The sequence below is a fragment of the Agelaius phoeniceus genome, chromosome 2, assembly GCF_051311805.1.
Source record: "Agelaius phoeniceus isolate bAgePho1 chromosome 2, bAgePho1.hap1, whole genome shotgun sequence".
NCBI classification, from domain to species: Eukaryota; Metazoa; Chordata; class Aves; order Passeriformes; family Icteridae; genus Agelaius; species Agelaius phoeniceus.
Window position 1 is genome coordinate 108,803,213 of NC_135266.1, and position 1,136,651 is coordinate 109,939,863.

At 37.7% G+C, this 1,136,651-nt stretch overlaps 2 protein-coding genes and 2 long non-coding RNA genes across 12 annotated transcripts; 3 read left to right on the top strand and 1 right to left on the bottom strand.

Moving 5' to 3' along the window:
* Nucleotides 1–109,428: 109,428 nt before the first annotated feature.
* Nucleotides 109,429–797,257, bottom strand: ROBO1 (roundabout guidance receptor 1). Of its 9 annotated transcripts, XM_077174530.1 has the most exons (32): nucleotides 796,837–797,254; nucleotides 705,024–705,165; nucleotides 602,670–602,738; nucleotides 465,719–465,802; nucleotides 361,633–361,959; nucleotides 222,737–222,894; nucleotides 196,376–196,496; nucleotides 193,032–193,170; nucleotides 191,644–191,771; nucleotides 173,022–173,146; nucleotides 170,983–171,154; nucleotides 168,328–168,533; nucleotides 166,889–166,970; nucleotides 166,566–166,734; nucleotides 166,301–166,467; nucleotides 163,130–163,251; nucleotides 160,753–160,984; nucleotides 159,380–159,501; nucleotides 155,296–155,467; nucleotides 148,054–148,251; nucleotides 144,649–144,675; nucleotides 141,941–141,983; nucleotides 138,184–138,338; nucleotides 134,423–134,758; nucleotides 131,826–131,933; nucleotides 129,024–129,168; nucleotides 128,478–128,729; nucleotides 124,270–124,679; nucleotides 121,737–121,889; nucleotides 113,158–113,466; nucleotides 111,733–111,935; nucleotides 109,429–111,131 (listed from the first exon to the last, which is right to left on the bottom strand). In XM_077174530.1, exons 2-32 carry the CDS (start codon nucleotides 705,109–705,111, stop codon nucleotides 111,117–111,119), a joined length of 5,037 nt encoding a protein of 1,678 aa, XP_077030645.1. In that variant the 5' UTR covers nucleotides 705,112–705,165; nucleotides 796,837–797,254; the 3' UTR covers nucleotides 109,429–111,116. The 9 variants fall into 9 exon arrangements, with proteins under 9 accessions (XP_077030645.1, XP_077030650.1, XP_077030646.1 ...); XM_077174535.1 differs by lacking the exon at nucleotides 128,478–128,729 and having other exon boundaries at nucleotides 796,837–797,257; XM_077174531.1 differs by lacking the exon at nucleotides 144,649–144,675 and having other exon boundaries at nucleotides 796,837–797,255.
* A 39,702-nt stretch (nucleotides 797,258–836,959) lies between these two features.
* LOC129135144 (uncharacterized) lies at nucleotides 836,960–883,065 on the top strand. Its single transcript, XR_013181188.1, has 11 exons — nucleotides 836,960–837,062; nucleotides 838,952–839,011; nucleotides 841,846–841,870; nucleotides 847,138–847,311; nucleotides 854,669–854,835; nucleotides 858,011–858,175; nucleotides 863,240–863,396; nucleotides 875,200–875,317; nucleotides 880,439–880,507; nucleotides 881,689–881,732; nucleotides 882,994–883,065. It is a non-coding gene; the product is annotated as an uncharacterized LOC129135144 (long non-coding RNA).
* A 2,030-nt stretch (nucleotides 883,066–885,095) lies between these two features.
* On the top strand, nucleotides 885,096–896,692 carry LOC143693485 (uncharacterized). Its single transcript, XR_013181189.1, has 3 exons — nucleotides 885,096–885,156; nucleotides 892,855–892,913; nucleotides 893,024–896,692. It is a non-coding gene; the product is annotated as an uncharacterized LOC143693485 (long non-coding RNA).
* Nucleotides 896,693–901,353: 4,661 nt separating this feature from the next.
* LOC129117677 (uncharacterized) lies at nucleotides 901,354–948,468 on the top strand. Its single transcript, XM_077174719.1, has 6 exons — nucleotides 901,354–901,699; nucleotides 901,775–902,130; nucleotides 915,358–915,487; nucleotides 916,726–916,830; nucleotides 939,592–939,650; nucleotides 948,327–948,468. Exons 2-5 carry the CDS (start codon nucleotides 902,106–902,108, stop codon nucleotides 939,647–939,649), a joined length of 318 nt encoding a protein of 105 aa, XP_077030834.1. The 5' UTR covers nucleotides 901,354–901,699; nucleotides 901,775–902,105; the 3' UTR covers nucleotide 939,650; nucleotides 948,327–948,468.
* The last annotated feature ends 188,183 nt before the right edge of the window (nucleotides 948,469–1,136,651 follow it).

The following is a 1,136,651-nucleotide window of genomic DNA, read 5'->3' on the forward strand; positions in this document are numbered from 1 at the left end:
AAAAAAAGTTTCTGACACTGTAGCTTAACTGCTAAGAATAATAACATATAATGACAGCTCATTATTTCTTAGGTGAAATATATTTAGTTTAGCCATTTATAAAAAGAAAACTCATAAAAAGAATTATTTCCCCAGAACATGATGGTAAGAAGGAAAACAATAGGTTTCCTTCCTAACATTTCCAAGGCTGTTTCTTAACAGCTTCTGTGTTAGGGAACAGCCCTCTTTCTCCAACTACAGCAATAACAACAATCTCTTTTACATGAGAACTTGCTTCTCTGTGACCCACAAACAGGGCAGATTTATCTTCCTCTCTCCTGACTCTCTACTTCTGTATTGTGATGTACAAATACAGCAAAATATTACTTATGTTAATCAAAGCCACTCCTGTTTTACTCCCAATTCAGCACAGCAGTGAGATTAGTAGCTATTCCCATGTTACCACTCAACAAGTATCCAGAAAAAAAAAGATTTTCAATTTCTAATGCCAACACCAATAGTACTTTTTTTGCCCAGTCTCCAGCCCAGTCAGTGGTTGGTATGTAGGAGCATGTGTACTTGCTGCAGACTCTGAAGTGTAAAGGATTTGTCATAACTTATTGGCAGGGCCTCACTGTGCTAATCTGATTTTGCAGTAACTCTGTGGACTAAGTTGTTTTGGTAAAACTCTCCCCAAGGATATTAAAATGTGAACAACTGTACCATTTGGTACAATTCTTTATCTGAATCAGTCCTATTAGCATATCATAAAATATTCCCCTACTTTATCTCGTACATTATTTTCTTCATTGCACCATTGAAGAAAAGAGTAACTACATATGAACAGTAAAATTAGGGGGCTGAGGTTTGTTTAAGGTTCTTTCTGGTAACTTCTGTGCTCTTTGTCTTTTTCTGTACTGATTGTCTTTTCTTTTTCTCCTAGGATATGGAGCAGAAAAGACAGGCAAGCAATTGAAATGAGAATGAACTGCAATAAGTAAAATATTATCCTTATGTATAATTGGAGAGTGCTGGCTTTTCTGCAGTGCTGGTGCCTTTTTCAGATAAAAACATTAGATTTTTAATACCAAATAACATAGGTGAAAAGTCATTATTTATGAATATACCTAAACTGCTTTGAAGTTTAACATGTATATTTTTGCCTCCTAAGCTATTTAAGGGTTTTGAAAAACTCTTAATAGATATTTGGTACAAGGACAAATGCTGGTTAGGTGAAGTCTCCTCATTGCTTGAAGTCAGGCATGATTTACTGTTATGTATACACAAACAGAGCAGAACATTGTGCTGCTCTCACAACTCCTGTTGACAACAACCAACTTCTCTTAACATTGCTTACAGACTTCCCAGAAATGCCTCAGTGGCTTCACTGGAGGCTTTCACTCTTAGAGAAGCATTGTGAAGAAATACGTGTTTAAGTGTTTAAAGCACAAACCTTTCTGTGTTAGAGGAATCCATAAGAAAACATTTTCATCACCCCTGGTCATACAGAAGAGTGCAAGAAAACTGGTGACACAGGATTTGGTCATATTACCTACTGCCATTGAGACAATGGCTGCCAATATGCTGAAGATTTTGCCTTTTTGCTCCATGAGCTGCCTCTAACAGCAGGGTTTACAAAGTCAAAGCACATACAAAAGAACTGGCCTTTTTCCATGGATGGGGAAGGTCTCGGCTTCAGTAGTGACCCTGTTCCCAGTACAGGGGGGCAGAGCCTTCACCAGAAGAAACAAATTACACACCACCTTGCCTAGTTCTGCTACCTAATACAAATATCCAGAATCTCATTATTTAAACCACATTAACCATACATATTTTTCTCTCCTTTGCATTATATGCACTGTGCTAAACTGAATCCATTTCTTTTTATAGTGTGTAGTTCCATTTTCTGACTTGAGTTCTCTGACAATTTTTTTCTTTGTTGCAATATGATCCCTCCCAGTAAAGAGGGCTTCAGCCTTTTCTAAAGAGAGTGAAATTCTAGGTACTTTCATAAATAGAAATACTTCAATTATTCTTTGATTCTTTTGCACCTCTATAACATGCTGGAATTTCATTTAGAAGACCATCTCCACATAAAAACATATCATTTGGCAACCTTGATGCAGACTTTTCTTCTGTTTATGTGAAATCTGCAGCTATTTCACCTATGTATTTTAACCCAGACTCCACATTCTTTACCATCATTCTTTGGTTCACAAGCTTAAAAAAACCCTCTTTAGATCTATTTCCCTGCTGTCATATTTTCCTTTAGATATATTCTGAAGAAAGCCTCTTTTTGTGAATTGAAAAATGTCATTGCATGCTTTGTACTGTCTAAATTTTTTTATCTTATTAATACCAATAATATAATGTATTGAACACCACAATATTTTCATAAGATTCATTGGGGGTCTACCTTTCTCCAGCACTACTCTAATGTTCAGATAATGAAGCGTGGGGGCTGAAACAGATAGCCTGCTGACCACCTGAACCCAGAAAGATTAAAATGTATGATTCAAAGCTGTTTGAGGGCTATACCTTCTGGAAGAAAGATTCCTGTAGTGCTCTATCATTAACATCTAGACACTTGGTACTGGAAAACCCTGATGAAAGCAGGAATTCAATTGCTGCACATAGCCAAAAATACACATTCAGGCAAAATGCTAGGGACAGGAATAAGGGTTATTGAGATTCACTTAAACTATCAATTAAGCTTTTTGAAGACATTTCTTTTTCTTCTGTAAAGATTAAACATTTAGGTAGCTCAAAAATGAGCAAGTAACTGAAGCAAAATACCCCCTCCAGTATTCTCGTGAAAGAGGCAGAAAATGGCACCAACAAATATCAAACAAGAGAACAAATGCAATATGCTGATAATAACACTTCCTATGAAATTTTAACCTCCAGAAATCAGGTGTCAAGAAAAAGGAATAATTAATGAATTGGAATAAAGGCAGTAGTAAGATCAACTACAGCAAATACATTGTTATCAGAAATTATTTTTTGCAAACATACTGGTAACAGACAGGGAACCGCAGGGGATTTTCAAAATTTCAAATTGCAGGTTTTATGAGAGCTATGAAGTAGGTGAAAAACACAAAAGATTCAACAACAGTAATTTTCATCAAAATTGGCTTTAATAATGAAAGTTGTCAAAAACTTTAAATGAAAATTTCGTACATGTCTAATTACTTTGAAATAGCTGCAGTCAATTAATTTGGAGGCAATACCTTGTCTGTGTTTTTTTTCAAAACTCCTAGAAGTTAAAGACTTTGTCCTGTATCATAGCCTATAATGATAGGTAGCCTATGACCATAAGTATTTTCTATAGATTGTCAGAAGAGATCTCCTCTGCCTTCCAACAGTCAAAGCCAAAAACCTCCAGGCTCTTTGTCAGGTGGCTTATTGAGTTCACGGAGGTGGTGGCTTTACTGACTTTTCAAAATAAAATTTACAGACAGCTGAACAGGAACTGTCTACCTGTACTACTTTAAAGGACTTGTTTGATTATCAAAACACCACAACTTTAATAAACACTCTTTTATTCAGAATGTAACTGCCCTTTGTTATCTTAAATATGCTTTGTATCTCCTTGTCCTCTCACATCTAACACACATTGTGATTGCAAAGTGCAATTTCTGGCTTACTTCCTCAATGTTGTGTCCAGATGTATTGCACAAACTCACTGATGAGGACCATTTATTGTACCTGGGAGCCCTGAGAATTTGCTTCTGTATGGAATATTGCTGCCAAGTCAGAGTCATCTGCACTTCAGAGGAATATAAAGTGGTAAAAATCAAATTCTGTTTGACACCTTGATCGTGCCTTGAGGCTACAGATCTGATGGTTTTTGATTAGTGAAAAACATTGTGGTTGTGAGAACAGGTGGAATATGACAATTCAAGATGTTCCTAAAATGTAGTAAAAGATAAATAGACTTCAGTGCCTTTGACAAGTACTTCTAAGAGACAGCTATAACCACTCAAAGGCTTTTTGGCCATGAATGAAACTTTTGGTAATCCATAGGCATTGTGACAAATTGTCAACTCTCCTGCCTTATTTTTAGGCTCACTGGAGTTCAACCTACCCTCTCTGCTCTACAGGCTATTGGGACATTTCTTTAGCAGCTGCAAAGTTGGATGGGTTGCTATTTATCTTGCAGTGAAGGAGAGTTTTCTCACATAGCAAATCATCTTGCAAGGTGTTAACATTTCCCATTCCCACTCATCAAAACACTTACCACGAAACAGATGCACTAAAGACGAATCAAGTTTGAACTCCCAGTTTAGTTATCAGGCTTCACTTTCAACAGATCTATGTGGATCTGTGTAGACACAATTCAGAGAAGAATGTAAAGCTGAGCAGAGCAAGGAACAGTAATCTGCTGTTCTCTAAGTGCAGCAGCTGAAGTAGAGTTTACTTCCTCTCCTGTATACTGAAACTATTTTGCCCTGGCCAATCAAAAGGAGAGGATATCAAGATTTGCTCTATTTTTACTAGGTGTTCATGGCCCCATGAGTTATTCCCTCCTACAGCATCACTGCAGAATTTAAATGTCCTGTATGTAGGAGAGTTTTCACTGCTTCTGTGGCCTACAGCAGAGTAGGAGCTCTCTATTACGTGCAGAGCCACCAAAGAAAGGCTGTGCTAAAAGATGGGAGGAAATGCAAACAGTACAAAAGTAGTTGGATAGATTTTTCAAGGCAAACAATGTGCTTTTGGGTAAAATAAAAATCAAAAGTAGAATCTAAGTTTGGTACCACCACCTAATATTCTCCTATTTGTCGTAATTCATCTTAAAAGAGACAAAAGAATTTGATTTGCCATAGCTGAACTATGCTGGCTTCTTTTGAAGTATATGTCCTGTTAATCCTCACAAACTCTTAACAGTCCAAAATGATCATTGTTGCCAGGTACATTAGTACATTATTGCCAGCATGCATTCTTTCAGCTGTGAGTCCTCCAGGAATTTTAGCAAAAAGATGTTTGCCAAGGAAAGATCACAAATTGAAGCACCTGCTTTACGCTAATAAATTCACTAGGAATATATCTTTCTTCAGAGCATGATGAGTAGTCATGAGCTTTTATCACTATGAGACTAAAGAGAACTAATTTGACAGTTCTGCCTTCAGTCCTCTTCACACTTATTTTATATCAAAATAACTCCTCTGACTGCACTGAGCTTGCTTCTGCTTTGTACCAGGTTTCAAAACTAATCATATCCAAATTCTTTTATTTCAACAATGTCCTCACTTTTCCTACACATTTTAAGAAATCCTGAAGGAACTGTGACTGGGACCACCCTTGGTTTGTCTGTGCTCCTTTGAATGGAGAAGCTAAGCTATGCACTGTGCAAACTCCCCTCGATGACTTGACAAGTGTTACAATTTAGGGCTGCTTTTTGGAAGATGTCTCTCTAACTTAAGGCCTTTCATTAGTACTAAGCAATCCTTTAATCAGTGCCTTCTGTCCTCTCATGTAAGTAAAAAACTCATCCAAAGAGCTGTTGAGGACAGAGACAGGCAGATTTTGCCAACTTTGCAGTTGCACGCCTGCATAATTTCTCTGCTTTGCTGATTTGTACATATGCACCTGAAAGGAAAAAAAATGTACCTATAGGAGGTACTGCAGCCAATGCCATACCCAAAATGTACCCAGGCACCTCAAGTGCCAGCACTAAGAAAGGGCACTTTTCAGACTTTATTGAGGACTATATTTATACAAGAGCTGCTGACCACATTCATGCTTGTTTAGTACATGTAGAGGGTACTAATGATATTAACCAAACTGTAACAGGGCTGGATATTAATGCCAAAGCATTTAATGTAAATATAAAAGGAAAAGGCTTACCTGGGAACTCTTTGTGCAAAAAACCATGCTGAGAAACAGACTGAAGTCCCCACAAATGAGAGAGCACGTGGATGCATCTGTGCCTGTCCGTGACATGGGGGCTCCCAAAGGAGTTTCGCTGCGATCCCCTTATGGATTCATGCAGGTGCTGTTGCAAATTTCCTTTTTTATTTTTTAGGCAAATCCTCACTCTGTCTCTTCATATAAAATTATACCAAGCATTTAGGCTTAACACATAATATGGATGAAATTAGGAGAAAACTCCATAATTTGCCTAGCTTTTGTGGGGGCTGGTTACAATAATTTCAAGCCTAACATAATTTGATAACTATTTTCTTTCTACTGCTTTATGAAAAGACTCTCAAACAAAGCAGAGCTGGTGAAATTTCTTGTCTGCAATCATTTCAGATAAATCAAATAAATTACATGGCCAAAAGGTTACACAAATTATTTAAACATGTGAGTTAAGTCTTATGGGACCCATAAACATTTCTCAATGATGAAACATAACAATAAGAGTTTTCTTTGTGGAGGTTATGCTGAGGTTCTCTTGGATTCTTTATATATAAAACCATAAAAAGTGATTCCTGGGATATATATATTAAATTAGTTTCCCTCCATTCCTTACTTGTAGCTAATATTTCACTAAAATCTAATAGCATTGTAGCTATTAACAATACAATATTGTCCATACAGGGATATGTTGAATGCTTACTACAGCACTGAAAAAATAGAAAATAGTATCTGGTTATTTGACACCACACACACACACACAAAAAAACCCTCAAAACCCCCCCCCAAAAAAAAAGAGGTACATATTATAATTTCTTTAAAATATGGTATATTTTTCAGTGTCTGGGTAGTGTGCAGCACAAAAGGATTGTTAAACAGTAAAATACAATGGGAAATTTAAAGATTGCAATGAAATCTGTTGCAGAACAGTGCTTTTATATTTCTATTCCTGGTTTAAAAATATCTCAGTCCCCTGTTCTTATTGTTATTTCAAAGTTCCCAAGCATGGCATCACTTCCCTTTGTAGATACAGTTTCCTCAGTAAGTACAAGCTAACAGCCATCAAACATCATATGATGAGCAAATAGGTTTAAACCATCTTTTCCTTCCTTCCAACCTAAATACTTCTGTGGCTTATGAAATAAGATTAACACCAATACATTAAAAATATTCTGCAACATCTAAACATTGGATTTGGGTGTACAATAGGTATATGCAGAAATAGTAGTGAATGTTCAGATTATTACTTCTCAGAACCTGAACTTCCACCTTTGAAGAAAATTAGAATTAAATCACCACAATTCTTGCAGAAAATGCCTGTCTTGTAAGGTCTTCATACAGTGTTAGTTGTTTTGTAGTCTTTGTAAGGGGTGATGAGACTTGCATCTGCAGACACTGTCAACACACATATCCAGAGGTTTTTATTTCAAAGCATAGACTTGATCACTTGCTCAGGAGAACATTACTACATATTTCAATATGTAAATGTTACAGTATCAATTATTTATGGAAGGAAATATTGAGAATGAATAGCAAAACACAAACAACTGTGGAAAGATGTATAGATTCAGCAAGGCTGATAGACATTTTCTTGTTGTCTTGGACAAAAATTGCAAATAGAAAATAGCCACAAAATTATAGATTTAAAACCACTAAAATTCAAGCCCCAGCAAATGAAACTATTTTTTCTTGTCATCCCTCAGGACCACAATGTTATTACATAAGGGAAACAGAGGAATAAGACATATTGTTTCTACAACTAATTCTCAGAAATTATTTAGGTATTTTATAACAATCAGATCACCTAGGGGTTGTTTTTCTCTGGATGGTATTGTTAAATTTATTCACTCTAAATATATGTTTCCAATATTCCTGTTTTGAAGAGAATGCAACACCTCAGAAAAAAAAATTGAATGTCAGCTATTTTGTGTCAGCCTGTTGATAATTTGTCACTTTTACTATTGCACTTTCATACACATGAACAAAGGGATTATTTCAATTGTTTATTTCTTGTCTAATGCTAAATAGTCTTATATGATGAAAAGAAAACTTTTTCAGAAGGGTAAAACATAGCAGGAACAATATTGTCATTAAATGACTTGGACATATTATATGCAAAGGTCGTTTATCAGCAGAACATGTGCAGTAAAACTGCATTGAATTGGTTTGTTTTGGTTTTGGGTTTTTTTTTTTTACTATTTCATTGCCTATAAGATCCTAAAAATAAACTATTAGCTTAATCTATCTCATGAGGTATTTAAAACAGTCAATGTTACTGTAGTGGATGCACACTCCTTTTCAGACAGCTATGCCAGACTTATATGCTCTGTTCATCAACACATTAAAACCCAAACCTTGGATTCTCTTTCAGACAGCAATTTGCTGAGCAGATACTACCATTAAATTTCTTTGAAAGAGCATTAAATAGAGAAAGTATCAAAAAAACCCACTTAGTATTTCAAATACACAGAGATTTTGTTTCAAACCTTGAACTAAATCCTATTCCTCAAATCTTATTGCCAAAATCTGGCTCAGAAGCATGAAAATATTTCTTTTGGATTAGAGATATTTTTGTGTCTGGCTCCTTATTGTGGCCATGACCCTACAGATCCTAATAACAAAGTGTGCCTGATTTTTAGATGCAGATGAGCTCCTTTCCAATTCCCCCATAGTTGTAAAACAAGAGCTTACATTGGTTGCTGCTTTCTGACTCCTAGAAGCCCTTCACCTCATGAATCTACAACTGTCATCCTTCACATAATTCTCATTTTTGGAATAGACAATGTGTCAGTCAAGAAGTCCCCACCCTGGGATCAGTGCAGGGGTTCAGTGAGAGAAGAGTTTCTGCCCATTCATCCAGATGACAGCTAATCCTGCCTTGATTTTACCCTACATTTAAATTCTGACCATACAGGTACAACAGTGCATGAGAAAACCCAGACACACCCAGAGGTGCCTCTGTCTGGTTTTTCTAGGGGGAAGTTGCAGCAGGGGGTTGTTGCTTTGTCATTTTTTTGCCATTGTTTTGTTTGGTTTGTCAAGCCTTGATTCTAGCCAAGTGTTTTACATTAAGACAGAGACCTCACACCTGTTTGATGGCCAGCAGAGCTATTGTAAATATAATCAATCTTAACCTAAGCATACCAGTAAAATTTTCTGGTTAACACCATCATATTTGTGTAAATAAATTCAGCTCAGTTTGTAATCTCTAACAAAATATGTCTCTAGTCAGTGGAGATGCAAGATTTCCAAGCAGATTTTCTCTTTGCTTCTACCTTGGGAGGAAATCACTCAAATTTTGTCCATCCTGCCTTTGGCTTTCCAGCTGTGGTAGCAATTTTTCTGACACTCCTACTCTTTGCAAACAATGCTGGGATGAACTGTTCCACTCATATTTGAACAATGAGCACGAAAAAGATTTTTTATTTTTATTTTCACCAAGCTGGCTATTTTATGACTGCTGGTGACAACTTCCAAAAAGCTTAGATCCAGCTGCCAACCTCACCAAGTATCTTGTCCTTGGGTCCATTCATTAGTGGAAAAGCAGCATATGAGTGATGATGTTTTTCCATAGCTAACGACCCCAAATACAATGAAAGTTGATGAATTTCCTATGTTGTCAAACTAATTTATTTAATGAGTTGAATATAAATGTTTTACTTAAACCAGTTATGTCAATAGACTTTTAGTGAATACTGCAAATGTGTACAATAAAGGGCAAGAACAAAGAAACAAATCATACAGGGCTTTTACCAAACAGGTCTCCTGAGACAGCACAAAGGAGCCACAATCACCGTCAGGAGCTCACCTTTTATGGATACATGCTCAATGGTGCATGCATACCTTCCATGGGAAACAAAAAAGCCTGGAAAAATCTATCTGGAGACAACCAATACAGCCAAAGACATTTTTGAACAATGTTTGCTTCTTATTGTAAAAATGTTTATAATTGTGTATCTCCTAAGCTAAAAATATTCCTGTTGCTTGAGTAATGCACTTGGGGGAAAGGCAGGATGGAAGCCAAGCATGCTGCTTCCTTGAAGAATTTAACCCAACCAAAGGATTTCCAGTGTTTTAAAAATTATTATTTTGGCTTGCCAGATTTAACATGGGATCCAACCTGCTGACTTCAAGTGAAACTACACTGGGTCAGTACTTGGTAATCAGTATTTTGGTGTGAAAAGGGAAAACTCTACCACAGTCTGCCTAATGAGGGAAGCTTATAGCCCCAGCAAGAAGTTTCCAGTTAATCTTTGCCATGAGGTGATGATAATGGTTCTCCCATGGAATCAAGAACTCTCTGACAGAAGCATAAAATAGAAACTGAGCCAAAACACAAATTGTCCTGAGGTTCACTTGGTTTCCTGATGACACAGGCAGTCCTGTGCCACAAAAAAAAAAAAAAAAAAAATCTGTCTGCACACACACTGCAAACCCTTCTATTTATTTAGCTATGGACAATTTATTTTTCTGTGGGGCAGATTTTGAATATAAATTGAGGTCCAGATCTGGCATTCTTTGATGTTGGCAATCAGCACTGAGGCCAATTGCAGTTTCCTAGTAGGACTAAAAGAGCAGTACAAAACCAACATCCTTAGCATCTGAAAGTTTTACCTTTACAAAGTAGAAATGAATAGTGACAAGCTGTCATAGCTTGAGGAACACCACAAAGGAAAATGGGAGAGGAATGTCTCTGCACTTCTCCTGAATTCAGAGAGCTGGTATCATTCTGCATCCAATGTTTATATTGCCTTCAAATCCATACTGTGCCTAACCCTACACCAGTCCTTCCATCAATAGAAAAAAACATTCCAGAGTGGATAGAACAATAGTTTAATTGTTCTACTGTACACCTTTATACGTGGGTAGAGAGAGCATGGCACATAATCAAAGAATAGTTGGGGCTGGAAGGGACCTCTTGAAATCAGCTAATTCAAACCCCTGCTAAAGCAAGGTCAGCTTGGGATTTTTCATTGTCTTAGGGATTTTTGTGTGTTTTTTTTTCTTTTTTAAAACAAGTAAGTATTCAGGATACTTTCATGAGAAAAAAATTAAATACCTGAGTGTAGAGTCTGCAAGGATGGTATTGGAAGCTTGAGAAGGTAAAACCTGACAGCCTCATCTGTATTTTCCAGCAAAGTGCTCATGAAGAGTGACCCAGCCTGTCACTGGAACAAACCTGGATTCCTTCAAGAGCCATTCTGGAATGAACTGGTGTCTGTGGAGGAGAAAAAAATGGGCTTCAAAATCCAGGGGTGATGACAGAGCTCCGTGATTTTACCCCACAGAGTCGTGGGCATGCATGACAGAGTCCTGCTAATGCACCAGCACTCACCTCCCTCTGCAAAAAGGGCTTTTCTCACTCTGACTGAGCTCTGTGAGAGCGTGATGCTTCCTGAGCATTTGTTACCCTCCGTGTGTGCTCGCACAAGATGCCAGGGGCCTCTGTGCCAGAACAAGTGTCTTGCTTGCTCTTCTGTCACCACAGCTTTGCCTTCACACTCCTGACTGAAATAGCTGTGCTGGCAGAATCCAGGGTGGATCTGTGCTTGGTTCCTGGAAACAAAGGAAAAGCACTTAAGGGAAAAGAATGTTTGAATAAATTTGAAACGTGCTGAAGACTGAAATACAGGATAAAATTTAGATCTCTATTGTTGTTACATAGCTTGACATCTGAATTCTTGCTATTCTATTCAGGTTCAAAATCCCCCACCTCATTGTGATTGCTGAGTGCTTGTTGGCACAGGTTGAGATTTTCAAAGGACTGTAAGGCAGGATGAATTTCAGTGAGATTTGAGCAGCTGATTCTCCCATGATACTTTGATAATGCCAATACACAAAATAAGTTTTTATTATGTTTTAATTAGCTCCTATTTTATTCTGACTTTTTTTTTTAAGTACTTAGAGTTCAAACACCAGAAATCAGCCCAGGGTGCTGAGAAATTAATTGCTGATGATCCTTTTCTAAGATTAACAACTGCATCACCAAACACACAAGGACATGCTGCTCTTATGAAAATCACAGTCCATCTGAAGGTAAGGGTAGATGGTATTAAATGAACAGAGAAGGCCACTTTGAACAATATGTCCCCAGACTGAAATACAGGACTAACTTTGAAAAAAAATATCACAGATGGCAAGGCTCTGGCTAAAGAAAATCTAGTTATAGCAGAGGAAGAAAACATATGTTCCAGATACATCCTATAAATAGACTAGGTACTCTTATGGGATATATCAGCATTCAAATCAGCAGCAAAAGAAAAGGCCAGAATAAATGGGCAGGTTTTGGGGGTTTTTTTGAGTCCCATCAGTCTCCTGCATGCATCTAGTGGCATTACAGAAGAGGGTTTTTTTTATTTCATCATACGTTTTAAAATCTAGTGTTTGATTCAAAATAAAGCTAATTTGCATTGGCACAGAGACTTAACTCACTGGTGTATTATTACTGTGTAAGCAGGTGTACCAGCAACTGCAAATAAATGCTTGCTGATGGAATCTCAGCAGGGTTTCTGATGAGTTTTCATTTTGTTGAACCTCACCCAGGAAATTATTGTGTAAAAGCTTTGCTCTTAGCTCTTTGCCTGAAACATTATTTAGCTACACCTGGCCAAATTCATGGCAATTATAGTAACTGCCCATAGAGGACACAGGAAAAATCCCACCCCTGTTTAAATCACTGCCTCAAAACCCAGGTATGAGCTATGAAAATATCCCTGTCAGATTAATATGCACAATGAGACTTCTGATCCAAGTGCTGCTCACTCTATAACCTACATAGAGAAAGATAAAATGAAAGTTTTAAGGTGGAATCTAGGATATTCACCACTGGAATATTCTAAGTGAAGGTATTTTAGAGTGAAATATGTAATTCAAAGCAAAAGTATTCCTTACTATAATGGTTTTGGCAAGACATTTGATTATGTTTTTAGAGTTCATTTTCATTGTATTATTTGGGCTGAGAGCATATCTGTATGTTTTGGTCTTTGAGGCTTATTTGATTCAATTCAGAATACCTAAGAAATGCTGCAATGAGCACTGCATGTCCCATATTCTACAGCCTCCCATGAAGGAGTTATTTAGGTCAATCTCTCATACCTACAGTAAAAAGGAGGAAAAAAGTTTTCAGTAAAAGGCTGAAGAATAGCTATTGATGCTTTCATATAGATCCTCAAGATTAACCACCAAAAGAACATACAAAATCCACGGCTATATAAAGATTTGCAAGTCACCTTCAAATATTACCAGGGTGATTATTTGAAAGCCAACAAACAAGACTGAAATAAATATTTCCCTTTCCTACACTGGCAAGTGGCCATTTATAAAGAGTGGGAATTGAAATGAGTTTTCCTACAGATTTCCATGAATGCTTATGAATTCTTTTAAGTGATAACAATGAAAATTACCATCCAATGAAAAAAATTGATAAAGTTCCTTAAAAAAAGACTGCTATGAAAGGTTCTGTAGAGGAACTACACCAATATTTGTGAAGTATACTGACCTACTTTTTTTTTTAAATCCCACTCTAAAAAATATCTATACACTCAAGGCAATATGAATTTTTTTCCAGCTTAAAGCTAAATTTACCTTCCTGCTTAATTTCAAAATGACATTGTATTGCACAAAGTTACTTACTAGTGATGTGAACATCACTGGGCAGAGTTCCTGCAGCATCAGGAAGGGACCAACCCAACCCCTGTGCCAGCATTAGGTGTCACCTGCCAGCAGCTGTGGGAACTGGTGCCTTGCTATGATTTATAAGGGCATTGTTCTGAGCTCCATTCAATTCAGCACACCAGATTAAACAAAAAACATATAAAGCATCCATCCCCTGAACAGTCTCTGCTTCACAGCTCACCTGTTATTACTTAGAGCTTTCAATACCATGGCAAGATTTGCAGAACCATCTTGCCCTGCTGAGAAATCCTGATTTGGAAGGACAAATCAGAGATCATCACAGATGTCAAGCTTCTGGATATCACTTCAAGATGCTTTTCAACTGTGGAAATACTTATGCATGGCCAAAGGAAGAGAGGGAAGATAGCACAGCCACTTCAATATCTACATACAGACCTAACTCCTTTTAAAATCTGCATGGAATACCTTGAGGAGATCCCTATCTGTATAAAAAGTCACCATTCACTTTGGAAATGTAAATCTCTCACACCATTTAACTTCTTTTTCATGGCTTATCATTAACTTGCCTTTCATTTTAAACAGGAAGAAGTGTGTGAATCAAAGTATAGAGCAAAGGTGTTTTTAGGAAGCCATTATGTGGGCACTGCCTTTTCTAGGATGTGAATTGGAGTTTTTTACTTTGCAGTGGCACCACTCATTTGGGGAATAGTGCCCTAGGTGCCATCACACAGGTGCTTTGGAAGGGCCTCTCCTGGGATTCAGCTGTGATTGCAGCCTCTCATCTCTCAAAAGTACCTGCTTCTGTTCCTCAGCTCCTGCTGACCTCAGCACTCAGCTAAATGTCCTGTTCCCTGCAGGGGCTAGAATCCTATTTTCCCCAGAAAAACAGGCTCCTGATAACTTCCCACAGAGCCAAGTCAGCAGCCATCACCCAGCTCTGTGATCCCACTCTGCAAGCAGGGCAGGGGCAGGAACTGTTCCCTCTCCTGCAAGCACAATTTCTGTCTATTTAAGAGCTGTGATTCACAAATCATGAGAACTCCAGATTTAGCAGAGCAAATTATAGAAAAACAGAAGTCCTGGTCCTTCTTCCCACTTGGCCTCAGGTCTCAAGAGAAGCCTGAGATTCAGCAAAAGCAAAAACCCACCAACTCACTAGAAGTCATTTGCAGCCTGGGGAAACCTTCTCCAGAGGAAAATTTGCTTGTTTGAGGGGGAGGGTTGTGTGTGGTTTTGCTTTTTTTTAGTAGGTTTGGTTGTTTTTTTAAATTTAATTAGTGAAGTAATGAGAAAGCAAGCATGTGAAACATACAGTTCATTTAAGAAGAAACATGTAAACAGAATTTTTATCAGGCCATCCCAGAGGGGATGTGATTGTTACCTGGACAAAAATGCTTTATCTCCCTTACTGAGATCTGCATGATAGACTGACTGGCAGAGCTATTAATTGATTCTTTGTATTTCTGATCTCACTAGGGCCAGCAAGCATTCCTAATGGTTTCTAATTCCTCATCATGACATCCATTATGTTCACCTCTGAGATGTCTAAATGAATTCCGTGTATAATGGCAATGTTATGTAAAATGCAACATGACAGGAATACTTAGAATTGTTCAAAGCTGTGCTCTGGAAACCAACCTTATTTGTGCTAGCCTTCCAATATGGGATTTGCATCTTTTGGTTTTCTACAGGCACATTGAGAAACTTGACTATGTAAGGGTTTAGACATTGCAGGTGGGATAGTGTTATATCCCTTGTGGCTCCACAGAAAACCAAACACAAACTAAAATAATCTATACAGGAAGAACAGGCATGCTGACAGAGATTGTTTGACATTAGAAAGGCACAGCTACAGCTGCCTACTCTTTGTTAAAATGTCTACAGTAAATCTGGGCTAATGCTCACACACAAAACAAAGAACTACCACAGGACACTCAAACAGGAGAAATATATTCTGAAAGGTGTCAATTTGAGTAATTTACCTACAGCAAAAGAAAAACAAAACATTTCTTAGAATCTGAGCCTTTCAATTACAGAAAGCAGCTGTGAGAAAATCTAGCCTGTCTTTGAAGCAGAAAAACAGGACAATTGTATGATATAGGTAAGAAACTGCATTCCTAAAATAAATTCTTTTCTTATATATTAAAGTGTCAATAAAAGAATCAAATCTATTCTTCCTTAACTTGAACTCTCAAGAGAGCAGGGTTGGACTAGATAATCTCTAAAAGTCCTTTCCAGCCTCAGTCATGATTCTGTGAATCCATGTTGTGGTTTCCAGCATGGCAAAATGACCTCTGTTCATGGAAAGGTGTAAAACTCATCGGTTCATGGGTGTTATTTGACTCTGGTGCCAAACAGGAGCTCCCTCAAGGGGCTCACCCAGCCTGGGAAGCCACTTGTAAAATCCAGAGAGCCTCTGCAGGTCATGGTTACATAGGAAAACTGGCAAGACACTATTTCATGTGAAATTTCGTATTTCACATGAAATAGTGAATAGAAATATTTCATGTGAAATTTTGTATTTGACATGAAATAGTGAATAGAAATATTTCACATTCATATTTGACATGTAACTCAAAAGGTGTGACAAACGGTGCTGAAAATAAACTTAATGTATCCTTCTCCACTGAGAGGAGGGAATCCAAATTTCCCTTGGGGTTACCAAATGGCAGAGAAAGCTGCCTGGGCTGAAAAACACAATGTAAAGAACATTATGAACACAAAATTAATATCTGTGATGCACCTTTCTCCAACATATCTGAGAAAGGGACCCACAGCATTGCTGACACTCCATTCACAAATAGATTAACTACTAGAATATGAACATGGAGAAGCACTCATTCTTTGTTTTGCACTAATGTAAACATCTGCAAACCCTATAGTTTTCTTTTTTGTCAGTTAGACCACTAGTAAAAGACTCCTTTTAACGAAGAATTGAGAAAGAGATATTGTATTAAACCTATGCTACTTTAAGAGCACCTAGATCATTGGTTCCTTCATATCATCACAAAAACAGTAGATCCTTTCCTAAAACATATCAAAGCAAAAATATGTGAAGAACATCTTGGGGCCAGAACTGGGAAAATATAAGGTAAGATCAGAAATATTAAATGGGTTTTTATGCATTTTGGTTTTTATCATAAATTTTGGGATGTGGATCTCACTCTAGTCTTTCTCAGCAGAAGCTCTGAATCAATCTAAAGTGCTGACAGAATATGTTGTGGACTGAATACAATAAATGAACAGCAGCAAATTGTCAGGTTCTTCAGCTGCAACTTAGGCAGCACTCTAGGTGGAATTTTAACAATAAAATACCCTTGCTACTAATAGTATTGTATCATTTCTTTGCATCCCCATTGGGTTACTGGGATGTGGCCAAATATCACAAGGATTTGAGGATCTGATATCTATGAAACTTCAATTTGATAAACCAACCAGGAAAAGCAGTAGAAGCATTATCAATGAACAGATGGATTGCTGCACAAACAGGAAAAGAAAAATCCCCTCTGAAGGGGAAGTCCAGACTTACAGACTTTTGGATTTTTTGAAGGAATGAAAAGCATATGGAAAAAAAAGGTCTTGTTAATGCTAATCTTCATGGCTCCCAGAAAAGCTCTCACAGTTGACTCTAGAGGAAAATATACAATCATTAAATAGAAAAAAAAGGTTTTCTGTAGATAAATAATTGTTCGAAAGAAAGGAAAAAGATAAGAGTAAATGGGAAGTTTTCACAACAAAGGAATAGTCCACAGGGAAAGTCCACATTCTTTTGCTTTCCAGCATTTTCATAAGTGATCTAGGAAAAGGCCATGACAAAATTTGTTCATGATACCAAATTATTAAGGATGATCATACAAAGATTGAGTGAACCAAATGAGACAGTGGCTAATAATAATGGCAGTTGAAATTCAAGACAGGTAAATGCAAAGACTTGCACAAAAATAATTCTAGCTTGATACATGAAAGGTTCAATTCTGAGATGCCTATTAGTAATTGGTAATGAGAACGTGGAGGGATAGAAGTTCTTAACAGAATATTTGCCAGTTTGTGGAAAAAACCCAAGTAAATAGAAAAGGGAGCATAACTGCAGAAATCTGTAATATACACACCATCAGAAATTATTTAAAGTTCTTATCATCTGTAGCCTGGAAAGAGTAACATGAAAGAGATAAAGATTCAGGCAGGAGCAAAAATGGGTGTGAAAGGAATTTAATCATCTAGGACTACTGAGTCTGAAAAATTAAAAACAATAGATGATTCAATCAATAAAATCATGGGTGGCATTAACAGAATTCTGAAGAAAGTATTATACCTTCCTACATAAGAACTAGGAAAGTAGGCATTATGTGCAAAATGCAAAACAAAGAACCCTCTCCCCATTAAGATGTGGGACTTACTGAAAGAGGATGATGTGAATGTTGAAAATTCAGATGTCTCCTACAGGTTAAATTCTTGACAGAAAGAATTCTCTCACCTTGTGTGAGAAGAAATAGCCTCTGACACAGGTAGTCATTCAGCCACAAACTTTCAGAGTTTGAGAAGAAATTCTGCACATAATGTAATTACTGCACCCTTCAATTCACATAAAATGGCCAGTGTCAAATGTTACCTCATTGAACTGAAGTATTACACAGTATGACTATTCTTATGTCCTTATCCTAAACATTTCTCAGGCAAATGAGGAAAATGAATCCAGGAAAAAGTAGCAAATTAACCAGACTCTACAGAGCTGAAGTGAAACTTGTAAGATAAATGTAAGAATATTTTAGTGCACGAGACATATTTCCCAGCTCATTTGTATTGGATTTTTAATGACACTTGTTTACTTCTTTTTTCAATAGTTCTTAGCTGTCTGCAGGAAGAAGTTGAATCTGAAGATACTAAGGAAGGTCAGGTAAAGATCACAAAGAAAAACAGTAAAGAAAATTTCTAGAACAAAGAACAGCTAGCTTATTCTGAGTGTAAATGACCACGTGAAATATAAAAAGAATAGCAGAATGATACAAATCCACAGCTGAGATTTATAAACAGAAAGGGTGAAGGAATTGTTAAAAAACCCTTTTTTTATCATTCTTCAGAACTGTGAATCTGACACTACTTACACAAGAAAGGACAGACTAAACCTCTTCTTGCTTTTAACCTTCTCTTAAAAGCTTCAAAAAGATGCCTACAAAATTATTTAGGTGAATTGTTTCCAGAGCTTTCAGAGAAATCAAATTAAAACTTCAAATTTAAATGTATCCACAATTTCAACATTTGAGAACAAGAAACAAGTAGATCTGGCTTAGCAAAGCCAGGCTTTATTCTTCCTTCCAGCTACAATGTTCTTTTTGTCAAACACCTTTAGAAATATATATTTCTGCAAGATTCTCTGCATAATCACATCACTGAAAAAGCTGGGCAGCTGTATAAGATAGTCACTTAAGCTATTCTGCACAGGCACTATGGACTCTGTATATATAGTATTTTCTAAAGTAAATTCCTATAAAAATAATTTTTACAGTTATTAGAGGTTTAATTGATGACAACAAAAACATTTAGTTTCTCTTACGTGAATAATTATTGCATATGTCATTGTAAAGACTAAAATCCTGTATGTTTCATTAAAGCTGAAAAGACAGAATCAGAATAGACACACTGTAAGGAAATGTACGGCTTTGAATACAACTTTTTGTTTTATTTTTTCAAAATGCAAAGACCTTGAAGTAGGGGGAAAAAAGGGAGAAACTTCTTAATTGTTACCTTGACAAGCTCCCTCTACAGAATCAAAAAGAGATAAGCCTACAAGGAAGGAAGAAAATGGAAGACAATTGTCATAGCAACCAGTTAGACATATTTAACAGAGGAAACAATCTGATTAATCTCTGTTTTTAAGAACCACAGGACATACAGAACCACCCAATTAAGTAGCATGACGTTTTTTTTAAATATAGCGTACTAAATCTCACTTTAAAATTTGTAGTTTAGTTGCAGAGCTTTTGATTTTTATTTACTCACTGCATATACAGCCTATAGGGCCATAAACAAAAATAAAAATAACCAGGTCTTCTGTTTCTTTAAATTCCCTAGATCATAATTAAGCCCAAATATTTTTGTCAGGTGACAAAGAAAAGGTGATAATACTTTTTAAAATCAGGAGTGCAAAATTTTGCACTGAAAATGAGGGTGTTAGAAGATTAAACTAGTCCAGGTGCAGAGACTAAACATATAACCACAATCATCCCTTCCCATTTTGTTTCTTGCCAACCTACAAAACTCTTGGTAGCTTGGAGTAATACCTTCAATTCATAAAGCCACGCTTCTGTTTTAATCTTGACACCAGCCATTCCCTTAGTTCCAGCCTCAGCTTTACCACATCCATCAATCAAGCACTGCTACCTTTGGAGGTTTAAGATGAAACCCAGACCCTTATTTACTTTCCCTTTGGGTATAGTCCTGCTACAAGTAGCACTTTATGGGCTGTGCTTCTCAAGGAGGGACTTTCAGCCACCAAACATTGAAAGAAAGACTCATTAGCAGGTCTGGCTAAAGAACACTGCTGCTCATTAGTGAAGCTTTATTGCAAACAGAAGAGCAGCAGACAGCAAACATATAATAAACTTTTCCACCCTTCTTAAAGAAAGTGAAAGTATTTAGTATAGAAGAAGCCTGATCTTCTAAGAAAAAGCTAAAAATCTTGCAAAAAGGGAACATTTTTTTCTGTTAGTAAATAATTTGGATATTTTTTCATAAGTTTTCAGCACAGGAGAATTTGCTCCAATAATAGTTTGGTATCCCTCAAGTTTTCAAAAACAAGCCACATTTCCTACAACTCCTTTCCACTGTGTAGCTATTAATACTGAAAAAGTCAAGTAAAAATACTGCATGAGCTAAATAAAAAGGGTGTTTGTTACATAATTGAAGGTTGCAATTACTTTCTAGCAAGTTAAATGCTTCTATTTCAGATCCTTCAGGAAAAAGACCTATTATTGCAACTATTAAACCCTGCATATTTCTGAAGCTTAAATTTTTACCCTTAGGACTTTCTTCTTCAGCTGCAAGAAATCAAAAATGCATAAACTTATTCCAGTGGAAAGGATGGGTTATAAATTTGATCTCACTCATTCATTTGCTTTAAAATGCTTTAACAGATTCTAAATTTTAAACCTCATTCTCAAATCCAACCCCAGGGCAGAGCCAGAGTGTTTACTGAAGCAGGAGCTTACATCCACACATCTTCCCTCTCCTATACAAACCTTTGATTTCCTCTTTCTCTCTCCCCACTTTTTCTACACTTGTATTCATCTTCCACATCCTTGTTCTTGACTGGTCCTGGAAGGGAAATGAGTCACATTTTTGGAACTACCTAAGCCTCAGTTTTGAACTGAAACTTACAGTAACACAAAAAAGTGCCAGCAAATTCCTAGTGAGGGCAGCAGCTGAAACATGCATTATAAAACAGAAAAAGCTTTGCCTTCCACTCTTTCCTGACATGCTCCATTATGCTTTTCTGCAAATGGCCAAGCCGCTGGCCTAAAAGTAGCAGGGAAGGTACGGGAGGCTGGGAGAATCCACGGAAAATGCATGAGTTGGGAATGGAATGGCCATCTCAGTGGCAAAGAGAGTCCTTAAGAAACAACTGTGAATTTCACCAAAAATCCTAGTAACCTCACTCCCCAAGAACACACAGAGAAAAGGGAACAGGCTCTGGGCCTAGAGTTTGTCCATCACATGGTGTGTATGCAAAGCCTAATAAAGATTTATGGCTCACACTCTCAACTGCTGGGTGCTTAAGACTCCTCCTGGTATTTTATATTCCTGACCAGCATAGTTTTTACTTAATGTGTTTAGCCTTTCATCTTGGAATAACTAATTCGTAAGTCAAATGCTCACTTATTGGATTTCAGTTTCATCATTTGTTGTTTCATGTCTTCTGAGGATTTTGTTAAAGCTCTTGATAAAAAGTTCATGCTATTTTCCTTTTGATACTTGACTGCATTTAATGAAGTTGCAACAAAGAATGTGTTGAAAGAACACGCATCTTCAGCTATTGTTGCTTTGTGTTTTCCTTACCTTTCATGTAGGATAAAATGCTATTATTTATTTTCTGTATAAACACATTGATTTGTGATGGATTTATGTTGTGCTTATACAAAATCAGGAATAGCTGAAAATACTAGGGGGATAAAATGTTAAGCTTAGAAGAAAGGAATTAAATTATGCAAGTGCCAAAATTACAAATTGTTACTGGAAAAAACAAAAACAAGTTTATAAAACCAAAAGCAATAATATTTTTCTGCTTATTTCCCATAGTGGGAACTGTGTATTATATATCAACATGTACAGTTTAGATGAATCTCCAACCTGGAAACCCACAGGAAATTGAATTATTTTACAAAACCCTCAAAAGTTGATGGTTTTCTTTTTCATTTTGTTATTTTTTAAACTACAATACAGTAATTATTCCCCTTATCTGTAGTTAGCCTCAAAATTATTGTAAACAAAATCATCAGCAGAAAACTGTAATGAGCTCCAGAAGAATCCACATTAATTTATCTCCTGAAACTCTAAACAGAGGTTAATGAATGAACAGTCCTTGAACCTACACTGTATCTTGAGCATACTTGCAAATGAGGGAGGTCTGCAAAAGAGCAGGACACAAGGAAACAACTTCCAAAGGGACTCAGAGAACTCCTCTGCCAAACCAACAACTCTCATGACCAGAAGTTACTCAAAGTCCAACTGTAACGAACGTGGCCACTTTAAAGCTGACAAACAATAAATACTTTATGTATTTGTGTATTACTACTTGTTTTTGTGTATTATCACAGCAATGATCACTTGTAAGAAGAAATCAGGGACCTAAGACACTATTCACTGGCAAAACAATTTTTTGACAGAGCATGACTAGCAAGATGACCAATGCAGAACTTTGCTTTTATAGCTAAGAACTAAGTTCCATGTATATGTCCTTTCCCTTCACTGCCACTATCTCCAATTTGCACTTTATTTTTAAATGGTTAGCCATTTATACTTTCAAAAACGGCAAAGAGATACGGCAAAAGAATCAATAAAAGGTATATCACTTATCCCTCTGAGAATTCTATGTATTCTAGTTAGATCTTGCTAATATTTTTTCACTGATAACATTAGGATCTATTTAAAACAGTTTTTTTTTCCTGCAAACTAACCTAATAATCACCAAAGCAGTGAAATTACAATGTTCTACAAGTGGGAGAAGTAATATTTGAAACAAAACAGATAATGTCACTATCTGTATAAGATAATTAAGAATTTATTATGGTTTCAAATAAGCAGTAAAAAACCCACATATTACCTAAAAGAACAAAATTACCAAGAAACTTGATTAAATCCTTATAAAATGATATATGAAAACTTTCTGAAAAGTGAATCAAAATGCAGCATAAGGAGGCAATTGCAGTATTTGCTTTAAAACCACACTGCTGTTACAACCCCTCAAAAAACCTAAAGGAGAGACAACATATTTAACCTGTTGTGGACACAGTCCCTATTGAAATATGTTTTTACAGTATATATTATACAGTATATATATTATATATATATATATATATATATATAAAATATATATTATATATATTATACAGTATATTATACAGTATATATTATACAGTATATATATGCAGGAATGAATCTAATAGCAACACTGATAAAATACTTGCTACAACCATGATAAAATACTGGTTACCTTTAACATAGAAAAGGTGAATTACCACTCAAAATACAGCACCAAAAGAGTTTCAAAGCCTACCTCTTTTTCTGTGTCATATAACCATGCTTAGAGCAGGGATAACTAATGGAGGTGAAGAGAGAGAAAAATTCAGTATCTTAGCATGAACAGTGGTACATGTTACCAAATAGAATGAAATTATTTTTGAAAAGTCAGTAGGAACAGAGCATTAGCACAGTGGCTCCTTGGACTGGATTAATAAAGGCTGATTTCTTACTACCCCTTGTAGTACAAGGATGGGGAGACAACAAAGAAGCTTGGGAGGTAACAGATTTAAAGCAGTGAAAAGGGAGATGGTGCTCATATAATGTGAGCAAGGGTTGCATCTTTTTCCAGGGTGCTGAGGGTGCTTAAGGTTTCAGATGAATTCAAAGGACAACTGCATAAATTATTAGAAGACATAGTGGTTGAGGAGTGTTAAAGATAGCAAAAAAAAATTTCAATGGTTTTGGAAGTCTCAACCACATAATGGAAAAATACATTGCTGAAGTATCATTAAATGAGACCTTTGGAGATTTTCTACCTGGGGACTAAATCAACCTGTTAGAAGACATAGCTGCAAATCCAATATAACAACATAACTTAAAATATTCTTGTGTTTAGAATAATACTGAAAGAAAGTCTCATTTCATAAGCATATTTTGAGGTTTTAAAACAGAGAAATGCACTGTCCCTTATTTCTTTTCAGTACGAATGAACGTGAAGTCACGTTTTCTGACTTAAATCAAAACCAAAAGAACAAAAGCAACTTGTTTTGTTTGGAGGCTTTGGTTGCTTGGAAGCACTGGAGAGCTGAGACTAAGTCAGACAGCACAATTCATGGTTCATTATGTCTCCTCCGTGCCTCTGTGACAGCTCGGTCATATGTCTTTAAATCTGCAAGCAGGAAAAATAAGTAGTTTTGTGAGTAGTAAAATTTAAGAAGCTCACCTTCCTGTGTCTTCTTGTTTTATTTCTGAATCTTACCAATCTGTCAGGCTTTTTTTTTTCTTTTCAGTGGGGCATTCACACTTCCAGTGCAGAATCTGGTGTCTGATAAGGCAGTTGAGCTGGTGTGACAGTCTTTATCAGAACATATGGGTTCAAAAATTTGTTTTGGAAAGATGCTCAAGAATTTAAGGTGAAGGAAGCAAACAGGTTTATATAGGAAAAATTCTGACATTCAGTCTACATCTCTATGGTGCTTTTTGTGGGTTTTTGTTTGTTTGTTGGTTTGTTTGGGGTTTTTTATCCATGATATCTGGTAGAAGATTCTGGGTCTAATTTCCCAGGACTAGAAGCATGGTGTCATCTCCCAAAACAAAAAACTATGTTAAAGTTGTGCATAGCTCAGTGAACAGGAAAAATCTGTGGGAAACAATGTCAAAGGCTTTACTAAGGTCCAGGTAGACAATATCCACAGCCTTTCCATTATCCACTGAATGGGTCACCCTCTTGTAGAAGGAAATCAGAGGAGAAAAGATTTTACATAGTTATATTTTTAATATATTCATGTCTACAGACATATGAACATTATAGAGTGAAGTCACATGAGCCTTGCTAACCTACAGTAAGAATATATACACATACATACCTTTAAATCAGGAGCTCCAGGACAAAGTTCTGTTTATTGATTAAGCCCATTTTTACTAGGCTGGTATGTAATCTCCTGTCCCAGACTAATAAAATAACCAATAGAAGCAGAAAAGTAAAGAATAACATCTGTGTGTGTGAGAATGTTTGAAAATCATTCTGTATTTTAGGCATGTTGGGAGTACTGGGCACTGATTTGATTTCACAACACAAAACAGGCTGACAGCAGAGAACTCATTTATCCTTAACACTGAGCCCAAAGTAAATATTCAGCCTTGTTGTTTGACTGTTCTGTCTGGACCCACTGCTCACATACTACATCTGACTACAATGCTTTGACCAAGCTCAGCTACAGCTACCAACAAACCTTTGTGATTTAAATTCCTCAGGCATTTTTCCCTTTGTATCTTCCCCCAACCCCCTTGGCATGGTTATGGTGGGGTGTGCAGCCCCCAGAACTGAGAGGGAGGAGGCTGGGGATGGGATCAGCTCCTCTCCCAGCCTCAATCCCGTGTGGTGGATGCAGAACAGTTTGTTCAATGCTGCAGAGCTGTTCACACCCAGCTGGGGACACACCACAATGCCACCATGAGCAGGTTTGGTTTGCTGAAGATTTAACAAACATATTTTGGTTGGCAGAAGATTTAACAAGTTTTGTGGAAGGGCTTGAACACCCTGGTGTGGTTTGAACACAAGAGACCCACTCAACCCTCTGATGGCCTCTGACAATTTCATGTTGGCACAACTCTAGGTGGGACCCCCTGTAGCAACCCCAGCTGGGCCTGGGATCTGCTGCTCCAGCAGGACTGCAAGCTCCCTCCTCCCTCCCTCCCAGCCTCCTTCCACAGACTGGTAATTAGCACGAGTGCAGGATTGTATTAATTGCAGCAATTGTCATGTTTAGATTCATGGGTTAATTGGTAATATCTGGTGTAACGCTTTCCCCTCTGGATATTCTTGATCACAGTAATTAACCTCCCTTATCCTGGGGAACAGATGCTCGTTGCTGCATTCTCCAGCAGCCCCCTGCGAGGGTCCTGGGGGAATTCCTAAAAGTGATGCACACTTTTAGGAAGAGGCTGGATTGTTATGGCCAGCTCTGCTTTCCTATTATTTCTGTCATGACAAATGTGGAGATGGGACCAGGAGTGCCTTCTACTTCCCCTCCTGCAGTATTGATGGTAAATGATGATGAATGTCCCTCTCTGGCTGTAGCTGGGATTGGAAAGCAGGAGATGGGGAAAAAAATCAGGTTTGAAAAGGTCAGCTCAGCACTCCACCATGGCTTGCTGTCTACCCTGTGATGTGATCTGTAAAGGCGGGTTTGCTCTTCCCACATTTCTAAACCTACTCTCTCTTCCCAGTGTGGGGTGCATCCCAGAACAGCACATGCCCAGTGGCTGGAGAGCTAACTCCTCAGCCAGCAGCTCTACCTGGATGATCCTTCTATACTGCTAACAAGGATTTGGATTTTATTGAATTTCCTCCCACTGGGCACAGCCCAGGAGCTGTTAACTATGGCAGGAGAGTGGATAAGCCAGGATTCTGTGGCTGACAGCCCCAGGAGTAAAACCGTCCTTTGGCAGTCTTTGTGTTTCTATCCTCAGCCTGGGTGAGAGGCTGGGGCTTTCAAAGGTGTTGAACAGAGACCACTCAGAGTTTTATTGCTCCTCACTTCCAACAGAATGGGGGAACCTCTTTTGAAAGCCCCAGCTCAATCTGAGAAAAGCACAACTTGCTTCACTTTTGTGCCTTTATCCATTTTCTGTTGTAAATCGGAGGTAAAGTGACAAATCAGAAGAGCAGCTGCAATGATATGGGCCAGGTATGCATCAGTGAGGGCTACAGTTCACAAGATTCTAAAAAATTCCATCAAAATAGCTCAAAATTCCATCAGAATGGTCCCAAAATCCCATCAAAATAGCCAAAAAAGTCCTAAAAATCCCATCAAAATAGCCCATCAAAAATCAGCCCAAATGCCACCAGATGCATGCAAATCCAGACCAAAAATATTCTCAAATATTTCCAAACTCCCCAACACTCCATCAAACATAACAAAATTCCACCAAAATACCCTAAATTCCAACCAAAATGCCCCCACGTAGACAAAAAAAAATACATCCAAAATGTCCCACCATCCATGTGAATTCACATAAACTCTCACAAAGATATGCCAAGAATCCCATAAAATTCCTCCAAATTCCACTCAAAATCCCATCAAATGCTGATCAAAATGCCCCTAAATCACCCCAAACGTACACAAAATACTTGAAGAATCACACAAATTCCCCCAAATTTATCTTACATATCCCCAAATTCATATAAAAATCCCCAATTCACTCCCAAAATCCTACAAAATCCTGAATTCATCAAAATCCACTCAAAATACCACCAAAGCCCCCTAAAATCTACAAAAGTAATGCAAAATTTAGCCAGGTCCACCAAAAATACCCCAAAATACATTCAAAACGTGAAAATTCCCGAAAATCCTCCCTAAGTTCACCTAGGATGCCCCCAAATTTATAAAAAATCTACACATAATTCCCCTAAAACATGAAAATTTCAACCAACTCCCCAAATGCTCCAAAATCACATGAAAAGCCACCCAAACACCCTACAGTGATAAAATTTGTCCCAATTTCCTCAAATTCACCCTATTTCCTCCCCATCCCCCAATTTGTCTCTAAAAATCAGGATTTCAGCCTTTAAACCTGGTTGTATCCAGTTTGAACCAGATGAACCAGTAAAATTCAGATTGAACCAGTTGGATCAGTTTAATCTGGTTTCATTGTGATTGGATTAACTTTTAACCAGTTTGGAACTGGTTAGATCAACCTGTTAGATCAGGTTTGAACTGGTGGGATCTGGTTATATCCAGTTTGATCCTGTTCAAACTGGTTTTATCTAGTTTGAGCCAGTGAGATCTGATCAGAACTGGATTGAACTGGTTGGAATCAATTAGAACCGAAGCTAAAAAGCGAATGTGCCTGGAGCAAATAAAAAATACTCTTAATAAGATTGAGCTATAAATGCATTTAAGTGATTGATTTTCTCTACATGTTTACCATATAATCAAACAGGCTGCTCATTAAAAAATGAGTGTCCCAGGAGTCCAGGTCTCCATCTGAAATGCCAACAAACACGACTTGGCACAAATGCCAAGTGACAAATAAAAAAAGAAATTAGCCATCTAAATAGCATTTAATGAGGTTTAAATGACAAAAAAAGAAACAAAGTAGTGGGAGAAGGTCATGAAAAAAAGTCAGGTAAATCTCCATCTGGCTTTAGTACACAAAAGAAAAATTACAGGTAAACAGATATTTAGCAATGAAGATGGGGGTATCAGTGAGCTGGAGGACAGAAGTTGGTTGGACAATGGGAAACATCTGAGCTCTTTGTGTACAGTGTAAATGAAACAGAAAAATGAAATACCATTATAGGATGGAAAGGCAGATATTAAAGAAACAGAACTATAATCAAGCTCTCTAGGATTTGATTTTAGTTGGTTAGCATCAGCAAACATTGGATTTTTGCTGGGCTTGACTATTTCTACAGATACCTTTTTCATTATTATAATTTCTGGACAGTACAGCACCAAGTGTTGACTCCCAGAGAGAAAGTTCTGAGTCTCCAAAGCTGTCCAAAGAAAGAAAGGCAAAAATCACCCCAGAAATTACAGTCACTAATAAGCATCAGCCATCAAACCTTGGTTTTACACATATTTTAAAAGAAAAAAATGCAAAATTTAATCCTGAATAGCTTAATTATAGCACAAATGTCAAAGTTTAGATGCACTAGAAAGTAAAACGTGGAAGTAACAGAAATGGGGCAAGTAGAACAGAGTGACTAATTAATGCTAGGTACAATTATAAAGTGCAGCTATTTCAGGATGCAGTAGTAAACAGACCACCAAATACCTCCTGAGTCAGCAAGATATGATTCTGTGCTATTTTTAGCTGAGGTGTTGGTAAGTGGCAAGGATAGAAAAGGAAAGCTGATTGCAGAAAATAACCTTGAATGTGGTGATCATGAGTGAATTCAATTTAAACAGAGATTAATAAACTATGGGTTTCTATTTCAAAAAGACAGACTTTTGGATAGCAGAGTCATCTGAGCTGCACTGATCACTGAATGTAGGAAGTTCAGAGCTCCTCTTAGTCAAAAAGTGAAAGAAAAAATGTGGGATTCATGCTCTAAGGACAAAGTCCCAGCACAAATTGTCTTCTCCATTTGCACCGATTTCTGTAGCTACACCAAATGCCATGAGTATTGAAGATGTAATGTACCCACAACAGTTCTGTGTTTGCAGTTCTCCCTGTTCATTTGTGTTCATTCATTTAGAATGGCAAGATTTACTCTCAGAAAGCCCAAGATCTCTGTACTTTATAAATAGACTGTTTTTTTCTTAATGTTAAAAAGTCTGATCTTGGCAGATGTGTTGATGAGGCAGAGTGCCAGTCTTTGAAAAACACTTGGTGTTCATCATTACCCAGATTATTGTGTCCTTGCATACTCACAAAGTAGTGGATGTCAAAAATATTCTCATGACTGACCACAAAGAAAGATATTTTCCACTTCAATATAGGGGACAGAAACGAAATGTCTGGAAACCATCTCTAGGCTGCACAGATTTTCCCATGTTCCAGCTGTTGCCATGAGACCTCTGGAATAACTGACCACATGCCAAAAATTCTCAAAAGCCACTAATAGGCTAAAGATGAATGGAAAAAACTTGCTGTAAACAAATACATTATTAGCAGATGGAACATCCCAAATCAGTAACAGAAGAGGATGATAACTTCTAAATGAACTCATTTGTATTGTATCAGTTTGCTCTGGGCTGTCAGGAGAAATTCTGTCACCTACCTGCCTGCCCTGTGAGGACCTAAATGTGTAAGAAATACCATTTGTGCCTACCTGACACAAATGTATGCACAGCCAGAAAGTGACATTGCAGAAAAAGCCTTGATTGCTTGTTCTTTCTTTTTAATCAGAGACTATAAAGGCAAAAACCTGAATTGCTGGACAATCAGTAGGCTGAATTAAAGTAGAACAGAAAGTAGAAGAACATATTTAGCTATTAACTGAGAAATAGGAAAAAAAAACACGTTAGTTTGAAACCAGACACAAATTTATGTTATCGTTTTTCCGTAAGTTCTTGAAGGAGCGCTGTTTTGGGTCACAACATTTTTGTCATTATCAAAGAAAAGACAAGTGTGTTCACATGGAAGTGGACAAACTATGTGCCAAAAACTACATCCAAAAGAAGGGAGTTTGTTTATCTGCACATAAAAAGAGGGACATTTCAGTACAGTTTTGTATTTCTCCCAGATGGTCACAATGTTAAATTCTGTATAAAATGATAAAAGCATTTCAAAGCCCAGGTACCAGTTCAGGATTGAACAGAATGACTGCCCTCTTCAAATCTCAAAATTAAGACACAATTACTTTTTCTGTTAATACATCATGCTGACATAACATCAATAAGAGCAAATGTGAAGCTAAATATATTAATACAGCTGATACATCTTACTACTACATCAATAAGTGACTGTGCCCCAACTTTAATATATCAGATTGATAAAATATCAGTGACTAAACCATCACTGTAACCATCATCTCTCTTGTAACTATAAAACTGTATTTGAACTGAAACCTTCTCACAAGTCACTGATTTCTCTAATCTTCCAGGATTATATATTAAATAAATAAATAAATAAATAATTGCTACAGATTTTAATACCATCTATTTATTTCCATACTAAGGCTGCTTGCCAAGCAGCCTTGATTTTTTTTTTTTTACTGTAGACATATTTACAGGTCTCATTATATAGTTTACCATAATTTTAATAAATTATGCTAAAATATCATGTTACTTGCTTTCAAAATTGTCAACTTTGATATTAGCATTAATGGCATGATTCCCAAAGATTTAATAGATACCCCAATGCTCAGTGGCCAATCTGTCATTAATTTTAACAGGTAGTATGTTAGACCTCTGGTGATGTAACCACTATATATGAAAACATTTTATCACATAACCTACAAATATAAAATAAGTAAATAGGATCCTGACTTTTTTTTTACTATTTCATTTTGATTTTGAAACAGTAGTCTTGTGTTTTTCTGTTTTATGATCATCTTTTCAAGCTAAGGCACCAAACAAAGTCACTACATGATCATGTATTCTAAAAACCTTTTTCCCTCATGTGTAGATAGGCACCAAATATGCATCATATGTGTCTTTTAGAAATAAATATGCAACAGTTTTCCAAAATTGCATCTATGTTACCTGTTTTTCACCTCTTTGCACTGCTTAATTCTTGGATTAGCACAGGGATTAGATGCCAATTTTGATGTAAATGGCTATTATTGTAATGCATTTAGGAGAATTACAGATACAGGAGATGAAGGCAAGCAGTTCTGAGAACATAAGGAAAGAAGGAGTGAGAGGGACTAAGGACCAAGCAGCTCCCAGAAAGAAGTAAACTAGTTTGGGAACTAATAAGGAGAGACAGGGTGATTTGTTTCCATGTGCTGGGGTGATATCTTCTCTCAGTTAGTACAAATCCATCAAAAGGGACCACAAGCAGGACTTGGCTTTCATTTGGCTATCAGTGGAGGAAGAGAAACTGGTGTGGAAATTGTTTGAATAACTGTTAACAGAAAGTAGCCCACAGGTCCCATTAATGGGAGATTATTAGTTCCTAATGAAAACCAGGGGTTTTTTTCCATTTTCAATATGATTTTACACAGGCAGAAAGGGCCCTAACACCAACTTGTCCTTATTCATCAGCTCTCCTTGATCAGGGAGACAGAGGCCAGGAGGTCCTCAAGAACATGAAGTGAAGAGGAAGAATAAATGGTGTGTTAGATAGGTGAGTGCAGTGCTACAAAGTTAGCCATGGCCTGTGAGCCCAGACCCTCTCCGTGATATTTTTGCCTGACGTCTGGGAGGAATGATGCATCTGACTGCACTGATATCAGAAGGCTAATTAAGTACTTTATTATACTGTATTCTTCTATACTACATGGCATTACATCTAAACTGAATCTGCACAAGCACCCACCTCAACATAACTGCCCAGAATCTCGTCAGCCAACAGTCCCAACACACACACCTGGATTCAATTGGTCAGTGAATCAAAACCCTCACACCAGAATCCAATTACCAATTCCCTTCAGGTAAACAATCTTCCACAATGCATTCCACTTGTGAACAACACAGGAGCAGTAAATGAGATAAGAATTGTTTTTCTTTCTCCGAGGTTCAGGGAATGTGAATCCCAGAAATACTGTGGGAAGTTGTGCCTTGCTTTTCTCTGTGAAGAGAAATGTGGCTACAAGTCTCTCTGCTGTAACCTCATCAGCACTCAGAGGCAGGGGATGAATTCCACCTGGGAAAAGCAGAGAGTGCCCCAGAGGAGCTGTGCAGGGTTCCCCTGGGGACTCCTCTGCTGTCAGTGGCCAGTGGGAATCCTCCCAGGGAAAAAGGGGGAAGGAATTCCTGCTCCTTGCTGAGCACAGGGGTGGTAACTGCTCACACAGGTGGAAGAAAACCCTCCAGGCACTCTTTGCATTCTCTTTTCCTTCTGACATTTTGCATCAATAAAAGGTCTACACAAAATGAGGCTCCTAAAAAAGAAGCTGAGGATTTAGAATGAAGCAGTTACTATTACAGTCACGTTCCCACGGCTTCTGTCCTCACCCAGTAGCAGTTCCTTGGAAAAGAACTTTGATACCTTGCTTGTAAATTGTGTGATATAAAATTAAGTTCCTTGCCCTTCCTTGGCAAAAGGAAATATAAAAATCACAACTATAAATACTGCATCCATCATTTAAAAAATGTATAGCTTTTAAGACTGTATCACACATGGTGAAAACAGATCAGGAAAACAGATTGAGGCTTTTTAAACCATTGGTTTTATCCTGCCAGCTGCACTTATTCCCACTGTCATTTACTATCAGCATTTTAGTGTTCAAAAAAAAATGTGCAAAGGCTCAAACATATTCTTGAAAAATAGTATAAGCTGCATGCTAATGAAGGCACTCTTCCTGAGGGTCTGTCTCCTGCTATTTGTCAGTAAAGACATTTAAGTTCCTATAGTAAATACCGTCTGCTCCCAAGAACATATTGCAAAGCAGCAATAAGAAATAGGAGGATAACAAGTATCAGGCATTGTTACTTTGTTAAGAGAAACACTAGAGACTCCCTCCATCAATCACCACCTCTGCCCCTCCCAATCTCCTGAAATTAGCATCTAAGTAATTGATGTACCATTCAAAAATCTGAATTCCAGAAAATGGCAACACAACACAAATATGATATAGAGGACAGATCGTTAAAACAGCAGAAATATTTGTGAACTGTAAATAATGAAACAGAGAAGAGGATTTTGCCATCATTCTCAGCAGCACATAGAGCAATTTTAAGAAGCTGAAGCTGACATCTGACTGACTTCTTAGCAAATATTACCCCTGGCTGCACTGGCAGATTCCACTGGAATATCTGAGACTGAAACACTAACTGACTGCTGCCAAGGCAGCACTGAGCCTTGGCTTTTATGTTGCTACTTACTGTGTTTTGTTCTGGTTTTGTTTGTTGCTTGGTTGTTTTTCTTCAAAAATTAATAAACTGTGAAAGCATTTGCATTTCTGCTTTACATTATCTCAACACATAGTAACTAAGAAAAAAAAAAGTATGCAAATACTTTCCAGTGGCCCAAATAAGATTTATATACTCTTATCTCTCAGCATTGTTGTTCTGTGCAATAAAAGCCATGAGAAATATGTGAGAGTATGAAGGAAGGGATAGCCAAGAGGATATACAAGTAATTTAGTTTTTATCCCTAAAATAAACAGCATCATTTCAGTGTGCATAGATAAGCACTGCTCCAGTTCCATCAGGGGGTTATGCTGCTCTCTATATGGCTTGATATTTATCATTCATTCAATGACCTTCAACCATTTACTTTGCTACACTACCTTGGTTCCTTCCTAGAATAAAGGCCAAGTTTTACAGAATTAGAAAATATTAGTTTTTCCTCTACAGTAGCTTCACAGAGGTCTACATCTGCCCTGTAAAGCAGGGCAGCACACTTTCACTGTGGTGCATTCACATAGATCACCCAGTCACTGAAATTTTCTTAAGTAATCACAGGACTTAAAGCATTCCTTACTAAAAAGAATAGATTACTTATTAAGGTAATCTTTAAAGTATTTATTTATTTCCCATCTTTCTGATTGGAAATTTGTGCTACTCGGGGAATGAGACACACACCCCCAGGATGTTTGAGTAGAACAGGACTGGAAACAGCAAGTATGCAATCTAGTTCAAATGAATACATCCAAGGGCATTTTAAACTCTTGGGCAGTGTTTTGCTCCTGAAGCTCTCTAGAACTGGCCCAGAAGGAGAAGCTGGCTTGCAGGAAGTGCCCACCTCCCCTTGGGTAGCAGTGGGACATTTCTGTAAGTCGAGGACATCCCCTGGCTGAAGGCAGGTGTGTGAGTCGTTCCCACAGAAATGCCTTGCGCCACCTGCCCTTCAGTAAGAAGGGAAAGATGAAGACAGAGGGACGTGGCATTACCCTCAGGATAAGGTGCTTTACTGAGATTGAAAAGGAAGGGGAAAAGAAAAAGAAGTCACACCAAACCACTTGGAACACATGAAGAAGCACAGCCTTTGCAGTCCCACTAGGTAGGATAACACTTAGAGGGGCTATTAGCCTCCATGTGACAGATCAGCAGAAGAGGTCAGGGACATATTTCAGCAGAGCAGCATATCTCAGCTCAGCAGAAGGAAGCACTTTAATCTTCTTTGGGCTAAATCAAATGATATAGGCAATCATTACAGAGTTTAGGGAGCAGGGCTGCGCTTTAAGTCCCTGGATTCCTACAGCTGTTGCCAGAAGTAAATCAAAATTAGGGGGCATCCCCAGTGCTAGAGTTTCCTTGAGAAAGACTGAGGGATCACTAAGGATATTGGAAGTCAAAGAGAGAAGTCAGTCTGATTCTGCAGTAGTTGAACAGACCTGCAATGGGGCTGTAAAGAAATATTTAGAGAGGTTGCTTGCACACTTTATTTTTAGTGATGGGGTAAAATGATGAAAGAGCTTTCTTGTCCATTTTTTAAAAAATTAAATTTACAATCAAATATAAGACTCAGAGAAGAGTTAAAAACAGACAGTGCAGATATGTAAAGAATTTGTATTCCTATAGTATTTCATTTAGGTTTTAAATAAAATATATAATCACAGGGTTCAAAGTCGAATGACTTTGAACACAGTTTTCAACACAATCTAATTTTATGCAATTTAGATCATTGCATGGATGCAAATTCCACTAGGTAATTCCACTCTTATCTCCAGGTAAGAGGGAGGGAAGATTTTAGGGAGGGAGGACAACCTAGCTAAACTGTCCCACTGATTGGGTGGGAGTGGAGGGGGACAGAAATATCCTCTCTGCAATGTCAGGAAAAGGCAGAAATAAAGATTACAATATTAAAAATAAATGTGGCTCATACATTTTGAGAGGGATGGTTTTGTCCTAGAGAAATGCAATAATATGAATTCCCGGTCAGTCTGGGATATTTATAAAGGTGTCTGTGTTTTTGTTTTCCTTTATGCATACTCATTGCCTGTTAGGAACATTTATTCAGTTTCACAATAAACATTTGATGCCTCTGTGTCCTGCAAGGTCAACTCAGCTTATGAAAACCAAGCTGCTGTCTGTCTCCCTTACCTCATCACTAAAATTCCCAGACAGAGCAGAAACTCCAAAACTCATCAAAACACTATCAGTTAGACTGGAGAGAATTAGAGCTGAATACTAATTTTAATACCTCTATTATGTATGCACAAGATAACTATACTTGAGGTAGAAATAAGCAATACATCTTGAAGGACTCTTGTTTATTCACTCTTCCCCAAAAGAAAAAAAGTAACGATTCCATCTAATGAAGTGAGAAGGTGAAGGTAGTTTTACTTTGCGAGTGAGATACTTAATGAGGCAATATCCTCTTGAATCTTTGAGATAAGCTCGAGGTCAAAAGTAGACAAATTAGCATAACATTCATATTAATATATTTCAGAATCAGATACAGAAACAACCTGCACTCTGAAACCTGCCTAATCACAGACAGCTAATTTTCAAAGGAGTTTTGGCACTCATTATGGTGATGGATGACAGAACTAAAAACATCAACATTTCCTTGAGATCTGCCATGCTTTGTAGGCACTTCTCTTATGTACTTCATGAATTGTATTTTCTATTTTTCATAATTTATTTAGATACTCAAAGAAGTAAAACGAGGTTCCTTGAGGAAGATATTTTGGCATGATGCAACACTGCCATTGTGTACTTGCAACACAGACAATCCAGTGTGGTACTGTATTCTAGTACCCAGAAGCTGTGTTGCTGATATTCTAAAGCTCTTATTATCACATCACAACGAGAAATACATACAGACACTTCTACAAACACACTCACATGCAAAATATTCTGTTATAAGAAAGAAGCTGCTATTATTTAGGAGCAGTCTCATGCACACAGATACAGATGCGCACATACAAACACCCCTCTGTTCTCAGAGCTGTGTACACAGACTGTAGCCACTAAAAGGAAATTATTTAACTGCCTTCCTTTCCTCTAAAATGAATTTAAACATTGGTATGCCCCAAAACATTGACAACTCTGGGTTAGCACTACTGATGCTGTCCTGCAAAAAGCAAAGAGGAGGCAAAGGATGTGTGGAAAATGCCATTAAGAAAACCCCCAAATAATAAAATCCAGGAGTGAGAACAAAAAGGCTCCTATAATTGTTTCCTTAAGTTTTCTTAAGGAATGGATTCTGTTGATGAGACTGCTTTAGGCTGCCTGCAGTTCTGTGGAGCTCATCTGGACTAACTAACATAGTGATTGCGATTCTAGGACACAGTGCATTCCTTGCAGCCTCAAAATTCACTGCTGCTGGAAAAAATTAATTTTAAAATATAGTATTAATCCTTAATAAAAATGAAATGCAGCCTTTTGCACTGCAAGCACTGGGTTTTGATAAATAGGTATTCAGGGCTTCATCTTAGAAGTGTGTTAAACATCTTTGGAGTCAATGAACACACTCAGCTTACACTGCCTACCAGGGAAACTGATGTCATTTGGCACCTTCTGTGCTCAGGCTCTTTTTGATTACAGTGGAAAGGAACACAAAGGACTCGTGCCTCAGGCAGCACAGATTAGCCAAAAGCACATATGCCTAAAAATAAGAAATGACTGGGCATCATTTGCAGGGATGATGGGAAGATTTATCCCACAACTTACTGCAAGACAAGCTGGCCGTGGGCCTCCAAGCAGCAGAGACCAAGCCAAGGGAAGGGGGCACATCCTATCAGATATGAGAGCAGACAGCTGAGGAGGACACAAACCTGACAGCCATGAGTCAGGTCACAGCTTCCCCTGTCCTGCCCCAGGGCCTCCCCTCTGCCTCTCCTTTGAGACAGGAGGGAGCTCTGCAGCTCACTGGGTACCACAGCAGAGGATGCTGCCGTGGCGTTAGGTACAGCGGGCACTGCTGGAGATGGCTTCAGCACCTAAATACTATTTCTGCACAGTTTCACAACATTGCTCCTCTTGCCTGACCTTAAGGCTCCTTTTCTTCCTGCCTGTGGTCATCTCTACCTGGGCTGTTTAGGGCTGAGCAAGTTACAACACAGCAGATGAGACATCTCAAACCTCTGTACATCAGCTCACCTCTGCTGGTACCTTCCCAACATTTCACTGTTGTATTGGGTTTGCAGGACAAGGTTGGGACAGTGGGGAGGCTACAAAGCTGGCCAACACCGGGAAAAAAACCCCAAACAACCCCAAAAAAACCCTGCTCAAACAACAAAAATGCATTACCAAATTAGAAAGAAATACATACAATAAATCTGATTCCTCCCTCCTGCAATATTTTTCTGTGGCTAAGAAAATTGCTTGTGAAAACCTTTTGTCCTCCTCAGAATGTAAATATTCACCCTTAGTAAACAGAAGTTTTCTATCAGTTATCTAGAAAGCTTATAACACTACAAAAAGAAAAACTCAATTAATAGTTTAAGGGTAGGTGATATTTTTTCCTCGCTATCTTTACAGAGTGTTTAATCTTGTATCTTTAAACATTATAGATTCACAGATATCTTTCATTTTATATTTTCACTTTACAGAGTGTTTAATCTTGTATCTTTAAGCATTATAGATTCACAGGCATTATGCAAAACATCATGAGGATAATCGGCACAATGGGGGTTCACTATTTAATGAAAGTAACTCTCTTGTTTTTAATTACAGCATTTAAGATCATCTTATTGTCAAGTGAAATACAGCCTTGCCTTTTTGTGATTTGCCTAGGATTTAGGAAATATCCCATCACCTTCTTCTTTTACAATAAGGAGCATCTCCCACATTTTCAGGTAACTGCATACATGTTAAATACTTTCTCTGGGAGCTTTCCAAAGCCAGGACTAAAAAGCAAACAAATCAAAGGCCTTGTATGAACTCCCTACAGGAAAATATTTTAATAATTTTAAAATACTGTAAAAGAAACAGGGCAGATGTTCAGTTTTAGGTATCTCACTCCAAGATGTTTTAATTTCTGGAATATACTGTTCCTCACTTTTTGCAGTTTCCTCCTCCTAAAAAGTAAGTCCCATGAATAAAAGCCCCAGTGCTAGACTATTTGAAGCAGACACTTCAGCAGCAGGTAATTAGGTTTCACACATTTTATATTTTCAATTATTTCATTTACACTATAATCAATGTTTTTCACATATAAGGAACATTATATTAGACTAGAGATTTCTATCTTGAAAGAAAAAAACAGCAAGGAAAAGAACAAAAACCATTATTAACAAAATAATCCAAATCCTGTTTGCATAGAGATATGCACTATAACTCAGCACCAGAGGAAAGGAATTGCATCCAGACACGCACATGTTTCAAAAAGAAAACCATAATTGCTGTGTTTAATGTTTGCATCTTTTGTGTATATTTTAACCATATTCACAATTTGCAGAGCTATTTGCCTGATGGCATTGTTATAAATCTATTAAATCCATCCTTTGGACAGATGGTGCTGTAAAATGCTATTGTATCTGGGAAGAGGTGTTTGAAGACGTAGTGTATGTGTAGGCATACATGTGATGACACCTAGAAGACCACAAAAGCTATTTAAAACAGATAAGTACACCAACTGGGAGGCCCAGTTTCCCAGCATGGCTGATCACTCTGCCTTTTTCATAATATCAAATGCCATCTTTGCAATGCTTGTAAAATAATACCCACTGGTTTTGGAATAAAGATCTCCACTGTATCTTTTCCCTGAAAGCTCTGTATCCCTAATGGATGATCTGTTTCAGCAACAAAGAGATAAACAATGTGTCATGTTATTTAGTTTCTCAGTACTTTCAGGTGGATTTCCTTTTTTAAAAAAAAGAAAAAAAATTGAAAAGTGCTATTGGTATAAAAACCCAACAAAAGTTTAAATATTTCTTTTCATCATATCATTAGCAGTAACAATATTTATTCATTGTCTTTGACACTATTTTCTTTTCATGAAAATATGCAACACAAAAAAATAAAAAGCCAATGGTATATTATTCGATTTGATGTATATAGGAAGCTGGCTCCAAGTGCTGAAATTTGTACAACATGTTGGCATAGTTCAAGGAGAGCAAATTTGCAATGAATGATGATAATTTGCACTGAAAGAAATTAGTGCCTATTTTGATTAGGAATTAGCCTTCTGTTCAAATTTCAGCAGAGTAATGTATTCATTCCTGGTTAGAGCATTAGCTGGGTTGAAAGGGTGAGAAAAAAGCTTGTGGACAAATGGGAAATTAAAAAGTAAAAAGATCAAAGAGCTATTTCTGTAGTGCAGTAATAAGGTAACTTACATGGTTCAAACAAATCACTACCAGTGTGTAACACAGAAATTCACATTTACCCAGCCTTTCCTGAGGTAGGAACTTCTATTGTTCCATTTTTAGGATTACATTGTTCCATTTTTGGGATTGCATTGCTCATCATGCAGTTTTGCACCTAATCACACCCAAATTGCTCAGTATGAGAGGCAGGTAGAAAAGCTGCCATAGGACAACATGCTGCACTTGAGGGCATGTTATACACTTCATAATTACATACATACAAATGCTGTACAGCTAAAATTTTCCTTCCTTCCCACTAGCCCTAGTATGGAAAAACAATTCATCAATCATCTTAAAGCAATTCATATTAAACCTACAGAAACAGGCTTCAGAGCTACTGAAATCTTCAGCTGCCTCACTGATGTTCCTACCCAGGGAGCCACACTGGGCAGGGCTACAATTCTTTCAATTTCTATCTGGGAAAAAACCAGAAAGAATTGGCTAGAAAATCAGCTTTATGCATTAAAAACGCAGCAGAGAACAAATGAATCCTGAGCAATCTCTCCTCAGCAAAAGTCAAAGTGTTGACTATGATGAAGTGGAATCTGGAAGGGTCTGCCACTCAAGTGTGCAAGCTCTTTGAGGAGTTAATCTATGAGAGAAGCTTAAAAAAACGCCAGTATTTCTGTTGTGGTGCCAGCTGTCAAGGCTCTGACAGTTTACCTCGGCACTGAATCTTCAGAACAAAGGAACTAGGTCATGAAACAGAAAATTTAAGCATATTCCCCATGAAGCTCACCTTAAAAGATGAGCATTCAGGTTACTAAGTCAAGGACTGAAAAGTCAGAAAATGACAAATTTAGGGCTGCATGTTCAACTTTCACTCTTCCTCTTTGTATATCTGCGCTGTTGAACTGCTAATTATATGACTGCAGAAATAATTGTATGTAAAGACAATTCAGCTGATGGCAAAAAGGACTGCTGTTATTTAATTTAAAATGATTAAAACATGATAAACTATAAAACAGGGGTTTAAAATATCTCATTGAATACAATGCTTATCCACCAGTGTTTTTGTATCCTCATCCACAGCCCCAATAAGCCTCTACCACCCCCAAGCTCCTTGCTGTAGTCATCTATCTGCCCTCTTGTATTGCCTCAGCTTCCCCACTGTCTCTTATCACAGTACAGCTCTTTGGACACCAAAATGCTCTATCTCCAGTGCTCAGCAGCACCTCTAAACCTCTGTGTTACTTTTTACTCTCTGTTCTGCTCATTTTTCATCACTCCCAATGAAATAAGATGGGAAGGGGCAGCAGCAGAGGAAGGGGAGTTCTCCCTCTGGATGGAGCTGAGCTGAGAGGTCTCCTTCCCATTATCTCATTTGTACAAGTTCAGGAAAGACAAGGCAAGGACTTTGATTGTCAACAGAGAGACATCCTGGAGCTGATGAACCCTTTTTCAGAAGGCAAAATCATCAATTGCCAAAGGCTTTGACACAGGTCTTCTTCATTCACTGTGAGCCAATTTTAACTTCCTTATGCAAACACTCTTCAATGGGCAGCTCCCAGTGTAATTAAGTTTATAGTCAAGAGAGTGCAAGTTTGTAAATGCTGATGCCCTCCACAAGAGTAGCAGTGCTCCTGATTCCCTTCTGTTGAGCTCCAGATGGCAAAGGAAAGGCACAGTCTGTGTTTCCCCTTGTATCCCAAAGTTAACACAATGCATTTCACTTGTTCCACTTTCTACGCTGCCACAAAATGCATGTACTTGGCAAACACCCCTAAGTTTTGCAAAGTTCTTTCCTCTTTGGGAAAAAATAATACAATGCTCCCATAAATCAAATCTCATCCTTTAATGAATGGGCTATTTCAAAAGGACAGACAAAATCTTGCATGAGGATAACAAAGCTGGGGGAAAAAAAGCAAAACATGGAAGCCTTCAGGAGTACATTCTTCTTGCCATGGTTTCTTCGGGTCATGGATTTATGGGTCAAGTTTGTTTAAAAACACCAGCAATGAATGCATGGTACCACGTACAAGGCCCACAGAAATAAGGCAGATTGCATCGACTGTGGATTTACAAAGCCATCGCTCATAAACTGCTCAGAGAATAAATGTTTCCTAAAGTCATTTTAAGCACACTGAAATATGGTCCCTGACAAACACCTCCTTTACAACCTCTTCCAAGTCAGAAATGTTTTTCAATTTAAAAGTAGGAGGTACAGTTTTCTAAAGCAGTACAGAAGTGGCATATCCTTCTGCATAAAGTGCTTGCTTAGTGAAGATAATTGAGGATGGAAAATACATTATTTTTCTGTTCTATCTGCCACAGCAATTAAAAACAACAATTAATTGTGTCAAGGTGCAAAATGATGATTTTAATTACACTACCAGAGTAACATAAGAAGTTCACATGCAGTGACTACACCCTTGATTGGTCTACTACAGAGGAAAAGATAGGATTGCTTCCCTAGGGCAATGTTCTCCACCTCATTCATGCTGATTTACTTCACAAATAACCTCAGTAACTTGTTTTATTGACCTCCCTAGTAGCAGGGTTTTGAAAGTAAAACCAAGATATTTTTTCCTTTTTATGGAACTATTTAATTATTTTATTCTATTTTTAAACACTACTGAGAGAAGTACATGCTATATAAAGCATCATATTTAACAATCTGTCTCGTAATTTAAAATTGCTTATGAATGTAGCAAAAATAATTCCAAAAGAATAAAAAAAATTATTCCCAGCAACATTCACAGTACTATTCAGGGCTCACAAATTCCAGACATCTTGCTCCCACTGCTGTCACACTGGAGCACACTCAGAAAGCAGAACACCAAAAAGACCCTCCTTTAATTATGCCGTTACCCCTCCCATCATAGAAATAGCATGCCCTAAGGCAAAGTAGGAAGAAACAGCAAACTCTTTCCTGGAAAGTTCATAAACCAAACATGATCCATATATCTAAGACTCTATTCCTCTTGTACCTTCAGGGAGAGAGGAATATTATTGAAATTATAAGTTCATTTTACTGTCTAGATCCTTTGAATAGTATTGTTAAATTGGAAAAAGAATATCATTGCACTGTTGAAGCCAGGGTCTCTAATCCAGTGCTAGAGGCACAGGGAACTGTACTCACAGGCTGCAGTAGATAGATATATTCAGATTTATGTTAGACATTTCAAGCTGAGGATGGTAGTTTCACCCTAATGCAATATCCTAGCTTAAATGGCTTTGTCAAAACAAGGTTTCTTCTGGTTTCTGACCTTTATTTGGTTGAACAAAAACACAAATACAGAGATTGTCTTAATCCCTCTTGTTTTTATTTGAACACCTGTGCTGGGCCATATTCATAAAGATGCTTCATATCCCATCATTTATCTTCCAGATGGTTTTTATTACCGATCTTCAGGAAGATTTTCCTCTAACCCCCTTCCTTGCTTCCTCAGAACAGTTAATTAAAATACTTCCATGGAGATGCCCAACATGGACCCACTAACTAGTGTCAGTCATTGTGCAAAAAATGAGCCTGTTTGTTGGATAACTGGTTATTGCAACAATTTTTTTTGTCATGGCAGCCTGCATTCTTATTGTGATTCAGCAGAACTGCTGAGACATCAATTAGTGTGGTTTCTAAAAGCTTTTATAACTCATGGTTAAAATTCCAGCCTCAACCACAAAGCACAGTAGTCCCATAATCTACAAAATAAAATCTGGGGCTCAGTTTCCATTTACCTAAACTTCTGCAATAATAAAAATGTGTCTGCTGAAGACATCTGTTACAACTGGGTAACATCTAATTTTTATGGCAAATAATAGAGTTCAGCTCCATAAGATTAGAGGTTATAGGCTAGGCCTTTTGGCTGGCTTGGCATTCCTGTTGAAATGTTCTGCCAGCCAACTTAATATATGCATTAAAAAATCCCAACGACTTTCCTCCTCCTCCTAAGACTCAAAATAAAGCAATAGTTTCGTCTCTTAATGCTTTGCTCCATGGCATTGTTGAGCCTATGGCAGTGTCTGTTTGATGGGACTGACAATAATATTATTTCTTTTCACTAAAAATAAAGGCTTAATGAGGCGAAATCCAGAGTAAATTATATGTTGGAAACATACACTCTGCTGGAGAGGAGGTGGAGTAGCAAAAATCACTGTATTTCAGGCCAGCCCTGCTTGTATTCTGGATTTCAGATATTGAACTTTGTCAACTCAAAGCTTGAGATTCAGGGTTTTTGCAGATCAAATTCAGTCTTCTAGCACATGTAAATTGAAAAATAGCACACAGCTATTGTAGAGGATGTTTTTGGAAAACAAATATAACAACATTACCATTCATAACAATCAAACCATCTGTGACTTTTAACAAAACTTTTTCATTTCCTTTTAATCCAAAACCCTGTGAGAGATACTTGTGATTCCCCTGGGCAATATATACTAGTGAAATAATCAGATTTGAAAGGTCTGTGAAAATCATGAGCAGAAAAAGGACTGTCACTTCATCAAGTTTCTAACAGAGAATCCAGTGAATCACTAAGTAGAACTGCTCACTGGGACATGCTTGCACAAAGCTGCAGAGAGCCATTCACCAGAGACTCAAATACTACTAAATAGGTCTCTGCAAAGCCAGAAGGATGTGGGAAGATTGTACCATCAATATTACCATAACTTATATGAAGGCTGAGTCTCAGAAATGCAAGACTGGAAAAAAAAATGGTTATCCAACCTACAGACTTACTGCTGGTATTGCAGAAATCTAAATCGCCTGCTGGGGTTTTTGAAAAAGAGGAGAGCATGAGCAGGTCATGTTTGGGGTTTTACTAGCCCTCTGTGCCCAGCTTTCCCTCGGGGAATGAGCCCTTACTCCAACTGCCCCTTTCCTTGCTCAGCACCTTCTCCCTCCCTTTCTAGGATGACTTACTACTCTGCTGTTTCTAAGAGACTATGCCTGCAGACAGTATTAAGGGGCGGAAGAATTATCAAATCTGCCACTTGCATGATTCATAAGACAAAAAAATTTGCAATCCAGGAATGGGAGAGTGCCTGGAATATCTTTGTAGACCCACTCCCCCACCTATTGCCATCCTGTCCTCAGCTATCACTCATTTTAATATGCTGTGTTTCTCATTTATCTCTTCTGGTACAGTCATATGCAGCTCTACAAATCAAGTGACAAACCAGTGGCAGGTACTTTTATTTAATTTAATAGTGCTTTATGAACAAACCTATAACACGCTGTTTGGAAGTAAGCAACCAAGTTTTCACCAAAACAACCAAAAACATATGTTTTTTAAATTAAAGCTTAAATCTGTAAAAAAATCACATACCTCTCCGTAATCTTTTGCTCCTTCCTGCCTTGTCCTCTGCCTTAGGAGAAGGGTTAGCCAGGGGCACCCATGTCACTCACAGCTGATCGTGTGACCACAGGCACAACAGAGGCAAGTGGACTGCAACCAAGGAGGAAAGGACCCACAGTATCAACAGTTTAGAGGCTCTCTAAGCTCAGTTTCAGACCTGCAACAGTTTAGAGGCTCTGTAGGTTCAGTTTGAGACCTGCTGAACCCTCTGTGAAGCATTGAGTTCATTCTGAACTAAATGCTCACCTCCACAGAAAAGACTTTTACCACCCACACCACACACCTCCCTTCTACAGGATCTGACATTCACACAGTCTTGAGCTACAAGAGTTGAGTATTTCCCTCTCTTTTAGTGTGAGTTACTGCACATTCACTTGAGTGCCAAACATGCTAAAGAGAACAGCAGGAACGTGAGCCTGACATGGACATGAGAAAAGGAGAAACTCTTTTTCAGAGGGCGCAGCCAATTACATCAGCTGAAGCCATGCCATGAAAACATCCTCAGATAATCCAGCAGACTTAGCTAAACAGGATAAGCAATACCTACCTACTATTCAGTCTTCCCAGCGCATGGCTAGGAAGCAGAAGAAGAGGCAAATACAAGTGGGAGAAGTTCAGGTAGACTCTGTCTCTCTCTAGTCCTTAGGTAGAGCAGCTGAAAACAATGTTTACCAAATGGGATAAAGCACTTACTCAGCTTTACCCCAGAGTGGGGAAGGTTGAGAGGATGTTGAAATCACAGCCATGGTCCATTCTCTCCTCTGCCCAGGGGTTAATTACCTATCTTCCTCTTGTTTAGGATGTGTTGCAAAACAACAGGCTAACTCCGTACAAGTGGAGGATTATTTTTAGAATTGTGTTTTTTTTTAATGAACTGATATTAAGAAATACTGTTGTTGTCTTAGTGCTCCTCTGCTGTCTTTAATGAAGCTCTCTGTGTGCTGGATACACCTGCAGAGCTCTTTAGGAACAGAATATTGGTCATCATCAAGCAAATCTTTCTTCACCTCTCACGACTCTATTTATGATATACTGATTAATCAATCATCAGAGAGATTAAAGGTCATCTTTATAAAATAAATGGCTTATGGCTGCAGCAAATCACAGCTTCGAAATTTATTGGAAAAGGCTGTAAATTGTCAGTCATATTATTACACAAATAAATCAGATAGTTACTGCAAATTGATTAAGTGATTCCAATTTTTTTAGGAACGAATTGTTGCTCCAACCTATTTTTCTCTCTTCTTGGACAAAATGATTGCTTTGTAGTCTGTGTGAATGATTGCCTGTGTGTCCAAGGCCACAGTTATTGCTTTAAGTTTCTTCACAGACATTAATGTTTTTTGAGTGTTGTTCACCACAATTTGTTTTCACATGAGCACCACTCTATATTTGAAAACAGTGAATGGTACAATGGCTGTTTGAGATGCTGAAAATAACACTGCAATAGCATAATCAGCATTATATTGGTACATGGAACAATCATAAAATTAATACAGATAGGCCTTTTCAAGTTTCACAGTAAAAGTAGGGGACCAAATTTAATTTCCTACACTGATAGAGAAATATTTAGGACCCTCTCACTGTATCTTGTTTGCTGTATCAGTGCTGTGGGGTGAGGAGGGGAAAAGGAAACAGAGGAATGTGTCAATAATGGAAAATAAAGTTGTCCGAAATTCAGGACTTTCATTCCTGAGATTACAGTGAATTTTGTTAGTGAAAATAATTATTTAGAGTTACATGAAATTAGAGCTTAAGAGATGACTAAGCACTCTTATTCTCACTGCATTTGTACCATCTTCATGTCTCTAATAAATCCCCCTGCATCACATCTAGTGCACATATCAGTGGAATTTCCATCCTCAATTCAGATGACTCTTTGTTTCATTTCAGCACTCCCTTGCCGTGACCAACCACTCTGCATGCCTGCAGGATCTCTTCTGGAGAAAAGCAGGTAAATTCCTCTCACCAGAAAAAACCCAGGCATGTCTCCATGGCTGGATCAGCCCAGGCAGTGCTCAGACAGGTCTGCACCAGGATTTTCTCCTGCTGCAGAGAGCTGTCCTATGCCTCCAACAGGTCCTGCATCCTCACAAATTCTCTTGGCATATCCTGCCTCAGGCACAACATGAAGTGTCACCTTATCAGAGCACAAATGCAAAAGGTTGTCATCTCTGGCTCACTGAAAGAAGCACCAACTATTTAAATTCCTTAAAGCAGCTAAAACACCTCAGGATCAGGGAGTGCTTTGCAGGTTTATGAGGCTCCTGCTTCAAAACACCCCAGAACTGGGCAGAAGAAAGAGGTATTCATAAATACAAGAGTGCTAGTGGCCACTTAGGGGAGGACGTATCAGCTCAGCTTGTTGCTGAGAATTTTAGAACAGTGTCACTGGAATGTGAAAAACCACAGGCATCCCATTTGAAGGTACATCCTGAGAATTAGCATGGATATATGAAAAGGACAGAATAGGCAAGTTTTACACCCAGATTGTATGACAGACCAGAAGAGCCTATGAATGAGGTACAGAAATCTGTATCAGAGGTATGAGCCTGACATCATTACACTTGCCATCCTCTGTTGCTGTCTTATTGCAAAGCTCCTGTACCTTCTTGATGATTTCTCACAGGCATCTCCTCACAGCACAGCCCGCAAACTCCAACAACTCTCTGCTCAATCACCTAATCCTCTTTTTTATAGCACTCATCCTCATTGGACATAACTGTGGCCTGTTAAGGGCAGGCCTGTTCCTAATCTTTGGTGATTAGTACAGCTGCAGTTCCTCAGGGGTGAGACTACTTTCTGCACTATCTTTTATTTTCTTACATTCTATCTCCCCACAATCCTCCAGGACTAGCCAGGTCTCTCTGAAAGATTAATAAAGAAACACACTTGTGCCATATCTTCAAAAAAATGGACTCCATCTTCTTGAATATGATGTATCACTTTGCTGGTCATTGTGTACGTGATTGCAGTCATAAAGTTGGTAGATTGCTCAGATTAACAATGAAATATGCTATTCTTCTGCCAGGAAAAGTTTTGGCCCTTTAGGACACAGGCTATCAGTGTCACTGGAGCAGTGTGTTTCTGAAACTTCCATGAGGATAAAGGGAGGTGTGCTGCCATTTCCTGCTCTCAGTGAGCAGGAAGAAGCTACAATGCTTTAGAACAGTGATAGAACACAGACTTCCACAAATAAAGATGAAGCAGTCATAGGAGGAAGAGGATCTTGAACAAAAATGTCTGGGGGAAGAGTTTATGCTATCATGAAGCAGCAGCTCCGGCAATGTGGACAGCAGACCTGATTAGCAAATCTGATTCATCCCACAACCTCATAAGAGCCTCACCTCTTTGCATATACAATAGCACAACAGCTCCTAAAGCACCCACTCTGCCAACATGAAAATGCAGCTGAAAAAGGGATGTTGTTTGGTCTCCTGCATGCTGGAGTTCCTGTCTCTTGATACTGGATGGCCTCAGCAGCTAGGGGTTGTTGGTCATAAAACAGACAAGCTTGAGGTTAAATAATTTATGGCAAAGATTTTACTGGCACCTGGCAGGTGCTGAAAGAAGAAGCAGAAAGACAACAGAAATGTCACATTTTCCCTTCTGAGCCTGCACAATGCACTGTTCAGGCAAACCCGGGAACCTGGGCCAGACATTTAAAAGTCTGGTCACCTCCAGCCTAAGAAAGGTACCAGGCATGCTGTGTCACCAACCACTGCTTGCCCACCACTCTTCATTTGCTTAGGAACTCTTCTTTTCACAATGGGGAATTTGCTGCTGGTTTTTCTGTAAAAAAATGATCTATGGCCAATTATTAAGACTTGTTTATTATACAAGAGTTCATACCTGTGAAGGGGGCTAAAAATTTCCCCAAAATACTACATGCTTGTTATCAAATTTAAAAGCCAAAAGGCCATAGTGGTATCCATTGAAAAGATTAATCTGGTTAGGAGTTCATGTCAAAATCACCAATGATTAAAAAAGCAAGTCAAAATTTACTGGCCTTAAAGGATCAATAATACCTAGTAATTACATTTAGGAATTTTTTAGGTAATTTCTTTGTGTGTACTGTTTCACATGCATCCTATATGCCTTATATAGATACTTATTAATGTATTTATCTGTTGTCAAGGAGTGCATCCCATCAATTAAAAAAAATCTGCCATTAGTTGGAACTAGGTTTGTGCTTCCATGATAAACTCTTTCCTGCTGATGCCTGCAACACCAGACAGCCAGTGTAAGGTTACTGAATTCCATGGAGCAAGGCTGATTATCACCAGCTGAAAGCCCAGTCCTTCCTATAAGCATGACCAGTTATTTTGGGTAATTTTTTAAACTGCAACCTGAATAATACCTTTACAGAGTTTGACAAAAGTTTTGTGCTTTTTACAATGGATTCTAAAACATTAAAAATCTCTATAAATGTTTTAAAGATTTAACAAAGCCAAATAAAAAAAATCTCTGCAGGTTGATCTGTTCCTATTCTGAAGTTCTCTGTGGGCACCCTGATTCATAGGAACTCTTTTCCCAATGTGACTGAATATCCTTTTAATGCCAAAAGCTGTATTGTTAGTCTTAACTCTTGGACCAATATTTGCTTTGGTTACATCATGAAACCCTTTCTATAGAAGTTAGCTGGGGCAAAAAACGTCCCTATGGAACTGTGACAAACAGAATGTGCCACCTAGCTCAGTAATTTTGAAAGATCACAGTTATTTTTTCTGATAAATCTAGTATGATGCCTGTAATACACTTTCAAGTAGCACCAAACAGAGCTGTTGAACTTTGCTTTTCAACTCTCTTCTTTTCTTATCTTTTTCCTGTTTTGCCCTGAGGTCTCTGAACTTTGGCAAGGGTATGAAAGTCCTCAGAATCCCTATGATTTTCTCTCTCTTTTTTCTGTTACACACTATTTTCTGGGTTACTAAAAAATGCCACGCTGTTGTAAGCCAGCTGTAAGTGCTCCACTGTCTCTTGACAGTCAGTGACCCAAAGAGCTGAGCAAACACAACTGCTACTGAGATCCCTTTAAGGTGTCCAAATATAGAAACATCCTTCAAAAGACCAGCAACAGAAAAAGCACAATATTGTACTTAAAGAGAGGCTTCATTAACTCAATTTCTCTGAATATTTAAAGTATAAGGAATAAGCAAAACCATCATGTATCAGCTTCCTTATATTGCTTAAGCAACTCAAAGTCTAGTGGACCTATAAAACTCACTCATAGGTGTTGACAGAGAAGGGCATCTTTGGATGCATGATATGAATTTAGAAATTCAAATGTCACGCTGTACAGTTATGATGCTGTGATTTGATAATCTGAGAGATTCACATGTCCTACTGGCATATTGCAGGTTGAAAACAAAGAGTGCAGAAATAAATCCTAAGGCTTTTGAAGTCAATGAAAAAATTTCCATTGTTTTCAGAAAGGATAAAAGATAAAGCTAACTAGGATCTAACACACAAAACAAAAACAACTGTAGAGAAACAAGGTACAAAGGTACTTTTCATTTTCCTTCAGACCACTGTACAATCACACACAATTTTTGTATTCCTTTGTTTAACAAATGCATATCCTATTCTTTTAAAATAAGCTCCAGACTATCTTTAATATATCTCACTACTCCATGAAAGAGTTTGTCAGTTTAAAGAAAAATATTGTCCTTCTTTTGTACAATTGGTTTTAATACTGTGTTAAGCTGTTAAAAAAAAGTCATAATAGCCTTCCTTAGGTTCCCTTCTTGGTGGCATTGCCACCACTGAGTTATTATGTAAATTATTGCAATCTGGTTAGCTCCTTCCATCTCTTTTCTTAACAAAAGGGGTCTGCAAGTGCTAATCAAAATGTTGTAATTTACATATTAATGAAGTTTTCATAATAGCATTTGCTTCATATGTAATATGAATGGTATGGAGACTTTTCACTCTTCTTTTGAGCAACCACTACATTTTGATTTCCTGAAGTAGCTGATGTACATCTGAAAACAAACTGTAAGTGCATCACAGTATATCTCTTTAAATATATATATATATATATATATATATATATAAATATTTCTACATATCTTTGATATCAGAATGATAAACTCCAGTGTTTGAATCTTAAATGTAGCCTCACTTGTGGCTGTAAACTATTATTTACTCACATTCCTTTGAACAATTTTGTTGCAATCATTCTGAAAATGCTAAAGGCACATTTTTCTGCTGAGAGTGTGAAGCACAAATAAGTAGTGAATCTTTTTTTTTTTTTTTGTGGTTAAAAATAAGAGAATAAAGAGAAAGAGGGGGATGGATAGAGACAGGGAGATAGTTTTAAAAATACCACAACCCATTCCTATGGAAAGTTGAAAGGTAAAAAATTCCTGTGCTGCAACAAATGTCATATTAAAAAAAGCTGGATAGGGAAAAACACTGACTTTCTGGTTTCCATTCTATTTTCTACTTTGCTGTTATTTTAAAATATGGCAAACACAAAAACTCTGTGTAGTATTACATCTTTAAAGCTCTTTAATTAAAGATCTGGGATCATATCTATCTGTGACTCAATACAGAGAACTGTATCAATTTCTACTTTCACCTGAGTAGTGAGTGAGAACAGTATTATGTACCTTAAGCTTAGGATATAAATTATTAGGAAATCTTAAAAAAATATGTGGTATTCCAGGTGAAAAAAATTACACCCACAGTAAAATTGAATGTCCAGTTGGTTCTTTTTACAGCTTTCAGTCATGGGATCTTTTTCTTTAACAAATCTCACTTAAAAATGGAGATGAGATTAACTGTCTACTTGCTAAACTAAACGGACCATGTAGAATCTCTCAGAACAATCAATTTTATTTAACCTTTTTATTATTTGTATTTGAACCTTTTCTAGAATTTGTTTCCTTCAGGAGTAGACTGTAAACTTTATCATTCCAGAAATGTTTATTCTCAGTGAGAAAACAATCATAAGCCTCATCTGTTCCCCATGTTTCTGCTCTAAAAAATCCCATTGTTTTGGTTATAATTTCATCTGGGAGCCCATTTTCATGGGCATAGACAGTAACTTAGCTTCCTGAATTTCTACCTCCATGAGACTGGCTTTTTAAGGTGTTGTCAACACTCCAAGATAAAGAATTCTTTGTCATTATGAGACGTGATATTGGATTAGTTCCATCCTGGATGTAAAGTACTTCAAGCTTTAAACATTTCTTAGATTTAAGACTCCATAAAAGCAGAGATTTACCTGGGTTTTACTAAAACAGTTTAGTGTAATTGATAGATGTTCACAGTACTTTACATTATCCCCAGCTGGAGTAGGAGTTAGAGCTGAGAACACTGACCCAGGAACCTACAAAATATTTCTGTCCAAATTTTCTAGAACAAAAAATGAGGAATAATTTTTTTTGTACAGAATTCCACTCATTGTTTCCACTCACTCAATCCTCACTTTTTCTTTTAAATTCTAATGCAAAGGAAACAGATCCAACATTAGGCACAGCCTAATGGAAGATTGGATTTAAATGGAAGATGTTTTCTATCATTGAGAAAGAGACCCTAGTAATGGTTTCATCTAAAGCTTCATGACAAACACTTCAAAAGCACATTAAAGACATGTGGGAGGTATGGAATGATATTTTTAAAAAAGATAATTTACACTGAATCTCAGGAAAGCACTTGAGAATAAGATTGATTCAGCTACAGGGAGTATTCCCAGGGGTGTTGGTAAGTGTTTCATTGCTTTGAGTATTTAGAACTGGTGCTTAAGAAAAAAAAATAAAATTTTTTTATTTCAAAGCATTTGAAATTAAAGTCATGTTCACTTTTTTGTTCCTCTTTTTTGAAACTGACATATGATCAATAGTTTCAATTTACTGAAATAACTAGTGTTTGAAAAATGATATATTTCAATAGCTGTTGCAATCACATTTTCCCTAAGCAGATTCGAGAAAATTCAGAAAGGCCACAAAAAATTGCCAGTCAAAATTTAATAGCAATATTTTAATTCCATATTTTTAGAAGTGTATTTTTTCTCAACCAGAAAACCCAACACACAAGAAAATGTAGCGCACCTCCATTTTGAGTTAAGTTAAGCGATGCTTTGGAGACCATGCCTGCTCTTTGCATCTCCTATCCTGTTCTCAATATTTTATTCCCTGAAGGATGAGGCAGGGACAATGCACAATAACAGCAATCATGTTCCTGTCTCAATGCTGTGCAAGAGAAAGAGGAAAAGTTTTTTGAGTACTTGTTCTCCTTAAAAAAAAGACACAATTTATGACCCAATCAGAGACACACAATCTTTTCAGCCATATGAACTCCTTATTAAAAACAACTAGAAACTCAAAAATTGCAAGTTGACCATCCTATCTAACTTGGCACCAGCACCTAAAGCAGGAATAACACAACCAGCATAATTTAGCACTCTTATTGCACAGAATGTCTGACAACAGATAAGGAAGCAAACACTGAAAATGCTGCTTTGAAACCTGTTTTTTTTTCCATCACAAAACCTGGCTGAGATGCTTTCCAACCTTTTCCAACCTTGGCAAGATGTTAATGCATCCCCATATTATGGTCAGTTTATTTATCTTTAGATACAGAAAAATTACTAAATTCTCATTTTAATGAAGAAAATGCTCTCTCCTGTTAAGAGAAGAGTCCTGGTGTTTTAGTGGTAGGTGAAGTACTGTGTCAGCTTTCTTTGCTCTTTGGAACCAGAGGGGACATACATACATACGTACATATATATATATATATATATATATATATATATATATGTGTGTGTGTGTGTGTGTGTGTGTGTGTGTGTGTGTTTATATAGGTGGCATCCATGCCCAGGAGCCCTCCTGATCACAACCAGTTTACTAGCACAGATAAAAGCATGTAGATATCCAAGGAGGAGAAGGAAATTGGGTGGTTTGTTTTCATAAAACTTAGTAGGGTTTTTTCCTAGCTTTTTTTGGGGGTTTTTTGGTGTTTTTTTTTTTTTTGTCTAGGATGGATACACCATCTTTTTTCTAGGATTCACCCAAGGAAGGCTTTGTGTGCTTTTACCTATCTGTAATGTATTCTTGAATATTGGGGTTCTTTTAATTTTTTATTTATTTTTATTTTTTCCCTTTTACTTTTTACACATTTGGTGGCTTTTTCAAACATATCCCAACCAGAACGAGGGGTTCCATGAATCTTGTCAAACAAGGAATTAACCTGAGAAAGCAGATATCATTCTGCTTTCAGATTCCATAAGAGTGGTGGAAGCATTCTTCTCAAAAAAGGAAGGCTCAATTTTGAGGCATATGAATAATTTTTGTACTTGTTCTTTATTCCAGAACACACAGCACATATTTCAAATACTGGAAAGCAAATTTAAAAGTCACCTTTTGCTGTGATTACAGGGAAACATGAAACACAACTTTGTATAGGTACCCAGAGAAACAAACCACAATGTTTTGAGAAAAGATCTCAATCAAGCATTCCTAAAGGAAAAAAATTCAGTGCTCCATACAGTCTCTGTTACTTCTTATCCCAGATCAAATGGCCCACCAGAATTCTTTGTACAGATATTCAGAAAGTCTTTACAGACAAAATGATTTTGAACCCAGCGGAACTGCCTTACAGAATTTTCTATTTTTGTACAGATCTGTACTACATTCTGCCTCTCAGAAAACTCCAGCAGAGTTCTTTCTGTAACATCAGCTATCTATCAGATTTGATCTGCTTAGAACAGATTGAGAAAGAAGTGTAAGGGAAACAGTGAAAGGTTTAAAAGCATTCCCTGGGAAATAAACTCTACAGGGCAGCAGCAAGAAATTACAGGGGAGGAAGGAAATGGGGGAGAAGCACAATTTTAGGAAGGTGTTGCCTCTATGACATGCATGGCTGAGGTGTGGAAGGGGACAATAAAGGCTCACACTGGCCAGGCTTTACCCAAGAAAGGCTCAAATAATTTAAGCACTCCATTTGTGTGAGTGTTGTAAAGATTAAAGGGTGTATGGCACAGAAGGGGTAGAAGTGGCAGGGAAGAGACAAAAGAGTGGGGCATGGTGGGGAACCTGGATCTGTAGTGGTGAGAGGAACCCAGCTGGTGAAAGCAAAAACCCTTGTTAGGAACTGATGAACCTCTCCGCACTTAGGAATTACAGGATATTAAGGTAAATGTAACTAGTTCTGTGAAGATCTGCTAGGGAAGAGAACATAAACCTGGACCACCTGTGTTGACAATTTTTCTCACCATGGGAAATTTATTCCCAATAAGTGGTGAAACATATCTAGTACCAAATCCACCTCTGAAATAGGAATTTAAAAGTTCCCAGTAAACATATTTCTTACTTCTGTTACCTACCCTTCACATTTCATAAAGATAAGTAAGTGATTTGAAACTAGGTGCCAGGGATTGGAAATGAGTCTTATGCTCTTCTCTGCTTTTATATGTAATGAAAGACAACTCCATGTTTCAATAAAATTAAGTTTGGAGTCCAGCCAAAAACTTTTTCTGTGTTGTAATTTCATTTAATTTAAGAGAGAGGTTCTTCTAGTTATAGCATTCCAGCTATGGCCAGGAACACAAGGAAGGAAACATATCATTGCCTGACACTTAGAAGTGATAGATGTCACTAGAACATCTGCTTGAGCAGGAAGATTGGACCCACTGTGGTCCCTTCCAACCTGACCCATTCTGTGGTTCAGTGACTTGGGGTGAGCAGCAATGGCAATCTCTTAATATACTCTCCTTGTAATTCAGCAAAAGTTCTCGTGTTTCCACATTTTGAAAATTGGCATGTCTAATTTATGAGCAATGAGGAATTATGGAAGAAAATGTCAGTGAGAAAAAGGTGATATTTGGAATTTATGATGAGAATTTGAAAAAGAGAATTTACCTGGAATTCTGAATGAACAGATTCGTTTTAAAGTGTTTGTACATCCCTAGCTCTAGCTGGGAGATGCAGCCCTCTGACTTGGTTCTACATTTCAAACATACAAGCAAACAGAGGAGCATTTGGGGCCCATATGTCTGGAGATCAGTTGCTGTCCAAAACAACCACTTTCTCCCCTTTCTCTAACACATCCCAAGTAAAACTTAAAAGCTATTTCAAGTCACCTCGCACCAGCTGTTAAGAGAAATTTCTCACTTTTCTATAGTATTTCTGTTGGAAACAATTGCCAAAGTGTCCAGACTGTTGAATCACAGGGAAGTTGAGATTTAACCTTGGCAGGAGGCCATGTGATTGACATTTCCATTGCAAGAGTTTGTCCAAGTCATTTTGAGACCCAACTAGGTTTCATTTTGCTGTATCTGTGGGTTATCATTCTTACAAGAATCATCTCGTTCTGGCAGGATCTTGATTTAAGGCTTTAAAAGTCAGCTAGGCTCAAACTGATTTTGCAAGGTCACAAACACTGCAGGTTCTCTCCGTAATATGGAATTAGAAGATTGAGTGTCAGTCCTTCCAAGGTCCTATCAACAGTTAGATGTGCCTCACAGTCTCATTCTCAATTAGGGCAATTTTTAAGGCTGTCAGCAGCTCACAATTTTATCCCATGGTTCTCACCTCCATATTTTTTCCAGGTACACAATCCTGACAAAAATCCACTTCCCTTCCATATTCAAGCTAGTTTGAGTGCCTTGCTTTGTGTTTTATTTAGATAAGTACACACTCCAAATTTTCATCCAATCAAATAAATTTTCCCCTTTCCAAAAAAATATCTGCTGTTATAATTGCCTCTCTCACCCATGGGAGCGCATAAGATGGACTGCCTTCTTGCACCACACTTGCTTATGAAGGATCAGCTATGCAAAATTGTTAGCATGTTGGTTTTAATTGCCAATTGTTTTATTAATTGAAAATAATTCGTTATTGTCAAATATACTGCTGCATTTTACACCAAGCCTTTCCCTAGGGAAACAAAATAAGCACTGAATTGTTGGTGAGTAATTGTGGGATATGGCTGTAATGGGTTTACCTGTGAGTTAACTTGCAGATATTGCTATTCAATGATAAATCATTAGCCCCTTTGGCTAATAATTTTTTAATCAATTTCTTTGAAAGATGGTAGCTCACACTAGATCCTAGTAAATCTGTGAACTGGCTCTGAAATGCAGAAATCCCACTGTGAGTGCAGTTCAGAACTGATGCAGACTGCATGAATATGAGCCCTAGATGTGATTAGGGGGTCCTGGAGCGAACTTCTTGAAGTTTAGTCTGTCTGTGTTGGATCAGTTTTATGGAGCAGGTACTGCATAACCAGGCTGCTTAATGCAAAAATCAGTCCTGGACATATGAAACACTGCTAATGTGTCTTGCTAGGTGAACACTTTCTGTGTTAGAAAACTGAGACAAAAATCAGAGAGCCTTTTTTTAAATAGATTTTTTTGTTGTTGCCTTTTTTTTTTTTTAATTTCAAGCCTTGGATAACAAACTTCAGTTGGACATTTCATGCTGACATACAGCACTGTAAACATGGGATGTGTTATGTGAGGTAATGCCTTTTACAGGGATGGGAAAAAACCCAATCCTATCAGATCTTGACTTTTCAGGTTAACAGTTATTTTTAAATCCCTTTGTTTATACTTATCATTGCTAATTTTTACTGCTTGATCTCTGCCCTTTTAGTTGTCCTGTTAATTGCTACTTCCAAGATGCTCATTAAGACCAAAGGGGGAAAAATGCAAGGAAATGGTTTATTAATATTGCTTCAGAACCTTGAAAGAACAAGGCAAATCTATATACTCTAAAGTACTAAAAAGATGCTTTCTAACCAAAGAAGTCAACAAGCTACATAAAGTTTTATTTTGATAATGACCATGAAACAGCACAATAATTATTACTACTTACTATTTTCATTGCAGTAAAAGCAACAAAAGAAAGTTTCAAATCCTTCCCCACAGACCTTTGGTCCCAGTCCAAACATGCACTTAAATAAATATACAACTCAGGTAAACCTACAAAATTCAAAATGCAACTCACACATTTCATGTTAAACAATGTGTTTAACAACTTTCCTCAAGATCTTAAAACCTTAAGAATCTCCTTTCAAGCTAAGCAGTGCTCATTTATAAGATGCTTTATCTAATGAAGAATAAAAAAGGAAATTTCATTTATATTTTTCCTTCAGTCTTTTCCAGTAAGAGTAATTTCCATTTAAGTAAAAAATTACTTCCTCCAAAACAACACCCCACAAACACACATGTCAGGGACATCTACTGGATCATAAATATAACTACCCACAATACAACCAGGCATAGTCCTGTTATTTATTATATACCATAAAGAACATCTTCTTCCCATCACTTTGAATTATACTTGATGTCATGCTCTGTACCTTCAGCAGGGCACCACTATTTGCTAGAAAAAGTCACTGAAACCAAATATGGTGAGCAAACTGAAGCCTGGCCAGGAGCTTGTATTCCAAACAATAGCATTTCAATTCCAGTATCCCAATGGAGATGCCTCTATAGCTCGCTTATCTTTCCTAGTGCCATTACATGCAGTCAGAAATTCAAGGACTGTTAGACAATAAAACTCCTTTTTTTCTCTCTTTTGTCTTCAGTTTCCTATAGCTGTTATTATTTGTCATCCATTTCCTCTCACACACAAGTGAGCACTTTAGCCTGCTTGGGGCAGCTTCAGAAACTGAGGGCAAAAGGGGATATCAAGGCCATATTCACCCTTTTTTGTTTTCTGAAGACAAAAATGTTGATAATTAAAAAAACAGTATTTTTGGTGTTCTAACTCAATAAATGAGATTATGTTTTCACCTGTTTGGACCAGTAATGTGACATCTTTTGATAACCATTCCTCAAAATCTACCTTGTTTATGGATTTGCTACCAGTAGTAAACTGTGCTGGAACACCCAGCATTGGAAACTGGCCAGTGTTCATCAGCCACATGGAAGAAGAGTTAGTCCCTACTGACAGCATCCAGAGATGTTACTGGATGGGGTTCAAGCTGCTTGGGAAAAACAACTCTACCCCAGCCCAAACCAGCACATTATCCACCCCCTTATTCCATACCACTTACATCACACTCAGGTCTCACACTTTTCAATACAGTCCCATTAATCACCTCCCCACTTCCTATCCTTTCATATCATACATGCCATTCCCTTTTCCTATGGACCACACCTGCAAAGTGTCCATAAAATATCCACAGGGTATATTTAGCCCATGACTTTGGGGTCTCTTTGTTCTGGTGGTGACTCAGGACCACCACAGGAGAGGTGGGTGTTAGGTGGAGTCACTGGGCACCAAAACCAGCTCAGGTGGGTCACTGTTGCACTTGCACTGCTTTGGGCTTGTTCTCCATTGGTTCAGCTGGTTCCTACCAAAGCAACCCCTGCAATGTTCAGCTCATGATTTGAGTTATAAAAATTCAAAGCCTGATCCATTACAATCTCCACACCTGGTCCTTTTGGGCCAAATGTTATATATTGCAATGAGCTCTTCCCCTTTTTCCCAGCTTGGCTACAAAAGGGGTTCCTGCTGCAGGAATTGCAGTTTCCAGTGTTAGCCCTCATGGGCTGCAGGGGGAGGCCTCATGCATCTGGAAGCTTCACCTCATCAAATGAGAACACGCTCAGTCTTCAAAGGAAAACAGTAAAAATATCTTTGCCTTCTACACCAAGATAATTCCTGCGTGAAATTAATCACTGTCAAGGTGAAAATGGTATCTATTAAAAAATAAAATTATGCCAATTCTTTCTATACTGAATGCAGACAAGACTACATAGTAAAAAAGAGAGGGGGAAATGACAATTGAATTAAGCCATATCAAAGTCTCATAAATTTATGCTACTTGTCTCTAAAGAAATTAACTACCACAGCGTGCTCCATCACTGACCCCACACATTTTTGCTAATATTTTTCCATAATTGATGTCACAGACCTATCTCAGACTAATGACATTATGTTTGCAAGTTTCTAGTGCTGTGCTCTCATCAAGAAACTTGGAAAGTAATTTCCAAAAGACTTCATCAGTTTCTGTCTTAATTTTCCTGAACTCTCATAACCGTGAATTATTTGCATTCTAGTAATTCTCTTTTCTCAAGATAGTAGAAATTCTCCTTTATGATCAGGTTTACATATGAGGATAAAATCCTGAACCATTTGAGAACACAAACTTTTTCTCAAGTTCAAGAAGATGAGTTGCCTTTTGGAAGCTGCAGAAATTACTAGGAAAATAAAATTACAATTTTAAGTTATATATGTGTTTTTCAAACTAGGGTCTGATTTTTTTTCTCAGACTGTACAGTCAGCTGGTGGTAGGAGCACAGAAAGGAAGGTGGAAGAACAGAAGGATGGAAGGATGGATGGACGGATGGATGTACGGAACCCTGCTTGCAGCCCAGGAATACAGGTTTGGCTATGACTGACACCAGCATGCACATTAGCTCTCTCATAGTGAGTGTGACCAGGTTCTCACCTCCTCAGATACCCCAAAATATTTGACATGTTCCTACAGGAATCCAAGATCCCCTTCCTGCAGACTACTCCATTTAGGTGGGAGCCTGTCCAGTGACTGGCACCACTGTGGCTGTGAAAGCTGTCTGACAGTGTAGAAAGATTCATAAGAAAGGGAGAATAATTCATTCATTGCAACCTTAAGTGTTCATAATTGCTTTAATTAGGAAATGTAATCCTGACTCTGAGCAGCTTGCCATCTCCTGTCTCTTATCAAAACCTGTTTTTTTTTTTTTAAATTTAAGTTCTCCAGTCTCTGTTTTAAGTGGATCACTTTCCCACTTTCTTTTCCATTTACTGTAAATACAGCAGCAGAATTTGTTGCTGGTTAACCCTTACAATTCAATGCTCAATACTGCTAATTACGTTCTTGACTTACTTATGCTTATTTTTAGACATTTCCCAATCCACCTCTCACTACTTTTTGCACATATTTTTAAAGAAGCCTTCTGCTTATAATTATTTTTACATTGCCACTTAAACAAACTTGCATCTGTTGCCTTTTTCCCCCCTAGACTGATCCAGGATGGATTTTAATTGCATCACCAACTGTTTCTAAAAGACTTCCTAGAGTCTCCACTGGACTCCCTCTTCAAAATACAATCTTGACCAACAATATAATAACCAAAAACTGTTGGGGCATTTCATGTTTTCTCAAAGTCAACTTTCTTCTGGTCCAGAATGTTCACTTGGCTTCCACCAGCTCCCAAGAATAATTTGAACTAATGATTCTGTAATGTCTGGGTGTTTCCTTGCTTCAATCCTATTAATCATACTTGGTATATATCCTAGGACTTGGTCCAAAATAACCTCTAACCATCTGAATGCTTCAATAAACTGTGGAAAAAAGCAATCCTGAAATGTCTCTTAAAATTCCTCCTCTTCATTTTTTTTTTAATTGAGTGGCATCCAAGTCAACATCTGAGTAATTAAAACTCTGCCAGTATCAAATATCCTGCCTTGTTATAGAAATCTCCAATGTATAAAAACATTTGCTGATCCTGTGTTATTTTATTTTAACTGCCCTAGAGATGTAAACTCCCTCTGTAGCATCCTAGAATCAACTTACCATTTCATGGCTTTAATTCCTATACAGATTTCTATCAGCCATAATATTTGTTTTCACAAATCAATGTTGTGCCTAACCAGTTCACTTACCTACTGCTTTAATTTGCTTAACCCTTTGGCAGGTTCTGTATTCTTCATACTATATTTCTTTGTAAAATATTTTTTAAATGTATCTTACTTTAAAAATTTATATATATAAAAAGTATTAAAACCATAAAAGCATAATATAAGAGCACAGAAAAATATTGGCAAGACACATACACACAACAGAAAAGAATTTGAATAACAGCTTCAGAATTTAATTTGATGGCCATGCTAAAGTCTCCCTGACTTCCTTAGTTGAATTACAGGGTTTGTAGTTACAGACTTATGATTCTTCCTTGCTGTTGGTAGAGATGGATATCTGTTTACCCTTTCAAGTGGAAAATGGGTGTTGATAGATCAGACAGACAGAGAAACAGAGATCAGAAGACAGTTTAATTAGATTTGAGATCACAGAGTCATTGAAAAATGGGGGTGCATCTCTCAGGGTGCAATGCACCAGAGAGGCAGTCAGGGTGTGGAGAGAGAAAAATATCCCAATCACTGAAGTAAGGCAGTAACTGAGAGCTGTCTCAGGCAGTGGAAGAGTGCAAGGACAGCTGGAATTGGAAGGAAGTTACCTGTATTTTTAGGATAAAAAGTCTGCATAAAATCACAGGGGTTTTTATAGGATTCAACACAAAGTGAGATAAAATTCAGAGGTTGATAAAAATGCTTGAAATTACCCTGTGGCTCCTGACCATACTCATGATTCTTCCCTCAGTTAGTGCTAGTTTCTTCTTTTGCTTCACCTACCATCAGCAAATAGGAATTTCTAAACTATTTCCAGTTGCATATTTCCCATGTGCTGTTCATTTCAGGAAACTAAACAGGCTGCAGGTTCATCCTTCTCATTTCTTTCAACTCACTAATCAACATTCTCATCATCTTCACTAGCATTTGGCCTTTGCTGAATAATCATTTTCTAATTAGGTTTATGTTTCTTTCTGAACTGGCTGTCCAAACACTAATCACTTAACTCTCTTCTGGCAGAACTTTCACAGTGTCCATCTTTGCTCATGACATAACCCCACCCTTTTCTTCCTTTACTGCATGCATCCCCTTCCTCTGAGTTACCTACAAAAGGCTACAAACCCTTCAGCCACTTGGACAATGAAGTTTTTGACATAATTTTTCTAACCAGTGTCTCAGAAACCAGCAATAGGGATAGATTCAGAAATAAAGCTTCAGAATTTCAGGGAAATATCAGATCATTTTCATTCAGATCCTGATGTTCCAAAATGCTGGCACCACCTTGCATTTTAAAGCTTTGACATTCCCATGTGTTTAATGGGATAAGAACAGCTTAGAAATACCCTTGGAGAATTTCAGCATTGGGGATCTCCTTCTTGGGACAAGTAACCTTTTTTTGCCTATTCTGGAGGTTGATCATCTATACTCTACCACTGTTCCTCCATCACACATTTTCATTTTGTTTTTACCAACCAGAATGCTGGTAGTAGTTTCTAATACACTAGAAGAAAAAAGAACCTGATAAATGCCTCAAATATAAACATCCTCCCTGGAGCTTAGTTCACTTTGTCCTAAAAAGAGAAAAAAAACCACCATCAAATAGCCCAAAACCCCCCATATACTGAAAAAAATAAAAATACTGAACTTTGCCTTTAATCTAATCTAGTTAAATCAACTATATTTACTAGGTGCTAAAAAAAAAAAGCTAGATGGCAAGGGAGAGTCATCAAGACTCCTTTTTGTTTTTTGTCACTGGCCTTTGTTCACATCATGATCCTGGTGTAGACATGACCATGGAGCCCTCAGTCTGCAGATGCCCTGAAAATGACATTAGTGGTCCACATTGTTCTTTAAACCATGCTAGCAAATTATCCACATTGAGTAGATGAATACTTATAAAACCAAAATGTTACTGTCTTTGAAACTCTCATTTTCATTGTGATTTTAATTCAGTGCATACACTGGGGTTAAGGACACAGAGAAGGGGGTGTTCTTTTATATTCATTAGAATTACTGCATTTATTTTTATGTTACTATTCAGGCTACCTGACATTTATAACAGCTTTTACCTTGATTTTTTTTAATAATCCAGCAGGAAAAAAATTTGTCTTTTTAGCCTTTTGACTCAGTCTTTTCCGCAAAATGTAGACACTGAGAAAAACATTAAAACATTTCCCACATTTTGCTCCCTCTAATTGTTATAGCTGTATTAAAGCAAAGCACTTGTCTTCCTTTGATGAAAGAAAGGAAGGAGTAGAAAGGGAAGAAAGACATCAGGATTACCTTCACATTTTACAGTATTATTGTTGGAAAGCCTTGTTATTTTAGCAAAGCTTATTTTAGCTAATTCTCAGTTTTGCCAGAACAGGACAACAGAGTCCAGAGAAGTGGCACAGATGCAGGAGGTCCCTCCTCATTTTCTGCACTCTTAGTGCTAAGGCTTAGCAAAGGTCTTTCTGAGATGATTAATGGCAGGTTTGACTCTGGGAGGTAATTATAGGTTTTGACAAGAAGTTTGAGACTTTAGGGATGAAAGTGCCTGTGAAGGTTTCACTGAGGAAACCAACCCCTGACAGGGACAACATGCTCATTACAGAAATTTTGAAAAAGCACAGATATCTATAAAATAAGCTAGATACAGAAGAACATATTTGTATTAACCCCACTGCTGCTGATGACATATGCATCCTCCTTGTTGTTTGTGCTCTAATGTCATTTGTAGCCTCAGCAACTGTAGTCTTTTGAAGATACAGAGGTTCATTTGCTTATGAACTCCTACTCATTCTCCCTCCTTCACCCCTTTTTCCTTTGAGGGTTAGGGGCGGGAGTGGGTGGAGGGAATATCAATAAATAGTGTCATGAAAAATAAATTATGAGTGCTCAGAAAGTTATTCCCATAATGCTACTAGTTTGTTTGCAGCATATTAATATTATTATTACTACTACTATTATTATTGTTGTTGTTGTTGTTATTATTAATTGTTTGGATTTCAGCAGTTCTGTGAATAAATAAAATATTGAAGTGATACACACATTTCTATTTGTCAGAACACTAATTTTCAGTATTCTGAAACGTAATGTCTGAGAACTGGAGCAAAGCCTAATTAAAAGGGCTTCCTCCAAGAAAAAGGTCCTTAAAGACAGCAGGGCTTCTGGTAGGAGCTCTTAGTGTTTATAAGTTGTTTAAACTCTTCAGAGCAGCATCTTTCAGCTGCCTCAAACTGCAGGAGCTGACCATCGAATTACACAACTCAAAAATACACTGACCAGGGTTTTACCACAGACTCTCTGACTTCCCAACTCCTTCAGGGATGGAGAGGGATCAGTCTGCATCACACTGAAGAGAGCAGAGCTCTGTGTCAATTCAAAACAGAACTTTTCCCCAGAGAAATTATTATTTTTTTAATTCCAGTGATGTGAGCATCTAGCTCTAAGAAAGGGCCATGAGAAGACTTATTGTCAAATCGAAATGTATTTACAATTCATACACTGTTTTATGCATCTTGCCACTATGAGCTGCAGACCTCGTTTCAGTCATACTGTCTGGTTCCTTTGTGCCTTTTTGTCAACATAAAGCAGCTGTAAACCTGCCTGCTCTGGCCAATTAAGTTGTTTTGTATTTCTGGAGTGGCACAAAGGAAAGCTACCCCTCCCTCTCAGTATGGTTTAATAAAATAGGGATATATGGGGCACACAGGGATCACAAAAGTCAGAGTGGAACAGGAGTCATGGGCCAGATTCTTGAGCTGCAATAAAACAGTGGCAATCCAAGGGAGAGAAGGCAAATTATGATAGCTGGGAGTCTGCCCCTGAGATTCCACAAATTATTTCTGTCACAAAATAAAATGACATTGCTAGGCTGCTTGTTACCAACAATCCCAAAAATATGTCATCCCAAACCATTTGTGGGAGTCTGTGCAAAGGAGGCATACCTCCAAATTAATTTTATGAGATCGTTTGTATTACTTTGTATTAATTGTGAACAAATGCCCCCGTGCAGCAGGGACATATCAAGAGAGCCTGGGAACTGTCAAGTACCAAGAGGATACACCCTGCATCAGGGAGTCAGCATGGGGTCATTTTAGGAGGTTTTGAGTTAAAAACAAATCAGAAATTTGGCCTGGACTTCAGATCAGGAATTTATCTTACCTGCAAGTGCAATTCAAACTCTCATAAGCAGGAATGAGGTAAGTAGCAAAGCTGACCCAGTGAGGCAACAATAATTTTGCTTCTCCAGGCAGAATTGGATCCTTATTGTTACTACCCAAACTCACATACTCTGCATTAAAAAAAACCCAAATAATCTGTGATGAAGATTACTTTGCTGCATTTATTCACTTAACCTAAATTCAGATAGCAATGTAGAAATTTCCCCTTGAGCTGTGCTGCTTTGGGACAAAAAAAAGAACATTGTCTAGAAATTCCTGATTTACTTGGTCCTCTACATGTCAGTAAGAGAAACCCTGGATTTGGCTTCCTGGTCTTTGCCTGCAATAAGCAATGAGATAAAACAAGGAGATCTAGAGAGTAACCCAAAGTATTTGTGATCCAAATTGCTCCTGTGTGATTCTTATCTCTCTCTGCACCGATTGAAAAGCAAACCAAAGCTGGTGGTTATCATGAAATAAACATTTTGAGAGTGAGGCTTACCTCTGGAGGCTCATGTCAAATTCTCAATTAAGTGTCTGGAATTAGGTGGAAGGCATCAGTACCTTTCTGTCCAATAGGGATCCATGGAATATATAACTTGTATATGCTAATTTAATTATCTGTCTTTATGGAAAGCACACAAAGAACAAGAACAGATGAAGTACTGCAGCAACTAATTGTTTTTTGTGGTTCACCTGTGACCTTTAGTTTCACCTTCACTCCACAGTGGAAGCAGCAGGTACTGGAAGATCATCATCATCTGTGAACATGAGGAAAAGGCAGATCACAACATACAGAGTAGGGAAAATTATGCAAAACATGAAGCCTCCATGGTGAACTAAGTTAAAAAACCTGAAAGGAAAACATCTTTGAAATTGTAGAGAAAGTTATTTCAACCTGTATCTGCAGCAGCTTTTCACAGTTGACCAATATATTCTTTGGAAGCAGCTTCAAAGTTATACACTTAATTGGCAGAAACAGACTTTTATGCCTGTACATAAAATGCTCACATAAGAATTGCTTGTATTCTCATGCAGGCAGGGCACAAAGTACCGTGGGATTCATGAGGCCAATTGCAGCTAATCAAGGATCAGATAAAAAGCATCCCATTTATTTCATATAATACATAGCTGCATTTTCAAGTAGTGACTGTCAAGACATAAAATAAAAACTCAAAAAGACATCTGTCAAATAAAATTTTAATAACATATGAATCCGAATAAGTTGTGGCCTATTGTTTGAATATTCCAGCAGTAGAAAGGAGGTTAAATTCAAATAAATTATTCATTGAGACTAGTTGCATATCCCTAGTATGCGTCTGTATAATTTAAACAAAAAAACAAAAGTGTGCCACAGAATAAAATGAGATTTTATAGAAATTCTTCTTTGAATCTGGGTGATGCAATTCCCTATCTCATTTCAAAATAATTATTAAACATATGGAAAACTACTAATAGAGCATAAAAAATATATTCAATTGGCAGAAGACAAATACATTATTTATTACTTCAAGTTATTGATGAGCTTTCATACCAGCTCGTCATTCTGTTTTGCTCTGTCACTCATGAATTATAAGATCATCCGTACCTCATAATAAATAATTTATCCATAGCCAGTCTGTACCTTTGGGTAGCTGCCCTTCTTTATCTGGGTGTATGCACACAGATATGCACTTTCTCACCAAGAGAAATGGTCAGCACTTTAAACAATGCTGATTTGCAGAGGTTTCTAACTTACAAGAAGAGAATGAAACAAGGGATTGAGGATATTAGAGGGATTTTTTTGTCTATGTGGGTTTTTTTTCATGCTAAGAATGCACTGCTGAATGATATGCAAATGGAGAAGGTTATAAAGGATCTGTTCAAAGCATATGTATGGTAATTCAAAATCGTAATGAAACTCTATTTTAACAGATTTGATATAAGCAAAGGGAGCAAAATTAATACAGAGATTGGTGTGACTATTGCACCAAAGAGCTGTATACCTTCGAGTTTATGAATAATATTTGGTAAAGGTTAAGATGGAAAATAAATTCAAGATGCAAGTAATTCTTACAAAAATGACAATTACACACATTATTGAATTGAACAGATGATATTAGCAAGAATAGATGGATTCTGCAACAATACCATCATTTATGAGTAAATCTCTAATACCTTTTCATCTGTAGCACAAGTATTTCTGAATATTTACACTGAAATGCTGACACAGAGTGATCACTGATGAAAATGCCCTTTGTTTTGACCTGCACAATATTTCAAAATTATATACAATGCAGTTATTAACTCTTCCCAACTAATGAAGTAAGAATTAGGTTGGTTCCTGTCAACTATACAATAGTATTCAAAATCGTAAACCTGTTAAACCTGAATTACAATTCACATTTTCAAAAAGCAGCTGGAAGAGACATTTTTTGCATGTTTTGTCTTTGGGGGAAGAAAATTGCTGGGGCCAGGTGCTAGAGTCTCCAACTCTATATGCTGTGTGCTGGATTACATATTTTTCTATTGTTCATCTGCATTGTTTTATAACTTACTGTGCACAATCAGTGTTTCTAAATGACTGAGGAGAAAATACAAGTATATTAGTTACATAAACTAGATGAATTGATTAAATGTATAAGTTGAATGACCATGAACCATTGGTGCATTTCTTATTTTAAAAAGGCTGACAGGATTGCATAACAATGCAAACAAAATATTTCCATAGGGAGATACAATGTTAAGCCTATTGTATAAGGTTTTGACAGCAATTTATGTAGGATATTGTAGTGATACTTTGCATAGTTCCAGTCATGTACATTCAAGGAAGACAGCCTCATGCTGGAACAGAAAGAAGGATTTCTAGGTTTATAGGAAGAGTTAAAGATCTTCCTGTGTTCTGTTAAGAGAGCACAATTACTGTTCATGTAAGAAGATATGCATATATTGCAAATGTGTGGTGTATAGGGGCAGAGAAGGATAAACATTCAAAAGAAAAGCTATTTACACTAAAAGACAGGGTAGTCTTTGGCACATGAACAAAGAGGAGGAAAGCGCTGTCAGGAATAAGCATGCTCTGAAAATGAGGAGAATTCCAGAAGAATGAAGTTTTAAAGCAAATTTCTAATAGAAGCAATAGGCAGCACAAGGATTCTTACTGGAAAGGGAATTCAGCAAACCTGTAAATGTCATTAGACAGCACAAGGCAGGCTGTGTCTGCCCCTGACAGCCCCAGGAGCCTTTCCTGTGCTCTTATAGGCCACCATATGGTTTCTCCTGAATAAAGGCTAACACAATTACATATAGAACCACAAGGTCTCATCTCTAAGTGGCCACAAGAAAAAAAGAAGAAAGAAATAATTAAGAGAATTGCCTAATAAAAACAAATCAACCAAACAAACTCAGCGAACCTCACGGCTCTCAGCTGCTTTCTCCATGCCCAGCACCAAGCCATATGGCTGGTGTCTTATCTTAGCAAGGCACAAAGAGCTACACTACCAATTTATTCTTTTTGTATGGCACCTTTCACCACAACTGAGAGGTGAGAGGCTGCTCAACGAGGAGAAACAAATACATATGGCTTTTGCATATTAACAGAGGTGCTCACGGAAACAACCGTGACTCACACCCACTGAAGTCAGCCAGTGTACTAGCTGAATACACAGAAATAAAGACTGCCATGCCAAAACCCCTCAGTGCTTCCCACTGACTTCAAAGACTTCTGTTAGGAGAAGGTCCAAATTAATTTTGTATGTGTTATTAAAGTTTTCCATCATCCAGGGCAGAGATAGGCTGAGGCCTCGGGGCTGCAGTGAGCTCTATGAAGGATGTCTTTGCTGAAGCTGGGAGGGGTCTGAGCAGCCTGATCCAGCTACTCCTGATGGAAGCCTTGGCTTGTAAAGGCTCAGGGGCTGTGACACCCAGGAAAGCAGAAATCAGCCTGTGCTTTAGCAAAGAGGAGCAGCACAGTCCCCTCATATGGGCTCACTTCACACGGTGAGCATAAAGCAACCAATTACAGCAGCAAGTGTCTACACTTCTTCTTCATAAGAATGAAACAAGCTACTTCAGTCCCCCACGGAATCTCATTCTTCCCCTTCTCAAATGTGACATCTGCTGTCATATCCAAAATTTTACACTAGACAGCAGCAGCCTGAAATTTCTCAAATGTGTAAATTTTTCATCTTGCACTGAGACTGCAGCAGCCTTACCTAACCAGCTGGATCTATCTGTCAGCTGCCAAGCAGCACTTGCAATTTGTTTACAGTCAACTGCAAGCAGATATATAAACTCCCCCAGATGAGGAAGATGTTGAATTTACAGAGACAAGTGACAAATGAGCTCGGAATGAGAATGCATATAAGAATAGCCTACAGTGTACCATTATATCATGACATAAATATATGACAACTACTCCAATCAATGCCCATGGCAAATGTTTCTGAGTGTTGCTGCCACCAGAGTAATTTCTTTGTGTTTCAGCTTTTTTCCCTTATCTTTTTTTTTCTTCCTTGAATGAGACATTCATTCTAAAGTAATGACAAGTAAAAGAAGCACCTATTAAAATGAGCAGATCATGCTGTACTGAAAGGGTTTTGGGACAGAAGTCTGATTAGTGCAGTTGTTGCATCTCACTTCTCATGGAACAGTGTCCAGATACCAGTAATATGCTCCACCAGAAATACATATACACCCTGTGGCAAGAAGAGATATATTATAAGAAGAGATAAACTATAATCTCATCATCTCTATCATTACATCTAGGCTCAAATTATAATAAACAGAATAGCCCATCATATGCACCTGTACATTAATACAAACCAAAGCTTTCAGCACACATGGACAGCAGTCTTTTGTGAAAGGAGTGGATTCTGCACTAATGTTATCATGGTATTCAGGCTTCCTTCTGGCAAGTGGCATTTCCAGTTCTTTCAAAGCTTGAAAATCATGCCTCTGAAAGAAATTAAACATAAATCCTCTGGGCACAAGTGAAATCCTCCCTGATCCCTCCATATGAAGCTTACATTGCAGGAGAGGTTTCACAGACCTCGTGCTAATCTGCTGGAAGTGAAGGACCATCTTTGAACACAAGGAAAAAAATGACACCAACCATGGCAGCTCTGCCAGCTTCCACAGATTGTTTTTGGAGGCAAGACAGATCCTTGTTCCAACCTCTGATAAATTTAAGAAGAGTTTGCTTTAGAAGATAGAGAAGGGTAAAATCTCCTATCCAAGGCACACCACAAAGGAATTTCAAAGTAAGGATTCCACCTTTTCTGATTGAAGCCCATCCCTGGCATTGACTATTATCCTGCTGTGTTGTTCTACTAGGAACTTAAAATTTAGTTGAAGGTGGTTGAAAAAGCATTTGTTCTGCTGTTTGGTACAAATATATAAACCAAATTTCTCTGCCAGAGAGAGCTGAAGCAGAAGTCACTGCCCAAATGGAGGCCAACAAGTACTGGCTGAAATCTAATTAGCCATGAGTGAATGAATTTGTTTGTTTTTGTTGTCAGAAGAATCAAAAAAATCACATCAGGAAATGGAAAAGGCAGTAAGAAAATAATCTGTTTCTCAAAAACACAAGTGGTAAAACCTAGAGAATGAGAGCTCTAGATTAGATACTTGTAGGAAATAGTTGTAAGCAAGGAGAATGAAACCTAGATTTGAATCCTAAAGAATTCTGAATATAATATAGAGAACATTGCTACTTTTGTTTAAAAGAATTATTGTTTTCTTCCCTTCCAGCAGACATGTCATTGATTTTTGATGTTTCATGTAACTGTCTACTAAAAACAAAGGAATAAGAGACCTGGAATTGTCCCTGAGTATCAGCCAAGACACTTTCTCTATGCCAAACATATCGCCAGCTGCTGCCTGGTCTTTCTACTCTCATGCTGCAGAAAAATAATCTGGGAAGGCACCTAGGAAGGTGGCATGGCACATTTGGACCAGGTTCTTTCTGTGGTTAACCAGAGGGCTGGGGGTTTCTATTCAGCCTTGTTGTTTACTGTCCACTCAGTAAAGATCTGACTGTGGCTTGAGACACACACTGAGCATTGTTGTTTACTTGCACTAACAGCTATGGTCTAAATGTGTAAACAGTGCAACAGAATCATCATTTCTGCCACCAAAAAAACCACAAACAAACAAAACAAAACAAAAACTTTATTCTAATAAAAAAATGGGAATTGCACTATTGCACTGAGCAGAAAGAAGTTTCCTTATGCCCTTATACAAGTCATTGCATGAAGCAATTTTCAGCTCCAAGAGTAATATAATTTCCATTTAGCCTTTCATAGCCCAGAAGAGCTGTCCCAGGTGCCAGGCAAAATCAGGGTAACTCAAGCACTCACTGTGCTATCTTAGATCCCCTTGAGTAGTGTCTCCAGCCTTTCCTCCTGGTGCCTTGGATCTGCCCCAGCCCTTGTAAAGGTGTCTCAGGTATCTAAGAGCTTCTATCTAAAATGGTCTACATACTTATGTCTAGTTTTGTTGTATTTTGTTGGGGTTGTATTCTGGCAGGAGAATCCCACCCACTATGTTTTCCCTATTTTTATGTTGGGTCAGTAAAGATTATAGTCCATGCTTCTTGACAGCCCTGGGATATGTTCTATAATATTCAAAAATACCCCAGTTGCTCCACCTTAACAACCCCTCTGTGTAAAAAAGCAGCATAAGGAGGTCATATCAGAGCTGAAAATTGGGCCAAAGAGAGTATATTTTCCTCTGGATGCTATTTAGAGGATTCCTCTGGATTCCTCTGAACAGCAACAGTTATAATTGCTATTATGTTTAGGGAATTGGTCTTGATCACTGAATGGAAAATACTTTGCAATTAAGAGGGTTGAAAGCATAACTAGATTTGAATAATTGATGTTAATTTCCATTTGCAGAGAAGACTATCACAATGTTGAATCCAAATGCCATGCAATCTTCTGGTCCATTCCCTCATTTCTTGTTTCTATAAATTGCAAGGTAATGCTAACTGGAGGGCCTTGTACAGAATTGCTCTATGGATCACATCCCATTATACCTCTGAAATCAGGAAAAATCCATGCTTGCCTCACTCATGCTCACAAGGCAAGTTCTTTCCTTATTTGGCCATACAATTAACTTAAATGAAACTGAATGTAATGCCTTGAAAACAATACTAAATTAAATGGTAATGCAGTAATCCATCAATTACAACAGGGCAACTAATGGCTTGAAATAGCTTTGTACAAGAGTTTCTAGTTGGATTAATAATATAATTAATGCTATGTACTCACCATTAAAGTAGGAAATAAAATATTGTTTTAGTTAATCTCTTCTTGTCATTGATGGGGAAGTGCAATGCAACCAAAATTAATATTCATCATAATGTAGTGCCTAAGTATGCCAATATCTATCAAAACCTCCCTCAAAACATCAAAATGTGATGACTATTAAAACATAGTTCTTACTGGGATTGCTGTAGGTGTCAGAAATGGCGAGCACATTTTAAATAACTTTCTTTGTTCTGACTGCAATAATAGTCACGGTAGCTTTGTACAGGTTAGAGAGAGAAAGCAAGACCTGAGTGAAGCTGTGAGTTCATAACCTCAGCATTCAGCTGGTTCAAGTCTTTCAAGGACACCCCCAGAAGCACAGAAAGTGGGAAAAAAAGATGCAAATTATCTGGCCAGCTGTAGCGAGAAGGAACAGAACAGAATCTATATTTGGAGGACTGGAGGGAAACTCGCTCCTCTGCTTTCTGATGTTACACATGCAGATGATCAGTTACTTGAGATTTTCACACTTCCTGCTGGCATCCAACAAAGCCTGACAACTCTGAGAATCCAAAGGCACGTGCGTGTGTTCGGAGCTGTTCCCATGAGATTCATGGAAAGGGGTGCATGGCAGGTATCCCCCTGTCTATTCTGCTCCATCAGAACCCAGATCTGAGTCATGCCCATCACCCTCCTGGTTTATTTAACTAACAAAGCAATTCCAGTGCTGGCAGACAGGAAACAGCCACCAGTGCCACGGCACAGAGCAGAGCATCCATAGTCACTCAGCAGATCCTGCAGCCTGACCAGCACTGCCATCGGCCAAAGGAGGGTCAGCGTGTAGAGGGAGGATGAATGCCCTCTCCTACCTGATCTCACCACAGGCACATGCTTGCAGGCCTTCAGGGAGGGGAGGGAGGCTTTTTATCCCTTTTCTTTGTGTTTTGTGCTGCCATGCAGAGCAGCAGACTGAGGGCCAAAGCCGAGGGTGAGCAGATGAGCCCACCCCAAGTGCTCCTGGGGGGGCACAGGGGTGGGGGCCAAAGGCAGAGGGTGAGCAGATGAGCCCACCCCATGACCTGCTGCTAAAGCCATCCTGCTCAAGTGATCCACAGATGGCAGAACTCCTCATGTTCACTGGGAAAGCCTTTCTGAAGCATGTGATGTGCGTGTGCACACTGGGACTTTAAAGCCTTGCTCCCACTTCTTTGAATACCTTTAGATCACAAAGCTCTGCACATAAGGCTGTATTTCAACAGTTGTTTAACACTTCCTGTGCATCTAAAACATAGCAAGCAAAAGGAATTCAAAGCTCTGATTTAATGCTTTTTATGGAAAATTTACCCAAAAACCTGTGAGTATATGATGTGAGCTAAGGGCTCAAAGGTTTAAATGCTGTATCTATAAATAGAAGTAGGACCAAATACACATGCAGAGACATTACAATTCAGTATTTTGTGTTTGCAGTGGCCTTTGAAGCAGACATAAAAAAAATCTCCATTGCAATAGGAATTGCTCAGAGGCTCCCCAGGAGAAATTACTTGCTCCTACATGGCTTTGCATCGATGAACTGGAAAGCAAAGATAAGGGTACTGGCTCCTCCTTCTTTCACCTTTCCTTCTCCCAGGTTTTGTCTGGCCTAGTAGTTGAATAGAAACAGTTGTTTTAAGGCTATGGAAAAGCAAGGGAATGGTGCTTCTGCTTTGCTTTCCTAATGGTTTCCCCTGACTCCAGCAAAACACCCCGTGGGCAAATATATTCAAATAGATGGTTAGCACATGCCACAGAGGTCACTTACAGAGTAAAAAGCTATCTTGTATTATTTACAAGAAGTATTAGATAACATTTTGGCCACAGAGACACAAAGAAGCACTGTGAGCTCATTAAAGCTCTAAAGTGCATGTAAAGCAGAAGGGTGTCTTTTTAAGAGGTTATCAAAGGGTCCCACATGTGTATCAAGTCGACTCCAACGGAAGCAGAAGGAAATCTGCCTGTTAACATTAATGGGAACTGCAGAGTAAGGAGAAAGGCATTCAATCTTAGTCTCTCTGAAAGCCAGAGAATGAGTATTTCAGTAATTCTGAGAGTTTAACTTGTGGTTTAAAGGAATCTATACATTTAAGAGAGGAAGCATACCTATTAGACATCATGCCTAATAATTTGCAAGCATTTAACAAAGCCACACTGATAGATTGGTTTTGTTGTTTGCAATTTAGAAGGGGGAAGGGTGGTGAGAAAAATCAGCTTTTCTTGCTGTATTTATTTTATGCTTGTTAGGGAAATGGAAGAAAACAACACAGGATGCCATAAAACCTAAGGGGCCAGTAGGAAAAAAAAGGTTAAAATAACTGTATGGGACAGAGTCTTCATTGACCCTGTGCATTCTGTCCTTTAAATGTAAACAGTGCTTTTCAAACCAACAGTATTTTGTATTTTATTTATGCCTGAGGAAGAGCAATAAAAATGCAGAGAGTGTAAAAATCAGGCTTCTGCAGGAGAGCTTGAATAAACTAAAATTAAGAGCATAACCTAGCCAATTAAGGGTTTCTTTTGTGTTATGGTCATGCCTAAGCATTTTAAAAATATTGAAGGAGGTGATTATGGATATCTATGGCTAAACTTCTGTGTCACTCAAGAACAAGAAAAACTGTCTGATAAGCTTGGGTTTGTGGGGGAATCAGCACAGAAAAGGGGGTGTAATGAAAGGAAAGGAGGGTGGTAAGTGGAGGTAGAAAAAAGACCTCAAGAGGGAGAAAAAAAGTAATTTTGAAGAGTAATTTTGGTTTGAGGGGAATTGAAGTAATTTGGGTTTGAAGTCATTTGGGTCTGATGAAGGAATTGCTTAAGGTCCGTTTTCTTTTTTTTTTTTTTTTGTCTGACTGCCTACAACAATCCTAGGTGTCTTATGCTGGGAAAAGATTTGAATTATTAAGGCATGAATAACCAGCAAAACAAACCCTCATTAAATTATAAAGGAGTATGTTTTAATGTGCCTTAGTGGAAAAACACATTCTAGGAGAAATCTTGTTCAAGTGAACAACAGTGCCACTCAGAAATCACTGTTCTCTCCTGCACTGCTTGAGGTCTGGGGATCTACAGATCCCCAGTCTGTAGTGGGATTCAGGAATGGGAAGCTGGGAACAGCCCTGTGTGACCACCTTCTACCATAATTTATTGAGTGCTGTCATGGCATGTGGTACTGTGCAAACACTGCCCTGGGGTGTTTACCCTCTAAATCAGACACAGATAATAGAAGCCAGGCACTAAATACCAAGGGAGAGTCCAAACCAGATGGAGACAATCCATTTTCCATCAGATGTGGCTGAGACTTTCTCTTGTGCTGATTACTTCCCTTCAGAAGAGCTCCTAGCTCAGGCATTTAATTGAAAGGGAAGCAGCCATCAGTCCTGTCCAGACAAAGAGCTCCCTTGCAGGAGGGGCAGAGTGGGTGCAACACGGTAAATCAGGCACAGGGAGGCTGCTCAGGGACACCCTGGCACAGGGAGGCAGTCTGGCCATGGCTCTGGATGCAGCAAGGCCACGCCGTGCAGTGCCACCCTTGAGTAGTTACTGCGTTACAGAGAGGCTGGTTTTCATCTGCACAGCACAGAGAGCGTTCCACACCAACCTGATGCCTTGCTCAGCACAGAGAGCATTCCACACCAACCTGATGCCTTGCTCAGAGCCAGCTTGTCTTTCTGTGCCTGGTTTTGCACTGCACAGGCTGTGTTTTACACAGGAGGGAAGAAGGAAACTGAGTTACACTAGAGCAGTATTTGCCTGCCTCAGCCATTTAGACTGCAAGCTCTTCATGGGTCTGGGCATGTTTATGTATAGGGAGGAGGATGTCACAGTCTGACATGTGCTGAATAATTCCAGACCATAAATTTTGGCAAACTTGCTGACACACCTTTAAAATAATCATAATAAATATCCCCCAAACAGAGACATCAGGAACCCAAGGTCTGACAACTTGCATTTCCCTGTGCACCAGAAGTCTTCACCAAGACAGTAACACTCTAAAATGAACTCCTGGGAGATTATTAAAGCACACAGAGCCCAAGTGACTCAAATGAGAGTATTTTCCACAGAGCAACCACTCTCTCAGTGAACTCCCAGCCATGATCTCAAGAGGAATGCGTAAAACATTTCCAGACATGAACTTGGAAGCTAAAGATTTTGTAAATCTACTGAAAATTTCATAGCTCATACAGTTATTAGTTAATTTTTTTCCCAGCCTCATGCTTACTTGCACTTGCACAAATGTCTTTAAGTTCTGGAGGGTATGAACAATCCTTTTCTGTTCCTGTGCCTTATCATTCCTCCCCAGCAGTGACATACCCACCCCTCTACTTCCAACAGACCTGATTGTTTTTTATCCCCTGGTCTAACTGAGAATCAGCTAGTTAAACTCAGCTTATATTTGAGGTTCCCTGTTTCTATTTTGGACCTGAAATGTGTGCTAGAAAGTTCACCTCCTCTGATAACTGTACTATCAGTGTTAGTCTAAAACCTTACAGGGCAGAAAACTAAGCTCCTCAATAATTTCTAGAGGGGAAACTTCCAATTTACCCAGTTTTTCCATATATACACCGCCATGAAAAGCAAAATAAATACTATTTAAAATATTTTCATTTTAAAAATGTTTCCTGGTACTGAACAGAGAAAATACATTAGTCTGTATTTACCACATGAAGGAATTTCAACTCCAGTATCATAAGGTCTCATCCTCTCTGGTTTTTTTGCCATATCACATCTTTTCTGGCCTACAGCCCTTCTTATTTAAGAGCTCACTGAGTCCACACAGGACTCACATCCAGCCATTATGCACTAGAGGAGAAGTCACCAAAACAAAATGTATTTATTTCCTTCAATAATTACTACAAACTGGATTCTTTGAATCCTCATTCATGTTTGGCCTATTTTGCTCTGCAATTAGTTTCACTGGGAAGAATGGGACACTTGAAATCTAATGCATGCCTCAGTGGGGGTAAGTATAGTGGAATCAGGCCACAATGATGGATAAAGTAAACACATTCTTTTGTTGCCATCCATCCTGTTCTTAAAAACCCTCTTTAAAATAGCTATCAGACAAAGAAGATGATGAAAAGACACAAAATGAGGCCATGAATAACAACATAATTCAGATTAAGAATCCTAACCCAAATGGCCTTCAGAATTAATAGGCTATTCAAGGAAACAGAATGCCCTCAATAAAAACAACTATTTGTGTGAAATCCTCCCTTTATACCCTTAATTTAGGCAGAGCTTTTGCTCCTGAGATTCTGTTTTGCATGAATCAATGTGCTGCAGTTCACATCCAGAAAGAAAGACAAACTATGTGCTGTACATCCTAGAAGATACCGAATGAGTAAGAAACATTGCTGCAATTACAGGACACTAAGACTTAGGTATTAAAAGTGTCTGGTTCATTTTGATTAGTTGCATATTAATACCTAGGTTATCACAATATTTGAAAAATACTGACATTTATTTTGGAAGTCACCGGTAGCAAGAGTGTATGTTATGTACAAAGAAAACACTCAGGCATCTGTAAAGCATAATATTAAACTTTGTAGTTACATACAGAAGTAATTTCAATGTACTTTTTTCCCTTTACAGTGCAGGGTAATGATAAAGTTTGCAAAATCATGCCATAATACTTTGAAAGATTGGGTGACTCACACTTTTTTGCAGGACAGCAAAGACTCACTCCCAGTGGTGACATTTTACTGGAAAAGGCTTTTACCAGCTGCTCTCAACTCTGCAGTGATTGACAATGTCCACTCCATAGACTCCTGAGCAACTGGCTACTAAAATATATTTTCTAGCAATTTGCTATGTCTTATCCCCACAGTGTCTCATTCTTTATCTTTCTGAAAAGCTCCTCAGTTCATAAAAGTCTGTACAGCCTTGCTGCTAGCAGGATTTTGTTCAAGTTGCACTGTCTTTTATCTGAGGAGTGACTGATATTATTTCTGGTAGCAGCTATGACTTTCCTGACATACTTGAATGTCCTTAAAAGTTTTCTAGTTAATGCAGGCAAAAGCATGAAAATCACATATTAAAAAAACCCAAAACAAAATAGAGACTTACTCAGTATAAAGCAAAGAAAGTGTTTTGATTTATTTTTCCCCACCATGTTGTTTCTCTGATTAAAAGCACTTGAAAAAAATATGAAAAACCATTTCAGAACTGGGAAAAAAAAGAAAGAAGTGAGAAACCATACTGAATCTGGAACTACAATTTCATCCAAAGAAAAGGCCCAACTTGACAAAGCAAGAAGTCTTTTTGAGTGAATCAACCTGGAACAGCTGATAGAAAGAACTCAGAAATGAAATAATTCATCTAAAATGCTACAAGATGAGGCATCTGATGAAAAGAATCTCATATGCTGTGCAAAGCTGGAGTCTGTAAAAGATTGAACATGCTGCTGCTAAAGGAACATGCCAAGGCAATATCCCTTGGTGAAAAGAAAGAGCTGCATAATTTTTTTCAACACAGCAGGAATTTGTTAAATGTATCAAGGGCAGAGTTCATGACCATTAAAGCAGATTATGCATGACATTCCTGAAAAGGAATAAGAAAAGATAAAACTCAGAATAATCTCAAAGGACAAAACATGCCTTTGTGGGCTAAGAACATTAAAGTCCTTGGTCCACTAGAAATTGCAAGGTGCAATAAAGCCACCGGAGAAATTATCAGAAGGGCACAGAAATCATCAAAACAAATTATTTAAGGGATGTGAAAACTAAATGCCAAAGTCCTCCTTTTTCTTGAAGCTTCAAGAAACAAAAAATAAAGACAAGAATCAAGAGACTCAGTACCCTCCATTATCACTAAAATGTGAGCGGATTATAAAATAAAGTATAAAATACAGATATAAAAATGTGCTTATTATATATATTGATAAAGAACTAAAAGACAATCACTGAAACAGATCTTTTTCCTGGCACCTTGAGTGTCAGGAATGACCTAGGGAGCACAAAGGATGAGACCATGGAATAAGAAATGAAATCTCTTCAAGAGGATAAGTCAGGTGATCCTAAAATCACCTGACTTGGAATAAAAGATGTTGACAAGAAATTCTGAACTCCATTTGGGACTGAAACAAACAAAAACAATGAAAAGAAGACTAGAAGGTTCTATGTTCATTTCAAATATACAAAAGACATTTTAAAACAAAAAATAAGTCATGAGTAGAGCTCTTTTTTTTAAAGAAAAATGAAGGTAGCAGTTGACATTTTTGTATCCATTGTGAGAGTGTGTCCTTGTCCAAGACTACTTAGACTTACTTTTTTTGGTTAGTCTTACTAGACAATACTTCAATTCAACAGTTATTTTTGCTACCCACTATCCCTGAAATAGTGGGTATGACTATGCAATTTTCAGCAAATTACATGTTCTAACACAAGCTACTGAAAAATCTAAATACAAAACTTGGAAAACCACTCTAAAGCCAGACTTTTCTCCATATTTAGCAGTGCTGGATTACTATTTGGGACTGGCAAAATATAGGTTGCAAGCTGATAACATCTGGTTGGACAGAAACCATAAAATAAGAATGTCTGCACTTATGTGAGAAGTACTAGAGACTTCTGAGTGTACAAGACAAAACTCTCACTGTGATTTGGAGGCCAGGAAGCTTTCATTAATTCCCAAAAAAAGACAGTGAGTAGTTCTAAGGTCATGGACAGCAGTGACACCTGGGAATTAGCACCAGAGACCCATGGATTGCTGTTCCAGTCTCTTAGATGCTCTTGCAAAAAGCAAATATCCCTTTCTGCAGTGGGACATAGCAGGGAAGCAGAGCAGTGATGCTCCTGCCATTCTGTTTGGCACAACAGCCACTGCTTGCCCTCAGGGCTTGGAGAGAGCAGAAAAATAACACTGCAGGAACCCATGGAACAGAAATGCCTGTGGAGCAACATGTGGCACTTCAGGGGCTGTGAGAACATTCCTGGTTTATGGAAGGGAACACTCCTATGAGATCCCAGCCTCCTTTTGGCTGTTACCAGTTGCTGTCATTGTGTTTGCCTGCAGAAAGCAGGGAAGCTGCACCTACAGAAAGCCATGGCTGCAGCTGAACCACTGGAGCTGGACTAGAGCTATTCTGCTGTTTGGAGTGTTGGATTACACCAGAAGCAGCAGGCAGACTCTGCACAAAGCAAAGGTGTTGTCATTGAATTGAAAAGCTCCCATACCTTCTCGGTGATTTCTCATGTGCAGCTCCTCACAGCACTGACTGCTTCTTCACAGCACGGCCAACAAACTCCATCTCTCCTCACAGGAAAACCAACAAACTCCGTCTCCCCTCACGGCCCAAGCAACAAAACTCCGTCTCCCCTCACGGCCCAACCAACAAAACTCCGTCTCCCCTCACGGCCCAAGCAACAAAACTCCGTCTCCCCTCACGGCCCAACCAACAAAACTCCGTCTCCCCTCACGGCCCAAGCAACAAAACTCCGTCTCCCCTCACGGCCCAAGCAACAAAACTCCGTCTCCCCTCACGGCCCAAGCAACAAAACTCCGTCTCCCCTCACGGCCCAACCAACAAAACTCCAGCTCTCCTCACAGCCTAACCACCAAACTCCATCTCCCCTCACAGCCCAACCAACAAACTCCATCTCCCCTCATGGCCCAACCAACAAACTCTATCTCTCTCCTCACCCAGCTAACCCATACTTTTGCAGCACTTGTCTTTTTACTGGCCACAGCTGTGGCCTGTTAAGGGCAGGCCTGTTCCTAATCTCTGGGGATTAGTACAGCTGCAACTCCTCAGGGGTGAGACTACCTTCTGCACTATTCTCTTACATTCTCTCCCTCCACACAAAGGCATCCCACCCCCTCGTTCAGAGGGACTAAGGGCCAGATGTGCCACCAGCAGCTGGGGCTGCAGCTCCAGGGACAGCTTAGCTTATCCAAAGCACATTGCTCCCATGAGGGGAAAGGCCCATCCTGCTCTCACTGCTCCCCTTCCCCAGGGATCCATCCAGGTTTTTGTGGGGACTGCTGCCCACCCCTTACCCCCTTAAGGAAGATATGTGCTGGGGGGTTCTGAGGAAACCGTGGGGTTAATTCCCCAGACAAGTTAAGGAGAGGAACCCAGGCCCAGGGTTACCAGGGGGAATAGGAAAGGTGGGAATGAGGCCCCCAGCCGCTTTCAGCAGCAAGGAGCTATTAATTTGCCTCAGCCATGCCTTGTGGAACAACAGCCTGCAATCAATCTCTGCTCAGCATTAACTGCAGCAGCAGAGCGTTTCTGACACACTAAATGCACACAATGAATGGCAAGGAGAGATAGCAGGTGCTTTTCCATGCAGTTCTCCAACCTCCAAGTTCTGGAAATGGAAAAAAAAAAAAGTGTTGCCCCACCCTGTTTCTGAAAAAAGGCCTCACGTTCCTCAGACCAAAGTAAACCTACAAAACACTGACATTTTTTAGTGGACCTGAAGCAGCAGATAGTGATTATTAAGCATTACTCAGTAGGGTTGCTGCCTGAACCACATCCCTTCAGAAGAGGACCTGCTGCATTTGTATGTGGGAGGCAGACATTGCTCTGCCACAGGACTGAACCGAGTGTCAAGTAACGCCTGTTCTTGTCACAGCTCCTGAACAGATGTCATTTTGTCATAGCTGCTGACATAATTTTGAAGATAAGAAGATTTGGAGATTTAGCCAGTGATGTTTTAAAGCTAAACACAGACAGGATTAAAGCTTTAAATTTAAACATAAGCTAGATATGGCCTTGCGACACAGGGTTATATCAAACCTATCCCAAAACATGTGTAGAAAAAAAAAATCATCATACCATTTTTAATTTATTGCAATTTTGGTACTAGTGTTACTTCAATTATTATTTTACCATCTCATACATTATTAACCACTCTTTTCACAGAATAATGTAGTCAGAAAATATGACCTAAGATTGCTGTTCTGGAAAGAAAAAAAAAAAAAAGTAGAACTAATGAGGCTTGGTTTCCTTGGATTAAGTTTTATCGACTTTCACATCTAAGATGATGTAAACTCCAATGCAAGCTTTTCTCTGGGAGTGGAACTGCTTAAATGAGCAGCTCCTGTGTGGATTCTCTGGTGTCTGGTGTGGTGTGAGCTCATGCTCTAGTATTTTTTTTTTCAATCAAGGATATTACAGAGTTTCTCTTTTCCACACATCTCAGACTTATATTTCCAGACAGCTATGAAGAATTAACAACTTTTGAAATGATGAATTTTTTTCAGTTTTGTCTGGGTTAGCCCAACAGGTTTGAATCTATTTGGTGTGAGAAAAGAGACACAAGTCCATATCTGAAGACACAATGATCACTGAAACACTGTTTTGAATAGACAACTTTCAGTGGGTTTATATTAAAAAGAGAAATAATATATAACAAATAGAGATGCAATAGGAACTTTTTCAGGAATCTCCAAGTTACCTTTAAGCCAACCAGTAAGAGATAAAATGGTTAAGAGATAAAATGGTTATGGTTAGAGATAAAATGTGGAATTAATTGCACAGACCAGGCAAAGCAGAGGAAAGCTAGCCCATTCTGCTCTCTGGTTTACTACAGTTAACATACTGGCACTCAAACCATTTGAGGCCAGTTCAAAGGTTAGATATATGTTCCTTTCCAGGTAAACTAAACTTAGAGTTTTGAAAACAGTAGAGTTAGTACACACAAAGCCATATCCCACCGTAGTCCCAATGTGTATCAGTATAAATGTCAAATAATTTCAATAAAAGGAAATAATCTTTGCTTCAGGGAAATGAGAATTTAAACTCATATTTTAAAATAACTCTATTCTGTGATTCTGTGTCCAAGGAAAAGGAAATACTAAATGCAGTTGTGGCAAGTTTTTAAATATTGCATGAAAATTTCTTTTTACTCATTAAATAAACTTAGTAGAGAACTCTAATTCTTCCTAGTTATCTAGACTCTACATCAGACCAGCAACAGCTTTCCATTGAGATCTGGTCATGCCCACATGTCCTAGGGTGACGTTATGATGCTTGTATCCCCATTCATGTGTTCTGTTTATGCTGGATATTATGTTCTGTGCCTTTAAGACTGGCTCTGAAGAGTGAAAGTTTTGTTTGGGTTTTCTTATCAGCCTGGCAGAACACAGAGACAGGCAGTACTTAGTGCTGCTTTTGCTTTTTCGCTTTTGCTTTTTGCTTTGCTCTCTCTCTCGCTCTTGCTTCTGCTTTGCTTCTGCTTGCTTTTGCTTCTGCTCATTAGCTAGTTCAGCTAAACAGTCCAAATTTCTTCCTGGACTCTGTTTCTCCTTTCCTTTTTTTCCAACTTGAACCTGCTCCGGACTGGGACCTGGGAACACCAAGAGTTTGCACCCTGTGGGCTGCAGCAGCTACCCCAGCACTGGAGGGACTGATAACAGAGTGACCACCTCCAAGAGAGACTTTCTGAATTTGTCATCTATTTCAGAGTGGTGCCATCCAGTATTCTTAATTTTGTGTTCTGGGGGGTGCTGTGCCTGTTAAATAAACAGGTTCTTTCCACTTCTCTCCGAGGAATCCTTCCTGAACCGGTTGGGGAGAGGAGCCGTGTGGGTTTGCTTACTGGAGGGGCCCTCCTTTGGAAGTTCTCTACCAAATTTGCCCTAAACCAGGACACCACATATACTAAGAGAGATTTCAAATACATCAAACCACGCCCCAGACAAGAAGTTCAGAACCAAATCAAAGTTTCACATTTGAAAGACTAAAAGAAGGGTCTTATTGCTTTTGACATTGTCTGAACAGGTCTTATGGGAGCTTTGGAATGGTTTACTGATATCTACTCAAACCTCTTCTTTGAGACACAGAATCACTATTGAAAAAAAAATACTGCAAATTCTTGTCAGTGTCCATCACTTTTGATTCCTTTAACAAGACTTTCAAAGTAAGACTTCACACAATCGTGCCAATGGCCTTAGCTGGTAAAAATAGTTTTATAAAACCCACAGTGATTAGGCTAAGCCTTCTGATTATCCTGCCTGACATTTTAGTAACTTGACTGCAATCTCCTGAACACAGAGATCTTCATCATTCATGATTATTTCTAAGGTGGAAAGCTTATCCTTCATGTTGCTTTGTGTCTGCACCATTGCAACTGCAGTTCAGACAGTTTTGCAACTAACTGAAATATCAAGGGTAGATTTCTAAATTTCCTTCTCAAATTCCTAAAGGGAATTTCCTTCTGGGGCCTTCTAGGGCCTGGGGTGAAGAGGAGAACACGCCATTCCTGTGAAATGCAAGGTGAAAGAAGCAGTTATGTTGTTCTGCAGAACTATTAATCCCTCAGGTGGCTATCACCTCCCTTAGTTCAATAAACAAGTAAAGGCTTGTATGCTGAATCTTAATTCATGTACTTGTTTCTCTCTATCGATTTCTTGCTATTGAATTTTCAGAAACGTGAATTAAGAGAAGCCTGTAGCTGTAATTTTCTACTCAGGCAGCCAAATGGTTAAAAATGAAACCATGGCACAGTGAGAGCCTCATAATCTTCAGAAATTATTGTAAACTAGAATGTTTCTGATCTTAACTTGATTTCCAGGGGTTTTTATATCATTTTGGTCAGAGATTTTCTTTTCAGCAAAACAGATGAAGGTCTGAAAAAATAAGCTCTACAATCTTGTTAGCCTGCTTAGGATTGGAAAACTTTACTGGTGTAAAAAGGATGAACCAGTGTCTCCAAACCTAAACTAGATCAAAACTAGGGTCATCACTCTCCTGTGTCCCAGCTGTAGCAGCAGAAGCATCAGCTTTATTTGCTGCTGGTACCTCCATGGGAGGGTAGAATGTGTTTGGCCAAAAGGCAGACAGGGGTTGTGTACCCTGGCCCCTGGGTGAATCCTCACCTGCATGTGCATGGGGCATCTGTGCAGCTCCAAGAATTCCCTTCTCCTCCAGGAGTGCTGGCAGGAAGGAGAAGGGAGGTACATCTCCTGCAGGGATGTCCCTGTGCAGCAGAGACTGAGGAATATTCAAGAAGTAGCAACAGCAGATACACAGCCATACCTTTAAAAGACAGCAGAGAACCTCCCACTGAGGATGCAGATGTAAACCTCTCACATGTGGAGGTTTTCTGTATGAAGAAGCCTGGAAAATCTTTCTGGTCTGAGAACAAAGATGGCCTTCTTAGCAAGGGCACAATGGGTGAGATCTTATCCTGCAGATCCTGTGTAAAATGCAAACATTTTAGGTTGTCCTCCAGAAAAACTTTGGGTTTGAAGGTTAAAAATCCCATGATATGAAATAATTTTTTTCTTGAAGAGGGATTCACAGGCCTAACTTGCATTTGCTTTTTAAATGCTGTCCATCTATAAAAGCAACTGAGGCAAATGACTGGACTCTTGTTTTGCTTTTTCTTTAGGGATTGTTCATAATTTTTATGTTTTCATCTTAATTTAGGGAATAGTACCTACTTATCTTATTTTATGACCAAAAAAGAACCATTTCTTTGGAATCATGACTATTACTATTACATCACACACATCATCGGACTCCAGTCCTTTTTAACAGACAAACATGATGCAAAATTATCTAAGTGCACAGGGTCAAAATCTTCCTTGATAGAAAATCTCTCAGAAAGCAACCTGCTGTTCTCATGAACCTGTCATAGAGGACAGACCTGGGTGAGGGTGGGAGACCACTGTCAGTGACAAGAGATTATACCAGGCATAGTAGTTTTGTTTGTAATATTAGTTGTGTCTACCAGAAGTATTTAGCCTGGAAAGCAGATTCAAACATGCTGGTGGCTGCAAGCTGCTTTGCATCTCTCTTATCCTGTGGGATACTGAACAATTCCTTTTATTTTTTAACCATAATTATTAAATAAGGATCCCACCCCCAACACTACAGTGTTTTAAAAATGAAACTCTCCTAATAACCAATAAATGTGATCAAGTGCTTCCACAAATCGCAAAATTGAAAATATTGTGTTTTCCATGGGAAAAATCCTCTATGCTTTTTCATCATGTGCCTCTGAACCTGCCTGTCTGCACACACTGATTCACATGTGCCTATGTGCACAGCTCTGTACTTGTACACAGGCATTTTCTAGACTCAGCACAACATACTCATATTTCCCATGACTTCCTATTGCCCAAGAGCAGACTGAGTACAGGTGGCTTCATAATAGCAAGCATAAAAATGACAACCATTTTTTTATTGCAAAATAACACACTGTCAGATGTACCACCATCTGTGTTATTCAGGACTACTGCTCGCTGCCGGCTGCCACCAGCACTGGCCCATTATTGGAAAAATTACAGGAGGAGATGATAAAGCCTGGCTTTATGAGAGAGCTTGACACTGGTCCCAGAGTCAAGTGTGACATAAACCCCAAAGCTGGACCTATGTGTGTGTTCAAATGGTGTGTGCATTTACACCACTTACACCCCCTGTTACACAACCAGAGGCTTAGCCCAAGGGGATGCTCTCTGCTATTTCCTTGTCAGAGATCAATGAGTTAAAATAATCAAGGCAAGAAAATTATTTGCATGGCTGTGAGAGAGGAATTAAAGATCCCAGTGACTCGAGCTTACTTTCAACATTTGCCTCTGCAGCTGTCATTACTGCAGAACTGCAGAAACACTCCTCACACCAAGCAAGAATCAGATATCAAACCTGCACCAGCTCCCATAGCACTGCCAGACTCCTGTTACTATTGGGTGAATCCTCACAACACCAAAGCCTTTGTCACAATTTGGGGACTGTCCTCCTCATTTTCCATTACAAATTTGCTTTACAAACATGCACTAATTAATGCTGGACAACAGCAATGTTAAAATAAACATGCTGAATGCAGAATAATAACTAAGAGGATGTTAAGACTTTCAATTTCTGTGTTCAGCTCTTTGTTTTCTTCTCTTTTCCCTCATAGCTCCATTGCTAACAAAGAATGCTTTCTGCAATGACAAATACTGTGGGTAGCAGTTTCATTTCTTTTAGACTAGTACCTGATTCTAATTTATTACAGAAACTTCTGTTTTGAGAATGAAAAGGTTATACAACACATTATCAAATTAAAATACTGCAAGACTCAGGGATATTTCCATAATAATTTTAAATACCTAGGAAAAAACCTATCCAAACAATTACCTTCAGTGGAAGTGTAGTCAACAAAGATTTTGTAGGCCTTTGTTTGGCCATTTTGTACATATGCATTCATAATTAAACCCATCTACTCCATAAAAAATAAAGCCTGCCAGATGGACTAAAGATTTGAGGTAATAATTACAAATTACACATGGACTAGGTATGGTCCCAGCTGTCCCATTCCACCTATGAAGGGCCTGACAAAATGTAAGAGTGGCTCCTACACAAACAGCGCTTCCAGGGTGTTAAAAAGGTTGTTCACAGCCATAATATTTTGACATGGTTTTATATGTGAAGCCATAGCATAAAACTTAAGAATTCCTTAGAAGTTAGAGCTGCTATGAGCTCTCCATGGACTACATAATTTTCATATTGCTTCCAAACAGTGCTATGGTATTAGCCTTCATCCATTCCCACATACTCCTCATCTGTGACAAGCTGTATACTTTTTCTTGTCATCCAGATCACAGCCCTTGAAACTTCTGAAGTCAATTGGTCTGTATTATCCATCCACCAGCAGTTTATCCAATGGGTTACTTCATGATATACAGTAATAATAAATTAATGCAATCATTTCATATGATAATGCAATTGGATGCCCTCTTTTTCTTTGCTCTGAAATAATTTATGAGTGAAGGCTGAAGTTTGATTCCAAAGTTATGTTGTTCAAAGCTGAATTCTCTCTTTACTGTCTCTACTCAGCCCTGCATTACCTCAAGAAAGTAGAGCAGTGTGGCTAGAGAGCCCTGTGTAATATTCTTCCTTACAAGGTGTAATGATCTGACAATAATGATATCAGTTTCACTGACCATTCTTATATTCAGAAAAAAATTAATTCTTCAGCGTGCTGTGAAAAACTTCCATATATTTGGTAGAATCATGATAATATATTAACACCTCTTAAAATTAGGAAAAAAAATAGAAATAGAAATAAAAAATCTGAGCATGCAGTAAGCACTGTAAGCCAGGTCTGAAATCACAAAACTGCAATCGATATGGAAAGTAACCCTAGAAGGAGGATGAGTCAAGAACATAAGTAACCATAAAAAAAATCAAGACTGTTCTGAAAATGCTTTCAATAGGTATAAAATTTCCATTATAATATTGAAACATATAAATTTGATTGCTTTGTCTTTCACTTTCTCATTTCTACTGCTATGGATAAAAAAGAAATGGATTTAAAAAGAGAAATCAAGAAAGCATAAAGCGGAAGATTAAATTATCCTTTTTTAGTTTAGTCTTAGACAAAATCCATCAAATTAAAAATATTAAAAGCTTTGTTAAATTTTCTTGAAAAAAGATAAGTAACTTTTGGTTTAAAAAATTGGCTAGCTAAGTGAACTGAATGTAAAATATTGAACCTGGTTTTTCTCACTGATATCTTAAAAGGAGACTCCAGGCATCAGAACCTCCAAAACAGAATTCCTTTTGGTTGTACATTGTTATGCTGTAGCTATTCCATTTCCTTTTCTTTGTTTAAAAGATGTTTCTTCATCTATATTCCTATTAGTAGAAAAGCATATGCAAACAATTGCACTTCTACATTCTTAAAAATTAATGTATTTATTAAAAATGAAGTCCTGGTAAATCTGAAATATATTTAAAATTAATTTAGCTGTAGGAAAGGAAAAATAGTACCAAGAACTTCACAGAGCATGGAAATTAACTATGTTATGTTAATTGAAGTTGGATTTCAAACAGAACATGGACTCTTGTGGAGCTTCAATTATGAAAATGGTACATTCAGTTCAGCATAATAACAGTGTTCATTCTACCCCTCACTGAAGGGTCTTGGAACTCAAAAATCAAGAATTGTCAAGAAATGTGAGCATCACATCACACAGTGTCTGCTGAGTGTGGGTGTTTCCAAACACTAAAAGGAGCAGTGTAACTGTGTCAGCAGGAGAGGCTTCGTGAGCACCTTGCCACAGGAATCCATCTATTGCAGACTGCAAACATTACCACATTTAGAACAAATATTTGTCAAGGTTACTTCTGCCAGCAGGTGTCTTTCAGGGCTGGATTGACAGTTTGACTAAGTCCATAATTTTCACAGCTGGAGTTCCCTGATTTGTCATGCAACGCTGGCCAGGCTGGCGCAGCAGGAGAGCCCACGATCCTGCAAATGCCCCAGAGTGTGCACCATGGATTTACCATGGATGTGCTGATCTGCTGGGACAGAGGCCAAGACACAAATCATTCTTTCCACTGGCAGGAGGATATTGCTGCTCAACAGCAGTACAGGGATCCCGCTCCAGTCTGGAGGCTCACTTGTTGTTGCGTTGCAGTTTTTCTGTTTCTTTATACGTGCACATATACAGATACATGCTTGCCACAGCCTATTGTGTTGGTAATGTGGGTTCAGACTAGAAAATAGTTAGCTCTGGAGTGAAAACAGCTCCTTGCATGCTCTTTGGGCTATAATCTCAGCTATTATTTATTCTGTGGGCTGTTAAACAACGCCATCTCTTCCAAGACAACTAAGAGAAAAGGGTAGTTGGCACCTGGCAGGTCTGGGATCTAAATGATTTGTAAAAGATCAGTAGCTGCTTCTCCAATTCAGAATAATTTGTATTGAGTATGATTTTATATGTGAAAAGGATTTACTGGGCTCATTATAAAAACAAAACACTGGACTGTAATCAGGATTGGCAAGGAAAGTAAGGAGGAAGAGCATTGTATAATGGAAAATAAAATGGAAAATGTGAAATATATAAAACAGTGAGGATGGCAGAGGGAAAAGAACAATTCCACTTTCCTTTCAAAATGTCTTCTAGCAGGTCTTCCTTATGCCAGCTACAACATACTCACACAGCATCCCAAAAACCTTTCTCTTAGCAACCTCCATTGAAAGTTGTTGCTAGCAATGTAGTGATGACTAAAAATCCAACATTCTCTCGAGGCTGATTAGGTTCCCAGCCTTACAGCTATTATTTCATCTTTCATTGTTACTCTGCTCATTTATGTGTGCTTCTTTATTTTTCTTCTGGCAACATATTCTTCTGCTTTAGGTTCATTTCAGTTCATGGAGCAAGGAATCCTACATCATCTCCTTAAGAGGAACTCACAGTAGTAGCTGAGCCTCCCAATTTACTCTTTTGACAGAGAATTTTCTCTGGCCCAGGAGCCAACTGGAGTGCAAAGGGGAGAGAAAGCAGAGGGAGGACAAAAAGTCAGGGAAATAAATTGCTTATAAACAAGTGCAACCCAAAGGTGAAACAAGTCTGTGGGCAGCTGTTGCTCGATTAATGGAAGAAATAAAGGTAAAATACCAGCTCCAAGACAGATAGCTGTCACAGTGTCAGAGCTCAGCAAAGGCTTTCCCTGACAGAACATAAAATAACTTCTCCCTTTCATAACAGGGACATCTTTGCAAGCTTTGTGTTAAAAAGGAAATCTGTTTCTTTAGGAGAAGAACAACATGTTTTTGTGACACAAAGACAATACAAAAAGCTCCGGGGTAGGTAAAAGGGATGGCAACTCCAGCACTCCTGGTTTTTTATATTCCCCAAACTGCATCTGAGCAATTGCTCAGCATCCTACTCTGCCTACTGGGGAGTGCTGCATTTTGGGCTGAAAACTTGCTAAGAGCCAAACTTGTAAGTGGCTACTGAAAACATTATTCTTTCTTTCATCTCTAGATTGCTTATTGAATATTTATGTGGCTCTGACTTTCTACCACCAGCAATATTCCCCAGTCATATCCTGGTGACAAACCTCTGTTTCAGGATTTTTAACCTAATTTCTGCTCTGACAATTTCCTCCTGGTGCCTTTTTACTCAATACATCCCTTCACCCTTCAGGTTTTTTGTTTTGTTTTTTTTTTGTGAGGGCAGTGCCCTCCTGTTCCATTATAGAGCTCCAGCATCCTACTACTCTTCCATAATTAAATATCTGCAAAAGAAGAGGACAGGAACAATGATGGATGAGTGATGGTGGGGTGGGCACATCAGCAAGCAGCCAGCAGCAGTGGGAGCAGGCTCATGGGGAAAAACTGGAGTGAGGAGAGATGCAGAAGTACTGTGGTTTGGCAGAAATGAGTGTGCAGTCATTATTCAGATGAGATCTCTCCAGCCAAACAGAGTGCTGGAAACTACATAGCTGTGAAATAAGTGTATGGTTATGGGTCATTAGGCCAACAGTATCTCTGCTCTCTCTCTGATGGGGGCAATAACATCTGACTGTAATTTTTAGATTGTCTGTGGTCACAGGAAGGTTAGATTTTGTATTTGTCAGCTCAGCTGTTGGTTTCTTTCTTTCTTTCTTTTCTCTATAAAGAAAGAAGGTCAGTTTTCCTGCAGGTCAATAATGTATTATTGACTGCAACTTTTATTCAAGTACCACCTCTACCAACAAAGTTGTTTCTTGATCTAAGCCAAAACTAGAGATGCTCATGGTTGGGAACTTCTAAAGATAGTGACCTATAGGGGTATATGAGCTTTCTCTCCTTTTCTTTTTTTTTTTTTTTTTTAATTTAGGTATATCGAAATGTGACAGACTCTTCTTCATCATGATCTCACTTCTAAGTACTGCACAGCCAAATATAAGATTTAGAGTATTAAAATGTAGATCCAAAGCACTTGGAAAGAGACAGAGATCTCTTCCAATATCTTTAGTACTTCAGAATCACAGTGCATATCTCATATGCCATATTAGTCTAGTTTTTCAAGGTTTGTGCTCTCATGGCACTGAATCCTCATTACTCACTGCAAACATGGGGAAAAAAGCTTTCTATTTGGGATTCAGTTATTTCCCAGCTTTCTATTTGGGATTCAAAGTGTTAAGCTCATCAGTCTTGAAAACCCAAAGAGGCAAATCTCCTTAAATTTTCCATGGTACACAAATTTGCACTAAGCTTCCAGTTCTTACAGGGAAATTTTTAGCTTTACAAAACATTAATTTCTCCTCTGGATAATGAGTCACATAAACATTTGCAACTCCCTTATCTTGTCTGCCCCTCAGAGGAAGGAAACATCTTTCAGCTCTAGATGCAGGGCAGTACCACTAAGGGATTCCAGTATTGTGATAGCTCCCTAAAGCCCGCCCATCAGTGCAGCAATGAAACACAAATCTTTGCATTATTAGTAATTCAAAATAGCAATCAGCATGACCATTTTAATGGCTCCTACAGCTCTCAACTGGAACTTCGATTGCCATCCATTCCTGTCAATCAGCACGGAAAAGCTTTGCCTGAAAGCAGAACTGATTCAGCTCAGCATGGAAGCTGAAAAATTCAGCTACAAGGCAGTTAGTGGAAATGTGCTGCTAGAAATGACATTAAGATAGTGAAAAGTTCTGATAAATAAGAGTAAACAAATTAAAAGCCGTGACAATAACATGCTCATACATACACTTACAGTGCCTTAATAGACTTAGTAATGTGTGGCTTTTAGAAACACAGGGAAAATTGGCCTGCTTTTAAAGACATACAGACAGATGTTTTAAAGTAAAAAAATCTGGGCCCTTCTGCATGCCTTGTTTCATGGTTTTCAGTCAGTCCAGTCCTCATTTGTTCCGTAAGATACACTTTAAAATGCAATTGCCAGGGAAAAGGATTGGATCTTTAATGTAAACAAAGTCTTAAACAGATCTTCAATTCCTATTTTCCTGTTCCTGTGCTAAACATCCACTAGCTCACATCAGACTGCAGTGATTATCATTAGTTACGCCCTGCATTAGTCTGCACATAAGAAGCAAAAGAAAACTCTTCCCCTCAAGAAAAAGAGCAGAAACCCCTTTTTCCCCACTCTTTGGAAGTAGCAAGCATAGCTTCCCTCTTAGCTCAGGAGAATAAGAAACAGGGAGAATTGCCCCTGCAATCTGCTGCTGCAGTTCTGGGCTTGCTTCAGTCTTCCCTTCAGACGACCTGAGGGAGCAGGGCTGGAGGGCAGTGAGGCCATGCAGGTGCACGAGGCAGACCAACCCACTGGGACATTTTCTGTAATTGCCTCTTAAATGAAGAATCCAGAAGTGACAGGGTCTCTGCTAACTGGGTTAGACCTTGCCTCCTTCAGTACATTGCAGTGATGTCCTTAAACCTTAGGGATAGAAAAGTTTCTTCCTTTCCCTTGCTCTTGCTCTTTTGCTCACACTTTTCCTCTTTCCCCTCTGTCTTCCCTTCTCCCTTTCTCTTTCACATCCTGATTCTTTTTTTCTTCCCTTCTCTTCCTTTTTTAAGCTTGGTGTGGAATAGATTCACATCTCCCTCTTCCAGCAGAGAAGAAATCGCCATCGTGAGTGCAAAAAGGTTCTTTGACGTTGCTGCTAAGATGTTCAAGGACACAGAAATATTTTTCTAAATCTCTATCAGCTCTTTCCCTAGGAGGAGTTAAAGGAACTGAGATACAAAATGCAGTGGAGATCCCTGCAGTTCATGCAGTGTTCTGGAAATTCACTTGTAGTGGCTTATCTCACATCTGTGCCTAAGTTGCAGATAAGTTGTAAAAAGTAACAAGATATACAAACCTCCTATGTCTTCAGCACCACCCACTAGAAAAATGTTTATCCACCTATAGAATACTTTCAGTTAAACTTTTCTGCAGAACAAATAAAACTATTACTTGATCATTAATTCGTACAATACACCAAACCTGTGCCTGGTGCAAATTTTTACAGCTGAGCTATGAAACTTGAAAGGCAGGATCCATAAAGAAAATTGTGATAGTGCTATTATTCTGCTAATAATATAGTTATTTCAGTCACATAAAATAATACTGTGGCACAAAGCAGCACAGAACTGCACCACCAGACAGCAAGAATGAGCAAGCAGAAGTTGGTACAACCATATCATCAGACTCAATTACTCACTGTAGGGTAAATATTTCAAATAATATAGAGGGGATTCAGCCACATGATGCTGACACTAATGGGACCCCACACAGCTAAATCCCCCCCATGCATCTACCCCCTATTTCTGATATGATAATTAAGCAATGGGTTGCATGCTCTGCTGCCTTCGTTCCTGCCTACCCTGTGCCCCTCAGAACAGAAGCCAAGTCCCTGCAGTAAAACCAGGCTTGGGGCACCAATACACAGATCTTGTACTCCTGCACCCTATTGCTGGAAAGGGAAAGCTGGAAACACTTACAGAGCTACCTGAGCACTGATGTTCCAGGCTGTGGCTGTTCTCAGCCCCAGTCTCTCAGTGGCATGGATGGTGCTGGTTGCTCATGGTTTGTGAGGCTTCCAGGCTGTCAGTGACACAAGAGCTCATGGGCAATTTATAATTTTGCAACAGAGCATTAAACAGAACTTTCACCAAAAATCCAGTACATATTGTTCTGATTTTACCTTACTTTATGCAGCTAACTCTCCACCAACATTCCCACCTGGAACTTCCTATTCAAATGTTCATAGGTTTGTGTGCCAGATTTATAGGTATTTATAGGGTTTATAAAATTCCAGCCACTGCCTTTTTAGAACAGAAGAGTAAAATATTATGAATACTTTGGTAACAGTGAAGATGAACCAAAGATGAAGAATTTGGCTCAAATTCCCCAAACTTATAAAGATGTTTTTTACTTCAATTTTACTTCTCCGCTATTTTCTGTGTATTATGGAGGGTATCAAGCCTTCACAGAACAGCTAGAAATAATTCTGTATTTTAAAATGCCCAAATCTATTTCTTTTGAAAAAAGCTTTATTAATGTTATTAGACTCTATTTTAGCTTCAGAACTGTGTATAGGCTATAGAAATCTCCCTATGTTAATACAGAAGCACCATAAAGCTAGAAAGTAAAAGCAACATAGGCATTCTTCAAGCATTCACTTGAAGAATGTGATGGGATGAAATAACTTTGTTTCCTCAACCACTAAATTAGGGGAAAAAAAAACCCACAAAAAAAAGCAAAAAAAAAAGAGTAAAAATACCAAAATGTCAGAATGTAACAGTAATCATCACCACCAGTAATCAGTGATAATCCTCAGGAGCTCAAGTTCTGCTGAAACTAAGTAGAGGATTGTCTTCTAAGACTGCTTTGGTATCTCTGCTAGGTGACTCATCCAAGTCAGAAAGTACACGGGATAACAGGTCTAATACTTTAAAATGGTTTGGGAGGGAAACATTTTTCCTGAACTGTGTGATAATGCTATTAGCTCCAGTAACTCGAGCCTCAGGGTGATCCCACACCAAAGCAGACAGACAATATCTGAGCAGCAGAGTCTCTGACCCCAAGAGATTTGTAGACAGAGACAGACCTAGACAAGACCAAAAAAAATCTGAGATCAAAGAGGGGTAGAGAAGCTACAAGCTTGTTCTGCTTGCATAACTTGACATTAATACATAATATTTATTCATCACTAGGTACAAATCTGAGTGATTCTGAGTAAGCTTAGCAGCAAGTGATTACTTGTCATTTAGCTATGTATCTGACTGAAAAGGATTATTTTAATACTGATATCAATATTACTTGGTTTGCACAGGCTGAGTGTTTGCCATGCTGTGACTGGAATTGGGGACTACAGAGTGTTTCTTGCTCTCCTAATGCCAGTCCTGTGGCTTGTTCCTGTCAAAGAGAAATCCTCACTGCAAATCCTTGCTGTGATTGCAATGTGAGCTACTATTATGAAGGCATGAGGGGAGAAGAGTACTTCTGTGCACTACTTGGAATCCAAATTGAGATCTGTTCAGTTAGAATTATTCCACTGGTAAACGAGTTTTTTTCCATTAGTTTTTATGGCCTGAACATAGGAAATTATTAAGATAAGATGCACACAACTAGGGACTGTCACCCAGTTATTGAACCGAGTTATGATACAAAAATCATGGGGTAAAGTGAGAAACAGAAAATGTGAGCATTCTACCTGGAGCAGAAAACACCAAAGCAACACTTACTGCATGCTCTAAAAGATAATAATCTCTGTACCTCTTAGAAGATATGTAAACAATACATTAAATAACCACAGTGATCAGCAGAGACAATATCAATAAGAAAATAACCAACCTAGAAAAATAATCAAAGGCAGAAAAAAATCCAATTCTTAAAACCAGAAAAGCCAAATATTTGTGAAATAAAGGTGTAATAAATATCCAGGTAGCAAAGAGAACCAATTAAGTGCTGTCATATATACACATATCTCTCTCAAGATTTTTCTTCATGTTGACTGCTTTATTGGTTAAGCAGCTTTCAGCTACAGATATTATGTCAATGCATTTAGCAGACAGGAAATGCATTAAAAATAAATAAAGAAAAATCTGTAAAAGTGACTAATGAATGTCAGCAGGTCTGTAAATATCACTGAATTTCTACTTGTTAGAAAATCCATGCACCACAGCAAACAGATGAAATGCCTATGTGCTACTGAAATATATTAACAAATATTTTGCTTTCTTATTATCATGATGTCCAAAGTCATTTTGTGTTCAAGTGCTGTGACTCTTTATCAAAGACCTCTACTGGTAATTTGGTGGGAAATCATCTATGTTTTAGTTCTGACAAAGCATTAATTTTTACATTCAAGTAAAGGTCAACTACCATAGCCAGATGAAGCTGCAATGAAAATGTGTTCTGCTGAACAATGAAATTGTTCTTTCCATATTCTGTGTCGAATGCCTCTTTAAGTGAGCTCTCTTAAAACTGTACCAAAAAAAAAGAAAGCAGCCACTAATTGTTCAACTGTCAGGTATGATAAAGAATTAGTGAGATGTGAATTGCAGGGGCTCAAACAGGAAAACAGGGCCAAAAAGAAAACACTTGAAAAGTCTGATTTGTAATGAAGGTTGGGATTGCTTAAAAATAGCAAGGACTCCTGTGGATGGCATTTTATAGGTTTGTGTGCCAGATTTATAGGTATTTATAGGGTATCCAGAACTTCAGCCACTGCCTTTTTAGAACAGAAGAGTAAAATATTATGAACAGTTTGGTAACAGTGAAGATTTGGGAGAAATCTGAGCTTAAAATACCAGGCAGTGTTCTGGAAGTAAAGAGTCCACTCTAATTTTTCTGTACCTTTGATGACCTCTTCATGAACTACCCTTACATAATCAGTTTGATGTGATACTAAGAACTGGGAGAAAACTGTTATGAACAAGATTCAAATTTAGTAACATTGGGATCTCATTTTCCAGCTCTAAGTGAAAACATATTCTGAGCACTTAAAAAACGTTTAAAAAGTTATGGTCTATGTCGCTGAGTGCTATGCATAATTGACAAATGTGTGGCTTATAATTGCCAAGCTCATAGTCACTTTTAACAGTCATACTTAAGTATTTCCACAAGGAAATAAAAATTATCTTGAAATCTCTTGCTAAAGAGACTAAAGAATTACATGCTATAGTGTTTTTCTTCAGGAATAAACCTACTGAATTTCTACAGATTTGCTGTTAGAAACGTCTGTCTCCCCGTTGTCCTTGATGCCTTATTACAGATTATGACTCAGTTCAATTTGAAGGTGAGCCTAAAAGACAGAGCTATGGATCCAAGCAGCCTGCACATCATTAGAGTCTGGGAGCTATGCAGATCTAGATTCTCAATGAAAACTCTGCTTAGAGGCCGCCAACCAAGATCAGGATTTCACCCGTATTTGCATCTCTATAAAGCCAGAAGGGTTTGGCTGAAATTGTAGACTTTCCTAAGCCAGCATTTTTAACCTTCAGTGTCTCAAGAAATCTACAGCTAGACAGGAAGCAGAATTATTTTTGATTTGGTTTTAGCTCCCTGTAAGAACCAAGGGTTAGTTCACAAATTTTCCACTGACAGGATTTAAAAAAAAACCCCTCTAATAACCCAGAGAATGTTGAAATCTTTCAAACCCATAATGTTTCATTTTTGCTATGTTAACATGTAGTGACAAACCAGAATAGATACAAATGAGAAATTCAAAATAACTCATTTCAGCATTTTCCAAAAGAAAATTGCCTTAGAAGAAGAAGAAGAAGCAGCACAGCTCCATAAAACTTTCACCTTTCAGTAAACTAATGCTTCTGCTGCATTTCTTTAGAATTGGAATTCTTATTTTCTTTAGAATTGCAATACTTATTTTCCCAAGAAGAATGAAGGCAAAATAAGCAGCTTCAAAAAAGAAAGTAAAATCAAAGCTCTTTTGAAGGAACTACTCGAGATGCTCAAAGAGGAGTGTTTTGAAGCACAATGGTAAAAAATAAAGTTTGTATCTTAACACTGGAACTTTTTTTAAGTGAAGATGAGAAGAATGGAATGAACCACATCCAAGTTCAGTCATCAGGAATGCAGATACTAAAACCTGATCTGGTCCTCCTGGGCCCCTGGCATAGACCATCAGTCCAGAGGAAAACACAGAGCCAGAGCATGAGTTATCTGACTTACTTTAGATATGTATCTTAGAATGAAATTGGTCACATCAGGAAGGGGACGTTTTCTCTCCCTTGCAGGGAGCCAGAACCTGGTCCCAGTTCAGGTGCAGACTGCTGTGGAGATTTCATGTCAGAAGACTCTGACCCATGGGGTATAGATTGCAAGGAAAAAAAAAATAAGAGGCAGGTATGGCTGTCCTACCTGTAAAACATGGATTTAAACCTGGCAATTAAAAAAGAGAAATGTACGTGTCATCCACAGATAGAAATGCCCAGTTTATGTGAGGTTGTTGCCTCAACACAGCAGCTGGAATGAAAAAATTCTTTCAGACAAGTTTGCCTTCTCCCTTGCTTATTTCTTTCTCCTGAAGGACAACATAAGATGTAGCTTTGCAATTTAATTAAATGTGACATGTGTTGCTATAAGCCACATACTTGCAAGTACAGAATTTATGCCAAGTATGAGCAATCCTCGAGTAATTATGGTTTATGTTTTACAGAGGGCATGTCACTCAGCAGGCAAGTTTCACGAAAGGACTGAGAAAAAGAAATGCCAAAAAAAGAAAAGGAAATTATGGGCCAGAGGGTTTAAAGCTCTCAGATGAATAAAGTGAAACTGGAAAGTCTCTCAATGACAGAGGAGCAGATATGACAATAATGATAATAAAAAACTAGAGGTTAGAGTTTAAGGTCAGACTGCCAAACCAGACACTGTGCTCAGGCTGCTGAGAGGCAATTACTCCAAGACTTGCCAGGAGAAGTACTTTTTCCAAAGATCTGCTCCAGAGCCCTTGGGGCGTAATTCCCTTTCAATGCTACAAGCTGGATACGAAAGCCAATTTCAGGAGGTGCAGAAAGAGAAGCAGTGTCTGCCAGGGGGATACCTGGATGTGTTCATAGGTAGACTCTGTCTGAAAAACCCTGCTACATGAAAGCTTTTGTGCTCTGGTGCATAACATCACTGGCCAAAGCTAGTGAGAGATTGTGACAGTAAAGAAAATGCATATAGATATTTTGGTAGTTAATATAATTTTCAAAAACACTTAAATGCAAAATAGAATTTTTTGGTCACGAAATGGATATTCAGTTCAGACTAGTTTATAAACTGCTTTATAAATTACTGTGATTACAATTGCACAGGCATTTAAGTATCATGACACTGTACAATACTCCAATATCAATAAAAATATTATAAAGTATTTTAAATCTTCTTCTTTCTATGTGACATTCAGCAGATAGTGACACTGCTACACTGAAATACTTGGGGAGGACATTAATTACATTGAGATAGTAAAAATTGCACAACCATTGTGTGAAGGAGCTGAAAATATCTGAATGCATTAAAATGTGCTCAGGGGCTAAATCCTAGGCCTTGAAATAATTTAAGTATATTTGACAATTGTTTCTTTTCACACTAAAAACCTCGGGTGACAAAGATGTGCTCTCAGACACTGAATCAATCCAGCAGTCTCACAGAAAGGAATCAAAGCAATACATAACAACATGCAAAAAAACCCCACCATGCATAAAATAACCCACCAGAGTGCAAAATTGCAGGTGGAGCCCAGGTGCCTCGATGAACTGCATTAAACTAACCCGTGAGGGAACTTGCTTTCTGCTCCCCAGTTTGTGTATGGAACTTACTTACATGGTTTTCCTTCTCCCAGATTCCTGGGGGCTTCCATAGTCTCTGAGTTGTCCTCTTTTGTCTTCTGGACTATGCTTCTGAGTGGTGTTTTTTCAGCTTTACTTTTGGAGGACTCACTTTTCTCCCTTCTCATATCCTCATTTTCACTTACATTTGTTGTCTGAGCTATCTCAGACGTTCAGATGGTCCCAGCTGTCATCTTTGCAAACAGATTAAAATACCTCTAGTTAACAAGTTATGGTGAAACATTCCACTTTGGATCCATCTCCAAAAGGTCAGTCACAAAAGGGATAAAGTTCATTGTTTTCTATCCATTTAATTGTTTGAATAGTGAAACCAGGTTGACCACCATAGGTTATCTTGAGATATTGGTACTCTGCCATTTCTCTAAAACCTCTTAGATAACTGTTCGGTTTTCTCTGTCTTCAGATTGAAGTTTAGATGGAAAAGCCTGACTTAAGTGAATGTGAGAGTGACTGTGATAATCACTTCAGCCAGTTTCAGATGTCAGGGGAAAAGTTGTATCCTGTGCTTTCACAACTTTCCTGACGAGTCCAGCCATCAACAGATTGCTACTGAAGAGTGAGTTTCCACTGAAATTTTAGACAAATTGCACTGAAACCAAAGTGAAGTTATCCTGGATTTTTCACACACAAACATGTCAAAGACCTGGTGTTTTCATTTGTTTATAACAGCTCCTACTAAAATGTTGCACCATGCTATGGGTGAAAGTCACACTGCTACAATCCCTCTGTTTACAAGGAACAGATCTGATTATAGAGTGCAGATACTTGTAATTTTCTATAATTCCCCAGCAGCATCAGCTCCACAAACAACTAGATTTGGGCAAAGCAGCCCATTTGTGTTTTCATACGTGCTGAGACAATGACATCTGCATTTCTCTCTTTCCACTGAAAATATATTTTACTGGCTATCTCAGGTTTGCATTTATTTTGCTTTGTTTTTATTGGCATCATCTCACTGGGAGCTTCTAGAATTTTCAGTGATCAACAAATACAAGCCAGGCTTATTTCTTCCTCACTGTTGTTTACAACTGATGAATTTCCAGCATATAATGGACATCTGTATTAATCCCTAAGAGCATGACTTTGCATAGTGAACTGGTTAATATCATGCTTTTTTGATACTCAAGGTGACCCACTGCTCCTCCACAACGACAACTGCTCCCAACTCCTGTGATCAGCACATTTCATTATCAGACTCCTGCTTTTGAGCTAAGTACTTTGATGAAAATATTAAATAAGACTGTCCCAAAATTGATCCTCAAGGGGCTCCACTGACAGTCTCAGAATATCATTAGGCCTTACATTTTAATACTAATTATATTGTAGTATTTACATCAGGGCAGCAATGCTCCTGCAGCACAGCTCCCAGATGGACTCATGACACAGAGCCCTTCTCCAGAGCATCCAACCACCTAAACTGGCCAGACAAATGCAGACAGGCTGTAAGCAGCATTCTCCTGCTTTGAGAGGCCAGGATCTGTAATGCTGTAGCTGTAATGAAAATTATCTCATAATAAAGAATTGTTTAAAATTTCGATTTCTGCCACTTGCAGATGAAAAGAGTAGGAAAACATCCTGCCATATCTTACTGAACTGCAAGAATGATGATCCAAAGTTTGTAGAAAATTTAAGTTTCTAAGTTTCTAGAAAAGAGAAAGTGATGAGGATACTTTGATGCCCATTATGCTTGAAGACATATTGAGAGTATTTCTTGTATGTTCTTCACAGATCTGTCACACAAGGCTTCTCTGGATGTTTTGAATGAGATCCCTAACTAATTCTAATTCCAAATAAAAATAGTTTTCAACATTAGTTTCAGTATTTCTGGGGAAAAAAAAATCAACATGCTATCTTTCAGCAACACAAAATTGGTTTGATGACAATAATCAGAAATCCATGTAGAACTGTTTTCTTCTGATTGCTGAAGTATTGCAAACAGCATACACTTAAAGTTCCATTTATATTTTTCATCTCAGTTTTTATATTTTTCTATAAATTGATGGTAATATAGAGATTAATTTATTTTAAAAATTTATTAATTGAATCATAGGTTTTGTCAAGAACTTTGTGAGTGTATCACTGACAGCAGCAAAATTTTACCATTGATAGCTGGACTAACATCTTCCACAGTCTGCTGTCAACAAGAAGGATAAAGCAACAGAAATTAGTACATATGTGTTTTCCTGGCACTTGGAATCTGCATTTCCCCAGTGTGGGCATGATGTCAAAACATAGTGACAGTGTGCATGCATCCAAGAAAGCAAGCCTACAAGCAGTGAGCATGGAACAAAAACGAGAATCCACATAATTTTTATTTTTTTTTTCTTTCTAGTGCAGATCTATTGCACTTCAGTAGACTGGTTAACTGACTCAATAAAAGCCCTCCAAAAGTTATTGAGAAAACAGCCTGACTGATTGCAAAGCAAAACTGACAGAAGTGCTCCTACTATTATGGCTTACACAGAAACGTTCATATTCAGAGTGCTTGACAGACATTAAATTAATCCCACTGTATCATAATTCTAATTGCCACAGGGATTCAGGCTGTTCTGAGCCATATCTGCTGCAGAAGTTAAGTGTCTGTAGCACCCTCCTAATGCAGGAAATACAGTTCAATTCATTTGTTATTTCATTGAGAATATTCCTCCAAAGTTCTTTTCCTAGCTACATTTTAAAATGGGGCTCAGAGGTGCTTGTTCGTATCTTGTCAGCACAGCCTTTTTATCTGTTAGCTCTGTAACAAATGGATGTGGCTGTAATGTCTCATTTGAGGATTTTATGATGGTTACTGCGGTAGCCAAAAATGGCAATCCCACCGGTTACTTAGTTCTTATGCTACTCCTGAGCTTTCCTATACAATGAAGTAGGAACAGAATAGTCTTTACTTGTTCTTCTTCCAGGGAAAAAAATCCACCAAAACAAACCACAAAACACATGTAAGCCCAGTTTTAATCCCCTTCTTCACCTCCCTTGTTTAAATTCTAGATTTAGTACATGTAACATTTCTGACCAACTCCTTTCCAAGCTCTTGCACACTCAATCAGCTCATGGCAGGAAGATCAAATGTTTTTGGGTTTGACAACCTGATTTTTTTCATGGTCCAAGACTAATCTTCCAGAAAAAAGTTTCTTCAGGCCCTGTCACCTTAAATTGAGCTTCATGTTGCTGCCCCACCTAACCTCCTCCTTGGAGCACAGTGGGCATAGACCTGTGACAGCCAGAGAATTACAAATGTGAATGTGGATGGAAGAAAGAACTGTACCAGGTGCTGCATTCCCAGAGCATCTCTATTTGTGGCATTTACTCATATGGAGAAGAGGAAAATACTGCAGTCATTCAGAAACTGAACATCAGCTCTCTGCTAGCCTTTGTGATTTTGGTAAATTCTCAGAAGAGCTACATAGACAGGACTGGGTGTCTTTAGTGTGTGCTCTGGATTAACTGCCTGTCTTCATTTCAGCCAGCCAAAGTGAGCTCTCAGGTATTAGGTTCCCAGTGGAGATGTGTTTTGGTTTCCTACTAGTAGGAAAGTAGAGTTTTAATGGAAAAATTAAAAATTTCCCCTGAAGAGAAGCATTTGCAAAATACTCACCAAAATATCAGAGTTGCTCAACAAACAGAAAGGGTTTTAGTAAGCCAGACAGTCACAGCCAGAGACCAGGCTTTGTAGGAAACAAGGTAAAGTGCAAGTGAAGAATGTCAAAATGCAAGCATGGGAGGGCAGAAAAATTTAGGTTGATGAACAAATGTACAGTCTTTTCCTTTACACCTTGTGCATATAAAGCTGATGATGGTTCTTGGAAAGTCCTGCCAAAGAATTCAACCTACAGTAGCAGAAGCATGCTTTAGGAATGTGTCCCTCCTAAATGAATCACATAAGAATGAAATTAGCTCCAGGAACAGACAGATAAATCTATCTGTGTAGCCATTTGGCACTCATAATTTGTTTCCATGTGCCTCAATGGATTTTGTTTCCTGTAAGATTGGAGTCCATTGGCACCTTGCACTGTGACACTATTTCAGGTATTAGTATCCAAGAAATACAGACTTTGGGATTATGATGGCTTGTAAATGTTAAGCTGCCTAAGCCATCAAATGCTGCCACCTTGGTAGTACAATTAACAAGGGCTATGGGAACTAACATTTTATTTCTATTTCAATTCATACTAGTAAGGTGATCAGTGGGGTAAAGACTTGGCATGCTGCTGACAACTTTGTTGTCAGCTTCACTTTTTTCAGGCTTTTTCTAGGTATGAGGAACTGCATTGCTCTGTACTCAGCTCAGCAGAATGCAATTTCTTGTACAAACATCATTTTCAGGAATAAAATGAAATCTTTGATACTGTGACAATTAACATAGCAGAAATAAAGGTTTCTGGCCATTATTTTCATGCTATCCAAACAGAAATTAGAAGATAGAGATCAGAAATATCCTATTAGTTACCATTTGCTGAAAGAAGGGGTGGAGGGTTTTTCTTTTAAATTTTTTTTATTTATTTTGCTTTTGTCCTTCTATGGATCAAAGCCCATAAGGGCTCCTTTACTATTATCCCTTGCTGCTGACTTTGAACCTCATCAGTGCTTTAAGACTGGTGGGAAGCCACAGAATAGAAGTCGATACTAAGTAGTTTTATTCTACATTTCCTGATGCTGCTTTTGCTAAAAATATCTTGGGCTTGGAAAAAAAAAATCAATAAGCACCACTTTTATCCTCATGGCTTTGATTGTCATGCTCCAAGAAAAATCTGAAAAGCAATTGGCTCCACTTTATGGCAGATACAGAGAAAAGAAATGAGCAGGTCCCATCCTCATCATCTCATGCCACAAGGTGAAAACCATGGTGAATTAAAAACTCATTTTTTTCTTCTAGTAGCTTAAAATGAAGCCATTTTGTGTATATTTAGCAAGGACTCCAAACAAAATAAGCATCCAGCTTATTTTTTTCCAGGATTTCACTCTTCTTCCAGTGTTCATTGCACTGTGATGGTTGTTCTCTGCCATTCCATAAGCAGGTAATTCACTTCCAGAACAGTTTAATTCAAGACTATTTTTGCCATTAGTGTCAATGAGACTTGGGTTCCTTGGTGCCTCTACTTTTTTTCCTCTTTATATCCCTTGATTCATCCTCTCCAGCCTGCCTCCCTGCCTTGTAGCTTTCATAGAGACTGGATTGCAGTTTCATCAATTCCTCTTTCTCTTCTGAACAGGATGGAATTGCATCCTCAATATGGACAGCAAATGTATAAATATCCTCATTTCCATGGTGTCATCTCAAAATGTTTCAATGTTTCTGTGATCCAACATTCAGTGTCTTGCTAAAAAGAAAGAAGCAGTTTAAAAAATAATAATCCTAATCTTCAGATATTTCACTGCCACAGACAACATTGGCTTTTATGAAGAACGTATTTCTAGGCAACAGGAAAATCATCATGGACAAGGGAAAACCCCTAGAAGAAAATAAAATCTAGGTAAACAGTTCACATTGAGATGCACAGTTGGTGCCAATTTTAAAGATTCATTGTGTGGCCTAAATTCTCAAATTTTCACTCAGTCCAATACAAAATGACACTGTTGAGGGATATGTTCAGTGAGGATGATGTCCATGGCAACACTGGGAGTTACTCATGTGCAGCCTCAAGGCAAACCTCAAACACCCATAAACAACTACGCCTTTCATCTGTTTGGAACACTCTCATTTCCCAGCCTTAATCTCAGCAAATACAAAATTCCATGCACATGAAAATCTGCATTTTCAAATACCAGAATCTTCCTTTGTACACACTAAACATATTACAATATACATAAGCAGTAAGCTTTTAGTTTGCAAAGAATTTTCATCTGTAACATCAGCAAAAACAAGGTATAAAATAATTTTCTCCACCTGTAAGTAGATCCTTTAATTAATTTGTAAACTTCACTTAGGGGATGCAGCATTTTAAATTTTTAATAGAAGGTTCTGTTGCTGACAGAAAATCTTTTAGGAGCTGTGAATACAGAGGTGGGATGTTAGCTTTCAAAGAAGCATATTGCACAACAGATGCTATGTTGGGCAGATCCTCCAGTTTTCCCATGGAAGCTCTTTCTCCCTTCAGTTTACTGAAGGAAGATAATAGAGTAAAGAAAAATAAAGTAGAGGATGTTAGAAGCAAAACACTGTATAAAATTTACATGCTAACTAAAGCTATAAATTAACCAGGTTGTTATTTTAACAAATACATAGCTGGTTCTGGTATACAAGTGAGGTGGTAGATATTTTATATTTACTAGAATTGAAGCGAAACTAATTGCTTAGGTTTCATGATCAGTTTCAGCTAACCTATTCCTGTACAATTTTTCCAAATACAGATCTAGGGCATATTTTGATTACCCTAAAGTAAAAGCACTTTGTCATTTACAAACCAGAATAATTACTCATTGGAAAATAAACTCACTGGGTAAAAAAGGCTAAAATATATGCAAGACATTTTATAAAATTTTATAAATATTATTTTAAAGCTCTTTCATAGTATATTAGCAAGTATTACTTTACTTCAAGTGAAATCAAATTTAGCAGGAACTATTATAAGAGAAATTTTCCTACTATTTAGCAGGAAATATTACAAGAGAAAAATAAAATGTCTACTTACATAATGTTAATTTAGAACAAAGAAAACTATGGATCTTCCAGCAGAGTACTTGATTTTTCAGGTACACAGCACAATCAAAGCCCCTGAACACTACTTTGGTTAACTAACTTTCCAATCACTTTATAATTCTTTAGGAAATGCAGCTTTGTGCAAATGACCTCATTTGACTGCACCTCAATGGCAAAGACTAAAGCAGGTGTGTCTCTACGTTGACTAACAGGAGTCATAATTTCAAGATCAACCTTGTACATATTTTCTCTTAGTGACATTGGTTTTGGTAAGACCAGAGTGCACCAAGAACCAAGTGTGGGTGCAAGAACCCTTGACAGCTCTGTGACACGCTCTTCAAGACACTGCCAGACACAAGTGAATGCAAACACAAAACAATCCAAAAAACCTCTTAGGGAACACCATCAACAAATTTATAACAACTTCTTAAAAAGCCTCACAGGGCAGCATTTCCCACTTACTGCTGGCTGAGGTCAGAACTTCATCTGGAGCCTGACTTCCAGTGAAGCCCCACAGATGGACGTGGATATCACTGGGATCCAGTGCATGGTTCCCAGTTTGTCACCGTGCCAGCAGAGAATGAAGTGAGTACCTGTTATTTTGGGCATGCAGCACTGGTGTTTCTGGGCAGAAACACCTTACAGAGGTCTGCACACCACAGCTGCAGCTAGATCCCAGTTTTGAGATGCTACACAACACCTCTGGCAGCAGGGTAAGCTTTTGTGCCAAGGGGCTGACACGCTCAGGGACACTTCTTTGGGCTCCCCACCTTGTTCCCCACAGCCTGCTGAGGGAATGGCTTCACCCCAAACCAAAAGGCTGTTTCTGGTGCCAGGAAAGCCTTTCAGCTGTGCCTGTAAAACCTCTCCTGCCTCCTCCAAAGGAAAAGTGCAGCCAGATGGATATTGCCTGTGGCACATCCCAGGCTGTCTGTGGGCTTCTTTCTGGATAATGCTGGCTCTAACACACGCTGGTCTGAAGCACGAGGACTGAAGATATCCCAAAAAAATCAACACAGAAAGGCTACACATTTAACTTATTCCTGATTTTTGTATTCACTTCAAAGCTGCAGTTATGAAAAAAACCTGTACCTGAGAGTTGTACCTGTTAAGGTTCTAGCAGTGTTCTGTGGCTAGACAGCAGAGAAACATGTCAGACAGCAGAGAAACGTGTCAGCCAAAATCAGCAATTTTTAACTGGGAGGAAGGGCAGAGGATAAGGAAAGGGTGATCAGTATGATTACAGGCTTATGAAAATACAAGAGTGGAAAAGGGGCCATCACCTACTGCACCATGACCCACAGCAGGGCTCTGCCAACCACAGAATGGCCACAGCACAGGACAGCAGGCATGAAAAGGAAACTTGAATTTGTGCAGGTCCCAACAAACATCCTAAACACTCATTCTCTTCTCTTACTTGGATCTTACCTCCTTGGTAGCCAACGTGCCTCACCCCCGAGGTGAATGCTTTTGTTGGTACAGATTTTCTTCATCAGCTCCCTCTGGAAATTGGCAGGCTGAGAGAAGTTTTCATTGTCACAGTCCATGAAGCGCCCAGAAATCAGATCTTTAAGGCAATCAACTGTAATTATGTAAAATCCTAGGCTGCATTCAGCTCTCCCAATTTGCTTATGCTACTGTAGCTGTATGATTTCAGTGGAACAGATCCTGGCTCTTGCCAATAGGATTAGAAATAGGACTAGAGCTGCCCCTAAAATTATGCTTCAGGGAACACAAGAAACTACGCAGGAAAGATAATGTATTTGAGAACATTTTTAATAAATAATGTGACAAAAATTACTTTTCTGATTATTGGATCCTCAGTATGCAAAATTATGGCTAAAATATGAGGTTTCTTACATGAACATAATGAAAACATTAATCACATGGATTTTCCTTTAGTACTGCACACCCTTTCTATGGAACCTTTCTTTAAAAATTAGCTAAATGAAAAATTTCAGTCCTCGGTAAACACCAAAACACTTTTTTTTTTCTTTTTTTTTTCCATTGGGGCTAGTCCTGATAGCTGTCAATAAACAAACACACATTTTTCCATTAGCACCAATGACAAAGAAATTTTATAATTACAAAAAAGATCAGAAAATCTACAGACAGAGGACATCATTTGGCAAATTCAATGCAACTAATGCCTCTATTTCAGCTTTAATGATAATCCAATGTTGAAAGAGGCCACAGAAAAATTGGTAATTTTCTGTAAGTCCAGGAAAAGTGAGAAGTGTTTTGATTATGGCCCACATTAACATTTGTTACTTTACCATCTGTCATCATTCAAATATTCCAAATACAAACATAGAGCATTAACAAAAAGATGAAAAATATCCCAAACAAATGCTTAACATTTTCAATAAGACAAAAAAAAAAGGTTAATAGTTACAATGGTTTACAAACAAAGTTTAGTGATTGTGCTTTTAAAACCAAAAAAAAAAAAAAAGATAAGCAGTGCATTACAAAAAAAATCATTGCCAAGATCAAACAAAACTTCTTTAAGTGGCACTTCTTCTTTAAGGTGAATTGACACAAGTAGAGGTCTGAGATTTGGGCCAGTAGCAGTTGATGGTATTACCTAATTGTTATTAAAAATGTCCATTGGTTTTTTTTTCATAAGCAGTGTTGAAGCTGAAAATTGGAAAAAAGTTTTATATAAACTTGCTCATGCTATGATTAGGCAAATAGCAATCACATTGGCTTACCTCCTGCCTATCCCAAAGGACATTTTTAATAAGAATGTATTTAATGATGAAAATGGAAAGACAAATCAAAGTACCACAGGGGTTTAAAATGAGTACATATTTACAATAAGAGCCATCTCGTCCCAAATTAATTTTACTTTCATTTGTCAAACTGTATCATCTGCAAAAGGTTAGCAAGAGACTGGCAGGCCACAAGACACACAGTCTGTGTTAAAACTGCAAGATAGCATTTGCAGTGGCTGCAGACCACAGAGCAACCCCGAGAACCAGAAGATGTTGTGCACCGTTCACCCCGGGGAGCTCTCTGGTCACGGCCGCGCGCGTCCCTCGCGGTGTCCCCGCCTGGCTCCCTGCAGAGCTGGCAGTGCTGAGCGCCGCCTGGCTGGGGAGAAACCTGGCAATCCCAGGCCCTGCAATTCCCTTCTGGTCTAATCCTGGAGCAGCAGCTGGCCCAAGCACCTCGAAGAGCAGCTTCCCTGCCTCCTGGGGCAGCGAAGGTGACGCGCTCGGCATTACGGAATAGGCAAGGGCCGTTCCTAGTGAGGAGGGTTTACAAAGAAAAAGTAAAATAAAAACAAGCATTCTGATGGCATGAGGAAAAAGGAAAAATTGTACACTCTGATTGCACTGAACATTATTTCTGGCGTCAAACATCATCAGACTTGAGGCATCTTAAGTGATTTATTTTTTTTCTGATTAGATTTTAAAAGCCTGTTACAGTACATGTCGTTGTCTTCAGCTTTCTGTTTCCTGTATTTAAAAAAAAAGAGGATATTAATTACCACACATTAACTGTTATCATTAAAATTTGTTTTACATCCTTTGAGAATTTCTATCTTTAAACGATAATTACGACTTTAAATTATGCACAGCAGTGCAACTGTGTGTTGGCCACCCTTTCTACAATCAGTATATAAAATTGAATCAATAGCATTAGGTGGAAAAAGTAAAGAAAAACATTTGTATCTTAGTATCTCATGAAATACAGAATGATAAACTGTCAAAAGATGAGAAAGGCAATGCCACAGTGTTCTCAGATGCTCTAATTCTTTATTTTCAGTTTTGAAAGAATCTGAGTAAAGTGCTCTTCAAACTATTGTATTTCTGCAAGTCCTGTTCCATAAATTTTACTGTGGTGACAATTACATTATACTATATGTGATTTGTTTTTTATGTTTTGACACATTCCTAATTTGTTTACCTGGATTGGGCATAACATTAATGGATAGATAAATGCACTCATTTTCCTGAGCAGAAATATTTCTGTTCAAAACTGTTTTTCCTGGTATCTGTCTAAAAAAAACCAAACCAGCTTTATTGTAGCGATCTTCAGTATTACAAATGCAGTTACCTCCATCTCTTCTTCTTCTTCCTCTTCTCCTTGTTCATAGGCTCCCAGTACTTGCATTTCTGCAACATTCCTTCGGGCTAGATTTGCTTGATCTGCCCTCTGTCTGCCTCCTGACCCTCTTGACGACATGGAGCTGGAGGAGCTGGGATCTCTAGGATTATTTGATGTTGGAAACGTTGGTCTAGAATATGGCAGGATGTCCTCTGTATAATGAAATGCATAACATTGTTATGTTTACTAGCCTGGAGACACTGTGAACCTAAAATTTCTGCACGCAGTTGATTTACTTTTTATGATTCTCAGGAGGTTTAAAGTGGTGCCTGACAAGAAGATGAAATATGCTGCTTCCATAGCAGCACTATAGAAGCTTTCTCAAGGAAATTTATAGTCTTTACATGGTAACGTTCACTACAGAAAAACTAATTCATGCTTAGTGTCCATTTCATTTCAATTTAGGATCCCTGGTCCATGTTCTACAGGAAAATGAAAAAAACCAAAACCTGTATATATTCGATATGACAGAGTAGGAGGAAATGAGAATACAAGTATGACACAGGGAACTCACTTCATCTAAATACTGGACCCTGCATTTCTCAGGCTGAATTTGAGACACAATCAGTGGCCATGCTTTAATATTTCACCACCATCCTCTATAGTAGCATTCTAGTAACTTTTCTCTACAGCAATCCACTGTAATCAAACTTTTATTTACACCCCCACTTAACCAACTTAATACCCAAACAGCCTTGATGTTATCCCTAAATAACTGTAGGTAGAAAGGACCAGGCATTTGTATCAATCTGTGCTCTTGGTGAACTCTTGGCATGTTCCACTAATTAGTAAACTTACCACTTTTCACATATAAGAGATCTCTTGGATCAGGTCTGGCTCATATAACGCTGTATGGGTTGGTATTTATAATTAACCCACAACTACTAGGCCTTCCTTACTTCCTCTTGAAACAGGACCAGCTATCATTCTGGCCCTTTTGTCCTCTACAAATTGGCAAAATGGGCCAAGTGTTGATCCTTTGGTTGGAGTTAAGTTTCTGAGTTACAGATCTACTGTCTGGCCTCACTCAGTCTCTTTATAAAACAGACTATAATTCAATACATTAAATATAAGTAGACTAAAGTGTATGGTAGGAGCAGAGATACTGATCCTTACAACTCTTTTTGGTTTTCTCAGCATTAGCTTTAACACATGATGGGTCTAAGGGCAGCAAAATGAAAAAGGAATGCTTTGTAAGCTTGTAGTAAGCTCGTCTTGCCCTAACAAGCTCCTTCAAGCGTGACCCATATTAACACCACAGTTGTGATAAACAGTGGCAACTCAGCAGCTCTAATTCCCCACCACTAGCCTGCAGCGTTCCCAGTGACCAGCACCCAGCACTGCAGCCCGCCCCAGGTGGGCAGGCAGAACCACCTTGGAGAAGATGACTTTTTGCTGGTGCGCCGTCCCGTTTTGGTGCTTTGCTGGCTCGCGGTTTGCCGTCTCCCGGCGGCTCCAGGGGCTCCCGGCGCTCCGCCGAGCCCGTCCGCAGGTCGGGGTGCTGCCTGCCCTCCGCCCCGTCCCTGCCCTTGTAGCTGGCTCCCTTCCTGTCCGCCGATCTGTCCGTCCTGCCGTCCGCGGAGGCCAGCTTGGGCAGCAGCACCGGCCGCACCTCCAGCTGCGCCTTGGACTGCGCCGTCGGGGACTTGATGGCCGGAGGGGGCACCGGAGGAGGGGGCAGGTCTGGGGGGTGAAAAAGAGTAATTATGATGACATCGTGCACTAGTGAAATGAAGAAATAATATTTGACTTTGAACTGAAGAAACAGATGCTCTTGTTTGCTTTCTGCCCTCCTCTCTCCACCCCAAAAAGTGTTATGTTACTGTTGAAACTGCTGATGGGTATTTTTCCAAAATCTTGAGCTTTAAAAACACAAAGGACGACCTCTCCCTGCCTTTTCAAGTCACAATATTTTCTTAAAAAACATGACCAAAAACTGCAATAAACTTTAGGCACTTGGATATCAGTTATGGACAGCAACAAAGAATTAAGGATAACATCTCCTTCCTGACATTTCTAATTGTTTGCTAAGTCCATTCAATAATACAGCAGCTCGTGCTGCAATTACTCAAAGTCTTCAGTGTAGTGAGCATTAAAGCACACAAGGTGGGATGTAAGAATGTGTATCAGATGCATTGCTGACACATATAAAGATAAACTATATGCATTATTATACTCTTCCTTTAAAATAGTAGGTTAAAATAACACACATATCCTTGATGTCTGTGGCTATGTCATGACATACTAAAAAAAAGAAGAAAAAGTGCAGTCAGTGAAATAATAAGCTCTCAGAAAAAAACAAAATAAAAAAGGCACACAAAGACTTCTGGATTTGTATCTTTAAATTAGCACAGCTTAAGGGGTTCTAAAATTCTGAACATTTTAAAAATGCTATTTATTAAGAATACACATTATTTACTTCATTATATTTTTCTATTCTTGCATTAGGACATAAAAGTAGAAAATGTAAAATGTTCATCAGGGTACAACAGTGCTCTGTAGAATATTAACGTGAAGAAAAAATAGAGTCATATAAGGGAGTGGCAATACAAAAGCAGTTCACAATAAAGCTATAGGCTTTCAATTCACATGGATTTAAGAGAACAACAGGTTAAAAAAACGTGAGATGAGGTTAATATTCTCAAGTGGAACTGCTAGAAAAAAACCCATCACTATTAAAAATTGAAATGTAAGCATTTTGTAATAGTGTGCTTTCTACTTCCACAAAAATCAGGGAGCAGCTGTGTTTTACAAACACCACTATATATACACAGCTAATTCTGAGTCTATTCAATAGAATGTTTCAACTTAAATTTACCTAAATTGGGTCAAAAATAAAGGTACTATTCCTGAGTAAGAAAAAGTACATATCTAATATACACATGTAAGTTCAGATCTGGCAAATGCCCGACATTTTTGAGAGGTTTTCCAGTGACACAAAGCATGAGTGACTTGATCCAGCCCTGTGGAAAGATGAAGCAATGCAGAATTCAGTGCTCTGTGTAAGCTTACTGGGAACCATCCAACACACACACCTGATGACATATCTTGGAATTATCCTTTACCTGTCTTAAACAAGACTGGAAATTCTATCAAGTGGCTGGACTGGAATGATGAGGAAGAAAGATGTCAAAAAGTATGGTTCATAAGGTTGGACATACTTCAGGAAAATTATATCCTGCTGCAATAACTCTACTGTCTTGGTGGAAAAAACCCCACAACAAACAAACAAAGCAAACAAACAAAAAATCCCATCAGGGTAGTTTGTTTGTTGAATATAAGCAGTTATGGAGAGCAACTAAAGGTAAACAACTGACTATTGAGACTTAATTTTGAGTATCTACCCAACACTCAATATTTGCAGGTATCTTTCAAGAAAAAGGACTATCATTTGCAAACCCTAAAAAGGAATAATGTAAGCTTGGATAAACTAAGTGGCTGAATGAAAATGAAGGGGAGGTTTAGATTGGATAACAGGAAAAGGTTCTTCACCCAGAGAGTGGCTGGGCACTGAAACAGGCTCACAGGAAAGTGGTCACAGCACCAAGCCTTACAACATACTTGGCAAGAAAGCACAGAATCATTTATGCTGCATTCCTTTGTTATCTGTAACTGTTAAACATGGTTTAGAGAGGTAACCTCTGTTCAGTACACAGACTCAGCAGTGAAAGTCTAATTCCAGCCATCAGAGTAGCACTCAGACTACCTCTTCTGAAAATGTCTAAAGTTGCTCTTTGGTGGCAGGTGAGGTCCTGCCACCAAAAAGAAAACCAAACTACTTTCACTGGGCTGCCTAGCCCTGTAGATGCAAATTTGAATTTCTGGATCACAATGACTCACACCCATATGATCTTAAGAGTCAATACCTGCTGCAGAAAGTGTTGTTCTCAAGAAGTATATAACCTCTTACCAATCAGCAATCATGTGAAAATTCATGTGAAGTTGGCCTAAGACCTCAGAGTTGTGTGTAATGTGTTCCTTGAAAGCTCACTGCAATAAGTCCATGTCAATCCAGACTAAAGCTTATTGAGCACAAGAACTATTCTTACAAAGCAAGGCTGAAGATGGACCCCACCCCTCACAGAACACTGTTAGCAATTACAGAACTTGGATTAAAAAAATAAAACAAACTCCGAATTAGCCTGTGGAGATTCCAACAATTCTTTCCTTCCGGAGGAATACTTTCTTCTCACAGTATTGTCTTCCCTCAGAAGAGGACACACTGACTCAGAAGTGGATGAAGATACTTTAACTCAGAAGTGTAGACTTTTGGAACCAGTGCTTTTCTTTTAAATCCCTCTGGTCAGATTTGTCCTTATCTCAACCCTCTGGGGTGTGTGCTGGGCACCAAAAAGGACTGTCATGGTTTTAAGCCCAGCTGGAAAGGAAATTCCTCTCAGCCACTTGCACAACCTTTCACCTCTCTCACCCCAGTGGAATGGGAAGGACAATCAAAGTAAAAGTTGTATGTTGAGCTAGGAGCAGTTTAATAACTGAAAAGGAAAATAATACAATAATGGCAAACAATAACAATAATGATAACAATGAGGGGGGAAAAAAAAGTGATGCAGAATGCAATTGCTCACCACCCCCTGGTCACTGACCCATCAATGCCAGATCCCCCTCCCTGAACCCCTCTGGGTAAATCCCCAGTTTATATACTGGACACAACATTCCATGGTGTGGAACATCCCTTGGGTCAGTTTGGGTCACCTGTCCCAGCTACGCTCCCTCCCAGGTTCTTCTGTGCACCTCCTCACTTGGCAGAGCATAAAACAAGAAAAAAAAAAGTCTTTGACTTAGGATAAACACACCTTAGTAAAAAAACCATCAACACCATTCTTATTCTGATCCAAAACAAAGCCCTGTAACAGCTGCTGAGAAGAAATTGACTCTACCCCAGCTGAAACCAGGACAATGCAATGTCTTGTGTCACATGCTCCACTCACTTTTTCTTCAATAAAGCACTGAATAGCCCTTCTCTTGAACCTGCTGATGTAAAGGGAGTGTAGATATCCAACATCAGCTTTCTCAGCCTCCCTTGGAGCCAGTGTCCAGCAGATGTGCCATGGCTGAACAAATATGAAGGGAAGGAACATTCCTGTAGCCTGTTAAATACAGCTTGGAACAAACTACTTTATTCAAGAATCCTCTACAGCCACACAGGACAAGGAACAAAGTGGTGTTGAATCTTTACTATGGAAAAGAAAGATGCACTGATATAAAATATTTCATAAACTGGCAGCAGCTCTATGGTAGGTACAATAATAACTAAAGAAAAGTGATATTTGCTTTCAAGAACATTTTTGCAACCTGCAGGGAAACTATAAAAATCTTCATTATAACATAGTGCTTCTGACTGAGAATCCTTAACAGAGGGAAAAAAAATCCCTTTCAGAGGTCAACACTATTACACCCCTGTGGTATTTATTTTAACAGCTCAGATCACAGAGAAAATCCAGATTCAATCTGCCTCCTCGAGTACAAACTGGCACACTTCTTATTAAAAGCAAAACGGAAGCTTCCATTGTAAGGAATAAAAATAAATCACAAAGCAACATCAAACCAATGGAAAGAACTCAGAAGTATTTGTTAAAGGTCAGCTGTGCTCACATGTTTCATTCATGTCTATGTATTACTGTTATCCTGCTTCCCAAGTAACTCAAACAATTAATGGATGCCATTTCATAGCTCAGCCTACAGGAGAAACCTTCCATAGGTGTCTTTTGAAAGGGCAGAGGATAATTTTCTAAATGAGAACACACATAGGAACCATGGCATAAGCTAAACAGAGTTGAGGAAAAATAATCTGCTAAATTAGTTTAACACTAAAGTGGAGAAACCACAAATAAGCACAACAAGATGAATTGTAAGTAGTGACCAATGAAGCAATTAGGCTTCATTAGGCAACTCTCTCTTTTAAACTCTATCAAGCTGTAGATTTTTTCAGTCATACCCTGAAGAAAATAGCAGTTACAGATTTGATGCAATACTGAAGACAACCCCTGGAAGTGTTCAAGGCAAGGCTGGATGGGGCTCTGAGAAACCTGGTCTAAGGTGTCCCTGGCCATGGCAGGGGGTTAGAACCAGGTAACCTTTGAGGTTCCTTCCAACCTAGACCATTCTACCATTCTGTAAGATATGAAGTGAATTTTCAGTCTATTTTATGTTCATGCTGGTAGGCAAAACTCAAGATTGTTCCTGACTTGAAAAAGCCTTAGCCAGCATTTAAGATTTCCAGACACATCATAATGTGAGCTATTATTCATGTAGTGAAGTTGTTTTCATGCTTTGTCTCTCAAGAAACACAGCTCACACTGTACACAATAACTGAGTGGACAAATTAATACAGCAAAGCCCAGTATGATGTATAAAAGCTGTTGCCTTTTTTTTCCTTTTATGTACATTTGCATAATTATCAAAACAGTTTTCACTCCACAAAACCTCCCTCAAGTAAAAAATTCTGTATTTAAAAAATATAATGGCCTCAGAAGTAAGGACTGAGAAGAGGACAAGCATCTGAAAATTATTATAATTCAATAACAAGCTGATTTTTAGCAGAGTAAGAAATGAATTCCTACTTTTTTTGTACCTTGCTAAAATTTGCTTCATACAGAGTAGATTGTTTTGTACTGCACAAGCAGAGGGAGACAAAAAGTACAAATGGTGTTGGCATGCATAAAGGCTTAACATTTCCAAGTGAAAATTCAAGGAATATTTGGCAGGTGTTCAACTGCCTTTTGTGAGAAATTCAGCTGCCCTGACATCATGTCATTGGTAACACAGCTAAATAACTCAGTTACAGTCTCAGCCAGTTAGTTGCAAAACTGTTTAGTAATTTTTCCTCACTCAGAGATTTAAAGAAGAATCAGGATTTAAAATCTCATGTGAACTGTGAAAGGCATAATTTCTACTGAAAGACCTACTGAATCAGAACAATGGCAAAGTACTTTTATCCTTTTTATCTAAATGGTTACAATTCTAGGGTTTGTAACAACTGATAAATCAATTCAAGACAGTTGAGAGCAGAGTCTCCCATATATATTTTTAGAAAAGACAAACATATCCTTTTAAAGTTTGGTTTTCTAAATTAAATATGTAAGTAGGTCAGTCAAGGTTGAGAAGGAGGGTACATCTGCTAGTTGGTTCTTGTAATGCATTCTTAGTAAACACTCCTAAAAGGCTAGATGAAGAGCAATTAAAAATTCATACATTTTAATCCTTACCACCTACTGTGCAAAGATTTTTAGCAACAAATATGAAGAACCTTTCACTGCCTGGATGACGGTCAAGGAACAAAACAAGTGAGCTGAAATCCCATCCCACATAAAGTGGCAACTGACTTGAACTAATACTCATAGAAAACACAAAATTGTTACTACTTGGACTGTGCAGAGTAGATTAGAGAGAACTCATTTAAAAATAGGTAGTAGTAAGCCTTTTATTGCTACATTAGTAAAAAACACACCTTCAGAAAGATCAATCTCTTTCACAGATTTGTCTGTATGATGAAAGTAAAAAAAGAGAATTTTGAAAGATTTATATATATTGCTGCTGATAATACTCCTGGCATTTTCTACTATTCATGAAAGTCTTTAATTTACTTACATATTTTTCCTGTCAACTAACCATTTAAATTCTTCATTACACTTTTATTTCATAGAAGTACTAGCAAGTACTTATTCAGGTAATTTGGGAACAGTAGAAAATTCTTTATATGCAATTCTTTAAAATTCCATTTCAGAGGCTGAGAAAGTAATGAAGGAATATATTTTTCTCTTTTTAGTATTTATCGAATATTTCTGCTTTTTATTCCCCCACTACTACAAACACATATATGTTTACTTGTTATGAGGAAATAAAGCAACTCTGTATCAGGCATTCCTTTATAAAAAAAGATAAATAATAGTCATCAAGCCAGTATAAAAACCTAAGTATATCTCAGAGAGGTCAATTGTGCTTAAATGTTTCATTCATGCATCCATACCACTTTTTTCCACCTAAGGAAAACAATTACTATATGTTACTTTATAGCTAATTCTAAAGAGTCACAATATACTAGATGAGGCTATTAAAGTGAATGGTTAGAATCTACAGTAAGGTTCCAAATATACTTATGCAAATAGACTGAGGGGAAAAAATAACAATTAAAAAAAATATCAAAACCAAACAAGTCCTTCGACCTTTGAACTGGATTTTATTAGCTCTGCCAGAATTAAAGCCATAATTTGCTATTCCCTGAATGACCACACTGTATTGCACTATAAAAAGGTTAGTGGAAATTCTTACCTAATTAGAAAATATGCTGAAATAAGCAGGTGCTACATAAGACAAAACAAATATTGATCATGGTTGTCAAATCTATACTGTAAAATTTAATGACAATGGCTCTATGATTTAACTCTGTATAACTACTTTCACAAAAAACCTGTCATCAAATACAGGCCCACCTCTTATTTATCCTCATGTTAGAAGCAAATGGCCACATAAAACACCTTTATTTATTTATTTCTGATGTCCTAGCTATTGTGTTTGTATTGAGGCTTGATGCTCTGCCAATTATTCAGTTAAGAGCATTCTCTTCTAGAGAATAAAAGCAGATACAATGTCAATAAAATATCCAGTGAAACGCCATTACAAGAGTCTCATAAACGTAACGTTTCTGGTACAGTTTTGGGATTTACACCTTGTGTTGTCCTTTCACAGAAGCAAACATGCACAAAAGCACTGTAATAACCTCTTGAAATCAGATAATATTCCAACAGCTCAGTTTGGCTGACAGAAGGGGCCTGGGCACAAGCCAAGAGGCCCAGGTGCACTGTGTCATGCCAGCATTTAACGCAGCCTAATATCAGATAGATGCTACTGAGAGAAAATACTCCCAATAAAGTACAGATAATAGCACGGACAACCACTCATTGCTAAATTACTTCTGCTCATCGTGCTTTGAGCTTTGTATTAAATTTTTTCGTCAAGTGGCAGGAATCACAGGGAGAAGTGGTTCAAAACTCCCTTCTTGTAACCCTGGATAAGGATCTATAATATTAGCCTTTCATATGATAATGGCAAATGATGCCCCTCTTTGAAAAAATTCAGGCTGGTAATGAAAGTCCTAATCAGATTGTTGTTGGAGAGAAGCAGGAGGTGGGGAGCTCTGCCCTCCTCTCTTTTTCCCTTCCCTCCCCTCCCCTTCCCCCACATCTCCCTCCTGTTAGCAAATTCCGCAAACTTGACAAGATGGGTTAAGTCTTGGGGAATTTATCTTACATGAATTTCCAACAAAGCCCACGGATTGTTTCATACAACTGGAAGGCAGTGCTTTAATAAAAGCTGCACCACCTGAGGCATTTTCATTAAAGGCTCTCTCTAGACAACATCACAATGTTTGCATTATCATCCTACACCCCCAAGAGAATACAAGCACTACCTTTTCAGCAAGAGTTGATATTGTGTGTGAAGGCATGAGAGAAGATGATTAGATTTTGCTTTCACTCACAAAGTAACCGCTTGCAACAATGCTGTGGCCAGGATTACAATTCACCGCATTTGTGCTGCCCACCATTCGAACGGTGAATTGCTTTTTTCCAGGAAAGGACACATTCTGAAGGTTTTAATAGTCAGTCACATGAACAAAGATTTTAATCCTAACCAAGCATTATTCTCAATGACTGTACTATTTAAGCTATCTGGGCTCTTAACTAATGATGGTAATTAGCCGATTAGGACACTATAGAAAACAGGTGCAAGGCTCTGGAGTGGCAGCATCAATGTACAGTATTAAGGAACTCTGGCATTTAAAATGATTAAACTGTTCAGCTTGTTTAGCAACAGGAAACACAAATCACTGAATTCTGAAACGCAGCGTTATCTCTGCGGAAAAAATTTCACGCGCACGCACTGAATGCACATTTAGAAAGGTTCACTGAGGCTTTCACCCGTTTCAGTGGACTCACCATCTGTGTAGACTTCTCTGCGCAGATGTCCTGGCTGGTGTTTTTGCTTTTTGGCAGGTCGGACCTTCTGTATTACAACAGCACTCATGTTGCTGTCGGTAGATACAGGGCTGGTGGGTCTGGGACAGTGCGATGCATGAAAATGTCTACGGCCTGCAAATGGATATAGAACAATAGCAATTATTCTTCTTACCTAAAATAAAGAGACCTTTCATACTTTTTCTGTTCACATCAGAATGCTCTTGCTGTACAAAACCTAAAAATACACTGTTGGAACAATAGTAAAGCTCATCCAGTTTTAGAATGAGCTGCAACTAAATCGGGGCATTTGCTATCCTATCATTAGGCAGGCTGGCTTGGTTGCACAGAAATTATCCAGCTGCTTGGTAGCTGGTAGCTCCTGCCCCAGGAGCACAAAATCCATCAGCAGGCAAGCACAAGCAGGATTCCCACCCAGCCAGTTTCTGGAAAGAGCAGGACATTTCCCTTTCAGGTTCCTCCTCCCCTAGCTTGGGCCACATGAGGTCATCCCTGCCATAAGCAGAGCAAGTGACCAGCAGGTCTTGGGTACAGAAGTCCCCTCTGCCACTTTGAGTGAATTTTCAGGAATGCATTGAGGCTGGATGGCTGGCATTTTATCACGGATTATTTGCAGACAAGAAGTGTCACATTTTAAGGACATGCAGTCAGGCACACACAATACCAATATATATAAATCATTGCATAACATGAACTTAACTGTTGCAAAAATATTAGCAAACGTATGTAAAAAGACCTTTTCTAAACATATAAGTCTCTACACATATTTATAGGAATTTATTTGTACAAAAGGGATAAAATCCTGGCCCTGTGGGTACGAATGGGAGTTTTGCCACCTACTTCAATCGGTCAGGATTTCATCCAGAATTACTAAATTACCTCCCCTCTCACTCTTCATGATGAACAGCTGTGTTGAAATGAAACAAAGGGCTGTTAACTGGGAGAGGATATCTGAAGTGGGAGGAAGGTTGAAAATCTGTGGAGTCAGGGTGGACACAGTTGTGACAGAGTACCTCTTCTGCAGGTCTGGCAGTTTAATAGGATTGATTGTCAAAACATTCATGGAACTGCCTGAAACCTTCATGCCAGCCTGCTGTATTCTTATTTTTTAGATGAAGTACAACAATATCCATTTTGCCTAGTAAGGTTACTGTATATATCCAGTATACCTGTATATATCCAGTGCTACTAGTATCCAGTATGTAGTAAAAAATGCAATATTTCAAATATCATGTTTTGTATGTTCAGTGGTGTTTCAGGAGAAAGGAAAAGTGAAAACGCAACCATGTGCATAAGGCCCTGCTGCATATGCATAATCTATAATTTAAAATGCAATTCATAACAGCTATCAAAATACAAAACCAACACAAAGCCAGCTCATCCCAATAATAAAACAGTAAAAGCCTGAACAGAATTCCTCAAAAAAAAAAATCAAATCAAAATCCAGGGAAAATATTAATCTAAAGGTTTACTATTTGTTTGGACATTTCAAGAGAGAGGGATTAAATCTTCTTCTCTTGTGGCTGAAACACTCTTCAGAGTAACTGAAAACACTGGGAGCCTTATACTGGGAAAAGATAGACTTCTATAATCCTTTCCCCCCGCTACCCCCATTCAGTTCTGGGTACAAATCCATCAGCAGGGCTGGTGTTTGTCTGTGATCAGTGAGACCAAAGAACTAGGAGCTACTTAGGAGAAACACTGTAGAGCAGCAACTTATTTGAACTATTTCACCAAAACTCCTGTCCTGCCTCTTCCTGACTTCTAAACATCCCAAGAACAGGAGTTCAGAAGGCGCCTGTGGACAGGTTCATTGCACAGTGGCCACTTTTTTGGTTCTCCCATGGCAGGACCCAGGACATCCCTCTGGCTGTCCTGAGCAGCCAAGACCCCTGCCAGGGGTCTCAGAGACCCTGGCTCAGAGCCCAAAATGCCTGTGGTTTTGATTATCACCCATGGAGAAAATTACCAACCTTAGATGAAGATCTGCAAGCCACAACAAATTAAATAGAATGATAGTGGATTTATCATGAGGTGAAAAAGTAAATTTTTGGGGTTTTTAGAATGGGGGTTCAGAAGGCAAGTTGGAGGAATCTGGGCGTGTCCTGCCTTTCTTCTTCTTCTTCTTAGCCTCCATTTTCTGCTGTGATGTTGGTACTTTTAGACTGGTCTAGAGTAGAAGCTCACTGTCTAACATGGCTGATAGGTATTGGAAAGTAATTGCAAACATTGTACATGTAGTTTTTAGTATAAAGACATAAAACCATGCTGAGGGCAGAGAGAGTGCCTCTGACTGTCTTGCTGAGTGGACCTCGGCAGGACAGGAGAAAGAATTTTATAGATAAGATACAATAAACAACCTTGAGACCGAGAAACGAAGAGCTCTGACTCCTTCTTCGAGCGCTGGGCTGGGAAAAGAGACTTTCTAACTTTTCCTGGGGTCACCCTGAGAAGCAGAGACCCCGACACTGCCGTGGAGCAGAGGAGCACTCACCTCCTGCTGCCTCGTGCATTTGCCTCCTGGCCACTTTGAGCCCGGCGTACTCGGCGGCTGCTGCCACGGCCTGTGCAAAGTCGGCGTCGGTGAAGAAGGATCCGTCGGAGGAGCTGACGCTGGAGCGCCCGCTGGAGATGTTGTCCTCCTCAGAGGCCGAGCCCCAGCCATTGATCATGGAGCCTGTCACGGAGCTCTCCAGATCCCCAACGCTGGAGGCAGGGGTCTGCTCCAGGCCACGCAAAAGGAGCCTCCTGTTCTGCATCTTGGCAACCTCGATATCCGCCTCGTCCTCCTCCTCTTCCGGGGCGTCGGTATCCATGTCAGAGACCAAGGGCCCTGAGATGTATCCGTAGGTGTGTGGTGGGGAGATGGGCCTTGGAGGGGGTGGAGGACTCACAGGTTGACGTCTGCATAAAAACACAAGGGTGAGAAGAATTGAAACTGCGTAATGAAGTCAGAGGAAACAGCAGATTGATGAAAATAGTTTTTTTATTTCCCAGCAAGCTTGGCGGGCCTTTTTAAATCCACCTAATTTATATGTGAAATGCTCAGGTTTGTTTTTTCAGTTTATACTTTTGCTGTAAGTCAGAACTGACAGCTACGTAGCTTGAAATCTATCACAAAGAAACCTGATTTTTTTAACATGGTTCCTTTATCACTGACTTTAATGATAAAGCTGTTCATTTTCCCTAAATAACACATGTAGAGCTAAGCAAAGAAAATGGTAACCAAAAAATTGGTTACAGATCATGTGGCTATCAAAAAAATTATTTGTGCACCCTTGAGAGTATAAGCAAAAGAAATAACTGTAAACATATAGCTTGAAACTACTAATGCCAACAGATGCATCTATCCAAATAGATTGCTCCATTAACATTATCTTCCCTCCACCCACCCTGGTGATTCAGAAAGATATGAAAAGAGAGACTGCAACTTCATTATTTTTAAATTGATCTAGGTGATGAAATAAAAGTATTTTCTACCATACTGTTAGTTCTAGGCCTTAGGGGTACCAACATGAATACAGATGTATGGGTTAACTAATTTTGATCTTAATTTGTCAGTAATGGTATCTTCGGCTTAAGGAGGCAAAGTATAAGATATCAGATCAATGTTCAAGATTAGTTAATACTTCACTCAGAAGTTCCAGGTAGCAACACTGTTAACAGTTCTTCATGGGGCCACAGACATGCTCTTTAAGTGCCATTTGTCTGCAGGAAAACACACTTTCTGCAGTAATGGCTCTCCCATTCTCTGCTGGCTGTGCTCACCAGGAATTTCTACTGCAGTCTGCTTTGAAAAAAATTTTAAAGTAATTTTCCTTCGTCAACTTTGCCCTCTTATCTCATTGAGAAATGGTGACTCTCATGGTTAAATCAACTCTTTTGTATGGACAACATGCAATTTTGTTTGGGTTTTTTTTTTTATTTTAATAAATGGGAATGTATGTTAATTTTGGAAAGAAATGTTAGCATGGAAAGACCTATGACTCTATGGGAAGAGACAACTGGATCCTCCCTGGACTACATCATTACTATTTCTCACTTGCTGCATTAAGTACTGAGCAGAATGAAAAATAGGGATAAATATCCAATAATAATTTTATAACAGCACCCCCAAATCTCAGAAGCTGTTGCTGTAATCTGTACCTGCTTTGACTAGAGACCTTGCCCAATAAAGTCTTACAGCCTGAATTTAAAGCTCTTGTGACAAATGTCGTTGTGATATATTTGTCTATTCTCTAGGTTTTGGTATAAGAAGACAGGCAATTGGTTACAAAATATGTTAGAGTTCTTGAAAATGTAGTTTAGCTGCCAACCTTTAGGGATAGGCTAATTGAGAGCAGCTGGTTCATGGGCATACAGAATTAACAATTCTTCTTTCCCCTTTATCTGATGCAGGTTCTCGCTTTCACAGTGACATTGTCTCCTATCTCAGCTCTGGGTTCAACATGATACCACCTCCTATCCCACTAAATCTTTAGTTTTTTTCTTTGCTTTTTGACTCTTCCAGACCACAGGTTTGTATTTCAGTTTGCTATACTTCCAGCAAGCTCACCAGACAGAGAAATATTACAGCACACTCTCACCACCAGAATCCTATTCTAGATGCCTGGTTCTGACCAGCAAAGAAGTAACACCCAGCAGAACTATGAGTAAAGCTAATAAAATTATGACAAACAGTATTTCAGGCATTATTTTCACTACACACCATTTAACATTTCACTATACACCGTTTCCAAAACACCCAAAATCAATGTGGAAGGGCACCACTTGGAATGTGTTCCTAGTTTGAAAGTATTGCCACACCACATTCAAACAGGACCCCACCCATCCAGAACGGGTTACAGCTGCTGAGCACAGGACACCCAATTCCTCAACAGCAGCCCTGGGTTGTATCAACACCAGCAGATGGAACAGGTAACCAGCCAAGCCTCAAAAATCAAATAAACAGAATTATATGACTACTTTAAAACTGATGAGATGGACGCAGCAAAAAGAAAAGAAACAACGTTTGGAAAAAAAAGATGGAAAAGACAAAATCAGTCCCTAACAAATTCTAAGATTTTCAACAAAGCTAGATTTAGCCATTGTAGGAAGGACAAAATAAATACAAATTTTATTTTTTCAGTCCACAAAAAGAGTAAGTGGTATGGCCTGGAAGCTTAAATTGGAGCATCCTTCCAGCTCCCTCTGCCACTAAGTTTTGATGGCATTGATGGTGACCAGCCAGGATTCTTTGCGTTGAGCAAAATTTCTACTTTCTAGACAGCTGCTGGCTGGTTATGCATGTTTGTGTACATCTGCTTCTGTGCCTACTCCATTCTGTATGTCAGGACACATCTCCCAATGTCCAGAAAATCACAGAGATTCTGGAACATCGCTCATGACTATTGGTCACTTAGCTTTTCCCCTTTTCATTTGTGTCCACCTAGCCTTACCTCTCAAATAACCCAGAAAATTTAAGTGATTAAAATGAACATTTCTGTGGACTGGTGTACCAGGACCAATGGAAATTACAGGAAATTTGCCATCCAATGAATAAAGTGATTTTAAAGACTCAGGAAGATAAGGAAGAGAAAAGGAAAGAAGAGGAAAGGAGGAAAAGATACACAGTACAAGTGTTACCATAAAGAGTAAAGGAAACAAACCAAGGCAGGTCAAGTAGGGGGAGCTAAAGTAAAAGCAGATATAGGCCCATTTAAAAAAAATATGTATAACTACTGCCTACATACAAAATGGGAACCATAAAGATGACCTAACTTTTAAAAAACATTCTGGAAAATACATCTATAAATATTCAGTAACTTATGTTGAAGAAATCAAAGCTCTACAGTCTAATTAAAAAAATCATATAAATTTCATTTTAAGAGGCTTACATTTTGCTAAAAATAGAAATTCCACATAGAATGCTGCCGGTAAGTTTATATATTTGTGGCAATAAACAATATGTGCAAACCACTGGAGGAAAAAGATAATAAAAGCCCATCACTTGGGATGGAAAAGCTGTGCCTTCTAAACAAAAGCCAAGAGATGTAAGCATCATACATAAAAGGGCTCATTCAGAATTCACTGTTTTATGGGAGAGAAGCTGTGAGAGTTTATATGCAAAACAGTTGTAAAAGCAACTCAGAGAAGAAACAAAATTTCCCAGCAGCAAATATCTGTCTTTATTAATGTTGGTCATTCCTTTAAATAAGGTTAGATGGAAATGTTAAGAAAATTTTGCAAGCAGTAATTTCCTGTATTAGGATTTAGGAGAGGAGGAAAATCTATAGGTTATATAAATTATATATTTATATATATTCATACATATTGGTGACAAGTTAATTGCACAGTTACTGTGAAATAATGCATGCTATTTTATGGTAATAATGCAGTAAATCTATTGGAAACAATGGAACTGTAATTATATGGTAAGCTGTGCTAACGATACCACTTTAATAACCTGATGACTGTGAATTTAACTTATGTCAGTATCGTACGTACCCTCAAGTGATATACTGCATTTCTTCCCATGGTAGAATAACAAAGCAACTTAATTACTTATTTCTTAGGTTAATATAGTTCTAGCATCCTGGATTAGCAGTTAAATAGCAACAGAATAACGGGGAAATTGTTGGCCTCACTAAATTCACCAGGAATTTTCAGTGGGGCTTGGATGACTCTTGTCACATGTCTCTCGCTACATTTGCATTCACACACCTCCGGTCAGGTTGGTGTTGTGTGTGTCCCAGATCCTCCTGACAGTCCTGTAACATGGGCTGGAGTTCTTCCTGGGGAGAGGGGGTGAGGGTGGCAGTTGACTGATGGCTATAGGAGACAGCGGCTGGAGAGGAAGCTGCTCCTCGGACAGGTGGAGTAGGACCTCGCTCATCTTCTTCCTCTTCCTCTAGCTCATCCTGCTGCAGATACATCCTTGCAGGTGGCACAGGACAAGGAATTTCTTGGTCATAGCTAAAATTAATTTTTTAAGAAAATAAGGACTTAAATTTGTACTGTGTAATTAGCATATCTGATACATGTATTAACAGCCCAGAAACAAAGCACTGCTCTCTGTGCCCTTGAGAACAGCTCGGTAAGGATGTGCTGAGTGGATGCACACCACTGTCAGTGGTGCTCTCCAAACTGCCACGCTACAGCTCCACGAGCAGCACCAGAGAAGTGCTGGAGGAAGGTCTCACTGCCAGCTTGTAGGGCAAATCACACTTCAATTAACTAGTGGTTCAAGTGGGAGGTGCACAGTCTTACCCTTCATCCACCGAAAGACTGTAATCTTCGCTGTTGCTGTGGGGAGGTGGGTGTGCTGGAGGGGGTGGGAGAAGATCTGCCCAGTTCATGCCAGCTTGCTTGGGAGCCTTTGGGGTCCGAGCACCCTTCTTGTGCCCTTGACTCCCTGGGAATAAAAAGCAGCACATATTTGTAATGCTTTGAAGTCTCTCCTCACCACTAGTCATGAAAACAAAAACAACTTCGGTCCCTTCCCAGATGTTCTTGCATTCTTTGAGAATTTATTGTTTTGCTCAGTTTTGAGCAAATTGGCATTCCTCCTTTTTACACTGGTTTGTACTTGTAGCCTCTTTGTAGAACTGATCTACATTTTAAGTGCTTGAATTTAAGCAGGAACTTTACATAGCATGAAAAAGACACATGGGATACAAAACTTTAATTTTTTAAATTTAATTTTAAACAGTCAAAATGCGATAAAACCATAAATGAATTTTACAAGCAATGTCATTAAGAGTGAGCTTCCTACTTCTGTTAATTACATTAAAGATTATCATCTAAAACAAATGAGCTGTAGACATATTTTCTGAAGTGCCTTTATCCTATTTAATTGCTAGAACCTAAAATACAATATGATACAGATATGATCTATTAAAGTTCTACTGTTGCATTAAGTCACTGAATATAGGTAATTTGTACTTGTCCACTGAAACATTTCAGGCACAATGAAATTACTACTTTTAGTCTAAATGGCAGGTGCAGTTGAAAATAATTGCTGGAAGAGCTAAAATAACAGAAAAAAAAAAAGATCGATGAAGTATTTCACAAATGTTTTCAACTACTATTACTGGAAAATTACAGCTCATAATAAAGCAATGCAGCTTTAACAGTTCAAACAACTGTGAATAAGACCAATTATTTAGGTGGTAGCAAATTTTAAGTTTGGACATGGCTAAGATGAGAACTGGCTCAACCATTGTTCCTTGGTATCTATACATTTTAATCCTTCTTTGCTATTGTTACATCTTTCTTATAGATAAACCCCTTTTATGTAGATAAAGTCACTGTGATTTTGAGTATGTTTTAGAATCATTCACATTTCTCTCTTAAACTGAGGCATGATTTTATATTATCACAGTAAAGCATTATATACATGATTAAATATACTGCAGAGAGATTTAGGAAGGTTTTTTTTTTTTTTCACTTCTGCTGTCTCAGATTTTCCACTCTTACTGACAGTAGTTCTGGTAATTATCATCCCACATGAGCTGCCAGATACACATGTTTCAGCTATGTTAAATTGTTTTTGTGCTATCTTAGTATGTCAAGGAAGACACTAACTATCCCAAGGCAACCTGCATTCTGTATCCTAAGCACCATGATATATACATGGTTCAACACAATTAATTTATTACTTTGGTCACCTTGCTTCATTCCTGCCGGATTCCTTGGCATACAACTATAAATTGTTAAGAGTTATGAATAACCCTAATAGGTATCAGCATGGAGAACAACACCCTCTCATTTTTAATTTGCATGGTTCATACCCCTGAGATGTTTCATGCTGAATTTCAGGTCTTAACATTGAGAACAGGCTCAGCACCACATCCTGATCTTTTAGACCTGGGAATGGGCAAAAGGCTGTCTCCCAGAACAACACAGATGAGCAGCTGGGAGAATTGGGAGCTGTACTTATCTCCTCCCAGCCACTGAGAATTCAGATCATCCAGAGGCACAGCAGGGCTCATCAACATATTTATGTCTCTGCTGTGCCTTAGTCAGAATCAGTCAGGACAAAGCCCAGGTTGGGATTAAGGCAACTGTACTATCAAAGAAAACAGCAGAACAGAATGGGAAAAGTCTGCATCTTGATTAGTAGATGTAAAGTTCAAGGCACTTGTGACTGTGGCTATAACTCACCCTGAATCTGGTTTGATGTAAATAAACAACAGCCTAACTACCACACTTACAGTAAAGCCCCAAACCAAGCCTATGTTTTGTCTCTGGTTTAGCTCATATACCTCTACCAGAAATCAAACCTGGAAGTGAAAAGGTTATACTACAATGATAGAACATAACTTTTGAATTAAAACATATTCTGTGGTGCCAAAGTACAGAGTGCACAAAAAGCTGTTTTGTTTCAAGATTTTTACAAAGGATTTTTAGATTGTTTGTACAGGAGATGCCAATGAGATCTACCATCTATATCTAAATGATGTACATAAATAATTTTGACCTATAGTGACTGAAACCCATAAAAATTTTACGTACGACTGAATGCTTTTTTACTCAATGAAATACATGGGTTTAATTTACAAAATGAAAACCTTAAAGCAGAGTTCTGTTGGGTATCACTCAACTACTGTGTATCCTGAGTTGGATCGTGAATTGGGTAAGTAGACCCCAGAGATGAGGACTAAAGTACAAGTACAAGGAAGGTAACACATAAATGAAAATGAAAATCCTTTTTTTTTTTCCTTTTTTGGGTGACAGTTGGAAAGAAATTGCTATAACTTGCCCATCTGGAAACCACAACATTACCCAGTACACCATCAGCATTAGGAAATCCAACCACTATTTGAGTTTGTGACTTTCACAATTTCAGAAAATCAGTTACTTAACTGACATTTGGATGACACTAAGCAATCCTGAGGATGTAACAGAAATACAGGCACCTTTTGGGACAGTTTTTGTGCTGTTCAACATCTACTGTCCATGGATTCCTCCCCATCACTCCTCTAAGCCCAGTAAATATTGCTATCCACAGTTACAGCATCCAGACACCACAGAGCCTAAGGCTTCTTGGGAAACACTGCAGGTACTCACCAGATGTACTGCTGCCTCTGTCTGAGCTGTTGTAGGATCCACCTGTATTCTGGTCATAAGACTGGTTGTAGGGAATAGTTGGAGCAATGTTGTCATTTACTCGGTAATCTGCAAGTTCAATGGTATGGTTAATGCTGCCCTTCAGGAACACATCTACTTTTATATACTTGCTTTATAACACAAAGTAAGATCTCCTTTAAGTGGCGAACTAGAAACAAATTCATTTTGTGAAGGAAAAAATCATCCTCCAATCATGTTTTACTTTTATCTTGCCTCTTATTGTAGGCTTAGAGGAAATCATGGGAATTTAGTAACTGCACAGCTAAAATGGAGTAAAATGGAATTCTGTGCACAAGGTTTCCACAAAGCCTCTGCAACCATCAAGTCTCAATGAATCTATTTATCTATCTATCTATCTATCTATCTATCTATCTATCTATCTATCACCTGCGTGAGCATCTTGCACACAAATACTGTCACCTTGACTGATGGTCTCTGCCTAATTTATGCATGCAGAACAACCAATGGACTGCAGTAACTACTTTTGGTATTTCAGAGGTGACACACCCACATAAGAGTCAGCTCTGTATGACAAGGGCTGAATGATCTGCTGAAGCAACAATGCAGCTCCAACTGAATTTGGCTTACAACAGAAGGAGTCTTTGTTTCAGGTCTGCTGGCCCCAAGAATATTTTTATTTACACTGGAACATGCAGGTTCTACAGGCAGGGACATTTTTGCTAATGGCTGTTACCATAACTTTGCTCTCCAGTTCCAAAGCACTTGGTATACACTTATTTCTTTTAAATCTAGATCTGGCAACCAGATCTGTAAAACTTCATCAGAAGTAAAATATTCATCTGGAAGAACAATACCCTTGTGCTAAAAAGCAATTACAGTTTACAGAGAACAGAAAGGAGGTAGGTTACTCTTCATACAGCAAATAAAACTGCGTCATAAACAGAACCACTGGACATAAAGTAGTGACAATGAAGCACAGCATGTAACTCATCAAAACAGTTACTTCCCATCACAAAAGCTATAGGTATAATCAGCAGCAAGATGGCTTTGACTTGGGAAACGAGGAAACCAAGATCAGAATATCAACTCATAAAATAGCAAATCAAAACAAAAATAAACAAAACTAAGAATTCAGTTCCCATCTGCTGCAGAAATGTTTGTGGTAATGTAAGCATAGGAAAAAGAGCAAAATGATAAATTTCACACCAGAGTGTATTCTGTAATAGTTTCTCAGCCTAGTTGCATTCCACAGACCACGCTGAAGCCCTACATACCGCATATGTTTACACAGAGGATAAACAGTAAATCAGCACTCTGAAATATGTATATATGACTGCCAGCAGACAATGCTTTAAGGGGGCCTTTCCACACTGCAGTATGCTAGAGAATATGCAGCTGTAATATACACAATTTGAAAGATGCAGTATCTTCCAGCACATAAAAACCAAACATGTTTTAATTCCCAAAGAGGCACGTAATACACAGTTCATGAAAGAGAACAATTACAAAAAATACAGCTTTCACCCTCTAGTAAGGAGCCAAAACCCTTGAATTTTCTTTTGGCATGTTTACGCCAAGGGAAGGTGTGACATTTTATATTGCCCTTTGAACTCCTCTGTGAGTAGATGGGTCCAGTAGAGAAATCAACATTCCTGTAATGAAATGTCTCTTTTTTACTGGATCACTTATCACTATGCAATCACTTGAGTTACAACCTTGCAAAAAGTTCCAAGTTAGAATGGGTCCAACTCCTAGGGATACTGTTTTGTAAATCAGGTTATTAAGAGAGGTTGCATGGTAGCCTGGAGGAGTAGAAAGAAGAAATCACATACCTATTTCTTCCAGCTCCCACACAGTATATTAAAGAGACATGCCTTCAAGGCCTCAAAAGCACATTCTGATATTTCCCGTTAGCACTGAAATCAATTTATTTTTAGCTTTTGGATCCACAGACTTCAGTCAGGGTAACACATGAATTTAGTTTCCAAAACTGTGTGCGGTAGCATTGCCTCTCAATATGAGAACTGAAGGCTTGCTAGGAACAAGTCTAAAATGAATTGGATCACTCCATTTGTGCCCCCAGTGTACAACACAATACAATTTTACAGAGTTTGATATGCAAAATTTCATTCGTTTACATGAGCATGTAGATTTAATGAGTCTCCATCCACAACTGGGAAGAGTAGGTTGACCTATTTAAAATTTAAGGTAGAGTATAATGTGACTACCATGCATCTGGCTTATGAATAAAATATCTGGCCTCTGTCCTAACCAATCCCTTAACTACTATTAAATTTAAATTAATCTCATATCCACAGGAAATGTATTTTATTTAACTCTTTTCTAAAGACACAGCTTGTTATTTTTCACAATAAATTCAATATCAGAAAGGTTATCGTGGTGCTAATTAACTTTCTGACACTGCAAATGGTGTATTTCTGCATCTTAAGAGGCAGAAGCCTAAAAGCACTGCAGAAGCCTGTAATTGCTGAACCTGAAAGCTTTAGACTCCCAGAACCAGAAGGTCAAAACTCCTCTGACGCCTAAAGAGGAGAAACAAGCTAAAAGCTCTTCACCTTTGTTTAATTTGTTTTGCTCCATAATGTTGTACTGTATAGGTGGAGCCTCTTGCTTTTGCTGAACAGAGGGTTTCCAGTGTTTCTCATTGGTGTCCCCGCTGCCACTGTTAACATTATTGCTGATACTGGACTGGATGAGCTGAGTGGTGGCATAAGGAGTGGGCTGCCCAGGCTGGCTGACAAATCTTCCATCCTTTAGATTGGGACTATTGAAGGTTTTCATCTCATTGATTTTGTTGCTGAGGTCCACGTCCCCATACACAGTTGGCTCAGGCAACATCAGGTTTGTCTGCTTGTTGTCCAGCTGATTGTTGTAATTTGCTATACAATCGGCTAACCACAGAGGAGAGAAAAGAGAAAAGGTCATTCTGTTCGCCCACACCAGACTTTCCACGAAACCCCCTCTAACATTTCCTCACTGCACAACTACATGGCTTGAACCCATGTAGCAGACACACTGAGGCAGAGATACTGCCATTAACTATGTAATTTACAGAATAAGATTTACCTTATACACTACTGCTCTGAAAGCAGGGTTCACTGTTCTGATTCACTGTAATTTCAGACCTGCTGAATTATATCTACAATGACTTACCTTGCTGGGCTTTTCCATCGGGGCCATATAAACATTCATGGTTTTAGACATTATTCTCATAGCAGTATATATATATTCAATTAGTAATTGTGATTAAAATCACTTGCATTGCAAGGGAAATTCAACCAAAACTTAACAGCAGGAGTAACTAAATAAGACCTTCAACTCATGTCACCTCAACAGTATCTAGACACTCTTGTATTTGTTGTAAGAAATAGACATACAACAGGTTTTCATGAAACACACTTAGAAATGATTACATGTAAGAGAATTAAAGAAAAACAATAGTTTAAGAGAATTAAAGAAAAACAAGTACAATGTAAAAGGTAACTCCGTACCCAGTAGCAAGTCTTTATTTGATCATTGTTTGCTTGTACAATCTTATATTTTAATTTGAAACAAAAAAGGCAGAAAAGCAATCTGGAATTTTTGCTGATTTTCAGTTGCTTTGGGTATTCCAAAATACGTTATAGCACAGTAATACATTGTTCTGTATGCTAATGATATTTCATATAAACAGCATGAATTCATTCTTCTGACATTTACTGCATCCTGAGACCACCACTTATTGCAGACAGTAAATTGGCATGTGCTGATGCTCTGGCCACTGCATGAAACAGTGTCCCTGCCTTGCCACGTTCTTTTCCCACTGCGTGACACGAAGCCCACAGATTTTTTTTTCCTCTCCACATCCAGTCCACTGGGAGAATACTGAATGAAGTAAAGTAGTCTGTGGGTCAGCAGTTAGAAGGCTTAGTGGAACCAGCATTCAATGATCCTTAAGCAAAAATTCTCATTTTCCAGTTGATTAATGCATCAGTAATTACATAACACTCACCAGGAATATAGTTTTCCTCTTTTAAAAGAAGTGATATTTATGCTAATGAATTTGATTCAAAATGCAAAGTCCATTTACCTGTATCCACAATGAATTTACTGGAGAGGATGGCAAGTCAAACTACATACAGAATTCAAGATTTTACCATTACTCTGACTGAAACAACTAGCAAACATAGAGGATTTTCAATCTCAAAAACATTCCCTAACACATACACATTTTTAGAGATATATTACCCGAGAAAGGGGAATAAAATAATGCTTGTGTAAGAAAACCACCGATCCACATTTTCAGTGACTAAGGAACAGTATCAGAACATGCCACATAGAACTTATCACTGCACATTTCATGCCCCCCAGCCTGTGGGTTTTTTTGAAGGCTTTACTGTTTGATATATTTTTCCTTCTTATGTGAGGTGTTTTTAATGCCTCTGTTATTTATTGCTTCACAGACTTCAACTTCTTGATTTCTAGAGTTTAAATGTTTCATTTCTCTCACCTACTGCACACTAGTCTTTCTTCCTTTCAAAGTCTATTGTATTATACTGGGCAATATTATATACAGTATATTCTTCACTCCACATACCTCAGGCTTTGTTACATATCCTTGCAGAGTCATTTTGAACATATGTTTTTACTTCCTTTCATTTGCAGCTACATCTGATTTGTGTGTGAGGCAATATAATCAATACAGTATATGCAGTAGGTACATTTTTTACATAGACACATTAGAATTCCTCATAACAAGTACTTAAAACTGGTTTACCTATACAACAGAAGATTTATCTAGTTAGATTTTTTATGGCATCTACTCTTGGAACGATCGGTTCCTGCTCTGTAGACTTGGAAGACAGCGCTATACTTAAAAGCAATTAAAAATGCAGCTACTTTGCATATTCACAGCTACTGAGGGGATATCCATCGCTGCTGCTTCAGAGCATAAACCAGCCCACGATGACAGAATTAAGAACATTTGGCAGAATTTCCAGGAAAGAAGAGATCACTCTGAGCACATTGTCTGACCCACAAGCTCTGAAGTTCTATTTGAAAGGAGGGAAACACTTTGCAACAGAACCAAGCTTAATATGAAAGTTAAAATGAGGGAGAACCCACTGCAGTTCAATACAAGATGTTATAATAGGTTGCAACCATAAAAAATGTGCCTTTTCTTCCTTTTCTGAATTTGTTATTTACCAGAATTGCTATGTCTGTCCTTGCAATAGTGAACCATCCCTGAATCACAAACCTTTTTATACAGGTACTGCCGGACGTGATATCCACAGCCAGAGTGAGAGACAAGCCTCTAATGCCAAAATCTCACACCTTGCTCTGAAGCAGCTGGCACTGGTCACTGTCAGACAGCATTACTGCAGGAGATGAATTGCCATTACTGCCACTCATGAATTACCAGCCATTTGAGCTGGTTTCACATTAATTACAGGAGGTAATGCTGCTTGGCACTTATGCGACTCCACACACTTCCCCTCTGGATTGCTGAGACATGCCACTAGCAAAAACCAGCAAAAACCAGTAGAGATACTCGTAGTGGAAAAGACTTAATTTCTCACCAGTAACACAAGGTTAAACCAAAATGAACCTAAGGTCTGTTTAAAACGAAATGTGCAACAGTTAGCACTCTGAGATGTATTTCCTCAAATGTCTTCCACAGAACTCATGAGGTTTTATTCCAGAGCTCTCTGAGTCCTGCTCAAGCTCCCAGGAACTACCACTTAATCCAACACTTTGTAATGTTTTAATGCTTTAATGTAATGTTTTTAATGTTTTAATGCTTTAAGTGTGTGAAGTTAACTTCTTTATTCACACACCCTAAACAGAACACCAGCTATCCAATTTTGTTCAGAATGGCACTCAAAGTGAAGTTCTGAATGTGCCAAAACAGACTGACTTTGTTGCAAGCACTGTAGCAATGTTTTATTTCTTGCTTCTCATCACATCCAAACCAGAATGAAAATCACATTGGCATAGTTTTGGTCTTTGTCCCTCTCCATCCAAGCAACAAGGATGTACAGAACAACCCAAAAATTACCTTATCTGCTCTATTCAGAAGCCAAAATGTATTGGTTCAGTCTGAGTTTTGGCAGTATTGAACTTTGAAGGGGCTCCTTAAGCCTGCTACAACTATCCAAATAGCACCAAGAAAGGATCCAAAAAGGGACCAAAAGCACAATCATGACATAGAGCAGACACTATATTAAGCTTAAAAAGCACTGGAAATGAAACCCAAACAAAGCTGGACACTCTCTCAGGCATTAGAAGCGCGTACTCTGTAAAGAAGGTTCCTTAGCAAGGTAGAAACAGATCTAACCTGGTCGACTGTACGTTGTGAGGTTGCTATCACTGTTGCCATTGCCAGAGGTGCAGCAGTTGATGGAGCAGTCATTGTGATTGTTCCCTGTGTTAGGCCAAGTATCTGCTAACCATGGCTGAGTGGCTGGTTCACTGATGTTTAGGAGTCCAGGCCTTTAAAAACAAAGCTTGGTCATTTCAAAAATTAAACAAAAGCATTTTCACATTGCAGTGACACTCTTCCCAAATGGTGAGATGTTACAAAATAATACCACGTACCAAAAGGCTTGAGTACTGAAAAACTCAGCTTGATTCAATTACTTAGCATTTTCAAGTCCCCTGTCTAACCTGTTCCTTGCTAAATCACTCAGGAATGAGCAGTCAAGATCAGCATCAGTTCATTTTGCTCGACTACACTATATGTTGGTGTGCTACATCTACTTGTCACTTTGACTTTCATATTTTAATTTTTTTTTCTCTTAAGGGGTTGCACTTCTATTTTTCTGCCCCTTCACCCTTTCCTAAAGAAAGCAAGGTAAAAAAAGAGGAAATTGGCAAGTCAAATAAACAAAAAATTCACACATGGAAGCAGGATGGATATGCATAAGTAAGAACCAAATTTAAATGTGAATATTCCCAAGTTCTTGGTTATTTATGGAACAAGTTCTCCTCCCCATCAGATAGTACTACTGTGGTGCATCAAAGGGAAAGGCAGATAACAGAAACCTCAGTGGCTTGGGAGCTTTTGGATCTCACTAAACATGCTGAGGAGGTGACACAACTTGTTCATGAGAAAGCCACTCAGCTCCTAAAAGAGTTTGAGGTACTTGGGAATACTGACCACCTGAAAAATATCCAGATATGAATGCTGCATGCTGGCTGCATTTGGAATAAAGTGTATTCCTGTCATCAGCATTCCTAGTCTTCCAAGTTGCTGAATTTTTGTAGTGAGTGTGAAAGTCTCTCTGAATGTTCTGTAGAATCCCTGGTGGCTCTTGAGTTTTCATGCTAACAATGCAGTGGGCCATGTTACAGCCCCACACAATTTAAAATTGCCTTTGATAACTAAGGTGCTTTTAAAAAATAGATAATTTTAGCTACTGTCACATCCACATATATGAAAACAGCCCCCTTCTCTTGGGATTTAACAGGCAACTTTCCATTTGAAATAGTGCAGAAACTATTTTCCATAATATTAGATGTGATGATCTTCAAAAATAAAATATGCTAATCCTCTTAAACTGCAAGTTGAAAATACAAGCTGCATGCAGTTATTTGTGGGGGATAGAGTCTGTCAGTGCTGCAGGCTTAAGTCATAGACTCAGAATGACATTTAAAAGATCTATACATATATGTGTATATATTTCTGTACTGCATATGTCATCTGACAATTTAACATAGGAGGTGATGAGGCTTGACTTGCTGTCAGGCTTACAAACCAGCCAATATGCATTCAGTAAAGAAGCATTTAAAAAAAAAATCTGAAATAAATATACAGCTGTGTAGGCCTGTGAGCAGGCCAGCTGATTTGAAATTCCCTGCTTTTTTCCCTACACTCTGCTTCTACAATGAACCTACACCTCAAGGCATTTAGAGGAGACAAAGCATCCCAGAATGTTTCAGCACTTTAAAGATCTGTGTACTGGTTTGTTGCACAGAGAACTAAAGATCCTTTGTTTCTAAAATTTACTTTGCATTCACACCTGCTGTCATGTAAGAAATGTGGTGTGATGTATACAAGCATACGAGAATTCTACTAATTGGAGACATTTAGGCAAGAGATGCTTGCATTACAGATCCATAACCTGGTGATGGTTTGAGGTCATAATTTCCAAAGATCTTTAACCCTGGCAGCAAATTTCTTGACTCCCTGAATTACTGGACAGCATCTGAGGCAGGGGTGGACAGAGCCAAGTGGCTGTGTGGGTGCTGGCTGGAGTCAACCCAGCACAATTACCATTACTCAAATCCTGTCTAGAAAAGGGATTGCCACAGAAATGGGTATTTTTTCTGCATCACACAAGCGGGGATTATGTTGAAATATATCACTGTGACATTTTGAAATCTGAAAAATGCTTTAACATGCTCACATAACTGCACTTGGCAAAAATGCTGAACCTTTCCAAAACACTGCAAATATAAAGTAAGGGAGTGAAAACCTTAGGTTAGGATATCAGAAGATGGTTTCATATGGAAAAATAACTTTTTTTTTGGTTTTTTTTTGTTTGGTTTTTTTTTTTTACATTGCAGAATTATGTTTCATATTCTACAAAATAAGTTACATCACACAAGCTGTCAATGCTGTATATGCAAATAAACAAAGCCAGCACAGATGTTTGCACCTTGAATCAATTACATTGTTAGATTCTGGCCCTGCTGCTGAACACTAGGACAGTAAAATTGAAGACGATGCTCTGGAAGTACCCAAATTACTGTGCACTATGTAGACACTGGTGGGTTCATTTCTGTTCTCTGTGTGAGAGTGCTTCATCTAGCCTGTGCTAAGGGAAGAGTGAGAAAGCACAGTGGCACAAAGAACACAAAGGATGTTAGCTGAGCATCTTTTTGAACAACTCTCAGGGAAAGAGAAAGTTCATCCCTCTTCTCTCCTATTTTCTCACTCTCCTGGAGTAAGGACAGCAACCCAGTGATTTACAGATTTTTCCATTCAAAAATCACATGGTAACTGTTCTAGAGGCTTCTCTCCATCCTCCTGTGGCCATGAGTGCACAGCAGAACACAGTGCTGGGCAGAGATATCTGCAATTCCTCATAAGATGCCAGGTCCAGCTGCAGCAGGAGCTGAATAGCCTCACCTCTGCACAGCACTCAGGTAGACTGGGAATGCTTTATTCTATGCCTAAACTTCACAATTACCAAATTTTTGCATGGTCTTGCAGATTAGGAATCACAAAATGCCACTTGTGAACAGGAATTGTTACAGGACTTTGGTGCCCAGGTCTCTGAGATTTTAGCATGATTTCAAGCATCATGGCAAATCTTTGAATGTGACCTAGAAAAAAAATGGTGTGCTGCTAAAGCACCACTGCTCTGACCTGCCTTTTTGCTAAAACCATTATTTTTCTTCCTGAAGAAAACTTTACCCCTACAGAGGAAATGTAAATTACTGTTTTCTCCATGGCCATTCATTAAGTAATAACATAAAGCCAGTGAACATGCCTTAGTTAAATCCTCAGTCTGGAATGGACCTGGTTCTCACAGTGGTGGTTGCAAATTTACAACCTGCTTCCCTCTCCTTCAGTGCCCCATCTATTTTAAGCAATGCTTTATCTGTTTTGCATTCACAGAAACATCTTTTTCCTAAAATGTCACCTTATAAGCCATTTATGTCTTCAACAGTTTTCACCAATAAATGTTTTCTTTGTCTGTAGTATTTGTGAAGCAGCTATATTCCTCGATCTTCATAAAGGCCACGACTTAATTGCTTTTACTCCCTTAATCAGGTGGTAAGCCAGGTCTTTATTTTGAAGTTAAAGCACTCCCTCTGCTGCTCAGTTTTTGAGATGCAGTTTTTACAGGTTAACAAAGCTAAAAATATTTCAAATAATGTTTCGGAAGTCAACCTAAAAATTCAAACCATATACCCTTCTCCTAGACAGAAAATATAAGGCCAAAATGTATACATTACTATAATGAACTAAAACTTATCTATGCAAGTAATTATTCTGCCATCACTTACAAGGACAATTGAATTCCTGGAATCCTTAAATTTATTTGCACACGATTTATACCTATAAGAACAAAGCACATAATTACCTGCCTCCACTGCTTACGGCTTCTCCTCCTCTCTGATATGTTACTGAAATGGTCAAAGGTAAAAAAAGGAAAAACATTTAAAAATCATACAAGACTCCTTCAACAACAGTATTTACTTCGCCTTTGTTTCATTTTAGCTAAGACAATAATTGTTCATTGTTTATACATTAATTCTGAGTCTCATTCTGCAAGCTACTGCTTCAAATCCAAGTTTAGACATAATACTTGTGGTGCTTGATAACTGCTAGTCCTAGCCCCAACAGGGTTTTATATTTCAGTGCTGTTCTGAACACACACACACACACACACATGTACTGCTTAAGAAAGCAGGAAGCCATACATCAGGTTGAACTTATTCTTAACATAACTCTGCTGACTTCAGTGGAGTTGCTCTGTGGAAGAATTTAGGTCATATATTTATTTCATGAATGGCTGGATGTTAAAGCTTTGCTCTACCTTATTATTTTGGCAAGATTAAAGAGGTATCATGATTCTGTAACAGACCTTACTTCCAATGTAAATAATAGCTCATTGCAGCTGAAGCTACTGCAAAAACAAATGCTCTTTCTGAATGCTACTGCAATACACTCAGGGAACAAGCACACTCTAGGAGTCCACAGAAGCTGCACATTTTGTAACGTTTTACAACTGGATTTATAAATTATACTGAATAATATAAAAAAATCAAATATATAAATCTTGGTTAAAAAACAGTCTGGCAGAAAGAACACTTTCTAAATTAGAAGGAACTGTTTTTCTAGCACTTCAAAAGTATTCTCCATGAACAAAGTGGATGTCCACATGCATTTGTTTGTTGGTGTGGATTGCATATCCTTCACAGGAAGTAAGATGTTTGAGAAATTAGTTAGGATGCAAACATCCAAGAAGAAACAGTGCTATAAATTTTTGCAGGTTTACATTGGATTTGGCAAAGGGTTAAGGAGACTGCCTCCTTGCATGTGCTGATGGATTCTACACTTTCCAGCTAGGAATGTGCTGAAAACAAGCAGCCAAATTCTGCTCTTTAGAAGAACTCCAAACTGGGAGTCTGCAAGAGAGAGATAAATGCTGGCAGTGATTACAATAACAGGATTAAAATGTAGGATGCATTCCTACAGGTAAGTCTTTTACTGTAGGTAATGCTAAAGAGGGAAGCCAGGTTCAATTTAAAGTCAAAGCATGACTGAGATTCTGGATTGAAAAACAAGGATTTTTTTCTTTTAAGTGTTTTACATGCTTTATGTTTTCTCCAATTTCTTTTTTAAAAATCTCAAGGCTATTTATTTCCCAGCTCTGACACATCTTAAGAAACCCTGATATTTTCTTTTAATGTTAAGAATCCATTGGAGAGAGTAGATGTCAGCTTCCAACCTCTGCAGAATTTCAGTGGCATGCTACGACAGAGATTACAACAGAAGCCCTCTGTTTAGCCAATTAAAAGTAACAGCAAAATAATAAAGAGCTTGAATTATTCTCCAGGCTCTGAAGGCACTCAAAGGCCTACAGAAACATTGAGGGCCACTCTGGCTCATGCTGAACAGGAAACAACTGCACTGAACATGAGAGGCTGGCTTGTGAGAGCAGGCACCCTCCAGTTTGATGAACAGCACGTGGGCAAGGCTGACCCAGCTCAGCCCGGTCTGGGGGATGAGTGCAGGCACTCGGGGCTGGCTTCCTCTGTGGTCCAGCCTGAAAGATGCAACTCAGCTGCTGCACAGAGCCCACATCAGCACAGACTAGGAGCTAGCATTCCCTGGGAAACTTCCCAGAGCTGGGCTGGGTGGGTTTTACCCTGCCTGGATACACACATCCTGCAAATCTCACAGGTCTCTTGTGAAAAGGGAGGATTTTGAACAAAGGAGGAGGAAACAACCTGGCTGTTCACTGCAGCTAAAAGAAAAGCAGAGCACTGATGGGTACAGAATGTGTTGGGTTTTATCTACTGCAGAGGATGAGCTGCTCAGCTGCCAGACTGTAGGACCCACTGAAGGTGAGCTCTACAGGATGGAAAGGCTCTCATGGGCTTTGGTGGGCTATGGTTCAGACTATGTTGTACTTTGCACATTTCTAAACAAAACAAAATAAAAAGTGATTTTAAACTCTGAATTTGAAATTCACTTCTTTTTAAGCTGAACAGGATCATGATTTTAAAATTTCATAGCAAAATACAATTTAAGGCATCAAGCAAAGAAATCTAACTGCTGGAACACTTTGATTTTCTGTATCTTCCAAAGCAGAAAACTCTGAGGGCACTGGATTAGTGCAGATTCAGAGGAAAGAAAAGGAACAAATATTTCACCAGCTATAATCTCACTGAATCTCTTTCAAGTCAGCATCTGGGCTGTGCTAAGTCATTCATCCCCCACCAGAAGCACCTTTTGCATCTCTAGATGTGGGAGGCCACACTACTCCCCTGGAATATGCAGGAAAAGAGCCCAGGTTGTACAAACTGACAGGATCATGCTACAAAATGGCATGCTGGCATGGAATGGTGTGCTTTGAAATGGCGCACACAAATAGAAAATATTGTCAGCCACAAAGCAAATGCACACTACTCAGAGAACAAATAATGATACCTGTCATTAATGACATTGCTTAAAAAACCCCTTCAGAACAGCTGGGCTGGTTGGTTATGTCAGAGAAAGAGAAATAGTACCACAAACACATGCTTAAGTAACAAAGAAGGGGGGAAAAGTGCAAATATATACCTGTTGGTGTGAAGGTAAAAGACGGGACTGAAAAATCAAAACAAAATACAAACTGGTTATTAAGCTGAAGAGAGAAAGGGAAACATACCACATTAGTATAAATCTAGCAGACAGCTGAACATAAAACAAATAAATATAACTAACCCACTAGTTCAATCACATTGATATAAAAATAAAACTGAAATTGCAATTCAGAAAGAAGATTGTCTCTACAGGTACTATTCTGAAAAAAAAAAAGGCAAAAAAGGCAAAAAGCTTGGTATTCTATTGTGCTCCTGTGGTTTAGCCTTTCAAATCCTTCTCAGTTTGGTATTTTAAGTTTTTTTTCTGAAAATCCTAGCACAAACAAAACCCCCACACTGTTAATCATTCTAGAATGCAGAATGACAAATTCCTTAACAAAGCCTTATCAAGGTCCTATTGAATCTTATCTGCAGTTCACTAAGTAAATGCTCATTACACTGAACTAATAGGCACGCTTAAGTATTCAGTAAGGAAATAATAATCATAAAAAGGAACAAAGAGAACTGCTGTTTTACTGCCTCTGAATCAAGAATGGCACCAACTCTCACTGCAATGAAGACACTGAAATCTACTGCAGCAATTAATTTTTGTTTTCAGAGATGAGACTGTTATACAGAGTAATTATCTTTCTTTTTTAAATAATCACTAAAGGAAAAAAAAAACCTCCCTAGATGTAACACCTTTCTACCTTCCAACCCTTGGCTTTAAGAGGGAAAGGTTAACAACAGAACAATGACACTGCTTGACAATCTTCTCTCTCACAGCTACTATAAATCCTCTTTGGATCAATAGGGTCTCTAATCCAAATACAGAGCAGCAGCATCTGCTCTTCCTATTAGCACATGCTCCCCCTCCTGTTGACAAGACAGTATCGTTTTCCTCTCACTGATGGCAGAACAAGGCTAACACTGCCCTTTCTGATCTAATCACAGTGAAAGGTAACAGAAACAATCAAATATTCACTAAAAACAGCCTGGAGACAGCAGGTGATCGGCAAAGCCAGAACAGAAATAAAAGGTTCTGGCTAAGAGGACATCTTCTTAATCTGATTTTTTAAGAACTCTGAAGTTTGTGGGCAGTGCAGTGTGTCTTGTTGTAATTTAAGACACTCCTTATCACCCCCTTTTTACCAAGCCAATTTATTTCCAGGGATATGATACTAAGGAAAAGACAAGAAAAATGGAGTATTTGGACATTTTAGGCTCCATTTGTAGCAAAGCTTTATTTTCTTGGGAATACCATAGTATTTTCTTTGAGCTAGGCTTTTTCACATAGTTAAGTTTAATTTAGTTACATTCAAAATATAGAACCATAGTAACAAGCTTTCATTAAATAGAACTGGCATTTAAACCTGAGCTTGATTCCAAAGAGAATCAGAACCTCAAAATAATTTGCAATCACAGGGACATGAAAAATAATCTTAAGCTACTGTCTAATTACTCTTCTGTGAGCTAAGTACTGAACCTAGTTTTGTTTCTTAAGGAACTGAGGAGGTTCAACTGAAAGAAATCTGATTGCTACCACATGAAAGAATGACTTAATTCTTAGAGCTTCTATTAATAAACTCTTCTGAGTGTGTAAGACTGCTAGTACAGCATGTATGTGTGGGAGTAGTGAAGTATTTTAACAGATGACAGGCCTGAAGCTAAATATAAAAATAAATAAATGCAAGACTGAAGAAAGTTTGGGCTTGCAGTGATGACTTGATGAACTGCAGAGTGGCAAACTACTTTGCAATTCATATTTCACTAAAGATAGGTTTTGTCTTTGAAGAATACTTGATACCAGAGATACATACCCTACTTTTCTGTACACTTTCATTTAAACTCCCCCCAGATTACACAAAAGATATTTTTACAGATATTGAAAAACACAGCTGTTGTGAACAATAGCTGATGTCACTGAAGTAAGCATTTTTAAGGACAAATTGTATGCCTTTTGCCTAATCATAGGTACTGGTGAAAGCACAGTGATGTTAGTGTGATAGAGCTGTAGAAAGGCAGTGTGGCAGCATGCTATTAGTAAAACAAAACAGCACAGGCCAGTGCAGCACTACGTGGGGGGCTGTCCTGCCCCAAATCCCAGCAGAACACAGTCAAGGGTGCAACTCCTTCCCAATTCCCTTGGCTGTAACTCCACCACAGCCACTGTGCCTGGAGCCCACAGTGAGCCCTGGCACTTCAATAGCACCCAGGGCATCTCAGCTCTGCAACACTCCAGATATATTTCCATGTTTCCACTCACTCATTTGCTATTTTTAGCACTGCTTCTTTTACACAGCAACATATTGCTGCTGTTTGAAACCATTTGTGTTTGATTTGCCTCTCCTGCCCATAACACATTCATTCTTGGGGACTAAAGAATGTAATCTCATTACACCTTTCATACACAAAGATGAGTTCACATTTTAAACCTTGGCCTGTCTTCTGATTGCTAAATGTCAAATATAATCCCTCTAGTTCTTCAAAAGCAGGATCTCCCATTTTCTGATTCATTCCAAAATTTATGGTTATCACTCTACAATTACCTATGAGGTACTCCTTTAGATGTAATGAACTGTAGCTCATTGAATTCAGCTTTAATGTCCAGGCTTAACCTGGAAATTATTTGATCTGGAGGTGTCCAGTTTTTATTCCAGAAGATCTTCCAGGTAGAGATTTTAGTTTTGTTTGTCAGAGAGTATACTGAAAAGCACTGCTTTACCACTGACAATGTGATATATAAGAAGTATCAATAACATGAAATAACATGGAAATGAGAAGTGCTTTAAGTTAGCCCCACTGCTGCCATTCTAACTAAACACAGATGCAGGATGGGATGGCCCCAGAACTCAGTCCCAGCCAAGGGTCTCACAACAGCATTTATGAAAAGAGTCTTGGAAAGCAGACTGACCACTGTGCTTTTACAAAGAGCCACACTTCCCCCAGAACAGGAGAAATTCAAGTACCCACACCCAAAGTGTTACTGCAATGGACACCACTGTTAGCACTCCCAGCAGCAGGCAAAGCACTGGATGGGGGGACAAGGAGCTGCCATCCACTGCAGATGGCTCCTCTTCAGATGATACAGGGTCAGGAAGCAAGGGCACATTGGAAACCATTCTTTAACCTTCTCATTTGTAGGAGTGTCTTTATAGAAAGCTACTCCTGGTATTCAGCTCAAGACTTATGCTCTAAAGCCAGACTTAGCATGTTATGTAAATATTGCTGTTCTCTGCACTGGCTCCTGACCCACACTTCATGAAAGTACTGAAGCAAGCTGATAATTCCTTATTTGAGCCTGAGAAGAACAAGAGGCTGATGACAAAATAAATAGGCAGCAAACAGGCATTCAGCAGCCTGTTTGCTATCCTATTTCAGACTGAAATAGGTAATAGGGCACCTTTTCTGATACCAGCGTAGGTACTCGTGAGTCCATTCCTCTTCTTCCTGTGGCGATACAACCAGATGCTGAACACCATGAGGATAATCCAACAGGCTGCACCAATTCCAGCAATAAAGGCAGGCTGCTTTACTACATCAGAAATCTGCTGGGCTAAACTGACTTGATCTTCTGAAGACACAGGGTTTCCATGAGAATCTGAAACAGAGACACCCGTAACAGCCAATTAATTTGAATGAACAGCCGTAAGAGGCAGCATGAAAAGAGCTGACATCGTTGCAGTCCAGTTTCTCAAGGTAAAATCCTTAAGACTGCTCTTCCAAATCTCACTTTTACAGGTCTAGATAGAAGTTGTATGTTTTCTGTACAAGACAGGTACCTCCAGTATCACTGACTTTTGTTTGCTTACAAACGCTGCTAAGATCAGGCTATGTATGCAAATAGAAAAGCTCCTAAATTACAAACCTGTGGACTGCTATTTTTTATATTTCTTTCATTTTAAAAAAGCAACATCAGCTTCAGAAAATTATTCAGAAAATAAGCAAAAAACACACCAAGTGAGAAAAAGCTCTAGTATGAAACATGAGTAGCAAATGTGAACGGGTACAAGTCAGCTCCCCAAACATCCACTCAGAACTGACAATCACTTACAAATTTAAACTACATTCACATGAGGTTGGTATTGAGTAAGATATTTTCATCTAGCAGTTCTTGACAGATTACCTAAATCTTGTATTACACAGCCTAATGTACTGCTTGCAGTCTCTCACTTTGACCCCAATTAAAAAAAGATTGAATATTTAAATGATGTAGAAAAGTAAAACTACAAAATAACCAATCCTGCCCCCTTAAATATGGATGAAAAAGCTAAAGGATAACTAAAAAATTATTTATGAATTGCTAAAAACAGCCAAGGAGTTTCATTAGTAATGAACAAGTAGTGCTTTTCAAAACCATTTAGCCTTAAATACCCCATATCAAAATAAAGAACATGCATTTTTCCACAGACTATTAATTATTTTTTTCATAGAGACAGAACCTTTCAGAATTGGTCTTTTCTGCTCCTTCTGTACTGAACTTTTGCAGGAACCTTCTGGGAACAGCAGTAAGAAGACCCAGTTAGTGACCAAGCTTTCTGACTGAAGTGAAGCAACTCAAAGCCAAAATTCTGCCTTCTTGATGCTTTACCACCACAGTGAGTGCTCACTGGAAATTCTATTACTGCACAGGGCATGGGCAAGAATTCAAAGCCTTTACTCAGAGCGGATATTGCTTTACACATTCCACAGCTTGGTCTTTGAAATACCCACTTTTACTCCTGTATAAATCCAAGAGATAGGTGCTTTATACTATTGGTAGGGACATCAAATTCAGAATGAGAGATTAGTGCTTTAAGGAGAAAGGTGCTGTTATTAATTCTATTAATATGGACTATATAAGAAATTAAAATCTATTTGCTTAAAACCAGTATCTTTTCCCTATGAACTAAGCAGTGAATGGAATTTTTTAATGATGGCAACTTGCATTATGCCAAAACAAGCCTACATAAAACATAAGAAACTGCAATACAAACAAGAGATGGAATCACATCAAATTATTTCCTCTGGAAAAGGACACCTTTTTGAATGAAGAAGGTTGAAGTAGTAACAGATTCTCCCAGTGAAGGATTCCAGATTCCAGTTTCTGCGACCTTGAAGTCCAATACCTATTTTTCTCAGAAATCACCCCCACCCATGACTGCTACCTTATTGGAAACTGTATTTCATTTTTCAGCTCACTTTATCTTCTATGATCCTAAGTGCACTGCCTAGCCTAAAAGTTCACCAGGCAGACTCATTCTTTTCTTACTAATACACTCTTTGTGTCTGCTGGGTTTATGGATTTCACGCCTATTTGTGCAAGGTTAAGATGGGTTGCTTCAGATTTTATGGAGACAGGCAAGTGAAGTTCCACACAAGTGGCCAGATGGGCTTAAATGTATAAAGTACACTGTGACCAATGAATTAAAGCTGTCATCTCATCTTTTGTCTCTCTGCAGCTGAGGCCATATTAAGATATGAAAACTTGCATTGTCAGTCTCCTTTTCAAAATGAGTAATTTCTGTGGTTTTAAACAGCTACAGTCCCTTATACAACTTAATGGAATAGAATAAAACATTTATGGAGAGCCTCTGGTCCTGAATAAATAAGAGTGATAAATATTTTTTGTCTCATTCTTAAAATAGATATTTTAAAATAATAACTGCAGGAGAAAAAATAATCACGAGCTCAAAAACCAAATAAGAATGTTTTCTAAACATGTCAACAATTCAGTCATAGAGAAACACAGCACTTTTATACACAGTCTGCATTGCTCAGTCAACATGTCCCTGAATATTATAAAATCCTGAGGAATCTTTGACTGTTTATTATTTTAATTTTAAATTGACATTAATTTCATGCCATTATTTTACTTGCAAGCATAAGAACAGCATAATAATGAAATTTCTTTTAAGAAATTAGGCCTCAGGCACATTGAATATGGGTGGACTGTTAGAGTCATTACATAAGCTGGTATATACCTATGCATATGGGAAAGAGAAAAATGCATCTATGTTCACATACAGTCAAACAAACAGCACAAGATGAGATGGAAGGGCTTTCAAGAGGTCACATTTGACTATATCCCACTCCTCTTGTAATTCAAAATCAGCTAAATATAAAGAGAATGAAATTTAGTGACCTCTTCACAACTAAACACTTACAGGAACATTATCTTGGAAGCCTTTCTTTGAGAAGGGCATCTTCCCTCTCCCTAATAGCCCAGTGAGATCCTGAATGATCAGTCTTGGAAAAAACTCTTGAACTAAAAAAAACCACCTAGTTTTTCTTAATCCAAGGAAATTTCTGGAACTTTGACTGATATATAAATGGTTCATAATGAACATTCCTGTTCCTGCTTGCACTCTTCAGGGAGTTGAGCCAAAACAGTAAGGGAACATAAACATTCTATGGCAAAGTGCATCCCCCTGCCAGAGCAGCAGCCCCAGCACTTAATGGACTTGGAAATGCCTCAGAGTTGTTGGAGCAGGCTGATCCCACAGCTCCCTGAAACCAGCATATTATCACAGTGACTCATCCCTTCTTCTAGCCCAAGATAAGAGCTTGCTTTTTAATCACAGACAATGTTGCTGTGGCTATTGCTCACAAGCTACTTGATTTGAATGTCTTGAAGCTCCAAGTTTCCAACTTCAATGGAAACTAATTAGAATTTACATGGAGGAGAACTGGAACCTCTAATCCTCCAGTGTTAAATATTCACATAAATAATAATGTGAAAACTAACATTGAAGTTGCTAAATGATAAATAAAATATTAATATCCATTTAGGACTGGAATGCCAAAGATTCAAAAAAGACAGGAAATTCCAGGCTCAAAGTTGTGCAAGTAACTTAACTTTGCCTTGTGCAAGTATTACCTATGGAATGGTACTTTTCCATATGTATGTCTGATTCAGTATACAAAATGTACAAACACTGAGTAGGAATATGTAACTGGTGTTGACATTGTTAATTCTGGCAATTAAAAACTTGCAGAACACCTGAAACCTGTAACATATTGTTTGAGTGTTATCTCAAATCCATGTTCATGATGCAAAATGAAAATTATTTGGTGAAACATTACCAAGGTAAGAACATGCTATTTTGTCTCCTTTCTAGATTAATGTTTCCCAAACTGATAAAATATCAATTGTACAATTCAGTCTTATAACATACAGCCTGAGGTGACAGCATCAACCTGATTTGAAAGAGTTTGCTGTGAAGGGTATAAATAAAGATTACTTTGTTAAGTTGTTTGCAGACCACAAACAAAAATATCAACAAAAAACCCCTCACAACTATCACACTCCAAGTACCTTTAGGGCTGACAGAATAATAACCTGAAGGCATGCTAGCTAGTTAACAAATCACATCTCCTAAATGTAGCAGTTAGAATAATAAAGATTCAATGAGACTTTCTTGTGTTTTGTACACTTGAGACATCCTCTGGTTAAATAATACACTCAATATTTACAGTAATTGTGCAGACATCTCTTAATAAATAACTGCATACTATATATTCACACGAATTATGTGTTTAAGAGTAACATTAACTGCAGTTGTGAGGCTTCTCAGAGCTGGTACCAGAAACAAATACATCACAACATGTTCCAATGTTACTACTTACCTGTCAACAAGCCTAGGCAATACTGCCAAGCCACCACAGGCAGTATCCCATCACTCTACGAAAGCTATGCTACAGATCAGCAAAAAATTGCTAATTCTCATCTTTCTGTACAGAGCATTTTTGTGAACAATGTCTTTAAGTCACATGTTGTGACAAGGAAATAAAAGGTTCTATTGAAATTCTGTGATTTTTGTTTCTCCACGGCACATTGTTATAGGCATAATATAGTGAGCTGTGGCCAGGTCTCATGAATTTGCTTTCCTTAACACCAAAACTTTTGCAGCCTTTCTTCATGTAAAATATCTTTTCTTTTTAAAAAAATAAACAAATATTTTTTTAAGTCCTCGGAATTCCACAGAAAGCACTAAAAGCTCATTCAAAAGCCAAGATGCAAATTCAGAAGCTTCATGCAGGGTGTTTTAAGGAGACCCATAATTTTTCATCGGATCTCACGATTTTATGTATAACAAGCAAGTTATTTCGTTGGCTTGTCCCTGGTGGCACGGGAAGTCTGGGGTACCACAGCTCAGTGAGCTGCTTCATGTCAGCAGGGACGTGGAAAATGAAAGAGCTTGGAGATTACAATTTGTACCTGTCTTTGTAACAGGTTAAGTGTGTGCACAAGGTCATTTATCACAGCTCAGCTGATGCGTGGGACTGCACTGCACGCCTCAGCTCCCGGGGAATCCAACTCCTCCTGTCCTCCCCTCTCCTTCTGGAGGGCTGCCCTGGAAAGGTGACACTTCCTCCTGTCACACACCCTGCTGAGGCTCTGCCCAGGCATGTCCCAGAGTCACCAGCCTGGGAGCATCCCACACAGGCTCAAAGAGGAGACCCAGCCACAGCCCAGTCGCACGTTTTTGTACAAAAAACACATTATAAGGAGACGGGCGTTGGATTTTAATGAGAAGGTCTTATTTAAAAAGTGAACCTCAGAATCACACAGTGTATTTCACACAGGGAATTCCTATTTATATTTTTTTTTAAATGAAGAATTGCACTAATTCAGGTATCAGGAAAGGAATAGTTGGGAGCAGGGCAGAAATATCATAACTTGAAGCTGTCACACAGTTCTTAGAGCACATACATACAGCATGTCAGGACTGTTTCAAACCCTCTACAAAGAGCATCTTAGTTGTCTTTCCTCCCCCTCCCTGGCCTCCCTTCCCTCTCTCTATAATAATGTAATTTATTGCTGGTGAAAAGTGCCAACTGATGACATCAACAAATTAATTTTCTTTCTTCAGAAAGCTACCCAAAAAACTCTGCTCCACCCCCACGCTGGGAGCACTTCTAAGAACTAGGAATCCAATTCCTTGAGGGGGCTGGAGGAGAACTTGCATCACAGGGCAGAGTTGAATAATCTGCAGCCATTCTTCTACCTGGATGATTTAGGTTGATCTGTGCTGCTACCAAAGAGTGCTAACACTTAAATTTAAGCACTGATTTTCAGCAGCCTCCTGCAGTTGCTGAAAGGGTTGTGGCACCATCTAGATATTTCATTGTTCTGTTTCTTGTGGCATGGATCTCCACAAGACTCCTGCCTCCACATCTTTGCCATGGAACAATTTATGGGATTTGCCATGTAAATTATGGGATTTACTAAAATACATCTGGATTTGGCCATGCCACTTAATTAGAGACAAGCAGTGAAACAAAGTCCAACCATGGGGAAATATGTGCATTCTGCCAGACTTGCACACTGAACACCTTTCAAGGCATGGGATCTCTGCTTGTTTTCTAACATAGTAACAATAAAGGACAGGAACCCAGAAGTGGGCAAAAACCTTACCCTGACAGTCTGATTTGCTTCTTTTTCAACTTCACAAACCTCAAAGTGATTAAGTTTCATTATTAAATTCACCTTCATTTAGAATTTGTTTATCATCAGACAAAAGGAAAAAAAAAAGAAGTGGTTATGGAGTTCTTGGTTTTGAAGATTTGAGGTTATCCTCATACACCTCACTAATGCAGAATTTTCAAAACCTAAGCCACATAGAATAAGCTTGATTTTGACTGGCTGTAGAAAGCTGTGAATGGTAGCTGGCTGTAGAAATAACTACATGGTTTTCCTGTAATAATTCCATATTAATGGAATATCATACAAGCTGTGTGCAATTTTATTGTAAAATCTCCATCAATGTAATTGGGAATCATATACCTGTCTAATTTAAGTAAGCTAAAGATGGCCCTTCTTTTAATACCTAAGGAAATGTACAAGTAATTTTCCATATTAGTTGCTCTGTCTTGTTTTCACATGCTCTTAATTATAGATTTTTAAATACAACAAGTGAAATAAGAAGGTAGATCTACTAATGATACAGAGACAGACAGGACATAAAGTCCAAAGCAACATGCTGAGCTTGCTTTCATAATTACACACTGTAATGATAAGGTATTTTGCTCCAGGCATACTATAAAAAGCAGCATATGACTATACTTAAAGCTATTTTAAATAATCCTCAGCTAACCAATAGCAAAGATGCATTTTTCCCAGAAACATTCAGGAGCAATGTCCCTGGTCAACATTTATGACAGCAATGTTTGGTGTAAATCAGATTAGAAGGTCAAATTTTAGTAAATTATTTGTGGACATCTTTTTTTCCTGTACTCAGGTTATTTACTAGCTTTCACACATAGTTGATATTTATTGTGCCTAATTTTAGGATGCTTTTTTTTTTGCTTCAATAATGATAATATCTGGTCAAGACAAATTACATCCTAAAGTGGATCAACACCTAAAGATTCATACTCCCCTACAAGTTTCTAAGGGTGAAAATTCACTTTGAAAAGTCCACAACTAAAAAGCACTGCTGAGCTGGGAGATTTAAAAACACCCCTGTGTTGTTTTAATCCCACCTTTAGAATGCAGTTCTAAGGCAAGTTTGAAAACCAGAAATGCCAAACCCTGCTATTCCTGAGATCAAGTAACACTATCTATTTCACTTGTCTCCAAAGTATTTCTGGTGCCATAAAAGACGAAAGCAAACAAACAGAAATCACCCACACCAAGGGGCAGGATTACCAGGAAGCTTACCTAGCTGGATAAACTGGGGATCACTTTTCACCCCAGGTCCTGCCCCGGTGCTGGCAGCCACCTCCACACTGTATCGGATGCCGGGCACGAGGGAGGGGATGACCACGGAGAAGGTGGTGCCGTCCACGGTCTTGTTGATGTGGTATCGGCTCTCGTTGCCAAGGCACCAAACCTGCAGGCAAGCAAAGGCACAGGGAAGTGCTCAGAATTCGGCTCTGAAGGGGAAGAAGGAGGGAAGCTGATGCATTCTTTCCTTCTGGATGAGGAAATTTACACTTTGTCACTGTTCTAACATCTGCAGTTGTGGATTGCTGCCCTAGGCCCTCCATGAATACTGAAAAGGCACTCCTTGTTCCAATGAGCTGCTCCAACTACCACCATTATGTGGCTGCATTTCTCTTCTCAGAGAAAAGCAAGGCACAACTTCCCAAAGATATTTTCTGAGAATCGCAGTGAGGAACCTCAGAGAAAGGAAAAACAATTCTTATGTCACTTTTTGCTCCTGTGTTTGTGCCAAAGTAGAGTGCAATATGGAGACTGTTTACCCAGTGATGGCGTTTTGTTTCCTTGGAGTATTAGGACCAAGTGTGTCTCCAGACTGCTGGTCAGCAAACAGTCACAAATTTTGTTCAGTTGAGTGCTTGTGCCATTTCAGTTTAGATGTAGTGTCATATAGTATAGAATAATATAATATATTAAAGTAATTAATTAACCTTCTAATATAATAGAATCAAATGAGTAATTTCCTCCCTTCGTCGAGGGGTTGCTGCTTTTACCATACCATTATTTGATGAGTTTAACACAATTCATTTAGAGTTCAACAAGTGCTAATGAAACTACAAGCATGGGAAGCCCCACAGCCAAGAACTGTTCACATAAACAACAAAGTAAGAGCGTTCAGTTAAATGAATTTGCAATTCTCTTCTTCAGGAATTATGTGTCACTCAAGTGCACAAGCAAGTCTTTCATCAAATGACATCTTAAGAGAACTGATGTCATGCTGGAATCCAAATGGTTTTGGTTTTTCTTTTTTTTTAGATGGCAGCTAGGGGCAAATATTGAGTGATATGCTGTCTTCTAATTGAGACAACAGCATGATATCAGATTTCATCCAAGATACAGGCCTAGTGACTTCAAATCACAGCTTCATATATTACATCAGTGACATGAAATGGCAAGGAGAAACAAAATGATGAGATATCTTTGTATCTTTAGGCCTGAACCACTGATGTGGCAAATGCTTTTAGGAGGATGGCTGAACTCCCAACTGCTATTCAAGGTGAAGTAGCAGCTAATCTACATCTGCTAAAAAAAGTGGAGCCTATTTCCTTTTTGTGCCTTTTCCACAAATGTATTGCTCTACAAAGAACATTTATTCAGAAAGTTAAATTAGTTAAATTCAATACTTTATCTGTAAAGAAGCAAACCTGGCTGAGAACAGCAGCACATCAGAACCTGGGCCGATTGTACACGGGAGGGAAGATTTTGCTTTCAACATATGGAGCTCCTAAAAGATTTAGTACCCAGATAGCTGCTTTAAATCCCTCATGCAATTCTGCTGCTGTGGAGACTGCCAGGTGAGGGGGATAGACTTTCACATGTAGAACAATTGCTACAGCCCCTCCTGTACTGCCCTTGCTGCCCGGACATGGAAATTTTATCTCACCTTCAGGACATTATAAAAACCCTTTTTCCTCCTCTGGATGCCACGGACTGCAACAAGGCTAGTGGGACACTGTGAGGATGTGAAATGCATTTTAGGTTCCTTTGAAATTGAATCCCAGCACAGGATATGTGTAAGTGCTGCTGCAGAGCAGGTCAGAGGACATGAAGAGAATCTCCTTTTTGAGTTCTGACACTACATAGAGACTGTTTCAATCAGTGCTAGGGGTAAAACTATTACTCATACTGGTCTTGAATCCTAAAGGATGGGCACAGAAATGCTCTTATATAAATAAGAACTCAATTAAGTGAGGAACAAAAGACTCAAATCTACATTTGGACTAAAGTCAATTTCACAGAAATTATTACTGCTACCTTGTAAAATGGTGCATGTGCAAACGATGAAACATTTATTTTATTATGTACTTGTAATCATGAACTACTAATTCAGAAAAAAAAGCTTTTGTTTTTAGGCACTCGAGTACATGGAGAAGTGCATGAAACAAGAATGTCAGGTCAAACATCAAGTTGTTCAGTACTTGCTACCCTACATTTGACTGTATACATAAATAGGCAAGTGAAAATAAACCTTTAAAATGTTATAAAAGAAGAATGAATTCACATCATAAGAGACACGTAAGGGAAGAGAGAATTAGTAGAACAAGAGAATTTCTAACTTTGTGTTAGGGAAGGAGAAAATTACTTATGCTGTGAGTTTGAATTTCTGGGGTTTTGTGTATGCTACTGACAATTCTTCAATTAAGATAGTATCCTTCTTCCTATTTATTTTATCCTTTAATTAAAGTAGGTACACTCTTGCCTTTGATCTGAGCTGCTGAGAAAATAATGAACTGCCCCACATATGCATACCTTTTTTTCTTTATTTTCTGAGAGAAAAGAGAAGATAGAAAAACAAAAGCGGAAGAGAAAAGAGACAATTTCACATGTCTTCTATTTGAATTTTTTCTTGTTAATAGTTCTTAATCTAAAATCATCAGTTCTGCATTTCAGTAGTTTTTTTTGACAAAACCAGCAATTACATATAGCACCTTCAGTAGGAATGGCATATATATTTTCACATAGATTTTTTTATGTTGTTTTTCTGTCCATGGTGAAAAGCACAAAGGAAAACCATGGCATCAATGCAACACATACAGATGCAAAACATGCCACTGTGCCATCTACTGCTAAATAAGCACTACAGTGTGCTTGCTCCAGCACTTGGTAACCTGTCCCCTCAAAATACTGGGATTTGGGAGGTGGGGTATGGACTATATCCACTCAGAAATGTGAATTTACTGACTTTTATCATTGTATCATTGCAACCTTAACATGCCTCTGATGCAGTTTCTTGTAAATAATTCTCAAGGTCTAGCTTTAAATAAAATAATATCACCAAGTATTTTTTCCAATTACATTGTATTATATATCTGAAACTAGGTCATAAATAGATTTTATTTTACCAGTTGACCAGGTTCTGAAAAGGGTTTTATTATTCTAAATTGACCATGAAGCTTATAAATCTCTTCCCTTTCCTATTTTTACTGAGAAGAAAAGAAAATCAGAATGAGTGTTGATGGCTAGGAATATAGGTTTATAGCACTGTGTTTAAACCTAAAAAATAGCCAAGACATTCTCATTGAAAAGATTTTCTCAATAATGTGCATTTGCAGGGGGCTAAAACCAAAGCTCCTGCCCTTCCATGGTAACAAAGCTTACTTGAGATCTACATTTAAAACATCTCTAGCTTGCTTAGGAAAAATAAACTTCATTTACTTTGCTATGTAAATTACCACCAAAAAATTTGAAACGCAAATACAGTCTGTGTTCATAAGTGAATGACAAACAATAAATATTTTTAATGTACTTTCAATTTGTTAAAAATTAAACAACATAATGAGAACTGTGTTTGGAAGAAAAGAAAAAATTTCTATGCAGTAATAGATTTATTATCATAGAAGCACATTCTTTCCTTGAAAGTTTTCCATTTGTTTTAACTACCCAGTTACGCATAATTTACTCAGATCTTAACACTGTTAATTATTATCCCTGAGCTTTTCAACTCATTAAGCCTGTTTATATTTACTACCTTGGCCAGTGTCTTAGAGTCACAAAGTGGCTCTCAAACAGGTACGATTCCCTCTCTCCTGGTGTGTGCTCTTCCCAAGTCATAATGGAGGCAAGGCAGGAGCTGTTTTAATTAAGAGTGTTGACCCTTTGCTTTGATTTATGGAGGCTGGTTTAATTGCCTGACACCAGCTAGGCAGAATCACTAAAAAGATGGAGTTTGATTCAAAGCAGTGACTTTCTCTCCCATTTTCTCGGAGTAACCAGAAGATGGAGCCAAGCACCCACGAACAGCCCTTCCCTCACTGCCTGGCCATGCTCCCTCTGCCAGGGGACCAAGCCATGCCAGCAGTACCTTGTATTCCTGAACCATCCCGTTCTGGTTGTCCTCGGGGGGTGGCTGCCAGGTGACCACGATTGCTGTCCCGTTCCCATCGTTCTTAGTCACTGAAACACTCTGAGGTGGGGCGCTGGGAGCTGTTTGTTGGGAAAGAAGAATTGAATAGTTATGTCTATCACACCCACAAATGAGCTCAAGTGGAAGATGAATTCTAGGCTCTACAAATACAATCTTTTCTGCCCCACTCTTCACTGAGGGCAGTCTCTGCCCACAAGATGAAGTGATACAGAAGGAAAATGTGTGACCCAATAACCAGGCTCTGAGTTCTGCTGTAGTTTTGCTGCACAGGCCAGGAAAAGTAACATTCCAAATTGTACTCTCAGATATCCATTACCTGCACGTCACAGTTCTGGGCACTGAGTTCCTCACTGGTCTCAAATCAGCTCACCCAGGATCAACAGTTTTGAAAAATAAATCCTATATAGTCCCCAGTCTAAATCTCAGTTCCTCTAGAGTGTAAAAAAATAATGAGTAATACAAAACTTACTAAAATCTGGACATATTGTGTTAGTATTAACATATTTATAATAATAATAATTTATGTTTTGAATTTGAAATAATCCTTCTAAAAAGTGGATGCTTACCTGACGCTTAGTATGAATGCAGCTATGCACACCTTCTGAACCACATGCAGAAATAAACTGGAGCTACACCCCTTTTCTAATGGAGGAGGAAGATAGAAAGGGAAAGGTTGCACATCCTAGCAGAAGCACCAAAATCCCTATTCAGAGGCACTGGCCACCTTGCATACTTATCACGCCTGTGCAGCAACAAAAAGAAGAGCTTTTATGAACCTTGTCTTTTTAGCTCATGTATGAGATGGAAATACATAATTTAGTCCACTCTATCTGTTGCCCTCATTCATCTTTGCATTTTGTCTCACTGATTGATCCACATATAAAAGCCTTCTAAAAACCATGGTTTTCATTCCCCCAGCTACACTGCTTTGATGATTTCTGTGGTGTCTGCTATCTACTCAAGATAGTGATTAGCAAGTGCTTGAATCTGACAGAAGTCACTTGTGACCAGCCCATGAACTCAGCAGGGAGGAGTGCGCACACTGCAGGGAAGATAAAAAAGCACATTTCTCATTGTGTGTTGGAGGGGATTTTTGCACATCCCTCTCCCTCTGTCTCTCATGCCTGGCTCAGAATATTTACTTCTGTGTCACCAAACAATTCACATAATGATCAGTCTCCTCTGCCACAGATTGCTGCTCTCAAACAGCATGCACTTCAAACAAGATCAAATAATGAACATATCAGAGGAAAGCTGGCCAGGCTGCTACTTCAAAAAGGAAAGATGAAGACAGTCTAGCTCCTACTTGCCTTCTTCCAGGGTCTTTGCAAATTTCACTTCACTATCTGCTCCCTGAAACTCATTAAAGAAAGGGCGGGCCTTGATTTCGTAGTTTACGCCTTTCTTCAGCTCCGGAATGATAACGCTGTTTTTGGTGGGAGTCCTCACTTCAAAGATCAACCACTCTGATTCTCCATAAGATGCTGGTGTAGGCCGGTACAGAATTTTATATCCTTGAATATACTGGGATTGCTGGTCCACCTGGCAAGAGAGCAGAACACAGAACATATCCATAAACAGACACCAGGGGTGATGCCCATGCACGGCCCCTGGACTATCCCTCATGCTACTCAAAGCAAACATCACTGCCAAAGCAGATAAAGGCTCCTTGCATTACAACAAATTACAGGCCTGACTCACAAGTGCATTAATCTCTTTGATGCTGGTAGAACTGTGCTGGTTTCCCTGGATTTAGGCAGGCATTAAAGGGGGATAATGAAATTGTATAATATGCCCCAGCTCCATGAAATGAACAGTCGTCTCTGCATCCATGGAGCAAAAGAGCTTGGCACAGGCCAGACTGCTGCCCAATTGAATCTGGAGAGCTGGGCTGGACACATAGAAAAAGGTAGATCTACAGTGCCACAGCTCAGGGTGATGAATATGGAGATCAAAGAGAGGGCCTGTCAACTCTCCTGAGGTGTGGAAACTTCCCAAAACCCGTGAAATGAGCACCACTTCCTGCCTGCTCCTTTGTGGGGAAAGCAAATTGAGTGGGTGGCCAGCTGGCACTGTGGCTGTGGCTGTGTCAGAGGGCAGAGCTCTCCAAAGAGTTCCCCCATGTCCACCCACCAGTGGGAGGCCCTCTGCTAGAAGGAAAGGCCCAGGATACAAGAGGGAACATAAAACTCAGTATGGTAACATGGATGAGACTTGGAAAAGCAAATCAAGCTGAGGCTCAGTGGTCCTGAGTGCTTTTCAAACTAAGGCAATTTTATACTAAATGAATGTAGAAAGAGATCTGAGTGTAATCAAGGGCAGGTGTGGCTATATGTTTGGCTATAGCTGAAACAGAAGGCTACCTTATACAACTGATCTTTTGTGGACCACTCACTATCTTTTTACCTGCTGGTTTCAATTTCTGATGAATAAGGAAGTCTAATAACAAGCACAATAAAATTTTTAAAGTGCATCAGATTTTCCTGTTTTCAAAAATCTCATACAATGATATATAATAAAACTGTGTGCTTGCAATTTTAATCCAAAGAGCAACACATTTCATTTTAATAATCACATAAAGAATGCATGTGTTAGCTGAAACTGAGGTAATGCTTATTTTTGAAATTTCAGAGAAGCCACAGGCCACCCAAAAGACCGACAAAAGCTGCCTGTCTGGAAAAGGTTGTTCTGTAAGTAAAGGTCAAACAAAATTTGCTAGGAACCTCAAAGATGCATTAGTTTAGAACAGGAGATTGCCTGCTGCAGGTGGCCATACTGCAGGTGAGAGTGTAATTACTGTGCAGCACAGCAGACATTATTGCAGCATTGAGGAGCCCTGGGTGTAGGTCAGGACTCCTTTGGGCTACAGCTCTTGTACAAAGTCAAAATACCTTTTGTTCCTGTTCAGAATATTCTGCTATGGCATGGCCAGCCCTTGCTGTCCCACACTACCCCTGCAAATACATTGGAATGTTCAGATGCAAGTCCCACAAAGACCTCAAGGCTCACTCCTTATGGTTTTATTTTTGTACATGGTATAATTATATCCCCAACTTTTTCCTAATTCTGCATTCCATTTTCAAACTGATCATTGAGTTACATTCCTGATTCTCTCAGTTCCTCTGCTATGACCTCCACGTGGCCAACCTTCTGCTTTCCTGCTGCCAGAGCAACACCAATGTGACATTGCCTTTTTGACCTCTTCTCCCTGCCCCAGGTGTACTCAGGGCACCACAGGAAAGGAGAGGTTCAGATGAAGGAAATCTGATTTGGGTGTGTCTGTCAGTGTGTCTGTAGCAGGGAGGTAACACTCAGAATAATGCAGTATTTCTCTCTACAGGTGACTGACAGAGAGAATTGCCCATGTTATCTCATTAAGGGACTGATACATGTCCTGCTGAGAGCAGTGGAAAGGCTTCAAATGATATGACTGAGGAGGTGCTATAGCTTCCAGAGGAGGACTCTGAAACCCTTACCCTATTGTAAACAGCACTCTCTATGCAGACAAAGATGGAGAAAATGGGTAGAATTTAATGAAAAAGCCGAGCACAACTAGCACTTTTCCCAGGGAAAAACATTTGCAAGCATACAAACTACTCAGCTTCTTAAAGTGTGACCCCACTGCAGTGGAAGCAGGACATCTCAGCAGCACGTGTAACCACCAGCAGGGTACAGGTTTGTACTCACAGTCCAATGAACTTCGATTGAGGAGGAAGAAAGGATGGTAGGGTTGTGCAGGTGTAGCACCACGTCACCCAGCTCTCTCTGCACCTGCTTGTGATCCACACCTTGACTTGTTGGTGGAACATCTGCAATAATTTAAGATTCCATTCTCACAAATACACGTGATTGTTGAAATAATACATGCAAATACAAATGAGTGTGTCAGAAAGTATATGATGCTATCACTAACGAAGCTGAACCTAACTACTTCCTAATCATGTCAGAAAAAACTACATGAAGCATTTTCTTGAGCAAATCACCAGCATTTAGGTAGTACCAACTCAAGACACTGCACTTTCTTTGACAGTGAGGGTAATCTGCACAAAAAGACACACCACACTCAAGGAGAGCTTTGTTAAATGCCTACAGCAGCAACTCTTTATTCTTTCCTGCTGGGAAAACATTCTATTGCCCACTGCCAATTCCAAGAGACCAGGAAACCTATAAAGAACAGCAAAAGCAGAAGCTGTATCTTTAGATAAATTCATGACAAACTTACTTGGTGTCACTACAAAATAATGTTAACAACAGAGAAAAGATAAATTAGTCATATGGCTGCAGCTTCTCTAATGGCAAGAGGCTTCTGTAAACAGGAGGCAGAGCCCAGTTGAGAGCTGTCTGGATTGTCTGATTTTTGGTCTATCTTATAGCTGGAAGGATTATTAATATGCATGAAGGGACAAATTCCTCTCAAAACATGCAATAGTATGACGAAAACACATATTTTTTGCATATTGAGCCCTTGGAAAGCACATTTAACTGAAATGGAATGACTGTAAGATGTGTAAAATTTACAGGGTAATCACTAAGAGGGTATCTAAAACATTTACTATGGAAAGCAGAATAACAGCTTCTGTTCTAGGTTCACATCTCACTCCTTGGTCACCACATTTTAAGCAAATACCATGCTGACTATGGCTAAAATTCTATGACTGGAAATTCATGAAAAGTACTTGCAGTGATTACTACTGAAGTTAATGTGTAGTCAGTGAGTGACAAATCTGGATTTTTAGCAAGCAACATTGGTAATAACAAAAGAAAAAAACCAAAAAAATCCTCCACTGAGTCACTGCTATATCCCCATGTAGTATGTTCTGCAAACAGTCCATTATCACAGTATTTCCCTCCTCCCAAAGTTTGAAAGCATTAAAGATAAAAGCTTCTGTTTGGGAGCATTGCCTAAATATCACCGTGCTCAGAATGTAACAGGAAAGCCAGTGGAATAATTAGTTCTAGCTTTGCTAGTCAGAAGAGATGAGTCATCACAGTATGGATCAAACTATTCACAGCCATTTGCACTTCTGGGCTATAAAATGATGTGTGTGCTCTCTTGTTTCAGCTCCAAGCTTCCAAGACAGGGACTGTCAGTGAAAACACCCAGGAATGAGGTTGTTAATGCCTGTGAAGTGTGAAGATGAAGGTACTAGGAAGCCAGTGCTGAAGGGATGAAGGCACTGAAGGCAGAAACCTACCTTCATCTTGGTTTGTGGAATGAACAAGCAGCTAGGACCAGACTATACCACCCTCATGACAAAAGCCAACTGGAAATTCCTGAACTTTCTTAGCTAGACCACAACTTAAACAAAAATGAAATTATATTGGAAGAAGAGCAGAACTGGTCTAAAGGACTTGACACTCAACACATTTGACATATTTCTTAAAATTGGAGCACATTTTATGTGTTAGTTGTTATTTTCACTGAGTTATTGTGCAGCTCTTGGGTTTTCAGCTCTACTAGGTACCCAGAGAACAGTGAAGCTTCTCCATGCCATTATAAACCATTCAGCTGAGTGAACAGAACATTTGCTGCTCCTCAGAATCAGTTCAGTAATCAGTTAGTTTGGGATAGACACAATACTTCTCATCTCCAGAAATGAAACTACACTACATGAAAAAGAGGCACGTGCAGCCCTATTCCCAGAAATCAGGAATCACTAAAAGGCTATTACATCTCTTCCTGGTAACAGACTTGGGAACCTGTGCCATCCTGATATTCCATGGGGCTGTGACTCTGCTGTCCATACATATCCACTGAAATTGTCAGCCACCAGGAGAAAGGCATAATACCAAAAGGCAGCAATGTGAAACTGGTCACTCCCCAGGGGACATGAGAAAGACTTGCTTTCAGACCAACTACAGAAAACATGAGAAGTCACCAAAGAAAAACCCTTTGTTTCCTTTAGAGAACTTCCTTTCAAAAACTAAGATGTACTTACTTACACAAACAAAGAAACAAACATACAACACAGACACTCTTAATAAGCCAGTGGGTCAATTTCTCCAGTAAGCAGGAAGATCAGAAAAATAAACAAACAAAAAAAAATACAATCTCTGTCACTTTTTCTTTGAAAAAGAGTGTGTCTATTTTTCCCCTTCTTAAGAATCTAAGCTTTTCTACTGGAAAAATGCAGGCTTCAGAGCTTCAATGCATTGTTTCCTTGTACATCATCCTAAGTGTCCTTTACTGGCTACAGTGAAGACAAAGATAGTTTTAATTTTACATAGCTGGACTCAGTCCATAGCTGGACTTCAGTCACAGCTGGAGTCAGTGAGTGACTCCTTCATTCACTTCTACCCAGACTTTTCTTCCACTTGGCTATCTGTAAGCACTGCTTTCTGCCCTATTTTACTTCCAACAGTTGTACTATGGAAACACTTGTAACATACTGCCAAAACCTCTTTACTGGTTCGTGATGCCAAATTCCTTCAAATTTTCAACTTTTCTCTTTCCTATTGCAGCAGAAATCAACTTAGATTACATGCTGTTTCTCTCCCTGTCTCAGTCTTAAGCCTTATTTGATTCACTGGACATAGTAATAACATTTCCATGGAATTTGAGGATTTGTATGGGAACTCAAAAACACAGGGATTACTTTGGTTGCTAGCAAGAGTTATTCTGCAAGTTGTAACTACCTTTGGATGAGAGACACCAGGGTTCCCTCAGGCAATGCAACATGCTGTCAGAGTCTGTGTTTTAGAGAAATGCAAGTTTAAGCACTGTATTTTACTGTAGTATATATTATGGCCAAGATAGGTAGACAGTTGAAAATTACCAAAATTCCTGCATCTGGTATTGCTTAGGCAACTTGTGACAGCTGCAGTGGACACCCAAAATGTTCAGTATCAAAAACTTACCTTGAGTTTTCACTGGATCAGATATTTGGCTCGGGTCGCTCAGCCCGTATGCATTAGCTGCTCTCACAAGGAAGAGATAAATTGCATTAGGTTTTAGCCCTTTAACTGCAAAACTCTCAGTTTTCACATTTTCTGCTACAGTTTGCCAGCTGCTCCCTGATGCATGGCTGAAGATAAAACACACAACAGCAGGTTAGCACGTGGTTCTTTAGCAACACATTACACGTAAACATAGAGACAGCAAGATCACACGAGACTCACGTACCTGAAGGCCTCAATTATGTAAGAGGTTGGTGTTGCACCTGAATTCAAATTAGGTTGCCATGACAATGTTACTGTATTTCGGCTGACATCTGTAACCTCAGGCTTTGATGGAGCACTAGGAATCAAGTTTGGGTCAGTGGGTCTTGGTGGCTGCACTGGGACTCCAAACTCTGACAAAAGGAAAGAGAAACGCTGAGCATGGACAGGAAGCAGATGTAAGCTAAATGCTGCTCACATCTGCACTGGCAGTTAATGACAGAGTCAGATAACTTCTACATTTCAATTTCTGCTTTTCCTTCATGTATTTTCTCCTGATGGAGTTACCTTGGACCTCTATGAAGGCGCTCCACGTGGCTTCACCACTCGGGGTTGAGGCAATGCAGGTGTAGCGGCCGGTGTCGCCCAGCTGAATGGGAGAGGAGAAGAATAAATATTTGAAACAATCAGGCACTCAGTGGGCTAAAAAGCAATTACAGCTCTCCACTTTCCCCCATGAATATGGATAAAGGTATTAGCCTGCAAAAACTTTGCAGCAGAAACTCTCCTTCCATTAGAAGTTATGATTTTGCCAAAGCAAAAATGGGTGTTTATTTCTGAGCAGATTCTAATTTAACGTTAACTATTCTGTAATGAGCAAACTGAAGGCCATTTCCTGTAGCATTTATTCCTTACTCTGCAGAGGTCCTAACAACTAAATTGAGAAGGAACTCAGATGACAAGACCCCATACAACTGTCAACCTTCTACATACATAATGCCTGGGGATTTATCAGGACTGGAGCACTGGAGAACACGTCACCCTTAAAGCAAAGCTTAAATATTGCACAGGGTACATATGAGGCTCCCTGTGTTAGTATAAATTTCACTCTACAGCAGACCCAAAAAAGAATCTCCATATGCTATCCTCATCCAGTTCTCTGTGTTGGATTATTTGTCCATATGTGACTTAATCACATTTCAAAAGTGTTTCTTTTTTTTCTCCCAAAAAAGAAATGTTATCCTCCTCAGGTCCCAGCCTCAGCAGATGAACTGAATGGAAGTGATCAAAAATCAGAGATTCAAGCTCTAAGTCAGTCTAACTTGTAACTGGCAGCAGGGCAACTCTAGGGAATATGGTAAAGTGATGTATTCAGCCTAATCTAAAACAAAATAATTACTTCATTTCAAACCACAGAAAAGATAGCAGAGAATATCTAGTATGCTACAACTTCCCATTTTAGAACATTTTAAAGTGTGAAATGCATGACCAAAAGCAATACTGGCCAGGTACTCTAAGTCCCTGAGGAAGTCAGGCATTTGTCAGGTTAACCATTTTAAGCTATGTTACACTGATAAGTGAGCATGTTTAAACACTAAAAGCTCTGATGAAAAAGCTGTGTACGTGGCTCTATTACTGAATATGCTAAACAAAGATTTTCTTTACAAAAATTTTAATTAACTAGATCATTTTAATCTATTAATGCTAAAGCCCAAATAATGTAATGATTTGTCTTACCAATATATATTCCCCTTTATGTTTCAAGTGCCAAATAATTCCCTTAATTAATACCTTTTTAGAGCATTTTTCATTATGAAAATAATGTGCCCTAGGCAAGTGTTAAGCATGAAGAACGTACTATCTGAAAATATGAATATCAAATATTTTAGTTCATTTATGTAACCTTTCATTAATTCTAAACATAGGGTTTACTACATCAAAAATGCCTGGAGGTGAAAGCACAAAATGAAACAAAGCAAGAAAACCCATTTGCCAGTTCAGGCTACCTTGGCATATCTGATCTGCAGTGCTCCTGTCTCCAGCTGCTTGATGCGAGAGTCTTGGGTGGAAATAAGGATGCCATCCTTTTTCCAGAGGATAGTGGGCATTAAAGTGCCTGTGGCCACACAGTTGAGTACCAGAGTGCCATCCACAGCTACAGTCTGGTTCACAGGACCCTGCCGAATGACAGGGGGCGGCCGGTCCGCAATCACTGCCAGGAGGAACAACAGGAATGACATCTCTGCAACTGGAAGCAATTTTCTAATCATCTAAGCAACAGCAGTTGCTTGAGGCTTTGAAACAAACTAAAAATAATTAAACAAGTAATTAAAGTTGGAGGCATGCATTATTCAGGGCAGGGCGCATTATAATGATGCAGAGCTAGGGATGTTTAAAATGATACATAACGCAATATTTTCAGAACAGAGAAAGGACTGCATATTACACACTGCTATCCTCCAGGCATTCTCCAAGTCCAATGTCTTTATGAAGTGATAATGGAAAAAGAAAGGACTTCCCAGAGTCTTTGGCAAGGCAGAGATTTCACCTTCTCAATCTTTCACCACTGCCAGGCCTGTGTAATACAGTATAAATACTTCCAGCATTTAAAGACAGAGGAAAAGGAGGTAGGCAATCAGGGGGTAACCTCACAAATACTCACTGCTTAAATAACCATTTTGTATGTGCCACCAACTCATCTTGGTGCTGTGTTGTAATCGTGAGATGCCGAGCAGTAGGGTAAAGCTAACACAAATGGATAGAACCATTTTGGAAAGTTCCTAAAGAAAGTTCCTTCTTCTGTGAAATTTTTTCCCAGTAGTTTCTGACTTTCATGAGGACTTCAGAGCCACAAAGAAAATCCCACTGTCTATGTCAATTTTAATGCATCTTTCACACAATGGAAATTAAGCGCTATTGATGGGTTATTTAATTATACTGCACAGAAAAGTATAAACCAGTCTCAGTATTCACTGAAAAAAAACAATTAGTAGTATTCCATTATGCAGAAAAGAGGTAAAAGTTATATTTTTGTGTTTTGGGGATCCACTTTAGCCATAATTTTAAATGTCATAAATCTGTTCAGCAGTGGCATGGGGCTCACGTAACTTAAAAACTGGTTTGGTAGCTCAAATATAAACCTGAAGTTCTGATAATTTGTGAACATTAGATATTTCTAAATTACTTTTCATAACAACAGACAGGATGTTAGCATTGGTTTTTTGGCTAAATTCCAACTCCCATAATTTCATTTGCATGTTCAAATAACACTCTGTTTTCAACTGCATTATTTATCCTTTAGTTCTTGTCCCAACCTGTTGCTACAAACTTTAAGGCCATTAAAATCCTTCTCTGCATAGACAGACATAATAAGCCTACTTATAATTTGCATTTGACTTTGACAAGTTTGTAAAGAACTTTGCAGTTGGCAAAGGTAAGGAGTTGACTGATCTGTGCTTTATAGGAGAAATCTAATGACACTGAAATTCATGGCTCATTTAAGGCCGCTGAAGTTGATGGCAACTCCTCCTACCTTTAGGAAAACCAGTCATAAAGTTATTCTAATACCTTTACAAATATTCAGCATATTCCGCCTTCACTTTTACAGAAGTACCAAAAACTGTCTCAAGACATTATAAAAAAACATCTACTCATCAGATCAATCCAGAGCATATAGTAAAGAAAATGCATTTAAAACTATTATTTCCAAGTTCAGATGGCATAGGTCATTAGCAGAAAACTGTTGTAAATATACTTCTCACCCTGCAATGGCACTCTCCCCAGTGAAAAAAAATGGAAAAAAGAGGATTAGGAAATGTGGCTCACAGTTTGTGAGGAGCCAGAAGGGATGTAGCCCTATTCCTCCTATGTCAATATGTCAATCCAGGGGGAGGGGGAGATAAATAAACAATTTTATACTACAGGTTCACTGCATGTTTCTAGTACTTTATTATTTCTATGTTCTCTACAGAGCAAACGGCTATTTTATAGAAGCTTCTCAGACAACAGCTTCCCTGTGCTCAAATCCTCTCTCTTATCCTCTTCCTCTGTAAATGCTAAAATTAGTATTTTCCCCATGTATCTCTGCTGTTAAAAATAAGATGTATTTCTGATAATTGGCCAACTGGCCTCACATTACTGCTTGTAGTCATGCTCCCTGTAGCTTTCTCATTTTGTATTTCTTCCTAACTCCTAAAAAGGGATGTATAATTTCTGTTATTCTGCTGATCTCCATACAGGTTGACAATTTTTTTCTTCCTAGCTAAAACACAGTCTTAAGAAACAGGGGAAAAAAACAGGTAAATGAAGGGCTAAGTAAATGGCTACACAATAAAAGGGATAAAGAACCAAGCAGCAAGCAATCTGAAAGTAAATTAAATCAAGTGGGAGAAGTTAAAAAAGAGTCAGGTAAAAATTAACAGATCTGACAAAAATCCATACACTGAATATACTTACCAAGAACAAAATGGAAATATAGAGTTACACATCATCCAGAACTGTAAGCCCCTGACAGAGATGGCCAAACCAGGATTTTTATGTTCAAAGAAACATGCAATCCACATTTATGCAAAACAGATTTCAAAGTAGTGTCACATCACCGCACTGCTGTCTTCAAACAAAAATAAAAAAACTTGGAAACGATAAAATGAATCTATGATTACCATCTGTAACTTCCAAGTAGGCTTTTGTTATGATACTTCCTGCAACATTTAAAGTCTGGCAGATGTAGTACCCCACATCAGATCTCTGCACATTGGTGATGGTGAGGTCTCCTGTCTGGGAAACTGAAAATCTGCTGGATGATTGAGGGGGCTGGTATGAGAAAAGCAGATTCTAAAAGATATACAGGAAAGAAAGTGGGGAAAAATAGGTTATAAAAATTCAAATATCAATATGCATAAGTTTAATACAGCTAAACAAATTAATCTTTTCATATTATACAGAAAACATTCTGCTCTTCATGTCTTAAGCTTGTCTACACCACAATGTGCATAGCTTCTGTAGGATTTTTTAATGGTAAAATAGGTGCAGATGTGCACATAGAATTGTGTAAGACTTTTGAGATTGCTCTAACACTGTCTAAGATCGATACTGGGCTTTGCACCAAGAGTAACAGAGTCTAGTGAAGATGTGAAATGTACAGATACCACAGTGGTGCAAGCAACTGTGGTGAACCTCAGTAATTTGCTTCAATGTTCTTTTTTAGAACTTGCTCCAGGGCATTCGTTTGCTTTCATTTAAATGCAGATGGTGGTTTACTTATCTGTATTTTAACATTTGCCTTCTTACAAATGGAGCAGTTTTTAAAAAAAGAGATGCTCTGTAGGTCTCTCTGAATAGAGTGTTTGTGTTTTATGAAAAGTTGTATAATACTGAATTAAATACTATACCTATTTAGATAGTTTGGGTATGAAGTACACAGTGTTTACCAAAAATCAGTTGGGGGTTGATTTTCTACCTCTGGCTGAACAAATTGTGAATAACAATAGTTTAGGAGGATACATTTTGTTCTTTTTCTTAGCTAACTATATTTTGCATGTCCAAAAATTGTCCAGAGGAATAGGACACAATATCCAGTACTAGAAAACCCTATCCTCAACCTCCTCTTTCATTTCTCTCAATCATCACAAGTGGTCACCACTCAGCTGAGTCAAAAATGAGTGGGAAAAAGAAAGATGTATTAGACAGCATGTGGCTAAATAAATACAAGAAAATAAAAAAGTAGAGAAATAAAATACAAGTATAATATACTGCTATATATATACCACTGAAGATTATAATCTAAATTTGGTCGGCAGTCTAGTTGTACGTAGGTATTCAGACAAAAATGTTGCAAATGGAGTAAAGGAGCCCATCTCCAAGAGTTCTCAATTTCTCTGCCCTATTGTTTTGAAGCACAAAGAACCCTGTCATATACTCTTGCACCATTCATTCCTTCATTCACAGGAAAACCAGAATCCCATATTCCTTCTTTCCTTCCAATAAAGAATACTTTGTGCCACATACCTCCTTCAAAAGATGACTGAAAGAAAACTGCAATTCTCTTGCTGTGCTATATTGTGTTTCACCCACTAGCTTTCAAGGTCCTTTACAAAGAAGATGAAAATAATTTTCCCTCCCATTCAAATAAGGAACTTGGGAGAAAAAGTGACCTATTCAGGTATGATCTGTCAGTCAACTGATGGAGTTGGAAAGTAGTTCTCCTCAGCCCAGAACCAGAGTCCTGCCCATGCAGTGGTGCAGATCAATGCAGCCAATAGTTTAGTTTGCCAGAAACTCAAAAACACATGACAAATTAACAGCTGCACCAATAAAGCCAGAGCCAAACTTTCTGAAAATCTGGGATTGTTTGGGGCTTCAACCAAATTTCAGCATAAGTCATCTCTCAGTTTCTTAAAAGTTCTCCCTGTTAGGTGAAATAGATTATCAGAGTAGTGAAACATGGAATGTTTCTAGCTGATTCACAGATTTATTTTTACATTCATGGAGGAAACAGAAGACAGCAAAACATAGATCTTATCTAGTAAGACTGACATCACCTAACATGCACATGCCTCAGAAGCAAAGAATAAGTATCCAGCACCTCCAAACTCTAGACTTGGTTTACACATCTTTAAAACAATAATTAAAATACTTTTCTGTCACATGAAACAATTTCTTGAAGAAACTGCCAGGAAGGAGGACAGAATGGCTGTTTCACCTGGCTCCCTTCTCTCCTCCAGAAGATGGCTGGCTGAGGGTTCCCCGTTGCTTCACACTGGAAAGTCACTGTCCTCCCCAGTGCAGCCACCTGGTCTCGAGGCTTTACAACAAACTGGGGGGGCTCTGAAAGGAAAACACCAACAACAAATCAATCACACTGCCATCAGCTGATTTGAAAGAGCAATTTGCCTCCTGAGTTTTAATGGTATAAGCCAGAACAGTTGGGTTTCTTTAATAAGGAGAAGCAGCACAAAGACACATTGGTCTCTAAAAGCCACAGCTTCAGCATCACTCAGATCATCTTTTCTGTCTGGACCTCCCAATTAAAACTCTGACTGTGCAACACATGCTTTTAGTGCTTACCCAGTGTACAAGGAAATGAGTCCCACCAGCTTGATGAGACTGTTGCAGAGCAACAGTCACCAACACAAACAAATCTGCTACAATTTGGTTTTTAGAGGAGGAATAGGGCTGCAAGCCAGAGTGGAGAAATCTTTGAGGGACAACTGGCCCAGAGGTCACACTTTGTTAAGGGCTACAAGACACCCTGCTGAGCAACTATGAATTCAGTCTTACACACACAAAACTCATCATCTCTGATTTAGGAAAGCTGAGGAGAGAAAAAGCCCTTAAGTGCTTATATAAGAGACTATTGATGTAGTCATGATCTCAAAAAAAAAAACTTGAAGTCAAAAGCCCAAGAAATACTATTCAAATTATAACCACTTAAAATCTACAGTTCAAACACACTGAGAAGGAATGATTTTAAAGGAACAGCAGAGCTAAATGTCTTCCTCATTTACATATGCAAGAGCATGTTCAAACAAAATATATATGCAAATGAAGGCAAATTTGAAACATCTGCTCAGTCTAACATTATAAATACTGCCAGCATTGTTTGATTTATACTGACTTCAACAACCCCTTCATCCAGTAGTAAGGAGAATGTCAAAAAATCATGTCAGTCACATAAAATAAAAAAAAAATCAGCATAGATGGCATTGGTGATGCTAGCACAGAAAAAAATCTAGCATGTTCTATAGGCTGTTAACTCTTGCTTCGTGAAAAATGTGCATTAAATTAAAGCCCATTTATTTATTAATTTCCATTTTTTCTGATCATCTGCCTAAAACTAATTATGCTCTTCCCTTTCTTTGGATTGAGAATAAAGGGGATGTTTTGTATCTGACTTTAAGAAATCAAATGATTTTGATATTCATTTCCTTTTTTTCCCTTGCAAACATTGATATTTTCACAAGATTTTCCTTGTAAAACAGTGCAAAATATGTAATTCAAAGATGTGTTTGGCAAACATCAAGTGGTACTGGCTTTATCTAGAATAAATTCAATAACACTTATCTCCTTCTTTAAAAAAAATGCTTTCAGTGTTCCTGTGGACCAATTCTTGCAGTTACCTGTGCCCCCTTCCTTGTGTCTACTCCCTGGTGAGCTCATATCAGAATATATTCTTCCTACGGCCCTCCTGCTTTGAGAGGAATTTTTGAAGCATAGCACTATTGTCTATATTTGGATGCAAATGCTACCTTTCCTAGCATTTCCTTAGATAAGAAACTATGCAAAGCAAGGCTAAGATTGACCCACTGTAATTAACTGACTTCAAAACATTTAGCTCTGAAACATCCAACCAGTACCTCCTCGGAAGAAGATGCGGGAAGACTTTGACATGACAGCAGGTTTAATTTGGGAAGGAGGGAGAACTGGCTGGGGGTTGTGAGGCATGGAGAGGGGGAAATGGAGATGAGGGTGAGGCACCTTTGTTATGCTGCTAGGTTCTAGTAACGAGAATAAATTTAGCATACGGTTAAATGTAGGGCTTGGCAGGTTCTGTCCTAGCCTCCGACACAATGCCACGCAATGTGGAACTGAGGGCTTCTAAACCCTGAGCTAGTGCAGAGGATTTATGAGGTTTCAGGTTTTGTTGGACTCAAGGACACATACAACTATAAAGAAAATAAAATGGTTCTGATCACTGGAGAAATAGCTGGGTGGTTGTGATTATAGTACCTCGAGATGACCATTCAGGGACTACTTAACACAAAAAGGAAGGGGAATTTAGTCTTATAGGCAGCCATGGTAGAATTTATTAAATATAAACAGGTACATATTTGTCTAAGTATTATTCTAAATACATAGTTTGTATGGATACTACTCTAAAATATATGCATATTGCCCATATATGTATTATTCTAAATCTATTGCAATTAAGGTAAATAATAAAAATCTTATTAGCTTCAGTGTCAGAAGAATTAAACAGGGTTAAGTAAAACTATTATTAAATTCCATTCTGTGTTAACTGTACTGAAAGCTTTTTCACTGCCTCTTTTTTAGCATCATTTAGTTTTATTTCACACCTTGGGTCACATACATGTGGTATGTAATGATGAGACTGTAAAAGATGCCAAAATAATAAATCCCTGTAAGAAAATCACAACTTCTATCCTAGAAACCTTTTAACCAAACACAATTTTTTCAGCACACTTTGAAGTTCAAGCCATGCAGTCACCGAAGAAAGGAGACATTAGGATTTGACTCGCCACATCGTATAAAAACAGACAGAAAATTTGCAACCCATTACCTTTCTCTTTGCCATTAAGTTACCCATACTTCATGCAGAATTTATTCTGTTCGATGTGTCTTGCCAATAACAAGTGAAAGATGGGAGCTGAGTGGTTGGAGGACATGGAAGGGGATGGATGGGAAGGGGAGGAGAAGTTCCCGTCACAGTGACACGATGACTAGAAGATGGCCAATAAAATTTCAACTTACCAGACACAACTAAAAACAAAAACAAAACAAAAAGAAAACATGGAATAAATAAAATTGAAACAGACATGAAACAAAGCAAAGAATAAAGCAAAATTGAAAAAAAAAATTAGAAAACGGATCCTTGGTAAGGACCTTAGAAAGCAAACACATATTCTGATATATGAAAAACAGGTTTATAATGTTGAACGACATTTTTGTATTTTGATTTTTTAACAGCAGTCTCTATCACATACTGAAAAGTAGGTGGTAGAGGAAAATGGGTAACAGACTGAAATACTGGCCAGGCAGTCTAGGTTCTACTCCAAGCCTTTCTGATGAACTGATGTGTACCTTGAGTAATTTTTTTTTCCCCCACATTATTATTATTCATTTACATCAAGTTTTTTCCGTGGCAAAATTAACTTAAAATCTCCAGTAAATATCAATCTGCAACATTGCCGAAATGGAACAGTAATATTTACAGCCTTTCTAAAGCATCCAAACATTTACAAATGGAATGTATTTTTCTGAAACTAGTATCTGTTAAAAAAAAAAAAGTTTTTTAAAAAAATGAATAAAATGCTAAGGCATTTAGGCCGCACACAAATCTCTTTAGTATAGGATTGCTGAGTCAAGGACATAAGGCTCACTAATAAACTGTAAATGCAAAGTATACCACAATTAAAACAAGTTTGAAAAGATTCCTAACCCTGTTCTTTGTCCCCCAGACTGGAATTTCATTAAAATATTCAAAACAAAACATTTATTAAAAAACATTAGATTTTTCAATGTAAATTATCAGTGGTACATTATCAAATATTAAATTATCCTTCAACCATAGTTCAAAATGTTCATAAACTTTGAAATGGCTCAGATCCTGGCAAGATAACTTTGCTTATAAAAGATAGACATGTTAGAAATTATTCCAACCTCATATCAGTGACGGAAGGAACAGATTGAAAATAAAAAAAAAGCAGAAGTAATGCATTTTGAAAATATACACAGATACTGACCAAAAAATAAAAATAGCTATTTAAAAAATAGATTAATTGGTGATAATTACAGTAAAGGTCCAAAAATATATCATTTTTTAAATGCATGTTACACTTTGGTCTCATCACTTTATGCTGAGAGTAAACCAGCTCTTGTTCAGCATGGGCACACCTTCATATCGAGTAGCTAAGCACCCTCCATTCACCATCCTCTGATAAACACATGCAGGAAACCAGAAATATCCACTTTGCCAACATTCATTAGGCATGAGGAATCCTGGCTACCTGTTCTAATAAATACAGAGGACTCCAGGTGTGTTACAAAAAAAGGCAGAAAGCGAATCAGATAGAATATCGGAATGTGGAACATGTTGAAGACAAGAACCTGCAACTGCATATGCCAAACCCAGATCAACCAGATTTGAGTTTCCTAAGAGACTTTTTTTTTTTAAGGAAATAATCTCAAAGAGAGGAAGTTTCAAATACCATTTTACAAAGATTTGAGTTTTAAAGAATTATTCTGGATATGCACTCGCCTTCTTTAAGTGGTATTTCTCAAAAAGAAAATCAGTGTGCATTACTCTGCTCAGATTATCTGTAAATCTACAGTTCCTAATGACCAAGAAATGCTACACACGAATTCCTGAGAGAAATCTGCTCTTCCCCAGGATTCAGCTCCCAGCTACTCTTGTTCATGTGTAAGTCTGTATTTCCCAGTAACTGTTGCTTTTCAACTGAAAAGCTCTTTACTAAACTTGCAATCTGACGTGCTCTGGAATTAGAAATGATTCTCCACAAAACACCACTCATTGTACATGAAACAGCCTGATAAGAGACTTAATGGAATGAAATTCTTGCACAGAGAAAGCAACTCTAAATTTTTTTTTCATTTGTTGAGTAGTGCCAAGAAGAGGAAAGTTCAGCCTTCTCAGTAGCAATGCAGAGCTGCTCAAGTCCTCTACTGTAAAATGCCTAACAGGGTGCTCAATTATATTTCCACAAATTAAATTAACTTTTAAGTGCTGAATTTCCCCTTTTTCTTTTTCTTACTGTAGGTCAAAAATAACCCTGTCAAACAAATATATTTTTTGGTCCACCTGTGAAAACAGAGGGGACACTGATACATGAAAATAAATCCCTGTAGAAACAGGGCATCACATTGGTTGCAAATCTGTGGAAAGGGCAAAGGGTGAAGTTTCATAGAAAAAATTTGAACAATTCTGTCAGAAGGATATCATGTGGTTTAAAGGAATAACAATAATAGCAACATCTACAACAAAGACCACATTCTTAGTTTGATTTGCAGCCTATTGATATCTAAGGTTACTAAAACTGAAAAGCAAATAGTTTTTCCTCTATTATAGCACATTTTATTTGACACCACTTTCAATTATAAAGTAAATTAATTTTCCCTGTGTTAATCATGGCTTTTCACATGGCAATTAGGTGGAATAACCTGTTTGCAAAGGCAGGAAGTTAGCATGTAAAACCGCAACTACCAAAGGAATAATATTTTTTGCCTTTCATATAATTTCCTTGACATGCAAGGCTTTTCATGGAAGACGTGTCCAGTTGCTGAACAAAAACCAAAAGAAAAGTGGTTTCCAGTCTAGTGACGTGATCTTTTAATGCCTTATTCTTTCCAGCAATCCTATCAAGCTCACTGGGACTATTGGTATCATTAAATCCACTCACAGGAGTAGGAATTTGCAGTTTTAGGACTTAAACTACAGCCCTAGTACAGTTGCCAGATGTTAATGGAGCAACTATTACATTTGACAGATGTAGCTTTGTAGGTTCACATGATAATCAGGTTGGAAAGAACCTCAGAGGTCTCCATTCCAACCTCCTGCTCAAGAGGGTCAGCTACAGGGTCAGTCAGGGCTTGATCCAGTCAGGGCCTGAAAAATTGCAAGGAATAACAATGCACAGACTCTGGCAGCCCACTCTGCTGCTTGGCTGCCCAGCCAGTGGAGAAATGCCTTTACCTATCCAGCCTCAATCTGCCTTGTTTCAACTTAAATCCATCCTATCTTGTGCTCCATCCACGCACTGCTGGGATGAGCCTGGGTCTGTCTCACCCTCGAGTCTCATATGAGACCTCAACATGCTGTGTGCAATGCCTACGCCTCAAAAAGGCACATTTTGTGCCTCATTTTGTAGCTTTCCTCACAGAGGAGAAGGTAAATGTTGATCTAGTGTTTCTCTAGAACCCACTGGGTTCCTCATATTTAAAATAAAACATTACAGCGTTGCATCCGTTTTTTTGGCTGCCATTAGGGAAGTTAAAAGCTTCAAGTACACCACTCTTGATAGCTTGGTAGCAATTATCTATCTCAAAAGAAGTAGAATTATAGACATTTTAATTTATGTATAATAATAAGATGCTTTTGAGATCTTGGGATCCAAGGTGGTACTTAACTACTAAAGAGTATTTTGTTCAGCGTGTTTAATACTCATTAATTATTGTTCTCAATATACTATTTATAAATATCTTCCAGGTGCTTGGAAGATATCCTGTTATTTAACTGCCACAAGTTGAACACTTTTGATTGAAGCTCAATGTATTACCCTTTCGATTATTTAAAAAAAAAATCTTCATGTCTTCAAGGACTGCTGGACACCAACAGAGGTTATTATAAAAGAAGCAAGAAAGTATAACTCTACACCAGAGAAATTAAACAATCCCAATTTTCAGGCCAATAATTACTCACAACAATCAAGCTCATATCCAAACTTTAGCTTCTGTATAAATAATTGGCCATTATGACTAATCTAGAAAATGGCAGTCACGATGAAATTCGGATTCCTTTCAAGTAATTTTGTGATACATTAATCCCAGTTCAAGTGAAATATATCAGAGATGGCATGTGCCTGTAGGAATGAAGCGGTAGGAGATGGGACAGGAGTATGAGCAGATGTGCTGGAGTAGACAGTGGAGGGGGAAGCTGGAATTTCCATTGGGATTGGCTGGGTCCAGACTAGACAGTGAGAGGGGAGAAACTGCAGAGCTAACAACAGAGACAGCACAGAGATTGCTGTGTTATCTGTCACCGAGCTGAAATTCAGCTGTTTGTCATCTTCACGTGAAATAAACAGGAAATCCACAGTTTATGACCTCTATCTGAATTTTCTGTACCCACACATCTGAAATGTGGGGGTACAGAAAATTTGGGTACTACAGTCACATGGAGAGGAAACATTAGAGTCTGATTATGTTTAGCAAACTGGTCAAACTCTGACTTTTCACACCTTAAAAAACAAACTAACAAAGAATACTGAATAATTCCAAACAAAAACTCTGCAAAAAGCTGCCAACATCTTCTCTTCAAAAATGTGTTTAATTTCTAATCCTGCTAAATTCTGAAATCTAATGAAACACTTTTTATGTTCAAATATCTGAATGAGGACCATTGAATACCCCCCTGCAACATGACTACCAGATATTTATGTTGGTGTTTTGCAAAAACTATTATTGAGGGAGATAGCTTAAGACAATGTGCCATGTTCCACTTCCTATCTGGTGATTTGTAGGCTATTTGTTCTTATCAAAGCAATCTGAAACTCTCAATATCCTTGATATGCACATCTCTCTACAGTCATTTGTGGGAAGTATCACTTTCTCCAGAGAAATAAACAAAAGCCTGAATCTCTTGTCCTGAAAAGATATAAAAGCTGCCATTCAGCTGCCTCCTGGCTTCAGCCTGTGAAAAATACAGGAAAGCAACACCAGGTACAGTACAAAAGAACTGGGATATATCACTTTTCATCCTCCCTGGACTCTCTATTTTCAGCTGTCACTTCTAGAGGTATAAATACATATCCACACAATTCACAATTTTTCCCAGATTTTCTGCTGAAGTTCCCATTCACGTGGGACCAGCCTGGGCCACCCTTGCTCACTGTGAATGCTTTCACAGTGCGTGGTCCCAGAGCACCAAGTTTGACACAGAGCAGCACAAACGTCTGAGCAAAGTCTCACGGTCTGGCGCCGAGCACGCCGCAGCCACAGCGCTGAGGTAAAATGTTTACATGAGATTTTTGATGTCTCAAATCAAAAGTGATGATTTGTAACTCCAAACCCCCAGCAAGGGAGTGATGGTGGTGTATTGTATTTATGATGAGTGGAAAAATTCTGTTTTAGATTGCTGCTGATTTGTCAGATAAGCACTTCTTAAGTTTAAAGGAATAAGTGACTACATTAATTTCAAATTTACCAAACCTGAGAAGATAAAAATTTGATTGGAAACAAAACAAAAAAAAAAAGATATTAATTATTTTCTATAATTGTAATGTGAAGAATGAAATTACGACAAAAACAAGTGACTTAATAGTTGGAAAAATAGTTCTGATATTAAGACCACCTTTAGAATTAGTGAAACCCATAAGAATGCTTCAGTGTTACAGACAGAAAAGTGAACATGGAGAAAATCTCAGTATCAATTAGGTGCTGCTTTCCTCAACATACTTTCAAAGAGTTTTGTAGTTTTTTAAAATTCGTATTTATTTATTTTTGTTTACAATTGATTCACATTCCCTCTTCTGCCTGAACACTGAAAACCAGTCCGGTTGCCCTGGTTCCAGCTGGGATAAAGTTAATTTTTCTTCTTAGTAGCTGGTGTAGTGCTGAGTTTTGGATTCAGTATGAGAATAATGTTGATAACACACTGATGTTTTGGTTGTTGCTGAGCAGTGCTTATCCCATGTCAAGGACTTCTCAGGCTCTGCCAAGTGAGGAAGGATACAAGAAGCTGGAAGGGAGTGTGGCTGGGACAGCTGACCTGAACTGGCTAAAGGGATGTTGTATGCTATAAAATATATTGCCCAGTATTTAAACTGGTGGTAACTGGTTGGGAGCTGCTGATCACTCTTCAGGGGAAAGTTGGTTGTCCTTCAGCAGGTGGTGAGCAATTGTACTGTGCATCACTTGTTTCTCTTGGATTTTATTTTTTTCTCTCTCTCTTCATTACTATTACTGGTTTTGTTATCATTAGTATTATTAGCATATTTTACTCTGTTTCAATTATTAAATTGTTCTTGTCTCCACCCACAGATTTCTGGATTTTGTTTGCTTGATTTTTTTTTTTTTCAGATTCTTCTCCTCATCCCACTTGGTGGAGAGGCATTGAGGGGCTGTGTGGTATTAGCTGTCAGCTGGGGTTAAACCGCAACATGTGCTGGGCAGTAACAGAAACAGGCTGGCTGGAGTTTATGCACTGCCCAAAAAGTGCCACTCTCAGGGTACTGAGGGGCTGCCACCTGCATTGTCACTGTGCACTTCCTCCAGAAGCCTCAAGAGAGCTGCAGTCTGGAAAATTGGTGGTCACATCATCCTGACACTGCCTTTGACCGTGCAGGGCAGGATATATGCTCTCATTCCCAGCACACGGCACATGCCTGGCAGGCTGGATTTAGCCTGTGCCTCTGGGCTGGAAACATAAAGAAAGGAAAAGTTCTGGCGCCTCTGTGCACTCAGGAGAGCTGATGTGCTCCAGGGGAAAGTGGTCTGAGCAGGAAAAAAGGCACGTGTCACTCCTTGGTGCTGACAGGACAGACACAGCCTTGGAAATGTCAGTGCTTCTGGAGCTGCTGCACATACCAGGGAGAGAGACAGGCCAGGGTAAGGCTTTGGAACACCCCTAAACACAGATGTCATAACACATGCAGACTGGCAGCTCAACATCACCAACTCCAGAATCGATTCTAGAGATGAGCTTCAAGCACCATGAATTCAAAATCAATGATTCTCCTTTCTGCAGCAAGCAGGAATGTGCCTTCTCCCAGCTTTGCAGTGGCAGCAACAAGCCATTTGTTTTGAGAGCTTGTTGTTTCCCCTATTGGCATTAAAATGTCTCAGAGCTTCTTCCTCTCCTTGGTGGTTTAAACTCCACCCCCTGCTGATAAACACCACCAAAAGATCTGTGCATTAACTAAACCTCCTGCTTGGGTGCTATGCTCATTTCAAGAGCAATCAAATGGCATTGACTCCTTATGGATTTCTGGCTATTCTGAGATTTAGTTTAAGCTGAGAGGTGTTTCTTTCCTCAACTCTGATTCAAAACAGCAAAATCTGGCTCTGTTTCAGCTGTGTATCAGTTCAGTTGTGTAATTATATGAAGTCTCATTTTAAGAAGGTAATGAATTTTCCCTTTAAAAAAATCAAGATCAAAGTGCATGATTGTCTGTATGTGTGAGGAACCCACTACAAAAATTTGTGGGTTAAAGGTACTCATATGAGACCTTTTGCTTTGCAACTGATACTAGGAAAAAATTTAGATAGACCAGAATCTGTCCTCCTGCAGGATTCAATGAAGATTTCTATGATAAAAAACCAAAAATGTGGAAAAAGGCTTTACAATGCAGCTTTAAAGGTAGCACTACTCAGGTTAATAGATGTAGTTCACAGTTTAAAATGTGTATAAATCCCGTAGTCGCTGCCTTGAGGTGACAAAGAGAAATCTGAAATTTGGAGGGCAGAAGACAGAGAGGGAGAGAGGGGGATTTAAGATTTTCCAGAAGCTCCTCTCCCAGTCTACCTTCCCCCTTCCTTGCTCTGGATCCTCCTAATCCACACTATAAACCAAACATAATTTAGAGAGCACTCTTATGATGAGTCTAATTCCATCTATTTAAAAACTAGAGTAATGTGGTACACTGTGAAGTCCTGTTTCCCAGGCTTCTCTTTTCAGAGAAGAGAAGTTGTCTTCCCCCATGTTTTAAATGAACTGAGGTAATTTTAGGCACTGCTGCAATCTAAGTAGTCGTGGCTACAAATATTTACACTAGAGCCTTTTAAAAGAGTGAAAAAGGATGAATTTTAAATAAACTGTGCAGAAGTACAAAAAGATTATGATAGATAGATACTATTTGAAGAATTCTTAGGAGCTTCCTACTGCATTTTTTGACTTACAGTTGAAGATAGTAGAACTGAAAAGGAAACTGAGTGGGATTTTTTTCCCCAGCTGTTTATGATAGCACAGAGTACTTCTTGGAAAGGAGAACTTGAAATCCATAGCAACCTTCTTATAACAAGTTAAAGCTATTTGTGAAAAGTGGCCAAGGCCCATGATCAACGGATACCAACACACACTAAAAATGGAAGGACAATAAATCTCTGCAGTGCACTAACTTGTGATCATTAAAAAATGTTGGTTTGGGCATGCAGTACTCAGTGAGGAATACTCTCAAGTGAAATGTATTATTTCAAAAGAAACCTGGATTTCTTCTCCTGGGGATGCCATACCCCCCACATAGATACAACCAAGTCTACACTGACATCCCAACTTATGTTTCAATAATGTTAACAGGAAGCTAACTGTGCCATATTAACAAAATTTAATTATAGGCAGCAAAAATTACAATCTGTAAGAATTCAATGCAAGCCAGGCTATCCACCATGTAACAAGAATTTTTACTGTCACTGAGGCAGAAATGGGAACAAGATGCTTTAGGAAATAATGATGATCTGCAAAAATAAAATAAAACTAAAAAAATCAGGGATACTTAGCCTGGTTTTCATACAGTTCTGTCGAAAGATTACAATGCTATCAAAAGTTGCAGGTAGTCTGAAAGGGCCATCAGACCTTGCTGGTGGACAGCTGGAAAAAAACCAGAACTCTCAGGTGACCCCCTGCTCTGTACTGAGACCCCCAATGTGTGACCTTAACTGTGTCAAAAGAGAGAGCAGCTCTCTAATATGAGGAGGTGCAAGTCCTAAGTGGGCTCTCATAGGCCAGAGAGAGACAAAAAGAGAAGAGAATCCCTGCCAGTCCTGTGTTTAGAGAGCAGGGAACATTTATGAGAACAAAATAAGCAACCTCATCCATCCAGATGAGGACTTTGTTTTTGCTTCTCTGTCCTGTCATCCTATTTATATTCATACTTAGAAGGGTAAAAAAAGTCATCCCAAACTTTGGGAATTAGTGTGTGGTCATAGGACAAGAGAAGCATGCAAACACCTCCTGCAGAAAATGATAATTTATACATAACAATTCAACCTGAACAAAGAATTTTTTTTTTCTTTTACTGGAAGATTCTGATACTGAGCCTACAAGGCAATCAAGTCCACACATAAAGACAGAAAAAATCCTTATTACTAGTTCTTGAGTGTTATGCAGCACCTAGCAACAAAGCATTTTAGTATTCAAACAAAACACAACTCGTAGTAACAAATGGTACTCAAAACAGCCTACCAAAATTATGTTTGAAATATTAATATCAAAATTATGCACTGTTATTCAGCATTTTTAAATTCCTTGAGACCAATTCAGAAATTACTGATGCCAGTAAACTAACAAAAGTAAGTGACTGTACTGCATCACTGTATTACTCACAGGCTATGAACTAGGCAAAAAATAAAGTGTGTATTACCTTTTTACAGATGTTTAACATAATTTAATAAAGCTGATGTTTATTTCAGAATGAATGTATAGCAAAAGTAGTGCTTGCTGAACAACCAATTAAAATTATTATTCCCTGCACTCTGATTTTATTCATTAACCCAAAAATCTTAAAATTATACAACTTGTAGTAAAATTCTACTTTGTCTATTCTAAAGAAAGAATTATTGAAATGTTATCTTTAGAACAGCAGTCACAGTAGTCTGCAGCAGTGAAACCTGATACAAAAACAATTGCTTTTTCCACAGCCATGGGATTTAGGAAATTTCAGGCTCTAGAAAAAAGCCTTCAGGTTTTCTTTACTTTTTTTTTTTTAAATTGAGTGCTGAAGTACACTACACAAACCTACTTCTTCAATTCTCACACTGAGTGATTAAAATGCACAATTTTTGAGAACTATACAGTGAATAAACCCCTTTCAGCAGTAAAAAGCCTCTAGCTTCAACTTATTTCTGTAGTAACATTTCTCCAAATTATTTGGATGCCTGTTTACATGCTTAAAAACATCTGTCTCAAATCCTTGTTTCAAAGTACCCAACTAGAGGAAGGAATCTCAAAAGTTTTTATGCCTTATTCTCCTGTAAAATATTGCTGCCACTGTTGTGAGATTCTATGTAAAAAATCAAACCAAACCAAACCAAGCCAACATCCATTTAGCACTTAAAAACCATGGAAGCAGTTATTCATTAAAATGCTTACAGATTGCTTCTTTTATCCATATTTTAGAAATGCTTCAGGAATCTTAGTGTTCATCAGTTGCATCAGTTAAGACAAGAACCTTCAGGGCTCTAATCTCCTCTTCAGACATTTTTCTCATTTCCTGCTGATTAACTTTTAAGATTTCTATTCTTTCACCAGAAATTGGTGGCAGCCAAACTCCTCAGATCCTTGATAGAAATCTGACGTGCTATCAGAGTTTACTGCAGTCATTAAGGGGGAAATGGGCTCTTTAAGCTATTGAAATCACAGGAGATGGTCTCCTTCATTCATCCTGCCAAAAGTTTACTAATTAAAAAAATCCTGAAGTTCATTGGACAATCATTCCAATTATTCTTCCTTCCTTTTTCAAGGGACTGAAGGCAGAATATTGTATCAAAACAGTTCTTTCAAAGGAAGAAATACTGATTTAAACAGAGAACATGAAGACAAGTTCAGACCTAAATACAATCCTAGTTTTAAAATTCCAGTGGTTAAATTCAGCCCCAAGCCTGTGAAGGGTTCACTACAATGCATAATAATTGCTGTACAGCAATTGCTCAACAGCATTTCTGTAATCCCATAAAATTCTGAATTTTGTCTTTGTTGTTTTAATGCTTAATGCATTTGCATTTACAGCCAACTTGTAATGTGTACCAGCAGCCTGACACAGTGGAAACATTTATGTGGTATCAGACAGATGAAAGAGCAAATCCTATTCCTTTATATTCCGGGTGGTATTTGCAGCCCTTTCCAGAAGCCTTATCAAATAAATGTCTTTCACTGTGTGCCTTGAAGCTACCTTGCACAAAGAGGAGGTGGAAGGAGGAGGAAATTCCAGGCCTGAAGCATGTGCCACCTTTTCAGATAAAAATTCCTTGTCAGTTGACTCTTACAGCAAAATCACAGCCAAGAGTCACTTATCAAAAGTTCCACTCTCTATCTACCTTGCAGACAAGCTCTGTTAACCCTAAAATTAAAGACATCATAATCTAAAAAGGCTTGGTAATCAGAGATTGCCACTGTAAAATATGAACTGGCCACTACAATTTCCATAGGAATTCTTCTTTTTTCCTGCCAAACAGATAAAGCTGAATGTGCTTAGTGCCTTTGAATTGCAAAATTTACATCTTACAGTTCAGTCACTGCTGCAGCAGGTTTAGGTGCAGGTTAGGCAGGGCTCTGTGCTAAGTATTGCACACTCCTCCAGAGCCACTGCTTGAGGAGGGAAAGCTAAGAAGAATTCAAAAGATTCCCGTTCAAGGAAAAGATTCCAATCTTCTGCTGACTGACCACAGTCACCTCCAGCCAGTGTTGTTATTCTCCTGAAGTCCTGAAGCCAACTGAGCCACCTGAGCTGACTCCTGCTGAGTCTCACCCACACTGCCACTGCTGTGATGATGGTTCCTGGCCAGCTGCAGAGCAGGGCTGCCACTGGAGCCCTACCTTACACTGCTGTGTTTCAGAGAGAACAGCTCATTTCACCAGAAATTATAAACTTATTACAAAATTACATGTCAAAAAAGCCAAATTAAGTACCACGAATGGGAGCAAAGCAAATGGAAGTAGGTGAGAAGATGTAAAACCTTTTGTTCTTAGATTTGCTTGAGAGCATTATCATGGTTAAATGAGGGATTTGCAGATTCTTGAAGATGCCCTGCTTCTATTTGCATTAATGGCAAAACTAATTTTCTCTTAGTACTGAAGTATGCATTTTTGGTAATTTTGTGTGTCTTAGGAACATTGTTTTCAATGATATATGTGGTAATGAAATATATAATATTATTTTTCCTGCAGTCCTGCTTTGAGACATAAAACTAAGCAAGTCATGTAATAGAAACCTACACAAAACATGAAATGCATCTTGCATATATATCAAATACAATATAATATAAATACAACAAATATATCCAGCTTGCTTAGTGCCAGAGCAAGAGAGAAGTCCACTGGTTCCAGTGATGCCATTTTTTGGGCAATTTTTTCCTTTTCTGAAGTATATCAGCTACTTGGTGAAATATAATGTGTTGGCAAAATATAATGTATTGTACTCTGGGCTGCTTCCTGGCATTATGTATTGACTGAGGTATTTATTTAATAATTAATCATCTCCTGAATGAAATGCTTCCACATGTATTTAGCAATGTCTCTAGATGCCTTACAGATGCAGTACACATTGCTGCAAAATGAAAACAGAGGGTAGAGAACTCTCCAATTTTAGGTATATGGAAACAACATCAGGATTACATTTCCTTAACTATTTAATTTTCCAAGGAGACAATAAGATAACTTGACAGTTTTAGGGATGGAAATGCTTCTAAGCTGCAGGAGTAAAACACTAAAGGAAGAGTTCAAACTTCACTATGTGAGTACAGAACTCCAAATTTGGTTTATGAATATGGCTGAAGTCACAGTAAGAACATCTGTATGTAGAAAATCCTATGGTGCCCAAAGTTAGGAGTCTTTACAGAGGAAAGTAGTGTTTCCAATAATCAGCATCTGTGACGCCAGTGCCACGAGCAGGATAGAACATAAAAATGGAACTGATGTTCCCTCCCCTCTCTTGTATTTTCTACAGCTAACAGTTTATTACACAGAGAGAGAGGGAGAGTTGAACTATCTGAGCTGACAGTTCCTAGTGCAGGGGCACGGCCTGGGCTGGCTCCCAGCTCAGAGGCAGTGCTGTGGCTGGGGCTATGCAGCATTCCCGAGCATTCCCAAAACAGGGAGCCCTGCAGGGCATGCATCAGGCACCAGGCAGAGGTGAGCAGCAGGAAAGGGTCCTGTGGGATCCAGGGCAGCTCCCTGTGAGACCCAGGATAGCTGCTGACCACCTCCCATCCACACCTCCCCGACAGCTGCATATCTCAATGGCCCTGGTGCCGCACGCTCCACCTTTCAGTGCCCAGATAACCCTGCACAGGAGACAGGCACTGGGCTCAGCCATGGTGTGAGTGGAAATGATGAGTAGAGAAAAAGATAAATCCTTTTCTTAGTGCTGCCAGCCCCGAGGCCCTGAAGAGCACTGCTTGCAGCCCTGCCACATTTCACTCCCTGCCGCAGCCCCTCTGTGCAGACACTTGACTGTAGCCATGATATTTTCTGAAAAATCCTTTCCTTAGGATTTTTTCTCCTGAGAAGCTGAGAGGCCTCAGGAACACAATGTAAACAATGGTTATCTGCTGCTGTGGAAGGCAACAGGTGGATCTGTGATTGGTCTCATGTGGTTGTTTCTAATTAATGGCCAATCACAGTCAGCTGGCTTGGACTCTGTCTGGGACACAAGATTTTTTATGATTCCTTCTTTTTCTATTCTTAGCTAGCCTTCTGATGAAATCCTTCCTTCTATTCTTTTAGTATAGTTTTAAAATAATATATATAATAAAATAATAAATCAAGCCTTCTGGAACATGGAGTCAAATCCTCATCTCTTCCCTCATCCTAAGACCCCTGTGAACACGGTCACACTTGACAGATGGGGACTGTCCCTTTCCTGACATGGACACACGTCTTGGGTCACCACTGACAGCTCTCATGTTCCTCCTCTGGCACAGAGGCTGGCACAGGAATACCACAGCCTGTTGCTGAGATACTGAAGGGGAAAAAACCCAAACCAAAGCTCCACAAATAACCTGAACCCACTAAAACCCACGCCAAGCCCCCTCCTTGCCCTTTGCTGAATTTAACATGCCTGCACAGTGGCAGCTGTAATGTCTGAAGCTGTGATTGGCAGTGCAGCCCTCTGTTTACAAATAGGCAACAAAAATAATTTGGCACTGCAGAACACACATTTACTAAACTCTACAGTCAACAGATCATGTGATGATAACCAAAAGTGCAGAAAAGAGTTGCCAGTTGCATTCCTTGAATCATGCAGAAAAAAACCCCATAAAATCATAAAAAAGCAATGAATCAACCAAAAAATTCAAAGAACTGTGCGTCCACAAACAGTCAATCTTATTTTAGTACTGAAACAAGATCAGTCTACTTTTCTAGATATAGCATAGTCAAAAAGCTGGCCCTTTAGGAAAAAAAAAAAACCAAACACGTTTTAACAAGGGAAGAGGAGAGGAGGGAAAAAGAGGAGAAGGCAGAAAAAGGAGGCAAAATGTGAAAAAATCTGAATGGAAAATCCATTTGCTAGAGGAGTATTTTTTTCCCTCCCATAAAACCTGGTCTCTTGGATACGCTAATAAATGGATTTTGATCGTAATTTATTTCATTACCAACTACAAATTGTCCCTGCACATTACAGTTTCTCACATCAATCCCTCCTATGAAGACATTAGTGCAGACAAATGGCTCAGGAGGTAATCCATTCACACTGGGAAACAAATTATCCCATAACAATATCCTCAGAGCAAAGCTGTCACAGTGTAAATATCTACTGTGTAATACAAACACTTAAAAATTAGGATCTTGATGAATCAGGACTTAGGCTATGATCTTGTTCTTTAAAAATACCAGTTTATTATCAAAAAGATCTCATTCAATTTCTAACATCTACATACTTAAATCATTTTATATCTATTAGCATCATTAATCTAAATGGGATTTCAAGTATGTTTTGGTTTATTATTTTGAATAGGAATATGAAAGTTTAGGGCTACCAAGAGTTTAATTTCAGAAATGTAACTGCTCAACCAGTCATCAAAGCAAATTTTCTTAATAGCAACATTTTACAGGAGTAACAGTTGATTTAAGAGGTGATCTTCAGAACAAATCATTATTTAAGAAATAATTCAGCCTTTTTTCCTTTGGATAAACTGTGCTTACTGCTCACAAGTTTATCCTTTATTCTCCAACACTGAGCATGAGAGCTGGTTATTTTACAAACATAAGGTATGAGTTTTGATGTATAAACATCACGGTGACGAACAAAACAGAACATCTCAAAATTCTTGGTTTTATGAGATTTTCAACGAAAGAATTCAATACTTTCCTAACAGAGGGACACCAAATGTTTCTGGTGGAAAAAGGAGAGCAGGTTCAGGGCAAGACCTTTCCTGTTACAGTAAATGTGTCAAAATAGAGGCCTGTTACCAAATAAAATACTTTTAAGCCTATACTTCCCCAGAACTCCATAATGACTAATTCCCACTGAACAGAGAAAAGGACAGAAGGACCATCAGCGCCCAGAAAAAAGCATCAGGATGACATCATTGCCTGTCTGCTGGCCAGGAAAGGAAGAGAGGGATTATCTGAACAGTGAACATCTGGATTGTGTATATAAAGGCAGTGAAGGATTTTTATACATATTAGTTCACTGAGTTCCACTGAATTTTTATCTTACAAAGAAACAGTAGTGCTACGATACGCTTTCATAAGGAAAAAGCAACAAGAATTCCAGTGGTCTGGGTTAGTGTACTAAAAGATACACAAACAGATTTATCATCCACTGCTTCTCTACTGTATTTAATTGGAAAAACTTGGCAGATACTTGAACTCACAACTCTTTCTTTTGGAGTTAAAACAATGCAGCTCAGTAACACTGTCTTTCTTCTTTCTGTGTTTCAGATATAATGATTGTAAGTGACTTGATTCTGAACTTGAAGAAATGAAATTTAAAACATACTCAGTTCTCCATCCCAGCATTGTAAAGACTGCTTAAAAATCTTACATGTGAAGTGTTTCCATTTCCTCAGAGTACAACTCAAGACATATTTATATTTTCACTTTTTTTTATCTCTAGAGTTGTTGTACCAAGAAAAATCAACTTATTCTAGTACAACTTTATTCAACTTCATTCTTTGCAAAGAAACATTCTTACCTTGAACTGTTAAAGTTGCTGATGCCTCAGCTTTTCCAACCATATTTTCTGCAACACAAGTGTATGATCCCATGTCTCCTGCCATAACTTTCCTGATTTTCAAGGTATGATCATCACGGATTTCATATCTTTAAATATACATAGTAGTTAACAATGAATAACAGAACTTTGCACAATTTATGTAATGGGTAAAAACATGGGGGATTTGCTCTAAAAATATTCTTATTTTTGTATTTCCCACAAGGAGAAAAAAAGTTTAGATACTTATAAATGCAAAATAAAGTTTTAAAATCAAAATATACCCAAGTATTTGAAAACCTTATTCTGATATTATTTGCACACAATTGCAAAGCCCTAATGCAGTACACTTTCGTTGTTAGAATTATTTTAACAAGTAATTATAGCAATATTTATTATTCTCCATCTGAATGACAGGCTTTTTAATATGGTTGAAAAGAAAATATTGTTCCAAAAAAGATTAGAATTGCTTGAAATTAAAGATAAATCACCATTCATTCTTGTTTTTTCTTTTTTTCCTGGAGGACAATGTGGCCTTTTACCAATTTCTTTCCTTTCATCACCTTTCTCTCTTTTATATATAATGCAGTCAATGTGTTTCTATTTATGGTAAGTAGATTTTTCTCCTAAAAATGATAGTTTTTATTAAAGCTATAGACTACATTACCAAGAAGCTGTATTTAAAAAGTGGCCAACTTATAAATCCAACCCTGTTAAAGTGTTTCTTCTTTCAGTCCATTCTCTGAAAGTTTTTTAAACTGATAATTAGAATTTCAAAGTAAATAAATAAGTATTTAATCTATCTCTATATCAATCCATCACAGGATGTGTTTATTTTTAATAGTGTGTGTTATTTTTTGGCCTGAATAACAGCAATAACAAAAAAGAAGTTAATTGGAAACCTAGCAACAAAAACATGTATAACCAAGGCAGCTTTCTACATTGCCAGACTACATTTTACATCAATTGCAATTCCAATATGTACCTTTTGATGTTCTAATCTCTTTTGCTATTTGTTATACATTCTCCAAAACTTTTAGTAATCACAAAAGACTCTTCAGCTGAAGAATTAATCTTTATCTGATACTACTAGCTGCATTTGGTTGTTTTATATTATATTTTATATTATTTTTATGTTATATTTATATGTTTTATATTTGTCAGGTGTTGTCACAACAAAAACTTGCAAAAAGACCGTTCCTAAGTTTCAACATAACTTGTAAATTCAACTAGAGCTAATTAGAAATGTTCAATTGGATCAAGCCAGGCCTTTTGTATTCAAGACAAAGAAATACTAGCTGTCAATCACTGAATGGCCCCATCATACACCAAACTAGATGTTATAAAAAGGGTGACTGCAAGTACTGTACCTTGCTTTTGGCAGCTCTCCATCATCTTTCCTCCATCTCACTGTAGGGACTGGGTCACCTCTTGCCTCACACTTGAACTCTGCGCTGTCATCCACAGTCACTGCCAAATTGCTGGGTCTCTTCACAAAAGATGGTCTCTCTAAAGGGACAGGAAATCAAGGGTTAATCCAGCAGTTCTGTGTCCAGATTGCACAGGATCTCTGTGAGGCTGCTCGCAGGTGTCAGCAGCAGCAAGCACTTCATGCAATAATTTCCAATGCTGCATTTGAAAGGCAACTTTTTCTTTCACCAGTACACATGAAGTAAAACAAGCCAAAAAAACCCCAGAATGTCCTCCCTGTAGTTTTTGTTCATCAAAACTGCTGCCTATCCCTGACTTAAATTGCAGGACATAGATGACCCAAGTCCTGGCTCACCAGAGTCAGATTAATTGCTGCACACCTATGCTCAGACTTTCTGGAACAAAAAGGTGACCTCAGTACAGGCTGTGTTGTTTTGGTAAACCCTGTGAATTTCAGTAAAGGTATTGATACACTTTTCCACCTGTAACAGGATTCAAAGCTGTAGGTTGCTGGGCCATTCATACTTTCATAATTCCACATCAGGCTGCACTGCAGTGAGGTTTGCACACTCCCAAGGATAAAAGTGGTTTTAATAATTTCTGGAATATTCCAGGAATGACCCATCTAGAAGAGCAGCACCAGATGACAACAGCATGTCCATAAAAGAACTGGGAAGGTTTAACAGGAGAGTGTTTGGCAGGTTCCTTTGCCTAAGGCAGATGAACTTTTTGTCTATAAACCTGTGAAAGCTCTGAGGGAGTTGAGAAGGCAGTTGCATGTTTTGACTTGTATGTACTAAAGATATAAATATCATCCCCCTGGAACTGCAACAGTCTGAGGCCATTGGCACCATCAGGAAGTGTGAATACCCAAAAATACACCACAAATTTCTCACAGGAGTACAAAACAACCAGACAGAAGGATAAAGAGAAAATCCCATGCTCTTCGTGTCTCACATTTGTGTCTGAGAAAAGCAGTTCTAAATATTACTCTGGATTTGCAGACACAGAGATTCAATATTACAAAAACTTAATGGTTCAAAAAGGAAATGTGACCTGAACAAAACCTTATTAAAAAAAAAAATCTTCCTTTTGTTCTAGAGGATGTCCAGACCAGCTGGACACTTGTGTTGTAGAAAAATTAACTTTTCTGGCAATGGTAGGAAAAAATGTTAAATGAAATAGCAAGTCGATCTTTAAGCTGTCAGTTCTAGCCTGAGTTCATATACAAGAAGTGAGAAACAAAACAGAGATCTACACACATAAAGCTGGTTGTGAATTAAAAAGACACAGATATAGACAACCCCCTACACTGGCCCCGTTCGAGTAGATTCCGAAAAAAACAAACCTGAATGTAAGAAAAGAACATCCAGATTAAATCTCAGAGTAGGAATAGTTTGGGGAAGAATATTTAACTGAACTATGGCAAGAGAAAAAAGACTGATCTGGTAAGACCAAGAGTGCTGCCCACAAGAGGCACATTGTTCTCCAGATCAGTTTCCTGAAGGAAGAGTAATGGACTTCCAGGAGTTTTTGTCTGCCCATTTATAACACTCCTACTCAAATGCAGAAACGGATAAGGGAAATCAACACTGATTTAAGAATCTCTCTTTGTCACATGATTATTTGGTACATACAAGGAAAGCTTAGCAAGGATCACTTTGAAACTTTCTAGTATTACAGTTTCTGGCACACCATCCTCCCTCTGATCTAAAGCAGAGACCTAGAAGCAAAAGTTCAACTTCTAAATAACCAAACCTCATAAATAGAAGATTAATGTAGAAAAATTTAATATATGAAGTCAGCGTGTTACTTGTGCTTTTTCACGCATATCCAAGTCTGAGTTGAAAGAATAGGGTGTTTTAAAGATTTCTAGACACAGGCTGGTAAGAAATTCAAACCTTTACTGACTCATTTGAAAACAAAACCTTGCTAGTTTCCCCAGGCTGAAAATCTGAAATATGTCTGAAAGGAACAAGAGATGAAGAAAAAGCCAGACAGAGCTCTGCCTGCAATGCACCCCTCTCACAGTTTTTTAGCAAGAGAAGTAATTTTTCACCCTAAGTTATCAAACAGTCCAGCCCATGATTCCCTGGCTGGCAGCAGACTAGTGATGAGCTATTACATGGTACAGTTAAATAGGAGCCTGGTGCCAGGACTTGACTCATGTAATTACAATTTACTCTCAAGTTTAGATTTTTCTTGGAAGTTCTGAAAGTCTATTTGACAATAAACTTCCTCCACTAGTGCTTCAAAAGTGTTTATACAAAACCAAAATAAACTAGTACAAGTTCCTCAGCTTCTAAAGAGTTACACACCATTTTTTTCCTGGACATTCAGTTTGAACAATTTTAAGATGGCAAAATACCTTGTTTTATTTCAGAAACCCCTGCTTCACGTGAAACTCTGAACAGGTCTTCAAGTTGCCTGAGTCCTAGCTCAACCATGTAGGGAAGACAGATAAAAGTGCCCAAGACAGACAAGACAGCTCTTAAACATGAATTTAACAAAAATAAAACCACCAACAAATAACTAGTACTGCAGCAGCATTGTGATGGAAACCAGTGTGCTGTGAACCAGGGCTTGGATGGTCTCATCCTGCAAAGATACAACACCTATTTTTGATTTTTTTTTTCAGAATCAATCAAGCTATCTCAAGCATCCTCTACTTTAAAGTAAAATTAGACATATTTTGAAGAAGAAGCACCTAAATTCTCCTGTGCTGAGGGAATACTGAGACTGCACTTGGACTTACAGCTTCCCTCCTGATGTTGCAACAAAACATGCAATTTTCAGCTAAGCTCAGCTACCTTAAATGAAAACATATTTTTTGATGTTCAGACTATCACTAGCATCACTTGAACAAGCAGATCTGTTGTAGTTTTACAACACTCAGCACACGTTCCTATAAATGAAAGGAAAATTATTCTAAACAGAAATTTAGAATAAGTCTGATTCTCTCCAGTAAGAAGGAAATATAAGCCTCTGATTCTTAAACTTGGTTATTTTTGTTTTGCTGTTATTTCACAATACTCATCCAGTCATGGACACTGGAATTATCTTCAGTTTGAGAATTAAATACAAAAGCATCTTCTAATAGGAATAAATTGTCCAAGGTGGGCTGCAGAGCCGTTACCTTCCTTCTATTTACTAGATCACAACCATGAGAAAAACATTTTCAGCACTGAAAGGGAAATGGATCAGAATAATGTTCAGAGAAAGACTTACTAGGAAAAACAAAAGATGGACATTTTCATCAATGGAGTCTAAAAGGAATTCTTACCTAAAACAGTGAGCTCTGCAACTTCACTTTCACGTTCTCCAACCATATTTGTTCCAACACAAATGTATTTCCCAGCATCATTCTTTCTTGTGTATGTGATCATGAGCTTTCCTCCTCTGATCTAGGACAAATCAAGGATAATAACAAAAGTTCAGTATGAATTATCAATTTAATAACAATAGCTTAGAAAATATTTTGTTACAGATAATAAAACAGAACAAGACATCTCTGGTTTTCCATATCACATTAAAAAAAAGTGGAAAAAAATTACTATTAGTCTAATTTCTCTCTCTTATGCAAAAAGCTTGTGTTTTAGTTTTACATCAGTATTTTAAAATCTCTGAGATTTGGAGACTTGTTAGTTTTTTCTTCATTCTGTGTAATGTATTGCTGGCTGCACACCAGCCTGTTTAATGCTTGTTAGCCAGAAGGACTACAATTCCTTCCCATGTACTGATACAATCAGGTGGAGAGTAGAAATTAGCACGAGACATAAATCTCATTTTCACATCAAGTGCTGCAATTACTTTTTCTTGACAAGAAATATGTGCATGCTATCCTGCTGCTGGTCGTCCTCATTATTATTCATGAATTTTGTGTTTGTTTCGCTTTTCATTTCTTAAGGAAGTGAAGAAAATTCTTTATTCTTTAATTCTTCACCTTAAATAAAGTAAGTTTAAACGCTGACAAGCAGATGAGCGGAAGCAATTATATTCTTTGAATTCAGCTTTTGGGAGATAACAGAATTCCAATAACCCCCAAATCAGAAAACACACCTTTGTGATTCCAAATCTTATTATATTATATAAAAATGTACATTAAATGCATATGAAAATACCTGATCTTTCTTTAAAAGGATTTATTCCCCCATTCTATCGACCAAACGGTTGAACAAGTTGCAAAGTTCACCAAAATGCAGCAAAATTTGTATAGGCAACTGCATGTGTACCATTCTTACTTTGATATACAAAGAAAGTTCCTTAATTACAAAAGATACATTCTGAAGTGCACATATGCTTACAAGCCCTATCACTTTGGAAAACCATTGCAGTTCAAGCCACGGGTGGAAGTAGACAATAAATAAAAGCCACATATGAAGCTACATGAAAGGCTCTAATGTGGTCAGTGACAAGGAGGAGAGTGTTCTCAATATGAGGTATTTAGCTCCAGTTGCCTGCAGCTAGAAATCTATCCCTGGAAATTTGACATCTCGAGCAGTGTTGGGCTCTGATTGTCATTGTAGGATGTACAGGCACAAAGATGACAGTCAGTTATTGAGATAAATGGACACGCACGTGGAGCGTAGACAGTGTTGCATACAAATTTCATTCTGTTGCCTTTGGCACTCATTGCTTGAGAGCACAAGAGAAATGTCCTTTATCATTCAGAAAGCTGGTAATGCTGAAATTTCAGTGGAGATTTGAGGCATGAGGAATGAAAAAATAAAGGTGACCTGCAAACACACATTTTTCAAGAATCGATAAGCAGTTTTAGATTGCTGACTGCCTGAACTGGTGAGCAGGGGAAGAGGATGTAAACTATAACAAGAAGTCTGTCTGTACTTATTTCTCTTTTACATGTCCCTAAATCACAGAAAGCAATGATTTTCCAAATAATGTATGCAAAGGACTAAAAAAAAAAATCCAATTTTTGAATGACTTTCACTTGCATTTTGGGGTATTTGTATATTCAGATACATATGCAGAAATATACAACTTATATATATAAATACTGACCACACTGGATAACACAAAGAAAAGTATTTATACATCACAAGAATTTGCCAACTCATCTGATGATTTCAAACACATGTAAACTGAAATCAGTGATTTTTGTGTATGTCTTCAAAGTCTAAATCCTAGTGACATTCAGTAGCATTTGTGCTCCTCTGTTATTTTATCACTTAAGAAAATCCCATTCAAATCCACCACAATTTGACACAACTGCATATCTTGCACAAACTGTAACCTTAAGCAAGAACAATCCTAGGAATTTCTTGTAGGAATCGCTACAAGATTCTCTTCAAAGTGTAGATGGAGAGAAGCATTAAAGCAGAAACATATGAAAAACTAAAAAGTCATTGAAAGCTGCTTTTCTTGCAAGTTGAGATTTAAATAAAGAAGGAGACACAGAGGAAACATTCCCTCATGGACGTTGAGGACGTTGAGGCATGATGTGACATGCATGCTGAAGGAGGCTGTGCTCACAACATGGAATTCTGAATGCAAGCGTGCAAAGGGGTTTCTTTTGTTAGGTTGGTTGATTTCCTTAAAACATGAGAAGGGTTCAGAACTTTAGCTACAATGACGGCTATTCCATGTGGAATTGTGATAAATTACACAGCTACAATAAAATGTCCCACCACTGAATGTGGAATTACACGTGTCTGTAACTGGAGCAGTCACAGATGGCTAGAAGGAAGTGAACTTCCCCTGGTGGGCAACTACCAAAATTCTTCATTGCATTTTAAAAAATTAGGTACCCACCATCTCAATAAGACTGGACAATCTCTTCAGTTTAATATGACATTGCAAAAGAAAACTGCAGCTATGAACAATTTATGTTGGCTATGTACAGTATTTCTTCTCAACAGACAATCCCAGAAGTACCTATGGACCACAGACTTTAAGTAAAGAAGTACACAATGGAAGATATGCATGCCAAAATTTGGTAGGAATACATAAAGAATCACTACTGTATTTGTCTTACTAAGTTCATATCCAGTATTTAGAGCTGAAAACAGTCAAATCACCTTTGGAGACAGTACATGAAATCTTGCAAATTACCACTATTCATAATCTGTGTATGCTTAAAAGCTAATGAAGGCATTTTAATTTGAGTGCTCTGGCTCTTCTCATATTTTTGCCCTTGTCCCAAAGTACACCAGCTGGACTTTATAGCAGCAAATGATATAATTTGCAAAAGTCACAGGCAGCGAGTGTACCATTATATCCCAAACTGCCTGAAGAGTTGTGACCATGCTGAATACCAAGAGAAGTCCCTTTTTCCTAGTAAACAAATACAGAAACCAGTTCTATTCCACTACTCTAGTAGATATGGTTGTGTCGTGGGAAAAGAACAGCTTTGCTAACTGCCAAAGCTAAAAGTCTGATTCTGGAAGTAAGTGTCATGTTTCATTTATACCAAAATGAAGCCAAGGCACTTTTTGACTTTTCATGCCTCTTCAGTATTTTGTTCTGTGCCTACCAGCAAATCTATCAAGGATTTACAAGTAGGATAATACAAGAATAGCACTAAATTCTAATAAGAGAAAAAGCCTGTGATCAGCATTTCACAGATGATCTTAAGCTACCTGTAAGATGTATGAATTACTGTATATATGCTAAGAAAATATATGACGGCATGGTGAGTTACAAAGACTTTTTGAAAGCTATTTTCTATTACCTGCCTGCCTGACCGTATTTTGCTCCTCATCAGTAAATTGCTCATTCAAGCAAGTCCACTTCATTTATTTCTTTAAACAATAGTTGGAGATGTTCATACAGAAAACTCTAGGCACCCACAGAGTTAACTATGTCCAGAATTGTAAATTATGACCACCCAGCAGCAAAAAATCATATACAAATAATGAATCAGCTCAGTCAGCCAATAAATCAAATCCATAAAAACTTACCCAAGGGTTCTACAACATACCACCAAGAATTCGGTATAGCTGTACACACATATATTCTAATTCTGAGACCATATTTTATATACCTATGTGTGTTGTGTATATGTGTGTAAATTTCTGCATGTATAAATCCATACCCATCTGTCTGTGTTATGAAATATTTTTATATATGTGGGTGATTCACTTACTTTTCACAGAAATGTGGTATGAAATATGAGACAGAATGAAGCCATAAGAGAAATGCTTGGGGAGTCCAAATATAAATGAGTAACATTTTCTTTTAACTTTCAGTTTCTAGTTTATTTCTATTTAATAAATAAAATCTGCTCTGTTGCAAAATAATTCGAAAGCAAACAAATTAACAGGAAAAGCAAATTTAGACTGCAGAGTGAAACACTGACTTCTTTTTGTATAGTCAGTGTTTCTGCACATGTGATATCACAAATTCAATATATTTCAGTCTTCTACATTACAGTGTACACAACAACCCATTTTCTTTCATTTTCTAAATTGAAAGTAGTGGGCATGTAATATTAAACTGCCAGACAGTGCCTTTGCTTTAAAAGTGTCCTATCTAATTATGAATAACAATACAACAGTCAAAGTACAAGGTGAGTCCAGGCAATTGTAATTAATAGTGCCACCAATCCAAGTAAAATGGAGCTTTTATTTCTTAGCTAAGAAACAGAATTTGTTCATTTCCTTCTGTCTGGTCTAGCATCCTAAAATATCCATATCACAACTCCCCACTGCACGAGAGGCTGTCGGGCATGGAATGTCAGCAATAAAAGGCAGCTTTGCAGTTTGAACAAAGTTGAACAAAAAGGAGTACAAATGGCTATCTATCTTAATTTTTATTTAAAAATTTGTATCCTGTTCCAAGCCTTGTGAATCCCATATATTCTTCCCTACCTATTATAGCATGCTTAAATATCAGACACTAGACATCAAAATGTGTTTGGAGCTGGTCCTCAACAATGACTAAAGTTTGTTCTTGTTTAACTTCAAAGTTCAGACGGACGAGTCTGTCCTGCTTTCCGTTCCATTCTCTGGGACCCCAGGAAGGTACATGCTGCCTCCTCCAGATCAAACACACAAAAATTTCTATTTGAAAGTAGTCTGAAACATTCTTTCAAGTGGCCTTCCTGTGCTGTAAATCTGTCATGACAAAGTGCAAGTCAATTGTTCCCCGCTACCCTACAGACCAACAAAACAGCTTTGCAATACAGACAGGCCTGAAGGCAGCCTAAAGGAAGGTGCAAAATGCATAGGAAGGTGGCTTTATGTAAAAAGAAGGTATTTAAGGTAGGTAAAATGACAATAGATTCAAGCTGCTGCTTCTGGCACCCCTGCCAATCTCATACATCAGAGGCAGAATCGGATTCAAGTCCGTTCATAAGACTCCTTTTCCCACTTTTCTGGCCTCATTATTAATGGCTGTAACTACAAGAAGGTGGATATCTACAAAGGCTTAAGGGTTATCTGCATCCTGAATTGCTTGGTGAATTCAGAGGCAGCTGACAGTTATTCAGCCATTGGCATTATCACAAGACACCAAATATCACAATTACTTCGTGTGTTTGATGCTTCAACGAATGAGACTGTAGAAACAGCCAAGAAACATGCAGAATTCCATAAATCAAGATCAGAAAAGAAAAATCCATGCCTCAGCATATGTGATTTTCAGAAGTTTGAAACTGCAACAAGTCCAAATTAACTTTCTATAAACATTTGGCTTTTGTTAATCACAAAGGAAGATTTAATTCAGAGGAAGATTTACTTCACAATAATCCGTCCTGGCTCACATTAGTCAGAACTAATTTCTGAACAGACAGCTTTGTTTATATTGCAATATTTGAACCAGTGAAATACTTCTCTGAAATGCTTTCACAGCTACAGTACAAAACATTTTCTATGCAATACTTCCTATCTTATTATAAACCAAGATGAAAATCTTACAACAAAAGCATGTTACTACTATTATCATGGTCTTGAATCTGTTCGACAAAGATCACCAAAAGATATAAAAAAAGAAGAAGCAAATGCTTCATAAACTGTTTTTCATATTGTTACTTATTAAGTCCAGAAAACACACTAAATTCAACTAATGGACAACACTTAGGCACATTTTACGGGTCACTAAAATTATATCTAGAACTATGAATCTTTCTGCAATGTCCAAAGAAGGCCCTGCATGGGAATGATGAGTTTACAATGACAACTGTGAAATTTCTGTAAAACTGTAGATTTAACCCCATGCATAAATCTCCCCGGGATGCACTGGTGCACATGTAGCTTTCACTACAATCAGTGATTGAAATCAGAAGTAAAAGTGAACTTGAACTGAACTCAATGTCTGGTATGTCTTCATTTGTCTTCCCTTAAGCAAGCCAGAGGATTTGAAGTATCAGTTACACATGAATTTTCTTTTAAGCATCACCACTACTGTGTTATTTACACACCTCCAAGGATAAAATCTCAGACCAGCCAGGGTTAATTTTCCACACAAAATCTCTCAGTTTTTAATTACCTTACCTAAAGAATCACAAATGTAATAAAGAAAAATAACACTAAGAAACCACAAATTTGAGAATATATAAAAAAAATCCTACCTGGCAACCATAAAAGAAACTACATAACCCAAATCTGCAGAGGAATTTAGCAGCCTGTTTCCCACTATAAAGGAAAGACCAAGGTGACTGTGAGGGGCTGTGCTAGAGTCACCAAGGATGAAGGCAAAGGCCCACCTACCTCACCAGAGCTGACTCTGCATGTGGCAGATGACACCTACACCCTGCAGACAGCACCAGGGGTGGAGGGAGGAGAGTACAGCCACGTATTTCCAAAGGGGCCCAGACTCTGCTGCTGATTCCAAAGCAATTTCAGTTCCTGACTGCCATTGCAGGTATTGACAATTTTGTCATGCTTTTCTAAGTCTGGAGCTAACGTTGGCAGGATGACAACATGGATTTAAGACAACTGTATATTGTGGGGTGTATTTCATCTATAGAAAATTTCCTACGTTCCCCTAAGAAAAGAGCAGCTGTGCAGAGCACAAGTCTTCAACAGCAGAGTCCTAATGCTCAATTTCAAGCTTTAGAAGGATGGGTAGGTAAAACTTCACCAAGACTTGTAATCTGATGAAAGACATTTCTCAGAGTGCAGATTTCTCACAGCCATTGTGCTAAAATACAGGGTTTTTCAAGGTTCTTGTGTAGGGTCTTCTAAAGGGAACTGTTCTGACAGGACTCAAGTTATCAAGAGATTTGAAGTGGAAGTTTGTAGGTCTTCTCCTACCATGAGCTCCCACAAGAAAATGAAAGGCCTTCAGCGTGCAAAACCAAGGATCTCCTAGACTTACAAGTACAATTGTGAAGCAGCAACAAAATCCTCACCATCCGAGAGGAGGGAATAGAAATGAATTATTCACATTTTTCTCCTGGCTGGTCTGTGCAGCAGGTCATTATTTTCATCTGTGGCTTCAGTCACTCCGTGACCTTCTGAGATGCAGCAGTTTTGGCTGAGACTCCCACATGTCTGGAAGAGAAGGCACATCCCCTCCGAGCCTGGCTGCCCGCTGCTGGCTCCTCACTGGAGGGACGCAAATCTCAGGCTCCCGGATCCTTCCCGTGACCGCTGCACTTCCTGCACTAAATTGCCTGTGAAAGCTTTCCTCCCTGGAGCTGGCACAGCAGCTTCCCAGGGGAAGAAGGATTTGCTTAGCTCCTCTGGGGCTGAACCTGAGCTCTTTATGGCAGAGAACATGCACTGAGAACCAAACTAAGCACATAAAATTAGTCACAGGTAACTAAAATGCAGCGGATTCTTTCATACATTTCCAAATTTGTATTTTGACAGTTTTAAATTTTGAGACAGATTGGACTTCTCATTCAAAACATTTTCTGTAAAAACTTAATAATAAAATTAACTCCCCAAAAAGTTTTGGCCCTGCCAACTGAACACTACAAATAAACAAGTATTTTGCAAAAGTAACCTTGGAAAAAAAAATGTTTTCTAATGTACCTAAAAACCTACTGATTCTCTGTCTTTTGACCAAGATGACATGCCATGGAAATGAGACCACACTCCAAAAGAAGGATATAAACCCATGTTAAATTCCTATTGCATTTATCCCTGAGTGAGCCTAAGTTCAGTAGATCTCTTTTGTAGTAAATGCTGGACATTGAAAGTTGTGAAAACATTAAACTTTTCCCATCATTTGGCAAAAAGAGGAGCATATGCACTGCAATGCTGATTTTCCATGAACAGTTAAACACAAAAGTCATACATTAATCTGCCACATTTCACTCTTCCATCACTGTTCACTACAGCTCTCGTGACTGCAGCACATGCAAATCATAAATCACAGATTTCCTTGTATTTTTTGTGGTTTGCACACAAGTCTTGTGTTACAGGACTGAGGCAAAAACCTGCAGTCATAGGCAACCACAAGCAAATCTTGAGTGTAACTTTCATTATTTCTGAAAGACTGCCGAAAAACCACTGGGCTTGACATTGCAGCTACAGAAAGCCTTCTCCTTGGAAGATGCTAAAATAAAACTCACAAAGAACAAGGAGCAGAATGTATGCACAGAGAGGCAAAGAGAAAACCCCCCAATTTCCCCAGCTCACAGAGCAGCCCAGAATCATTATTTTTGTGCTTAACTTTAGATCCTCCAGAGAAACTCCACAGGCAGGGTATGACCTGCACATCTTGGTCCGTCCACAAACGTTCTTTATTGCCACAGACTTAACAACACAATGCTGATCTTCAGCAACACAGAGCCAAGCCAGAGGCTACTTGGAGCTTCTTTCACTCATGGAATAAGCCAGCCCAGGTTGCAACCAAGCAGAACAAAGCCTACACTGCTCCCATGCTCTACATGAGCGGAGAGCAGCGCTCCCTGATGCTCACATATCCATCCTTTAGCTGTGATAGCCCTGAGTGCTGCTGCTCGTGGACACTGAGAACACACTGCCCTCTGCTTGGGCTCTCCCCACCCAGCCCTGTGCCTCTGGAGCAGCAAACCCTTATTGCTCAGTGCATAAATGGAAGTGGAAAGCCAGAGAGAAGGAAGAGAGTGAAGCCCAAAAAGCAGTGCTGGGGGCTGCCCCAGCTATTCAGGCAGGCTCTGGAGCCCTGCTGGGATAATTGCTTCCTGCACAGCAGCTCCTTGCTATTCTTCCCAGATGCCACAGTGGGTTTAAACTTCTGGCACAATTCTTGTTGGAGTTAAAAGGTTATTGTAAACTGCACCAATGGAAAAGGCTGAGAGGGAAATGTGGCTGCAAGGGAGGGAGAAACTGTTCTGGACACTGAAATTAGTAGCTGCTCAGCTTTTCACATTTGTATTTACAAAGCAAACTAGCTGGCCAGGTTCTGTATGGAAATTAGTCTCTTGTTTGCTGATGTTTGTGTTATTGGAACAGGCTTGTAAAAATGGCAGAGAAATTGAAATTACTCTGCACTTTATTTTCCTGTTTCATCTTGTGTCTGTGTGCACATCTCCTTTAGAATTAGCACTATCCTGTCATAAATGAGAAGCTTTGACAGCTTCTGTATGAGCAGTGTGAAAAGAACATAGTGAATAAAAAGTAATCTTTACAGAAAACTAGAAGTGTTACTTGATCAGATTTCAGTTCACTTGGTACAAATTACCTTTTCATGACAGTGACAAGAAGCTAAAAACTGCATATGCCCTCCCAGAGCATACTCTCTTCCCCAAAACCACAGAAAAAGCCCACATTGTGTTTCCAATACATACAAATACAAACACTGAGTCTGAAGTAAACACTTCACTTTTAAAGACATTACTGTTTCTTTACCAGCTACTTAGCATGACAAACAAACAAACAGTTATAATTTTGCGTTTAACACACATCTATCTCATGTTCTGGCTCAATATTTCAAAAGTAGATGGCAAAATTTAGGAGTCCATTACTGCTGGAGAAGGTGTGTGGTAGTCAGCATTTCTGCCTGTCAGATGGACATATTGACATGTACAATGAGTTGAATTTGCAATTCCACTTTCCAGACCTCATCCTGAGTGCTGATCACCAAAAGGAGCTGCCAGTAGCCCCTGGCATGCAATGCACCCAGTGCCACCACGGCCCATGGGCACAATTTACAAGTGGAAGGTGCCCTCCACAGAAGGCCTGAACCCACCATTCCAGAGGCACTCTCTGACTCCAATCAGTGCCCTAAATATGCAAAAATATTTAGAGGGGAAAATATTTTAGAGTGACATTTCTTTGTGTTGTAAAGACAAGGATGCAAAAAAACACACACTAAAGAGTGCCAGGGAAAGCTGACCCATGTGAACAAGGAAGGCAATATTTAAAGGACTGTATTGATAACATCCATGCAAACAAGAGACCTTATCAATAAGCTTCCCTAGTCTTCTTGTCTACTTTTCTAACACAAACATTAACAGGGTACATAAACAAATTACAGTATGTCACATGAGTACCCTGATGTCTGCACCAAGGTATGAGCTTACAGAAGAGTTTGTGGAGAATAAAGATCATCCTTGTTTATCTCAGAGGACACACATCCACTGTTTGCACTTATTTATATCCAGAAAAGCTAAATAATTTATATTTGCCACTCTTGCAAAATGATTCTTTATGGAAGACTCACATTATGGTTTTCAAACACTGAATAAGCATTCAGAATTAAGGAGGAAGAATCTAAGAATTCTCAAGTAGAATAAATATAAAAAGAAATATTCAATGAATCTAAGTGTGCTTTGTATTTTGCACCTGAATATTAGTGACTATCCATCATGTGTTTCAACCAGACTTTTTCTAAGACAGCCATATTATTGACTTTGGAAGACAAAAGAAAGCAAATTTCTTCTGAAAGTGGAAGTCAATCATGACCAGAGAGGCAATCATTTCAGAAGATGTTTGATAAAGAGTGAAAAAACATGTTCTGATGATTGTCTTCTCCTTTCCAACAGTTCCATGTGTTATTGCACATCTGACCAAAGTGCCATAAAATCATAAACAGTTTTGTCATTTGATGAGATTCACTTTTAGTGGATTGCAATAAAATATTGCACGTTTTTCCAGACCTAAAGTTTGGCAAGAAACGTTTGTTAGAATATAACATGAATATTTTTGCTATATTTCGGAAGAATGCTTAAATATTCTTAAGTTTCTGAAAACAGGAATTCTGGATAAACCTACTAGATTTAAAATTTTGTTCAAGATCTGGCAGGCCTAAAGCACAAATGCTGTATTACAGATATTATTACTGGCACTTGCAAACATGCATGCCAAGAACAATCTGATATGCAGGCTATTCTGTGCATGGAATATTAAAATAATAAAATATTAAAATATTTGCTGTATTTAGAGTTGCCTTTAATAATGCATTAGATTTGGATCTTGGCTCATTTTGCAAACTAATTTCATAGCAGGATTGCCTGGAATGTTACCACAAAGGTATTACTTTATGATCCTTTATTTTATGATTAGTTTATGAACTTTTCAACAAATGCTTAGGAGAAATTCACCTTGAGGCAGAGGACTGGGCTTGACACACTTGTAGCCCAACCAGCAACTCTGTTCCTGAGACATGAGAGGAGACAAAAACCAAAGCAGGAAGAGGGGTTTAATGAGATGCACAGTTCTGTGGGGACCAAAAGAACATAGGTTCATTAAATGTGGACTTGGAAGAAAGAATGTATACATACAGGATTCCATTGGAAAGGAATTTTATATGCCAAATTAGTCAGGTAGGCACACATATCAGAATGGCTTCCAGTGTTTCTTTTTCTGTAGTTAAATGAACTTAGTCATGTAGTTAAATGAACAATACTCTGTCTTTTCAGAACCCTCTTTCATGGAACTACTCTTCAAACACTCCCAAAGGGAAAAACCATTGGGTCACACCTAACTGGAGTTAGCACAATTGTTACTATTATTAAAAGTTTTCAGACAAGTCTAAGAGAAGGAAAATTACATACACCTAACTGAAATGAGTGATTTAAGGCTTGCTACCTAAAAGAATCTGTTCAAAGCATTAATGGAGAGCACAAAAAAGGATACAACCCTGTCCCAGTATCATCTCAACTCTCTCAGCTGAATGTAAAGTGGACAGAGAGAACCTTGTATGATATTTGAATGCTGCAAATTGGTACCTAGGTGTAATGTGTGTAGACTTATTTTAAAGACTGCATTTTGTAGCAGGTAAGAAGCAAAGAATACAAAGGTAAAAACTAGTTTACTATGGGCTGCTCAGGGTTAAAAGTAATCTCCTCCACAAGCAGAAACAAAAAATCCCTTCACATTCTCCACAGCACCTGAATAAATACATCATCTTTACCTTATAAAACTTGTCAACACCGGTAGTATCAATTCGCCAATGAGAATTTGCTGAAGTCCTTCGAAACAATGTTCAGAGAGAGAATTAATCGATTTTTTCATCTCTTGGTTTCATTATTTCATGAACACAAAACTGATGGCCATTAACAGCATCCAGAAGTAGGTGTGGCCAATCAAATGTGTTTTATCAGAGGACAATCTTGGGGAAAAAAATGAACTCTGCTAAGAGTACATTTAGAATCATAGAATTGTTAAAGTTGGAGAAGATCTTCAAGATCAGTGAGTCCAACTGATGTTGTTAATATATTGATGTTAATATATTGTACTTAATGTACAATATATTAAAACAATATTGTGATGCAGCTTGAATAATCTGTGTCAACAGGTGCCTCTCTTATAAGAGAGTTCTCTTGGCTGGTTATCAGTGCCACAGACAAGTATTTGTAGATACCATTTACTGGATTAAGAAAACAAATCCCATTTTAATTATAATCAGCTTATTATCCAACATGATACCTTGCTAAGAGAATTCCACATAAATAAAGAGTCCTTAACCTGTCAGTAACTAGAACTTAGCCCACAGAACCAATACTTAATGCTGACATTTTGTCTGTCACCACACACTTTTTTGCACTGGGCAGCAGGTATGAATGTATCTATTCTCAAATTTAAATAGAAAATGATTCTTTATCTTTTTATTTTTTGTTTGTAGTCCTAATTATTAAAATAGGTTGCTGTTTTAATAAAAGCAGAGATAAATCTGGAAGTTTTAAAATTTCATGTCTATTTTAACACAAAATTAGGAAGAAACACGATTCACTCTCAAAAAACAACAAGACATATTCCTGTGAAAAAGAAATGAGGAGCTGAGACTTCAGTGTAAGTTGTGTGTAACAGTGTAGGTTGATAAAGGCTCCAAAAGCAGAGGTATCCCTACCATCAGAAGCTGTAATGATGTGTTAACCTTGGTGACAGTCAGAAGAGAGGGGTCAAAGGTTCAGCTGGCATCCCTGGGGGGGATCCTTCCAGGTGAATTTGAGACTCATTTTCAGGGCAGCACAGTAAAACTGACACTGCAGTCTGAGAAATGTACATGCTACAAAGGTGAAGAACTGCCTTTTTCTTGAACTTGCTATTCATAGAAGTAGAAAAAATGGTCTTTGTTGAGATGGTTAAAGTAGGGGGAACACAGTTTGCTACCACACGAGATAGTAAAAGATAACATTTTTAAAGATCACGTCTCTTTTTAAATTGGAAATAATTATCAGAGCAGGCTTGCAACTTTATTTTTTCTGGTTGCTCCAGCTACTCTTAATTTTGTGTATTTTAGAATTTATTGCCCATGTCCTACTTAAAAGGTTCAGATTGCTAAAGTTAAGGTTTCTGCTCCTGCTGAAAAACCCATTACATCTACCTACCTTTATTACCTTCAAGAATAAAAGATAGAACAGATGACCTCTCACAGCACCAAAGCCTTGAATTATCAGCGACAAAAGCAGAGTAACAGTTGTCACCACCAGTCATGTAATTTCTAATATTTAAAAATGACAATGCAAAGGATACAGGCAAAACATGGGAATCTTCTTAGCAGAAAGTCTCATTAGAACAAAAATTGAGAATCAATATGCAATATGTCCAAAAAGCTGAAATACCTTAAGTACCTTAATGACAAACAAGCCAATAAAAAGAAGTGAAGCAGTAACAACATTAGCAACAAAAAAGTGAAGAATGTCAACTCGTTTAGCACATCAAAAAGAGGCCTCTTCTCTTGCTATAAAAATTATACTGTATACTTCCCTGGAAAGTATTAGTCTCAGGAAATACAATGGTAAAACTTACACTGATTTCGGTAATGCCAGAATTCCACCCTGAGAGTTCAGGATGTGTGCAAAGCCTATTTTAGTGAAACATGCTAACCATGCAGATTTCCCAGGAGTTATAATCATGCAAAGTACCTGCTCTGCAGACATTCCTAAATTATTACAAAACCCCAAGATCCTTGAATACAAGGGACAATAATCTCAAAACCACTGTAATGCTTCAGCATATAGTTAAATGATAGAGATGTTTTCTTTATAATCACAGAAAATCTCTAAGTTATTGTAGCTGGGCGAGATCCTGCAAGTATTATAGAATCACAAACACCTGGAGTGGAGCATGGCCTGAATCTGAAAGTGAGGATATGATTCTACTGTTTTGTCTACAAAAAAGAGCCTATTTATGATTTAGGATGCAATGACATTTCACACTTTGCAAGGTGGCACAACACAGCTTTGTTGTAAGTGTCAGGCTGCTTTACATGTATGAATGAATTCAGGTCCACAACTCGTGAAATGCTGAATAAGAAGAACTGAACAACTTCAAGGCTTGCCCAAAATCACACAGGAAGATTGCAGCAGCAATCTGCTCTGCTTAGCTTGCAGACTCTCTACCTCAAGGCCATCTTTCATTTACTGCACAGTAATTTTCTCTGTAGGAAAATGTTTTGCAGCACACTTCTAGAAGTCATGCTGCAATGACTGTAGAGTCTCATGGTGAAACAGATCTTCTGTGATCCTGTTTGGTGTGCAGGTCTGCCAGAGAGCACAAACACTCATTTCTGGAATACCTGTAATGCACCATGAAATTACTTCAGTCAGGTACCTGCAGCTTCTCTGGTAACACTTTACCATGAATGAGTAATTTTTTATTTTTTATTTTTCCTTCTTGGTTTTCATTAGGTCTTACGCCAAGAGAAATGCTCAAACTGAACACCACAGCTCAAAGAAGTCCTAAGAGACAAATGATTTCATATGAATGGGGAGAGCAAGAGGTGCAGAGCTTGAAATGTGAAGTGTGCTGGAGTTTACTCTGAGCCATCTTGCCAACATCTTTTACTTTCAAAAACCTGACATTCTGAATGGCATAGACACTTTGGAAAACAATGATGCAAAACCCCCACAGACATACAGTTAAGAGATCTTGATTCGTCATCCTTTTGTTCAGGAAACCAAATTTCATACTTTGTGAGGGAGGAAAAATTATTCAAGCACAGATATCTCTATGGCTAGTTTCAAAATTCAGTATATTCCATGCGGCAGTAGAACCAGGAAAGCTTTTCACTTTCTCACTCTTTACTTTTTTAACAGCATTATTTTCCATGCCAGTTTTTTGGGGTCTATTTACTCTAAAATTTACTCACATTTACCCCTCTTCTCTCAGTGTAATTTATTCTCCCCTGTGCAGCCAGAACCAGGAGGCCAAGCAGAGGCAAGCAGACAACTGACAACAGCAGCAGACAGAGGCAAAAGCAAAGCTGCTGACTTAGAAAAAACAAGATGAGTATAAATAGATCCAAGTGTAACTAACCACCCACACTTCCACGTTAAACAAAGGAACAATCTTCATGTGACCATGTGCCAAAGAGATTCTTGTTAGATAATGATTTTAAGGAGGAAAAAAAAAAAATCAATTAATTGCTTAGAGCAGCCTGAGTATGAGCAAGAATTATCCTACAGCTAGATTAAGAAAGGAAGCAAGTTTGTTGGTTTTTTTATTTTCCTTTTTAAAGAGGACAACCTCTTCCAGGCAGACTTGGCCCTGCATAATACTACACAGGAGTCTGGAATAACACCCTGCAATGTGTGTGTGAATCCCTCACTACTGCACGTGGTGAATATCTGAACTTGGCAGTAAGTAATTGTGAGTATATTATTACCTGGAGAGAGAGAAGTACTCTGTTGGGTTGAGGAAACCCAAGAACTGAGAAATTATTATTTTTGAAGTGCTGTGATTTGGACTAGACTTTTCATATAACCAGAAGCATCACAGGAAACTCAGTAAGGCAAAACTATCCAAACAAAGTGAAATAAGCAAAAGTGAAGTTGACAGAACTTTCAAAAAGTAGACCAAAAAATCAAAGCAAACCAAACAAGAAGCTCTAATCACTTACAGCTGTTAAAGGCTCCAAAAACAGGCACTGTTCTTCTCTACTATTTTTATTCTACATTTTTCTTTTGATTATGAGAACATAATATGTGCAAACTCAGCACACAGATTGTTGAGGTTTTATTACACATGCTTTTAGAGTTAGTGTCATTTTTACTTTACAGAAGTAATTCCTAAAATAAGCATGATACACAATAAAGTCTCAGTTAGCAGTTATCCGATATTTAGATTTTAAGTGACAACATGTGGCTGCTGTGGTGTGCAAGCAAGTAGGAATATCAAAAATGCCAAGTACAATCAAATTTATAAGGTCCACTGGAGACTTTCAAGAACAAAAATGTACCTTTTTTTTCTCTCTCTCCCATCCCCCAAAATGGAGAGGGCTTCAGTGTTTGGAAAAGAGAAAACACAGTGAGGAGCTGGGTTCCTTCACTTCACTGTACAGACTTGCAACAAATAATGCAGGGATTTCTGCAGGGTATCTGTTTATTAAAACATGCTTTACAAATGGAAATATCCCTGTATAAGAGCATAAAATAAACCTAAATACAATTAAAAAAAAAAAAAAAAGGCTGACAGGTCCAGGAGGCTGCATGAAAGAACCTTGGAAGGCAGAAAATTTGTTTTGCACATTTGATCTGTAGGGATCCTAAGTCCCATGTCCAATGGAATCTACTCCGAGCACTTTTTCTGCCTGTACACAGGTTGCCCACTTCTCACTGTGAATCCTAATGTTCAGTGTGTCAGACTCATAAAAGCCTAGTTTTTTTCAATATTACTTTGCCATCATTGTTTTTGCTCCTGAGGAGGAATGAGGGAAGGCACAGCACTCACAAAAGGGCTGGGGAAAACAGCATTTCCAGAAATGGGTTTTTGATTTAGAGGAGGATGCCCACAGTCTACATTTAAGACTTCCCTGCAGCTGATGAAGGGAGGGGAAGGGAAGAATTAGCTTTCTAAGCCCAGTCTTCATCTTTATTGTCTGTAATATAAGCAAAGGCTCCTTTCCTGATTGCTTAGAAAAACTAACCAAACAAAAATGTTTCTTTTTCATTAGCAGAATAAAATGAATGAAGAAATAATTTCCCTCCCACATCCTTTTTTCAACTCTCTTATTCATCCAAAAAACCCCCAACAACGAGACTGTCAGCCAAACAAAACAAAGAATTTACTTTCTCAGCATAATAAATCACCTTTGTTCCTAACTATCCAAATCATAAAGTCCTACACACCCTGGATAGCTCAAGTAACCTAGTCTGAGATAACAACCACCTGGCTTTTTATTATTTTTTAGGGAGAAGCTTCCCAGACACCATTTCTATAATTTCACATGGTCCCAGAGGTTCAAAACTCTCAATAAGCCATTTTAACAAGAAAATCCAGATAGTCTAATATCTAGGCCTGTAAATGTCCCAAAACTCAGAGATCTAACACATACTCTATTTGCTGCAGGCATTTATTTTGTTTTACTATCTAGGTCATCAGTTCATGACTAGGGACAAAAGAAATCCGTAGAGAATTTTCACTCAATGAGAAGTTTTCAAATTCCTCTAAGTCCACAGAGTATCTGCAAAAGAGCCCCATTCTTTTTTGCTTCACTTTCACAATGGAAAGTAGAAATCGGTCTAAAATAAAGCTGACCGTAGAAAAACACACCCTTATTTCACATTAAAGAAGTACTTCTCACTACTGCTGGGTGAAACAATACTGAGAAATCATAGTTATGCATGTCTAATGCTGAACTTTTTAAGTGTTAAGAAGACAAAAATAGCTGGAGCAAAAGACATCACTGATGCAAAAGAAAATTTTTCAAAGTAGTGAAAAAACCAAAAGGAACGGATAGTCTTGCAGCTCCAGGGTCAAATATGATCAGCAATAACTTGGTTTAAAATGCCAGCAGATGAATGACCATAGGGAGCCTTTTAATCTAACACTGAATTATGAAGAGTTTTAATTCCAGTACTTTTGGTTAGTGTGAACACCATCCATAAATCTGATAACCTTACACAGTGGATGACTCTACTACCAAGCATGCCCTTGGGAACATGGGAGGTCAGTTTGGTCCCAAATGCAAAATCTAGCTGCTGTGATAGCCAGCACAAGCCAAGAGACCCTGGTGTTCTCCTCAGCTCACAGATGCCTGACATTGAGCCACCTTCTGCCCTGCATCATGACAATTCCAGAGACCATCATAACACTTTGGAGATGTCTGCTGGGAAGACATATCACATCAAGTGTCAAGCTATGCATGGTTTACCCTATGCAGCACAGAAGATTCAGGGTTTATAATGAGCCATTAACAACTTTGAAAAATCTTCTTTTGCATCAGTGATGTCCTTTGCTCCAGCTATTTTTGTCTTGAGGACCAGGCTGGTGAAGGAGTTGGAGCACAAGCCATACAAGGAATAATTGAGCGAGCTGGGGTTGTTCAGCCTGGAGAAAAGGAGACTCAGGGGTGACTTAATTACTCTCTACAACTCCCTGAAAGGTGGTTGTAGTCAGGTGGGCTTGGTCTCTTTCTCCAGGCAGCACTGACAGAACCAGAGGACAGTCTTAAGCTGCGCCAAGGGAAATTTAGATTGGATGTTAGGGAAAAGTTTTTTACAGAAAGAGTGATGAAGGAATTGAAAAGTGATGAGGAATTGTCTGTCTACAGAGGTGGTGGAGTCACCATCCCTGGATGTGTTCCAAAATAGAGCGGATGCAGCACTCAGTGCCATGGTTTAGTTGAGGTGTTGGGGCATGGGTTGGACTTGATGATCTTCAAGGTCTCTTCCAACCTAGTGATTCTGCAAGAGCTGCAGAGAAGAAAGGAACATCCGCATGGGCATTTTCAGGCCGTTTGCCTTGGTTTGGCACGTGGATGGAGACGCCAAGCTCCTTCTGCCCGCAGCGCCACGGGGGCTGCGTGGCCGTGTCAGGGCCTCGCGGTGCCGTCCCGCAGCCGGGCTCGTTAGCCTGGCCTTGGCGCCGCCTTAACCACTGCCAGATGGCTGCCACAGCCAGCCCACCGCCCACACGTGCACGACAACAGCTGCACAGCCACGCTCCTCCCAATGGCAAACCCCAAATGCAGGCTGCCAGGGGAGAGCCTTGTAAACAGGTCAGGGTTTCCAATCCACACCAAGGTGTAGAATTTGAGCTCTCGCTCTTGGCAGCTGTGGTCAGGGCTGCAGACTGCTCGTGGATGTGTTAGAGATGAGAAGTTTTGTTTCATAGGGCTGAGTCTGAAAAATGAGGTGAGGATGGTCCGACTCCAAGTAGGATGGAAGAAGTGAAAGAGGAAAATAGATACAGAAATGAAAGTCGGTGTGATATTTCTCCACTTCATTTTAGCCCAGGCTAATAATCAGATTTTCTACAGCCTTCCAAGGTGAGCGTGGTCCTCTGCAGAAGGTAACGTTTCTACATCTCAGCCAAAACCCCGACAAGCAACACACAAAACAACGTGACAAATGATAATCAAAGACTAATGGACCACTGAAAAGAGTAGCAGAAGATACCCTAAGAAACCTTTGTCTTAACAGAGAGTGGTTGTGCAGGTGTGGAAACATGAGTGGTTCAGACATGGCAGGGGAAGAGACAGGCATGCAGAGAGAAGTGAGGGCAAAAATGGGAAAGGTGTCCTCATGATAAGGCAGGAGAGAGCACAAGCACTTGGCAAGGAAAAGAAGGGAGAGATGGTCCAGAAGAAACATCTTCAAAGATTTGTGGAATCTGGAGAGCAAAAGGGTTTCAGCAGGAGCAACAGGGACCCTGAAATAGAGCTTTAAGTGTGAACACAGAACAAGAGTGTCACATTTTGGAAAAAAACAAGGAGAAGAAACAGAAGGATTTAGTGGAATTCTCACTATCCTCTGCGACAGCTCTGTGGTTACAAATTGTTTTTCACAATTTTTTACATTTTTTTCCCTCTTGGGGTGCCAAGTTAATTCACAGCAGCTCCAGCTGTGTCACCTGTGGAAATAATATTAAGAGCAGAAGAAATATAAATCATTAACAAAAACTACTCTTGATCCTTGAGGAAGCCACCATTGTAGGGATCAGGAGATGAAGTAAAATGAGTGGTAGAGTGGGAAGCCAAAGCTCCCAGGGAGTAAGAAAAAGGACTTGGAAGAAAGGAAATTGCTGGGAGGCAGCACATATTGGGAATCAGAACAAAAAATACACTTCTCTTTCTAACCCTCTTGGGGCCTATAGGAAATTGCTTCTCGCCCTTTTATCTGCCCCAAAAAAGAAAAACAATTAAAATGAAATAAAACCCTGAACTGTAAGTCCTTGCTCCCTGCCTTCCCCTCACCCCCACTGCTTGGTGTGCTGTGCACCCAGGCCATGATCTCTCATGCAGCTCTGCACAGCAGACACAGTATTGCCATTAGAATTACAGCTCCTACAGGAGCGTGCATTCTTTTGCTGTGTATCTAAAATACCTAATTTGGGGAAACGAAGGTGTTAAGAGATTAATGATCAATAAATCAATGAAAAAGAGAGGAGGCCAGAAAAAAAAAAAAAAAAAGAGAAATGGAGAGGAAAGAAATAAGGATAAACATCTTGAATTAATTTGGAGGGGCACCAGTATGGTTTCTGTCAGGAGCATTGCTGTAGTAATGGGTTAAGACTGTTACTCCACACAAAATGCCCCAACAAATTCAATCTTTTTTTTAAATTTCTCTTGATTCATGTCTGCATTGCAATTTTTTCCCTGCAATTTAACTTTAGGAAGACAGACCCCTTCCTAAAGAGGGAATTAATTTCTGCTCTTTCCACTGTTCCCTCCAATACTAACAACACTTTCTCTTCTCCTTTTTAACTGACAGGTATAGCAATTTCTTCCACTTCCTTGTTTCTTATGACCAAGGTCATGTTGGGATCCACCTATGTAGTTTTAAACTTGCTAAAGCACGATGAGGCTGTGACTGGTCCCACCAAGATGGAATGAAAGCAGCTCTCTTTGGCAATTCATTGACAAAAAAAATGGGGAAAGCACATAGAGCATCTTCCTGTGGATGGTACCATTAAGGAGGTTTTCCTGTCACAACAGAAGATCAGAAGGCTTTGTTTTCACATTTTGAAAAACATTTTCATCACACACTCATGTAAAAATAGCATTGTGTAAGATCCAGTAGATGCTGCACATTTGTGATGTACTATTTAAGGGCCAGGAAAGGAGATGGGAATTGAAAATTTAAGTTGCAACTCATCTAAAATAAGAGTGTAAGTCATTCAAAACTGTTGATGTCACAAGACAGCCACACAAAAAAGGAATGAAAACCTGTATGCATTATTCATCTTCTAACTTTGATCTTTAAAGCTAAGAAACTTGAACAAGGAAAGATAAATGGCTTTTCAAGCTTTTTCTTTTAAAAATCAAATGAGGATGATTCAGGATAAATGAGAGATAAGAGTTAATACGAAAGAGGGGGAAATTGCAATCACAGTGCTGCATGGAAGTTTCAATGCAAAGGCTTTGCTTTTTGTGTTCAATTACAAAGGATTTCTTTCTTAGGTACCAGCATCCTTTTTCATGTATATGTAAAAGATTTTACCTATTAAAATTTCATGTTCAGTATGCATAGCTTTTTTCTTCTACCACCTATACCATGACTTGATGTGAACAATTAGGAGGCTTTCTGAAGCAGGGGCTACTAGTGGTCATGGGGCAGGAACAGACTCAGCTGTGAAATCCTGACCTCCAAACCTGGCTCAAGCATCAGCTTGGTCTGGAGCTTATGCAAGATATGTACAACTTCTCCCACTGGGAAAGCACTGATAATTACAGGCACTCTGACTGCATCCTGATTTCACTGAGGTTAGTCAATTATGCAGGCATTGCTGCTAAAACATAAGACAAATTGATAGGTCCAAAAGCACATGGAGGTTGCCCTGGAAGAGCCACAAAATCCTCTTTGAATGCTCTGCGCTCCCGAGAGTTTGTAATTATTGCCAGTTTTTGCCTAAAGATATGCTCAAAGGCCCCACCATCTTGGCTAGATTACTGATGTCAGCATCTTACAGAGAGACAGCTACATTTGGGATTCACAAAGCAGACAGAGCAGCAGCACAGCTCCTCGAGGGAGGCTCTGAGCAAACCTGACACAGGCAGACACTGCCACAGCCATCACAAATCACAGCTCACCAGCCATTTCCAGCAACAGCAAGGCCCAGGGAAGAATGCCTTGACTTCACAGCATGCTGCAGGAGGGTTTGCTTATCTGAGCTTCCAAATTGTTACCTCCACACAAGCAGATATCACTAATCAGGTGACAGAGCCAGACAGGCTGGCTGGATGCAAGCACCACCATTGTGAGATGGAGGAAATGGCTGGGGAATGAGGTGAAAAACTGGGGGGATGTGTGTTAGGAAGGCAGTGGGAACAGCATTTGAAAAGTAGTGGGACATTTCTGGGATACAGCAGAAAGATGGGTGAGAAGTGAATGGAGGCACACTGAATTCACAGGCTGACAAGCAACCAACACTGACTGTGATTACTGCGAGTGCCTGAGCAAGTCATTGCTAATGGCACTCACAGCCACTGACACTCTGCCAACTTCATCCAGACAAAATACATTTGGAAAGGCCAAACCCAGTGATTACAGCAGTCAGCAGAAACTCCACTGATTGCACTTCCTCCTCAGCCTGAGGGAATGCAAACTCACAGCTTTTGGCACCAAGGTGACACACGTGGCCACCTTGTAATGATGCTGTGCTGCCATGCAAAGAAGATGGCTAGACTGATGGAGCTGGGAGCAGGGCTGTTCCTGGGGAGGATACCTGGAAGCCTGGAGCCCTGGCCTAGATCCTTGCTCCAAGCAATGGGTGGGTCTATGAACTTCACCACTGCCAAATGTGTAAACAGCAAAAACGGCTGGAAACAGAACCAGGAACTTCCACACCCTGCTGCGCTCCCTTCTCCCTCTCTCATGGACAACACCTTGCACCTTCCTTCTCCACCAAGTCTCAGCTCCAAGAGGAGTGTCCCACAGCCTCTCCTAGTGCAGCTGGATCATGTAAGAAACTGGAAAAATATATTTGAGCTTTACACTGTTTGCAGTGAGAAATTAGAGCTATTCACTGGACTGAGCTGAGGCACCCCTTATTACAGGAGGAATTCCTGATTCCACATTAGGAATTAACTAGGTGAGAAAAATTAACTAGGTGAGCATGGAATCATACTAGTTCTTCTCTGTCCTCATGATAACTGTTTTCTAATTCCATACATTAAGCTAAAGGTAAGTGTCTGCTTCTCAGGCAAGACTGTTCCAGCTTCATTTGTAGTATCTGGAGAGGGATTAGTCACGTCAAGCATTTGCTTTCATGCCATGGTGTACAGAACACACATGAGGAATATCATGTTGAGCCCCAATGCACTGAGAAAATATAGACAACACACTCAAGAGTAGAGAGAAAAAATATGTTGGTGATGATTCTTCATCATGTGCACCCAGCAGACATTTGTGCACTGAAGAGCCTACACCAAGTGACTAAAACTGGGCACTACTGGGAGAGCTGTGCTCAAATAAATTGCTTGCTTCTATAAACCCCTTCACAGATAGCTCTGCCCTCACCCTTAACATTCATTTCCTATTTGTTCCATTCCCTAGTTTATAACTAAAAGACATATACAGTTTTTTCTCTTCATAGCACATTTATTTGCCCTACAAATGGACCAAAAATATGAAAAGACTGATTTTTATTATCTCACCTACATAAACGCATTGATTTCCTTAACTCTACCCAGGACAAAAAAATATCTTCTTTTTATTGCATTCCTGAGGAAGTCATGCCTTAACTTAGATCTTATTTATCTACATCTTTTGCTTCAACCTCTCAGTCAGGAACAGAGCTTCCAGCTCTGTTTTTCTGGCTCTCTTAGAACTCATTCTGAAAAGTCCAGTTTTTCTGACTCATACACGACAGTGTCATTGCAGAGGAGAAAAAAAGCTTCCATACATTAAAAATAAGGTTGCTTCATGGAGATACCATCTTCCTGAAGAAAGTATAGATATGAATCAAAAAAAGAAGATGTCAAGCATCATGCCTCATTCAGAAAAAGTACAGTCTTAATGTTTATTTTAAATCTCTTTCCAGAAAGGAAAGCATTAATACAATGTGCTTCATGCAGCCTTTGACACTTACAGAACTCTTAAGATTGCAATGAGTCAAAGATCAACAAACCTATAAGAAAGGAAACAACTGGAAATGCTTTAGAAGTGGAGCCACCGAAGCTTTTTCATTAATTAAATGCCCACTGGTATTACATATGCATTGAACACCAAGACATATAGGTTGACATTCCCTGATCTGCTAATTTCATGGCTTAAAAAGAGCAAAGTCACACTTGTATTATGGAAATTTACTGCCACTGAGCCAATCAAAATTTTGCCACCACATGAAAAAAAAAAAAAAGAAACCTGTCATTTAAACCCTGTAATTTCATCCTTATTTCAGCTTTTGTACTCTTCTAGGTTTTTTCTCATTCCTGTTGCCAAACTGAAATAGAAATGCCTTTAAGGAGATAAATGAACGGAAATGGAATTATTCTAAGTCAGGTTTCACAATTAGCATTTCATTCCCATCTGCCCTTTAATAAGTTGTCCATTCCAGGTCCCAATCCCCACTCCCCTCCCAGCCACACTAGCAAGATCATACAGATGGTTACTGCAAAGCTGTAAAGAGGTACATCTGAATGCATATTTATCCATTTGGCAAGATCCTGCTACAGCTGTAAGAGGATGCAAATCTGCATTACAATGCTGCTTCAGGCTCTCTGGCCTGTGTCAGGGAGCCCCCCTGATATCAATAGTGCTGCTGAGGACAATGCCAGGCACATATGACACAGCTAAGCTGGGCTGTGGCAGCTCTGTTAATTTACACCTCTGGAGACAAACCCTCATTTGGGTACCTGAAACAAGTGTGAATCTACACCTACATCAAAACTCGCTTTCATTTGTTTCTTTCTGGGAGGCAACATTGATAATGAACAATAACTCTGCCAGATGACATGGTGAAAGAATACTGTGTGGGTGAGCATTTGATACAAACACCAGAAAATAAAACCAAACTGAGGGGCTTTATTTCATCCTAAGAAAAGCTTTAACACTGCCAGTCAGTGATAGCTACCCTTGTTCTGGGTATGTCTTTGTTCTGGCAGCTGGAACAGTTTTCATCTATAATAAAAGAAATGTACTTAATAGGCAACACCTGAAAATCCTCTGCAAGAATAAACTACAGCAATAAAAAATGCAACTTTAGAAAGCTCTTCCTGAAGGAAAAAAACAACAACATAGGTAGCACTGGAATCTTCTCTTTATCTCAGGTCAATTGACTTGTCACGGTTGGAAGGAGATTTGAAAAGGAAATTGCAAGTTCTTAGCAAGTATGATTGGAGGAATAGAGTTAATAGCCAGCAATCAGTATAGGTTGGGAAGGGTACTTAAAAATTTAAATGTATGCATACAGCACAACTGCAGAATGCCTGGGCTTTGTGCTGTTTGTAAAAAATAAATGGGATAACAGGCAATTTCAATCTCAAACCAAAATGGTAATTTTATACTTAGGTTGCTGGGGTCTGAGAGTACTTCCATTAAACATTTCCCTCATTTTGGTATGTGATCGAGGCATGTAAAAGGTATGAGCCTCTAATCCTGCTTTACATTAGAAATCTTTCCAGTACCAACAGGACAGTAGGTGCTTCCAGATGACACAGTTTCTCTCATGTGGAAAGATGTTTCTCCTATCACCACTTTGGCAGCAAATAAATGATTTTTGAACCCCATTTTTCACTGCCGTTTCTGCAAGGCCTTTAGGCTCACCAGCTTACTGTTTCAAAAGGATAGTTTCATGATTTGAGGAGCTGCTTTATCCATACTCTGGAATAGTCATGCACTGTATTCAGCAAGTTACAGATACAAATGAGTATGACAACACCTCTAATGAAAGAACAGATTTATGTAAGATGGTGGGATAAGCCATTATCTCTCTAAAGAAATGTGTCTATATCCCCAAAGCCTTTTAATCCTTTCTAACACAACACACAACTTTCCTGCATGTGCTATTTTCAGCAGAATTAAAAAAGATCTCACTGAGACTACTTGTAGTTTTGCTTTCCAACCAAAGGCAGATATTACAGGTTGCAAAAATGTGTAGGTGGATGAAAGGTATGAAAATTATAGGACAGTGATGAGCACAATGAATTTCATTTCCACAAGCTTCCAATTCTTCTAAGGAAGAGAAGAATATAGGTTTTGCATAGGCCTCTTTAACAAACAAATGCATACCCTGCAATGAAGTACTAGGAGATGAGAGGTTACATTCCAAGCTAAATGCAAACTAGCCCTTGCCTGTGGGGCAAAGACAGGACACATCCTGGAGAGGACAGCACAGCCAGAGATGCCCACAGGCTCAAGAGACAAGAAATTAATTTGTATCAGTTGATTCTTGTGTTGTTTGGGTAAAAACTTTTTTATACTTACTGTAATTCTCTCATCTTTGTCATCCAGAGGGGTCCCATCTTTCTTCCATGATATAGTTGGCTCTGGGTGACCTCTAGGGGGCTGGCACTCCATCACTGCAGGTTCCCCCACAGCTACCATGACGTCTGAGGGGTTTTGTCGGAAGTCATCACGTAGAACTGAAAGAATAAAAGCAATGAAGCAAAAAATTACTCAATAATATACTAATAGTGCAGCAAAGTGTTTTGTATTGGCCTTTAATGGTGCCCGTTGTCACTGCATTTTACTTTAACAAACAGATCAGTTAATCCACAGAGCTGGAGGGGGATGTTTAACAAGAGCATGTTGTGAGAGAACTAGAGGTAATGGCTTTGGACTGAAAGAGGGCAGGTTTAGATTAGATCTTAGGAAGAAATTCTTTACTGTGAGGGTGGCAAGGCCCTGGCATGGACTGGAGAGGCTGTGGCTGCCCCATCCCTGGAAGCGTTCAAGGGCAGGCTGGATGGGGCCCTGAGCAACCTGGTCTGTGGAAGGCATCCCTGCCCATGGCAGGGGGTTGGAGTGAGATGATCTTTAAGGTCCTTTCCAACACAAAGCATTCCATGATTCCTGTCTCAGCTGAAGATGGCAGAGTGTCTTCTGCCCAGGTAGAATGTGACTTGGGGGAAAGCACTGCAGAAGTTGCTTTCTGTCCCTTTTTCCCTGAGACACGAGGTCAGCCTGCCAGTAACTCAGAGGTTTATGGTCAAAGGTTGGCCACTGGCCATACAAATTGTACCCATCCCTGAATTTAGGGCAAGAAATCAATGAACTAAATAAACTTCCCAGTTCTTTGATGACATTACAAATCACTAAACATTTGCCCAGCCTTAGCCAAACTCATCTTTGCAATTTGGCTTGTGTGTTTTTAAAGAAAAAATATTAAAAACCTTTCCTGTTCTCTGGTAGTTGTCACTTAGCCTAAACCAGGACCACACCCTTCATTTATAAATTGATTTTGCACCTTTTGTCAATTACCACCTTTGCACACAAAGAAGCATTTTTATTGTAGCTTCATTACTAGAATTTATTCTTTCTCATCATTTGCCCAGGCCCAGGCCTAGCAAACTCTAGTTTCCTCCAGTCATCCACCATGGATTTTATCAATAGCTGTGTGATTATTTTTCTTTCTGGGAAAGTACAGACATCATCTTGTGCTCAACAGACCACTACACAGAGACATGGTTTAACAGAATAATGGCATTTCTAAGCCTTGCCAACTAAGTGGCATTAGGTTTAATCTAAAAATAAATAACTCAAATGATAACAGATACAATGTTCTAGTCCCCTCCACTGCTGTTCCTCCATCCACACAGAACAAAGGGTATGGTAATGGAAAAGCACACTGCACCCAAAGGACTCTCAGGATTTTTACAGAGCTGTATGTCACTCTTGCTACCTGCAACAATCTTGTGTCAACAATAAATAATGCCAAGAAGCTGCAGCAAAAAAAAAAAAAAAAAAAAAAAAAAAAAAAAAAAAAAAAAAAAAAAAAAAAAAAAAAAAATCCTCCAAGCCATGGGCCCCAGATACATGGACATTCACTAGTGAATGGGGTTTGGTTGTTAATGCTGCTTCAAGGGGAAGTGGGATTTATTGTCAGCTGTTAAGGAATGTGGTTGTTCTTACAAACTGGCATGTACAGTACTACCACAAAGCCATCCCTCTCTGTAAGATCCTTTATGCTGATGAGTCCTTCCAAAGTGGTCTGAGGGCAAATGGGTCACCTGCTTTGGGACAGAGATATGTACACCTTCCTCATACCTACTTTTATTATAATTTAATGTACAACTGGGAAAGTTCCACATGGATACAGAAGTGTAGGCATGAATCAAAAACAATAAATAAAGAATATTTTGCCACTTTTCTAACTAAATGACATAAATTCCAGAAATAACAAAGAATATCTGTGTGTCAAAAAGACTTAGATATAGTACAGATCTCACCAAACATCTGAATTTACTAATCCCCTTCCACACTGAAGCACTCACATTTCTAATATTTCAGTTCAATTACTGAAATTTCTGGATGCCTGGAAAGAGGACGTTCTGATGCTCTGAAAGAGTATAGTCAAGGATAAAATGGCTCAATCACATTAACAATACAAACTAATACAACAGAATTATAGTACTTAAAGAAGATACTATAGAATAATTTAGATTAGAAGGAGCCCCTGGAGGTCATCAAGTCTACAACAATAAGATGCTTTTGAATGACCATGTTCTCTTGGACAGATTAGGTCTCTTCAACAGACCTAGTGTACAGAGTTTATTAAAAAAAAACAACCCCAAAACCAACACAACAAAACGTACCTATTTCTTACTGTACAAAAACCTGAGAAAACATGCTGCACCTGAGATTAAAGTTATGTATCTTCCTAAAAGCCAAGACTCATGGATATTTTCCTTCTACAAACTTGGGAAAAATGGAAAATATTTTCAGCTATAACACCATGTTTTTAAAAAGGGGAATGATGTCATTTTCTGCTATTCAGCAAGGTAAGTCAAAAGACCAATCCTTTAAACTCCCTTCTGCTTTCAACAAAACTTTATTAACTTCAACCCACATTCTCTTACATCTTCCTTACTGTATCCCCTTATATATTGATGCACCAAAATTGCACTTCAAATTCATCTTTGGTTACAGAAGTGTTAAAACATTACTCATGTACACTGAAAACATTACATATCCTTGTTCCGCTTACACTGAATTTGGTGTTAACAGCCAAAGACAATTTCTTGTGTTCCCAAGAAACCCTCCAGCCATCCAGACACATGGACCACTATAAATCATGTAGTGCAAATGGATAGCTGGACACTGCCTCTATTGAAGTCCAAGAATTTTTTCTACTCAATACTTTAGAGACTTAATCTGGCTTGGAGCCACTGATCGTATTATGACTTTTTTTGGTTTTCTTCCCACTTCTTCAAATTAAAGAACATTAAAGAAGAAGACACAGAAGTTGCCCTAAGTTACTAACCCCTCTCTCCCACAGATCCAGCTCCCAGTGCCAACAGCACATGAAAGTGCAGAAGAGTTTATTTGCTATGCCACAGTTCTATTGCAACACAAAAAAGAGGTGCTTTGACCATGAGTAAGAAGCTTCTTATTACTGCTGAAGATTGTATCACTTGGATAAATTTAAGAGACATATAAAAAGAAGCAGCCTGAAGTTTAAAAAAAATTAAATCAAGTGATCTTAATAAAGTATAAGTGCTTTTCAAGTCCGAAAGACCTCATAAACCTAAGAGAAAGGACTATCAGATAGCACCTCAGATGGCTTTAGCACCTTTGAAACAACAAAGAAGTCCAGTACTTACATAATAAAACCAAATTACCTCTGTAATTTCTACACTCCTTAGTCTTATAATAGCTTGACAAGCATAGTACCTTGCCTGCAAACCAAGACATTTCACAAATTAACCAGTTCTAAATAGAATGCCTAGGAGGACATCAAAGGTCCAGGCCACAGATACTTCAAAACAAGTATTTTTTTCCTCATTTACTATGAATTATTTTGGCTCTAACATCACATAATGAAATGCTAACAAAATATAATCCATTAGAGATTACTCCACAGATAGTCATCGTAATTATTTTTGCAGCTGTAAAGCAGATACATGCTCTGTTTTGTTTGCCTCAGGCCCTGGCAATCCTGCATGAAGTTATAAATCTAAAATTTTCATCCCTTACTGAAAAAAAACCCTAACTTTTTCTTTCCTGTTCTTCATAGTCAAGGCTTACTGTAAATTGAGAAAACATTTCCTTTTTAATTTATATTAGAAGTATACTTTGCAATCCATGACAGCAAATGCTTTTTGTCACCTAACGGTGAAATTTCACCTCTTTCTACATATATGCAGCTGGAATAAAAAAGATATATAAAGAAGACATTTGATTTTTTTTTCTTTTTTTTAAAGCATCTTCATAGATATAACATTCTCCTCCCCATTTCTGCCAGACCTTGGTTAAGATTTTCTAGCAACTGTGATTTGAAAGGGACATCTAAAACACAAGATAAAATAAACCAACCAGAAAGTTCTAGTCAATACTTGAAAAGAATGAATTTGTAAGGAACACACTAATTACCATCAGACATTGGGGATGTCATGCCTTAACTGGTGGTACCATTTGAGATCTGGAAATCAGAAAATTTCCTGAAAATTTGGATTACAGGTCTGTTCCAGTCCAGACACTTCATGCCAGATCAGTTCAAAGAAATGCACCAGAATATAACTGGGATTCCTAATCAACCAAGATCTTACAGCCACGGTCACCCAGTGAACAGAGGAAGAGGGAAATGCTGATGCTTGTGCTGCAAGTTTCTGAATCAGACCAAGGCAATTTTAATCCATTTTAATTCTTATACAAAAGCATCACTCAAACTTCCTTCCCATTAACTCTCTTGCACCATCCTCCACAAAACACACCATTTTACAAGTCTGCTTCTTACAGAGAGACTGGTGAGCCAAAGCATGGCACAATTATTTAACAGAAGACATCCCAACAAGCTCCACTCTTTCAGCATGAACATAATTTGGGTCTTTCTTTGAATGTGCCTCAAAAACGGTGGAAAAAGAAAGTGAAATAAACAGAAGAAATTATCATCACATTTCTTTGAACAACTAGACCTCAGCTAATGAGCAAGTTTCCAACAGCAAACAAAACCCTCCTGACATCAAACAAGCTAAATACAAACCTTAGTGGCCCACTGCCCTGCCTTTTGGCTAATTTTGTTAAAAGTTGTAATAGATTTTAACTTTTTTTTAATATCCACCAATTCTACTATTTTCCTTCCTTTAATTAGATAAAAAGTATTTCTGTGTTTCCCTTTTCCTCCCCAACAAAAGAGCAGTATTTACAAACTAAGTTTCCACCTAATACTTCATTTGACTAATAAAGTATGATGAACAAAACAACAAAAATGAGAGCTTGCTTTGAAAGCCCGTAAGATAAGGAAAACAAAAATAGGATTCAGGAGGTTATATAACTCTTCTAATCCCATGAAGCTGTAATCAAAGAGAAACTAATTATTGCTTAGTCAGGATTGAGTTGTTATTCAAAAACAGAACTCTTCCTGTAATTTAGGATCAGCAACGATCCCTTTTCCCCACTACCTACTGAACTTGTAATTCAAATTTACTGAGACACACCAGACATTTTTGGCATTCAAATATAAGATGGTTGTCAGTTGGAACAGTGCTTCAAACCAGGTGCTTAATTTTAATTACAACTAGCTTAAGCATCAGCCAGAATTATGGTACCTTGTTTAAGGACTTTGCTGGCATGAAATTTATACAGATGTCAGGATATAATTTTTAATACATGCATGCCACTAACAGGAAAGTGTTAGAGCACCTAATTAAGCAAAAAAGAAGCAAACAAAGGTATGCATTATCAAATTTAAGTCAACCCATGTGTTACCATATTATATTTTAGACCTCATTAAACTGTTACCTGGTTTGACCAAAAAGCTTGATCATTTACAAATGAGAAGTAATATTTCTGAAGAGACCTCCCTAAAAGTCTCCATGCAGCCATAAAATGTTAAAAACTTATTCCCTGAAAAAATGCTTTCTTTTCCTTTCTGAAGGTGTTAAAACCAGGTCAACATTGGTGTTAACTAAAATAAATAGTCATTAAAAGGGAACAGAAGGAGTAGAGCTATAAATAGTCAGAAATTACTGTTGTGATCATCTAACAAGACCACTCATGCAATGCAGGCAATAATTCCGTGCAGTGACCAGGTCCAGCAGCACCGCATGGAATGCTTCAAAAGATGTCTACACTTCCACAAGGCTCCAAGAGGCTGAAAGTCACAGCCAGTGTGCCCAGGGCTCCTCACTTCCATCATTTCCAGTTCTCTTATGTTTCCTACCTTGCAGCACTCTGACCTCTTGCTACCCCTGCTCAGCCAGACAAAAGCCTACTGCAGGCAGGCAGATGCCAATTAGTTCAGTACCCACATCTCTGATAGTCTCTCAGCCTTCTCTGAGCCTCAAAACCCAAATCAGCACTGGACACGTGGCCAATGCTCTGAGCACAGCCCCTCTGGCTGTACAGTGTGAGAATTCACAACAAACAGCTGCCAGGCAGAGGAGGCTGCTCTCTGCAAGAGGCTGATTCTAAAGCAATAAGGCACCAGCACAGCACGGATCGACTTTTAATCCTTGGTTATACAGCTATGATCACACATTCAACATCATCTACTCATACAGTGCTGTCCTGCTCTGCTTTAAACTCTGCCCATTAGCAAACTTTACCACCCCAAAGTCTGAAGAAACAAAGAACTTTAAAATCAAATGGATTTTTGCTTAGCAGTCACATGTATTTGTATGAGTTAGTGCAGACTCTTACCTGAGTCTATGTAATTGAGATCACAACATCATACATATTTCTATTTCAAGATCTTTAGTGAAAGAAAACAACCATTAAAGCCCCTCAGTAAAACAAGTGTGTTTTTTCTACTTTATTACCAATGAGATAAACTAATTTAAACAGCTGGTTCATAAATACTTCCTCCATGATGTCACTATGGAAGAAACTGAAGGGTTAATGAATAGAAGAAAATAATGAATGAAGGAAAATGAATGCAAGACCTTTCTTTTAGACACTGAAACAATTTAAGAACTGTCTTCTATTATTATGCTTGTTCTCATTTTGTCAATGATTTATTTTTAATTTTGAAATGACACCACTTTTTAGATTCTGGTAGACATTGTAAGAGGCATATAGAAATTTGGAAGAGGTAAAGAGTGCTGAAGAATAGCATTTAACTTGAATGACTGAAAAAGAATTACTCAAAGAATTAATTAAAGAATGAATGGTATATACAGAATGCTTAGGTTCAGAAAACTTGCATTCCTACTACCCAGAAGAGTAAGGCAGAATTTCCAGCAATGGGAAATTGCCTCTCATGAAACACGCAGATCTGCTAAAGATTTTACTGATTTTTTTTTACTGTGATTTTACCACATTCTGCTGTAAGAACATTAACAGATTAAAGGTGTCAGAAAGCAGCATTAAGTTCATGTTACCATCCTATGTAATTTAGTACAACATTATTAGCACCACCTGGCTGATGACACCAGCAGAGAGCACCGACAGTCAAAGCAGCAAAGAAACATGGCTTTGTTTTAGCACTGACAAACAGAGCCAAGACAACAGAGCTAAATATAAGTGACAGATGTAGAAAACAGTAGCAGTGAAATCAGACCACACTTCTAAAACATTAACAAAACGTACTGTCTCCATTACTGTAGCCTTTAGGTTGTTTTAAAATGCATTCTCTCAAAAAAGTCATGGCTTTGATTGATTTTTTTTTCTCTGCCCACCCAAAAAGGATCTGGGGGTGCTGGCTGACAGCAGCTGAACATGAGCCAGGTTGTGCCCAGGTGGCCAAGAAGGCCAATGGCACCTGGCCTGAATAAGGAATAGAGTGACCAGCAGGACCAAGGGAGTGAGTGTCCCCCTGCACATGGCAATAATGAGGCTACACCTTGAATCCCATGTCCAGTCTTGGGCTCCTCACTCCAAGGAGATTGAGGTGCAGAAGTGTGTCCAGAGAAGGGCAACAGAGCTGGGGAAGGGCCTGGAGCACAAGTCTGAGGAGGAGCAGCTGAGGGAGCTGGGGCTGTTTAGCCTGGAGAAAATCAGGGGGGACCTGGTCACTCTCTACAGGTGCCTGACAGGAGGGTGCAGCCAGGTGAGAGGTGGGTTCTGGCCCCAGATAACAAGGCAGGATAGGACAAGAGGAAACGGCCTCAAGTTGCACCAGGGGAGGTTCAGGTTGGGTGTTAGGAAAAAGATTCTTCACTGAAATGGTGTTCAGACATTGGAAGATGCTGCTGAGGGCAGTGGTGGAGTCACCATGCATGGAGGGATCTAAAAGATGTGCACATGTGGCACTTGGGACATGGTTTAGTGGTGAACTTGTCAGTGCAGAGTTAACAACTGGATTCAATGAGCTTAAAGGTCTTTTCCAGACTAAACCATTTGATGATTCAATACAGCATCATCCAATTAGGATCTTTGTATCTATTGAAGGTTAATAATTACCATCTCTGGAATAGTGTAATTCCCTAAGACACTCTGCAAGACATGTCAGCAAATAAAAGACCACCCTGCTTCTAATCCATTGCAGTAGGAGGAAATCAAGGACTGCTGCACCAACTGGATCACATATTTAAAAGGTGCTGATGGCAAATACATGTCATATGCTTGAATCGAGCAATATGTTACACTGCAAAAGCAATTAAATATTTAGGCATTTGGCAATAAACTTATGACTGCATAGAAATGCTTTAAAATAAATATATTTATTGTCATTCATTACTGTCATTAAGAAACTCCCAATTGTTAATAGAAAGAAAGGCATGCTTAAGAAGCAGTATCCATGAAAATAAAAAAGATTTCTTTAAAAACCAATGGCTGAAAGTTACTGAAAACCATTACAAAAATTATAGAAACCACTCAGAATGTCTGAACTTATTTCACTCATTTAAGATTTGGGGTTTAAGTACTGCCTGGAATCTTACTGGGCAGCATAGCTGTCAGCCTATAACAGTATCTCCATGTGTGGAAAGGAAATTGTAAATGGATTAGATGATGAATTGAGAATCAATTAAATGACCAAATCTGATAAGTCATATAAAGAGTAATTTTAACTCCTGTGAGAAAGGGTAACTGACAGGCCTCAGAGAGCATGCTGCAGCACTGGGAAACCTAATTAAATCCTGAAGGATCTGTGATGCCTCAGGCACGCAGCTCTGAGAGTATCCCTTAGGTTGATTGAAAATTGAAAATAGATAAGGAGAAGGGAATCTAATTATTAATTTGACTGACTGTGTAGGAAGAGCAATCCCTCTCAATATCTTCCACATATTATGCTCCAGGACAAGGCATCTACTAACTGTAACTAAGAATTTACCTCCTGGAAGAATAAATTAATTTCTACAGACTGCAGAGATTATTTCCTTTCACTTATCATAAATATCAAATATTTTCAGGTATTTTCTGGTAGTAGTAGCAGCAGCAGTAGTAGTAGTAGATTCTACATTTTGTTTTGGGGTTTTTTGAATTGTGCTGGATTACAGACAGTATTTTCAGCGTGACTAACACAGCATATTTCCAAATTTACAGACACAAACCAAGGGGTTTTAGACACAGCTCAGCCAAGAAGTGTCCTTCATCACAAACTAGTTTTCATATGGCAAAAAAGGGTGTGCATCTTTATATCTGTCCACATTCTGTATAGAAAGATTTTTCTCTCTACACTCCAAACAAAGATTCTGATGTTTAGTTTGCAAGGAGCTGCTGGCTGCACTGGCCTTCCTTCAGATCAGATTATAATGGAGAAAAAGAACCAGATTAAGAGCCTGCATGTCTTGGCCATGCAAATTACCTCATAAAGAGATAACTGAAATCAATAAAAATATATAAGGACCAAATAGGGAAAAAGAAAACGTGAGAAGACACTTCACCAGAGCTCCAGTGCTTTCCTTAACTACTCCCCAAACTTATTTCACAAGCAGAAGAGAGTTCTTTTTCAAGGAAGAATACAACAACCAACACAGAAATGTCTCTATCATCTAATTCAGGATAAAGGAATTCAGGCAGCAAGGACAGAAGCAACCATTTAGCTGCTTTTCAATGAAAGGTTAAAGCAAGAATGGCAAATGAAGCTAGATTGCAATTGATTTAAAAGGTATTTCTCTCAAATAGCAAGCTATGCTGGCTTGTGTTGTGAAAAACTTCTTCCCATAGTTCCTAAGATGGAAGCTCCCTCAGTAGGCCAAATCTGAAGGAACCTCATTTGTTGTAGCCTCTGCTGTTAAAAGAGGAGAAGCAAACGCTCCAGTCTTGCCAATGAAGCTGGCATCACTTTTCCTGTAGTACATGAAAGACTTAAAAGCTGACCATACTTGTATGTTTTCTTATAATCATCCTTTCGCTCTGAAGGAGTCAAAAATTTGTAAGAGGAGAAATGTGCAAAGAAATAAAGATTTCCATGCCCCTGATAAGAATTTTTCTGCAGTAGTTCTAAATCTGCATATGCCCTGTGTTAGTATTCTGCTAAAGGTGCTGCCTCCACACAACAATTTTAGCCCCGTCCTTCTGCTTAGCATGCAAATTCTAGGGTGTTATAACTGTACCACTACCATCAACATTTTATGAAAGGACCCTATTTCCATGAAAAAAATCCCCATTATGCTCTTAAAGTGGTTGAAAAAAATGACATTTTAATATCAGAGAATATACAGTATCATTATCACACTCAAACAGCTAAGTTGCTTCTTTAATATTCTGGAAAATTATATTCCCCCATTACACATGAGGTCAAGCCTGAAACATCAGTCAGAGGGGGCAAGATGCAGGCACTTCATATGGCTGAGTGGCTCATTCTAAATAACAGCAGAGCTAAGAACAGCATTTGCTGGCACCACACACTACAGCAAGGCCACAGCTGAGAAATGTTGCTGAACTATTACACACACTTTTATTCTGTTCTATTGTTCTCTTATTGTATGCAATTTTATTGTCTTGGCAGAATCTAAAACCACAGAGCTCCACTGTCTTTGTTCAGCTCTCCAGATTGCTATACAGCAGGATATACCTCAGTTAGATAGTAGATGTTTCATCAATTATACCCTGCATTCCTCAATGTGTGACTGCATCATCCTTGTGGTAATCCTGTCTTGTTTTTCACATCCTAAAACATTCGAGACGTAAATTGAAAAGAGATTGCCATGGTAGAAATGGATAAACCATTTCAAAATTGCATTTATGCCAAATATCATATACTTTCCAAATTACTTCTGCTGGTTTTAGAAAACAATGCAGGGAATCACCTCAGGGGAAAATGGCAGACAGCCTTACACAGAGGTCACAGAGAAATATAGTCCTCATCTAATTCAATTAACTGCTTTCAGTTAGATCCCAAATGGTACAGGCAAACATTTGTTCTATTTCAGGCGTATTCTAAGAAATTAATCATTCTGCTTTCCCACACACAAAGGCACGGCAAAATATCACACACTCAATTATTTTATTGTTCTGAATTTGAAAAATCTCAATGCAGATGTCTTTATGATTTACAGTGACATCTTATAATTTAGGAAACCATCTGAAGACTTCAAATATAATAAAATTCTATGAAGAGCCTTACAAAAAGTAGCAAAGTTAATAGCTAAAACAATGAAAAATGGTTTTGAAAGCAAACAGACACACCAAATTCACCAAGCTGGAACTCCGAATTGCAGCTCTTGGAGATTTATATGCTACAGTAAATGGCAAAAGACAGTAAAATCATACAGAAAAGTACTTCTGCATTTGGACTCTCATGCTGGCTTCAGCCCCTATGAGATATTTGAAGGCAAAGCGCCAGTCGATCAATATGTTAGTATTTAATGTGCAGTAAATGCTACTGAGGAAAAATCAGAGAAACATTGCCTGTTAGCAGAGTCTGCTGTACTGCTGGCAGGAAGGAGTGCATGGAGCTGTGGATCCCCCCATGTGGTAAGGCAGCAGCCAGAAGTCTGACTCAGAATCAACAAAAGGAAACAGAGGGCGATGCTCAGCGTGAGCACCAACGCGCATACAGCCAGGCACATTTCATTACTGAAGATTTTAATTTGGATTAAATGCTTCCTTTTATATCATGTCCCATTCATTGTTTTCTACCCTGTGTTTTCATTAATTCTTTAATACACAAGGAACATTAAGTTGCATAACTGCAGTGTTGCAGCTAAAGACAGCATCTTTAATAACAGCTACAAAAGAGGTGCTGGCATCCACCAGTGTCCAACTTTGGGATGCTCTGAGGCACATGGGGCTGACTGTGGCATGCAGGACAACACATCAGCACTGCCACCAGAGCAAAAGGAAAGTGGATCACTGCAAGTGAGCTTGGACTGTATGAAATAGGAACTTATAACTGCATCCAAAGCAAAGCAAAGCAAACCAACACAATGGAAACAGCTATGAAAGGCAAAAAGTATCAAGGTGGCGAGTACTTATGGGGGAAATATTGCATTTCCCTTTCTTTCACAGCCTGGGAGAAACTGCAGTACAATGCAACTCCTCAAAAACTTCCCAGGAAACTACAGCAGTAACGTGACATTTTAGTAATTTGCTTCTTTTCCCTTGCTTTTGGTGTTTCTACCTACAAATGATGAAACTTAAATCTGGACAAAACTCAAAAGACCACACTTTTTCTTTATTCCATATGAGCATGGCTACCCTTAGCAGAAGTTCCTACACTAAATTTCCCTTCCCCTTCCAAACCTGAACTGTGGAGTGTAGGGTACCCTCCACAATGACCTACCAACTCTGCTAATTCAATTCCCACCCGTGCTGAGTAGCCCCTCCAGTTTAATTTCCTAGATTTTCATTCAGAGTTGTTATAGAGAGAAAAAGCAAATGTGGTATTGTGCAAGACCGGGATCCTTTCATTTCTCCATGAACTCTGAATCAATTTTCAAGTCAGTTTAATGGCTTGGTTCTTTTCTGTGTTTAGGCACAAAAAGTAAGCTTGACAACATGATGAGACTTGGTCTGGACTATCAGTAGATGCCAAAATATGAATGTCATACCTCTTCAGGATGGTTTTAAAAAAGTAAATTAATTGCTATTAATTTTGGCAAACAGGATACTTAGAAGCCACTGAACTTGCAAGATAAAACTGATGGTATATTGTAATAGTTCACCAAGAAACAACTGATTTGACTGGGGGCAGGCAAGCAACCCCCCAAAATTATCTGGATTGCTAAAATCCTTACACTTGTTTTTCTGATATACAATGTGACAACATATTTTTGTTGTTACAGGATTTTCCAGTAAATTAAAACTCCAGTGGGTGATGGATGAAACTAGACCAGAAGATGAACACCAGGTTCCAACAGACCCAACTGGAGTCTTCCTGAACCATGCACAGTGTCGACATTTCTTTTCAGGACAAATGTTTCTTTTTATAAATACACCTCTTTTGGGTTGCACTACCTTGAAACTCCTTTCTGCACACAGAGAGAATATAGAGCAGAACTAACAATACTTGATATCATAAAATTCCTTAATAATATCCACTGCAACAATCTCAGAAATGTCAGGTAAGCTTTGAGTTTACATTACAGTGTATTTATTGCTTAGACTTTGGGTAGTGATTACAAAACCACCAGGAACAAGAGGACTGAACAGGCAACGTAAGCCTTACCTTGTCAGGAAAGAAGAAAACACACACCAGCAAATAAGAACCTTCAAAGTCACTGTGTCCATTTATATATGAGAATCTAAAGCAAAAAGAGATGCTGTCTTTGCTGGGAAAAGTGCTCTGCTGCTGTTGTGTGCTTGAATGCATTTCATTGGCACCTTTCAGTAGATTACCACAACAAGTCATTACTCAAAAGCTTTCCTGAGCTTTCAGACTGAGACAATACAGTTAGTTGAGGCAGAAAATGCTTTTAAATAGTAGACACTTCTAGTGTTTTTACAAACTGTAAGGTGCATATAAATACTCGGTCTTTTCTATATTTCTTGTTGGCTTTACAGCAATGAGATACTTGTCTGAAAACTGAAATATGTAGAGTATTATGCAGTACCAAATTCACAATATTTGTGCACTACTGCTATCTGTTAAAACCCATTTGTGTATTTTGGAGTTTTTTTGGGGGAAGAAGAATATCTGTTGTGTCCTTACTAAAGCCACGGAAATAGTATTATATAACCACAAATCCAATTAATTGATGGACCTGGTCAAAAATCGGAACCCTGAAGAGTGGTACAGTAAGCAGGGGAAATAAAGGGAGTTATAAAGAGTTTATAAAAGTTACACTGGCTATCAGAAGTAAAAAGTGCCACTAGGATTTATTCCCATTATTGTGTCAGTCTTTTCTTATCACTATATCTGTACACGTCATGCCTGGGTAGCCTTTGCTATTCTAACATGTAAAACTATCACAGATAAAACTATCTGATCTCTGAGAGGAAAACAATTTCCAGAGGAAAGGGGTAGCTCTATACATATTCATTTAAAAAGACCAAGTAACAAAAACCTCGCTAAACTCTGCCAAGGTTCATGGAAACAATTGGGATTTGTATATACATCATTTGGATATGGGCCATTATCAAACTATCTAGAGAGTTAATCAACAGAGGACACTCTCAGCAAAACAAGACTGATGCTACATAATCAGAAACACCAGAGCTGTAAACAATGGGAATGCACATTATTCCCAAACAGTATAAATAATTTAAGACTTCCAGAACTGAAATTAATCTACATACCATTTGAAGCACACAGAACCACCAATTCAGACAGAATAATGAAAGGTAAGGGAAAAACAGATGGATAATTAAAAAGATACTTCTCAAGTGGGAATAGTCTTAGCTTTGCACTGATGGTAACAAGAAATAAATATCAAGAAAATCCTATTACATACATGTATATTTTATATGATTGTTTTTCCAGAAGGGTTTGTTGTTTTTTTTTTCTTTTCCTACCCTCTGATTGGACAATAAACCTCCTGTATCCATCAACATCTATCTGATTAACTCTTCATCTCTTTGAAGCATCATTGTTTTATAGGGCACTGTTTGCAGAGAGATGGAAACAATCTCATTTGCCCATATTTGAGAGGAGCATTCTTCCTTTAAGCCCCAACTGGCCTAGAAGTCAGCACCCTTTCATCCCCAAATGAAGTCTCCACAGCACACATCAAAGGAAAAAAGATACTTATGGTGTCTTAACCTTTCCTTTGAAACTGAATCTGTGGATCCAATATCATCTAGCAAGGCTAATTGCATAGTATGCAAGGGAATTACTATTATTTCAATATAACCCACCATAGAGAAACGATGAAAGCTCAGGCACTGTTGTAACAGGTTTTACATAAAGACAGCACCACAAACACTGTGAAAGGCAAGTATCTTGCACAAGTACAACAGGAAGATTTCACAAATTATCTGTATAATTATCTGAAAAATTACATTCAAATACCAGCCAGCTTATTCTGCAAAGAAAGCCTTAGGTGGAGAGAAGATATAGTGAAAAAAACAAAAGAGAAAGAGAGAAGGTATGTGATTTCAGGGTTAGATGTTCCCATAGCTCTTTCATCTTATTAACTTCCTGTACTCCATGTCCTAATCTCCTTACCCTCTGTGAGTTTTACATTTTCCTGTAACACAGGTCTAAATGAATTCAAAAGCTGATTTAAGGTAAAGTAGAAAACATGAAAATCCAACAGAGAACTAATATGAACATTTCATCATTAAAAAAAAAAAAACAAACCCAAAAACATTTCTGATTCAGGAAACCACAGTGCTTAAAAAGAGTGGCATGTGCAAAAGTAGAAGTATGACCTAAACAGTTTGGAAAACTCTTTACTGCATTAAACAGCTTCTACTGAAAGAATGCAAAGGAAAGGTAACTAATTTAGAGACAACTGTAATTTTTAAATTTGAAGAATAGTAACTTTCTATGCCTCATCATGAAAATTCACATATTCCTTGAGTTCCATTAATGCAAAAATAAGACAGAAATATCGAAACCTAAGTTAGAAAAGTGCTTAAGCATGTTGCAGTGTTTCTGGAGCAATCATAAGTTTAGATATGCTTAAAAGTTTTTTTTGATCAGGGACAGATCAGTCAGTTCTCCCTCTAAATGCCAAAAGCAGGGAAAAGGTCTTGAATTTGGTAAAAGTGCATGAACAGTGTTCAGGTAAAACCCAAACCAAGCCAAAAGCTCACCAAAAACAAAACACAACAGAAAAAAAAACAAACCAGAAAAACCTTAAGTAACACTAACAATCACATTTTTTATAGAATGGGAGCTGCCTTTTTTATTACTTCCTTACTGAAGACGGGAGGGGTGCAATTACACGACCTACATTGAGCACTGCTTTGTGTTACCTGTGATTTTGCACCAGGGACCATCTGAGTCAGAATGAAGCAGTTGAGCCCAAATTCACCACAGCCTAGAATGCAACAAGAGCATCCAGCCCCACATGAGGTACCAGGGATTGAAAACAGCTTTGTCCATTTATGAAAAAACATCATAACGTATTTATTTTTGTTGTTACTTTTACCATGAGGTTGGAAAATAGTACATGAGTACTTTTTACACACACACACATATATATATATGTATTCCCACACTGTCCTCACACTCTATCAAAACACCTTTTGTTTCTTACATTCCCAAATACATGTGGAGCACTGACATGTGAATGCATTGTTTATCACTCAATAAAATGCATCCAGAATTTTTACATGTTTACTTTAGGCAACATGATCAGTCAATAACAATCAGTCGTGTTTTTAAAGGCAGCCAAGTTCATCAGAAATGAACTTGATATTACTTGGTTACTTCAATAATTTTTCCATGTGAATCTATTAGTAGCACCTACACTCAGCAATCACTAAAACAACCACCCACTATTTTTAAAGACATTTGATGTCAGATATAAAAGTTTCAGAGGAAACAGCTATGAAAAAGAGCACAGAAAATAAGGTTACTTTTAATTATACATAGAAATTAATATCTAGCACAGAATAACACATTATTGACGTGGTAATTAAAATATTGTATTCTGAAAGATAAATATATCCAGAAGCCAGAAGGACCTGGCCTTATTTTATTATACTTTAATAGAGAGGAAATAGAGTTAAACAGATGGCACTCAGTATTTCTCAATGAATTCAGCATCTGTGAGTACATGTTGCATAAATGCCAATTAAAATGTGTCCGAGTAAATTTAATTCCCTTGCTGATAGAACGTAAGCCAATCTAGCTGGCTAAAGATCAAGGTTAACTTTAATCATCTGCTCAACTTGTAGCAAGTTGCTCTCAAATTGTACAGAAATTCCCAGAGAAATAATAAAACAGTGTTCCTATTGATTTGTATTCATTTACATTCATAATTCTCTTCTCAAGTGTTGGGCCAAAGCACAAAGTCGGAAAAAATATAGTACTGTGTGAATCATTTGACAAATCTAAACTGAAAAAAATATTTCTTTGATTTAAAAAGCTTCTGCAGAAACGTTCAGCAGAACTTCTCCTTAGGGTAATTTTATGAAGTAATTATTTTAGAAGTGACCTGATAATTTTTATGAGTCACACAAGACACTTTTTAATTTCCTCTACTCTCTTACTGAAAAACTACCACTATATTATATTAGGTTGTCATCTAAATTTTTCATAGAATACAAAATGAATTTTGATTATTATACGATCAAATACAAATAAAAAAAGAGTATATTGAAAAGCTAAAGCAATACTGTTAATGCAACCCTATAGCAGTTCTAATTTAATTTGGCGTTTTACTATCTTATAATAAGGAAGAGAAGGATAGAAAAAAACACCTTCAGTATAAAAAAAAAACCTACCAAACACCATCCAAAGGCAAAATTCTGAAAACTTTGAGATTTTGTGCCATATTTCAAGAATTACAAAGTGCAGTCTAGTGGGTTTGTACCCAGGAAAACTGAGCATCCACCCCCATGAGAAAAGAGAAGGCGTTTTTGTGATGGTCTGAGCCATCCTTAAAAATTCGGTACCATTGATTAAACTGGGGCAAATGTACACCAAGCAAAGCTTGGATCTTTTGCACAGCTAATCAATTAAGTCCCTTTATACATAATCCATGTGTGCAGTCTTTTCCCATACCAATTATTTCATGCTGGCAGCGTTTTGTTGAGGGAAAAGCCAGTCAGAAACTATAAAACATACAGCCCAACAGCAAATGAAATTAAATGCCAGAAGTGCAAATTACTATCTAGGAAATGAAATCTGAACTATTCATGCATGTATACATACTAGCAATAAATTAAATTATGGCAGTCAGGGAAAAGACCTAAATGTCATTAGAAAGAGTGCAATGGAAACAGTGGTGCCACAATCAGAAAATATAAAATAAAAGCTTTCCTTGAAAGTGGGAAAACAAAAGGTTTACTGCTGTTCCCTACAATAGCAGAAATAAAATGACTCAGCAAGACCTCAATGCATTGTTAGATTATAGAAATCATACTGGATTTTGAACAGTTCACTAATTCAGCAAAATCCACTTATTGGGCAGTTCTGCAAGACTGGCTGGGGAAGACATCATTGTGTCTTTTATAGGAGGTCAGTGCTCAACAGAATGCACACAAGAAGCCTCATTTTCAGACTGATTAATCAGTGAACTATTGAAGCTCTGGCTGAGGAGCACCTGGAATAATCAGGTCCCTAAGCATTTTAATAACCACAGACAATGGCACTGGAGAAGAAAGAAAATAAAAATAAAAACACCCAACACAACACCATGGTCAACAACAGACATGCTTCCTAAACTAAATTATGAACTGGGTAATGTCAGCAGAATTCTCAAATATGAATTTAAATACGTAGGGTTGGTGCACTACTCTTGACTGCCTTGTCACTCATAGTCCTTTATTGCAATAGAGGCCACAGAAGGAATAGGAAAATACTAAAATCTTAAGGTAGTTAGAGGTTCTGTAGTACAACGTGATTGACTGTATAATGTACTGGGGAAAGACTTACATGGTCCAAAAATAAGAAAACTTCTCATTTAAAGTAACGCTACTGGTTAAGATAATTTCTGAGCAGAGCCAGCATTCAGCACAGAGGCAGGCTGATGGAAGGAAAGACAGATGGACAAGGCAACTTGAGGGTGGGCAAACAAACAATGGTGTCCCCTTCAAGCCTTTCCTGGTCCCTACCTTCGCCTTTTGGGAGAAGCATTTTTGCTTGACTTACCTGAAAAGAGGATTTGTGGGGAAGAGCAAATTCCAAGGGACAAATGAACAGCCCCCAAAGATCTGATTTGTTTTAATCCCCTGCAGGAATGCACCAGCAAAGAGGCAGAAGAGGCCTGTGTGCAGTGTTCTTCTTTTGTATTTCTTAGGCTGTGCAGTTGTTGCTCCTGATTGAAGCTGTGCTTGATTTCTGCACCTGGCTAAGTTTCCAACCCTCTTCAGAGGCTTCATATCCCTGCACTTAAAAGTCTCACCAAAGTCTGGATGGGTCCATTCCCACAATCAGCTGATAACAGCTGAATGTCACATCCATCACAGCAAACTGCAGGACTTGTGAGAGTGGATTCTGAGCTTTTTACAGCAGAAGCATCTCCAGATTCACAAACAAGATTCGCTACTGATGATTCAGACATATTTTTCACAAAGCTCTTGGAAAACAAAAGGCAGAGCACCTCACAGGATGGATCAGGCCCTACTAAGCAATAATCCTCACAATGATTGTAATAATACTTGGATTAGATTCTTTACTCCAGCTTGCAATGTGCAAAATAATACAGTTCAACAATTGCTGTAATTCTTTGCAGATGCACAAGGAATGAGCACTTAAAGATTCAACTCAGCAGCTTCCATTGTTTTCTACTGTAACTATTGCTCTATTTATTTAGCAGAGGTGACCTTCTAGTAACCTTGTACAGTGGCTAGAAATGAATGGAAATTTGACCTCACTTTAAGACCTCCATAAAAAGAATTATACTGTAATGATTTTGCATCTTTATGTCAGCATGTCAGATAAATATTTTATTTAGTTGCTAACTGGATAATGCATTTTCAAAACAACTCACAATGCTGAATGCATTTTAAAAATATATTGCTAAATGAAGCACAAATTCAACTAATTTTAAAATATTTAAATATATTTGACATTTAAGAAATATTTGGCATATTTTCCTTAGTGCAAGTGCATTATGCATTTAAAAAGTTTTAGCTGCCATTAGGAAGCAGTACCTATGAATAATACATCTTTTTTCTGATGTCTTTTCATGTACACAAAAACATCAATTTGTACCTAGCTTAAAAGAAATCTAAATTACAGGTAAGCCATCTAATGTGTCCCTTACTACCTTTTGGCAAGATTAGTCTAATCAGAGTTTTTCCACTAAATTACCCAGATCAACAGAACCCTTGCACAATTATATCCTGCTCTCTAAAACAGCACATGATCTTTCCTCACGTGGGTAATTGCCAGGGTGGAAAATTGCAGTGAGGATGATGGTACAGATGTTCTTTTTCAGTTGACCAAACAAAATGAAAGAAAACAAGGAATTCCTGTTTCATAATGAATTCTGTTTAAAGTCCACTGGTTTATACACATTTGCACACACATAAACAAATGGTACAGGAAAAGATTAGGTTTTAAGGAAGAGAAAGTATTAAGAAAGCATCAACATGTGAAAAACAAATGTTCAATGTTTGCAACCTGTAAGAACGCACGCTAGGTTACTCCTTAAGTTAAAGTTCTTGAAGGGGATTTCAAAGCAGGGTAGTTACACTGGAGCCAGGATTTTCACTTGTGAGCATGGACAAAAGACAAGCAATCTTAGCACTGACAGAATAAAAAAAAAAAATCTGCCTGCACCCATTGTTACTGCTGCATTTACTGATCCCCATGGCTGAAAGCAGCAATTGCACTTTAGGGGGATGAAGGGAGGTCACTGTGAGGGATGTCCCCTCTATTCACTGCTGCAGAGCCATGCTCACACAAGGGACAGCTCATGAAATCTGTTTCCCAGACCTCACAAGCCCTTGCCTTCCTCCTGTCCTGCTCTTCTCTCCCCACAGGTACTTCCTGCTGTGTATGCCTTTGGGAGCTGCTCTCCATTAGATGCTTGTTCAGTGAGATTGTACCAAATTGTGGGCTTTGTGGTTTTTTTTTTTTTTCCTTACCATTAACTATTTTAAATTGTACCCAACACCCATAATTAAACAACACTGCTGTTAGAGTTGAGGATTTTTAACATTTAGGTCATTTCCAGAACTGCTCTGCTTGTTCTCAAATACAAAGCAAGCAGACAAACAAGGCCTAGCAATGACTAATTGTGATTACTTTGCACTGGCTTATATCAGCACCAGTCTTCAATTATGGCAATACAGAGCGATGGAGATTGCTCTACAATACAGGGACACCCAACAAAGGTCTCAAAAAAAGGAGACATGGAACCAGGCAATGGTGGTGGAGAGCTGAGAAGAGCACCTGTCTGAATGCAGAACTCCACAGAATTCTTTCATGTAAGTAACATTATTTTGCAATATTGTATGCACTGTTATGTCTGCGTATCCTGTATAATTTCTAACCAGGAACAGGGATGGAGCTGTTCTTCCTAACCTCAAGAATGTATTTTATTTATCCTCAGTTAGAATAAAGTAATTGAAAACATCTGTTTTGATGTTTTAACAGTAACAAACAAATAATTACTGAGAGTTACAGATGGAAAGTGTAAATACACTCATTTTGAGCACTTCCTAGTGTTACCTGTCAGGAGGGGGATCAGTTCCCATTTGTTTCCTCTACAGAGCACACAGCCAAAATTACAGGCTGGACTCACCCCTTGTTTTGCAGCTCAGCTTTATGGTAAACTGAGACAAAAATACAGCATCTTTTGGGCTACGTTTGTCACTAAACCTGTCTGTCAAGGATCCATCACACAGGGCAGGTTCCTGAAATGCTGAGCAACTCTCAAAAAGCAAGTGACAAAGAGTCAGAAAACCCATTTCATTTCTATGTAAAAGCCTAACACCCACAGACTTAGTTGGTGATTACAGGACCTATCATCCTCTTTTCAAATATTTCCTCCAAGAGAAAAGGAGAGAGAAGAACAATGTAGAAAGCAACTTATTCACTGCCTCATAATGAAAGAAAGTAATTTGGATTATCTTTCCCTCTTTGCCAATCCAAACCCCAGTTTGGGGTGCAGGATTTTAGCCATTTGTGTCTAGTTAAGCAAAGCACTGAACAACAGATTTCTCTTTGCCTTGCCTTGGCTTGAATCACTGAGTAACTTCAACAAATATATATTTAAATTTCAGGACTTTCATAATAATAGTACTTAAACTGCCTCCCATATAACACTGAGAAGGAAAGATTATTAGCACTGACATCCACAATATATATTTGGTGGCACACACAAGTTACCTCTCACACCCAAGAGGTCAGCAATTAAATTTATTTCTCCTTGTGATTCATGGAGAAACTTTTAAGGCTGTCTTTCTGAACAATGTCTCAAACACTAAGCATTTGGTTTATGTAAGCAATAAAATTGGCAGCTCCATCCTATGCTTATTTGTGAGTTGTGTTCTCCACAAAAAGTCAGGCATCCTACCAGAGTAATTTAGTTTGCAGCAGATTTAGGCTTCAAGCTGCTTTAAGTATTTGGTGTTGAAAATCATCTTGTTTTACAGTGATACTGTCAAAATTCTTTCCCTTACCAAACATGTCAGCATTTAATTTACTAAGTAGTACTTGTAGCTTACAATAAAACTATCACATTTTTGATGCCACGTTCACAGAAACAGCTGGATGTGCACACTACAGAATTTACGATGCTCCATGACACAAAGATGGACTAAAATTTTCTTCCAAGAAAAGTGAGGTTTAATCAAGAAATATGTAATTATCTGTACAAAAATGAGAATACTAGGACTCAGGTTAATTTACCGATGTTACACGGTTTTGTCCAAAAGATTGCAAAAAACCAGCAGTGTTAGAAAGGGATAATTGTCCAGGTGTGAAATCTGTGACACCACATAACCCAGCACCTGAAGGGACAAAACCATACATCAGCATTTACAAATTTGGGAACAGAACCACGCTGATTGACTGTACTGTGCAAACCTTCACTTTCTCTAGTCCCAGGTTCCTGGCTGAAAAAAACCACATGGCTTGCCACACAGCCAAAGGTCACAAAGCATTGGAAACATGAGGGCTGTATGAAAACCTCAATTAGATGTAGAGCATGACCTAGATCTCAACGTAAATACTGAAACGTAGATAAATACTGAGAGGATTTAGATCAGTGAGCCCTTCAGAAACTAAAATGGGTTTATGTTAATGAAAATCCTTCCATCCTCCTCATACCGCCACAATTCTACTCACATATGTTAAGGAATTTAACTTATTCCTAGCTTTCTGTTCCTAGTGTGTTTGCCACAGACAGACACATCTTCCTTGACCACATTATCAATATGTTAACCTGACAAAATATTAACAAGACACTTCCACTGTATTTTCATGCCCACATTAACTTCTGACATAAAAGCCTACAAACCAGCCATCAAATAGACTTAAATCATACTGAAATTGTACAACTGAGATTTTTTTATATGGTCTGTTTATAACATGAAAAGCATTTATTCTGATATGGATCTGATAATTTCCATTCACCTTTTCCAAAGGGAGCATGAGGTTAATAAAAGATGCAGATTTAAATAAGAAGTACCATAATTGGAACTTCACCTTTACATTTGCTCTCATACTATCAAATCCTGCAGAGAAAATGTCTGTCAGGTTCCTGGGGCAAAATATATGAGGACTTCACATCACTGACTTTTATTTAATAATGAGGCTGCTGCCATACCTGGGCGTAGGCAACCATTTTATGTGTGCTCAAATTAAATTTACATTCTTTAACAAGCTCCTTGAAGCCCTGTTGACATTAGGTATACTCTAATTACTGTTGGAATTTAGAGTTTTAAATAATAGTGTTAACTGGAATTCAAGTCAGATTGTTAAAGTTCAGTAACAACTAAAAAAGATGACAGGAAGGAATAGGACTGCAGTTCAAAATGTTCACAGAAATGTGAATATACTCTTTCATAGGTTTCTGTGTCTTCATGTTGCCTAAATATTAATAATTTTCAGTAACAAGACAGAGATTTTAAATTGTCTCAGAACCTGCACCAACTATTCAATTACAACTAAGAGCTGAAGGAATCATTTTATTGCCTCCCATCCCTTTTTCATAGACAAAATCCCCAAAAGATTCCACATGCAGCAGCAGTTCCACATGCTTAAAAATCACATATCTATATATACATATACAAACAAACATGCACATTCTCACTACTTGTTTGTCAGCAGTCCTAAAAAATCTGAAAGTCCTGGCACCTCTCAGGACCCTGACAGTGGCTGTGTGTCCTTCTGATTTCAGATGAGGCCTTGGGGTTGTAACAACTACTCAAGGACCAACACAAGCATCTGATTCTAAGCAAACCTCCTTGCAAGCATATTGTGGGATTTTTTTTTCCCCTGGTGGTTTGCTGCTGATTTTATAAAAGTAATTTTAAAAGCCTCATTCACAGGCCATCTCCTATGGAATTTACCTGAGAGGATTTTTCAGGTAAATCATGACTGCTCCTGTGGTTGTGGTTGTGATTCTGTAACACTGCTGCAAACTGGTTGCCAGACATTAAAATGTAGGATTTTTATTTAAAGAAAGATATGGAGAAGAAAAGAAGCACTGCTAAAGTAATGCCAATCACCAAACATATGCCAGTAAAGCAAGTTCAAAATTGAAGATGAAATGTAGTTCCCTGTTTACAGCATTGAATAATTATCTATGATTTTATATTTGGGTACACTCATAGATCATACCAAATTTAAAAGCATTGTATAAAGTCACCTCCACAAAAAAGACAATTGTTGTTTTACAACTGTTGGTTTTGTTTTCTTTGGTGGAACAGGTTAGTCTGTTATGATTTTGAAGTGGTTAAAAACTGTTTCTTTAAACAAACTTGTAGCCCAAGGACAAATGCATTCTTATGTGTAGTGAGTGCAATGTGTTTCCAACAAAACCAATAAACTTTCATGCTAAAGTGCTTTACCACCACTAACAGATGATTCCTATATTGTATGAATTAGGTCATTTTACTTATTCTAGTACATATTCTTATTTAAAATATTGGATTTTTGAAAACTCCAACTCTGCTCTACATTTGGTTTTGCAGCTATAATTGAGTGATCAAATAATTTTCTGAAGTTAAGCTTACACCTAGATAAAATGAGTGACTCTTGGGTTTGTAACAGCAGAACCTCCACAGAAAGAGAGCCAAAGCAGTAATTTATAAAACTCAACTCCATTCAGTGACACTAAAATTACTGAAGGATTTATGAATAGTTTCTCTCCTTGTTCCACCCAGATCACTGTGTCATCTGGGTAAGGCTGAAGACTTAAGAGTATTTCACCTAAACTAATAAAGCTATTTACTGAATCTGAACTAAGTGCTGAAGTTTACTGCTAATGAGTGTTGACTGATCTTGGCTAAGAAAGTGAATTAGAATACACATAGCTGAGCCAGACAAGTCATCACTAGTCAGTAAGTCCCCTGGGACAGAAGGAAGAAAAATTGTTTCTCAGCTTATTTTTTTCTGAAGGATCACCACAAACGCTCATGTTGATAGCAGCACTATCTTGACATCCTTTCAGAGCTGTTCTTAGCACTGGTAATATCTTGCCCTGCTGAGATCTTTTTTTTTTTACAAGTTAAAAAATGAAGCCATTTTAACAGCTCATTTTGGTTTTTTATCTATCCAAACACTTACAACACACTCATCACCCCCATGTTTGCAAGGCTGTGTTGTCACACAAAGGATTAGTGTGCAAATCCCTCAGGGCCTGCAGTGCTCCACATCAAACTGGTTTCCAGTGCAGCAGCTCTGGGGTGGCACAAGGGGCTCTGCTCCAAGGGGTGCTGGATTGGGGGCCTGAGGGTCCAGCTGGTTTGACTCAGCTTCTCCTGACACCCTGAACCACTCAGGTCACATCTCTCTGCCTCCATCTCCAAACAGAACAGAAGCAGCAATTTCTCTCAAAACCTATGTCTAGAAAGCCTAAATAAAAATTGTCTCCACGAGTATTCCCAATAAAAACAAACTAAATTATCACCAAAAGGTTCAAGGTGTTATCCTATCTAATTCCTTCTACCAAAAAGCAATGCTGTAAGGGTTTTATGTCACCAGCACTGTCACCCTCATGAAAATAGGAAAAATAGTCTCAACCAAACATAAAGTACCATATATTTGAAAGTTTTGCTTCTTTCACTCAGTTAAAGTTCATGAAGCTCACAAAGAACAGCAAGGCAGAGGGACAACACTCAAGTTGTAACTCAATTTACACTTTCATGTGTGCTTATATTTGCACTGCTTTAATTTGGTTTTGGTAAATTTTACAGCCACTCTCACCCCGTAATTTTCTCCATAGTTTAGTTGCCTTTAAAGTAAAAACAATTCATGTAATGTGTTACAGAGAAGTGCTGCTAGAGCAACATAAATCAGGCCTTCTGTAAAACTTTTTAGGTGTGAAATCAGAATGAAAACAAGACAAACTCTTCCAAAACAATTTTTGAAGGTTCAGTCTTATATTTCAGTTGTGTAAGTTGAAAGCTCCAGTGACATTTGGTTAAAAAAAAAAAAAAATAAAAAAAAAAGAAACAAAACAATATTTAACAGTTCAGTCTTATATTTCAGCTTTCAACTGTGTAAGTTGAAAGCTCCAGTGACATTTGGCTAAAAAACAAACAAAAAAAATGGAAAAAAACCCCAAAAAAACCCCAACAAAACCACAGCAAAAACCCCATAACCCCTCAAACCCTCTATTTGGCAATGACAGATATTAGAGGCAGATGATTTGGCATACAGCACCAATGGGACCACATTATTCTACTGACCATATCAGCACACAGGAAGCTGGAACTCCTCAAAGACTATTTTAAGGACATCAAAAACATTGGCAGCCCAATAATTTGATGATAATAACAATAATAAAAACAGCATCTCCCTTAAAGTAAAAGTGCATCTGCTAAGCCTCTCTGTGCAAATGACACAGCTCCTTTGCTCCCTGAAGATTTTCAGTTGAGCCATGTATTTGCTTGAATACTCATAAAAATAAGCAAGTATCACCTGCCATGATTTTTTCAAAAATACATTGTGAGGTGGTCCTGGTTTTTTTTTAACTATGCTTTTTGTTACCTCTATGTTTCCCAGATTAGGATCAAAAACCAAAACATTTTGGGTAAAAATAAAAATCCCCTCAACACTGGTGAAGTGTTGGAGGAGGTAATTAGCTTGTCTTTGGTATACAAGCTTCAGAGAACCTGGAAAAAGTAGAAGGAATTGGGTTTTCCTCTAATTGAAACCTAGTATCCAGATAAACTTGCATACATCTAACCTTTGTTCTCTTACTACAAAGCTGCTCAATTACACACGGAAAATGGGGCACAATAAAAGCTAGGGCATCTATTCACACCACAGGAATCCATTTTAATTATTCCCACTAGCAGATATGAAGTATTTCCCAATGCAAATGCTGGACTCTCAGAATGCTCACATCAAGGAGCTGCACTTCACAGGGGTGAAGTATAAAAGGGTTGCATTTTACACTCAGTTTAAGCACAGCATTATCTGATGATTCTGCTATGGAACTGAAAAGGCACAGTTTTCAGTGATCTAAGTTTTCAGCAAAGTTGTTGCAGATCTCCTAATGTGAAATATGAATATGAACATCAGATTACAGCAAAATATTTCTGTAAACAGCCCAGGAACACAACACAGTACATTCTGCATTCATTCATTCATGGATCTGCCATTGAGATACAAGGACCTTTCTGCAGGCCTCAAGCATTTTAGTGCTTCAAAGAGTGTTTTAAACAAGAGAGTAAATTGATCTACTAATGATTTCATCAGCAAGTCAAAAGATCTTTATGGCATAAAATTCAGAACTGAAGATTCAGCCTAAGCCAAATTCTTATGTTTAAAGTCCCTTCCAACCCAAGTCATTCTATGACTTTGATTTATGGCAAACACTGAATGAAAGCTCTGAGTTCCATCCCTGCTCCCTGTTTGACCTTGCCCATGGGCCCCTCCATGTCCTCTCTCCTCAGCTGCTCTCACCAGCCTCCTTCTCCACTCTCAAGTTATCTCCAGTGTCTTCTCAGGTGAGTAAAAAAAAGAGGCAGACTCCAAGCAGTGACTACAGGATGGTAACCTCAAGTACTGAAGAAATACAAATTTATTATTGTCTATGTTTTAAAATAAATAGATAAAAATAAATATGAGGGGAGTAAGGTCCTGAATTTACAGAATGCCATACAAAGAGTCCCTGGAATCTTCTCAGAGTCTGTGGATTCTATGTGAAGTCCCCTGAAGCAGGGACTGGGTACCAAAGCACACATCTGTCATGAGGAAAAGCTTTTATTCCAATGACAGAATAGGAAATAGAGTGTAGGAAAGTATCTGTGTATTTTTGTTAAAAACATCTACCATATGATCTCATGATTAGGCTATACTAAAAAAAAAAAGGCACAAAGTTTAATGGCAGAGGAAAATTGGGATTTACACAGTCCTCCGTTCTGTGCTAGCAATCCAAACATTTTCACTTATACCAGAAATGGTCTGGTTGCAGATCACACTTATAAAAGTAAATTGATTCTCAGTATCTGAGGTGAAGGAAATACATGCATATGTAAATTAAAAATATGCATATATATTTCTTCATCCAAATTCCTAGAGCTAATGTAGGGTCTTTGTTGAGAACTCTGTTCAAAGGTCCACTTAAACACAAAGAAACCTTTGAAATATTACATTTTTAACTTGATATATAATTCAAAAACATGTTGGATAAATGAAATGCTTTAGTCAAATGTGGCAGATTCACCAGTTTAACTTCTGTGCAGAGACATATACACATCTTTGCCATACACACAGCTCAAAATTACTACCATGTGCCAAAATAAACTTTTACAGATGTTCAGCAGCAGAGTTCAAAGAAACTGGATTGTGTCTTCCTTGATATATACCAGCCAAATATATAAAAACAAAGAGATGTCAAGATATCAAATGAAGTGTCCATTTGCTGATGTTCAGATAAATGAGAGACGCAGAGCTGGTAATATTCCTTCTTTGCCATTACTTGAATTTCATTCAAATGATACTCTGCAGTTATTTTGAGCTTCCATCATGAAGCATTCCAGCTAAGCTATGGCATGTTTTAAAGTGACTTTTCCTTTGGCTTTTTCTACAAAAAAAAGGATATTTCTACATTACAGTACATGTGTGAAATACCCCCCTGAGAAACTTCTGTGTGCACACATAGAAACTGTCTCTCTTTCTCTCACCATTATATCTATTATTTAGAGAAAAGCACACTCTTTTTAGGGTGGGGTCACTTCTTGAAATTTGATCACAAAAAAATTAGGGTTTTTGCTTGGTAAAACCAGTAATATCCTAGAAAAGGTTAGCCTTAATAAGGCATCACCTCTGCTTTTATTTTTTATTACTTTGAAGGCAATTACACTGCAAATCCCTGTAATAAATCTAAAAATCTTCTAATTAAGTCTGTAACTGTACATTAAGTTTAATTCATCATGTCCTGTTGACCACTCACACGTTCCATACTTGTGTTCCCATTAATGCATTTTCCCTTAGGCCATGTCTAACACTCCTGCCTTTTGAACATTTGAACAACTCCAATAACTTTTTAAAAATAATGTAAAAAAAAACTCCACAGAACTTTCTGCCTTCACCAGGGAATGTTTCCTTTCTTCTTCTTCTTCTCCGTGGATTTCCCACATACCTCTCTATCCCATGCACACCCTCCTAAATTACACTTCCCTGAGGTGCAGGACAAGCAAGATTCAGTCCCAGAATAGTGACAGGTTCAAAGTATAATATGTCACAGCCTGTCAGGGCTGGAAATAAAGGTTTTTTAAGTGTTTAGTGAGCTACAACTTCCCTTTCCCATAAGAAAGATTCTTCTCCTACTCTGCTATTCACTCTCTCACTATACCCATGTACATACACACACACACATAGACATGCACCCAGTCTAATATATATCTCTTTTTATACATCAAACACAGGTAGATTAGGCAACTTGTAAAGATTTCTAAAATCTATGGCTTAAAATTTTCCTTTATTTTCTAGTATCACACAAGTGGATCTGTTCCATAGGAGGGGAAAGATGAGAAACACCACCAATGCAACTAAGAAATAATTCAAGGGAGTTTTCTGAAGCCAGATTTTTTTTTTCCATGCAAGTTTTGTTATACATTGCAAATTCATGTAACATAAAAGATGTAACTTAATGGTTTTATTCTCCTTTCCTTAGGACCAACTGCAGAAGTAATTTACGGCTTTCACACCCAATACCATCCAAAGCTTTTGCCAATAAAAACTAGCACTAACCTTTCATGCTTTCTTCCTCTCTTAAATCTAAAATTTCCTCTCCTAAAACAGAGACTGGGGTTATTACTACTAAAAAAATGACCATGTTTTGTGTGCTTTTTTTTTTTTTAATAAAATGAGAATTCATCAGAAAACGCAATTTTGTGAGCAGTGAAATTAATGAAGACAGATTCCTTGCAGATTTGTCTCTCACAATACCAGTTACTCCAGCACCTAACAAGGTAGCTTTCCATTGGTTAGGTCATTTCCAACACCTCTGTTCCCTGGTGCCTCACAAGGGCTGAACTCACACATGCTACTTCCTCCAAAGTCTCTCATTCTCCAGCTGTCTTTCCTAGGTGCCTGAATTTCAGGAAATTTGTAGGAATGGATTGTCTCAGAAACTAGACCCTGCCTTCAGATTTGGTTGAATTTGGCCAGTGAGTTAAAAACCCTGTTGTTGTGGGAAGCACTCACATTCATGCGGACGCACGTGTGCACACACAGTGTAATCACATAAAACTCATTTCCTTCGGAAACCAGGCTCACAACGATTTAGCAACAGCAGATGTGAACACAGTTATGAAAAGCAGCTGCATGGGTTTTCCATGAAACAAACAAACATAAGGTCAACACGCATGCAGGTTCCTTTAACAACGCTCAACTGGCAAGCCTTTGAAATATTTACATAAATATTTTAAATATCCTCTTTCTGTGGGGCAGAGGACATACATCTTGACATCAGTTCATGTAAGGCGTGTTTCTTATTTTCTCTGGGTCTAATTCTACCCAACTGAAGTCGACAGAAGCTTTGACTTTCAGATCTCAGTCAGGATTTCTTTCTTGGAGTATATTAGTATAATTTACCAGGGTGTGTTCATACTCCTCGTTCTGGCTGCACTTGTATAAATAATATTTTCATATATATTTCATGCAATGAATATCTCTGAGCTACTCCAAAATCTATCAGTGACAAAACACGTAAGAAAATCTTTCTAACAAAATGAATCAAAACCCCTGAGACATTTGGAACCAAGTATCCCTACAAAACAGCCCTATGGTTTTAACTAGGGATATTGAGCTTTTCACTGCTTCTGACAATGGAGCACAGTTTGGGCTCTCTTCTGAGAGCCATTTAGCAAATACTTTGCTACATCTAACTTCAAAAGCCATCTGGAAATTATACTGGGGCATGTGTCATCCAGAGAGAACTCTGAGGGATCCTGAGGGGCAACAGAATCCAGCCCTATTGTCTCCTCTTTCACGATGCAAGAGACATTTAATCCAGAGAAGTCCACAGCACACCCACATTTTATACTCCTCAGTTCTCTCATCTGCTTCAGAAAGCTCAAGAAGAAACCAAAGCAAGGCTCTAATTAACCAACCCCCTCAAGACTTCTCATACTCAAGAATCTGTGCCAAATATTAGCTCATACATGGTTTGACAATATTGGGTCCCACTAATTCACAGGAGCTACATTTCCTTTTCAAGTGCTCCTCAAGGAAAGCCTCCTGCACTGAACTTCCATAGCTGGAGTACTTCACCTAACAACAGTACCACTTGCTGGATTTATACCACTTCCAGGAGTAAAAAGGGTTATCTTAATCTATGAAAAATGCAGTAAAAGACAAAAAATTGCAACCACATTTTGTAATACTTTACTACTAATGGCTCAGTTTTGCAGTGTACTGACCAGTTTCACAGGAGATGAGAGGGTTTGGGCTGTTACTTTTAGCTCTGTGGCTGATCTCTTGATGAATAAAATACCTACCCCCCTTCTCCCAATGGGATCTAGAAATAATAACAAATTTTTTAAAAATAAACAGTCAGAATTTTAACAGCTACCTCAGTTATGGGCTGCTTTCCCAAATCTCCTTTTTGTATGAAGTGAGACTCAAATAAAACTCAAATTACCTCTGCAATGTATATCTGGGTAAAAGTTAAAAGAGATGAAGAGAGAAATGCACCCACTATTGAGTGCACTGTCAATCACATCTCCTCAGCCTACAACTTGAAAATAAAGACCATTATTAGGATTTACAGTGAAGCAAAGATACTCTACAGTACCACAACTTCTCAATATCAGAAAACAAATAGCCTAATTTCAGTACAACCTTGTTGATTGCCAGCCACAGTTAACTGGGATCAGTTATCTAAACTGAAATACATTCAGCTCACTCTGAAGTTTCCAAACACTGCTTTGCTCTTCTAAAAAGAAAAAAAGTGCCATGTACTTTTACTGGTCCAATTTCTATTTGGTAGAACTGAGAGTATTTTTCTGGATTTGAATAAATAAACCAGTTGTTGAGACAAGGCCTCTTAAACTGAGTGCAATTCTGTAAGTATCTGCATGTATCCCTGCTTGAAACACCATTCTCAGTTTTACTCCTTTTTCCCATTCTGTCACATTTGATCCTTCACAAATGCTGGGGGGTCAACTGGACTATTATTAAGAATTTGAATAGTAAACATTTCTTAACAACATGTGAGATTTAAAGTACTTCTAAAGTAGAGATAACAATGCACTAAGAGCTCTGCCTGGTAAAATGCATGCCACCTCCAAGGTGAGCACTTGCTCTTCCCTTTACTTAAGGAGGAGAGGGAAAGGCAAGTTCAAGTCAGAAAATGAATATACAAAATGTAAACATCAGAATTAACTCCATCTAGGATGACCTACAAACATTTTAATTGCATTTTCAGCAAAACACAACTCATAATTAATGAGGCCACCAAATTTGCTGAGACACAAGTAGAGCACCCAGCTTAATTCTGGAGGCTTGTCTGCTGCCAGTGTTTATCTGATGTATTGGGAACATCCTCAGAAGCCAGTAATCATGGAAGGAGGTTGATCTGAGAAGTTGGTCTGCCAGTGTGTGTGCTTGAGAGATGTTATCAGTGCTCCCTGTTGAGAAAGATTACCAGTACCCAATCTTCTGTAGTGTTCTGGATTAGAATGGTGTTCTAATGACATCCTCTTGTCTTTTTTTCAATTCAAATTCTAATTCAATTCTAATTCTAATTTTAGCACATGCCTATTTTTTTACTTTGCTAGAAGAATATACTTTGTGTCTACAATATTGTAAGATAAGAGAAAGACTAACATAATCTGACAGTTATCAAACATTATTAACATTAACATTATTTCCTAGAAAGATATCCCCATCACACCATGAACCATGTTAATATTATCTGGTGATTTTTCTTTTCCTCGCAGATGTTTTCTGGATTCTTGGAACCAAGGTGTGGATTTTTAGCTTGTGGCTGCTGTCAGAGCAATGAAATGCCACCTCCACTGAAACTCAGAAACTGACACACAACTGCATGTACTGGACAACACAAGGCCAGGTCACAATGCCAGCAGCACCACTTTGACCTTGCAAGATAGTTATTCACCCCACTGAGAAGTTTAGCAATACTTCCTAAAGTTTATTTGAAAGAAGAGGAAAAAAACTGCCCCAAATTGTTTTGGTTGGTTTCATTTGGTATACTCGAGCATATAGAAAGTATTAAAAATTGGCATAGTGTGGATTTCCCTGCAGTAAAACTCACACAAATGTTTTCTTTGCCATCAAAATGTCACTCCAGCCCCTATCCAAAGAAGAAGTAATGACTACACAATTTTCCTAGTTTATAAAAGCAAAAGTAAACCAAAACCTTAAATATAGGAAAAGTTCTGCTTCCTTAAGTGAATCCTTACGGTAAAGCAAATACAATTGATTTTATACCTATCTATCTATATCTATCTATATAGATAGATAGATATAGATAGATAGATAGATATAGATCTAGATATAGATTTTTTTATTTTTTTTTCATTTCATCTGCCTCAGGATTGGTACATTCCAGAACAGCTTGCCAGTGCTTGGCTGCTTAGTTCACTAGAAGGAAAGAAATTAAAAATGGTAAAAAAAAAGTTTTAAAAAAGTAATTGAAAAGCCCTCTTTGGTTCTAGCAAAAGTTCTTCCCTCCTGGAAGCCTTCCCAATAGTTTGATTCCTGAAGCCTTTTTGCAAGGACAGCTCAGATGCCTCTGGGCTAGCCCACCTTCTGCAGTCCTCTCAATTTCTTTGCTCTGCTTCTTGGATCAAGTTCCCAAACTTTTACACTCCTAAGCATTCTCACAACTCCTGCCTCATACGTGGTTGCTGGGCTGATTCTGGCACCGATTTTCCCACAGTTCCTTTCCAGCAATGAGTCAATCTGTGGTGCTGCACAAGTCTCAGCACAGCAGCTGCCTTCATCTTCCTCTTACTTTAACGAGCAATACTCTGCTTACCATCCCACACAAGGCCAAGCTTTAAAATGAGTTGTAGAGGTCAGCAGCAGCTCTGCTGCCTTTCTGTCTGGAGCACAGGATTCCTCCAAGGCTTGCTCCTCCTCTCACAAGTAGTGTTCCAACACAGATAGATGTTCTTTACCTTTCCAGCAATTTTTTAGATGTAGGTGCCTACTTAGATGGCAAAGCCAACAGCAGAGAAGATGTAAGCAGTTTGATAAGAAAATTTGGCATACCATACTTGAAAGATGGGAGGTTACAATAGATTTCATCTACTGAAAAAACAACTCACCTGCACATAAATACTCCCTCTATTTTTTTAACCCCAAGAGCCAATGTGGCCATGGAATGTATCTAACTTCGTATCCTAATGGGCCCAATAGTTCAAACCTTGTCCCATTTTTTGATTTGTTCAACTTTAAAGAATTTAGGGAATCCAGAAATTCTTCTGTTAAACTAATGCTGTTAGTAGGATGCAAAAACTAGAGGAAAAATAACCTTATAGGAGGCAGAAAATTTATTGTTGCACAGATGAAATACCTGACCTATAAATCCAGAAATATTTATATAGAATACTTTTGCTTGCTGCTGTTACAGAACAACCTCTTAAAGAAAGACCTCTTAAAGGCAGCTCTTCCATTTAAAATGTTCCATTTAATATGTTCAAGAACAAAACCCACGCATCCTATCGTTTTCCTGTGCCACCAATGATCCATTCACTTTGGAATTCAGCAATAGTCACAAAGCCACTGCTGAAGCCCTGAGATAACAAGCACCATCATGCACCAAACTTCAAGAATGCAAGCAGGCCATTTATCTTAATGTGGAGCACAGGTGTCACTGGCACATGTTATCAGTTCAATGTGCTGTTTTATGCTTTCAAATATTGAAGATACCAGTACCACCATGAAGATGGAAACAAGTCTTCCTTTACAGTTCCTTACACAGATTTTTCCTTTCTTGTGCATTACAATGCAAAGTTCATATGCCATCAATCCTGCTTTCATGTCTTCCTTATTAAAATAACTTTTCCTGAATAAAACATTTTCTTTTAATTAGTCAATCTTTTCTGTTGCCCTGAATTGTCCTATCACAAGAAGATGTGTATGAGATTAGGAGCTGAAGTGGAATCCAACATAGGATTCTGGCACTTGAAGGTTATTTGTCACATGGAGACTCATGCCATATCAGCCTTTTTATACATGGCTACAAGGGAAACATCTGCAAGGTCTAAGAGTGATAAGGAATAACCTGGCCTGCTACTGAAAAAAAAAGAAAGCTGCATTCTATTCAAAGGCCGCAGATAAGACTTAATTAACTGAGATTTCATAATGGAGAAATGATGGATAATGTAGATCTAATATATTCCACATTCACAAAAGCACCAAGAAAATATGTCAAAAAGAGAATTTTAAGCTTTGTTTTTTTCTTCCCCCCAGATGTATTTGCAGCTCTGAATAAAAAATATGGCCAAAACAATTTCAAGCAACTCTCAATATCAGCTTTTCCAGAGATGCTATTTTTAAGTTCTGATCTTGTGATTCCACTCCTTCTCCTACACATGCTTTTGCAAGAATTACTAAAACACACTATTTTAAACCACGAGATGGAGAATGCAGAGAGGCCCTCAAAATATTAGCTTTGCTGGCCATTTTCACAGAAAAGAGGCTAAGCCACATAAATTTTAATAGTACTCTTGCTGCTCATTTCAGAGAGAAACAAAGCTGGTTGGTGGCACAGAAAAGAAGGATGGTATTAGAAGTTAAAGGAGGAGAAAACAGAAAAACCTTTTCAATGACAATAAACAACAAGCTTGACCTTTTGGAGGAGGGTAGTCCTTCCTAACACTGCATCTCAAATGAGCTGAAAAGGAGATCTTAGCGGCACAGAATGATTTATAAAATAACAAATCCTGCAGCAGGAGAGAAGAGGGAGCCCAAATGACAAAGGAATTAATCCCCATGACTGCGGGCAGTGTTTCACTTCCAGTGGAGTCTGCAACCAAAGGCATTTGCATCTGCATCCTGACTGGACTCTTCTGCGATTCTGTTTAGCAAAGGCCTTGCTTTACATCTCCACTGGAATGAAATGAAACCCATATATTGCTAAGTAAGTCCCTGACACTTCATCTGGCTACAGCCAGTACTATATAGGCTGGTTTTAGTTTTGGAGGTATTGAGACGTATGAGTTTCAAAGCCAACAGACATCTCGGCAACAAACAGAACTTCCATTCCTGATCAAGCCCGTAACAGCTCAGCCCTTCAAAATACTTGCAGCCTTGTCAACAGTTTTCCTTTCAAAATATATTGCTGAATCCAAAAGTTAATCTAAAACATTTTATTTGGCTGGGAACTGCTACTTCTCATGCCAACCCTAATTGTGCCAGCTTTTTTTTTTCTTGTCTCAGTAACTTTGAGTTGGATTCTTGAAAAGATTGTTAAAATATGTTACAAGACTTGTCCTTCACAGCAGTGATATCAGAGTGGCAAGCAAAGAGGCTTTCATCGTGTAACAACTCTTAGCTGCCAGCTTGCTTTACTGCATATTAGTGAATAAAATGAGATAACCGCGTGTTGTACAAGAATAATTGGCTGAAGTGATCAATATGATTGGCTTCCACCCGTGTGGTTTTCGTAGCCACACAAATCAGTCTGCATTTGCCTGATCTCTCAGTTGGCGTTAAATAACCAAAAAGTGTCATTTGGGATTGGCATTTAAAAAACATTAGAACTAATTAAGGGCAATAAATGCTCCCAGGAATGCCAAAGGAAAAAGCTTGATACCAAGATTTCAAAAATGCTTAAAGAAATTAGGAAAAAAATTAAAAAAAAAAGCAAGGAAAAATTCTACGTAAGCAAATGTATCTGGTGAAAAAATTATTCTGTAAAATGCGCTGGAAAAGTTACTTTGTTTTGTAACTACTTTCGTAATTCAGCTCTTATGTTACCGGAATGCTCCCAGGTCTGTGCAGGACAAAGGGAACTCTGCATCCAAAAAAGTGATACATATGGTTTTAATTGCTTTTCGCAGGAAAGTCAGAGTCCAATGTAAAGAAAAGTTATTCCAAACTCCAGCTTGCAAACCAGGTTTTCATGTGAAAATTTCCAGTAAAAAAGCAGCAACAGATGTAGCTGAGGCTATAAACTGGCTTGGGACAATTTTATTTCAGTCTGTCCACTCCCAGTCAACTACCATCCACTTCTGCCTAATCAACACTGGTTTTACTTAGCGCGGTCAAGGCTTCCCTTGCAAAATCTCTTCCCAGAAAGAATCAGCTGCACTCACAGCCATGTCCAATACCTTCCTTCTCCTTCAGTTCTCTTTTTTAAAAGTCGTATATGCCTGATTCTGTGTCCCTTTCATTCCTGAAATCATAGATTTAATAGTATCCTTTTAAAATAAGGTGGTAAAATGTAGAAACACAGAAAGCTACTGCACAACAATGAAGCTGTCTCTTCTGACACTTAGAAGAGCAAAAGAAATCGACTTTGAATGTCTATAAAATATAACTATATAATATAATATAGTGTTTTCCTAATATGATTCCTTTGTCTTGGATAGAGTCAGGGCATTAGGCACTGAGTAAACCCTCACTTACAGAAATTGTATTACACAGTACAGCTTTACTGCCCTCAGAATAAATGCTACTTTTTTCTTAAATAAATAAATCTAAGAACTTCCATAGATGAGGAGCATCTGCTATTATTCCTCTACTTTTCCAGCTACCTGTAATGTGTTTAATTCTGCACAGGAACCACACTTCTGGGAGAGGAAAGCAAAGGAATGTAGACTCCAAATCCAAAGCTAAGTGTTGGGGCCAATGCAAAGGTTAGCAGAGGATACGAGAAGAAACATTTCAAACTTCAAGAAAGAAAAAAGATGATGTGAGAGATAATTAAGATATTATCATAGAAACAAAAAGGTAAATATATTATTATGAGTGAAAGTTAAGATTTATTAGGTCTGATAAACAAATAGACTAAGCACGCGAGAATGAAATAAAAATAATAAAATAGAAACAATCAAAACAACCGTAAACAAACCTGCTTAGCTTGTTGAAATTTTACAAAGTGCTGACAACTAAATTTGCAGAAGATACTTCCTATTTTTTTTAATTTCCTGTCAAAATATAAATATAAATATTTGATTTTGCCATGATTCACAGAAGGTCTGAATTGTTAGCGTCCATGATGGATACAGAATAAGCAACTATCACCCAAGTTAAAATCCTAATACACTTTGTGCTTGCAAGCAGCCACTAGAAAATGGCATCTGAATGAACTCCCTCCAGAACAAATCTTCACTTGTATTTTCAATAAAAGTATGGATGTGATGGTTAAAGTATGGAGTGAAAGAAAAAATTTTATAAGCATGCATTTGTTCATGCTTTTGTTCTCTGTGAATGCATTCTTTAACAGCTACATACTTTGGGCTGGATTATACTTTTTTCAGGTCCTTTATATCTGTTTTTCTGATACATTATTAAATATGTTAAGAATTTAGACTTTCAAAACAACATTCAGTTTATAACCAAGGAATAAAAAAAAACCCAAAAAAAACCAAAGCCTAAAGAAAAGAAAACCAAACAGAAATGAAAACTCTAAAAATGTCAGCTTAATATGCAACCCCCTGAAAATGTATAAAAAGGTTCATTTTAACCTATAGTCGACTTAATGTAATTTAGATATCTTGCATTTAATGAAAGAGCATTTGCCAGTAATATCTTAGTGAACTGGAGGATATGAAATTCCCTGAAAAGCAATGAGGCTTTCCTTTCCTTCATATTCTTACTACATCACTGTGCACGTCCTTGGCTCAGCACGAGAGAGCTTTTCACATGAGAGCACCTGAACAGAACTCGTAGTTCAACAATGCTTTTTTCTGTCATCAAAATTCTTGGTAGTCATCTCAGTAATAAAAAAGCAGAATCTTTCAGTTTGAAACTGAACTCAGAGAGTATTTTATGTGGAAAGATATCCCAGAACTGATCTGATGAATTGTACAATTCTAGCAAGCTGAATCAATAGCAATAGTGATATATCTAAAGACAATCTGAGAAATGGTTTTTGCTATTCTTAAGTAAGTTTGCACTCCATTCTCTTAAGGCTTAGAATAAAAAGCAAGAAAAGAAAGGAACAGACAAAATTCCCAAGGTTTTCAGATGCTTTTCCCTTTACCATTTCAATTTCTTTAAGGGTCATTCACAATCTATGTATAATTCTACTATCATTCAATGACTTAAAATTGTGAATCCTACCCATGACTGTATCTTCAATCTGACAGAAAAAAAGTCTGAATTGCCAACACTTAGGTTGTTAACTATGTATTTTCAGTTGGTTTTAAATCACAGGTAATCAAATTAATAGATTCTGGCATGAAAAAAACCAAAGCAGCCCAACACGGCCGTCTTTTAAAGCTGTTCAAGAAACATTCCCAGTAAATTTAACATACTTTAAAAAGGAAATTCCTGGATGTAACTGGTGATATCCAGTTCTTTGGAGACTGCAGAAACATATATCCTCTTGAGCATTAATTTGGCTAGAGGTTGGAAATATCAACAGTTTATGGACTGAAGCACAAGAACAAGAAAAAAGAAATCTTGTTTATACGAGCACAGCAGCCATCAGACATTTGTTAATGTTCTATAAAGGGCTCCCAAAGTTCATTAAAAAAGTATATAAGCCTTTCTGCTCCCTTGTTTGAGAAAAGGCATGTTGCCTCTGTACGTGATGACAAGGATGTACTGGAAAGGTTTTTTGGTATCTACAAATTCCTCCATGAAGAACAGCAGCGTTGCCTCCATCGTGTGCTCAGAGAGAGGTTGCTTATCACTTGACCCCTGGGATTTGTGTAATAAGTGATAACTTCTGCAATCCATCCCTGCTGTTACTTCCATTTTCTGTGCCTCTGTTTCTCCTCTTTGTCTGCCTCTGCAGCAACATTTAAATGTCTATTCTCCTAGTGGGAAAAGTGTCACATAGGAGAGGAATTTGGATGTGAAAATAAAATAGGTGGGTGGGCAAGTGCCCTATTGTTGTGCTTTACAGTCACCAGGGTCAAACATCCAAAATCACATAATACAGGTTCTACAACTGCCCCACATCACCTGTGAGGCTGGTGGTTTAATATTTACAGTGCTTCTCTACAGGATTTCTCAGGGCAAACAGCAGCAGAAGCCAGACAAAATGCTTTTATAGCAGCAAGCTTTGCAGGGTCTAAATCTGGGGAAGAGAACCAGGCTATCTTCCGTCCATGGGAATCTCTGCTGACTGCCATGCAAACAAGAAATCTTGCTCCAATAGCTAAACATTTTATTTTAAGACAATTCCTCAACTCAATGCTTCTTATTTTTATCTGACTACAGGCCTTTTCCTTAACCTGAGAGGAGAATAAGTACCTGAAAAGAGATAATAATGTCCTATGGTCTTAAGGACAGCCAAAAACAACTCGACCTTCACCTGTGTGGAAGGTTTGGCTTAAAGAACCTCTATGCAAATAAGAGTACAAATAAATACCTTTTCAACTCTTCCTTTTATACAAATCTAATTTCTAGACATCTAAAGTGTGTGTAACATCACCATGTGAGATCTTCTGATGTGAATGTTCCTAAAGTCAGCATCAGGCCTGAGAAATTCTGTGAAACCCGCTCTTAATAAAAGCCATGAACTGAAGTATACTAAGAAAGTGCTTGATTTCTCTCTTAAATGATTGAAAACAATTTATTGAACAAAGGAACAGAAGCAGTTCAGATAATTATCACCAAAATAATTACAAAGCATTGATGTTACCATGGGGCAATAACAGAGTGGGTGAAATGATGACAAAATTGTGTTTGTTCTACTGAAATAAAGAATTCAAAATTCTGATTCTGCTACCGTGAACACTTGGTTGTGGGATCTGGCTACCTTCTGTAAATAAGTTTCAGGACATCTGTGGGGTGACCACTTTCTAATTTTTTGCTTTCTTCTAAAAGAGAATTAACTTATTTTTTTCTTTTCAATATAAGCTTTCTTATATCCACTTATTCACAATGATTTTATATTTTAACTATTTTATTTACTTCTAGTGCATATTTCAATTAATCCAAGATTGATTTTTCCCTTCTTACTTTTGAAACTGATGGTCTTCATTACAACATGTATATCAAGATTAAAGAATTCACTTTGTTCTTTTGTTATCAAATAAAAAAAATTACAATTCTCTCTCACTGGTTTTATTACCTGTATTTTAGTTAACACTCTCGATTCTAATAACATCTTTTTTCTTTCCATAATTCTCTTTCCTATCTGAAAAACCTAATACCATAGCATACCATAATTCTATGTTTCTCATGTGTTTGTAACAAAATACAGTGGGAAATATTTAATTTTATAGCTTCATAATTAAGATAAGTGAAGCTGAATGAAGAATTGGTCCTATACAACTAAAGAAAACTAAAGAAAGATTTGTTATTAGTACGGACTCATAAAGATGCTATAAAGAAAAAGTGCATTTTTGTACATTATAAAACATTTTTCTAAGGCCAATGGAAATTAATATTTACAAATTGTTCTGAATCTTTTTTTCTAAGTATACAATAGTTCACTTGTTAACATTGACATATTTATCTGGCCTCTCCTAGTTGTAGGAAAAAATTATGTCAATTTTCCCTCAGACTGCCTTCCTATTCTGTCACACACATTATTTCATGAAACATGAATCCAAATGTTCTGTTTCTTTTCAATTTCCTTTCACCACAAATTCCAGAGTCCCTCTCTTCATGGCTTTTAGTAACAATTCAGCCTTTCTAGTCTAATGGCAAAAACTCAATACTGCTGTCTTTAATCAGGCTACTTTTCACTTCAATGTCTTCAATACCGAAGATTCAACCCTTTGTTAGAGCTACTTTTTTTCCAGGTCAGATGTTATGTCTGTGATTCCACATTAAGGGTCTACTCTCATAGCAAATAGCAAGCCTTGACAAGATGTCTGAAAAACACAGACACAGAAGAAAAAAAAACAAAAAAAACCCCAAGTCATAGGTTTTTATTAAAGAACATCTTTTAGCAGTTGTAATAATCAAGTAGTCAAGCACTTCTAAAAGATTCAGGTGATTTTGTACCTGAATATGGTCCATTAAAATTTTAGCAACTACAATGCAAAGCTAACCCGTATTACTTGGAAAAGCAAAAAATAGTGATGTTTGACTAATTAGAGGGAGTAGAGTATGTTTGTCTCTTCCCTTTCCAAATAAAAGACCCATTGGTTAGTTGGTTCAAATTGTCCGTGACCACAAGCTTGTGTCAGACTTGTGACAGCTAAATAGATGAAGGTCCAAAGAAGCTCTGTTCAAATTATGATCACAAAACTGACATGATCCTGATACTTTCTATCCTAATGAGGTCACTAATAGAAGATGTGACAGACTGTACAAATAAGGGGACACCATTTCCTCATGCACTGAGGACAAAAACAAGTACATGGATTTCCTAATTTCATGAGCTGTGGCTTTTGAATGGCTTGCCCTGTGGGCAGTAAACTGCAAACTGTAACCTCAGTGTGACCACAGGAGCCACAGTACACAGGCAAACCCCTCTGAAAGTAAAGAACGGAAAATCATTTGATGAGAAGAAATAGCTGCCTTTCACATACTGCAGAAAGGCAAGCCCCAGCCTGGGGCTGGTTTTGATTTAGGCTCAACAGGCAGCTTACACTGTCTGTCTAACTCATCTAAGAGCATCCTTGACTGAGAAGGACGAGCACCCTTGATCAGCCATGTCTCTTGATCCCAAGGAATTAAATACTCCAAAGAATGCCTCCAGAAACTTCACATATGAATAGAACATAGCAGCAACCAGTAAGAGACATAAAAAAGCCTACACTACAAACTGAAAACAGCATAAGTAGCAGACCTCTTAATAACTCAACATACAACAGGGACACTGCCTGTTGCATTGGATTGTGTACATTCTGGGATTCTGCTCCAGAAGAACCAGATGTTTGGTATTAATGCAGATACATTAAGCTCAAAATTGGTTACATAATGAACAGCAGAGCTGATTCAAATGTGTTTATAAACACAGAGGTTATGTTGAAAGATACACAGGCATTTAGAAATGCTATGTATATTTGTGTATGATTCTCTGCATGTAAACTGGCCTCAAGTATTACGCTTTGATTAATCGCTATAAATCAGACTTTCAAAGCTAAGGATAATTTACAGTAACAGCAACCACAGAAATTATACAGGAAAAAGCAAGGTTTACCTGTGGAAAATACTTGTTTCTTTAAAACTGGGGATTCAGCTCAGGCATCCTTCCTTCTGCAATACCATGCCTTTCTAAGGACGCAGGTGGCAGGAACAGATTTGCTTCAACAGTGTCAGTACCAGCAGTACATTAGGAAAATCATGATAAATATGGCTCTTCAGTACTCAAAATGTGCAGCACCTCACAGAGCCACTAGCAAACAAAAACACCACTCTGTGTCTTCAATGACTACATGCTGGTTGGAAATCAGCTAAACTCTTCTGGGTTTTATCTTACCAGGTAGCCTGGAAATCTGTTCATATCAGACTATTACTTCATGGGATATAAGCAATATTATTTAAAACTGCATTACATTAAGGAACAGAAACATTCACCATACTCATCTTGTCCCAAGGGATCATCAGGCAAAACAAGAACAAAGCTGAAAACAGGATAACTCACCATGGAGAGCTGCATACCCATTTCTTAAGGGGGTACACAAATTACACCTCTCAGTCACTGGTCTGCAAACACACTTGATTTTCAGTGGTTTAAAATTCTTGCCACATGATGGCAACCGGTTGCTTTACCATTGAATTATAAAATCAGGTATAATATCCTAATGCATAACCATAGCTCCTTTTCATGGATTGATCATAATTGGCCCACTGAATCTGTTTATATAGTTGCAGCTTTGGAACAGCAAAAATGAATGGTTCCACTTTCCCACATTCTCCAATGCCAAAGACCTTTTCATATATTTAAAATGAATGAAGAAAAAATAAATATGGAAGCTGTCTTGGACTGAAAAGAACTCCTGAGGTCAGTGCTATATTAGAAACACGACTCTCATGAGTCAAAGAATTAAGGCAAAAAATGAGTGACATATTGTAACCAGGTTATTGCACTCAGATCTGATCCTAAGGATGAGAAAGAAAAAAAATCAATAACCTTGAAGACAGCTATTAAAAGGTAGAGCATTTGTACAGATTCATATAAGAAGGCTGTAATAGAATATACCATAATTCCCTATTTCCTATTAAAACAGTGAAGAGATATTTGAAAAGACAAAGCACCTTTTAGCACAATGTTTAAGCAGATTCTCACATTTCCAATCCCCAGTTAGAAATAAAAGTGCCAAAGTTCCTGGTAAATCTTAATAAGACTGTGCAATTGAATTAATCTCCAGGTGAACAAATGGGGGGAAAATATTCATCTTACAGTGAACAAATGGGAACAGAAAAGAAGAGAAATACAATGCTAGGAGTGCTATTCAGCTCTTGGAGCTTCCCAAAGAACTGATGTCTGAGTACTGTAGTTAGAGCCAAGAAGGATTTTCACAATTTGCATCCAGGGGTTGCAAAACTCACTGTGTGTGATAGGTCGAGTCCATTGCTCTGATTGTCCTTGTCACATGCTTGGAGGTTTAAAAATAATACTTTGGCTAAGAAAACAGTTTTGTATGTTTTCTACAGGCAGAGAGATCTGAAGCATGTGTGATCCTACCTGTCCACAGTCACACAAATTGTTAATGAAAAGGGAAATCAGTACAATCAAACATCAGAGGAGCCTACAGCTCTTCTGCTTTGGAGACCACAGAAGAGTTGCTCAGCATTCACAGAGAATCAAGTCTGGAGAGTACCCAATGTGCTATCTTAATTCCTTTTACTGTAAGTTTTGTACTATCCTAATCTGGAGTGAAACTACATGTAAAAGTGATGTTAAGCACTCTATTTGGAATAAGATTGAACAGATTTTTTCAGAGGGTAAAGGTCCATGTTCTGTTGATCAAACAAACCCAACTAAAACTGGACCCAGAGTTTTCAGCATATTCAGCCACAAGTTTCAAGGCAGACTTGTTTAACAGAACCTGTTTTGCCTCTCCAGCTCCCTGGCATCCTATGAATGTACAGTACACCTTGTGCATTGAGATCTGTGTTTGAGTGAGAATCTCAAAACTGTACATTGTCTAACGGGTATGGACAGAGGCAGAGGTTTCCTCTTTACCTTGATCCAGAAAGCTACAACCTCACCTATTTCACCTATGCACAGCTTAACTGAGATCAGTGCAGCTCCCTCTGTTTGCTCAGGCTAAGAATTATACCATAGTAAGCCTCCAAATGCCTCACTCAGCTGTGCAAACCCACTTTTACCAGACACACTGATCATTGATTCCTTTTTTCAAGTGTTAGGCTGTGCCCACACAAATGACCCCGTTCTATTTCCTTGTTTTTACTTAAGAGTTTGCTGCTAGCAACCCGAAACTCCCTCCCACCATCCCTTACTCGTGTTTCTGGGACCAGGAATGCCAGATCCACTCTACAAAACTTGACCCATGTCAAAGACCTACTCTGAGTGTTCTGACTTGGCTTTAAGCCAATATGATTATTTTTCAGGAAATAGACAAAACTGGAACATATTTTCTGTTTACACTGATAAAGTCAGTCAGACGGAATATATTAAAGAATTTGCTGCTGCTAAATTTAATTTTCTAGTAACTGCATCACCTGAATGGAAGCAACAGAATTTTTCAATTATAGTGGTTTTATCTGTAGATCTGTTTCTTACAGATTTTATGACCAAAATGATGAGACAACTTTAACCCTGCTTGATGCTGCACAGCTCAAAATCAAGCTTATGGTGTTCTGTGGCTTGGAGTGAAACTGCACTCAATATTTAATTATCTATGATAAGTAGCATTTGCTAGTATACTTGTCATCATGGCTCTGTTTACAGCAAGAGTGAAAGTAAGGGTTTTTTTTTTCAATAATATATTCATATTTGTAGATCCTGAATTTTAATTTTCATATACATTGATAATTAGAAAAAGTGAAATGCAATACATGTAATAGAAACGTTGATTTTTTAAGAAATAAATCATGGTCCTTAGGAAAAAGATGGAGCTACTGAGACAAAATACAGTGATTCTTTGTAACTTATTTTAGACATGCTATTGAATAAAGAATTTTAAATTTCCAAGATTAATTTCTAACTTTTCAGTCTACCTGTATAGCTAAAAGTAATTTAAAATATTGGAAGACATACACTACTGAAAAAAAAAAAAAGAAAAAAAAAAAGCAGGAAAAAGAAAAGTCAAGAAAACAGTATTCAGCAGTAAATCCCCAAATACTTAAACCTTGGAAACTATAAACAAGTAAAGTATATTCATTGTTCTAAGAATAAGTACTTAGGGCCTACAAATACCAATAATGTCAACCAGCAGGACTAGCAACCAATCTGTTATATTTTTGTGATGGTGTTAGTGGTCTCTGTTGTGTTGATATCTTAGATTTTCATTTCCAGCTTAATAGCTGAACTTGATTTTATTAAATACTCGCATTATATGTTTTCTTTTTTTATGACTTTTTGGCTCACAAAGAATAAAAAGGAGTGTGTTAAGGACCCTGGCGACCTGTTCTTAGTACATTGCTGTTTCCAGCTGGTTAGTTGTAGGTTTGATTTGTTGGGTTCATTGTTGAGGGGTTTATTTTGTTGGTTTTTTTTTGTTGGAAACAATGATCCAAACATAAAATCTCTATTGGAAGCATGCAAATGACAGAGAGCTTAGTAAGTACATAAATAATTAAAAACTTGAAGTAACTTGGCTTCTGCTACAGTATAACCTTCTAGGTTAAACAACTGCAACTCACCAAAATGTATTTTATACTGACAAATAAAAAATAACGCCTTTGAGATTAAAATATAACTCTTGTAATAAGAGAATAAAAACTAAAGCTTGGAAGGTCTTCACAGAGCACTACTAAAACAATACAGGCTGCAAGCCCCCAAATAAACTCCTCTTGGGCAGGGAAGAAGCCCAGCCACAGCAGCGTGGCTCCATGCCAGAGCCAGACTAACCTCGGCACAGAACTGCTGGGAGAGACAATCTGGTCACCAGCAAGTGAGACTAATCTAACATTACACCACCACCATAAAACAGGGTTACAAATTTCTCCATTTCTGGCTGGGAGGCAGCTGCAGCGCTCCTCGTGGGCGCTTGGGTCAGCCCGGCCGTTCCGATGGAGACAAGGGCGGTTTCATTTTCCCATGGCAGATTTGGTCAGACAAACGGACTCGATCCACCATGAGAGGGCAAGAGCCAAGGCAGCCAGAGAACAGGGAATGTCTGGCTGTGGCAGAGGCAAGAACAGCCCGTTCCCTTCAGCAGCAGCACAGGCTTTGACCAGCTTCTAAGCCAATAAATAGCTGCACTGCTTCCAGAACCACATCAAGACAAACACGCCGTGCAGCAGTGCCTGGAGACACTGCCGTAACATGTGTTTCTGATGTAAAACTGTGACCAAAAAAAGAAAAGGGGGGAAAAAAAGGTGCAGCAATACAGCAATCACTGGTCATATACAAAGAGGAATTGCAAATGCAAGTGAAGAACTGGCTACTCATTTACACGGTGGTAGAAGGCAACCCAGTTTTGGCTCCCGGAGCTCAAGACAGAGACTCAGTCCTCACATTAAAGTCTTAAAAGAGAATCTATTTTTCCAGGCTCAACTTAGGACTTGAAGGAAATCCCATGTGATTCCCAGGAAGCCTATGTAACGCAATCATACATATTCTGGTCTAATCAATAAATTTTTTCACATTGTATTATTTCTTTTAATTTCTGCAAGGTGGAAAGAAGGAATTAGATGAAAAGCCTTAATTCCTTTATAATTCTTCATATTGGTCACCAAGTACTGAAAAATTACTGTCCTAGATAGCTGCCTGTGTGCATAGGTTGTCCATGGGGAGTCAGGGTGATCCCCCCCATGTATAATCAGATGGGATGCATACCTCAGGTCTGACTGACAGGAAGGAAGGGAGGAAACAAATCATCTCTCCTTTCAGCATGCATGATGGCACACCTGCTGAGATCATCCTAGCTAACTAATCACCTGGCACAGACCTCAGAAACTGCTAATGCTCTACCCTCTGCTGTCTGCAGCTGCTGTAAAAAAATAATTTTACTTATATAAAGTTGCCAGTCTTAGCATGCAGAGATAGGTGAAATTTCACTGGGTGAAATTTAACAGATGTGACATGCAAGGTCCCAATGAGACTAAATGGTTTATTGATCCTTTCCAGTCTTAAACATTATGAAAGCCAGACCCTGTGTGCACAGCAGACAGATCTGACTTATGATGAATCCCCAGGTGAAAACAACAATTGTGGCTAATGACAACTGGGGGGTGAAGGTGGGGGAGGAAAAAAAAAATCAATGCAATATAAAATAATTTCCACTTTAAGTAATTTCATTTGCCTGAGAATGCAGCCAGATGGATCCCAAAGAGTTTGAGAAGCTCTTTGCTGCCCGTACACTTAGAGGAGTACATGGAGATATGTGTACCATCAGGGGGAATTCATAAACCACTGAGTGTCCCTTGCTTCCTCTAATGACACTCATCAAATTAAAATAGCTGAGTCACAGACAGCAGCACAGGGGACAGCAAAAAACTGAATATATGCCAGTCTGGTTTGGTTCAACATGCATGAATTAAGAAAAAAAAAAATGAAGCCAGAAAAGGACAATTTCTGTAAACATTTTCCTTGCTCCTGTTCTGACATCAGGCAAGCCATGGACTGCTCTTGCTGCATTTGTACAGGATTGAGCATAACAATGTCCTGGCCATACAGAAATCCCCAAGGCCTGCTGTAATATATGTAATGAGTGGTAATGCAGTCTCCTGCTGTTTCCTGAGTCTCGAGCTGCTGCACTGACCTTCTTCTCTTGATACTGCACATGTCAGCTGGCTCCATTTGCTTCTGGAATTAGCATTAAAATGGCAATCCTTAGAGATTATGCTACAGCCACAGCAATGACAATGGAGATTTTTAAATATTTTCTAGGGGCTTTTAATTGTGTGCTGTAAAAATACGACACTTTTCCTATGAACATAGGAAGCAAACTTAAACCACACTGATTTCTTTAAAGATAATAAAAGATTACTTTTAGAAATTTGTGTCAGGAGATATATTTCTCCATCTCCATCTCTTGTTGCCAAGACAGCTGTGGATGCATTTCTCAAAGCAATGCCGTTAACGAGATTTTATTGCGAGTTTATCTTAATTAAAAGAATGGATGTTTTTTCCTTTCTAAAATAACTGCCACAGACATGAAAATTCTTGCAGTCTTTCATCAGATGTTAAAATAAAAGGCAGACTAGTTTAAAAATCTGATCATGACTTCTAAGACAGGTGGAAGGAACATAATATTTGATAAACTATAATTTTCAGGTACTGAAGTGATTGGCTAACGGAATTTTGCATGGGGACTGCATCTTGGAGGACTCCTGTCATGCTATATGTCAAAGGTTTTATATATTAAATCTAATTCCTTCTATTGAACTAAGCTGCATTTCCTACATTTTTATCACCTGCCCCTTACCCAAAACGAAGTAGGAAATATTGTCACAACAGATTTGTAAAACAATATGAAAGTTCAGGGAGAAATAAGATTAAGAAATAGCACACAACAAAGCCGGTAAAATAAAATATTTTGTGTTCTTAGATGAACCTTTTCATTTAAAACTCTGAAATCAATCTTAATCTGTATGTTTATGTTTATTGTTTTCTTGTGAATATATGTATTTGGATTTTTTTTCATATATTTATGATGTATGGAAAATGGCAGCAAGCACACTGAATTAGCACCACAAGATATTAACAATTTAAAGAAATACAGTGATGCAGTTAAATACTGCACTTACTGAATTTTTTCAATATCATCATCATTATGTTTGCAAGATGTCAAACCTAAACCACTATTTCCTAGTTGAGTACCAGAAAATAGGAATATTTCCAGTTAGAAAAAAAAGTACAGCCTGGTGAACAGAAAGATGAAGTCCAATTGCTGAAAGCTGTAGTTGGACATTTCAGTCCAGAATACAGAGAACACTCCACAGCCAAGGAATGTAGTAGATTCTCCCTCATTTTAAATCTTTTAATTAAGACTGGATGTCTGTCGTTAAGATATGCCCTAGCTCAACCACAAATTGCAGGTTGGATGTTGAAATTACTGAGTGACATTCTAAAGCCTGTGTTATTCAGGAGGTCCATTTCTGGTCTACATTTCCACTGAGATGAAAGGCACTCTAAGTAGCACTTAATTTGATTTCTGTGAATTTTGGAGTCAATGCATGTTCTCAGGGGTCAGAAGGAGAGAAAGGAAACAGGCACACAAACTGCAGTCTCTCCTAAATGAACAGGGCATTTTACCTTTCTTTAATGACAACACTATTCTGGTTGTAGCAGCAGTAGCAGTACTATCTATGCTTTAGGAAACATGTCAGTTCACAAGAAAAACTAATTTACAGCATTTTAAAAATAAGAATATATGTTACTTATCTGATTTGTGATTGTGTCATTCAGACATCATCTCAGCTAACTATTCTATCATCCTGTGGAACAACTTAGAACAATATTGCTAATTTAAAGACCATGGGATTACCTTCAAGACTTATTTGGTAGGTATGCATTTTCTTTTCCATTAATAGAAAACAGAATTAAACTGGATTTCTAATAAATGCATGCAAGATACCAAGATTATAATCTCTTTCTATAGAGTGCTCAGTGTGTTATGGCGAGAACATTCCACAAAATAGCTCAAAAACATCTCAACAAACTGATGAGAATTGGAAGGCAAAAATAAAAAGGTATTCTAAAACTTAAGAGGAACCATTATGCAGAAAGACACACACACACCCAACCTTTTCCTTCACTAAGACAACAAGAGATGGAACTACCATGAAAACTCTCTGGGTGTCAAGGGCAGAAAGGAGAGGGTTTGCTGGCCCTGCACAAGTCCTGTAGCCTTATTTACATCCACAGACATGCTGAGCTTTGAACTTCAGGCTGAAGCTCAGAACTCCCATCCATTATTAAAGGCTGACCGTGGCTCAGGGAGCCCCCAGAGGCCACAGGGCTGGAGGGGATCCTGGCTGAGCTGACTCAGCTCTGCCCACAGGTTACAGCACCCTGCCTTCCCCTCCCCTCCTGTCCCCTGACTGGGCTGGCACCAGGCTGGCAGCTGCAGGCAGCTCATCCCTATTCAGCTGTCAGAAGGATGTGCAGTCAGGGTAAGCAATGCCAATCTCATGCCCATGTCATCAGCAGCACTCAGAAACAAACTGCTCAGGATAACCTGCTCTCCCAGGTTAACTTCCCAGGCTGCTCACCAGCCCCTGAAGCTCATCTCTGTCTGAGCCCTCCTTTTCATCCTATCCATCCAGCATTTGTTTGTTTATTTTTCCCTGCTGCTTTCCATCTCCGGCCTCTGATTATTACTTTATCAATCTCTGAAATATCCACTGGTGGGGAACAGAGAAAGGGAATCTGCTGTCCAGACACAAGGATCGTGAAGAGAATGAAGAAGGTTTAGGGCTGACCATGTGTGCAAGTCCTCAGCCCTGGCCCAGGCTGTGTGGACATGCCAGCAGTGAAATCCTGGCTGCAGTCGCCAGCTTATCAACAACTCCTGTGCCAACCCTGTTCCCAGCCCTGGCTGGCCCTGCCAAACTGTCCCCAGCAGCCCCTTGCAAGCACACAGACCCACGGGACCAAGGAGGAGCCATGGGCTGTGCAGAGCATCTCACTCCTGAGGGCAGGGCAGAGGAGCTCTGCTCCACTGATGTGAAAGATGCACTGATGTTTAAGTAATTTAAACATCAATTTAATTACTCTCCTTTGGGAAGTAACTGCACTGGTGATGGGATGATCTTACAAGTTTCTCTCTCCTCTGTGAGGCTTTGGAAGGAAAAGCATTTTATTTTAAAATGCTTACTTGCCAGTGCTATGATATTATCACCTGTGATCATTCTTATGTTACCAGAACCATTTCCCTATTCCTACTCAACTTTTAAATAAGATGTCAAAACTGTAATTTTCACCAATAAATAAAAATGCAATGCATTTTAAAATGGCAGAATTACTCATTAACTTCACAGACTCCCTTATCTACTACTGAATGGCCATCCCTGAGCTGTCTAACTGAGATTGCCTTAGGGAGTTGCTCCACTATCAGCTGAAGTCACAAAGTCTTTGAAGTCCTTCTCTTGTAACATCAAGTTAAAAAGAAAACATTGCCTCCAAGGAATTCTAATTACAGTATTTCATTTCCAGGAACATAGTTCTATACTGACCCAAACAGTTCAAGGTACACACATCTTTTTTCTTGTCACTATGATAAATTAATAAAGCAAAGTGTACTTTAAATATTTCCTAGGCCAGAAGGTTTTAAATATGTGGTTACAAAATAAAAAATCAAGGTCAAAAATCATCTCCAATAAAAGAAATTATACTGTAATGAGGATTAAAAATGAGGTCATTCATCCGCTTTGCAATTCTATATTTACAGTGTGTCTAGGTAGACTATTTACTAGAGTGGGCATAGAAACAGATTAATGGAAATGGAAAAGAATACAATAAAATCAGTAATAAGGAGAATGTCAAAAGTTTGAGTTATGGTTTTTGTTGCTGTAGCTAAATACAAAACAGTTAAGCAGGTTGTATGTGTTTTATTTCTTTATGAAAGGCTACTTTACCCTTTTTTTTTATCTACAATTGGGTAATGGAACTACATCTCACTAAAATCTACATTCTTTAATTTGGTAGTTTGGAAAGCATTTCTAGGATTTTCCCTTTCTGAAGAACTCAAAGAGAAGCATTTCATTAGATATTCAGCAATGACTTTTTGTGGACAGGTTCTAGTAAACAGAAGTAAAAGTTCCCTGATAAAATATTATTCCTCTTTGGAAAATTGTGCCCATTAACTTAAAAAGAAGTGATTCAGTGTCATGTACTTCACAATCAGTTTTATGAATATGGCAGAAAAACAAAGAAGACTGAACCAACCCTATACAGCAGTAATCTATATTGTTTACATTACAAGACAGCACTCTAATTTTTCTACAGGGAGCACTTAGTGTTAAATTATAAAGCAATAATTTTTTTACATAAAAATCCTACTGGGAAATTTCATGAGCTGAGTATTACAGAGGCAGTATGTCTAACTGATTAATTGTACCAGCTTAAGAATTCCAAGTTGCCTGTATTTAACCGACTGAGAAATGCATATTTCACTGTATTTTTAATGCTGTATTAATCTCCAGTATTTCCATTTACCCAGGCAATCAAATTAAACATTTTGGAACAGTGCAGTGATAGATATATCTTAAAATTGCATTAAGGATATTCCCTGCTGTGAAAGCTTAAGTATTTATCAGGAATTCAGGTGCAATAGAAATAACCAATTAATTAAAATGAAAAAGGTATTTGGTTTGACTACTTTTTGGAAAGAAAGAAAAGAAAACAACAGGAGACAATAGGATGTGCTTAGCTAGTTTCCACTCATTCGACAAGTTACTTATATGTCAAGTTCTGCTGAGCAAACCCCACTCCCTGAAAATTCCATCTCACTCCCACTACTTTTCTGGTCTTAAAACCTGAATCTCTCTGAGCATAACAAGAAGTTATTTGTGTTTTGGGAGATTTAGGAACAAAACTTCCCTTTCCTGCCCCGCTGCCTCAAATGGGCTTGGACACCAGCAGGTGTCCTTTTCAGAGAGCATGACAAGCAGAAGAGCTGCGGGACAGCCCTGCAGAACTCAAATCACAGACAGAACAATGACAGAAGTAGACAATGGAGGAAGTGAAGAAGAAAATGGGAGAAGTTTACCAATCTCTGTTTTTGGAGATATTTTCCTACATAGATGTTCATGAACCCAGGCCCACTAATCACAAATTCTCCCCAAATTCTCACTTGAGCAGATAGCAATGTTTACCAGTTATGATATTATTATTTAGATATACTCCTATGTATTTAGGAACATATTAACCAAAAAAACACATTTGAAGAGTAATATTTCATAAAAGAACAGCAGAAAGTAAATCAACAAAACCAGGAAAATGCCATCAGCTTTGTAAAAGCAATAGTCTTTTTTATCTCTCACCTCAATGCTGTTCTCACAACTAAAGAATTTAGTAAATATATTCATGTTTCATCCAACTTTCTCACGATTTCAAAAACTCTGTCTCCTCAAACACCTTAAACACTTCAGTCAATTAGTCTGGCAGGGTTCTAGCTGGAAATTGAGCTTTGGCAACATACTTCAGAAAATATTTCAGTTTAATATAGAGTTAAAAAGAGAGCGGAAAAGGATAACTTAACAGTCGAGATGTGTCTTTTGAGGACAAGAACTAAGGGTGTTCTAAAGAATGGGTAAGACTGAAAGGGAGACATGATAAGCCCTTGTTTATGCAAAAATTCCATTCCTGCAACTTGGTAATATATCAGGGACATTTCAGTTTGTTAAACACTGCTGGCAAGTTTTACTTGGACAGAGTTATCTGTTGTGGGATTTGGGAGCAGACCTGATGGGAAGGGTAGGAGACAAGTTATCTTACACCTCCTGCATCTTATTACAAAGCACACCTCATCCAACTAGCCTGCTAAATGTGAAGACCAAAATTATTGTACAGCCAGACTTATTATGGATGACATCCTCAGGTGTCAAAACCTCTGCTTTTGATTTGCTTAATTTTGATTTTTCAAGTTCAAACTTTCTGTCAGAATGACCCCTTGAGGCTAAGTATTTTTGGAGATATGGATTAGAAGAATGATCCAAAAATGCTGTCATAGAATGAATTAAACCTTGGAATTGTGTAATGCAGAAAATGTGGCTTCTGTGATATTTTATTTAAAAGGTTTTCATATTTACTTTGAATCACAAACCAAAAAAAAAAAATCTATAGCCATATATTTTTCACAAACAAGTCACTGATAGAGTCAGTCTCAACTTCCATGAACTGCATCCCATAATGCTTTGCAATGACTCCAAGTAAACTCAGTTTTGTCTGTCATGACAGTATCTGGAGACAGAAGACTGATTTCTTTTTTATTTTTACTCATTTTTTAATTTATTCTGGATGAACCTGAAGATACATCAGCAAGTTAACAGATGTTAAATGCTAATTTCAGATGTTTCACAACAGTTTGAAAAATCACTATATTGAAAGGTTTAACAAGTTTTGTGCAGAGAGACACGTAATGCAGCAGACCTGACAGGGACGAGAATTCCAAAGACTTTCTTCATATTAGAAGTTATTATGGCTGATAATAAATCTTTCCATTTCAGATTTGCATGCGCAGGTAGGGGTGTGAGAGTGAATAAAAAGTCCTAAAATATCAGTAATACGATGATGGAAAAACACAGGTCTAGACAAACATGCCAATGAACAATATGATGTCAATGGTTAGAGTCAAAGTTACCTGAAGAAGGGAATTTTTTCCAAGTATAGGACTGTTCCTATGAGGCCCCTTTACATCCGACCGTGTTTTCACTGGGCATTTTCCTATTTATTTCCAATATATGATAAAAAGGAATTAATAAGAATAACTAAGTCAAGTATGATATTGCTACATCATCCTTTCAGAATGGGGCTATGAGAAACACACTCTGGGATTTTGCTTAATGCAAAACTCCAAAACACTTAAATGGTAAAGGCACTCCAAAAACATATACAAGGGAGAACTTTCCATAATGAAGACTTAAAATATTGCCATTGCTGCAGGGGATATTCCCACCCTACACGATGCTGTCTGTAAGAACAAGTTCCTACACAGTTCCTACCTATTATAGCTGCAGGACATAATGAGATTTCAAAGACTTGGTGTTCTGTGAGCGATGCTTTCCAACAGAAAGCGTTCCTAAAGCACCGAGGTTTATATGGATAGATTGCCTATCTGTCTGCTTACCTGTCTCCTCCTAATAACTTTGTGGAATACAGTCATTTTCAAACCAAATTTAACATCAAGTCATGGTATCCAAGACAATTATGCTCCTACAAGTTCTGTGAAAATGAGCAGCAAGAGCCAGAAAATTCTAAATCAGTGTTTCCAGCGAGAAGAGAGCAATTAGAGCTTTCAGGCAGTGGTTGGCTCAGAAATCAGCATGTGCATACATCCATCACAACAGCCCATGGCTCACCTGAGCATCACAACACACAGTATTTAAGTGGGGTCACAGGTCCACCTATCCACACGGGGGGAAAGAATCAGTAAACAAGCATCAGAATTTGTTTTTTCCTCTTTAAACAGTATTTTTGCCTGTGACTGGCTGTAGATTTGAGGTTTGAAGAGCAGAACTCTGGATACCAGGACAGAGCACTCTAGTGTGCAACTCTAATATTGGAAAGTTTTCCATGATGCTTCCCTACAGCAACCAGGAGAGGCACAAAACACCTCTTCCCAACCCCTTTCTCGGTTGCTGTAAGAAGCACAGCTCCATTCAGAGTAAAAAAGTCTGCAGCAAATACAAGGCAAAATTAAATAAACATAAGTTATCATGGACATTTCAAAAAAATCAAGCCAACAGAATAGTAAGAATGTTTTGGGTTAAATGGAGTAATTACTTTATGTTATTGTGCTGTACTGAGTCTCTTTCAATGCAATTGAAGCCACAAGTCCCTTTCAATGCAATTATACATAAAAACAGTTCACATCTACCTAGCCCAGTTTTCCTTTCTCTTAATTAAAAGCAATAAATTAGGATTGCCAATTGCCATGTTTCTTGGGGTTGTTTTCCAAAGAAGAATGTTCTGTCTTACTAGTTTGACATGCTCAGCATCAGTTACTGGACCTCAAAAGGGCATTTTCTGCTACGAAGCTCAATTTCAGATCCCTTCCAAAGCCTAACAACAAAAGCCTGTGGACTAAACTCTTCCTAATATTCAAAATTTAAAGCAACAAGACTCATAGATATAGCTACATTTTTTCAGAAAAGAATTAAGAAATAATTAAACAAAAGATTTGAGTAGAAGTATTCCTTGGTTTTTTAGCATGTCAGGCTCTGTCCTTCCAAAAGACTACGGAGGAGATACCATAAACTATCCCTGACTCAAATGAGCCTGTCAAATTCACAGCATAAAACATGAGAGATCCCACTTTATGTCTTGAAAGCAAGTCTCATGGCTGCAGCACTGTGCCTACAAGGATAATTCTATCCTCTCCATGAGAATACAGATTATTCTAAGGCCATTCAATACAACCATTGCTGTACTGTGTCCCATAATCCAGATGCTATTCAAGGGTTTCTTTTTTCTTAACCTAGACTTCATTTTAACCACAATTAAGCAATTTATATTAATAGTAGAAAATAAGAATAGGAAAAAACTAATTCAGTCAAGTTCAATACTTGTAATACTAATATCCTCTTAAGATCACAGATACTGTTTCATTCAATTGTTGAACTAAACCACTGTTTTACAGCCCATGAAAAACTATCAGTTTAAAAATATGTCTGGAGTATCAGTGATTGCCTTTTTCTCTTTTCTACCTACACGGTAAAAATCGTATCAGGATCTTGGGCTACATTTTAGTTAACTTTTAAATTACTTTTAAACATGCACTATCTCTACCACAGTCATGACTTGGAAATTTCTATTATGAAAAAATACAAAGAAGTTAGATTAAAGCAGTAAAATGACTTCATATCTTAGTGATATAGCATCCAAAAAAAGCCTGTTTCAAGAACTTTCAATTTTACCATGCCTGATAAGCCTTTGCAGAAAAAAAAAATTCAGGATTAGTGTGGAGCTACAGTAAGTAGCCAAAAGAAGTGAATTTGCTCAAGGTGCAAAAAGATCTATGCTACTCATTTGAGCAAACACAGGGCTCATTTAGCAAGTCCCTTAATGAGTAAGTGTTCAAAGAGCTGAAACCAGTTTTAGTTATTTGACTCTGGTTACAGTCAAGCAGAGTCTTGTTGCTAAAACCTCAATTACCACTTTGAGAATTGAAGTGCTGATGGAGGCTTTGTTTATGCCGTGTGCCTTCTGAAGGCTATGTGTAGCAAGACACTTTCTTTTTTATGGAGCAAACAACCTGGATCCAAAGAGCAGGGCAGTGAGCATGGCACTTTTCATGATCCTGCTGGCAACACCTTTAACTGCTCAATAATAAATATCTCAAGATAAATTCTAAACCTGGGTATGGGAATATGACATTATGAAATGGCATTATCAAACTGAAATGCCCTTTTTGCTTCTGGTCTGTCTCAAATAGAAAGATTTAGTAGTGACAGAGGTCTAAACATGTGGGAAACCCTTCTCTGCTGTAATAGAGAATAAACAAAAATAAGAAGTGACCCAAAAAAATGTACTTTTCACCACCCCAAACCCAAAAGATTTGATTTGAGTACAAAGGCTGAAATAGGCAGCAACTACAGTACTTTACTATTTATCAATTTAGCAAATGTTTCTACAGCAGTACAAAGAAATTAAACATTTAGCTTTTTTATCCTAGTTCTCAGATAAACCAATTAGGATGACTCCAAAAGGCAAAATTGCTTTCACACAATTTTTTTTCTTTTCAGTCCTACTGTAACATATATTCTCTTATTCAGCTGAAGTAGAGTGATAGAGACAAACAGACACAGGCAATAGCTAAAAATACCTGAGCTATGTCTAACAGATACATAAAAATATATGTATAGACAAAGACAGCAAGATTGCTTTATGTGGTTCAGTGATCCTACCTATTACTGCTGTAATAAAAATAAAACATCCAAACATTAGACTTGTTTTGTCAGAAAGAAATTTTGCTGTACCAACATACACCACAACCCCCAAAGATCTATCCTTTATGTACTTGACTACACACACAAAACCTGCTTCTAAACCTGCTTGATTTGAGAATGTTAGTGACTGGATATGGTAAGGCCACATAATTTAGGAATATTAAAGAATATCAAGACAATTTTAAAAAAATCTACACATCATCAGGTACATGATCTCTCAGAACTCAGATAGAAAAGAAGGTATAATTACAAAGGACAGGGGGTACCTAGATTGATGCCTTGTTTTTAACTCCTCTTTGACATCTACTGTTTATACAGTCAGAGTATTTACTACCAAATTAGGATGGGGTTTTCAAAAGCTCTCAATGTTGGTTAAACCTGCTACCACTGAAGTTAATGGGGGCCAGATTCACAGATGGTGTAAATCGGCTTAATCCTATAAAATCCAGCTTTGAGTATTTTATCACTAACTTCACTGAGTACAGATGAGGCCACTGCTGAGTCTTTTGAAAATCCCACTCCTTAATTCTTCTGCACACAGTAAATTTAAAGCCCAGTAATTAAAAAAAAAAAATTAAAAAGAAAAATCTAGGCAAAATGAGGCTACTAGCTCTAGAGGACTCCACTTGTCCTCTCAACAAACATCTCAGCTGAGGCCTGTAATCCCAGTTTTTAAAGACATACACCTATATATATCATTAACAAATAGAATCCTGGCTTTTTCTAATGGATACAGAAATATACTGACAAATTTACAATCAGCTACACACCTGTGAACTAAATATTCTCAAAGCTATTTGATAAAAATCAAGAGAGGGCAACAACAGGTACAATATCTAGTTTTTGTACTCTCTTTATCAAAGTCAAATTCAGACTGTAATTATAATATATTCATCTCATGATGAAACTGCACAACTGAAAATATTGGTCCATTTCATCTACCATCAGTTTTAAGAAGATGTAAATCTATTAGCAAATAATAAAGAGAAAGCAAAGGGAGGGTCTGTTTGCCATAAGAGCAAGAGGGATGATGTCTTCTGTGAGGGTATCAACTTCTGGGGGAATAAATTTCACAGTACAAAGTGAGAAGTGAACATGGCATGTGTGCTGTTAATTTTCACTTCAATAGCGTAATAGCAAATCCAACAGCTTCAACTACGCCAAAATACTTTCCTTTATTAGAAAGTTTTGTTGCACGAACAAAGAATGGGAGAGACTGAGCTGCTGAAGAACTGAAATGTCAGAGAACTGAACAGATAACATGATCAGGACTCTATTGGGTGTAGTTTGTACTTCACACTGTTTGGAAAAGCAAAACCCTTTCTGCAGTTCCTTCCCACCCTATTTGCAAACCCTTACTGTACAAACTCTTACTGACAATCATTTTCAGCTCACATATTAGACTACAGGGTATCATCTAGATTTGAAGAAAGTGTGGGTTTGGTCCCATCATATCTAGCACTCAATGCCTCTCTCTGAAGATATTCTGATATTCCAGAGCCAAAGTGGAAAATGAATAAACAAAGAAAATAAAATGCACTCTATCATGTGTGTATCAGGGAACAGTCTAAGCTCCTGGCTGGGTGAGAACAGTCATTGACTGAAGAGTCAGGCTTATGAGAAGGCTGGAGGCTACACAAGAAACTCTGCTCTCCCCAGGGCCCCTGAGGCAAATGCAAGGATTTCCTAGGCCTGTCTCTCTCAGGAAAAACATTATGTCAAAACTGTAATAATTGCTAACCAGTGTGTTTTCTTGCAGTTAGAAGGACACCATTCCTGCTCTATACACATACAACTTCCTTACACTTCTGTGACATTTTCTCCATGCTCAATGTCTCCAAAATAAGTGAGCGAGTCATAGAGATGACTTGGAGATTTTCATGTTATAAAGACATGGAAGATGATAGGAAAATTGATCCTGAGGTTTTCACACTAATTTAGTTAAACGTTGTCAGATGGCATATCATCATCATCATATGTCAATGGGATATCATCAGGGCTCTGGCACAGAAAAACAATGTACTCCTTAGCTGAGATTGAAGATAAAAGATGACAATTTCAACCTCATCAGTCTTTGAGACTGAAACCAGTCCTACAACCTGTTTCACAATTGGAGTCAGATAATCTAGACCTCTTTATCCCCTCTTGAATCGAGTCACCCAAATTGAAGGGTGCCTGTGTCAGTTTTGCAGTTTTATTATGACAACAGCTCAAGTGTTATTCTCTATGATAGCTTTTGAGGCCCCTTAACATCTTACTCCTCCATCTGTCCTCTGCTTAATCAACAGTTCCTCTACTCTATTTTTCCCCACAGACAACTTAACTCTGTGATTTCTAAATAGCACCCCTGTAAAAGTAATGATTTCCACAATATGCTCAAAGTCACAAAATGCTTTTATTACACAGAACTCAAAAATTGCTGGGCTGGGCTGCTGATGGGCTGACACCGTCATGTACCATTTACTTCTTTCATGATTAGCTTGTATTCTCCCTGGCTGTTTTCTCTTTACCCATCTACTACTCTCTGACATTACCTGTACTCTGCATGGTCTCATGTGCAGCACACACTGTGTGTAGTTTAATCCCATTTTCCTTCTCTGTTTAGCAATTGAAATGACTAAACTAAAGCAGCTGATCCTTGTAGTGCTAATAAATGATAGCACAGCAAGTGCCCCTCCCAAAATCAAGAACTATCTTTTATACCCACATTCAAATTTTATTGTCTAACCTTCCAGCGAGTTGAAACTTCTAAAATTTATCAAGGAGGTCATACAACACTAGAGCAGGAAGAGGTGTTTGGTTTTTATTTGTAGGTGTACCTTTGCACTTAACTCCTATGAGTAACACACTCCTTGATTTCAGTGCTTTCAGATCTCGTGGTCTGCAGCAACCCAAAGTAATGAGCACTCAATTTCCTTCTTCGTTGCCTTCCAAGGAAATAATGAAAAGGGGCCAAATCTAGTTGCAAAAGAATCAAACAAGATCTCTACCGTGATGCACTCCTTGTTAACCACACGTGTTCCAAAGCTGCCTACTAAAGGTGAGATTTCAGAACACTTTTGAATGTTGGTGTCCGTAGGAAAATGTAAGTACAATAAACTCCACTATAGTGTTCATAGGGATTTACATACAAAATCCAGAACAGAAATTTCAAAAAAAAAAAAAAAATCCCTCTCAGGCGTTAAATCTTTAATCCTTGATTATTTGTCCAGCAAGGTGACAGATGGCAAATCTACTGCTATTATTAAAGCTCTTCCTCTGCATTGGCATCTGTTTTCCCTGGGGTGAGCGGGATGAGGGAGTTTGCCTGCCTAACCAAATCAGCCAAGCTAGATAAGACTCCCTCAGTATATTAATACAGCACAGAGCTACATAGCCTCACACTGTCCTCTAGCACTGTGCCTGCTACTTACACACTGGGTTGTCATGATAGTCTGTTCCAGTCTTTGCATAAAGGAGGCTCCAAACTGATATTAATTTACACCTATCTACATATTTCCAGTACATGAATTGCTGTCACAAGTAGGCATCAAACTTACCAATCTCAGAGACCTGCAATTGTAGTCATGGAAACAAGATCCAAGCATCAATTTGAATTTGGAATTCAAAATGAATGATCATTAAAAGAAGGTTGGTATTGACAAACTCTTTGATATATCTGTGTGTTCCTGCAAGCATATCTAATCCCCTATCTTACAGTCCTAGACTGAGTCCTAGGTAAAAATGAAGTTGCAAGGATTCATCCATTTATCAACCTATGCTTGGGCAATCTGGGGTGGGGGTAAAGAGGTGCCCAGGTTTCAGAACACTGAATTAATAACAGAGTCATTTGCAATAAATAGACTCCCTATTTATTGGGAATACTCCCAGAGTATTCCTGAATGTAGTAGGAGAGTCACCTGTGCTTTATAACAAGATTTTCTATATCGCTCAAAGGAAACAAGAGAACACTGGTTTCTTCATGTAAGCTATGTAAAAAAAACCAGTGGAACAAAACAAACTTGGTTAGTTTTTCCTCACAGTCAATCATTTTACTTCAGTTGCACACTCTGGGTAGTGTCTGGCAGGAATATAGTTCTGTTATCCATTGTTTCAGAAGGAGAAACTACGATCTAGGTCAGAACTCTGCCAGTTAAAGTTTTTGTCTTCTCTAAAATCCAATTACATTCTTCCCTTTAAAACATGAAAGTTAAATTTTTGCTCTACATGATGTACAGCAATGATGCAAATTTTGTCCACATTATAATGAAAGTATTTTTCACTCCTAAATGTGGAATGTTAGAATGAAATCATAAACTAAAAGATATTAAGCTTTGAGATGCTGATGATTATTGCGTGCACAATGCTACATTTCCATACAACCCCAATTATAATGCTGTAACCTACTTTCTAGAAATAATCAACTGGTATTCAATGTACAAAACTGCTCCTTCTTTTTTTCTTTTGTCGGGGGGAGGAGAGGGGAGAGAGCAGGGCAAGGATTATAATTCATTCCCATTAGTTCCATTAACAGCCTTTTACAAACAATTTTAAACAAACCAAATAGAGACAAAGCAAAGCAAGCCACCTGCACAATTAAATGGTCAGTCAGCATATTTAACTTATATAAGCCATATTACTGCACAATGTAAACACTATCTCCCTGGGCTGACATCCTGGCAAAAAAAAAAAATAGCATCTTTCATGTGCTGGAGGTTAAAGCTGCTGTGAAGTGGTCTACCTTGCTCTAGAGAAGAGGGCAAACATTACTTTATCTGTGAAGAAGAAATGGGAAGGAAACAGATCCTCTCAGTGGTGTTCTGTTTGTGAGCAAGATTAAAAAGGGGGAAGCTTAAAACACAAAAAAATGCAACAATCAGAATCTTTTCTACCTTTTATTTTTTTCCCTCACTTGGTACAGATGTGAGATGAAAGACAAGTAAGAAGAAAGAAAAATGCACGTGGTAACAGAAGGCAGATACCCATTGTGAAACATGTACATTTACTGTCTCCTGAAAAAACTCATTGTTCACTTCTGAGAAACACTTCTGGCAGTCAGGTTTTCTGAACTTAATTATGGACAATTTGCTTTCTCCTGACACTTAGATTATTAAAGCAGCTGATTTATTCAGAATGAGTGTTTTGGCCTTTTGCATATCGAAAAAAAAAGTATTAAATAGTAGGACTGAAGCATGTGCCATAATTTTTCCAGCAACAAAACAAAAGGTCAAAGGCTGAGCTTAGAATTGACAGGTTAGCTGTGCTGTAAATCAATACTAGCCTTTGTTGACCACAGCGATTGCTTTATGGATAAAGGTCAAATCATTTAGAAGGTTCAAAGAATAGTAATGAAACCCTGTGCTTCAACCCATACATTTTTCTACGTTCCCAAAATATACTTTTCTTTTATTGGTCCTTTGCTGAATGGAAATATGATATGATCAGTGATAAATCATTCTGTTACCAGTCATAAATGGGAGAGAGACAGAAATCATCATCCATAAACTCCAAAAGTTCCCCTGACACCAGAAATTAAGAGCATGATGCCTTTCCCTGCTGGCCTAAGAGAGCGATTACTAGCGCGGTGCTGGTGCTGTAAAATACCACTTAATTTGAAATTCACCATGAGACTACTAATTGGGTCAATAGCCAGAAAGTGAAAGTCGGCAGTGACAGTCTGTCACTCAAGCATGCTTTTGCTGTGTGCTCAGAGACATTTTATGCATCTGAAACAAGCCACCAGCAGCGGGATGCAGCTGCAATGACAGGAGGAGGAGAAGCAGTGACTGGAGCAATCCTGGCTGAACCTGCATGGAGGATGTGGGGTCTGTACCCCACAAACCTCCTGGTGCCCAGCTAATGTTTTCTGACTCCCTGATCATCCCAGCACAAAGCAGTGCTCTGAGCCAAGAAGGGGAAAAGTTCAGGGCTAGGCTAGAAGACAATTTATTTTGAAAATAGAAGGGCTCAGGGAATCTAGAGTGGCTCTAACTGTCCTTTGTGAGACCTAAACATGTTCGTTGTCTACACTGAAAAGATTGAGCTAGTTCACACAGATCTTTTCAAACAGACACGTCTTATCTTGAGATAAAATGCTGCAAATAATTAGATAAAAATAATCCTAAAACACTTAATTATTTAACCTTCAGGGAGTCATCACTGGTTCCTCTATCAGTACAAATGCTGTTTCTGGGGTTTCCAGTGTTTACTTTACAAATGTATTCAGAAAGGCAGCACCTTGTCTGATCATTTCTTTTGATCTCTAAAGTTTGGTAAGTTTCAACAATTTTTTGCTACTGGTGTAGCATCCTGATTAGGTACCACTCAGCTACTATCCCATTGACAGATTCCTATTAGCAAGAGTTTAAGCCACTTTGTCACTACACTGCAGGGGAGGGAGAGGCTTTCTCCTGTATTTCATCAGCTTGGCAATCACAGATTTAGGATTCAGAAGAAAAGACAGATGCTTCTCTCTGCTTTGATAAAGGTCAGCAGCAGGAATTTGTCCCTTCCTGGAAAGTCTGGTACTTCTACTATTTTACACTTCACTGGAGTCAGCCAAGAAAGGTTAAAAAGTCTGAGGTTCCCTCTGAGGTCAGAAAAAGGAAGAAGTCAGTAAAGCACATGGTCTTACCATGAGGTCTCAAAAGCTCTCCTCCCACTGCTTTACTTTTGTTTAAAGCTTTTCTGCCCATCCTGTCAATGCAACTTCAAAATGTTTGTATGTCTTTAAGGAAGGTTTTTTCTTCTCTTTATAGCAAAACTGTGTCTGAAGTACAATTCTGCAGGCAACCCGACTCAAAGGTCATACCTTATATGCAACTATCAAAAAGATTTAAACAAACCTCTTAAGCTCAGTCTTTACATGCCATCTGCCCTGCTGGAATCACTGCCCTTTCTTCCTCATTTCAATAAGAGCACAAAAATTCCTAACCTGGCTGTAGGATGAGTCTACCAGTTCACAACAGGTATTGTACACAGATTACCTTAAAATGGCAGCGTTTGTTTCAAATGGACAACACTACTGAAAAAATAATAATATGAAAAAAAACCCCCACAAAACCAATCTTCCTGCGGTTTTCCAAAAGCATTCCAATGAGGTTACTTACACTGCTTTGAAATTGCTTTGAGTTATGGGAAGGCCACAGCCTGAGACCAGCAGCTGAGACAGCAACAGAGATGAAAGTTTTTTAGCTTCCAGATCCAAGGGGGAACACAGCTGCTCCAGCTGGTCCCCTCAGATCTCAACACTTATTAGAGCGATCAAGAAAGCGATAAAGTTTTATGTCTCGGTTTGAAGAATGCATTAATAAAACCAGTCCTGAAAGAGAATGAAAAAAAAAGGCCAAAAAAATTAATCAAACCCTAAACTTTCAGCTCTGGAAATTGAAGTGGGCTGATTTTAGGGAAGCTAGGTTCTTCTACATACAGAATTACCACCTCTGCATGAAACTCCAATTAGTGTGAGTCAGCACTAATTTATTTTTTTTAATGACAGTCATCTGTTTATGTTAACCCCACAAATGAATTTATTTGAAATAGAGCACCAACATGTATGTGTGAAATAATAATACAAGTTTTTTATAGAATACTGGTGGGGGTGAGGGAATTGATGCCATTAGATGTGGACCAAGACAAATACAATAGGAAAATGTGGTATGAAGTACATTTTCAAAGAAAACCTGCAGCAATAACCTAAATGGAAAGGACAGGCATCTTAAAGATCAACAGTGATTCTGTGATATTTGCACAATCCCCTCTGAGAACTTCATGAGAAAGCTGGAAGATGAGGGAGAGGAAATACAGAAAATACACAAATTTTGGAAAAAAGAAGCATCCTATTTCCTATGTATAATTTCAAATACACTGCCAATTTCAGAATTTACCTACAAACAACCACCTGTTTTAAAACAAAATGGCATTGTGGTTATGGTTGTTGTTAAAGTATCCAGGTCTATTTCAATTCAATTTACCCAGATTCTGGAACAGAAAACAACTTTGTTAAAGCACAGAGGAAAGTAGGAAGCCAGAACTCAAATTCAAATTTTCAGGTTTCTTGGTTTACAAAAAGGTTACAGTTCCCAAGTGAGGGCAATGCAAACCACTGAACTTAAAGTAATAATGATAATGATGATGATACTAATTCAATTTAGGAGTTCAAATAGGAACAGAACGCCTTTGGGAATTCACTTTTCTGTAGTGCTGTGGTTTTGGTTGGGACAGAGTTCATTTTCCTCACTGCAGCCAGTTCAGGGCTGTGCTTTGGATTTGTGGCCAAAAGAGAGCTGATAACACATGGACATTGCAGCTGAGCTGTATTTACACAGTGCCAAGGCACTTTCTGCTCCTCCTCTGCCCCACCCCTGAGTGGGCTGGGGGTGCACAAGGTCCTGGGAGGGACAGGAGACCCCACCTGACCCCAGGGATATCCCAGACCATATGGCATCGTGCTCAGCACAGAAAGCCAGGGAAAAGAGGAACACAGGGACATTGGGGGCGATGCTGTTTGCCTTCCCAAGCCCTTGTGATGTGTGATGGAGCCCTGCTCTCCTGGGGATGGCTGAACACCTGCCCAACCACGGGAAGTGGAGAATCAATTCCCTGTTTTGCTGCACTCACCCACGGACTTTCTGCTTTACTTCTTGAGCTCCTTTATCTCAACCCATAAGTTTTCTCACTTTTACCCTTCCAAATCTCTCCCCCATCCCTCTGAGGGGAATGAACAAGTGGCTGGGTGCCTGCTGGCTTAAGCCACAACAGTCAGGAACAAAGCACCTTTAATGAAACAAACACTGTCTTCAAAAACATAATACTGCTAGAATTATTTCACACTATATTGCAGACAACTTTATGAAGGAGAATGTATTTCAAATGAGGCATCATTTTTTAAACAAAAAATATTCTTATAAAGGAGATTAAAAATTATTTTCATATGGAAGATATTCTGGAAGAATACTATCTAGCCAAATTCTAGAACATCTTGAGGACTGAAATTCAACAGCTGTATTGAAGGATGATGTGATGACATTGCATCAGATCAAACTGTATTTTTTTTTTCAGTCTTCTCATATATCATACAGTACTTAGGAAGCTGAAAATTCATCTGCCATTGGCCAAATTAACATTTTATTGTATCTTAAATTACCCTTCTTTAATTTTAAGCTTTTTTTTTTCTTTTCTTTTTTCATAAACTACTCAGTGGCTATGAGAACAGGTATCCTTCAAGACTTTATTCAGAAATTTGCTTTCCCAATAGCGAAAAAGCTGAAAGCCAATGACCATTTGTATCAAAGCAGTCATGGTTCTATTGAGTTGGCGAAACCACACAGGCAGCTGGAAATCAATAGGAACTAAGAGCTGCAAGTCAGTATGCAGCAAAGCACACATTTAGCCAGCCAAGACTCCAAAACTATTTACTGACAGTTTGCTTGTTAACTGTAATGTGATCAGTGTTGCTTCACGTCACAGTATGGATAATGGAATTGTACAAAACCATCACTCTTTCTTCACGATGATTAATTAGCACAGTAAACAAATGAAAAGTCCCTCTCCACAGTAAACCTCATTTCAGAACCACCAAGCAACAGGTATGGCATAAAGTACTGCTCTAACACAAACAAACCTGATATGTTTAATTATGTACCATACACATAAATCTTAAGCAGTTTTGTTTGAATATCCTGTAATCTGTCTTGTCTGAAATGAATCTGATCATGCTTTTTTCCCCTCAATAAAGCAAGCTTTAAAATAAACAGAAATTAGCCTTTTTTCCCCTTTTTCTGTTACTAAATCACATACTCTTTTTTTTTTAAGCAGAATCTTTGTGTCTACAAAATGATTTTGTACATTTTATTGCAGATGCTCAAGAAGTTAAGTTTACAAAGAAGTTAGTGATAATTATTATATGCTTTCAAATGCAGGTGCAAATTCTTGAAACTTTTGTTTCAGCATTGTGGGAAGTGATTCATTTTTGTACTGCTGGTTTTAATCAGCCTATATTTGGAAAATGGATTTCAGAGCTTTCATACACAACCTCCAATTTTAAGAGTTAGTCAGGAAAAAAAATCCACAACCTTCCTGAGTAAAGTGAACGTAGGAAGTAAGTATTAATTTGTTTACAGTAGTATTCTGGATGTACTTAAGTCAACAATTGGCTATTGTGGGCCTAGAATTTCTTTCTAACCTTCAAAAGTAGATTTCTTTCTAAGCTCACCACTGGACCCCAATATTTTGGACTCTCTTACTTCAGAATCTTCCTGTATCAATATGGCAACACTGCTGGTATTTTACTGCAAAAGACAAAGCACCCACAGAAGGGGATTGATCCCATCCAGCACTCTGTAGAGAAGTAAAACATCGTTTATTTAAGTTGTTATCTCTAACAAACCATGTCAATAACTAAGCAGAGGTCGTGGAACACCAGAAACAAGAAAGTGTCACAGAAGAGCTGGGCAGGTGCCACAGAGCAGAGAGTATCTGTCTCCAACAGGGAAAAGCCTGGGGAAGGATGAGGAATTTTGATTTCCCGTAGGATCCATGTGCAGTTCACACTGCTCATGTCATAAATCCCCTGGGGTCAGACTGGACTTCAGAAATCAAAACCTGACCATCGTGCAAAGTGCAGGTCACACCCAACAGCTCTTAAGTCTCCCTAAGACTGCTGCCCTGCCTGAATCTTTCAGGGCCACGATCAGTTGTCATCCCTTGCACTCCTGGCCTGCCAGTGATCTCATCACAGAACAATATTATGGTGACAGATATCCATGAAAATAAAAAAAATAAAAAGGACCCCAAAAACCCAAACCATTTTTCTCTCATACACATACAATGTGCTGTACATCCATGCACAGCTTCAACTCTCACCTGAGGAATAAATATCAGAAAAAAGTATTTGAATTCAGAGGGCCAGAATATTAACATGTCATAACCTTAGTAATTCATTTGAATATCTGATATTAAAATACTATTCATTAAATGTACAGCAGCTGAACAGTTTTGAAAAAATTACCATTCTGCCTTACCAAAAATAACTGTTACATGGGTTTTATATTCCTTGTAAATCAAGGCTGGCAGCAGCAGGTAATTCCATTTGGCTACTGAATGATAAATGTGATATTTTCAGTTAGGAATGCTTCAAGACAATTACATTGCCTCCTTCAGAACTCACATTTGGGATACATCCAACAGTTCACTACCTCAACTACAGCAAGGGTACTTAGAATTTAGAACCAAAAGCAAATCCCCACAACTTCAATGTAAGAATTGGTAAATAAAATAAAATAGTAAGAAATACTCTTTTATTTTCTCAATCCTTACTTAGATCTACTTATATTAATGTAATATATTATTATGAGATCACTCATTTTTAAAAACAGTTTTAATTTTCCAAAATAGAGAAGTTTTTTTTCCTAGTCTTAAAATAACTGAGAACAATAAGGTTATTGTATATGACAGTGAAATTGATTTGCTGAAGTGTCAAACATGCTAGAAAAAAAATCGTAACTTCAGAAAATTTGGTAAAACTGCTGTGAAACTTGGATGAAATAATGGAAAGAACTAGTATAAAATTATGCCACCTAATTTACTCAATTATCAGACAGAATTCAGCAATTAGTATCAGGTAATTTTAGGAAAACGATCCTATTAATTAGACATTTACTGGAATTTAGGTCAGAATTACATATGACATGAGGCACTACTAGCAAAAAGACTAAGCTCATACCATTTATGCTAAGGACAAAAACACAGATGCACTTGAGAGTTTGTAACCTAGAACACAGAGCTTTTTTTTTAATGGTTTTAGATTTTCCTAATGAAAACATACAGCTAGTTCCTTTAAATAAGGCCTTTGCAGTTGGAGCACTTGCTCAAGACTGTTAGACTTACTTTCAATAAACCTTTGGGATTCATAGGAGACTTAAATTCATCACTCCTACATCTTATAGTCTTACTGAGCAAGCATTCTAGTATACCAAAATGAAAATTGGCTTTTAAAGCCATTACAATTCTAAAATAAGGGTCATTATTGAAAAAAATCCCATGCTTTTGGACCCTGCCCACATAACAGAGATAATCCTTAGCACCAAACTTTTCAGACAGCACAGCAGCATTTACCTTGCTTTTCCCAAGCAACTGGAGACATGAACTCAAAATTTGATGCTCAGCAATTATGAGTCCCCACAATAATAAAAAAGTAGACAGCTGATAAAACCATGGGCAGCTTGACAGAGCTTTTTCAGAAATATTTATACGAGTTAAGAAAAAAAACCTCTGGTGAAATTTTGATTCAGCTCTCAGATATCATCAGTACAATTTATGTAATTGTTTAAAAATATTTGTATTACTTTCCTTTTTGGTAAATAGAAGCATGATAATAATTAAAGCTGTGCATTACCACCAGCACATAGTTTGCCAGCATTTTTTCTATGAAGTTAAAGCACATCTTCAAGCTTTGTTATTGCTTTTACAGCATCTTGTGGGCAGCAGCAAAACTGTCCCTAATTAAACCAATGCCACACCACTGCTGAGTCAAATGCCTGAAAATAAATCCAAACATGAAGAAAGTCAGGAAATCCCATTATTTGTGGAGAAATATGACCTCAAATTTGGTGTTATTCTGGGCAACCAAGACCAAAAACTTGAGACTGGGGGGAAGAAGTCATGCACTGGGAGATGGAGATGAATAGCAGAGACAGAACTTTTGTCTTCCTTCTTCTGTTCTCAGGAGGCTTTGCCATGGGAAAGAATGTGAATTCTCCTTCTCATCTCATCCTCAGTGTCAAAAGAGAAATACTGGCTAAACCCAAATCCGTGATGGAGTGAAGAAGGATCTGATCAATGCCAAATGCCAAGCCTAACAATTGGTATTGCAAGGACACTGGGCTCTGCATGAGGTGACGGCCTCCAGACTTCTGTCTCCCACGTTTTGAAGCTCTCCCCATTAAATGACACTTTTTAGTCAGACCAAGCAGACAGTTCTCCAAGTGGATGATCCCAGGGTTTCTTTTCTAGGATAACTCATTAAAACAACAGTCTCTGCAATGAAGTGATATGGAGTGAAGTTTAACAAACTAATGAAAAATTAAAGCCAATGCCAAAGGTGCAAATGTATCGACTTTATCAGATTTTTGCTTGTGTTCATACAAAATCTGCTAACTCCAAACAGGTTCCAAAAGCAAGTGAATGGAATAAGCCAATCTGTCACAAACCTTACAACCACACTCCAAAAAGGTGCATGAAAGACAGAAGAATAAAAAGTGTCAATCAAATGCTAGGAGAAAGGTAGAATTATAGTCAGAACAACTTCCTCATTAAGTAATCTTAATTTACGCTTTCCCTTCTCTGAAAAGTCTAAAATACTGAGATATTCCAAGTGCCCCAGCCTCACTTCCAGGCAGCATAGAATCCATCTGAAATACCACACATTTTAAAAAGTCATCTGTAAATGAAAGCCATATTAGGACCTAAATGCATGAGAACCTTGTTGGTTAACATCTGTAACTAATCTTTTTCCCCAAGTTAGTTCTTCCCAAAAACCTATAATATTAAACAGATCTATTTCTTTCATAACTAAGAATTTCTTATAAATATTACAACTAACTCACAAATGTTCTGCATTATATAAAACATGATCCATACCTATTGCTATGGTTCAAATGACCTTTCTGCAAATCAGTAATGGATTTTAATCTGGTGCAAGAAGCTGGCAAAGAAGACACTTCTGGTAGGCAGTCCAACATTTTAATGCTTTCTACCAATTTGCAGCCACCCTTGAAGCCATTTCAAGGTTCTTATTTAGAAATATGCCACACTTATATTTAAGGTAAGCGGTTTAGTATGTTTTATGGAAGTTTGAAAATATCATTTATCAAAATGCTCTTTTTCTCTCAAAATATATTTGTGCGATTCAGTCATTTCCAATTAAATCACACTGATAACTACCCTGAATGTCCCCCTTTTTTTTAAACTTTTACATTTGTTTTTATTGTGTGAAGATTATTTTTAAATATCATTAAGACTGTGGATGATACAGTAAATATTTTTAGCACACTAACAACAGAACAACCTATCTATGTTTTCAAGGGAAATAAATTCTGAAAAAAGAATAAATCTACAAGTGATCCAAAAGTCACCAAAATGAATAGCAACACTATGGCTCAGGGCCCTGACTTCAGCCCTGAAAAATACAAATATTTAAAGTCTTATAAATAATTTTATTTGACCTCCTTTCAACAATTCTCTGACAATGACTGCAGCTATTCAATGAATGTCTGGAAATGGAATTTTCTATTTACTCATTTACATCCAAAAGTTTATCATCGTCTAAATAAATAAACCACATGCTTTCACTAGAGATAATAAAACTATCATTAATTTCAATCAGCAATGAATTTTAATCATGCAGACCTGCAGTTGTTTCATAACCTGTCTGCAATTTCAAAAGCATTTATCACTGCCATCATTTGTATATATTTTTAGACTTCAGTCCTGTAAAGATTTATGCATGAGAAACTTGTTCCACTGCTGCTTTTTAATTCCCTTAGAAAAAAGTCATGATCTGTACTTAAAGTCTGTAGCATGTATTTAAAAATATAATTAAATTATAAGGGAGTTGTATCCATTTTTTAAAGAAAACTGAAGTAAAATGAGTGAAATATTTGTAGTGTTTTCTTGGTTTACAACATCTAAGAGGTCTATTACCCCTCTTTGTGGTTTCATATGGCAAAAATATGGTTTCATACGATACAGAGACCATGTCAGCTTTTGGCTAGGTACAGGAGTGATGACCAATGGCTTAATGCAGGCTCTAAAACTTAAAGGATGGAAGACATCTTGTAAGTATAAACAAGAAAACCAGTTAAAGAATCAGGTATGTGTTGCCATTTCTCAGCCTGAAAAGGTGAGTTGCTGGTCAGAGGACAGAGCAGTGCCTGCAGCAACTGGCCCAGAGGGCTATGGCAGCCATCTCTTCCTTCCTGGGAAGAAATCATTTCCCAGCCAGCTCCTGAGAAACAAAGTTCATTTGGTATTTAAAGGCAGGATTTTTCCATTCAGGTACTCTCTAGTGATAGCCAAGGACTCCTGATCTCATGGTGCCACCTGTTAAGTGACAGCATGCCCTTATCAAGGCAAACACAGTAATTCATTGTGCACCAACTGATATAAAGTTATATATATCATGTCTTTTATATACTATAAACTAATTTAAATTAGGATTTATGTACAGTCTATTACAACATTCATAAGACATCAGTGATATCATGTTATCAAAATGAACATTTTTTTTAAATTAACAAAAAATCAGCATTCATGTAGAACCATCATAGGTATTTACAAATATAATAGTTAAAATGCAAACAAACTCCTTTGAAATTTTCAGCACTGTTTTGCTAGTAAAAAAAAAGAAAGAGCAGAAACAAGAGTGAATTTGGACATGCTCTTTCTTCTGAACTATTTTATACCTCAGCTGAAATTCAGCCCTGTGAAGAAGCACTGTGGTGCAGACAGGTGAACACAACCATACTGGAATAACCACTTAAAACAAACACTGAAAGAAAACATTGCATGACTCATAAAACAAGTCTGACCATCTCTCATAATTACCTGTACAACTCAACAAGATATGAAGATAGAAACTGCATTGTTTAGCAAAGCTATTATACTCTTTGCTTCATATTTCTGAAATAAACCAACACAGAAATTTTAATTTCATTAAAAGCTATGTGTAGCATTAGCCTACAATACTTAAGGGCTTTTATATATTTAAGATGACTTTGTAAAGCATTAAAACAAAAAAAAACCCACGTAATTCAAATTATATTTAATTTAAAAATTATATTCAAAACAAGGAGCAATCCAAGTCCTTATTGTGAACACATAATGAGGGGTGTTTTTATTGTTTTTTTTTTTTTAATTTTTTTTAAATAAAGTACTTGTAGACTGTGGGGCAAAGATTAAAAGGGCAAAAATGGAGAGGAAGACTTGGCAAAATGGAGAGGAGTTCACTGGAACAAAAGGAGCTAAGAGGGAAAGTTAACCTTACCATGGAAATGGGATGGCCACTAACAAGAGGCAGAGGAAATGGCAGTACATCTATTTAGAGATGAGGTAACAGACTTGGAAAGATACCATGAGACCACAACATCACCTGTATCCTCCCAGGAGACAGGGGACAGAACAAGAGCAGAGGAGTGCAGAAGTGCTATCTGCTCTTGATAAAAGACTGAATACTAATTATTTCTTTGGCTGTGAGACAATCACGGGTGAATTAAAAGTAATGTCTCTTCCCTCCTAAAAAGCACACTCGTGATTAATCTGCAAAATTTCAAAACCAATCCAAATCAAACCAAAATAGTCGAAAATAACTCAGACATTTGAGCACTCTCTTACATGAGAGTAATAAATTTTCATTTTTTAGACTTTGTAGCTTGGAGTAATAGCAATTGAGCTGTAAGGCTTACATTTTTCATGTGTAGAAGAGCTAGTGCTTGTACTGATTTGAGGAGACAGCTAAGTGAAAGTTGTAGCACTTTCATTAAAGTGTGTCATGGCTATTGTCCAAAAGGACTTGAGCACTGCTCTTATCTCTAATTAAAATGTAACAATTTATTCGCTGTATCTGTCAGTTCAGAAAGGATAGGACTCGTGAAGCATCAAAGGAGACAACTAGAAAATGCATTAGAGCTCAGAACGAGCAACAAGTGCCAAAGAGCCGCCCTGCAGTTCATCATCTCTGAGTTAATAACGCTGTCACTGCACAGCAGCAGAGTATGGGGAGCACACTTGCAAAAATTAACTGGGCAAAAAATACTCCAGGAAACAAGTGACAGTTGACAACATACTTTTCTTCATATAAGAGGAAGAGCGGGAGAGATGGGAGACACAACATCCCAAGAGGAATGGGAGTGTGAATATTTTGCTTAACACTCCGATAATGTTTCCTAGAAGGCTGCCTCAGTCCTACAACTCATTTGTGGAATTTCACCAAGGACTAATGAGGCAAAACTTTCACCCACTGGGATACCATTCTTTTGGGGTTGAAAAGAAATAAAACACTGAAAAAGTGGTCAAAACACTCTGATCCTCCAGCCAGTCGTCCGCAACATCTCCACTGCAGGACACATCAGGGTGGACTTTGCCATAATATGTAATAATTGTGTGTGCAAAGCACTACATGCCTACAGAGTATTAGGCTGTGTCCTTAATTACTGGTAATTACTTTCTGCAAAAACATATTTCTTAATATTATAATGTTGCACAAGAATATTTTATAATGATGAAAATATCTGAACCTGAAGGTGCCTTTATATTGCACAAAAGTAAAATGGAATTGCTAAAAAAGCACCCTGGTCCACCAGCAAGCAAGTGGGACTCTCTCTCCAGGCAAGACCTAAGAAGCTCTAAGGTTCAAAGTGTGTAAACACCACTTGTTCCACAACAGAAAGGTTCAATTAATTTACAGATCAGCAATTTCACACAAAATATCAGAAGTCAAATCACACACCATCACAGATGTGCACAGATATTTGAAGACTTACTCCATGACTACCTGGAGCACTCCTCCTTCATCCAGGAACTGGTTAAAAAGAATTGCTGCAATATTTACATCTGCTGAGATGATGAAAGAGCAGTGAGGCATGATGGAGTGTATGACTTTGGAATTCAGACTGTGATTTAGTGGATTTTGCATGAACAAAGCATTCTGAAATCAGCGCCTGCCACATGGATCACTGATGATTCAGAAAATATTTCAGTGGAAATGGTACACACATAGGCCCTTGTTAACATTTTGGCAACAGACCACTGCACTTTTTCTGCCAGACGTGCAGAAGCTGAACTGGCATAACATCATGCTACACCCTGTACATCCTGCACGTATCTTTCAGCTGTGATTGCTCTGCTGTAACAAATGGCATCTGAGAGCCCATAAATATCAGTAAACAGTTCCAGCCTATTAATAGCTTGTCTCCCTCTTAAATTCGGCATTTCATACAAATAACATCAGGCCATTTCTGCTGCTCTGATTAGAGGGTATTTGCTTTTGGGAAAGACAGACAGAAAGACATAAAAGAAAAAAGTCCACAAATAAAAGAAAGAAACATGCACATCTTGCTTTTTCTAATACTGAATATATGCAGGGTTTAACTCCTGGGTCATAGTTTTGCATATGTAACTGAGTGATTGAGTGCAACTAGGATAAAACAAACACTTAAATTTTTGCCACTACTTCCAGACAGGAAACACTAAAGCCATATGAACTCCATAGGCTGTGAGGAAATCTGGTCAAGATGTGTGGCTAAGTCTCTACTTCTTTATCACATTCATTTTTGTGTGCATTGCTGTTGCAAACCCAGTAGCAAGTCTATGAGAAGTCTAAATCTCCTTCCATCCAGTGCTGAAGCTCATTAAATGTCATAAAATGTTTCCAAATGGAGAAAGCAGAAAGGGCAAGGTTCATAATAGGATTTACAGAACAAAACATCCCTTTCATTCCCTGTAACTTGGGAGGACACTTGTACCAAAAAAAGAAACAAACCCACCACCAAACAACCCCCTAAATGATCAGTGGAAGAAGTTCAGTCATCTGACTGCCCTAAACGCTGTTAAACAAACCCCATAAAGCCAACCTATTAATCCTCCAGCAGGGCTACTGTAGAAATAATAATTTATGCAAGCCCCCTGGTTACTCTGATGTCTTTATCTGTGGAAGTGCAGTGACCCCTGAATGTCTTTGACCTGTTAAGTGCTAACAAATCAAACACTCAACGGCTTTTAATATATTTTCAGGCTGGAGTCCTCCTAATCAGATGCTGACTCTTGAATTCTCCAGCAATGAATATTTCATAATATTCAGCCAAATAGTGTTAGAGTCAGAAAGTATCAGCTCCTGTGGATTATATGCAATCTATTCTCTGCACACAATTATAATAATTTCGTTTCCTAAGTTCTTATCATTCAGCAATATCAAGTGAATGGAAGGAATGAGACCAGACATGGCAATAATACTTAAATAATAAATCACTATGAAAAACATATGGAAATTTTTGGTCTGCAGAATTACATAGTTATTTCATAAGCAATTTTTCTTTATACCTGAAAGGTACGTTTGATATATTACATTCAGAAGTTTATACTGATGGGAAGTATGAAGTGAAAACACTAAACTTTTTTCCACTGAAATTCTGCATCTGTGGATTTATCATATAAGCAAGAAAATGCACTATTCTTAAGACAGCTCCAAATGTGATATCATTTTTCAAAATTGAAGAAATCTGATTATAAATTTACCAACTCTACTTTATCAAAATGTAAAAAAAATATAGAAGTACAATAAAAAAAAAAAAAAAGTGGAGTGGAAATTAATGATAAAAGGTTATCCAGCAAAAAAACTAATGACTGTAAATGAGATTATTTTCTTCAGTTGTTGTCTTCAATTGCAAAAGCTGAAGTAATCAATTTAACAGGTCCTAATCATGACGAGTTTTGTTAATACTTATTCGGTTCTGCTGGTTTCCTTTGTCCTATGACTCATGGTATAAAAAGGGCTTCATAAGGAAGAATACAGAAAAGATCAGGACAAAAGTTCATTGGACAGTGACTCAAATGTGTACTGAAGAGTAAGACTGCCATTCACCATGCTAAACACAACCCAGCAGATCATCCTTCCTTAGGTTCACTTTTACTGTCATGGGAACTACCATGTTATTTCAAGCTTGTCTCTACCTAGCAGAAATTAAATGCTAATAATGTTTAATGACTCATTTTCCAGTTAATCTACTACTTGAATGCAAAAAATACTACGCTAAGTAAAATCCTTCCAAACGTGACTGTTAAATAAATCCACAGCACTCAAAATCAGGATTGAGGAGGCAAACATAATTTGCAATGTGTGCCAGTAAGTAGCTTACCTTCTCATGAACTCAGATTTGATGATTGTTTCATTGGTTTCTCAAGCCAAAAATGGCTTGTACTTTAGCAGTTTGCCAGAGGGAAAACAAAATACAGGATCTTATGAAATGCAACAACAGAAGAACAAGCAAGTGCTAATTTGAACAGTCACTAAACTGAGTTATCAATAAATAATCAATCCTCTCTAAAAGATGCATTATTGGTCTCTCATTTTAATATGGAAACTATATTACCTTTTCAACAACCTCTTACTGAATTAGTTTTGTCCATCCAAATTTCAATAATGCAGCTTAAAATGGAAAAAAAAAATTATCTTGAACTTTGGGCTTTGTTTCCCTTCCCCACACACACTGGGAGGATTATAAAAAATTCACAGCCTGACTTATCCTTATTGTCTCATCCTGCTGAAACCTAACTGCCCACACTCACTCACAACATCTGTCCAAAAGCAAAGCTGCTACAGGAGACTATAATCCTTCAACACTTGATTTTTCTCTCACACTTCACACTGTGACTTGCATTGAAAGGGCTCGAAGGCTCCCCTGAACCTCCTTCCACCTAAATGTAGAAATATAGTCCCAAGAAAAGGAACAGGCAGCAGTAGTCAAATCCTTTCTTCCTAATGCACAGAATATGCATTTCTTAGAAGCCAGGAGGGGAACTCAAGTTTTGATCTCTAGCTGAAGAATCTCCTTTTTGAAACACAGATTTGTTGCTATTTTCAAACCATTAATGCTGTCCCAACTTGCTCTAGATGCAGTAGTACTTTCTACTTTCTATAATGGTAGTATCTTCTGCATTTCTGGAATTTACACAGAGTGAGAAAATAGCAGGAAGCACAAATAAGAAAGTTCTTTGTGATCTATATGTGAGCAACAGTCCCACCTTCAAAGTAATTAAATAATATTTACAGTTATTGTAATAAAACAAACAATGTGAAAAGTAAAAATGACGGGGATTTCCACAGCTCACTCAACACTTCACATTGTCTATGTCCAAAACCAAAACTTACTTTTCATTGCTAATGTTTCATTAAAGAAAGATTTCCCAACTAAGCATGGCCGCTTGTATGGGAAAATTTTCTAAGGCATGAGGGGAACTTTCATTGAAATCAGGGGGCAGATATGTACAGCATCCATTTATGCATATGAAAGTGTCCCTCCTGTAAAGCTTTGATAAAAACAAGCGTGAAATACTTCTGAACATTGCTGCTCACTGCTGAGACGAAGTGAAGTAATTTATTTCACTAATAATGCTGCAAATGCAATGATTCTCATCCTGACCTAAAGAAAGGATGATGGAGTAGATTTGTCTCAGGAACTGTATAATAGCAACTAAGTCCAGGCACTCTGACTGCTCTCCTATGAGTACCACCCTCCACTAAGGCCAAATCTGTAAACTTCTGGCTAAAAGGAAGCTGTGTTTTTCTGGCTAATTCGAGATGAGCCTGCAGGGCTCTCTTGCAGCTGGCAGGAGACTAAACTGAAGCCTCTCCAAATATTTTAATTCAGAAAATATTCGTTTGGACTTGAAAGTATGTCCTTTCCAAATCCTGAGGAAAAAATGGCTTTTCCTCTAGATGAAAGAAGCAAAGCTTAGAATAAAGCAATAGACTTGAAATATTTGGCTTTTTTGTCTAACCAAGAGATGCTTTCTGAAGTATTGCTAGAATGTAAAAGACACTCTGCTAAATACAAACATCACAAAGTGGTTGAACCTGTGACCTTGGCCAAACATCTTATAAAAAGTCCTAGAAGGCAGTATGACAGAATTCCAGAGCACAAATCATGACTTTCCATGTATTAAATTTCATCCCATATCCAAATTGGTTTTATTTCCATTTTATTTAAAAGCTGGCAGAAAAAGAGTACTTATCATTTATAACACCTCTACTCAGCAAGGACTTTTGATAACCTTTTTGCTACCTTTTAGCATGAAGACTGATATTGAAATAAGATGCAGCACAAAGTTTGCTGGCACTGTTATGTGAAGCAGTGACTTTTTGCTCAAAGGCATGAAATGTCTATTACCATAACTAGACAGTAACCACATTTCTTTTGTGCTGTTTTTGATTATCCTTCATGATGTGGAAATTAAAAAGAATACACATTTTCAGTGCTTATGTGCTAATACCAGTTTCTACCAGAAGTACATTTATATATACTTGGATCAGATTCAGATGTACCTTGTTAACCTTTAGGTAACAGACTTGGATCTTTATCTGTAGTAGAAGGTTCGTTGGTAAAAATTCATCGATAGTTCATGCTAATTTGCGTATCTCTCTGAAATAACTAAGAAAGACAGAATTGGACCAACACTAGCTGTAATAGTCTCCATGCAGAAGCCCTTTTGGAATAGGCTTTAAATAATTTACATACCACAGAAACCCATTAGGAAAAAAAAGTAATCTGAGGCACTAAACAAGATTTATCTTTAATAAAACCAAATTATTTAACTCTATTAAATAAAATGTGAAACATCTGATTCAACATTTTAGAGATACCTTTCAAGACAGGCCTTTCAATGACAGAGATTTGGATAGGTTCAATGTTCTCTTAGCTATTTCAATTTGTCAGCAAACACTGTAGAATTATTCTTTAGTCATTTACTAAGAAATAAAAACCATAAAAACTTCAGAATAGTAGAGTCTGGAAAAATGATCCAAACTATCATGTGCTTTGTCTTCTTTATGGTTTTTCAATTTTCAAAGAAGCACTGAAATGAACACCATGTTGGAATGTGTTGGATGGATCATCTTGTCCAAACCTTCTTGAAAAACAAATCATGCTACAATTTAAAAAATCATACTATCATTTTCTACTCCCACTGTAAAATAAACATGAAATGCCTTCATGTGGCATTCAGTATAAGTGAAACCCTTCAGATGTGAATCGATACTGCTGAGATTTTCCTCTTCACTGCAGCAGGTGATGACAAGTCAGGCAGAAGAGAAATTGCAGTTGCAATTCCACACGTGTTGGAATTGCAACTAGCGTACATCAGGACCTGCAGGGTTTACACCATATCATCAACTTTATTATTATAATATCATTATCAAAATTCAAAACACAACCCTGAGGTTCTTCAGACAAAGAGCCTTAACATAAATAGGAACACCTTGTGGTAAGCTGTATATTTTTATAACAAACCTAAGCACTAAAACATAGTAAAATCTTGAGGTAACTCCTTTATTCTTGTCAAAGCCAAAGATATTTCCCTCTTGGATGAGGCCAACAAACCCAGAAAGAAGAAAAAGCTTAAAGGCCATAAATTTAGCAAAGGTGAAGAGTGGTTATTCTCAGTTTGAAAGTATATGCACAGGTGCACATACATACATACACACACAGAGAAGCTCTTTATCAGGCTTATCCTTTATTTTCCAGCCTCAAAGAAGGTGCCTCGCTAACCAACAGAGTGACAAGCCATCACATCAAGATACAATGTCTCCAGCCTGCCCTACCAAACACTGCACACCCTCAGAATTGCCAGAAAATGGTTTCTGCAAGATGAAAGTCTGTCTCAAATTGCTAGTCGAAAATTCCATCTCACGCTCAGTGAGCAGACAGAAAATACTGAACATGCTGGGAAATGAGCACATTCAGCTGCATCTTCCCTGCATTATTTTACATAAATATTGGATTTGGGGGCTTGACAGTGTTTTTGTAGGGGGTTTAGGGAAAAAAAAAAAAGAAAAGAAAAGAAAAACATCATGAAGTTGAGAGGAAGATGGGAGACAAGAGAGATGGACCAAGTCATACATATTGTTCTTACAAGTGGAATCCACTACTGGAATGCAAAGCATTAGCCGGGAAAGGGAGACATCCTCTGGTTCTCATTGGATTATTTCCTGTCTTAGCATCTTCCAAGTTTCACCCAATTCCTTTCCAGGCAAGTTTTTACACTTCATTAATGAGAAACAGCCTATCTAGTTGGTCCAAGATATGTGCCAGTCATGTGCTGGCTGAGAGCCTTAGGAAGAGAGAGGGACAAAAACCTGAACATTTCCAAAGGCTTGAATGCTGATTAGCTGGCAACACACTTTAAGAAGTATTTTTGGCTAACTTAGGTAATTATCCACTCATCTAAATGCCCACTAAGGCATTTTTGAAGTCACACATGACATCTATCCATGTATAGCAGGAAGCCCCTAGGTGTCTTTAAATACTCCAACATTCCACATTAAAGTTCACTTTTGTGTTAAGCATTTGTGAAATGATTGCTCCTTCAAAAATGCTTCAATTACAGGGATAAATACAATCCAATCAACCAACCTAAGTAGTGGAGCAATAAAATAAAACCAGAATCTGACCTGCAAGCTCTAGATTCTTTACCTTGTATACACTAATAGCAGTTTCATAATTTATTGGGCTTTTTCTCCTCAGTGATAAGTGAGTGGACAACTTTACTGTCCAAAAAGGACTGCCCTTGTGATGCCGGGGACAATCCTTGATTGTCCCCAGCATCACAAAGGCAATCCTTTGTAAAGGATTATGAAGTTACCTTTGTGAAGTTACCTTAGTAAAATTCATGTTAAACTTGCAGGCCAAAACCAACACACCGTGGGACAAACCATCTCCAAATCTACAGAGCAGATTTGAAAAGGCAAGTCCTTTTCTGAGAGAACACATCTACCCATGTACTGTGATGTACTCAGACTCAAAACTCTGAGAAGTTCATAAAAGCAGCATATAAAAAAAGAAATTTAGTTTAAAAAAAAAGAAGGCAACTCAGGCTGTACCATTTCAATTTAGGAGTATTTCAAAACACAAATAGGTCTAACAGAACAATGGAACCTTATTATGTATGAAAGTACCATGCATATTGAAATTTTGAACAGCCTAGAATTAGTTACAACTTGAAAGATACAAGAACAAAATTGCAAATATAACCTGCATGCATTACATTATGTAAGTAATTAGTATGATGTTAAGTTCTATCTGTAATTTTAATTATCTTACTGTTCAAGTTCTTCCTTCTCTTAATAAACAATCATATATTCTGAAAAGAATATAGGAAAACTTTTACAATCCACTTAGGACAAAAGGTGTGAAATGCAGTAGTGAAAATAAGATTTTTTTCATGTATAAATATATATGTATATATATTTATACATACACACATATATGAAAACTTCTTTATGTGTTTTCTGTCTTAAAACTATCTTCTTTAGGCTGAACACATATATTACTCCCATCCTTTAAGGAGAGAAGAACAGAAAGTGGGAGGGTAGGAAGGAAAGTAGGGAGGGAGTAATGAAAGACTGAGGGAGGGAACAAAGCAAAAATTTCAGTGTTTGCAGCCTTTTCACCTTGATGGAAAAGAGAAGGAAAGTTTTGACTTTGTTTTTCCCCTTCTATAGTGACTGATTGAGCTACAAAGAAATTAACCACACGTGCCTGTATGTATTCCATGTTTTATGTATCAACAAGCATACACCTCAATGCTTAGGGATGCATTCAACATTCCCAGATATAATTGCTGCTGACAAACATATCCCACTGATTTTAGCATCCATATTAGTAGCCATAACAAAAGGCCTGGATCTCATGAAGATTTCTCTTCTTTTCTAAACTCTCACGACATAATCCTCCTGGCAATGAGCTGTTCAACAAAACAATTCTCTCTCCCTCTGAAAAGATACCAGTCAGAAAGTCAGATATTGCACCAGGCAGCCCCCAAACCACCCTCCTAGCCACCCCATCAGATACCAGTCCTTTGCTAGAAGCCCAGTCTGCAAACACTTGGCTCCAGGAGCCAAGGAATGGAGACATCTGACTGAGCCTTGCTGCAGTGCGCGGAACTGAGATTTTCCCTGTCATCTCAGCCGGGTCCATGCTGCGCTGGCAGACAATGGGACTATTCTGAGAATGCCTCCCCTCTATTAAGCTGTGCAATTACAGCAAACTGCCAACTGAAAAACAGATTTGTTTATGTGCAAGCCTAAACATTATTTATCAATCAGATGGGAAGTATCCTGCAGTTAAGTTTCCTCTCTAATTAGGTTTCCTCGTTGCAGAAGAGTTTCCAAATGCTCCAGTTAACACGATCAAAATACAGCATTTCTCTTTTTCTGTCCTTAAACTCTGTTCTGCTTTGTAAGGCAGCTGACAAAGTCGCTTACAGCACTACCTTCAGCTCTGGCTTTGCTTTCTTCACACGTGCAAGACAAAACCCAAGTAAGCTGCTCTTCCAGCTGTAATAGACATGTCACTGCACTACAACCAAAGGCTTCAGCTCTGAGATGATGTTTTATTTTGTTCCTTTATACAGTTTCAGGAACTGTTCAATTCTTGCTGGGATCATCCATGAGCTGTCCTCTCCACCTCTGCATGTTTTTTTTTTTCAATGTTGCTCTCAAGAAACTAGCTCACAAGACTCTGGCTCATCAAACGATCTAACTTTGTCCATTTAATGCTTTATTAAAACAATTTTTTTTCACAGCATTCAGCAAGGTTAATTCCTAGGCATAGACTACTGTTTTTAGTAGAGAAAAAAGCAGGTTTTTGAAAACTTTCTGAAGTTCAGCTTAATTCTTCTCTGTATCTCCCAGCAAGGTTTGTCTTACTTAGATTTTCATCTCTACAGGTCAAAGCTATTCTAGTGGCTGGGTTCCATCCAGACACACCATCAATCACTGTGAACAATCATTAAATAATCAACAGTCTAAGTTGTTCCTCTTCAGAAATGACCAGGTATTGACACTGGCTAGCTGGTTTCATACAAGATAGTGTAAAACCTCAAGAGATAAAGCATTAGGACTACAAGCAGCAGAAACTCAGGTAATCCCCAAAAAGCACTGCGTCTCTAGGCCCAGCCAAAGGAGTCACAGAATCAGAGATAAGAAAATGGATTTAATATTTTAATTTTAGTTAAATAACTGCATTTAAAAATTCCTGCTACACCTTGAAAAATACTCAATGGAACAGGATTACTAATAAAAGGACAGACTTCTGAAGAAAGTTTTCTGCTCAGGTGCATTCCCTACCACTTATTTCTGCTTCTGAAGTTTCAATTTTGACATATAATTAATCAAGAAAAGGCCCACAGTAAATATAAAATATGAGTGAATGGCACTTGTAAGGTGAAAATTGTAAATACAAAGGGACAGTCTCAGCACTAATTGAAGCTATTTATCATCACCACTCTGTCATACTAGACTATCCTGACATGCAGAGAGAGTAATAGCTTTTCTATATTTAACACAAAACTTTAGCTGAATTTTTGAGTTCTTAAAAAACCCCAAAAAGTAAAAAAAAAAAAATAAACCACCAAAAAACTGATGCATATGGGTTTTTCATCAAAAACTGCTATATAAAACAAAACACAAGCACCAAACCTATCCCTGTCTAAAATTTCCTATTTTTATCTCTTTATCCCAAAAAATTGTTACCTGCTCCACCTAGAAAAAGGAAATCATCACAACTGAACTACATTTGCTGATGTGAACAGCTGAGTGCAATTGTGAATTTAGCAGTGTGCTTCCCCCTGCTCTGGATGAAATAGGATAGGAATACTTGCACACTCTTTCCATTTCAGTTCTTGTGCATGAACTGAAAGCCACAGAAAATTCAGAATTACTTCCTCTAGAGTAGAAAACGTAGGAAAGCAATCAGGATTCAACAATTAAAACTCTCAAAAGAGAGTTTTCAGCTAAACTTTAAAAATGGTGACTAAAAAGAAACCAGCAACCATACTAAACTAATTATAATGTTCAGAGATAAATAGGAAAAGTTTGTTCAAATTTTATCTGCATATAACGTTTCTCTTTGAGGTTTTAACATCCAGAAATATGTTTGTTGGGTTGTATCCATTTTAGTAAACCTTCTCTTGCCAGAGAACCTATTAACTCACATTAATAATTTTGTTAATCTATGAACTAAGAGTCATGTGCATCTGCAATAGAGTTAGCTATAACCATCCACAGTAAACTTACAGTTGGGTAAGACAGAATAAATAAATACTTTGATTAATGGATAATTTTCTTTTTAGAAACACAGAAAATGAAAAGCACCTGGAATCTGCAGGATGGCTCTGTACATAAGGCAATCTTAATACAAGCTCCATCAATGCAGGAAGCATTTATCTTGCACTTTATTTGACAGAGGTGGCTAAACTTTCTGACTGAGGTGACCAGGTTACTCAAACAATTATCCAGACTTCCATTAGCATGAAACAAAAGAAATGCTGGGCCCCTGAAATCTCTGGGGTTTTTTTTAAAGGATGGACACCAAAGTTTGACTAGACATGCAGAGAAGATAAATACATGAAAAGCAGAAACAAATGTTTTACCTATTATCTTAAAAAAATGGTTGGATTTATTTTCTTGAAAATATGCATCATAAACATCTGAGAGCTACTCAACAAAACAGGTGTGCAAGGAATATCTGTAATTTTAATTATCTGTGCCAAAGACAGTGCCATCTTCTTTCAAGGTGAAATGCCTCCAATAACAAAAAAAATTATAAAATGACTTGTGCATGTGGGGTCTTACAGAACACTACTCCAAAATTTTAAAGTCTGCTATTAAAAGACAAAGGGAAAAAAAAGATAGCAAACTTGTTAAAGGCAGCAGAAGAAAAATAAGAAGAAAATATCAGGCTTAAAATGGAATTTTAGTTGTAACTTTTAACCATAGCTTTTACATTCAGCCAGAAGATAAAAGGGATGCTTGGTACATCACTGGTGCCTTCCATTACCTGTAATTATCCATGTTCAGACCACACAGGGAGAAAGAAACATACATGGGACAGTCATTAGTCTTTCCAATCCATGGTGCTCACTTACCCATGAAAATCACTAAGTATCTGGAAGGATACGAGGCTTTGCTCTACCTTGTAGATGTTGTAACTAAATGCAACGTAAATAAAGTGAGTTTTAACAAGTCTGTTGTTTTGAGATATGTCCCTTGTTAAATTTTATTCAAGGATGTATCCTTACAGTCACGTACTTTGTAACAACTGCCAATTAGTACAGATGTTCTGAATTAATGAGGCTAGACCTCAGTTTCAAAGCAAAGTATGCTTTTCTAATATAATTATTGGGATCTGTCTTAGAAAGCAACACTTTTCCTCTCAATACTCTAGGAAAAAATCTGCTTTAAAATGCTTACATCTCTTATAATTAAACTTCCTTTCTGAAGTTCCAGTCAGGTCTTATTTAGGATCATTTTCCATTCATTTGTTTTTAGGTAAAATCTGGGGTTTTTAAACTGTAAGGAAATACCTTCCTCTTCTACATCAGTCATATAATATAGATTTTTTAGCTCTCAATTTCACTAGGCCAAGCAAAGCTGCTTTTACAGTATCTTCTTACAACCCCAATTCCTTTTTCTTCCAGCCATTCTTGTAGCTCTCCTTAATATTACTTCCATTCACAATTCGTGTCTCTGAAACATGTGAGATAGATGTTGTGCACAGGATTTCAGATGAGATCTCACCCAGTCTTTCTACAATGGCACAAACACGTCCTTATCTCCTTAACAATAACATTTTAAGCTGATTTTCAACAGATGATCTGTCATCTTCTGATACCCTCACAGACCTAATTTTCAGTCACTTTTGTTTCATAAGATCACTGACTGTATTTGAAAATTCTGTTATTCCCCTTAAATGCACAAATTTCTGTTCATCGTTCTAGCACAGGGCTACAAGCTCCAGCCAATGCTGAATTTAATCTGTTTTCACCCTATCTGCTGGATGAAGTCCTAATCTGTAGATTCATGTTCTGTAAAACCAAAGCTGAAAATATTTGAAGCAACATTTAGGGGGAAAACTGCATTTAATTACAGACTATCATGTCCTTTCCTTAAAATATACTGTCAGTAAGAGGGAGAGTCAATAAAGTATGATCAAATATTCACCTGTTTTGTTTTTTGGTTTTTTAAAAATCCCTTACAAGTTCCAAAACTGAAAGCATATGACCTTACACACCCACTTTCTCTCCTGCTTCTGTACTATTGATAGTGCCATACTACCATACTCAGTATTGAAACAAAACCCCAAAGACAAGGGTTATGGCAACTCAGACATCCTCAACTCTGGGTTAACCTCTTTCCCTTAAACCCAAATGCAGCAGTTTTCACCAGACACTAACAACAAAGTAAAAGTATCTTTGTAGTAGGATGCCAAGAAGTCATTACAATGAATAAAGAAAATCTATTAAGTTAACATGTTCAGCAGAGAAACTTTCCTGTCACTAAGTAACAGAAATGCTGATGAAAACAATCTTAAGCCCCACCACTAAAGCAGTCACCTTGGATTCTCCTTCTGTAAGGAAGATCCTGGTCAGCAGCTTACAAAAACTCAAATTCATAATAATAGTTCATTACTATAAACCAAACAGTAATTTAAAGACAGACTGGTCTTTTGGGGTTTGCTTCACTCTTGAGAACATAAAACTCACATTTTTCATGCTATCGCTGCTGTAGAGCAGAGGAGGATTTCTATGTCACATCATCTCTTTTCAAGATACAACTGCAAGATGTCCTTTCCATAAAATTCCAGCCTACTTAGAGGTTTCTAACTTGGCCTTTCCACTTGTAGAACTATGTCCCAACTTCTGCTGTGGCACATCAAATATATTCAATGTCTAGAATACTGAGAGAATTTGATAAGTAATGTGCAGGATAACTATTCCTTCTCACATTTAAAGTACACTTTAAAGCTTTTCTACCAAGAACTACTGCTGATGCTGTACACTTTTCAAACTCTGCTTTTCAAAACCAGTTTCTTTGTAGCTTTCCTTGCTGCTGCATATGGCTGGAAACATCTAATTTTACTTCAGACTTTCAATTTTCCTGTAATATCCTTCAGTCCTGGGGGAGAAAGGACACTGAGCTAAAATATTTAGCCATAGTCCCCTTCTCACTTCAACTTTCCTCAAAAATTCTTTAAACATTAAATTACTCATAAAACCCTTGCATTAAACTATCAGACTTAATTAAAAATATCTTCCCCTCTTCTCATTTCCTTCCATCTAAATGTTCTCCTTCCTTTACAAAAGATAAACCACTCGACAAAGAGTGTTATTCTTACATGTCTGATTTATTTTATTCACCTTTCAAGAGAACTGAGGTAACTGTGACTTTCAGAAGGATTTATTGTCTCGTTTGCACTATTATCTCCCTCTGGAGGTATCAGATTTTGCTGTCTCTCTTCTGCCAGAATAGAAATAGATGGGCTAGCTGAACTGTTAGATCTGATTTCTGGCTTGTCCCTATTCCTTTGTCCATCGACTGAAGCTCTGTCTGCAGCAGCAAGCCTGCCCCAGGTCCCCTTCTTTTCCCAGGCTACTGTACAAACATTTCAATAGCACTGGGATCGCTGAACAATTGCCTGAAAAGTTCATCATTCCAAGGTTCCTTTATTGCTTATATCCAGCCCTGACAGTTCTTTACTTAGATTCAAAATCAGACATCTAAACAGTGAAGCCCTTGTCAACAATCTTCTGAATCAGCAGCACGTGACCCTCCTCTCACCCAGTGTGACTACATTAAAATGGCTCAAATCACCTCCACTCAATGTGCTCATTACATAAAGCAAGTGTTTTACCCCTCAGTGAATGATTCTACAGTTGTGGCATAGAGCCATGCTTGTTCCTGTGCCACAAGTTTGGCTACTTTTTCACTTCCACAGTTTCCAAACACTTGTCTATCTCTTAAAAGCGAGCTAGAAAAATCCTTGCAGTTCCACTCACCAACCTACTATACTGAGATCTCTTTAACAAAGCAGATCCCACTGGTATATTACACAAGCAGAATATTCTGGAGGGATATTGAATGGCAATACTATGCAAGAGAGTGCTAGATCCCTCTTTTGCCTCACCAAAAATCCATTGTTACTCACATCTTCCCAGATGATCACAATTACCAGAGTTGTGCTTTCAAAAGTTTACTTAGCTATGAGAAAATTGTGTTCCTGCTTTTGCTATTGTGATCACTGCACAAAACTTGTGAAATCAGATTTATGCAAAATGGTATTAATCTTTCAAAATGTCTCAGTAGCTGGGAGAAAAGTGATGTAGGGCCATGACAGCAGTTTTCAAATATGCAAAGGTTGCTGCCAACAGAATGATGACAATTCTCAGTGCCCCTAGTGGACTGCACAAAGAGCAAAGCATTAGAGCAAGGATAATTCAGATGAGATGTTAGGGAATGAAAAAAATGAAACAATAAAATGCACTGCATTTGGGAAACAGTGGGGTTTCCACCCCTGCCACATTTTCAGAACAGACAGTGGCTCCTCCTTGCACTTTCTCCCAGGCTTACCCTTCAGCTAGGCAAAAATCACTCCATTTCTGGAGGTAGCTAGAAGACAAGTAGATGTGACACTTAGGGACATGGTTTAGTGGTGGACTTGGCAGAGCTGGGTTAATGACTCAACTCTTGAAGGGTCTTTTCAACCTAAAAGATTCTATGATTCTAAAATATATTCTTATGATTGTAAAGGTTTTAATGGTAACCACAAACACTCTGTTTGTTAATCTGATCATTTAAAGAGCAGTTTACTTATTGTTTTAACATATTCTAATTGCAGGTCTACAGAGAGATTAAAAAGTTTAGATTATTGTATTACACATTCTCATGAGATCCCTTTATAGCCTTCAACTTTTTACTATTTTTTTATTATCTAAATTTTACAGTTGAAAGAAAAGAAAATATAGACTGGTGTCCACATTCCTTTTCCCCTGATCCCTACAGTATGACTGTTCTCTCTGCCTCATTGTTAAGTATAATAATACTCATTTTTCTTACCTGGAGTAGGAAATCTGTTAATGTTGCTCTTTTTCTCCCCATGCATCATTACTTCTCTGTTCATCCTGAAACTCCACCCTCTACTGTTAAAAAAATACCAGAACTCAAATAATTTTCTCAAATTCTGCTAGCACTGGATTCAGGATATTTTGTTATAACTGTTATTTCTTGGATTTACTTTACCTCTCCCTTATCTTCTGCTTCTGCCCTCTGAATGTTCCTTGAATGTTTTTTTTTTCCCTTTTATTTGTTCCTTTGAAGTTTTATGAGAATCTCTCTGACACTTCAAGTACGTTCAGAAACAGTAACAAAACATGGTAAATCAGTATTTTATCAAAACAATGTGGAAAAATCCGATTTCATTTACTGGAAGTCCATCTTGGACGATTTAAAGGCTGCAATTTCATTCCAATTGCACCCTATAAATGCCAGGCAGAACAAGGAACTGTCACTATAATTGGCAAGTCTGATAGAAGATATAAACACAGCAAGTCTCTGCTTTTATAATGGCTCAGTTCTTCGTTATCTCTTGGTTCTGTGGGTGATGCAAAAGAAAATTGAAAACACTGCCACGAGTGGAGTAATTTTTAAGGCAAGTATGTAATTTTTCTTATATTATGTATAAGAAATATTGAGGCCATTTATGTGATAAGTTTACCAAAAAAATTCTCTGCCAACAACTCTATGACTTCCCAATGCAAGTGCTTTACAATAACACATCTCCCCCTGACACTTATATTAAATATTCCCTTTGTCCAAAATGCTTAAACCAGTCTAAAGGAAATTAACCTCCAATATATTTTAAAGGTGAAAATTCAGTATGTCTTTATCAGCATTTATTATTCAAAACAAAAGTAAAACATAGTTTCTTTAGATATATACTCTTGTATAAAGTGGTATTGGCATGAGTGCCACAGGGCAAACTTTACTGAATTTTCCTCCTTGGGGTCAATGACTGAAATAATGAAAGAACTTGTTGCATTGTCACAAATACCACTACAGTGGTGCTATGCACTTACTGATTTATTGCATGCTGCAAAATGATTTGGTAAGAACTCCACTGTGTACTTAGGTTCAATTTCACATTTGTTTCCATCCAGTGGTCTGGCCCAAGCACAAGATTAAGAAATATGCAAGCAAAACCTACACAGCATGTTTGATCTTATAAAAAATTCATGAATATTGTTACCACATGCTTTCTTCACGCAGGAAAAGAAATCTAAATACCATCTGTGCAAGATAGTCTAATTAGGGGATTAGGACCACAGAAGTTCTCCTTGCTCACATGCTCAGTGCCCGCTCACTCGGCCACCGAGGCAAAAATGTAGGAGAAGAAGAGGAAAGGGAGAGCAGCACCCTTCTGGCTCCAGTGTAGACAGGAGTTAAGTACCCTCCCAGAATTAAGTTGTGCGGCTCTGCCCACGGGAGTTCGCATTTTTTTCCCTTGATGTATAATGCCTGGCCCAGCACAAGGCCTGTGAATAAACTTGGCACTAGATGAATCACATTTTAATAAGTTCAAATGATATTCTGCAACCAACTGGTATTTAATGGCTGCAGCATACCACTGGGACCAATTTTTCAGGATTTGGCAGCAACAATAGAAAACTAAATGATAAAAGCACATAAGTAGTTCTTAAACAGAATAAATGAGGTATAAACATAAGTAAAGGCTGTACTGAATATATAAAAAGTCTGACTACACACAAAACCAAAGATCCATTTGGAACCACACAATTTTAGAAATAGAAGTGATAAATGTACACACCAATGTTCTATTACAATAGTCCCTAACATGCTTCCCCATCCGTTTAAAACTGTTTGTTTCCCATGTCATTTTTTTTAATCACAGGACAATTTATGAATGCTAGTAACAACATGCAACCAAAGCCCTTAAAGGAAAATCAGATCCTTTTATTTTGAACATGAATTCTGACAAGTTTCAACAGCCTATATCATATTCAACAATTTGACAGAAATTTGTAGACCTAAGCAATGAACTCCCTCAGAAATATCAATTCAAAACTTTCTTCTCCCCCTTGGCTCACAAAGTGCTCAGAAACAGATGGATTCTATTTGTTTAATATATTTCATACTTTTATTTTCTTGTTTATTCTTTTTACCATTTCTGTAGTGGCTGCTGATAGTTCACTTTGAGTAAAGAAAAATCAAAATGTGAGGCTGGTCATGAATCATAATTATGCAACTAGTCTGCTCCTTTACTGAATGCACATGTATATCTCATGTATCACCAACTAAAATTTGTATTCTGAAAACATTTTCCAATCTGAAGCTAAATCAGGATATCTTTGAGAAGCAGTGTTTTTTTCCAGACTGTGAAAATGTTAGATGCCATGCCCACTGCTGGGCTGATCTCAGACCTAGGAGAATGCCTATGAAAAATCAAAGTGATGCAGCAACATTGTGCAGTATAACCAAGCAGGGAGGGAACACCAGGTCTCCAGGACCTTGCAGTAGCATTGCCAAGATAGGATCAGGTCTTTACCACTGCTCAAATAAAGCACAGATACCTTTTAAAAGCACAGCCTAATAGTAAAAATGATCAGTGTTGTGCAATAATTGAGCTGGAGAAGGAAATTACTCAAGTCAGTAAGTGCTGAGGTATTTAACATGATTATGTCACTGACCCTAATTTTGATTTTCAATGTTCTCACTTGTTTAGTCTAGCACTGCTGTGGAAAAGCAAAGACTGACTACAACCACTGTCTTAAAGTGATTTTCCAAGATCCAGCTGGCCATCCAGAAGAAAAGCAAATCCCCAAACATAACTCATTTAATTACTTAAGCTTGATTTTAAAGTAGCCCTGAAATATCAGGGCTCTGCTAACTTTCCTGGAAAGATTTGCTTTGATTAGTGTTTCATTAAATTCACTCAGACAAAAAAAAACCCAAATTCTTTAATCTTTAATTCAGTAATCGGCCAAGCCAGAACGGACCGGCTTCTCCCAGCACGATGACCTTTGGTTTTCCAGCTGAGTTCCACAAGCACAGGAGAAACAGAAGCCAGCAAATGCCCTATCCACACTGCAGCATGTGAGCACAGCTGACTCCAGGTGCCCACATCCAGAGCTCCCTCTTGCTAGTGGCTGATATTCCCGCTCCCATTCCGGACGGGCTGATGCCTCCCCAGACACCGGATTCCGCACCGAGCTCACGCTGCCGGCAGATGTGAGGGTGCTGCTTACTCAGCTTGTGAATGCTTCCAGAGCTGCCTTCCTGCCTCAGGCTGCACTAAATTAATCCCAGCAAACACAAGGTTTATTTGCTTCTCCAACAGTTTCAACAAAATACTGATGGCGCAGTTCTGAGCAAGGCTAAGGGTAAGTGAGTGCTGGAGACAGCCTTGGAAAAGCCAGAGCTGGGCTGGAATGCTCTTTCAAGTCCACGTTACCTACAGGGTATTCACCTCAGAAAATGCACTTACCCTTTACAAGATACTGCTGTTTGCTCTTCAAATGTTTACACAGAGAAAACTGTTACTAACAGTGCATATATACATTTAAGTCAAGGACACAGAGGTAGCCAGTCAGGGTAATAAAATCAAACAAAGGGCAAGCTATGGAACCTCTTTCCCAAAGCTCTAAACTAGAAAGAAGACAACAATATTTTCAGCAGAAATTCTTTTCAAGATGCTTGCCATTCTCACAAATTCAACTTTTGCATGGTTGATTTTGGTTTAGATTTTTATGATCATAAAATCAAACCTAAATTAACAAAGGCAGATCAACTCGGCTTCCATTTTCAATACCTTACCTCCTTACCTAGAAGAAATGTCTTGCTCTGCATTGGGAAAGTGAAGTTTTTCTGTCTGTTCTGAAAACCAGACCCATGGTGTTATTACTAAACTCATTCTTTTTCCCCCTTTTACCAGTCAAAAAACTGCTACAAATTGTGCTTTACATACTGCTTTTCTCTTTTTTGCCTACCAGATTGCACATGCTGAAATACCTTACATATCTACACCACAGAAAAATTCTAACAGGTACATAAAAAAGCCAGCACAGCAGTAAGTTGAATATTGTTAATCTAATAAAATTTAATTAATTAAAAAAAAAATTAGTTGGACAGCCAGAATTGGCAAAAAAACTAAAACACAATTTTAGTCGGACAGCCAGAATTGAAAAAAATATGAAGAACTTACAATAAACTCTACAAATTTGTAAATGCTTAGAAATAACTCATGTATTAAGACAGCTGAAATCTGATATTTAAACTGCAGGTATTGTATGTGAGAAGGAACTTCACCAACATTTAACATTTATTCCACATATGCTGATAATGGCATTACTGCCAGTGGGAGCACTCAAATGCTAAATTGTAGGCTAGGCAATAATAAAAAAGTTTGTCTGCTCCTGGTGTCGCAGAGAAGGAAAGAAATATGGAAATTTCTATACTCGACTTTTATTTTATTTATGTACACATGGATTTTCTACACCCAAGCTACACAAAATACGTGCTTGAACAACATCTACCAGTGCAACATAGAACTTGTGCAGTATTTTGGGTTTCAGGAAGTTTTCAGCTTCCTGAATAGTACTTATGTTTTTTGGGTTCAGCCTTGAACCTCATTTATGGCTCTTCCATGGCCATAATTTATAAAAATTATTCTCATGGAGTAAAAATGTCTGAAGAGCACTCTGTGAGTGACACAGACTCTGAAGAGCTGCTGACATGTGGGAAGAAAGGGAACTCTAAGTTTTGTCTGCAAGATAACTGAAGGGAAAATATTTTCAATCTTTTAAATAATAATCTTCAGTGGTAAAGATACAAAATACTCATGTTTATTCATAAATAATAAAAAACAATTCAGTGAGTAGTTTTTTTTACATTAAGAAAACCCCATCTTAACTGTCCTTGAAATATCCACTAACTCAAAACAGCAGATTATTCACTAACCTGTTGGAAGCCATTACTTTTAAATTCTTTAAGGTTCCACAGAAAGAAATATTCTACAGGTAAGCTGGAACCTAGTTATTTTTTTCTTTTTTTTCCTGATTCTGCCAAGCATGCTTTTCAACTAACACACTCAGCCTTACACTCGTCCTCAAGGAACTGCTCATTACAATCTTTGCCAGCCTGAGCTTCCTGATATTTACAACTTTGTATAATTATTTTCTCAGAAATACAGCAGTAAAAAAGTTTTTAAGCTAGATAAATGAACTATTTACAGCTGGAACAAACCTGACAGATTCTACTTCCTCCACCAACACTTACTTAGAGTCCCACAGTCATGATTTTGTCACAGAGGGCATCAGCAGGGTTTAATGGGAATGTCAAGTGTTGGTACTCAAGCCTTGTGGCAGAAGCAGTGAGAGTGAATGGAGGACAAAGCAACAAGATGATGCTGCCTCATTTTCCCTTCTCCCAAAGGAAAATTAGTATAAGGAAGAAGAGTTAGGCTTAAGTTATCAAGCCACAGGAAATTAAATTCATGAATGGTAACAGAAACACGGGAGAATTTCATCACTTCTCCTTGTGGATCACCTCCAGAAGTCAGTACCTCCTCAGTTTTAATACTGTACCCCATCTCTTTTCAATCATGTTTCTGAAATACTAGCTCTGAACTTCCTTTAGAAAATGCCACTATTTAGTATTTAGTTCAGTAGCTGAGAGTGCAGTTTGGAAGCTCCTGAGATCCTGCACCCTTGGGAAAGCTGGCACAGCAGAGGACCCAGCAGGAGAGCTCAGGAATGAAACAGAGCCCAAGGCAATGGAGGGTCAGAAACCTCAAAGGACCTCTAAAGCCACTGCACTTTGACTCCAGGCTCTTCATGCCCCTTTTTGAACTCTCTTGAATATTTAAAAATGCCACATTTCCTTTTTTGTTTCTCCATTAACTCTACAGAAGAGTACCTCTAACAGCAAAATATTAGAACATAAAATATTTCTTTCCATGCAGGACTAGGCTCAAATTCCCCCAGTACTGCATCCCTGTCAGTGGTGAGTTGCAGATGCTTGAATTTAATAGAATTATTGTTTTCCTAATACACAGAGATAGACTTCTGGCAGACAGAAACTGTGGTTTGAAAGTGTTTGCATCTGGATTTACGTATTTAGTAGCCATTGACAGACCTATTCTTCAGTTATTTATTTCCTTTAGGAAATAGTTTGCACCAGTATATTGCACCATCTCATCATGCCAGAAGGAAAAAAAAAAAAAAACAGGCTGAGATTTTCCAATTCACTAAGCTGGCAATTTTTTGTCAGAGTTTCTCCAGAACAACGCCTCAATTAAGCAAAATGATAAATCATTCTCCATTTAATGGGAGTGAGAGAATAGACACAGAAATAATTTTCTGACAGCCATCTCAGAAAACATGCAATCTTTAAAAATTACATTCTAATTAGAAATGATAACTATAAAGGAGCCATGGAATTTTTCTTGATTTTCACATGCTGGTTGTCAAAACACAAGAAAAGCTTAGAAAATGTGCTTTTGCTTTCTATGTCCATATTGAACCCTTAAGGCTTTTGCTCCTTAAACTGCTTAATCTGGCCAAATGAAAAAAATCTTCTTTTCCAAAGCATTTCCAAGAGAGAAATTGCACAAGTTCCTCCTTGAGCAGAGCTTTTTGAAAAATGTTACTATGAGTGTTATTCCAGTGAAAAAGAATCTCATCAATTTACCAGGAAGTAGCCAGTTAATAAATCATTCATCACATTGCTTTGCAACAGTCATTTCATATATCAAAATTTTAGGGTTTATGAGGCATTCTCTAGTACAGCAGAGGATGAGCAGATAATGAAGAAAAGAATGTCTTCATCATAGTTCTAAGGCTGTTCTCCCCTTTCTATAAATGCAAATTTACATAAAAACACACATAAACCAAACAAAACAAAAACCCAAATGCAATTAGTTCAGCTATGAGGCACAATAGTCTAATGAATGCTTCACACAGCAGAATCATCTAAAATATTCCTGGTGGTCTTCCAGAAGAGAGAGAGAGAGATGAAACAAAGGAAAGGAAAAGAAAGTTTAAGAAAAATTGATGGCATCTTCCATAAAAAACCCTCATTTCTCTCAATTGAATAATTGATAGGAATGTGGTTTTTTTATTGAAGATTTGTCATTCAAATATAAACAATTCTTACTGGCTGGTTTAACAGCCAGTAACTGCCAGACAAGGGGTCAGGGCTACCAAAAACTCTTCATCTCACAGTAGCCTAGAATTTTGACTACTAGAGTTGATAGAATTAGTACAACTACAACACCTCTGTAAAATCCCCCTAATTAATTTGGAATAATAATTGTTGCTATTCTTTCATGCCAGGACCTTTTCCCCTGTTCCCTTTTAGTACATCCTATAATTTTCTTACTGCTTTTCCATCAACAGTACAACTGTTTCCATCCTCAGCTTCTTTGTGATGTAGATGAGTAGGGGTCTCAAAAGCAATGTGCTTCACAGACACACCCTTGGAACAGGTGTAATTAATTTTCATACACTCTGGACAAATCTTGAAGCGAGTTCCTCAGAAGACACTTAAAGGAAAGAAAGAAAATCCTTCCCACACTTTCTCAGGGTTTAACCTTCATTTTAAAACCCTTGTTTTTCCTTTTCAAATCTAGTGCAAGCAGAAAAGAGAGGAGAACAGTCCATCAGCTGCCTTCCTGGACACATAAAGAGTTATTTGAAAGCTTTATCAACATTTTGCAAGAGACTTCTCTTTAAAATCCAAGTTCCCACCACTTCCTTTGTGGTTCCACTCAAACTGTGGGCAATAGCATTAATTAAAACCAGTCAGCCAGATTCAGAGTATGCGCTCTGTTTGTTGTTTTAAATTGTTGAATATCAATTACCTTATTATTTTGTGATTAGCATGAAACATATGCATCTATGTCTTGTGGCTTTTGGCAGTGATTTAAAAAAAAATTCAGCAACTTTGCATAAGGCTGTAAACCAGCATGTTTCCAGGCATTTTTAGCGCTGACTAGAGCCATTCTCAATCTGCTCACCAGCATGAAGTTAATTAGGAGAGGCATGAAGCTTATGGCCGGGTGCAGAAATCAGCAATGGAGCAAAATTATCCTTTTTTTGGCATCAGCCAGTAACTGCCACTGTGTCTACATGATTTTTTTTTTTTAATGCTTTTACTGTTAAGTATCAGTTTAAGCTTTAACTTTGTACCTTATCCAATTTTCTAAATCCTTCAATGAATGTAAATTGATGAACACATGAAAACGTAGGGAACTAATTATGTGAAGCTCAGGGAGGTACAATAATGTACTAATTTCCAGAAAATCCAGTTTCAGACATGGCCTTGGGATTCCTTTATCAGCAGTTCATTTTTGACCAGAGTGCAACTGGCCATTTTATTCACAGAATGGCAAGCCAAGTTTGTGCTCCAACACAAACCCCTTAGCAGAATATCCATGTAAAGTGGAAACTCCCTTAAAGCATCATTACAGTCCACAGAGGGAAAAAATCACTGCAGCCTTGGAGAAGTGGACTTTATCAAGGCCCCATCTATTTTTCTTGTTACAAGATCACAGTGAAAGCAGAGGAAAATTATGAAAGAGACATAGATAGGAAAATCTTCCTACAAGTGTCCCTATTAATATATTTTGCTCCTTATATCATATTAGATAAGAGATTTATTAGGAAAGAGGGTGCATTAAACAAACAAACAATAATCTAGGACTAGACATAATTCAAGCTCCTTTTTTTTGCAAAGAATGGATTTCCTTGGCTAGGTCACCTTTTACAGTAAAAGGACCTCTCAGCTATATAATAAAGCATTTATTACCCCTGCTATGCCTCAAAATGTGTGCAAAACTAATACATTAGTTTTTCAAATTAGACAGCCTGCTTTTGAAATTACTCCCAAACATCCCCCTCTCTACTGTATTTTAGTTTGTAGTGCATGGAAGTCCTGCAGGGTGTGAACTGGATTCCCTTCAGATGAAGCCAAGACAGAAGACAAGATCCTGAAGAGGAGCTAAAGTCATTCAGGCCAAACATCTTGCCCACACCTTGTTTGAAGTAGAAGCCCCAAAAAGCCACAAACAGCTGATGCTGGGCCCTTACCCCAACCCTTTAACTACCATTGCAATGAGTGTCTGTCAACATCAATACAAACTGACTTGTTCTGTGTCCTCTGGTTTACGCTAGCAGAGCTCCACCAGAGAAAGCTGCGTCTCACATCCAATACAGCTCTCATAAACCAAGGAGACAGCATTAGCTGGGTGCACGAGGACACATGGGAGAGTGGACTAACAGGAGTTCAGATGCTTTCAACAGGAGGAAGATTGGGATATTCCAAGTCATCCCCTTTGTTCTCCCCTTTGGAAAAGAAACATTACAATGGCTCTTTTTCAGAAACTGCTGTTGTCTCTTCCAACACTGACATATGTTTTTATTCAGAGTACTTCTTTAGGAAGTGCCATGAGCTTATCACACTCAAAAAAAGACCATTTTGTAAAGTGAACCTCTCTCTAATTGTTTAACCCTCAAAACAGTCTCTGACAGAGGACCCACACTCTTTGGAACATTGATTCCAAATTACACAGAGGACTAAACACCAAAAGCCAGGAGACTTAAGATGGACTCCCATCCTCCCAAAGCAAAATATATTCAGCCCATTGACATCTCTTGCATCAACCTGTGCACTTCAAAGCACAAAGCAGGACTTGGACTTTGAAACTAGATACAAGTTCAGACAGACCCACCAGCTTATTTCAAAACTTCATAATTACAGCATTCCATCATGTCAAATTCGCATTAAAACATAATTAGAACATTAACATTCTGCTAGATAAATACAAAAGATGAATTTTATAATGGGCACATCAATCAAATATTGGTATGTCTGACCTTAACTTTTTTCTCTACTTTGAGGAAGATTTAAAGACAGTCAGGATATCACACGCAAAAACCCCAAAATATTACCCACAAGCAGGAACTAAGACAGTCCTACAAAACACGTAGGTTCCCAAAAAGAAAGAAATTTTACCAATAAAGCAGATAAATACTGAAGAGTAGAGATAGCAAAAGGAATCAGAATTTAGAGTTACAAATTCTATCAAACCCCACTCTTTTTACCGTGCCTTGCTTGTGGCAAAAACATGCATATCTCTGATAAAATTTTGCAAAGAAATACAAATAATTTACCCTCTTTTAGTCATTATTCAAAGAAGAGCTCCTTAAAGAACTCTGGGTTTCGGGACAAGATGAACACACAGAGGAAGCTGATGCATTTCTCTAAACTCAGAATTAACACAAGAAGAATTTCGAAGAAGAAGAAATCAAATAGTGAAAGTACATCCCTGAAACAATGAGAACTCTGGAATCCAGTGAAACTTTGGGTTCTAATGAAACACCTTCATATTGATTCTTCTGAAGGTAGAGATTTAAAAAAAATCATGTTTACTCAAGACAATAATATATGATTCATGAGTGACTAAACAGAAAGAAAATGCACCATATTTACCGCCACACTTAACTCTAGCAGTAATGTTTCTTTATAAACATGATGGAAATGCAAAAATTAACATGATTTAAGTACTGCACAAATACTTCTTCAAGTACGTTGTAAGTACACCCTAAATACAAACCACCATGCCCATTACTGATTATAGAAGAATCACATTACACTGCCACCATTTCTGTGCATATGAGGGATTTTTAAAAATACTTTCCCCTCATTTATTCTTTTGTTTTGAAACAATTTTTTGACAGTGGTCAAGCAAAAGGAAGGATTCAAGCTGCTTGCTGGTAAGGTAAAAAATTTTTATACTACATGCTTGCAACTCCCTATCCTGACTCTGATTTTACTAGGTAGTCCCTACTTTGTAGCAATCATTTTATGTTCAGGAAGGAGCTGTCATACTACAGCTACTTTTACATAAGCTTAAATTCTATATGAAGACAATTACAAATAAGGTAGTGGAAAGCATGGGCGAGTTTTAAAAAGAGTAACAATACTCTTCTGTTCTGTGTTGGCTTTGCTCCACTAATTGGCTGAATTGTGCAGGATTGCTGGGAAGATTAATTGAGGCTAATGAACTGAGGTGCCTGCAAAGGGCAGGAAAGGCCCAGCTCTCCAAGGTTGGTCACAGGGGCTGCTTTCAAAGCAAAAGATATACACAAATAACCCTAAGTTAGGAACAGGAACTTGTCACTGGGCACGGCAACAATCAAATTCACATACCCCATTCCTTATCTCTACGTGCTTTTCCAAACCTAAAACAAAAGTTGGCAATATTTAAAATTTAAAAAAAAAAAATCTAAGCAAAACTAACCAACTTGTTCTAAAGTTAGTCTTAGTCATTTAGCCACCTGCCAGCTGAAGCTGTTCATCCATTTAGGCCTATGAGATGTCCTCAGATGAGGAGGACATCCTAAAATGCTGCTTGGGAGCCCTGGCTGCAGGTGGCCTGGTGGCTGTGAGGACCATGGCTGGAATATGTGCCACCTCTCCAGAGCAGAGAGCCACACTTCCAAAGGCTCTCCTCAGCCCCGCAGCCTGAGGCTGAACAGCCTGCCTGAAGCTCTGCTAATCAATTAGCCCAGCTCCAGGCCAGCCCAGAAGGGGAATGGTTCAAAGGGAAGGGTGGGAGCAGCAGGACAAAGCTGTCTCTTGCACTGGAAGAGCTCTTCCTGCGCCTCCGTGCCTTGAGCATTGTTGTGCCAGCACAGAGCTGCACTAATCAATGTTCAGGGCTGCTTTAAGCACAGAAATACAGAGCTGGCTATTCACTGGTGATTTACTACCAGCCCCAACATGAAACAAGCTGGCCCTTTGGAAGCTGCCAAAGGGAGACAGGAGCAGGGGGACGTGGCACCTCCGTGCGACAACCGCGCAAGGGCGGCGCGGGCCACCGCCCCACGGAGCATCTGGATTAGCAGAATTGTATAATTGCTGAGAATCCGGAAAATTAAAGCTCAGGCAGCCATGAATGCTGCCATTATGTACACACAGCGTCCTAAGTGTCATTTAGAAGTGCCTGCAGCCGAGGCTATAAATTAAGATATCCACACCTCCTTCTGAAGGCTGTGGATGTTTTAGAGCAGTGGGTACTTACACAGAGGAAAAAAAAACCCACCAGTTTTCTGTGTTTCTATGGCTCTATATGTAGTCTATAAGCTCTTTTCATTTAACCCTGAAAGAGAAGTTTCAAAAGCATCTTTCATTGATGAGGGAATCTCTATTTAAAACTTTGACCAAAATGATCTCAGTTGTCTCTGAAACCCTTTCTCTGGTCATACACTTATATCCCAGAGCATATATGACAATGTAGTATCTTCTCATCAAAACCAGTACTCTTAAAGATTACTCAAGAAGAGGGACATAAAGCACTCTGACCTCAAAGACTCCAAAATTCTAATTTCTTATTTTTCCTCATGAATGTTAGAAATAACAAATATATATTTCTATTACTACAAAGCTGTTAGTACTTACATTTACTTACATTCTCAGATATTTTTAAAGCAAAACCACTACTACAGCACACCCCACATTTAGGGTGCTCTTGCATAAGATACAAATTATTATCATGCAGACAAAAAGAACATAAATGACACGGCCAAATTCTTAACACACATCCATTGCTCAAAGAAGAAACAATGAGAAGCTGTTTCAGGAAGAAGAAGGAAATCACTGCAACTCAAAATACAAAGACCATGACAGCAGCCAAAGGTCAGAAGTTTAAAAGTGTGCCAAAAAAGCTCTGACACCAGCCCAAAATAGGCATGCTGCAAAGTGCCATCTGTGCAATGTATGCAAATGTAAATGTTTTTGTGATCTGTCTGAAAAATCAAAAGAAATATAACTACAGCCTGTGGACAATTACACTTTGCTATTTCTAGGAAATTCAGGTGTGGGATCTCTATTCAAGGAGTGAGTCTTCACACTGGCTTGTATTTTGCTTTAAAAGATACAACCCCTCTGATAATTCTGCTTTGAATACAACACACAGAAAATCTTCAGTGCCTTTGCTGGTTGTTGGAAAAACACTGCAAAACCAGATGTAGCATTTGGCTGTACAGCATTGAATCTACTAATATTACACTAACTGGATATGCCTCAATGTCTACTGAGTGTCCTTAAAATAAATTTAAAAATTTTAAGAAGTATTCTTCTTCCCAAATTCCACATCATTTGAGCCAATGTTTTCATCCAATTAAAGTACTCTGAGTTTTTGTATTTAGTCCTCACAATACATTTGTTTTCACAAAGCTTTAGGGGAATACTTTATTATATTTTTTTAAATAAATAGGACTTTAAAAAAAATGGAAAACTTTTCTTAAAGCAACAGCAATACATTTCAGAGCCTAAAGAATTAATTAATGAATTTTCATTCAAAATTCTCTTTAAAGATATTTTACAAAAAAAAAAAGAAAGAAACCCTGAAATCTCCTCTATGCTTTCTGAGTTTTACTTGAAAGCACACTTTAAGTACACAGAAGTGTACATAAAGCATAATACACTGATTTTTCTAATTGCACTGCAACTCTGTTGATTGAGAGTCCTACAACCACACCATTAACCTAAGCACTAAATTTCAGTGCAATGGCTGGTTAGTGTAATATTGTACTTCAACTGACCTGAAGGTTTAAAATGCTCCCCAAAGAAGGGACGTAGCTCAGAATTTAAGACCAAAGCAATTTAAATTTTATGGCATTTTTCTAAAATTACCCAAATTAAATATGAGAAAGTGAAAAAGTACCTCAAGGATTTGGCTACGAAAGTTACATCACAATTTATCAGTAAATCTTAATATATACACCAACATATATATATATATATATTCTTTTAAATACCTTAACCTACTTGTCAGGGGAAGAATAAAACAAGGTATAGCAATTAAAAAAATAATAATAAACATGAGTTACAGAAACTAGAAGAAATTATCTCCCTGGGGAACAGCAAATTTAGGTCTTACAAAACCCTGGAAGAAAGGAGCACTGTAATCATATTTGCAAATTATATGGAATCTCAGAAAGTAAAAGCATTGAAGAGCAGAAGCAGAGAAGTATCAAGTCTGAAGAAATGCATGAACAAAATCAGGCATGTGGGTGGAATATATTCTGCACTGAGGTTAAAAAAACATATTCACTTTAACTATGAACTATAGAGGGAAAACTGGAATGAGCCTGGAAAATGTTCAACATATTCACAAGAAAAACTTGCATGAAGCAAAGAAGATTGGTGATTCCAGGAGAATTACAGGCTTCAGGCAGCCATTAGTAAAATTATGAAGTATTCTAGATGAGGATTCATTAGCTACCATAGTATTTACTTGGTTCAGAGAGAGACTGGAAAGGACACGAGTGTAAGAGTCTCTACTACAACTGAATGTACAAATTGGAATCATAATGAGACAAAAGGCAGAGAGGATTATTTGGGTCAATTTGCAGTTGATGCAAATCTGGATGGAGTTACTCACTATGGTGTTTATTTAAATAATCTAGTTTTTGAATGATGGAAACACAAAGGAAAAGGGAAGAAAAGCAGAGCAAGTCTCAGGCCTATCATGTATAAAGTACACAGACTTTGAAATCAGCCATGAAGAATGTGTATTAGTTACTCCAGTGACAGCAGTCTGAGGCTGAAAAAAAAGACAAGAAGGAAAAGGATTATAAAGAGCCAAGAATCCATTGTTTAGCTAACTATGGAGCAATTTAAAAACAAGTGTCCTTTTCAAAACCAGATTACAGGATAAAGTATGAAAACAGAGGATAAAATTTACTAAATCTCTTGTAATACACTTGGAAATCAAAGCTCCAGCCATAGGAAATCAGGATGATTCAATCTAAGTTCTTCAAATACAAAGAAGTTTCCCTCACTTAATCTGGTTAAGTTAGTCTATAGCTGGTTCTATAGCTCCCTGCTGGAATTCAGGGTGCAGGACAGGAAACTTTAGGCTGAAGCTTTGCATGCCCACACTGTTTACTGATTTTCTAGAAGAAGAAGTCCTACAGCTAAATGCACATCAGTGTTGCAGAGATACTTGAACAGGAGTGGTCTGGTTCAGTTTTAGACCAAGCAGGCCATGCCCACTGCATGGACCCCAGTGAGAAACAGGGCAGTGAGGCAGTTCCCAGCTCATGGTCTCCTTAACAACAGTTTAATTAAAAACTTAAAATTATCAGTGGGACTGCTGGTCCTTGAGAAATCTGGATGGTTCCTTATTGGCCATCACCCCTACTGGGAGTCTCTTTACTATTCCAAAACTTTAAAGAACTGTGTTTTTTTTAAAGAACTGTGATTGTGGCCTCCCAGCTTCAGAACCATTATTAGTTCTTGAGTCAATGTCAGTAATTCATAAAAGCTGCAACTCAGTCTTTATTACCTGGGCTGTCACAGGAGAAGCATTACAAAAGCTCTCCCCACAGGCACATGCTTTGGTCACAAAACAATTCAGATGATTTTACTGATACTACTCTGAGGAGTAAGAGTTACAGGAAGACTGCTAACCCTGCCCATAAATCAAGACTACCATAACATTTCTATCTGTAAGAAACACAGAAATAAATTAAGTAATAAAAAATAATCTTTCAAAAACAGAACAAGAGCAGCTACTGGCCTTGCTTCATATCCTGCCAGCGTAAAGAATTCCTGCTCACAAGAAAAACAGTCCATGTTGGAAGCAAGCAGAGAGGCCTGTGGGAATGTGAAAAGTGTAAGGCCATTATTTCTAGATTTTCATTGCTAGAAATATGATCAGAGCTCCAGGAAGATGCAGAAACCAGAAGACAAGGCAATTTCAATGTTAACCACAAGAACGCCAGAAGTCCAGTTATGCACCGCTGTGGCTCTTGAAATCATATCAGTATTACCACATAAGCCTTCATAAAACAGATAGATATTTAATTTTAGTGCACGAAAGGTTGTTTTGATAAGGTTGCCACTTCTCCAAAATGCACAGAATGAACTCAAGTATGTAGAAAAAAAAACCAAACTAATTTATTTGCTGGTTAATAAATGGATGACTTTTTTTCATTTTCCTACCTGAACATTAGGAGAAAAACATCTTGAAAAGTACATATTTGAATTCATTATTGCATTCTCAGTTCTAGTACTAGCAGCAAAGATTTGCAGGGTGGGGAGGCAGACAGGTGGTACAGGGGGGAATTGTCCAAAGAATATCCTTAAAGAAACAGCAGTCTGGTCCACATACAGAGTTGGACTGTTTTAATAAATCAGTTCAGCTTCACATGTTGACACGTTTTAATGGCTCTACCACTGACTTGTATATTTTAACACGTGTCTGTAAATACACAGAAATAAGCCAAGCTGACACAGGCAGTTTGAAACCAGCACAAATATTCAGCTGGGATACTAAACTTATTCAGCTAAGTCAGCTTCAAAACCTACTTTGAAAAGTAAACAAAGCTTAGCAAGTGCATATGCGTGACTGTAAAACACTTATAAACTCCCCATGAGTCCAAATCCTAAATGTGAAACAAGTCCAGCTAGGGTGCAGCTTCTACAAAAAAAAAAAAAAAAGAAGAAAAAGGGTTTTTGGTTTTGAGTGCGATTCAAATGTATTTGAACAGAAAAACACTGATATGTGACAACCTAGTTTCTTTAATTTGCTGTTAAAGGGCTACAAAAAAAAATCACTTTATATTCAAAGCAACTGTGCCAACAAGCCTTTGACAAAGTATCATTCCTAAATACACACAAAATAATTATGCAAAGTGTCATTAACAGTAGGCCCCTGCATCTCCTGAACACTGCTCTACTTCATTGAATTCCCCTCAAACGTCCATGGTACTGGTATATATTTCTCATGATGTCTCCTGACTTCACATATAATCGTGTCTTTTTTTTTTAAATCTCAGAAGCCAGACTATATTTCCTCCTCTTATCAGCTGGCTTTTAAAACAAAATAAATCAATAACTGAAAACACATGCAAAAAATCAAATAAAAACTAAATTAAAAAAAAACCCAAACCAAATAAAACCCAAAACAAAACAAAAAAATCACCAACTTTATAAAGATGGTTCCTGAGTTTGAAAATGCAACTTGCAAGGCCAACCAAACCAAAAACTTAGGAATGACTGACCAAAGGATAACTCCATTCGCCCAATATAATAAAGATAAAACTTTTTCCTGATCATTCAGTTTTCACAATTGAAAAGGATATTTTTAAACTACAAAAGTCTAGGAAAAATTATTTTCTATTATTAAATTAAGGCAACAGTAGGAATCTATTACCTGAAATTTCAGGGAAAATGTTTGTATTTTTGATGTAATAAAACCAAAAATAAGACAGAAAAAAATAAAAATAGGGACCTTCATAAATATTTGCTTTATTGTCTTAGATTTCTTTCTTTCTTCTGCAATGTTCTCCCCTCCAATTATTGTTATAGCATTGGAGTGGAAATTCCTCCCCATATAAATCGCTATTTAAGGTAATGTCATAAATGTATCTTTTAGGTTAACTGCTGCCATGAAAACCCGATATTGTAGATATTGCAGTGTAGACATTGCAGCAGGATCCCCAGGAGCCAGAGGCATCAAGTCAGCATGGAATCTCAGAAGCTCCCTCTGACAGGAGCTCGTAGGCAGAGCTGTGGCAGCACTTGACGGCCATGAGAAGTGACAGTCATTTCTGCACGTCATGGAGAGCTGATCAACCAGCTCCACTTCATTACAGCACAGCCTTGCCGTGGCATTCATTATCAGAACCAAAGGGAAGCCCTGCCCTGTGCTAAACACAATACCTTGAGAAAGAAGAAATTTTAAGACGGTAGCAAAGACAAAATCTTTCGTTAAAGGACTCAAATTTGAAAAGCCATTTTCGAAATGATGGAACAGCATCTAGAAATTAATTAAAATTCAGCACAAAACAAAAATCTTGTTGAAGTGGAGGAAAACAATCTTGCACAGAAATTCTTTAAACCTGGTAAATGTTATTGGCTCCTGCCTTCTTACATGTAGGAGACACACGAGCCATCATTTCTTCACCCGTTCCTCTGGTAAATTAGACCACATCAAGTGTCTCCTGTAATAACTTTTGTGATAGCCCAATTTCCCCTCTGTGATGGCCATTTTCATGCTTGTTTTCTTTCTCTCATTATGTCAGGTTTTTCCCTTGTCTGCATCATCCTCTCCCCATACTGGTTTAATAAGAAATAAAGAAAGAAATTCAGCTGTTAATAGCCATATCCAAAGGAAAATGAATATGCTATTTGATTTGCTTATGAACATTTAAAAAACAGAACACAGAAAATGTTTACTTTTTTTCTAGTCACTAGGCCAACCTTTATAGACTAAACACTTATCCCATTAATTCATCTTTCACTTAAAGATTTACCAAGCTCAGGAAGAAAAAGTAAAGCAAGTTTCCAGAAAACCTTCAAAACATAAAAAAAAAAATCATTAAAAATTAAACACACCTACTAACTGTACCATGCTATAAATATTAAATTGGTCTAAATATTACATACTTATTGACACAAATTTTTAGAGCTGGATTTTATTTTTTTTTTTTTTAATCTAGTGAGAGTGCATATACTAGAACAGGATGTACTTAGTATTAAGCAACCCTATATCAGATCAAAGGATTTCAGAGCCATTTCTAGCCAGAGAATGACATTATTTATACTACTGTCTCCACAGAGGATAAATCCATTTCTTGTTTGAAAAGGTTAGGCAATAAAGGGAGATTTATAAAACTAGTACAAATAATTGGTTTCCTTTTCCTTATCCCCTGTTGGCTGCAGTACTCGTTGGATAACCTTAAACCTCCACCCAGTCTGAAGCAAAATATTTTTACTGAGATTTTTCTGTACTGTTTTCCTAAAATATCTACATAATTATCATTATGTTTCTACTGAAACAAACCCCTATTTTAAAGGGAGGTACATCTACTAATGTTTTTTCACAGTGTCCCGAAGTTCTTATAATATAAAACTGATTTTTCACAATGTCACCTGTACTATTTCACTCCTCTATGGGAAAAAAAAACAGCTACAAATATTCAGGAGACAAAAGATGGGAAGATATTTCTACATTTATAAACACAAATTTCAAGAATCTATTTAAAAGAGAGTGAAATGCTGCAAAAAATAAGAAGGCACACAGTGACTTTAATAATGTCTGAAATCTCTAAACTGATACTAGGTTTTATTGTGGTTTACTTTTTAGTTCAGTTCTTGCCCAATATCAGTGTTATGTCAACTAAAAACGACAATGAAAATATTTAATTTGCTAGCTCGAGGTAGCCCTTTGGGAAAAAAGGAAAAAAAAAGGTTTGACACGCTGTGGCAGTCATTAAGAAAATTTCCAAATAACATTTGTAAATCAAGAGTTTCAAGACTTTATTGCATTTCACACATTGTCATTGATGACATCACCAACAGGTACGACCAATTTTTAAAAGTGTGCCAGACTTGCTAATGACTATCACCAAGGACACCACATGGATAAAATCACTGAAAATTGCTTTTAAATAAATATGAAGTGATGAGACTCTGAATGAAATCTTAGGTATCTTATATTCTGTTTATCCATAATGGAGGCAGAACAATGCCAGCAAAGAACAAGAATTGTTTTTCTGTGTAATTAAAAATGAAATCCAAAACACCCATAATTGTACAGGAGGAATTTCTCAGCAAAATGGTTCAGTGCTGGTTTTCATGATCTCATTTAGCAATTTGATCCTGCCCAGCAGAAAACTTGGATACCTACTTATTAGGAAGTTTCACGTACTTAAAACTTCTTGATTTCCGAGTCACAGAAGAATAAGCTTCAACATTTTGCCAAATTACTACTTAAATATTTGGTGTTTCACTGATGACAGGTTGAAAATTAATCCAAATTACTACAGGACTTAATGCACAACTTTACACCTAGGCACCAAAAATTAGGAAATATTTACTTGAATTAATTTCACACAGGCCTTGAAGCAATAAATCAGGCACAATGGCTAGAGTGCAAAGTTTTACCTAAAATGGATAAATGCAATACAAAAAAGAATATTTGAATAGAACAAAAGAATATTTAGCTTGCCTATAAATAAATGCAGCTTTTGAAGACTTATTACTCTCTATTGGAAGTGCTCCATGAATATCCAGCCAAAGGACTTATGTAAAAACTACAGATGTTAGGAGGGAGAATGCTCCCTTAGTTTTCTCCACTAAATCTGTGAATAGCCAACTGCCCCTCTATAATACATATAGCAAATTGCAACAAGCTAACAATTGGTTAAACAAAATCTAGTCAGGCACAGTTGACATTAGGCTCAGAATCCTGAAAGTAAGTGGTATTCTTCTAAAAAATGTTAAGAAGGAACTTGAGTTGCTCACAAGCACAAGAGAATCTTGGAAGAACTACTTACTGCAGTGACAGTAACAAAATACATTTAACCTGCAGAGGGGAAAACAATGAACAAGAATAAAGATGTGTACTACAGAAATCAGAAAGAGTATTTTTGTAAAGAGAACATCAGGAGAGAACTTGGAAAGGTAAAATGTTTGTACTTGACACAGAACTATTCAAAGATCCCATAACAGAGCCCTCATATTTTGGAACTCTTAACCAAATAGGTGGGTATGCCACCAAAAATACCAGAGAGGACACCTGCTTTTTTCTTTCTCAAATTAAGTTTTCTAGGTTTGCTTTGTTTCTACACCTCATTATGTTCTGTAAACAGCTCCACAATGGTGATAGTCACTGAGGGTGGAAGGGATCTCTCAAATCTTCCAGTCCAACCTTGCTGCTCAAGCATGGTCAGCCAGCACAGGGAGCTCAGGTCAGCCACATCCAGCCAGGTTTGCAGTATCATCACAGAGACTTCATCACCTGTCCTGTTTCCCCCTTCCAGTGAGTTCTTCTGGTCAGATGGAATTTTGTGTGGTTTTGTTTGTGCCCATTGTCTCTCCTCCTGTCACTGGGCACTACTGAGAAGAGTTTGGCTTCCTCTTATTCATTCCTCTCCATCAGGTACATTCAGACAAGGAGAAAGATCCCCCTGAGCCTCCAGACCTTACCTCTTCTGAAACAGAACAGCTCTCCCACATTTTTAGTGGTTACATGCCTGATCTCCACTTCCCAGCTGTCTCTCAGTAATAACTCCTACTGACCCTACCATTTGTCTGAATTATTGAAGCCTATTCTCACTCATTCAGCTCTTCAATACTGGAAAGTATCCACAGTGGCTTTACAGTGCTATATAACTGTATTCCAATCCACTTTCTTCAAAGTAATATTAAGTCATCAGAACTGAACAAAACCTCCAAAACTGTAACCAGGGGCAACATATTACACAGTACTTCCAGTATATTACACATGGGACCTGTTTCTGATATTATCTCTCCCTTGAAGTACTCCACTACTCAGACAGAAGCATGCAGCACAGTTTCTAGCTGTTTGTTTAGTTTTGCTCAAATATAAATTGATGAAATGGACCATTTTTAAAGTCAGAATCAAAACCATTAAACTTGACAGTACAGCATTTTTTCTAAGCAAGATTACTAAGAAAAAAAAATCCCCTTTTTTCTACTTTAATCCCATTTTAATTATCTTCCAGCTAATGGAAGTCTACTCCAAATGCTATTTTCTTCTATTGTGTTTCCTTTCAGCTATACTGCAGTGCTCATCTTGGCTAATAGATGCCTGCAAATCAACCAGGCTGTCTCTCCCAGTATCTACTCACCAGAAGGTATAGCCCAAAAGCTAATGAGCTGCTAAACATTGCTGCCATTGAAGAGAGATGTATTGTGAATTTGCAATTTTGCCAAACACCACACACATAACTGATGGTTCCTGTCAGTAGCTGTAGTGTGAGATCACGATTGACTCCAAGATAACAATTAAAATGGAATACATTAAGGAACTCATTATGGATAGGAGGAGCATAAGGCTTGTCACTGACTGTGGCTTCATTTCTTTGATGCAGACACCTCACAAAAGCCTTAATGATTTGCCAGGTATTGTAAATGATCAGTCCATGTATAAAACTTATTTGGAATAGTCGATAGTTTTGTTTACTGCAGGGAAATCACAAATTCTATTTATTTTGGAACATTCATCTCTTACATGCCCAGACAGAATAACAGCTAAATCACTCAGAAGAAAAGTATTACCATACAGTCATTTCACTTGTTCAATTAAAGACCTGATTTACACACAAGAGTCTGAATTAATTCCACACTGAACTTTACTCCCAGATGCCTTACTTCCCATTTTACTGCAGAAGAGGAAAAAGCAGCTCAGAACTAGATTCACACCAAAGTGTGAATTTGATAAATGCACTCCTGTACTCAGTACAGAAATCCATGGTGTAGTTTCCTTTAAACACCAAAGCCCTTTCATGAATCTACATGTTCACTAAAACTTTCACAGCAGAAGAAGCTATGAAGGGAGAACATGAAATTTCATCATTTTCAAGATGTGTTTTGTCACTGTATTCACAAACCATAACTGTCTACTTTTAGATGCTAAAGATGCATCTTTTTCAAGATAAAGGCAGTAATTCTTTCCAAATATAGCAACACTTGTAAGTGTCCTTTATTTACATTCAGTAACTCAGTGGTCAAAGCTCTTGTCATATGCCATGACATCCTCAGGGACCATCTCCCTAATCATCTGGACTTTTACAAGAAGGTGTCAGAGATGGTTTTTTTGTTTATTCATTTTAAATAAACTAATAACTAAGATTTAAAAAAATCAGTTCACTCATGACCACTTCAAAATAATATTCACATTCACTTTGCCCTCTTTCAGTGAAGCTGTCCAGAATGTCAGACTGAAGATTTCAGTATGTTCTTCCAATTATAACTTTTCCTGCCACTTGAGTTCTGAGGTGCAGTGAATTTTACATAATGAAAGAAAGCTATAGCAGCACAAAGCTCAGGCTTCTTTGGAAGGCTGCTAGTTTAAATGAGAAATGAAAACAAGGCAGCAACAAAACCAGACTCATTTCAAATCAGAGGTAAAAAAAAAAAAGCAATACATGAAGGCAATTTCAGAAATTTTCTATTTTTAATGTATTTTAACTCCTCACACCAGAGCTGATTGATCTGAAGGTCTTAAAATTGTACTTTTTATGACTATTATTATTTTTACTATCTTGCTGTGCTTCATTAGATAAATTCCAAGCTTGACTTTTTGCACCTAACAAAGCATAAAAGACTAAATCTATGAACCACTGCTTTCATTATACTCTCCCTTTTAAGGCCAAAACACAGCTTTCAAGCAGCACTGAACATTATCTAAGTGCAGTGGCTCATGAAATACTGGACATTAAAATCAATCAGAGTTTATCCTGGGAGTCTAGACATAAAATGAGATGTTTCTCATGTAACTTTCAGAAATGAAATAGAAGAATTTTCATCACCGCAGCTGATCATCACTGTATGGGTGAGAAACACATGGACAGAAGAGTACGGACATTTTTCTGTGTAGGGAATACCTGTTAAATGTGGATCTGCGAGCAGTAATCAGACAGAGTTAAAAAAAAAAGGCATTTTCCAAGGACATATATGATTAACAAGCTGGAACCAATTAAAGACAAGTGAAATTCATTAGAACAGAAGTTCCTCAAAGTTCTGTTCTTACCTCTCTGGCTGGCCATGTGATGCCTAGGCATGTACATGCAAAAAACCTAATGTTTCAAACAACCAAAAGCAATACTATAAAGCCACCCTAGACAACAGTCTATGCTGGAACTCTAATTTGAGCATCGAGCAAAACTCTAATTTTGAAAATCAAAAATCACTCTTTGGTGACATGAATTGAAATTAAAAAGTCATCCACAAACCCCAGTATTTCTAGTTATAAAATCAAATAAGATTTATATATTTTTTTCTTTTTATTCCAAGATGAACTGTAATAAAGATATATATATATATATAAAAATCTTTTTTTGGGACTATCTTTAAAAGGTTAACTTGAAAAATCAGAAACCCATACCTAAACTTGAAAATAATGTTGACGTTTTCTAACTTAAATTGTTTAGGAGAAAATCATATCCACAGTGGTCTTTTACATTAAAGGTTAGTTGTAACAGTTATTTTATCTGATGTTTCTTCTACCCTTAGTTTACACACAAAAAAAATATTTTTCCAAATGACAATTAACTGGAAAAAATGCTGCCAAATTTTAACTTTGCAAAGCAATGTAATTTCATCTCTTCTGTCATAGACTCTCTAGGTAATCATTTCACTCTAGCAAAACCATCAGAACACCTTTTTCAACTTTACATGGGGCAGCTCTGGAAGACTTCAAAGTAGAGGCCACGTTCTTGACTGATAGGAAGGTTTCCAGCTCTAATGTTAATACACTGTAATTTCTGCAGAATTTCTGGTTTCATCTGTCTCATCTTCTTTGGAAATTCAAGCCTCAACAGCACTCTACTAGAGTACAACTGCACAAAGCTCATGCTCCTTTTCTGGACAGAGCCTTTCGGATGTTGCTTCAAATCTGGGTGGGTTTTTTCCTCTAAGTCCATTACATTCATTTTTATTAGAAGACAAAAACAATTTTTAAAAAACAATGTCCAACCATAAGCATGTTTTTTAAAAAACCAAGCACCACCACTAGTGGTCCTTGCAGATAACACATGAATTTATTTTTAGCTAGGGATAAAAAATAAAGTGTCTGAGCACCAGCCTCCCTCAGACTCCGCAGTCACTGCCTTCCCCTCACATCACCCTGTCTCCTCCATCCTTTAGCAGGTGTTCCTTTTTCCCTTCCTTCCACCAGGACTGCTGTCAGCTGATCTCACAGACATGGCTTTAAAGACCACATCTGTGATGGTAATTCCTAGAGCTTCCTTCCTGCTGCTCCTTTCCCATCCACGCCGTGTCCCTTATGGCAGCTCAGAGTCACCCTCGTCTGGGGCTCCAACCACAACACTGGGTGTGATGAAATAATCAGAGGCTGGCTCATTTTATCAATTAACTGAACACAGCCACATGCAGAGACAGGCAAATGTGGCTCCCACTGGCCAGGGCCCAGAAGCAGAGTCAGAGTTCCATGGAAGCTGCGCCTGCTGCTTTTCATGGAGCATCAATACCTGGTTACTCCAGAGCCTAGACAGTTGCTAAATATTTAAGAGAAATAACAGCTGTGACTAATAAAGCTCTTCTTAGAAAGAAGAAAAACAAAAAAGGCATCATACTCATGCAGGGAACTAAATTAGTGTGTTCAGAAAGGAGAAGTTACTCATTGCTGAATGTTAAGCAATATGGCTGGAAGTAAATACAAGTGAAGTTGCAAAACAATTTTCTCTCTTTTCCATATGACCTTTCAGATTCTCCTGAACTAAATGAAAGAGGGTTGATTCTCACCCCTTCCTTCAGTATGGAACTTAATCAGACATTTACAACAAAAAACCTACATAAACTGAAGATTTTTATCTGCCATCTGCTGATAAATATCACAGCAAGGCATGTAAAGAGGTCAGAAAGCCAAGATGAACACCGCTCTATTACTAGAAATATCAAATCACCGAGCTTATCCACAGGTAGTCTGACACTCCCTCCCCTTTGGAAATCAAACAGAAGTAGATCAAAGGGTTAATACACACTTGGTATTGTTGTAACAAGCAGGATATCAGCTGGTAGGTGAGAGCACACAGAAAGGCAGCACTGACGCCCAAGGAAAATACCAGCTGTCTGTGCTCAGAGAAGACAGATTACCACCTGTCCCCGTTATCTTCCACACACAATACCAGGCACGCTGGCCATTTTAACAGGGATAACTGGACCCATATGCTGTTTAATTTTGAACTGCACTCTCCCTCCTTGTAAATATCCGTGATGGATCAGGCTAAATTGTAGATTAGCTCAGTGGTGATGTTTAGCTAGAGGCTGAACTCCACACCTTTAGCTCCCCAAAGCCTTAATGTACAGTGTGCTGCGTCAGCGTCACCACTTCAGGCAAACAGCAGAAAGCAAACACATATGCACATGTTTGTGCACACACACAGACACACAGAGAGAGGAAAAGAGTCTTAAAAAATATTACTATTTTAAAAATATTTTTATAGAAGAATTTTTTAAGCCACATCCTGGCTAAAGAGCTTTGTTTTATTTACTGTGAGATGCCCTGCTCACCTTTTAAGCAATACATCAAATAGTGGTGGCACAAAATCATAAATACTGCTGTAGATTTCAAAACAAGAAAAAAAAAAAAGACCAAAAAGAAACAATCTTCCCACAATCTATACAATTAGGTAAAAAAATATATCTGTTTCACTAAGTTTTACAATGGCATTTTTGAGAGAAACACATAAACAGCACTTCCTTTTTTTAAAAAAGCTAATAACTAGAGGATCTCCTCAACAACTGTCTGTTGGTTGGGGCACTTGATTCTTTCAAGTTAACTGGGTGTTTTTATGTTTGAAATGTGCCTCTGAATAATACCTTTATGACAAAATCTGATTTTATAAAGAAATAAGAAAAAAACAAAAACAATCATCTACAGTGTAATGCAGCCACATTCACAACCACAGCTCTGCCAAAAAGAAACCAGACTCAACCCAAATCCTCAAGTCCCATAGGAGCAGCAAACTTTAGTAGAATATTCTGGCTCCTCTTTTTATTCTCCTTCAGCCATTCTGCGTATTGAAGCCACACCAAAAAAACCCCAAACAAACAAAAACCACACCAAAAAACCCACCAAACAAACAAATAAAATAAAAAAAAAAATCCCAAGAAAAAAAGCAGTTCAGAGTTGCTGGCATGGAATACAGCTGGCTGCTGTCCGTCAGCCAGATGTCAGTGGCTAAAAGCTGCATCACTTGGAGGGAATAACAAGGGTGCCTGGCTAGGAGGCAGGAATACATCAACAAGCAGTGGGATGAAGGACCTTGGATTGTGAGTGCCCCTGAAGCTTCAGAGATTTGCAGAGCTCTCTAGTCTTGCTCAATCCCTGTGAATACTTCACCCTAGCAGCTGTTCAGATGTTTGTTTGAATAGATTTTTTGTAAAAAATGTTGAAATAATTATTTTGTATAAAGCTCTTGCATCATGGTCTAGGCTGCTAGTTATTGCAGGGCTCTGAGACAATGCACTGTGGTTTTGACCCAGAATCAAGTATTCACTTATGCTCCTTTTGGTTTTAAAAAAAAATTAAAGACTCAAAGACATGAAAGATTCACACTGAAAGCAAAGGATCATAGATTTCCTCTGGTCACTCACTCCTTCAACTCACTCTGTTCCATCAGGCGTGAAATTCGTGATAGTTGAAAAGAAAGTTAACACCATATCCATCTCCATGTTTTTTGCTAAAAGACCAAAACACATCAAAAGTTCACCACTAGTCTTTTCAGCATTTCAAAGCTCTCAATTTTTCAAACTAAAATTTCAGCACACGTTATGTTAATTCGTAATAAATATTTTAACTCCTTCCATGTCAGCACTTTCTTGGTATTGCGTTGCTGAGCAAACACACACACAGACACAAAAAAATATTCCCAGTCAAAAATCCAAAAGCCTACAGAACAAAATTATTTTCAAAACTGACATATGATTTCTCATTTGAAATTCACAGACTAGAAAACACATAACTTTCATAAAATTAAACCAAGGAAACTTTTAATTTTTAAACATGATGCAAGAGATGCACAATTTACTGACAAATTGTCTAAAGATATCTACTCATTTAATTAGCTCCCACTTCACTGAAGCTAGTAAAAATTTATTTTACTCTCAGCTGAAGCAAGGCAAGGCTTTTCCTGTGCTGATCAACAGAGCAACTATGTTGCCTTTAATGAAGATTCAAATGCTCTGAAGATGTGTGTCTTTAAATATAAATGAATTTACCTTGTTAAATTTGTTCCTCTGTCTCATAAGGGAGGTATACAACCCTTCCATTTTAAAATAAAACTTGTAAATCTACCAAAAGAGCATTCATATCTGAACTTCAGACTCATCATTCATTTATATCCTATCTCCAGAAAAACTCAGTTGACCATGAAAAAATTTATATTGTTTCCCAGGTTTCATGCATAAGTGTTTATTCCCTATAGAATAGTCCTATTAATTTGACCTAAACCCCTGCAGTGGGATGCAACAACATAATACTATAAAGTAAATATTGTAAACAGAGATTTATTCAGATAGCTAAAACACCAAGTACATTTTTCTACAGTTGGTCTAAACAAACACTTTCCACATGGTTTTATGAATTGACAAATTCTCTTTAGTTTAGGAACTTTAAAGAATAAATCTTTCACGCAGTGAGAATTTGATTGCTTCAGCTTGCTTAGATTTTTGTTTCAAGTACCCAAACACAATTGTGTAATCCAGCCAAGAAACATTTGTCCCTATAAAATGTTATTACTTAAGGTTAATATAACAGGTGAAAATAAGGAACATCAGCAGGTGAAATTCTAGAAGTTCAGTTCATCATTAGGCTAATGTCAAACAAGAAAATGCACCTATAGGCATAAATACTGTACAGAGAGAAATCACCAAAAAGATGACAGAATCTGAAGGAATATTATTTTTTTCCTGCCTTTACTAAATACATACTTATAGTTTGGCAGCAATATGCCACAATCCTCCCCGCTTTTTATCAGTATTTTTCTGTGAGAAATGCCCGGAACCCAATCCCTGTATTACACTGGTAATTAAGGAAGAATACTGCATGCACATCTAGAATACTTATTTATGAAAGAATGCTGAAGAAGTGCAAAATGTGAAGAAGGACTGCAAAAATAAACCCTCAAAAACCAATCAAGTCCCCACAAAAGTCACCCTGCCAGAAGTCACAACTTCATCCACTCTCCTCAGAAGGAACACTGAGGGGGCAATGACCTAGTTCCAGTCATGGAGAAATTCTGGATATTAAATGGTTCTTCTGACTTGGAGAAAGCATAACAGTAAAATGTTTACTAGCCTGGAACTGAAAACCAAGAAAGATTAAATTTTATATGGAAAGAGTTAATCTAAGGGAAGTGAGAGAATATAGATGTGTTCTGGTTGTCTCAGGCATATGGGGTATTTTTCTTTCTAAAACTGACTACAACATAATTATAAATTCGATGGAGTCCATGGTGTGATTGTTGGGGTGTCCTGTGCAGGGCCAGGAGCTGGACTTCATGAATCCTTGTGGGTCCCTTCCAGCTCAGGATATCCTAGGATTCTATGCAACTCTTGACATTAAGATGAGATTCCCACTTTCATCTGCTTATTCACCCTCCTTTACCAGGAGCTCTCCTCCCTGAAAAACACTTATAAAAACGTTAGCCTGAATACAGGCTAAGTATCAGCTAGCACATAGGCTTTCCTAACTATGTTGGGTCAAAACAATTCTTCACAGTTTACATAGCACAATCCAACTCAGATTTTCTCAAAACAGGTTGCCTTGATGGTGGCACACATGCAGTCAGGCTGCCTCCAAGCAAGGATGTAATAATGGTAGGGGAGGACAGAGGCAAAGAGCTACGACCAAACCTCTGAACTTGGCTAAGCAGTAACCATAAGAGCACATCTGACCTAATTTTACAAGAAAAGCAGTTCATGTCACATCAGCCACCTCCCCACCTCTGTGGGGCTGCACATACAGAGGAAAGGGATGAGGTTATCCTCCAGTCCCCCCTTTCTGAGCCACACAGTAACAAGAGCAACTGCAGGATGGGGATAATGCAGCCAATACTTCAGCAGCTGCAATCCAGAGAAGTGAACTCCACAGTACTGGAATTGCTTGTGCACTCAAAATAGCCTGTGCTGGCTGTGCATGTCTACATGTAAGAAATCCCCTTTTGTTTTTTTATTCTTTGAGAAGACTTAGAAAGAGTAAGCATTTGAAAAGGAATAGTCTGCTTCTGCTGCTGTTCTTTTTTGAGCCTATATAAACTCTCAAATATTTAATTACCTGTTATATCTTGCAGCTATTAGATAGATTACACCAGGTTTGAGTTTATGTGTTGTGATTGAGATAGAGCAAACCAGAGCAGCTACAGCCAATCCCTTCACTGGTAAATTTTCTTTGCAGGCTTAACAAAGTACACAGACATCCAGGCTGAGCACTCTCACATAAAACTGATAATAAAATAAACCTTTCCAAACTATAGTCAGGTTATTTATTTTAGAGGGAGACAAAATCACTGCCATTAACATCTCCTCTATCTTCCTGCCATTCATGACAATATCCATGCACACAAACTGTACAAAGAATTGCTGATCTTGCCACACACAGAGCGAGTTGTGGCACAGCTCCACGGGACTGGCACAGAAGGGTGGTTTAGTCTGCATCTGAACTGAAAAATCCTGGAGACCCAAGCAGTAAAACAGCTCTGGACCATGTCTGGGACTCACTTCAGACTGCCAGCTCAGGTGGGAAGCACAACAAGCTGCAGACTGGTGGGAAGAAATCATAGGACAAAGCCCAAGCTCAGTTTCCAAAGGCTGGAACTTGCCACCTCTGCCTGGGAAAGTGTCTACAGCAGCCCCTTGAAAGTATAACCCTGCCACTCCCTGCAGCTTGTTCAACTCTCCCTACCCTCTCTTTCAACATGTTCACTCCTAGACTAGGCTGTAAGCTCTATTTGATACCGGGAATGCTGGATTTCATTCTATGGTCAGTACAGAAAAGGGTGAAAACCAAGCAAATTTTCTTAATGCCTTCTAGACTTGCTCAGTATTTATACCTATAAACTGAAGGGGGGCAGAGGGGGTGGTGGTGAGTGTTTGACAAATTAATTAATACTCTTCTAGGAGGAAAAATAAAAAAAAAAAAAAAAACACAAAAAATGCATTAGGATAAAATTATTCAATTTATATTTTCATACTGAAGAATTTTCTTACAGATAAGAAGAGAATAAACTGTCACATATTATAATATGAACACAATGAAGTAAATATAAGTAAGCCAACTAAAGACATTATAACCAGAATAGGGGTGGTGACCTTTTTCTTGTAATCTGCGACATCTGAAACTCGTATTTTTGCAAAATTCATACAGGAAATTAAGTATTTTCTCCTGTTGCTCGGTGTAACATGGGCTGAACAAAAATTTGTATTCGCATGTGGTCTAGACTTTTGTCTACTTCATGTCTTTGAATCATTCTACATTTTTAACCAAAAATTAATATATTTTTAAAGAATCTCATTTAATTAGCAGAAAACATAAGGCAATCTTACACTGCATTTACCAGAACTTTCATTTTCTCACACACAAAACCAAAAATCCACTCAGAGAAGTCTGAAAGAGTACAACTCTAAAAAGACTTGCTGGATCAATCTTGACTTCATGGGTGCATCTCTTGATTTCCCCCCTAAGAAAACAAGTGGTGAAGTTATGAGGAACAGCTAAGAGAGTCTCTTTACTGCATCAGATTTATGACAAGCTGAAATCTATTACTTTCCCTTATAAACTCAGGCATAGCTTGGGACTGACATTATTTTGAATTCTTTCCATATGATTAAAAGCTGACAGATTTTGAGGAGGGGGACCTGGATGATGCCTTCTCCAGAGAAACCTTCCAAGCATGGTGATTCTGAGGCCACTAAAGATACATCTTTGAACACATTATTAGAAGTACTTCTAGGTTTATTTTTAATTACTATTCTTAATAAATGAACCTTGCTGCAAAAGACCTTCATGCACACTAGAAAACAGATTATTCAACCATGTTCAAAGGCTGTAAACATGCAAGGCCACCAATCACACCAATTAAAATCAATCATCTTCTCTTGAGGTCTGTAGAGAGAGAGAGTGCACAACAAACACCTCACTGAGAGCCCCTGCTTGTTTCAAATATAAAACAAACTAAACTGAAATTTGTACTAATGGTGCACAAACCAAAGAACAGACCAGTGCTGACCACTCTGAAAACACTGACTGCAAAGTATCTAGGATGTTTGTACTATCTGAAACGGAAAACATCTCCATTGCTTAGCTTGTTAAATGCTGACTGATTTGATCAAAAATTACACTGAGCTTGCCAAAGTCAGGTAAGCAAGGTGAGTAACATGGTCCCTTCCAGCAGGTGTTATCTGCTGCTTCATGAAACTGTCAACACACCACCCAACAGAGATGGCTACAGCCCACCTGGAGTAACAAACAGCCCAGAGATACAACACTGCCTCTGTAATTAGCATTATCCTAATGACATAGGCTATGAATGTGCAGAAGTTTGATTGAACTCAGCTGTAGACACAGCCTTCCTCCTCAAGTAATTTATTTTTCTTTTGCAAATATTCCATATCAAACCAAGATACACTTTGTAGACTTTGTGCCAGTCTATTTATACAGACTAATTTAATGTAGATCACTTCATGGAGAGATAAACCCCAGCTGGGGGAACAAAAATCTGTAAAGAAAGAAAAATAGCAAATAAAAGTGAACCTTAAGGACAGACAAGTTTCTCAAGATAACTAGGTCTTCAAAAGACAAATGAAAAATAGTGGTAATAATAGAGATTAACAGCTCCTTTACTGGAAGTATGCCCAAGGCTGAGGTAAAAGCTAAGCACAGGATTCCATGAATAAAAGCCAAATATTCTCCCCATCATTAAAATAAATTAAAATCTGTTCACATTAGAGTTTCCCATTTTTAACTAAAGAGGAAAAAACCCCAGGCTATTTCTGTATCCTGCTTACCAGAAAACGATTAAATAAATGAGAAATTATTGGATTTAAAATTAACTTTCTCTCCACTTAGTCACAGAAGAGCATGTTTGTATCACCTAATGACTAAACACAAATCAGTTTTGTACTCATGTATAGCCATTTGCTAACCACCTTGAACTAGAATCCAGGTATTTTGAACAGCAAGATTCCCTGCCCCCTTGAATTTATCATAACATCTATGCTGAAATGGCAGCTGAAGGAGAATTCACATTACAGTCCCTCCAAAATCTTCCTGTGCATTACAAGCACTGGATGCAGAGCTGCAGGGATTTGGCCTCTGCTGCACCTAATGAACAAGTTTAGGTGCCCACAGTCACACCATAAAGCCAGCTTTCCCCAGGACATGCACAGCACGTCCCACAGAGACTTTTATTGGCTAACAGGTCTTATTTCACACCACCACTAATCCTTTCCCCTGAACAAAGCTGCAAGAGAAACAGTAATTCTCTACCCAGGAACCTTTTATTATGAATTAGCTCCAAATTATCAGGACTATTATTTTTCTAAACAAAATGGCAAAGCATGCTCCAAAAGCATTTGTGTAACTTGACCATCCTAACAACCAGCACTGAAATTGCATGCTAAACAATATTTAGAAAAAATTTTACTACATTATCAAAAGAAACACCATCCTACCTTATATTCCATGGCTGTCACAAAGAAACAATTACCTTCCCATCACCATAAAACTGCTTCTCCCCACTGCAACAAAGCACAGCATCTGCCAGCATTAACTTTATTTCAATCCATAAAAAGGGAGAGGGCTTTCAGACAGTACTTTCCAACATATTTTGAATGAAATCCTCTTCCATAAAGAGTGCTTCTCTCCCTCTAATGAGCCCTAGTGTAGCACTATTCCTTCCCAAGTCTTGTTGTAGAGGCTCTCTTATTTCCACACACATCTTGAAGTTCCTCAAGAAGGTGAAATCTGTACCATTTCCCAATCAAAGCCTTAAAAATAAAGCTGCAAAGCCCGCCATAACTTTTTATAGTGGCCATATTACTTCTTTTATAGATGATACAGTAAATCTAAGATACAAAAAAAAAAAACTGCACAGGCCCATAAAAGACCTTTATTGCATGCAGTAATTGAAAATGTATTTTGTATTTTATTTTTTAAGGTAGAATTTCTCTGTGTATTAAATTAACAGAGTTTGCAACAAGATGCCTGAATGAATTTCTGCAGAATTTTTATTTAAAGTAAGATACGCACAAAACTTATATAATACACACAAATATGCTTAATTAAGCAATTTAAATCATAATACTAGTATACCTTTAATTTAGAAGGCCAAAAGAACGTTATATAAAAATTTTAAATTATATTACTTCAAGCAATTGGATCTATATGAACACTGACATATCTTAAAGTTCCATGCAGTTGTTTCCCTTGTAATTAAAAAAAGCAATGCCATGTGTTCCAAAGTGTGATAGTCTTCTAGGCTTGTAGGAGAGCCTACCTGTGATTTTTCATTCCCACTACACACATATATTTCAGATTCAGTTTCAACTCATCAACCAGAAGAATCTCCAATACATCTACAGTGGGAACAATTAGATGCAAATAATCAACAGGCATTAGGCAGACTAAGCCATGTATCTCAACAAATCATCTTAGCCAAACTAATACCCTCCAAGGGAAGTAATTATTATCTCTCCAAATCATTTACATAGACAGACAGAAGCCCATATAATTAAAAGTCAAGACTCAAGAGATCATTACTCTTAAACGTACCCTCCTGTGCTTTAGGTCTCAGCCAGTGCTGAACTTAGAGCCAGCACCACACATCCTCAGGAACAATAACCTGTTGACTTTTAGAGGGGCAGAAGTTACTGAATTCCAAAGGGGCTGTCAACACAGCTTTAAAAAATATAAATCCTTGGAAAGAACACACATGCACAGAATTTCACCTAGCTTGGACAGATCCATTAAAAAGAGTTTCTTTGGTTTCTTTTAGGTAATAATCCTGTTTCCAGGCCTGCCCTGTTAGTGGCCTTTCCTTCCTTCCCTAAGCCCTCTGGGCAGCTTCAGGAGCCTTTGTTCCCAAGTTAAGCACCTGCAGCTGCCCCAACCCTACACTCCAAAGAACACCAAAACCCTGAGATCCAGAAGAGAAGACATAAGGTGGCCAATTTAGGACTAAACCTGCAGGTATAACAAAGAGCATTGTCAGAAAACAGCTACAGTTTTAAGGGCCCCCAGAAAAAGGTGAAGAGAGGATTAATGTGAGAAGGCATGAAGCCCTGAGGGACTGGCACCTTCAGCCACTGGGCAAGACTCTTCATTTTCTTACAAGATCCCAGCTTGATATGATGAAGCTGAGTGCCCACAGGCTGAGGAATTAAAAAAAACAACTTTACCTGCCTTGTGCTGTGCACACATCAAGACAATTTTAAACAAAATCTGCTGAGCAAGACTACTGCATAACCAGCTCCTTTCAACTGTTTCCTGCTCTTTTGGTGGTCTATGGCTTTCACAAGATGCCATGAAGATGAATTACAGACAGAGACAGTAACTAAACTCTGGTGAATAGTTAATGCCTTTGGATGCAGACCACAGACCAATTCAAACTTTCTGCTCTCCTCTTTAACTCTAAAGATACCACACAGAGCTTCATGCAGTCTTGTGTTTCAGTTCATTTCAATATACAAATACCTCAAGGAAACATTTAAAAAAACTAAAGAAACACAAACCCCAAAACTTTTAAAATACACATTTCCTCATTTCAGTATGATATGACCGAAGGAAATAACATTCCCAATGAAAGAAAAGCTTATTGAAAGCTACTGCTTTTCCAACAACACTTCTCAAGTTCTCTTCTGCCTCTTCTGCTTTGCTTGAATTCAGTAAAGAATGACAGTATTTCTTCAAGACACTAATGTTTCAGAGGAAGCCTGAATAGTCTGAACAGCAAACTGCACACTTACTTTCTCATCCTGTGGCTTCCCTTACTGTAATCTTAATTGAAAAATAAATAACAGTACTGAAATAAACCCTGGTGCTGATTTAACTTCCCAGAGCAGTATGAAAGCTTAAGTACAGCAAAATAAGCTGGGTTTTACCTACTGATTTACTTCATAGGCACAGAATTGTTTATACCTTTTTCAAGCTGTAGCTGTGGTAAGGGTAGTACACATATATATATAGTTTAATGGAGACAGAATCCCTGCATCTACAGTCATGGAATTACAGTCCTCGTCGGCATTTCTATGCTGTATGAGTTGACTTGTAGCCTCAGGTTAACTCTAAACATTTGCATTAATAAAACTACACTAGGTTGAGCAGAACTCTCATGTATCCCAAACTTTTGAAATCTGGAATAATCTGTGCAACTTTTCTGAGCCTGTTCCAACTTTCCAATGTCCTTCTTTGAGCACAAGTGTATTCAGTAATCGTCTCACTGATGAGTCACCTGTACCTTATCTCTGTACTTGTATTTCACAGCTCAATTAAAAATCCTCTTAGACTATCTAATATGATTCCAGATCCTGTTAAGCATCACTCCCTTAACAGACTACAGTCCCCTAATGCAAAACTTCTGAACATATACCTTTCATGTTCAGACATATGATGTGGCATTTCAATGCAAGCATATACTTGCCAGGCCATTCAGTTCAATTATGGAGAGTGGACTTCGCTTTACCACTACTGGTTTTATCTAGGTTTTTTATCTTGTTTATCTTACTTGTCTTATGTGCAAATCCTGCAAATTGTGACTGATGATTATTGGGTAAATGCATTTTGAAGTATGCAAGCCTATTCTTTCCACCTCTATCTACCAATCCAGTGGGTCTGTGTATGTGTGTTTAGGGGAAAGGGTCACTGCTTGACTCTTTCCACAAAGTAGTCAGATAATTTGAAGAAAAGTAAGTCAATTTTTTACCATTAGTTTACACTGCTCTTCTATGGACAAGCTCTACTCACGCTCATCTAATCCCCTAGGAAGACTGGTTTAAATCAGGTTTCTTTTTTGTCATAATTGAAGTCAGGAAAAAATTAAGCTTACTTTCTTCTTTCCAGTAACAAAATATTTAAATGATGACAGCACACTGAAGGAGCAAAACCAGGGACTGTAACTGCTAATTACTGCTCCCATTTTCTACCCTCCTAACTTTGAAGCTCTGCATCTATTCCATGACATAGAGCAGAAATATGCATGAGTTGCAATTCTCCCTCTACAACAGGGATAACTAATTGACAGCCTGAAGGCTGAATCCAGCTCTGCAAGATGGTTTTTCTTGGATCCCACGATGGCCTAGAGCAAAGACTGCACATCATGTACTGTGCTAAACAATTTGCTTAGCCCACAGGAGAGCGGGAAAGAGAGAAAGGGGGTGAGGAGAAGTAGGGTGTGGGAGGAACAAAAGGACGTGGGTGATGGCTGAGGGGCTGGAATGGAAGTGTAACACTTCCAGCACTTGCCCACATTCCCAAGCTGCTTGTCCAGAGAGCAGCTTGTGTGGGGCAGAGCTGGAGCAAGCTAGGTCCTCCAGAGCATCTGCCCCAAACTGGGCTAAGCCAGAGGAGGGACCACAACCACACCAGGCTCTTGAGCTCACACACCTTTTGTGATGAGCTTTCCAGAGATAGTTTTGCCAGACCTACTACATAATCAGGAAAGATCATGAGTGAACTGGTGCCCCAAAAATCTCTACAGCAAACAGGGCAGCACCAGTCCTGCATGGAGACTACAGTCTCTCCAATGGGAAGTCACACTGCCAGAGCAGATACTCTGCAAGTTCTGTACTCTGCACACAAATCTTCACATCCTCTATCACAGAACCACAGAATAAACTAGGCTGGAAAAGACCTCTGAGATCATTAGGTCCAACCTCTGATCTAGCATTACCTTATCAGTTAAACCATGGCACTGAGTGCCTCACTGAGTCCATGTAACAAAGCAAAGGGCCAAAATTTGACTTTAGACACCATCCCTGAGCATCAGTGAAATTAAAATCAATGACTCTCATCTGCTTCTGCAGGAGCAGTCCTAATCCCAACAGGAACTAATCCCAGCAGTCCTAATCCCAGCAAAATGGAAGAAGAAAAGCAAGTGTCCCTGTTTCCAGCATCTTCTACAGCACCTACATATTTCATTTTTTGGCCTTTGCTGTCTGGCAGCAGAGGGTTAAAGACTCAATCATCTTGATATATTCATCTGAGCCATGAGCAGCTGGCAGGGAGAAAACAAAAAAATAAGGAGGCCCATTGCCATAGGGAATCAGCAATACAGGCTCTAGAGGAATAAATCCAGGAAAATGGAAAATTACAAGTTAGAGAACTCATTTTTTATCCCAGCACCACCCAAAAGGGGTAATTTTTGGAACATTTCAAAGGGTTTCCAAAGTTATTTGTAGTTAGTGCTAAAAATTGCCATGAAACATTTCAATTAGTCCTTAAAACAGAGCAATGAAGAGCAGTCTTGTGAGGAACAAACAGAACTGCAAGAGAGCTCCCAATCTCTCCAGAGCTGACAGATTTTTTGTGACTGTCTGAGATGAAGATTTAATTTCTTCCTGCCTCAGTTTTTCTGTCTAGAAAACAGCAACAGATCACCCTCATTCCCAAATATGGGCATATTTAAATATTATAAAATGCCTTCAAGAACTTCTTTTGAAACACCTACTTATAAATGGAGGAAAGAGGACTATTCTTGCAAAAGGAAAACAATGCAAAAGTGCTGGAATAGAAGTATCCCTTGATTCTCTTTCTTCTGTATAAACATTAATTTACTAAAGTGAGCTAACCTTTATGATGTTATTTTCTACTTTGGGAAAATATTGTGACTATTTTTGGGTGTAAAAACCTAATTACTTCAGTTACCATGTTGAAATGAACTTATTTGCAATGCTTAACATTACACCTTTCATTAATATCAAAAGATTGGTTCATCCCATTCAGAGTGAAAATCTCACATATTGAGATTTTTATTGTATTTTACTAGCTAATTCCATGATGGAAGTTTTGAATATTTCAGTGGTCACTTCTTCAATAATTATTACTACATTACATGTATTACTACAAAGCCTAATACATTTTATTTTATGAAGAAACTTTGATATCATATGAAGTATCTTGCCACCAAATGCTGCTTGATGCCTACTTATGAAAGGACAGACCTTTACACTGGATTTTATGTTATTCAGAAAGTGAAACATAGCTAAGTTTTCATATATTTTGAGAAAAACAGTCTATTAAGAAACCAAAATCATAGGTATTACAAAGACCAGTCTAGAAGACACCACTTTACAAAAAAAAACCTCAGTAAAGTCACTTTATCAGGAGCCTTTTCTGTTTTAAAACCACATCACACACTACAGCAAAGAACTAATTCCACTAATAAAACTGGAGCCATACAAATTCTCTTCAGATAAAGATGTCTACAAGAGAGACTTGCAAGTGTCTGATGAAAAATTTAAGAACAGCATGGTATTCAAGGAATCTGCTTAATTATTGCCATCTTACTCTTGCAGGATTTTTTTGCATTCCGTATACTTTCAGGTGAAAAAAATCATTCATTTATTTTAAAATCAGAGAAAAGCCTGCAGGTTTTTTATAAAACAATCTATCAGAAGTGTTATTGTTAAGTAAGGATAAGTCATTGAGCTGAAAACCAGACTTTTAACACTAACAGTTTCTGCCAGGAAAGCATTTACTAACAGGAATTGAGGAACAAAAGCGACCAAAAATGCCTTTGCATCTGGAAATGGTTACCAAAATGGCAACTGTGTATAAAGTAGCCCAATCACATAACCCTAAGACTTTTTTTTAATCTTTCTTTTAAAAGCATGTGTTACGAAAAATATTGACACTTCCCCCTTTTTTTTCCTTAAGCTCAAATATTTTCAACTTATAAATTAATTCAAAACTAACAAACAAGATTTTTGTGTGTGTTTTTTCCCTCCGCCTTATTGTGACCTTTTGGAACTGAATTATATAGCATGTATATAGGTAAAAAAATTAAATTTCAGTCTAGCCAGCTCTACCACCCAGCTCCTCTCCCCAGTCAATTTTGATAGCATGGAAGCACAAAGAAGCCCAGTTTAGAGAGTCCACATGTGTTTAATCTTTGATTAATTGAACAAAAACTAAGCGCCTCCAGACATATTTCTTTTAATCACAGGAAAGATATCTTTTCAGTTGCTTTGCTAGTAGGAGAGAGTCAGCAGATGTGTGCCTGGTCTAAAGGGAATTTCTGTTTCTCTGGAGAACACAGTTTAAATAGGAGAGGAACAGACATATGCTGACTTAGCACTGCTGAACAGATGACGTAGAGAAGCATCTACCACCTCAGGGACTGGAACGGGGCAGTTTTCAAATTAAATTTCTTTCAAATTCAAAGCGATCAGCTGAAATCAATTTACATACAGGATGCGAGTCAAGTCAGACAGTTCTCATCAAAACAGCTCACAGACACAAAGATGCAAATCTGTCTTTGTCAGCAGTATGATCTCAAAGACAGGTTTTAAACTTATGACAGAAAAAAGGAAAAATAAAAATTAATTTCTTCAAAAATTTAAGCTTGGCTGATACTTTTGTTTTCTGGGGAATGATAAATTAATATTTCATTAATATGGAGTATTTGCCAAATAGTCTGAATTCATATACAAAATGTATTGGCACAACGCAAATTTATTTCCAAATAGTAAATCAGATCAAGTCTTTAAGAACTTCAGAAAAACTTTTTTTAAAGTGTCATACTGGGGAAAAAAGCATCAGAACAACCAATGTACTAGTCAGCATTTTACTTGTCTGACTTTATACTTCTGCCTACAGGCGTATGTCCTGTCCCATCAGCTAGGAAATGGAAACACTTATAAAAACAGAAATGATCTTCACTTCATCTAGTTCCACCAAGATGTCTTGGGGGAGGAGGAGGAGGAGGGGAGGAGGTGAGGGAAGAAAGATCAAGAGTCTAAAGCAGAAATTGGGAGAAAATGTACTAGGCACCTTTTACATGAAAACACCATATAAAGACTCCCTTGGACCAGAGGAAGCTCACAACCAGGAATAAAGAGGAGACAGCCAATGGTCCAAGTTAATTTGATAACTTGCATTAAGGAGTTCCCTCTGAACTCTGCTCAATCCTTCCCAGCCCAGAGGCACACACACAGGGTGGAGAACTATTGAACAGCACATCACTTAATGCCATGGGAAGGGAGGAAAAACAAGCATCAGACACTGAAAACAAACTGCAGTATCAAAATGTCCTTCTCCTTCATGCAATTAGGATATCTGCCTTTATTTGCATTTACACTTGATGTTAAGAGTCCAAATTGTTTTCCACAGGCTTCTGGATACCAAAACTAAGGAGAGCTTTGGTATCAATTCATTATGTTAGCTGGATTCAGGAAAAACACTTAAATACTTGTCTTAGACTCATGCTTGATATAGTAGGACCCTTCAACCTCAATAATTTCAATTCCATTTTTTTCTTTGAAACTAACCACTTGATGACAAAATGTGCAAAGGAAAGCTTTCACCTCATTTGAAGAGCCAGATTCCCCAGTTTTGGTTCATGGTTTCAGATAATCTTTTACCCATCAGAGCTGCCATTCCAGGAAAAGACTGGCACCACATTGTTTGATTTATGAACTCACTGAGCTGCACAGCAATTTCTGGCAAGACTATAAAACGTCTAATTTTGCTTAATCATCCATCCCAGCATGGCTGCTGTAACATCCTAAATTACTCATCAGCTTAAGAATAATCTGTTTATTCACAGTATCAGAACCCATCAAGAACTGTACTCCTAACTTCCTCTGTTCTGCATAGTTTCTGGGAAAATACAGACATGTAAGAACAATTTTCAGGCAAAGTGTGCATTATTTTGCCCTGATCTTGGCAGGAGTAAATAGGGATTGAATAGGAATCTTTAATTTATGTGCTCTGTTTTCACAGTGGTTGAAAGTCTCATGTAATAGCATCTATGAAAATTTTTTGGTTTTTAAGTATTATTGTTCTCCATTGACAGTAACACTCACCTGTGAACTGTTTTGATACAGAATTAGCTATAATGCTCAAATATGTTGACACACATCTGCAATCAATGTCCTCTCAGTCTGCTTCCAAAACCTAGTGAATCTTAGCACTTCAGGTGTACTATGAGAGAGGCTTCCAAACATACCCACAGAACAACCAAAACCCTAAAATACAAATCTCATGATCTTTAAGACTTTTAAGAACTAACTTACAAATATCAATATACATACAACTTGCATTTTAGATAATAAACAGGGAAATTTCCTTTAATAATAGACTTAGACATAACAGAATGAAGTTCTGTCATATTAAACTTACAGGTAGAAGCATATTTAAGCCATAGCTTTTCCAGTCAAACCTCACTGCTTTAGTTTTTGCTAGAGTATTTTTCGGTTGTTGTTTTTCTTAATAATCTCTAGGGTTTTCTTTTTCTTAAATCTGTACATAAGTTTATTCCTTAATGCATACATTAACCTTGTAACCCCATCTACAGCATGCACAGCCAGTAATTCTATTGTTTTGTCATTTATTTCATGAGTGCAGGCAAAAGACTCAAAGAAGACAGACCTTTTGTCATACCTTAAAACCAACCACACACTTGAAACAAAGCCCTGACTTTTGTGAGACTTTGCCAAATAAAACTGTAAACAACATAAACAGCACATGCTTGCCATGCACATGGGTGCCTCAAATGATGGAAGTTCTGATATGTATCCAAAATGTTTTATTTGTTCTCATGCAACTGCAGAAGGGAGGTATTTGTCCCACTCTCTTAACGTGCCAATGATTACACATAAGGTCCATTTATACAAACTTATTGTTTGAATTTTGACAATATTGCATAATTTGCAGGTAACACTACAATCAATAACTCAGGAAGGCTGTATATTGCCTAAAATTAATGCAAAGTGCATTAATGCAGCTAATTAAGCAGCTCATATTCTACATAACAATAAAATGAACTACAGGGAAGTCATCACCAGTCTTCAGATTCTATAATCTTAAAACTGTAACAAAGCATTTTTAGAACTAGAGCCATCATCTTGCATGCCCTGGAGATTATGTTATGGTGATGACAAAGCTACACATGAAAGAATCGTGCCAAATACCTTGGTCATAAATATACCCCTTCTCTAACAACTCTCTCTGACAAGGCAAGGTGTGAGGGGAAAGAACTTGTGGCAAAAGAGAAGTAAGTTTATCTCAGAGAAATATGGTTTGAAAAACAGATTTGCAGAGTCCCTGACTAGCAAACATAAACAACTTCATTTGCATTTGTATTTTTTCTTAACAGCCTGAAAAATCTTTAGAGTGGAGAAAGGAAGATGAATATACCCTTGCAGCTATTGTTGCCACTCTTGACATGAGTAGGCTTCTACAAAATTGTTACTTAACAGACATCCACAAGATGATCCAGGGATACAATTTTCCTCAAAATGGAACAACATTTTAAAAAAATTAAATTTTGAAACAAACTATCACACACCAGTAACTGAATTTGGTCCTAATCAGGTGGTTTCATTCACGAGACAATCCTGAGAGACTCAAGCATGTGAAGCAGCTTGCAGCCACTTTCCAGTCTGCTAATGCACTTTTTCAGAACTGCTTCTATTCCCCTACTCTGAAAAACAACTTTGTTTTCCAACTGTTTATGTGATAGCCAAAACAGTCTTCAGCCTTTACTCTGAGGATGAAGTATGACTCCACTTTCTTCTGCCACCTGTAAAAGCTGACATTTATAGAGAGAATTACCCAGCTTCATTCTGACAAGGACATGCCCTGTCCCCGTTCCTTAGGACCTTTCACCACCGGAGAACGTGTCACTGGTAGGCAGTAATCCAAAACCAGTTACATTCCTCCAAAACAAAACATGGAGCTAATTTAAGTAGGTCTCCAGTGATCAAAAGGCAGAGTTCAGGAAGTCAGGGAGAGGGATGGAAACAGACTTGGAGCAGCCTCAGTCTGGAGGATGCCTCCAGCCTGATTATCCCATCACTCAGCCCTTCTGGGCTACACTGCAGAAACTGCATGCTTCTGCAAATTGACTCTGAACACATACAGCCAGTCTCCATTTCAAAATGTTGTGGAAATGGAATTTCAAATACAGATGAAGCCAGTCAACTTAAAAAAAATAAATCCCCCAGTTAAACAGGAGTTAGATCACTTATTCGACTGACTTGTGATTCACATTTTAGGCAAATTTATCTCCTTCCCATTTATCACAGATGTAAATTACAAAGAAAATGTCAAGTAATACTAAATTACAAAGCTTCTTTGCACAGAGCTGTGCAACAGAGAGTAGTTTTATTCATCTCCAAAGTGTCTGAAAGATTTTAATTCTTGAAATATCAAGTCGCTGGCTAAAGCACAGGTTTGGTAGATTTAGGATACCTCTCTTGACCAGTCAGAGGATCATCTTGTTTTAAGGATTTTTAGGGGATGGGGCTTGGTTTCAAAGAAATAACCAGAGAAACTTAAGCAAATAAGCTGCACAAATATTTTATACAAAATAAAATAGGATTATGGAGAAGATACAACAAATCCTTAATGATGTGAGTAGACACATGACACCTTCAAACATTCTGTAAGGGGTCACAGGAGCCACAGATTGAATAAGAGGCTTATTTAATTCAATTTGCTGATAATAAATGTTATTTAGGTCATGTTCAATGGTATTAATTTAGGACTAACACTATCATTGCTTAGATATATATCAGTGGAAGAAAAGGCAGCATCCTCTGGATTAAATGACATGCAAATGTCAGTAAAGTCACCAAGGAGAGGCTGATAACTAGAAAGTGACAAAGCAGAGGATAAAGCAGATAGAAAACCATCTTCAATTCTGATTTAAGTCACTACTCCCCTGTGGTAATCAAATCTAAAGCTGCTCTGAAAGTTCTTAAAATACACAGGTATTTAAAAAAAGATAAAACAGCTTTTAATACAGTGCAATCTTCTGAAATCTGTAGCTTTGAAATCCCCCGACATTTCCTTCTTTGCAACTGTGGAATCTGAGAACAACGTGCTTAAGGAAGATGTCCACCTGACTACATAGGCAACAAATTCCCTTTGTGGATTGATCTCAAAAGATGAGCATGGGAACTGCTTAAAAAGTTGAAAAATAATTGCATGAAGGCATAACAGACATGAAAACTGACTTTCATATTAACCAGCATCTAAAGTAAAGTGCACAACCTCCATTGGAAAGTGAAGGAACTTTGTCTAACAATGTGTTACTATATGAGATGATGGAAGAAAAGCCATAAATTTCCTATCACATTGTAAAACAAACTGGTGCAGACATGAGCTGCCTCTTCCAGTCAAGATCTTGCAGGTAAACTGCAAAACATGATGCTGTCTCCTGTTTCACAAATGTTTTTGGCTAAAATTGTAGCATCAAAGCATATAATGAGTACTCTTAATCATCTTCTGTACTTGTGGAAAGTAGAAACCAAACAAAGGCAATTTGACTCTGCAAACACACAAAAATTAAACTAGAACATAAGGATTTCTAAACAAGCAACTGTGTATGACTAGAGGCATACAAATGTAAATGCTCTGGGGCTCAGCACAGGTGTACTGAGAGCTAAACAGAGCAGTTTGCTGATTTGCAGCTGTGAACGCAGCTCCAGTTTATAATGATGATAGCATTACACCTATAACGTAGAGCTTTTTAATTTAATGCAAATTTATTCCACCAGCCTTCAACTCTTTCCTTGTTCCTCACCTCTTCTGTGCTATTTAAAGTGGTTTGGTGCTATTGCACTGTCACATCAGTACCTTTCCACTAAAATAATAACCTTTACTGTTAAAGTTCTTTGTCTACAATGTCCTGGTATGCAACTGAAACTGTATCTCATTATACCTACAAATCTTATTTATGACTATAGACTGTGACTTTTCTTTACAGCATTGTTGCTAGTTATTTTTTGATAAAAGCCCTTGATACAAGGGCTAGTGAGTTCCACTTTGAGGAGGATTAACAATTTAATGCTACGTTATTGTTAAATGGTGTACATTTCCACACTTAAAAGAAGTCTTTTTTTTTGTCTCAAGGGCTGGCTGAAACTCTTCAAAAAATTTGTGGCAATATCAATATTTTGCATTCAGCCCTGTTGGTAAGACTCTCTACTATAATCACATGAAAACTGTTTGAGCCAGGGGTGACAAACACATTTAATAGCTATGTACACATTTGATGCATGCACAGTGCAGCAATCCCTCAAGTCCACCTCACATTTCTGGGTTCTGATGAGAAGTGTGGAAGACACAGAAGCACTGTGTGCACTTCAACATCACTTCAAGGTACACCACAAACCAAAATAACGTGAAACAAGCAGAGAACATTAAAACCCTTCTAAGGACCAACATGAAGTGCTATAAAAGAAACAGCAATTAGATAAAAATCAAGATCTCAACCATTAATGCCCACTCAAAATTACACTTACAAGATACCAGATATGGCATTTGGGAGTAAGTGTGATTCAAACAGTTTACACATTTACTGGATAAGCATACTTCCAGCTACCCAGACACTGATTACTTTTATCACTAAAGTGGTTAACAAGGAAACAACATGATCTTAATCATGTATATCGATGCTGTTGTATGTGAAGCTTGAGATCTTTCTGGTGTAGTTAGAAAAGTCCTTGGGATTGTCTTGAACGTGAGAGACCAGACAGAGGGCTCAAGCAAATGCACAAATTTACAGTCTATTTCCTTGGTCTGCTGTGAGACTTATGAAAATCTATAAACCCTTCTTCTAAAACTATACACCAATGGTAGCACTTAACCTATCTAAGAGATAGGAGCCTCTTCAGAGCTCCTTAACAACATGAATCATTCAGTCAACAGAGATCAGTGCTTCCAGAGTGACTCACCCAGTTCTGTGCTGCTCTTCAACCGGATACCAGGTGAATTGCTACACATTACAAAGGAAGCCTATAAAAGCCACTTCAAAATAGATATCTAACTTTGAATTGCAAGGCTTCCTCTCATACTTTAGTACCCCCAAAATTGATTTTTTTTTTACCTATGCTTGGCCCTCCATATGAATGCTTAAACCACTTTAATGTACACTCTCTTCCTCTACAACAAGTAGAGTTTAAAGGATATACAGGAAGAGATAAGCATTACAAAGTGATGTGAACATACTTGACTGCTCCTTCCGTTGGCCACTACTTAAAACCAGAGAGATAACTTTGTGAGCCAGTTCTTTTAGAGAAAAAATAATTAATTTTGTGTTTCTGAATCTGCCATTCCTCTTTCTAGTGCTTATTTGTGCAACAACAACAACCACCCTGTTAGATCAAATCCTGGCTATCCTGCCTCCTGTTACACACTGTAAATTGCATGGTTATCTGGAGAGGAAAAAACATGTATAAATTGAAACTAATATACAAACCCTTACAAACATAAAGCAATCATAATTTCACGGAAGCATAAAAGTAGCAAGAACGCACAAAATCATCTGAATTTCTCCAGTGATATGATACATCTCCTGACTCCCCTTCTACTTTCCTATCTCTGTATAAATAATAATTAACCGTGTAACTCCTTCATTGCTTTCAAGTCACTGCCTCAGAGGCAGCTCACACTTATTTTTATCTTCAAATAACATCAAAGCAAGCGGCTGTTACCGAAGGGGGGGAGGAGGGAAATGCACTTACTTGCCACCTCCAGCGATGCATTGTGACTCACGGCTTCCCCGAGGTAATTCCTGGCCACACACACATAGACCCCCTCGTCCGGCCGGCTCTTGCGCCCGTGCACGATGCGCAGGAAAAATAAAGATCCGCTGGGCAGCAGCATCCGGTGGGAGCGCGGGTCATCCTTGTCCGTCTCCACCCTTTCCCCGCCCTTGTACCACTCGATGGTGGGGGTGGGCCTTCCCTCTGCCTTGCAGTTCAGAGTGGCTGGTTCTCCTTTGGAAACAATCAAGTCCGAGGGGTGTTCCACGATCCGAGGCGGGAAATCCTCCTGTCGAAGACGGGAACCTGCAAGGTAAGAAAACAAAGTTTTCTTAGGAAATCGCTGCCAGGTACAGTCACGGTGTTTTGCAAAACAGCTACTTAACCATCACCTTGCAGCACACCATTTGACAAGAGCAGCTATTAACATCCTAAAGTACACAAAAGAAAACCTTAGTGCACTTCACTATGTGCAAGGTTCTCCCAAGTGAGTATGTTCAAAAGCGTTTTTTCAAGAGGGGACCTAATACTAGAGGACAACCAGATTCCTAAATCACATCCATCTTTACATGGATCTGTTCATGCACATAAATTTATACATACATGCATATGCACATCCAGAACTACAAAAACTAGTCCTGCAGACACTCCACAGAGATCAGACCACCTCAACCAGCAGAACTGGTACTTCTAATCCATAACCCATAGCCATAGCCAACCTCATGCAACTTCCTGCAAGGGCCATTAATTCATGCAATGTCTACAGAGTAACTCTAACATTTCCAAGGCCCACAGAGTTGCTTTATTTCACTTGTACTATCATCTCTTAAGTTCCTTGTAAAGCAGTGCCATAGAAGTATAAATACGTGGAGAGCTTGAATGCTTCTTATGCCTCGTGCATCAGGGAAAATTTTTGCTTTATAAAATTCTAGATGTCTCCAATCTAGAAAAAACTGTGAGACAAGAGTATCCAGCATAAAAAAAAAAGTTACAAGCAAATAAGATACTCTCCTAGACAAGGTACTTTTAAACAAGATGCTCTTCTAGAAAAGCATTCAATTTCAGACTCTTTAAAAATTCAAGCTGATAACTTGCATAAAAAAACCAAAACCAAAACCCAAACAAAAAGAAAACAGAAAACAAATGAAAAAAAAACCCAAATAGCCCCAAAACTCCAAAAAACAAACAAACAATCCCAGCAACAGTATGAATAGATATATACCACAGACAAATATGATAAGCTACCAGGTACCCAAGAATTCCAAATTGGGAACACCTATCAAAACTTTCAAGGTCTTAAAATGCTGACTCAAATTCAAATTATTGTTTTCCTCATTTTCGTCTTTCTTGAAGCACAACTTAGCCATGGATAAAAACTAGTCTCTTGGGTCACTAATTCCTGATTATTAAAATCTCAGATGCCAAGATTCTTTATTAACATTAATAACATGGCGTTTGAACAGCTGGGAAGCACGAGAAACACAAGATCTATTCACTGCAGGTTAATAGACCATAAACTGATGTGGAAACAGGGAAAGGAGACAAGAAGAGGAGAGTTCCAGGGACTGCTGTTTTAAATACATGCTAATTATGTCATACAGGCATATATATTTTTATATATGTATATAAAATAAAACTATCCTAAAATGTGCAATTTTCATTTTATTTCACATTTTCTTCACGTCAAGATAATTAAATGTTCAACTAATCAGCTAGCACTACCACCCACTCCAAAATCGGTCAGTATGGCCAGACTACATTGAAATACATTTGCATTCTGTATGTAGCAAAACAGGGTAGTTTTACATGATCATTACTAATCATTAAATTGATCACAAAACATTTCAAACAGCAATAAACCTCCTCTTCTGATAAGGTTTGGGTAGAAAAAGCAGAAGCCAGGGAGCTTCCAAACCTTTCTGCTGGCTCAAGCAGCCCAAGCCTGCACATCACCAAACACAAATTTTAAGCAGCACCTCCGAGAGGTTTGGCACAGGCCAAACCCAGTGAAAGGAGCACAAGAAAATTGTGTCAACCAGTGCTGGTGTTTTGCAGCAGCTAGAAAAGCCTCTAATAGACTTCTGTGCTCCCTGAGAACACATCTCAGTCACTGCAAAGCTGCATCTGTGTCTACTCATCCCAAACTTTCACACAGCTTTTGTGAAAAGCCCCTCACCGGATACTTCTGCCCTCACAAGTGTGTTGGCCAATTTCAAATCCCTCTTCCTAAGGTAAAAATGCCTACAGAGGGATTAAAAACCTTATATTTTTACTCACTTCCTATGTAATGCCCAAAGAAAGGCGTTGAAACAAAGGATTACAGAGCTAAAATCAATTGCTCGTAAGATGCTCTGGAAAAATAAAACGTCAATTTCAATGTAAGATGTTTAAAAGGCAGTTAAGAAGCCTTTTAAAAACCAAAGTTTTGACATATGCTAGTATGTACTGTGTTTGTATTTTCACAGGCAATTCTAGCTAGCCAGCACACAATACAGTACAAGCCTCCTATTGTTTCTGTCAGCCTGGCCCAGACCACAAATAAATGAAATACCATTGTCAGATACATTGTATGCAAGCTTTCCAGACTGACATTTAACTGGCTGTACATGTACTTTAAGCACTGTACAGAATGAAAGCATAAAGACTGACCTCTACCTTTCTTGAAAACTGAGACTCAAAACCCTAGCCAGGGAAAAAAATCCTTCAGGATCATCCAGGAATGCTCATATATATTTTTTGTCTTTGCTGGATGATATTGGAGAAGATAAATAACAGAAATGTCTATTTTTTTTTTTTTTTAATCTTAGAATTTTATAAAGTAACATTCCTCTAGCAAATTTCATAGCACTGCTTAGCTCAGAAAGGGACAGAAGTTGCATGATTAGTTGACTGGCCCATAGTGAGCAGTAAGCACAGATTTAGTGACAACTGCCTGAGGGGTATAATGGCCTTGACAACCAAGTTATAATCTTTCTACATATCTACACTTTTTCTTTTTTTCATCTTCCTTTTCTTTTAGCTAGTTATTTAAGCTGCATTTATGTTTTATTGAGAAGAAGCAGCTTCAATTATCAACATAAATCTTAAGAGTGGGCACCAATCCTATAATTTTCCTGTCAAAAATTCTTCGCAGAAGATGTTTGATTAAAAAAAAAAAAAAAAAGAAGAAGAAGAAACTCCAAAAGCTGAGCACCTAATACATACTGGATCTACCATTAAATACACAACAGAGCTGCTGCTTCTTTTCCCCAAAGATGACAGCACTGGGTTATAGGAACCAACCAACTTGTGTTCTCTGCTTTTATTACAATTCAAGTCTTTCATAAAAAGTCAATTGGATACCACCAATTAAAGTACCCCATACTAATTATTTCATGCTGCTGCTTAAAAGAACAATTATATGAAATCATGTTTCCAGTTTCTGGAAACTGTTGTGCTGCACCACAACAATTTTTACAAGAATTCAAACAATGACATAAACAGATGTGAAGGTTCAAAGAAAACTTGCATTAGATAAATGACAAACTTGTAGAAGCTAAGATTTGCCTTTATTCCCACCTTAAAACATCCTGTTGGTAGCATATTAAAACTAAACTTATTGATAAACAGCAGGGAGTGTATTTAAACATGAAAGCTGCTGATATCAGGCGTTCAAACACCGTGTACCCCTTGTGTACAAACACGCTCTCCTTTGGAGGAAAACAAAAAAGTTTGTGCTATTGGAACAAACTGCATCAGTCCATCTAAACCTGAGCTCAGACAGTCATGGAAAACCTCATCTCCCACAATCTATATATCTAAATAGTAATTTAACATAAGTATTATAAAATACTGTGTGACAGACTGTATCCTTAGCCAAATTCCTAAGGGCCAGTATACTCTTGGCCCTGTTTCTTTTCCATTCCACAAATACTGCATTTAACGTTGATTTTCAGAGCACATGAACCTTGCTGCTTTTTTCTCATTACTGAAACCCTATGTAAGATCTGAGAAACTGACTGAAACCTAATTGCTATCAAAGTTATTAGTAAAATGCTAACAAACTAAACCACAAGTTAAAAAGCAGTGTTAGGAGATCCTTGCAAACAATTATACTTCATCAGATCATAAGAGCTCCCCCAATTCCCCAGTGTTTCCAGTAGTAACTTAACCTCTGCCAGAAAGATTTTCAGAAAGAGGAGGGGAGTATCTTTGTGGTTTTATGTAAGTTGGCTGGAAAGATGCTCCATAAGTCTCTCGCTCTAGTGGTTAGAAATCTTTCTCTAACCCTCAGGTTAAACATACCCCCAAATTGTAAATACCCTGTTCTTCTTGTGCTGGAAGTGCCCTACAATTCAGATCTCTCCACAAACTTCTTGGACTTTTATGTCTTTGACATGTAAATTGCAACCTTTTCCTTTTTTACCAGCCTCTTGGATTCTGTTTTGTTGCTGCTCTTAGAAGTCGTAAAATTAATTTCATCTGGTTTTCCCCTCCTAAGATTTGTTCACCTTTTCTTTGTCTCAAATTCTAGTTTATCCTTTTTGAAGATGGAAGACCCAAACCATACACACTCCAGAGGCAAGCAGACTCTGAGTACTATTTCAAGCACACACTGCAAAACAATATCACATTGTGCTACAGGGCAAAAATAACTAAAGGATAAATCAAAGTATTTTTCTGAAAGTGGCTTTTCTGCCCCTATACCTGCAGCTAACCTAACCTATTGAGTTTGCTTTGTTGCACACACAACAAATAATTTTCAAGGAAAAACAACAGAACTAGGAAGATCCACTGAGATTTTGTCCCATTCATTTTCTTTCTTTCAACTTCTCCATTCTTTTAATATTCCTACTTTTTGTAAACTACCCTTGTGCAGCTTCAATAAAATACTGGATTTCCTGAGCTTTGTAGGCTACAATAACTGCATATTAAAAAGCAATTATTTTGACATTTCCAGGTTTATAGTCGTCCCTCCATAACCAAAGACATGAAGTAATTAATAAAGATAGTAATGCTGTGCCTATTTGGATTTTCCCAAAATAGTTATATCAGAACAGAAATTTCATTGTCTAATTCTACTTTGCTATAAATCAAAAGAGTAAAAAACTGCATTTAACTGATATTTCTGAAACACTGATTGGAGAATACCACCAGTATCACTTTGGACTGAGGAAGTGTGCCTCTGACACAGAATTTTATTTACAAAAGCTGCTCATTTCTATCACCTGAACATTAAACATATATTCTAGAAAAACAAAGTTACACTTCTCATCTAAATCCTGCCGTTACTTTGCACAGTCATAGCTCCTTTAAAAAAATGCCACCTTTATGAACAAAAATGTTCCCCTGCAAGTGAGGGAGTATTTGTACACTAAGGAGGGAAAGGCATAGCTGGAATGCTACAGCACTGTCACACCAGCTGATTAATGCCCACCCGGGACTGCAGGTTTATTGAAATGCATTTCAAGACATGGTAAATGGTTCCAAAGACTCATCTGGGAATAGGTCCAGTTCTTTTCAATAGATACCATAAAATGTGACAAGCAGGGCTCTCACTTTGGATCAGCAGAACCTGCAGCTATCCTATGTCTTCCCAATGAAGAGAAATGCTCCGTTTCTTTTTCTGAGAACACAGCAGAAAACAGGTGAGAAGGATGTAAATAAAAAGAAAAGCCCTGAGCACTACCTGATCACTCCCACCATGAAACCACAGTGATGTTCCCTGAAAAAGAAGTTGTTCTTATGTCAAGGAATCCTTTTGTTTCCCTCCTCTAATCGCTATTGAAATTTCATTGATAGATGAAATTATTAAAATATTTTTCTTTTAATTATTTCTCCCACTAAGGGATATATTTTGTGTAAGCAAAATAATTTGTTTTAAAAAACAAAATCTGATTACAAAATGTGGGCCATGGCTTTTAAAATAAATCTGTAGACATCCAAAAACATTTTTCCCCACTCAAAAGACAGCAACAAAAAACACTTCAAGGTTAAGACACCATGAATTACAATTGCATTTCTGTCATAGCTACCACACTATCAGGAGATGTCAGAAACCAGTAATTTACTGTACACTTATGGGGGAAAAAAAACTAGGGTAATGACAGAGTGCCTGGAGTTTTAAGCCACGTCTGTCTGTCTCTTTGAAATAAGAGATTAAATGGGAGCTGTACTAAAAATGCCTCAAATCCAGACTGATCTCGTGCCTGGCTCTTACACTGAGAGATGTTACCCAAACACTGGAAGCTACAGACATTCAATTTACACAATATTCATGACCTGGTCAACTGAACAGGAGCTAGTTGTATTGTAGCAATAAGCTAAATAAATAAAGGAGAAAAATAATTTTTAAAAAAGTTTATATATCATGGGTGTAAATGGTTTGCTTCTGTTCTTTATTCAGCATTACTTCTGGACATATGCAATTTGGTCAGAAAAAGCCATGAGTCCTAGGCAAAAAAATCTTCTGGAAAGCTGTACATTATCTTATAATTATTTAAATACTCTGCCTAGTGGGAATGGGGGAAAAAAAACCTGGCAAATACTGCATTGCTCAGATATTAACACTGAGTCTCCATTTTAGTTTCTAAAGACATATTTCCCAGGAGATGCTAAGAAAGACCTGCTCTCTAAAATAATCACTTTTAACAAAGAAGCCCAAAGTGGCAACAGTAAGAGTCATGCTTTAAACCAAAATTAAATTCAACTCTTCCAAATTGCTCTTGAACAAACCACTTATTTTCAAGAGACTCAGCTTTACACTCAATCTTTGCTACATGAACACATGCTACTGCTTTGTGCAGCAGTTAGCATAAATAAGTCCTGACCTGGTTATTCATTAAATTAGCTAGAATATAAATTTAAAATACTAATATTTATATTGCACCATGTAAGAGGCTGACATTTACATAAAACCCCAGGCAATAGCTAATGTTCCCAGGGTAAGAAACTGGTCAGTTTTATTTTTTCTTTCCCTCAGTTGTGCTTCCTGGTAAGATATTTATCTCATCTGACTTTGGTGGATACTGTAATAGTCTGACATGTCAGTATCTAGGGCACTCACTTTTGAAACTAAAACTCCCTCAATAAAAACAACAACATCCCACACCAAACTGTTAAGCTGGGAATAGTATTTTCCCTTAAGGGAAACATTAATGAAATTACAGAAATACTTCCATTAATAATGCAAAATCAACTAGGACCCAGTCAGCAACTTCACTATATTCAAAAACAAAAAACAAGCACAATTGTAATAAAGTCTATTTCATTATTTCTTTTTGTGTTTGAAAGGGCTGGAGTAATGCTGGGAGATATTTTCTACGCTGGGATGGAGAAGTGCACCAAGACAAGACTGTGAATGGCTGAGCTGCACCTGAAGGCAAGCTCCTCCCTGGAGATTTGGGTGTGACAAGCTGGCAGTGACCACCCCAAAGTGCAGGCTGAGTGCAGCAGTGGGGTCAGGCAGGTACACAAAGAGAGTGACAGTGGGAGCTCACAGGCCTTGGGATGGCTGCCAAGAGCATGGGGAAAAGAAGTGGCAAAGGATTATGGAAAGGATGCAAATGTTAAGTAGAGCTGGAGTAAAGAGCAACGGGAAGACAACTAGGGAAACAGCAACTGGAAGCCCACCAGGGAAACCATATATATAATATAGTTATATATATACCTATATTATATAACTATGTAAGGTATTATATCAATATATACAGTAACAGGATTTGATGAAAACTATGGATAATTCTGCAGACAGCAGAGCTGGAAAGATGCTGAAAATGACCACTGGTTAAACACAAGAGTGGGGACACAGTGGGAAGATCTGGGACAGCTCAGAGCAATCATTGCTGCCCTGTCCTCCTCCTTCCCTGGCAGATGGCATTCCCTACAAAGGCAGGCCTGACAGCTCTGATCACCTGTCAGCAGCTTGAGAAGAAAAGCCAGAGTAAATGGAGAGTGTGGGGACTGAGACTGCTGTGAGTCACATCAGAATTGCCACTTCCAGGGCTTGGTTTTCTATTGAGCAGGGAGGGAGGGAGGGTTAGGAAACAAAGAGGAGGCAGTCAGGCTCTCCTCCATCTCTGATCCTTGTCCTCAATCATGTTTCATCCCAGACTGAAGTGTGTCTCATTGCCTGTGAACCACTGGTTTGCCACTCGGGACAAAAAACAGAACCTGGAGAAACACAATGGGAGTGCACCAAAACCAAAGGAGGACCCTCAGCTGAAGGGACCAAATTGACTTCCAGTGGAGTGACAATGCCTAGGAATCAAAATTATGTAGATACATCATATAAACTATAATAAAACTAGTATAGTTACATATTTTAAGTATTTTCTTCATATATGTGTTGAGAAATCATCAGATATCAGACATATTGATGCAGGAAGTTTTTATCTCACCGGCAGGTTTGTTTGTCTTTAATGTTGTCAAAGATTTCACCTATTTGTGGCATGATTACAGCACACTAGGCTATTTTATTCCAAAGCTTAATCTACAAAGACTTATCATTAAAAATCTAAAAAATATCCCTTTGGATGATCATACTCATTCACAAAAATAGATCTAAATATATTCATCAATTTGGGGTTATTCTTTTTTAAAATGCAAAAACAAACACAATGCTTCCTCTTTGTAATATTTCAGATGGGTTGCCCCCACATTCTTCCAGACTTTTCAAAGTCACCTCCTACCATGCTTCTAAAGTAATTTCCCCTTCCAGATTTCCATGTGAGATTGAATCTGATATTGATCAACTGCATGTTCAGACGTCTGAGATGCTGAGAGAAGGGAAAAAGGATCCTCATTTCTGCAGGGCTATTGGGAAGCTGGAGAAACAGCAACTCCCAGCAGGACCAGGGGTTTCCTCAGCTGTGTAAGGGAACATTCCTCAACTCTGAGACAACACAAGGATTGTAACTCCACAGTCAACAGCACTCCTAGGCTGTGCCTGGGCCCATTTTGGTACATCTCATACCACTGATACTGCCATTTTTTTTTTCTTATTCCCAAACTGGATTTAAAGAGAAATATGATGATTCAAAACACCTGTCCAAAATCGTACTTTTTAAGATTGCAAATCTGTTTCAGATGCAAACATCAAAACTGCCCTCAAGAATCCAAATGTTAGCTGTTTACAGGAGATGTATGCCAGCTCAGAAATAAGTCTGAATTTAAATATTTACTGGTTAATTACTTTAGAAATTATTAAGAAGGGAAAAAAAACAATTATTATTGAGCAGTTTAGTTTCCCTGTTCTTATTATTATTTTAATGGGCTAAAAATTTGAACTGAAACAGCTTTCTTTCGTTCCATTTAATACATTTGACTTCTTGTGTGACATTAAGTTTGGAAAATTACAAAAAACCCAGATATTCTGAATTACAAGTTGCTACTCACATAACAAGATTGGCATGTTTTTGTTGCCTATGGAAGGATGAAAGTTTAAAACCAAATTTATAAAAACCCTGAATTTATCTAAGTGTACACTTACATAAAGTGTACAGATCAGTAAAAATTAAACTAATTTATCACAGTTTAAAAATTCAAATCAAATAACCTTTTACTGAAAACTTGTCTATCCTTACCCTTTTTTCAACACATACTTTTATTCAAATATAAAGCTAAGTAAATGAACCCAAAAAGCATGAAAGATAACATGCTTTTAGGGAAGAGTAATAAATATCTTCTCCCAACTTAATCTGCATAGCAATCAACGTGATATTCACTGCAGGATGACTGAAGATATTTTTTCATTCCTGCTTTTCCCCAACATAAATATTTGTCAAAACAGCAAAATTTCACCTCAAGTAGGCTTCTATCCATCAATGCCATAAAAATAATATTTTGCTGAGAAACACTGTAAAGTTTTCCCTTTGACTGTGTTTGAACTTCTTGTACCCAAGAGGCCATAAAATCACAGAATCTTTTGGATTGGAAAAGACCTCTGAGATCATCAAGTCCACCTTACAAACAACCTCCACCTTGTCAAGCAGACCATGGCACTGAGTTCCACGTCCACTCTTTCCTTAAACACCTCCAGAGACAGTGACTCCATCACCTCCCTGGGCAGCCCATTCCAATGCTTAACAGACATTTCAGTGAAGAAATTCCCCCTGATGTCCAGCCTGAACCTACATGGGTGCAGCTTGAGACTGTCCCCTTGTCCTGTCCCTTGTAACCTGGGAGAAGAGACCAACCTGCACCTGGCTGAAGCCTCCTGCCAGGCAGTTCTAGAGAAACACAAGGTCTCCCCATGCTCCTTTTCTCCAGGCTAAACACCCCCAGCTCCCTCAGCTGCTCCCCCCCAGACTTGTGCTCCAGACCCTTCCCCAGCTCTGCTCCCTTCTCTGTGAGCACAGAATAAATCCCAGCACACCAAGTTCTTTCCTGTTCTGAGGGGCCCAAAAGTGAACACAGCACTCAAGGTTGTGACCTCGCTGATGCTGAGTACAAGGGGAGTCCACTGGGTTTGGTTTTTGCTCCTTCAAAGCCATCTTTGGTCCCAAAAAAATCAAACTCAGAAATCTGAAATCTTCCACGTGGCCAACTCTTTTGCCATTGTTCCTACTTACACCTTTGCAAAAAGTGCAATTTTGCAATGTTCAGTTGAATCCAACTGCAGGTGAATGGTATCACACACAGAAAGCCACATTCCAGGGCTTCCTTAAATGTACAAAAGTATGGGCCCAGAAGATTCATGCACCAACTTTTCTTCTCATAAAGAAGCGTTATCATCCTGAGGTCTGAAGTCCTACCCCACGGCGTGACTGCTGAAATCTTAATGAGAAATTATCAAAAACGTCAACCAACATCCCTGCCACCCCTATACCTTTCCAGCTGGATTTTTGTTCTGGTTGTGTGAAAATGGTACAACCACCTGAATACACCACAGAGAAGAGCTCATTCAGTGGCTAAAACCAGGCCTCTATGTCAAACTGACAGGAAAAAAACCACATACTTATCAAGCTGTTTCTAGTAAAAGAAATGGTAACAAGAAATACTATCAGATTATTTTCCTGAATATTCGTAGTGGATTCTTCAGAAAACCTGTGGCTAAAAGCCTGAAGTGTGCTCAAACACGTAAAACAAACCTTTTGAGATGCTCTATATGATAGGCACACTTAAGTAAGATATTTAAATAAGACCAGTTTTCAGCAAGTTATTGACGTTTTCAAGACAAAGTACCGAACCACAATTTCAGGGATAGTTGTCTGAAGTCACTTCTACTTTAAAGAAAACAAAGTATTTGAAATGGCCTTTTAAAGGATTAGTAACAAATCCCTAGAGGAATGCAGCCCACCTCAGTCAATTTTCAACCTTAAAAGCAAATTTTGACATATCCAGAACATTAATGAAGACAATGTTTATGCCTTACATAGCATGCTAAGTGTGAGAAGTCTACAGATAAAAATGCTGTTGAATGTATACTGAAGCTCATAATGGAATGTAAAATGAAGTTGAAAAATAGCAGTAGCTTATGGTTGTTGATGATAAGATTTAAAGAAATGAAGAAGAGTTTTAAAAGTAACAGAAAAAGTTAAAAATTTAATTACTTCATTAAAACAAATGTCAAGGGTCTATTTTTCATTATTTTAATTATTTTATAACTAATTTTTAAAAGCTAGCTTAACGACTAGCTTTTGAATAGCTATTATAAGGGGTTCTGGTGAAAGGATCAGTACTGAGAAACACAGATCAATATTCAGTGATCATAAATGGAAAAAGGACGGAGAGGGGAGAGCGAAGAGAAAAATAGTGTTACACAACCACAAGGCTGAGTCAAAAGTAGAGAGGAATATTCAAGCATGGGAAAAGACAAAGACCCCAAGAGCTCCATAGAGCTGTGCAAGAAAGAAAAAAACAGTAAGTGAAAAGAAGAAGAATGGAGCTGTGTGATTTGAGAAGATTTTAATGCATAATATAACATCAACAGAAGCAAGCAGGCAGAGGTTTGTGTGGTTTACACATATAAATGCAAATGCTGACAAAGCCTTCAAAATTTTAAAGGAGAATAGTAGTTTGAAAACAAGGGAAAAGAATTATTATTTTTTTATTATTACTTCAAGCAACAATCACTATGACAGGGGCAAGGGTTCAAGCAGCAAAGAAAAATAGGTTATTGCCAGAAATGAATAAACCTCAGAGGAATCTGAGTGCCCAGAAATACTTTCTTTTTTTTTCAACTTTATCAATAGCTCTGGTAGAAGAGATTACTTCTCTGCATCAGGCTTGTTTCACTAGTAAAGATATCCCCACACAGAGAAGCAAGTGGAAAAACAGCAGCAGCCACCTACAAAAACATTGCATTAAAAGAATTCAACTAAGTATGCTCCATCAGCTCAGGAAAGCCATTATTCTCTGTCTGCAAGACTCTAAGGTATGATTATGTATTGGAGTTTCCCTTCCAAAAAATTAAATTGTAATTTACGAGGATGTAGAAATGCTGAAAAAAAAAATTAAAGCTACTTATATTCATATAAAGAAACAAATTTTATCTTATGTACAAGTATATCTGCTTAGGATTAAGGCAATACTTCTATTGTGAAGAGAAGCTACCTGTTCACTAAATTTGCAATAAAGTGGAGAACTCCTTTCTCCCACAGTTACTCCATGCAGGATTTGGTCAGTGCCTCCTGAGAGGGGGAAGTTGGCTGGGACCTTTGCTGCCAACATGTAACATAAATATCACCACATGCTCACGCTGCTCAAGCAGCTACACCCAGCACTGCTACAGCACTGGCCAACACTGGTGGGCAGGTGGGTACAAGGAACTTGAGGATTTGTTGGGTTTTATCCTTCCAAAGCACAATCCAAGGTTTTAAATACCCTTTTTTTTGCAATAGGATTTTCAAGGCTAAACTGCCTTTTTTTTGTATCATGATTATAATTACAACATAGTTTCCAAATGCTAAAAGGCAATCGGTATACAGGCTTTTCCACTTTGTGTAAAGAGCTATTTGAAACAAAACCCTAAATTAAGGCTTCCTGAAAGGCTGAAAGCCTTCAGTGGGACTAATTAGACAGAACCACTAGGCCTTGAGGCTCACAGCTGCTCACCAGTACCCTCTGCAAAGACTGAGAATTAAACACATGGTTAGGGGTTTAAATTGATTAACGGGCATCAGTTGTTCCTCCTCTACAGGTAAAGCCCTAATATCAATCTTTTTATTTTCTAATATACCATTATATGACTAATTAGTAGGCATTATGGCACATCTATCAGTTTAAATGAATTTTTAATGACAATTAATCTGCCCTTTTTAAAAATTCTTACTTTAAATAAATGGGAAATTCTCCCCTAGTGTTTTGATTAAAAACAAAAGCTAAGCAGTACTAAAAAAAAAGTCAATTAAAAATGAATGGATTTTTTAGGGAGAGACTTTACTGCAAACTGTCAGTCCTCTACATGTTACACAGGAATTCTACTCTTAATTTGTTCTGTAATTTTGTGGTTGCTGCAAGTATTTATAAACTGGTATATCTGCATTAGTAACACCACATTGGAATAGTTACAGGACTTTACAAACAGAAGTGAATTGTAAGTAATCAAGATACAAAGATTAGACAGTATTTGATTCTTTACAAGGACTGTGGTAAACCACTCACTATCAAGACTATCAGGCAGGAAACACCAGGGAAGGACTTGGAAATCTTTATTTCCATCAACTGCATCAATCTGCCAACACAGCACACCATCATCACTGAGAAACATTTTCATCAAGGGAGCAGCTCATTCATCAACTTTGAAAACAATGATCCAACAAAACATAAATGAAGAAGAAATCAGTGCTTAAGACTTAAGAAGGGAAGCAAAAGGTCTCAAAAATACATCAGCCCAAATCCCATATTTTATCATTGGGCTTCAAGGATAGCTCAATGCTCTCACAAAAGACTGTGTGCCACTCAACCCCATGTTCTTCTTTCAGCTCAAGAGTGATGTGGTGAAAAGCCACTCCATGTCCTCTCATGATAATACCCCTAAGAGAAACCACTTGATGCAAACACCAGGTGCATGGCCTTGACAGTATTTTTTTAAAAAGTATCTATATATTATTAAAAAAAATTGGAATTTTCTATTAAGTACATATAACGCCTACAGAGTGCAGAGCAAAGACAAAATGACTCATTAAAAAATATTTTTCTTAACATTCTAAGCAGAAAATTATGCAGAATTAGCCCGCTTGGTGTGAAACCACCTAACTAAGCCAAAATCAAATCTCTCACTTCTTCATGCCTTGCCACCTTAAGTAATGGTAAATTAGTCACTTCCTTCCATCTGGAATGAGCAGTCCACAGACCTCAGGTGTCTTTGGGGTGTTTAAGCCCTTTCCTTCAAAAGCAGACAAGAATACTTATTACTAAGAAGGATCTGAGAAAGGTGATGAGAAGACTGTTTATATCAACAATTAGAGAAGTCCAGCAGATGGAAAGTTTCTCCTCCAAGGGTATTGATCAATTTTATTTAAGGCAATTAAAGCACCAATTCCAGAAGAAAGCAGTCGTTACTTGTCTTCAAAACCCAGTCTGGTAAGTCTGAGAAAGTTACAGAACATGTTAGTGGATGGAATGTCCTCAAGACCATTAGAAACATAAGCAGGCACATGGGGAACGTGAAGCTCAAGGGCAGCCTGGGCTGCAGTGACCATGAAATTGTGGAGTTTGAGATCCTTGGGGCAGCAAGGAGGAGGAAAAGTGCACTCACTACCCTGGATTTCAGGACAAAAGAGGGTCTATCCGAGAATCTCCTTGGTAGAGTGCCAGGGGATAGAGCCTTGGTGGGAAGGGAGAGAGCTGGAAGACGCTCAAGGATTGCCTCTCCCAGGCTCAAGAACAATGCACCCCTACAAAAGAGACGTCAGGGAAGATTGCCAGGAGGTGTCCATGGATTAACAAGGAGCTCCTGGACAAACACAAAGAGGTAGCTGTGAGGGTGGAAGCAGAGAAAGTAGCTTGGGAGGAACACAGAGTAATTGTCTCAACAGGCAGGGAGATCATTAGGAAAGTAAAAGCACTGGCAGAAGCCAATCTGGCCCAGGAGATCAACAGTAACAAAAAAAAACTTTTTAGGTATGTCAGCAATAAAAGAAAGCCATGGGGAAATGATGAGTTCCCTCAGGAGGAATATGGGACACCTGGTTACGCAGGAAATGGAAAAGACTAAGGAACTCAGTGATGTTTTGCCCCAGTCTTCACTAGCAAGTTTTCCAGCCACACTGCCCAAATTGCAGAAGGTGAAAGCAGGGATTGGGAGAATGAAGTCCCATCCACTGTAGGAGAAGACCACATTTGGGAATGTCAAAGAAACCCAAAGGTACTTGTGTCCATGGGACCTGATGAGATACATCCACGGGTCCTGAGGGAACTGGTGGATGAAGTGGCTGAGCCACTATTCCTCATATTTCAGAATATAGCAGTCTACTGAAGTTCCCACTGACTGGAAAAGGGGAAACATAATCCTCATTTTTAAAAAGGGAAATAGGAGAGACCCAGGGAAACTCAGACCAGTCAGTTTCATGCAAGTGTCTGGCAAGGACCAGATTCTTCTGGGAACCATGTGAAGGCAAGGGAGAATAAGAAGGTGATTGATGGCAACCAACATGGCTTCACTGAAGAAAAATAATTCCTGATATATTTGGTGACTTTCTACAGTGGGGTTACAGCAGTGATGGGCAAGGAAAGGGCAAGAGATGTCATCTTCCTAATCTGAGCAAAGCATTTGACACTGTGCCACATGACATCCTTGTCTCTGAGGTGGAGAGCCATGGATTTGACAGATGGGCCACTTGGTGGATAAGGAATTGTCTGGATGGTCACACTCAGAGTTGCAGTTGATGTTTTAATGTCCAAATTGAAAGAAGTGACAGCAATGTTCCTCAGGGGTCAGTACTGGGACCTGTTTAAAATTTTTGTTGATGACACTGTAAGTAGGATGAGTATGCACCCATAAATCCAACCTTATAACAAATGACAAACTTAATCACTATTCTAAAGCAAAGCAACATATCCCAAAAACATCTTCCATCCTAGTTAAATGTCTTTCAATGCTTAAAAGCAAAAGGAACACTCATATAAATGTGTAGCACCAAGTAGTAGAGATCATCCCTGACCTTGAAAAACACCTTTCTTGGTATACTTCAGTAGGAAAAAAAGGACCATTTTCCTGTTAATGCTGTCATAAAGCCCACAGTGAATTACTAAAAATCATTACTTTTATGTTAAAAGCTCTCACAATGACAAGGCTGAATTAGCAGGGGATGGGAAGTAAAAAGACAAGTAATGCTTAAGAGGCCCATCTCCACAGAACACTGCTGGGAATGCAAATGTCTAAAGCTTTGCGTGCTTATCAACGTTGCTCATTGTAGTCCCATCTCTTTGCAACAATTTACCTGCCCTCCTTTGCTAATGTACAATCTCCTTTCCCCCCCACACCCATTAGGAAGATTCCCTTCCTTATAAATACCTGTCACTCACCCCACAGCATGCTGGCTCTCCACTCACACAGAACTCTGCTAATAATGCTATTAATAACTACTGGTAAAAAAAAAAAATAAATGTGCAGGGGTAGACAAAATTGTAGTGGCAAATAATGCATTGTTTCCAACATGAATGAGACAGTGACCTACTATGGACAATAAGCCAGAGGAACTGAAGTTTCAGTCCTGGAAAAAGGAATCTACTCCTAAGAATTCCTTCATGTGAGAGGGAGGGTTTTTTTTAGTTTATCATTTCAGCATGTAAATGTAAAAATTGTTCAAAATTTGAAGCAATTAGTATCCCTCCTTCACTGAACAGTAAAACAAAACTGCCTTAAGAAACTCTGCAAACAGTCCATACATGTTCACCAAAAACTACTATTGAATAGTAATCCATACAACTTAAGAGATTTCTACAAATCATAAAAGGTAAACATTACTAAAATAAAACATAACCTTGTAACAGTAAAGCTGGCTGGCCCATTTCCTCCAAGTAAATATGTTTTAAGTTGCTCTTTCAATCAAAATATGATAGATGGCATTATAACTAGGTACTGCTCTCAGGAGGAAAGATTTCCTCACACAGCTAAAAAAGAACATTCCCAACAGGGATCCTTTAAAAAAACGCTAATATGTTCTTTATACTTGTTCCATTTTATTTTGAAGGTCAACAAATTGCTGCATTCAGATGACAGATTTGCAAGGTATCTGCAAAAAAGATTTTTATTCATTATACCAAATCTTTGTACTTTAAAAACCCACTATTTTTCTTGTCCTCCTTAAAATCATTCCCAAAATATTTGTCATAGGACCTTCTCACGTGTGAAGAACCAACTGAAGAGAAAGATCTGACCAATTCATTTTTTTCATGAAAATGTCTGCTTAAACAATCAAGGGGAAAAGACATAGGATGGAACTACAAAGACATCTATTATGTCTTTATACTGCTCCCATCATCATGCCCAATAGCGAATTTTAGTGCCATAAAGGCATAAATTTAGCTGGGTACAGCTGCTTTCCAAGTCTAGCAAGATGAAGAAATCTCACGAACTCCTACAGAAACAGCAGGTCAACTCTGGGACAGGAGAACAAGAATCTAGGGATATTACAACATTGTCATGAGGAAGATGAGTACAGAAACCCTGGAAAGAATGTATAATTTGGTTGTTTCTCTATGATCCTTGAAGAAACTCAATGGAAACAAACAACAGCTATTTTCAAGTAAATTACTGCAAATGACGTTCATAGGGCTAGAATATACTTGTGGAATAGTTACGAACAGTACTAATAAATTCTTGTCATCCTTGTATTTTTGTTAATGAAAAAGTACAGTCTTGCAGAACTTGTCAGCAGATGAGCTTAGATTTCTCATTACCATTAAATTACATGGGTCAGGTGGCTCATTTCAATAAAAAAAGTACCTACAACATCAGTATTACAGACTTCCTAACTTAAAGACTCAGCTTATCTAATATTAACCCAAGTTAAACATTACGAAAGAATCACACAACAGCCAAACACAAGAAAATTGCTCATAATGAACAACTAAACCCCAAGTCATTACCTGAGAGAAGTTGTCTCCCCTTCCCATCACCTCTAGCACTCACAATGGCATCATCACCTCACTTCCAGTGCTCATAGTGTGCACCTTTATTTAACTTGGGGGTTTTTTCTGCCTTAACCCCCACACACACATTTTTTTAAATGCAATAAAAGTCCTCAGATAAATTCACAACCTATTCTCCTGTCTTGGCTAGATCCGCACTTACAAAGCACAATTTTTGCTGGGACTCACCACAAGTTCCAGCAAACAGAAGCGATGATTATTTCTCTGGAGACTGACCTTACATTACTTTCATTTCACAGATATTGATAAATGCCTCAGTGAGTCACAAACAAAAGCACCATCATGCATCAGCACATCTTCACACAAGCATAGATTTTAATAAAAATATGTACCAATGTCCCTCTAAATCATCACCATTAACAACACGATTTGCTAAGAGCATCAAGCTGTCTCTGCCAGCCACAAATGGCCAGACTGAGCAGTGTTGGTTACCACTGGAACACATCATCTCAACTTACATGTTCTTTCTTCCTCTTCCACATCCTTATATTCAATCAGAATAATTTTTGGAGAAATAGATATTCCAACTACCACTGGCATAAATAAGCCTTCCTGCCACTGAAGTATTTCAGAAGACACACTATTAAATCTGGGTAATGCATCATCAGTCCAGTTGTAAAAACTTTATCAACATACATCAAATAGTTTCCAAAAGAACAAAACAATTTAAAATAATGATCTGCAAAATTAGCTATTCATGTTTTATTTCTGTCCAGATTGCCCTACAGCTTCTATACTTGCCAACATATCATACAATACTGGAGAACCAACAGAGAAATTCACTGGATGTACAAAAGGAAAGGGAAGTTGAGGGAAATTCCAGGGTGAATCACCATTGAGGATTCTTGGGAGGGGAAGGGGAACAGAAGGGAAAAAAGGAACAGAAATAGTTCCTCCATAAAGAATGCTTTTCTATTAGAGTTGGAAAGGGGGGCCATGGATTCCTCAGACAGATGGTGTCAATAGATCTGTCTATTAGTCCCTTTGGCAGCAGCAGTATGGTGATGGGGCTCACAAAAAGCCACTTAAAATCTCTATATAAACAAAAAAGAATTACATTAAGAAGTTGCTTCAACTTTTCAGTACAAACACTGTTTCCCACATATGGCACAAAACCCACTACCATTCATTCCAGTTTGCAGCTTCTGCTGCAGTTTTACACATGGTGGTGGATGTGGACTCACAGCAAATCCCAATGTGGGACAGATCAGCTTCCCAGGTGAACAGCCCAAACCTGAGGACCTTCCTAAGTCCTTCTGCACCTTTGCTTTTGTGTAGGAACCGATAACACACAGGGCTCTTTGCTCAGCGATGTGACACCTAAAACTGGAAATCATGATGGCCAATGCTTCTCCCTCTGGTACTGTAGGATGTTAAGCTCTTACTAACGTGATCACAGAATCTTTTAAGTTGAAAAAGACTTTTAAGAACATTGAGTCCAACTAGTACTGCCAAGTCTCCCACTAAACTACGTCCCTAAGTGCCACATGTGCACATCTTTTAAATACCTCCAGGGATGGTGACTCAACCACCTCCCCAGACAGCCTGTTCCACCCTTGCTGTGAAGACATTTTTCCAAATAGCCAATCTAAACCTTCCCTGGCCCAGTTTGAGCCATTTCATCTTGTCCTATCATTTCTGACCTGGGAGAAGAGACCCACCCCCCAGGTGGCTGCACCCTCCTTTCAGGGAGTTGTAGAGAGCCAAAAGGTCTCCCCCAGCGCCTCCTTTTCTGCAGGGGAGAAAACTCTCCCAGCTCCACCTCATCAGCCTGGTGCTCCAGACCCTTCCCCAGCACCACTGCCCTTCTCTGGACACACTCCAGCCCCTCCATGTCCTTCCTGCAGCGAGGAGCCCAAAACTGAGCACAGGATTGAGGTGTGACCTCAGCACAGGGCACAGTCCCTGCCCTGGTCCTGCTGCCACACCACTGCTGATCCAGGCCAGGTGCCACCGGCCTTCTTGTCACCTGGGCACTGCTGGCTCATGGTCATACTTACATTTTAAGTAACCAATTCTTAATTCATAAGTGCTTTAACTTTAAATCTACCTGGTTCAATTTTCTGAATTGACATTTCAGAAGTGTGGAATGCCAACAGATATAAGTAAGACATTCTTAAGTAAAACCACTTGAATATAAAATCCTTCACAAACCCTATCAACTTGGTTCGTTTCTGCTGAGAGGAAGTCTAACAATGGAAAAAAAATTAAAAATACATTAAAAAAATAGAATTACTATTACTATTGAAAAAACAATTTATTTTCATAGAACATGGTAGGTTAAAAATAGCTAAATTTGACAAAGTTGCTAAATGCAATAGAAACATAATACCAAGTCAACTTTGTATTATGCATTAGCTATTAAATGGCATTCATCTAAGTCCAAGAAGTATATTTTACTCTATAAGAAATGAAATATACTTTAAAAATACATATTCTTAGGATTACTCTCTTCCTCTCTGTTGGTTCACTGATTAAAATAAGCTGTAGCAGTAATGTTAAACAGTCCTTTTGGTGGCAAGGAACTCAAAAACGCATTTTTAATTCTCAGAAATATTCAGAACATTCATGAAATCACAGTCCATCCCACTGTCCTACTTTATCCCTCCAATGAGAAACTGAACTGAGAGAAGCAGGAGCCGAATCCTGTTTTTTGGGGTTTTTTAAGCAGAGGCAGATGTTGAACACAGTTCCAACAATCTTGGTTGTTAGGCACGTAGAAAGGAATGTATAAGTCAAACAAAGACAAGGTTGGTCTTATCACAGGTGATGCATACGGTCAGAAAACTCCTTGGAAAATGATCAAGAACTAAGAGCCAAAGAATTATAATTTAATTACCCACAACAAAGCATTCCACCTGCCTAGCACCAAATCTGAGTCATGCAGTTGCTGCTTTAATTACAGAAGATTCATTGGTTATAACTCTGCCTGCACTAGCAGGGCAAATATATCTTCAAGAACATCTTTCTTCTTTTTGTTTCTGTGCTAGAAGGGGAAACTGCTCTGGAAGAATCCACAGAACCCACCTGAAGACAGGTCACAGCTCCTGGGGGCGAGTACAGAGTCACACCCAGGCTAAGGAAGGCAGTGAGACCTCAGTCTGCTTGTATGATCCAAGTCTGACCAAACCACCCACACATATGGAGAAAACATAATGTGTAAAATACCAATGACACAAGTCTCCAAAATTCCTTTCTGTCACTCTCCACTCTCTGTCATTAAAGTCCATCTTTGGTCTTTCCTTGAAGTTGGGTCCTGAACTGCAAGCCTCACATGAGGCTATTACAGGGTCAGTCTGGTAATGGGGAACCATCGTTACCTTTAGTGTCTTCCATTAAAAGTAATTAAAATGGGTATATCTAGCCATCTACAAGGATTTGTTTGCATTTACAAGAAAGGTAAAAAACACCTTCTATACTTTAGGACTATTGCTATAAGCAATTTGTAAGATACTACACTGCTACTTTTATCAACCATCTCACAAAACTTAATTCCAGGTTTTGTTTGTATGTTTTGAAGCCAACTATGTTCACCTGAAAAATAATTTGGTTTTTGCTGAACCACAACCTGACAGAGACACACACACACACACACAAAAAAGGCAGCTCCTGGCATTTCCTGCTGTTTATACAAAAGGCAAGAGCAACACTGCTCTGTAACCAGTGTTATGCTAAATTTTAATTTACTCAGTTTTATGCTGTTGGACATGTGCTTCCTTTAGGGAAAGGGAAGGAATAGGAGCAGTGTGGCCTTATGTTCACATGGCAGAATCAAGCCAGGTACAGCAATAAGAGGATGTGGATGCAAGGGGAAGAGTGGCATTTCCTAAGGAAACTGAAGCATTACCATAGCAATCCTCCAATTAGTGTCTAAAACAGATGTAGAAGGAATCAAACAGAAAATGCTTAGCAATGTGCATGGGAGGGACAATGAAGCACTTGTCATTAGATATCTTTTTAAATGGCACTTCCTATTCAAATGGAACAGAAAATTCACTTTATAAACAACGTTCTCCTGTCTGAATTTTCCTAAATTGTAACAAGCTGTTTAAATATACATATTCAAGCTACACTTTTTTTTTCTAAATAAACATAAGTGTCATTACTTTAATAACATTCTTCATTTTTTCTTTAAGGCTGAATATTTTCTCAGAGAAAACATTTCCCCCCCTCTCCAGCATGCCTAAACCTGAGTTTGTAATGAAAGAGACAGGCAGCAGGAGAGGATTAAAGGCTTGTCTAAAAGGAGTTGCTGAAAATTGCCAAAACTATTGGCTATTCATGAGAAGGATGAATGTGCTAGGGTAAAAAAAAAATGAATCACAACAGACTTTTATCTATGCAATGCAAGGATGAATCTATTTCAGACTAAAAAAGCTGGGTATCATGAACATAAAATATGGCACTCGGTGATCTGGAAGAACAAATACAACCTCACACCTATCTCAAAGAAAGAATTTGAAGAAAGACAAAAGATTTTGGAAGGAAGATAAAGAAACTTTTACCTCAGGACAATGGATTTGCATTTGGGATTAAAGGATTCACTAAATAATCTAGCTCCATAGCTTGAACACTAGAGCACAAAGAAGTAAGAAATTTAACTGCCTATTATCTTTAAGAAAAATTCCTTGTAACACAGTAAACTCTGCTATTTAAGAGTACTTTGAACAATATATTTGTATGTATAGGATATACCAAAGTAAACTAGCAAAATTTATTTCCTTTCCTACAAAAGCGTTTGGAGAAAAGTGAAGAAAGCACAGAGTCATGAGCATCTGCACTCAGCAATCAAAATATCCATATAATAGAGAGAAAGCTAAAACACATGAAGGATGTGAATCAGGAAACAGACCAATAACTGCATATTTATGTACCTGTGCAAAAGTACTGTAAAGCTTCAGCTACCTACCCTGAAATATGTTGGATCTGAAAACTCATACTAGATTAGTCACGTTAGCAATTCCCCAAACCAGCTCTCTCTCAATTCTGACACACACTGAAGCATGAGGGCATCAAAATAAATTGCCATATGGAGCCTCTGACTTGATTGTTCTAACAAGTACTTAATGATTTGTGCATGATTTTATTTATCAAAATTACTAACTGAACTTTGAAGTCTATTCCCATGATAAATTGTTTTCATTTCATAGAAGGCAAGGAAGGGAAGAGCTTATCTTTAGAAACTAATATAATTTTTGCTTACAAGGTTTACTCCTTAAAACTGAAAAAGTAAGATGAAAAAATATAATCAAAATAGTTAAGATTTTATCACTCTGGTGAGGATATCTTAATACAGTGAGAGGAAATATACTGCTATATATAACTTAAAGAATTCTTGTCTTCTTGATGCTCTTGAAACTGAAAAATGCTCCTTTTTAATTATGTTGAGGAAATGTGTAATTTTGTAGACTTTATTTCAAATATTATACTACAAGTTACATGATTAATACCAACACATTCCAAGCAGATGTGACACTTCCTACACAGTTCCAAAATAAGGTAGTAACAAATATTACTACATAAAAGCTCGGATTTTTTCTTGTTGGCAGCAATTCTAACTATTGTAAACCTAACATCATGTCAGCACTCCTATATAATGGACAAATAAATCCAATCCATATTTCCAACTGTATCTGAAAGTATCCAAACCTTATCACAGGAAGAGCACTTGTAACATTTAACAATCCACTGTCATGTTTCCTGTAATACACACCAACAGGGAAGATTAAGTGAATATCCAACACTCCTCAATTATCCCTAATAGGAGATAAATGCAGTGAGGATAGATAAAGAATTCTGGGGTTTTTTTTGTTTCGGGGTGGGATTTTCTTGTTGTTTTTCTTTTTAAATATTTAAAAGCACACACATACAGAGAAAATCAAACTGAATGAATGAGTCCTTCATTGTGAAAGGATATATAAAATATTTATCCCTAACACAACATTCCTTCAACTGTGAGTCTGAACCCACTTCCTTATGATGGCAAGATAATACTGGCTACACTCTAATTTTGCATCCATGCTGTTAAATGGAGTCTTGTTCCAGGGCTACACCCAAAAAGGTAAAATTATTTCAGAAGTCAGTGTGTAGCTATTTTAATAAATCTTGTTCTTCAGACTGTCTATCAAGTTCCTTCATGCTAGAAATATTTCTTTAAAAACCAAATACAGCTAGAGAAGCACCTAATTTTTAATGAATGCATATAATTAAAGGTGGCCAATGTATCAGAGGGCTAATACAGATGAATTTTTTAGCTCAAGTGCTGAATACTTCCCAGATTGCTATTGCTTCTGATGGCTGGGTGCTGTGATCTTCTTCCCTGGCTTTCATGGCATTCTAATTGGTGATTTCTTAAGCCCATTAAAACAAACAAACACACACATAGCCACAAAGAAAACCCCCCAAAACAACAATCACCGAACCACAACATAACCACAAAAAACAACACAAAACCAACCTGAACCTTAGGTTAAACGGGTGGCTATTCACACCAGGTCAAACCAAAAGAGCCCATAAAAGCATCTTTATATCCATGAAAATCAAAAGTGAAGAAAAATCCTGAATCATCAATCTTTCTAGATTCCAGCTAATTAAAACACACACTCCCTAAATTGCAGCTCTGTTGATATCCCACACATACCACACTAGCAAGAAGAGATGAATGCATGTCATAAACAGCTGTTTAAATGCACAGTTTCCAGAATAATCTATTTGAAAATTCTGATGCCCATATCAGGTTCCAATTCAGAAATAAACTTCAATTCAGTCTTCACCTTTTCCCCCAAATTTCTTTTCATACATGAGCAGAATGTTTTTAAGTTTCAAGGATTTTAAGTCTACATGCTTACAAGCCAGACATAGTCTCTAAAACTGAACCAAATCTATGAAAACTAAGAAACTTCACATGCAGTCTTTCATGTGTGTGGGCACACTAGCACACAGCTTTTGACACTTTTCACACCCAAACTGGGGAAACACTCCTAGAATGGCCTGGGTTGGAAGGGACCTTCAAGATCATCCTGTTCCAACCCCCTTCCACTAGACCAGGTTGCCCAGAGCCCCATCCAGTTTGGTCTTGAACATTGCCTCCTTTGGTTTAATTCACCCCAAAAACAAACAGGCCTTTGATTCTCTTACTTTGTGTGTAACAACACAGAAAACAAAGTGTAGGAGGAAAAGAGTTTAGGAGGAAAAGAGTACACCTGCCCTGAAACTGGGTACTAGCCCTCAAGACTGACAAGTCATTTCACTGGCTACAAATACTAGCAAAATTGCAGTATTAACACTGACAATATTTAACCCAACTTCTTAAATAGAAATGCCTTTTGATCCCACTTTCTCCCCAAGGATATTACTTCATATTTTAAAAAAAATTAACTTGGTATGTAACTTAAGACTAAAATAATAATTTCCTACACTACAATATACATAAAGGCATAATTTTGCTTAACAGTTGCCAGGGAACTATGCACATTCCAAAACACACCAGATAAATTATATAATATCTGACTTTGAAAACAAAATACATATTTATATTTCAGAGACATACCTTACGTGTTCAAAGAAAAGTTAACTCAGGCTGTAATTAAAATAAATAGGGCAGGGCAAGAAAGACGTCTGGAGGAATAGACTGCTTAAAAGGAAACAAAAAAAAAAAGAAAAAAAAAAAACAAAAAAAAAAAACCAAACCAAAAACAAAACAACAAAAAAACACTTAAGTGAAGCACTAAATGACAGAGCAATCAAATAACCAACAAGCCAAACCAAGAAATGTTCTGTGGTCATCTCCCACAACACTATGCATGCTAAGGCAGCTCAGATCAGGAAGGAAGGAACTGCTGAGGAAGTCCTGCATACAAGGCTTGTTTCTGATTTTTCTGTGGAGATCACACGTGGCTGAGGTGCTCTCTCTCCCTAACCCTCCACCACCCTTCTGTCACACTTGCTGTGCTAAAAACTGCTTCACAATCTGCTGACATCCAAGTGCCTTCACATCCCCACTGATATGGAGCTAGAAAATAACTTCCTAATCTGCAGGCTCAGGGCAGCCTTGGGACCACCACTGCTGCTGCTGTCCAGCTGATGTACACAAGGCAAGAGAATGCCCATGCTGTGAAGAAGACACCAAACAAAACAGGTACCTGTGCTGGAGGATGTGCCCTTATTACAGGCTAATGTGATAAGAGACCTGACTCAGCCCTGATTGCAGCCCTTGAGAATTTAAGGCCATACTTGGCTTACCCTAAACACAAAACCACATAGACTCCTACTTCCTTATATATAAAAAAGCACATTACAGAGCTGGGAAAAAAAGAAATATTGAGGAGCCTCTCTTTGCATTTGGCTTTCTTTACAACCCTGAATTCATACAGCCAGAAAATTAAATGCCTGGTGATTCAAAAAGGACTCTCTTAGGAGTCCCAGATACAAATGGCAACTAGTATTACACAGTCAACCAGGGTGCAACCTGGGACAGTCATTCACCAAAAAATCCCACAAACACAAAACTCCCACAACATACAATGTGATGATACTTGATACTGTTTTGAATTATCCAAAAAAAATCAGGCTAAACGTTTAATTTGAAGTGCCTGTGGACAGGGAAAGTAGCAAAGCTCCTGATCATGTGTTTATGAATGTTTAAAAAGTAAAATGCAGGCATATTCCTGGAGCTATTTGATCACAAAAATAGGAAATACACATTAAAGAGTAAACATTTTGCATAGTTGCACCTAGTGTAAATACAGAGCAATTGCTATGCAAAGCACCTCATATAAGAAACTTCAGTGTATCTGCTTACAGGAGGAACCAAAGCATTGAGCAGAGAAGAGCTGCAATTCAAACTGAACAAAATAAAATTTCCCAGGCATGCAGACACTTAGAACAACATTAAAACCAGGTAAGCAAATAATCTCATCCACTGGAAGAGTTTAGAGTCCCTGGCTAGAACTGAATCGTTGAAGACAACAATAAAACTGAGTCAGTTGGCATTTTCTTTCCTCATTTAATGCACACTCTTCCAATAGGCACGTATGTAGTACATATGGAATTAAGCTTTGATTTGTACATTTTTAAGGAGTGCACAGTCTAGTCACTAATAGCATCTGACCCCTCTCAAAGATTTGCAAACAGCATTATTTGATGACATTAGATTAGGATACTTTATTGGCTTAGTTGCTCTGACACAGCTTTTGCAATCACCAGATTTTTCATTTAGCTTGCCAAGACAGCCCTAGTTTTCATTTGATCTGTAAGGTTATTATTTTTTGAACAATAGAAAATTGTAAGTGTTACCAGTCTTGCAATTTCCTGTGACATACATTTGCATTTATAAGGACCAGGCTGACCCAGGCCTGCCTTTGATGAAGTAGTTTTGAATGCACAGAGCCTCATGAGTGCACAGAGCCTCATGAGCCTCATCAAAGGTGAGCCTACATCCTGCTCTTTACTATTTCACAGCATCAGGTAAACACCAGCTACAGCACAGCCAAGTAAGCTTTTGGGGTAAAACACAGTGTTTATGTAATTTTCACTAGACACACTAAAACCCCTGGGATCCATGATGCCTCTGCTCTGTGAGCAGGGCAAAGGCAAGTGTTAGCAGTCTCCACCAAAAGCAATCTTCAACCTCCTCCAGCTAGAAGCTGCTAATTATGTCAGTCATGCTGAATGCTGACTGACAGTTTTGTGCTGTGAAGTGATACCCACTCATTTTATTAGCAAAGAGAGGATCTGGAGTGAGCAGTTGAAACACCTATTATCCCTTTATTTCCAAAACAGCAACAGTTTACAAGCTCTCTCACGGTGAATAAAATTCTACTTTCACTAAACACCATTGGGATGTAGGAATGTTAACTTCTTCCTCGGAAGAAAGGGAGAAGAAAACAAATACAAAACACCTCTTTGGTTTTGAAGTTCTCTTGCTGGATAAGCACTTCCCTTTGAGTTTTCTAGTTGCTCATCTACTCAAGTGCAGTAAATTAACAGCGGCTCATTGACTTCACTAGAACTACACTCATCTACAACAGCTGAAGCTGACCTACATTAAAGCAGCATCTCACACCAAGGAAGAGCTGCCCAGAGCCAGCTGGAGCCAGGAACTGCAGGGTGGTTCTTCCTCATACTTAATCACTATATTGAACATCCATCTTCCTCTCCTGCAAGAGCCTGCAGCCCTCTTTAGTGACAGCTCATACAACCAGACATTTCAAACTGGTCCCAGCCAGCTCACAGCTGGGGGATGGCTGCACAAAGCCTCTGAAAGCCTGAGCAACTGCCCTGGAAACTTCTGGGAGGGAGTGGTGCCTGTGCTTGCCAGACTAAGTTCCAGAACTCCATTTCCAATTTAAGTCTTAATGGGTTTTGCCAGCCCTCCTTCTTTAACCAGTCAGAGACATGTTCTGTCTGGAGCTGCTGGTTCGCTCTGACTGGTGATGTACTGTAATGAAAGGAGGCTCAACACAAGGAGTCAGAGATGAGGCAGGGGGGAAAGCAACCAAATTCCTGTCAGGATACCCCTACACCCTTTAATTTCTCCTCTACCATGCATAAATGTAAGTCTGAATACATAATCCAAACCACTAATGAAGAGAATCAAACCCTACAACCACTGAAACTAAATGAACATTTATTATAGGTACAGCAACATTTGAGGTCAGGTCAGAGCTCTGAGCAACCTGATTAAGTTGGAGATGTCCCTGCTCACTGCAGGGGGAGTTGGACAAGCACCTTCAGGAGGTCACATCCAACTCATACAATTCTAGGGTCCTATGAGTCACGACTGCAAGCAACATAAGCACTTGAACTTCCCAGCAAAATAAAAGAGTATTCAATGGACGTAACTAGAAATACAAAATTCTGTGAAGAAGTCTCAATCTGAAACAGAGGCAAAAACAAACTGCCTACCGGCAGATTTTAAGGAATAGGCTCAGGGAAAGCTAGAGAGATGTTACAGCACAAAGCCAAACACCACTGAATCACTCAGCAGCAATAGGCATCCCCAATAGAAGCCCATCCTTCACACTTTTCACCTTTTCCCATCAATTGGTTAGAAGAAGATATGGAAGCTGCACTCAAATTTTGGTATCAAATGAATACACCTTTGAGACTTGTTTTCTCCTAGGTTGCTTGTTTTTCCTGGTGGCTTTTTTATTGTTTGAGGGGTTTTGTTGCTTTGTTTGGGGTTTTTTTTTAATTATCTTAACCTCGTTAAATCAATTCTTATACTTACCAAGGCATGACATTGTTTACATAAGACTAAGTGCAAAACCCTGACCTCTGTATTTCCACCATGACCTCAGAGAATAGAGCCCACTCACCTTACCCCAGTTCTTACAACTTTAATTATATTCGACAAGGCTGCTGTGCTTTAAAGGTATCATTTACCGAGACTAAAAGATGTTTATTTTTATTCCCACTAATCACTTCCCTTTTGTTTCATTCCATTTATACACCCTGGCTTTTGCACTCAGAATGGCTATCAGATTAGATCACTACAGATGCAGCTGAACAGCTTCTTATGCTACTATGCAGTCCTATAAAAATCCACACTATTTAACTTTTAGCCAATGTATATAGAAACCATCACAGAAGTTCCAAAGAGCTTCCCAATTGCTCGGCTATTTAAGAAATCTTTAAGGGTGAGGGAGGGAGATACAAGAACATAAGACACAGACAGACCCTACCTGTGTCATTATTTACAATTTTTGACATCATAAATCAGGTTGATACCTTTAAAAAAAATAAATCCTGCCTTTGTATATAACTTCCCTGTCATTTAAAAAATGGTCATTCTTTTCCCACATGCTGTTGAACTTACAGTTTCAGAAATACAGCTAAGTCAGAGAATTGAGTGAAAATCCAAGTTATCAATACTACTTTAGAACTACCTAGAAGTAAAGCTTAAACATAGTATGAGCATTTTATGTGTTACTTCAACAGGTTCTTCTAATTATTTAATGACATTATGAGGAAATCTACAAAAATACATTAATGCTAAAAGTTAAGCTATAATAGTTTAAAGCCATTATCATGTAGTTTATTATTATCACTTAGTTTAAAGCCATTTTCCTTTCACTTTACATTTAGATGATGAAGAGCCTAAAAAAAGTTATTAGATTCAGTCTATTTAATGGAACTTCCAAATTGAAGTAAAAAGTATGCACTTTTAACTTTATGGCAAACTGCACAATAATCCCATTTTCTTTTCTGCACCACAAGCTACTTGCTCATTAGACACAAATGGGTAGAAAACAAGAGTTTCTTTGTTTGCATACATTAACTTAAAGCTGTAAAAGTCATTCAGCCAAACTTTCACCTTTAAACCTTAACCTGATTTGTAACAACATTTGTAGCCTCTAAAATTACACTGCGTGCACCCAGACAGAGTTAATCACCCTTCACTTTTTTGATGCTCAGAATAATGATCTACCACTTAAACCTGAGCCTTTAAAAGCCTGAAGAAAACTATGTACATATCTGTGTCTTAAATCAGTAGTGAAATAACAAAACTCTACCTAGCAGTGACCAGTTGAAAAGCAAAACAAAAAGAAACATCCAACTTTTAGCTCATGGAAGCTGTAAATAAGAGCATTTCAAGTCTGCTCAGATGAAATTCTTGCTTCCCAGCACATGCTATTGATCAGACACCTGGTAGTTCTAGGAAAAAGGACAAGTCACAGGGAAAGGTCTGGTTTTATTTTTTGTGTAATTTAAAACTTCACAGGGGAAAAAAATAGTAGAGGTTTGAAAATAACATGTTCTAAAACATGATGAGCTTACTGCCATCTAAGTAAGAATATATTATGGCTCCTTTCAAACACTGGCTAGAAGGAATCAGATTGTACTAGCTTTCAAAACTGACAGTTGAGCATTTTTGCTATCTAAAAAATCACAACTACAGAAAACAAACTCTTGGATTTATGTACTATACTTCCCTAAATGCAACCAAAAAAAAAAAAAAAAAAGAGTATAATGTACAGCACAGGAAAATTCCAAACCAGAAATGTTTAGGAAAAGCTATCAGACACAAAAATTAAATAGGTAAATAAATAAAAGACAAAAATGAGTAGCTAAAACAAAACCAGTTTGGCTGTTCTGGGAGCACGGGAAAGATTGGCTACCACATAAAAGACACCAACAGCACCAACAACACACAAGAAATTCAATCTTACAATGAATGAAAAAAGGGAACCTAAATCACAGAATTTTAAAGGCCATTAATTGTGTCTCATTTTTTAAGTTGAGAAGAACAATTTGTCATCGTCTCCTTTTTCCCACTGTTAAGGTTTCTATGCAACATCATGTAGAGCAAGCAACACATAACTTGAGCTTCTGCAAAGCAAGATAAAAACTGACACCAACAGTTAAACCTCCTTTGACTTTAAGGGGCTGAGAACTCATCCGAATTTTGTTTTATTTCCTCAGGTCACAAAAGGAATGAGCTGCTGCTACTCTTTCATTTACGCTAATAAAGGAGAGGGAGCTATTTTTATTTTCCTTTTATTACTGCTTTAGAAAAAAAAAAAAAGGAATCCTCAATTTGGAACAAGTTTTAACGAGCATGATAAAGTCTGCACACATAATGCACTGGGTGGAGTAAAAGCCCTCAGCAACCCTGCACAGAGCCAATAATGGACCTGTCGCCTACACCCTGTGATTTCATGACTGCCAGAACAAAAACAAATGCCACGTTCAGTTCACGGCAAAGAAAGGGACTCATTAACTTGATGTGGCTTTTTACTTGACCTTAGTAAGGTGAGCAAAATAAAATTTCATTTTATGAGATTCAAAATGATCAGCTGCATGCCTACAGGAATTGTGATGAAATAGCCAAGTGAAATTACTAACTCTGTTTAATTCTAATTATCACTAGACTGTAGGTCACTGTGAATTTCTAGCTGAGGGGTTGCTGCCTTCCCTCCTGTAACAAGGTAACAGAAAAACAAACTTCAAGTGTCTTTCTGGAAACTAATGTAAAATAAAATGTAAATTTCTCTCAAAGACCTATCAATTCTGAAGACACAATAATCACAATGAGGCCTTTATTCCAATCTTTTTGAAATAACTGACTTCATAGACACCTTAACAGTCATTTTGCTGCAAAAAAAAATCCTAGTTATTATTCAAAAATCAAACAAACACACATACTCTATCAATAAACATTATAGTAAGAGAATTGGAAAAAAAACCAAACAAACCCCAAGAAAACCCTCCAGAAAACAAACAAAAACCAAAACAAAAACCAAAACAAACAAAAACCAAGCAAACAAACAAAACCACCACAAAAGTTGCCTGTGAAAAGAACATTCACTCCTCCTGGTCACAACATTAAAGCACCAGGTCAACTGCCCTACCTTGGCTGCCCCAGCAAATGCAGGGGGAAAACAAAAAATCCCCACCTAATATGAAGCACTGGAGGGTGAATGAGGATTAAAAAGTCTCTTTCCACATTATGGCCATGGGAACCACATTAGAGTATGAATGAGAAAGATGCAAACCTTTTGCTTAAAAAAAAAAAAATATTTCTTCCTTATTTTCTGCTGAATACACCACCATCCTCTCCCCAAATAAAAGCCAGATAGCCAGTAAAGAAGTAAAAAACCAGCAGTCCAGCATCCAAAGCTGTTGTGAGCAGAGATTTTTCACCAGTGTATTTTAGGGAACTTCTTTCCCTAGTGGATAGAACTTCATTCCCTAGTAGAATCCTGTTTTAGCTCCAGAGGGATAATTAATACCTTACTGTAGCTCCCTTTTATTTTCTACCTATATGAACTTGCTGTGGAAAGGTCAATTGTTTCAAGCAATAGCTCCATTAATGATGGCACTATTTGGGCTTGGTTTTTTTTCACAATTCTGAAGGAAAAAATCTAACACTCAAACACACACTTCACTGGTTTCTGTGCTTGCTCCACTAAAAACTTAAAAGTAAACAGAAGTGTGTTCCTATCAGTACTGTAATCCTCCTAGAGAGGAACAGCCTTTGAACATTTTGAACATTAATTCCTGATATGACACCATGCTACATCACCATTCAGCTCAGCAGCTGCCAGAGCCACACTCAAGGAAAGTTAAAGTGCACACTACGCCTCTAAGCTTGTTTCACTTTGTGTGTTTCAATATTTGCTTTCCCTACAGGTAACACAGATTAACATTCATGAGTGGGAGAGAAAACAGAAATCACTATTTTCTCAAGTTTTCTAAAAAGCAAAGTACTCACCAGCAGCAAAATCCCATCCTGCACACTCCTTCCCATTTCAAGGTCTGCATTGCTACATATGCATTTGAAAAGTCACAAAATGCTCCTCAAAACAATTACTGAGAAATTCACCTCTTTGTTTCCAAGCTTAACAACAGCACTTAACAGATCTCTCCTTGTATCAAAAGGTAGGGAAGACTTCATTCTGCCTTCTGTATTTAAAGAGGAAAATAAAGCAATGGTTCCTTCTTTCTGCTTTGCATCTACTTTTAAATTTCTCCTTTTAATTTTTAAAGGCTGTACAACCTGAGCAATGAGCCTCATTAATCACCACTGAATGATTTAACCCAGCCATTCAGTTCCAGATGCCACTCGGTGCTAGAGATATGCTAATTCCTTCCAAGCTTCACCTCCTTTCACAGTCGAAACCATAATTTTCCACAGTGGTGAAGACAGGATTTTACTCCATGCACGGGGCCTCCTGCCAATCATTTTTACAACTAGCACAGCGCAAGTTTCATTCCACAGTTACATCAGACCTTTGTGCTCAACCTGTTCATTACAAACATCCTCTCTCCAGCATTCTGCTGCTACAGCGCCATAGTCCCAAACTCCAATCTTTCCTGTGCCAACTCCTGCTCTGAGAAGAAAAAAGTAAAAGAGTTTGTTACTATCCCTACTTACCTTGTTTCCTCACACTACTTTTATTTTTTTTCTCCCTTTATCGCCTCCTACTATTGAACACTTTGATTATGAAGTATCTGTCAGCTGCAGTACCTTGGGCCTTCCACATATTCCAAACCCAGAAAGCTGCACTGACAGAATTGTTTTGCGAGTGGGAGGTGAGGGGAGAAGCATTCAGAATTTTCAAATCCCAGTTCTGAACCTGCCTGGCATCCAAGAGATCTCCTAGCACAAAGCTACACCAGGTGCCAAGTTTCATACCAGGTCCCAAGAGGTTTTGATAAAAGACAAAGCATGGTGACATTGCTGAGCACTTGATCCAAAACTGGTATTTTAGAGCCTTCTATTACACTGTCAACACAAATACAGATCCACCTGTGGATTTGGGGGCTGCTATCCTCATCTTGGGCTTACATGCTTGGGCCTATTTGGCCAACAGGAGATGTCTGGGTTGAAAAGTCTGCTTTTGACCAGTGTTAGTAAAGTGCACTACAAAAGCGGTGAGCTGAGAAGTTCCTAAAAGAATACATACTCAAATACATTTTTGACTGGCTTTTCACCCTTCACATAGCTCGTGAGGCCCATGCAAATTTAAAGATATTCGGCTTATTTCAGTTAATTGGCTCTTAAGTTGATGTTGACTACAATCTCAATTTTCAGGCCAGCTAAGAACCCACAATGATCCACAAACATTTGCAACTGGAGATAAAGTCAAACACTTCAGGCAATTTCATTTAAACACTAGAATCGAGATTTTCCACAGGCACTGCTGATTTTAAGTGGCTCCAAATTTAGATTGTAGGGTCCCAACTTCAACATATCACAAGGCCCTGGATTCCAAAAATCTGAGGTCTAGTGTCTACTTAAAAAATCCAGCCACTCTTTCAAGCATGTCCTCCTGGTTACCACCAAACACCATTTAATTCTTCTTTCACCTGCTTCCAGAATGAAGCGGAGCCAATGCACATCTCTAGGCCTACACTAAATCCTTGGCCATGTATTAAAACCTAATTTCTAAGATAAAAACTGTTAATGTCTGTTATGCTACTGTAGAAGTAAATAGTAAAGCTAAAGTCTTCTACACTTGAATTTATAACCATGAACTGATATATGTGCCTAATCTTCAACATAAAGGCATTTGAGCAATTAGATAAGAGGCAATATAACTAACCAACAATCTAAACTAAATACCTTGCCTGAGGACATGCAAATTTCAGAAGGCACAAAAATGCCAGCCAAGCAAGTTTTAATGCAATGCTAGCATGAAACAGTTTAACAGTTCTAAAGAAATCACAGTTCTGATTTATGTACAAGACAGCCAAGGCAGCAGAAGACAAAGAGTACAGAACTGAACAACATGAAGAGTACACAGACTTTACAGTTCTCTCAGGTGGCTGTCATGGATGACTCCAACCTGCACAGGTTAAACCCTGATCCTTGCCCTACCCTGCACTGCACATCTGAAGACATGGGCTGTTCCAACACTGAGCTTATTCCACTGCTAACTCACTATGCAAGATGAAGAAAATAAAATATCAAGTTTAAGATTTTAAATCCAGAGCTCAGCACAGGCTTGTCAGATTTACAGACCTCTAATCTACAGTCAGGGGTGTTCATATTATTTTAATCATTCACAATATTAGTATTAGACTTAAGGTAATGCAATACCATATTGAGCAAATATTTCCCAACAGAAAAGGGCAGCTTGAATAATTTTGCATATCTGACTATTCATTTCTTCAAAGAAAGAGTATGTATTTTAAGATGGCAGCAGTCCAGAAAATATGCTTGTTTTCTATTAAGAATATTCTTACCACTTCAATAATAATAATGTATTCAACTACCCATTTTGGTCTAAGCTAAATTTATAGGAAGTCGTACTAAAATTAAATGTTCTAATTATTTAATTTCCAGTTATTTACTTACATGTAAATAAATAGAAACATTTAACATAGTACAAAAAGCCCTATGCCTCTCTAGAGGAGTAAAGACAGAAAAAAATGACTTAAATAGGAGTACCTTGTGGAATTTACCTCTACCACCAGTGAGCAAACGCCTAGAGGTTCTCTCCTGTCATTTAGATATGAAATCCAGAATTTTTTTATGGAATTTCTTTGAATGCTAAGGAAGAAATCTTCAGCTACACATTTACTATTATGTGAAAGTACATATGCTAATACAAGCAGTCTATATATGTCAGCCTTCTGAATGAGAAGATAAATACCTAAGTTGCCTTTACTTAAAAATGGTTTTATGCACCAGCCATATAGAGTTTACACACATATAAAAAAATCCCTTAAGAGAAAAATGTGTAAAAATGAGGTAGGAGATGACATTAGGCTACTGCTTTTACCAAAACCCACATACTGAACATTGAGATCTGAAGTGCATGCCCAAGTTGCATCATGAGGACCTCCACCCCTCCAACAGCACATCTGTTCACCAAAACTTTGATGGAAAAATGCTCGAGTTCTGTGTAGGTCTTTGGGTACTGGTGCTGAAAGAAACTATGAGTAAACTTGAGGACTTGAAATGCAGCTTCCACTAAGACACCAAATTGCTTTATAAACTCGTAAAACAAACAGATTTGTTATTTAAATCCACAAGTACACTTTCTGCCTATTAACAGTAGATCCTCCTTTCTAATTTTCCAAGTTTCTGCTCCCAGAAAACACAATTAATATTATTTACCACTAAAATACAACGCAAAATGTTTTCTATTCCCCTTCTGAGCATGGCTTGCCTCCTTTTGGTAAGGCCACCTTAAGGTTATACCACTCCATAAAGCATTCTGTCCTCAGCAAAGGTGAAACGACTTGGCTGCTCATGGGTGTGAGCAGAGCACTCTGCACCTTCCCCTTGGCTGCAGCTGCTCAGATGGCAAGCAGGCTCTAATTAAAAAGACTGGCCTGACGCCACTCACAAATCTCATTACTGTCAATTTATCAATTTTGTTTTAATCAGTCATACACAGACACACATGAGTCTTAGTCAGAAATTTTCCTAAGCTTCAGAACAAGAGAGGCGTGGAAAATAACTGCAGGTCTGAGAATAGCTCTCAGTATTTGACAGTATTTAACGTCATTGATTGTTCATATACTCCTTCACTTTCTCATTAAAAAAGTTTCCTCACTTTGTTTTCAAAAGATAGGAAAGGAAATAGAATATATTTTCCCTGAGTCCCTATTCATTGTTTTATTTAAGTGTTGGGCATTTCCCCTACTATTTACACCTGAAATGGACAATCTCACATAAACAAACATCTCATCCTGTCTGCTGTTGTTTTAACACCAACTATATTCACACACATTCCTGGTTTGAAAAGTCCACCATCATGACGTTTCAGAGCCATATTTCATCATTTTTGTGGATAAATCTGGGTAAATCCAGCATTTTTTCCTGAAGAACAGTGAACTAACAAAGAAATTCTGGCATCCAGAATAAAATTCATATATTGAAATTCTTATTTCAATAAATCTGTATCATCACCTTCAGGGTAAGGTAACTCACAGTACTGGCTTTTGTTAATAATCAGTATACCAAAAGATTTAGCTCCTTAAAAATGAGAACTCGAGACCAACAACAGAATAACATAACTCTGCACACCTGACTGAAAACTCAAGTCATTATGAGCTTCCCAGGTGGTACACGTTTTCTCTGTTGAGATTTTCCTGAGTACCAAGTCTCAGCTGTGAGAGTCCAACACAGCTGGTTGCATCTATGTCAGCATTACAAAATATTTGTGCTCATAAAATATTTTTTTTCTTCACATGAAATGTCCTTCTACTCACAACAATTTAGTGCTGATGCTAAGGCTGACACAGTAAGCCAAGAGACAGCACTGTATGACTGAAATATATGTGTATAGAATAAATGCACATCTTTCTCCTAAAGAAGATATAAACTAGTAAATTATCTCCCCTTAAAAGCATCTCTAGCTTCCAAGATACTTAACAATATTTTTTTGTTGCTCTACTCTCACCTTTTGGTCAACCTGCTCATCACTAACAGAAAAATACTCTTAGTTCCTCTATTTACACAATTTATTGGACTTAAAATACACCTTGGTTGCTACTTCAGTTACCTCATTATTTACCTTACAATTTTATGAAGAGGCACTCAGGTGAAAAGCTAAGGAAGGTTATCACCACCAAATGAGATTATATAACAGAGCACACAAATAAAATGTGTCAAGATCGCAGCATATTAAATTCTTAAGTGCCATTTTGTTTGCTTGGGAAGAGCAAGGTCACAAAATAACCTCAAAACACTAACAAAAACCAACAACAAAATGACTCGTTCCAAACTATTCAAATACACGAAATCTACAACAAATCCACAATAATAACTTCAACATTGGCAATGGGAATCTTCCCTATGAAAGGCCAATTTTTGAAGGCAAGCACCAGGACGGGACACCAAGCCAAGTGACCGTTATGCACAAAGCACATTTAACAGCAACAGAAATACCACACTGGCAACTGCAGCAAGTGACCAGACTGGCTAGACCCAGCAAATCATCATTATATTCATTAGGGAAAGCTATCCCATAATGAGACATAATATTACAGCTGCTTAGGATTGTGAAATAAAACTCTTCCAGTTATTTAGGAAAACTATGTGCCAACCAAAACCAATGTTATTTGAAAATGAGGGAACAGGTTCCCAGATATTTTAAGTACAACCATAGATTTTCCTGTCTTGAATTTCTAAATTATTTCTCTTTCCACCTTCTAATGAAAACTAAATTGGTCCTTGACCATCATTTCCAAAGCATTTTATGTTCAAGCATTGCTTGGCAAAGGTATTTGATGTCTAGTATTAACATGATAACACTGCTACCTAAGTGTCACTAGTTTCTGATAATATTTTTAATGGCCCATCTATTTTTGTAAATGCAATCAAAACCTTTATCATGTACCCTCAGGAGTATTCTTCACATAAATTCATATTTTCCAATAAAATCTTATGGACAGTATATATGATTCACCCAAAATTCAGTATCCTGAACATTACAGATGATCCCTGCTAATGAAGTTACAGAGTAACTTCAACAGAAAAAAACATCTGACAAACAACAGTGACTGCAGTGAGCAAAAATCAGCTTGAGTGTTCCTCTGGTTTAAACTGAGATAATTGACAGGTAACAGGAAAAAAAAAAAGTGTCTCTCTCTAGCTGAAAAATAACAAAATTCACACTTATGCAATTTGAAAAGAAAAAAAAAGTCTTCTGCTCTCCACAGATCCTATCAGTACTCATAAGTGGCTTTGTATCAAATACCTGGATACTTGGAGAGTATTTCATCACAATTAACAATTTTACAGCATGTGGTTATTTCTTTGCTAGCTTTAAGTCTTCAAACACAATCCAAGTGGGGCAGCTTCTTCATGTCTAAGCTGCTGGCTCAATCTTTCTTAAATATTATTCCAGTAAAATTACTTAGAACAGCACACAATGCATTAGGGATAGGCGAAAAAAATGCACATTTTTAAAGTTTTCTTGGGTGATTTATTTGCTTTTACAGATTAGGCATTTAATACTTCCATAATCCTTTGAATTAATGTGTATTTTTTTTTAAATCTCTCCTAATTTATTACTATCAGACAGAGAACACATAAAAGGAGTACAACCATTTCCAGAAATGCTCTAGCACTCCATGAGGGAGCTTTTAAGTACAAACTTCTGAAACAAACAAACAAAATGGATCAAGGAAGTGGCTGATTTATTTACTCCAATAGGTAGCTTAGCCAGCTGGAAAGGACTTTGGGGACACTCCATGGGCACCCTTAAACTATTAACCATCAGAAGATAACTCTCCCATGAAGGAATACAAGAGACAATTTTGCCCTCCACTGGCTAGAACTATCACTGAATAACACTCCTGCCTTGCTGTGTCAGTGCTGCCTGTTCCACACAGCATGGAAAAACCTCTGGAGCAAAGGCACCAATCCCATTTCAAGTGCAGTAATTAGTAAGGGATAACATGGGCAGGAAAGGGGGAAAAGGGTGGGTGCTGAGCAGATGGGAATCAGCAATGCAATGAAATAACTCGTCAAAATATAAAGATTTCAACGGAGGGAAACAGAAAAAAAAATCACACAGTAACATATTTAGCCTTGAGAATTGCTAGAGCAGTGAACACCCATGTGGAAAAGCAGAACCTTGACACTCATTCCCAGCAGAAATGTTCTGCATGTTGCCCTTCAGATAAATGAAAGCTTTTCTTTTCCAAACATACTCATTTGATGCTGCTGCTTCCTGGGGAGCAGAGAGATGAAAAATCCGTGGAATCTGAAGCAAAGGCTGCCTCAGAATGAAGGAGAAAGGGCATAAAGTAGGTGAATACTCAAGAAAACAAGGATACCAGAGAACTATCCCTTAAAGCAATTCTTATTCTGTATGCAAAGAAGCATTGAAATTACACTGGGAGAATAAGGGAGGAAAGCAGCTATATTCCAATTTTCAACACTATTCAAATTTAAATGTATTCAACATTTATTAACCACAGGCTTACATGAAAGAAGGTACTTCACAGGATCCCACAGAGACAACACCAAGGTAAAAATTAGGGGTTTTAAATTTTAAGTGGTTTACCAATTACTGTTTTAACAAACATTAACCCTCTTACTTTTCCTATTATAATTTTTTTTCTCTTTCCCATCCCCCAATCATTTCCCACCTCTCAGCAGAAGTTTCTAACATCCCATTTAGAGTGTGGCCACACAAACCATTGATTCAGTAGTGGGTGTAAGTGAGGGAAGTGAGACCCTTCAGTGGAAGAGGGAGGAAAGGATCAATCAACTTGCAAGATCAGCTGTCAGCAGAACTCAAAGGATTTCAGTGTGGAAACTGCTGTAGATGACTCCTGTCCTTCCTTCTGCACTGCAGCCATCTGCCCTCAAACTTCATCCTGCCAAAGGTTTCTGGCATCTCCATTGTTCCAGACACAAGACTAAGCATTTGACCACACTCTAGTTGAGGGGAAAATAAATTCCTCCTGGTGAAGGAGCTGAAACAGCATTATTATCTGGTGCTCGTGTCTTATCTTTGTTACTGAGTTTGCTTACATGACAAAATTAAAAGCCTTCATAAAAAAAATGGCTTTTTTCCTTTTTTTTTTTCCCTCTCCAACTCAGCTGGAATCAACATTATTAGAGAGCATCCCCACCCTGGGGGAAAAAAAAAATTACAAAAAAACATTCCATGCAACTTTAGTGAGCATTTATACAATTAAGAGATGAGAGGATTAAAAGATAAATTAATAAAACTGTTTCTTAACTTGGGAGTTTAAAACATCCCAATATATGATCAAGTTACAGAGTACACTATCCATGAAGTCAACTTTTCTTCATAGGTGGAGATGATTGCCATGAAAGATGCAGAAAGAGCAATTGGGTGCAAAGGCTCTTCCCCATTCCATCTGTTTCTTCCATCTTCCATTTGTTTCTTTCCATGTATTGCCAAGGAGGCAATACAGAGAAAAATCAAATTAAAGATGGCATGACTGACATGGTCAAAAGTGAACAGGGCAAGAGCTACTCAGGGATGCAAAGTGTGCCATATCCAAAGCCGCAAAGAACAAACTAATACCTAAGAGCAAAACTTCAGTAGTTAAATTCATGATATAATCTAGAAACAGACATAACTTACTACATTTAGTGACATAATTAAGACTTAGAGCTTCAGGCAGTGAACTTAAGCCTTTCAAAAACTTCATTCATTCATTCATTCTCATGCTACCATAACTTTAACGACTCAAAGGGTTCCTCTGCAAACTTACAGGAATCAATTAAGGTAGAGAAGTCAGCACCCAAATCAACCTTCACTATGGCACAAGCATTCACTGCGTTCCCTTAGCGTGTGACAAAAGGCGTTCCTAAGAACGAGAAGCAACACTGCGGGGAGACAACCCCGTCCTCCGGAGGGAGACAAGGTCCTTGTGCAGAGATAAACCCGAAAAGCCCCCAAGCGCAGCGCGCCCCGGCAGAGCCGCACCCGCTCCCAGCCCCGCTCCGCTCTCACGGGGCGCACGGAGCCAAACCCGCCCTCCACAATGCCCGCTCAGATCTGCAACCTACAGGCACGATAAGATGCCCCAACACGCATAAGCCCCGCGCAAACTGTGCCTAATGAGCATTAATCCCCCCTATCTCCTCGGCCATCTCCCCCACTCCCCCTGAGCACGCCGCCGCTCCACTTCACACACACGTGCGTAAACTTTATTCACAAAACCCATCCCCACAAGCCCTCCCCTGCCTCCCTCACCGCCGTGGTGCCCCCCCACCCTCGGTGGCGGCTGCGCGGGGTTAACCCGGCCCGGGGCTGGGAGGGGGGGATGCGCCAGGGACCGCCCGGGCCAGGGTGCGCGGTACCCGCGGGCAGCCGCACCGAGCGGCACCGCAGCCGCCTCCCGGAGGGTCCCAGCCCGCCGGGGCTCAACACCAGCCGGGGTTACAGCAATGGACCCTCGGGAGCCGCCGGCGGTGGGAGCCCCGGCACCAGGGCAGGACTCGGCGCCGCGCATCCCCCCCGGGCGCCGCTCCCGGCCCCGGGCAGCCCCCACGGCCCCGGGCAGCTCCCGGGGCAAACGCGGGCCGGGCGCCCGCAGGGTGGAAGCCGAGCTTCGTTCCGAGCAAAGGAGGGGGCCGGGAGCTGCGGAGGGGCCAAACTGGGGGAGCGAAGGAGGGAAGGAGGAGAGCGGCTGCGGGAGCGCTGCCACCGCCGCGGCCGCGTATGTGACCCGCCTGCGTGAGGTGGTTACCTGAGGTGACACATATGAATCCAAAGAGGTAAAAGTGAGCAAACTCCGCGATCATTGTCCTCGGGTGGCGCCTGCAAGCAGTCTCATGCCAGAAGAGCGGGGGGAGAAAAGAAGAGCCCCCAGTTGTAATTCCACAGAAGCTTAAGGCAAGCGAGGTTCCCTAATCCCGCCGGACTCCGGGGCGAGCGAGCCCCCTCCGGGCACGGCGCTGTCAGGTCCGCGGGGCTCCAGCCGCACGCCAACTCCGGCCGGCCTCCCCTCTCCTGGCCCGGGCTTTCCTCAGCAGCGCCTTGACACTTCCCAGGACTATCCAAAGCGATAGGAGACAACAAAAGATCCTCGAGTTCCCGCAGCGGAGGTCCGCCGCCTCCCAAGCACAAGTTGCTGCCCTGGCCCCAGACTCCGGGACGAGCCGGTAACGGAGCGCGGCCGGGACGGGCAGGACCGGGAGCTCCGCGAAGTGTCCCCGCCGAGTCACTGCGCGCCCGGCGAGCGGCGGGCAGAGCGCGGCGGCGGAGCGGCGGCAGCGCCCGCTCCCATGGCGGGGGGAGGAGGCGGGCGCGTCGGGGGCCGCGGCGGAGCCCGGCCGCGGTCAGGCGGGGCGGCGGGCAGGGGAGCCCCGGCGGCTGCCCCGAGCCCAGCCCAGCATCGCCGCCGCCCCCGCCCCTGCACGCGGGAATCCCACGCTGGCCCCCGCCCCAGCGCCGGAGGAGGGCACAAGAGGGGCGATGGAAGGAAAGAAGAAAGAAAAGGCAGGGAGAGAGAAGAGGGCGAGCAAAACTTCCCCGGGCCAACGCCCCCGAGCCACCCACCCCAACCGCCCGCCCTCGGTGCGGCGGCTGCGGGAGGAGGAGAGGGAGGAGGAGCGGCTCCTCGCCTTGCCCCGCCGCCGGGGCAGGGGTGCACGAGTCAGGCGGGGCCGCGCCTGAACTTTCTGCTGTCACGTCGAGCCGCTCGCCTCCGCCGCGGGTTTCCCCTTCCCCCTCCCGGCCGCCTCCGCCTCCTGCCCGCGCTGCTGCTGCGGCTGCAGGTCTGGTGCCGCCTCGGGACACCTTAAAGGAGCCGCACCTACACGGCCCCCGCACGCCCCGGGCGGCGCTGCCCGGCCCGGCGCTCCCTCCCCGCCCGCCCCGCCCTGCGCGGAGCCGGCGCCGCCTCTCGCCCCTTCCCCCACGAAGGTAACGCGCGGGGCGGCTCCCGGAGCCCACCGTGCCCCGGGCACGGCACGGACACAAGCACAGGGAGGGGATGGGGGTAGCCCCGGGGGCGCAGAAGTTCAGATTCCCCTCGCCCACCCCCGCTGAAAACAAGCAAAGACACAAAACCCCCGCGCGGGTCTCCACCGGCATTCCCGAGACTGCGCTTCGCCGGGTGGTTCCCAACGCCAAGGCCTGGCCGTGCTCCAAATCTCTAGGAGAAGCATCCTCAAATCGCCACTCCTGCGGCTGAGTGCACGGACAAATACTACAAGAGCAACTCTGCATGGCCATGTCACACCATGAGGTGTAGTGGTGGGGAAAGGAGGGGAACACTGCAGGGAAGAAAGGGAAAGTGGACTGGGAAGAAGTTACACTTCCACCTCACAGAAAAGCTCCAGCTCAATCTATTCCTAGATTTGATTCATTGAGGATTGAATGAGGCAGAAGAAGAAATTTCAATTCCAAGCAGCATATTGAATATATTAATCCCATTGCAAGCAAGTCTGCAGTGGGATAATCAAACTATATATAAAGACTCTTGATGTACTTCCTGTCACAGGATTTATACAGACCCCACGCTGTTATCAGCCAAACAGGTTTGGGTGCTGGCAGCCACCACCATCAGTCAAACCACAAGGAATGTCACTGAGTTTGCCCCATGTTGCGTCCCTCAGGGCAAACTGACCAAAAGTCCAACAACAAAAAGGTCCTGTTCATTGCACTGAGTCTGTTTCAGTCCACTTTTATGAGTATGAGATACATAAAGACAGATTTTCAATCCTGAAAATCAAAACTGGTTTGCATTGGGAAAGGATTCCTGGTTATATGTATACAGTGTATCTGTACCAGCAGCAACCAAACCAGCAAGATTTTCTCCTAAAACTGATGAGAATTGATGGACATCCAAAAGTTAGAAAAACAATCTAGTGTTTTACACCAATTAATTTTCACAGAGAAAAATGGATTGGTGTCCTACTTCAAACACATTTAGAAAGCAGTCATAACTGTGGAATCAGTAGCAGTGAATAACTTTGAATACGAGCAGATTTCTTCAAGCTGTACCTAGCCAACCATTTCTCTTCCTATTCTCTTCCTCTTCATGCATCATCCTGCACTTCATGAAAGAAAAATGCATTAGCACCTCTGCAGTTAAAACCACACAGCAGAAACAGTGAAGAGCCCTGAGATAAGCCTTGAATCCTAGTGAGAAGTTTGAGATTTCAATAAATTAGATTTGGGGTTGTTCTTTTGTAATTGATTAAATAAACAGGAGTCACATGCAGGGCTGAAAATGGGCCTCAAGAGTACATTTATTTCACCTCTGTTCCCAGATAGGGTCAAATATAAGTAAGACCCTAACTAGCAGGTATTTTGTAACCCCTCTTCTATCCATTTCTCATGACTGGAATTTCATACGATATTTAGTTAACCTGTCCCAGTTACTGTATAGTCAGATTCCTTTTTTTTTAAGGCTAGACTAAATACTCTTCTGGAAGAAAACACACCACTATCACCACCAATTACATTTTGAAGACTTTTTTTTTTTATTCCTTCTGTAGTATCAATACTTGGCAGACTCACATTTTGTTGTACCAAATTTTGTACATATTTTAAGTGATTTCATCTCTTTAAAAAGCAAATATAACAGTTACCAGTAGGCCACTCTAAAGGGAATAAATAGGTTCACTTATTCTATGAATGTACCTTCACACATCTATTTTATGTGTGTACATGTATTTATTTACTTCTAAAGTGTCACTCTTAGGTATTCCTCTGTCTATATGGGATATAATCTATTTCCTCTATTTTTGAATTATAAAACGTAATTTTTAATGCATTTCTTTGGCATATGTATTATCCAGCAATGTAAATTAGCCCATTTACTTTGTAACTGACAAGAAACATACAGAATGTGTACAGAAGGTAAATAAAGCATTTTCCTAATCCCAGAGAGTTTTCTCAACCCAAGATGAATCTGTTTCCTGTTCATTAGTGCAATAGTAGGTATCTAGATTCACTCACACTTTTGCTTAGGTAATTTAAAAAAAAATAAAAGGGCCAGTAAAATTTTATGTCATGTCAAAATCTTGTTGTTTGCTTGTTTGCAGTCTTGCTGGCTGCTAATTTGAAATTCACATGCAGAGAAATTCTCCATACAGCCGTGGATTAAATCTCTGAAGCTTGAATGACCTTACCATGTGATCATGAGATGAGCCTACGTAAAACACTTTAAAGCTTTTGTGTCACGGTTACCCCATCTTTAATGAGCCTCTAAGACTGTTTCAATCACTATAAAGAATTTTTTATCCTTTGAGAAGAACAGAGTCATTCTACTGTAGGTACCTATAGTGAAAGTACAGTAGAGCTTCAAAGGCTTGTTCAATTTGTACTGTCTCAGATACTTCATAACATAATGTTTAGCTGTCAGTGCTTTCTTACTTCAGAAAAATTGCTAGGAGTGAATGTATACTGCTCTAATTATCTTTCTTAAAATTCATTTAGATTGTAATAATATATAACAGCTGCTCGGCTGAGTGAATCTCTTCAAATTGTAAGCCTACAGAATTTCATCAGAATGTCTTGTAAGTAATTGACATCATCTTTAATTCTGCAGATGTTCTTACAAAATGTGTGCTATTAAAGCACCCTTATTGTCCTTGATACTGAGACATACAGACATCCGTGTGAGACACACACGTGTATATGTGTGTCTGTCAGAAAATGTTTCTAGGAAAAGAAACATGGCTTTAACCTCTTCAGATGTGGGGAACAGTACATCGATGACTATTATAAAGCAGATGTACTTGCTGTGTTTATTCTGTAATATTTTAAGACTTACACAAACATGTAATTTCTGGGAGAACAGAACTATGAAACACAAAATTACACACGCTGCCTGAGTTTGAGGCACAGGACTTGCATGAAACCTCCAACAAAAAAGGTTCTCCAGAACTGATAGTTGTGATTCAGCAGATGGCACTCTTCCCTCAAAGTGACTAAAATCAGTTCTGCCTTTGATACAAGAGATGATGTGCTTGGAGAGATTATTCAGAAGAGCTTGAACTTCTGTAAGCACTGCAGATCCCAGGCACTTCTCTCCAAGGGCAGAGACAGGCTCACGACATCTTGGATGCGCTGTGGGGGCAAACAGGGAGCCTCTCCACAAACCTCTTTGAACTTCAGAGGTCTCTCCCCCTTCCTGATCTCCAAACTACGGTGTAGCCTCCCGGTTATCAGCGGGGCTGGCTGCCAGGTATCCCTCTGTGCGTGCACTGCGCGGTCACACGCGCTTGTGTCTGCAGAGGCTCACCCAGTTTATCGTCCCGAGGCTGGCAGCCAGGATTACTGAATCGCTGCCTTTATTCTGCAGGCTGCAGCTAACCTCCATTGACATCATAGGGATTATATAGATACAACCAAGTTTCAAAAAGTCTTTCTTCCAGACTCTTTAGGACACCCTGGAAGCGATGCGCTGCATTATTTAGTGAACTGCCTTAAAAAAAAACTATTATAAAGATTTTTTTCTAAGTGTAAGTTGAAATTAGGTGGAAAAATACGAGGAATTATATATACGGGGAATTATATATACATCTCTCTTTGTGTATTTGTCTCTAAGTATATTATGGGCCTTAACCATGGCAGGAATCCTAGCTGAAGTCAATAAACAGACCTGATAGCAGACAGTACATTATTTCAGTGGTATTTTCATTAGGAAAAAAAAAATGGATTTTTCTACATTAGATCTAATCAAGCACTGAAATGTTACAAGAAGGAGCACTGTAAAGGACAGCTGAGTATGAAAAGTGCATGAATAGCAAAAGCTTGAAAACCTACAGTTGCCATATAATTAATTGGGATACTTATTATGAACAAACAAGAAATGTTATTATTTCCATGCCCATATAAGTAAATTTCTGTCTCTTTCTTGACCTGTCTGGTTACTGTTTAAACATGCTGTTCAAAGACATTGTTTTCTTGTGTTTGATTGCTCGACCATACCATGATTTTGCTTTTATTTACATTAATTTTGTGATGTAATCCTTATTTTCTTTGATGTTACTCCTAATTACGCTACTAGTGAATTCAGACTTCCAGTGTCTTTCACTACATACAACATTTAGAATAGCACTCGAGTCATTGCAGAGCAAGGAATAATAGCAATAAAATATAATATTTTAAAATATAATATTTTATTTGCTATGATGAATTCAAAGACAGAGACCCTAAGGAAGCTCAAGCCTCATTATGCTAGGTGTGTAAAAACGCCATGATAAAAGATGCTTTCTTCAAAGGATTTATGAAGCATCACTATCAACATAAAGAACTTAAAGAAAAAAATCACCACTGGCATAAACATGCAAAATCCCATTGAATTTTATCCTTTAATATTCCTTTGTATTAGGGGTGAATGGGTCTTTTCATTTCTGTTCAAAGATGCTATAGCACATCCCCACTGGAAAAAAAAAAAAAATCACTGAAGCTATATTCCTTCTGCTGCCCCAGTAGAAAATGCTAAAGGCATATTTGCTATTCAGTCTACTCAGCAGACTAGCTCAAATGCTTTAAAAATTGTTATAATTTTAGGAAATATTGCCTAGAACTCCTGCTTTGTGGTTTTGTTCATGTTAGTGACAAAATGCTAATCTGCTTAATATGTAATTTATATACAAACAACACAGTATTTATTACAAAACCGGTGTTATCTCTGATATTGCCAAACAAAGAGAGACCTGTCCCTGAAATCTCAGTATTTGCTTTAAATGTTTAACAAATGAGCCATTCAGTGCTCACTATCGCCTTGCCTCAATACGAGGAGTATGAGGGTGTCACCTAGTGGATTGTTCCGGCTGCCTGGAGGAGAGCTCACAAGCCAAATCACCCAAATGGCATTGAATGAACTAACAAAATGAAAGAGAAAGGCTTCTTTTTTTTCTTTATTTAATTACTCCGGGAATTGTGAGAGCTTCAACAGAGCGTTATTATTCTGTAATATCTGCCTTTGGGTTCCCATTCATGCCACAGAATCTGTTGGCACTGAAAAGGGCTGTAAGAATGATGCATCCAAAATTTTGAAGAGAAAATTGCCTATGTTCCTGGATCAGAGGAAAGGTTTAATATTACCAGAGACAACCATTTTAAATGAGTTGCACAAAACTTTTGTTTGAGATTACAAATAATAAGTGGAAGAAAGTTCCTGTCCGTTTCATCAATTATATTTTTAGAGAAGGAGCTATTCCATGGTTTTCAGCAGGCCATCAAAAAAAGGGGGGTTTGCATGTTATAATTTGAGATTGCTGTATGCATTTATAATTCATGAATAGTTAAGGTTAACCTTAGCAATCTGGAGATGAAAAGGATTACATAAACTATCCTTCTTATTTCTTTGATTGAATTACTGCACATGTTTAAAGCAGACGCCACTTAAGAAGTGAATACCTGCAGTGAATTAACTCAGTCAAATGCAAAGCAGATACCCAGCCAGCTCACCCAGTACCATTGCAATTGCATGTTGAAATTTAAAATAACCAGCATACAATTTATAATTGCATGATGAAAGCCTATCTGATCCCATATATTTAACCTCTTTTAATTAAAAAAATGCTTACTATAGTTTTAATATTGCATTCTGCCCTTGAGTGGAGGAAGGGAAGAAAGCAAGGATGGAACTACAGATGATAAAGACATCCTATTTTCGTGCCTAGAGCGTGCATTTGAATTACACCCCCTGAAATTCTTCAGTGTGTGCTGTGTGACCAGCATGGGAAGAGGAGCAAGTCTTTGCCCCATGGTGGTATGATTATTTTTTTGTGTCAGGAGTACATCCTACCCATCAGCAGACACAGTATGCTATTGGAAGCAGCAGCAAAAATCTTGCATTAGCAGTACCCTTTGCTGGCCTTGCTGCTGGTGCCCTGCCATAATATGTCTGTTTTAATGAGCAAGGGGATCTGCCTTCCTCTGTGTAGGAGGGCCTGCACATCCTTAGCCTTTTCTGCATATACAAAATACACACAGTCAATCTAAAATTCCTTGAAAAATACCCCTGGTGAAAAGGTATGAAGACCCCAGAAATCCTTATCCATATTAAAAGCTCTCAGAATCACTCTTCAAGAGAACTGTGAAAGTGTATATTACTTAATTTAATTAGAAAAAGAAAATGTATAAAGGCATTTCAGTTGTTTGACTACAAACTACCTCTACTTTTTGAGGTAGGAAATGAAGAAAAGGAAGAAAAGGTTAGTTAAATTCCTCACCCTCAAAACAGAGGACAGAGTTCTGTTGATCAGAAGCATCTTATTCTGCTAGATATTAAAAGTTTTCTGGCCCTTAGAAGCATTTCTCCACTCTTTGGGACATAGAATTATTTGGGGATTTTCTTTTTTCATGTATTTTGTCTTGTCAACACTGTTGGTCTAGATCCTAGTGGATTCTGCTGTGAAGTGCCCAGGTGATGCACATTGAGGAGTTCAGTAGGAGACACTGCAAAGTACTAAACCTGCAGGGCAAGTAAGGATTACTGCTGAGGGAGGGAATACTGTCAATGAGCCTTGTATATCCATTCATACAGCAAGCTATTTCATTTTGAAACAGTTCCTTCCAGCAGCAGTACCAGGCTTCCATACCTCATCCATCTCCTTCTGCACAGAAGGTCAGACTGCCTTCAGAATAGGGGGAAAAAAGGAAAACAAGCTAGAGGGAAGGCCTTGGGCCCCAGCTAAATATTTCATTAAAAAGAAAACTGGTCTTGCATGTGTTCTCTTTAAAACCTCCCAAAGGACAAATCTGTCAGGGAACGTCTCCATAGTTAGGAGCATCCAGTAACACAACTATTCCTCCCACTCTCCGAGACGGCCTGACACAAGCCAGCTCCAGTGCAGAAGCTGAGTAAATATTCTCTGCTGGTGCCAAGGCTGAGCTAACACAGGTTGTGTCTCAACAGGCCTTATTAGCTCAGGCTCATTACTGTAATAACCGGGCTCCGTGGCAGCAGGAGCTGCAGGAGCTGCTCCTGGCGCTGCAGACATGCCGTCAGCGCGCTCCTCCTCTTCTTCCCGGAGATTCGCTCATTGCTTTGCGAGCCGGCAGCTGCTCCTCTCAAAAAGCTCTCCTGGCATACGAGACCATTTCAAAAATTGTGGGGTAGTGGAAGGTTGTGAAGTGCTGGCAGGGCAGGGGATCACGCCTGCTGCACTGTAATGGCTTTTTTCCCAAGTACAAAGCACGACCTTAGGCAAAGATCATGCAGGTATACAACTTCCACTTTCCTCTTCTGTCACCTCTTAACAGAGAAAATTACACACTGAGCACCTTAAAAATGCAGCAATATGCTTTCAAATAAAAAGTTGACAATTCTCCTATTTCTTTTATATAAATGAACAAGTTCTGCACCATCCTAGTTGTTACTCGGTAAACATAATTTAGCTTTTACCCTCAGCTGCACTGCTGGACAAACAGCCTACTGTTTAGCTGGAGTGCACAGTCAGAGCTTCATGGGCTCACAAAACCCACTTCAAAGAACACAACAAGAACAGAAAAATTGCTTTTTAAATCTTACTGCCGTACGGGCACAGGACCAGCATGGCAGTTCAGATAGCAGTATCAGACTAAATAAATATTAAGACTGAAGAAAGTCTCAGGCAAAGTTCCTACAGACCACAATAGGAGAGGATACTATCTGGGATCTGCACCTTCCACATATGATCCCTGTAGCTGTAGTTCTTAGGTGAGTAAGAGAGCAGCAGTGAGACACAAACATTATGTGTCAAAACCATAATTTGAAATTTACACCTACGCACAAAGATGAAGAAAATTATTCCAAATAATTTTGCATTATTTATTTATTAAATTATTTCAGGTTTTATTTCAACTGACATTTTGAGGTGTTGCTTCATAATGATGGGGCTGAGAAACCGTCTGTTTTTTGTGTGTTCGAAAGAGATAGTCTCACATGGAGGTAATAACCTTAGGCCAGGGGAGATTTCATTGTCACTCAGAGGGTTTTTAATATTGAAATTTTGCATATTGCCATGGAAAGTTTCTACAAACCAAGAGGGAACTCTTTTTAAGTGGTAGAATAAGCTATTCGCCTGAGTAGAAGTTGGGGAGATTTTATTCAGGCATATTCAGTTGGTTCTCATTATGAACAACTTTATATTTCATTGTAAAATTTTATATTTGCCTCCCAACTTTTAAGAAAATATACACACTTACTTTTTGACACGTATTTTGGTATGCAATATTACTTGTGCTGCAAGATTTGCATTTTGATTTATTGAAGAAAACGAGGTTTAAAACCCTGACTTATTATAATGGGGAAATCCTCACAATCAACTCAATGTGATGATAAATACATGTCTTTCAGTAAAGTACTTATCTAACCTCCAATGTACTTTGTTCTTATCTGGATGGATTCCAAAATATACAGTTTCACGTGAATTATGCTGTAATGCCCTCTGCTGGTACTGAGCTAGTAAAAGCACTCTAAATTTCCTTTGTAGTTCACCTGAAAAGGTACAAAAATGGCATGAAGACCTTGGGTTCAAACCATCATAAAGTTCTACCAGTACCCTAGGCTGATTACAGACTCTAATAAGGCATTTTTAAAATAAAACTGGCCAACTTGATCTTAAAAAATACCAAATTTGACATAAGCTTTTTACAAAGTTGCCAAGACCCTCAAGGTTTCTCAAGAAAGAATATTTGCTAAATTCTCAAAGTCCTGTGAAAAATTCCATAGCTAAAGGAATAAACTATTAAAGATCATCAAATGAAATTTATTTAACTTCAAGCACTTGATACTGCATTAGGAAGTCAAGACTGAAAATCTTACAAAAAATCTTACAAAATCTAGTGATAATGTTTGATTTCAGAATTTCAAAGCCTTTGGCTTATATTGCACCAGTCAAACACAGGCTAATATTCATAGGCTGAAGCCACTCTTCAAGTAAGAAACTGAATATATGTACTAGAACTTACATTGTAACTTTGGTTGATATTTTAAATGTCTTAAAAAAAAAGGGGATGACAACTCAGACAGTTAAGTACAGCTGTACCAAAGGATCCTGCTTCAATACTTTTATGGCATGAATATGTGGAAAAAAGGAAATACTGAAAAATCAACTAAAGTTTTTCCCTGCTCGACTTATTACTGCCTGACAGAAGGCTTAGTGAGAAGCTACCCATTCCCAAGGAGTTAATTAGTACCTTCTGTGAATAAATACCAATCACACCAACATCTTATATGCAGCAAGATTAAACAAGTAATGTTTTTTAAAGTTCTGTATCCTTTGAAGTATGCTTGGTTAAAATTGCATTAATTAGATAGCATAATGCTAAAAATAAGGTTAGGGTATTCTTGTTTTTGTCTTTCTTTTCTCTCTGAACACAGAGTAAAAATTATAAACCTGGCCCAAATTTGGCATCATGGAAACATGAATGAGATTTTCAAAAGTGCTTTGCAGAGGGGGATGTTCAACTGCCACTGAAAGAACTCCCCTTGGTATTTTTGAAAATCCTACCCTTAACCCTTTATTAAGAATCCCTTGAAAGAGATTTTTGCTTGAAGCCATAAATCTGCCCATCACATATGCAGCGAGAATCAGCAATTAACAGGAGACATGAAGGATTTTCTTGATTACAGTTTGGACAAGCATTTCTCTGGAGAGCTGCTGCTTTTGTTCAAAATCAGCCTGTCTCCTCCGTGTTTGAGCAGGCTGTATGCTTCACCTTCAGAATCCAGAGAATTTTAGTGCCACAGAAACACGGCCTTGAATGGCCAAAAATGTGTATGTTATAGATCAGACAAAATCTTAGTGTTGTTCCACATCATTTCTGATGGCAAAAGCTGGCATCTGAAATGATGCTCTGCTTTTGTGGGACACAGTGGCATTGCACACAAATGATGACTACATTCAATGTGGTAATAAACACATTAAAGGCAAACATTTGCTCTCAAGACTATTGTGTAGATTTAGCCTAATCCTGAGAGGATTTCAGGTTCTTGGATCTGCCATGTCCTAAGCTGGCAGTAGCTTGAGGTGACAACCCACTGCCTGAGAGCAGGCGTGGGAGGCATGCCTGCCACTTTCCAGATATGTGGGAAAAGCTGGAGTCCATCTGTTTTCTTCCCCAACATTTTTAATGATTTGCCATGTCTCTGATTAAATATGTTATTTAAGCTGAAGAGAAGAGACAAGTTTTAAACAGCATAATGCAGTTCTCTCTTTGAAATCTGCTTTACCACCATAAAGATTGCAGTGACTTTTACTTCATCTGTTTGGGTTTATGTTTGAAACTTCACTTACTAACTACAGGAAACAGTTACATCAGTGATCAGATTTCCTATCAATGAAATAATGTGATGCCTAGCTAGCCTGTGAGAAATCTGCTTTGTTGCTACTCTGGAAGATATTGCCCAATGTAGTCTAGAAAAGTAACATTTATGAATTTTCTCTTATCACTACTGGTAACTCTAGTCCCAATTATATGTCATCATTTCCTACTTAATAAGTTTGAATTGTGTGCAGTGGTTAAAACAAGACATGCTAAAGAAAAGCCTATTCTTTTACTACCCACTGGATTCAGGAGAAACTATTCATTTGGCACTGAATTTTCACTTAAATGGCAGAGAGACTGAAGTCCACTGTGAAAAACCCCTGTTACAGAGAGGGGAGGACATATTTTTAGAATCTTGCTACACAAACATAGATTGGTGCAGAATTTTAACAATATAAATAAACTTGCTCCTCAAATGCTCCCATGCTCATCATGACAAAACATAGGTCTAGCTCTGAATAGCAATAAAACAAATCTGTCTTGGAGTGAACCTTGCTGTTCCAGGAATGGCAGCTATTCCCATGGCACAGCAATATTCCCTGTTTCTCAGAAACAAAAACACACTAGCAGCAACGGGCAGAGGGGAGGACAGGAAGTCCTTGACCCCTCTATTTCTAAGCAGGTGACAACCCCAGAAGTCTGACTGAGATTCCATGGCCATAAACTGGAGCCAGAAAACCCATAGGATCCAAAATCCTTATGTTCTGTCCGCTCATCCTTGCCATCTGAAACACTGCCATGTCCAATATTAACACAGCAATTCTACCCCATGTGGCCTGAGGTCATGAGTTGTGGGATAATGTCAAAGTCTTATTTCTGTCATATCCTGGAAAACCAGGACCAATGTATTTGTACCTACAGGGAAAAAAAAAAACAGAAATAAAACCATATAAATATATTTTGGGGCACACTTATACCTACCTGTTAACAAGTTTAGTAAGACATGAAATAGATCTCTATTTTGAAATCAAGCAGCAGGTTCTGGAAGTGATACTTACAAACAGATTATTAGTACAAACAGCCTCTAATAACACAGTACTGAAGAGTCAAGGGAATAAATGGAATTTTCATTTCTTGATCCCTGCAAATTAAGATAAGGTGCTTTTCTGGAATCCTTAAGCAAATACCAGTGTGTCTTATGGATCCCAGCAGAGGGGTTAAATGGGTGAAATTTAAATGCCTTTTATCACAATTAATCAAGTGATCCTTTTTTTTTTTATCATAGATGTCACAAGTTGAATGATACCAGACAATATATTATTTATGAGATGAACATAAGTATTTTAAAAATTATATATTACAAGTGATTGAAAAGGTTTTATTTATATCTGTAAGTATAACCACGCCACAGCTTGCAAGTGATTCTTTTGTAGTCTATTGACAAAAATGAACATAGATCCAAAACATGATAGCCCATACCTACAAAATGGGGATGAATTATTCCTTTGTCACCCCTTCAGTTTGTGGTTTACAAACTACAACACAAGCTGATTATATTGATGCTCCTAATTATGAAAGTTAGGGGAATTTTCATATCTTTCACTGAAGTAATGTCTTCAGTTGATTAGAAGTAAGATTGGAAAACAAATCTTTCAATGAAATATGCAACACAGAGTTCTACTAAATACAATCACACATTGCTCAGCAAAGCTGCCAATAAAGTGAAACAAATACAACTCCTCAAATATTTCAATGAAATGAGTAATTAACAGTTTTCTAGTATGGAGCTTCATGGAGTATAAAGAATAAATCTCATAAAATAAAGGCAAGATACTAACAAGCCAACTTCATGCAGAATTCCAACTCCTGAAAGGTCTGAAGCCTCAGGCACTTAGAATTTACTGTTCTCATTCACAGAAATGATTTGCAGACCTGAATGAATATTTTAGAGTTTTTTCTTGGAGTCAAATGATCCATCTGTTTACTAAAACAATTCACCACAAAGCCAAAGGGGTCATTTCAGGGTAAAACCTCCATCTCAGCAAAGGGTAAACCAAACAGGGTGTCAAGTTGAACTATTTGAAGTATAAAGTAACATGAGATAACATTTGATGATGGTCAGATTGTACGATCTTTCTGCTCCAGCATTTTTAAGACTGAGATACAAAGAATTATTTTCTTGGAAGGTATTAAATTAACAGAGATTTCTATTTCTATGGCATTATCCCAGTTTTCCACTGCTGAGCAGTGTTGATAATGAACATTATTTGTAAAAATGAATATATTCTCCAGCTTACAGGCACACCACCACACAAGGGAGTGTTTTCAGCAGGCTATGAATGTGTAAGTTGAATCAAGGCAAGAGGCGTAAGCCACACAACTTTTTCATCTTATTCCATGAGAGAAGACGAATGGAAGAATGAGAATGAGAGATACGATTTATTTTGAATTGTTAATTTGCAGTAAAATTGCCATGTTTTATGTGGGACTTGGTGGCAAGGGAAAACCAATAAAATAAATACAGTAGGAATATGTTTGTCTGAACTGAAACGATACTGTATCTCCTAATTTTAGCATTGCCAAAGATTTCAGTGGTGTTAGATATACAATACATCTTCTACTATAAAAGGGTGAACTCCCTATTACTGGCTATATTCTCAAAATTAGGACCAATTTTTGCTTCCTAAAATAGAAAAGATAATAGAGTACTTGCCATAATTCTTCAAATACAATCATCATTACCAAGAATTACCAGAATCTATAGAAAATAAAATCTGTTCTCAGTGACCTGATTCCCTCCAGTTGTGGTGCTTCTTTCTACTAATCCTTGCTCTGGAAACAGGCAGGTGTAAACACTGTATTAGATCTCAGTGTTCTGGGTTGGAAGACACCCACAAGGATCACCAAGTCCAACTCTTCCATGAATAGCCCATATAGAGATCAAACCCACAACAGTGCAGAGTCTAGTGGAGGAAAATAAATTAAGTACAAAAACCTGCATTGAGAGTATTCTGTATAATCTTCCAACTTAAAACCTTATCCGATGGGTAGAAGTACAGCTCTGGGTCCTCATCAGAGTTTATTGATGCATTTGCATCATCACACACAGTACAGCTCCTTGTACCCCAGGGACTGTTCTGGTTAACACAGATTTCCTTTCCATGAACATAAATATCAGTCATCACCTCCATCAAAAAATTCCAGGATAATTGGTTTTACGCATATACTTTTCAAAAGTTTTTTTTTTTTTTTTTTCCCTAAAGCCACAGTGGAAATTTGTAGACGTTTTTGGTTTTGTTTTTGGTTTGGTTTTTTTCTATTTTTTGGTGGGTTTTTGTTCGGGTTGCTTTTTGTTTGTTTTTTTTTTTGGGGGGGGGGGGTTGGTGGTTTATTCTTTTTTGTTCTTTTTTTTTTCATTAAAGGATTCCATGTACCTTGTTTGGAGCAGTGTTTCAAATCAAAGGTCAGCTTTCTATAAGCGAGTTCTGTGCTGGTTCCATTTGCAGCCAACATGAGAAACAGGCTCACTCCAGAGGCTCTCTAATGGATGATCTTAGCATTTGTTTTAGAGCTGGTGAATCATCTTCTGCAAGTGCCTCTTTCTGCCAGATTGGTTTAGACTTTTCACACACCTAAAGTTAGGCAAGATAAGTCAATCTTTACATGTAATACTTGAGTGCAGAACTTTGCTTTGTTTGGAAAAGGTTTTCACAAAAGGTGTCTTCAATATCTTGTTTTAGATTTATTTAACACAGCACTTTGAGTTAGCAGTCTTTGCTACAAACTCTTGAAGAAGCAATGAAACTCTTTTTTTAAATAAGAGTGCTGAACTTGAGCTGTTTGGCCGAATCATGGATTATCTGATATGATCATCTGAAACAAGCAGCTCAGCTTCCTTGATTATTTTCCCTGAATATTCTACAACCGTTGTTTTCCCTGAATATTCTACAACAGTTGTTTGTGTTAATTAATTAACACAATTAATTAGAAACTGAAGTAGCTAAAGAAAGGGGTGGACTAATTAACCTGCAGTTTCCTGTAACACCATAACAATTCTCCTACTATTATGCAAAAGACAAACAATTTCTTTTCCTAGCCAGAAATTTTCCGGTACAAGAGGAAATTGCTCAAGTCACAGCAAAGGACCTCTATTGAGTCTATTGAGAAGGAAATGAAGACAGAAGGAAAGGAAGAAGGAAAGGAAGAAGGAAAGAAGGAAAGAAGGAAAAAAAGAGAGAAAGAAAGAGAGAAAGAAAGAGAGAGAGAGAAAGTGAGAAAGAGAAAGAAAGAAAGAAAGAAAGAAAGAAAGAAAGAAAGAAAGAAAGAAAGAAAGAAAGAAAAAGAAAGAAAGAAAGAAAGAAAGAAAGAAAGAAAGAAAGAAAGAAAGAAAGAAAGAAAGAAAGAAAGAAAGAAAGAAAGAAAGAAAGAAAGAAAGAAAGAAAGAAAGAAAGAAAGAAAGAAAGAAAGAAAGAAAGAAAGAAAGAAAGAAAGAAAGAAAGAAAGAAAGAAAGAAAGTTAGTTAATTATTTAGTTGTGTCTCCTGGCTATGAAACCACTGGAGTTTCCTGTGTTTTGCCGTGTTCTGTACAGTACATATGAAGTGTGATGACAATGATGGTGGTAAGGAGTTGATTCTTGCTTTAATCTGTTTTCAAATCTCTCTTGAGTTTTAACACCCAGACAAGTGTTTAATCCTTATGTCTTGCCTTCAAAGCCACAGATAGATTCCTACAAAGGTCTTTAGATAAACAGTAAAAACGCTGAATGTTGTGAAAACATACGTGTTTCTTCTTTCAGATCCACTCCTTTGTATATTTCTTTTTATTAGTTTTAAGATTATTAGACACAGTGGCTAGAGATAAAATACTGATATTACATAGATTTAATCTCATAAGAATACAGATGCCATCTTTAAAATGATTTAAACCATACAGGTGCTTTATATTAATCAAGTTTTTTTTGCTTTGAGTGTAACTGTGTCAATTGAGGTGCTTATCTGTTCATGTTCTGTTCAAATAAATTACTGCTAATCATGTTTGAGGGCATGTTTAAGAGGTTTTAGACTGGTAACAGATATCACACCTTTTCAAAACTATCATAAATATTATACTGTAACAGCCAGAGTGCATCTGGATAACATGAATTTAATTGAATTGATTCATAACCATTGCCACCTACTGTGCTGCAGTAACCAACCCTAAAAGAATGTTGTTATTAGACTGTGCAGAGTACACTTGAACTACACAGTAAATATTTTTGAGGTGGGTACCACAGCCTCACCCATTTGACAATCACTTTATATTCCCATATTACAGTTTTTAAGTATTTATTGCAAGATTGTGACCTGTGCTATATATTCAAACTTGTTGTGGGAGTAGGCTGTTAGCAGGAGAAGCAAAAGAACCAAAGATATGATTTTCATTTCTCATTGGGAAACACAGTTTTAAACTGGAGGAAGACACCAGGATTCAAATTTATTCAAGTGAAAAAAATCAAATTTTTGAGACTGAAAACACAGAGGTTCATGTGAGGTACTTCTACTGAGCTGTAACCCTGCTGTTTTAAGTATCACCAACTAAATTATTTTCAGAATGGAAAGATTATCAAGTTGAGACTAATAAAAGTGTTTGCAAGTAGCAAAGAACACAATGGAAAAGATACAGTGTGACTTGGCTGATGTCACAAGGTAGGGCCATACAAAGTGGTCACTGAGAGAAGGGAGTAGGAGAAGGAAAAAGGATTTGGAAAATTTGACCATGAATTTCATGAGATGATATTATGCTACCAGAAGGAGATAAAAGGGGAAAAGTGAGGGAGGGGAAATTGGAGAACTAATACTGAGAAGAGTTCAGTTAGAATACATTGAAGGGAACCAGGGAACAGGCAGATGCAGAAGCTGAGAAAAAGTGACAGCCATGCCCTAATGAGAAAGTGGAAAGGATTAGAATGGCTTCAGTATGTCTAGCAGCATAGCATCAACCTGAGAAACCTAATGACTTTTGGGAACTTAAACAAGGCCTCATATCTAGTCTGGATGCTATCAAGGCAAATGAAAATCTTTAGCAGCAGCACCACTTGAGTTCTTATTCCAGTGTTATGACAGTTACTGTTCATCAAAAGGCTGCACTGTTGAGAGCAGGACTGGCTTATGCATTATATATCTGAATAGAAAAAAACCCTCATCTTCTGAGCATACAGGAGTTCCTACCCCTTTCTAAATAATACTCCCCTCCTTATTTCCTTTGACAGGAGTCAAAATGTTCAGTGTTTGACAGGGACTGAGCCTTAAGAATTGTCTCCAATCATCACTGTCTTTCTGCTTTCCTCTTGGCTGCCTATTTTGTGAAATATGATTTCCCAAGCCCAGTGCCAGCCACCAGTGTTCTTCAATCAAATTCTTCGTAGAGACTCACAAGTGTCACATCAACCAGTCCAGCACCTCATTATAAAACAGAGGGTGAAACATTGGGAAAAGAAAGCAAACAGAAAAGAAAAATGTAAATAGCATCACTTCTTGGTTACCAGGTGCATTTTATCTTATCTCTCTCTGTCTCCCAGGCTGTAAATTCCTCAGGGATAAGGGCTGTTTTAACAAGTGCCTTTTCCAGTGTTTATCACAGTATCATGCATATGTTCTAGCACAGTGACAAATCTGTCACAGAGCTACTTTTCAGCTATTGTGCCTTATCTTATGTGATAATTCTTTGGGGTTATTAATTATTATGTCACATGATTTCTCTTTTGCCATGGTAAAACAAAAATCAAGCAATTTTGATTTCATTGTCCTCTTTCTAAGAAATTTGTGCCAAGCCTAATTTCTCATCAGCCTGAAACATTAGGCATTGCATGAATAAAATAAGTATTCAATCTTTTCACTCTCACCTTCTTTATGCTGATATTTGCTGCTGCTTTGTAAAATTTCACCATGCTGGTCAGATTACATGAGATTTAGCAGACTGAACTATCTTTATATCAAATTGCAGAAGATTTCTAAAACCTGTCCTAAACTTGCCATAGAGCCCTGCATTCGAAGCAATACTGTTCACCTATTAGTCAACAGCACAGTCAAAGCATCCGTGATTTTATGTCTCCATCCAATTTCTTCTTGGTTGTATTCCTGCACAACCTTTTCACTTTATGTGTTCTTATTTCAGGTAATGTCAATGTAATTTAATTCCAAATTCATGGCATACTGTGGTTTTTAACCAAGCTCTGTCTCATACTTATCCTTGGGGCAAAGGTGTGTGGGTGAGCACTTTCTTTGCACTGTTTATAGCCCAAATTTGCATTTTTTCCTCCACCTAACAGGAATTAAAACTAAAGGAGGAATTTTGCCATTTTTGCTTTTTTTGGTACAGTGATCCTTTACACCTTCTATTCATAATCCAAAATTTCAATGGCAGTATTTCTTGTTTAATTAATTTATTTTCTGCATTATTATTATTTTCTAAAATTATTTAATTGATTTAGTTTCCTAATCTGTTTTTTTTTTTTTTACTATCTCGGTGAAGTGGGTAAGTTGTATAGGTAAAAAGAATTTTTCCTGGTGGTTTAATTGTGTCAGATGGTTAAAAAAGTATGATTTATTGTCTGAGAGATCACAATTTAAGAAGGTAAACTCCAATTGAATTTTACATCAGCATCTTCTATGCATATAAAGTGGAATTTCAATTTGCCTACAAGCCTAACAGTCCACTCTCAAACCTATATGTTAATACATGTTTTATTCCTTCAGGTAAACCAGAGCATGTTCATACTAGGACTGTGTGAGAACAGGTCATATGGCTTATATTCAGTGACTGAGAGCAATATTTCACATTTGAGCTAACAAGACACAGGAGAGCTGTTCCACAGCTCTCAGCCTCTTATTTCTCATGTATAGACTTCATAGTTGCTGGTATTAAGAGCAGAGCTAACCCCAAAGTTTCAGTGGGCTGACAAGCAATGTCACCTGTGTCACTCCATTTCCTTGGAGAGGAAATGGGTGTGCTGTTGCATAACTTCCCTCAAGCATCCATGTGGAATAGAATTACGTATTTGTAATTTGTATTTGTATTTAGGACTGGCCACCACCATTTTGTGGCCAGTCCTAAATAGAAAATACACACCCTTTTATGTGTGCCAGAACACATCCATAGACTTTCAAGTGATAAAAAGCAGCAGAGAATTTGGGGCTATGTATTTTTTTTTTTCTTCCTAAACCTCAGGTTTTAGAGTCCTAGTTCATCTAAAGCTACTTTAAATGAAAAGTGCTGCTGATAAGCAGGACTCCTAAGTCCTACTGCTTGCCAGAACCAGGAGGTCTGAGATTACTGATTACTTAAAAAAAAACTAATTTGGAACCAGCTGCAGGCTACTGAGAACTAGTGCAAATGCAACCAATGGCTTATTTTGTTAGGGTTTGGTTGGTTATTTTCTTAGATTCTGCGTATGAAAGATTTAGGCAGCTGTAAAGGAAGGAGCTGAGATTTCCTCCCATCTGGTGTGGGGAAAGCCAGCCAGGGAGTTAGTGTGGGATAACACAGGCTCTCCAGTCAGGTTTTCCCTGGTAATTGCCATGAGGAAGCAAGGACTCACTAGGATGTACATTTTGCTGTACATCCCCTGTGCGGAAGGGGTAAAGCAAAGGTAATGCTTATTTAACAAGGTTCCATGCCTATGAATAACATTTTCTGCCTCACACTGAATTCCAGGTCTCAACATACGTGACAGAAATATATCCATTTGCTACAGGATGAAACGCTACACCTAACCTATAATCACTGGAAGGCTTATTTTTTAAAACTCTCCATTTGCTATTGATATAAAGACATTTTCCCGTTAAAATGAAAGAACACTAAAGATATCATGCTGTGGAAATTATGCAAATTTAACAAAGTCCATACAAACCAATTAGTTTCAAGATCAGAGGTGACATATTTTCTAATTAATACCAGTTTAAGCTTCTATTTATGAGCCTATAAATAAATATGCCCTCACAGGAACATGTACAAAAGAAGACAGACTATCTACAGAAGAGGACCAGGTTATTTTTTGTACCACTATGTTATACTAATATAATAAATATTATAATATTTATATATTATATATTATACCATATATATATTATACTATATATACTATATATATTATACTATTTTATACTATGTATTGCATATTATACTATATTATATTGTATATATTATATTATATTAATGTAATACATATTTATAATGGTTATTATTATAAATAATAATTCTGAAGAACAGCTTATTGATAATTTACAGAATTTCTATTATTGCCCTGTATTTATGAGTTTACACAGGAGTTACAGACTCAAAATTTGCTAAGACCATGGACATAATGGCTAGATCCCTGGGGAGCCTTATAACAGAGCCTTTGATTCAGGATATACCACAGCAAGCATTCATTTGGGGGCTTTCCTTGTGTCCACAGTAACACCACCTGCCTTAAAATGGCTGCTTTGAGCCAGCTCTCCCCCAGAGCAGGCAGTCAACTACTGCTCTCCAGTGCATTGCTGCCTCTTAATAGCCATGCACTACTTTTTTTCCCAAATTCCGCAGCATCTATTCATTTGGGAGTCTGTGGCAAGCTGGACTGAGGCCAAATATTAGTCCCCCTGCTCTGCCTGCTTCTGGCAGGATGGCCATCCACAAACCTGTTGCTTGGAGCAGGATTAGCAGAGGTGTGTGGAAATTGCACTCATGGCTTCAAAGAGAACTCGCAACACTCTCTTTTTTACTATTCCGGAAAATTAAGAAATGAAGACATGAAGCTTGAAGTATTTGGTTGCTGAAGAGGATGTTCTTTAAAGTTTCTCTTTACTGCTAAAGTACGCAATCAGTTCCATGAGAAGCATTTAAAAAAGGAAAACTTAAATACCTCAATCTTTCTCCTATTAAATCACTGCATTTTTATTTTCTCTTTTTACCCTCTTTAGATTATTTTTCACTCATCTGGTATGTTTTGATTTTGATAAATCACCATTTCAAAGGAAAAGTTGTTTTACTAAACATTAATTCCCATTTCACACATTAACTTTCCTGCCAAAGAATTTGATTTTGCACCAGCTATCCCTGTAGAAAGGCTGTACCAGAATTTTACTCCTCTGATGCACAGATGCATTTTCCTAATTTATAAATCTATTTTTGGCCATTTTATGCCTCCTTTGCATGGTGCCAACATCACCTTTATGTCTGATCATAACCTTCTCTTTCTCTGATGTATGCTTTTGGGAACAAACCTTCTTCCTCAACTTTGTTTCTGCATCACTGTTTACCAGTTGTCATCTTGTGATTGATATGTACACTCAGGTGGTTTTCCTTTATCATTCCACAATCCTGAATTCTCAAATTTGTGGTAGATAATCTAGGCCCTCTAGTTTATGACCTTGCTCTTCACATACTCAGTCTCGCTTCAGTTTTGGTAGTCTTTACAAATTTCAATACGAATTCAATACAAATTTCTCTAAATGTTGTTCTGATATCCTTCTCTATTTATGATATCTCCAAATCTTGCCAAACATCATATTCTTATACAAGGATGGTTAGGAAAAAAGTAATCTAGGACAGAGCAAAGACAAGTTTTTGAAAGGTAACTACACTGTTACTTTATTTCAGCTTCAATATTTCTATAGTTCACCCTTCAGCATCACCCTTTGGTTTTCTGATTCAACTTACTGATATCTACACTAATTTCAGTGTTCTGCACTGTACTTTAATTTTTGGTTATGTTAAAAAATAATTTAAAAAATGTACCCAAGTCCAGGTATATAGAGCTTCAAGGAATTAGAGTTTCAAGGAGTTTCATCTCAAGGAATCTGTTATCAAAGACAAATATGGCATCTCATAATTTGTCATCACAGTCATCAAGTATATAAAATCCTATCACACTTTCCTTTTTCCCCTTGCCTTTGTCAGTCATAAATATGAATTTCATTAAGCAAGACAGTGATCACAGCGTTTTTCACAGTAAAAATCTATGTCCCTCTGTCAACACACAGTCTTTTTCCATCCACCACAGTCTAAACACAATCCATGCAAACCCACAGTTTCTCTTCAGCTGAGACCCACTACTACCAGTGCACAGATTTAAATGTGCCAGCCAAGCGTGGGGACTGAAAGTCATCTCACACCTTGAGTTCCAGTTTCCTGCCAAGCCTTCCACACAGTCCCTGGTCTTCTACCACCATATCCTTTTTGTCTTCCTCAGAGAACCTCAGGCTGATGTCCACTCCCTCTGCCTCCATCAGAATCCCTACTGCTCACCTCTCCTCCCAAACCATGCTCTGCACCTTCTGCATTTCACTACCTTGGCTCATGTTTCTGTACCCTCAGCTGCTGCAGGAAAGCAGTTGTGGGAAGGGGAAAACTCATGCCCCTCACCAAAACTTTGCTTCTAAACACACTTTTACTCAGAATGAGCCTCTTTCATTTTCCAAACATCCATGCTAACATTTTGTTTTTTGCATCTGGCAAAAAACAAAACCAAAAAAATCTGTTAAATCTGGTTTTAATATAAAAAAAGCTGAAAATGAAATATAAGATTCAGCTGAAGTATTCTTTCCAAATTTGGTCTTTCCAGGAAGTTTGCTTTTCTTGTACCAGGTTCTTGTCAAGTCTTCAATCAAAGCCAGCATATACAAAGGAATGAGCTGTAGCACCAGATGAGATCTCTTATTAATCCTTATTCAAATTAATTAAAAAGAAATCTGAAAAACTTCAACACAAAAGAAAATAGATAGGGTAATAGATAGGGTAAAATAAACAGGGTAGGTAAAGAATCCTTCTCATGACTGCTGTAACTAAACAGCAAGATTGTTTTTCCCCCCAACCCCAAAGTTTGTTCTTAGCATCCCCCAAAAGTCTACAAGTATTCCAAGGCACCTTGTTGTCTTTGCAATGGTAGATTCTGTAGAACAGTGGAACAGCTAAAGCTTCTGAAAAGGCCTGATCCTTTGGGAAACAAATAATCCATGTTTGCTTTGCCTGCCTGATTTTGTATTCTTGTGAAAGATGAGACCCCAAGAAAACTGCAGAGTAACACCCCCTGCCCCAAACGCACACACAGACTAAAACACTGCCACTGGCTTAGGGACCAAGAGAATAGGCCAATGGTTTTGGGGGCATCCCGTGCCTGGGAGCAGTTCCCACACTCAGCTGCCTGTCAATGGTGGTGCCAGTGAAGCGTTACGCAAAGTCCCCCAAACACTTTGTGCGCCGGGATCCGGCGGCACAATGGCAAAGTTCAGTCCTGGAAAGAGATAGTGTGCTGAATGCACAATGCCAGGCTTTGTCTGAGGGGGCTTCTGTCGAGGAAGAGGGCTACTTAATCTCCCCACTTGCCCTGGGGATTCTGGCTGTTTTAATGTGTCCTTTTTGAGAGCCTGTGAACTGTAGAATATAGGCTGGTAACAACTTTCTTTAGGACTGCCTCCGCAGAACCAAAAGCTGCCAACACAGAATACCAGCACGGTGGTGTTAATGAGCACAAAGAAGACCTTTAACTGTTTTTACAGCTACCATGGCTAGAGTTTCATGTCATTCCTTGGTGAAGGAACTAATTCTTTGGCTTGTTTTATAGGAGCCTAGCTTCTATCATGCTGCAGAGGATGGCCTCTTCACCCATTTTTCTTTTTCTTTCCCTCTTTTTTGAATGATAATAAAGCCTGATGCATCTTTAATGAACTGTGGGGCTTCCAGAGGTTTTTTTCCCCCCTTCTTACTATAAGGTGTAGATACACAGTGCATATTTACTGAATGATAGAAAAAAGAAAAAAAAAATGAAATTATTGATTTGTTGAAGGATGAGTAGCAAATGCAAATCAAAACCACTGACATATTTAAACATCCCAGGATAAACTCCTGAAGTCACTGAAATTCCTAAAGTCAGAATAGAATAAATGAATAAGCTTTACTTCAGACATTTTCTAGTATCTCCATTTTTAGAAAATAGTAATGGTTCATTTTACGTACTTTGGGCCTGTGGCTATTTATTATCTACTACAAATGAAACTGTGCTATGTCTGAGAAAGATACTGTAAAAATGATGCTATATATTAAAATGGATGCACAGTGCAAGCACAAAGACCCTAAAACCACAGAACAACATCAGAGACACCTTTTAGAGGAATGAATGACCCAAGGCAATTGAAGGAGTCCTATATCTAAACATACCAACCCAAGGGCTTTCCACTGTCCAAACAAAAGTGTTTTCTTTATTAGCTGCATACCACATTACGTAATGTGGGCATAAAAAGTATAAATCATTTTTACTTTAGGCTCTGTGAAGGGTTCTCTCTGCATCAATGTATTGGCTGCACTTGTCAATTCACCCACAATAGCCTACATGAACATTTGTGTTTGACTGCTCCCTCCTTCCCTCCAGGTATCCAGACACCATGTGAAACCTCCATGTGCATATATCCATATTGGTCTCTGAATATGCTTTTGTTTCCTTTTCATCCTCCTTCACTTTCCTTTTCCCTTCTACTTCACTCTGAATTTTTGCATTAAAAATTAAATAGATACAGTACAACTAAGGTTGAAGTGTTAATGAGCTACCCGGGGCAAAGGACACGTTCAAAAGCTGCAGTAAGTAGCTTTTTGCAGCAGTAGCATAAGACAAAGAAGTACAGTTGTTCTTTGTATGTATATTAGCACTTCATACCAAATAATAAATGGACCATAAGCAAGGGATTCTTGCATATGCAAGCCCAAAATGCAGCTGCATGTTTCGAAACCCACTAGCTTGGTGCTTGCGTCTTTGTGAATGAATACACTTTATGGTCTCATGAGAAATCACAGATACTTGCTCATATAACCAAATCAAAACCAGGCTGATCAGACTGACTCCATGAGAAATGCATGTGAGAGTTAATCTGGAAGCATTAAATTAACTTTACTTTTATTACTTTGGGGCTTTCTCTATCTAGAATCATTTACACACCACTAACTTTTTATGTAGAAAGCTCAGCTGTGAAGCAAACCTGCTTTAACATATCCTGATGCCTCCTGAGACTCTCAGCAAGGTGAGAACTCATGCTGAGACACTGGCTTTACACCTGTATGTCATGAGCCAAAATCACAACCTATTTTAGTAAATCGTCGCACACTTCTCACATAACGGCGCAAGATGGTCAGTGAGGTCAATTAAATAAAGTGGTTTAAGAAGAAAAAAATGCCATTAATAGAAAGCTGTAAAAATTTCCTTCTAGTTTCTATTAGAATCATGGGATACAGATTTAGGTATTTAGCAAAAAGATAAACTATGCATGGGATTTTACAGGCGATGGAGTTTTGATTGGCAGCAAACATTTACTGAGAACCAGAAGGTCATACAAAACCAGCAAATCAGACCTGTTGTAGAAACTCAGATAAACTGTTTTGCTCAAGAATTTCTAGGGAACTAAACCAAGTTCTACAGGGTCAATATTCAAAGATGTCTTTATGCAGCTAGCCTGACAGATTAGATTTTCCCTGGAAATTGTTGTCTCAAGTCAAGCACAAGCCAGTTGCTCTCATTTACTTTTTCCTAATGGTATTTTGAACCAAACATGTTCCTATGGAATGTTACTGGCTGTTTCAAGGATGACTCCAAAACACATAGCTGGGATAACAATTATGTTAGTGATGCCAGCATTTAATTAGTCACAACCTCAAACAAAATAAAACAGAACAAAGCAAACCAGATTGTGTTGGTTTTTGAAGACAAGAGGAAACATGCAAACATGCCATAAACTACTAATGAAAAACATGGAATTTATTATTCAACTTTGCAGGTAAGTGTAGGTTATCTAATCAATGCAAAAGCTGTTTGATGAACCTGAAGAACAGGGGGGAAACACCTATTGTTTAGCTTCCTCATAGGATAAAAAGTCACAAAGAAGTATGTATAAATGCAGTTAAGTGTCTTTGAAGTGCTATTATGCCACTGGGTTAGCTTATATTTGTCTGGAGAAAACGAACACGAGGAGATGTGATAGGTGTAGAAATCATCAGTGGCATGACATTTCTACAGGCAGGTTTTCTGTCACTTGTAGTCACAGGTCCTGGGGCAGTGGAACAGAAGTAAATATTTGGTGAAAGGAGGATGGATGTGACTGGAGCGAGGTCATGTCCATCAGCTGCCAGGACATAAAGTGGGTGGATTGATATATGTCCTTGTGTTTGATTACCCTGTGGCAGAGAGGCTGCTTTGGATAGCAAAGGCTAAAGGAAAAATCTTTTTTCCAGACTCCAACAGTGAAAATTAATCTTTATATTAGCGGTTTAATTTCTGACCTAAAAAGAGAAGTTAGTTGGCCACAAGAGATTGAGTCTGGATTCTCATGAAACAAGCAAAAAAGTGAAGAGGCAGAGAAAGGGAAATTAATAATATGAAAGCTACATCCACATTTCCCTCTCTGAAGCTGAAGTCCAAACAGAAAAGCTTCTGTGGCTTTGCTTTCCATGGAGCCAATGCCTGTGACTCTCTGTGGATACAGGGAGCCCCTAGGTGACTATAAATTGCAGTTACCTGCATGAACACAACTACAGCTACATTCACACATCTGTGTTTTATTAGATCAATGTTGGTTGCCAAAATAAGTATTATTATTTCCACTAATAAGTAAATAGCATTCTTAGTACTAGTCAAATTCAAACTCAATTTTTAGACAGCCCTGCTTCCATAGAGAAAAGCTAAGGCCTTGTACTCATTATTTTTATGTACAGAAAGTTATTTGATAGTGGAGTAATACAGTTTCCAGAAATTGTCTGCAGCAGAATCTTACTAATTCATCCTAATAAACAGCATTGTTATTTGTGATTTATATCTTGTCTATATGAGGAAATGAATGCACTGTGAGCTAGCATGTGAATTAAAAGTATACTTGCTACTCAACACCAAGTCCTTGTATGGATATGCTAAAATCTAGATTAATCCACCTAATTTTGGGCATGTAACCGAAGAATCCAACTTAGGAGTGTAATCATTTGTAGTTTTATTCTATTGCCAGTGAAGAATCCATCTCAAATTTCACTTGTGCTCTGTAAGAAACTCTCTTTAGCTATTACCTGCAGAGAATAAGTAAATAGGTTGCCTCAATTGCCTCAATTTGCCTCAATTAAATACCAAAAGTAAGGTGAGATGTATCCTGGAGGGAGGGTGCTCTAAAATGGTGAGCCAAATGTATGTGCAAAGAGGCACCTTGTGTAGGTGCTGGGCTGGCTCCTTAATTGTTCCTTTTGTCCTCAGCTCAGCAGTGAACAGGGGTTTGTTACTGTGACTGCTGATGTTGTGCTGGCTCTCTACATGAAAAGAAGAGCTCTGTCTTTGGGGCTGTCAAATCAATACTTCTTTTACAAGCTTCAAAAGTTTACAGATTTCTATGGAAAGAGTATAAATAAAGAAAATAAAATCCTCAGGCCCTTCCCCTCTTTCACTGCCACTCCAAAGGACATTAGTATGTTCTGTCTGGTCTCTTTCAGCTTTAACATTTCCTGCTACACTCAGTGAAATTTAAACAAAATCACTTTTACAAACATTTAAATGGAAAAGTATGGAGTTTTGTCATTTCCCTCCTTGTGTAGCACTAATCAACAAAGCCTTTTTGTGAGAGCGAAAAGCTTTCCTTTTTTAGACCTGGCATGCTCCTCTTTACTGATTCCCAACTGTGGTGGCACAATCCAGTATTTTTGAACAATGATGAGAACAGAAATAGATGGAATTCAATAGGAGCATGAATAATGGCAACCAGAAACCGAGTGGTGACATAATCTGTCCTCCAAACTGCCTTGAGATATAGTCAAGAAACACCACATTGTATCTTGTATGTTGTGATCATCTCTGATAGGTATCACCAAATAGTTTTCAGGACAGATTTATCCACCCCAGTTAGCCATTTAAACATTTTTTAATGAAAGCTAGCTTACACACTTATGTCATATATGCCTTCAGTTCCCACTTCCTAATGATTATCAGCTGTTTATTTTCCCTCTTGTGCTTGAAAAAAGTGGAGGTTCTACAGTGTTTTTTCCATGTAGTGGTTTCTGAAAACACACTCAGGGGGGATAAGCCACATAAAACCCATATTGAATAAACATGTTCAAGAGGGCAAAAGAGGTGTAATGCTCAGGAAGTGTAAAGATGCATGAATATACAGCAGAATACAAGGGAACAACCAGAATGTGGTAGGAGGCTGTTAAGATTTCAAATCTGAAGGAGGTGGAAGAATTCATTTTCAAGAGAACCAGCCCTGTTTCCAGCTGATGCCATGTTTTTGTTCTAGCACCTAGCTTTAAGTATGATTTCTCAATACTATTTTAGGGTATCAGAAAGATGAGAATATTTTTAGAAGTGGTATCATTTTGAATGTCTTTTTTTTTTTTTTTTTTTTTGGTAATTAAAAGCCACTCTAATCCATTACTAGTAAAATATCTAACACAGTGAAGATGCAAAGTATTTTAATACTGATTGAATTTACAGTCCTTGGAGGGATATGAAGCCTTACAGTTTGCCTATTATTATAGCTTTTAGGGGAACAAGAGATGCATGGCTGTTAAAGCTGCGCTACGATTTATCACAGTCTCCTGTTTTCATTTGTTTGGGACTTTCTGAAAGAGTCTTTTTTTGGGCTGAGACCTCTATAATTGGTCTCAGCACAATGGAACTCCTCCTCACTCATCCCTCTTCCTTTCCCATCCCCCTGCCTTCAATCTGTTCAACATTTTTGTGTTAGTGGTGAGTGGAAAAAAATAGCACTTATTAGAGACTTTTCTTTGGGCTTCACTGTGATTCAAAAGCTGTCTAAAAAGAAACCAAGAGAATTTTTCTTTGGCACAGAGAGCTGTGCAAGCTGCCCAGTTTAAAGGTGCAGCTGAAATACACTGGCAAAGTGCCCTAGGAGATGTTTTAGTTGTCTTTGCCACAGACAGGTAAAACCCTTCCAGTTCCTTCCTGCTCACTGACATAACATCATGCCCACAACTCTAGAACCTTTCTGATTGCAATTGCCAAAATCACCTCAAACTACTGGGAGCACACAGAAGTCAATAAAGCAGCAAGATTGAATAGAGCACAGTGAAAGAAAAGGTGTATTTGGAGCAACTTCAAAGGCTTGCCAGCTCTTTAAGTAAAGACCTCTCCCCCTTCTTTCAGATGGATCTGTACATGATTTTCATCTCCATTTCCTTTACATGCAGCAAGTGCTCCAATTGACCCATCCTCCATATTTTTTCCTTCTTCCCATAATTTCTTTCTGATCCTTCTTTTCCGTTTTTTTCTACCCCACTGTGAAATTTTCTCCTTGGATTTTGGCCTTTTTCACTTGCAAAGCCATTTTGTTTGGTTTTGTTCTACTGCCAGTGTCAGTTCATGAGGGGTTACATGCAGCCCATAGTAACACACCCTACAAAAACTGTAGGGCTCCATTACATTGATAAAAAAGGCAACTCTGAAAGAGAAGAGAGTTCAAACCCCTCCCAAAGGCAGAGCTATAGTTCAACCATACAGATCCAACACAGGACTGCACCAGAGGGTGTCTATCAGAATAATAAAATTATTCAGGTTGTAAAAGGCCTCTAAGATCCTCGAGTCCAGCTGTTAGCCCAGAACCACCATGTTCACCACTAAACCATGACCTCAGCTGCCACATCCAGATGTTTCTTTTGAACACTTCCAGGCATAGAAATTCTACCACTTCCCTGGGCACCTTGCTCTAATGCCTGGCCATCTTTCAGCAAAGAAAGTTTTCTTATTGCTAGTTTTAGCCTTCCTTGATGCAACTTGAGGCCATTTCCTCTTCTCCCGTCCCTTGGTACCTGGGAGAAGAGCCCAGTCTCCACAGGAGCTGGCTGCACTATCCTGTCAGGGAGTTGTAGAAAGTAATCGGATCCTTCCCCGAGCCTCCTCTTCTCTATCTAAATACCCCCAGTTCCTCAGCTGCTCCTCACCAGACTTGTGCTCCATACCCTTCCCCAGCTCCATTGCCTTTCTCTGGATGCTCCAGTGCCTCAATGTTTTCCTTGCAGTGAGGAGCCCTAAACTGAACACAGGTTTTGAAGTGCAGCCTCACCAATGCTGAGTACAGGGGGAAGGCCAAGTTGGCTGGTAACTTGTTTTGCACCCTGAAGCACAGCCTAACCTTTGTCTGTAATAACTGGCAACTCTTTAGAATGGTTTCTCAGTATATGGAAGTGCAAAGTTTAGAACAAGAAGACACTGCTTTTATTTGAGGTCCAGTGATATGATTTCCTTGCCTATAATTGATCACTGCAATGTTTGATGTGGGTTCAAACTTAAGAGTTGCTCCTCTTTTTCCTCTGTCTTGAGTTTTGAGAAGCCATTTGGGCAAAGATGGGCCCTGGAGTTTCCTTTCATGCTAAGTCTGCCCTAGTGGAATGGCCCAGATTTCACTCACATTCCTCCTCAGTTGGATGAGGTCAAGGGGAGAAATACTGACAGTGCTGTGTTGCTTGCACTTGATTAAATACACTGACACTACCATTAATCAAAGTTATGTTTTAATGGTGACTTCACTGTGAAATATATGATTAATGCTGTTGATATCAGAAGAATAACCTTCTGTTATCTTGCCACCATTTTGTCTTCTTTAGAATGATTGGCACTTCACATTTGAGGGTATACATACATGAATGAATGAATGCACATGTGTATTTATTAACTTTTATGTATTTATCTATAAATAAAGCTGTTTATTAGCTTTTATCTATTTATCTACAGTATCTGTAATGCAGATTTGCTTCTCTGGGTCTCGGGCTGCCACAGGTGATATGTGCAGAAGCAATTTTGTTATTTACAAGTGTGAATCAGCAGCGGATGCTTCCAGAGCAGCTCACCACACCATTCCCTGGCATCCAAGGAAAACCTGGGGCAGCTGAGCCCCAGCACCCTGCAGCAGGAGCTGGGGGCCATCCTGCTGCAGGGAGCTGCCCTCCTCTGAAGGCACAAAACAGGGGTGTAAAGGAAAGAGCATATTTGGCATGACGTTGATTTATGGGGTGCAATGTACTCCTTCTGCATTCCAAACACCGAGTGCAGGCTGGCGTGGAGATTAGGGGAGGTGAGGCCATCCTGTACTTCCTGTCTCCTTGAGAGGCTGCTGGCCCAGTAAGGATGAGGGATAAAGAACTCTCTGTAAACACCTGTTTCTCTGTTTTTCCCTTTGCCTTCTGCACTGTTGTCATAACCACAGCAATCTAGCCCATAGATTAATACAATTCATTTTAAAAAATAAAAGTGCAATCCATAAGGAACAGGTTTAGCAAGCAAACAAGTTACATTCTTAGCTGTTCTCTAATGGGCCTGCTTCAAGGCTTTGTAATTCCTGTCCCCATGTTTACTTCATACACTGCTTTTCCCTAAAGGAACTGACAGAATTTGTCTTGATTACTGAAAACAGATGTTTGCAGCACATGCGTCATGTGTTACAGATCTGCTGCATGAAAAACTGTGGAAATAAAATTCAAGTTTCATCTCATGCAGAGTTATAGGATTCCACTAGAGGGAGATCAGTAGATAGCAGAAAAAAACATCCTCTATCCAGAAAGAATGACAGCAGCATGATCCTATTTTCCCCTAAATTGGCAGTTTTAGGTATGTTGCTTTTTCTGCATACTTGAGTAACTAGAATCTACCTATATGTACTTTTCAAGGTGTTTTCATATTTATGCTAGAATGTATGGATTTCAGTTGTTTCAAAATTGTCTTCTCTATGAAACTAAACTATGAAACTAAAATATCTACAGCAAGGATTGCATATTTACCTTTTTGTGTTGAAATTTTGGTGTATATGTGTCTTGCAACTGAAAAATAAATATCAGTAATCAAGAAATACAGCTACTGGTTCACACTGATGTTTTTCTTTTGTCTGACCTCCCTAACTTTTATTGCATGTACTGTAATTTGAGATTTCAGGAAATAAACTTGTAAAATACTCTATATTTATGTATTTTAGATTATGTTCCTTATGAAAAGAAAAAGATATTTCTCTGGAGGAGGGGAAATCACTTCAATCCTTTTAGCATTTAGAATATATAAACAGCAATAAAAATTTGAAATTTTGCTTAATAATGACATATCCTACAGTTGATAAAGGGAAACCAACACAACACAGGCACGGTGTAGAACACTAGAGCATGTTGTATAACCATGTCCTGGAACTTACAATTTTCATTCCTTGTTACAATTCATATATAATCACATTTTTGGTGTGCTGCCCCTTAGGAACAGAATATTTCCCTGGACTCTGTGTGCATTCACATGTTTTTCTAACATCCATGCAAGAGTAAACTCCACTCTTAAAAGTGGTGGGACAGACCTCACTATAATCACTCTGTTGCCTGTTACTTCTGACTATTTTAGGCAATAGCCTGAATGTGGCCTGGCTTGCACCCAGAACAGCTATAATTTTTAAGATAAAGTAACTGGAAAAAGGAAGAATTCTTTCATGGGCATTTTTCAAGCAAGGTCCTTTGCCCACAAACAGGAAACAATTTGTGATGCTATAAAAATGTAAAAGCCTCTTTCATTCTTATTGAGCATAGCCTATCTAGTCCAGGAGCTGGTCTCTGGGACTAATGAGTAACAGGGATCAAAAACTAATGTTACTTCATAGTAGACAATGAAGTTAATTGAATGCTACAGAAGAAAATATGGGCAGTTAGTCCATATTGGGAAACATGGTCTAATATTTTCAAGAAACTGCTTTTCTACATCTGTTATCTAAAGCTGTTTGTGTATTTTTACATTCCATCCTAAAATAAGCAATTTTTATGTAATCATGCTCATTTAATCTTTATTTCATCCAACTCTGATTGTTCTACCAGAACTGGAATCAAGCTTTTGGTTTTTAAATTCTTATGTCTTAATGCCAATGTCTGTTTTATTTGAAATACATGTATTAACACACAAATAGAAGTAACACAGCAATCCAGTAGATCTATCTACAGTTATGTGACTTGCTGTAGGAATAAAACAGAATATTTTATTTGGAAAGAACCTCTGCCAATCCTCTAGGCCAGCTGTCTGACCAAGCTGAGGCTGAGCAAAAGTTGAACCCTGTTGTTAAGGGCACTGCCCAAATGCCTCTTTAACACTGACAGGCTGGGAGCATTGGCCACCTCTCCAGTGTCCAATCTCTTGGTAATGAAATACTTCCTAAAGTCCAGTCTGAACCTCCTACAGCTTAAAATCACTCCCACTCATGTTATCTCTGCATCCCAGGGAGAAGAGATCAGCACCTCCCTCCCCACTCTCCCTCCTCAGAAACCTGCAGAGAGCAACAAGGTCACTCCTCAGGCTCCTTTTATCTCAACCTGCCAAGCCCCAAGTCCTCAGCTCCTCACAGGCCATTCCTTCCAGCCCTTTCACAGCTTTGTTGTCATACTCTGAGCATATACCAGGACTTTCACATCCTGCTTAAACTGCGGGCTCAGAACTGCACACAGCACTCAGGTGAGGCCACAGCAACACAGTGGGATAATCACCTGTCTTGACTGTATTTGATACACCCCAGAATGTGATTTTTTTGACCAGCAGTGCCAGATCTCTTTCTCCAGAGCTGCTTTCCAGACACCCCTCTCCCAATTCATATTTTTCATCTGATGTTACTCCACCATGGGTGAAGAATCCAGCTTTAGGCTTGTTAAATTTCATCCCATTAATCATTGCCCCTTGCTCCAATATATCTGGACCCCTCTGCAAGGCTTTTTATCCCTCAAGAGAGTCCACAGCACCTCTTGGTATCATTAGTAAACTGTTTTGTTCCCCACATTTCTGTGAGTTCCAGCAAAGATGAAGGAATCACAACCCTGAACTTTGGACAACACCTTTCTTATGATCTCCAAATAATTTTTCCCCTCCTTCCAATATGCTTGGTAGAAGCACCATTCTTTTTGCAGTAAATAATATAACAATGAGAGAAATGAAAAAGAGTTGTAAAACTCCTCCTTTGGCAGGAACTTTGCCTCAAAGTACAGTCAGTCATGTGATTAATGGCAGCATGTCTGTGGAGATAATGGTGTCCCACTCAAAATTACTTGGGAACCCAGTGGCTGCCTTTGTAATGTCACAGGTACAAGATTCCAACTTGCTCCTGGGGCAGGCAGCGACTCCAGCCTCTCCTAGCAGCAAACACCACCAACAGCACCAGGGCCCTGATGGTGACACACTCAGAAGTGTCCCCACTCCTTCTGTGCCTCCCAGCAGCTACAGCTGTGTGGCAGGAGATGGATGCACTTCGTTGTGAATTCTTCAGAAGAGCACAGCCACTGAGTCAGCAAGAGAAAATTCACAGTTTGTGTTGAAGCGCACCAGGGACAATGAATCCTGGGAGGCAGATGGCTAAAGTTTTGTTAAACAAAGCTATGTGAGATCAATTGGGTTCACTCACTGGTAAACAGATGTTATTTTCAAAAGCTGAGATCTCTGCCTGGCTGTCTTTCCTTGTCTCACTCAAGCAATAACACACACATGGCTAGCAGTCGATTTTGCTAATGTTTATGCTGCTTAGATCTGGGACAGGTGATGCTCAATTGGTATCCTAAATCTTGATTTCTTGTGCTTCCTAAAAGCTCTTCTTTTAAAAAAAATCTATTTTGAGACCTGTTTTGCATTTTAGTTGCAATTTTTTTATGAGTTCAGAATAAGAAATTTCTTAGAATTTGCTTAAAATTCAGAAATACTAACCTACCTGTAAGTTTAAGCTAAACAAATATCTTAAAGACAATTTCTTCTATCATGTGACATTCTCTTTCCTGGGAAACAAAAAGGCAAGCTTTGAAAAGAGAGGAGAGGAGCCAAGGACAGGAACCAAATCATTTACCCATCTAAAAGGTGACAGAAGTAGATTGGAAAAGTTAGCATGCAAATGACAATCTTATATATTTATACATATACACACTTCATATATATATATATATATATATATATATATATATGCATTATATTATATATATAATGCAAATTCATTTTTTTCTATTTACATTCACAGTCAGATAGATGATTCATCAGTTTCATTCCACCATGTACATAGGGAAAGTTGATATCAAAATAACCAAAATAAAGCTGAAGAAATGTGCAGGTTTTGTGCTACCTGACTGTGGTGATGATAGATTTTTTTCCTATCCCTTGGGAACTTCTGCTTTCAGAAGCATGAAACATGCATGTTCTCCACTTGGCTGATTCCTGAATATATTTATTCATAAATATGGGTATAGGCATTATTATACATTCACAGAGGTGTCTCATTATTTGCAGCACTGTGTGTATATTATCTGTGGTACTGTAGCTTACAAACTTCATGGTGCACAAAATACAAGAGATCACTGCAAGATACAGGAGGAAGAGTAAAAGTTGCACTGATTTGCTTTAGGAGAGATAGTATTAATTTACACAGTGATTTTCATCCAGCTTACAGTAGGTGCTTACAACACAAATCTTCTTTCAGCTGAAGCTGTGTCAGCTGGAGAAGATTTATCCATGAGTCAGTGCCTAACACATCCCATCTGGAAGTCAGGTTCCTCTCCAGTCGCCCCCTAACCTGTCCAGTGAAAATGAATGATGTGAGCTAAGCAGTGACTTGCAGGTCTCCTTCACTCATTGATTTGGGAGCATTTGCAGGAGCAGCTGAGCCAGCAGCTCCCTACTCTCCTGCAAGGTGAACCAGGGAAAAGACAGGGAAGAGCAGAGGGGTGAGCTGAAGATCAACCAGTTCAGGTAGGTTCAGCTGTCAGCAGCAGCAGACTGTGAGACTGATGTGAAGTTTTAGGAGCAGGTGCTCAGTGAGTATCCCTGTCTCTGCTGCAGTATTTCTGCATGGCATCCTGCAGGAAAGCACCAGCCATGAACATCCTGGCGTGGTCTAGGTCACTAAAACTTAACAAGAGCACAGGAACACTGGCTGCTATTTAATCCCAAAGACTGTGAAACCCTCTAAGTTATGTAACAGAATCACAGAGTGATTTCTGTTGGAAAAGACCTCCAATAGTGTCCAGTCCAACCTCTGAGCCATCACCACCTTCTGAGCTAGGCCATGGCACTAAGTGCGATGTCCAGTCATTTCTGGCACACTTCCAGGGATGGTGACTCCAGCATCTCCCTGGGCAGCCTGCACCAGTGCTTAACAATCCTTTCCATGAAGAAATTCCTCCTGATGTCCAACTGAACCTCAGCAGCTTGAGGCCGTTGTTGACTTGTCCTGTCACTCTTTGCCTGGGAGAAGAGCCCACATAAATAAACCCCCACATAAATAAAACAGCCTTTTTTTTTTTCTTCTGAAACCTGATCTAAACAACCTGCATCACAGAATGGACTACACTGCACATTTATTTTAAGCATTTGAAATATGAAATGATGAGGAACTCAGTGCTTATTTGGTCATTAGGTTAAAATGTGTTGCTTCTTTCTCAATCAAATATCTGTTTTTAACCACCATTCACTGTTCTGCTCTGTGCTGCCACATTCCACATCAAGAGCCCTTTAGTGAGGATGGTAACACACTCTGACCAAATTTCTCCTTGATCTTACTTGAACAAGCTAATTAAACTTGGCTGATTAGTCTTCCAGGAAGAAACACAGAACTGACTGATGCCCTCCTGCATTCATTTTTTCAGTAACTTCTGATAACAAATATTGAAAAAAACCCAAAAATATAGAACTTCTTTCATCATGTGGATCTGCATCTAAAATCCCAAACGACATAAATTGTACCACAGGCAGATAGAATGGACACAAAACAACAGTTTAGCAGGCTGGAGACTTGTTTCACTCATCTACTTTCTAAAGCTGAAAGTGGAGAGTGTGTTATATGTCAGCTATAGTGGTAGACATTTTGTGGATGTATAATTATATTGTTTGATATAAAATTACAATAATCAAGCATAAGGGGTGGATCATTCTGTAGCTTGAACACACAAGTGCTGTTTACAATGAAGAGTGAGATCCTAGACTCACGGAAGCAAATGGAAAAGTCCTGTTGACTTCAGTGGAAGGTCTAATTCCAGAGAAAGATTAGCAGCAAAATAATTATTTCTTTTTAGTTGTTGTTTTGGTTTTTTTTATGTTCTTACTGTACTACTTAAGAATGTTCACAGATTTGTCAAAAATGTAGACATTGAATACTGATGAAGTAAACCCACCATGCACACACAAGCCCCTATCATGTTACCTGCAGACCATCCAAAGAAAATTTGGAATGTTAGGTGTTGCTAATAAAGGAAGCTACTCTAGCCACAGAGGTGCTATGAAGGCTGGAATACTAGGAATTTTATTAATTTTATCCTCTTATAAACTATGCTTTTTATTAATATAAAATTAATTCAATATAATGTTACTTTTCTTAGCTCTTTAAAGACTGGTCATTCCTACCAGATTTTCCCATATACATGGATTTGATAATATATAAATTGCCAACAGGAATTAGCTGAGCCACAAAGGCTGTTTATAATTCTTCCATTTCAATTCTGAACCAAGCTCTAGAAATGCATAGTTTTGCTTTCCAGTAAGTCAGTTTTTATCCTATAAGCCAATTGACCTGAATATTTTATTTTCCTTTAATAATGGTATAGTCCTGTTTTAATCTCTTAACTACACACAACATTTCATATAAAGCTGTGAAAACTCAAGACCACTAATAACATGATGGGTCTCTTGTTCCCACAACAACAGCAAGAAAAACGAACACCTGTATGACTTTTAAGCCACAACACTGAATCATTTGGCAAGAGATCAAAGAAAGCAGCATTGTTTCCAATTGCTATTCATTTATGTGCTGCCAAAACACATTATACTGCTTTAAAAGTGTTGTGCTGATTACCACTTCCAAAGGAGATTGCATTTCTACAGGTGATGAGCTCTGCTTCACCGACTCTCTCAAAAATGAACACTTGCATTGTAAATGCTCTCTCTCACAGGTTCTAAAGCACATAAAAGGGCTTTCAAAGTTTGTCAGAAATATGAATAAGATTATTTAAGTGGTAGTTTTTGTTGGTATGAGATATAGGAAGCTTAACCCAAATAGCACCTAGGCAGGTGTTGATGTTGTAATTTTGTAGTTTTCTAAAAGATTGTGGTTTTGAGACAACCACGACAGACATCAACAGATAATTTAACAGAGCATTTTCAGTCAAGCCCAGAAACCCCTTTCCAAATGAGCAATATACTAAAGTGTATGAATGGATTGATTTTGTTTGTGTGGTTGAAATTGTACACAGAATAAGTGTTATGGTGAACTACTCCTTCAGCTTTCAGATTTTCTGACTAGTCACATCTTCAGAACTTCAGCACACCTATAAGTAAATTAAGATTATTCATACACTCAAGTACACTGCATGTACATGACTTGCAATTACAATGTGCCCATGATTTTTGGACTTGTTAGTGTTGAATTGCCATCACCCACTCAAATTGCAGGGCATCTGCCTCTTGACTAAATGGTTAATGTTAAAAAGTGTCAATTGAATAAAATTAAAATACAGCATTTCAACACTAATTTACACATTGTATCTAAGTAATTTTCATGAGTAGCATTAAGTGCATCTTAAAAAGCAGGTGGAGCTTTCATGGCTAGATTGTGCCTTCTGGATCAAATTGAAGGAAGAATATATCAGTAAACAAACTGCTATGACATACAGAGCACCAGGAAGGATTTGTGATGGAGCATAAAAAAGGTGAGTTACAGAATTTAACAAGGTCCATCTTTTCAAAGTAGACCTTCTCTTGCTTACTTTATAATAAAATAAAATTTTTAAAAAATCAAACCAAAACTGCAACAAAACAACCTTTTTCCATGGATTTATGACATACCTTTATAATATGAAAGGGAATACAAAAATTACTCCGTCTCTCAGGAGTCTACGGCCAACCAAAATTGTTAAGAAGACTTCCAAAGTGTAGAGAAGATTTAATAAAATGACAGCCATAAAAAGCTGTCTTAGATGTTCTACAAAATGAGCAGTTATGATTCTTTCTCTATAGAGTTCCTAATCTTTGAGACAACTAAGGATGAAGAGCCATGGAGGAAAGGAAAATTATTTTAAAGACAATTACTATGGGATCTCTTTGCCACAATAATTTCTGGTTGCCTGAACCACGTTGTTACAATATGTGAAAATCTTATGCTTTTCAACTGAGCTGTTCATAAGAGTCAAAAGTTGAATATTCATCACACAAAGCTGATAAAGAGAAGCAATCACTTAGCAAAGATTGATCAAACTGAAGTAATCTCTTTTTTTTTCCTACTACAGTTACATGCCTGCACACTTAGATCTAATGCACTTTCATTTTCACATCAAGTAAAAACTACATATAGTAAAAAGGCAATTGAAAAAATATCTTTAACACAGTCAAAATACATTTTTTACTAAAATATCCATGTTTTCATGGAAAAGAAGACAAAGACTTCTTCCAGAGATGGATAGCTTTTATGAAAAATATCTGAAAACACAATCTTGTTTAAATTAGCGTTGCAAGGAAATTTCAGTCTGACATGATAAGAGCCTAACTGTACTTGTCTAAAATACATATGCATAAATGAAGAGCACATCCTGTCAAAAGATAATCCAGTTTTGGATAAATCAAAGTTTAAAAAGTCCCAACTGCTGCATTTCCAAAATTTAGGGTTACCTACTACATTCTACAGCAAACTCACACTCATATTGGGACAACCAGTACTATTAACCTCACACAATTAGTGAATGATTGTGGGGAAACTACTTTTTGTTAACTGTTCTAAGCCAAAAATTGTATCACATCACACTAGGGGGGCGATTTCAGATCCAGTTTTCCTAGAACATAGCATGCATCTGGATGTACCCATGGGAAATGTTAAATGTCAGAATCTGCCCTAAGGATTTTTCTTTTGGGACCCACCCAAATGGGGACAGAGACTCTTCTCCTGATCTGTTTTGACCAGCTGTTTTCAGGGTTTTCAGACTAAGATAAAAGAAAACTCAGAGGAATAAATGACCTCATGAGATTTCCACTCCTTAGGGTAGAAGCCTACTAAGAGCAGTTTATGATATTTCCCAGCTGTCAAAGTCATAAGGAAAGCCTTGCATTAAATAATTTAATATAAACAAGAACCTCCAGACTCCATTGACTTGGCTAACATCAAGTTTGCATGTAAAGATGTTCCAAAAATTTAAAATCTGAGCTCATTTTCCAGAGATATATGTGAAGCGATTCCACAAAATATAAGTTTTACAGAAAACATTTGACATTTCTTTCCATAATGTATCTGTTTTAATTAGCTGAATGTGATAATGGAACTGTCTCAGTTTTCAGGTTTCTAGCATTTAAACCAAATATTTTAGTTCACAAGGATGGGAGCTGCTCTGTGGGATATTTCTGTGGCAGGTGGCAGCCTGCTTTCTTTCAACACACACCCTGCATGCATTCATTAAAAAAAAAAAATAAAATAAAGCACTGTATAAATTCCAATTTGGCATGATTATGTGATGTGTGGCCTTGTGTTCATGGAAACTCTCACCTATTGGCACTTGCAATTTTAGTATCATGTAATTAAATTGATTTTTTTGTCAAGTCAGTTTTAAACTATCTCTTTGAGGTAAAAGGCCAGTGCATTAATCCACTGTGGTATTTATTATTTAAATACTAATCAAGAGGTCAATTAATGTTTTCATTGCTTTTGCAAATGAGTAATGGAGTACTGTTCAGAGCTCTTGGGAGAGTCTACTGTTAAATAGGAATCCAATTTCATTCCTTCTTTTCAAATGGCCCTAAATGTGTGTATTATGCAGCTCTTACCTTTTTTGTGACTGGAGTGTTTCACTTGAGCTCTAATGCCTACATTGCACATCACAAAGCTTCTCCAATATTCTAGGATTCTAGGTCCACTTTGCAAGTCTGTATCTATTTTCCTATAAAAGGGTGTGATGAATACACAGCAGATTTAAATAGATGAATCAAAGTGCCTCCCTGTGCCTAGACATGAACTAGGAAGCTTCTTTTTGATTCATATTATCCACAATATTGAACAGAAGGGAAATTAAGTCAGCAAGGAATGATTATCCCCTTTGCTAGAATTGATTTATGTGTATGGAAAAAGAGGTTTTGATATATACCTTCCCGTGTTTGCTAAACATCTATATAAGCTCTATTTCCCTCACTCACTAGGGATAACATTAATTAATGCATTTTGTGTTAAAGTCAGAATTTCAGTTCCTTTATCCTACAGGAGTCAAGCTTGCACAGCTATTTCATCACATAATGGGACTCCACATTGCTATAAGGTGATTTGGGTGAAATGTTCTCCTCATGATTGTCTGTTTCATGATGAACTGTAAAAATCTTTTGTTCCCAAAGCTTGCTGGTTATCCCAGCTTGGAGCAGAGATGCCAGATGTCAGCAAAGGAGAGGAACAGGTTCAAGATCTTCATCCTACCACAGTCTTCCTCACAGTCTCTGTTACTTTTAGCATCTGTTACTTTTTGCTCTATTCCCTTTGTTCTCTTGTGCAAAGTAGAAAAATCAGATAGACAATAATACCACTTTCTGTGAAAAACATACAGCACTTTTTAGGAAGTGATAACTTATTTCTTCCTGCTGCTGCATTTGGGAACAAGGTTGATTGACCTTGAGCTAAAATCTCACTTCACTAGTGTTTCTAATGTTACACAAGCAAGGAGAAGCTATAGAAACAGCCTAGAATCTCTTAAATTGTTCAAAAGCATTCTTCAAGTTCGGTCTTTTATATGATTTTGATAAATTGGGCAGTTACACAAGATTTTTTTTTTATCTAAATGAGTAACAATAAGTAACGACAAGCAAAATTTGGTTCTCTGTAACATTTTAGTGACTAAAATTATTTTTTAAAATCCTGTAAAATACAGTTTAGAAGCCATCACTCCTATACTGATAAATAACTCAAACCCAGAAATACATACCTAGAAGTGAGAGTTTGGGAAGAATTTTAAATATTTTAGCCCCTCAGAATATAACATTTACCATAGTAGAGAAGAGAGTAGGATGCAAGCATAACCATTTAAAAAGAAATGAAAAAAAAATGAACACTGCAGAACAGGAAGCGTGACTGAGCTCTGCACTTAGAGACAGAAAATTTCCTGCATGTACTTTGTGTAAAACAAGCTCTTTTGCTTAAGCTGAGTTGCAGACTGTCTGCCTCTTTTTTGACCTTGCTCATCCAGCCCTCATCCCTGCTGTATGAGGTGCGAGGCGAGGCGCTGAAATGCAAATGGCGCTCCGAATGAGGATCCCGTCTGCACCGGGGGTGCTGGGACCTTCAAAGGGGCTCTGAGAGCAAATCTAGCACGGAAATCCAGCACTGCTGCTGCTCATCAGGACAGGCATGCTCTCAAGGCAATCAAGGAGGTTGTCTATCACTTAGCAGAGGTAGTTAATTGGCAGTTCTCCACATCCACTTGAAGAAGGGTGCTCAATAATAGGATTTTCTGTCTTGGTGTAAGGGATGAAGCTTCGTCACTGTGCAACAGATTTTTTTTTTTCATTGGACTTTTATCTGGAACTGAAGCTTTGAAGGCTAGGGTCCTGCTGTCAGGCTTATTTCTTTTATTGGCTCTTGCTCCCTTTCAGACAAAGCAGCACAAAAAATTTGAAACCGACCTTTTTTTTTTAATTACTAATTATTTTTCACAGTTTTTGGACTTCATATTCAAAGATTTGCTCTCTCAGGAAAAGAATATTGTGTTCAATTTATATCACAGTAAGACCCAAAACCTTACTTTCAGCCAAGTGCAATATGATGCTCTTAAAAAGACAATTTTACAGTATTTCCAACAGTTCTATTTCTGAGTGTGCTGAATGCTTAGCCAAGATACATTTTGACAAATGAGGTTCAGAATATGACTACTGCTAATTAGAGGCTGTTAACAAGTGAAGAGAAGCATGTGGTACCAATGCTCCAACGCCAGCAGAGGGAAGGGGTTTCCTACGTGATGAGAGGTTACTCACAGGGTTGCACTGGCTCCCTGATCAGGTCTATTGTTGTTGGCATCCATGCTGGAGGGACAAGGATCTCATGGGCTGAGTGCAGGCACGAAGCCATCCCAACAGATGGCTCCTGTTGTGGGTACAGCGTGTGTGTTGTGTGCAATATGTCAGGGCAGTGATGCCTGCTGACAACAACTGAAGTGTCTGCTTCACCTTGATTTTCCACACTGCCATTAACTCAGTGCTTGAGTCAGTGCATTTCAAAAACCTGTTCAAAGAGAGGTTTGTGGTATTCCTGGACTTGGCAGAGACCTCAAGAGGCAAGAAGGGTAACAATGACAAACCCATCACCACCTTTCTTCCTTCAGCTAGAAGAATCCAGTGGTACAAGCCAAAAATCTATTGGTAGGCCTGCCAAGGTTTGTAAATATGTCAAGAAGGGGAGGAAACTGTGTGACAGACCCTGTGCTTGAACAGAAATCACATGAGGACAATTGACTCTCTGGTGCTTTAAAGGGAGAGAGCTTTCTAAGTAACTGCTGCTGCACTCTGGCAAAGCACTTCTAGACACTGGAGATGTTTTAGCTAAGTGTGCTTACTCTCCAGTAAGAAACAACGTTATACTGAAAGCATTATTCCTGATGTTTTGTCTGTTTACCTGCTTCACAGCAGAGAGTAATATAATGCTCCTGGAAAAAAAAAATAGTCCCTAGACCTGAGAATGGATAAATTATTTTCCTTAATATGATGATAACTTCACCTTTCTTTCAAATTATTCAGTAATTGCCCAGTGCTATTGACCATGAATAATACACGACAGTTCATGGCATGAGAACAAATGGCTTCCTGAACAACCAGATCAATGAGGGTTGGTTTCCTAAGAATTTGCCTTCTTCTTGCCCAGCATTGATGTTGCCACAATTTGGTGCTGGCTCTTGTGCTTTCTCCACTGTGCACGGTATAATGCACCCTCACCAGGGCTCCCACAGTGTTCCTTGCACATCAAAACACTCAGCTCCCTCCTGTGCCTCCCTTTTTCCATTTTGGAGATGCTGGCTGGCCAAGAGTCAGTCTGTGCTTGAAGGCAGGCTGCACATACAGATCTGTTCTTTTTTCAAGTAATCCAAACAGAATGGGACCAGCCTTCTGGAGAGAAAACCAGGATCTCCCTCCTCTGTCAAATTCAGTTGACATTCAAATGTGAAAAGCAGGACTGCAATCACAGAAGTTTTGTTCACATAAAAATGCAGACAAGTAAAGACTGCTTTTGGCCTTGAATCTAAAATATTTGTACTATTTGTATGTATTATTCTACCTTTGAAGCAACTCAACACTCACTTTTTTTCTTTGCTACTTAACATGCCATCATAAACATTTTATTGAATCAAAAATGTCTGCTTATTATGGTTTATGTTCTGTACAGAAACAGCTCCTGATGCTCTTCCTTTGCTTTTCAACAGAGATTTATTAGAAAAGGCTGAAGAGCAGTACTAGGGAGGTCTTGGGATATACAGTATATTATGATTTCAAGCACTTATTCCATTTTCATTGCTTAACTGTGCTTTCCAAACAAACTCTCTGTCATATAACAAAATGTAATGTACCTTCAATAAATATTTTCCTTTCATTTAGATTCTATTTACTCCAATGTGCAACAATTGCAACCATCATTTAAAATGAGGTTTTCCTTCAGAAGGAGGAATATAAGAGGCTCTTTCCTATTCAGTTGGAATTATACAGATCATAAAGTCAAGAAGAAATGGAAATCGAATTAAATTGTGAAACACAACCTGCTTATGAACCCTTGTAATTCATTGCTTGTGGAGATCATTCTTATTTAACCAGAACCCAAGAGGGAATATTCCAGAGACAGAATGTAAAGCTCATTTCTGTAAACCTTGCTATATGTGATACTGTATAAAACTAACAACATCATTAGATTGCCAGTAGGTTGTTGAAGTCAGTAAGGACAGATGTTTTCTGATGTTTGCTTCACTTGAGAAGCTTATTCTTGGCTTCTATTGATTCTGTCTGATATACAGCAGCTACATCAGGAAATATTTTATTCTCTGAGTTCTAAACAAAGGTTACTTGGGAAACTTCATGCATTTCTCTTACCATTTTATGCAATTATCTATGAAACTCACATTGATTATTTTTAGTATAAATAGCCAGGCATTTCTCCATCCACTGTAACACTTTCAGTGCTCAAACCTAATATAAATCCATTCATTCAGACATACAAAGGAACAATATTCATTTCATCATTGATTTCTGTTTATGTTTACTGTTCATTAATGGAAATGTATTTCTGTAATGCAGTCATCTGTGAAATTCTACATGCTTTAGTCCACAGCTTCATTTGATTAGTGCTCTGGACAAATAGTATGTGTACCTGTCTTGCAAAAAAGTAGATGTGTGAAAATTAACTACTCTAAAATCTTATTTGCCTTGCACAGAGGTTATTTATGTAGGTCTTTCTAATTTACCTTATTTTTATTTTTTTTCCTAACCAATGCCTGTATTTTAAGAGGAGAATCCTTATTTATTCTGTGACAAAAATGTTACAGTTTACCATATGAACAGATTGCTGGTCAGTCCCTCCTCCCTATCTTCAGAGGCTGCTAAAGGAGTAGAGAACTGGCAGCTACACAGTGAATGAGATGTTCACCACTTCAGTCAGATAACTAATTATTGTTCTATTTGCACACCTATCTTGGTAAAATTCCTTTGATTTAAATACAGCTAGATCTATTTCTGCTAGTTTTGCTATAGAATATATATATTTTATATTATATATATATATCTACACATATATATATATATAAAAATATATATAATATAGGTATATTATATATATAATATATATTATATATACCTTTTGCTATAGAATATATATATTATATACCTTTTGCTATAGAAAATATATACATATATATATTTATGAAAAAAAAAATATATATACACCTTCTTTTTCTTTGAGGAAGAGGTGTGGAGCTTGCAGAGATCAGATCCATGGAATTTTCAGGCATGGATCCATATAAATCCTTGTCCTTAACCCTTCCTTTGAGCAGTACTGAGTAAAGGACTGGTAATCAAAAGCAATACCCCCTGAATTTCTGGCCACTTGGAACTGAACCACATCTCCATAAACAATTGTGAATTCATTTGTAACTCTAGAGGTTAGAATAATCAGTATAAACGGGACCATGGCATTCAGTAACACACATGCAGCATTTTAGTGTGGAATAATTCAAGACAGCACTTGGCAAAGATCAACAGGCCCAATCTAACTAAATTTACCCATGCCAAAGGGGGTCTTTAATGAGATTTGGATGCCACATAATAACTTTTGCCAAAATAATGCTTCATCTACTGGCGTTTCATAGAAATCATAATGATTTCCCAAAGATGTAAAACAAAAATTATATCCTTGTGTTCAGCAGTCTATTTTTTTCAACTGCTTGATAAAAAAAGAAACCCCCAGGACTTTTATTGAGAAATCCTTGTATTCTTACTTTATAAGTGGCAGCTAATAATACCAACCCTTCAATACTCCACTCACTTGAACACAATGAAAACCTCTGGGGAGATCATTTAAGAAAATTAATGATATGGAGCCACCACATAAAATTCTGAATATCCTGAATGGGTTTTTTGAAAGAGATTTTTGATATATATCAGGCATTACAGTAAAATCTCTTTAGTGAATTAGAATTTTCCATCCTATCACACTGAGAGCCATACAACGTGTAACAAAAAGGTATTATGCTTGATTTGGTAGCCATGAGGAACTTGTATCTATCAATCACAGATGGACTGAATGCAACACACACACCAGGCACCTTTGGGGAACATAAAGCTGTGAAATGTAGTTAGGGTGTAGCAGTACAGTTCATTTCTACTATTTTAGTATTATACTCCCAGGCTGTCTTTAGGCAATCATTCTTTAAAGGAAATTTAATTGTTTCAAATCCCTTATGAATCTTGCCTGTACATTAAAGGACACATTGAAAATAAAAACAATTTCAGAATGACACAAAGCTACTGCTTACTGCTTTTATTCTGCGGCACTATTCTTGGCTTCTTATTTGAATATTATATATTTAACTATTTAGTTTCTCTGCCAGAGGAGGTACTTGTGTTGCCCATAGGTAATTTTATTAGAAAGAACACACCTAGGAAATAATTCTCATATTATATGAGCATTGAGGGCATTCTGGCCTAATTTTTTTGCATCCTTAGGTTTTGGTAAAAGACCTTTCAATGTTAAAACACTGAAGGATCAGCTTCAGTGGAAATATTTAAAAGAATATTTATCTAGTAGGTCTGTTTATTGCATTTAAAATGAAGATGAACAAAATCTTCATATTTTATTTACAAAATTAAATTAATCGAGTTAATGTTTTTTCTTATATATATATTTATATGTTCATAAATAGCATTTTATCCTTTCACTTAAAAACCTTGACAATGAAATGCATAAATTGTTACAATCTTAACATCATAGCTAACACACTTATTCTTCTCTCAGATTATTTTCTGAATGCTCTTAATCAAGGAATTCATTGATTTGGAAAGGAAAATGAGGTGTGTTGTTGTTTTCATTTAGTAGCTAATATGATAGATTAATAGACTCCATTTTAAAGAAAATGCATCTGCTGTAGAGAATTTTTTTTTCCCATTTCTGTCTCAGGAAAGTAGAGTTTATTGCACTAATGGCAGCATATTTTACATATGCCTATTAATGTAATATCCTTGCACGGATAAAGGAATATATTAGTAAAAAAACCAACAAAAAAAAAAAGAAGTAGAGAAGATCTACTACTAGATGAATCAGAGTAGGATTTCATTTCCCAAAAGAAGGTGATCTTTTCTAATTCCCTGAAAAACTATTTAAATGAGGTCTCATTAGCCTCAGTGATTGGTGCTCAAGGTGTGCTGCTAGGTTTGCTAACCTTTTGATGCAATCCCTGGAGGTCCCTGACCTAGTTCCTCTGTGCTGACCATCTAAAATATGTTCTGATGCTTGCTGTTGTTAAGGTAGTCCCAGCACCAGTATAATTAGTGAGCCTTAAGCTATTTAGAGCTTGAAAAGACAAGAAACCATTCATATGGAAACTCACACCCCTGGTGTCTCTCCAAATGGAATCAACAATCATCGGGTGCAACCCTGGGAGCTTTTAACATACCTTGTGAGATTAATTTCCTATTTTACTCTCTTGCTTCAAAAAATATTGGCGTTTAGAAATACAAAAAATCATGTAGACAAAGCAGAGTTAGACGTTCTTAATAATGGTGCAAAGAAAGGACATGAGAATAGTAATTGACAGCATTTTTTCAAATGAAATTGTTATTTAACTCTATTGGTAAAAAAAGATATTCAAATGCTATGAAGGTGTTTGAATTTTGTTAGGTTTTATGTAAGTTGGAAAGACTTAGTCATCTCTAGCTAAATAAAAAAGAAGTCCCTCTGGGCTTTGTTTTGAGCAAGGTCACTGAATGTTACAGGAAATTCAAGTCAAGTTATGGCTAGTGTATCAGTTTGATTTATAAAAACAAACAGTCATGGAAGGGTTTGGGTTTGAAGGCACCTGAAAGAGCATCATCATAAAATTCCAATCCCTTGCCATGGGCAGGGACACCTTCCACTAGACCAGGTTGCTCAAAAACCCCATCCAGCCTGGCCTTGAACACTTCCAGGGATGGGGCATCCACAGCTCCTCTTTGTTATAGAGCAGTGTGTTCTAAAAACACATATAAAGAAACCTGGAAATCACACAGCTGCATACCATATTGTCATGCCATGAGTCTTAATAGTTTCTCTAATTTCACCTCTATGGAATACAAAAAAAGTACAGAAAACATCCAAACTGTTCCAGTCCTCTACAGTTTCACCCTCAGACTCTCAATTTCCTTCTATCCTTGTAGTGGCACTAAGAAGCCAAACTCACTGACTCAGAAAGAAATGCTGACTAAATAATTTGTAAGGAGCAAGGAAAACACCAGCTAATCACTCAAGCTCTTCTCCACTGCTGCTCCATTACACCAGAAGAGGCAAGTGGCCAGTGGGTGTTTGCAGTGTTTCACTCTCTGACTTCTGTGTAAGGTGAAAATAAATGTGATTCCACTTATATGGAATACTTCACTTTATTATAAACTACAGGTTATTTTACAGTTACATGGAATACTTCATTTTATTATAAACTACAGGTTATAATCCAAGTTCTTGTCCTGACTATTTGACTGCTCTAATACAGCCCTGAATGTTCTTTATCCCTACTGGAAAAAAAAAACAAAAAACCAAATAAATAAGCAAACAAAACCCTCTAATTAAGAAATACTCTGAACCTCACAGGACAGGACTTTCCACTATCGTGGTAAAAAAATAAGGAAATTACATTTGAGAAGCTGCTGGAGGACTTAGGGCCCTGTGTTGTTCTAGATGGACTCATTCTCTTAACTCAGTTTTAAGTAATTTTTTTTAGCTCTTCCTATGGATAGTATTTACTGAATCCACTGCTTGCTGAAATAATTCAACTGTAGTTGGATGGGCATTGGATCAGCCTTACCATGAACAGATGTGTTATGGCTAGAGGGAAATCAATAAAAGCAGCAAGAGATTGTGGTGAATTATAATTTCTCACTATGTTCGGTTCAAGCTGTGTCCTGGTGGATGCACAACTCTTCCTAGAGCTGTGTGCTCTGCCAGCAGCACTGCAGAGCATATCACAGGGACACAGTTTTGGGAATGCTAACTCAGCCTTTTCAAACTGCATCCCTTTGATACACTTGTCTGCCTAAATACAGCCTTCCAGCTTTGATCAGGCTGCCAAAATAACTGTGTCGTGACGCTTTCTCTTTATCTCAGTGCAGCTTCTGGACAGCAGATTTTAAGAGCATCTGCAGCTACAAAAAGGCCTTAACCTTAATACAAGGGCATTTCCCAACCAAAAAAAAAAAAAAAAAGTAGAAAATTCATAAAGATGCCATATGGGTATTACAAAAGAATTAATTATTCAGAATTGAAAACTAGAACCATTCACTCTTCAGAGAACTTTTAAGGACCCAAATGAGGAGAGCTCAACAAGTATATTCTTTCTAGATATTATATTTTTAGAGTCATGTGGGTTTAAAATAAAAATAAATTATTCTATTCTATGATATAATTCTATTCTATAATTCTATTATATAATCTATTCTATTCAATCATAAACCATTCTGTTCTCCTCTGAGACCCTACTCTCTTGATATTTGTAGCTGCCTTGGTTTGGATCAATATTCAGCATGTAGATAGATTACATAATATTCTGTGTGAACACAGAAACAGACACAAGCTATCCTGAAACACTTGTGTGTATACAGGTGGATAAGCCTGTAACTGACATATTGAATTTATATATCAATTAATTAGTTTATAAAGTACATGAAGAGCCATATTCTAACACACTGGCATGGCAAAAGCACATCCCTCTCAATAACAGGGCTGTATAACTGTAGCTTGTGCTTCTGGAAGAAAGAGAAAAGAGCTCCTAATCTTGGTGATGTTTTCCATCGTTTTCTGTAAAGAAAATGCCTCTGCATTCTGGACTTTATGGGCAGACAAACAATCTTGCTGTTCCTCACATAAGTTTTAGTTTTTCAAGGAACATTTTTGGCCAAGATAATAGTTATCTTCAGGCAGGTTAAGATCTAAAAAGCTTTTTTTTTTACATTATAAAATCACAGACTGCTTGAGCTTAGTAGGGACCTATAGAGTTAATCTTGTCCAGTCCCTCTGCTCAAGCAGGGCCACCTGTAGTTGGGTGCCCAGGACCTTGCCCAGGTGGCTTTTGATTATCTCCAAGGATGGAGATTCCACAGCCTCTCTGAGAAGCCTCTGTCAGGGCTCAGCCACACTCACATGAAAAAGTGAAAAATCAAAACATTGTGGTTGCTGAGAATTTTATTTTTTCCTCCAAATCTTCAGTTCTTGCAAAGTCTTCAATTATATGTATGGAGTATTTGTATACAGTATACAAATATACATTTGTATACTCAGTATATAAATGCTGAGTGTGATGTCTATATCTGCTATCTTTTAAAATTTCCTTTTTTTTTACAGAGGGTTTATTTAATTGCTTGTTGCATATTATCTGTTTTTTGATCATGTTCTAGATATGATTTTATTAATTCTTAATAAGGAAAGAAATAGAAGTACTTATATGTATGCATTTAAATTTTGCATAAAAATCCAGTCAACTCATGGGCGATGCTGTGTGCTCCAGAACTGAAAATCATTTGAGTGCATATTGCACAACAGTGTTCACAGCATTCCCACAGATTTCTACAGTATATTTCACAGATAAGTTTCCTATTTGATGCATCTGATAATGGTCTGGATGTTGTAATTAAACAGCTGAAATTGTGAAGGAAAAGTAACCCTAAAGCCATTTTCAGCCTCCTGTGATGCACTTACTGTACATTAAACATGGTCTATAAATTTTCTGCAATACTTGTACACTGCACAGTAGTTTTCCCAAGTGAAACAGGCATCTTCCTTCCCACCAGATTTTATGCTAAATTTGCCTTTTGAGGTTTTGGAAGAACCTCTTTGTAATCACTTGATCAAAAATTTCCTTTTACCTTCTTTTTCCTTTATCTCGAGCTTCCTGTCAAAGCTTATAATTGCCATTGATGGAAATGCAATACTATCCACTTGTTTTTAATCAAAAAATAAAGTAATCTACATATGAAATGATGAAAGGCCTCATTACACACCAGAACACAAGTAAATTACCTTGCTGAAATGGCAGAAATTACACTTTGCTATCAAAACTTTAAATCTACTGAAAAGTGATTTGGTCTCCCTTGGGCAGTACTTACTCTTAACAGAAAAAGAAATTTTTTATATTTGGTTTTGCACTACTCCAGAAACAAAACAGAGACATTTGTTCTGCAAAAGATTAGACAAAAATAAATAGAGAATAATGGTTCTTCAGTGTTTTTTGAGTGGTTAAGTTATGAATGTATGAGCGGGCTGGTTACTCTATTCCTTCTTTTCCTGGTAGTTATTCAGAAACAAACCATGAAATGAAGGAAATAAAATTAAAGAAAAGGGACAGAGGATGAAGCAACTGGTTCTTATTACCTCACAAGGACCATCTGATGGGAAGAAGAGTCTAAGCAGAGGCAGAGAATCTAATAAAAAGGCTAGTGGCTTGAAAGAGATTATTTCAAAGTACTCACAGTTAAAAAACAACAGGGTTCTGCTTATATTTAGGAATGAAAAATAATTTGGTATTTTCTGCAATAAAGACAGCAGCAGTGAGTTTTAACAGTAGCTTTTTGCCTGCCTTATAGGAAGTATTAGACAAAAGCCCTATAAATAATATGTTCTCCAGTAAATTGTACCACAGAAAAACATCTCCCACCTTCTAAAAGGGTCGCTGAAAATCAATACAGTTCCTTCTGGAAAGCTCCCTAAAATGTTTTAACACTAGGAGGTGATGGTTCAACTTGTTAAGGTTTATGGATAAGCAACACACAAGGATCACATACACACACAAAGCACTGAAAAGAAATGGCTGGCAGCACTTCCAGAGGGATCTGACAAAAATAACTGAGGATCTTCTGAGAGATGTTGATGTATTAACTCTGGGACAAGAGCTGCAGTTAAAAACAGTGCAATCAGGGATCAGTTTCCCATCAGTTTTGATGGCAAATCCTGAATCAACAGTCTATCTGTGTTTTTAGACTTCCATGTATTGGGTTCAACACCATCTCCCCCAGAATTCTTGTATCCAAGCAGGGATGTTGTGGTCTTGAGGACACACCACCTCAAAAGTTATTGGTTGATGGGTTGCAGCCCACCCAGAGAACTGTGCCAAAAGAGGGACCTCCATGTCTGTCCTGGGACCTGGCCTGCTCAAGGTCCTTATCAGACACCTGGAGGAGGAAAGGGAAGGCACTTTCCTCCTGCTGGCAGGCAAAACCAAGCTAGAGGGACCAGTCCACATGTCCAACAGCAGGGCTGCCACCTGCAGGGAGCCAGGCTGGAGGAAGGGCCCAACAGGAACATAATGACCTTTGACAAGGACAGATAGAAATCCTGCTGTGGAAAGGAAAGAAGGAAGAAGCCCTTGCACCCAAACAGTCTGGGAAGCAGCTCTGCTGGGTGGGCACTGAGGCTCTGGGCCAGCAGCAAGTTCAGCCTTTGCTGGCCTCCCAGTAAAGCCATTGACAATCTGGGCTGAGTTCAGCAGAGGGCCAAGCAGGATGCTCAGGGCTGGAGCACTTGCCTGGGGGGCTGAGGAACCAGGGCTTGCTCAGCCTGGGCAAAAGGCAGGCACAGGGGGATTGAAGAGCCACAGTTCAGCCTCCCTGCCTGCTGCAGGGGTCACTGAGCACAGGGAAACGCGCTCCTCACAGGGGTCTGTGGCAGGGACAGGGACAACAGGCATAAAACAGAGCAAGAGAGGTTCAGACTGAACAGGAGAAATGTTTTTTTCCCCATGAGAACAGACAGCCAGTGGAGCAGGCTGCCCAAAGAGGCTGTGCCAGCTCTGTCCTTGGAAGTTTTCAAGACCTAAGTGGGTGAAGCCCTGACCAGACTGGTCTTGTCTCATACTTGAAACAAGTATGGTCTCATATTTGGTCTTGTCTCATACTTGACCCTGCTTGCTTAGCAAGTTGGACTTGAGACCTCCAGTCATTGCTTCCAACCTGAATTAGCCTGCACATCCATGATCCTATATAGTAAATATTGTGGTAAATAACCAACAATGGTAATATCTAAACTGCATAAAATACCTCTCAGTGCTTTTCTTTTCCTGTACTTCTCATGAAAGTGCATTATTGTAGACACATAAAATTAATGTTCTCATCTCTTCAGGGCTTTTCACAGCTATGCATGTAATGTAATCATCTGCATTACTAACTTCCTGCTTCTTTAAATAAAACAATTTGCCTGGCTAAAATCAAAGACTAACTTGTCTAACACCCTGATGAAGATGATGGGGAATGATGTCCTCTTACCTTGCTCATCCTGTGATAATTCATACTCTTTTGACCTAGTGGCAGAAATTTGCACTTCAGAACATCTTCACAAATTGCTTTGCATACTTAATTCACTGAACTGACAGCAGTGTCTGAGGGTAATTTGCTCTGTCTTTGCTCTTGCTAGGAGGCCCTCAGCAGAAAGCCTCTCATCAACTCCAGGGGTTCTTGTCTGTGACAGCCCAAATGGAAAAGAGAAACTATAATATGCTGTGAATGCATTTTATTTTGATTTTACTTGTCTTATAATTAATTAGGAACATGTGAACTCAAGATTAAAATGCTCATCCTGGGGAATCAAATCGAGCATGCACAGCCTCTCATAGCCTGTCACAAATCTAAATATATGGAAAGGAGATTTTAAACTCCTGGCTGAGAAGTGCTCTAGAATCTGCTCCTGGGTCACATCCTAAATTTCTATCCTAAATTTTATAACTGCTTCCTCTTTTGTCAAGGGCTAATATGAATAAAAGTTTAGAATCCCCTATTATAAAAGCCCAGATTTTGAGTACTGTTTGAAGATAGGCTATTTATCAATAACTGTATTTCTCTAAGTTAAAAAAGCAATGTGCTTTTTTTTTATATTTGCTCTCTAAAAATCACAAGGCTGACAACAAATGCAGTCACATCTCCCTTTCATTAAGGCCTCCAGCAAAATAAACTTTCCATTCCCTAACTATTTTAATAGCTCTTTCCTGCACCTTCTCAAGCTCAAATTCATCCTCCTGAGATATGGATGTTTATGAAAATTCCTAGCACCTCAACTATAAAGTTGCATTTACTGCTGCTAAAGTCAGTATTAGACAAATTCTTCACACAATATTCTGGCTCTCACGGATGGAGAAACATGGGACATTGCCATGCTTTCTGTTTTAATAAAAACCCTGCCTTGATGTATAACACAATATTTGGAGGAGGAGATTTTCTATTAACTTTTTTCATGAAAATTGGCAGTGCAAGATTTATGTAAGTGGGAGTACTTGTGCTCCAATATTGCTAATATGAGTTTTGATTAAATTATTATTGCTTTAATATCAGTGTTGCCTGCTCTCATTGACAGGCAATCCTGTCAAATTTTTTTTAATATTTACATCTATATTTTAATACATATTAAAAGAAAATCCTCAGTATCTGTGTCAGAAGACTGCCTGCAAAGAGAAGGAAAAAACTGAAAGGACTTTTCTAGCAGTTTAGATTGACATGGGGAACAGAAAGCTTTGCTGATAGACAAGAGCAGGGGACCTTTTTTTTTCCTTTTTTTTTTTAATAGGCATAACAGTACCCATCTGTTCCTGGATTTAGAGTGCAGATGTACTCTAAGAAGTAACTTTGTAAAATTGGAAAATTGGTATCATGGGGCTTTGTGTTCATTCTCTCAGTTACTCAAGAGCACACTTGCTCAGTTAGGAAGTTTTAAAAAAGGAGAAAGACTGGGAAAAGGGTTTTAACTGCAAGCTTTGTACATATCCTGAGATGTAAATGCCCAGTTGAAATCTACTGTGTATTACCACTAGCAATAAGAATTCTGTAACTACAAAAAACAAACAAAAAATCTTGCTGCTATCTGATCTAGTGGTTCGTTCATCCCTGTCAGATGTTTGTGGGTTCTGCAGTGCAAACAAGTGTTTGTTATTCTCTACAGGTGGTTGCCCTGATGAAAGCAGTGCAATATGAGACTTGCCAATAGCTCACTTTGAATTCTTGCATGGAAATGAGATTTTTGCTTTGTTCAGACATCACTAACTACCTGCTTCCCATCTGAAATTACAGCCTCCTCCAAATCAAAAATATCCACACTGCAGCCTACACCTTCATCCCTCACTTTTTGCAACCCATTAGTGAAACTGTTTTTGCTGTGTGGTTTTTTTTTTTTCCCAATATTGGTCTTTCTTTCCAACTTACACATAACATGATAATTTAGAAGGAATATCAAATAGTAAATATTTATTTCCAAAATTTTTATTTCTCATCCTGTTGCATATCACAGCTTTTTCTCCTCTCCTCTCTTTCTCTCAGCCACAAAATCTGTATGCACATTTACTGTGTCTATTAATCTTAAAAAAAGAGAACCATACTCCCATTTCTCACAAGGTATTAGTGGAGATTTCCACTTTGGTGTCAAAGAAATATTTTTTAATGTGTTTTCTGAACTACCACTTCTCAAAACAAGCACCCTATAATACACCTATGCAAAATAACTGGACTAGAGCAAGAAATGTCTCAGACGTGGCTATGAAATGAAGATAGATTTCCCCTTAAAATGCTCTCCAAGGCCAACCTGTCCTCTTTCACATGGGACAAGCAGTGATCCACTAAGAACAATTCTCCTGATGACATAGCAATGCAGTATTAAAGAAGAAAGGCAATGTGAGAAAAAATGAGTCTTTTGTTACACAAAAGAATACCACCACAATATTTTCGGGATTAAAATCAGGGGGAAAAAAACTGAAGACTAATTTCAGGTCTCAGTTGGGAACCACAGGATTTCTTTGCATACTGGAGGAGTTGTCTGAGAAAACTAGGAATAAAAAAAGTATTTGGAAATATCCCTTCAAAAAGTTATGACTCTACTTAATGAGGAGTGGTGATCCTTGCTTGCAAATGTTTGGCTGTGTAGTGTTAATTTAACAAGCCATCCTTCTGGTCTCTGGAACACAAGTGATACTCTGTGATCTGTTAAATGATCCCCAATATTTATGTCACAGTTGATTTAACAGGAAATGTGCTACTTCCTGGGATATCCTGCATGCACACACTTCAATAGCACAGCACAATGCAATCTCAGAGATGACTCTGCAGCCATTGATTATGTGGAAAATAACTGAGGTTCATACTTGACACCTACTGCCTTTGCACTGTTTTGGGTGAGGAAAAAAGAAGCCTGTGGGCCAAGAGGAAACATTTCTTTACCATTCAGGCTGGCACACCACATGTGATATCTGATGTGGAAATATTAATTACTTCAGTCTTTTCTTGAAAATCTGCTCTAACAGTAAATATTAAACAGAGACATCTGTTTAGTAGCTTTAGTCAGGATGGTTTTATCCTATGCTGTTCAGGCTCCCCTATTCCCTGGTGCAGAGCTGTGCCTCTCAGAGCTTCTCCAGTGCTATGGGACATCACTCAACACATCATCTGCTCCATTTAGTGACTAAATACAACCCCTTCTCTTGGAAACCCTGATGTTTTTAAAGGCATTTCCTTCTATGACCTTTTTTTTCCTAAATTCTCCATCCCCTGAGTTCCTCTAGTATCTTATTCAGATGATTTTCCATATTCTTCCTCTGATATACAGTGGTAACTCTGCTAGATCTTTTTCCTTGCCTCCTTTCCTCTTCTGTTTGTCCCCATTATTTTCTCCAGGAATTAATAAAAAAAAAAAGAAGAACGATGATGGGTAACTTCAGGATTTCTTTCCCCTCTAAAATAATTGCCTAAACAATAGCTTGGTCTGACATCTCCACAGCTAAATCTGACAAAAAAACTGAATTCCTACTTACATCTTCCATTCCCCTGTTTTCCTTTGGTGATCAAATTAAATTTAATTCTACTCTCTCACTCCTATCCCCTGGTTCTCCTTTCTGAACTTAGACCCAAGCTGATGAGGATGTGAAATTTCTTGCAATCATTTTTCTTAAAGCCTGTAGAAAGAGCAACAAGTGTGCTCCTGCAGCATTTCAAAACCTACTTTTGTTGTCTTCCTTAAGACAAATTAAATAAAACACAAAGTATCTAACTCATATTCCTTTATCCTATTGAACCTCACTGTGATTTGGCCTGTTCTTTATGCATATTGTTTGAATAGCTATTTAGATTTTTGCTGTTACACATCTTAACAATGCAATTATTTTCCAATCTGGCTTTGTCACGGTAGAACTGATCTTTTGTGAAGATGCAGACAAGGTAATCTTCCAGCCTCACTTCTTTGGACTGACAGAGTTACAGTTAAAAGTTCTTAACTTTTTTAACCCTGAATTCTTTGCTGAATCAATCCAACTACATCTAGAATCTATGCTGCCTATGAGGTCACATCAGCTTTTAGATTTTTTTCCATTCTTTGGTATTTCTCTGGTATTAAGTATGCATGAAAAAAAAAAACCAACCTTCCTGTGAACTCCTTCAGTCTAATACCATTGTCATGCATATGGAACAATCCTCAGTGTCTGAACTTCTTTTCCTGATTGTGCAGTTTATTCAGCCCCTACCTATGCACATTAAAAATGCTTTCTGAAAGTGATTACCTTTAATATAGATGCATATAAAGCTTCTCCAGTTGTCTACAGTTAATAACTATTAATAATTTTTTTGTTTATAAAACCCTGATGATCTATAAAGAGTGTAATGTCTAGAGGACGTCGCTATACCATAATGATTAAAAAACATATAGAGTTCAGTCCTATAATATACTGGGAACCATGAGAAAGCAAACAGAAGTTCATAATTTCCTTTTGCAATAATCTTGAAATGTATTAACAACTTCAAATTTATCTGAAACATTTTGGGTTGTTATATTTAGGAAAGAGTCAGAATTTTCAGTACAAACAAGATTTTGGAATGATTTTCATTTTGAAGAATAGAATTCTAAAGGTAAGAGAGAACAAAATGGTCTAAGAACACTTCTGTAAAATTCATGAATTCCATATTAGGCCCATATGAATGAGTCCACAATAAGAAGGGAAAAAAAAAAGGCAAGGTTGCATTCTAATGAATATTATTTTTTAAACTCTTACTGATTACTAGAGAAACCTGTTGGACTAATTGTAATAAATACCTCAGGGCTTTTCCATATAAATGAAGGTATGCACACAGTGCTACTGATTACTATTATACAGAGGAGAAAAAATACTGGATCATTAAATCTTTAAATGTGAAAAACTTGGTATTTCCTTCACTTGATGCTCATTCAAACAGAGACACAAAATATCCAATTAAACAAGACCAGCCATCTTCTAGGTGTTAATTTTTGTTCAGCTTGTGTTTGCCTCTAGCTCGATCCTGACTTTTGTGCCTGCTTGGAAAACACCTATTAAAATATGGCCTAGAGTTAAGAAGTGGAGCCTCTGGGGAGCTACTGGAGCAGGGTTGACTTTGTCAGTGCTCTCAAGTGACCCCATGAGTCCCTCAGAGGCAGGTTAAACAGCTGCAATGCCCTGCAGAGCCTTTCCTGGGATGCTGGGATGCAGTGCCTAGCTGCTTGTGCGCACCACGGAACAGGACAGGGATCCTTGGGGGTGCCAGATGCAGAAGGGTCTGTGCTCTGTTTGGGACACTGTCCCAAGCCCCCAGGCTCAGAGTGCAGGTATTGTCTTAAACACTGCCTTATTTGCCTTAAATACTGGAGCAGGAGTGCCTGCAGCCCTTGCACCCTCTGCCTGCCACCACCCTCCCTTGCACTTGTCCTGGGAGTGCCTGCTTAAAGTCTTCAGCCCAGTGGAAAAAAATGATGGAATCCTCTTCTAAATTCTCACCCCTGTTGCTCTGGTGCCTAAGGGGGTTTTGGGGTGTATATGGGGCAGGTGTGAGGCTGTCAGGTGCAGGAATCTGCCTGTAGGGCACCAGCCCCAGACCTGGGATGGGTGAGAAGGTTGGAGGGGAACTGACAGCTCATCTCCAGGTAAAATTAAACCAGTTTATTATTAAATGAATCTGACTCTCTGTTCCAAGTAAATTAGGGGCTGTTTAAACACAAGAACCAGGGATCATGATTCCCATCCCTGTTTCCCAAAGCAAAAGTCTAACTTACAGTAAGGGAAAAAAACCCCATTTTTAAAGCTGTACTTTGTCAATATGATCATCCCATATGCATCAGAAATGAGCCCATAACAAACGTGGAGCATGCAAGGGGAAGAATTTAGAACAAAATTAGTAGGAATATTCAGAATGCAGAAAAGTGTAAATAATCCATGTGCAGCAAGATTCATGTGATGTTTTCCTAAAAAGGCATCTCTCTCGACTAAGGCAAAATTTGTATTGCTTTACTTTTTTTTTACCTTTTTAGAAAAAAAAAAATATTTCAAACTGAAGTAAAATTATGTGTCAAGGTTTTAAACCACATGCAGAGATGATTGTGAGGGGCAGGTGATGGAAGCTGCAATCACTGTAAGTGGCATATAACAGAGCCTGAAGTTTTATGAATAGACAAGGAATTGCTCTCTCCTATATACCTGCCTATGCTCTGCTTGTACCCTGCAAGACTGTCTTAGTTAGGAATATCTGAGTCACACTGGCCCACCAGTAGTTCATGAAAACCCGTGACTGCAGCTGAGACTGGGCTGTGGTCAGTGACTCCTGGAGCTGGGAAACATTTCAGGCTGCAGAGGAGGTACAGGATTGGGTTCCTCAGAGATCACTGCTGTGTGGTGCTGCTTATTCTGTGGCTTTTCTTATTTGGCCTAGAGACACATTTCTGTAGTTTATGTAAAGCAGAAGTCAATGAAACACACTCTTCTCCAATCGCATTTAGTCTCATTTGGGTTTTCTTCCCTGCTGCAACGTATTTTACTTTTGTTTATAACAGAAACAAAGCCAAAAAAAAAAAATTCCCCAAATAAACATATGGAAAAATCCCCTTGGTCTTTGGAAAATTTTCTTTGAGATGATACATTGCCTCATGCACTAATATATACAGTTCAAAGGAAAATAATGGGTGCATTGTCTCAACAAAGCAAATTTAAACATTTAAATCGTTGACATGTACTAACACACACACAAGGACACTCTTGGTTAGTTAAAAGGCACAGTAATATTTCCCAACAGCGCTAACAACGTTGAACTTCTAAAGGCGATGGAGAAAGAGAGCCAGCTAGCAGAGATGATTAAAGGAACGTGTACAGGTGGCAATGGCAGATGGGGTGGGAAGTGTCAGGAGAAGGCAGTCAGGAATATTTTGGAAAGGTGCACTCTACCTGTGTAGCCCAGCGAATTGTCGCCGTGATCAGAGGTGGGGAGTGGCGTCCCGCTGTCGTTCCCCCTCTCTGCGTCCTCGGAGTCTGTCGGAAACAACACCAGAGCTGCTGATGGGGTCACAGGAGTAACAGGAGTTGCCATTTTGATCACAACACGTCCAGACACAATTAAATCCACACATGACAGCAAGAGCCACAGTGCCAGCGCACGGCACACCTCGTCCTTCCCCCTCCTGCGTGGATGAGCCCGTGAGAGCATGGTCCAGGCTCCCCAAAAAGCTGTCCCCTCTTGTCCCCTCTTGTCCCCTGTGCCAGTGTCGCTCTGCAGCTCTCCAGGCACGGTGGCCACCCTGCTAAGCAGCCAGCGCAGGCTGCGAGGAGCATATGGGGACGGCAGGGCAGGGGAGCTGAATGCTAGCATCGCTAATTTCCCACCTTATTGTTAATCAAAGCTATTGACTGTGATCACTCCCCATCATCGCTTCATCTCCTGGCAATTACAGACCCAGGGGACTTCACCTCTTTGTGGGGAGGAGGAGGAGGCAGGGGGGCGGCTGGGGCTGGGCGAGCACCGAGGGGCTGCGAGATGGGGCAGGGGATGGGGGCTCAGCCCTCCACCCAAAGGACAGGCTCAGCATCACCAAGATGCACTTTGCGCTACAAGATCCTCGCAAGGAATCGCTCAGTTTTCATGTCACATTGGAAAAAGGAAAAAAAAGGGAAGGCAGCTGGTCAGCTAAACACAGAAATGAACAGATGTTTTAAGACCTTCATAAATGAAGACATGTTTTAAGGGATAAATTGCAGATCCAAACGCCACGAAGCAAACACCATGAATATAACTCGTAATGATGAACTAAATAATTCGAAACAAACAACAACAACAACAAAATTAAGTCCCAGTTGCTCTGAAAACAAAACAGCACAACTCAAAGGAATTTGTTGACAATATCACTGCCCCTTTTTCATTTCAATGTAAAATTGTTTATTAAACTTAACTCCTATTTTACTTCTGATAGTGCACTGTCCAGCAGATAATAACTAAAAAGAAGCATTAGTGTTTTGTTCAGAAGAAAACTTCAAGAAGCAAATGTCTTTGCAAAAATAACACTGCCACAACAATAGGCTGCTTTTTTCCTTTTTTTTCAGTTGACAGGTGTCAGATAATTTATTAATTATTGCACAGACGTGTTTTGCTCTCACAGACATATTCTGGACTTCTATAATGATTGAAAATAACTGTTCATTTTGAACAAAATCCACAGTGCTAAAATTACTCTGAACTTTGACAAAACACCAAAAGCAACTGTATATGAAACTAAACTAGAAAAAAGAAAAATAAAGTGGACGTTTTTTCTGGATGCTGGATTTTACTAGCTCAGTCATTCTCATTTTTAAAATGCAATGCGAAAATTTATTTCTCCATTTGTTTTCTAAACAATCTTAGAGACACTATCTTTAAAATCAAAATCTTTTTAATGAGTTAGAAAGGAAAATATTAAGAAAGCCAAAATCCTCAAGACCAACCCACTCAAGGGGACTTATTGGAAAAAAAATATTTCTTTAGAAAAGTCAATTAAAGGATTGATAGCATGCCTTTCAAAATACTGTCGTGCAAATTAAGAAAATAAAAGACCAAACAACAAAAAAGCAGCCAAACACCAAGATGATGTTTCATCTTGGCAGATGAAAGAAGTGAAATATGTTCGTTTATTGGCCCATTCATCTTTGCTGGCTCACTAATGGCCAATGTCACGTACATCTTTAAAATCTGCTCTGAAAATGGCTGCAGATTGACTGGATCAACACTCTCTTTCTCCAGATTGCTCACTCATTTGCATTCAGGGGTTGATTGGGTCAAAGTTTTAAATTACTGAAGTAAAGGACAGAAGGACGGGTCTTCTTATTAATTTAAGTGGCAGAGGCTGTGCCTACCTTTTTTGGTGCAAAGCTTTATAATTGAGTACAGGGAGCCCAGACCAAATTTAACCAATGAACCTGCTGCTCATCATTCTGAGAGATTGATTGCATTCTAGGAGATTCAAGCACACACTGCTCAAAATGATTGAGGGGGAAGAAGATGCACTGAAAGCTACTGGAAGTGTCCTGTGTGTCACTGGAATATTTGGTCTCATGTGCAAAATATAATTGCAAAACGAATCTGACTTTTTACCCAAGATAGCCCCTCAGATATGGAATTCCAAGCAGTGGGCCATCCTCCTCACAGCACCTCACAACCAACCAATGCCAAAGCTCCTATCAAAGCTCACTCAGGAGCTGTAACAGGATCAGTCTCCAATAGAGAAATGTGACTTCAATAAAGCCAACAGGCTAGGAGAGCAGCAGCTGTAAAAACCAGGATACAGCTACTGGGAGCTATTTAGGCTTGCAAATCTTGGCTCCATTCACTCAGTAAAAGTAAATGAGAGAGGGAATTAGTCTCTTTTTGGCACTACTGATACTTACATGGTATCTGTTAGTGACAATGCACTTGCTATTTACAATCTAAAATTATAGAGACTTTGTTCACTCTCTCATTCTTTGAGAAATGCTACTTTTCCACCTGATATTGAAAATTATATTCAACTAATGTTAAATCATGGTCTCTGGCTGGAAATCACTTACTAATGATTAATTCTACCCATTTCATTGAACAATAAGTGCTACATTTTGGGCTGTTGCCCTCTGTGCTGGGCTGAATTTAATTTCAGCTCCGTCAGAAGTTCCAGCTTTGCTTGGGAGTCTCTGTAATAACTCAACAGAGGTAAGTAGTGTTGACTTAAATAACACATTTCACTGTAGGACTGCTGTGAAGGCACTCTCTTGAATGGCTAGTAAAAATCCTGAATGTTAAGATGTGATGTATTTCTTATGACTACCATGCTGTAAGAACAGGCAATTTTCAACTTGGCTTTCCTAAACAAAATAAACATTTTTACATCATTATACTTTTTGAACTTGTTACAATGCCAGAGAATGTGAAGCAAATGAACTATAAACCCAAGAACAATTCACCTGACATATGAGGAATTTACAGTTCTGTCTGAGACAAAGCAGAGGCTGAATCTGGTGCCTGATCCCTCCAAGAAATGTCATAATCAGTCCTTAAGAGGTTTTAACAGAAGTGAGATTCCCTTAAAAAAAAAATCTCTCCAATGTGGTTGGACATTTTGGTTGAATTTCTATATCAGACAAGAAATATTTAAACCAAGGTTTCTATTTTTTCTTAGCTGCCCAAAAAAAGAGCCCATTTTCACTGAAATAAAACTTAAGCTTCAAAAAGATGCCTAGGCCATAATTGGTTCATTCATTACGTCAAAAAAAAAAAAAAAATTAAAACAACAAAAACTACAAAAGAAGCCCAAAAAATGCCCAAAAAACCAACACACCACACCCCTCCCTGCAAGAAAAATCCAACAGAAAAAATACTTTTATCTATAAGTATGCAAAACTTCAGGAAGAAGACAAAATTAGTTCCCCTCCTTTTTTTTCCCCTTTTTAATATAGTTCCAAATGAGTTTATTTGGGAAGAGGAGGTTGAAAAGTGAAGCCTAGAGTAACAAAAAATAAGGATCAAGTGACCCCTTAGCAATTGCTACTGCCCTTTGCTTTTACAGGAGCACTTGAGATGTTCTTCATTTGAGAGGGAGAACACCCTCATCATGATGAAAAAATCTCATTCCCTCTTTCCACAGAAATTTCTAGGGTCACCATTCATTAAGTTGGGCAAGATATTTAAAAAACAAAAATAAAAAAACCAAACAAATATCTACTTGGACTTGAGAGGAGAATGTTAAATTTACCAGCACTGAGTGCTCCAGCTTTTTGGTGGAATGTTTTCAGGCTTAGTCAGCCCAAGCACACATGACCCCTTCCAAGCATAAAGAGGATTTTGCATAATAATCCAGGTTCAGAACAATTTTAGGTGCTAATGGCAGTTGGAGAGCACAGATTTACATGAATGTGAGGAGCCCTTTCCAATTAAATTTCTACTGAAATCTCTAAGTTATTCCATTTTAATGGATGGTCACACCATTCATGCCTTAATTTACCTATCTTTAGCTCTTCAAAATTTTTAGAAAATGGTAAATATTTATTATTGCTATTTATTCATTTGGCTCCTAGAACACCTCAAACTAGACAGACACATTTATTTTCATACCTATTTATATTCAAGTGCATTTTACAATCCTAACTTTAAAAATTACATTAAGCATATTTTTAACCATGGCTCTGCTCTTCATAGAAAAGTCGCCAGTGATTTTTTTTTCCCCACTGGTAAGAGAAAGTGATGCCATCAGTTATTGCTTCTTTTGAACCAGGAGATATATCTGGATGACACATTTTATTGATGATGCATCTTTAAAAATCCCCAGATGATTCAGTATTGATGCCCTGGCCCAGCCTCCTGGTAGACATAAAGAAAAATTGAAAAGATGTAAACAGACACAACTCCTTACTTCTGTAAGAATTTAATGTGTCTGACTTTCTACACTGGTCTTTGCTTATTTGAAATTAAAGTCACCTACTGAAAAACATCTGACTACAAAAAATAGTAACTTTTAGCATATTTAATTCCAAAATTTATAACTTCATTATTTCTTGTTATGTTTCTCTAAATTTCATTATCATCAGCAGCTTGGGGGTACAAAACTGGAAGGAAACAGCATGAACAGCGTTTTGCAAATGAGCATTAATAAAAGATTAGGATGAAGCAAATGAATATAAACTACTATCAATATTAGAATTGTGTTCTACAAATTGGATCAATTCCCATTGATTAATTTCTAGTGATCTAGACGAATTCAGGAAGAGACATGAGAAAAAAAGCGCAACTGGGACTGCATCAAACCACAGCCTAAGCCGAGGAACTTAATTAGTAAATTAGTAGCAGAAGTTTTTTTTTCCAGTGTTTTGATTTATTCTAGGTCTTCTTTGGAGTTACAGTAGAAATACACTGTAATATGTCTTAAAGAATATTTAATTTATTCCTATTTCTTCACTTGGTTGTACACAATGACAAAACAGTTTATGCTCTCAGAGTATAATTAAGGAGAGTACCTAAAGGAGAATTACTGATAAAAGCCAAATCATTAAATCCATGAGAAGCAAATTTGGCACAGGGAAAGTACTATCAAATAGAATATATTTATTTAGAAAACTAAATTTATTTAGAAAACTACAGACAAGCTTTCAAGGACGTAGACCTATTCTTCAGATCTGGACCAACAAGGAAAAAGTTCAGGCTATGTGCAGAACTGGGAATAATTCGGCCACCTTTAGACTATCACAGCTTGGTGAACACTCACAGGTCTGTATCAGAAACCTGTTAATCTGATTAATATCCTCACCAATATTTCATAATAGCTCAAAGGAAGTATTCTTTTTCATAAGACTTAATGCAGCATCTTTCTAGAGACTGGCACATTCAGCCAGCTAACTTGTTTAAGCTGGATAATTTAGCAAGTTATGACCACTTTCATCAGCTGAGAGTCTCCACAAGTAATAAGTAGTTCTTCATTAAACATTTACACTGCTCAGCTGCCTCATTTCAGAAGTTAAGAAAGACTCAAGCTAAGGGGAAAAGGCAAGAATTTGCTCTCCCATAATGTCCTTAATGTGAGGATTTGGCTGAAGTAAATGGTAGATAAATTCAAAAGGATGTTTTTTTTATTAATATCTTGTACAAGTATGTTCTAGCAATTCAATAAGTAGTCTAAAAAAAGAATGTACACTTACACACTGGTACAGAAATGTTATTCATTACACTCAAAATATTCTTTTGATCAGAAAAGAACACTTTATAGTGTAAAAGAAACCCCTTAGAAATAATTTTTTTCTAAAACAAGGAAGAATAAAACATTTATTTAGTGTTTTGAGTATCTCTTTTTTGCTCATCTTCAAAGAACAGTGCATGACTGAAATCCTGACAAAACCTCAGTGAGGATGCTGTTTAAAAACCTTTCCTTCCCTTTGTTTTCACAACTCATTTAATAACAGCCTTTAAGTGAGAACAAAAAGTAAATGAGTGAGGACTTTATTATGCATAAGCAGGAAACAACCTTGTTGTATCTTTGCAATTTATTTATTTATTTATGCACTAGGTAATAAACAAAGGTGTTGAGAAAATTCAACACAGATCCATCAAATACATTTTACTGAGGAGCAGAACCATACGCAGAAGTCTTAGGTGGGAGCAGTCACTGCATGAATCCAACCACAGAGAAACATTTCTGACTGCACATTTGAATTTCTCAAAAATTAAAATCTGGCAGTGAGCACAGCAAATTGCATGCAAGACTTTGATGCTGCCAAACCTGCCTGTTCTCTCTCTACCTGCCTTTGCTCCTTGACTTTTTCTGGCTTTTCCTTGCCCTTCTTGGGCTGTCCCTTGTAGCATTCTCTCCTGTTTGGCATCTGCTCCCATTTCTTTTCCTGCCATACAAATCTGAAGGTAACAGCCACTCAGGCTAATTAAATGGTGCTGGAACTGAGTTAACAGGTGGTGGCCCCAGCTGCTTTTGTTGCAGGGGCAGATAAGAGACCCATCAGTAGCCTGTGCAAGGCACTATGATTAATTAGGACAAGAAGCCATTTTCCAGGGAGGGAGAACAAGATTTACAACAGAATTTTCCACACCAAGGTAACAAGCAATGCTTCTTCAGAAAATGCAAAAATAAATGACTTTTTTGTAAGTGCTCACCAGTCATCTTGACTATGTGCAATATGGAATATGCATAAGACCTACTTGACATAGATTTGTTCATACCAGTATTTTATTCATACCAGTATTTTCTCTCCACTGCAAACTATGAGTTTTAACTTGCTTCAGGAAATGTTCTCTCCCTCAAAAGACCCCTTATTTCATTTTTTTCCAAGTAAACTTACATGTTTGTTGAGAAAGTTCTGACTGCTGTGGGAACTTCTATCAAGACATTTAAATAATAGCAACTAATACCATGTACAGCTGAAGAACTGGTTGTGCAAGCTTCCCATGCAATCCTCCAACTCTACTGGACTTCTTGCAGTAATCCCCTGACTATTGAATTAAACTCTCTGAGTCCACACCCAGTCCTTCAGGCATTAACCCCTGCAGCTCCTCTTCCATGGTTTCAGCTCTGCAAGGATGTTTTGAGGCTGAATTATGCAGCTGCTTTACAAGAAGCTGCCCCCAAAATAGCAGCAGAAATTTGGGTTCCCTTGCTCTTTGCTGTAGAGCTGGAACACAGCAAGAATGCCACTATGCTTAATTACCCCTTATATTTTTCAGCTGAGTGGTGAACTTTGGGAAGGTGATGAATTTCCCTCATTAATGACAATTACAGACAAACAAGAAAAACACAGGAACTAATTCAGCATACCAGCAGCCTTGCAGTGACATGATTTGAAATTAAAACTACCATAAAAATGAATATTGAAGGGGATGTTACACAATCCAACAGCTGAGAAAGTCCTTTCTCATTCCCTTGCTTTTCTGAATATGCAAAGTCATCTTCTGAGTTGTCAAAGATATATCTGCAACACAGCTGTGTCATTTGCATTTTGCCAGTCTATCTGCAGAGTTCAGCATGAAGAATAATGTTAAATCAATGTATGTCAATGCTTGCTTAAAGAAAGAGCTGACATTCTTGCACTAATACACTGCCCAGCAGGGCAAGACACTGGTGCATTAACTCAGCCTATTAACACAGATATTTAAGCAAGAAAGCCTCCTTGATATCACAAGAATCACAGCTGATTTGCCTTCAGAAGACACTCCTAGCCATTCTGAATTGGTTTGACTCCCCCTCCTTTAAAAAGGGCTACATTTTGAACAAGTTTCCAACACATTTTCTACCTTCCAACAGTGACTTCAGCCGCACTGTGATTACTGATGCCTTTAGCATATCGATTTCTTAGAGGATATATGTCTGCTTGTTGCTCTTCTGTGCTTTCCCTTCTTTTTCGTCTCCCACATCCCAGTTCTTTGGCTACGACAAAGAAGCCAGCAGACAGGACAGGCTGTAAAGGTTTCTGTCCTTCCATACTTAGAGCAAATCACATTTTATTTACCTTATGTTTTGTACAAAGCAGAAGTATGTTATAGCCTATGGGGTGATTCAAGGATTAAAAAAAATGAAGGTTTAACCCTGTTGTAGTTGACAATTAAAATCACTGTGGCCCACCAGGAAAGTATTTGGTAGGTAATGTACAGGGAGGATTTTGAAGTGAAGTGAAAAGGTGACTTACATGGTAAACAGATATTCACAGTGACTTGTAAAAAGGCGTGGAGTTGAAAAACATGCACTGTCAGTCAGTACCTCTCTACAAGGATAAATTTACAAGCATCATCAAACCCCACATCCATACAACATGGTAGTCAGTCAAGCTGTCCAGAATTCCCCTTCCTATTCTCCTTCCAAATGTAATAAATGAAACTCTCTTGCAGCAAGAGCTTTTAAAAATTCTTTTACAAATCCAAAGATTAAAAAAATTGTCTTCTTCTATTCATGATAAACAGAGGTAAGGACTTCAGGTATTTTTTTTCTTTTGTTATTTGATCATTCAGGTATTCTATCTGTAAAGTTCTTCTGAAGAATTTCTGCTTTTTGCAGCCTAATGAAATGCATTTTCCAAAGTAGGATTTTGAGTTTGTGCCTTGGAGAGAAGCCATACAACAGGTGTTCCTGCTTGCTTTGTTTACCTGAGCTGACTACTCACTGCTCAAAATCATATCCTTAAGAAAACAAATGATGGAGCATGTAAGCATTTGCCTGGAAAATTTGATATTAGGCTTGAAGCCCTTTCTTGTTAAAGCAGCAAAATGCTCCCATTGACTGGATGCAGGGTTCTGTTAGCACAGCTGTGAATACTTCAGGGAAGTGGGAGAAAGAGCCACAAATAAAGAATTAGCAATTACTATCTAGCTCATTATGAAACATACAGATATGTCCCAATCAACTTAATAATTCTCAGCCTGAACCAGGAAAGATAAAATAGTGGTCAGTTAATGTAATAGTTCCTAATGGTTCTTTAGCATCTTCCAGCTGGGAATCTCATTTCTCAGTGTGATTAATGTCAGCCTCAAAAGAAAGCACAAGGTCAAAAATTACTCCAGGTTTATGAACTTAAACTCCAGACAAAATAGAACAATGATGAAATGAAATAGCTGAGGAGGAGAAAAATCAATAACTCTTCTATCTTGTCAGAATTCAACTCTGCAAAATTAATACCAGATAAGAAATCATACAGCACAGCAAGGGGTACTTGGGTTTACAAGGATCTACAGATTTCTCTAAATATTGTTAATTTGTAATGCTGTATACATTGAGATAGGAATTACTAGCTAGAGGCAGTAATTTTGAAACAAAAAGGGACCTCCAATAGATCCACAGGAATCCCAGAATTAGAGCTATAACTGGAAGCAAGCACAAATTCCAAAGCAATCAGGTATGAACACTGAAGAATAAGTTTTAAACTACAAAAATATGGTGAGAACAATGCCAGTGAAAATAAGAAAAGCAGCCCCATCAAAATTTTGATGGATAAGATTATCAAGATGGTAAAGATTAACCAAATTGCACATCTACGTTCAAAAACCTACCAGATCTCTGAGATAAATAGACAGAAAGACACAACCTAATCAGAAGCTTCAGTTTGCGCATTGACAGATAGAGAAAAACAACTAAATAGCAAATGGAAGGAAATATTTATATTTTGTGGTTTGTATTTTGTGGTTTGTATTTTGTACCAGCTATGTCCCCCTTAAAAAGCAAAACCAAACCTTCATAGTGCTAGAGACCAGGAAATTATGCTTCTCATAATAAGGGACTCATTTATCACCAGTAATGAACTGAAAATGGAAGCACAGATGACTAAGAATTCATTGTGTCAGATTTACGTGCGGAAAGTTTCCCAAGTATATCATTGCTGACTGGGTCACAGCTTTAATATCGCTGACCTAAAGTACAACACTGCAAGAGTGACAGCTTAAAAAAAGAAAAATTTCTTTATCAAGCCCTGTTTGTTTGTCCTACCTTCACTTAATGTGTTGGTGCAGCTGCTTTGGGCAGGAAATAAAAAATACTTCTGAAGCAACATTATACATCTCGTGTATTTCTAGCGTGATTGGTTCCATATTGTTGGGGCCCTCAAGCGCCTCTAGCAGAGATAGATCCTCAGCAAATTTAAACATGTCAAACTGGATAAAATCAGAAATAGATGCTTCATCCCTACAGGCTAGGATGACTGCTGCCCAACACTGAAATTCCAGCAGGGAAGACAATGCCCTGGCTTCGATCTGAGCGCCGCATGCTGCCATGGGGGGCAAAATGAGCACAGGAGCTGAGCCCTGGGGTGGCTGTCAGCAGCAGCCCTGCCAAGCTCCTGTGTGCCCCTGGGGCTCCTCTCTGCTGCTGGCTGACACCTCAGCCCAGGGCTGGCCCAGCTGTGACACCAGGGACAGCAGGGCCAGCAGTGCCCAGCCCTTGCTGGGTGCCGCAGATGGGCTCAGAGAACTGCGGATGTGACACTAGACCACGAAAAAATGTCCTTCAGCGACATTTTTACTGCCTGGTCAGTGGGGAAGCTCAGCATTTTGTTAGGCCTCTAGTGGAAAACTAGTTCTTTACAAAGGGCCTTTAAACCTAAATCGGTGGAGCAGAGTTTAAGTATCTTAGATAGCAGAATTTTGGAAGGTCTAGGCACCGATAACCACAGAGTCATTGATCCAGACCTGTACCAATAACCTATCAATCAAAAACAAGTTATGAGGCTCAGAATTCATTGATACACCATTACTACTACTACTGAATTCAAACAACTGCATGCTGTATCTAAGGGTTTGCTAGTTTGAAACTTCAGCATATTATGATACTAAAGATTTTTAGGTGTATCCAAGATATATCTAAAAAAATAATACATACATATATACATACATTTTTATATATATAACATATATATTAAATATAGATATAGTGTGTATATATATATAATATATATATCAAATATAGATATAATGTGTATATATATATAATATATATATCAAATATATATATATTGTGTATATATATATATGTGTATACTCCAACTAGCATGCTAAACTTCGACCATAAAGCCAAACAATACGAAAAGAAATTTAATATTTTTTACTGGCTTCAAGTTTATTTGTTTTGGTGGGAATATAGGTATGAAAACTATGGGAAAAGGAGACAGGAGAACAATACAAAGGCACAAGAACCTTAGAGAAAGAAAAGCATTTTTAGTGAATTGAAGGCAATTAATCATATTTCCTTTTAGGAGGCCAGACTACAGAGGATTCCTGGAAAAGCGCTGTAATTTCAGAAGGTGCTGGATTTGAAAAAAAGAGAGTAACACATTGGATCAAATAACACACCCAGCTAGAGACAGATCTGACATTGAACACTAGTTAGAAAGTAAAACAACAAAGAATGCTATTATTTTATATTTCACAAGGACAACAAGTCTCAGAAAATACTGAGAAAATTTAAACTTTAAACTAAAAGAAACTACTGAGTTTACCCCACTGTTCCTGTTACTCAAGATGTACAGTTTATTCAACTCTACCTAAATTTTATTGCTGTTCCACAACTGTAGAGTGACCAAGGAGATGTGATATAATTTTGAAAGCTTAACACTGGAGGGAAATAAGCTGTAAGTGCACATAAATGCTCAAACTGAGCAAAACCAAAGCATGAAAGAACTCAGGGAGAAAGGCTTTCCACCTGAAGTGAAGATTATTTCAAATGCCCTTCAGGAAAAGCTTCTAAAACTGTTAAATGTTTTAGAACTTTTACCTTAGCTACAAAACACTGAGCAATAAAAACAGAAGCATTTGTTATTAGAAATAATAAAATTAAACTCAATTTAAGATGTTTTCCTTATGATTTATATTTTTCAAAATGACTATGATTTTGAAAAAGAATTTAGTCTTAGAAAAGTGACACATATACTATAAAGAAATTTATGTTCAATGATGAAGGGAAAACTGGGTAAAAAAATTGCAATAAATAAACAAAATCTACCACAAACATTGACTGAAATGTTAACTAGCTTTACACTGATTAGCACTCATGCCTAAGAAGGCTCCCTAGGTAAGCTCCTATTTAAGCTTTTCTCCTCAGCTTGAAACTTGACCATAATTATGTTTGACTAGATTCAGGCTGAGTGTCTCAGGGTCCTGCTCCCCCAGTCATCCCAATCAAAGCCCTAGACAACACCTTTCCCACTTTTCCTTGAAACCTCCCACCACAGGTATCTTTGTCAAGACAATCAAAAGAGACAAGTTGGTGTATAGCAAAATCTTGTCTAATATGCAGACAAAATGCAACTGCACTTCACATCCACTGGTTCAGGTATAGTTTTGAGACTCCTTCCATCTTTATTTAATATGTAAATTAAGATTAGCAAGTGAATTCAGACAAGACCAGAGCAGCAGATCCAACAGATGCTCATTCTGATAGCAGAATCCCTATTCTGTAAAAAAATCACACTAAAGTAAAACACTTCCAGGCCCTTCCTCATCCCATTCAGCTTATTTCATCAGTATATATTTAATAATCTGAATTTTTGACATTATTTGAAATTTCATATTTCTTAAATGTGAATGAATAACTAATTACACTATTTGGATTCTTACAATTGAAAATAAAGGCCATTCATAAGTAGTAAAAAAATGCCCTTGATGAAAAATGCTATAGGTAGATGAAGATTTTTCTGATGATATACTATCAAGGAAAATTTAGTAGAATTTAAACTGGCCCCTCATTTTTCATATCCTGTGGGCAAGTCAGTTAATAGCTATATTGATTCTCTTCTGTGTTCATTCTTATATACATCATCCAACCAAGGTGAAAGCAACCATGAGATATTAATTTTGGAGACAAATATTTAAATGATAAATGTTTGAAATTGCAGTTTAGGAATGATTATTATACAATGGATTTGCTGTTCTTAAATTACAGGATGTATGGATATAATCACACCAGGAAATATCACATTAATGAATACTAGGTGATCCCTGGATGTGCTGTACTGCTGGGAACTCAGAGAGAGACTCAAACAGAATTGTATCAGCTGAGGATCTGATACATGTTGAGCATCACTTTCACGCAAAACTCAGGGTACTGGGAACCTTTGCTCAGTCAAAGTGCAAAATGAAATAAATATCTGAGACCATGGTTTGTTTGGCCTGCCAGTATCTGAAGATTAGAAGAGGGAAAAATTCTCCATTTCTATGCACATCTGATGTCACAGGTGTTTGTTTTTTTTGCTCCCACTAAAAAGTAAAGAGCAGAGCAGACAACTCCCATCCCAATGTTTGTCTGCTTTGAAGAAGGATGATCAATGAAAGAAAGTGAAATTACCTTCTTCAAGGTCAGAAAGGATGCACTGCACTTTGTTCAAATGGATCAATTTTTTTTTTTTTTTTTCTGGAAGAAAAGGTATGGAGCAGACTGAACTAGAACACAATCAAAACACAGCTCAAAATACTAGGCATTAACACAATATGTCTTTTAAAAATACTGGAGGCAGTGTAATTTTTTTTTTCCTTTGGGTCCTCCTAACAAAATGTAACTATTCTTGTGCAACTGGTTTTTCTTTTTCAACTTAACAGTTCAACTAATCCTTCATTCCTACACTAATTCAATCAGTTATTATTTTATTCAATGTGTATTTAGAAAGTTGAATCTTTGTAAGGATCATTTGATATTTTCTTTATTTAAGAAAACTCTTTCTCAACAACATTTTCCCTAATCAAGCCTGAAGATTCCTGGATTTTTTTTTTTTTTCCAATGCCTCAGGTTGTTCAGTGTTACAAGTTTTGTTAGCAGAAAATAAGACAAAGTTTAGGATGCATTTGTGTAAAAACTGTGTTCACAGAGGCTTCCCTCAGCTGCTTCAAGGTCAAGGGGAGCTGCAGGGTGGGAGGTGAAGTTTATTTTAATCTCTTTGGAGAAAAGAGAAAGGGAGCAGAGAGGGCCCACATTTGGTGCAGTCTGTGGCTCCTTTTAAGAAAACAATTGACTTCTTTTGTATTTTTATGGCTGGAAAAAAGTGAAAACAGATATCTGAGGAGAAAAAGAGCCAGACCTCCTGTTGCAAGGACACTTGGTGAAACGCGGCTGGTGTCTCCCGCAGCGCCCAGCCCCAGGGAAAGGCTGGGCTTGGGAAGAGCCCCCGACGGCTGCAGCTGAGGCTCCTGGAGCCCCAGCAGGGTCAGGGAGGTGCCCCTGGGGAGAGCTTCCAGGGGCCTTTGGGGCTGAGCTCCAGCTGCTGCTGCTGGGAGGGGAGGAGATGAAATTATAGCGTGGAAAGGGGAGAAAAGCAGAAAGTCTGAAGGGATGAAAACACAGAGTTTTGCTTTCATCCCGCTAATATTCTCAGGAATCCCTTTAGGGGGATGAAAGCCAGCCCTTGTAAGTCTGATTCCTCTGTCTTTATGTTTTGCAGGCATCTACAGACAACAGAAATAAGTGATAATGAATAAGAATTGGAAACAGTACAGACTGCTGCCTGAGTCTCACTGAAATGAGTGTAGCAAGACACTGACTCTTTCAACAAAGATCCTGTGACCAGTTTGTGCTCTTTCAACAAAGAGTTTGTGACCAGCTATTTTAATGAACAGCAACAACTAACGTGCAACACCCTCTGCAACTCCCTCTCCAACACCCTCTGCAGCTCCCTCTCCAACACCCTCTACAACTCCCAACCAGAAACCTCTGCAAGTGAAAAGTAATCCTGTGTACTCTTATGGTCACCAAGTCACAGACTTGAAACTTAGGAAATTGTAGAAGTGAAGCTGTATGGCTGATCTTACTACAGCTTCCCAAGGCAGCTCTCAGTCATTAATTTCATGACCCTTTCAGAGTGTTGTCCCAGTGCAGAGAATAGATAACAAGATAGAGAAGTACAAAGTGCTTGAGGTGTATGGACGCTGTATGATCAGGAATTAAACTTCTTTAAAACCATTTAATTCACAGACACCACTGCTGAATGCTCTCAAAAGGTTGCTCTCAAAAGTTTCCTCAGAAGTCTGCAAGATGGAGAAGGTAATATTATCTCATTTTAGCTGGACATCTCAGATGCCGTTGTGGCTAGAGACAATTTTTCTGAAGAAAGTTGCTCTCCAGATTTCCACAGCCAAGGCTTGCAGCCCCATGTTTAGAAGCCTGTGGTGTTGGAGCTAATACAAGGAGAAAAAGGACACTGGTGAATGAATGTCCCAAAACCCTGATGATCTTTCAGAGCTTTCACTCTGCTGTCTGTACAAGGCTGACTAGTTTAAAAGTTTAACCTAGCTAGGCCAAGGCATCCAGCAAGCCAAAGGTATTATTAAAGCCTAAATGGGGCCATCTCCTGGCTTCATGAACACTTCCAGGCCAATAAATAACTAGCTGATTAACATAAAAAGGAGCATTTCTAATACTTATGAAAGGATCAGTAAGCACGTAATAAATTTTTCCCTTCCACTGACTGTATTTAACGTGTTAAACTGTAATATTCTGAAAAAGACACAAATTTTAATGTCTGCTTTTTCAAAACACATTTAAATGGTGTATTCATTTTTTTTAAATCTGTTTTTGTTTATATGACTTACATGAAATAAAATATGAAATGCAGGCTTTGATTGCTGTCTTCTATTTTTCTCTCTTCCTCCTAGCCCTTTTCCCAGCAAAGCAAAATGTGAACCCTATTGCCATTTTTAAGTATGCATGTGAAAGAAAATTGATTTCCCAGCAAAGTTCTGTATGTGCTGCAGAAAATAAGATTAGGCTTACAAAAGTTCTTTTAATTTACAGGAAACAGTTTGTGACTGATTGCTTGGGAAGAAAACAAAGGAAAAATTTACTTTAGAAAATGCTCTGGCTCCTAGAATCAAGACAGCTTAAAGCAGAGGAAATCTTAAGGAGTGACAGACATTTTGAAAGCAAGACTACTAGCCTGGAAACCATCTCAGCTGCTTACTTTTGAAATCAGATATCTTAATCTGTCACTTTCTTGCTGAGTTACCACGATCAGATCAAAAGAGCTCAAATTCAGACAGGTACTAAGATGCCAGAGACCTCTCTCGATCTATTCCTGAGCCTGTCTGTACCCCTTCTATCAAATGGAAATAAAAGACTAATAAATAATACAATTTGCACATCCACAGCAAATTGAAATATGTCTTCATGTCTTTGCTATTACTATAAATTAAATATATACAATGGTTTGGAAAAAAACTAAAAGTCAAGTTCTGAAGCATAGATTTATCTTAGACATTTCTTACCCACTGAAACTTTCAATACTTAAGAAAGTTAAGAATTGTGTAAGCACAATTCTTGTCTTACTACTCTTATACTTCAAAGATGACATTGTACTTAAATTGTAATTACATCTTCAGAAACATCAATTGTTGTACTCTAAAAAAGGAATAGGTTTTGTGAGCTTAAATTTGTCACTACTCCTGAAACCCAGTGTTTTCATCAGCCTGTATAGCCATTCACTATTTTGGAAAATAATGATTTATCTCACATAACACCATTCACATCTTAGGAATTTTCTTTAGCAAAAAGAGAAATATTAGTATGTTAATCATTCAAAATATGTTTTCTGCAATTCTCTTAAGTGGTTAGCAACAATTTAGCCTTACAAACTCAACTTTCTTAGCACGAGACAACTAAGCTACAAAATAGAACTTTGCCTACCAAATATGAACAAAAAATCCTAAGAGATCAGGTCTTGTCATTACTATAAACTAGTGTCAAAATGGTTTCTGATATTTCTGTGGTACTATAGGATACCCCAGAATCATTTAAACATGATGTTTCACAACATAACCATGATCCTGAAATGATACAAATGAGATAGATTTTCATTCTTCCCAGTGTCTCAATGCACACAAACCCCACATTTGCAGAAACCTTATAAGCAGCTTCTAAGACTGTTGACTCAGGTCCTGCTAATTATGAAATGAACTGCAAAATTAGGGGGTTTTTACCCTCCGTTGCATAGAAGCATCTCTTGTCACTCACCAAGCTGATTTATGGGTTCATGTCTAGGCGAAGAAGCTACAACAGCTTGCTCTTTTGTAGTTTAAGAAGTTAGTGACATTTTAGATACAGCAAAAAGTCTATTTTGGAAAGAATAAATAATGTGGTCTAAGTATTTTTACTTCATGTAGCTGAGCTAGCTGCAGTGCACCTAGGTTATTCTAAAGACAAAGAAGTGCAGACAAAAGAAAAACCTTGGCATCTACAACTGCCATATGGAGGGCCATGTGTCATTGTTGTGTGGTAAAATTGTCTTCCAAATTTTTCTCCCATGTTATTTATAATGTATTGACATTTTCCCAGCTCTTTTTCTTTCGAATCTGAGAGGAGGAGAATCACATTATTTTTCAGTCCAGGAGCAGAGAAAAAAAAAAAATTAGCTTGAAAAACTCCAGCCAAAGTATGAAATGGCTGTTACAGGCATAAAAACAACTTCCTCTTAAGGCCCAGTGCTGTGGGACTGTCCATGGTTTGAGGCTAATGCTGTCCCCAGGCAGAGCTGAGGGTCCATCCTTTCTCATGGCTTGATGCTCCTGTTTCTAACCTTCATGGTTTGTTAGCCAGGTGACCTCCAACCTCTGATCCTGGGAAGACTATTAGTGGTGACACCAGATTTGCCTCAGGAGCAGGGCTGCAGGGTCCCAGGTGCACCACAAATGCACCTTTATCACATCATTCTGCACTTAATCACTGGGATATCAAAATACACTCAGAACCTGCATATATAAATATATTATAAATAAATACATGGGAATATAAATAACAATTGGCATTTAGGGGAGATAAGTCAAGCTGCAGCCATTATACTGCTGTGACCCACTTTTATGCATGTATTCCCCACTTATCCTAATCCAAAACAGGATTTATGTGTGTACTTTGCTTCAAGCAAAATCTTAGTGCTGTGACTGGGAGAGTTCTTTAAATAAAGCTGTAGAAATCAATGACACAAAATTCTAGAGAAATTATCTGTGTGTTTCAGAAGCTTTTGTTGCATTGGGGTGTAATCCCAGCTCTTTTTAATACAAAGTAATATTTCAAAACTTGGGACAAGTTTGACTACATGTCAAGGAAACAATTCAACACCTGTCATTTTTGGGTCATTATTGTAATACCAATAATAAATAACATCCCTGAGCCTAGAGCTGTTTAAAAAAATTTCCATTGAGAAACAAAAAAAAAAACCAAAAAACCAAAACAAATATGTCTTTTTCATTGTAATTCTCTCTGTTTCTTTCCTTCAAGATTTGCATGGGTGTCCTCTAAAAGATTTCTTTCAGGATAAAAGACCAAAAGGAAGCTTTCTATGGTGAAAATGGTTCACAAGTTAAATTCTACTGGGTTAGATGCAGCTGTAAAATGAAGATATTATGATATAGCAACACTGTATCTAGATACTAATTTGGAAACAATCCTAGAATCACACTTTTTCCCCTTCTATTTAAACCAGAATGAAAATGAAAGTATATGCTTAAGACAGGAAGAATAATCACTATGACAAGAAAAGGACATGCCGAAATACCACGATTCTCAAAGCAAGTAAGACAAAACAGTATTGTTTTACCAAGTTTATGGAATTTGAAATATATGCTTCACACACAACACACCATGATTCAAAACAGCTGACCTATTCTGAAAGAGAGTCCAGAGAAGGTTTTATTGACAATTGCAACTTAAAATGGCTCCATTGACAAAACTGTAACGTGAACCAAAAGCCTCATCTTACAAAGTCTTTTGTCCTTTTTATAATGTGCAGTGGGAAGTCCCATTGACCTCATGGCTCTGCAGGTTAAGCAGGCAGCTACATCTTCTCCTCTCTATAGCTGAGTTTGCCTGGGATCCAGTAAATGAAGAGCTAAGAACTACCAAGCTCAAAACTCTGCATTTTCATTTGGGGGCCAATAATTACGTGGACTCAAAGGGAGGAAATAATAGATAAAGAGAGGAGAGTCACAAGGAGATAAGAGACAAGAAAAGAATTTAGCTGAGAAATGAGCTCCAGCTGCTGACTCACAGAAACATCTCTCAATAAAGTTCATGAGGATGTTGCATAGAAATTCAGTATGTGTGTGTGACAGCTGAATAATCCATGGATTAAGAGTCACAGACACAGTTAACATCCTTCCTGAGCTTTTAAATTGTAATGATTATCAAGCATGAAGGTTTTCCCTCTCACTTCTTTTTTAAAACAAGACAATTTATGGATTGTATTATATACACTTAGATTCCCTAGAGACTTCCCATACCTATTTTAGCTGTTTCTTTACACTTTGGTAATATTATTATATAAATAATCATAAAGAAAGGGGAAAAAACCCCAAACAATCTTTTCCCAAAATATTTTGTGAACTTAAGTAGTTAGAAATAAATATTAAGTCTACATAACGGATACCTTTCTCAGTACTGAGGGAAAGATAAACTCTAAAAAAGTATAAAACTAGCCTCCAGCTTTCTGCTCCTCTTATTCCACTATTCCCAGCAACACAGGCAAAACCTTTCTTGGAATTTCTCCATCATCATTCCTAACAGGCCTGCATCCCTGACAACACCACAGTTTAAAAGCACCAGGACAATCATCAACATCCTTTGATACTGTCTTCATTTGCATCTAGTCATATGACAAGATGCATAAAATATTACCACTTCAACAGAATACTGAGTTTTATGCCTTAAAACAGCAGTTAATCAGATACTTTGTTTATTTCAATAGGCCTTAGCCTTGCTAGACAAGGAGGAAAGTGCTGAGAAATTAGTATTAGTTGTATGTTTGCATTTTCTGGTGCCTCCAAAAAGACAGACTTTGGAAATGGTTTGTAAATACATTCATTTATTATTACATGTTCACTAATAGACTTGTTCTGGGGACTCCTATAATAGTGCAGTGCAGATTCCTCAGATTATGCAAAAAATCAAAATACCTATTATATGCAATGTCTCTCATGTAAAATGATATGCCAACTTCCATAATCATTTCCTATTCTCTCTTTAGAAAAATTTGATATCTTTTAAACCTCCTAATTATAATAACAAATAAAAGACCTTTTTAGTAATAAGGAAGGAAACTGGCACAGAATCATAATAAAGAAAAGCCAGCTGAGGAGCCTGCTAGAAAACAATACTGTGTATAATTGGTGTTTAATTATGCAGAATTAACAAATGGCAGCAGCACTGGTTGTATTACTTGACCAGGGCTCTTTGCCAAGTCAACAAGCTGGTTTTAATGTAGGAAGTAACCCATTCAGTTATCTGTGCCTTTGAGCAGGGCCCTGACTGCTGTGTTCTCCGTCTGTGTTGCCAAAAACATTTAGCAGAAGAAAGAAATCTGTTGATTTGCTAAAGCGTGATAAATTTTGGTCATTGATATGGGTGAATGCACCAATAAGATCATAAAAAAGTTTTCTAAACATTTTATTCATCTGGTGCCAATGGTTTAGTAACACCATGAGAGCTCAAAATACTAATTAGTATGAATTTGCAGGGTGGATATGTTATACAATAGAATATTGAACATGTTTATTTGAATATATTGCCTCCACTAACCCCTCCCCTCTCCATACACACATATTTGAATGTATTTAAAAACATGGTTAAATATTTATGTTCTCTAGAGCCTCATTACATAATTTTCCTCCTATGGTAAGCAATTAATTTGCATTTTGGAATGAGCACATCTATGAAAACGTGTAGGAGAAATTAGTGGAAAGAATCTGCCAATGTGTCCACACTCAAAACTGACCCCTGTGATAAACCTGAGCACTGCCTCACCAGCAGCATTTACTGCTAAATGCAGATGAGAAAAAACCATTGAGGGAAGGAAAAGGCAACAGAAACCCCTGGAGATCCCCAAAAACGTGCAGCAGTCTGCCCTTCCTGCTGAAGTTCTCTTTCATGTGTGGGTTTGTTTGGGGGTTGTTACCCTGATAACTGTGAGAGTAGAAGGTGTACTGGTAAATGAATGAGAGCCTTCAAACAGAATTGCATTGACACATATGAGAACCTTCAAACAGAATTGCATTGACACATATATTTCTGCTGTATATATTTTTGCTGGAAGAGACAAAACCTATTGAAAGCCATGGAGAGAAAAGCAGAATTTGGGGTCTGATAGAACAGAGAATTCAGATATAAACTAAATGATTGGGAAAGTCTCTGTCACATAAACTGCTCTACAGATTTGCAGAGATTCAGGTTCACCTGCAGTTGGTACTGTTAAATCCTAACTGATTTTCTCTTAGGTCAGGCCAGGATTTAGCTTACTGCAAGATATGATGAGCTACTCTCATCTGAAACTCTGGGAGAAAGACCAGGCAAAATTAAACTTTCTCATGAAGAGCCATTGTCACAGAAATCTTGTTGCAACTGAAGAAAAATTAAGAACAGAAGACTGGTCTTTGCTTTCAGTGCTTCTCAGGATGACAGAGAGCATGCCAAGGACAGCAACCTGTGGAGCACCAAATGCAGGACTAAATGGGGTCCTCTTTTACATCTTAAAAAATAATGGGCTTTAGCATTCAATACTCATTTTAACGCCCACCTTTACTGGCAAAGAACAGTGGTTCACTCTTTTTTTTTTTTTGCTGTACTTTTTCAATGACATTCAGCATCATAAAAATCAATTCTTAAGTCCACAGTGTGTTATGTTTGGAAGGAGAATGTTTAATAAAAATGCTCCTCAGCGTGTGCACATACATCAGCACATGACTTTACAAAGCTGAGCTATTTCCAATGCAAACACAAGTAAATCTGGACATCCTCATATATTCACTATTTTATAGGCCCAGTAAAACTTGATCAAAATCCACTTATACTTGTGGGGTGTGTGACTTAACCTTTAGGGTAGATTAATTAGATTAACAGAGCACATACTGTAGATTCCAGTACTTCCTCAATGGCTATTAAGTTACACAGAAGGAATTATGTTTTAAAGTCCTGCTTCCTTAAATCAAATTCCAACCATCACCTTTCTCTCATTTATTAGCCTGCAAAGCTCTTGTTCCTTTCTTAATAAAAACTGAACCTCTGTTAAATTCCATCCTTACTACTTGATGTTGTTAGTCATTTCTGTGCTCAGGATCAGATAACTGCAGAACCTGATCTGCAGATTGAGAAGCTGAGAATCTACTGAGAATCTGGGTCTACACTGAGAAAATACACTTCATAACAGGGTATTCTACCAAAGGAGTGAAAAATGTGTCACTTAATTTTTAAGGAGTCATAGAGCAGAAGGGTATTCTTACTTTAAAGTGACCAGTTTCAAAATGTTGTCCAGACAGAAAATGAAAATTCTGTACTCTTTCCTACTATTCCCAGACACCAGGGAATGTGCACAAACATGAGCAGAACATCCAGTATTTCTCAAAAAGCAGCAGAGATACTGCACTTACAACAAAACAAGGTGAAGAAAATAAAAAAAGGTTTTGAGCTTTCTTGCACTAGCATCTACCTATAGACTGTTCCTAGCATGTTATTCACAGCACAACAATTTAGAAAATATTCCAATCTTTCAAAACTAACATCTAGCAGAGATCTCTGTTCAGCTGGGAGGACTAATAATAGAAGTGCCAAGAGAAGGTCAGCCTTCTGCACTCCCTTGATGCAAGAGGGGAGAAGGTGGAATCTAAAGATCTGTGACACAAGATCACCACTATGGATACAGAATCTACTGCACACCTGCCTATGTGTGCTCCTGCTTTCAGTATTCCTAGAAACATTGAGAAAGTATGGAAAAGTCTGCCACAGTGTATTTTTTTAAGCTTTCAGGATGCCAATAGTAGCTTTGAAGTAGTACCATACAATCCAGCACTAAACACACTGGTGTGTGCCCAACCTTGGTCCCCATTGGTGCTCCAGGCACCCAGGACTGTCCCATAAGGACATCAGAAATGCTTGTCATCATCAGGACACTGCAGTCTTGTTCTTTTTCTGCAGCTCCTGTCTGGCTTGTGATTAATTTTACAGCACACTCCCAGCTTTCTCACTGCATTTGCTGCTGATGGAGCTTTTTCTGTGCTCCCCATGTTGCTGGAAGTGGGTGCTTTGCAGACAGTACAGTGGCTTTAGCAGCAAGGCCAATCCATGGCCAGCTGTCTTTCAGGGTAACAACTTACCCACAACTTTATTTCTCCAAATTTATGTACCTAGAGGCAGTGAATTCTGTTCTTCAGTAAATAGCAAAGCAGTCTTGGAGAAAAAGCTTGATGAAAAAAGACAAAAGAATCCTTCTTGCATACATTTCTAAGAGAGAAATTTCATTACATTCCTAGCAGGCAGGCAGAGCCTCTAAGCAGACTGAGACAAAGAGGGTTTGGGACAATGGATGACAAAGCAAATCCTGACAACCCTGCACTTGTGTGATCAGGTAGCAGAGCCCAGGAGGGGAGCCTGCAAAGGCAATTAAGAGCAGGCGACACTTGCCAAGAGAGACTTCAATCTTCAGGCAATTCATGTTAAGAGAGACTTTGACAGATCCTACAGAGGAACCCAAAGCTGCCCCGAACTGCTCAGAATTTCTTCAGGATATAAAATGGAGTCCCATGTCTGGCACAAAATGACACAAGCTGTGAAGACCTCTTACCACAATCATGGCAGTGCATAAAAACATTCTTTAAACAGTGTTATTTTATTCTATTGGACTTTTATGCCCTGCTGATGCTGACATCTTTGTGCTTTGCATAGCAGGAAAAGGAAATGCACATATTTTACTCTATCTATCCCTGCCATCCTAATTTTGATGCCACCTCCATAGTGGTCTGAAGAACCTGAAGTAAAACTATGCCTGGAAGAGCCTGTCCTCATTTGACAAGTACTTGTCAGCTAGAGAGAAGACCTAAAATTGGTGACATGATATTGCACTGTAAATAATCCTAGAGGGTTTCTGGCCCCAAATGCTTACAGCTCTAAAACAGAAAAGAAGCAAAACAGAGAGGCTTAATTTGCTGTATGGCACAAGTGAGCAGCAGAGGGGGAAACAGTACCCAAAGCCTGCTCTCCATTCACTAGACTTCATTTGCACAGCCAAAGGTCTTTGTAGAATGATATTTTGAAGTCAAGCAAAAAATCCCTTCCAAAAGAAAATTTTACCATGAATATTAGGGAAAAAATTCCAAGGAAACATTCTTCTCTTTTCCTCTCATCTATGAAAAATAAAATTCTTTAATGCCTTTGCCTTCTCACTTAAGATAGAAATCTGCATTCTGGACTCCATTTTTCTCCCACCTGATTAGCATATTGAATCTGGGGGGGAAAAGGCACACAGTGAAAGATACATCCTTTAAATGAAAAAAGGAAAAATTCTTAGTGTCACAGATGGCTGTCAGGATGAAACGGAGCTTGTGTCTGCTGAGGGAATCAGACCTTAGTGTGAAATCTGAATAGAAAGGAACATAGCAGAAGGCAACATTTCAAAAGGAGTTCAGCACCAACTGGCATTGTGAGGGTTAATTTACTGCCAGGAACTGCTGGGCTTTTCATTCTCAGTAGACACACAATAGACAGCTCCCAAAAGTACCCATCATAATCACAGATGCTGGGGATTAATGCTAAAATGAAAGCTTCATGAATATTAAAAATATCAAAACTGCTAATGATGTAGCAGAGTTTGGAATAACAACCAATCTGAAAATCTAAGAGTGTGCCATGCAGACATAGTGAGACACTGTCTTTTTAAAACTGATTAAACCTACTCAATTTGTAACAGAAAGAGGCTTATGCATATTAGGAGCTGAATTGAGTGCCAAACTTTACAAATTGCACAGGCTAATTACCATAATTAAGCTTTGGATTGAAGAAGAAAATTCCATTTATCTCAGAATGACTCAGTGGAACTTCAACAAAGAAAGCAAAGTACATCAGATGGTTTGGCCTTTTTTTTTTCTTTAACTTAAGGGGTGTTTCAAAGGCAGTTGAGAAAAAAAAATAGAGTAACAGCATAAAAAAATTTTTTCTTGAAAAATTGGGAAAAAATCACCGTTTAGGGATTTGATTTTAGAATTTGTTGTAAACAATCCTCTACAAACTAATAAAGTAAATTTTGTTCTGTAATTCAAAGGCCAAAGAGAAGGCACTGGGGAGGTGTTTGACCCACTGGACTCTCCTGCTGCTATGCTGACCTCCTGTTTGCCTCGATGCTGATGCAGAGAACTTATCTTGAAGGATGAAATATCAGCTACATTTTGTGATAAAGATTACATGTTATTGTATTACTCTGAGCTGGACCCAAGGACTTCCACTAATCTCAGATGGGATTTGGATCTTTTCCATAGGGAAGGCTTAGTCTGCAAGCAATCACAGCACAGCTGTGAAAACTTTATTACAGGGTACAGAAAAATGTCTTGCTCGATTTCCTTTCCTAGCCCAATTTAGGAAAAATATAGAACATGAAGGACTTCCTTAAACTCACCTAGACTTTTTAACATGTGTGAAACTATATGTGTGAAGCATAATGAAAATGAGAACTCTGAGATACTGAGGGAGGATTAATCCTCCCACCTACAATGTGACTGACTTTTCACCCATCAGTTACTTCAGTTTTGTTTGCCTTTAGCTAACTTTTACTTCTATGATGATGTCTATACATTTTCAGTTCTCTTTACAGAAGGCATGCCTTTGAAAAAAATTATCCTGAAAAGCCCTCCCCTGCATGTTGAGGTTCATTTCTAGAAAAGAAGCTCTAAATGCATTTAAAAAAAAAACAACCCAACAAAGCAAATTAATGAGAATTGCACATCATTCACTGTAATAGATCAACTATTCTGGACATGGTGTAAATACTTGTAAAAAAATTATGGATTAAAAGCAGAGGTAAGTATATGACAGAAAACCAGGCAAAATAAGAGAGATCTCCTTTTGTAAACATAAGAGATCTCCTTTTTATGCATCTAGTTCAGAAGGATCCTGGGGCCACCAAAACAAAACTCTGCAAAGGGAGACCAGAAACAATTTCAAGTGCAGCTGCTTAAAAGTGAGATGTGTGACACAAAAGAAGAGGAGAAGGATCTTGTGATGCTTGGGTATTAGCACAGATGCTTGCTGGAGCACATTTTTATTAAAGAACCACTAAAATTACAAAAGAGCATATTTATATATAAGTAGAGAAGAAAGTACCAGCAAATTCTAGTTCAGTATTTGCATCCATCAAGACCAATTCAAAAATTTTAATGTGGTATTACTCATCTCATTTGTGCAAACCACACAAAGCTTACAAATTCTAATCTCATGTAACGGCTAAGACACAGAAATTACTACCACATTGATTTATTGTGGAATCAACAGATACTATATTAAACCACCAGATCATGGTTTCCTACAAAAAAGCCTTCCATCTATGTATGCCATGCCTGTCCCTCTCTCATGTGGTTCAACCAGCTCTGAGATAGCCATCAGCTGAAATTCCCCACTCTGCAGACTCATCAGCCTGGCAGAAACCCGACTCTGCATTCTGAATAATCAGAAAGCACTCACTTCACATGCCCAAAATTAAGCTTGTGTTACTTTGTGTGGTGTCAGAAGAAAGAAAGACAAGTTGTGGAGACCCTCTCATCATGAGGAATTTCCAGAACTGGGATATGAAAGTGATTATGCTGAAGATGCATGTGTGTGAGACGTTTGGTCTGTTACCAATTTTGTACATAGAAATGTATCACACTCCTTGCATCAACTGGCAATGTACTCAGCTGATGTGGTAGAAATTCAAGTAGTAAAGGCATAAGAATCACAGATTTACACCTCTCTCATAATTAAAGAGGAGGACACACCATTAATTACTAATGTACATCACAAGAAAGATTATCTTTTCTCTTTTTACATCATTATAAGAATTTTCTTCTTTTTGTATGGAGCTATTCCAGAAACACGGGCAGCTGTTACCAGATGAAATAGTAACAGAAAAAACCACACTTTCAACTGTCCTAATATGATTATGTCTGATTCTTTTACCAATCTGTTATCAGAGACTCCATTTTCTCCTTTTTTCTCACCAGCCCTATGTCCAGTAGGGAACTCAGTGGCCTGAAACTGCACCAGCAGCTTGTGTCAGGGAAATCACTGAAATGTCCAGGCCCTGATTTTTAAGTCTTCCTGTGGCATGAGGAATAGAATTAATTACTGAGTGGCTTCTAGAGACAAAATTATGCTATTTCATTATTCAAACAGCAAGACACTTGTTGACTGAATTGAAAACCACTAGAAGTTCAACACCTTGGGTATAAAATGCCAGCAACTGAGATGTGTCCCTGCTTTACATGATCTTTTGTTGGGTGCACCATTCCTTGGGTGCTTGTGGCTAGAATGAACTGCATATTGATAATGTGTTACTTAGTAAAACAATCCCTGTACTTCCTCAGAAAATTTGTTGTTTCACGTACTTTTGGGCCAAGAAAAAATGTTTTTATTCACAGGTGTGTAAACAAGCTCTTAAAACACATCTTATTTGGTGTTTACAGCCTTTCAACAAAAATACCCATGGGCGAGATGTCCTGCTGTAGGTGCTCCCTAGTGTTTATTCTTCAGATAGGAACAAGAAAGACTAATTCTAAATTTTAAGGTTTGGGTGACTGATTGCTCAGTTAATGTCTCAAGGTCTCACATAGTCTGTTTCTTTGCATTCGCCTGTTTGTTTTCAGTTTTTTGTCTAAACTAGGAAAATTACTGAAAATCCCTTAATACAATCTATATTCTTGAGAAAGAGGCACAGGAAAGAACAGCTACAGTTCCATCATTTATTACCTGCAGGAAAAAATCTTCAAAATATTTAAAATTAGTATGGATACAATAACTGTGCCTTGTTGAAACTATATTAGTAAAGTAACAATTCAAATGGTTGTTCTATATTTTGCACTTCTAGAACTAAAAAAAAGGTGTGTGCACATGTTTTTTAGAAACTGCAAAGTTAAAAAAGAAATAAGCAAAACAACCACAAACACAGAGGAGTCCTAAATATTAATGTTTCACCAGCTTAACAAAACATTAAGGATTTTTAGAGGCTGGTATATTATTACTCAAGAATTATTATAGTTTACAAAATGTCTGTAATTTCTACAATCACTCAGGATTTTCTTTCGTTTTCTTTACATATAAACATATGGGCTAAAAATCTTCAAGCTTTGCTTTGGTGTTCAGAATAGAGGTGCTGAAGAGCCAATTCTTGATCCTTCAAAGGGCTCAAAGAACCTGAAATATGCCTTACTTAAAAACTCTCATTCTTGTGCTGGCCTAGAAGGAACATGGCAATTTTACCACCTGATGCTAACGAGGTTCTGGAAGCCTTCCAAAAATTATACTATAGAATTGAATGCTTGGATGTTAACCTGTCAACACAGTAGAGCATAGACGCAGAGGTTTTTAAATTCTTGCTTATTTTTAAAGTATTTCCAGACATAGAATAGAAAAAAAGCCACTCAAGTCACCTTGAACCTTTAGTATGAAAAACTGTAGACATGATCTAAAAGATATATGTAATGCTCTTTAGAGGGAGAAATTTGGGAAATACCCTCAAAGAGCAGAGTAAAATTTGGAAGAGAACATATTTTTATATTGAACGGTGGACTATAAATATGCTGAAATGTCATTTATTCTGAATCTTGAGTTATGAACAGAATAGTGGCAGGATCCAAATACCCCAAGAATTAAGGAATATATTGCCTATCACCTATAGGTTACTGGTTCACATTCTGTCAGTTAAATAGTGACAGAAAGCCAATACAAGGCAGTGGCTGTTCCATGAACTACATGTGAATCAGGTAAATAGCCCAAGTTCCTGGTACTGTACAATTCCTGATGAGTAACAGCTGGCACTTGCAGGAAAAGGGTGAAACTGGACACTCTAACAAAGACTCATGTTATGAAAATATGCATTTGGAAGCAGGGTCTGCACATCCTTTAGGCTGTAGGTTCCAAAAGCCATTTACCTTCAGCTGCTGTTAATGTGGCATGAACGTGTATACAAAATCAATATCACCAGGAATCATATTCCAGAACTCTGCAGAGATTGCTTTTGCTGCCCAGGGAAATGCATTAACTTCACAGGAATGTTCACTTCCATGAATGGCATTCACCAAGGCTCTTCCTTGCAAAGCAATCAGTGAAAATGATAATTTCAGAAAGGCAATATTGGTGCTAGATGACTGTTATAATGAAGACAATATAAAAACAATGCAAAGATAACACTATTAGATTTTTTCATCCTAATACAACTCTATTATATACTAATAGGTTTTTAAAACCTAAAATTAAAAGCTTTAAATTTGTCGGTTTGGTTTTTGTTGTTTTTGAAAGTTGATAAAAACAGATGGAAAAAAAGACAGGAAGATAGATGACTTTTTTCTAAGAGCTTATTATTAGCAGCAATTTTCTGTTTTTAAGTTAATTTTTTTCATTCTAGAAGTCAATTTCTGGTATATTTCAATGAATTACAAGTTTCAAGTTAGTTTCACTCCCAGGAACCCCAAAGTAAAACTCTTTTGGTGCTAGTGGGGCCAGAGCCTTGGGGAATATGTTATGGAAGCAAATTCACTGGTGCTGTAAATCAAGCTGCTCTCTAAATTTAATTTTCCATGCTGGCAGAGTTTTTTAGAAAATAAGAAAGCCAGCTATTTACCACCTACACTGCAGATAATGCAAAGGATTCTGCTAATACCATTTGGAAGCACAGCAAAAAAAAACTTGAATTATTTAAGTCATCAGAATTTAAAAGACATGTTTTTGGAACAGATTTAAGTGTCTCTCAAGGGAAAAAAAATAATAGGTGCCAAATAAAAAAATAATTTAGAAAAATGGGAGATATTATCAATGCTTTTATTCATACTGCTCACAACACTGTCCTCTTAATGTCATATTTTCACTTTTAATTTGTCTCAAATTTTTATGAAATACTGTTTATTTCAGAACCTCCATCACATGACTAATATAACACAGTTTTCCACTAACTTCAAGGCAACAGCTTTTATGATGTGCATTTTTAAAAGAACCTCAGGTATTTATTCAGTGAAAATCCTTTTAAGTTACTCTTTTTCAGTAGATCTAGCTGCTTCTATGCAAATTTTCTACCCCTTCCACAAGTTATATTTTCTACTAGTTCAAAGACACAAAAATGAACCTCTGCTATATTTTTATCACTGAACTTTTTCCATTGGGGCTGAGCTGCAGTTTTACCTAAACAACTTTTTGTACTACAAAGAGAAGCTAAGTAGCTTTATCTTGGTATAGCACAGGAGAAATACTTTGAGGGAGCTAAGGAGTGCTTGCAAAGCCATTAAAATGATAATGCAAAATAGTTGGAATATTTAGGGAAAATCTCAAAAAAGAAATCTAACAACATGTCTCTTCCACAAACACACTGTTTTGTGGGAAAGGACAAACTAATTTCTAATAACCTGTGACTTCAAGGTGTCTATACTTACCTAAACCTCTTTTTAAACCATAAAAATTGCAGATATCTGTACCAAGGCTGGCTGCTATTCTCCAATAGTGGACAATAATATTAAACACCTGCTTTTACAGCCTTCTGGACAAATATGGCTCTTTCTGAGAGACAAGTACTGGAACTGAACCATCAAATTACAAACCAAATTAATCTTGGGAGGAACAGAAGAGAGGGAGAGAGTGGAAAAGTGTACAAATGTCTATCTGTGTGTAAGCAAGTGATAAATCATGGAGCACAACATTATTTCTTGGCATCTTTTTATAATGTGACTAGAAACTGATGAAATACAGGACCAGCCATAGTAAATCTGAAAACTGGTTCTATCAAGCCCAGATTTCTGTCTTTTCTGGCTGTTCAGACAGCTAAAATATGCCTAATCTGTTTGACCCTATTCGAGATGCAAGAAAACCTATAATCCATCTGTGGTTGGAAGAACGAGTTAACTTTTTTATTTAAGAGAAAAGCCTAAAGAGAAAAGAAGTTCTAAAGAAACTAAATACACTGCACATGAGAGAGACACTGAACATTTCAGCAACTGTTGCTGATAGGAGTCCCAAACAGCACACTTGGAGTGGAAATCACTGCCACATGTTAAACGTATTTAGGATGTGATGCAGAAGGGCAAGATTAGTACCAAAATTCTAAATATGTGTGGGGAAGGAGATAACCCCTAAGGAATTCCAGCTCCACATAATAAAGGTGAAACTGCCCTGCTCAGGTTTCTCCAGGCTGGCTGCAGCTACATCTGTGCTGCTATTCCCACCACTGTTTTCATGTGCAGCTGCACCAAAACCCAAGTGTGGGGAGAAACCAAGAACCCATCAGTGTTTAGCACAATATTGCCACAGGCACTGGAGTGGCAAACATGCAAATGAGAAGATTAATCAGGAGGTAATTATGCTTGGATTACTCTTTCTGTTAGAGGACTGCTTTGATAGCAAGATTAGGTATTATACATAGGAACAGCTCGTAGGGGGAAATGTTACAGCACCCTGTGAGACAGTTTAAAACCCTTTACAAGCTCATTTTCTGTAATATTTAGATGAATGCTTCATTTATGACAATAGGTTTATATGTCATGAACTAAATGAATCTTGACAGTGAGAAGTAAGTCTATAAAATATTGATCTCCAAAATAAAACATTAACGTGGCACCTTCCAGCTGAGATAATTCCCTGCCACATAGTACAACCTATTTACTAATTTCCTGCAAGGACTTTTTTGTCAAATTCAGTGATTCTCAAATCTTTCCATCTTTTAGGAATCTGCTGTTGCAAAACAAAGTAGGAGTCACTAAAGGAAGAACAAAACAAAACAAAAAAATAGGGAATAACTATCTTCATTAACGATACCAAACATCTTGGTTAGGAATTCAGATGGGTTAAGTCAAAATGCAATAAATCTTTAGCACTTTAGCTGCAGAGTAATTAGCAAAATTTTTGTGCCCACAGTGTAAATATGAGGCACTGGAGGATTTCTTCTCCAATTTTGAGAAAAATTGCTCTGGAGGGCACCAGTGATATGTCTGGCTATGATGGATCAGGAACTGGCTGACTGACTGCCCTAACTCCCTGGTGGGTCCTCTCCAAGCAGGAGTTGCTGCACTTTGGCATTGGGTGTTACTCTGCTGTGCTTTACTGAATATAAGTACATTCTCAAGATGTGTTATTCTTATATTACACAGCATTCAGAGCACAGCTGACATTTAACATTCATTTCTGTAAACTGTTTCATTCCCTGCATGTTACATGCACACATTTCCTACTTTTGAACTTTTATGGCATCTGGAACTTCAGGAATCAGTGGAACAGCATCCATGTGAGTGCTAATTCACAGGACAAAGACTTCAATGCTTAGTTGCACTGAGGACAGTAAATCTTTATGGACTCCAGCCTATGTTGTCTCTATCAGTTAAGGCCATTTTCCCTGCTGAGAAGATTTAGTGCACTTCTCTGTGAGGGCAGCGTGCCCAAGGAGGAAGCAGATTTTCACAGATGTCAAACACAATAGCCCGTTCACAGGTGAGAGTTACACCATGATTAGGATCACAATAGCAGAGGTTCCTGTTTCTGGAGGGACTATTAACTGCCCCAGGATGCATTATTTATACCAATGATATTTATGGGTGTGCAGGTATCGTGTTCAGCTTTGCCCTCTGCTTTGCAAAGCAAGCTGAGCTGAGGCACAGGGACTTGAGCACAGCCAGAGGCAGCACAGCTCCTCCATCCCTCACCTGCCACCCTCCTTGCTTCACTGGGGGGAAATTTTGAAAGATTTGTACTCAATATTAAATACTGCAAGGAAATGAGGATGACATGGATACATCTAAAGTATATTTCTCCTCTGCTGGGACCTTCTGTGCCTTGCCTCTGTAGTGAGATGTCTGTGAAGGGTGGTTTAAGGAGGGGTGTGTGATTACTCTGGCACTCCTACAAAGGAGCCTGTGCAGGTTAACTACAACATTCCTCTAAAACATTTTGCATGCCCCTTTTCCTGTTGCCTGGCCTGCTCACTGATGTGGCTGATTACACCTCTGATGAAAAGCTCTGCCAGTGATTTTCCACTGGGCTTGCTCAGAGACTGGGTGCTGGTGGCAAACATCAGTCAGTTTGGAACCTAGAAATTCCAGATGGGCTTTGGAACCCCACATTCACCTTGGATTCACCTTAAAACACCTTAAAACACCAAAACTTAAAATGTGCACAGCAGCCATTGACAACCTTTCTTGTGAGCAGTCTCATGGCAGCTGAGTGGGTTTGGGAGTTGTTCAGTGCCTGGAATTGCTGGATCAGCCTCTGCTGTGCCTGGGCTAAGGCTGGTGATCCATCGGGTCTTTGGATGCTAAATAAGCTCCTTTGAGTTCAAAAACTCTTCAGTCCTTTCACCTGAGCACCCAGGCATTAACCTGTTTCCTATAGAATGTTACATGAATTAGGGAGATGAAGAAACACTGAAATAATTGTAAAATTCAGAGCTTTTGTTAATGAAGAGGCTCTTATGCCTCCCAGGTGCTCACTGGCACCTTTGAAACAATGCTAAGTTCTGTATCAACCAAAAGAAAAAGTAGCAGCCAAAGATAAAAATATTGCTTCTCCAAAATATTGTTCAATGCTTTTTTACCAACTGTGGCATCCTTAGTTAGTTAAACACTTGTATAATTCCACACAAATATCTGAAACAAATCACAACATTAAGATAAATAAATAAATATAAACTCAGATGAACCAAGTAATATTTGCCAACTACTTAATACCCCTGCTGAGTAGACAGGCCAGACTGTCTTACAGAAACTCAAACAACTTCATTTTGTGGAAAGATGAAAAAACAATAAATTTGCAGTTGTGATGTTCCATCACTTGAGCTTTTCTTACACTTCTTAGGAGGTGAGATGAGACAGACCTTTAGGGTGAATATGTTTACAACCTTCTCTTATGCTGAGCACCCAAAGTGGACCAGAGGATGAAGAAAATTGGTTTTATTCAAATAAAACCTTCAGTATTTAAGAGCGAAAACTCCATGGACAGAAAAGAAATGCACAAAGTGATGGATAATTCACACTGCTCTCTTTGCCATGGCATATCTCTTTTGCCCTTTGTTTCACACACTTTTTCATAAGATCACCTCTGATCAGTCTGTGGTGATCCCCAGAAAGTTATTTCTCTCCCTGTTATCAGCAGTAATTGATTTTTAATTTATTTTTTTTTACATGAGCTCCCACTTGTATCTGTGCTGTGACTATCTGCTTTTCCTTTTCCTGTCATTCACCCACATTTTCAAGACTCCTTTTCCTTAGGAGAATAACAATCTATTGACAAAACAAGTAACTTTTTGTTCATCATGGCTATAATTCTGAAAGAAAAAATGTTCTCTGTGAAGTCACTTGTATAATTTGAAATCTTAGAAAAGGCCTCATGCAAGATGTGTTGAAAGTCAACTGAAAAAAATAAGATTAATTAAAGAATGACACATCATGCTAAGTGAGGCTTTACAAGCACAAGTTTTGCCAAGAGTGGATAATGCATAGTGGATTTGTGTGGCAAAACACAGTAGAACACATTATTCTACTTTGTATTATAACTTCTTAAAGCAGTTTTACAGAAAACAAGAATCCCACCACATTGAAACCAAAACTAGGTGATCATGCTAAACTAAAACTAGGTGATCATGCACCTCTACAGAGGTGAAGCCAGGGGGTTTTGTTTTTCACCAGCATGAATCAATGGGGCATTTCAAAAGATTTGGCTCAATTTGTCTGCCTAAATTCAGTAAAGGTGAGTTCATATCTTTTCAAACTGCCAAATCAGCCAAAAGGATTAAAGTTGTTACAGTCATAAGTAATCCCTGAAAATACGAGGTTTAAAGTTTACCTTTCTTCTCAGTGACCCTGTATGAATTATACCACTTTTAAAATATGGTGCATTACACATATTCTTCCTTATCCAGAAACCTTTTCAGATTAATTCTGAATGTAGTAATTCACAGCACATGCATGAGGATTTCAGTTCAGCTAAAGAATAATAATGATGTGATTAAAATGACTGTAAAATAATATAATTAAAGCTTTTAGGTGATCTCTAGAAGCTGCACTAAAGCACTTTGAAAGCACTCAAGCCACAAATATGTTTCTGAAAAACATACTAAGAATATACTATTTTAATTTAATTTCTTGGCTATTAAAGAAAACAGCATAAACCTCCCAACATCATTTGTGCTTAGTTTGGTTTCAAATGTAGCTTTCATCAGATATATGTGAAGCTGATACAAATATAATATAGAAATACCATAGAAATAAAAAATACTGTCAGCTGCCTGGTGTTATTTTCCTGTGAGTGGATGGTTACAACAAAATGTGGGTAGATTTTTTAAATGAAAATAGTTAAATTTATCAGTATTCTTAGCTTAAATAGAGAAATAGTTACCAGACTGTAGAGAGCTGTTAAAGAAGTGGTAATGAGGCAGCTCCACGAACAACTGACTGCCACAATATTTGTTATTTATTCTTAACAGGCTGAAATGATGTAGAAATAGAACTGAAACCACACCAATATAACAGCCCAGGGAAGGCTGCCTTTAAGTGATTATTTTTTTTTTAGTTAGCATTACAAGCAGCTTCTGATACTTTAACTAAAGCACACTGTGGATTTGCCTGTGAGTTTTACCCAACTGGACAGAATGCTCCTTCATGTTATTGATGTCAGAAGCCCCAGAGGAAAAATTGGCATTTTTTTCACCTTTTTACATGGATTAGAGCTCAGGTCTTCCCAGAACAACCTGTTATGTACCATTTACAATGTGCAAATCACAAGTGGAAATCTGTGAAACCCTTGCTGGTGCTTTTCTCAGCCTGGGCAGATCTGATGCTCAGCCATGTCATTCAGTCCCTCTCGTGCAATTCTGTTTGCTCCAGGAACTCAGCATTCAGTGGCTGAGCAGCAGCCAATGTTCTTTGTGCATGGAATGTAGCACATCAGTGATCACAGGTTTGTTTTCTCTCTTACAACTGGATTTTAACAAAGGAAAATGGAGAAAATTCTTAGGTCATCAAGTGCAGCCTTCTGATATTACAGGCAGTCACTGTTTGTAAACCCTTATGTAAACTGATCAAGCTCCCTGAAATTCATAATATTTTTATGACCTTCAGAGATGGCAGCAGTATATTTATTTATTTCCTTTTTTTTAAACACTGCATAAACTCTTCCTATCTTTTGCTATTGCCAAAGACTTAGCTCCCCCCTGCAACAAACACAACAGAACTCATGACAGAAAAGTAACAAATGTACTAAAAAATATCTGTTTCATAGTTAAGCAAATAAGTTTGTGTGCAGAAAAAAAGTAACACCATGCTATAATATTTCTGATAAAGTATGAAAAAATACACCTGTAATCACTAACTCATATTGAAATATTAATTTTTGATAAGAACTGTTCCATTCCAAGGAACAGTTACCACTACAATTAGGAATGGGCCTGATCAGTCAAAATAATCCAAAGCATTTGTGAAGCTGAAGTAGCTCAAAGGTTGCAAGATTTGCCAGAAATCCAGCTTAATTTGATTTTATCTAAAATGTGGAATCTGCCCTACTGAAACCAGAAGAAAAAGAATAAACAATACATTGCACAGCAGAGTGATTCAGCATCAGAAGAGCTTAATGAAACACTATTACAAGTTCCAGCTTGAAAATTCATCTCTCATGTAGAATTTAAATTTTATGATTTTTGAGTTATTTTTTGAATTATTGATCTTTCAAGACATATGTACAAATTTGTTTAAGACCTGGGAACAGGAGCAGCAACAAATATTTCTGAGCAGTCTAGATAAGAACATAAGGAAAAAAAAAAGATGACTGAAACAAGACATATAACTTTTCTACGGGCAGCAAAGAGCTGATAATTATTGGCAGTAGCACGTCAGACCTTCTGCAAATACATTGAATAGAACATTTAGTTATATTTTCACATCACACTTTTGTGTTGTTTAGAAAGCTGTCTGAAGAAAAGCAAACACCTGCTGCACTTGTGTTTGCAGAACAACAGCTTTATTTGTGGTCTCATGAAATACCTCATAGCTTGCTGATGATGGAAAAATGCCTGAACTTCTCACTCAAAGGCAAGCTGAAAAATCAGGACTTTGGACCAGGAGATGTGTAATGAAATGGTGAGGTTCAAATTATGAGTTTAGCAAGCACATGCTCAGTTTTCAATAAGCAGAATCTGCTAAGGCTTTTCTTAGCTGTAAGGTAATTAGTTACATATTGCAGCCTTCTCCAAAGAGTCTGACCTGAGGAGTGAAAGGGTCCCGACCTGGCACCTGAGAGCAGGGGAAGGGCTGCTCAGTGTGGGGAGCAACATCTGTGCTCTGTGTGCTTAGCAAGACCAGCTTCAGAGGCAAATTCAAAAAAAAATTGATCAAGATCAATTTTTTGGCAAAGACTGTGGTGCTGGGCTGGGCAGAGGAAGATATTTGACCTGGTGGCTGCTCCTGTCCATCTCTGGGCTTGGAAAAAACACAGCAGTAGCTGCAGCATCCTTTCCTTTGCCAGTAGTTGTTTGTTGCACTTCATCTCAGTGGTTCATTTGCAAGGGAAGTGATGGGAGCATGAACTGTGGTAACATTTACAGACACCTTTACCTCGTGCCCTCAATCCATCCAAAAGCAATAGCCAGGAGTGCAAGAGAATGTGTTGAGCCATCTCATATGAGCTCCATTTCTGTCACTAATATCAAGCACTCCAGACATATTTAATAACTAAACTGTAATAGCCTTACTTCTATGATTCCAAAGCTGTGGAAACCACTTAAAAAAAATAAAAATTGTGTGAAAGCTAGGGCCGACAGCCAAATTCAGGCCACTGCAGCTCTTGAAATACCAGCTTCAGCTTTTATTGAGAATCACAGATATCTCACCCAGCAATCGGGCTCTATTTGTTTTGCAATTTGAGTGAGTCAGACACATAAATATTTAAGTTTTAATTCAATTGCCTCTCCTGCGGTCGATGAGTCACTACTACTCTGATATCTGAGGAGTCTCACTAGGGGAGGTCCTGGAAATATGTTATGACTCCCAAGTGGGTTCCAGCCGGAAAGTCTGTGAGCTGTACTTTTAAAATGTATCAACTTATTTTCCTTTCAAACACTCAAAATACATGTAATGAAGTAGAATGTGTTTGCTTCCTGGACAGCAAACAATCTTGCAGCCAGAAAAAATGTTTACTTTGTAAACACTGTTTTCTTTTCAGAAAACTGTTTTAGCAGGAGGTTCCATGATGAAAAACAGTTTAGGTCATAAAAGACCTAAAAGAAATAGAAAGCGTAACACTTTTCCTTCTCTCTAAACCCCTGAAATTAACTCAGAAGAACTTACAGTCACTCTAATGTGCTAAAAATATAGAACATAATTTCTACAAATGGATGATGCAAGATAATTTCAAAAAACCTTTGCTCAAATAGGGGATATTATGAATATGTCCATACATGAGCTGCAAAGGAAGACTAATTACAAACTAAAAAGCTGCATTCCATTGGCATACACTTTACAAATCAAGTGGGTAAGTCACCTGTGACTGTGAAATAAAAATAATTAATGGAAAGGTATAAGAGGTGCACTCCATTTTCTATACAGCACTGTAATATTCCTGTAACCTTTTTGAGCCACTACTTTGCATGGAATGGGCCATCATTTACTCACTTCTGACAGTGCCAGTTTTGACTAATACTGGATGTAATTTGGGGTCTGTACCAAAGAAGCAGGTAAACATTGAATTCAGTTTCTGCCCTGAATTCAGGAGAATTAATTTGTTTCATCCATGGGGGTACAGGTGAGACAAGAATAACTACAATGGAGCTCAACAAGTTCGGTTTCTGCCCTGAATTCAGGAGAATCAATTTGTTTCATCCATGGGGGTACAGGTGAGACAAGAATAACCATGATGGAGCTCAACAAATTGACAGCAACAACAATGGCAAGACAAAAGTGAAATCTTCATGGCCCTGCTGGCCTTGTGAACCTTGCAGCCCTGGAGATCCCTGACCCTAGCTGTGAACCAAGCAGCTACATCTCAGATAAAAAGTAAACCTGCTGCAGATGTCCTGACATGCACCAAAACCCTGAGGCCTCCAGCTGCAGGTTATGGAGCCTGTGCAAATGAGCTCCCTGTGGTGTGGGTTTGACAAGTCCCAGTCTCCAGGAAGGGGTTCTTCACACACCTCGTGGGGACGAGGCCCAAAGTGGCGTCACTGTGCTGCACATCTGTGAGCGCGGAAATATTAGGTGTGAGCGCAGGATTATTAAATCCTCCCCCACCAACAACCATCTGTTGTCACACCCACTAACCAAACTCTGTGTTTGTGCATGAAACTCATGGACATGCACATGCTGTATGTGCTTTGCCCCTAAAACAAGGATAAAGCCCTTTGGTTTGCACCTCACTAACATTTTGAAACTAGGATTGGTGTTTACAAAAGTCCAGGCTGTCACAGGTCGCTTGGTGAGTTTTGGATGTTTGTCACAATCTAATGCCACATATTTATGGAAGCACTGTTTTCACTGCTCAGTAGGGATAACCCAGGAAACACCCAAACCTCCCCTGTTTTTACAGAATGCAAAAGCCCATTTCACTATACATGTAGCAAGCCTTGCACATTCTTCTTCATTTTTCTTTTCCTCCTGCCAACCTGTATTAATGAGGTGGTAGATATAGGAAGGAAATTACATACTGCCTACACATGTTATTTCAGAATAAGGATTCCAAGAAGAACTTGGAATAAAATGTCCCCCACATGCTTTAGTTTAAACCCATCTCTCTTCTCTAATTGTTATTAGATTGACTTCTCTTTTACACTTCGCAATAAACATATCAGTTTTCTGGATGCTACAGTAATTTTATATCATGTTTTGTTCCTAACCATTGCATCCACCTTCCATCAATTGCATTTTTTCTGAGGTACTGACAGGCAGCAGCCACTTTCCTGAACACAAGGAGAGGGAAATACATGCCATGGGTAATTTCATGGACATGGAACGACATCATGCCACTGGTGCCTGAAATTCAGCGGTTAAGTGTGGGTGCTGCAGGGCTGCTTTTTATCACGGGTGTCAAATTTACAAGAATTTTACCACAGAATCCCTTTAATGTTGGCTACAGTTTTCAGCTCTGGAAAGTATCAGAGGGATGCAGGGCAATGGATCCCTCCCCATGTATAGGGATTTGTCTTTCAAAGCTGGAGCTATTATGGATGATGGGCTGTAGTTCACCAAAAATCAAGAAGTCACAGAACTACAAAGAATTTCTTTCCTCGCATGTCATATAAGTAAGATAAAATTGAATTTTAAACTAAATAATTAGTTTAATTTTTTTTTTCTTTCACTAATTTAATGTTCAGATCTTGATGGCGACTTCTAACTCCACAGACTAAAGAAATTAAGCGACATAATGTCATTACTTGGAATCACGATCTTGTCCTCCATGTTCACACAAGAAAACACTAAACATTTGAGTCAGATAATCACAACTATGCTACATTTGTATCTAAAAATGTACTTTTAATAATTAGAAATACAGGTCTAGAGTGTTATCATGCATAAATTAACCCTTTTCCAACAATAACTGCAGACACTGTCCAACTTAAAGTAACCAGTTTATTAACTAAATATCCAAATTAAAATGGTAGGAAAAAGTATTTGAGTGTGACTTATTACCACTGTAGCAAGAGTAGGGATTTTACATGCATTAATTTGGCAAGATTTGACATACAGTAGTTGTATTTTCCCAAAGGGAGAGGTAAAATCTGGCCAAATCTGTCATGGTTTTGTAAGTGTGCCAGATACGACACAGAAGAGATGTGATTAATTATCTGAAGAATTATACGTGTGTGTATTTCCATGAAACAGCCACAATCCCCCTTACACAAATTCTACCAACAGCCATCTTGCTGGGCGATCAGAGAAATCTTACAAGAAGCAGTAAATTTCTACCATGTACTACAACCTGAAAAAGTTCTACCAAACACTAAAAAAACTGAAAAACACCAAAACCCAAATCAAAAAGGACTTAAACAAACAAAAAATCCCCCAAAATTTACTGGCATTTATTTCTTATTATAGAGTGAATTTTAAATTGCTTTCTAATTCAGTTTGTCCTTATTTTCCAATATAAAACTACATATAAGAAGTAGCTTGAGTATTAGAAATCCAAGAAAAAATGTGTTTTTCAACAATTTATTAAGAAGGAAACATTTTAATTGGAAACTACTCTAAGTGCTGTTTTTTAAAAATTTCTCCTTTCTTTACCAACTATAATAATTGAAAATAATTTTGTTCCCCTATTTTTTGTTGTATCTAGAAGAGGAATACAATAGCTTTCCAAACTGAGCTACATGAATAATTGTCATGATAAGTCATCATGATTACAACAAAAATAAGTTTAAAGATTGTGTTTTAGCAGATTTCACACCTAAAGACTCTGTGTGTGTGTTTACATACATATACACACACTATCTTGTTAGATGATACTTTCCAATTAAGCTTGAGTTACAGGAAAACAGTATTTTAGACATGTTATCGTGCAGCCTCAGTGTTACTGTGACTATAAAGGAACTCCAGAATTCCTTAGGCACAGTCCTGATTTTTGTGCCTTGGGAAAGACATAAAACAATTGTTTTATGGTCAATCAGTGAAGTCTTTAGAAGGCCCTGCTGGGGAAACTGCTACTGCCATCTGTAGTGAAACTGTATAGGCATAACTAAAATGGAGCACAAGATATTCTTCCTTTATAAACTCAGACCTGCTGGAGTAATTCCTGTGAACAGCCACCTGCTCCTACAAGCCATTTGTTCCATTTGTAAAATGGATTTTAGCTCAATTTTAACTTCTAAATGAGAAATTCATGACCATTCACGCAGCGTTTCATTGCGAAAATCACGAATGTTGCTACACTTCAAAATAATAACACATCATTCAGTTGTCTTCCACCTTAGATGGTGCCATAGAAACATTCAAACTGCAAGATACGAGAATGCAAGACAAAGAAAGATTTTGTTGGTATGTTTTGACTCACACACTGTATAGCAGCCCATATCCAACCTCCCTGGTCATCTCATGGCCTTTGAAGCCATAAGAACATCCAGCAGCCACAACAGAGAGGACAGTTTATCCTTAGCTATTCCAGACGGATTGACCACTCTAAAGTTTGGCATTTTCCCCCTGGGGAATGACATAATCAAACTGCCCTGAGATCCCAGCAGTTGTTTCCATCAGACAGTGTGAGGCCACTTTGGACTCGCACTTCAGCTGTCGCCGTGCTGAGCTGCATCCCTACGGCTCCTCTCATAAAGTGCTGGAGTTGTGCTCCAAAGTGGAAGAGCAAAACACACTTGAAACAGGTAAATTGCATAAGTTGCATTTAGTTTTGCTTCCTTCTGGATATGCAACAAATATCAGAGAACATCTGAGAATGTTAAGTGGGAATTTTCTGGCTAAGCACTACAGTCAGCATGTAGAGTAAATCTACATCAGGTAGGGGAATTATGGAGGAGAAAGGAGCAGGATAAGGTGTAGTTCACATCTGCAATGGCAATCCCCACCTGCTGTGGAGTTCTTCTGGGATTGTGAAATCTAGCACTTCCAACCAGTCCCAAATGCATCCCAGGACCTGGAATCATTGCTGGGCCTGAGAGTGCCAAGTCTTGGCACTCACTCTTTATGCCAATGTGCCAATGGCACTTAAGTGCCAGCACATAAACAAAGATCATGACCTGTTTTGTCTCTAGCCAATGAAAGTGAAATTCCACATTACGTGATAGCCAACCCAATAAACAGAGTCTCAACTGTAAATACAAAACTGTTCCCTCACCTCCCTTAGAGCCACTCAGACTCCAAGATATAAATATGTCTCTTTTTGTCCAGTTTCTGCAGATTTACACTCCTCTAATGCCTAGAATGAACACTGTAATATCACTGTTCAACTTGTAGTACATTCCCAGGGGCTGATCCCAAACAAAAGAATAAAGATCTCTTTTGAAGGATGAAGGATGTCCAGGTATTTTGTACTCATATGACTCTGCTTTCTAAGTGGTGTAACTCAAAAAGATGGAAGGTGAAAAATCAATTTCACAACTTTTTGTACCAAAACACACTTACTAAATCACAGGTATTATTTCAACAGTACATTTTTGAGTTTGTGATCTGATGCAATAGATTGGTTTAATGGTAGAAATATGTTATATGTGTTTGATGTCCATGATTTTAAATGTTCTGTTGGCTGTGTCCTCCCTGTCACCCAAACAGGAAAAGACAATTTAAAATCCTTTTTCCACTTTTGTTATATTTATTGTGTACTCTCAACAAGGAGGTGTACACCTAGTCCCAGCTGATTACCAAATCACATTCATCAGATTATTTTTAAAGTAGTAACAATGCCACTTCTTTAAGTATTTTTTTTTATTATTCAATAGTACATAGTTTATATCTTCAGAATAAAATTTTAAACCCTGAAATATTGTTCTTGTTTCAGTGCCTAGATGTCTGGAATTATTTCTAGGCACTGGTCTGAATACTTGAAAAAGAAACAGAGAATTAGCAGACCATATTTAGCCAACAAGTAACAACTTCTATAAAGATCTTTCTATATTGAGACTACTTACAGTGAACAGCCTTATCACTGCTGTAAAAGACATAAAATCATGCCCTTTGGGGGTGTGGATCATCTGTACTTGTAAAAAACATCACATGTACTTTCATGTATGGTAGCACAACTGGGAAATTTGGTACTCCTGCCTTGGGAAGAGCTGGCAGGCAGCACCCCACTGGAACTGAGCAGCTGCAGATGCCAAGACTAAAGCAGGTTTCTAAAACCCTCCTTCTCCCTCACTTTTTAAATAAATACCTCTGGTATTATCTGTTCAAACACACTGCAATTGAAGAAAACTTGCATGGGATGAGCAACAACAGAGGAAAAAATCTAAGGCCATCTTGTCCTCAAAATAAAAGAGTAAAACTGCCAGAATTTGGGCCTTAAACTGATGAAATTCAGAATTAAGACACAGACTTCCTCTCTGACCTTGAAAAAAGTCAATTTTCTACTGAATCAGGTCTTAAAGTGGGAGTATTTACACATTCTCCTTCATTACCAATAAGGCCTGAAAGTCTGTCAGATACCCTGGGAACAGAAACTGTTAAAGTACATTAACATCCGTGTGACTTCTCTGAAATGGATGACTTCAAATGGATCCCCACTTTACTCACTGGGGCTTTACTTCTAAATAAATATAAATATGTAAGTACATACATGCAACTCTTTATAAAAAATGCTTTCCTCAGGTTTTTGTATTTCCCTGAAACCCTCTCTGAAGTTTATTGTTGCATGTGAAAGTATGAATTGTCTCCTGTATTTTTTTTCCTCACTACCCTTACCTTCTGAGAGGTCACAATAACTGTCACTTACATGCACAGTTCTAGTTATGTTTTGTTTATGGCTTTTCAGCAGCTCTGTAATCCTAGAGGATGAAAATATTTTCCATTTGCCACAGTGACACGTGCTGCAGAGGAGAAATACGAACAGCTGCCGACTTCCCTAATGGCGGCATCAGATAACACACTCTCCAGGATTTCAGGTTATCTTTTTTCCTTAAAGGAAAAAGCAGGCTGTCTGGTTCATCTGTGACTGCTTTAGGACTATCATCCTCTGGATCAGGAGCTCACTGGTACACTCAGCCTATTTTAACCATCTTCTCCTGACCCAAACTTGCTGGCTTTAAATTAACCATATGTGCTCTGTGTGAGTACTCAAGACTTCCGTCCTTTTTTGCAGTTAAACAAACCCTTCAGAAGAAAAAGCAGCCTGCAGGTCAATGAAACTGAGGTGGTGAGTTACCATTCCCTTACTGAAGAGCTTTCAGTATTTGTCAGTGATATATTAGGTTCATAAAAAATAAAATTTCATTATTTAGGATGTTTACTTTAGCTTGGCTCTGAGAGGCATTTGTGACCTTCCAGAAGTACTTCATTGGAGGTCATTATTTAGACTAAATTCCAGATACAGAAAACAAAGAGCTCTATTCATAACAACTAAGACAGCAATGTATTCACAAGACAAATAAGCAAGAATTTAAAAATGTAGACTAAATAAAGGTCTGAATCTAGGAAAGCAACCCTGTAAAGCTAACTCTTTAAGCATATAATTATTTTCATTCTAGGCAGCAGTTTATTCCACACAACTTGAAATACATTTTAAAGTAATGTCTTCAGTCGAAGACCAGAATTCCTCTCAGGTTCCTTGATTACACATAGGATACACTTTTTTTAGAAAACAAAAATTCCCACTACAATATCAGTCACCACTGCAGCTATCAAGAACATCTTATTCATGGCTCAGACTTCCAGTTATTCTTACCCAACGGCTGGAAGCACAGGTCAGAAAGTGATGCAGCTTGCAGACAGGCAACTGGAATTAACTGAATCAACAATAAATGAGTGAACCAAGAGAAGGAAGTATGTATTCCCAGTATATGCTGTAGCAGAATACTCTGTAAAACCTTGAGATCTGAATGAGCAGATCAGTTTTTAATGAATAATTCATCTTCCTATCTTTTCAGCAATCAGCTCTACTGAAAATATAGAGTAAAGAGAACAAGCATTACTGGGGCAAGGACACTGTTCTGTTTTGTCATGAAAGATACATCAGTCTTTCCTGAGGAATTCATAATCACCACTTACCTCAGGTGATCTCAGAAATATTAATGTGTTTCAAAGTACCTGCAAACAGTCTCCAGACTAACGAGACAGGTAGAACACAAAAATTGAGAGGAGAATTACTAAAGGCCAGAAAGTGTACAAAGACAATTAACTTTTGACTGACTCCATTTCCCTTTATGGAAGCTGTGAAGAGTGGGTCAGTGCTGGAGAGGCCCTGGAGACCGATCTGTCAGTGAATATCAAGTGTAAGAAAAGTTTGGTATGGGATCTTTTCTGAGAGTCACCTCAAGAAAATACTCACTAGTCATCATTAGCTTCCCCTTACATGAAATGGGAATCCCTGTTAGGGCTGTGTAGTCTTATACAAACTGATTTGGTTGTGAAAAAAAATGAATCTGTAAATTTCACGTTTGTTCTTGAAGATATAAAAGAATAACAAAAGTTCTTGTTTCTTGAGAACCAAGCTAGCTTTGGATTAAACAAACTTTGCCATTAAATATTACCCTGAAAGACCTTCACCAAATACCATTTTTAGTAAACACCAGTGATTTTCAAATGGAATATTTTAGCTTCTTCTGAAGTTCATCCTTTTTCCATTCCTTCCAATTTTGTATGCCTTTATAATGTGAAGCTTTGTATAGAGATGGTTATTAAATGGTTGTTATACATCCTGCACCAAAGGGCTTACAAAGCCTTGGAGATATTTGTGGTATTGTGCTAATAATTAGTGAGACATGATAGCAGGAATAAACGACTTTCTAAAGAACATCCTTGGAAATCCAACCCTCTTTCTGTCCTTGTTGAATGCAGGGGTTGAAAAGCATTACAAAGAGAGAGGAAATAGTTTTCACTTTTACAGACATGGTAAAATGAAACCTTTGTAATACTTATGGGACACACATTTCTGCATCTATATTTATTATTTTTAAGCCTTCATGCTATATAAAGACCACTGCTTTAACAGTGTGACCTAGTCCTTCCTCCTTCCAGATTAAAGAGTAAAGTTGATTCCATTTCAATGAGGTTAATTTTGTTTTAAAATCACCGAATTTTTGTTTTTCTGTCACAGCAGGTTTAAAGGGAAGAAATTCTTCTATTCTCCTATAAGTTATACTAATATATTTTAGTATATTATTTTTAGTCATTAAAGCAGATCTCCTGATCCTGCTGGATTTTTGTGTATGATCAGCATTTTTACACTGGAATGATGCTGATCCTGTAAAGAAGGAAATATCTCATTTTCCAGAAGGAATGCTAACAGAAAATTGGAAAACCTCTTTTTCTTGCTTTGAAAGGAAAGAGGAAAAATCTTTGCTACAGCTGCATGGAGCCAAGAATGTACTTTTCCCTGTATGTTCTTCACCTAATACAGAGTTGTTTTGTTGTTAACAAGTCCCTTTGCCATTGTTTTGGGGACTCAATATTTCAGATTTACTGACTGGCTTTGTTGCAGCAGGGGAAACCCTGACTTTACTTATTTCACTGACAAGTATTTACAAAGCTGTAAATCCTCGTTCCATGCAATTATCACAGTAAACACATATATAAATATATATTTTAAAAATCTCAAAGTTCCTCAGGAAAAAAAGCACTTACAGTCATTAATAATATATGTGCTTGCAGTGCAATATACTGGAGTACAAGTAATAAGGAACTTAATACATTTTCAACAGAATATTTATATATTAAAATTTCATTTGAAGCTTTCTGAGATACCATTAACTTTGGGATTGCTTTTGCACTGTCTGGGAATTTTTTGAAAGTTTACGATTCAGCATTCTTAAAATGAAGGAATCTTTTCCCACCTTCTCAAACAAATAAAAATTCAAACCAACCCTTAGCAATTACACTGTTCTGATGTATGAAAACATCAATTCTGAAAGGAAAATTTCATTAAAGAAATAGAATCCTATGCATACAGGAACATGAGAAGCTGAAAAGCACAGAACTCATTTAAGCACAGTTTCACTCTACACCTAAAGCACATTACAAGTGCCTTAGAAACCTTTAATCGTAGCTGCAGTCATCCCTCTGCCCCGTGGAGTATGAATTATCGGAGCACACGGCATTAACCATGTTTTACTCTCTTTTTCAAGGAGCCACTAAGATTTCAGTTTGCTGGTGCATAGAACTACTGAATGCAGATCCCAATTTCCAAATGCAGATCCCAATTTCCTGACCTCACTGTATCTATTGTACAAGCTAACAGGATTAGCCAGCATTAGCCCAGCATCCACGGGAAGCGTGATGCGCAGTAAGACATGAGGAATTCCCTAGGGAGGAAAAAGGTCCAAGTTGAGGCATGCATGATTTCAAAGCAAATCTTGGCACAAATTAACTGCCTGACCTGCAAGATGAACAAGCATATCATTTAATTAATTGCCCACCTTTTTGGAGCCACACTGTTCTTTTTTTTTTATAAGTGTAAGATAATATACTGCTACCAGTTTTTATGGAGACAGTCAAAGAAATCACACATTAAATTGCCTGGTGATGAATTAGGACTGCATTTCACATTGCCCTCAGTCACTCTCATCAACTCTGTTGATGTGAGATAAATATTTATGTAACTTAATATTGCTGCAAAAATGAAGCAACTCTAATAACACAGAAGTACTTCTGGTTCTTATGGAGATTCTTCTTTTTTGTCTCCTTGAAAATAAAGGTAGAAAAATAAACCGAGAATGAAAAGATCTTAAAACCCTTGATTAGGCAAGGTGTGAAATACTCAAATAATTCTGTACCATAAATTTCTGTAACTTCTGAATTCCTACAAATAAAATCTAGGCTGGCATCTGTACAGTCTACAGCCTGCAAGTCAGAGCAAGAAAAAAACCTTTTTCTCCCTATATAAGTAAATTCAAGGAATTTTCTCTTGTTTTTTTCTACAGATACAATACACACAGGTTTCTAATAATTTATTTAACTGTTATCTGCTTAGAAGCAGAAATAACCCAAGTTTTCTTTGGGTTAGTGGCACACAATGCATTTGACAATCTATTCTTTAACTTACAGTATGCACAGGGAAGCACATATGTTTGATATTTTTAGATAGTAGCTCATAAAATGATGGCCAAAGAACGTAAGAAAAAAACTTATGGAAAATGATAATTTCTTGTCCAGTTTCTTGTTCCTTCATGCAGTAAGTTTACAAACAGAAGACCTCCTTTCCTGAGCTCCTATGATTTTTATTTTGATAAAATAGGTAGATGTTTTGTTAGCCTACTGGACAATTTTAGAGGACTTTGTGGCTTTGTCCTGCCCAGGTGAGATTCCACCTGGAGTACTGTGTCCAGCTTGAGTTCTCAGGACAAGGCAGACACGGACGTGCTGGGGCAGGTCCAGAGGGGGCTGCATAAATGATCAGAGGGATGAAGCACCTCTTCTGTGATGAAAGGCTGAGACCATTTGGGCTCCTCACCCCAGAGAACAGAAGGTTACAAGGAGATCTTACAGTGTCCCTCCATCTTACAGACTTTTCCTTGTCCTGTCACTTCATGCCCTTGTGAAAAGTCCTTCCCCAGCCTTCTTCTAAGCCCTTTTTACTGGAAGGCTGCCATAAAATCTCCCCAGATCCTTTCCTCCAGGCTGAACAACCCTTATCTTTTCAGTCTGTCTTCATGGGAGAGGTGCTCCCACTCTGTGATTAATTTGGTGGCCTGCTCTGGCCTGGCTCCAGCAGGTCCCTGTCCTTGCTGTGCTGGAGCCCAGAGCTGATGCAGCCCTGCAGGTGGGGTCTCAGCAGAGGGGCAGAATCCCCTCCCTGCCCTGCTGCCCATGGGGCTCTGGATGAGCCCTTTGGGTTGCAAATGAACATTGTCAAGTCACGTGGAGCTTTTCATTCACAAACGAGTGACTGAAAGTCCTTCTGCCCCCAAAAAACAGGTACAGACTTTTCAGTAGGGACTGTAGTGTTAGAATGAGTCAGATGGCAACAGTTTTAACCTAAAAGAGGGGCAGTTCAGAATAGATATGAGCAATTAACTTTTCACAAGGAGAGTGGTGAAACACCAGAATAGATAATTATCCCAACCCTGGAAATATTCAAGGTCAGTTTGGATGGGAGTTTGAGCAACCTGGTTTACCTAAAGATGGCCTTCCTCATTGAAGGGAGAGGCTGAATTTTATAACCTTTGAAGATCCTTTCCAACACAGACATTCTAGGATACTATGACTTAAGCAAAATCATCCTAAAAATCTGGTTTACTCACAAAGCTTGGAAGAGCTAGGAAAATGGTTCTGTGCTGTTACGAAGATAAAGTTTTTTGTAATCTAAATTCTGCCTTGGAATCTCTATAGCTATGTCAGAAGTTCTAGGCAGCCCTTTAGTACACACACTAACACGTTGTCAGATTCTTCTTAATTGCCTTTAGTTTTCCAGTCAAATGAATTTTAAAAAGTGATTCGAGTCACCAACAGCTGCTTTTTAATTTCCAGAATTTCTTTTAATTCTTTTTGGACCATAGTGTCTTATTGCAGTTCTTTCTCACCATCCCCAATCAATAAACATATAATATTCCTAGTTGATAGCACCTATATGAAGCTCACTATAAATATAAAATGAATGAAACAGTATTTAAACAACTACTTTAACTAATGTATTCACATGACCAAATTCAGCCAATAAAAAAATACTTCTGCTTGATATTCACTTCCCTACATCTCCTAAAAGACAAAGCAGAGACCCGTCTGTATTTTTTTTTCATTTAGTCATTTAGAGGAAGCAACACTTTTTTTCTGAATTTTTGGTTTTGTTTGGTTTTTTTTTTCATAACCATATTTTGTATAATTAAGATGGTAGGTGATAAAACAGTTTTTTCTTTTCTTTTTAGAAATATATGTATTTCTAGAATTGTAGAAAAAACAGAGCATACCTAAGGAGCCTCTAGCAATAAGATTTTTTTCTAACACCAACCTTATAGTTTAAATAATTTATCTTTTATCAAACAGCATCAATCTGTTGTAAAACCTGTTGCTTTTAAGAGCTAGTGAAAGCATAACAAATTTTCAGGATGGCTTAAGAGTTTACTAAGGAATATATGAAGATAGTGCAAATAGCACTGACTTTAATAAAAATATAGTGGAAAGTGGGCAGGGAGATAAGCTGCAGGGATGGAGGGGAGTGTATATGTCTTTAGAGACTGAGAAAGTCAGCCTTTGGTACCTCTTTTGGTCTCAGAATTATTCTTCCTGACAGCAAGAGATTTGCTATTAAAAGCATTTCACACTTCTCAGTACTTATCATTTACAAAGCATTAAAGATTTTCTGTGACCTTATCAAGTCTCCACTCACTCAAATTCACCTCTGCTCTTAAAAGTACCAACAAGAGTTTTCTCTTTAATTCCCTAATATAATTAAGTTAAGCTTGAAGCAACTCTTCTCTTCTGTGATTAGCTTAAAGTTTTCAGTTTCTGACCTTGGTGCCTGAGAGCCAAGGAATCTGTAGTTCCCAACTGTCTCACCTAGTCTAAAAAAGAATTAAAGAATCCCCAACAAGACTTTTCCCTGAAGCCAAAACTCTCACCCAATTCAAACTGATTTATAAATGCACATTATTTCATAACGTGAAGCCCTTAACACATTCTGATGCTTTGAAACTAGTAGGTTGATGATCTGAAGAACAGCCACTCCACTTTTAAATTATCATGGATACTCAGAGACATCGAGATCCCAGTGAACTATACCAGGAACACATAAATAACACTAGGCAACAAGTGGTAGGAAAGTTCCTGTGTAAAAAAGCAGGTTTCTACACAAGTACATCTGAAAGAAGCAAAAGAAGGAACATATCCAAAAAACAAAGCCTTTTTCTCTGATGTATAATTTTTTCCTCCTCCACCCCTCTCTATTCACATATATTTAATCACAAGACCTGTGGATGTCAGAGGAGATCAGAAATTAGCAGCCTGCACTGCCACTCCTTTTAGCTTACAAGCCTAAAGGAGTCACAAGACAGACACAAAGAAAGTGTAAGACAGAAAAGCAGCCCTGGGCTGCCTCCTGCTCTCTGATCTTTGGTATCTTGTGGTCAAGAATATTCATTAGCAGCACAGAGAAACCTACTAATGGCATGCAACCCATCCATACCCCCCTGTCAAATATTGGAAAGGCAGCCCATTGATTTGTACAGGTCATTGATCAACTGCTTTAGCAATGCAACACCACACAAAGAAGGACAAGCAGGAACTCTGACAAATGAGCCATGTATTCTGCCCAATTTGTAGAAAAGGAAGTAATAACATTTTTTTATTTCATAGCTATCCAATAGTTTCATCTTCCAGTGCTCGGACTTATTTTTAACAGCTACAAATGCCAACATAATATTCTGTTTAATATCAGATTTGTACAGTTATTTCAACTAGGTGCAAAAAAGACAAAAGATGATATTTACTACTTGGAAATCCTCTGGGCATATGAAATACCTTATGACTATTCCTATAAGTTTTATGTGTCCTGTGTTCAGTGACTAAAATTCCTGCTCCAGAATGTCCACAAAGTCCACCACTGTCCCCATCCTAAGAGTGACAAAACATAAGCCATGAAACTCCAAAGGGAATCATGTGGCAAATTTTGAACCAAGCAGAAAATTGTTGCAGTTTAATTAGTTAAGGTAAGGAAATTTCCTAAAGAGCACAAACATATCTGTTTGCTATGTGATGTTCATTGTGTCTTCACAGAAATGGATGTTGACTTCCACACTTTCCCAAAATTTGGCAGAAAGTAAAAATAATTTTTTTCAGTCTTTTATGCTTTTAAATTTTCAGTGGAACTATGGTCACTTTGTGCCCAGTGCAGATGCCCAGACACTGGGCTTCTTTTCAGTTGGACAAGATTTTGTGTATGGCAGAAAATATGTGAGAACTAAGTGTGGAACTGGGAAAGAACCAAGTCTGCAGATCAAAGTGGAAAGATGAGTTGGATTATTTCCAGTAGTGGTTCATTCTGACTTTAAATAGATCCCAGCCGCTTGTGACATCACATCCCCACAAAAATGTCAGGTAAAATTCTGAAAATGTACAAAGGGACACATATCCTGTGAAGCTGTGTGTAGCTCCCAGACAGAACTGGTCAAGTTTTTCACCTGAACTCAATTTACAATACCTGGGGAGAGCTAAATTCACAACAGTATTTACAACAACCAGTAGCAAAGAGCAGAGTTTATTTTAAGTAAGTAACTATGGAATCCTGAAGAAGTTGTCTTCATCCCCAGGTATAACCAAAACCTGATGGGATATGGCCCTGACCAACATGCTCTGGCTGGTCCTGCTCTCAGCAGCAGGATGGAGCAGGTATAATCTCCAAAGGTGCCTTCCTGCCCTGACTGCCCTCTGACTGCCAGTGCAATTCCCACCACCAAGGCCCCTTTAGGAAGCTGTGCAAGGGCTGGAAATCAACATCCCACAGACATAGAATTTTAGGGGTTCCTATTACTTTCATTCTAAAAATAACCTTTTATCTGATAAAAAAGTAAATGCTTTTAAAGAAATTCTCAATAATTATATTTCTATCATATTTCTATTATATTCCTATTATATTTCTTTTATTTTCTGAGAGGTAAATACACCACTCTGTTTCCAGTAGTAACATTTTAACTTTATTTTGGATACCACTACAACATGTTAACTGATTAGGAATACAAAAACCCAAAGTTATTTTTATCCTAACAGATATCAAACAAACAAATCAAAAAAAACCTCACCTAGCCAAATGCATTTTTAAATAAGACCAAAAACTTTCTGGCTATACATTCTTTCTCATAAAGGTGCAACGATTTACTGCTTTCATGAAACTTTTTAGTACAACTTCAATCTCCAAAGAATGCTATTTTATATTCAGTACTACTTCTGGCAGTCCTTTAAACTACTCTTTCTCTGACTTACAGAGCTATCAGTCACTTTTTAAAAGTCCTCAATAAACTAAAATCGACTGCTCTGAAAGAAATCCATCAATCATATTGACTAGCTCTGAGAAAGGCCAACACCATGTTAATTGTGTGCAAAATTAACAGGAATTTGCAAGTGATTTTCTCAAGCAGAATCCCTCCTCTGCTTTGCATGTCTTGAATTACTAAGTATTCTTACCATAAGAAGTAGCTCAGGAAATCACGTAATATTATCAAAACACAGGAAAAAAAAAACAGTGGGAGATGAAAAAGTTCTTCTTTTAAAAGCTCTGACTGCATCAAATAATAGCTACCACTCTTCTCTGAGGCTTTAGGGCAGGGCTGCTTGTAGTGTCTGCGCACCTTCCAACATCCCAACAGCTGCTGCAGTCTCAGACATGGGGCTCACAGAAAACCTTGGCCAACTGAGTGTCAGTGTTCAAAATGCAAGTAGCAGTAGCATAACATACTCAAAAAAAGGATGAGGTGTTCAAATTTTCTGAGAAAATCCCCGACCCTCACCACTGCTATTGCTGTATTTCTAAATTCCAGAAATGCCCGCTTTGGTGATCACACGATTCGTTTTGTAGAAGTCTTAGTGTAATTCCTTATGAACAGCATCAAAATTGTACACACAGCTGTATCCATTTTAGTCTGACAAGCCTTTGTTCTTAGTTTCAACCCTCTACTTTTTCCACATTATAACTTGGGGGGATATTCTCATATTGATGAGTTCAATGTTTCTTCTATAACTCTTAAGAAGATAATTATCTTCTGAGTAAGGTTTGACACCTTTCTTCCCCCCCCCACTCATTTTTTTTTTAAAGAGTGGGTAGATGAAAGCATGCTTTTTGGATTTTATATTGTATGTAAAATAATCATACTTCTTTCCCATTTGATCTATATAATCTTTATCTAGCATCAGTCACATAAGCTTAAAAAACAACAGGGGCAGATCACATGAAAGCATTCTAGAGGGGCAGATGTGGAGATTAACAGCTAAGAGAAGGATACATTTTCACCAGCCTTCCAGACAGATCATAATGTCTTTTAAGGCATATTTTTAATCCTGAAAGAAACAGACCGATGACCTGAAACATACTCAAAGTGCAATATTTTGTACGACATCTACACGTGTTGGGAGAGTTTAAATCCAAAAACATACAAAATCAAGTGTGAGTTTTGGGTGGTTTGGACTTTTGTTTGTTTTAAAAGCAGCCTGTCATCACTTCATGGTCTGTTAAGAGAGTAATTTTGCTTTCTAGTTCAAATTCTATTTCTTCTGGGAGACTTTTCCCGAGAACAAGGTGGGCCAGACTGTGGGTCACTCTCTGCATGTCTGTGTTGGCACAAAAAGGCTGTAAAATTCAGAGCCGTGGCAGGCAAGACAGCTCAGCTGACCTAAAATGCTACTGTAAGTGACAGTTCACCCACTCCTTCACTGTCTCCTGATTATCCCTCTTTTACTCCCAGGCATGTGCTTGTGCCTCTCTCACACTGACTGTGGTACTGATCTGGCTTCCCAGCAAGCTGCTGTGGCTCATCACTAGTTCCCTCAACTGGTCATTACTTTTCTGCTCCCCTCTGAACTGCTTTAGTTTACCAAGGGGTTAACCAAGCATCATCTTGATCAGCTACACCCTTGTTTTCCAGTTACATCCTAATTCACCTAATTTTCAAAAGCAAATGGAATATATTGGTAAAGTGAGGCTCTCTAGAGAGCTCTGCTGGGTGCACTCACAGGCTCATAGAGTCATTTGGGTTGAAAGAGAGCTTTAAAAGGCATCCAGTTCCAGCCCCCTGCAGTGATCAGGGACATCTTCAGCTAGATCAGGTTGCTCAGCTGGAGTCCACCCTTGTCATGAGTCTCAGACAGAAGAATGAGTCTTACAGATGGCTCTCCCAAAAGGGGGCTGCCAGGTGTGTTGGAGTCCTCCAGAGTCAGAGGAAATGGGTCATGGACAGAAAAACTATGTGCCAAGAGAAGGTAACTGTGCTCTGAAATCCTCTTTAAACTAACTTGCAGAAGAAGAAAATTCATTTAAACTATTCAAGACTTTGAAACTGAGTCTGAAAGTACCCCTCAATACCTAGAAATCAAGTGATGGTTAATCTTGCATTCTACTGGCTCAGCCTGTCTGGACCCAACAGTGTGAAGTTCTGCATCCACTATAGCAAGAGACAGTGATGATATTACTAAAAGGTGCATCCAATTAATGAGTGCACCTGGAATCTATCAGAGGACAAGGAAAAGAAACATAATCCTTAATAGTGAAGAGCAAGAAAAGTAATGTGTTTGAAAAAATTACAACAGTCTTTGAAAGACCAAGCTGAAGACATGGTATATTCATATTCAAGAATCCAGGTAAAATCAAGCACATTCAGGAGGTCTTAGATCTAGACATTATATTTTTTATAAATCAATAAAAACCAAGCCTCCTGAGAGGCAACTCTGCTACTCTCCCAGATAATTTGATGATTTTCCCTCTACAGAGTTACACCATTTACAAAGATCACTCTGGTACTGGCTCTCTTGGGGAGCAGAGTGGGGACAACTGAATGCACTGATAATATCAAAGTATTGATTTGTTGCTCTAAACAAACTCACTAGCCATCAATACCTTTCACAAAGTAGTTTCATGGGCAGAAATTCTGCCTGGAAGATACTTTCAAACCTGTTTGCCAGGCAACAGTAATGCTGAAAACTTCTCTGCTCCCATGCTGTCTGTCCTTGGTCAGGCCAGGACAGGTGCTGGCTTCATGAGAACCACACTTGATAATGGACTCAGGCCCCCAGTAATGTTTTTGAGCACATCTTTTTTCTTCCTTTGGATAAATTTTCTTAGTAAGTTACTTAATCCTATGGAAAATAGTGTTCCTCATGTGGTTGAACTGAACCAGATTTTTCTGACAGAAAAAAGCTGCTGGTTCAGTCCCTGCCCAAGCCCCTACCCACAGCCCTTTTGAAAAGAAAAAAAATGCAACAATTTGGTTTTATTACCACATCAATAACTGCATGTGCCCCCTACATTAAGAGCTCAGAGAAGTAAACTGAACCTTAATGAATGATTTAATAAGTATCCTCTTCAACTTGTTGCATGTGTATTTTAACTATAGCACTGACTGCATAAGACTGACAATTTCAGCAAGGCTGGAGTCTCCTTGAAAATACTGACACCTTCAGTGAAGTACTGGAAATTAAATAAATACAGTATACTACAGAGAGACTTTCTCTCTTTAACCCATCTACGCCTGCAGTGGAGCAAGCACAGACTCAGAATAACAGACTACTCTTTTAGGATCACTAAAGGATAAAGACACATTAAGAAAACAGGAGGAAGTCCAAAAGCTGAAATCACAAGAAAGATGAATGGATTAACTACACTTTGTTAAGCTAAAAAGTCACAGCAGGACTCAAAAGTCTCCTGATCAAATTGGCATTCTCTGTTTACAAAATTAAGAAAAAATCCACATTAACCATTAATGCACTGAACATGTGAACCCCTTCATGTGTGCAGTCTTGCTGCAGCCCCTGGAAGTGGACAACCCACTCTGCTGGGTCAGACTTGCTCCCCCTGTAGTATTTATCACTCAGTGCCCCCATTCTCTGGCACCCACGCTGAAGGGGAACCTCTTGCTACAGACATGGGGATATGGCACATAAACTGCAGGAATCCAGTAATCCCAGAGGAGCCTTTCCCACAGCAAACAGGAGAGCTCAGTTTTGGGGAGCACAAACACAGGACTACTTAAATAAATGAGGCAATTTTTCCTACCACCTTTTCTGTGTAGGAATTCAGTGAAAAATGCACTAGGTTACTTATTGAAGTTTTCCTCCTTTAGGATAACCCCCTCAGGCTCGCTTTTGCAATAGCAAGAAATTTGAGCTTGATGAAGGGCAGAGCTGGCTGCAGTCAAATGGAATCCACATGCTTGTGCAACATGAAAAGGCAGAATAATAGAAAGAAGTTACTACATGTCATGACTGTAGAGTTTCCAGCCCAACTTCCTCCCCATTTTCCTTACTGTCTGTCTCATTCTCATTCACATCACAACTCTCTAAAAAATAAATAAAACCAGCTGGGCTTCTTTCTGCAGCATTATATCCAGGAAAGGATAGCTAAACCCAGTGTTCAAGTTACACAAATTTAGATCAGCTCAGGATGAGGTCCATAAAACTTCTGAAGTAACTCACCAGTATCATAAAAGCTCAAAACCACTGGCCAAGCCAAAAGGTCTTAAAACACTGGGAAGCAGCTGAAGCTGGCAAAATTATAAGCAATTGAAAACAGACGTGGTAACAGAAAGTGTTAAGAAACTTTAGCTATAGACATTGCTGCCAACTGCAGCTATAAATCAGACAAGTAAAATGGGAGGGAAACCTTCAACAGTCTGTTCAGAGCTTTTTAGAGTAAGAGTATGTCTGTTTATATACTTTTGTATGGTGCTAGAAAAATATGGTAATTCAAATGGAAATACTGAATTTTGCCTTAGACTCAGGAAATTACAGATCTTCAGAATTTACAGTAAAGGACAAAATCACAGAACTAAAAGTTTCCTTTCAATTTTTCAGCGTTCTCTAAGGTTGTGTTAAAGTTCCAAAGTTTGGAACAAACTACATCTCCCATCCAGGTTCGTTCAAAGTGTCAGCAAGGCATGCTCACCTTCATCTAGAATATCAACAATTTTCTTAATGAATTTCATTCACATTATCAAGCCTAGTCTTTCAAGAATATGTTGATATTTTGTATAGAACTAAGGAAGAGCTTTTGAGTATCACAGGGATACTCAAGTGAATGTGAGGTGAAATGAGCAAGGCTCCTCCTAATGTTGGTGCTTGTGGTTAACCTTCCTCAGATTTGGTCCAGAATTTTTTTTCTTTCCATCTTACACGATGGAAAAATAATATTGCTTGAATGAAAAAATAATATTGCTTGCCTCTTTCTGTGTTTTATATCTGAGATACATTCACTCATCACAGAAATGCTGTCATTCCTCACCTTGCAGATGAGGAACGAAACGATCTACCCTGCTTCCTCAGCAAGTCAATAGTTAGGTGAACAGATGGACCAAAATACTCCAATCAAGGGACCCCACAAACTCCCTCCCTCTGCTGAGCTCTGCCTCTCCCCCACACCTGAGTGGCACCACTCCCCGCTCCATTCCCCAAGCATCCTGCTCTTCACAGGACTGCCCTCATGTCATCCCTACTGTTGCTGGCAGCCCACCATACTCACAGATTTTTATGACTTTTGATAATGCCAGTCCTAGATAACAACTGTGAATGACACTTCAGCAATGACAAGCTTTGATCCACAGCCACCAGCCTTGAGCTTCTCCAACAAGCCAGAGGCAGGCAGAGAAAAGCTGTGATGAGGATGTCAAGGGAGTGGAAAGAAAGTGAAATAAGAGGGCAGAAGCCTTGTAGTTCATTTCTTAGTACTGGTGATTCAATGATTATGAATTATATGCCAACTTATTTTCATATAAAAAAGAGGTATTTCTAAAATTTAATTTACCCTCAGCCAGGACTTCTATCATTAAGGCCTTTATTGAAAATATAAAAAGAAAGGGGCTGTAGAAAAACATATGCAGTTGAGTTTTTATGAACTGCTTTACTTATTTTCATTAATGACTTAATAATAATAATATTTCTTCTTCCCCAGATGGCTTGATAATAAAATGCATTATTAGTTTTAAATAACTCCAGATTATCCTAGAGGTTGTTTCTGTAAAAGCTAAAGTAAATCTGTCACTGACCTTGACAGAATATTTAAGTCAACTAAGCTTTTTACTAATTTTTCAAATTCTTATCTTATTTCTCCTAAACTATATCCCTGTGTTTGATTGGATGGCTAAATACAAAGTAAAGCTCTGCAGCTTACCTATTTATTTCAGCCAGCTTCTCCCACATACCTGCTACTTGAAATGATTCTTGCATAAGTTTTTAAGAACCCAGTATTTTTTTGCTCAAAACTACTGGAAATACAAAACACTTGAGCAACTCTTTTCTACTGTAGTATGCAGCCAGGACAACAAATAAATAAATAAATGATGGTTCAATGCTTCTTGGACATGTTTGAGTTTCTATTGGATCTATTTCAGTGAATTCAAGAGTATATTGGTACACAGACACTAATTTTGGGTTTGCTCAACTAACATATGTACAAAAATTCTCTTACATGAGAAGTACTATAATAAGGGACAGTTTCACTTTGATTTAATCAGGAATATAGAATTTTTCTACAGATCTGGAAAACCTAAAATTAGTCCCATTCACTTTGAAATAAATCAGATAAACTCTTGATGGCACAGTATAGAACCCTTCAATCCAGAAGACTAAAAAAATTAGTATCTATATTAGAACACCTGGGATCATCTAGAATAGATATATTTAGTAATGAAGTGTGAGATTAAATTACAATAAGAACAGCAGAAACATTGCAAGAAGTCCACACTAATTTTCTATCCAAACACTGTTTAAGAGTCAGTGTGGAATAAAACTTTCCATGCTTTGATTGACTATAAAGGATGTGAAGTCAGGTATTCATGAGTGAGAATATACAGAGTCAAAGAGTTCTGAATGTGTTTTTTTGGTTGGTTTTGCCTTTTGCTTTTTCCTGCCAGTGATACAAATTAAGTAGTTAAATGAGAAAAATAACAGTGCAATAACAGACTGTATTGTTTTCTTTAATTTCTAGCTTGGCAATGCTTGTAACAAGCAGGAAAGGAGAGCCACTGGAGCAGCATGTCTTCAAACAATCAACTTGATCAAGGTCAGTGTGCTCAGTGTTTGCCAGGACTGAAAGGAATTCAGATACTGAATAACACTGCTTTGCTTCATAAATTGTACTCCACAGCCACAGTGGTGGAAAACACAAGGCAAGGTATTACTAAACAAGATTTAATAGATCATAACTTATTCATGTACCACCTATTACTGATTAGAGGGGCAGTGGGCTCTGACCCAGTAGTGACATAAGTGTGTTTTAGATATCCATGCCTGCCTCCTGTATTTCCTTATCTTCCCAACTCCAGCTCTGTGTGACAGCCACTCTCTCCTGGTACATGAATCCAGGCTCACACTTATTAAAGGGTGGAAGAAAATGCAATGGAGGAGTAGGAAAAGAAAAGGGTGTAAAAATGATGTTTTTTAAAAATGTCTTAGTATGTTTTTCTTTTCTTTCATAGACTAACCAGCTGCTTATGCTTCTCTAGCATGTATTATCAAACATGCTTTTGACTTGGTTAAATCCTTCTGTGCTAGAATGATTAAACTAATAGAATCCCATCATAGTTATTATTTACAGAGCACATGGGAACAGCTTAGCAAAAGTTCAGGTTGAACAAAGCTCAAAAGATGACTATTTTTGGCACTTGTCTTGTTTGCAGAAGAAACAATATCTAAGGAAGTGAAGTTAATGAAAGGAGTCTGTTTAATCAGCATAAAATAAACAGCTAAAAGCAGGTTGCACAGGGAGAAGCAATAAAAGAACAAGTGACTCCTATGGTATTGTTTTCTTTGCAAGATCTGCTCACAACAGAAGGTTTTCAACAACTGTACTTAAATGCCGCGGTTTCAACACTGAATTCCATAAGGAAGGGAATAAAGCTTTCAGTCCTTTTTACTATGGTGCTCACAAGCCACCCTGGATCTTCCATAAGCCTCATGGCATGCTTGTCTAGTGAAAGGTAAAAGCACAAAATCGATTAAAAAGAGCACAATTTGTACACCAGATGCAAGGAAAAACACTACTGGAGCATAAAGTCTGAATTTTAACTGAAAAGTGAAAAACTCTGAAGAAATAAGCTCCTCTTAACACTATGGATGTAGATTGAAGAGTACATGTTGAATTTGGGAATGTGCTATTCTGCTGGAAATCTTTATATGATCGAATCTATTTAGCTCAGTGAGAGTTACAAAATGAAACCCTAGATTTTCTTCCAGTCATAAACAGTTATGGTGCTATTTTGATCTTAAACTGCTACTAGAACCTGACACAAATAATGCATATAACTGTCCTATAATAATATATACAAAACCCCAAACCAAAACAACAAACAACAGCAAAGCCAAACTCCTTTTCCCTTTCAGCAGCCTTTCTTTCTAGAAGAGATAAAAATAATCTGAAATTTAATTAAGCCACCAGAAGCAGAGGACTGTAAAATTTTGGTTTTAAACTGAACTGTCTTTAGCAAATTCCTTTATTAAGATACCAAGGCTTCAAATGCTGCCCTTCTAAGGAAATTAAATTGAATTATATTTCCATCGTTAAAAGAAGTCTGCACCATAAAAAACCCCACCTTTTAAATCTGCTGAGCTGTCTCTGGAGGCACCACATGCAGGAGTCAGCAGAGTCAGCTGAAGTATCCAACTGAGCTATAACAATGTGGTACACATGAGTTGTTCTCTTACTGCTATAATCACATAACAATCTCAATAACCTCTGGTTCTGTGATCTGTAATAACAGTTCCATACTACAAATATGTGCCTAGAGTGTGTTTCATCACACTAGAAGATGCACTTCTGCAGAATAGTTTGTTTTTGAACCATAGTTTAAGGTTTTAAGTACAGTGGAAGTAGTTTCACTGGCGATGAAAATGTAGGTGAATGTTTTTTCCTTAAAAACTGTCCAGAAAGATTTTGAGTAAGAAGTAAGGCCAAGGATGAAGACCACTCTGATCTTTAAGAGAGATGAATAAAAGGAGTCCTACATCACACACCACCACAATGAAAAACAGTACAGGTAAAACCTCTGAGCTTTCCAGCTCATTTTATCTCACACAAGAAACAAGAGAAAAAAGTGGGAAGCTTAGAGCAGCTGAAAGAGACCAATAAAAGAGACCAAGAAAATCACTGGCCAAACTGAGAATTCACTTAGGAGACTTGGACATAAAGCTTTCTCCTTTTCCTGTTAGCTTCTTAAGACAATCACAACCATTGCTAATGGTCTGTGATGCTGCAAGATGATTCTTTTCCTGAGGCCCACCTTGAAAATATCTATGCTTTCATTATTCAGGCAAAGTTTGTTATGCCAGATATAGCTGCAGAATAAAGCTTTTCATTCATAATAGCCTTGAAGAGTGTCACTGTGATTCTATACCCTGGAGTTTAAGGTTTCTGAATTTTGTTCTCAGTTCCGTTCCTTAATAAAAAACAAGCAACCAAACAAGAAAAAAACAACAAAAAATCTCTACAATTTTTCCCTCAAACCACTCATAACATTTAAATGAATCACTGATTACCGATGACATTCTGGGCTCTAAAAAAGGATCAGAATAGGACAAAGGAAACTTCTGTCAGCTTAGTTTTCTCAAAAATTTAAAGCTGAATACATCTAGAAACATTTATTCCTTTATTTTCTAAAAAAAAAAAATGTTCTGCAAATAGAGAAATATTCTATTCATAAGGAGTCTAGGATATAATCTATGATTAGCCTGAAGAGCCTGGAAGGTAGAAAAATGGTAAATATCCAACATCCACTAGCACAGCACAGAAGAAAAAATGAGAAAATTGTGATGTTAAAAGAACTGCTGCTTCAAAGCACATACACTCTCCAGTGAAGCAAGGGAGGGCAACATGTGCTGACTTTTCCCCTGTAACCAAACACAGGAGGAGTAAAACTGACTGTGATTGTAGTGCTCTGTACTGACTGAACAGCTGCACACTCAGACATCCTGGACTGGGGCTCGTACAGGAACTCAGCAGCTCATGGAGAAGTTGCTGTGATTGCAACATCTGAATTTAAAGTAGGGCTTGAAAGAAAACTGTGTCACAGATAAAGCATGTTCAGTGGTCTTTGGTTCAAAATAACCACAATATCTGTTATGCCATAAGGCATTAGTGCTGTGGTAGCATATTGATTCAGTTCCACTCTGTGTTTGGTTTTTTTTCCTTTAGGAGATGGGTCACTAATTTCCATCTGGGATCTTTGATTTTGAGGTATTTTTATGTGCTGAACTACTACTGAGTTGTTCCCTGGGAAGGAAGGGAAGGAAGGGAATTTTGTCTAAAGCAAGACTTTTAGGAAAAGAGGTCACTGTTGGAAAAAGATTCCCATACGTAAATATATCTTAAATTTAAGGTTTTACTTTAGGAAATGAAGGTTTTCACCATTTTGTATGTATTTTACCCTTTTTTTACAGCAAAAAATGTATTACCTTAATTTTTGATCATGCTGGGCATGTTTACATTTTAAATGCATATACATATCAACATAGAGTTCTGCCAACTTGTTTTCAGAGCAAGAGACACTTGGGAGATAAAAAAGGGAATGTTTTACTCAGTAGCAGCTGTCCACAATTGTTTCAAAAATGTACTAAAATAGAAACAAAAAAGAGGACATTTTGTGACAAAAAGTGGAAATTTTATGACATTATGACATGATAGGAATAGCAGTGATAATAGTATAATTTTATCCTATGGCAACATATGAATAAATAGAAAAAAAAATTGACCTATATAGAGTGAAATGATATTTCAAATATCTAGAAAAAACCTGCATTTTTTTCAGTCTTTCTATAATTTCCTTTTTATGAAAAATGAAAGCATCTTTAATTCTGAGGGCAAATTAAAATAGTGACAAAGGATTTCTAGCAGCCGAAACTACACTAGGTATTACTAAGCCAACTTTTGAATTTATGCCTATAAAGGTGTATATTTAGGGGCTTATCAAAATCCTGACTGCCCTGCTTTAGAAATGAAACTCTGACCTAAAGAAATGCATATTATCAATTCAGCAATCAAATCTGAATTGATAGCAACAACCTTCTCAATAACTAACTCAGGACTAATGCAGACCAATGTAGTAGTCACATCCTTGGAAAGAGGATCCATAAGCTGTTCCAACTTTTGCAGTTTTGTCCTGAAGAGCAGCAAGTCAAGGAGTTGGAAAAAGTCTTTTTCCACTCCAGTGTTTTGCCTTTACCAGCTTCAAACTCTCTCAAAACCACATGAGAAGGATGCCTGCTTCCAATATTGACTTGTACCTTTTGCTGCTAATACCAGAAAACAAGAATTGTCCAGGTCCCTGATTTTAAGTCTAGTCCTCACATACCTCTAGCTTGTCAGCCTTGACATCCAAGATATGTTACAGTAGAAGAAATTAAGCAATCTATTAATTATACTTAAAATACCAAGCATGAGGAGGTCTACAGAAAGGCATATGTGTACAGAGGGCTTTGGCTTAAATGACCTTTAAACCTCCCAACTCAGACTATTCTATAATTCTGTACAAGGAAACAAACTTAAAAATACTTGCATTTACAGCTATTCCCAAGCAGCTTCATTCCTGCTTTACCCAACTAACCAGCTGCCGTAAGAAATGATCAGAGGCTCACAGCTGGCTGCCCAACCTTCACCTGGAGACATTTCTCCACCAGAGCACATCTTTGCTAAGATACACATAACCCTTTATCTTCAAAGCCTCCCCAGCAGGCTCCTCACATGCAGACCTTCCACCCATGAATATTTCACAATTCATAACTTAATCGGGTCAATTTTATCACTTTTCTAACAAAACTATCAGCTGTCTTGGCCTAATTTAAGAAATATGTGTTCTTATTGGTAATGGCAAATTGGAACCAATAAATCTGTATAATGTTAAAAGATGTGACCTCTTTTTAAATTGAAATCAATCTCATACTAACATATGAATATAATATACTGTATAGTTCTGTGCAGAAAAAAAAAATGAACATAGGCTTCATTCTCTTTTATTTTGGGAGTTAAAAACACTTGTAAATTTTGGGTGAATAATCTCTTAACCGATTTTTTTTCTTTATACTACTTCCTTGTGATGTTTTGGTTTAGACAGATACAAAATTTTCTTTCCACAGAAAATATCCATATCATGGATTTTGCAGATTTATGCAATTTTAGGGAATGTCAGAATTAATTGCATGATTCTTTATAACTTTTTCAACTGTAAAGGCTGTTAAAAATAGAATCTGTAGAAGGAACAGAAAAGGTTAAAAATCTCAGGCTGTAATTTATAGTGTAGAAGGCAGCCATGAATGCAAAAAAGACTCAATTTCATACTGTTTTGTAGAAAGAATAACTTAGGAAAGAAGGTGCTAGGGGAATTCACTAGAAATAAAAGAATATCTTTGCCTTGTAGCCATGCTTAATGAAGGTATTAAATTTTTCTCTTCTGAGGCTGTCAACTTACCTAGCTGAGGTTCACAAATTCTCCCTTAAGAGACATTTGTGGAGCATGCATATCAAGAAAATGAGCTGGAAGATGGATATGAAGAGGGTGTCTTGTGAACAGCATGTGGGGAAGCTGAATAAAACACTAGATTTGGCTGCTACAGTGTTGTTTTCTCCTCTTGCTTTGTTAAGGTACCAGCATTGCTCTTGCACAGACTTAAAAGAAAAGACCAGATGAAAGTTAGGGAAGGCTGAATATGCCAGTGGGTTAAAAAGAAAAAAAAAACCAAAAAAACCCATAAAACAGAAGATACTGATACAAAAAGCCCTGGGAATTAATATGAGAGAAAATGAAAACAGACATGAAAATAGCAGAAGACTGTGTAGCAAAAAAGAGTTAAGGGAGACAGGAAAGAACTAGATACAACTGGAAACATTAAAAGAAGACAAAATTTTAAAGAATACAAAAGTGAGTTTGGAATATAAATCACTTGATGGGATTAGCTTAATATTTAGTTCAATGATTCTCCAAGTTAAAGGCTTCTAAGTAATTATATCTTCTGAATATGGGAGTTGAGCTACTTTGAAAGTTTTATTCAAGGACAGAAATTATCTTGAGGAAAGGGAAGGGATTTTTGGAGAGAATAACAGCTTTAAACAACATGTACAGCTACAGAAAGGTTAAATTGGAAAAATGAGCTAAAAAAAAGATCAAAGAGAAATTAAGATAAGAAAGTCAGCCAGAATAAGGGACTTTTTAAGCTTTTACACAAATGCAGAATGAAGAAAGGGAACAAGAAATGAATACAAATCAGGGACTTTCTTGACACAACAAACTTGAGCATTAAGGCAGATCAGTCATCTCAAACTCATGTGTTTTCACTCAGTTTTGATACTTTAATTTTTAGACATGACCTTCAAATAGAGAATTCTCATCGAATTAGTGACATTAAGCAAAATGCATCCCTTAATTCAGCATGTTACTGGGGCAAAAATGTGCTTCAGCTTAGCCTGATACATGTACCAGCATGTCATTACATTGCTGCAAAAACCAGTCCATGAACAGGAGGGTGGCTCAGCTACAGAAACCTTTCCTATTTGCTAGCTGGCACACAGGACAAGGTACTACCATTGGCTATTAAAAAAAAAAAAATCAATTTTTAGGAATACAGAAATTCAAGTTCAGACAACCTTAGGTGCAATGGAGCAGAATGAATACATTGCTTACTGTCCTCAGTTTTCTTCAGCAGTTCCCAGAGCACCAGGATAAATAAGAGAGGAGTGCCAGCCAGTGAAAGCTGACTCCTCCCTCTGCTAACTTCAGGGCATGCAAAAAAAGAGACTGCAAAAAGGCTGTGTGGAGTCAGTGACCTTTCTAATTTCTAGCATAAGGTTGCAAGAGGTAAGTCATGAAATTATTTGTTGAAGTACCCTAACTCTAAAATATTTCAGAATGTCAAGATATAACAGTGAAAGTGTTTAAATATTTCAAACCACTTCTTTCCACACTACCTTAAAACAGATTTTAGCAAATTTGCCTTCCTAAGGATGAGTTGTTCATCTAAACCAAAGTAAAGAATTTATGTCAGGGACCATAATCAGTGATAGCAGCCTTGGTTATAATTTGTAGGAAAATAGTCTAGAACCAGAGAATAAAAAAAAAAATGAGCAGAGGCAGCCTGAAAAACAAAGAAGAGAAACCATGACCTGTGGAGGCAACTTAGCAACCTCCCAGCTCAGCAAAAGACTCCCATGACTGGAAGTGATGCAGACTCAGTAGGATCTGTAGAGCCATGATGCACAAACCCAATCTGTCTTTATGGATGGTGATTAGATAATCACGACCAGGACATCTGCTATCCTATCAGTCAGGGCTAGGAAATGACACAGCAGTGTAGGCAAACCTTTTATGTACAGTAAGGATTCAGTCCCCCCATTCCCTTCCCTATTTTTTTACCAGCTTGCATGATTTTGATAATCATTTCCATCTGTCTTGAAACTGCTTGAACTATAATGTTGCAAATGAAAGCACATCCAGAGTCCTGCATCTGCAATTACATTTTCAGCATAGCTGAAACCAGAAGCAAAAATCTTGATGACAGAATTCACAGAGTGAAATCTTAGTTTAACCTTGGGAAGATGAAAATGCCTTCATTTAATATTCATTGACCCACAATCCTAGTTTTGATCAATATTAATTTCTGATGCTAATAAATCTTTACACTCTGCCAAGGACAGGGGAGTCAATAATTCCTTATTATAGTTAGAAATGAAAATAAAATCTGGCATTTTTATTCATTTCACACACAACAATTACCAGGCAGCATTAAATTTTATAAAAACATCTATCCCAGGATCCATGAGGTAAAAACAACTTAAAACTTCTTAGATTCATGGTTGATTTAAACACTATGGAAAATTAGAGTTTTTGCTCAATGAGCCACCAAGTACCACCTCATTTAATACCTGCTATGTTGCAAGGAGTTTATTTCATATGGACAATCCACAGACACATGTCCCAAAACATCTTCTCACTGAGAAACTGTTTCATTGACTTGGACCTTAGAGCTGAAACCATTCTTGAATTTTTAGGCTAAACTTTTCTTTCCAAGATATCATTCCCTACCTCCACTTAGGCATGAGGCATTGAAAGGGAGCTCCTGACTGTTCTTAAGGCACCGCCAAAACTCTTATTGATTTCAACTTTGACAGGATCTCTCTTTTGGGAAACGACGATGGCTGTCAGCAATCTTGGGAGAGAAGAGCAAAGGCTCAAGAAGCCAATAGTGGATAATTGTATTTAATTTCAAAAGTATCCTGGTTTTGGCTCTAAGAACTAATGCCTGCTCAGTCAGAGTCACTTCTGGCCAGCACCAGCAAATGAATATGTTTTAATGGGATGGTGGTGTCAGGATAGCAGGTCATGCAGATGAGAAGGCAATATATAATGACTTGACATATTGATGGCTTGGTTCCTCTAATTTCACTCCTAAAAGGAATGTTTAAGCCCACGTGGAAGGCTATACACAAATCTTACTGCACAATTAACTTTAGCTGGCAAGTCCACATTTTCAGTTAGATTCCATATAAGTTAGTGACTTTTGACTTTGATGATTAAGGTTTTTAATGGGATGCCACGCATTCACAGGGGCAAACAATCAATCAGTGCAATATTGAAACCATTTCATCAATGACTGCAGCAATTGCTTTTTATCACACAGTCAGCAATCTCCTGCTTTTAGCCATCAGCCACACAAGAGCAGCTTTAGTCCACTGCCATTTTTGCCTCCTTGACACATCATAGTGTGTCATTTTTCCTTAACTAGAAAAGAGGCAGTTATGGATTCTCAGTTTTCTGATACTTGGGATTGGATTTTTTGTCTTTCCACTAAAAAAATGAAATTGTCATCCTATTTTACTGAAATCTAATTTATACCTATGTTAATTATACAGCCAACAAGCCTCAAGGGATTATGTGGTACATTCTTTATCATCATAAATATTGCATTACTTCAAATGCACTTTGGAAATTCCATTCTCAGCATTTCTTAATGATATTCAGAATTCCAGGAGAGAGCAGACTCTTGATATTACAAGATCTATTTCTTGTGTATTATTTTTCAATTAGTTAAATATCATTCTTCTTTTATATTTCAATAATTCAGTAAAAATTAATGTTATTTTTGCTAATCAAAGGGTTGCTGAAATTGCTATTTAAATGCTTTTAATAAAGAAAAAATGTTAGCAGCTGCAAAGCTGTTACTATTGGAGGAAAAGGACTCTACATGTCTTAATTACAGGAGATGCATCAGGAGGAGGAAGGTGGAAGAAGGTTCTATATCATACGTGTAAAATTAGTACACAATGTAACTTATGTGTAAGAATTTTTTTATATAGAAGGGATTTTTAATGGACTTCTAATTATGATTCCCTTCACTATCTTTCTCAAGTTAACTCCTTCATTTCTGATGTGCTTGCTCCTGAAAGTGTTAGGCATCTCAACTACTGAAATGCTTCACTGTTAATTTATTTCTCAGTACTGATATTAATAAAAACCCACACCTTCATGCAAACACCTGACGTGCATTCCTTTGCCTTTATGACTATTAATCAGAAAATGCAAAGATGGAACTTGTTTCTATTATAAAGCAAATAATCCAAATCCTCTAGAAGGTAAGAGAAATGCAAATCATCAAGCTCCAGGCAGAAGAGAGAAATCACCTGTAAACTGTATTTTCTGTTTCAACTTACTGCTGTTCATTATGAGGCCTCACAATAGAAAATGTGAGCTGAGAAAATAATGAAAAAGACACTGTGAGAGTGCCAAATAGAATTCTACCTGAGTGTTTGGTGATGGACTGCACAGAGAACACGTGGAGCTGTGCTGTGGGAGGGTCACAGACTTGCTGTGCACTGTAGATTGCTTTCATACTCCACAGCTTACATACCTCTCACTTCTATAAATGCTGCTTTTTTGGGCCATAAACCACATTAAAACTCTGACCCACAGCTGTGGCTTCCTCCTTGGCTCTTCAGGGACTGGACAAGGGTTGGGAGCGGAACTGGACTTTGTCTTGGTGGCTTCCCTCTGACCCCCTCAGCACAAACGTGTGGTTTCCTCCCAGCTGCACACAGGTCTGATAAGCACAACTAGCAGGACTAATCATATCCCAAAAGCCCTGTGGAAACAGTGCTGAAAGCTTCTTAAAATTCAGATACCTCCCCTTGCATTTCAGAAACAGTGTGGGGAAGAGGAGATCTCTTTATAAAGAACATTGTTTTATGTGGGTTGAAATGGATATATCCATTCCTTCAAACCAACACAGAACATGGCAAATCCAAATTCAACATGGCATTAGAATGACAGCATCTAGAAATCTTTCCAATATTGTGTCCTTGCCATAACTCAAGCTACAAGTAGAAGTCATGTGTCTCAAAGAGGAGAGAGAGAGAATGAAGCATGCAGTGTTTCTGAAATCAATTTCAGACAGCATTCCAAATGGAGTGAGTTCTCAAGTCTCACTTGCTTATCAATTCTTACACCCACTCTATTTGTATCAGAACATTTCAGATTTCAATGTAAACTTAACTGTATTTCATCTGAAGTGTGACAACTAATATCATTCAGGTAATTTAAAGTGCATGTTTAAGGTTTAGTTGTTAAATAAGAGCTAATAAACAAGTAATAAGAAAATGAAATGTAATGATAAAAGCAAATGCATTATGCAAAAATGAAGATTTTTCCACATTCCAGGTTCAGAAATTGGTTTGTTTAAAAGGGCTTTTGTTTCTGCAATTGAACAGAGTAGGCTCTGCTTAGGTTTTCCCTATATTTTCAGATAGGGACTACTTCTTTAAAGGCTTTTATTAATCATAACACAACCACATTCAATATTAGTCAAATGGAGACTACCATGACAGAGTTGATAGATTGCACTCTCAGCTAGAAAGAATATTTTCTTTTTTAAACAAAAAAAGTGCCTCCACTTTTGGAAGGTTTCATTTGTTGAGGATACCATATTGCATTTCTCCATCTCCAGGAACTCTAGATCTCTTTATCTAAGGACATTGTCTGTCTGCACAATAGAACCATCTACTACTTTCAGGATCTAGAGTTGTTTTTCAGGATTTTCCTCCCTAATTTATTATTTATTGTTTATTAGATACGTTTTTCTAAATTGGCATGATTTTGGTGTGATGGCTATTTTGGCAAGGAAAGCTGCAAATAACCCAGGTTACTTTTTTACAGGTCAGTTGGGATTGAAAGTCCTAAAAATTGCCAACAAAGACCCAAATCTTAGCTATACTCTTAGCTGAAAACAGCTGAGAAATCTTCAAAAACTTAGAAGATAAAGATGGGGAACCATTCACTGCCTTCACAGTGCTCCATCCTGGCTTTGTGCTTCATTTCACTGGGTTTTAGTCTGTTACTTATAACACAGATTTATATGTGGGAAGGAGAAGCTTTTCAGTTAAGCTAACTCCCACATTTAGCTTCATCTCGAGCTCCTTTCCTGCAAAACCACCACACCAGCTCCAGTCTGTGCCCTGAAATGATCTGTCCACACAGCACTCATAGTCCCAGTGCCTGAAAAAACCCAAGTGTGTTCATCAAGTGAACTTGCCCAAAGTCAAAATTCAAGCAGGGGGTTTGACCAAAGCTGCAGCAATTCTGCTGTTTCCTGCCTCGGTCTGCACCCCTGGTGCCTGCTGGCCACGCTGCCCTGAACTAAGGGCTAAGGAGCTGCATCCCTTTGGATTCAACTGCTTTGAGCTCATGCCAGACCTCAAGCCACAACACCTCCTACCTGCCCAGCTCCATTGAAAATGCAGCTGGAAATGTTTCTGTCACCTGTCTAAGTCTCATCAGCTCGTGCAAGTCAGAAGCCTCACCGGTGATGACACAAAACACTAACCTCGCTCACTGCCAACCTAATGTCACTTCTTCTAAATAAAAAATTAGGTTCAAATTCGCTGATTTGAGAAGGTACTCACTGTGTACTATCATTGCATTAATAAAACACCACAGATTTACATAGTCCTTTTCAAAAATCTCTTTAAAACCTTGTAAGAGTTGTATGACCACAACATGAGCTACCTATCTGTCACAGAATTGCTGATTCAACATCCTAAAGCTATCCATAAGTTCTCAGAGTATTTCTTGATTTCTGCTGACATTGTGTTTTTTATACTGCATGTCTTCCTTTATTATATATTGATTTTTATTCCTATTAACTATACAATTGTTTTCATCTTTTTTTATTCTCCTTTATAAAGTGCTTACATCACATCAATTCATCTGTCATAGTTGGAGCCAGTCTACTTTAGTAAATTATGATTGACTTCTAATATATGGAAAGAGTGGTTTTGTACAACATTCAAGTATTATGAAAAAACAGCAGAAGTTAAAGAAACTATAAGTGCTTTCATATAAATATGGATAATTTCAAACTGATTTTTTTTTACAGTGTAAGTATTCAATCAAGATACTTCAAAATAGAATATCTACTATTACAGGCTGCAGTCCACAGAATGAAGAGTTCCAGTCCTACTCTTTCTAGACACCAAGACATGATGATTTTAATTCTGCAATTAACACCACAACTTTATTGTCTTGAGCATATGTTTTTGAAAATATATTAATAACTGGCATTTAAATTGCATCAATTACTGAAAGCCAAGCTCTTGAACACCTTAAAAATGCAATATTATAGGCAGGCATAAATTGAAAGTGAGATAGGATGGAAAGTAACAAAGCACAAAATATTTTGATAATAAAAATATTTTGAGAGCATTATCAGAGTGCAGCTAAGGAAGATGATTTTCCCAAGTGATTGGACCTGTAAAGCAGCACACAAGGGGACAGACATGAGGAAGAGCCATCAGTGAATGACCAATTCTCATCCAGCACTCTTTGCAGTGACTCCTCCCCACTGATTCTGACATCAGCTGGGCCTCCCCACCTGCAATTTGAACTTTGGACCCTCAGCATACACAATATACATTTATTAAAAAAATTGACATGGAAAACCTAGATTAACCTTCGTGAATGAGGAAATAGAAATCCTTAACCTAAAAAAAAAAAAAAAAAAGCTATATTTCATTTCTTGCTAGGTGGTATTACTGAAAAGCGAGACTATAAAATTACCTTGAATGTCTCTGATCAGCTTTGGGATGAACACACAATGTGATCTTTGCACATTTGTGATTTTTTTCTCTGTGCCCTCTGAACCTGCACCAAGCTGAAAACCCTGAGGGCGAGAGTGGTTTGGGTAAGGAGGTTTTCCTCTCTCCCTTTTATCCAAGATATGAGCTTGGCTGTTTCCATATCCCTTACAAAGCCACACTGGGGAAAGTGGGACTTGTGTCCTGCTCCTTCAGAGGCCAGAAGACAATCCTTGAGTCTGGACAAGGAAAGTGAGTGTTCCCTCACTTGAGCTCAGCACATTGACTTTTTGGCTTCCAATGTTCAAGACCACTGATCCCTAAAAGAGCAGCGTCCCTGGGTGCTTACCACTCTAAGCTTCCTGGCATGGAGCTCCTGATTTTGCTTTAAAGAAATTATCCAGTGGTTCTAGGCTAATAATAAAATCTCACAAGAAAAAATACAGACTTTTAAAAATACTGAATCGCCTGACTAGGCATATTTTATCAGCTATTTCTATAATTTCACAAATCACCCAGACTAATGCAGCTTAGTTAATAATATCACAGGAAATTAGACTTTGGCATCTAATGTTCCAGAAGAGAAGATTTCTGAAAAAAAAGTAATATCTTTATTTGAAAACTCTTTTATACAGTAAATTGCAGCAAATGATTTCTCCTATCTGAGAATTTTCCTATTACAACAATCACAAGAGGAAATTCTAGCAGTACTAAACACCACCCTTAAGTACCTTTGAGGACAACAACTCCAAGTTAATGAAAACATCAAGGAAAGCAAAAAAATTCTACTAATCAAAAGCCCTGCTAGGCAAATACTGAAACATCCTTAGATCCTGTTTCCTTGCAGGGCAATTATAGACAGGCACTACCCAAAACCATTACTAGACACCAAGAAATAAAAATGCAGACCCAGCTGTTTTTGAGTTTGGTGTCAGGAGAAAAAAGCTGCAGAACTGGAAATGAATGGGACAGTTTGAAGTGCTGTGTTTTATTAGATTTTTCTTTTTCCTCACCCCACCATCCTAGAGAAGAAATGTAGCTCATTCAGAAACTCAGCTTACTGTGAGTCTGGGGTGGGAAAAGAGCAAGGCTAGAGCCTGACTGGAGCACCACTTCCCTGATACAGATACTTGAAATTGCAGATGTACATATAATAAAAAAATTCTATTTTTCTTTGGAAGCCTAAAGGACCATCTGTGTTCTACTGGTACCTCAGGTCTGACTGACGCAGCTTTGGGGTTAAGACCATTTTTGCTGAAATTTTGTCAGCTTTCCCAGTACCTGTGGTCAGGAGCTCAAATCTTGCCATTTTGGTTTTGCCTTGGGAGCTGGGGTAATATAACATAAATATTTGGGTTAAAATCAGTAGTCATGCAGAATAGCCACAATCTTATTTACTATATAAATTCCAGATGTACATTCCACACAGATATTTCCCACTAATTGAAGATATTACTTTGATGAATGTACCATTAGGAATTTCACCTAATAATTACACTCCAAACTGTTAAAAAAAAAAAAAAGAGACACCTTAGGAGATACCATCAATGACTGCATCTACATAAAACCCACTTATTTAATGCTTGGTATTTGAAAAGTATCTTAAGCCCACCGTAACAAGAAAATAAATTACTTGAATTCGACATCATCCATCTATTAATTATGTTGCTAAGATATTAACAGGAAAGAATTTGGTCCTATGGCTCTTAAAAGCTTGATTGTTAAATTCATAATAATGTGGGACCTGTCTTTCATTGAGCAGAGAAAAATGAAAACAACAAAAACCAGATCCCTAAAATGAATATGTACAGTTGAGGAGCCTAGTTTACTGTCACTGAATTTTATTCTCCTTTTCATTTTCAGTAATTGCAGCAAAATAGCTGCTCTTCAGGGACATATTAGGCAAAGAATAGTAATTAGGCTTAGGAAGGTATAATCTGTATAAAAATGAATTGCAACTGACTCAGTCTAAAACTAATGTATTACAGATTCAAATGAAAACCTAGCTGTACCTTGTGAATAGCTTATTCAAAAACACTTCCAGATTTCTACATGTCAGCTCTGTCACTTTGGGCACATTTATTATCCTCTTCAAAATGTGTAACCTTTCAATGTGAAAAATGACATCACTGAGGAGTCAACACTTTTCCTTCCCTAAGGAGCCATGCCTGGGAATGCAAGCAAAAATCCTAAAACCAGATAAATAGAACCTTTCTTTATGAATGAGTCTGAATGGTTTATCAAGAGAACCACTTAAATGGCCCACATTATTTTAGCAAAACACATAACCCAGCCAAAAGGAGAGAAATAAACATCTCAAGGGCTTTCAAAAGTTAGTTTTGCAGCACCAGATTTTGAATTGAAGCCCCTTATTAAAAACAAATATTTTCACTGATGAATAGTTCTTATACTTGGTTTCCAGAGAGTGAACAACAGAAAGAGGACTAAAAATCAGTCAGGAGCTTTTCCACAAAATGTGCTTGACAAAGCAAAGAAGTAAAACATGTAGTTGGATGTATATTATAGGACCATCTCTCCTGCTCCAAAGAAAATGAACAAAAATATTTATGGATTATTAGAATTTATATTATCTACCAAAATTTCATAAAATGGCACCAAGTTCACTAGCCTTTACATTCCTGTGAGGTCAGAAGTGGTGTACTTCCAGCTTTATATGACACTGGGAGAAAGGAAAGCAACTTTCTTTCAACTCCAGTTTTAGGCCTTCCCTTTTTTATGGGATTAGAAACCCACAGCTTATTCTGTCAAGTCTGCATACTAGATTTATCATTAAAATTATTTTAGTCAATATTTGCACAACAGAAAATAAAAGGACTTTAAACAAACCTCTTGGATTTCTCTGCTATAAATTATAAAACCAGAAATCATATTAAACTGAAAGCAAAATAAAGCATGACCCTCCCTAACCACTAAATCATCTGTAGCAACCTGTACAGATGGATGCATTTTGGAATGTTCCCAAAGCCAAACTGTTGAAGCTAGCTTTAGAACAAGATATGAATTAGCTTGGCATGCTCCACCCTTGACTTAACCCTCAAAGATGTGGTCAAAAGTTTGCTGGACAAGCAGTGAGGGAAGCAAGAGTGGTATCACTGTGAACAACTAGCACAATTTCTTCCCTAGGATTTTGCAAAGCCCTGCCCTCTGCGTAGGAAATGTAGGGAACAGAGCACATCAAATGCTCTAATACGCCCAGAAAAATATGCTGTGAGATGATATTACAGCTTAATTTTAATTGAAATTTATATTTAGATTATTACCATGTTACATTGCATTTCTGAGCATCACGCACTATTTTCAACTTCCAGCTTTGAATAACATGTGAAAATTCTGTGCATAAAAATTGATAAACCTGTAGATAAAACATTTGAGCATGGCTTCTAGGATACAGCCCTAAGACCATCAAAAATGCATGATATTATGTAGTAAAGATTTACTATCCAACTAGAAATACTGGTTTTAATTACTCTAAGGACATTTGCAGCAGAGTTGTCTAAAACCAAGGATCTGAAATGCTGTGCAGTAACATTCTGGTTTATAGATGCACACACAGAATAGCTCTGAGTCCCTTAATGCTGATGGATAAGGGATTATTGGCACAGCTCCAACCTGACACACATGGGCATCCATTGCAGAATGTCCTGGAAAACAGGCAGTTGGGTTTGGAGAATGCAGGGCTAGAGAAGCTCTACCTTGTGGAGAATGCAAGACAGTAAAAGGAGGTTTAAAATATAATATAGCCAGGAGTCCATAAAGTAGTCTTAGTTTTATTTATTAAGAATTTGGCAGTGGATATCAAATGCTGGAGTATATCACAAGTGGTTTGACTGCATCATTTATTTGTAGTGCAGTACAAAATGAGAAACATGCCCCAGCTCCTTATTGTATGTTAATATTAAATCATTACACATGGCAGCTGTTTTGTGTTCCATGTGGTTTTCAGTTTCATGCTGACAGGTGTCCAAATCACAAAAACTATCCCCACATGTAGTGGCAGCTGGCCACACTGTCATCTCTGAGATACCAGAAGTGAATAAAGAAGCAGTTTGTATACTGGAATGATTAATTCAATCATTAGCTGGCTCTCTGGTTTGAAAACCAGGCAGAATTTAAAGTAGTGTATTTTTAAGTGTTCAAGGCAACCAGTCTTTCTCAAAATATAAGCAGGATCTTGGTTCTATATGAGGGAAAAGAACCCCAAACCCCTGATAACCACTTTAAATATTGTTCAAAAGATGATATATAATTTGCAGAGTTTTCCTTTAGCTTAGTAACCTTTCCATAACACGACTGTGCTCAAGTTGGGCAATCCTGTCACTGCAAGAGTTTATTATAGTACACAAACACACCATGTCATTCCTAGATATCCAAATCCAGATTGTTGTGTACCTTTGGAGGTTTAAGCCAATTTTTTGATAATAAGTGAAGAGAGTTAGAAGATGGAAGAGGTTTAAATTACAGAGTAGCACTAGGTCAAACAAGTATTCTCATGTTTTTACTTCACTTGCACTGGGCACACAAATCAAAAATATTATTTTCAGCTGCCTTTTGTAGCAACAGGCTATTGCACAAGAACTGCTGATATGCCCTAAAAGATGCAATGCAGCAACCCTTGCAACTCCCCAAAAGGCAGAAGCCCCAAAAGGCAGCTCACCCCAAAAGGTGAGCCCTGGGGGCTGTGACATCCCCACAGGGTGCTGTCCTTGTGACCAAGTGGTGAGATGGCACTGCAGTGAAAAAAGGGACAGACCTTGTTTGGCCTCATAGAAACAGAGCTCAGTGGTGGAAAAGGGTCTGAAGAGAAAACCTCAGACTGGGCAGCCCTTCCCAAACATAATATCTGCCAACATGCCACGAGTCAAGCTTCTCCAAAGCTTAAAATTAGAAAAGAGAAATTGAAGGCCAAATGGGCTTCAAGTCATACAGACACTCCATTTTCCCTGTTAACTTCCAGGCTTTAAAGGGTTTAGCAAACTGTTACCATCTTGGTTGCAGTCTCAGTCCCTTAAGAAATTCTAAACCTGATATTGCAGAAAGCCATGGATATTTCATCCTCACACCTGCTAACCCTGGAGGGAAATATCTTTAAAACAATCTTCTGGGAATGCTTTAAAAAAAATAAAAAAAAAATCCTTAGAGCACATTCCCAAGAAATTTTAGCAATCTTCAAGCAACACTGTGCCTTTGAAAAGAAAAGGAAGCAAAAACCCCCAGCAAAAAAAAAAAAATGCAAGTTAATTCAAAGCATATTTTGAAGTATCAGATGTGCTTAACTGTAATAACTTTTGCTTCTATCACATAAAGTTACAGTTGAGCAGTGCCATCAACATGTATATTTCAAAAAAAATTCCAAGCAGAAAAATAGCTTACATTTTATTTTAAGTGGCTACAAGAGAAATAAGTGGGTTCTTTTTAAACTCCATTTCTAATTTTGCTAATAGGTATATAAGAACTAATGAATTCTGATTATCTGTAGTGCACTGTGAAAATTACTTTTCAAAACACACAGAAAATTCTACAAAAGCAGTTCACAAAATAGTCTCCTTTTTATTCAGAATTATGTTTAGAAATTGTTATTATTATAATGGGTAAGTTTTTAATTAAAAGGTACCTACATTTATAACAAGCATGGAGGAATCTTCTAAATATGGCAGGAAGCCAAAATTACATAAATGGTGCTCAGTTGTATACTATTTACAGACCATTTCTAGTCAGGGAAGGGAGAAGCAGGTCTCCCTTTCTTCCTGAGTAGCTGCTGAGGCAGGTGGATGCCACATGCAGGAAGCTGCTCAGTGGCATTTTATTCCTTCCCTCAATCCAGTGTCAGCTAGAGCTGTACCAGGAATCATTCCTCAATATGCTATCAGCAATTCAGCACAGAAACCAGCATTTCTGCTACAAACACACACTATCTGACCTGATGAAATCACAGTCCCACAGTGTTTGCTGTGTCTGTGCCTTAGAAAGAGATAAATCCTGCACCTACATAAGACAGAAAGGAACAAGCTCGGATGAGAATTGCGTCTCAGTAGTCGAAGTCACGTGCTGATAAGCAATCCAAAATTCCGGGTTTGGATCCATATGAAACCAAAGAGAACAGATGCAGAATCCACTAGTCTGGCAATAAATCTCCCCTGCCCCCCAGCACTGTGGTTTGCTTTATTGAACTGGCTTGCTTAGAAGTTCACAGCTGCCCCCTGAGCCTGACCTTCAACCTTCTGCCCAAGCTGGTGTTGCAAGAATTTTAACATTTGCACTTTTAGTGCACATCAGCAGTTCCTGTATTTTATTTTGTTTTTCTGGAACCTGCTCTTTTCTCTTCCATGAAGACGCATATCTGTTGAACATGCCATAAACATTCAAGTAATTATTGCTGCCCTACTTTATGAGTATGTCCTGAGAAGCAGCACTGATGCTTGGCATGTTTAATATCATAGATCAGATTAATGCAGTGAGAAGAGGCTGCTGTGTGATTGCAGGAAGCCCATTCCTATGGGCCACTGAGAACAAGATGTGCAATTGCACATCAGAATTAAAAAATATACCAATCAAATTAGGAAAAAGTTCTATTTGTTTATTTTAATTAATAAAAGGAAACCCAGAAAACATCACTGACTCTTCCCAGTGCCCCCATTCTCGACAATGAAAACAAATGCATGGGAAATAAGAGTACATATTCTATCCTTACTGTTGATACAGAATCTGAGGCAGAACAGTGAATCTTGCAATCACTAGTCTCAACAGTCTGGGCAGGTTTCAGACTACCTGACCACATCCTATAAATGATGATGTTTCAATTACTTTTTTTTTTTTTTCAGTACTGCAGCTCTGGTTTACCTGACAAAGCTGGAGAAGCTCACAGCTCATTACTTACTGAGAGAGACTCCCCTTTTTGCTATTACAAAGTTATCTTTGTGCTTTCATAGTGGTAGGACACTTATCTGTACATATCATTAGCTACCATTTAAAAGTATTAAAGAAAAAGATATAAATAATCTAGTTTACATTAATCTATGGTTCTGTTTATTTAACCTGATTGGCAATATAATCTGATTCTGAACTATAAACATTTTTCTCATTTTGATCATAACACTCCTTCTAATTTTTTTTGCAATATAACAATTATTCCTCTCTATCCCAGAACATGCTTTAAAGCATATTTTTTTTCTCTGTATGTGAAACTAGCTACGTAAATTTCTTACTTTCCACGAATGCATAATTCAAAATTGTTTACTAGATGTTTTATACTGGTTCTCTGTGATCAGAAGAGATTTAAGCAACAGTTCAAGTAAATTAATCTTTAGATTCAGCTTGCCATTTTAAAATACCCCAATATATCTCTATTAGGCCAAAGTCAAAAGTCAACAGAAGTGCAGTCTGCCTAACCTCCTTATTCCTACATTAATCAAATCCCATCCTGCTTAATTTTCTTTTTGGAATAGGAAAAAAGTGAAATAAGAGAGGAGCTAAAGAAAAAAAGAGATGATTACACAAACATACACTTCAAGGATATAGATCCTCTGTAGCTACACTGTTGAAAAATATTGAATAAAATAAGGTAGGATAATGCTTTCTTTATGTAAAGGAAAGATCAGTCACATTAATAAAAGAACCAAATGGAACCTTCAGGCCTAATGTAGTAAATCTCCACTAAATTCCAATTAGTATTGAAGTAATAAGTCTGGAAATTATTTTTCCTCCCTTTAAGTAATGCATATGCTTACAGGGAAAAAGAAAAAAAAAAAGCTTGGATGACTTGGATGCCATCAAGGACCAGGTCTTCAGATCTCTAAATTCATCATTTGTAGATACTTCATAATTCAAGATATCTCTTTAAAAAAAAATAAACAAACCCAAACCAAACCAACAACAGCAAACCCACACATGAGTAAATCAGGACCATAATGCTGGCCCTTGGAATGGTGCCATTCGATGGCCACTTTCAAGCTGGCACTGTCTTTCACTAAAAAATAACTTTCTTTATCCAGCAGTAGAAAAGTCACTGATATAAATTAAAGTCTTCAACAAAACAAAAAATAACAACACAAAACAAAAATAAACAAAAAACTCCAAAATCCCAAAAAGAAACAAAACCAGAAAAACCCAACCCAAACCAGAAAGCAGCAGCCATGTTGTACTAGTGCTTTTTGAAACAGTGTATAAATATACTAAAATTATCTCTGCTGAAGAGAGGGCTATCAAAAATACTTTGTGCAAAATTAATTTTTGACAGCTCTGTTCATTAAGGGTATTTTTAAAGATCAAAATTTGGGACCAAATGATGCTCTCACTCTAGCAGGTAAGTGCTGTAGACTTCTGACAATACTATACTGAATATTCTTTACCACAAGTGAACCTAGGATCTGATTCTACCTGCATCAAGTGGTGGTGAAACTGGAAGACAGAGATGACTACCACTCTCTTTCACATATTCCTACTCCACTCTCATATGTGTAATACAAAGGTGGAGAGAAATCCTAGATTAACCTGGATTGGAGACAAAATCTTATGGAATTCATAAGAATCAAGAGTTCACCCCCAGGTCTGGGCATAAACTCTTGAGATGCTCAACCCAAAAAGCAAGTGCCTTTTTAAACTAAGTGTTCTGCACAATTTTGCACGACACAGAACACACCCACACAAACCCCACAATAAACAATCCAATGAATCACCTAATACATTTGATCAGTAAAATAAATAATCAAGTTTGCTTCCCTTGCCTTTGCTTTCTTTCCACATGCTGGCCAGTAAATCAGAGCTAATGCAAAGAAAAGACTGCCCAAGAAAATCTGCCCCCATAAGGGCCAGAGTCTATACATTTTTCCCAAGAAATCCCTGTAGCAAGATTTTGCCTTTCCTTGGACTTTGCCATAAAAGCAGTCCAGTCACAGACCAGAAAAATAAAGCAGTAGCTGTTTACCTCTTTCCAGCTGCTCTAATAATTTAATTTTTTAGATAGCATAGACTGAAAACCACTCATTGCACTCCTTTTTCTGCTTCTATAGGCATGTTTAACACTGAAAGAAAAATGGGTTTAACTCTTGCTGCTCCTCAGCTCCTTCTGTTTATATCAGCTCACTACTGCGTTCCTCCAAAGACCTGGGCACTCACAGATTGCATTTTTATGTCACTGTGATTTACAGAGTGCAAGGGGGACAATTACATAACTGTTTACTTAAACTCATAATTTCTCAGAAGCCCTACACAATCCTTTTGTTATCATAATCTCCACCAGGCATAAGTAGCATGGATATATCATGGCATGAAACTGGATATAGCTGACTTTGCCTGTCTGACTGGTGACTTACAGAGTCCTGCATATCTGAACTTCTGGGAAACAGCTGCTGGTCCCACACTGAAATTAGAACATTTGAGCTCGTCTGATTTATGTTAATTCCCGTGGGAACAATGACATGAAAAATGAACACCACTTGTAAATAAAGTACCAGTTCTCTCAGCAGTGAAAAAGAAAAAAGAAATCATCTATTTCAGTACACACTGATCTATTTACCACCTTGCTACACTGAAACATAGGCAGCCTAATGGTTATCATTGAAAAATGGAGCCTTGAGTATACAGCTATTCAAAGGTTATCTGTCCCTATTTTGCCATTATTCGGAGAAATAGTTTGCAATAGCTCTTGGCCTGGTTTTAGTTTTAGAAGAAATATTTTGATGTTGTCCAGCATGAGAGAGGTGAGCAGAAATGAAGTTTATGTAGAAAAAGGCAAGTGACCCAATTGTCAAGGAGTGCATGTTCTCCAAAAACTAGAAGCCATTACAGTTTATCTAGCTCTGATTGTTCAGCCTGACAGGTCAAGCATTTGAAATCTGCTTTTTTAACATACTGGGCTCCCATGGGATACTCCACAAAACATTATATTGTCCACAGATCAAAGCTGGTATTCATAAGACCAAAATCAAGGTGGCTGGAAATGACTCTTCGAGGATTTGATAGTTTTCCTGTAGATGAGAAGACTAATCCCTCCAAATATTTAGTGTATCACAAAAAGCAGTTTAAGCAAAGCAATCAGTTGTCTCTGAGACCAGCCTGGATCATTTAGTAGCATAGCTGAGATACTGCTCAGACATGCACGTGTAACAATGTGATGTCTTATGTCTGGTGACCTTTTATCATTCAGGATTTGTTATTTCTGAAGCACTAGCAAGAAAATCTCCAGCAAAAAGTCCTTAAGTTTTACCTTAAGAGCACAGAAAACATTTAATTGACTCTGGAGATCCTGCTGTTTGAATTACCTGAGGTAGCAGAGCACAGACAGGATTACTTAACAAGAAATTACCCTTAATTTAAGGAACTTCCCTTCAGGACAAAGTCCTTTGCTAGGCTATCTTGGAAAAGGGGGGTCAGGGGAAGAAAGAGGATCAGTCAATGTGTTTGCAGCTACAGGTAGAGCCATTTCAAAAAAGAGAGCACTAACAGACCCTTACTACTTTTTGAGTTTTCCACAACAGGCAAAAACTTCTCCCATCCCCCAGGTTTGCTGTTATCAAAATTTCATTTCATTTGTCACCTTCATGTTTGAAAAGGCCTAAGATATACAGAAAAAACCTACAATGATAGAGTTATGAAAATTGCAGATTGTTTACTTAAGGACCTCCATGAAAAGTTGTTAGTTTTCATGTCTAAAATTTGAAAGTGACAGATGACAGTTTTACTGCGGTGCTTAAATGCTAATATGGATAGGAACACTGAAGCCAAAAAAACAGGATGATGCCTTCATAAAAAGTGCTGAAATACTATAATGCTTAAAAAAGCCCTCCTCCCCCCACAAAAAAACCCAAAACCATACTATATATATATATATAAGACTGACTGACTACCTCCTCATTCTATAGCTCCTTGTATGAGACCTTTTTGTAGGCACAGAGTGACTTGAATTTAAATTTTGATCTGGTCTAGCACAGTACAGTTTGAAAACCTATGGCAATGGCATAACTGCAAACAACTCTGAAAAGGAAGGGAGAAAAAGATGGCTTTGCCAAAGGAGTGGGGAAACCTACAAATATCAAAGGACTGAAGCAAGGGCAAGGGAACAAGATACAGCACTTCATACAGATGTTTCATTAATGATTGCCAATCCAATTGTGTCCCTCATCAATGTGCTAAAGGAGATTAAAAACTTTACAAGTCTTCAGGGTTTGGAGGTAAATTAATGTGAAATAGGACTTATTGGAACTGGGAATTGGACTAAAACAAAGCATAAACAGAGGGAAACAGTTAACAATAGAGGCTATTAATAACAACTGAAATTTGGGTTTTTAATTTTGGCTTTAATTTTTTTTTCAATAACTGCACCGACCAAGGAGACAAAACACATGCTGGAAAGAAAGCTAAACAGAAAGGAAAGAGAATCCACTATAATTTGAAGTCTTAGTGCCTTAATTTTTCTCAAAAATGTAGGAATGGCAAGATGTAACACAACAACTTGGTTATTTCAGGATGTAAACCATGGGGGAAACAATTGAGGTAAAGTATTATTTTGAAAGATGTAATAATAATTTGTAACGTTATTCTAATATTTACATGCTTTCCTCTCCAAAACTTCCAGCAAAAGTAAGAGGAGAACGTGGGAGGCTGAACAGACACATATAGCCCATACAAACATTCAATTCAGCTGTGTTTCTCTACCCTCACACTGCTTTTTATGGTTTCCCTGCAATTACATTTCATGACATCTGCTTTCCAATCTCTAAAAAACATATAAAAGGGGGTTTTGCCTTCTGCATTTTGAAAACTCTTACACAAATATTTCTTAGACTATTCGGACAAGTTCTTATTTCTTTTTTCTGGGTGCATCCATTGAAGAACTACGTAAATGTTGAAGAACCTCACAGTCATCATGATGCTGCTCCCAGACACAGAAGGTTTCCTTACTCTTATCCATAGAAAAATTCCTCAGGAACTCAGAATCACAGAATTACGAGATAAATCCCTCCAGAAGTTTCATTTTGAGCCTTTGTGTCAGCACTGATTTTGAGGGAATGCATTTTGTTCTTGGATGTCACACGTGGCATCCTCTCACTGATGAAGCATTCCCGTCAGCAACAATGAAATACAGATACTTTGTACATATATTATCTATTAAATTAACAGTTATTAACTATTATATATTACCTATTAACAGTTATCTTTTTATTTTGTAAGTAGCATAACAATTCTCCCTCCAGTAACTAGCCCAGAAGACAGCAATTAGAGGTTAGGCTCTAATTAGTGTTTATGCACTTCACCAAGAAAGCTGGAGTCCATTTGCTCATTGAAAACACAATAGCTACAAATCTGATGAGTGAAGACCAGATTTTTTTCCCTGTATCCTAGTGCTTTGTTTCCTCCAGGAATAATGCTCAAAAAGCAAATTTCATGGAAATTCACACCATCACTTGATCAACATTTGGATGAGGTGCAACAGTAACAATTACACTCCAGAATTCTGTCAGTTCTTATTCTTGTTTCTCAAAGCAGACACATAAGGGAAACAGTTATTTTTGAGAAGAGAACAATGAGACATTAAAATTTTATGTCTACAAGTTGACTTAAACCTCAGAAGTAGCAATATTCAACCCCATCTATTTCATGGTCAATGCATCCATGCCATTACGTGAGTACTCAGGCAGACAAATCCTGTTGCCAGATGCACTGGGGCAAGATGCAGCAAACCAGTAGCATGTAGTTTTTCTAGATTTACTTGAACTACTGAAGCAGCTAAAGAGAGGAAGGGATTAGCAAAATGAAAATAACCAGAGAAAGTCATCCTTGACCCGAGCAGATAATGTCATCCTGAGGCATTCACTTTAGAAACTGGTTACAGATTCCTGTGTTGCAATCTGACAGTTGAAGGTATGTTTACAAAAATCAATTAGAGAAGTAGAAAATGGAAAAAAACCCAAACCCTCAAATATTCCACCAAACAAAAAATCCCTTCCCCCCCAAATATTCACACCAAATTGAAGAAATAATTTTAACTATTCATCCTTGTACAACAAGCGTGGTAACACTACACAGCAACAGTACCAAGTGCTCCCCTCTCTTTTGGTCCATTTACATTCTAGAGGACGTATTTCCTGTAATGGTCCAGAAATGAAAGTTAATAGTCTATGTTTCCTTTTTTTTAATTAACTATTGAGGGTAAATTCTAAGATCAAAATGCTGATGGAAGCAATGTTAAAAAAAGTTATCCAAGTATTACTGATTAGACTAGTCATTCGTTTTTTAATTATAAATTGACAGGTTCCATTGTGCTTGCTTTCAGAGATTGCTACTCAATGTAGTTGAACATTGAGCATTTTCTCCTTCAAACTGAATACTTCTCCATTGTGACAAGGAATGTAAGTTACTAAGAATTTGACTGATTTTTTAAAATTCTTATTTATTTACTAATAAAACTTGAGGCAAGATTTACTGTATTTTAAGTTGTTAAGGTTAGGGTTAGTACTGAGAAGGTTTTGAGGTTTTTTTCAATTTCTTTTCAAATAATTTATTTTCTTCAGCTTAGATAAGACCATTGAAGTCTTCCGTATGCTGCTTTGCTTTAACAAATAGCATAATAGCTTTTGCACAAGACCCTCTTATCCAAGGGATGTTTTATTTGTGATGGAGCTGCATGTCCCACAAAGCTCCTTTCTCTCCTCTCTGCTTGGAGAACTGTTGTTTCAATGAGATGCATCTTCTCCAAGCTCATGGGAAGCCACTCTATCATCTAATAATGGAAACAACATTCAGTATCTCACTTTTTCTTCAAGAAAGCCATCCTCAGTTTTTTAGCATTTCTGTTTTATAAATCTATACTAATCTTCACTTGAGGGCTGATAAGACTTCCAAGGAACTAAGATTAATCATAATTTTCCTGTATCTTTCACATCTTAAAAGTGCTCCTGGAGCAAAAAAGAAATGGAAAGATGCATGCCTATAACTAACACATCAATATTCCTGCTTTGTCTTGATCCATTATCCTACTATGGCTGCTGTAATTCCTGATATTTATGATGCAATTATAATCCAGTTGCTCCCAGCAGAATAATCTTTTGTTTCTACCATATCCCCAATAAATAGAGCTACTTGGATGCAGCTATAAGTAGTCCAGAAATACAGTGAGAGGGGGAAAAGGACCCTGGGCTGAAAGACCAACAACATAATTTTCAAAAGCCCTGGTGAAAAAAAACTTCAAGGTGGAACACATAGGATTCATCCATTCTTCTCTTTGGTTCTCAGGGTCCTGAGTTTTGACCAAACCCAACACTTTTTCTACAGATTAAGACCACTAAACAACTTCCTGCTTGTACATCTAACAACATTCCAGGCACTGTCTTGTGAGAGAAACTATAAATAAAGTATATCCTTAACCTGATATGTAGTTTATGCATGCAGAGGTACTCAGCTGTTCCTCAGAGCCTTTCTCTTTCAAACAGACATTAATCTTGCTGCCACAGAGCAAATATTCAATATTTTGCACACTGTCTTGTTTTCAGAGTTATTCTCTTTGGCTTGGGGGTCTTCAATATGAATGACATGCCCAGGAAAAAAAAATAGGAATAGAGTCCATCCTTGAATGGAGTCCTAATTAAAAAAAAAAAAAAAAAAAAAAGAAAAAGAAGAAAAAAACTACACACACACACAAAAAACCCCACAAAACAAAGAGAAAACAAAAGCCTAGACCCAAAAAACCCATACCAGTGAAGAACTAACACTCAGAAATCTGCCAGACAAGTTGAAGTCCTTCACATATTAAGTATTTTTCCCCCACTGTAATTTGCTGAGGAAAAACAAAGTCCATTGGAAAGACAACAGAAGAGAATGTGCTATGTCCTGCCATCCCACATGAAATATTGATGATAACTCATGTGGAAAAGACTGTAATGTTGAAGTTTATCAGCACTTGACATATGATACGTTATAAATAATTAGGAATTATTGTAGGTGATAAATAGACCAGACCACAGAGTCAATAGGAAGGGTCAGTGTCACAGCAGCCCTAATCTGTGCAGGCGCAATCACGAAGAAATATGTTACCAACATGAATTTCCATTGAAAAGAAAAAAGAAGAAAAAACGCACACACTGACACACACACACAAACAGTTTTTCTTTCCAAGCAAGACCTGATTCACACAAAGTATCCAAAACAACAGGAAAACCTACAAAGCTGCAAATGCCTTTACACAGAGATCAAGGTTTCAGTGGCTGCAGCTCGAAATTAAATAGAACTAATTTTAAGAAAACATATGGGACTGGCAAAATCTCTTGAAATCTTTTCAGCTGTGGAATCAAAGAGTATCTTCTTACCATTTTCTATCTTTATATAACCTCTTTATAACCTCTTCTGTCTTAATAGAAGGGTTAGGAAATTAGAGCAATTCATAGACAGGCTAATAATTTTAGAATGCCAGGTTCTGTAGGAAATAAGTTTTAAATCATTAAATACACACCTTTGATATTGTACTGCACAAAAAAATTAGAATAGTTTGGAAGGTGCAGAGGTACAAAGGAGCTTAGAGCTTCATTTCTGTAATTCTGAAGTGAAATATTATCTGAATAAATATGAATTATTAAAAAATTAGATGTTATTTATGATACTTCACAAAATAGGCTGTTATGCAAATTTCCAAGAGATTGTTTAAATAGAACATGGAAACATCTGCCTGTGCGTTTTTCACTGCGCTTTTAAAAGGAATGTTGACTCTACAAATAGCTTCCTGTGAAATGTCCTCATTTTTTTTACAGAAATAAGTGTTCTCAATTAAAGCCATTCTTTCCCATCAGTTATTATAGAGCACTGAGTCCCATCATCATATGTTCCCTTCTCCACAAACTCTTGGAATAGTTAATACTCCAAAACACATTTGATCACAGTATCATATTTATAATTTTGGGACAAGAAAGGGAAAGAACAAATTCTTGGAGTTATTTTCTAAGAACAGAAGTTACTGAACATTGTTTGGCCAAGCAATATGCCTGCACCTTTTACTCTAGACAACGTTATTTACAGCACATCTTGAGTCATCAGCACAAAGGGATGATAACTGAATGTTAGGGATCCTTTTCAAACCTGCTGAACAAACTGGTTAGGCTTTCTTCAAAAAGTCTCAGCTTGGAGTCCCTTGACTGTGATTTTTTTGTGAAAGAATGACAGAAGAAGGACAGAGCACACACAGAACTGGCACAAAGACCTGGCAGAGTGTTAAGGAGATGGAAGTGGGCACAAGTCCTGCGGGTGTGGACAGAGCTCCCACTTGGACAGGGATACGGGACCAGCCACACGCAGCTGCCTGCCTCTGGCTAACTTGGCTAGGGTTGCCTCTGTCAGCCTCCTGTATCTGCTGTGGAGCTGACAGAGACTTGCACAGACCATGCAAGGCTGCAAATTGGAGCAAAGGGCTTGGTGACTAACCCCAAACAGCTGCCATTCCTAACACAGCTCCGGCTCCCGCTGTACGGATGGGTGGGGATGGCTCTGCTGCTGTCCGACAGCCAGTACTATAAATAGCCCTGCTCTGCTTGTCTGGCCACACACTCAAATCTCAGCCACTCAATCTTTTGAAACCTAAACCAAAACCTCCAGAAAGATGTATGGGATCAATGCAGTTGTGTGCAATTCACGGGTGGGGACTTTTTTGTGCATGTGCATTTTCGTTTGAATTTTCATTTCCCAGGCAGTTACAGCTAGTGCTAAATCAGCACAAGAGAGGTTCAACATAATTATTTGCCATCTCTTAGGCTGTCTAATCCCCCGAGTGAGGGGGCAAGCCTGTTGTGCAGCCCTAGGAAGATAGGGGATTGAGAGCCTTCTGGCAGCAGATCAAAGAATTACCCTGCTAGCTTGAAATGCTTAAAAGTCAGAATCATCCAGTGCTTTCATTAAGGCAGTGAAGGTTTTTCCTGTTCTGCCTCTTAGCTGGCCATTGAGTTGACTCTGCTGCTTGCCTGAGGGAGGCACAAGTCAGGAGACAAGGAGGGTATACACAAGGGAACCTGTCTTTCCATCCCATCAGAGAGAAAACATCCAGCCAGCGATGGTTTCGCAAACCAGCCATTAAATGACGTGAAGTTTGTACAGCTCTGCACTTCTTTGGCTACTGCTACAAAAGCAAGTTGCAGCATTTTGTGCTTCTTTTTTTGAAGCAGGCAGCGGGTGCAGATACCCAGGGGTTGACACAGGACAGGCTGCCAGGTGGCCTCTGTGAGGAGGGGCTGGGATCGCCCTATGACAGACAAGGATGGTTCCAGACAACCCAGCGCAGGGCACAGCTGAGCCCACAGCTCAGCTTTTCCCACAGGGAAAGCCGGGGTAAGAAAAGGCAGAGCACAGCTCAGAGCCAAGGGTGAGGGAAAAAATGTGACAAACAGCAGAGGCAGCACACGCCAAAGTCAGCAAAGAAGGAGATGTTCCATCTGGTGCCCAAGCAGAGGATTCACTCCAGGCTGTAGAAAGCCCACATGTGTAGAGGAGAAATCTGTGAAAGGGAAGAAGTTTCAGGGAAATCTCTGTGCTGACTGTACCCTCTGTACAACTCTCCGCAGGCTGCTCTGAATGCAGAGAATTTGCGAACCAAGGACTGATACTGACCCTGGGAAGAAGAGGCAGCATGCAGAGAAGCTGGTTTTGCTTTTTCTTTGTTTCTCAACCTCTATTTTTTCATTATCATTATACATTTGATTTATTTTCCCAAGCCAAGGCTATTTTGCCTGTGTCTTACCAGGGTAAGACATCTTGCTGTCTTTCTCCTCCTGTGCTCTCCCTGTCCTGCTCATGATGGGGAGAAATGGTGGGCATTTCTAGCCAAGGCTGATCCAGCACCACACAGATGTTATGGTCACGTTGCTCTGCACAGTGAAAAGGCTTCACAGAGCTTACACAGGCTTTACAAATTCGATTTGGGTAAAGAGCAGAATAAGGGAACTCTTCAGGAATGTTTTTGAAAAATGCATGGAAAAATCTAGATTAAAAGTATGTTGCAATATTAGGATTCCCTGTAGGTTGGGAAAAAGTTAGTTAGATCTTCATTGCTAGCACATGCTAAGCAGTGCAGTTTTAGGCTCAGAACCTCTCTTGTTCATGTACACATGTGCATGCTACAAGCAAGAGCACACTGGATTCAAAGCAGAACCCTCCACAACAGCAGAACTTTTCAATACACTTTGTGTGTATGAATGACTTCTCAAGGTAGAGTGAGAACTCCTGTTTTATAACAAAGAATCTCATTGCAGAGATGGTATTGTAAAGAGAAATTAATGAATTCAGATCCATAAATTCTGCACCAGAAAAAAAGGGAGATCAGAACTGTGCAAACTGGGCATGACACAATCCATGGTAATTTATGATAATTTATAAGACCATATGTCAAGTCATACTTAGAGATGAAGGTACCACAGTCTCTAGAATGAAAAAGCCACTCCACTGCACTTTGATTGCTTGATAGTGATAGATGAAAGCTAGAAAATATGGCCACCACATTTCATATATCATACTGCAGATTGATGCATGCACATACTGCACTTTGGAAAACATCCACAGTATTTTTGTCTCATGATAAAATAATCTAGGAACCCTTTGCCCTTACAGTATGTCAAGATGAATTGTGGCAAGTAAAGCTAACATCAAATAAACAAATGGCTTATTTCTATATATTTAGCAAATCTCCATGAATGGAATCCACCAAGATATTGAACATTCATATAGGTTTTCACTGAGCCATGTGCAATGGTCACATGCTTTTTTTTTTTCTTTTCCTTTAAATGCACAGCTGTCTAATTGAGCATTAACAATCTAATAAGGTACACAACAGGACCTGAAATGCAACTTTTCTTTCAGGCCCAGCAGTGCACAGGTTCTGTATCAGTCCCAGCTTTTCAATTAGATCATAATTATAACATGCCTCATTTAGAGCTACAGGAACCCTGACCTTGTCAACAGTACTGGACCATAACGTGTCTGTCTTAATTAGATCTGATTAGTTCTGGGCCCAGGTCTCATTGTGAATCTCAGCTCTGTTAAAAACTGCTCATCTGTTTGGCAGCTGGGTGCTGCTGAGCCTTTTCCATCACCCTGCATGGGTGTGCTTGGCTCTTCCCAACTCTCCTGGGAATGCAGGACACTTTTGCTCAGCCCTCAGAATAAGGCAAAATATGGAAAGTAAGGAAAAAGGGGTAGAAGAGAAGTCTTGGCTTTATGGATGATTTCATGCCTTATCACAGGGCAATTACTGTTTTAAAAGGCTTAAAATCTATAGCAGCAAGTCACATACTGGAAAAAAGGAAGGATTTTTGTAAGAAGTAATCACAGATATGCTGACATTGAAGACAAATTGCAATAAAGGTCACATACACCATCTAAAAGTGACAGAAAAGTACACAAATAAGTGGTGTTGCATTTGGTGTTTTGTTATTGTTTGGGGAGCTGTTGGCTTGTGGTTTTGGTATTTTTTTCCTGTTTTTTTCTGCCTTTTTTTAACATCAAAAGCAATAAATATTACAGCATTAAAATTCTGGAGTTATTTCTCTACTGCAGCGTTTTGAGCATATTTTAAATATTAGCATTTATAAAACCCTTTGTTTTCTATAATGATTTAATCTAACCTTGAGTTTTTACAACACACAATTGATACAAACAAGAGAAATCACATCCTTTTTAATACCCTTCTAAATTGTAGTGGTTGATTTTTCTTCTGTATCACTTTTTTGGGGTGATATTGAAAGACCAGTATGATTTTTCCTCTTATTGAGACAGTTATATTGACAGTTATAACAGGCATTTTCTCAGAATTAGTTTTAGGACTCTATACCAAAAGCTCTATTTCCATATTTAACTTTCATAGCCATGTGCGCTAGCGAAAAACTAGCAAATTTCAAAAACTTAGTTTACAAAGAATCCTGCTACAATCTTGTGCTGTTAAATTTTTTTCCATATCCAGCCACTCTGACTGCAAATCCCCCCTTCTTAACTCCCACAGTGATTCTCATGTACTGGCTGTAATTGCAGTGGAAAGCTGAAAAGTCCTCAGCGTTATAAATACAGACTTCAAAAGCTGTCACTGCGTACAATACGCCTACAAATCCATTGGCTAGGAGAGGCATTTCCAAGAGCTTCCACTATTGTCAAAAATACAGACTTTTATTTAAATAAAGAGAGAGCTCAGGCCCCTCACAGAAGGCCTGTCTGTGCTGCATTTTCAGACAAGAGCTGTGGTTTCCAAACCTCACTCTCTGCACATCTCCTGTTCTTAGGAAATGAAGAGCTATGTCCTATGTGCTATGGGGTTGGTTTACATGCATTCTGTATCACAGCAAGAGGAATTTGCATCTATCCAGATATAGCTAATTTAGCATGAATTCCCAAGGTCTGTAAAAGTTAGGAGTGTCTCAATAACTTCACTTGTGAAAGCATGGTACCAGAAAAAAAACTTACTGTTCTAATTGCAGTTTAAGAATGAATAAAAGTTGCAGTAAGACATTTTTCAGAAGCCAGAGCTAATCAATTCGTAAGTCAGCATAAGATACTAGATCAGAGTAAAACTGTTTTTAAAAACCCACAAGTAATACTAAATGCTTCATTATCAAGGCCACATGCTGCTTTATTTAAAAGGCTGAATTTTCTTAATTCTGTTTTCTTCATAAATCTCCTCTTTCTGTTGATGGGCTTTTTGTCCTCTCTACATCACAATAGGTGCTGCAGGAAGTACAAAAAGCCTCAAATACAAAACTTCCATCACTATAGCTCCCAGAGGTCCATCTTGTTTTGAATATGAAAGTATTGAGCAGGAGGTAAGGAAGAGAAATACTTAACTACTATTGTAGTATCTGTATAAAAAGAATTAAAATAAGGCATATGAACTACAAGGGTTGTAGACATGTTAAACAGTAATTACAGTTTTGCTACTGACCTAAGTGACTTGAAAATTTTAATCTTATTTGCATTAAAGAGGTCACCATTAAAATATCTACAAATTATTTAAACAAGTAGTTACACAAACATAATATTTATTAGGTATTAAATACACAGAATACCATGGTAATCTTTGCATGTTTGCCCCAGTGAATAAATATGAATCATTGTACAACTGTGCAGATTTCTGCCTGCTCTCTATTAAGAGTGTCATAATGTTTGCAGAAACAGAATATTTACCAGACTCCACGCATGGAATTACTATAAATTAGCACAAATCTATTTTGAATAACAAGATCACCAATTGTGCAAAACATCGCTGTAAACACTAAAAGTTAAATAAGTCACTGTATCAAGATACTCTGACATCACTACAGGAAGTATCATAAAAATAGAAAGATTTTTCCCAAGTTTTATGCAGTACTTTTTGCCATTAATCATAGAAAATAATATTTCCATGGAAAGATCCGTGTGTTTTGTTTAATTAACTTTAAATAAAAATGATCATTATAAATCACTGGGAATTATTTTCTTGAACTTCTCTTAACTAACAAAACACAGTACAAGTTTATGCTCAACCCAGAACTCACACTCCATTGTTAGTTTATTTATCTACATTCCTTTTGGTTCTGTTGAAACTTCAGTAGTATTGTTTTCCATGCATTCTTAATTTCAGCTGACAGTGCCATGCTCAAGCATATAATGCTTTAACAGTAGTTCACAAGCACAGATTGGTGGAGGTTGGAAGGGACCTCTCAAGATGATCTACAACACCTCTGGGCAGCCTGTCCTAGTGCTTGGTCACCCACGAACAAAACAACGACGACAACAAAAAACCCCAAAAACATAACAAAAACACTACCAGCAAAAAAATTCTTTATATTCAGAGAGCACTCCCTGTGTTTCAGTTTGTGCCAGTTACCCCTTGTCTCATCCCTTCCTCTTGACACCCACTTTTCAGAGACTGGCACACATTGATGGTATCCAGGCTAAACAGCTCCAGCTCCCTCAGTCTCTTCTCATAAGAGATGCTCCCATTCCCTAACCACTTTCCACTGGACTGCCTCCAGTAATTCCTCATATTTCTCATAGTGAGGAGTCCAGAACTGGACACAGCACTCCAGGGAGTCACCAGGATTGAGTACAGGGACAGAATCACCTCCCTGACTGACTCTCCCTAACACACCTCATGATATAATTGGACTTGTTGACCACAAGGACAACCTGCTGGCTTATGGACAGCTTGGTGTCCTCCAGGTCCTTTTCCACAGGGCTGTTTTCTAGGTCATCCCCCAACCTGTACTGGTGCCTGGGGTTATTCTTCCCCATGTTCAGGACCCTGCATTTGCTGAATTCCATGAGGTTCCTCTCTGCCCATGGTCCAGCCTATCCAGGTGTTCCTCAATGGCAGCATGGCCTTCTGGTGGATCAGCCACTCTTCCCAGTTTTGCAGCATCAGCAAAGCTGGTGCAGGTTTGGGGGCTCTCTGTCGCTGCATCCAGGTCACTGAGGAATAAATTGAAGAGGACTGGACCCAGCAATGCGCCCCAGGGAACACTGCTAACCCCAACAGGACTCTGTGCTGCTGATAACAAGCCTCTGAGCTGATAAAAAACAAGTCTGCCAGAGGTAAGAACTCAGGGTTTTTCAATAAAAACTTTCAGAGCTATCTTTGAAGGCAGCACACTGGACAAATGCATGCTAAAACCAAAGTAAAGAAAGTGAATTTGGAAGTATGACTCTCTTATGTCTAGACGAGCAGGTGAGAGTTATTGAGAATACTGGGATGAACATTGAGCAGCTCCATCACCTATTCCTACAATACATTGTCTGCAGGTTTGGCACTGACCAGGGAAGGAAGGAGGGTGGATGTCAGAAGCTAGAACAGCAGCAAAGAATTTAGTCCTGCAGACTCTACCATCCCTTTTGAAAGTGTAATCAATGCCTCATTTGGATAAATTTCACTTGATGGAGAAAATTAATCATTATTAAAAGTGTTCTTTTTGTCCCCAGTGATACAAATATGTTACATGGCAGTAGGCAGGGAGTGGGGGAAGAAACGTGGGGATCAAAGATACAGATTTTTTTGTTCTTTTTATTCCCTTTAAGGTAAGTCAAAACCACAGTGTTAAGCTATTAAAATTGCCTATGAACTACTGAAGCAAGAAAACATCTTGATTATAAAATAAATTAGAACAGTACTTTCAATTTCTCTCCACATTTAGCTTAAAATATTCCAAGAATTACCATGAGGAAATGGCAAGCCTCTTTCCCTTATTACTGTTGTGATCATCTCTTCAATTCCCCCAGCATTCCCTCTCCCTTTCTTCCCTACCCACATGAAAACACAAATGCAAAAGTATTGAAGCCATCTCCAGCCAAGGGAACAAAACCATACTGGCTACATCTAAATACACTTGTAAACAAAAAGAAATACCTACAATGTAGGAGAGGGCTGGCATATCAGGGTTTTAATTTGTTTTCTTTGTGGGTTTTCTGTTATTTCCTTTGTGTTTTTGTTTAGTTTTTGTTGGTTTATTTTTTTTTAAACACAAGGGTGATCATGAAAATGTGTTTTAATCCATAACATGGTGCATAAAATAAATTCAGATGTGTTTTAAATGTTAATGAGTTGTTAGATTTATTTATTACTGCTCTCAATGTTATCCCTCCAAAATGGATGCCAGGCTTCATCTATGTAAATATAGAGCAAAAATAAATAAAACTGATCCATCATAAGGGAAATTAAATTGTCCCTAAAATATAAGGACTTCTGGAACTGATGAGGAAGAGAGAGTTCTGACAGTCAGATAGATTAATAGCGTGATAATAAATTAAACATAAACCTCCAATCCCAGCTGTCTGTGATCCAATGGTCACTCAGGGACATTGCAGAGCTTTAACATCTGGTGCAAAGAGGGCAAAATTGCCACTACACTGGCCTTTCACCTTCTAAAGACACTGGGATTGCATATGGCACAGTTGCATGTGTGCCAGATGCTCGCTCAAAATGTGCAACAAACTCGTCCTAGCAAGCTAAGGTTGAAGTGACTTTAGTCCAAAGTAAATCACAGTGATTTTTAAAGAAAACAAAACAAGAATACTACTTTTCCCATATAATATTTCCGACTCTGGAGATCTATGCTTAGATAAGAGAGGCACTTGTTTTCCTCCAGGTCAAATGAGAGGGCTGGCCCTTAAATCCTGGGAAAAAGCTTTGAAAAGCATTGTATAACAACAGTCAGGTCTCTTCAGCACAATTTCAGTATATCCCTTTCAAATGAAAATGGCTATGCTTGAAAGCACAAAGTTGCAATTTAAAAAACTAATGTCATAGCATACAAAAATAATGACGTCCAAACCAATAAAAATGTAAATCCAAATATAATGGGAGATTAAATACATAAGGAAATTAACATTAAAGAAACACTTTTATCCTCCATACAATATATTATGTTTTACTCTTTCTTAACATTTGGGAAAAGAAATGTGTGTAAAAGATTTACTGACAATACAATGTAATATATCTTTATGCTCAGTAGTTCTGCAGCATTTAATCCTTATATAATGGCTTATTTCTGTTCACTACCCAAATTATAACGTGTATCAGCATGACAATACTATATCAGACTAGAAGTACTTGTTTTGAATAAGCCTGACCTTCATCAATAAGCATGGGAATATTAGAAGCTTTTGTCTTTTTGTGGTTTTCTTTTTCCTTCATTTCTTAAAACCGTACGTTTTTTGGAATATCTTATTACTCAAGCTCTCCTTTATTGTTTAGCCAACAATTAATTGCCTAACTATTAATACTTATAACTAACTAATTCAGCTCAGGAAGTAGAAATTAGCTGGACAAAACAGTAAATTCTTAACGAGGCCTTCCCAAGCTGAACAAACAGATCCCAACCCTACAAGTCCATGAGCATTTTGTACTATGTGGCAACGGGACTCTGTTTCGAACATGCTTCTGGATGGGATGACTTCTGTGAGAACTTCATGCACAATTGACTTCATGGAAAAGGTAGCTTAATTCTATGTAAATCTTTCCAGAAATCGCATAAAAGCTCGATTTGTTTTCTCATTATGAGTTTTCTTGTCATTTATTGCCTTATTTGTACAGCACCTTACATAATGAAAACAATTGGGCCTAGGTAACCATCTGTAATACCACATTATAAAAAGAAATCAAACATTTTCTGTTCTTGAAGAACTGCAGACAATTGTGGGACTGTTTGCTTCCATGCCAAGGCAGGTGTTAAGACAGGCATTTTGTTAATCATGTCAAATATCAAGCTCCTAAGCTTGCAAGATTGTGAAATCACCAGAACTTAATTGATTCCTCCAAAAAAGGAGGGATGCATTTGTTACTCTTCCTCCTTTTAGAGGGGGATGATGAGAGGAAGGGATAATTACAAAACTGTAATTATTGAATTGGGAACCTTTTAGGAGACAGTACCCTACATTATTAACCTGTTGGGTTTTTTTTCTTCCTTCCTGACTGTGCAAATCCAAAAAACTCAGAAGCTTTAAAAAAAAACCAAAACAAGCCAACAAAAAGAGATTTATTTCAAAACCATCTACCTCCCAAAAGCCTAATACAGCACAGTACACATGAAAAGTGGGCCCATTTGACTCAGTAACTGTGAGCCAAACCCAATTTTGTTACAGTTGTAGTTAATCTCTAATTCTGAATATTATTGAGTATAGTTTAATACAACACTGTTCTGCATCTATAAGAACTTAATGTAGGCATACAACTACCCTGTTCTGCTCAGTTTTTTACATATTTATCACTGTGGGCCACCATTTCCTCAAAATCAAAGATGGAGACTTCAGTATTGACAAGACAGAGGTGACCATTGATCAAATAATGATTTTACAATTATCATGCATTACCCTCTGAGATCTTGCAGCACTGTCTAAAGTATGTTTTACATTTAATAGTTTAAAATCCGTATGCTCAAAAGCAAACGTCATGCAACTGAAGTGAAAAATACATTCCCCAAATTTTTACAACTGCAAGACACTTAAACTGACTTCCAAATTTACTCCCCATTATTTGAAATCACTCAAGTAGAATTCTACCAAACTAGTTGGGATTTCTCAGCAAGGACATATCCTTACCTGAACCACAAAAGCAAAGAATTTTATATCGAAAATAGGAAGGCAAGGGGCTATCATGGCAATTAAAACCAAACAAGTTTTTACAATCTCTTGTTGGGTTTTATCTTATTCTTGTTTTATGGTTTCTTGGTTTCTTGTGGAATCATATTACTAAGGGAATGCTTTGCATATGAGCTAAATGCATGAGACAACATCTGGATGTTACATTCCATGTAATAGCATTTGCAGAAATGGGCTGCTGGGTTGAATGCCCTTCATGGTGAGACTCGCCATTTTATTTTGCTGTTGGGCTCTTGTATAAAAATGTCTGGGCAAACAGCACCCACATATGAGTTAAAGAATATACAAGAAGGTAGCAACTTTTCTCCTTTTATATGTTTGTGTTACATTAGAGAAAATTGATCTACACCACATTTAGTGTACGTTATAGGGCACGTCAAGAGAGGAGACAAATGCTGGTCAAGTTCTATTATCATGCACTTTTGCTTAGCCCTTCGACTTCCACATGACTCACTAACTCTGTAGAACATAAAAAAAAAATTGAATGCTTCTGGACTACATACCCTACACAACATAATCCTTCAAAACAGGGAATCAAGACAGCAAAATGCGAAGGTGTCCAATTAGCTACAGTTTCTCAATCAGACTGCTGCAAATATTTGGTCAAATTTTATGCCATTTTGGCTGTTCTACCAGAAAACAATGAAAACTTTATGGCTTCCTAAAAATTAGCTACTCTTTCCTAAAAATTAGCTACCCTTTGAGCTTTCAGGTACACAATGGGTTTCCAAAAATTACTCTCATGTCAAAATTTACAGTCCCTTTTCAGAGATTTTTTCAATAGAAATACTAGAAGCAATAAAATGCTTTAGTGGGTGACTAACATTCATCTGTTTGAGATTTTTAAATTATTATTGGGTTTACTTTAATCTTCATACACAGACATTTCTATGAGGAAAACCCAGATATTTCTGAAAAGTAAATTAGGGGATGGGGAGTACAACTACTACAATAGAAAAACCAGAAATAATGTAATTTGGGTTTGACAGCAGCTTCCTCCCTTACAGACCTCAAGGCATTTGATTTTGATGTTCCTGTTAGAACATAACCTACTGACTAACCAGCACCTTTTCAGTGACAGCCTGAAAAAGAATCAAGGATCACAAGGAAACCAAACAGAAATCCACAGCACATTATAAAATAATATTTATCAGTCATCTGTTTATGGAAGGATAGCGTGGAAATAAGGAGAGGTTAAGGATACAGTATGTGAACTAGTTTATCTACATGCCCTCACATTTAGCTGCAATATGATTTTCAAAGCCACCACTCCAACCTTTCCTTTTTATTTCTGCTTATATTGCCATTGGGCATCCAAAGCTTTACTACAGTCAATGTGGCACACTTGAACAGAGAACCACATCATTTTTCAAAGCTTGGGGGAAGAAAAAAAGAAGAAATAAAAGGTGCAAGAAAAAGAAGAAATAAAAGGTGCTGTGCTAGCTGAGAAGCATGTAAGAACCTGGATGAGAATTTTAGGTACGTGTGTGAAGAGCAATTCCTACACTTAGGTACAAACAGGTGATCACAACAAAGAGCTACCATGGCTTCATGAGCTATTGTTTGTTAGCTGAGCAATAATACCTGAGCACACACAAACTCCCAGCCTGCTCCTACCACAAAGGGTGGTGTTCTCACCACGGGACATGCACTGGCAGGCCTGCACTCAGCCTGACACAGGGCTCACTGCTGACCTCTCAGCTAGGAATGATCCGTCATTGACGTGAAAATATCGTGTCAGAGCTTGTGCGTTCTGGCGGGCACACTTAAGTACGTCCCCTTGATCTTTGAGGTACATAACTGATCTCTGCTAGAAAAAGCAAAACAAAATCAGAGGTGTCTCAACCCTGCCATTTGCCAACAAAGGGGTCAATTTGCTCTGAACACAGTGTGCCAATACATTTCTCTCTGAATTGGCCCCCTCAAGATAAAGAAAACAAGAACTTAACACACGCCTGTATGAATACTAAAATCGCAAAGAAGAAGAGAGCTGCTGAAAACAAGATGTTTTACTTTGGGTACTCCTGACTTCTTTACAATCATAAGAAAGATATTTCAAAATTAAAACTATTTCATGTGGGAAAGCTGGTGTTTAGTTATTGCTTTCATTTCAATAAACAAAAAAACCAATGCTATATCTTTTTGTTCTTATTTGTCCTAATATTAACTGCTGAGAGTTCAGTTGCAAATACTGTACATTAATTTGGGAACGTCTGACAGAGATGAAATAATTTTTTTTAAGAAATGAAAGAGCATAATAAAATTCACTTATACATTCCACTCACATACAGTAATGCCATCAATAATAGATGCTCAGAGACTTTTGGGTTTCTATTTTATGCAGTATGAATAACCACTTCTTGTATATTTATTGTAATCATGATATTTTAAACCAGAAACTTTTCAGAGCTCTATTGTCAATGACAAAGTAAATTTTTTTTCTGGAGGGGGCAGTGTGGAATACCAATATTGGACAAAGCAATCATTTCACAGAATCACAGAATGATGAGGTTGAAAGAGACCTCCAAGATCATCTAGTCCAACCTAAAGATCGAGTCCAACCTAAGGATCATCAAGTCCAAACATGTTTCATCCAAGTAAAACAAAATGAAAGGTTTTCATAATTAAAAATGGCTGTCAAAGCTTTGTCAGGTAGGAGCAACATGAGTCTAGGCTGTATGGAAAGCCCAGAGGGAGACAGAGGGCCTGGAATACCCGCAGGGGAAGGCAGCTGATCTTGTCTGCCTGGCACCTGGAGAGAAACACTGGAGTGCAGGTGCTCCAGAAGCAGGCAGCAAGTCTGGATGCCCATCAGGTCCAAGTATCCAGACAAGTCAACTAAAACAAGTTTGGTGAACCAGTGAACACGACAAACAGCAAAGCTATCTAAGATGCCTTGATCTTGTACTACAGCAAATCTTTTATTTTCCTCCTTTCCATTTGACCTTTTTATATTTCTTCTCAGAGGCCTTCAGCTTTTGCTGGTACAGATTGTTTCCAGGGCCCAGCCCATCCCTGCTCCCCCCCACAAAAAAATAATGAAAATTAGACTTAATCTTCAAAGAAAAAGTAAATGGCATTAGCAACAAGCACCTGGCCTTCTCAGAGGTGAAGGTACATTGGAGGTCTGTGCCTTCCAGCCCTGCAGCAGCTCTTGAGCAGCACAGACCTGTTCTGGCCGCTACTTTGGTACAGGCTGAGCCCCATGTGAGTAACAGCTCCCAGAAATGTCTTTCATTGCAGAATGGGCAGGGTTGGGACTCTTCCCCCTCCTTGACATGCAGAGAAGGCAAATAGCACCATACATCAGGAATAAATACATGCATTTGAAATGTAAAGCTGTTCACCACACTGGCTGTCGGGATTGTACCTCTCCAACACCCATTTCTTGGTGTAAACAGAGAACAAGTTAAGCTGGATCCTAAGCTTGGCCTGAGTGGTTTTGCAAGGGTTATAACTACCACACAGCTTCATTTGAGTTTCTAACTTCATAGAGCTCATTAGCACTAATATTTATTTTAAATAAATAAATATTTATTGGAAGCAGATTTTCTTAAAGGTGTTTACAGTCAAGGTTATTATCAATGCACAATATTAACCTACTGCTGATTATTCAGATGTTAGTCACAAAATTTGTCCTAAGCTCCTCAATTCCTGGACAACTGTCCAAAGTTTGAGGTCAACTGAGAATCTGAAAGTTTCAGCATATTTTCCTGGGGAGAAGAGCATGGAGAAATTACTTCTAGCACATAGACCATATGATATATTTAGAACATCCATAAATAATGGCATGAAGTACTTTAATTATCATTTATGATTCTTAATATTACTGATTTCCTGGTGTCATCTTCAATCTTCTGCTTTGTAAGACAAGTACCATTTCTTCCAGTCTAAACCCTGCTTACTAGCACTGGGACCAACAATTGGCCATTAAGTTCTAAAAGATTAGAAATACCTTATATGAGTGAATTTCCCTTCAAGAAAGAAAGAACCCTCAATCAATAACAAACCTGGAAGGAGTTATGTAGCAGGCCTGTGTGTTAACCAGAAACAGACATCAGAAGTCTTACAGCTGCTTGTATACATGGGATTACTTTATGGGCAGCCATAATTTTTATTCACAGAGGTTACTTCCCAATAGACAAATGAATTAAAGAAAATTTTATTCTATTAACTATTCTTCTTCCAGTATTGAATTCAAGAAATTCCATCTTTATCTGCTGAAGTACTTCCAAAATAATAGAAAAAACCAACTCAAACAGCATTAACATCCAAACCTAAAAAATTTTCTTTTTCCTAATGTCCTGACCCCATATGGGGGCTGATTTAATGTAAACTAAATACGTAAGTAATAACTGTAATAAGTCTTGAACCATCAAGTAATGTTAAAAAAAATAAAATCAGGAATTAAATAATTTCATTTGATTGTTTTCATGAGAACCTAACATTTGTATCATGGGAAAACCAAACCACAAATGTGCACACTGGGAAGTATTTCCAAAGTCAGTGATAGTATAACCTAAACAACAGTGCACAATTATTTAGGGCTGTCTTTAAGCCCCAAGAGTGAAGTTATTTAAAACTAATTTTTCCTCAGTGCACCTTCTGGATCTTTTGCTCACTAAAAAAGAGAAAAAAAGTTCTTAAAAACTCTTTGTTCCTACAACACTACTCATATTCTTTACAAACGAATTATTTTGGGTACACTTACTCTAGTATTTATAATGCTGTTAAAAGTCTTTGACATTTGGGGGGCTTATTTGTTAAAATCAGAGCAAATTTTGTGAGGTTTTAAAATTTATATGTGGTTCCTAAAAAAAAAAAAAATCAGCAGGGAAGTTTTATAATGAAGACTTTTTCAGTCAAACCCAAACTTTTTCACCTTCAAAATCTATATCTCATAAGAATCAAGTAATAAAATACTTGACTTTTTAGAAGAATTTTTTTGTATGTCTGCTTCAGCACACATCCACGGTGAGGTACATATTGACTAGGTTTTAGCACAGCCTTTATCGTGGAGTAACATTTCTACAGATGTAAAAAGTTATTTTATACAAATTCTATCATGTTCCAATTTCCTATACAGAAAAATAAAACCAATAGAAATGTTCCTAAACATTATAACTTTCTCAAGTTTAAAATGTCCTTCATCACAGACAGAAAATGATGACCAGCAGAGATAAGGATGGAGAATTTCTACATTTGGCAGGCAGCAAGAATATTCAGTCTCTAGGTGTTTCATTACTGCTTTCCATAAAATCAGAGGAGAGCATGAAAGGTAGAACAGAAAAAACACAAGAAAGGCAAGGTAAAGGTGCTTGCTATGATCACTAATTTTCACTATTCTACACATCAGAAACTGCACAAGCAAATGTGTACCAAGACACACAGGAAGGGGGAAAAAAAGGGGAAAAAAAATAAATCAGGCATAGGTCAGTGGGATATGAGCACTCTCAGTAGTGTACAGCTCTAGGCTGTGCAAGACACCTCAGCTTGGCAGCTCAGAGGCCACAATTGCCTCTGAAGCCATAGATAATTGCTTGGATACATAGATGGGGAGTTGCAGATATAGTTACGGATATTTCCTCCTGGAGAACCACTACAGCCAACTAAGATGCTAAACGTGGTGCTCAAAATGGCCAGATTCCCCAAACAATGTGCTATTTGGTTTCTCAAAGGGAACTCATGTTTTTGGAATGTACCAAGAGTCTCTTCTAAACTTTGGCTTCAGTCATAGTCCCAAAGTCCATTTTCCACTCCTGAGCCATTTCTAACACAGAGAACATTCCCCCACAGGTTAATAGGATTTCTCTTCTGACCAGCTGCAGACACAGGCTGAATGAAATGAAGATTTTTTTTGCATAATGCCTAATCTAAAACATACTTTCAGATTAAGTCATGAGCTGGGCTCTCTGCTACCTGTACTTTCTTAAGCCAAATTATAAACCACTTTCTGCAGCTATATTCCATGTCACATGGTATCAGCCTGCAGCTTAGAAACTTTCCTGATCCTTCCCTGCAAACAAGACATTTTAATGAACTGATAGCTCATCATCTCTAAAGCAGGATATCAGAAGCTGTCTTAAGCTCCCTCTTTTTGGCTACAAGCCTGCTTTTTAAGCCTGAAAACTTGGCTGCATTAAAAGTACAGTCCAATATTGTTTTAACTTCCTGCCTAGTTCCTTTAATAATGTCCATGAATAGAAGCAAATAAATGAAGAAACAATTTGCAGCAAAACGTACACAATTAATACAAAAATTTCCCTTTGTGCACAGCTTCACAGAGGAAGCTCTTACTTACAATATTGCTTGCAAATAACTTCAAATTAAAAATTTCACCTGTAAAGACTAATTGATTATTTGAGCAACTAACTGTACACTTGACAGGAATAGGTTGCTTTATTTAAAATTATTAGGCTTAGCCAAGGTACTTCAAATACCATGAGTGTGCTTCTAATAGAAAGCACAAAAATAATTTTAGTTTTAGACTCTTCCCTCATCTAGACTCAGTTGTAATACACAGTCATCAATAAAATGCATTGCAGAACCTATTGTTTTCTACAGTTGTTAAGAGTACCTCTATTTTCCATAGAGAAAATAAACTGTCATAATGGGCACAAACAAGATCTCCTCTAAAGCAGAAACCCAGGCATTAGACATGCAGTTGTTCAGTAAATATCATTAAATCCAGAGGCTTATATCAAACACCTCTCAACTATAAGTGCAGGAAACAATCAGTAAAAAAAAAACCAAAACCCTGAAGAACTCTGGCAAGGTACAGTAAAAACTGTTTTGCTCATTGTAGATGAGGAGAAAAGCCTAATTCACTTGAGATTCAGGCTGGAAAAAAAAAAAAAAAGGTGTTTTTTTCTCCTTTGGTGCACATGAATCAGAGCTCTTTGCAAAAGCTTGTGAGGATGGTGCTCCTGGGTTCTCTCCTGTAATCAGGAGAGAAACAACCCTAATCATGTCCAGGAGAGCTTCTCCCCAGCTGCTTTGAAAGAGATGAATCCTGCCCTCGGAGGCCATTAAGCACGAGCACTTCCTCGAGTGGAATGACCTCCTGGACCTGGAGCAGCCCAGCCTCCTGGTGTGAGCTGCAGGACCTGCACCACGTGGGGCACAAAGAACATACCAAACTCCTAACTCCACTCCAAAAACAAAAGCAAGGCTGCAGTTAGGGATTAAAGCCAAGGGTGATGTATGAGGAGGAGTCGGCACGTCAGGTCTCTGCTCGTAGTTAGCACGGTAATATAAAATTGCAGCAGTGTCCTGTATGCACTGCAGTAGTCCTGCAAATAATTTTCCCTGCTAGGAGCAAGAATTCAGGCACATTAAACCTGTTCTGTGATATTAAAAAAAAAAATCTTCCTTATTATACAATATTTGAATGGAAAGGCAGTAATGTAACATGTAATTCCACATGACATGATTTACTGTCCTGCCACGCAAAAATCTCCATTACCAGTACCACATGGAAGATCATCAGAGCCATTTCTTAAAATCCTTTTTTTTTTTTTTATTTTGTACATCAGCCATCACCATGGACTGATGGGGATTTCCAAGGCAGGTTCTCAAATCCCAGTAACTCTCTGTTGTTGGAGTTATTTCTGTGAGGACTGATGGCAGTACAAGACAACCCTCTTTTCTACTGTGTGTATATAGACTACCTCCATCTGGTACAAAAATTAGGGTATAAATGTTATTAACCGAAGTGCAGCAAGGTGACTGTGAACAAGACTCCAGTGGTTTAAGTATCAAAGTCTGCCACTGCTGGATGTGATCTGACCCTATGATAAAAGAGGCCTTGGTTCCTTCTGGGGTATGGAATTCAGCAGTTTTTCATATCACTGTTTCTACTCTTTCCCAGTGCACTGATTTTAAACAAAGGAAGTGTTACAATCTGATACCGTGCTTATCATTCAGTAACATCCCTTTGATAAGCACATTGTCCTTGAAAAGAATAACACCAAGTTGAGTATTATAGAATTTATAATATTATCTGGCTATAGCACAACATTTTAAATCATAAGGAGTACAGTTTCAAAAATAGGAAGGAATTTTAGTTAGGCAAAGATTGTAACTTCTTCATTTTCCTTAAAACATACAAAGTTCAAGGAGACTTGAATTGAGAGCTATAAGGCAACTCTCAATAAAAACCAGCAAGAGACAAACAGAAACAAGAAAATTACAGTGCATATTCCACCTTGTTGAACAGATGCCCATGAAAAAAATCTTTATGGCAGTTATTACATAAAAGTAGTTCTTCTTCAAGATGTCAAAATGGTTTTGCTGGAGTGCCCTCTCACACTTTGGAAAAATACATATCAAAACAATTTTCTAGTATGTTCTCCTATATTCCACTGTTCAACAAAGTCTTCAGCATTTTGACTTAAAGAAACAGCAGGAATGAAAAAACCCAAACACCACTGCATATAAATCTCTGGAAAAGCATATAACCTATGGAAAAAAAATAATGAAAGGATATTCTGGAGGGACTTGGACATTCAGAGTCACATGGTAAAAATCTGCAGCCATCCAATCTGGGTGTAATTGAGCTTATCCAAATCAGCTTTGGAGAAAAAACTAAAATTCAAACAGGACTCCAAAAGAGCCTGTTTAAAAAAGAAATGCCTACTGCATACATTATGGTAATCCTTCACACAACGTGTGATCTTCTATTCTCCAATCAGATACAGAGGATTGTTATTTATTCAGACAAGGAACAATGCACAATTGCAAAAAAAGGACAAATATTTAAGTTCTCAGCCCCTTACATATAAACCTGCCTATCAGGTTGTATCCTTGATTTAGAACAAGATCAACTTGCTTTAGGTTCTGCTCAACCCATGCTAAAATTACTTGATAATAAGGCAGTAATTTGTTTGCCTGTTCAGCATTTTAAGAGAGATTAATCTGCTAGCGACATTTAATGGAAATTAAATCACAGGCATATTACAGGATAATTGGGAAGCATCAAAGGAATTGCTCAACTATAGTCATGCACATCCTGTTCTTCAAAATTACAGTACCAGAGACTTGTCAGAGCTCCTTTAAATTTCTCTGTGAGGAGAAGGCAGTAGAATTTAGTGCCTAAAGGTTATAACAGTAAGTGACTATTGAAGACCAAAATACAGAACACAGCTTGCAGCTGGCTGATGCAGGAAACAGCAGGATAACTGCTGGGGGAGGTGGGCAGTGTGTCCATCCTCCTGCTGGACCGGGTGGGGAGCACAGCCAGCTCCCAGCAGAGCCAAGGCCAGGCACATTCTGCATGGACACCACACTGCTGTTGGATCCTTGCTGTTTTCATTCTGTCTCACCAAGGACATTCCAGTTTTTTTGAGTTATCTCAGGGTTGTTTGACTAAAAAAGTCCAACACAGGCTTCTGCACGGTCGTTAACTCTTTCATAACAAGAAGTCTTCCTCTGCAAACCCAAAAATCTCTGTAATATAGACTACTGATAGTTTTATCTCCTTCACATCTTCAGATAAACAGACTCTTCTGAAATTTCAGTTGAAAGAGACACAAAAGACTATGTATTTAATTACCCATGTCCTGAAAATGATTTGCAGTCTTCTCAAAACACAGAAACTTGATACAGCCCTCTTTGATACCCTTGATTATTAACAGAGAGCAGTTTCGAATCCCAATTGAAATAATGAAACAAATCTGAGACAAGTCTGAGACAAAAACATAGTGAACTACAGGTACATGAAAAACTTTCAACAATTGTTTTGGCCCCACATTACACTTGCACATCATTGTTTTAATATCTCTATAATAAAAAATAAATAAATGATAACAAGAAAAAAAGAGCAATCACTTTGAGGTAGAGCTAGCTGACTTGCAGCCAAGAGAGAATGATAGTAGCCTGAAGGGAGAATGATGGTAAACTGTATAAAATAAGGAATGCTGCAAACTTTTTCCTGCAGTTTTAATACTTGGGAGGAGAGAGGTGGGGCAGAATGGATGTGTGGGGCCTGACTGAAGGCAGAAACAGCTGCTGTTTGGGTAGAGCCTCCTTTGATGGCAGCACCCAAGCAAGCCAGACTTGTGACTCTCAGGTAAAATGTATAAAACACAGATGAGTCTGCAGAGCCCAGTTAGAAGAGGAGGATGCAGTTCCTTGGGTTCTCTTGCAAGGTGCGCCAGCAGTGACTCTTTGCCTTTATGGCTCAGTACCTTTAGTTGTTATCCTGCTGTAAATAACAACTTGTCCCCCAAACCACGCATCCAGGCAAAATCTGAACTTCAGTAAGAATAACAAAAATACAACTAAGAGAACACCAAGAGATATCAACGTATTTCATTTTAAACAGAAGGAGATTTGGAAATTGCTTTCCATTCATTTGCCTTTTAGCAGCATAACACCAGCTACAAACTGGAGTAAGCAAGTCCTGCTTGGACCTCATCTCAATGCAAACAGCACACTCGTGGATGGCCATCAGCTTGCACACCATATGCACAAGGAGGGTGGTTGCAGGTCAGGAATGCTGTGCCTTGGTAAGATTGTGTGGGAAAACACACGTGGCACCTACTGACACCCTACAGGCACTTTCCAATACCTTACTCCTTCAAGAACACTACATAAACAAGTGAAATTCCTCATTCTGAGATTTACAACGTATGGGTGGGCAGATTGCTGTGCCCACATGGTGCCTCACTGAAGCCATGCAGGTGCAGCTGTCATATGCATGTAGTAAACTGCAGGCTCAGAGCTCTTACTTACTCTTATAAAACAGAAATAAAATCAAAGAAACAAGAAAAAGAAACTGCTTTACACTTTCCCTGCACTCTAAATAAATGAATTTCTGGAGAGAAATAACAGAACTGATGCTGGTTCAATTTCTCTTTCTCTCTGGATAGATGCCTGAGGAAATGTCTCCCCAGAGTAGCTCGAAAAAGGCAGCAGCACATATTTTTGCTTGCAAACCAAGGATATTGGAGTAATGGTAATCTAGTCAGAGTAAACTATAAAGAAGTATGATTCACTACTGCTGAATCTATTTTGACTTCTTTATGTATACATGGATCCTCACAAAGAAAAGATCTTGGCTGCAATGTGCCTCGCTTTGTCAGGTCCTCCAAGTCTGGCTCGGGGAATGCGTGGGAGTGGCACAAAGCAGACAGCTGTTCCTATAATCTTTACTAACCTCCTGTTTCGTAACTGCTAGGTCATATTATACAGCAAGCACATTGTAAGGATTACCTTTCAAAGCAACCCTGCCTATACAGTTGTTGCTATGAGGATACTCTATGCTGGCATACGGCACACAAAGCAGAGCCTCTGCTGTCTGAAGAAGAAAGGAAATGGGTCAGAACCTCTGTCTCCTCTCACACTCTCAGAAAATACAAGCCCCATTTTAGCCACCTGAATTCTCAGTTCTGAGGCTGGGAGTCACAGACTGCAGACTCATTAAAACAAAGTGTTTCAGTATGCTGTTCACTTTGAATGATGCCAGTTCATCACCTTAGCATTGATTCAGAAGCCCCTTCCCATGAGCCAGCAGAGACTCGCAGAACTTATTTCATCAGTTTTCGCATTTAATTACTTAGTCTCATTTGCTGCCCTGGTGTTTGAGAAACCTCAGAGGACAGCAAAGCTTAGTGTCATGACAGAAACCATTTTCAAAGCAAGATTATCTCTCCCCCCCCTTTTCTTCCAATTGCATATAATTTCCAGTTTTTAAAAGGGAGGGAAAAAAAAAAGAAAAAAAGAAAAGAAACCAACAAAAAGCAACCTAGCCAGCAGCCAGGCACATGTCACCGTGATATTAGGGATGCAGCATCATTGTTCTCATACACCCCCTCAGCATTCTTTGTGTGGATTTCCAATACAGGCAGATCTTCAAAACAGCTTTCCTCAAAAAACATCTATCTTTTGACAGAGATAGCAAGGCTCTTAGATGGCAAAGTCAAGCAGCAAACTTTGCAGCCACTTCCACATTTCATCTTTGTGGCAGATATGCAACCAGACACTTTCCTATCACATTTGAAGTTAATATACTGGGGAATGTATTCTTTTCCCACTCCAACATACACATGACAGATAATGCAGAGAATGCCAGGGCAGACCATGATTCCACTCTGCTGTGGTTTCAGAAAATCACTTCAGCTCAGAAACACCATACACAATTCTTTTGCCGCTTCATATATTAAATATATATTGCATGAATGAATTAGATTTAGGAGTTTTTGCTTCACTGGGTGTTTTAACAGCCAGAATAACACTTTTGGATTAGAAGACAGTTCAGACAGGCTTAGCTACAGCAGCAGGGCAGAGCACAGCCCACAGACCTGCGTGCGGCCTCCACGAGCATTCCTTTCTCCCCGCCTGAAGAGTAATCCGTCATGAAAGCTTGTTTGATTTCCATAATAGAAAACAGTTCAAGAATATAGCAACATATTTTCCAGTCCCTCAGTTGAAACTGAGCATTTTCTGGTTTAAAAAAAAAGTTGTCAAAGCATTTTGTGAGAAAGTCTGTTAAGCCCATTGTTTGGGGACTACTTTTAAGCCCCTGTTCTTCAATTTCCTGAGTCGTGCCTTAAGCGGCAGGTTGTAATCACTTCCATACTTCACAATATTTTAAATATGCCCATTTCAATCTACAGTCTAAAAAAAAAGAAGACCAAAAGAGTGAAGTACAGCAAGTTTGATTTTCTAACCATTAGCCATTTTACAAACAATATGGAAAGGGTATGACCTGCAACAGCTTTTTTTTTTCCAACTCCTTTTTAATAATGTTTTATATAACAAATGCAAAACACTTGAAAGATTACAGCATTTAAGATGTCTTTTCTGTTAGATATTCATTGAGCAAGATGACTGGTAAAAGCCACATTTTCTTATTTTTTACCCTCCCAATACCCTCTTTTTTCTCCAAGTGAAGGAAAAGGTTTGCTGCTATTTTGTTTCCCCTTCTGGAATTAGTGCTTTTATGAGCTAAAGATGCAGAAGAGTATCAAATCATCCACTAAAGCTCAGTGCTCAAAAAGAAGAGAAACAAAAGCTTTACTGTGTCTATTCTTCTTCCTCTCTTCCAGACCAAAACCTTCTGAAGGAATTTTTGTTCCATATTAAATGATCAAAAAAAGTCAACCATAAGTTTTGTCTGTTAGTGTCTTCTACAGGAAAAAAGCTATTCTAGATTTATGCAAAAATGTACAAGGTGTGAGCGAAAACAATTGCAACATTCTTAACAAAGTGGAGTAATTTGAAGACATGAACTACATACAAGCAAAGGTAAGTGTAGTCCTCTACATGCTAATTTTTGAGAATTTGGAGTCAATTATCAAAATCTTTAGGTAAGTCTAATAACACATAAAACAATTCTAGCTAAGAGCTTTTGGACTGAATTTTGAACACAGTTTGCAGTACAAAGCAAAAGACATTGAACGTATTCTGAAGTAGTGCAAAAGCAGATGCATTTTATAGTGACCCAGTTAAAACTTCTTCCTCTGTGAAAACCTGCATAAATAGGGTGTACTATGTTCCTAATAGTCAGAGAAACAGGCTTCAAGCATATCACTCATCTCTTATATTGGTCTGCCATCTGTAGGCCACTGAGAAAATTCTTTCCTCCTGGAATTTTAGATAGCTTTGTTCCTTACTCTGCATTTTTGAGTAGATAGCAATCTGAAGCATTCCCATCCTGTACACATCATAAAGACCTGATTTGCAAATCACTCCAGATACTTGTTCATCACTAGGCACATAACACTCCCCACCCAAGAAACCCCAAGATGCACAGTTAGTCTGTTAGCCTCAGATCTAAGGGTAGACCAGGATTATTAAAGTGTGAACTAGAGCCTCAGGAATGGTCATTTATGTCTACTCAGCCTCATGTCTTTAACCAACTTACCCTTGCTATGCTGAATTGTAATTTTATTATTTATGCATGTGCATTTATATTTTTGAAAACACATTTTTGCATCCTGCATGATTTCCCTGTGGGTTTCTTCCAAGTGTCACACAGAATGTTCTTGAGAGATGCCACACAAGTAAAAGAAAAATCCAACAGACTTACAATGCAAAATACTCTCTCTCTTTTGAATGTCCTCAGTCAACCTCGGCTGCAATTAGATGTGAGCACTCAGATTCTGCAGGAAACAGGAACTGCTGTGTCTGCATGTCACGCTCACAGATGTCACTTAGACTGCTTGGTAGGAACAAGTGTTCCCTTGGAAATTACTCCCTTTCTAGCTGTTAGGAGAGAAGAAGATTAAAAAAAAAAAAAAAATCACCCTCCAGAAGAGTTGAGACAGGGCACAGGTAGAAGTCTCGGTGTCAGAATCTCCCACATTTGGGAAGGTTGTCTAGCACATTCCAGGGTGTAAATTAAGTTATGGTCCACTGGGATTGTTGTGTATCACACCAGCACAGACACACAAAAATTGTCCTTAGACTCACGTGTTCTGCACTGCAGTGACAAGCTATTTAAGGATAAATTACTTGGAGGAACTTTTTTTTCCATATTTCACAGCCTTTATGGAGTGAAAAGCAAAGGAACTCTTTAGGTTTAAAAAATTGGTGAATAGTTTCATGCAATATGCATCAGTGATAATCAGCAATTGTAATGATCACAGCTCAGTGCTGAAGCATGGAAGAAATTGGATACAGATTTATAATCTGTAAAATCGGAAACTCTTAACAAGTCTGTGGTACTGATGAAGCAAGAGATGATCTTTTTGTTCAGACATTTCAGACCACTAAAATCTACTTTACACAGTCTTGCCAAGTTTCACACAGCAAAGAACATCTGCACTGCACCATATCTTATTGATCTGTGTGCAGAAATGTCTTGGCTGGTGCTGAACAGCTGAATCACTGGGGATACAGAAGTAGCTGAGGAGTCCCTGCTCAGACCAGTTCCAGTGGGATTAGGCTCCTTCCATGGCTCTGGCCACTGAAGCTGTCTAAAGCTGGGCTGCACAGCACTGACGCATAAACATTCACTTGGAGCATCTTATATTTCCAGCACTCAGATTTTTTTCCATATATTGTGCTTTTAATGTCTCTTTGTGTGTCTCTACAGCTGGTGGATGTGGTCAGCACAATTGGAGTTTGTGCCCAAGTCTGAAAAAAGTGAACTATTACAAAGGAACAAGGAGAATTAAAATCCCTACACACAAAACCTCCAAAAATTACACCCTACTTTGTGATTCCCTGCACGTATCTCTTCATATAATGGACTGCATTTTTTGGAAACATAGCTGTTGCTGAAAATATGGACCATTATCTGTTATTCCAGCCTTTACTCCCTAAAATTTAAAGGTGAAATATTTAGTCAAATCACCTATTTCAAAGCATGCTATAATATTTTCTGTCTGAAAGCTGCATTGAATTTCTCATCCAGAAATGCACTTTAAACAAAAGGCATAGAATGGATAGGCTATACTACTGATTTATATTAAAAAAAAAAAAAATTCAGAAGAAAACCCTACCAAACTTAATGTCACCGATACCACGTGCTCCGTTCTGCCTTGGATGGCAGAATCTAGAATTTTACCTCACTTTCAAAAGAGCAAAGAGGAGTTTTCCTACACTTCCAAAAACCAAAGCAGTGCCCCAGAGGAAGAGAAAGGGTGGTCAATACTCTTGCAGCACATCCTATAGTGTTGTTTCTGGGGATTACCACCGTCATTTGCAGAAGCAAGTACAGACAGCCTGCATCTATCAAATGGGCATCCTCATTTTGTAGGGCACTTTGGGCTTATTATTCATCAAGAAAAAACAATACCTATAGCTTCCCAATCCCATCTGAGCACTTAAGCAGCAAGATGGATCTAGTTCCAAATTAATTTAGAAAACCCTATTATATTGGCATGGTCTCAAAAAAAGACCAGTAAATATTATAATGAGGATTCACCAGTAAATCAGATCAAAAAGTCAAGAACACTCTTTCAGACAGGTGTCAAAAAACTTTCAGCACTTCAATACAGAACTGATACTTCCCTTGAATTATCAGTATCCCATACATGGTGATCAGCTTTAGAGGTATTTACTCAGTGTCATTTTTTTATTAAATATTCTCAGGGCTTTGCTTCTTTCCCTCCTTCTGTTCAGTCCTAAAGATACTGTCTTCAGAACTTGTTTGGAGTCCTGCTCGTTTCCAGCCTCCAAACTCTCCTTTGGAAGGGAATTCTACAGTGCCACTGCTTCCGGTAGCAGAAGCATATACTTTCATTCATAAAATGAATAAATAAGAAAACTAAAAAATCTCTTCCTCTCTCCCACCTTGCCCTACCCTTCAAAATCCCAAAATTAAAAACCCAACACAGGCCCTGATTTTCACCTAATTTCTTCTGGACCCTGGACTGGAGGTTTGCACTGTGCAGGAAACTGAGCACTTTGGCTCAGACTACCAGACAAGTTTTTTTAATCTAATCCTAAATTGCCTCAGGAACAAAGAGTGTTTCAAAACACCAACTGCCATAGCCAAAATACAAATTTAGCCCTAATGCGGAGAAATGTTAAATCCAGAGGAGGATTTTTCTATTGTGCAGAGCACAGCTGTGGGCTGAAGTGTCCCACAACAAGACACAGCATGTGTGCAGTCCTCAGCTCCAGCAGGAACGTGGCTCATGTCCTGGCCAGTGACAAAAAATTCCTAGTGACTACCACATGATTATATCTGTCACAAATCCCAAGCTGAACAGGAGAAAATCTGGGTCTGGAAATTTGAACTGTCATTCAGACCTTGAGACAATGAGGCATGTTTCTAATCATTCCACTTTTCAAACAGACTTTTTTTCCTGTAGAAGCCTGGCTGTGGCAAATAAATTGGAAACAAATCTGAAAGTTATATCCTTGCACACCTGTGAGCTAAGTGAGCCTCTGCAAGTCTATTCTCACTGCTTGAAAACTGAGAGCACATAAACCTGCTGTGATCTCAGGTGAGATGAGGTGATCTCTGATGAAGGACCAATTGGATTATTATAAACAACTACCACTTAAGGTTAGCCCTTTTCCTAAAACACCACTATAAATACAAGTTATGGGGTTCAGTGTCAGGATATCTGGGCAACTACTCCATGGTTTGTAGCCCAGTGAAAGTTAGGCTACATTTTCTGATTACGTTTTTGGAATTCTATAATTACTTCTGTATTTAAATATATTGCATATTTATACAGACACAGAGACTTGCTGGTCAATACAGATGTCCTGTGGCCTAAATAAAAACCATTTATTGATTAGATGGAAGACAAGAACAACATTAATTTTGAGAAGATGACAAACAGTATTGTCCAAAGTTTCACAACTTCTCTTGCCTCAAAACTGCCAGACCCCAATATATTCCAGTACTTGACTGTTCCAGCTGTGAAAACAAACTTTTCAAAGTTCTCAAACAGCAGGCTTTCACATTTCTGGGAAATGAAACACTACTAGTTGTTTTATTTATGGTATCTTTGCTTTATGACAGTTAATGAGCTGTAATTTTATAAAAGAGAACAAAAACAATACTTCATGCCATCACAAATAGCCATCAGCATTATTTATTGCAGATGCTTTAATCTATTGTGGTAATAATGAAACATTCATTGTTTTGCTACCCTGAGCTATCTGTGAGAAATTTAAAATGACAAAAGCTTGCTCTCCCTTTCCCCACCCCGAAGCTTTTGCTCCTTTCCAGAAGATTCTGCTGTGGAAAGGATAATGACACGCTTGGTAAAAATCAGCATCGTGGAGGAAACAGCCAATGTATGAAAATAGTTTCCTGATGAAGTCTAACCAATGCCTTCTGGAGAATGCAACTGTTTGGTAGACAAACAGGACATTACATTTGTGATTAGAATCTCTTAAACCCTCAACTCCATGATATTAATGTAAAAGAATGTTTGACAGTATTTAGTCAGCGGTTTTAGTATTGTAACTTGAAGACTTCAAAGAGCAAGTTGGAAACCATCAATTCAGCTGCGCCCAGTCTCTGTTCTGATTAGGAACTCTCATGGCTGCTCAGTGATCTTATCAAAGCCAAGGAGACAGGTTCACACATGCCAGAAAACACCTGCCAGCTGTGGCCATGCTAAGAGAGAACAGTACATCGACCCAGTGTCCCCAAACTTAGCCAGCAGCTCTGCACTGTAACCTGCTTTGAATCAGCAAAAAGTTCAGTGCTTGAACCTGCCAAAAGGCAGCTCCTTCATGGTGATTCTTTGGCTTCCTACCTACTAAGCAGTGATAGAAATCTGGGATGATTTTACCACTTGAGCTGCCTCTACTTTCTCTCAAAATCATCAGGGGCAAATAAAACACAACCAAAACCAACCAAGTCCCTGAAGACTTGCAGGACCAAGTTCTTGAGCTGTGTTCCAGTGATCATTCCAGATCATTCCCCCTGTTTCTCAGTTAGCTCAAATATTGACTAATGCAGCCCCACTTGCCTGGTAAAACAAGTAGACAACTTAATTTATAGCAGGTTTAGCATCTGTCAGGCAAGTAACAAGACAATCATTCACAAGGCTCTGTACCTAAGAGCACGGGCAATTACTCAGCCGTCTGGAAAAGACAAAAGAAAAACTGAGAAATTTCGTGTGGTGAGCTCATGTTCCAGCGGTTGATTTTCTGCAATAACACTAAGGAGCAGGGAGCCCAACTTCCACAGCTCTCAAGTGTTTGCCAGCATTGTAGTTTCACTTGAAGTCAAGTTTAATCACAGAGGAGAGAGTGAGCTGCAGAACATGGAGATGTGTTGGGGAAGAAGACCTATAACCTAGTTGAGGCTGTCTAGATATCATCATTACATTCTTATTGTTATAATTCAGGCATAAGGAAGGGAATAATTTGTTTATATCACAGCTAAAACTTAACTCTTCAAAGATTATTGTATGAGCTTTTTATTTCAGTTTCCCTGAAAATTACCCCTGTGTTCCAGCTGCAAGGATGCAACACATGCTCACAGAATGCAAAAACTTACATCCAGCTCCTTGCCCAAAGGAGTTCCAGCAAGGACCAGCTCCAGACTTATCCTGTAGCTATGAATCTTAGCCAGAGTGACTGAGAGTGCAAGATGAAGCACAACCCTCCACACCCACATTCTTACCCTAATCCCTCATTTCCACTGCTCATACCAACCAGACAGTGCAAGACGAGCACCAGGCAAGCACAGATCATACTCTTCATCACAGCTCATCAGAAAGGGTCTTAAACACTCAAAGAATTCACTATGGAAAGAAAAATCATGTCTTGTGAAAGAAGGCTGCAGCATCAAAAGATCATTGTACCTTAAAAAGCTCTGCTTTTTTTCTCTTAACATCTTCTGCAGCAGCTATAGATAGAATTTAACTGTGAATCCTGCTCATATAAAATTACAATTAAGCTCAGTATTGTTATAGTTGGACTCCATTGCACCTCTTAAAGCATTTCCAAGGATTTCAGGTACAATTTCACCGACTTTCACCCTAGTCATAAAACAGGTAACATCTCAGAATAGCCTGGCCTACTTTTCCAAGTGGATTAAAAGCCACAATCACCTAGCAACTTCCATTACAGAATTTCCCTCATTCAAGCCAAGTCTCAGGTATGTCCTCACTGTCATTATCTACCTTCACAACAGCCCTATCTCCACAGCTCTGTTTCCCCTTTGAATAGTTCAGTGATGCTATCTGCTGCAGAAATGCCTGGCCTCTTTAGTTTCAGGTTCCACAAAACTAACTTAAAAATTTAGTAATATTCATGTTGCAATGGAGATCTGAGCCTTGATGTTTGATTTACAGCTTCCTAGAGTTTGTTTGCTTGAGCCAAGAGATCTTTAAACAGGTGATTTGCATAGAGGTCTTTCACAGACTGTTTCCAACAGGGAGGCTTTCAAATGGAAAACAAGGTAAATGCTACTGACTTTTATCAGTGGAAGGAGATTCCTTCCCTGAATCAGATGAAAGTCTTCAAGAGAGTTAATTACATGCTAATGGGATAAAAAGACAAAGTAACATCCAGAAATGACCTTAAAGCAACCACCCTGATGCAGAATCTGCAAACAGCACTCATTGCCCCTTGTACTTGAAGCAAAACTAGCCCCGTTTCCTAGTGTTAGGGGCAGCGAGTCTAACTTAGTTTATTTATTTTAAGTCAAAGATCCTGTGCTTCCACAGGTGAGCTAATTCCAGAGAGCAAGAACACCAAATACTTAGGTTCAGTAAAGACTTTTCAAAAGTGTAAATACTCAACAGAGAATGTTGGTACATTAATGGTAGAGATTTAGACATAGACATGGAGAAGTTTCTGATAGTGTTGAAGATATGTCAGACCTAAAGGTTACTGTTCCCTGTAGGTATACTGTGATCTTCTATGCAAGATGCAAATAAATATTATTTAAGAGCTGAAATTTTGAATTCTAACCCTTAGCTAAAGACATGAACTGCAAATCCATCATTATATGCAAAAAGACTACTACAGCACAAGGAAAAAGCCAAGCACAAAACAAAACCAAAAAGAAAAATCAGTAAGCCAGGTGGTCACTCTGCCACATGGCTTGCACAACAACCTGGATTCCAAACTTTAGACTGCAGTGGACTCAGTACCATCACAAGCAGAAAGTGGTGAAGGATGAAGGCTTAAGTCATGAACAAGTGCCCCTCAGAAGGTGGAGGGTCGATCTCATGCTCCACAGAACTCTGATGACTATTTAGAAATGCTTTTTGAGACAGCAGATCTTGACATGAAAAACAAACCAAAGAATACAAAATAGAATACACCATCAGGTAATCCCAAATTGCTGTTAGAAAAGGTAATTGCTAAAGAGATTCTTAGATATCTTTATGTCAAATTTCACACCCAAACCAATTACCTGCAAATGTGCTGCTTTCAGCTGGAAAATAGCAAACCTGAAAAACAACAGTTTTGTGGAACCACTCCCTTGAACTTTTATAAATGTTTTTATAGGAAGGATAATGGAGGATTTTCCAGTACAGCAAGGATTGCTGTTCCCACAGCTTCACAATATGAGCAACCTAATACACCATGAATTATCCTTTAAGAGCTTTTAGCACAACTATTCGTAGCATTTATATGGCATGTAAAATGATTAGGAAGAAACTACAGACAATGAAGTAAAATGCAATTATTATTTACCCACCCTAAGATGAAAGGCAAGATACAAGTTTGACTGTTCCCCACAGAAATGTATATAACTTATTTAGCTGTCAGGGCCCCAGTTTTATGTGCTAGATGTTATAATCATCAATTCCACCTCAATGTCTTGTAATGAAAAGGGTTGTTTTGCTTTTCAGCAATCTTAATCACCTCAATGAGATCCAGAAGCCTCAAAGTCTGTTAGATACCATTTTTATGAAGCTCAGTGGGGAAAGCTTTGTAAAGACTCACTTTGATATTCTGGACTCAGTAGCAACAAAAGTTTTTTGTCTAGATTAACAAGATCAGACCTAGATATATGCCATGTGCCTCACCACACCTAGAGACCTGCAACAAAAGTAAGACAGCAGTAAAAAAAAAAAAAATCTCAAAATAACAAAGCAACCAACTAAAAGCAGTCTACAAGGTAAGTTTTAACCACAGAAGTTTGAACAACACAGAGAAAAGGATTAAAGACCAACAATGACTAAAAGAATAAATTAGTTTTGCTTTGTCTACCCCTGATAATTTAAGTTACCAACTCAAGGCTAAAACAATGCTATTATTTCCTCAGAGAAAGCTACCTGGGCAACCTGTTCCCACTTCAATGTTTTCATCTCCCTGTCCCTGCAAGGGGCCACACACTAAGATTTCCTGCTTCTCAGATTGTTTCATCTGTTTCCCAGCACAGTTCAGCAGGAATCTCTCCAGACTGGATTACAAATATCCACAAATTAATCATCACCACTACAGTTACAGTACTTAAAAAATGCCCAAAACCTGCTCAAGAATAAACCAAGCTCAAGTTAAATTAACAGTGAAAGCCACCAAGCCAAAAACCAACACATGGCATTTTCATAATAAAAATAAGATATTTTATCTCTGTTTTACCAAACAGTTCTGTAACACTTACCTTCAGCTCCCACATAACTCTAAAATCTTTAATTCTGCAAGACCAGTCCACTGATGAGCTGTTGTCTCTACTGCCACTCTTCTCTCACAACGACACAGCTCCACAGCTGGCATAAATCAATCTCATCATTAAATTTATTCCTACCAGCTGAAGCAGGGGCCTCTTTTTTCTCTGTAGCTTGGAGTACACTTCATCTACTGTGCCATTTGTCATCTCTTATTGCAGCAGCCTTAGCCCAGAAATGGTTATGTTTCTGATAGACAGCCACTCTCCTTACTGTAAAAGGCACCTGACAACACATTTTCCTGTCAAATTCTTGACAGTAAAAGTAATTTAAAGATCTGCGATGATTTATATTATAGTTATTGAAATCAGATTCAAGTCTTGAGTGTGATGAGTAGGGGTTTATTACTTCAGACTGGGGGTATTCTTACACTCATTTTTCTCCATAGGTGGACTGGAGATAATTCATAGCTGTGAATCAAAACACTTGGCCAATTTAACAGCAATCTTTCATTCTCGTTCATAAAGTGTGCACAAACCCTCCACTTATTTAGAACCCAGAACCCTCATAGACAGCTGATTACCCCAAAGTCTGAAAATTCTGGAACCATTCTTTTCCCCATCACCTCTCTTTTTTGGTTTGATGATCATATGACTCCTGCTGCATATACAACACATTTAAAAAGGGCAAGTTCTGGTTTAAGATCAACACCTTCTGATGCTCATCCTATTAAATATACTACTGGCATTTCCATGAGATGAGAACACAGTGAGCTGTTTCCTGCAGCAGGAACCTGGGAGGGTTTTTCTCTCAAATGTTAAAATGCAACTGTCTAGAGAAGTATTCTGTACAAAGACAGATTTACACTGTAACTTTATACTACATACGAATAACAACATTATAATGAATTAATGCAGGTGTTGAGTTTTTCTACATTTTTATCAACCTTCTTATAACCTATGCATGTACTTTTGGCAAATTCAGAAAAATTTCTTAGTACCAGTAAGTTGATTTCAGCTCACCAGAATTACAATTGCAGCTGACAGTTATGTCAGTTATGTTAGCTGGAATGGCTAAGGTCCTAGATTAAATGTTTTTTTACTTGCTGTTTGAGAATTAAAAACTTTTTTCACTTTTGTATGTGCATTTTCCTATAAAATTACATTACTGAGGCTGAGGACAAAAATAAATACAAAATTGCTCACAGTAATCAAAGTATCACCTTAAAATAAAAGTGCATTAAATTCTATGGCATATTATCCCAAAATTAGTTGTTAACAAGTATTCTTTAAGGAGCTCATAATTCTCCTTACAATCTCATCTCTGCACTGTCTAACTCTCAAATGAATTTGTTATTTGTCAGATATGTATGAATGCTATTGATAACAACCAAAGTTGCAGCTTGGCAAAATTGAACAACTGTTCCCTTTTAGTGCCTTTTCCCCCCAAAACTAATAACTTTTTTAGAACTTTCAGCACTGAGATCTTGATATTTTTCCATTATGCCATTCCAGATGAAAATGAGAGGCGTTAAGGTGTTATGATTAAGCAAAACTGGCCTTATTCCTTTTGAATTAGGTGTTATGATTAAGCAAAACTGGCCTTATTCCTTTTGAATGAAAGAACTGTTTTTCTGTAAATAAGCACACAAGTGTGTTTGCTCTGAATAACTGCAGCAGGTAAAGATAAAGATAAAATCTCCCACAGCCATATATTTCAGCAAGTACTTGTGGCCACCTAGCTCTGGACGCTACTGGTTCTGTTACTGTATGAAAATATGGAATTTGTGCACTACATACACAAAAAACAGTTAGATTCAATGATCTTCAGCGTCCTTTCCAACCTAAATATTTCTATTATTCTATGAAAATGTGATTCTTTCTCTGAACTTGGCAATTGTATCCTAAGAATGTGTCGTGTGAGGGTGCAGGGATAATTTGACTGCACAAGTGATTTGTTAATGTTAGGTATTTGCATTTTTCTGAATGGGTAAAAACACTTGATTTATTGTAGGCTTCTTTCAGATGCTGGAGCACAAGATAAGAAAGAACTGAAGAAGTGCAAAAAGTTGGAAAAAGCTTTTAAAAAGCACACGAATAGCGTAGGCTGAATTTTTTTCAGGAATTGGCACTGACAAAAGAGATTGAGAAAAGAATACATTTTAAAAAAAATCTAATTAAAACTTATTTTATGAATACTCCCCCCCCTTCAGGACTGCAGCCTGAGTCTGTAACTGCTGTGCTGAAGTATGGTAGTAACACACAAGCAAAGAGCTTGAACACGTCTCTATGAATATTCACAGAGCAGAAAAGGAGTTGTATGAATGTGAAATCGCATTCGACGTACTTGGCAGCTTTGGTGTGTTCTTCAGTAACTTATAGTTTTTCTCCAAATGCTAACCTTCTGAAATAGGTGTAACTCTGCTGCAAGGCACTGACATTTGGATGTAAAATACCATACCTGTTAGAATACAACATGTTTTCCAAGAGCTGTACAAATAATCAGGAACACACTTCCAGGATGGTGCTGTGTGCGCATACATAGGGGAGATTTGGACTTTTGGGCTCTACTTGTCTTCAAGATCAAAACTGTCAAGTGACTACCTATAACATTTCACTTGAGGTAAATGGTAGAATTAAGGGTCACATCAGGCAAAGCTGGGCTCATGCTGGCTAAACTGGAGAGTTTAAGGAGGTGTTTTTTTGCTAAAGAGAACCAAAGGTGTTTTAACAAGCTATTGCTTAGAGCAGCTCTAACACTGCTGCATCTCAGTTGAAAACTATTTTTAAAAATTCAAGCTGCTAGGAAAGCTGCTGAGAAAAAGATGCACATATCACATCTGATATCACATCTCAAAATTTCATGCAGATGTATTATTGTTTTATTGATATTTGTCTAACTCTTGCTAAAATAGAGAGGCTTAATCCTAACTGTTACCATACCATGTTTGGAAAGCTACATATTCAGATCTCCTCTAACCAGCTAATGAGAAGCTGCTTTCTGCTGCTTTTTTATTCCAGAGCCTCATTTTGTCATACTGAGTTTATAGCTTACATTTTTTCTCTGGAGAAAGTAACAATTATCCAAGAACTGAGTAAATGCTTCTGGTGTATGTGAGAGACATATACAGTGCTGTGCATGCTTTACAAGTACTATAAATTTGTTTTCCAGCTCTGTCACAAAAGAATTCATTCCTGTTGGTAATTCATTACTCAACCATTGAGCAGGTCCTACTCGGCAGACTACTTACCATCAGAATCTACTTTTTAAAATATTTGCTTCTCTATATAAGTGATGGAGACTGCTGTGTGTAATCTTAAGCCTGATTTATTGTTTGGAAATACCTTATTCTTGCTTAGTGAATAATATCACTCAAATGCAAACCAGGACTTTTTTTATTAGAGCACAGAGACTCTGATTTTCTGAGGTGGTTTCAGTACACTATTGTGTAACTGCATTCTTCTAGGTCACATGTCAATGAGATTGATCTGACTGTAAGCATTCAGTTGTTCCCTAAGAAACATACTTTATTGCATGTTTTCCCTATGTCTGAGAAACCTTTTCCTGGCTGCTTTGGATTTATGTACTCCTGGATACGTTCTTGGCTCTTAGGACATTTTCTGTTTCATTGAGGACCCCAGGCCCATAGCAGAGATATGATGTAAATAAATATTGTTGCACATTGAGTGGTCCAAAGGCAAACTTTACTCTAATGAGCTTAATTTCCCTAGGCTCCCCTTACTGGCTCCTGCAGCAGAAACTCTCTGCTGAGAGGCTTTGGAGAGAGAGGCTAAATCCAGCCATTACAGAAACACCACCCTTATTTAGTTACTACCTTAATTGACTTATACATCTGGTCTCTTGGACTCTAAACAAAATGTTAAATCATTTGATTGTTCTGTAGCCCAGATAAAACACATTCTCCTCCAGCTGAAAAAGCTGCTGTAGGTTTTGCAAAGCTGCTTAAGTCCTGAAGCCATAACTTAAATTTTTATTTTCTTGCTTATTTGTTCCTCATGAGTTGCTATCATTGTGAGAACTGGATACTGGAAATCATTCTTGCACAGCAGGAGACAACATGCTGCTGTATATATAAACACATTCATGCAGAACTATCACCAGAAACTGTGCTGAAGAAGTTTTATCAATAAAGAAATGCTTGTGCAGAGTTACATTTGCTTTCTACCTCCGCTGCAATGTCCTCAAAAGCCCACATATGCCCAGATATTTATGGATTGCCCCTATTTCCCTAGCTGCTCATAACATATGGCAACACTGTCAGTAATCATCATAAAATACATGGAGAGCCAGGAACACGAACAAGGGATACCCATATATAGACTTTGCACTGTAGACTGACATATCAATTTATCTTTTTTTTTTTAGCAACACCATGTTCTCATGAGCAAGAATCTCATGACAAGAATCTAGTAAGGCTACTAATTTCCTGTGTGGCTTTTGCAAATCTTACACACATTTTGTCTATCATTGAATTCATCCATGTAGTAAAAACAACAAACACAGAGCTATTTATAGCACCTGGCAGGGCCATGAAGAAAATTGATCAATTAATGTCCTTAGACACATCAGTTCCTGTCAGGTTGCTATATTATATTTCTTGGGCTGGAACTACTTCAGAAACAAAATGCTTTTGATAAAATACTATCACAAAAGGAGGCTGAGTTCCAGGACAAACTAACTCCTCAGATTGCCTTTTGAGGAAATACTATTAGGTGACCACTGATGATTCCTACAGTTAAGTGACACTAAGTTAAAAAGGGAAAATTGGCTCATTCTGATGGAACACATTTTCACAGAGCAGAAGGTGCTGCAGCTGCAGAGGGAAAGAGGGAGAACTTCTCAAAGAATGTGTTAGGAAACAAATCAATTGCATTTTCTGTTCTCTAGATACAGAATAAATGTCTCCAAAGTAAATATGGTATAGACAAAGACATCCACAGCAACAGAATGATGGACAACACTTTACACAATATGATGATATATTGAATATACATCAGAATTCACAGATCTAATCTTACCTGACTCACAGTCTGAGATTTTAATATGTAAGATTAAAAAAAGAAGAGGTGGGAACTTTCTAATCTGAGTGGGATAAAATGCATGTCAAAGATTTTCTCTGGCACCTGCCACATCACTTTCATATTTCTCTAACAGTTCATATGAAGAGCTTTTCTGAAATACAGCAGACACCCCTGGGAGACAATCTGACAAAACAGGCTCAAGTCTGCATCCCCCAGCACAATAGCATCATTGCTTCTCAGTCTACAATTTCCACATTATCTGGGAGGTGCTTATGTACACAGACTATCAGATGTCCAATTAAAGCTTAAAGGTGCTGCATATAAAATGCAAACTAAAATGTTTACAGTCATTAAAAAGAAGACATTAATGTCATAGTGTTATATGAAACTAAGCAGGCTCGGCCAAAAAAAAAAAAAAAACAAAAAAACAAACGCTGCTATTCATGGCCATGTGATTTTTAAATCAAATACTGGATATAAACCCATCAGAAGTTGGCATGTAAAACTGTTATATTCCCAGTGATCTGAAGAAAAAAGAAAAGCAAAGTCAGTGAGAGTTTATTTTCAATGAAACAAGTAGTTAAATTCTTATGTTGCTGAACACACACACAAATGGAAAACAAAAAAAAGCCCAACTTTATTGGTACCTGAACATTAACAAATCACACCAACATATGTTAAAGCAACCAGCAATTGATTGTGAAAAAAATATTGTCTTTGGATACTGTTGGAAAGGCACAACTGGTGTTAAGAAAGAAAAATATGATATTTGTAAAACTTTACTGAAAGAACTAGAAACAGCAAAAAGGAATGGAATATATATTTATTAAATTCTTTGGTTTTTGGGGGTTTCTTTTTTAAGGAAGACCTACACAGAGACTGTATATCGGACAAAGTTAAAAACTCTTTAACTAATATCTTAAACATGAAGCATAAAATTAACATCTTGTTACAATGTCCTGTAACCTACTCTGTTTGAATTCCTAATGTTATGTGTTTCTCTTTACACAAAACAGTAGTCTCTCTCTCCACTAACAATACACAGGCCCCATCTGTTTCTCATTAAACACGCCGCTTTTTCTGTAGTGTGTTGTGTTTCTGTGTTGCTGAAATTTCTCTGAGAATGAAGGGGTTCCATAACTAAGGATTTGGGTATATTCTCAAAGCCTCCTCAGCTCTAATTCACACAGAAAAAGAAGGGTTGGCAGATGGGAAACGTTTCCTTCTCACTGACCCTAAAGAATCCTCACGTGTCTCCTCACCTGAACCAGCCAAACCTACCCCAAGTAGCTCCAAACATGAAGGGACTTCTCTGTGCACTGTGAGGGAGTCAAGATTCGTTCTGCAAGAGTAGGGATGAAGGGAAGAGAGTGAGACCTCCACAAGCTAGCTCCTTTCAGCAAAGCCTGTTAAGGAGAAAGTGCTAATAAAAACGGAGGGAAGAAAAGCAAGTCCATTTTCTGGACTGCAATGTATCAGAGGAAACATTCCATAGGGGCAATTTCCCAGTTTGACAATTCAGTCCTTGATGAGAGCCAATATAATTGAGAGAAGCAAACTGATTGATTCTGTACACATGTAAAAGAGTAACAAATAAATGTAACAGTACAGTCTTCAGCTCAAGTCTTCACAGGCAAATGTTTCACACTAAGATTTACTAGACAGCATACCCAGAATTTAATTTCTGTGATTCATGCACTTTTCACACTTATTACTCAAATATAGACTTTTAGTATGTTGTGATTGCTCACTGCCTATCTCCACCCAAGTATGCAGTTTTGTTTTTATTTTATATCATACTCAGTCTTGAGTAAAAAGAGACTGACTCACCAAAGACTCTGTAGGACAAAAAACATGTTACAAAGGATAAAAAGCATTTTTCCTTATTTCCTTAGTCAGTTTGCATCACAGAAATGACATATGATGCTGTATCACAGTACCAAGTAAAACTACTGATGGCAAATAAATGGTCTCATGCACTCTTTATTATCTAAGAAGCACTCATGATTTTAATAAATATACTGCTTATAAATACAGACAATACATTTCTGGAGAATGCATATGTGCTGTAAAATCCATATTCATTCATATCTGTATCAAGTTTCTCTAGGTAGCATGCATCTAGTCCCTGAGCTAACACACTCTAGCTTTTTGGTGCCTATTTGGATTGCAAACTTTTAAAGATAGTGAGAACAGTTGAAATACTTGGCATTTATTACTCACAAGAATGCAAATATGAGTAGCCATACAAAGAACAGCCATTCCTTATATATTTGTGGAGAAGGCCAGTTTAAATGGGTGTTTGCAAAAAATCAAGCATGTCACATCACTGGTGGGGCCACTGAACAAATATTTAGAAAATAAACTTGAGGTCACAAACTCTTCTTCAGCATTTCTAACAAGAGTTAGCTGCCTTGAGCTTGCTCTCCTGTAGTTTTGGAATAGTGAAAGAAAGAAATGCAGCATTATCAACAACTTCCACTTTTGGAAGAGTCTGATTTGATGATTTTGTAGTCTAACACAAATATCCAGAGACTGCTGAGGAAACATGAAGTACATGTTATCCTGGAGAGGCTCTACATGAAGCAAGCTTCATGTTAATTTTTTGTTTCACTATTTTTCCTGTGTGCAACTCCTGGTTGAGTTCTGTTTCTTAAAAAAACACATTCAGGTTGTCTAGACATGATTGTGGTATTGTCATTAATCACTCACATAAAAAATAAATATTTGTATGAGTATTCTTATATTGTTATAAGGATTTTTTTTCTTTCACCTGTTTCAGCAGGGACACATTTATAACACCAGTAGTCCAGCATCATGTCATTATAAAGCAATAATTTCACTGGAGGGCAGACATGAAGTAGGACAGTGATGAATGAACTGTTCATTTTAAGGATGCACTAATGGCACACCAGAAAAATATTTATTACCTATAAAATAAAAATAATTACAACTAAATCTATGCTTGTTTTCTGGAAGAATATGCATGTATAAATAAATAAGGAAACAAATAGACTTTGTCTCAAGAAGGTATCAATGTATTCTGATGTCTGGCTTACTCTTGAAGCTTTGAGACAGGTGTCATCATCTACAGGATCTGTGTAAACAAAATAACCTCTTATGACCCATTTATGATCAACTCATGATACAGGGATCAAGACTTTTGTAAGAAATCTAAAATTATAAGAAAATATTTTTATTTTGGGTAAAACACCTCTCTCAGCCAATACAAGTAGCCCTAAACTACTGCTGTGCTCTAACTTGGATTTTTTCAGTGGCAGTCAGATTTTCTGATACTTCCAACTCCGACCAGAAGTTTCCATTTTGCTGAAATTAAACAGTTTTTTTGGAGAATCCCATACAATAACTCTGATCTTACAGTCAGGACCCCAGTCCTTCAAGAGGCAAGAAGTAGAATCCCAAGGACAGACTAGAATCTTGAGCTCAGCAGGTTGCTTGTTCTCATGGGAATGCTGGCTGCCCCAGGGCTCTCTGCTATGTGGGTTGGCAGCACACAAGGTACTGGAAGAGATGCAATAGATTGGAAAAGCTTGAAAAAGCTTTAAAAAATGGCACCTGGGGCACCAGAAAATGATGTGGTAAAGAAGAGGTCACAAGGGAAAGGCAGAAGGGAAAATAATGCATGAGGTGAAGGGATCAAGATACTCCCAAGCACATGGCCAGGCAATACAGCATTTCTCTAGTCCCAGCTCCAGCTGTTATTCCAAAGGAGCAGTTAAGAGTCTCCTTTCCTTTTGCTTGATGTGAGAAAGTAAACTGACAGTGGGATTCCAGATTCACAGGAAGAAAGGAAAGGCAATCAAAAGGGAAGCATCTTTGTTGAGAAAAAGGACATGGATGAAGTGCTGTGATTCTGAAACTTTTCATCCCTACCTGCGACTCCCATCACAGCTCATGTCCTGGCCTTTCACCAGCAGTGGGACACAAAAAGTGTCCCAGCTACAGCTCTCAGCCCTGGAGGTGAGCAGTGACTGTTTCAGTCCTGCTTGAGTTAGAAAAGAGCCTGAAAATGGGGAGCTAAATATATGTACAAGGCTTTAAGTTTACCCTAAGAGGAATGAGAAGGAAGTGAACTTTTCTATTTCTTGAGACTTCTTAATCATGGATTTAGATGTTTGGAGGTAATAATGGTGCTTTTGGCAGGAAAGCCAAGAATTAGAGCATCATAATCTGCTTATCTAGGTACTGGGTGGTCCTCATGTTCATCTTTGAATGCTTGTGCCTCAAGATTCCATATATCTCCAAGCAAGGAGGCAGAGAGAGATGAATTATTGGTGAGCCTGGCTATCTAAGATAAAAATAAATATGGGAATGCAGTCCTGAGGATTTTAGTAGCTCATGTAGAGAATTGTGTTAACTCTTCCATTGTCCTTAGATCATAGCTAAAATAAAGTGTTAAGAATAAAACAGGATAAAGTTACTCTTGCAATTGTTAGGAAATCCATATAAAGTTTTATCAGTCAATTACAGAGTGATTTAAAATAAACTGTCAGTGAATATATTTAAAGGAGAATATACACAGGCTGACTTTAAAAATGGTACAGGAACGTCCACAAAGGGAAATGTGCAATTATCTCTCAACATAACTGAGTAATTAAAAGAACACCTTTTTTTCTGTTATTCAGAAAGAAGAAAAGAAAGATAAAGTCTCTAAATGTTAATAAAATAATTTTTTCCACAAAAATAGACTAAATAGAAGAAATTATGCTTTCTTCTCTTCAAGTAAGTACAGTAAGTACTTCAAAATCATTTAAGGGACCTCTTGAATTTGTGGAGTGTGTTACAGAAATATAATCTCAGAGCAGCTTCACTGCCTATCTATCATATGCTACCCTGCACACTGAAATTCAATTCAATTCCATTCAAATTTATTAAAGGTCATAAGTTCTAGGGCACCAAATGTTCCAAATTTTAATTACTCCAAAATCTCTATGTTTTTATGAATCAGTGTCATCCACTTTAAATTCGACTGTAAAATCTCACTGAAGCAATTTTAAAACAAAATAGTTCATTTTAACCTTAAAACTTAGAAAAGTTCTAAATAAATTTATTTCTTGACATATGAGATTATTTCCCAGATGCTACAGACAGTATAATGGAAGTGGGACACTCAAGTTAATCCCACAGATTAAGTAGTTTGCATGAGAAACTGCAAATTAGTTAAATGTTAATTGCAGAAGCAGTTTGTTTTATCCTCTTCCAGATTCTCTTCTCCTTATCTTTCTTTTCCCTTTTCTTTACTTTCCTTCAGCCTTCAGCTATTTAACTGCCCCCTTTCTGTTTGCTTCCAATTCTCTCTTCTTTTCCTCCCGTTAAAAATATCTCTCCTTCTTTCCTTAATGTCTCTTTTCACCATCCCTCTGAGTTTCTTATCAGCCACATCTACTTCAGGAGAAAAAAGGGCTCCAGCATCTAAGGGCAACTGTCTTTTCTGTTCATAGCTCTTTTTATATACTGAGTTACTTGACATGAGAATGTCTGTGATAAAACACTTTCCTCTGTTGTGTGAAGTAAGATTTCTTGTGAGAAATACAACTACCTGAAAGGGGAGGGGGTGGAAGTACTTGGAAAACAGCCTCAAGGTTAGGAAAGGCTGTGTTAAACCTTTCTGGTTACATTTTGACCACCAAAGATCACAAAATGGTTTTGATTTGCTGTTCTATTTAAAGCTTCCAAGGAAGCCTCTAGTGCCAGATGATAAAATTAATATGCAAACTTGCAGTTAAATTATTTGGCACATGTCAGGGTTAAATACTGCAATAAAAGAGGAAATCTGAACATCAAAGACCACTCTGTAGCTCTTCAAGAAGGACAAATGTTTTACTCCCTTCTTAAAGATAAGGAACCTGCTGGTTTCTTTAACAGGACACTAATTTTTAACTATATACCTGACAATTTTTTTTAATCAAATCAAGATATCTCATCTGAGCAGAGGAATTAATCTCCTGTTGGTGATGCACTTCCAGCAGCTGTTTGGCTGGAAATCGTAGTGGTCACTGACACGGGGAGAGATGGGCACACAGGCACTGATGTCCCTGGGCTGTGTCACCTGAGACCTCCTAATCTCTTTCAGTCCTGGTTTGAGCCTTTTCTTTTCAAGCATATCTTTATTTGAGGCAGCAACGTTACTGTTAAATTCTTTTTTTTTTTTTGTTTCTTCTTTAGGGATCCATACAGGTAAAGCCACACATCAGATTCCTTTTCCTTCTTACCAAAACGACTTGAAAAATATATTCATTTGACAGTCAAATATATACCATGGAACAACTTGCAAGATTTAACCCCAATGCACAATTCAACTTTTCTGAATTGTGATCAGTCTGAGGAAACTTATAAAGCAAAATCTAGCTGTGACTTTCCAACAAAATTAAGACTCTGTTTCTTTATCCATAGAGGACAAGTAAAAGTTATGAGTACCAAATATCATAAGAAATTCACAACCTATGAACCAATGAATGAACATCAGTATGATATATTTAGCAAAAAAAGTTTAAAAATTTCAGCATATTCCCTCTACCTAGAGAAAATACAGGGCTGGGACTGACTGAGAAATGACTGACATGTTACTGATAGGATTTTAGAACCACTACAGAGAAATGTTGAAGCTTTTAACAGAGTAAAGTAGCTCTTTATGTGCCCACAAGTGCCTACATAAGTATGTATGTATACATACCCCGAAATATATATAGATAGATAGATAGATATATTTCCACACACAAAGAGTCAGTAAGAAATTTTTTTTACTACTTTTATATTAGTGGCATTCCTAATAATAGTAAAAAAAATAATAATAATAATAATAGGTTAACAAAGACCATGGTATTTGTTATTTCTATTGCCAACTACAGTATATAAGCCTGTTATGCTGATCCTAAGCATTTTATCTGAAATACAGAATGAATTGAACAACAGAATGTATAGTTCTGATGCCTTGTAAAATCTTAAAATGTCATAATTCTGTTACTTCATATGTTCATATTTCTACCAGAAATAGGAAAGACACATATCTGCTGCAGCTATTCACTGTGGGACAACTTTAAATTCTGACCTTTACATCCAAAACCTGACCAAAAATTATGATTTTATTCCCTTTAAAATGAAAAGAAATTTATTCACTGATTAAGAAATTCTGATTAAGTTTTTCTCAAAAAACAAAATTACACACAGTACAACAAAAATATTTAAAGTTATAAATGTCAGAAAATATGTTTTTAAAGTCTTCAGTGTAAACATTATATGCAGGGTATAGCAGTTAATAATAACCAGGATATTGCTCTATAATGCAGTTTTCTGAGAGATAGTAAGACAGCCTAAATACATTGCCATTTTGGTATCAAACCATGAGATTTCTCTGCATAATTTCCAATGATCATAAGCATGTAAATCATAAAGTATAGACATTCAAACAATAATTGTTGGCTTTGTTGAACATGAAGTGAATGCATAAAAGTAATAATGTGCCAGAAGAAGACATCATTGCATAAGCAATTAACCACTGTTATTTTAACATATTTAAATAGTTTAACATTGTCTCCAAGTTATGCACTGTTGCCCCTTCCCCACCCTACAGAAACTACAGATTCTTGCAGGAATAAGTCCCCTTATTTTCCTTCTATACTATTTTTTCTTGCAGTTCTATTTTTCAGAAAATAACATTTATCTCCATTCTCCTGACTTCATTCATTCAAGCTGCAATGGAGCAGAACCAGGCTACAGATTTCCCAGTTCCAAGATCCCCTATGGAAAAGTAAAGAAGAAAACTTCATCTGATGAGGTATAAGCTCAGATAAAGCAAATGCCAGCCATAGGAATTGAAGTTTTGTTGTGGTCCTTGCTGGACCTTGAAAAGAATGACTAAAATTGGATCATGACAGCTTTTGTGGACAACTTCTTATGGCCCTTAATATGCCATTGTCTTTTTTGGAGAAATATCACAGAGAACCTATAAAAAGGTTGTTCTGTCTTCTAAATGACCACTTGGAGCAAAAATATTTTGAAATCTCTTTATATTGTAAATATAAATTACTTTTAATGCATTGCTAAATGCTTTAGTGAAAATTTCAGTTAAAAGATGCAGAAACCAGCCATGTCCCCTTTCATGTAATGTCATGCTTTTTGGTTTTAATTTTGCAATTTGAGTGTAACCCAGTTAAATAGAAACATACACCATACAATCACAAGCATTTTCAGAATATTTTTTTCATTAGAATATTAACTATGATGTGCAAAAATGAACCAGCAAGAGAACATCTTCAAGTGTGATGTCAACTGACAGGCAAATGTACAACATTAATAGCAATCAAGAAGTATTCTATCAATTATGATTAAAGAACATTTCTTCTCTCAGAAATTAGCTCTCTACTTCTCAGAGTATCCAGCTCTGCATGATAATCCGCATCCCCACTACTAGAGAAATTTTGACATCATGGATAACAGAGCCAAATAGTATACAAGGAATGGCATTCCTGTAAAATCTTCTTGTTCTTAGTAAGACTGCTGCTAAAATTTAAATAAAAGAAACACTAAAGGCTACTCCAAGCATCTGGTACTTTCAAGGAGAGCTGATTCAGATCCCTAACTTTTAATACATTCAACAACTGATGTCTCTAAGCAATCAAGTAACACAATATCAAGGTGCTATAACAACTGATTTACAGTCTATTTTTCCTTTAACCAAATACAGCAATATGCTAATGTGCTGGCTTAAGAGCACCCTGTCCTGAGAGAAAAAAGCAAGTAATTTGAATCTACAAGGTCTAATAGCTAATACAGGTGACATTAAATATTGTAGCTGCAAAACAATTTTCAAACAGGTGGTGGTCCTAAACTTCTGAATATTTGCATAATTTACTTATCACAGCTAAAGAAGACTGCAAGTTGATTAACTCTACTCATGCTTTTGTGAGACAGTAATGTCTATATCACCATCTATTTCAATTCTTCACAGGAAAAAAAATCAGGCTGAATACTCAGAATCAGAAATTTTCAAACCCCTGCAAGTCAATAAATTAAAACTGAATGTACAGAAGTTTTACCCTTGAATCTGGCTTTTTTCATAATGTACATCTGTACATTTCAACATGTACAGATACTCATTTTAGAAGGCCTTTTTACTGAGAAAGAAACATACTGTGAAAAAATTTCGTTCAACATATTTCAGTTGTGCCTCAGTTTCCACAATGAGTAAAATAAAAGGCTCTTTTAGTCATAACAAGTTCATGTATTCAAATATTTATAAGCTGTGGGTTGCTATTTTTGTGCATCCCTTATGCACACATTCATGCCCTGCAGTGTGGGCTTTAGATGTAAAGTACCTGTGAGTGGGCAAGGCAGTTCTCACTTCCACTGAATCCATCACCTCTTTCCTTAATGCTACTGATATGGGAACTGAGAGAAGCAGCAGATTTATTAATATTGTGTTCATGCTTTAGGGAAAAAATATTGCTCAAGCTGCAGATGAGCTTCCAGATAAGAGGACTGACAAAATTTCACCTATTCCAAGGATATCAACAGCCAGCCCTCCAAGTTCTGGTTATTTTAGGGACTTCCATCACATACGTTATCCAAGCAACCACATCACATTTAGCTGAATTCAACAGAAAACCTTCATTCTATTTTCAATGTTCCTTCTCTCTTTTAGTAATCTAAGTGTTTCTAAAAAAGAAAAAAAAAAAACCAAAACAAAACCTCAGCAAATATTTACAGGCATAATGCTAATATTATGCTGCCCATCATGGGCATTCTTGTTTATAAATAGCTGGACAGGAAAAAGGAATAATGTCAGCGAGAACTGAGTTGCCCTTTAAATGGAAATAATCATCTGGTTATTTCAGTCAAGCAGCTGTGTATGCAGTAGGAAGTCTCACTCACAAATATTATGATGACTCATCTACTTTCCTTTTCTAATAGTAAATGCTCTTTTCTCTTTACAAGTGCAGCACTCCTAAATCCTTCACAAGCTGCAATTCTACCTTACATTCCCTTACCTAAATCTGCAGATTTTAAAGTGCAGCTATGCATTTATATCCACAAAATTAGCTGTTATAATCACTGAGGTTACAAGGTTCTTTCACACAAACTGCAGACCTGTGAGATTTGCTGCCTTTATCAAAGCTAACATCTGAAATAGCATGCAAAATGCTAAGACTACAAAGAGAAAAGGTGCAGCCTGGACTGCTCCCAAGTCCCTGGAAAGAGAGGAGTTAATCAGCACAGGCAGTTCAGAGAGGGTGCAGTGAGACACAGGACTGTACTGCAGATGTGTGGAGCTCACGGAAGGTGTGGCCCGTGCCTTCCACATGCATATTTAAATACTTAAATTACACGGCCTTAAGGCTGCTATTAGACAGCAACTTCACAGAGAGGAAGAATTACACAGTGAAACGAGGCCTAACGCATTTCTTCAAACAGAGAGCTGAGAAGAAGAAGAAGAAGAAGAGAAGGAAAAGCCCGGGTTACTCACGATTCTTTTCACCTCTCCACCTTGACCCCGCTTTTATTCTAGGCGCGACGTCCACGGCAGCAGTTATGTCTATTAGCCCAAGCAGCAGCAGCAGTGACAGCACAGCCATGCCAGGTAACAAAAAAAAAAATCAATCACCTCTACCTGGAGTACTGCTAGAGATGAATTGGAGAAGACTTTCCTCAGTAATGAACAATTGGAGCTAACAGCACTTACTCAGCAGAGGCAGAGGGAGATGTAAAATGTTATTCCTGCTAGAAATGTTTATTAAAAATTTCCATTGCATTGCTTATTTCCTTGATCCAGGGAAAGCAAAAACAGAAGAGTTGTAAAGGCTTCCCCTAACTAGGAGCCTCTGGCACTCAGACGCAGGAGGAGATGCAGTGGCAGTTTTCTGTGGTCCCTCAGAAGCCACCAGCTCCTCACCTGCCTCTGCCACCTCTCAGCCCTTCCCAGTGTTTATCAACATTCCCCACAGCACCCTAGCAGGGGACACAGCCAGGCTGGAAACTGAGTTTTTTCTCCCTCGCTTCCATATTTCACTGCAGTTTCACAGAGCTGATGACACGGAACATTTTAATGTTGACACTCAAATCTCATTACGTTTATCAATGGGCAGAAAAACACAGTTTTTCAAGCTTTCCCCCCCTTACCCACAGAGGGGGGGCAAAGGCAAAAAATAACATATCCAAGATGAAAAAATGAATGCTTAAAAAAGAAACTTTTTTTTTTTTTTTAAAGCTGTGCAGTAACTCTGCCTCTTATTCAGCACAAGTATCTTCTATTCCTAGGGAAAATAACACAAACAATACCACCTCCCACACAGGCTTCTGTCAGCAGATGCTGCATAAATGGAGCAGCGCATCAGTGGTAAGAGAAGCTCTGAGAAATTGTTTATAGAATCTGTGTTACCTAACAAACCTATCCCCTGCAGTCCAGCAGCCTCAGGGCAGCCAGCACCCAGGGCAAGCAGATTCCAGTGCTTGCAGCAGCACTGCTGGAAGAAATTTAACCCCAGATCCCTCAGTACTGGGCAGCCAGATCATGAACGTCCCCACAGTCAGCAAAACAGTCTCAAGGAAGAGCTGGAACACAGCTACCCCTGCCTACCTCTTTCACCATAATTATGAAATCATTCCCCATGAGTTGTGGAGACCCAGAAAAGCTTCATCCTGAGAGCTGAAAATCACTATAATAAGACCAGAGGGCTATTCATTCATTGTGACAGAGGGCTTTAGTCTGCACGAAGTCTACATTTATATCCAGTAAAAGTAAGTGCAAAAATTTCTAGTCCTTTAGCACCATAAGCATCAGCCTCTGGAATACTTAAAATTGTTACTTATATGACAGTAAAACTTCCTTTTTTCACAGAACAGCAATGAAATAGCTTTCTCCAAGCTGATCTTCTGCCTCACACATTGCATGCTGGCTGTTGTGGATAGATGTAACCAAGCTAAAGAACTGAGGGCCTTTTTGTTAAATAAAGTACTGGAGTAAATTTCTAGATGCAAATTCAATTACCAAGAAAGGAGAGACAAAGTAATTTACTTCCATCTTAATAATGCATCTATTTTATAATTTATCTATTCTATAATTAATAATGTTCACAACCACCACTCTTTATGAAATTTGAGCTCAAAATTATTAGTGCAATTGAAATACTGCACAAGAACCAGTTAGGAGGCGACCAGCTGAAGACACTAATTTCTAAACCTTCTCATGTCAGTGATAGGAACTTTCCAAAAGAGGCCCTGAAGAATTTTCTCACCTAGATCTGGCAGACCACAGATGATCACAAGAAAGTTTCAACAGCCATTAAAGTAGTTATCCCTTTAAAAGGTATGTTCTTTTTCTTTGGACCAGTTAGAGAAATTAGGAAGAGAGATGTGCTTTTATTTCAATTTGAGTGAACTTTGTTCAGTACAAAAAGCAAAGTATTTTTGGAATAGGATATAAAGAACCTGTGATCCCTCAAATCTCCTGCTTCTTACACATTACAAGCAGCCTTCAGTTTTGCTCTGACCCCAGCAGCTCCTTGTGGCTATTCCCCCTGGAGAGGTGACCAGGAGGGATTCCATATATAAACACTGTACTCTATCTGGGCAGGGAGAGAGTCATCATGTCCTTGTCTCAGTGGGATTTCCTAATGAAAAGCTTTGGGGTTTTTGTGATCCTTTTCTTTGACACGAGTCACATCCATGTGCTGAAGAACAATGGAGATCGCTCCTACACATGCTGTTGGGCCTTTGCCCTACAGCAAAAATAACTCCTATGGTAACATATAGTGTGAAAAGAAATGGTTGGGGAGTTCATATTGTCCTTTTTTAAAGCACTTTCTAACTGCACATTTTTCACCATCTGAGCTCATGCCAGTTCAGTCAGGAGTCGCTCTCGAAAGATGACTCATGGTGTTGCTGGTTATGTAAGACACCTGAATGTACCACATTGTTCACTGCACCAAAATACAGCAAAGGAAAAAGAAAAACCCAATTAATATAAGTCTGCCCTTTAGGAGCACATGAGCAGTAATGTAGAATGGTGTAGTTTACTGTGAATGCAGAAATATTGACTGTTCAAAGGACAGCTGCAGTTTTGAGCACCGAAACCAAAAGGTTTTGCAGTCTCACAGTTGACAGTGAACTGTTTGAAGGACAGAAGATAAAGATTTTCAAAGAAAAAAAAAAAAAGGCCAAATAAAGCATGAAATTCCAGACTGAAACAAATTAATCTGAGCTAAAAATTCAAGCTGCCTCATAGAAGAATTCCCTGCCTTGTAGTTAAAACTTGTTATCCTTTATCTGGTCCCAGATCCAAACTGCATTGAGCCTTGTGCTGTGCAAAAGTAAACTTGTACATCAAATTGGTATTTTAGCAGATGTTGGCTGAGCTCTCAAGCCCCACAGCTGTTTTGTCTAACAGGGAATCCTACACAGAATTAATGAAAAGTTTCAGAACTGTAGGCCAGACAGCTTTTTGTCTTACAAGATTAATGGAAAGCCACTTTTATAGACACAAACCACTGCATGGACACTTTTGCACAGGTTGCGCCCATTTATCCCATCGCAGCAGAAGGAGCTGTTGCCTTCAAAAAAGCTACCCCATATCCTGAGGAGTGTGAAGAGTTGCCCAAAGCAATGTCTCACAAGTGACATTCACACAAAGAAATGAAATTAGACATTGAAAATTAATCACCAAAGGAGCTTTTACATCACTCTGTCTAACATAGTGCCCCATGGACAGTGTTGCTGGTTAGCAGGGCAGTGGGCAATTACTGCCATCAGAGCAATGCCTTCCCCACTGGAGTAATAGCAAGCAAAACCAAACCAATTAAGCATTCAGAGGTGTGAAGCCAAATAAAAGGTGGTCTGCTCCTATGTGATTCAGTATTTTATAGCTCATTCAACTAGTTTCAGTTTCTGCAATATAATTTCTGCTCATGCGAGTTCCTCAGCTATTTGAAAGCTTATTCAAAAGCAATATAATTAATTCTGGGAATTAGCCATTGTGGACAAATTTTTCAGAGATGCAGTGGACTACTTGAAGATATTACACTAAGACTGGATGCCTTCCTGACTAATATGTTACAGTTCAGTCAAAAGGATTTGAAGGTAAAATTACATAATGAATTTATGGTCTGTGTTACATTAGTTCTATCTAGCTTTAATACACCTCATTTTCTCAAATCTTCAAACATATTTAATTTCTTTTCTCCTCAGCTTTCATAATGTCCCAAACTTTTAATTTCTGGTTTAGTGCACCATAGATAAAAGTCACTTGCAATTTACTGCCTAGATCTTTCCTTGGATCAAGTAGCTTCCACAGAGCTTTTTATCCATAATAGGCAGAACTTTTTTCCTGAAGTTTTCTCTCTCTTCACTACAGACTTCACCTGATAACAGAGCTCGCTACAGCATTTAGGCAAGAGCTTCCAAGGAAGGGTTGAAATAATTTTTCTCTGCATTCATTCACAAAGACAGGATGAAAGCTACAGCCTCTCCCACTGGAAGAGCAACTGTCCTTTGAACAGTCAGTTCCCTTTGTACACAGAGGTCCTCCTCCAGCCCTCAAAGTCACTTCCTTACACAGAGACATCTCTGTCGCTTCTGAAGATCCTGCCACAGACTGTGTTGGAAACTGATGACCTAGGAAAGCTTTTTTAGCACAGAAGTCAGGTGCTGGTTTAGCACAAAGGAGGACAGACTGACAAGGAAGAGCCTGGCTGGGCACCATGCCATGGGTTCTTGAGTCATCCCCTCCTCAAAGTCACACAAGGACTGGCTCAACCTCCCTTATCATGGAGGGCAGTGAGCTGCCCTTCCCAGTCCTCGATTTTAAGGCATCTTTATCAAATTTGCAAAACAAAGCAGGTTTCTATTTCTGCAGTATGAGCTCTACTTAAATAGCTGCCAAATACAGTTCTTACACTGCCTTTGATGCCCTTCTGCAACAGTCTCCCTTTTTAAAAGAAAAACTGGATCTGGTGGCTGTCAAGGAGCCTGTGTGAGGCAGCCGTACAGAGACTTTGGGGCATGACAGGACAACAGTCACAGAACTCATTAAAGCTAAACATTACCCAAGTTTTATTTTACAAGCCTTATAACTCTAAAAGCTCCAGGGAGATCAACTCAGATGTAGCAGTGTTTGCCATGAAAACATTGTAGTGCTGTGAAGTGAAGGGCACACACACATAATTCAGCACTGTGTGTGTGGAACAGACCCACACACCATTGTACCCCTGCAGTCTTGGGGAAACACTCAAGTTCCCAAATCAGCTTGGCTGGGTTTTTTCTGTTTTGATTGTAATACAGATCTAATTAATACATCAACTGAACAAAGATCCTGAGACTGACTGGAGTTTTTTAATCATTCAAATGCATACATTTGAAAAAAAACTGCCAAATTCACTATTCTAACATACTTGGGGTTTTTTTTCTGTTTACTTATAGAACACCAACAGTGCCCTCAGCACTGTATAATCGTATAAATTAGCATTACCTCTCTCCTAAAGACTTCATGGTCCAGCATGACTGAGTCTTAAAAGTCATCACTTCTCTGAGGGCATATATTTGTTTCTTAATTTCCTCATGTTAAAGCCTTTACATTCTCAACCACAACATTAGACATTTTGCTAGTACAATTTACATTTTTGGTGGTAAAGGAAAACAAATGTGTTCTTCATGCGTGCAAAGATACACACAAGTCTTTAAGTAAATGTACAGCACCTATGTATACATGCTTCTGCTAATAAAAACCACAAACACAAAAACAGAGCAGGATTTGCACAATTAGAAAGAAGTTCTGATACATATTATTTAGTCTTGGCTAAAGCAACATTTAAGTAAACTGATCTTGGTTTGGATCAACCAGGCCTTACATATATACTCATTAATTATATACCATTAACAAGAAATAACATTCCGCTTGATGAAATTGGAAAAGAGAAGATCTGGTTATTGAGGCAAAAAGTATGTTTTCCTCACCCATGTACCTTATCAATTTGCCATCTATCCTCATGCCCTCAAGGCAACACAGATTTTGATTTATGTCAGAGACTACAATTTTCCTCGATTTATTTTTCCATGTGACTGCAGAAGAGTCGGCATTAGACAAAGCCTGTAAAGTTAAGCTAGGAACTACTATGAATTGTACAAGAAATTCCCCATTACAGGCCTAGCTAGTAATGCTATGAGAAAAGCATTTTTAGTTTTCTCTTGGTATAAGAAAACCAAGAATTAAGCCCTTTTTTTTTCTTATTTTATAACATATTTCTTTTCTCTTTGTTTATAAAAGATGCTTAAAGTCCATCAGGAAGTAAATTAAAAAAAAAAAAAACCAAACCCTGATCTAGGAGCATGTAATAAAGAAGATATTTTGTTCTTGCTGGTAAAATGCAAAGTGAGTTCCTATGAGATACCTCCAAATTTGCACTCAGGCAAAGGAACCAACCTTCCTAAGCAACCTAGACATGTTAGACATTGTAACTGGCTAAAGCCTAATGAGACAACAAATCTTAAAGGCTGCTGTTTGAGCTGGAGGTGGCACCTTGTCCTTCATACCAGGAGAGTTTATGCATTTAAAGTCATTATTGGGAAAAAAAAATAGAGTAAAATAGCCAAAAGGCTAAGGAGCAGAAGAGCAGGGCACTCCAACCCCAGCTGACCCAGGGTACCTGAGTGATGCTGGTGCTATCACAAGCTAGCAAGTTGAGCTCACTCTTGCACCACCTCCTCCTACAGCCACAAATTTCTTTTGCACAATAGAGAACTAATTTTTCTTTAAAAGCAAAGAGTACCAGCAGACTCTGGATCCCAACACACCACTCCTGAAGGAAGCACGGCTTTCATGAAGGCATCGCATCTGTCAGTATGCTTTCTTAGCTCTGGCACTAAATCAGCAAAACCCCTGAGTGCATCTCAAGTGCTCTCAGGATCCTCAACCACAGCACTCCAGGCTTTTAAAGGCTCTCTGTCTCTTACTGCTGTGATCCCACACCAGCAGCCAGAGCGTGCCTTCTTCTAATGATTATTTAGCATTTTTATGTGTGACTGCACAACTAACAGCTCTTCACAGCTCTATGTGAGCTGATATTTCAACACAGCCAGTGTTTTATGTCAGCATAAATGAGAAGCTGTATGAGACTACCACAAGAATGCTTCCCAGATCATGTTGATAGTAAAATTTTATAAGATAATGTTGGCGTTTTTAACATCAAGCTTATGGATTAAATATGTCCCAAACACATTTAATGTATTCAAGTCATTTATCATTTTCTGTTCTAACAAATTGGCAATATTTATCCTATTAATTCAGGCAAATGTAGGACTGTTTACTGAGTGGTGGAGAATTATAAGGATATGTTCAGACAAAAATAAACACAAGAAAACTAAAGTGAATATTGTTTAATGTAAAAATATGCCATCCTACTCAGCTCTCAAAATAAACTGCTAAACTGTCGTCGGCCTTCTGCTTTTCAAAAAAAGTGATTGTTAGGCTAATCTGTCAGGACTGATTTGCATTTCTATATTTAATTTTTCTCACACATTGAAAATATCATATTAGTGGGTTTCAAGAAAACATTCAGAGAAGACCTAGACATTTTATAATTCAAGATCAAATACATAGCTTGTTGCATTTTTTCTTCTTATTTTTGCTTTAAAAATGTATTTCCTTTTTGCTTTGTTTTCCTTTCCACTGATCTCTGACTTCTCCATACTCCACCTCTGTGTACTACTCCCTTTTCTTTCCAGTATATAATTTTTCCCAGCTCATCATTCCTCAGCTCTTTCCTCTCTGTCCCCAGTTAACCAAGCCCTGCTCAGAAGTGAGGTATTACCTGGAAGAGGTGCAAAGGAAAAGGTAGTTGAGCTGAGAACTGTGCCAACATGAGTGAATAACTTATGATGAGAAACCCAGGTGAGTGTGGTATTATCTCAGCAGGTGATTTTGACTAGATAACATGAGATAAACATGTATTTTGCAAACTGTCCCTGTGATTATTAAGCTAGAAGTTGAAGCCAGCCTGCCAAGTACCTAAAACTCCACGAACTTTGTCCCAGAAGATGGAGATATTCCTGGTATTCACTCTGTTCATTTAAGAAAAGAAATTACTTTCTACACATGCTTGCTGAACAGGGCATGTTGTTGGAATACAAAGTCAGCTAATTTTTCCTGGGGTGGGTGGCACCAGAAATGTGGGAAACTATCTTGGCAGATGGGCAGAGAAGAGGAACTATGACAAAATATCTAAAAGCAGGTATAAGAGTCTGGTTACACTTTTTCTGCTCCTGCCAACCCAAATTGCAATGCAGTGAAGGCTTTACAATAACTTCATCCAGGCATATGAGGACATTTCCTCTGCAGTGTTTCCATACTGATCTTCAGAACAAGAATCAAGGTCAATGTCTCACAGCCTAATAAGAAAAAAATTCATTTGAAGGACAATTTTACCAGGCAGTTGCATTGGTGTTAATGAATCAGTTGGAGTTTTTTTTAACTTTTTCAGTTTTCTATTTTGTCAGGGAAAACTTAATTCTCCAGTGTTGAATCTCGTTATTAGGAGACCAAGTAACTTATAATAACTTTAGCAATGACATGGCTTGTGTCCCAAATGGTGCAAATAATTCACTGACTGTACTGGATCTATATCAAACTGTGAGCATCTGGCCTCCTCTGCTTTGATCAACATTTTCAAAGCCTACTTGAGAAAGATGGATGCCCTGTCCTATTAAGAGAACAATGGGAACTGAGTTTCTCTGTATCCAGAGAGAAGGCAGTAATACAATTTCAGCAGTCAATGCAAGTTAGTGGTTTGACTTCTATTTGTGCCTTTGAAAATCTCCCCAGTGAGATTCTTTGGGTGAATTAGAGCCATGGGGTAATCTCCTAAATTGGAACAGAATCAATAAGCTAAATGAAAACATTTACCTCAAACTCTAATTTAAACGCTGAGCTGATGGCATTAAAAATGTCGTATCTTTAATAGATGCACATAAATAAAAGTGTCATCATTATATGTCATAATGAGCATGGGGCTAAAATTACTGTCTGAAACCTCGTGCAAACTCTACATTCAAGTGAAATAAAACACAAACACATTTAATTCATTTTTCTATGGGTTGAGATACAGCAATAGTAGAAACGGGCCACCGTTCCTGACTTTTGTTTGTATTTCAAACTAAAAATTACATTCTTAACTGATTTGGGGCAGCATTTTGGTTTATATTTCATGTTGTCCTACTGTACACAGATGTGTTAATGGAAATCAGCTGAAAAACAAAAGTGTGTGTTTTTAATGAGTTCCACACTTTCTAAACTAAAAAATCACAATCATAATATATTTGTGTTTAGAACAATTTCGTAATAACTTAGACACTTGAAAATAAACATCCCTAAGTATATGAGTTACTTGAAATTAATAACCTCAGTAATAAAATCAATACTATCCTTATAGCTCTTAGTAATTTTTTCGAATATTGATTTTTTTTGTAAGGCTTGCTTATTATTTGGATTGCTGATATTGTTTTTATCTATCATAAAGAGAAGCATTTTTATGGAAAATAATTGAAAATGAACATGTGAAATAACCAAGGAACAACTGCAAACAGCCAAGTGATCATTTTAAAGATTAAAAAATCAAAATTTGGAGACATCTAATGCTGAATCATTTTCCTTTGAAAAAATTGAAATATCCATAAAATGCAAATGTACCATTCAGTTACTGGTAGAAGTTTGTTATGGGAATAAAAAAATTGTACCAAAACTATGACTGTAATGACCAAATTCTCCTTTCTAGTAACAGGATTAAACATAGCTAATTATGATATAGAAAAGATAAATTTCTGAGAGGCAGAGCTATATAGCAAAATTTTTTACATATAGGATGGATATATATGTATAACACAAAAAATAAGTAATAATAATAAAAAAAATTAAAAGAACATCAACTTTGTTAAGGGCAGATGAGAGTGATTTTCTTTCTCATTAGAATGGAGTGATGATTATCACCTTTCAGAATTATCAGTATAAATCCCTGCTTATTCAAATGATTACAGCTGTAATGCTTTAAATGGTTTTCAGTGACTTCAGGTGTTGCTTCCCACAGACTTTTTTTCCTCTAATTATTAAGTCTAGTCTATTCCTCTTCCTTTTTTCTTTGTCCCAATTTTTATGTTTTCCATGTTATCTAAGTTAACACATTCACTTCTTACATGGGGACCAGTTGTCTGATCCATTTCACAGATCTCTGCTCTGTTGACAGCTACTCTAGGTGCATTCAGAGCTATTTTAAAGATGAAAGCTGCTAACATGACTTTCTCAAATATGTCATCTAAGACAATAGTTTAAAACTTTAAAGAGCCTGTAAAAACCTCCATAAAAAAGAACAAAACAAAACAACTGAAAACCACTTAAAAATAAAAAATTATTCAGATTTGAAAAATATTAGCAGTCACAGAAATGCTGATAGCTTTTCAGATAAAAGACTAATTTTGAATATAAAAACTATACTGCTAACAAAAATTAGCATACAATCAAAGTATATTTGGCTGTGATATGATATAAAATGGAAGGTTTTTGCAAAGAGTAATAATGACCCTCTGAAAATTACTGGGCTTGCATGTAGTGCATTTTTACAGTAGTGAATAAGGAGTCTGTAAAAAATGAAGCCTGCAAAGTCTGCAGTGTGACTGCAAAGTCTGCAGTGTGACAGCCTGCCCATGCCTCCCAAAGTAGGAACTCCTGTCTTTTCAAGGTGAAGGCTTGACATTAGCAAAAATAAAGACCAAAAGTGCCACGAAGGAGGTGAGTGAGTGCAAAGTGTGAGTGGCAGTCCTTGGGAAGGCTGTGCTCCAGCCTGACACATTGGCAGGGCATGGAGGCTCATACTGGGAAATAACTGCCTGAATATGATTTTCTGTGGGGCCCTTGAAGTAGGTGAGAGCATTCCTGGCTGACTCCTACTCCTCCTTTCTTTCTGTCCACTGTGGATTGCTGCAGTTTGGCTCAAAATGCCTAACACAAGCCCAGGGGGCTGGCTCAAAAGTTTGGGGTTTTTTTTCAGATTTTATATACACTCAATGTTCATTGCATAAATTAATCTCAGCCTTGCTGTACCAAGACACCTTCAACATTCCCATTGGTTTTGGAGAGAACCATGGCCTCTAAAAGTGGATTTTCCTCCCCACCATATTCCAAGACCTATCATTAGCTTTTGCTATGCAGTGGGACTTCATGAATTTGAGTTTTAAAAGAAAGACTCAGTCAAAGAGAAGCCACAGTCAACTCTAATGTAAACAAGCTCCACAGAAATTAAAAGCATTTGGGCAAACCTCAGGGCAGATTTCAATCCCACATCACTATGACATCTGGAAAGAAGGAAAGAAAACCCTGTAAGAACAGCACAGAGCTCTTCCCTTTGCTCATCACTGTTTTTATTCCCTTATCTTTTTCCTCATTTTCTTCTTCTCTCCTTCCTCTACATTTCCTCGCACAGCTCACACTTCACTAGACAGCTAGAGCAAATCGCATGGCAGAATTTCATATATGCTATTTCAGTTTGTCTAAATAAGTTATTCCTTTAACATGAAGTTCATTGATTCATCAGACTACACAACTGGAGGATTTACAGAAAGATTTGTCCTCAATTGAATTAACAAATTCTCCTTATTTAAATCCTCTTCACTCTATTTTTGCAGGGATTGTTCAACGATTTATTCTCTTCCTCTCTTTGGAGCAGTTCATGTCTTTTTCTTGGAATGTAGTACCTCCTTATATGTAAATATGTAGAATATATACTAGGAATTTTTTTACTAATTGTTTATAGCAAGGAAATAGATGGAGAGCAAAAAGAAACAAATACCTAACTTACTGTTATGTAATGTGATAGCTTCTCCTCTAACTAGCTGCTCCACTCTGTGGCAGAAATTGCAAGGCCACCTGTGGATCCACTCCCAGTTATCTGTAATTTGGCCTATCAGCCCTAGCACTACATGACATAATTCTCTGCTCACAACATATGTTGGCAGTTTTACTCTGTGAGGTCCATTTACTGGATCTAAAGCACACAGCAAAACTGGGCTGTGTGTGCACAGAAATCCCCAGAGTAACCTGATATTTGTAACCCATAATGGTGCTTGATTTGGTTTCAATTAGATCTATTTGAATTCATGATTCTGAGATTTTATGGAACATTTTATATAGCACCATGCTCACTGTGCTCATTATGCAATGCAAGGCGATGTAGAACAGAAATTAGGAACTGTAACTTGCTGTGTCACAGGTTAGAAAATGGCACAAGAGAGGACCCCAAACAAACAAAACACCCAGCTGAAGTAGGAAGAGGGAACTCAGTATTTCTGGAGTTATAACAGGAGTTATAACCAAAATACTTAACCGAGCAATGAAACAATCTGATAAATTTGCAGCTGCTGGGAGATGTCAGAACTTAATTTTGTGACTAACTCCAACCCATCATATTGAATTTTAAAAGTTAACCTCAAAGAAAGTTTGGAAAAAAAAATAGGGTTTGAAAACTGATTTAAAACCACTTCTATGTTGTGTTTAATTTAAACTGTAGATGTCACCGTATCAACTGTTGCTAAAGCCAATACTAATAATTATAAATGGCACCAATATAGCCAGATTAATTTTAAACAACAGTTTTTTAACAGGAAGAAATACCAATTTTCATTTGTATTGGCTTTAAATAATTAAGCAAATCTAAGAATATTTGGGTCCAAAGTATGCATCCAGTTTAAATGAGGGCTATGAGAAGTGACTGTAGACATTATGAAGATTATTACTCAAAAATCAACATTTTTTCAGCCTGCAATACAGAAATATGAATGGCTTGGGGCATATTTTCTAAATCTTTTGTTATCAAATACTGCGTTGGTTCTGGTACTTCAAATTCCAAAGGTAAGGATTCAGCAGACCTATAAATACTCCTTTGGTGTACAGGAATATTTTTTAGTTCTACAACACAGAAGAATTGATTGGTTAGTATTTGCAGAAGGCCTCTGGATAAAATGTGTGCTAGGATAGAAGCATGTGCTTTTGTACTTGAAACACTCTACCACAGATGAATTAGATATTTGGCCTTGTATTAACTTGAGAAGTTCTGCATCAGCATTTTACAATTGTAGCACATATTTCATTTTCATTGGCAAACCACAACTCATTACAAGTCTAATTTATACATAGCCAAGCGGTATGGCTTGTCAAATAGGAACATATGAACTTGGAAATAGCCAACGTTTTCCAGTAATTTCAGAATTTTTCAGCCTTCTTGAAAGGGAGAGTTAACAGCCTTAGATTTTCTAGAGTACATCTGAATAGTTTCAGGAGCCAAATCTTTTATTCTGTGTTTCAGTGCCAGCATAAGGTTCCTTCAAAACCATCCTCCCAGTTTATATCCTTGAAATAGTACTCCATGCAAAACTTCTGCTTCTGGCAGCAGAACATCCTTATTTTCTTTTATTCTTTGAATCTTGAGAATATCTCCAACTCCTCATAAAAGAAGATCATGGGAACATGCTATTCTGTCAAGCACAAAGATGAGAACCGTAGACAGGAAAATCATTAGGCAGAACTTGAAAATCAAGGGTAAGAAGGATTAATGAAGAAACGAAGAAAGTTGTGATGCTCTAAATCAAAATGAAAATCAAAAGGGGAAAAAAATCAGCATAAAAAAGAAGACTAATTTTTGGTCAGATTTTTGTCAGGAATTTTTCTCAAGCTGTGAAGGTGATAAACTACTCCAAATGGTCCTTGACAAAAAAAAGCCCTACAGCACACAAACAAAAGAAAAACCAACAAACAAACAAAACCCCCAACATCAACAACATACAAAACAAACCGCAAACAAAAACCAAAACAAAAAAGTCCAACAACAATAAAATAAGAAAATATGAGTTTTGAGAGCAAAGAAGCCTAAAATATAGTGATCAGTTGCAGTGTGGTCACCACTCCCACCTCAGCAATCCTTTTTATCTACAGAAGTTAAAAACCTTAAAGCAGCAACAGTATTCTTGTGTCTTTACAATTGAAATACCTGAATTATCTGCTCAAAACCTTCCTATTTTAGTGCACTTAGTTTGCCTGAAATCCACAGGCAAAAATTTATTATTTAGTACTCTTTATACCGGAATTCCTTTAAATAAAATTCTGCTAGACATTTTATACCAAAATTTATTTCTGAAACAATCTGCATGGCTATAGCAACCTATAATTAAACCAAATATAAAATAGAAATAATTTACAAGAATCTATATAATGGTTGTAGCTTTGTTTACCAAGATGTTTCTAAAAGCAATATTATTCACTGAAACCATACCATAACTGCTTTGTCCTGGCTCTTGGCAGATTAAGCAGAATGCACAGGTATGTGCAAATGTGTACTCCACAAACTAGACAGGAGCAAGACTGCATTTAATATGTTACATCCTTTAAAATATTTCTACTGTGTGTTGCACAAAATGTCAGTCCAAAAGTTTCAGTGGAAGTCTAATAAAGTTTTTCATCACTCAGACTATGACCTCAGTGTACATTTTGTTCTGAGAAATGTGCACATAGTTTGCTTGTTCATTTTTTTTTAAAGTGAATCCAATACATTGAATCAATTTTTATTCCTGTTTTCCCAATATTAACTTTACTATGGGATAGAATAATTACCAGTTAGGAATGATAAAACTGCAAAGCTTGAACGTATCAGTATTCTCATTAGAATTAGGTTCTAATTCTCAATAGGTATTGAGCAAGATATGTTGCTGCAGCTAGCAGCAATTAATAGTAGTTTAGGCTCCAGTTCTAATTTTATTAGAATGCCATATATGCTGAATAATGTCACACTGGACTGTTCATTTTTGCTCCAGCCACAGAGTGCAGCTTGGGCCATCCCCCTCCTGGAGAACAGGAACACAGCAACAAGTCTCCCATTAGCCATGGGGGCTGCTCCCAGCCCCACAAACACAAAACCAAAACCAGATGTCAGAGATCTGCAGCTGGGATTGGAAGATATCTTGTGGCTCTCAGGCACAAAATAAAACTCTAATGAATTTTTTTTAGAACGAGGACATAGGACATAAATATCACAAAACGCTCACATGGAATATTGTAAGTTGTTTCTACCTCATGCAATGCCAAAACCAATCCAAGCATCTTAAAAATGGATACTATACCAATTTGTTTTTCTCACTCTCCCTCATTATCTCTAAGTATATGAAAATTGAAAGTTATACAGTACTAAAAGCTGGACTTCCAAGATAATTATTCAAAATAAGATACTTCAAACTTATACTATGGAACCAGGTTCAAGATAGGTTTCTGTCAAATGAAATTCTCTTTGGCTTCAACTAATCTTCTCTTGCTTAAAACCTGTTACACAAACATTTTGAAAGCAGAGGCTCTACAATAAAGATGCTGCTAAGCTGAGAAGCTCCAGACATGTGAACTAATGATGTAGCTGACAGTGTCAAAAATATCCTTAAAGAATACTTCACCCTTAGAGATGACTTAGCCTCGTGGACCTCAATGGAAGTTTTCCATTGTCTTGTATAGAATTTAGTCAAAAGTTTGACAAGAGAAAGTGACAGCTTCTCAAAAAGTCCTTTAAATAAGATGACTGGGGAAGAAGAAAAGCACTGCTTTGCTCAGAAATTATAAATTCTAGAAAATATACAAGCAATTAAAATCCCAACTCATGCTGAAGCATTAATAAAAAATCCTAAAATATAGTGTGTTTTTCCCCAAGGAAAAAGACCATAAACCTGCTTTGGCAAAATTTAGTTATGTACAAAAATAAGAATTTTTTTATGTTTTGGATTGTTGCAGCATTCTTTTCGGGGTTAATGTAATTTCTCAAATTTCTCAAATGACTTTGAGCAGTTAATGTAATATCTACCCATTTTAGAAAGATTAAAAAAAGAGTCACAAGCAGTTAAAGCTTGTGTGACGAAATTTATAACTTAATGTTACAAAATAAAATACTTGCTAGAGTTAATTCATTTTCTGTATTCTATAAGAATCCTAGACAACTGCAAAATTATAAAAAGGATTATGAAAGGTGCTGAAGTAGTTTTCTCTTGCTTTAGGTTGGACAGTCCTATAATGCTTTTTTCTCATTAGTGTGCATGCTAAGGAAAGAAGATGCAGTCTTCTGAATATAATTATATGGCATGTCTCTCCAGCTCATCCTTCTGAAATCTTTTACATGTTCCACCTACAACTGCAGACAACTTAATATTGAAGTAATTTACAACAATGCATCTGATATCTTTGTTTACCGAGAAAATTTTCAATGCGGTATTATTCATTTAAATTTCAATCTGATTTGCTATTTTTTTATAAATTAATTATTTCAACAGAAACCTCATCCATGGTTCTTGTTACTGATATCCTCCTCCTCCAACTAATTTAATCCAGGAAATTGTGTTACAGTCCTCCTTGTTCTTAAAGCAACTCCTAATTCTTATTTAGTGAGGTTTGCAATGAACAATATACTAATAAAACACATTCTTATTTTAATCATATTAAATACTGACTTTGATGTTTAGGTTCTTCTTCATTAAGAGTTTTAAAATTTAATCTTTATCCATGAAGATACTTAGACTTAAGGGGACTAATTCTTACAGCAAAACTTGCAGATACACAAAAAAAAAAAATTGTTAATTTGTTTTATTTATGTATGTTCTGTACCCAATAATTAAAAATATCTCTCCAGAAACAAGGTGAAGGATAAGCCACATACATGTGCCACAGACAGTCCTCAGTGGATTAGAAGTAGAAACTTCATATGAATTGATACCGTCAGTCCTGAAAAAAAATCTCAGACCTCAAAAAGTGCCCTCTGTACAACAGTTTAATGTACAGATAATGAAATAAAAGTCTTGAAAATAACCCGTAAATATAATTACCTTGCAGAAGGAGATTTCTGTTTTCAACATAACTTACAGAATGCAGAAGATAAATTGGTAAAGATAACATTCAACTGATAAATCACAATTGATAAAAGAGAGATGATCTCTCTTAAATTACAACTTACAATAAATTCAGGCAAGACAAATGAGGTTTTGAATTGATACATCACAGAAGTCAGGGATGTCAAAACTGTATTTTCTAAGAGTTCATTATGAAATGTAAGTAGCACTGAAATAAATCTTTGTGGTCTTCAGAAATTACATTACAACACATAGCTCAGGGATGTAGTGCACTGGTTCATATCTGTCCACGGAAAGCAGAAGTGACTTTTTGGAGTCATTAGTCAGCCTTGGACAAGAAAAGGCCCAAGAATTGTATTTGTGAGTGAAGATATGTTACTGCAGGGAAGCTTATCTGTTTATTTCCCATCAGCTTCATCCATCTCTTCTGGCTGATGCCTGGACTGAAAATGCATCAGCTCCCAGATGTCACACCCAGTGCCCAGTGTTTCAGTGTGAAAGGGTGCTGCACACAGGTCATGGCAGCTGCATGAGGACAGCAAGGTGAGAGGAGGAACTTTGATTGTCATAAGATATATGACTGCCGTATGATTGTCATGTCTTTCGTTTCTAAGTCAACACGGGGGAAACTCCACAGCTCACTTCTGTCCCTCAGCTTCAGTCAGTCACTTCCATCAGCCAAGTTCTGACCTCTGCTCATCCTACCATCCCCTTGGTCATACACACACTGGAGGATCAGGAATGACACTCCCTTCACATCTTTGAAGGTGTTCTCCTTCCTCCAGGCTGGTTACATCGAGCCTGGGAGGAGATCAGCACCAGATACCCCCACTTAAACATTCATAAACCACTTGCACAGGCTATGGGCTGCCAGAGCAAATGAATACAGATAAAAGTTTATGACCAAAAGATTCTGAGTCTCTGCATTTAGCCATGCTGCACAAAAAGCCTTTGACCTTGAAAATGTTTGAGTGCCATGGACACCTTCCCTCTCCCTAGAGTAGAGTAGGATTAAGTACTTAGTAATTAAGAGCCCAAGATTTTGCCAGAGTTACGCAGTTACAGGTACATGCCACACCAGGCAAATTCTGAAAGATTCTGCCATGATAAATAGGAATAAACTGAAAATTTTTTAATGTCCATGTCCACATGTTTTTAAGTTGTGACTGTATAATGCCACAGCAAATAGAAACCCAAACTCAATATTATATTCACTCAGAGAGAAAAAAATGCAGTTTTGAGCCAGCAAAACTGTGACATATGAAACAGATAGCTACTGCCTGTCAGTATAATCTGCAAGGAATACAGTTTTTAAGCCCCATACTTCTGGGTATGTAGGAAAAAGAAGCCATTACAGCAGTGAGAAGGGAAAATATTCTTCTTTAAGGTCAGAGGGACAACTCCTACTTGTTGGCAAATGGACTCCTTAAAGCATGATGTGATCAAAGGGACACTCCAGAACAAAGCCAAGGCACAATTGCCTGGTTTTCTAAAGTCACATACATTTAAGTGAATGAGAGATTAAAAGAACACAATATTAGGCAGCACATGACCTCCAAATTTTGTACATGTACAATACCTTGCTAAGAATATTAAAATATTACTGTTGCTCTTGTGATGTGTGCTACTAGAAGGGTAAAACCTGATTACAAAGACGACCCTGCCCATGCAGAGTCTTGTGCACATTGCACATGATGTATTAAAAATGGAATTCTGCAATAGCTGACAGGACAGGGAAATGAGGACTGGGGATAAAAAAAAGAGAAGGAATCAGGGAAATGCAGACCCCCAAGCACAAAGCAACAATTTATTCAACCTGCCTGCTAGCTGTCGGGTACTTCAAGCTCACTAGAATATGTTCCAGTACTGATAAAAAAAATGTGTCACAGGGAGGTGGAGGAAAAATAGAAAAGGGTGTTGAAATTTGTGGTCAGAATTCATAATCCATATTCAGAAATGCCTAGTAAATGAAAAAAAGGAACAAGCAGAAGTAAATAGATTTTACCTGAGCTTCAGCTAGGATTCTGTTACTATTATTGGGATGATTTGAGAGACTGGTAGAGATGCACCTTCATTTAACGTTTGCATGCCATCTCCTCTTTTTGCTTTATAAATTCCTTGCATTCACAAAATAGTTTTTGGTGTTTAGTGTCCAAATTTCAGCTGTATCTTCAAGCATTTACTGGTTTTGCTTGGTATTGTTTCTGTGCCCTGGCTAAGCATGTAAAAAATTACTAAAAAAAAAATGTAAATGCCAAAATAATCTACAGTTTTGCATCAATCTGTGCAATGCATGTTCACACAAACACATGACATTTCCACTTTTTGAAACAATATTTCGGTCGGGAGAAATATCTAGAGGAGCTCTAGGAAGAATACAGATATGAATACAACTTCTATCTATTTATAGCTTCATGCTTGTCATTTATTAATACACACAAATCTACAGTGTCTTTTTCTCTAGTTATCTTACTTTCATTCCCCAGTTTATCATCCAAACATCTGCCTATAGCTAGGAAACACCTAAAGGTGTTTCCTTGTATTGTAAGCCAACAAAATTATGGCATAAGGAATTGTTGGCAGTTTGGTGTTTTTTCCCTCCTAGTGACAGGTAATACCTTGCAACAGATGCTATTCATTTCTTCTGGGTGAACTTGGTTCTTACTGGGCTTGCAAGGGGATAGATTGATGAATAGTGTAAAAGAAAATGAGTTTAGAAAAGTAATATTTTAGAAAAACAGAAATGGAGCTGGGCTGTGAAAATTGTGGTGGAGAGAAAAGTGTTTGTGGTTAATGAAGAAAATAATTGGAAAGGGTCGGTTTTACAGCCTGCCTTGGCTGTTCCTATTAGAAGATCCAATCTCCCATATCCACAGGATGGCAACTTAAAAGGGATCTTGGAGGCTGACAAAGCCCTCTGTGTTACACCATAATGCTACTTTCACAAAGAATTTATGAGGACATGGCAGTGAAAACCTGGAGTCCTTCCCTCCCTCTGACAGACAGCAGGAAGATTGGAAAGACAAAAAGATGCAGCATCACACACATAAATAACCCACGTGCACAAAGCTGAGTTACAGTGTCTAACACAACACTCCTGCAAACACACTTGAACACAACAGTGTGTTTGAACAAAACTGCTAAACTCTGGTAGAGCATCTGAATTAGGATTTTCAGAGGCACTCAGTGTAAATTTAATTGGTTTGCCAAAAGCAGCATGGATTTTTGGTGCTGCTTCAACAGCAAACAGAGTTGAATCATGTTTTCCTTTTGAATACAGCTCTACTAATTGTTTGTCTTTGACAAACTGCACGACTTTTCTGCTACATAAAATTAGCTACACAAATACTCATGGCTTTGATATCTGAGTATAGCATTGCCATAAATCCCATGTTAGATGGGATGCCACACTGAAATCAAGGTAAACTTAAACCCCTGCAGCTTTCTGGGACCTTTTGCTTTCAGTGGATTGCTACCTGGAGGTGTTACATTAGTGCTTTTGGCAGGACCATGGAATAAACTATTAGAATTCAATGTGTTTGGTTTAATTAGAAAAGCCTCAAATAATTTAAAAGTATGCTTAAATGTGAACATGCCTTTGTGTGGTAAATACCTGAAGCTGTTTTACCATGATTAGAAGGACTCTTCTGGTTTGCATTCATTTGGTAGAAGTGCAGATTAGAAATGAATGTGACAGCCCCCTGACTACGCCCTTACCTCTGTACCTTCTAAGGATGTGGGAGAAGAGGCAGCTGGCACTCAGAAAGAGCAGAGCTAACATTTAGCACTAGCATGGGTATGGTTTCCTTCTGTGCTGTTTGGTTTGCTCTTGTAATTGTGGATTCCAAATTCTGTTGGTAATCCAGAATTTGGGATGGGCGTTCTCCCTATGACTTCCACTACAACATTGAACTGACTCTACAAACACAGAATGACTGAAGTTAAAGCACATCATAGAGGATTTCTTCAACAATGAAGAACATTTCCCATTAGAAAATTCACTTTTCATTTTTTGGGTCACATTTGGTTGTATCATTAGAGGATAAATGTCACTCACATGTACTAAATTTTGAGATGTTAAAGGCACGTCAATAGATTTGATTTCTCCCCTTACTGTACCTGCTAGCATATTATCAGAAAATACTTTTTGCTTTAAAGTGTTATACCTTCAGCAAAATAAATGTGTTGAAGTACTAATCCTAGATTTAATAATAATTTTCTTGAAGCAGGTACTGTGTAATATTTCACATCAATCTTTTTTATTCTTCCAGGAAATTTACAGAGCTAATTGTAGATTCAATGACCTAGGGGCTTTGCCTTTTCTTTTGCAATCTTTATGAATCTAATCTGTCAAAAAAATTAAGGTAAAAATTCAAAGATGAAAAGGAAAGCATGCCTGCCAAAATACCTCACTAAATAGAAATAATTTTGAAAGGTGGTTATTAAATACAATTGGTTCTGCATTTCACATCAATGAAATATACTTGAACATTTCAAATCCTTTCTCACCATTTTTCCTCATCACAACTTCCTACATTATCACAGCTTGGGAATCCCAATGCATTATTTTTGGAAGTGCACACATCATCATAAAAAGAGACTATTCAATTTATATCATCACTGCTATGCCCTATCATTGTTCCCTCTACTGAATAAAAAGTTCTGTCAGTGTGATGGCCTGGAATCTGAACAGTGCAATTAACCTTTCTCAAGCTTATTCTCATTTAAGTGAGATAATGGAATTTGATTTTTCTTTTCAGAGATTTCTGAGTTTTAAAAATTATTTTACAGTATGCAGAAGCCAAGCTCTTTCTATGCTTCTTATGAAACAATTCTACATTTTTTTCTATTATGCATTTGCTTGCCATTCAAAAGAAATGTAACTGATTATAATTATTCCACAAAAAAATAGCTCTAAACAACAAGGCCTCCTGAATAAAGAAAAATACATTTCAGATTTTGTGTGCTAGTTTGTTTTCTGGTATCCTCATGATGACTTCAAAATGCATTCTCATGAAGATTTTAAGCATTCCTCTGAAAGCTTACTCTATATAAGAGAGTTGAAAATGCTTCTCTAAAATAAGAATTAAATAAGGGTTTAAAACTCCAGTGTTGTTAAAATGGGCTAGGAGCTGATGGGAATTTCAGCTCAAAACAGAAGTGGAAGAGGTGGAAGTGTTGATTAACATGCACACATCTTTTCCTGGTCACAAAAAAAGAGAACAAGTCCACTTGTGACAGCTCCTGCTTAAAATGGCTAAGTGACTTTTCAAAGTCACACAGGGATGACTTTGCCTTCTGATTTCCATTCCCTTGCTCCATTAGATCTCCACAGTGCTCCACACTCATCCTGACAGGAGGATGTGCATGAGCTCATTGTGACTGACAGTTTGCTCTACTGTCATCACTACACAAGGAATATTAAAAAAGGAACTGCAGTCTTTAAAGCGGGTGGCAGAAAACCTTAAAATACTATTTCCCAACATTATAAATACATCATAATGTCAGTCAAAGGCACAATTTTATCCCTTGGAAACATGTGGTTTCACATTTAGCTTTCTATTTTTTGTCCTGGTGGGAAGACAAAATAAATAATGTCTCTCAACATAACAGACCTCCTTGAAAATATTTGCCCAGGTGAAAAGTTGCCTAGTTCTAATTTTTAAAGTTTGGGTACTCTCACTGGGATGAGTTTCATAGCAGAAAATTTTATCTAGTAATTTGTCCAAATGAATGCTTAAATTGGACTATACTGGTCAGAGCATTTTCTTTATGCTGGTCAGCCTGACTCAGATTCAACAGGAAACCCCCCGTGCTGCATTGTAGGAGAGATTTTATCTGTGGAGTGTTATCCCATTCCTGGTGTAAAAGAACTAAAATATCACAAAATAGCTGCAGAGGTTGCATGGTGAGTATGGGAGGTCCTCCTGGTACAGGAAGTGTGCAAAGAGGCTGATCCTCTACAGCCTCTGAAGTTTGCACAGTCAAAGAAAATATCCAGGGAACTAGAACAGCCAGCTCAGGGGCAGAAACAGGGAATCTTCCCCCAGGAACTGAGCAGGATACTGGAGTGGTATCTTCTGCCTCTGGCTAAAGATCCAGCAATGCTCACCTGAGCATCACTGCAGATTTCTCTTGGCACAGCTGTTCTGGATCACCAAGCTATAAATGAGCATTTCCCAGAGGCCAGGCTGGGCACTGAGCTCTCTTTACTCCTTTGGAAAGTGGGATCACTTAATAAGGCAAGGAGTACCAGGAGGAGCTGTAGGGCACATAAGGGGTCTAAGAGTGGGAATGAAATGGGAGAGCATTAAATGGATCCTTAAGAAATTAACACATTTACTGCTGAGAGGTACTGCTGGGATCCACCATTTGTGGAATTTATCTTTTTTCCAGGACTAATGTGAATTATGACATTTTTTAATTCTTTCTTACCAAAGATCTGACAGTGTTAAGTTCAGAAAAGAGCACTAGCACAAGAGGAGAAATGTGAACCAATTTAATATATCTTTGTGCATAGTTAAAATTAAGGTACATAATTGAACTGATTTTTCATTGCCTTACAAAGTGGTAGATTTTGTTTTTCAAGATCTGAAATTTATCTTATTACTTGTCTCTTAGTTGCATGTTTCCTTTCCTTTGCATTCCAGAACTGATCAATTAAATACTGCTGATGGTCCACCTGACTGCATGCATAGGAAAATAGAAAATGCATTATTTGATTTTTCTTTGCTCAAATAAGTAGAGGCAAAGGCATGCTTAACATGCTCATTGTATGGTTTGAGAGTTGAGGTAGAGTTGAGAAAACATCATGTTTTTCAGCTTCCTACACAATTTAATTAATCCTTCGCACTACTATGAGTAAATAATGCATAGGATTTTGGTGATAATTTATCATCAATTATTGTTCCTCATTGTAATGTTAAATAATATCAACCTTATTCAGCCTGTGAAATGAGTCTCATTGATTCCTATGTCTTTGTAATTGAAAGGGACAGTCCCATCAGTTTCATTAGAGGTTATTTGTCCTTTAACACATCAAACAAGATTTAGAGCTTAAATATTGGGGGGGGGGGGGGCAGGGTGGAATCCATTCCAAAACACAAATAAACTGAAAGGTAAAATTTATAAGGTCAGTGAAATACTAATATTAGGTTCAGCTGCCCAAGCATCCCAGAGACAGATAACATATTAGCAGCTGCTACACGATTTCCCTGTGAAAGTTGCAATAAAAGAAATAACTGTAACTTAAAATCAATGCTAATATAGAGAAGTATGACAATACACATTGCAGGCCAGTGTACATTCCTGAAAAATGTACTTTCATAACTGCAGGATAAGTGGCTTTGCCAGTCACACTCGTGTCATGCTCTGATTTAGGACCCAGAGAATACTGGGACAGCAGAAGCATCACTATTCAATCATATAATTTTTGGTTTAGAGAGAGAGAGAGAATGTTCTTCTTAAGGAAGCAATCCAAGCCACAGATAAAAATCAGTCCTCCTTAAATAAGTACTGGAATTGCCAAAGCAGCTTAGAAATATGAGGCAACACATTTACTGGTCAGGAGAGTTAACTGTTTTTATGCTGGAAAGGCATGAAAACAATGTAATAACATCAGGACTTATGCAGATGAAAAAGAGCTGTAGTAGATTATAAATATTTAAGCAATTATTTATTTTATATTCAGAAGCTTGGCCCATTATTACCTATTGTTTCTAGAATATTTTAATGGTGCTCTTTAACAACACAATGCACTATCTTGACCAGAAATGGCAAAGAAGTGTCTTGCAGAAACCAATCACCAGTGTGTTCATTGAGTTCAATATTATTATTCATGCATGGAAGAGCTACTTGTAAAAAGCTGTTATGGATCACAATTGATTCCCCTCTCATTAGAGAGTTTCCAGAATGAGCCTTTGCCTTTTAGGTGTTATGCATTTCCCTGCTGAGGGAGCCCAGTTTTCTTTCTCCACTTTTTGGAGAGAAAAGAAAGTGAGGCAGAGCTGAATCTGTAACATCATGTTAACTTGGAATTCCAATCTCTCCTGCTGCCCAAATCCCCACATTATCTTCACCCTTCATATGTTGATTCACTTCTGCCTCTCTTGGCAAGAAAATACATTTACAGGGTAAGGACCAGCTCCACCTGAGCTTTGCTTTTAGGGGGAGGATGAGATGAAATGGTTCAAGCTCAGTTATCTCAAGGATTGTAGATCTATATTACCTTCCATTTGAGAAAGATAAGAAAATAATGGTAAAAACCATTTAGCAATTAGCATGTCACAACCAAAAAGATTAAAAATTAATCTGGTTAATGAAACATGCAAGTAAAAGAGATTGCTTAATATTTTCTAACACATTTGTCCTGCTTGCCATCTGAAAGTAGGTTTTAGTTAGTGCACCAAGAATGCATCACCTTAGCAAGGTCTTCATAATTAACTAGAACTCTACTTCTCATGTAGTGTGCTCCGTGTTAAATTTCTTTCTTGGAAGACCAATGTGCAGTTAACATTTGAATTACCTAAGGCTTAGCTTGGAAACTCTGTATCTGAATACCATTTTTATCTTGCATGTGTTTTTCCTCCATAAACATTTCAAACATATATTTCTGTAAATATTGGTTCTCCTTTCCTTAAATATCCTTAAAGGATGGATTTTTTTGTTTTTATTTTTTACACAAAATGGCAGTGAGGAAGTTTTCTAGACTATTTAATAAATACAATGAATATCTAAGAGTTAATTTCTTATTTCTGGAGCAACAACTCAGCTTCATTCAATGCCTCAAGCCAAATTAACAATAGCTAATGAGCCTCAGCATACAAATACATGTTTACTTCTACAGCTTTTTCTGAAATAATGAAGTTATTCTCTATTTCATATTCTAGGTTCTTTCACCAACATTTTAATAGAATATAAATAGCACATCTTTCAAAATAAGGGATCAACAGGAAGGAAATAGCACAGACAAAATTTTTCCCAGACCTTGAATTTTGGAGGAAAAAGGGGAAGCAATGTTCTCTCCTACACAGACATCTACACAGCAGTGTTTCAGATTTTCCCACCTTCTGTGCAATCCCGAATCAAGAGCTTTATGGGATGGTCAATAATGGTCTTAGGCTACTTGAGGGAGAATTTCAAATGGAGACTTTGGAAACCTGAGTGATCCCTGGCACCAGGACAGATTTTCCCCCTGCTCTGTAATGTCTCCAGCATGACCCTGATGCAGAGTCATCAGCTGCTTGAGCTGCCCCTCTGGCCAGGGAGCAGAAAGGAAATCTCAGGTAAAGGTCTTCAGGGTTTTACACAAAGCAACTGCTATAATTTCCATCTGGGAGTTTGAAAAAGAAAGGTGACTCCAAAATTCAGCACGTAACCTATAAATCAAACCAGAGACCCAGCAGTAACATGAAAAGAAAAGGAAAGGCAAGAAAAGATGGTGATTTAGGGCATTAAAAAAAAGGAGCTAATAAATAACAGCAGAACAGAGGATAAGAACAAAGAAAACAAGGTGAGGAGTGAGGTGACTAAAGGGAGTGCTGAATGAAAAGTATAAAAAAATTAGAGACTTTTACCTCCTCTCTCTCATTTTTGATAGCACAGAAAGATTTACAATGTTTTATCAAACTTTTCTAGTGGGAACTTTGTGACTTTGTAGTCTTTAAATATTTTTCTAAATACTACATCTAATTTTCATTGTGATGACCATGCTATGTTCAAGGCACTGTCTTCAAATTTGGGCTACAATACTCAGGCAATAGCTTGAATAATTATTTCAATATTTATTTAATTATTTTATGCATTAAGGAATGAGTCTTAAAAGATCTCCACAGTAAATGTAAGGGGCAAAACTGCCTTTATGTTTGGGATGTCCACTAATCTCATAATAAATATTCTGGTGTTTTGAGTGTCAAAGAATGGTGTGTATATTCCCTGGATCAAAAATAGATTTTTTTTTCCTCTGCTCAAGTTTCCTACCTTCAAAAAATATTGAGTCTATCCAAGAAATTCCCACACATCAAATGAAATAATGGATTTAAAATATACTAAATCTTTTTCATTAATTTTTTTTTGACAGCCTAGCTGGACAAGGTAGAATGATGCAAACTGTTGTGTATAAATGCATTTTTAGTGGGTGATAGAATTAGATAGCTTGCTAATAATTACTATCTTACATTATTGTGTAGCATTTTCCCTGTGTTCCTTGAGAACAGAAGCAAATGGAAAGTGATGGGTGTGTTGTACTTGGAATCTGAAGGAGACTTTATGTTTATGTTTGCTATTGTTCCTTTTAATGTCCCAGTAGGGTTTCTCTAGGTTATGTAGTCAGCATTCTGAATTTCATTAAGTCTGCTGGACCAGATTATGAAATATGAAACCATATAAGCAGAAATAAAAATTCCTTAACTCCTTTCTCGCCATTTCTTTTATTAAAAAAGAGCACATTGATGCCATCTCAGCATCTAGATATTATATCTGTAATATCTAGTAGTATTTTTGTATGTATTGAGTAATTTTTACTGTATTGCAAGGACAACTTGTATAACACAAAAGAAGATTTAAAAAAAAATATTCAGCTGTCTCCATCCTTAATCTGTAACAAAATTTGGAATATGGAATTTGAAGCACTCCCTCAGCTAAGGGATGATCCTCCCTATTTGAAAAGATAAGTAATTCCTCATTTTCATCTCTTTTTTTCTTTGAAAAGGGAGTGTGCATTTCAAATTCAGTAGGAATACAAAGGTCAGTATCACTGTGCTCAACCATTTGCTCTTATGTAAGAGAGAAACATAATAATCCTACCAAACTAAAAATAGAAAAGTTCTTGATTGACATAAATAAAATTTCAGATTAACAGAAAAAATAAAAAATTCAGGTTACCGAATTTAGTGGTTTTTGTGGCCCTTCAAAAGTTACTAACTTCCTAAATATTCTTTTAATTTTTCAGCAGTTTTTTATGGTCCACTGAATATTGTCCTTGTATATAGAAAAATAGGAATACCTTTTTATTCCATTCTCCTGGTAATGACACCATGAAAATATCAGATGGCATGCTCTTTTTCCTGTGAATCAAAACTAGTAGATTTTTCCTAAATTACAGGATTTTTAATTTTTTTATTATTATTTCTATGTGATTCTACTTAAACCTAAGTGAATCCCATCAAGAAGTAAGATTTTCACTTCTCATCAAAGGACACAGTGGTTTCAGGCCAATCACAGACTTCATCATGATATACTGGCATATTTATTAACCATGAATCCCATGGACCTCCATTAATATATAAAACCAGCTCATGATCTGCATGAAATTTCTACAAATATACTTTATTCAGCTTTGCAGAAATGGACCTGAGTGTCCTGGTAGACAAGCTAAACCAAGCCAGCAATTTGCTGAAAAGAAGGCCAATGGCATCCTGGGCTGCAAGAAGAGTGTTGGCAGCAGATAGAGCAAAGAGATCCTGCCCTTTGCCCAGAGGTGAAAAAGCACTGGCAAGGCCACACCAGCAGTGCTGGGTCCTATTCTGGACTGCCCAGTGTGAGACAGAGATGGATGTACTGGAGAGAGACCAGCCTGACTAATAACCAGCCTAGTGGAACAGCCATTCTTCATTTTTACATATATACAAGCAGAATATGTAAAAAAAGTGTTACTGAACTCCAGCATTTCCATGGCCTTCAGAACTTCCAATTCCTCAGGCTCTTTAAACTGCTAAGCAGTATCTCAAATACAGTGCATGTTCTTTGTAGTAAATACCTTATACAATCCCAAGGTTTATCTTCTTTAAATTAAGCTAGCCCTCAGAAGCTTAACGTTTAAATCAGGATTACTTCCCCCCCAAACCAACACAGGCTGCACTTGAATATTCCAAATCAATGCATGACTAACAGGATTTTTCCTGCCACAGACTGACTAAACTCAAATATAATCTTAGCTTCTGCTTCCTTTCTACTGATTACAGTCAAGGATGCAGCAACCTTTGCTGCTTGGGTGAACTCTTTCTGATATCTTAATGCAATTTACAGTACACCCTGGGATAATCCTGGTTCAATATTGCTGAAGTGGCTTTTTCATTGACCAGTGGTTTGAGAAAAGCTCAAGACATTATTAGTGAGCAATCATTAATTAAAACAGTATATTTTTAAAATAATTTTAGCCCATACAGCTGGAAAAATGGCTTTAAATATTTTATTCTGTGAATATTATTTTTTTTAATTTATTAAAGTAATTAATTTTATCCAGACTATTAATTTAGTTAGACCCCAGTACTTCATTCAAAGGAAATTCAGTCGAATATGAATGCACATTTTTGTACATGGAAGAACTGTATTTAATGATTTCAAAGTAAATATTTATTTCTGATATGTACTGGTATCAGAGGAATTGATAGCCCTGGGGTCCCCAGCATGGGAAGGACATGGACCTGTTTAATGAGTTCAGAGGAGACCACCACAGGGCTGGAACACTTTTCCTGTGAGGAAAGGCTGAGAGAGCTGGGAATGTTCAGCCTGGAAAAGAGAAGGTTTAGCTGTGTTCTTCCAGTATGTGAGAGGAGCTACAAGAAAGATGGAGAGAGACTTTACAATGGCCTGGAGTGCGAGGACAATGGGGAATGGCTTCAAAATGAATGAGAGGAGGGTTAGATTAGGCATTAGGAAGAAATTATTCCCTGTGAGAGTGGTGAGGCACTGGCAGAGGTTGCCCAGAGAAGCTGTGGATGCACCATCCCTGCTCAAGGCCAGGCTGGATGGGGCTCAGAACAACCTGGATAGTGGAGGTGTCCCTGCCCATGGCAGGTGGGTTGGAATGTGAAAATCATTTAAGGTTCCTTCCAACCTAAACCACTTTGTGATTTTGTCAAACAGCTTTCAGCTTTGCCATCAGATCAAAAACTTTTTAATGTGAATGACCAGCACACTCCCACATTACAAAGCATCTCCCTTTTCTGGTGGTTCTTCCTCTTCCCTGCCCAGTAGGTGAGCCAAGGCAGCTTCTCTGAAAGTGCAAGGGTCAACTCACATATTTTGGCTGCAATTAAAGTGCCTTTCATCCATGCTGTAGTTTAAGGCTAACATTTGCAGGATACCTTAAGTTTTACATTTTGACAGTTAAGGGAAACACAGTTACTAAAGAGAGGGACAAACCAGACACACTCAGCTATTCCACCCTTCCCAGAACAGGCAGAAAACCCAGGTAAAAATTCATTATTTCATCAGCTGATATGAATGTTGCAATTGTTCCCTTTTTTTAAATTGATTACAATTAAAAAAATGTTACTGGTAGATCTTATTATATTTGTATAGTATAGTATATACACCATTCTGTCCCTTTTACACTGAACTGAATTCCTTTGAAAGGTTGAATAATGACAACTCTCTACTAGCCCCTGCACTAGGCAGCTAAAGCATTGTTGATGAAACAGCCTGCTTAGTCCCTTTTGTCTCTTTTCTGTCCTCAACATGCCTTGGCCAAGTAAAACAATATTTTTCATCCTCTCAGAGACTATTTTGCATGTGTACTCACAGCTTTGCTTTCTGTGCTTGGGGACAATGCCTATTTATGAGAATTCTCTGGCAGACTCTCTCCACCCTGGGCTCCACTGTGTACCCAGGCATGGGAAGCTACGTCTCCATCACTGCTGGGTAAAAGCAGATGGAAAGCATTCTTGGGGCCATTCCTTTCACTTTCCTTTAAAATTCTTAGAATCTGACTTACCTACTTTCCTGACCTTCAAAACTCCCCTCACTAAAGTATCTAAGCACCACCTCACTTTTACAACATACTTAGGACACACCTGTCAGAAGGGAAATATTTTTATTGTCCTTGAAGTGACCTGGACTTCAAGTATGGAAGCATAATGGAAAAAATCCCACATCTTTACAAGGAACTTCCCTGTCCTCAGCCAATCCTATAAGCATTTCAATCCATTAAAATAGGGAAGAAAATGAAATTATTCATTCTATCTATTCTTCTCTTCCAGAAAAATCATGAGAGCACCAGAGAGATAACACCAAGGTATTTTTGGATGAGGGACATTAGCTGCTAACAAATTGTGTGTTTCCATAGCAAGGTCAACATGTAGAACTTTAAAGGAGAAGAGGTCTACATTAAAAAACTCAACGCTGAATTAAATTTATTGTATTCTGAAATGCTGTGACTAGTTAATTCTATAAACACAGAAAAAATATTTCTTTTCTGCACAAAAAATACTTCAACATTTTAGTTATGAAAGTAACTGGTAGGATGAGATTTTGGAGGAGAATCTGCACAGCAGAATCAGGAGATTATTTTCTGCATTTTTCAAAGTAGCTTAGCACAAAGTCATGCTCCAACTTTTTTATTTTCTGTTTTACAAGTGGGAGTTTCCTTCCCGTTCTCTTGCAATGCAGCTGGGGAAGGTCAGAAGCTCCCGGGTGGGCATCTTTTGAAGGCAACTATCATTCTTGTTCCTCTGAGCTCTTTTATATCAGCACACACCAATGTCAAACGTAATTACTGAAAATAAAAAATTTCCTAATCGATGAGAAAGTCTAAACCGAAATAAATGGGTGGAACTAAGCCATTAACCAAGCATTGCTCAGCACAGGAAGTGCTCTGCAATATATGTTGCAAGAGGGATTAACTTGAGATATTAGCAATGAGCAAACCCAAGATCATGTCTGCCAAATTATAAATTAATTTGTTCCAAAGCAGAAAAATTAGATGGAACAGATATTTCCATTACAGTGAAATCTCAAGCTAGTTGTAAGAGGCTCCTTTTACTATTATGGACATTTTTTTGCACTAATTTCTAATTTTAAAGCAGATCAACCTAAGGTTATCTCCAAAGAGAGCAGAGCTCTTCTCACAGTACATTTTACATCCTTGGAATTAAAAAAAAACCCCAAAGCTGCTTCTATTCATTTCAATTCTTACCCATTACTAAAACAGAGAGATTGGAATGGATTTTGGCAAATAATGGCACAGTCAGTCTACAGGTGGAAACAAGTACAGAAGGCTCCTGCAGTAGCTGTGATCAATGAACAAACATCTGCACTGCAACAACCTGATAGGAAATACAGAATAAACCTATAAACCCCCACTTTAATTAGAGATTTCACCCAGACAGTAAGCTTTGTACCAGCTGAAAAACATTGTAGTTGTGATAATCAGGACAGAAAGCCAGACTCCACTAAACAGAGATCATCTGTAGAACTCAGTTTAGCCCGCAGTGAAGTATAAAACAAGAACTGCTGGGCTGTGGATGTCCACCCAATTGTTTTCACAGAAAGTATAATGAAAAATGTTACAGTCAGGAAAAACTGGTATTAAGTCAAGCTCCAAGTAGTTCAGTCCTTTTTTCAATCACCAAAATTCAAAGTGAGTTACATAATTTGGGGGAAACAGTTGCAGTTTTTCACTTCATGTTTTTCATTTCCTTGTAGCAGACATTTTCTGTAAAGTTCATAACTACTTTATCTGCAAGAATCATAAACTTACAACTGATTAAGTACTATTCCTTTCCATAAAATCTCAACCTGCTACTGAAATTAAGGGGAAAATTTATTGTGATGGACTTCCCACTTAAGTAAGGGCAAACTTTAGGAAATGTACTATAATACACTCTCACACTTAATTTTCATCTGCTGGGTAGATTTCTCTGGCAAATATGTTGAAAAGTATCCCATACATTAGATTAAGGACGGAAGGCATTTTCACTTCTGGCAGAAGTGGTGATAAACATCTATCAGCAATAGAGGGGGACTGGACTGACCAGAGGCTATGAGGCTTTGCTTAAACTGTTTATATAAAATCAGAGCACGTGGCCAACTGCAGAGACAAGAAAGGAAAATTACTCCTACAGTGATCAAGGTCAAAGAGACCAAGCCACTGAAAAATACTGATCTCATCATGCAGTATAAGGTTTTACTAAATTCTTTGTTTCTTTCAGAGAACTGAAGAAAGAAAGCCCCTTGGGGAAGAGCCAAGGGATCTTCTCAGAGCCTGCAACACCTTCTGAGTTACAGGACAAAGTCACATCTTAATATTGCTGCCTCAAAGCCAGGGGTAAGGACAGTTTTGCTACAAGTATTGTAATAATAAATCAGTTATGTTTCCAGGATGCTGGCTGAAGTTGTATAAGGATTTCCCCAACTACAGAAAGAGAAAGTTTATAAAATACACTCAGCAGCCATACACAGTCTGCTCTAGCAGCAAACAAACCACTTGTGGAGCTTTTTGGTGCAGTGTGAGGGGGTGTTAGCCATGGCATCTGTTCAGCTGGGGCCCTGGGCTTGACTGTGGCTGTGCAAATCTGGGATAATCAATTAGGTAGGGTGTCAGCGTGCCAGCACAGATGTCCTCAGTCAATTGCAGATAATCATCGCCTTCTTTGAAATTTCCAGAGGAGATTGCATTACTCTTGGGACACCCTTGACCTCCCATCAGGAAAGGTTTCTCAGATAAGAAAAAGAAAAGGATCATATCTTTTTCCTAGTGCAGCAATATATATTGCAGGCTATTCATAACCTTGAAAGGGTTAGAGTGATGCACTGAGAGCTGCATGCATACTGCAGGACACAGGAGCAGAGCTCTGCTCTCCCTCCCCTCCCCAGAATGAAATAAATACTGCAGCACCTTATGAAATACATCCAGGCACTTCTTATGAGATATTTCTCCATGAGCTACCTATCATGACAGCATGTCAATGAGGAATAAACAGTGCCATCAGTGATCTCAGCAGACATTCTTTACCCAGGAAGATCAGCAGCTTCCTGGGTGTGTAGCTTTTGCAAGGTCACACAAAGGGAGAGGGTTTTTAATTTCAGTCCATGCTTATTCAAGATGGCACCTGGAATATAAGGAGCTGTTGGCAGAAAAATGAGATGAAACTTCATCTCACAGGGACTAAAAGGAACAATTTATCAGTGTTTCAAATTTTACTAGTACTTACTTCAAAAACTTCCTAAGTAGGAACAAAACAAACTTAATAAGGTTCTTCCATGTCATCCAGCTTCAAATCTGCTGTTAGAAACTTTTTTAGGGCTGATGAAGGTATCAGTGGTAAGAGCTTGCAAACAAAGCTTGGTATCATTAGAAACAGAATACAACTTTTGAAGCTGGAAGAGCATCTTAGTGAGAAAACACAAATGAAGCTCATTTTGATTAATCCATCACTGCACCAAGGACAGTTATTGCAGAAACAAAGTCTAAAAATAGCTATGATACTGAGGAAAGGGAGCTGGATTCAGAGGACTATTTTGAACTCTTGTGACCATAATCTGATTCTTAGTAAAATTACAATGTATATTGATTTTTTTAAAAAATAAAAGTCATGGGGATGAGTAATAGCAACAAGAATTTATCCACATGGGAAAGAACATGCAAGCAGAAGAGCCTTTTATTCAGCTGAGGTGCATCTGGAAGACCTAAGGGTAGAAGAACAGGAAGACCTAAGGGTAGAAGAACACTCTATTTTGCCCAAGATGCAGTTTCAAAACCCAGGGAGCTGCTGAGTGAACCAGAAGGCTGCAAAAGCAGGAATTGGCTGCTTGAGACAACCCTAATTTGTCTGATCCACACTACTTCAGGAGAAAGTAAAGGAAAAGTAACACTTCAATAGAAAAATAAAATAACAAAAAAAGAAACAAAACATCAAGGCTCCTAGGTGACAATGATAAATAGAGAGAACTGGGTATGCTGGAGTTAGTCATGTCTACATTGCAGTCAGGGCTGAGAGATAAACCTGCCAGTCTTTATCTGGCTTGGTTTCAGTAGTCAAACTGTTGTGACAGCACAGAGCTCAACAATTCATACACAAATAACGGCTGTGACTGTATTTTCAATATCTGTGGGCTTACTTGGGCATGCACTGCATCTCCTGTACTCTGAGTTTATTCACTCTCCACGCACTCTTTTATCACACAGTTGACCTAAAGCTGTGAGTTCCTGTATTGAGTGATGTATATTTTATTATTTTTGTTCTATTAAGCATTACTTGAAGGGAAATAAAACATAAAAAGCAGAATTCTTTGTCTGCTGTTCCTAGGGCCTTTGGATAGGTAGCATTAACTCTTTCAGCAAATTTTTGCCCCTTTCAGTCAGACCACTATGAAAAAGGAAGAAGCCTGTTTGAGTGCTGATGTAAAGGGTCAGACATTCCAACTTCCCAGAAAATGTTCATCACAGAGTCAAGGCTGAAGAGAAAACTCTGCAAAAAATGAAGAATTTCACTTACTTTAAAGAAATTATATTCCAGAGTTTGAGCATCCTACTGCATTGGTCATTTTTTATGATTGTACTGTCTAACCGTACTTCCAATTTTGACACTGAAATATCAATGCATCAATTTCTCTAAAAGTTAGACTCTGTAAAAATGTTCATGCTAAAAATTGAGAAGTTCGACTTGCTCATTCATTGAAATAGAAAAAAAATGCTCACTCCTCTGATGTGAGCCCTGAGAGTCTGAAGAAACCCGTGAAATGCTGAGTTCTGTGCCAACACCATTGATCAGATGTCAGTGTCTTGCAGGACTGATTTAATTGTTTTGGATCAGGTTGGACCACCCTGATTCTATTAAGGATCTAATTGATTTTACTGTGATGACTTGCAGACAAAAGTCCTATCTAGTGTGTATAAGAAATTAAATCTCCTGACAGAGGGTGAAAAATGCCTAATGAAACAAAAATTGCACTCCCACCTTTAAAATTTGTGGATTTTTATAGTAATCTGCAGAGATTCCATCCTTTAGCTGTGTAAGATGGTGTTGTTGGGTGTTTTTTTCCCTCCAAGAACCCTCCCAACGTTGTCATAATCGACTCCAACATGAAATTAGCATATGCTCTGCTAATGTGTGACCTTCTGACACCACGCACTTCCCTTCCCCATGAAGGCATCCCTAATATGAGAATGCTCATGTTAAGACAGCCCAAGTGATAAATAAAATGCAGATTAAGCCTTAATTGTAATTAATTATAAGCGCACATAGCAGCGCCCATGCTCAGCACCATATAAAATTGGATTTTTTTTCTATGAACACCTATCAATGTGTAAGGTTCAGATAACAGCACAAATTCATACTGGGGAATGCTAAATGCAATATCAATGAGCTTCATCCAAGTCTGTTGTCTAAAGAAGGGATTTTAATAATACCTTTGTAGTCAAATGCCTGGTACATGTTGCCCTCTTGTGGAAGCTGTGATAAAGCACAGATTCCTTGGAATTTTTTAGGATTTTGCAGTGACATTTTAATGCCTGGAATGTAATGATTTATTAAATGCACGATGTGAGTAGTTTATCATGTTAAACACTGAGTATATTCTGTAAATGGCTGCACCTGACAAGCAAACCTGGGTAATTAAATCTACTAAATCAGGCTTATCCACTGCAAATTGCATGGCCATAACATATGTTTCATTTGCTCATTTGGAAAATAAGAAAATAAATGTAATGTATAATTTTAGATCCTGGTCTAAGTTAAAGTTTTTTCTAGCCATTCAAAATGCTTTTTAGATTTTTTTAGCTGTTTCTTATTGAAAAACCCAGGCTCTCCTCACTATCATCCTCTCTATGAATGCTTGTACCTGTATTACATATGACATAAATAGAATGCCTTGGATGCTTCATATCTCACTATCAAATCACTCACATTCTTTAGATGCAGATAAATTAAAATATTTTCAAAGAACAACACATTTACTAATATTTTTTCAATACATATTTAAGATACAAATATATTCCTTATCAACTAAGAAGAAAATCATTAAGCCTGAATTAAAAATTTAAACAAACATTAGAGAACTAGAAAACAGATTTTAATGAAGCTAAAGAGATGAATCAAGAACTTCAAAGGCAGTTTAACACACTATCAGGATATTTTAACTGTTAAACATTGAATGGCACCTGGATTTTCCATGGGATACTCTGCTAAATACAAATATTTTGATTCCTTTTGAATGTCTGCTAACACAAGATAAGTTATATTTGACACACTTACATAGCATTGTATTTAGGGAAACTTCAGATACTCCTAAGTGGTTGCCTTTGTTGTTTGTTTGGGGTTTTGGGGAGTTTTTTTGCCATTTCAGTTTGATTTCAGAGATGAGACAGTTTAGTACAAACTTGATCAAAGATTTCCATCAGCTGTGGACAAAGGTCAGGTGTCCATGTTAATGTTATCAGCGGTCTCTGATACTGCTGACAGCTAAGTGTCACTGATATGTCTGCAGGATCTGATGGATTTGGTGTGATTGCTTTATTCTTCACCCACTGGCATTTTATTTAGTTTAGAAAAAAGGGGCTGAAGGGAGGTTGTGATTAGCTAACACATTTCAGCTCACCCTGTCCCATGACCCTTTGCCTAGTGTTGGCACAAACTAAACATTTTACTTGATTTGCTTGGCTGAAATCAATCCAAGAGGCAGAAGGCTTCAAAGTTTAACTGGTTGGTATCCCTGGATTGTCTCACAAAAAAAAAAAAAAAAGAAAAGGTAAATTTGCAGGATGTTTGAATTCTTTCAATATATGGGATCATTTATGGAAACTGTAAATGACTTGGGGCCACAGTGTCATTAATAAATATTTGGATGAATGGAAGTCTTCAAGATTTTTTTCTAGCAACTCCCTCTTTTCTCCCACATGAAGTTTTTGGCTCTAACTTCTGCCTGCTCAAGGAATACAATGATTAATGAGCATCCTATAAACTGAAGTTATGTTGACTGATAAGACCCTTAGCCACTGGTTAACATCCTCAAATGATTGTTCCATATTTCTTCAAATCCAGTTTTCTAAAAAGAGCCTTGTATTTCTTGGAATTTTACATCAGAATTTTATCTAAAACGTCCCCTATGTCTGGTTCTGTGCTTTTACAGTATTAGGATGTGTAGGCTTGTGTTTAGAAATAGATATTGTTTGCCTTCTAACATATATTAATACATGCTTATTGGATGTAAATTACTTGAATTACCCTTGCTTCACAGAATTGTGTCAAAGGAAAATACCTTCTGCAATTTTTAATGGATTATGACTCATCTATTGTCAAACTCTTAACAAAATATAATCTCAACATTATTAATATAGACACAAAACTATTCCATAAGGCTTATGTCAATATGAAACATGCTGATCTGAAAAGCAGTTTACTGTTCTTTAGTGTTCATTTATCAGTGCTGGTCTGATCAGTTCTTGGAGCTGGCTGACCATTCAGCTCCACACACATCAGTGCTGGCTCAAGGCAGGCGCAAGGGACGCCTGGCAGAGAGCACTGGGGAGAGCACAACCAATGCCTCTGCCAGCAGCATCAATTCACTTGGGCTTGATTGAGATGTGAAGCAACACCACAGCTAGATGACCTGGGTAAATTGAGGTTTTAGCAGTTTGAGGTCAGTAAGGCCCTGACTTGAAACCCCAAACCACCTACAGGTATCACAAAGCATTAGGCTCATGTGCTCACAGAGAGCAGCAGCACTGACACAGCCCCTGCCCTGCCCACCAGCTCCTGGACTTTATCCATGAAGGAGCATCCTGCACCAGGACTCATCTCCACACCAGAAAGTTATGGATCATGGAACTTTAGTGGTGCTTACCATAACACCAAACTGAGGATAAATGAAAATAATATATTAGGGTAAGTGCTTTTACATTCCTGCTAAAAAGCAGACATAAATACAGCAGCAGTGGCTCTAGTAATAGCCAGCAACTGCTCTCATTTCAAAAAACAAAACATGCTTTTTTTCTGCCCCCTTACCTAGCCAATTACACCTTCATCTTACCTATCTGGTAAATCATTTTAGAAAAGTACCATTAACAGAGTCATGAAGGCACTGACAAGGTACTTGATATTTCTGTTGATTCTGACAATCTATTCATAATGAGAAAAAAAAAATCAGTACAAAAAAGGTTTTATTCAAAAAAAACAACAAAACTTCCAAAGAAATATGAAAAAAAGTCAAAAGTAGAGTCCTTCACATGTAGCATGTACACAGCTGCATATACACAGGAAACAAAGTGAAAATTGTAAAACGGTTTTTGGGATCTATGCAACTCAGATACAGGCAAATCCATGTCAGCAGTTAGAGTCTTGACCAGCCTGATAGCTTGTTCAGTCCAAGCTTTCATAATTTAGTGCAATTAGCACTTCACAGTGGAACTGCCCTGTCTTCAGGTTACTTCTGCAGAGGAGAATTAGAGAATTGTAGCTTCAGAAAATGAAGGGTGAATATGTTTGGTGTGAAATGCCCTAAGGAAAAATGTAGGCAATATCCAAGGCTCCCATCATTGTAGGTACAGGATCCTAAGTCTGAGCATCCCTGGCTTCTCCTTTGCTTCCTCACAGCAGAAACACAAGCTGTTGCTTGCAAGACTGTTTTACTAATACATTACTTAGCCCAAGGACTATCAGAAAACTCTGCTAACAGTCCCTTGGAGGAACAAATAAAAGTCATTCTGTGTATTCACAGTACTTTCAGTTGAATAAAACATCTCATGGGTCATGATCAATGTTTCATATCCTGATAAATTGAGATTAGCAGCCGTACTCCTTTACAAAGGTGGCTGCTTGTTCAGTAGACCTTCCATAGGCTGGAGGTCTCAAAAAGCTTCTAAAATAGCTTTTCTTTCTTTTTTTTTTTTTTTTCCTCCACTCCAGAAATCAATATGCTTTCAAACATTTTACCTTCAAGAGTTATAGCACTTTAAAAAGAATGAATTAAAAGCAGGACTATTCCCCCAAGATGTTTTTTAATCTAGCTTCCCAACATAGAATATTATTAGATCCCAAAATTTGAACCCAACTATTAAGGTTCAAAACGTATATTCTTCTGTCATGGATAAATTTTTATTTTTGATATCCAGAACTCAAATGAAATATCTTTATTTGACACTTCAGGGGAGGTAGGAAGGGGTGAGGAGCCACAAGATTATCCCTACTGCATTCTTTTTTGCTTTCCAGCTAGTATAAAATTGATGTGGTACTTTAGTCTTCTGCTGGATGCACTTCATAGTGAATGTGCAAATATAGAAACTTTAAGCCAAAATCAATGTAAGACTTGCAGATATTGTTTTATTTGTTAGTCTGTTAACACAAAGCTCATCCTGGCAAGGCAATAGTTAATACATTTTGTTATATATATTTTTGAATGTGATTTTAATTATTTTAATACAAGGTCTATATGAAGAAGGAGTAACTGCAACATACTAAAGCATAGTAAAACTGAACATGAGAACAATGATTTTCCAGCAAACCTGATCAGGAATACAACAAGGATGAGGAATATCATCAGCATTTGGCCCAAAATCTCCACAAAGTCATTAAAACCAGTAGGTTCTGAATTTTACCTCCAGCAAGAGCTAAGGATTAAAATGAACCTAAAGCCCAGTATCAAAAAGTTACATCTTTTTAATCATGGGATTTATAGATTATCTGCCATTTCCCACAGATATCTGCAGTTTCTGTATTTTCTGCTCTTCACTGTTGTCCTGTTAATTCTTCCACATCCACTGAACACAGTTGGTGACAGGACCCATGATTACAGTTTGATGGAATCATGTCAGATTATTAATTAATTGTACATGAACAATATCATGCAGAAGACATCCTGGCCAAAATACAGCAGAATTCACCACTACCTGACTGCTATTTATGCATACCTTGGAACGTAAAGGTTAAATTGACAAAATTATTTGCATTACATATAGTTACTTTATTCACTCATATCAAGACAGCATTAAAAGGGATGGGAAAATCTTGCCCAGGGCAGCCCTCCCTGTCCCTGGAAAGAACAGATTGGGATTGCTGAGTTGCTAGCCTATGCCACAGGCCTGGAAACCAGTCCAGGTGCTAGTCAAAGGGAAAAGTTAGGGCCAGTGGTGGTAGCAGGCTCTCCTGGGAGACTGCATCTCTCATTTTCAATTTTCACCCACAGGATGAGGGGGCACCCTTGTACCTTTTGCTGGCTATTAGCATGGCCAGCATAAAGCTAAGTATTTTCTCTTTGCTCTTCAGCCAGAACTCTGTCAAAGCTCTACTCCACAGCAGCTAGGAAAGGAAAATTTATTTTTGCCTACATTGTTGAGAAGCCCTGAGTCAGCTCTGCTAGAATGATCCCTCATGATGAAAAATTTATGGCTTTTGCTTTGCTTCACTCCCTGCCTTTTAATATCCTTTTCTTTTCCCCACAGCATTTTTCCCAATTGGATTTGGCATCCTCCCCAGTTCCTGTTTTACATTCTCCATCATCATTTTGAAAATAAATGTATCTAGCCTCGTGCCTCTATTTCAAGACTTCTATCCTTGGTTTCATGACTGATGGATTTTAAAGGGTGAGCCAAGTCCCTAAATGCCCTGAATCAATATTGTTCTTTAAGAGTTGCTTTAATCACTTAGATGAGGCACCTACTTCTGGCAAACTTGTGGAAGGAGTGAGTTACTCGAGACAACGCCGTCAGATGTGAAATGCTGTCACCATCTAGAGATGTTGGAATGTGCACAATCATCTAAAACCAGCCAGCTAAGCACAAAAATTGACTATGAAAAAAGGAAGCAAATCAAGTACTGCCCCTCTTTCCAGCTGCCTGCAAATTACCATTCTCTCCACCCACCACAGGGCTCCAGCCCATTAGGGTTGATGACAATCAGCAGCCTGGGAGAGAGAATGGAGCTTCCCATCAGTGCCATCTGTACAAGAGGGAAATGGGAAGGGTCAGCCAACCAATCTACTTGCTGCTACACTAAATGAGCACTAAGAAAGTCAGGGTAAAACTACCACTGGGTTTAGTCCAGAATTCTGTGGGCTTAATTTACGAGGAAATTTTCCATCTCAGAAGAAAGACACAGCTCAAAGAAACATTTAAAATAAATTTGTTTGCTCCAGCATAGTATTTTAGAAACAGCATCATAAAAACCAGATACAAACATTTTCCTTTGGTTTGCCTGGGTATTTCTCTGGATCTCATTTTGATCTCTGTACTCTTCCCTTGCAATGGTTTATAAAAATCTCTTTGTGATCTCCAGGAGTGCTTCTGCCACATCAACAAGCAAATGAGAACAACTGACCTAGATGCTAACACACTTTTACATATTATTATTATTCATTTTTATGTATATTACTTGTTTATGAGTAGCACAAAAGTAACTCCTGTTCACACTCCATCTCCCCTTTCCTTTGGAACAAAGGAATGCTGCATCTGTGCTCAGAGGATGCCAGATTGCTGCCTGTGCCTGCCTAGATGTGGCTGGCAGGCAGCCTGCTGGGGTGGCACAGCAGCTGGTAGGAATTGGGACAACCCTTCAAGTTTCTAAAACTGCACCAGCCATTGCCAGGATGTAGCCAAAATATCTCAATTATCCTAAGTTACACATTCACAGAAGAATGGAATATCCTGAGTTGGAAGGGACACACAACAACCCACAAATCCTGATCCAAGAATCCCAGTGTGTGTCTGAGAGTGTTGCCCAACCCTTCCTTGAAAAAAGCCCTTCTTGAAATCAGTGAGGCTTGGTGCTGTGACCTGGGAAGACCCTGGGAAGACTGTCCCAGTGCCCAACCATCCTCTGGGAGAAGAATCTTTTCCTAATATCCCACATAAGCTTTCCCTGGCACGGCTTCCTGCTGTTTCCTTGTGTCCCATCACTGGTTAAAAGAGAAGAGATCAGTACCTCCCCCTCTGCTTCCCCTCCTGAGGAAGCTGTACATGGCACTGAGGCCTCCCCTCAGTAGTTACTGAGCAACATGCAGTTGCTAAAAGCCAATGGAATGCTGATTCCAAAGGAATATGCACTGCTCCAAAACTGTCTTTTGTGAAATTTCCAATTCCTGTGTCTGCCATTAACAGATTGTGTTAGCAGAAACAGGACAAGGATGGATTAGCTCTTTTCTTCCCAAAAATAGGACCACTACCTTTAATGAAGAACTAATTTCAGTTCAAAGACAAATTCCAAATAATTCACAAACAGGTGGTTACACCAGGCAGCAGAGCTGCCTGTGCACCTTCTGGGCACGGGGAATCAGCTTTTGGGGGACTCTGTGGAGCTGGCTCCCAGCTGGAGCCTCCAAGGGCCCTGGAACCAAGGCCACATGCAAGGACACACCCATAAAGGCACTGTGAGCAGAGACAGCTTTACAGAACCTGCTTATTTTCATCTGATTAGACCACAGCCTAAATACTTAAAGAAATCCATTACACCTTAATTGACTAATAAGAAAACCTGTTCTCCAGGCAGCAACAGCCAGGTGAGAGCAGCACAGAGATCTCCCAATCAGGAGAAAAAGAAACATCCTGCCTGTCCAAGCAGGCTCTCTGAGTCAGCATTCACCTGACCTTCACACAGAATAGGTAATGTCTAGCAGCAGTGTTAGGGTTGAACATCAAAAGAATCTCATGTCTGGTTACTGATCTGTGGACAGAGGGAGAGTTGCAGGGAACAAATAATATCAAAAGCAATACCAGCAAACTAACTAAGATACTTAGTGTAGTGCAAAATGTATTTTTTATCTTTACTGACTGATCCATGTATCTGCTGAGCTAGTATTTCAGAAAATTCTGTCAACAACAGGAGAACATCCTTGTTGCTATCAAGAGGAGCATATTTTGATTTCATGCACGTACTGACGAAGGTGAAAACATTTCTAGGAAAACAAGTTGCAAGGTTTTTTATTATTTAGGTAATTTCATGCTTTTAAAAGAAAGAACACCTCTTTAAATGAAAATGGTGTTTGTAAGCTGTGCATTTTGTCAAAATGTTGTGTTTTTCTTTAATTAACATTGCAAATGTTTCAGACAAATGTTTCACTGATATTGTGATAATGATAAAACTTTGGCTGAATTTTCTTGCCCATGTATGAGAATACAAAATAGAAGACAATGCTGGCAAAGTGATTTTAAAAATATATTTTTACTGACAGCCAAAGTAGTCAGGGCTATGTTTATTTACTATTTACAGCCTTCTAACTGTAATCTAGAATTAAATATGTTTGAGTGTTTTGAATTAGCCAAAGAGCTTGTGAAGCTAAAATTGTGGAATACATTTGAAATATGATGATGAGGTCCTTTCAAGGACTGAAATACAGTAAAGTTATTTGCACTTTGAATTTATTTTTTTTTACTAATATGCTAGGAAAAATAAGGCTCTTTAAGCCTTATCTGCTATGGACTAGACCATGCTAGAAACTGAAATAAAATTTTTAACAGTTTTTTCTGGTGCCTTGTCTTTTACCTTCTTAAAAAGCAATATATATACAAGAAAGAAAAAAAAAATCTTACTTTCTCTTTTTTTCCCCTTTTCATTTTCCTTCCCATCACACCCTCTGCTGGTGTGTTTATCTGCTCTCCCCCTCATCCCTTCCACGTTCACTCCCATGCCCAATAAGAATGGATACCTCTGGCTTAAGATTTTGCTCTTCTCTCCCTACTGGATTATCAGCATAATTTGATGCACTGAAGTGACAATGAGGACAGAGAAAATATGCAAAATAAAGTCAACAAGCTTCCTCATCTGCAGCCACTTGAAGACAGGTGTTGGACGAGGAGGCAGCAACAAATCTGAGCCAGACAAGCTTTGCTTGTTGGCATAGCTCCTTTTTTTTTTGTTTGCTGCTTCATGATAAATGACTCTGTTGTCCTGAACTGAAGGCAGAATATTCCCTCCCTTCTTTTATCTTGTACCCATTTAGAGTTACATCATGTTTGCTTAAGGTTTTCTGCAGACTACAGGCTGTATATTTGCTCAAACACATCTGTTTTCTTTGTGCCAAGGAATGGTGAGGAGTGCACTCTCACTGAAGGGCCCTGGCCCTCTCCCACAGAGAAAATGCTCCCTTGCTCTGGACAAGAGCATGAAAGTCTCTTATTTTAGCATTATTAAAACAGACATTAAAACATCTTTAAGCCTTTTGTAAGATGGAAATGGAAATGTTGCTTTTTTTTTGGTCTTTTTCCATTTTTCCATTAGTTGGAAATATGCAATCATTTTTCTTTTTTGCCTTTTTTTTGTGAATGTGGACACTTATCAAGATATATCCATTGAAAATTTTGATTCAAAATGGCAAAGCAATAGGGTGTGCATACTGGTAGCCAAAAAGGATTTGAGATTACTGCATGGCAAACAAAGCAGCTCTTTTTGAGATGCAAATTTCCAGATTAAATGTAAAAATTGTCTGTGGCCAACTAGAAAAATATTAAAGCTATGTTGTGCCATTTCAATACACAGTTGAACAAACTTATCCATCAGAGGTTTTACTACTGCATAAGTAATGTATTCATGCTTGACAGTTCCAAATAGGAGTGTGATTTTGACTTAAAAAAACAAATAATACTGTTTATCTGTGTAGAACAGGAATATGACTGGATGCTGACAAGTTATTGTGAAAGGAATAAAGACAAGACTGTATGCTGAGTGTTACAAAATTCAGACTGAATGGGATATTTTTTGACATCTGAACCATGATAAAATCCATTGACTGGTTGCAAGAATACATTCACAAAGACCTGGCTTATAGGATAAGGGCCTTCTGCAGCAGCAAAATGCAATTTTCTTAGATAACTTGCAAACATACCAAACATGACCATTCTGTCCCTGATTTTTATGTAGTAGATTTTTTTCCTTTTGGTCACAAATTGCTTCATAGCAGAAAATAAAAAGGAAAAGGTTGAACATGGAAGGCATTATAACAGAAATAAATGTCACATTTGAAGGTGCAAATAGGAGCAAACATTGTGTTCTACAAACATAAAATGAGCTGTAAATTTTACCAGCCACATCTGACAGAAAACAAAACAAGGCAGCCTCTATTTTTTTTTTTAACTTCATACTTATACAACACATAAATAGCAGAAGCCAGGATTATATCTTCCAGAAAGCAGGAAAAAGCCCCAAACCAGTTAAAGCCTGTGGATTACAATTCAGAGGTGAACTTCTTCAGAGTTTTTGTGTGCTATAATGCGGTTGGGGCTGTAGCTGAAGTTTTTTGAGAATAAACACTCCATGAACAAAAAGAGAAGGAAGATGGAATGCTTGAGGTATGTTTGGACAAGGAAGGGGTGTGAAATGTGAACATACCATTCCAAATGGTAAAAAATACAAGGAGAATAAGGCAAATATAATTTTCTTGCATCTCTTTAAAATAGGACAGAACAATCAAGTACAGTTACTGACATTTTAAAGGTTCTGAGAATTTTTTTCACGTTTTGAAAGGGAAGGACATTAAAATTTTTTTTGTCCCTAATTCTTCAAGTTACCACAAAGAATAAAAAGGATCCGCATCTGAAGGAAATGTGAAAACTTGGTACCACAGAAGAGATATGATGCAAAATTTCCTGATCCATCCTTCTCATGGAGATTTGTGCTATACTTGCTGCTCAACATGCCAACAGGATATTCTAATCCATATGTTTGCCAGAGCTATCAACAGATCTCTAGTAATAATTATGTTTTCTTTATCACATTTCAGCTTTCTTCTCCTTTTAGAGGACAGTGCCCAGAGACTGATCAGAGATAGAGTTAAAGTTGGACAAGGAAGACTAGGGACACCTTGGAGCATCCATCATCCATATCAAACCACACAGTCTTTAGGCACTTTATGGAATTATTTTAAGCATTCTTATTTTACCAGCAAATTTTGATAACATTGCAACATATGATGACAGAATTTCAGATTTTGGAATAGGAGATGAGTCTGCTTAGGGCTGAAGAGGTCTTCTGCCAGTTGCAAAGTAGTGTAAGTCCATGTAAGCCCACTGAAATTAAAGCATGAAATGGAGTATGGAATCTGATCCTTATTAAGCATAAAATGTTGAAATTGTGTATTTATAACTTTGTATTCCTTTTATTTTTCACCTGGAATTTCCCTCTCTATCTCTTTAAAAACTCATTTTTCTCCCGTCATTTTCTTTGCCTCTCAACACGACTGAGATAATACTACTCTCAAATACTCCAAACCACTTCCAGTCTTGTTGTCCAAAGTTCAGCCATGATTCCTTGCATGGGATTTACTTGAAGCCTGAAAATTACCTCCATTCCAGACCTAGAAAGGCACAGCACAGTTCAGTTTCCCAGACAACTCACACTCTGGTTCCCAACAAGGCCAATGCCCTTCCTTCTCATAGCTGTGCCCAAATGTATTATTACTGCAAAAGTGAGGGCACCTTTCTTCTTCTCATCCTCCCCCTTTCCTCAGCCAGCTATCAAATTATACTGGCTTTCTCTTCAAGTGTTATACTCCACTGTCCTGAAAATGTTTATTTCCTTTCTTTTTTCCTCAGTCATAAAAGTATCTATTAAAATTTGACACAGGTTTGTAAACAATCAAATAGCCCCCTTTCATCCCCCTACCCCCCCAAAAACCTGAGAAAAACCAACATAGACAAACAACCAGCCAATTTAGTAGAAGTTAGTAGTGAAAAATAGTGGCTGGGCCAAATTTGAAGATGTCTTTAAGAATCCTTGTACCAACCAGAAGATGAAATCCACTTTAAACACATTTCAATAAAAAATGTTCTTAATTGATATGTTTTTTGTTCCTGAGTTTAACAGGGATCCCATCAACACAGTTTTGTACTATAACTCCCAGTTAAATAAGTTTCCACACCATCCCTAGGCAGAAGTGATTTGTCTTGTATGGTCTGAAAGAGAACCAATAATTTTCTAGATTTAAGAGCCTAGATAATAAAAAAATTATTCAGATTTTAAACAGTCAAAAATAAGTAGACTGAGTAGTAATTATCCAAAAATAAAATCTGAGTAGTAATTATCCAAAGTGTCTGGTGGCTACTTATAACAACAGATAAGAAACGTGGTAATAAACAGCCGGATTCAATCTTAAAAATAAATTGCTCTTATCAAAACAAAGGAGAATCCAAAATTGTGGTACTAATACAAACCTTTACAATTCTGCCAGTGAAAAATGTTAGCCAAAATGATGACCAGTAAATTTACTCTCTACAAGAGCAATTCTATATAGAATGCAAACGATGTCATTTGTATTGAGCCTTTTCTCATCTGTGCTACAGTTTTCCACACTAATAAATGCTGGTTTTTTCACCTTCTTTTAAAGTGTTTTCTTTCCCTAAAATATATCAAAATCACTTTGTTGAAGTGAAACTGGCTATGTTAAACACTAGATGGCAGAACAAGGCTGGAGCTGAGCATCTGAAAAGGCTTGCCTTCAAGTTCCTTTGCATTTCCAGAGGTACAAGTTGAAACATTTCACCCGGTTTTTCCTATGAAAGTTGTCTGTGGTTACATAAAAATCGTCTCCATATATAATAAATAATATTTTTAATTCACACATAAATAATTTGTATACACACACTGTTTACATTCCCTGACAAAGAAAAGCCAGGGGTGTCACTTGGGCAGCCTCTTGGCACTTTCTTCCTGTGCCCACTTGCCCATGGCCAGGAGCGTTCCCTGTCCCAGGACCTCTGCAGCACCACAGAGGTGCAAGGTCAAATCTGAAGCAAAACCCTCTTAGAATCTTTAGCTGCATGCCTAAGCTGAAAATGACCAAGAATTCAATGTAGAATTTAGGCTGAAGTACAGATCAGAGAAAGGGATTTTCCTTTCCAGGCTTGTCAAGAAATCGAACAGTAAACACAAAAACAATACAAGGACATAAAACAAAGAAATGAAGAGGTAGATTAAAAAACATCTGTTCTACACTCTTTCTTCTAAAGTTTGAAATTGTTCTCTATAAACAATATAAAATTAATTAAGGGTTTAACAGAAATTTAATTTGAATGGCCTTCCAGTACCTGAAGGGGACTGACAAGAAAGATGGAGAGAGATTTTTTTACAAGGGCGTGTAGTGACAAGACAAGGGGGATTGGTTTCAAACTGAGAGTAAATTTAGATTGGATATCAGGAGGAAACTTTCCTGTGAGAGTGGCAAAGCACTGGAACAGGTTGCCCAGAGAAGCTGTGGATGCTTCATGCCTGGAAGTGTTCAAGGCCAGGTTGGATGGGGTTTTGAATAATGTGGATTAGGGGTTTGAAACACAATGATCTTTAAGGTCAACACAAACTATTCTATGATTCCATGAAATTAAGAGATTAACACATAGACTAATTCACCTTCATGCTTAAAAGAATATGACAAACAAATGCACCTAAACAAATTAATAAAAGGAAAGTGCAATTCAGTTCTATTGCCACTGAAAACTATTAAGATACCATTTTGTTCACAATCAGGCTCACAGGCTCCTGTACCCCACTGTGTCTTATGACAAATCCCACTGCATCACTTCAGTGGAGCACCTCACAATTTGGGTGAGTAAAGTGGAAAAAAGACCTGTATTGGCTCTCTGAGAATTTACATCCAGCTGAACTTGAGCAGCATCCCATGTGGTATTTTTGCTGACAGAACCGGCAGTAGGTTGCAGATTGGACAGCAAATTTCAGTGAGGCTGCACTGCAACTCTGCCTTTGATTTTTGTATCCAGGAGTCAGCTGTGGCAGCCAAAAATTTTGCAGACAAGCAACAATGCACCCATTAAAGCCCAACATATGTTGGGCAGCTTCACAAAACAAGCCATGTGTACACACATTATCCCTATTGCCAGCCTTCCACATTATTTTTCTTCCCACTCCTAGTTATACTTTAGAATCTTCAAACTTCCATTTTTTGGAAAAGCTCTGCTCTGCAGCCCCTCAAAAGAGGGGAATGTACCCTTAGAAATGACACTTAGAAATGTCCCAAACTAAGGCAACAAATGATCATGGAGAGCTGCAGAGCTGCTGCTCCAGGGAAGGCAGAGCAGCTGCTCAGAGCCTGCCTGTCTCACTCAGAGTTGCCTCTGGCACTGCCACAGTTGGGATGTGCATGGGGAATGGCTTGGGCAGCAGCCATTTGTAATCAAATATGTAATTCATATTATTTCAGGCTGCATTATTTCAGGCTTGTAACATATATGCTGTTTCAGGCTTCATGCTGGATAATAGGCTGAGGATTGCTGCTTTGGGAGGATGAAATTGTATCATCTCCTAAGAATCGCTGTACAAGCATGTAAAGCACAGATTGAAGATAGGTAAGAGGAGGGAGAAGGAGGAGAGGGGGAGAGTGAGGGAGGAGATAAACTCACTCTATGTATGCCACTCACTGGCTCTTTTGTTCCACTTTTGCCTCATTCTTAAAATCATACATTTAACTGGAATTAAGCAGGAATTTCAGGCCTGCCAACTGCCCTGTCCCATGGGCAGCTATGCCCATGGCACTGCAGCAGCAACACCCCCCATTTCCCAGGGGTCTGTTCCTACCATTCCTCCTTCCCCAGATCCCCCTCTGCGGCCCAAACACCTAGAAATGGGAGCAATCTCCAATATGATGAGAAAAAAACACAGAGAAAATCAGATGACTGTATCCCAGACAATTCATAGTTGTTTGCCTTGTCCTCACAAATGCCTTGGCACTGCACAAAAGTATTCCAGCAAAAAGTATGCCATGGTAAGATAACAGGAATTTCCTTTAATTTTTGTTCACACACCTAAGCTATGCAAGCTTTCGTGACTGGAGTTTGGTATTGCTCAGGTTAATGAGACACTGCAAGTTTCCCCTATATATACTCTAAAAGTAGAACAAGAGCTGTTTTGCCTTCTCTAGTAATAAATCTCAAAATGTCAAATTAAAAATATATAATAGATATTAATTTCTTACTTTTTTTTTCCTCTGGGATTAATTTTCTGTTTTTCAACTGAAATCAGTCAAGCTAGCATAGAAGTACTACAAGGAGAAGGAGACACAAAATCTTCATAATAAAGCAGGTTTCGGATGGCTCAATTTTTGTACCATTTTTCTGCCTTCCTGTGTCTCATCTCATGTACAAACATCCTTACCCATATACTCAGAAATCCATCTCACTGCTCTCTTTCAACCCTTTCTTTCCCATCCAAGATCACTGCACAAACCCTGCAGTGAAGGTAATTTCACAGCAGCTCACATTGCTCCCATCTGTTTCAGACCTTGGGCTCTTTTTCACCCCATGAGAAAAAAACCTATTCATTCTTCACCTCAGACTCCAGCCTCTTTGAAGCAGTTGCCAGGTTTTTTACTGTATCATGATTACTTAGTTGGCATTAAAATAAAAAGAGTACATATATTTATGTTTATACACACACAAAGACACAAAAACACCCATATATACAAAGACACTGACACATTTGCATACATATAAATAAATATATATAAATATGTATACACACAGATATATATGTATATATTTGAAAAATAACAGGGCTACTAGGTTTTCTGTTTAAGTGTGTCTGTGAGTTCATTATACAGATGAACTATGACCCTGATACATCATCACTGCAAACTTCTGGGAGTACATTGATGACCCCAATTTATATATTATATATACCATATATATATATATATGGTATATATAATATATATACATATATATAAATAGTATATATATGTGTATATAATATTTATATGTATATTATATATATATATATATATCTTCTAAGTTCAAGAGCCTTCCCACTGAGCACAACGTCCTCTTTCACTGGCAGAAATAGCAGCTTGCTAGCCTGTTGACTGGATTAAAAGTACTAATAGCTATGAAGAGTTTATTCAAGCATAGGAAAATTCCTCTCTAGATATAGCAGAGGAGCCACAGAACAGCAAAAGTAGGTGGCAGGAGGTGACAGATTTACACCCTCTGGAGGACTTCCTTCTTCTCAAAAGCCAAAGAAGCCATTGCACTCTCTGACACAAAACAGAGATGATGCTAAATGTTTACATATCAAAAATATTTAGACAAATTTATGGACAACACTCACTCCCTATTAAAAGCTATTAAAGACACTACCTTGGGCTGGGAAATTCCCTGGAGTGTTCTTGGGAGATGGGCTTTCCTTGTGCATATATTGCACATGCATTTGCTCTTGGCAATTTTGGATTTCAGGCATCAAAAGAGATGGGACTTGTGATAGCCTTTTCTACCTTCTTATTAAGCTTCAGTGTATTTTCATAAGTGAAACGTTAACCTACATAAATTATTTCAATGATTACTATAGAATTTAGTTCAAGAAACACTTTTTTACACTTGTTGATTTTAGAGAAAATACTTCATCAGTAAAGCTAGTGCATTATACTGTCCCTGGTTACTCAGGCAGTAAAATCACCAGCTTTTCTTGGCTTTCCTGCATTTTTGTGTATTTTCATTCAGATTAGGGCAAGTTCCTGAGTAAATAGAATTACTGCTGAGAGCATCACTTTAATCATGGGGAAAAGCATGCCATCCTCACTAATAGCAAACATAAACAGAAACAGCTTTTAGTTTTATTAAACTAAGTAAGACTTCTTGGACAGTAAAATAATATTTAAGCTGATTAAGCACAGCAGAATCAGTTTGTGTATGAGTTAGTTCAGGTTATTTTTTATATTGCCTTTCTGAACATGGAAATAATAACTTCAGCTGCAATTTACCATTGAAAGCTGATAGCTATTTCTGACTTTAAAAAAAGAAATTATCCTATTAGTCATTTAGAGGAGCTTTCCTGCTTTATTTTGAAAAGAAACACCTTGTCACCAGTAGTTACAAAAGTTGCTCACAGCTTTCAGTTTTGTAAAAAAATTCAGGCCCACTTAAACTTCTAAAACAGTCCCTACAAATCAACACAATAAAAATCAACCACCCTGGAGATCCTTGTATATTAGAGTATGACAGGGGGATCCAAATGGTCATTTCTCTTCTGTGATCTGTATAAACAATGGCTTAAACTCATGAGCAGGGCTGGGCTTCAGGCAGCCACAAAACACCAAAAGAGAATGGGGGAAAAGCCAAATCTTTGCAGGCAGGGATGAATTGCTCAGGTGGGAATGTGACAAGAGCAGCTCACATGGAATGCTGGCACACCTGGAGCACCAGAATATGGCTCCTTCTGAGACCCCTCTGAAGGACAAATTCCCACAAATGCTCATGCACTCAGTTATTTTGGACCCTAGCAACCAAATGGGTGAAATCAGATGCACCCTGGGTTGAATAAATTTTCAGTAATGAAATTCTAAATGTTAGGTAACAGCATTTCTGTGTATATTGCTGTCTAAACACAAAGGGATATGTTTTAATTTTATTGCACAGGGGAATCATATACATAAGCCTTATTAACAGAAGCACATATAGGGAAAATTTTCATGTACTAAGAACAGATTCTATTTTTGTTTATTAGGAATACTGTATTTTATCAGCTGTCTCACTAAAATGAAAGAATAAATAAGCATGTCTGACAAAAAAATATGATTGTGAATGACACAAAATCACAAATTCAGTCCTGATTACAAGTCTAAGAAGGGATCATAGCTATTCTGAGGTAGTATCAATTCTATTTTTTACCATCTAAATTGAGAGATTACAATGGTAGGTAGGTTCATGAGCCATGGAGTCTTGGAAGAAGACCAGCTGAAAGTGGAAACCAGTTTTACAGAATTGGAACTACTTAAAAAAAAATAAAAATAACCCAGATATAAGAATGTGGACTCTGCTAACATTTTTCTCACTTTGATTCTGAGCAGAGATGGGATTCTAGGTGAAAAAAATCATGTGAAGAGAGAAACAAAGTATGCTCCTTGCAAGGACACAAGGAAGAATTTTTTACTGATGAGCTATTGAGTCCTGTTCCCAGATCTGGAAACTGCAACCTCCAGCTCCATGTGTTTTTTCAACAGACTGCATGAGTCTGCAGTCCCACTACTCACACACTCAGTAGCACCTCACTGCTTCCACAATTTGACTAAAATTTACTGGGACTATTCAAGCACTGGTTGAATACAAATAATGGCAGTCAAAAGCAGAGACAGATGGAAAAATAACACTGCCCTTTTGCCAGTGCTGGACTGGGTGGTGCATTCCCCAGAGTTTGCAAGAAATTGGTGGCAGGAGGCAGAGAGAGCTGTCTGCAGCTCTCCTGAGCCTCAGCCTGGCATCTGCAGCATCACACAAACACCACTGATGCTCTGGAGGTACTCCCAGCTTTGTTCTCCTGGACAGGTCAGTGCACAGAGGCACTTCTTTCCCAACACATGCATCAAAAAGCAGTCATCTCTCTCATTAACAGATATTTCTCTCTGCCCAACTGTTTTTAATGGCTCTCCACATATTCTGGGCTACTTACATTTTCTCTACCTCCCTAGAAAACATATTCTTAGAAATGTGTGGTACTATCCAACAGAGATAAGTCACAGCAGAGGAAAGGGAAAAGAATATTTTGCTTGCCCATCTCCAGGGGAGATTACAGCCACTAGCCTGGGTGATTTATTGTCTTGGATTGTAAACAGCATGCTGTAGCCTGCAGTAAAGACCCCTTGTAAAACAGCAAGGCATTCTGCTTTTATATTCTCTAACACACACTGCTGTCAGCTAGGACAAATTCAGTGAAGTCAATCTTCACTGGTATAAAAACACACAATAGAAAAAGGGTAGGGCTCTAAATATTCTGGGTATTGTACCAAAGAATTAAAAAATAAAGCCAAATAAAAAAACTACACAAGCATAATGATAAAAAAGTTCCATCAAATGAGAACAAGATATTCTTTCATTCCCCACTAGGAAGCAGTATAACCATGTTTCTAACAATCTGGAAATAATAACTATTCAAGTCAGACTTCTGGAATATTTAAAGAGAAGACCACAAGACAAGAAAAAGCCATTTCACTCTGATGACTACATCAACTACTTGTGACACCGAATGCCCCTGAAGGAAAGTAAAACTGGAGAGAATTCTGAACATGATGGAAAAGCTTCACGGAAGATATTTTTCTCATGATAAAAGGAGATAATTTGCAATCTTTCTTGCATCCTTCCTGCACATTCAGCAAGCAAAAAAACCCCCAACCAAACAGCAGAAAGGCACTGCTATTTTACGGTATTGCACCAGGCAAGCTGCTCAGTTACAACTTTTGAAACTTTCTGATGTCTTTGTAGACTTTTATAAACATCTGAGTGGTGTGGTGCATTTATAAAAACATGAGAAAAAAATGACAATATCATCCTAAAAATCTATGGAACAAATTTTACCAGACTGGTTTTAGGGCTAGATTATGTTTAGGAGATGAAAATGGTGATAACTTGCTACATACATCATACTTTGTGATAATGAGTTTTGCATCTGTCTTTAGCAAGCAAAGGAGTAGAAAATACTTAATCTCTGTCTATAAGGTCATTAAGTCCATAATTCTCCTGTCTCTTAAGTCCTAAAAATGTCCTAATTATTTCAGTAGTAAGATATCATATTCTTAACTGAGACTCCATTAACACCAAAAGTCTGAAGATTTAGATTCTCTTGCAATTCAAATTTCACAAGAAGATGACTTGTTGTGGTAATGGCACCTAACATTTACATCTTCTCATTCACCAGCTACTTCACAAACATCAGCTAACAGAGCAGACTTGGAGGTGTTTATTTTCTTCACCTTCTAGACTGGAAACCCAATCCAGGGAAGTGATTCATTAGTCAAGAGTAATGTGTGCTAAAGCCTGCAGTGTTACTTTTCCCAGCCTTTTTTGCTACCTGAAACCACTCTGTTCCACTTCTTGGTATATATCATATTTCAGGACATTGCTAAAGTGAATGCAGTGCTTTAATTTCTAAGATATTTAGTACTTTCCAGAGGTTTAAATGCAGTTATCTTAGGTCATAATCTCAATATAAAGGGTTGGTTATTTTTGAAATATTACCAAATGAAAATGTTAGTTTGATAAATGCTTCATAATGTTCACCATTTGCAAATATGTTACTGGTTTTATGCTGATACAAACAATGCTTGTCTCCCTTACATCTTTTCTGGGCAGAAAATTTCAAAAATAGATGTTTTGTGCAAAATGGTGGAGTTTTTTTTCAATCCTGATTTGTACTCTAGAACCTGTACTCCAAGTGATACTACAGACACTTCTCAGCTCTTCTGAATCTTTCATATTTCTCTTTCATGCACATCAAGACATTTCCCTTGCTCTTTCTAATTTAATTCTGTCAGTTTTGAAGACTGCTGACCAAGCCCTTGGCAAAACACCCTGTTGGTATTTATTCCAGCCTTAATGCAAAATGTCATTAAAATTCACACACACACACAAAGGATCAGCACAGACATCGCCTGAGAGAGTTTACATGACCCTCCAGACAGAAAGGTCAGCACTAGAAGGCAGAATAGGTTGGGCTGGGTAAACAGTGAAGGCTGTAGCAAAAATTGCTAAAACTGCAGAGTGAGGACTTCATTCTGACTTAAGACTTCACAGCTCTCCCCAGGCCTTTTTGTGAGCTTGCTCTGAGTCTTTTGTGGGCAGAATGAGGGAAGAGTCCTTTCTACATAAAACCATTTTCAAATTTATGCTTCATAGTAATAATAATAATAATACACACTCTCTAAAGCAGAAATACTGTGATTTTGTGATTTCTCCCCCCCTTCCCAATGAACTCGTTTAAGTATAGGAAACAGGATGAAAATATAGTACCATGCATCACAGCCAGCAGTAAAAATGATACAGAAATGAAATATTGGCTGGCTGGCAGCATTCCAGCCTTCTTGGCTACTTATCAACTCTCTGATATGATGATATGCTGCATGAGATTTGCCTCCCTGTCTTCCACACATAACCCTTATCTGACTGGGGCCTAAACAATGGTCTTCAGAGGAAACAGATTATGAATGCAGCAGTTTGCATTTCAAGCTGAATTCCATAATTAAGTATAATTATGTGCCATATGTTTTCATCCTTTCAATTTTATGCTATCTTAAAAACTAAGTAAATATGTAGGCCCATCAAATAATGGGCTGTGTCACTGCCTTGATGCAGCATCTGTGGTACACTGCTGCATGCAATTCTAAAATGAAAATTCAGTCAATGTAATTATTCTGAACTAAGCTATCAGAATTACATGGAGGTGGAACAGCTTTGAAAGTTTGCCCATTTTTACTTTTTACTATATTCAGGTCCCACTTCAAATCTCCTTAATATTGAAGATCACAAAGGAACCAACAACAGTGCTCCCTAAAGGCAGTAAAATTTCCCCAGGAAAAAAAATGAAGGTACAACCTCTGCTCATATATTCACACTGAGCATTATTGACAAACATAATTTCCTTTTTTCTTATTCACCCATTCAGCACCCTGAACATGAGGAAGAGCTTTGTTCTGCAGTGACTGAGCCCAGGAACAGGTTGTGCAGGGAGGGTGTGGAGATTTCCAGGAACCCTCTGGATGCAGCCTTGTGCCCTGTGTCTGAGCAGGGAGATGGGACCAACTGATCCACCATGGACTCTTCCAGCCTGACCCATTCTGGGATTATGCCTCTGCAAAGTCACATCCAAAATAATCTAATCTCATAAAAGAAGTTAAAGATCAAAAGATATTATAGAAATGCTTTTGAGCTTTTCTTTAATTTCTTAATTGGGACTTGGTTTTGGGGTGATTTGCAAGGTATTCGCTCAATTAGAATGAAAAATGAGTTCTATTAAACAGTTTTCAGATACTTCAGGAAATTATATTTTTTCCCTTAAAATAATGAATTTTTAAATACCATGCAGACACTACAATGCTAGCCCATTGAAACACTAAAATTTGGAAAGCTGTTTCATTTACAGAAACCAAGTCTCCAAAACTGAAAAGAAAGTATTTTAAAAGAGGATAATTCTAGTAGAGCAGACATGTAAGCAATTAATTTATTTGACAGTGAAGCAAAGAAATTGTCCTATTCTTATAAACTTAATTTATTTTTATATATGTAGTTTTAATAGAACATGGGAAAATAACAGACCTATACATGCACAATGTTGTTGCCCTATTTCCAGTAGGATAACTATTAAAACATGTCCTTTTTTGACTTTTAAGAATTGTGCAAAAATGGACTCACAATGGAAATGCTACAGCAGCCAGAATGACTCTACAGCATCAGTAATGGCCCAACTTGGTGTGATGCATCTCCTCACAGAAAAAAAAAAAAATTCTAATGATTTTTATCTGATACTTTAAATAGCACATTTCAGGCCAGCATTAAAATAAAAAAAATATTTAGAGAAATGCTTCATCATAAGGAAGGTAGTTGAAGACTCTGCTAATTAACCATTAAGGGCTCTCTGTGATTAGTGGGATTTTTTTTCCCCCAAACAATTTTCCACAGAATAGACAATTACATCCTTATAATTAGTTATTGCATTCTACTAACAATTAATGTTCACTACAGTAGTTTGTGTACAGAGTAACATATTAAAAAGATATTCCTACCAATGGAGTAAGACTGCAGAACAAACCAACAGTGCTCCATTATCTAAATCAGCAATGAAAGACAAAAAAATGCAGCTTTAAAGACATTTGGAAATCTTTCTTCCATAGTGTATATAGGTCCTGGTGTGCTGCTTTTTTGGTTATTCAATATTCACACTAGAAATAATATTCTAGGAGAGAAACCAGCAAACCATGAAGACAAATTCTCTATGGTGACCTTGGAGTCCTGAAACAGTTAACACTTTTGCTACAGATCAGCACCAGTAAAATAGAAATTTAAATGAAGACTGAAGAAATGCACCACAACTATGGATCAAAAATAATTTTTCATTCCTACTTAAGATACATTGTAGCAGTCAGAAGTCAGATACAGGTAAGAAAAGCTCTTGTTTTCAGAGTTTGAACAACTAATACTCTTGGTCTACTGGAATGTCCAACTGCTACCTCAAATTCCACTAATTGCTGGCATCTACTCCAATAATAAGCTTCATAATCTGCTTTGAGCGTTTTATTATGGAATGGACCAAATCAAGATATTATCACAAATTTTATTGAAGCACTGCACTTCCATTAAGCTAATATGCTTCTGCTGAATTTTTACAGTTAGCCTAAAATGCTGCACTTAATTTGTAAAGATGATACATCTTACTCATCATCTTGCAAGAGATTCTAAAATGAAACAAAGCTCAAGAGTGAACCTTCCAAATGCATTATAAACGTTCTTTTTCTGATCTTGTACAAGCTGTTCCATCAAAAAAGTAGCCAAGATATCATGTGTGTGGAGAAAAGGGGCAAGAGTAAATCAAAGAGGTAAAAGAAATGAAAAAAAATTTATCAGTCACAAGAGAATAAATCAAGCAGAATGAGTCAGGGCAAATTTGAGGCTCAGCCAGGAATCAACTGATTCCTGTAGCATGCATGCAGCTGTATATCTAATATGACACAAAGAAAAAGCAGGACCCTATGAAATCATAAGATTTTATATAATGCAAATGATTAGCAGAGTCCAACAGACCTGTTGACTTTGTCAGCATTTTCAGACTCTACATGGCCTGCACACCCTGCAGCTGTCTCTGCAGAGATGTATATCTCCCTCCTACTCTTACTCTAGTAGAGAGTCTGTGCTATCCTGATATACCCTGAAATAAGAACATGCCTGGTGGCCAGCAGCAGAGTTCAAGAAGCATTTCATGGCTCAGAGCCCAAACTGAGAGCTCACAGTCAGCCTGGACTCTCACTGATAATGCTAAACCTCCACTCGGTAGCATAAATCTTTAAATAGCTTAAACTCTCTTCCCATTGATCACTGACAAGGTATTTAACTAGTTTTGTCCAGGGAAAAACTAGTTAATTCACTAGCCATGATTTCTTTACACTATAAAGAAGAAAATAAATGATAATGTGGCAAACACAGAAATTTATGATTACCTGGAGCAAGTTTCTCTAATTTCTTGCAGACAGTTTATGTCAATCTCTGTACCACCTTGTTTGTTTGCTTGTTTACAAGGCCATAAAGCCTCCCCTTTCTGCTCTCCATTATTTCTTTCTAGGGTGCTAAAAGCAATCTGAGCTGCAAGGGCAAAGATTGTGCACAGTGAAATGGAAATTAAACTCTATGGTCTTGGCTGGGCTATGAAGTGATGCACATAAGAATCAGAAAGCAGAACAAGGTACCATGAGATGTGCACAGGGACACTTTGCTGCTTTTCCAGCACTGTGTGGATCAGCCAGGGAGGGATTTTGCACAGAACATTGTGCTGAAGATGCCTCTTGGCCTTTCCTCCCTCAGTTCTCACTGGCAATGGAACAAAATACAGCAGGTGGCTTGGGCTCCATCTGGATCCACTGCTTAGCATCATTATGCCACAGAAGGAAGCCACAGTGAGTCCACATTGTGGGTAGTACACACAAATCAAAGGCAGTGTATAGCACAAACAGAAATAATACAGGAAAGAGCAACAAAATTGATGGGAGACAGACAGCAGAGCTTGCATGAGGAGGAATAAGGTAGCCTAGAATTTTTCACGTGGTTTTGATTCTGAGACTTGACCATTTATTTGACGCTGTTGATTTATTTTGAAATAATTTCCTGCACATTTTCCTTTTAATGCCTTTCAACTTTTATTTCCTAATAACCAACACAAACTCTTTTTCATAAACTCATTTCATTGCTTAAATTACAGCCCTCCTTGCCACAAAATGTTGGGAGCACCAAAACCAAAAATTCTGACTGCAATTCCCTGCAATGGAAGACAGTTCTGAGGAGATAAACATGGGCTTTACATTGGTGGCACTCGTGATGGGAAGGGATTGCCCACTCCTGATGCAATGAAAGCTGAGCTGCCCTCAACACAGAAGGGTCTGGGGGCATCTTTTGTGCTACATCAGCTGATGAGGTTCAGGTAGACAAAGGAGCCCAACACAGACTACAGAAGTGAATAGCTAGCAGAACATAGAAGAGAGCAAAGGGCTTGGGATGGTGCGAGCTCATGTTCTCCTGCCTGCTGGGAACACCCAGCCATTTTACTGGGATTTATGTTAGCTGTGCATTTCAATTGTGAAGTCTACTTATATTTGATTACTAATACTACTGCAGCACTGTATTAAATCAAAATCCCAAACCACACCAGGCAATGCCAAATAAGTAAATATGATATTGAGTATCAAACCCTTCACGTGGGAATATAAAGAAAAAAGCTGGTCAGAGAGAAATGGACTCTTGACGCTAATGCTATCCAGTGTGGTCTGATCACTTAGTGTAAGTAAAAGCCTTTAAGGACTATTAAACACCATTAGTAACAATCATCCACCTGAGAGTCCCTAATGTGCATGTGAGGGGAAATAGCATTTTACAACAGTTCTTCTCTAAGGTGCTGGTCATAAAAACCCCAAGTTGGTCCTTTGGCCTGATCTGGTACATTGCATGGGATAATTCAGAAGCTCTAAAATATGTTTCTCTGTTCATTTAATGTGCTTGTTTATTGGGAGTGCAGGGGGTCGACAGCAAAATCTGGTTATTTGTTCTCAACTTTCATCTTCTGCATCTAAGTTAGTTTTGTAATTATCCAACACAACACTTACAGCTTGAATCCCACAACTATTCAATATTTTTGTTAAGTGTTGTGAGAGATCTCTTCTAAGTCTCAGTTGAGTCTAAACAAAATGTAAATTATGATCTTCTTAATATTCTTATTTATTAATGTGTTTGAAAAGATTCAGCAGATCAAGAAGGGAGCGTTGCTGTTTTTCACACAGCCTTTTTTGCTAAGGATTGCCATGGAGCTGTTTCCCAGGTTTTCCCTTGCACTAACAGTCCAGGCTGACATGGTTTGGAGGCCTGGACCCCTTTGGTTCAAACAAAGACATCTGTAAAATGTGGGTGCAATATCTGTCACTCACCACTCATCTGAATAAGAAAAACTCACATATTTTTGTTCATTTTATACTCCACTTTTTTTTAGCAGATTTGAATTTGTCCTATTTGATTTTTTTTTTTGAAGTGTAAATAGTCCCAGAAGCTCTCCAAATTCTCAGGTATTATTGCCAGAAAAGGGAGGTATTTCTTCACACCCATGTGTCAGCAAGTCATGCACACAGTTCATTTAGCTACTTACCACTTTGTATTGCTCCCAAGATTTCCATTTCTACATAATCAACACATTTCTTACTTAAACATCACAGAAAGGTTTCCATATGAATTCTCTGTGTAAAACAATAGCCCTTTTAATGTGCTTAAATGAACCTCAATTAGTCCTAAATGACAACATTAGGAATCTATTTTCTACTATCTTATAGCAGTTATCTAAACTGGCTTCACCACTGGTTCATACACTGATACAACAATTCCACCTAAAAGGAGTTTATCTGTTACTGTGGCAGAGAAGTTTTATATTATTACTGCTAGAGACATAGGTAAATGTCACTCTCTCTGACATTAGAATAACTATACTTCTGATTAAAAATGGAATTCAAAATTATTAAAAAAGAAACCACTCAAAGATTAAACTAGACAGAAAACAAATGAAATTCTACCTTATTTTCTGACAGTTAATAAATCAACTTTAAACAAATTAGCCCATGTGCTCGGAACAGGCCTGTTTGAAAAATAATCTTCTGAGCTCATGGGAAGTGATGCTTTAGTGAACAAACTTAATTTCCATGTTTTCACAAAGAAGAATGAAACCAAATACTTCCTGCATATATCTGTGGACTCACACCTTCAAGTTAAATCCTGCCATAATCAACGAGCAGAACATTTGACAAATTCCATTTTCCTGATCTTTTTTTTTAATCTCTTGCCACCCTGCAATTCATTGTGCTAAAATCTTTGATCCCTCGCATTGAGCAGACATGAATTTCCTAAATGACTAAAACTTATGGGTAAGTGTTTCCTTTTAGAGCTGTATGTAAATGCAATGTTAAATTTTATTTTTGTAATCTCTTTAATCAGAAACAAGGGAATTAGCCAGCTGTTTGGAACTCGTGTTAAGATCTAATTAAGCATCTGATTGGATTTCTGTGCATATCAAACAGCAAAGGCTGGTATTTGCACACAAGACCGATTGCTTTCATTAAAATAAAATCCCACCAAATGACAACAGAAAGGGTTTACTCCAGTGGTGGGTCTCAGAGATATCCCTCCACAAGAAAGCACACATTAGAATGGCAAAAAAATTTGCTTTATGTGTCAATCATACCAACAGGATCCCTTACTGAGTGACACCTAGCTTTCCCCTACATCTGTACTGCATGCTCCTGCAATACGCCAAGGAATTGCCTGTCTTGAAGGCTTCACACAGGAAAAAAAGAAATCCCACAAATTGTCAATTACTCCAGTGTGGAAAGAAGCTTTACTGCCACCTGTGCATGTTTTATTTTATTTATTTGGTGAGGAATGCTTTCTGGTTTTTAATTGTTACTAAAAGACCTATTTAAGAGTATCACTGCTGAGGTTTATGTATTTATACCACAAATTGCCAGGACTATTATATCTGGTAAAGTGAAAATCAAGTTTTCCCCTTTTCACGTGATAATGTCCAGAGATGTCCAGTGCCATGGTTAGTTGAGGTGGTGTTACACCATGGATGGACTTGATGATCTTGAAGGTCTCCTCCAACCTAGTGATTCTGTGATTCTTTCCCAGATATTGAAGGGTTTAGAAACTAATATTCTAGATGACAGCAAATTATGACTGAACTAACCTTTTCATGAAAAAAATCAGTCCCAAACCAGTTCTGATTGTTACTTATCAATTATGGTTCATAAACTAATGTTAGTCTGGAAATTTTCCTGCCCTTTTTCCTTCTTTACTCAGTCACTTTAGAGAAGAATTTCTTTAAAAAGCAACTGCTTTTTCACATCATAAAAATACATGCTAAGGTTTGATCTGTGTGAAGAGAGTTTAAAAACCCATTTTACATGTAGAACTATCCATGTCTTTAATTTGATAAAACTCTATAAAAACATTATGGTGGCTAGTATTTGCATTTTCTTATTAGCTTTTTCCTGAGATTTGGACAGGGTTACATTTAGTCTAGATCTTTGCAATCTTTGCTCTGAGTGGAAGCTAATAATTCCACTACTCACTGTTAGTGAAACACTTACACCTGAATCTCTCGTGATGGAAAAAGTTCCAGTCAAGATCTGTCTTTGGCAAGACAAAAACTGGCCCACTGCTATGAAGCTAGCAATTTAGCTGAAACTGCCCAGCATTTCATTAGAGCTTCAAATCCTCAGGTTCTGGAGTCACATGACTCTGTCAAGTTCTCAATTTATTTAATAATTTGTCTTAAGAGATTGAAAAAGAATTTTTCAGCTCAAATACAAAGAGTTAAAATAGTTGGAAAGGAAAACAAATGTAATTTTTTCTGAGCCTATATTATGGTTTTTTAAAGCTTTGGGTAGGCAATGTTGGACATGAGTGATATTTTTAGCTCTATTTATCTTAATAATAAATGTTATTACAGTTCCCAAGTGAAGAGGGGGAAAAAAGAAACCAAACCCCAATATCAACTGTGATGCAACCATGCTTCAGAATAGACAGGGAACCCTCACACAGCCCACAGTGACTGTAACAACCATTCTATAAATCAGTTATGAAGCAGCATTGACTGCAGAAAACAACCTTGTAGAGAGAAATCAAAAAAGATGACATTCACCTGGGAACTCTGATATTTTCATAGCTTGTGGTTAGACCCAATGACCTTAAAGATCTTTTACAACCTAAATGATTCTGTGTTTCTAATTATTACTGAACAAAAGGTCTACACACATTTCCTGAATTCTCAGTTCAGAGAAAATTTCCTTTTCCTAGCTGTTATAAATATTTTTCCATAAATAGGTATCCCAAGCCAAAACAAAACACAAGAGGCACTATCTCTCACAAAATACCTTAAAACTTAGTTTAAACATTTGTCCACAGATGAGCATAATATTTGCTAGCATATCTGAAATCAATTCCTCTTTCCATGGTCTGCTGGCTGGAGACTAAACTGTCTTAATACTCACAGGTATTAAGAGTAGAGCTTTTAATTCAATTTAATTTTAAATGGAGTTGATTTTAGCCCTAAGTGTAGGAGACCACATGTCCCTATGCAATGGCATCATAGGCATTGCAGTCACACTTTACCTTGGAGGCTCAAGTACTTGTTGCCTTGGCAACACCATGCTTAATGTGTTTCATTTTGCCTTTCTTCTTCTTTTGTATGAACTTAAAAATGGAGGAGAAAGTAATACATCACACATTTTTCTAACCAAAATCCTATTAAAGTAAATTTTAATAATAATAATAATACCACCATAGGAGTGATCATTTCATAGGCAAACCATGAAAACAATATATGTAATAGAAAAAAGACAACCTGTTCTCTCAGAACTGAACTCAGGTATTCAGTGTTTTAGCTCTTTGTCAGCACCAGGTACTGTTTCCTTCAGAGGATAAGAATAAAAAAAATATTTTTTTTCCTTTGTTGTAGACATGCTATTAATTTTAAAATATTCTTATAACTCTACATATATGCATATTGTATTTTTATAAATATTGAAATAATTTCCTAATATTTCAGATTTTACAGTTCATGTCAATACTTTCACTGAGATCATTGACAACCTTCAGAACCCTGCAGCATCTTTGCTGCTCTGACAACACCTTTTAGCAACGGATGGGCCAAAGGCACTGTGTATCTGCACAAAAGGATGCACATACTCTTCTCCACTGCTCAGCACCTGCACTCACAGCTGCAGCTGAACACAAGGAGATCAGAGCTCTTAATTGTTCAGCAGGTACAAAAATTAGCTCCAAGTGGAAGACACAAAGTAGACACTTCTGATCTCATCTTCTCAGCATCTCAGTTCCTCATTTACAAATCAGGATAATGCCCCTCTTTCATCTTGTTGGAGTCATCTGAATATAAGTTCAGTGGTATTTCTAAATCACTCAGATGCTTTTGGAATGAGCAAACTGGGAGACACCATTATAAAATTATTTGCTGTCTTCAAAACTAAGCAGTGAATTCAGCCTGTATCCATAAAACCATGAATATTGCATTCTACCAGTACTTTTAATCACCCTTCAAATTTGCCACAGTTCTGTCCTTTAGAATAGCTTCTGGTTTATATGAGCATTTCAGAAGAGAAGCTGATGACATGGTCTGGCACACAGATTTTATGAGTGTGCAGTTGGGATTGTCACTCATGGGTAGCTATGTCAAAAATTAATTGTATAGATGAGCCTGAACAAATGCAAACAAAGTGTTTCTGTTGCATTGTTATGGTGTTTTCTTTGTGGTGAACAGAACACTATTTGAATGAGCTATTTGACAAGGACCTAAGAGGTTTCAGTAGCTTTTCATTTTAACTATTACACTCATCTCACTATATGGTGTACAATTTTATATATAAACTATATATACTACATATTATAATTTAGTTTTGCAATAGACACACAACGTTTACTTGAGTCTACTTGACTTGGCCTGGCTGGAAGAAAAGGATCTAAGTGAAAAGGGTTTTTCCTCTCTCTAAAATACTGAAGAGATGTCCTTATTTTTAAATATAATTAATGTTTTATTTGGAGACACTTCCAGGCTGCAGTGTTTCCCAACTACCACTACCCTGAGTGCCGTGTATGCTCTGTTGGAAACTGAGATCCTATTTTACCATTCAAGATATTATCCAATTCACATAATCTTTATTTAAAATAATGATCAATTACTCCTTTCCTCTTAAAGCCCCATATTTTTCCCTATTTCCTCTTCCTTGGTTTTATCTTACAGTTACAGAAGCCATATTAATCTCAATACAAATGTAACAAAGGTGATGGTGGTATCTATGCTCCTGCCTCTTTTCTTTTTGGGAGCAACACCTCTATTGGTTTTTGAAAAAGTTCTTAGGCTTTTTCCCAAGATTAACACTCTGCTTGCCACCATGTTTCTCTGTCCCTTTCACACAGCCAGGTACACACATCTGTACACACAAAATAAAAAACACTTCTAGCATCAAGCAAGCAAAAAGATTTGGCTTTTTTGAAAAGATGTGTTATGTTTTAGCTCTGCAAAGTTATGTATATATTTAACCAGCTGGATCAAACCTAAGTTCATATAATAACAACTATACACCCAGAAATTAATAAAGCAATGCTGATCTTTAACTATGAACCAGACCAACCATTTATATCCTTACCCTAAACTAGTAGGAACTGACACAAAAAGAAGTTCTAAGGTTTTATACACGATATACAATTTGCTGGTAGTTTCTGCCTATGTAGCCAGCAACAGCTTTCTTCCATAAGCAAACTGGACATGGAATGTCTTTAATGTTGACTTATGGGGACAGACAGTTAAATATCCTATTATTTGGGTTTGACCATATACCCTTAAATGCATAAAATACGATGAAGATAGAAGATACAGAACAGCACATTTCCCAGAAAGCATCCCACTAAAACATTTCATCTCTGCTATTAAAGGCATGATACAAGTGTCATAAAAAAGTTGCTCATCCATTTATGCTGTCACTAAATTGATTAATGATGAAGAGGAGGTGAACAGTTCAGCAGAGTTAAGCTTGAATCTAATACATACCAAGGCACAAGCATTTGCTGAACAAAAACGATCTTGTTTTTATTACTTAGGTTCAGATTTGATGGGATGAACCATTCACCCAGACACAGTCATAACTCAAGAGAACTATAAGCAACAATAAAGTGTCTCTTCCACTTTAGCATTTTATATCCAAATGTAAAGACATAACACGGGTCAAATCCTACCCTTTATAATTAAAATGCTTGAAAATATATTATCAAAAATATTATTAAATTAATATACTCTCATCTGAGTAGAAGTACTTGCCTACCATAATGCTGCACACTTTTCCCATTCCACTATCTTAAGAAAAGAAGTAATTTAAATAAGGAGGGTTTTTTTGAAGATTAGTAATGAAACAGGGAGCATTCATAGCTACAAGAAACCTATGAACAATTTGTATAATTAAATTTCATAATACCCTCAAGATTCTCTGCCCATGGAGGACTGGACCAATGAGTTTACCTCCTCACAAACTTTTGGGTGTGAAGAAACATGTGAGGGGGAAATTTGCCCACTTTTTTCCTCATTTCTCTTTCTCACTGAAGCACATAAAATGTGCAGAATCTAACAAATGAATGTTTAAAGGGCATTGAAAGGACAATTTAGAAGCATATTTGCAGTTCCTAAAAAGATGTTTTTAATCACTCATCATTAAGTAGAATTATCACATTCATTTGTAGTAGTTTGAACCAGCAAGGATATGGACCATGGCCAAGTACACCGGCAGAGGAGTTAAAGGGACAATGAAAATTTATAAGGAAAAGGTTACACAGAAATGACCAGAAATACATTATATGATCAAAGCCAACAGAAGTGAAATCTGACAGTTGAAATGTTTCAATATTCTAAAACTCTGGAAATCTTCAACTCAAAAAGTATGAAACAACGAAAATATATTTCAAGATATATTCAAAGTATATTATCACAAACTTGTTAATAAATTTTCCGTTGTTAGTGATTTTACATGTACCATAAATTTAGTGTTATTAATAATTCTTAATAATTAATATTTAAAACCATTAATAATTTATTAGCTTATTGGGAGCAGATCAGTGCCTATTATGATCTGTTTGAAGCAGCAGTAATTGTCAGAATGCTCTTGTCTCCTAAGACTGGTTAATTGTATTCATCTCCTTATGTGATTATAATTATTTGTTTAAGGGCAGTTGTAGTTTTTAACTAGAATCATTGTGATAGATACTACATAAGCACACATATCTCTGATGTCATCCTTGCCTGAAAACTTTGACATTCCCACTGAAAGTACAAAACAAACAAGGAAAAAATGAACGCAGAGTTCAATAACAAATCTTTTTGCTTGTATATAAACAACCATATGCATAAATAATATATTCTCTACCCTTTAATGTGTTCTGCTTTCAAATGCAAGCTTCTATTTGATCTGATTTTCCCTGGTTTCTCACTAATATCACTACTGAAATAGATTCTGATGCAAACTAATGTTCCCAGTAAAAAGGGAACCGCCTCTATGTTTAATCTGGAAACTTTCTGAACTTCAGGTTCAGTAGACCTGTCTTGTGAAGGAAGTGTGTGCACTGCAGTTACAATGCAAAACACTGCCAAAAGTGATTCTCTGGTCATTAGAGTTAAGCCTTGTACAAATAAAAATGTGCTTAACATTTGAGAACCAGACCAGTCTATTAACCAGGACACACATAAAATGTGTATCCTGTGGTACTTAAGGACATTAAATAAACTCCAATAACCAAGTTAAATTAACATGCAGAAATTATGCATGAATATCTGAAAGTACTTTAAACATGATTAATGAAGTCTGGATGATAATTACATTAGGAAACCAGTAGCATTAAACAAAGATAATTCTGTGTAAAACAACAAAATTCATCAAAACTTTTAACAAATGGGTGAAAGATTAAAGACAAAAATCCAGCTCAATTATTGTCTATGGCCCCAGTCCAGCAAACCACTTAGAGCTTAAGTTTAGTTTTATCAAAGTTAACAGACCCCATCAGTCTAAAGATAAGCATCTGCCTCGGGCACTTTTTAAACTGAGGCCAATGGACTTTGTGCAACTGTACCAAAACACAACATACTTGCCAGGCAATAGTTACATATTTGACTATTAATTAAAATGCTATCCTTGTTAAAACAAAGTGTACTCTAAAACATTTTAGGGAAACACAAATGACTATGTTTCTAGCCCTGTTACATGCAGCATGATCTGGAAAATTTTCTAGGAAGCTAAGAGGTCTCTGATCTCTAATCGCAGAAAGAGATGGATTTTACAAGTTTTTTTTCCCTTATAGTTTATGCCTCTTAGAAGCACTTTTAACTATTGAAAAAAAAATCTATGATGGCTGAATGGAATTTAAGCATAGCCATTCTGCCAGCACTTAGTATTTGCTTCAGCTTTTTAGGATAAAAGAAATCTAAACAAAAGGCAAAGTCTTTTGGGATAGTGATAAGACCACTATCATTGGCTCTGGATATCAGTAGAGAGGTCTGCTGAAAATGAAGGAGTAAATCTTATTAGTAATTATGTTTTACATTGAAAATACAGCTTAGGGAACAAATACTGCCCTTGGGAGTAGGCCTAACTCCATGTGAAATTTGATGATCTCTTCACCAGTGGTGAAGAGATCCTGAAATCCTGACACATTTTCAGACATGGCTTAAATAAGAAGAACAAACAAACAGAACAAGGTAGTTTAAAAATAAACTCGATTAATTATATATTGATTTACTGTAAGAACAGGTAAATAATATAAAGTGAACCTGTAAACAAACACTTAATCACAGTCAACTCAATACAGAACAAAGTGCAAACAAAAAACCCCAAAGATCAACTTTGATATTGCCCTGGAGTGTTGAAGACAAAGAAGAAAAAACAGAGAATGTTTTCTAGATAAGAGGTACCCCTATCAGAGAATGAGCAAAAGAAGGACTAGCTGAACAAAAGCAGGCAAATCTTCTTAAAATTGCTTTCTGAGGTCATAAAAATGGATAAAATCTGAGAAATTGTGATTACATTAAAATATATTTTTGTGGGTTTTAACAGTACTTGACAACACAATATAATTTTACCTTGAAATTTCAGTTGAATTATTTTTTCCCCTTTGGCATTTGTAAAAGCAAACAAAGATTGACTTCCTCCAGTGCCTTAGTGTCTCAAAATTTGATTCTCTAAGGAGAAAACTGATGTTGTTGATGAAGTGCTGATGAGTCAAGTGTGGTGTTGCTTGTCTTACCTTATAAAAATCCAGTATCAAGTACAGAAAAATCTCAATAAATGTTTCAGTTTCTTCTCTCTTTGAACAGTTTCAACACCTGAGATCTTATTTCAGCAAGTGCTGAATGTTTGAAGTACTAATGATGATAGGACTAATGATGGAGTACTAATGGTGGACTGGACGCTTTCCAAATTCAATCCTTTTAAAAAGGAACAGGGCTAAAGCATAACATTTGGAAAGAAGTCCTAACCAGAAGATTAGACAAAAAGTGTCTTCTGAAACACAAATATTGTCACAAGAACACCAGAGCACAGACATTTGGGATGGTTTGACCCTGGTTGGACATTGGGTGCCCACCACAGGGGCTCTATCACTCCCCTCCTCACTGGACAGGGGAGAGAAAATAAAACCAAAGGTTTGTGGGTCAAGGTAAGGACAAGGAGAGGTCACTCACCAGTTACCATTATGGACAAAACAGACATGTCTTGAGGTACTTAACTGAATTGATTCCAAATCAAATTCGATTATGGTAGTAAGAAATAAAGCCATTTTTTAAACACCTTTCTTCTATTCCTCTCTTCCTCCTGGTCTTAACTTTATTTATTCCTGATCTCTACCTCCTCCTCCCCGGTGTTGCATGGAATGGGGTTCATCACACATTACCTCCGCAGGGTAGGACACCTCAGTTTCCCCCTGCACATGGGGTCCTTCCACTCCAGCATGGGCCCCTCCATGCTCCAACACGGGTTCCCTGTGAGGTCACAAGTCCTGCCAGCAAATTTGCTCCATCATGGGATCCTCTCTCTATGGGTCCATAGGTCCTGCCCAGGACCCAGCTCCAGTGCAGGGATCCCTTGGGATCACAGCCTCCTTTGGGCATCCTCCTGCTCATCTGTGGACCTCCATGGGTTTCAGGAGCACAGCTGCCTCACAGGGGAGTCTCAGCTCCTGGACCATTTTCTCCCCCTCCTTCTTCACTGACCTTGAGGCTGTTCCTCTCCCCTATGCTCAGTCCCCTCTCCAGCTACAGTTTATATTGCACAGTTCTGTCCTCCCCTTCTCAGATACATTACTCCAGAGGCACTAGACTGTCACTGATGGGTTTGGCCACTGGCAGGTCCATCCTGGAGTCTCCTGTCATTGGCTCCATCAGACACAAGAGAAGAGTCTGGCAGCTTCTTACAGAAGCCACCCCTGGAACACACCCACCACCAAAACCTCACCATGCAAACTTAATACAAGATTTGCACGCAATTGCAGGGATTAATTTCAGGATGTACTGGAGATTCTTTTGCTTTGCAGAGTATTGTGTATAGGTTTTACACAGCCATTATTGAAAACATATAGAAGCATTACAGTTAATTAAAAGGTTTGGAACTATAAAATGTTTGCAAAGAAAATATACAAAATGTTACTCATTATCCATATGAAAGAGGACTGTAGACATTACTTTGGTTAATTCATCAAACATAGCTGAAGAAGTCAACAATTAAATCCTTTTTAAAAAGAACATTCATCTATTAAAAATTATTCCACTTTTCAGCTAAATTTTTGATAATTCACAATTTATGTGCATATTAATTTCAGCAACTTGCAAAAAATCTTCACAGGTAGGACCCAGGAAATGTGTTCAGTGGAACTTGGATGTAACAGCTCTCTCTTTTTAATCAGTGGCAAGACAGAAAAAAAAAACTGTTGTGATAGAATTCCAGGGGATGTATATAATCCGTAACTCCAATCCTGCCCCACAAAAGCCCCACTTCGTAGCATGCAATTCTATTTGAGATTGCTGGCTGTGAAAGCATTGTTTGTCTACAATGACAATGTTAAATTATTTTAGAAAGCATCTGGGTTAGGGTGCCACTCTTCAACTAATGCATATTTCTTTCAACTCCAAAAGAATATTCTTTCTAAAAAAAAAGCCAAGAAATAAATAGGTGAACTTGCCATGAAATTAAGTATATATCTATTAGTCTTTAGGAAGTCTAACAATTCTATAATGTAATGCAGACACACTCTGTTGAAGTATTTTCCTTTTTAAGAACCAGAATACTTTTGGTGTTTCAACAAATTCTTACTCCTAGAGCATTTAAAAACACTGCTATATCTTTTTCAACAATAACTTTTTTCTTTAAGAGCAAGCATAACTTCCAAACAAAATCCACAAATCACTTTGTCCCAAGTTCCCTCAGCTGGATTTTAAAATTTTTAGCCTATTTAGTTATAATTGAGAAAAAAATTATGTCAAATGAACACATGGAAGCATGGCTTTTTAAGGGTTTCATTCCTTCCTGTTGCAAGTCAGAGATTGCTAGTTCAGCAGGTGTGAAATTCCAGTTTAAGTACAAGCTACTCTAATTTCACAGTTGAATCACAGAGTTGCCACAGAGTCCCCATTGAGTAAATTCCACATTTGCATGCATTCAAGGTCATTACTGAAGGTGATTGAAACAAGACTCGACATCTCCATTTATTTGTTGTCAGAGAATGGATCTGAAATTTGCACTGGCTCTAATCATTCTGATTCCATGTCTAAGTCAAGGTTATTTCAGTCTCATCTTGCCTTGTCAAAGAAGAATTTCCACTTCTAAAACATTAGCTTTCTATAAGTCCCATCTTTGATCAGATTTCAAGCTCAATAATTCAGACACAGGTACTGCACAGTCTGCTTGTACACTGCTTCATCAATTCATATTATTACCTATCATTGGATTAAACCAGCATCTTTTTCTTTCCTTTACTATATTCCTGAACATTTTATTCAATGAGGCCCCTCAGCATCTTAAATAACACAGGACACAGTTTAAAGTAGATGTATACTCTTGTCTGTGTTTAACAAGACAATCTCTTCTTTGCATAAATATATTTACACATACAGGCATATGGTACATATAATATGTATTCATAAAAATGCAAATGTGCATCTAGAGAGACTTGTATAATGAGAGAATTTAGACTTGTCACCCAAATAGAGAAGAAACAATGTGTGATGACTAACAGTAATTTGGATCATGGTTATGGTAGAAACTCTATAATGCAAATGAAAATCATCCAAACATTCAAGAGTACTGAAAAATCTTACTAATTATTTCAAACAAAAAATAATCATGCCCAATAACTGTTTCTAAAAGTGAAGTTCTCAACTTCTAATAACAATGTTATTGAAAAAAACCCAGCATATTTAGTCTCAGTTTGATTAGTCTTAAATAAGAAAATTTCAAATGTCTATGAGCAGTTCACATGAGTGGGGCTGTTTTACTTTATTACATAGAAGGAAAAATTAATGCACAGGAAAATTGCAATACTTGGACAAAATGACACATTAATCCTGAAGTGTTGAGAAGCCACCACAGACTGTACAATTCCTTACTCTAAAAATTATGATTATAACCATTCCTTTCAGAGCTTGGTCAAGTCCCAGTAATGAGTAATTTCTTTTCTTCTCTAGCATCCTGATGCAGCTCCTCAAGTCTACAGGTTTGTTGGTTTGCTTTAATAGCATATCTTTCAGGGTTTGAACTTGAACTTGGACCATGCTTAATTTAGTCTATGATTGATCATATATAGTTATTTTGAAATGAATTTATTATGTCACACTAATTCATGAAGTTAAACCACCTTAATTTGAGAGGTCCAGCTATATTTTCTTGAATTAACTTCCGTGGCTAGATAATCTCTAAAAAGACTGGAGAGGCAACTGCTATCAATTGATTTCCTTTCACTCATTAAAAAGCTTTCTGTTGAGCTGAAAAATAAGCAGTGAATTGGTAAGTGTGAAATCAATTCCTTTTTACTCTTTGCAGAGCAAAGATAAATACTTGTAATAGACTTGGAAGTTAGCAGCATGTGGCTAACTTTTGATCCTTGTCTCTGTACTGCCCTATATGTCCGAGTTATCAATCAGAGTTTGTCTGATTCACAGATCCATTTCTCTTCCCTAAAAAAATTAAGTTAAAATGCCACAATAAGGAACCTTCAATGAATAGTTAATTTGGTCACTGCATTCATATAAACTGGTCTTCCACTAGGAATTTTGCTGAGTTTAATACAGTGTATTCATGTTACACATTTCAGATCTTGTCTAGGTATGCAGAAACAGATAATGACTTTAATATCAGACTTTTTTGGTTATTTCTATGTTTATTTTCACATGTACCTATAATTCAGGAGTATTGCTATCTAACTTTACAGAATAACAGAAAATAACATAGGAGTATTAAATGAACTTGATTCAGGCTGCACAAGCAGGCTACATAAAGGCCAAGGAAAGAATACTCAACACAGGGCTTTACCCATGAACATTTACTGACACTTCCTCTGGGAAACATGACCTATCCATCAAGGGAGTGTTCAGTACTAGCTCCCAGTAACAGGGAAAACATTCCTTCTATACAGCATAGTTTTAAAATGTGTTCCTAAATAAATATTTTATTGCTCCTTAATCGATAGTTCCACTCTTGAAAAATTTTAAATAATGACTTAATAAAATAAGTTTAGATATAGATATTTTCTGGTTTCAGTCCATTCAAAAGGAAAGATCAGATTTCTTAGTCTTGTTTCAACTATTCTAAGAAAACCTATTTCTCCTGAGTGTAGAGCTGCAGAAACAAATCTTATGCAGAAGGGGAATTCTGGCTACAAAAGGGCAGAGAAACACCCCAACTATCCTCTGGTCCCTTTCCAGCTTCACTTTAGTAACATCACTTCAACACTTTATTCTAAGAGATTCCACAGCTAAAATCAACACTGATCTCTAAAAGGTGCTTCTGGTTTCTTCATGAACTTTAGGTATTTCTACAATTCGGATTTCTTATTTTATGAAACAGCTAACTATGAGAGTGTTTATAAAGTCTTTCAAGGACTTGTGATTCTTGTGTGTCTATGACAGTGAATTAAACAGTCCACTGAGGTGCAAGCCCTGTCTGTGTTAACAAACTGTTTCAGTCTCCAAGGGGTGGAGAACTCCAGGGACCAATCTCTGGGCAATGTTAATGTCCAGTCATGACTCTTTTTCAGGATATTTAGTGGGTAAAACCCTAAACTGAGCTTTGACTTTCAGAAACTCAGCACATTCTCCCATTTATGTGCAACTTACTAAATGATTTCTCAAGCCAGAATTCTCTTATCAGCCCTGAATATTATTCTCGAAACTATTATGTAGCTAACAATAAGCTACAATATGCTAATAATAAGCTAAGAGTGGTAGGGAGTGTCAGTAATTTTACGCTAAGTAAACAAGGCTCTTAAATTTCTATTTAAAAATATGTTTAATATGACAAACAGTCTAAACACTCAACAGGTTCCAGTAACTTAAGAAGACTTTGGATGACAGCTGCCAGGTGATTATTAGATTATATTAATATCTGATAGAAGTGCAACTAAGTAATATTTTGTCTTTTTCTGTAATGCAAAACCTAGGAAAACTTTTAAAAAGTGAAAAAATAATTAAAGTACAAGCCACACAAAGTCCTAAAATGTGCTCATGTTTTAAAATTGCCTTTCATGAAAAGCCAGTGGAGAACCTGCTTCTGAATGATGTTTGTCATTCTGAATGACATGATATCCCTTTTTAAAAAGACATAAAATTGTGGGTCACAAACACTTCTTTCTAAAATACACTGTAGATAATGATAAACAAATTCTTGAAGTCATGACAACTTATTTTTCTGAGTCTAAAATTGATTTGTGTTCCTTGCCCATTGATTTTATGACAGAGGTGAGCAATGTATCTGGGATGCATTGATATTTAATGATTTGAAGGGAAATATATCTTTTGAATACAAACCTCAAGTTTTATCTGGCCTACCTTGTTGCTCCAAGAAGTTTTTGCTACTTTTCTTTAGAAAAAGGAAGATTTTAAACTTGAATTCTAGGTTGCATTTTTGAAAAGCAGAAATGCAACATACAGAAATCTATTAGGGAAACACTTAATAAATTCCAACTGTCTCAGCAAGCCAGAGGGCAAATGGTACCTTTACAACTTCACAGAAATCTGCCTTGTTCATAGACTCATTCTCATTTTGACATAGAAAGCCAATGAGAACTTGTTTATTTTTCCTCCTTTGCCTTGGAGAAGATGCTACCAAGGCTTTCCCCAAAAATCCACTTCAGGGTAATGTAGAGCATCCATAGTCCAGGATAATCACTGTGCCTAAAGTACCTCCCTCTGTTTTTGTATTTTGTTTTATGCATTTATCTTCACAACACACCTGTCAGGAAGTATTGTACAGTTCTGCCTTTCCAATACAAAAGTCAGTCAAAGGTCCAAGTAAAAAAACTTAGGAACATATACTAAGTAGAGGTGACTGAAATTTGTTTTTCTTATCCTCCAAGAGGGGAAGAATGAAGGTGTTTATGTAATCAGTTTTGAAGTTCCTCTGGAGTCTGGAATCACACTTCCAAAAATGCCTGGAGCAGACTCTAATCAAGAAGCCCGTGAAGACCAGTTCAAGAGACTGCTCAGCCAGGATCAAGTCAACATGGACTTGTTTCATGACAGAATATTTCCTATTCAGAGTACTCCTCCAACCTGTATGAGAACCTTTCCCACAAGCCCTTAAGCCTGGCTTAAGAACCTCAGCAGGGCAGGAGCCACCAGCAGAACCACCATTGGCTGTGATTTCAGCACCCACAGAGAGGAATCAATGAATAAATATCTTTCAAGAGAAGAGTAATATTAAAAGATGTACATTATTATTTTCATTGTAAGAAGGAAATGGCTACATTTATATTATAAACATATTACAATGTTTAACACTGTGAAAAGGGCTCTGCAGGTACGTCCTGGCCAGTTGCAGTGAATGGGCTCGTGTTGCTTCTGGGCCATGCTATGGACCTCAGCAGAAACTGTTTAGCCCTGCATGACCAGAATGAATGCCTTGGATAGGGAAAAGAACTCTTACTATGTGTCTTTCAGGTGTCAGAAACTCTATACAGGAGTATAAAGACACCAGTTCATGTTATTGCTCATATTTTCCTGCTTCTCTTAGCACATAGAGTATGAAGAAAACAAAACATATTTCTGAAAACAAAAGATATTTCTGTCACCTGCAATTTCCTGGACAATTTTTTTGTTAATCTATTTACAACCTCACTAATGTTTTCCCATAAAGATGATACTACTCTCTTACACATACATTTACTTATCAAATACACTGTAAAAACACTAAGGCAAAGACACACTAAAAGCATATTGCTTCCCAGTTAAAGAGTGAATTATTGAAAAAAGATAGAGTGCTCCTTCCCTAATATGTTTCCTCTATATTCTGCAATTACCAGGTCATGGACTTTTAGCACAAAAAAGTAGCATTTACTATGAAAGGCATTTTTCATATCCATTAATTTTTCCAGTTCATTTCTCACATATATTGTGAAAAAAAGTCCCTCAAGTTGACAAAATGTTTCACGAAAGAAGAACAAGATTTTTCATTTTCATTATGGGGTTTTGTTTTTTTTAATCAGTTAGTCTGCCTTGAAACATATTAAGTACAACTGAAAACAGAAGAGAATAAACAGTTAACTAACATATTTTCCTTTTTTTTTTTTTTTGTTTTTAAATTTTGGGCAGGGAGTAAATACACACTGAAAAAAAATGTACTGGCTTTATAATTGTGGTCTTAGCCTGTCCTAGCTCAGAAAATGCCTTCAATTATTAAGCTGCAAACCACAGAGCTGCAGGTCCCACATTAGCAATCACAGCCTATGTAGCAGGTGAAGGAAATAGCTGATTCCCAAGCTGAAAAGCAGTATTGTGTTTGTTGCTTGTGGCTCTTTTCTGCTTCAGCTGAAATCAAAACTGAAATATCCATTGACTTCAGTTGAACTGGATCAAATGGAAGTGCATGTGTTAATATAAATGCAAAATAGGGCTAGTACAGAAAGAGGTTGCATGAACAGAAGGAAGGGAAAGCTCAAAGAAATCTGTTGAATGAGCCCTGGAAAGGTAAAACTTTGGTAACTTCATGAGCAAGTCTGAACAGTCTGAAATATTCAAGAATGCTGTACCTCAAAAGAGCAACAAAATTATTTTGGTACCTTGGTTACCATAAGAGCTTCTGATAATGGTTTTATTTTTTTTCACATAAAATTTTTCAGAGAAACAGGGGAAAAATTCAGGTAACCAGCAAAGGCAGGTAACCAGCTCAGCAATCAGCATAACTGCTTTTTTAAATATCACTTTAATACAAAGACTGACAATTTTATACATATTAGTTCCTGGCATCAGAAAAGTAAAAATAATTGTTATCATCAAACTGACACTTTTTAAAGTCTAAGCCCAGAACTTTACATTTAGTTGTACAGCCAGTGGAAGAAATAGCTGTAACATAAATAAATAGGGAGGTGGTTTCATACAGGTCTTGCCTAAAATCTCATTTTATATAAGAACAGCTCACCAAGGTCTTAATTCCTGCCTCCAACAGCAGACAGTGATCAATACCTTTCAAAGCACATCTCTGGGCAAAGGAATAGTGCTCTCTCCTTAATGTTCTTTGCATACATTCAACAATTACCTGGTCATGGACTTGCACTGCTCAAAGTACTGTTTGGTATAGAAGAGCACATTTTCTTGCCTTAATTCTTGCAGTCAGTTTTTGACATGGCATTTTGTGGTAATGAGTCCTCCAAGCTAAGTGTTACATAAAAGAGTAACAAGGTGACTTGTTCATGGAGGTTTTACTGTTATTTTTTCCCACAAATTTTTCTCCTTTCAGCAAATACTACAGAACGTTTCCAGTTCTTGAAGAAAATCTAGTGGTCAATCTCTCCAAGTTCCTCTGTTACTACCATATTGTCTAAACCTCCATCCTTTCCATCTTTAACTGTCTCTCTCAAGGGCTGACTAGTCCTAAACTGACAAATCAGCCTTTCTATTCAGTCACACTCAGTATTTTTCTCCATTTTCCAGCTCCACTACAGACTGCAGAGATGACAGGACTAGAACCAACTTCAGACAGCACCCAAAATTTTAGCACACTGGAGATTTTTATATCTGCATATCAAAGTTATTTGCCTTATACTAGATTCCTTTCCTAATAACATCTAACATTTGATTTGCCTTTTTCTTGACTGTTACTGAGCTCTGAACTGACATTTTCACAGAACTATCAATCATAACTCCAAAATCTCATTTGCTCATTTCCATGCGATAATTTCAGCTAGGAATCCATCATTACATATGTAAAGTTGGAATAGTTTATTTCCCATGTGCATCACTTCATATTTATCTAGATTGAATTTCATCTGCTGTTTTACTGCAGTTACTTTGCATGGTAATATCTTTCTTCCCTTCATCATAGTCAGCCTTTGTTCCTATTACCTTGAAAAACATGGTGCCATCAGTAAATTCTGTCTGTTCACACACACCCACTTTTTCAATACTAATGAAAATGTTGAATAACCCAGACAGGTGTGACTCTGCTGGTGACCTCCCTCCTCTCTCAAAAGAAACCTTTTATTTTTGTCTTCTCATTCCTGCCTGACTTGACTCTGCCTGGAGACTACAGTTCTACTTCAATTCTTTATTTTTCAGTTCTTTTCCTTACCTCTATTTTCATTATTTTGCTAAAATCTCTTCAGCATCATTCTATAATAATCAACACTAGCATCCAGGTGCCTTCTACAACAAAACCAACAGCACCTAAAATTGGTCATTTCTGGATACAAGGGTTGATGCTGCTCAATCAGGGATATGTAACAAACTTAACCCTTCTTGTGTTTATTTTTTTGATTGCTATTATCGGGGTAAGCAAAAATAAAACCCCACACATAAATCCCCAAAATATTTTATAACCATCAGATACATACCAATGAAATCTCCATGTCACAAGTAATGACCCTAAAATGACTGCTGCAAACTGCAATACAGCACCATGTTGAAGAACTGGGGTAGCTCCTCAGTGAAGAGCCACGTGTTGTGACACTTATTTTTCCTCTTTTAACGCTTTGCCAATTTCTTTAGAAGAGCAACACTCATTGTGAATCATATTTCATCTGCATCCCTTTAGAATGTGAGCAACTCCAGCTTCAATATCTGGCTATTAAAACCAGTTTGAATCATTCTGCAGCAGTTTTCAAGAGTATGTAAAAACTTATATATACTTTGACTGACCCTTTCATTATAACACATTGACAATATTACTCTACCACAAAATAGATTTCTCTCTCTTTGGCTTTTATTTGGACAGCCATGAGACTTTCAAATTATATCTATTTACAGTAAATACTAGGATAAAAATGGATCTTTTTTCCCTATTTCCCTGCTGAGGCTGATTCTAACATCAAAATGAAGGTACTGGAGCTTCACGGGCAATAATTTCTACCTTCAAGCAAGTGCAGAGTTAGTAAGGAAGGTTTGCTCTGTTACAAAGTGGTCTATTTAAAAAATGCCTCATGTAAAGATGTAAAGTTCTGTACTGCTAGCCCCAACTTCATGCTTTTCTTGTTTTGCCTGCCCATCCTTCTCAACTCTCTTGCAAGAAGAATCAGAAGAAAGAGTACATTTTCTCTGCAGTGTTGTTGCCTTTTTTACCTCTGAGAACAGTAAAGGTCTAGACCTGTACAATCTACCCTACTGCCCAAATATCTTAGTACATGCCATATCCTACACTGACATAAATAAGCCATGGCTAGGATGGCACATATCTTACCTGTTCAGTGACTAAAAAAAAAAAATCCACCACACCAAAAAATACAACCCCTACCTTCCAAAAACAAAACCCTACCCTCCAAAAATCCAAACAAAACCTAAAACAAACAAAAAAAATAACTGAAAACTCCACTTCCATCTGAAAGTGAGAAGACTATTTTGATTGTATTTTTGAGAAATGCAATAGCTGCTTCCAAAATGCATTGAATCCATTAATTTTTTCACCACATTGAGCACTTGAGATTTTTAGTTATCATAGGCGTTTTTGTATGCATATAAGGAGGCTTTGAATGTCATTTGTGAAAGACTTTCTATAATGTTTTCCTTATTCCACTATTAGAGCCTCCTTTGCTTGGTGTTCAAAATTCATTAAAACCAGAAAGCACTGAGCTAACTTGCATTTGACAGCTCATTTAAAATAATCTAGTATGACATCTTCTATCACATCTCACATTTGTAGAGAAAAACACAAATTATGCATCCCAGCAATTTTATGAGTTTTCCTGGGTGATTTATCCACACCAGTAATTTTGTACACACGAATGCATCCCCAAAGAATATGTAAAACCATCACAGCTTTTCGGATCTTTTCTTGCTAATCTTTTAAATACATTTTGCTGGCACTCAAAATTCATTGCTCTCTAAATATACAGGCATAAAGCTGGAGTCTGGATCACTGCATACACTGTGTACAGATAACGCAGGTATTAAACACGGAAATTTATATGGAGTTCCAATCTCTTCTCTGCTCATGAACTCTCACAGGCAGTAGGACCAGAAGAAACATAACATGTATTAGACATTGCCAAATGGAATCTCAAATAATTACTTAAAGATTAACTTTTTCTAAAGTCACTACAATTAAATTTGCAAAATGCCATACAAACACCTAACATGGCAGAAAAGAAATGTGCTTTTCTAATCACAGGAACAGCCTCAATCTTGGGAGTAAGTACAATTAATCTTTCACGTGAAATCTCCTTTTAAGCCTAGAATTAAAAGGAACAGATGAAAGAGTTTATCCCATCAACATTTTCCTACCCCGTACATGAGATAGTCCACAGTAGGTAAATGGAAAGAGGTAGTACTTCACCCAATTAATTTCACAGCATGAATATTAGAAAGTGGGTCATAGTAGTTGAGTAGTAATTCTGCATTCTCTTAATTTTAATGAAAAAATAACAAGAATTGACACAGTTCAGTACTTCTCAATATGACCAGCATCAAAACATATTGTGCAAGTCTTTCATTAAACGTATAGGTTAATTGCTAACAAAGTATCATTATCTTTCTGCTGTATGACAGTCCCACACTGGAAAGAATGTGTGACCACTTAGTATATGTTAATAAACCATGTTAGAATCTTCTGTTAAAAAATATTACAAAGAATTATCAGTAAAGGCATTCAGTTGCTTCTTGTTACTGTAAAAGCTACAGAAGATTTTTCTGACATTACTGGCAAACCTCCATTACAATGCTGGCGCACTAAAAAACTCAGGATCCATTAAAAAGGAGAGAAGCACTTTGCTGGGATAGGAAAATGAAGATTAAAGACACAAAACTGGAAAGAAAGAGGTTTTGACTGGATACAAGAAAAAGCTTTCCCCCATGAAGACACTCAGACTTTGGAGATGGTTTTTCAGCTAAGTTGTACAAAGTGAGTCTGGACATTCCCCAGAAGTGACAGGAAGGCTTGTCTGACCTCATGGCTGACCCTGTCTTGAACAGTAACCTCCCAAGGCTGTTCCAACCCAAACTATTCCACATTCCTGTGACTGTCCAAGCTGGTGATGTTGTCAGGCTCCCACCTGAAGCCTGATCTTGGTTTCTTCCCAAAAATAACCCAGCTCCTAGGTGCCCAGAAGAGCTGGCACACGTGTATGTGTGTACACAAACACAACACATCACACCACACACTCTCTGCTTTAATGATGCCTGATGGACCAGAAATTCCTCAAAAACTCAGTGGTACTGGATACCATGTTCTGATTTATGTTGTACATGTATTAAAGCACCTAGGATTTAACTTGAACAGAAGTATTGCCTATGAATGTCTTGTCACTTGACTGTGTTTTGATATCTTCTAGAGTGGGGGAGAAATTCAAATATTAAGATAACATGAATAATAGATTAATGTATTTCAGCAGGAGATTTCCTATCATATGGTGACTTCACACTGATCTGGTGGCTCGAAAGAATATGAGGATAAGAATTTTAAGCTGTATGATGGAACATTTTAAACTAAGCCAAATCTCCTCTAACCTTAACCAAAGTAATTAGATAGCTTAGTCTGCAGGCTGGAATCAGTTGCTTGACTGTGAAAAATGTGTGTCAGGGTAGTATTAATTAACAGGAATCATGATGAAGCACATTCAGAATTGGCAAATATATTGCCCAATATATTTTTTTAAACTATGTAGAATATGTACTAGTGACAATTTCAGAAACAGATATATAAAAGTAACTGATGGTCTGTCCTTACATTTTTCACAGCTTGCTTTTTCATAGCCAAGTCTTTCCTGCTTTTGGCTTGAGTGATCAAGATTACTTTGTTACAATCTGGCACTTCACTGCTACCTTCTCTGAATGCTTATTTTTATACCTTTCCACTACATTGTGTTTCCTCTCAGATAAAAGACCTTTCTTTATTGTTTCCCCATCTGTCTTTATCCCTCACTGCAATTACAAGAGGAGAAGGCACTTTCTCCATTAAAACAATTGCAATCTAGCAACTCCCCAGTCTGAACTGATTTAGTTTTGCTCCTGTGCTCTATAAAAAACAAAAACTCTTCATCCCACAGTACAGGATCTTTCAGAATGAGCTCCTTACTGAGGTTTCCTCCTGATTTCAGAGCCTATCAGGAAATTTCATCTTAAAAAGTTGTGGTTTGTACAAAAAATGAGGAAACCTCTCAAACATAATCTTTTGAGAAGCCATGCTGTAAAATCTGAGCTACCCTGGAAGTCAGTCTTGGTGCAAGCTTATGGAAACTAGGCTGGGGAAAAGAGAATCTCACATTTAGTTCAACACTTAATTTCAGATGGTGGATTTCAGTATTCATTACTGTGTAATCAAAGAGCTGAACTCATGCTGGATTCTTATTTTACTAATTTTCTAATCCACAAAGTCTTTCTCATTGCTGACTCTATTCCTTAGAAAATAAAGCTAGGTGAAGGCTAGGAGAATATTATTTCTCTAAAAAGCTTGTTTATGACTTTTCAACAGTTACTTCCCACAATGCTGATTTTGAGAAGATAAACTCAGCATGAAATTACTTTAAATCCAACATAATTCAATCTCCAAGTGTTGAAAATACAAGACATTTATCACCCTGTGATTCTTTCAGAGCCCTGAGAAGAGTGGAGCAGAGTATCAGAGGAGTGAATCTGCATCTCTGAACAGTGCCCTTAATCAACTAATTTTGCATTAATTATGAGACTTACAGTAAGAAGTGATGTGTACTTTTCTGTGTGCTTTCTGTTGAAAGTGATTTTTATGTGGTTGAAAAGGGCAATTTTTAGTGTAGTCAACATGAAGTTTTTCTATTCCTGTATCTTATGTTAATTTTTTAAAATACTATTTAGTCTACTCAAAAAGCTTGTCAAAGGAAAAAAAGTATAAACAAAAGGAGGATTATAAAGGTAGCATCACTGCATGTGAAAGAAAAATCACAACATATAAAAAATAAGTATTTTGAAGTTATACCTGACTTTCTTGCAAGCAATCCGTTTAATCTTTTTGTTCTAAGTAATAATCCCTTGATTATGGGATAAATTTCTCTATGCCAGACCCTGGCACAAAACTCATAGGTCTTCTTTTGCAATGATAAAATATAGTAATAAGTATTCATCATCTTGCTTCTTCTTGAGCTGGCCTTATGCTACAGCTGTATAGTTTCAGCAGTAAACATTAATTCCCAGCTTTTAAAAATATTTTAAAAAAACTTCTATATTCTCTATTACTACAGTAGCTGAGACAGTATACAATTTATTATTCTGAATTAATATAGATTCAGATAAACTCACTAATAAAGTAATTTTCTGAGGAATCCATTTAGAAGCACATTTCTTGCACACTTAGCTGAAAACACAGTAGTTGCCTGAGCTAGTGATGTGTTTTGATATAAAAGTATTAAAAAGATAGAGTGACTATAGTGACTTCTGAGAAAGACTCAGTGTCAGTCTGACACGTTTGAATTGCACTGTGAGTGCTGAAAAGTCTCCCTGAGTGGCACACGGGAGGTTAATTCATGTCACCAGACATGTCACCACACAGAGCTAAATCCTTTAGTCAAATGTTCTTTTTACTTTGCTTTACTCTTAGAAAGTAACTGTATTATTCCTGGGGCTCCTTTCTCCTTTTCTCTTGCCTTTGGGCTACAGCTCTATTTCTCATGTTAGTTCTCCACTTCCCAGGCTGCTCACTCTAAGTTTCAACAGCTAGTGAACATGTGCCTCAAATATTGCTGTAAGGATACAACTTGTAGGACTTCTGCCCTTTATTCTCTCTTCTCTCTGTGACTGCATTTCTTTAATTTCACTGATGTGTTTAGTAAAAGCCTCTCAGCTATTTATCTAGCAATTTCCATCACCCTTAACAAGTAATCTCCCAAATGCATGCATTTTCTCTGCTCATTGCCCTCTGAGTTCAGAGAGTAGGGCTCCACAGTAAAGGGAATCTGCTCTTCCTTTCAATGCCTGCTATGTCAAAGACTTGGACTCAGCAAGAGCAAAATCTTCTCTCCCAAAATGTACTCAGTTCGTAATAAAAATTAGATATTACTTGATGGATTTTATGCAGCTGTAAGAACTCCAGTCTTGCAAAGCTATTAATAACAGTTCAGCAAAACCAGTATTCCATACCCCAAAAACAATACTCAAAACCCAAAAGGCATCAGAGAAAAATAGCACTTGAGTGATAAAAAAAGTGGCAGGTTGTCTGTAGTGGAAATCTTCCTTCTCCTTTTCATGAACAGTATGAAAACTGGGATCACTGCTCCATTATTCATATGAATGAGAGTTAAAAATTTGATGGTTCACTTGTGCAATATAATTTTCAGAAATCAGTAAGCAATTTGGCATTTCTTATCCTTAGGTAAGGATGCTCACTGCTACAGCAAACAACTACACTGAATTATAGCCCTAACATGGAAATTACCTCTGAACCATGCTGGGGCAATGACTTCTGTATGTGCAAATTAAAGAGGCTTTTAATAATAGAGAAATAAAATCTTTCATGCAGAAGTCTGAGTAATAAACAGTATCAAAAGCACAGCAATAATAATATGGATATTTTCACTATGCTTGCAACATTGGATGACAACTACATCTCTAATTCACAAAGCATGTAAAAATACAGGAGCAGTAAAACACTAACATGAACATGCTGAGTCATTAATCAGATGATAAGTTCAATTTATGAGTTGCAATTGATTGTAAAGGATTGTGATCTCTGTTGGTCCAACAATAATTGCAGGGTTAAGTTCCTGAATATTTTTAGACCTCAAAGAACATCAAATATTTATAAAGACAAGTATGGAAAACATGAAATCTCTACATTCCATTTCACTTCAGTGAGCCAGTCTGGGGTTGATAAATATGATAGGCCTTTGATAATTGATGTAAGAAATCATGAGAAACTTGGAGAAGATCAAAATATTTTCAAGTGTGATTTGGAGTGTAGTAGAGATTAAAAAAGCATAACATCAAGAAATAAAACACTGTTGTGGGAGTAAAATACCTATATGTAACACTATGCAAATACTATCTGCACGTGCTATAAATTAGGGAATTGGGATGTTCCTGTAAAGTTGGAATGTGAAGGTTTATTTTCATGCTTATGAAATGAATAGATTGACATTTGTATTACAAGCAGCATATAAAATGAAGTATTTCCTAGGTATTCCTTCTCAATTTAAATTTAAATTAGTTCAATTAAACAGTTTTAAGTTAGTTATGTTGGTTCTAATTATTATAAAACCCATTTTTCCATGCCTATTTTGAAGTCATTCCCTAGAACAAGTCTTGATATGACCAGGTATGCCCAAACCTATTTTTGTTCTCGTTTTGTACTCTTCTACAAATCTTTGTAGTGTGATTTTAAAAACTGCAGCATAAAACAAAATTTAAAATTACGTTTGAAAATGAAATATTCTGATTATCTTTTCTAACTGTCATGCAGAAAAAAATCCAACCAAATTATTAACTTGGCCAATCCTAACAGGAAATCTTGGTTCTTAGTTCTGCTCTTGGCCCCCTGTGCCAGGCCAAGGATCTCACAATTTTATTGTCATGATATTTTGTAGCAGAAAGGGCCAAGCAACTTTCAAAATAGTTTATTTCAACCTCAACATTTTTTTCTGGCCCTCCAGAAAACTACATTATCATACATGGGTTTATGTTTTGATGATTTTTTTAAATTTAAAGAGCAATTATAAAGAGAAATTCAACATTTAAGAAAAGTCAGCAAACAAATTCTATGCAAAACATTAATTTCTTTTTATTCTTTTCTAAATGTAAAGTGCATTCATGGGATACAATATCTCTTCCAGTGCACAAGTTGAAGATTGGTCATGATACCTAGCAGCAATACTTCATTTTGTTATTTTCTATAAAACTGTGAACCCATTTTATTTAAGACAAAGTCTGGTAATAAATTACTTTCTCTGATGGTTCCTGGGTTCTCTTAAACTGCATTCTTAAGAATTTATTTTTTTTTTTAGTTCCTGGAAGAGGGGAAAAAAGTAATCCCAAGAACAAATAGTTTGCAATTTAATCTAACATTCTTTCACTACACACACATATTCTGGGACAAAAATAGAATAAGGGAATTCAGGATTTTCCTCAGAGCCTGACACCTGGAGAAGCTCAGGGATCTGAGGAGAGCCTAAATAATTGCTGTATCCCATATTAGAGCAAGTGATGTCAGGGCTCCCTCACAATGCTGGCACTGTTTCTTACATAGCATTACACATTTCCTGGCTCAATAGAAAATGAGAATGCAGCTTTTAGCCTGGAGAGCGTGGCTGGATTATTTCCTAAGAAGTCTCATGAGTATCTATATAAGAAAACAAAGTGTTCAATTAATTTCCTCCAAAAATCAGACACTCACCCATACCATTACTGTCTCCTTCTATAGCCCATGGTCAGACACAGGTAGTCAAGCAATAATTCAGCCCACTTCCACCTTGGCTGCAAGAGTGCCCTAACTCCGATGCCCCCACTTAACATGAGCAGGAATGAATTCAGGCCCTCATAACTATTCCCTAATTTATTTCCTTGAGCTTTACACAGTTGAACTTTTGTCTCCTGAGTCTGGTTAACTTTCAGGCACCATGCCCAGAGTTAAAGCTCCAGGCATAACTCTCTTTCCTCTTCTGAGATGCGAGATGCTCTCACCCAGCTGCTGAAGCTCGTGACTCATGATTCAAGCTTTTCAGCAGAGTCACCCCAGCATCCCTTCCAAGAGGATGCAAGGGTGCTGAAGACTTCACAAAGGCTTTCAAATTTCCTCATTTCTTAGAGTATCATGCTCAAAAAATGCCATGGAAATATATCATGTGTTCCCACAGCCTTGCTTACCTTGGGGAATGCTAATGAATCCCTAATATTTCCTCTCTCTGCACTAGTGCTATGAGCTTTCTGCACAGTTTGGAGCTGCTGCCAGAATAGGTTAGAAAAAGTACTTTTCTTATAATATAGCATCTTTAGCTCTCTTATCAACTTGACAATGAAGCAGGTCTCACATCTAAAATCTAAAGACTTCCATGCTACATCAAAATAAGTGGGTCTAACAGTACATCCCCAGACTGACCCCATCTTCAGGCTGGCAACAAGGACCTTTTTCCTACACTTGGGTTTCCCTGGAAAAACAGGAACATGCAGACTACAGCACAGCAATATAACACTTTGCCTTGAGGTTTCAATTTGGATAATTATAGGACAAATAGGTGTAAGATACACAACAGCATATCCACTGTTTAGTCTAGAGGCAGCCAGGTTGTCAGAAGAGAATAAACAGACTGAGGATGGGATTTATCTGACCAAAGGTAAACCCATAGTCTTTAGCTTAGCTGAGGGAGAAAACACTCAACTAGAGAGGGCAACCCCCAACAGTGCACCTAGAATGCCTCAACTCTACTCTGAATTACCTCACTTTATTTGGTATAAACTATGCAGAGCTTCAGGGATCAGTTCAGATGCAAGTACCTACATCATTGCATAGCCATGTCTGTGATGCTGCTTAGATGGATGAGGATCACCAAGTATCAGCACAGAGATGGAAAATCTGCATATTTGAGGGGTCCAAACAATTTATTGCAACCTTGCACTGTGCTACACAACACAGCGAGATTTCTTGGTTAAGATGTTGCTAATTTTTTTTTTTTACAAATATTTGGGCATCTGTTAAGTATACAGATAAAACTTACAGTGCTGTTAGGCCGCTGTTTTTGAGCAGTTACATTCAGAGTTCTGCATACAGCAGTACTGAAGCCTAATTCTTGGTAAACCCCTGTTGTTTTTTTCCTCCTAAAATTTGTAAAATATATTAATAAATATGCAAAAATATAAAACAACATATGAGGATTTTCTATTGCATTATTTTAACATTCCCACAGTATACTATACTCTCAAAGTATGTGAATTTGATAATTTTCTCCATGCAAAATATTATTTCTTCCCTTAAACAGAAATGGAAGGTATAGGGAACTACTACCCTTAATGCTAAGAGTTTCCACCAATACTGCACAGATAAACTGAGACATGGAAGGCCTAATTTGTAAAGAATATTTCAATATATTCAACCTTAAGCTTATTTTGTGGTGGAAAATGTGATTTTATGTAATTCTAACTATATACAATATACAAATGCTTAGACCTGCTGGAAAATGTGCTCATGGAGTCAAATTAGATAAGCCAGGAATGAGATGTGCACTATTGATGTCTGTGAGTTGGCAATTTGTTTGAGGTCTTTGGTGCAGCAGCACTTGGGAAACCTGTGGCAGATGCACGGATGGACTCCAGTTCTCTGTGGCTGCACAGGAAACAAGACAGACATGCTAAAATCTACAATTCTTTTTATATTACCCTGACTGCAGTTCAGGAGCACTGTACACTCAAATATAGGTGGGATATTGTAGAGAAATATACTGTTCCATAAGCCATAAATCCAACAAAGTACAGCCTTCACTCCTCTTACATTCTCCCAACATGATATTCCCAGTTCTTTATGAAAAACCCTCTGAAATCCTTGCAATGGTGACTCATTTCTGCTGCACTCTGTCTACAACCTTCTCTACACAGCCCAATTCTCATCTGAATGTCTCACCCCTTCAAATTCTCCTTTCCTGTTACAGCCAAAAAAATTGGTGAACAGATTAGAAGACTAGTAAAGGAAGGAGAATTAAAGAAAATGAAAGAGCAGCAAAATTTATATTTTACAGATATCCATTACTATCAGATAAGCTAAAGCACACACAAAATATCAAAGTTCACAAGTTCACAGTAACATGTCTGCAACAGGAGTTTTGGTAGTATGGATACAGAGCTGATAGCATGAAATGCTAACTCATGTCATACTAAATGGGATAATGACATGAAGCAAACAGGCTTTGAGTATAGATGTACTCAACTAACACAGCATATTCTGTTTTCCTAATCCTTTCATACAACCATCCTCTGACTTTTCCACATTGATTTCAACAGACAGGCCCTTCCCCTCAGCACCTCCCTCTGGGAAATTTGACATCACCTTAAGAACACAAAAGATTGGGTAATCTTCCTGATAACTTTAGTAGAGTCCAACTCCCATTCTTCAGCAGCAATGATCATAGGATCGACAAGATTTTCTCTTTCTAATCTAAAAACAAAAAGCCTTTCTTCCAATTCCACCAATATATCAAATACAACATCAGCTGTTGAACACAACAACTCCTGGTCATATACAACTGGAGTACATTTAAAGTAAATTTTCTAAGAAATGACAAGAAGACACCAAGCAAGCCCCATGACCAGTTTTAAGTTCTTGCTCCAAAGATTCAAGGATTTATTAAAGATTTATTAAAGAGTTATTTTATCTGACCTTCTTGTGGAAAACAAATCAACAAACCAAAAACCACACAAACCCCAACAACCCTGAGCCACTTCTCCTGCTTTAAAAAGACATGAACTTGGTGTACCTGGAAACATAGAAAATGGCAGTCTAAATGATTAAGCCAGTCAAATGATAGCTCCTAATAAGTGGAGCTATCAATATGGTGGAGTCCATTACTTTATCACTAATGAAGACTGAAATAAACTTTCCAAGTGATGGAGAACTTTACTGCATGGTTAGAACTGAATGGGAAAAAGATAAATTAAAATATATTTGCACTTGATAAAAATAGCATGCTACTCCTGCATATTTTAGTGACATAAACAGGCTAAAAAATAAAAATAAATATTTCTGTAGATAAATGAGATAAAGCAAACATAAGGAAATATAAAAAAGGTAGGAATGAAGAATTCTGCAACGAAAATGCAGCAAACCAGTCTTTTACAGCTGGGAAATAAAACAATGTACCTCTGAGGCTGAATGGAGCCATTAAAATAGGAGGCAAGACAAAGGCTTTGATTGAAGATGACTCAGATCACCTGATTCCTCATTTTGGCAGAACTCAATTCATGTATAAGTTTTAATGGTGACTGTCAGTATCCTATGGCCATTTAGAGGAATTTTTTACTTTGTAAGTGTAGTACTAAAATATTGCTTATGCTTAGTTACTTACATGACTCTATTTCATCAACTATCAGAATAAGGATTTTACACAACTGGCTGGAATGGAGCAGTTTTATTCTAGATCTTCCTTCAGATTCAAAAAACGTGGGGAAAACGTGCTTTTATCAATTTCAAACATATTGCTACCGTAGCCATATACATAATACATTCTTTAATCCTTTTTTTTTACAAAAATATAGTAGACTAGTTGGTTTATTTCTAGTTTTCTCAGTCTTCCTGAATTAGCCCAAACGACTGCTCTGCAAGTGCTTATCAAGGGATTTTAGTTGTTTCCTATGAGGTGACTGCAATGCAGATTGATTGGAATTGCTGCAGTAACAGAAAGGTTAAATTTATTGAACTAGAGCTCAAAGTCAGACTTGACATTGACTGAATACCTTCCTAAGCTACTACTGAGCTCAGAGCATCCTTTTTCTCACTGCATCAAGTTTCTTTGAAATACTCAAGGATGCAGATTTCCTGCTAAAGCACACATAACTTCAACCATTTAAAACCCCTCTGCACACCTTTACAAAATCCATGGGAGACAAAATCCCTTAATAATAGAATATTTATGGGGAGGGAGGGGAAAAAAAAATCAGGAATCAGAAGCCAATTTTATTTACAAGCTCTGTTATAACTTCTAAAATGTCTACAATAGGGCAAAACACCAGAGCTCTGAAAGAAAAGCAGCACTATGAAATAAAGACAGCAGACAGTGAAAGAACAGAGACTGTAATGTATAGTCAAGGTGCCAGGCTAGCTTTAAATAAGCTCACTCAGGTCCCAGAAGTAATATAGCCATGACAGCAGGGAGCTCAATTTGGGAAAGCTGTCTGAATGCTGAAAAGAGCTGAACCTAAGTTAACATTTTGACCTCTCCGTGTAGAAGAGGTCTTGTCTTTTTTTTAGACTTTCAAGGACAGAGAAATTTCATTTTAAAAAATGCTTTAAAGGGATGGGAAATAAACCTGGTAGGCAGTAATCATTTTCCTCTTCCAGCTCTAAGATTAATGCATTTTAGTTCAAATGCAGAATTGTCTGTATATTTTGAAAAATTTTAATTAAATTTACACAGCAGTTGTGATCAGTATGTTAGATTGCCATGATTAGTTTATGAGGCCAATCCAAATTACCTTCTTCATCCCAAGTCCTAAAACAAAGTTATTGCCTAAGAAGCTTTTACTACTGCAACAGCTTCACCTCAAAACCAGAAGGCCTCCATGGGTGTTATTTCACGAACAGGCCACCAAAGAGTTGAAATTTAAAAACAGATATTACCTTCCTTGTGCAAGGTGGCTGAAGTAAACACGACATCTGCAGGAAAGCAAATCACGGCTATTTCAGACTGTAAATTGTAACAAATCTAATAATTGAAGGCTAGAATTCTAACTTGTTTGAACTCCAATTCTGAATCAGCACAATGCCCAGATTTCCTGATTTCACAGGCAGATGAAATCCAGGGAGTTCCCATTCATGAGCAAAGACGTACTTAAGAGAGGTGGCAAAAAGAGAGGATGGAAACACATGAACAGAAGTGGTCATGGGCACCACATCCTTCAAAAACATGATGCTTCTTTATGAATTACAGGTCAAACAAGCAAAGAGGTCTAAGTGTGCATCAGATTTCAAAAGTTAACCTGTAGCAGACATTTTTAGTAACATACACTCAAAGACAACACACTCACACAGTAAGTACCTTCAAAAAGCACAAGTGATCAGCTCTGTACTAGGTCAGTGCCATGACCTTTAATGAGTCTAAGAGACTATAACAAAGCATATTTTCTGGAGCAGTATTACACACGTACAGAACAGTTACATTTTCATCTCTATTTTGAAGTGCCAGATAGACATAAAGAGAACTGGAATTTGTTTAATCATACTTTGGATACTGCATGGGAATGTAATTCTGAAGGGCATAGCCGATCCATTTTGCAAAGACAGAAATGGTGCTAAAAAAACCACACAAGCATTCTTTTGTTGCTTACCATAAACTGCCTTTTTATTTTCATATATTAGAAGTGTGACCTTGGTGATCACCTGTGTGTCAAAATAAGTAGGCTTAAAAGCTCAGTCATTTATGATCTGATTTAAAAACCAAGTTCTAAATAAAATAATTAAATTTCACCTTTAGGGTAATACTGGGGAGAAAAATAAAAATAAAAAAAAAAACCAACAAAAAAAACCCAAAACCAAACACAAAGAAAAAACACACCCAAAACGTAATTAAAAGAATATCTAAACATGGGAACTTAACAGCAAATGGTTAACCAGATGTGCTTCCCAGCAATTTTAGGGGTTCTTTTATCTTTGTGGTAGCCTGTAACAATGCCTTGAGCAAAACACATTTGTAAAGGATAGGCAGTGCTTTGTTTTCATGCAGCAGAGGAAAGGGGACTTACAGGTTTAGTAGCAGCTATTACACAGAACACATATAATAATAATATTCTAATACATAGAATATTTGACATGTTATTTTAACCATTCATATACAATAATTAATGTAGGGAAAATGTTTAATTTGTATTAAAAATAGAATGTCATTGAAACACCCAGCACCTACAGCCTTACACTACTAAATTTATCAAATATAAAGTATTGACTCCGCTGAATATGGGCTATATACAAGTTTTCTCCTGAGTCAAAATACTATGTGGCAATTATGAAACCTTTCCTTTTAGAGAGAAGTAAAGGATTTTCATGAACATTTATAAAATGCATTAAAAATTATTGGAATAAAGAAGATGCGGCAATAGTTAGTTGCACAATACTGCACTGAAAATACCATCACAGTATAAACACTTGGAATAAATTTATTGTCAATCTAACTCAACAGTTAAGTTGAGAAATAAGCTTAAAATAAGACTTGTTTCTTTCACCAATATCACTTTGATTTAAAATTCAGATTAGTCAAAAGGGAGTAATTTCCTGTTTCATTTATGCAAAAATAAGGTGGCAGGCAGACTGACAAAAGGATATTTTTTCTGCATATGCAGATACAGGTGCATATAAATCACCCTTTGTCAGGGCAGGAATTCTGCAAATATGTTCGACACTTATTAAAATATCTAATAAAGCATCTCTAGACACTCTATTTCACTGCACTGAAAATAAATTAGCAAGTGCAGATATGTCTACTGTAACCCCTTGAGTAGTCATAAGTGAAAACACCCTTGTAAATTGTTTCATTCTTTTACTGATATGACTGAAATTAGTTTTATAATTGACGTTAAAGACATGAAATTGCTTTGAAGCATTAACAGATTGATCGTCTAAACAAATATTAGAGTCAAGAGAGACTATGCCATTTTGTGCTCTACTTTTCCAGCTGAAAATTATTCTCAGGCTAATTGAAAAATTATGTAAAGAAACATTTATTCTTGTTAATTTTAAGATGGCTAGAACAACTTGTTAGGAAAATTCTATTTATATTATCTCCAAATACAGACAGAGCATTTATGCCAGTTTCTCCATTAACCATATGAAACACAATCTTTACAGAAGAACTTAAGCCAATGTATCTTTCTTAGATTCTGGTGTGCAAATGCTTGTATAGGAACCTTATCAAATTGGGAGTGTCACAGAACTAAGTGAATTAGGGAAAGCTTTGCAACCTAAGTTTATGATGCATATGAATCTGCATTATAAAGGTATGCAAAAACTGATTATACCCTTTTCACAATATTTTTGTCCCCAAGAGGCTAAGAGCTTCAAGTAAAACAATTCATGATACAGAGTATGAGAAAAATTCACCAAAAAATTTACCAATAAAAACTTCAGATTCTGGTCTACACATTTACAAAATCTTCAGCTGTGGCCAACCAAGTCCATACAGAAACACTGATTACGTCCTTATTAAATTTACTCCAACTTTTTTTTATCCCCATGATGGTATCCCCATTTTTTTCTTATCATTCATCCTAAATTTCATTTTAGCAAGCAGCCTTCCCAAATCCTGATTTTGAGATCAGTTTTTGTGAATGCTCTGTGAGAGCATCCAAAACAAGTAGAATATCAATATATTTTGAGGAAAATAACAGGCATCAGCTTCTCAAGGAAAAAAAAAAGGGTGAAATACCTCTGAAATTACATCCTTGAAAATTAAGAGACAAGAAAGACAAAGCAAACTCCTCCTTACACACACAGAAACAGCTCATAAAGGCACCTACCTACAGGCACAATGACAGCAGCTGTAGCATCTCACCTCTATCAGTCATAATCTAGAACAGTGCCACTTTCTATTAACCAAGCAATAGAGGAACTAAAATTACTTCTCCTGGTCTACACAAGTCACTCCGGTTGCTCCAGTGCATTTTGATGACTTAATTAGGAAGATGGTGCAGCACATGTGGTTTTCCAGCCAGGTTCATCACAAAGGCCACATCATCAAAGCACAAGAGTTGTGTCTTCCACAGCTAGATTAAAAATAGGGATTTCTTCATTAAGTGTCTTGCAGCTGACTGTGCCTCTTGATTTGTCTCTGTCTATTCAGACAATTAAATAAAGCGTCATGCTTTATTTATTTCTTTTTAAAGGCTAATAAAGAAGCTGTGAATTGAAGTACAGCTGGCAATCTTTTTATTTATTAAGACCTCAGTGTACACAGTGGCAATCTCTGGAAGGCAAGGCACGTGCTGGGATTTTTTTTCTCCTTTTTAATATATGTTCTCTTTGCGTGCACAACATTTCGCCTAATAGGAATTAGAAACCTTTGTCATCCTCTCCAGCAGTGAGAGGAGTCAGAAAAAAAATAATCACAAAAAGGCCAAAACACTTAAAAAACAAGACAAAACTAAACCTACCACCCAACAGGGAAAACCTAAGGTCATGCAAAAAAAGTCCACAAATGCAAAATATGAGCACACAAATCTGAATACTTCGAAAAAGACAGATAAATGACAAAACTGTAAAAATTAGCTAGCATATAATCAAGTCAGAAAGTATTTAAAATTTGGTCACAATACTCCAAATTAATTAAAAAATAGCTATTTCCTTTTACTTCTATCAACAGGGATGGATGACTAAAGAAATTACATGATTGTTATGTAGGTATATTAACTGAAAATATTATTCAAGATACACTACACACTTTTCATTTCCTGATAACAAGAAATTACTATCTCTTGTGTTATTAAGTAATCTCATTTGTATAGCCATAATGGAAATTATGCATGGTAATGTCAGACCACGGAAACACCATAATATTTCCTTGATAACAGATACATCATATAACAACATAATGGGATCTAGCATTAGTCCATGAATATTAGGAAATATTAAAAATATTCTACAAGGAAGGATGACATACTGCTCTGCACTTCAAAGAAAGCTGAATGCTCCATGAGGCAAGATGACTTATCAGTCTTAAGAGTTATTATTAACTGATAATTGTATGTCATTATGCATATTTACAAAGGCACATGCACACAAAAAAAGCAGTGGTGAAATGAGATGATCTCAGGTGATAGTTCTTTCTTTCTGCAGGAGGTTTAAGGATGGCCTATGTACTTTGCAGGGCTAAGAGAGAAGCAAGAGGCAGATGTGAAAGTAAACATGATCTTTACCAGAGCAGAGATCTCAGTTTTTCTTAATTCCTTAACTCTCTTTTTATTTACTCAGCCTAAATAAAACCCTTCCTTTGGAGCCAAACTGTGAGGGGTGCTTGAATTGGGTTTTGGTTTACATTTCCAGTTCTGAACTGACAACAATATTCTGTCCATTTCAAGCTAAATGGATGTACATGATGGAAGCACATCTTTCTACATCTTCCTTGACCCCAGCAAGGCCTAAAGCATCTTTCTATTCTCCCTTAATGTGACCTTGACTTGCACAACCTACAAACTTGGTGGCACTTACAAGTGGAAGCAATACATTAAATCATCACCCCTTGCTACCCATCACTTACAGATGCATTTGCCACTGCTATATTAAATTAGGATCACAAAAATGCAATTTATGGCCAAGAGTGACACTTCATAAAGCTGTGAAAACAAAATTAGCAGAGAATGTGCACCAAAACACAGTATTTCTTTCCACTCCAATCTGTCAGCAGAACAGACCCTCCATGATTATGTTCTCTACAGAAGAAGTTATGTGATAGAAAGTTAAGAGCATGTCAGGATGAATTTGGGAGCCTGGTTGGTGAGCTGGATTTGAGCTGGCACTGTGCCCTTGACCTAGGGAAGGCTACCAACATAGTGGGATGCTTTAGGGAGAGCACAGCCAGCAGGGCAAGGGGCAATGACTCCCTCCTGTTGTTGTTTCATGAGTGCACACAGAAGGAAAAGAAAAGAAAGCGAATCCAGTGCAGACTAAATGATTTCCATGTGCCTCCCAACCTAATGACTTCCCTGATTCCATGGGTGTTCCTACATCTGAGCTACTCGCTTCAATTTATATCTATATGTATATATTAAATAAAAATATAGATAAATGTTATCTTTGTTTGGGCTCAGATTCAAGGACAGAAATAGAAATTGAAAGGAATTTGAGGACTTATTTTTAAAAATCTGACTCTTTTTAATCATAGCCTTCCTTCTTCAGAGTTAAGATTATTCAGCGATATATAGCTCAGATAAAGTTGCACATTCTCAGGTACAAAGTATTTGTTTGGCATTTTTCCTTCTGTCCTTAGCTTATTTTCCCTGTGACTTAAAAATCAAGCTTTGGAAGGCTTACTGGCTCATCTCACAACATCACTTTACTTTCAAATACTACAAAAATTTATAACAAGAAACCACGAATCCCTCCCATTGCTTCTTACTAAGAGCTTTGCTGTTGGATCACTCGCTCAGAAAAGGTGAAAACTATCCTGAAGTACCTCCCAATGAAGGAATTTAAATCCATATCCACCACTCTCTTCAACAAGTGCCAAGATCACTTAATTTTCTTAGCTCAATGAGGCTTCACTCTTCCTTCACATCTTCATGATCAGGGGCTTACATGAAATTTAAGCATTCAATTCTCTTTGACTCTCAGCCTATGCCAAAAGACAGCATGGGTTGGTTGAGTTTGGCTGAACATTCCCTTTTTTACACATTATTCTCAAAAAAAGACCTGTGTAACCACAAAACTAGCTCAGTTCTTAATCTGATCTATTCAATGCCTTGTCCAGTCATTGACAGATTTATTTTGAATATTTGACTGAAAAACCATTCAGGCTCTTGAAAAGTACAGAAAATGTTACAAGATCCTGATTTTCTTCATGAAGCAGCAAATTAATATCTTCCAGTGCTACAAAACTTTTATTCAATACACCTTCACAGGTTGCCGAGAAATTAGAAGAATGTATAATTTCTTGTTAAAATGTACCAAACAGACATATAAATCCTAAGTATCATATTCTGAGAACAAGTTCAGAAATGTAACAGGTCAAAACTACAAATCTTGTTTTCTTTAGCCAGATGAGTTTGAGTATTTTGAGTACTAAAAAGTTAACAGCAATTAAAAAAGAAAAAATAGACATGAAAGAATTTAGTTACTTATGTTACTGAATTATGATTGGCTTGACAAAAGCTCTAATGAAAGAGTATTCCGATCCCAAACAATTCCCTCTTTTTCACTGCCTCTAAGATGCTATAGTAAGCAATCTGAATTTATGGGAGATTGATTATGAACGATTGTCTCCTGTTGCAAGCAAGGTAGGAGGATGAATTTATTTCCTGTAGTGTTTCAGTAATAAGCCAGGAAGTATTAGGGAAAAGGAAATGTAAAATATTACTTTCTGCCCCAGGAAAAGTCAAATCCTGAACTGATTCTCCTCAGTAAGCTTCTGTTGCCACCAAAGAGAGTTGTTTATTTTGTTATTTTACCCTTACAGCCATGAATAATTTCTCAAACTTATATTTCATTTTAGTTCATTTTCATGTACATTTTATACATCTTATACTACGATATATATTTGCATTTCTTATAGAAAACCTATTTTCTGGAGAAACAATGAACAGTAATTGTAAACCATAAAGGTACAGAAGCCCCTGTCAAAAATTTCTCAAAAATCTGGGCTCAAAACAGATATTTTCCTTATCTTCCTCTCTGTAAGACCTATTGAGAATTCTGTTGCAAAAATCTTATTATAATCTATCAGAAGCATTCAAAATTTTTTGTTTGTTTGTTTTCAGCATTGCTGACAAATTTGTCATGTTGTTACAAGGCTTTCTTTGTGCAGGTATCTCTGTGAATCTTAAGGATTGACAACAAACAACACAAGTGGCATCTGCTCCAGTTCAGATGGAGAGACTTTCCACAACAGTCACTGTGTTTAAGAACCAGGTTCCAAATCCAGCCAAATTCAGCAGGAATGCTCCTGTTGTCTCCATTAGCAGTCCAAAAATTTCTAAGTTTGCAGTTATTGATGTCAAAAAGAAAAATCAGTTCAAATTATTTAACATTTTTTGCTGTATGTCATGTATAGTTTTGTTTTTTGGCTTTTTTGACAATCTAGTAACTGTTAACTTTAAAACACTTGAAAGACTTAATTGAAAACACAGAACCCAACATATGCATCTAAATATAATATGGCATTAGTTAATGCCATGTTTTCTTAGATCAGTGCACTTTAAAATCAGCTATCAAGTTTTCCAGCTTTAAAATATGCAGAGCAACTGGCAAGGAAAAAAAAAAAAAATCACATCTTTCCCAGATAATGTTCAATCCCTGATTAAATAAAGATGTGCCAAGGCAGAGATACTTTATGCCTCAGGAGACAGCCATAGTGGAATTGTGAGTGTATTTTATATGTGAATTAGAGGTAAGATGTAATGACATGAGATGAAAGGCTCAGCCATGATTTTAATAAAGGGGGGAGACAGTGCTTCCCTGTGGACCCCATATGCAAAGGAGTGAGACTCAACAAGAATACATGAAAAGATTCAACAAAAACTACAACAAATGCTTCCAAGTTATAAGGCTACTATTAAAATTCATCACATTTTACTGAAGCTGAGTATTCCAGATCTGAGGGTAAGCTCTAACACATTTCTGATAAATTTAATTTCATATGAAAAGCTACATCATCAGTAAGGCTGGAATATTTTCAATTTTTAGGTAAGACAGAATTTTGTGTTTTGAAACCATAACATCTCATTTTTTTAAAGGTTTCTAATAACATGATCTAAAAATATTTCCATGTAATTTGTTATTTTTAGAGCAGGATTTTAATTCTAGTAAAATATCACAATTTAGTAGTACTATGATAACAGACATTTCAGCTGCCTAGTGCTTTTAGCAATCCTCAGGAGAAACTATTACCTATTGCTCTATTGATTTTTAAAATTTTTTTATGGCTGCAGCAGAATTCTAAAGAACCATTATTTAATTTTCTTTCATTAAATATAGGAAATAGTTTGAGATTTTTCACAGTTCTCTCTCTTCCTGTACATTGAAAAAAAAATTAAAAGAGACATGCCTTTGTAAGGAATAGACATGAAAAGAGCAAAATGAATGGGATGAACTGCTTAAAGGAAAAAAAAATAATCCTGCTTTATTTGATCTTTTGTGATAATCACACTCCTGGCCTCCTGCCAGCAAGGCTCAGCATGCTGATGTCTGGCCAAGTACAGTAATCTCTTGGTTCAAGTCTGAGGTCTGTGATGAAAATTACAAAGCAGGGGCAAAAATCAAAATGCCACCTGTGATTTTATTCTGAAACTAATTTGATGGGAAAAAGTAATACAATGAAAACAGTCTTTTTAGTAAAGACTATGAAACTATGACTAAATTGAAACCAATGCAAGTGGATGGAGGTAGCTATCAAGCAAATACGTTTGGATCTGCAGGCATTCCTTTTAAAACGAGCAGTAGATGTCTTTGTGACAGGTAAATTGCTTTGAGATTATGTTTGAAGTCCGAGGTCAAACTTTTAAAATGATAATTTTAACTTACATCTTCCTTTATTCTGGAGTCTTTCTGCATTTGAAAACCAACAAAAGCAGGAAAAATCCCCCAATAATTTATTTCCTTATTTTCTGTGAACCACCATACAATACAAGCGAACAAACAAGTCCTTGAGGAAATCTTTTATTCCTTTTTCTTTTCCTTCAGAACTCTGTATTTGAGCTAGTTGCTCAAAGATATGGGGAAGAGAATTCTATAGCCACAAAATTATACATATATACATAAAATATACATATATTGTATATATACAATACATTCTATATTACAATACATATATATATTCTATATATCTATATCTATATTCAAATTAGAAATTAAGCCAGTAAAGTCATCCAAATTATTCAGATTGAAAGCAGAAAAAGCAACCAGTAAAAACCAGCATGCCACTTTTTTTCTATATAGCTGTGTTTTCCTGAAAGGTCATTAGCAGAACTGATCAAAGTTTGTTTAGATTTTTCTTCCAAATATTGAAAATTGCTCAGATTCACTTGGAAGCTGCTTTTAGAGATTTGCTCTTAAACAAAAACCCATCTAACATTTGGTTTCCTTTGTGTAACTAGAACAAAAATCCACTATTTGCTGAAGTGATACAGGTTCCCTATTTTACCACCACCTTCTTTATAAATTTGTATAGTATCTTGCCATTTGTATACACACTACTCCTCTCTGAACTGGTAAGAATTACCATATGCAAGCACCAGGACAATTCCTGATCTCTGGGCCTCACTGAAACATTGCATTTCAGCATTCCCCAGCTGCTATTTTGCTTTTCTTCAGGAAGGTTCTCTATAGATTTCCAATTCTCTTTGATATTCAAGTCTGTTTCTGCTGTCTATATCTTCCCCCCACCAACTGTGCTAATCAAAGAAATGCTTTAATAGCCACCTTAACCTTGTCATATTTTCATGCCACTCCTTTCCTATATTTCCCTTGGCATTCAAAAAACCCCAAACGTTGCAGCACAGACAATACAATTAAATTGCCAAATTCTGTGTGTTATGCATGCAGACAGGCTCACAACTTTCCTAACTCCACACATACACACATTTTAACACCCAGAGAGAACTTCAGGTATATTCATGCACATATTCACATGGACAGCAAAAAAACCATGAGCATTTATGTTGAAATAAAAGGTACCTACCTGGAATGAGCTGGCCCAGTAACTGATGGCATCTGGAAAGGCTGAATACAGCTACTACAGCCAGAAAAGGATAATGTTTCCATTTCATGATGTGTCCCTCCTTGCATTACACCAGCTCAGCGGCACTAACAGCAAATGTCACCTGAAATACAACACAGAAATAAGAACAGAAGAATTAATGATAAATTGAGGTACTAATAAATATTTTTGTCCAGAGTAACTCTATGAAGAATGCTGGTTTCAATACAGCTCTAGCTATTAAAACAATGTTAAATTATTTAACAGTTAGGCAGTTAAAAACCACAACCACAATATTAGCTATCCTTGCAGAGCAGACAACCCCAAACCAGATGTTTTAAAGGGAGACACTAGGATCCCCATAGTGCACATATGTGTTTTAAATGCACATATGTTGTTTGGTTAAGTTATTAAAGAAATTGCTCACTTCAGCAGGATAATTAGGTACATGTTTAATCCATTTCAGCACTGGAAATACTTAAACTCTTGCCTAAGTTGGAACCACTGTCAAGGCTATTGAACTTACTATGAAAGCAGGGTTAAAACTTCACTTGAGTCTTCTTATGAAATTATGTTTTGCTGAAGGAGGATTAAGGATAATTTCACCCAGTAATAACTTGAACAGTTAAGACAATTTTCTGGTGAGTTTCTATGTTCTTAAGGGCAAAAAACTTTTATCTAATTGACAGGAATGCAATCTTATGAAGGAAGACAATATTTTGAAGTAAAAAAAAAGAAAATATTTTTAACCAAAATATGATTTTTAGATTCATCATTCTGACCACATCTGTAGATTAAAAAGCATTCACAGCTCTACCAGTGCTCAAAAGTCATCTCCGCTCATCCTACTTATTTGTTTACCTACATTAGTGCTTAGTATAGACTTGTCCAGAAATCATGGAATTGTTGGAGTTGGAAGGGACCCCTGAAGTTCATCCAGTCCAATCCCCTGCCAAGGGAGGATTACCTGGAGCAGGTTACACAGGAGTGCATCCAAGTGGGACTGGAATGTCCCCAAAGGGAGAGACCCCATGGCCTCCTTGGACCTCAGGCCTTGTTTTCAGCCTGTTCCAAATGCCTTTCCTCTAAAACTTTCTAAAATATATATGGTGTTTTTCAGATGAATTCAGTAGATTTCTAAAAGCAGTAAGATGTCTTTTAGATAATTAAAAACACACAATCTGAAATCTGATTGTTTCATTTTGAGTGATTTATTTTGGGGGAGGTTCTTTGAGTGTTTTGGGTTTTTTAAAGGGCCTTTCTCTGAATACAAACCCAAATGCATAAGAATGTAACATCCCATATATTCCAGAGTATCTGGGTTCATGACAAGATCTTGATGGTGAAAACAGACACTGTTTTAAGTGTCTGTCAAGTTATGAGATGTGCCAAATTGCCCGACCCTAACCAACAATCAGAGACCACCAAGCAACTGTAAATCTGATGTACATTGACACATCAAAATCTAATCCAGCAATAAATAATTATGTTAGACCTTGATAACTTTACAACTACACTTCTTATTTTGCTCTCCTTGTAGCTAATGTACACTCAGAGATGGCCAGTTTGAATGATGAATCCTACATTATTTAAAAGCCAGCAGACATAATTGCAATAGTGAAGAAAACTACAGTGACACCAGTCACTTGTTTGTGCTGTTGGGACAGAGGAGTTTCATCTGTAAACCTAATACATATTTAATGACTACAGATTGAAGAGTTGCATGACTACTGGGAGCACTCAGTGCCACCTGACACGTTTGGATGCTCAAAAATGCATAAATAAGTTTCATATGAACAGATTCAATCTCCTACACATGTTGCATTTTAAATTTTCTTTTTGTGTTGCACAAAATTTTGTGTGCCTCTACTATCTTAGTAACTAGAAATAATAATAATCCATTTCCTATTACAATTACCTGTGTCTTACAACATAGCTTACTACTTTTTTTTCTCTCATTTCAACCACACTGCACACAAAAACTCCCTGTTTCTTCCATTCTCATTCTTTTAATTTCCCCTATCACTCATATGGCTGCTCTTCTGTTGCAAACAGCTTGACAGCTCTTAATGGCAGAGTTAACTGCAATTAATGGCCAGGGTGTTACATGCTGCTCTAAATGCTGTTCATGGTAGGACTCCAAGACTGAAATTTGCAAGCTCAGGCCCTTAGAATACCCATCTCTTTCTCTGTATAGTAATATAGGTTTACTCTGTAAAGCTATTTACTGCTTTGGTTTCAGGTTCCCATTGTTTCTTTACCTTAACTTGTGCTCTGTGTGAGCTCAAGACTGAATGTTGGTTCTAACACAAAGATGAGGAGCCAGCCCTTTGATTTTGCTTCTTCAAACAAAACCAGAAAAACAACACTTTCAGTTCAAGATTTACTTTCTCATTGTAATGTGAGGTGAAGGAGGAGGAGAGAGAAGAGGTGTTCAAGGTGCCTGAACAGACTCCCCTACATCCCATGGAGAGGACTATGCTCAAGAGCAGGTATCCACACAGCAGCCCACAGAGAGCCTCAGGTGAATGTTCCCTGGAGAAAGCAGCAGGAGCAGGTGCATCCTGAGTGATTACAGCCCATGGGAACTAACTACACTGGAGCAGAGGGAAAGTATGAGGAAGAGGAAGGAGAAGCATAGAGAAGCTCTTACAGACTGACCAAATCCCCCTGCACCTCCTCAGGGAAAGGTGTGGTAGCAGAGGTAGAAGAGTTGAGGATGAAGAGATGGAGTTGGGCCTAGGAACAACAAGAAAGGTGGGAGAGGGAGGGTTTTAATTTTTGTCTTTTCTCACCATCCAACTCTATTTTAATCAAAAATACATTTTGCATCTTTAGCCAAGGTCAGCTGACCCCAACAGTGAAGTTGCAGGGAAGAGATGAGTGCCAGGAACAGACCTGATGGCACTCACCTTCTCTGTGAAGGCATGCCATGCATGAATCCAACACTGTCTTTCCATACCTCTCTCTTGCATGTACTTAACTGGTAGTCTCTGACTTCTTTTTAATCTCTCTATGTGACAGAGCTCCACAGGGAGCTCTGACCATGAATGTTCAGTTAAAAGATTTTCCACCCTCTTATTCTGCTTGTAGGCTTATGTTTGAAATAAAATATTTCATTCTAAAGCTGGAAATTCTCAGCATCATTAAAAATATTATTCTTACAAAAAAATTCAGTGAAAACAGGTTCCATGAAGCCAAATAATTTTAATAGGAAAACATTTTTTAATCTACAGTCTAAAAACAAATCCTGTAGGTATTCCTTGAAAACAATCCTGAATAGGAGGCAAATTCTCATTATTTGGGGTACAGAGCTTCTGAAAGAGTAGCCCTGATCACAGGAAAGATAAAGTAGAAAGAGTTGTCATCAGAATGGTTTTCAGAGAGAAGCTGAGCCCAGCCAAAGAGAAACAAGATCTTTCTTTTCATCATCTACTGCCACAGTGCCACAATTCTTGCACTACACAACAACAGAAGAAACACCCAGAAATATACTGCAGCCAAAGGGACACAGATGCAATTCTCTGCAATTAGTTTTTCAGTGTCTGACCTACAAAACTAATGCTGCAGAACAGTGACTGGCACTAATTAGATGTTGCCAGTGACAGGAGAAGGATGCACTCACCACAGACACTTCAGCTGGTCTGAGACCTCACCTCACTCTGCACCAAACGGCCACAGACCTTCACCAGAATGTGCAAGAAAAGACTCAAACCCAATGCCTTGTCCAGGGTGCACAATGAAGATAAACACTGGCTTCTCTATGACATTATAATCATTAAAGAATCAATGGCAAATTAAACTGCACAAGCCCAGAGGGGAAAGGAGTAGCGTGGTAAATGCAGGGAAAAGGTCCAATCAATTTTTTTCCTCCACTTCCAAAGTCTAGTGCTATTTATCACTACAGCCAGTGTAGAAGCAAAGACACAGACAAGATCAAACCAAAGCTGGTTTTATTTTCATGTCTTTAGGAGTTTTGTTGGGTTTTTTTTCCAAAAATGTGATAACTATTGATTATTCTCTTAGGTAAGCATCTTCCTAAGACTAGATTTTGACAGAGCCTTGAGTAGAAAGAGTGGACACAAAAGTCAGGTAATTAAGATTCTAACTGGTAAAAATAACTTCCCTATATACAATAGATGCACTTCAGTAAATATTATGCTAAAGAGGATTGCTTATCTACAGAATGAGGCAGAATTTTGATTTGCTGTGTACCCAACCATTTAGGAATAGACTAGCAAAATTTCACCAAAAAGAGAAAAAAACAATAGAAAATATTTCTTTTGAAGCAAGACTAGCTATTTTTGGAAGTGGAATTTTTTTAAGCATTTTTAGGCCTGCTGGTAGTGTTGGACCTTCCCTTACTTTCAATCCCCATGCCTATTAGTCAGACACCCAGTTATTTGGTCATGTCTGTTTAGACTGACACTACTTCTGAACTTACTCCTCCTGTGCCTTAACATCAGTACAGTTACAGATCACTGAAATTAAGAACTTCCCTTTACTATTTTAAACATCCTGTCTATGTTAAACTAAATTGATTTAAAGATCCAGAAGGAAGTTCTGCCCTATATTGACTCAACTGTGTCCATTTAGGAGCAAAAATGACTGAGTTGATGATCTAGGGGGGAAAGTCTGGTTACCTCCTTTTTTGCCATAAAGTAAGTCTATTTCTACCAAGACCAAAGCAGCTGAAAAATAGAAATCTATTTAAACCAGAGTAGTTATCAGTATAACTCATCTAGGGATGTAGACTGTCACCCTTTCAAGTGACAGTTTCAACAGACATTCATGAAGCTCATCTTAGTTCATCTTTAGTAGTCCCCAACATTTGCATTTTTAGAACCTTTAACAATTGGTTTGAACAGTTATGATGCAAGATTTGCACTTTGCTCACTTTAAGCTGTTGTTTGCTTGCTTTTTTAATACAGTGAGAAACTCAAGAGTAAAATATTTATTGTTATTAATAATAGCAATGTATTGAATGTGCTCAATTTACATTGCCAAGCTGGCAGGTGACAAATTTACATGTAAAGCAGTGTTAACTAGATTGTGACTTGATTTCTGTATGGTATTTTTACTGCCTAAGCAATACCAAGTTGATCTACTATAATTAAAATGAAAAAGAAGCTGCATCCATGCTCATCCCCTTGTAGTTAAGCTGAGACAGACATATGACAACAGAACCCAGTTTTTCTGCCACCAGTTCCTTGGACCTGACAGATGCTCAGGAGATATTCCTGAGAACTGGAAGAAAGTAAGGATTATCTTACCATCTTCAGGATTAAGAATTCAGGGAAGAGATTCAGGCCTCTTAGCCTCATCTCAAACCCTAAAAAGGTGAGGAATGAACCTATTCTAGAGACCATCTCCATATGTTTGGAAGGACCAGAAGGTTATCAGTAGTCAGCATGGTTTTATAAAGAAAAAAATGCATTTAACCAACCTGAAAGCCTCCTGTGATGATTGGCTGGGGAGCTGAGGGGAGACCAATGGGTATGGTTTATCTTGACTACAAAAAGTCCTTTAATGCTTTATTCCATAAGATCCTGGTAAAGAAGCTGATGAGGTACAAACTAGATCAGCAGAGAGTGAGGTGGACTAAAAACTGCCTGAACTGTCAGGTTTAAAGGATTGTTATCAGCATCACAAAGCCCAGTTTGCAGTCCCTTGAAGTACATCCCAAGGGCTGCTACTGGGTCCAACACTGTTTAATATCTTTACCAGTTACCTGGACAGTTAGACTAAGTACACCCTCAGCAAGTTTGAAGACGACATAAAATTGGTAAGAGTGGGAGCATGGTTGTACCACTATCCAGAGGGGCCTCTGCAGGTTGGAAAAACCTCATTGAATTCCAAGAGTAATCCCAAATCCTGCATTGGGTGAGGAACAACCTAAGGCACCAGTATACCCTAAAGGGCAGCTGGCTGGAAAGCAGCTCTGCCAAGAAGGACTCAGTGCTCCTTCTGGACAAAAAGTTGAGTGTTCTTGCTGAAAAGAAGGCCAAGGTATCTTGGACTAGTCTGGGAAAGCTCTGACAGCGGGTAGAAGGAAGGGTTCCTTCTTCTCCCTCTCCCAAGCAAAGGTGAGGCCACACCCCAGTACAAGACAGAGTAGAGCAAATTCAGCAGCGGGGCACAAAAATGTTTAAGAATTAGGAAAATCTGTCATTTGGGAAGAGGCTGGGACTGTTCAGTCAGCAGAAAATCCAGGAATCAGACCCATGTGAGTAAATCCTTGCTGTGATGGAATGAAAATAAAGAGCCACTGCCTCTTGGCAGCGTGGGCATTGACAGGGCTAAAAGCATAAGACGAAACACAGAAATTCCACTTAGATATAAGAAACAAACTTCTCTACTACAAGGTGAATGCACAGTAGAATAGGCAGCCTGGATAAATGTGGTTACTCCATCTTTAGATGCAAAAGATGATAAGACATTCCCAAGCAGCTAAATTACCCTCTCCTTACCTCATCTTTGATAATCCTGCTTCCAGGCTTAGGAATGATACATAAAAATCAGCAATCAATATTCTGTTTTGGGCAATAGAATATTACAAAGTGTCCAACCCTGAATAAAGAAAGGCTTTCTCACTGAAAATCGGTCACAAAATGCTTAGCAGCTGTAGTGCAGGGTGACAAGAACAGCTGTCAGCATCAAATGGTCCTGGAGCAGGGGCAGACTGAATGAAGATAGCATGATGGGGATGCTCTTTGGAGCTTAATAGAAAAAAAAATTAAATAATATGAATGCAAAAATCACTTATTCTGTGAAAAGCCCTCAATTCACGGTCAATAAATAGAAAGTTGAGGAGGTTTGTGATGACATTTTTAGGGGAATAACCTTATGATCCCACAGGGAAAGAGAACAAGCAGATAGATGAATGTTTATACATGCTATGCAGCATTGTAAGCTATGGCCTGTCATCACTGTGATAGTTGTGTTCAGCTTGATTATTCCCCTGGAATGCAAAAATCAATTCTAACTTGCAGACTATTATTTTGCACAGACCTTCAGTATTGCAGATTTTGTTCCCTATTTTATCTTCAGTCACTCTCAGGGGAGCAATCAGAGGCCAAAAGGTAATTGGTAACAGTCACCAGTGAATTCACTGAACAAAACTTTCCTCAAATCCAGAAAGTGATTTCATTCTGCTAATTAGCTTTTTTTTTGTGTGTGGAAACTGCTGATATAGCTAAAAGCTGAGGGAAGAGAGGGGAGTGTTTCTGTGTCATCACTCTCAATAAGCTATTCAAGAGAGACAGAGGGAGAGCCATCAAGGTCTTAGCTAAGAGTTCTACAATGCAGGGTAGCCTGTGTGTGTGCACACACAAGTGCCTGAGTGAGAGGAAAAGGTGATTTGGCTTTAGAGATGTTTAATCTGACAAAATTTACTTCAAACCTAGAGGAAGGAGATGCTTTGGGTTGTTCTTCCCAATAGTAACCAGGCAGCCTCACATAATTCATGCTGAGAGAACACAATTTCTCTATATTAATAAAATAAGTCTGCCAAAGGAGCAGAACTACCATCAACAGCAGCTTGCTCCATGCAACTCTAAAACACAAGACTTGTGAAGCAGCTGTTTGGTTTTTAATGCAGTTTCATATTTCTCAAAATTTCACCCCCTGTGATCAGCCTGGGTCGCCCTCCTTGTACAATTAGGCACTGTCTATTAATGAGGACAAGCAAGCAAATGGGAAACAAATCCTGTGGTAACTAACAGCACTACAGAAAACCCCATGAGAAAATGAATGGAATTCAGACTTGGATTTGGATGTTGTACCATATTCAAAATATAAAGCAAGGAGGGGAAAGTAAAAGCTGACAAATCTTGGTTAGTAGCTGGATCACTAACTGAGGCAAAGTATCTGCAAAGAAATTACAGATAGTCATGAGACTAAAAATGGTAACAAAATGAATAGATTATCTATAAGGTTGCTACATTTAAAATTCTTAGCCTTGTTATTTTTCCTTTTCTGTGATTGAACAACCAGAAAATAAAACTTTAACATGATTTTGAACCCAAATTGCAAGACCGTCAATCACGTACTTGTCTATACCTACTCAGAAGTATTTATGATATGTATAATATGAAATATGTGTGATATGAAATATTTCTCATCATTTCTCAAACATGGGAGTTTCTCAATTCAGAAGTCTCCTACTGAATGTCAGGAAGAAAGTGGTGCTTTACTCCTATTAGATAAGATAATTCCACCTTTCCATTTTATGAATTCCTTTTGCACATAAGTGGTGCAAGAATTAAGTACCTCCACAGTTCAAACTTACATAGCTTCCCTCAAGGAGGTTTGAACTTCTTGAAAGAAATGCTATCTTTTGAAAATAATCTAAACGTATAAGAAAACCATTAATAATGTAATGAGGCCCGTGTTTTCCACCACAAGAATTGGAAAGCCTGGCAAAATGTTTAAAAATTTTATGCACAACCAAGGGTTGATCTAAATAAAGCAAAAACTCTCATACTTTGCATTACTGGCGCACTACCTCCTTTGGTCATTTGGCAAATTGAACAAAAGACTCATATCTCAGCTACCAGGACTTTCAAGGGAGTGTTTGGGAATTGTTCTCTACATCTATACACTCATAAGTTTTTTAACAGGAAAAAAAATTATTACTGCCTTGATGTAATTAGTAGTTTCTTGATTTGTAAGAAATACTGACAGCTTTCAAACACTATTAAGCGGTGGACATTTGAAGAAGTGGTTGCTGTCAAAAGTGCCTCCAAGTAGAGTCACACTGAAAAAAAAAAACATGTGATAGAAAGAAAATCCCATGCTGAAAGGTTAAAAAAGAAACAACAAAAACAAACTCTTCTTTGACTGCATTTTGACTCCTCTGTAATACCTGATGTAAAAAAGCAAGGGTTTCTCAAAGCCATCAAGCTTTAAGCATTCACAGTATCTTTGAATGTCCTCAGCAGCACCAGAAAAGAAGGATTCAATTTTCAAAGATAATTGTGTCAGATAGCTGTCTCATCCCTTTTCAGAAACAATCTGATAAATACCTAATTACCAGCCAAGTGATTTCAGAGCCACACAGCTGGGTCTGAGAAAAGGCTACAGGGAATGACAAGGTCCCCTAAAGCCATCAAGAGCAAGAGGCATTTGGTTTGTGAATTACTTCATTTATTCAGCTGATAAAATGCATAGAAAGTCCCCAGAGGGAAAAAAAATTCATAAAATGTTGAAATAATAAATAGAACCAATATTTAACCAGAGAGGTAAAAGATTTCCAAATAACACAGAATTGCATACTACGGAACAATTACGTTCCAAAATCCACACTGGTAATTAGAGTCCTTAAAACCACTGATTTTTTCCAGAAAGCATTTGTACAGTACTCAGACTAACCTTGTCTTTTCTTGATATTGCTATGCAAGAGGAAAATTGCTTTACAGTAATTTTATATTGCAGTTTTGTTGAGAACTAGAAAAGCATTCTGATATTAAACAATTATAGTCCTGCCTGTTGGGTAGTCCTAGCTGCCAAACAAATAAGAATTTATAATTTTTCATCAATGTTTAAAAACTCTCTCATTCTTCTTGAGCAAACTGGTAATACAGCAATGCTTTCTGAAAATACCAAGTTTCATCACTTCTAAGTTATCTCCACCAATTAAAAAACCCCACAGGTATTTCATGCAGCATCTCAGATTTCAGTGAATCTTTTGAAAATCTACATTGTAAAAGCCAATCCTGTAATCTTGCTGAATTCCTTGTGCTTAAAGAAGTATTGGCCCCTATTACATATCCTAAATGTCAAAGGATTGAAGAGCATGAAATATCAAAGTAACGGTGTTGAGTTCAGAATCACAGATGGGAAGGAGATTACTGATAATGCTTCCACAACATGAAGTTGAACAAGTTATATATTCCCCAGACTTTGTGCAAAATGCAACAGATCTGGGGTGGTGATATCAGAAGTACCTATTTCTCACCTAACTCTGCTTCCAGATGGGAGCAAATCAATTGGGGTTCTGCAAATGCAAGGAAACAAGGATGGATCTATGCAATTATGTAAATCTCACTCACTGAATTTAAGAATGAGGACAGAAAAAAGTCTTGCATGTACATACTGGAGATGTGAGTCAGTGGCTAATGTGAGGGATCAGGATGCCCAGGAAAGTGGAGTTACTATCCCTGGAACCACTTCAAAGATATGTTGATGTGGCACTTTGAGATGTGGCTTAGTGGTGACCTCAACAGTGCTGAGTTAAGTTGGACTCATTCTTAGGGGCCTTTTACAATCTAAACAATTACACAATGCTACAACAAAGACTTAAGCTAAGTTGTCTTGCCTTTCCTCTGCTATCTCACAATAAACAGCGTGAGAGTTTTCAAACCTGCTCCTTTCTGATTCTCAGCTAGTAAATTGGAGCATTTCTGCACGTGCCATCATTCACCTGGCACATAAACATGAAGTAAAGCTGTCTGGGAAGAGCTGACACACTGTTAGCATTTGAGTTCCAGCAGTCAGGCCTGCATATGCAGAGGGGCACAAAGCAAAAGGTCCTGGGCTTTTGCCTGCCTGAAAATTAAGATGTGACCTCAGGTCACAGCTTTGGTATAACCACTGTTCTGAAACTGTTTAAATTATGGAAGTAAAAGTCCTGGATGAATTCTCCCCCACAACCACATTTGAGGAAAAAGACCTGAGTGCAAATCACACAGTGCAAAGAAACACCCAGACTTCTTTTCAGTATATGGTGACATATTTTTGTTCCTCTAGTTTCCAAACTTCTTAGGTTTCTATCTATCATGACAAGCAGGGACATTAGAGACCCTCTCAAAGAAAGAAAAAACTTTGTGAAATTAATTAAAAAAAAAGGAATTCTAGACAAAACAGGGACTACTTTCTACTGCAAACCTATGAAACAATAAGCACTTGGGGACTGTGGGCTGCAGCTTCTGCAGCAAAAGTCTTGCTGGAATTATTTTCCACTCGAGATTCAACTCTGAAGGAAAGAAAAATAGCTTGGCTTTTGCCCTTAGTAAGAACAAGAGTAATTAGAAAGGATTTCCACAACCTGCCTCACCAACAAGCCTTCTCAGAGACAGAAACGTACATCAGGATTCAAAGAATATTCAGCTCTCCCCTACAGCACACTCATTCTTCTGGAGCCGCCAGGAAAGGTGAAACAATGCAAGGACTTGCAACCTTGTCTGCTCCTTGCTTAAAGAGCCTTCTGTGAAATGCTAACTCCTTGGGGGAAAGGAAGAAGATGCCAGCTTTCATGAAGCTTCTGGAAGAGTGGCAGGATCCCTTTGAAACTGAGACTGATCTGATAAGGTCGTTATGGTTGTTAATAGCAACTCCTTCCTCTGCTTCCTTGGAAGAGACTCTGGCATTCAGTGGCAGCTCAGGGCAGGCAGCAGCCGAGCTGTCATTGCAGGGCTGTGTCTCTGAAAGCCTCATCCTGTTCATATCTAGCAGACAAAAGAGCTTTTGCCTGCAAGTGAGGAGTACTAATGCCTCCTATTGTTCCTGGAATGAAATCGGTAGCTTTTTCTTATGCCTCTGCCATATTACATATGCCTATATGTTATACTTAAAGCTATCTCACTGATTTTGTTCCCACTGAAAGCAGGAGTCCAGAGAAACAAAAATATTTAAAGTAATTGCATTTCTACAGCTCCTGGGACTGTAAATCTTTAGGTCAAAGGTAAAAATCCTAAATGTCACCACTCCCAGACACAGGAGGAATGCAGGGAGGATGTAACCCTTACCTCTCCTGTCTGGCTAATGGGCAAATTTCCACACTATCTCCAGGGAAGAGAGATGCAGAGCAGTGCAGTGGTGGGCCTGAAGTACATGTGAGGGAATGAAAACAGAGACGTGGGATTATTTCAAAGGGAAAGTTTAGAGATGCAGGAATCCTTCGGATCATTGTGGCCTTGCTATTTTTGCTTCAAACTCCTACAAGAAGAGCCAAGAGACAGCAGGACCACAGACTACCTGCAATAAAATGTTATTCTGCAAACCTTAATAATCCCTCGAGGATGCTGAATGAAAGGGATTTGTTTAATCTATGTGCTGTAATCAACCTATGAAAGGTTGAGGTATCACCAGCAAGCTCCTCCCAGGAGCAGCCTTCCTACCCTTGGAAGTAGGAGGAAAGAAAATCTAAGGCAAGACCTAAAAACTCATTTTTAGTGTGTCTATGGATTTGCAGAGAAAATATATTTAAAAGCTGCACTAAATTTGATGAAGAGCAGGATAGTCTAAGCAGTAATTTGAAAAATGAAGATGGCTCCTAAAAAGAATGTCTCCCTCCTTCCCCACCCCCCCATCCTTCTTCCTCTTTTGTTATTTTCCTTTTAACAAAGTCCTCTACAGCATATTTTTAGTCATCTCAGGGTCTATTGACTCATAAGTTCTGGTTCATCATTTAAGAGCTGAAGTTATTGGTTACAGAGTTAACAGTAGAAAAACAGTGAAACAGATTCTGACCCTGGACAATTTGCCTTGTGAAGATGTTCCCAGATCATTTATTCTGTCTGTTAAAAAGACAAAAGCTGTTAGTGTCCATCAAGATATGAAATGCAGTAAACAACAGAGTGCTTTTAAAGTTTTGTTCCTAAGTATAACTGTAAAAAAGTAAATTTAAAGGATAAAGCTAAAAATATCCTGACCAGGAAAGCACAACAGATATGAAAGAGAGAATGAAGGACTTATGTCTTAAAAAAGCTACTCAAACTTACAAATTCTGTGCAAAACTTGAACTAACCTTTACATACAAGAATGAACAACCATACATGTCTCAATACTAAATTCCAGAGTTTCAGCTATTCAAATAGCAAAATAAACCAAAGTTTCATACTTATTTTCTCCTATCAATACAATGCAGTTTTCTGAGAGAAAACAGTCAAGCAAAAGGCATTTTATCATAATACAGATAAAATACTAAAAGTTAAGATTAACTGGCTATCATTTTGACTGTTCTGTAGTTCCTAGCTTGGGTCCTGAGGCATTTTGCATCTGTCAGATGCACCATCAGATGCTCACACATGTATCACACTCCCTGTAAGTACAAGGGACACCAGCTATAAACATATTTTAAAAGTTATGGATGTGCCTGACATAACTGGTGTGACCTTTCCTGATAGAGGAACTGCTGTATAATCAGTCTCATGTGGGCAGAAAAATACAACAACATCTTGAATTGCTGAATTCAGTCACATCAGCAGGAACTTGAAAACAGAAACCAAGCAACTAAACTATATCAGCTCCTAAACCTTCAGAGGCTAAATGAGTTGAAGCTCAAGTTTTCCCAAGCTTGACAGAAATAGACAATTGAAAACTTACAGAGGTGGACAACTGATTTCCTAGCAGTAACCCATAATAATGGCACTAACCTTTAAAGGATGAATAACTACTTAGGGATGGAAAAAATAACTGAGTCCTCAGGAATTGCCTCTTCATGGCTTAATAATCAGCTGCATTTGTGCATTTTTATTTAAATGGTTTTTGTGATCTGGGACTACTAGAGGAGGAGGTGTTGTGAGACTGTAATTTTAGAAAGGCTAAGATGCAAGAGGAATATCACTGTCTTTGACTTCAGAAAATTCTATATTTTCTTTCACTGAAGTGGCTGTTTCTTTGAAAATACCTGAAATAAAAATCATTTTCTAACAAGTCCTGTACTATTAGAAAGAAGCTGCCAGTGGAACATAGGAAAAATATCATATTCTTTATCTCTGAACTGGAAACTGAATCAAAGAATGTTAGTTTGATATTAAAGAAATTTATATATGTGCTACTGGTACTTTTGGAAGACAATACTTTCTAGGACTCAAAAAAAGGCAACATTAACTTAATTCAGCCAAAGAAAATTACTGTAAAAAATTACTCAAGATATTTTTACCTCATTCACTCCTATTTAAAATAAGACTTTTGTTCTAATATTCCTTAATATTGGCTTGGCTTTCCAACACTCACCCATTCCCTCCTCTCCTTTCAGGTAAGTGCAGGTAGATGGGTGCTTTGCTAATGCTGCCAGTGAGAAGGCAGTGGATTAGATGTTCACATGGCTGCAGTGTAAATCTGCTCACATTTTGAGCACATGAGTTATCATACAGCCAGATGAAATAATTGGTATTGATGAAGAGGTTCATAACATGCCTCAAAGTCCCATCCCTAGCAAGCATTAAACTCATTCAGAGCTACCCTTCTCCAGTTATTTTCCTGTTAGTGAAAGGGAAATAAATTTATTTTAAATCCTTGATCTCTTCTACACCAACCTGTATCACAACCATTCATTTCCATTCATCTCCTGATAAATGGATATTTCATTTGTTTTCAGCCTACCTTGGAGATCTCCAGAATGTATTGACAGACAAAAGCAAACGTGTTGAATGCCACAAAAAGCACGTTCTATAGAGTACAAAGCCTTCCTCAACTTTATCACTAGAAAGAAGTTAATATTTTCCCAGAGAAATTGGTATGCAATAGCACACTTGTATGCGCTTATAGAAGAAAGCTGTATCTCACACAGCAAGCACTAAAATTGAAACCTCTAACAATATATGATCACATTAATAAATTCATACAAGTAAAGCTTCTTTTAATCAGAAAGCAATTCAAGAATTGTTGTACCTAAAAGAAATGAGAAGAGTACTAGGGAATAATTATTTTTTTATGTCACCCTGCATCTATACTTATACTTGTGCCTTTTTCCACAGGTAGCAGCATCACAACTTTTGGCCAAACTTTACTAAGTGAGCTTTTACTGACATCATTTCCATGGAATAATCTACTCCTAAGCATGAAATCTACAACTATCCTGGTCTTTGCACAATAGTTTATATATTTTGTTTATAAACAGTTCCTCTCCCTCATTAACAACTTCAATTTTTCTCTCCCAGCTGAGGCAATGTTGCCATGAAAAACTCTCTCAGCTCCTCAAATGTCTCCCAGCTCCACAAAAGCTCAGCTTATTCAAAGTACTCAAATGGCCAACAGATGACAAATCAAATCTCATTTTCACAAAATGAACACCATCTCTCCTGGCATTTAAAATTCTTGTCAAGATTGCCTTCAATGAAATAAGAAAGTTAAATTGAAGCCAGGGAGAAAGAGCATGCTAAAGTACATTGTTATGCTTGCCAGTGGTCCAAAGATACACAGTGGGACACCCTAATGTATGTTTTGGACAAAAACACTTTCATCAGTACACTGGGAAAAATGTTTCCCTCATTAATACCTACAAACAACTCCCTCTGCTTCTCTCCTCCAAAAATATCACCTTAGAAGATACTCTCACAGATAAAACATAACCAAACACAAAATAATTCATGACTGACAAGTTGACATTCTTCAAAGCAATAGATGATGCTCTACTACTGCAAGCAAGGAAAGCTAAGATAAATAAAAATATAGGGCATGAATAGAAATAACAGCAGGTTTGATTACAGTGAAAAATAAGAAAATCCAGAGCTGCGGAACAGTTGTTTGAATATCAATGCTCCTTGGTAACAAAGAAAAAAACCTCAGACCATCACAACCTGTTTCCCAGAAAATCAAATTTCCCTGCAAAAAACTTTTCATTTTTAAATATTCAGACTCCAGTCTTCAAAAGTCAATATTTATGAGAGTCCTATTTAGCAATTTGCTGCTCTAATCTAAAATAGCATTGCTCACATTTACATATAAATTAAGCCAACTGCATCATCACATTCCTTAAGCAGTTTATTTACTGTGTACTAGGCAAGGCATCTGTTTTAGTTGTCCATAAAATAGAAAATACCATATAGAAAAACATACATCTTCTCTGAATAAGGAAATGGAAAAAACTGAACTGTATGCTCAGTGTGATGCAGAGGACTCAGAACACAACATCAGAAGAAAGGAAGTAGAAAACCAGTGCAGGAGTGACAGTGTGTTTTTACTTCCATTTAGTACAACCTGTCAGTCTAACTGTGAGCCTAAACCACTAAATTCCACATATGAAGGTCAATCTGAACTGTTAGGCAAACATTCTGGCAATTTATTTTAGTGGATCACTGTCTCCCTTCAAACATGAATCACACTCCATGTTGTAAGCCATAGAAGGTACAAGAACAATTTGTGGTAGCAGATCCTACTTCCACTCATGAAACCTGAAGTAAATGCATCCTTTATTAAAAATATCTTGTCACAGTCAATGGCTTTTGAGGGTTTCTTGGGAGGAGTTTTGTGATTTTGATACAGGCTCGATAAAAGTATTTACTAAACAAAATACACAAGCAGCTGTATTGACAAATCCAAGATTTCCCTCCCCACTCCTGACCTTTCCTATACCTAGTCTTCCACCTCACCTAGCTGGCATGCCATCAGCTTAACATGGCCAAAATTGACCTCTTTGTCTTCCCACCAAAGCACTGTATCACCAGCATCTCCCCATCACTCAAGCCTGTAGTAAAAACCTCATTTTTGTTTCACCTCAGCCTAGCCTTCCTAATCCAGATCATAAATAAATCTTTCTGCAGCTTCTCCTACACATTAAAGATCATTTTCTTCCTTTTTGCCTGCACGGCTAAATGCTCACTTAAGCTCTTGGTTCTCATTTCGATTCATTTATTCTCAAGCCCCATTACATCGTATCAACCATTCCCTTTCAGCCCATTCTAAATGCAGGTTTTAGTTTTATCTCCATTTGGATTTCATCACAATGGGTAAAGATTCCAAAAGCATAAAACAGTCTAAAACCCAAAGATCCTAGAATCCATTTAGGATTCTAAATGAATATGGGCTATTTTTGTAAGCATTCATGCAGCTCAAGATGCAGATTGTTATTAGACACATGAACATGTACAAAAGCTTCTCCTCCTGACAATGGCACATAAGTCCCTAAGTATCTTGGAAATTGGACAATTTTACACTCTCATCCATTCTTGTAAGCCTTCTGCCATCTTCTTACATTTCCCACATCCATTTATGTCGGTATAATTTCTTAATTTTGTCCTTTTTTGCCTCATCTTCTCTTTGGGCATTTTAAATTATACTTCTGTTGCCATCTATTTGAAATACAGCTTTGCCACCTCATCCCATAAATATCTAAAATTCCATTTCATGTCATGTCTTTGGCATAAAGGATCTTCTGTATACTTCCTCTTTAATGGCACATCTAACTCTACTTTAAGTAGCAGTTCACTAATGCCACTTCATTAAGATGCTTAAAGCTAAAATAGTAACAAAGCAATTAACTATTCATATGAGGAATGTATATGTACATAAACAACATATATTTGATGGCATATTGTCACCCTGCTTACTTTACATTCTAATCCATGTCATTCCTACAGTCTAATCCATGTATCATGAGACTGAGCCTCCACTGGGAACAATAAATCTTTATCTATACATATATTGAACCCATAGTTTCTAGTAATTGATGCACAGAGACTATATAGAAAGTTATCAAACACTCAACACTAAAATTTTGAAGACAGCCATGCAGAAGTATAGATAAACAGTATTTCATTCTTTCCTGGTTTTCTTGCCCTCTCTCATACATGACAGTAAATTGTTGTTAAATTTACTGTTAGAAATCTAAAATTTGGAGAGCAAATTAAAAAAATGTGTTAAATTAGAGAGAAGCATTTTTATGTTGGTAGCCAGATAAAATGCATCAGAGTACTGCAGTGTCCCCTGGGGCAGCAGCAGATGAACAACAGTGGTTCACAGCTGACTCAAAGAGCAAAGTGAACCAGAACCTGTTGATGTTCCAACAGCCAGATCTGAGTCCATGTGCTGAATGCCACAGAGGGATGTTTCTGGGCTGTGAAGGACACCAGGTCCTGTGTTGTGCTGAAGTGACAAGCGGTGATAGGACTGGACATCAGTGGGCCATGGCCCTCAGCCTGCATCCATCCACTTCCATTCTGGAAGGGTGAGAGGATTGGCTCCCAAGGAATAGTTTGGTTTAGAGGTTCTATTAAAAATTTTGTCCTTCAAATCCAAATAAATACAAACCACCCATGATATCAAAATTCCAACAGCAGTTTCTCCTGTTTGGTGGCCTGTCCTGTTCCCTCTGCCCTGAGCTAGCATTATTGCTAGGTTTTGTTTTCAATGTGTCCAAGTCTCTATCCCTGTAAAGACAGACCATCCCCAAGCTGTTTGCTCAGTTCTGGTGATGGTATAATTCCTGCATGCATCCAGCCAGCCATCTCCTTTATATTGGATAAGGTTTCCACTCAGTCTATGGTTTAATTTCACAAATGCTACAGGGAGCATGAAGGGCATAATCCAAGTAGGCAGCCATGACTGTGGAAGAAGAAGTATTGCTTCTGCTGACATTTGTGCCAAGCTAAATGACTCTAAGACCATGGCTTTAGACCATGACCAAATCACAACTCTAACCTGTCAGATATTCTTAATTACAAACCTTTACCTTCTGGACTAATTTTTAAGGCATATATATGCAAATGAGCACTGTGCAACAAACTAAAACATGAAGAAGGCATTTAGCAGCTTTCATGGGCAAACTTTATACATAACTAAGTTACTAAGAAGAAATGTAGAGTTTTCTTCTATCCACAACAAAAAACACATACGCTCTTCTATTTATGCATTCATTTCACAGCTATAGAAAAAAGGAATACTTAATTATTCTAATCAAAAAATCAGAGCTTTTTATTTAGTAAACCCTACTTCATTTTTATGGCTGTTGCTATTAGAACGCTTTTGAGAAGCGCTAAATGTGACAACAAAAACTATCATATCTATTTTATAAAAAGAATTCTACCCCTAAAGCCTATATAAATTCATCCCATAAAATACTTGGAATTTTTCCTTCAAAGAGGTACTAAAACTTCTCCCTTTAATTCATTAGTTTTCATTCAACTTTGACTGCTGCTATAAAATGCTATTCCTTTTTTATGATACCATGATCAGGTTTTTTGGCTTACCATAAAGTAAGAGAACATCAATCATTTGTATTATTCTATCATGATCAGTGCTCAGGTGGGAATGCTCAAGTAATTTTATTAAACCATGCATTACATACAGCTCTCAGTTAAAGAAAAACAAACCACTGAATCCAAAACTGTGGTTAGCACTGAAATATGCATTGTCCTTTTTTATATGTATTATTAAAAATCCTTTACAAACAAAGGCCTAATACTGAAGCCAAAACCAATTCATATTTGATACATTTAGGGATGAAGCACTAAGAAATTTCTGGCAGAAGTGTTAATTCAGCACATTTCAGTGGTGGAATAAAATGGCCAGCATAAGCATTAATCACCTGATATAATCTTTTGTATAACAGCACGTACTCCTCTCCTACTCTTTAATTGTTGCTAGCTGAAATGGCATTTGAGCTAAGGAGAGACATGAGGATTAAGGTCATAATGATATACAACCAGAACTGCTTTGCCAGGTGCTCTGCTGAGTATATCTTGGCCATGACTGTCAAGGCCTTGATTCTACTAAAAGTTGTAATCAAGACACCCAGACAGGTAGAGAAACAGAAATGACCCACAGTCTAAGAGGCACATCCCAGTTTCTTATAAAAGAGCATTTGTAACCAAGAGATCAAGAATGAACATGACCAAAATGTGTTTTTCTTTGGTCTCATGGCAGAAAAGAGTAACCATGAGCCCAAGACACTTTTCCACATGGGAGTATCACTATTAACAACTCCCTCATAAAGCCATTCCTCATACTAGACTTCATACATTCTTACATCTGTCCAGAAGCTTGGAGACCTCCTTGACATTCCCCCCTTATATTTTGGTGAACATAGTTCCTACAAACACTGCTGGATACTCAGCCCCAGACACAACTTTGTTACCTGGTGTGTATCACAACAAAAAGCACTACAAATAGTGCCAGTAACTCCACCAGCTTATTTCTAGTGGTCCTAAACTTTAGCTGCAAGTCTGTGGGAGTAAAATTATGGGCTTTTCTGCATAAGCCTTTGTCCTATGTTGCAAGATGTGGCTGGGGGTGTGCATTCTATTGCCATCTGTCAGAGGTGGGGCAGTTATCTCCTGTTAATTGGGCAGTTTTATCTCTTCCACAACCAATCCTCCCTCCAGGAGATATCTTCTGTTAATGGGCCAGTGAGTGTCACTGCACTACATCATCCCACTGGGAGAAGGTCTGCCCAGGGGGAGGAGCCAAGCATTCCTACCCGGATATGATCTGAGATTTGGAATGCCATAGCAGCCTTTTCCCACTGGATTCCCAGAGGAGCAGCTTTCTTCTCCACTGGATTCCTAGAGGAAGACCAGGCCCATCTACACCAGCACTGGACCTTTAGAGGAAAACTCCACACTTCTATAGGATCCCTGCTCCAACAGAACCACACATGGCACTGCAGGAGGACTGCAGCCACCATTTAATCAGACTGTTACTAACACCCTGACCAACAGGGTGTCCAGGTTGTATTCTGACTCTGTCAGTGGTTTGTTGGTTTTTTTGTTTGTTTTTCCCTATAGCATTTGTATTTTTAATTTTCCTATGAAAGACCTGTTATTGCTATTCCCATGTCTTTGCCTGAAAGCCCCTTAATTTCAAAATTATAAGAATTCAGAGGGAGGGGATTTACATTTTCCATTTCAAGGGAGGCTCCTGCCTTCCTTAGCAGACACCTGTCTTTTCAAACCAAGACAGCCTTGGACGTACATTTTTGTTAAACTTAATCATCATCTATCTCTCAAAATTAAAATAGAAACATGCAAGCATGGCTCTAGATTTAAAACACGTTATCAAAGTGAAAGAATAGGTTAAAGCCAGGGAAAAGCAATGTTTTAGACTATTCCTCTGGACAAGGAAAAACAATATAATTAAGAGCATTTATCCTCTTGCCTGCAAAGAGATACCGAGCTAACAAATTTATGAAAATGCAAGAAACTCACAAGTAAAGAAAAAAGACCAATTAGCTGCTTGCATATTTAAAAGAGGATGAGGGAGGGAACAACCCAACTTCAACCCCTGGAGACACACAAAGAATCTCTGCATCTAAAAAAAACCCACTGTTGCCTGGCAAAGTGCCAATCTTGTTCAAGTGGAAAACTACATGCCAAAGTCATACTACAGAACACTGGCTCTAAGGAGCACCTTCTAACAAGAAAGCCACACTTTACTTTTGGTGATACCTGGATTGGTATTACAGGAATATTTGCTAGGGCAGCAGTCTCCCCGTATTTTTTGTGGGCTATGGATACTGAGCTGCTTTAATCCCTATTTCCTATGCCATTTGTCTCAGGGTGGCTCACAGGCATACAGCTCTGTGCAGTTACACCCCATGGAGCTCCATGTAATCTCTGGTTTGGTCCCTACAGCACAGATATTCAGGCATTGTCATATTTAGCACATTTGCACAAAGCACATCTCCAACTGCTCAACACCACTGGATTTTGTCTAGGGATGCTTGTGCCATCACACAGGGGTCGGGGAGTGATGTGGCACCATGGAGTGAAGATGATCCAGGCCACTGGTGCCCAGAGTAAGAGAGAGGGAGGGATGCCACCTGAACCACAAAAATAGGAGCAGTTAGGAATGTACTGAATCCATTTGTCAGACCTGGACAGATGTGTAACACAAACTACAGAAACAATAGTGCAAACTACAGTACAGAAATGCAATGTGATAGATATGCTGGCCCATCTCACAACTCCTGTTTGTTTTCCAAAAAACATATCAAATACTGAATCAACCTCTAAAAGACATTCTTGTTCTACACATTCTAAATTGAAAAGGAATCTAGGTGTTGAATTTTAACAAACACAATAAAAATAAAAACCTAAATGAAACATTTATCTTAGAGGTTTTTAAAAGCTTTCCATATGGCACTGGGAATAATTCAAGTCCCAAGGTGGGGAGAGGCTACAGCAACTGACACTAGGAAAAAAGTTTTAAGATCCCTAGAAAAAGTAGGCCTGTTTTTCAAGTATGGTTGACACTGACAATATTAAATTACTTGCAAATCCCATCAGGAATCAATTTTTTTCTCCTTACCATGTTCGTATACTCAGCTAGTGAAATGGTTAATCCTTACTGAGACTGTGTGATTGCCTGGTGGGAAGGGTGACAATAGAAAATCAAGTTGTTGAAATATCTTGAGAGATGGTATAGGATTCTACCACTAGTCACATAGTAAGCAAAAGAGCATTTTGTAGATGCTAGTATGGGTAAAAGCTCCTCTTATTTACCTCCCTATTTATATGTTAACTTTCCATATTTCAGTGGAAAAAAAATAAATATCATAAACATAATAACTGGAAATTCTTACCTATTTTTTGTTTTTGTAATGCCACTTATTATACATTTGCAGGGAAACTTCCAAAGTACACTTTGTATACTCACAGTCTCCATAATTGTTATTTACTTGTGCAGAGTTTCATGCACATAGGGATATGATTTCCAGGTAGTTAGGAGCTGAGATAGTTAAGGGTGAAAAGTGCAAGCATGCAACCCCAACTCTGCCACACTTTGGGGCTGCCAGGGTTGTCTCTGCTTGCAGAGATGCCCAGACCCAGGGGGTTGCATTTCCTCTTCCAGGCAGCACCATCCACTTCCCTGTGCTGGGCTGTTTTGGCACTTACATCACTGTGCTTAGCACAGGAGGGAAATAAGACAAATAAAATAGTTATAGACATCTGGACCTCCCTGCTCACAAAGGCCTGGCTCAGCTGCACTCTTGGACACACCCCTCCCATGTTTTCCTTGAAGAATTTGAGACAGGTGGACTGATTCTCTCTCCCCCTTCCTCTGTGACCTCCCCTAGTTTATTGCTTGGGCATGGCATATTCTGGCACAACAATTAGAGCCTCACTAGTGCTGGGCAGAAGAATGAAGCAAAACTTTCTCACCTGCCTACTTAATTCTAAAAACTTTGCTTAGGATTAAGGCAAGCCCTTTATTTTAATATCCATGAAATAGAACAAAGTGTCAAGAACTTTGAAGTTAGTTCTGGCTTGAGCAGGTGGTTGAACTGGCTGCCAAGTACTGAAGTTTGAACATCATCTTAAGTGCATATGTTCCAACTACAAAGACATGGGAAAACAATCTCCCTTTTCCTCATGGTTGCAGCTCATTAATCCTTATTCTCTGCTTGTCACCTGACCAACAAGAAGATACTTGGCAGCTTTTAGTTTTCAAGTTGTACTGTCTGAGAAACAAAAGATAATATGCATTTCCTTTAGCATGTCTGAAATAAAGATTATCTTCCTCTACAGACATTCTACACCATAGCATTAATACATATAATTCTGATGTAAAACCACTTACATAATTTCATAATGCTTTACCTGAGCCTTCCTAAAGTTTTGGTACTGCAAGTGCAATTGTTACCTGAGCATGGTAGATTCATAATCTAATGGTATAAATTGCAACATTTCAGTAGGAAGAGTTGGAATCTGAAATAAGTTATGGTTAAGTTGAAAGTATACAACCTATTGACTTAAGGAACTTGCTAAAGTTATTTTAAGAAATTTAGTCATCTTATTTTGGTCTTCCTATTTTGATTTGGTTTAAATACACAGTAATTACTATTCTAGAACTAGGATTATATCCTGCATATGTGGAGTAGTTGCTACTTAGGTCATGGGAAAAGAGCCCCTGAGAATAAAGACTGTCTCATATTCGTTCCTGAAGTAATGAGAAAAATGGATGTTTTAAACAGAGAAGAGAGACAGCCCCAGCAAAGGGTCTGAAATGCTAGAACTGAGGAGACAATAACTGAGGTCTCATCACTTCCCAGTTTCTAAAAATATCTACTGTCAGAAATAATTTTTACTGCAATACCAGTGGATGCTGCCTTATAGCACTGCACTGTTTCTAGATGGGCAATAGGTCACACATACCTAGGAATGTCTTTACATCCACTTAGAATACCTGTACATAAAGCTCATTTATCATGCTTTTGTAAAGGGCAGGTCTTTCTGCCTGCTCATTTCTGTTTTTAGTCATGTTAACAAGAAAGCAACCAGAACATCACCACCAAAAAAAAAAAAAAAAAAGGCAAGCCCCAAACCACACCACAATCCTAAACCTGTATGAACTGGACACAAATACATACAAATACAAATTCAGCAGTCTGCATTTATGCAGTTCTCCGTGGTGCTGTCATTTGCATATCTCTGTTCCTAGTAATAACTTGGGCACTGGAGAGTTTTCTCTTAAGGAAAGCAGAGCTGATTGATTGCTGCCAGCTCCCCCCACTGCTCCTCATGCCGAGTCCCTCACAATGGGCTCATTGCTTCCTTCCATCACCTCAGCCTGAGTGCCTGAAGCAATGTATCCCTATCTAAGCTTCAGATCAGGTTTTCAAGGAGCAAAGGACCTAATTAAATCAACTGGAAAAGGAGTTTAATCAATAGCAAGCTATAAACTCACATCTTTGTTTTATCTGTAAATACATAAATTACCAAAGAAAAGTTGAATGCAGCAAAAGAGATTGAGAGAAGCACTACCCAATCTACACTACCCAATGCGTCCATTAAATTAAGCCTCAAACTATTCAAAAAGAATGGCTTGAACTTCAATCAGGAAATGCAGGATTCATTGTATGCTTTGATTGAGGCAGGTGAAAAACTATAATTTATTCCCTGTTTTCAGCTTGCAATTTCTGCTCTTTAACAATTCTTTGCTTCAGCTATTCAAAGTACAAAATTCTTTTCCATTTCCTGTAGTGTTAACCGTACACTGCAATCTCTGTCTTTGCCCATTTGATTGGAATGCAACATTACAGATATAAAGGTATATTTGACCAGTATTTGTTATTCACAGCTTTCACAGTATTTTTGCAATGTGGTATCTCCACAGCGCTGATGAGAGGGACTCCAGCCATCCAGAGAGCCTTGATAACCAGAAGTACCACTATGGTTTCCTCTTTGCATGAAAGCTGTCAGGTTTTCTGCTCTATTAACAGAATTCATAGCATCTATGCCTTTATAAGCCACAGGCTCTTTCACTGTTTTCATAGTGTTGTGTTTGTAAGCTCCTGTTCTAGACCACCAGGCTGAAGCAGTGGTGAGCTCCCTCATACCACACATGGTGTCCAACACCATTTACCACTCTCAGACAGTCTTAAGCAATTTTTAAAGAGAGAATTTTAAAAAATGCAGGGTGAACTTTATATAGCAAGCATAACTCAATACTGAGTTTCCATTCCATCCCACTCTGCCTGCATTGCTCGCTTCTGCAAAGTACTAGGCAAACATTCTTCTCAAACTTGCCTTCTTGTATCTGCATGCTGACACCTTCACATGCAAAATAACAAAAAAGGATTCCATATTTCTAAAATATAACACAGCATTCACCTAAAGAACCCTCCATCCTAGATTTGCAGCTTGCTTTCCATAGATGTATATGAAGGTTCACTTGTAGCCAGAATTACTCTCAAATCTCATGGACACAGATACATCTGAAAATAGTTTTCATTTCTGTTTAAACCAAGCACCAAACTGGCATGGAAATGGCAGTAAAAATGTACCTGAATAGGTGAATATAATCTATATACAATAGCAACTTTTTTTCCTGGTAATAGCTGCCTAAACTTAAATGAATAAACCTGATTGCTTTTCCCCCTCCTGGTATCCTTCAGAACAAGATTTATGCACTCATATGCCATATACTCTAAATCCATGGCCATGGCAGGTGTTGAATCTGCTCATAAACTGCACCCAAGTTTGAAAGGTGGGGGTCTCAGAGAGAACCTGCTCCTGGGTGCCCTTCAGTGAGAGCACTCATGGATGTCTCTCTTCGGGTGCCCATCTCCACCCCATGGAATTGCAGCAGGGTCTCTCCTCACCAAACACCCCCTACCCAGCCCAGCCAGTGAATTAGCACATCTGGGCAAACACCACTGTCAAACAGGCAGGTAGGGAAGGCTGGACCAGGCACCTGACAGACAACGTCAACTTTGGAAGGATGGGGCCGCACTAGAGGAGGAGCTGTCAGGATTGGGATGTGACAGGACAAACAAAAACCTGGAAGAACATGCCTGATTTCCCTACAAAAGGACTAAATCATAGGCTTGCCAAAAAAAAGGAAAATCTAACAATGTTTCAAAGGAATATTATTTTGCTAGTGACAGACTACAATTCACTTTTCCCACCATCATTAATTTTGCAAGGAAACTGCAATGAGACACATCAAAATCTGTGCCTATCACTACAGTAAATCAAGTTTTTCTACAACAAAATCTTAGCTATTCAATGCAGTCAGATATTGAGTTTAATAAAACAAATTATTCAAAAAGAACATTGCTTCATAGCATTGACTCAGTGTTTTTTTAAAGCTGTTATTCATCTTCAAAAAAACTTAGGAACCCTATTGTTGTATGTGACCTACAAATCACTGACTTCCATTAAGCCTGAAGTAATATTTTCTCCTTTTCCCATAGGAAAAGAGCTCATTTTATTACTGTCTATATAACAAGTATGGAGAAATACAACTTCATATTTTAAGCCTTGCTTAATTAATTAAATGTAAAGAACTCTATATCTTACCACAAAACCTACATCTTATTTATGGTTACAGCCATGCCATTTGGATATGGAATTTCAGAAAGAGAAGGAGGAAGAGACTTGTCCTTACTTTCTAGTTCACTTTTAACATCAGCAAAAAAAGAAAAAACTCAAAAAAGCTAAAGAATTAATAGTTCTAGGCAAAGGTATTTAATTTTTTTTAAACCAGCTTTACTTAGTAAAATCCCTTACTAATGTTTTTAGGCAAATAGAAAAAATGAAATTAGTCATGCTTACAGCTAATAAAGAGAAGAAATAATTTAAATCTTCAGTACATGAACCATTAGACTCTGCCAAAAAATTTCCATTTCTGCAAGACACATTGGAAAAAGGCACATCTGAAACACACCCTCCACCCCTAACTGGTAATAATGTTTACTTTGCTCATAAAGAGTTGAATTTTGCTATTTTCTTTGACAAGTTTGAACTAAAAAGCGAATTTGCAATTTTGATGAAAATAGCAACAAATTAAAAGGGTAAATTATACAGCATGTAGTCCATTGTTCAGCTTTCAAGTTCCAGTAAACAACAAATCAGCAATTCCATCTGCCTGTATATCAGACTGATCACATCATAAGGACTGAGCTTACATCTTGAAAATTTAATCAACAGTAAATTCAGAGAGCCACTTTAAATAAACAGACTTACTGTTGAGCTTTCTTTGTTTTGGCTCTCATCTTGAGGTAGAAATGTCTGTGGATAGGAAACTCTTATTTATTGATCATCAGCTATTTTCACTTTGGATTCCGTTTGCAACTAAACCTTGGGTCACAAATTGTAAGAAAATAATTGTTACATGCCTCCAGTGACACTCGTGCTAGTATATTCAGTTTGAATACTAAAATCATTTTTATGGAAGTAATTCTTTCGTCTTTTGATCCAAAGACATTAACAGGCAGATCCTTCCAAGCATATGTCCCCAAAAAAATAAAATTGACTAAATGGCAAAAGCATTAAAGCCACATAAAAAGGTGTTTGAAGAGCAAAAAACCAGCCTAAGATTCTCATTATATGCAGAAAAACATGCTACTTCAAAATAAACACTTCATTACAGTAGTTCAAGAAAATGCCAAGAGACTACAACTGTTGACATTTATATAAACAATTAAATGTGATTAACGAAAGGCAGAGTGGCTAAATCAAATCTAGTTTGTGATCACTAATTTCCAAGTCCTGATGATGTATTGGCAGCATTTTTTATTTTGATGAAGTAAGTTTTTAATGTCTCTTGTAACTCCTGTTAAATGCCCAGGTTTCCACCACATCTGGCTTCTAATTACACATAAAGAGCAGCTGCTAAGATGTGCTCTACCATTTGAGACAGGAGATGTCATTTTCACTCACAAACATATCATATCTATGCATCATTTATGTTTTGTGACAGCCAAAACCTCTTCAAAATTACATTTCCCTATTCCTAGCAGCTGGGTTGGGCTTGTGTTAATCTGAAGAGCCTTTAGAAGACACACCAAAGAGCAAAATGAACCTACATGGATCTACTCCTCCTAGAGTACCAGTCTGAACCTCACTAAACACAAGGCCTGTTGAAGTAACCAGGATGCACAGATGCTTGGCAGCGCAAGAAAACTCATAAAATAAACTAATTTAAAACAAATGGGAAGGCTTGAAGTAAATTTTAACCCATTTAATATTTCTACAGTTTGAGGAATGGAACAGACACTCAAGTCCCCAAATCCTCCAAGACAGGTAACAAAAATGACACAGAAAGAGCATAGTATTTTTCACTTTGTTTTAAAAAATAATCCTTCACAAAGAAATTTTCATCTTCTATTTCCAAACAAAACACCAGAAGACAGACCACAACTGTAACATTGATGACATGTGTGCAAGTATTTCCTTGGTTTGCTTTCTCCCTTTCAGTAATATTTGTCTTGAGTATTTTTTCAGATTTCTTTTTTTTTTGAAAATGAAATAAAGAGAAAAAAATGAAAATAATAGAGATTATGTCTCATTCTAATGTTTTTTCACTTCCAGCCCAGACTTATATTCCTGGTGCTTTGCTAAGGTTTTTTTTTTTTTTTTAACCTTCCAGAATCAAGACCAGGAATTTTACTGCCTTGAAATAAGTAATGAAATTTTCTGCCTATGAAAATCTAAGCCTATAAATCCCAATGAAATTGTTCTTCTATGGTCAGCTGATGGTCCTTATAATATAGACACACATTTCATTTACTATTTGAAACATTGCAAAGTAAAAAAAATAGTTACTTGTTGCTAAAATGACAGTATTTATATAAATACTCCACCTTTCTAGGCATGTTATTCTTAATGTTATTTGTCCACACAATGATGTAAACTAAGAGTTTTGGAAGTTACAACTTGGAACTGACACCATGACCTCAAGGTTATGATTTCAAAAGAAAACATTGAAGCTCTTTGCCCTTCAAATTTTTTCAATTTTCCTTCTGCTTTACAAAATTAATGTGGATTTTTTTACTCCATATTTACTCATTAAAAGCAGCCAGTAAAGCTTAGTTACAGAAAGGTTGATGTTGTGTCTTTGTTATCTTTAATAAATTACCAAGTAACTTAACACTGCAAATGGCCAGGGGGGGTGATATCTCTCCCTGTCTCACTGTGGCTTTCAAATATCCTTCAACCTTTTCCACAGAACAATATGTAAAGAATGGCAAAGTTCAAACGTTCTTTACATTTGGTATTTTAATACTCCCCTTCATTGTCCGCAAGGGTAAAACAAATGATTAATATCCCTGTGCAAATTGTGATTGTCTGAAGGATGTCAACATTCAGATAGCTAGAAGCCAGAGAAACTGGACTGTGACAATTTTCCCATTTCTCATGGATTATGGAACAGCTGTCAGATGGTAACAACTTATACTATTAAGCTAGTCTGCATTTGAACTGGTGACCTAGGAGTGAAATATTCTCTCTCTTATGACCGTTCATTCTCTCATTAACAAGGCCCCTGAGTCTTTTGCTTTCCCCTGAATAGTTCTTCCTTTTTTTTTTTTCCCCTTTCCCAAGTCAGATGTATTTTCCTGATTATCCAATAGGATCACTCCAACTAGTGCATCTCTTTCAGACATCTGTGATCAGGGATAGAACAATTGCTGGCTGGAAACTTTAAATGGAGAGGGTAAAAGAAAATAAAGAAAATAAAGAAAAAAAGAAAATAAAGTACATTGTACCACATTGGTGACATATAGGTTGTAAATAATTTGCAGACTAAAATCCAAAATGAAGGCAAGGATGTAAAGCATAATGCTACTTTTTTATAGATGTACATATCCACACATTAGCACTGCCTACACCACATTTGTCAGCACTGAGACTGAACAAGAAAAGCAGAGCTCATACTGATGGAAAAGCACTGAGTTCAAAGAAGCTATCTATCAATATATCTGCCAAAATGCCACAGTAGACGAACAACCTGTCCTAGAAATATCACACATTTGTGCTTTCCAAGTCCTGTAACATTATTAACAAGCTGATACCTCTTAAAGACTCAACAAATTCCTGCAGGATTTTCTGAACATACCCTGAGGCAATGGATGTTGTAGAACTATAAAAATCACAGAAAGATATACTGGAGAGAAACAAAGCCACAACCCCACTATCAAAAGACACAAAACTGTCAAAGTGACTATATATTTATTCACTAGAGATGCAGAAAACTAGGAGAAATATAAAAGAGGAATAGGCAGCAACCACTTAATCCTCAAAGCAAGGAAGAGTGGATGACAGCCAAACATAGAGAGCAAGAAGAACAAAAATAAACTATCATTAAGAAAGCCTAACAGGCATTTAGTAGCCCCAAATCACAACTACATTTTCATTCATCCTTCTTGGCATAATAGACTAGAAGGAAAGTGGAATGGCAAAAAGGGAAGGAACTTATATTTAAAAGGGCACTTATATTCATGGCACTTACACACATTTAAAAGACTTGGCAGAGTTAATTCCATGGGTATGCAAGACTGTATAGGATTTCGCAGTAGAACAACACCACAAGAGTAGGCTAGAAATTCTAAAGCACACTTTTGTCATTTTTTTTTTACAAAAGCAAGTGAAATAACTGGTTATTTTTTATAATCAGGTTTTGCAAATAAGTATAAAATAAAGTTCCCAACCAATATATAACTACATATATAAATAAATACTTGTGTCATTCAGCAAAGGGTCTGACCTGAAGCATATAAACCAGGCATCTTTTTTAGTCCACTAGTCAATTAAAATTAATTCTGGACACTCTTACAAGTGAAGGTGCCAAATGTTTCAACATCTATTTTTAACAGGGATTCTAAGTGTGTTGGTGTTTCTGCAAGCTGGGGGATAAATTACTCTCTCCTCCATCTGAACCATAACCAAAAAGCATTTTATGAGTGCAATAATGCACTTCAATAAACAGAGTTCACAATGGATACTCACTTTTCTCTGGGGAATGAAGAAAACTTGCCTTCTCTTTCTGCTTCACAACACATTGGCAGTCTAAGGTATCCCTTTGAAGGCACAGAGCCCATTGTATATTACTGGATCTATTTCACTTCTATAGATGCAGGAAGCAGTTAAGTAGAGCCCCTCACCTAAGGTCTAACTATTCTCATCTCTCCAACTGTTACCTTTTTTACTTACTAACTAACACATTATTTTTTAGCTCCATCTGAGTTCCCATTTCCATTTTGGGAAATAAAAATTGTGAGGTAATCATAGAAAAGGGCCTTAAAGTTAAACCCCATATATTTAAATTCTCTTATTTATACTACAATAGCCATTCTATTATCATAATAATAGGTATATGAATATAAATAAATGCTTCACTTCATTTTTGTCAGCATTTGCAGAAAATAATATGACACAGAAGGGCTCCAGGGACTCATCTGACATTATTGAACAACCTCTTTGCCTAGGATATGCCTGTAGCTGCCCTGCTACAGACAGATTACACAAAGGAAGATCTGCTGTTGGCTTTTCAATGCAAGTCTCAGAGACTTCCACAAAGAACTGGCTGATGTGAATGCAAATAACATCACCTGTATAAAGTAAAACAAAAAAACCAAAACAAGAAAATCCCAACAATTTAGCCGCCATTTAAATAGTTTCTAAAGAATGCTTCTCTGAGGGGGCCCTTGTGAAGACTCTTTCTGCATGTACCAAAGAGCAACAGCTAAGACTTCCCATATAAAATCTCAATTAATACTTCATTATTCCATTTCAAAAACAATGAAATACAAGAGGTTTTTAGCTTCAGAGGCCATGAAACTTAATAAATGTACCCTAACAAATAAATGCATAGTATCAAGTGCTATATTACTGGATGGAACTCACTGAGCTAATTCCTGAAAATTTAATAGCAACCTACATGTGGTAAAGCATCCAAACTAATTTTAAACAATTCTTTTTAATGGAAGTGCACCTTATATTATAGAGCAGTTTAAAATGTCACAAAATTTGGGATACTCTGCTGCAAAAGGATTTTCAGTATTCCAGCTGGGGAATATCCTACACTGTCCATGCTCCAGGAGAGAGCTTTTTACCACTTTTAAGTGCAGAAGGAAGAGAAAGAGGTGTGAGGGCAATGTGGGGAGATAGCTCTCGCGAGGCCTCAAGCTCTCGCGAGGCCTCAAGCTCTCGCGAGGCCTCAAGCTCTCGCGAGGCCTCAAGCTCTCGCGAGGCCTCAAGCTCTCGCGAGGCCTCAAGCTCTCGCGAGGCCACGCTTAGGCGGAACCCCTCCTCTTTTGCCGTTAACTGACCATTCCCCCCTGTTATAAATGACCCTGTCTAACCATTAATAAAGGCCAGTTACTGTCCACCACATTGGTGTGTGCTTGTGCTTGGCCCATGTGGCAGAGGCATCGCCACTGAACCGTCCTCGACCCGGGACGCCATGCACCAAGCAGTGGCAACAGGGCAAATCAAACCTCTCAGTGGGACTCCTTTAAGGACAGACTCCTGCTGGTCCTGGGCATATTGGATAGCACCTCATACCCTGAGAAAAGCCAGGAAGGTCAGAGTCATTATTTATAGCAGAAGGCTACTAAAGGAAAGATTTAGAAGATCATTAGAGACCATTTAAACAATAGCCTTTAGTTTATCCAGCACAATAAGGGGCACTCATTTCCACATGTAATCACTTGAAGACAGATACAGCCCTGCAGTCTACAAGTGAAAAAAAACCTTACAATTTTATTTTTTTAATGAAATGTGGCCCATTACCTGCCTTTTATGTTTTGTGTTTCAAGTGCACTTGAAAGTCAAAAAACCACAATTTTTCAATTCTTATCAAGTCCCATGGGGGAAAAAAATTTAAATATCTACAGTATTAACAGCTTGACTCATAAATTTGTTTAAAATTAACATGGGGAGGAGGGAGCAGTCTCCAAAAAACCTATGGCTCACATGGCACACCTGAGGCTGCCTTGACAGAACTACAAGGCAAAGGTCCCATGCAAAATTTCCCTGAATGAATGAAGTTAAGGTAAAATGACAGCTCTGAAAGATATACTTTTTTTGGCTTTTCAAAAATTATTAATAACTTGATGTGAAGAACTCATTTAGAGTCCTAATGTCAGAGCTGAATTTTTACACTGTTCCACTGCTGATCTTTAATAGCTTTTTATATGTGCACCAATTGAGGATGAATTTAGAAAGAAATAAAAAACAAGTAGAAAGTTACATGGCTGTATAAAATGACAATATAAGCAAACCATTTGTGAATATATTAAGCCTGACTTTAAACAGGTGGAAATCCACAAAGCTTCCTTGTACACCAGCTGAGAATCTGACCTATTGAATTTAAGGTGACTTTTCCCACAAATCTTTTTTTTTTCATGTCCATTGACAGTTTTATATGTATTGTATGAATCAACGTGATCTAAATCTATTGGCTGCTGTATTCAAGAGTCAGCCTGACGACATTAGAAATAATAAGGATCAAGTTCAGCTCTTTCTTTCCTTCTTTCCTCTTTTATCATGCTTTACAATTCTCTTTCAGAACTTGCTAATTCTCCTTGGCACCATTCCAGCTACTTTGTCTTATTTCAATAAATAAAACAATCTGAAAATTAAAGCGGAGCATACAGAAAGTAAGTTAGCAATTAAGGATAAATTGAAGAAGATGCTCTAAAGCAGTAAAAATAAATTGATTTTTATTGCAATGAAACCACCTGTAATAGACCTCTTCAGCAATCTTGTACCATGTGATAGAGGCTGACCTGCCCACACATCAAAGTACAGAGGGTGAGGTTCACTACAAAGTCACTTCTCAGCTGAGGACCATCCTCAGCACAGATGGGAGGAGAAGGGAGGGAGGCCTGGCCCTTGCCTGCAGAATTCCTATTCACTCAGTAAGGCTGGTATAGAATTTGAATTCCCTTGGAAAAGCAAAAGACAAACAGGAAATTACCAGCATTTATATTTTATTTTTATTTCCCAGGAGCATTGGAGATACTGCCTTTTATTTGGGGTGAACAATGGGGCAACCATCATGTACAGAAAGATCTCAGGTGTGGAATACAGGGGTGTAAAAAGTAGAGAAACACAGGGAAAAGAACGGGGGAGTAAAAAAATTAATGTGAACTGCTGATAAAGAACAGAATCATAGTAAGAAAAGTCTTCTTCTACAATGGGGTACAGCCAGTATCCATTTATTCTACAAGAAAAAGTTCAGCCTGAAATAGAAATCTTCTTTCTAACTAACAAACTGCAGCAAAAGAATCTGTAGTTAATCCTTGCCTTGTGCCACTGGGTATTACTCCATGGCATTAATTTGGCAGTGCATCTACATTTTAGTGCACTCAAAGCTGCAAAATTCTTTGAATACATCACAGAATGTGGTAGAGGGAAGTAGGATATTGTGGCAGCTGCAAAGGAAGCAGTTTGGATCTAACATTTGGGAGAAAATTAACAAATAATACAAAGTAGCTAATTGATCATTGAGAATGCACTCTCATGTCAAGAATCTTGGCTAGTAAACCAAGATGATGAGGGCATAAAACCAATCTCACTTGGCTACAGCTCTTGGGCTTCCAACACCTGTTACAGATAAATTGACCCTGCTTTCTGATGAAGTTTATCCTCTTACCCTCAAGAGCCCTCAAAAAATGGTCTCTGAATGTAGGAAAATAAAGTACAAGTTCATTCACCTTCCACATGCCAGTCCCAATCTGTGAGCTCCAGCCTCAACTCCTCAGATTGCTGAGATATTATAAATTTCTCACCCAAGTTCAATCTGTACATATCCTCAGTACACATGTAATTTCAATAAAATGTCATGTTTATTGCGCAAGTACTTCTGTTGAAGCAGATTTCGTTTCCTAAATACATTAATTCATTTCACAGCTGTAATTTGTCTTGAAAAGAAACAACAACAAAAACACACAACTAGAAAAGCAACCCAAATGCTTATCAGTACCCACATCTTGGAAAAATAACTTCACTCACATACAATTTTCAAGTAAGACAGCATTTCCTGAAACTCCATCTTTGTCCTTTCTTTGAGCACAGGCAAGAGGGGCTTTTAACTAACCTTGAGTGTCTATAACCAATAAATATTGTTGCCATCTTATTGCAAAGCTCCCATACCTTCTCAGTGATTTCTCATGGGCAGCTCCCTGAAGCACTGACTCCTTCTTCACAGTACAAACAGCAAACTCCCTCATCCAGCTAACCCACTCTTTTGTAGCACTCTTCTTTTTACTGGACACAGCTGTAGCCTATTAAGTTCAGGCCTGCCCCTAATCTTTGGTGATTAGTGCAGCTGCAACTCCTCAGGTGTGAGACTACCTTCTGCACTATCTTTATTTTCTTACATTCTATACCCCCAGAATTCCCCCTTTTCTTTTAATTACAAAGCTGCAACACCTCTGGAAAGATTTGTTTGAGTAAATTGACATGATAACATATTCACATATTTCACTTAGGACTAACAGTATACAAACGTTCAGGCAACACATCACAGTAAACATACATTTCTAAGTTCTGATTTAGTTTTGCTTTTCACAGACTAGAACATCAACCTAAGGCTTTTCATAAGCTAGTGCTGTGTTTAGTATCTTTTGCAGGGCCCTTTGCAAAAGATAGTAAACCTGGTACAAACATATTTTGTATGATTTCTATTTGACTTAGGAATATGTCTGTGCCCTGACCTTTATTCATTACTCAAACTTACATTACATATCATCAGAAACCCTTACACTTACACTTTTAGAATGTTGACAACATCAATAGCTGCGCAACTTGATAAGGCAACTCACAAGAATAAGTTAAAGGCTATATATTAGGCTAGTAACAAATCAACAGTTACATAATTTTATCAATAGCTATAAAACTTCAACATCATTAATCCAGTATCAGTCAAGTGTACTTATGCTTATGGAATATAAACTTTTACACTTATGCCTAATCAAATATTAATAGCTGCAATTCACAAACACAATGCACATGTTTCATCAGCAAACAAATATACCATACTGCATGATAGAGCTACTCTGTCCCCAGCTCCCACTGCTGGTTTAATCGTTCTCTTCCTCCTTTTACAGTTTTTTTTGGTATTATTTGGTCACTGCAAACCTCTCTTGCCCTGCTCTCTTTTCCATGTGTATGACACAACCTGTTCTTCACTAGATATGTTATTTCCCATTGTGTCCCCAGCAGCTGACCTGTGCTCCATGTGTCAAAATCTGTCAGCTCCAGACCAGGCAACATCCCCTGCTGCTCTCAGGGCTGGAGATGGGCTCCATCTCCAGCTGCACCTTGCCCTAGAGCCCAATCCCCAATCACATCAGGTTACTGTGGAGATGGCCACCATACAGCTTTAGAGGGCTTCTCTTACATTTTGTCTGTGCAGCTCTGACTCTCAGAGCTCCAGTTTACAGCTTGTGTCCTCCTTCCTGGGGGTGGCATCTCATACATTGTCCAGACCTCTAGGTGCTCAGGTCTGCTTGGCTCTAACTCATCTGGATTTTGAGGCTCTCAGCTCTTGGTCTGCCTGACTCCACTGTCTTATTTCTCTTAAGTCTGCAGCCATCTTCTACAGTTCTCCACCCAAATCACCATGGAATCACACTGGGCTCACCAACTGTTGTCAAACTCCCATACCTTCTCAGTGATTTCTCATGGGCAGCTCCCTGCAGCACTGACTCCTTCTTCACAGCACAACCAACAAACTCCAGCTCTCTCCTCACCCAGCTAACCCACTCTTTTATAGCACTCTTCTTATTGGACACAGCTGTGGCCTGTTAAGGGCAGGCCTGTTCCCCATCTTTGGTGATTAGTTCAGCTGCAACTACTCAGGTGTGAGGCTACCTTCTGCACTGTCTTTATTTTCTTACATTCTATCCCACCACAAAATACAGGCACCTTCAAGTACATGACTCACCTTAAACACAAATTTTTAGGAGGAACCAACTCTCTGGACACAGTCACTGCTCCCCACTGACATTTTGGTCAAGCTGCTAGAGTGTAACAGTGCAAGCCTATCCTGAAGATAACTGATTTGGGATGGCAGATTGCTTCCCACTGTGGGCACCTGGTTAACATTTCAGTATGATCTAAAACTGGAAGGAAATAAAGCTGTTCTTCTCAACACTTCCAGAAGACATCTGACACACAGCCGGCAAGGGAGTCCATCAGAAAACTGCTAAGGCAGATGGTTTTCTGCTCCATTCTCTGCACATTGAAGGCTTTGCTCATTCCCAGTCAGTTCCTCATTGTCACTCATCTGTGACTTCACTCTCCATCTGTATTGCCGTATGCTGAGTGATAAGGTCATATCAAAATCCTATCCACAATTTAAAGGAAAAAAAACACCAAAAAATCCTGCTATGTGGCATCTTAGGCAAACAAGACAAAATTTCACAGCAGTATTAAAAAACTCCTCTAAGTCCCATCTCAAATGAAAACAACCACTCTACAAGTACATGAGTATAAAACTAGGGTTACTTTTAAATTCTGCCTGTGTTTAAGCTCATGGCTCTCAAACATCAATACTCTGGATTGCTTTAGGGTGGTTTATTTTTCAGATCTGATGTAAAAAGTTCTCTTTATCATACATTTGTGTACAAAGAAATAATAGACTATCAGATATTCTTTATAGCAACCACATCCAGACAAAGAAAGAAACCTGTTAAGTGGCTGAAGTAAGTTATTTCACAACAAAAGGGTTTTCTTTCTCTCTGTCTCATGTTCCTTCTTCACACTGGCATTCTAGAACACCCAACAAAAGGGTGGTGAAATTTATGTAGTTACTCAGACATCCAATGTTCCTAAAATTGCTGACACAATATCCTTCTCTCAGGATGCTACTTCTCATGGGTGATGAAGCAAAGAACACCTTAATCTGCACATGTCAAGATAAGTAAAATTCATGTCAGCCCTTGCAAAACAAAACTACTGGTGCAGAAGGTCACTAACCACTTCAGGCCAAACACTGAACTAAGGAACTTGTCCTGCAAACTTTTCCACTACAATGCAGGGTCAATGGAGAACATGAATATCTAAAAGCAAGTGAGGAGAAACCCTTGTTCAGGAGCTTTTACACAAACAGCAAGTATTATCTCGCATATTTACTGTTGTTTGGGAATTCTGAAATTGGGTTAGATAATAAAAGCTGTTAGTTATTCCCCTCATAACCTAGGAAGAATTGTAGGTGTGAATATAGACAATAAACTATCGATTCAGCAAAGCATTTAACCTTGTGCCCTACAACTACCCCTACTCAGCAAACTCCCTTGACTCAGATGAAAATTTTAAATGCTCTAGGTAATAAACAGCAGTGGAGAAAGCCACCAGATACTGAAATTATCAGCTGAGGAGGATCATTTTTATGCCTATGCAAACTAATGGCAGTACTTGAAATAACATTGGCCCACATAGTCAACGAACAGCTACATAACTGCCAAAGAGGAAGGAAGGAACAGCTGAAGTAGAAACAAAAAAATAAAAATCAATACATATATATACACACACACGATAAATCAGTTAGAATGCATCAAACCAGAAGTTTTTCTAGCTCAGTACTGAGCATATGGGTCAATGGGGAAAAGGAAGGACAAGAACAGGTCAGGTACACAGAACTGCTTCTCTGGTGTGACTGCCCAACTTGCAGCAGTTCCCAGCTGAGGAGGTTCCTAAGTCTCAGGTCAAATCTGTATCTTTACTCATTATGTTTTGTATAGATTGTTTCTTCCTTATTCAATTGATGTTTTAATCCATTTTGGCCACTGCATCATTTGCCTATAGAAGCAATTCCTTACATTTCATAAACATGCTGTTTAAACAGATATTTCAGATTTCAGGAATCAAACCAATATTTTGTTAGTTTTGTGCTCCTTACAGACAAAAAGCCCTTCAGTTACTAAATTCAGTATGGATGGTGCAGGGTACACCAGCACAGGCTGCTCAGTGGACCCACAGGTATCACAATGCCATTCTGGGGCATTTTGTAAAGCTACGTGAGAAGCAGGAAACTTCCACCTTTGTGTCTTTTCAAATGCTTTGTTCAACTGCTTCTAACACAAACCTGAGTGCATTCCCTTAGCAGGTGAGTTTCAAGGACACTGGGTCAGACAAAAACTGCCCACAGGTCCTACCTCCCTCCTGCTGCTTTCAATGCAAAGGGAGGGCTGAAGCACTTCCCACTGAGGCCACCTCACATCTACAAATGGGGACACAAAAGCAGGTGTCCCTGCACCATTCTGTCTCCACAGCAGCAGACAATGAATGAGGAAAGCATTGATATGATTACATTACTTTCAGCTATCCCATGGGAAATAACTTCATCCAAAAAACACAAAAAGTTCTTGGGCATGACAAAAATCCTTCGTATTTGTTCTCACAAGTTATAATCTTCCAGACAGATGAATTATTACTGAGATTAAAAACAAAAAAGCAATTTTGCCTTCAGTCTCTATTTCTGCTCAGGTTGCAGCTCACAAGGGGTACTAAGATGAGCATAAGAGAAGAAAAAACCCAAGCATCTCTGTATTAGATAACAAAGTTAGCATATAGAAATGGACTTAAAAAATGAACAACCCAAAACCACAGAAAATAAAAGAAATTAAAACCATAAATGTAAATTTCAACTTAAGTAGACATGCTCAAATCTTCATCTGCAGATTCCAATAATCACCAACAAGCTAGCTGCAGACTACTCTGAAGTGGTTGGCATTTCTATGTCAGGGTTTCCACTGTCTTGGCTTTTATGATTTCAGACATCTGGGCTGGCTAATAAAAAATCAAATCTTGATAGGGTCATGCATAGGAGGAAATCACATGAACAGCACAACCCAACAAATTGTGGAGTTTGCAATCATAAAATACAACATTGCAATGCTCAAAGAAATTTTTCATGTAATCAGGGCCAACGCAGTTTCAGCAAAAAAAAAAAAACCCTCAAAGGCTATTTTCAGTGTTAATACTTAAACTGAAGTCTATTTGAAGTCTTAAACTACTATGAAGCATGTTATTACACTTCAGATGTAGCTTAAAGATGGTCAGGAATGGTAAGCATGGATTTGTGAATGAATTTTATTCCGCTTCACAAAGAGCAAGTAATGAACAACAAGCCTGATGGTATCTTAAGACTTGATTAATTAGTTAGTTTCTTTAATTAGAACCCAAATATTTCTTGCAATTTCAGGGTGATCAGGTAGAACTCCAATTTGAGATTTTCATCTTTTGTTCTCTGGAGAAGTAGCATATTTCTATGGGACACTGGGCAGATTTCAAAGGCAGTGAAAGGGAGTAGGATTCTCCTCCTCTGAATGATTTGCAGAAGCAGTTGGTCTAAATTCGCTCCAAAAATCCCTTTGTATGCAGATTAACACACTCTCATTTACATGAGAAAAATCTTTCCCTCAAATCTCGTAGTTGTCATGCACAGTAGCGACTCATGGCTGTCCCTTTGATTACATTATAAATTAATATTTGCCCTTGCTTTCCAATCAATAGGAAAGAGTATTTTGTCAAAAGGCACGCTGCTGGCAACACTCAAGCATATTCATGAGGGCTTAGTGGTGATTAGGGGGCTCAGGCACAGGCAGCAGTAGAGCTTCCTCCCACCCTGTGTGCTTTGCATGCTGTGAAAAACACCAATTACTTGTTTTTCAAATTTTAAAAGTTTAATAGTAATAAAATGGTTATAAAAATAGTAATACAATTAGAGTAATAATAATTTGGACAATTGGAATTAGGACAATATGAGACAATAGAAACAAAGAGTTACGGACGTCTGGGTACCTTTTTCTGGGCAACATAAGCCTGAAAAAGGACACATATTAACAGAGGCTTAACCCTTAAAAACAATAACCTGTTGCATATTCATACATACATTCATCTCCTACATGACACATAAATTCCATTCAAAATACAGGATTCTGTCTGGTCATCATCAACTTCTTCCTCATAAGCCTAATGGCATCATCCTGCCCAAGTGCGGCAGGAAGAAGTTCATTTCTGCTGATAATGGAGCAATAAATCCTCTTTCTCTGAAAGATTTAGGTGTCCTGTAGTCCTTCCTTTAGGAAAAAAGTATCCTACATAGCATAGTTTCTGTTTTCACATTTTGTTACAACCCTAAGGCTATATTTAACACACTACTTAAGAGAATTAATACAGCATTACTTGCTAACACATCACATATAATATTCATTATAATACTCGCAGAAAGCCAATCATAAAATACGCATTTTTCACGTGCTCTGCACCTCGCATCCTTCCTGGAGATCTTCCACAGGCTCTAATAGTTCCCAGTTGGCCTCCCCATGGCAGACCTCTGCACAGCTGGGAAGCCGACGTTGCTATGGAGCACCAGCACCATTACTGAACAAAGGTGCAAAACAGTGCATTACAGCTGACACGCGGCTCGGGAAGGCATTAAGTGTCTTTACTGAGCTGTCACTTCCAGCCCTGTGGGAGACAGAGGCAAGTCACGGGTCCAGGAAAATAATATAGTGCATTAGCAATAACTGTGACAGAAAGCTGAAGGGGTTACGCAGAATTAGGTGTACCACATATGGCCGTGCTTGGCAAAGGTTGACTGAACTAATATTGACTGTTTCAAAGCACACAGCTCTGCTCCAGCCTCTCAGAAACTCAAATGTGTTGCTAGAATGGTGATCTGACAAAGAGTTGTTACCTGTTTTAACATAGTAGACATTACATCTATTTCGTATATACATATATCTATTAATTTATCTATATGAGAGTGAATCACTCTCTTTTGAAACTTTACACAATGCCAGCCTTATTCACTGCCCCACGAGTTGTGAATGCACATCCCTACACCACAATTTATGCCTTATAAGCATAGATAAGTAAGCCAAGCAGTGCTCTCCACTACTTTGTATTTCTGACACTCTCTTCCATAACTCATAAAAATTTCCATACAGTCAAATGTACTAAATTAGACAACATTATGATCCATCAAGAGTCCCTGCCCCGTCAACATCTTCAGGTCTTGGAGTCAATCTATAAAATATGCTTATTCATATACACTTTTAATCAACAGGTTTACATGAGAGAGGAAACAAAGACTTGTTTTTTCTACTCCAAATTTTTTTCAGAGGAACACTATCAACAGGCAGGTGGCCATAAAAGCCCACTTGCCGTTGCTTGATAAAAGAGAGAAGTCTGCTCTTGTACTAAAATATAACTTACTTTGTGTAATCTTCCAGTTTAAGCCTTCCTATTCCTTTCACCTAAGTTTGAAAGTCTCTCACTAAATAAAATGCTCCCCTGGGATGTAAATACACATCTTACATAGACACACACACAGGAAATCCTGATCTTGATATGACCATGTCAAAACACTCACCATAAATTAAGGTCTGAGAACAATCAATTTCAGAGTTACCATTACAGCTGTGGTTACAGGTTACCTTTAGCTAACATGTTGGATCCAGTGTCACATGAGGTATGAATTCAGCTGGCCAGGGACAATCTGGTAGAGCAGAAAAAAGCTTCTGATCAAACCAAGACATTGCCCATCTGCCAGAACTCCTGCAATCAACACTGTCCATATCCATCTATGAATAATTCCTACTACAGATCACCACACAGGACAACATGAGCTTATCCATTCAGGGTTTTACTGTATTCTGGCAATATTTAGGTGTTTGCTCTACATCAGGACCTTTTCCAGAGCAACACATGCAGTGGGCGCAAAAAGCCTTTATGTCCCAAAGATTTCAAGACCTTTTCTTTTTCTACAAAGTCTCTTTGTTTATGCTCATCATGGATGAATACTATTTTCTATCGTTATTCCAGAATGGGTTTTGTTGTGTTTGGTTTTTTGTTGTGTTTGTTTGGGTTTTTGTTTGTTTGTTTTTGGTGGGTTTGTTTGTTTTTCGGGGTTTTTTTTGAAAATGCAAAGTAGGTCTTTGCTACAGCTAATTAAAATAACCAAGGAATTGAGGGGCTTATTTTAAACCTCAGAAAAGTGGGGAGATTTGCTTTGAAAAGAAATCACTTCCATTTTATGGGCCAGATGGATAAGGTTCTGCAGATCTATGGAAATGTAAACCTGTTCCACATTTCTCAGCTAACAAAAAGATTCACAACATGGAGGTAAATTGAATCTCCACTATGACAACAGCAAATTAAACCAGACTATTTTAAATCTATGATCTTAATTCAATCTTCAACAAAGCTATTGCAACTACAAGGAAAAAGAGAAAGTACTACTAAGTAAACAAATTCAAACATGCAAGTTATGCTAAACCAGTAAAACCTGGCTCAAACGCAAATAGTGGCTGGGTTCTTACTCAAAACAGAATTCCCAAGTTTAAATGAAAACACAGGAGGGGGGAAACCACATGACATTACATATTTAACAGGGGATGAAGAAAGCAAGCTCTCCCTGCTCCAAGCACAGCTCCTTTCAGCATCCCTACTGGAGATATTTCACAGGAAATATTTCACACCTATGGCTGCCAGCATAGGTGGCAGCAGGGGGCTTGGATGCACCCTGGCCAAGCTTTTTTTCTGCTATTTACATTCTGCCCATTGTCTGACTTGACTGTGCTCCATAAAAAGACCTGCTAAACAAAGTGCACCATATAATCCATGGAGACCTGGTCAACTGCTACCTAAAACCAGTTAGCTTTGACTTTTAAGTATGCAACACAGCACTTCTGTGACATAAATGCTTACAGCTATCCATATCAAATATGCTTACAAAAAAGGAGAGTTTGGATTAATATTACCTATGAAGGTGCTGTTGCTTGACACCACATTAATTCAGTTGTCTCCAGGGGAATCATACACTGCAGTGGTGCAGTGAATAGGAATACTACAGTAAGTAGGTTTTTAATAATTTCTGATAATTCAATAATTTCAAGGCATGCTCTGATGACATTATGGCTACAGATAATGAATATTTTATATTTTTTTAAGGATTTTTTTTATTTCATGCGGGATTGACATGAAACAAAAAATTTAAGTTGAGGCTTTCTAAAACATTGGAAAAGAGAAAACAAGAGTTATAGAGTCACCAGCCTTTGTCCTAAAGTAACATAGTCTTTCTGTTAATAAAATATTTCACATCCATTACTACTAGCCAAATGCAGGCTTTTTATTAAATTTTGGGGTTTAAGTGCATCATACCTTTATTTTAACATTTGCCCAAATAATTCAAATCAACACTGGTAAAAAAAATGACAGATGTCCATTAGCATAAGTGACTGATCGAAAAATAACATTAATGCCTTATTACTTATAACATATTCACCCAAATGTTTCATTAACTTCGTAATGCAATATTAATGAGAAAGATAACTAAAATTTTCTGGACCCAGCAAGTGCAAACTGCCAGCTAATCATTAAATCCCAGCTCTCCTTTCACTTAGTTTCATCTGCACAGGTTCCTCACAAATTCCCATTCACAGATCACAAAAGAACAATTTGGGTTACTTCAAGAATTAATTAGACATTTGTATGAAAGCCACTAGAACAACTGCTCCTCCTGCGAGTTCATAAAGCTGTTTAATTTGCTCTTGTATTTTCATTCAGAGAAGCTGGCAACACCACAATAAAACGCAGCATGCAGAGATAGCAAGCCAATTTCTTACTTAATTGTTCACTTTCATTTACTATGCTCATTTAAAAGAAGCAAGCACTAACACCTTTTAACCTCAGCAGTGACACAGCTGGGGCACTCTTCACACATAATACCGAATGACTTGGAATAACGCGCCCCTTGTCAATCTGTAAAGAGCATTCAGGTTGAGATTTAAAGTCTGTGCTTGCATTAGCAAAAGGCTGAAAACCCCTCTCTTGTACAGTTTAGCTTTTATTATGTTTATGTCTTGGCAGCTAATTGCCTGAAGAAAGGAAAAGAAACGCTGAACAGGAAGTATTGAAATGTGTATTAAATGCTGAAGAATAATAAGACAGCATAATTACTGATTTCTTTTCTTTTTCTTTTCTGGAACATCTTACCTTCTTCACTGAGGAGTTAAATAGCCATTTGAATGATGCTCTTTTGCAAAGCTGTCTTTATAAAGCTTCTATCGAGCAGAAGTAATAGACAAGCTCCTATACGGGACACAGGACAGATCGGATTTCTGTATTCAGCAGAGGTATTCCACAAGAAACTTGGCTTAGCCATGGAAATAATGTCACTGAAAAGTCAGAGTGAGCCCTGTGGAGAGCTAATTGAGGGTGGAGATGAAGATAATCCTCCCTCTGAACAGCAGCCCTGGCTAACCATAGCTAATGTCTGCTTCACACTACTGCAATACATTTTCCTAGTCTCCCACCATGGAGCTGGAAAGCACTGCTGCATCCTTTCTCCCTCAACCTCAAAGTCTTGTTAAGGTTTTCAAATTCACTATCTGCAAAGGAAAACATAGCCACTCAGACTCATGTGCAATGTGAAAACTGGCTGGAGCATACCAGCACTGATGTCCATCTGTCAGCATGGCACTTAGCCCACAGACAAGGTGGGACACCAGTTCCAGCAGGGTGTAGGTGCCAATTAAATACAAATTTAGAGTGATAGCCTGCAGAAGGCAGAAAATAGCATAGATTCTGCAAAGAGGCATTACTGATGGTAAATACTGCCAAATGTTTTATTCTAAGGGATCGCTTGTGTTTATGATAGCAGGCATTACGAGTCAGATCCAAATCCCATGAAAGTCAAAGTAGCCTTCCAAACAGTGCAGAAAGTATACATATGTAATATGTGTCACAGTCTGCTCTTGCTAACTTGAATAGCAAGACTATTTAATTCATCAGAACAACTGAGGTCTTAGAGAATGTGCCTTTTCCCAATCAATCTGCATGACAGTGAAAACTCTCTGCACAGAAAGTACTAATTATGTGTGATTGACAAGGTAAAAAGAAAGACTGCACTGCTTATCCTAAAAAAAAAAAAACCCACAACACAAAAGTACACTATAAGAAAAGCTTGACTGGTTGTAACTCTGTTTTGACCTTTCCCCATGGCAAACAGGTTGCAATTAAGTAATACTCATTTCAGCTACCTCCTAAATAATTTGTAAAACAAATGTGCTACTAAGATAAACAAAATCTGGAAATTTGCATTTATCCTTCAGTGAATAAATAAAATGCATTAAGGCTTTGCTATTATCATTATTTTTCACTGACAGACCCTCAAATTTCCTTCTCAATTGCCTCCTCCTTTGTTTCACTACCTACCTTCCAACCTGCTACTCCAGCCTTCCTCCCCTTCAGAGACAAAGGAAGATGGAAAAAAAGCACAACACAAACCCCAATGGCTCCTGTGAACTGCAAGAGGTGAGAAGGGAAGGGCTGCAAAGGCCAAATAAAGAGATGCAGCAGTTGAGGACCAGCAGATATCAAACAAGCCAGAGCTCACAGGTGTGGATCCAAATTAAAGCTATTGGAAGCAGCTGGGCACGGGTGGAAGTGAGAGGGCAGCAGTTCAGAGAGGTCAAACCATGAGCAGGTGTGGGTTGTCAGAGTTAGGGATTGTGGTGCTGGACAGTGCACTCAGCCAAGCTTCTGGAACTCTCTGGTGTCAGACTTGGAAGACAGGCAGATGGAGCACAGAGGAGGAACATGGACCACTTGACACCAGGCTTTCAGAAACAACCACATTTCCAAATTCAAATAGCTCTTCCGCACTTAGCTTTTCCCCCCTTCAACCTCTTACCCAGCCCTGCTTCCCCCCATCCATATCTGTCATCTCTAGGTGTTTGCAAACGCTGCCAATAAGCACAGATAAGCTGTTCTGAAAGTTTGCAAAAGAGATAATACTGGGGTTTATGCAGCACATAAACTCACCCTGCCACTTTAAATGGAAATATGTGGCACAGGCACATGGTTATGGTAGGAGAGTTGAACACCTCGGTATTAAGATAGTTCTTATGGCTTGTTTCTGCGAGGTGTACCACTCAAACAACCTTCCCTTCCTTAAGTTTTAAATAAAACTGTCTGACCAGGGAAATAACCACTCATTTCCAATACCTGTCTTTGTTCTTCTGTCAAAATTACAGCATTTCAAAGGGTCAAGTTCAGCTATCAGGTAGATTTCTACCACTACAACAGATTTTTGTGTTCCTGTGTTGTTGTATTATCCAGAGATAAAAAATTAAAAAAAAAACTAAATAAAAATCATATATACAATCTCTTCAGAACATATTTCATAAAATATTCAACATTAGCTTTCATTAATTCATGTAGGAGGATTGCTAGTGTCTGCTTTACAAGAAATTGAACTTTATAGGGGTGTGCAAACATCTGACCTGCATTAGAACAAGACATAAGATGTTTTTTTTTCCAGAATCCTAATCATCAAATGTTTGATATACCCAGCATCTTTAGGTGCCAGCTTGGACTGGGGTACTTTTGCTATTCAAATCTTCCCTTAGAGAAGCCTTGAAGAATGAATTTTGCATTTGGGGGGAAAAAAAAGACAATTTTTTGTCCACATTTGTTTTCCATTTCCTTTCTCTCCCAGAAAAACCTCATCACTCTCCTTCTCTCTCTGAAAAATATTAACTGCAGCGACTTTATACTGTGTAATACAGTCTTATGTACTGAAAATAGTTTGGGAGAGTTGAGCTTTTGGAAGGTTTAGGGATGGAGGAATTGCAATCTCATTTCTAGTTCCTGCAAAAGACCCTGGTAAAAATCACTTTTGCTGAATTCATCACTGAAAAGCACAGAACAAGTTACCTCTAAGAAATACACAGAACCTCAGGTAATATTCCAGTACAGAACAAAATCACACTCTAAACCACATGAAACCTTCACAAAAGATAAATAAGAATCTTTCAAATACTGGAATACAAACAGATGTATTTGTATACAGAAACAACAACCAGTTAATAACGAAGGATTATAAAGCCCAGTGCAGTCATTCAGTGTGGCTTAAGCAGTGCAGGTCTGCAAATTTGTCAGTAAATTGTAAAAGCAAAGGCCTGTTATTGAAATTATCTCACAAATGGACTTTCCTTGCATTCCTTGTAATGTATGACAGACATGGATTAACAGATTTAAACTTCCCAAACCTGAGACAGGAGAGAAACTGTGCTCAAATTTAACAGGATTCCAAATCATTAAAGCTCATTAAACTATAATGACAGAAAATTTTAGTTGAATCCACAGTGTTAATACACTGTGCAAAGTACAGAATTTTGATTGAGGATCATTTTCTGCCTTTGCTCTGCCTAAGTCTGAGTAACAAATTTGAATACACATAAATTTTAGCATTCCATTGTACATACCCACCCTCCCCCAAAATCAAGACCTGAAATTCTGTCAAAGTCTCAATTCCTTATACTCCTTATTTCCCTATATTTCCTCACATCAAGAACCCTTAACCTTGTGTGTGCTTTCTTTAGGACAGCAAAAATGCTCCTTTCCTTCCAAGTGACAGGGTGTGAGCACAAATTTCCTGGTAGAGGGTCACAGAGCCTTCCCTAGAGTTTAAAGAACATCTGCCATGCTTTTCCATAAGTAGATGAGTTAAGAGGGGAATATTAAATGGTATCAAATCAGAGTGCCCTAATTTGGCTGCCTGGGAAACAGATAAAGGGTGATCTCTCAAGGAACATATAAAGCATGGAGATGGATTATTATTAAACACTAATTGTAGTAGTAGTAATTTTTAATAAGAAGTAGGGATAATATTAATATTATTAATAATAATATTATTCCTATTATGTAATGAAGGCAACTCAGCCACTTTTTGTCACAAATAAGTAAACTAGAACCTCTAAAAACTGATTTGGCCAGAAAACTGCATGTACTGAGGTGATCACCAGCTAGCATTTCCTGTGTCAGTGTCTGAACTAAAATGGAGCCTTGTTACCTGAAGGGCACCTCTTGGAGACAGATGTTATTGAAGCAGCAGACAAACCCATAGATTTAGGGACACATTTGATGATCTCTCTGGTTGCCAGGCTCCTAGATGAAAGGTGTTTCACAAGTGGACTTGAGGTAGACTGAGCCCTAAGCCCACCCCTAGCTTTAGAGAGGTGGATCATTCTCTTGGCATCCTCAGTTCTGACTGCACAGCAGCCTGACAATCCTTTCACCACTGCTGTGACCTGCAGAGATGTCAGAGAGCTACAAAATGAATGCACTAACAACAGCACAAATGCTTGCTTGTGCCTGTATAAGTAGAACAAAATCATGACAGGAAATCGCAAAGATCTGCTCTGCACTAGCAGGGCACTTCTGAATGCCAGCTGCAACGCAAACCCTTAGAACCAAATCCCTCACCAAAATAAACACAGATTTTGACTGCTTAAACCTCCTCCTACTAAAATACTGATTTTGCTCCGTATTTGCTGGCGTGGAGGAACCTAAAAAGGAGTACAATCTTTCCAAAATCTCAGCCTCACTTCTTCCATCTCTTCTGCACATCAACTCTAGTATGACACACAGTTTTATTTACATAAAGTGTCCCTAGTACTGGATTACCACATAAAGAGGTTTTTTTTCTGCCCATTTAACAATTCCTCAGGGAAAAGTGCCCAAGAAGAGGCCATTACTGACTAAGATAGGTCTGCTGCAATGGGTTCATGGCTCTTTAGATCCTCTCCTCTGGACAGAATGTGCTGCATCACCAGTGCACCAAGCAGGGGCTGTTTCCCATATGCTGCCTGTTCTTTAACTCGAAGCCATAAGACCCTCCAAAACACAAGTAACTCCAGGCATGCCTGTAGTCATCATTCTCACCCCTCAATTCCAGGGAAAAGAGTTAACTGAGGGTCAAGAACTTCGCTGTTTGAAGGAAAACTGATTTGCTCCAAGCTGTAACTCCAGAAAGTCTCTCTTGGTACCAGAGCTCAGGCAGGAGTAAGTTAATCAGCCCTTTCCTGCTTTGGGAGGTGTTGCATCATTTTAGAAGCACACAGTGAGTATGAGTGACTGTCAAAAAGAAAATGCTAGCCTAACTGAACCAGAACCTAACTGTGCCAGGGAAACTCCCATTGTTCCTTCAGCTACAAAGACAAAAACATTCACTCAGGTTATGCAGGGTACTGAAAAGAAAAAGAAGAAAATAGAAATTGATATTTTGCAGTTAAAAGGGGAGAATTTTTACCAACAGGCCACATAATGGATCATTAACCATTACATCCATATGCAGAAGCCCAACAGATTTACAGGTATCATACAGCTCATTAGCACTAGAGATAATAGCTGTTGATTAAAAACTGACACATTGATCATTTGTTCAGGTTTTTGACTTTCCCAAAGCTTCCACAAAATTTCTTACAGTCTCCTGCAGCATTCTATCCCCCAGATCACGAAAACTGTGGTCTCAGCTTCATGAACACACATCCTTAGTCCATCTATTTATGGTATTTATGCACCATGTCCGTTGATAGGTTCCTGCCCATATAATTTAGTAATAAAATCTTGCCAGGCCCATGACATGATTTGCTTCAAATTATTAAACCACTTTGTTCATTATTTATTATGGCAATATTGTTTGCCCTGTAACAGCTAGGGTTATGTTAGCATTTCCATTACAAACACAGATACATCAAGGGATTTAAAACTTGACTGTAAAAATCTTGCTTTAGGCTGGGAAGCTGCAGACAAGGTTTCAGCTGACAAGAGATTTTTTCTTTAAACACTTTGTATTAAGAATGAAAACAAAATCCATCTCCTAACAATTTGGCTATAGCAATAAGGAAGAAAATAATTGCCATTTGCTATCAAATCACTTTCACATAGACATTTTCCTAATTTAAGATTTTTATAGCATGCCCTGGGTCATTTTGTTGTATTTCAAAATTATAAGGCAATTCAACTTTGCAAAGCTGGCCACTATATCTTCATAATAGTTTCATATTTTATGCATGGAACTCAGAAATTGTGCAAAAGCATCATACCCTGCACATGTAAATGTAACAAATTGCTATTTAAGAACACATAATGGACATTTCTTTACCTCAGTATCCATACAGAGGGGTTTCAATACAACTTTTCAACCAAATTGAAAATCCCAAATTAATAATAACATTTTTCAACACTGAATAATTCATTTCTTCTCCAGAAAGTGCTGGTCCTCTTGCCTATGCCCACCTCAGCAATGTTTATGGGACTAGCGTGTATTTTTTAAAAGTGTGGCTATTATTTGTGTATAGATGCAAATACCCAACACAGTATGAAATTATAGTTCTTACCAGCATTAAGTTTAAAAGAAAGAATTCAATTTTGCCAGTGCATTTGCTCATAATTCAGATGCAGAGCACATCCTATTCTGATGGATTAGAGAGACAGACAATTCACCTTCAAAGAAGGTGGAAGTAATCTTTGCTTGAGGCACAGCAAATTCCAATACACTTTTTCTATTAATGCATAAGCAGATATATGATAAGGATTAGTAATAAGGCCATATGGATTCTTCTACTAGGCTGTCTCAGAAATCTTAAGCAGAATTTCTCCATTTGCTTTTTTATATAGGTACCTATCCATAGGCAGCTCATGGGTTACCTAAATTTAATGTTCTGGTTTATCAGCTATTTTCAGTTGCAATGATTGAACGAACCCATCCCTGAGATAGGAAGCTGGAATTTTAAGTAATCATTTGTTTTAGACTTCCAAGTAATGCTACTTTATAATCAAAAGGATCCTGTATTGCACATAATCGCAGTTTGTGGAGTGTGAATTTGAGATTGAAATGGAGAAAGAGGAAGAAGTTCAAGCTCACACTTGATCATGCTTCAGTATTGAGTTTCATTTCTCTGACAGCTGCCTAAAGTAACCACAAGCCTACTATTTTTAATAATGGAAAGGTTACAGCAAAATTGTAAGTAAAATTTGAACTCCATCTTAAAAAAAACCAAAATTGTAAATGTACTCTTTCAGAGATATATAGAACAATATATTTTCATTGTGCAACAGCAGAAGAGAAACATGAAGACTCTATATATTTAAGAAAAAAATCATTTGAGTTGCATCTCAGAACTCTTGTTTCTATGATTTAACATATTATGTACTTCATCATCTAGAGTCAATAATGTTTGCATGTGAGCAAATTTAACTACACTTTGAAGAGACTGGTTTTAGGGTCAGGTACAGATATTTTGCAGTCACAATACATATATTTGTGAACTTATCCTTTCTTTGTGGTACCTTTATAAAATTTGGCATTTTCATATAAAATGCTATCATTTGTCTCTGATGCACTTCTTCCCATATCTTTTTTGCACTCACTTCACTCTGATCTTCCTTTAGCCTTCTCACACACACAAAAAAAAAAAAATAATCAGAGGATAAGACACAAGAAATGATTCAGTGTAACCCTCTGATCGAAGGCTGCAGCAATCACAGAATTGTAGAATCACAGAATGGTTTGTGTTGGAAGGTACCTGAAAGAACAACTCATTCCAACCCCCTGCCATGGGACACCTTCTACTAGACCAGGTTGCTCAGAGCCCCATCCAACACAGCCTTGAACACACCCAGGGATGGGGCAGCCACAGCTTCTTTGGGCAACCTGTGCTAGGGCCTCACCACCCTCACAGTAAATTTTTCCTTTGAGAAACTTCTTCCTAGGTAATTTCTCCATAATATAACCCACGGCATTCCCAACAGATGTGTTCTCAAGCTATTCTTGAGGCTTTTGTACCATAGATAATTCAGAGTTTTCCCAACTAATCTATTTCACCATCCCTATTATTGATAGTTTCACCATCCCTATGATTGAAAAGACTTGCCAGACATATAGAGGAGTCTTCCATGTTGTCATGGAGAACTTATTTTCATCTGTCTGCATATGCAAAGACTGATGGGGTGACTCTCAGTTTTCTCACCTCCTCCAGAGTTAACAGTCTATTACCTCCCTCCTTATTTCAAAATCATGTTCCTGAGTTCATCTGATTGCTTTCCTCCACATAGTTCCACTTCCTTGGAAAGGTATTTTCATATGTACCTATCCCAGCAGATTCTCTGGCTCATTCTGAATAGTTTAATTTGATCCTGGAAAGGCTGTAAAGCCTTAACTCCCTTTCTAAGGCAACCCAGTACCACACATGTCCCAAAGAAGAGAACTTCCTGACTGTCACTTGTGTAACTATATTAAGACTCTTACTAATCTTCTCCTTGTCAAGCAGGCCATAAAAATGAGAGACCTCAAAATTAGATTCATCAAGATGAGGGAATAAAAAAAGAAAAGAAATCAGATTATATTTCATTTTTATTTCCTGTGAAGTATAGTTCTGTCCAAAAAGCTGCTTAGTAGTACTTAACGTATTTAAAAGTGAATGTTCTACCAAACTTTGCAGTTCAGTGGAAGACACTTAACCATTAGCTTGCTTCATGGTCCAGCAGAGCTGATGTAACATCAGCCCACGAGCAGAGGGCAGTGATCCAGGTGAGGCTGGATAATAACGTGCTGAAAGCTTGGCTATTACCGGGGGCACTGAGCGTGTACCTTCAAATTGATTTGCAGGTCACCTTTCTGTAACCAGTATACTCTAATACTGTTCTCCCAGCTTTCTTAGCTATCCTCCTCTGCCAACACTTGCTTTGAGTGGGGAGAGGCAACAAACATCAAAGAGACATCAGTTCCTGTTAATCATGTAACTCCATGGAAGACAGTGAATTTCATCTGCTTACTTTAGATGAGAAACAGGTTCTTACTCTCCAGACAAGACCTAAAGTTCATTTTCCACAGGTTCCAATTTTATTTCCTACCTCTCCACCCTGCTCTGGCTTTCAAAGTTTAAATGTTTTAGCACTCCAAAGCTGTTAGAGGGGTGTATGCTGACACGCAAGAACAGCACAGATCACAGATACGGCTCAGAAGGAATCCAGCCCAGGTAGCTAAACCAGAGGAGCTGCAATAACAAAAGATTCTGATTCTTTCACCCTCACTGCCCGTGCTCTGCCCTGTTTCTGAGTCAGCACAACACTGCCTGCACTCAGCTGCTCCATAGTGCAGGGCTCTTCCCTCTGAAGAGAGGAAGGGTTGACTGGTGCTCATGGCACCTGTTTGCAGCTCTAGAAACCACAGCACCCATGGCTTTCCTGCTCTACCTTGTGCTAGTCACTTCAGCTCCTCTGGAAAAATAAGTCTGTGGGTATACACATGCAATAAGTGCTGGAAAAAAAAAATAATTGCAAGATCGATTTTGACTTCCAAAGACCATTAGAACCAGGACAAGTAATCAGGTGCTTTAAAAGCTCTCATTAAGTATCTTCAAGTAACTGAGAGTTTGAAATTTGAAAATGCATCAATAACTATTTCAGTTTCAACCACACTTCCTGCCACACAGTGGAGGTGACAGATACACAACAGTAGCTATTGATCTGGAGAATTTAGTTCCTACTCCTTCTCTGGGCTTATCCCCTTTGACTGATTTACAGAAAGACATTCCCACTATTTTTCTTGTCAACAGGATACTACATTATTAAAGGAGAGGTTATTGATTGAAAGCCACGATAGCCTGTGCATCCCAGTAAATTTTCACTGAGAAGGCTTTAAATTATTTTGTGAATGTGTTCCAACCTAGAAATACAAAATAGTGCCTGCAATTATTAGGCAGATTTAAAATTAAGATTCTGAAAAGTTTCTAGCAACAACATTGAATGCCTACTAAGGTTTTTCCATATTTTCAGTTTGCTTGTTTTAAGTTGGTTTTTCTCAAAGTGCTGTCCGTGCCTGTGAGCTAAGCTGTGAAAGAACTGCCTGGAGACTTTGGGAGTAAAATTCAAACTTGTTTTGTGAGGCAGCATCCATTTCCCTGTCAGAAAGAACTACCACGGGACCTCCTTCATGCCTCTCAGCACAGACATGAGATTAAAGTTTTCTCTACAACACCCAGGGGGACCACTCCAGAAAGCAATTTAAAATTTAAACAGATAATTCAAAAGGAAGCCACAATGCAATGGCAGGGTCCACTCAGATGCTGAAGGGGAAGTGGGTTAACCAGGGGCTAGAAAACTCCCCCTTTGGAGCAGAGTCCTTTCCCAAAGGACCTCTCCGTGATATGCTGGAGGTACAGGGCTGTGTTTCAGGGAAGACCCTAATTGATCCCAGAGCTGGGTGGCCTCTTGGCCCAGAGGAGATAAGAACTGGGTTACAGGAGAGAGGCAGAGATAGGTACACAATAAAAAACATTCGGTTTTAAGAATGACCAAAGTTGGGATTACTTAGTGATATTCATTACCTGTAAAGTTCTAAAAAGTATTTCTCATTTAAAAGAAAAAAAACAAAACACTTTGAAACATCTACAAGAAGTGCTTTTTCTTTCTCCTCATAGTCTGTAACACAGCAGCCTGAAAAATGTCTGTGTTTGAGACAGAGTGGGCAGGTAGGTGGGAGCCCTTTAGCTTGTATTGCCACTGACCTTTGTGTGGTCACTCCTGAACCACATGAACACTAATCCAATCAAGCGGCTCTTGGATGGTTTAAAAGTAAACTCCAAATTAACAATTAGCTTTTTTTCCTTATAATATGCTGCCAGTCCTGCACAGATCCAAACCAGAAATGGTCTAAGTCTATATAAATTTAATCAGCTTATCTGCAATCACAGTGCTAAATGATACAAGCCTCTAGTTGATATTCCTAATTTCATTCAGGTGAAGGTCATTTTGATTTACCTTGCATTGGTAAATTGACAGTCACAAGCTATAACTGTTCAAAACTAGATACCTCAGTCATTCAGCTAAACTGGCAATTAAATCTAACTTAGGTCAATTGGTGAAAAGTACCTTTTCGTACCTTTTAGTTTGCTGATTTGCAGCACAAGGAATAGCTATATTCACACCAAAATCAGATTTTTTCTTGAAACCCATTTGTCTGCTCTTCATTCCCTTCCCATTTTTTCATTTCTTATACAATACAGTTTTATGTATTCCTCCCTAAGGCATAAAAACATATCATATGTCATGTGTGAACTTATAAACTCTTTTGAAATACAGAGATAGTAAATTCTGAACAGTATCATTTCTAATGTCTGAATAACTCCACTGAACAAACCATCTATCAAACACACAAGGAAAAGTCCTCCACAAGGTAAGAACCAGAGGAAGAAATAACAGTATAAAACTTGCCTTACTTCCCTAAAAATCAGATCTTAAAACAAACACACCTATTCATTCATAGTAAGGTGTGAGTAGTTTTTACATTCATATTTAATACACTGTCACAGTCATCACAGCTAATCCATAAACCATATGGAGGGATACACTGCTAATTATTGCACCAGCAGCTACACCACAAAAACCAAACCCCACAGGCCTACAGAAAGTGTCTAAATCATTCTCTCTCACTGCTATCCTTAAATCCAGGGACAGCACACTTATAAACAAATTTCAATTATTACCATTAAAGATAAACCTTTCTTCTCAATTACACTGCAATGCAAGAATTTCATAGAATGATAGAATGGCTTGGATTGGAAGGGACCTTGAAGATGATCTAGTTCCACCCCACAGTTAAGGAAACTTCCCAGCGTGACCATTCTCAACCAATCTCAGTCATTCTCTGTCAATCACACTCCCAATGTCACAGACTGCCACTGCTGGGACTGTCACCCTTTCTTGCACTGGGGAGGCTCCAGTGCCCCAGTGGGCCCCTGCCTGACTCCCTACACACCCACTCACAGCCAGACCAGGTTTATTCATCAGCTCAGTCCCAGAATTTCCATAGCAGAGCCTCTGACACCTCATTCCATAAAGCCATTGATCCACAGAGCAGTAACACACAAACAGCCTGAGCTGGTGTCTCCAAGGAGGGACCCCAGGCTTTTATCTCCTCACAATCCAAGCATGTTGTCATCTTATTTCAAAGCTCCCATACCTTCTTGGTGAATTCTCATGGGCATCTCCTTGCAGAACTGGCTTTTTCTTCCTCTTCACAGCACAGCCAACAAACTCGAACTCTCTCCTCCCTCAGCTAACCCACTCTTTTGTAGCACTGATCTTATTGGACACAGCTGTGGCCTGTTAAGGGCAGGCCTGTTCCTCATCTTTGGTGATTGGTGCAGCTGCAACTCCTCAGGTGTGAGACTACCTTCTGCACTCTTTTCTTACATTCTATCCCACTACACAAGCACACTATTCTCTCTTCTCCTCCCCAGCTGTGCCACAGCTCTGTGCCCTTTGCTGTGCAGAGGGTGGCAGCTCATGGCCTCTTGTCTCAGGCTCCTGTCCATAGGTGAACCTGCAGCTCCATCTGCAGCTGCACCCCAAGCTTCCTGCATGGAATGTGTTCCTCAGCACCCAAGGTGTTCCTCAACCCACCTTGCCATGAGCAGGGGCCCTTTAGTGAGAGACCAGGTTACTCAAGGCCTCACCAACCTGGCTGCAGGCATGAGGCATCCACAGCCTCATCAGCCTGAGCAACCCATTCTAGTGCCTCACCAAACTCACAGTAAGGAATTTCTTTCTGATATTTAATCTAAATGTACTCTCCTTCAGTTTGAATTGATTGACCTTCGTTCTATCACTACATGCCCTTGTAAAAAGGGCATTCACTCTCCAGCTCTCTCGTAGGATCCCTTCAGATACTGAAACTTCTTGCTCAAACCTTTTCCTCTCCAGGCTGAAGAGCCCCAGCTCCCTCATCCTGTCTTCACAAGGAAGGTGCTCCAGCCCTCTGAGCATCTTTGTGACCCTCCTCTGGACTTGCTTCAACAGGTCTGTGTCCTCCTTATGATGGGCCCAACTGGGCTGGGCACAGTGCTCCAGCTGGGCTTTCACAAGAGCAAATTCTATTACTTTGATGCAGTCAGAAAAACATATAGTACTCATACTGAACCACAGACAACACCTTAAAAATGTTTAAAGAGCTTAAAAAGAACTAATTTTAAATTCATAACGGTTTGGACTGATTTATCACAAACTTACGAAGAAACATCTTCAAACCATAAGAAGTTCATTGCATTTTGTATCAGTAAGGATGTCATGTACAAGCATCATTTTGGTTGGTAAACCAGCACACCAATGATTTCTATTGCATTCATTACTGTATGTGAAAGTGGGATAGAAGTATCTTTACAGATCATTACTTTCTAGATGTTTATTCAACTAATTATAATCATCCTTTAAGGAGCTCTAATCCATCATTTTAATAGGTAAAAATCTCTTTTTTTTTTTTTCTGCACTGCAAACAAGTTAGATGAAACATTAGCTTTCAATTTCACACAGAGATCTTTATTTTAAAGTATATAATAATAGCAGAAGCACTTGTCCATGAATATTTATTAGGTGCCAACCACAGAGATTTCTGTGATTAACTGTGCATGGTGACTGCTTTGCCCTGTGTGCCTTGATAGGCTTGACCACTTTGTGGATTTGGCTGGGGCACTTGAGTCCCTGACAGCAAAGTTTCCAGAAGGCTCCAAAGCTGTTCTTTCTCCGTGCTTGCTTGGATGAGGCTTGGATGAAGCAGGGAGGGAATGTGGGCTTGAATCCCAACAGGACAGGAAGGGCTGGGGAATGAAGGGGTCTGGTTCCAGCTTTGGCTGGCCTGGGGAGGGGAGGGACTTAATTGCTTGGGTTTGCTTCAGGGCCTGGTTGTTTATCTTTTTTTTTCATCCCCAATACCCAAATTGCTCATTAGAAGCTTGTGTTAATTAGCAAGAAATTAAGTAAACTATCCTGTGGCTAAGACCATTTAGCCTCACCAATATGTTAGATACTTTTATAGCTAGTTGGGTGTTAAGCACCGAAGGAGGGAGCCTTGTCACAAAGGATTCCTCTTTTCTAGACTTCAGCTTGTTATTGTTGGCCCTATTCATAAAAGGATAAGTGAATTAGAGCCTGAGGGCTGATATTGCTCTGCAAACTTTGCAACAGATTCACTGGGCACCCTGACTCAGAACAGTCAGATCTCCTCCCTCAGCTCATCTCCCAGGAAGGGATGATGGAATTCACCCTCACAGCAGAACTAAAACCTGTGTGATAACATAGAAACATTTAAAAGGCTAAATGAGATAGACAAAACTAATCCCAGAAGTATTTAATTTTGTTTTCCTCCTGTTTAGCTGTTTTTTTAGTGCTCAACTAAAATCTGGGGTCTGTTGAATGTGGCAATTTTATAAATAGGGATTCAAATGTATTTCCATTCTGCTTACTCACATAAATTAGCAAGAAGTGCACTTTCAATTCTAAGAGGTTCTGTCAAGTTAGTCAAAGTCAGATTTAATGCAATTGATGTTAAAAGCAAAGACCAAAATATCCCCATCATTTCAAAAAAATCACAAAATGTTCAATGAATCACATGGTTCCAGAGCACCAAAAAGCTCCCTGTAATGAATGTATGATACCTCTTCAAATGCCTTTAGGGGAGATTAAATAGTTAGAACATAATTTCTTGTCAGTATGTCCTTCATGAAGGCCATTTGAAAATTCCAGAATCTTAATATAGCATAAAAATTAGTCACAGAATCAAAATTCTTATGAAATAAGAAAGGACAAAGAACTAACATGCTAACCTCAGAGCAAAAATGCATCCTCCATATTTCAATAGATCACAGGGAATCATAAAATACAACACTGGTAATTTCCAAATTACATTGTAAGCTCAGTGCCCTGAAAATACTTCATAAATATGCATTATATAAGTCTCAGATCTCATTAGCCCTACTGAGTTTAACTCTTCCAATACCCCAAAAATCAGTGCAAACCCATGGTTCACCAGTAGTGCTGCTGAAAAGTTTCAGACGTGAATTATTAGAATGAAGAAATCCTGAGAGGTTGCTTGTTTTGTTTTATTCTGGCTATTATCCATGCTCATAGCAGCTGAGATCAATGGAAATATCTCAAAAGTTCCAAATCTTACAGAGGTTTTAATCAAACTCTTGAAAGAAAAGGATGATTTGATAAGCTTGTGATTCTCTTTCTTGTGGAAAATAACTGACCAAAAAAAAAAAAAAAAAAACCACAGCATGAAGTTTGCTGTGCTTGCAAGATTATTATGAATGATAAAATAAGACAAGACAAGCTCCCCCACTAGCTTTTAATATTAAAACCAGAAGTGTAAGCACAGTATGTTTAAGGCATTTGTTTAAATGTCAATATCCTGTCTGCTTCAGCAGCGATGCAGGTTTCTGTGTCACTTCTCCTGACTGCTATCGATTAAACAATCATGATTGCTAATGAGGAAGCAAAAGGCACTATTTTTAATTCCACACTGTTTTTTAACTCCAGTATTTCAAATGTGAAATTACCTTTGTTGTTTTAAAAATCAGTATGTTCTCTGTTATAGACTCTGAAAACTGTGTGTACATTACAGTTTAATAATTCACATTCACATCCAAAGGTTATTTTTCCCTTCCCTCAGAATTCAATTAGTCTTAATGAATTGCCCTACCACAAGCTGCCAGTGAAGCAGAACATACAATCACTATGAATGAAGTTTTCAGGAAAGGCAAGGTCTAAATATTCAAGTGTAGTCTGCTCACCCTCACCTAACCAGGGGTAAGGAAAATGTATGCAGCTAAACCCCATCCAGTCTGTTTGCTGGAGGCACTGGAAAATGTCAGCACAGTGTTCTTACTCCATATTTCTGTGGAAGACTTTCATTCATCCTTTAATACAGATAATAAAGTCATTTACCCACCTACACTTACTTAAAGTCATTTACCCATTTACTCTTACTTACACTTTACCCACTTCTGTCACACTCTTGTGACAGAGGTAGGGTACACAAACAGATGACACCAAACTGATGTCCTGGGTTATGAAAGGAGAGCAACTGCTCTTTGTATTATGTACACTCCAATGGTGTCTCATTTCTAATGAACATTAACAAAAAACATGCAAGCTATGAATCCTGGAGGTAATTAATTTAGCAAGGCAATGTTCTCCGGAGCTAGATAATCAAAGTAGGCTTGGAAGTTGTAAAACATTTCCCTTTATTTTACTGGAGTGGGGAGTTGGGGGTTTTGGGGTTATTATGTTGGCAAATATAGTGATCAATTTCCAAGTAAATGTGACTGTTACAAAGAATTTCATTGAGAGGGCAGTATTTTTGATTTTTTAGCAGGATCTTACTACTTGATTCTCTCCTCCCTTCTGGGAACTCACTTCCAATGATTCAAGAGACTTTCAGACAGAGCGCATCAAGCGGTTTATTTCCTGATGTCAGGAGGATGATCTCTTAGGGGTTTATCTCAAGCACTGCTGTTGTACTGAGACCATACTCCAGCCTCAGATGCCTTAAAAAGACTTTGTAGTACATGAAAAGCATATTTTGTAGTATGAATTGACATGGATGCTCAATAAAGTCAGCCAGACAGTGATTATTTGCTGTAGAGCCAACATGCTTTGGCTTATAAGGGATACATAAATACAGTTCAGCTTCTGACAGCAGCTTCATGAGAGAAGTTGGAGGGAGAACAGTCACAAAGTGGAATTATCTGACTTTAACTTATTACCAGAAAATTCAGTCTAATATAACCCATAAAGTATTACGCACAAAAAGTAAAACACACACATCTTGAGCAGTACTAACATTCAGTGAGGAAAAAAATTAAGATTAACTGGGTAGTAAATTATTCCTTCCAACCATAAACAACTCTCTTAAGAGCTCTGAAGGCAGCATTGGTGACACCTTTTATGGTGTAAAACCCACATAGGTGGATTAAATAGTTATTCCAAAACATTTATTTTGGTCAAAACGTGCTTCAAGACAGGAATAAAATACATGCAGGGCTGTAGCACAAGACAAGCTGTAATGGTTTTTGATGGGGTTTACAGCACCACACTTTACCATACCTGCTCTCATCTTTACTTTCTAGTAATTGAATTCTCTAAAGTTATTAAAGGTGAGCTTCAGGTGTGAACGAAGGAGAGTAAGAGAGTCCTGCTAGTGCAGGGGTACCAATACCACCTTGGGGCTACATCAAAAAAGCTTTCTGGTGCAGCAAATGGGACAAGAAGAAGGTATGCCAGAGCTTTTCAGCTTTTTACCAGAATTCCTGTCTCCTAGCATGTCCTGACAAGGGAGATTGGCTCCTGGTATCCACAGCAGCCTTCTGCTAGATATAATTCCCATCTGGAGCCATATCTTTCATTGATCTGTTCTGCAGGACTCTTCCTGCCTCAGGTTAGGATTCATGTTGTATTCCACCATTCCCTGCCTCTCCCTGGCCCCCCACAGGGTACTTTCTGGAGAACACAGCTGTCAAAATGATTTTACATGGTGTGTGGTATTCCACTTGAGGCTGGGACTAGAAGCACTTCATACTAAAAAAATGTGCCTCTTTAAACAAAAATCTTAGCATGCTATAGTAAAAGAAAGTGCAGTGTCATGATCACCAAAGAAGAAGCTGAAAAACCGTTCATGGAGAGGAACACAATTCCTTTCTCCAATTTTGCTGCTTTTCCCTGAAAAATACCTTAAATCATTGGCAAAGATGCTTCTCCATTACCACCTCCAGAGATTTGACAGAGGACAGGTAAATCAAACATCCATAAACACCCAGTCAGACTGATTACATTTCACTGAGGGCCAGATCTTTAAAAAAAACCCCTGTATTTATGCCATGAACATAAAAAATGAATTAAAACCAGAACATTTTAAAGCGCTTAACATAACCACCATAAATTGTTACCAGGAATGCAGAAGCTTTTAGTTTTTCACCTAGTGGAGTGTGGTCAATCCTCTCATCTATCATAGCATGTGATTAACTGGTTAAATTCCTACAGTCATAGTTTTAGGTTGAAAAAGAAATAATTTATGAAAACCATTTACTCAGAATTGCTTGCGAGAAAACAGTGCAAAAAGCCTTCACTAGAGTTTCATGTCTTATTCTAACAATTTTAGTGCTTCAGAGAAAAGAAACTCTTCTAAAGCTGCTTGAGAGAGTTGGTTTGGCTTATCTGTAAACCTCTGCACCATATCCATGGTGAGATATACCATATTTGTGGTGAGCTGCCTGTGCTCTGTGCTTGATTGACCTACCTGTTACTCACACTGATAAGGTACTTGATGACAACATTCTGTTTGGTAATCACTTAATGTTGCCCACTAAATCATTGCTTGTGCTATGGCATTTCTGGTATAGCTCAGATTAACAATGTATTTTCATATTTCTGGATTCTTACCTAAAAAAATTCTATTCTATTATCATGAATGTCAGCTGTAATTTAAACTCCTGAAAGCTGATATGGATGATAACTGCATTCAGATATATAAGCAGTAGATATGTAAGTTATATACATAGGATGAAACCACTACTTTTCATATCCTAATGATTCCATGTTGACAGACCTTTGTACAATGGAGGTTCCACTACAGGGAATGTGTTCAAGCAGACCATGTCCAATGAGAAAATGTTGTTTGTGCAGAAACCTTGAACACAGTATTTGTGAACCATCTTTTCTATAAATGAAAAAGGGAAAGGGATGGGTAGGATGGGGAACTGCAGGCCCAGAGCAAAATTTAAAATATAGCAATCAAAATATAGGCTAAACATGTGTTACTTATGCATCCAGCTTGATTTGTCTTGAAGCATTAACAACAGAAGTGCCCATAGGAAGGTGTGGCTGTTTGGCACACTAGAGATCAAGGATAAACCCATGAGGGCTCTGGGTACGTAGCTCATGTCGAAGCCCAGTCAATCACATTGCTAACATGATCCACATTATCTGTGGAAGCTGGCACACAAAATAGATGCTACAACCACAAGGATTTTGGCTACAGGTCAGTTATTCTGCTCAACATAGTTTGAAATGTCATTAAAGACAGTGGTGAAAACAGAAGTTTGAGTTAGAAACTCAAACAAAGCAAAAAAACATGCCCCCTATTACATGTAAATATTTTTCACCTTGTTATGTTTCTCTTTAAATCATCTTTCCCAGTCATGCAGACCTACCTTGTTGTGAAGACAGGAAAATAAATTTTATATTTCCCAATTGTTTATGATCCAGAATTTAACCTTACAATTTTCAGTGGTTCTATATGGAAAACTATAAATATATGAAGATGTTTGGGGGATTTCCAAAAGGTCCAAATCTGCACACAAAACCCCAGCTAAACATTCACAATGGGCTGCTTTGGAGGCAGGAAATGCTGATATGGATCCTACACTTAGATTTTTATTTTTTTTCTTCCCTCAATTGACTTTTCAAAGGTGGATGATTCTGGCTCTTCCATCTTTTGCTATGCTGACTAAACCTGCTGTGGCAGGAGTGACCAGTAGACAACAGCACCAGTAAAAATTTGGTAACAGGTCCCTGTATAATACTGAATAATGATTAGAATCTGCTCATGTGTTGTTAACAGGAATTTAATCAGAGATACAGACAGAGAACCCTGGCAGTTGTTCATTTGTGAAGAAAAGGGGTAGAACAGAGAAGTCCTAACAAGCTCCCCCACTTTCCAAATAGTAAGTAAACATGTAAAGCTGGTCTATCTACAGTGCATGCAAGCCAGAGCTGGTCTTTGGGAGTGCTGCATTGTGCTTTAAGTGCATTCAAATGTCATTATCCATACTCACCAAAGTACCTTTCTCACTTTCTTTCTTTAAATCTTTTTGTAAGCTATAATTACAATTAAGGAAAGACATGTTTATTGTCACAAAATGTATGCCAACAGCTCACACTAATGCAATCCAAACATTAGTATGAAACATTTTTCCAATTACTGCACAGACTCCCTATAGTGTTTCAAGCTGCTTTATGACATTTTAAACTCCACATATAATACAGTCCTTTAGAAAGCTGCAAAATCTTTCTATTTCTTTCTTATGACCCGAGAAAACCTAAATCTATTAAAAGCACATTTTCATAGCAGCAGGATAAAAATGCTTTTACTACATTTATCTTCAAAATTGGTGGTGTTAAATAGTGCCGGGGGATAAATAACCATAAAATATCACATTAGTGTACAGGGTACTGCTCTAACTAGGCATGAGGGGATGTCTCTCTACCCTTTCATTTCTTTTTTCTATTTGTCCCATTAGAGCTAAGCAATCATTCATCAGTCACTGTGGCAAGCAGTGCTGCTCCATCCTGACTCCTGCCTAAAACGAGGCCCAAGAAATAAAAGAAATAAAGCCACAGAGAGAAAATTGAGTTCACAGCATTCCAGAGATGTCCACACCTACATTCATAACCGATTTTTCTGCCGTAACACTCTTGCTATTTATGGAAATAATATTTTAATAAATATTAAAATCATCAGCACATATTGAGCCTTGAAGTTATATTAGAGAAACACTCGTTTTGCACATTAGATAGAACAAGTGAAAAAGTCTGAATAGTTAAAAACCAGGCCAAAAACCCCAGTTTTCAGCTCTGATTTAAAACCCAGATGTTGCAATCAGCTTCTGCTAATCTATTCTGCTTTAGACTCCTGGCACTTCCAGCAAACTTATGAGAACTTTACACAGATGAGCTGTCAAACGGTTTCAGGTTTAGGCAAATGCTATTATTCTAATCAAAATACAAAATCAGTAGCATTGACTCCTAAAATAAACTAAATTAAAATTGAACAAAGCATAATATTTATCCATGGTAAAGTCACACTTTTTTTTACTAAGAACATTGAGGAAAACAATACAGCTTGTGGATAAGTATTGACATAGATTTTGATAAAAATGTATCTAGCAGTTCTTTATCTATTATGCATCCTCCAACATCCCACAACTAAATAGGGAGGAGTAACTCATAAGACATCTGATACATTTTTTCTATATATCTTGTAGGAATCAAGAATATCCAGAATATTCATTTTTTCAGAAGGGAGAATTTTTCAGAAAAAAAAGGAAAGATAAGTGTCTGAATTTGGGAGCAAAATTTGCCATGTGTCTTACAGAAATCCATTCATAATAATACCACCTAATAGTTCATACATGTTCTTTGCTTTTCAAAGGACAACATGTATCCTTAAAATACTTGAAAGTAATGAAATTGATGTTCAGAAGATTACATTTCTTCAGAAAATCTTCAGTTCTTCTTGAAGGATTGAAAACTGCACAATCATGTTGTGTATTCTATCAGACACTCATTAAGCACACACTCATTACTTCCAAATATGCCTCTAACAGATGTTTTAAAGAAAATAGACTTCTTAAGAAAGAAACTAAACAATAAAACCCCTGAACTGTTAAGCTCTGAATTAAATGCTGAAAGAACAGAAAAAGTATAGAATCTTCCTTTCAAAGGTTAAAAAATTCTTGAGCTTGTAGCTACTTGGAGCTCTAGACCATCTGGATTTTGCTAATCTAAATTATTTATGAAATCAAGGAAAAGAAGCATCATACTTCAAACCCATGATGTCTGAAGTATAGAGGTCAGTAGACATGAATTTCTAAATCACTCTAGCAAGGCTGAGTCTGACTCATAAAATTACCATTTTATTTCACTGAAATTAAGGAGTGATCTCACTAAAATAAACAGCAGAAGGCCTATGTTGATGAAACTACCCATTTTCATGTTAAGGCCAAGAGTCAACATACCTGTAGCCTTGATGACCTCATGGTCACAGTACGTGTTTTAGATTTTTTACTTGTTAACTACTTCTGAGTCAAAGCCTAAATCCACAATGCAATGAGCCTAAAAAAGGGAATTGTTTAATTGTTTTAAATTCAAAGTGGCTTTTTTTTCAGCTAACATGAGCCAGAAACCTTCATTTATCATGGAGACATGTGGAATAGTCATAATGGCAACTCTTCAATGTTCAGATCACTGGCAGTAAGGGATAAAGGGAATTCATGAACAAAGCAGAAAGGACACTCTCATTTGAAATATAATTTCATCCATAAATTCATACATCTTGTATTGAAACTGCATCTGTTGTTGCAGTGGATTTTATTAAGTGCCTCAAAGCAGCTTGGAGATGGCCCTTCTGTCATAGGGAGTGCCAGATAAAACTAAGAGAACTGAAATTATGGACAGTCACTTTGCAGATAGAGAAACACACCTTCCTCACTTTCTCTCCAAGCCTGACACTCATGCTCCACTGAAATTTGTGGCTGTGCAGCTGCAGGAGTTTACTGCATTCCACAGTTCAAATGTTTGGATGGAAAGAAAAGCAAAATATTTAACTAAACTTGTTTAAAAGAGCAGCAGATCTCTAGAACTCTATGAAATATACGGTGTGTCAAACATGCAGTATTTAATACAATCTTTGAGTACTCCACCTTAAAATAAGTGAGAGAACAAAAATGAAGTCCACATCAGCCTTACAGTGGGGATGTATTATGAAAACAAACTGAAAAGCTTGTTTCACAAACTTTTGAGAGCAATTATGCCAGTTCCTATGTTATCCAATAAAACCATAGCAAAAGAAGAAGGTGAAAGTGTTGGATCCCATTGTGAAGAACCACCATTCCCTCAGTGCAGAATTCAGCCAACACATTAACTTTGAATATATATGTTGAAAACTTCCAGCAGCAAAGCTTAATTAGAAATATAAATAAACCAACATTTTTCACCTTCGTCACTCAATTCCTAATTAATCAGTGCCTGAAGGCGGGACCATCCCATCAGAATGGGAAACCAAGAGCCCAACCTGCTGGAAACATCTGAGAAGCACACACTAGCTTCATGTCTTTGAAAGAGCCTGCTCCAAAATTACAGTAACACTCTATACTTGACATAAATAAACTCTTAGGGAAATAAATTTCAGCACTAGTTGGCTCCGATGACTATGGTTGAATATGTGGTAAATTGCCATTCAGACTGGTTTCACTGTATCTTTATTTATACTCTGCAGATCCAAATGCTATATGGCTCACAAAAAATACTTCTATAGGCTGTTCAAATCTTTGGCTTGTCTCCAAGAGTTCTGCTGGTTTAGATTCGACACACCCAGGAGGAACTATTCGCGCCTCAGACATTTATATTAGCACTGTAAATATTCTGTACTGGAGAGAAAATGTCAGGGCACTTCACGGAAAACTATTTCAGAGTCTCATAGCCAAAAAAAGACATCTCTGCTGCTCTCTTTTCCACATTACTTTATTTTTTAGGAATGACAACAAGGACATAAAGTAATGTCTCCATATAAATATTCAGTAATGGATTTCTGACCAGCTGAACTGAAACACAGCAGGTTTATTCCTTAATCAGAGCCCCATAATGATGGCAACCTTTAATCTTGGGAGAAGGGTCACTAAAACACAAATGCCCCACTAAGACAACAAAGCCTTTCAACTGACTTCAGTAAGGATTTAGAGATGGGGACAACTGATTTAAGGGATACTATTATCCATACTAGTATCAGATTTTGGTGGGGAGTAGGGGAGTTGTATGGGCTTTTTGTTTCTTGGTATTGAGAAAGATAAATGAAAAATCACACTGAAGCTTTTTGCAGAACCTTTCAAGTTTAAAACACTCCAAGTTTTCTTTAAAAATGGAATGTGACATGTCAGCACCTGAATAAAGGCAAGATCAACCCAATCTATACACAGAAGCTGAAATCCAGTATATTCCATGTGTACTTTCTGACCATAGATTCTAACAATATTTCAAATACTGTAGAGATGAAGTTTTTCCCTACATTTAGCAAAAAGTCTGTGGGACACGGGATGGAATTCTGGACATAGAATTCTTTTTTATATATTTTGAGGTTATGTAGAGAGGATGACTCCCATGATACATGCACAATTTATGCTCTGTCACAGAAATCATGTGATTTTACTTCTTGGACAGGAAATATGAACTAACATGAGCAGCAAAAGATGACATCAACAAGTACATTGCTTATAAACCCTGTGAGGGATTGTAAACTCCACTATACAAGGTGGATGAAACTTCATATTGCTAATGCAAAATAGCTTCAATTTCTGTATATTGAAACCTTTTTTGTAATCTTAAAAATTTTTCTCACAGAGTTTCTTTCTCTGTAAAGAACTGGACACTGACTGTACATTTCCAGGATGAAAAAGAGTCGAAATCTATCATTCTAAGACCTTATTTTGTCTTCATTTAAACAGCAACAGTTTTCAGCTACACAAGATGATAAAGAAAAATTAGTTCTATCTACCAAACATATAGATCAGAATTAGAGACCATTATCAGATGCTCTCTTGTTTTTGCTTTTTTTTTTAAATTTATAGAACATCTCATTTAGCTATAAATTTAAATTTATAGAACATCTCATTTACTTTCTTCATAGTTCATTCATGAGCTTAAAGAGCAGTATCACAGTCTTGCTACTTATTGTCCAGGTCAAATACATTCTGAATGTAAAAGAAATTAATCTCATAGACAAATTTTACGTCTACTTTGAACATTTCCTATCATTTGTTGTCTCGGTCAAAACTAATCGATATTTGTCTAGACTCAAAATTAAGACTTCTTTTCTTTCTTACATAGATGACTCCTCTTCAAGCACTTAAATATCTTTAAAAAGTTTTAAAATTACAATAACAATGTCTCATTCTTTTTCTATGTATTATAGCCACCAAAACATATTTTTTGCACAAATGTTATACAAATAAATGAGTTCTACATATAAAAATATGTTAATTACAGTATTTATTTTCTATTCCCTTATTGCCACCTCTTTCCCCCTGCTTCCCTCTTTAAGACACTTGTGAAACTGTCAGTGTGTTTCTATCAAATTGTCTTTGACAATGTTTATGTTCTTGCAGTCACTTGGAGCCCAAATTAAGAGAGAATTCATTTGCTCTTGAATTATGTCTGGTCTATGCCAGCCAGAAACAGGATCTGCACTATTGGATGTCATAGAGGTGTGGGTTATCCAGCCCATGGCACAGTGCTCTAGGAAAAGTCTGTCATTCATCCTCTTTCCCAAAACTGAAATTACAAAAAACTCAGGGGCTGTTGATACTTTATTAATCATTATATTTTAAATCTTAACCAGAGTTCAATTTAGAAGAATAATTATTTAGTCTCTTCTATCTTTGATATGTTAAACGCCCTACCTGGGGAATATTTGTTCCATTCAGAAAGCTTTTTGTCTAGACACTGTGGTTCAGGGAAGCACATCTTAAACAGAAAGAATGTGGTATGAGACATACAAGTTAGCAGAAGAATCTGAATACTACAGGGTCCCAAATGGTCTCCTCTATTAAGCAAATTATCAATTTAGCTGAATATGAAAAATAAGAAAAAGAGAGGAAAAAAAGGGAAATATTCTGATGTAAAACAAAGAAGGCTAGATCCTATAAGTAAGGTAAAAAAATTATATTTAGTTAAAAACCTGCAAAATCAAAGTTGAAGGAATTTTTTAAGGAATTTTTCCCCAACTTCATCCTGGTTACATACTTACTAGGAAGTTTTCCTCTCTAGATGAAAATTCTCTTTTTCAGGAATACAAACACGAGTCTTCATGTTCTACTACAAATAAGCCATTTCTAAATACCTTTCAATGTAGTTTGTGATTTTGTTTTTTCTTTTCCAAAGTGAGCACTATCCAATATTGAACTGCTTTTCTGATAGAAGTTACTGTCTAAAATGAAAATGCTTTCTGGTTAGTTTCACAAATTCAATGAGAAGATGTATTGGATTAACTGCAGTGAATGTTTATTACAGCTAGTCAGCAATTTGTTTGTTTAGATTACTTTATAGAAGCACAGTTCTGTGATCTTTGTGAATGTCACAAAGATAAATAAACATACTGGTAAGTTTCTGATGCAAGACAGGAATGCTGAACATTTCGAAAGTAAAGCCCACTATGGAAAAGTTCCTGTAATATACATGGCCTCAAGTAGATTTAAAAAAAAAAAAAAAAATTAGCCAAATTAACTTTTCTGCCTTAACTGGGTTTTTTTGTTTGTTTCTTTTGTGGTTGGGTTTCTTAATCTTGCAGTGGTTCTATAGTTCTAGCAAACCAAGCCTCTGAGGCAGATGGATGGATGGATGGATATAAAATATATTCACAAATCATGATCAGATTTCATTTACAATTTTTCAAGGAAAACTTATTTCTCTCAATGAGCTCTGAACAGCCAACTTAGTGATACATTATTGGAACACACAATGACATACATCCTCTATCACTTCCAGAAACTTCTCTGAGAAAACCTAGTGTATTTTTATCTTGTGTTACCACCACTGAACATCTTGATTAAATTAAACATTAAATACAGCACACGTGTCCTTAATCTACATACTCTAGTTCTGAGTCTTGGTTCCATAAACCACCTTTCTCCTGAGATTCACCCACTTAGGTCATGACTAGATAGAGATTAAGTGGGGATTATTCTGAGGTTAATTCATTCAGTAGAAATCTCCAGATATTCAGCTTTATGATTCTGGCATGCCAAAGTTTTCTTTTCTTTTCTAAGTGGTCTTAATAGACCAGAGCCAGAAGTTTTCAGGGCTCCATTGAAGCCATTCAAAGTCACAAACTGAAGTTTGTAAGCAGAATGCATCCTAGAAAATTGTAACAAAGGAAACTGGTTTCATATCATCCAAAGATCCATGATTTGGACAAGAGAGTGGGAGATTTAAAAAAAATACAGCAGGAAGAATTTTTTTCCTCCTATTGTATCAGAGTAGTTTATTCTCATTAGGCTGCCTCTGGCTGCTGATTCTGCCTGCCAATACATAGCTGGTTTACCCCATATTCCTTTTTAACCACGTTTCATCCTTCTAGTCTGGTTTTCATTTACCCTATTAACAGGAACAGGAAAAGAAAACCAAGGGGAAATCAAACCCTAAATAAATATATCTATTCATTGGTTCAGAAAATAAACAAAACCAATTTCCACATACAAAGTCATAACGTTTCACTATTCCACTACCCCAAAATACCAATTACAAATGAGACAAAATGGCAAATATAAGTCACTGAAGTTCAATATATTTATTAGCCTTGAGAAAGTAAAGTTGGCTAACAGTAGTGTCTTTTAGAAAATCTTATTTTTGGAAAATATTGTGTAATTTCCATTTTAAACTATTACCTTATCCTGAACTGGACATCTAAGACTAGAGGAATATGTACTCCTACAACTTTAATTAGAGAATCAGAAAAAGTAATGAGAAATAATTTTTCCTACTGCAGGGAAGTAACTTTCCTACTGCTAAGTTACCCTTTACACAGATCAAGTGAAGTATGCAATCAGGTTTTTTCAGAATATGAGAGAGGCTGAATAATTTCATTTTAAGGATATAAGCAACAGTATAATTTATTAAACATTTCTTAAAAGCTCAAATTTCAATGCTCCTGTGGCAGGCATTTGAAGGCTTGGTGTTGGAGCAGATGGAATGCTTTATAGCAAGACTTTAATTCTCAATCCAAAAGGCATTGCTTTTGCTTCTGGTCAAAGGTGAATTTATTCCCTCAGCTAGCTCTGTCCTGGGGCTCTCCCTAGGCAAGGTCTGTCAACTGTTCCATGCTTCTGCCAAATTACGTGATGATTTTGTCATGTGGGTTAATATTCCCCAGTGATTCAGTTTTAATCAAATGCATAAAAGTGAAGCATTGTTGAGCAGCGTGGTGACAAAACCAAGTTCTTTAGAGAGATATGGAAGAAGTACAGCTGGGATTTAAAACTTGTGCATGTGCAAATTTAAAAACCTTTCCCCACCTCAGAAAGGTCTACAGACAGCAACTCACATTTATAAGTAACTTTATAAATCTGTAATGTTTCTCGCCATAATAATAGAAAATATAATTCATATTGGAATTTAATCTGTGGAGCAAGGGATTGAGTTCCATGTGGGTGAATTTTAGGGCTGCTATTTCATACATACTCTAACAACATCCAACTAGCTCTGTAGAATTGTACAGCAGCTTGAATAATAATAATGAAGCTGTTGTATCTGGCCATCTGAGTGAATGCATGTAAATATTTATTTTGTGCTGCACTATAGCAATGCCTGCTATGGTTGTGTATGAGCAATGTCTAATCCTTCACAGAGAATCATAAATAAGACAAAAACTAAGCTAAAATAAAATAAAATAAAGAGCATACAAAAATTCAAAGGCCATTTCTAGGTTAGCAGATGGTTTATAGATGAATAGTGGCAACCCTGTAGAGAGAAACAGTTGATGCTGACAACACGTGTCCATAATGTACACCTTTCAAGGCTTTTTATTTCAGATTAACTCTAGTCTGGCTCTCTGGACTGAATGCCCATTTGCAGCTGGAGTGCATTAGTTACACTCCTGGAGTGTGCTAAATCTTCCAAATCTGAACCCTAGTTTCATCTGAAAGGAATCAAGTTGAGGCACTGCAAAAGCTCCCCATGACATGAACCAAAGCTCAATAAGAAAGAAAGAAAAATATGCACTTCAAAAGCATGCTCTTGATTCAAACTAGCACACTAACAAAGATGTGCCCTGAAAATACATATGCATATCTCAGCCCACACACATATGCATATAAATATCTATATCTATATCTATATCTATATATATTGCCAGCTTAAAAACAAAGCAAAACGAAAACAAACCAAAACCATTTCTAGCATAAATTAGTGGATATCATTAACTGTTTTCCTTGTGAGTTAATTTTCTTTACTAAAGAGCAGCATAGCTCTATCAGGATTAATTTGTCCAGATTTTTTTTAAAACTTCAGTCTAATTAAATTTTTAAATCTTTTAATGAACCTGATCACACAATTTTTTCCTCCATTAAAATTTGATCTCAGAATAGCAATCCAGTAGTTTGAAACTAGTTAAGATTTTTCATTAGCATGGAATTTTGAATACTGAATTTGATGTTGCACATACTTGTAACACAAATGCTGCGTGCTAAACAAGCTGGTGTTCTGTAGTATCACTCAGCTTATCAGGGAAATTATCTGTGTACATTTAGCTTACAATCTTGCCAGGTACACCAGTTGAGTTGCACTGGCAATAATTTTCTCTTGGTAAATAACAAGTGGTTTTTATTTCTAGGCAACAATTGGAAAAATAGCTTTAAGTCTGATTCTACAGCAATAAATTGAAAGATGAACATATGAAAATACTTATTTAGAAATAAGAAGGTGTAGACCCACAAAACATTCAAGTACTACTGAAAAGACTGACAAACATAACTTCTTATTTATAAGGCTAATGTAAGAAGGGCTTGTGTGTATCTAGTCAGTCACACTCACAGTACAACACAGTAAGAAGACAGAATTTAAGGATATAAAGTGCCCGGTGTTCCAGATTTCCGTGTTGGTTTAGAAGACCCTTTACTCAGTTACAACCAGTAAATATTTGGATTTTATTGAAACCTGGCTGTATTCTCATTTCCCAACAGTTTCCAATAAACGTCTAGAGCACTTATAATTGAAAAAATGTTCTCTTTTTAAGCCTGCTATGTTGCTCAGAGTTTTGCACTGCACAGCTTGGGAATACATCTGCTTCGTGCATCCTGAACAGTACATGCCCAGTACACACAGGACTGCACACTGAAAAAAGAACAATGCAATTGCACTGGGCTACAGTAAGCACTTCAGAAGGCACCTTCCTCAGCACATCACCACTCCCTATGGAAAGCAGCTCTGTTTATCCCTAAGGACCTCAGCTGGCTGATGCAGAGCAGGACCACATCTTATTAGGATGTCTTCATTAAGTAAGTATCCCAGAAAAACCAGGACCTGGCCATAAATTCTCTGCTACTCTGCTACTTTATTAGCTGGTGTTTCTGCCTGTATGTACAGGCTGTGTACTCCACAGTAGCATTTATGTATCATCCCTTTTATATTGCAGTAGCTGACTATTTAATAAAACTGGATGCTCTGCTATTTCAGATGCTCAGAATCATTTGATTTTTACAGCAGCCAATGACATGTGGGATAATATGGTGATAGGGTGAGCATCAGCTTTGAAAGGCTCCTGTCCACAGTACAAGTCCACAAGTGTCTTCAGCTGACAGCATTGTTGGGAATGAAGGCAGTTTCATTCAATATAGAATATGTTTTCCATGAAGTTCTGAACGAAGAATTGCACTGAAAATGAATTTTTTTTAATGTATACCAAAGAAGCAGGGCAATGACAAAAGCTAACATCTAAAATGCAAAACAGCCAGCGTTGTGTGACACAGTGTGAGATGTATCTCAGAGTCTTAGGGTTGACTAATTGAATTGCCATTGATAAGATGTCACTTAAAGAGACATCTCTGCAGTGAAACATGGGTTTGCTGTAAATGACCTGTCATTAGAGCCATGGGTAATGTCCGTGGCCAGACTGAAAAATATTGTAGCTCCCAGCAATATGCTCAGTAGGAATTAAAACAGCAAGAATGCTGAGAAGTCAGTGTACACGAACCACCAGAGAATTATGCCTCAGGTGCTATGTTAATTTACTTGTTGGCATACATTAATTGAAACCAATCAATAAGGCTGGTGGTGCAACAGAGGCAATGCAAAAGAAGTAATCGATTGCCACACTTACTCATTTTAAACTTGGAAAACAGGAATAATTTGGTCTTAGATTTTTCATTTCTGTCAATACAGATAATGAGATTACTTATTTATTTTCTATTCTTTCAGCACTAATTATAATAACTATGATGTCTTTCCACAGCCCTCATGCAAACACCAGTATTCTGATTAGCAGCTGTTAACTTGCATATAATGGGGGTGACTTCTTCCAACTGAAAAGTTAGAAATTACATGTTTTTGTTATTACAAATAGTGTTAATCATCTTGTCACATTGAAAGCCATTGCATATTTTAATAGTTATAAACTTGAATTCAATTTGATTTTTCCATTTATGGCACAGTAACTTTTAAAATTCTTCATTCCCAAAGATAAATATATTCAAAGTAATTGCATAAGAAGAACAGAAAGAGCTATGCTTCTGATTTTTTTTTTTGTTTTCAATTTCCTCTAATATATTTATTCTATATGCCCAGTGTTGACTGATATAACTTATTATTTAATTTTTAGTGTAGGTTATTTTAATGTAGGTTGCTGTGGCTTTTCATTTTTTTTTCTTTTTGCTGTTGTTTTATTTTATACAATATTTTTATGAGCTCCAGCAGTCAGTTCTCAAGACCACACTGCCTAAAAAACAAAATAAATAGGACCATTGCTTCCTATGTTGCATTTATCATCCTCTTTTCACAAAAACTGCTCATCCTTACTGATCATCTGTTTCCAGAGAGATCAATGGAAATCAGCACACTGTTATTCATAACTGTTTTGCACAAGGAATGGGAATTTATTTTGTGGTAAATGTGGTGCCAGACACCATCATTATGTCTTTGGTGGCACCAGCTTCCTCAAAATTTGTCCATAAATTATCTAAACCTAAAACTTTAGCCTCTTTACAAATCTGTAACAGCATTGTTTTCCTTCTGATCATGCTCAAAGGCATTAACTCCACATAACAGTGCTCAATTCAACCTCCAAACAAAGAATGGATCTGCAACATTTGTCCTTGTGTTCACTGAAGCCATGGATGTACAGATTTGGATCAGGTTTGATGATGGCAAGCAGATTCATTAAATATTGTTTGCCATGGTTTTGGAGGGGTGCAGGCAAAACATGAAAGATGCTATACAGAAAAAAAAAAAAGAAAAGAAAAAAAAGACAACCCATGCTGATTGGTGGGCAGGATGCTTATTAAGGGGTTGCCCACTGCTGGCAGATTTTTCCCACACTGACATGTTTACCTTGTAAGTGAACTGAACCATCCAGCTGCAAGTTCCATATATATGAATTTTTGTCCAAACTCTTGCTTAATTTGGTTCTAAAACATCAGTTCTACAGGATTATTTTCTAGTACAGTCTAATTACTCCTCTTTCTTGGAGGAAAAACAAAACAAAACAAAACAAACAATAAAAAAAACCAAAAAAACCCACAACACAACAAAACAAAATAATAGGAAAAAACCACCCACAACTTCCACCTTTTTGTTAGACTGAAGATACCATAACCCTGCAGATGTTACTTTTATCAGAGACTGTAGTATTGGTGAGTACTACAAGTGTAGACAGCAAGGGTGGTGCTCCTGCTAGACAAGCCTGAAAGCAAAATAGTAATTAACATCCAAATGGAAAAGAAATTTTCTGTGAACTCAACTAAGTTTACTGCAGGCCTTTAAAATTACCTCTGGACTACTAATGTGGCAGAGATTAGTGAAACAGTGAGAAACAGTATCAAACTCAGGCCCTTTTCCACCACGGTGCTGCACAACAGTGTGGAGCTATGGATTATACATTTTTCAACAGTTCTCCAGCCAAAGGTTAATTCAATTCCCAGAAAGGAGAAAGTCCTGTCTGCCAATTAGTGTGTAATGTGTGAGACTGAAACCAAGTACTGAATCCCAGGTTGCTGCTTCAGGAATTCAAAGTTAGGCTGAAGCTCATTTTCCCTCTCATAGTCTCTAAATCTTATTCACAATTAACAATTTCTATAGTTTGAAGCAGCTTTTTGTTTTGAAGCTTGAAAGCAAGAATACTGACATCTCCTGTCATAAAAAGTTAGAATTGAAATATACAGACCATAATTATAAGTAGATACTTCCATCTCAAACTTTATCAATTTTTTTAACCACTGGTAACACAAAAATGTTTTATAGCAGGAAAATAAATAGAGTATTAGACTACTTGAAGGTTTTGCTGTTTACTTGCAGCTACAGTGTAGAATTCAGAGACAGTTATTAAAAAGGTCTATTGAAGTTAAAAAATCACCTTTATGTAATTTACACTACTCATTTAAGATTCTAACAATGTATGATAAAAGCTAAAGACATACTAATTCTCCTTTCTTGCTATGGTAAAGACTAAATCATTTGCATTTTATACAGTCCCATATAGCTGGTCAAATCCAGACCTGAAATTATGTCATATGATTTCTCCTATTTGAATGGAGAGATTTAATAACTGCAATTGTGAGGGACACAACAACAGCCAATTTATGGATTTATTTCCTGTCAATAAATCTAGGGGATGTTCTCAGATTTTCAGGAACTACTGCTGATGGCCACTACAACCTATTTTCTCTCTGGTCTTCACCTGCCTTCCTGTGTCATTAAGATTGTGAGAAAATGCCGTAGGCTGTCCCTGCAGATGCCTGCAATGAGCAGCCTGTGCTGTGGAGGGTCTCTTCCTAAAAATTCAGGTCCTGAACCCCTTCTCCTCCTCTGTTACAACACTGCTGGTTACAATTCATCCACCTTCCTTCCAGCCACGGTGGAAAATTGTACACATGAGCAGGTCAGCTCCACATTCCCCAATTTCCCACCAGCACATGCCTAAGTCATGCAGAGGGAAAAAACAGGAAAGGATCTGGGACTTGTCTGGAGCAGCTTGCTTCTGCTCAGTCACTCAGTGAGACTCACAGAACAGATAAATACTGAGGTCATCTGCACCTTAATTTGGGTCACTCTCTTCTCCTCTGCCGCTTGTAGGAACTTGGGTATCGTTGAGACCTCTGCCTCTCAAGCAAATTGAGCTGCATAGTCAGATAGCAGATTCCAAGATTAGCTCTGAACACAGGGTGGCTGTCATTGTGATTGCTCATGTTTTGTCTTGTTTGAAGCATGTGAGAAGAGGGCAATGTAAAATCATCCCAATTTCAGGTACTAGATCCCAACTATGTTGGCCAACACCACTGTGAAACCCAGCCTGACAACCAGTGTGAATGAGTCCCCTCCTTTCAGACAAGTTTTATCTTAAATTCTATGGCCTTATCAAACATGTTTTAAATAGAATAACTTTGCCAAGAAGCCAGCAGAATGTATCCTACCCTGAGCTGTTAAGTGTCCTAAAATAAACAACAATGAAAGAACAGATTTCTTATCAAAAGGAGGCAAAATGGATAAACAAGGGACAATAATAATAATGATAATAGTAATAATGATAATGATAATAATAATAATAAATATTTAAAGGCTTACTGCAGCAGCACTTGGCCAAGTTAGGCTTGCTAAAAAAATCCCAGCAAAAAATGCTAAAAATACAGCACACCACTAGCAGCTTTGTAAAGAGAAGACAAAGGCCAGAGTTTATCCAGAGTGCTTTTTTCTTTGTCTTTTAACATACAATAATTCACTGAAGACACACTTGAGATGGAAAAGTATCCAATAAGCAAGTACAGTACACTGTAAGGACATATCATGCTTGATTATCCTCAACTCAGTGTCTCAAATTTACGTTCAAAGATCCACTTTTAAAGCATTGTATAAATGGCTTCTCAATTTAATTAAAGGCTTATAAGCTTTATTGAATGAACTCTTCAGCATGCTCTGCTCACCAGCTTATGACTACAGAGACATTATTTAGGGAACATTAACCCCAATCTTTCATTCGAATCAAAACTTATAATTTTAAACTTTTAAAGGCAACTTATCTTGCACATAAAATTACAAACAAAAAGTGGATTTCAAATGTGATGTAAAACAACTGCCTATCAATCTTCCCTACCAGACCTTCCAGGCTCATACTATCTTAGCCTGCAGATCCAATTATCCTCCAACATTTGCTGCTCAACCATGCTGAGATTATTCACCAGCCCTCCAGTTAGACTGTAATAAGAGGTCTGTGGATGCATTTACACTCAGAGAAATAAGGTATAAGTGCTGGAATTGCCGTCACATCTTTTTGAGTTACATGCACAGCCATAAACTGTACAGTAAAGAATCAGACTATTTCCAGCTGCTTTATCCATTCATTTGCATGATATTTGGACTTGCTAATTCAAAAAAAAAAAAAATCTAGGTGCAGTGTGGCTTTAAGATGATGCATCTCTTGACCCTAAAGGCCTTACAAACAAAGTACTAATATCCCATGGAAGATATTTCCTCCTGTGCCCTGACAGCCAAAGCTCCAAAATGGATATGTGATTACCCTCTGTAAAGGCAATCTCAGCCCCTTACTATTTTTATTCTTTTTTTAAGCTTTACATCTTAAGAAAGTAATCACACACACTGAAACTACATTGACCTCAAAGATTATGTTCTGCACAAAATTTGGCAGACTTTCTGCTGCTCAGCAAAAAAATATAACAGCAGATTAATGATAAAGTGGTTTCTGATACTCCAGCCTTTATGAGGTTTCCTCAGTGCAGTAGTTGTACATCATGGCAAAACAAAAGCCTTCTGCCACAGGACATCAGTGTACATTGCCAAAAATGTCAGAACCACAGTTTTCATCCCAAAGCTGCAACTACTTGAACTGCAGGAGTCATTTCATTAGCTGACAGCTGCAATAAGCTGTTCTTTCTCCGTGCGGAGAAGCTACTGGTGGGAGGTACAATTCACACAGGCAGCCTCCATAAATCATACACCACTTTAAGAAAAATATACTTAAGGAAACATTCACAATGTAATGTGCAGTACCTTTCCTATTTATTGTCCTTATGTCCTCAGTGCATTCATTCCTTAACGTTCTGTATTTCAAAAACTCTCAACAGACTATTAAGTCATGGACAAAGTTCAGGAAAATTCGAACATTTTGTTCCCATTTGTACTATTTTTGATGATCTAGAGAATCTAGAGCATTGGTGTTTCTTTATGACCTATTTCTAGTCAGTGTGCTCCTACTGACTCAGGGAAAACAGAATTATGATCTTTAGTAACAGGTTGAAACCCTGATGCTGGTGTTTATTTACTGCGTTGCTACAATGTAAGGTAACAAGAAATTGTAACTGGAAATGTAATCAGCTGAAAAAACTGGGAATGTTATCAGCTGAAAAAAAACACTTCAAAACCATAAGGTATTAATTAAACACAGCATATCATTGAATAATTAACATACACAAACATTTTCAAGTCTTTAATACTGTGATAATCTTTAGTCTCCTAAATGTCTAAGGAAAGCAGTAGATGGATATGAGTCATGAAGAGGGTGGGAAGAGGCTTTGGGGTCACAAAGGAGGGTTTGCCAGCCACTGCTGAGCCAGGCAAGTAATAGGTCCTCACATCTACCTATTCAGATGGTTTCTCTATTATTCAAACAATTTTCATGGAAACCATTGAAAATTGCTGGCAGGTAATACTGCAGCTGAACACCCAGATTTGTTTTGTATCTTTAAATCCATGTTACATTCCCTATGTGAACCCAAATCAGGTGTGTAATCTCCATTCTCACAGCAAATCCCCTCTATTCATCACCAGTAGCTTATTGTTAAAGAAACAGAAATGCTACACTTGAACAAAAATAACATTAATAGAAAGGTGGGTTGTGCTATATTTGATATTGCATTTACTGCCCCTTTTATTTTTTTTTTAATCACACAACATCATACAAGCAATTACACAGCTTGTATTTTTGTTTTGGGGTTTTGTTTGCTTTTCTTTTGTTTGTTTCAAAATTTTGTTTGTTTTTCTTCTGTTTGTTTCAAAATTATTATTGTTTTTCTTTTGCTTGTTTCATTGTTTTTGTTTGGTTTTCTTTTGTTTGTTTGTTCGGTTGATTTTGGTTTTTTTTTAATTTTGAAGCACACTGAAAAGGATTGATGTGGGCATTTGGTTCTGAACTACAATCACTCTACTTTAAATTATTAGTACCAACCAATTAGAAAAACTACTGCAGTTGAAGCAGATTGTTGGAGAGGGGTGTCCCATCTCTGTGACAGACACATAATTACCTGTCACATCCCCTGGTACTCCCAAGCACCAAGGAAAAACAGCAAAGCAGGGCAGAACAGGCACCTTCCTCCTGCCCTCCAGCAATGGCTCTAACCAGCAGGTGCTCCAGGTGGAGCAGCATTTAAGTTCTCTTAGCTGCCTAAACAGGTCTTATCCATCCAGTTTTCTGAGCCAGTCATAGAGAAGAAGAAAAATATGCTGTCAAGGTTATGCATTTCCATTCTTTTTTTCCAGAATTACTGATGAGAAGAGTATCTGTTCCACTAGAGGGAGGAGCAGGCTCAGGAACTGAATTTCCAACTAATATTCCAGTGCCACCTACAATAACAGATTTACTCCTATGTGAAGGATGGTCTGTCGTCAGAAAGTGTGGAAAAGGCACAATAGAATAAGTGCCTTTAATAAGTTTTGTAACAAGAAAAATAAAAGAAAAAAGAAAGAGGAACAATCTCATTTGAGGTACATTTGGATTTCTTGTTTTGTCCCTGTTTATCTTGAAAAGGGGATGTGGTTTTAATCATAAATAATTTCTTTAATAATAAATATAAGTTTCTAGAACATGCTTTTCTTTGACATAGAGATAAAGCTACCTGGAGCAGAGAAGCAATTTATAGCTTCTCTCCTTTCCTGTAAAGGGCTTCGTGTAATGTTTATTTTCTTGTATTCTGTCACATTGCTTCTTGTTGCTAGGATTTGGTAGCAAGGTATTATCTTCATCTGAAAAGTGGTATATTTAAGAACTTATAGATTACTCATACCTCTTAAGTATGAAGATATTAATACCCGTAATTCTGGTGCTTTTTCCCCTGAAATATAGTTGAGCTAGAACAGCCCTAGAGATTTCAAAAGTTCCATTTTCTTCCAAACAAAGCTCAAAAAATGCAAAGCCCCCATGTCAGAGCTTCTATCTGTTCACCTGCATACAACAACATGGCAAATCACTGTCATGGAAAGATTAAAGTCACTCACTACAGAAACTATTTTTAGAGGCTTTGGCTGGGACAAGTCCCGTGACTCTTTAGTGCAGCCCAAGGAGACAAAGGAGCAGCTGTATCTTATGCAGACAAGCAAGGCTACAAGGACACATGGCTGTAGTCCAACCTATCCATCCCACCTGCCAGAGAATGGCTGAGCCAGGACAGGAGGACACTCATGGAAGAGAGGGAACCTGCCACACATCCCTCTCCTGCTCCTCCCACTCTGAAACAGCGCTCAGAGTGATGCTCAGTTTCTCCTTCAGGGCACTTTGTGATGCCATCCATGCAGAATACACAATACTAAGCAGTTTTATGTCTTTTGGGTGGGTTTGACCAGCAGCTGTCAGGTTTGACTCTCTCACTGATGACTGAGAGACAGTCTTCAAACAAACAACCAACCAAACCCCCTCTGTGTTATGCAATCAATCTAGACATGACTCCAACCTAGAGGAGTGCTGTATTCAGAGGGAGGGGTGCACTTAAATGAGTTCTTGAGTCCCCAGGGAATAGGTTTCATAGTGCTTTAGCACACACCCCTAGAAGATCTTGTGTCTTGCAGAGGTTTCAATGCATTTTACATTCCTTCAGGCCAGAAAGAGGCATTATCTACAGAGCTTGAAAAATTCTGTTTATCCTGGACGAAAAACATTAAAATCCCTGGATATTAAGACAGAAGCCTTGAACTTAAGGGGATGCAAAGAGTAGGGTCAACATGCTTCTGGCAGCCCCAGCAGGAAATGTGCTGCATGATTTTATATTGCCTAGTGTTTTCTAAATATTTAGTCTCTCATGCTTCTCATTACTGTAGCTCAGCCAAGAATCAATGAAATCTGAGTAACTGAGGTCAGCTGAAATTTTCCTGCCTTCCCAGAGATGTGTGAGGGTTTGAACCATTCTCCCAAGCAGCATGTTATGTTATAGTCAGAATAAAACCAGAAAGAGCTTTAGAATCACCCATGATCATCTCAGCAGAAAAGGGCAGAACTGTCTTGTACTAAACTGCAAGAAATATCTAGTGGTTGTCTTATTATAGGTTACTCCTGACAGCAGGATAAGAAGATGTGTGTCGTCTGAGATTAGAAATGCATTGCAGAGTCATATAGAGGTCAGTGAGCAGAAATTTGCATTATTTTTCTATTCCCAAAGTATATAGATTTCCCTTCTGACTGTCTCGATCTGTGATGATAAGCAGATGAGCAGAAAAGCTGTAGGATTCACACTTGGTTCCTGTTGTCAGACAGAAACATTCTGAATAACACCTTCCTCCAATGGCTGGGCTCCCTCTGGATCAATGCAAGGTTATGGCCACTGCCTCTTTTGATCTCTGCTGATTAGAGCAGAACTTGTGTCTCATTAGTCAGAGTTGGGTGATGCTGGGCACAGAGGGCACTTTAGAAACAGCAGATTATGAACTCTGCGGCCTTACAAAAAGTATCACAGTAAAATGGATGTGTTTTGCTTTGCAGTATTCCGCGTGCCTTGGCATAGATCAAGATCAGTTTCACCTGATTTCATCTTTTAAAGTGCTGCCTGTTGCTGGGGGTTGCATAAAGTGGAATTGTTTTATTGGCACCAATCAATGGGAAAAGGTACAAAAGAATTATTGTACTCACACTTAAAGTTATTTATCAAGTGAAGCAAACACATACCCATTCAGAAATGTCCTAAAATAAGCAAGGAGGGTGACCATCAGCAAAAAAATCAGGAAGCCACTTTGAGCCCATAGGCATTTTTTTTCCTTACATATAAATTAATATCTGTGACCTCAGATAATAAACTAGAGATTTACCCTAATGACAGTAGAAATTTATTCTAGCAGACTTAGGATAACCTTTCCTGAAAAATAGGCTGCAATATTTAAATAAAAGATATTCAGAGTACGTGTTTTCACAGAAATTTAGTTGTGAGCTGCATTGCCAGTGTGAATGGGATATTGCATATTTGCACATTGACTCTATCATACATGACATTAAAGGAATGATATTGAGAGAGGATAATGAAATCATTCAGATCACCTACTTCAAATTCCTCCTAGCAGAGATTTGGAGAGACTTATTTCTTATTTAAAGAAAAAAAGGTCACAGTGAGGAGGGCTGCTCATGTCTATAGTGTGAAAAACAAAAACAAAAGAAGAAAAAGAAATTTGCAATTGCAATTTACATGCCAATAAAAACAACACCACTTAAATTACACAAGCTGGTGATAGAAACACAACCCCCTTCTGCAATCGAGTTTGAATATGGCAAGACATGAAAATGCCCATCCTTCTCTCAGCCATGTATGCTTACTACATTTTAATGTTTGTTATCAGAACTTTTAAGATGAAAAAAACCTCACTATCTCAAAACATGTCCAAGAGCTAACTTTGTATCTTATACATTACATGTGCATTTCAAGATTGAAAGCTTTGCATTTCTCAAGTTGAACTGCTATGAACAGAACTCTGTGCACTTGATTGAAGTATGGTTTTGATCTTTTGCAGCTGAGATAATGCTTCAAGATAGAGAGATACCTCTTATCCTGCACATTGCTGAGAAACTAGAAAATTAAAACTCTTGTTTGGATAATGTGTTGAACACAAATGATATAATAATCTTCATTGCACCTTGGCTGTAAAATTACAGAAAATGTACTCTTTTCCTGTTAGAAGAGAAGAAAACTGCTTCTTGGTTTTGTTTGCCATCTAGTAATTTTCATTATTTAGATATATATTATTTATTTGGTGGTACTCTTCTTACTGTGGCTGTTTCCTGATATGAGGTTCACTAATAACACACAGGCTCTGGGTTACTCCAGAATACACTTCAGCAAACAGAGATAAATTTAACTCTCAGTGTCAAATCTCCATGCAAGATGAAGAATATTTGGACCTCATAATTCCTCCTGCCATACTTTCCATTCTCTCATTCCTCTCGTATTGCACCCAGAGGAAGTGTTCCTATCTTTGCATAACAGAATGGAGATAGTTCAAAAGAGTGCCTTGCTTTCATCCATGGACAGCACACCCAATCTGAAAGTTGTTTGAAACAGTTTCTTCAGCGCTTCATTTTTAAGCCATAGGCAGCTAAACTTGATAACCATACCCTGATATGGGAAACAGTGACACTTTTTGAATTTCCTTAGACCTTATGGGTGCAATGTTCTCAAGAACAGCTTTTTTCTTCTTTTGAAAAACATTCAGAAGGGTTATTAGCCAAAAATACTTAGCTGCATCAGGGGCTTATCTGGGGACTGAAGTTGGCTTTATTACATTCAAATATTTCAGTGAGAATTGTCTGCAGTCCTGTCCGCCTGCAGACAATTTGTTTAATTTTCCTGTTTGATTTTTTAACACAGAAAAGATTTTTTGTTTCAGTTGTCAGCTATAAAAACTCAAGCGTGGGTTCAAAGAGTCAAGACATATCCTTAAATTCATTTATCACAAATAAAATTCTTTACACAGCTAGGGTGGATTTGAGACATAAACTTGCAGAGTAATTTTTCTGAGTCACAACTACCACTGGCGATAAAAGAGTGCAAGAAAAGCATTTGACTTTCACATCTTATGTTGGGTGTGGTAGGAATTGCAGTTAGAAGTTTAGTAAATTGGAGAGTTTTATAAGGAATCAAAATTACTTTACAACTCTTTTGTCCAGCTGTTCTTAGTAAAATCCTAACGTATTTGCATTCTTGGAACAAAAGCAAGTTACAAACACTGTTGCAATTTGTTCAGATTTTCATATTTGCCAAGGGCAGCATCATATGCAGTGACTCTCCTCCATTAGAGTTAGGTAATTTGTTCTTACACCTATATTGGTTTGGAGAATCACTTTACCTTTCATCTTTAGGGGTGTTTTTGGTGCTTTCTATCACTGGTTTATTTTGAATGTTGAAGTTAATGAAGACTTTAAAAAGTTCCTTAAGCCTTGGGGTTTTTTTTAGAATGTACTACAGGACAATAAAAAATGTGATTTAGCAACAAGATATTTGCTCACAGGGTCTTACAATGACAAAACTTCTTCCCTTACCTTTCTACAGTTACTTTCAGAAAGAAAAGAGCTAGAAGCACAAAAAAAAAAAAAAAATTAAATAAAACAAACCAAGTGTTTAATTGACACTTGTGTCTGCATTCAAACAGGCACATAAAATAGCAGAAGCATCAAGGAGTGATACATTAGGTGACATGGTCAGATATGGTTCTTTTTTAATATGGAGTCACAATTATAGCAAACTTAGTGTGAAAAGTCACCACTGTTGGCAAGTGAATCCTGTTTTAACAGATGAGTCTTTCTTATGCCACTTTTAGGAGCAGAACAGACTTAATTGTTATGGGGAATAACAAAGATGCACACTTAAGTTTATTTTTTATGCCTCCCCACTTCTTCTATCACACAGCGGCTCTGAGAGAGAAATCCAGAGTATGTAGAATGATTTCCCCTAAACTGACCAGAGTGATGTAGAAAAAGCCACATTCTAATTGCTGCTTAAGGTGTTTCTTTCCTCAGCCTGGAAATTTCTCCAGAGGGATGGGAATGAGGCAGAACTTTCTCAGGTAGGAGCTTGAATCAACCTCACAGCGATACAGAATGAGGATGAAAGGACTTTTGAGCTCAATGCCATACCCTGGCTGAAGGAAATCCTGTGCTCTGAGCCAGGTGGAGATCCAGGCAGTTTGAACTGCAATACAAACCATGGCAGCTACTTAAAAGACTGAGGAGAAAGAGAGGGAATGATATACTGGGAAGGAATTGCTTTATGTGGAAGTAAAAGACCTCAGTTCCTGCTCTTGCCAGGTCTCGAGACTCTTTTAGGTCTCTGACACCTCCTTGTCCCTAACAAACTATTCAGTGTTATGGTTCAGGAAGATGAACAGGGAACATCTTCCATCTCTATTGTCCCAGGCTGCAAGGAGGAAAAGATGACACTGTGGGCCCAAAGAGCACATAAGAAAAGTCTGAGGCTCAGAAACTCAAAGACCTGTCTGAAGACAAGACTTTCTGGATTCTGGCTCCTACTCTGCTTAAATTAATTTTAAACATTATAACCACAAGGTATTTGTCTGAAACCAGTTATATTACAAAGTCAGACCAAAACTAGCAGTATTTCCCCTCACCAGTAGGTCACCAATGCACACTGCTGTTGCCTGCCAACTCATTTTGTCCTGCCACGTTCATATTGTTGGTAAAAGGATCAAACCAACTTACTCCTCTTACTGAGGAGCAAGAGATGATCTGGGAATGGAAAGAGGACAAATACAGTCAATGTGTCCACTACTGACAAAAGAAAAAGCTAGAGGAAACAAATTTACTCTACAAGAACATGACTTGGCAGACCTGGAGAACAGATCTGCAAATGGATAAGAAAAGATGGATGACACAGGATTGGAAGCAAACAAAAATGCCCTTATGGAATTGACACAGAGATGGCCAGGGGAGGAAGGAGGATGGTCCACACTTGGATCTCACTATGGGCAAGGACAGATTAATGAATGGAGGAGTTTGTAGGACAGAGTTAATTGGAGCAAAGGATTGATGAGTTTGGACAGACCATAAACTGGCAATGGTGAGAGAGAACTGATGGGGCCGATGATTAGAAGAAGGATAGGGAATGAAAGATTTATGGACTGAGCAGTTTAGACAGATAGAGCAGTACAGGTGAAACACAGAATATCTATTAAGTCTCTTGTAGATTGGAAGAAACATTTCATTGTATCTCCCTGCAAGGTGAGGATTACTTGAGTCTTGTGAAATCTAATGTGCTGTTTAACCTACACGCTCAAGTATAGATCCTTTTTTTACAGTTCTTTCAAGGGCTTTACAGTTATTTATTTCCCTTGTCCTTTCTACAGCTTTTTTTTTTTTAAGTCTATAATGTAATTGCTGGGGAGAACATGCGATAATTTTTTGCATTTCTGTTATGTGATGAATCATTTTGGTGAATGTAGAATTCTGAAATTATCTAAAATTTCCTTGAAGAGATTCTTTTTCCTATAATACAAACAAATATGTGTGCAAATCCACTCAAATTGCTTTAGTTGTCATGTTATGAATCATGGAAAGAGGTTTAAGAAATATTAGGCCATATGTTCCTCCTGAACCTGGAACTGAGGCCTGAACTATTTTCACAGGGCTTGATTAATACAACTTAAAATAAACTGTTGACTAAAAATGTTACCCAGAAACTTGACTAGTGATATGCAATTATTCCATTATTTTCCTCAACAGAAGAAATTAAAATATGCCAAGTTCCTGATCTTGTGTGTTAACAAAGTCAAAGTTAAGGAAGTAACAAGTCTGTACAGAAATACATTAGTACAAGGGCATGCACTATATATGTTAAAAAAACATAATTTGCAAATTAAGACACAGAAAAGGGCATCTGGAAAAGACACACAGTTTGAAAAAGTAAAGTTTAAGCCCACTTTTTAAATTTCCATCTCTTTCTTCCACAAGCACAGGTTTGCAGCCTCAGATGGATTCACATGTCCCACACAAAACTTCTGTCACCTGCTACCTGACAGTTCAGATCTGGCTCTAAAGCAAAGCAACATGATATTGCTACATAGTTCTGAGGACACAGAACACACTTAAAAGGGCAGGTGCAAAATTTGGGCAAACAAAAATCACAATAATTGTCATGTTTTTTTTCCTAAAGACTCATTGGCTTGACAGCTTATTCTGCCACAGAAGCATCACAGGCCATGGAATTGCTCTCAAATTAAAGATCTAGAAAATATTTTCTTTCACTTTCTTTCTCACATCATTCTTTTTTATTTCTTCCTCCTTGGTTTACACACTTACCTGTTGACTCATACAAGTTTGCTAAATCGTGCCACAGCAAACATGTCAGGGAATCCCAGAGAGAAGACAGACTTGTCAAGTCTCAGTCCTGCTTAATACTTTACACATGGGTAAAACATATTGCATCTGCTTATCTGTATACATGGAAATTTCCTATGGTTTCCTAGAAAAACAATAAAAATCTGAGCCTCCTATGAATAACATATTTGCCTCTATTGCTTAGATTGAAGTTTGGTTGTGCATATATGCCTTGAAAAGTTACTTGAAGGAAATACTTTTTATGTATAAGGTCTATGTGGATTATGTTGCTTATTGTGGTCCAAACCACAGACAATATAAAAAGTCCACAAAGTGGGGGAAAAGAAAAAAAGCCCCAAACAAAAGAAATAAAGAAAAGCATCAGGACTCAAATAACCTTCCCTGTTTTTAAAAGCCTGTTGGGATGTCTTTGTCATCTTGCAGAAGCCTCATTGTAAAACTGGTTGAGTCCTCCTCATTTCTCCAATATTCAACTAGTCAATACTCAATACTGAGGATTCAATATTACCAAGGGAAGCAAGGGGAAAAGATTGAAATTTTGTTTCACTGACTAAAAAGTCAATCAACAATCACCAAGCTAAGCTGTTTCAAGTTTCCACAATGGCATCCTTTGTTTTTATGAGGATTCTTATGGAAATCAGTGCAGCTTCTAGACAAGCATCAGCCATGGCACCAAAGATGCTTGCAGAAACCTGTTATTGTAGAAAATTGTTATACAATTTGCAGAAGTTTGGCTGGTTTTGCTGTAAGACTGAAAAGCAATAAATTACTCTGAGAAGCATTAGAATAATTTTACTAGCTTTCTGCCTCCTTTCCTTGCCCCTAATCACCAAAAGCTGTCTCTCTTTCCACACTCCTATAGCCTCTTCATGCCAGTGGAATGAACAGCAGTGCAAGATGCAAGTAGAAGACACACATAGAGACAAATACAAAATGAATTAAGAAAAGCAGCACGTAGTAAAAGTCAGATGTGATGTTTGGAGATTAGCCTTACTACTCCATAATACAACAGGACATTCTTTACCTGTTTTGTGTACAAACTGCATACAACAAAGGCTGCTTTTTCCTTAAGTGAAGAGGATGAACTTCAGCTTAATAAGAAACCTTCCCAAATGCCACTTCTTGCCCATCAGTTGAACCTTAACATGTATTTACACATAATGCTCTACTATTAGAGAGCTGTCCCTTCTACTCACATATCTGTGAAACATAGGCATGACACAAAATGTTTTTTCCTCAAAAGCAAAAAAAAAAGCCTCTAAAGATCTTCAATGCACTCAGCACAACCAGCAACTTAAAAATAATTATTTTTATAACTGAAATGTGAAATTGAAATGAAAAACATCTTCATTCCATTTAAATTCATTTTTGAGCCATCACTCTTTAATTAACATACATCCCAATGAACATGAAGGAAACAAACAACAACCAAAAAAAAATTGAAAAAAATTGATTCTGATCTTGTTATAAGTAAAGTTAATTGCATCCTGAATTTGGCGTGTGTGTTTTGCACTTCTCTCTCCTTATGTCTTTTTTTTTTTTTTTTCCTTAATACTTTCGCATTCAGGTGCGGCAACACTCCTGCTGCCAACCCTCTACCGAAGGAGCGGCTCTTGCTCCATGCCCCCCGTGGCAGAACCGCGCAGGGACCGAGAGGAGCCGGCCGAGAGCCTCCCCCCGCGCCGGGCCGGGGCTCGGTTCCCTGCGGCAGCGGCGGCGAGGGCGCGGTACCCTGCGCTGGCCGGGCGGGCACCGCGCCGAGCATCCTCCGCCAGGGCGGGGGCGACGCGGGTCTGCGGCACTGCAGCAGCAGGAGCAGCTGCTGCAGCGGAGCCGGAGACGACCTCCCTCCTTCTCCTTCTCCTCCTCCTCCTTCTCGTCCTTCTCCGCCTCCCGCCGCCCCGCCGCGCCGCTCCATTGTGCGGGGAGGCGGCCGCACAGCCGCGGGATGCGCATCCCCTCCGCCCCTGCGCAGGGAGAGAGGCGCTCCCCCCGCCCACGGCTGGCGGGCACGCTGTCACATCCCCCTCCGGGGCTGCGCTTTCCGTGTCTAAAAACGCTTATGCACCTACATCTATGTAGATACGCACGAACAAATATAGATGCACATTCCCCCGCTCCCGCGCAATTTCGCTCCCCGTCGCGGGTAGAGGAGGGCGCTTCCCCCGCAGCGCTGCTCCTCGGCGGCGGCATCCCCACCAGAAGGGAAAAGGTCACCGCAAGCGCGGCGAAAACAAAGCCGGCGCTCCTCGCCCCGGCTGCCAGGAGCGCCCCGCCAGAAGTTGCGGCGCGGATCCCCCGCTCCGCTCCGCGGCGGGACCGCCGGAGAGGCGCCCCGAGATCTCCCGGCCAGGGATGCCGGCTGCGCAGCGGCCAAACTTCTTTGTTAATCACACCCGAGCCCGCGGGCGGCGAGAGGAGCGGGGGATGCAATCCGCAGAGCCCCCGGCAACTTTTTCCCGACCAGGCGCACGCCGGCGGTACCCGCGCAGAAACTTGTTGGACCGCTCGCACTCGCGACTCTGGCATCCCCTCTCCCGCGGTGACCTCTCCCGGCGCCTCCGGGAAAGTGTTGCCTCCCGCGCTCGGTGCCGCTGCCCGGCAGCGGGAGCGGCCATCCCGTCCCTGCGGCTGCCGGCCGGAGCCCGGCACCGGCCTCTCCTTCGGGAGTTGGGGCACTCACCCTGCGGGATCAGGCGGCTCTCAGAAAACTAGCGGTTCCATCATCCAGGCAGTCCTTCCCAACTTTCCTTGCATAGGGCGAGGACAGAGCTCCGTGTATTTATATGGAGAGGGAGAGCGAGGGTGAGAGAGAGAGAGAGGGGGAGAGAGAGAGAGGGGAAGCGCGCTGAAGTCGACAAGCTGTTCAGCAGACTTTTGAATAAAAGGGGGATGAAACCGGATTCTTCCCAGTATCAGGACCCTTGGAAAAAATAAAAAAATAAAAAAATCAAATCCTTCTCCGGAAAGGGATTCTTTCGGCCCCGTTCCCCGCGTTACTCTCAGGGCTGGGAGCGGGAGGCATCGCATACAAATAGAGCCCGGCAGCGGCGGCGATTGGCGGCGGCGGCGCCCCCCGGGTCCTACAGCCACAAAGCCGAGGAGCGGCGGCGGCGGCGGCTCCGGGGCGGGCACGGGCTGGGGGACGGCGGCGGGGGCGAGTCCCGCTCAATTGATTCGTTACCTCGCCCATTGTGATGCGCGCCGCAATGTTCGAGCGGGAGAAAGGCACGTTCCGAAAGGATGTCATGCCATCTCGCCTTGCCTCGCTGCTCCTGCAGGGTTATTGTGCGGTGTGGTATGAGAAATGTGTCTGATTTTAAAAAACAGGAGTTTATTTGTCTTCAGCTTTTTTTTTCCCCCCCCTTCTTCTGCGCTGTCACAATTCTCTGTCACGTTCCCTAATAATTATGTAGTTACTTCAGTTATCAATTATTCATTGAATTCCACTTACCTATGCTTTTTCTCTCTCAAGTTATGGCTTTGCAGGGGCACATCAGCTCCTCAGTGAAAAAAAGAGTAAACAAACATTCTCTAACATTAAGCAACTTATTCCCAATTAAAAGAGACTAAAAATAAAAAAAAACATTTACCAGCATGTTTTCTCCATGACAGAATACAGAGACAGACACAATTAATGATATTTAATAATGATATTATTAATTATATTTAAATTGTGGTCAATTTTTGGATGCAAGGAATCATTGGACTAAGGAAAATATCCCATTTGAAAATCCAGGCAGTGAAAGGACCGAAAAACAGATGCAGCATTTATGTATCAACTGCTACATGGAGGGCAAATGTGAGATAATGACAACATAGGTCAACATAATGAGAAATGAAAGCAACGTAAGCACTTTTATATATGAAAGAGTATCACACATAGCTAAACTTCTGTTACTGCCTGTAGATAATATACTTTATATAAGAAACATACATTTATATAATAACCATTAATAGGCTTAAAAATACGTATACAATGAAGTCTTTTAAATAGTGTATGAAGATTATCTGGGAATAAAGCCTGCAATATATTGCAAAGCATGATGCTGTTGAAAGCCTAAACATGCCACTTGTCCTACACAGAAGAATGGAAATCAGAGACAAGGGGACAAAAGGTCCAGTGTGTAAGATGTTGTTTACATGGCAAGGTCCTTACATAATGAGGATACAATAGATATTACAAATATTATTGAAAAGTCATACATAGAGCAAAAGGTTATTTGCCACTACCCCATTATTTGACCAGGTATACACATAAAAGAGACAAGATAAAACATGGAGTTTTATCTTGTAAAGTAAAACAAGGGTTTAAACTGACTCTCAGGATCACTCTTTGAAAGAAGTACACTGTAGACCTTGGAGCAACAGAGAGGGCAGGAGGAAATCAGCATTTTGTGCATCAGTAGGCTCTGATGAGAAAAATGCTGACGAGTATGGGATCAAAATCAGCTCTTGAGTTCAGATCTACCTCACACCTTGCATCTTTAGGTATATGCATCTTGTTGCAAGAAGCCTCTAACTCTCTGTTCTTTGAATTCTGTTGCTGCTTTGTTTTGGATGTTTCATCTTTTAGATAAATGTTACAAACAAGTAGCATTTCTGTTGTCAGAGGAGGTTTACTAGAACAATTAATAAACAAGCTATCTATGAATATCTAAACAATCTTCTATGAATACACATCTTCCATTATCACTGTAGGTACACATACATATTTTTTTCTTGTTAAATAGAAGAAATTTAAGCTTCAGTTAGGTTACTTTGAGAACAGCTGCCTATTGCACTAGTAAATAGGAGTTGTAAAGGAAGATGTTGTAGTAGTTTGCAGTTTTGGCCAAATATTGTTTCACTGTTTTGCTTTTCTTTCTCTTTAGCTCTACTTGGAACAAATTTTGTTTACCTGAGAGTTCCAGATATGTCTCTCATAGTTTATTACTTCTGTTAACACTTGCCATCATCATCTTAAGGAGATTTCTGATTAACATCAGTTTAAAAGATAACAGGCTCTGGGCTACTGTATTTAACAAAGTAATGTGAAGTCATTGGCAAATTTGAAAAAAAGGGTGGATTAGTATAAGTGCAGATGAAGGAGGCAATAACCAACGCTATCACAATTAAGAAATTGCCCCTGTGAAGGAGAGAAATTACTATGGCCATTGTAGAGTCTACAGAGATTAATGGAATATGGCTGTGAAACTGTTTCAATAGATAAATTGGGTGGGTGGTTAAACATCTGAGCAAAGATGATTACTTTGTAGTGAAACAAAACAAAGAGGAATAAATCACAAAGCTGCTCTATTACCACAATTAAAATGCAATTGCTTGATCAATTATCACTCCAGCTAATAGCTTGATGGAAGACAAGCAAATAAATAAAACATTATGCTAACCAAAGATCTTTGAAACATATTAATAATACTTGTGTGCTTATATGTTTCCTTGTTTGCATTAATTTATGCCTAATACACGTATAGTGCATTACATGACACAAGCAAGGCTGTACATAATGTGCTTAGTTATTCCTTTGTAGTTTAAGAGTAAACATCAATGATACATAATCATTATAATGCACACAGTGGGTAGAAATCCAACACACATTTAGACAACTGCTACATTTCAGTATTTCCTAGATCTCTAAGAATCTTCTTGTTTTACATATGTACCAGCCAAAGGTGATTTGGGAGAGTTTTGCTCTGGAACAGTTTCCAAGGTCAGCATATGTGATGACACATGTTGGTTCCCAGCTTGCCCTTGGAAAATGACTGGAGTTTATGTGGACATGGGGAGGCAGTAAAACAAAGGGTGCCTGTCATATATCAGCATTACATTTTTATATCTGGTAATCAGCAAAGCGTGCATCCCTGTACAGGAAGGTAAGCGGTAACACCTATGTGTGTATGAAATAAAAGCCAGGGTATAAAGGTAAATAGCTTGTACAGAAGGAGCATGCTGTGATAACCTCCTTCAAAGTCAGTGGCAGTGACCAGATTTGTCCCCTTGACCCAAAGTCCTGCTCAAATATAATACTTGTTTTATCCATAGAAGCATTCATATAATGTAGGGGGATAGAATATGAGAAAATAAAGATAGTGTAGAGAGTGATCTTAGCCTTAAGGAGTTGCAGCTGGGCCAATTATCAAAGATTAGGAACAGGCCTGGCTTTACCAGGCCACAGCTGTAACCAGTGAGAAGAAGAGTGCTATAAAAGAGTGGGGTGGCCTTGAGAAGGGAACTGGAGTCAGTGGCTGCTTTGTGAAGAGGAAGGAGTCTCTGCTTTGAGGAACTGCCACAAGAAACCCCAAGAAGGTATGGAACTTTTGTGATAAGGAGACAATAGTATGGAACCCCTGCAATAAGATGACAACAATATAATATAGCTTAAATAACATTTGGTAATGATTATTTTAACGTGGGGGAAAATATGTATATTTATTGATTAACAGCCACACCGATTGTGTCAGAATTTGAGTAATATTTGAGAAGATGTTTTCAGGTACGAGGCAATGGCAATTAGTTCCTAGATTCTGTTGTAGAGAGTTATGTCTGGGTTTTTTAGCTTTTTAATGCTTTTTCCTATGTAAAAAGATTAGACATATTTAGCAAACTTGTTTTGCCTTTCCCAGGCTACAAATAACCAGAGAACATATAAGGTATATGGAGACACCTTTCAAGTGAGCAGTGTATATGTTGAAAATACATAGGTATTGTTGGAGTGTACTAATGAAAGAGCAGAATTTGTGTTGTCCCTAAAGCCATAAGGGGCCCCACCAGATCCCTTGTGTCCTGTTTTTGCCCCAAATATGTGTCATCCGCATAAGAGCCTTTCACTTCTACTCATGCAGTTAATTTTTATTCTTGATTATCTGTATTTGTTAGTTTATTTTGAGAAAAGTCTGAGACTCCTGCCATCTCATCACTTCTGACTAAAACAGTTTGGGAAATGGGCAATCATTCCTTTTAACTTTCCTATTCATAATAGCCAGAGGTGCCTTCTGACTATCAGAAAGATAGTCTGATGAAGGCAGAAATTCATTACAGAGAGATTTTGTAAGGAAAGCAGTAGAATGGTCTCTGAAGAATAAAGTCAAATTTCCCACTCAAATTGTTGAAGTTCTCCTGGAATAATGGGCTGAATCTTCTTCAAGTACCCTGTATTATCCAACATCAGGTACATCCAGTGATGAAAACATAGGAAGGAAAGAGAAAGAAAGAAAAGGTGAAAGAAAATTTTGAGTTATTGAAATGAGATTTCAAGAAGGAATTGAATAGCATCAGAGAGTTAGAGAATCAGAGAAACAGAGAATGTTTTAGGTTGGGAGGGGTGATAAAAATTATTTCTTTCCAACCCTCTGCCATGGACAGAGACACCTTCTACTCTCCCAGATTGCTCAAAGGCTCATCTAACCTGACCTTGAACACTTCCAGGGATGGGGTGTCCCCAGTTTCTCTGGATAATATGGCTCAAGTGCCTCAGCACCTTCATAGGGAAGAATTTCTCCCTCATAGCAAATGAAAACTAACTCTCAGCTTAGAACTATTCCCCCTATCATATCACTACTTGGACAAATCTACATATATGCAGAAATACGTATATACTGTATTGAGCAGAAACGTTGGTCTATAGCTAAGAGTAGACAATAACAAAAAATAATTGATGTTTATTATAATAGAATGTAGGAAAGGACTAAGGACTGATTTAATGGACTCAGGCTGGTATTTGTTGTTGTTGGAGTGCATGAAGGATATAATTGAAGAGGGACATTCAGCACCTCCTCCTCTTATAGGGTCACATATATATATATGGGTCACCTATAGCCCCATACAGAATCCTTTTATTCCAAAGCCCAAAACACTTTCAGTCTCATCGATATCTGTTATCAGCATCAAGGAATGGTTGCAGATCACCACTTCATGTGCCTCCTATATTTTGGGAGAGTGAATGTTTTCTGTTCCTTTTTTTTTAATGTGGAGGAGGAATTAACAGTTTGGGTGTTTTCACCTGTAGTTCTGTATCATTTCCTGTTGAGGTGTATTGTGAAATTGGATACCTGACCACTGGGAGATCATTTTATATGTTACATATTTAGTGTTTTTTCAGAACTTAAAAACAATAAAACCCAAATAAACATATAAAAAACAAAGACAAACCCACGAGCTGTAGTGGTGCATAAAGTCTGAAGGTTCAAGTGAGCTTGAAGTAAATGTGAAAAATAGGGAAGCTACCTATATACTTTTAGTGAGGGCTGCAGGGAAAAGATAGTGTCAGGAAAAAGCTAAATTAGTTAGGGCATTCCAAAAACTGTAGGAGAGGAAAAAAAGACTTCAGTAGTGTTTATCAGAGGAAAGTGTCAGGGAGAAACTCTTGCTATTGCCAGATGAAGAGGAAAAGAAAGACTGAAGAAAATTGGTTCAGACACTGGTGTCTTTAATTTTCTATTTTCTTTTTCCTTCTGATAATGAAATCCAAAGGGTCATTCTGAAAGTAATTTTGACAGAGCTTCTACCAAAAATTTAAAAAGCATGCCTAAAAGAAATTATATCTGTAGAAGATATCAGTTCTAGATTATATCACATTTGATTTTAAGAGAGTAAATTTAGAAAGATACAATAACTAGACTCACTGATGCAGCTGGCAGTTTGTCTTATTCACATCCATTGTCAGCTTCAGCAACATCCAAGCTTGGATTTTGGTTTGAAACGTGAACTTGGAAAAGTGCTTCCTTCGTTGTCTTCCAGCACTGGAGGAAACCTTGACAGTTTTTCCCTGATTTAAAAGATACCAAAATAAGTACTGAAACAGACAACTCCAACAGTGCAATTCCTTTCTATGTGATGTTGATAATGCTGGTTTCAATATAAACTGAAATAAAATATGGAAAGCATATACAATATCCACTATGATAGCACTAAGCTTCAGGTGTACATGAGATTTTAGCTGTTGTAGACATCTGAATTTTGAGATTAGTGTCCCCTGAGGAGCGTGTATGGCTGCAGGACATAGAGCAGTGGATACCTGGATTCTAATCACTCCATGCTCTACAGGAATGCACAAATCTCCTGCTGCCACTGCTAACTAACAAATGTGGTCCTTCAGCGAAACCTGGGCTCTTGCTGAAGCACTAAGAGATGTGAAAAGGGTGGCAGCTCTAGATATTCTCTCTCTGTTATTTTTGCACTTGCTTTTTGCTGACTGAGGGTAAGCAGGTTGTGCTGTTTGCACTGTGCACCCTGTGAATCAATGATTTGTAAGGGATGACTCACCCCAGCCACACTTGATCCTATTTGAAAAGCCTCGAAGTGTGTATGGCAGGGGAGAGTTTTGTCAGAGCCCAAAACAACACTTAAAAAGTTAGTGAAGTGCTTTGTTGTTTTTTGTTTGTGTGTGGATGTATCAAGGGGCTGGAATACAAAGTAATTCTCAGCAAGTTTACTGCTGCGTATAAAACAAAGTCCTATCTTGTTTCAGATCCTTGTTGCTGAGAAGTAGAGAAAGAACAGGAAGATTTTCATTAAAACGATCATAAATTTAGAAGGCAGTTCTTTCAATTCACCAATGTATGTGTTTAACTGTTGGGCAATAATGTTTTCTTAAGGCAATATTTTGGGGAGGGAATGGAGTATTCAACTAACAAAAAGGTAGATTTTTTTTAGGGAAACACTAATTTCTTATCAAACACACCAACTCTAGAGAAGTCAATAAAGTTAACCGAATCCCTAAATTCAGAAGCACTACTTTTGTATCTCCCTAGTACAGCAGTAATGCTTCTGCATCATTTTATTCTTGATTTCTCAGTCATGCTCCATCATGGCCTGTATGTTCTTTATGTAAAAAAAAAAAAGTTTGGAAGGGAAAATAAATTTCCAGGGTCTGTACACATCAGAAAGGAGAAATATTTTAGTAGTTCTTGTGTTTTTTTTTTTTTAATTAGAGCTTTAACATGTAGAAGGAACCTATTCTAGTCAATAGGAAGACAGGGGTGGATAGGAGGTTGTCATAGCTACCTTTAATTGACACTTTTTTTCCTAAACCTGAAATTTATTTTTAGCTGCACCATATGACTTATAGGAAGAATAAATCCAGAGCTAGAATATAGTAAAGGGTCTTCCTGTTCTTAACCAACCTCCTGAGATGATTCACTGATGGGAAAATGCTGATTAAGTCACTGATGATGTCTGCAGGTGTTTCCTTTTTGTTTGGGAAACCTTAAGGGAGACCCATGGGAGGGAAGGGGTAGAGTTGGAGAGTGCTTGTGGAAGGAGTGTTGTGGCTGAGAGCATGTGCAGGCAAATATGTGGATGATATGGGATTTTTATGGGCCTTTTAAAATTGATGTTATTTTTGTATATAAGTGTTGGTTGAACCTGTAAGCTTCGTGGAGGGAATAATTTGCTGTTTTGTGCAAGAAGGGTTGTTCTGGTTGAGGTCAAGTTAACTTAGCAAAACTAGTTCAATCTAATTTATGTCAAGAGTTTGAGTAAACTGGCAAATGGATTTAATTTTCTAAAGTATTTCTGAGGCATGAAAATACTGTGCAAACAGTGGGAGGCAAGGATAAAAACTGGAAACAAAAAGGACAAGGGAAGAAACCAAGATGTTCAGCTGGACTTTGAATATGTTTTAAGGGATGAAAATGAGCAATACCATATCTGGAAGGGTTCCCGGGAACTTGGCTTGTTAGATGGTGAAATAGGAATTAAAAAAAAACCCCATAAATACCTGAAAAGAGTTTCTTAATTTGACATATTTGTGGTTATTCTGCAAAATCATTTAAGAAGTGTTTGATAGGGAGCAATTCTATATTTATATGGAATTTTTGTAAAGCTACTGCTTGAATGTTATAGCTTATGTCATTCTAATAATTTTTCCCTTTGCTCTTGATATGTTTTGTCTAAAATACTGTCTCTTACAGTGGTTTAGGGTTTTAAGTTTCGTTTTCAAATTTTTAATTCTATTACAAGTGATGGTTTGGAGGAGGCCTTCCAATTTGTTTTGTAATGGTCCCTCAATTTTCATCCCTGATTTTACCTTGGAGAAAGTAATGGTTTTTTAGGAAATATTAAATTCAGGTTGCAGTAAGACAATGGGCAACTATAAAAGCCAAGTATTAATGTTTTCTTTTGTAAAACATTGTGATTTGGGGTTCTTCTGAAGATGATCTGAGGCGCTGTGTGACAGGGGAACAGAACTTTTCTCTCAGAAGGACTCATTGAAGCACTTTTAAAGCAAATTGGTATGGTCTGGTTATCAGCCAAACCAGTCCTATACCATGACCTTAAATTTCATCCCAAAAAATCTTCCACTACACCACTGAAAGGCATTTTTGGTTTTCTTTTATTTTTTCTTTTATGGGTTTTTTTTTTCCCTTCTCACTGGAATGCATTTGCTGTGCTGTGGTTATAGGGTCACATGCTGTTTCTTCAAAACCTGGAATTGTATTTTTGGCTATTTTTTCTACAAATGAGCTTTTTATTAAAGCAGTCAAGAATACTGATTTTTTTTTTTTTTTTTCCCCTCAGTTAAGGTTATCAGAAAAGCACCAGAAATCAGCAAACAGTCTCTAAATCTATGTCAGCTGATTGGATTAGATGAAGTTATGTTCTCCTTTCCACATCTGTTTCTCTACTCTTTTGACATTGATGTTCTCTAAAGTGTATGAATGTTTGGGCTGTGCTTGGTGCTGAATGGTTGCTGAAGCATTAGGTGGTGTTATTGGGTGCTGTATTAGATAATAATTAATTAGATAACAGTGCTTCTGAAGAGACAACCCAGACTTCATTTGGTCTACATGGAGAAGTTTAGATTTATATGAGGGCTGTGTGTTCTCAAAGTTTTGTCTAATTTTAGGGATAAGTCTAAAAGAAGAAAGAGTTCTTGTGTTTTCACTAAATTTTGGGGGCTAGTAACACGGAGCCAAGGTATTTATTTCAGTGATATACCAAGCAGAAACACACCCCTAAATTCTGCATGCAAATATGATTTAGGATGACTTTTAAAAATATGTATGTATATGTCTACATTATGGTGTTTATTTTCCTACTGCTGTTATCTCCTCTTTCTCTAATTAAATACTGCTTGTTAAGCCTCCCTGTTGCCCAGACATGTGAAGAGATTGGGTCATTGAGGCCAGAGGATATATTTCACCAGCTTGCCTAAATTTGAAGCTATTGTTAACCATTGATTTTTTTGGTAGAAGACGTATGATTGAATTTTTCTCCATGATTAGGATTGTTTGGATTGTTAGGATTTTGAGCCTGGGCAGAAGATTAATAATAAGTGATATTTTAAAGAAATAAATGCCTTTTTCCACAAGATAAGTCACTATATTCACAAGATATAGTCACAAGTTAAGTGACTATATTTTTCCACTATATAGTCATTTATTCTGATGTCTTCTTCCTTCCTTTCATAGTAGTCTCTAGAAAATGAATACAAATTTCTTTGCTTTCTTTTTGCTCAGTTTGAACTTCATGTTTTTGCCTCTAGTGGGAATGGAAGACAAATAGCATGAAAATGAGATGCAACTCAATCTGAGTAAAAAAATCAGTTATCAGTTTTCTGTTGTCTTTCATTTACTGCTGTTTTTATACTTTTTAAATTTAAAAATAACCATGTAGATTAGTACAGAGATCCAGAGGCAGAGATATATTGCCTAGAAAGGCTTCTGGAAAAATGTATTATGTAAACTTGTCTGAAAGTGAGAACCAAGCAGGTTTTCTAGCTGTGGAAGTATCTCCCCTTCTCTGTTTTTGTGAAATGCATATGAAATTCAGACCTTCCTGGGATATACCCATCTGTTAATGAGTCAGACAAATACACAGCTCTCCCTTCAGTGAAGCTCTGCAAGAGAACTCCCTGAGCCTTGGCACCACTAAATAAAAGCCCTGATGAAAAACAAAAAAACCAAACTGCTTTTCCTCCTGGCAATTTGTACTGCTGATGAGACTTGACAGCTTGGGAAGGTGAAGGGAGTTCTTGGGAAATCAAGAACTGAAACTCCAGCTTGCATATGAGGTGATTTTCAGTGTGGTTTTAAAAGTGACTAAAAGCAGCTCTTGATTTTTAGGAAGGGAATGGAGGCATCCCAAGCAGTGGATGATAGCTGGCGGTTAAAAAAAGGGGGGGGGGGGGGGGGGGGGGGAAAGAGAAGAAAAACTTTGGAGTCCAAAATCAGTCTGGAGAGAGAGATCTGTGGTGGGCAGGGAGCCTGTTGGACTGGCTGCTCCCAGCGGTCACACTGCAGCAGAGAGAGAGTTCAGGCTGAGGAGATGAATAATGACTGCTGAGAGCCAAACATGATCTCTCTGGGCTTCAGCAGGAAAACTGAGCAGTGAGGAGAACTGACAAGCTGAATCCCAGAGTCTGAGGAGGTAGGGAATGATGATGTCCAGACCAAGGAAGGAAATGCAGCATGATGTGATACCCATGGTAATAGCTGAGACACAAATAAGTTTCCTTTTTAAAACCACAGATGCAACATATGATGAAGAGACTAATCTTAATGATGGCTTCTGCAGTGAGTATTTTGTATATGAGGGGGAAAATACCAATTTTCTGTGTTTTGAGACAAATCTCCAAGTTAGTAAATGGGGAATAATCACAGCACTGCAGTGCCTTATGAGTAGGTTATATTCAGGAACTGTGTTGTGTGCAGGAGAACCATGACTGAAGACTTCAATTAGTAGAGCCTCCTCAGAGAAAAATGTTAATAGGAATATTTTGATCAATGAAGTTTATATTTATTTTGTAAGTAATGCAAATATAGTTCCTACAGACTTGCTGAATGTGAGGCTTCTGCCTGTATAAGTATGTAACAATCTTATTTTTACAATCTTCTCAGTGAGTAGTCTTGGAAAAGTTATCTCACTTTCCTCCTTCACCTGCACAAATCCAGTGAAGTTAGGTCAACTAAAATAAGGGACATATTTATAATTACTGCTACCCTTGATATTATAGCACTTATGCCTGAAGTTAAACCTGAATGCAAGAATTTTGTCAGCTAAACTAAAATAATTTAAATGGAAAAGAAAAATTTGACATAATGATTGACATATTCACTATTGCAAGAGAGGAATAGAAAAATTCTTACATTTTAATTAGCAAAACTTCTTTTTCAAAACTTTTCTAATTTGAATTTAACTGGTGCTTTCAGCAGTGAGGTAAATGTGTTTTAATGAAGACCATATCTGCCTATTTTAAAAGCTTCAGATAGACAGATTAGGTAGAGTCAATGTAGCTGGAGGTGATGAAATGATTGATGAATAAAGCAGCTGGGAAATCCTTGAAGTAACTGTTAAACAAAAGTCTACAATAGAGCCTGGAATCTCCATTTGAATAGAAATTTTGGCAGAAGAGGAAAAACCTTTCTGGAAAGTCAGGTTTTCACTGTTTTACAATGAATTTTACAGGAAAAGCTGTCCTATTTTGATGTGTAACTGGAGATAACTGTTATCAATTCTGATACTCCCTTTGCTTGGTGAAACAAGGCTGAAACATATTTTGCTGGTTTTATGTCAGTTCTCAGGTTCTTGGAATGTAAGTTTTCTTTCTGCTAATTGAAACCTAAAACTTCATTTAGTCCTTTAAAACGAAATTTTAATGGATCTGGGGGGGGGAGGGAAATGGCTTCAGTTTTGAGTGGTGAGGTTAATATCTTGCCCCATGTGCCAGCAATAACATCTGGGATGAGAAAGCAGCATCCTGACTCTGCTGGAGCAGGGAGGTTGGCCCAGAAAATTCATTGTGGTCCCTTCCAACCTGATCCATTCTGTGGTTAGTTTTCCATGTTGGAAATGCTGCAAGGGGGCTGCAGTCAGATCAGCTGAATCACAGCTGATCTCTACAGCCACCATTGCATGGGAGCTCCTTGGAGGCCTCCATAGGTGTTTTTGATGTGGATTGTATGTATTATTATTGATGTAGCATTGCACAATAGCTGGATGTGAATAAAAGTATCCCTTGGAGAGGCAGAAGTTTTGAAATGCTGGATTTACACATGAGGTACAGAAGCATATTTGGTACAAGGGCTCCCCATCTAATCTTGCCTAGAACGGGTTCGTCTTGGTCGTGCTCAGGCTTCAGTTGCTGAGTTTACAGACACCAGAAATCAACTTGCAAAGACAAACTTATTAAAGCTTTAATTTGTGTTTTGGTGTGCTTTAAATATATACAGTGAAGCCTTTTTTTGGCTGCCTTTATTTTTTTATAAAATTTTACATCAGTTGATTCAATTTAATTTCCACCTTAAACCTAGTAAGACTTGCTCACTTCAGTGATTTAAACATTTTTTCAGTAAGCAACTCTAAAAAGCAACTTAATATATCTGGGAGTTATCTGAGATCTGCAGGCTTTTAGACTCAAGCCTGTAGTGTTAAATGTTTTGCTTAAATCCATTAAAATGCTTAATCACACAGTTTATTTCTGAACACTAAGTAGGTCCAATTAATATACATTAATGGGGTATTGCATTCCTTAATAACTTGGATGGCTCAGGAGTGCATGGCACATACGAGCCTCTAATCACCTATGAATTTCTAGAACCTGAAAGAAGAACTGAAACAAAGCAACATAATGAGCTAGGCTTTGTTTTATTCAGCTCATTGTTATGGCCAAACTTCTATTGGATTTTCATGTAGATTGCCTCCGTCTGCATTTGCATTACAAATTTTTATTCTTGTTGGTGTTAAATAGATATATAATACTCACATGGCTGTAACAATGAGCTTACAGGCTCACTTATTTTATTTTATAATTCAGTATTGTAGTGGAACAAAAAGCAAATATTTTGCTATAATGTTTATGCTAATTGACTTTTAATGTTGTTTTATTTTCCAGCTACTCACCAGCAGTCTCCCAAGTTTAATAAAGCTCAAACATTTAATTTTATTGCCTTGGAGTATTGATTATCTGTTTAACACCAAGAACAATGTGATCTGTTGTCTTTGCCTTGCTGATTATCTGAATTATCTTGAAGAAATAAGACATGTGCATGAGGAGAATCTCATGCAGTAAAAAACATCACTTGTATGTATTACTCATGGCTGTTTTACCAAAATCACAAGCCTTTAATCTCAGACTCACAAGGGAAAGAAATTTTATTGTTTCACAACTCAACTCAATATTCCCTCAGGCATTGCACCACCATCTACGTTTTTTCTTGATTTTTATTGCCAACATAAGCTTATTTAAAAGAATGAATAGCATACTGTCTATTTTGAGATAAATATTTAAATTATACTTAAACACCCTACTAGATTTATTAGAGAGGGTATTTTTTTCAATCTTAGAGGTTAAATTGTTGAGAAAAACAACATGGGTTTGAAAGAAATAATAGAAAAATAACAACAGTGGAAGGCTGCATCCACTTCACTAGTATGAAATAATTTTCACTTATCACAATGTGCCTATGAAAACTTAGAGGGGGGGGAGATTAAAATAAGCTATTCACAAGAAATAATGAGTAACTCTTGAGATATCATAATCAAGGGAAACCCTGTTTTGCAACAATTTGGAGTTGTTTTTACGACTCCAAAAAGCAGCATTTTACGACAACTATCAGCATTTTCATGACATCTATCAATATTTGTTGGGTATAAGTATTTTTTATAATTTTTTTTAAGTATATCAATATTTTTTGTGGGTGTATTTCCACTATTTGCTAATCACATGCTTGGAAAGAACTAGTTGCTTCTGTCAGATGTGTGGAATTTGTCTTTGTTGCACGATGAGTTTTTTTGAAAACTGCCACGGTGTTGGCTGTGCTGCAACAGTTTTCTGTTTGTGAAGTAGAACGAATTCCAGGTGTTGTGGCAGCAGATGTTTGGTTCTCAGGGAGTTGATAGAAACTGCCCTTCTAGTGAATCACCCAGTGTGGTCTTGTGCTCGGTCAGCTGGAACAAATCACAAGTGTTTCTTGCTGCCTTTATTTTAAGTGTATTGCATGTTGGGCCTCCAAATTTTTTTGAGAAGTGTGTAACAGGCTTAACAGGGATTCCTCATTTTTCTACCTCTCTGCAGCTTCTGTGCTTAACACTGTTACTGGGAGCATCCATTGGATTCATTGGAGAGAGGAGAACTAATCACCTAGGATAATTCTTTTGAGAAAGTAAAATGAAGGTAGATCTGTGCAGAAGGTGTTGGTTGGTTTTGGCATCTCTAGGTTAAGAAAATCTGTGTTTTGCTTTCATATAAACTGAGATGTCAATATATGCTGTTTAGCCAGAACAATGTTGAAGAGTGATTGAAATGGTCTCAGCAATTGTAGAGCTTCTAGAGTTAAGAAAAGGGAAGTGTTATCAATTCCATTTTGAAAATCCCCTGTCTTCTCAGTTAAATTTTACCTTTAAGATTATACTGTCAGGAGAATGGAACACAGAACCATGGGATTGTTTGGGTTGGAAGGGACACTTAAAGGTAACTCAGTCTAACTGCCCCTGTGATGAGCAGGGACTTCTTCAATTGGATCAGGTTGCTCAGAGGCCCATCCAACCTGACCTTGGGCATCCAGGGATGGGGCATCTGCAGCCTGTTCCAGGATTTCACCTGATATCAAGTGTTAACTTATATATGAAAATAACAATGTGGTCCAGATTTGGACTGCTCTCACCCTGGCTATGATTTTTTTTCTTATAACAAAAAAGAAAATTTTCAACAAAAGGCATTAGTAAACACCATGTTGTTTTCAAAGTCTGAAATGGGCTGAAATTACTTTAATTTTGTGGTAACCTTTTGACCAATTCTAATAAAGGCTACTAGTTCCTGAAAAATATAGGTTTAAAATTCAGTGTTGGCCCCTCTCTTTGTCAATAATTTGGCATTTGGTTTGTCTCTTATATTTGTGGAGAAATTATAAAAAGACTTAGAACTCAATTTCTTAGTGTTTGAATTCAGGGATAGTGGGTGAATTTTCTTCCTCAGCCAAGCCTATTTTTTTGGTTCCATCTCAGTCAGGAGAGTCTTTGAATCATGTTACCTCCGTAATCTCTCTTCAGAAATAATTCTTAACAAATCTTTTGTAGACCAGAGTTTTGAATGTGCAGGACATACTAGGTAATTATAATAAAGTCCATTTGATTATTTTAGGAATTTATTAGCGGGAATTTTTGCATAACCTTTTTACCTACATGCAAATATTTTCCATGTTTCTTACCCTATTCTACTTAAAATTTAGATCTAAAAATGATCAATAAATCATTGCACTGTCTTGGAGGTTAGATAAATTTTTCTTTTTAGAGGTGATGTTTAAATATGGGAAAAATGCCATTTTGTAAGGTTTTTGCTTGGGGTTTTTGTTTGCTTTTTTTTCTAGAGAAATTTTTTATCAGCTCTTGCAGAATTTTTTTTATGTTGCATAGAGGTGGAATTGAGAACCCCTTGGTAATGTCAGTTCTTGATATCAAGACATATCTTTGTGCAAGTTTGTAAATGCTATTATTCTTGGTGAAACATGTTAAAAATATTTCAGGAAATATTGTTCTCTATGTATGTTACCTGTGGGATTAGTAGGAGCCAAAATGTACTGAAGTGAATAGTTTCCTCCTTTGGACAACAGACAAATCAGTTAGACACTGATTGCAACTATTGATTTGAGTTGTTTTCACTGTGTTATTGTACTGTAATAGTCTTAATATATAAATACTGCAAATACACAAAAGGAAATTGGATTTTGGTCATTTAAATTGCTTTTTGCAAGAAAAATGTTAGTGACTTGAGTAAAAATAAGTTGATATCAAATAAATTTAATATGAAAATTTCAAGACATTTTGTTGCAGCTTAATACCATTATTTTCTTGTACTTTGAATATAATAGTTATTGTATATTTTCCCATTAATTTAACATTTATTATAAGGCAAAATAAATACAAATGTATTTGGGCTGAAAAGGAGAAACACTGAAATATTCTATGAGTACTTAAGCTGCTTTAGAAGTTAGGACTTGTAAATTCGAATGGAGTAGCTAATAGACACCAAAAGCATCTTTGTTTTCTGTGTCAGATGCAGTAATGTCTTTAGATTTTTCTAGTTAATGTGTATAAATTATTTTAATGTGGCCCATAAGACTGAAACAAAATAAGCTGTAGCACAGTGTGACAAAACTGTCCATAAAACACCTGCAAAACCAGAAGATTTGATCTTAAGAATTTGCATTTTTTACCCTGTGAGATTCGGCTAATGGCAATTGTCTCCTGGAGGAGCTTGTGCTTTTAAGAAAGCTTCCTACCTGCCTGTTATGAGGATGTGGCTGTCGATGTGAGTCTGTGTTGCTCCTGCAGTCCCTCCATCCTTCCACCCCGGTGGCAACTGTTCTCTCACATGTCTGTGGCGCTGTGAAGTGCTTGAGAGGAAGATGTAAAATACAGAGCAGAAGTGCCAAGCATCATTGTCATGCAGGAGTGTGAATGTCCAGCACCCTCCCAGACAAGTGTGCTGTGGGTGGTGTCGGGTGTCTCTGTCCCTTTTTAATCAGATGCTGCCAGGAGTTGAGAGGTGAAGGTGAGGGTAGGAAGAAGAAAGGTGTGAGGTACACATCTCTTCTCCTTGTCGCTGCAAGGCAGAGAAATGCAAAAATTATGCAAAAAGGTCACGGATAAGGTGAAAAAATCTGGGTGATGGCTTAGAAGGCAAAGTTCTTTCATTTTCTGTTAACGCAGTCAGACACTGCAACAGATTTCCCTGAGCACTTGGAGGATGCCCCATTGCTTGATGTGCTCAAGGCCAGGACAGGTTTGATGGGGCTCTGAGCAGCCTGGCCTAGTGGAAGTTGTCCCTGCTTATGGCAAGGGGTTGGAATTAGCTGATCTTGAAGGCCCCTCCCAACTCAAGCCATTCCATGGTTCTGAATGAGCAGCACGGTTATGAGCGGGCTCTGATGTGAGCCTTGGGCACCTTCTTGTCCCTCACTCCGGGCTTGAGGCAAGCCTGGCACCACAAGCCCTGGGGATATGGAGGCTGGTGCCTTCTTGAGGGACCTACAGGGACTGTAGGATAAGGGTGTGGTGAGCCTGGGCTTTGAAAAAGCTTTCATGACCTCTCCTTGCTTTGGAATCAAAGTGGTTTAGGGCATTTCTGAAAATCTGAGTTGCCTTCTGGCTGTGGCCTGCCTGCTTCAAGAAGCTCAGGAACAAAAGTCACCCCTTATGTCGAGTTGGAAAGAAGAAGCAATTTTTTAAGTGTAAAGAAGGTGAAAATGTGGAAATTTACACTGGTTCAATTTTTTTTAATGCAATCTCTTGTGATTCCTGTGTGTGTAGTGTTAATTAGAAAATTTTAGCTATCTTTTACCAGAAGTTTCAGAAAAACTTATAGAAATGGTATTATTTTATTCCACTGGGAATCCAGATGGAAGAATGATTCAATCATTTTTTTTCCTCATCAAAGGCAGAGATAAACTTGTGTTTGAGACCTTGACCTTTATTTACTAGATCACAGCACTATCAGAAATATGTTTAAATTCTGAGATGTGATTCTCATTATAATGTTAATTTAAATATTTCTTTAAACTCTCCCATTTACAGGTACACTAGGAAAAAGATATTAGTTAGGATCATCTGGTATTGTCTAATGTATAGCCTAAAAGTGCTGCAGTCCTTTTTTCTGTTTTATCACATTTTTACTAGCAGTGAAAATAATTTTTAGGGGAATGCTTAAAATAGTGAGCTTTATCTGGCTGGTGGAATTATTTTAAAAAGTAATTTTTTAATGGTTTTAAATTGTAAATAGTATTTTTAAACCAGTCAGGCTTTTCTTGCTGTGTTTGAGTGGGTTTACAGTTTAAATTCATGGCTTATTTTCTTCTTGCTCTCTCTTGCACGTACTTTTTCTCTCTGTTCTTTGTGTGATTCTAAAATCTGAGAAAACAGATGTGATTTCTTTGCAGATTAAAACAGAAAATTGGTTATCTTATGTAATAAATAGAGAAACAAGATTGGCGTTTTTATTCTTGGAAGGATGAGAATTGAATTGCTATTGATCAGAAAAAAAATAAGGATAAACTCCAACTTATTTTCTGCGGCTTTGTAAACAATTTAGATCTCTAACACGCTTTTAAAGGAAAAATCTGTTTGCTGAAAGCCATTGGGCTTTGTTAAATCTGTACTGCTCTGAACTTTTAAACTGACTATTGGTAAATTTATAATTTTGAATCCTATTCAATTAAATTTTAAAATCACAAAAGAGGGAACTAAGGCCTTGTTGTGATTTAACCCCAGCCCGCAATGAAATACCAAACAGCCACTTGCTTCCTCCTTCCCCCCGTTGTAGGAATCAGGGGAAAATCAACCAAAAACCCCCAAAAAGGAGCATTTGTGGGTTGAGATAATAAGAACAGATCAATGAAAATACTAATGATAATAATAAAATGGAGAGGGGGAGAGAGATGAAGTGCAATAAAGACAAGTGGTGCACAATACACCTGCTCACCACACTGTGACAGGTACCCAGCCTGTCCTTGAGCAGTGATTAGCCCCTCACAGCCAGTTTTCCCCAGTTTGTGTACTGGACATGATGTTCCCTGGTATGGAATATTCCATTGGCCAGTTCAGGCCAGCTATCCTGAAATCTTTGTGCCCCTCCTCACAGGCAGAGCCTGAGACACTGAGCAGTTCTTGACTTTGGGCAAGCACTGCTCAGCACCAACCAAACCATCAGTGTGTGATCAGCATTATTCTCACACTGACTCCAAAACTCAGCTCTCTACCAGGGAGAAAATGAACTCTATCCCAGTAGAAAACAGAGCATGCTTTAAAGTTAAAATTACAACTATTTATTTCTGAAGTTAGGAAATATGCTGTTGGGTGGGTTGCTCTTTTGGTTTTGCTTTTTTTTCTGTGGGTTTTTTAAAAGGCTAAAATCTGGAAAAATTTGTGATATGTGTGATCTTCCTGGAAGGTGAATGTTTCTCCACATTCTGTGGGATAACTGGGTTTATTTCTGTTCTGGAACCTCTTGCCCTGAAGAACAGCAGGTGATCAGAATACTCTGAAGCAGCTGCTGGCACTTTTGGAAGGTGTTAATGCCCTTTGCTACTGAGCCATCACGTGTTAGTGACACTTCCAGACTGTTAAAGAGCAGTTCTTTAAATATTTTTTTTTCCTGAAGGGTTATTGTGATATTGACCTTGTTGCATGTAAAAGAAAAACAACAAACCAAAAAATAACTTAGTCTTACAAGGGATCTGAAAGATCTGATATTTAACATCCTTGTTGACTAAAAAGAATCCCCACGATGCTTTGTTTTTGATGGCTAGAATGTTTCTATGAGGGTAGCTATAGAATTTTTCTCTAGAGCAGCTATGGCTTTCTCTTTCCATTTTAATCAGTACAGGTTTTTTTAGGTAAGAATTGAATGCCTTTCAATGATTTCAGAACATTAATAATGGTGCAGTTTTAGTTTGTATGAAAAGCAATCTCAACATGTCATTGTTTTGGTTGCAGTGTCTATTTTTATGCTAAATTGGCTTTCTGAAGTACTTGTAGAAAGGTATAAAGAAGCTCCCAGAAGGGACCTTTTAGTTCTGACAAAGGTAGGGTTTTCAGTTGTCCTAGGGTGACATTATGATGCTTGTATCCCCATTCATGTGTTCTGTTAATGTTGGCTATCATGTTCTGTACCTTTAAGACCGGCTCTGAAGAGGGAAAGTTTTGTTTTGGTTTTCTTATCAGCCTGGCGGGACACAGAGCCTGCAGCTTTTGCTTTTGCTGCTTTTGCTTTTTGCTTTGCTCTCTTGCTCTTGCTTGCTTCGCTTCTGCTTGCTTTTGCTCATTAGCTAGTTTAGCTAAACTGCCCAATTTCTTCCTGGATTGTTTCTCCTTTCCTTTTTTTCTGACCATTTCGAACCTGCTCCGGACTGGGACCTGTGAAACACCAAGAATCTGCACCTTGCGGCCTGCAGCAGCTGCCCCAGCACCGGAGGGACTGAGAACAGAGTGACCACCCCCAGAGAGACTTTTTGAATTTGTCACCTTTTTTCAGTGTTGCCATCCGGTATTGTTCATTTTGTGTGCTGGGTGGTGCTGTGCCTGTTAAATAAACAGGTTCTTTCCACTCCTCTCCGAGGTATCCTTCCCGAACCGGTTGGTGGGAGGGGCCGTGTGGGTTTGCTTAGTGAGGGGGCCTTAATTTGGAAATTCTCCTCCAAATTTGCCCTCAACCACGACATCAGTGTACTTTGCTTTTAAAAGCTGCCTCTCCATTTTTGTTTTTAATTCTTTTTTCTCAATATGATTCATCTCCGTTTTTTTTTTTCGTCCTGCCTCTACTTTGCCTTCTTTGCTGTGCTGCTAATTCACTGTGTGTGTTAGTACTCCCTTTTCCTTCCTCTGAAGCATCTGGAGTAGATTAATGTGAAGGTCAGGCTGGTAAAGTGCGTGAATTTCTGCTCTGCCTAAAATACAGGCAGAGAATTAATTTTCATCAGTGATTCTCTTAGAAATATATAGACCTCAGCCCTTTTTCAGCATGTCATTGCTCTATTAGTGTGAGAGTTTTTAGGTGTATATATACCTTTATAAAAAACAGATCAGCTCTCAAGGTGCAAGATATAGGGCAGTCTTTGCTTGAGATTCAAAATTTTGGCTTTATAGCTTAGAATTTTCCTGAAATAAGGAAGAAAAGAGGGAGGAAGGAAAGAAGGTGTAAAAAAGATGCATTACATTTGTTGTCAGTTTTGAGCTTTGGGGGGGCTTAGGTGAGTTATTTAAGACTTCTTGTTGTCAGTAACACAGAGGGATTTGTCCTGAACCTGCTCTATGATTATTTATGCAGAAATGTAGAGTGCTGGGGTATGGAGACATTTTGCCCTTGTCGTTCTATTGCATGTTTTTGTTTCCATGGATACAGTTACCTCCAAGGTCCAGAAATATTATATAGCCCAATTTGATGGACCCCAAACTAATAATTTTGAACCAAAATGACCTTGATTTAATGGAGTTCTCCTCAAAAGACACAGTCAAGTTTGAGCTGTTATTCATCTGAGGGTGTGAACTACCCTATTGCAAAGATAGACTGATCCAAATGCATGGTGATGAGGATTTTATGACCCACTCATTTCTTTAATACCATAAGTAGGATGAGGCAATTGGCTGACTAATGAGATCTTAATGGGTGTAGTGGTCTGGGTGAAGGGAGTATATAACTGTCTTCATTTAGGCTGAATCTGTCCTGCTTAGAAATTGGCTGTCCTGAGAATTTTTCTTGCGGTACTGCAGAACTGGTACTGACAAGATTACCAGCGTGTAATGGTTAGAAAAGGGGCAAAGACAGCAACAGGGAAATTAGTCTTAGCAAGTGTAGCATTGCTGATGAGGGTTTTTTGAGGGGACCTGCATAATTTCAGGAACCAGACAGAATTTCCTTTTGCCAAACCCCAGGACTTTCAATCTCTCTGGCCTAAGAGATGAACTTAATAAATAATTTTTCTTAGTTAAGGTAATAACTTTCATTTTAATTTAGTACCAGAGATGCAACAAAATGGAGTGTAGTGAAATAAATCTTCATTACATGGGCTTTTGTTTCTGTCCTCTATTTTTATCTTTTAATTCACTCCTGTTTCCTCCTATCTTTTTCTCCCCCTAACTTCTGATAAGGCTTTTTACCTGAACAGTTTACTTTTAGCTGATGTGTCTTTTTTACTTAAAAAAGAACCTGTTTTTTTTTTCTCTCTTTTCCCATCTTATCCATTTCCATCTGATTCTTCCAAGTCTGTTAGCACACCAGCATAGGAGCTGACTCACAGTTTATATTTACTTTCATTTCTCTTTTGGTTTAAAATTGCCTGCATAGATGCCTCTTTTACTGCTGTGTGTTTGGAAGTTGAACATCCTCAGGTCAATTAGGTTTCTGGAATTTATGTTGCATTTGGTTGCAGCAGCAGTACTACAGTAGCTGTTATGCTCTACAAGATTTTGGCTGGAAGTAGCATCTTAGACCAACCAACATAGTCTGGAAGGAAATCTGCAGCTTGTAGGGATATGTGATCTTCCTGTCTGAGAGAGAAACAGCCAAAATTAAAACCAAATACCAGTTGAAAACAATTATTCTAACTTAATTAGCTGTGTTACTTAGACCATGGGAAAATAGGTAATTGGGATCTATAAGGAGGTGTTAACCATGTCTTTGCCTATATTTCTGTCTTAGGGAGATAGAAAAATTCACTGTCTCCCTACCATCTGTGGGATGCTGTTGGTTAACAGAGGGAAATTGGGGTGTTCCATAAAGGCAGTATTTCTATCAAGTTCTCAATTAGTCTATCTTCTAGTGTTATGGATTCCAGTTTCTAATTTTTATGTTAATTAGTTCATCTTTCCCAGGCTTTTGGGGAGCCTCCCTGGAGGGAAGGAGAAGGGAGTCAGAGCTGACTCAGGATAAATGCTCTGCCCTGGGTGTCTGTGTCCTTCATCCACTGTCTTTGCAAGGGCACTGTGAGGCTGTTGAGCCATACAAACTGAGGAGCATTTTTGGTGCTTTGGATGGTGTACCCTGCATTTTGGAAAGGGTGTGGACTGGGTATGGGGTGATTTTTTTCCTCTGTGAGTGGCATCTCACATGTGTGTCTACGTTGGTGCTTTTTTCCCCTCTTGGTGTGAGGTCATGTTTGATGCATATAATGTATTCAGGGAGTGTAATGATAAAAAGGGCTGTTTGAAAGGTAGGAGTTTCTGGGAATTACCTTGGAAGATTCACAATTCTTCTAGCACAGGCTGTAAGCTTTCAAATGCTTTATTTTTGTAAATAAGAATACTCCATTAGAGGTGTTTTCCAAGAATACTGCTCTAGTCAAGTTAAAAATATTTTTAGGTAACTAAGTGATACCACATCTGTCCTCCTCAGAAGGTATGCTGGTGTTTGAAGGGATGTCTCATATTAATTATATTTTTTATCTCTATTCTTAAGAATTGATTTATGATGACTGATTAGAACAACTGTTACTTCGACAATAATCATATCAACAAGTAACAATTCTTGTTCACAATACCTGTGTTGAATTCTTTTTCATCTGGTTGGAAAGATTGTTGGAGGTAGAAATTAGTCTGGGAGAACTCTTGACTATTTTCTGTTGGATCTCATCATCTGGAGGGGACAAGAATCCTAAAACAGGCTCAAGGTTCCTCAGTCTCCTGAGGGTTTTTTCATGTCTTTAGAATGAAGTTTGAGTATGGACCACTGGTGCACAAGAGGGATAGAAATATAACACTTGTAAAAAGTTTGTTGTAGTGAATAATTCTCAGAGCTGTTTGTCAGCCTCATTGATGTATTCTTTCCATTTCATGATTACCATCTCCTTTCTTTTGTTTGCTGTTTTAATTGCTATTTGATGGTTATGGACAGTATGGATTTTCCTCTCTGAAAGATAACAGCGTTTTCTGCTCTCTAGTCAGAAAACATCATTCAGATGGACTGACTAATGTATACAGTTAAGTAATCATTTGCAATTTGTGTGCAGCTTTGAAATTTCCCCTGGTTTAAATCTGAAGAGCTTGTTTACCTGAAAGTCTACTTTCTTTTCCTCATAAAGGCTCTTTTTCTCTAAGTCTTGAGTGGGAATCTGCCTCTCAGGCAGCAGCAGAGATGGAGGTGAAGTTGGTAGTATGCTTTCTGTGTGATTACATATTAGCTGAAGTGCATAAACCAGTCTTTAGAGTGGGCTTGCAATTAGAGCCCTCCCCTTTCAATTACATGAATATCTTAATGATGAAAATGAAGGGTTGTGAGTTGTTTTCTCTATGGTAAGGTCAGGCTCTTTGCAGTGATCATGCCCTCAGAGCAACAACTCAAGTCCAGGGAATAGAGTAGGAGCATAAGGACCACAAGGGCTATAATTATTCATTTTGATAATTCTTTTCCCTACGCAAAATTACCAAGTTTTATACTGTAATTGCAAGCACACATCAGGACATCTGGAGGAACAACAACCACTTGAAGAAAACCAAGATAGACATCAACACTAATTTTCCTGTAGATAGCTACAGATATTGCTGCTAATATTTTTTTGCAGCAGAAAGAGGAAGTCCCATTCTGTTATTGGCAGTGGATAAAAAAATAGCAGTAAAAAAAAGAACAAAATAAAGGAAATGGATTTACTCCAGCTGCTAAACAGGTGGGAACACAAGAGTTTGACAAAGGTTTGTCTTCCTTTGCTCACAAGGGCACTAATGTGCAGAGCAGGCAGTTAAGGACAGGCATCCACTAGGAGAGAGAATTGTCTTGTTTTTCATGTATCTTAGGCCATTTACAATAACCTCTGCTGCTTGTGTGGTGTTTTGTCTTCAAACCTTCCCACCAACCTGCAACAGAACCTCTTGAGAGGGGCACTTCTGCTTTATGATTGAGTTCAAAACTGGAAGACACGTTCCTTTTTCCTGGCATAATTAAGAGTTAGGAAGATTTTTGTTTTAAGGACTTATATTTTTTTATAGATTTACCTCTAATTACCTCCTTAAAAATCTTTGTATGTATCTCTAGGATATATGCCTGGTCTGGTCCCACTCTTATTAGAGAGGTTGCTGCAATCTTCCAATCCATTTTTGTTTTGGCACTCAGTTTGTAACTCTATTTAGCCTGTCAAACCTTTTGACAGCAGCTCTAAGCATTTGCCAAGCTGGCTATCTTTAATTTGAGGAAGGAAACACTGATAGAGATGATTTTCTCTGCAAGTGTTAATGATTTTCTTGAGAAGGACAAGTTCCAGACAATGACTCATGCATGCCTTTGGGAAGCAGTGTATGCATCCAATTAACCAACTGGAGTTACTGCTTTATCAGGAGTAGGATGAACTCTAATGCTGCAAAACACTGTTTCTAGAATTTTTCTTTGACTTGAGTGAGCAATAATTCTAATTTGATGTGATAATACACATTCTACTATAGTATGGCAAATTAATGTGTCAACTTTGTATAGATAAATTTCTTTCATGTTAAGAGCCTTGATGTAGCTGATGTAAATTGGTTTTCATTCAATTTATACTGGTTCCAGGTCTGGTCAATTATGTTCTGCTTACGTCACCTTGTAAGGGGAAAATAACAAGGGCTAAATTTCATAACCTTGTGTCTCATTGAGTAAAGCAGCAAACGTAAAGTTCATTATGTAATAATTCTATTTAGCTAAGCAGCTTGTCTCTGGTTGAAGATACAGATAGAATGCATACATAAGTGACCAGAAAGGAAAACAAATTACAACAAGGGCAAGTTCAGCATAACCTCAACAATGAGTTAGAATTCACTCAAACTCACTGTTGGGAGTTATGGGGGAAGGAATGCCTTCCTTTTTATCTCACTTGAGGAAATGGAGTACATTGAGACAACTAAGCCAAAGGAAAAACTTTTCATATTAACAAATAGATCTTCAAATAATGAGATAAATGAGAAAAAAAACTTTTCATATTAACAAATAGATCTTCAAATAATGGTGATGTGGTTACCCTTGTCACTCATAATATGTCCATATTGATAGACTGTTTGATCTCTTATAAAAGTAATGTGGACAGGAATGGGCCTTTTTTAATCACAGATGATGAGAAAGCAATGTGGTATTGGAGATTTACCAACATATACTTATGATCATTTGAGGTGTTTGAGATGGTAAATCTAAATGATTTTGTGAGTAAGACTAGGATTAATTAAGGGTTGAAATTTAAGCAAGTTATCAGATTTTGTGTTGTTGCTTTCATATAGGCAAATATGTAAACAATATTTTTTCCTCTACCTTGTAGAAAGATACAGTACTATCTGTTTTTTGGACTGAGTTACATCATTGTACTCCTCCTCTCTGCCTAGTGTCTGTAACAAAAAAAAGTAACATTTAATTAGAAGTAGTTATTGGGAAACACAAATTAGCTAATTTTTAGAATTATAGCCTGGTTATTTTGTGGTTAGTGTTCTTCCTTGTAGATGTGAATTATAAATTCTTCTCATGTTTGCACACATGACATTCTAGTTTATGTGCAATAGTATTTCTTCAGTACACTGCTCACTGTGCTGCCAGAGCTGCAATTTTGGGTAGGCAGGCTGCTCTAAATCAGCCTGAACTAGTCTAAACTTTGCCTTTTGTCTACTTGATTATATATGCAGGAAACAACATAGCAGACAATTAAATACATTTTCTAAATTATTTAAAAGACTGAGATTTGACTTAATAAAGTGACCAAGGTTTCCAAGACCATTTTCTCTATGGCACAGATGTGCCTATATCCTGTGTCTGCCAATATCATCTGTTTGTTAATCATAAAGTTAATTTATATTTCAGTGGCTAATCTTTTTATCTGAGTAGATACACACTGTCCAAGTCTGTGTCCTTCAGAGTTTGATCCCAAATCCTCTCTACCTGCCATCACTTTAAGTCTAAATGATGAGTTTATTACTAGTATTCACTCCTGGACTGACTTTTGCTCACTAGTATGTGATCTTTTCCAGTCTTTTTGTTCTCCCTTATTTCTTAATTAAATGGATGCTTTTTACTACTGCAGATGAAATGATACAATAATATCTGTCTGTAGTGATCAGAATAATGAGCAAATGATACTTTTAATATAGGTAGCTTTGCTTTTGAGCTTCTATTTAAACTAAGTGGAGTATTAAATTAGACAATGATTGGGGAAGCATTGTACCAGCTAAATTTTAAACTGGCTCTTAATAATGTATTTCTAGTAGAGCTTCTAAAGAGCTGTCTAATATTTTTGGAATGACCACAGACACATTAAATGACATTTTAGGCTGTTTATACTGGTGAAATTCTCAATATTGCTTTTTAGATGAAATGTGTAGCCTTGATTTGAGTTCATGTTGTACATCTTGTGCCACTATCCCTTCTGGAGAACAGATCAAAAGGCACTGACCTGTGTATAAAAGATGGCAAGTTGGAGAAACCTGGTTTCTTATTTGTCTTTGTTTTCTGACATTTTTCATGTAGCCTTGTTTAAAAATAGAGGTGCATTTTTCTTTCTGTATAGCTTGAAATCTTTTTCCTAGGAGTGTGGATTTCTTATTTTTTACTAGTGCACTAATGGTTCCTGAAATAAATTCAAGTATTTTCCTGACTAAAGGCTCTCACACCTTAGAGAAAAGGGAAGTTGTCTGAGGTCACAAGTTGTGTGCTATGGCTTTGAATGGAAACTGTTTGTGGGGGTGATTTGGTTTGGTGGGGATTTAGTTGGTTGGTTTGGGTTTTTGTTTTTTTGGTTTGTAGGTTTTTGGACTTTTTAAAGTTTTTTGTTTTTTTTTTTTTTTAACCCGAAGTGGGTATGGAAAAATTTCAAAGCAGGAATTAAACTTGGGATTTTTTTTCCCATTTTCAAATGGGAAGACTGAGGAAGCTTGAGGAAGCCTGGTGACTGGCCCACTGCCACCAGTCATGTCAGGCACTGGTAACAGCACTGACAGAGGTGTTGTACTCAAGACAAGGCATTTGCTTGGCTAGAATGCCTTTGAGCTGAAAGGTGTCTGCAGCTTCAGTGAGAGTGGACTCCTCTCATTGTTTGTTCAGAGAAATTATTCATCTTATTCAGCCTGCTGTCTAGGTAATATCAAATATCAATAAAAATATGTAGTCTTTTGTGCTCATCCTTCTTAGGAAAGACACTGTTTGCTGAAAGCAAGAGGGTTTATAGACAGCTGGAGTATGCCAGTTTTGGGAAGGGTGATAGGGTGCAATACAGATGGATGTAGGGAAAAAAAACCCCAAAGGGTAAATAAGGGATTGCTAAAATACAGCAGCAGGATAGGTTGAAAGCAGGTGCAAGTATGTAAGTCCATCTGGAGTTAAATCTTCTGAACTGTTTACTATAAACTGTTAATATGGCTGTAAATATTATTGATAAACCAAAGTGGAACTCTGGTCATCAGCATCCTGAAAATTTAAGGAGGTTAATGTCTAGGATATGGAAGTTAGAAATGCCTTTCATAATTAAAGATAAAGTAGTGTTGTATTTGTCCCTAAAAAGTGAGACACATTATTTTTACTCCCACTTGCAAGGACCAGTGGATGGAAAAGATAAGCAGTAAGCAGCAAAAACTTGAGGGGAAAAATGACCAATGTCACCTTTCAAGCCACAAAAGCTGCAGCAACTGAATTTTTATGCTGCTTCCAGCTCCCCACAATGACTTACAGTTCACATTTGCAGCAGTGGCTGCTGAGAACTAAAGGCTTACTCAGCAGAAGAAACCTAAGGTGAGCACACGGCGCTCGCTCGTACGGGGTCAGCGCGAGATGAAAATGCTTCACACCCCACCGTCATCAATATTGCCAGATAGGGAGGGCAGCCACATGATAACAGGGCTGCCTGTGACCTTGGTGGAAGTGACAAACACCCCACATTACAGCAGTTCACAAGTGGCAATAAGTAATAGGACTCGCAGAGGTGGCCATCACATATAAGTAATTAACTGGAGCAATGCAGAGAGGATGCATGAGCCTGGGAAATGGTCCAAGGGAGAAGTAGAAAAAATACCCAGACAAACTAGAGGAAAAAGACAGTTTTGTTTTAAGAAAACAGACTTGTGAAGGTTGCTGATAGTGTCCTGGACTGGCTGGGAAGTGGAGATAAGTTGGATGAGTGCTATATAAAAAGATAAATACCTTGCATGCTTTGGATAGGATTACATTGGCAGAATTGGCATTTTCTTTCCTGCTCACAAATGAAGCATATAGCAAAAGAGTTACATATCTTATGGGAGGGAAGGATATGTCCAAACTGGGGCTTAAAACATAAATACATCCAGGGCCAACGTCCTGGACTTAGAGTAAAATATGATTGCTTTCATTTTAAATACTTTTGTTTCTTATTCTCACCCATGTGAAAGGAAAGAGATGATACTTGAAAACATCTCCAGCATGTAATTGAAGTAGTGGTGCCTTCCTGAGTCAGCAGCTGAGGGGTGTGGTGGGGAAAAATGAAATTAAAAGGGATTATTGCAGTGCAGAGGTGTGTCAGAACTACAGGTCACACAGAAAGAATTAGTCCTGCAGAGGCATTTCTACCACTGAAGTGTGTCTTGTAGATTTCTCAAGCATGTACACTGTTATTAAAAGTATAAATTCAGGAGAAAGCCATTTTGGCCAGCTTTGTCGCTAAGCATTTATCACTTTTTAAAGCTTTGGAATCTTCTGTGATGGAAGCTCAACCTTCAAATTGCTTCAGTCTCTCACTATAAGGAGAGAGTGCTATCTTACAATATCAAAATCTTTTTTTTTTTTTTAATTCTTTTTCAGCAGATCAAACTTTTATATCTCTCTTCATCATATTCTGCTCTCCACCTTTTCTAAAAACTGGATGTTACTAAGTAGACAAAGAACATTTGAGGTTTCCTGCAGTAAGGAAGAGCCACACACTATAAAGCTCTAAAATCCAAGACTTGATACCTCCATTTTGTGTAATGTCCGGAGAACACTTGAGTTGAAAAATTGAATAAAAATACAGCAATCTCTTTTTCCCCCTGTTGTGCTTTACAGGTATGGTTGCAAAATAGAGCATTTGGGTAATCAGATTCTGGGGCAAATGATAAGCAAGTTCTAAGTAGAACATTCATTTGCAAATCTTTTTCTTTTTGTCTTGTGTTTCATCAATCTCATTTTTATAGTGGACAGCAAACACCTTTGTGTGCACAGAGATCTTATTCAACTCTAGCTCCACTTTTTGAGGGATTCCATAACTGGACAAGGAAGCAGGAAATATTCCTCACTTTCATATTTTCCCTTTCAATTTAATAAGCTGGGGCAGTCTTAAACAGGTGCCATGGAAAAGAAACAACAATTGTTTAAGATTGTCCTGTGGCTCATATCAAAGGTGCTTCTGAAACTACATGACAAGAAGGGAGGTTTGAGCAAGAGACAGAAATAGAACTTCTTCAGAGGCTGTGATTGCAGAGGGGTGACCCGGGGAACACTTAGTTCATAATCATAAAGAACTGATTTCCTTAACTGGAGTAGATTTTTCTCTTGTATTAGACTTTTTCTTTTAATCTGACATGTAGGTTTGAAGGTGTTCCGCTTCTGCAAATTGGCCAGAATTCCTCAAGTGCTCAGTACCCAATGTACAAATTCTCTTTAAAAACAGCTGTTTACCCTGAAGATAAACCAGTTGAGTCTCCTTGAAAGTCAAGTCCAGACTCTTACAAAAATTAAGGATGATTTTATCTTACATGCAATAGCAGCACAAAGACTTCAAATACTACAAAGAAAGTAGAGCTTGATGTCTTCAGCCTGGTGTATTCCAATGTTTCTTAAAGAAATAAAGAACAATAGTAGGGAGGTTGCTTATTAATAGGTCTGAGAAAAGTAGAGAATTGGAAATAATTATGAATGCCCTGAAAATCTTCAGTTTTGGTTTTTCTGTATGTTAGAAAACTATGGGTTAAAAAATGAATATGCATGACTTCAACTACTGATTGCTTGAAAATGCTTTATCAACCAGTCAGATGCTTTTCATGGTACCTAAATCCAGCAGTGAACAACAGCTATCAAAATTGCTAGAGGATTTAAGAACACAATTTCAAAGGACTCTAGAAAACTAGATGTTTATAGGCACTTCTATGCTTTTGAAAATCTACTCCTGAACACTACTCTTAAGAGATGTATAGAGCATGTAAGTAAATAAATGATATGCAATTTTAAGTTCAAGTCCATGAACAATTCTAGGATGCTGTCTATTAAATAATTATTGATGTATATATTTCTTTTGATTGAGTATTCCTCTGTAGCTACAAACTCTTGTTCTAGTGGATTTTTTCAGGCATGTACTGTACTTGAAAATAATAAGTAAGCTTCTATTTTCTTGAAAACACTACTAGTTGGAAATCCCATTGAAAACAGTGCAGTTGACCTTGTTCACATCATCAAAGGAATAATTCCTCTGCTTAGGTTAAGAAACTGTCTGGTCATGTTGAATACTATTCTGGTAAAAACCTGTGGGAAACCTTGGAATTGTCACGGAAACCTCTCAAGTGAGAGCTGGTAAGTTTGCTGCAAGCACGCAGTTTTCACTGACTGCCTTTAATTCGTGATTTCCTGACTCTCTTTTCATTTAAACCAGTTCCCTAAAATGTAAGTTTCCCTAAACTATTAGACTTTGGTGGATGGGTGCATATGGTTCTTTCCAAGACAAGCACCTTTTCAGAGAGAGGAGCCACTGTTTTGGGATGAAACCACCCAGAACAGTTGCTAGAACATATTTCCATCCACAGCTGATGGCCAGCTGGCAGTGGCTCCTGCTGGCTGCAGATACTTGCCAGAACTAAATGTGGTTTTGTCCTCCCTGCCTTCCAGTTTTGTTCTGTGTTTTAATATTCCCGTTGTTTCTAGTGTTTCAGAATCATCTACCCTGTGACCCTTTGTAGGGCAGCTATAAGGACACACAACCTTTTTCTTTAATGTATAATAACATATGATACTAGGGCCAAACAAGTATTGCTCAATTAGATTGGAAGATAAAAATTCAATTTTTTACACCCAGTTTTGCACTTCCTTTATGTTCAATTCAAAGTATGTTTTGTGATGAAGCTTCTACTGAAGTGTTTATCAATTATTTCTCTAACTAATATTCTGTTTATCTTAATGATATTTTTAGAATCTATTATCTACCTCTTGACAGTTCTTAGCGGCATAATATGTGTTCAATTTAAAGAACTAATGATATCGTTAAGGATGCTGAACAGTGCCACTAGCATTAGTTAGAGCAAGAACTATAAAACATTTTAAAAAAACAATTTAAACCAGATTTGTTTTGTTTTCCCTATGGTTAAAAAAAGCAGAAATTTGGCTAGTGGTAGGAAATAGTTTTACAACTTTTGATGGGAAGTGAGAGTTAATATCGACTGACATTGAGTAACTTTGCATGTTTTGGGGTTTGTTCCAAGTATTTAAATTTAAAAAAGTTTAAATAATATTGCTGTACTAAATAGAAATTCTTCATAATGCACAAAAGTACAGTTACACTTCATATGCATGTTATTTTATATTAAATGTAAAATTAGGCAATGTATTATGCATATTATTTTGGCAAATTGTTTTTTCTTTGTTTTTGCAATGCACTATCTAAAGAAAATTTGAGTGGAAGTTTTCCATGTATTAAATGATGTTTCACCTGATCATATTTTTATCAATGCAACTTATTAACATTTTTTTTGCAGTCTGCTTCATTATCATAAATGCTTGTATACAGCAGGAATGAAAAACATTAGGAAGACCATCTCTAGAACACTGTTGCCATCCATTTTGCTTCACATAGAGTTATGTAAAGGCATTTGCTTGATTTTTTTTTTTTTTTGTTTCTTGGCCGGACTTTCTTTCCTATGCACTCATAAAACTATACAGTTGAAAATAACAGAAAATTAGGAAACAGTTTCTATGAAAAAGCTCACTGTATTTTCTATTAAGAAAACTTCACTGTGCTTTCTTGTATTATAGAGCTCTTAAAAAGGGACATTTTTCAGTAGATATTATGGGGAGTTAACAAATGCTGCAGTGTACTGAACCTTGTCTTTGAAACATGTTTCTTTTAACCTTTTAAATCAGTGGAAACACTTTTTTTTTCAGATAAATCCACTGAAATTTATTACAGTAAGGTGAACAGAAAATGGTAGAACTGTCTCGTGCAAACTAGCTGTAGCACAGCTGTATTCTAAAAAAATGTTTTAAATTTCATATTAACTCCATAGAAATAATCATAAAATCAATGCAGTGTTAGTTCTGGAAATTTCTGTGGCTGATCACTGTTAATTATTTCTGAAACACTTCAAGCAATTTTTTATTAAGTGCTCAGAGTGTTCAAATCCCTTTCTGTGTGGTAAAATAATTTATGTTCTCCAAATGTTATCTAGATTGGAAGTACAGATATCAAGCATGGTGTGGTACTTTGAGTAACATTCACTGTCAAAATGCAAATCTAGGAAATAATTTTACAATAGATTAATTTTTTACAAAGGTTTTTTTTACTTGCAGGTTACTAAGTCTGAGACGCATTAAAGATGCAAGTTTTAAATTGTCCTTCTATAAGATTTTATCCATGGTTCTCTAGATGAGTTTTGAAATGTTGTACATACGAAAAGAGAAGCTGCAAGGCTGTTAGTCTGTTTGGGCCCCTGAAGTGAAAATAAAAGTGGCAACAAAGGGGAATATTGAATCTGAAACTTGCATGCAGCAGGGCAATGGGATTTCTTCTGAAGGGAATCAGGGAGGTAATGATCCTAAAAAACCTCCTCTGTGCATGAATAAGGAGGTATCAAAAAGTAGTAATGATGAGTGAGGAGAAATAGGAGAGGAAGCAAGGTTATTAAGAAACTAATCATAAATTAGCAGTGAAGATTGATAACAATGTGCCACAACAAGAGAGAGGAGATAACTCAAAGTATGATGGTGAAGGAGGCAAGAAAGTCAAGGTCAAGGTTTCCTTCTCTCCCACACTGCATCTCCCATTAGCCTTGCTCTCTTTCTGTCCATGGCAGGTTTGTTGGGAAGTGCAGCCTTTATTTGTCCTGGTCTAGAGGCTCCAGACAGAGATCCTTTCTGTGCCCATCCTTCTTTGGCCTGTGTTTGCAGAAGTCTGGCACTGTAAGGCACAATATAAACCTAACTGGCAAAACTTCCTGGTTTTGGATTGGCTCTTTTTGGATTTTGGATTCTTAGTCTCTTATAATAAGAGATAATGATAAGAGAACTTAATTATAAGATAATCAAATTATAAGAGATGTTATGAAACCAGCTATGTGTTCTTGAGAGGTGGCCGTGGAGCAGTGACATGGGAGATGGCACACAGAAGCAGGGGGAGTATCAAACTTGGTGTGGTCAGCCCCTGGACAGTTTGAAAGTGGCAGATAAGAGCAAAAGAGGGGCCAAATCCAAGTAGTGATTTGGAGCCTTCCACTGTTCCTCTCTAGTCCAGCATAATGTCTAGCTCCAAATATTTACCTGTGTTTTCTACAGGCTTGTGAATTTTTGGTGCTCACTGGTGAGGGTATGGAACAGGTGCCTTCTCAGAAAGATGCAAATAAGGATAAATGTTTGAAATCTGAATAAAAGAAAGTGTAAAATGTTCACTTCAAAGATTTCACACTAATATTGAAATTAATTCAATAATCATTGAAGGTTTATTAATTTCTCACTCATATTTGTCTTGTATTGAGTAGTGATGATTACATGACACTGATGCATGAACTAATATTCTAATAGATTTTTAATTGAACTGAGGAAAATACTTGTGGGGTCAAAGTTTTTAATGAATGAGCAGATTAAATGTCCCATGAAAGGTACCATATGGTTTTTTAAAATCTGAAAATTAGTTGCAGAGTCACAGTTAATTTAATTATATGGCCTCTCTGTCTTGGGATAATAAAGTACACTGAGAGTTATAATAGAGAATGAAACCTTTGCTATTGAGAGACCTTTTAAAAAAGAAATGTTTGGATAACTGCTTTTAAATTACTCACATTTATGAGGATATTATTTTAAAGATAATGTACTTATGTCATAACACAATAGTGACTGGTGGTGTGTCATCTTATGCACACACATTTTGCTCACAGTAAAGAAAAGATACTCTTGTAAACACATGGGAAGCAAATATTTTGGGCCACTTAGAGAGTTTCTTGCTTTTAAGTACTCTGACCAACCTTTTTGACCAGTATACACTGACTTTTACAGAACACTCTTGTAAGGAAACCTCTCCTTTCAATATACCTGCAACTGTTATTAAAATGGTTTGGAAAAAACTTGTGTGCTAAACACCAGAATTTTATGCAGTCTTTCTTGACCAACAATGCGTTGTGGTAGTCTTTCTGGATCTGTTTGATTTATGCTCATACTTGTTGAAATTTTCAGATGTCTCTTCTTTCCAATGCAGTGGTATTTACCAGCTGTGATCACTACAAAAAATTTTTTTTCTTTACAATAAAGTCTTGGCCTGCATTGGTTTTCTTCTTCTCAGGTGAATGATGAATCAAGTCAAGTCTTTGATTCATTAATTTGAATACCTATGAAGATCATGGACCAAAGTTTATCGTGTCTTGAAGATTTAATTCCTGTGTAAGGAGTTAAATGAGATTATTCACAGAAATAGTTCTCTACACCAGTGAATATTCTGCTTTTAATGAAGCAGAAAAATCAGAAGTCTTTTCAGCAGCAAAGTCAGTCACTAGTAAGAAATAAGGCTGCTTCTGATTGCATTTTTTTCAGATGTAGTGTAAAAAAATCTTTTACATTTAGATTTCTTTTTATTCTGGTCAAGGAACTCTCTTCAAGATGCACACTCAAGACACTAAGATGTGAAATAAGCTTGCATATTCTTCTGAAATTGGTTAATTTTTTTTTTATGGTGCCTGGAAAAAAATAGCCTCAGAAATCTTATTAATAATTGTTAAAGAAGTAAATATGGAATGATAGATTATTTGCTTAGACCTATTTAATGAATAATCTATTTAAATTTTTTTTCATAGAAGGAGATGGAAAAAATGTTAAGTAAAATTTCACTGATTAGCAAAAGCTGTTATGTTCTTTACTAACAGCTTGATGAAGTGTGTAGCTTTTCAAATAGATTGATCAGTCTTTAAGAATCCATTCTGACTTCTTATACCTGACTTCTATATACAAAATGAAACAATAGGAAAAGGTTAGAAGTTGTCATGCTTCAACACTTCTTGAACAGAAAGAAATCCTGGTTTGAAATAGGGAATACCCAGAGGGAACTGGAATAGATACCCTGAGTCATTGTTAAAAGAGATTTAATTATTTTCTGTTCTTTATCTCCTTTATTTTCAGGGGCAGAGGTGTTTCTACAGACCTGTGATATTGTCTTGTACTTGACAATTTCTTCCTCAAACCTACTTACCTTTCTTTTTCAAATGAGCACGTTTGAATACTTTCATTTACAAGTGTTCATGGTAGAGTAATATAGTGAATCTTATTGATTATATTTCTGGTGAAATATTTCCTATTTCTTGTCATATTATTAAATTATGCAGCACGGGACTTTGATGACATAAAGGGAACTACATATGCAAACAATTTTTTGCTGATCTAAAGGACTGTGCTACTGAGTATTAAAAGTGTATTTTATGGGAGATAAAGGAATTAAAGTGTCCCTCTGTGCAAAATACTTTGTTAGTTAGGAAACACTTCCTTTTTGCTTCCAAAAAATTCATGCTAAAGACAACATGTGCAGACAGATTGATTAACATAGGAGAACAGTTTGGGTTTTTTTAATGTGCCCTAGGATATAAATCATTCTCAACTACCATTTGCCTGAATCTCAATTCCTTGAAACCTATACCAGAAAAAACATTAATACTAAGCATGTGAAAAGATGAGCTTAAACATTTCAGAACCTTTTTCCGTGGAGCTGGTTGGATGGAAACCTATGGGAAATACTTTAAAAAACAATAGCCTCAAAATGAGATTTCTGGCATGATTTATTTTCTGCAGAGTTAGGGAGAAAGGAGCAGGAGTAGGCTTGTGTCCAGTACCTCTCATGTACATTTGCTCTGTAAACATCTTTACCTTCTAAGTTGTTTTTCTTTTTAAACTATAAGACTGGAATAAAAGTAATTTTTAGGCAGTGGCTTTTCAGTTCTGCTCCCCTTATAGTGTTGTGAGTAATAACTGTGACCATTAAATGCAATTTTTTGTTTGATGTATGCCATTTGCAGTAAAAGCTAAAAAGCTGAAAGTAGGCTTAACTTGACCAAAAATAGACAATTGAGGTTTGTTTTTTACCTGTGAACTACTGGGGCTTTTTGTGGGTTTTTTTTTTTTTTTTTTTTTTTTTTGTGTTTTGTTATAGTTGAAATCTGAGAGAATTCTGGGCATATGTTTCTCCCTCTCGGAGGCCCTTGACATACCATGAGAATGGAAGAATATTTAAATCTGGATTAGAAGCAGGTAAAATGTCAGGAAGACATGAAAGAGTCAGTGGAGGAGAAGAGGAAAAAAGTTATTTTTATATTGACATGCCATGTGTCAATAATATCGAAGTGTTTGATATTGACAGTGTTATTATGAGAAACAAAGGCTTGGGCTACTTATGATCTAATTTCATGTATATCTAATGTAAATCATGTTGAAATCCTGGTTTTAAAATTAAAAAAAAAAATGAACAACCAAAGCATAATACTTAAACATTATTGAAAAAAAATTTCCTTCTCTGTTACTTTTCTAATTTATTACATCTGACTGTATCTGTTGATACCCATGAGGAAGATCACCCTTTATGATGAGTTATTGCAGTTGTGCCTTCTTTGTTATTGATTTTTGCTTTGCTTAAATTAAACTTTGTCATTCTTCAGATTATAGATCTCTGTAACTAAATCTGAGAGATTCTGATAGGATTTGTATGTTTTTTAAGGATTCTGCACAACACCAAGTGCTCTGCTTATAACTGATCCTAACTGGTTGGAATAACATATTGAGTAAAAAAATCCCCAAGCTATACTATAACAATGAAAAAATAGACAATTGATATTTTAAATAATTGCTGAAGAAGGTGTTCTGGTCAAATTATTGGGGTTTAAACAGTCTGGTTGCAACCACAATAGTGAGCAAAGATGAAGGAAATAGATTCAAGTGGAACTTTCTTCGCTTAAAAAAAATAAACCAGAGAGAACAAGGGGCTGAGTTTTTATGCCTTGATAAAGACACACAGTCTTGCCTGAAGGACAAATAGTGGTGAAAAAAACCAACTTAGCACAAAAGTCAGGTTCTGATTTCTACACTTCTGCCTGCACAGAAGGTAAGGGAACTGGTCTCTAGCCAGTTACATGTATGAAGGCAGCTTGGCAGTGAGTGACTGATGGGGACAGTGCTCTTGTTATCTACACTGTCACCCTCCCCAAACTACAGGGAGACTTTGCTGGACTGCTCCTGCAGCAGCTCTGTTTGCCACCTTTAACTCTTCTGGTATTACAGAGAGAATTTATTCAGAAGCACCTGCGTTTTTGGTGCCTGATCCTGAAAATATGAACATGAATAAATTCCTGCATGAGGCCTGTCCCACAGGAATGTGACACTTAAAGTGGATTGCATGCTTAGAACTGTTCTTGTGAGCAAGGATTTGTGAGTAGAAAGGATGTGGTGTTTTCCAAAGGGATATTCCACACCCTATGATACCATGCTCAGTATGTAAAGCAGGGGACAGAAGGAGGAAGGGAAGGATGTTGGGAGTGATCTTTTGTCACTGTCAAATTTTCTGGAAAAATCCCCTTGCCTAGGATTCTTCTCCTGGGAAGCCTCGGAAAAAAAAAAAAGGAAAACAATATTGTCTCATTTGCTTCTCCTGTGTTTTGTTGCTTTGGAATGTGGTTGGAGATTGTTTATCCAACATGTGAATTATTTTTACTCAATGGCCAATCCTGATCAGGCTTTGTCAGGACTCTGGAAGGAGTCAGGAATTTTTCAGCATTATCTTCTAGCCTTCTGTCTGTGTCCTTTTTCTATTCTTTAGAATAGTTTTAGTATAGCATTCTGAAATATAATTTCATATCATAAAATACTAAATTAGCCTTCTAAGAACATGGAGTCAGATGCATCATTTCCTTTCTGCTACAGGGGAACCTGGAAACTCCACCATGTTTGTACTCCCAAGTCAGTTTTATGTGATGGAGCCCTGCTTTCCTATGGATGGCTGAACACCTGCCTGCCCATGGCAAGTGGTGAATGAACTCCTTGTTTTACTGTGCTTGCATGCCTGGCTTGGTTTTGACTGGTTAAGCTGTCTCTATCTCAGCCTGTGGGTGTTCTCACTTTTGTTCTTCCAAGTCTTTCCCCCATCCCAACATGGAGGCAGTGAGCTAACAGCTGGGCTGCTGGCTGAGGTCAAACCACAACATTTTTCTTTTCCCTTTTTTTTTAAGGAAAAAAAAATCCAAAAAACAACTGCATTTTATGGAGAGGGTTAAGTTTCATGAGTCTATTAAAAAAAGCAAATGAAAACCAAGAAATGACATTTCATAGGTCACCTGCATGGCTGGAACATGCTAAAGCCATTTTATGGATGTTTGCCACCAGACCTAACAGGGGAACTAATAAGAGGAGCAGCTTACCCTTTTTGTGTACAAAATGTTACTGGGCTTACTCAGCTGGTGCATTTCATAAATATTTGCTGATAGCTTTAGGCAAATGCTACAGTAAGCATCACTTTGAAGCATTTTAAGTGGATGTTCTGGTGGCTGCACATCTCAAATCCTGTAATAAAGCCAAAACATATTGCATAGAAAATTGGTGTGTTCATAACTTTTATACTCCTCTTCCCTTTTATGTATCTCTGCTTCTGCAGCTCCAGCTTCACAAGGAGCACATCAGAAGGTGCCTTTTTTGTGCTTTTCAGTTTGTATGCATCTCTTTCAGGTTCTTCATCTCAGTCCTTGTTCAAGATTTTTCTTATCACTTCCTTCTCTTTCCTGCCCTATGGCCTTGTGCAACTATTGTTTCAAACTTCAGACAAGAACCTAATCTTATGCTTTCTCAATTACTACTCTCCCCCACTCTGTATTTATGAAATTTTCTGTATTTACCAGCTCCATGGGTCTTTCCTGAGTTAGGAAAAACTTCCATTTTTCACACCAGCTACCAATCCTATTTTTCTTCTGATAGCTCCCGCCCAAATCCCCTTTTTGTTTACAACAATGACTTTTTTTCTCTTTATCACCCAAAGGGCTGTGGGACATTTTGCAAAATTCAGCTTTTCCAAATGAGGCTGTTATTCTCCCTTACATTAGGATATTAATTTCTCAAATGTCTTGAAGATGCAGATAATTTAAGAAAATCCCCAGTAAGCATACTCTTGTTTTCTTTTTATCCCATATATTGTATTTCTGCTAGGTACAGTGATATTACTTGTCACAGACATTTTCTGAAAAATCCTTTCACTGGGGTTTTTCTCCTGAGAAGCTGAGAGGCCTCAGAAACTAAATGTAAACAATAATTATCTGCTGCTGTGGAATGTGGTGAGTGCATCTTTGATTGGTCTCAGGTGGTTGTTTTTAATTGATGACCAATCACAAGTCCAGCTGTGTCAGGAACTCTGGGCAGTCACAAGATTTTACTATGCATTCTTTTCTAGCCTTCTGATAGCTCCTTTCTCTTTTCTTTAGTGTAGCTTTAGTATATAATTTTCTTTTAATATAATATATATCATAAAATAATCAGCCTTCTGAAACATGGAGTCAAGATTCTCATCTCTTCCCTCATCGTGGGGACCTGCAAACACCACCACAATTACTTGTGAAGAAAGTAGCAGCTTGACAAGTTTGAATCAACTGGTGTAAATGTATGGCTTGTTTCTGCTATTCTGTTTCATATGTCAGCACATATGATGTGTCAGCATCCAAAAGGGTATCTTTTTTTCCTTCTTGTTTATTCTTTTTGCTAAACGTGGAGGATTGCCAGCAGCAGGTCCCTTTTGCTGGCATTAGGAGGACAGGCTCAGCAGGGCTGGGAGGCTGAGGCAGCTTTCCTGTGCATTTCCAATTCATCCCAGCAGGTTGTCTCTCTGTGGCAGGATGACACACAAAGTGCACTGTGGGATTGTGGTGCTTTCTGCTCTACAGATGGAGAAGAGAGTACTTGTGTCTGTACTTCAGATCTAGAGCTAGACAGAGCCTGCCTGCAGTCTTTTATCCTTGCATATATTGTGAGCAATCTTGAGTGTACAGCACAATCTAGCAGGTGCTCTTTCCCAGCTGAAGATCCCACGACTTATTCTGAAAATCAAAAAGAAAACCTGTGCACACACTGACAAAAGAGTGAGATCCTCAGAGTCCGAGCAGATGAAATTGCTACTTCTGAAGTTGCCGTACCAGACTGGGTTCTGTTTTGCTTGGCACATCTATTATTGATATGCTTGCTGTGCTGATGTTGTTCATGTAAATACAGGAATGAATTGTACTGAGGTATCGGAATTGCTGGTACCTGCCCTGATTTGATGATGAATAAATGAAAGCACTGATTCCTGTTAGTGCTAAAGAAGGGCTAAATGATTCACTCACATATACATGTACTTTTACAATTTCTGTACATTATTAACTATCACAATATGTTTAATTTTTTTAGACAGAGGGCTTCTTAATCAACACTCCTAAACCATCAAATGATGAATGATATTTTATTACAACAGATTGTATTTCTTAGAGAGTGATAGTGTTATGCAGGCTTTTTGAATTTCCAGTGAATAGTTGCACATCTTTGTGACCTGTTAATGCACACCAGCTCAGAGCCAAATAGCCACTAGCTATTCAGAGAGAGTGTGACATTTCTGAGTTCTCTTGTTTTCTCCTACAGTCATATTTCCAGAAGTGACATCAATTAACACATCAAACATTTCCTCTTAAAGATTTTTTCATTTGTACTGAAACCCTTTTAATTTAAAGGTATAAATGTTTTTCCTAGTTTTCATATGATGTTTAGAAAAATGTATGTATTAATACATGAATTACACTGGTATAGCAATCCAAAATTAAGTGGGTTTTATGTATTTATATGTTCTATATATTCTCCCATATAGGATTCATCCCTTTTCTTAGCATTTACTTGCCTGTGATTTGGATAAAAAGCTCATGTTACCTCCCCAAATCTGCTGACTAGCATAGAGCATGTAATTATCTCCTGGAGGGGGGGGGGGAAGTTTCTTGATCTTTAATATATTGGTGTTCTGAAAGATTTGAAAAAAAAAAAATTGTAAATTAAAAAGGTTACTTTCAGACATAATTAACCAGAACTTAGACTTTTCCCTGCTATTAAAATATAGGTACCTACTGTCCAGGGTTAGAAAACAATTATTTCTATGATTTCCTGCATGTTCATTACTGAAATGTGATCCTGTGGTGTCATTTTTCAGTGAAGGTGTATAGGAGGTGACTGAGCTTTAGAGGTGAGAGCAGGATATTCCATTCAAAAGGTAAGTGGGGGTTCAGCAGAGTGAAAAGATAAATATTCTTGCTGGTAACAGCAGGAAATGCTCTTTGATGTGTTCTCTGGCAGTTCAGTACAAATGGACCTGTCATGAATGCTGATGGAATTGAAAACTAACTAGAGGAGTCAGCCTTGAGAACATATCTCCTTACAATCCTGTTTCGGCATTAGAAGTATAGCATTTTATAAATAAGGAAATAAGTCAGACAATCCAAACTTATATTACCAGTGTATACTATGAGTAATTTTCAGAAAATGCTATTAAGATCTATCAGGAAGAAATATTTATCTTTAAAGGCAAAAGTCCTTGAGCTTTTTGAATAGTGAAATTGTAATCTAGCTAGAAACTAATTTTTCAGAAGGTATATTGTTTTCAGAAAGGACAAGAAGTTAAGATTCATATTTCTCATAAAAATCCAAAGATTTATTAGAACCTAATATTTCATTAGCATTGTCCATTGGGGTAGAGCATTTCAAATAAACAGATACATGATTTTTTTTGATGTCAGCTTGGTAAAATAAGTTGAGATACTTTAGTTTTCTGTATTATAATATTGAACTCCACGTACTTTCCTGATATTTCACAACTTGTATTGAGTATCTTTGTATGCTATGCTCATCCAAATAGATTTCCCAATTTATGAAATATATTATTCCTCCCCTCACATAGACCAAGGAATTTTGCCCCACACCATGATATATGTGCTTCAGCCAAGAGGAAGCCAAACCTAGTAGATAAATGAAAAATTAGGTGCCTTGTTGTAGCTGAAATTATTCTTCAACCTCCAAAACATTGTGGCCTTTAAATGTTAAAAGGGGATTTATAAGAAAGATGGGAATGGGTGTTTGAGCAGGGCCTGTTGCAATAGGACAAATTGTAATGTTTTCAGACTAATAGAGGGTTGGTTTAGACTAGGTATAAGGATGAAATTTTTGCAATGGGGGTGAGGCAAATGGCACACTTTGCTCAAGGAGGTTGTAGATGCCCTGCTCCTGGAAAAATTCAAGGTCAGGCTGGACATGGCTCTGAAGAAATGACCTTGCTCCTTGTAGGGTGTTGGATGAGGTGACCTTTAAATATTCTGTGATTCCATCCAAATACAAATGTAGGCTTGAGTGAGAGCAATATACTTTACATTCCATGCAGAATACATTATTTTTATTTATGTGTTTTCCTGGCTGCATAACCATACAAATGGAATGGCTTGGAATAATTCATTTGAAGGATAACATATATACACCATCTCTAATTTATAAATGATAACATTGTACAAATAGCAAAAACCAAGCCACTTGCAGTAAAAATTGAACCTGGAAATAAAATAGATGGACTCTCATCCTTGGGGAGAAGTTTGGGTCCCATGAATGCTCTACTGCTTGAGAATATTTTACTAGAGATAGAAATTATCCTTGCCAGGGAAGCATCACAAGATCAGAGTTTTTAGATTTTATAAAATTCCATGTTGCAGGGAGGGACAAGAAGATAGTGAAGTGAATTTCAGTAATTCTTGAAATAACCACTGCTTCTAAATGGAAGTGTTTTAAAGAAGATTAAGAGGCTGCTCCTGGTTGCCAAATGTGAGCTATCCTGAGGTACAAGTGCTACTGACCTACACAGCAACAACAGGTAGCCTTGGGTTTAATGTTCACTTGGGAAAGAGAACTTCCATAGGGGGAATATGGTTCTGGGTTTGAAATTCGCAGATGTTGAAGACAAATTGCCTTCATCAACCAGTAATTTTGATAAATTTTTTTTGTTTTGTTTTCCCATGGTTATGTGGGTCACACTTTAATTGTAGTGGCTGGAATTATGATGGTTATTAGACAGAGTTTCTCCTACCACACTACAGGATTTTTTGGGTTGGTATTTTGGCTCTGAAATGATTCAGGGTATTAAATAGATGCCGCCTAAGACATCTATTCTGAAGAAAAAGTATTGAAATATGGAAAACAATTATAATAAAGGGGAAAAGATTTAGCAGTTCTTTCTACTTCAGTGAGGGTTTCAGAACTAATTTCTCCTTTTTTTCATTGAATGAGTAGAATTGGTTGGAGGAGGGATTGAGCAAATAAAAGTTTAGAGTTTTTCTAATAACAAACTCATGTGTCAGCAGTTCTGAATGATGACAGTTTTACACAGCTAGATATTTTAATGTAGCACTATTAATACAGCTAATGTTCTCCTGACTATGGAGAAGTTGGAGGAAAAAGCTTTCCTCTATCAATTTATCACAGTGCTTTGCCAGAAGGAATCTACTTAATTATATCTTAATTTGTAGCTTTAATAAATGCTGTGAAATTGCCTTTTTTTTTTGGCAAGACAGTACTCAGTATAATCTAAAAAAATTGAGTTGCAACATGCATGATACTAAATTTATTTTTTAAAAAAGATTTTGTTAGAAAATAATGCATGATGCTAAATCTATGCTTTAAAAAACTGCTCTAAAGAAACTCTAAGGAGTTTGTAGTCTAAAGATTAAGTTTCACGTGCAGATTAAAGTTTGGCCACATGTCAATTACGAAAAAATTCAGATCACCTTCAAAAAGTCAGAATAAAACCCAAATTGTTACCTTACAAAACAAAATAAAACCAATGAAAATAGAAAGAAACTAAATAAAACCAATATATTTTTCATATCCTTAATAATTTTAGTTATATATCTATTTAATTGCACATCCTCATAAAAACAGTTTTATAATATTGCTTTGTAACTGTGTACTTTCTATGATTTTACAAGATGTAAATTGTTTTAGGAATTGTTTTTTTATAACTATTGATTCCAAAAATATTTCTCTTATTGTTTCTTATACTCTTTTTAGGGGGGTGGAATGCAACGAACTTAAGGTAAGTTAATGTAATTGAAATCAGTTCATGTTAACTTTTTCAGTATAAGAGAAATAGGAAGCATAAGCAAGACTAACTTATAGCAATCTGTTATTTTCATCTATCAACACATACTCCACAAAAAGGCATTGAAGCACCAGAATTTATTTGCAGGCAAACTAAAATTATTCTTCTGATTGATATTTGCTATTTCCTGTTACTCTCTGATGAAAGAAAATATAGTTCCTTGCTATACAAAATCTGTAATATTCATTCATAGTATAAATGGCTCCCAAATGATTATTTAAGCCAAACAAGGTTTCATTGTCACCAGGGAGTGTCAAGCAAGGTCTTGGGATTTGCATAATAATTGGTTTGAAACAAGTGATATTCCATACAGAACTATGTATACAGAGAGTAATGAATATGGTAGCCACAGTCTGTGAGATCAGTATCAGCACCATAATGAAAACTGAATATTTTTCAGTCTTTGGAGGTTTTCAAACATCCATAAAGCTAATGAGCTAATTTAGATAAGCATTAAACATGAATTTAATCACATTACTGGTAATTATTAGCAGACACACAATATGAAGGCCTTACAATTTCCTTCAAAAGTTGTAATTAACCATAAAAAAATAAATTGTTTGACCTAATGTACTGCATATAAATGACTCAACTAAATACTTTTTGATTTAACAGAATGCTTAGCTTAGAGTCATTTTTCCTTATGTATTTTTCAGCTGAAAGTTCAAGTGTGTTTTTTGCCGCACATTAGCTTAAGAGCAAGAGCTCATATGACTGCAGATGTTACTCACTGAAATAAAAACCTATTTCCTAAACAAACACAGCATAACTTTATCTGATCTATGGCCTCCTTCCTATGCTGGTCATGAGTTAGCAGGTAAGAACCTGCTGCCAGTCATCTCCCCAACTCCTGGGAAATACTTAAAGTTAAGCATGTGAGAAAAAGTCTTGAGTTTAAGCAGAAAAACTGCACTCAAACAAGATTTGGAGTTCTGCTTGGCAAGCATGGTCAGGAGCATCTGACCCAAAAGTCTTGGGACAGACAAAAAAATTTTCTCCCTGGCAGCCTACAGCTACGTTCCCAAAGCATTTCAGTGATAGAAGGCAATGCCTGGAGCATAAAAATAAGTTTATATATAATTTTTTTAAAAAGTATTTTGAAATACAGTTTCCAGCTCTAGAAATGTGTGACCAGATAAATATTTTTAGTTTGTGCTGAAGTAAAACAGCTCTTTCCCAAAGGGTTAAAGCTGGTGTGTATAGAGTCTGGTCCCTGAAGTTATGGTTCTGGAAAGAAATGCTTAATAATCTGATTTCAAATAATGGTAGAGAACTGTTTTTTGAAAGCTGGCAAATGACTGTGACTCCTCAATTTCTCTCAGGCAGAAGGAGAGGGCTTTCTTATTTAACAGAGTGGTGAACTCATCTACTTTTTCATTTTTCAATGGACCATTGCTCAATAACACATCTTCCATGCCTTTACTCATGTTACTCAGAAGTTAAACTTTTTCAGCAATATTGAAAAATGGAGATTTAGATGAAAAGAGATAAAAGGCCTTTTTTCCAATGGATTATCACTGATATAAAATTATTATCTTTTCAGAGGCTTGTAGAAATCCATATTTTTCACTGTAAAATTGGCAGAGAAACCATTTTCTGTGTAATAAATTTTCAGTAAAAAATGTTCAGCCACCTCTCTGCCTAGCCATGCTAGCTATGCTCTCTGTGCCTCTGATTAAGCTGAAGCCTTTTCTGGGCTCCTACAGGTCAGCTCTCAACCTAGAATGTTCTTTTGCTCACAATGATGTGGGTAGAGGGGAATCAAGCCACTTTTTTCTGTCTGAGAAATGAAGAACAATATGTGCCATGCTTAAATCTCATGTGGGATTTTTATGAAAACTCCCTTCCAGCACCCAAGCCCCACAATATTTGGCCTAGGAACAAGAAGAATTCCTCAGATGGAGGAGTAGTTAATGAGCTGTAGGGATACAGACATCATCAATCACCAGGTGTAGGTGCCTCTGTTGGGTGAAATTCTCCTGCTCCTTTCAGCTCTTTCTCCTTCCTCTCCTTCACCCAACTGCTCCTCACTCTACTTGAGAACATTTTCCTCTCCTTCCACCTCTCCCTTCCCCTGATATAGTCACAGTTTCTTCTTTTGTTCTTCTTCCAGCTGGGTAATCCTTGCTAAATAGAGCACTCCTGAAATATTGTGGAGCTGTGATGACTCCTGCAATTGCATTCCTCAATTTATTTATGTTATACATCTTTCTCCCATGATATGTTTATGTAAGCAGCTACAACAGTGGAACACACTATCTATAGACTAATTAGAATTTACTATAATAAACACAGCTATGAATCACGACTTTCATTATTTCCTGCTCTAATAAACTGTTGATATAATCCAGGACAATGACAAGGAAATGACCATTAACAACAAATATTTGGTATTTACTAATTAATTAAAGCTGCTCATTAATTTTTTTGAAGGATAAGGATTCAAGAAAGAGGCCATTCATGTAATTTACTGTAAATGGAAACCAAAATATCTTCTCTTGGAATTAAAATTTTCATGAAATTTTGCATATTGCATTTAGGACCTTGTGGGTGGAAAGCTACAGCTGTTTGAAGAATAAACTTCCTCATTTCTTTCTCAGTCAGAGCACTCAGAAGCTGTATGGTGTATATGTGAAATTGCATTAAGCAAATTAAAAAAACATGTTTTCTTTTGCACACTGACTTCATGGAAAGAATACTTCTTATGTTTTTGTGCTTTGTCTACAGCAAATGGAGCTGTGACATTATCTCCATGTCTCACCTCAATGTCTCTTAGTTCTGTTGTGTTTACCTAATATAAGACAAAAATAAAATATATCAGCTTCTTGCAAGAATAGAAAATTGGACTGAGAAAAGGTTTTTAACTTTGTTGCCTCAGGCACAGCTTGAGTTAAGTGACTCCCATGCCTATGAAACTGATTTCTGCAGCCCATCTCCTGGAATGACTTCACACAAATACTCATGTCTTCTTTTGCTGATGTCTTTCCCTGTCTGTTTTTGTAATACTCTAATTGCACCTGGGCATTCTCCTCCTATTGTTTCACTGTGTCAAAATTGAGTTTGAGAAATTTCTAGCTGTTTAAAAACTCAGGTTTAATTAACATATGATGCTGTCTTACCTCTTTCAGAGTCTTTACCAGGAGCCTAAAGCATTTCACGTCCTGTGTTGATGAAATTTTTCCTAATTTTGATGTATACTGGGAAAGCATGACATGTAATGAGAACATGTGGTGATAAGAAAGAGGATATTAGAAAAAACAGCTTTAATAAGAACTCTGGGATTTTCCCTGGTTATGACAGGGATTGTCTCTCATGGTGTTGAGGGGCTGCTTGTTGGTGCTGAGGAGGTTGTGGAACTGCACAGCCACTTCCCAGGGCTGTGGTGGAAAATGTACTTTGGACAGAGCAGTTCTTACTCAGACACTGGGGCTCCACTGCCTGATTTATGTCTGGGAATCTGGGCTTTTGGAGCATGAAAACAAATTTTCTTGAGCTATGTTGAATGTACTGAATCTGTATCTTTAATAAAAAGGTTGTTATTAAGGAATATCCTTTCAGGATATTATTTTATAGCAATGTTAATATATTAATATATAGTAATAATAATACTGGATAACAATATATTAAGACTATAACTTCAGGAATATTGTCCCAAACTAAGAAAACTATTTTTGAAACCAAAATAATCAAAACATAACCACAATGGGTGTCAGCAGAAGAAATACTGAGTTTTGTTAGTGTTTCTTTTTGTTATAAATTATTCCATGCCTACCATATCACGTTTCCAATTTTCCAGAGCCAAAAGTCTGACTTTTGTAAAATGTATTTTGAAGCTTATTTGTGTTTGGTTTCTCGGAATTCAAAATGATCTTTTCAAGTTGAATGAATCCATACCTAAATTTTACAAGTAGTACAGTTCCAATATGCTTTTGGAATATGATATTTTTTTAAGTCCCTCATGGTGGGACTAGGGCATTCTCTTAGATCATGGCAGAGGAACCAGTGCACTTCCAACTGCATTTGAGATTTTTTTTTTGTAGAAGTTAACTATTAAATTTTATTACTTGCAACTGTCGTTTTTAAGCTTAGTTTTTTATAAGCAAGGAACAGGTATATTCATCATTAATCTGACAGAGATGCATTAATTTATGTCTCATGATAATCCAAAAAATTAAGGTAGCCTCTCTTTTTTACCCCCTAGGAAAGGTACTTGAAAAATTATAGTAATTATTTTTGTCTCAGTGAATCAGAATGCATTATAATAGATAGAAGAAATATTCCTATACCATGCTTGCCATCCTCCTCTTTTTATCTTTGCATTTTCAAATAACAGGAAGAAAAAAACCTAAAAAAGAATAACGAAAACCAGTGTAATTTTGACCTACGTAGCTCCTTCAGTCAGTCATTTCTGTTTTAAAAAAACCCCACTAAATGAGAAAAAAATGATGTGCCTGTATGCCTGTGGAAGCAGAGGGCTCCAGTGGGATCTTGTTCATTCTGTGAGTTTTTGTGACCTCTGGATGAGCAGAGCACTGCGCATGAATATGTACCAGCCAGGCAGATGTTACACTTGCTGACCTTCACTCACTGAAACTGATAATCAGTTTGGCTGTCATTCATTGTCCTTTTGAGGCTTTCTGGCAGCAAATGAATGCCAAGGAGACATATTTGATCCTGTAGGTCCTGCCAGAAATTAGGTTTGGACTTGGATATTTTGAAATGAATCTGAGTCGAGTTTGACAACAAAGGGAAGGCTGCTGCAGTAACATGTGCAGGTGATGCACTTCTCAATCTGTTTGTATTCTCCAGACAGGGAGAGATCAGGGCCCTTTCCTGCCTTTTATTCAGCTGTGGATATCAAGGCCGAATACACAGTAATGTCAAAACATATAATTTATTTATTTATGCAGACAAACTGCTACTGAAGTTGCACCTGTGTAACCTAATGAATGGGGCATCAGTGTTTGAGTTAATAACAGGCAAAGAATTAATTACCAGCAGCAGAAGTCTTCAGCTTTGTAATTTGGAAATTAGAATGGGGTGAGGACACACATAAAATATTATTTTTTTTTACACAGCTAATAGCGTCTTGCATACTGTAGTTGCCCCCTGCATAAATAATGTTTTATTAAAAAGCAAGTTTTGAACATTTTTAATAATTTTTGGGTTTTTTGTCCCCCTAGTATTTCAATGGTTTTCAGAGGCTCTGCACAAGTAGATGAGGATGAGCAATCCATGTGCTGGATAGAAGGAATGTGGCAACAGAAGAATAACAAGGTTTAAGAATCAGAACATATGAGTATTTGTATGGCTTCAGAAGCTGCAGTGGGACACAGGCCTGCCAGGCTTCACAACCATCCAGAAACTCAGAAAAGGTAAATATACTGAATGTGCTTTTCAAGTGGGGGGAAAAAATAAAGAAACTTAATTAGTAGTAATCAACAAAGATTGTGCTGTTACATACTGGAATTTAGACTCCAGGGCTGTAATTGCAGCTTTCAGCTGAGGAGCATCCAGCGCAGCTCATCAGCAATGTCAGCTTGGTCCTTTTTCAGGCTGCAGTTTTTATGTGCTGATCTATTCTTCTGCCATAACTGTACTTATCCAGAGGGCTGTGATGAACAGGAAAGAAACCCTGGACCAGCAACCCCCTCCCTCTGCCTCTATTTGCTCCAAGGAGAGGAATCAGAAACTGATATTCTCTCAGGAATATGAGGGTGATCCCTTGATTATTTTAGCCTTCAATTGCCTTTCCATTAGCAGTCGTGTTCCACTAAAACACAGGTGTGAGGAAAAAATGCACAATCCTGTTCCTAAAATCCTTCAGTGAGCTCCTAGGGCAGTAGGAGTCCTTAATGGCTTTGCTTCCCAGCTGACCTCTCAGTGTTCCAGGGCCTTTGGGGTGTTGCTGGCCCTGCTGTACGAGGTTTGCACCTGGAGCTGAGCCAGGGCTGAGCCACATCTGCACTCAGCAGTGACCTGGGCTGTTCATAGCACAGCTCACAATTTTCACGGAGGAGCTCGAGTTTTTTGAGCACTCTCCAGCCATGCAAGTTCCCATGCCATTCACTAACCCAGGCTGTTTCTTATTCCAGAGCTTTTAGCCTCTGTTTCCGTGTCACTGCTGAGTGCAGATGTGATCCGTGCTGGTTAAAGGGGTGTTCAGAAAGATGAAAGGAAATGGCTTTTAGACAAGGGTGAAAGAGTATCTCACTTGTATCCATGAATGTGTTTTTCACTTTGAGAATTTATATGGTAATTTAAGAAAAAAGAAAAAACCAAACCTTACTGAAGATTTTTAAGATTTGTAAAGATATGTTGTTAATAATATATATGCTTTCACTGTAACTACACTATCCATAATTCCATGTGGGTGTAACCAAGTAAATTTTCTTTTAAACTTTCAATTTTCTTTTCAACCATTTTTCAACGATTTTCGACCATTTTCTATTAAACCTAGCAATCACATGTAAGAAGTTCCATTTCCCCATTGACTTTCCTGCTTTTCCAATTGTGTTTCAGCTGTAAAAATCTGCAGTCTTAATGGCAACTAAAATCTGATCAGCAGCACAAAACCACCCTAGAGTGATATGAAACCACTGAATCCTTTGAATCTTGTCCTGCCTGAGACCTTAATCCTGGCTTCAGAATGAACACTTTTTAAAATATGGGAGACAATTCAATCTCTGAAAAATTGTTATCCCAGGGATTTCTACGACACAGGTTCTCAGTTCCAAAGGAAAAAAACCAGGAAAACATTTCTGACTCTATGCAGGTGAAAATTAGGAGGCAGGTAGGGTGATAAGAGGAGAGTCTAAATTTGCAGTTTAGGGAATTTTCCAGGTTATTTGGCTCAGAAAAAAACCAACCAAACAAAAAAAACCAAAACATAAATCCCTGTGTATGTTTATTCTCCGTGTATTTTCTTTTTCAGGGTGACATTTAGTGTTGGTCACAAATGTGAGCAGAAGTTTGCTTTGTTTGGTTTATTTTGTCTGGAAAAAAGCACTAGTTGGCTTGTGCTTTACCAGAAAACTGTTATTGTTGTGCTTACACGTGCAAGTAAATAAGATATAAAGTGGCATAATGGTATCCATTCAGCCAAGTCCTGTTTGTTGAACCGACCACCATTAGTGGCTGTGAATGGGTCTCATTGTGCTGGTGTCAATGAGGTTGTGCTTAGTCCTGTGAACTTGAGAACAGTTGGTTATGGCTGAGAAAAAGGCTAAATAATAGGATTTGAAACAGTGTTTTGCAATTACCAAGGCACTGTTACTGAATATTTGCTTTACTCTGCAGAGAGGGACTTCGTGTCCAAGCAGAGATCCTCAAAACTGAATGTGCAGGACTGTTTCAGTCTGAGTCTGGGAGATTCGTAGGCAATTCTGTGGTGCTGTATGATGTTCTATTTCCAAATTCATGGTTCTGTGTCTTTATTGGACTGCATGTTTTTAATGTAGCCAGGTCTCCTCCAATATGAGTAACTCCTTTATTTGCACTCCCCCATTGCACAGATCCCAAATATCTTTAACACTGCCAAAGTGGTATGAACATAGTTAAGAAGAGGAAGCCTCAGATCTTCTGCTGAGGAATGATGATTAAAGAGATGTTTTTTTATTTCAATTATTAGATGGACACAGAAATCACTGTCCCATAAACATGTGGCATTAATGCAGTGGTGCCCAGTATGCAGTATATCCCTTTGGTGGATGAAAAGCTGTTTTCTTGCTGGGGCTTTAGGAAGTGATGGGAAGGAGGAATTGGTTCACTTGAGGTGCTGGAGACTGAGCCTCAGAAGTAAAGTCATTCATCCTGCCTAGAAGGTGATCCTGGCCTCGAGACTCTCATCATTTGTTTGGCTTTTCAGTGGCCTGGCTGTTCCCTAGAGGTAGATCAGGGCAAAGGGAGGAGCTCAGAGTCTGCAGTTTTTGTGTCTGCTACTGTGCAGACAATGCAAACAACTGCATTGCAGTAAAGAGGGATGGGATGGCAGGGAACTGTACCCTGGAGTGCCTCTTCCTCTCTCTGCTGGACTGAAGAATATCATTGGCATGTACATTTCCCTTTGTCATCACTGGTAGGCTGGTCATACTTAAATGTATCATAATCCACTGAAATAAGTTGTTGCGTGTTTCATTACCAATTATTGGGTGATGGGAAGCAAAGGATTAGAAGAGAATTTGGAAAGGATATCAATTTTGAAAGGCAAAGAGGAAGGCTACAGAAGGAAAATGTAAACAGATTTACAGAATAACTCCCTCACCTGGTGTTACTAATGAAAAATATCAATACACCAGGAAAGGTAATTTGGTACATTGGTATGGGAACCAATGTCCTTTGTTTCAGTACAAATTGTGTTCTGGACACGGCAGAAACCTATGGGAAGGTGAAAATCTCCTATTTCCTGGCTTCTGTGAGATTTAGTAGAAAATACTGTTGAGGACAAGATAGGACTGTAATCACCACAACACACCAGCGTCACAACAACCTAGAAAAAGACTAATTTCAGTACCTATGTGCTGAAAAACACAGCCCTGTTTAAATAGAAGATTGTAGTCATGTGAATGTACAGGGAGCAATTCTTTTTTGTCAGCTGTGTTGGTCTCTCAGCCTAAAGGCACCTGCTGAGCTATTCCCACTCTCATTTCAATCCAGAAAATTCACAGGTGGTTCATGTTAGATTATGGGGACCTTCATGGCCATCATTTTGATGTTACTACTCCTCTGCTCACTGTATTTCAGTTCTTTGATCAGGGGATTGGTTTTCCTTATAGTCACAGATGGTTGCTGTTTGACAGGCTGACAGGCAGACAAAGTAAATAGGCATGAAAAGAAAATATTCCTTTGTTTTGGTGAGTCAGGCCAATGTCATGTGGGTAGACACTGCTCTGGGAGAGGGTATTGTGTGTGTAATGTCACATAGGAATCTTGCATCTTTCTTTCCTGGACTGTCTTGTCGAGGATTTGATCAACAAATCTGAGCTTACAGTGACATTTCACTGTTACCTTTTCAATTAAGGTGGTAAGCATTGCCATCACAGAGCAATGTGGAATTTGGAGGGGTTAGTCTGGAAAAATCCCATCTGGCAAAGATGTACCTGATCCTGCATATCAATAGGAGTTTTGAGCAGAGATCAATAGCACAATGAAATGCTACATAATTATTGTGTGTCCGTGCCTGTATCTACTTGCCTGCATTCAAAAAGAAATAAAACACTCAAAAAAAGCCCAATCAAACAAAACAACACTTCAGGTCACCAGAGACACATCTCCTGATATAGCATTAAATTAGTTACCCAGGCAGTGTAAATGCTTTTATGAAATATTTCTATATTATGAAAAGAGAAATCTAATAAATCAATACTGATTTTGAAATTGATTAAATACTTTGGGTTAAGGACTGTTGCACAGCATTTGTGGCAACTCCTGATGTGACATCTGGTCAGTGAATTCTCCTGGGGTAATTTTGTGGGATTGGAAACCTGGTTTTCCATAAAGAAATTGTTACTGACCTATTGATGTGATGTGACATTGCTTCCTTCTTTGGCAGCTTGGGCAGTAGCAGAGAGAGTTGGTCCCATCAGCCCTTACACTGATCTGCTGCCAGGTAAACAAGAAAAAGAATCAGATAGGGAACAAGCTGGCTGCCCCCTCTCTCCCCTCAAACCAAAGCAAAAAAAAAAAGAGAAATTAATGATGTCATCTTTTTCTCATTGTTTATCAATTCAATTGAATCTGAAGCTGTACTTTTTGTCATCACCTTTAGTTTTATTTTAAAAAATGAAGCTACCAATGAAATGAATTTTGCTTTATTGGTATGTTACCTGGTAGAAGACCAACTCTTAATATTCAATACTTAAAATAAATTATTTGGTTATTGTAAATAGTTGAAAGAAAGCTCCATTACCAGAGACCTTTCTATACAGTTTTTTCTTTTCTGTGTCTTGAACAGTTTGTCTGGATCAGGTTTAGCTGGTCAATTAAGATAAATAGTGGTTTGCTAAGCACGTACTGTTGAAAAGGAAAAGCCAGCATGTTATTCCTAAGGGCATGGGGGAAAAAGAAATGTTGATTTTTTTTTTTTCCTTTATTATTTCATCCATTCTGGAACCTAGTGGTATTCAGGTCATAGTTTCATATTAGGACCTTTGAGAGAGTTCTTGCTACAAAGACTGCATCTCCCACCAGCCCAAAATTAATAGGGTAAAACACACTTTGGGGCTGGCTTCAGATGCTTATCTTCTGCCCATGGAAAGCTTGATGGTGGGGCAGGCACCCAAGAATTTCACAACTTTGGTGATATAGGAGGAACCCTAGACCAGCCAGGAGTTCTGGCCACCAGTTTTGGAATAGATATTTTGGTTCACTTTGGTAGCTTGGATTTGGTAATCTCAGTTTCCAAGGATAATTTGCATTAATTGTGGTGTCTCCACCTACTGAAAGTGACTGATTTATTTTTAAGCCAAATATTTTAAACCATCAATTTCTTAAAAAATGGTAGATATTTTTTTAAAATAGCATTTGCTTTGTTCCATAGGTATACAATTGCAAGAGATTATGCTGTAGCAAGAAAAAGAGTAGGTGAAACTTTGAAACCTATGTATTCAGATATTTTCCTAAAATTCCTACTATTCCTAAAATACTAATTTACAATCTGTGTAAATCAACACTGTAAATTTGTATCAATAACTTACCCTGAGTTGGGTAAACACAGTTGTGTAAATTTCTGTAATATGCTACAACTATCAAAGGAAACAAGCATAAATATAGAAATAAAAAAGATATTTTCACAAACACAATTACTTGGTGGTTGTTTACTGATGCTTTCTCAGATTGAGATAAATTAAGGTCAGGAAAGACTGTATCTCAAAAAAAATTAAGGTCAGAAGAGAAAGAACACAAAAAAATCTCATGCAGAAATAACAAGCAATAGTATTTTAAAAGCATTCAAAATTATATATGGAATGAATGTATTGAATTTTAAGGATAAGTTCCTGGATATTTGAAGTGGATGCTAATGATACAATTTTTTTTGATACTGAGTATTAAAAAAAGCTAAAGATGTTTCTGTGTAGCATTTGAGTATCTGAAATAATGATTGATCACCACTTAATGAATCTGCACTGGAAACATTTTCCTTTTCAGTTGTACTTGTGTTAGATTCTCCTGTTGCCATCAAGTTCTTTGCTTCTCCCAGAATCTATAAGAGGCCAATATTTATTTCTTCCGGCTCTGTGTTATGAATCAAAAGATGGATTGGAAAATAGCTGAAAATGTTAATGGTTTTATCAGTGAATTGTCCTTCAGCACCTGTGAGGCTTTTTGGTGAGCTGTGTGAAGATGAAGGCGCAGATACACAGTGATCCATGCAGGCTCAGGCTTAATTTCTGAGTAAGTCCCAAGCTTTGATTGTGTGTCACTCCATTGTGGTCTTTCTATTATGAATCTACAATGGCAGCTCCCCAGTCTGCCTTCTGAGGAATTCTACAAGCTCTCTGCACTGCAAACTTCACTTAGGTCTGTAAGAGAACCTGGCTGATAGATATATTTGTTCAATGTATCCCATGGCATAATTTTTTAATTGTTTCCAGCTCCAGTATTACTACTGTTAATTTTCTCTCCCTCTGTTTCCATAAAATTTATGTCCTTTTTGAAAAAGGAAAATAAACCCAAATGACTAAAACATTCTTATTAAAGTTCAAATATTATGACTAGGCTGTTAACTTTGGTTACTGCTAGCAAGAGTAACATTATCCAACTACCCTTCCTCTGCATTGAATTAATGGCCAGGTTTTTATTCATCTTAGCTGATTTTTTTACTTTTCTCCATGTGTCTATCACTTCAGGAAAATTAATGAGTCAACATTGTACCAGTTCTGGAGAACTGATAAATGAGAAAAATCAGTCAGCTTGTTCAGCTTGTGTCTTTGCATTAAATCAATCTTGAAATAATTTATCCTTCCCACGAGCCTTGCAGATACACAGATCTCATTTATGCAGCTTCTGTGCAACTTTCTTCACAGCTTTCATTTGATTTGCTTATCCATGTGCTTCTGCTACTAATGTTGGATACTGGGCTTAATAGGATGGATGGCAAGTCTTCGTGGTGTTTCAAATACTCTGAGTAAATCAGATCATTAAAATACAGCTTAACCTAATGGATCACCCTGGAGTGTAAAATAAATCCTTCTCTACATTAAAATGAACAGAAATGTGGTTTTTTAGCATCTTCCACAGACTGGAAAATAACTATTAAAGTGTATGTGGAAAAACAGTATGAAATACTATGTTTGACTTATAATTCCCTGAAGCTCAGGTTTTACTCTTCTGTCCACATTTCCTTTGGGATTTCACTTGAGGGAGGGGCCATTTCTTTGCATGTTGTTTGCACAGTGCTCTGACACATGGTTGGGTGCTCCTTGTTGCACTAATAGGCTCAGTTTTTAATCAGAAACATCATTAAAAATCGGTTTATTATGCAGTATTCCAGTCTAATCAGGTTTATTGATGCCAAAACCTTGGTATCTAAATGTATTAAAGAATGAAACAGAGATTTCTGTGCTTTGTACAGCACATTTTAATATTATTGCTTTGTCTGACAGGTGAAATTGTCTCAAAGCTCATTTGTGCCTGGAATGGACTGCAAGGGCTGAAGCAGCTCTGGCCCAGGGTCTAGGCTTCCATTCAGTCTGTGCATGTTTTCTTGGCTTCTGTCTCTATTTCATTTTGCAGTAACTGGTGTGTATGTAGAGGGACTGGTGCCAAACTGGCTCTCTGCCTGGCAGAGCACTGGGATGCAGCAGGGCCACGTGTCCAAACCTGGGACTGAAGAAGTGTCCCCAGGCTAAGTCAAATGTCAAAGAGACTTGTTCTGAGGAGGACTGACTGGAAGAACAGAGGTAAGAATATGATCTGCTAACACTTTACCACATCAGAGTTGTGGTAATTCCAGGAAAAAATGCCATTGTGGATGATTAGGACACTGCTAAATATGCATTTCAAGCAGAAAATTTAGCATCCTTCAAAATACCTTAAAGATTCTCTATAAATTAACACCTGCAGCAGGTATTTTAAATTAATTTTGTTGCCTACCCCACTGCTCTTTGCCACTTGATGCAGTCCCTGTTCAGCCTTGCATTTTCTGCTCTGTTTGGCTTATCTCTGGCCAAGGCTTTAATCCCCTAATAGCAAACTGAGGTCATATCAGCACTCAAATGCTGCTGTGTTGTGCAGCCACTTTATCAATGTGAGAAGAGCCTGCCTGCCTGACCCTGGGAGCTGCACTACAGGGCTGTACATGTGCCACCAACATGCAGGTCACACTCAACAGCCAGCACCAGGCACCACCCCTGAGACTTCCAGCAGAGCAAATAGAAGTGTCCACGTGAAAGGAAGAGCAAGGGCTGGAGCTGCTGCTTCACAGGTTTGAGGATTAGTGCTTCTGCTTGGAAGATAATTATATGTTTTATATACATTAAATGACTGTGCCAGCTGAAGAATAATTTTATCAAAGAAAGAAAGGGTAGCTTAAAAAAAAATCAATTATAAACAGAAAAGATGAATGCTCACAGTTTTATTAAGCCCCAAACAACTGACTGTAAACATAAGCATGAATAGTTAAGAAAAAACATTAAAAAAACCCCTGAAAGATATAAAGTCTTTGTCTACCACCATGGCTTCCTCCAGGTCTGCCAGCTTGACTCTAAACCAACATCAGGCCTCAAAAGGACTTATAAATCTAGAATGTGAAGTATTGCTTTCTCTAAAAGCTGAAGAAAATATAAAATCAGAATAGAACTCGAAGGCTAAAATACTGAATTTCTTAGTAGTGAGACAGGAAAAAGCCAAACCTGAACAAGTGCTCTGGGCAAGTATTTGATTTCTTTTTTAAAATTCTTTTTCATAAAATGCAATACAAGGTTTAAACAGTACAGAAATGCTGACTGGAAGGTGTTGGCCAGGTCCCCTTTACAAAGAATATTTCCAGAAAGAATTTCATGGTGCAATCCAATTAGCCTTTCTGTAGCTGCAAAACTCTTCACAAAACCAGTTCCCTAAGTTCATGTGCATTGAGCAGTTCAAGTGAAAATCTGTCAGTGGAACTGAATTAAAACCATAGAGCCAAGGTCTCTCCTGGTATAAATCATGTACATTGCTATAATAAAACAACATACAACAGAAGCAATTCTTCACACCACTGAGTTTTTGGCATGGGAGTTGGTCCCAGAATCCAAGTCTTACTGTTCCAGCTTCCATATTTCATAATGTGTCAGAAAACCTAAACTACAATATGCTGTAATAATTTTGTGACATTTGAGAATAGAATAAATGTGACGTGGGATCTCAAAAAGCTAAAATAAGTTGGGATTTATCTTATTTTTCTTTTTGAATGGTCTTGGTCATGCTAGTAAATGGCACTTTCTCATGTGTAAAATGAAGTGGAGGTATTGTACCATGTCCTGATTTTACCAGTGGAAGCCTCTTTCTTTTTCCAAAGTCATAAAGTATATGTCAAGCACTCTGAGCAACTCCTTTATGCCTTGCTGGCAGTGCTGCAATTAGTATCACACTGTGTCATATTCCAAGCTCAGTGACTGTTAAATGTGCTATGCCTGCATCACACTAACTACTATATCAGTCATTTCAGATGACCCCCTTGAAAATTGCTGCCAAAAGTTTATATGTCAGAAACCACTTTGAAAATGCTTATGAAGTGAAGAATTTTCACAGCTCTTTACCTACTTAAATACTAAAAACTGTCAGTCAGTGAAATCAGGCTCGACAGTTTATATTCCAAGACTCACTGTTCAAAGATTTGCTTGAAAAATTATTCCTATCATCTGTCAGCAAGTGGTTTCTGTGTTTAGTTGGTTGCTCACTTTTATGTTGTAATGCCCACTGTAAGTTGCTACAAAAGACCTGCCAGAACCCTTGGTATTGTTTTTAATATGGGGTGAGCTTGGGACATCTACATCAGCAGTGTCTTCAGTTCCAAGTGATTTCATAAAAATATGATCCAGAGATTTATTTACAGAGCAGTCAACAACTGATAAAACTTTTAGAGAAAGGAGGTGAGGAGTTTCTTAAATTTTAAGAATTTGAACTGTAAATTTATCCCATATATCCGCTGCCAAAGGCAAGGTTTGATTTATGGCTGAGTCTCTATTTATTTTTTTTCATTTCCTGGAAAAATATACAGGTGGGACTTAAGTAATATGGCTGAGGTCCAAGCCTAAGCTCACAACATCCATAGGCTAGATTTTATTTTATAAAAGCTGCATAGCCATCAACATAATGCTAAGAGTCAATATCTACGATGAACTGCTATTAATTTAAATCTTTTATTTGTAAATTAACAGCTGTTAGACCGAATGACAAAAGAGCACCAGGACTTTGTGTGCCCCATTGCCAACCTGTACCAAACGTTTTCTCTTCCTTTCCACTTAACACTGAGGAGATTGCTCAGTGGCATTGGGCTTTTTGCTCAGCCTGATCAGGTGAGGGATCTGGGTGTAGGGATTATTCAGAAAGGAAATTTATCTGTTCTGAAGGCTGTCAACAGGACCTACCCAGCAGACCTGCTCAAGGCATAATAAATGTCTGTCCCTATGACTGGGTTCTTCACAAAACAAAGAAAAATTGCCTTACGGTGATCTGTCTTTTACATAGGAGAAGACAGGTTCAGTGCTCTCTTCACTCTCAAAGGATTAATTTCCTTTCACTTACTCTCCATGAAATGACTCCAGGTCAAGTGCAGGACTTTGTGTCCTGTCCCAGGAAGAGGGAAATTCAAACAGAAGAGGAGGATATCTGTGTCCTTGTCTTTTAATCGCTGCTGTGTTTCACATGAAACTCTCACTAGATGGAAAAATAATGATGGGACTGAGAAATGACTGCAGCCTACCCTCTATGTGTTAACTGTAGAGATTTTTATAGCTTTATTATGGATGCTGCTTCATTTTCTAACAAGGCATACTGTCCCTGAAAAAGAGCTAAAAGAGTTTTCTTCCTTGTTTAAAGCTTTTTCTTCCTTGCTTAAAGCTGTATTTTTCTCCTGTGAAATGGGTTTTGTAGATTCAGGAGAATTAGTCAGCCAGCAGGTCATTCTGTCTGGTGCTGCCTTGCCTCCTGCAGAATGGAGATGCAACTCCCAGAGATCCATCCCCACCAAATGCCCTGTGGCAACCAGGAATTTGCCTGCAAAGGATAAACTCTATCACAGAGCTGCCTCTTAATAAGGTATGTCTACATAGTCCTTATAAACTCCCATAAGTCCTTATAAAATCCTGTGTGTTTCCAAATGTGTTTAGGTCTATAAATATTTAGGGCTATAACAACATAGGAATAAAAAGACCCGCTGTAAATGATGATAAATGAATGCCTAGAAGTGTCAGCGGGAAAATCTTCACTGAATTTCATTGGCATTCAACCAGGCCCTTCCCAAGGAAACAAGTTTTTGAGGTTCCCTGCTAGTTACAGGGAAACATAGACCTTGGAGAGGAGCAGAGACAAAAGTGTTTCCAACAGTCTGTTCTTGTTTTTCTGTAGTCTGGTGAGGAGCCTTTTTGCTGTCTGGCCTCACCATTTGAAGCACCAAGCCTTTGGAGGGTGTTTAACTTTTAACCTCTAACTTTTTCCTGGTTTTCCTGGGCTGACTGAGCATGTTGCTATCAGGAATGCTCCAAAACAAAGGCAAATGGTCTCTCTTGGAGACTTTCCTCTACCCTGTAGAGGAATTGCTTTGAGAATGGAGCCCTATTTTAATTATATGAGAATTAGTGGTATCTAATATTCAGTTTAGACCTGTCTTCCTCGGTGTCATAAATGTGATCTACTATAACAGGCAAGTGAAAGCATGATTTAGTCAGAAATAAATTATGTTGCAAGGGAATGACTACTTTCAAATCCCTTTTACCTATATAACACCAATCTAAAATAAAGGACTGCTGAATAGGGACTCTAAGGGACGTGAGAGTAGGATCTCTTATTGATCTATAGGGACAACACTGCTTGGGATTTGGTAAAATTTATTGCTGAATCCAAAATCTTAGTTCTATTGTTATGAGTTCGTTTTTTTGTTTTGTGGGTTTTTCTACCCAAAGAATCCCAGAAACTGCCATGGAAGGCCTGCAACCATGGAATTTAAACAAAGCTTTGAGGTTTAGGTTGCCTGTCAAAAGCATGAAACAAGTCAGACTAGAATGTTTAATCTTAAATAAATAAAACTGGACTCCTTAACCACTTATTGTGGTATCTACCATTGCTGAAGTGATAAACCTCCTTGAGAACACATGAATCATTTTACACTTTGTAGGTGCTTTTCAGAGACTTATGTGCTAAGTGCACAATAGAAATATGTGATGCTTTGTGTTTTGCCCAAAGAACACAGAATGATGATAATTTCAGCATGAGGAACATCACCAGCTCTAATCTTCAGGCTAAAGCAGATGTGTGAGAAAATGCCTTACTAAGATGAATAAAGTAGGTAAGGGGTGCTAAAGAAGAATTTTGCTGAGTAGTATGAGCAGTTCTGACACTAATTTTTTCTTGATGAAATTGAATAACATAAATAAGCGAGCCTCAAATAGGCTGGGCTAATATATTAATAGGACCTGTAATATTATTAAAGGTGGTCCTTCATAAACAGAAGTACTATCTAAACAGTATTTATTGCATTGCATTTCTGGCTATGGGGCTACTCTTATCTTTGTTTCTATTTTGATCATACCTCAGTGGGGTTGTCACTGATCCTGACAGACAGTGCAATTCCACTTGTAATTCCTACAGTTATTTGCCATGTCACATTCCTGGATCAGTTTAAAATCCTCCTGCTACTTCTGGAGTTCATGCCTGGTGGAGAAAATGGTGACCAGACAGGTGTCTCAAACTATTGTTTAATGTTGGGAACACAAAACCCTCTATGGGTCGTTTGAACAACAAAAATAACTACATTTGTGATTTAACTTGGATCTGCCCACACCCTGCTGTGGAATTCAGGAATTTGTTGGGTTTTTTTATAAACTTGTAGGAGTGATCAGTGAGCTTTATCTGAGCTCAACTTCTCAAGGAATTTCTTAGCAGTTTTTGCGGTCCAGAGAAGGATTTCCTTTCCAAACCAGTTTCAAAGCCTTTGCCTTCTCATTTTCTCAGTGCCTTTCCTCTTTGACAACCTGGTCGGGTGAGTTCAAGCAGGGGTCAGCCCTTGTGTTGCCTCTCAAGTGTTGCTGGATGGGAAGTCATCCGAAGGTGCTGCATTCTTCTCCACTCACAGGAACCAGCCCTTTGTTAAATTCATGCTTTATATTCACTTACGTTCAGCACTTATAATACTTGTGCCTTATTGAGAAATGCCTCTTGAACCCATGTGTTTATCTACTGCTTCTCACAAGCACTGTCAAACCTTGCTATTGCAGTTTAGGTTTTTAACTCCAGATTTGCATTCTGTCCCGAGAGCTTTCTGCCTCCCAGCAATGTTAGCAGGAGAGAACAATTTTTTACCTCAAATATTCTGTGGTTTAGAGTTTCCCTGACCCTCTTGTAATTCTGGTAATCTGTGGCAGGGTAGGAGGATGCTAATTTCTACAGCACAGTTTGCTAGAATTATCTGTTAATCCCAAAATGTCAGAAGCTTTGTACAGGATAAAAAAAAAATATTTCTGTGGTCTGTTTCACATCTAAGTCAGGCTGAATTCTTTACTGAGTGCTGTACTACTCTTTCTTGTAAAGACCCCTGGATACTCTTTCAAAATAAACAAACCAGCCTACTTCTTAACTGTGCCACCCCATATTTTATCTAGAATCATCTTTTGGCCATATCTGGTGCCTGAGGCAATATTCAGGATCTTTGTCCATCAGCAAGCACATCCTTTGTCAGTGCTCCTTTAATGATGTAAGCCTTGCAAGGTACAACTGCCCCAGCTGGGCTGGGGGCATAGACTGGAGGAGAAGGGAGAAGATCCTTCCAGAAATTACTTTTCAATTGCTGGAGTCCCCAAAAACAGCTTATCTCTTGTTGGTGCCACCCTTAGTTGCAGAGATATCTTTTTGTCCCCTCAGATCTCTATGGCTGCTAAAATTCCAGCCTTGTTAGTCTGTTTCCTTTATGTCTTGGCAAATGTTTTGCTAAATATGTTTTAATTAAGTGAATAAATTAATTATTGTCTGATTACTTCAGTTAGCAGTTTTAGTTGCTGTCTTGTCACAGAAAAGGTTAAATATATTTGTGTGGAGCTGGCAATTTATTTCTGACTTATCTTGGTGCAGCATTTTAATTTCCCCTATCTGTATAGTTCATGATCTCTTGATACCTCAAGGAGAAAAAATCCTTGTGGATTTTGTTTTGTGTTTTTCCTCTTTTCTTGTGTTATTTTGGGGTTTTCTTATTTTTTCCTCCCTCTTTACCTTCCTGCTTTTTCTTTTTTCCTGTATTTATTCTTATAATTTTCTTAATTTTTGGTTTTGATATTCCTTTTTTTTTTTCCTGCTCCAGAACTTGAAGGATGTCAGATTTTGTCAGAGGAAAAGGAGTGCTCTATACTTACTAGAGAAAAGTACCCTTTTGCACTGTCCATCCCTGCAACAGGCAGAACAATTCCTGAAATGCTTTTTTTTTTTAGCTTATCTTTTTTAAAGGTAACATCCAGCCATATCAGCACAGTGCTTAGTCCTCCCTGCTTCCCATAGAAACTAGATTTTTAGTGATCCACTCTCTTTTGTCCTGAAGGATGGTGCTCCTTCCCAAGGGCCAAAGGAAACAGGGCCACATGGTTGGCTGGAGTATTTGTGAATTGAAATCTTCAGTAGTTGAGAACTGAGTGAATTCAAATCCCTTAACACAGGACCAAGTTAACTGAGTTATGCAATAGTATTGCTCCATGTACTTCATAAGGCAGTTTAGTATTGTGCCCTCCCAAATGGAATGTTAAAAAAAATATTTAAATTGATCATAAACCTGAGCAAGAGTTTTACAAAGTGCTTAGCCAGCTCAGCTGTTGCTTGTGATCCTTGCTTCATGCTATAGCTCAAATTTCATTAGGAGCTGCTTTTCATTAAAGTTAAATAATCCCTTAAAATCCTTATAAAATCAGAAGACACACTTGCTTGAACTGTTTTTCTTCCTCTAAAGCACACATTGCACAAATGAAGCTGACTTTCAGATAATGATTTGCACAGCACTATATAATATGAATGCTTCTGAAATTTATAGCATGCCACGAACTGTTTAATACTCAACAGTTAAACTGCTGTGTTTCCACAGCAAGCTGTAATAACTAAGGGTTTAATACAGAATCTGGTATCTGGACAGTTATTAACATTGTTTTCCTAGTATTTTACTGCCTGCTTGTAAACACTAGTTTATTGAAGTGTATCTACATGGTCATATAAACTGTGAAAAAGGCCACGTTGTTTTCTTTGCCAGAGGTACTGCAGATGTAATGAAAAAGTCCTGACCTTGAACTTAGACATGCAATCCTATATACACAAAAAAAGTACATCCTGTCCTACCACACTATTTTGACCCTGTATACCTGTTCAGGCTTTTGACAAACAGCTAGAGGAAGTTGCTGCTCTGGAGATCTGGTTTGTTTGAGTTAGGTTTTTAAACTCTGTAATTCCCTTTAAAGAACTAGGGCTCCCTCCCTTCCCCCTTTATAATCTGTAAAAAGGAGGAAGGACACTTCAATGTATAGTGTTATTTTTACTGCTGGATCTTGTGCCAGCAGAAATGTGAGGTTTAATTTTATTAGACTGTAGAGATTAAAAATACCGTAAGAATCTCAGTAAATGGTTATGAGTCGATATATTCATGTTTCAAAGTAAGTATCTTCTCTGATCTTATTTAGGTATATTTTAAACTTGTCCTTTTCACTCTTTATCATCTTAGGTTAAGATTTTAGGTAAGGGTTTAGCAGCTGTACAAAACAAAACCAATCAAATTAAAAAATAAAAAGAAAAACCAACTGTTGCCTAGGTGTTGAAGCCATTGACGTGTAATACTGACTGGCACAAGAAATCACAGGTCATCCAGTAGGTTCAAAAATTAGGGTGGGATGTTAAGGACTTACCTCCATTTACCTAACTGAGCAAAGCCTAGCTGAATTGTCAGAATCAACCCATATCATCCTCCACAATGCTGGGGCTTCTTTTGGAAAAGAAATCTACCCAGTTCATCAGGAAGGGGAAAAGTGAAGAAATTAGCAGCTGTTTTTGTAGGGAGGATGTAATAACCCAAGCTGCCAGCTCAGCAGGGTTAAGTCCAGAATCTGTACAAGTAAAAATAACTTTCATGTATTTTTTGTACAGACCTTCACTTTCTAAGGTTAAACTTATATTTCCAGACCTAAAGTCTACAAGAGCTTCCTCTGTAATCCACGGCACGTGTTTCCCTGCTCTCCAGCCAGTATTCTTTGGCTAGATCAGATGTTTCAGAGCCCTGCCATGGATCACTTTGTTCTCAAAGGTAAGTACCTGGAAAATGAAGTCAGGTTCTAACCTGGTGAAAGATCCTTCCTTGTTGCTTATTCTCTATAAAATTTGCTGTAATAGGAGAAATTTCTAATTAAATTAGGTCTCCAGCTAACCTCAAACACTGCACAGGTGCTTTATATCTGTCTATATCTATCTATATCTGTCTATATCTATCTATATCTATACCATCTATATCATCTATATATTTCTGTCAGAATTTTCAATACCTGAGTATTAAAACCTCTTTGATGGGATTTTACATCTAGACATAAACATATCACAGATATGACAGAGAAGGCATTATCCATCTCTGATGCCTTTTGAAAAGTTCAGACACACGAAGGCACTGTTAGTATTTTGGATTAATTGAACCTTGGAGGGGAAAAAAGGAGCAAAACATAGGAGTAAGAAGTAGAACATTATCTTAATAAAAGAGAAAGTTAGAAGACCTACTAGGCTTCTCACTATTTTAATAGACTTCTCATACCAAACATCAGGTGGTGGTCTGTTTTTGTTTGTGTGTGTTCATGGCTTTTAGATAGAAAGGAAATTCCAAACAATTCTTACTGGTCTTATTTTTTTTTAATTCTTCTACATTCTAAAAATACACATTCCATTATTAGAAAATAAGTGTAAAAAAAAAAAAGCCAAAGAATTACCTGTGGAAGAAGAGTGTTATTTTTAGCATTATGGAACTTTACTATTCTTTAATATGGCAATTGTTTTCTATTTCATTTTAGGATGAGTAGGTATTTTCTACATTTGCAGGTAGAATAGATAGTTCCTTTGCTGTCTCTTTTACTACTAGGTTTGATTCATCCACTTGTACATGAAAAGAATGAGCACAGAATGATTGCCTGATTCAGCCTGTGGCTTTTTTAAAGTCTGGTGAGTGTATCTATCACTCATTCTGAGTTTATACCAAATACAGATACCAGAGGAACTGTAACTAAAAGAGTAAAAATGATGCAACAAAGACACAGAGCACTGCATTCACTAGTCAATAGCCCTGTTGCCTTTTACCCTTTAGAATGACATTTAAAAAGTCCTAACAAGGTCTAAAAGGGCTTCAGTACATCTGTTTGGTTGGGTTGGTTTTTTTTGGGTTTGTTTTTTTGAGTAAAGCATAGACGTGTCAGATAACAAAGTTTAAATGAAACATGAGAAGGCAGGATGTAATTCTTTTTAGTGAACTTTTTTTCCTTCAAGATTCTCCTCCTTGGCTAAACTGATCGGCTGGTACATAAATGTATTATAAATATACATAAATGGTACATAAATATATCTCTATAGATAGATAGATATTTATAGATTTTTTTCCCTATTATGTAGCAGGAGATATGTTTCAAGACCAGGTATTTTTTTCTCTATATTCCAGCATGACATGGGGTCTCCCATGCACATATAAAAGAACGCAGAGAGGCTTTGAGCAAAATCCAAGTATTTTAGCAGTCCTCAGCTGCTCTCCAGCACTGCAGCTCATTTCCTTTTACTCTCAGATGCCCGTTCCATAAATGTACAGCCAAAACCTTATTGATTTTTTTTTTTTTGCAAAGTCTGCTCTTGCTCCAACAGAATTGTAAGAACAGTGGCCAAAGTTCTGATAGCTCTATCACATCTTTTAACACAGAGTTGAATTTTGCAAACCTTGGTTTTTCCAGCCTAAGGTACAATTAAATAGCCATGTCATTTTAAAATTACTGAACTAGGACTTAAATGAATGTAGCTTGATACCTGAGATATATTTTCTGACATCCTGGACTTAGGGTAAGTAATTCTGTGCTTTTAGTAGGCTGGTTTGATGGCATCATCTGGCATAAATGGGCTAATTTGTATTTCTAAATTAAAATTCCAGGTATGCTGGTGTTTTCTTCAGCACACATATATTTAATGCAGAAAAGTACTGGTAGGGGTTTCATTAACATAAATGACAATTGCACATGAAGAATTAGAGCCTGCTGTCAAGGTAAAGACAGTACTGCAGGGAGAAATCTTTTTCTAACCTACCTGTATAGGATTAATGTTCAAAAACCTATCATAATTATCTTCACTATGAACTTGTTTTTCAGATCAGCATTTTATTTAAAAAAAATACAGGCATGCACAAAAAATAAATTCAAGCAAAATATGCAAAATATGTATTATTATGGCTCATTAGTGCTTGATTCCCATTCTAAATACAGAAGTTGCCATCATCCTGCTTCTGAGATCCAAAAGGAGTTTGGGCAGGAAAGAGAGAAAGTAGGAACAGAGTAGTCTGTGAAAGACTCAGAATCTCATTGATCACTCCTGTGGACCATCATTTACATTTCAAACCTGAGAGCTTAAAACCTTAACACATAGGAAAATCTGTGTTTCTTGCTGCTTCACCACGGGTGCCAAATTTGCACATCCCCCAAGACAGTCGGGGTTAGATCACACCACTTGTTCTTGAGCTGTCCATTTGAAACACTCCAATCCTGTATGGAAATGGTGTGTTCTTGCTCTGTGCAGTGTACACGATCACCTCTGCTCACCAGGAATGGCAAAGTGGCCACAGCAGGTTCCCCTTTGCTCAAGCTCCAGCCCTTGTGTCACTTCTTATTGCTGATTCTCAGCTTTAGCCTTGAGCCTTGTCATCAGGTACAAAGGATATTTCTCGACTGACAAATCCATCTGTAGCTGTGTTAGGGAGTAAAAATGATGTTAACTAGCAAAAGAAGGTATTTAAAACTACTGTAGCACATGTGCTGACATGGAAAAGTTACTTGTAGTTTTTTCTTTCTTGCCTAGTTATTGTTTTTAAAGCTCTTGTAATTAATAAAAAGGTACTACACTAACATTTTTTAAGACCAAGACTTCTCATGACTTTGCTATTATGTCTAAAAAGAAGTTGGATCTTGCTGGCTGATGATTTCTTCACTGTCAAGAAAGTCTAACCTTCAAGAGAGAAGGTTAAACTTAGCACAGATGCATATATATAAATTTTGGGTGGAGGAATATAAACCTTTAACAGAGTATTCCTCAGTCTACTAAGAGACAAATATGTGAAAACAGACCCCCAAAAAATTATGAAATCTTCATTCACCTATGCTAGCACGGATTTCTGTGTTATCTTGGAAGCATATGAAAGAATAAGGGGTCTTAAATTCCATTTGTGTTTATTTGCATTGAACGAATGTATAACCACATGAACTAATGTATGAAAATTAAAAGGATACGTAAGTCCAGGCCAATGAAGCCACAAAAGTGGACCTGAGTTTTATGCATCTGCACTTTTAATTTTATTTTTCATGTCACCATTTTCAAGATGAAAAAAATGTTTTACAACGTAAAATTAAATATCCCCAAATACTTAGCTGCATTAGCACTCCTAAAGGTGTCTCTCTGAATAGAAATATAATAAATTATCAAGGCACCACTGTGTGCTTGAGCTACCTATTTTCTGATAATCTACAAGATAATTCAGTAAAATAAATATTATGAAGTAGTTTAATATCTCTAATATGTTTATTACATTATACATTTTTTCTAGACTGTTCCTGTTGTCTTTTGGCTTAATATTTTCTTGAAGGTTGAAAGGACAAGAAAAACTATACTGTAAATCTGTTGGCTCTTACTTGATAAATTATAGAAAACTTTTGGTCTTTTGATCTTGAAACAATATAACCTAAAAGCCTTTTCCTTTTGGCTGGAATCCCAGATTCCAAATGTCATTCAAAGGATACATTTTCATGGTAAACTATTTGATACTCTACATCCTTGTAAAAATTTGTATTTTTTGGTATTTTGTTCTTTATATTGATGCTTTCCATGAGCTTTCTCATATTTAACTTCAGTTATTTAATTAGGGTTATATAAGATTGGATATTTTAAATAAAAGATTTTTTTTTCCAAAAAAACGAATACCAGAACTTAGAGAACATGAAATTTAAAGTGGAAATCAATCTTTCTCAATTGTTAGATGAAACTAAATAATTTGAAATCAAACATGTGCCACTGTACTATATTTGAGAAGAGAGATGGACATTTGAGGGAATGAAGGGGGAAACAGGAATTAGTATTAGAAAAGCTATCTTGGTCAAGTTTACTTGAGTAGAGATACATAACTGAAAGAGATTTTAATTTCCTTTTTTCTCTATGGCTTATTATCCACATCTAATTGTTTTTTTAAACACTAATTTTACAGTTGGAGACAAATCAAATTTATTTCACAACAGTGGAACACATACTGTGGAAAAATAGTGAAGATACTTGGTGGTGTATACATATAAAAAATTATTAAATCCTTGTCATCCAGTATGTCATTACATGTAAGTCAACAAAATATTTGACTTCAGTAACTTTAATTTAATGGGAAGAGTAGGAAATTGATTTACTACAAATTGTGTTAATATTACTGCATAATACAGCCTTGCAAAATTATCATGAAAATTTACTGGTGTGGATGCAATTATTTATTTCTTTGCCTTCTTTTTCTCAGTAATCAATCATGGTGGTGAATTAATAATTCTTTTTTCACTGTATTGCATAATATTATTCATTTCAGCAAGTTGAATGAGCAAAAATTTGCTTAACTGCTAGACTATAAATACATATTTCCATAAACTTGTCTTTTGTAAATAAATTGTGTGTTGTAACTCTGTAGCTTTCTTGTGTGTTGGGGATGTAATCAACATTGAAATTGTAACAGAATGCAGGAGGGTTATGTAAAATTACAGTTGTAAATGGCACAAACTTTTTTTGTTTATTTTTTAATTTTAGGAACCTTACAGGCATAGAATTAATATTAACCACATGACAGGGCATGTAACACTTGCTGGGCTTATATTGTAGAGCAATATCTTTAGTGCTTTAACAACAGATTTGTAGCATTTTTCTCATGAATTAAATGATTGTATTTAAGCTCCAGGTCCTATCAGTGGTGCAGTGCTAATGATTTGCTCATCTCTCTCCATGGATGCTTGTACAAGGGGGTATGGGACTAACAGGTGGGTCTGGATTTCATCAAGAAGAGGATTGACAAGAATTTCACTGGTCTAACAATTTGAATTGAGAACATTAACCTATCTCTTTCCCCATTGTTTTACTTGTTTGGATATTGGCCTCATGATTCAAGCTGGGGGACCATGCAGTGGTGTTTTGTGGAGGATTTTGGGTTCTGTGCTGAGGGCAGCACAATTTGAAATGGAGCAATGGAGTCCTCCTTGTATCTCTGAAAGTCCAGTAAGTTTCTGCTTATGAAGCCCAGCCCTCACCAAGCACTTCTGTGCACTTGAATGGTTCAGCTCGGTGATGTCCTGGACCTGGAGTGGCACTACAAAGAATCCTAGAAAATTAGGTCTCTATTAATTCCTTCTGTGTCTTTATCCAGTAATAATGACATTACTACATTACTGGAAGAATTCTGTATCTCACCAAACTTAACATGAAAATCCAGTTTAATGACAAATACTTTTTTTTTTAATTTGTCGTTCGATGATGTAGAGTTGGTTGAGATGCTGGAGAGGGATTTTGTTGTGGGAAGATCCCTGTCAGTGACAGGGCATTGAGGTGGGTGAGAAACTTCTGGTTTCTTGAGAGAGAGAGAAGACTGAGAGTAGGAAAAGTGAGCTGGAGGAAACAGATGGCAATTTTCAACAAATACTTAGTGGTCCTGGAGTTCATGAGACTGTTCAGAGTTGTTGAAATGAATAATGAAAATTGAATCTCTGTAAGTAATATACTCTATAAGGCAACAAGGTTGTTTTGCTATTAAAGAGGAGGGGAAATAAAAGCAACAAAACCAACCTCTTGTTTGAAAAAACAGAAAACAGTTTTGTTGTGGAATAAAAGTCAATGACTGAGAAAATAATGAAGGCATCTATATGAGAGTTTATGACAGCAGTTTCATCTGCCAAAGGGTGGAATATTTTTCCATGTTCAGGTGGGTGATGCCAGAACTGAAGGTTAACTTTTGACCAGGGATATATTGTACAATTTTCTTTTTGGCATCATTGATTTAAATATACGAATTGAGCTATGCAAGAGTGGGAAGCAGATAAACTATCATTAGCATCATTCTAGTAACACCAGCTGCAGTGAATACCAAACAGGTTTATACTTAGCAGGGGAAAGTAAATGTAGCTGCACTGAGATTTGAGCATCTATTCACAGCTTGTCTAGTGGCTGAGATTAGAGCAGTCTCCTGTCAGTTGGTCTGTTTCACTCACAAAGTGTTCTGCTTAACATTAAGATAATCACTGTTTATGAAAAGACAGAAATCAAAAATATATGCAATAAATCAGACTGCCCTATAGGATACTAGGTCCATGTCTGGTCATATATAGAATTTATTACTTCCTTCCTCAACACACAAGATTGAACTTTCAACAGATCCGGCATTTAAACCTAAAATTTAGTGTGCTGTTGCCAAATATTCTTTTGCTGCTGTGGAAAGCATTTCAGCTTGTGATGCAAAAGATAAAACTTCTTCTAAATTTCCCACAGAACAAACAAAAAGGCATATTTCCAGAATCTGCAGCCAGGGTAGAACACCTATGTATTTTTCAGCATGAATCAATGTACAGTAACAGGAGTTACTAATGTAATTTCAGCCATTCCAATACCACTTCTTGTTGCATTTTGAGCATTTTGGGGTTAGTTTCTTTTAGGCTTTGGTCACTACTTGCAGCATTGAGTGGTTCAGGGTACCCTCTTTGTTGTGCTGCTCCCATCTGGAGGCTGCAGGACTGTGTCACTGTCCCTTCGCTTATGAACAATTGTGTAGCTCAGAGTGGAGCATGGTCTGGTTTTCATCCCAACTTTGAGTAAGAGTGGCTCTGGACTGGAATACAGGTGAGTGCTACCAATTAGGAGCTGAGTTGAGCAGTGCAAAATTGACTGAAATATTGCAGGCCCTGACCTAATGAAAATCTGAGGCCAAGATGTGCAGAAATCAAGCCTTCAGAAAAACATTGGGAGTATATGCTCAAGCACAAGTCATTTCTTTATGATTTAATGGCTGCTTAATGTGTTTCCCTCAATATCAGCTTCGAGTTTCACTGATTTAGAAAGAAGCTGAAGGTGTTAATTGTGATTTTACCAGTAATTATAGTGTTGGAGAATTTGTGGACATTTTCTCACAGGAAAGCAAAAAACAATCTCCTTCCTGGATGTTTCTTCAGCTGCAGTAGAAGCAGACTGAATTTGAGCTTTTCAGGGGCTGTTATTAAACAGGTATTGACTTTGATTCAGAGAGTGATATTTATATACCTGGTAGAAAAAATATAGTTCCAGCTTTGACTCCATTGGATAGTGGAATCAGGGGTTAATATAGTCACAGTGGTAAAGAAATTCAAGTAACTCTGAGTTTGCTCAGCTATCAGTCAACACATGGTAATTCATTAGAAATCTGCTCTAAGAAATGTGTTCTAACCCCTTTTCTCACATGGATCAGCTGCAGTGGTTCTGCAGAATGCTGTGACAACTAGATCTGTTTTAAGAATTCTATTTGTCAAGGAAAACACCTTTGAAACATATAACAGAGATGGACATAAATTAAATTATCATCTCAGCTACTTCATAAGACTAGGATAATACATACTGGTTTCAGGCATATTTATTTCCACAAAGAAAAACAATTGGATGGCTCTTTCACTACAGTCTTAGTAGCTTTCTGGATCCTGTCTCTTGCTTAATCTGATTGTTATTATTGGAACAGCACAGTAAGTACCTCATGCAGCATTTTTCTGTTTCGCTTCTCTAGAGGCCTATGGAAATTAAAAATTATTTAGCAAAAAAATGCTATTATCTCTGAAAAGAATAAAGACAAATCTATTGAAAAGTGGGTCTTCTCTATGCATTAGTTCTGGGTGTAATCTTGAGAAATTTTATATAGTAAGAGGAAAGTGGTTAAGTTATACATTCAGTGTAGATTTCAGATAAAACTGACTTGGCTTCCTGTTTACATTATATAGGTGGAATTGGAAAAGAAGATTGTTCAGTTCCTTTTGCTGTTTCAGGATATAAGTAAAATAGCTTGTCCCTGGCTTTTGAGAGTTTGAGGGGTTATAAACTTGAGGCTTCATTTCCAGGCATGATGGAAACTCTGTCAGCTGTTCCAGCAGATACACATCATCACACACATCTGGGCTAGCAGAATATTTTTGAAAAGAGTTGATGCTTAATTGGAGTTATTATGGAACTGTTGAATCTTTGGATCACAAAAATTTCCTTTAAAGCAGAGTGAGCTGGAAATTTTCATAAAAATCTAAGATGTTGCACTTACAAAAACAATAATTATAGTCCTTCTTATATCTCTGAAAGTTCAGTAAGAACTGTCTTCATCAAACCTCATAGTCCTAACTATTAAAAGTGACATTAATAAGAAACATATCTAATAATATCTAAATTTGATATTTTTGGCCATGTCTTATATTTCCCACCCTTCCAGGAAAACCTGGTACAGAGGAATAACAAGAGATAAAAAGTGTAAATGCCACATTCAATCTCTGATAGACACAGGAATATAAAAATCTTCTGTCGTCTCTATAAAAGTGAGTGGAGTTGCTTGTTCTCCAGTGGTAAATTTAACACTGAAAACACTGCTGAAACAAGTAAGTGTATTGTGCCTTGAAAAATGACTCAGCTTTATCTGTAAGTAATTTTTCATCTACTTCAGTCATCAGTTCACTTCTGTTTGGTCACAGGATTACAGCAGAAATATGAAAGCAGGATTGTTGCTCTGATCATTCTTCAGCTGTTTTCCATCCCATTTTCTGAGCCTTTTGCACACGAGCTGGATGGATGCAGCTGGGGCTGTGGTCAGTGTGTCTGTCCAGGCTGAGGCTGGTGAGGAGTGGTGTCCCTCAGGGCTCCTTGATGTCCTTGTCAGTGACACAGGGATATCCAGTGCATTCCCAGCAGGTTTGCAGGGGGCCCCAAGCTGAGAACTGCAGCTGGCACTAGAGAAGGAAGGGATTTCATGGTTTCCCATTAAATTATTAGTATAGGGTAGCCAAACTCTGGTAGATACAAAGCTCCACAGCTCCATGTCCCCAACCATGGCCAGGGACAAGGCTGAGCATGGATTGCTGAATACACATTTACCTGACCATCTGGATTGGAGAATTTGTATCACAGCAGTGAGTAAAACACAGTCCAAACCCAAAGATTTACCATGCTTTGCACAGCTAATTTTGCAAAAATTAATATGGGCACTAGAAATTATTACATTAATTATTTGAGACACAAATACAGGACCCTACACTTTTCTGTTGCACCACTGAATCTGCAGAAAGGAAACAAGCAAAAGGCAGTGGGAGAATGTGTTCCAGAGCTGACATCTATCTTGCTGATGAACTACAGGCTTCACCTCCATCTCATCCAGAGTAGCCTCTTCTTGTTGTGGTCATGTATAGATATTGGACAACATTAATATTCAGGAAAAAAATGTAGTGAGACTGATTTTTAATGTGATGAATTTTCTGTATTGTGAATTTTTGTTGTTGTTGTTGTCTCATCACCTGTGAACTGTCTGGGGTGTACATGATAAGTCTGAACAGGCTTGCATTTTGGAAACAGAGTAGAAAGTCTCTATTAAGACTGCCAGTTACAAAATAAAATTCCTGTAAAAACATTATTGAAAATAACAAAACTTTATGATATAAAGTCCAAGTGATTTTTCCATTAGAAAAGGATACAAAATGGACAAGACAGATCTAACTGGCAAGGTTAGAACATAGTTAAGTAGGTTTTCCTCATTAAAATAAAATAACAACCACAAAAATCCTGCAAATTAACCAGCATAAATGATTTCTGGAACCTCTTTTCTCTGCTGGCAGATGATAGTGATTATACTAATTATAGTTATATTTTCTGCAGAAGTTTACGAATAATGCATGAAATTAAAATATTGTTTCAGGTTTTGTTTGTCAGATGTTAAAATTACAGAGACAAAGGCTTTCTGTGAACTTTTTTGAGAGCAGTAATCTCAGGAAATGGGCAATCCAAGTTCAGCATTGTTTTGGCATTACATCCCTTTGCAGTAAAATGCTGAACAGATGTATCTGATAGCAGTTGTAACCTATTCAGAAGGAAGCCTGCCAGTGCTAACCTACCACTGGTAGAAAGTAATAAAATGTCTCTGGAACCTGTTCACTGCATATGGTTTGCCCGAGGTTACTGTCTTGCCTTTCTTACAATGTTACCCAATAAATCACAGAAAATATGGATTCATTTTGAACTTAAATGAAATAAGACAGGGGGGAAAAAAAAACCAAACCAAATCCAAAGAGCAGACTGTGAAGACTGTTGGATATTTTTCTTTCCGACATGAAATCAGCTATTCATAAATGACTAAACTATTTTAAAAATACCTGAAATAGTGTCACTAAAATGTTTCTATTATTGCTTAATGTACTTATTTTCTTTTCAGAGAGAAATGCTATTTCAACCTACACTTATACAACATCTGCTGTGTTAATTATCAATATATTACTAAGCCCTCAATTTCCTTACTCAAACATAATTCTTTGAAACATCACAAGAAACAATGGATTTAGGAGTATATCACTTGGGGATTTGATGTACTGTTCAACTTAGATTCCTTCATTCTGGCCAGATGGAGTTCATAAGAAGTTGTGGGGGAGGAAGCCTCTAAACTATTGCCAAAAATCTTTACTGCACATGCAAGATTTGCAAAGATGGTGAAAGAGCAGGTTATCCAACCAACCAGCAGCCTGTAGGGAGAAAAAGCATAGGTTTTACATATAAATCAGTTATGGCCTTAATGCAAAATCAAAGGTAACTCTGTTTCAGACTGGAGAAAGCCTGTTCTCATACACTGCAGCTGCTATTTTAAATGAGCCATTTGCTTAGTCTGTGCCCATATCAGTTTCCACAAGGGCAGTACTTAAAACAGATAAAGAGTTGGAATCTTCCTATGATATGTATCAAAGAATACGACTTAGAAAGATAAAACCAGGAAGAGATAAACAGTCACAAATTCTGCACATTTGATTTTAAATTACTTACATTTGGAGGGGGAAAAAAAAGTATATTTTCAGTTACCTAAGGTGGGATTTGTATCGTGTGCATCTGAGCCTGGCGCCTTGACCTGCCTTTAAGACAAAAGAGATGAGCTGCCACCTTTAGTAAGCCAGCTAACTTGTTTTGATGATTTCTGTGCATGAGGAGAGCTGCTAATGTTTGTGTTTTTCCACTGATGCTCCAGGCAGCCCAAGAGGCAGGTTGAGTTTGCACTGGCCAGTATCATCCTTCCCCCATGGCCATGTACAGAGTTTACTCTGTGAGCTCCAACAAGCTGAGAGACAGTGCACCTACCTCATTGTTTTCTTAATTTATTTCTGCATTCACTCTGCTCCTGATCCTCTTCTGAGAGTGTAAAGGGTCCTGGAATTCAGCATCCAGGAGCCAGGCTCAGGCCAAATGGCATGTGTGTTCATTTAGGTAATGAGGAGATTTACAGAGAGACTCATCCTTGGCTCTAGGTGTGCTCGGGGTAGGTGAACCCTGGACCATCTTGTTAAACTTGCCTGCTTATTAAGCACACCTTGTGTGGAGGAGTCCTTTGCATGTGCAGAGATTTGATGTGAATGAATTTGCCTTGAGGTCAAAGAGGTACTTTTTCCTCAGGAAATATATTAATTTATAGCACCGGATTGTATGTAGTAGGACACTGTTTAAAATATGTATAACATGCTTTAGGCATTCAGAAAATGTTTGTTTAAAGAGGATTGACTATCTAAATAAATTTAGAGAAAATATGAATTTATCAAATGCTACAATTAAGGCTCCTTTGCTTTTCTTGGCAGTTCTTCCTGAGGAACAAAATTTTTGCTCTTTTGGAACAATGAGCCTCATTGCTAGGAGTCATAAATCAAGCCAAAGGAGCCTGAGGGATTTATACCAGAGAATGATCTGCAGCACCAGGTAAAATTATTCCCAAAGAAAGATTTTTGGTGTAATTCCAATGAATTCACTGAATAAATGTGTCCCTTTAATCATATGAAATAATCTTGCTTCCTCACATGCAATGTCACTGGCTTGCAAAAGAGATTTCTAATATGCTATTTCCTATCTCTTCACTGGCTGAATTAAAGCTAATAACATTCCTTCAGCTGATTTCCTTCTCTTACACAGACAACATCATTACTTTGTTACTTTATACTACTTTTAGAATGGAGAGTAAATATTTTGACAGTAAATAAGGATTAGGTTGCCTCAGTATGCTTAAAATCTTTACGAGATTTTATTAGAAAATATATATACCTGTACCAAAGAGTTGTAAATGCAGTCTGTAGTGTAGCTCAACAAAGTGATGTTCTTTATCTTTTAAATTATCATTTCTGTGGGTTAACCAAGTATCTACAAAGAGATTGGAAAACCACAAGCCTTTGGAACAAAATAGGATGTTAAGATATATAAGGTATATGTTAGGAATTAATTTGGTTTTACTTTTTCTAGTTCTCTGAAGGAAGGAAATAGAATATATTATAAACACATTCTTGAGTTTTTGTAGTTCTTGAAACTGCTGATGTTGTTTAGAAACATTTCTTCTGCCTCTGCAGCTTTGAATTGTCGCAACAGTAATAATTTTTGCCTGAAAGTTATGATCTTATTTATACAAAGAAACTGATGCCCAAGCAGAGCATTCACTGTCATATGTCAAACTCCACAGAGACATTTGCTATCACCTATTGGTCCTGCATCAAAAAGTAAAATTATAATACGAGGCGGATTTGCAGATACAATAAATAACAATTATGAAAGAAAAACTATTTCTCCAACAAAAATAGATTTTAATGCTTTCTCCTAGAGATCTGTTTTGTAGTTTATAAATTAAATACCTGTGTTTGAAAACAGAAAATGTTTATTTTCATAGTTTAGTGGGAAATTAAGATTTAGTGCTAATTTCATTTAGAGAAAACTTGTGGTAAAGTTCAAATGCAAGGCATGGACAACTTAAAACTCACGCAGGTTTTTTCCAAAACTATTTTCAAAAGGTTCTGATTTTACTGTTGATTCTCATTTCAATTAAAGAGTAATATACAATTCAATTCACCCAATGTTTAAGGAATATGAAGGTTGTGACACAAACTGACAACAGACAGGAAATTCAAAGTTAAGGCTATAACTGTGGTTTTAAGTCATGTAATGGAAAAACAGAGAGCATTATAGCTAGAGTGTCAGCCTTAGGTTTCAATTTCCTGGCTTTTGTCAGTTTATGTCACAACATTAATTATGTTTAACATAACTTTTCAATTTAATTTCCTTGTCTGTTTTCCTGTAACTTCTTCTTGTTGCTGTTCTTGTTACAGGGGAAAATAAATTTCATTACAATTAAGAAGGCACATGTTATTTACCAGAATGATTATCTTTTTTTTCCCCCTTAAGTTATGCCAGTTTTGACTGGGTATGAGTTACTTTTCCTCACAGTTGGCTGTGTTTTTAAATTTGTGCTGGAAGCAGTATTGATAACACAGGGATGTTTTATTTTTTGCTGAGCAGAGCTTGTACAGTCAAGGCCTTTTCTGTCTTTGAAGCCACCCACCAGTGAATGGATGTGGGGGATGCACAAAGAGTTTGGAGGGACAGAGTTGGGACAGCAGACTCCAAGAGGCCCAAGGAATATCCCATACCAGGCTCAGCAATAAAACTGGTGAGGAAGGGGGAAGAGGGGATGCTGGCAATAATGGCATTTGCCTTTCAAAAATCACTGTTCTGTGATGGAGCCCCATTTTCCTGGGGATCACTGAACCCCTCCTTGCTGGTGGGAAGCACTGAACGACTTCTTTGCTTTGCTCACTTGCAGCTTTTGCTTTACCTATTAACCAGTCTTTGGTTCAACCCATGAGACTGACTTCTGACTTCTACACATCCAATTCCCTCCTCCATCCCTCTGTGGGGAAGGGAGTGAGCATCTGCACGGGACTGAGCAGCCACAAAAAGCCCACAACGTTTTTCTCAAAGCCATGATGCATAACTTGGAAAGCCTATTTTTATCTATCTTGTTATTGCTAATTTAGAATTGCTATGATGAATTTGTTTTAGCTCCCTATAGAAGATAGAGGTCAAGGTATTTTTACAAAATCAATTTGCATAAAAAAAGCACTAAAACTGTTTGCACTAATACTATTTATTTATTAAAATAAAAAATTGCAACCTACCACAATTTTAAGGCCATAATAGGTATTCTAGATCAAGAAAATTTTAGTTTATTAGGTGTTATGACAGCTTATAATGAATGAGCCATGCTCTGCCACACAGAATTTAAGGGTTCTAGTCAACACAATTCTCATTACGAAAGATAGAAAATTGTACCAAGAGAGGTGTCTGGCCTTGCAGTACATGCTGGAGCCCCTGTGGATGTTGATGTTGAATTTACAGAGGCAAATTGTTGTCCTGTGAATTGGTATTAGTAGGGGAAAATACTTCCACACTGCTGACATAATTCCATCCATTGTTAATTTCTCTGTTCATTTCCACATTTCAATGGGGAAAAGAACCATTAATTTTAGAGTGCTTTTCACTACCAAAAAATAGATTTACTTATTTATGTCTTTATTTAAATTATGCAGTACCATAAGGATATCTGATTAAGAGCAATGGATTTTTACCTAGAGTGGAAGTCCCTAGGTGCTGGATATAAATCTAATCTCACTCTTTGAAGTTTTATATCTACTTTGGATCTGAAGTCTTGTATCACAATATCCTTGGAAACCTGAATGCAACACATTGACTTTCAAAGCACTTATTCCCAGCTGCAGGATCTTCAGGAGCTTATGTTTGGTGTGACTGATGAGAAGCCTTCAGATCTGAATTTTAACAGTGAAATTAGAATAGGAATCTTTTAGGTGTCTAAAAAAAAAAAACTTTCCAAACAATAAAAATTGATAACAGACTTTTTTTCTTTTCAGTTCAATATTTTGTTACAACTGAATGAGACTTCTCTGTTTTAGTTCCTCAGTCTGGACAGGACAAGGCTGCATTTTTTGAGGAACAACAGATTTTGGATTGTGTATCTTGGTTGGAGATTTTGCTTCCTGCTAAATGTTCATGCCTGTTTTTTCTCCCCCTGTTCAGGATAAAAATTCATCAAGTCTCGGTGGCTTGAAAATAAGCCACATGTATATGGCCAGCTTTTTCTCCAATATGAATTTTAATAATAAAATGTGGAAGTTTTAAAATTACAGACAATTTCAGGTGCAATCTGTATACGCTGCAAAACTTAAAGCTGTGGTTTTGGTAGCTTGCAGTCCCTTAAACAGGCAGAAAATCCCTTCCAACTGTGTGCATAGATTTCTTAGAAAATCAGGAACAGATATGTAAAAACAGTAAAAGTAAATTACTTAAATAACTTTAGTTGGTCCAAGTTGGAATTTTTTTCCTCACACAGCTGGCAAAAAACTCCCATGGAATAAACTGTACTTGCAGATATTGGGAACAATCTGTTTCCTATAAGAGGTCAGCCAGCTTAATTAGTCTCTTTACTATTAAATACATTTCAGCCTATATGTTTTTAATGGCTCAAGTGTTACTGAGCTTCAAAAAAGTTTTATTTACCCTAAATTAATGTTTGCTTTTTGATAATGCCTCGTGATTTTACTCAACCTCACTTTAGTGAAATAGTTTGGAACGATACATGCAGGTTAAGATCCCCACTATATTCACTATTAGGACAGGAACAAATGACCTCTTAAGGAAGCCTTCCTGGTTTTTTGTGTGCTGTTTTTCCCTACATTTTTGCATGTACTGGAGTAACCTGATGTCACAGTTTTAGGTTGAGTTTTTTACTGTTTTATTGTTGTTTTACCTTCTCACACACATTGCAACTTAGATTAATTTCCTTGTGTGTGTAGCATTTTTATTTCTGATTGCCTTTTAAGTGGTCCCAGCAATGTAGGATATTCATAAGAAAAGGCATGACTTTTATAGGGAATAATTTGACTGTTAAGTTTATGCGAATGTATCATTACATAAAAAAAATTAAATTTTTATTTTTTTTTATAACTGATAATAAAGCTCTCTGATGAGCTGTTAAAGTACTGGTGTGGAAAACTACTTCTTAGTCACCACTGTACATTATTTTCTAGAGAGCTATTCACTGAAACAGCCATTTTTATACTTTATCTGCTCATTTTGAATGTTGCCTTTTTTTTCAGTAACCTCGGACCTACATGTTTAAAAATTAAACATTTTCTATAAATGTTTTAGAATGTGATTTCACATGTTCTAGACTAAAATGCTTACTTTATTTTACAGTTTCTTTTTATTATCAAGATAGAGCCATGGATCAGAAGAGGAAGCTGTGCCAGTTCACTGTTCTATTTTATTCACCAGCTTTTCTCCTTATTAGTCTTTAAAAATTCCTTATTTACCACATGCAGCAGGACTGAGCACCCACAATAAAACCTGCAGCTGTTTCTGCTTTTTTTTCTTTCTCCTTTTGCCTTCTGCTAACTGTCCCAAACACAGCCAACAATGGTCTGTCCACCCAGGGAACCAACATCAAAAGTCTCTTTTGTTTTAGCACATTCCTCCTCTGCTGCCCCAAGAGCAGCAGCTTTTATGGCAGTTGTGAGGAAGACTGTGGGCCGTAATCTCTCATTAATTCTCCTGGCCAGAAGCTCTCTGGGGTGGCTCCAGCCCCCAGTGCCAGCAGCACCAGCTGGCCCAGCATCCCTGTGGGAGGGTGTCTGCCCTTTTGCCACTTCTTTTATGGAGTTGCTGTTGGGCCAAGAGGTCCTGAGGAGTCCCAAGATGTCCTGCTGCATTGACTGGGAGGAAAGAGAGATGTTGGCTCTCACTGGGCATTTGGTGGCACAGAACCTTCCTGAGGTCCAAGCTGTGATTTGACACTGGGAGGACACCAGCCACTGCTGTCTGTTTGTAGACATGCTGCTGTTCATCAGGCTCTGGTTAGAATCCAAGAATCATTATGGCTGGAAAAAACCTCCAAGATGACCAAGTCCAGCCTTTGGCTGAGCACTAACACGTGAGCTAAACCACAGCACCAAGTGCTGCACTGAGTCATTTCTCCAACACTCCCAGGGATAAGGACTCCACCACCTCCTGGGCAGCAATTGAAGAAATTACAGTTCTTGACTTGGTGGACTGCAGGTAAGTTTCTGATATAAACAAGAAAATGAGAAAAAGACCTGGGCTCAGTACTCAGGAGAGGCCACCCAGTGGTTGCTGTTCTTCTGTGTAGTGTTACCTGTTTTAAAGTGACAACAAAAGGAACTTCTAAAGCCTGTCTCCCCTTTGACGACCTAAGAATGAATTATTAAAACCACACTTTGTGAACCACACATTCTGTCTCACATGTATATTGTCTCAAGATGATCAGCCTTTCTGTATTGTGACATGAGAAGGAGAAGCTGCTTTGATTTTGGAGAAAATGCAAATTAAGGAAAAAAAAAAGAAGAAAAGAACAAGCTGGCACTTTTCTTTGTTGTATAGACAGGAATTCCAAGAGACAAATTAAGCTGTTTTCTACTCATGCAGCCTTGATGTGGCCAATAAGTGGCTTTGCCATCACACCCTCTGCTTGTGGTTTAACCCCAGACAACAACAAAGCACCCCCCAACCGCAAGCTCCACATTGGTTTGGGGGAAAAAATCAAGAGGATAAAAGTGCAAAACCCCGTGGGCTGTTAGAAACAGTTTAATAGGGAAAGCAAAGGCTATACAAAAGCAAAGCAAAACCAAGAATTCTTTCACCAGTTCCCATGGGCAGACAGTAGTTCTGACATTCATCTTTGTATGCTGAGTGTGATGCCATGTGCTATGGAATGTCCCTTTGCTCAGTTTACACAATAAAATGTACTTCATCTACTGAAATGTTCAATTGTAGAGGGTAACTGAAACTGAGAAAATATTGCATTCTTGGTTTCTGCAGAAATCAGGTGAAAACAAACTCCTGTTGACTTTAAAAATATTACCTATGCTTCCCCACTGTGACAAATCCTGGCTAAAAATCTTGTCTTGGTTGCTCTGAAGCCCAGTGACCTACCCCAGGCTGAAAATTTAAATTTTAACAGATAAATATTAGACAAAACCAAATATTTGAAAGCTTTTATACATTAAAATGAAGAAAATGCTTTGCATATTCTTAGTTTGATTACTCATTTTGGTAGTGTTATTAAAAGTATCAGTTGTTACATTTGCAGGACTCTTCTAATGAAAATACTAAGTATTTGCTTTAAGTGAAAAAATTCAGTGCTGTGTTACTGTTTTTTTGAAGAGAAACCTGTATTTATGACATGTAGCAATGGTGGTATATTCTGTTGTTTATTCCAGGCTTCAGAATTTACCAGCACCTCTGAGGCATTTGTCATCTCATGGTAATATCTCTCTTATCTGTCTTATTGTTTAATTGCACCATTGCCCAGCTGCATAACCCTGATCAATCTAACCTGATTTTGAAATTTCCCATATCCCTAATGGAGAGGGTTCCATTATATCCCTCTTTAAATTGAGGGATATTTAGGTGGTGTGTTCATTATTCACTCTTGTTAGAAGATTGGTACCTAAAAACCAATCATATGAACACGTGATGGTTAATAAATTGGTAAAAAACTACTTAGATTAATAACCTTTGGTCAGTTTACGTAATAAAATGTACTTTATCTACTGAAATGTCCAATTCTAGATGGTAGAAATGCAGTATTGTATGTAAGGAACTTGCACTTAAATGTAGATGTAAATCAGTGCATAAAGAAGCACCTGTAAGTATTTATGTATTATTTTCTTTCATAGATCTTTTTATAAAAAATATCGTTTCTTTGCAGATATTCTTAGGTATGGATGTGATTTTAATATGAGGAGCACAATGAATTATTTTAGTGCTTTTTAAGAAAAATAAAAGGTTATGGGTAATATTTGATTATATACTTGGGGTTTTTACTTTGCAAGTTGCTCATGCAATTTTATTACACGTTTTGAGGAAAAAAATCTAGAATCTTTGCCAAATTAAGCCAGCCAATCTTTAATTTCACTGAACTGGCTCCACTTCAGAGGACTCAGACTCACTATGGAGAAGTCTGCATAACCTGTAGGAATAAAGCATCACAAATTCCCATTTGCCACCTAGACCTGGGCAGTGATCAATTTATAATGGATTATGATTTTGCCTGCTAATTTTTACCATGAAAGTAATGAGTCAAAATCTGGTTCAATTCTAAAACTGGGTTACTTTTATTTGTGATAGTATTTATTGTTTGTATTTTTTCACTGGTGAACTTATTAAGCATGAGAAATAAATTGAAAAAGTTCATTTCTGCAGGTCTTAGTTGTCAGCATTAGCACATTTGCTATCTTTTTCTTTGTGTATAAAATAGATGTCATTGCAGTGAATCTCTCAGTAAATTTCTCCTAAATCTTTATGCTTTTCTTTATGACATGGACTTTGCAGTATGAGCCCACCTTTTCCTTTTAAAAATGTAAAATCAAAATGAAAGAACTTGAAAAAAGTTATGTCATGAAGGCATGTAATAATGCTTCTTTTTAGAATTATTTTTACAAATTACCTCCAGCCACTGCTATTTTCACAAGCACTACCAGTATGATTGTCTTGTATGAGCTGATTGAAAACTATTTTTTCAGTTTTCTAAGCAGGAAAGAACTGAGATTTGCAGAAGGGAAAGGGACTGCAGAGCAGTACTGTAATAAAGGATGCTAAGTAGCCCTACCACATAAAGCTGAAAGGTGGGAAAGGATATTAAACTGGGAACCTTGCTTTGGCAAACGAGAACCCTTCATATGCAGAGATAAGAATTCATTGTAAATGTAATTAAAATTGTAACAGATTGATCAAAAAAACTACAAGCAGTTACTTTCAGTCCCCTTGCAATCATGCTAAAACCTGCAGCCAAATTTTCTAATTAATGCAGAAAAACCTCTTTGATAACAAAGTTTAAATTTTTAATGCAAAAATTTGTTAATCTCCACCTTTTACTTTTGCTGCTATGACCACCCTGGGGCTCCCCTTCTGGCCCCAAAGGTTCTGCCAGACAGGGCATGAGGGGTTTTGGTAAATGCCACAGCAGCCTGGCACATCTGGATGAGCCCTTGCAAGTCCTGTCAGGAATACAATAAAAAGTCTGGGTTCTTTCATTAGGATGTGCAAAACATTGCAAATACTGGGCTACAAGAAGCCTTCAAGTTCTCATTTTTTAATATTGACAGGGTGGAGGTCAGATGATAGGGGGCTTTGGTGTGCTGTTTCTAGAAGAGTTTCAGTTTAGAGAAAAAGGGAATTGTAATGATTTTTTGTTGATCCCTAATTTATAGCCTTTCCTTCCCTCAAAAGCTCCCATTTCATTTCTGTGTTTGGCACAGAAATCAATCTAGACACAGCAAGGCTTCATAATCAGCTATTACAAAACAGATTGAGCCTGGCATCAGAGGAGAAGGGGGATTTCACTGTTGTGTGCAATTTCACTGGGAACTCCAAGATGCTCAAATATTACTTGTCCAGCTCTAGTTCCCCTTTTCTCTCACCCTTCCTATATTACACTCTAGCAGCCAATATGAAGTCACACAATGGGAAAAAAATATCACTTTATGATTTAAGTGTAATTTCTTTCTAGTTATATTTTTGCCTTCTAGGTTTTGATTAAATTAATTCAGAATTTAACAAAGACAAAGGTGCCACCCATGTTTGCTTTTTCCCTCCCTGACATTAATTATAATGTGTATATGTTTTAAATTTCATGAGCAGTCGGTAGGTTTGATCTGCAGCCTGGTAACAACTTTTAGAATCCATAAGTTCAATTAAGAGTCTGTGTTTTGTGTGAAAAGGTATCTGTGTTGCTCTTTTGAGCTTGACCACTGTAGCTGGAATTATACAATAAGACCTTCCAAGCAGCAATGAGCACCAGCAACAATCTTAGACTAAAATTCTTTCTACTTATTGGTTCTTTATGTAAAGATGCACAGATGAGAAGTGATGACCACAGTACAACAATGTGTGGTTTTGAAATTCCCAGTGGTGTTTTGTACAACTGGGATCAATATTTAAGTGAGGGAGGAATGTAAAAATATTCTCATATATAACTTTGTAGCTGGAAAAAAACCACACTGGCTCATTTAATTCACTGGTTGATGATCACATACAGAAAAATCTACCATAACTTTTGTTAGGAGAACAGATTCATTTAACAATGGGTAATATTGGTTAGTGGAAAGCCTGATGATGTTGAATGGCTGAAATCTTATAAGTACAATTTGAGAACAATTTAATGCATCTAATCCAAATATGTAATTCAGACAATATGAGAAACAGGCCTGTGGAGTAAATCGTAGTCATCCCAAGAAATAAGATAATGGCCTCAATGGGGCAATCTTTACTTACTGTATCCTTAGTACTGATGAGTCAGCAAGGCTGGTATTTGGAAAAAAAATGAAGGTTTTTCCTGACATTCAAGGCTCCAGAAAATTCAAGGTAGTTTAATTACTGTATTACATAATCAGGGAAATCCAAGTGAGATTGGTGCTAGCCTGATCTTGAAGTATTTGTATTAGAAGCACATTGTGGGAAGAGATCCAAAGTACAAATTATCTTATCCTGCATTTTTGTTTTCTACAAGAGAATGTCTTTTGAAGCACCAGGAAACTTGAAGACTTGCAAAATTTCTCTTGTACACAAACATTTTTACAACCACTGGTTTTTTTGGTTTTTTTTTTTTGGCATTGTAGACTCCTGAAAGATTTCATACAAAAGAGACCTGAGCTGGGAAGACCAGCGTCACTCACAGAGCTGCTCTGGTAAGAGGTGATATTTGTATGAGTGACCAAATGTCTAGACCACAGAAAATTTCTGCAACAGCAGATGACAGTCAAAGGCTTTCAGAAATCACAAAGGAGAACATAATTGTGCCAAATGAATCTTTGTAATGAATCTGGTTATTTTGCTTTGCTCTCTCTCTCTTAAAATAAAAATAAAAAAAAGCCCTAAATGCCTTTTCCAGGGACTGTTTTGGCACTATTACATCTTCTCTTCACCCCTTAGGAGAGCTTTTACCTTTAATTTTGGTGTATCCTGCTGTGGCCATGCTATTACTTAGCTATGACAAGAGTTTTAAAATTACAAACATGTGGGGCTGGGGTTGCTGCATTTTGCTTTAGCCTTTCAAAGTGGCTTGTTGATGTTAATATACAGCACCCCTGCTGTGCTATTTTTTCTTATTCTGACTTTCTTTTTTTGTTGCATTTTGCATGTGGAGCCTGAGTGATTAATATTTCATCAGTTCTTTAGTGCAGAATGTCACAAGGATGTGTTGCATTTGGCTTTTCTGGAGCTCTGTTGCCACTGAATTGTGACTAATAGCTGGAGCTGGACCTCTAATGGTTTCATGGGATCACCATCAAATAGAAACAAACAACTGTTTGCCACATCATTAATCTATAAGAAGTTCATTAAATATCTTCATCTGCATTTTAAATGCAACCTTCTTTACAGTATGTAATAAATTATTCTGATAATGTGTACCCTGGCTTAATTCAATGTTTAATGTAAAATTTATTGTTTAATGTAAAATTCAATGTACAGTAGCACAGATTCATTAGTGAAGTGGTTGGTCTGTTGCAAAAAAGAGGGTTACAAAATTTTGTGAAAAACAATGTTTATTTGTATATTTTGACTAGAGATGACATAAGGAAATGCATTTCAATTGTTTGCATTTTTAAAACTCCTAAAAAAAAAAGCATGTGTGTACACACATGTATGTACATAAATACCAGATGTTGGCAACACAACCACTTCCTCTAGAAAATAGATTTATTTTCATAAGTTAAATTGGATGTAATTTTTCACGTTTAGCTTGAAATCATCTTATGTTTGTATTAACAAACCTCAGGAAGAAACAACATATTTTTCCCTGATGTTTTCTTATTGCAAACACAGGATGATTATATGATTGAGCAATTGCAATTTCATTTCTTTCTAAAACGAATGCATGCTTTACAGGTGTTGGTGTGTGGTTCTTGGCATCAGTTTTTCACATGCACATCAGGTTGTAGACTTGGGGTAGCCTTGAAAAATAGTGGCAATGGTGATGGTGGGTGGCAAGCCAGGGAGAGACCAGAATGCCAGGATTACACGAGAAAAAACAGGACTTAAAAGTGGGGGGATATAATCAGCTTAGCTAAATCTGAAAGAAACTCAGGCTGGAGGGCTCTTTGATTATATTTCTAGCAGATAACCTGTTTGAGTTGGAATATAAGTGGATAATCCACATAAGTGCTCATATCAGAAGGCTTTAACTCTGTGGAGTGATCTCAGTAGGATACAATTCTTCTTCCAAAACCTCAGTGATCACATTAACAACTTAAAAAACACAGTTAATGTTGGCTTTTTAAGTTATATATAAAAGAATTAATTTTCTGGTTTACCCTTGTTTTGGTTAATTTTTGAATAATTTTGTAGATCTTTCTGCTCGTTATTTTCAAAATCCAAGTAAGGAGTGCTCAACAGCAGACTTGTGCCCAGGCTTAGCTGGGGAAGACACACAGATAAAAAAATCAAACTCTTCTCATATAAAGCATTGAGCACAAATATAATATGGAAGGGATGTAGTGAATCTTTTAGCAAAATAAAGAACACTGAAAAATAAAGAGCAAAAGATATTATGAATCTCATTTCAGAACTTTAACTTGGTACTAGTACAAGGATAAGGATTCATTACAGGTTTTGCTCTGATCTATCATACAAAATGAAGTGGATTCTTTTGATTATTATTTCACTGAAGTAATTTCTAATGCAGATATATTTTCCTCCAAAATTCTCATAGGAAAACATATTGTGGGAAATGAAAATCAGATTGTGTCACCGACGTATTGGATTTGAAGGCAAGCAGAGCCTTGGTGATTTTGGGTGATTATTGCATGGCTGCCTGGTGGTGAGGTCTCTTCTACTTCCCACTGCATCTACCTTTGAGTTGTGTTGTGCTACTGGAGGGAAATCCTGGCATTCTGTGTTGACAGTTCACATTTGAATAATTTTCTTCTTTACAGCCTCTACAATATTTTTTAGTGTTTTTTTCTTTTTTTAATCTGTCAAAGAAAATCAAGAAATTGCCTGATGGGTTTAGCTGGCAAATGCAGTGATTCCAAAGTCTCTCACTCTTCTTGGGTGTGGTGAAAATTTTGAAAATGTAACCACTGAAAAAAGAAACCAGAAAGCCAGGGGAAATAACATGAGGACTGCTGAGATGCTTAAAGAGACTGGAACAGTTTGTCATTTTTAAAAGCTTGAGAGCTGTGCTATGCATTGTAACTTGGTGTCTTTGTTTCCATGTTATCAGGGGTACATCTGCAGCCACAAAGCTGAAAGAAGGAGTGCAGGGAGGAGTGAAAAACTCAAAGCAGAGAGGGAAGTGTTCCAGCTGTCAGGCTGTTGGGTGTTCAGCATTGTAGAAATTGCAGGCTGTCCCTCCTGAGCTGCAAGGGCAACAGCCTCAGTCTCTGAGGCATTGCTGAGTTAAGAGTCATGATGATGAAAAGCATTTTGTTATTTAAAAATAGATAAAGAAAAGCTCCAAACAGGACATCTCCAGAATATATTCCATGCAGGAATAAATAAATGCTTTTGGCTAGGAGATGCTTCCACAAAGTGTAAGATTAAGGTTTAGCTCATCTCTCTGAATCATATGCACAGCAGCAATTGTTTGGACAGCAGGTAGTTTTCTGCCTTCCTGTTCATCAGTCTTGGCTTCAATTGTGAAGAATATATACAATCTTAATTTTTTTCTTTTTGTGGGATGCAGAAAAATAGGGAAAAAAAAAAAAAGAGAAGCTAGGCATGGATGGCAAGGCAACTCTTTCCTGTAACTGTTTTGCCTTTTGGAGAAGTAAATATGTAAGAAACTGAGGAAACATAGCCAGCTTGTAGCCCCTTCCCTCGGTGAGGCTTGCTGTGAATAGGCAAAGAATGCATTTCCCTGTGGAGCTCCTTACCTGGTAACTGCCCAGTAACATGGATTTGAGCTTGCCAGAGGCCTGCCTCTGGCTCTTGGCAGGATTGTTATGTGCAGAGGAATGCAGTGCTGCTGAAACAGCCTTTGGGACTGATGGCCACAGACACAGCCCTGGCAGTTGTAAGCTTCCTTTTCCCCTTTCAACTGGAAATATTTTACCCTTTTTCTGGCGCAGCCACAGCCATAAAATTCCATTTCCATTCAGCATTTGGCCTGCTGCAAAGTCAACCACAGTGGAGTTTTTATTTTGGGGAGCTGCATGCAGCCATTGCATTGGAGCAGCTACTGCATTTCATTAGAGCAAGACAAATCTAATCTCCTGTGATGAACTCTGCCATCACTTCTGCTGTGCTACAACTGAAGATGAAGCTTCAGATCTGTCTTGCTCCTGAGCTGAGCTTAATCTGAGTGTTCACTATAAATGTGTGTAAAACTCCATATCTCATTACTAGTCTCCTGGGCTTTCTCTAAACAAATACAGTGGATTAAAATGCAAGTTCATTAGGTTAAAGTGCTTAATTATCTTAAAACTCTCAGTGTTAGAGTCAGATGTCAAGATTTGATTAGCACTGCAGGGAGGCTCTGTAAGAAGCAAAATGGAAATAGCCATTGTCCTACTATAGTTAAAATGCTATAAATATGTAAATAAGGACACAAATATAGGTCTAGCTACATATGCAATATTTCTTAACTCTCAAATGAAATAATTAGCATAAGTTATTTTGTTGCATCCCTATCTCTGATACTTAATTATATCAATGCTACATTATTTAATATTCTATGACAAGTTGTCATAATCACATTTCCTTTCAGGCTTGTTTATTGCCTTCTTTACTTATTAAAGTGCTCTTTAGTTTTGTGTAGAGGAAAAATTAATATCATTTATTATTGACCCCTAATGCACCAAGATTTAGAGTTCTGAGACTCTCCCACAAGGTGTGTTATAAGGGTGAATTTTAGCTTGGGAAGAGTACTCTAAAATGATTAATGAGCTACCACCCAGGGAAGAAATGAAAATACTGTGTCTTACCATGAGAAAACACAATTATGTTAAAGCAGTCAAGGGATCTATATTTTCACCTTCCTTGTTTCGTGGCCTTCCTTTGTTACTCAGAAAGAGTTGGTGTATAGGAAAGAGAGCAGAAACTGCATTCCATGTGAGAAAGGCCAGCTGTGTATGGGAGGAAATGGGGTTTGATGGTTTTCAGTGCTCTAATTGCAGTTCCATCCTTCCAGTTAGAAAAAAGTGGTGCAAACTACCAAAATCCACATTCAGTTTTATTATGCTCTTCATGTTCTTGAAAAGGAAAAAGAGCCCAGCTACCTAACATCAGCAAACAGGAAATGAAATTGAAAATGATCATTAGTTAACTCTTGAGCTTGCACCTCCATGATTTTTTTTTCATCTAGCTATTCTTAGCTTCAAGGGGCAGTTGTGTAAGCCAGTAGCTATAAGTATTATTTTTTAGGGCTTATTCTTTTCTTTTGTTTTGAGCTTGCTTATTTGCTTTGTGGTTTAGTTTGGTGGGTTTCTTTTTTATTCTCATACAGGGATTTTATTCTTACAGTGTGTTTATTTTCTCCTAAGAGCTTTCAATCCTTTCTTTAATCCAAGATGAAACCTGCCACATAACACTGCAGTGACAGTTCCCTGTGAACAGGTGAAATTCCAGGCACGTGAGTGGTTGTGGTTTACAAAGGCTTGGGCAATGCTAACCAAGCATGCCTTTGGCAGATGTGGCAGTGCCTGTTGCAAGCTTTAGTTTGTGCCAGGTGGTGCTGCATAAGAATTTGATGCATTTTCGAGTTGAAAAATCTCATTTCTTCTGCCTGGATGCCCAGCGTTACACAATATTCATGATGGGGCTGCTCCACTGAGGCTGAGGTATTTAATCTGCAGCTTGCTGAAGGATTTTGAGACCTGTTAGCAGGGTGAGATTCAGGCAGGGAGCAGCTTTCCTGTCTATTCCCGTCCCTAGTGTTTCAGCTTTACTTTAGGAATATTTCACTTGCATATCTCTCTCTCTCTCTCTCTCTCTCTTAAGTGACACGATAATGACATTTTTTTAGGTGGCATCAAAATGGTTCTGTAAATAGCTAAGGCAAAATCCTGCCCCAGGGAAGTAAGTAGCAGTGCTGTTGGAGGGAATTACAGTCAAATGCAAGTATCTGGGCAGGTGGTCTCCAGGGAAAAAAAATCAGAAGGCAGAGATGGACTTGATTGAGCCACCTGCATCCACACGAGAGCACCTCCAGAAAGGGAGAAGGGTCATCCATTCAACAATGGTTGTAGCAGAGGGTGTTTAATTCTTTGGATAATGATGGCTCTGTACAGAAAGATATTGAAAGAAAATAATCCTCCTGGTATGTTTCCTTTTTTCCAACCCTAGAATATTAATATTTCTATGACTAGAAAAAAAATAACAAAACATTTTCTCTCAAAACATGTGTCTGGAAAAAAAACAAAATTTAACTGAAAGCAGAGATTGCCAGTTAAATAGTATCATCAACACCTTTTAGTTAGTGCTTCCTAAAAGCATATTTGAATTATTTTGAAAGGTAATCTTGAAGCTGTGAAATGGCATCCTGTGTTGCTTTTGTCTTGCTTATCCTCAACAGTTTTCAATGCTTGTAACTTCAGGCTTTGGTTTCTGCTTTGAGACTCTGTGTCCTCAAGTTCTGTCTTGCACTGCTGACTGCCTGAATTTTCTCACTAATCCTGAAGTGTGTTGATACTCTCATACTGCTGCAAATGCATTAACCCTTGGGTTTCTGTGGATGTTTACAATTTTTCTCTCCACTGCTCATGGGAGGGAAGGGAATATCAGGAGTGTGCAAGCAGTGAGAGGGTTAACTGGCTCCAGGACAGATGTTCATGTTGCTCTAATTTTGACAAAAGTACATTGGCTTCCTGTGAAGCAGAGGATTGATTTTTAAACATAGTATTTGCAGACCAAGCACTATGTGGCTCAAGTCCAGCTCTCTTGAAAGACTTATTAACAGCCCCTCACATTCTCTTTGTTCTTTGGAAAATCATCAACTCCTTCAGACACCTACTGTAGCTTCCTGGGGTTCCTATACCAGCATTCTATTAATGGTTGCTTCTTTTATCTGTTGAACATTTATGCTTCATTATTTCATGTTTTAAGAACATTTTTTTTAAATTATATTCATTAGGTAATTGCAAGAAGTCATGATTATTTTTTTTTCTGTAAACAATAATTTGCTTGCAATTTCTTAGATTGTGCTTTTATGTCGTGCAATTGATAGATTTTACCTTCTAGCCTCAAAACATACTTTTAAGAAATCTATTTCAGACCATGTTTTTTAAATGGGCATGACTACCATTATTATAATTGTTATTTTTGTTTATGCTATTTTATTTATGTTTATTTTGTTTATAATTACTAACATATTTATGAACAGGTTAATAGAATTATCAGACTTTTCAGTGCTAACATCTACCACCTTACTCTGATATGTGCCAGACTTTTACAAGTAATAATACAGGAAATAAATATTATAAAACATCAGGAACATGTTTTTATGGGTTACAGCAGCCCCTTAAAAAGTGAGGCTTGGACCAGCCTTGCAGTGCAGAGTGGCTGACACCTTCCCTGGCCACAGTACAAATCAGGTTGCACACCTCAAACAGTAGGGTCAGGAATATTATGAAAGTATTGTGGAGATAAACCAGACTTGGTTTTAACAGGCCATTGAGTGCCATGGCAATATCTGTCTCTTTTACATACAAATTTCTATATAATCTGCATGCAGAGGTATGGAAAAGGATCTGGAAGTTTATTTTCACCAGGAACACTCCTGTGCATTTACCCCCAAACACTTAAGAGTTTGTGAGCAAACTTTATTAGAGTGATGAATTTACAGACATGAAAGAATAGCTCTAAGCCTTAGCATCAGAAATTTCTTTGTATTTGCATGTTTGGCTATACTTATATTTTTTCAGTAATTACAAGTTTATTTATGTATTATATGCAAAAGAAATTCCCCTTTGCCCTTAATCTTTTTGTGTCCTCAATGTATACGTTTGTCATCAGCTGCAACAATGTAAACACAGAATAAGTCTGTTTAGCTTTCTATTTCCATTTCCAAAACACACATATTTTCTCAGTGAATTTTAAATACTCTATTGTCCAGGGCTAAATTTGTAATTGAATATATACATATTAAAAGGAGTTTTTGGTCTCAGATAAAAACTGAGGCAAAACCTAATGACAAAACAAAACAGAAAACAAAACATTCAGTTTTCTGTCACTAATTTTCTGACTTTCTTGGTTTGCAGAATAATGTTCTAAAATTAACCTAATGTATCAATTTCATTCACTCCTTATCACTTGCAGCATATTTTAGGCAAATTGTCTGTAGTTTATAGATGCTTGGTGAAGGGGTCACCTATAGGGAAATGCAGGGAACATCATGTTTCCATCCTCTTTCAAACCTAATGTTATCAACTATTGTCTTTTTAAAGGGCCCTCCAAGATACAATTGTTCTTATCTTGGAGAAAGAAGTAATGACAACGATTCATGGTAAGAACAACTTACTATGGTTTTCTAAATGTTTTTTCAAGGATGTTTGCTGCTGTGCAGTATTTTTATTGCATTATTTTCTTTTCTTTCTCTTTGATTTCCGTATATAGTATTGTAGAAAATGAAGAAGGGGGTGCCTGTGAAACTCAAACACATCATGTACTATCCTTTGGATGGAGCTGCTTGTCTTTTCCAGATTCCAGTGATCATTTCAGAAAGGAAGTAGTTCTCAGTGTGATTTCTCCTCTCTCTTTTTTCTTCTCATTTTTGTTTCAGAGTTGCTTTTCTTCTTTATAATCAGAAAAACTGATCCCATTTTATCACAATTTAGATATTTTAATGCCCTGCAGCAGACTCAGTCTGCAGTGTGCCATGTTTGACATACTTGAGGCACAGCTTAAATTCAAACTTTTGTCCCTGTTTAGGAAGGCAGAAAAACCTGCTGGTATAAATTAACTGAAGCTTACTGCCTAGATAAAAATGTCTCTCCTTTAAAACTGAGGAACATTACTGTGCAAAATTCCACCATGATGCACTGTAATTGAACAAAATGTTCCAAGGATGCCTGGCTTTCTTATCAGCTTTATTGTTTTTCATCTCTTACTGGATTGTGAAATGCTGCATGTGATTCATATCATTTATTCAGGCTGCTGTGAGAACAGTCCTTCAAAGCAGGTTTTAAGATATTTAATCTTATTATTTTACAGTAAATATATAAAAGCTTGAAAATAAACAGTAGGAGAGGCATGGATGAATGACACTGATGTTTTGCATATCAGAACCATTATGCTTCCACTTACACTGCAATGGGAATAGAGGGGGGAAAAGGCCAGATATGATTCAGCCTATAAGCAATTTTTGTGGTGACTAATCATTAGGAAAAATAAGCAGCCATAATTTTCATACCACTGCTGTTATCCATTCATCTCTCAGGGTAAATTGCAAAGGAAATTTAAGTCTTCTCTAAAGTATGATGGGGGATGTATGGCACTTTTTTTCCTACTATCTAATGAGGCTCTCTAAAAATCATAATGCTGGGAAATGTTAGAGATATGGATAAAGCACATTTAAATATGTATTTAGAATAAAATATAAAGAAGGCAAAAGAGAGATGGATTCATACAGTAAAAAGCCTGGGTTTTGGCTGGGAAAATGTTTCTACTGCTCATGCAGTGGCCATAACTCAGACAAAAATGATCACCTGCAGAAAACCACTCTTTGTAAGTTCTCAAAGAAGCAGAACATGTTGTGCCCTGCAGCTTTCTTTCTTTCATGAGGAAGAGGCTGTTTCATGAAGCATAGATCATTTTTGTGTGTGAAAACCTGTTAAAGGTAAGATATCCCCCAACAACCACACCCCAGTGCTGGGCACTGAAAGCTTCACACATCTGCCTGGCTGAGTGCTGCAACACCTGACCCTAAAGGTGTCTGAAGCTGAGGATTAAGCAGCTTAGAGGTTTATTCCAGGCAGATCCATGATGGATCAGTTTATCTGCAGACCTCTTCAGTAACATCTGCAGCTCACAGCTGGAAACAGGATCCTAGGGAGCGTAAATCCTTGGCCAGGGTCACCATTCGTGGCCAAAGGTTTACATATAAGGTCTAGCCCTGTAATGTCCATAAACCAAGAAATTAAAACACAAATGTTTTAAAAAAATTGTGCAGTCTAACCTCTCTCTGAGGCAAAAGTGATCCCAGCCTTTTCCCTGTGATGTTCAGAGCTATAACCACTCATCACATTTCCATTTACAATGAGACCACAGCTAAGAAAATGTGGTGGCTGTGTTTGTACACACACAGAGTTCACAGATGTAAAGTAATCTTTATCAGATTTCATGATTTTTAGACTCTTTGCTCAGGAAAGGAATAGCTTTCTTCCTTCTAGAATTGCCCTGCTCTTTTTCTCATGTCAAATTATTCCAGCAAGCAGGGGACAAGTGAGGCTGGAGGAATGGGGCAGGAAGAGATTTATCAGTTCCAACACAATTTCCAGCCAGTGCACAGCAAACTTGGGGGGAAAGGTGTTGTGGAAGCCAGTGGCTATAAAACACCTGCTTTGCTCTGATTAATGAAATTTTCCCACTGCCACCATTGTATCATGAAACATCTTTTTGTCTGACAGAACCTCAAGTACAAGTGTTGCATACTGATTCCTTGGGAGGAAATATGATTTCTCCCAATAAATATTTTCTAGGGAATGATTATAGTGTATTCTGAGGAGTTCTGTAAGCCTGAGGTTTTACTTTTAATTAGCTAGTGTGAGATAAATATGAATCCATAGGATTCATATCCTATGAGTAATAGTTAATAGTTATGGCATAACTCTTTTTAACTCTCAAGCTATAAATAAACATTATAAAATAAGTTCAGTGCCAAACAGAACAGTCTCCCCTAGCTGATTTTGCTGTCAAGAAATAACAAATCAAAAATCTTCTGACTGAAAATTTGTAGTGGCTGTATATATAAATTGAGGAAAATATGGATCCTTAGCCCAGAACATTTTATATTATCTCATATGAATTTCATGGAGCAATGTGTTCAGCTCAGAATTCTGAAGTGTCTGCATCCAGTGGAGACATTTGAAGGAACAGCGGTTCTTTGATGTTTTCAGCTTCTTCTTTAAGAAAAAAAAAAAATCAGATATTAAAACAGAAAGCTTTCAAGATGAAGACATGTTGCAAAAAATTACTCCAAGTTAGGAGAAAATAAAATGCATTCTAATGTCCCATCAGATTTGTTGGTTTCCTATTACAGTAGGAAGATGTGGAGTGGCATCAGAGTATAGAAATAAATAGGAAATAAGAAAACAAGGCAAGCTTTTGGAGAACTAACTTTAATTTGGATTTCCTGGGAGCACAGTACATAGGAAATCATATGGAATCATAGGAATTAGCATGATATGAGACAGATGCCATGAACAAGGCTTAGAGGTAGCACAAAGACATTTTCCAAGTTGAGGGAATCTTCAGCAGCAGCAGAGTGATAGGAAAAAAACCCCTGTACCTAAAAGAATGAGATTAATGGTTTTTTATCCAGTTTTAGAAGACAGGAAAAAAAAAAAAAAAAGCAGAGAGGAAGAAAACAGCAAAGGATTGAGGGGTTTGTCCCCAAAAGCTTCTGAGCTCACAGGTATTGTTTTGCCCAGCATTCAGAGACCTTCATCAGAAATTTCAGTCTCTGGATTGAAGCCCCTGGCAGCGAGGGGAGGTTGTTTCCCCTGCCAGTATTAATGTTATGGAAGTTGTACTGAGTGAGCTATTTCCAGCATAAAGGGAGCCTTTCTGCTCTTTTGTGCAGGAGACAAAAGAGATATCACTTGCAACATCATGTGCAATTCTTATTGCTTGTGTTCTGCAAGATTAAGTGACGGTGCAACAGAGTTATTGAGGAAGTGGCAGCCTTGCTTATAGGGACAAAGAAAGGGCCTTGCAAAATAAAAACAGTGTTTAAATGTAGAAGAGGCAAGCATGGAGCTGGGGAAAAATCCTCTCAGCTAACAGATAACACTTGTCAAAAGACAAATAGGGATAACCTCAGCATATATGAATTTATGAGGGAAATTAAAAGCAGCTTTCAAATTCTCAGAGCAAAAAAGGGGAACATATAGGTTCTGGGAATTTAGCTGGTTGCAATATCAGTTCTGCCACAGGACTGTAGAAGAAAATGTATGATGAACTTCCTTAAACCAGGAGAAGATCAATTTCAGCCTGTTTCCCATTTTCTTTGCAGTTTGAGCATGTATCAGAGTATTTCAGGTAAATACTTTGGAAATCAGTGTTTCATCTTTCAGCAAAAGTGTCTGTGTTTGCCTTCCCAAAAGCTGCAATGCATGTTTATGTTGAAGTGTGTAGACTTTAATCACTTTCATGTAAATAGATCAGTGCATTAAACATAGTTAATGTGACACTTACAAATGTATTTTCTTTGCATGGAACACAAGCAGGTTCGGTAAGCAGATTTTCAAGATATTTACTGGATGTTTATTTTAAATAGAATTATTATTCTTCAAAACAACCTGTTGTTCAAATGTAAATTTAGAGCAAATCCTATTCTCATATTAATAGTAAAATTTCAGACCACTAAGGCCTTTTGCCTTTTGAGATAGTCACTGAATTTCTCTCTGCAGACAAGCTAATTGAATAACAAGAGTACTGGCATAACTAACATAACTATATCTTCCAAATTTGTTAATTCTGCCCAGAATATTTGTGATTTCATTAGCATGCTGGTGATTACAGTGGTTACAAATTAATTTATGCTTTTCAATTAATTTTGTTCACAGGGAATTGCAATGATAAATATATTACTGATGCACTGTCTTTCTATAAGACTTCTCATTCAACCTTTAATTATGTAGCCACATTCTTTAAATGGGCAAATATATTTTCAATTATAAACATTGAAGTGATAGGTATGGGAGAAAAGGAGTATTGCTATTGCATATTTGCTCATACAAGCAGAAGGCCAGACCTTCATTATCACCACATTCTCATTGGGAATTTGACAGAGGTTATGTTACTTGTAAGATAATTAACAGCACAAAAAGATTTGTGTATTTTTAGGCTGATTTTTCTTCTGGCAATTTATTTTCATACCCATGGAAAATTACTTGTTCCTTAGGCCCAACTTTTTTTTTTTTTTTGAGACTTTAACAAGATAAAAATGGAACAACAGTAAATTCATGCTTTTGAGTATTAAGTCAGGACTGCAAACAAATTCAGTTTACTGAAAACTGTGCAAAAATTGCAAAAAGTCATTGCAGAAACTCTGATTTTGGAAGTTTATGTTTGTAATTCAGGTAGAACAGAAAAATTAATTTTTCCCCACAGTCATCTTAGTTCTCCAGACTTATGGACTTCTCCAGGTGTTGTTTTTCTTGCACAGCTTTATGCCTTTGTTTACTCTGCATTCTTGGGCCGTATTTACGCGGTCTTTGCTGTTTATTGGCTCAAGTTAACAGACCCCTGACAGCTGTGCAGTAGGAGCTGCAGTCCTCTGCAGTGGCCAGGAACAGATCTCTTGGTGCACATCCATCAAACTGGCACCTGGAGAGCCCTGCAAAGGATTCTGTGTCTTAATGAAACTTTGACAGCACTGCAAGTGCTTCAGAGACCAGTCCCTGAGTGGGAAAAGTTAACAGATTGGTTCCCTTCCTAATTTATCATTTGTCAGGCCTTCAGGTACCTATACTTTAATCCTGAACTTTTCATTGTTGGCTATTCTGGACTTAGTTTTCACACTGTGTTGTGTCAAAACAAGAATAAATCATTGCTGGGAGCAGAAATCTCTTTTTGCAGAAATAATGGAAGAGAGTGTGCCTTTTTTTAAAATTTGGGCAGCTATGGCTATTTAGTCTCATATATTTTTTTAGTTTTCTAAGTAAATGAGCTGGATTGAGTAAAATCAAGCAAATCAATTACTGATTTTGGTCTTGCTACTGTGTTTATAAATTTATGCTATCAGCAATTTCAGATTGTTTGAATTCTTTAGAGAAACTCCTCTTATGACCTTTTATTTGGTAGTGAAACACCTTAGAAAGGTACAAAAGTTCTGAAAAGAACTGATAAAATCCCTAGTCTGACAAAAGAGCTGAGTCTTGCCAGCTGAAAAGTGAAATCATTGCAACCCTTTCTTTCCCCCCAGTAAACTATAGGAAACTTCTAAAAGAAAATCTAAAACATGTTCTCATTGTTACTTCATTTCCCAAAGTGTAAGAATAGATGCCATTATCCAAGATAAAAACCAAAAAGATGTTAAGCTTTAATTACAGAAACAAAAGCTAAAGAAGTATATTTGTTTAGGCACGTAAAAATTATCAGTGTTCATTTATTCTCACTCAGAGCCACAAAAGGTTTAAACCTGAATTTAGGAAAAAAGGAAACAAACATGCCAAATAACCCATGTGCTTTATTTGAACATTTAAATAAGCAAATAAAATGTTAAAAATGATGCTCCTGCTATCACTTCCTATTAGGGTCCTTTAAATATATGAAAAGCTGGCCAGGTACCTTCTATCTGAACATGGGTTCAGTGTTTTAATCTCAGGCCTAAATTTTGCTCATGCTTTTTTTTCTCTTGATGATGAAACATCCATGAGCAAATGAAATAAAAGTGTGAGTCATGGGCAAATACTGCATAAAAAATGGATGATCATTTTCCAGAAATAAAAAATGTGGTTCAATTTTGCAAGCTCCCATTACTGTGTTATTAATATTAGTGGACTTGGAAAAAAATGATACTGTGAGATTCAATATTGCTTTGTTATTAATATTTTAAAAAGAAAATATATCTGGGGTTTATGCTTCAAATTATGAAATATGTGGCTTCTTCAGTGTCAGCTGGTTCTCAAGTCCTCTTAAATTTGGGCATTTCCTCCTCTGTTTTCCTTCTCACTACTTCATTTGCAATAATTTTCTCCTAGGGATTTTCTCCTTGCTATCCTCATCTCTGCTTTTCCTCTCCCTGTTTGCTTTCCTGCACTGCTTCTCATTTTTCTCTTTCCCATTTGAGTCTGGGATTTCTTCCATTTTCTGTCATTAAGTTTCTCATCCTCCACTCTCCCTTCAGTTCTTGCTTCTACTTCACTCACAATTTCTTCAGCTTCTCATTTTCTAAATTAGTCTCCTTTTTTCTTCTTCCACTCTTGCTATTTCCTTCTTTTCCATAGACTGCTTTTCCCCACCTTATCTATTGCATGCTCTGCAGGGAGTCTTAGCGAAGATTTTCTTTTGTTTCCTGTTTGCACTCTGCCTTGGAGTCAGCCACTGTGAACCCTGCAGACACCATGAGCAGCAATTTTCCAGGCAATCCTATCATCATTCCAGGAAGTGATCCCAGCATGCTGCTTTCCCATGCATAGTTAGTGTGCCTCCATTCAGGATACACACACATGATTAGATGTCTTTTTTCTGGGGTGCTGTCCCATTTCTATGGTAACACTGCATCTCTACCCATTTGTGTGTGATGGACGTTCTGGCAGGTGGGTCCCTTTAGCAGATCAAAATACCTGTAATATATGGAATGTTTGAAGAAACCAAACAGCAGTAACTCTTCCATTTAGTCCATAAATTGAATGGAATTTCAACAGCATTTTTATAGCCATTTTTTCTTGCTTTTTAACAATCTGCTTAAATATGGTCAAAGGACAGAATAAACACATTTTATATACATTCTTTCTACTTTAAATAATAACAATTCTTTCCTCAGCAAAGTTCTTGGATGACAGCACTTCTGTGCTTACTGGTGCAATCTTTTCTAAGGCCTGTCTACCTTGAAATGCAATACCTGCCCTGGAAAGGGGAATGTGACCTTATCAGAGAATTATCAGGTTTGGAAAAGACCTCTAAAATCATGGAGTCCAACCATCACCCTGCTCACAAGTAGTGCCAGAACAGAAGTTAGAGTATGTGTTCCAGGCTCTAAGACAGATTTTAAAATCTGCAACCTGTTCCTGGCACAGATATGAATATTCTTATAATTCTGCCCAAAAATTTCTTGAGTGTGCACCTCATAGCTGTGTGCTCTGTTTCACTCTGCAGTCAATAATTCTTTTTTGTTGCTAGTGCTGTTTGAGACCTGATTCTGGGACTCTTAGACTGGATAGTTCATTAATTTACATGAATTAAGATTAAAATCACAAAAATGAAATAAAAAGAGAAAGCACCTAATTTTTTCTACCAAATCCAAGTGTTAAAGATCAAGCATGTTTTCACTTTTGAATATGTTCTAAAGAGATATCATAATGTTTTAATGCCCTTGATTATTTTTTCTTTCCCATTCATTATCATCAAGACAATTAGAAAAGTTTTAATGGATGATGTGGGGTTAATAATGCTGTATCAAATACTTCACCTCTTTAAGCCTGCATCATAAAGTTGACCCCCTTTCTCTGGGTTAGAATAGGATCCAAGAAAAATATTTTGAAATTATTTTGAAAAATATTTTGAAATAAATATCCTTAGGCTCCAAGGATACTAATTTTAGCTTTTCTGCTGATTTTCCTTCAAGATTTTAGAACTTAATGCAGCTGCTATGCTCTCACTTTCTTGTTAAAAACCTCAGTGCTTTTTTAGCCACACTGTCTTTATAGATGCTGATAATCTGGCTCTTGCATTTCTTTTTTCCATTGTCTATATTTTTAAAAATTATTATTTTTAAGCTGCTTGTGTTCTTTTTTTCTCTCTTATGCTTTCATTATAGCTTTATTTTATCCCTGCCTACTTTTCCTGATGAGACAGAAAAGTGCTGGGGTATTTTTTTGGTTTGGTGTGGCATTTTTGGTTTTTTGGTTGGTTTTTTTTTGTTGTTGTTTGTTTGGGTGTGTGTTTGTTTGTTTTGTTTTTTTGTTTTGTTGGGTTTTTTTAACTGAGTGGAATATTTTTGTTTGGTGATGGATAAATTCAAGACTGGTGTGGACCTAACCATAAATTTGTCTAATCCGAGTGTCCCGTCTTTGGACATCTGCTCTATATCCTACCAGATGTGTCCTACTCCCATTGCTGTTCCAGAATTATCAAACTCCTTTAAGTCAGAGCTAAAGGAAGCAATGTCCTTCACAGGTACTCAGGCTACCCCACAGGTAATAGGTATTGAATTGTGTCAGACTGTAGTCTCTTAAGAAACATGGGTGAAAAGTCAAACAATGTGGCAGAATACTCATGAGAGCCTATTCAATACCCACAGAGATACCAAATAAAGCAACAGTAATGAAAATGGAGCTATGCATGGGACCTCTGATGACAGAATTAATGAATAACTGAGACTTACTGGCTTCTGTTCCATTGCAGGTTGGTTTATAGGAGGAGCATTGATCTGTGAAAAAGGTTTACCAGTGCAATTAATGTATTTGTGTCTGCACCCAGGTTCCCTGTGTGTGAGCTGGGCTGGCATTGTGCAGGTGGCAGAATAATGGTGCAGTGCACTGAAGCATATTTCAGCTGAAAGGGCAGTGCACTCAGGTGGCTGGAACACAGCTGCATTCCCACTCCAGGGGAAGGAACAGCTTCACCAGCTCCTGGTGTGCTCCCTGCACCAGCCCTGGGCTCTGCAGATCACCCTGTCTGTCATTATGTGTGCACCCTGCCTGATTTGGGTTAAAATAGCAATGACAACAAAGTAACTTAGGCTAAAATTCAGTGCCAAGTGCGGTTAAGTGGATTTCTTCCAACGTGGAATCACCACTTGAAAGAGGAAATGATGACTCCACACATAGTCCAAGGTAAGGAATTACTCTTAACCTGTGATGTGACCCTAATCAAAGCAAGAGCCTGCGAGGCAGATGTCACACAGCTGATATTTGAACAATTATGGGTGCCTTATCCCATCTATCAGACCTGCTGGGAAGGCTTCCATAAATCCCTTGCTGATTGTCCATTAATGTGATAAATTGGCATTATTCTAAGTGCTATTGCCTTGAAGGTGTGTTTTGATACATCCCAAAAATTCAGGCCTAACTTCTTGATGAGGTAAACTCAGTGAAGTCACTGACATTTCATCAAGTTGCGAATAAATCTGGTGGTTTTTCTAGTAGGGTTTAGAGTGTAACAATAAATAGAACACTCAGGTGGAAAAAGTGAGGAACTTAGTTTGAAGCTAGGTGGGCAGTCATGCTCTTAATGCAGATTTAACATAAGCATGATGCCATTTATGCAAAGGTTTCGATATGTCAAATAATGGTTTTAATACAAATAAATTTTCAGTCCTCTAGAAATCCAAAGGGGCTTTGCCATGAAATCTGAGATGGTCAGGATCCCATAAAGTATGAAAAAAAGTATGGCAATATTTTCCCAGTGTCAGTTTTTAATGTGAACCTCAGCAAATGAGGCTGCTGCTTCATTTTTTTCCTGTTTTCTCTCACAGAATGAATTATGTTGTGCTTTGCCTCCAAATATCAATTGTAACTTCATTCAACAAAGTCAAACACTGAGAGGATCCCTTGTGAAACTAAAATGTGCAGAACAAATTTGTTCTGCTATTATTGTCTCTCCAGTTTACACACAGATCTCTTGATCCACAAACCCAGTCCTACGGGGGAGGAGGTGTTTCTGTGTAGTATTCTGTGTCATGGAATGCAAAGAAATGATTAATCAATGAATCACACAGTAAATAAATTAGATGGTGATATTCTGGCACTCATGCCAGGGGCATTTTTTGCACACAAAGAGCAGGATCCTTCTTCCAGAAGGGATATGGAATTGTTCGAGCTCATCTCAATTCAGCTCCAGGCACCCACACTCCCCACTGGGAGTTGAGTATTTAATTTCTTGGAGCATTTCTATTACTAATTTGTCTAACAGAAACAATCATTCTAAAATGATCAGGTCTGCTCTGGTAATCAGGATTACATTATTAATATCTGTAAAATCAATCCGATCCCTTCTGATTTGTGCTAGGTGAGATTTTACACTGCCAGTGGACAGAATAAAGGGAATTTGCTTCTTTCAGGGCATGGATATGATGGCTGTCTTTACTTGGATGTAAACATTTGAATGGAAAATATTGTAACTAGCCATGAGCTTTGTATGAAAATGCTGCAGAAAAAGCATATTCTGTTACATGTGGCTAAAAAACTTGTTGCTGAAATCAGCTATAAAATGAGAAGATTGAGGAGTTTTTTGGTTTTTGGGGGTTTTTTTTTGTTGTTTTTTTTTTTTTTTTTTTTTGGTGGGTTTTTTGTTTTTTAATGATAAGAAAACATGGATTGAAATCTCTGGGGATACACAGCAGAATCTACAATGGCAGCCCCCCCTTTCCCCCCAAGCCAGAGAAGAAAGCCTATTAGGCAGATGGTATCACACATGAAAAAAGTGATCAAGCTGTGAGCAAGAAAGCCAGATCTACTTAGTGTGATAATTAGAAAAGAAAGAGCCCCAAAGGAAGTAGAGAACAATAAAATAGAATATCACAGCTGAAAAATGGGGTGGAGATTGTATTTTGGATCCAAGAGCAGGTCAGATGAAGACAAAATGAAGGAAGGACAATGAAATTAGAGGGAAGAATTTGGGGAGAATGTGCCAATCAGATTTTGAGATGGTAGTTTACTGTGCCACTGAAAACAGGATTGTTCTGATTCCTGTCTGACACCAGTAGCAGTTCAGGAATTTGAAGTACAGCACTACTAGTACATACAGTACAGCATATAATTTTTAAATTCTGTGCTCTGCCCAGCAAGTAATTTTCTGTATTTACTTGTCCCATGAATATGTGTATGCATGGTGAAGAAATCCATTTGCAGCCATAAGCTTCAACCCAGCTCATAATTATACTATAAAATGGTTTTGTAGATAAAAAGTCAACATGGCTTAGTAGTCAAAAGATAGCCACTAAGTTTGATCCATGGTGTTATCTCATGGAATAATTGTATTTCAGGGTATAAAATCTTAAAAAAAAAAAAAAACAACCTTGCCATCTTTATAAGTTGCTTGAAAATAGATAGGAAAAAAAAAAAAAAAACAAAAGGAGTTTTTTTCTCCCCCACTTCTTAGCATTTCAAATTGCCTTTTCAATTACTACAGAAAAGGTATTTTCTCCTCACAATGGTTAAAAATTTTCTGTTTTCCCTCACTGCTGCAGAGGATTTTAAAATTTCCAAGTATTCCAAGAACTACTTTGGTATTTTGAAGGCATCAAAAGCCAGTGCTAGACAGCACTGCACAGGACAACTCCATCAAAAGGTGCACAGGGATCAGCTCTCCCAGAATCCAAGGCACACAGACCCATGCAGGTTTTATGGTTTTGAACTTTTCTGCAGATTTAAATAACAAGCACCCTGCCTCCTCCATGTCTTGCCATTAGGTTATGGTTTTATTTTAAGCAAAAATATTATTTTAAGCATCTAGGCCGCTTAACTTAAAAAAGGAAAAAATTGTTAGCTCATCAGTTTGACCTTTAGTGTCACTAATATTGCTGTTCAAATAACTCTTATTTCAGTGTTGTGCTTCCAGACAGTCCTGGCTTTGGCCTTTAAAACAATTAAGAAACTCTACTGACTCATCCTGCTTCTGAAAGCCATGTAACTCCAGAGTGAACATTCATGGCCATTAAGGAAATCCATATTTAAACTCCTGTTCAACTCTAAGCAAACTCCATGGTAATGTTTCCATTGGGTTTGGGAGGGAAGGTTCTTTTTCACAAGGCTGCATTTAGGATGGAGACATTTTCCAGCAAATTCTCACCAGTTCAGGTCTACATTATCATGGGTAGAAAGCAGCACCCCTGGTTTTCAGAGTTAATGGCAGAAGTCTCAAATGGACAATGATGATTCTTCCCTGTGGAAATTCCCTTCAGTCATAGAAATCTTTTTTTTCTCTAGTAAATGAGACATGTTCATTCATAAAAGAGATAGTAATGCTTCAGATCCTTTCTGTGGTGAGGGTTGAATTTATTTGTTTATTATTTTTATGGAAAAAGATGGAAGGAGGTGCAGTGAATGAAAACATTATTATATATTATTACAAATTATATATCATATTATTACAAAAAAATTTTAGCTATATATATAATAATAGTAATTATAAATTATATTATTACAAATTATATATTGAACAACAGGGTAGTTTCTAACTGTTTTAAATTCTTCCCTTTGATTTAACTCAATTTACTTTCCTCCTGTGGATGTTAGCAGAAAAGGTAAGTAACCTCTTTGTGTTTGTATTGGCACCATATATTTTTATGAGTACTTCTGGTAACATTTCTTATTTATTTTTTATATTTTAACCCAATATTTTATTTTATTTTATATCTTATTTATCTTATTTTGTTTTACATTTGATCTTTTTTTTAAATTTATTTTCCAGACGAGTTTTCATATAAGCTTTGAATGTCCTGCCTGCCTATTTCTGCTTTTTTTCCATTATTGTTTCCTTTCCCTGGGAAAATAAAACACATATTTAAGATAAGGTCTAGTGGAATGCTGCTGCTTATTTTTGTCTTAGATTTTGTTTTGATTGGTTGTTTATAAAATAAGGAGATTTGGGGGAATTCTTAATACAGTTATGCCTTTTGCATATTTTATTTTACATTATTTTGTTTTTCAAACAAATTTTTACATGCTTCAGGGAAAATGTTTCACAGATTCATATTACAGAGTGAAGAGAGAGCCTTGAAGTGCTTTACCAGGGATTGCTTAGGAAAACTAATGACAAAAGTTTGAATTTGCACCCACATCTCCTATAGCAATCTTTATTATTTGTTACAGATATAAACACATCAAAAGATTATGTTGGTCCAGCTGGGTCCCTTCCAGTCCAGGATATAATTCTTAGGCTGAATGGAACCATGTCACATATAGCAATGCCAGAAATTACTTCAAAATTGTTACATACCCTCTTAAAATGTTTGCTTGTGACAAATTGTTTTGCTGACACGTGGCCAAATAGCAAAACTCATTCTTGGGTTATTCTCTTTTCACCCCAGAGAAATATCCAAAAATTCTTATTTCAGTACATAACTCCCCTTTCTGCTTCACTTTTTTTCCTTAACTTTGTGTAACAGAGGTATAAAATTGGCATAAAAATAAACATTTATTTATATTGAGACAGATGCAGTTTTGATTCATGCTCAGTCCTTATGGATGGCCAGAAACACATACTCCTGCTGAAGAAGAATATGACTTTAGGAAGGGTTTCTCTGAAGGGTGTGGCATTAGTAATCTGTATTATTCTGTGGATACACAGAGTTCTTTGCAACTTAGAAAAATTATTTTTCATGTGCTTATTTTGGTAATTGTTTAGTAGTAGATAGTAATAAAAATTTAGCAGTAATTTAGTACCAACAGTAAACAGGAAAAAAGTTTTGCATCTCATTCTATACAAGTGAAGCAAGAAAATCATTCATGTCTGAAAGGCAATGCCTTTGATTGTGCTTCATATTTTTATTGTAATGAAAAAATAAGCAATTTACTTATCATTAGCTTCAGCCATACTTCTGTTCCATTTTCTTAATGTCGATCAAACAGATTTTTAAATTCCACAGAAAATCCAGATAAAATGACACATTCATATGCTTATTCACATGATATTTGAAAGGCATTGACCAGGGAGGGAGAACAGAGCTGAGGCTTGCTTATTGTCATGTGAGGTGGTCCCTGAGCAGAGAAACAACATGAAATAGGTTTCTCTGCACCTGTTGGCAAGAGATTTTTGTTACAAGTAAATCCTATTCCTGTAAACTACAACAAATGAAATATTTCCCTTTAATGTTCCTCTAATGGGAAAAGTTTATGTACCTCATTCACATGAGAGTGATAATGCTACTCCAAGCTGTAGACAGAAAGGCTGCATCACTCAGCTTTAGTCAAAATACAGCTCAGGTGCTTTTATTGGAATGAAAACAGGCTTGATATTTATCCCCTTGCTAGTGTCTTCTAGAGTAATGAGAGCTTTCTGCTTTGTCATATTTTACTCTGTGTGTTATCTGTATGCATCCACCTGACTGATTGTTTGTTCTCTGTAGCCAACACTGCATTGTTTGCACTACACTGTGCTGCACAAAATGCTGCTCTGAAGCTCTGATGTTCTCATTTTATGATGCTTTTATTATTTTGTAATTTTTCTTATGTTCTATGTGTTTATTCACTCTATGTTATTTCTGGCCCTGTCTGTTAAAGACTTTCAGAGCTGCTTTGCAAAGCAGGGATATTTCCATTAGGGATCACCCACTGGTGCCCTTTCCAGCCTTGGGTTCCCTGATGACAGCCACACACACATATTCACCCTTGCTTCAGTTTGCTCTTCTCCTTCTCATTTCTCGTACTGTATGATTTGTGATAACCTCTGATAAAGGCTCCTCAAAGTCAACAGAACTCTTCATTTATCTCAGATTGGTTTTGTCACCCCTAAGTCCTGACGAGGCTCAGCTTTCCAAGCAGTCCACAAAATGCTCTGTGAGTGTCACAGGTTCTCCTTTGAATATACAAACTAATATGTTCTGTGTATTCCTAGGCAGAGTCAGTACCTTAGCTGCTTTAAAGTAATTATAACTTGGTTTTTTCCATTATTTGCTGACCCTTATTATTTTCTTTTGCTTGAGTATTCCAGCAGTTCCTCTAAGCTCTTATGTCTCAATAAGAAAACATTATGAATTATCTTTTCAACAGGCAGAATTATTCCATGCTCTGACTTTTTTTTTTTTAATAGCTGCCTAAAATTTTAGCAAAGAGAAATTCTTGGGATTCTGTTTGCCTGTAGTATTAGGGTTTTTCAACATCTCCCACATCCCTGGTTTCACGGGAAACGTTTTTTATTTTAATTCTCATACTAAGATCTAACTATATCTACTAATTTGAAACAAGTGTTTATACTCCTCATTACTAAGTAGCAGGCTCAATGTGATGATTGCCCATTGTTTTTAACATTTTTAAACCTCCAATGTTTTGTTTGTTTAGCAACATCCACACGTTTCCACAACGACAGCATAATCTGGACTCTCCTTTCAGCTGGTGGTATTTTGCTGTCTGCACAGATGAAACCATGATACAAATTTCTTTGTCAAGTCACTAAGCCTTTTATTTAAATGTCTTTTAAGACATTTTTCTTGGTGTTTGGTTCTACAACGTGTTGATTTCCATCTTGTCAGTGGTGCAAGCCTGAAAAGTTCAGGGCACTTGCAACTTGATAGAAAGAAGGTTTCTTGCAATACTAATCTCCTGGTTAAACCACAATAAGTATCTTGTTTCTCTGTCACCATTTTCTGGTTAGAATGCTTTCCCTGTATTAAATTTTTATTTAATTAGGTTTTCTTCAGCCTGCTTTACTTTATTCCACAAGTCCTGCTAAAATTGAGTGTAGACTAAAACATCACTAGGAGTAATTTGACTCCATTAGATAATTTAAACTGGACAATACTAAAATCTATTAAACCTCCCTAATAAATGTATTTTATATAAGTTTCTATGTCTGTCTCTTCTATCTGTCACTCTGCTTCTCTATATGGTGTCAGATAAACCTGGTACCTCAATTTTCATGCCTCTAGTACGTAAACCATCCTCAAAATATATATTTTTAGGCTTTTGGAATTGGTGACCCAAGTGATAAAACCTGCATGAGTTCCTTGAGTTGGCATCAAATTTTGATTACTGCAGGATGAACGAAAACCCATCCCTGCCTCTTAGAGAAATGTCACTGTTACATAAGTGTGCTGAGGCCAGGAGACTCTTTCCCTTTCCCTTTCCAGATCCTTTATCTCCTTAGCACCCATGTGTGGGATTGCACTTTGATATCATTGTGCATCTGGAAGAAAACATCATTGAATGTTATTTGGCCAACTCTAGAGGAATTAGGAGCCAAAACATTTTTCAGCACCTTTAGGGGCTGCTTCCAGGAGAACCAGCAGTGACACAAGCTGGCATTCACTGCTCCTAAACTGCTCCTGTCTGGCTGCATAGGGATGGAAAAGAGGCAAGAGAAAGACTGCTGCAAAAGATTTACAGTAAGAGCTACATCCTTTTGAGAAATTCCCTGAGTGCACTTCTAGCATTTCTGAGGGTTTCCTTTACCCTTAACCTCATTATATTCATATGTCTTGTCAGCAACATGCAATAACAGCTCCAGGTTCAGCCTTTAGAAGTCTCCGTATATGAGGGCAACATAAAAGTTGTACTTTCACTGACATGCTTTCATCTGCCAAAAATGGATGAAACCTTTTAACTCAATCCTTCCTCCTCTTGCATCTAATGGAAACATTTTTCATTTCCTGGTCTGACCAACTCCAGGAGTAGTTTAATTTTATTTGGTGTGTGGCTATAATGAAAAGCAAAAGCGATGTGTCTGCAGAGCTGCTCACAAGTACATCATCTGGACATTAAAGCCACTGCTCAGAGAAGTTACTGCTGGGGTTTGGTGCAAACTTTCCTCTCTGTCCCCTGCTGTTTCTGACTTGGTGGTAGGATTGTGTGTTATGGCTCAATTTCCTAAATATTGACTTTAGCACTAAGAATAAAACCATTGAAGATAACAAATACATGCTGTTTCTTTCCACATTGTAGATGCAGAGGGAAGTGTTCTGGTACAGTAAGTGAAGCTGTTGTAATTAAAAAAAAAATTATATTCAGTCACAAAACCAAATAATAACTTATTTACAAGCCAGCAGGATTTTTTGTCCTCAAAAGAAACCACCAACTTCCTTACATTAACCTTTCCCTGTTAAAACAGTTGAGTCATAGAGTCTCAAATTTCAGCGATAATAATGTGTAGAAATTAATATGCTCTCCATCTGTTTCTGCTTTCTTTCATTTTGAGAAAAAATAGTCATTGAAGTACGTAACTTAAACCAAAGACTAAGAAAAATTGTATTAGTATCAGACACTTGTTCAGCCAATTAATTTTGCATAGGGTTCATAATATATGTATGTGTTAAGAGGAAAATCAATGTTTTTTGTGGTGTACAAAAATGGATAGTGGGAAAGGCAAGAAAGAAGGGCTTACTTCCCTCTTCTGCTCCCACCCAAACCTTGCCTTTCACCACTGAAAATGTCCTACTACACACTCTCCACATATAATGGGCAAAAACTCCATTACTCTAGGTTTATGATGGCTCAAATCTGAAGAGTTTGTCACTGGATATAACTCCATGGAAATTCATTAATTTAATCCTGGAGTGATGAACTGAGGAATTAGGCCCTTTATTTTTAATATAACTCATATTGCTCACTGAGTGCTTTTCTCTGTCAAAATCTCATTTTCAAATATAACTCTTGATTTTGAAAACCTGTGCAAACATGCCTAGTGCCAGGATTAGACCTGAAGCTTTTTGGTAGGTTAGCATTCACCCTGCACCTTGGTGTGCTGGGACAGTGACACTGGGAACTTTGTTTGCTGGGAGAAGGTGTCCAAGGCTTCTCCCAGGTGCAGGGGATGCATTTTTGAGTGAGCAGCACATCTGCAGTGTCTGTCAGCATCTGCAGTCCTGGGCAGAGTCAGACAAGCTCAGCTCCGATCGCTTGGCTGGCTGCTGCAAAGGAACCTTCACATCTGGCCCCTCGGAGACAAAGATGACATTTTGTCACCTGCTAATGGCAGCTGCCCCCTCACTCAGGCAGCTTCAAGGCCGTGTGATCAGTTCATAATTCAGGAGTAGGAAATTGCTTCTTGCCAGCGTGAATCTTGGGATGACTCAAGGAGAATCTCATTCTCCATTTCTCCTCCTACAACTGATTGCCTGGCAGCAGAGTAGCAGGAAAGAAAGAAGACCCTTTAGATTTCCAACACGCTGTCCTTGAGAATGTAAGCTGTACTTCTTGTAAATAGATAGGGTATTATATGTGGTAAGAGAATCTAAACCAGGAGTGTAATAGATACAGCACAGCATCCTTTGTTTGCAACTGTCCCAGTCATTTTAGACCAGCAGTTTTATTTACTGTGTGTATTTTACATTTTTCTTCAAATACTATTAAGGAAGAAAACTTTGGATCAATTCACTTGGAAACCATGAACTCAGCCAAGGTGAAATATATAAAGCATTCAGTATTGCAGATCTGCTTGGCCTCTTTCCATCTCTATGTGCATTTTGCCCTTCAGGATATTTTTATTTGTTCTGTTTGTATTTTTTTCAGTGTGTCTTTTCCTTATAAATGTATAAGTGAGAAAAAGCCCACAAAATGTAGAACACATTACAAAAGCATAATGCTTGAAGAACCAAGTATATCACTTCAGAATGTTTGTTTTACTACTTATTTGTTTCTTTGTTACATATTGAATCCTTTGGTCTTTTGCCCTTTAAACTTTCTATATTTCTTACCTGCAGTCTCTGATTGCCTCTCCAATTGCTTGATGCCATTCCAAGAAATGCAAATGAATGTTGACCTGTAAATATTGATTGATTGATTTTTTTCTTGTTATTTGTCTAGTTTATTTTCTTTTCCCTTTGAAGATTTTATAATCCAGGATGGTTTGTAACACAGAGGGGTCATTAACTGCTGCCTGTGCTGCAGGCAGCAAAACTTAAAATATATGAAAGACTTTTACCATGATGGGGAAAAAATAGGCTTTAAGTCATCAGCACTTACATGTAGCCCTTTTTACTTTTCGGCTGCATTTTAAAAGTACCAGACAGGTAATTTCAAAGTTAATAACAATGTACATTCAAATTTTTCTCATCTGAAAAAAAAAAAAAATTATTTTTACTAACAATTTAGCTTATGTCACCTGTCAGTTTGACACGAGGCTGAATGAGAAATACAAGATTTGGCTTTTTAATAACAATTCAGGTAATTAAAAAAAAAAATCCTTCAGCAGACATTTTGTTTTGCAGTAAATCCTAACAATGGATCTTACAGGGTAATCAAAACCTGATGCTGCCTTTTTGAGGGCAAGTTATCTCATTGATACACCTAACCTTGCTGCTATTATTAAGGTTCCCTGTGTATAGCATTGTTTCTAGATGAAGTGAGTAAAGAGAAACGTGAAGTGTCTAAAAAGCAATAATTCATGCTAGACCATATTTCTTGGAAAAAAGAAAATACCTGCTTCCACTTTTGTGTTTTTCCAAGCTCATCACAGCCTCTGCTTAGGGCAAAGAAAAAAATAAAAGGATGACATGAGACATTAGAAGTTTCCCTAGTCCAACAAAACTGGTTCTGTGGATTAAGTGAGGCTGGAGAGATGCATTAACTATAAATTTATTGTAGGATACACTGAGGATCAGTATCAGATTTAAATTAAAATATTGCATTTGGTTTAAGGCAACCATAAACATCTTCATTAGTATCTCACCAGAGCCTGTGATTATTTGAAATAGCACAAGAGTACAGAGAGATTGCTAAAGGGCAAGACTGGTAGTGGGAATATTTTTTCCACATATCTATCAATCATTGTCTTACTTTAGGCTTGGGAACAAATAAAGATGAAAAAGCTCACACATAATGACATTCATATTTGTTACAGAATTCTTTTTATTTATGGTGGTTTGAGCCATAATAAGGAAAAGTTCTCTAAATTCTCTTTTATGTGATTGGCATCCTTTTAACAACACAAAATAGAGTTGTTTTTAGGTTTTTAAAGCCTGAATAAATGTACTGGAATTCTCATTCTGAGCACACACAAATATACAAGACAATTTAACTTTATAATGTCATTATCACGAGTATCTCACAACTCACAACCTCTGCAGCCATAACTATTCTTTGAAATGTGGCATTCAGAATTTTGAATTAATGGCATAAATATTTTGTGGGATGTGTTCTTCCCTCCCTCCCATTTTTTTGCGAAGACCTTTCCTCTGAGCAGTTACTAATGGAGCTACTTTTTCAGCTCAGTATTTAAATGATTTAATGTGAAATATTTCAAAAACTATTATAAGGCTGATCAACTGGAATGTATTTGTGACTGTGTGGGGTGGAAATAACAATTGCTAAATTATTTTGGGCAATGAACAGAAACACTTTTGATGCAAACCCTAAATTTGGCAGAAGAGCCTCTTGGGAGAGCCAAACAACTTCTGCTCCTCACAAGACAGGATTGAAAAGAGCAGAAAAAGAGAAGGTTGAGTGATTAGAGGAGGGGGGGATCTACAGCACACATAGAGTTCTTCCCATGGAATTAAAAACTCCACTTCAGCCAGGAGAGAGAGCTTTAAGGGGATGATATTTAGGTTTGGCTTGTCTGACAGGGTTTCTGTTTGGATCCAAATGTTTCTTTGTGATGCTGAGAGCTCTTGGTAGAGGCAATTGCACCAACTGGGGCAGCATCCAGCCCAGTCCAGTACTGGAGGCTCAGCCAGGGAAGGGGAAGCATAGTGGAATATGAGAAATGTAATACTGGGATTACAAAATGCAGATCTACATATTATAATCTATTAGTCTTGTGAACAGTTAAAAGCTAAGTGAAAGTAATTAAAATGAAGTGAAGGAAAAGGAAGCTGAAGTTCAAATGGAAGGCAGAACTTCAGGATGTACTTAAATTGTTTTTCTTAAACAGAAGGTGCATGCATCCAATATATTTTTAGCATGGCTGGAGACCCTAGTCTCTATCAAAATGGCAAAGCAAAACTTGCATTTATGTGAGGCTTTACTAGATTTTCAGAAGCTAAACCATTATTTTTAAAAATATATATTACTATATTACTCTCTCTCTCTCTGTATATATATATGTGTGTAAATCAGAAATCATGCCAAATTATAAATTAATTGTTCTATGCAGTAGGTACTGTTTTACCTACTACTAGGGAATGTTTCTGATGGATAGCATGCATTCATCATCATGGCCTTTTGGGTTACCTTCTGTTTATGGTGCTTACATGATTTTCAGAAGATATTGAAGAAAAAGTTACCCTAATTAATGAGTTAAATTATAATAAGCCTTGCCTTTTATTTTTCAGATGCTTTTTCAGGGCCTTAGACCATTCCTCATTCAAAGCCTGTAGGCCATTTTTTTTTTCCACCAGATTTTTTCTTTCCTAAGCTCTCTACTCAATAAGTAATTGAGGGTTTGGTGATTTTAGTAAAAATTTAGGGGGATTGCTGCCTGCCTAAGTTTATAACCATGCTAGAACAGATGAGGGAAGGTGTCCTACAAGCTGTGATATTATCCAGGTATAAACAGCACCAGGAAAACTGAGACTCCAGCCAGCTCTAGAGTCGATCACTTTGACAGGGAGATACACAAATTATCCAGTGAAACTTCAGAGTGGGGTTTAAGGACACAAAAGCTATCTGAAACCTCCCTGGGTTCTTGGTTTGTTTTGCATCTATCTCCTGTGTGGGGAAGAGAGGAAAGCTGGATCTGCAGTCAGGGGCAGTGAGCAGCAGGTCCTCTCAGCCCTGCTTACATTTTCTGTCTTGTAATGACTACTCTTCCTTTCATCTTGCTAATATTGCTGTTTGCATTTCAGATCTTTCTGTTTTAATAATGTAACTGTGGTTACTGTCTGATTGTACTGGTTCAATGTTTTCTTTACAGGGCACCTAAAAATCCAAGCTCAGGATTTTAGGCTTCCATAAGCCCCAACAGAAATCAAAAGTGATTTCCTTTTCTAATATCAACCATTCATCCTTTGTGTAGATGATTTGGCAGCCCAGCTGATAGTGGCATATTGCTGTAATTTATGCTTTTATTTTTAAAGTCACCAAATTTAGATTTTGCATTTCAGATTACTTAGTGACATGTAGTAAAAACAGAATAGAGAAGTGTAACATAACTTCAATGGTGTTTTAGAGAAAAACCTCCAAATTGCATCCTCCATATAAACTGGCAGGTTAATAAGATTTCTCAGTTACAAAGTGTATTAGTTTGCTTCAGTAGGGCAAAGGTTGCTCATGTTTTTGGGGAGGGTAACAAACAATTTGGAAAGATTTAGATAATTAGCAGAAACAAAAGTGAAAATCCAATCTATTAAATGCAGAAGCCATTAAGGAGACAGATGGATAAACAAAGCTGTTTTTCTCTTTGGCTTTAGGTTCATTTATTAAGGGTGGAAAAATCAGCATAATCCTTTCATTTGCTCCAAATTCTAGGTCAATACTCAAAGCTGTGCATGAGCAGTGCAAGAGTGTTGAAAGTGGAGCTTTTGCTTTGGATATTCACACCATCTGGATTCTTGATTACAGCTGCACGCAGAGGCCACCAGGACAGCTGTCAGGACAGGTAATGGCTTGTGACTCCTTCTGCAGTGCCTTTGTCTTTGTCCTGTCTCCTTGCCATGCCTTGCACACCCCACACCCTCAGCTCCAGCGCAGAGGCAGAAATTGCAGCACTCTCCACCCTTACAGCCCCCTTGGCAGGAAGATGTGCTGTGGGAATTGATCCCTGTGGGGCCATTTTTCACCCAGTTGGTCCCCAACACATGCTGTTTGCACATAACCAGATCTTGTGCTGGTTTTCTGCTCTTTCTTGTATCTCCATCCAGAAATGTATCGCTGTTACTGTCATTCACCTTGAAATCCACTTCTTCAGAAATCCCTTTATGATCCAAGCCTGCACTAACATCCAGCTACAAACCTCTATTTTGAAAGTATTTTGGAAATGTTAGGGTGCACTATGCAGACAGAAAAGCTGGAAAATGACATTTCAAACTTAGTCATGTGCCTCAACAATACTCCCTGCTTCCCTTACCTTATGTGTAAAACTGAGAGGCTGGAAGAATTAATTGTTCTGTTGCTTTGTTGGCACCTTGGAAAAGCTCTTTCCATTTTTAAAATTAAATTAGTCCCTGAGCAGTAACTAAACACATTATATGTTCAAAATGTATGTAAAAAACCCCAACATGCCTGTGCCTCATACACAGTCTCCTAGATTGATTTATTTATGCATTAAATAATCAGCTTTGATATTACTATCTAGCTGTTCATTTTATGCATGCTCAATGTTTCCTTAATTTCTTCAAAATTTATATGAATAATTAATGTGTGGACTGGGACAGTTTAGTTCGTTAACTATAAATTAAGAGTTGGCATTCATTATTTAGTAGTTAAATTCTGGCTCCCAGTTTTTGTGCTTTTTCCTGATATAATTATTTTTTTCTTAATGGAGGTAATTATAAAGTGGTACAGCACCAGGTCAAAAAATATCTCCCCATATTTAGAAAGTCTCTTAAGTGTATTTATTTAGAATTCAGAAGGTCATTCCAGTGTACAATGTTTTCTTAACCCTGTGAAGGTAGAAAGGAAGCCATCCAAAATTTTAAAAATTTTACATCTTTACTTGTCTAATTTTTAATTAGTGGGAATATTAATATTGACAGCTGCAAAATACATGTGTGCACTATTAAGTTCATCTGAATGCAGTCCATAAAGAATCAATCCCTTAACTATGACTTAGTCTTGCTAATTTTTCTCACACTGTAAATCTATGTATTTCTAGAGTAATCCTTCCAAAGCTTGTAGGAGTAACCTATGGATGAAGATTATGCTTAATGGAGGGCATAAATTATTGCAGCTCCAAAACAACCAAGAGAATAACAAGGAAGATATAGACCTATATGATACAAGGTAAGACCTATTAAAAAAATCTCACCTTAAACAGCAATTTCTACCTGCTGAGGAGACCTGAAGTGGCTAGCTCAGTTCCCTGTGCCTGCAGTAGCAAATCCTAATCCCCTTGTTTTGATGGACCCCATGCTAGCTTCTGAAATATTCAGTGTAAAAAAGAAAAAAACAGCAACTAAAATAATTTAAAGAATAGATCAAGGATGCAGCAAGATACTTCTACAGCATTTCCTGTTTATGCAATATAGTCAACAAGTCATGTACATGTAGGTAGTAGAAACAGGAGTGAAAGAGGCAACAGATAACTTGTTCAGATATCCTGATTACCCCTCCTTCCCCCAGCTTCTCTTCCTCCTTGTGCTATAAGAAAATAAAATACGAGGGGAATAACCAACGTTTAACAGAAAATCTCTTAAACACTGGCCTGGAAATTTCTCTAAGAGTTTGAAACACAAGCTGGTTGGGTTTTTCTCCCTGCCTTTTTTCTCTCCTCCTTTTAGATAGTGTCTGATTTGTACTTCTCTTTTGCATCTGATCTGCTACACATTAAATTGTCACTGCTTTTCCTCAAGTTTCCAGGCATTGCAGTTTGGCTGGGAATTTAGTTATCAGATGAGGCAGAAGCAGAATGAGGTTATTTGTCTCCTGACTTTCTCACTACCTTGCCTGTCCTCCCCATATTTAAGAACTCATTTTTCAGGTACAGTCTTTTTTTCCACAGTGATCCTTCTTTAGATTTAATTTACTATTCAAAATTCTCCTTGCAGTGTTTTGTTCTCTGAATATATTGATAAAACATAAGGGAATGTGCTGGTAGCAGCACAAAAGGTGAGATTTATCAATCATACTTCACTCTTTAGAATCCTCACTAGCAGAATTGCTGTTATGTTTGCAAAGATGTTAAAAGGAAAAAATAAAATAACTGCCTTAAAGAGATGACAGGAGGGAAATGGATGCTGATGGCAGCTGTTCTTCCTGACACCGACTTGGGAGCTCAGAGGACAAGAGCAGACGTTGCAGAATGTTCCTGGGGATGCATCAGGCCCTCTCTTATCACCTAAATGTTTCTTTTATTTGATACTAATAACACTACGCTATGGTCAATGATATAATAAAAATCCCATCAGAAGCAGCAGAGTTACTCATTCATGACTAATTCCTCCAGTGTTAACAAACAGAGTTTGAGCTACCCTGTAGCACTGAAGGTTATTTCTGCTGTCGTTTCATCAGTGGAAAGAAGCACAATTTTGCCTTTCTTAGGTCAGTATGACCCAGCACCTGATAACTCCTATAAATCATAAACTGCAGATGTGTTATTATGTCAGCATTAAATAGTATAAAAACAAGTTTTCAACAGGCTCTTTGCTAAATCTGATTCACAACAAGTGAGCAGAAATATTAAAAATTCTTCATTTATTGAAGAAATGTACAACCACGTGATTTAAAAGCTTGCTGCTGAATTAGTGGCTATTTCACAAAGCTCAAATGCAACAAGCTCTTCAGATTCCTACACAGTCACCATCACATCCGTGGTGTACAACAAAACCAAAAATCTCTTCAGCTGAATGATTGTTAGGCTTTTTTTTTTATACATACTTAAACTGCCTCATTTAAAACAATTATAAATTCACAACATTTTATGATTTGGAGGAGGATGATGGTAGTGATACATCTTTCAATTATGTCTTTATGACCATAGCAAGTGGACTGTGTGATTCACATCTACAGCTATTAAGGTGCCTTTGTTACAACCTTAGGCCTTTATCTTATCCTGGATGGTCTTCATAAAATGATGGTTTCCACCTTTGGGATTTATTAAGCAGATATTTTGTCCTTCACATTTCTGAAAAAGGTCAGTTTCAGAACGTTGCTCTTCCCTACAAGCAGTCATCAGGAAATACTAGTATTGGAAATGCTTGATGTCTTAAACCTTGAGATAACGGTGTTGGGACTCCACAGCAGGCTGAATCTAAATTCTGTGCAGTTGACTCCAGACATATGTTGACTGGCTGCCATCTCTTTTAATACAATGAGAGTGGTCTATTTTTAACCATGGTCTTAATTTAATCAGCATTGTTGGAGTTTTGGCTATGGCAAGGGAAAGGACTGTCATTATCTCATTTATTTAAGTTGCCTCATTTTTCCAATGTGAATGCAGTTGTCGAGCAGAAAAACCCTCAAAGAAAAAGTCAAATCCTGTTACAGTTTTGGGTCCAGCCAGAAATCTGCTCCATAGCACATAATTTGGAATATAAGGAATAAAGGGCAATCCACTCCAGTGACAAAAAAGCAGCAAATTTAGAATTATTTAATTGCAACTTGTTATATGCCACCTTACAACCTTGGGATCTGTGAATAACTGCATAAAGATGGCAGGAAGCGAAGAGGAATAACAACACTGCTGCTAATAAAGGAGACAGAAAAAACTCTAATCCACCAAAACACTGATCCTGGAGTTACCTACGTGTTAATGACCTCTGATGAAGGCTCTAGGTCTGGGGAACATTCAGAAATGTGAAACCCTGGCTTGTATGAGTTACTGTGCTTAAGAATTAATGCACAGGTAAAAGAAGGAATCCTCCCCTCTTCAGAATTGCATTCAAATTGCATTCAAACAAATAAACAAACCCCAAAGGCTTAATTATTTTCTAACCTATTTTTTCAGTTATTTCTGCCTGGAATAGATACCTGGTTTAGGTCTTGCCTAAACCAAAGTAGCAGCTGACAAGTCTGTATGTTTCTCTTGAGGCTAAGGATAACTAAAGGAAGTCTGGGTGTTCTTTTCAGTCTCTGACAGTCCAGCCCACCTGTAGCCCTTTTTGCTATGGAAACTTGAGTTAATTTACTTGGAATAGAGCAAAGTGTTGATCAGAAAGATGAAAAAAAAACCCCAACAGGCATAGGAATTTTATTCTTTATTATACCACATTCTCCAACTGACCTTTAGGAACCACAGCAGGCTTGTAATGGCCATCAATAAAAGTACAAAATTTAGGTCTCTAACTTCTTGCAAAAACACTAAACTTGAATTGAAATCAGAAAATAGTTTGCTTAGAAACAAAGAACGGATTTGATGCATCATCATTTAGCTACAACAAGGCTGATGCAAAACCTGTGTGCAAGTAGTAGGAAAATTGCAAGAAAAATTGGAAAATATCAGTGCAATATGTGCTGTATGGATAGACAGGAGCTTGCTGCAGAATGCAGCACATATAATTATAGCTTCATGTTTCACGTGGAGTTTTCTGCGAGCATTTTTCATGCATGAGCTCTTCCTTACCACTAATGACATTTGGAAACTGTAGTGCATTTGAAATCTGATGAGCATCACTTCCAAATTGCTTCCAGGGTGTGGTGTGAATCAATTAATATCTTCTGTTCTGACATAAATTCAAAGACTACAGTTCTCAGAAGCGTATAATGGTATAATTGTGGAATATGCAATATTTATTGATGAGCATTCTAAGAGGAATATAGAGATAATTATATGCAAGCATGCTTATGAAACAAAATCAATGTTATTTTCTACTCATTATTCACAGAGGCATAAAATAGATTCAATGCTAATAGTTCTGCTAATTGCACATATCCTTATGCATGTTTATGAATAAAAGACAACCAGAGTACCTCAGAATAAAAAGAAGCACAACTCCTAGGAGGCATTTACTAACTAAACGCATTAAAGTAATAAAAGTTAGTTTATAAAGAAAACAAGGACAGAACACCAGAGAACCCCGCAGACAAAAAAACTGATCTCAATTTTAAGCATTTTTTTTTGTAAAAATTCAAAAGCTTTCCTTGAATTGGTCTATACCACTAATTTTCCTGTAATATTTTGATTTTTTTCAAAAGGAAGCCTGATTTTCTTCTTGTTATTTAAATGTCTTCATTTGCATGAACACCTTTTTTCATGTAGCAGGCAGGTCTTTGTAAACTGGAGAAATCCAGTGACATCCAACATGGTTTAAAACATTTTAGAAAGAATTTTAGGAAGAATCAGTATTTCCTGAATGCCAAGTGGGATTTGTACTCGGAGCTCTAAGCCTGCTTGAAGGTCCTTGAGCAGCCATCACCAAAGAGTGCGTTAAGGCTCTACACTACAAAAATATAAGAGTTTTATGGCTCCCTCCCCATTAACAGGCTAACCTATATTCAAATAGGAGAGTTAATGCTGGAATGAGTAACCAGGGTCCTCCCTCTATAATGCAAGCTTACATCCGTACATTGTTAACAAATCACCGATATACGACCGTGAGTGAGACATCATGTCACTCACAGTCACCCATCTCTAAAAAAGTTCTTACTTTAATTTTTTCTATAAAAAAATTATTGCTGCTATTGCTTCGAATGTAGTGATGGATTCTTGAGTTCTTGTGTGGTAAGTTCTAGAGGGGCAGGGAACTTGTGCGGAGTGAATGCTGCTGGATCAAACAGCGGGCTTGGAGAGGGTGGGAAGCCAAACCTTTGAGAGCTGCTCCCTGGGGCACTCTGATTGCAGCAGCCTCACCAGAAGATCAGTGAGGGGCACCATTTCCAGAGTGAGCACACCAAACCTGCTGGGCTGACAGCAAGCAGCCAGGCTGAGAGTGAGACTCCGTGGAGGGGCTTGTTAGGAAGGAGTCAGAGCTTCCACAGTACTGGCTCAGACTTTGAGAAGAGGCCAATGAGGGTGAGTAATATTGCTTGAGTCAACACAGCTTCTGTAAAGGGAAGCCATGAATCACACAGCTGTCCCAGCTCTTTGAACGAGTCAACCAGCACTAGGGCAGCATATCAGTAGTCAGTATAATTGAATTAGGCAAAATTAAAGTTAAATTATGTCTTTTATGTTTTAAAAAAATATTCTATCATAGATAAGAAGTGAGGGTTTTCTTTTTTTCCCCCTATTAATTAGTGGCTGAAAGAATAATGAAAGAAACACGTACAAACACTGTGTTGAATGAAAGAAACCCCAGCTGAATATTTATGTCACTGGAAATTATTGAGTGAAAAGTAAAAATTGCCATAGCATCCTGGTGAGTGCCTGAATGTTTATAGAAAATGGATAGTTGTTGGCAGAGTGGCAACAGAGGAAAATCAAAGCTGTGTGTAAAAGAGAAGTGGCTTATCTTTGGCAGGAGAGAATGCACTTAGACCAATCAATGTAGACGTTAAATCATATAGCTATGAAGTGCCAATGTTTAGGAATAGTCTGAGTAGCCAAGTTTGGTAACTTGGAAAGTATTCTCAGAGATTTTACTTTTTGTCTCTGCTGAGTTATCTGAGTCTTCATTGCATAAATTCTGCTCCCCTGGCTTTGGCATCCCAGTCTTTTGAGACATTTCCTTAATTATTTCCTTAATGCACACTGTTGGGAACAGCTTGCACCTGTAGAATATATAGTTGATGTTTTCAGGCTTAAGTTTGACTGCATGGAAGAAAAATTTATATCCCATCCAATTTGGTATTTGATGCAGACCTTTTAAGGTACTGATAATTTTCAATGTGATATATCAGCAGATTTCTAGCACTAATGATTTATGTAGCTAACTTTATAAACTGGAGCTTTATAGAAGATGTGCTGAATTAGGTCTCCATCACACAAATTGATGGCTTTCCTTCTGCCTTTGTAAGTGAAACATTTGAAACCAATACTACAACTAAATGAAATTGTCATTTTATTAAATCTAGCTCATGATTCAATAATTCTGTTGAACTGCTCTTCTCATTTAGACATCAATCTTCTGCTTGCTTTTTAAGAAGCACACAAAGTCCCAGATTTTGCTGATGGTAACAGTATGCAGTGTGAAAATGAGGAGGAAATGAGGAGCTTCAGTGGCTTGAAGCTCTGACTCACAGCCAGGGCAGTGATTTAACTTGGGAAAAGACAGTAAGCTTACAGAAATAGCCCACTTTAGAAAATGGAATCAAAGTTGGCCCACAAAACAAGTACCTAAACAGTTCTGGAGCTATGTTGGATCGATCAAGTCTGGGTGCCAGCTGCTCTTCCAGCTGGACTCCCATTCTTCCTGAACAGGCAGGGGAAGAAAATAAGAAGAAAAAGCTCAGGTGAAAATAAAGACAAGGAGGCCACTCACCAATTGTATGGGCAAAACAGACTTGGGAAAAAATTACTTCAATTTATTGTCAGTGAAAAGAGAATTAGGCAGTGTGAAACAAAGGAAGATTAAACCGGCACCTTGTTTCACTTCCTTTTTTTCCCGGGGTCAACTTCACTCCTTGATCCGCAGTTCCTCTTTCTCCTCCCTCCTCATGACTGGCACAGGGGGATGGATAATGGGGGCTGTGATCCATCCATAATATCATGTGTCCACTGCTCCTTCTTCCCCAGTTTTCTCCTGCTCCCATGTGGACTGAACTTTCCATGGGCAACAACCCAGCAGGATAAACCTGCTCCTGCATGGGCTCTCACTGGGCACAGCTCCTTCAAGGCATGTCCTTTCTACCTTACAGGTAGAAAAATGTAATATATCTTACTAGAAAAAAAAATAATTGAAACATGTATTCATGGTATTTTTCATATCACCGATACTCACAAGTAGTGTTTGACCTCTAGAGACTGGAAATTTTCAGCTACTTTGGAGTAACAAGGTCTAACCCTTTCATAACCTCATATTTCTTTTCCTACTGTTCTGGAAGCTGAGGTACCTGTTCAGAAATATATCTTTTAAGAAATATGCCTTTTCTTGATACTAGGAGTAATCTTATGACAGATTTCTGTAACATTCTTCTGCTCATTTTTTCATACCTATGGATATTTTGCAGCTTTTTTTTTTTTTCTTGGAGTTGCTCAAGGAGCTAAAATGCACAGAGGATTATATCAGTTTAAGCTTTACTGACCTGGGCCTCTGTATGGAGCCTTTTGAGCATCTACTACCACCATGAACCACTAACAGAAGGAAATGGGAATTTATGTAGAGTCATGAAGTAAAAAAACTTCCTTATAGATCAAGAATCTTTTTATTAATACTATAAAAGTAAACTGCATAAAAATACAATTTTACTACAGCTTTAGGATTATTGTGATTTCAGTTTCATGCTTCATTTCTCAAAATATTGTGTTTGAATACAGCAACATCATCTCAGCAAAGTAATTTCTCCTAGCTCTAGAAACCATGAAGCTTACAGCAGAAGGGAGAGCAAGCAAGCACTTGTGTTTAAATTTTTGTTTTTATGACCTATCATTTCCAGCTGAACCATGAGTATTTTCATGCACTAATTTTGCAGACATTTAAGTTTGTATTTTTAAGCCTGAGGTTATTTTTGTTTTGTTTTATTTTTTTACAGGGAGGTTAAACTTGTATGTTCATAAGACTGGATCTTGTACTGCTTTAAGAATTAGAAAGAAGAAGAAAATTAGCATTTTGTGTCTCACTTCATTTAAAGTCAGTAGCTTTATGTTGGCTGGTCAATGCCTGTGAGTCAGCAGTGCTGAATGGCATATTTCATTCTACTCTGAACCTACTAGTGTCTCATATTTTAATAATACTTAGATTCATGTGATAAAGCTTTTCTGTGGTCTGGCAATAAACACTGGAACAAGCAAATAAATCTTTTCACAGTGCAATTTTGTTGATATAGGGGTGCAGAGGCAGGAAGAGACTATCAGAAGCCAGGAGAATGGCTTCTTATTTTGGGAGTGAAAAAACTCCCAAAGCTCAACCAAAAAACCCCAAAGACCCACATACAGCACTGTTAAAAAACAAAAATGGATTGTGGTTGAAAACTTAAAAAAAAAAAAAAGGAAAAAGAAAAGCACAGCTCAGGAGAAATCTTACAGAATCTATTCTTTCTAGGGACAAGAAGAAAAATCAGCCAAACCAAACCACCTTCCTAATAATAACCAGGAGATGGAGACTACTTTCCATTCATATGTTCAAGCCTCTGGAGTAAAAACTTGGTAGAAAAAGTTTTACCTGATAGTATTTCAGCAGTGTGCTCCTAATCCAGTGGATAGAATAGTAAATGTATCCACATGCTGCACAGGGACAAAAAGTTCAAGAATAGGTTTTACAAATCTTATTCCCTGATGGAACAGTAGTCAAAATAATTCTCTTCTTGCTTCCACAGAAAACCCAAGAAAGGGAAGTATGCAGTTTTATACTGGTAAATCCAGATATCAGATAATCCAGATATTCAAATTGCTTTTTCTTGAAAGGCAAATGGACGTTTGCCCAATGGAATGAAGCAAAACCCAGTTCTAAAGTCTATACATAGGTGAAATTTCCAGTGAAGTGAATTTAGTTAACTGCTTACCGAATCACTCACATTTTAAAAGACCACAGAAAACCTTCAGCAATTCAATTTTTGGAAGAATTGGCAAGTTGGCAGAACTTGTTCCATAGGGAAAAAATTATTTTAGAAAGCAAAAATATGGTTGGTTTAAAGTGGAGTTTTGCTTAGATGAGACTTTCAATGATGGTTCCCTTGCTTATAATAACAGCATGCAGTACATGTCACCAGAGGAAATTAAGAGAAGTCAGCAGTCAATTTGACTAACTAAAATAGGCCTCAGAAGCCTAAGGAGCAACAATTCCAGCTACTCATGTTACAGTTTCATATATGTATTATAGAACTAGGTTTTGAAATGGAGGGTAAATCAGATTAAGTCCCGATTTCAAAAGTCAAAAATCCACTGCCAGTATTTACTTGGATTTCTAAGATATATAGCTAATAGCTGAGTGCCTTATTTGTTTACTACTTAAATTCTCACTTTGAGTTTGAGAATCATTCTTCTTTTCCTGTGTGTGGTTTTAGAAGACAAAGTTTAATCTGGGACTCCCAGCTAAAATCTACCCACTATTCAACCAAAAAATCCTTATAATTTTTTAGAGTGGGTGATAATTTTCACTTTTGCAATGAAAAATATTTTGGAGCAACACCAGGCTTGGTGTTATAGACTTGTTGGATTTTATTCTAGAAATTATGTCTTTCACATGTAATTAAAATAATTCCAGTACATGCATGACTTATGTAAAATTTTTGAGGAGGACAATATTCAGCCAATGATTGAGTAAGCAGCCAGTGTCCTTTATTTCTTTACTGAAGCTGAATATTAAAGTTTGAGGTATTTCAGGATCTGGGACCAATTTTAGCAGCAGTTCTCTTAGGAGTGAGAACATCTCCCCTGTTGCATGGAGATTTGGCTGCTGATATGAAAGCCTGACCAAGGTCAGAAATATCCTGCACTTCATTAGCAGCTACTCAAGACATACAAGTCCACTATTCCTGGTCTTCTCCCATACTCTTGGATATTTGCTTTTAAAACTGAAGTTGCATGACAGCTTTCAGCTGGCAAAAATGTATTAGGCTTGTATCTATTTATGCTAAGAGAAATAATTTAGATTTTGTCAATTTAAAAAAAAGTAATTATAAGTTAACACAATTGCCTTATGAAGTACTTTAAGCCTCAAAATGTGATGTCTTTACAGCTTGGTATTAACATTTAATTCAGCACTTGAGACACTGGCTTTGTTGTAGCAGTTCAAAGAAAGGAAGAACAATAGTTACATTTTGTAAGTGCAATTTAGATGAATAGCAACACCTAAGGTGTTTCTAAAATGATTTTACTCATGCAATTTTGATTTTTGTAGATGCTTAGTATTGGTATTTTTAGTACAAAAATTACTTATCTTGAGAGGTTTGAAAATCACAGTGTTTTACTGACACAGAGAAAGAGACAGCAGGGGAAAAAGAAGTGTATTATGACAGCCTGTTAGGCTGTAGGGTAGAGGGTAAAATAGGGAATTGAAAATCAGAAAGAAAAGAAAAGGAAAAAAAAGCACAGACAGGTGGGTGGAAAAAACGCTAGAGGGAGCAGAAATCGCTGCAAGCAAGATTTACCATAATCATTCATGGAAGGTTTACAAAAGGATATTACAGCTACCTGGGAGACCAGAGCCTAGGGCCATTTTGGCACACAGACTAGTGGGAAGCTGTAATGCAGTGTTTTGGGATCCAATCATAACAGAGGTGTTCAGAAGGCAGGAGGTGGCAAAAATGGTCAACATGTGAAAGTCAGCTAATTTTAAGTAAATAACACCGATGGAATGACACCATCAGAGGTTTTTCTCCTCCACAGACAGTGGAATGAGAGGCTGTCACATCCACCTGAAAAAGCAAATACCCTGCACAATGAGGGTGAGCTTTCTTTCTGTTGGTTTAAGCCTGGAGATTTGCACTGGCTAAAAAAAGAAGGCAAACATTGGCATCAGGAGCAATTCCTGTCAGACTAAGGACATCCCACTCTATTGACAATGAAACAGCTTTGTGTAGCTGCATCTCCTGGATTTTAGCAACTCTCCACTGCTGTTAGTAATGCAAAACATCTCTTTGTCACTGTGATATTTTATGAAAAATCCCTTTGCCAGGATTTCTTCTCCTGACAAGATGGGAAGCCTCAGCTTCTCCATGTTTTGCTCCTCTGGAATGTGATTTGCAGAATTGTTTACCCAGCATGTGAATTGTTTTAACTTAATGACCAATCCCAGTCCAGCTGTCTCGGGACCCTGGTCTGTCACAGGTTTTTATTATCATTCTTTTCTAGCCTTCTGGATGTATCCTCTCTCTTTCTTTAGTAATATAATATAACATAATAATAAACCAGCCTTTTGAGAGCTTAGAGTCAATTCTCATCTCTCACCTAGTCCTGGGACCCACAACACTGCAACAATTGGTGACCACATCTCTTCAGTGTTTCAATCATAAGAAAAGTATTTTTTTTTCTCATCTGGTAATAGCAGCTTCTCTGTGGCTCTTGCTAATGGCTGTTGATGCACCTTGGAAATTTTGTGACTTTGCTCAGGAAATTTTCCATATTAGCCATTGGAGAACTTGGGATGCGAGGTCTCCCTTAAAAAGTTACTACTTCATTACCTGCCTAAAGGATGCAATTGTGATGTTATGTAAAGGGGTGGATGTGCCTGTCTTCCCCTTCCCTTCCCATGAGGCATTCCAGGCTCACCTCTGTGCCAGCATTAGTTATGCAGGGCATTGGATCCCCTGGGCAGTCTGACAGTGCATTTGCTCTCTTTGGCTGTAATTTCCTAAATGATCAGGCCTCCAAACCAGCTTGCTAGGCAGCCACTGGGTTACAAAGGAGGGGGGAGGAATCATTCCTTCCACAGGAGCAAAGGAGGGGATTCCAGCCTGGCTAAAACAACCTTACAGTGTCCTGGAGACACAGCCTCACCTTCATTACCCTGGCTATAGCAAGGGACTGAGGGTATACAAGGGATGCTTTCAGCATCCTCCAGAACTGGAACTACCTGTTAAACCTGTGTCCAACCTGTGCTATTTCAGCTCTATTTGCTTGGTTTCCCCCTCTGTGAAGCTGAGAAGGATCACACTCCCCTTTCCTTGTGCTTTGTATGGTTTCTGTGTTTGGACAGCCAGGTGGAGTGATGTCCTTCTGGAGTGCCTGGTACAACAGCACTGTGACCTCAGGCACGCAGGGGAGAGGCAGAAGTCAGGGATATCTCTCACTATTACAGTGATACAAATGAAAAATAGCAATCTGTTTATTGGGATGGAAATCTGTAACCTGGCTAACTGGAATTGATTCAGATTTCTAGGGGATATCTGTAAATTAAGTGTGGGTCCTGGCTGTGGTCAATTAACTCTTTCATTTTATTGACTAGTACTGTAAATAATTATATAGAAGATATGTAAATCCTCACAAATGTGATATAATTATCTCAACAATTATTCTGCATCTCAGTGGGTATGGGGGAAAATGAAACCTGTTCCTAGAGCATTTCTGGTTGCTAAGGAACAGTTACTTCAGTCGTAGAAATTGTCTCTCACACCAGATACATTATTCTGGCAAATTGGACTTTCAGATTGAGTACCAAGGGAAAGGGGAACAATCAGAAATGAGAAAATTGCTATTACAGAGCTCCATGGGGTCTAGTATGTGTGTGTCAAAGATTCTGGTTTTATACCTGCCTCTGTTTCTATTGTCATGATCTCTATTTTTTTTGATTTCATTTTTTTATCCCCCCTCTGAAAAAAAAAAAAAGGAAAAAGGAAAAAAATAAGTCATTTGATTCCATGTGGGAATTGCCAGCACTGGAGCCCCAGGATGTCACCTGCAGCACAGACATCCTGCCCTCCCCAGGCATCCCAGTGCCAGACTGGCACAGCACCGCCTTGGTGAGGAGGAGGAGCTTGGGCCACCTAACCGACCCAGAGACATAAACCAGACTCTGATACCCTTTAATTCTCTTGTGTTACAACTTTGTATTTTGTTAATTTCAGATGCCCTTCTTTAAAAAAAAAAAAAAAATTGAAATTATATTATGTTACCATTGAATAAAATAAACAAGACCCCAGCTAGCTATCTGTCAAAATCAATGAAAACTGAGAATCGGTCTTTGCTGAGCTCTACCCTTTCAGTTTGATGCTGCTACACATTCTGAGCTATGCTACTGTGTTTCTTTGGCTTAAACATCTTGGTTAATTAAATTCTGCCTGAGTTTCTTCTGTAGCTTGTTGCAAGATTTATAATGCTAAAGATCAGAAGGTTGAATCAAGGATTTAATAAAATCTGTTGTACAAAGAAAGAAGTTGTGTAGGTGCACGGAATAGTAAGTGCACATTTTAGCACTCCTTGTGGTTGTAATGATAATTACTGCACTCCTCTTGAAACCAAGTTAATTCTCAATTTTACTTTGAAGTTTAAAAATGTCATTAATTAATTACTTTATCTAAACAGATTTGAGATATTGCTGAAAGCCTTCTGGGGAAAAAAAGGAGTTTCTCTTGTCATGTGTAACTTTCCCCTTCCATTTCTTATGTTTGTGAGATAGATTGTTCATATATACACACAAGCAGACACAGAAATGCATTTCAGTCATTCACAGATTTAACCACACATCCTGCTGTGTGCTACTCAAATCACATTATAGCTAATGGATTTGTGTTTCTTACATCTGAGACAACAAAACTTTTGGAAATTTTTTCCAGGGTTTCACTTCCCTGAGAGCGATGAGATGACACTCTTTAAGAGCTCTCTGTCTGCTACTGTAACATACAGATAAAGCAGCTTTAAAGAAAAGAGACAAGAGAAAAATAAAATTCAAAATATGCTGCTGGTTTCTTTAAATGTTATGTTGGATGGCAGAGCATTAAAAAGTTGTTTCTGCTTGATATCAATCAAAGGGTTGTGTTACTTGTTTGTTGGGTTTTTTTTTTCCTGTGTTCTGTTTTGTTGCTTTTTTGTGTCTTTTTTTTTTCTTTTTTTTTTTTAATTTCATCTTTCTGAAGTGCACTGTGTTCTTTTACATTCCTTGAAAATCAGAGTTATAAGCTGACCTCTGAGGGAAGCTAGAGTTTGATGTTTTGTAATTCAAGGCCCAGAAGTTGAAAATTGGCTTGAATCCAGGTTTTTGTATTTAGAACATAACAGGGGCTTTAAAAAGTAAGCCAAACAATGGGGGTGATTAGCTTTCTGAACTCAAGGTACTTTGCATAAGACAATGATTGCAGTGTTGCCACATGATCTTTAAAAACATTTTCTTAGGCAAACATTCCTCAGGGGAAGGATCAACCTATATTTTCGTAAATCTGTGCTCAAAACTGGTATTAGTCATACTTTTGAAAAAGGAGTGATTATTGTGGAGCCCTCTTAGGAACTGTATCCAAAAGGACTGGGGTACACAGCTCCTGTCTTTATAAATCTTATCCAGTTCATTTACAGCTGCTCCAGGGTGGACTTCATCAGAAGGCTTGGGAGTATATTCCAAGGTATTTTTGTACCTCATATCTACTTTCTTCTTAAGGTACTGACATTTTAGTGTATCTGGTTTTCAGGGTCACAGCTTCCTTTTGAAGACAGTAGGATGTTAGAAGAGCCCCTACAAATCCAACCAGCACTGCACTCTGGCATTAATCTGCAACTCACTAATCTCCATAGTCAGCAGGTCAGACTGGGATCTGAGCTTTGGATTCAGCACCACGGAGAAATAATGGGCTGGGGCAAATCTCTGGAGCTCTGTCCTCTTCTAGGTGTGCTTTGCTTCTGGGGAAAACCAGAATTTTCCTTGGCATGTCAAAGCCAGGGAAAATTGCCAGTTTGACCGGCAGCTGGTGCAGGGACAGCCTTTGGAACCCTCCCTCATCCTCTTTGCTAGAGAGGAGCTGGGGATGGAGGATGTGGATCCCCCCTCACCTTGGGGATCTGTCCCTTGGGGCTGCTGGCAGATGCTGGGAGCTGATGTGGGTTTGGAAGCTGAGCCAAGGCAGGGGAATGGGGTGGTTCTGTCTCTTTTTGTGCTGCACAAGGCTCAGCTGCGTGGCGGAGTGAGCTTGGTGACTCTACTGAGCAGAGTGGTAGTGCACCAAGTTAATAAAGCATTCAGCAGCCAACATTGTTGGGCTGGAATTGTTCCTCCCTGGTCAGATTCTAAAGCAAAAAAAAGAAAAAAAATAGGTAATCCAGGATGAGATTCCCTTTATAGCTGCAAGTGCCATTGTTGCACAAGGAATTGCATGTATTGATTAAAATCTTAAGGGAAGAGTAGGGAAATGAGCTGATGACAGTTCAAAAATTATTTTTTCAATAGAGTATGGCTTAAGGCCATCAAAGAAAGAGAAGGAAAAACTAAATTGATGTGCAGGAGAAAAGGGAATATGTTATCATCTGTTTGCTTAGACAAATAAAGCAAAAAGGAAAAAAAAAATCATACAGATAGTCTTTCAATATTGCATTTAAAGTATGTAACATTTTTTTGAAAATAGATGAAGTGGAATTGCAAAACTTAGAGATCTGTTTCATAATCATAAATTTTTATTTTTCAAAAATAATATATTTTTCATTTCTTTTAATCACTCATATTTTACAGCAATTGAACAAATGTAAAATATACAAAATATGTATAACATTACATATTAATATACATACATAATATACATGACTACATTATTTTACATAACATACAAAATATGTAAAATACAAAATTATGAAGGTAAAAGTTACTTATTTTGAAATAATTACTTGAAATTTGGTGGTGTATTTCCCTAAACAACATGGGTTTGCTTTCTCTTTGCAATGTGTGTGATATTACTCTTTTTTCCACTGGATGAAAAACAAAGAATATGCCATAATAATTATAATGGCTTGATAAATTACAACAGTAATACCATAAGAAATAGACTTTTCCTAATTCAGAGCAGGCAAATAGAACAGTAGATAATACACCTCACTGCAGGCTGTAATATAAGTCACTACAGTCATGCTAAAAGGAAGTATTTTAAGTCAAATTATGTCTTTGATAGAGTGTAAGTATTTTACTGTGATGAATATGTACTCTATGCATAGGAATAAACCAGCACAATCAATATCTCATTGTTAGCCTGTAAATGGCAACTTGGGAACATCTATAAAAGTATTAGTCTCTCTTAACATTTCTAAAGTTTTATTAAGATGAATGCAGAAAGTATGCTGCAATACAGAAAACTTAAATTTAAGCACATTGTCACAATGGACCTTCACAAATAAACAAAATTCCAAAACAATTATGCAAACCAAACACCAACCAGCCTGGTAAAACCTTATCAATAATAATTTTCTTTGAATATCACTGTACCTTAGAGTATGGAAGCTGACTCTGGAAAGTGCATGATCCTAAACCTCAGAATCCTCCAACACAAATGAACAATGGCCAACCATGACTAAAATTGCCAGTGCTACTTAGGAACAAGGTTCAGATCTAAATTTCCTTCAGCACATGAAGGCCATGGGTGTGACATCTGGCTTACACTTCTTTATTTCCCTTGCTTTCATTAGAGTTTCTTCCATGTGATGAAGTCAGACTGCCTGGCCACAACAAAAGGATGCTTTTGCCATTATGAAGGTAATTTTTGTGTGTATGGTAAACCAGGACTATAGACACTTTTCAAATGAGATTTACTTTTCTTCCTCCTTCCTCAGAATTAACCTCGATTGCAAAAATTTAATTTTATTAATTTAATTTTAATTTATTAAAATGTATAAAAATTTTAATTTTATTACTTTGTTTTTCTTTAGATTTATAAGCAAAATTGATCATTCCAGCTCATCAAAATGATGAGAATGCTGTGAGGAGTGAGCACAGTGAAGCAACAGGAAAGGCAAAACAAAACAACATCTGTAAAGTGTTTTGACATAAGGCTTTATTTTAAAAGGAATTCTTGGTAGAAGAATTATTTTAACAATACCTTAAAATTCACATGAAAAAAATTAGATGTAGACATTAAATAGAGCTGGAAAAATATCAATCCTCACAAGCATTCTGGATTGTAACCTTACAAACATAAATTTACTTTTTGATTTTGTTGTCCCCATAAAATGTTAATTTCCCGAAGATCCATAAACAACTCAGATTTAATTTAATGTTTCCTGCATCTGTAGAGATTAAATTCTCAGTGATGTTTCTGATGGAAATGTCTTTTATATGGAAAAAAAGATCATGTTCCAAGAAAGAGGGATCTAGGAGAGAGAGGATAAGAATTGAGTTATTTTTAGTGGCACAATGATAATACAACATCATTGTGCAAAGTTTGATTCAGAATGAGCAATAATAAATACATAATATGTCACCTATGTGGCACAGGAGGTCACAGATCACTTTCAAAAGACTCTTGAGCACTTGAACCCTCTTTCTAAAAGTCAATGACATTTAAGCTTCTGAGCTAGAGACACTGAAATTCAGACATTATATTGGTTTCTTATTAGTGGGGCTTTTCCAGTTTCTCTTTTACAGTTAATAATTTTTAAACTAGATTATGTTTTGTTGCTTTTTTGTTTTTTGTTTTTTTTTTTTTAATGCATGCTAGGAAAGAAGTTTAACAGCCATTGCAGGGCAGAGCTTGTTCTTATGAAAAAGAACAAGTCTCTGGGGTGAAAAATTGGTCCATATACACACGAGCTGCCTGCCATGCCCTCAGCAAGATCATTACAGTCTATCTGCCATGGCCATGCCACTGAACAAATATTGGATTACATTATGCCTATAATCGTCAGGCATTGTGCACTTTTCTAAATTATTCACACGGAATCACTCCAGGGGATTACACTTTAGGATGATGGGAGAGATGCCTAAAATCAGACAGCCACAAAGCACCTTTATTCTTCAGTGCATTCTTGGAATACATTAATCTTGAGGCTTAAAATGCATGGTGGTGAGTTTACCTATTTGGAAAAGATGATGATGATTGCAGATCTGCCAGACAGCAAGTTAATTGCTATATTTAACTTAGTTATTGAGAATGAAAGGCAGGCTTGCTTGATATTTTTTTTTATTTTTTTATTTTTCCAAAGGACACTTCTAATGACAAATCCTTCTTCTATGTGGCATGGCTAGTCATTTTCAGCAGGTAGAGCTGCTGCTCGAAAAGTCTTGCTGTCAGAAATAACAAGTGCTTTAAATTGGGTCTCTTCACACAGTAATAGAAGATTACTGTTATTAATGAAAGTATTTGCTTCATGAAAAATGCAGCATGCCTAAGGAAATTTTAAAGTGTAAAACTACCAAAGGTGATGCTGCATCTGCTTCTTCCTACTCAGCTTGAATTTTTTCCTATTGTGATTCGAGTACAGAATAAGGTTAGACACAGAGAGGAATTTTAGAAATTTGTGGCTTCTAATAAAACCTCCTCACATAACTGCTCATGTTTTACAGGGACATTTTAATAAATCAACATCTGCAAATGATACACAGAACAGAACTGGAATATACTGATGTTCCTTCCTTATCTCTCAGCCTGACCAGGTTGTCTCAGTAGAAAGATTCAGTGTGGTGAACACTGGAAAACAGCAACAGAGAATATTTTTTTTTTTTTTAAGACTAAGTGGAATATATTTTCATGATATCTAAATTGAATACATGCACCTGCTGCAGAACCTCAGTTTAAAAGTAAATTAAAATATTTTGTGGAAATTATTGCAGGGTAAACAATTTTGAGACCAAAATGCAGTGTTTTCAAGCACATATATTAGCTCATGAGAGGCTTAGTTGTCACCCACCCTAGCTGTGACTGTTCCTATTTTCTTTGGTAAAATTCAAGAGGCAAAACCTTTTTTTCACCCTCCCTTATTTTGCAATAATTACAAAATCACAGAATAAATGCGTTTAGCAGGTGCCTCTGAAGGTGTTCTGGTCAGGGGGTCAGCCAGAGCAGATTTTTCAGGGTTCTGTCCATTTGGGTTTTGAGTATCTTTAGAGATGGACACCCAAAAACCTCTCTGTACCAGTGTTCAAGCACTCTCAGAGCAGAAAATTATTTTCAAATGTTTAAGTCATGTTCCTCAGGTTGCAGATCATGCCCATTGCCAGTTTTCCATTGTCACTGGGCACCACTGGCAAGAGCCTGACTGCCTCTTCTTTACTTCCCCCATCAGATATTTGTACACATGCATCAATCACATTGTGAGCCTTCTCTGTCAAAGTAAGAGCCCCCAGCATTTAAACCCAAATTTTAAATTAATGATGAGCTTTCACATTTAAATATGGGAGATTTATTTATATATTTGGTGTAAAATATTTTTTTCCTACAAGAAATATATTTTTCTAAAGAAAATAAGAATATAAGAATGAAAACTCCCAGTAATTTTCACACAGAATTTTAAATGTAGTTAGAAAGGTCACCAGACTGAGAAACCTGAGTTTTATGGATCCTATTTATATACAGATAATCAAATAGAATTATTGAGAGTGTTTCAAAACTTAAAAAAAGATTGGACAATAAAAAAATATAGACTAGAGAAGCAATTCAGACTAGAGGGAGATCTGGACACTGGGGAACAGACCCTCTGAAGAAACCCCATTAATTATGCAAATATATAAAACATTTGCTGGTTTATAAGAGAAAATGCTACAAAAGTATGAACAATTATCTACTCTCAGAACTTTTGGGAAGGATTCATTTATGGTGTTAATTGTACATAAAGATCTGTTTATGACTTTTTGGGGTTTTGGTTTGGTTTGCTTTGGTTTTTTTTTTGTAAATGGAGGAGTCAAAAATCAATGCAATTTGAGGGTGGGACACTTATAGCCAATACTAGTTTTGCATATTTTGCAGCAAAACCTGGAGTAGGAAAATTGGAATGTATGGATATATGACATCCCAGTGTTTGAGACACAGGGACAGAATTCCTCTGTGCTTTTTGTTTATGGTTCAAACATAAAAACTTGAAAAGAAAATGTTACTAGAGTACAAGTAATGAATCTGTTCTACATAAAAATAGCTCTTGATGAGATCTCCACGAGAAAGGAGATTTAGGATTAAAGGGAAACGTTATTTAGATTAAATCTGTGAGCGAGGTTATATACATATCTTAATTGCTAAATTTCTGCATGAATGATGAGCAAATATGTAGATGTCCTGACTTCTACAAAAAGGGAAAAACAAATAGATCCTTGAGGTCTTCAGCTTCAGATGCTGCTGCACCCCTGCAGATGTTTTGTTAGTGTTCCATCCAGCTGCCTTTTGTAATGAAGTTTCATCATTTCCCTGGGAAATCTTGTATATGCAAGAAAAGTAAACCTGGTTCATGTTCTTTGAAGTAATGATCCAAGGGGAAATGAACCAACGTGGAGCAGATTTTTGTGGAACAGAATGCAAGAAGCAGTACAACTTACAGCTTGTAGGATGTTTCTAACACCCTACTTCAAACCCTTAAAGGGGAATTTTGCCACTCACTTCAGAAGGAGAGACTCACAGGGCAGCATAAAATGCCCTTGCTAAGTAGATAAGGATTGTATCACACAGAAAATGGCTAATATGTCTTCTCATAATACGTGCTAATAATATATAATATTCACAGATAAGCTTTTCCTTCTTTGGTTATTTTCTGTGTCAGCATTTTTCTCTTTCCACCACTGGAGTCTAGTACTGGATTTACTTTTTTTCCACACTGTGGATACCACCACATCTACCAGGTTGAATATCTTCATTAGTCTTTTTTTATTAGATGTCACAATGGATTAGAGGTGATCAATTGCCAGAAAAGGCAGTAGAGTTTAATGTGCATGTGAGATTTTAAAAAACAGCAAAACAAGAATTGTACATCAGTGCACCAAATAATTTTATGTAGAGATTTCTCATAACCTCTGGGTTGAGTTTTGGGAGTATTTCAATGAATGTGCAATTTACAGAAAACTAAATAAATAAACAAATAAATAATTATAGAATATAAATAATATACCTTAGATAATTATATAATGTAAATAATATTGACATTAATTATTATAAGGAGCACAACGTTCTGTTCATAGTCTTATAATCCTTTTGCTAGCCCATTAAATAGTATAATTTATTCCAGGTTTCTGTTTTTCTTTAGTGTTCATGAATATCAACAAAATGTGTCATCATGACACCAATAGAAAGACAAAAAATTTAAAATATATTTTCAGAGTAGTAAATATTTTCATAGGAGATCTCAGTCTTTATATTAGTTTTGTTTTGGGTTTGTCATCTACAAGATGGAACTTGTATTCCACTCAGTTCTCCTGGTGATAGCTTTTGGTGGAGCACAGAGACAATATCTTAGTCTTATAGAAAACCATAATTTTTCAAGAATTTCAGATAAAATTTAAATTTGAAAGTTATTTTATGTATGAAGTTTCCTTAAATCATCATGTTTATCAGCAGTTTATTAACAAACGCTACCATAAAAACAGGATTTAAATTATGCCTCAGATTTAACTGAGTCCACTTAGATTATCCAAAAAGGTTCTTTTGTGATTCAGCTGACAGAGTATATGGAAAGGATTTTACAACAAATTGCTCAATGCACTTGAAAGAGCACCAATTGCTGCCTATCAGCAAATGTTACAAGGTGTTACAATATATTTGAATTTGGCACATTCCATAAGTGACTGTCATGCACCAGCTCACAATGAAACCTGCTGGTAGAGTCCTGGAAACATTGATTTGAGATTTGAATTGTGGAAAATAATACATGGAATCTCAGATCCAAGTGATCAGGGTCTCCAACTGTCCCTGCCCTTTTAGCACCCTGATGCTTGTAATTTTCCTGGAGGTGTATAATCAGTCAGCTTTAAAAACCTTTTACTTCAGCTTCTTTTTTATTTTCCTTCATAATTTTTCATAAGTAGTTCCAACTAATTTTCTAAAAGGTGTTAGGAACGTGATAGGAAGCTGAATAAAATGTAACCAAAATTCAGCTTTCTTTATAGTTTTGGCTGGGGAAGGCTTACTCCTTTAGGTGGTCTGTATGTTCCACTCCTTGGAGTGCATGGTGAATAATAATGAGGTGGCTGTGCCTAAAAACAGATTAATAACTCTAGATTTTATCAATGTTCTCTCTGTAGTGGTGGGCAATTCCTGAAGTTTAAGAGTCAGGATTTAGGCACATTGATTCACCCTCTTTGCAAATATTTAATGATTTCACTGAACAGTTTGCAAGGCAGTTTATACTTATGAGCAGATCACCTTGCATGTGAATACATTACTTTGATGTTAATATCCAACCATCTTGCATCAAAGGCACCCTGAAAACAGTGAAAGGAACATAATCTGTACCTAATCTGTACTTTATTCAACTTGAAGTACAACTATTTATGACACATCATTTGACAAATGTTGATATCTGAACACAAACAGTAAAAAGTGATTTCAGGATAAAAGTTTTACCTGTCTATGTAATATTACATTAGTTTTCAGTTTTCAGGCAAGATGCTTTGCTTTATTCTATTTTTGGTTTATTTTTTTTTAATATTTATACATATTCAAATATATATAATGGTTTTATTTTTCTGTATTTTTTTGAAAGTTCATTTACCTTTGATGAAAAGTTCTTTTGCAATTGATGTACATATACCAATTAGATTTATGTATTCATCCATATAGAGCAGCATCAGGAGTTTATGCTTTCAGTCATACTTCAAGAATGTCAATATTTTAATTTTCTCTCCATGAAGTAAATGGAATTTATTGCTGATTTTAGTAAAATATTATGATGCTGAAAATTATGGCAACGTCTGTATATGTCTGTGTCTACAGACACACATATAGAGATGAAAATACATATACTCACTTTTGTGTCTCTTTGGGACAAAATACTGTACTTGAAATGAAGTTGTGGATGTCCTCATCAGACCTTAATATATGGCATATTTCTGAAAGGTCCTTATGTGTCACATCCTCTTCTGGTTTCTTAATTTAGATGCTGAAAATGTAAATTTAAAACAGAAGATTGTACATTTTTTTCTGAATATCAACTTTGTATAATACAATGCAATGCTTAGCATCATAAACCACACTCGATATTATTCTGATATATAGCAATACCTAACCAAAGCTACCTCTAACCTAAAGGAAACCTAATTCTGAAGCGGATTTTAACAATTTTCTCTTTCAAGAAACACCAAGATTCTCAGGGTTTTAAAATATTAAGATTTCAAGTGAGTTGTTTTTACATATTAAGAATTTAAATTGCATTGAATGAATTTTTACATCCCTTTCCAAAACCTTGCTTCAGGTTTCATTTACAAAAAGTGAGAGAAGAAAATGAAACTGATAGTTTTGCCTGCTGCTTGTATTTTTGGGAGCAATTCATCCCATTTTTTTGCCAAAGGAAATAGAATAGACAAAGTCTTAAGTCTGACATTTTTAATGATACAGAGAGGAAGGTAAAAATGGGAGGTGAACAGACATGGTGGGATCACAGAAGGCTTGTGATGTTTGACACTAGAGTAAATATCTTAAGTGGATCAAAAGAGCCATGTCTGAAATAAGTCTTTTCTCCATTTCCTTTGAAAGGGATCCTGTTCCTGAGCTCAGGTGGAGGTGCCCTACAAAGGTGCTGGAAGGTGTGTGAGGTAAATCTCCTCCTTTGTGTGTTAGCAATTTGTATAATATCCTGCCCAAGTGATTTCCCAATCTGTCCAGTGTGGGACTGCCTCTGACTGCAGGCAATAATCCGACTTCAGTGCTCATAGGTGTATTTTATATACCTCTGCTGCATCCATTTCCAGGTGGCAGGCCCTGAATGGTAAAGTTATCCACAATCCCAGTTAATGGTTCTAAAATAGGATCCCATTTCAGTCGAGATCGTGGTGAAGCAATCCCTCACTCTGGAAATGCTCTACCAAGGTGCCATTCTGTCTGATTCCATGAAGGGGGAAAGGGAAAGCATTCTGCTTTTCTGTCCAATGATCAAACTTATATTATCTGTGCTCTCTGTAAGACCTCTCCTATTTCTGTCTCTGTTCTTTGTTATGAACAAGAGGATGGGTTTTTTCCATGAAGCTGACAGTTTTATGTGAGTTGAAGATCAGCATATGTTATGGTCAAGTCTATCCAGATATTTACAGCTTATGTCTAGACACATTTAGATACCAACATCAGTCAAATGTTTGGCCATGGTATAAGCCTCTGGAAATGCTGCAAAATGCATTTTAAAGGACTGAGAAACTATTATACCTCCTGCAAGCAGTCCTTTGATCACCTGAGCAATATCCACAGAGACTTGCAAGCACAACTTCTTCTCTTCTGAAATGTCTTTTTATGTGAAATTATGCATTATGTGTGTCATAAATCAGCTTAGAGAACATTCTGAAGCAAATATTTTGGGATTTGAAACTGCTAAGAAAATAGGAAATAGCTTGGTGACACTTGATGCAGCAGGTACATTCTGAATGCTGCCAAGCAGAAGCCATTTGTCACCTACCCATATTAAAGAGGCAAAGTCAAAGCAAACTTCATCTACACTGTTTCTATATTAGTGGAACAACCATTCAATAAAAGTGTTGCCCCAGCAAGGGAAAGCCTTCTAGTGTAAATTAAAAAAAAAAAGTGGAATAGCTGGGTCTGATGAGAATTTATGTTACCCCAGTCACCTTTGAAATTCCTTTGAAATTTAGCACGTATCATATGCCTATGGAAAAGTACTGATTTTCTCACTTCTAAAATTAGTGAGTCAAATACCTGACACTCAACCTAAATGAATTTGTAAAATCATCAGGTTTGGGTGTTTTTTTTTCCAAGCAGGTTCAAATGAGGATTGTTTCAATTTGTAACTGGAAAATGTGTGTATTAGTATATCAGATTGGAAGTTCTAAGGATCTCAACTGGGGTCATGAAACAAAGAATGAAATGCAATTTTGATAAGTAGAATTATTATTCTAATTATTATTGTTATTATATGCAAATAAGGTATCCTTGCACTGTGTGACTCCCCATCTCTGTGCATTAGTTTCCAGCTGCTTGTCTGTGAGCCTTGTTCTGCTTCTGCCAAAGTGACAGCTACTCTGTTACCTGTCAGGAAGAAAAGGATTTCCTTTACTCTCTCTTTCTTTTACATTCTCAAAGTATCCTTCAAAAAGTGAAGTTGTAAGTGTGATTATACAAAATGCGTTATTTCTCATTTGTCTATTAGCAAACAGACATTTGATAGGTGAAATAAAGGAACTTTATCAGCCAATTATTGCCAGTTTGTGACCTGTGAGCTCATCAAACCTCAGTTTGGCACAGGAGCTTTTGAGGTTTGGAATGTGATGATTCAGCCTTGGGTGATCCAAGGAGATACCAAGAGGTATTTGTACAGTAAATTTGTACAGTAAAGGGCCTCAGAATCACAGAGTGGGTCAGGTTGGAAGACACCACTGTGGGTCAGCTGGTCCAGCCTCCTGTTCAAGCAGGACCATCCCAGAGCATATTATTCAGGATAATCCAGACAGATTTTTAATATCTCCAAAGAGGGAGACTCCACATTCTCTCTGGGAAATCTTTTCCAATGCACTGTTGCCTCCGTAGTAAAGAAATCCTTCATGTTCAGGTGGAACTTCCTGTGCATCAGTTTCTGCCCTTTGTGTCTTGTCCATTGCTTGGCACCATCTTTTGCTCAAGTCTTGTGGTTTTCCATGTCATTATTGATCTGTGGTGATGTGTGATAATTTATATTGTGATGGTAAAATGGGGATGAACCTTTGTTTTACTGCACCAGCATTATCTGATCTAATCAGAACACTGCAAGAGGAAAGAGAAATACTAAGTGTGACTGAAAGATCCTTCAGTGCTGGCATTTTATTGATACACTAATGCAGCTGAGCTAATTTAAGCCTGTGTTAACATTGCTCACAAAGCATATCGAGTGTTTAATTGTAATGCAAAAGGAACAAATAATGAGAATAAGTTACCCAAATTATTTCATTTAGAAAATAATTAATGGGATGGGCAATTAAAATATGCATTAAAGTGTACTCCTTACATTGTCATTCTAAATTACCTAAGCTAAGGTTAAAGGTGTTATTAAAAACATTAATTTAATTTGTTATATAAAAGGCAGATAATTATCATAAAATATTGCAAATGATAATGAGAAACACTTTAATGAAGTCTTGGTTTAATTAGCGGGGGTATCATTATGGTTTGCCTGTGGGTAAAATGGCAGACTGTTAATATATTTTCTTTTCATTATGATTAGAGTCTTAGAGAGTTATTTAACAACTTATATGAAGAAATATAGGCTTACATTTATATCTTTGGGATGGTATCTCATTTTATTTGGCACAGATTTATGATATTATAAAGACTTGATAAATCCAGGTCTGATTATAGTGCTCCAAGTGTTGTTTATCCTGCTTAACCTCCTGATCACAGGTCATATCCACTGTTGAGAGACTTCTATTGAAAAAAAACCCAAAACCTCCTATGAAATTTGAAAGGACCTTTTCTTGGTGGTTTTTGACCTTTTCAGATCACCATGAAAAATTATATGAAAATATTTTAAAATTGTACCTATGTTATACTAGCTTGTACTTCTAAAACAGGACAAGCATTGCTCTACAACACAAGCTAACTCAAGATACCTTTCTTGGTGTAAAATTCTGAGAGAAAGACCCCCTTTTCTTAATTCCAAGAAGTCTGTAAGTGAACCAAAACATTGAAGAAAAAGCTATTTTTGAGTCACTGAGTTTTCATTTTCACTGAGTTTTTAAAATTATTTAAAATTAAATTATTCTGCATTTTTTGTTGAAGAGAAATACTATAAATAGACATTCAACCAGAGATTGTTCTGGCAGGGAGAAATGGTTGTGCTTGAGAACTTGTATCCTTGTGATTATGGTTTTGGAATTGTCTTTCTGCTTTCCCTTCATCCACACTTCTTTAGAGCTGGTAAATGCCATCAGAATCTACCAGGTTGTTATTTATAAAAATCAGAATAATATGGAAAAATCTCTGTTGGCTGAGGCAGTTCCAGCTTCCTCATCTTTCCTAATTACAGCAACTGCAGTCAGGTTTTTCCTTTAATAGCAAAAGGGCTGAATTTCAGGGACAGCATCTCACTGTGATGAACTTGGCTTATCTTCCTGTTTTATTCAGTAATATACAGAGACTGGGGGAGATTAAAACAGCTGCTCTCATTCACCATCTTCTATTTCCCATCTCTTTTTTTTCTCTTTCTGTTTCTCTTTATTTCTAACTTTCATATTTAATTCATGGCTAACACAGTAGCAGCATAATAAATTCAATCCTCACTCTTTTCTCACTTATGCTTTCAGTCCAGGAGGCACATTTCACTTGGTATAATCTTTTTTGTGCTTTATTACACACATGAATTTGGTTTTGGATAGATACTGATTTTTATCAAAACTATGTAACCTGTGACATGCATGCTGTTACATATAACCCTACAAGATGTATTAAAGTATTTTTAGTTGAAGAAAAATATCCTAAAACTTTTCCAGGAATTGAGTTTATTTGCCTAGATAAATGAAAATAACATGGGTGTCTTTTCTGGTTTTCAGGAACAGCTTCTCTTTTCCACCAAGAACTGTCCAAAAGTCAATTTTAATTTCAATGTCATTTACCACTGAAATGAAACCTCTTTTAAGAATTCAATTATTTCACTTATGTTGCTCTGAAATAGAGCTATAATAGAGTGCATGTACAAACTATATCTCAAGCATTAATTTTTATTTGATTTCTCAAATCAGTTTCATAGATTTTACTGGGTTAACAAGAGAAGAGGTCCTCATGACAGGTAACTCTGCCATGCTCTTCTCCTCAGGTGACATTTTAAAAGTTACTCAGTTGTAGCTGGAGTTACACTTGCTCCAAGTGCCACTGTGATTATTTAAACCTAAAAAATATAATATAAATAACACATTAATTTCACAAGTGGATAGGTCACATCCATAGGTTACATCCAAGCAAACATCCACATCTGTCTGATGAGAAAGTAGGTCTGGAGGGTACAATTTCAATTAAAAATTGAGTTAAAATTATTAGCTAAAATAGATGCAACTGGATATTTCAGAAAACATTAGGATAAAAAACCCAGTGACACAACCACAGCCATTGTAATTTTAATAATTAGAATTGGTACGTTTGACAGTAATTTCCCATGCAAGGGAAATATTTTAAGAATGTGTTCAATCAAAATACTGTTTTCTAAAGGAATAATATTCATGGCTTTTTTCTAAATAGGAATTGATAAATATATGCCTATAAGCCACAAGACATACTAAATAGTGCTTGTTGCATGTTTTTATTAACTCCAGTACTGAATGAGTTCTCAGATCAGATATTCTCTGATGCTGAGACAAAGCAAGAAACTCAATTTACTCTCCAAAATCAGTCTAGTCAGACGTAAGAACAGGTGGCTGAAGAAGGACAAATAAAAATGCATTTTTCCATTAATCAACAAATTTGAGTTTTGCTGAAATGCTGAATCTGAATGGGTTTTCCTATGCTTTCCTGCAAATATTCTTCTGCCTAAGCTTCCCTCATGAGTCAATGTTGGCAATTCCTGCTGAGCATATCAAAGCCCTGAGTTAGTTTATAATTATCTTTTCCTGTTTTCTTCACACATGAGGAGAAGAAGTCATATTTATTTTGCTGTGCTGGATGAACTTCTTACAAAGGCTTCTGCTAGTGGTTTCTAATTTGGTTGCATATTTTTACACTCCCTTTTTTCCCCAAAAAACATAATTGTATTTAAAGTAGAATTCATGAAGAAAAAAAAATATCCATTTAGATAATTTTCACAAATGATGGCTTAAATTTGAGAGTTGTGTGAGGCATCTGGAACATGGACAGATGAGGTCACCCACTATCCAGACCAAAACGTCTTCAGTTTGTTCTGAAAATCTTGGTATTTTAAGGCATAGTGGTAGTAGTATTCCCTTTTTGATACAGCACAGGCAATTTACCTTAGTTACCTTTGTTAACTCCTGTTAGGGCAGCAGGCTTTCAGGTCTTTTAGTAGTAGAAACAAAAATGTTGCTGGACTGTTAAAAATTGTTTCATGTCAGAAACTAGAACTAGAAAAAGTGCATGACCTGTTGCATGAGATATAATTAAGTTAGGAGCAGCTTGGCCATATCTGAAGCAATAGAAAGCAATTTTCTTGAGAAAGGTTGAAAAAATCCATATTGATCAGTACTAAGTAGTAAAAATTTATTGCAATGTTGTCAGTTGCCTTATTCCAAATCAATACAAATCTTACCAAAAGCTTCTTAAATGCAATAAGAATCTGACAAGGCCTTTTTGTCACAGATTAGTGTTAAAGCAATGAAAAGGCCCCCAAGGAAAAGTGTCTCTGACCAGAATGGCAGCTGTATCCCATTTCAGCAGTACTCCTCCTGGTACAGGACATCTTTATTGGCATTTTGGAACCCTGAGGAAAAGCTTAATGTTTTGTCAGTTAACTAATGCAAATGGTCAGAAATGCCTAAAGACCTTGCATTTCTGACTGTTTTTAGCAAATCGTAAAAGTTGTTAGTTTTAAGAAGAAAAAGCCAATCAGCCACCTGAATAAAAATGAAAGGTTGGATATACAAGGAACTTTCTTCCTGTTTACAATTTAAAGGAAAAGCTTCCATGAAAAGCTATTTTAGTCAGAGGGCTAAGATCCTATGATAGGATATTGGAACCTGAAGCTCACACACACTGATGTGAGAGAAATACTTTCCTTATAAAAGCACTCAGAACAATTTCAACTTAAATATAATGTAGATTTAGATGTTGAAAAGCTGCCTTCCCAAAGCAGAACAATCTAATTTCAGGAAGCAGGGAAATATGACAGCACCCTCTGTACTTTTAGAACAAAGGTATTTCAGAAATTCTTATTGTACTAGTATTTGATTGATCAATTGGCAATATCAGTATTAATCCAATACTTTGGATGAAAGGAGATATTTTACTTAAAAAGTTATCATGTTCTTCTTTATTTGTGCAGAAAATGTACACAAATTCATTAAAAATCAAACCATCTAAAATTAGTGATAAGTACTTACTTAACATTTCAAATCATGTCTTTTTCAAAGCTTGAAATGATCTCTTGATTTTACTTGGGACTGGGGACCTGAATGCCTGTAAGGGTGAAGCCACAAATAATATAAGTCATATGAAAAGGCAATGGGGTTTTTATACTAAATAATTTATAACCTGCTAAAAATTTGCAGTATTTTTATAATACCTATAAATACCTTTTATACCTATAAATAGGTATTCTATTTCAGGTGTCTGTGAGAGAATATTGACTTTTAACTCAACTGACCCAAGCACTTCTAGCAGATTTCCAGATTCTCCATGTACCCAGCAAATTAATTTGCTGGGTACATGGAGAATCTGGAAATAAAAGTGTTTTTGTCCTTTGTGTAAGACAGTTTTGCAGTAGTATCATTTAACTCCTTATCTCTTTCAAAATGCACTTGCCAGGGCCCTGAGTGTGCCTTGTGAATACCATAGGTGTATTCACTTATGTTGTCAATCCACTCTTTTAGGAACAGACATTCATCTCACTTGAAAGACAGCAAATAATAGGGAGAAATTACTTCCTAAACCATCTCTTGGGTGTTTCCAATCATACAAGAGCTGCTTCTGTGCAGCTGTGCTCCAACCAAAGCTGAGGAGTTCATCTTGAATGCTTGCTCTCAACCGAGACAGAGAGGCCACTCCATTTCCTAGGTGGAGTCTAATAGAAATCACCCACCCACCAATAAATGATAACTTGCTTTTTAGAGGAGCAGAGGGTTTACACATGAAAATAGTGGAGATCATAGAGAAAAAGTCGGCAGAGTAGAAGACAAACTCTCTGGAATGTACAGTACTTAGGAGGAGATGGAGTGAGGTGATGGAAGGATCCCTCCCAAAAGAAAACCCTCACAAAAACAAATGGAAATGGTATAAAGTAGGATATAAATTAGCTTTTCTTTACCCTGGTGCTGATACTTTGAGCCATTTGTCTGAAAAGCTGCAGTTGAAAGACAGAAAAGTTTTGGGAGGCTGGTGCATACCTCTAAGGAATGCAAACAGTTTACACAAACCCCAAACCTCTGACTGCTAACTATGAGCTTTTTAGGTGACTTGCAACAAGTGTGGAATTCCAGAACCTTTCTGAAAACTCTTCTGTGAGACTGCAGCCAGAAATGAACCAGAGGATCCTGCTTCCAATGTGAGCTTAAATGTAGGAAAAAAGAGGGATTCTGCTTATAAGGTTGCAAAAAAATAACAACAGACCTTATATTTTCATTGGAAAGGTAGACCATGGTAGAAAGGATCAGTAATCCAGAAGAAACACAGGGACTGGCCCAACCCTGAAAATAACTGCAAAGGAAGAGTTAGCAAGATGAAAATGGAAGTGTATGGGAGATGTGGATGCAAAGCAGATTGATGCAGTGGTTGACATTTGGAAAGACCTGCTGCATTTACAGGGGTAAAAGCAAAAGAACCAACCAAGCAACCAACAAACCAAAGCAAAAATGCAAACAAAGCAAAAAGAAAAAAACCCCAAGCCAGACCAGCCAACCAAAAATGAAAAAAAATTAAAAAGTCATCATTCTGACCTCTACTGTGCAAACTACCAGTGGTTTAAACTACTCAGTCTGGCTTAGCATTAGAAAAAGTCAGCAGTTACCAGTCATGCATCAGAAACAGGAACACCCTCATATTGCCACTATATTGCAGTTTTTCAGTGCTTTTATCTTCTGCCTAAGTTGGCAGGATAAGGTATTTATTTAATTTTATACTGGGACAGAGTAGAAGAGTCGCCTGGTCAGACACAATTTAGATGGATGAAGGAAGTACAGGGGCTTCAATTTCAAATTCTGGTGCTAAACCAACTTTCCTTGGCTTAGTGACAGGCAGATATATTATCTTGGCCTGTTTAAGCTGAAAAGCACTGCAGAAATCTGTTAAGAAAGTGACAACAAGCATTTAAAGTCTGAAATTCGGAGAATTCATCAGGCTTATAGGCCTTTGAATGTCTACATATTCACATTAAAAGAGTCAGACCTAATTTTCATTCTAAATTATATGAACAATTTACAAAGAGAAAAGCAGTTGAAAGCAATTTCTAGCATTCAGGCTGATTGTCAGGCTTTTTTATTCATCTTTTGTCATCTTTTCTTTCATAAGTGGGTAATATGTATATTTTACTAAAAAAATTCCCTTCCAGACTCAATCCTTAAGTCAAATGCTTAGGGGGAAGTGTAATGCAAATGAAGCACAAGAATTGTAGCTCTGTTTCTTGTCTTATTTTCCTTTAGCCTTCTGGAACAGAATTCCTGAAGTCAATGGCAGAACCCTCTACAGAGCTCCTTAGCTGGATTTAGAATTTCTGCTCTCAGGTAATGATGAAGTCAATGGAGAGAGTGAGACCTTGGTGTGGATTTGGGGCAAGACTGAGACATTGGTGGGACTGGGAAGGACTTCTCAGAGAACAGTGATTGGTGAGAACAAATCCTCCCCTGCATGACTTGGGATCTGGTTTCCAGAGCTTTTTTTCTATGTTTCCAGTACATATATGGGATATTGCACTTATTTTTTTAATGTTCTCAAATGTTTCTCTGTCACCATAAAAAAAAAAAAAAAAAAAAGAGACTTCATGTTGGTAGTATTGTAGGTAGATACAGAGTAGAAATTAGTCTGAAAAACAGTAATTTTAACATAAATACCCCAGAACATGAGGAGAAACAGCTAAGATATGGTTTAGGAGGCTGCTTCCTCCTACCTCTCAGCTAGTGGTTGTCAGTCTTTTGAAAGCCCAGAAAGTGATTGTGAGAATGTTTATTTAAACTTTCTGGACAAGTGCAAGACTTCAAATATTTTTCTTGGTTTTCTAATGAGACACTGGGATTTCATTACCTGAATATAAATTTTTGGTTTCCTTTGCAAAATCAGCATATGGAGGCTGAATTTTATTAATTTTACTATTTGTAATGGCAGCTTCTCATTCTAACTTGTACTGAGACACACATTACAGCAAACCAGAGTAAGACACATTTCTTTCAAAGGTGATGAAGACAAAAATGCATTCAAAATGTTAATCCAGCCAATTTCATTACAGTCAATAGTGGATATGCAGAAATGGGCTTGGTGGGAGGATTGCAGAGACAGCTCTTTTATTGACTGTTGCTCTCATGGAACAAAACACAGAAAAGAGGATTTTTGTAAGTCATTTATAAGGCATGACTGTCTCATTAGAAGGTTTAGTTGTGCTAAAGGCTGGATTATGGAAGCATCCTTATGTTCTGTGATGAATTAAAAAAAAGATTTGCTGTCTTGGACAATGGGAAGTCATGCACTGCAATCCTAAGTAGCATCTGCTTTGTACTTTTAAGTTACTTGCAGACTGTAAAACACATAATGGGAATCTGTTGGAAAAAAGGCAGATTTCAAGGTCCAAAATATAACAGGTAACAGCTGTTTTGGTCAGATGTTTAAACTAAAATATGCATTTTGTTCTGGTGTTTGAGACAGCAAACAAGACCAGAATTCATGACTTAATGAACTTCATATACAGTAATTTTCTTAGAAAAACTCCTCAGCATGCAAGGCAACAATGCAAACAAACCTTATATTCCTATTATCAAGTATTCTATTTCAGGTGTCTGTGAGAGAATCTTGACTTTTAACTCAACTGACCCAAGCACTTCTAGCAGATTTCCAGATTCTCCATGTACCCAGCAAATTAATTAAAATCACTTACAGATGGTTTTTATGGTTTTAATATGCATATTGTATTTTTATAAGCATCTTCTGCTATGTCTAGTACTTCAGTAGGGAAATTGGAACTCAGCCCATAGGAATGCTTTTCACATTGCTCAGATATTTTTAATTCTTCTCATCAAGCTACTATGCTGCTTTTAGCAGTCTGGTTAAGGCTTCATTCTGACCATTCTAATTTGAGCTGCTTGTCTTTAATTGACAAAGCTGTGAATGTGTTTCCCAGGGCTCTCTGTAATTTCAGAGAAACAGGAACTTGAGCATTTCACAGCGAGGCTGTTGGAGAGAGAGGCTGACTTCTCTCAGTGGTGTTTAAGGTGCTGCCATTGCTTGTGAAGCCTTTGGATTTCCTCAGCACTTCTGGGGGATGCAAAAGCCTGCTGTGCACTCCATGAAGTGTCTGCTGGGTTGTACTGGGACTTTCAAAACACCCTGGATTCATGGAAAGCTTCAGGAAGGGTTGCTTCCTGCCACACAGTTTACCAAGCACCTGTGACTTTAAAGGGCATAAGATCCCAAAACTGAAAGAAAACGTGGATATTCACACAGCACCATTGCTAGTTTATCCCCCTATGATTAATGAAACATAATTCAGTTGCTAAAGTATTTCTGTACCCTTAGAAAAGGATTTCGCTGCCACATTTCATGGTTTTGCCTATCATTGACACTTTATTTCAATTGCTGCACTCAAGATGTCCAGCCTTGGCAGTGGGGAATCTGATATCTCTCCAACTTTCCTAAAACGCATCACAAAAGTCTTCAATTTAAGCTATCTTAGTCATATATTCTTCTTAGACTTGCCAACAGACAATTAGGTGGGTTATGTTTTATCATTACTATTATTTATTTCAAGAACCTCTATTTATTAATCTGAACAGGGTGAGGTAAATATTACTACCCTTTCTTTTTCTTTTCTTAAATTCCAATGGGTTTGATTTATGTATTTTCACATTTTAGATTCCTAAACTGGCAGAGTACATAGAATTTTCAAAAATAAACAGAAAGGAGTGCTTATCAGAGCCCTGCAGGTTGATCTCTACCCTTTCCCATGGTAACACTTTTTCAGCACAGTAGCAGCCAGCAGAGTAGATAATGGGGCACTTCTGAACCTGAAAATTAGATGCTCTCTGCCATGACTAAAAAAGAAAAATCCCAGACTGGAAGAATACGAAGAAAGGTGAATGAAGTTAATTCTTATTTGTATTTTTTAAATAAATGGAAGAAGGGAAGATAAAGGAATTCAGAACTTGTTTGAGAGGTATCTGCATGAACTTAGGGACACCACCAACAGACCTACCTACTCAATTGCCTGAAAAGAGCAACACAGGCCTTTACACTTATATAATAGGTAGAAAGTTTGGTTGGATTTGCTTATTGGAAATTGGTGATTGGCTAAAAGAGGAAAAGTCTCTTTCTTTCCTTTCATGTAATTCCCAAACCAGATTGTCTGAGCAGGCAAGGAATTATTTTGTATATACATTGGTGAAGGTATTGCAGTGCCTGTGTTGCCATTTCCTTGTTGCAGTGAAAACATTTGCAAATAACAATGCAATGTGTATTGAATATGTGAAGTTTTCAAAGCAGACAGCAAAAAAAAAAAAAAAAGCTTATTGAAAATTCTGCAATGCAAATGAAGAAGAGTTAATTTATTAAGAAATACTGGAAGGTTCTATTTTTTTTTTTTTCTACTTCTTTAAATTTTAATGTGTATATATCTGTTAACAAATCAACTGATAAAAGAGAGAAAAAAGGGGAGAAAGTTCATTTGGCTTGTATTTTTTTTATGTCAATTTTTCCCGTATTTTTCAGATCAATGCAGAGATGTTTTGTGCCCATAAAGTAAAATGATGAATGGATTTTCTGGCAGATTTCTGAGTAGTGTCTGCTGAAGCTGGGCAACAATGCTCCTTTTGTGATTGACAGCTGGAGCACTCCAACTCTGTCTGTTATAACACAAACATCACACTGAATCTTTCACGAATAGATGTAGTCTCCTTGCCTTTATTAGCTTTCTCATCCCATAAAGTGCAGCCAGGATAGGCATCATTCCTGTCCTTTAGAAAGCAGTAGATTAGTCCATTTCCTCATGGGGCTTTGCAAAGTCCTTCAATAGACGTGACTGGAAGAGGAAGAGGCTGAAGATGGTGGCCTAAGGGAATAAACTGCTGACTTGATAAATCTTTGGGTCTTAAGAGGTCATCTCTTGATGTCTGAAAGAAAGATTGACTTACCAGCAAATATGAGCACCAATCTTTATGGCTTTTTGAAGATTCTTTTTAAAGTAATATAGAAAACATTTGTATATGAAGTACTTATAAATTTTCCATAACTACAGAATAACAGCGCTTTCCTTTCCGAGGTCTTATTCAATTCTCATAGATTTATTTATTCTTTTTTACACTGTCTACATGCAGTCCATGAGATGTGCAGAGAATTTTAATGAGTTTTTACAATAACAGATGCAGCTGTAAGATACAACATGGAAAAATCTGAAACTCTGTGAACTTTTGATACCTGTGACTATTCATAGACCCTGACAACCTTAAACATATCATTAATAAAAATTATGATGGTTCATATCCATTGTCCTGAGATGAAGAATAAATTATAGCTAGGAGAAGATTGAATTTACTTAATTTTCTTTTTCCAGGAGTATTTCCTAGCTTGTAAAGCCATACTTTATTTAATGCAAGAGAACCTATATATTTTTGATAGGGGATTTTTCACAAGTGTGTAACACTTATAACTACTTGAAACTGGTAAATTCTAAAAACTCAAAGCCAGACACTTAGATATGGAAATTAATGGAGTGCATCAGGAATTAAAGGAAAAATGTGTGTCTGAAAATAATTTATTTATTATTTTATTTTTTGTTATTTTAATACATAGGTAGGACATGCAGACAAGAGAGTGTAATCTGCTCATTTTCAGGCTGTAATTTAAGAAGGATTCTTTTCCAAGACAGCCAGACCATCCTGTTGTGGAGGTTGAGAGTGTGGGTGAGAACACTGGGTTTTAAAGGAGGGACACCTCAGTGGATCTGCTGTTCTCATTTCTTAGCTGACATTAAATCTGAGGGTAGGTTATGCTTTCTAGATATCTTTTGTTTCTTTAACCTGCTGCTGGAAAATTTCCTGCTGTTCCTCAGTAGCCAGAATCCACAAGAAGCCCTGGGTACTTTCGGGTATTTTATGAGTGCAGAAGGCTGTCCAGACTCTGGGAGGAATCTAAAAGTGACTTAGATTCTTGGGGGAAAATAACAAAGTGCAGCTCTGTCACAGGACACACTCAAATTCTCATAATCTGTAGCTGAATAGGGAGCTATAATCCATGGAAGTTTTCAGGTAATTTTTTGAGCTAATTTCAATTTGAACAAAGAGGGGAGAAACAGGAATGCTGCATGTGTACACCAAAATTTTTTGAAAGCATGAAACATTTGTGAGCAGAATCTGTGACCTACCTCCATAAAAATATTGTTCTTAATTTCATATTGTTAGGGTCTTACATTGTGAAGTGGATTGATATTTTTTTCAAATCAAAGCTGGCACAACAAACAGTTCTATGCAGTTCTGTTTTGGTTTGGCGTGGGTTTTTTAACATCTCTCTCCTGAGAGCTCTATAATAAAAGTCCAGATTGCTGCTGTCCTCCTCTGACAGGCTGGGGGAGAAGTATTGATCTATCATGGGATGAAGTGACAACAGCAGTGACTTTTGTTTGCTCATCTCAGAAAGAAAGTACCAGAAGGCAGTGTTAGCTAATCTCCATGTTTAAGTAGGAAGAAGATGCTTGAAGAACAAAAGATGTATTTGATTATTCCTCCATTACAACTCGGGCAAGGGTGTGTTGGCATTAAAGTCACCTTGCTGAGAATAAAAACTTTCTAATTTATTGCAGCTTTATATGCACCAGGATTGAGGGAAGGATTTGGGGCCTGCTGCACAACCAAACCCAACAGTGACAGAGATGTTTTATTCACCTTTCCCACCACCTGAGGGAGGTCACAAAACATTGCAAATTGTTAGTGATAATGTACATGGTGAAAGAAAGAAAAACATAACCTTAGCTATAAAGAGTAAGGTGTTGCTTTTTTGTCATAGGGAAAGGCAGAGATTTAAATAAAAAGGAAGAGAAGAGGGTGTGTTCAGGGGCATCAGTGGAAATCAGCCTTGAATAAAAACACTTCTCTCTACAAATCTTTTGGCAGAACACAGACTCATGCTGGGGTTTTTTAGATGAAAAGTAGCAAAATTAATTTTTAATTGGAATGTATATGATTCACAAGTACAATCTGTATTTTTTGCTCGATAGTACATTGTGTTCTGCATATACTGCCAAGGAAATTAAACAAGTATAACGTCCCCAAAGAGCAAACTGTTATGTTTAGGAGAACAGAGGTACATGAGGGGAAAGAAAAAAAATCTGTTAGTATTCAGCAGGTATAGCTGAATTGCAGCCCTTACATGTGGAGAGCAATTGCTCTGATGCATAGAGACGTCCACTTCCACATTTTATTTTACACTGAGCTGTGCCATGCCCTGTTTGGCTCCAGCTCTGCAGTGCTCTGCACATGTCTGGGTTGCTGCATTCATGCAGGCTGCAGTGGAGCCAGCCAGATCAGAACAAACTCTAAAACAGGGGCAAAAGGGAAGAACATTAAATTGGAGAATAAGCATGATAATATGTTGTGGTTTTTTTTTTTTTTTTTTTTTTTTTTTTTTTTTTTTTTTTTTTTTTTTTTTTGTCAAAGGCAAATCCACAAAGTGTTGCTGGCTGCAGCATCACAGACTGGGATCAAGACACAAAACACACTATGGCACAAGAGCACTGCCTGCCCTGCATGGTTTTCTAGATTTTTGTCCTGCTTTCTTTGCAAAAATGTTTTTGTCTGTAAAATATGTTGCTTTCTCTTTCCTGGGGAACACTTCTGAAAGGCAAGGAGAGATTCTTACCACAGCTCTTTATTGTTTTTTAAAAAGAAAAAAAATCCAGTTTGGTAGACAATATAAAGCATCTTAACTATCAGCCATCACTAAATAATAACATACCTCATCTCTTGGGCAAATTAGGGAAATTTTGTGACTGTATTCTGCTTAATCCTACTTAAATTCCTAATTACTATTTATTCTCTATTTGTAGATCTTTTACCATCTCCATGACTGATTTTAGTGGCTGGAGTCTGATCTCCAGACTTAGTAGCCTCCTCTGATTTTTAACTAAATTGAACTGAGCTTTTCATTCTATAAAAGCACAACAAAGAAAGAGGAGAAAGGAGAAAAGATCATTCTCCAGAAATCACTGATGACTTTGTTCTCCATATTTAACATAATTTTCTATTGTTTTTTTATTTAATAGCAGAGTAACTGTGCCATTAAAGTGATGTTGCATTAGGTAGATGCATAAAAATACAGACTAGGAATCATCTCTAATTGAAGAATATCATTGGAAAATTATGGTATGAATTAAACAAAGCATGATTAATTGTTCACTTGCCTGCTGACCTCTTAATGACTGTGCTGATAACTATCAGTGCACAGAGTCACTCCCTTCTTTGCAGCCTGAGAGCTTGACAGGAAAATGTGGATGCTTTCAATTGATACACACAGGAGGAGAAAAAAAGAAAAAGAACAAAAATAGGAAAGAAAGAGCTGTAGAAAAATGTGGGAACAATGAAGCAAACAGTTGTGTCTGATAATTCTGGTCACTAATTTCCCAATATATATCCAAACTGAAGAGCAAGTAGTAAATCCTAACACCCACCAATGGATTTTAGGTAGTGTGGCTTAGGAGACACTATGAATAATAAAAATCCATTAAGAAGTTTGTGGGGTTTTCTTTTAAATTCTAATCTTTTTAGGTCTCTGAATAGCAGGAAAATGTAATCTCAATTTAGAAAAACCTGCAACAAAAAGTGAGAAAGGATGAAAAATAATAGCAGTATTCAGCATCCTCAATTATAGAATGGTCTTGTATATGACTACTTTACATCCTTTGTTTGAAAGGTGATAGAATTTAATTCTGTTCTTTTTGTGGAGAGTGCATGAAAAATTTATTTTCAGGGAGACCTTTAGGAAGCTTTACTTTAATGCTGTTAAAACTTTAACTTTGTGTGAAACAGCCTGGAATGTTAATCTTGAAATTTGCTTCAGGAAAGTGCAGCATTTTCTGAGACTGGCCTCAAAGTAGGAAAAAATTGATTCTGCAATGATTCCCTTTTACTTCTACTTTGTTTCTGAAATACTAAATGGTTGATGTAATCATTCAACCTGATGTTGTTGCAAGCGAAGGAAAATTGATCAATATATCATTATTGATCAGTTGCTTTCTGATTGGCTTAGCAAATCTGAGTGTTATTTCTATCCTCACATAGCCAATCTAGCCTATCCAGAGTTAATCTAAATAAATGTTTGTGTCTCCTAATTCACAAGGTTACAAAACAAGTAGATTATAGAAAAAGGAGCTGAACAATAGCATAAGTCCATATATATATATATATATGAAAGCATGTAATATGTTCTTAAAATTGGGCATGAAATAAAATCACGTTTAAATCTCAAAACAAGGTAAGGGTGCTTTGCTTAGTCACAGTCCCAGTAGTGCAATAATCTCTCCATTCAGCTCAATTGATGCTAAGACTTTTAAAATTAGAGTTCCTAGGAACCATACACTATAACCCTGAGTATTTAGGTGTTTTCCAGTGTAGGTTCATGTAGGTGTTTTATTGAAGAAATTCTCTAACATAGATTGAAATACTTTAAAGAATTATAAAAAGGCATGTTGTCTGTTTTGGGGCTTTTTTGTTGCTTCCTCCCCTGCCTCTCCAGGTTTAGGAAAATGGATTTTAATACCCAGTTAATTAAGAAACTAACCATGAAGCCATGATAAATTCATCAGCTCAGAGTGCTTTTAACAACCAACTTAAAACCTCTAGTGGATAAAGTGCTGAAAACCAAGTTATTTTATCAATTGCATGTCTTTCTCAGCCTGGTTCTGTGTGGATGACATCTGATTAAGAAACTGTGCCCCAGAACAACTCTGTTCCTCACTGGATTTTTTAGCACATATCCAGGGGCACAGAAATGTGTGGGAAGAAGGGTCAGCAATATTTGTGTAGCTCAGCCTGAGAGGTCAGATTATTCCAGCCCAACTCAGGTATCATGTGTTTGAACTAATGTAATTACCACATTACCCCATTATGTCAACAAAAAGAGGTGTCAGAAGCTTATTATCTTGCTGCTCCAATGTTACCCTCCTCCATCTCATTTTCTTTTCCTCAGAGAAGTCTTTTAAAGAGAAATAAATTGATTATCAATTTTTTACTTGCATGCATCTTGGGTTTTAGTCAGCGTGAGCTGATTTTTTTGCTAGAAATGACTTTGGAATGAGAATGGAGACTTAAAGGCAGTATGCTAAGGTCTGATCTTTTTTGGCTCCAGGCACAGATGAGAATTATTCTGTGCAGAGCAGATTGCAGCAAAACAAGATTGTTTAGGCCAATCAAAAGAAGCCTCTTTGTGACTTTGTGGTCTCTTGATCACGGACATCATAACCTGCTGAGATACTCCAATATTCTCCTTTAAGGAAAGCCAATGAAAGACCAAGTTATGCTTCAATACATGCACCAGGAACTTCCCAAAAAAAGATGAACAACTGCTCCTGGAAACCTGATGGCCTTGGTCACACACATATTTTGAGGAGGGGAGATGAAATAATAGAATCGGTCAGTGTTCAGTACTCAGTATTCAAAGTCTTCAAATGACAAGCAGCAGTGTGAAGGAGCTGACAGTTCCTGTTTCAAACCTGAGGATTGATTCCTCTCCTAGATTCTTTGTCTCCAAATCCTCCCAACAGCCTTTCACCTCATCTTCCTGCTGAAGGGTGAGATTTCCTCCAGCCTATTCATTGACTTATTCTATGGAACATAAAGTTTTAGTTTTTATGAGTGCTCTGCCTTCTGGGGCCAGATGTTCTCCCTGGCTTTGGAACCTCATAGCCCTTGTTGGACTATGAAAAAGTGGCCAGATGTTACCTAAGGACATTTCCATCTTTTCAGTCCATATGTTCATGAGATGAGAGAGCTCACCCCATATTCCTTCTCCTCCTGCTACTTCATCTTCATGTGTTCAGAGAGGTGTAAATGATGTTGCACCATCCCCTGTTTAGGCCATAGATTTTTCTGGATTTAGTTTTGATGAACACTGTCATGACCAGTCCAGGTGGATTCAGATCTTCTACAGTTTCTTTCCTAGCAGAGTGGAGGGCTGGGATTTGAGGGCCTGGCCAAACAGTGGTGAAAAGAGAAGACAAATTTTCATAACAGTAAGTGAACACCTATCTCCCTATTAACATAAATTCTCCCCCTCTTTCCTCTCTTTCTCTAATAAATTTAGGGATTTGTGTGCTGCTGTGAGTGGCAAGAATAAAAGAGAGGGAAACTCACTGTAAATCAAGCTGAAAATAGCATAAAATATGGTTAGAGCAAATCAAGCTAAGAGAAAAGGGAGGGGCATCTTTAATACACTTGTGTATATTAAAAAAAAAATATTTCAGCCAGTTGAATGCAGGGAAACCTCAGGAAATTATAAAAAGCCTAGGATACATGGGTGCTTTGTGAACTAACATAAAGGACAGGCAGCCTGTTCTTAGCTATTGTCTGCTTATTACTGGGCCTGAGGATAAAAAGAGGCTGCAGCTTTCTAATCTTCTTTTTCCAGTCTCAGGAATCTGGAATTCAGGACTTGAGCAGTATAGCCAAGTGGGACTGCCCTGAAAGCTCAAATTATTAAATTTATTGATGAATATTTAAATTATTAATTAAATGGATTTTGTTGCTTCTTCATTTTCTTTCTGACTCCTGGTCTTCTAGCATGTGTCCAGCTCATTTTTACAAAAGGAAAAGAACTCAAAACAAAATCCAAGAGTTTTGCTGAATGCAAACTCTGAACTTGTGAATCTTCATTAAGAGTATAAAAAAATCACTGTGAGATTCACAGTAAAATCAGAGAAGATTCCTCATCATTCTTTATATACAGTTGAGAGGGAGGTATGTCAGTCAGAATGAAAGCAAAGAGATGACCAGGTGAATTTAGAGCAAAAAATTTGTCATCTTAGTAGAGATGAAAACTCCCCAAGGGACCTTTGAGAACAAAACTGGACACCAGTTGCCATGCATCAGTATATTGGAGGTTACCACAGCTTCCTATGCAATAATTCCTTCTTTATTCATGTACACCATCTGCTGAAATCACAAGGAGACTCAAAGATAAATTGTGGGGTTGATATATGTCATAATTTTCACAAATGATAAGCTTGTCATGTTTTATATTGCGCCATTTTTGTAAGAAATACATTCTTGGACATTCCCAGTTATTATTTCCTTGGGTGGTGCTTAATATTATCTGTTTCTTCTGTCTTATCTCCTCTTCTTCAGCAGCAGTTCCTCACCATGTGGAAAGGCCAGATGAAAGGGCAGCAGCAGGGCTGTGGAGCTGCGCCCTTTAAAAGGGGCTCCCTGCCACCTTCTCCCACATAAAAACAATTTTTTGAAAAGTGAAACAACCCTGGGAGCTGTTGTTTAAATTGGAATTTGAAACAGCCACAACTAATTAGAAACAAAATAGAAAGGATGGAGGCAAAGGAGGCAGATGGTTGGGTTGGATTTGGACTGGGTGGTTTTGCTGGGCACCAGGAATTGCTGTGGGGGTCTGATCAATACAAACAAAAATAAAACTGAAAGATAATGTGGGGTCTGCCCTGGGAGGAGGGGGAGAAACTTTACAGCATCCATATTTTGCAGTAGGAAATACCTGGCACTAGGCATGACCAGACCTGAATGTATCTTCTTTGTAATTCTCACTTTTATAAAAATCTGTTCCTTAGACAAGATAAATAACAGGGAGGGTTATTTTATATAACAATGAGTAATGAATAAATATATGTTGAATTCAAGACCAGCTCTTCTCCAACTTGAATTATTGCAGCAATGTGGAATTAGCTTGTTTAAAATCATGACACTACATTGAGAACCATGTGAGTGGGATTCTAATGAGATGGTTTAGGATCAAAGATTTAAAGCACAAAGAAATCTTAGGTTGAGTTAAAAAAAACCAGAAAAATCTATTTTTTGGCTTCCACTTTGAGTTAGATAAAATCTTTGGATTTTTCAGATTTCTTATGCAAAAATTAGCCACATTTGATTTCAAAATATGAAATCAACTTTTTTCCTACATAGCTAAAATATTTTGCTTTCTGTAGTAATTTTTTCTTCTTCTTGTTTTTTTTGCAATAACTATTTTCTAGATTACCACTTACTTATGCTAGATCTTTTTACATAGATGCCAAGTGAGAACTAAAAATCCTCTAAATTTCAGCTGAGTTGTTAATTTTTAACTTCACAAACTCAAATTAATCTGAGTTTGTTTGAAGCTATGCAGATTGTAGAAGCTTGTCAACCACATCTTAAAAGTATTCTGAGTTTGGAAGTAGGTGGTGAAAATCATTGTACAAAAGCACTTAAATGGATGTGTCTCTACATATCTCCTTCTCCAAGAGCCCAGATTTAACAGGATATTATCACTGAAGCAATGCAAATTCAGGAATGCTCATCCATCACAGCAAACACCAGAAATACCTGCTGGAATCTGTCTCACAATCAGGTTTTTTTGTGTTTGCTCGTTTTCTTTATTCCCTAAATGAATTTCTAAATAGATGCTCAGCTAATAACCCATCATTAAATCTACAAGCTTATCATTTCAGCTCATGTATGCTGTTTCATAGTAAATGAGGCTCTTTTTTCCCCATAATATAACAGTGATAGTGTGCAATAGAACAGTCATTTACCCAACAGCATTCTGCAGAAATAGAATCCTACACTTTCCATTTTTAATGCCCAAAAAGAGTCCATTTTTAATGCCCATTTTCCTGAAATCCTTGCTCCTGATGGGGAAAGCTGATTTACAGCAGGAATTCACCCTCTTCAGGATTATTGTCAATAAACGTGAAGATGTAATTTGAGTGATAATGAAAGAACATTTTATTGAAAATCTCCAGAGAGTCTGTTTCACAAGATATAATTGGAGAGGGGCTAAGAGTCTCCTGCACCAATTTCCAAATTTAGCATCTCAGCCATCAAGATGTGTATATTTTAAAACTGTCTAGGGGGAAAAAAGCCTATAATATGATCAATAACAGTATAAGGTTAGAATACAGCTCTGCAAAAATGGGGACGTGAAGGGGACTGGAGAAGAGCTCAAACATTTCAGTGTACAAAGTACATAAATTTTGTCAATGTAGTTAGTCTTAATTTTCCTTTTTATCCATATGCTTGAAACTGCTGGGAAAGACCTTCTTATTTTGCAAATTGTGCAGCTGTCCTGACAAGCTTGGTTTGTAGAGATAGAAGATGCTGTAATTTTTATTTTTTAATTTTTATTTTGGTAGAAAGAGCTCCCAGAGTTAGAGTGTGAGTTTTGATTTCTGACCCTTATGTTTCTGGTAATACTGTGAATACCCAAAATCCTCCTCCCTCTTTTGTGGATCTAAGATCACATCTGGAAACAAAATGTATTTTGAACAACTACTACACCTTAGCAGTGCATTTTCAGAGTTTATAATGGCAGAGTTGCAAAATTTTCTCTGGCTGTAGGTTGTTTCCTTGTGCCATTTAATTCTTTAACATTTTGGGCCTAAATGATTTGAGTCTTATTTGTCTCAGAGATGGCCTCATTTCCTTCTTCATTAATGCTTTGGTCCCAAAAGCTGAAGCTGGAGCTCATCATTAAAGAAGACAAGAGATTACTGGCTTTTCACTGAATGGGAATTTCGTGGATGGAATCTCTTTTTTTCCCCAGCCCCAAAATAATTCAAATCAATAGACTCTTAGTGCCATTTCTTTCTTTTAATCTAAGCTTTTGTGAAAGAGTAGAAAGGCTGGTATTTGAGACCGAGGAGTCATTTAAATTCCATTTGTCTGTTGATTTATCTTTTTTTTTTTAGTGTTGATGGAAAAGTCTTTAAATTATTTTATGAAATTATGTCAAAGGTAATGAGATTTTTTTATCCATTCTCTTAATTTAATATATTAATAAAAATATTTTTCAATGTTATCCTTGATCTTCACTTTACAAAATCTGTGCTCCTTAAAACCCTTCCTCTAATACAGACTGAAAGTAAATGAATACTCATAATGCAAGATTAGTGAAATTTAGAAATATCGCCAGCTTTCTAAATGATGAGTATTATTTTTCTTGGATACACAAACCAGATTTTTCTATAGTGAGGAGTCTATTCTATTAGAATTAGAATTTGCTGTGATTTTTTTTTTTGGGGGGTGCTCATTAGCATTATTAACAGGATCACCTCTTGCATGGTTTTAAAAGGGTACAAGAACCAGTGAGGAAGTTTGCTTATGTAGTATAAAAATAAATTGTATTCTCTCATTTTTCTGCTCCCTTTATCCTATTATTTTTACTCAAACAAACAAACAAACAAAAAAACCAAAAACAACCAGAACAACAACAAAAAATTCCTTCTGGTTTCAGATACACTATCTTCAGGCTTCTAGGTTTGAAGTAAATATTCCTTCTTATTTGTAAGTACAGATTTTCATGTAAGCAAAAAAAAAGGAAAATATTCTAAATTATTGTAGCTGATAACAGGGAAAGGATTTTGGAGTATTTTTTTACAAAATAACCTTACAGTCTGCTTTGCTTCAAAGGCTGAAAGCACAGAAAATTATTTGTTTTAAAGACTTTCAGTCATTTTTTTTCCTTATGAAATTTGTCTTTTTTTTTTCGTTTTTCTACTTACCTATAGAAGAAGGTGAATGGTTAAAATTGATATTCTTAAATCATACTAGAACAACCTGATCACTAAATCCAGATATGATGATAGCGATATCTCTGAAATTCTGTTCAGACTTTGATAAATAACCCACAGTACAGGTGCCTGACACCTCACATCCTGAGAGCAGATCTGCTGCTGAGCAAACCTGTGTGAAATGCACACAGTTCAGATAACCTCATTTTGTGCTGCCATTTTTGCACAACAGGTAAAGCCACCCTTGTGAGTTTACAAAAGCAGCTCTTTTTCTTAGTGGCCATTTAGCATTTTTAGTTATAGGGAATGAGTGAGGAAGAGTTACTTTATTTCCCTTTGAGGGTTCCCAATAATGCCTCATTGTCACGGGCTGTTCAAAGCTTTTGGGAGTCCCTACAGAAGCCTTTGTAAGCATCACATCAGGGCTGCTCATTTTCATCTATATGCTGTCATTTTAGCCTTGTAATGTCATTTGCTATTGAAAATGTATTCATGACACAGTGTTGGACTTTTCATTCAGTGGTGGTGCTGGTAGGGTTGTTGGTGGGTTTCTTTCCTCTTTCTTTAATAATCAAAACATTCAATGGCTGTGGAATGCTAACATTGGCATAAAAATGACCAAAAGCAGTTTGCCAAATGGGAAGCTGGATGGGAAATTAATGTGTGTTGGCTTGATGAAACTGTGAAAAGTTGTCTGTCTGGACAGACCATCTGAGCTCATGGGAAAAGGATTTTGCAAGATATGGATTGTAAAGGACTCCACTGTACCAAGAGATAGAGCATTCACCAAATTCTTCAAGCAGAGCCTGCTGAGATTTAGCAGGACTAGTTTGCTTTACCTTAGCCTTGACTTTCTTAGACCTAATCTGGTTCTTCTAGGAGGCACAATCCAGACAAATCAATTCCAGATTACTTGGCAGTGAGTGTAATTTGATAACCATTGGTTTAAGTCCCTTTCTTATAAAACAGTAAAATGTTGCACTGATGTGAAACATCAGTGACCAACCTTCAGTATGGGGAGAAAGGAAAGGATAAAAAAATAATCATTGTTGTCTTATAATTTCCCTTACATCTGCCATGCTAAAGAGTATCTGGGAATATCTGGATATCCTTTCCCATTTGTTGTGATGGATATGGCAAAAGTCAAAAATGTGTGAGTAATGATGATTTTTCTACAAAAAATTTTGTTTTAACTGGGCCATGTTTTAGGAAGATGCTAGGCAATATGAAAGAGGTTTTAATTTTCTTATGGTTCAAAATGTTAAGTGTATATGGAAAAAAATGAGAGAGCAGGCAAATGCTCACCTACTTGAGCTGCTAAATGGAGAATTTACACACATGACCCTGGCAAAGCTTCACACATGAGAAAATTCTGGAATAATAATACTGCTCCTTAGAGGGGTAGCATCCTCCATTATTCAGCCATCCTCCATTATACACAAATGATCTATGCACCCTTTGGGTAATATTTATATCTGAGAGCTGCTCGGGGGTTCCTGTCCTGCTTTGTTGAAAAGAATGTGTGAGGGGATCCTGGACCTCCACAGCCCATTTTTATAAACTAAATATCACAGGAGACATGAATTTTACACCTGAAATTGTGTGACAGGATCATGAAAGCTGAGTGCCTGGAACTGAAGGAAGTTACAATATTGTTTTCCAGTTTCATCAAATCTTCCTGCCTCAACAAATTCACATACCTAGTTATACACACAAAAACACACATATATTTATATGATTTAGGCATGAAGCTAAGTGCCAAGTAATTGTTATTGTGGAGATAGAGCCACTATGATTGTAACTAACTTTGCTTTTTGACAATTGATTTTTTTCATAATTGTTGATATGCAGGAATAATAATTCACTGTTTGCTTCTATATTATGCCCATTATATTATAAGCCTATTTTGAATTTTTGTAATTTCAGAGAGAATGCTTAATTTGTTTCACCAGGTAAGGGAAATAGCTGTCCAGTTTTCCTCAGGCTTTCTATACTCAGTAAAGAGAGTCAAGTCCTTCTCTGAACTCTCCTGAAGAGGATGTTGTGATGGTTTGGGGTTTTTTTTCCCCTGTCTTGATGAGGATTTTAAGGAGATTAAATAATTAATTTGGTAAACTGAAAAGGTAGATGATAGTGGTGGGAATTTTACCCCCTTATTTTTCCTCCCCTCCACTGAATGATTCCTCTGAAAGGTCAAGTAACCTTTCAAATGTTTTTATTCTTTTCATATTGTATGTTGTTACACACACACACACAAACACATGTGTACCTAAGTTTGTTCATTATTAATGTCTTCAAATATTTAAATATTTGAGCTCTCTTATGAACCCAATATTAATTACTCCAGACACACTTTATTTCCCTGCTATCCCACTCCTTCCTTGGTTACAAAGCTGTTCAGCACAGTGACATTTTGTCAAGACACTGTGACAGACTATAACATTGAGAGGGAAAATCCCAGCTCCTAAGGAAACATATTAAGATTGAAAAAAGATGAAGAACAAAGATCCTAAAACCAGAACAAAAAAAAAAAACCCCAAAAAAATCCAAAGCTGAATGGGATACAAGGACAAAGACAGGATGTGATTAGGATGTGATTGCTATAGCTTTTTTTTCTATGCAAATTTCAGTGATCAATGGTAGTCTTCAAAAGATGTCATTGGGGGATTTTTTTTTATTTTTCTACAAGAAAAGATTGGTAAATAAGTTGTAGGTATGTTCTCAGAATGAAACACCATTGCCATTTTTTAATTATTAAAAAACTGATACTATCATGCAATAATGTGTTTCCATATTGTATGGTGAATATTTTCCTTTTTAAGCCTCTCCCTTTAAAGTCTTGGCAAGTAAGGTCAGATGCCTCTTAATGGAAATAGAAATGAAAAGCACTACCACCTCATTGATTTCTTCTCCTCATCCAAAAATGAGATTGGTTTTTTTTTTAAACTCTCTGCCTCATCATGATGATTTCAGATAAGCACCTCCATAATAACAGACTAGTATGGAGAGGTATAATGCTTCATTTCAACTATATTCTACAGTAAGTTTATCGTAGATTCAATTCACTGCCATGAGACTGGCTACAGTTGCTAAGAGGAACTCTCATTGAATGAATTCATCAGTGCATGGAAGACAGTGAACCAAATTCATCCCTGCTATAAATCATCCAACATTATTGGAGCTGTCTTAGGAAAAAAAAAAAAAAAGTCCCACTCCATTTATCCATTATTCTACAGAAGGATGCCTTTCATAAAAGTTATTTTCCTCTTTGTTGCTCTGGTACTTATATATTTCAGTCACTGAGGAGGTAATGTGAATTGTAAAGATAAAGTTGAATATTTGACACCTACTTCATTTATGGAGAAGATCTTATGCAAGGGAATATAGCCCCGAGCATTTTGCTCTAATTGACTCATGAGACAAAGTCTAAGCTTTCCCTCAGAGACTGTAAGATAAAGGAATGAAAGCAAAACTTTGCAAAAATATTAGTTTAGGAAAGTGCTCCCTCTCATTGAATAGAAACTATGTTTCTGCAGCAGTTCTGTTACTCGTGTGGCTGAAGTGCTCAGAAATAGCTGTTCCTCAAAATGTCACTGTCAATGAGGGAAAATTACTGCTCCTGTTCAAGTAATATGCTAACAGGTTTGATGAACACTGCAAGCTGAGATAGTCATCTAATCATCCCACTTCAAAGAAAAGTATTTTTGCCAAAAAGATGCAGCTCTTGAGTTACGTTTCTGATAGTTTGCTCGTCATCTTGGAAAGGGCAAGTTATAACAGAGATTTTCATTCCTTGTACAAAGTTAGCCAGAAGCTAAACTCAAGGTGAAATACTTGGTGGTGAGTAGAAGAAAGGCAATTGGTTCCTATTTACCTTATTTTAATAACAACAGTGAAAAATAAAATGGACAGAGGGGGAAAGAAGTGTAAGACAGTGTTAATAATCAAAGTAGTCCTTCAGTAGACTTAATATAGGTCTATGTCACATTTTGAAGTACTTTCAAATTGTGTGCATCTCTGAATTAAGGCTGCTTTTATTGATTATAAATACTTAGCATAAGAAAGGTCTAAAAATTCACGTCTCGGGTTGTGTTACTCTGTTCCCTAAACTAATGGCAGTTAAGAACATTTTATTCACTTTGAAATTCTACTTTTACTTACTATTCCCCTTTGATACACAACTTTAGGCTTACAGAAATCTGTCAGTCATCAAGCACTTAAAAACTGTCAGAATAAGAGCAAAAAGACAGTGAGGCTTTTAAAAATACACTTGTCACTTGTATGCTATGTAAGGCAAAAGTTTAATTAGCATTTTGCAGTTTGGATTGGTGATGTATTGACAGCACACTGATTACATACCGAGGAAGAGCTCTCATTTTTGCTTCAGCATCCAGCCAGCCTGAATCCTGCTTTAGCACTCCTTGCTTTTAAAGCATAAATCCATTCATTCAACAATATTTCAATCTGACATTTCCTATTCTAATGGAATGAACCTACTTTATTCTTTAAGAAACACATCATTGAAAATTAACTGCCTGAATCGGCAATTAGATTCCCAACGGCAGAAAATAATCTCTAATATCCATTTGAGATTTCCTCTTTTCCTCCCCTCCTTCCCTCTGACATGCTGTGTACTTTATCCTGTAGAGGGTGCAGTGCACAAGAGTTTAGGTGAATGTTCAAGGAAAAAGTGGACATCAGCTCTGAGAAACCTGTGTGGGACATAATGTAATCAAATGTGATTGATGCAGCAGTGCCCTTCCTCATGTCCAGCCCTGCTACTGAGCACTCTTGCTCTTTCTGTGAATCTGGGTTCAGTCAGAGCTGCTGGAAAACCCCCTGGAAAATCTGTTACACAGAAGGAGAAGGCGGAGTACCCAGGATGACACAAGGCAAAGCCTTTGTCAATGAACTCACCTTAACTCCATCAATGTTCAATGGTTCCTTTTGGCTCTTTTGTGTGAAATATGTATTCAAATGCTTTGCTGAAACACAGCCTATATTGTTTGCTTCTTTTTTTTTTTTCTTTTCTTGAAGGCAGAATCTACTGAAGACATAAAAATGTGGCATTGGAGATTCAGATTTCATACGATGTGATGTTTCTCTATATTTTTTTCTCTACCCCAAATTAAGGAAAAAAAAAAACACAAAAAAAATCTAAGATGCCATATAAGTTCAACTCATCAGAGAAAGACTCTACCACAAATTAACCTTGTCCTGCAAGCTTAAGGGAATGGAGGTAATTATTCCATCTTTAGAAGATCTGAATAATTTTATCACCCAGCTGGAAAACAATAGAAATCTAGGAAAGTTGGCTAAAGTAAACTGAGAGGAAAATTTATTTTAAATGACAATGCCATCTAAATGACAACATATATTTAGCTGCAGGAATAATTTCATCCAAGCTTCTCTCAAGAGAATTGGAAATCTCATGGTGATTAAAATAAACCTTAGATTAGACAACATTTGTGATTGGTTTTTCTCTGACAGGAGAAAATGTAAACACTCCTACAGCAAATATTTTAACTGGTAGTGGTCCAGAGTGACAGAAGTGATTAAAAAAATAATTCTAGTACCATAATGTTTGCTGGAGTAGTTAGTGATGTTTGAGTGCTGCATAAGAGAGTCATCATATTGCCTCAGCTCATGCAAAGAATTGTTGGATGAGTGGGGTGGAATATATTGAAGTGTTGATCATGACACACATTAGCGAGCTGCGTATTGACAAGCAGCTTCCATACTCAAGGTGTTGATTTGGATTTCTTGTTAAGCCCTCCCAGTGATTTGTGACTAATCTATATCTAATTTAAAGTATTCAATAGAATCTCCCACATCTCTATTTTGAAAGCCATCTTCTTTGATAGAAATGCTTCTGAAGTTTATTACCCTCTGATTACAGTTAAGCATGTTGTGCACAAGCCTTGAGAGAGCTTGTCTAACGACTCATAATTAGTTTGATAGCCAGTGCTATTAGAAAATCCACAACATTTTCTTCCCCACCTATTAGTTTTATGGTCTGTGACTGCTTCATGGGAATTACAACATGAGAAATTGCAAAACAAGCGTTAAGATGAAATTGAATAACATTATTTACTTGTGATTGCAACTGTAATTGTTTAAGTATTAGCAACATGCAGTCTTCAAAAGCCTGACTCTCAGCTCCCTGTTTGATGTCGTGATTGCCTCACCTTGAGACTGTGGCACCAATTTTAGCATTTCTATTTCCATCATTATTGAATGCAGCTTTGATTAATGTGAATAACATTGGCCAGGATGCAGGAACACTCAGTTCTTCTTAGAAAAGATGCAAATTTACCTCTAAAATCCTAAAAAAGCTTTGTTTGTAAGAAAAAAAAAGAATAAAAAGTGACTTAAAGCAAAATCTTTTCAGAAGACTATATAAAAAAGTTTATATAAACCATCACCAAATTAAAATTATATTAGCAAGAGCAATGAAAACAAAATATTTAGCAGTATAAAAATATTATAAAAATAGTCTTTTCCCCACAATTTTTGGCAAGATGAGGAAAATATGAGAAAAAGGACAGGTATCTTCCCCCTCCCTTTTATTTGGAATTAAGATTTGAATGACAGAAATTAAGGAAAACCATGGAGATAAGGAATTGTGCCCCCTAAAGCTGAGTGTCATGGTGGCTGATCATTATGTGAATGTCTGGGAGGGGCTGGATTCAGAATAGAGCCCTGAATTTGCATTCAGAAGGTGAATCTGTCTCTTCAGCAATATGCGAGCTGAACACAGATGGATGAGAGCAGGGGCTGGGATCCCTTAATCTCTCACTTCTACCTGCTGAGAGCTACCAGATCAGAGCCTGTCTTCCCCCAGCAAACAGCAATTGTTTCATACAAAATGAAGCAGATTCAGAGCAGCACTGGCAGCACTCACCTGCTGCTTGGCATCGCTCCTGCAAGAAGCCCTAAGTCCATGCCCCCAGGTGGAAAGGGAAGAGGGAAATGAAAGCAGTCCCTTGAAGCTCTAAGCTTGACTGTCTTTTTTTCTTTTTCTTTTGTTTCAGATTTACCATGTGGCCTGGTAGGGGAGTGATTTGCAAGCAAACCTTCGAGGCTTGCTGAGGCTTAGATGTGAAAACAGCGCCATGAGCCATCTAAGAAAATATAAAGTAACAAAAAATATTGGATGCTTAAATGACTTAATAGAGATTTCTCCAACATAAAGCTGTAAATGCATTACAGTTTGAGCACACGCACTTAGGCAGCTCTACACAACAAAAGACTGAACTCCTTGCAAATCTTAAATGGAGCATCTCTGAGCAAAATTTGATATACTAGATCCTGATGATAAACTGATGAGCAGGGGGATACAGTGGGTAGATTTCTTCTCACTCACAAAACCAAGAGAGAAAAAAATATTCCAAAACTTTATTACTATTTTGTTCCTGAGCAGTATACATAACATTTTATCCATTTAAAAATATCTTAAATTTTAATATAGAGTGGTGGTTTTAGAAAGGTGCTAGAATATTGGCTAGAGTAAAGCAAAATATTTATTAAAATGGTAATTGATTCCTTTGGGGAAAAAAACCCCCAAAAAAACCAAAACCAAAATCAAAACCAAAAAAACCCAAAACCACAACCAAGGAGTAGATGTTCAGTATTTCAGGAGCATGTTCAGTATTTCTGTGTATGAGCCACAGTAAGAGGATTCACAGGAAGTCACAGAGGAAGCTTTGAAGCCTTGTGTTCCAAGTGACATTCCCTCAGGGAACTGCCAGTTCCTGCTGGAGAACTGAGGATATATGAGAAGCTCTACAATAACCTTAGTGGCTGTCTTAAGTAAGCTGTGTAAAATATTCTTCATAATGTATTTTGCAAACTGTTGCCAAAAGTAAGTAGAGGTTTTTACTTTGCTGAGTAAAATTACATTATTTATGCAATTTTTTTTCCTCCCCTATTCTTTAATGATTAATTATTTTTGAGGAAAATACCCGTGATGCCTTAGAGAAGGTAACACTTTTTTTCTGTGAAGAGAGGAAGCAGAAAGCTCCCAGACCCCACAAAGGGCATATTAAATGTTGCAGTTAGACCTGTTCAATGCAAATTGCAGTGGGTTGACCCTGGCTGGATGCCAGGCATCCACCAAAGCCTCTCCATCACTCCCCTCCACAGCTGGACAGAGGACAGAAATTATAACAAAATGTTCATGGGTTGAGATAAGGACAGAGAGAGATCATTCACCAAATACTGTCATGGGCAAACCAGACTCTCATTAGAGATATTAATTGAATTTATTGCTAGCAAAATCAGAGCAGGATAAAAATAAGACCTTAAAACCACTTTCCCCCTCACTCCACTCCCATTCCTTCCCTGCTCTACCTCCTTCCCCCCAGCAGCACAGGGAGATGGGAATGGGGATTACAGCCCTATTATAGATTAGAGTTGGGAAGCCAAATACACAAATTAAAAGAAACAAGGGGAAAACAATTATTGCAGCAATTTCCTATATGAATGTATTCTCATTTTTCTTCTAGTGTTTCTTCCACTTATTGATCTACTGGATAGACAGAAATCTACAGGGTTAAAAAAATAGAGTAAGATAAATAAAAGGAAAAATAAAATGGTTCTGTACTTTGGGCAAGCAGTGGTTTCAGTACTCCAAGGCTAGGGAAGTTGCTTGGCTTTAAAGCCAGAAATTCTCAGGAGTTCATCTCTCAGAGGAAACATGTAAAGGGTTTTCACAAGGCAAGGACTGAACATTCAGGACGTGAAAGGGGCCCATCAACTTACAGGACACCCCCTTCCCTCCCAGTGCCCAGTGCTTCTGTGGGCTTGTCCAGGCACACACTTCTGTGGCCACAGCTCTCTTCACAGACAGCAGCAGGCACAAGTTTCCCAAGGATTTCTCCTAGGGAAAGGCAGTGAGAAAACTCAAAGAAGAGAAAAGAGTTCTTATCTCTACTTGCTGCTCCTGTTGTTTGGCACATGTGGAATGTGTTATGGAGATTGTTTACCGAGAGTGATTTGTTTATTGGACGCCAGTGATGGTTGTTTGGATTGATTGGCCAATTAGGTCAAAGCTGTGCCATGACTGCTGGAGACAGTCGTGGGTTTTTTTTTTTTAGTATCTCTTTCGTATAGCATCTCTTTAATATAGTACAGTATTAGTATAAGATAGTATAGCTTAATAAAGCAATTGTTCAGCCTTCTGAAATCATTGGAGTCAGAGCAATTATTACCTGGCTGGAGGTCATCTTTCTACGATTCACTTCCACTGACTTTCTTGTCTCAGGAGATCCTTCTGGGAAGGTCCTTCTGGTGTTCCCTGACAGCCAGAGCCAGGCCACTCAACTTCAGGCAAGTCAAGCAGAGTTCTTGCTGTCCTGCTGGACCACGTCCCCAGCACCAGCTCCAGGGAGGGAAATTGCCAGGAACATGAGGACACAGCTCTGTGCAGTGACCTTATTGACCTTATTGTCACAAAACATGAGGGCAGAAGATGCCAGGAGAAATAAGGTTTTGTAAAAGGTTATATATCCTCTTCTGGGTGTAGATGTGTCTGCTAAAAATTGTCTGCCTGTAGTAGCTTGTGAATTTTCAGCAAGTGTAACCATTCTGCACAGCTCTGACATTTATAGATATAATAGCTTCGTGAGAGAATTTAAAGCCAGACCAATTAGGCCATGTCTGGATTTGCCAGTGTCTTAACCTAACCACATTGTTCTGCCTGAAGGAAGTGTTAAGACAGTGTTAAGACTTTAAATTTTATTAGAAGCAGTATAGAGTTGGGTAGTTTAGAAATAGAGAAGAATTTCTAAATTTCTCCAGGATTTCTAGGTGCCCCATGTCCCTGTTGTAACTGAGCTGTCAGGTTAATAGAACTTCTCCTCTGCTGAGATGCAGGAGTCCTAGACACAAGAGCCCTGCCTTCTGGGCTGTGCTTTGGTCTGGCTCAGCGCCAGAGCAATAGTGATTTCCAATGCCAAAGTGCAGCACAAGCCTGTTTTGAATGACAGACTAAAGTGTGTGCAGGGATGTGAAAACAGGTGGTCTGAGATGTCTGGTATCAACAGAGCATCTGGTCACTGGAGTGTGACTGCACAGTACTTTGTACTCCTAATCTAGAGTGGTACCAGCAGTCAGGGAAGAAACTGGCACCTTTTCCAAACCTATCATTTTGTAACCTGTCCTGAGAACACAAATACACACCTGTGTTTGTTTCTTGGCTAAAAATACTCCAGCCAGTCTATAATTACTTTACCTAAACTGTATTCCTTAACTGGCTAGAAATCAGATTATGTCCCACTATGCCAGAATCGGGTTTTGCTTTCTTTTGTAAAGACACACAGCTGTTACAAAACATTTCAGTAATTTTTAATCTTTTTGTTCACTTATAACTAACTAGATAAACATGCTTTTATCTCTGCCTAATGTTGCCAGCTCTATTAATATTAAGCATATTAAATCCATAAAATTATTAAAATATCTTTTGAAGGTGAATATCCTTTCTCTCTTTGCAGTCAAATGCTTGTTAATAACAATTTTGCAGCAGTTTTAAGAGAGTAAAGAAGTAAAGGCTTGAAAACACAAGAGTTTATCACACACTGAAAGATGACAAATAGGCCAGGGTTTAAGTTAGCAGTATCTTTCAGTCAGGTTTTCATTAATAATGTTTTCCTTTAGAGTGTGACTCTTCTACTAACATCTGTGTAAGAGAGATTTTTTTGTTTACTATGAGGGTGAGAAGGACTGATGAGCAAGTCTATCAGGTTCTCTGCATATAAGATTCCAGAGTATCCCTACCCACATTAAATACAGACCTATAAAGATTGAAAAACACTACAAAAAAACCCCAAGTCTCAAATAATTGATGAGACAAATTCTATTTTACATTGTTACATGTCTTCTGTAACTCGGAGGACAAAGTTAATTTTGTTGTTTCTAATCACACCTTGCACATGAATACAGCACCCATGAGGATTGTCCAGAAAGGAAAAATGGTGCTAGGACCATTCATTTGCCCTTGTAAACAAATTATAGTAATATCAGGGTGACACCTGATGAATATGTATCTTGTAAAAAAAAAACCATGTCATAGCTGCACCATTATCAGGAATTCCATTCTGTTCATGGAAAGGAAAATTATTCTATAAAATATAGCCACTGATTGTATAACCTATGATTGCAGAGATCATTGCTTTTCATTGTGCAAAACTCAAGACCTTCCCCTTAAATTTCAGAGATGGTTAAAGGACATCCTGTACAGCTTTTTGCTCTAACCATATAACCTGTCCAACCAGAGGACCGAATTCTCCTGTCCAGAAGACACTGTAATTCCCAAGGCACTGGTCCAAGGTGTTTAATAAACAAAGAAACCATCAACAAAAGCCCCAAACCCAAAAAACTCACAGCCCCCAAACCAGCCAACCAAAAAAACCACCCAAACCAACCAAAAAAAAAAAAACAACCCAAATAATTTGGGGTAACACAATACTGTTTGCAGTAATACAGTATTTACAGTATTGTAAGTTTATATTTGTTAGGCATTGTAAATACCTAAGTGGAAAGAGAAGACAGATGCTAACCTCTCTTCAATAATGGGCAGGATAGAGATGAGAGCTCAACTCCAGTCAGCTCAAAATATTACAAAGAAATAAGCAACATTTAATTTCTGTTTTAATTTGAGCTCCTATGAACCCTGAAGCAAAGCAGAATGTGAGAAACAGAGGGTTCCCCAGCAGACAGAAACCACATTTTTGTCTTTCATTCCAAAATGCTCTTTGGCTGGATTTTAAAATGCCATGTCTTGTTTTGTGAGATCTCACTGTGGAATACCTGTCAGCATTTAGAATTCAGCCTTTTAAGATGGTACAGCATGTAGGTGTGTGCTCTCCCTCCATCAAAGAGCTTTGAAATACCAAAGGTCATTTCCTGCTCTAGTACCTGAACTGCTGTAACAGGCTGGGGTGTCTCAGGTACCTCTGTGTGCTCATGTTAGCTTTCTAATGGTGACAGCCTCATGGAGAAATGACTGCTGGAATGAGGTGTTTCAGGCATTGTCCCTTCTCTTGGACTGACAAAGATTTTCAGGCTTTTTGCTTGGAAGTTTCAGCTATTTTTAAAATGAAGGGCATTCTTGTTAATGCAGTGCTGTTGACATGACAATTATAAATCATTCAGGAAGGGCACCATCAAGACAGGATAGCAACAATGAAAATAAAGACAGTTATGAGTCAATTTACAAATTATATCTCTATTTCTGAAAATCCACTGAAATCCAGTAGCACGCTGGATTCAGAAATAACATGTTCTGATAGAACTCTAAAAAAGTACTTATTTTAGGTCAGTCTAAAGATTTTTTTTCCCTCTTTGCACTGTCTTAATGACAGCAGGAAGCATGAAATGTGAGCCAGGGATAGAGAACTGTGTGCAAGACAGGTCTGGTCTGCTCCTTGCTATAGGTAATTTTTAAGCTGTTAGCAATAACAATAATTTTAAAATAAAAAAACAATTCCTTGCTAAGTTTTCTCCAAAATTTAATCTAAAGTTTATTTCCTCTGCTTTAAGATAAAAAATAGATTACTTACAATACCTAATTTACTAGAAACAGCATTTAGTAGAAGGAATGAGGGAACCAAATTGTGAGCAGTTACTATAACAATTAACTGAAACATTAGGATGGTGTGAAAGGCTTATTAGAGGCTTTCTCAGGGCTCAGTATTGAGCCTTCAGCTGTGTAACATCTTTATCAAAGCTCTGTGGGCAGCAGGTCAAGGAAGGTGATCCCACCCTTCTACTCTGCTCTTGTGAGACCCATCCTGGAATGCTGCATCCCGCTCTGGGGTCCCCAGCATAAAACATGGACCCATTAGAACAAGTCCAGGGGAGCCAAACCATTCCAGGATTCTAGTAAAACAAGATTGGTAGATGATATATTTTAAATATCTGAATTAATCTGTTTTTTCTTTTTTTCTTAATGTATAAATATATTTCCTTGTCTTTTTAAACAAGGATATCATCTCTAATGTACTTCAGTGCTCAAGCCAAGATCTTACATTATTTTAAAATATTCTTCATTATTTTTTTCTGGAGCTGTGTTATGAATTGCATCTTGCATAGAAATGTAACAGCTAGAGTAATAAGTCTGGAACTAGAATTCATTTTACCTTCTAAATTAGACTTTTATAATAAATGGTAAATTGAAATGCCATTACAAAAAGGTTACCATCTTTTATTACATGAAGTTAAGAACTTAAATTTTACTAATGGTGCAATTTTCTCTGTAATTCATCTTTTACTTAATAGCATATAATTGTTTAAATAACATTTTAGTCCCTGTAAAAAGAAGGTACTGTTAGCAAGGAAAGTCTGAATATTAGGCAGATTAGGAAAAGCTCAGAGCTGGCTTTTTCAGATATTCAGATATACTACTTTTTGTTTCACTAAGCCACAAGAGCATATCATTTTCTACACCAACAACTGATTTTTATTCTGGCTGATGACCTCAATCTTTCTCCCCCCCACTTTTTTTTTTTCAGCAAAGCACTTGGGGTGGGGGCTTGTTTGAAATTCATTTTCAGTGTGATATGTGGGGCTTTTTAAACCAATCTTAATAAGGTGCTAGGAATGCAATTTGCTGAAATAGATTTGTAAGTGAAAGAAAAATGTGCTCAGAATTGCAATTAAGCCTGATAAGTGCCTACAGACAAGAATGGGAAATTTTAAGCTTAAAACTTCCAAACCCTCAGGTCTACTCTGTCCTCAAGGGATACAGTCTCTCAGTATGCATAAACTTTTTAAGTCTAGATGCTTTTAAAAAATGCCAGTAGGAAGACCTTACTTAAATGTTAATCCACTTTAGATCCACAAAATATATTTGGGCAGCTGCTTTTCTCTAAAAGTGTGCACCATTAAAGACATACCTTGCAGTCTAAAACTGTCTGGGGACTCACAACCTGCATGTTGCATTTTTAATTCTCCTCCTGAAGCACGGCTAGCCTGCCCCAACACAATAAAATTCCCCACAAACCCAATCTTTTCCCTTTAAATGTGACGGTGGTTATGCTGCCCAGCTGCTGTACAGAGGTTCAGTGGTTGGGGTTAGGAGGTGGGGAGGAAGGAGAGCAAGTCCTGCTTGGCTTGAATTTTTATCTCATCCCTGTGAGTGAGCAAGGGCTGGGTCCTGGGGTGCTCCCAACATCCCCCAGGGAAAAACCCTGTTCCTCTTGGTGCCAGCTTGGGGACCTCAGCATGGGAGAGGCTGCAAATATCACAGGGACTTGAGGAAAAACCAGCAGGACCCTCTCCTGTGAGCAGAAAAGCTGCACCTCTCTGCTCTGTGTGCTGTTATGTATCATATCCAAAGACTTAATGCAAATGTATAAGCTGTCCCTGGAGCTGGGAAAAAATCTATAATATTTCTATTGCTGTAATATCTATGTGCCAAGTGCAGACATTTGTTTGATTTGGCCTCGGGCGTTTTTATCTGGCATGCTCTCCATTTCATTTCTCCTACACTGTATCAATCTCAAAGCTCCTTTGGTTAGGGAAAAAAAAAAAAGAAAGAAAAAGGAAAAAGGGAAAAAGAAAAAGGAAAAAGAAAAAGAAAAGCCCCAACAACTCCCTCTGTATTGCTTTTTAGTTGAGATGCAAATTAAAAGAAAAGGCTTCTCTACTGAAATATTAGTAGCAGTATGATGGCAACCCTGCTGAAAAGCTGGAGGAGAGGTTTGGCCTGTTGTGATTGAAACACCCCCTCCCCTCCCAAGCCTGCTGTCATTCACCTCCTAAATAGTGGGTGTTCCAGCTGACACATGCATCACTGAGCAGTGTGGCTCGGTGGCATCCCAATCCTGCCACGTCATGTCAGCTGAAATTGCTATGTTAGAATGTAAATTAACCCCAGAAATTACAGGTGCACATTTGATAACTGTATATATAGGTTTCTTCACATCTAGGGGAGGAGTCCTGGACAAGATTGTGTTGGACAGCAGAGGTGAGGCTAACTAGCATCTCAATTTACTACTGTATTCACTTGCATTTTTATATTTTAAATTGAAAGCAAAAAGCTTATTAGGCTTTTGGGTAGCAACTACACGTTATATGAGCAAAAAGACAATAGCTTGTTTTTAATCTAAATTACTAATATGTTTTTCCAGGCAATGTTTCAGTCAAGATCTTACCACAAGTAGCCAAAAAATGATGCAAAAATGTCCTAACCAAGTGTGGAGACTAGACAAGTTCTCATGGTACAAGGAAAGAGAATTATTGCAGGTTGTCACTGTATCAGCAGTCAAAAGATTTACAGCAAGGTTATAAAATAGTTTTAAATATTGACCCAAATTAATTCAGTCCAAGGAGTCACCCCTGTTATTCACTGAGTGTCGGTTTGGCCACACGACAGACTTGGCACAGACACAAGATTCTCCACAGATTCCTGTCCATTAAAGTGGCAGAAACCCTGAAATTAACACATTACAATGAAGGAAGAAGTGGGTTTATGGGTCTTGGTTTAATATTTTTCTCTCTTGGTAAATTCTCCCTCATGTTAGGTAAATCTACAACATTATTGCAGGATCATTTTCCTCTACTTTATATATTTTTTCATATTAGCAGCTTTATATTTTATGGCAAGCCTCTGAGAGTCATTATTTCAAATGGCTGAATAAACATTGGTGTCTTGACAGGCACTTATTTAAATGCATTATTTTTGGCATAAGATCTAAAGTTATGTTTGCAAGGGATACCAACATTTGTTGGCTCTTTTTCCCCCCCTCATCTCATCACAATCTGGCATAATTCTCCCAGTCTCTTGTTTTACCTTACCACGGATTAATAGCCAAACTTTAAAGGGTCAAAATTACCCATCCCTAGAAATATGAGGCAATAATTTACTTAGAGCTCTTTGTTAGCTATTCTCTGATATTTAGCTGTGTTCCCCTCATATGCAGTTTCCACAGAGTAGGCTGAGCCAATAAGAGAATATTTTTAAGCTCCTCATGTCATCAACCTAAATAGTGAAGAATGGCAATTTCGGTGACGGAGACCTGCACATTTCAATTTTCAGTAATAGATGTTAAATGAGCAGTAGAAAACTGTTTGAATGAGTCTGTAGTTATCTCATGCAGCTGTTCATTGCTCCTTAGTTTAAGTTTCTGATTATGTTCCTTTGTAGAGGTATTTCTGCAGATCTGCTGGCTCTCTTTCCCTGCTATTTTCTGAGATCCCATTACAAATCTTTCCAATATAATTAGCTCGTGCTGAGGATTTGAAGAAAATATTTTCTGTAGGAACAGTGTATTCAAAGAGGGGAAAAAATATTATAAAGCATTGTTTTCTGATATTCCTTGTGTCAGTTCTGAAAGACATATGAAAATGGTTTAAAAAAGGAGTAAAAGGAAGAAAATCTCCCCCCCCACACACTTTCCCATGTAGTTGCCAGATCCCTGTTAGCACTTGCTGACAGATGTACTTGTAGACTGTCTGCTGTCCTCTGCCAGTACCTGTGAGCAGACAGTGATCACAGGCAGGGGTTCATATGATATTTTATATATGAATTTAATTCATTATTTTAAATATTTAAATTAAAAGATAATGATTGGGATAACAAATGTATGACTTCTATTTAAAGTCTTGATTAATTATATTTAAAGACATGGAAGTATGGGGAAGACAGTATCTGGATCTGCAGTAAATGCTTCCATTTTGATATCCTTAAAAAAAAATTATTCCACCCATGGTCATGAATCATCATCATTAGGCTGCTTTATAAGCAATTAGAAAGGTCAAGCTGACAAACTGAACTTGATACCAGACAGTTCATGGATTAAAAAGCATTGGGAGGAGCATTGAGCTGGATTTTTTAGTGGAATGAATGGGTGCTGGAACAGTGTACCACACCTCATGGGGCACGCAAGGTTAGACACCTTTACACTCCTGTGGTGACACTCCTGTCTTAGGCCCCTTGATTTAAAGCCTAAAGGTCAGTCAGATGAATTCAGGGCATATTTCAGGCAGCAGACAGGCCTAGTCAGGACACAAAGGCATTGAACTTCACTTCTCACCTTCTTGGCTTTATTAATTCAGGATCTTCCCACTTCAGTGGGAGAGCCCAGTTGTCCTGCTATCGTACCCTGAATGGTATGCAGTGATTTTTAGCACAACAAAGTGAGTAAACTGCCTGCCTAATTCAAATCTTCAGAGATGTTCCCTGATTTTGGATCTTTCAAGTGTTTTTTGTTTTACTAAGTAGAGCATGAAATGTGTAAGAAAGAAAGGAACAAATGAGTACAGGTAATTTTTCTGTTTCCAGCTTGGGTGTCCAGCAGCCCTTGCCTTCTCTCACATTCTCTTACATCCAAACACAAAATGTGGGGCTCTAAAGGAAGCTCTGCAGTGTGACAGTGTTCACAGGGGTCTCAGGTTGAGGAAAGAGATGAGGACATGACTCCATGTTTCAGAAGGCTTGATTTATTATTTTATGATATATATTATATTAAAACTCTACTAAAAGAATAGAAGAAAGGATTTCATCAGAAGGCCAGCTAAGAATAGAAAAAAAAAGAATGATAACAAAGGCTTGTGACTCGGACAGAGTTTGAGCCAGCTGGGCTGTGACTGGCCATTAATTAGAAACAACCACACGAGACCAATCACAGATGCACCTGTTGCATTCCACAGCAGCAGCAAATCATTGTTTACATTTTGCTTCTTCAGCTTCTCAGGAGGAAAAATCCTAAGGAAAGGATTTTTCATAAAAGATGCCTGTGACACTGCAGAAGAGCAGAGCCTCTGCCTCCACGATGGTGCCAGGACAAGGACATGAGCACTGTGTCTTACAGGGCAACTTCAAGGACATGCCCAGATGATGAAATATCTGTCAGTCCCACCACTACCCCTTCCAGGGGGTTTGTCTGCCACAGGAGGATTTCTGTGACACTGCAATGAGAGTTTCAAATTGAGCTTTATTTGTGCTGGTTGAACATGCACATAGATTATTTTTAAGTTGCAAAAGAGACCAGAAACAGAGAAATTCCAGCAATGGGTGTTTTGGGACCGTGATTTCTTGTCACATCTGAGAAACCTTAAGTGCTAGTAACTGATCTGCTTTATGTGTACGAGCACAAAGCTTCCAGTTTTTATTGTAGCAGAGTGCTTTCAATTTAGAAAAAAATCAATCAACAGAAACAGTAAATGGCACCAGGTTCCATATTTCTCTTTGGGAGCAGCATTCTAACATTTAGTCTTGCTCAACAAGAAGTTTTATATTGCTTTTGTTTATATACAGGATAATGTAATGGGGATACAGGGCTTCCGTTTAGAAAGGTTATTGACACTCTTGGTGCTGTGTTGGCATTTATTCTTTGGATTTTATTGCTTCTGATCTGTGGTATTTATGTCTCTGAGGTGAGGACTTTCATCTGTGATACATGCTCATAATTTACAGGCTGCATGGTGCCCCGATGTTGTCTGCAGAAACAGGAAATTAAACAATTAAACAGGAGGCAGATGTGAAGAGTAAAACAAGGCACTCCCCTCAGTACATTTATTTTCAATATTGTCCATTGGTCAGAGGAGGCTGAAAGCCACTGCTGGCTGAAAACCCAATGACTTTGGGGGAACCAAGGTGGTTTTCCATCCATTTCCATGGATATGAGAAAATGGCTAAGCACTCCAGAAGGGGAATAAACCAGGCAAAACATGAATTCAGCATTTACTGGAAGACTGAGCTTCCATGTTTTTTTCCTGTATCTAGCTCTCCTGAATCTGTGTGACATGGCTGAAGCCCTTTGTCACAGACATTCAACCCCCACCCCCCAAGCTGTTTGAAGTGACCATTACCAAGCTTTCTAGTGATTACTGCAACTGTAATAGCAATGACAGATCCCTTTATTAATTGCAAATTGCACTATCTGAAGATGGTGACAACAGATATGGAGAAAGGAACAGAATATCCTAATTTTTCATAGCATAATCAGCCTGTTTGGAGCCCCAGATAAAAATAAATTACCTCAACCTTACAATACACTTGACATGTATTTATTGCAGCATCCTCTATCAGCAAGTGCCATACCTACAGGAGCAAGCTTCTCTCACATTACCCTAAAACGTGGAGGGGAGTGTTAATGAGAAAGAGCAATCAAAGCAGGGCTGCCCTGGGATCTGGGTTTGGTTTCCAGTTGTTGCATGCCACCACCTTTGGACACTGCCTGCCCACCCTGGCCCAGGGAGAAGTGTGTGTTAAACATCCTGAGGGGAAATGCATGACAGAAAAGGACTTTGCAATCCTTCAGTGGTGGAGATTGACTCAATGGATGCTGTTATCTGAGAATACCAAACAGTAAAAAAGAAATTTCTCTTGACTTGCAGAAAAAGGGAGAACAATTCCAGTGACTTGAGAGGGAAAGCTGCCACCATTCACTCAATTTGGAAAAATTGAAGGACACGCCTACAGACCCACTGTTTGTCTGCTCTCAGAGCCAAAGTTTACAAGACTTCCTAATGGGAGCAGACAATTCCTCAGTTCCTGTTTGCTGCAGCTGTTTTCACCATGTCCTGAATTGTTTGATACAAAGTCTAAATTAGTCTTGAGAAACAGGATTAACCTTTCCAATCACATTTAAGGTGAAATTGCTTAACTACAGCACACAATGTCATGCTACAGATAATCCATGCGCTTGATTAATGCTTTTATAATCAATTGCTGTCTGGAAGTGACTCCTTCCCATCACACTCTTCACAAAAAGAGCAGATGGTATTTAAAAGGTTATGGCAAGAGGGCATTTCAGAGGTCAAATAGAACATCGATCAAGTGGGCAGAAAAATTGCTTTTTTCCTTCCCCTTCTTATCCTCGCAATCCATGAGGGAATGTGGACTATGAATTATAGTTTGATCTATAGTTCAAGCACTAAAATGTTTTCTTGTTTCAAATTTCTGTGTTGTTTTGGGTAATGAACCTGGAAATTGGATTCCCTTTGTGCCAATAAAAAATTGTGCCCAATACATGTATTTCAGCACCATAATTCTTAGACCCACAGAGATTTGCCTGCTACTACCTTGAACACAGTCCTAAAACTGGTGCTTAGTAAAGGCTGTACTAATATCCACCATGCCTTAGATCAATTTTTAGCAATAAAAGGGGTTCTGTGAAAAAATGTGCTCTCTACTTCCATGCTCTTTTACAAAAAACAATTAAAAATGATACTGTAGGACTTATTCTAACTACTTCCCATGTACATGATGGGTTGCCATTCTGCATGGGCATCCAAGCAGAGGTGTTCTCACTTGGAGTGAAGGGGTCAGGGAGACTCCACTGATCAATGAGGCCTCCAAAACCAGAATTCAGAGGTTTGCCATTGTGTAATACAAAAAAATATATTAGTACCCTTCTTCCTCCCCTTTCCATCTTCTGTCATGCTAACTACACAGAAAGAGAGTAATAGAAGAGTAAAATTGTTAATGATTTCTAGTAATTTTTGAGTTTTTACTAATGGGAATGTAATTTTCCTATTGTTTTGGACACAAATATTAATGTCTTTGTTGCCTAATATAAGTGTATTTTTATTAATTGCCACATCTTTCCCACCACTCATTGTTCATATTATTTTTGTTTTTCTGGTTGTACAGGTTACTGTGACAAGTGAACTGTTGAGCCTATCTAGGTCTCTGAAGTGGATTTTCATTTGGGAAGTGAAGATGCTGTAATCCTGCTCTGTGATCAGTACCAGGAAGGACTGGCCAAGATATTTTTCAGAATTTTAACTTAAGAGCCTGAGCTCCTCAAATCTTTCTTATACACACAATTCTCACTCACTTAATGTGAGTAACCTGAGGAGCTCTTAATGAGACAGGGTTTCATTTGTCCAAGAGCAATTAATACCTACCATAAATAATTACCTACCAATTAATAAACCAATTAATACCTACCATAAATAAAGCTGTTAAACATGAATTTTCAAAATGTGAACAGAAGAAGAATTTGATGGAAACATACTAATTCTCTTAAAGTGGCATCTGGGTGTCTTCCCATCCAGGAGTGCTATCACTGGAACCGTCAGTGTATTTTAAATTTGTCCTAGTACACACAGTCATCTATAACATGCTGGCAGACCTTTCAATATCAGTTTTGTAGTTTAATTTCCTTTGATTTATTTCAAGAGTGAATGTGCATTTTTAAAGCATCTGAAGTCTATGAGACACTTCAACTAAGTTATGTCTGTCAGCACTGTATATGAAAAACAACAAAGGTACAAAGGTGTATATTGTGTGATTTTTTCCATCATTTACTGTCCAACAGAGTGGAAAAAAATCTTCCATATGGGTGAGGCATTTCTGTTTCACCCTTAAACTTGAGGGTCTTAAAAGGTAGCATACAAAAAAAAGACATTAATGTGAACAACTGCATGGGTATAAATGAGGAGTTAGGAAAGGTTTGTTTCTAGCATTAAGGTAAACCACACAGATTTCTCAGAAAAAATGACTCCTGGGGCCTGGCTGCACTTCAGGCATTCTTCACAGGGATTCTGAGTGGGAAGACAGTATTGGCCCTTAGCAGAGAGTTTGTGTCAATTGCCTTGTTATGACTGGGACCCAAGCGATCAGAACTGCCATATTAAATGCAAATTGATAAATGAAAGCCTTTACTAGCAGTCCAAAGGCAAAAAACAGCTGTGAAAATTATGCCAGATATATTGACAGCACCGTAGTATTTTTCATGGAGTTTAATATATGTATTTTATGACTAATCCTTTAGAAACTTCTAAATGAAATCTTTTATCTTCTATTGTGTGTCCATATTGATCTGCTGTTGAAGTGTTGCTTGCAGCTGAGAGGTGTTATTCATTATGTTTGGAAGCTGTTTGATCAGAGAAGAAAAGAATACAGCATGGTTTCAAGAGAGTGAGAAAATCAAATGAACTTATATAGATGAAAAATAAAGAGTGAGGTGTGCTTAAACTTTCTGTTATTTATTTTTCAGAGCTTTTTTCCCCTGAAGAGACCAGTGAACCTTCAGATAAATTGACATGTCTTAAGTAACCTAATAAAAAGCCAAACCCATCTACCTTTCAATAATAGAGTTGTCTATAAATATAAATGTGCAATTTCAGCCCTTTTCCCCCATGTTTAATTTCACACCTTAGTTTTCTAATTAGGAAACCTGATTATACAGAGACTTAAATGATGTTCTGAATGAAGTAATATAATCATATGTACGACTGAGAGCTGATTTTTTAAAATTTGTTGTAGGTGAATATTAACTGTTCCTCTGAATGTTAAATGTGGCACTTCATATATACAGTCAATCATAAAAAGGGGAAAACATTAAAATAATTTTTCTGTCTTTCCTCTAATTATACCTATGCAGGTTCCCCATCGCTCTCCCTGCTCTGTCACTTTCCAAGCCATAGCTCCCTCTTACCTTTGATAACCATCCACAATCAATCCAAAACATATCTCTATTCTTTATGGTGTGTCAGTACCCATAGGTTTTCTTTTTTGGTGTCTCCTGTTCCTGATTGGAGGCACGGAATCAATCATCAGGGCTGACGCACGTATCTGCCGAGCGATCGCTCTTCTGCACCCTCAGAGTATTTCCTTGGCCCAGTTATATTCCTGCCTGGCTTGTTTGTTCCTTTCTCAGAAATCCATAATACACTACCCAGCAGAGAGGGGAGGGGGGAAATGCCCTGGGCTTTTTGGTAGTGGCAGGGATTGTAGAGTTTACTCAGTCCATAAATGTGACGCTGAAATGAACCTGCAGTGTCTGTGTTTGGATGACTATTAAGTGACAAAAGCAGTGCAGTATCCTTGTGCAATCAATATCTTACATGTGAAACCAAAGACAGCACTTTAAATTACAAAGGGAAAAAAAAAAAAGGGGGAGAGTACAATAACGACAAAGTGATGTCTACATCTGCTTTTGCTTGTGTATTGCTGCCTTTTCATGGCAAAATACTCCTTACAGATGCTTTCTGCAGCCACCAGCATGTGCTAAAGAGTGACACTGATAAAGCACGTGCTGTACACTCCCCACATTTGTCAGATATGCTTCCTTGTGCCTACCTGACAGAAGTGTTCTGCTCTTCCTTTGTTTCTTTGAAAGCTTTTTTCAATGACTTCTCAGTTTTAGGTGTTGCAATCCTAAGCAAGCTTGCTCTTTGTGCTTCATCTGAAAAGGTGACAAGGGATCTGCTTAATTGCACAGGGAAAAAGGTAGAGGTAAAAGGAACAGGTAAAAAAAAAGGTTATTAGTAAAATCATTTTTTGATTCTGGTGGTAAATTTAATAAAAATATCAATATGAAACTGCTTCCACAGTGGAACAAAGCTAATAATACCTTAAATCATTCTACTTGTTGCAGGCTGTAATAATAACAATTTGCTATGACTATAATTTTTCAAGCATTTAGATATAAAAAATTCTACACCTATCTATGTATTGGCAATTTGAGGCACCTGAATTCCTTCACTAATTTGATTTTATGTTCCTAGAGCCTCAGAGAGAGAGAGAGAGAGAGAGAGTAAATCTGCAGTAAAATCAACAATTAACAAATGAGCTCTGCTCAATGAGATTGCAGGTTCAGACTTTTCTGCAAACTTTCCTCACAGGCAGTTGAATGTTTGCAGTTTGCCTGAGGCTCTCCACGGCAGGGTGGCCACATTTCCTTCAGTTTGGGCAGGGAAATTGGTGTGAGTGCTGCACAGAGTGCTGGCACACGCCCACAGTGCCAGGGGCTGGCTCACAGCACACCGTGCAGGTCAGTGCTCCTGCAGTGGCAGTGCCAGACACGTCCCCAAGTGTCCCAGCCAGCTGGATGTGCCTGGATTTCTTTGTGCAGGGCCAGCTCCCCCCAGATCCTGCCTTGCTCAACTCCTGCCATGCTCACAGCCCTAACTGGGCTGTGGCATCCCATATAAAGGCTCTCTTGGTTTTTTTTTCCCACCAGGATTTAGTTTCACGACAACCAGAGAGCATCTCTAGGATGACTAGGATATCTGCCATCTTTAGCTTTCATCCTGCAGCCTCTTTACCATCCCACAATTAAGAATCAGCTGGTCTGTGAGCTGGAGTGGACTGATCTGACAGCTGGGGAAAGAAATGGGCACTTTGATTCATTGCAATATTGAACACCTTTTGTTTTTGGTTTTTTTTTTTTTTTTTTTTCCCAGGATAACATACATAGAACTATTTTATCTCAAATTATTGTTATTTTAAAGCACTACTGGACTTCAAAATAGGCAGTTGATATCAAAATCTAAGTATTTTTGTGCAAAAAATAATTCTCTTCTAATTAATATAATATCCTAGAGTTTTAAGGGAAAACTACTTTTCAAATTAAATTTCTCGACTTTTCAATTCAGATTTTCTAAAGGAGGAGCAGAGATACGTTGAAATGGGGAATTTTGAAAGAGTTCTGACTGACAGTGAGATGAATTTCCCACCCCAAAGAGAAAGGGAGGAAAGGGAAAAGGTGCTGAATTTTATGTAGTGAATGGGTGCTGTAGGGGAGACTTGCATGAGCCATGATGTGCCTGCTCAACATGAGAGCCTGATCAGGCTGCCCCATTCAGGGCAGGAGAACACTGAGGGAGATGGACACCCATACCTGTCATTAGAGCTTGACAAAAAAGCCTTGGTGCTATTCATATGTACAAGGGTATAAACACGGAATGATTGCACTAAAACCAGCAGCATTCCTCCTGGCTCACAGCTGAACAACAGAGAAAAACATTTCACCACAAAAACCCCTTTTATTTTTTTTTTTCTGTTCAAATATACGGCCTTTAAATCTCAGGACATTTAATATTTTTGCCTTTAACTCCATTTTAGTTCCAGTGAATTTCCTACTTTGCTCAAAGTAGATAACTTAGTATGTCAGCTCAGATTTATCAGGATGATCAGGTTTCTTTTTGTCCCTGCGGAAAAATATCAAACTACCCACTCGAGGAAATGAAATGTATTAAAATACCTAACATTTATGATGTCCTGTTAAAACAAAAATCCTGTATGATGCTCAGTCACTACTGCAGTTGAAACAACATGCCTTTATTTGATGATTATATGACTGAAACAAAGTTAACACATCAAACTGACTGCTTCACTTTTACTCAGTCTCACTCTCATTCTTTAGACACTGACATGGGCTGGTGGACTCTGAAAGCAAATTCTGGCCTCAGAGATGCACTTTAAGGCAGTTTCTATCAATATATGAAAAGTGCAAGATGCCTGATCCAAAATTTCTGCCAAAAGCTACTGGTGGAAACAAAGGTTTCATCCTGAACCAGATAAAAGCAAAGGAAACAAAACCAGAAGTGGTATGAGCTGGACTAGATACTGAGGATTTTAAGATGGCCTCTGTGTGACAGAGATGATAACATAAAAATCTGAGGATCTTTTAAGAATTAAAATGAAACAAGAATAAGGATACCATGCAAATATTTATCCCAGAATCCCATGACATCTAATTCAGGGCTTTATTTAGTTTTTACTGTGTGAGCTTTGGAGAGTATCTAACAGTGAGAAAGTCCATAAAATAAAGAATGCAGCTTTAGTTTAAGAATATTAAACTGTTAACATTCAATTAATTTTGACTGTGATAAGTTAGTTCCTTTACATATAAATGTGGCTATCAGGAGCTGTTTTTATACAACCAAAATATGTTCACATGTGAAATGCAAGCCAACAAACTTAATTGTAGCAAGAAATACACTGATAGAAAAATAGGAATTAATGAGGGATAGCAATCACTGAAGAAACAAAAAGAGGCACAGACTTGTAGAATTTGAGACTTGAAGATATTTTTAAAATAATGCTTTGACTCTAGAGACAAAAAATTATGTATTATTAAACCTCTATATTCTGGTACCATCTAGAGGCCAAATGGCACAGCATCAAATTTTTCTAGGAGCTGTAGAAATATAAAAAAAATGATAGATGTTCTCTCTTCAACTCAAAGAAGGGTTATGGCAAACTCACAGCTACTGAATGTTTATGTGATTTCTTCTTGGTGCAATATTTTCTGTCTCTCTTCCTTACATATTGTTTGGATCATCTGTGTGCAAACCCTGGGTGTGCCATCCTTCCAGGCTGCCAACAGCTGTGCCACGAGCACAAATCATGAGTACAGAATGCAGAATGTGCCTCTGGAGCAAGAGCTTCAACAGCTGCACCCACCAAAACGTTATAAGGACAAGAAATACAGCCAGGGTCAGGAATGAATTGTTCCCACCACTGTAGTGCCCTGGGATTGCAGTTTTCTTTATTAAACATCCAAGAGATTTCTTTCCTAGCATTTGGGATAGAACATGGAAGGCCAAAATAAAGCAATATATACAGCAAATCCTCCCACTTTTCAGCTACAGAGTTTGCAAGTGATGTCTAAGGAAATATGTACATTTGTGTACATTTGGGTTTTGTACATTTGGGTTTTGCTGCTGTTTCCTTGATGCTGAATTGTTGTGAATGAGCCAGTGAAAGAATTTTTGAGCTGCTGCTCCAAGGATAAAACATTAAAGTAGAAGGTTTTCATGCAAGCCAGGGCTACTGAAGTGACCTGTGAATAAGCCAGCCCAAAGGCTGGAAGGCATCAGGACAGGATTACTTGAATCTTTGCCTGAGCAGGCAGAATTAAGTGGCCAGGGAAAATAGATGTAATTATCTGGAGTACAGCACTGCACTAATGAAACTGTGCTGCTCCCAGCCAACTGAGGACAGCTCTGGCTAAGGAATTCCTTAAATGAGTCTGTTATTTGGGACCACTGGGAAATGGGTCAGTGGTGTCACCCAGTGATCTCTAAAAGGGTTTTTCACTGGTTTCAAGGGGATGTCTACTAAGATTTCTGACTGTGAGCTTCACCTAATGTCTGGGGTTTGGGATTTTGAACCTTCTGTTAAATTTTGCCTTACTAGTAAAACTCATGGAGCAAAATATAAAATACAGTGATACTGACTTGATCACATGTTTCAGTAATTTGCTCCATGGGTTGGCTGCAGTGGCCATGGTGATTACACAGAAGAAACAAATAGTTTAATTCATTTTCCATGTATTTAACACACATAAAAGTTTCCCATTATATTTGCAGTGAAACTATAGGGATCTTTAAGATTTCCCTACATGTATTACAGGAGGATCATGGAAGCCAAAAAAAAAAAATTAAAAAAAAACAATTGGGGAATTCTCTCTCATAAAGTAGATAACCTTCTATTGTGGGAAGTATAATATTGTACTGGAATTAACTGAAAGAAATTGGATCATTTTGATCTTTCCAACTTCACCTTTCATGTTTTGCTTCACTTGTTAGGAGATAGGTATAAAGAATGTCTACCTTATTTGACTGTTTTTAGACTTTACCAGAAGTAATAGTCAGCTTCCAAAAATAAACTACCCTCTGATTTCAGTAGGTGTAAGATCAGGTTGTTGATTCAGATATTTTTGACTCAGGTTCAGATATTTTGACTCCAGTTACTTCTGTAAGAGGCTCCAGTGCTGGTGTCACTGTGGAAGTCAGCAAGTGTTATCAGTATGGAAGATCATGGTAAATTTAGAAGTCATCTCAACCTTTTTAGGCCTGTCAAGCCCTTTACTCCATCATTTTAAAAGCAAGATCAGTGCTTCATTGTTATTTCCAATGCTGTGAAAAGGTTTACATCCTTTACCACATCTTGGGAATTCACCAGGACTGCTGGTAAAATTTGAACTTTTTTTTTCTGGCAAGTTCTGTTTGCTTTTCACTGAACTTTGCAGATGTGAAAGGTAAAAGGCAAAGGTTTGCTTTAACCTTTCCATTCTTCACGAGCTAATCCCAAAAGCTGAGCTGCAGAGGGATCACAAGGGTCACAACTTTAATAGGCTCATACTGGAGAGGGAAATCCCACTCGTTTGACATTGAAAATAATGCAGACATCTGATTTCTCCCTGGAATTTGATAAAGTATTGCCAATATAAATAATAAATCAGCCCCCAAAACAGTTTTAATTTTAATGGTAGTACATAAGAAACAAATAAGTGGACGGGGCAGGGAGTGGGTAAGGAGAAGCACTAGAACACCACTAACATCTTGAATGTAAGAAATATAATCCTGATAAATTTCAGTTCTTATGGGAGTAAAAAGCCACAGTTTGTAATAATTTCAGATGAAAACATATTTTTAATGCTTCCCTGGCTTAGTATTTTCATATTGCCAAGATGGATTTTTGTGAAATCACTGCCTGTTCATTTTGCATCAAAGTCTTCCATTTTTGAGTGCCCATGCTTTTCACTTTTTTTTTTTTAATTAGTTCTTAGGTGGTTTTATTAGAGTTCAACATCTACTGTTCAAGTGCTAAGAATGTTCTTAAAACCTGCTTCCACTCCAGGGTTGCATTAATAAATCATATACATTATTAAATCAGCACAATTTCATTAACCCCATTCCCTCTGTAAAGAACAATTTGAACTGAATCGTTTGATTCAACAATTTTTACAGAAGAGAGGCAATTTTTCATGGACAGAAGTTCACAGTGACTTATTTGCTTTAGAGTAAAAGTATTTCTGGGACTCTTCCTCAACCAGATTCTGAATGCAGGGTGACTGCTGATGATCACAGCCATCCAGGCTGTCACAGATGTTGTGTAAAGAAAGCTATTGACCATCAGTGGGTACTGAAAATATTTCTGCTCACACTTTTATTGCTGCCCCCATTAAACCATCCTCTCAGGTCCCATATTTGTGTAACTGGTTCTGTCCCCTACGGCCTGGAGTCATTAGGCCACCCCTTAGTAGAGGACTATATAATGTTTTCTTAATTAACCCTGTGGATCTTGCTGCCCCAAAGAACATTTGAATGGGAGCCTGTAGCAGTAATATTTTGATATGGATTTCCACTGGAATTTCTTGGATGGAATACATAATTTCAGAGGTAAATGCTAAAAGGCCACAAGATACTTTTGAGACAATTACAACATAGGTTGTCATTTCATAACAGAAGGACTGGATTAATTGTCGAGACAGCATTTCTTTTTTGAATACCATCCTTATTCGCTGCAAGTTGAGTTTCTTCTAACCTTAAAAAAACTGAAAAGAGGAAGAGCATATTTATCAGAATATTATCAGATATATTAATTCCCAATTTTACCCCAGACAGGATCTTGAATTGGTCAGTACTTATTGCTTCTTGAATTAGAAAGTAATTTTTGAGGTATTTTGCCACTATGCTTTTTGAATCCTTTGTCTCCAGCACATCTTTTTGCACATATCTCAGATTCAATCCAAACTATTTGATCACAGAATGAAGCACTCTTATGTCAGACCTGTCAAATATGTTAGGCATTAGATCAGTCTATAAGTGTGAATTTGTTTGTGTATTCTGCTTTCATTTCAATAAAAAACATGAGTGGTCTACAGCTTCAGATCAATGACTTGTTTTGTGTAGGTGCATTTTACTTTGTCCTTCAGCTGTCTTTGCTTTCATGAATAGAAGTGATCTGCAGGATGAGATTGGGTGGGGATCCACCCTCGTGCACCTTGTCTAAATGAAAGTCTAGGCAGCAGATCACAGGAGAAGTAATGAACCAGATTTTAATCACTAGAGATGGCACAGGAGGTATCCCAACCATTTAATTCCTTTGTCATTTTGTTTGAATTTCTTTCTCATCCTCAAAGTAGTCCAGCTTCAGTAAATCATTCAAGGTTTTGCACTTGCTAAGAAATGCCAAATGCAGCATTTGCAGTCAGGGAAGAAAAAACATGGAAACCTTCACATGGAGAGACAAAGTGCCACAGAAACACAGACTGTAGGTTTGTATATGGAGAGCAATGAGGCACAGGAGTAAAAAAAATGTGTGTGAATTACCAATGAAAGAGGCTAAGATAGCCCAGAACAGCAGAAATTCAAGAAATAATTGGTCAGGTATGCATATTTCAGGCCTCAAGCACATAGCTGGCCACTCTCTCTATGACCCTGTCTGGAGGAGTAGTTACATTCTGTCAAAATAATTTCTCTGGAAGAGTGGTTTCCTAACAACATTTTCCATGTGTTTTGTCCACTGCACCACCATCCTTGTGCTTCATGCACAAGTTGCTGCTAAAATTGCCAGTAACTGAAACCTGCAGGATTAGTGTCTGTTCTGCAGAGCTTCCCAGGAGTCAGAGCACACAAATGCTCCATGCTGGAGTTGGCTCGCTGGGGAACCATATGGGCCACTGCTGTTATTTGGATAGGAAATGGGAGCAGACTCTTGAAACTCTTCAAGGAATAAAAACTGGTTATCTTGTAGGGTTAATAGATCAGTATTCTTCTGAAATATAAAACATTGCTTTTAAAAAGTACTAATTTAGTACCATGAAAAGTTAATTTTCTGCCTGTTTTGGAAAATGATTATTACATGTTGTTTCATTTACCAAGTGGAATATGATTGTATGTGCTGGTCAAATGAGAGCTTCAGATGAAACATAATTAATTACAAAGTATTTACTCTTTTTTCCTGGACTGGGCAAGCCATCTTATTTGTAAATAAATTTTGGATTTTAATTATGGAGAGATTTGCACTTCTAACTAATTGTTCAATATGCCTCATTATTTTTATTTGAGAAAATCTGTTAATTAGAAATATAAACCAAATGTTTGTTGTTACTGTCTTTTTAATAAATGAGATACTGAACAAAATTTTTGGCTTTTATTTATTGGAAGAGATCCCTTATGAAAGCTTCACTTATAAGAAGAAGAGCTTTGCTTATTCTCTGTCTTTGACAAGCCCCATTTGCATATTTTTAGGAATAAGAAAATTACTATTTTCTTAAGTCGGGAGAAAAAAGCAGAATAAGTTAGACACCTTTAGAAATCACATTTTAGGAGCAGGTAGTCATAGTGATTTACTTAAAGGACCAGAATGAAAACAGAAGTCATTCTGTCATTTTTTAAAGTGCTCCTTAAAATTCACAGGGATTTTAGCTAAACTCTAATTGAGTTTTCAGATTGCTCATCTCAGTAAATAAACAATGTGCCCCTTGGATGTCCTTTCTATCACCTTTAGCCTCCAGATTGTCTCAAAAATGCTGGGAGAAATATTGAGCACCACTCATTATCTGCCTTAGCTATTACATGCTCAAAAGCCAAGTTATTATCATTCACATTTTTTCCCCATTAAAAAGGCAAGTGGTGAGGATCAAGGCAGCAGCAGGCACCTCTTCTCTTTCTGTGTGTCTACAATTTCTAAAACTGCAGTAGATTTGCATACTGAACACACACCATGAACACTAGATGAATGTTCCCAGTGGATGTGTGAAGCCCAAGTTTCTTTTTTTATTAGCCCTAGATGCTATCATGAAACCAAACTCTGGCTGCACTGCATTTCTCATTGTCCTTGAGAAAATGGATGGGTAACTTATAACCATAATTATGCCCACTCACTGGTCTAATGAAGAGAATTAGGGAATGTGTAAACAATAGCTGTGCAGGGGAGAGAATGCATAATTGGCAACTATTAATCTAATAGTGAGAGAGGGAGACGGGTGAGAATGATTAACATAGGCCACACAGAATGATCATTTGTGATAAGGATGACTGAGAAGACATTGACATTATTTAGCTTTCCCTGCTGGCAGGGAGAGCATAAATAGAAAGAAAATTAAATGCAGGATGGATCAGCAGGTGTGGTGCAGCAGGATTTCAGCACTCACATTTTTCCTTGCCTGTAGAAATATTGCCCAAGTATTCCTTTCCATGTTATCAGTGCCACAAAAAGTGCTGAAGGGTGATGTAGAAGAGCAAATATTCTCCACAGTCTCATACAGAGATTCATTTTTCCAAACTGTAATTTTCTGGCCCAGTCAAGGGCATTGGGAGTTATGGAAGACTCTGGTTTAGGTTCCCATTTTTATTTTCTGTCCTCTGAGTGGTCCTTTCCTTGTGGCAAGCAAGAAAGTGACTGCAGGATGATGGAGAGTGATTATTAAAAAGAACAAAAGAGAGTTCACGGAAAGGAAGAAAATAGCTGTTAACTGGAAGTGAGAATGGAAAATGCTGTAGGGTTTGTGAATAGAAGGTGAGAGAAGGATAGGAAAGGAGGACTGGGACAGTCATGACCTGCTATTTATGGGCTGAGGAATTAAAAAGTATATTTGAAATTTTTCAGCTGTGAGGGTAAAGTCCCCTGACTGGGTAGGAACTGGACTCATTCTTCTGCTGTCAGCAAGGACCTGGACAACCATGCAGAACCTCCAGCCATCAGCACAGGTTTGTCTTGTGTGCAGACATGGGGAAAAACAGGGAATAATGACTAAAAACTGCCTCTTAAAGCTCAAAAAATGACTTAATGTGGGTTTGAGCTGGAAATCTAGTGTTTTCTCAATTTTGAATTTTATTTGCCCTTTCTTCAGCTTGCTGCTGTTTTTACAGATATTTGGACACAGCTGCCATTGAGAAGGTGTGCAGACTGCTCAAATTAGATGAAGGGACATAAAGAGAATAAACTCTACCTATCTGACCATTTTGTGTGAAAGTTCTTGATACTTCTCTATATTGCTGCACAGGGTGGAAGGTCTTTGTACTAAAAACTGCTCCAAAGACAGGGTTGTTTACCATTAAATTCTATATTCATTTTTTATTGCTAGACCCCTCCAGATTATAGCTGGGAGAAAGAATGAAGAAGATAACTGAGAAAGAAGCTTTGGGAAAGCATAGTTGCCAAAGTCTCACTCTTAATTTGTGTTTTTCAAAAGGACTATCTCAAAACTGCATTTATGCACATTAAAAAAAACACAAATGGAAATTATGAGGTAGTCCTGTACTTTCCCAGTCATGCATAGTTCCTTATTCTACATCCAGAAAATCCAAAGAAAATATTTGATTCATGTGGATTCATGTGGGTAGAAGTAGAACTCCAAAACGTTATGGAAAAAATGCCAATTATTTCCTCTGTGAAACAAAGGCCAACACTCCACCCAAAGATACAACTAGAAACACTTAAAAAGGGACTCCCTGAAATCCCTGAAAACTAACACTCATCCAGTTCAAGTTTAATCAGAGACTACCCATCTGTTCTGGGGATGCTGCAAAGGTTTTCTGTCTTCCCATGTGCTCCAAGGACAGAAAGCTTCCAAAAACTGTCAGTGGAATGAAGCCTCTCATCCTTCCCTCGGCTGTGGTTGTGTTGGCTTGAATCAGATTCAAGTCCTCAGCTTTTATTATAGAAATCCTCTTTCATTTTGCTGAAGCATCATGTATAATTTAAAGAATATATATTTACTTTACTAATGCATCACAAACTGTGTATATCCACTGTAGACTGTGGAATTTAGAGCAACACCCTAGGCATGCTTTCCTTTCCCATAGCAGGCCACCATCACCTTAATATTTAAATTCCTGTGGGCTCAAAAATATTCTTTTCTTTTTTCTTTTCCCACAGTGATGGAAATCAAAGGGAAAAAAGTCTATGTTATAATCTTTCTGTCTTTTAAAGACATCATTTTTAGGTTTTTTTACCAGTGAAATTCTTCACTTTTAAAATTGTTATCCTGTATCAGATTAGTTCAAAGATCACTGAAAACAGCTGGAAACTATTTTGAAAACTGAAACATTAGGCAAGGACAGATTGAAATCAACAAAACATTAATTAATCAAATTATCAAAGAAGCAGTTTCTGGATGAGATGAGAACAGTATTAAACTCTTGACTAAAAATTGAGAAAAGGCTGCAGAAAATTTTAAGAAAATCCAGTCTGTATATGGATATACATAAATGATCAGTGTATGGAAAGAGCTGCTAACTCATGACCAATGTTTATTCTCTGGTTCCCAGAGCACAGAAATGAATGGATTAATGCTTTAGTGATCTTCTTGCTGTATTACACAAATGGCAATCCCCATCCTTGCCAATGGAAATTTCAGACCATTCCAGCTGTTTTGGAAAGCCTGTGAACTTTCAGCCACAGATGTTGTTTCATCTCTCAGGATGGTGGGGAGCTCTGCTGCTGGTAAATCCCAGTTTGCCTCAGCTCAGCAGGCACTGGTAAAGAGCTGTCACAGCCTTGCCTGGGACACTGGGTTCTGTCATGCCCCCAGCTGCTCCCAAGCAAGGAGGATGAGGTTTTCTTGGCTAAAATGAAGTAATGGAAAGAAAATTGTGCCTACAATACTTTCATCAGGATGGAAAGAAGAACTGTATTTTCTCCTTTCTCCCAACTGCTGTAGAACAGCACAGAACATAAAAGAAGATTATTTCAGCTGAAAGTGACCTACAAGTGTCATCTGATGATCATCCAGTCCAACTGCCTGACACTTCAAAGCTGACAAAAACCTAAAGCATGTTATTAAAGACATTGTCCAAATGCCTCTTAAAGACTGTCAGGCTTGGGGGATTCCGTTCAACTCAGTTTTTTTCTTCCCATATATATTTTCTCTGAACTTACCTCTGCAGATGCAGTCCCTTCCTCACGAAATTAATATTATTTTACACATAATTTCCTGAGTTTTCTTCGCATTCTTAATGTTGAATTTCTCTCCTCAAAGCTTATCTCTGTCTAGAGCACCCTTACCAAACAGCTTTGCAATGCCAAAATGAGTACCTGCTCCTAAAGTCCTTCCCTGGGATCTGTCCCTGGGGTTTTGATGTGGCTGAACCAAAATTTAAACTCTGACAGAGACTGCCACAGTGTCCCATGAGCTCCACACATCTCTAACGAAGCTCAGCACAGAGAAAATTTTGCTATTAAAAATCTATTTCTTATTACTGATACAAACAGCATAAGCAGAATAACTCTTCAAATAATCTCAGAAACATCAGTTAAAACCAGAAAACAACACCAAAAAATCCCCAAAAAAAAACCCCAAAAACAACCAAACCCAAAAGATAATTAATAAATACTATGTTAGAGAAACATCCAAAGAGATAGCATAAAATAGATATTTTATGCCAGAATATATGCAGCAAATAAACTCTGTGATGCCCTCTGTGATTTATGGAAATAAATCCACTGATTTATGGAAATGAGCAGTTTCAGCATCAGGAGGAAGCAGTGAGATGCTTACAGGATTTGAAACAGGGTTTGGCCTCAGGAATGAGTTTTAATATCTGACTGTATTAATTTGATACATAATGATAATACAAAACCACTGTCTCACTCACTGCTCATTTAACAGGTATTTCTACAGGCACAAGGGCAATGATCTACAGCAAGGCATCATCCATACAGTCCAAGGCAATTCAGGAAATCAAATGGGAGACATTGCTGTGGAAGCCAAAAGGTCCAACAAAAAAGTGGGATTTTTACCTCTACCGGTCTGCAATTTTACTGCTAATATGTGCTGGAGTTGTGCCAGCTCCTACAGTTCACTTCAATGGTGAGAAGTGAACTAAACTTTGCTTTTGCTAAACTTTGGTTTTCTTTAATTCAGCAGGGCCTCCCATTGTTTTAAAGGAGAGGAGGAAGCTTGGCTGCAGCCAGTTTGGCCCAGTGGGAATAATTGGCTTTTAGTCTTTCAGAGCAGGCAATCAGTGGAATTCCCAGTGTTGGGGAAATACATCTCAGCTGAACTTCCATAGGGGCTGGATGGATCTAGGGACAAAGGGGAGAGTCCCCATTTGGGCAAGGGCACAGGGCAGAGCAGGGAAGTCAAGGGCTACCTGGAATTTTCTGGAATGTAAAATTTCTCAGTGCTGCAGCACGAGGAGGGAGGCTGAGACTTTCAGCCTCTCTCTCCATTGTGCATTTATTTGGCACATTCCTTATTGGATTTTGAAGGATTGCAGCTTGAGCCAAGCTTTGCTTGCTTTCAATATTAAAAAAAATCCCAAAAAACAACAACAACAACAAACCCCCTAAAAAACAAACCACAAAAACCAAAAAATATCCTACTAAACTGCTATGGTAAAGTCAATATGATGAAGAGGGAAGAACTTACATTAACTCAGGTTGTACTGAAGAAAATATTACAAGTTACCAAAATATATTCATCATTATTATAAATAAACTAAATTTTTAGTGCGCTAGGAGAAAGAAAATTCCAAGGACGTTCTCCCTCTCTTTACAGAAGAGGCCCTGCAACCATTCTGATTCTTTCCATGTTTCATGTTATTTATGCAAATTTTTTTAAAAGCACAGAAGAAACCTTCTTTTCTACATTGATGAGACCAGAAATGCAAACAGACTCATAAAATATATAATCAGACTTAAAAATTATTTCTCACAGGTAAAGAAAGGAATTTCTTGAGGGATTTAGCATTCTTTCTTCATCAATATTGTAGGAAAATGAAATTACTTCTAAAATTACCACTGTATTAAAAAGGAAGTGTAGGAGAACAGTGTGTGGGCAAGGCAAGGAATGGTATAATGCTGTTAAATTAAAATTCATGTCAAAAAATTAAGTGCATACAATGTGTACATGGCATATGCCTTAGGCATCTTACATTTGAGACCATACTAAAATAATAATTTTTATAATAATGAAACTCTAAAGTAATAAGACAGCCATCAGGATACATTTTAATAATTATTAGAGCATGAATAATACTGAACTCAGGTGGCAATAAAAGAAATCATTCTCCTTAAACAATTGTTAATAGAGCAGAGACAGAAACTGATTTTCAAGGTGAAAATGCAAATTAAAAAGACTTTTGAGTTTTCAATCCAGAACATAACAAACACCCAGACAAAATCCCCACACCAACTGGGTAAATTTGAATTTTCTGTTATGTAAAATATTCTCCCCAGAAAGGTATTAGGTCAGGCCAAGAAGAAAGTAGCTGTATTTTCTGCATTTCACAGATCTATTGTGGATACTGGTGCTGTGAAGATGTAAACCAGACTCTCAACAAGTGTTGAACTTTTGGGAAGAGGCAGATTTGCCACTGATGTACATCAGGCTCTTTGGAGCAAAAGGTATTTTTCTATAAAGCCTAAAGCCATAAAGTCTCCAGAGTAGTCACACACCTCCCATTCCTCCCTGTCAGGAACCTTCTTCCATTGCCCTAAAAAACCTCACCAGACTAGATCTTGACATAAAAAAATAGAGGCTCAGTGCAGCAGGATGCAGATGAGGCATCCCAATTTCTGTCCACCAGGGCAAACTTTCCTTGGCATTTAATTATTATATGACAGTACTATGTATGCCTCTGTGCCTGGAGAAAGAATTTTCAAGTTAAAACTGTTTGCACAGTGTCCATCAAGCCCAGGCCTCCACCAGAGCTATTTCTGTAATTCATGGCTTTCAGGCATCACTGGGTAGTTTTTTTCCAATTTAATTATTACTTGGTTGCAACCACAGTCAGTTCAAGATGCCATGAACTGTGCTTTTGTTGCGGATTAGAACAAAATGAAGTTATGCTTGAGCATGTTCTGGGTTTGGTTTTTTTTTCCTTCAGCTGTCATGGAAGCAACAAACACTGTGAGTTAGTAACCACTTAAGTTTGTCTTTTCCATTGAAATCTGGCCATTTCCTGAGAAAGTTCTCCCAGATTGGCACAGCATCACAGGATGTAAAGATGACAGCAATTTCAGCACGCTAATGTCTCATTTGCATGTCTTAGCATGCAGTATTCCTCCTTGATTGGCATTCTCATTAACTTGACATTAGAAAAGCCTGCCTGCTAAACAACATAAGCAGCATTTAAACATAACTGCTATTAATTCCTCTGCTTTACAGCAAGGAACATTTAATTTTTCAAAGGTGCACCAGAGATAAATGTTTAAAGTTAGGCTGTTGATGCTGAGATATAGGTTTTTTTTTTTTTTTTAACTCAGTGTCATTTGGGTCAGAGATGGACTTCAGACATGAGAAAATCACATACACTTTACAACTACAAAGGCCAATAAATTTTCAGTATTTGTATATAAATGTATGGAGATAACAGAGATTTTTCTAATATCAGTTGGGAAAAGGTCAACTCCCTCATGAGAAGGACGGCTCTGAGGTATTATTTGGAAATTAATATTGCCTCTCTGATTAAAAACAGACATTCTCTGAATGCCCAGAACTACTGATTAATATTTTAAATTTTAAAAAGCCAGTGTTAAGTCTTCATTTTTGTTGTCTGCTCTGAAACAGGCTTCTCTTTGGTATCTCTAGTATCAATACTTGTAGATTCCTGTGCCAAGTAACATTTTTTAAACAAAAATATAAGATCAAAATATGTGGTTTATCAGAATATTTGCAGCTTGTTTCCTCAAATCATCATCAAATGCTCCCATAGGATCCTGTTGATGCTGTGCTGGCATCTGAACCAGATGGAGCTGCACCAGGGAATAGGTGTGACCTGATGTGACTTCCTCAGAAATCTGAAAGCTGCTGGCTTCTCAAACAGCAGAAATTCTGTAAAATCCTAATAGGGTATTGGCATTACACATTCTTGGCATGGCTCAACTTGGCACATAGCTAACATTTCCAGCCCAGCTCTAATTTGTCCCATTGAAAGTGAAAATGTTTTAGTGATTTGTTTTCTTGGGCCTTTTTTTTTTGACTTTTTTTTTTGGTTTTGTTTTTTTTTTTTTTTTTTTTGATACTCAGTCCCAAAGATGTTATTTCTCTGGCAGAAAAATTACTGTCTTAAAGCCAGCTTCAAATAAAAATATTTCTCACCTACTTGGTTGTCTGTTTGAATTTCTTTGTTCCTCTGAACCAATTAATGCCTTCTTTGCTATAACTTAGACTACCTTAAAATTGTTTCCAGATGATGAAATCTCAAAACTTCCAAATACTTGTTTCACCAAATCAAAGGAAAGAAGTTGTTTTGTCATAAGACATTTTCCACATCTGTTTCAGTATCCTGATGTGATAGAGAGTTTTCTCTTATTAGGTGCTAGAAAGAGAGTTTTCTCTTATTAGGTGCTTATTAGGTGGCCACTTATTATTCAAGAGGTGGAAAAGCAGGAGAAACAGATAATCATAGGGGTTTTTTCCCAGGTTATTCCAGCTAGGAAAATCCGTCTGGGAGTTTGCTGTTTCCCACTGAAGCATCCTGGTCCTTCCTCCACTTGGGTATTGAGTAATATTGCCAAAATACTTCTTTACACAGTGCTTTCTTATTTCAGTGTTGGATAAGATCTGGGAAACAAATTGCTTAATGTTGACCAAACCTTTGGAAGTCTTCCAAGCCCACAGAACTTTATGTGCAAATTTGTTGTCTTGCGTGCAGCCACCTTGACTTTGGAAGAAGCAAAGTCAAGCTTAACACTTTTCTGATCTGAGTCTCAGAGGCAGGTTTTGCAGCAGCCAGAGGAAGAGGAGAAATTGAAAGCCTATGCATGGGCAGCCTAACCTAAAAGCTAATAAATGAGCAGCATTTTATTTTATTTTTTTTTTTTATCTGTTGACTGAAGTGAGAGATGAAAGTGAGTGCCAAGTAGCAGCTATTATAGCACTGTGCACATGACATTGAGGTTCAGGGTCAGTTGTTTCCATTACAAACCCCATTTTTCAGGGTTTATAACTTGTCTGCCTTAAATCACATCTGGCTGAGACTGGCATGCAACCTGTCAGGACAGCTATAGGAGATATTTTCTCATTTCTTTCATTAAAGAAAGAAAAGAAGTCCTTACATCATTTAACTCATTTGCCTTTCTAATGCAGTTAAAAGCTGCTTTAGCTGGTAACTACAGACACTTCAGGGGAACAGAAGGTTCTAAGACAAAAGAAAATACTTTTAAGGGAAAAACTTTTAATGCAGTGTACCCTGGACCATAGGAAAACTGAGGCTATGAATTCAAATTTTGCAGCTCAAGTCAACTCTGCAGTTGTTAAAGTGATGTCAAGCTGTGTCTCCAGACACACAGATGAGAAAACATTTTTCACTACTGTTTTTTCTCTCCATTTATTTGTCTCTGATGTGAAATCCAGCTAGTGAGCCACCTGACTCAAGAAGCATAGTGATGTCTTTAGTGCTCAGATCAGTAGAATTTAGATCCCTGCATTGCTGTGCCACAGGGAAAACAAGAGACGACTGTATTCTTTTCATAGATGTCTGAGAACACAGATGCAACACATGGCAAGAGAGGAGCAGGGCAGGAGGAATAAAAGAAAAAAGAAAAAAAGGGAATTAAAAATAGGAAGAAACACAGTTTTCATTAAATGTAGCTAATAAACCCAATTTATTCCAGGCCTCCATAAAGGAAGAAGGACATGAAAATTGCAATTAATGTTACAACTCCCAAGTACAGGCATTGTTGACAATGAATACCTCAGTGTGAATAGCTCTCTGTTCCTTCCAGATGGTTCTGCCCAAACAGGAACTCACTTCAGTATATTTGAAATACTGTTCTGAGGTGACTTGAAGCTGACACAGCCTCTCCCCACGTGGCTCCCCTTCCACGGGATCTTATGGACACCAAGGAGAGGATTGTGTCCTCACACCCATCTTTACACTGCCTCCACTTCTCTCTGTGATGAATTCAGGTTTCTTTGTTATATCAGCGGTGAATTCAGAAAGTATTTGTAAACTCTCTGCCTCTGGGCTATGTGGCCCATCTTTCACCTCTTGAAAAAAATATTTGTGCAGAATTCAGGGGTGAGGCACGTAGAGAAGACAGGTTCTGAGTGAGTGTTGACTGTCAGAGCCCTGCATCTCCTGACACATTAAAAAAAATTTGTGTGAAATTTACAGCTGGAGCACCAACTGCCTAAAGTCATCTGAATTTACAGCTCCCACAAGAATGAGATACTATCAGGTAGGGTGGGAAAGGGTCTTATTTCTTTTTCTCTGCTACTCTTCTGATTTTGCCTTTCCAGGAGAGAAGATCAGATTCTTGCTGTACAGAAAGGGCACCAGCCTTTGATTCAAGTTATCCTCAAGCTTCCCCTCTAACTCAGTGCTTGCTTAGCATATTTTCCAGCACCAACAAAAAGCAGCAGGAAAGCTTCATCCCAGACTGATATTCATCCCTGACAGATCTTTTGCAGAAGCAAAATATCTGAAAAAACCCATGGAAAGGGAGACAAGCAAAACCCAGTTCAGATCAAGGATTTGACCCAAGATCTCTTGCCCCCAGAAAACTGTCATAAGAAGCAGACTTCAGAGTATTTACAAGTCAAACAGCTGCAGCATTTCCTACTGGAGATGGGTCATAATACACAATACCCCAAGTGCTAATTGAGCCCATGAGCAAATAGGTTAGCATGACTCCTTAACCTTGCAGCTGAGATCCTCAGCTGGGAGTTTAAGTATTTATGGGGGATGATGGTGCCAGCAGGAAAGGCTGAGAGCACATGACCTGGGTTGTGCTGTGACTAAAGGGTAGGAACCTGCTTTTGATAAGTCTGGGAATGATGCTCTTGGTTTCAGATCCTCAAAATTAGAATCCTTCCAGTGGAACAAGCATTCTGATTGTCGTGCTCTGCAGAGTAAGGTGATGCCACGTTGTTTTTCCTCCGTTTCATAAATCTGTTTCTTTGTTTTATTGATTTTATTGAAAATTTTCTGGGGGCTGAAAGTTTAATTTTCAGTCAAAGGATATAGGTTTTCAGTACAGATTTGGCTTGGTTTGCAGGGGGGTGAGGGGTTGTTTAGTTTTGGTTGATTCATGTTTGGTTGGTTGGTTAGTTTTGGGAAAAAAGGGGGAAAATATATCAGCCCAGTTACTGATTTTATTCAACAAAATGTACTTAAAAATACGTAAGAATATTTTCATACTGCCATTTGGAAGGTAAAATCTATTCTCCAGCTTCAGGCATCCTGTAAGCATTTTACCTTGAAATTATAACTTGTCTTGGAATGATAATTGGGCTAGGCTTCTGCTGAGCTTTAAGTGATTTCATTGGGGTTTACTGGGAAATTGGCTATTTTGCTTCTCCTGCAAAGAATGGCTGTAATTTCTGTCAGGACATATATATTTTATCTTTATGAAAAAAAAAAAAAAACAAACCCAAAAATAAAAATTAAAAAAATAATCCTGGAAACTTTTGAGGGAGAGAAAAGGTGATAGTTGACAATTATTCCATGTGCTTGTATAAAGTTGCATACAGGTAATTTATTCTAAGTAGAAGTGCAATAAAGAACAGACCTGTAATCTTAGTTTATAAAGCTGGACAAGTGTTGCATTAGAGAGCCCACTCAAATTCCCTGAGGGAATCTAGACACACAATTAGAGGTAAACACAAAAAACATCCCCAAGGGAAAGCATAATAATAAAAAAAGTATTTTTTATAATAAAGAACTATATTAAAAATAAAATTAAAAAAAAAAAAGTTGTGCATTGTATAATAAAAGCACAGAACCCAAGGCAAAAAAGATCCAGTCAATCTTCCAAATGATCTTTATGAGAGTTGAGGGAGGGTTGGTGATTTCACGAGAGACCTCGAGGAGCGCGGTCCGTGCAGTCTCATTACCCAGCCCTGCCTGGACACTAATATCAGGGCTAGGCAGAGGCAGGCACCAAACCCATCATTTGGCTTGTCATACATAGCTAATAAAGCAGAACTGGAGACTTCTTGCCTCTGCTGGTTCATGTGGGGCCAATTTCTGGCAGCTGCTGGCTACAGGCACCTGCCAATAACCCCAGGGCTGTGCCTTGTTGTCCTTTCCAAGCTGCAGAGCTGTGATGCTGACCCACTGCAAGGTGCCAAGCAGGAGCATCCCCTGCTGAGCCCTGCCAGGTTCCCCTCTGCATCTCCCTCATGTGTGTGTGTGTGTCTCTCTGCAAACAGCAGCCTTAATCCACTTTGCAGGTTCACACTGAAAGAATTTGCTGCCTCCTCTGTAAAAAGAATCCCGGTGTGCCACGGTGAGTGTGAGTCCAAGGGGAGTTTCAGAGTTAGAAAATTTAATTGAGAGCTGCACTCTCTTCATGTTAATTTAATAATTTGACCAAGTATCAATATCACTGGGCCTGTCTGAGCAGAATTTAACCAGTAAATATTCTTACAGCAGTCAGCCAAAAGAAAAGGACTGCTTTAACAATGCATTCACAATTCAGAGTTCTTGCTTTATGGCTGTGTGTGACACTGTAGTCCTTATAAATAAAATACCCTCTGAGATTGATGGCTAGGCCTGCCCTAGAAGTGCAGGAACACACACACTGAGTTTCATGTTTAGTGGGCCTCAAGTCTGACACATTTTGTAATTGCAGGGAAAATGGATCCATTGGATAACTCTCTAAATTACATGGCCAACAAACTATAACACCAGGGCTCCAGAATCTTTAATCATAATAAAAAGTATACCAAATGGCCATGTGTATGATTAGTTTACAGATATAACTAGATGGAAGATACAACACTCAGTTGCAATCTATTTATGAAGACAGGCAGGAAATTATATGAGACAAGGGAACTAATTTTGCAGAGTGAGATTTAGTGATTAGCAGTGGTTCCTCATTTAATCTTTAGGCCTATAAAATTCAGTGCTCTGGAATCTATTGAACACACCATTCAAATACCTGTGGCATTATTTTGGGATGCAGTCACTGCAGCTGTGTTCTGCAGAGCTAACCTGTGATAGAATAGCCTCAAACAGAACTGGTCACCAAATTAGGAGGAGAAAAAAAACTATTAATATTTTTAGTTCATCACTTTTCCCTCTCTAAGGACAATTTCAGAAAGTTATTTGGGCTGGTTCTAACTGGTTATCTATTCCATCCCATGCAGATATTTTTCAGAAGTGCTGTTACATCCCATGCCCATAAAACATACGGTATGTGTAGCATATATAGGCTGTAATTAAAAAGAGACACTTGTGTTGACAAAAAGCCAGTTGTTCCCACATAAGTGTAAAGACTGTCTTCTCTACCAATTAAGAATCAGCAGAATATGGGCTTTAATTGTCCTCTTGGGGAACTTGTCTTTTGTATCTATGATAAATACATGATTATAAGGACAAATTATATGAGCAGCAATAATTTCCTAGTAATGTGATCATTAAAAGCCTTCACAACTGCAATATATCAATATTAATTGGGACAGATGATCATTTTACTGACATGCTCAAGTCATTATCCATATTTCAGTACTTCATGAATACCTGAATAGTCTTAATGATGTGATTTTTTAAAGATTCTTTCTTCAGCGGCCTTAACATTTGTTGTTTATCTAAAAAGTATCTAAAAAGAAAAAAGAAAACTAAGAGAAAATAAATTGGAATCAGTGCAGGGAGTTCTGAGCTAAAAGTAAGCAAGATCCAGCAAAATTTCAGTTTCTGTTCAGGCATTAGAACTGTTAATCACAATTATTGAGAAGAAACAGCCAAACAAACACTGTCTGCAGGGTCTGGGTTGTGTTAAGTCCATGGTCAATGTTTGCTGATTAAGAGGCCACTGTCACTCAGCTTTGGAGGCCAAGCAGTCCATACAACAACCTGTTGATTCATACTCCTTAGTAATATTCATTGCACTGCCTGTCTGCTTCAAAGGCCTTTTCTCATGAGGGAACAGACACAATTTGCATGCCCTTTTATTCCCTTTTATTTGCATCCTCTGTGTCAGTGGACTGGCAAATAATTTTGTTTCCTGCCATAGACAGGCTGTTGAAAAGGCCACGCTGACTTGCAGATAACACGTTTGCAAGAAGAATGATAAAGCTGATAGGATAATATCCTGAAAGCTGAAGTGACATGACAGAATGTAGCTGCAGAACACATTTTGTGTCTGAAAGGGTGCTATTGCTCCTGGAGATGTGAATGTCAGGTCTCAGTCTGATTCCTGTCTTGATATCACACCTGCTGATTTTTCATCTGCTATAGACTCATGTCACGGTTTGATACAAACCAAAGACTTTGTGCATTTATTGATAACCATGGAAGAAACACATAAATGCAATAGCTAAGGCTGAAGAATAAACAGACAAGGTATGTTTTTATATAAGGGTGACTGGACACGATAACAATATTCATATACTCATTATTAAGGCTTGAAGGGTTAATTCATACTGTAGTTGTTTAATAAGACACCAGGTGTCATCAGTAGGGCTGTACCAAGGACATTTTCCTTGCCAAAGCAGAAGCTAGTATCTGTGAAAAAGCAACATTTACAATGTAGACTGAACTGTGATCATAATGTCTATTAGTGCCCTCCTTCCAGTAGCTATGACTGACAACGTAAATTATCCTGACATAAGAATTATAAACAGAGCTAACAAAAGCATATCTACAGGCTTATGCCCATAATTATATACATACTAACTTGCCATGATAGGAAAACCTCTATAATAATGTGCTACTGCAGTAAAGAAATTGAATATTCAACTCTAGAACAGGTGTAGGGTGGCTGTTTTACCCCAAATTGCAAGGCAATCTATCTTCAGAATGGTACATTTACAAACATAAAGCAAATATTACTTTAAAATTTAGATTTTACATTTAATTTTGAGTTAACATTCTTTAGAGTTAAATATAATTCTAGAATTCACACACTAAAGGTAAAAATGTTTCTCTTACTGCGTTATATTCATTCTTCATGGAGGACATCACAGGGTGACACTACAGGATTATACTGAAATCTATGGATCTAATGGGGAGAGATGTCCAAACAGTATCAAAGGAAAAATCTGTTGATATTGACTTCCAGTTGAATTTAACTTAAAATTGTAAGGTTTTTTCTGTAGATTAAATTCAAAGATTGTTTTCGGTTTTGAGACTAAGTGTTTTGATATTATTTTACTTTGGCATAAAATGCAGGTGAAGGGAATTCTGAAGTCTATTTAATTTGCTCATCTTGGATCTGGAATACTGTGGTTCAATATCTTCCCCTATTTGATGAGTCTTGAATCCACTGCTCTCATCAAAGTCTTTTAATGGTCAGGCTATTAGGCATTGCAAAATCCCGTTCTTTATCTTTCCTTTTGTTTTTGTTTTCCATTTTCTAGAAAACGTTTTTACAGAAAAAAAAAAAATATTCTCTTGTTTATTGAGTGGGACATATCCTTATGATTTAAATAGCTCAGGTGAAGTAGAAAATCTCCCAGAGAGCCAGAGAGAGCTACATGTCTCCAGAGTCTGTGACAAAGCCATTCGTGTGAGAAAAAGGAATTCTTGGTCCAACAGCAACAGCTGCATGGTTTATTTAATCTGCCTCTTTTAACTTATTCTCTCACAGCTTTGGTAGGACTTTGAACCTATGAATTATCTGCTTTTTGTAAATTATGCTCTCTTTGTACGGTGGGAAACATAATAAGTGCTTTTTGTTATCTTTTGTATGCAGTGAAATAACTGGATAATCATATACGGTCAAAATGTGTAAACGGTGTGTCAAAGGTCTAAACTGATGTCCCTTGGAGTAATGGAACTATTGTATTCAGAAAGAATCTGTGATTTCTCCACTATTAGGAAACTGTTCTGTTGGGTATTTACTACTATTTACTATGGAATTATATTTCTGCCTGTTTTTATTCAATAATTAAGAGGATGCCAGGAGCTACAATAGTGTGGATGAAGCCTAATATTATACATTTAGGATGCAATTATATTAAACCATTCAAGTAATTACACTTAGACTCTGAAGAAAGAACAAAATGAGCCAGATAGAAAACTCTGGCTCCAAGAACTTAATACCTTTACAATGTAATTTAGTGTAAAACTTGAACTTCGAGATATGGTGTCATGGCACATTCAGCAAGATGCAAAAATTTCATAGCTAATAACTTATTCAGTTATCATCAGGTGGAATTAGCAAAGAGTCTTTCACATGTAGTAAAACACAACTTTCAGCTTTCCCATGTGATCCCTTTTTTTGTGAAAGCAGAAAGCATGAATTGAAGTCTTGCTTCTTTTATCTATGGAGAATACAAGTGAGGATGTAGATAAAATAATTTTGAAGGCAATGAAAAACTTGCTTAATTTAATCTTCAGACTAGAAAATGTAAATATGACATCAAATTTCTCATCCTTTCTTCAGCAATTTGCATGACATAAATGTATTTTATTTCTCAGGAATACAATAACAGACTAACTTTCCTGGGCTAAAATGCTGTATATCTCCAGGACATGCTATCCTCTTTTTTTATTCTCTTTTAGATTTCTTTGGTAGTGAGAGATAGCATCCATCCTTGCCAGTACTGCTCAGTACTGGGAGAGCACGGGTTGTGTCTGTTAATGGGCACTATTGCTATTTTGCCAAAGACAAAATTAGCAGAAAGAAAGCATCATCAAACTAAACATAATTCAAATAGTCATGGCACCCTGTCCAAAGATGATCATGATTTGTTCAAACTTCTCATCTTCTATTCCTCCAATTAGATGTTTGTTTAAATGAAATTTGGAGAGAGCGAAGCTTTTTAGATGTTCTGTCATACTGTGATCCAAGATATTGAAAAAACCCCAAACCTTACTAAAAAATTGCAAGAAGTAAGCAAAAATAATTCTGCAGTGTTTTGGATGTAATGTTTTCCTAAAAAAAAATAACATCCACTGCCACTAATGTAGTTTTCACCACTTAAACTTTTTCCATTTCTCAATCTGTATGAGTGCAAACAATTCATAAATAAAACATCTTTGGGGAGCCAAAAGGCTGTTTCTTCTGTAGGAGTTCTAATAAGGAGCTCACATGCTGCATGTTGCTAGGCTTATTTGAAACCTGCTGGTGTCCTCCTCTCAGTGTGAGAGTATAAAACTCTCCAAAAAGGAGCTCCTCCACCGTGGCTGTCTCTATGGGATGCAGGCAGAGATATCTGGTTGTTTGTAAGAGAAGTAGCTGCCCCCTGTGCCAGTCAGAATTTAAGAATGTTCAGTACTATTGGAATCATTTTTTCCCAGGATAGTGCCAAGACTGGTGCACATCTAATGCACATTACCATTATTAACATTATCTTCTTAATCATGATAAGTGTTAATGGTTCATCTTGAATAACTAGATTATCTCGAAAATCTTGAACATCATTTTATGACCTGAAAGCAGTGAGATTTGGATAATGTTGGAGAGATTTGGATATTTGCTTTTCTCTGCATCTCCTGTGCTACCTGGAGTGACTCCAGCTGCAGGGCCACTCTGCTTACCTGGGAGGAGACCTCTGTCAGGAAGATGCTCTTAAAGGGAGGCAGCCAAATTGCTCCAAATCACACTGTGTACTCAGGATCCTGTCCTGACTAGTCCTTAGGGCTTCATTCCCTTTTTATCTTCTCTTCTTTCTGGTCTTTGTTTCAGAGGGATCTTTCAATTTTCTCATCTGACAGAGCAATAGAAATCATGTTATAATAGCACGTTCAGAGCACTGCTAGAGAAGGGCTGTGTTAAATTCCTGAGAAAGCTGAATTCCTCTGGCTCACTGCTGAAATGTGCTCTGAAACACAGTGTGGATTCTCCATTTCAATTTTTTCACAAATAAAAAAAGAAATTATGCATAATTCCAGAGAAAGAGGGAAGGATGCAAAAATACCTCTCTTACATCTTCTGTATCTAATGCTGCAACAATCATTTTGGGGTTTTGCCCTGAGTGGTGAACTTACAGCTAATGAGATGTGATCTCAGTATTCAGTCAAAGACTTATGAAGATAAGTTTAAAAATTAATATTTATTTATTTATTTATTTATATTAAGGTGAAAGGTGATAAAGAGAGCTTCCTAGCCTGTGATTAGCATGCCAAAAATTCCCTGTTAGCCTCAGAATCATAGGCGTGTCTGACCTCATCACAGCTGCAAATCTCTTTAATTGGCACAGAAACAGAGAAGAGCATAGACAGGATGATCTCAGACTTCCTGAATGATAACCCATCAGTTGACTAAAACAGTCACTACCTCACCTTTCTGAAGGATACACTGAATATTTATCAAATTTTAATTATGTTTGAAAACTTTAAATACACAAACTAGGACTTTGTCACAGTCACTTCTTTAAAAGCTTCCATAATGATAAAAATTTCAATTTTACTCTATGACCATGCTTCCATTCTTATCATTACCTTCTGGTTTCCCACTGTTATGCTAAATACTTTGATTTTTCCTTTTACATGTGGTGTGCCTCCACTGTCCTGCAATATTGATTATGTACACTGTACTTCAAAGCTCAGAAGTAACAGGTCTCCTTGAGGCAATATATATTTGTCTTTATGTAATCAGTTCAGCAGGATTTTTGACTTTATTTTCAAGAAATTCTTCTTATATATATCATACATTTGTATATATGCACTTATACCCATATGTATATGTATAAAAAGAAATATACCTTTACATACTCATATGCAATTTAAAGAGCTGACCAATACACAAAAAGTACCATTCACAGGACATATATTTTGTCTCATCATCTGATTTGAAGATTCTAAGTTGCTGGATTTTTTGAATTGTTTTTTCTGGACTATATAAGTTCTGAATTTCTGTGGCAGTGAACACTAGGTTTGGTTTTTTTTTTTTTCACTGCTGTGATCCTCTCTCTTTAAGGCTGAAGTTAGTTGGAAACTTTTTAATGTCATTATTCATTTCTACAAAGAGGATTCTGCTACTGGTCACCTGTTGTCCTAGGACTTTTCTTTAGTTTTCACCTACAGAACATTTGACCTCTGCTGTGGAACAGTGGAGTATTTTTATTAACATACTTGGTCTGGACAGTAGTTCTGCTCTCTCATTTTGATGCTTTTTCATGAGTTCTCCAGAGAGGCTTTGATCAGTGAAAAAAATTGCTTTTTCATGACCTCATTTAATATGCAGAATAAGCTTCACTACCAGGTGCCATGGTTTCCCCTCACTGAGATTTCCCTGAGGACATCATGGCCTTTTTTGTAAATCTCCTTGTGACTCCTTTGTTCTTCAAAATGTAGGCAGTGCTGAAACTCCCAAATCTGCATTTGAAAATGCTCTTCCTGTGATTTTTTCTTTCTCTTTCTTCTATTTTTCAGTGAGACCTTGGCCAACCCCTTTCCTGTATCCACACATATTTGAAATGAGGTTTCACTGGCTGTCTTCCACAGTCATATTTTGAACCCTGGGGCTTCCTGGAAGAATTTTCTTCCACTCAGATTTTGGCTCTCACTTTTTTATTCTGGGTCTTTTAAGTGCTTACATCTAAATGAAAAACTGCTTTTGTACTGTGCTGCATGCTGTCTCTCTCTTGGAGCTATTGCACGCTCTATTATAGTTATATAGAGATATAGATGATAGTTTATTCTGTGTGGCTGAACATTTCCAAAGCAAATTTCAACCTTCAAAGTTATAATTAGCCCTTTGTCTGTCCTGTTCTCTCCTGAAGCTGTCTGTTATTGCATGGAGCACTGCACTTGTCCCATAGAGGACTGAAAAATGTGTGTGAAGCTGCTTGCTCAGGTTTCCAAAGTGGAAAAGCCATGGTTGTATGAGGACTTTGTACTTCTGACCCAAAATCACACTGGCCCCCAAAAGACTTTATTACATAAGGCAGAAGGTGGAATGTTGGAAACTTAAATGAAGGATTTGCCTTTATGTGTTAGCTCATTTTGAATCAGAAACTCTTATATTGCCAATTATATTAAATCTGTTGGTTCCATCTGTTTCAATTCAGTAGAACACTTACTGCACAATTGTAGCTTCATTAATAAATGAATTATGCTCAGTAAGTTTTCATTCCAAAAGCAAATGGATTAAAGCATTTGTACTCCATCCTAAAGATACTCTTAAGTACACAAAGTGAATAAATGTCTCTGTCGAAAAAACAATTTTAATAAAAAAAAAACCACCTGATGTTACACAAGTAGAATGTTACACATCAAATTCATTCCTGACCTAACCAGTGCAGAGAATCTCTGGGAAATGTTAAGGGTATTTTACAAGGTAAAGACTTAATGGTTTTAAGGCAGATAAAAATCTCTATTGTAACAATTTACAGGTCATATAACATGGAGTGAACTTTTCCAGAGACTTTTTTTTGCATTAGCACAGCACAGTTTACAGGTTTGCAGCCAGATCCTCAGCAGAGCAGGAGACCCCAGGTCAAGCTTTGGTCCATGAAAGGGTTCTGCCTGCCAGCCCTACAAAAAGCAGATCTCACAGCACGGAGAGCTGGAATGGCAGTGATCCTCAGCATTTTCAGATGATCCAGAGTTATTCAGGGGGCAGAAAGGAAGCAGCAAGTCCCCCAGCAATCCTTTGGTGCAGAGTGACACTTTTCAGCCACATGCCATGAGGTTTGCACAGCCACCATCAGCTTACCCAGGAAAGGGGCAGCGTCTCTGCAGAGCTAAGATCCTGCAAGGCTGCAGTTTGAAGCAGAACAGCTTTGTGAGCTCTGTTGCAATTTCCCTGCTCAGCTGGTCCCGGGGGAGCCGTGTAATACCAGGGAGTTCCATGTTTGCACCTTCTGAAGGTCACTCCCAGGGACTCTCTGCCGTAAGCGGAATATTAACGCTTTTCATTTCCCTTACACATCCTTCAGGTTCAGCACGTGTCAGGGAAAGAGCTGCCTTGTACCTGTGGGTACCCCTGCCTGCAGGTGCAGGGATTTCCAGGAGGAATAGCAAGAGAAGGAAAAAATGTGCTTCAACCCAGGGCAGTTTCACTAGAAGGGCATAACATAGAGGTGGGAAAATCAGGGACAGCTGGTGCTTCAGCGCAGCAGTGAGAGGGAGAACAGTGTAGCAAAAGAAAAATAGAGAATTAACTGAGCTGGTTCCTTACAAATATGATGCAATTTATAGTTCATAATTTTTCAAATAGATAGATAATGTCTCTGGGGGTTGATTTTTTCTCTTTCTTTTTGATGCTATGTCTCCCAGACTATCCGATCTTTTAGCTGTTTGTTTCTTCCTTTTGAAATTAGTTTAAATTATTACATTAAGGTTCAGAAAACCAAACAAAATCACACAGTAAGAGATTACAGCTAGTCTATTTCTTTAAATTGGGCTTTTTTTCTTTCTTTCTTTTTTTTTTTTTTTTTTTCCCCAGGAAAACCATTGCTATCTCATGCTTACAACCAGTCCCTGAGGCTAAGGAAAGTCAATCACACATCAGAAGAAGCAGGTGAATATAGACAAATCCTGTGTCCATGTCATAAAAAGAATCCTTGAAGATTCTGGGTCACTGGTATTCCCATACCCTCATTTTCTCACTTCACATTTGCCCCCTAGACATTAATATGCATGAATGTTTAGGATATGGGCATCTGATTAATTGGAAAGATTTTCTACACAGCCTGTCCTACTCACAGTCAACAGATCCACTGCAAACCTTCAGTGGTCAGGAAAACTTAGAATTGAGAAAAAAAAAGTGCAGGTAAGGATTTTAGGTTCATTGAGTAGCCAAGAGTTTTGTTAAAGTCAAAGAATATGGGGCTATACATATACATATATATATATATATATATATATATATATATATATATTTTGCATTCTTAGACAAAGGATAAATTCAAACCTGAAAGAAAAAGAATTAAAGACCCAGTCATTTTACTTTTCCCTGTTCCAAGTAGTGAAAGAAACTGATTCTAAATCAGTCTGAAAAAAATAATCAGGCAAAAAAGGACATCATCATCATCTTTGCAAACTAAAATTAAGCTGTCACAATCAGAGTTAAAACTGATGTGATATCTCTGCAAGATGACTGATGAATTTTTCAGCCTGTAGTGGCAAATCAAGCCAGCAGAACAATAGCATGTGCCAGGTGTCGTTTGAATGAATAGTGCCATGTTCCTTTTTATTTTTTTTTCCCCCCAAAAAAATATGGCTAAAAGCATTTTTGTTTTCCATGTTTCCAGCAGGCCTTTTCTATCACTGTAATATTTTCACAGTTCAGCTCCAATGGACAGCTGTTTAATACTGGAACATCTCACTGCTCTGATTCCATTCCAGTCCCACAGCCTGGAAGATGTGCATGTCCTTACCCTTGTAACCATCAGGGAAGGTTTGACCAGAAGGTGGTCAGATGACCCCTGCAACCTAAATTATTCTATGGTTCTGTAGAATTCCAGAGAAATTCTACAAAATAGACTCAATTCTTCCTTCTGGATTCATCCAGTCATACCGGAGTGAAGGCAACTAAAGTAATTCTGCTTTGCGCCCACGAAATCCTCACCAGGGGAGGGAGAAAAGCCATGAGGAGAAATGTGGTACAATCAGCATGGCCATTTGGAGTTTTAGTACCATTCTCAAAATAAATCTAAAAATATAGCTTAGCCTGTGTTTTCTCCAAATTTGTTGTATTTCTCTTTGTCTATACTTGTAACCCATAGTAATGATGCAGTGCTGCTATTGCTATCACAGATGGTGAAGGGTATATGATGAAATTTTCATTTACTGCAAAATCCTTTGTGACATTTTTATAAAGAAAATCAGTGGAAACTCCACTCCAGAAATGCTTAGCTGCTTGGGATATTATACTGATGGCTATAAAAAAACCCCAGCAACAAAATGCTGCAATAATCCTGTAGAAATATAGGACTTTATTGATGTGCAAATTTTCTTGTGGTTGTCTACCTTTGGCTTTTCTGTACAACATGGCAATATGGATATGTTTAGGGTAATCCAAGTTCCATTCATATTTCTTCCAATTTTAATTTAGGGAGCTGAAGTGTCACTTTAGTTCAGATGGTCAGCACCTGATGCTAAAAAGCCCAAGACTGTGGGGTTCAATCCCAATGTGGGCCATTCTCTTAAGAGCTGGACTTGATGATCCCTGTGGATCCCTTCCAACTCACAATATTCTGTGATTCTGTGACTCTCATTGTGGTGCTGCTGTATATTTATAATGATATATTTATATTTATACTGATATAATTATATATTTATATTTATACTGATATATTTATAATCCACTCTAAGGAATTAGATAGTGTATCATGTATTTATATATTCCTTGTATTTATATATTTCTTCTTATATTTCTATCTAAATATTTCTTAACAGCAGATAATGACAAGAAAAAATGTCATTAATAAATAAAAGTCACAGCAGACCCCTTAGAAATCTGTGCTAGAACATTTACTTGGAAACAAGTATATTTTTTTCACAGCTGCACACAATAATTTCAATGTAGGAGTTTCTGATCTTGTTCAATTGACATGATTTCAAGAGCAAGTATTGACTGTAGCAGTGTATAAGGCCATCAGAAAGCAGTTGATAATGAGCTCTGACACAGTGAAGATGGAATTTTTGCTTTAAGGTGTGCGATTAAGGTGTGTGAAATTACAAGTGCTGGGATAATGTGTGACAAATGGTGAAGGAGAAATACTTTTAGCTTAGAATCACCTGCTGGTCTTTGAAAAATACATGTTCAAATGACAGTGATATTATAAGAAATAGAGATTGTGTTTAAAAAAAATAGAGAACTAGGAAAATACAGCTTATTCTTCAACATCAATGATATGAATAGTTGAGGCCAAGTTCTACTATTGTATCATCCAGGTGTGAAGGATGTATGATGCAATTTACCCTGTGGAGCTGAGTTTATTATTACTGACACCACATGCATTTTTCACATTTTTATCTGCATCACATGGAAGAAGTGAGATATGTGTAGTACAGATAAGGTAGATAAGGGAGATAAAAACACTACTCACTTAAAAAACATTTGGTACAGACCTTTGCAGTTCCATACAGATGTAACCATGTGCAAAATAGCTATGCTAAAAGAGGAAAATAATAAAATAAATAATTTAAATACCTGTCTTTTTCAAAAGTAACAGCCCAAAAAAGGGAGGTTAGCGAACTGTCAGTCCATACAGGATTATGAGTGTGTGTGCAGTGACTAAGAATATTGACAAAACACAACTCTGTGGCATTGAGAAGACAAAAATGTAATTACAAATAAAAAAAAAAAGGAAAAAATCCATAGAAAATCAATTTTAAGAAAAGACATCAGTATTGAGTGAATTTGAAGAGACTACACTAGCACAGAGAGTGGAAGAAGGGCTTTGTGAAGGCATTTTAAGGAAGAAGGAATTGAGTGACAGATGAGCTACAAACTAGAAATCTCCATTTGTTTCATGAAAGGAATCAAGGCATGGAATTGTTATTGAAGACTAGAAGTTAGAGGTAAAGCAGGGGAAGGACTACAGAGAGAAAGCTTTGAGGAGAAATTTCAGAGCATTCTGAAAGCAGGAATGAACCCAACTAAATCCTTGTAGATGATAGGCAAGAGTTTGAGTTTGAAGCGCTAAAAGAAAAAATGCATATCCTAAAACTATGATCCTCAGACTGAAAGCTCCTTTTAAGGCCCAAACAGACTGCCAGGGAAGAAAAGCGTGGCTTTGTTGTGCATTGTGAGTTAGGTGGAGCCTGTGAGCCCATAACAGCCTAAAGACACACCATCATTCCCCACTCCAAGAACCTGAACGTGGAACACTCATGCTCGAAGCTCCAGTGACAGAATTATCACCTGGAAATGCTTCTAAGCCTCAGCTTTGGGGATCTTATAGAAGAGCACTATGGAGGGACTTAACTGTATTACCTTCCAGTACGACTCAGTAAATGATCACAATGGCAAATGGAAAAAGAAGCAAGGGGAAAAAAAAAAAAAAAACCAAAAAACTGTTCTGGGAGAGCACACATCAAGGATACACCTACAGGAAGCATTTTTGTCTAAATTCTGATGTGTAAAAAATGTCTCTAGCAAAGGTATTTCTGACAGAGTATTAATGACATTGTGACACTGAAATTCAAATTTTTGGTGCAAGGGGTACTGACTGTGATAGTGAATTCACACAGTTCTTGCAAGAAGGTTAATAGAATTGTTGGCACTCTGTCTGAAAAGAAATAAAAGGATGTGAGGGAGCTCAGAATGGCCTGGGATTGAATCTGATATTGATTCATAGTAAAGGAATTCAGGAGTGATGTGAATTGTTTAGAAGTATTTGGCTCTTGTTCTACCTGCTATAAAGTTATGCTATAAATGAAGCACATGTTAAAAGAAATAAGGTGTAAGGGTGCAAGCAGAAAAGAAGACAGTGCACTGTTAAATATGACACATATGTACTCATTTGTTAGGGTCAGGCAAGGGATACCTGGAATGCTGTAGAGCTAGGGGATTGTTACATGTGTGATGGGGCTAGAGGGCTAGGATGTGAGCCCTGGGATGCATTTGTCTTGGTAAAAATACAGAATAAGACCATGCTAATCTTGTTTCTGTTCAGTTTCTTTTTCAAAGAACTAGTGGTGATAGATGTTAAGCAGTGCTGCTGTGTAATACCATACCAGAGATACCAAATGAATATTCTCAGGATAGAGCAGTGGGTGTGGTGATAGAAAGACCTCATGAGAGGTTTCCTGTGGATTGTAATTATCTTTACCAAGGCAGTGTGAGTAAAAGATAAGTGGTTCAGCTGGGACCAGGTCATAGGAGCATGTCCTACCCACCAAGCAGGGCTGTGCTCCCTGTTTCACTGGGGGAAACTCTTCCAGTGTGTTCAAAAGTCTCGAACAGACATTGTGAAAGGAAGCACAAGGACATGCATCAGATTGGAGCTAGGTCATTCCTTTGAGATACTTCACACACTTGACTGTTAGTCCTGTTCCAGAAAATCTTTAAATGTTAAATGGGAAAGCCCCTTGAATCCGTTAGGGCACATTAAGCAAGGTTCAGCCACAGAGTGGAAGAATGGACAGAATTTCAAGGCAGGAGTTGTTTTCCTAGGAACAGCTGAAGAAGGCCCACATCAAGCCATGCCTGTCTGTATTGACATTCCACTGCTAATAGTTTGATCTATTTTTTGGGGGAGAGGAGGGGGCACATGGCAAAATTACAGCTCTCAAAATACACTTGTATCTCTTTTTGTTTTTGTTTTTGCTGTATCCTAGTGAGGGAAGATAGATTTACTGCTGGAGAAGAAACCTCAGCAGAGGATGGTGTTCTGGTTAATAGAATTTTCTTCTTCTCTACCAATATATTGTTGATCTATGAGGTAGATGGTGCCCAGTTAACTCAGGACTCATATTCCCAGTGCTTCCTTGGGATAAGAAGGACTCCTACAGCAGAGGAAAAGCAAGCAACATCATATATTAAACACACCTACAAAGGCAACACAGACCTGGGCTGTGAAGGCATTCATTACCATTACTGGTTAGGTCAACAGCATACCTTTGTAAAAATAGCTTTGCTAGGGATTTTCACATCATGCTAAGGAAAGGAAAAAAAAAACCCCAAACCAACAGAAATATCCTATCTTTTACTTACTTCTCATTGTTGGTTTTGCAAGGATTTGATGATTTTTTTTCCATACTGCTGCTTTTAAAAACATCTTGTATGTGTCAAAGAAGAGATGACATAGTATTTTTTTTTCCTGTTTAAAAATTTCATTACGCTGTCTTTTTCAACTTGGTCTATCAAAAAAGAGCTTATTGATCTATCTCTTCTCTTTTATTAAGCATTTCTTTAATCTTTTCTCAGAGGCAGTAGCTCACATGACTTAAGAACTTCATTTAAGAGGAAGCCTTTGTGAGGCAATCTCTACCTTTCTCTCAAGTTAGTCTTCATCCTGCTTTTATATGGACAAGGCCCCATTAACATACTAACACAAAGTACAGTTAAACCAGGGCACTGTGAAAAGCAATAATTTAGCAGCCAAATACTTTCTCTACCTTCAGTAGAGAAAACTTTCCTTTTTTTTATCCCTAGATTTCAATGTCCAGCCAGAGTGTTGGTACGATTCCATCATTTCCCTACTCATAGCTGTTGACTCCAGTGCTAGATGTCAGCTTTGGAGAAGGGGCACATCATGAGGTTTTCCCCTTACAAAATATACTTTAAAATAACCCTGTGGCCTGGACTAGCAATAGTATCTCTTCCTCTGTGAAGCCAGGCTAAATGCTAATTGGGAATGCACGAGGAAATTTGCACTGTCTGTCCAACTGAAGTGCCACAACATTTCATTAGCTTCATTTCCAAGTGATCAACAAGCATGTAGCTCATTTTAATATGGACTCTAAACAAGCACATGCAAACAGAATAACATCTTTGAGGAGCTCATAATGGAAATCCCTGGCTTACTTAGAGGGGATAATAAAAGGAGCATTATTTATTTGGGTTTGGTCCTCAGTATTTCAGAACCACTGAACCTCTTTTTAAGAGACTGGAATTATTCAAGTAGGAGTACTAGAAACTTCAATTAGCACCATTTCTGAAAAACCAGCTATGAGTTCATTAGGCTTTTACTGGACAAACGACAACACGTTTCACGTGTGTGTGTGAAAATCCTCTTTAAATTAAACACCATCTTACTTTGCTCTTGTTTGTGTCCTGACCTGTCAAGACTCCTGGTCATATACAGAGGGTGGCTCAGCTGGCCCTGCCATCTCTCCTGCTCTTGTCAAGGAGTCTGGGCTGCTTTTTACAGGCTTATGTGGCAGTATCAGCACAGACACTATACAGAGCATCCTAACCTGCGATGCCCTGACCACGTCGTGTCTTGTGAGAGAGACATTCAGGCAGGTTTCACGTAACATCCTGTGTGCCTCATTTCTTCCAAAATAATCCCAATTTTGCATCAAAGAAAATGTCTTTCTGCTGTGTGGAGAGGTCCCTAAGTTGGTTACATGTTCAGAATTTGCACAGCTATCCCTCTCAAATGCACCAGATGTCAAAATGACATGAACACCTCCAGCAACACATGATGAGCTGGATAACTGGGGTTTTATGACCCCAGAATGGTAAGTGATAAATTAGTTGGCTGTGATAGAGTTTTAATGGTAGTAAAGGCTTCACAACTGACATCCTTTTCAAATGAATGGGTGAAATTCATGTTTCTCTTTTCTAGCTGAAATTCATGACCTCTAAAGGACATGGCACGTCATTTATGTGAATAAAGAAATAATTACTTCAAAAGAGTGAAAATATAGGCGGTTTTTGTTTTTTTAATTAAAAAGTCTGTTTTCCTTTTTATGTATAGGATAATCTTAAACCAATATAGATCTAGGTTTCACGACAGATAATGGTACAACTTCCCAGAGATTTCAGTGGAGTCAGAAAGATTTTACAAGCTAATGAGCCAAATTCTTATTTCTGTACTTTCCTTAGGTAATCTTTTCATTTTCTACAGTATGTCCTCTCTTTATGAATAGAAACCTCAGACAGCTAGGCAGGCTATTCTACAGGTCCATATTTATGCAGATGTTCCTTGTTTTGTAGTACTTGTTCACTCCCAAGCAGCAGTAATAACTAAGGACTCCTACTGACTGCGAATTCCGTGGCTGTTATGCATGGTTTACCACTGGCAATAATGAGAAAATACCACTGCTTTAATTAAACAACAATAAATTAGAAGCAATGATTTACTGAGGATAATTGTCCTTTATTTATTAAAAAAATGTAGCTTGATGTGTGTTCTTTTCATGCAACATCAACTTCTTTTTAAGTAGTCAGCCTTGCACTTGCATGGTTGGTGTTCATGAAGTGCTTGCTGTAAGGCTGGAAACAAATGGTGATTAAAAACAGTGTCCGCTATGTTTTTGAAGGAGCTAATGGCCCCCTTTGGAGTTGCTAATTGGCAAGTTCTGCAACTCCAGGCTTTTGAGGTATGGTTGCCATGGAAAAATTGCTTTGAAGTTGGCAGTTGTGAATATTTGACCACGGTTCTTCCTAGTTTGGAGACCGGATGAAAAGCACTGTCATCTCTCCCACAGGGCAAAAGATAGCTGGAGAAACTGTGCAAAATGATTACCCATCCGAGTGGGCAGAACAGTGGCAGATGATGATAAACAAGGTTTTCCCAATGGGCTTCATTTCTCTGTCCACTGAGTGGTTTTTTGGAGCTTTTCCTGTTTTGGTTTTGGTTGGTTTTGGGTGGTTTTTTTTTTTTCGGTCAGCTCTTGATCAGATTAGAAGATTTGTGGATGAGCAAAGGTTAATGACTTCTGTTTAACCTGAGCATTTGTAAAGAAAATGAAGTGTCCAGCACTGGGAGATAAGTGGAAGTTCCAGAAGTACAATATACAATTGCAAATAAAATAACCTACTGAGAAGCTCTTTGGAGAATTCACTTCTCCTGTGTTGGAAAAGATGCAGGCCAACTGGTTTCAGTCTGACTGAGAGGTACTTTTGTAAAAGGTTTGTGTTATACCATAACACCCAGGGAAACAATGCATGGCTTACCCTCTCAAACTATCCCGTTTGTGATGATCCCCAGTGACATATTAGCAACCTTAAAGTCCTCCTGTCCTATTGTAATCTTTCCTTTTTTAAATCAGTTTGCAAGTTTACCCAAAATTTTAATAGGCTTTGACCTTTACCTAGATATGCAAATAACACATATGAAGGAATGTTACATATGAAGAAAACACCCTATTCTTGTTTTTCTGACTACTTATTTTCTCACTACTACCCTCATAAAACAATGCAATACATATTTTTATCAGTGGACATGGGCCAATTGTCCTCAAAGATCTTTGCTTTAATGCCCCAGCTATGTACTTCAGTTTCCTTTAAAAAAGACTACCCTTCATGTTAAATTGTGTGTTCATGTGGATACTGGGCATGAATCTGAGCAAAAATAATCTATCCCATCTTTTGATTTACAGGTAATTTTTAGAAGCTGTTTCAAGGGGGATGAATAGTTTATTTTCTGGATATTTATCTGTATATCATTAAAAGGTCTCTTCATGGCACGCTCAGAGTGATTATGATTCTTGTACAAAATATGAATTTTGATGAAATCTACTACCTTATCATAGTATCTAAAATACTAAAAATATAAGAAATATAAAAAATAAACATGGTCACACAACATAAATATGATGTGATGAAGCAGAGAAAGCAAGATTTATTTTTTTCCAATTATCTACTCTGACCTGAGGCATGTCAGACTTTCTTTGCACCTTTTGAAAAATGAGTTTTTAGGCTTAAAAAAAACCTATGTTCCTAAACAGTGAATTTTTAATGTAGAACTTGAGAGGTACCTATTCTTTTCTTGTTTGATGTACACAAGGTTTCTTGTTGGGATGAAAAGCAGAGTCTTTTTGATATCAAAAGAAAGTATCCAAATCAATACATCTGGGCATGGATTTTAAGCATATACTGGGATTTTGATTTCTAAAGAAATTGGTTTGAATCTGTTGGATAGATTTCATTTTCTTAATTGGTCACAGTGAACTATGCTTTAGGATATTGCAATCCACTTTATTTTTAAATTTTTTTTAGTGAATAATTCTCCCCCCAAAGTGCTGCTTTATATATTAAATAAAAAATTGGTTTTTTATTTTCTTTTAAGTCACAAGAAAGACTTTGTGGCTGTTGAATATCAGTAATTAAACCTTTCCTGGTCCCCAGTTCTCTCCTACTGGCTGTATGCTTATATTTCTTTTACAGGTTCAGAATTGTTAACATTTATATTCTGACACAGAAGAGATTTATCTAGAGTACCTACCATTTAAATGACTTCTATAAAGAAGAACAAGTCAATGTTTTGGGGTTCTTTTAAAGCACTCTTGTAAAATGATCTGAAATTGAAACTGAGATGGTCAGAAATATCAGAGGCTTGTGTGACTTGGAGCAGTGAAAAGGAACAGTGTGGGCACATATACTTTGGAAGGTAATATGGAATAGATGAAAATTGATGTGAGGTGATTTACTTTACACATTAAATAGGAAAGAATGAGATGACATAGGATGGAACAAGAGACAGAACCTCAAGCTACTGAGATCAAAGTAAAATTTCTGTAGAGCGGCAAAGGTGACCAGAAACAGAAAGATCACAACCCTTTGTACTTACAAGCCCAGAATTCTCTTGAACTTGCTTCATATTACATTCTTCAGTACAGGCAATGCCAAAAAACTCTGGTTTTCCAGAGTAAATGTGAAATGCTACTAATTTTTTCTGCTTAAGAAAGGGTAAAAGATTGCTGATGTTGATAATAAAAGTAATATGAGCCAGAGAAAAGATATGTTCACACCACAGGAAGCAGATTCAGAAGGACTCACGTGATATTTTAATCTGACAGCAAAAATTGCTAGATTTAAGCTATAAATAAACTGAAAGATGCCATTCCATTTTACAGCTTCTTCAGTTGTGAGGCCTGCTCAATATGTCTTTTCTCTATCATATAGAGGGCCATTTCTTCAAATTTCTCACTTATGCCAATGTAAATATTTGTAATCTCTTTTAAAGGGCTTTTTTTTTTTTTTTTTTTTTTTCCCATGTCCTTACCAGATTTAAACTACAGAATATCTCTTGCAGCAGCATGACTGGTGAAGTGCTAAGGTGCAATGGTGCTGTAGGTATTGAACAGACAGGACTCCCAATGTGCTTTAGCAGTATGCATCATCCAGGGCCTGGGGCTGCGAGTGAAAGACCAGTATGGATCAGAAAATTGGACTTTTCCCTTCCTTGTCTCCTCTGAGAATATGCATGCTCCTCTGACAGGTGTTTTTACTGAAATAGGGCCTCATAAAAAAGGTTTTATTTAAAATTCAATAGAGGCAGACTGGCCTCTCCAGTTCCAGGTGAGGCCAGAGCAATCCCCTTGCAGGAGTCTTGGATTCATGCCCAGTGAGTTTTAACCTTCCCCCATTCTGGCAAAACATGAGCTGAGCACCAAACTGTTTTGGGAAGGACAACTCCCATCTCACTAAACTGAAAAGTAAATATATCAAGAAGATCAAGATTAATTAAGTGATTGTTTCCAGGATGATGTGCAAGGCTAGGTCTGGAAGATGTGGGCTTAGCTTACAGGCTCATCTCCAAGTACTGTTTAATCATTTAATCATGGATGATTAAAAGCATGCAGAAATGTTGCATGACCAAAACCTGTCCCTTTCCATGAAATGTCATCATCACTAGTCTATAGAATCCTACATTTATTTTCACCCTCATTCCAGAGTAAAAGAATCTTGAATTCATTTTATTTAAGGAAACAACTGACATGCAGCATGGGAAATCTCCCCCCTGCCCTCCACTCCTTTCACAGGTGCATGAGCACTACTGAAGCGGCCAGTACGGTGGCAATTAAGTCAGTCTCTGCAGTGATGAACATTTGAAGCTATTAAGCAAATTGGGGGATTGCAGCTAGGATTCTTGTACTCTCTATTGTTGTTATAACCACTGGGACACGACAGTAAGGGAAAAAAAAAATCATCCTTTCTCTGTCTTTGAAAAATGCCTGTTATACATATAGAAATGCGAAGGACATACAGGACAAACAAGCAGAGACTACAAACTGTGAATGGCAGGTAAACCTACTCACCATCTTGATGTAGAACCCTTTGTTTTTAATTCCTGTTATGAGGAGAACAGTCCAAATCCAATTCTTCCATATCCCTTTCCAAGACACGGTAACTCTACATGTCTAGAAACCATAAGGATAACACTGGGGAAGTAGAGGTTTGAAACTTACATGTTTTGTCTTCACTAGTTTCTTCACTAAATACCTTTCTTAATGTAGTACATTCATATCATTTTTGCTTCAGTTTTTCACTGGATTGTTTTTTACATCTACATTTTCTTTCCTATGATAAATCACAGGTTGATCTTCCAAGGCTTTTAAAATTATTTTTTATTTTTTTCCTTGAGTATATTTGGACAAAGGTATAATTGATTATCTTTATGGCCATTTATACTCTGAAGTGGTATTTAAAACATCAGTATTTCTATGGGCTCATTTTATTTCAATGAGCATGGAGGACTTGTATATAATAGATATACTTGGCTTCCATACCTGCAATGCATTTTGCACAGCTCTTATTTCTCTTTCTAAATATACCAACAACACAGTCCCACTAAATTCATTAAGGAAGGATAGGCAACGTTATTCAAGTGAAATGCCACACGAGTGCTTTTAAAATGCAATGTTTACTGTCTTCTTCCAACAGTTAATAACAGGCTGATGAGAATTTAGCGTGCAGGAGAGGGGAGACCTGCAAGACATCATAAGCGCTATTGATTTTTCTTAAGTGCTAAAGCTTTTAAAGAGATTCCTACAAAGACACTTGCTACACGGAACAGGACTCTGTGCTTTGTCAATTTAGCTGGACAGCTGAAGAAAGATGTAGACTGGAAAATCAAAGAAAGGGGGAGACCTCTGGGGTTAGTAAAAGTGAAGCTTGGTTCCTCCCAAATTGCTTTGTAGGCAATTGGGAAGGCATCAGAACTGTTCATCTTCACTCCAGTGGAGCATCTTATGCAGGATGTGTTATCAGTCCCACTCTTAAAAGGTTGCAGAGAGAGACCCAAGTTAAGTTATACTTCATAACTCCTCAGAAACTGGGGATACAGCCAGCCACATTCATAGCCTCACATCAATACCAACCATATGCATGACAAAAATCTCTCTCATAGAGCCAAATTCACAAATAATGTCACAATGCTAAATGATCTGTTTCAACCTCCCATTACACTTGCTGCTCCTTTTCTGATAGATTACAGAACGTGGCACTTGGCTTACCATGAAGTGTATACTTTCCCAAGGCCAATTGCTGAGCAAGAGATCTATCAAGGCTCCTGAAATGCATTTTCAAAGAGGTTAAAGTGATCTGGTGATGTGCTGAATTTGAAGTGTTTTTCTTCTTAGAAAACCAAAGTCCAGAAAGCAGCAATTTAAAATGAGGTTAGGAAATTATTTACAATGTATTTGCTCTTCCTATACAGTCAAAGGCATGTTTTGAGGCTTTTTGTGAATGTTTTGACAATGTGAAATGAAGTATCAGTAAATTAAGCTAAGCTAGTTCAAAACACTTAGTGACCTTTTAACTTTTCATGGGGTAAGTACAAATCAGATATCAAAGCTAAAAATCAGAGTATTTGTTATAAACAATTTACAAGGAGGTTAGAGATGCAGCAGTAGGCCAGAAATGTGGTTCTTATGTAGTCTACAAATAAATTCTTCACTAGCTGAAAACAAGCCCAGATTTTTGCCTCAAGCATGCTTTAATCTGTACAAGGAAAATAATTTTTGCTTTGGTTTTGCATGGAATTACAGCACTATACAAAAAGATATTGCCTGTGTATAAATACACCTATCCTAACCTCTGAGGATTTAGGGAAGATATGCATGTAAAATGAAATTTGGTCATTTCAATAAATCAGTAAACATCAGGAGCTCTCACAGTGCCTGAATTTGGTTCGTTTTGACTTTGAAAGATTGAAATTGAAAATTTTTCCGCAGTAAAGTTTTTCAGTAAAAGCTAAATAAGGAAAACAATGCAGGGGCTGAAAAGACAGTTTACCAAGTGATTTTTTTTTCTTAGTATCTGTAGCATGCTGTCAGAGATATTCTTGAGGTTTTATGTAAACTTTAATAAAGGACTAACTCTCAGGAAGAGGTAGGGCCCTTTACCTTGCTTTTGATTCACTTTTGATTCATAAATCATGTAACAATGAGGGGCCAGGAAACCCAAAAAGATCAGGGCACCATGGAACCAGTAACACAGGATCATGGAGCTACTGAGAGGGAATTCAGCAAAATGTAAAACAGGAACAGGAACAGCTATACTCAGTAACAAAGGTAAACAAGGAGGTAGAAGAAAAGCTCTTATCCTCAGGTAAATACCATGACATGTGAAACTCCTGCTGCTTTTTAAAGAAAATTAATTAAATCTTACTGAGTTAAAGTACTAAAAAAAAAATAAAATTGAAAAGCATCTCTGCTTCTCAGAGAGATCTGTTAATAAATAACCTGAAGTTCATTGCAAATGGTTTTTCTTCTCATGTATAAAGCAGTGAACAATCTTTTTCAGAGAAAAACCTTATGAATAAAGGACTCTTTATAATCCTGCAAAACAAAATAATTGTGAAATTAGCATTAAAGCAGCTTTCCAAGACCTGAAGAAAGGTGGAGAGGGACTTTTTCCAAGGGCATGTAGGCACTGGACAAAGGGGAATGTGGCCTTAAGATGAAGGAGTGTAGGTTTATATTGGATATTAGGAGGAAATTCTTTACTGTGACTAGTGAGGGACTGGAACAGCTTGCCTAGGGAGGTTGTGGTTGCTTCATCCCTGGAACTGTTCAAGGCCAGGTTGGGTTGGGCTTTGGACAGCCTGGTCTGGTGGAAGGCGTTCCTGCCCATGGCAGGGGGTTGGAATGAGATGTTCTTTATTTAAGATCCCTTCCAAACCAAACCCCTCTATGACTCTATGATTCTGATACGAAAAATTAAGTTTAAATTGGTCTAGCTTTTTTTCCTTCTGTCAGAAGCTTTGCCAACAAAATGAACCTGCCATTGCTGACATCCTCTGAATTATGGCAGGTAGTGTACACGTATACTTGCACACTTCCACTCTTGGATATTTCAAATTATCTCAGCTGTACTTCAGCTTTTTGACACACCTACCTTACTTTTCATGGGGAAAATAATTAGGAAGTTATTATTAAGAGAGCTCCAACAGAAAGGACTGCCAATCAAAATGTAACATATTGAAAAGGTCAGATATTTCTCTTTAATACATTCAGAGTCAGAGCTCTCTTTGTTCTTCAGTTTCTTCAATGCTACAATTAATTCAATTAAAGTAACTTTAAAGCTAAGAAGTGTTGTCATAGATCATAACCTTTAGAAATGTCTGCATTCTTTCTTACACATTTACCTTAGTTAGCATATTTTAATGATATCTCAAGGAAGAACTGTGTTAAGTGCTCCTGGCTTCTAAAAGAAAAAAAGTAAAATTAATAAATAAGGAAGCTGACAAAAGGATACAGAAAGATTTAGAGGTATTATATTTAAAGATCAATACCCATTCATACAATGAACTGGACACAGAAATATAGAGTAATAGGAAAAAATAGAGTACTGGGAAAAAAATTAATTACAGTAAAATGTTTAATGTATCTCCCATTGGCATCCCTGCAGTTTCTCTCAAGAAAGGATGATGTCTGTAGTGTGGGTTAAAGGAGATAACAGGATAAAAAAAAAGGTGGAGGAAGCACATACCTGAGAATTTAGGTGACTGCCCTATGTGAGGAGCTGACCATCTTCCTAAAGTTTATTCTGTGTGATCTTTCAAAACATCTGAGGAAAATAAAGCTGGTTCATTCCATCATTTCAAACATGACTGGCATAAGAATGTTGTTTGACAATCAGCACCAAAAGGGTGGTAGAATACTACAGACCATTAGGCAGGTCACGTGTCTTTCCTGGTCCTTTTAGCCTCATGGAGCCATCTCAGGAAACGGGAATGCTGCTGCCATCTGCTCTGCAGGAGGATCAAACTGGTTCCAAAAGATCAAACTGGCTCAAAACGGTTTAACCAGATCAAACTGGTCCCATTCTGTTCCAACAGGTTCAAACTCATTTAAAACAGATTGAACCAATTAAAACTGGTTCAAACCATTTGAAACTGGTTCAAACCAGATCAAACCAGTTTAAATTGAACTAAACTCACTCCAACTGGACAAACCAGTTTCCATCAGTCTAAACCAAATCCGACCTGTTTCAACTAGATCAAGCCAGTTCGGTCAGGTTCCGCCCAGTCCTAACAGGCTTAAACTGGATTAAACTGGTTCCAGCTGGTTCCTGCCAGTTCAAATTGGATCAAAGTACATAAAACCAATTCAAACTGGTTTAAAGCACTTCAAACCAGTTCAAACTGGACTAATCTGTTTCCAACCAGATCAAACAGGTTCCAAACAGTTTAAACCAGATAAAACCAGTTCAAACCAGATCCAAACTGTCATAAACATCTTAAACTGGACTACACTGGTTCCAACCAGTTCAAACCAGTTCTAAGTGCTTTAACCCAGATCAGCCTGCTTCGAACAAATTTAAACCAGACTAATCTGGTTTCAATTGCTTCCAACCAATTTTAACAGGATCAAACCAGATAAAACTGGTTCGAACCAGTTCCATTCAGCTCAAGCCATGTTAAACTTGACTAAACTGGTTCCAACCACCCAATTTGGTGACCTCCAAAACTGGGAAGCAAAACAAACCCAAACCAGACAGAAAAGCCAACCCTCTCTACCTCCTGCCATAAAGAGAGGCCAAATTACTGCAAGCAGTTCAAGGCTGTTACCCATGAAGGCATTTTCAGCCAGCAAACACAGTCCCTGCTTTCCTCAGCTCCCTTGAAAGAACAGAACAACTGGCAACAGATGTGACATTTTCCAGCCTTTTATAATCCCTTTGATCCCTCAGAGGGGATGGTAATTTTCAGACTGAAGAACACCGCTTGAAAGAAAAGTTTTGCAGATTATTTGCAAGAGGAACTTGAGAATGACAGTCAAATATTTTATAAATCAGGGCTCATCTGCCTCTTTTTTGACCCCACACATTACTGGTTTGTGCTAAACAAAAAATGCTCTCTTCTCATATGTGCCCTCCCCACCAATTAAGTGATATTTGGGAGGTTATGTTCTGCAGGTTAGGAAATGCAAGTTTAAAATAAGGTGGATTTTTATGTTCCTGGTACCACCCTGGGAGAGTCTTCCCTGCTATGTTGAAAGGTATGGAATAAAAAAACCCAACATTTTCAAAAGTAGACATTCCTTTCACAAAAGAACTGATTAATTTCTTTGGCAAAAACTATACTCAGTTGTATTTAGATATATAAATAGCTTTTTCCTTCCCTCCTCTATGTCAAAACTTATAATAACCCTGAATATCAAAACAGAACAGCAAAACAAAATATGGATTATTTGTGTTCACAGTCTGTATTGTTTAGAAGCAAAAGTATTTTTCTGAGCACCCTTTTTTTTGGTACAATTACTAATAAAATTTGCAATTTACACAAACATACCACTGTTTGTTCAACCACGGCATCTCTGGAAGGCATTAGTTCAAAGATACTGTATTGATTTAAATTGAAATGAATTACCTTTCAGGGAAAATGCATTAACTTCAGTGGAGAGACATGGCAGTGAATATAAATGAAAATAAAAATTATTTTGCTAGACTATTTTGGCATCAGTCCACATGATTTTTTCTCTATATTTTTTTCCTTTTGTAAAATAAATTGAATCCAAACCAACACTACCTTATGACATTGTATATGTATGAATTCCAACAAGGATGAAAAAATATGAAGAAATAGGAGAGGTATGAAATATGAATCAGATGGCCTTAAGGTCCTTCCTTTCCCCAAGGATTTTACCTACCTATCCTTATTTATTGTCTAATTTAATAGACACTTGAGGAATTTTATTTTATTATTTTGAGGGAGGCAAGAGTAAATCAATTTAAGCACTTAATGGGATTTCTCCTTTAAATAGTCCTGTGAGCAGACTGATTAATGTATTTTATTTTGTATATCTTCCAGAGCAATGAATCCATGTGATTTTTCTCCCAAACAGCTTCTCATACATAATATTTTTATGAGTCCCCACTAAAGAATATGCACTTCAAGTCAGAATTTTTCTCTACTTACTAAAATTAAATTTTCATCTTAATCTTGCAAGTAAGGTTTGGTGTACCAGAGTTAATAATTTGCTTTCTGAGGATCACAGAACAAGAAGATGAACAACAACAACAAAAAAGATGTCTATAGGTGCTCACACACACACACATACATATATATATATATATATACATATAGTCCTTTCAGGTAAATCTATTTCACTCACAAATGTAAAGTCATTAAAATACATGGGAAAATGTGAACTAGTCAAGTAAGATGTCAAAGTTAAAGGCTTTCATCAAACCAAATGAAGGAGATGACATCTTTTACTACAACTTAGGTCAGTATTATGCAGCCAGTGCATTAAACTGCGCTTGTATTAAATAGTGAATTTAATTGGAATTTTTGTATCAGTATATTTAAATTCAAACAGATTCCATTAACTATTTTCTCTATGCTTCTCAGCTACCATTTTGGCAATGTTGTGATGAGTTGGAATTCTGTAGTTACTCTTTGGTCAGCAGTAATCTTTTATTGATTTCGTATTGAGCCTATTCTCCAGCTAATCTTTGTTGGAGGCCATCCAAACAGGTGGACTCAAGCCTTGAAGCAGGGAACAAGTTCTGATGTGACGTGGGAAAAGGATGGTGAGTGATTGAATTAGTTTTGAGAGGCTGAGGATAGCAAACAGAAGGAAGAGATTTAGGAAAGGATATGGAGAAGTCATCCCATTAGGAAAGTGATTGTAAAAACAAGCTGGTGAAGAATGCAGTCACTGAAGACTCTTAAAATGTATGTCTTTATGCTCATTACTCGTGAACCAGCTACGGCATGGAAAGGGTTGAAAATGGAAATTTTGACAAGAGAGAATTTTAAAGAAACCAACATACTGTAGAACAATGAACTTCATTTGTTACCTTTATGAGGCTCTGTTCATTAAACCAGAAGATGCAATTAAAGCATATTAACTTGTTAACTCAATCACAAAAATCCTATCAGAAGATCATTCTGTGCTGCTCTATTTTCCTAACAAGTGCACAGCCACTGACTGAGTCACCCAGAAATGTTTTAACACAAGGCAAAAGAGAACAGTTGGATGATTTGGTGTTGAGCGCCGCTTTTCATCTCAACACCAGTCTCTTGCCTTTAAACTCCATCTCAAGGATGAAATACAAAGGTTTGATTTTCATCAGTGGCATTTAATGATACACACCTGGATGATGCACCTAAAATTAAGATTTCCATCCATCACTTGGAACTGACTGGAAGTTCACTCATATTTCAGAGAGGTAAAACTACTTAATGGTAGTTCCTTGTATTGGTTTCTTCTCCAATGTCTGGAGCATCTATCCATATATTTGCAGGGATCGTATAGCCAGCCACTTGATGTCACCATAACTCCACAGAAATATTGCTCTTCATGCACTAACAGGGTGCAAATAAGTGGCTGAAATAGAATTGTGCTTGGAATTAATGTTTCTGTCACTAGACATATGAGGTAGATAGACGATGTGCATCATCACATTTATTCTCCTCTGCACAAAGAGAAAGGGTAGCTAAAGAAAATCTTTTTGTGTTTGCACTAAAGATTACTTTTAATTAGGAAACTTGTCTGAGAGGAATCAGATTTACTTTTTTTTAAAGAAGGAAAAATATTAGTGAGGAAAGAATACTGGCAAAATCCTTAACTCTGTAATAAACTGAAAAAGTTAAGAGTCTTTGGATCAGAAATATTTGTTGTTGCTGAGTACAGTTTTTCATTGTTGCTCCCAGAGACTGGAAAAAAAAATGGTACTTTTCTGGAAATCCTTTTTATATGTGAAAAAACCCAAATTTTTGAGTCCAATGTCAAGATTTGATTTGTCAAAAGGATTTATGTCTTTTGATATTGCAACAAAGGCCAGAATCATACCTTACTTCAAAATTGCATTTGTTAAAAATGTGTGAATTTTCATGGGTTTTATTCAGTTAATGATGCAAGAGTACAACTGATGCACTTAAGATACTTCATCTTTAAGTCGTTTATAAAGGAAAAGTAAAAGGCAATCTTTTACCCTGAAATTTTAATAAATTAAGGATAAGCAGTGGATGTGATTGCTAATATCCAGCCATCAAGTATAAAATAAAGTCAATTTGAGCCATATCTGTTTCTGCTCAGCTGGTAAGTTGCTTTTCTCTTCAGTATTTATATTATATTTCCACAAACAATATTTTTGAGCAATAAAAGCAGAGGAACAGAGCTTTTTCTGAGAATTAACATCCTCCTGGGAGCCAATGATCCAGAACCCTGGAAAGGGTCATTAAACCCCAAAGAAATGTCCAGTGCTGAAGTTGTTATTGATACGAGCTGAAAGTGTGTGTATTTATCTGCAGAAAAGAATGGGGCAGGCAGAATATTTAGAATTTATATTTCTACGTGTGAAAATATCTTCAGCAAAGCAAGTAAATGATGCTATTATAATTACATGATTATTCTTGGTGACTGTTCATCATATTCCAGAAATTTCAGTCCTTGGTACACCATGATAAAATGTATTTGATTATGTGGTTATTGGAAGAATCTACTAACATGACACTTAGAAAAGACTGATAAACTTTTCTTAGAGAAGAGAGCAAACAAGCAAAACTAGATGGATTTTAAAGCTGACAAACTGGGGACACAAAGGAAGAAGGAAAAAGAATCTGGAGAAGAATAAATTATAGGCAGCAAAAAATTGGAGAACAAGAAAAAATTAAATCTGTTTTCACATTTTGATGGTTTTCTCTGTAGATCTGTGTGCAAAACCAGAACTGCTCCAGCACTAAGATGTGGTATTGCCTAATGGATGTATTTCAGATGAAGTTTCTTTTTGGATGGCTGACTCTATTCCAACATTATCCATGTGGATAAATTTAATATGTTATTTATTTATTTATTTTCTCCCAGGAGTGGTGTTCTGTCATGGACAAGCAGAAACTCAGCAATTTCTGCAAAAAAATTGGAAACTACATTGGACTTCATGGATCATTGACTTGAAGAGGCTAAGCAGTGTAACAATATGCTTTGTAAAGGACAGAGCACTTTGAGAGGTATGGTCTTCCTTCTTTTTCTGATTTATATCTCTTCTTCAAGCATCTGAGGGACTTTTAAGGCACTCAGCTGCAACTATTTTCTCTCTATATTGGATAACTCTTTTTTTTAAATTCAAAAAGTACCCAAGCTGGTATACCAAACAGAAGTTAAGTCTTGAATAAAGGATTCAATTTGAACTGTTAATAACACTGAATTTCTTAACAAAGATCATGAGAGGATATTCTGGTGCAGAACAGGGAGCTGACATGTTTTTATTTATTAAATCTCCCTTGGTAGCTATGGGGTATTACTTCACCTATCCAGAACAGATTTAACTTCTTTGAGTCTGGTATTTGCCTTAGGGCTTTCTTTCAAGTGTTACTGAACTACAAAGCTTAGGAGTTTGGGTCTTCTCTAGTGTTGAAGTATATCAGATACTGGAAGCCAAGTCAAGCTACCCAATATGAGAGAAAAGCCTGACATTAAATTTTTCTTTCAGCCTAGGGCTGTCTGAAAGTGGAAAAGAAAGCCCTGAGAGTAGGTGAAGCTGCAACAAAAGCCATTTAAAAAAAACCAACCAACCAACAAAAAACAAAACAAAACAAAACAAAAAAAAAACCCAAAAAAAAACCAAACCCAAAAAAAAAAAAAAACCCCAAAAAACTCAAAACAAAGGGAAAAAAAAAACCCAAAAAACCTCCAAACCAAACAGACAAACATACAAACAAAAAACATGAAAAAAGCCCACCCTGGCAAAATACTATGTTTGATATTCTGAAAGCCAAGTTCTTAACATAAAGCTTGAAAAAGATGCAGTATGAAAGAAGTTATACAAACGAAAAAAATATTGCTCTATATATTAGAAATATCATGGGCATTGGAAGTGAATGTTTTTTTATGCATTCTATGCAGTACAGTAGCAAAACATATGATATCAGGGGTAACATATTTTATAGTCAAATCTTTTTCATTCAGCTTCATACAGGGTTATGACCAGCAGTATACATATATATGGCTATAAAAGTGTCTTGTAAATAAATTGTAGTTTTAATTTCTATTCATGGTAAGAGCAGCATATATTTTAAGTAATATATAAAATACCAAGCCTTGGAGACACTATAAAGGACGTTAGAAAAAGATAAGCTGTTCAAAATCCTGTTGTTTTTTATGGTTAATCATAAACCATGAATAAGTGCATTCATGTATATTTCACAATCCTTATTGCTGCCTCACTACTGTTATCAGTTGAAGTTTCATATCAGCAAAACCATAAACATAATTCAAAAATAATAATCAGGAATTTATTACCACTAATAAAAAAAATAAGCAAAACAGAAAATGCAATTTTCTATGATGTCTCACAGTGCTTATAATTAATTTCAGATAGAAATTGAAATTAAATTACACATTATAGGCAGTAGAGGCTTTTTGGGGAACCCATCAATAGGTCATTTTTCTGAAGGGTATGTTTACAATTGCACATTGATGAAATACAGGCATTAGAATGCAAATGCAGGGAAGAGAGTCCGGAAAAATGTGCGAGAGCCACGTTCCCCTCACAGTAGGAATACTCTGACTTTTGTTCATGTTCTTAATCTTGCAGGCATCTCCTTCCTGAAAGCACAATTCCAGGTGCACTAAAGCTCTTGGCAAGATTATAATTACCATTAATGGTTTTCAAGAAGGCCTCGAGATAACAGAATTCTTCTATCGGCAGGTGCAAACGACTCTTCCCAACCTATTTGCTCTAATTTTACAGAATAGTTAATAACTTGAGGCATAATCAAATATAATTTTTCCTGATTTCACACTTGAATCTAATCTCAATGACTTGAGTGGAGTAGATCCTGATCTATGCTCCTGTAAAGGAAGTAATCAAAGTCTGTTTCCAATATTTTTGGCAAGGTTTTTGTTTATGTCTCTAATACCAATTATCTTCTAGTTATCCTTACCATATATTTTTCATTTTTAAATTGTACTCTAAATATAAAGTAAAATATTTAATTTTATGAGAACATTAAGCATGTACTCTCATCTTTTTTTTTTTTTTTTGGAAGATGTAAACATACTTTAAATAATGTTTATGCTTGCTCTCTAAATATAAATGCTTTTTAAATATCATTCCTCAAGAAGTCCTTAAATTAGACTAGACAAAAGATTTTAAAAATGTTCAGAATGAAGGTTTTCTTAATTGCAAATTAGGGTCAGAGCATTTTAAATAACTAAAAATCCATTTCAGCTGGTTTGATGTTTTCTGTGCTGGAATTACTCATCCTGGAAATTCTCACTTGTGTATCATCAATAAGCATAATTTAACCTGTTTTGAGAAATGGCATCTCTGTCTGTCTGTCCCTGTGTGTGTGTACTTCTATCTTTTGCAGGGGTAGATATCTTGAGTCCCACATAATCCCACAAAAGTTAATTTTGTGGTTCAGTGGATTCTCAGGCCACATTCTTCCAGCTCTGCAAACAGCAGCTGCCTGTTTGCATGAGCAGGAATTGTGCTTTCTAGAAAGGAAGTGGGTTTTTCATGACCAGTGTAATTCCTCAGGGTGGGAGAAATTGGGCCAAATTCACATCTCTCCAATTTCCTGAGGTTCCAAAGAGATACAGAACCACTGTATCTGTTTCAGCAGAGCAAGCTTCTTTCCTTAACAGAGGAACTTCAGTGGCCCATTCTGCCCCTGTGATTTTCTTCTAGTCTTCCTCACCCACAGTCATCTGCTCTGCATTTCTTCTAGATTTTTACTGTTTATTTGTATTTTCTCCTCATAGGATTAACATCTTCACTTTTTCTGCTCGGTGCCATTTTCATTACTCATCTCACAGCCCAGTTTGGAGGTCTTACACATGATCAGATGTTGTGAGCAGGCACTTTACTAAACTGCTGTCCAAGTTCTGATGGCATGAATCCCTTAGAATGCAATAGATTAACAAGCATGCACTTGCACTGATTAATATAAGGTTACTCCGGCAGAAAATTCTAAATTAACATTTTCTTAGGTTGTCTTAATTTGTGTAGTTCAATGAAATTAATTCAGTTACACCTTATGACTATTTGATGGATCTTGGATCTATTATTCTCAATTTCTTTTTACATTTCCCTCATTACTGTAGGTGTTAAAGAGAAGAAGACTTGAATTTAATAATTTGAAAGATCTTTAGGAACAGATAAGTACTTTATTTTGTATGATGAGTACTAGCTTTTCTACATAGGCATCTTTTAGGACCTTTGTAGGGAAAAGTGCCACTTTCTGACAAATTTCAGAAATAGGATTAACAGCATGGGGCTATTACCAATTCATACATGCAATAATAACATGTACAGAGAACTACAGAACAACTTTTTCTTCCCTCTAACTAACACTTATATAAAGGAGATAAAGACCTCCCTCAGGTCTCCTTTTTCTCTCCAAAAACTCCAGAGTTCCAGTATTTAATTTTAAGAAATGTTCTCCTGATCACTGATCAGATTTTCTATTCTCACTGACTGGCAGGTCCAAATTTTTATTCCAGTGTATTCCCAGAGCTGGGCAGATAATTTATGATATGTGTGGTGGAAAGGTTATGCTCCATGTTTTACTGCCAAACTCACATTTCAGATTGCAGTAGGATGCCAATCTTTCTGAAAACAACATGACATTGTCCCACTGAGTTTCCAACGCTTTCCATTCTTACAAGTCTTTTGTGCACAGCCAGGAATTTTGAGGTCATGCCCATTCACAATATAAGAATAAATTCATTATATGCCAATATAAGGAGAAATCTTTTAAAATTGAACCATGTTTTGCTGGTTGTTGTTTTGTTGGTTTTTTTTTTTTAATTGATTTCTGCAGACTGCCAGAATCATTTTACATTTGAACCCATCTCCTAAAGGACTGCCAGCTTTCCTGAATGGGTGGCATCTCTAAAGTGAATATTCCTACTCTCTTCTGTTGGTTGATTCATTTAAAAAATAGTACAAGACTCAGAACAAAATTTTCAGGAGTTATTGATGTATTATTCCAGTTTAAAAATGCACAATGTTAAGTAGCCCTTGAGTATTCTTTTCCAGCTGTTTATTTTTGTAATTTTAGCTTGGGTTTATTGTCTTATCTTGCTAAAGAATGCAATCTGCAGCAGAAACAAAAACCTTTCTGAAAGCAAGGTACATAGGGTACAGAGCATGCACTTCTTTCCTCCAGACAGAAAATACATTGATTTAACATCATTTACTATTGATAAATCTGTATTGGTAAATATTCATATCCCATGTATATATCCTAAATATTCATGTTATGTACCACCTATGGTTTATGATTGGTTTACCTGAATTTTTTTTTTCCAATGTTTTCCTGAAAATGGAAAGTGAGGAAAATCTAATTCTCATGATCTTGGTTTCTTTCTCTAAAATACAGCAATCTACAGTCACAATTTTCCAGTATTTTGGAATTCCTAAGAGCTCTTATATGTTACTGCTTGAGATAATCTACCATTTGTATTACACCTGTCAAATTAAATATTATCTTTTGAAATATCCAAAATATATTGTACTTATACTTTTTCTACCTATTTACACACCTCATTCTTTTCCCCTTTGTTGGTGTTGATTGTATGAATGATACATAATGACTTGAAGAAGTGTGACTCATGCTTGATTGATAATCTAATTTTTTATTCATATTTGCTAGACAAAACTAATATGTTTATGAAACTGTTGATTAGAGCTTTGATCCATAAATTTTACTGATTTAAATAAACAAGGCCGCTGGACATATGGAAATATTTAATGTCAATTTTTGCTACTTAAAATATCAGAATGTTCTCTTAATTTAGACTTAATGAATGAGGAAAATCACACTTTTTGGACAAATGCAATTGTTAGTATTACTTCAAAACAGATCACTGTTGAAACTAGATTTTGGATATGATCTTTGGTTACTTAGCAACTGTTTTGAGTTCCAAGGGATATGGAAAGGTACTCTCCACTTATCTGCATTTAATACAGTCTTAATATATTTTATTAAACCTCCAGCAAGAAGAATAACAACAGTCCTCTTATCTGATTAAAATATTCTGCCTCTGTTTTGGCTGCTACTGCTAACCAAGATTAAGTGGAGAATTTTCAATCATTTTAATTCAAGCACCACATGAAATTTGTAAAAAAATAAGACATGATTTAAAACTAAATTTTTTCCCCAGTTCTGCAATTCCACCAGAAAGTATTTTATTAATCAATTTACCCTCTTTTTTGAGCATCTTATCAGCTTTCTCTTATCCTCTCATTTCTCCATGAGAAATTTTTATCTCTGATAAAAAGCCCTTTTAAAGCCACCCATTTTAAAAAAAACTTCTGGTAACCTTTCATGAACTTACTGATCCCACAGGTATTGAAGAAGCTGTCCTCCAAAAGAAAAGACACTCTAGTTTTGGTAAAATAGTTTTCAGTCTAGTAAAGACCGAAATATATTTGATATATTTGGCTTAACTTTTCATTCTAACCATAGAATGGCCTGGACTGGAAAGGACCATGAAGCCAGGTCCATCCAGTTCCAACCCCTCTGTCATGGGCAGGGGCACCTCCCACTATCCCAGGCTGTTCCATCCAATCTGGCCTTGAACACTTCCAGGGGTGGGACATCCTCAACTTCTCTGGGCAACCTGTGCCAGTGCCTTGGCACCTTCAGAGTAAGGAATTTTTTCCCAATGTCTGATATGAACCTACTCAGTCTGAAGCCATTCCCCCTTGTCCTGTCACTCCAGGCTCTCATAGTCTCTCTCCATCTCTCTTGTGAACCCCCTTCAGGTACTGGAACTTTGCAATTAGGTCATCCTAAAGCCTTCTCTTTTCCAGGATAAGCAACTTCTTTTTCTCAGCCTTTTTCTATAGGAGAGCTGCTCCATCCCTGTGATCCCCTTGGTGCCTGCTCTGGCCTGGCTCCAGCAGGTCCCTGTCCTTGCTGTGCTGGAGCCCAGAGCTGATGCAGCCCTGCAGGTGGGGTCTCAGCAGAGGGGGCAGAGGGGCAGAATCCCCTCCCTGCCCTGCTGTCTGTAGTGCATATTTTGAATATTTAAATATGCCAAGTTGTATTCTCTTTCTTCCCACAACATTTATATTTTCTTTCTTCTACAAGTTGTTCTAGCAGTGAAACATGATAACTCACCTCTATTTCCTCTGAACCTATAGCAAATGGAAAGATACACCCACACTGCACATGCTACAAAGCTGCTGCAGAACAGGGGTGGCTCTCTGAGAAGTTACAGGCATGCAAACAGAACTGTTCATTTTTTTTGCTTTGGATTACTGTAAGCCTTCCCAGACTCTGATAAAACATCCTGAGGTAATTCTTCAGGAAAACAGATTGGAAAAGATTAAAAAAACAAAAGAGAGATTATAAAATATTTTCACATAAATAGGAATGTATGAAATAACCTTTTCCAGAAAAATCCCTGAATAAACTCAGCACTGATGCTCCACAGAGAAAAATACAAGAACTCTGCCTTTCCCTCTCTCTGGTGCAGCCTAAATTTAAACTTGATACAACTCTACCGAGGGCAGCAGCATTAAAGCAGAAATTTGTTCCAGTACTTCCAGTCTCCTTGAGAGAGCAGAACATTTCTCAAATGGCCAATCTATTTGAATTAAATTAGGTGAACTTAACATTCATTTCAAAACCTTTTGTTCCTCCTCTTGTCAGCCTTGCAACACAGGGAGCATAACTCTTGTCTTTGGGGAGCTGTTGCTACCAATGTAATTTAGATCAGCCTAGGTGACTGCTGTTAAGATGCATAAATGAAGCTCAGCCAGCCCCAGGATGAAGGAATCAGACTGCTCCTTTCAGCACTTTCCCTCTTCTTCCTTCCCTATTTTCTTCTAAAATCTAATTTTAAAACATCAGATGCAGTAACTTTTATAATTTCTCTTTTTTTTTTTAATGGCTATTCCACAGCCTCCATAGACTTTGACTTTAAATTTTATGTATTTTCATAAATCCTCCTTTCCTCTGCTGTTTATGCTCTCAAGTCATTCACAAAACAGTGTCTCCTTCCATTTTGTGTTAAGTCCCTTCAAACACTGGATTTAAAGGGTCCTTCATCCTCCTAGCCCCATTTTTTTCCCCTTTATGTAGTTTGCAGTTATGACAAGTGGCTCACTGTGTGCATCATAATTTATTGTAACTTACTTATACTGGGTTTCAGGGCATTATTATACAATAAATTACAGGAGGTTCACAGCCCACTCACAGAAGCAGGTGAGCTGTGGGCAGAAGGTCTCTCCCACCAGTTCTGCCACCAGCATGGTAATCTCTAGTGGAGCAGACTGATGGATGTTCACCCCAAGCTGCTGGAGCAAGATGCCCTGGAATTAATTTGTCAGAGTCCAGTTCTAGGTGAAAAGCACAAGATTTATGCTTTGGGCTCCTGTGTATAACAAGGGGGAGGATAGTTTCTGCAGTGTTTTGGAGAACTGGCTGCTGATGGCAAACAAAATCCAAAATGTCACCAAAGCACTGTGCACAGAGTTTTTCACATAATGTACAAATGGTTCTGAGTCAGAAAACCATCTGCAATAAAGCAAAGTCTTGAATTTATCTGAGCAATTAATTTGAGCTGTCCTGATTAAAACTTTTTGTATTTGAGAAATTTCTTCACTTAGATAGCTGTATTTGAAAGTGCTTAGACAGCACAAGTTTTAAAGAGGAAAATTTGCTTAAAAAGATTTAGAGATAGCTCTTTAGCTGTGACAGACTGGAACAGTTCCATTACTGCCTGTGGAGTTAGCTGAATTTATACCTGGCAAGGTTAGGTCTGGCAGAGTTTAACACGCCATTTTTTCCAAGACAAAATTGTGAATTGTGGTCCCTGTCTTTTCCCACATTCCTTTTTTTAATACCAGTACTTTATTATTTCAAAATGCTATTTATTTTAATTGGGTTATGAGCTGCTTTATTCTAAGTCAATGCATTCTTGTTCCATTTTGAAAATCTTTTCAGGAGAACTGTCATACACAATTGCTTATCAAATCCATCTAAGTGCTCTGAAGCCAAATCAACTTGATGACTTTTATGAGTAGAACTAATCTGAATCATTTCCACCTACAAAGCTAGCACTTGGAGAAAAAAAAAAGCAATATTAAAAATAATTAATAACAATACACATTTTAATCACAAATGTTTAGAAAGAATATTTTCATGTGTGTTTTCATGCACATATAGGCAAACATCTATGCAACAAACAGGGAGGGGAATTTCACTGGCTTATTGATTTTAGCTCCGTGGGACTATGTTTGCTAAACAGATAGTTCTAATTATCTCATATTTTCCATCACATGCAAACATTACTTGTGAATGCTAACATAATCTTATAGATTAAACTACACATTTAATCTTTATAGTTTCCCATTTTAGGCCATACCATAGATTCTGTTTGTTGTATGGAAAATGTCCACGATATCCTTTGCTTCAGCTTAAAGATCAAAATCATTTAGTAGAAATCCTTCACATTAGTCTGAGAGGAGTCCAAAGAATGGGTGAGTAAAAACTTCAGGAAAGTCTTCATGGTGAAAAGTCAACTCATGTTTTTCAAAAACATGTTAATCCATTTAATTTTCTTAGTAATTTTTTTAATGTGTTTTTGACTTTTGTTTTTTCATTGAAGTTTAACATCCTAATTACACTCTCTCTAATATGGTATAAATTAGCTCCTGGTCCACAAGACATTGAAATGTTTTTTACATTAAAAACATTGGGACACCTACAAATTTGGCAAAGTGTTTTGCTAGAAAAGCAAAGAATTTTGAGGAAAATGTAGAATTACTATGTGCTCTGCTACCATACCATTTTCTCATTACAATAGTAATTTCACCTCCTTGATGTGTTAGGTCTACAGACCTACCAGTTCAGGTGGAACAGAGAAAATCAGGCTCAAGACATACCCAAATTTTATTTATAAGCACTAAGAGTGCTGTTCACGTTCCCATACTTTAAGAAATGGAAATAGAGACCAGTAATTGCAATAAAACCCTAAAAAGTCCAAACAGAACAAAAAAAAAAAAAAAAAAAAACCCTCCTCTTGTCTGCCATTATGTGCAAGAAATATCATACAGCATGTTTGTTTAAATGTAATATTATTTTATCCTTTTGAACAGAGTTTAGGCTCTCTACTGAAAATCAGTATCATCATACTGGTAATAATTTTTTACTGCTCTGCTTCTTGTCATTTTAGGGAGAACTTTGAAATGATAAAAAGCTGTTCAAGATATGGCAAAATTTCAAGGCTATTATATGACTAGTTTGTGCACACTTAGAAGGAAAAAAAAGGTCCAGATCTCAGATCTTGCACAAATATTTAAATATTTGAACCAAATAACTTTTTTCTTCTAATGTATTTATGAGTATGCATTGAATTTAGATATAGTTTGTAGTATACATTGCTTAATTTCCATTTTAAATATCTGATGTGTTCTGTGGTGGGAAATTTCAAAATTGTAAATGATGTTAACCTTAAGTCATTTCTTCCTGTACTGAGAGACAGAGTTCCTACTGATATGAACTTTTATAAACAAAACAAGGCAAATAAATAAAAGACAAGCCATGTTGCCAGGACTGGAACAATACTGCCACATCCTTTACCTTCCATGGTTTTGCAATCCAAAGTACTGTGTGCATGAGAAAGAATGTAAAAGAAATAGTTAGATACAAAGAAATAAATGAGCCTGGTAAAAAAAAAAAAAAAAAATTGTGCCTAGCATATAAATGCAAATCTCATTAGTATATCAGGATCTTTCTTTTCTACAACAATCAAGAAGAATTTTATCTTAAGCAAATTAATCAAATGCTTTTAATGATATAGCTATGTGCCTGAGAATGTTGAAATATATGGATAAAAAAGATTTTATTCTAGTCTCTGAAAGGCCTGACATGAACTACCTTTAGGAACTACCTTCAAGTCATGTCTCTTTATGACAGCCAGCAAGAGATAGAAAATTGATTAAATACATTTCAGGGATTCAGTGACTCTTTATCTCTCTCAGCTGAGTTTAAATGAATCTGTTTATAGAGAGAAATCTTTTAAGTGCCTATTTTTCTGTTTTCTTTTGTTTTGTTTCTCTGTTAACAGACCAATTATCTGAGAGATAATTATGTAATTTACAATCTGTGAGTAGCCTGTTTTTCCCCACAGAAAAATCAACTTCACTGAATTCTATTTTTCAGGCAAAATTTTAAGTATTATTCCACTGCTTCATAATCAAACATATTTATTGTCATATTCAAGTCCAGAGAAATGTTAGACATTCATCCCTCTTGCCTCCAGCTCATTGGTAATAAGTTTTGGTCTTACATCTATTTCTGGTAATGGCACTTATTTCTTTAAAGGCTCCAGGTACTCTGTGCTATAAAAACCTCCTTATCACTGACAAGTCTCAGAGTTTCTTATATTTTTGAATACACATGGCAAATTGGATTTCTGACCTTGGGAAACATCCTCTCCAGCAGAGACCATCCAATATGTGCTATTAAAAAAAATACATACGCGACCATCGTCCCCTCCTCACTTGGAGGGTAAATTTCTAACAAGCATTTCCAGCAAATCCCTGGGAACATCTTCGCACATAACTGCCAGGTGGGCCAGCTGGCTGGAGGTAGGGAAGCTGCATCCACTTGGCTGCCAGCAAGATCTCAGGAGAGAAGTTCAAGCCAATTTTTCCACATGAAAATCCAGGCAACTTTTGTGGCTCATCGCTGGATATGAAACCAGTGAGCAGAGACTGCACAGCACTGCTGGCAAATCAGTGTGTTCTGCCAGATTTTAACTGAATTTAGGGATGGTTTTTGGACTGAGAATTTGAAACGAACCTCAAAGAGCAGCTACTCCACATGGACCAATTTCTGTTATTCCACTTTCCTCAGAGTGACAGCTTATACATAATTCCATGTAAATGAAAAAGTGAAAAAAAATAATCTTGTTTCTTTACTAATTTCCTTCATTACTGTTTAGCCAATAAGTGGATAACAGACAGATTTTACTCATATATTCCCATATGCAGGATGGACTATTGCTGAAACCAATGGAAAAGACCTTGTCCTTCAGGTTTAGTATTGCAGTTTCTGAGCCTACTCTCAGGTAAGATATGAATGAAATATCAGTTTTGGATTCACGAGGGAAAAAATCTGCAACGTGTAATTTAAATAAACTGGCAGATCTTCATCTAGCACTGTTTAATTCAAGTATCTAGCTGGAATTGATAACAGAGATAAATACACTTTCAATGAAATTCTATATTTATAATCCTTAAAAAAACCCCAAAATTCAGAGAAACTTTCAATAGAAAAGAAGATTTTATTCTAGTCTCTGAAAGGCCTGACATGAACTACCTTTAGAAAGTTAAGATCTGTAACTGATCTATTAAATTCCAGAAAGTGCTGCTCAAAAAGGTGCTTTCAATTCCATTCTTTATATTCCTGACTGTAGAATCATCCGAGAAAACATATTTGGAAATAAAAAATAAACAACTTTCATAATGCAAATGTAAAAAAATTCATTTTTAAAAACTGGAATAGCCACATAAATTGAACACCTAGAATTTGCAGATCACTTTTTATTCAAGATTTCATGGGCAATTTGAACGGTGTTGTTGAGTTGTTGACTCCTTATACTCAAGTGAATTCTTATTATAAACAATTCATAGAAGTCAAAAAAATGTGGGCTGAGGCTATTGCATCCAAGGTCAGGCTGTCCCATTACTACCTGGTATTTAAAGGCATTCATCCCTCTGTCCTGAGCTTCTTTCTCTATTGCACAAATTTTCCATGTTCCCCAAGATGCAGACAGAAAATTTTGTGCTGTCAAAGGGCACATTGCAGACCTGAGATACTTGAGCCTATCATTACTAAATAGGTGCTCCCTCAACATCATACAAAATAAGATTTGAAATCACTGGATGCATTTCTTAAAAGTATTTAGATAAGGACTAAGGACACAAGAAAATATCAACAAAACCTGCCATAATTCTGTAGATTCGGAGGATGTTAAGTAAAAAGAACAAATAACCTTGAAAAGTTTCTGCTGAGGAATACAGATCCTTATTTTCTCAGGAATCTTCCAAGGAATTTCTAAGGTCAGGTTATCCCTGAAAAAAAAAAAAAAGGATATTTTTAGCTACAACTGAAGAATTAATTTATTTATTCAGAGGATTTGGTTTCTTCATGAATTCTATCAGGAAATAAGGAGATGTAATGCTTCATAAATTATAAAACAAGCATGGATTTTGAAGTGATGTGACTTTTGAAATGCTTTTAAGCTGTCAAAAACCTCTCCTAATTCTAGTCATTTACAAGCAAAAAAAAAACAAACCAAAAAACAAAAAAGAAAACAAAAGAAACAAACAAACAATAAAAACAATAAAACTAAACCAATCAAACTCACAGTTCAGGAATCATTTATAAATAGAGCATTTTGAGCCTGTGTGGAGGCACAGAATTTTGCAGATCTGGGCAAAGACTGAGAGTCCTGTAGTTCTTAGCTATTAACATAACACTTCAGCCCTTTAGTCCAAAATTTCCAGATGTTCAGAAAGCCTGTCAGGCTGCCCAAGGCCCTTCTGTCCTGCACAGATGGCAGAGTTTAAGTGCCCAGTGTCTGCACAGAGATGTCGTGCCAGAGCGCTCCCGCCCCGCCGTGCGCGCCTTGCACGGCGCGGAGCTGCTCTGCGTGTGATGGAGCCCCTTGAGCTCCACACAGGATTATTTGTGGAGTCAATCCACGACCAGGACGTGTCAGATTTGCTGTGTTTGTGCTGGCTGCTTGCCCTGCACAGTTCTGGTATGTCTCTCCATGCTGCATTTCCCAGGTGTGCAGGGTGGAAGCTGTCACCGCTTGGTCCCCCATTGCGTCACGCGGCACTGGGGGTTTGTGCCACTCTACAGGTCAGGGGTTGTCTCTGCCTTGCTGTTTTCACTTTCATCTCTTCTTTTCTGTCTCTGAAAATAAAATCCTGAGGACCTCATCCATCTAGAGACAAGTGGATATTTTATTGCTACTATCCCTTGACAGAGTAGTGCTAATTATGAGGATACGTCAAGCTTGGAATAACTGAAAGAAAATCCAAAAGCAATGTGGAAAATCCAAATTAATGTGGAAGTGAGGGACATGGAGTTTATTTAACTTTTATGGACAATTAAGAGCACATAGTGTTGAGCAGAGGTCTGAGTAGAAAACCAAACTTGCAGCCAGGGTAACAAAAGAGCCCAGTAAGATTAAAGAGGTCATGCTGCAGCCAAAGAAGAAATCTGAGGACCACTTGGAGTGTTTTAAAACTGTAGCCAGGGAAAATGCCTTAAGAGCTCATTGACACCTGGAAAGATAAATATTGGCTTGGGTCACTTGTGTTTTGACTGTTCCTGCTAAAATGCTTTCAAGTGAAATACTGGTGTTTGTGTCCTGAGTAAATGGATACATCACCCATTGCTCAGAGCTCCTAGTTCCATTTCCCTGTCTTGGAAAGCTTTATGTTTTGGTCAGCTTTCAGCTCATGAGGAAAGGTAAATTTTGTGCCTACACTGGAGCACACAGCCATGATAATGTGTGAATTTTTCAGGTGTGGCACACCCAGATAGCGAGGTTACATGGGACACAATGGGCCTGCTTCTATGTATAATGGTGCTTATGAAAAAACTCCAGCAATTTACATTTATGTTACTCAAAACAAAAAGAAGACTTCAATGACAGCTTTGGAAGGTGAGGAAAGGTCAAGATAAAAAGACCCAGCAGTTCCACAGATTAAATTGTCTGTGGTGGAGCTATTTTTTGAACTGTAGTCCCAGATACATAGAGACAATGTTTATGTGCCTATTGTTTCTAACTAAATTAAGAAATTATTTTTTCAGAGGCTCTGTCCTAGGTTCTATAAGAGAAGGCTGCTAAAGCATTTTTTGTATCATGTGTGTATTCACAATACACACATGACAGAAAAATATGACAACTCATTTCTTATTACAAAACTGCTAAATTTATTTCCATAGTTTCTTAGTATAGAAATTCCATTGTTATCTCGGTGTTTAAGTATGACCATCATTTCCTTTATGAAACCATGTTTCTTTTTTCAGGCTTTTTTTTCCTCCCTCAGTCTTGTTTTCAAGCTACAGTTCAACAGACCATTCAGAACAATATAGGCCACACCACTAAAACTTCTAGATTAATATATCAGTTATAAGCTTACAGTCAGTTATCTGGTCTAACAGTTTTCTTTTTTCCCTGCCAACTCAAAAAATACTAGGAAAAGTACCATGTCTAGACTATGTGGACTAAATCTCTGTAGGAGAATGGGGTTTAATTTGGCAGAAATTAAGTGTGTGTGATACTACCTGATCTCCAAGTTCAGAAAGAATAGTGTGCCCATGCATAATAAAGTTTCACTCCGGCCCTATAGAGCAGCAAATATTTTTACCTCTGAAGAAATGAATGGGGTTGAAAAGGTTTCTGAGAGAGGTCTGCAGTTCCCTTGATTGGTACAACTATTTCTTCTTGCTTTCTTCTGTTTGTTCTGCATATAAATCATACTTGGATTTCTGCACTCACTAGATACTCAGCTGCTGTGGGTTCATCTCCTCACATTTGCATGTTACATGCCCTCATTTTTCTGGCTCGTTTTTACTGCAGTGAAGCTGCACCTGATTTATGGTGGGTGAGAGAAGGCAAAACAAGCCAGCACACACAACTTACTAAATGATTCATAATCACATGCCAGTGTTTTCTGTGTGTTTAGTACAGCTCTTTCAAAATGCTCCATTTCAAGGAGAAGGAAAGAGAGAAAGAATTTATCTTCAGAAAGATACTCAATAGAACGTGTTTTTTTCATTTGCTAGCAAGACTCTGGGCTGATCACATACACAGACCTTCAAGTAATTTAATAAGAAGAGGGAAGACCTAAAACATGCTTTTTCCCCTTTTGATTTCAGTAGTAGTTCAAGTAATATATAAATCAAGATTTGCTTTAGCGAGTTACTGTTTGCTTTCTATTCTCTCTCTGAAAATTACTTTTTAGCTGTACATGTCCCTTTGGGCTCCGTTGTCCAAGTATGTCATTACAAAGGAAGAAATGCTACCAGTGGCAGGAAATACTCCAGTGAAAAAATGATTTTGAAAGCACAGGTTCAATAAATGTAAACACAAATAGAAAATATCCCCCTGGAAACCTCCTGGAATTGGAGGCCAATCACCTGCTGGAAGCAGAGCTTTGCAATGCTGTCATATCACAGAAAACAAACAAAATAGTAACCTACTCCCCAGTCCCTGAGACAAAATACAACTTAGCAGAAAGTTGTGTAAATAGGTGGTGAAATTTTGCAGTCTTATTCTGGATTGTCTGTAAATCTTCTTGACCTCTTAAGTCCAGCCATAGGATTCAATGCATACCTGAATAAGCACAGAAAAAAAGGGTTCACAAGGAAGAGTAGAAGTGCTATAGAATTCAGCCTATTTAAATGGCCTGCACTGCAATCTCAGATCAGCAGTCCTTCCATTGTGACATCTGTCACTTTCAACACAGGACCTGAAGAAGCAATTTTATACTTTTTTTTAAAGAAATGTCAAGAAATTTGAGTCAGACAGGGTTTCTCTCTTTAAACAGGGGCTGTTTGGGTGCTGTGGATTATCTGCTAACCCGAGGGTGCAACCAAGGATGTTCAGCACCCCTTGGGAGTGCCCAGTATGGGACTTTTAGTTGTAGATCCTCATGTCCCTGGACTCTTGGAGAAGAGCCACCAAAGGCTGCTCTCCTTACTCTGCTCCTGGGATCCCTGCAGTGTCCCCATGGAAAACCTTCAGCACTTTAACTCAACATCACCAAACTGCCACGGGCTTGCATGCTCAGAGGTAGGATATTTTTTCCAGTGGGTATTTTTGGAGCTGGATATATCTCCCATTCAAGATGCCCTTTGCCACTAACCACAGGAACATCCCTCTAATATTGCCTTAAGTAGAAAAAGGCCCTGTGTCAGTGCATGTGCATCAAATAACACACTGTTCTCATCACTCAAATGGTGTGTATTGCACCATTAAATGGCTGCAATACAGCAGGAGAGTTCACAACCACAGGCTGGTACTCTGTGTGGCAGCTTGTACTGCAGTTACTCAATTTATACATGATTCCACTCTATAGTGCTATCATCAGTCATTTCCCCCAACAATCAAGAGTATAGGCTAGGAGGAATAATTCTTTCCTCTCCAGAGATTCAAAATCTGAGCTAGAACAGGGGGAGTGCCAGTGTCAAGGGAGAAAGCCTGGAAAGCATTGGTTTATTCCACGTTATATTGCTATTAAATCTCACTACCTGTTCTACTTATTGTTCTATTGTGTATTAATCCTATATCATTATTATTATTATTGTTGTTGTTGTTCTTATTATATACTACATGTCTTCTTATTATGTAACTTAGGTTCCAATATATGTTTGAGACACAGATAAGTGCTGCTAAGATGAAGTAGCAAACAATCCCTCAATTATTAAAATGGGTACTATTACCTTAAAAAAAGATCATTATTTCACTATTTCGCTGTCTTGGAAAATCCCCACATGTTTTATACTTTACTGGGGGTTTTGCTTCTTTGGGCTTTTTTGTATTATTTTTTCTGCATTGCTGGTTTTATTATCAAAGTCTCTCAAAAATTCTACTCTACCATGGGCTTTTGATGGTCCAGGTCAGTACTTCAAACTCTAAACCTGGTCAGATCAGGGTTATGTTAAGGACATTGAGCCATTCATTCCATCGGGATTAGGAAATTATTGCATATTTCTGAAGGGTCCTAAACCTGGGGCTATTAGCTTGAGTTGAAGTGCAACTGGGTATAGAGATAATCCAGTGCTGTGCTGAACTGAGACTTTGGTCAGTCAACTTGGATGATCAGAGGAGAAATGAAAACCAGAAAAAAGGTAACGGGAAGAAAACAGTGAATGATAACAATTATGTTTGGAATGTGTCATTAAGAAACTTCTAGTTATGCCCATCACAGAATATAGTATTTCTTATGAGAGTTAATTAGAGGTTGATTTGTAATTCTTCAAATCTCTCCAAATGTTAATATTTTATAAGGTCTTTTCCTACTGAAATGCCACAAACCCTTTTCACTGTAATGCAAATTAAGGATATACAGATTTCCAGCAAGGAGGGAGCTTACTGACTTTCATTCTGTGAGTCTGTGGGGAAATAAAAACCTCAAATAATAATGTTGTACATGGAAAAGAGGGTAAGCAAAGAAACAAGCAAAAAACCAGCATGGAAAATACCTCTGGGTGCTAAATAATTCTTCTTAATACTTTTATTATTTAGAGAAAAAAACTAACAGAGTTAAACATTCACCCAACTGCAAGATGCACTTGATTTCTGCAAACAGCTAACACCTAATATGTGAACATGCTTATAAAGTACAAACACAACAAACAAAATTCAGATCCAAACACACAAGCTACTGCTGATATACAAGCTAATTGATTATATATTTCACTCAGGTCTTTGAGATCCTACCCCTGCCCAAGCAGGAGTTGGAATCTCAAGCAATGATGTGTTTAATTATACTCTGGTCTTCCTCGTGTTGTTTGTGCTCCCTCCCATGCCCAGGTCTGGCACTGTTGTTGCAGACATCTTTCATGAAAAATCCTTTCTTAGGATTTTTCCTTGTGAGAAGCTGCAGTTTCAGCAACCAAAGTAACCAATGGTTATCTGCTGCTGTGGAATGCAACAGGTAGACCCGTGATTGGTCTCCTGTGGATGTTTGGACTTACTGACCACTCATGGCAGAGCTGGCTCTTGCTCTCTGTCTGAGACACAGATCTTTGTTATTCATTCTTTTCTATTCCTAGCTTAGCTAGCTTCTCAAGAAACCTTTTCCTTTCTATTTCTTTTTAGTATAGTCTTAATGTAACATATATCATAAAATAATAAATCAAGCCTTCTGATCATGGAGTTAACATTCTCGTCTCTTCTTCATCCTGAAAACCCTTGTGACCATGGTCACACACTGTGACCTAACAGCCTTCTGAAAACCAAAATTGTAGCATTCCAGCTGCACATGGAAGACCTGACTCCAGCCAGCTTTCTAACAGTTGTCAAATAACTGCATGGTACATGGGAGAAGGATAGAGCTTCCAGCAGGGACAAACCTCCACAGCCACAGAGGAAAGAACAGTTTTCCCTTGTGCTGAGGACTTGATGGTGCTTTTACTGCTACTTCCCACACATCTTTGCACTGCAGAATCACTCATTTGTATGCACAGATGATTTATTAAGTCTGTTTGTGGTTGTTTTTTTTTTTTTTTACCAAGAAGCCCGTTCTGCACTTGAAAATGGTCTGAAAATGTAGGTTATTTGAATGTAAACCACAAATGTATTAAATTTCAGTGGTGACATAATGCACTGTGGAGTAATTCAAAAGATGTCTTCCCTATAATGTGCAGGTAATAATATCCATGCCACAGACAAAATCAGTATGGACGTTCTAATATGCACAGGATATTGACCTTGATTCAGCAAATTTCTTCAGTACATACAGAACTAAACCATATGAATAAACCCTCTATGAAACTAATCATAACTTTGAAATTAGACATCTATTTAAACTGCCAGCTGAGTCTCCCAAGAGAATTAAAAAAAAAAAATCTTCCTTTCATGACTGCTTCTCTTATGTAATTATTGCACTTACAGAACAGGATTCAATTCTTTCCAGAATGGAAATGTTTTAAAAAGTCTCTTTCTTTGCTTCATGATTGTACTGTAAAGATGCCAACATATTTAGTAAATTGAGATTAAAACCAAAACTCCTGGTGTTTGTAGAACTATGTTTACCTGTATTTACCAGGCTTTTTGTGCCTTTGTTAATATTATGAAGTAGACTAATGGACAAGGGTGGGGAATCAATTTTTTCTGAGCTGCAGCAGTGTGTATCTACTGAATAATTTGTTTAGGCCAGCTTTACTGGCAAGTGCTTCTCTTCATCCCTAAGGAAAATGAAACTGCTTCCACTTCAAAAGAAACTATTGAAGTTACTCCTGGGTTTGTAATTAATTTCTGAGTTTTGTTACAGCAATCCCAAACTTTTTACCAGCTTTTCAAAAGCCAGATGTTCCTGGCAAAGGAGCATGTTCTCTGAGCCCACAGCTGATTGAAGCCATGCTGGGCTGTTATAATCCTGTTTTGGCTTGCTTTCCTAGCCAAAAGAACCCCAGGGTCACTAATTGTCCTGATAAACATCTCTTCTGAATCTTTTATTATGAAAGCAAATAATAAATAAAAAATGACCTACCATCCTAAAGCACAAAACAATGTGCAATAGTGCTACAGCTCATTTAAAAAATCACTTTGGCTTATATCAAACGATTAAGCATTAAATACAATTATATGACAGCAAAAAGATAAGCAACAAAGGAAACTCTGGAAAAGATAGGGGGAAAACACTTGTTTTGAAAAACCAAAAGTGCACGACCAAACCATTTTCCAAGAAATACAGCAACTATAAACTTGATCACCTTACATATTTTCTGAAGACTTGCATGGGAAGAATATTTTGAATAATATAGATACATTTACAGCCCAAATCAGGAATTGAAAATAATGCTTATCAAAAAGAAATATATGTTCCATAAAATGTAGAAGTACATCCACTCTCTCATCAGGGATAGTATATCAAGTATGTTTATTTATGTGCACCTGTTTAATTTATGATTATAACTAATGGGTCTGCTTTCACATTCATTTTGTATTGCTGCAGCTAAAGGTCCAGCCAGCCTAAATGTAAGTAAATAGAATTTATGCATATCTAACCTGACTGATAACCAATTTCTCACTGGTGTGAATATCAAACAGGTAAGCACATTCACTTTTTTTCCTTAGCAACGTATCAGTGGATATAATGATCAATTTAAATATTAATGAAATAAAAAAAAATAAAATGTATCCAATAATTTCACTATTTTAACAGTGTAACAGATCTTTGAAGGTGTCTTAAAGAGATGTACCTGTCTTAAAATGAGACAGCTCTCGTGTACCAAATCAGTCCTCTCACATCCTTGGCACTTCAAGAATCTTGGGGTGGGGCTGCTGTGCTGTGAGTGCCAACGCAATGAAGGTAACAGTGACCTTACCAAATCAGTCCTCTCACATCCCTGGCACTTCAAGAATCTTGGGGTGGGGCTGCCGTGCTGTGAGTGCCAATGCAATGAAGGTAACAGTGACCTTACCAAATCATTCCTCTCACATCCCTGGCACTTCAAGAATCTTGGGGTGGGGCTGCCTTGCTGTGAGTGCCAACGCGATGAAGGTGACAGTGACCTTGTGCACAAACCGCGTCAGCAAAGCGCGCTGGCGTCGCCGGCAAACCCCACGAGAGCCCTCCAGGGGTGATTAATACTGAGCCAGGAGCCATAACTCTGATGAGCCCTTAATACAGTAAACCAACAGGAGCAGTTAAGGGCATTGTCTGAGAGAAACGGAGAGGAATTTAATCAAGTTGCTAATATACTTTGACCGGGACTCTCAGGTGCTCTTAAATGGAAAGACAGTCTTAAAGGGATTGAGACATTTCAGCTCATGGCTCTTAGGGGGCCTGTTACTCTTACAACCCTGCTGAAAACAGAGAGTAGTGCCTTGGTAAGCATTCATCACTTGTGCAAGAAAAAAATGATATTTTGCAATCACTTCATTCAGTTTGGGTCACATGTTGTGATCTGATGAAGGACAGAGGGCAGAAAGGCTGTGTTCAGAAGACGAATGTAGTTTAGCAAAGTAAATTTCCCCTCCTATAGTCAGTATTCCATGGAGAGTCTTGCACAGGGAATATTCAAGCTACAGCCTCCTCCCTATTGCTAAAAAATATCTTGCAACTGAACAAAAGACACCAATAGGGACTGTGTAGGCAATGCATTTTCTCAAAGACTGAAAGCACTGGAATCCTGAAATGTGACAGCACTTCACATCCAGAGCCCTGGCACTGATCTGCATTGCCAAAAGATTATGGGCTAAGGTAATAGCTGCATTCATTTATACTTATTAACTAAGGGTACTTGGATCTGAATGCCCAAAGATGAAATATTCTCATTTTATTCTATATTGGCAACAGCATAGTGGCAGAGAGAAGAATTCAGATCAGGAGCACTGAACTACAGTAAAACAGACATATTTTGTAAATCTTCTGACATGTCCTCACTAATTCAGTGAGAAAATATACTCAGACATGCAAAACCAACCAGCAGTCATTCACTGATACACATTATATATGAACAACAGGCAGATCTAGAGACACTTTCTAGAGCATTCTATGCCTTATGTTAGAAGATGTTATCAATCCCAATGGACTGTGAATGAGAAGGCGATTTTAAAACAGTTCTATTTGTGCTCTTGGAGTAATTTTCTAATTAAATTGCTACATCTTAATCAAATTCTTTCATCCTCTTTTCCAATGAACACCCTGTTGGTATCTTTAGAGTATCAATGACTCACTTCTTCCTAAATACAGCATTGTCTCAAAAAATAACTTTGAATATTGAATTATAAAACATGTACTGAAGTCAGTAAGTGTTAAAGTAATTGGCAAAATTTCCACTGAGATCTACATTAATTGAGCTCTATGCAAGCAGTCTCCATGTGACCTCTAAAACATTCCAACAATATTATAGAATGAGAGAGATATTTGCTAGAAGGTACATGTGTGCTGGATAAAAAGCTTTTCAATGTGCAACTAATAGTGAAGAAATAACATTTGTGGTATTTTCCTAATGAACTAAACTGGACTCTGCACTATTCAATGGGAAATTTCTGGTCTTTCCCGAGGAGGATTTTCATTCACAGCTGCAGGGAGTTGAAGCTTAGCATGGCAAGAAGAAATAGTCTGGGACAGTGATGGATGGCTATAGAAACATTGGCAGATAATGATTTTGTTCACCAAGTGAGTCCAAATCCTGAAAGCACTGGATGAGTATACAGCTTCTCTACCACAGGCAGCCTCACCTGCTGTCAAACAGGTGTCCACTGAAGTAAACCTGGTCAGAGATACAAATACTCCAGTGATTACACTCTAATAGATATTCTAAGTTGTGATGAATGTTTTCTATAGGTGTGCCAGTGCAATAGATGCCTGTGTTGGCTCTAGTAAGTGCTGACTTTTCAGTTTCAAATAGTTTTTAATTATGTTTTATTTTCATGTTCAGCAATATGACACATAGAATCAAAGTATCTGTGAGGGATTTCTTCTCATTTTACATTAGGAAAGGGACAGAAGGTGTAGATAAGGTTGGTAGGACCAGTACTTTGTGTTCTGCAAAAAAAAGAATCAAAAATTGTGGAAATGAATTTTGGATTAAGTTCAGTGACTCCATAAACCATCAAAATGGCATACAGCATCAGCAAAAATAATTCCTGCTGAGCAGACTGTTAAGAAATTAGCAGAGATTCTAGAAATATTTCAAGTACACCAAGAGCTGAATGAAATATTGTTCTTGCTGCCTCTGCAGAAACAGAAGAATTTCTCTCTTCAACTACATTGAATAGATAGGGCCATGAAAAGTACATTAGTTTGAATGCTAATTTTCCCACTGTCCACATAAATATTATTTCATCAATTTTGATTTTTAGAGGTAACAGATTATCAAATTGTGTTTAAAGCATATGATTTCTCCAAGGAAAGGTTAGACTGCAGCCAAAACAACTCATCTCTTAATCACCCCTGCCCAGGGGCATACAAATTGTTTGCAGATGGGCTCCTTGTTTGCACCCATGGAACCTGAGAGTAACTTTATACACAATAGCAGGTGTCACATTTCCACACAGGATTTCAGTTTCCTGAATTACTTGATCATTTACACATTTTGGTCCCACATCTGGCTCTATCACCATTAGGAGCAAAGACTCACAACAACAACAACAACAACAACAACAACAACAACAACAACAACAACAACAATAATAATAATAATAATAATAATAATAATAACAACAACTCAAAGCTGCCTTCAATTAAACAGTCTGGTTCAATTCATGATTTTATCCATTTAAAATCAACTTCCCCTTTTGCAGTATATCAAAAGGATTAATGTGTATCTTGAATTACTTACTTGTACTAAAGGTGTGTCAAAAATCATTCAGAAGTCATTTCAGGGAGAAAATAATCATAACTATATTAAGGCATGAAGCATTTTAAGCAGGATAGACAGCTGAGCTATTACAGGCAGTGACAGGATCACAGAATATACTGAGTTGGAAGGCACCCACAAGGACCACTGAATTCAGCTTCTGGCCCTGCACAGGACCTGAGAGTACTGTCCAAATTCATCTTGAATTCTCTCAGACTTGGTGCTTTTACTGCTTCTCTGGGGAGCTTGTTACAGTGCCCAAATATTTCACTCATATGTTTTTTTTGTAAAAGTAGATATATATACACCTAAATTCCAGAGTCTTTGGAAGAATGCTGCTTGTCTCTCCAGTTTGCATATTTGACTGTGATCCCTTGCAGTGATCACACATGATTCTCAAAGTGTTCTTCTATCTGTGTCTGATGCCACTACATCCTCCAAAACAAAGTCAGTTTCCTTCCACCACAGAAATGCATCAACATGCCCTATCTGAACAAGCCCTGTAAGCGGAATACAGAGAAGCCTCTGGAAGGACTTTGGTCTGAAAAATATGGATGCTTAAGGGCAGCAATCACTGGTTTTGAGGTAGATAAATCTAAGAATGTGCTTTACATCCTGAAGTTTGCTAAGACATGATCTTAAATGGGCTGGGACTCTCAAGTTGCTGGAGATGCATCTGTAATCACTGGCATCATCTGGAATGATTCAGTGTTCTGCTTGTGGATGCTGCTGTGGCAGCAGCTGCTCACTCTGCTGGAACAGGTTCTGCAGCCTTGTCTAGGGGAATGTGATCATGACAGCTCTGTCCCTGCTGCCTGCCCAGGCTCCTGCCTCTGGATTTTCCCTGCCTGAGCAATGCCAGAACATCCACATCCCTGCATTCCTCTTTGACACCCAGGAGGGTCTGGACTAATGCTTGCTTAAGTCTTTGGGAAGGCTGAATGGAATCAAGTGAATGGGAGACTTCAATCATCTTTGATTATCAAAAGCAGCTGGTGTTAGTACTGCCAGCACGGATTGGGCTGTTTGTGTGGCCAGGTAGAGAAACAGAAATTTCACCATCATGCCAGTTTGATATATTGGACAAAAATGTCCTTATAGCTCTTCCACTGTACAGACTATATATGCTCTGCCAAAGGGAATCAGCATTCACAAGACCAAAAGAATAAAGCAAGAAAATGGACTGAAAGAGGAAAAAAAAAAAAAACAAACTCAAAGGCTCAATAAATATGGCCCATCATGAGGGTATAAATTCACAACAAGGACTAGTGTGCTAGCAATGTCCTTAGCATGCTCTGGAGCACTGGCCTACAGCTTGTCTTTCCTCCAGTATATTTTGTGTGGAGATTCCAAAGAATATCAAGGTCTTGAAGCAAAAAATATATGAACTTGAGGAAAGCTATAGTAACCTGATTAGCATGGCATTCATTGTGATATGTATGCAGAGTAAGATGAATCTTTGTATGCAGAGTAAGATGAATCTGCTCTTCAGTTTTATCAATCACTTCAGTTATGACTTGTGTGAGGAACCTACTGAAATTTAGCATAACATTTCATTGTTTTTCACTTGGGTTTCAATTGTGGTTAGGGAGTAACTCAAACATCAGTGATGACCAAAACAAAACCTCCAAACCAACCAACCGATCAAACAAAGAAAAAAAAACCCACACCACGTCCACCTACATGTTCATATGTATCCATACTTGTATGTATATGTATGGTTATGTGTACAAAACCATCTATATGAAAATAGATTTAAAATATATATTTTCTCAGGCTACTGGAATCTGTAGCAATCAATTAGCTATAAAGCTCTCTAATCTTGCACAAAACAGGAAAAAAAAGAAAAAAAGCAGCATGATTTAGACAACTAAGCCAAAAGAGACAGGGAGAAGAGAAATGCAACTGGCAGGAACTACATTTTAATTTTCTTGATATCATGAGTGAAATTCCTATTCTAAAAAAAAAAAAACTAAATAATTTTTTAAAGGAGCTATTTAAATTAAAACATGGCTTGGTCAAGTACGAGCAACTAAATGAAAAATTAAGTTGAGAGGGATCTGAGGACAAGCCATTTTCAAGTGACACAATGTTGCTACCTTATCACTTTTCTGGGGTGATAAAGGCACTCAGCATTTCAACCTTTCTCAGGCATTACAGAATTCCTTTTTGGTGAAGCTTTTGGGCACGTCTGCTGTCAGATGCTATTTCCCTTACCCTTCAAATCTAAAACACAAAATAATTAGATGAAGGATGGAAATTAATTTCTGTCATGAGTGCAATTTTCTGCATAATATTGAGCTCAATTAGATTCTCACTGACCAGATGCACGAGCCATGAGGAGCACAGGTAGCAGAGTGACGGAAAACAGTGTAACCAATACAGGGCATTGTGGGACAGGTGTGGTTTGGATTTTACCTCCTTAAACCCACCACACATGCAGGAAAGAGTGTGCACAGGTGTGTACGAGTGTGCACGAGTGTGCACGAGTGTGCCCAGATGTGCAAGACTGTGAGCAGGAGTGCAAGACTGTGAGCAGGTGTGTATGAGTGTGCACGAGTGTGCGCAGATGTGCAAGAGTGTGCATGAGTGTGAGTGGGTGTGAATGAGTGTGCACGGGTGTGCACGAGTGTGCACGAGTGTGCACGAGTGTGCGCAGGTGTGCAAGGTGTGCATGAGTGTGAGCAGGAGTGCAAGAGTGTGCAAGAGTGTGAGTGGGTGTGCGTGACTGTGAGCGGGTGTGTATGAGTGGGCGTGAGTGTGCGCAGGTGTGCAAGTGTGTGCGCGGGTGTGCGTGAGTGTGAGCAGGAGTGCAAGAGTGTGCAAGAGTGTGAGCAGGTGTGCACGAGTGTGAGCGGGTGTGCATGAGTGTGCACGAGTGTGAGCAGGTGTGCACGGGGTGCACGGGTGTGCATGAGTGTGAGCGGGTGTGCATGAGCGTGAGCGGGTGCACAAGAGTGTGCACAGGTGTGAATGAGTGTGAGCGGGTGTGCACGGGTGTGCACGAGTGTGAGCAGGTGTACAAGAGTGTGCAAGAGTGTGAGCCGGTGTGCATGAGTGTGAGCAGGTGTGCACAAGTGTGCATGAGTGTGAGCGGGTGTGCAAGAGCGTGCAAGAGTGTGAGCGGGTGTGCATGAGTGTGAGCAGGTGTGCACGAGTGTGCATGAGTGTGAGCAGGTGTGCAAGAGTGTGCATGAGTGTGCCCAGATGTGCAAGAGTGTGAGCAGGAGTGCATGAGTGTGCACGAGTGTGAACCGGAGTGCAAGAGTGTGCATGAGTGTGCGCAGGTGTGCATGAGTGTGAGCGGGTGTGCATGAGCGTGCACGAGTGTGAGTGGGTGTGCAAGGTGTGCATGAGTGTGAGCAGGAGTGCAAGAGTGTGCAAGAGTGTGAGTGGGTGTGCGCAGGTGTGCAAGTGTGTGCGCGGGTGTGCGCGGTGTGGGTGAGTGTGAGCAGGAGTGCAAGAGTGTGAGCAGGTGTGCACAACTGTGAGCGGGTGTGCATGAGTGTGCACGGGTGTGAGCGGGTGTGCACAGGTGTGCACGAGTGTGAGCGGGTGTACAAGAGTGTGCACAGGTGTGCACGAGTGTGAGCGGGTGTGCAAGAGCGTGCAAGAGTGTGAGCAGGTGTGCATGAGTGTGAGCAGGTGTGCATGGGTGTGCATGAGCGTGAGCGGGTGTACAAGAGTGTGCACAGGTGTGCATGAGTGTGAGCGGGTGTGCATGAGCGTGAGTGGGTGTACAAGAGTGTGAGCAGGTGTGCATGAGCATGCACGAGTGCGCGCAGATGTGCAAGAGTGTGCATGAGCGTGAGCGGGTGTGCAAGAGCGTGCAAGAGTGTGAGCGGGTGTGCATGAGTGTGAGCGGGTGTGCAAGAGTGTGAGCAGGTGTGCAAGAGTGTGCACGAGTGTGAGCAGGTGTGCACGGTGTGCAAGAGTGTGAGCAGGAGTGCATGAGTGTGCACGAGTGTGAACCGGAGTGCAAGAGTGTGCATGAGTGTGCGCAGGTGTGCATGAGTGTGAGCGGGTGTGCACGAGTGTGCATGAGTATGAGCAGGTGTGCACGAGTGTGAGCAGGAGTGCAGGAGTGTGAGCAGGTGTGAGCGGGTGTGCACGAGTGTGAGTGGGTGTGAGTGGGTGTGCATGACTGTGCGCAGGCGTGCATTTGTGTGAGTGGCTCAGGCTTTTTCATTAAGCACCAGCTGAGTGTCTGATATATATTTCCATGTCTATATATAGATGTATTTATACATGCACAATTCATAATCTATCTACATGTTAAAAATGCCTTTCAAGTTCACTGTTAGTGCTTAACTTCCACATATACACCTACAGATTTTAGAACTTTTTCTCTCATTCATATATCTACTTATATTAACACGCCACAGTTTCTTTTCATATATTTATTTTTTTTTTACCATGTATTGGAGGTATTGTGAATTGAATGCAAATCTTACCTTATCTTTGAAAGAAAACAAGGGTATTGTTCTTCTGACACTTCCACCATAATATTTCTCAGACTGGAAACACATAGCTTTCCATGTGATCAAAGATATGTGCACAACATTTATTTAAATGTTATTGCAACATTAGGCTAGCATCAGGATAATAGTTAGGTACCTTGATGCTCCAGATAGCTTATTGCAATTAATTCTCTCCATTGTTAGGAATGATGATTAACTAATTTGTGATTATCAGCTACTCAGATCTATTTTTATGTAACCCTTATTATAGCATGAATTAAAAATTAAACTGGATTCCTGTGAAAATTTGCGTAGAGAGAAGATGAACAAAATTAACCTCTAATTAAGGTAGACTTCTGAAGGAAAGAATGCCAACATTTATATTTTAGCTTGTTCTGAAGTCTTAATCTGTGTTCCAAGGCAACACTGAGGTCAGTAAATACACTTCCCTATGTGTCCCGGTACTCAAATCCCCAACTGCTTGGACAGGTGATGTGGTGAGATTCAGCTTTTTCCTTTCCATCAAAATAGTGGATGCTCTTCCATCAGCCACATTGGATGTGGCCTAAACAGAGAACAAACTGGGAATGCTCAATCAGAAGAAATAAATCATTTATCCCTCTAGAAATCATTAAATAGTTTTTCCTCCAGATACTTTGGCTGCTTTTCCTGGTTTTGCAGTTGCCATATCTGTTATTCAAGAGATAATATTTGCAATCTTTATTTGTACAATTCCTGCTGAACACAATGAAATATTGACCTCGGTTCTTCTGTCAGCAAAAAACCCTCAACATGATTATGGTTAACAATAATGAGAAAATTAACTTGTCTGTTGAATTGCAATATAAAATACAGATATGCTTGTCTTATTTGGTGGGGACGAAGTTCAGAACAAAGTTTGGAAGGAAAAAAGGAAGCAAGACCTTAACATGTCCATCTGAATAGACACAGCAATGTGAGAAAGTAGTGGAGTGAGCCTTTACTAGGGAAAGTCCTTCTCCTTCCCTCTCCATCCACTGCCCAGGTGCAGACTGGATAATATTAACACAGAAATCCAAGTCCACTCTCATTTCAATATAGGTGACTGGAAAAAGTTATGTTAACCAGCAGAGCTGTGACAATGTGCTGTCACTTCTTCACAGGAGAAGTGAAGAATTTAATGTTCACTGCTGAGACAACTTAAGGAACATATGAAAACATACATATGTGACTGGATGTTGCTTTTAGGTCAGTGATTCCAGAAGGAAAAATGGATGAAAATAATATGATGGAAATGAGGAACATGAAGGAACAGGAAAAAGGATGAAACTGTGTCTGCTTACCCTCCACTAAAAAAAAATAAACTGATTTTAAATAAGTGGTATAGCAACACTTGGCAGAAGTAAGGTTTAAGCACAACCCATATTCCAATATGAGCTAGAAACCCTGGCTTTGCCTCTGACTCACACAGAGAATGAATTCTGATATCTGGCTTTATTTTTTGTGTTCCACTGATCATTTCAGGTCCATCTGTCTTTTCCCTGTCATCTGTTCAAAGCAGAGATTTTGCCATGGTTAGCAATTTCTTTAGGATACATCTACAAAGGCAGTGAGGGACTTCCCTACTACCTGCCACTATACATCCATAATTTTCTCAGTCACATAAGCTTCTTATCATCTTTGCCATTTTTTTCCATAGAATTGAACCTCCTCTGCAGCAGCATTCCAAGGGAATATTTGGTAATTTATTAATTAACTTCAGAATTTCCAGTTTTTATTTCTAGGGTAGCATCAGGCTATCCAAGTACTACTCCATACCACTTTTGCTCCTCAGAACAGATGGGCTTCTACTCAGAAATTGCATTTTAGCTATATTTCCTATTCAGGTACGTGGGAGGACTGTCTGCCATGGGAAGGACCCCAAACTGGAGCTGTAGGAAGGAGTGGCAGAGACAAAGTATCATGAGGTGACCTCCAGCCCTATTCCTCACAACTCTGTGCCTCTTGGGGGAAGGAGGAACAAGAGCCACAAGTCATAATTTGAGACTGAGAAGAAGGGCTGGGGAGAAGGTGTGTTTAGTTTTGTTTTTATTTCTCACTATTGCACTCTTATAATTTGGCAATGAATTAATTTCCCCAAGTGGAACCTGTTTTGCCTGGGATGGTACTTGGTAAGTGATCTCCCTGTCCTTACTTTAATCCTTGAGTTTTTCCATCCTATTTCCTCCCCATCTTGCTGATGAGAGGGTGAGAGAGTCTCTGGCAGACAGCTAAAGTTAAGACACCACAGTTCAGGAATATCCAGATCTGATTACAGTAAATGACGTTTCTGGAGACAACTAAACTTATGGTTGATGGAAAAACTGAGATCTGATGAGCAAAAAGTGTCTGAAAACTGTGCAAGAAAACTTAAGTAAATTTGGGAATTGCTACTAGAATTTGCAAACAGGATGTCACAGAAAAGGAGTTTCCAAAATTGATTGTGAGGTTAGACTTTCTTCCTGATTCCAAGGTGAAAACTAAGTAAATACTGCAAATTCCCTGACTATCCCTTCAATTTCCATAATGTTTAAATGTGTGAGTTTTGCATGTCTGCTGTACTAGCCAGGTGCTTTTTAATTGTAAAGAAAAGCTGATAGGTATCTATCATTCAGTTAAGGGGCTTTAAGGGCAGCAGGTATAAGCAAACCACATCTCCAAACACAGGAGTCAGTGTAGGTTTTAATGGCTGAAACTCCTCAGCTTCCCACTTGTGTCACTGTTCTCTTTAAAAGACAAACATTACATGTTTAACAGTGTGATATTTTGGGTTTGCAAAGGAGTTTTTTCACAACTTGAGCAATTTGCAGTTAATCCAGCAAGAAGTGTGTGGCCTCCTCAGGGTTTTACATTTCTTGGACTGGACTGAGTGGGGATTTGAGCCCCTGGCTGGTCAGCTGGAGTAAAAAAAAAAGGGTTTTTGCTGGTTGGCCAGTGAAATAAGGATCTGATCCAGCTGCAAGGAGAGCCCCTGACTGGCTGGCTGGTGGCAGAAGTGCACAAGATTTTTCAGGAGAGGACACACATTTCTTAGCATGAGCACAGGCTCAGCTCCTGTTATTTGACACGTGCTGGTCTATGCCACATGTAAATGAAGAAATTTTCTTCTTGAAGCAAAATCCTAGATACCACAAAATTGTAAAGCCTGAAAGGACTATATGTGTTGCTTATGAACCATTCCATGGCTGATCATGACTGTCTTATATGCATGTTTTCAATTGTGAAGACTTTAGTCTTGCAGCTGGGGATTGTTCCTTAAAAGTGACCAAGAGTTGTATAGAACATTGTGTAATTCATTAGAAATTAAAGCAAGTACTTATAGATTAAGAATATTTTTATGGTTCTTGAGCTATTTTATAGCACTCAAGATACAGGGAGTTATAACCTCAGTCCTAATTAGGTCACTTGTACTGGTAAAAAAGGAGAGCTTCAGTCTTGTATTTTATGGGAAAACAAATTCACCTCTGTGTGATAACAAGCCTCATGGGCAAATTAGCTAACTGACCCCAAGTCACTGCTGACTTCTCTGAGAGTTAAAGACAGTGATCCCTCTTTTGAACCCAACATTCAGAAATTTAACAGATTTTCCCCAGTAAAACTAGCTGTGAAATGAGTCTTGTGTATTGCAGATAAACTGTGCTAAATACCAAATTCAAGCATAATGAAACAACATAGAAAAATCCTGTCTGCTTGAAGATTTATCAAAACGGGAACTTAATATTATGTATGGTAAAAGCACCACTTAATTTTATATATTAAAAGAAGAAATCTTTGAGGCACACTGATTAGGCTTTAAGTCTCATAATTTTACTCTTAAGAAAAGCCCTGTGCAAGTAGACTGCTCATATCATCATCAGACATGCTGCTGACTAAAACCAGGAATAGCCCAGGAAGTACTGTGTAAAAGCCTCCACTTCTCTGTGCGTGAATATAAGTCTTTGGTCTGTCATAAATCAGAATAAACAAATGTGAGCACTTGCAGCAAAGAACATATTAACTGGCTTGAATTTCACCACACAATTTATCAGGCATTTAGGTGAGACTCTGAGATTTTTTTAATTTTTTTTCTCCTTATCTACTCTCCCAGCTAGCCAAAGGTAGCATTTTACAATGGCAGTATTGTTGAAGATTGACTGTGTTGCTTTAGAATTCTTCAAATTTCTGAAAGCTGTTTTGAAACAGTGGTTAAACAAGCAAGAATTTTAGTACAGATCTCCAGATATTTGATCATGCTTAAAGCTAATTAAACTGCAAACTCAAAATATAAAACTAATGTCATTAATGTGCAAAGGGGAAAAATATCTGCTTTCTTCATCCCTGAATTGGTCAGTTAGATTAGAACATCACTTGAGTTCTTGTTCAGCCACATTATCCTATCCTATCCTATCCTATCCTATCCTATCCTATCCTATCCTATCCTATCCTATCCTATCCTATCTCACATAAAAGGTATGGTGGATTTTCACAAGTCTACATAAAATCTCCTGATTGCAAATCTTTCCTAATAAAAGTATTTCTATGATTAGCAAATTGCTGTTAGAGTTTTCAGTTATACTACTGGATTTTTAAATCATTAAATTAAGGCTGTTGTCTTCTCGAATGCATCAAGGTCAAGCAATATCTGAGAGTTTTAGAGAAGCTACTACTCTAGGAGAATAATGCATAAAGATATGCTGTAAGGTGTCAGACTACTTTTGTGAAGTCAGAAAACAATAATGGACCTTGTACTCTCTGTAAGGACAATATAACCAAACTTTCTGAAAGCATGTCATTAGGAGTTTTGGACAGTCATTCAAAATTGACTTTGACAATCTAAATAAGGCAACTTCATCCTTTAAAAGATTTCTAAATCAAGGTCTACTTTTGGCTGTCTACCTTTATTCATTAATTAAATGGTCTTATATTTGATCTCCGGCCAGCTTAGTGTCTGTATCCACTTTCCACAAAATAATGCTGAAATTTTATTTGTTTATTAATTTTATTGCCTAATGTGAGAACTTGCAACATTAAAACTTCTGTGCCTGAGACCTCAAGCAGCCATGTTGCTGCAGGGTAAGAAGTTACCACCTGCTGGAAAATCCACAATAAATATCTATTGAATGTTCTTAGCCTGTGGCAAATGCAGTGTAATTTAAGTTAGCATGAATGAGGGCTAGGCAAACTCAATTTATTTTACATTTGCCATGGGCTAAAAGAATTCACAGTGGACAGTTGCTGTAGATCAGATGCTGTATTTATGAAAGCAATTCTTTTGTCAGTATGACTGGTGTGAAATCAGGGAAGAATCAGGATAGAAATCTGTAATTCTGGTATTGCAGAACACAAGTACCCAGGTAGTCTATGAAGTCATCATTCATCACATTTCAGTGTGAAATACTAAAACAAATATATTAGATGGGAAGGAAAAGAGTTTTGGAGAAGAGTTGTTTGTGGTGGGAATTGTTAGGTTTCTAACTGGAGCCAGAATAGTTCTTACCTTGCCAAGCAAACATGAGAAAAACAAAAACAAAACCACAGACATCACTTTTGACGCTTAAGTAAAATCATAGATTTATAAGTGTAATGAATGGAATTGTATAAAATACCAACTTTTCTTTCCTGGAAATTGATGGAAATGTGACAGTGATTTTCCTTGGAGCAGAGGTGTGTTCAGCACTGCACAGTCATTCATTTTAAACATGCTCTTGAAGCTGTAGCCTCCTGAACTGTAAAAATAGGGCAGTTGTCACCTTTCTTGCCATCATGTAAACACATTCTTAATGGACAGATCAGATAGACGATTCTATAGAAAAATTCTACAATGTGTGAGGCAAAGTAATTTTGTCTGTAGGAGGCCACAAAGGTGGCTCAGAGGGCTGGAGCCCCTCTCCTGTGAGGACAGGCTGAGAGAGTTGGGATTGTTCAGCCTGGAGAGAAGGTTCTGGAGAGACCTTGTGGCATCTTCCAGTACTAAAGCAGGACTATAAGAGAGCTGGAGAGGGACTTACTCCAAGGGCAGGTGGGCATATGAAAAGGGATAATGGCTTTAATCTGAAAGAACAGACTTAGTTTAATTATGAGGAAAAAAATTCTTAGTTTGAGGGTGAAGAGGCTCTGGAATAGGTAGCCCAGAGAAGCTGTGGATACCCCATCCCTGGAAGTGTTCAAGGCCAGGCTGGGTGGGGCTTTGAGCAGTCTGGGAGAGAGAAAGGTGTCCTTGCCCACAGCAGAGAGGCTTGGAACTAGAAGATATTTAATGTGCCTTCCAACCCAAACAATTTGGTAGTTCTGTGACTCTGTGACAATAAAAGAGACTTCAGCAAAAACCCCTTTGCTTAAAGAGTTTTTCTCCTCATGTTATTCATCTCCTTTCTGTACTGTACTCAAATGTTTAGGTGTGGATCAAATTTTCAAATTAACTGATAATGTTCATCTAACACAGCAGGCACATGCAACTCTTAGGTGTTGGTCTCTTCTATATGTACATTGTATACAGAGGATATTGTGTAATTATACCAGAAATTAAAGGAGGTTTTAAATACTATGAACCAAAAGCTGATATGGTTAGAGAGACAGAGAGGTTAAGAACATGAGAAATGCCCCTCACCTTCTGCAAAGCTGGTAGGCAAATTACTGCTGAGTACCACCAAACACTGTAAATTATGCTTGGATCAAAGGTATTTCAACTGCAGCCAGCTCAGGGAGTGGATAAAACCAGTTCAACCATTGAGGACTTGTACCTATAGCACACTTCTAATCTCTCTGCCTTTCAGTTTCCTAGCCTGTATAAAAACAACATTATTTCATTAGAAAACCCTGAATATTTGCTATGAAAGAACAAAATGTTCTATGAAAAAAGATGATCCTATTCAAGAATGAGAAGATAACTGCCAGGCTGTAGAGAAACAGTCATTTTTCTGTCTTTTTCTGCAGCTATTTATCATACAGTGTGTGACAGCTTCAGCAGGATGCAGACAGTCCCCTCAAACTGCAACATCCATAAATGAATGTTTGCAGTACTTTCCTGGATACAAAGATTACCCTCAAGCAAGGAGAAATGATGGCTGAGATACCTCACCTCCTGATGTGAGTAAATAAGCTATTTGTCACTTGAGTGAGGACTGGTTGGGAACATAATACAACACCAAGGCTGGGGGTTGGGAATAGAGGGAAATATCTTGCTACAATTTAATTACAAGTCCACAGAGCAGGGAAAAATTAAGTAAACCTGCCCATTTCAAATTTTCTGTCGGAAACCAGAAGGCCGTTTTCACCTGCTGCAGGTTGTATTTTGGAAATTCCTACTTATTTGCTTAATCTTTTTCCTTGGGCCCCAGTACTTAAGGAGCACACTGTTCCAGCATGGGTCTCCCATTTTTCCTGCCAGAAAACTTGCTCCTGTGTGGGGTCCTCCCTATGGGTTCCCCCTCAGGGTGCAGCCTCCTCCATTGCACCTGCACTTCAGATCCCCCTGCTCTGGTGTGGGATCCTCCAAGGGCTGCTGTCTGGATATCTGCTCCTCTATGGTTCTCCAAGGGCTGAAGGGAAATGCCAACTTGTTTTGATTTGAAATGACAGGTGTCTGCAAAGGAAGGCAGAAGCCTCCCTTGAAATGGAAAACGTAAACCCCCTCCCTCTGAATTGTTATAATTTTTAAATTAAGGGGCTTTAAGGCAAAGATATGGCAGTAGGAATAACAGTTCTTTATTAGGAAAAATAAAGAAAAATAAAAGAAAATATAAAAATAAAAGTGCAGTAATACAAACCAACACTGACAGAGAGTCAGAATATGACCTGACACCCTGTTGGTCAGGGTGTTAATAACAGTCTGATTAAATGGTGGCTGCAGTCCTCCTGCAGTGCCATGTGTGGTTCTGTTGGAGCAGGGATCCTGTAGAAGGGCAGAGTTTTCCTCTGAAGGTCCAGTGGTCATGTGGATGAGCCTGCTCTTCCTCTGGGAATCCAGTGGGAAAAGGCTGTCTCTCTTACTCCAAATCTCAGATTATCTCCAGGTAGGAATGGTTGGCTCCTCCCCCTGGGTGGAGCATCTCACAATGAGATGATGGAATTTTATCAGCCATGCAGTGACACTCAATGGCCCATGAACAGAAGATATTTCCCAAAGGGAGGCTGGCTCGAGGAGAGATAAAGAAAACTGGTCCACCTGGTTTTAGCAGCTGGCCCAGTTAACAGGAGATGACTGCCCCACCTCTAACAGATGGCAATGGAATACACGACCCTGGCCACATCTTGCATTTGCAGCCTGACAGAACTCCGCCATGGTCTTCTCCAGGAATCACAGGGGAACTCTTGCTCTGGCACCTGAACCTCATCCTCCTCTATGTCCAGCACAGGTCAGCTCTGGCCACTTCTCAGACACTGCCCAGCAGCCCCAGCCAGACCCTTGGCACCTTCATCCAGCACTCTGCAGTCCAGTGATGTCCTGCCTTAACAGTTCATCTGATTGAAAACCATGGGAATACTTGTGAAATAGGTTTGGGTCTACATTTCCAAATATATTTGTACTGGAGACAATAAAGAGATTAATTCATTCCTTTAGAGTAACAGAAAAAAGTACTTTGCTGCAAGATAAATACAGCTTAAGCCAATGTGATTATATCTTAAGATGAACAAAACCAAAGAAATGTGGCCTATATTAAATGAAAAATTCCCTTGGATAAAAGTTTTAAAATATTCTAGGGACAAATCTAGAAAACTCTTCACATTTTTCATCCTCTCTCACCTCAAAGAACAAACCTTCTGTCTACCTTTGGTGATCCTCAAATATTTATGGCATCTGATAGTGGTTCTCTAAAAAGCAGATGATCATCTCTTTGGGACATGTGCCAGACTAGCAATATCCCAAAAACTTTAGTACATGAGCCTTATAAAGTGTTGCTGGCACTGGTGGCTGAGGCTCTTAATTTAATGAGATGGGCTTGCCATTGCTGAAACTGCTAAATGTGTTTTCAGCAGAGCCAAGGAAAAATCTAATTCATTAGACCTCTGACTGCGTTCAACTATTGTTATTGTGCTGCAACATTTTGAATATAAATACAAAAGGCCCACAGAAAGCAGTGTTTCACTGTTTGAATTTGCACATATTGCTGAAGGCCATTTCAGTTCTCCTGCTGATGTGTTGCACTGCCTTCCTGGCTGCCACAACATAGCATATGATCATATACCTGATGCCTATAAAACTATGACAAAACACACAGTTGTTGCAGTATGGAACTATTGTCCTCTGGAATGACAAATGACAGCACACTTTTGCAGAATGGTGGCTTGTCTCTGCTGATACCAAAACTAACACAGCTATAAGAAGAAGAAAAGCAAAAATAATAGCGCCATCACTAATAATTGAGTCTGAAATAGGCAGAAAATTAGATCAGAGCATTTACAAAAAATCATCAATCCCCTAGTATATGTTTTGCCTTTACTTCTTTCATAAGAAAAACTAGATATGAAGAAAAATTATGACAAAGACAATGAGGAATTAAAATCTGAAAAAAAAATTACTATTGAATATTAGCCTTAACACTTCTGGTTTAAGATATGGCATTTTTTCGTACAGTGGTACAGTATTTCTCAAATAATGTGATGTGAAAATATGTCAATTCTAGATTGAATTTATGTAAAAAAATGACACTTACAGAATGCCATACCGCCCCAGTCACAACTGATCATACCACCAGAAACTTTAGAGTAGTGAACTCTACCAGAATAGAGGGTGAATGATGTGAACTGCAGCTTTCTCAGTTTATGTCACATTCCAGCTGGTTAGTTACTTCATTTGCATTTTATCTTTAGAAAACCAGAGGCCAGAAGTTCAACATCTTGTGTGAGGGGATGCAAGAAATGTGCAGCTAGATTTCAGTAAAATCCAACCCCAGGCCTCCTCCTTCTTCCATGTTGGCAAAACTCCCATTCCAGCCCCTCTAATCTCTCTGATCTTGGTTCTTTTCCTTGCTTGCTCAAACGGTCCTTATCATACCAGACACTTGACAGCTCTCTGGAAAGAGATATCCAAGGAGGGAGAGAACTCCCAGAAGTCACCACAAAACTCCAGATTACCGTGCAGCACCAAAATGGTGCAATTATTAAAGCTCATTACATTATTAACTGTGGGGAGGAATCCGTTGTTCCTTCTTTAAAATCTTCATAAATGACTCATTTTCAAAATTTCATCTCTGCAAACATTATAAATTTGTATCTTTAAGCTAAATTTCCACTTCTGTCTCAGACCATATGCAGGCTATGGTATACATATATTGCGCAAAGCATAATGTACTCTTTATTTCCTGTCCAGATAGACTATTTAGAATAAAAATGCAGAAAAAAAATCAAATCAAATAATTCATTCCCATGTTTCTGAGATCTGATTCATGACACCCAACTTCATTCCTCTAGGCTTGGAGATCTCTTTATTTTAACAGAGGCTATGGCACGGACAATGAATACCAGAAGTGGAACTGGATAATGTGTTTCTGTTCCAGTGTGAATGGCCTTGATAAAGAGTCCTATCAGTCCTATCATGATTTTTCCAGTGCATTATTTGCACGAGGTCTTCAAACCAATCCCCCAGAGGAGGTGCACTGTTCTCAAATAATTCCTGCCTTGTTTCTTCATGTACTGCTTAGCTGCTTAAAGCAGGTTCCTGCTTGGAAGGAACATCCTTTTCCCATTGCCACTGGAATCAGAGACATCCCACAGATGCCACAAAGCTCTGAGAGTTCTCTTCTGTCATCACTAGTGATTAACTACAGAAACCATTTTGTGGCAACTTCTATGCTTTTTCTTCTTTTTTTAACATTTTCATTGTAACTCTGTGATGTTGCCTTGAAAACTTAAAAACTTGCTGATAATTTTACTACTCAAGTCTCTCAGTCCAAAGAGATGTACATCTATTTACACAAATTTAAACCTCAGAACACTACACAGAAAGACCTTCAGATCTGGTTTGATGGGGAGACTTCTGATACTCCTACAAGATTGAAATGATAACTTTCTCACTACAATACCATGGTGGTTTGTAGCCATTAAATATCTTCCCTGGAATTAACCTTTGAGATTCATACTCCCTCTCAATCCCTGATTTAAAATATCATTGAATTTCACAGTAATTTTTGAGACACACTAAAATGTTCTGCAGCAATTATAAGGGGCCAGAGTTGAAGAAACCTACGGAATTTTAATGAGTTTGCAGTGGTAATTATTTTTAATTGCCTTCCATCTCATTAGCGTACCAGGTGGCAGCTATGTAACCTCACCATGGATGCTGATTGTCTACATGGCCACACATTTCTCTGCAGACAGTAATGAACAGACATGTCCACAGCCTCTGCAGTGGTCTACCACAGCAAGTTTCCTGTTCTGTGAGCAAGGAGTCTGGCTCTGACCTCACTCACACTAAAATGAACTGCAATGATGTCACAGCTTTATACAGCTTCCAGCACACCTTTTTTTTTTTAAAAACAACCAAAAATAATGTACATATGTGCATAATGTACATATTAAGTTCTGTTTCTGCTGTGAACTGTTTAAAGGCGCTTACTTACCGCTTTAGAAACAAAGAGAATCATCCCTGTTCCCTGTTCACACAGCAGTATAGTAAAAAAAGGAATGTTCCTCTACACTTCCCTCCCTTCTATGAGAAGTTTTTATTAAAGTTATTAATTATTAATGATCATCTATAAAAAGAGTGAACAGAAGAGAGAATTTCAAATGTCAGAAAAAAGCAATAACAACAGAGTTCTGCGTGTCTGTTGACTGCTAGAGGAATTCATATATTTTATTTATTGAGGAAAAAACCCAAACCCAAAAGAAACCAAACCAAGCAATCTAGCTTTAGTTTAAAAAAGAAACATAACATTGCAAATTTAATTCCTTAGTTGTAAAAAAGGTTCACCTGTGTAGGATTAGTGCTTTTTTAATAAATTCAGATTAGAAATTTCCTTATAGAAGTGTACACTACAGGAAAAAAATCTAATTTATAAAGCAACCTCTTCTTTTTACTTCTGCAATAAAATGATTGTTCCACCCTGTTAAGGCTGTTTAAGAATTTTGGCTTCCAGATGCCTGAAATCAAAATGATTCCTATTTCAATTATACATCATCAGTGACAAAGTTCTAGATGCTGTCTAATGGCTTTGCAATATCCAACAACCTGTGATGAAATACCTCTAAAGTTTAGAAATTTCCTCTGCTGTTTCTTAATAGAAAGAAGCTCTAAGAGATAAAACCTGTAATGAAGTACCATTAGGTTCTTCTCTCTGTCCAGATAGATGTTGACTTCTTTATGCTTTCTCTTTTTTAAAAAATAAATTCTACAGAATAATTGATCTATTTATTTAATGTGTCTTTTTTTTTTTTTTTACCTGCATGCTTTATCTTCTTGCCAGGAATTTATTTCAGACACTTCCACTGCAGAGTTAGAAAATGTATGCATTTTACCTGTTTCATAATAATAATATACATCTATCTGTGCTGGTTTTCTCCTCCTAATTGAGCCTTAAAGACACTATTCCTTATAATTAAAATACTTTCTTCCCTTGGCACAAGGCAGTGAATAGCCAAAGGCATTGTCATCTCAGAAGATATCTCTCACCCTAAATATAATTTAGAAAATATAGATTTTTATCATGACCTGAAGCATTTTCTCAGGCTCTAAAGTGGATATCTTAAACTATATTCTTAAGCCAAAAGTTCCTCCTGCCTTGGAATTCCTGCACTTTTAAATGACAAAATAATCAATGTTCTTAATAAACCTATGATCTGTGCTTCTGAAAATCAAGGTGTTGCAAGCTGGGTCTGTTGTCACTGCTTGAAAACATTGGCATAGATTTATTTTTTTCTTTTTTTTACACTGAAATGATACAATTTTTACTTATAAAACCTTTTAATTTCTATATGCTGGAGTTTTTTTTCACAACACTCCTATTAGAAAACTAACCATAATAAACTTTCTTGCTTCTAAATAATGGTATGTGTGAGAGAACAATTACATATGTTCCTTTTTATCCAAAAGGTTAAATTAAGTACTGCAGATTAGATTAGTGTTCACATCAATAATTTTTCCATTTATTTCTGTGCAGCTGGGATAATTAAGAGAAAAGAAGAGCAATAGGTGTCTGAACTGTTGGAGTCAAAGTCAGATGATGCAAGAAAGAGTCAGAAACAGATATTAACTTAAAAATGCAAATGAATTCAATATCATGTCCTCTACCCCTTATGTAACATGAGTGCATGACATTTAGTTGGTGTCTTCATGTTTTAGGAGAACAGGCTGGTCTATTTTTATGACCTACATGACCATATAAACATCATTTATCAAAATCATTCATTTTGCAAATATAGATTGCAAATACCTCGAAACTCAAAGAAATGTTGCGCTGTTCTTCAAGTCAAACAAACAAAACAAAAGTAAATTTAGAAATCATTTTACTTCAAGTAAAACCAATTTTTATATGCATAAAGGGACTTAAAGCTCACCCTGGAATAGTCAATGAAAGCAGCATGGAAAATGCAGTGAAGCTTCCATGTGGAAGGCTGTAGGTGAATTTGAATTAACGATGGAAGATTTCTCAGTTCAAGCAGCACTCTCTCCTTTGCAAACGTATATTCTTTCTGTTATTACCTTACAATTGTGTCAGGACTTTGTGTATCAGCACAGCTTGAACTCATCAGCAGCTAAGCTTGTTATGGATAATCTTATTTATTCTACCACCTCTCTGCAAGATAATCACATTATGGTTCTCTCAAGGGCTTATCACCTTGAATCCACCCAGGACCTGCAACATGCACACAGAGGGAGAAAGAGATGTACAGATGAAAAACCCAGCTAAATGTCTTTTTTTCTCTATGCTTAGAACGATTACAATCCAGACTGAAAATCATAATGGCTACTATTAAATCTTTCCGAATAACATAATTAATTGGCATAGAAATTAAATATAAATGTTATGAATTGCACTTTTGATAAGGAATGAACATTTATATTTTCTATTAAAAGTATAGGGAGTCTACTACTCCCTAATACTCTTATCTGCAATGAGTTACCAATAATCCCAAAGACTACAGATATGATTTCTGTAAGAAGACCAAGATAATATTTGCCTTTCAATAAGGCACAGTGTAAAAGGGATGCTTTCCTCCAACCTTCCACTAAGCACAAGAAAAATGCAATTAACTTTTTACAGTAACTGAAAACTGGACATTGAAAGGAATTTAGTGAAGTCCAATTAGGCATTTTGCTCAATTTCCAGATATTTGAAGAGACAGAATTGCCTATTATTTCATCACTTGGAGCTCTAATCCAGATTGGATTAAATGCTATTATGTATTGGGCTTAAATTGATCTTCCACTGGCAAAGAGATGTATTAATATGTTCCTTTTTGTAGAATCCAATATTATGCTAAAAAAGATAAGGACAATTGTTTTGAATGAAAGAGTTTGGTTGGGCTTTTTTTTCAAAAGCATGCCAAATAAAGGCATCAGAGCCTGTGCTTTTATATACTTGGAAAACATTTCACAAACCAAGTCCAAATTAATTTTCATCCAGGGAATTCATATTATCCATTAGGACTTCCCTTTGAAGAGGGACTTTGACCCTTTGAGTTGTTTGATCCTATTTGGTCCAATATGATGACTAAATTGGTAAAATTAAGCAACAACTCTGTCATCATTGTGTTCTCAGACTAATTTCCCTCTCCCTAGTGTCTATTAAGACTGTCTTAAACACATCAGTCTCGCTGCACACAGTTCAATAGATCCATATTTTCATATGTTGCCAGTCAGCAGAAGTTCTGTGAAATATGAAACCAAGACCTGTCTCCAGAAGCATTGATGTATTGGTAGAAATTCGGTGTCCCTTTGGGCAGAACATAACCTTAAATGCCAGAAGGTTTTTATTTGGCTGTATTCTTGTGTGACCCACGTGGGTATTAATTTATATTTACAAACGTCAGATACTTCATTCCCATCTATATAACTGCTCCTTACATAAGCACAAATGTTAGCACACCCTGTGCAGTGTGATTAAGTGTGAAGTGCTACTTTGAATTTCAAGTGGATCCTTCTGAATAAAGTACAATACGCTGTGCAAAGTAAAAAGATTAAATTGTTTGATTTGGTCCTCCTCCTCCTCCTTTTTCTCCACAGAGAAGAATTTTCAGCGTTAGAAAAAGAAGACAGTGACATGTATTATACCAGAAACAAAATCAAGCTACAGAATTTTTCAAAAGATATTTTATGATTTAGACATAATTATTTTAAATTTTTGTTTACACAGTATTCTCTTGTGACAAAACTCTGCTGGGATATACAGCAGTAAAAACATACAGTAAACAAATGAGATTCCCTTTTTCCTTCAGACACTTTTGCATATCAGCTCTACAGCCTGTCTCATCCTCCCTTGTATGGTTACATATCCAGGTTCCAACAGGATCAATCATCAATTCTGAGTCAGCACAACACCCACTACATAAATAAAACAAATTAAATTCTCAGGCTGTTGTTCAGGTGAACCTTCTTCTGGAGCTGCCTGTATGTAATGGTGAAGTCTCTGTGACTCAGACTCTCAAGGAAGGAATCCTGTCTTTCCATCTTTCTACAGCATTTAACGCCCTATCAGTGCTTGCTAGGCAATTAATAGCAACATCAACTAATTAAATAGCTCGATTGAATTTGGTATGCTAAATAGATGGATAGAATGCTTTAATTGGTCACACTGGATGGACGATGGGCCAGTGAGGTCTCTACTTCACGTTTCCACTTTGTCAAGACTGACAGCACTTGTTCTTGTCTTCAGAGCTGAAAGTACTTTGGGAAGAAATGCATTTAAGACTGATCTAGTAAATTAATTATTAAACAAAACAGTAGAAAGCATTCCTGTACTAGCATACAGATAAAAAAATATAATTTTTTCATGTATTTATTCTTCACTGTACCATTCTTTCCCACCAATGAAAATTTTGCTGGGTAAGCAATCACATTGTTTCTATGTGCCTGTATACAAGTTATTCAGAGCATTGCAAATACTGAATGGTTTGAATAAAAAAGGCAAATCAAATCCTATCAAAAAAATCCAAGACAAGAGACAAACTTTAAAATATCCCTTAAAATTCCACCTGGTAGAAGGCTGAAATTTTCACCTATTGTCAAGGTTTCCATGCACATGTCTGCATGTGTCAAAGCACACCAGAATGAAATATAAGAAAGAAACATCCCTCAAGAGCAGTTTGGCCTTGAAATCCAGGGACAGATGCAGAAGAAACCAGAGTAATTCTGGCTGTGATCCTTGCTCCTCTGGGAAAACATTCCAGAGTCTTCTCTCTTGTTCCACTCCTCACTGCTATCATGGAGGTAAACAAGAACAACTTAATGTAGATAACAAACTCAGTCCAACTGTAATTCACATCCAAAAGGAATGGCCAAAACTAACAGTGGATTAGTTTGTCATGCCATGCCAATGTTCCAGCGACATTTTATAGGGAAGAAGTTCAGTGTTGCCAATCTGGAACATTATTCAGTTTGCTTAACCCAAAAGATTGAAGGGTCACCCACTATTTATATTGCTTTATGAATATTGCACTAAAAATGTCAACATCCACCAGAATTTGATGATAGTCTCAAAAGTAAATCCGTTATAGTCAAAAATTATGAAAGTCTTTAGTATGCACTAAAGGGTTTACCATCACAAATTTGATCTTTTTTTCTATTTGATCAATTAGTAGTTTATTGTATCTGAGCTTTTCATTCTCTGTGCTTTAGCTCTCCATGAATCTGCTGCTCAGGTCTACTCAGGATGACTGGGCCAACAAAGACTCCAGGTAGCAGTTTTTAAAGGCACATTACAAGACAAAATTTTAAATATTGTCTGTTTTGCAGTTTCTCTGTTAGATAGTTTTTTATACTATAGACACTCATACAAAATGCATTTAAAAATTAATCTTTCATGAAGTTTTTCTTTTAAACATAACTTCATGTAACAATATAATTAAAGTTCTGTAGTAATTCAATTTTTTAGAAGATAAACTATATATAAACTGCTGCTTCTATGATTCTGTGAACTAGGACATAATCCATGTTGCTTATTAAAGGCTGTTTATTGAAGGCTGAGTGTTTATTTTGCCAATCTGCAGCTATTTCTTTAAATTGTTAGAGAGAGAAAATTTGGAGATTGAAGAGGATCTGCGAACAAACAAATCAGTAACGAATTGCAACCTAGGCTAAGCCCAAAAGGTTTTCAAGCTTTCACTAACTTTTTTTTCAACAAACCCCACTGAGCCACAACCATCTACCCAAATAATTCAAAATCCATTACTAGAGTACAAAAATATAACAACCAAAATTTTCTTGCTGTTTATGACTGTGGTTCATGGATTGAATGAAAGTAATGAAAGCTAAACCTGAAGTGGTTACTTGCACAGCCTCCTAGGCTAGATCCTTAACTAATATAAGCCAACACAAAACTGCTCACCAAAACAGGAGCAAGGATGCTAGAGATCAGCCTCTGAGCTCAAAAGATTAGGGATTTTCTTTCTATATCTGTGATTTTTTGGCACTGCTTACAAGCAAGCTTAGCACTTGTGAGGAAAAGTCTGTAACTTGCAGTTTAGCATTATTTCTGCCAGGATGGGAATTTTATAAAAGTCTTTTGTACAGAGCCCTAACAGCAAAAACCCATGCATCATTCAGCTTGCCTCATTCATAGAGGTAGTGCATTTACTATATTAAGATAACCTTTTAAGGAATGACCTAATTAAAAAAATTGAATGAAGGAAAAACAAATCACTGGCACTTTAATCTAATTGTTAGAGAAAAGGCTGTGTTAACTGCTGATCCTCAGAGAAATCCAAAACCAGCAAGAGGAAAATATTACCACTCAATAAAAGTCTTGGCAACTTCCCACTGAGACCTGAAACACAATATGTACCCATCAAACACTCACCAACTTATTGGATCATTAGGTAAAAGCCAGAGTCAGCTGAATAGAGTGCTGGTCTCTTTAAAGCTGAAATATTTCCTAGTACAATAAATAAAGCAGGCACAAATAGCCCCACATAATAGGAATCATTAGGAATAACAAATATTAGAAAGGAATGTGCTAAACTGTGTCACTTTGAAAAGGTTCACAGTGAAGTTAACTTTTCTTTGTTGTAATGTTCAAGAAATAATAGCAGTCCAAACAATGTTACTTTCCTTCTTCTGTAAACACAGAAACCAGAATGTCAAGGACATGAAATTCAAATGTTTCTCAGTGGAACTGGAAGAAGGCAGATGGAAAGGAAAATGGCACCTAAAAAGGTTATTGCAAATAACTCCCTTTGCATAAATGTGCAAATAAAGGCAATATTTTCTTACTTTCTGTTCTTTAAAAAATATTTTCTTTTAAGCTCCCCTTAAGCTACTACTGTCTATTCAGAAATCCTTCTGATTTTGCTCCATCCATACCTTCTAGAGCCACTTCTTCTTACTTCCACTCCCCTTCATAACACTTTAGTACATCTCAGAATTTTGTGCCTGCCTCCTTCAGTGATGCCTCTCTTCCCACTTCACCATTAAATCTCCTTCCCTGACTAATCCCTCAGGTCTGTTTCATGACCCTTCTCTCATGCCTTGTCTCTTAAGTCAGCTTTCCCCTCTTTTCCACCTCCACCCTTCCTTTTCTCCTTGCTGTTTATGACTGAGAGGTGAAGATAACCTCTGCACCACCTAATGAAAATAATCCCTGAAGATCCTCTCCAAGAAGACAGGCACATTCCTACAAACCAAATACCTATCTCAATGGAGAGAAAAGTGCCCTTTTCCATTAGATTCCATTATATTTCCATTACACTTTTTCTTCTTTAAACTCTTTTAATGTTCCTGCTGGGTATTAAAAAAAAAACTAAACATATAATGTGGGAAAATTATGACTAGATTAATAAGCTATTAGTGACTGAGAGTGAGTGAGGAGGTGTGAATTCCCCTGACTTCCACAATGCACTGTCTAGGTCAGCTGCTATCAACAGTTGTGGATCTGTTGACAGCCAGGGACCCAGGAGGATTTATGCCATTTAGAGGACTACTCCAGTACTTGGAATGCAACAAAAACTGTGAGCCCACCCGAGTCCTGTGTGGGGGAAAAGTCAAATAACTTCTTTTCAAGCATTTGTTCATAGGAAAACAGAGTTTTTAGCAGCAGTCAATTATGCTTTATAGATTATTTTCTTCTTAGACAACAACAGAATGTGGTAATGTTCCATTGCTCTCATTTAACTGTTGTTTTTAATATGTACTCAAGTAGTTTCTTTCAGGAAAAAAGACACAATGAAAATATATAACAAAGTAAATATATATGAAAATATACTTACTTTCATTTGATAAGAAAATCTATTTGCTGTTCAATCCTCTTGCACTGGTAAACTCCTTTAAAAGCCATAAGGCACAAGTGGCACACAAGCTATAACATTACAACATTTGTAATTGATCAGATTTGCAGGACTTGACACAAAAAGAATAGAGAAATGTGCAATATTGCCATTAGCTATTAACTGGACTCTCTTTACGTGCAACTATGAGTATAATTCTTTTTTGCTTTATGCTTTTTCTTTTGTGTGAAGCCTTATTCAACAAAACCTCTGTCACATTCAAATGATGACAGTTTTCTTGTACTCAGTATTGAAGAAAATGTGTTCATCTTCTCATCCAGAATGAAAGTGTTGATGGGACATGAGGGAAAATAATAGATGACTTGGATGAAAATCTTTTTTGTGGGATAATTTTCCTGATCTAAGTTACAGTGGTTGTGCTCATATGTTTCAGGGGAAGAGTGTTTCAGAGATAAGAAAAAGATTTGAGCAAGGTTTCTTCTTGTATCTTTGAACCCTGTGATATGCACAACTCAAACTCAGAGACAGCAGTGAAATGAGAAATAATCTTTTTTTCACTTATTTGTCATTGATTTCAAGAAATCAGAGAGAACCCTATTGAAATATCTTAGGAAATGCTGGCTTCACATCTTTACCCAGAATATACTGCAAAAGAAAGATTTTAAAAAGTTAAATATGCTTGGAGATGAGTTTAAGACAACACATGATTTTTCAGAAATCTGCCTTCAAATAAAAAAAAAAGAATAAAAACAAACAAGCAAAAAAAAAAAAACCAAAAAAACCCCAACCAAACAACCAAACAACCACCCCAAAAAACTCCAACCATGCTACTCAAAATCAACAGTCTCCTACATTTCAAAGGCTAAGCAGGGGTGGAAACATTCAAACTTTAAGGTGCCTTTTCTTAAAAGGCAAAGTGTAGTTTTCTGTTCTATTTCTGCTTGTTTTCACCTGTAGAGCAGTACTGCCTTTGTAGGACACTCAGTTACACTCTGTAGGTATTCCCTGGCTGTTTTAGCCCAAATTCTGGTGGCTTTTGTTTAATGTGTTGTAGGGTTTCAGTGTCCTAGCACCTCCTTTTGTAGGTGTTTAGGGGTGGCAGGGATGCTTAGCATCCAGCAGAGCTACATGTAGAAAATTTCTCTGGAATGCTCTCTCCAGCAAGGAGATCAATAGGCATGAACATTGCAGCCCCCTAACCTTGGGGGAAAGAAAAAAATCACCCAAGCAGAATCAATGGCAATGTGATATGAATGGGCAGGAATAAGATCAGAATATTTATGAAAGCTCACAGCCAAGTGGATTTTGTTTATTCCTGCCACAATACAACATCATTCCCATTTTTACTGTGCAAAGTTACGGTTTTGATAAAATTTTCTACCCCCCACCCAACAATCCAAAGAAAATCTATCTATCTTACTTATTGAACACTGACGTGTCAAAATCCTTATAAATTTATGGGTTATAAAATATGGATGTAAATTCGTAGTTCAGAAACATCTCACATCCCCAGGACGCTTTCTAGTTCCCCATCTGCAATATAAAGCCAGACTGATCTCTCTAAATCAAAATCTGATTTTTCTGACACTTCATCTCTCTGTCATGTTTTCTTCTCACAGTATCTGTGCTACAAAACTCCCTTTCTTTAGCCATTTATAGCATCATAAGACACACATCAATTTTACAGGTAACAGGATATAATGTATATGAAAAAAAATCTTATAAATCACATTTGTGGAGAGGAAAACTCTGTTAAACACCACAGTCATTTAAAGAAAACCAATTTATTCTACAATTTTTTCAGTTGATGTGTAACATTTTGAAATCAGGCTCTGTTGGACATATTTACAGTGATGTTGTATATGATGTGCAATGCACATAAAGCTGTGATAGGGTGTATTTTTCCCGATGAAGGAAAACAGCCTGGCTATTCTCAAGTGCTGTAATACCTCCAACTTCTCATTTCTTCTCTCTCCTAATAAATTTTATTACATGTTCAGCAACTCATTTGTCCCCTTTGACAACAGACAGAAGGGTGAGTATCTTGTAATTCTGACAATTACTTTCCTCCTCAAGTTACCCTCCGTGGATTTGGATCCCAACAACCTTCCTAACCAGGGATGACCCCATAAGTGAATGGATCACTCCAAACACTGATCTCTTCTTTCTTTCTGCTGTACAAACATGCAAAAGGAATTATCAGTGTTAGTTATCTCTAGTTATCTCTAGTGAATTTTTCTGATCCAAAGGCAATAGTTTCAAACAATTCTTTTGAAACCAACTCATTCAGAAAAGTTCTCACTCCTCAGACGCATTCGCTTTTGTCTTTATCATAAACAAATACTTTAAATGGATGGTGGAAAAAAAAACAGCTGGGGTAAAATTAAACAAAAATGGGAAGTTATAGATGCAGGTATAAGAGTAGAGAAATTGCAGTGGGAAATGTGGCTGGTACTCCCTGGATGGAAAGTGGCCAGCATGCCCAACTTCCCCCACACCTCACATGCTGAGGGCGGGATGAAGCAGAGGGGAGGAGCAGAATGGAGACATCATGGCCGAGCTCTGTTGAAATCCGTGAAGAGGAGCAAACTCCATGCTACCTTTTAGCTGATAAGCCACAGAGCAGCTGCGAACCAAGGGAGATAAAAGAAGATCAGCAACTGTGGCAAAATCCCTCTTCTGGGATGTAACACTGATGCACACCTCCATCCCAAGGTTACCTGCCTTCACCATACAACCACACCTCACTGAGCATTGTGTGTGGCTAGAGTCACTCAAGCTGCCTGTGATCATAAAGAAACAGTATAAGAGTAAGTTAGGAATGGGTGGAAGTCAGACTAGACTCCCTCCTAACTTCTGGGATCAAGATGAATTTTTCTTCTCCCTCAGAGGGTTGCCTGCTGGGTAAGAACCATCCTCTAGGAGCACTGAATGATTACCTGGAGTGAGCTTTTGTCAGGGATTAGAGCTATTCAAAGCTGTGTATTGCTTGGAATACATTTTTGCAATCAGATACTGTCACCAGCAATTCTCAAACCTCAAACTACCACAGTGTTATTAATAACGAGCATTCTATGAGCCATCAGTGTGAGTCCTTCAAGGACTCACAGATTTGGCAGAGGGAACAAACTCAAATAAAAGCATGGGGACCCAGGGAAGGGGAGTCTCTTATGTTCTGTGTGTGTCTCTGAATAAGTCAGTCAAACTGCTCTCCTATTCAGGGGGCTGCTCACTGAAGGGTCCCCAAAAGGGGATGATGACAGACTGGCTGGGCACAAGGAGCTTGGCTTACCTGGGGTGATGACAGACTGATCAAACACAAAAGGTTTGGAGAAATATCCCTTTTCACATGACATGGATCAAAATGTGCGGTGTCTCTCCTTTTCTTGCTATGCCTAACTAAGTCCACAGAGATAACTGTGAGGTAGAGTTAGCATATAAAACAATTCATCCTTATTTTCAGAATATTTCAATTAGCTAAACTGTTTCATGTACCCTACCTGTCGTTCCATCTGGATAATGATTCAACAGAATTAAATATATTTTTAGAGAAGTCCCTGGATTAATAAAAATGGGGAATAAGAACGACCCTTGACTTTAAGCAGCCCATCCCAGATGAGAAAAGACAGTTCTGTCCCTTTACATTTCAACAAAACCTGATAAACTTGCATCTTGAAACACTTCATTATTCTTTTCAGAAGAAGCAATATCTTTGATTCCTTATGCAGTTTGACACTCAGCCTTTCATCCCTTATTCCCCAAGGCTTGCCTCAGAAACATTAAGAGAATACTTTCCCATTGTAGTAATGACCAGCATAGCATTAGACAAAATTCTCAGCCACAATTAAAGGAATATCAGGCTGGGGCTTGGGGTCTAGTAAATTCACCTTTTTCATTCCATTGTTTCTGTGACCTAAGGTAGCTCCTGTTTCTACTCCTGCTTCTTTAACAACATTGCTTTGTATGAATCATGGAATTTACAGGGTTGAGAGGCACATTTGGAGATCATCTGGTCCAAGGCAGGGTCACTCAGAGCAGGTGACAGAGGAATGTGTCCAGCTGGGTTTAAATGCCTGCAGAGAGGGAGAATCCACGATGTCCCTGGGCAGCCTCTTCCAGAGCTCTGCCACCCTTTATGTAAAAAAGTCCTTCCTTGTTGTGGTGGAACTTCTTGTGTTTTATTTCATGCCATTGCCCCTCATCCTGTTTTTGGGCATGACTGAAAAGCATCTGGCACCATCCTCTTGACAACCACCTTTGAGACATTCATATGCATTGATGAGATCCACTCTCAATCTTCTCTTCTATAAACTCAAAAAAAAATAAAGTATATAATAAAAGCACATATGCTTTTTATTGCAACTTGGAAATCCTAGGCTAATGTCAATCAGTAAAATGCACAATAAATTCTGTTATTAAGTCATTTCAGAAGGTGAGGATCCAGCTTTCTGAGGTGAGGCTGCTGCTGGTCTGGAGGTTTAACAAAAGGTTGCAATAACATGCAAGAAGTATGTAAGAACACTAATTTTTAAATGATGAAAATCCATAAAGGCTATTGAAAATGGAAATTTTATTCACACTCAAACTCAATTTATGCCCTGAGTTAATAATGAAATCCAAAATCTAGAGAGTCTTCTGATGTTATAAGTACCCTTTAGATATTTTTGTATAGCTGTTACATCCTGTGGAGAGGAAATCAATTTATTTTAATATAGGTGCTCAGCAAAATAACACAGTTAAATAACAGAGCTCCAGCGGCACAGGGTCTTCTGAGCTATTCTTTACTCTTCTCATACCAGTCTAACTCTATTGACATGCAAGTCATTAAAGCAAAATTCACATCCCTGCTCTTGGCCTACCATCACTTAAGTCCCACCTAAACTCCCAAAAAGGGGCTTTAAGAGGATTTATGAGGTGTGCAGCCTCATATGAGCCTTCCGGGCTGGCAGGTGAGTGTCACTGCTAATTTGCTTCCCCTCTGCAAATGCTTTCAGGAAAATTTCAGTAACTTCAGTTGTTGTCCTTGAAACAGGTTCAGCAAGGCTTGGCAGGACTCTTGTGCTCCAGCCTGTGCTTGGTCATATTTCTAGTCTGGCATGAAACAACAGTTTAAGCTTTATAAACATAAAGCTTTATAAAAATTAAATCCGAAAAGAGCCACAGGTCATTTTTAAACTTAGTTAAATAGAATATGAATAAAACATCATTTGGGGGTACTTCCTTTACTACCATGCTCTTCAGCTTTCAAAGAAAAAAAATATTCTAAATATTTTTAATATGGCTAATTAGATTGTGCACCATCATGCTTCTGCATTGTTTAGTCAGAATTTGTGAAACATAGTATCTTATTCAGTCTTTGCCAGTGGATGATCATTTCATCCTTCCTTTCCATCTGCAAAGGTTGCAATCTTTCAAACTCATTTTATTGTGCTTTTCAAATTTTGCATTTATCTAAGTTATTTTTTTGTTTAAATACATCATTATCCTTGGATTCTGTCTTCCTTATTTCATACAAGACATGAGTAGTCTGATGGGTGCTCATGTCCTCTTGCGCAAGGGTAGGATAAACAAATATTTTTGAAATCTGCCTTGCCTAATTTAATTTGTCTCATCTTGAATGTGACCTGACCCTATGCAACTAAATACCAATATTTAATATCTTTTTGGTGTTAGATATTGGTATTTAGTTGCATAGGGTGTTTTTGGAGTGCAAAACCCAAACCCTAGTTGCGTGGTGGTTTTGGATCATGCACTTTTGCACTGACATATTTTGGTCTGGCAAGCTGTGAACATTTTATCCACAAGATTTTTAATCAACTTTTCTCTTTAGCAAATAATTAATAATAAAAAAAAAGTCCAAATAGTTATTTCATGGGAAAAATTTAAAAAAATAAAATTAACCATTAGAGTGTCAGGTCAGATTATGACCCTTTATGGTAAGGAGCTGTTCTGCACCTTAGGTAGTTCCTTGAGGTCATTAGATCAATATGTCAATGCAGTTATGATCAATAAAATGAATTTTTGGCCCTATCTAAGTGTGTCTATTGTCCTACAGGGTACTTTTTGTGGACCTCTCTGCAGAAAATCAACCTCCACTGATAACTAAGTTTCCTCTCTTTTCAGTATTCAGTCTTTCAAGAGCATGTGTGATGCCACTAATCACTGGTTTCCAAACAAACTTAATGTCAAACCACTCTACTATTTACTTTCACCTCTTTCTAATGAAATGGCAACAAGAAAGAGGATATTTCAGAGCTCCTTCTCTGAAAATATGATATTTATTGAGAGAGATTAAAAAAGTTAATTTAATTCCTTCTTTTTTAATCACTGCTACTGGGACTCTGGACCATATCAAGAGGGATTCTGACAGCTTAGTATGAGTGGGAGAAGGAAGGAGAAAAATCTATCAGCAGTGAATGATTGTATTTAAGGTTGACAATGATGAAATAGGAGAAGCTGTGATACAATTTCTGCTCCTTCATTTGTCTTTGTTGATAAAATGAGCACTGTCAGAGGCTCAAGCTCACAACAAATTTAACGTGACTCTGTTTATTCCTGCACCAAACAAGGTGTTCACATGATCAGATGACAAATGCAAAGTTCTGGGATAACCCTCCCTTCTGTTTAACAGAGACGTGTAATTTTCTCACTTTATTTTTTTTTTCCCAATAAAGGAATGAAGATGGAAAATAGCTAAATTTTTTTCAGCAAGACATTTCAGACAATAGTATGAGCTCTCCAAAAGTAATACAAAGGTATAATATAACCAGTCTTTGAACACCATTTTTTCCAGAATAGTCTTCTGCCCTTGTTAAAAAATATATATTCACCATTATTTCCCACTGTTTGACAGACTTCTCTCCTTGTCATTCAAAGGTACCTCTTCAAACTAAAGGCTGAAAGAAGTTTGCTGAGAAAAATGAAAAAGATAAATTGAGATGGAGCTGAAATTAGGCAAGCCTGTTGAAACCACTTACAGGATTGAACTCAGGACAGCTTCCTCATCATACAATCAGATTTTGTTCTGTGCAAAACTGATTTGCCAAATATTATTTTATACAAGAATACATCATGGCTAAAAGATACACACTTAAAGGGTTGAAACACCAAACTATGTTCTATAAAACACATATATAAGAGCACATAGGGGATGCATCCAGTTCCATTTTAAAAATAAGGATGTAAATCTAAAATTACAGTCCTTATCAGATCTTCATGATATTCTGCAAAACATCCTTGCTTTGTGCTGATCAAACCACAGCACAAAGCTGACATGACTGACTATTCAATAACCCCAAATTCATATTTCATGCACTCAATGTTGTTTTTCCCCAGCATTTTTCAGTACCAGAACATGATGAGAATACCACAGGTATTCTGCAGAACTTTGCAACTGCCACTCAGGTGATTTCATATTATTTCAGTCAGTAACTGATTTCCACGTAGTAGTAGTAGTAGTAGTAGTAGTAGTAGTAGTAGTAGTAGTAGTAGAAGGAGGAGTAGAAGGAGGAGTAGTAGTAGGAGGAGGAGTAGTAGTAGTAGTTCACTCATTGAAGCTTCCCTGAACTCAAAGCCTCTTTTCTGCCTTTTGAGAGGGGTGTGATGACATAGAATTTAAAGAATTTGAAGTTTAAAAGTTCCTTGATAAAAATTATTTACTATAGACGAGCACTTTTAATGATCAAAATTCCATTATATAAATTATTTAATTTCAGAGCTCCTTTCTGGGTGGGATTTCTGTAAGAAGTTCTAACTGAGCATGTAACAGAGGTAGAAGTGAGAAAAAAAGAATGAGAAAAAGTGCACTATTTTCTTTCTTTTTTTCACATTACATCGATTTTAGAATCCAAGGGATGAGGGAGATAGAGATTAAAATTTGTATTTTCAGAAACTTTACTGTTTCTCACACACAATAAACTTTATCTTAATATTTAAAAGCAAACATAACAAAATCTGCACTGTGCATCATCTACCCTTTGTGGGAAGCTTAATTTTATTTTCAGTGATGAATAATGTCCATTCATTAATGGGGAAGCTTAATTTTATTTTCAGTGATGAATAATTGCCACTGGAAACATGACATATTTTTAGTTTTTATATCTGATTATCTATTTCTTAGAAATATTTTCAAGCGTCTTGTTAAGGGATTAAACTTTGTCTTAAGTAGGAACAGAGTTCACTTTGAACACCAGTTTTCAAGCTGTGTTTCTGAGCTGTGTTTTCTATCCCCACAACCACACATACAATACCTCACGTTAAATTAATCTCTCATTACCTTTTCTTTTTAGCTGGTTTGTGGGCCAATCCCTTTTCCCATCTTCATTACTTGCTGTGACATCCACCCAATTCATTTGAGAGGTATTAAATTAGATAACAAATCTGACTAATCTGTATCTCTTTATAAAAATATCCAGTACAAATAGTTCATAAAGGAATCTTCAAAACTCTCTCCTAAAAAATAAAAAAGAGCAATATTAAATCAAAAGAAATCAGATAAATAATGTTTACATGATGAGGTGAAAACCAAACAACTAACCAAATGAAGAAACACCACTAAACAAACAAACAAACCACCATCAAACCGTAATTTATTATTCTTATTACTTCTACTACCCTCTCACAATGATATTGTTCCTTATGCAAGAAATACAATTCTTGTACTGCTTAGCTGGAGAAGGTTAAGGGGAGATGAAAGTTTGAACACAATAAAACTCTATACCCAACCACTGTGCTTCAATTCTGTCTACCAGTTTTGGTGATGTGAGCCATCTTCCACAACCCATCCCAGCTGAGCAGGCCTTTCATTGTGGGCAGCTGCTCTGTGCTAAACCAGCTTTACTCCAACCCCAACTGAGATACAGCAATAATGAAGTCTACCCACATTCTTCAGAAGCCAAAAGCTGTTTCACCTTTCATTCACCATTTATTTCATGGTAAAAAACACAATCAGTTGCGTGTGAGTGTGCTTATAATTACATATAGCAATATTCCTTTGATTTGTACAGGCACATCTGCAGAAGGAGATGAATCAAAGGACAGATATATAAACCATGTGTGTGTGTATATATATATATATCTCTACATACATATACATATACATATATATACACACATGTATACATGTATAACCATGTATATATATACATATATATATAACCGTGTATATATATATGTACATATATACGTATCTATATGTATATATAGATATACATGTATATACATAAATATATAGATACACATATACATTTATATATATACTGAATTTATAAGAGAAAGCAGTAAGTGATCTGCCAGTTAAGGGCTTACTTCCCAGGGTGAAGAGAAGGAAGCACAGGACAGCTTCAATGGAAACTAAAGGAGGAATTCCACACACTTTCCTAACTAGGTGGGCGTTACAAACAGCATCCAAGAAAGGCTCCAGAGCGTGGATCCGTCCCGAGATTCCCACCCGTTCCCGCGTGGACCAGAGCCGGGATTCCCGTCCGGATCCACTCCTGGATTCCCGCCCGGATCCACCCCTGTATTCCTGCTCGGATCCATCCCGGGATCCCCTCCGGAATCCATCCCGGGTTTCCCTCCCGCTCCCGCGGCGCCGCCGGCGCGAGCGCACAGCGCCACCTGGCGGCCCCGCTGGGCCCCGGCCCCTCAGGCCCTCCCCGCCGCGAGTTGTTCTCCCTCGGGATAATTATTTCATCTAAAATACCGCTCTGAGGAATATTTCTGCTTTTAGAGATGCCGCAGTTTTTCTGCTTTTTATGCGTGATAGGTGTCTGTGCCAGCAAAGCTGAATGGAGCGATTTGCTTCCCGGAGTTTTATCCGTGTAGCACTGAGGGAAGGCTCCCTGCCTGCCTCTTGTGCTCTCTTAGGAAATTTAAAGAAGTCAAAAGGGCCTCAAGTTCACATAAGATGATTTTGTGCGCCTAAAAGCTCTGGAAGCTGTTTTGTGCTCCTAAGAGCAGGAGCAAGGAGCAGCTCCATCCCTGAATGATGACAGGATTTGCCCCCTCAGCTCCTGAAGCAGTGGAAATTCCATGTTCCCCTTGCTATACATCACCTTATCTCCATGTTAATACTGCTTAGAGAGACCACAGACAAACACACAGCATCATTAGAGCCCACCTGTCAACGTTAAACTCTGCAAATTGTTGCATTTAATTTTAAGCATAATCAAAGGGATTTTTTGTTTGTTTGTTTGTTTTTTGTTTGTTTTTTTTTTTTCCTCAGGGTTGATTGTCTGAGCTTTTGGTACTGCAGGCAGCTTTTAACTATGAAGGTAGCACGGTGTTTGAATTTAAAAAGCAAACACAAGATACAATCTGTGTTAAGCAACATCCTCTAAAGCAAATACAAACCAACCAGAACAAACAGCTTCGGGCAAATTAGCAAAGTAAACAACAGAAAGCAAAGAGAGCAAGAGGAGACCAGAGAGGCTGTGTTGCTCTTTCTTTGGAGGTCTTAAAGGGTTTCAGCAACTCCCAGCTCCATCTGTCTGCAGGAAATCAGGTTTTTGCCACTGGCACGAGTATTAAAATTCTGCCATGGGACTGGGAAAGATGATGATCCTGGTGCTTTGTAACTCCCTAATTAGTTTCTCTCCTGCCAAAGAACACAACATCAACATATTTTAGTACAATAACTAGTCCCAGACAATTTCTCAATCACTCCTCAGGATGTGACTGAAATTTAATCCACTGACACCAGCTCCTGAATTGTTGATTTCACTAGAGCTCCATGAGTGCAGAAATCATCACTCATTGACCAGTTTGCACAGCCAGGACGTTCTTCTGTCTACTTTGCTGGTAGAAGCTTAACATTCTGTAAAGTTATTTAACTCCTTCCATAGATGTTAGTCTTGGTCTTCTGTTCTTACATGCTTACCTAGGAAATTATCTACTACTTAGATTTTGTCCTGAGGCTTTGAACTATCAATTAGTGCTTTATTATTGCCTTTTTTTTTCTTTTTGTCCGAATAAAAATTTAAGCCAATTCAAGAAGCTTTTTCAAAAGGTGGACTGCTTGCAAACACATACTATTAAAGAATAGTTGTGAGTCAAACTGGATAATATGTGGATTTTTGTTTGTCTCTGAAAACACTACTTCAGTTGAGAAGAATTGAGGTAGTAAGATATACTACCTCAATTCTCAATAAATTTTAATGTAGAACCATTAGAGTTTTTTAAAAAGTCTTTAACAGGTACTGAAGGAAATGCTATTGACTGTACAAATTATATTTTAACAGAAGAATTGCTGCAGTGAGATGTAATTTTCTATGTGTGTTAGACTGTGTGACACTATAGGTGAGGATGCAATGCTCTTTAGTTCCAAGGGACATTCAGCATCTTTTAGAAACACAAGCAATCCTGTAACAAAAGGCTCCATTATTTTCCACTTTATGTATTTTCCTTTCAAATCTAATGATTTTCAGAAATTGTTAGGGTTACGGGGTCAACAGACAGTGTAAGAGTCCATTAGGTGTACAAGAAAGCAGAGCTATGAAAAGCACTCATGAGGAAGAACATAAAAAACAATTGCCCAACAAATGTTGGAAGTATTGTAATGTGTGGTTGTTGTTTCCTAAAGCAGGGCACTCAGACAAGGAAAAGCATCCTCAGGCTCTGCCACGGGCAGTCAGGACAATGTTTGTCCCTTTTTAAGGCTGTGGGGGAAAGCTCAGTGTCTGAACACCAAAGACATCTACTTGCAATCCAAATTCAGAGGGTTTGTGGGAGCAGAACTAGGCTACACCTACTGTTTCATATTGCTGTTTTCTCTTGGCTCTGCAAACTGGCTTTGGGGCTTGTGATGCTGATGCTTGGTGCTCTTCCTCACACCTGCAAGTTGTTCTACCTCTTTCCTATAGCTAGGCACTATTCTTTAATATAATTAGACTTACAAATTATTTCCCTGGTGGTGGTGGGTTGACCTTGGCCAGCTGCCAGGTGCCCACCCAGTCACTTTCTCATCCCAGTCCTCAACAGCACAAGGCAAGGGCAAATACGACTGACAAGCTCGTGGGTCAAGGTGAAGGCAAAGGAGATCCCTGTGACATTGAGGAAAAATAATTTACTTTATTGGTGGTTAAAATAGGTTTGGATGGTGAGAAACAAAGACAAAATTAAAACTCCTCCACTGCTTTCTCCCAGCCTCACCTTCACTCCTTCATTCGCTGATCCCTCAGCCTGTCTCACTGTGAGTGCTGTTGGGAGGATGGGGAATGGGGGCTGTGGCCAGCCCATGGCAGCTCCTCTCTGCCACTCCTTCCCCTTCACACCCTGCTCCAGCCTGGCTGTGTGGGGATACCTGCTCAGCCATGGTCTCTGGAGGGGCTGCCAGAGAATCCCTGCTCTGGGACCTGGTCACCTCCTCCTGACCTCCCCCTCCTTCTCTTGGGGCCCACAGGGATGTTTCTCACACTTTTCCCCTTGTTGCCACACAGCATTTTGCCTTTCTGTCCCCACAGCTTCCCTGAGGTGTCACCCTACCGGCTGCTGGACTCAGCATTTCTCAATAGAAAGTGCTCCAAAATATTTCACAGATCAAAATCAAAATAGGCTGCACTTTGATAATCTTTTCAGCAAGATGAAGTCTCTCAGTAAAATCACTTTTTGTGGGACCAGCTTTAGACATTTCCAAGCTCAGACATGAGCAGTTTTCAACACATTTCCACTTCTGGAGCCCCCTACAAGCTGAACTGAGGAGCTGGATTACTGGTGAGGAGAGTTAATGAGAAGGAGAAATGTGCATCCTTTTGGAGGTTGCAGGGGTTCTCGAGCTGGATGTGCTGCAAAAGCCACTGATGTCTGAATCTTACAAACAATTTCAAAAAGAGTTTCCTAAAAATTATTCCTGGCCTAATGATAAAGGACACAAGGCCATGGGGAGCCATTTGGTGGCTCACTGCTGCTACTGAATCCTCTCCTCCTATTTTATTTTCCTTGCTCTGGCTACTGCTCATCCACATCCCTTGCCAGAGTTTTTCCCAAGCTGATTTGTATCACGTAAGATTGCAAAAAAATTGTTTGAAAATCAGACTGTTTTAATTCACTAAAGCAGAATGAAGAGATCAGTTTATAGTAAGGGTGAAGGGAACATCAGATGCAGAGGGAAAAAAATGGGACAGGGCTGATACCAAAAATTTCAAGGAAGACGTAAAATGGAATTGAGAGCAAGATAAAAAATGAAGTGAGAGAGCCTCCACTTCCAGGGAGGAGGAGTCATTAGGCTGCCCATGCTGTCCAGAGACCATGCTCCATCATCTTCCTCACTCTTCTACTCTCCCTTGGGTTGGCAGCTAGATTTTAAAAATTGTCACAAACATATCACTTAATTCTTTGGTACACTAGAGAAAATTATCTCCCTATTAAAAAACATTAAGATCTGTCTTCTTGGTGAAGAAGTCACCAAGTCAGGTATCAGTAGCTGAAAGACACAAGTTTTGCTTGGGAGTCCAGTTTCTCTTTTTCCTGCTTCAGGAGGTGCTGTTTTGTATTGACTTTGTGAAAAATGAGGCAGCATGCATTCAAAAGGATGACTTATCAGATAAATCTGATATCACACCAACACGCCTCTCAGACCAACCTCTTCAGATTTTTACCTACACATTTGCGATCTTCGGTCATCCTGGAAAGGTTGGAGAGTCAAACCCAGGACACGTTGCAGCTCCTGCTGGTGGCTTTGCCATCACTGGCACTTCTTCACATATCCTGCACTGCTGTCTGTCAAAAGACAAGAGGCATATAAAGACAGCAGATAAAAAAGGTTTTCAGCTTACCAAATGTCCATTCTATGTAAAAAAAACCCAAACAAACAAAACAAAGAAAACCAAATTCCAAATCTTTCTCTTCTTTTTTTTTGGCCATTTGTAATTTGAGATTTTTCTTTTTGTGAACTGATGGATGCTTCCCAGTACAATCCTCCCATGCCTAAATGACAACCAAGGATGGATGAATCCAAAGCAGTCATTTTTTTTTTTTCATGATCTAGCTTCAACATGGCCAGATTTCTGAACATTAGGAATAAAAAAACGAGAAGAAAAAAACAGACTTTGTCATTTTTGATAAATTATCAAAATGGACATTTGAGACAATCCATTAATTCTAAAAATTCATTACTAAGTACTAGATTAATTCTCACTTAGAACTGAGAAGACCAATGCACACCAAACTCTCATCTGAATTTAAAGCTTTTTTTTTTCTTTTAATGCTCACCCCTTATTCATTTCACTCATGCTAGTTTTGCAGTGTTCTGTAGCTTAAACTCAGTGTCTCTGGAGCCTGAACACTGAAATACCATTGAGCAAATGGGGTTTTTTGTCTTTCTGGGTATCTGGATATAGGATCCACCTGAACAGATTCCTATAAAATGCTGTATGTCCCAGGAGATTTACATAGATTGCATAAGCTTCAAGTAAACTTTTGAACCAAATTTTGCATCTTTAGAGGATTTCCTGTATGCTATTATTAATGATTTTAGTGACATTATTATTAATGCATTTCATAACACAGTTAAATTCTTTTGTGCTTTTATAATGAAAAGTGCCACAAAATGCTTTGATTTTGGGGAATGTTGTGATTAACATGGAAGTATATAAGGAAGAAAAAAGTAGTAAGCATTGCTATTTAAAACTGACTCACCTATCAAACAATGGCATTTCAGATCACAGAATTAGACTTTTCCCAAGCTTAAAAAATTTGAAGTCTTGATTATTGACATTATGCAGATGTTCTCAAAAATTAAATAACAGATTTCTGTTTCATTCCACTTTACTACATTTCTGCAAGTAATTAATATTCCAGGTAACTTCTGTCATGTGAAAGGTAGTAAGACTGTGTTTCACTACTGTTGTGATGAAATTATTTGAAGAAGAGATGTCTTCAATGCTTGTGGTAAGGATGACGACCACTTCATTTTAAATGTTTTGTATGACAACAAAGAGGGTCCCAGGCTGTGGAATGAAGGTATATGTAAGAAACTGTAGAAATCCCATATTAAACCCAGTGTTATTCTTGAAATTTGAAAGCCTAGCTATTTTTTCTGACATTCTCTCCACTCATTCTGTTTTCTTATCAACAAAGAAACAAGCACTTTCTGACAAAAGGGGTTATGCACTTACATGTCACACACCATCTACACCATGTTGGTATGTCCAGAGCAGGGAGACAAACAGGTAAAAGAATCAATGACAACCTTGTTTTTAGGGAATCTTGGCCAAAGGGTATAGGGTGATTTCAATCATAGCTTTCAATATCTGAAGTACAAAAGGAGAAACTATGTGATATGCTACAATCACTGTCTTAACAATCACTCACTCCCACATGGGTAGTTAATTAAGTTAACAGTGTACTGTATTTTCAAGTTAAACACTTTGTAACCAGATAAAAAGGTGGCTTTGTCTGTGGGTTGTTTTAATTCCTGTTGCTATTCCTGATTTAGATCTGAGAGCTGAAGGCTCTCAGAAGGCAACATAGCCAGTTGAGCTCAGCACCCAAATGACCAGGGCTGAATTTGAACAGGTTTAACTGTTTTACCCCACACAGCTTGCAGCAGCAAAAGACAAGCAGCAAATGTCATCTTCCCACAGCAACAAATATTTTCAACAACTCTTGTTCTAATTTTGATGACAAACTCTCTTGGAAAGCCCCGTTTTTTCCAAAAGTAAGTGTACTGAAGTAGGGTGATTTTTTTTTCTCCTCTGAGCCAACAGCCAGAATATGCATGCAAAAAAATAGTTGTTCCAGGTGTATTAGACGTTTTTAGTCTGTTATACCTACATAAAGATTTAAAGGAAGGTGCTATTGTACTGTAAAAGAACTAGAGGGTAGCATTGTATAGAGTAGTGGAAGCTATCCTAACTAGAATGCTTCACATCCACTTGCAGAGCTGCTGAACTTCAAAGAAATCAATTACAACTCCAGGATTTCCATGGAAACCCTGTGAAAACAAACACAAGATACAAAAGAAAATTAGGCTAGGAGGCATCAGAAGAAGAGCTCTAATTATAGAAGCAACACATCATTGGAGGGAAATATTAAACTATAAGAGTAAGAGTCAGCACCCACCTAGCATGTGTCATAAATAAATGCCACATTCTAAGGGAAAATTCAGCAGTCAAATCTACAGATGTGTGTCTCTGACAAGTGATTTAAGTAAAGGTCCTTGAGGTCTCTGAAACATTCTATGTACTCTTTGCAGGAATCTTTTTAGGCTCCCAAGCATACTTACCTCCAGACATAATATTCAGCAGATGTGCCCCGGAGAGAGTGGAATTTTAGTAAAAAGGGTTAATTTTTTGCACAATTCTTCTTATTTTACCCCATCTGATCTCTTCCTTCCTTCACCTCTCCTGCTTTTCTTGCAGGAATAAAAGGAAGTGCAATAAACCAGGCTGCATTTTGGAGCAGCCTGGTTTATCGTGCTCCTATTGTGCTTTAGTTCTTTAAAAAGTTATATCCTGATATGTTAGAGGAAAACTAGAGGGATAGCAGAAGATGGAGGTTCATCATATTAATGCAGAGAGAACTAAGGAATTGCATGATATTATCAGAGAATTTGGATCCCAAGGACTGTCTCATTATATTGCTGAGAGAAATCAGTTGTTTAGAATAAATCAGTTTTAAGTTGATCGAGTTACATGGTTATAATACTGTGTGATACAGAATACAATAGCTATGTTTGATGAAACCTTAGGCTGCAAGCTGAGAACTTAGAACTAGATATGTTTTTAGATAGAATAATTTTCTCAGTAATTTTTCTAGTAGCTGTGTTTTGTCTTTAGTATGAGAGGAATATTGATAACACACTGATGTTTTTGTTGTTGCTAGGTAACATTCATCCTAAGTCTAGGGCTCCTTTAGTTTCCTGTGCTGTGCCAGCGGGCAAGTGCACCACAACCACAAAGCAGAATATAAGGAGGATACAGTTGTCAGCAGAAGCTTCAACTTGACAAGATAATTAATCAATTACAATTAATGGCCAGCCTGCATGGACACAGAGAAAGAGCCCAGTAAGGTGTTAGGAGACCTGTGGCTGAAAATTACCACTGTGCCAAGGGACACTTGCAAGACATGTGAAGAGTGTGTGAGGGGCAGGTGCAGAAGTTGAAAGGATATAATTTCCCAGGGATTTCTTTGTCCTGGGTCTCCCTCCAGTGTAGCCATATTTCTCTTCACAGAGAAAAGCAAGGCACAGCTTCCCAAGCATATTTCTGAGATTCACATTCTCTGAACCTCAGAGAAAGGAAAACCAGTTCTTATCTCATTAGCTCTGCCTGTGTTTGTGCAAAAGTAGAGTGCAATATGGAGATTGTTTACCCAAAGTGATGGGGTTTTGTTTCCTTGGCCTGTCAGGGCCAGGTGTGTGTGTGTGTGTCAGGACTGTTGGGGGACAGTCATGAGATTCTGTGAGAGTGCAGTTGAGTGCTTGGCAGATTCAGTTTGGATGTAATGTAACATAGTGTAATATAATATAGAATAATATAGTATAATAAAGTAATTAATTAGCCTTCTGATGAGATGGAGTCCTCCTCATCATTCCTCTCCTTTGTCAGCAGCAAAAATATCTACTATACTCCAGAGGCACCCAGCTCAAGGTGATCTGCTGGCTGGAACCACTTTGACCCAGTTGTAGCTGGTTGGAATCAGTTTGAACCAGTCAGAGCTGGTCTGAACTGGTTTGGTCTGATTAATTCTGTGCTGAGCCAAGGACAGGTAGCAGAGGCACAAGCACTCTTGGCAAAGGTGAGTGCACAAGGAGCAGAATGGGTATGTGGCGTGTGCAGCACATCTGGGGAGAGGGGAAGAAGTCAGAGAGACCTTGACAAATTAGAGGGCTGCTCTGGTCCTGAGGGTTGGCCACAGTGAAAGATCAACTTTGGCAGACCCTAAGACTCTGTGTGAGAAGGACTGCTCAGCAGAGGTAGAGGCAATGGGAAAAGTGGGAGGCAACTCAGCATAGTCATGGAATATGAATGACTGGAGGAAAACCAATTCTGCCAAAGAGCACTTAACAGCTTATGCCACCAAAAAAGGAATCATAAACTGTTGCCTCACATGCCAGAAGGTCCCAAATATCAGACTGATCTCAGAGTTAGGAGGATGGCTGTGGACCTATTTCCATTTTCAGTAGCTGCTCACAAACTCTACAGATGTGCTATCTATGGCTGGTACAAACACTTAGTGGTGATAGAAGAGCAGCTGTCAGACTGACTGAAGCCTTTCTGACAAGGAGGGCTGACATAAGAGCAGTAGTAAAAGCCTTGCTAAAGGGATTTATACCTAGATATGTGATTCCAGAGTCAAGTGAATCAAACAGTGCTGCTCATTTTAGAGTGAATATGATTAAGTGTATCAGTTTTTGGGGTCAGAGAGGCTCTTTAGGAGGCACCTACCAGGAACTTACATAGATAAGGCCACCATGTTGGATGAAGTTGAATTCTTGACCCTGTATAAGTAGTGAATACTCAATCAGTTCATAGTTACTGATTTGAGAATCCTTTGTGATGTTACATTAATAATGATGAAAATTTCCACCCCATGACAATCTTGTTATCCTTCATTCTGGAGTAGTTATTTGTAATTATGTAAGGGAAGAGGTCAAATGCCTTGAAAAGTTTCTGTTTTCCCTTTTAGTATGTTAGCAGGTGTGCTCAGTTAAAATAAAGGGAGAACTGTAAAGAACATATTCTGTGCAGGTGGCTGGGATAGCAGCAGGTCAGGCTCTGGGTGGGAGCCTGAGAAAAGAAGCTGTGAACTGCCAACCCTTTGCATAGGAAAGGGTCCAGGGGCAGGGGGACACAGGGACACTGAGAAGCACAGCTGAAGCTGACTACCCCAAACTTTGGCACACTTAGACTGTGAGGCAATAAAAGCTCAGAGGTTCCTTGGTTCAGGGTCCCTTTTTAGTGTCACCCAGATCAGGTGGAGTGGGTGTGACTGCCAGAGTGGCTCCTTCATGGTTGGATAGGGAAGTTTCCATAAAATAAAAAAAGATAAAAATTCTTTGAGTATATTATCCCCTACCCGTTATTCACCCAGTTTCACTTAATCATCCAGCCTCTGTAGGTGTCCAAGGCAACCCTTCAAAATTTAGTTTATTTTTTGATCTCATTTAGAGGTTGTCATATAGTTGAAATGTGTTAGTTCCAAATAATTACAGTTCCAGAAATGAACAGAACAGAACATATCAATTCAGTTGCTCTCTAATGGAAGAATAAAATACCCTAAAATGTGTGGTATGTTTGAAACATGGAAGGCTGCACTTGCTGGAAATAATTTAAATTATTTTTAAATATTCCTACTGTTCTGGTTCTCCAATTCTTTTCTGATTCCCTTCATTTAGTCTTGCTAGGCATGAATAAGAGTTCTTACAGTACCATAGAATTTTAGTTCACTAAAGAAAGAGGTGTTTTTCCCCTTCATTGCTAAACTGTATCCAAAAAAATACTTTCAAACTTTTCCTCAAATGGAACATCAACCCCATTTCAATGATACATAGAGGTTTTTTCATTTTTTTTCTCCTTTCCATCATCTCCACAGCCTTTCATGCCGCACTCATTAGCTGGAGTCACAGACCTGAGACAAGTAATTTAGGAAATGCAGAGGGTCAGGATGTAGCTATTGGACTCAAAAGAAGTCAGTCTACTGATTTCCTTAAGCAACAAGGTCAGCAGATCTGATTTTTTTTCCTGGGTTTTGAGGATTGGTTTTTTGTTGTTATATTGTTGGTTTTTTGGGTTTTTTTTTGCTTCGTGATTTATTTTCTCTTTGGGAGTTTTATCTGAGTTCCAGACTTTGTCTTTTCCTCTGGGTTTATATACAGGCTGTACCCCTGATGGATTTCGTTTCAGAAATATCAGTCCAATACTCAACATTTAAAGATCATATGGCTGTGCAAGTGCAGATCTGTTCCCCAGGCTTTTGCCCTTGTGCAGTGGCTTTAATCTATCTGGGAAACTATGAGCAAATTGCACGTGTATCACACAGCTGACTTGCACATGAGCTACAACCCTGATGTGTTTGGAATGGATCAGACAATGCATTAGCACATTGAACTCAGGAGAAAAATATGGAAAATATCAATTATATTCCTTCTTTTCCCTCAGTAGATTAAACTCATATATTCAGTTTCCAGGAAAACCCCTTTACCTTGCAGTCTTGTATTGGATAGGAGGGCAGAGAGCAATCCTTTCATCTAGTCTGCTATATTTTTTAATTGTGTTTTGCTAATGGATTATGTGCAGGATGTGGAGCTGCAGAGAGATGAAGCTTGCCTGAAATGAGTATTTTCCACCCAAAGACAGTGGAATGATAGCATTAATCTAAGGGGATGAAGGCTTTTATACCCAATGAAAGGGCTTTGCTTTTCAACAGGAGGCTGAAACTTGTACCCAGCACAGTCCCCAGCCAGAACTGCTTTGTGCTACGTAATTTACTCCTTCACTTACTCCAGTGAGCAAGATATTCACTTGAGAAATGAGTTAAAATTACAAGTTGCAGGGGATTCTAGTTTATTTTCCTGTGAACACTTGTGCTACACAGGAAACACTTTCCTGTGAACAAACCAGTGTCAGCTGGAGAAATTTATGTAGGCTGGCTGAGAGTAGCTGGGATGTCAGTGTCTAAGGGAGCAGCCTCAGGCAGGGGTGGGAGAAGAGGCCTGTTTAAAACCTCTCCGGCAGAAGGTGGAAGCTACTTTCACTTCCAGGGCAGGTGTGAAGAGGCCATTGTCCTTATTGTCTCTCTTGTGCTTTAGAGTCCAGAGGGAGGGAAGTAAAATAAAGATATCAGGAATTTCCCTCCTTAGAAAAGGTCTAAAATTACTCTTTTCTATGTAGAAAAAAAAGCCCAAAAAACAACACTTTAGTTTTTTGTTTAGGGGGAGAAGGAGAAGAGATAAAATCTATTTATGTTAAACCATACTGGAATGTTTTTCCAGCATCTGAGTTCGGCTGCCACCCAATTAGACTTAGGACTAAAGAAACTGTGTGAAAACTGAACATGAAATCATTCCATCAGCAGCATGGAATATTGCAGTTTTGACTTCTTTTATGGCTGAGCCACAAATGTTTCAAAACAGCTACTGATACTTGATGAGAATAGAACATGCACCTGACTAAATAATGAAAAAAGGGTGTAAATCTGACAAACTGTAAGCTGTAGCTCTTAGCACAACAAACAGGACTATAAAGTAGTGAGAGATCAAATCCAATAAACTGAAAAAGCTGTTCTTACTGCTGCTGCTGAATGTGGCATGCATAAAGTCCCTGAGGAAGATAGGCATGGTTGCAAAAATCTTACACTAGGGACTTTAAGTACTGGAAATCATCTTCTGTGAGCTTAGCTTGTCTGGCTGCAAGAAAAGGGGTTTAAAATGCCTTCTATCATTCATGAAAGAGCCAGCATAGCTGGCAAAGTGAAAGCAGACCCCTGGTAACTCAGCCCAGTCCCACTGCCTCAAACCAGGACTCTGATTCTCAGCTGAACTTCCTGGCCTTGCTTATGGCGCCTCAAACTTGCAGAAGTAATTTTACACTCAGTTTGTATCAGCATCAATAGCTACAGAAACTTTCCCCATGGCATATCCCAGATGCATCAGCTTAAGGTGTGAGGTAACAAAAAAAACCTCAAAAAAACCAATCAATTAAATGAAACATGGTGGTAGATAGGAATTCATTTCAGAGCTGATTTTCATGCCTCTTCAGGCAAGGGGAAACAAATTGTGAAGCCACTTGTTAGCCAAACCAAGCCTCTTTTGAGGCTTGACCATCTGCAGCAAGAGTGGAGATCTGGAACAAAGTATATTTTAGAATGTGGATAAAAGCCAGTAGAGAATCAATTTGACAGTCTGGCCGGTAAAATATGTACTTTAAATTAATTTTAAGAAAGCAGCATGTGTGTTTTTGACAGTGGCAATTTGCCCATATGCATTAACATTTGGGTGCCACCAAAGCAACTTGAAAAGTTTGGACTACTTGCTAAAACTTCAGCAAATTTCTCTCCCTCTCACTGGACCTTCATTTTTGAAAGATAAGATTTAAGTTCTTCTTCTTTTCTTCAGTTTGAGAAAATGCATGACACTTGGTTTCAAGATATGGAAACATATCGGAAAAACTATGGCTGATGTAATTTCAAGTACTTTTAGTTATTTCTTAACAAAGAAAATGCCTTTTTGGGAGGGAGCTGAAAAGGAGTCTAAAAAAGGAACATTCTTCTCACCCTAGTACTGAGGAGTTTTCCCCTTTTCAATTTTTGGGTGGTTCAGAGGAGAAATATGCCCAACTAGACCTGCCAGAGTAAATTTTCTAAAACTGTTAAGTTAAAACCAGTCTTGATACACTCATATGTATTCTGTAACATTGTGCCTATAGGGACAGTGGCATAGAGTTTTATCTGCAATATTATTTTTCTGGCATTTGTGACAAACCATAAACTACAGGACTGAATTTTTAAATGGAGATATTTCCCATTATTAATCTAGTGAAGTAGGATTCTGCTATTGTAAACTAGCAGCAAACTTACTCTCAAACCATATTTCCAGTAGCTCTCATTTTGCTGCAGATGTAAATTCAGAGAGATATATGTTTCTCTCATCCCAGTGCTACTGCTGAATTAAAATATCAGCAATATCTGTGAATTAAATGGGCCTCATCAACACTTTTTACAGCAGCTGAGATAGCATATAATATTTTTTGTTTACAAACAGCAATAAATATAGTCATGTCTATTGATCTTTATTATCGTTAAGATTTATCAAGCAGCTCTTATGCTCCTGGCCTTGCACAAAAGGAAGAACAAGAAAAAATCTATGAACCCCCTACATGCAGTTTCTAAAATACCACCAGCATATTTGAGAAGTTGGAGTCCTGCTTTTTAGCGAGGTATGTATCCAACTATGCTTCTGTTCATTGGCAGGAGTTTGTCTGGGACAAATTCAGTATTGAGTACCACATTGCACATTTTCCTAGTGCCAAAAATCCTAAAGGATGCTTTTTACCTCGCTCCCTGGAAGCTGCCTTCATCCATCACACAAGTGTGTGGTCTTGTAGTGCTTGAAGAGAGCCTACAAGAAAGATGGGGGGAGATTATTTACAAGGGCCTGGAGTGACAGAGCAAGGGGGAATGGATTCAAACTGACAAAGAGCAGATTTAGATTGGATGTTAAGAAAAAATTATTACCATTCTCAGGAAAATTAATCCGCAAACATCAGGCGTCCAAAATGGAGACAGAGGAGTCCTTTGACTTTATTCAAATAAAGGGAGAGGCCATGGGGCATTCCGCTGGGATCTCTCAAATTTTTGGAGGATGCAGCCTCCCTTTTTATCCTAATTTCCCAATTGCATTTCCCTCTCTCTTTCCTCATTGGCTGAGGTACTTGAGAGGTACAGACTTCCTGATACACCTGATACCGAAGATTTCCCTCTAATGTATAACCCTCCCTTTTAATTTTTAATCCTTATGGCATTTAGGGGGTTTTCTTCCCCATTGTTTCTTTCATCTTACAATGTCTAATTTCATTTATCATTTTATTTGTAAAAGCAAGTATCTTTTCCCATTCATCAATCAGTGGAATCCTTCCCATCGTTTCTTTTATCTCCCAATGCTAGTTTTATCTACCAGCAGACCCACAGCTTGTTTGCAAAGACAAACCTGCTGTTCCTCTCACCTTGAGGGTGACGAGGCACTGGAATGGGGAAGAAGCTGTGGCTGCCCCATCCCTGGCAGTGTTCAAGGCTGGGTTGGATGGGACAGCCTGCCCACAGCTGGGATGTTGGGGCTAGATGGCCTTTAATGTCCTTTCCAACACAACCAGTTCTATGACTGTAGGATTCTGCATATGCATCTGTTCAGAGTAGACACCAGACTACCGCGAAGTAGCCTACCCTTAGGCAGGAGTAAGCAAGTAAGGCTCCCCCTCTACTCTTTTGTGGCTAGAAGAAAATAACAGAATTTGAAGGGCTCTGTTCTAAGCCAGGATGGGCTCAGACCTCAGGTCTCTTCTAAAGAAGATGAGAAGAAGCTTCAGTGAATTCATCTCGGGAGGAGGGTGCTTAGTGATGGCACAGCACAGAGTGAAGTGGAGGCTGTGTAACACCTGTCTGCACATGGATGCATTCTTCAGGATAGATCATAGCAAAAAAAGACATTCAGGATCACTGTAGTACTTTTGAGAAACCAAATAGGTTATTAATTAATTATTAAAGGAAGAGTCAATAAATCAGACCAAATCAGAATTTAAACATGTAGCCCATCATTATATTTTATTTCCCTCTTTCACCCCTTCCTCACCATCATGGGGAATTTACTCACATCCATCAGAAATCTGGGTGCATTAAATTGAAGATCTATCTGCATGAAAAAAAATTAAAGCCTTGACCCATCACCTGCCATCTGGATGAAGTAACAACTCAAAAAGAGCTGTGCTTTTCAAAAAGGCAAAGCTCTGGCTAAAGGTTGTTTTCCCAGATGTAGCAGAATCCTACTAATTTTAATGGAGCATGACAAGTAACCAAAGGCAGAGTCTGATCATTAATTTGTGATTAGAACCACTTTATTTCTACATTTAAGCATTTTATTCAGTGTTTCCTGTCCAAAACATTATACCAAGCCAAATTAAATTGGTTCAAGATTGATTTAGTTAAAGTGGTGCGAAGCTCCCATGTAGACACTCTTAAATTGTTTTAAACCTGAAATATCAGCCTAGGTAAAATTGATTCCTCACAAGATTAGTAAAATCAATATAGCATCCATTTTTAACCTGTTTAGTGGTATCCACTAAGTAAATTAGTTTAAAAACCTAATAATTTAACAACACATGCTGAGACTAGTGTTTATCATGATGATCACTATTGTTTTCTTGTTTCCTTTGCAGGTGGTAACTCAGATCTTGTACCCAATCTGGCATAGTGGGTGTGCTGGCATTGAGGCACTCCTGGGTACAATCCCAGGGATTTTAACACTAGAGCAGTGCATGTCTGCATGAAAGTGTGGCCTTACTTTCAATTAATAGCCCTAAGTAATGGATTGCCAGCATTTGGGATTTCCTGTGTGTAAATGCTAAGTTTCTGTTTTTCATTAAAAAAGGTCCATTTAGACCAAGCAGCGTTTTCAAATGGGAGCAGTAAAAGGACTGGCTGGGGAAAAGGAGGTTGGGGGGGTTGCTGCTCTCTATCTGAAAGGAGATTGTAGCCAGGTAGAATTGGTCTCTTCTCCCAGGTAATCAGCAATAGGATGAGAGGAAACAGCTCAAGCTACACAAGGGGAGATTTAGCTGGGGCTTATTCTTGTCAAAATTATTTTTAAATTGTCCCTAAGGTACTAATCCATGTATGGTGAAATGACAAAGAAAAAAAAAAAGAGTGATACAAGAATTAAGTGAAGACTTGAGCTTTTAATGGATTAAAACATTCTACAAAATTAGGAAAAGCACAGATTTCACCAATAACATGCCTCATGTGTAGAGATAATGAAATTATAACTAAGTAGCTGATACACAGCTTCAAACAGAGTAGCATCTTCCCTGTGAGGTGCAGGAAAACACGCTGTTTCTTTCAGTTCATTCTCAAGGTCTCATCCCTTGGCAGGTGCAAAGCCACACCACACCAGACAGCTCCTGTGGAAAGGAACCTTGTGAGTTTGACTGCTCCACAAAACAAAGAGAAAATATCTTTCTGGGTCCCATGTTATAGCTAATATATGGCACAAGCTTGGGAAGGGGAAAAGTAATTAAATTCTTATGATAAAATCTAAATTTGATTTTACTATGGGATAGGTTGTGATATAATTGATCCAGTCTTTAAAATACCACTGTAAGCTATGATTATATCTTACTTCATATTTTTGCAATAAAGAAGCCTTTTGAAGATATGCAGCTGTAATTTTCAATATTGAATTAAGAAGCTCTTGTCTTTGATAGCCACCTAATAAATGAAGGATAGTGAATCCTTTTCCAAGTTTTATTCCAGTAAAACCTACCAGTCACTAAGGAATTCATGCCATCAGAGGTTTATTTTGTGTTAAGATTTAAAAATGACCAGAAACTTTAAGGAAAATGGCAGGATATTAAAATAGGAGGAGGAAAACAGGATTTCCCAGTTAAGCAAATCTGTATTTCTTGTAAACATTATGCAGACTTTAAGGTGTCTCCTGTCCTAGCACAGTATGATTGATAAAAATGATCAAGGGTGCAGACAGAAGAGCACAGAGTGAAAAAACATTGGGGCGGGGGACAGGCAGAGGGCAGGAATCCTTTTAGATTGACCTTTAGCTGATAAATTGGTGATGTCCTCATTAGCAGCAACCCTGCTGCTTGCCCTCAATAAAAGATAATGTCCTGCTGTTAACACTGTTCCCGTTTGTGTGATTTAATGCTACTATTGCAGTGCAGATTCCATTTAAATGGATTAAGGTTTAAATGAAGACAAAATATTTTTTGGGTCTGCAGGGTTTGTCTCTGAACCAAGCAGTTCGCTTTCATTGCCTGTGACTGGAAATTGGCAGGCTATAGGGGAATGGACCAGATCACATTAGAAACGAGGTTTTCACAAGGTATTACCTAGAAAAAACCCAATTTGGTTAATATGCTCTCAGTAATATTTCACAGGCAGTTAGTCTGCTTATGATAAACTTTTTAATGCACAGTTACCCACCTCATCATCGTCCCTCAGGGAAAAAAAACCAACAAAAAATCCCTTTTCTAGAATTCCAGTATCATCTTAGGATGCAAAGTTTGTGAGGTTCAGAAACTTTGCAAGATAATGAATCACATTAACTACTACAGGCAACAGATACATGATGCTGAAAATACAGAAAGAGATGCCATTACTGATCTGTGACTTGACTGGGCAAGTCTTTTTTTGCTTTCTGAAGAATTGTTTTAAACAAAGAAGCTTAAGCCTTTCAGTTTGCTCCCCAGAGATGCTTACATTTCAATACTGTAGCCTGGGAGTCAATTTGTATTTTCAAGACAAATGACCAAAGTTCTACAGAACAAAGATGTTTAGCAATCTCTCCCATCAAACATAATTATAGAGTTATTTTAAATACACACAGAGATAGATTATAGGATCCTTTATTAACAATAGCTCAGCATAAAAAAATCCTTCATGCTGGTTGAAATCTCCTAATAAATGATGTAGGAAGCATCATGACACAACAGAAAGCAATGTTGTCACAGGAAAAAGCAGATGATTTTAAAAATCTGATCTATTACTTCTGTATTCTTTGCCCTTTTCTCTTGTATTTATGATCTACCACACAATCCTGCACTCAGCTTTCATCAAGTGCACACCAGCTGAAACCATCCCAAAAGCAGCCTTCCATAAAAATGCATTTCCAATTCATGAAAATAAACATGAAAACATCTTTGCTTCCAGATAAGTGGAAGCAAATGGATATTGTCCTGATGTGGTGATACCCAGTAGCATGGTCTGTGAGGACCCAATCACCAGTGAGATCCTTTGGAACTGCTGGGAGCTGGGACCACCTGTTGGAATTGCACTGGGAGCAGGCAGGAGGCAGATTTCCCCTTTTCACTGCCTGCAGGTGGGAGAAGGGAGAAGGGGTTGAAGCAGCACAATTCCAGCCTCTCCCCTCCCTCTTTTGAGCAGGGCAGCAGCACCAGCTGCCCAGAATGTAGAGAGATGAGAGAGGACAGATCAACCACCTCCAGAATTTGCTCGTGCATGGGCGCTTCAAATCCCAAATCACTCAAATGGGGAACTCCCATTTTTCTCAGGTTTTTGCATCTTCCAGAAGAAAGAGCAAATGATCTCCACTCTCTCTTCAGGCATATTTTCTGCAGCTTTTTGAGCTCTCAGTCCCCCAGGTAATCAGCTCTCACATGTGCTATTTCTCTTTCACTATGCTAAACAGGGTTTTAATTAAAAGGTTTGCTGTTTCATCCTGGATTTTTTTCAGGAAAAAAAAAATCACACAATTGCAAGAAGCATCTGTCACTCTACAGAAAGATATGCAAGCAACAGAAGGACTGACTGGAATAACAATATCCAAAAGACTTGAATAATGTGAAATTATTCAAAGCAACTTGCAATTGGAACTTGTTTCCTTTGAGAAATTTTGTTGGAGGGGTAGGGGTGAGGAAGGGTCCCCCTTAACATAAATCAGTTTAAATAATGCCTGTGCTTTCTTTTCTTGGTTTGTATCTGACAGTAGAAAAAAAAAAAAATCTATCTCTGTTATATTGGCAAGAGCACAACCTGGATTTGTTGTCCCAATTATGGGCTGGTGTGCAAGAAGCCAATCCACACACAGATTTGAGCTATTCATTTCAAATCTGTACTGAGCTGGGTGCTAGGTGGCAAATCCACACATCTGGCACAGCCTCAGTGTGCCAGCTGCTTGCTTTTGTACACTTCCAACAGGGAAGGATCAACATTTCCTACACATGCAACAAGCTAAAGCTCTAAGCAATGGCTACAGCTTCCTTTGTTTCTGTTTCATTATACTGATTAAGAAAATCCTCAAGTATTTTGCTGTGCATCCTCTATGGGGAAGGAGTTTATGTGAGATGGAGGCTTCTACAGGTGGGGATTTCACTGTATTAATGACTAAATGTTAGCACAAAGTTCAAGCAGAACTCTTCTTTGGCTCTCTCAGCAGCTTTTTATGGTGTTATCTCCTTTCTTGATTGGATTTATGATGCTTCCTATTATTGCTTTTCAAGTCTTGGCTCCTAGTTCCTACTTGCAGAAATAAAACATGTTATATGTATTGCATTAGATTTGCCAGAAGCTTTTCACAAGATTTTACCAGACTCCTGCTCTCATAACCAGAATTTCTGGAACTTTATTAAACTCCATTTTGCCACTTTCTTGGGAGTAGCATATCCACCTTAAATGGCCCAGCACTGCCATGAGATGTAGGATAAATTTGTCAATAGAAATGACTGTCTGTCCCTTGGTGCTGAAAACCTGAAGCTCAGAATCTGCACAATTTTAATTACTCAAAGTCATCATTGAATAGTCCTGGCTTAGTTTTGCAATTGTTTTTATGAACTTTAAGTATATTTAGATAGGGACAGAATTTTGTTGTTCTATATGAGATTTCTTTTTTTAAAAATATTATTTCATTATGATCACAGCTCTTACAATGACATATTTGCTGTCATGTATACTCACACATAAAGATAAAAATATTTCTGCTTGTGACATCCCACCCTTAAGGTGGAGGGGAGCATCCCAGATTCATAAATGCTTACTGTTGAAAGAAATGGAAGAAATAAGAGGGTCCACCAAAAAATCACAAAGTTTTATTAGTAAATTTCATATTGGGTATGAAAATTTTTATAGTAGTCTCTGACCTACTCTTATAAGCACATGGCAGTGGATTTTATATTAGAGTGAAGAGAGAAAGGAAGAGATTAATGAGAAAGACTTATTTTTTAATTTCTCCTCCAAACATTAAAGATCACTGTTTGATAAGCTGCCCTTTGAAGACATAATTCAGTAGATTAAAGATGCACTTACAATTGTTCATTTATATACACATGATTTCTTTCTCACTCTCTTTAACAGTAGGAGGTTACTTTATAATTTTATGAACTTAGTAGGAGTGAGAAAAAATCTCTTTGTATTAATAATGTAATTACTTCTACCATCCTGTTCCTGTAATTACCATTGGGTTTTTTTTTAATTACAAAAAATAACTTTAAAAATGCAAATTTTTTGAAGTTACATCTTCACAGAAGCAACACAACTGTATGGACAGAAGAACTGAAATACAATAAAAATTTCAAATGCTATCAAAATTTAGAAGTTTTAAAAGGCTTTGTAAAACAAGTTTTCAGTGTAACCTAAACTCAAGGGAATATTTTAAGAGTGGATTTTTGGTTTTTTTTTTAAATTAGTGGTAATTTTGGAAGGTTGCATTCAAAATCAACTAGTGTCAGGTAAATCAATAATAATTTCTGTTTTGCTAGCCTTTTCAGGAATTATTGCTGAAATCTCCAGCATGCTCAGGAGTTAAAGATTGCCTAAACTTTTTATGATGATCAGAGGTATGTTCTGGCTCTACAGAAACCACTGGCAATGCTCCACTTCCTCCAACTTTGTTTTGCTTTATTTCCCTAATTGTTCTGGTGCTGGCAGTTTTTCACTGAAAGCATTACTCTTCTTTCAAGAAGAATTGGATGCAATCTAGACTATTCTTAATATTTGGTTAGCAGTGTCATCTACACACACTGAAAATCTAAAAGGCATTAATAGGACTAGAGCACAACGCAGAATTTTGAGCTGGGAACACAGCAGCAAGTCTACTGAAAGTCTTCAAATACTGTGATGTACTTTTGTCAATCAGAGTCTAAAAAATAATGTCAGATAATTTGGAGACTGAGAGCATAGTGGCTGTTTTTACTGCTAAGTGACATAGAAAAGTAGCAAGGGACAGCAAAGTCATTCCTGCTAACATCTGACACCTTGCCCCCAGATGATTATGGCACATCCTTGGCACTGCCTGCACGCAGAATAAGACAGAACCACACTGCAAAACCATCTCAACAGAGCAAAATGCTAACAAAAAAACCCCAAAGAAACTCCCCCGAACAAACAAAATCCCAAACCGAACCCTGCACCAAAAAGCAACTCCTATCCAAAAATTAAATAGTTCTTTCAAATATCTTTTTCTCCCTCACCACTTTGCCAATAAATGGCTGTATAATTACCAGCTTAACTTCAACAAACCAGATTGTTTTCAATGGGCAAAGAGTAAATCATACATTTTTTCAGGCAATTGGTCTCCTTTTAGACCATAGGCTCATTTTTTCTTTCTTCTCTTCCAACTATTTGCTGATATGCAAGCTGAATTATGCAACTTAGGGGTCTTTCTTTCTTTCTTTCTTTCTTTCTTTCTTTCTTTCTTTCTTTCTTTCTTTCTTCTCTTGCTCTCTTTTTCTCTCTTTCTCTCTTTTGTAAAGAAATTTGGGGTATGGCAGTTAGTGTTGGATTCTTTTGACCTTCCTCTGCAAATAAATATATTGAAACGTTTCTGGATTTCTCCAGTGGCATTAGTCTACTAATTGCAGCACTTGAAGGGTTTTTTTGTGATGAATCTTTAAAACATCAGTTTTGCATGTATACATGTATTTCATAAATAATATGTGGAAAAGCAGCAGTATAATAAAGCTAAAAACCAGAAGCTTAGTCTTTGGACTAGGAAAAAAAAATAAAATGGAAAAGTGGAAAGGGTCTTCTAAAAGGTCGACAAGTAAGTAAGAGGAACAAGAAAGAGCAAACATTTTTGGAGATGTAAAGGTGCTTGATTCTTTCTTTCAACTAAGTCTCGAAGGTTTAACTCTGAAGTGTTTTAAAGGTGGCAACGCTGAAAGCAAAAGCAGCAATCCACATGCAGCTTTTTCCTAGCACTTGCAGCGAGAGTCTAACCTATGATTCACACAGGCTTGTGAACACTTATGGGAAACCCCTTGCCTCGTGTGTGAGCAGCTCCTGAGGGAGAATTAGTCATTGCACACAGCTCTAATGATAGCTTGCCAGTGTTAAATTAATGGCATCCTTGGGGAAAAAGGTAATAACATTTTTTCTTATTAAGCTAACTGGCTGCAGGACTCTGCTCTAGTTCCGTTCAAATTCATCAGCAAAACCATTTTTTTGTACATTGCCTTGAGTTGGAAATTTTGATTCTCAGAGCTGAGAGGGCAAAAGGCAGTTTCTGGTGTTCTGCTGGCTTCTGTAATTACCTGTGATCACAAACTACATTTATTCGCCTAAGATGCAGCTTAAATGTAAAACCCAGTGATATTCCATAAATCCTCAAAATAAATTTTCCATCAACAAATCATTCACTTAACCTTTTTAAGTCAATCACTCATCTCCATTATGAAAGACACTGCACAAACTAAAGCTGAGTTAGGAAACTGAAACAGAAAGGAGAATCTACAGGTTAGAACAACACAGTTTTCCAGATAAAGACCTTACAGACTTATTCATTTAATATGCACTGCTTTATCAGCCATGGAGAACAATACCTCAAAAGATTGAGTCCTGTGAGAAGAAATTGAATTGAACAGAAAAAGAAAATCAAAGCGTGGACATTTTCTTTCAGAAAACTTTGTTCATTATGCAGTACTATGCTACAGGCACACTCTTAGAAGGGAGAAGGAAAAATGTTCCTGGGAAATTCTGTGCAATATGATGTCAAAATTCAGTGGAATGGAAAGAAGTTTATGCTACCAAAAAAGCACCTAGGTTTTCAGAATAAAGGACACATTAATCTCGCTTCCTCTAAAGCATCTCTGCAGTACAGTTCTTTAACACTATCAACTAAATTTTGACTTGTTACTAATAAACTTGCCTCAGGTGTTGAAGTTTATTATCTGTAGCATTCTGAAATGGTTACATCATATGAAACATAAATTTCACCAACAAACAGTAATGCTACCTGCCAGACAAGGGAAGAGAAGGTGAGTTTTATACAAGAGTTAAATCCTGCTTATTTTTCTCCTGAGGATGGATCCTCTGGGCCAGATCCTGACTCTTTTTATTTGTGTTTCAGAATGTAAGATTTTTCGTATGTGAAGGTAAAATCGGAAGGCTCAGCAGTCAGCCCACTTGTTGCAGTAATTGCTGTAATTGAACTAAGATGAGCAATGCTTGGGCCCCACTTAAAAGCTGAGGGAAAATTTACTTTGGTGAATTGCAGCACCACTGCTCAGGCTGCCATGTGACGATAAGAGTGTCATGAGGGTAGGACTGTCAGCTCTCTAGAGCAACATCAACTGTGAGAACAGAAATTAGACTCGAATGTTATTGCAAACTAACTCTGGAGAGGTATATTTAGAAAATTAATTCTCTTATTAAGCTAATTCTCTGCTAAAGCACCTTGCATTTTTCTTTATAAGTCAATACAAGTCACTTCACATCCTATTACCCATGAGAACTTTAGAAAACTCCATTTAAAATTCATGGGAGACTATTATCTAATGATTCATTTCATTAATAACTCATCTCCCTGGTTTCTAGGCCACAAATGCTCCAGACTCTGCAGGCTTATGCCACTGGTTCACAAGAACATTTTAATTGCCTCGTTTTGGCAAATGTGGAAGGCTGGATCAGACTATGAAATGCATGACAGCAGTGCCAGAGAAGGCTTTAAGCACATGAAAAGGGAATCTACATGTAATGATGATGTAGGATTGCTCCTGTTGCTATCCACAGGAAAGGAACCTCTGTTTTAATCATCTCACTTTTTAAATATATAGCAAAAAAGCTAGCAACAGAAAATTTGTAGCTACTACTATGAGAAACTAGTAATAGCTATTTTAAGGATGATAAAAACAAGATTAAAGACAAAGATTAAAGACAAACTGAAGAAAACCTGAACCACAAATTCTCAAATTTCTCTTAGGTATGTACTTCTAAAAGCAGAGCTCTTAAATGTATCAAGAACTGGGTATTAATTACAACTGTCCTGACTAAAATCTCATGGATAGAGTTGATGCATCATGGTCCCTGTGCACTTAGTACTTTCATCAAGAAAGCTCCAAGTGTTTAACAGTGCCTTCTCCTGCAGATGGATACCCCCATAAAACACACTGTGCTCTTCAGACCCTCACCTCAGGGTAGCAGGAGTGGCTCCCAGCTGCAGAACTGGTTTGGGTCTGCAAATGCTTCCTACCTGGTTGAGGTCGAGGTGAGGACGCTGCTTTATTAGCGGGTGTTTAAGTAATCAAGTCAGATTTAGCTGCATGTTTCACATCTGAATTAACACTAAAACTGGGCTTAATGGGACAGTTTATCCTGTCCTTTCTATTCCAATGGAAGTTCTCCTGCTTTCTCTGCCAGGAAGCACAACAATAAAAGTTTCTTTTAAAAGATAAAGGTGCAGAAAGCAAAGTTCAGTTGTAGTGATACAATCTCATATTTGAACTTCCAAATTTGAATGCTGGATGTGGAATTGCTTTCTCCTTGAACACACACACACTTTAGGGAACCCCAATCTCTTTTGAGATCATCCAGGGACTTCTGCAACACATTTAACATCTCATCACCCCCAGAAGAACAGACAAGATCTCCTGGGGGCACCCAATGGATGCTCAGATATAGATGAGGAACACAGAGCTGGTACACAAACCCTCCTTTCCACGCCTGTTCTCATTGTAAAGAGGTGACAACATCCATTTGATACTTCATCCATTGAATCTTTATATCTTAGAATCTGATTGAACAAGGAGTGCTGTGATTTTTTTTCAAGTGGGTGCCATTCAGATTTTCACTGGCATTGAACTGAGCCTCCAGCACTTTTATGTGGGTTTTTGGGTTTGGTCAGGAGTTAGATGTGCTCTGCAGACTCCTCCTCCTGTCTCACCCCACACGAGTTTCTGCAGAAGATTATCCAACTCAATATGAACATTGCTGTTCCAGGAAAAGCAGTTATTGCATTTCTGTTCTGAAAACAGCCCGAATAAAAAGACTTACATGGTAAATGCCTCTGAATAACCTGGAATCAGCATGAGGGGCATTCAGTCCCATCTTACATATTTAATTGAAGCTTCTCATAGTGCTTTGGACCCCTATAGTAATTCAAAAATGAGCTAAACCCAAGGAATTACTGTATTTCTAAACAAATCATTTTGAAGTAGACAGTCTCGTAACCAGAGGAAAGTCATTAAATTGGAAATCCATGCTGAGCTGTAAAGTACATTATATATTCCTTGATGTATTACCAGAAAAATACTTATTAAAGCAAAGCATGGTAAGAATATTCAATTAACTCTACATCCATACAAATTAATTTTCTTCTGATATTGAATGTTTAGAGACTTTTCCGTTTCTGTAAAGGATTTAATGTTACAAATAAACCACCAACCCACCCCCCGCAAAAAACCCCAAACAAAACCCCACAAAAACTAAAACAAAGCACAAAAGGTAATTGTATATTTTTAAAAGCAATCCAGGCTTTGTTAGGTTCCCCCAGATCTCACAAAGGGAATAGTTTCAGGTAGTACTTCACAGAAACTGGTGGACTATTTAAGAGTTGCATCTTATTATTTATTGGTTTTTCATTTAATTTATGAATTTAGTTGACAACCAAGTGATTTAGGTAAAATAAAGTAAAAAGAGAAGAAAAGAAAAAATAATTTATTCTGGCTTCCATAGTTCTCATCTCAAATATGTTCTTAATAAATGAATCCTGAGAGTCCCAATGCAATATTACCTCACTTAAAAATGTTGAAATATGAATAAAAACCTTTCTACTGTCATTTGGTGGGAAGAGGAAAATGTCTTTAATTTTTCACTCTTTTGTTGAGATGTGTGCACCCATTTATTGAAACACTAAAAGATACAAGTATCAGGTGTGCATTTCTTGTAAAATTAATAGCAGTAACAAAATTACCCATGAGGTTAATACTTTCCCTAAACAAAGGAAGTATTGATCATTAAAGCCTTTCCTGTAGGAAGAATCCAGTGAACTTTGCAATCTCCAGTGACCATTTGGGACTTTTAAATAGTTTTAAATGATGCCTTAGAAATCATGTGCTTGGAAAAGCATAAATTGGTTTGGGTTTTATTCCGATTTTTGAGAACCTGTTTCCAAATCTTAATCAAAGACCTAAGCTGTTATTTCATTGAACTGAACTTTTCTTTTTTTATGCTGCTGAAGATTTTATCAGATTTGGCTACTAAATCCAAAGCTCAGTTATGTGGGGTTTACAAATTCAGTTGCACCATTGGATGATGGAACCTTCCTTCAGACTAAAGTGCTGAAAGTTTATAAGCTGGAAGAGAAATATTTATATTTTCATTTATATATATATATATATAAATATAAATAAAATGAATTAAAGAAGTGATGTGTCAAAAACCCCAACCCAAGTGTTTAAACATTATTTAAAGATACTGCATTTTAGTTATTTTACATTTATGTTAAAAAAAAAAAACAAAAAAAGACCCTGCCTAACTTTGCCATCAAAGCTGGTGAGATAACTCCATAATTAAGTCCAAATGGTAAGTTAGAAACTTGTCATTTCAGAGATTAGTTTTGATGTAAAAGATGAATAAAAAAGTGAATAAATATGTGCATTTTGGAAAGTTGACATGGACTTGTAGAGGAGAGTTTTCTACAAGCAATCCCTAGCTCAATCCTCAGTCACCTGGATAGGTATTGTTATAAACAATAATCACAAATAGTAAATTATCTGAAGCTCTAACAACAGGAATTGGTGAAAATATTTATGAAAACAATTTATGTTACACTATATTTATATAATTATTATATATTATATTAAAAAGACTACATTTTTATTTTAATGGGGCAGAAGGTAAAGTCTGAATTTGTTTTTGAATATAAGATTACAAATAAGTGGCAAATAGACATGCAAATAGTAACACCATTCATGAAACAATTTCAAATAGCATCTAAGCTCTTCAGAATAAGCTTTACCTGAGGAAATTGTTCCCTGTTGAAGGAAGCAAAATTTCTCCATCAGTTCCAGCATTAGCTGGTCATGTGTTATGGTAGAATTTGTGCTGAGATGCTCCCTGGATACTATCTGAGGGAGGAAAACTCAGGGTTCACCTTTCAGGTTTTAGCAGCCAACAGAATTATAGAAATTGCAAGTTTGCCTGTATCTCACCCTGGTTCATTCACTGTATCACATTTCTCCAGTGCTCACCTCTGGAGCTGATAAGGATTAAGCATTAAAGGTGAAAAATCCTTGGACTCAGATAAAAAACCATTTAGTGACACACTGAGCACACCTCATCCATTAAGTCTATATAAATCAAACAATATTTTTCCATCCATGCTCACTTCTGACTAATTAAAGAAAATCTCTCCTTGTTCAAGAGCAGTGAAGAAGAACTTAGAATTGTTTGGTTGTTTGAAGTCCCAGGCTACCACAGGTGTGCAACAAATCCCACTTTTGAACTGTGTTGGACTGCAAAAACTAATCACAAGATTCTGCCTCCTTTTATTGTCAATGTTAATAAAGGGCACAGGGAAAAACAAATGAAAGAAAGACAGTAAAAAGGCAGAGAAAGCATAAAGGGTTTGTGCACAACTCTTCTTTACATTTGTAATAAATCTGCAAATATTGGCGTTACCCAGGACTTTAATGCTAAGGATGAGACAGATAGGAAAGCAAAAAAACCTTAACACAATAGAATTTAATATTATAATTTTGTGTGGGTGTATGTTCATATGTTGTAAAGGGCTTGGAGAAAATCTAACAGAGGCTATAAAATGGCTGCTTTCTACTGAGAAATAGACAAATGTGACAAAAGATATTCACGTTATTTGTAAAGGATGTAGAGAGGAGCTTTATGGGGTTAAGGGAGACAGAGCACTTGAAAGCAACTGAGATAATTAGATTTCACCTCTCTACAGAGGTTGAATAGAAAGGAAACATTAATTCCCTACAAATAGGTAGTACAAACATGTCCCACAGTTGCAAAATCCACACTTATAGTTTATTTGGATTGAAGAGTCTTCAAATCACCAGGTGGTTTAAAACATGCTGTAAAAGCTGCCTATGATAAAACATTTCTCTTCATTTTCCCAATCTACAGAATAAGTTACCAGCAAAATTTGTGACAACAGAACAAAGAAATATTCCAAAGAAATATTCCAAATAAACGTTCTCTTCTCTTCTCTTCTCTTCTCTTCTCTTCTCTTCTCTTCTCTTCTCTTCTCTTCTCTTCTCTTCTCTTCTCTTCGCTTCGCTTCTCTTCTCTTCTCTTCTCTTCTCTTCTCTTCTCTTCTCTTCTCTTCTCTTCGCTTCGCTTCTCTTCTCTTCTCTTCTCTTCTCTTCTCTTCTCTTCTCTTCTCTCCTCTTCTCATCTTCTCTTCTCTTCTCAGGCATGTCACTATAAAAAAAACATATTTAGGAAATTCCTTCTGTCAGCTCTGTGTTAGGACTGGTGTTCAGTGTTTGGGGTAATAAATACCTGTGCTCACATTCCATCATGGAGGAGCTAGCTGCATAGAAAGGAAGGTTATTTATCAATAAGTGAGAGGAAAACAAATAAATCTTTATTCTCTCCATAGAAACTGAATAGTAATTTTACTTAACATCAGAGTTATAGAAAATATAATAAAAATGAAATAAAACAAATTAATATAATATGTATTCCAATTCCAGCCAAGCCCTGAAAAGAATAGGTAATTATTTTCAGATTGTGTAGCTGATGTGGAAAATTTAAAATGCAATTGTTTATTTATTAGTTATTTGTAATATCAAGGAACTGCAACTTCATCTGGTTTAGGAAGAAAATCTACCTTCATTATCAGCTTTTTCTTTTAGTAAATTTTTTCTAACATCATGCATATTTATATTCATCATAGTTGTATTGATGCCTTTATTTGTAAAGGAGAGTAATGGAATTTTTTCATGCATTCTTGTATTATATATTGAATGCAACATGTTTAAATTGTTGTGCTTCCAAAGAATATCTTATTATACACATTAATTTCTGGAGTGTCTTCATGCAAAACCCACTTAATTTTATTGTAAATTAAAATAATAACAAAACTTATTCAAAGCTAAAAAGGTTAAAGTTGTTCTTGAAAGAGCAATGATTATTAGTTTCAAGCATATGATTTCCATCACAAGATTAAAACTATGCAAAAGACCTGAAAAGATACTTCAGCTGCCAATAAACAGCAAATCAATCAAAAAACAATGTGAGTGATGAAGCTGTAAAAAAAAAAAAATCCAAAACAAGATAATGTGGATGCCACTTTGTGGAATTTAATTTATTAAATGGAAGAACTATTTTATGTATTTTTTTTACTGTAACTGGGGAGGTTTGACTATTAGAACCTTTGGTTCAATAACAGCCTTGAGATCAGACACTGCTTTAATGTTCTCTTAATATATTTGCCTAAGAGAAACGCCATAATGGGATCTGAAACAATCACTATGAAAAAGAAATAGATATTCTTAGGGAAGAACAAACCCAACTGTCCAAGAACGTATTTCAAGGGGTTAAAAGACTTGTCCACATTAAAATCTGCCAAGGAGTGTGAAGGTGTATTATGAAGTGTGAGGGAGAATTGATTTTCCTTTTTGTAGCTGTATAACACAGAAGGCCAGTCATTTAATTTGTTACCATAAAGTCAATAAGCCCTGGTTTTGAACCAAGAGTAATGCTGGATAATACACAAACAGCTGCAGAGGAATGAGACAGCAGGGGAGAATATTTCTGGTGAAAAAAAACCTCTACTTTAAATATAATCAATGTCTTCTGTCTTTTAATTTATAGGTTGGGGTTTCTTTTTGTTTTTTAATAAAGGCTCATGGTGGTAGTAGCCCTGGTGGCTTCAGAAGGTTCCATCAAGTCTTTGCTATACTTTATTCTTATTTCATGTCAAAAGAAGAAGAATATTGATAGGAATTTGCTAGGCATTGTGCTAAGCACTCTTGTTTAGGCATTTGATTAAGATTTCTTGTTCCTACCAAAGTTCTGAGATTTTTAGACGAGTAGAAAATTGTTGAAGAATGTGCAGGCAATCGCTGAAGTAAAGAGGAAGCAGGAAGAGGTTCATCCCCCATCATAGCACAAAATTAGTCAAAATGAGAAAAGTAAAATTGTGTGTGTTAAAGTGTGTAGTAAAATACAAGTTTGGAATTTCTTTTAAGTGCCCCAAGTGAAATTAAGAAGTTCTGATCAGGAAGAGTGCTACCAGACATCAGCCAGGGCTCACAGGGGCTCAAAATTCCTTTCAAAGAAAAACAAAGTAAGCTTTATATTTTCATTCAGGAGTTCCTAATCAATGCCATGGCGGGTCGTTCTGCAACAGCATGAAGACAGAAGAAGATTAGAATTGAATGGTAGCTTTTTTCAAAAATCCAAACCCTGCTATAAGTATTTGAAAAGCTGCTCAATTGATAAGGAATAACTTCATCAGTCTCCAAGGATCCAGAGATTACAAAAGAGCTGTGGCTTTTTATTCCTTAAGGAAAGAAAAATCCCCAGACTTGCCCTAATGACACAAATTATCTATTTAGCAGATCTCTTTTAAAACCAGGGGTAAAAAACCAAGAGTGCTTTGTATTGTTTACACAATGGCTGTGGAAAGACCAATGAAAAATCCAATATATAGTCTTCTGACAAAGAAAATTAATGATTAGCAGCATTTACTATTGATGACACCCACTGCTTGCCAGGGCAACCAAAGTCACAATTGTTTGACCCTTTGGTTTTATAATACTGTCTTCTCTTGCCTCTTTTTCCTCATCAACCTTTTTCTTCCCAGTCAAAGAGCAGAAAATATTGTGTATAATGTGTTAGCACAAATGAAATTAGCTAAAAAATCCCAATTATGAGAGCTTTTCCATTGATCCTCAGACATCAGAGATTAACTACAAGGTTCATAGGTCATTTCAATCTCTTCCAAATGTGTCATGGCTTTAATCCTCTCCCCCAGTGTCCTGAGGAGGAGGGTGAGGGATGTATAATGATGTAGCAAGGGATTAGCTTGTTGCTCAGATTTTGCTTCAAATTGTATGACTGGATTCACAGTGTCACAGACTGGGTCAGCAATAATTAGCAGTATTTTCATAGTGCTCACTAACAAAAAAGAAAAAAAAATGGTTCTTGGAGCATTGCCCTGATGGAGGCACAAAAGGGCATGTGCTCTGGTTATGCTTTTGGTGACAGGTCATATGTACTGCAGACAGCAGAGACATTTTTTGTTTTAGGGAAAACAAGATAATAATTTATCAGGCAGGAAGATATTAACTGCACTATAACAAGAAAATGATATTTTCCACCTTTATATTTAATTGGAAAAATTTAAAACCTGGGCTAGATGATAAGAGCCATTGAATCTGTTGTCACATTAAAAATAAAAAGCAAAAAAAAAATCAAAACTGGATTTTGAGAGAAAAAAGTAAAATTAAATACTGAATACACCAGAAATCACTTTTAAAGAGAAACTGCCTGCAGGCAAGCAAAATATAAAAACAGTAAAGTGATGTTCCAATAAGAAATTTCACAAATTTTCATATCAATAAAATAGTCATTCTGTGGCTGTTTCCTTCTTATAGTTGTTTTACATGAACACTCAGGCAAATTAGTTTCTACACAAGAATTCCAAGAAAACTTTATTACATTCATCAAGCAATTTTCAGTCTGTTTTAAACATCTTGTTGTGAGTATTTTTATCAGAGAGCTATCTGCTTATAAGGAAAGAAAAAATACAGTTCCTTGCACTGAATTCATCCAGCTGCACATCTCAGAGTCTGATTTTCAGACCAAGAGCTTGAAGTGCTGTTGGTGTGATTAGACATTGTCATGCCAATTATTCACATAGAGAGTTCAGCATAAAAGCATTGAAAAGCAAGAATTTTGCTACACTTTCTCAGTTTTATCACCATCTCAACTTTGCCTCACCACACCAAAGTAATTCCTGCAACTTTTCTCCCTACTGCACACCTCAGTCTTCCTCTGGGAGCACTCTGGGGCAGGGATAATTCACCCCTGTGCACCACAGGGCTTTTTCTGCTTCTGGACTTGGCTTTAGCACAGCAGAGCCCTGAAATCCTCCATAAGCCAATGTAGAGAAGAAAAATGGCAAAAAGCAGGCATATCAAAAGCATAAAAACAAATAAACAAACAGAAACCTAAGGTCTGTTTGGGAAATATTCAGTATAATATTATAAATTTATCTTATCTTTCAAAGGTACACTAGGGAAATAAAATATTTCTTCCTGGTTCCATGTGTTTTGTCCAGCTACCTTGAATCACTTTATTTTGTGAATCCTGCCAGTGCAACTTGAATTTGCAGCAAACCATTTTATGAGCACTTTGGATTTTCTCATTACTGAGTGTAGGTTTGGAGATTTTCTCTTACCTGGGGTAGTGCATTGTTGGGAAATTGGACCAGGGAATATATTCTGTGTTCCTTCCAGACCTCCTCACCTTCTTGCCCCCAGCAGATCTCAGCTGGCACCAAGTCACACTGAAAAAAAACCAAAAAAACCCCACAATCTAAGAGGGTGGAAACTTTCACGGCATTTGAACAAAACAAAAAGGAAAGATCATTCTTTGGGGACTTTCAAATCCTTGAAGCAAACAAACACCACAATTTTGGTTTTTCAAAAATTTCTCAATTACGTTTTGCTTCCAATTCTACCAACATAACAACCTACCCCCTGAGATTACCCTAAATTTTGAATTAATCATTGAATACTGTTGACCTAAGAAAATAAAGGCTAAATTTTATTTGCACTACCAAAAATTGTCAAAAAATAATATTTGCCAAAAACCAAAAGGCATTTAAACTGCTGTTGATCTTGTTGCCATAGATTAATGAACAATAACAGTCTAAAAAGCAAAAAAGGTAACATTAGAAAAAAATCAGATTATTCCATGGACTTTATTTCATGCTCAATTGCTAATGGATATTGTGGGTGTCAAAGGACACTCAAACCTTATGTAAAAATGTTTCATTAACTCTAAACCATCTTTAAGGTATGTTTTCTGTAGGGGTTTTTTGGGGGTTTTTTTTGGTGGTTTTTTTGGGGGATTTTTTTTTTTTTTTGGTAGCTCAATTATATTTTTTTAATAGATTCAAGGCAAGGAATGAGTATTAAAGAATAGCTGTGACAAAGTGATCAGCTGTTGAAAGGGACCACAACAGATTAAAGTAAAAGAACTGTTAAAGCACACATTTAGAGGGTCTAAAGACCATTTAGGTCTTTGGATGCAGGAGTATTTTATATACCAACTATGAATAAATTATTCTGGTTGAAAGGACAGAACATCCTGCATTTGAACCTCTGTGGGATTTACTGAAGAACTTTAAAATGGCAATGGTAGAAAACCTAAAATGGTAGAAAAATAAAGTTTCCTCAATATCACATTGCTGCTCATCTTCCTTTTTCCATTAATGGTCAGCTACACCTGCTTTCTTCAATGGTGATGCCATCAGCAATGCATGAAAATGTGTTATGGAAGAGGATCTCAGGGGAAGACCAAAAATTTTAGACAGCAGTTCCATGTACTTCTGGAATTAAGTGAAATGAAAATGAAAATGAACTTATTTTTTTTGACATACAAGATTTTCTGAATTCTACCTCAGGTCATGGTAATTATATTTCTATTTTGGTGTACCCTGTTTCACAAAATCTATATTCCAGGGTTTTGGTCTTCCAGCATTTTCTACAGAAAGATAAAATGGCTATGACTTACTTTTCATATTTCTTTCTGTAAAAGCAAAGTTACCCATGCAAAATTCAACAAAATAAATAATATTATTTAAAGAGAATGCAATGGATGTTCTGCTTCATTACACTTCTAACAAATAATTAGCATATAAAAATGAAGAAAATTAAATTGCATTAAAAAATCGGAAAGATGAAGACACCAATGATTTTAATCAGTTTTATAACTTTTCATGTCACTTGTAGACAATATATACACAGTCTGAGCTTGTGTGCAAGTATACAGAAAACAGATATTCTTGCCTCTTTTACATATTTTGAGTTCTCCTTGCTGAAGGGAATTAAGCATAGGAGTCAGTTGATTTTGATTATCCTTTAATATGTTTGCACAGCTCAAAACATCATTTGCTCTCCCAGTGTTGCCCATGCTACACATATCCACGAGAATTAGAAGCTGCAATAATATTCCATGTCACACCTCCATTTAATCATCTTTAGATCTCACTTATCAGTAGAGATTTATTTACCATGGAGAGAAATAACTCTGTTCACTAATTCCCATCACAACTGGAGGATTAAGTTCTGTTTGCTAATTTGTATGGATACATAACAGAAAACTGTAGAGGTTATGTAGATGTTAATCTGGTTATATCTTCAGCTTCTACAACTTAGACAGGAATTCCCACAGAAAAAAACAAAAACAAAAAATCCAAATCCAAATAAACAAGCAAAAAGAACTGAGGCATCACTGACACTGAACTGCACATGATGGCATTGTGTTTTTATAAGCAATTATCTCAACAAGTGCTTAGTAAGAGTCTTCAATCAATAAATATCTGTGGAAATGTTGAGGTCTTGAAATTGCCTAAGTTCTCCACAAATTGTACATTCTTCCTATTCCACAAACAAGGGAAAAGAAAATTAATAGGAAGCATTTATAACTATATATATATATATATATATATATATATATATATATATAAACTAGTTTACAGATTAAAAAATTTCAATATAAAGGATACCTAAAACAAGACATGAAGAGGTCAGCAGCTCTGTAATTTATTCAGTACTTACATCAGTTTAGTGAAATAGAAGTGTTTTAAAAACATTTGCCTAAAATTAAATATTAGAACAGCCACGGGGGAAACCAGATCATTTATATATAAAGCACACAGTTCTGAGAGATATTTATATAATTTATATGAAGCACAGAATTTATATAAAGCACACAGTTCTGAGAGATATTTTTTCTGACTAGCAGCGGTCTATTAAGGCTAATTTCCTTTATGTGATACAAGAGGACTGAAACCCAAGAAAAACGCTTCCTGACACTTTTTAGTTGCTGCTATTTTCTCTCATGACATTTTTATCCCCCCCTTATTGTGTCAGCAGAAGTGTCTTGGTGCATGCAAGCTAAAAGTAGCCCAGAAATAAATAAATAGAAATAAATAAAAATTTAGAATTGCCATTTGCAGTAATGATTAGTGCTAGCTAAAGTTTCCTGAAAGTTATCCTGTATCCTTTACAGCTTCTTCGTTATTATTACTTGCTAGGAGGATTTTATTTCTTCTTATTGTTCTGTTAAATGCTTAAATCTTGATTTAGGGAGATAAGCTTAAGTGAGACTGACAGGCCTATAGTTTCTGGGGTCCTCTTTCTTTGGGATGACTTTAACCAGCTTCCACTCAGGTGGCACCCCTCTGGATTCTCAGGACTGCTCAAAAATCATCGAGTCCTCAAAGATCATCTTCATCATCTTTCTGTCCCTAAATGTAGTACAACTGCTCATCTTCTTGGAGATAACCATGGATGAGAACAGATGGATTTGAGGAGCAAATTTCTGCCCTGGTCTGGCCACAGAGGACCAGAAAGAGACAATGGTTTGAAACCAGAGTCCCCTGTGCACACCCTGTGCTCCTCTTCTTCCTCAGAAATGAGGAATTAATGAGCTGTGAGCGACTGAGATTGAGGGTGCTGAGTGAAAACTTAAGAGCTGTGGGTTCACAGCTCAAAATCAGCCCCCACAAAACCTCTTACCTTGAATGACTTGGTTTTGTGGTCTTTGTGGAACTCTTTTGGAGGAGAGAGGCAGAAAAAGGTGCTTTCCATTGCCATCCCTGCAGAAAGCACAGAGGACAGGGATTGGCTGCTCATGGAAAGAGAATGAAGAGAATTTGATGATACATTTAGCAGAACACTGATGTTCTGAATTAAGGCTCCCATACATAGGGACTCTGGGAGGGTCTAGAACCTGCAAAGGTGAAAAAGGAATATTGCTAAGGGTGACAGGGGATTGTGAGGATTAGTTCTGAAAAGCCCTTAAGAAGAATTTGAGTCTTTTAGGAGTGCCTGGAAACCTCAGAAAACTGCTGAAAGGAATAATGGAGAAAGGGGGCAGTTCTTTGGAGCTCCAGATTCACCTGGACACCTTCACCTAAAACCTTACTTCAGAAGTGGGTCACACCCTGTCCCCTCTCACATCCTCATTTGCTGTGAGAAATGCATTAAGAGCCTCAAAACAGAGCTATCACTGCTTTTCCCTTAAAATTTGATTTCTAAACTACTTAAGTAGTGACTAGGAAATGGATTTATTATATCATTTTAACAACTTGTCTCCAAGCAAATATAGACTTACTATCCAAAATACCTTTCTCTTGTCTTCCTCTGTTTTTCTCCTAAAACCCCATGAAAAACAAATTAAAAAAATAAATAACAAACCCAATTTTATCATTTTCTGCCTTTCACTTAATAAACATGCCTGACATAGTTCTTGTGGATTTTTCCCTCATTGAATAATTGCACCAGTGTTTGTTGTTTTGTTTTGTTTTATTTTGTTTCATTTTTTTTTTTTCACTTTCCTGTAAATATTAAAACCAGCACACTCCTGTTACTGCAAGCACAGCATCACTGTGAAGGGTTTCTGGAAGCACAGCCTACACTGAATTAACCTTGCAGGGGAATTTCAGCAGAAACTGGCTGCTCTCTAGAATTAATAAAACTCAGCCCCTATTTGTGTTATACAACAGTCATTCATCAGCAGCTTTTTTGAATTATTATTCACTATTTTGAAGACTGAATCTAAGTTCATCTGACCCACACTGAACGTTTCCTCAGAAGTGAGAAGTTCCATTTCAACACTGAATTTCAGGCTCTCTTAATGCATTTTCTCCAATACTAATGGTTTTCATACTTTCAAAAGAGATACAGCAGTTTCTTCTACTAAAGCTGCTCCATCAGAAATGCCTTTGACATGCCATCTTAAAGAACATATTGTAAACAGAAGAATTGCTAAACAAAGCCACAGCACTTCTGTTTGAGACCATAAAATCTGCACTGAGCTGTACATTTCATACCAAGAGTTTTCACTACAGGAGTAGCAGCTCCTCAGCTAATTCAATTTGTGAGTATAACATTGAATATTAACACGAAGCTAAAACATTGTTCTGGTGCCTACTAGAGCTTTATAGCTCAAAACAGTTTTAAAATATTCAAGTGTAACCAAATCAAACTGTCATTTCAGAATGTATAGCTGAATAATATCCATAATGAAATGAGCTGTATTAAATAAAAAGCACCCTTATTTCTCCATTGGCAACATAGAAATTAACTTGAGGGAAGCAAGCTATAGTATTTATATGCAGCTGTAGTAGTGATTTTACTTCACATTTGCATATTAAAACCTGCATTCCAGCAAAGCAAATGACTTTGATAAATTGCCTTACTCATAATTATTGAATATTCTTATGCATCTTAGAAGACCTCAGACACTTTTAAAATTAATCTGAAATTTCACACAAGGATAATTTTATACCCCTTAGTTGTTTTAAGCATTTCTCTTTTCTCAGAGAGATTTGTTAATGAATCTTGTCATATACTTTTAAATTAAAAAGTTTATGAAATGAAAATTTTGTTTAGTTTTTTTTTCAGTCTGTTGTTCATTTTCATCATTGACTGATAAGCCTTCAAAACTTTTTTAATTTTATACATTTTCAAGAATGGTGACTCCTGAAATGTTCTAAAATAGCAGTATTTTACAATCTTAGGTTTGGGCTACTTTTTCTTTCCTTGCACACTGGAAGCCTATGTTCTATATTATTTTTCTGACTAGCCATGTACAGAGCTATGTCATGGGAGTAATTCTGGTATCATCAGAGAAAATTTCTTCCATATTATTTGTTATTTCTAAGAATATGAACAAAAAGCACTCTCTGTCCTCATGCTAGGCAAGAAAAAAAAGATACCTTCACCATCCCTCTCATGTTTTTATAAACCAAGATGTCAAATATCTGCCTTCGTAGGATTTATATGGACTTTTTAATCACATTTTATGTAATTTTCTTTTTTCCAGACAACACCATCCTAGTCAAAGTAGTCAGCCCTCCTGAAGCTGCTGCTCCCTGTCTTTGACATTCCCTTTTGCCCTTTCTATTTTAGCAGCTCTGAAGGAGGAAATCTGAGCTACGCAGCAAGGTGAAAATGCAGAACAGCATTGATTGATATAGCGTACTAAGTGTGTCCTAATTCATTACTTATTCCTTTACATCCTAAAAAATTGTCATTTATTGTGCTTTCTTGGCCCTTGGTGAGGGTGCACATTTATCCCTTGGTGTACCTGAGTGTTACTAAAGCCACTACACATCTCCTCCATCATCACCTTTCCTTGTCCCAGCCCCATTCAGACAGTGGCCACAGCAGAACAGATACACAGCCAGGTCTAGACACAAAAACTAGATGCTCTGCTGGTATTGCTGAATAATCACTTGCCTTTCTGGGCAGAAATTTATACTAAAATGCACAGTTTCTTTGTATAAGGATCAACTTTTGAAAAACTGGGGCCAAACAAGACACACTTTCCTGTGCCTCCATGAAGCTCAGCCAAAATTTCCTCAGCAGAAACCATTTGCTCTTTCATGTACCCTCTCTACATGATGGAAATGCACAATGTTGGGAAAACTTGGCAATAGTTGAAAACAGGACTTGTCCCTTTTTATCTTCTTTCCAATGGAGTGACAGTGTCTCAAGACTGAGCCAATATCCCAAATCTGGTATTAATCACCATTGTGAAAAATGAAGTATTTATTCAGTGAGCAATTTAAGTCTGGTCAGTGTCATAGTTAGGGAGACTTGACTGTCGTATGTATTAGAAATGAGGAAGATAAAATAATAAAAATAAAAATAAAAATAAAAATAAAAATAAAAATAAAAAATAATAATAATAATATCCTCTAAATGCTCTGGAGTGGTGATGGAGGTTTTGCACACGCTGGTACTGCTTCTGATGAAAAGTCTGTAAGATGAAGTTCCTGTTGTATACCACTGTAAATATCTTCCTTTTATTTATTCTTTTTTAATCCTCCTTTGTTTTCTGTCTCAGCTGATATTTTTTTTCTGTGGCCTAAGGATGTCAAGAATTGTTGTTTTGTTTGGTTTTTTTTTAATCATTACTTTATACCTTGTGTCTTAAATACACTGAGCATAAATGGATTCTATTGAGAGTCTAAACACCAGACAAATCTAAATGGGAATATAAATGAATACAAGGGAAGGACATTTAGAGAAGTCTTTTAAAATAACAAATAATGTTTTGAACTAAATGCCTTCATGCAAAAGAATTGTTTTTCTCCAAATGCAAACTAATCTCCAGAGGGCTTTTTCCTGTTGTTGTTGCTGTTTTGTTGTTTTTTTGAAAATTAACTTTTCAACTTGATATTTATTTAAGCTTTCATTCTTTTTGTGTTTTGACTATGCAGTTAAAACTGCTGCCAGTAGTAATATTACCTCCTTCCTTAGAGATCCTCAAGAAATGTCTAACATCTTCTCTCTTTACTGAATGTTAAAAGGTTGCTGTCAGTAAGGTAAAAGATTGGCATTTCAGATATCTGTTTAAAAAGTGACAAAAATACAAAATTTTATGTGGGCAAACCCATTATTTTCTGGCTCCTTTGTCCATAACAAGCTGAAATTCTTAGCCATTTTAGGATGGTATCATTTTCCTCTGAAGGCCAGGTATGTATTAATCTTCTAAAGGATGACTTTTAAGTCTTGATTGTAAAGGATTTTTTTATTAAATTCTTTCATAGGCTTTGTCTGGCTGAATCTGACCAATGTGTCTAATGCAAAAACTAGCACATTCTCACACAAACAAATGTTTAGTCCTTCTTGAAACCAAAATCATGAAAGAAATTTCTTTTCCAATAATAAATAATTATTCTAGAGTATATTTTTTCATTAATAGAGGCATCTGTAGAAGGCTTTGTGCTTGAAGAATAATTTTTAAAGATAATAAAAGTGAACTAAATGGTATCAATTTGTCAACTTTGCTGATTTAGTTCTTCTATTTCTCCCAGAAACTTGTTTTCATTCTTCTTGTAAACTCTCCCAAGTCCAAGAATAAGCTATTATGTATTGCTCATTAGACTTACCAACATTCCCCAAAGACAACTGGGAAAGTCCCCTCCCTTTTTAGAAAATCCACTTACTATCTAACAAATCAGTCAATCCAACAGCCATTCTCTTCTCCTCTATCATCACAACATATATTACTGTCTGTAGTCTAAAAGTACATATCTGGTGTTATTTTTGGTAAAGAAATCGGTTATGAGTAGAGGAATGGTGAGAAGAATGAAAAAAGGCAATGAATGTTGACCTCTGGTTTATGATAGAATTTATTTTTGTTAATTTATATTAGTTAAGGTTTCTCTTAAATATCCCACGAAGCAATTTAGTGAAGTCCATTAAGTAATTTAAGCAATATTAATTAATTTTGAATAGACCTTAATGCAGATTTCAAAAGAGCAGAGAAGTTGGAAGGAGATACTCTTTATGGTCCCTCCCAAGTCAAACCATTCCAGGATTCTGTGGTCTTGTTCCCTCTACTGAACTTTCCCACACCTGGGACACGTGGACATGCTCCTAGGACACAGCTGTTACAGGACATATTCTGAATATCTGCCCACTGGAGAATCCATCCTCACCTTCTAATAATGCAGGGGGATCTTTCTATGCAAAGAATTTAATCCCTAATTTGTTGTGAGCGCTCTAGAAATTACAGGCTTTCACACATGTGCTAATGAAGGCACGTGTCCTGAGAATAAAAAAGAAAGCTGAGTCCTATAAAAGAAAGAGAAAATTCACCATCATCTGCCATCCTCACCTCAGTCAAGCCCTGCTCCCCTGAAGCATCTCCAGTAAAGGCTTCTCATATTGGCTGTGTCACCACAGGGCAAGTTTCCATGCCTTTGTTGTTCTGTAGAAAGACTTTTCTTAATCAAAATGAAACCATATTTGGACAGCACCCACCAGACAACTCCATGATGCTGGAAGGGAAGGAGAGAGGTGGTTTGCTTTCAGTGCTTTTGCTGTTCCTTGTGGAGGTGGGGACAGAAACATCAACAAGCCCTGGTGCTTCTGGGGCAGACATCAAATCCAAGGGGAGCAGAGCACAGCCCTGGAACAAAGCATTGCTTCCTCTCCACAGGTGAGGAAATACTTCAGAATAGGGAAGAAGAGATTAATTAGTGGATCTGCACTATTCCCAAAAAAGGGATATTTTTCCTCATGTAATGACAGTTCTCCCTCAGCATCTTGGGTGCCATTTTTCAGTGATCTTCCTAAGCAGCATAAATCTACAAACTCAAGGTTTTCAGCAAATATTTTGGCAAACTTCCCCTTCAAGAGATATACTACACCTTATCTATTAATTTCTTGCTTTGAATATGCATAATTCTTGCTTGCCTCCATCAGGATGACTCCTTCATAGTCAATACTATTTATGCAATGTACATGTTTATGCAAATAAGCAGAAAGTGCTTTTTCACAGAAGAAAGTAGACTTAATGAAATGCAAATCAAGCCCACAAAGGTAAGGCACAGTTCAAGTTTCTCTGCAGAAATGCTGATGGCAGTATGATCCCAGGCTTTACTGCTGTTATTTTCTCTGGGGGCATCACCTTATTGTTGTAACATGAGGATGGGCTACAGTAGTGCAAAGAATTCAACATTCAGTGTTTGCATTTAGAGTACAACATTAAAATGAGGGGGGAAAATCAAGCAGTTTATCAACAGGATGAAGATTTGATGTGTTTTTCATGCTCTGCTTTTGAGCAAGAAGGGTGACAGTATGACACCAGAGCTGGGGAGCGGGGAGGGAGAAGCTTGTACTTAGAGATGATATGTGACAACCAGATAATCACAGAATTATTCAGGTATTCAGGCCTTTGGGGACATTGAGTCCAAGTGCAAACCCAGCACTGCCAAGCCCACCACTAAACCCTGTCCCTAAGCAGCACATCCACACATCTTTCAAATGCCTCCAGGGATGGGCACTCCACCACTTCCTTGGGCACCCTTTCAGTGAAATAACCAATCTAAACCTCCCTGTGGTATAACTTGAGGCCATGTCCTCTCATGCTAAAGTAACTCTGGGTTTTTTGGGAGGGGAGAGACTTCCTTTAAATCCATTATGTAGTCTGACCCAATTATGACACAGGAACTCTCTTTTGACCATACTTCATGGAAACAGGGAAATGAACAACACAGCCTAAGTAGAAAAAAAAAAAGAAAAGGCAAAACAAAAAAATCAGAACATCACATTGGTGAGATCTTTATATTATTACCAAAATAATACATGCAGCAGGTAGGCCACAGCTTTACCTTCCACAAAGTTAAACATCTTGTTGGAAAGACTTTTCTCCAGTTGTTGTTGATCAGACATTTAAGTGTACATCCTGGAGGAATCTCTCATATTTTCACTTTCTTTTAGTTTTAAAATCAGTAAGAAAAATAGAGGATTTTCTTTTTCTAAATGAACCCAGTAATTCCCTGGATCTTTTCTAGGCTGTGCTATGACTGAACTCCAGTTCCCAAGATAAACCGCAGAGTAATTATTTTCAAGAAAATGATGATTTTCTGGAAATCACTGTTCCCTTCAAAAGCCAATCTGACAAACTCAGCTTTTGATGAGCCCTAAGCACCATTTTTTCTTAGCCTAGTCTTACTCTGTTCCTCCCTGCTGTCTGTTCTGTGAAATCATGCCTGAAAGCTGTAAGTGTAATACACTTACCAGTCATACAATTTTAAACAGAGTTGTGCTATCTAACAGCTTTGTGAGCTTGGAGTGTGTCCATGACTCCTGAGACACACAGAGCAATGGACCTAAACTGTGTCCTTATCTTTGTATGACTGTTTATTCCTATTAAAGTATATATTAGAAAAGAAAACTAATTTTGATGTTATTTCTGATACCTATTTCTGGTTACTTCTAATAGTAACTCTTTTACACAATAATATTCAATAATTTTATTCTCTGGCACATGAAAAAAATATTTGTCTTCTTAAAAATTATCATTTTTTTCTCTTTTTTGAACAAGAGCTGTAAGTCACCAAACCAGTCTTGCCAATCATAGTGTATTTTGCCTGTCACAGAGAGTGAATTTAATTGTGCTAATTAAAGCTGAAAATCAAACACAGATCTGACCATAAAGGCAAACAAGCCCATTCTTGTTAAAACAGACAAAACGTGAAGGTCACAACTTATATATTAATATATTCTTCCATGTGACCTTCAGTTGTAAACAAAGAATATTAAATGCTGTTATTCATCTTCTGCTAATGAACATATATTACTCTGGAGTCTAATGAATAGATAAAACATCTCTGTTCATCAAATATTTATAAAAGTAATATTTTCTGTGCTTACCAATTAAAGGGGTATTTTATTACAAATTTAGAGCACGCCAGCTTCAAAATCCTTGGAGACTAGGTGCTTGAGAGTGCCAGGAAGTGAAGACTGGTCATCAAGTCATTATCTTCACATGGCTATCTCCAATAAACAAATATGAAAATGTAATAATAAGCATAGTATTAAGCCAAGTGAATAGCCATTCAAGGTTTACTGATTCCTCTCTCAATCCCTGGTCTGGCAGGAGCTGACAATTTCATTATTCTCTGAGCATGTCTAAATACTAACCTGCATCACAGATATTTGCAAAGAATTTGCTCCTACTCTCATCCCATTAGAGATATTCAGATCACCATCATCCAGATAAACACAATACAATAATTTTAAAGTATTTAAAATACATATGCATACACCTAAAAGTAACATCTGATATGAAGAAAGCATACAATACAATATTTACATAGTGAAATTCAAAATATTCGCATGCTTACATGGCTTCCATCCCCCCACCCCACTCACCCCTTGTACCCAACAGAAGCTGAAAGCCTCAGGGGCACGAGGTCTCCACAGCAAGCTGAAATACCTGTGGTAGGGACTGTCTGTTCAAACAGGCATATTAGTACAAAATAAATGCAATTAATAATCCGTGTGGATTTTACTGTTCGTAAACATGTCATCTTCAGTTTATGGATATAAACTTATAAAGTATAAATTCAGGAAATTATGCATAGATTTCCACAGCCCAATATTTTCTCTTCTGTTTCTACTAGTTTAGATGAAAATAACTGTCACATAAATCATAATTTACCGAGTCTTTAAAACTTTTAAATTACTGATATATCGGGCACTGAATATTTTCTATGAGGAATAAATACTTTTCTTGGGAGGTGAAAGGCTAAAAATTCCCAAGCAACAAGCTTTTATGAATAGATTACCTTCAGCAAATGTGTGAGCAATAGATTTTGATAAACAACAGCTTGGACATTTTTCTTGTTTCTGTCTGGCATCAGATGGTGGAAACTGCCTTTCCGTCACAAGCACAGATCTGGAACACCCCAAAGAACCAGCCCTAAGAATCTCTTAAAATTGACACATTGCTTTGGCTTTGTTGCATTAAGCTGGTAAGAGCAAACAAGGATTTATTGGGCAATTTACAAGGGGAAAGAAAAGGCCATTTTCCTCCAGTGCAGGCCACTGGTGCCCTCTGCTGTCACTCTGCCGATTATCACGGGTTCACTTTGTTTCTAGTCCCACTCAAATTTGTCTCCAAACTGCTGTTAGTGTTTCTCAATTACGCTTGGAAGGCATGGTGCATATGTAAAAAATAAGGGGATTTCTCTTTTCCCTTTCAGTACGTGCTGCTTTCATATTAAAAAAAAATAAAATTGTTCCAGACAAAGACTTTGATAATTTATCCCGAGGTTTCTCTGTAGCCTTAAGAAATTAGTTGGCATCCTGCTCAAAACTTTCTCAGTCTGCATTCCCAATAAGACAGCGAAAGCATTTTCGATGACCTTAGCATCCTTTGCAGCTGTCTCAAAAGCCACTGCTGTCCTGTGCTGCAATCCAGGGTGGCTGTGTGCCACCTGTATATTTGCACATCTATGGGTAAAAAAAAAACAAAACAAAAGCTGTCAAATCTCACTGCAGCCCTGGTGCTGGGTAACTCCTTGGGAGGAAAGGTGTGCATGGCAATGGGAGCTTTATCCAGTAGTCTTCAGCTTAGGAAGGAATTTAAGGGAACTCCCACATCCACATCAAAATGCAGAGGTGGCTACAGGCCACAGCTGCCACCTCTGCACCAGCTTTTCTCTGATCACAAAGCTGATTTGTACCTGGTGCTCAGACATGATGATGATGATGGATGTGTCAAGGAATATATATTCAGGTCCCATTATCAGTGAGTTATGAAGACTTAAGAAATAGGCACAAAGGTTTTGCTGCTGTTATGAGAGCACCATGGTCACCTGGTGATGTGCACTGCAGCACATCAGTGCTTGTCTGTGGCACTGAGTTTCTTAAAGACCTGAAAGCACAGCTAATTCCACCCTTGAAGAGAATTATGCAGAAGAGTGAGAATCAGCAGGATGATTTGAGTCCAGGAGTGCAGATTTAAGTTTTAGCCCAGTTGCACATTAAATTGAGATTTTCGAAAAATGGAAGAGATTAATAGAGGAGATTGCCCCCCTAAGAAATGCAAAACTGTATTATTGAAATGAGAGATTGTGTTACTTTTTACTGGGTGGAGTTCTTC

Bases quoted from the DNA above. Each gene is read 5' to 3' on its own strand.
- ROBO1 (XM_077174530.1), bottom strand. From the start codon at position 705,111: ATGAAATGGAAACATTATCCTTTTCTGGCTGTAGTAGCTGTATTCAGC. The intron at 159,502-160,752 runs GCAAGTAGGAGC...CCCAACAAACAG, and splicing joins TGCAAAGACCCTGGAAGAAG to CTCCCAGCGCCCCACCTCAG. The intron at 124,680-128,477 runs GTGTGTGAATGC...GTTTTTATGCAG, and splicing joins CAACACCAACCTGACCGGAG to ACGTCAACCTGTGAGTCCTC.
- LOC129117677 (XM_077174719.1), top strand. From the start codon at position 902,106: ATGATGACTCCACACATAGTCCAAG. The intron at 915,488-916,725 runs GTAATGGCTTGT...CAAAGCTTGTAG, and splicing joins CAGGACAGCTGTCAGGACAG to GAGTAACCTATGGATGAAGA. The intron at 916,831-939,591 runs GTAAGACCTATT...TTCCTTTGAAAG, and splicing joins ATAGACCTATATGATACAAG to GGATCCTGTTCCTGAGCTCA.